The 1,102,208-nt window shown below is 41.2% G+C and overlaps 4 protein-coding genes, 3 long non-coding RNA genes and 1 pseudogene across 17 annotated transcripts; 4 read left to right on the top strand and 4 right to left on the bottom strand.

Annotated features, from left to right (window-relative positions):
• Positions 1–13,373: 13,373 nt before the first annotated feature.
• On the bottom strand, positions 13,374–165,363 carry GAB1 (GRB2 associated binding protein 1). 11 transcript variants are annotated; one of them, XM_043512950.1, is made up of 13 exons: positions 165,115–165,252; positions 161,407–161,533; positions 71,699–71,993; positions 58,107–58,320; positions 54,388–54,468; positions 49,355–49,947; positions 44,572–44,645; positions 44,078–44,381; positions 25,089–25,178; positions 21,924–22,017; positions 21,425–21,548; positions 18,566–18,688; positions 13,374–17,572 (listed from the first exon to the last, which is right to left on the bottom strand). In XM_043512950.1, exons 3-13 carry the CDS (start codon positions 71,754–71,756, stop codon positions 17,414–17,416), a joined length of 1,914 nt encoding a protein of 637 aa, XP_043368885.1. In that variant the 5' UTR covers positions 71,757–71,993; positions 161,407–161,533; positions 165,115–165,252; the 3' UTR covers positions 13,374–17,413. The 11 variants fall into 11 exon arrangements, with proteins under 11 accessions (XP_043368885.1, XP_038254407.1, XP_043368888.1 ...); XM_038398479.2 differs by lacking the exon at positions 161,407–161,533 and having other exon boundaries at positions 165,115–165,363; XM_043512953.1 differs by lacking the exons at positions 161,407–161,533; positions 165,115–165,252 and adding an exon at positions 110,450–110,573.
• A 748-nt stretch (positions 165,364–166,111) lies between these two features.
• On the top strand, positions 166,112–175,924 carry LOC119854339. Its single transcript, XR_006280690.1, has 3 exons — positions 166,112–166,376; positions 174,308–174,342; positions 174,431–175,924. It is a non-coding gene; the product is annotated as an uncharacterized LOC119854339 (long non-coding RNA).
• Positions 175,925–262,098: 86,174 nt separating this feature from the next.
• On the bottom strand, positions 262,099–293,391 carry USP38 (ubiquitin specific peptidase 38). The gene is made up of 10 exons (XM_038399033.2): positions 292,524–293,391; positions 290,654–290,789; positions 284,147–284,276; positions 283,786–283,887; positions 282,727–282,885; positions 276,280–276,473; positions 275,422–275,515; positions 271,876–271,982; positions 268,983–270,345; positions 262,099–263,183 (listed from the first exon to the last, which is right to left on the bottom strand). The coding sequence occupies exons 1-10, from the start codon at positions 293,206–293,208 to the stop codon at positions 263,022–263,024; spliced, it is 3,132 nt and encodes a 1,043-aa protein (XP_038254961.1). The 5' UTR covers positions 293,209–293,391; the 3' UTR covers positions 262,099–263,021.
• Positions 293,392–412,063: 118,672 nt separating this feature from the next.
• Positions 412,064–933,331, top strand: INPP4B (inositol polyphosphate-4-phosphatase type II B). Its single transcript, XM_043513204.1, is given in 28 exon segments — positions 412,064–412,529; positions 460,977–461,099; positions 496,339–496,403; positions 623,824–623,905; positions 638,399–638,623; positions 639,746–639,790; positions 670,363–670,481; positions 672,800–672,916; positions 733,119–733,169; positions 739,548–739,627; positions 760,984–761,095; positions 763,406–763,478; positions 770,409–770,556; positions 785,721–785,851; positions 793,635–793,739; positions 804,946–805,054; positions 815,747–815,923; position 816,158; positions 830,498–830,710; positions 836,635–836,782; positions 858,425–858,597; positions 859,216–859,339; positions 862,332–862,449; positions 867,564–867,704; positions 882,459–882,556; positions 892,257–892,369; positions 901,451–901,605; positions 931,735–933,331. Coding segments are annotated over 27 exon segments (3,168 nt in total). The 5' UTR covers positions 412,064–412,529; positions 460,977–460,987; the 3' UTR covers positions 931,868–933,331.
• Positions 589,098–589,568, bottom strand: LOC122459827. Its single transcript, XR_006280773.1, has 2 exons — positions 589,530–589,568; positions 589,098–589,247 (listed from the first exon to the last, which is right to left on the bottom strand). It is a non-coding gene; the product is annotated as an uncharacterized LOC122459827 (long non-coding RNA).
• On the top strand, positions 669,204–669,313 carry LOC119855330 (annotated as a pseudogene).
• Positions 933,332–934,371: 1,040 nt separating the features above from the next.
• Positions 934,372–937,438, top strand: LOC122459950. The gene is made up of 2 exons (XR_006280942.1): positions 934,372–935,373; positions 935,601–937,438. It is a non-coding gene; the product is annotated as an uncharacterized LOC122459950 (long non-coding RNA).
• Positions 937,439–1,021,275: 83,837 nt separating this feature from the next.
• Positions 1,021,276–1,101,404, bottom strand: IL15 (interleukin 15). The gene is made up of 7 exons (XM_038399585.2): positions 1,101,020–1,101,404; positions 1,068,882–1,069,011; positions 1,030,423–1,030,532; positions 1,027,282–1,027,375; positions 1,026,640–1,026,681; positions 1,025,357–1,025,512; positions 1,021,276–1,025,021 (listed from the first exon to the last, which is right to left on the bottom strand). Exons 2-7 carry the CDS (start codon positions 1,068,942–1,068,944, stop codon positions 1,024,896–1,024,898), a joined length of 591 nt encoding a protein of 196 aa, XP_038255513.1. The 5' UTR covers positions 1,068,945–1,069,011; positions 1,101,020–1,101,404; the 3' UTR covers positions 1,021,276–1,024,895.
• Positions 1,101,405–1,102,208: the final 804 nt, after the last annotated feature.

The following is a 1,102,208-nucleotide window of genomic DNA, read 5'->3' as shown; positions in this document are numbered from 1 at the left end:
GCGGTATCAGGAACTCAAGCTGTAATAAGAACTGTATTTGTTACAAGAGTCAGCGTATGTTATTAACAGACAGTTTTTTGAAAAAATGAAGATTCTATGCCAGTATGATTGTGGGGACACACGTAGAAAGATGTCCAGCTATTAGGACTTTTAACGATGCTGCTGTTACCTAAAATGTACCACGGCTGCTGCTGAATCCTTTGAAGATATTCCATTGGGATATCTCTGCACGGATAGAACATACTAAAAAAATAAAACCTAGGGGAAGATGCAGTGAAGCAGCAGAATACCAGCAGCAAAGCAGTTAAAAATATCTAGCCTTAGACTTGTGCACTAAGTGTCTTGCGTAACCAGGTGAGTTATACAAAAAATAAATGTCAAGAATGTAATTGTTCACCTTGTAAATAAAAAGTAAAATAAATATTGGAAAAATGACATCAGTCAGCTGTTTGTTTTTCTTACTTTTTTCTTTCATGTGAATTTTTAAAAATGAGATGATTTGAAAATCCTTGCTCTTTCCACTTCCAGCTTCTGCCAATAGGTTCAAAAACGGATAGCAAACACACAGTGAGAAGACTACCACAACTTGTGCTAAAAAAGGGAAAGAAAGCCTCTAGCACCTAGCATATTAAAACAGTCTTCTATCGAAGTACTAACAGGGCCAAAATCCACATAGCTTCCAAGATCAGGTATTTTCTGGGTCATATAGTCACAGATAGCTATTCCTTTTAGACATGATTCTTTTATCTTTTTCACACCTACAGTTAACAGGATTGGTAGTTTTCAGTAGAAGAGATGGGAGGAGTGTCAATTAAAAAAAAGTTTCTGTGTGTGTTTAAAAAATTTTAAAATTAAGACTGAGTAAATAAAATTGAAAGCAACAACCAGGGTATTGTAATTTTCATTAAAGCATTAGGCAGGTAGCAAGAGCTGGAAGGCAGTGGTTATTGCATTCAGTAATATTTGTCATTTATGATGGCTACAATCTTCTGTGCTATGCCATAGCATCACATTTTTATATCACAACATAGTATTTTGTCTTACCATTAGAAGTTTTGAGACATAGGCCATGTCTACACTTACAAGCTTACAGAGCTTGTAAGAGCACTTGTGTAGCTGTGTTATGCCAACCTGAGAGAGCTCTCCTGTCGACATAATAACCAGCTCATATGCCGGAAAAATTTATGTCTATCGGGGGATGGTTTTTTCACACCCTTAAGCGACAAAAGTTTTGCCAATATAAGTGCTAGTGTAGACATGGCCTCAGTGTCCTAAACCCTTGAATCTCAGTGCTTTCCTGTAAAGATAAGGGTGACAGTCTTTTATTTTCATAGGACCTACCCCATTTTATATGTTCATCACGTTGTAGAGTATTATTTTAAAATGTCCATAATTTTGAAGGTTGAAAAATATAGGAGACAAAATATCTAGTTGCAGTTCATCTGTATGTATCACTATCTAGGGCCTTCTCCAGTAATAAGTTGTATACATTCATACTTCTGTGCCCCTGGGGAGCAGTTTGCAGTAGCAGGACCCTAGATTTTAAACTCTTTGGGCCAAGAATGTAATGTTATTACATGGCACTGAATGATGTTGTGAGGTGCAATTTTATCCCACAGCAGGGGGCATTTGAAGATGGTGACCATTAACTGTCTCCAATGTTTCTTTCCCCCCTTACTGAATAGAGTTCTCTCTCCCTTTTTTCTCTGTCTTTGACCTTGAAAAGGCAGACCCATTTTTGTTCAAAACTTTAAAAAAATAAAAAAGTTCACTTAGGTAGAGATTAAAGTTTGGTGAACGTTTGACAAAAATGATTAGCAACTGAAAACATCAGTGTAGAATGGACACAGGGAACTATATACATAACTATAGTTGTCTCTACACAGTCCGGCTATATAATTAGTTATCAAATATTGATTACTCACTTGAAGTCATTAGGACTGTGCATGGGCACAGGGGTCCAGCCACATGCAGGATCAGGACCTTGACTGGACACTACTGTTTTCTTTCATATGTACCTAAGCAGCCAGGTGAGCAGGGAGATGCTGACACTAGAAACAGATACATCAGAAACACAGTTAAAAAGAAAAGGGAAAGAGAATTTCAACTAGAGGAGAATATGAAGAACTATGAGGTCTGGGAGCAGCATGGAGGACACAGATCATTTTATAAAAACTGAAATAGATATGCAGATCAGAAAAGAAAGTGGGAAGAGAAAAGATTAACAAAGTGGAAAAGAAGACAAAAATCTCCATGACAAGGAAATGCATGAAAGACTTAAAATTCAATACAAAAAAGTAGCAATGATAGATCATAAGACAATATGAATAGAGGTCTCATACTGAGAGCAGAAGAGGCATTAAGAGACTTGTCACAGGTCAGCATACAAGCCAACTAAAAACCAGGGCAGTATATGAACCTGCACAGAGTGACTGAAAAAAAACAGTTGAGAAATAACACTTACAGCATTTGTAAATATGCAACAGGAAAAGAGTACTTAAATTACAGTTTTTCTTTGTGTAAAATTTCCCAGGCAATGTCTTTCAATTTCGTTGAACACTTGTTCTTAAATATTTTTGTTGTTGTTGTTAAATAAGTAAACCACATAGGAGCTACTTTAAAAGTTCCTATTAGCTGTACAAGAATGGACCACTAGAAAAAGGCAAATATAGTGCTCATATTTTAAAAAGGGAAGAAAGAGAACCTGGGGAACTACAGACTGGTCAGCCTCACTTCAGTCCCTGGAAAAATCATGGAGCAGGTCCTCAAGAAATCCATTTTGAAGCACTTGGAGAAGAGGAAGGTGATCAGGAACAGTCAATGTGGATTCACCAAAGTCAAGGTCAAGTCATGCCTGATCAACCTGATTGCCCTCTATGATGAGATAACTGGCTCTGTGGATATGGGGAAAGTGGTGGATGTGATATATCTTGACTTTAGCAAAGCTAAAGTCTCCCACAGTATTCTTGCCAGCAAGTTAAAGTAGTATGGATTGGATGACTATAAGGTGAATAGAAAGCTGGTTAGATTGTTGGGCTCAATGGGTAGCGATCAACGGCTCGATGTCTAGTTGGCAGCCGGTATCAAACGGAGTGCCCCAAGGATCAGTCCTGGGGCCGGTTTTGTTCACCATCTTTTTTAATGATCTGAATGATGGATTAATTGCACCCTCAGCAAGTTCGCAGATGACACTAAGCTGGGGGGAGAGGTAGATACGCTGGAGTGTAGGGATAGGGTCCAGAGGGACCTAGACAAATTGGAGGATTGGGCCAAAAGAAATCTGATGAGGTTCAACAAGGACAAATGCAGAAGTTTCATGTAAAAGGAAGAATCTTAGGAAGGAAGAATTTCATGCACTGCTACAGGCTGGGGACCAACTGGTTAAGTGGCAGTTCTGCAGAAAAGGTCCTGGGGATTACAGTGGATGAGAAGTTGGATATGAATCAGCAGTGTGCCCTTGTTGCCAAGAAGGCCAATGGCATATTGGGCTGTATTAGTAGGAGTATTGCCAGCAGATCGAGGAAAGTGATTATTACCCTCTATTTTCCACTGGTGAGGCCACACCTGGAGTATTGCATACAGTTTTGGTCCTCCCACTCCAAAAGGGATGTGGACAAATTGGAGAGAGTCCAATGGAGGGCAATGAAAATGATTAGGGGGTTGGGGCAAATGACTTATGAGGAGAGGCTGAAGGAACTGGCCTTGTTTAGTCTACAGAGGAGAAAAGTCGGGGGGATTTGATAGCAGCCTTCAACTACCTGAAGTGGGGTTCCAAAGAGGATGGAGCTAGGCTGTTCTAAGTGGTGGCAAATGACAGAACAAGAAGCAATGTTCTCAAGTTGCAGTGGGGGAGGTCTAGGTTGGATATTAGGAAACACTACTTCACTAGGAGGGTGGTGAAGCACTGGAATGAGTTACCTAGGGAGGTGGTAGAATCTCCGTCCTTAGAGGTTTTTAAGGACCGGCTTGACAAAGCCCTGGCTGGGATGATTTAGTTGGTGTTGGTCCTGCTTTGATCAGGGGATTGGACTAGATGACCTCCTGAGGTCTCTTCCAACCTGAATATTCTATGATTCTATGAATGGTGTTAATGTGCATTGCTATGCAGTTTTCAGTGTCTGTAAATCTGTTTAGAAGCTATGAAAATAAAAGGAACAACAGTGAAAGCATAACTGTTGATGGCCATATGAATATGCCTGATCTTATCTGATTTCAAGAAGTTAAGCAAGGGTGAGCCTGGTAGTTATTTGGGTCAGAGACTGCCTGCATAGGTTTTCTTTCACACGAGGTGGTAGTGCTCTCAAAGTATTTTCTCCATTCTCGTCCAACTCCTTTTAAACTAACAAGTAAGTGGCAAGGCAAAGGAAAAGGTAGGGACTTTCAAATTATCCTCATTTTTTAAATTCACATGAAAGAAATATAGGAAAAGCTAGCAAAGGATGTTTATAAGAGCTCTAGTTTTTTTCAGAAGGGGTCACAGTTGCTTTCTTAGTGCTTTGTTTTCTCCTTGTTTCCAAATAATATAAATCACAAATATTGAAGTATTGTTTTTCTACATCTCGTCAGTTAGAGTGTTCCATTCATCCTTTTTCCTTTAACAGCTTTTTATATCCACTTCTTGGGAGGAAAAATTGAAATGGTCTGTATAATAGACTGTCAATAATGGGGAAAAATGCTACACTCATGAAAAAAAACAGGGGCTTCATGTGTCAACATCAGCCTCCCCTCCTGAGAATATTAAATTCCCTTGTTAAGTCCCTTTCCAGGTTCTACTTTAGCATGCTTTAGTAGGAAAGCTGCCACACTTTCTTCATAGGGTTGGTAGGAGCCCTTCTTTGTTGTTCTTGGGTGAAACCCTGGCCCCATTGAAGTAGTCACTGGTCCCAGTGATCAACCGAGTGGATGCACTGAGCATAGAATCACACTGGAAATTGAGTGCATGAGTGGGCCTGTTTTAATGATATACAAATCACTATCTCCATGATCCAACAATACTTATTCCATCCTCAGGAGATCAGGAATTCTGCAGATCACAGTGGTGATAAGGCACATATATTTATTTGTAAGTATTACTGTGTCTCAATTTGACCCAGCCAGCTGAGATGCAGTTCATACTCCGACCTATTCATGACGACGACAGCACCTCCTTTGTCAGCCTTTTTGATTATGATGTCAGAGTTGTTTCTGAGGCTGTGGATGGCACTGTGTTCTGCATGGCTGAGGTTATGGGGCAAGCGATGCTGCTTTTCCACAATTTCAGCTCGTGCACATCGATGGAAGCACTCTATGTAGAAGTCCAGGCTGCTGTTTCGACCTTCAGGAGGAGTCCACCCAGAATCCTTCTTTTTGTAGTGTTGATAGGAAGGTCTCTGTGGGTTAATATGTTGGTCAGAGGTGTGTTGGAAATATTCCTTGAGTCGGAGACATCGAAAATAGAATTCTAGGTCACCACAGAACTGTATCATGTTCGTGGGGGTGGAGGGGCAAAAGGAGAGGCCCCGAGATAGGACAGATTCTTCTGCTGGGCTAAGAGTATAGTTGGATAGATTAACAATATTGCTGGGTGGGTTACGGGAACCACTGTTGTGGCCCCTTGTGGCATGTAGTAGTTTAGATAGCTTAGTGTCCTTTTTCTTTTGTAGAGAAGCAAAGTGTGTGTTGTAAATGGCTTGTCTAGTTTTTGTAAAGTCCAGCCACGAGGAAGTATGTGTGGAAGGTTGGTTCTTTATGAGAGTATCCAGTTTTGAGAGCTCATTCTTAATCTTTCCCTGTTTGCTGTAGAGGATGTTGATCAGGTGGTTCCGCAGTTTCTTTGAGAGAGTGTGGCACAAGCTGTCAGCATAGTCTGTGTGGTATGTAGATTGTAATGGATTTTTTACCTTCCGTCCTTTCGGTATGATGTCCATCTGTTTGCATTTGGAGAGGAAGATGATGTCTGTCTGTATCTGTATGAGTTTTTTCATGAAGTTGACAGATTTCCACTCTATATGGCTAAATTCAGTGCCTTGCATAATGACAGGTTTCAGAGTAGCAGCCGTGTTAGTCTGTATTCGCAAAAAGAAAAGGAGTACTTGTGGCACCTTAGAGACTAACAAATTTATTAGAGCATAAGCTTTCGTGAGCCACAGCTCACTTCATCGGATGCATTTGGTGGAAAAAACAGAGGGGAGATTGATATACACACACAGAGAACATGAAACAATGGGTTTATCATACACACTGTAAGGAGAGTGATCACTTAAGATAAGCAGCGGGGGGGAAAGGAGGAAAACCTTTCATGGTGACAAGCAAGGTAGGCTATTTCCAGCAGTTAACAAGAATATCTGAGGAACAGTGGGGGGTGGGGTGGGGGGAGAAATAACATGGGGAAATAGTTTCACTATGAGAGGCTTGTTCACCTGCGCATCTACCAATGTGATATATGCCATCATGTGCCAGCAATGCCCCTCTGCCACGTACATTGGTCAAACTGGACAGTCTCTACGTAAAAGAATGAATGGACACAAATCAGACGTCAAGAATTATAACATTCAAAAACCAGTTGGAGAACACTTCAGTCTCTCTGGTCACTCGATTACAGACCTGAGAGTGGCTATCCTTCAACAAAAAAGCTTCAAAAACAGACTCCAACGAGAGACTGCTGAATTGGAATTAATTTGCAAACTGGATACAATTAATTTAGGATTGAATAGAGACTGGGAATGGATGAGTCATTACACAAAGTAAAACTATTTCCCCATGTTATTTCTCCCCCCCACCCCACCCCCCACTGTTCTTCAGATATTCTTGTCACTATAAGCCTATCATATTTTAGGGCTGTGTTTGCAATGCAGACTGTAAAAACACTGCCACATGTAGAAAAATTCCAACTTAGTAGTCTTGAAACTAAAAATAAACCATATAACATCTGATAATATATCTGTGTCAAACTTTGCTTCTATGTGACTCCCACTTAAGTAAAAGAAAACCACATATGCCTATCTAAACACAAAATCTTGACATCAATTGCTTATATTTCTTACAGAGTTCCTTGGAGAATGAGTTTCTGTAACTGATTCTCTCTCTGGCTGAACAAAAATCAGAATAAAGAGTATGCTTCTTTTGTTTTTATTTACCAAACTTCTGTGACTGAAAAGCCTCATATACATGCATATTACACTGTTTCATTGCACATACATACCTTCTCCTCAAAGTCGCAACTGTAGAAAGAAGCCTGCTCCTCTCTCTCTCTGTGATCAGATCTTGAGAGATATTGCTTCCTGGCAAAGGACTGGAAGCCAACAGGCTCACTCAAAGGAGTCATTTGTTAACTATGCGACATTGGGCAAGTCACTTGACCTCCTCATGATTTAGTCAATTATGAGTTGAAAATAGGGTAAAAATTTTGGGTAATAAATTGGACTTTACTAAAAGCAGGTGTTGCATCTGTAAAGAACTGCTAGGACCCTGCTCATGCATGCTCATATATGCAGATGGACTGCTGCATCCATGCGGAGCCTCAGTGACTTCAGTGGAGCTCCACATGGATACGGGGATCTGTCTGTGCCTATGAACTCATAGGATCAAGACCTACATCTTAGCATTTTAGTCTAGTTTCCTTAGTTTTCATCCTTTCACCAAGCTCAACAGTTTCCTTTTGGATCATGACCTTGGACCAGATTTTTAAAGGTATTTAGGTGCCAAAAGAGATAGATGCCTAGTAGGATTTTCAAATTGCAAAGGCACCTAATTTCCATTGATTATGAGAATTAGCTAATTATGTATAGATTATGTTTGGATTACCTATGCATTTTCTATAGGTGCTGTATATTTATGCATAATACAGTAATTCGTTTCTGTAAAAATGCAAGTTATTGGTTCATGTGCAAAGTCCTGACTCCTTTTTTGCATTACCGATTGTTTTGAATAATAATGTAATACAGCTTTGGGGATTTTTTTAACATGTTCATAAGAGTTCTGCTCTCTCTTCAGGAAAATGAAGTGGCAAAGTACCCGTTTTCAAAGTATTTGCTTTTCAAACATGATAGATTTTAATTTTCAAATATAATTAATAATTTTTAATTAAGTCCAAAAACTCATGGGAAATAAAAATGTGACCTTAACAGAGAATGCCGTGTCTAGGGAAAAATGTAATAAGCAACCTGATGTTCTAAAATCATTAGTATGTGAAAACAGGTGACTTGAAAGTGAGTAGACAAAGCTGACAAGTAAAGATGGGTCAGCACTCATATACAGTTTCAGAGAAAGATCACAGTATCTGACACAAAAAGTAGGCAGGCACCTGCCTTGAGGAGACTGCACTGCAAGAAGAACAGATGGTAGTCAGCTAAGGGTTCTGAAAGATTTTTTAAAAAGACCCCACTTCTGTTCCCTTTAAACGGGGGGAAATTGATCCCAAATGTGAGAAGTGGAGATACTAATGAGGATATGCAATATAGGTGAAATAGTCCCCCACACTAGATGGGGCATAGACCTTGTGTGGATCCTCTACACAGGGGTGAATTTGATTTTACATAATGAACAGCACTTTTTTTTTTTTTTTGGAAGATTGCAGAGTCTCTACACATTGCCTATTTTGATGAGCCAGGAGAGATCCCTGGAGATATAAACCAGGAATGCAATTCTACAATACATACTCCTTTAAGTAGAGCTGGGTGAATATAGCACAAAGAATTCCAATTTTGAGCAACCACTGACACATCACAAAGAGTTGAAGTGAGTTCACCAACCCTTAGCTGAAATGTTTGCATAAAATCTTTCAATATTTTCCTACAGTGAACACATTAATAAAAATCAGAGCCCACTCATCCATTAAAAATATTCATCACAAAGAGTTTCCCCATTCAAGTAAGGATAACTTGCTTGAGTAAGAGTTGGAGGGTTGGATGCCAGGTTTCCTGAATCTCAGGCCTGTGCCTTAATGGAAAAAAAAATCCCTCTCTCTGATGCAATAAAATTTAGGGCTGCTTTATATTATACAGTATATAGTCCATTAGTGAAACTACTGGAAAAAGAGCTAGGAAAGACTAACCAAAAGAATTTAATGCATGGTGAGAGGTAGTATAGCCAGCATGGTCTAGTCCTACTTAGACTGTAAGCTTTTGGGAGCAGTGATTGTCTTTTTGTTATGTGTATGTACAGGGCCTAGTCCCATGGGATCCTGGTCCCTGGTTGAGACTCCTACACTGTATAATCCAAATAATAATAGATGAATAGGTCCTTACCCCCAAAGCACATTTTGTCCCATCCTTGTTTAAAAGAATGAGTACTGTATAATTTTGCTTCTACCTTTACTATTAAGGTAAAAACCTTTTTAAACTTTACTGTTTCCCTTGTTCGGCTGGACACAGCTCTCGAAAGAGCTCATCATTGCCCCTTCTGGCATTGGTCATAAGGTTTCTCTCAAGCAGTTCTTTTTGTTTGATGGGCTGAGCCCCTGCTGCCTTCAGACTGCTGTGGGATGGCCTGATGAGTTTGATTACTGGAATTTCTGAGAGTGGCTGCCTTCCACATACACAACAGGGAGCTCATCACCAACCAAAAGGCCCTAGTCTTATCTTGTGCTGCTCTTGCAGTGTTGCCAACTCATGATTTTGTCATGAGTCTCATTATAATTATTGCTTTCCTTGAAGTCCCAGCTCCTGGAGTCAAGGGGATATGTGATGATTTCAGCCTTCATTCTTTAAAAAAAAAGTTAAGTTTTTAGCCCTCATGGCTGTAGAGAAAGCTTCAAAATGTGAACTCAGTGCATACAAAAGGCTAAATATAATTTTAGAACCTAACTGTAAGTACCAATGTTTGAACTTTTTGCCCTCAATATATTAATTATTGATAACCAAGTTTAAAACTGACTTTGAATATATACCATAGCTTTGTAAGTGTGTATTATATCATACTTGTATTTTTGAAAACGGGCCATTTTGGCCATAACATGCAACCTTGTGGAAAGCCTCAATGGAAAGACCAAAATTGAATGACTATCTCACCAGGTCCAGATCAGGGTTGAGGCACTTGAGCAGGGCAGCGTGGGGAAGCTTGCAGTTCCCGTACTTATATTACATTGTTTTGTTAACAGAAGATGTCCTTCTCAAGGTTGTCAGTTCAGCACCTTTTATTAGCACAAGGAGGAGAGAAAAAGTCCTAAAAGAAGCATTTGATTGGCTGACAAAGTTTCCAGTCGTGTGGCTATCCAACGTAACTACGGGTTAGGGCAGTGGTTTTCAAACTTTTTTTCTGACGACCCAGTTAAGAAAATTGTTGATGCCCGTGACCCAACAGAGCTGGAGATAAGGGGTGGGGGGGGAGGCTCAGGGCTGGGGTGCAGGGTTGGGGCGTAGGGTTACCTTGGGCTGTTCCCAGTCAGCGGCGCAGCGGGGGTGCTAAGGCAGGCTTCCTGCCTGGCCTGGCACCACAGACCATGCTCCGCCTCAGAAGCAGCCAGCAGTAGGTCCGGCTCCTAGGTGGAGGTACACAAGCAGCTTTGTGCTGCTCTCGCCCACAGGTACCACTCCAGCTCCCATTGGCTGAGAATCGACCAATGGGAGTGTGGAGCCCCAATGATTGGGGTGGGGGCAATGCGCAGAATCACATGGCCGTCCCCCACCTAGGAGCCGGACCTGCTGCTGGCCACTTCTGGGGTGCAGCGTGGTGTCAGAACTGGTAGGAACTAGCCTGCCTTAGTCGGGCAGCACCGCCGACGAGACTTTTAATGGCCCGGTCGGCAGTGCTGATCAGAGCAGCCGCGACCCAGTGCCTTACATTCTGTGACCCAGCATTGGGTCACAACCTGCAGTTTGAAAACCACTGGGTTAGGGAAGAAAGAGCCAATTTTCTCTCTGAATAATACCACCCATGAAAGTACTTAAAAAGTAAAGAGTACATCATTTAGGAACCTATTGATTTTCAAAGTCTGTTAGTGCTGGAAATTTGGTACCAAATCAGCAAAACCAGGACATTATTTATATTAATGTCCTCCCCCCATTTTGCCAATTTAAGTAAAAGTGGAAACAGAACAACTTTTAGCCACATTAGTTAAAATTCTAACTTTCAGTAGCAATGCTCAGAATTTTAAACATCAGTACCCCTTGTCTGTAGATAAGCTTCTAAAATAGAAGGTTGAGCATTGAAACATGCTTTTTAGTAAACTATTTTAGATAGAATATTAAGTCTATACAGGCCTCTTGTTCCAAAAATCAAAACTATCTATATTTCTCTTATTTTATAATGTAAGATCATTTGTAAAAGCAGTAGTTACACTTTGAGAAATATGATTCTATTTCATATTACACTTATGTGGCTGAAGGAGTCCGGCTTTCAGCATAATATCTCAAAGGGCAATCAAGGCATCTGGGTATGTGATATAACACTGCCCTTTCCCTCTCTGCTCCTCCCACATACACCACTCAAGGGCAGTTGGAAAAGAGCCTCAGACAGCATATTTTAAAACCTTTTATATAACAATGTTCAAACTTTCATGGGCCCTTTTCAAATTGGATATACCACATGGGGAGTTCTCATTTTCTTTTTTTGCAGACATAATTGACATGGGAAGGGCTTAAACACACTGATGGGTGTTATTAAATACCCTAAAATATACAAAAAATGTGCTGATTATTTGTGGGTAATAATTTTATACTTGAAAGGTGGCTAGAAAATTACATGTGACAGTCTTCATTCTAGCATCTTTGATGCCCGTACTTTATACTCTTTAGGAGAAATTTTTCTCATTAGGCTAAAATCAATTACCTTTTTATTAATTCTGTTTTTGTAAGATTTTCTTCTTGATTTTTAATAGAGAGGGAAAGGCACTGGTTAATGCTCAGTGGTTTAGAAACAGGAAAATAATTCTCTTGGCTGTCAAACATTGCATAAGAAACACTAGCTTAATCTGAATTTATCAAAGTGCTTTTAGTTTATTATCTCTTGGGAGTACACATTACATTGCAAAATTCATTTTAAATAGCTAGAGAACAAAGTCAACCAAATGCATTTAATCTGAAAAAGGATAGACAAACTCTTTCAAGGTAATTTAAATTTTAAATTAATCTGCTACTTCTGTGAGCAAATTCCCAAATGTAATCTTGACAGTTATGTTCACAGAGATTTTTTTTAAAGGAGAAACTAAAAGTAAAATCCAGTGCTAACAGAAGTAGGTTATCCCTTCATCTGATGGCACACATCTCCACTTGTCCCATGTCCCACCCATCTACTGTCATCTCACTTCTGATATTGTAAATCATCATCAGAAATGCTGAATCACAAAAATAGATTGTGGGAAACTAGTCATGTAAAAGAAATTAATCAACACATCTCAGCCTTTCTTCCTTTATTTTTATTGTGTCTCCCCTTTGGCCCTTGACAGGTTGAGACCTATACCTTGAGATACCTAGCTGCTTATTCAATTTTAAAAAACAGCTTGGCTCTACATTTCATCTGCACCAATTAAAATGATTTTCTGCCAAGGGTGTAACTGGTCGATGGGCAAAAAATGCGCACTTTTCAGAACTCACTATCTGGTTAATATTTTCACACAATAATGAAGACAGGCAAGAAAGAAACCCTTCTAAAAGCATTCAGTGCCACAACCTGGAACATTGAGCAAATGAGGAAAGCACCGAGGGTACAGTTCCAAAGCTCACTTTGCCTTTGGATATTAATCAGTTGCTCTGATTTTAAGGGGAAAAACCCAAACAAATTCAGTTAGAATACAACAGCCTTGCAAAACTGTATTCGCTTGAACATGCATGCTAATTTTTTTCTTTTTTTTTTGGAATGGGCAAGTAAATATTATTCCGTTTTTCATAAAAAAATTTAATAAAAAAGGGGACAGAAGACTTGTCCCTGGGCTGGTAAGTTTTCAGGACAATTTTGTAAGATTGCAATGTAACACTAACAGGTGTTGGCTCTACTTAGAGCCAGAAATACTTTCAACACAATTGACTGATGCAATCAGCAACAGCAAACCTTAAATTTGTGATAAAAATTTCACTTAGCTCAGAATGCAGTGAGACATCTTTAGACTTCCTGTGGCCCATTTTAGGTAATGGAGCAATGAAATCTAAATTACATGATGAAAATGGTCAGACTATGATTTGTCTCATAAGCCATGTGTGTGGCAGTGTCAAAACTGCCATAAGTGGACAGAATATTTTAAAAAGCTAAATTTAAAGTATTTGTGCAAAATACATTTCTGAAGTGAGTTAGAATATAATGAACACACTCCACCCTTTTCCATCAGTATCCCCTTATAGGCCTTTCACACAGATTTTGTGGTTTGCACATTTCAACAGCTTGTGAGGTCATACTCTTAATAAGCAACAGTTTGTGAAAGTGTGGCCATTAGTACTTAACAGAAAAGAAGCTGTTGACATGATGACATTCAGTGACACTGAATATAGGAATTTTTGAAGTCAGGTTCTTAATACTCTAGGCACTACAGAGTTTTTAGTTTGCATGAATTTCTTTTTGGATTTATCTCTCTTTTTCTGTTCTGTAATAGACCAATATATACTTTTTTAAAACTTCCGAAATAAGGCAGAATTCTATTTAGTGTTTAAAGCATCTCAAGGAAGGGGAAAATTGTGAGAAGATTTGCTAGAGACAAATTTCAATGGTTAAGAAGAAACCAACTCTTACCTTGAAACTGAAAAACAGTTTTGAGTTGCTCAGATTAGATTCAAATGGCATTTACTTTATTTTATAGATTTTGCCTTATGCCTTAAATTACCATTGTTCATTGTAAATAATGTGATAAATGATGCATCCATCCAGTAATTCACAATATACTATACCAACAAAGAAATCTATAGCTTACCTGGTCCTTGAAAAGAACATAATACATCGCCAAGACAAACTCTTTTTGCATTCACATCTATTGAGGTCCTTATAATAGCACCCATTACTGTAGTACCTGAGTGCCTCCATAAAGTTAGTAACTGAAAATCACAATAGGCCAGTAGTCTAGCTTTGCTTCTGCTTCCTCCAAATTTAGAATTCAGCACATTTTAAAATGTCAGAATCATAGCAACAGAACAGAGAAGCATGACAACAAATAGGCAGCATACAGTTCTACTTTAACTATGTTATTAGAAACAAGGGACACTATACAGTATTAATACCACCCTTTCTTTGAATGTCCGTGTGGCAATACAAGCTGACAATAATGTAATGCCAATAATGAATATGCAAAATACATTAAAATCCAACACAGTCAAGAAAACCACTCCAATATTATTTTTAAAAGCATTATGTCCACACTACCTGTAGCATCTGGAAACTGGTGTTTGATAGTTTCTCTTTTAGGAAAACAAATAAAAAAAACAAAAAAAATGCTCAATTTTTGCTCATTGAAACTAACATTATGGATGTTATTGAATTCAAAAGTCTAATAAAATGGAAGTTATAACTCAAGTGAGGACATAAGTGCACACCAGATACATCATTCACCACAAACTATGCCTGTTGTCTAGTCAAAGAGGGCTAAAGTTTTCAAACTTGGGTACCTAAAGTTAAGCACTGAGATCAAAAGGAGTCACAAGTGCTCAGAAAAAACCTCTGAAAACCTCTGAAAAACCATTCATTTTAGGCACCTATATATTGATACTGGTGCGCAACTTCAGGAAACCCAGCTTTAAAAAAAAATTGGCCCTGAAGCACTGAAATGGTTGAAAGAGTCAAGGAAAGCTCCAGATTGCTACTAGTTTACTAAGCAACAGAGTACTGGAGATAAAAATGTCATACTGAAAAACTGATAGTGCACAATCCTGACTGAGCCGCACTGTCATGGAGTGAAGGAGGGACAGAGCAGCATCCCCTTCCAGGGGATTGAGAAATTCTCTTTCACAAACACCTCTGTGACCCCTCTCACCACCCCCAAACTTTCCCATCTGAAGAGAATTAAAAGAAAACTCAATTTCAACCCAGTGTTTTGAGGCCTCCTCAATGTGTATTTCCGTACAATTTTGGCCTTGAGCCCCCTTATGGTAGCCCTTTGATAAGTACCATGTTTATTGTTCAGAATAAATGAAAGGTCTGATTCTCCACTAAGATCAGTTTAAAATGGGAGTAACTCCTCTAAAGTCCGGTATACTTGTGAAGGATTGGTGCGAGAGGTAAATCAGTCCCTACCATTTCTGCTTTAATAGTATAAAAAAAATTAGAAATTAGTATCCCAAATAAGACTACCCCATATTACGTGGAGTACCAAACACATGCTTTGCTTATAGATGTTTCAGTCGCAGCATTGGTGAAGAAAGTAAGGAAAGTTTGCTCACCAGCAAGAATAATTATGTACAGTAACATTTCAGTCCTTGAAAGTGATGTGCATGAGTGGAAGCCTGATACAGTTGCTCCTTTGTCTTTTTTTTTTTTTTTTTAAAAGACAGTCTAGTTATAATTAGCTCATACTTAGTTTCACTCAAGACCATGGCAATAATTCCATTGGCTTCAACGGGACAGGAATTTGATCCAATTTTGCAGTTTGGGGTTTTTTCTCAGCAACTTGCTTTTGAAAATATTTTTAGGTTTAGTTTTTTAGAAGTACTGTTTATTGTATCTACAATCTAGCAACTTCACAGAAAAAACTGTGTTTGGTAATTAGGCACTTTTCCCATATATCTTAATTTGTATTGTTTTGTGGTTCCATTGGACAGAGTTTACACATCAAAACTGAACAATTTGATTTATTTAAAATTCACCTCAAAATGCACTGTATTTGGTTTTCTTTTTGTTAAAAAAGGAACATTCAAAGCATCAAAATATTACTAATTTAAAAAGAACCCTTGTTAAGAATAAAACAGTTTACATACTGTAAATTGGAAAAAAAAACCTATGGTAGATTAGGCAAAGTACTAAGGCCAGCATGACAGAAAACGACTAACACACGTATACACTCATTCAACATTTAAAAGGTCTGGACAAAAAGAGATAGTTTATTTAAAGGTATCTGTGTAAAAAAAAAGTGTTAGTAAATTTTCAATCCAGATATAATTAATAAATTTAAGTCATTTATGTATTTGAAGAAAATCTATTTTCTTCCTGACAGCTAAATTATGGTTCTAAACCAAGGCAGAATATTATTTGGAACTGGGATAGTGAACAAAAAGGATCACAGTACAGAAAGCTTTAAATCCAGTACCAGGAAAAAGCAACAAGGGGATCAGTTAGGTATAGTATCTATTTTATAAAAAATAGATATAAAATATCAGTTGCATAGGGATCTAAATATAAGGCAAAGCAGGAGATTAAGTAAAATAAAGATTGTAGAAAGGGCACTATAGTGTCAAAACATAGTATTTCCATTTGAATTACTATCTAATTCAAAATCACAGTATGGTGCTAGTACTACAAACAGAGAATGTCAAACTGTCCCATTAATTTCAAATTGAAAACCAACATTAGGACTTCTAAGAAATATAAAACTAAGTTCATTGTCTAAACCTGATCAGTGTATTAGCACAACAGTGCTTGGCACGTACCTGATTATTTATAAATTCTACCTTCTGTAAATAATATCAAGGTTACTACTTGTTAATAAGTGTGAGATCACAACATTACTGCATGCCATCAGTGGTTTGCAGGTTTACTTGACAATTAATTATTCAGTCTTAAAAGTGTAAGATCCCACCCTGCAGAATCTTCACCCAATGAACACAGAACACTGTCATTAATAAAATAGAATAGACGTTCCACCACTAATAACTAATGTTTAAGCCATGTTGCTAGATCCTAAAACAATGTAGTTCATTATTATTAACTCACAGCAATTTTCGTTAGGAAGGTAACCTGTAGACTTCCAAATATTCTTTGCATGTATTAAATATAAAAACAGTATGTAACTAACGTTTATTCTTGACATTTCAAGTAGATTATTAAATTGTGACACTACTGCTAAATCATTTCTAAGTTGTTAAAATGAAGTTCAAACATTAATTTCCATATCTACAAGTAGCTTAATTAACCTAGAATTGTAATGTATAGTAGTGTAAGAAAAAATTCTCAAAATGAATTTGTCATTAAAATTCATTAACTGGGAATACCTGAACCAACATTTTAACTAAAAAAGTGCATAAACATAGTAATACTACAAATATGTTAAATGAAGAACAAAAGGTTTTCTGGGAGCCAAGCAATACTATTTTTACACATTATTTACATTTGATGAATTATCCAGAGACACAGGGCACAATTTAAGGTTTTAAGATTTCTTTGATGCATTTAAAACGTCCTCTGACGTAGATTTCTTTGATATATTTTAAGCGTTCTTTGACTTCCATCTATTCATTCAGGAAAATACACACCAGTGAATTGCCAAGTACTGTTCAGTCAAGCAACATGGCAGTTATGGTTCTGTATTTCATCAAAATTCATTGTGATAAATGTTAGTTCTTTTGTTCTTTGAGGAATAGTAGAATATTCATTTTACACTTTTAGTTGGGGTTTCAGATTCTGTAGACTGCCTCCCATCAGTCCATGCTTCTCGAGTGCTCTTCAGTGCTAGTGTTTTCTGTTGGTCGACCACAACATAATCCACTCGTTCATCTGCCACACTGCTCCCTGAACCACTGCTTTTTTTCTGGAAAGGGTAGAGTGAGAAAAAGGCATTAACATATATTTACAATAAAATGAAGCCAGGTTCACTTGCAATAGAGCTATGAGTGTAATAAGTATTTTTTTAAAAATAATACTACATACACAGAGTACTACCTAGTCTATTCAACATATTGCACATGTTTTTGTTGAACATAATACTAGAGGACAATAAAACTCTGAAAGACATCTCTGATAAAAACTTGCACTTTGTAACAAGACGGCAGGCAACACTGATAATCACGTATAATAGCTCACAATTTTGCTGATATTGGAAAAAATACAAACGAGGGTTGAGAGCTGTAGGGGAATCTGAGGGGGATGGACTGGGGAAGGTATAATCATAGGATTGAAAGGGAACTCGAGAGGTCATCTAGTCCAGTTCCCTGCACTCATGGCTGGACTAAGTATTATCCAGGCCATTCATACAAACACAGCCTGCTTAAGATTTTATTTTAATAGCTCCCAGTTATACAAGATAAGGCTTGTATAAAATACTAAGATTCAGGATTCCAGGGAAGAAATCGCAAGAGAGAAAATACTTGATCTACTGTGCACTCATTGAAAGTTCACCAAAACGTCGCTATGTGTACTGAAGTTGTAGACACAGGCACTTCCCATACTGATAAACTACATGACAGTTATGTGATGCAAGACCTGAGTAACTCTCAGAAAGAGGTGGTGAGTAAAGCTGATCAAGGATTTGACTTCTTTTATCATGCCTTGACAGACCAAGGTAAAAGCCCCATGCAAATCTGTCATTTGGATATATTATAGCTTTCCCATAGGGGTGCAATATGGCTTCCATAGCTGGCCACAATAGATACCTGCTAGCTAATCAGGGTGAAGCTGCTGAGCTGCTTTTCTTTTTCACTGAGTCGGAGAATCCAATGTAAATTTTCAACAACTCATACATTCTTCACGCAGCTCAGGTTTGTACATCAGATCAACCTTTTTTTAAAACAGTCATTTTGTTTACCTTACGAGGTGGAGTAGATTTCCCAGAATCTAGATCCAGATCTAAGTATTCTACTTGTTTATCTCCTTTCGGTTTTACCATAGGGCTACTTCCTCCATCAAGACTGTTGCTGCCGAACAAAATCTGAAATTATAATGAAAAATAATCAAGTCAACAACAATGAACATTCAAACATTTTGTTCAATCTATTAAACACTATCTACATAGTCAAGATTTGGGAACTCATCAAAGAAATCTCCTGGTCTGATAAATAATTCATATTTTATAGCCTACTGTTAATGAACTAACAATATTCTAAACAAAAATTAAGTTTAACTAATGTTGATCTTGGGACACAGAGTCAAAAGATAGGAAAAAAATCAAGTTTCAGGTAGACACTCCAAAAAGATTGTGTCTAATTTCTACATACGAGTGAGCTAAGGACAGTCTATGGATTTTCTGATTGGCACTCTGTGTCTCGAGTTTAACATTACTTAAGTAAATAATTTTGTATTTCACTGTATTGCTATTAATAGTCATTTGATAAAAACTAAGCCTTACAACACCGGTAAAGTTTTGAAAAAAACCTTTTGCATTTCATTCAAAAACTTTCATAACAACTAATCTGAAAATCCAAAAGAATTATTCAGTTGATAAAACTGCAGGATTAATCTAACTAGAAAATTTGGACAGGGCTGCCTAAAATAAACTAAATTGTATTGCATGAACCTAGTTTTCAATTAGCCTAGATTTTTACCACCTCACCTCCTCTGTCCTCTCCCAGCCTGATCCCTCCCTCTTAACAGGTGTTATAGGAACAGTACAATAGAAGGACTCTTCTCTAAAAGATAAAGAAAAAAAAAAGGAAGACAGAGGGCAGCAGTCAGCAAAAAATGAAGAGCAAGGCAGAAGGAAAGACAGGGTAAGGCTGACAGCAACTTGAAAGAAAATGCTGAATATTGCTCATTTAACTAAATTAAACAGAAGTATGACATGTAGGAACAAGATACATTAAAGTCAATGACAGGAAAGGATGAGAAAATTATGGACCCTTTTTTAAATTGTAGTTAAAACAATGTAGTTTCCAAAAACCTTATATAATCAGTGCATTTTATAAACCTAAAACTTTGTAGCCATCTCAAGATCACTGGGAAACGCCCCCTCCCCAATGCTTAAAGAGTTAATTTAGTGGGGGTTGTTCTGTTTGTTTTTTTAAATTCCATTACACAATTTATTCCACTATCACCAATGTCTTTAACAGTAGGAGGTAACATGGACAAGCAAAAATGGCTAGGATTTAAAAAAACTGAGTCAATTAAGCATCTGAGTTGTTTGTTAGGAACTTCTTTGAAAGGGTTTACTGTAAATATATACTGTATTTCATTTATAAAATACAAGTTTTATTGTCTGTATCATTGTTTCTGCCATGTGTAAAAGCATATTACTCTTTATGTAGAAAAGGGTCTATATTTCACACAATTACACAAGCAGGATTAAAACAAAAAACAATGTCTTAAAATATAATTAAAAGAAAACAAAAGGGTTTTGGTACCATAATTTAGAAGAATGAGAGATGTAAGATAGTAGAAAATTTTCTAAGCAATGGGCCAGTCCCCTAGATATGAAATTAAACATATTAAGTTTTAAAATTAAATTTCTTAAGTGGCATCTTGGTCTAGTAGCTTGAACATCGAATCAGGAAATAGAAATGCCTGATTTCTAAATTCTGATTCTGCTACTGATTTGCTGCGTGGCTGAAGGTAATTCACAACCACTGTGTCTCAATTTCTCCAGCTGTAAAATGGGATATACCACTGCTTACTTACCAGTAACTCCTTCACAAGACTGTTGTGAGGATCAGTTAATGCCTTTACAGTGCTTTGAAGTATTACTATTTGTATTTTAATTCCTACTAAATAAGAATCTAAGCAACATTTAGATACTAAGTGATGAACACTATGTAAAAATTTAAAATAACTAAGATGGGCCCGAGTTGAAAAGTTTGGCTATAGATATTATGAACTTTCCCAAAGTTCAAAGGTGCTCTGAACTACATTTTGGTTTAGGAATATACTAACCTTTTATTTTAAAATGCTACTGCAAATTCTTGCTTCTATTTGGATAAAACATGCATCACTCATGATACATTTCAGTGAACACCTAAACGAAAATGTACACACAACTAATAACTTCTACACTGTATCTGATGTGAGCAAGTGAAATGAAATTTAATTCACTTTTGCTAACAGTTTTTTGGATGACTATACTGAAAGCCAAAAGCTATCTGAAAAAAAAAGTAGACAATATAATTATTAACATTTTATCTTGTATATAAAATGTCTCCTTTTTTTAAAAAAAAAAGTATAATAAACATATACATATTTTTAGAAAAACTTGAACAAGTAATATCAATGGAGATTTCTTATGACTTTTTTGTTCCTTCCAGGTTTCTTTCAATGTTTACTTGCAACATTTCTTTTTCAAAAGGCCTCTGGAGTGGCTTGAGAATACTAGCATTATTTATTTCCACTGAAACTGATTACTTACTGACACGTAGCCCAGGAACAAAGATTACAGAAAGGAAGAGACAGAGACCTTGGGAAAGAACATATTTTAAAACACTTTGTTCAAAAGGTGTCTTACTCTCAACCTATATTATAGACATACTAACCTTCCTCTTTATTGAGCAACTCTACTCTTAACTTTCTCACTGCCACAGTGTTAAAACAAAGCTAAAATTCTATAGAGATAAATGGTTTTTGGTTTTGATGCAGAAAATGTAAAGAAAGGTTTGCTGACTGGAAGAAGGATTTGTGTTTGCATAATTTAAAAGTAAGGACTGCACAGGAAGAGAGTAGTTAAGATGTAGATTTTACATACTGGGTCTTCAGTGGACTGATTTGGATTCATGGGTACATAATTCTCTTCACTGTCATGCGAGTCACTGCTGGAAGTTGTGCTATGAACTGAATCCGGTCTGGGAGACATAGGAAACCTGGAGGAGCTAATTACCAGGAATTATTTTACAAACAATCAAACTAGAATATTTTAAAACTCCTGGTAAACAAAAAAAAAAAGTATATTAGAGCTTAAACTCTTATTTATCAGCTTTACCAGGGTTGAGTTTTCTGGTTATACATTGTCTTTTTTATTTAAAAAGTGATACTGAACAACAAACATACATACATTTGACACATGCTTGTGCGTACACATACACACATACACACACACACACACACACACACACTCTCTTTCTCTCTAAAAGGAAATCGCAGTCTCTGCTGGAGAGGCTGAAAAAGGAAAGATCAGAGATATATTCATTAATGCTCCAGTAAAAAGAAAATAAATCCTCTTAAGTAAGAAAAGCTAAGAGACTTACTCTCGTGCAAAACTTCGGGTGATAGGAGATCTAACTGGGGCTTGCAATTCTTCCCATTCTGGCAGAGGTTTTATTTCTAGTGGAGCTGGTTTTGCTATATAAAAAACAAACAAACAATCTTAAAGCACAGAACATTTGAAAACAAATCCAAATTCAGCAGCTATTCTAAGGCTAACAATGCACAGAAATCAATATAATTACTTTTATTTTAAGTTGCCACTGAGTAAAAGATTTCCATATAAACCCCAAAATACACTTATCAGAAAATGTTCACTTCTGAAAGAGGTTTCTGAACCACTGTGTGTATTATAAATGTTCCAAAATAATTATGATATTGCTAGTAATGAGTGCTACCACTATTAGAGAATTTTGAAAGCTGAGTATTAACATGCGATTCTATTCTGAAAAGGGAATCTGAAATGGCACTCTAGGGTTCTAAGTTTATTGTGCCACAATGACTTATCAAATTGGCTCAGTTCACAGGTAAAAGGTAGGGTTGGTTGGTTGGTTGCTAGCCTTTTATTTAAAAATTGCCAGTCCTACAAACTCTTGATCTGAAATATTTTCTTGGCTCATACACCTTTGTCAATAATAAAGACTCTGCAGACCCAATTCTGCATTCACTTACACATTTGCAATCCCATTGTTAAGGCTGCAGAGGTGAAAGTGAGGGCCCTTTAACTCGGGGTGAGGAAACTTTTTGGCCCGAGGGCCACATCTGGGTTCGGAAATAGTGTGGCAGGAGATGAATGCTCACGAAATTGGGGGTTGGGGTTTGGGAGGGGGTGCGGGCTCTAGGATGGGGCCAGAAATTAGGAGTTCAGGGTGCAGGAGGGGGCTCTGGCAGGGAATTGGGGAGGGCTTGTCTGGGGGTGCGGGCTCTGGGGTGGGGCTGGAAATGAAGTGTTGGGGGTGCAGGAGGGTGCTCTGGGCTGGGACTGAGGGGTTCAGGGATCAGGGCTGAAGTTGGGGGTTGGGGCATGGGAGGAGGGTCAGGGGTGTAGGCTCTGGGTGGCACTTACCTCAAGCAGGTCCTGGAAGCAGCGGCATGTCCCCCCTCTGACTCCTATGCAGAGGCATGGCCAGACGGCTCTGTGCGCTGACCCATCCGCAAGTACCGTCCCTGAAGCTCGCATTGGCCATGGTTCCCAGCCAATGGGAGCTGCTGAGGCAGCGCTTGGGGCGGGGCAGCGTGCGAAGCCTCCTTGCTGCCCCTACCTGTAGGAGCCAGAGGGGGGACATGCTGCTGCTTCTGGGAGCTCCGCAGAGTCACGTCATGTGATGAGCAGAGCAAGCCCTGGATTCTGCTCCCCAGCTGGAGCTCGAGGGCTGGATTTAAACGTCTGAAGGGCCAGATGTGGCCCTCGGACCGTAGTTTGCCCACCCCTGCTTTAACTGGAATTTAGTTAATAAAATTGATAAGGCATGTGTCAGAATAGAATCCAGCTCAGTCTTCCACGGGTGATTTAGTTCTCTGTACTGCTTAACTTGAGAGAAAAGCAGAAGAAACATACCAGCACCATTAACATCAGATAATAGGATTCTGAGTAAGGTACCATTTTTATATAAATTTTCAGAGTAGAACCACACCTTAAACTAAAACTGAAATTAAATATAAGTGATTTTGAGCCCTAAAAAAAACAATGGATTTCTGTACTGCAAGACTCATAGGGAAGTCTATTTACCATCCATCTTAATTTCTCTGATACTTGCCATTTAAAAATACAAATATTATTTTGAGAAGGTAGTTATGAAATTATTATGAATGCTATTTGAGGTTTTTTTTTTTACAAAACAAACAAAAATAAATATCAGCTACACAGGATTGTTGACAGCACATCTGACTGCTCCAAGACCAACCTACTTACCAATATCAAACATCAGCCAGTTTAAAACTAGTTCATACACAGTGAAACCTGTCAAAGTGATCACTTGTAGGACTGACAAAAATCAATTGCTTAACAGAGGTGGTCTTATAAAGGGGAGCAGAACTGTACTCTTTACAGCTAAGGGAACTATTTTGAGGCACTATTAGGATAGAAGGTTATCTAAAAAGGTAAGCCCTTGGTACAGATTTCTATGTAAATGCTTTTTTTTTAAATTGAAATGTTATCGATAAGTAATTATTGGATTTAATCACACCAAACTGTTCTCTACTGCAGTTAAAATGTAATAGCTCAAGAGGTATCAGCATACATCAGTAACTTATGATAAACAAGGTTCTGCCATCTTAATTCATGCTTAGCAGCAGCTTATTTATCAGGTAGTTCCATTGATTTAAAAAAAATCCCAATAATTTATTTCCGTGAACTACTTAAGGAATAAGGTACTACTCAACGTGAGTTTGGGTGGCAGAACTGAACCTTACCTAAGCAACAAACACGCTACAGGATGAGTGGCTATGATGGATATCAGCATAGATCAAATGCTTTATAAGGCATGAGGCTGAATGGAAGCTGCACTCAACAGCCCAAGTACAAATACTGTATCGTTAGAAATATGGTAAGGTCTTGATCCAAAGCCCAATGAAATCAGCAATAGTCAGTCTATCAATTTAAATGGACTTTTGATCAGGCCTTAAATGCACCCGATGAAGCATGATTTTTAAAAAAGAAAAAAAAAGTCTGACATTTGTGATTTGTCCTAGCCCATGTGACTGTACTGGATATCAACACAGTTAGTGCCTACAATAAACCAGTCCACCTTCATAATGCTCATTTTAAAAATATAAATGAAATCACTGTACTAATAGATAGTCACAGGATCAATCTCTTTGACTGTATCTTGACATTTAGCTAACAGCAGATTATTAACTTGTGACAATTAGAAATTATTTCAAACAACATGCTGGTAGATCACATACCCTTGTTTCTAAATAAACAGATACAAAATTAAATCTGAAATATGAGCAGCTATAAATTGAACAGAGGAAAACTTTTATGTGTAAGTGTTAACTTCTGGTAAATCTTTACGTATACTATTCAGGATGTAAGAATGTTTTCCCCTGCATGGGAAACACTTTTGATTAGCAAGTAAAATGTGTCCAATATCTTAGATTACAACATTAGCAGTGACAGTGCTTTATTAGAGTTTAACCTTTAAAAGAAACATACTTTTTTTTAAAAAAACAAAGTCCCATACAACATGCAGTGCTATAGTACATACCCTTTCTTCTTGTAGCAAAGTCACCTATGGTTTGTGAATCAGTTCGCTCTAAACCATGTGGTTTAGGTCTTAAAATTTTAGGACTTTGACCTAATTGGTAAAAAGAAGACTCTCTTAATATAATGTTCATTTTATGATTGGAAAAATGGAATTTTGTAAATAAGCAGCAGAACCCATTGCAGAAAGGTTAACTGCATAAGCATAAGCAAGCTGCTGAGGGAAAGTTTTACAGCCCAGCTAGGTCTCATTCCAGGGCTTAAGCACCACGCTTTAAAGGAACAAAACATTGCATGCAAGAAGCTTGTCTGAAGCAAGTAAGATGTATCTAAAAGGTAGAAAGCTATTTACAAAAAAAAAAAAAAAAAGACATTTCTGTTGAATTACAATTTTTAAAAGTAGTTTTGTATAAAAAAGTTGCCATGTTAGAGGAACATTTAACAAGATACGGAAAATGGTTATCCTTTAAAATGTAGGTTAAAATGAAATGGTAAACGATAGTTTAAATTAATTTCCACTATATTAATCCTTAAAAACCCACAAAGTCCCTTTATTTTTCTTCCAGATAAGTCTTTTGGGAGTGTTTTTCATACTATATTTGCTGACCTGTCTCCCAAAGGCCTGTATCAAACTTCTTTCTGACTCTGAGGAAGTAGACATGACTTTCTCTTGGTGTCAAAGTCATTCTGTAGAGGACTAATTCCAGGTTTAATTATGGGCCAAGGTATAAACTTAAATCTGCATACGTCCGATCCAGAAGAACTCCCATTGATGTTAACAGGAGGTCTGCATAAAGAGCTAGAGTAGATAGACTGTGGCCTTGATGTTATAAATAACGGCAAATGTTTCAGATCTGGGTTCCTAGGCTCCTGAATCCATATTTAGGAACGCAAATAAAAAAGTGTCCTAATTTTCAGAGGTGCTTACTACCTGCTGCTCCCACTTACTTACAAACCTCACTTTAGGCACCCAGGTTTGAACAATTTGTCACAAACTTTTCCTATAGCTATTTATTATTCAGCGTCTTACTGTTGTATTCATAGATATTGTTATATTTGGACGATATGCTTCCCTTTATGACCACTGTACTTTTGACCTTTATTTCTCTTTCTTACCCATCTTCCTTCCCCTATTTCTCCTCTCCCAGCCTAGTCTTTGTTTTTCTCCTGCTTTTGTCCCTCTTCATTGTTCTCCCTGGAGTAAATCCCAAATCTCCCCCCCTCTCCATAGGCTTCATTACCATTCCCTTCACTGTCCTAGCTGCTTAAATGATCACCAATGAAATAGTTAATGTTAAGCTGTAAAGTGTCACCATCAAATTAAAAAGGAATGAGATTGGTGGAGGGCAATGACTGGAAAGCGGGGAGTTCACAGCTTTTGTTTCAGGCTAGCTGCAGACTCAAAAAGACAGCTCTATATCGGTTTATAATTGCTTAACATTTAAAATTATTAGTAAGAAAAACATCCAAACATAGGCCAGAATCTTGACATATTTTAGGCCTAATCCTTTAAAACAGGTAAAACAGCAGATACTATTTCAGTGTGTTTCACACAGGTTGAGTAACTACAACAGCAAACTAGCTAGGCTTAACTATAAACTCTTGCTAAGTTGTGAAGTAAATTTTTCTTTTACTTTTTTCTTCTATTGTATATACTTTATACCTATAAATATGCAATAGAGATACAGGAGCTCAAGCTATAATATCTGATACAGTACAGTATAATGTTATTACTAGATTACACAAATCTTAATTGACACCTTTGAGATGCAAGAAACTATATTAGAAAATTACAGCTATCTAAATGCATTCTGTAATAGACCCCTTCAAGAAAGTTTAATTGCCTAAGCAATCTGACCACAAAATACTTCATATAGTTAATACCAGATTGTCCATTTTAAATACATATGTGGTCAGTGTAATTGTAAAGAGTGAATCATCATAGAGCAGGTCTGTTTTTAGTGGGAGCTTGCCAGTATCTGTTCTTAGCCCTATACTATTTAACATTTTAAATCAATGACCTGAAAGAAAATATATAATCACTACTAATAAAGTTTGCAGATGATACAAAAATTGGGGGAGAGGAAAATAATGAAGAGGACAGGTCACTGATACAGAGCGATATGGACCACTTGGTAAACTGGGTGCAAGCAAACAATCTGCATTTTAATATGGCCAAATGTAAATACACATCTAGGATCAAAGAATGTAGGTCATACTTCAAGGATGGGGGATGATATCCTGGGAAGTTAGCTGTGAGATATGCTAAGTGTTTAAAGCGTTCAGCCTACATATCACAGATTTTACAGTCAAGAGAATTGACAACTTCTTAGACAAAAAAGAAAAGAGTTTTGAATTGTCTTGTAAGCTAAAGATTTTAACCGCTATTTGAAACTTTGGTTCAAGTGGCATAAGATTTGGTGGTACTGGTGAAATTCCAGAAGAGTTAGAATAGAATTATTATCCGCATGTTACATTCTGGGTTTCCTGTGTGACAGTCTTATGCATGTATCAGTGGCAAAACTTGGCTATGAGTATGATCTGGACAAGGTAATTCAGAACTGAATTTACACTCTTTGATAATTAAATAACTTGTCAAAACTTCTAAATCCCACTGTAGAATTGCTTGGTTGAACTCATGTGAGCAGTCTCATAATTTCATTGGCATACAAACTTGATTGGAAATAAGTAAGTATACCTAGTCACATTGATAACCAAATCACCCACCCACTCATTACTAGTAAAGAACTAGGATAAAAGTTTGCCTTTATAAGAAGATTTTGATAAAACTGTGAATTAATTTAACTGATTTATTATCTCTTGAAAACTAACATTCCACGTTGTGGTCAATTTTTCTGTCTGTGAACACTAGAATCAAACCATCTTTATTTTGCTTTTTGTAATTTTTTAAATCTGCTTTAAAAGCTATTTTGGCTAACAAAATGCATCAATTTATAATAATTGTTCACTCTGTACTTATGCTAAGGAGCACAGATCCAAAGAACACTGAGAAACCTAGCAGAGGTAAGTGATTAATTAAATTATTTAACCAACGTATATTGTATAACCTATCTTTAATGTGACTGGTAGGTGTCCAACCCACTACCATGACTTGTTATTCTAGCTCTGTTAATGATTCTATGTGGTCTTGAGCAACTTACTCAACCTTTGTATGTTGCAGTTTATGTAACATAGGATATATACACTTACCTACTTCAATTTTAATTTATTGTTTGCAAAGGGCTTTGAAATCCTCTATGCAGCAGCAGGAAGAGCAACACAAAGAGCTTTCCCATGTTTCAAGAGCTGAACATACCGAATCCACAGTACTTTCAACTCCTGGCATCAAAGGAGATTGGAGCCAAAACAATGACTTGGTGGCAACATATTGTTCTGCTACCAAACTGCAGGATGACCCAGTCCCACTATTTCAATATATCAGATTTAAAGCTTTTGTAGGAGACATTTTTGTACAAATTAAAAACAAAGACGATCTTTGCTCCGTCATTAAAAAGCCCTCTATATTATTCCTCTCTCTAAATATATATTTCTATGCACCTATCATCATTAGTCTCAAGACTTCCCATTAACTACCCAGAAAACATCAGTTCTATCACTATCTCAGATTTTTCTATCATGCCTCTGACTGATGCATCGAGTACTGTAATTAAATTTCATTAAGTGTTGATGAAAAGTGGATTCCATAGTGGGGTCAGCTCTTTGCTTCTTCCAAATTGTAGGAAGCTGCTTTTAAGAAGGATGAAGTACAAAAGCAATTATCTCATACTCCAGTAGATTACTTTTCGAGCAGAGTGAGACTTGGTGACTGTCTTCTAAGAGATGAGGGACTGTCCTTCAGCTTTATTTATTGTGGATGGGAGGGTAACGAGATGCGTTTTGCATTGTGCTCCAAAATTGCCTAGATTTGGGCTCATTTAATCTCTGGTACTAAGAACAAAGGAAAGGATCTGACATATTGTCTAAGGGGCATTTGTCTGGTAATTTAAGTCCAAAATTTAAGTTTTATAAATTATTTTTAAACAAAAACTTAATATAAATTTTTCATGAAAATAATAAAAAAACAATGAAAACAATTTTGTTTACATTTAAAACATTGTCAGAGCATTTGCAACTAGATACTACAATGTTGTACTAATATGCAAGAAACAAAAATTTAAAAGACTATAAATGAAATGGATTATAAAACAGAAGTGAGACTAACTAGTGGAGTACAAAAGGTAAAAAAAATGGAGAACACGGTTTTTGTTTTTAATACACAATGATGTTTGTAACTGTTAAAATAGATTTGTTTAATAAAATACAATTTAAGTTGGCAATGTAATGCTCTATACATATTCCCCTTCATCCATACATAAATTATTTTGGGATACAAATATTGTGCAATGGGACTTCAGGCTGAAGGGTAACTAATAAAGTGTAGTTTTCTGAAAAACTGTGGTAAATAAAACTGTCAAACAGAAAGAGCACTTATGGATCTAGTGTCAGAGTGTACCCAATCACACATGATTTCTCCTTCAAGAATTTCAGACTACCAATGCTCCTTTTGTCTGAGAAATTGTCAGGAGTAGCCTATCTGGCACATACTATTTTTGTACCCAACAAAGGTTTAAACTGAAAACAGAAGCCTTATATCGGAGGGGTAGCCATGTTAGTCTGTAACCACAAAAACAACTAGGAGTCCGGTAGCACTTTAAAGACTAACCGATTTATTTGGGCATAAGCTTTTGTGGGTAAAAAACCCACTTCTTCAGATGCAAGAAGATGATGCAGCTAAAGAAGTGGGGTTTTTACCCATGAAAGCTTATGCCCAAATAAATCTGTTAGTCTTTAAGGTGCCACCAGACTCCTCATTGTTTTTGTAGAAGCCTTAATGACATTCCTCTTTTTTAGTCTTGTGTAGTAAGCATGAAGAGAAAGCTAGCATCAAAAATGAACAACTGTTCAGACAGTGGCACAATCTTTCATTACAACAGCAATGACCTAACATTTTTGGTTTTCATGACACTTAAGCTTTTCAGGGCAGGGAATGTCATTAGTTTTGTGTATAGCTCAGCACACTGTCACTGAAAAACAAATACAGAGTAAATCGAAGACTTCTGTTAAAGACTGATATTTTTGGACCACATAGTGTTGGCTGCTTGGTTTGTTGCATCAGAAAAACTCCATTTAAATCCCAATGCCATTTATATCATAGTAATTCAGGGTTTAAAATTAAAAAGGTAAATCTACCAACATGATAGAAATACATTCCCTGTTAATGCAGTTTCCTGGCCACGACCAACAGGACACTAATCCTCACAACCAGACAAAGAGATCAGAAGTAGGAATTCTAGGCCACTGCCTCATTTGGAGTGGGAGATGGAGGGGAGAAAGCCAGTATTCAGCAAATTAGGTGTCCCAAATGGAAGTTGCTTTGCCCTTATCAAAAAGTACTGACCACGTGGGTTAAAAGGAATAGGAATTCTGGGTCTCTATTTTCAAAAACCTAATTAAAGGAAACGGAAATTTACATTTGTATTTACTTTGGGCCAGCTGTTTTCTGGCATTCAGGACAATATTCTGGAATTTCTACTCCTTTGTCCTGAACACACAACTCAGTCTTATTTTATAAACTTCATGGTTTGGCATCTCGTGATGTGTAAAACTGAGGTTAGTTAAACAGTTAAACACTTTTTCCTAAGGAGTGTCATATCCTGGGCACGCGGTTCTAAATACACAGAACTCTGACAACTTCTAGACCTGTTTTTCCATCATGGTTTCCTCGACAACAATATGCTGCCAAGGGTGGATGTGATTAGTAAAAGGTGCTGGCCCTTGTACCACAAAATTTGTATTCATTTTTCTAATAGCATCGGAGACAGAATGGAGATAGACAGGGCCAAATTTAGGGGCAAGCAACCCAGGTGACCGCTTGAAGTGCTGGACTTGGGGGTCATCAGGCTCAGAGTGCTATTTTTGTTATTAGGGACAAAAGGGGAAATAGAATGTTTGAAGTAAAATGTTTCAGATATTCTGTGTATGGATTCATTTTTCACTAACCTCCTAGAACGTTCTGGACCTCTGTAGAATCTTGTGGAACATTTCAGACTTTCTGAGAACTACATTTTCCTTGAACCTCCTAGAATGTTGTCTGACATGCCCTTGCAGATATATAAGGGGTGAGGCGTCATCTGTCAGTCAGTGAGATACAAGAACGATGTGAAGTGAAGTGAGAGCCCAGGTGCAATATTGTGCTTTAAGACTTGAAGAATGTAAGTAGAAGCTAATAAAGGACGTATTTAATGGGATGTCAGAGATATCTATTGAACCCCTATCTACACAACAATATAAAAAATACTATCCCTTCTTTTGCCATGCTTAAAACGTAATGTTTGATGACTTTCTAAGACTGTGGAACATCGACTTTTGCTCTCCCTACTACTGTCTGTTTTCCCCCCTAGAAAATACAAGATGCTCCCAAAGAAAACTTCAAGAGTACAGGAAGCAAAAAGCTCAACTGCAATCTAGTTTGCAGCAACGGGCAAATTTGATGGGAAAATAGCTGAAACAGAACAACATAGACAGTAGCGATGATCTCAGTGCAGAAGAAATTGAGAAGTGAAGCAAAAAGGATGGAATTACTATTACTAAGGAATTAGCAGATTTACCTGAAGATAAAGAATGGAAATGCGAGGAAAGTGTAGGAGAATTGTCCAGTTTTCCTGGAGGTGTAAAGGAGAGTGATGATAAAGAAGAATGTGGCTCACATGAAAAGGAGTGAAATGATAAAGAAAAATCAGCTTTGCATGATGACAGAAACAGCAGGGAGAAAGATTGCACACCACAAATCGATACATCAGATCCTGCTTTATGGCTAACGATCCTAAACTCTACTGATATTGATCGTACAGCTTTGAATGGGCCGGGAAAAATCCAGGATATGATGTTTCCAGTAAATGAGCAGAAACAACACTTCTCAAAGTCACACTGTGAAAGAGTACTCAAAAATGGTGAGCAACTGAATTGGCATTGGCTAGTTTACTCAAGATTGACTGACAAAGTGTTGTGTTTTTATTGCAAAATATTTGACATGAATGCACTTTCCATGTACAATTACTGGCATAACTTAGCAGATGCTCTGAAGCAACTGAAAAGTCACCTGGCCATTTTACAGCCTACTCCAAATGGGTGGAGGTCAAGTCCAGGCTCAAGCTGAAAAATGCATGGATGCAGAAAACTGCGTATTATTAATGTAGAAACCCAGGTTTGGAGGAATGTGCTCAAGTGTCTGATCTCAATTACCCTCTTCCTTGTAAAGAATAATTTGGCTTTCTGGGACTTGTCAGATAAGCTGTTCACTGAACATAATGGTAATTTCCTTGGTTTGGAAGAGCTCCTTGGGAAATACAACGACGTCATGCGTGAGCACGTACATTGATTAGATCGTAAAGAAGCTATGGACTATTACTGCAGCAAAACAATTCAAAATGAATGGACTGACCTTATGGTAGTGAAAGTGCTTGATAACAAAGCTTGGCAAAGCGAAATACTACACCATAATAATGGACTGCACTATAACATTAGTTATAGTGAAAAGATGTCATTTACAGTAAGATTTGTTGACAACGAGGATGGCTGTATCCAAGTAAAGGAACACTTCATCTGTTTCTGATCTGTGGATGACTCTAATAGAAAAGGCCTAACAGAACTGTTTACGAACATTTTGAATGAGAATAAAAGTTCAGGATTGCCACAGCCAAGGCTACGACAACGGCATGAATGTGACGGGAAGAAACAGTGGTGTCCAGGCAAGGATCCTTGCTTCAGTCAAGAGCTTTCTTCATGCCTTGTGGCTGCCATCCCCTCAACCTGGTTATGTCAGATGAAGTGTCATTTTCTTTAGATCCAGTATCTCTCTTCAGAGTACTGCAAAGGGTATACATCCTGTTTTCAGCATCAACTATGAGGTGTAAAATCCTCACAGACATTACAAATCTGACCATGAAGTCACTAAGTGACGCTTGCTGGGAGAGCCTCATTGACAGCATAAGGCAACTGAGGTAGCAAGTAACTGAGGTTAACAGTGCCCTGATGGAACTGGTGCAGTTGAATAAAGCCGAGGCTGGAATCCAACAAGGAGCAAAGCCTGGCAAACCAGATCATTGACTTCAAATTTCTGATCTTAGTTGTGATTTGACACAATATCCTGTTCCAAGTAAACGTTGTAAACAAGGCACTACAGATTTAGTTGATGGACATCGCAACCGCTACTACTTTGATGAGAAGCTGCTTTGATTTCATTGTGGCCTACAGAGACAACGAATTCGAAGATGGCATCACTGCTGCCAAAGAAATGGCGGAAAACGTAGGAGTTGAGCCTGTCTTAAAGGAAACTTGCATTCTTTGGAAGAAGAGAGTGGTTATGAGGGCAGAGATGAGATGATAGGAAGCTCAGAAGAAAAATTCAAGAGGGAGTTTTTTTTGCTTGCTTGTTGACACTGCTCAAGTGTCCACTGAAGAAAGGTTTGGATAAATGAAGCACCATGAAAAGACCTGTTTTTTTTTATATGACCTTAATAAGCTGCCAGTGGACAGGAAAACACTCTTGAAAAATTGTACAGACCTTCACCAGATGCTGACACATGGGGAACGTTCGGACATCAATGATAAAGAGCTCTATGCCAAATTGGACAACATCCATCACATTTTGCCACATGGGAAGCACTCTCCACTCCAAGTTCTTCAATTAATTCATGATGCAGAGCTGAAGGACACTTTTCCTAATATGTGGATAGCTTTGAGGATTCTGCTCATGCTGCTGGTCACAGTTGCAAGTGATGAGCGCAGCTTTTCAAAGCTCAGGCTCATTAAAACGCATCTTCAATGGATCGATGGCCAATGAGAGACTGATATCACTTGCTATTTTATCACTTGAAAATGCCATTGGCCAGTCTTTGGATTTCTCTGATGCTGTGCTTCAGTTTGCGATGGCAAAGGGGAGAAAAAAGCAACCTTTTGAACTAACAGACTAGGGTTAACATTCTAAGGCTGTCACCTACTGTAACCCAAGTTAACAATGGGCCACCCAATGCTGGTGTACAGTTCAATTTCTTGATGTTAGTACATTTCAGTTATTCTTAAAATTATAAAGTTTCTATAAGCTTAGAGGAAAAAAATGTATTTCCAATATCTGACATGAATAAATACAGATTTACAGATCCTAGTGTACAAATTTATTGTCGTATATGTCAGGGATAAATCATGCATGCAAATCACGCATCAAAGTTGTGAAATGGGCAATAAATGCAATTAAAAAAATGGTATTCAGGAAAGTTTAACAAGTGGCAGGAAGGGGATGCTGAAGATGCTCCTGGCCTGGGACGCCATTTGGTCTAGGGCCAGCCCTGGAGATAGAATCAATTTTTTCTCAAGTCTGGTGAGTGGAATGAGATGGATTGTATTGACCCTTTGTCCTGAGGACATCCAGCAATGCTAGAAATCAGTTAGTTATGTATGTTTGCATCATTCTGAATAAAATAGTTGTTTTTGAGATAGAGTCACTTCCAGACTCTCCAATTCTTTTATCTGTCTTTACTTTCTCCAAATAAAATTTCTCACAGCATCAAAGGTACTTTTAGATACTCCAGAAACGAAGAATGAGTCAGAAAGGGAAAAAATCTGAATCCAAACTAGTCTTTTAACTGTAACTCTGATCTAGGGTTCACCGATACATAAAATATTTGCCAAATACCACAACTATTCAGTGAATACCAATGAAATTAATCAAAGAATAGTATTTCAAACACTATTCGAACTGCTCTACTCTGCTACTCACACTACATATGTCCATATTTAATCAACCCTAAAAAATGTGATGAACTGAAAGCATTCAATCACACAACAATTATTTTATATTGTCCCAAGTACACAGTGCTTCAAGGGGGCGATTGGTCAATGATTTTGGAGTTTCACTGAGAATAAAGCATGTAGGATGTCAACTTAAGGTAGCTCTTTGGGTTTTATATCAATGTGTGAGATGGCAAACCTTCTTGCAAAGAAAACTTTTTCCTGAGAAATCAAGCATCATATTATGGCTACATACGGAGGAACATTCCAATGGGGATGTGGAAAGGGCTAACCTGCTACATTTTATTTAAAAACCACAAACATCAAAATACCTATTTATATAAATACATTGGGAGGAGAGAGAAACAATACCAAGGGGGGAAAATGCTACCAACATTCTTTCATTCCTCTTCCTGTCAGTGTCAAGACTTTTCAGGTACACATTACAGTTTTTAACAACATTTAGTAAAATATAGCCTGAAAAGTTATGTTTATTATTTTTTTTTTTAACACTAGGCCTTCTTTATTTGATGCTTTTTTCTTCTCTATACATCTAACACTTAGCAGAACTTCACTCACTGCTGGACTACATTTAGCTGGAATTTTAAAAAAAAAATCACTTAACTTCGAACTGTTTAATCTTCCACCTTCAGCTTTTTGTAACAGAAATTAAAAGCTGATACCACCAAGCTGAAAATTAAGAATTGCTGGATCTTGGCAATGAGCTAGGTAAACTGCAAATAAATTACATTTAAAACTACTTTATAGAAGCTAACCTAGTAGTACAGTAGTGACTTTGCACTGCCATAGGGGAAACCCGGGTTCAATTCTAAGTGCTTGCTTTTGGGGCCAACAGATGCTAGTGAAACAGTGATCATCTCCTTTGGGTGTCAGGGAGAAGGCAATAAATAAATTTTAAAAAAGGGTATTTTTTATATCTTTAACAAAAACAATCCTCACCTTGACTGAACAAGTAGAACTGACAGATGCAATTAGAAGAATTAAATACTTCTCTACAAAATAATCAAAAAGTAAAATGATTGTACCCTTAAAACTGTATTCCTACTCTGAAAAATGACTGTAACAGTTATAAAAATTATATAAACTATAAGAATTGGCAGATTCTTACTCAGCTTATCTGCTCTCTGTGTGAATCTAGAACTAAATCAAAGCTGACTAACAATAGTTTTTACAACTTTTTAATGCTACAGTGCCAATGAAACTCTTGGAGAGTGAATAGTTTTTACAACTTTTTAATGCTACAGTGCCAATGAAACTCTTGGAGAGCGAGCTGGATTCTACTCTAGCTCACGCACCATAATCAAAATTGTTAGTTTTGAATGAGGAATTCTCACTGTTGCAGTGCTGCCACTCTGGTGATTTTACTAGAAGTCTTATGATATTTGTCATTCTCTTAAAGCTCCAACCTCTGATGTCATGTTATGTGAGCTTTCATTTTGAAAAAGTAAGTACATTTCTAGCTATCATGGTTTCAAAAAAGCTTGACAATGCGAAAGGCAAAAAACCCAGTAGTCAAACAGAGCCCTAAATTAATTATTTTTTAAGTTCTTGTGAATTTTGAATGTATGGATTTTGAATTTGTGATGGATAGGTAACAAAGAATTTAGGCTCGACTTTCAGATTGACTTTGCAAAGTAAAAAAAACAAACAAAAATCATTTTTTTTATATGTAAAGTGAGGAGATCTGATCTTAAATGGTATTTGAACAAAGTCATTTTCAGACTAAAACCACACTTCAAGATGTTCCACATTATATTTTAGTGGTTCAATAATACAATGGCTTAGATGATGAAAGACATAAATGCCACATGACCACTTTACATTTTATTTTATGATGCTGCTCCTGCTATATCAAAATGTACATATTGTTCAAACTGCATACAAATATGTCACAAGGAAATTGTACACTGGGACATTTGTAACAAAGTTTCATAATTAATCTGGGTTCCAGAATTTCCTAACAGAATAGGGAGTGTGTGTGTTTTAAAAAACACATGTATTGTACAAAGCAACACACAACCATGGGTGAGGAAGACTGTGGCAAGGTCAGAATCAATTGCAGTATTTACAACTATCATTTATGAGAGAGGTTTCATATAAAATTCCCTTCTTCAAAGGATGACTATACACCTAAAACCACATTTAAAAAAAAATACCGGAAGCTTCTATTGAGTAAAAGTTCAGTGAGGAGATGTCAATAAGCAGACACCCCCACTCAAAAAAAGAAAAGAAAAAAAAAAGTCATATTGCTTTTAAGTAGGATCCTACTTCAAGTTATTGTACAGTGCAGTCTAATGCTTAATTTCAGTAAGCGTCAGAGATATAGTTTGCCTTTCAAATATACTCAGAAGAACTATGTAGTAGCCCACATATTTTCTGCTTCAGCAAAATCCAGATTTAGATGCCAATCTCAATATAATTTTTAGCATCTTAAAAACAAATAATAATTATAATATAGGATCCATTTGCGCCAATCTTTATTTAATGTTTCTGTCACCAATTTCTACTTGTCACATGAAATTGCAAGAGGTAAATTATCTTTCACACTTTCCTCACATGTAATAAAATAAAGAGAAGACATTAAATTACTCTACTTTGGCGTCTAGTTTTGGTCTTATAACTCTAGGTTCTCATCAAGCCTTGTTAGAGGAAAGAACATGATTTCTCCCCTCAGGAGTTCTTTCCCTGATACAGAGGCATTCACTTCTCAGAAAAGGAAGTCAAGAAATAGTTAACTACTGAATCCTCCTGGGAAGCAACAAATTCCAGAGAACAGGACACATCAACCTAGGAGTCAGGAGACCTGGATTCTATGTGTGGTTCTGCTACTGCTTCAAGTGTATGACTTTGAAAAAAAGTCTTTTAGTATTTCCATGCCTGATTTTGCCCATCTGGAAAATAGGAATAAAACAAGTGCATACCCATTTGTCGAAAGCTTTGAAGTCTGCTGATGGAGAGCTATGTATACAACTCTATAACTGAGTCAGTCTTCAGAGTAGCAGCCGTGTTAGTCTGTATTTGCAAAAAGAAAAGGAGTACTTGTGGCACCTTAGAGACTAACAAATTTATTAGAGCATAAGCTTTCGTGAGCTACAGCTCACTTCATCGGATGCCGATGAAGTGAGCTGTAGCTCACGAAAGCTTATGCTCTAATAAATTTGTTAGTTAGTCTCTAAGGTGCCACAAGTACTCCTTTTCTTTGAGTCAGTCTTGAGATTTCTTAAACATACAACATTTTTTTGTTTGTTAATCATGTTGTAAAATCACATCAGTTTTTTACATATCACTTAGGTGACTGTTTTCGTTATCATGACTGTAAGCTCCTCCAGATACTGGACCTGGGGTGAAATCCTGGCATCATTCAGTCAATGGGAGTTTTGCCAGGTTTCCACCCCCCAGTCTTTTAATTGGCTTAAAAAGCCATATACCTCTATGGCACTATGTAAATAGTTTGTTTTTTTTAAACCATCAATTAATCTTCTCTATTTTGTGGACTATATTACTTAAAACTCTAGTACACTGTCACAATACTTTTTGGTCTATTCAACTGCACTAAAGAGGACAAGAAAAAACAAATTAGAGTTGTCAACAAGGAGTCATTCCTGTTTCTATTCCTAAACTTCTTTCTTCACTCTCTCTTACATTTGGGTACATTTCCTTCTGCTTCTCCTTTGCTTTAATAAATCATACTTCAAGGAAGGAGTGCTTGCTAGTCTCAAAGAATTGAGATGTCATAGTACAGCTTGAGGCCAAGCTGGTCAAATACCTTTAGATTCTGAGGAAAACCACCCAGTTGTGCTGATGGAAACAAGATTCCTTAAAAGGCAAATCCCATTTTGCTAGCAATATTGCTTCCAATTTAGCATCACCACTACATGCAACTATGGCAGATTAGAGCAGCAAAAAGCACAATGACTACAAAAGAAATACAATGCGAAAGACTGGTCTTTTAAAGTAACATTTAAAAAACATACTTTTCAAATTCAGTTCAGATAAGTACAGAAAAAACACAGGTGGCTAAATACTCTGGATTTTGTCCCAAAGAGAATATCACTTACCTGTTATTACACTTCTCTGAAGGCTGTATCTTGAACTGATCCAGACTGTTGGGTCATGAGACCTCCAGCCATCCTTCAAAAAGGCTTTCAAAGGTTCCAGAATTTATTGAAAGCTCCCCCGTTTGAGAGAGCAGCTTTGAGCCAGGAGAGGGAGTGGTGTTATATACAATGCATTATAACCCCAAACTATTTAATCCTTTTTGACCAAATAAATTTAACCTAGGAAACAGTATGATAGGCATAGCCTAACTCAGTTCACAGCTACTATTTTTTTTTGCCTCAGGGACACTTCTGCAAATAAGAAGTCTGCAGACTGCTAGGTCCCCAGCTATTTGAAGGGGTGTATGGGTGTTCATGTGTATATTAGTATGCATATATGCTGGTGAATTTTAGGTTATTAATTTAATATGAATTAATTATCAAGGATTGAAAATGGATACCACCACCCACAACTAACCCCTTCTTCACCATATTAAACCCTCTTTTACAACATTGTACTATTTTCTAAGAACTAGCGTTGAGAAAAATGTCTAAAAGGTGTCCAAATGTTCCCATGTTTATGCCTGAGAGGCCCACTCTCTTTTAGCCACTAACAGGGCCAGGTCTCTGTTGGTTAACATGTAGGTCCATAGAAATGGTGGAACCAGAGGAAGAAATATAACATTGCAAACCTAATTTCCACAAAACAGATTCGGGGGTGGGGAGGAAGGGGCAAGGAACAGGGGTAAATATCTCAAATTACTGCACCAAACCTTGGTTTCATTGAATTCTATGGCAGAACTCTGACTCCAGGGAGTCCAGAATTTAACCCATTACTATCCTGTAAAGCCTTCTGGTTCTCAAAAAAAAGGTCAAAGGGATCTGTAGACAGAGGAACTCAACAACACTAGAAAGCATGTGGCATTTTGTTATCTGTGAATTTCCATTACCTTATTAGTGTGCGTCATGACTTTAATGTTATTTTAAGCCTAGAATGTGAGGGGAAATGTTTCTGAACTACCCACAAATTATTTTTAGCATTGTAAAAATTAGTTGAGTGGAGTAAACACTAGTTGCTGTTTAAAATATTGTTGTTTCATTTGCACATCTATGTAAAAATTTGGGTCAAACTAAAACAATTGCCATGTGGACCAAAGAACAGGAGGGGTGCATATGTACTGAGACTCAAGCTTTACTTACCCCTCCCAATACCAAGCAATCAGAATGTACAATTTAAAATAGGAAATGCCTTTAAAAAATTAATCTTCCCCAAATTTAACACTCCTGATCCAGCACCACAATTCTTGGCCAGAACCAAGGTATGTCAAGTCTCAGCAGAATACATTCTTAACAGTTATTAAAAACCCATTGGAAACAGGGGTTTAAAATGGAAAGATTAAACAACCTTAGGCCTGATCCTGCCATGGTATCTACTAGCATGGTTCCCTATGCTCATGTGGGGTCCTGCTAAAGTCAATTGACTCTACATGGATGTAGAGCTCCATGCTAAATATATCACTATAGGAGCAAGATCACATATATTATTGTAAAAGTTACGTAAGGCAACAATGTTTCTCATTAAATAAGAAACTTTACCATCAGTACCAGAGGAAAAGGAGTTGATGATCGGATGCTATGAAAGTTTCTCCCTATAGAAATAACTGTAGCTATCCATACACAGTTACGGCTCACAGCTGCTTTCTTATATAGGAGAAGGTGTCCTGAAATTTCTGGAGGCCTTATAACCCAACACTGTGGATCTCTGCAGTGATACATTCTTTTAGAGAAATAGTAGTACACTCCAACAGAAATTCTTTAAACAAGCACAGGTTACACACTGAAATTCCTCCATACTTAAAATGAAAACTCAAACATTTTATGTACCACATTCCTCACATTTTTTTTTCCTAATTCTGGCTGGGCTTTCTTGAAATGCCTGGCCTGTCCATTAACCTCTAGGTACTTGGAGTAACTTAAAATGGAATACTGTCAAAATACTTTTAAACTACAAGTGTAGAAACAGTGTGCTAGGAGAAGTTACAACAATAACTTGAAGGTTGAAAAAGCAGCATGGCAAATCTTTGTAATGTATGCTCGTTTCAGTTATACAAAGGACCATGGAAATTTACAGTAGTTTTGTGCTATGTTAATGGCACTTGAAATGACTCAAAAATATTCTATAGGGTGGGAACTTCATCTGTTGACATTTAAACATGACGAAATAAATACCCCCATTATCACTATTTGTTATAACCATTCACAATAAAAGGATATGACGATTTAGTACATGGACTTTTGTCCTAATTGGAATGTTTAAATAAGTTCATATTCAAGAAGGGAGAGAACTAGTTTATAAGATTGAATTTATTTTATGGGTTAATAAATAAGGTAAAATTTCACAGTGATAAAATCAGACATATCATCCTTGGTTAACAAAATCAGGGTTTTTGTTTGTTTGCTTGTTTTTAAAGCATATTCCCCTTTTCTCCCATTTCCCTCACCTCCTAAAAATTTACTGTTGTAAATTTTACTCTTCTGCTGGAGTAAAGAGTATTTACTTTACAAATAGTTGGCAGTATTTGACTTATATAATTTTTAAATGAAAATTCAAGTTCTTTAGAAAAATAAAACTTATTTGTTTTCAAGCGGTTTTATAAAGGCCATCCCTGCCAGTAGAAAATGGGCAGAGCCAATCAATATGAGCAGTGTTGAGACAGTACATTTATTAGTATATCAGTAAACCTGATGATCTCCTTTCTCCATCCATTGAAGTTAACCAGACTTCTCAGATTCTTAACGTGTTTAAGTGCTTTCCCAGATTCGGCTGATGATATTTTTTAGAATGCTGTCATTTCAAGAAGAGATACAAAAAAGCAATGTCTCTTTCTCAGAGATCTATGTGGCTGCACTGTATTGCCAACAATAAAGTGGCAAACTTTTTAGTATAGAGATTGACCTTTTGTGAAGGTCAATACAAGCTATGTTGGTAAAAGTATGCAAACTAACAAGTCAAGGAAAAATGTTTTTAAACAGTTTTGCATTTATTTAAAAAATATTTTCCAATATCAGTTTTTTTCAGTGTGTTACTATCAAATATTTCCTAACAGTTAAAGGTAACTATTGTCAGGCAGCATGAAAACAGTTAGATGTGAGCAGGAAGTCAAGATTCTGAGGAAGGCTATGTTTTGTATTCTGAACACTGCTAGTCAGCTATAGGACTTGGCACTTCCCATTTTATGCAGGGATTTTCTACTTCATCATCCTGATAGCATCAGTGTTAGTCAGATCACCAGCTGCTTCCACAAAATATACCAGTTGAAAATTTAAATTACTAAAATTTTGGGGGCATGGGAGTTTTTAAGCACAGATTACATTTCTCCCCTAAAGTAATACATGTACATCAGTTCAGCCATTTTTCAAGTTGGTAAATATTATTGGGTTTCAGATATTTTAAAAATTCATTTTCAAATTATATATATTTAGAAACCAACCTTGCTGATATTTGATCTTATGAGCTAATGTCTTTTTGTATTTTCTTCCAAAGAAAAGAAAATTACAAATTTCAAAGTTTGAAAAAAAAATCTATTCAGCATGAAAAAATGACAACCATTTATCTACAAGGCTCATATATTGATGAAACATTACAGTGAAATTGAAAATCATAAGCTGCTTTGATCTCTCTCTGCAAATGTCTCACATCTACAAACTACAAGAGAAAGACTTTTTATTTGTTTTTGAAGAGGGACTATCTTAGTCCCAAGAGTACAACTTCCTTTAAAGGAAAGTCAATCCAGTGCACCATAATGCTGCATGGAAATTAACATCTTATAGGAATGCTACAGGGGATTTACCTTTAAGTAAGATAAGTGTTTGGACCCGTTTCTCACACTTCTCTTAAGTTCTGTTTTTTGGTTGATTGGTTGATTAATTGTTTTTGCTCATGCACGTTTGTCACTGAAGTTGCTGTAGCTTCCTCAAACACACTAAAGTGTCTCACACATATTAAGTAGCTCTTAAAACCAAAATGGAAATGTTTTTAAATGTTAAGATATTTAAGAACTAGCAATCTCCATAAAAGCAGGGAAATTCAGAATCAATCCTAACTCAGTGCACTTCACAGGCATTACCTGACATTTAGGGCCACATCTTGGCATCCAGCTCTTAGTGTGAGGCAAATGCAGCTTGAGAGCCCCGGGCTGGTGTGATTTAGTGGCCTCTGAGCTCTATTTGGATCCCGAGGGTTGTATTGCAACTTCCTGGCCAACAACCTAATCTGCTTCCTATGTGATTCTGTCCTACGCAAGCACTGAAGTTAAGATGATGGGCAGTCCCAATTGTGAACTGAGAATGAGCAGGGAAGGTCTAATTTCCTTGCTTTTACTGACTGCAGTAAGGCCTAAAGTTATCTATTTAACATTTCTAGATTTAATGTAGATATTCACATTTTTCATTGTTAAAAGAAAATTTAAATAAGAAATGTTCTATAACCACTGGGTACTTTTAACAGGATTTGTTAGAAGCAGCATGACACAAACATGCAATTCATTCTCCCATGGTACAATTAATTATTGAGACACTGTAACAATAATATTTTCAGCAACAGCATATGCCTAAAACAACACTAAAAGGGAAATGTAAGAACCATTTTATCATTAAATCATGCAATGATTTATTGCCCTTTTACCTTGTAACATGTTACTATGCTTATGGAGATATATTTCATCAAAATGTTAATGTGGTCTCCCTTCATAACGAGCAGGCCATCTATATCCTATTATGTATAAGAACTAACTCACAGCTCTTAGTCTGTTTACAGGTACTTTGTAGTTTATAACAGGAAATGGTGTGCCACCTCTTGATTAATAAAAACATGTACAACTATTATCTTTAAACTTACAGAAATATTCAGTTTTATTACTCAGGTAATTTTAAATGACCAAATGCTTTCTTAAGATTCTTAGTTCTGCTTTTTTTTCTGAATTCTTGGAAAACAATCATTTCATACTATCTTGATTTTGGTATAAAAATTGGAAGCGCTAAATCAGTATATTATAGGGTAAGAGCAACTTCCACAGCATGTTTTTCTCACCTTTTCTGTCAGGTTTGAGGTTCCGATCCACTGGTGGTGGTTCACATTCTGCAACAGGTACTGGCCTTCTGGGAGGGGTCTTTGGACTGGACCTGAAACCCATGTGAGCGGGTGGAGGGACTTGCATTCCAAATAATGAAAAATCAAATGTGCCTGGTGTCATAGGTACATAGTTTGTGTCTTGGATGGGTTCAGTAAAGCTGCTGGAATGCTGCCGTGGTGGAGAGTTAGGATTCATTGGGACATAGTTTTCATCCAGTTCTTCACTTGAAACACTTCCCACTGTGAACGTGCTTCTGTTTTTCTAGAATTAACATACATTTCCTTTAACAACAAAATAATCAGTTATGCTATCAGCTGTGAAATCAGATTCATGTTTTAATCTCATCTACTAAAAATACCGTGTAAGTCTACACCCTGGTTTTGTACTACAGAAGACAGAACATGCAAATGTTTTGTCAGTATAGTCTCAAGTCAGATCAAATCATACTTACAAAGCCTTCCAGTGAGCTAGCTCTGTCATTTGGAAATGATCGTGGAATATCATAGCAGTCTTGAGAACTAATATCTAGAGAATGAAAGGGGTGAAAGTAGGTATTTATTTTCTCATCTCAGTACCTGTCATGTACGTACATTAGACCAGTTTTCCACAGTTTCTGTAGTTGTTTACTATCTGCTATATGATGGTGCAGAGTGGTATAAAGGTTTTGCCAAGCTAAGTTTGGGATGACTGCACTACTTATCAGCAAAGCTTCTATCTACTGTATAAGTCACACTTTAAAGATCTGATACTGACATTTTCCAGGGCCAGAAACAACTGATGCATCCTGCTGAAAAGCTGGGAGGTCCCATTCTAAATGGTACAAAATATCTATATCTATCATAACAGATTTTGAGATCTCGGTGTTTCATATGCAGTTCTACTTGGAAAAGTGACTTTAAAAATAGAAGTTTTTCACAGAATGCTTTTCTATTGGAAATTGCTGATTCAACAGAATTAAAACATTCCACAGAAACATGTAAATTCCATCAAAACTTTCAAACGTAACTTACCTGATTTCCTGCCAGCTCACCTGCCTGTCTCCTTGGCAGCCCAGCCTCCCAGGGCCTCCAGCAACTTGGTAGGCCAGCTCTCCAACTGACTTGCTGGTGCACTGGCAAACCAGTCGACCAGCTAATCTGGAAATTTTCAAAAATATCCATTTTGGTTTTTCCATAATGGAATTTTTTGAAAATTTCCATTTCATGTGAAATTTCACATTTCCAACCAGAATGAAATACATTTCCAATGAGGCAGAAATTCTAGTTCTTGCTTCTACTACGGGTTACAGCCCAGGGACCCTACAACACACAGCCAAAGTCTGTTTTTAAATGTTGTAATTTTGAAATACTAATTCATTCTTTCCAACAAACAAAACATTAAAATTATATCCGTATAACTACATCATCAATTCCTTTTTTGTATTGTGCCTTAAAATGTTCCCTCCCCTACCCAATTCCTCTCTCCAAAGGACTTCTCTTTTAAGATCCCTCACATATAATTAATATTACACTAACTGGTTTAATAATTTATATTAACATTACATTGTTATGCTCAGTTGTCTCAGAAAACTAAGACATCCATTAGAGCAACATCAGAGACATTTACAAGATTAATGGAATGGATTTCTCTATTTTTGATTGGAGATGTAACACCTCCATCTCCCAACCTTTCCATTGTTATTAAAAACAGAAATGTATACTGCTTTTGATATTTAATTAATCTTAGCTTGAAAGAGAAAAAAAGACAGAAAAACTGTAAGTAGCAAATTTTTCCTTAGGCAGAAGCAGCTGGATGTTAAGAAATATCCAGAAATGTGTTAAATCTCATATGGAAAATAGTAAGTATGCTTTAAAGTCCAGAAATACAAACATGTTTTAATTATTATATTTCCATTTTTTTCTAGACAAACTGTCATTACATATATTTAATCATAGGGAAATAAATAAATTTTTGTTATCAGCAGAAATAAAGGTATGGGTTTATCTAGACTCATAGGGCCTACAACAGTCCCCACAGAAGTCAATGGGACTCTTTTTAATGACCTCAATAAGGGCAAGATGGGGCCATTAGAAACTAACCTTATACTGAATGATTGATATCAAAAAGTCAAGTGTTAAACTCCTTTAATGAACTTGATAATAACAAAACAGAATTAATTCTCCACTATTTGACCCTCTTTTTTAAAAGATATCTAGGATTTTAATGATACTTTGCAATAGAGATATCCTTAATCAAGACCCCATATGCTTTGCTACTTTGTTTCCAAGTCTAAGTTCTTTTATTTCTAAAGCTACACGTTTTTTCCTTTTGAAGACTATCTTCAATTGGAAAAATTTTAGTAGTAACAAGCTTGGCATCTAAAGACCACCCTTCAATACCTTTGTGATGGGGTGTACTCCCCACTTTGGTTCTGAGAGGAATGAATTAGACCAGGTGAGCCCAAGCAGCCAATTAAGCAGCAAAAGAGGGAGATATAAGCTGAGTGGAAAGCCCTGATTAGAGAGAAGCTCACCTGAGCAAAGGTGGGCTGAGCTAGCATAAACACAGGTAGCTGGTATCAGAAAAGGCTTCTGGAAAGAAGTTTGCAGTGACCTCCTCTTTAGTAGAAAGGGAAGGAAGAAATCCAGGGAAAGAGTACAACCCTGGGGAGGTCTGGCCCTCAGAGAAGGGCCTACACTGAAGAGAGCATGGTGGACAAGAGAGTCTGTGGGACGCAGGGTAGGAAGCAGCTCACAGAGTAAGATGCAAGGGTGGGGACTTAACAGACCTTGGCTTTGTGTTGTAGGGTCCCTTGGCTGGAACCCATAGTACATGGTGGGCCCAGGTTCCCCTACCACCACTGAGGGAGTGGCACCAGGGGGCAGTGAACAGGAAGATTGTCTGAGACATTATTGGAGTGACATTGCTAGTGCAGCAGACGTGAGGATTGCCTCATGCTCTTTTTTGGCAAGAGACTTTGAAAAATCACCCAGGAAGGGGAAACCGTTGTGATTGGCTGGAGGGCTGAGGCTGCAGTAGCTCCTGGAGCGACAGGGGCTGCAGACAGAGAGCAAGACAGAGTGCAGCTGGCAGAAGGAGAGTCTGCCTCACAGAACTAATCCCCAGAACAGCCAGGAGCAGGAACTATCCTGTAGTGAATAGAGTGCCCTGTCACAATCTTGAAGAGCAAGTAGTATTGGTCTAAAGAAGAAACAGATATACAGCGCTCAGGTGTCAGTCATGTCAAGTATAAACTCAGCACCAGTTGAGGAGGGAGGTGGAAGAGTGGCTCTAAACCACTTTTCTGATCCCCCAATCTGGGATGGCTAAAACCAAATCAGCCCCGGTGTAACGTAGAACAGCTTCTGCATTGCTCTGTTTTTCCAATGGCAGCCAGCTGGATATCATGTGCTCCACCCCACTCCCAACGCACCCCATTTGCAGAGAGGTGGTTGTGGGGGGTGGAGGGGCAGCACAGTGTTGACTATGCCAGTTTTGTGACATCCATTGATTTCCTGGTGTCAGGAGAAATCCTCAACTGCCCCTTTTTGACAGCTTTCTGGGCTGAATCCATGGCTGGTTTGGATCTACAAAGCCAGAGACTTGTTATCCACTCATCTAAGAGTCTATAATGCTCTAATAGAAAGAGGAGATGATGAGATTTTTTTCTACCTATCAGCCATACAAACTGAACATCAACTCTAGCTCAAGCTGAGGGTTTGGAGTTTTTCCCCGCTTTTGCCTTCTCTGGTATCACCACCAGAGAAAGACCCTGCAGCACATTATACTTTTGCAAACACACAGTATCCAAATTCTGCCCTGAGTTACATCTGTACAACTCCAGTTAAAACTTGCCTACAGGATCTTTATTACTAGTGATGACACATACAAAGAAAATAAGATCGCTTGACTTCTGCAAACCAAATTGAGTTTGACAAGTAGAAAAGATATATGTAAATTAAGTAAATATTTTATCGGATCACTGACACTCAAGAAACATGGAACTCAAGCAAGTCATTTTTCCAGAACAATTTTTGAACAGCCATTGACTTTACATCTGTTACTCATGAGGATTACCACTGCTGGGCCTTCAGCCACTGCACCTTTGAACAGGAGGAGGGAACTCCACATGTGAAGGAAAGAAGCAGTTTGGTTTAGAAGCTACTCGTAGGTCTGGAACATGAACCACTGCACTGGCAAAAATGGTTTAGAGTGCCAACTTCCCTCTAAACTGCATGGTCACGCAGCAGGCTATCAAGTTCTGTGCAGGTGGGGAGAGGCACCTCTCCCCTGGCCCCATCCTCGGGAGTCCTCTTTCCCCACTGCAGCCCTGGGGCAGCCTGCACCCCAAACCCCTCATCCCCAGCCCCACCCAGAACCTGCACCCCCAGACAGAGCCCGCACCCCAACCCTCTGCCGCAACCCTGATCTCCCTCCCACACCCTGAACCCCTCATCTCCAGCCCCACCCCAAAGCCCTCACCCCTAGCCGGAGCCCTCATCCTCTGCATCCCAACCCTCTGCCCCAGCCCTGAGCCCCCTCCTGCTCCTCAACCCACTCATCCCCGACCCCACTCCAGAACCCTCACCCCCCACACACCTCAACCCTCTGCCTCAGCCCTGAGCCCCCTCCCACACTCGGAACCCCTTGGTCCCACCTCCGCCACACATCACCTCCATATTGGTGCACATAACAAAATTCATTCTGCACATGGATGTAAAACATTTGAGGGAACATTGTTAGAGTGCACCATGCAGGTGAAGCAGCGAAGGTCCATGATAAATACAATTTATCACAGGGCTACCACTACCACATAGGATTATAATATAAAATATACGGAAGTATGAAGTATGTTGTCTGCAAATAATTTGGTCAATATTATATTTGAAGGCTGCGCTAGACAATCTTAATAAATTCTTGAGACTCGGACCATCAAAATTTAATAAAATGCCTATATTTTGGATGAGGTCACTAGAAGTAAGATTCTATGTAATATATTTAAAGAAGACTTAAAAATTAATTTAAAATTACTGATGTTTAAAAGGGGCACTCTAAAAATCTTGATAAAGCCTTGTTATGGTCTTTATTTTGGCTGAGATTTTCAAAGCATTCCAAGAGACTTAGGCACCCTATTTTCAATAGAAATTGAGTGCATAATTCCCTTGGTCCATTCCTTTAAAGAGCTCAGCCTATTGCACAAAATGATTGAAACAAAAGAATCGTGAAAAAGAAAGGTCGAGACACCAACTACTGACCTTTACGAAATATATTCAAATCTACAGTGGAAATGGTATTACTGCGTGATGGTGGCAATCCTGCTGTAGGGACACAATAACTACTATCAGTGTCTGAGGCAGTACGAGTAATGCTACAGGTTTCCACGGGAGATCGATCTGAAGTGTGATGTGGTTTTGGTGGCCGAGGTGGAGGAATATCTGGAATAGTCTCTAGCTTCGAAGTTCCTTCTGGAAAAGTTCGTGGAATCTGATAAGTACCTCCAGGAGTTGGGGGAATGTCATAACTAATGGAGAAATGCCTCATTTGTGTATCTAATGATGATGTAGCAGAAGGGGTACTGAAAACATGCTGCTCTCCTTCTGCATCAGTTCCAGATGGAGATGTTGCCTTTGGTAAAACATCCTGTGAATAACTTCTAGGCAGGTTATAAAGGCTGCAGTCTACGGACACTGATGCCGCTCGAGGTGGCGGAGAGTCATAAGCACTTTGCTGCTGAAAAAAGCCGTTCACTGCATGCTTGCTCAATGATGGAGCAGAATTTTTATGGGAGGATACATTATCATTGCAGTCAGTTTCAGAACAGATGGATTTTGCTGAGTCAGCATGCAATCTAAACAAAATAAGATTGAAATTTTGACGTATAAAGAAACATTTCAACTGTAAAGAACAGAACATTTAAAATGTAAGCAACTAAAAGTCATTAAATTTCTTAATTCTAAAAAAAAAATTAAGCTAAAATATTTAGAACAAACATCTAAAGTAATTATACATGTACACATGCGCGGACACACACACACAGACTGGGGTTTTCACAAGTACGTGACTTTGAATAAAGTCTCAGACAGGTTTGGAGGGCTTCTTGTTTGGCTGGGTTTTTTTTGAAAAAAACATGTTGCACACTATATGAAGAGCACATTATGCATTCATGGCATTAATGGCAATGTTAACTGTCCAGACATAGCACAAAAATTCTGGGCTTAGGGTAACTTGCTTCCTCTAATAAATATGAAGGAAATACAATTAAAAAAAAAAGCCTTGTAACTTGCGACAGCTTTAAGTTGATACCTAAAGACATACACTTTTTTTTTTTAAGCATACAGAAGACAATGTATAGAGTAAAACAGAAAATGGAGGCAGAAAAGCTGAAGCAGTTAGTCTGAAGGAAAAAAAATTACAGGACAAGGGGAACAAGCCTGTATTCTGGTTTTGAAAAGGGACAAGACAGCATTGTTTGATTTTTTTATTTTTCTTTTAAAACTCTAACAGGGGTTTTATAGGGCTTCTTTGGAAATTATGTCTCTTACGAAGACAACACCTATCAATGAACTGTTACCTACAATGCCAAAAAAAAGCAGTGGCTGCACTCACTCTCTCTCTCCCCTCTTGTGTAGAATTCCATCATCACATTGTTTGTGGCACAAAAATTCAGTTGATAAGCCTGACAGTTTAACACAAAAGTCAAAATAAATGAAAACACTAATAGATAAACAGACCCTTAAACTTAGCATTTACCCACAATGCCACATATTGGTATAGAATACACCACATTCTTTTTTAATTTAAGTACCACTGGAATCTACTGTTGCCTGTATGACACAATTTGAGCATGTCACTGTGATAAGTACAGCTATTACCCCTACTACTCCAGTCATGTAACTGATTACAGGGCAGTTTATAAAATTATTGGAGTAAATATTTGACTAAATATAAAACAACAAACATGTAACATCTTGGATACTAAGAGCTGTGAAAAGAAAAGTTACACACTTACAAATATACAACCTGATTCTCTAGTGCGTATTCAAACAGAATGCCCAGCAAAAGCACTGCGAATTTTGCCTGAATAAAGATGACAGGGATCTGCCCCATAATTTTATATACCATACCAGTGACAAACAAAAGGTCTCAAAGTCATATTTTTCTATCCTGTAGAAACAGTAGTCAAAGATGTGCACACGCACACACATTCAAAAACTTCAAGTAATTAAAAAAAGTTACAAAAAAAAAAAACTAATTAAAGCAAGAAACACACAGCATAGCATATGACATGACCATAGAATAGAAATTCATGTAGCAAGCAATACAGCACACTTTAATTTTCACTCTTCCATTCATGGATTATGCAGTTATTACACTCATTGTTGTCCATTACATATTGTCTGTTTATCTATGCTCCCAAATCCAAGTGGGGCTTTGAAATATTGTGCACAAAAAGTATTACAAATATCTTTAAAATCTTACTTACCAATTCTGAGCACTAAGGAGCCTTTAACACGGACCTTTGAGAGACCACCTAATGAGGCTGTGTTGCATTTTATGTAATTCTATAAATGCATAACATGCAGGAAACAGTCAGCTAAAACCATCATTTAAAATTAGTAGTGCAATAACAGTGCATGGATGCCACTCTAGTAGAGTACAGATCATGCTAACCTAGATACCTCTTAATATGCTACCTAGTAATGCTATCATAATAAACTTTAATTACATCTAAACGTAACAATGCTTTTCATCACTGTTTTTTGTCCCTGCGCATTCATGAAAACTGAACAGAAGGAAACAGGGAGAGGGATCAGTTTTGGACTACTTGAGGCAGCCTAGCCATCTTTCGCTTTTCCCTAGTGGCTGCAACTTGTGCTTTGGAATCTAAGCATTTTCAAAAACTATCCTTTTAAAACTGAGTCTCTAGTCCTTATGGATGTGAATATAACCTTCAAAATGTGAACTGGTGTAACTGATCTGTGTGTGTCTAAGTTTGAAGACACGCTGCAACAATAGTGCCAAGACATTAGTAAATTGCCCCTTTTCATTTTAATCTGACAATCTCTGAAGCATAAATGATTAAAATGTCAATACCAACTTTCACTGCTGATCAAAACAGGCATGGAAGAACTGGTATAATTATGAAAATCTGCACAATGTACTGCGAATGGCATCTCAGACTGGGAGAGCCAGGGTTGTGAGCAGAGCTTGAGAAGAGAATTAACACTATTATTTTCCCAGACTGACGCTAGAAGCAGGATGTTTAGTGAAGGGTGCATTTCTTCAAGCAGAATAGCAAAATTTTATAACTTTTCCATACACTTTCATAGCAGGTCATGAATAACTTTTCTGGCTCTGATAGTGCATCAGCAGATAGTACGGATTACTATCACTGCTCTGCATCATTGCACTCCTATTTGTTTAAAATAAAGACGGACTTAGCAAGAGGAAAAAAATTAGTCACATCTGTTACCAAAGTAGGACTGACACACCAACTCCTAGCATTATGGTTCTACTACACATTGTCCTTACATGGGTGCATTACCAGTCCCAAGCACTGGCAACATCGTGTCGACCCCATTCCTTTTCCCACGGTAAGACAGCCTGGTACCATGAAAAGAGTCCTGTACATCCTTCAAGTCCTGACCTAGCTCCACAGAGGGTGGTGATGGAATATAGGACCATACTCAAACTGGCTTCCACTCTCCATGTAGCTGTGGGAGTATGCATGCCCCTGACAAGGCTTTGAACAACAGTAATTCTTCACTTAAAGTTGTCCCGGTTAACGAAGTTACGTTGCTGATCAATTAGGGAACATGCTCATTTAAAGTTGTGCAATGCTCCCTTATAACATCGTTTGGCAGCCGCCTGTTTGTTCCCTCCTTGCAGGAAGAGCAGCCCATTGGAGCTAGTTGGTAGGGGCTTGGAACCAGGGTGGACCAGCAGCCTCCCTAAGTTCCCTGCGTGGCAGCCGCCCAGCAGGCTATCAATTGCCCAGCAGGCTATCAATTGCCGGCAGTTCAGCTGTCCCTCCCCCCACTGCCATGTACTGCTCCTGCCCTCTGCCTTGAAACTGCTCCCCGAGCCTCCTGCTTGCTGTGCAGGGGCGGGGGTCAGACGGGGGCTAATGTCAGGGTGTCCCCCTGCCTCCTGCACCCCGCTTACTCCATCTTCCATAAAGCAGGAGAGACAAACAACAGGGCTCAGGACAGATGGAGATTCCTGGCAGCAGCTGTGGTCTCAGCTTGCTGATTAACTTAACAAGGCAGTGTACTTAAGAGTGGGGTCAGTGTACTTAAAGGGGAAATGCTCATCTCTCTCATATACACGGTTTGTATGCCTGTCTGCCATGCTGTCTCCCCTCCCTCCATTCGTGCTGCCTTGTAGAGTGTGAGGCTACATTAATAACAAGTTAACCCTTGAGGGCTCAGCCAATTGCTAGTTCATCATTTAGCAGTAAGGCATCCCTGGGAAATATCCCACCCTTTGACTTCACCACATCAACCAAGCTTCACAATCATCATTGCTGTGTACAGTATTAAATTGTTTGTTTAAAACTTATACTGTGTACACACACACATATATATAATATATGTTATATATATATACATTATATATGTATATAATATAGACTTTTGTCTGGCAAAAAAAAAATTTCCCTGGAACCTAACCCCCCCATTTACATTAATTCTTATGGGGAAACTGGATTCGCTTAACATGGTTTCGCCTAAAGTCGCATTTTTCAGGAACATAACTACAACGTTAAGTGAGGAGCTACTGTAGATAGAGGCACATTTTTGTCCCTTTAACTAGCTCTTGGTTCCTCTTCCCAAAACTAGCTGCTGACAGAGGATTAGGAACAAAAATAATTTTACAAAAATATTCAGTTTTGAAGCAGACTGAGGATTGAACTCCCCCACTTTCTAATACGCTGTAAGTAGTTTGGTCACTTATCCTGCACCAATAGCTTTCCCTCTGTGAGAATCAATACAACAGGGCCGAGAGACTACTCTGGACAAGGTATAGGAGCAAAGCAGCTATTGTGTATCAGCACTCAGGAATGGTAAAAGAGCAGTGTGAGAAGCATGCATGGTAGAAATGTGAGTTCAGCCTTGATAGGTGCTGTCATAGCCCTGTCTTGATTAACTGAAGTTGGGTTATAGTGTTTCTTTTATTAAAACTCACAGCAGACCATGCAGGACATGTTTCAAATGTGAAATTTTCAAGCAGGTTATGGCTCTGTGCTTGATTTCTCACACAGACTAAAAAACAACAATTATACACTCACTGCAGTGGAATCTTTTTACTTTCAAAATCCTCCAGTAGTAGATATTCTTTCCCTTCTTCAGAGATAAAGGATGACCCTGGGCTGGTTTATAAACAGGAAAAAATGGAGTAAGATCAGCAAGATAACAGCTGTTATTTTGTATGTATCTCTGTCAACCAGCCAGAAATTTAAAGATTTCAAACAGACTCTTTGGATGCAATTTTTCTTGTAAGATCAAAGATGAACTCTCAATCTTATTCAACACTGCAGTGAAATGTAATGACATTTTTTACTAATTAACTATTAGAACTTTAAGGATGGTCCAAAGTGATCAAGGCATAAAACTGTACTGTAAAATAAATATTATGATTATTAATACAACTACTATTATTTCTAACATATCCCCAATTCCAGTAATTGTACAACATTTTTAAAGTATCTATAAATAAAATAAAATGCACTGAAGATGCAAATACCAAGAATCTTGAAAATCCCAAAAAAGAAATAACCTAGAAATGTTCTCTATTTGCCTTTAGTCCCTCTCCCCCAAATGTACCGGGATGCACCGATTCCTAGATGCTCTAAAAAGCAATATGTTAAAGAAAGATATTTTCTCCTCATTTTTCGATGAACACTGATCACGGTTGAAGGATGAAATAAAAGATAAACAAACTCCCAAACTAAACAATTATGAAAATTACTTTAAATTGTAATTTTTTTCTAATGTTATAACATCTGCCTACTGTATTATAACTACTATTATGTTTTATTTTTAAAAAATATGGTTAAAAAACTTTGCTAAGAAATACTGAAGGCCAAAAGGATGCATCAATGGAGTCCATCAACACCTAGAACCTGTATTATAAAATCCAAAGATTAATTATTCTACTTCTTAAAAAAACCGCAAAAAAGTATGAAAGTCTAGAAACTAACAGTAAAGGAAAGTAGCCACTTCAGTCATGCCATGTATTCCTTCTTCACTCATCATTGCTCCTGTGCGCTCATACAAGTTTCCCCTCCTCACCCAATCGTAAATATGACCCCTTATAATCTGCATAAATACATAACATAAATTGCAAAGATATTGTGAAATTCTACTTCAGTGGTGGGCAACCTGCAGCCCGCTATTCTAGTTCCTTATCAAGGGGTTTCCAATTTGCTATGGCCCCATTTCAGCAAAATATACATGCCCAACATTAGGCAAGTGCTTCACTTGCTGAGTTGGGGCTAAAACTACTGCAATTATTTTGCAGTAACACTTACATAAAATAAGGACAAACAGTTAAATGTTAAACAGCAAGCTCATCTCAACCCAAACTATTAGTGGTTCTACTGCCTCACTATAACATACCAAATAACAAGGTCTTCAAATATTCATAACTTAAAACACCATATATTCAACGCATTCCATAACCCGCAAAATAATGAACCACAGCTCCCTGAGTATCTTTTTCTTTCATCTTCCCCTCTCCATGTCCAACTTGCATCCTGCCCCCCATCTCTCTCTCTCTCTCCTCCTGTCTCATCCAGACCTTCAGGGAATCATGGTGACATGCAGTCCATTCATACACTCTCCACCCTCACATTCCAAAATAATTATCCTTTCTAACTACTGATCAATCTTGTACTTCTATAATCCTACCACTTAACTCTATTTAGCATACAATGATTATATATGACATAACATCACACAATAAACGAATAAACTAAATTCATTGGCTACATCCCTCAATCCCCTCCCATTCTGCATGGTCCCTCCCAGACTCCTATTCCTCCACATTTCTTCCCAGTCTCCCTCCTCAACCCATACTCTCAATTCTGGCTCCGTTCAGCAGCTGGCATCAGAAGATGCTCAACTTATATTTCTAAAAAAAAAAAAAAAAAAAAAAAGTGTTCTTCATAGTACTTACACAACTCTTTACCTGCCCCTACCACAAGTAGACCCCTTGAAATGCTGAGGAAGACTTCTTGTCACCAGAGCCAATTAAAAAAAAAAACAATCTGGAGTTTCTAGGTCAAGCCATTCTGGTGACACATTGAGCCAAAAAGGAATTAGAATCATATTTAGAAAGTAAACTACAGCTAAATATTCAAAACACTACCTTTAAAACTATTTTTTAAAATCAAACTGTTCAGAAAATCTTTACCCTCAGAAGAGATGCGACGTATATCAGAAAGATTGGGGTTTTTGGGGGGAGGAGAAAGTTAGTAGTGGAATGTCTAAAACTGGGCTTATAATACAGAACTAGCTTGAACCTTTATTATAGAGTTACTACTACTGCTCCATATTACACAGATTCCTTCCCATCAGGTTGCAAGACACAGGTGGACATTCTGCCCTTTAATATTTTAGGAGTTAGCCAGTGGGCACGCTCCACTCCAAGCACTGTTTTGAGTGTGGGAGGGCTGCCCACCATCTTCATCTTCCATGGACTGGAGGAGAGCAGACTTATTTGCCTGCCCTAAATGAGGTATTTTGGGAGTTGATTGCAGTCAGCAACAAGAAGACTAAGAAATATTCCTCTTGTCCTACCTAGGACCATTGTACCTTACTCTGTGGTGCTCCAGAATGCATGGCACAGTAACACTGAAACCTGGCAGACAGTCACACCATTGACAAGGTATTGCTCTACGCGAATGTGTGGAAGACTCAGGAAAAACACTTTCACAGACCTCTGCTTAGCCTTTAAATGTGCCCCTTTGCAATCAAGAGAATAACGAGCAAGCTTCTCTAGAAATACACAAGGGACCATTATTTTAAATTGTTACAGCAAAGCATCTCTGCTTGAGAGGTTTCTAATGTTTTCCAAGGACCATTCTGAGAAACAAAGCAATAATTCCTGGATATTTACCACTACATATTACATTCTCCTATACAGGCGGCATTACGTTTCCATCTAAAATGAGAAGCAGCAGTTACTTGGGTACATCAGTTACCAGAACTGCTCAGGGTTTTTTTTTTTATATATATTATAAAATACTTGCCAGTTTTCCTACTCTTTAGGAGAGATAACAGAGTGGGTAAATCTATTTAATATTAAATTGGACATAATTAGATCATACTAATTTTTCTATATTATTCAAAACACACTAACAGCTCACAAAACTCAGGATGCAGAGACTGGATGGTTCAAGATAAATTGTCTCTCACCACAAGATCTCTTGTTTGAATTTGATCCAGGTCAGTAATAACCAAAAACTGATCATTTGAGGGTTGCTTGGCAGCCTATGTTAAATGAGTTGGCGATCTCAGTACAGGTTTGGTTGCTTTTTATCCCTATCACCGAACCACCACTGTAACTGGTGGTAATTTGGCTTCCCTGATAGTAGTCATGGTAGAAGTACAAGGTACTAAACGGCCACCTCTCCGTCCTACAGCTGGTTTGAGGCACAATGGAGAGTGGTGAGAAGAAAGGATCCATCTTTGCTATCCAAGTTGCACCTAATTCCAGAGACATTTTATCAGCAAATAATTAAAAAAATGTAGAAAAACAACAAAAATAACGAAGATGCTAGCTCTGATGCTACCATTTCATATTATTAAAACAAGAAATTCAAGCCCAGAACATAGGGAGAAGAGCAAAAGTGATCAGGTAAAGAATCAAGACTTGTGCATTTGACTGCTGAATGACTTCAACAAAAAGCAATCATGTAATATACAGAAATGCTTTGCAGAAATAACCATCTTTGGTCTACACAAATGAAACGACTACTGCAAAAAAATGAAAACATCCATTTACCTCGTAGGTTCAGGCTTCTTGCTTTGACAATTTATTAGCAATAGGTAATCCTGAGGATCTTCTTGGCTAGATGAAGACTCCAGAGGTGGGATGTTAATTAGTTGATATGGAGGAGGTAGGGATGATTCTGCTTGTACAGATGGTGGTGAAGTATTGACTGCTAATGGTAATTCAGCAGATGCTTGTAAAGAACTGCCAAGTGGCTTCACAGCATCTATGACATAAAAGTACAGAGATGTTAATCATTCTTTTCATAGTTTATTGTGCTCTTTAAACTATATGATGTCATTGGAAGGTAAACAACACTAATTTTAAGATTATAGTGTGCAGATTAAGCCAATTTCAGCATAACAATAATTTCAGACTCACTCAAAAACAGGTCTGTAGGATATTAGAAAAATATTTCTAAACAAAACTGTATATGGAAGATCATTTTGTCTGATTTGATGTACAAAGGGGGTGGAAGAGGATCTCCTTCATTCTAGGCCATTCAAAAATGCCTTGGGACCCTGTTATTCTTCAAATTTTTCCAGATGTCATCAGTCACCTGACTATCGCTTCAAAACTAGAGGTTTTATCTTGTTAACATGATTTTTCACCCACTTTTCTGGTCACAAGCAAAATAAAGATGCTGACTGGTACAATGCAACAATTAAGCAGACAAATCTGTTGTTTTAAAACAGACAAGCGCTCATAGGTTAAAATTATGTTATGGCTGCATGATTCCGCAATTTACACTGTGTTCAATGTATTTTTCCTTGATTCCAGTCACTTTGGTATTTGATACTAGAAAACTACGCAAAATGGAATTAAGAAACAGGAAAAAATGCACAAAAAAAACAAACAAAAAGGCTTTGCTCACATGGAACATTCACTGTTGCCTACAAGAACTTGTGAGATGTGCCAAATTCCCAAACAAGTCTTTCTATTGCTACCCAATCCTGACCTGCTACACCTCTTATTATTGTGCTAGATCCAGGTGGGTCTTTTGTTGTCCCACCTCTCCTCTTTATAATTCTTTTCCACCTTCCATTTGTGAATGGTCTTTTCTTGCTAAATTTAATTCTTTGGTTTCTCCAGAAACACACACACACGGACATCATTTTGTCTGGTATTCTGGAAAATGCTAGCAGCATCAGTTAGCAATAAACTTTCAACCCTTTTAGTCTGTTTTTAAATTAACCTGTTTCATTTCCTTAAATTATTGGACCATCCTTAATTTATGTATTGTTAAACGTCAAGACTCTGCATGTGCAATTTGCACAACTTGCCAACGGTATCTGAATATTAGCATTATTCTAATTAATTCACTACCCTACAATGCAACCGATCCATTAACCTTGCAACAACCTACAAGGCTAACCCACAAAACTAAGCAGCTTAATAAAGGAATGCTCCCAAAATGATGATGATGTGTTCAATGACAATTCTGAATAGGGTTCAACTTCTAAGGCATTTTAAAAAAAAAAGTGACTATGACATGATCATTTCCTGTTTAATGACAGGTTTCAGAGTAGCAGCCGTGTTGGTCTGTATTCGCAAAAGGAAAAGGAGTACTTGTGGCACCTTAGAGACTAAAATTTATTAGAGCACAAGCTTTTGTGAGCTACAGCTCACTTCATCCGATGAAGTGAGCTGTAGCTCACGAAAGCTTATGCTCTAATAAATTTGTTAGTCTGTAAGGTGCCACAAGTACTCCTTTTCCTATTTCCTGTTTAGGAACTGCAAACACTTTATATGAACAGATTTTAGTTTTCCACATTTCACAATACAACGAACAACTAAATTCCCTGATGTTTGTATTAAAATGACAACTGCAAAATTCTCTTCATTCCCATAACACGTAGAAGTGGAACAGCTGGGGCTAGACAGTCTCTGGGGTCCTGACAAGAGGAGGATTGAGGGGAAGGTAAGGTGCAGGCTCAGCTGCTCCAGAGCCTTCCCTTCTCCTTCCTTCATGACAGCTCAGAATGCACACAGACATCATGCCTGGGCAGAGTGCAGAGAAGAAGGAGGAGAGGTTGCTCTTTCCTTAGCCAGGCTTGTGGGGTGGTAGCTGAGAAGAGACCCCCTTTTTACCCTTGCTGTATATAAAACTCTCATAGACATGAGCTAGGATCTTTTTGTACACAGGTAGTGCACTAATCACACACAACAAAATCCAGTATGATGTCCCTGAACTTTACAGGAAAGATGGGCATGTCTAGTAGACACAGGGACAGATGTGTGATCAACAGAACCTAGTGGATTGATAGAAGGCAGATACCAGCAGCGTGTGTGTGGGTGTAGCCAAGCTATTCTCAGTGGCACTCAATGCCAGTGCAGATAATAGGCTCAAAATGACCAGCTCCAAGAAGTAAACATGAGTAAGAAGTCTCGGAGATGACTGGTAGACCCTATTTGACTGGAGGAAGAAGAGGAGTCTGTAAGTCTTTGTGAACTGAGGGACCCTTCACATGTACTTTTGTTCCCCCTTCCAGAGGAAGGGCAAGAGAATTCAGAAATGGGCTAAATCCTTGGGATCAGAATGAAAGGGGCAAACCATAAATTGTTATTTGGCCATTTAAACACCACATTGGACCCAAATATATGCTTAGTATTTGGGGTGGGTGGAGTGCTAAACCATTAATATCATCTAACTTATGAACCTATACTGTGAAATCTATCCTGATGTGTATGTGTGGCATGCTCTAGTGCATCCCCAACCGTTATTTTAAACCAATGTATGATTTGAACAGTGACTGAGTTACTCTGAAACAAAAGTCTTAGTTCAGCTGAAAATTATTTCTTCTTCACCTTAAGGGTGCTTCTAATTTGCCTTGCATGAGTCCAGATTGTTAATAATTGTTTTCAGTACTGATAAAGTAAAGATTAATGTTTTAATTTAGTGTTTTTCAAACACTCAAAACTCTCTTTAGCCATTTAATACACTTTGGAGCCTGATGTGATGTTGAAGGTTTAGCCTAGCAGCTTACTATGATTTTAATGAGCTTTAATAATGATCTTGGTTCATTATTACTAGTAAAAAAAAGCATTCAAAATCTTTTGGTTTGTTCCCAAAGCTCAGACACCAGGGCTCCTTTGAAATAACTGTGAACTGGAAAAGCATTCAGTGTATTTATCATACACATGAGCACAATAAGCATCCCACTTCACTTTGAATTCCTGTATTCAGTAGAGCTAGAACAAGCAGCTTTTTAAACTGGACAAGTGGGGGGATTATTTTTATTTTTTCGCTGGTTGATAACAGTGGACAGATGTGTCACCCAGTTGAGTGTTTGTCAGTCTGGTCAATATAAAGCTGGGTATAAGAGCAAAGTTGCACACAAAATAGTTATGAAAATTAAACAATAGTTAAAAGGACATTTTGCAACCAAGAATAATGAAAGGTTTTCCTTCACTCTTTAGGTTATTTACAACATTGCCGATGTCTGCACGCAGAGAATAATCTAGAAGGTTTGAATGCCTTTTTTACGTATGAACTAAATTATTTGTTATAGTGTACTTTGCAAATGAGTACAGTAGAACTTTCCACCACCTTTTAAAGTATGTAATACTTACGTAAAGCGTTTGCATAACGTGAGCCGAATATAAAAGTTATGAGAGCCTTTATAAAAATATTGATTTAATAAAATGTCAATTGTGCTGATTTAGAGTACGAGAAAGCATTCTTCATAGGATGTAGGTAGAAGTACTGGAAAGTAAAACTGGGATTTTCCCATTATAAGCATGAATCAGCCACAGATAAGCCATTACCTAGCTCTAAAATTCTTAGAGATGAGTCATTCAATCCAGTTACTACTATGTAGATGTTTTAATTAAAATGATTTAAAGACAACTTATCTATTAAAGTAATATCCTTAAACTAATCCTACACATACTACGGAGATGGAGCCATTTGAGAGCCAACATAGACAGAGTACACACTTCTACAGAAAACTCAAGAATTTGTCGTGGTGTACATACTTGTATACGCACACACACACACACACACACACCCACCCCTCTCCACCCACCCTAAAATGTGGTATGCAAAAGGAAAAATGAATGTCAAATAATCTCAAAATACACAGACATGTCACTAAATCACTTATCTTTCAAAGAACTAATATTTTATAATAAGGGACATCATTTCTGCAGTATTATTCTAATACAATATAAATCACATCATGACACACAGGATGCTTTAACTCCTCTATCCCACCCCAACACCAATTTCTCCCTCTCCTTTTGCATTAGTTTTTCAGTCTGTTTTGAAATCAAGGACATCATCTTTAATAAATGTCTCAGTCAAAAAACCTGTATAAATATAAACTGAGTCACCCACTCACCCTTGGAGGTTTTCAGCTCCCTTACATAAACTATCAATATATGAGTCAAGACAATAAAATATAGCATCCATGAAATACAGCCTACATTTACGCACTCTTCTGTGAAGAGCGGTAATATAGAGCTGGTCAGGAATTTTCCAGTGAAGCAGTTTCAGCGAACTTCCAACAAAATACAAGCAGGGTTCCACTAGAAATCTACCAGCTTTCTTGCCAGCTCCCCTGGCAGGCTACTAAGGAGCCTGCGATTCCAGGGGACACACCTCTAGCTCAGTCTCACCATGTGCACTTTCCCAGACTTTCAGGCTCCCTGCCATGGAGCTGGGAGCTTGAAAACTTGAAGAACCCAGGTTCAAGCTGGAGCTGTCAGGGCTTCTAGGCTCCTTGCTGTGGAACAGGCAGCCTAGAAAACTTGGGAGCCACAGCTGAGCTGGGAGTTGCAGAGCTTGGGTGCCCAGGATATTTGAAATGAAACATTTGGATTATTTGCAAACAATATTTTTCCAGTTTTTCCCACTATGGGAAATTTCTAAATTTATATTTGGTTCTGAAACAGAACAACTTTTTCAGCTTTTCACAATTTTCCACATAGTAGAAACTCCGCCTTTCAACCAGCTCTAGTGTAGGATCGTGAAAGAAAATCCAATCTTTACATTCTTGAATATTTCAAAAGCTTATTTTGTTTTTTCGGTCTCAAGTTACATTTAGTCCTCTTTTTCAAAAGAATTTAGCAATTGTCTGTTTATTTTATGTTTAGGACAGTCTAGCCTACTGTGAAACTCCTGTAACTGACTGATAGCTCTTAAGTTTATATCATGTTATAGTTAACATTTGACTTTCAGGGTTTACTTTTTCTCAACTTTAAAGTGTTTGTTTTATGCAAACTGTGAATAATTTCATGCTGCACTTTTGGCTATCCACTTAAGAGAAAAAGAAAAATAGCAAAGCATTTTAGTTTAAAATTTCTCCTCTTCCTCCATGTGCAATTTTCAACTCAGAGAAGGCACTCTCACAAAACACAATATAAAGGTATAACCATTAGCCTCCTTCCTCCCTATATTTAAGTTAAAAACTAATTTGAAAAACACAATACAACTGAAAAGTTGCAGGGGGAAATATAGGTAAATTTGGGGTTAAGGAGAAGTCTAATGAGGTTTGGCACTAAGTGTGTTTTGTTTTAAAGGAAGTCACAAAATGAGTGAAATGTTGAAAATCGATGGTGTTATTCAGTTAAAACCTAGTTTTCTGTTTATTTTAAAATTACAATTAAGAATGAGGAAAAGTGACTTACAGATCAGTCTTGGTCTCTAATAAGTATTTTAATTGGTTACTTTTATTGCTATTGTCTTTAAAATGGTGTTATAGTGTAAAAAACTTAAGAACAGGACATGGAGGATGGGAGGATGACTGGCTTTGCTTTACTGAATATTATTAAACTATAATAATAATGCAATGTAACTTTAATGTCAAGAACTGGAGCATACAATGAAAGAGTCTCTGTATGGCACAAGTTCATGTCATATGAATTGTATTATTTCCTTGTCTCTACCTGCTGGATGAGATAATTTGGATTTTTATTTATTTATTTTGCTTGTTTTTACTACATCTTTTCTGAGAAGAGACAACCAAAGCAGGACGCAGTTTGTAAGATAAGGACACAACAGACTCCTATAATGCCAATTAAACTTTTCCTACATTATTCTCTATGCACCCCTTAATACCTCCCAACATATATAGTGAAAGAAAGACAGACAGACAGACATGGCAGCTTACTTTTCCTTTCCTTTACTAAAATGGGCTTCAGCTTTCCTTTCCAAAAACAGGTTGCTTCAGTCATAGGGCAGGTTTGCCACGTACTGCAGCATCTCCCACTGGAATCCAGATTTTATCTGTGTTTTGGGTATCTGAGACAGATACTCTTACTGCTGTATCTAATGTCTCAAAGGATCCCATGACTTGATGCCCAACAGTTTCTAGATCAAACTTTTCTCCCATTTAAAAAAGTCCTTTTATTTAAGGTAAGTTTCGTGCAGATGAAAGGAAATCTAATTGATAACATTGGAAAATGAAGTCAATCAGTAAAGATGTTAAATAATTTCTCCTGGGGAAAAGAAATCAGCTAAGTTATAGACATTCTTCCATATGTCATATTTATGTGTGCTCACTAGGATGGGTATTTGGCAATAAAGGTTAGCCAGTCAACGATATCCTGCATCTTGGCAAGAGGTTAGACGAGATGACCCTTGAGGTCCCTTTAATCCTCTGGTTCTATGATAGAATCTAGTCTGAAAAGTTTTAAGTAGTGCTTTTCAGGGACTCATTTTTAGCCACTGCAGCCTCCTCCAAAATACCTGTAATTAGGTTATGAGAAACGTTGCACTCTCCTCTCTCCATCTGGCCATCGCCTTGTCTCTTTCAGCATCACCCATCTGCTCTCTTCCTCTTGCCCTATACCTAGCCTTTCTGTGATTCCCACTCCATCAATGTCAATGACTTCTCATTTGCTTTCATCCCCCTCTTCTCTTCCATGATATGGTTGTCAATTGTCTCCATGCTTCACTTTCATCTATCCTGGACTCCTTAGCCCCTCTCTCTGCTATTGCCATGTCTGCCTTGCCAGCCCTGGATCAGACTAATATCTATTTCCTCTGATCCTGCTCCTACGCTGCTGAATGTCTATGACAGAACTACTGTGACCAAGCTGACTTCCCCCACTACACATTTGTTCTCTCCTCCTTCAATTCTGCCATGTTCCTAACTAAGCAACTTTACTTTTTCACTTTAATTGAATCCCATGTCTGCAATCCTAGCCATCTTCTTTTACTATCTTTGACTCCCTCTTCAAACCCTTTCCCACTCTTTTATATTTCTCCTCAACTCTCACTCTCCTCCAGTTATTTCCCTTCACAATACAAACATGCTTCAGTTTCTCATCTTAACACGCCCCGCCACCCCCGCACATGTCTCTCTAAATACTATCCTATTGCCCTACACCCTTCATCTCTAAGTTCATTAAACACACTGTCCACAGTCAGTGTCTGGAGTTCCTCTCCTCCAGTTCTACCTTAGATCCTCTCCAACCTGGCTTCTGCCGCTTGCACTCCATTGGAGATGCTTTCACCAAAAAGTTTGTAACAGTCTATTCCTAGCCAAAGCTCAGAACTATCCTCATCCTCTTTGATCCGTCAGTTGCCTTCATAACCATCAACTATATTCTTTTTGATATCTTGTCCTCCCCCATGATCTCCATGACTCTGTCCTCTCCTGGTTCTCCTTCTACCTCTCTAATTACTCCTTCAGTGTGTCAGAGGATCCTCCTTATCCACCCTCCAGCTTTTTTATTTTTTTTGGGGGGGGGGGGGTCCACCGAACTCCATCCCACAGTGTCTTTCTTTTCTCCCTCTACACCTTGTATCTGGGTAATCTTGTCTGCCAACACAAATTCTACTGCCATCTCTATGCTGATGACTCACAGATTTACCTCTCTACTACAGACCTGTCTTCTTCTGTCCAAATTATAATCACAGCTGGTTTCTCTAACATCTCCTTGTGGACATCTAGCAATCAACTTACAATCACGATGAACAAAACAGAGCTCTTACTCCTTTCCATCCAAGTCCTCCCTCCTTTTTCTATCACTGGACAACACCAGCATTGGTCTGGTCACTTACCTATAACCTGGGTTTCATCATCAACTCTGCCTTCTTTCTAGATCCTCACATCAAGGCTATGTTTAAATCTTGCCAATTCTTTCTGCATAACATCACTAAGACATGGCCATTCTTTTCCATCCACGCAGCCAAAACTCTCCACCTTGCTCACAATATTTCACATCTCAATTACTGCTACATTCTCCTCTCTGGCCTTGACATATCCCACCTTGCCCAGCTCACATCCATTCTTTGCCAAGATTATTCTCCTAGCTTATCACTTTTACCATGAAACTCCTCTCTTTACATCCCTCCACTGGCTCCCCCATTCTCTATTGCATCAAATATAAGCTGCTTGTCTTCACTTTCAAGGTCCTTCATGGCCTATCCCCACCTATCATCATTCATATGCTATTAAGATGTCGACCCCTGCCTCCAATCAGCCAAAGATGCCAGCCTCCAGTGTCCACTGGTTAAATTTTCAAACAAACACTTTTGTTGTTTCGCCCATGCTACCGCTTGTGTGGGAGGAGCTCCCCATAAACATCTGCAAAGCTACCTCATTCTCCTCTTCAGATCCTTCCCTTTGCTGTGATGCCTACAAAAATCTTGGTAACAGTTCGGCTGCAGGAGTGCTGAGACCATGCCCACCATGCTGACTAGTACTGTTTCCTTGTTGTATTTTGTCTTATTGTAAGCTCTGTGAGAAAGGGACTGGTTTTACTCTGTTTGTATAGCACCTAGCAGAATGGGGTTCTGATCCATGACTGAGACTCTCAGGTATTACCCAACTACAAAAATAGATAACAACAACAACAACAACAACAACAACTGAGGCTGCCTGCCACTGTGAAAGTAGATACAACTGGAAGGAAATTCAGGGCATTCTCCTGCGGCTGGTGACTGATTGTCCCCACTTAGCTTCAAGAAACCTGAAGTACCTAATCATAATGCATCTGTGAACCTTAACATGATGAAGTAAATCCTATAAACTGCAGAAAATTTAAATCAAAAACAAATTGTACAAAACTGAAAGGCAACAGAAGAAAGTAAAATTGTTATTTCGTACAGAATGATTTAGTGAATCTTGAAAAAAGTTCCTTTTTTGTGTGAAGTAGAACTTTGATTCCTTTGAAGAAACATGATGAGCATTTCTGGAAAATATAACTGAAATGATATGAAGAAAATAACCAAGATCTATGGGAGGGCAGGTGGGGGGAGGATATACACTATACCCTTCTTCTGTTCTTTTTCTCTTGTTTTCTTTCTCCTCCACTTCTTTTCCTTTATTCTTGCTACATTTATTTATTTGAATAGGCTGATGAACATACTGTTTGTACATAGTATGACAATTCTTTTTCTCTAAAGCTCTGATTCATATACAAGTTTAACTTTAATGCCTATAAATTAAAGGCAACCTGCATTTTCATTTTTATTATTTTTTTACTTCAAAATAGTTAAAATACACGTAGTACTTTTTCTGCTGAACACGTGTGTGTTGAGAGATATAGTATGAAGTTTTATAGAAAAGTAACTAAAATAAACCCTTATGCATTACCATTCCCCATTTTCATTTTAGACAGATATTATAGAAAGACAAGATCCTGGAAATTAGCACTTTACTGCTTTCATCTGAAGATGGGGTAGAAATTAACGTTAAATACCCACCAATTTGTTTCTGTTAATTACAAAGAATAATGATTTAAGGTTGTTAGGTAATTTGAATATCTATTTTTTGGTAACTCCAGACTCACCAGGAATCCAAAATAATTTAAGATCTTCTAACTGAAAATATATGTAAACTCTGTCTTGAAAACTAAATCCCTGTAAAAGAAACTGTCCTACAATATACTGTGCTGTAGTGTACTGCTTCCTTAACTCTGCTCTCAGAAATCTGCACAGATTCAACAGCTTGTGACACTGATGATTCAGGAACATGAATCAATCTGTTCATTGTCCAAACAACAAAATGAAGTTATTGTAATTTTCCAAAATGAACGGTGACGACGTGCATAAATAATTTCTGCTTGGAAGGCCTACGCTGGAACACCACATAGCAACACTCCTGTGCAAGTCAAAGGGAAAAAAAAGAAAGAAAAAAACAGCCTGCCAGCACCATAAATATTCCAGTAAAGCTATCAGATAGCATAGAAGGAGCAACATAGTGATCCACTGGGATAATCCTTCCCCTCCCACCACCAAAGCAGTATTTCCCCCACCTCCAAATTAATCTTCAAAATACAAAAAACAAAACAAACCAACAACAATCACATTCTCATGATGAAGCAGCCTATTAGCAGCACAACATACCACTGGCCTGACCCAGCTCCCCTTTATGTCAAGGGAGTTGATTTGAAGAGGAGCAGACAAAAGCAAAGCTTTCCCTCAATCCTTAATCTAGCAAGGGCTGTTAATGGAGCAAATCCCATAGTATCAAGTCCTCCAGCCAATCTGAAGAGTGGCACTGTCAAAATCTGAAGGGAAAGGTCTTCAGTTTTCCTTAGGCCAGAGGGAAGGTCCCTCTGGAGAAGGATATAAATCATACTTATATCTTTTCCTACAGGAAAGTAATAAAATTGGTATACTTTTTATTTTCTGAAGGAAGAGGAAGGTTTGCCAGTCCCTCCTCAGGCCCTTCGTTACCAGCACTCCCAGCTATCTTCGAGACACCACTGACTTCCTGAGGAAACTACAGTCCATTGGTGATCTTCCTAAAAACACCATCCTAGCCACTATGGATGTAGAAGCCCTCTACACCAACATTCTACACAAAGATGGGCTACAAGCCGTCAGGAACAGTATCCCCGATACTGTCACGGCTAACCTGGTGGCTGAACTTTGTGACTTTGTCCTCACCCATAACTATTTCACATTTGGGGACAATGTATACCTTCAAATCAGCGGCACTGCGATGGGTACCCGCATGGCCCCACAGTATGCCAACATTTTTATGGCTGACTTAGAACAACGCTTCCTCAGCTCTCGTCCCCTAATGCCCCTACTCTATTTGCGCTACATTGATGACATCTTCATCATCTGGACCCATGGAAAAGAAGCTCTTGAGGAATTCCACCAGGATTTCAACAATTTCCATCCCACCATCAACCTCAGCCTGGACCAGTCCACACAAGAGATCCACTTCCTGGACACTACGGTGCTAATAAGCGATGGTCACATAAACACCACCCTATATCGGAAACCTACTGACCGCTATTCCTACCTACATGCCTCTAGCTTTCATCCAGATCATACCACTCGATCCATTGTCTACAGCCAAGCGCTACGATATAACCGCATTTGCTCCAACCCCTCAGACAGAGACAAACACCTACAAGATCTCTATCATGCATTACTACAACTACAATACCCACCTGCTGAAGTGAAGAAACAGATTGACAGAGCCAGAAGAGTACCCAGAAGTCACCTACTACAGGACAGGCCCAACAAAGAAAACAACAGAACGCCACTAGCCATCACCTTCAGCCCCCAACTAAAACCTCTCCAACGCATCATCAAGGATCTACAACCTATCCTGAAGGACGACCCATCACTCTCACAGATCTTGGGAGATAGACCAGTCCTTGCTTACAGACAGCCCCCCAATCTGAAGCAAATACTCACCAGCAACCACACACCACACAAAAGAACCACTAACCCAGGAACCTATCCTTGCAACAAAGCCCGTTGCCAACTCTGTCCACATATCTATTCAGGGGATACCATCATAGGGCCTAATCACATCAGCCACACTATCAGTGGCTCGTTCACCTGCGCATCTACCAATGTGATATATGCCATCATGTGCCAGCAATGCCCCTCTGCCATGTACATTGGCCAAACTGGACAGTCTCTACGTAAAAGAATGAATGGACACAAATCAGACGTCAAGAATTATAACATTCAAAAACCAGTTGGAGAACACTTCAATCTCTCTGGTCACTCGATCACAGACCTAAGAGTGGCTATACTTCAACAAAAAAGCTTCAAAAACAGACTCCAACGAGAGACTGCTGAATTGGAATTAATTTGCAAACTGGATACAATTAACTTAGGCTTGAATAGAGACTGGGAATGGATGAGTCATTACACAAAGTAAAACTATTTCCCCATGGTATTTCTCCCCCCCCCCACTGTTCCTCTGATATTCTTGTTAACTGCTGGAATTAGCCTACCTTGCTTGTCACCATGAAAGGTTTTCCTCCTTTCCCCCCCCTGCTGCTGGTGATGGCTTATCTTAAGTGATCACTCTCCTTACAGTGTGTTTGATAAACCCATTGTTTCATGTTCTCTGTGTGTGTGTATATAAATCTCTCCTCTGCTTTTTCCACCAAATGCATCCGATGAAGTGAGCTGTAGCTCACGAAAGCTTATGCTCTAATAAATTTGTTAGTCTCTATGGTGCCACGGGTACTCCTTTTCTTTTTGCGAATACAGACTAACACGGCTGCTACTCTGAAACCAGTACATAGATGTGATTCATCCTCTATTTACATCCCAAAATAATCTATACATTAGCTGGGATAAAAATGTAACTAGTGCATATGATTTGAAGCTACTCTTTCATATATGGGTGCCGAGACACGTATCTTGTAAAAATCAAATACTGAAAATGCATGCAGATACACAGTTCCTGATTTTCCAAGCTATTTACATTTTTCACTTAGGCAATGCAGGCCAAGGTTACATCCATAAAACATGCAACAGTACTTTATTCCAACTAGGAAAGCCATGGTATGAAATTTGAAGTATGAAGGACTTATGTTTGTAGAAAACTGATCCAGGACTATCAAGCCTTAAAATCCAAATGAGGATCTAGTCTACTTCTCCCTTCCCCAGCAAACACAACATGCACACACACACAAAAAACCCACCTACCAAAAAGCTGAAGATGTAGTGCTCTACCTAATTCCATATTAGTGTCTGGAGTAAAATGATTCCATATAGTTCCTATAAACCTCTCTATATACACATCCACATAGGCTAGCACGTGCAGAGCTGGGAGAAATTTCTTTCTTTTTTTTTTTTTCTGAAAAATGCTGATTTGGCTTGACTGAAACAATATGGGTGGATTTCGGCTAATTGTTTTGGTATAAAGAAAAAAAAATTGGAAATGCTGGAGCAGTCCATTTAAGCATTTCTGAAATAAAACACTTCAACATTTCATTTCAGAATTTCCCTCCATGTTATTTTTTAAACCACTGGAAAAAACCCCTCAAACTCAAAATGAAGTGTTTTCAGTTTTTCTAGAGGCAACAAGGGCAGAGTTGGGCTGCAGACGGAGCAGAGCTGTGATCAGAGTGGGGCTGGGCGGGCGCTCCTCCCTGCCTCCCCTGGGGGCTGGCCCGGGCCCTGCCGCATGCTCCTCCGAACATTCCTCCGTTCCCTCTGGGGACCACTGCACTAGGTCATAAAAATAAACAAACAAACCCTAAAGATCTCATTGTCCCATTTATTTCATTTAAATAGTAAAAGAGCTACATATCTGAGGCATATATCTGCATATAATGCATTTTCTCTTTTTGCTATAAAGATAGCTATTGATCTTTAAATACTCCTTTGTAAGGTGACATAACAGTGTTTCTCCAGGAAAAACAAAAAAAAATGCTAAATGTACCTTCTTCTGTAGGGTTGAACCCACAGATGTCGCAAATACAGCGAACCCACTTATTCATCTCCTCCTCGCTATCTGCCACCAAGTAGAAAACTCTGTCGATAGTGTTGATATCAAAAATATAACTGTTTTCAAACTCTTTTTTGTTAAATGTCAATCCCGCATCCACTTGTTGACACAAGTTTAAGTCAATAATACGAATAGGTTTTTTGGCATGGTCATTTTTGTAGTACTCCAACACATCCGGATCTCCTGTTAGACGGCCACTGCGAAGCACAAACCACCTCCTCTTCCATGCCTAAGAAGTAGGGGGGAAAAGGGAAACATTAATATAAGAGTGATATTATTTTAAAGACAATTATGCCTATTTATCAGTGACTTCCACTACTGGAACTGCATTGTAAAAAAAGGTTGAATACAATGCAATAAATATTTCAAATTGTTTCCAAAAGATTGCATACAAAAAAAACTAAACTGAGGAGAATCAGGTTACAAAAAAAAGATTTCCTTTTATATTTAAGATTTTGCTCAAGAGAATAAGTTTCAAAAGTAAGATGATACTTGCCAAATGGGAAAGGATGAATCCAATTAAGGAAAAGAAAAAAAAACTTCCAAAGAAAGTGAATACAGCCACAGGAAGGAAAAGAAACAACATATTTATAGGTACTTAAAAGCGTCCCCTTCATTTCATGCTGTTTTATCTTCAATAGTCACTTGTTTTCATAGCACATATAATACTCATTTATACATGCATGTTTCTCTGAATCTTGTGAATAAAGTAGGTTAATCAAGTGGTAGTATTTTAAGATAGCTACTCTTGTAGAAAGAGAGCTACTTGATTAGCTGGCAACATTTTACATGAAATAGTTTCACTTAGTTACAAAACTACAAGGCAGCACTGTAAGTTACTTGTTTTCTCCTTTAAACTTAAAAAAAATCCATTTAATTATGTTCATGAATATATATATTTTCTGAGTCCAGGCATTGCAACTCCGACACCAACCCCACTGCTGCAAACTTAGGAGATGTGGCCAGGGAAGGGGGCATGGCCTAGAAACTCTATGCCCCACTGATCCTCAACTACTTGATCAGTGCCTTGTGGCCACTGACATCCAGCGTATTTTAGAACAGCGTTTCCCAAATGGTTGGTCCTGATCTACCAGTGGGTTGCAGGAAGAGTCTAGGTGGATTGATTATCACTGCTCCCCCATGTCACTCTCCATGAGCCCCAGAAGCACTCCTCCTATCACAGGGGGAGTGGGGGAAAGGGATTGTTTGCCCCAGGCCACCTATTTGAGAGTGCCGCCAACCAAGTGACATTGCAATCTTGCACATGGGGTGACAGCACCGCCCAGGTTTGCCTGGCCACTCCTCCATCATGATAGGGAGTAGGCTGGGCCAAACCTAAGTAATCCTGCAACCCATCCACCAGGTCACAATGCCCAGAGCAGGGAGCCACGCCCAGCCTTGCAGGACAGAAGCTGCCGCAGCAGGGTGAGTGCGGGGCAGACCCAGCCTTGAACACCCCCACAACTGTGGTCTCCCCAGCCAGCTGGGGTGCAGAAGCAAGCAGGACTGGGAGAGTGAGAGCATGAGGACTAGGCGGAGTTGAGCAACAGGCTTGGGAGCTGGGCCAGGGATGCTCTCCTCATCTTGATGCAGGTGAAGACTCGGACTGTGAAGCCTCCTTGCTGGGAGGGGGATCTGTACTTTTTGGTGTCTGTTTCAATTAGGCTCCCCAGACATAAGGATTTTTGAGAGGCCAGTTTTTTCACAGGACAGACTGGAGGACTGTTTTGTGTTTTCCTTTGCTGTAGCCTGTCTTCCACTCCCACTTAAAGGAGTGACCTCCTCAAATTTACAGGGGGTTTAGCAGAAGCCCTGTCAGAGCTCTCTATCCACAAGAGGGGACAGGGTTGGGAGAGGAGAGGTGCTAGCAGTGCAGAAAGCATGCAAGTTTATGTTTTTCTTTTTTCTTTGGTGTTTGAATTTTTAAAAAGTAAAAAAATAGTGAATGGTAGTTTTTATTTTACACACACAAAATTATTATGCAATGGAGTCTCTCCAAAAAGACAAAAGGCAGTTGGTGGGTCACCTTAGTAAAAAGTTTGGGAACCACAGATTTAGAGCAACCCTCAGAACATGCTAATTCATGCCCCGGAACCACACTTTGCACACAGTTGGCTCAGGATTGCAGAATGCCTAAGTTACCTTTGCACTCTCCTCCTAACCCCCATTCAGCTCCTTAGCTGTAACTAGGGATTTGGGTCACTATATCTAAGGGAGAGGAAGTTGCCACAAATGTGATCTAGTTCTGCTTTACTTAAGGTGCAAAAGACATGGCATAAGAACCTAAACAGATATTTCTTACTCCCAAAAGAAGACCCATTGCCTTTACGCTGAGTTAAGGTTGCAGGATCAGGCCCACAGCCATGAAAGGAATAAATTCTTTATCTCCACCACTGTTTTTCCTTCTTATTAGTCAAAGTGTGAGCTCAAAGAAAGTGAATGGGATAGCTCTAGCAAACTCTCTTCCATACCAAAAACTCTCTTACCCTTGCCAAAATGATTTGTTTTAAAGTTTGTATTTAGGTTGTTTTAACAAGTATATAAATCCATCACATAAAAAAAATCCAGTCATATTTTCTACAGAGTACACAGTGACAGGAAGACAGACTACCATACAAACAAGAGGTCGAATGGAAGCGTTGAGACTTGTAGTGTCCTTTACATATCCACATGCATCTGTCAACCTCTGGGATCAAAACCTTCTCAGACTGGACTTATGGAACCAGCTGTGGAGCAGAAAACAACTAACGCTAGGTCCTGAGAAGTGTAAATGTAGCCTATTACCTCATACAAAGTGGGGGGGAAACATACTGGGGTCTGGGAATCAAAACTGTGATACCATCTTAACCGGCTCTGGCTCTGAACCAGCATAGTCAGCTTTTCAGTGGGTGCTCACAAACAACTCATTGTCAAGTGTGAATGCCTTTTTTGGTATCAAGCTGAAGCTACTATGGAAAGATAATACAGAAAATAGGGGAGGGGGGAAATGCCAGACATTTAAACTGGAACTTGTGGCATATTCAGTAGCCACCATGTACTAAAAATCATCTGAGTTTGAAAAAAAGACTTTTATGCTTGTTATTCTATACAAATAATCATACTTTTTGTACTCATTATCATATATACATATCCAGCCTTAAAATGCAGAATTGTACAATTCAAGTCAGTTCTCAAGTCACCTTTCTCCCTATGTTAGCAAGTTAGTGAGCGGGATAAACAACAAAGTACAAGAATTAAAACTGACAGAAAAAAACAAAACGAAACACCATAAGCAGAGGCCACATATTAAAGTGTGTAAAATTCCAGAATTGATCTGCATTGTGCTATATACTGTTCTGAAAATCTGACAAATTTTGTGCTGTTTTATGCATCTCTATCAAGCCAAAAAAATCAACAGCTAAGAAACCTGCGTAGCAGAAGCCTTAAGTATTTTCCACATAGAAAGTCCCCAAGGTTGATAATTAATTGAGAATTAGTTCTGAAAAACATACTGCAGCTATTTCAGAAACTGGAATTATCCTCCATGTCTTCATTTCTTCAGATGAGATTTTTAAAAAGCGATCTCTAAAAACCCCAACATACTTGCCTACAGATTTATGCAACACAAATTAGCTTGGTACAAATGAACTTTGCCTAGCTTGGGAGTTTCTGTCTAATTCTGTGTTAAGGGGTGAAACTTGTTCTTATTATCACTAATAAAAGCCCTATTCAACATTAAAGAGTTAAATATGGCTTTTACTCCAATTTCATAAATTAATCATCTAAAAAGAACTTGTTTTCAGCTCTTAATGCTACAAAATACCAACTATTAAGTACTTAAAATACTGAGTTTAGCCTACCACCTGCTACTATTTTTTGAAGAATTTTTGCATAGTGAATATCTGAATGTTTATTTCAGTCACATAATGAGTCACTCATTGAAACTGGCACAGATTAAACTCAAAAACAAAAGCAATTCCATAAACTACACATTAATAAGGCAGATACAAAGGTTCTCTGGGTTACAGTACAAAGCACAATTTAGCAGTAGAATAAAGCCTGAAGCTTGACAAGAGAACTGACATCAGAACCCTTGCTAATCATAGTACAGAAGCTTCTCTATGTTTTGTCAAAGTGCAGAATGAACCCACATAAATCACTCTTTGTTATCTGAAAATATCTAGGATTCTTAAAGCTTGTTCTATTTTTAACATTTCAGTCTTTGTCGCCTTAGTGAAAGCTGTATACTGCCTCACTGAGCGAACAGGAATACTGACTATAACTAATGAAGAGAGCTTCTTCAATAACTGCTTTCCCAAACTAAGTCTCTGAAAGGGGCTGTGGGGAAGTGAGAGAGAGAGTGAGAGAGAGAATAACTATTTATGTAAATGTATCTTTCTTTATTATTTTTTTCCCTTTGGGTATTTTTGTTGGAGGAATATTTATCGTATTTTACAGCTGCACAATCTGTAACATGCATTGTAGCCTACAAAACCACTACAAACATAAAATTGGGTTATGCCACAATGATGTTACAGAAACAAACAAGCTTTGTCTCTTCAATTATTTAATCAACAACACACTCTAAACAATGCGACTTTTCTTGCATTGATAAAGGTGCTTCAGATGCAGCTGAACTTCTATTGGAAAACAGATGAGAAAAATAAGCAACTCTACAGTGTGATTTGTTTTAAAACTCACTTTCCCAAATCCTAACCAATACTAATATGAGACAGATATTAGATATTTTAGGGGTGAAATGAATATTCCTTCCTCGGATTATCTAATTTATTTTTAATGCAAAATACGTTTATTTACATTGCATGCCTGATTCCAACACACTGCCTGCAGATTAAGTATTTATCAAATATAGATTTTTTTAAAAAATGTATTAAAATCATAGGAAGTACATCAAATAACAGGGTGATGTAATTCAGCAGTCTTTCTAAACTTTTAAATATAGCTATTACAAAACAAAATTATGGAGATAAAGTAGGCTTTTAAAAGTAGTCTAAGATGTGACATGTTGCCATGTAGCTGCTAAAGACCTTGGCACACTCAAAGAGTTGTAACCAAAAAATACTGAAGTTGAGTTTTGTTTTAACCCAATGGAGGAAGAGAAGAAAGCACTATTTTTATTTTCTGTATTGCACATTTTATGTAAATTGAGTACTGCTGGTTTAAAAACAATCAATTCAGCCAGGCCACAGTATCAGGAAAATTGGAAGAAAGCATCCCTTAGGTCGTCTACACTTACAAGGCTGTAGTGGCACAGCTGGATTGCTGTAGCGCTTCAGTGAAGACGCTGCCTACACTGATGGGTGGGCTTCTTCCATCAATGTAGGTACTACACTTTCCTGAGAGGCAATAGCTATGTTGACAGGAGGGCTTCTCCCATCAACACAGTGCTGTCTACACCAGGAGTTAGGTCAGTATAACTGTGTCCCACGGGGGGGGGGCGGATTTTCCACACCCCAAGCGATGTATTTATAGCAACACAAGTTAGAAGTTTGGATATGCAGCTTCATTTTCCTGATGCATCTCCACGGTCCCTATTTTTTTTAAATGTAATTTTTAAATAAACCATGGCAACGGAGGATAAAACCTCCACAACTATACAGGTATAAACATCTTTACAGTAATTGTGAAAGGTGGAGTGTCAAGACCTTAAATTATCTCAAAATTGTAATTTTTAGTAATACTGCTGAGAGAGAGTAAACAAATTTATGAAAAACAAATAAAATAAATGTGAAGTGAGGAAAATACTGGATGCATTACTACTTTCTTTAAAGTACTTAAGACTTGTTTTCCAGGAAGCACCATCTTTTCTAACTGAGCAAAATAAGGAAAAAACAGTCTCAGTGGAAGTTTCCACTCTACTGGCTATCATCCTGATCATCTGTTCCGAATACACACAAGGCTAAATTTCCTGTTTTCAAACTATTGTCACCATTTTCTAGTCTTGTGCTGCTAGTTCTAACTTTAGCTTTGTTAAATAAACAAAAGAAAACATTGAAAAAGCAGAACAATACTTCCATGCATATGTACTTCAAGCAAAATGTCAGAATGTATATTTAATCATTTGAACTAAAATAAATCAATCAATACTGAACAATTCATTAAAACATCAAAGAAAAGGCAAAAATTAAAAGAAACTTATCATTGTGTAAGGATCTCTCTCCTTTTAACAAGCCTAAAATTACAAGTTCATCATTTTTACATTCACTTTAATTTTGCACTGCATTCCTTAAGTCCCATCTATGTTAGGAGTCTAACTGTGCTAATAAGCGAGCTTGCCAAAAAACCTCAAGATTTCCAGTTCCTGGGAAATTCTGATATTTTGAAGTTTAGTTTAGTTCTGATTTGGAAAGAAACCAAATTTTTCCCAAAAACCAGAAATTTCACACACACACAAAAAATCATTTTGGAAACACTGGCATATACTGTTTCTGAAACAAAATATGATCCTCAGAATCCCACAGCTGCTGACTGAAACTAAGAAGAATCATGTCAATTTCACTTAAGAGCTTCCAGGACTCCCAACATCTGTGGCTCTAGGCAACTGGCCTGGGACCCCAGGGCTTCCCGACTCTCAGACCAGTTGGTTTCCAAGGCTGGAAGCCTGAAAGCCCTGAGAAGACCCTGTGCTTCCAGGCTGCTGGATCCACAGCAGGCATCCCCAGACCCAACCAACTCTAGCAAACAGGTCTATAACTGTGTCATCTGACACATATTACACCATCAGTCACACTCTCCTTCTCAAAAATCATGGGGTTGCAGAGGATTCTGGCCCTCCTCTATCTATTTACTTACCTGTATACTCAGGCCCCAAATCTCAGCACATCCTAAACACTAATGCATTTCTCCTCACACACTACTGTGTGATAGGGAAATATCATCCTCATACAAATGGGGCATTGTCTCAGAGAGACAAATATTTACCCAAAGTCATGCCGAAAGTTTGTAGCAGAACAAGGAATCTAACCCAAATCTCCTGAATCCCAGGCCAATGCTCTAACCACAAGGCCACCCTTTCTCTTCTTGGTCTATATATTATTTCTGGGCAATCTTGTGCACTTAGAACCTTCAAACTACCATGATTTTGCTAATCACTGGCAAGTTTACCTTACCTCTCCTGACTTGTCCCCATCTGTTTCAATTCCACATCTTGACCTGCCTATCCAACATTATCTCTTCCTGGAGGTCTTGTCAGTAACAAATGTAATGTGGTCATAAATGAGCTTTTGGTCTGCCCTCCCTTGACCTCTCCATTATTGCTGAAGACAGCACCCTTGTCCCTATCACTCATGTTCATAATCCGGGAGATGGATGCCTTTTCCTTGCCCTGCCCATCCAAGTGGTTTTCAAATTTTGCTGCTCCTTCCTCCACAACGTTTTCAAAATACAGTCGCTCCTTTCTGCCCACACCACCCTAGTTCCAAGTGCTCATCTCCTCCTGTCTTGTCTCCCCCCCACCTCCTATCACACCTATTCAAAATGTAGCTGCTAATATAGTCTTGTGCTTACCACCACTCTGACCACATCACACCCTTCCTTGAATTCCTCAACTGACTTCCCTTTTCAACACAAGTTTAAGCTCTTGTCGCTAATTTTAGGGCCTTCTCACCTCTGCCCTCCCAACTAATTTACTTGACTCTCGTCTCTTATGCCACCTCCTATGACTCTTGCTCCACCAGTGATGCCAGCTTTGTCTGCCCATTTGTCATCTTCTCCCACAACTGGCTCTGCATTTACTTCTATGCTTGGAAAGTCCTCCTTGAATCAACATTTAAGGCTATGAAATTTCCTTCCTTCCAATTCCTCTTTGAGATCCAACTCTGCTGTAATGCCTCCATGCAAACAGTCAACCAATTACAGTCTGGTTGTGCAAAAACTGGAAATGGCTTATTTATTTAAAAAAATATTTCATACCTTCATAAATCTTGCAGTTGTGGAAGAGCTGCCTAACTGTGTCATCTTATTTTAGTTACCTTCATCCTTCTATTTCCTCCTTTTAATATACTCGTTGTGCTGGGCCCCAAAATAACACAGGAAGCTGTTGTGGCTAAGACTTGTCCCTTGGTATGTGACTATACTCTCAATAGGACAGGGGTGTTTTGATGCTGACTGTGACCTTTAAGCACTACTGCAGCACAAAGAACCAGCAACATCATGACTTACTAAGAATACCAAGGTCAAATTCTTGAACATGCAGCAATTGGGGGAGAGAACAATGCCTGATCACATAAAAATGGTTTAATTAAAAAAATTCAAAATTTGGGTGTTATAGGGGCACAGTTAACTTAAAACTCATGGAGGAAATCCTGGCCCCATTTAAGTTTTGCCACTGACTTCAGTGGAGCCAGGATTTCATCACACATCTTACTTCTTACTTACTAGCATTACAGTCATCTTAGGCATGGTTTGTAACTGGAAGATTTGAGGGAAAAATCTTGCTATGTTTCCAGTTCATTTACTTGTACATTTACAGCATCTTCTGTATGTTCAGTTTCACTACTGGCCTGGATAGTCCAGCAATTTCCCCTGTCTGTGTGAGGCTTTCACACAACAACAAGGAGAAGCAAGACCTTTAAAATTATATAAAAATGTGCTTGTAAGACCAAAAACATCAGTAGAGGGACTTCAAAACAGGTGCAGTATCTAAAACAGTTTTTACAAATGTTTTTGAAACTGCTTAATATCAACTTGATGGTGCCTTTAAAAAAATCCTTTTCCAAGGCATAACAGACTATTTCTTTTAGATTCGAACACCTACTGAAACAAAAGCTACAAAATGAATGAGAGCAGTTTAAAGAATCAAGAGTACACAATATTTAATAATTAATGTACACATGGGTATACTTTAAAGTTTTTTAAAAAGCTTCCATGTAATCACAGCTTATTTGACAATAGCTGGTTGATAAAACAGTACCCATACTAACTTATCAATTCAACCAACAAAACATTTCTATGGTCTACTAGACTCTCTAAGAATAGTCAAACAAGCCACCAGATCAAGTGTTTTGCAGAATCAAACAACTGCATATGACCATTTTATTGTCACCCTTTTCTTCCCTTCACCCAGCAACCACTCTAATAACTGATATTTAGTCTAAAAGCAAAACCTTGTAAAAACCATGTAACAGTAACCTATATAGGAGCTCATGATCATATCACTGAAGAGCTTGAGAGCAGACAACTCAATCCTTCAAGTATAAAATGTCTGTTTAGGATTATTCAGTGCAAGTTTATTTTTACTATAAGGAGAACGCAAGTGCCACACTATTGTTTGAACAACCAAACAGCAACATAGATAAGTTTCTCAGACAATGACCAGCCATATCAAGACAAATAATGCATTTTAGAACAGCACTATACTAAAATATACATTCTTTTGACTTAATATATCAGAAAAAGACTGTATTTGCAGTATTAACTCTTAGAAAAGTATAAAAGGTGTTCTAAACCATCTTATAGTATAAAATTACCAAATTTGCTGAATATTTACTTTCATGTCTAAGAAATAGCTCTTACAAAAATCTTTAACTTGTATACCAAACAAAAATGACATCCTTGCTAGACAAGAAAAATTAATCTAAGAAAAATATAAATCTTTCCTTGGAGAATGTATTTTTTAAAACCTCATTAATTTTCCATATGAATAAATAAAAGAACATCTTATATCAGTTTTGGGAGCAGTTTACCTCTTTGTGTTTTCAGTAAATCCAAGCAATGTCCTGGCCATTTCTGTAGTTGTGTCTACCCCAAAATAAGCAGAGCTTTCTTTTTGCTGTCAGCTTTCCATCTCACTATACATACACCACCCTATCCTAATAACCTTTGACCAACAGGAAGTAGACACAATGGACTGAAAATAACAGCAATTGTAAGATTTAGAATGATTTAATATATAAGGGGTGGGTTTAAAATATTTAAAAAAAACCTGACTTTGTCTCGCTTGGTTTCTAAACAATTTGCAAAAAACATGATATCTATATAAAGATTCTTAACTCCAGGCTATTCTGAATACCATAACGCATGCTAACTATAGAGTACATATTTTTTCATAGAAGTCTTGATGCCACAGCTCTTCTGTGGATAGGGATTTCTACACAGGAATAATTTGGGTATATCATCTCTAACTCCACAGATCTGGGGCTAGTCTAACAGTAAAGGGAGTTTCAGAGTAGCAGCCATGTTAGTCTGTATTCGCAAAAAGAAAAGGAGTACTTGTGGCATCTTAGTTCTTGTTAACTGCTGGAAATGGCCCACCTTGCTTGTCACCATGATAGGTTTTCCTTCTTCCCGCCCCCCCCCACTGGTGATGACTCATCTTAAGTGATCACTCTCCTTACAATAAAAAGAAAAGGAGTACTTGTGGCAGCTTAGAGACTAACAAATTTATTAGAGCCTGGACTTCTACATAGAGTGCTTCCGCCGACGTGCACGAGCTGAAATTGTGGAAAAGCAGCATCGCTTGCCCCATAACCTCAGCCATGCAAAACACAATGCCATCCACAGCCTCAGAAACAACTCTGACATCATAATCAAAAAGGCTGACAAAGGAGGTGCTGTCGTCATCATGAATAGGTCTGAGTATGAACAAGAGGCTACTAGGCAGCTCTCTAACACCACTTTCTACAAGCCATTACCCTCTGATCCCAGAGAGTTACCAAAAGAAACTACAGCATTTGCTCAAGAAACTCCCTGAAAAAGCACAAGAACAAATCCGCACAGACACACCCCTAGAACCCCGACCTGGGGTATTCCATCTGCTACCCAAGATCCATAAACCTGGAAATCCTGGACGCCCCATCATCTCAGGCATTGGCACCCTGACAGCAGGATTGTCTGGCTATGTAGACTCCCTCCTCAGGCCCTACGTTACCAGCACTCCCAGCTATCTTCGAGACACCACTGACTTCCTGAGGAAACTACAGTCCATTGGTGATCTTCCTAAAAACACCATCCTAGCCACTATGGATGTAGAAGCCCTCTACACCAACATTCCACACAAAGATGGACTACAAGCCGTCAGGAACAGTATCCCCGATAATGTCACGGCTAACCTGGTGGCTGAACTTTGTGACTTTGTCCTCACCCATAACTATTTTACATTTGGGGACAATGTATACCTTCAAATCAGCGGCACTGCGATGGGTACCCGCATGGCCCCACAGTATGCCAACATTTTTATGGCTGACTTAGAACAACGCTTCCTCAGCTCTCGTCCCCTAATGCCCCTACTCTATTTGCGCTACATTGATGACATCTTCATCATCTGGACCTATGGAAAAGAAGCCCTTGAGGAATTCCACCAGGATTTCAACAATTTCCATCCCACCATCAACCTCAGCCTGGACCAGTCCACACAAGAGATCCACTTCCTGGACACTACGGTGCTAATAAGTGATGGTCACATAAACACATCCTATATCGGAAACCTACTGACCGCTATTCCTACCTACATGCCTCTAGCTTTCATCCAGATCATACCACACAATCCATTGTCTACAGCCAAGCTCTATGATATAACCGCATTTGCTCCAACCCCTCAGACAGAGACAAACACCTACAAGATCTCTATCATGCATTCCTACAACTACAATACCCACCTGCTGAAGTGAAGAAACAGATTGACAGAGCCAGAAGAGTACCCAGAAGTCACCTACTACAGGACAGGCTCAACAAAGAAAATAACAGAACGCCACTAGCCATCACCTTCAGCCCCCAACTAAAACCTCTCCAACGCATCATCAAGGATCTACAACCTATCCTGAAGGACGACCCATCACTCTCACAGATCTTGGGAGACAGACCAGTCCTTGCTTACAGACAGCCCCCCAATCTGAAGCAAATACTCACCAGCAACCACACACCACACAACAGAACCACCAACCCAGGAACCTATCCTTGCAACAAAGCCCGTTGCCAACTCTGTCCACATATCTATTCAGGGGACACCATCATAGGGCCTAATCACATCACCCACACTATCAAAGGCTCGTTCACCTGCGCATCTACCAATGTGATATATGCCATCATGTGCCAGCAATGCCCCTCTGCCATGTACATTGGTCAAACTGGACAGTCTCTATGTAAAAGAATGAATGGACACAAATCAGACGTCAAGAATTGTAACATTCAAAAACCAGTTGGAGAACACTTCAATCTCTCTGGTCACTCGATTACAGACCTAAGAGTGGCTATCCTTCAACAAAAAAGCTTCAAAAACAGACTCCAACGAGAGACTGCTGAATTGGAATTAATTTGCAAACTGGATACAATTAATTTAGGCTTGAATAGAGACTGAGAATGAATGAGTCATTACACAAAGTAAAACTATTTCCCCATGTTATTTCTCCCCCCCACCCCCCACTGTTCCTCAGATATTCTTGTTAACTGCTGGAAATAGCCTACCTTGCTTGTCACCATGAAAGGTTTTCCTCCTTTCCCCCCCCTGCTGCTGGTGATGGCTTATCTTAATTGATCACTCTCCTTACAGTGTGTATGATAAACCCATTGTTTCATGTTCTCTGTGTGTGGATATCAATCTCCCCTCTGTTTTTTCCACCAAATGCATCCGATGAAGTGAGCTGTAGCTCACGAAAGCTTATGCTCAAATAAATGTGTTAGTCTCTATGGTGCCACAAGTACTCCTTTTCTTTTTAGTAAAGAGAGTGGAAGTTTCCTACTACACATGCACAAAGTTACTTTTCAATTTGTATCATTGCTGATAATAGGGTAATTTCTCTGTCTTTGCAAATGAACCTGAAGACTAGTATTCTATGGAAGCTAGAAACCAGGAAAATCCACTCATTTATGAGTTAGATATATGGAACATATGATCATACCAGATTAGATCAGTGATCCACCCGGTTTGATATGCTGTATCTGATAGTGACCCATGCAAGATGCTTCAGAGATAGGTATAAGAAACCTTGTAGTGGACAATTATGGAACAATCTGCCCATATGAGAGGTTTCTTCCTAATCCCAGAAAGTTAGGGATTGCTTTGTGCCCTGATGCCTGGGGGTTTGTATCCCCTTATACATTTCAAAATCTATTTAATTTATCTGTAAATATCCAGTATACTAAATTCTTGACTTCAGTATTTAGCGACTATGAGTTCAAAAGCTCAACTAAGTTTTTGAAAAGTATTTCCTTTGATTAGTTTGAAATTTGTGGCCTTTCATTTTCATTGAATGTTTCCGTTTTTAGGTTCATTGATTCAAGGCCAGAAAGGAATGGTTGTGATCATCTAGTCTGACCTCCTGTGTAACACAGGCCATCGAATTTCACCAAAATAATTCCTAAAGCATATCTTGTAGAAAAGCATCCAACTTTGATTTAAAACTTGGCAGTGATGGAGAATCCACCATGACCTTGGGAAGTTGTTCCAATGGGGAATTATTCTCCCTGTTAAAAATTTAAGCCTTATTTCCAGTCTGAATTTGCCTAGCTTCAAGTTCCAGCCATTCAAGCTCTTTCCTTGTGAGACAGGGTACATATGAACACCCAGTTTACCTTTTCTATACCAATTATTATTTCATGCACCTTTATTAAGTCCTCTCTTAGTCATTTCCTCTATAAAATAAACAATCCTAATCTTTTCACAAATCTCTCTTAAAGCCTTTCCAAACCTATAATTGTCTTCATCACCCATACGAACTGCCATAATGGATCAGGCTGGAGGTCCATCTAGCCCAGTACCCTGTCTTGCACAATATCCAGCCCCAGATGATTCAGAGGAAGATGTATGGACTGATGTATGATACTCTCCCCCTCCCCAATTAGGTCTCTTCCTAATTTCTTGAAGTTAGAGATTGGCTTAAACCCTGAGGCATAAAGATAGGGTGAACATAGCAGAACATGCTATCCCAGGTGAGGGCATAACAATTTATATTATATAATAGCTTGTAATACTTTCAGAATCAGAGGAACAGAGAGAAGGGGAAAAAAACATTTACAAATCCCCAACACCCTTGTCCTGTACTTAGCATAACTTGGCCAAACCAAAAGGATTCTGCCCATAATTTTTATTTAACCGTACTCCTTCATTAAAAACAAGTCACTTTGGGATAAGAACAAGCAGAAATCTCAGCCCAAAATGTGCATTTGAGAAGGTTATAAGCATGTCAAAACAAAGTAATACTCATACATAACTTTTGAAAGTGTTAACTACTATATAAACACACACACATTTTATCATATATAATGACACCCATGTTATTTACATTAGACTTCCCATGTTTTTAGTAGTACTTTATTAAATACTTAACCACACCAGAATCAGAAAATTCAAAAAAGCTTTGGCATCAGGTTTTACAAGCTGAGACTGGATCTAACTTGCTAACATAGTAGTTCAGAAAAGCCTGCAAATGCTAAAAATAACTGCACAAAGGAGATACTAATATGATGTACTTCAATACAGAATCTATAGTAACTTCTAAATAGAGAACTCTTCCATTCTGCCTGGGAACACCAGTAGAAACCTGGTCCTTCGTCTACCACTAATGTGCCTTTTTATGTCAAATTTTAGCTGTTTTTTGAAGTATAACTATTAATTGATCATGGAGTAGGAGAATGATTTTGAGATCTTCTTCAACCGCATAACCTAAAACCACACTGTCTGCTACTTCCAATCTCCCTTTCCCCTGCCCCCACTTTCAAACAGAACCTGATGCCATAACACCAAGGAATAACAGAAAAAGGATATCCTGCCTAGATATTCCATTATACAGATCAAATCATCAATCCAGAGGGTTCTTTGGTTACACATGGGATAAAAGAAGATGCTTCCAACTGATAAACCCTGAAAAGGAAACACGGTTGGTTCCACAACTATTTTTAAGCACTTAGCATTCACACAATAGTCCAATATTAACGGCCAATTTACTGGGTCTGCAAAGTCATTATGCTGAAATAATGAGAGTCAGAGTTTTTTCAAGAACTCTGAAAAATGAGAAAGCAAGGAGTAAATGTGCATCTTCCCAGAATCACTTTACCTAACCTGTATGTTTTAAAATGAAAAGGAGTACTTCTGGCACCTTAGAGACTAACAAATTTATTTGAGCATAAGCTTTCGTGAGCTACAGCTCGCTTCCAATGAATGCATCCGATGAAATGAGCTGTAGCTCACAAAAGCTTATGCTCAAATAAATTTGTTAGTCTCTAAGGTGTCACAAGTACTCCTTTTCTTTTTGCGAATACAGACTAACATGGCTGCTACTCTGAAACCTGTATGGTTTAAAAGAGATCCAGAACAGACGATGCTCTTGCGTTGCATACTTAACCCAAACAAACAAAAGTCATGGTGCTTCATGCATATTCTCTACAGTAAATTACTTCCCCAGAAAAACTAAAAGTTACTTTAAAACTGTTTTATTAACAGATATAATGGCTTTATTGTATGTGTCAAGGAGCACAAAATGAGTTGCATATCTTCACACATGTATGTCACAAAACATAAGAGTTTGCTTTTTTAGTCCTTCCTTGTTGAAGACTCCCAACCATATTATAGGAGTACCATGTCATTTACATAACTAAAATTCTTAACAAAATCATTCTTCAGAGGGTCCTATTAGTTAAAAGCATCCTGCCCCCACCTCTCCAAGCCTAGCGCTTTGCCAAAATTTCCTTTGACACCACCAAAGGAATACTTTATGCATCTTGATACTTCACTAACGCCAACATCTGGGATATCATGGATTATGGCAAACAAAACTAGTAATTTAAATTATTATAGATTTCAATATTAAATTCATTACAGAAACATCACTTTCAGTGCCAGACATTTCTTCAGATAAATGACTGGTTCAGGTAAATGCTCTTCCAATCTATCACTGTACCCCAAGAAATGCCTAGAGTCTTAGGCAAAGTATTGACCTGAATCCTGGGGGTAGGCTGAGAAGAGCCTACCCCAAATTACGGATTATATGGTAGGAGCCCTGTAACCCCTGCACTGAAATCAATTAAATGCCTAGCACAGGAAAATGTGGGTCATGGATGGGAAAGTTTAATAAAATTTGAGACCTGCCACTTTCAAATCCATCTACGTACTTGTCCTCATTTCACTGCTATGTATACATCAGCAGTGGTGCACAAACTGAGAAGAATTTTAAACACACTGGTCTTGAGAAAAAACTGTTTACATTCTGTCCCACACAGCCTAACACATACCACTTTTGACAATGTTACCAACCACCGCTGTTTTAGGAACACTGCAGAGATGGAGCAGTTTACCCATTACGAGGATCATTACTGAAGAAATGGTAAGACAGAAAACAATCCTGTCACCCTCTCTAACACTAGAAATCACTGTTGTGTAAAAGATAGCATCTCTGCCATCACCCACATAGCAAACATAGAATAAGAACAATAAAAAAGACCCAATATTGCATTGTTGTGTGGTTGCAGTCTAATCTTTGCTCTTCTTGATAGTCTTGGCAGGGAAGCAAAGGATTGAATGGGCACAGAGACAAAGGGCTTGTCTTCGCTACCGGGGTAAGTCCACCTAAGTTACGCTACTCTAGCTACGTAGCTTAGGTCGACTTGCAGGGCAGTGAAGACAGCAAGGTATCGACTGGAGACACTCTCCGGTCAATTTCCCTTATTTTTCTTGGGGAGTGGAGTACAGGAGTCAACTGGATAGCATTCTGCCGTCAATTTAGCAGGCCTTCACTAGACCCACTAAACTGACACCTGCTGCATCAATTGCAGCAGTGTGGATCTCCCCAATAGTGAAGAGAAGCCCAAAGAACCTCTCGCTCCTAGAGGTATATCAGCATGAAAGTGGTACTTTCACTGCTACTTACACTGCTACTGCCTGGTCATACACCTCTGCTGGGCAGTATTAGAGGACTTGAGCCTCAAAATTCCAATTTGACTAAAATGGAATTCTACCAGCATAAAGCTAGACCAAAGTAGCAAAGATTTAAGTCAAAAAGGTTTTGAGGAATAAAAGTAAAAGTCAATTCAAGAAAACCAACATTTATCATCACCTCATCTAGTTGCAAAAAGTGCGCAAGTTACCAATATTTTTCCTAAGTTATAAATGTTAAATACAAAAACCCATAGCATATTAACAAAACATTAATACCTTGATCCTGTAAGCATTGAAGACAGTGGGACTACTCACCCTCGTTTCAGATGCTGTCTAAAACGGGTCATCTTGAAGGAAAATGGTGTTGATTTCAGACAGACCAAATAAAATGTCTTACAACCCTCACAGCTCTGTTTGTTTGGGTCATTTAAAAAATTAAAATAAGTGCAACAGTACTAGCAAAAAGTGCTCACCCCCCAGCTCTTGGCTCTTCTGCTTGATACGTTTTGTAAATGTGCTAATATATCATAAATCAACAGCCTACATTGTGATCAAATGCTGCCATAACAAGCAGTGTATTAGTTTACTATATTATACATTTGTTCTAGTGCAGGAACTAAAGGCAATAACGTGATTATATTTCACATACTACAAAAATCATAGTTAAGCACTTTCTGCAACATAAATCTGACGATAGCCTGTGACACTGCATGTAAAGGATGCAATAGCTGAAAAATATTTTAAAAGCTGGTATGTGTCACATAATATGATATTTCTAAATTAATACAAGTCCCTTGAATTGCAAAGTCATTTCCACTATTTAATCAAATACATTCTAATGAATTGGTAAAAGGGATGAGGAAACACAAATGGCTGCTTTTTCTTTAACTCAGAATATTTATATTGCAATTTCCAACCCAAACAAAAACACACTGGTGTTATGATACCATTGTTAGAACATGTTTATACATCTAACCTAACATTTTTGGAACCAGTCCAGAGAGTTCAATAAACATATTACAAACAAAATTAAAAAAAGAAAAACGAACAGTTAAAGACAAACATTTAGCTTTTTTCTCTCCTATTTGAACACAAAGTAGTTGCAAGAAAAATATTCTTGCAGAAAAACAATTATCCAGTAAAAGCATTTTATGAACAGTAAAAGTAAGTAAATTCGCCTCTTTGTTGTATCACAAAAATGCAGTTTGCAAAGTTTTTTTAAAAAAAATCAAATAATTCACTCATATATAGCAAAGTAAATTCTCAACACTTCACAAATTAAAAGTAGATAAGCAAAATAATGTAATTAATGCACTTTTAAATCATTGCAAAGAGAAAACCAAAAAGTGCAGGATTACCTTTTCTTTAAATGCAGACAAAATCTGTGTTCAAAGTACAAACAACCTTTCAGCAAGACATATCTTTATATATAGAATTATCTTTCGTCTTCATAGATTTAAGAGTAGAGACCGAAAGTTGCATCAATCATCCAAAATGACCTATTTTTTCTGTCCCATTAATATCTCATATCCAATCTGGCCTTCTCCAGTGGTGGTGACAATTCACCCACTTCTACCATTCTCTTATTTTGCTCTCTAGGTGCTCATAATGTTAAGAACTCTCCACTCCACCCAAATATTTTTCTATACACGAAAGATGATGCAATTTACAAAACCTTCTCTCTCACTTTAGGCAACAAGTGGTTAAGAGTTCAGAGTTTGGCCAGTTAATTGTACTAGTTTAGCATAGCACCAGGAACCTGAGTTTACATGCCCTGGAAAAGAGATAAAAAAACATTTGTGCCTATAGCAATTACAGACTAGAGATTTTTCAGATAGCATATGATGTGTGATGTCACAAAAAAAAAGTCTGCTCCTCAGACAAAAGACAAAATCTTTAATGAATTAATGAGTTGTAACCTAGAGAGATTTCAGAGTAGCAGCCATGTTAGTCTGTATGCGCAAAAATAACACGAGTACTCTTTAGTCCATTTGGTATGATGTCCATCTGTTTGCATTTGGAAAGGAAGATGATGTCTGTCTGTATCTGTACGAGTTTTTTTCATGAAGTTGATGGATTTCCATTCCATACGGCTAAATTCAGTGCCTTGCACAATGACAGGTTTCAGAGTAGCAGCCGTGTTAGTTTGTATCCACAAAAACTGTATTAACATGGCTGCTACTCTGAAACTTGTCATTGTGCAAGGCACTGAATTTAGCCGTATTGAATGGAAATCCATCAACTTCATGAAAAAAAAAACTCGTACAGATACAGACAGACATCATCTTCCTTTCCAAATGCAAACAGATGGACATCATGCCAAAAGGACTAAACCTAGAGAGAGTTTACTCTCAATATTTTTATTTCTTCAATTTTATAAAAATATTTGTAGGTATGTCTCCAATAAATCAGAGTTTACAGTAAACTAAAATTGGGGTTATGGATTGTGTGAGATTTAAACTACTGAGTGTAAAGAGAAATGGAAAGGTAATTTTTAATAGAATTCAAATCTAAATAGTCAAGTAATGGTTTAAATTTCTGATTTTGATCTATGACTGACAGTCTCATGACTTTCAATTTGAAAAATAAAAACTTGATTGAAAAATTAATGGGAACCTGTGGTATGAATCCATAATTTCATATTGGTACCAAAATCACATCTACAGAGTAGTACAGAATTATGTTTATTACTTTGTAATATATTTAAATTGAATTACAATAAACGAATTACTTGATAAACCGTAACATCCTACATTACTTTAATATGATTAGTTGGACACTATAAACACTAAAACAGCAATCTGTTTTATTTTCTGTAATTTCTTACAATTTAAAATTATATATTTTGATTAATAAAAATTATATGTTTAAGAATTCCCAAGTCTGTATCTTAGCTTAAGCAAACAAAAATACAATATATTTGTCAGAAACATGGTATGGGACAGTGGCTAATTAAATTTGCCTAACTATTGGGTGTACAATAGGTATCCTCCTAATGCTTTCTTAGCCATCTTAACTAGATATTCACATTTTTTCTCAAAAGCTCCCAGTTGCTAGCATGGACAATGGTCTCAATGGCTTAATAAGCAAATCAAGATGACAGAAGGTCTCTATTTTGTTCCAGTACTTTTCCTGATATTGCAATCAACTGAGATCATAACAACGCTGTTCTGTTGTGTCAGAAAACTATGCTGACTCTGGGTGCACGGTATTTTGCACCAGTCAGTAGGCTGATGGGACCCATACTAAAGCTGAAGTTCCTCCCCTCACCTGAACTTGCTTGCAAGCTTTATCATTAGACACAAGTTCTCCTGCGGAGAACACTGGAAATTGTGGTTAAAAAACAATTCTGCTGATGTTCCCAAGGTCACACCAAATTTCTTGCCAGAAAAGGGAAGTCCTGGCTCACAAAAGAGCCATGATGGTAATTCTGATGAGGGAAACAGACCAGTACAAAGTGCTATGTAACCACCTTATGCCCCCATTCCACTTGTGCAACAAAAGTTTGGATGTTCGGCACGTTCCTGTGGGAGAATGGGAAAAATGTACAAACTTAAAGATATCTGTCCCAAGTTTTACACTCCCTCCAAAATGCAAAATTCTTCTTCTGAGTGCAGCAGCAGGAATCCTTGGATGATGAAAGAAGAACCACTCAATCACTGTAACTGTCAATAAGAGTTATTGACAGAGGCCAACAAGGAGGAAGGACAAAACAGCGGGGGAGGGGGGAAATCAGCATAAAGCATGCCTCACCTGTAGTGCCCTCTGCTGAATTAGTATGGAGCTCCCTGTACTCCCTACCTCAGTTTCACTTCTCAGGAAGACATTAATGCCACTTCAGGCACTCCTGACATTTGATTCAAGAATATCATTCTTAGGGCTTCTTTATTACAAAACCTCTTACCAAAAAAGAGCAGAACAAAAAATCTCAAACAAACAAAAAGGTACTTCTAGCTTTCAGGTTTCAGAGTAGCTGCCGTGTTAGTCTGTATTCGCAAAAAGAAAAGGAGTATTTGTGCCACCTTAGAGACTAACACATTTATTTGAGCATAAGCTTTCGTGAGCTACAGCTCACTTCATCGGATCCGATGCCTGCCCTCTAAGCTCTGTTCCCAGTCCCCTGAAAGTTCTCTCTGTCTTACGTTTCTCCTCATGTCAGGAACTCCAGACCTTGGAGATGGGTAATTCACACAATTATTATCCCCAAGCCCTCCTCCTGGAGAGCAGCTTTCTCCTGCTGGTGTCTGCTCCTTGCTAACTCAGGACCCTGCAGGAGCCTTCTTACTCTTCTCCGTGTTTGTAGGCATCTGCCCTGCTATGAAGCCGAAAGCAGCAGTTATGCTGGCCCTTTCTCCCAGCTCTTTCCTTATTGGATAGCCCCCACCCTCTCTGCACAGCTACAGGTCCCAGGTCCTTAAAGATACTGTAGTATCAGGATTCATTCTAAATGCTCCTTCTTCATGAGAACCCCCTTTTTCTCTCCCCATATATCCTCAGGCTTTGTGTATCAGACCACCCTAAACTCTTGAAGGGCCATGATATGTTATGCGGAGGACTGACCAGTAGGAAGTACTGCCCTTCAGGGACAGAATACCTATCACAGACGAAAGTAAAGAGAAACTCATTTCCAATGAAAAGGAATCTCTTGCAAGAAGCTCTCCCACAGACAGCAGAAAAGAATACATCTGCTTTGCTTTGTGAAGACACACTGGGAATAGGAATGTTGGGTCAGCAAACACACCCTCAAAGTGAGCTTCCTGTGTCAATAAACAGATTTAAAAAAAAAAAAAACTGGCTCTGTCCCAATGGATTGGCTAGAAATACCCATGAGTTATGACTTCGGCCTAGACCAATGGATCCATAGCAGGGAAATTAAGATGGTCACTCAAGAAACTGCATTCTCTACATTGCAACAGATATTCCATCTGGCTTGGGAGCCTCATGATTTTCAGCAATGTCATGACATAGCAAACTTCCTTGTGAGTCAAAAGTATCTCGAGATAGGTACTCTGCATCAGCTATTTCACATGTTCAATAACTAGAATGGTAGATTGAACATTTAACATGACCAGCAAAATGTTCACATACCTACACATAATGGATACTTTACTGGGAAGTAATTAATTTCTGTCTACTGTATGCAACTATGCAGTTAAACACTGATTGACCAAAAGGACAGTATTTAGAGCCTTATACGATTTGCGTAATTTGTTTATGTATAGAATTCTGTAGAACTCTGGGAGCAGCAGGGGCCGTGCCTGTGGATGGTCAACATAAACAAAATGTCTTGCGGCCCGCCAGTGGATAACCTTGATGGGCCGCATGCCAAAGGTTGCTGACCCCTGATCTAGCCACTCTTGTTTTGATGTTTCCTGAAGGCAAGTGCTCCTGATTATACTCATATTTGAAATGTAGTCTATGTGTCTTTAACATCCACTTGCATATGATTCATTATTTGGATTTTTGGTAGAATACATGCAAGAATAATAAAAAATATTCACGTTAGGATCTCTGTTCTTTTATCATCTTGACAAATTGGCTCACTGATTGTTTTTTAGTGTTTGACTTTGTTCTAAATTATCTTTATACAAACAAACACTGCTTATGTGATCAGCACTTATACAAAACAAAGATAGATGCCTTAGAAATACCTTAGACAGTATGTCAATCTCAGAGATTTCATTGCCACACTAATAGGAAATCTGTTTTGTAGTCTCACTGCTGTTATTCATTACAAGTGCATATGTGCTTACTAACGTTGCATAGCACTTATTGTTAAGCAGCATCTTAACAGACATCAACCAGCTGCTCAAAACATGCAGCATATAGTCCAAATATTATTTCTATTGAATTTTGAATAGCAAAACCACCACTTACCTCACATCTCTTTCGCTGCATGTCTTCTCTGAACAAAAGGATAATTGTTGACAGCTTAAGCAGAGAAAGGCCAACTTGCTGAACATAATTTTGATAAGGTGTACAATATCAATATTGTAGCATGCAAGTTCTTGCACTACAACAAATTTTTCAGTTTGGCTTATTGCCCTAGCGGGGCTCAAATATTCCAAGTAATAATGTATAAGCCATATTTATTTTTATTTAAACACTGCATTTTAATGAAAAGAAAAGGAGTACTTGTGGCACCTTAGAGACTAACAAATTAACAAATTTAATTAAATTTGTTAGTCTCTAAGGTGCCACAAGTACTCCTTTTCTTTTTGCGAATACAGACTAACACGGCTGCTACTCTGAAACCTGCATTTTAATGAGCTCCCTTTAGCAACAGTAAACAATGGGTTAAATGGGCTCTCTGTAAGCCATCTTTTCTAGGCACATCTGCATGTGCAGCCAGCTGCACTATCCCAAAACAAGACAGCTGGGTATTGCAGAGTGCTGTCTATTATGAGTTATGTCCCTTAGTCAACACAAAACAGAGCATCAGAGGATCAACTATATCTTAGACCAAGGCTACTGCTGCCAGTGATGATACACCTGTTGCTTCACCCTTTGTTTCAGGAATACAGAGTACGCAAAACAAGAATGTGCTCTTTATGGCACTCTTGCTACAGAATCATGAAATGGCAGTGGCTAAGCATGTTAAATAGATCTAACACAAACAACTCTGACATCGACTTCAAAGCTAAATTCATTCCATAATTCAGAACCTTACTTTAAAATAAGATTAAATGGAACATTCTGTACTGGCATCCAGCAGCTGTGACTTTTATCGAAAACAAAAAACAACAAAAAAATCACCATTTCAGCGTTATCCCAAAGGAAACTGAAAGCATTCTTAGCAGCAATTGCCAACTGCAGTACATCTGAAAGCTGTGCAATCTTGTAGACTCAATGAAGGTTTCAATCATCTAATGAGATGAGGTAATCTGTGTGTGGTTTCACAGTGCAGTCCCAATGGCAGCCCATTATACCAGTCCCTTGACATGCTGAAGTATCAATCACAGCACTAATCAGTTTTCTCTACTATCCATCACAGAACAAAACTACTGCAAAACAGAGAACCAAAACAGGGTGAAGATATCATCTTATCTAAAATAAGCTCCCAAGGTAGCTCATAAAAAGTTATAAATTCAGCCACACTAGTATAGAGATACATTTATGAAAGACTGTGGAAACACTCTCACAGGAGCAGTGTTGTGAGTAAGGAAATTTGGAGGCTTGCCCTAGAGGCGAGATTTGGGAACACCGCATGTCTGTGTGCAGCAGCTCACTACAGAAGCTCTCCAGTTTGTTTTATGAAAGTTATATTCCTTTCTCATTCACTGGTTTGTTATTTAAATGAACTCCAAGATTGTTACAACTAGCACAAGCACAATTTCTAATGAAGTCATGCCAACGACATGTATTGAATTCATTATGCTACCTGGTACTTTATCAGTGTAATTTGCTAATTAGCGTAGAATATTACATTCATAAATTTCAATTAACATTTACAGTTTATAATTATCAGACTTCAAAGTTATTAAACAGTTTTAAAATCTCCATTTACCTCATTTACACATCAAATATAAAATATGTTAGTAAAACAGTGTTAAGATGTTAAGGCATCCGATGAAGTGAGCTGTAGCTCATGAAAGCTTATGCTCAAATAAATTTGTTAGTCTCTAAGGTGCCACAAGTACTCCTTTTCTTTTTGCGAATACAGACTAATACGGCTGCTACTCTGAAAAGTGTTAAAATGGCAAGCAAAATCCTTTCTTTTCAAGTCCACAGTTCTGTTTTCTATCTTTTCAGATACTTATCACCACAATATGTGACTGTTTTTAAAGACACAAAACTCTTATAAAGGTAGGGAAGTACTATCATCATTTTACAGGTGATGAATTGATGCAGAGAGAGATTATGTGACTTGCCCAAGATAACTGGAAGTCTGCAGCCAAGGAATCTAAATCAGGTCTCCTGTATCCCATTCAATTGCCATAGCTGCCATATCAACTTCCTATCTTCTCCTGAAGCACTTGAAAATATCACAAGCAACCAGAAATTTTGGATGTTTTATTCACTACATTACTTAGTGATTCACAGTCTTCTCAACTGCTTCAAGAAAAAAAAACAGAAGCCTGAATTCAGGTGTTGAAGTAATTTTTTAAAATGTATTCATCTTTTCTTACTGTACATACAACTATTCATGATTTGGGTCTGTGAATGGTTTATTTGATTTGGCTTTTTTTTTTTTTTTACAAAGCTTTTCAATACACCTTTGTCTCAGAGTTTTAAGCTGCTTTTCCCTGTAGCATTTGAACTAGTTGAGTTTTCAAGAGGCACAGAGGATGAGGTGGAGAGGGATGGGGTGGTACAACTAAAGTCTGTAACTTTTACAGAGCACTTGAGACCAAAATAGGTCATTTTATCTAAAATTTGGAAGCCCAAATATGGTAAAAAGTAAAAATAAAAACATACTAAACAGACTTAGGCCTTGTGACCCTGCTGCTCAATATCAGCCAAATTTCTCCTGAAAGAATCTCAATCTGTTGCCAAGAAGTTAATTCAAAAAGTGAATGGATAAAGGGGGAAAATAGCATGTCAACCTCATGATGACAAGATCCAAAGATTTTTTTTCCCCTCAGCTAACTGCTTTGAAGACCACTACCTCAGTGGGCACAATGGAAGCCAAGATTATGACTCTGGACTCTTTCCTTGCTCAGCAATCCTCCCCTTAGAGGACACACACTGAGCAAAAGGTAATTTTGTGGCATTTGATATTCCAGATAAATTACATCATCTTTAAAGTACTTACAAAAGTAATTTTGACTTGATATGAAGTTAGTCTGTTGGTCCTTAAAATAAATTAAGAGAACTTATTGGCCTGATTCACCACTCCACTTTTAAGCCAGTGAATTTATAGAATTCAATACAACTAAAGTAGCGGGCAAACACTGATTTGGATCTTTCATAGCACTTTTCATCCATAGCTCTCAATGCACTTTACAAAAGACAGACAAGTATAACTATCTCCATTTTCAGAGGGGAAAACTCAGGCACAGAAAGACGACTTACCCACTGTGACTAAAACTTCTTAATGCCAACCTGCAAACAGGCGCAGAGGGGTTACAGGGATCTCTTAGGTCCACTACGCACATTCTAGCTCACCAAAGAGTGCCACGTGAGGTCTCAACTAAAAGCCACGCTGGCCAGCATGTATAGATGTTGTGTAAGGAGTTATATATCTAAACTGAAAATTATGTTCTTAAGGTCTATGTCTAAGGACTGGTCACAGGAGCAAAGGTGAAGGTGAAAGAGATTTTCTAAAGTGTTTATCTATCTAGTTGTTTACTTGTAAATTAAGTATTGTATGGTTCACAATGGGGCTTCTCTCACAGTTTGAGCCAAATGCTAATGAGGAATTGTGGAAACTTCAGAGAGACAGAGAAAAGTAAGAGGAAGAAGCAAACAGCAGTGGGGGTGGAGGGTAACAAGGGGATAGGGATGAGCCTATTTGGAGGTGCATATCAAAGGTTTGCTCTAGTAGTCTGGAGGACAAAGGATCTACCCTGTCATCCTTCACCTAGGAAGTACACAGACAGAGAATTTGCTTCATGAAAGCCTCAACCAGGGTTGGTTGAAAACGCTGGAGAGAACTTTGAATGAGACAATCTTCTTTAGACAGGAGGTTAACTTGTTAGCTAATTTGGAAAGCTGGAAAGTGTGCTATGATTTTGTTCTGTACGTAACTGTTTGTGTCCAATATTCTTACTCAGTCTCAATTAGAAAAGGAGTACTTGTGGCACCTTAGAGACTAACAAATTTATTAGAGCATAAGCTTTCGTGAGCTACAGCTCACTTCATCGTATGCATTTGAAGTGAGCTGTAGCTCACGAAAGCTTATGCTCTAATAAATTTGTTAGTCTCCAAGGTGCCACAAGTACTCCTTTTCTTTTTGCGAATACAGACTAACACGGCTGCTACTCTGAAACCTGTCACTCTCAATTGAATCTCTGTACTTTCACACTTATTCTTTTCACTATAAATACATCTCCGTGCTGGAGTGTTAAGCAAAGTGGTGGTCCTGAGCTGAATCTTACCACCTGGTGTATACTCTTCCTTTGGGAACAGCAGGCCTGGTAACTCTGTACAGAGTTCAGTGGATAAGGGGCTGTATACTACAGGTAATGCTCTGAAGATTCAGGGATGGTTGTGTTCCATTCACTACCCTTCACAGAGGAGGCAAAGCCTGTGGAGGCGTGGGAAGGCAGAGCTTTTGTTGCCAGAGGAGCTGATCCACAGCAGACACAGGCAAGACTAGGTGAAGATGAGGTGGTACCCAGGGTTGTGAGGGAGTATCACTCCCATGCGGCAGATCAGTGGCAGAGCTAGCAGGAAAATCCAAAATGGGATAATGCTGCTTACACACAGCACAGGGACACGGCAAGGCTTAATTCATTAACATTTGAGAAGAACTTCAAGACCCGATGACTTTTACTGTCAGTTATCAGCTTTGATAAAAACAAAAATTAGGCAAGAACTTTAACTACAAATTTTCTTGTGGTTAGTTTATATTTAGCCATATTAACCATCATTATATCTTTACAGGACGAAGACAATTTCCAGTTTGCACAGAGGAGGAAACATTGGGCAGAAGGAGAGGGGTTTCAAGCATTCATATGTCCCTCTCAGTCTTGCCCGTTATCAGTTCATTTCAGAAAATAAAGGAGAACCAACAAGTACATTTCTTGTTCAAATAGTCTATGGCTCTTGTAAGGAAAAGTCTAACAGTAGGTTTGCTGCAAGTCAGGATGAAAGTGCATTGGCAGAACTGTATGGAGAAGTCTAGAAAATGCCATCCTACATAACAGGCCCAACCCCACCACCCTAACCACCCGGGGCATAGTTCCAGTGATGGCAATATAGCAGGCAGTAAAACAAAATGCTTCAAGTGAAGTATTTCCCTCCCCCTTATTTTTTGTATAAATGAAGGGAACAAAGCTATTTGCTAGAGTCATTCAAAGGGACTAATCCTGCAACCTTTACTCACACAATCAGGCCCACTGCCTTCATGAAGATATTAAAATAACTAAAATATATTGGCAATAAAAAGTAGATTATTGCCTTTTAGTAGCCTCTGTAAAGAGTATAGTAAAAAAAAATTCTGCTTTCTAACAAGTCATTTGGTTTTACTGTACATACCAACTTTTGCATAATTAGCCTTCATTAGTATTAAATTGTTTTAAAAAAATCAGATTTTTTTATTTAAAGTTGCTTTGATTGTGTGTTTTGTCTGCTGACCCTGTTAAGTTTGTGGCAGACCAGGCACTGGAATTAAATGTAATACATTATGGGGTCCTCTCTGTGCATGTTTTGAATGCTTGAAATTTTTCATTTGGTTACAGAAATCTTAAGCCTATACAGCAGTCACAGAAGTCTTGTGTGGCTGTATTGTGGCTCTAGACTTCAGTTCTAACTGTAAATAGAGTGCAAACTTGTAGTTAGCTTCTGTGCAAGATGCCTACAGTGCCAACTGCTTCCCTAAAGCACATTTTTTGTTATTTATATGTGTTACAAGCAAAAGCTTTCAGAATGTAAATTTCATTATGTTCAAACCACATTCTGTCAGCATCATCATACTGACTTGCAACACACAAAAAGAAAAGGAGTACTTGTGGCACCTTAGAGACTAACAAATTTATTTGAGCATAAGCTTTCGTGAGCTACAGCTCACTTCATCGGATGCATTCAGTGGAAAATACAGTGGGGAGATTTATATACACAGAGAACATGAAACAATGGGTGTTATCATACACACTGTAAGGAGAGGTTTCAGAGTAGCAGCCGAGTTAGTCTGTATTCGCAAAAAGAAAAGGAGTACTTGTGGCACCTTAGAGACTAATAAATTTGTTAGTCTCTAAGGTTCCACAAGTACTCCTTTTCTTTTTACTGTAAGGAGAGTGATCACTTAAGATGAGCTATTACCACCTTGATTTCACTACAAAAGATTTTCTCCCCCTGCCCCCCCCATAATAGCTCATCTTAAATGATCACTCTCCTTACAGTGTGTATGATAGTTTCAGAGTAGCAGCCGTGTTAGTCTGTATTCGCAAAAAGAAAAGGAGTACTTGTGGCACCTTAGAGACTAACAAATTTATTTGAGCATAAGCTTTCGCATTGTTTCATGTTCTCTGTGTATATAAATCTCCCCACTGTATTTTCCACTGAATGCATCCGATGAAGTAAGCTGTAGCTTACGAAAACTTATGCTCAAATAAATTTGTAAGTCTCTAAGGTGCCACAAGTATTCCTTTTCTTTTTGCGAATACAGACTAACACAGCTGCTACTCTGAAACCTTGCAACACACAGTATTTGTACTAACCAGCAGATTTCCATTAAAACAATTAAGACTGCTTCATGGTTAAACAACATTAAGAACTGGAGCAGAAAATGTTCTGAATTTTAAAAAGCAGATTATTGAAATATTAAGCTAAGAGTTCTTTATAGCTAATAATTTCTGAAACATTCTTTTTTTATTTTTGAAAACACCGTATTTTTAAGCATGGAAATTTAAGCTGTACCTTTTAATATCTCTTACAAAGAATTTAATATTTTCCATTGATTAATTTCTTTTAGATATTAAATTTTAAAAAATGGGGAAAAGGAATGACTTTTTGCCTCTAACTAAGATATATGCATTTCACTGTATGCCTTATTTGACACTTATAAAAGAGTGCTGCTCACACATGGAAAGTAGCTTATCTGTCCGTAACTTAAAAAAAAAATTTTTGCTTATGGATAGAAACTAAGTGATAGTTTTGTACAGCTCTTGAATTTATTTACTTTTATTGTTTTGTACCAGCAAAGTGCTAAGTGTTTTACAGATACATAAAAATACAAGGTCTTTGCCTAAAGAGCTTACAATCTGGGTATATAACACACAAACCGAATGAAGCAAAAGAGGCAAATCCTCCCCAACCACCCACCCACCCCCAAACAAACCAACCCAGCATATATAAGCAATGAAGAACTGCATGTCTACTTAGTTCCTTTTTTTTTTTTTTTTTTTAAATATATGAGAACTTCATTTAGGAGAAAACCAAAGTTTGTATATTTGGTAGAAGTAAAATTTTAGGAAGAACCTGAAATTGTTATTTCTTCATATATGCAAACATTTAGCAAGTAGGAACCTGGTACAGTATATAACATTTCATTTTGATTACAAACTTCAAAAAATAGTTTCTATCTTTTAGTCAGGACATTCATAACATGCTCCCTGTCAGTTACAATATATTGACAGGCCACTACTATCAACCACTATTTCAGACTACAATATTGAAAGGTTTTAAGAAACATTTTTCCAAGTAGGGTGACTATATTTCCCTGTGCTGAATACAGGACACCTGGTAAAATTACTCGTATTCAAGTGAGTTCAACAGCTATCAATCGTGCAAACGTTCATATTAACATCAAGTTGACTGAGCCCCTGTTAAAAAGAAATACTGCGTAATTGGATTCTTTATATTTAGCTTATCTTTAAGACTTTAGGGTTCACTCGGGGGAGGGGTGACAAAAACATCCCTACCCCACACTCACACACAGGGAGGGGTGACACACACACACTCCCATACACCTCTATCACACAAAAGATGACCAACCGACCCAACCCTCTCTGCTCAGCGCTCTCCGCCCTCCATGCCTGGCTGGGCCCCCAGGACAGACCCGCCTCTCCTGGTACCCGTCTTCCCAAGGCAACACGTTGGGGGAGTGGGGAACGCAGGGTTACATGCCTCCTTCCTTAGAGGTTTTTAAGGTCAGGCTTGACAAACCCCTGGTTGGGATGATTTAGTTGGGGACTAGGTCCTTCTTTGAGCAGGGGATTGGACTAGATGACCTCCTGAGGTCCCTTTCAACCCTGATATTCTATGCCCCCCTCCCCAGATTTCTGCCAGGGTTCACAAATATGGCCAGCAGCAGCCTTTCAGTATTGGGTGGGAGGGAAGGGATGGAAGCTGCTTCAGAGGAGGATACTTAGGAGATGGAGCAATCCCCGGCTCCCTGAGGGCAGGACCCAGAGGGAGGGGGCAGGCGAAGAGGGTGCTAAGACCTCACCCTGGGTGCTGCTGTGGAGCCTGCAGGTTCAGGGTGTGAACAGGCTGGAAATAAGAAAAGGAGTACTTGTGGCACCTTAGAGACTAACAAATTTATTAGAGCATAAGCTTTCGTGAGCTACAGCTCACTTCATCGGATGCATTCGATGAAGTGAGCTGTAGCTCACGAAAGCTTATGCTCTAATAAATTTGTTAGTCTCTAAGGTGCCACAAGTACTCCTTTTCTTTTTGTGAATACAGACTAATACGGCTGCTACTCTGAAAGGCTGGAAATAGTTTCCCACCCCCGCCACTGAGCTTAGCTGAGGGGAAAAGAGCTTCCCCATGCCAGCACTGTGCAGGGCTTTGGCACATGCAGGGCTCGGCTCCTCCTGGCCAGCACCCCAGGCCAGAGGGTCTTGGGCTTTCCCGGGGCACTGGCCCAGCCAGAGACAGTGGGGGAAGGAAGGAGATTGCCAGCCAGGTTATTGGTGAGCTGAGCGCTCTGACCAGGGCTGGTTCTCCACACAGCGCTGGGAGCGGGATGCACCCTGCTGGGAGCGATACGGAGGAGCAGTGGGGCTGGGGTGGTGAAGGGGCAAAGCAGAGAGAGAACAGCGAGAGGAGAAGCACGTAAAGGACCAATGGGTGGACAGCAGAAGTGACATGTAACTGGCTGCCGCCTGGCACCTGCCCACACTCACCAGCCACTGCAGCCAGAAACAGGACAGGGAGTGGGGCCCTGCTGGCCGAGAGCCGGCATGCAGCGGGGGCGGGCGTGCTGACGGATCTGCAGGGGGAGCGGCTGGCGCTGCACACTGCATATTCGCCCTGCCACCAGCCTTGCACACCCACCCCCATTGTTGGCCACTGGACTTCCCCCACTCATCACTGGAGATTGGGATGCAAGGGAGACAGAAAATATGGGACAATTTGCCCATTTTTAAGAAAAATCAGGACATCTGCAGGAGGGCTTAAATACAGGACTGTCCCTTTAAGCCACCCTATTTCCAAGCGACAGTTATTTACTTCTGACTTCATCACAATGAGGAAGATAAGGCAAGACTGCGGTGGCATTTGCACCCCCATTAACAATTTCAGAGCAGGGAGAAATCTTTTGGAGATGGGAACTTGCTCTACAACTGATCACATGTTGCAAATGGCATTTTGTTTGTTCATAACTATTTTGGTAGCTTCACATATTTGAGATTCTGTTTTCAGAAAATACACATGCTCCTCAGACCAACATATTGTCAAACTTCATTTATGTGATTTACAATTAATGTAGGTCAAAACAGCAAACCTCAACATATGTCACAGTGCACCACCAAGACCTTGTCTACATTAAGGCACAAACAGCCTGCCCTTTCAACTCAGGTCCAGAATATAAAAGGATCTATACAAACAGCAACGGACAAAGCACAAGTATGGGTCAATAACAGCAGTATATTCTAGGAACAAGAGTCAGTGCAAGGAACTCAGATCTCTAACTAAAATTACCTCCGCAGACTCCCATTCTTTCAGACTGCTGCGCAGTGAACAGTCATTACCAGGTGGAGGACCAAGTAAAGACTTCTATGAGCTCCAAAGCGTTGCCTTACAAATAACAAATAAAAAACAATGGCCTAGACAAGCCTTCAAAGCTACCATCCCTCCAGCAAAATGAACCTTACAGCTGGACTACTGGCCTTTCTGTTGTACATTTCAAAGCACTGTGCTATGCACTCAGACGACAAAACAAAGGATAATACCCCCTTTGGGCTCCCCCCCCCCATTTTATATTACATGTGTGGTGGCATGAGAGCCTCTGCATGTGCAAACCTGGTAATGTAATATAGGGACTCTATTCCACATACATTCTTGCCCTAAAAATCTTTCACAGTCCAAACAACACAAGACAGCACAACACAGTATGATTCAATACAGGACACACCGTGAGATTAGAATGAGATAACTGAACACAGAACAGATGCAGTTTTAGAAGAGCTTGAAGGAAAAGAGGAAAGGAACTTGCTATTCCAGGCATAGAAGGCAGCATGAAAAAAGGAACAGTAGGAGGTTGGCAAAGGAGACACATTAAAAGGCCTGGAGAGAAGCTTTATGAGGACATTGCATTATCAAGTAGAATGTATATGAAACTCAAGTAGGGATGAATGATGACTGCCCTGTAGAGTTACGGAGCTAGACCTCCAGGTGTGCCAAAGCAACACTCAGTATACCTAAAAAGAAAAGGAGTACCCGTGGCATCTTAGAGACTAACAAATTTATTAGAGCATAAGCTTTCGTGAGCTAAGTGAGCTGTAGCTCACGAAAGCTTATGCTCTAATAAATTTGTTAGTCTCTAAGGTGCCACGGGTACTCCTTTTCTTTTTGCGAATACAGACTAACACGGCTGCTACTCTGAAACCTGTCACTCAGTATACCTGCTACACTCTGCCAGCCACCAGCACCAAAGCACAAAGGCTGCCCTGGAATCCCCTTCCTCCTCCCCCACCTCCTATACTGGGGCGGGGAGTGGGATGGAGGAAGGAGAGCAGGAAGATTGTAGGGCACCATGAGGGGCTATCATAGGCCTGCCTTTGTCAGCTGACAGTTCTCCTGCGGTTCAGGGAGTTTCCAGCTGTTTAAGCAGTTTTATGATCAATTTGTGCTTCTCTGTGCCTCTATTTTGAGATCTGCACTATAAAAGAGTTTGAGAATTTCTGGCATAAATCCAGCTGCTCACATGATGTAGAGATTTGTGACACAAAAGCATTTTTCAGTCAAAAAACAAAACAAATTTTCCCAACTTCTTTTTGGTGTGGTCTCAGTTATCTTATATCACAAACACTTTTATCAGATCAGGTTTGAGAAAGGAAAGGAATCTTTGCTCATCCTCTAAGTAATCAGGGATGGAAGTGTGTGCACACGCTTTCCCTCCAGCAACAAAGGGGGAGGGAGAACAACAACAACTGGCTTTTTTTCCCCTATGGTCTTCAGAATTATATCAGAATCCTAGATATTGGCTAGCCTAAAAGATCACAGGAGGTAAGGATCATTTTCAATATAAATTATTCCAAAACATCTTAAACCAAAGCTTCAGTAATTCTTCTATATAGGTTCTGAGAGCAGAGTCCTTTCTGGCAAATGGAAGTCCTAGTACTTGGACATCACAAGCATTTATTGATTTCCTAGACACTCCAGATACTTTGTAGAAGTGTATCACCTCACAGAGTGTATTTTTAGACTTCCTGCAATCAACTGTCCTCCCTATATTGCTCAATATGACCCACAACTGTCCAAATCAGTCAGCTTTGCTGTAATTTCCTAATTGTTCTTTAATTTTCATTGCTGGGGCTTTTAGAACATCTAAAGTAAAATTTAACAATTGAAGGAAGACTACTGAAAGTCTCTTGTCAGGTTCTGGGACTGGACTAGCTTCATTCATCAAACAAAAGGGTATCAATAATTCTCCCGTGAAGGAGACCTAGGGCCTCAATATGGGATGGCTTTATTTTTTTAATGGTTATCAATGTATTTTATTGTTTTAGTTTCTAAACACTATCAATACATTTTGCTACTGTGCCCCTGGAGCCACAGAAAATTGTGATTGCTGTTTCTAGGTCTGCTTCTACTCATGATCCCCTCACTAACCCAATCTTAATAGGATTCATCAGCCACAGATGACTGACTGTACCAAGCACACAGAAATACAAGGAGGGGCAAGTTGTCATGGCCACCAAGAATCTGATCCAAAGAGCATTGACGTCTATGTGACTCTTTCCACTGACTTCAATGAGCTTTAAATCAAGTTTCAACTGGGATTTCAGTGCAAGAGGAAGTATTTAAGGTTCTCACAGCAGAGCCCTCTCTGTGAGAGAGAGTATGGACTCTCTCTTTCTTGTGAAGAATGGGATAGAAGTCTCCTCAGTTTAAAAGTTACCAATAATAAGAGCGATGGTCTCCCTCGGCAGAAGAGGTGGTGTAAACACCAAAGTAATGAGATAAAGGAGACAGACTCTCAGGTGTGTTAAAACTGGCTGATCCAACACCACTGAGGCCTCCTTGAAGTAGTACGAAATGGTGCAAATGCCTTTAGCTGCTCCTCTATTAGCTCATTCCCCATATACTCCTTTTCTCCTCTTGAGATGCTGAGGAGATTATGCTCAAGGCTGAAAACCCTGAGTTGGATGGTACAAAGGAGTTTTGCTTGGCAGCCAGAGTCATGTGGACAGCACAGAGATGGTGAGCACCAGAGAAAGTAACACATCCACACTGCAGGCCCTCATGTGGCCTCTTTCTGTCTGAATGGACTCAGGGATGGGGGCAAACAAAGACTACATCCCTTCAACAGTGGTCCTGTAGAAACAATAGGAAGCTGAGGTTGATCTATGAGAGACATATTTATGGGATTTCAGACACACAGAATTTCTAAAGCCCTAGAAGTATTTGAGAAGCTTCTATATTTCAAAATGAAAGCTTAATACTCTAATGTACCAACCAACCATAATTCCATTACTAATTTCTAGACTGCCAAAAAATAATAAAAATAGAACTAATTAATTCCAGTGAGACACCAGGGATTCTAGGGCCAACAACAAGCTGAAAAATAAAATCAGGAACTGAGGGTTATGAGTGTAAGGCCAAAGAGCTTCTTTCTATAGATGTGTTACTGGAGGTATAGGATATATCTGTTGAGGTATTTGATCCAGAGTTAGACCAACTGCACTTAGTGGGAATTGAATGCCTAACTGCCATTTATACCTTTTAACCTCTCTTTCTGTCTGTGCAGCAGAGCAAACTCCAAAAGTGGAATCTCCAAAGGCAGATTTCATATTGGAGAACAAATTTTGTTCCACGCACAAGATGCTTAGACCATTCTTAGCAGAACAATCTATACGCAGAAGTCCAAAGGAACTGGAAAGTGTCTTAATACACTAGGAAAGGGGAGAGAACTTTTTTCATATAGAACAAAAAGGAAACTCTCTTTTCTCAACAGTCTTCTGAAGGCAAGACCTTCAAAACTGAAATACTGACAAGGAAAATGGTTGCCTGGAAAACTCCACAGCAAAAATTCAAATCCAGCCAAAATTAGTAGTAATCAATAGTTACTACAATCTGTGGACTGCTCTTCAGCTAACGTCAAGTTAGTTGGCGGTCTCAGTTACATTTTGAATGAAGGGGAGTCCACATCACTCTACACTGGCATCTTCTTTGGTCCCCCATAGCAAACTGGTGAAAGGAACTGAATCCTGCTATTGAAGATGCAGAGGTAGAATAGAATCCAGCTTGCTCTTCCATGGTCATATTGATGCTGCAGAATTAACAGCAATAAAAAACATTTTTTGTCATCCAAACTAGTACGATTCAAGGCAGCCAATATGTAGAGTAAGAAGATGTCAACTCCAGCCACAAATTATTTTTATTTCTGCTTTAGATGACGGGGGAGGAAGAGAATTACTTAATCAGAATACGCAAAATAGAAACAAAATTATAAAGCAAAATATTTTTCACAATCTCTTAATATAAATTGGGCAACTACTAGTAATCCCTAAGCCTAACAGAAAGACAAACACATAAAATGGCCAGTGCTGAAACCAGAAGGACACAGAATAATTCTGATGCCCTTGAAGCTATGGTTCCAATAAAAATAAATATGTAGACACATATGCTACCCCCAAGAGAAATTTAAACCTCTCTAAAGAAAGTTCGGGCACTCATACTATCGCTATGGGGGCTACTTATGTAGACAGTTAGAATGAGCTGTGGAAGTCACCTGCCATTCCCTGAGTTCTGGATGCTTCATTGTTTCATATTTCATTTATATTTTTAAGCATTTGGAGTATTTTAAATAAAATATTATTAGGGGTTTAGCCATGTACTACATTGGAACAAGCGACTGGAAACTTTTTTTTATTTCATTGCAGTTTTCATTTTAAATTACAGTTAGACATTTTGTGTCCAGCTGTGTAAGAATGAATTATATTTGATATGCATTACATATGTATCTTTATAAAGAAACATTATTTACTATTAAAAACATACTGTTTAGACTGGCCAAAAGCTATGATTTCACAGCTTCTGATGGATTGATATGTTTACTTAAAGTTTTTCTAGATAGTTTCAAAAAAGTTTTTAAGAACACAGTGTGGCATAACATTCATATGCACACACAAGTCCAGGAAAGGAGTAAATCTAAAACTTGGCATACGTCCACATAGGACCCCCAGCCAATTATATTATCCTTACACATGTTGATTAATAACTGATCCTGATCCTGCAAACACTTCAGTGCATGCTTAACTTTACTAGTACAGTACTTAAGAATGCAGATAACTGCCTGCAGGTTTGTTCTTACTATTATTCAATTAGTTCAATGAATTTCAATTGGTCTATTCTGAGAAGTAAGGCACTCCCTTTGTGAAAGTTAGGGTTCAGACTAAGGCCCATTCTTGGTTCACTAGTTTAGTATATTTTACAGTTTTGCCAAATTTTCTGTGTGTCTGGTGGTATCAAGAGAATTCAACTTGCCATACCTTCCCTAGTATACAATGTTAGGTCTTAATATTAATTATTTGAAGAATTACCTAAAAATTGAATATTTTTTGGAGAATACATGCTAACTATTGTGTCACACTACTTCTGCAACAGAGGTGAACAGGCAGGGGAAAAGGCAACTTGCAGTTCAAACTGTACAGATATATGCAAAAATATTTTTTCAAGTTACCTACTCCAATGCCTTAAATTAGGAGACATCTTACTTGCAAAGATTTCAAAGACCTTGTCTCATGTCTTAGGTATATCTCTAATAATGTGAAGACTCTTCTGTAACAGCTTTACTAAACCTGTACCTATCCAAGTAAAGAAAAACCAAGATGAAAGTTACACACAAATCCCTATACTAACCCAGGAACCAAGAAACCAAAACCAATGGACCTAAGCGAAGTCAAACAGTCTTTGCTCTTAATTAACTGAAAACGGCCACAAAACTATGAAAAACTGACTAACAAGAAATCAAATACTAAACAATCAAGAAAAAGAAAAAAATTTTTGGGTTAGACAGATAATGCCTCTAATCCTTTTACCATAAAAACTTCTTAGCAAACTATCTGAACTATGTTTCAGAACAATATGCTTGGCCTGTTTTTATTATTTCTTGTTCTTCCTTAGGATGCATGAGGATATGTGATATTTTTCTGCAAAAGACAACAAACTAAATATTATAGAAAAAATATAAAATAGGGGAAAAAATAGGAGAGCTTAAATAATCTAGTTAATTGTTTCTCTCTTGCCACACACTGCAGGTCTCATGAACTGAGGAGTGCAAATCTGCTGATGATAAAAGCCAAAGGAAAAACACTATTATAGGTTGGTAAAATTAAATTATAATGGATTTAGACATAACATTTAAGTAAAAAATTATCTAAGCAAAAAGTTTGGTGGGTGAAGTTTAAAAGAAAACATACACAAAATCACAAAGTTAATAAAATTTAGCATGTTTCTATATTACACCAGTAATTAGTATATGCAAATAGCTACTTTACTATGACTAAAAATCTTGGCATACAAATTGTACAAAATATGCTCAGAACAACATGCTAGCCTTTGTATTATACAGAGATATTCTACTGACCTTAAAATGCCAAGTCTGTTGAACAAGACTTTCATCAATGAAATGGTGTTACTTAATGACTTAATGGAAACAGACCATTAACTTACAAAATAGCGTCGGTCTGTCTAACCAGAAAGAAAGCAAAATTATCCCAGTGGGATAAAAGAGAGACTAGCTGGGGAAAGAAGAGAGGAAACATCAAGTACATAAGCAGGGATCTGACATGCTGAAGAAAGTAAGACAAAAGCAGAAAACATACCTTTCATCCAAGCTGGCTCTCTCCATATCTCTGAATCACATCATCACACTGTTCATTAGAGTGGTCTTCACAGAAGCTACACACACACAGCATAAACTGGCCTATGTCCAAGTTAGTGACTTCAACTGCTCCATATTAATAAAAGTAACAGAAGCAATACACAGGGGACAGAGATAGAAAATGGAGTGGATTAGATAGTTGGTCAAGCCTCTCACTGCTAACAGATAGTGAAGATACTTCACAGGAACCCAAAAAAATACATGCAGCGGACTTGCACTGTTATCTCATACTGTGTCTTTAACATTGGCTTGTGCTCTATTAAGGAAAAGATTGCATTCTCTTTCAGTTATAAACACTGACAAGTACACCACAGGATTTTATCATATCTCAAACAGAATGGCTCCAAAAGACCCAACCCAGTCACAACAAATATTTCAAATTGTATTGAACAGATTTCATCAACACTTTGCCAATAATACAGTTGATTTAAACATTATAATTAAGAAAAATAAAGGGATAATTAAAGAAAAACAATGAAAAACCTATTTGAAAAGTTTCTGCAACTGATAAAATGTGTAAAATTCCTGCAAGAAATTATCTTGCATATTCTGAACTATTTTGTGATACATGAGCTGTTCAGGCAAGAAATTGAGAAAAGGTCAAATTTGCATTGATAGCCTGGCCAAGAACTTCTTGAAAAAAGAAATAAGGGAGGGAGAAGGGAAAGAGAAGCCAAGAAACCAGTAAACCGACATCTACAGTTAAATAAAAGTTAAAAGCAATATGCAATGCAGACACAGCATAAAACTTTTAGATACAAAACAATAACATTTTTTGCAACTAATTTTCAATATATGATCAAGAGAATAAAAAATATTTTCTCTTTCCAATGTAGTTTGGTAAATGTTATTTTATTCAGAAAGTCAATACAGTTATTCAAAACAAATTTTCCAAGCTTTAATCCCTCATCAGATTCAAAGACAAAGAATTTTTTTTTCATAAGACAATACACACACACTCATTTCTTCTGAATAAAAGTTATATAGAACAATACACAAGTACTGCTGCCTATATAAAGTAGAGGGTAAATTCCACTGTTTAACAAATTCAAGTTGTGTCAAGACATCCGACTCATACTGAAGTCTGGCAATGCTGTTGTCAGAAGAGTGACAACTGAGCTACAATTATGCTAAACCATTTGACAAATGAAGACACCAAATGTAATTTCTCATTGACTCTTGCTTCTCAAGAGTTCTAACAAGTTCATATGGATTCGTTATTCTTCCTCTTTTCCAGCAGGAGGAAGCACCTCCACCTGTTGGGATTGGTACATGTCAAAAGGATAAATGAAAAGTTTAAGTACTATACCTTTATACTTTGCAACTAATCAACATGGTATTACATAAAAAGGTCTCTCCTTCAGTTAACTGGTATTTGAGTACAACCATGTTTGAACCAAACTTGCTACTCTACAGGCAACTCTGAAGTGAAAAGAACAAGTTTATTGTCAGATTCTGCAGGGTCAATGAAGTATTTTAAAAGCAATGCACTTGATAAAGATGAGATCTGTTTGAAAATAAAGGATAGGATTGCAGTATACTAAATGGTAACAACAGCCATTAAACCTGTGAAAGGTTCAGTTGTGGCTTTGCCACAAGCTCAGAATAAGGGGCTGCATATGAATGCAATACCCGGGAGGGAGACTGTGGCTCGGAGTCATGACCTACATTCTGGTTCTCCCATTTCTCTGGTAAGAAGTAAACTATGTTGGGTCCACACCTAGTCCGGCCCACAACATTTTGGCACCTAAGGCAGGGAGTTCAAATGATGCCTCCATGCCTCCTCACTTGGGCCAAAACTTTGAAAGGCTCTTTGAAGGCTCACCATGAACATTTGTGTCGATGTATCTCAGGAAAGCTCCTTCCTGCTTAGATAGAAAAGCTTCCTTTGCTTGCTTTCTTTTTCTGAATGCTGCCCCACCGGGGCATTTTCTTCTTCCACTCATGACTGCTGTTCTGTGCCAGCTATAGTGGCTCTCAACACTCAATTGAAGGGGACAAATAAGCAGGCTGGTAGCAGGGCCTGAGTGAGGGAAGAGATCAGCGTCTTAAGGGCCTAACTGGCTCCTACTACTTCAGTTGACTGCCTGTTCTCCTCAAGTGGGTTCAGGGAAGCAGCAGGAAACAGGAAGCTCCCTGAGAAGCGGGTGTTAATCAGTCCAGGCTCTTGGGGGTGCCAGAGAGGTACATAAGAGGCTCCTCCTCCTCTCTCCCCCTGAAGTTCCTGCTGCTTTTTGTTATATCCTTTCACCTTTTCTCCTGCCTGCCTGTTGTTTCTTGTGCCCCCCTTTCTCCAGCACAACACTCCACCATCTCTGTGCACCTAGAGCAGAGAGAATACATATGCACCAGCAACAGACAATTTTCTACACTCTGGGTCCTAGAGTTCACCTCATGGTAAGGCTAGCCCTGGTCCACACGCAGATCTTACATTTGCCAACACACCAGCACAGCTAGTGGCCCATCACATGGGGAGGGGGAAGAGCATTGATTCTGGGCAAAGGCAGTTGGTGGGGATAGGACATATTAGCTCAGTGGAATCTGCTTTCCTTTCCACACTGCTACCATGATGCTGGTTGCTGGTGCAGGAGACTCAGGGGGTGCCTTACTAGCTGGACCTCAAATTTGGCCCTGAAAGAATACTAATATTAAGTACTTGTCTGCACCAAAGACGGTCTCGGAAATTCCTGTGAGGAACAAATCGAGAATAGCTAACAAAATTCAGAAAGCTATAACTTTAAGGAGGGTCAAATTGAATAAATTATACTGGAATATTGAAACAAATATCTTAAATCAACAAATTCCTGTACAGCTTTTTAAGATCAAATACTTTCTTAAAAGATCAAGTAATATTAAAGTGGTTAAGTTGTGAGTAATAAATACAAACACACACTTAAATACATTTCTCTCTTCTGATAGTTTCAAGATTATATGACATTCCCATACTAGTCCAGAACACTGTGGAGGGGAGGGAAAAGGTACAATTGGACAGGAAATGAGGGTCAGGGGCACCTTTCCCTTTGGTAGAAGGATAAGGCTATAAAATTGTCAAGTAGTTTTTTCCCCCCTCCTTAAGTTTAACTGATCCCATCGCCCCCTCTCCAATAGGTGCAGGTTCATTTCTGAAGCCCTTGTACAAACATCTCTGTCCTCAGGCATGGTCACCTTACTGTCACAAGCCAAACATTTTTTACCACTTCTAAGTTATGGGAATTTTGCCCTACAAAGAAGTAGAGAAAACAAACTTCTGTGATAGAATCTGAGACACATCCATCAAGCTAGGAGGAACCAGCCAGAAGTGACAATGGTAGAAGTAAAACAGTCAAGACGAGACAGTTGTTGCTGTACAAAAAGATTTTTAAAGTGACACTCTACGTAAGTGGCAAAGAGCTACAAGTAGGAGTGGGCTGTGTTCCTGCAGTAGGGAAAAAAGTAATCTACATATCAAAACCATAAGCCACAACCAGCTGTGAGGAGAGATTTTAGGGGGACCACAGACTAGAATCTAGAAGTGAGACGAAGGACTTGAGGTGAGCAGCTTTAGCAGTTTGGTCTCTTTTTCCAATCCCAAACTATTGTTTTATTACTTTGATAGACCAAACCCTACAAAGAAACAGCTGCTGAAGAAAATGACATTGACCAAGATGTAATAATTTTTTCTAATTTTCTTAGATGTCCTTCAGCACATAGGGTGACTCACTCCACCACACAGTATAGAAGATTATAAATCTTCATTCTCAAATAGTCACTTTCTGGGTGTTTTCAGACCCATCTCAAAATGATTATTCTCTGCTTTGTTAACTGGGACTTCTCCAATTCAATTGTACTTTGGATCCATGCCCCAATGAGTTTGTATTATTTTACATAGTGAAATAGCTGTGAGAGGTTTCAGAGTAGCAGCCGTATTAGTCTGTATTCGCAAAAAGAAAAGGAGTACTTGTGGCACCTTAGAGATTAACAAATTTATTTGAGCATAAGCTTTCGTGAGCTACAGCTCACTTCATTGGATGCCTTATGCTTATGCTCAAATAAATTTGTTAGTCTCTAAGGTGCCACAAGTACTCCTTTTCTTCTAGCTGTGAGAGGGATATGTTGCCATAGTTTTAAAGAAAGCCCCCTGCAGAAGCTTCTTTTGATAAAAGTCTGACTCACACTTGAGTTTGGTAATGGTAAGGGGTCGGTATCTAATGCTCCTTTTTTGCCAAGGTCCTAAGGAAAGTTGACAGTAAAGCTTGTACAAGATAAATTTATGTCTGGAATCAGTGCAGGACAATGATTAACTCCAATGGATAAGAAAGGACTGTTTGTGTTGGTTTTATTAGATACATCAGACTTTCCTGCTCCTGTCAAACACTAGATTAGGATCACTTATGTCCAGTATGCAACCTCTGTATTGGGATCCCACAGGGCTCTAGTGGGCAGTAAACAATGGAGGGAACCGCCACTACTAAGCAAATCTCTCCAAAGTAGTGCAATCTATATCAAAATGCAAAATTCCTTCAGCAGTCCAGTAGAGGAAGAGTAAAGAAGGGAACAATGATAGTAATTTCCTCCCTGTAACACTGGGGGTAAACCTACAGTGTCAATCTGGGATCAGTCTCCAGCCAGATCTATGGAATAACCAACAAACAAACAATTTCCCTAGGGGAGAAAAGACTGCTGCAAAAGGCTCTACTGCAGAGAGACAAAGAGGATGCAGACATCTGCTCTTCACCACATAGGAGAGAGACTGGGGAAAGAATGACTAGTTCAGCAAGCATAGCAACAGGAAAGGCTTCATATTTTAACATAAATACAAAAAAAAAAAAAAAAAAAGAACCCTGCCTTCATTCAGCAGGACAGAGAAGGAATCTTCTGTCCCAAGCAGTAGCGCTAACAGAAGAGAAGAGAAGCTTTCCCAACTTAGCTTTTGAGTTTTTCCTCAGAAAGTGTTTGCTCTTTACACCTAAACCACTTTAAAGAAATTCCTTCAAAGGCTCCATCCCTCCCTCCCTTCCAAAAGTTCATAAATCTGAAGCTCTAGCCGTCTTGGATTAACTATTCACTACTCCATCACCACGTTATATTTTGCAGTTGACCTGAATGCAGCTACATCAAGAATGCCTATAAAAGCCTAAGGTGCCAGGACCTGTTCTGATGCTACAGCTACATTCATATAACACTGTAATTCAAGACTCCAAGGCAGCCTGAAGGCACAGATACAGGAAAGTGTAACTCAAAGTCATATACGTGCCAAGAAGCTGGATTTTCCTTCTCTCCCTGTTACTGAATTACCTATTTCTACCATGCTGAATTTGGCACTACTGACATCATGCCATGTCAGTCAGTCTGAAAAAGAGCTGCCTCTAATATAGTCATCTCAGCAAAACAGGAATGGAGCCAATGGATGGTTTATAAGGGTTTTGAATTAGTAAAATATTTGTCTAATTTCCCCACAATTCAAGGAAGACCAAATAAGGAAGAGTTACCTGCAACTTACACCAGAGGATAGACTATAATGTGGCTTTTGAAAAACCTTAAGGCTAATATGACTGCAGTGATACTTATGGCAAGGGATTTATGGAAAGAAACAAACTTCAAAACAGTACTCTGGTTTAGTGCAAGAATGCAAGTTCTTTGGCGCAGGGACTGTCTTTGTCCTGTGTTTGTCCATGACTAGGATTACTAGGTGCTACAGGAATACAAATAAATAAAACAACAAGAGTGCTCTATCTGCGGCACAGTCTTGCTAACTTGTATGCAAGTATTTTTTTCCAAAATGTTTTGGGTCAGATTTTGTTCGCACAGATAATGCAATTTCATTCACCTTTTGGTCTTGTATGTTAGGGGTTTTTTTGTTTGTTTTTGTTTTTAAGTAAAGAAAAATATTGGCAATACAAGTTATTTCCTTACATAAAAAGTGGAAGTGTTGGACAGTCCACATACTCAAAAAACTTCATTTTAGAACATTAATTTTTACAGGATTCCTAATTACTTTTTCGGTTTGAAGAGGTAAAAATATGAACTTCCAAGACGAAAAGCTTTAGATAGTTACAGGAAGCAAAGCTCTTATGAAACAACATGACAAAGGAAGTATATTTATAGGTCAGCAAAGGGTGGGGGGAATTGGCGGTGAAATCAGTAGTAACAGCTGCATGATTCTTATGTAGGAAACGAAAACAACCTAAAAAGAAAAGGAAAAAAACCTTACACAATAGACCAAACTTGAGGAAAATATTTTTGCTTTCTGATATTACTGAAAAAGTATTTTCTACTTTAACACTAGCTTCTCTTTTTGCCTTATCTAGTTTTCATAAGATGCCTTTGCCAGTTTTCATAATTAAACCCATTAAATAAATAATTATATGACTACAACATATGTTGCTATGGAGAGGATTGAGATAGCAAAGATTCAAGCTTTTACTCCATCACTGCAAGGTCACATAAATGATAGAATGAGAGAGAAAAGAAACTGTGACTAAAAACAGATTAATTATGTTAATGTACATTGTAGAGACACTGTTAGTAAAAAGTAGAATTTTCTATATTTGAAAGTTTTCTGAAGTGCAAGAATTCTGATTTGCCCCCATACCTTTGTAGCAAGCAGTATAAAGAACCACAAGTATGGCTTCTTTCTCACTCATCATTTTGGTATAGTGTTGTAATACACCTTCATGAGACGATGATTCAGAGAAATTTCGACAGGTGGGTATGAGGGTCACTTGTTTTTTATCCACCTCCTAAACTGGGCGAACACCTCCTCACCTTCCCAAGTACCCATACAAGAAACAGCAGACAGAGACTCCATTAAAGACTATATGCTCACTCGCCTTTAAGAGATGCGGACCATAATTTTCACTCTCCCACAGGTAAATGGATGTCCTCTACATGACCCTACCAAAAAGCAATGACTTAGTATGGGAAAGACATGTATTTATAGATCTTCTGTCCAACATAGCATGCTGTACTACCAGCTACGACAACATGCCATCAGCAACTTATTCACAGACACATCATGTTATCACTGAACTGACAACAGTTAGAATGACAAAAATGTCATGTCTCATGGTTAAAAAAAAAGCCTAAAATTAAAGGCATGACCTAATGAGAAAAGGCTACACACCCAAACTCTTGTACAGTAAATTTTTAAATTAAAAATTTTGCTACATTTTATTAGTAAATATTCTTTTCAGAAAAATGGCTTTCTAAAAAGGTTTCAATAAGAAACGGCAGTCAAGCATGAGTTTTTAATAAAATATATAATTTGCTACAAGATAGCCGTGGAACAGCTTTAAAGTCATTTAAAATTAAGCCTTTAAAGTAATTTAGTTAAGGTTGCAATTTACTGCTAGAAATGGCTATATAAACGTTCAAATTAAGGGATAGGCTAGAAAGATTTAAAATCGGAAAAACAAAACAAAAAAAGGAACACACCTGACCGGAACTTTCAAACCAGTTATTCCAGTTTAACGTTTTGCTTTCTGAACTGATGTTGTGTAAATAAGACCTACTGAACTAATGAAATAAAAAGTTTATCCTGAAGCATAAAGGTAAAAAGATTATTATTATGTTGGGCTGTACTAATTGTAGCCTTTACAAAGTGAGGAAGAATGATCATACTACTCGAACACAATACACACACAAAAAGCTACATATTAGATCATGTTCAGTGATCTCCAACTACCAAAAAAGCACTCAACCACACTATCAGATCCATCTCCGCTCTTTGAAATTCAGGCAATAACAGCAGCAAGAAAAGCCTCCTACCACATCCAGTTTGCCACTTATCTGCACCCATTCTGCTCAGGTGAAGCCTTACAAGCCATGATTCACACATTCTGGGGTACTGAAACTTTCTTTATCTAGGATGGACAAACAAGGCTTTACAGAAATTTCAGATGGTGCAAGTGCAAGAAATGTTAGTAGGAGTCTTCATGGTTGCTTCTTCTCCTCCATCACTGACAGATCCAACTAAAGGAACTGGTCCTGATCTTCAAGGCCATCAGTGGGATGAGGTCAACCTAAATAAAAGACTGACCTGAACAAGAGGCTTTGTAAAAAACTGGGCAAACTTAAATAACTGAGGGACAGGAGCCAATCAGTTACCTCTTTCCCCCACCTCCAGCCAAAAAGATATGAGGGTCGTGGTGGACGATTAGCTGAACGTTAACTCCCCATGCAACACTGGACAAACGGACTAATCCGAAAGATAGTGGACCCAAGCAGGGGACTTGTCAGAATTAGGCATGCTGTCTTGGTCGCGTTTCACAGATTTATAAATCCCATGGTCAGAAGGAACCACTGTGACCATCTAGTGTGACCTCCTGTATAACATAGATCATAGCGCTTCCCCAAAATAATTCCTAGAGCAGATCTTTTAAAAAAAAAAATCCAATCTTGATTTTAAAAATGGTCAATAACAGCAGTGTTCCCTCTAATTTTTTATGTCTATGTGGGGAATGAATTTTGTTACGTGCACCAATATGGAAGTGATGTAATGTGTGGCGGGGCCAAGGGGTTTGGAGTGTGGGAGGGGGCTCAGGGCTGGGATGGAGGGTTGGTATGTGTGGGGTGAGGGCTCTGGTTGGGGCTGCAGGCTCTGGGGTGGGGCCGGGGATGAGGAGATTGGGGTGTAGGAGGGGGCTCAGGGGTAGGGTGGGGTTGGGGGGAGTGTGGGGATTGAGGGCTCTGGCTGGGGGTACAGCTTCTGGGGTTGGTACAGCTTCTGGGGGGGTTCCAGAGATGAGGGGTTGAGGTGTGGGGGGGTTCAGGGCTAGGGCAGGATTGGCGCATGGGAGGATGAGGGCTCTGGCTGGGGGTGCGGTCTCTGGGGTGGGGCTGAGGATGCTAGGTTTGGGGTGCGGAAGGGGGCTCAGGGCTGGGGCACAGGGTTGGTGTTAGGGTTCCTTCCCCACTCTGAACTGTAGGGTACAGATGTGGGGACCCTCATGAAAGACCCTCTAAGCTTATTTTTACCAGCTTAGGTTAAAACTTCCCCAAGGCATAAAGTCTTTGCCCTTGGATTAGGTAAATGCTGCCACCACCAAGTGATTTAACAAACAATTAGGGAAAGGACCACTTGGAGTTCCTATTTCCCCAAAATATCCCCCCAAACCCTTACACCCTCTTTCCTGGGAAGACTTGAGAATAAACAAGATGAGCACAAACCAGCCTTGGATTTTTAAGACCCAAAAAACCCAATCAGATTCTTAAAAAACAGAACTTTATTAGAGAACAAAAAAAGATAAGAGAACAACTCTGTAAGATCAAAATGGAAGATAATCTTACAGGCAGTTGGATTTAAAACACAGAGAATCCCTTTAGGCAAAACTTTAAGTTACAAAAAGACACATTTCCTTTAGCACAGCTAATTTCACAAGCCAAAACAAAGAAAACCTAATGCATTTTTTAGCTAGATTACTTAGTAACTTTACAGGAGTTGGAGGGCTTGCATCCTTGATCTATTCCTGGAAAAGGTATCACACAGACAGACAAAAGCCTTTCCCCCCCCCCCCTCCAGATCTGAAAGTATCTTGTTCCCTCATTGGTCATTTCAGGTCAGGTGCCAGCCAGATTACCTGAGCTTCTTAACCCTTTACAGGTAAAAGGACTTTGCCTCTCGCCAGGAGGGATTTTGTAGCACTATATACAGAAAGATGGTTACCCTTCCCTTTATATATTTATGGCCTCCCCCCACCCCCAAATCACAGTTAGTGTTGGACAGCCGGTTTCACACTGGCTGTGATTTCTTCCTGGAGTTCTAGGAGAAAACAGAGTTAAGACGACACATACACCTTTAGATATACTACTGACTATATAAAAACTAATATTATTTTCCACATTTCAAGGAAGATTTTAACTAGTTGATTCTGGGAAACTTTTATGGGAGAATGCATTAGCCACTTTGTTAGAAGTTCCTAAAATGTGTTGTATTTCAAAATCAAAATTTTGGAGAGCGAAACTTCATTGAAGAAGTTTTTTGTTATTGTTCTTGACGGTGTGAAGCCACTTTAGCGCAGCATGGTCAGTTTGTAGTTGGAAACGCCGTCCCCAAACGTATGGGCGTAGCTTTTTTAGCACGTACACAATGGCGTAGCATTTCTTTTTGCTGATTGACCAGTGCCTTTTCCTTTCAGACAGTTTTTTGCTGAGAAACACAACAGGATGGAATTTTTGATCTGGTCCTTTCTGCACTAAAACTGCTCCCACACCACTCTCGGACGCATTTGTGGTTACTAGGAACAGATTGTTAAAGTCTGGGGCTCTTAGCACAGGGTCAGACATGAGTGTCGCTTTAAGCTGGTTAAAAACCTTTTGACACTTTTTAGTCCACTGAACGGCATTTGGCTGTTTTTTTGGTTAGGTCTTTTGGGGGGGCAGCGATTTGGCTGTATTGCGGTACAAATCGCCTGTAATATTCGGCCAAGCCTAAGAAAGATTGGACCTGCTTTTTTTTTTTTTTTAAACTTTGGGACAGGCCACTTTGGATAGCATCCACTTTGGCCTGTACGGGGTTGATAGTTTTTTGATCCAGCTGGTGTCCAAGGTAAGTCACTCTGTTGAGGTCTATTTGACACTTTTTAGCCTTAACAGTTAGTCTTGCCTTTTTTATGCACTCAAAGACTTTTTGGAGATGTTTTAGGTGTTTTGCCCAGGAATCCAAAAATATGGCCACATCGTCGAGGTAGGCAACTGCATATTTTTTCAATTCCGCTAGGAGACTATTTACACGTTTTTGTAGGGTGGCAGGTGCATTTTGCAGCCCTAAAGGGAGCACATTAAATTCATACAGCCCGACATGTGTGATAAAAGCTGACCTTTCCTTGGTGGATTCATCTAGTGGTATCTTCCAGTACCCCTTGGTTAAGTCCAAGGTAGAGATGAACTGGACCTGTCCCAGTTTCTCCAATAGTTTATCTGTGCATGGCATTGGATACTTGTCTGGACGAGTTCCAGCATTTAGCTTATGGTAGTCCAAGCAAAAACATATCTCCCTATTTGGTTTGGGAACTAGAACCACTAGAGATGTCCATGCACTGCCAGAGGGGCGGATTATACCCATCTGTAGCATATCCTGGATCTCCCGTTCTATAGCAGTTTTAGCTTGAGGAGACACCTGGTAAGGTTGGACTTTAATTGGGTGAGCATTACCTGTGTCAATGGAGTGGTATGCCCATTCAGTCAGTCCTGGGGTGGCTGAGAACATTGGCGCGTAGCTAGTGCACAGCTTCTTGATCTGCTGTCGCTGCATATGCCCAAGGGTCATGGAGAGGTTCACCTCTTCCATGCCATCATAACTTTATCCTTTGTAGTAGACACCTTTCGGTCATTTAGCATCATTTTTTTCCTGGGCTGTAAATTGACAAACCTTTAATTCTCTGGAATAAAAGGGCTTTAGAGAATTAATATGGTACGCCTTAGGGCTTTTGGTTTGAGGTGGGGAATGCTATGAGATAATTAACAGCTCCCATGTGCTCTTGGACAGTGAATGGCCCTTCCCATGAAGCTTCCATTTTATGGTCCTGGAGCACCTTCAAGACCATGACCTCGTCTCCTACTTTGAAGCAACGCTCTTTGGCATGTTCATTATACCAGGCTTCTTGCTCTTTTTGAGCATCTTGAAGGTTTTCTTTAGCAAGGGCTAAAGAGGTTCAGAGGGTGTTTTGTAGGTTGGTTACAAAATCCAGAATGTTAGTTCCTGGAGAAGGTGTAAACCCCTCCCATTGCTGCTTCACCAACTGTAATGGCCCCTTAACCTTGCGGCCATATACAGGTTTAAATGGTGAAAACCCTAAACTGGAATGTGGTACAGTTTTGTAGGCAAAAAGCAACTGCTGCAACACTAGGTCCCAATCATTGGAGTGCTGATTTAAGAATTTACGTATCATGGCCCCCAAAGTTTCGTTAAACTTTTCCACCAGGACATTTGTTTGTTGGTGGTAAGGGGTGGCAACCAAGTTATTCACCCCATAAGCTTCCCAAAAGCTTTTCATGGTTCCTGCCAGGAAGTTAGTTCCTGCATCTGTAAGGATGTGGGAGAACCAACCTAACCTGGCAAAAATGTCTGTTAGTGCCTGACACACACTTTTAGCCCTGTTGCTTAGAACTACTGCTTCTGGCCATCAGGTGGCAAAATCCATGAATGTCAGTATGTACTGCTTTCCTCTGGGTGTCTTTTTCGGAAAAGGACCCAGAATATCCACTGCTACTTGCTGAAATGGAACCTCAATGATGGGGCGTGGCTAGAGAGGGGCTTGGACCTGGTCTTGGTGTTTTCCCACTCTTTGGCACACCCCACAAGTCCGGATATAGATAAAAACATCCTTGCCCATTCCCTCCCAGTGGAACGACTTTTCCAAATGGTCTTTGGTTCTGTTCACCCCAGCATGGCCACTAGGATGATTGTGGGCTAAGATTAAGAGCTTTATCCAGTACTTAGTTGGAACTACCAACCATCTCTGAGGATTCTGTCCACCAGAAAGAGTTTCCTTGCATAAAAGTCCTCTTTTTACAACAAATCTGGATTGACTAGAAGAGCTGAGAGGCGGTGGGTTGCTCCGTGCCGCCATCCAAGCTCTCTGTAGGCTTTTATGTGCTTTATGTTTGGTCTGGAACTGTTTCCCTGATGCTGGAGACATCAGTTCCTTACTGGATTGCGGACCTGGACTTTGTCCATCTGGAAGCGATGCAGGTGATGGGGCTGTTTCCGTTGATGGTGAACCGCTCTTCGCTGGTGCACTATGAGGTATTTCAGGCTCTGGCTGAGCTTCTTGTATACGGTTATCTGTTGCTGCTGCCAGTGCAGGCTTGGTGGTGTCCTCTGGTGTTGGAGCTGTAGTCGGGCGCTGGACTCAGTGCTGGCAATGGTTTTGGTGCTACTTGCCTTGCCAGTTCTGCTTCTGGGACTGGATCCACTACAGCTGTTGCAGTCATTGGCAGGGGATCCGGTTCTACCACCTCCATTTGGGCCTTTGGTAACACAGACGGGCCCCAGTGGAAGGCTCAGGAACAGGGATAGGTGTGGAAGCTTGCTTTGTCTGGCTGCAGGTGACCATTCCCACCTTCTTGGCCAGCTTTACATGGTTGGCCAAGTCTTCCCCCAGCAGCATGGGAATGGAATAATCATCATAGACTGAAAAAGTCCACATTCCTGACCAACCCTTGTACTGGACAGGCAACTTGGCTGTAGGCAAATCGAAAGAGTTGGACTTGAAGGGTTGAATCGTCACTTGGGCCTCTGGGTTGATTAAGTTGGGGTCCATTAAGGATTGGTGGATAGCTGACACCTGCGCTCCAGTGTCCCTCTACGCTGTAACCTTCTTCCCGCCCACACTCAGTTTCCCTTCACTCTGAGGGTATCTGGGAGGCATCTGGGCCTGAGGACCTTTGGAGTGACCCCAATGCAATGAACTGTAATCTGTTGGGGTTCTTGGGGCAGTTGGCCTTTACATGCCCTGGCTCGTTACATTTAAAACATTGCCCAGCTGACTGGTCACTGGGGTGAGGTGGGTTGCTGGAAAACGGTGTGGTGAGACGATAAGGCGTCTGAAGTTTTCCTTGGGCTGTAGTTGGGGCCCTGGGCTGCCCCCGGTAGTAAGGTGTGGTCTGAGGGTGTCCCTTCTGGTATCCACTCCAACTGCAACCAGGGTTCTTCCTCTCTCCTTCCCTCCACTGTCTTGTTCCGGTTTGCCCAGCCTCTTTGGCGGTGTGGGACTGCTCGTATTAATTAGCATAAGAAGCAAGGTTTTCTGCTGAGTCCATTTTCTTATCCCAGAAACACTCTTTTATATTATCAGCAGACATATTCAGGAATTGTTCTTGAGCTATCAAATCACACACTTCTTTAAAGCCAGTAACACCCCTTCCTTTGACCCATTTAGCCAACAGATCCTTTATCTGGTTTACATAAGCCACATTACTTAGTCCAGGCCCTCTCTTAAGGGTTCGAAATTTTACTCTAAGTTTTAAAACCAAATCCTTGAATTTATCATAGTCAGAAGCCTCATCAATAGGCATCTTGTTGAATATGTTCAGAGCTCTTCCAGTCAATTTTGTGACCAATGTGGTCATCTTGTGAGCATCAGGAATTTTATGGAGTGTGCACAGACTCTCAAAGGTGAGAAAATATTCAGCAATATCACTGGATTCATCATACTGTGGACATAGTCGCTCCCATTTGTGGATTGTTGGGGAAGGATTGTTAGGGTTATTCAGTATATTCTGCTGAGCCCTTGCCTTCTCTATCTCCAGTGCATGCTTCCTCTCTTTTTCCCCTCTCCTCCACTTTTTTCTTTTGCCTCCATAGCTCTCTTGGGAGCAGCTTCTTCTGCCTCCACCCTGGCTTTTTCTGCCTCCACCTCCAAGCACCTTAAGGCCATCTGTCTATCATGTTCTTTTTGTCTCTGTTCAACTTCCAATTTGGCCAGCTCTAGTTTAGTAGCTGTTTCACTGGTACTCATATTCCTGCTTTCTTGTGCTTAACTCTAGCTATACCTGAGAGTTAGGGGGAAAAAAACAAAACTTGTGAATTTCCAGTTCACTGTGCTGTAACCTGATACCTTTGCCTCTGATAGCTGTTCCCAGCCTACAGAAAAATCCTTTTGTTAAAAAAAAAAACGAACACCTCTGCCTCCAGGCAAAAAGACAGAGAAAGCTCTAGCTGCTTTCGGGAGGGGCGGTGGGGGGTTGGGGAACCCTCTTCGGGTCTGTGCTTTTAGTTCAAAATGATCTCTGGTTTAAAATAATCCCACCTCTATCACCATGTTAGGGTTTCTTCCCCACTCTGAACTCTAGGGTACAGATGTGGGGACCCACATGAAAGACCCCATAAACTTATTTTTACCAGTTTAGATTAAAACTTACCCAAGGCACAAAGTCTTTGCCCTTGGATTAGGTAAACACTTGCTCACCGTAGCAGCTTGGGGCTGGGGGAAAGGCACCTCTCTGGGGCCGTGGCAGTTCTAGTGGGTCTGGGCTGGGCCGGGCCAGGGGAAGAGCCCCTCTCCCCACCTGTACAGCTTAAAAGGAACTTAGAATGATGGAGAATTCATCACATCCCTTGATAAATTGTTCCAAAGGTTAATTACTTTCAGTGTTAAAAATGTATGCCTTATTTCCAGTCTGAATTTGTCAAGCTTCAGCTTCCAGACATTGAATCATGTTATGCCTTTCTATGCTAAACAGAAGAGCCCATTAACAAATATTTATTCCCCATATAGGTATTCATATAAACTAATCAACTCGCCCACTAACCTTTTCTTTGTTAAGGTAAATAGATTGACCTCCTTGAGTCTATCATCAGAAGGCAAATTTTTTAATGCTTTAATCATTCCCATGGCTCTTCTCTGAACCCCTTTCAATTTATCAACATCCTTCTTGAACTGTGGGCACCAAAACTGGGCACAGAATTCCAGCAGTGGTTGCACCAGTAAAAAATACAGAGGTAAAATAACCTATCTGCTCCTACTCAAGAATCCCATGTTTATGCATCCAAAGATCAGATTAGCCCTTTTTCCCAGTGCCACACGGGAGTTCATGCTCAGCTGATCATCCATCACAATCCCCAAATCTTTTTCAGAGTCACTGCTCCCCAGGATAGAGTCTCCAATACTGGTCTACATTCTTTGTTCCTAGATGTACACATTTACATTTAGCCATATTAAAATGCATACTCTTTGCTTGTGCCCAGTTTATCAAGTGATCCAGATTGCTCTATATCAGTGTCATATCTTCTTCATTATTTACTACTTCCCCAAATTTGTGTGTTAACTGCAAACTTTATCAGTGATGATTTTGTGTTTTCTTCCAGGTCATTAATAAAGGTTTTAAATAGCATAGGGCTAGTGACTGACCTAAGTGGGACCCCCTTAGAAAAGACACACGTTCAATAATTCTCCATTTACAGTTACATCGTGTGACCTGTCAGTTAGCCAGCTTTTAATCCATTTGTGTGCCATGTTAATTTTATCTTTCTAGTTTTTTCATCAAAATGTTATGCAGTCAAATGCCTTACAGAAGTCTATTACATCAACATTATTACCTTTATCAACCAAACCTGTCATCTCATCTTAAAAAAAACCCTCAAAGTTAGTTTGACAGGATCTGTTTTCCATTTATTATAATAAATGTATATACTTATTAATTATAATATCTTCTTTATTAATCAAGTCCCATATCAGCCGCTCTACTATCTATCCTGGGACGTTGGGCTGACAGGCCTATACTTACCTGGGGTCATCTTGATTACCCTTTAAAAATACTGGCACAACATTAGCCTTCTTTCAGTTTTCTGGAACTTCCCTGGTGTTCTAAGACTTATTGGAAATCACATTAATGATAGACAGAGCTCCTAAGCCAGCACTTTTAAAACTCTTGGATGCAAGTTATCTGGACCCGTTGGTTTAAAAATGTCTAAACTTAATAGCTGCTGTTTAACAAACTCCAGAGACACTCGTGGAATGGAAAGAGCATTATCATACGATATTACTAACATCATCTGTTTTCCCAAATATAGAACAGATACTGTATTGAATACTTCTCTCTTTTCTGCATTTTTTATTGATAATTCTACCATTTCCATCTAGGAATGAACTAATACCAAAGATAGGATTCTTTTTGTTTCTAATATGTTTAAAAATCTCCTTTTTATTGTTCTTACGTCTGCTGGCCATAGATCTCTCCTTGTGTTCCTTTGCTTCTCTTGTTAATTTTCTACAATTCCTAGATTCTGATTTATATTCATTACTATCAATTTCCCCTTCTTTCCATTTTTTAAATAGTGATGGCCCCGACACCTGATACTGTCCTTGTCCTTCCTCTGTAGTAGTTCAAAGTTTCTTCCCCATTCATTGCATGAGAGAGCATTAAAACTTCATATTCACTTCCAGATCCAGTTAAGGCCCTTGTCCTGATCTTGAAGGCACTCAATGGGATGAAGTCAGTCTATATCAAACACTGTCTCTTCACTGATGACACTCAAATGTGGGGACTGAGCCTGGGGGATACGGCCCCATACCAGGGCTTGGACTACTTACTGAAAGAATGCAGACACACCCAACCAAAGAGGGTGCTTGTCAGAGGGGGGTGCCAACCCTGTTACAGTTGCCCTATAATATTTTAGGCATATTAAAATCTAAACAATTTATGAAGTGTCGTGTAATAAAAAGCTAGTCAAAAATGGAATTCATCTTTCAAGAAACTGAGATTCTGAAATTTAGTTTTGTTCCAAATCAGGATGAAAAGTCAAAATCTCAGGGGGGGGAGAGAGGGGTTATGAAATGAAAAATTCCCAAAAAAATTTCTTCTGATAAGGTTAAAAGATTTCATTAAGTATGGTTTTAACTATTATACAAAAATCAAAATATTTCAAGTAACCTATTATAATTTAACATAAGTTGAAACAAAACATTTCAACATCATCAAAATGTTCTCATAAGCATTTCAATGAAATTGATACATTCCAATTAAATGTTTTGACTTTGTCAAGTCAGTATTTTCTGATGTGAAACTGTTCTGTCTAGAATTTTTTGACCAGTTCTAGCTTATTAAAGCAGTGCATGTGTGCGCATATAGTCTATAGAGACAAGGCACCAGGGCAAGAACATTTAAGCATAAAACAGACATTCTACTCACAATATAGCCAAATCCTGCAATCCTACCTCAAGCAAAATTGCCATTAGCTTTTGGAAATCTTCCCCAAGAAAGGACAGCAGGATTTGGTTCAGCAGCAATTCTAGTCTTCTTACTGTACAGAGTAAACTTACTGAGTTCAACAATGTGTGCCATTTTTTGGTAGTTCTGAGTTACCAGTTTAGGGAAAAGTGTCACCTAAATTCCTCTTCATTAGGCTTATCCTAGCCAAGAATATAAATAAAGGTGACAATTTACCCTAACAATGAAAATTTTATGCTGAGTGACTATTAGATTTCTCTTCAAGAGGTCTTCGAGTAAAATACATGTGAACTACAGGAAGCTGCTACATATGAAATGCAAGAAGTATCCCAATGGTGGACTCCAAAAAGTGTTATCTTATTAATATGTCTGAGTAGGAAGGAATGGAATTGGAAAATCAGTTGAAGTTGGGGATGGGAGGAGCAGTAGATTTTAAAGAATTCACTTGAAATGAATTTTCAAGAACCACTGGCATTTTCAAATTCTTTTAAACAATGCAGTAATAAGGATTCAGTAACATCCATTTACTTTGCTTAGAAGCACCAATTTTTGTGGTACAGGAAATGGTATTCATAGCACACTAAAACTATCCTGTCTTCCTGCCACAAAGAGAAAATAATGAAATCACCATTATGAGATGTCTCAGGAAGACACAGATACAGCATGACGACACATTACTGGCACATAACATTAGCAAAATAGGTTCTTACCATTTAATATATTATAGTACACTTACTTAGCTTTGCAGTCTTTTAACCACACTCACCTAACAAGACAGGCAAGTTTGGATTATACAATACGTAAACAAGCCTTAAAGCAAATGTAGTAGGACAAGTTAAAACATTGGTCAAATTAGTTAAATCTCACTACACCTGAAGGTAGCCTCTTCATTTTTATTTATTCCCAGAAGAACTATCTAACCAGTTATCCCATCTCTAGCTTTTTTTTCTTTTCTGGGTATGCTGCTGAAAGGGTAGCCACAGAATAGTTGTGGCACTATACAGCATCTGAAGATTTTCTGGATCCCTTTCAGCTGGGCTTTAGGCCCAGTTATGATATGCAAACAGAACTTTTGTGGGCTAAGATCTGTTGCCGGTCCTGGCAGAAATCAAGTATCCATGCTGAATATTTTAGCCCTATCATCAGGCTTCAATACATATGTAAACCCTGGCAGGTATAGCTGAGCTGCTCAAATAGATACATTCCTTTCTCTCATGAATCCGCAGGGTTGTGTGGGTGACTTCGGTTGGGCTCCCACGGCTCTCTTCTCACCCTAAATTCTGTTCTGCCATTCCTCCTCTTCAATATATATTTAAAACCTTTGGGGGAGACAAAGGCAGTATGGGCTGTACCACCACTATTCTGAGGCAACACTAAACTCTAGGTTTCAGAGTAGCAGCCGTGTTAGTCTGTATTTGCAAAAAGAAAAGGAGTACTTGTGGCACCTTAGAGACTAACAAATTTATTAGAACATAAGCTTTCGTGAGCTACAGCTCACTTCATCGGATGCATTTGGTGGAAAAAACAGAGGGGAGATTGATATACACACACAGAGAACATGAAACAATGGGTTTATCATACACCATAATGTTTCATGTTCTCTGTGTGTGTATATCAATCTCCCCTCTGTTTTTTCCACCAAATGCATCCAATGAAGTGAGCTGTAGCTCACGAAAGCTTATGCTAATAAATTTGTTAGTCTCTAAGGTGCCACAAGTACTCCTTTTCTTTTTACTAAACTCTAGGTTTGTCTTTCCATCAGACCTGGCTGATGCAGTCTGTCACCTCTCCAAGTATCCAGCTGACACCGAGGCTGGAGGGAGGGCTAGGTGACTGAGGCTCAGTCTAGAGAAGATGGAGGTGATGCTAAGAGAAGCATTCAGAGGAGACAGCAGAGTTAACATATGTCCACCCAATGTAGGGGGTTCTGACCCAAGAACCTCTGGATGTCAACTGGCAGAGGGCAGTAGGGTGTTTATGGGTACAGAGGTCCCCGAGTTCACCAAAAGAATGTTATATAAGGCCTCAAATGAAAGCTTGTCACGCTGGTCATCAATCATTGCAAAGATGTATGAATGGTAAATATGGAAGATGGGGGGAGGGGGGTTGTCTCACAAAATTATTTCAGAGTGGTAGCCGTGTTAGTCTGTATCAGCAAAAACAACAAGGAGTCCTTGTGGCACCTTAGAGACTAACACATTTATGTGGGCATAAGCTTTCGTGGGCTAGAACCCATCATCAGATGCACGGAATGGAAAATACAGGAGCAGGTATAAATACATGAAAAGATGCGAGTTGCCTTACCTATAGAAATTATGTTCTCTAGGTCTGTAGTTAAAGCAGGTCACTCAAAAATCCCATGTCTTGAGACAAAGTCCTCCAGACAGGGTGTGGGAGACACTTACCTCCAGAGTGGACCATTGTATATTGTAGGTCATACAATGGAATTCTATTAGCATTCTAAGTCAAATGCCAATGAAGAGGTGATAGAGACTTCAGAAGGAAACTAACAGGAAGAGGTAAACAGTGGAGGAGGAAACGCTATCTTGAGAAGAACATAAAAGGTCAGTTCTGGTATATTTAGGGATGCAAAGACACTCTGACACCCTTCACTTAAGTAGTAAAAACTGACAGCAAGTTTGCTTCATGAAAAAGGGATCTCAACCAGACTTGGTTGAAAATGCTGGAAAAAACTTTGGGTGAGATCCCCCTGTCTGAAGAAGTTTAACTTGTTAGCTAAGTTTAGGATTTAGAATGCATGTTATTATGTTTTATATGTAACCAATGTTTCCATTTCCTGAACTGATTTTTATTTAAATCTCTATTCATTCTTAAATTTCTTTTTGTTTTACTATAGTTGAACTCCTGTATTCCACATTTAAGTTAAAACTGGTAAACTGGGATTCCTTTGCGTATTGGTGATCAGGGGCTGAATACCAGAGGGGGACAATTTGAAGGAACTTAGGGACAGGGGTGCATCTGTTGTCAACCTACAAGACAAAGGCAAGACTGGTGTAGCTTGAATGGCTGACAGGTGGTTATGTTAGGGAGCTAAGACCCAACTAGTACACACAAGACTCTCTTCACACTGGAGGCAGAGGGGAACAAGCTAACTCTCAGCCATGGATGCCCTAAGAAGGATTTCACACGTGGCTTGCTCTTTTTGTTTTCAAAATGTGTAATCAGGAGATCTTCTTGGATCCAGAACTTAGGCACCTAACTCTCTGCTTAAGCACTAATGAAAATCCCACTAGGAACTTATCTGCATCTTAGGAGCCTCAATTCCTTTGTACACACTTCAGGGCAGGGACTGTGGGCCAGATTTTCAAAAGTCTAAAAAGACAAAGACAGAGGCAAGGTAGGGAAAGGCATTAAACACACAAGCAGTGTAATGAGAGCAATGACAGGCATGCATCTTACTCTTTACAAGTTTGCTTGTGGATTTTTTCCTAAATAACGTTAAACGTACTAAGGTCCCTACCACAGAAATAACCACCTTCAATACCACCGCCCTAGCATCCCTTTTGCCCTTCACATGTATGAGCAGTTCACGCTCACAATAAATGTATTAAATTGATAAGACCAAGCAAGCTTCTTGCTAATGCCACAGAAGAAAGGAGTCTTGAGGAAAGATTTAAGTGAGACAGTAGGAGCTTTGCAACAAACTCAGGAAGGTCACTCCATGGTCAGGAGGGAGCAGAGAAGAAGCAAGAAACAGACAAATCTTCTGGAGCAGAGAAGATGGGAGGCAGAGCAATAAGTTACAAAGTTGAATAAACCATGAGAGCAGAGTTATGAAAGGACTTGAACATGATTGCAAGAAGCTTGAACAAGACTGCAATTCAATACTGTGTAGAAGGAGCCCCAGTCAGGGTAGATAAATATTTATTTTTTTGATTAAATATTTTATTTAAAATCAGATTTTATTTTTAAAGTTATGACAACTTATGTTAAGACCTATTAAAATAATTTAAATTAAATAAAAAATATTACAACAGTCTCTTTGCTGCCAAAGGTTTAAAGAAAGTCAAACCACTAAAATGGTGGTAGTCACTGGCTAAGCACCTGGAACCAGAGTTTGTTGAAGAGCAAAATCAGCTTTTGATTGCACTAGTCTCTTCTGCAGGTGCAGAGAATATTTTCTTCATTTCAAATTTATATAACTAGCTCACTCAGTTGAGAAACCAATCAGGAACAAACATCCATCCATCTCCAACAGCCAGTGATGGGACGCTAGATGGGCAGGGCTCTGAGTTATTGCAGAGTATTCTCTCTCAGGTGTCTGGCTAGTGGGTCTTGCCCACATGCTTAGGGTCCAACTGATAACCATTCTGGGGGTTGGGAAGGAATTTTCCCCTGGGTCAGATTGGCAGTCTGCAGCCTTGGTCACTTTCAGGCTTAAACTAGTGTTAATGGTAGATTCTCTGTAACTTGAAGTCTTTAAATCATGATTTGAGGACTTCAGTAACTTAGCATGAGGTTCTGGGTCTATTACAGGAGTAGGTGGTCGAGATCCTGTGGCCGGCAACGTGCAGGGGGTCACATTAGACGATCATATAATGGTCTCTTCTGAACTTAAAGTTTGAGTCTAAACAAACAAAACAAGAAACCTTGTTTTCCTCTTCCAATCTATGAATAAAATTCAAGCATGAGAGGATGAGACCTATCAGTTCTAAAATCTTGAAGGACATGGTAACTAGAAAAAAAATCAGTTCAATTCACTAAGTATCGATAATATTTCCTTTGATTAATAAATCAGTTACTTGTAAATGCATAACATGTTCTGATAAATTTCTTGTGTATCCTGCACATTTAAAGTAGTTATTTAAATAATGAAACAATTTTAGAATACAATTTTGTGCATTTTTAATTGAATTCTAATTTCCATCCAAAGATAGCTTGACACAAATCGCAAGTAAAAAATTAATCTAGGAAATAAAAATCATTCACCATTTTCTAAACATAATAAAACATAAATATTAAGAAATTTAAGTTATCCAATGCTTAAATGTGTATAGATACAGTGTATCCTCTTGGTGAGCAAAAGCACCAAATTTAGTGTAATTGCTATACTGAGTTGTAAATCAACATGTTTTAATGATTACCAACCAAAGGTAATCTTTCTTTAGGAAAATAACTTAAAAGCACAAATGCAAAACATATTACATTGATAATTTAAATCAAGGTTTCCTTCTTGCTGATTTAAATTGTGATTAAAAGCAGTGATTTTAAATTAAACCACCCTGCTGCCAGTGGTGGGATTTAGGGTGAAGACTTATGACATGGATATCAAAATTGGTAAGAAAGAGGAGCTGTATTTTGTGTGGACTAAAGGGGCAATGTGGGTGACAGGAAGGCCATCAATGAGGTTACAGAAATGAAGGAGAGAGAGGAGGGCCAAAATGAAAAATGTTGCAGCATGGACATAGGAAAAGGTTAGGTCTTAGGAAAAACTGTGAATAATCAATTGACAAAAGTTAGATCTGCCTTGATAAGGGTGAACTAGATGATGACCTTATCATCTAGTACTAGTAATGGACCTTCTAGTAATGGTCTCAAGTGGCAGTGTGGGAAGTTTAGGTTGGATATTAGGAAAAACTTTTTCACTAGGAGGGTGGTGAAGCACTGGAATGGGTTACCTAGGGAGATGGTAGAATCTTCTTCCCCAGAGGTTTTTAAGATCAGACTTGACAAAGCCCTGACTGGGATGATTTAGCTGGGGATTGGTCCTGCTTTGAGCAGGAGGTTGGACTAGATGACCTCCTGAGGTCCCTTCCAACCCTGATATTCTATGATTCTATGACCCTGGGTTAATGGGCCTCAGTGACATGGAAGATAGTGGGATGTTCAAAAGACAGAGAATTGGGACAACAGAGAGGACTTTAGAGGAAAGACCAAGATAAATTTAATTTGATGGTAAAATATTCACAAGGACACATCAGAGGTCAGCTCAGATGTGGGATTAGTGGCAGGTCAGGAGTGGTGAGGTAGATATGTGTGCCACCAGCACAGAGACTGTATCTGAAACCATGTGAGCAGCTAAGATAACCCAGACATGGTGGGAGGTGGGGAGGGATGGATGAGAGAGATTCTCCCCCTCCCACCTACCATGGACAGTGAGAGGAGGAGGAGGAGGTTCATCTGCTGGAACAGACTAAAGGAGGGACCAGAGAAGTAGGGGGAGAGGACAGATGCCACAGTTGCCTACGGAGGACAAAATGGAACTAAGAAACGTGATAAACCAATTCCAAAGAAGCAAGTATGTCAAGGAAAGAAAAGATGAAGTACTGACCCAGGGATTTGGCCAGGAAGAGGTCACTGAAGACCTTGGTGAGAGCAATTACAATAGAGAAAAGAAGGCAGAAAGCTGAGATACTGAATCTAAGAACCATCAAATGTAAATAAAGGGGTGGCTAGTGGAAGGGAGCTTTTAGGAAAGAACTCTCAACACTGGAACCCCCATTCCCTCATCCCTCTTGTTCTGAGCAACTCACACATTTTGTTGACTTTTTGGGCACACTGCAATGTCTATTTATTTACTCAGTTTCACCTGAAAGATATGGAGGAGAGGTTTGAGGTTTTTCCTTGATGGAGGGCAGAGCCAGATTCTTTTGTTGGCATGCTCCTAATGTCTAAATTGTTGTCTAATTGTTTTAATTATTGTACACACATGCCAAGAGATTATTTTGATGAGCACAAGTTGTAAAATATACATGCTGCCCCTTTTCCATTTTAGAACTGAAGGTTTTAGAATCCTTACATATTTGGAATTTGAGGGAGTTATCTAATTTGAGTTTTAACAAAGCATTAAAGGTGTTATTTGTAAAATGGGTGTAGGGAGTTCAGTGTCTAGCTGCCATTTGTGCCTTTGAAAATCTGTGGTCTTAACACAGAGAAACTAGATAAAATGTCCGACTGAAAGCAAATTGGTTATTAAATAGTCAAAAAGATAAAACAAACGTCCAATCCTTAAAGTTATCACAGAACCAATTTTATCAAATACAATGTCATACTCAATGGCTCCCAGCTGACTGACAATGATATAACAGATGTAGCAAGCTCAAAGACCTCACTTGCCTTTCTTTTTATACGACTATTACAGTTGTAGGAGAGCATGCTTTTTACTTTCTACAAAATTTGCTTATTGTGTTTACTATTAAATAAAATAACCCATGATGAAAATCTGAAGTATGCCATATAAATGTTAAAAATTGATTGATTAGTCCATAATCAGTAAAATGTGTCCCTGAGCAAGAGTAGGAACTGCAATTTACCCATCTTGAGCACTCATAGGCCATAATCTTGCAATCAGATCTGTATGTGCCCCCCTTTATCTGGACACAACTGCAGGATTAGAGCCTTAGTCAGATGTGAGGCTCAGTAACTGATTACTAAAAATATTAAGTATCCCAGGAGAGGTGGCTATCTGTAGGTAAAAATTATAAGTGGTACACTGTGTAGGCCTTCTTAATAAAGTATGCAGTCCACAGACTATAAGCAAAGCAAAAACTAATCTCAGTTGTCACAGAATTATAGTTGTTCCCTATTAACATAGTTGAAGCTAAACACACATATACCCTATATGAATAATTCTGTTTTATTTTATTAACTATTTTTATTTACATTACAGGATTACTTTAACACCAAGAGTTTTGCATTTCTTTACAGAACTTCGGTGTCGCTGGATACAAGATAGAGGTCTCTAATAGTATGATCTCAAAATAGGTTGGGGGTTTTTGGTAGACTGAATACGGTTCTCTGCTTTGTAAAACGGGAGAAAAAATTCTGGAAAAGTTAGATTATTTTCTCCTTGTTTTGGTAAGGCAGACCCTCCTTTTTCTGCAGAGCTGGTCAATAAAATATTGTCAGTGATCTTCCAATAAAAAATGCCTTTTCCACAAAAGCCAAACTTTCCATGGGGCAAATCAAAATGATGGCTCTCTGGCTGCGTGCACAGAAGGCTCACTTTCTGCCAGTGAAACTGACAAAAGCTTTCCGAGAGGACTGCTGGGTGCCCTGCCTTTCAGCCTCCTGGCCAGCTCCAAGGTCAGAGAGACAGAAAGCCATAACACTCTGCCCTAGGAGCGCTCCACAAAATGTTTCTCAACTTTACTTTCTGCCAGTGAAATTGACAAGAGCCTTTCAGGAGGACAGCCAGGAAGCCAAAAAAATTCTATTTTAGTTCTCCTAAAATGGAGTTCTTATTTAAATCCCTTCCTCCGTGTAGGGTAATGGAGGGGTGGGATTTCCATTTCCCAGCCTGCTCTATTTTAAATGACAGCCTGTAAAGCACACTGTTTATCTTTAAAGTTTTATAGATGGATAATTAGAGGTGAAGGACATGTCTTCTACTGATTCCTGCCTCTCTCTCTATGTTCAACTTACTATCTTTTACCTCTACATCCAGTAGTTTTAAGATCCATTTAGAAAATAAATTAATCAGTGTAGGGTGTTTCATTTCTTCAAGGATATCCAGGAGTCACATAAGTCAGCAACTTCTATTTTAAATAGCTTTATTCTCTAGTTAACTGCTTCCCCCAAAAGATGTGAACTGGTGCCTTTTATTGTTTGAGCCAATTCAGAGGCTGATACCGTTCTTCCTTCCCACAGCGTTGGTTGATTCTGAAATCTGCCTACCTTTTCGGTTAGTTGCAAAGACACTGTAGTCACATTTAATGTAATATACTGCATTAAATAATGTAATATATTGCAAAATTATGGTGGCTGGATCTTGTATTTTGCACACTACATGACTCCACCGTCTCAACAGTCTTCCTGAGCTGTACCCACTAGCTACAAGTTTTGTATAAAGTTTAGCAAGACTGTTTTTCTTAATGCTCAAAGTATTTTCAACAGATTTATAAAGCCATGCCTGTGGTTTTATTGGCCAGGAAACCAAATTTAGTGCATGAAACAGGAGTCTTAAAAGGATGTGCTAGGGAGCTCACAGAGACACTGTTTAGCTGAAGTGCTATATCATAGACGCTCCATTTTAATACTGTTTATACTTTAAAAACCAACCCTTCCAAAAAGGGCAAGACTGTCATTCATCTTAGTAGATCACATATGATGTAATTACTGAAATTCAATGCAAGTTTGCTATAATTTAATAACTTCAATTTAAAATGGAAAATTACATTTACATGCTAATGTGATATTGATTGACTAGAACTAATTAACTATTACCATGAAACACTGTGGCATTATCTTAAGATAGCATGAAAAAAATTGACTAAACAAAACCTAACGAAATCTGACTTCCAATGCTATCTTTATTGTAGTTAGGAGGCCTCAGAACTAGAAACTGAACTTGATAAAGCCCTAAAAGGCACATTATGGTAATACTATAATAATTACAGGACTCAACCTACACATTTTTGCTTGAGATTCAGCAAAAATCTCAACATGCAATTTTAAAAAGACACTTAAGAAACGTATAGATTCTTTAAGTGGGTACTTATCTTAATCTACACTCCTCTTATAACTAAAAGGATAAAATCTGTACGCATAAAGCCACATGCTTCAGGACTTAGTTCCCACTTACTGCTCTGTTATCAAAAACCAAATCACTATCATTTAAAATTAGTTAGTATTCACAAAGACAGCAATGCCTTGTGTCGCACCTCACACTTACAACATGATTAACCATTTTGGGAGTTGGGTGGGTTTAGATTTTTGAGCGTTCTCCCAATGTTATTCATTATCCAACTGGGTAACCTGAGTGAATGTTACATTCTCCTTGTGAAAACAAGAAATCCAGGTACTCCCAAGCATATAAAATAGGACTCTCTCTTCCAGAAAGGGAGTGGAGCACTTAGACACAAGAGAGGGAACAAGAGACAGAAAAGGAAGAAAAGGAGCTCTGGCCACTTAATGTGAAATTTCCAAAAAGGTTATGTGGGCTCAAATCTTCCGCCAGACTTCCCTCTTCTGAGGACTTCCCTCAATATCGCATGACATTTATCAGATGGAAAAGAAGGACATAGCAAAAGCTTTTTTACACCTGTGGAAGCATATTCATTAATGAGGAAATCAGCATGGGAGATGTGTTCATTCCTTGGCTCGTTACCCAATTGTCAAACCTAGCATAAGCCTTTTCTCTGCCTCTTCCACCATTCTTCCCACAACTGATTTCAAACCAATGATATACAGTAATTCCATTCTAATGTTTCAGTTTGAGTGGCATAGCCATAAAGGAGCTAAAATCTCCCCTCAAGGTCTAAACTAAACAGCTTTCCCAAGTGATGAATGTGAGAGCAAACAATGCATCAAGAGACACTAACTTTTGAGAAGTTCAGAACAGAGATCATTCTCTTTAATAGCAAGCAGCTGCATGAGAGCTTAGTATTAGGTTCTCTCCCCACCCCCCTCATCTGACACACTCTGATGGGTCCTGAATGCATCTGCAAAGCTCCCCCCTCCCCCAACTTCATCTCAATGGGGGGGGGGGGGCTGTTGATCAAACAGACAGGGATAGACACACAATGCCCGGAAGAAAAGCAGGAGGTGAGAACACATGCTTGATAGATAGAAGCCAGACTCTCCTTCTCCTGTGGTCCTACACCTCCCATTTGTTCAGCTGGAAGAACGGGCTCTCATGACCTCCCCCATTCTATTTCAGCCCTGCTCAGGTTTTTCAAGGGTCTCTTGCCCAGGGCTTAATTTGTGGCAGGGCTTGCCAGTTCATAAGCCCAGCACTGCTGGGCTTGCTACATCAGTTATGAATGTAAAATAATTGCCTAAGCCCCAGCACCTCTTTCATTACAAATTAAGCACTGCTCTTGCTCCTTTAGCGCCACATCCTATCTCCACTTAGCTGTAGTATGGGAGCTGTATTTTTCAGAATTCTGCAAGTCTGATTGATGGTCTGTTTTGGGATCAGGAAGGAATTTTCCCCATTGGGCCCAATTGGCTAAGGCTTTTGTGCCTTCTTCAGCATTTAATAAAGGCCCAGGTAGGTTGAAAATGATGACTTGAAAGTTTAATATAAGAAAAGGTAAGACCATTCAGCTTGTTTTAACTTGTGGCTGATGTCCAGTGCAGATAAAAAACAAAACAGCCAGCTCGCAAAGGTAAATGAGCCCTGAGATTTCACTGGTGGACCTTGTACCTATAGGATTCATAGATTCCAAGGCTGGAAGGGAGCACTCTGATCATCTAATCCAGGGGTTAGCAACCTACTGCACGCGTGCCAAACACGGCACATGAGCCAATTTTTAATGGCACGCTGCTGTTTGCCGGACCCGGGCAGACAACAGTGTGCCACTAAAAATCCTGCCCGGACCGGCCCGCTCTTTTCCACCCCCAGCTCACTGCTCTCTCTTTGCAAGGCAGGCAAGCTTCCCCCTCCCCCTGCCTCTTCCCCCAGCATGCTGGGTTCCTGCCCCTCCTTCTCTCAATCCCTAGAGCGATCAGCTGACGGCCCTTGCTAGGCCCTTGCTACAGAGGGGGAGTGGAGGGGGAGTGGTAAAAGCGGGGGAGAGGTAAAAGTGGAGCCACGCTCTCTGCTCTGGAGACCTTGGGGAAGGGCGTGGAATCAGGGCATATCCCCTCCAGCCCCCTGCCGTGAGCCACTCAGGGCAGAGGCCTGGGAGCACCCCCACAATCCCAGCCCCTCACCCCCAGCCCTCTGCCCTGACCCCTCCTCACACACACCCAGCCCTCTGCCCTGACCCCTGAACCCCCCCATACACCCCAGCCCCATGCTCTGACCCCTGCACCCCCCCACAACCCCAGCCCTGATTCCAGCACCCCCCACATACCCAGCCCCCCCAGACCTCTGCCCTGACTCCTGCACCCTCCTCACACACACCCAGCCCCCTGCCCAGACTCCTGCACCCCCCACACCTCATGCCCTGACTACAAAGAAAGAAGAAGTGGGACTGCTAAACACTCAGGATGGAGTGGAGGTTAAGGATAATCTAGGCATGGCCCAATATCTAAACAAATACTTTGCCTCAGTCTTTAATAAGGCTAAAGAGGATCTTAGGGATAATGGTAGCATGACAAATGGGAATGAGGATATGGAGGTAGATACTACCATATCTGAGGTAGAAGCGGAACTCAAACATCTTAATGGGACTAAATAGGGGGCCCAGATAATCTTAATCCAAGAATATTAAAGGAATTGGCATCCGAAATTGCAAACCCATTAGCAAGAATTTTTAATGAATCTGTAAACTCAGGAGTTGTACCGTATGATTGGAGAATTGCTAACATAGTTCCTATTTTTAAGAAAGGGGAAAAAAGTGATCCGGGTAACTACAGGCCTGTTAGTTTGACATCTGTAGTATGCAAGGTCTTGGAAAAAATTTTGAAGTAGTTAAGGACATTGAAGTCAATGGTAAATGGGACAAAATACAACATGGTTTTATGAAAGGTAGATCGTGCCAACCAACCTGATCTCTTTCTTTGAGAAAATAACAGATTTTTTAGATAAAGGAAACGCAGTGGATCTAATTTACCTAGATTTCAGTAAGGCATTTGATACCGTGCCACATGGGGAATTATTAGTTAAATTGGAAAAGATGGGGATCAATATGAACATTGAAAGGTGGATAAGGAATTGGTTAAAGGGGAGACTAAAACGGGTCCTACTGAAAGGTGAACTGTCAGGCTGGAGGGAGGTTACCAGTGGAGTTCCTCAAGGATCAGTTTTGGGACCAATCTTATTTAATCTTTTTATTACTGACCTCGGCACAAAAAGTGGGAGTGTGCTAATAAAGCTTGTGGATGATACAAAGCTGGGAGGTATTACCAATTTAGAGAAGGACCGGGATATCATCCAGGAGGATCTGGATGACCTTGTAAACTGGAGTAATAGTAATAGGATGAAATGTAATAGTGAGAAGTGTAAGGTTATGCATTTAGGGATTAGTAACAAGAAGTTTAGTTATAAGCTGGGGACACATCAATTAGAAGTAACGGAAGAGGAGAAGGATCTTGGAGTATTGGTTGATCATAGGATGACTATGAGCTGCCAATGTGATATGGCTGTGAAAAAAGCTAATGCGGTTTTGGGATGCATCAGGAGAGGTATTTCCAGTAGGGATAAGGAGGTTTTAGTACTGTTATACAAGGCACTGGTGAGACCTCTCCTGGAATACTGTGTGCAGTTCTGGTCTCCCATGTTTAAGAAGGATGAATTCAAACTGGAGCAGGTACAGAGAAGGGCTACTAGGATGATCCGAGGAATGGAATACTTGTCTTATGAAAGGAGACTCAAGGAGCTTGGCTTGTTTAGCCTAACTAAAAGAAGGTTGAGGGGAGATATGACTGCTCTCTATAAATATATCAGAGGAATAAATACAGGAAAGGGAGAGGAATTATTTAAGCTCAGCACCAATGTGGACACAAGAACAAATGGGTATAAACTAGCCACCAGGAAGTTTAGACTTGAAATTAGATGAAGGTTTCTAACCATCAGAGGAATGAAGTTTTGGAATAGTCTTCCAAGGGAAGCAGTGGGGGCAAAAGATCTATCTGGCTTTAAGATTCTACTCGATAAGTTTATGGAGGAGATGGTATGATGGGATAATGGGATTTTGGTAATTAATTGATCTTTAAATATTCAGGGTGAATAGGCCTAATCCCCTGAGATGGGATATTAGATGGATGGGATCTGAGTTACCCAGGAAAGAATTTTTTTTGGTATCTGGCTGGTGAATCTTCCCCATATGCTCAGGGTTTAGCTGATCGCCATATTTGGGGTCAGGAAGGAATTTTCCTCCAGGGCAGAGGCCCTGGAGGTTTTTCTCCTTCCTCTGTAGCATGGGGCACGGGTCACTTGCTGGAGGATTCTCTGCTCCTTGAAGTCTTTAAACCACTATTTGAGGACTTCAATAGCTCAGACATAGGTAAGGTTTTTCACAGGAGTGGTTGGGTGAGATTCTGTCGCCTGCGTTGTGCAGGAGGTCAGACTAGATGATCATAATGGTCTCTTCTGACCTTAGTATCTATGAAATCCCCACCCCCACCCTGAGCAGCAAACAGGAGCTCACACACACACACACACACACACACACACACACACACACACACCCATTCCGACCTGCACCCCTCGCACCAAATGGGAGCTGCCCAAGTAAGCACTCCACACCCAAACCTCCTGCCCAAACCCTGAGCCCCCTCCCTCATTCTAGCTCCTGGCCAGACCCTGCACCCCAACCTGCTCCTTCACCCCCAGCCCTGTTCTCAGCACACTTCCACCCTCATCTCAGTGCAGAGAGAGGAAGAGGACCAGGGAGAAGGTAGGTACCTACTCTATGTGGACAGGGCCGGGACTCCAGACCGGTAGTGGGCTGAGCGGGGCTGGCAGCCGGGACCCTGGCTGGCAGGAGCTGGCGGACTGAACCCCAGACCGACAGGGGGCTGAGTGGCAGCAGGCTGAGCCGCTCAGCCCACTGCCAGTCTGGGGTCCCGGCCGCCGGCTCCACTCAGCCTACTGTCGGTCTGGGGTTCTGGCTGCCTGCCCGCGGTTCTGGCTGCCTGCCCCTTGCCAGCCGGGGTCCTGGCTGCCCTGCTCATAGATGAACAGAACCCCAGGCCGGCAGCGGGCTGAGCGGGCCGGCGGTGTAAGATCAGCATTTTAATTTAATTTTAAATGAAGCTTCTTAAACATTTTGAAAACCTTTTTTACATACGACAATAGTTTAGTTATATAATGTATAGACTTATAGAAAGAGGCCTTCTAAAAAATGTTAAAATGTATTATTGGCACGCAAAACCTTAAATTAAAGTGAATAAATGAAGACTCGGCACACCACTTCTAAAAGGTTGCTGGCCCCGATCTAATCTGACCTTCTGTATAACACAGGCCATAGAACTTCCCCAAAATAACTCCTAGAGCAGATCTGTTAGAAAAACAAAGTCTTGATTTAAAAAATCAAATCTAAAAATTTGAATTGAATTTAAAATGAAAAAATCCACTTCAACATTGGCAAATTTTTCCAATGGTTATTTACTCTTACCATTAAAAATGTACCATTACAAATGTACAGCTTTAACTTCTAGCCAGTGGATCATGTTATGCCTTTCTCTGCTAGATTGAAGAACCCATTATCAAATATTTGTTCCTCATGGCGGTACTTGGCTCTTCTCTGACCCATTCCAATTTAACAACATCTTTCTTTAATTGTGGGCACAAGAACTGGATGCAGAATTCCAGCAACAGTCACACCAGTGCCAAATACAGAGGTAAAATAGGCTCTACTCCTACTTGACACTCCCCTGTTTATGCATCCAAGAATCACATTAGCACTCTTGGCCACAGTATTGAACTGGGAGCTCATGTTCAGCTGATTATCCACCACGGTCCCCAAATCTTTTTCAGAGTCACTGAAATGACTGGGCAACGTGAACTTTGTACAGGCTGAGGTTCCCCTTGGTATCCTCTATTTCTCTCCCACCACCCCAGGGGCAGGGAGGAAGAGACTATTCAGAAGTGAGCCGAATCCTAGTGAGAGTTATTATTGATTATATGGTAGGAGATTTGTACTGGACCCAATTCAATGCCTGGTACGCAAAAGTAGTGGGGGGTGGATAGCAATGCTCCCCTACATTAATTTAAAGTTGTGCCTACCACTTAAAATCCATCCCTTGTGTCCATCGGTCATTCACCTGCATATCCTGATCGATAAACAGTTATGTCAATTTGAAGGCCAAAAAAAGGCAAAGAACTGAACTGGCCACAGATGTATGTGCTGAATGTCCCCACTTACAAGTGAGGAGGCATTTTACATGTGTATAAAATAACTCCTTAAAAATACATTTTCATCTGTCTCCTGTAGTTATTACAGCCTCAAATTATGAGGAAGAGGAAAAGTTAAGCCTGGAGAAAAGCAGCAGCACTGGTTTATCATAGACAGGAAGATCTCTCTCTGATTCAGCTGCTAGGAAGTGGCAGGAAGACCTAAATCACCCAACCCAAGGTAAGAAAATGAACACAAAATGTTTACAATTTAGAAGAGAAGACATAAGTGGGATTAGGTAGTTCACCATGGTTATTTTCTCTCACACATGCACAAGGCTGAACTGATCATCAAAAGAACTGTCTCTAAAGAATTTCTTCTCCCTATTCCCCCTTCCCCACAGTATGTGGCAAGGCACTTTCTACTGCAGCACTGAGGAGCAAATAATATCTGGCAGTATCAGTCCCAATGATGGAGAAACAGCCCATTGTCTTTCCTATCTTCTAGTTTTGTTGACATGTTGCACCTAATTTTCCAGGAGTGGAGCCCTCTGCCCTACCCACCCTCCCCCTCCAACAGCTAAATAAAATTTTGAATTCAAAATATCCAAAAGATGATCTTCTCTTCCCCCTACCCATGCTTCTTCCCTCTCCCAAATCGTCTGGAACCTGAGGTGGCTTGTGAAGGTCTACTTAGAGCACCAACCCCTGAAATTACAATACTTACAACAATGGTTTTGGAGAACTGATCATTTTCATCATCATGGAGCTGTTTTCAAATAGGAAATCTATGTTTTGGTGGTTAGGAAAGGATAAGAGAGAAAGAAGTCACAAAAAGCAAAGTAAGTCAGTGACAGTTTCCACTATACTCAACTTGTCACATTATGACAAGGTTTTCTACAACAGCTAGCAAATACCATCACAGCCTGAAAGAACATGTGAAGGACAGAGGGAAGCAATCTAAAGGGAAAGGAGCAAGAACTGTATTTGTTATTATACCTTTTGATTTATATCATTATTAAAAAAGTGCCCATCAGATATTCTATTTATATTACCGATATCACTATTTTTATTTTTTAAGAGAAGTGCTGAAACATTACTAATAAAGTACGCTGCCAAGCAGTTAAAAAATTGATCAGGTTCACAACTTTAACTCAAAAAGAAAAGGAGTACTTGTGGCATCTTAGAGACTAACAAATTTATTAGAGCATAAGCTTTCGTGAGCTACAGCTCACTTCATCGGATGCATGAAAGCTTATGCTCTAATAAATTTGTTAGTCTCTAAGGTGCCACAAGTACTCCTTTTCTTTTTGCGAATACAGACTAACAGGACTGCTACTCTGAAACTTTAACTCAGTAATGAAATGGACAAAAATCTTGTCAATTTCATAGTGCTGGTCTTTCCGAAAGTTCAGCAGCAGTCAGTGAAGCAAACTTAGGAGAGATTCACAGGTATGGTCCCCCCCCCCCCCCCCCACACACACAAAGAGGCTAGTTGAGAAGTATAACAGACACTCTCACACACCCCATGTGTAATGTAACAGACTAATCTGCTCAAGAGTTAGAAAGCTCTGGAATGGAAAATGGTTGGATGGAAAGAGAAAGTTTATCTTCCTTTCCACCCCTCTCCCCTAGCTGCTGGAATATGCTTCAACTTTGTGAGACACCTGCTAGATAGAGATGGATACAAAAGATACAGCCCATGAGCATAGTCCAGGAACAGCATCCTAGTAGGAATCATATCACTATCCATCTTTCAAGCAGATGCTGAAAGCAGCAAGGCTTTTCATCTTCCCCCTCCCCCCACCACAAAGTCTTTTCTCTGTCTCTGTCCAGCAGGCATCTGGTAAATTTTTGAAGGCCTGATTAAACACAGTATTACTGATTTTTTTCTATTATTTATTTTACGCAAATGTAAGAACTTAAAATTCTGAAATTCAACAACAGGCAAAACAGACGCTTTGTCTGTCAAGGCCAGATATGACTGTACTTTAACATTATTATTAGCACATAAGACTATTCAACATTATATAATCTCTTATTTATACAAACATTAAGGATTCCTTAGGCTCATCTCACTTGTAGGAGAGAGAGAGAGAGAGAGAGAGAGACACAGACAGAGACACACAAGGCAAGTGAGGTAATATCTTTTACTAGACCAACTTCTGTTGGTGAGAGAAACACTTACACAAGAGTGCTCTTCAAGTGACCTGAAGAGCTCCGTGTAAACTCAAAAACTTGTCTCGTCAACAAAAGTTGGTCCAATAAAAGATATTACCTCACCCACCTTGTCTCTCTAAATTCATGGGTCCAATAGGGCTACAACAACACTACACACAATAATTGTTACAGAGAGGCATTTGCTGATTCAAGCACAATTCTTGTAACTCTGAGGGCTTGGCTACACTTGCGAGTTAGAGCGCATTAAAGGAGCCCCGGACGCACTAGCTCACTACCCGTCCACACTGGCAAGACACGTAGCGCGCTCTGACTCCGTGGCTAGAGTGCTCCCGGTACTCCACCTCACCGAGTGGAATAACGTTTTGTGCGGACATCCTGGTCTGTTAGTGCACTCTGACTGGCCTCCAGAAGTGTCCCACAATGCCTGTTCTAGCCACTCTGGTCATCACTTTGAACTCTACTGCCCTGCCCTTAGGTGACCAACCATCAGACCCGCCCTTTAAATTCTCTGGGAATTTTGAAAATCCCCTTCCTGTTTGCTCAGCCAGGCATGGAGTGCTCTCAGCGAATCTTTCCAGGTGACCATGCCTTCACACACCAGACAATCCCTGGTATGGAGCAATGGCGAGGTGCTGGACCTCCTCAGTGTCTGGGGGGGAGGAAGCTGTACAGTCCCAGCTGCGCTCCAGCCATAGGAATTACAATACCTTCAGGCAGATATCAAAGGACATGATGGAAAGGGGCCATGACCAGGACGCACTGCAGTGCAGGGTTAAAGTGAAGGAGCTGCGGAATGCCTACCACAAAGCCCATGAGGCAAACAGCCACTCTGGTGCTGCCCCTGCGACCTGCCGTTTCTACAAAGAGTGGGACACGATACTTGGGGGTGACCCCACCTCAACTCCGAGGACCACCATGGACACTTCAGAGCCTCGTTCAACAAGGCAGGAGGAGGAGCAGCAGCAAAGCGGGAGCGAGGGTGCTGAGGCGGAGGAAGACACCCCGGAATCCCTAGATGCATGCAGCCAGGAGCTGTTCTCAAGCCAGGAGGAAGGTAGCCAGTCGCAGCGGCCGGTGTTTGGGGAAGGACAAACACCAGAAGAGATTCCTGTTAAGTGGCTTTTATTTTGGGAAGGAAGTTATTCGGTGCGGGCTCTTGGGGTGAGGAGGGTTAGGGCTCCATGCATGCCTAGATGCAGAATAGGGCGTTGATGTGCTCTCTCTCATCGTGGTAATCGGTCTCAGTGATCTCTTCAAAGGTCTCAGCCAGAACTTGGGCAATGCGCTCGCGCGGATTTCTCGTGAGAGCCACTGTGGTCCTTGTCCCATCAAGGCTAACTTGTCCACGCCACTGTGCCATGAGGGGTGAGGGGACCATTGCTGCACACAGGCAAGCTGCATATGGGCCAAGGAGAAAGCCGCACTGTAGTAGAAGACCCTCCCTTGCTTCCCAGGTCACCCTCAGCAGCGAGATATCTTCCAGGATGAACTCCTGTGGAAAATGTAGGGACAGTGTTCAGTATAGGGGCCCGCTGCACCTGTTAGCTCTCCCCAAGGCACAGAAACCCAGAGAACAGTACAGCCATGAAACAATCAATCACGCTTGACCCTGTGCTTACTCACCATTTTGGGACTCCCAAGGGTTATGTGCGCTCGCTTTGGGACGGGCAAATTATGTTATTGTGTAGACTGTGCTTGCCCTTAAGTATAGGGGAATCATTGCTCTGTCTGGTGTGAACAATGCTGCCTCTGTTAAGTGTTGCATTTTGCCTTTACAGATGCAACCTTGAGATCTAAGCCATCCATGTTATCACCGGCCAAAAGACTCCAAAGAATCAGAAAGAGGCCACGTAGAAGCAAGGAAGACATGTTGCATGAAGTAATGCAGCATTCAAGTAATGAAAATCAAAAAGTGCAGGAGTGGCAGGACAGTGAAAGGAGTATCCGTCAGCAGAATAAGGAGCGCCGGCACAAAAGCGTGGTGCTCCGGCAGCAAAGCATGGACTGGATGATAAGCATAATGGAGCGCCAAGTAGACTCTATCCAGGCACTCGTAGCCATGCAGGCAGAGCACTACCACGCCTGCCCCCAGCCCTGCAGCTCTTGTCTCAAAACTCTTTCCCTTGTACCCCCATATCACCTCCAACCCACTTTCCCCAACAGCTGGGTTCTTGCCGCTACCTGCTGCCTCCATCACCTATAGCTTCACCACCCAGCCCTGAAAACTACGACCCTTACCCACTGCACTCAACCCCGATCACCATGCAGTATAGCCATCCTGAAGTGCAGCACGCATTGCACAGCACTCCAGACAGGAAGGCTGAGTATGATAACAGGACATACACAAATCTGTGATTGTACCGTTCCCCACCTCATCCTCTTGCCCTTTCTGTTTCCCAAGCAGTTGTGTTTCTTTTCAATAAATGAATTTTCTTTTCAATAAATGGATTTTTTGGCTTTGAAAACATTCTTTATTATTGCATAAAGTAAAAGATACCTTCGCCCAGGAAAGAAACAGACACTGCAAGTGAGTGTAGCAAACACAGATTCCTACTAACATTGGAACCACTGCACTTCACTCCCGTGCAGGGCACCACACATTACTGGTGGCTTTTAGCCTCAAATTGCTCCCTCAAGGCATCCCTAATCCTTCCAGCCCCAAGCTGGGCCCCTCTAATCACCCTGCTCTCTGTCTGTTCAAATTCAGCCTCCAGGTGTTGAACCTCCAAGTTCCATGCCTGAGTGAATCTTTCACTCTTCCCTTCACAAATGTTATGGAGAGTATAGCACGTGGATATAACCGCAAGGATGCTCTTATCAGCCAGGTCCAGCTTCCCATACAGAGAGCACCAGAGGCCCTTTAAACGGCCAAAAGCACACTCCACAGTCATTCTGCACCAATTCAGCCTGTTGTTGAACTGCTCCTTTCTGCCATCAAGGCTCCCTTTGTAGGGTTTCACAAGCCACAGCATAAAAGGATAAGTGGGGTCCCCAAGGATCACAATGGACATTTCAACTTCCCCTACGGTGATCTTCTGGTCTGGAAAAAAAGTCCCGGCTTGCAGCTTTCTGAACAGGCCAGTGTTCCGAAAGATGCATGCGTCATGCACCTTTCCGGGCCAGCCTGCATTAATGTCAACGAAACGTCCATGGTGATCCACAAGCGCTGGGAGAACCATAGAGAAATACCCCTTCTGATTAACATACTCGGAGGCTAGGTGGGTTGGTGCCAGAATTGGAATATGCGTGCCATCTATCACCGCTCCGCAGTTAGGGAAACCTATTTGTGTAAAGCCATTCACAATGTCATGCACATTACTCAGAGTCACGGTTCTTCAGAGCAGGATGCGATTAATGGCCCTGCAAACTTGCATCAACACGAGTCCAACGGTCGACTTTCCCACTCCAAACTGGTTAGCGACCGATTGGTAGCTGTCTGGAGTTGCCAGCTTCCAGATTGCCATAGCCACCTGCTTCTCCACCGTCAGGGCAGCTCTCAATCTTGTGTCCTTGTGCCGCAGGGTGGGGGTGAGCTCCTCACATAGTCCCATGAAAGTGGCTTTTCTCATCCAAAAGTTCTGCAGCCACTGCTCGTCACCCCAGACTTGCATGACAATGTGATCCCACCACTCAGTGCTTGTTTCCCAAGTCCCAAAACGGCGTTCCATGGTGGTGAGCATGTCCGTGAATGCCACAAGCAAACTTGTGTCATGTGTTACTTGAGTTGATATCATCGTAAATAACTTGACTGTAAAACGTGACGTGCTGGTGAGACTTGTCAGCATACTCCTTAGCAGTTTGGGCTCCATTCCCGCAGACTGAAAGGGAAGACAGAGCGTGCAGTACAAAAAACACTGAAAGATGGCGCCAAATGTGGACGGAAGTACAGGGATTGCTGGGATGCGAACCGATGCATCACAGGGCGTTGGGACAGGATCCAGAATGCCCCGCACCCCCCATCCTCTTCCCACAAGCCAGAGCGCCAGAATGGGAAGAGGTGCTCTGTGGGATAGCTGCCCATAATTCACCACTCCCAATGCCCTGCAAGTGCCGCAAATGTGGCCATGCCAGCGCGCTTGCAGCTGTCAGTGTGGAAAGACTGCAGCATTTTCCCTACTGCGCTCTACGAAGGCTGGTTTAACTCAAAGTGCTCTACATCTGCCCTTAGGCATCACAGATCAGCCATTAGTGACTGCTGATAGTCACCTGATAAAGAAGAAGTGCCAAAATTATTTTTCCTAGCACTACCAAGTTTGCTATTTAGTTTCATTTCTGTCTAAAGAGAAATGCATATTCACCGTATCATGACTGAGAACATGACATTACTATGACTTTGTACTTTAGGGACATTATTTCACTTTGCCAAATTTATCATAGTATGGTGAAAACAATCTGAACTAGAAATAACAGTCTACAATAATTTTTTAGTATATGTAAGAGTCCTTAAACACAAATAAATGAATTTATTGCTCTAAAAAAATTGTTTTTCAAATTAATAGCTTCATGATACATTTTCTAAATGCTCCACTAAATTCTGAAACCTAGAAACATTTCTCAGCTTAAAACGTTAATTCTCATTTTAGGAATGGATTGCTTTTTTGTGGAGAGAGATGCACACATCACATAGATACACACACGCGCGACATTCAGAGGTATCTTTAAATTTCCAGTTTGTCTTAATGCTTAAGTGTGGAACTTCACCTAAATACAGCGTACAACTAAAAGGAGAAAGTATTCCTTCAGTGGAAAACACAAATTAATGGAATTACATAATTAACATACTTAGAAATAACCAACAGATACATTTCATCTAGTACACAACATTTGACAATATAGACTGTTACCATGTAGCTGTTTGGAGTTTAAAGTCAGGCTCACACAAACATCACTGAATCAGACCCATAGTCTATCTAGTACAATATCCTGCCTCTAATAGCAGCCAGCACTAGCTGCTTCGGAAGAAATGGGATAGGCAGATGTGGGACAATCCACATCCCAAGTGAATCCTAAAAAGAGAATGGCTTAAGCATGAGATTTTAAATCCCTAATATTTCTAAGTATTTATTATATCTCTGGATTTTTTTATCTACATATGTGAATCCCCTCTTTAAATCCTGCTAGATTATTATCTTAATGACATCTTGTGGGAATGAGTTCCACAATCTAATTATGTGGTGTCTGAAAAGGCAATTATTGTATCAGTTTTCAATACGTCTTTCAATTTCATTGACTTCTCCCTGTTTTATAGTAAAAGAAAAGGGGACATAGAAGTTCCCAATCCACCTTCTCATTATCATTAATTATTTTACACATTTTTTCATGTCTTCTCTTATTTGTCTCCTTTCTAAAGTAAGCAATCCCAATCTTTTCAATCACTGTTACTATGAGCGTTTTTCCATTACCTTGATCATTATCAACATTCTTCTCTGTACCCCCTCTAATTCTACAATATCCTTTTTGAGATGGGGTGGACAGAACTGAATACAATATTTTGGAGGAAGGCGAACTACTGGTCTGTGTGTGTGTGTATATAATATTTTCCATATTATTCTCCATCTCATTCCTTATGCCTCCTAGCCATTTGTTTGCTTTTTTGACCACAGCTGTAAATCACCTCCTGAATGCTACTTAGGACTAAGTTGAGAATAGCCTTCTCTTGTATGCTCTAGAACTAGCTCTTTCAAGATCATTTAAGCTATTTAGAAAATGCTGCTGTCCTACTTAAGAAAAATCTGTGTGAAGACACAAATGTTGTAAAACCATAAAAGAATTATACATTAAATTTTAATGGCAACTTTTGTCCTGTGCAGTTAGTGGCTCAGTGAATTCTTTCAGCAGATACATAAAGGGCAAATGGTAATGTGAAGCTTACTGTTTTCAATTTAACACTTTTTATAGTTAATGCACACATTACAAATCTGAAAGTTAAAAATCTACATTAAGGTGTATCTGCTCATTGCTCATTTAATAACTAACCTAAATATAATATTAACACAGAGTCACAAGCTACAAAAAGTTTGTTTGTGGATGGAAGTTGGCTATTGTATTTGAATAACTTCCTGCATTCTTATCTCATTCCCCAAAATCATACACATCAATTCTTATAGTCAGCAATAAGAACCTACTGACAGCTACATGAGACTAATTTTTAAACAAAAATCTTGTAGACACTACACAAGTACAGATGTCAGACCTTTAGAACAATGGAAAACTTAACATTGTTTTGCTATAGAAAAAAATTCAAATTTCAAAAAATTCAAAGTTAGTTCTACCTCAGCTGGCCAGGCCAGTTTTAGGGTCCCACTATTTGGGGCTAAGTTGGTATTTGGGAACCTCTGAATGTCGCTATTTAAAAATAAACAAACTTCCGGGAGCTATTTAGAAGTCTCGAAAATCAAAGATTTTAAGAGTAAAAAAGGTAAATTTTGCCTACAATGTCAGTATTTTCCTGCTATTTATAATTTATATAAAAGATAAAACTCTCCAATCTGCTGCTGTTCCATTGGTCTGCTCTTGCCATGGCTTAGAAATCTTTTACCAGCACATGACCTGGTCCTGCAAACACTTACCTGTGCGCTTAACTTTATTACCATGAGTAGTCTCTGAAATCAATGGGCCCACTCATGGCAGTAAAGTCAAGAAGGCTCATAAGTGTAAACACTGGATAACTTTGTATATATTTTGGCCTGACAATAATTTGGGGCACCCTGAAGATGGTTGAGGGGGAATGTCACCTCCCCCGGTAGCAACAAGTCTGTCTACTGGCGCAGAACACACCTTCTTACATCACTGAGATTCACTGCATTGATGAGGAGACAATTCCACCATCATCCTGCCCCAGGAGTTATGTCTGGAGGTGCACGGGAAAGCAGCTTTACTTTGTGGCAGTCTTCACTACTGTAAAGGTGGGTTGCTTGTTTGGGGTGGGGGGTATTTTACATCAAGATAAACAATACATGATTCTTATCACACTATAAAATCCTAATGGAGAGAAGGCACCTGCAGCTTTTACCATGAGGTAGCTAGGCAAGGTCAGAACTAAACCTTCCCAGAGCTGATCTCACAGTAGGACTACAGTGCCTTCTCTCTATTATGTTTTTGTAACACAATATCCAATGTGTTAGTTAACTCACAGTTTAAAAATAAAGAACAAAACCAAACCACCACCATCTTTCTTTTTAAAGCAGTGAAGACGAAGCTTTAGTACACTGCAATTAAAGGTCTGCGGCTGGCCTGTGCCAGCTGACATGGACTTAGGTTAAGGAGCTGTTTAATTGTAGTGTAGATGTTCAGGCTTAGGCTGCAGCCTGGGCTCTAGAACCTCTCAGGTGACAGGGTCCCAGAGCCTGGGCTCCAGACCGAGCATCTACAGCGCAATTCAACAGCCCATTAGCCCGAGCCCCATGACCCTGAGGCAGCTGGCTCAGGACAGTCACGACACACCCATAGGCTCCACAAAAGGGCTATCAGAGGAGAGTACAGAGCAGATATGGGCAATTAACACATCCTCTGCACATTCTGTCAACAAGTCAGTCTTTTCAAGATAAGACTTCCAAAACCATTTTCACTTATGACCAAAGATGGGCACTGAACCCAGATTTCCAGAAGCAGAAGAACAGTACGCTATCACATCATGTCATTTACCAGGACCACCACCACTTTCCTTGTTTTGTCAACCAACCATTCTTCTACTGTCTTTTACAGACTTTCACATTACGATGTATAAGCATTTTTTTTAAATGCACAAGTCACACTGGCCATAAGTGGTAGATTTTAGAAGTGCATATGATTATTCCATTAGTTCATGTGTACTGACCACCAGGTTTTAATTGCTCCAAATTAACTAACTACCCTGGCAAAATCTGAGGTGGTAAAATGAAAGAAAAATCTGACAACTGTTGAGTTGTTGGTTTAGTAACTGTAGCTAAGGTATAAAGATGCAATTGGATCTATCCCTTTGTATACTAACATCCACAATAATTTAAAAGAACTCACTTAATAGGTTTTCAAAACTGGAGAATTAGAGGATTTAACTGTTAATTCAATCCCATGGATTCTGTTGAAAATGTACCCATTCATGTCTCACTGCTGGATCATGCTGAGAAAATGTTTTTAGTCATGGTACATAAAGTGAGATTATGCTAAAATTGAAAGTATTCAGGGGTGCTCAAAAAACCCTCAAAAGCCAACCAAAAAGAGCACAGAACTACAGTCATCAACCAGATGTGAGGGCAAAAATAGGTGTTAAAATCAGAGTATATTCAAAATTAATCTGCTATTTCTCTGAAAGCTAGTACAAAAGATTGTAACACTGGTATAGCATGCTGAGAAACACTGACCATGCATTAACTGCAGAGCTTGTATCAAGAAGTAAATAATCCAGAGAATTTGGGGGAAAACGAATTGCAATAATCCATCCAAGAATCAATAAAAAAATAAATAAGAAAGTATCAGGTTTAGCAATTAAGAATGAATCAGCATCCTCCTGAGACAACACTGTTTGTACCCTTGCTGGATTCCAAGATGATGATTTTTTTCTAAAGTAACATAGTAATCCAAAGAGTATGCTGGTTTAAACACACTAGTTTATAAGCTTTAGGAGCTGGATTCCCTTTGTAAGGTCACAATCAAACTAGCAAATTCAACTGTACACACACACACACACACACACACACACACACACACACAGTAATTCACTCCTCACAAAGCATTGCGCACACAGCTGGAATTCAGAGCAATGAAAGGTGCATTTTGAAGAAATGCCTTGCTGCAGATTGGTACATGTTAAAGTGTTTCTCTTGATAATTAGGATGACTATTAATTGCAGCAGACTGACTTTAAAGGGACACTGTTAGTTTAAAATAAGAAAATCATGAGTCTTTATTTTTAAACTTACCATTTGTCAAAACATGCAATACTACTCTGAACAAATGAGGAAAGAAAAATATTTTCCTGTTTTTTAGTTTGTTTGCTCTCTACATTTTCCACACTTTGTGTCTGCTGTTTCCCCTGCTAAATGTCTGACTTCTAAAACAGAAACCTGCTCTCAAGAAAAAAGAAAAGGAGTACTTGTGGCACCTTAGAGACTAATGGCTGCTACTCTGAAACATGCTCTCAAGAGACACTCAGGGACAGCTGTAGTACTGAAATTACTTGACTTTTTTTTTTTAAATGACTAGATTTCAAGTTGACAGTGTCCCTTTAATCTCTACCACAGGCTTTTTTTCCAAAGCAAAAACAATGAGAGAGAGATGTGTTATGGATCTATGCTGAGAAACAGACCACATTTGACTCTGATCATCTGACCCAATAGTCTTTGCAAAGACACACTTTAAAATTCAGCAGTGAAGCTAGAAAACTAAAAAGCAGAAAGCGATCCAGCAATCACTTCAAGATATAAATTTTTAATTGTTAAAAGTGCATTGTAAACAAGTTACTGGCCTTTTTTTAAGCAGTAGGCTGATGAATGCAAAAGAAGAAAGCCAAAAAGGGGTAGATCATACCCCTAGGAATTTCCTTCCCTGAAAGGTTTCAGAGTAGCAGCCGTGTTAGTCTGTATTCGCAAAAAGAAAAGGAGTACTTGTGGCACCTTAGAGACTAACAAATTTATTTGAGTATAAGCTTTCGTGAGCTACAGCTCACTTCATCGGATGCATTCCCTGAAAGACTCCTTGTCAACTAAAGATGGGAAATGGCATTACTGGCTGTTTATGCTATTTGGGTGTCTTTTCAAAGGAACCCAAGATTGCAGCTCACTGACAATCAAGGACTATATAATACAGGGAAGTGTTATGGTTTTCCCAACCATTTTCCTCTTCCCACCAACATCACTTCCATCTTACTTCCATTTAATTTCAGCCAGCTGCTTCCCTCACTCCTGTCCTGGAAAATACAGGTGATGGGGTTCTTTTTTCTATCTTTCTGACATGAAGGGGATGCAGAACTAGACATCATAGGCATACAACTGGAATTTAAATCTATTACATTTTGTGATCTTCTCTAATGGTATAACATACATGTTAACTAGGATAGCTGATAAGATTGTGCCTTGTGAGACCAGGGCCAGGTCTAAATTATGCTGGCATAGCTATGTCAATCAAAAGAATGAAAAAACCTCACCCCCTACCGGACACAACTTTGCCAGCAAACCGCCCCCCTCCACACATACACACGCGCGCGCACACACTCCACCCCCCGTAGATGCAGCTATGCCAACAGAAGAGCGCTTCTGTAAGCAAAACTAAAGTTGTTAGTGGAAGTAGCGTTACTATGCTGACCAAAAACCTCTTTCTGTCAGAATATGTTGTGTCTATACCAGAGGGCTCTGCTGCTTTAACCATACCAGAAAAGCATTTGTAACATAGAAAGACCTTTGTAAGTGAACACTCAAGGTGTAGGAGCAACTGCTGTTCAGCATCTCAGAAGAAAGACTGGTACCAGTAGTATGCTATTCCATCCATCACTGCTAATTCTTGGGTGACTTAGTAATCTCATATGGTCCAAGTGTGTCATACCTTGTTAACAGACCTGGCAGTAAGAGGATCAATAATTCTCCACTAAAAGGCGATAATCCACCAGGCCAATTAGTGCCATATCCTGTTTAAAACCCAATTGTGAGTGAGTCTAGGACATTAAAAGAAGTCAGAGATGTCTCTTCATCTCCTCAGAAACCTTGCCAAAATAGGTAAGTTATACATGACAGCAATTGCCAAGATAAAACTGTTCCTTGATGTGAATTATCATCCATCATATTGACGCTGCTTGCTTCCTGGTGCCTAGATGATTGTTCTCACTGAAAGAGGCAATGACCATGTTGGTAAGCAAAGGACATTAGTTTTCATCCATCACTAGGAGCAGGAGGCAAAATGGAAAGACAGTATAGTGACTTGAATGCTAGCCTGGAACTCTGGAGAGCCAGGTTAAAATTTCTGCTTTTCACAGATTTTCTACTTGAACTTGGGCAAGTCAGTTAGTCTCTCTGTGCCTCAGTTGTCTTTCTGTAAAATGGCAATTATACTTTCCTACCTCACAGGGATGATGTGAAGATAAACACATTAATGCAAGGTGCTCAGATACCATGGTAACTCAGGCTATACAAGTACCTTAGATACATAGTGGTTAGAGCCACAAGAGGTGACTCAAGTTTCCTTCAGTGTTCAAGGACTTCTGTTTGTGTGAATAGGCTGAAATCTCTGTAGGGAGATGCAGATGTTGTTTTGCAGCCTCCAAGTCCTGGGATCCAGAGAGTTTCTTAGATTTAGGTGATTTATTCATTAAGTAAGGTAAGGCCTTACCTACACACTGGGGTGAAGTCCTAGGTCCACTGAAGTCAATGGCAAAACTCCCATTGATTTGACTGCAGCAGAATTTCACCATGAAGTTGCAGCAATTTAATCAAATCTTTAAAACAGCAATTTAATTTAACCAGTGCAAGCCTCTAAAGTAGAAATTAAAATCTGTTTAAACTTGGCCTGAATTAATTTAGTTTGTCAGTTACATTCCTAGTTGATTAGATCTTTGTCTAACTTGTCCTTATACTAGTAAGGTATAAAACATTAAGACTAACGGTATATGTCAGTGTATTATATTACATAAAAACTGAAAGTTTTCAAGCTTCTTTAGCTTGCTTTGGACATCAATTCCACTCTCCTGACTCAGGAAGACACTTGACATATCCACAGTACACAGCACTGTATCTTTATTTTGTGCACAAAACAATACAATGCTGTTTTATCCCCAAAGGAAATATTTGAAATTGTTACATTTAGTTTGCTTTCAATTGCATAGTTTGGAACTTTGCTAGTTAATAGGATGAAATTTAATAGTGAGAAGTGTAAGGTTATGCATTTAGGGATTAATAACAAGAAGTTTAGTTATAAGCTGGGGACACATCAATTAGAAGTAACGGAAGAGGAGAAGGACCTTGGAGTATTGGTTGATCATAGGATGACTATGAGCTGCCAATGTGATATGGCTGTGAAAAAAGCTAATGCGGTTTTGGGATGCATCAGGAGAGGTATTTCCAGCAGGGATAAGGAGGTTTTAGTACTGTTATACAAAGCACTAGTGATACCTCACCTGGAATACTGTGTGCAGTTCTGGTCTCCCATGTTTAAATAGGATGAATTCAAACTGGAGCAGGGACAGAGAAGGGCTACTAGGATGATCCGAGGAATGGAATACTTGTCTTATGAAAGGAGACTCAAGGAGCTTGGCTTGTTTAGCCTAACTAAAAGAAGGTTGAGGGGAGATATGATTGCTCTCTATAAATATATCAGAGGGATAAATACAGGAAAGGGAGAGGAATTATTTCAGCTCAGCACCAATGTGGACACAAGAACAAATGGGTATAAACTAGCCACCAGGAAGTTTAGACTTGAAATTAGATGAAGGTTTCTAACCATCGGAAGAGTGAAGTTTTGGAATAGCCTTCCAAGGGAAGCAGTGAGGGCAAAAGATCTATCTGGCTTTAAGATTCTACTCGATAAGTTCATGGAGGAGATGATATGATGGGATAATGGGATTTTGGTAATTACTTGGTCTTTAAATATTCAGGGTAAATAGGCCTAATCCCCTGAGATGGGATATTAGATGGATGGGATCTGAGTTACCCAGGAAAGAATTTTCTTTGGTATCTGGCTGGTGAATCTTCCCCATATGCTCAGGCTTTAGCTGATCGCCATATTTGGGGTCGGGAAGGAATTTTCCTCCAGGGCAGATTGGAAGAGGCCCTGGAGGTTTTTCTCCTTCCTCTGTAGGATGGGGCACGGGTCACTTGCTCGAGGCTTCTCTGCTCCTTGAAGTCTTTAAGCCACAATTTGAGGACTTCAATAGCTCAGACATAGGTGAGGTTTTTCGTAGGAGTGGGTGGGCGAGATTCTGTGGCCTACGTTGTGCAGGAGGTAGGACTAGATGATCAGAATGGTCCCTTCTGACTTTAGTATCTATGAATCTAATATTTTCTTTTACAGATATCAAAATGCAACACACTGACTTTTCTACAGAGCATATGATAAGGGGAAGAAGGAGGAACAGGCCTTGGGGCTAGAATAGGAGTTTTTACATAGAAAGTATTTGACTATAGCTAGAATGTGGAAATGAGATTATTTGCTAAACAATATACAAAAAGAACAACGTGTGTGACACTCACTGAAAAAAAGACAAGAATTTGAAGACAAAACAATGCATGACCCATATTAAATCACAAATGGCAACTGAGAAAAGGTTGACATGAATATGGCAGAGGTTAACAACTTAAGGTACTGGGAACTGTATTTTATAACAGAATAGACATACATTTTGTAGACAAAAGCTTATATTGGAAGTGCTTATTATGAGGCTGTATTACCGGCCTTATATTATAAAACACTACATAATATTACATGCTTTATATTATAAAACACTACACATTGCAATCGTGGGGCTCAATCCTGCAAGGTGTTCAGCAGCTCCTAGAGGAAGATGGGTAGGATCAAACCCAAAGTATCAAAACATCTCAAAGAGTTACTAGATTACCTCAGGATTAATAAATGTAATGTGAACACTGATTTCTGACATCACTTGCAATTGAAGGGCTGCAAACTTACTCTGATCTCACTTACTCTAGTTCTACACTGGTTTAACTCCACTGACTTCAGTGGATTTGCTCACAAATTACACTGCAGCAACCATCAGAATAGGTTTTAAATTAATAGATGCATTCCAAAAATAAGATGTTCAGCCACTTTGTTTTATATCTTATCACAACTGCTATATGTATTTCCAAAACTTTTTTTTCTGATGAAGAAGTGCTTCTTAACGCTCAAATCTTTGACCATCAAAGTACTACTTAAGATGGAAGACTACCATTGATCACACATACACCTAGAGAAGAACTTCTGAATAAACCAATAATAAGATATTCCATTTCTACTGTCATCAGTACTTACACTATCTTAGAGTGGCATTACTAATTACACTTGGGGGAATTCTGTGCCACTGCGCATGTGCAGAATTAATGTCTGGCATAGAATTTCTTCGCTGCAGAAAATACATCCTGCCTGAGAAATGATGCATTTCTGCCTTTCATCCACCAGAGGCTGCTGTGGCACCAGAACAGCCAGCAACTGGCTGCATTCATCACAGTGTCCTGCCTGCGGAGCCAGGTTAGGACAGACAGAATGGGGCACACAGGGGTGCTGGGGGGTCAATGAGTGTGGTTCAGAAGGGCTAGTGGGGGGGAAAATGACAGGCTGTGGTGCTGGTTCAGGAGCTAATGGGGTGACAGTATTGAGCCGCGGCTGAACGGAAGGGGTGCTGCATGGCCACATGGGGACAGGGGAAGATGTGCCTCACTGAATGGGAAAGGCTCGGGGTTAGCCAGGGTCAGGCTCTCCAACTCCCTAACAATCCCTTCCCTCTCCCCCACCAAAAACCTGTTCCATACTTCTTCCACCCACACCAACAACCCTCCAGGTTTTCTGCTAGGCTCCTTCCCTCTCCCTCAGCTCCATTAATATGTCTAGTAAGGAATCTGTCAAAAACAAATTACCTGAATATTTTTGTTGTTTGTATTGTTACAAACTTACTTGCTGACAGGAATTTTGAAATAAATTACAAAAATAATTGAAACTGGTGTGATTACATTGTATTATGTTGACAAATAAAATAAGCAGAATTTTGCAGAATTATAAATATTGAGTGCAAAATTTTTAATTTTTGGTGCAGAATTTTTTGGCACAGAATCCCCCAGAGTAAGTAATTCATGAATATAAGGTAATGCTTAATCATCCATCCAAGCTGCCTAAAATACAAGATGTTAAAATCAGAAATGGATCTGAGATACAAAATTTGGTCTGGATCAAAACTTCCTCAGTTATTTGTTTTATCGGCAAAATTTTAACTACTACAGAACAATAAGCATTTTACTCAAACTGGGATGCATTAAAAAAAGGAAAACTGAATTACTATTTAATTCTCACTTTAAAACAGCAGTAACTTTTATACAAAATGTAGAATAACTCACAACAAAAAATCTACGCTAACAACTCCACACTGGATTTGAAATAATTTAAAACACCAAACATGGTAATTTACAACTGTATGTAAAAGTAAGTATCAGGAAATGCAACACAAAGATTTCTGATTTTCAGCAGATTTAATTAAGGACTTGCCACAGAGAATCCTACATTTAGGAACAATGGAGAGAAGTGAAACTGTCCTTGTAGCCATTAAACTAATGAAAAATTTAGTAACCCTTGCACAGTACTCATAAAAGGTTCTCCCCTCACCCCACTCCACCTTGCAAACTGACAGTTCTCCTCCCCTACATCTAACTCAGCTGACTTGTCAACATATGGATATTTAAAATCCTCTATACTGCTACCACTACATAGGCTCACCTGATGTGCGAACTGGCACACAAACAGAGAATCCACCGCGAAACTGCAGTACGGCAGTAAAATGATGAACGCTGATTTTTTTAATCTTTAAAAAAAAAATGGAGTTGAGTAAAATGTTCTTTGTGTGCTTTTAAAATTGAAGAAATGGAAAAGATAAAAATGAAGTGAACAAAAGTAGTTTCAAAAAACTTTTTATAAAATGAGAAAGATAAGTCAAGAGTGGACAGAAAGCAGCACAAAGGAGAACAAAAAGAACAGAGCTCAGCCTCCCTCCATCCCAATCAGAAACCAAATCCTACTTTATCTTATTCATACAAGTAGCAACTATCATAAGTTAAACAGGATTTAGACCCATTTTCTCCGATTCTTGCTTCCTCCTATATGTTTAGCCCCTCTCCCCATTTTGTAGAACTTAAGCAGATGACTAAAAAGGACTTAATGCATGTTAAAGAAGTAAACAGAGGGGGTGAGAAATGCATCACTTTAAAGCCCTATCTACATCAGGTAGCTGGCCCACTGTTGACAACTGCTGTCAGCAGTGGGTCTGCCTGAATGAGCAATTACGCTCTTTGCAATACTGCTGAAAATGATTATCTCATCTACGCCAGCAACTAGACTATTTCCAATGCCAGTTCAAGTGAACCCACTACTAATGACAATAGCTATAAGTAAGGAGTTTAGTTTCCAGCAAAGACCTGAACTAACAATAAAAACATTTCTGCTTTTTTATGGGGAAAGACACCTGCATCCAAGAAACTGATTTTCCATTCCTAAAACAGTTACTTCTTGTTAGGACTTCAAATGCTTGGAAACTGTCTTTAGTACTATGTCAGACTCAATTTAAAAAAAAAAAAAAAAAACCTCCATGGACCATATGTCTGTACACTAGCTTCAAAGTGTTCTTTCTCACTCTCCCTAAAGCTTAGCACTAAAACCAGATTTAACATCTGCAATTTCAGACTTCCTATCTCCCTTCCCAGATGGACTCTTGGATTTGCCCCAACACTTGTGTGCATTAACTAACAAGGCTTGAAGTTACAGTGTGACTCGATATATATGTGAAAAGTATGTGTTGCAAAAACATACTTTTCCAGTGAAAATGTATTCCTTTCTCTTCCTTCTGAGGGAGCCTTCTGAAATGTCACCAATACAAAAGGCAGCTTTATATAACTTTTTTTCATACTGCTTCACAAAGATTTAGTTATAGTGAGGATAGGCAAATCTGCGTCAGTCATAGAGCACGTAGGTCCAACTGGGAAGTTCTACTAACAGCCTTTTTATTTGGACAAAGAACCTTGATCATGATATCAAGGTTACAAACATGGACTTGAAAATCTTTAATCTACAATTCACCAGGCACCAGAGACAAGCAGAAGGAAACCTATTTTAACCTATCCCCTAGACATACCTCCTCTTCTGTCGCTGTCATGTCAGTGAATATGGTTGTAGGATTTAAACTTGTGGCTTTCTGTCCTACAGTCCAGACAAGAGTGGTACCAACTGAGCTACAGTAAAGTTACTGGAAGCTTGCCTTTACTCCCTACATGCCATCTTCACTCTGTACAGCCTCAAAAAGCTCATCTTAAATTTTTAAGTGATATTAACTGAAAACACAGGGATGACTACTTTTCAGGAACGACCAATTAAAGGAACACTACAGTGTAACAAATTATCCTATTGCTATATTTAATTATAAAGACGAGTATAATCATTAAAAATTTCAAGTGATCTTTTCATTAAATTAATTTTCTAAATAGTTAAATTAATCAGCATTTTTTACAATGATATACAACTTACATCAACTCTTAAAGTGAGATTTACGTTTTTTTTAATGCCAATGGAAACTGTTTCAAGCCTACTTTAGATCAAACAGAGTTTCTGTTGGACAGTAGGATTAAGATGCAGATCCCCAAGAAGGACAACAGACCCACTGACTGGAGAGTCTGAAATGTACGTATATACAGTTATAACACCTTAGACAACTAAGTATTTATTATTCACTGGAGTTTTCTTCTAATGCAATGTGCATTATTTTAATTTAACAGTGCAGCCACTAGTGCATTCAAAAAAACCTCAATAATATGGAAAAGTACAACCTCTTGAGTAGGATTAACTATGATTTATTGTATCAAGCTCTTAACTGTTAATAACCTCTTCCATCAGGAGACAGCATAAGTGTGTGCGATTTTACTGTTCCTGCAGAAAACTAGTCAAACTTAAAAGATTTATTAGATCACTTGATGCCTCAATCACTGCCACTGTACTAAATATGATACTATACGTTTACCAGTGCTGTAACAGTACATACAAATATTCCCACATTCAAAAAAATGAATAGACCCAGTATAGACCCAGTGCCCAAATCTGTAGGAAAGATATAAAGGTTTTATATACCACAACAATATTCTCATTGAAAGTCTGATCTGCAATACTATAGTCAAAGGGATTTTTGCCATTCACTCCACTAGGACAGGACTGGGGCCTCAAATAGCTTTTATTTTAAAACATAGGAAAGTCTTGTTTAATCAACTCCTTGTCATTTAAAAACCTCAATGACAGCAACTAAACTTTGCTTCTCTCTTTCCTCTTTGGAAAGTAGTCATGAAGACATCAATAAATAAAATAAATATTCTGACATAACAACCTGTGTTTGCTGATTCTCAAGTAGTTTGTCTGCTTCCATAAAAGTGGCACATTCAAAGTCCATTTTCTATTTAAATGAAACCTAAAAATGGCTAAGTGAAGAAACAGCATCTTGTACCAATTATGCAGATACCATGCAAGCCACCTTGGTGCCATGGTAAGGACCTCAAGAAAGATTACTTCTGGCACCATCCATCCCTCCTACGTGACTTGACAGCGTCTCCGAAAGCCTGTGGAGCTAGGACAGCACTGCTGTTCCTGTGTCGAGAAATTCGCCCTCTCAGCAAACAAGCACCATTTTCATGCAACTTAAATGTCATCTCTGCTATAGTCTGTTAGAATATTTACTTATGAGCAAAAGCAGAATTCTATAAAAAAAAGAAACATTGTTTTTCTTTTCTTTTCACTTTGTAAGCCAGGGGTTTCTGAAGGGGAAAGGTTCCCCCAGGTGAGCTCTACTCGGGAGGAGAGGAAAAGGGCTTCTCAGATACCTGTAGGAAAGATCACTGTTGCCCAAACTTGGGCAATTGCCCTGCAAGGAACAACTTTCTATTTGCCATATCAACCGATGAACTAGGGTTTTGTCTTCCTTCAGCCCCACTGAGCGAGCTGTACAGTGGCTCTAGGGAAAGGCTGGCCAGTGTTTACATTTAAAAGACGTAAGTTAGAGGCTCGAAAGGGAACAACTCCGCCCCGCGCTCCCTTAGCAAGGCAATAAAATCAAGATAAAAGATCGGGCCGCTCAGGGTCCTTTCCTAACTGACATCAAACTGAACTGCGTACTTGGCAGTAAAAAAAAAAAAAAAAAAAAAAAAAAAGTGCTGTGAAAGCCAAAGAGGCTGTGCGGTGCCCGTCGACAGAAAGTCTCTGTTGTCAACACAGCAACTCCACCGTGCTACAGCTCGGGAGAGCGCAAGGGCAGCGGGGAGAAAGGAGAACCAGGCAGAGAGGGGCGAAGGCAGCCGGGACTGCAGAGAGGCGCGGGGCGTAGGAGAGCGAGGCAGGGCGAGGAGGGGGAGGGACGCCAGCCCGCCAGGGGATAAGCCGTACGGTGAATGCACTCACGTATCGCTTCAACTTCTTCTCCGGCGGGGACTTTCGGAGCCAGCCCGAGCAAACCACCTCCCCGCCGCTCATGGCTGCGCCGCCTCGCCGCCGGGGGGATTCCTCTGTCCGTAGCAGCGGCGCGGCCGTGCCGGGCCGGGCCGAGAGAGCCCTAGAGACACAGCAGCAGCCGCAGCCGCACCTCGCTTGCTCCGGCCTCCTCCGGCTCTGGGGAAAGGGGAGGAGGCGGCCGGGGGAGGGAACGAAGGAGGGGTGGGTGAGGGGGTGGGTGTCTCCCACACAAACAGCCCGAGCCGGGGGAGCGGAGTGGGAAGCGGGACGGAGGTGGGCGGCTCTCCCCCTCCGGCCACCGAGGCACACAAACAGCAGGCACAAGAGCAGCGGCCACCGCCCGGCCTGGGCCACCGCAACTTCAACGCCCGCGTCCCGGGGAACAAGCCCGCCGCAGCGCTGCCAGGCTCGCTCCTGCGGGCTGCCGCAAGAGCCGGCTCGCGAGGACGGACCACGGGGGCTTCCCTTGCGGCTCTTCCTCTGCTGCCTGACAAATCTCAGCGCCGCTGCCTAGCGCGGCTCCCTCTGCCGCCGCCGCCGCCGCCGCCGCGCTGGGAGGGGGGCGGGAATCGGCCGGGCAGCGCTTGTGTCGCTTGCTCCCCCCTCGCGGCCGGGCCGGAACGTGGAGCCCGGCAAAGTTCCACCCCGGCAGCGCTGGGACGTGAGAGGGGCGGGAGGGTTGGAATCTTGCTCCCGGCAGAGTTCGACCGAGCGAACGCAGAGACTTGGAGGGGAGGGGGAAGCCCAGCCGCAGCGACGACTGGGCAGGGGTGAGAGGAGGGGTCCCTCCCTCTTAGCCCGGGTGGGAGGGATCTGCCCTGGTATTCAAGTGTCCTGCCTCTCCGGCACCCTCTGCTACCCCCACCGTCGGCCTTTGCTGCTGTCAGTTGAGCACAGTTTCCCCACCCCTTACCCTTTTCCCTGCCTCCCCACCGGTGGCCTCTGCGGCCCGCCTCGCCCTCCCCGTCCACAGTGGAGGAGCTGAGACTTTCTCTGAAACTCAGCCAGAGCCTTTTCCTCCAACAACAAGGGCAGGGAGGAGGGAGGAAGGTTGTTGGGCTTTGGAGAGGGATCCTGGGATCTGTAGTTCGGAGGATGGTTCAGCTTATGTCTGCTTTACGGGCAGCCTGGCTAAGGGGAACTACAGGGGTGGATGCATAGCTGCAAAAGGAGGTGAAGTTGGAGGAGGCCCTAGAGAGGAACCAGAGAGGGTGAGAAAGTTTCTGCTTGGAAAAGTCTTCTGCGTGAACGTTGTCCATTTAAAGCAAAACCCAACAAGAAGTTTTGTGGAAAGTGTGTGTTGTTGTGGGGGTTTCTGGTCGGTTGGTTGGTTTTTTGCAAACCTGGATTTTAGAAGTTTGATTTTGCAGGCGCAGCAGCTGGAAGTTGAAGGAAATAGAGTTGTCTCTGATGGTTTGGAGGGGACAGCTTAACCTTTCAATACTATGTGCAGGCTTGTCAAGTTATGGCTTTTTGAATAAAAGCTATAAAAAATGAAATTTTGCCTGTCTCTTTTAAACACACAGAAAAATCCTTCACTGCTATAACAAGAAATTATAAAAACTGCATTGAATTTAACCCAACCGGAGGATCCTCCTAGCAAGTCTGAAACTGTCCTGACAAAATAAATAAAAAATAATTAAAAGTTTTAGTGACTAGCTTGGAAAAGTTAAAGATAAAGTTCACCTCTTTCAAGAGTAAGCCTTTGTGGATGAGGAGTGATGTATTTTTGGGTTGAGAACGACGTAAATATGAGTTAGCATGTGACAGCGGTATGAATTAAAATTAGGTGGAAGAGTATCAGAAGGATTTTAAGCGTCTCTCTGAGATAAATATATACAAACAAACAAACTCCTTCATCCCAAGAGGGAGAGAGACTTTCTAAAAACAAAACACCTTCTACATGAGAAAGTATTCCTCCAAAAGAGTAAGTTTTCAAGATTTGCTGTTTTACCTATGCATAATATTTCTCATGATGACTTTAAATTTGTTTTTTTAATTGAAATATCCCATAATATGTATTTTAGGGACAACTCTAAATAAGTTTTTTAAATAAGTGAAAAAACAGGTATACTTGGTCATCTCTGTTGGTAGTACCAAGGTTTGTGCACACACAAAAATATTTACTGCTTTTTAGATGGCTTGCTTAAATCTCTTTGTAGGACCAATTAGTTGCAATGTAGGAAAGGGTCAGTTCAATTTGTTGCTATTTTTTAACATTAGTGTGCTTCCACAACAGAGAAATAGTCCCCCTAGTGTGCCATTGCTGTAGAAAGCAATTGTGATATTCGTTGTGATTCACTGAGGCATATTATATTTAGGTTACAAAATAGCATATGAAGGATTTCCACAGAGCTGCTTACACTAGTAGCAGAAAGACAAAGGGTGAAATTCTTTCCTCATTTAAGTCAATGGGAGTTTTATCTTTGACCTCAACAGGGCCAGGATTTCACCCTAAATTTTTACATCTAGCCCTTTTCTAAAATGCTTGCAGTTTTGCCTTTAAGATAGATGAAACATTAACAAATATTATGCAATGAAAAAGCATCAAGATCCAGAGGATTTTAACATAATTTTTAAAAAGAAAATCAGTGAATACTTGTTTTTACCAATCTCCTGTAGAGCTCAAATCCTCCTCACCTGGTATGCACAAATAGCCCTTTCATCCACCTCAGTGGGACTACATGAGAGAATAAAGTGAGCAAGTAGCTTTTTATGTATCATTTATAGAGATTATCTCAAATCCTAATATTGGGTTTGGGTTTAAGATTGCTGTTTTGGTTCAGCCCATTATAAAGGTGTTGTCCAAGAATCCCAAAATTCTAAAATAATTTCCTAGTGAAAATTGAAAAGATCATAAGATATTCACGCTTCTTTAAATATCTTGAAAGTGAACTCAGTATTGTGAGATAGCCAGTGTGTAAAGACCAGATGTGTTTAACTGAGTTAATCAAAAAATACCCTTAGGTATAACAGTATATACTCCCAAAGGGTGAAATTTATTGACTTCTGTATAGAGGATTAGACCAACACCTTTGTATAGGGCACTACCAAATTCACAGTCATGAAAAATGCATAACAGAGCATGAAATCTGGTCTTTTGTCTGCTTGTTCCCTATACTGTACAGATTTCATGGAGGAGACCAGTGTTTCCCAAATTGGGGGTTCTGAACCAAAATTGAGTTCCGGGGGGGGTCGCAGGGTTATTTTAGGGGGGCTGCTGTATGGTCACTCTTACTTCTGCGCTGCCTTCAGAGCTGGATGGCTGGAGAGCATTGGCTGGTGGCCAGGTGCCCAGCTCTGAAGGCAGCACCCCGCTAGAAGCAGCACAGAAATAAGGTTGGCAATATCACACCATGCCACCCTTACTTCTGTGCTGCTCCCTTCAGAGTTGGGCGGCCAGAGAGTAGCAGTTGCTGACTGAGGGTCCAGCTCTGCAGGCAGCAGCACAGAAGGAAGGGTGGCAATACCATACCATACCATCCTTACTTCTGTGCTGCTGCTGGCAGCAACTCTGCCTTCAGGGCTGGGCTTCGCCGCCGCTCAGCAGCTGCCCAGCTCTGAAGGGAGCACCGCCATCAGCAGCACAGAAATAAAGGTAGTAATACTTTAAACCTCACCCCCTACAATAACCTTTGCAATCCCCCCACAACTCCCTTTTGGGCCAGAAGCCCTACAATTACAACACCAGGAAATTTCAGATTTAAATAGCTGAAATCATGAAATTTACAATTTTAAAAATCCTATGACCACGAAATTGACCAAAATGGACCCTGAATTTGGTAGGGCCCTACCTATGTATCATTTAAGTCCCACTTATCGCCTATTTGGGGTCTTAACATTTTGAAGAACTCCAAAATCCAGTTGGGTCAAGCAGTTGGTGGATGATACAACTAAGCAAGTTATCTGCCCCAAAGGAGCAAAAGTGGCCGTGGTTTCAAATTGCAACTGATCCTATAAATGTAACATTTGCATTAGAAACATGCAGGGTCCTGCACTAGTTTGCTCTAATACTTCAGAAACAATACATTTTCTTAAAAGGAACCACAATCCAGAGAAGTACGTTTTGTTCATATAGTGATCAAACATAGCAGTAGAGAGATCTGGGAAAATAAATTAAAAGTTAATACTGGGGATGGAGCATGGCAAGAAAATAATGAGAATATAATAAAACTTATTGCACAAATTATTCTTATATCTTACTACTGTACAGAGAGGCATAAAAACTGGACACAACAATGGCTTGCTGGATTGTTGTATTTAAGAAAATGTAAAATACTAAGGCAGGGATTGTCAAATGTTTTCCATTGGGTAGACCATATCTTATTAGAGATACTGTCTTATCTCCCTTTCTGTTTATGATCATATGGCCCACCTCTCTTCCCACTCTCATGGATTACCCACGTATAATTACGTGAAATTTCTGGGGCAAGTATATCAATCATCTACAGTAATCTTAAAATAGATACAAATACATGCAATATAATCTTTTAATACAATTTAGCAGCTGGAAACAACTAGAGCCAATACCATGTAAACAGCTGAGTGACGTTGGGAACCTCTGTATGAGGGCAAACCAAAGAGTTTAAGAGCATTGATGAGGTGCATTAGCAGCTCCATAGTTAAAATTTAGCTTTAGGATTTGTCCACATGGGGAAATTGATAAGCATAGTTATAGTGGAATAATTATTCCCCTACCCCCATGTGGACACACTATTTTGGAATAAGGTCACATTTATTCCAAAATAGAATCCACATGGAGAAGTTATACCAGCATACCTATAGTGAAATAATATTCCACTACAGCTATGCTACTCAGTTTCTCCAAGTAGATATGCCCTCAAACTTAAATAAAGAAGGGTTTAATTTCCTTAAATTATCATTAAACTACACAAAGGACTTGACCAAAGCTGTCTCATTTAAAGAAAGGTAGAAAACTTTAGTTTTTTAGCTAGTTTTTCATATTACACTAAGTTGTGCTTTGAAAATTCTAGGTAATTTAAATTCTGTCTTTTCTGAAATGTCCTTAAAATATGGCCTACCCATGAAGATACAGGACCAATGATATTCTGGCAAGGTTGCTACTCAGCCATTGGGCCACACTGTCATTGATCTGATGGACTTGTAGAACCATTAACATATGTATGTGAGCAGTGGCACTTGGACACCTTCTTCACCAACTTTCTCCTTGCAGGTCATTACTGAACAAATGTGCTGTGACAGATGCTGCTACGGGGAGAAAGACCTGCTTTGAATTTGATTGATGTGCACCATGGAGGATTTGTGACCTATTCTAGGTCAGTGGTTAAGGCAAAGAGAGTTTTTCTCTCTCTTGACCCCTGCATCTGTGATATCCCAAAAAAGATGAACAGTGTGCATAGTGGGCAATTTAATTAACCTATCAACTCACCAATAGTCAATATTTCTCACTATGATGATTTGTTGACTTATTTAGCATGTAAAATTACTGAGTTCTGGATTGACCTGACTACTTCTCTGGTAATAGTAGGAGATCAACTCATTGTCTTTGGTTGGTTTTCATTTCCTGAGGTTTTGAATGTGTTTAGATGGCTGTGATGAACCTGATGGCTGTTAGCTATATGGAGAATGGATATGGAGTAATGGATGTCATTAGAGGCAAAAAGGCATCCTTTAAAATTTGGAAGTCAAATCTTAATGAGGAGAATAGGTGGAGAAACTTGGGCCAGTAAAATGTAAAAGTATAATTAGGCAGGCCGAGAGAGAAGTTGAGAAGCAACTTGCTAAAGACTCAAAAACTAACAATAAGAATTTTTTAAAATACATCAGAAGCAGGAAATTGAGGTACTAGATGACAAACATGTTAAAGGAGCACTCAAGGTAGACAAGGCCATGCAGAGAAACTAAATTAATTCTTGGGTCAGTCTTCATTGCACGGGATGTGGGGGAGAAACCCACATCAGAGCTATTTTTGGGTGACAAATCTAAAGTATTGCCCCAAATTGATGTGTCCATAGGAGAGCTTTTAGAACAAATTAAAAAACTAAACAGTAATAAGTCACCAGAACCAGATGGTATTTACCCAAGAGTTCTGAAGTCCCTCACCAAAAGCTCTTCAGGAAACTAAGAAGCCATAGGATAAGAGGGAAGGTCCTCTCCTGGATCATTAATTAGCTGAAAGACAAGGGAAAAGGGAAGAAAGAAATGGTCAGTTTTGACAATGGAAAGAGGTGAACAGCAATGTCCCCAAAGATTATGTACTGTGACCTGTGCTGTTCAGCATATTACTTAATGATCTGAAAAGGAGGTGAACAGTGAAGAGGCAAAGTTTGTAGACAATACAAACTTACTCAAGATAGTTAAGTCCAAAGCAGACGGTGAGGAGTTACAGAGGGATCTCACAAAACTGGGTGACTGGGCAACAAAGGGCAGATGAAATTCAGTGTTGATAATGGCAAAGTAATCCAAAATGGAAAAAATAATCTCAACTGTACATATACAATGATGGGTTCTGAATGAGGTCTTACTATCCAAAAAAGAGATCTTGAAGACATCATGGATCGTTCTCTGAAAACTTCCACTCAGTGCGGTACAGCAGTCAAAAAGGCTAACAGCATGTTATTAGGAAAGAGAGAGAAAATACCATAATGCCACTACTTAAATCTGTGGTGCACTCACACCTTGAATATTCTGTCTAGTTCTGGTTGCCCCATTACAAAAAGGATATAGTGAAACTGGAAAAGATTCAGAGAAGGGCAACAAAAATGATCAAGGTTATGGAAAGATTTCCATGCAAGGAGTGGCTAAAAACGTTAGGGCTGTTCAGCTTAGAAAAGAGATGACTAAGAGGGGATATCAGAGAGGCCTATAAAATCATGAATGGCATGAAAAAAGTGAAGTGTTATTTACTCTTTCACATAATACAAAACCCAAGGGTCACCCGATGAAATAATATGCAGCAGGTTTCATTAAAAACAAGAGGAAGTATTTTTCTTCACTTCGCACAACTAACCTGTGGAACTCAGTGCATTGGGATGTTGTGATATCCAAAAGTATAACTAGGTTCCAAATAGAACTGGATAAGTTCACAGAGGATAGGTCCATCAATGGCTATTAGCCAAGATGGCCACGGATGCAACCCCATGCTCACGGCAACCCTAAACATCGGAGTACCAGAAGCCAGGAGTGGCAGACAGGGGTGGATCACTCCATAAATGGCCTGTTCTTTACAGTCCCCCTGAAGTTCTGGTATAGGCCACTGTCAGAGACAGGATACTGGGCAAGATGGACTAGGGGCTGAGCCAGTATGGCGGTTCTTATGTTCTTATATAACCAGTTGTTTCATGGAAGGTTAATGCTAATGGAGAGATTCTCGACCTATGTCTAGCTGATATAGGGATGTGGATAATGAAGCAATTAAGATGGAATCTCCACTAACTGAAGATTTTGCTAAAATGATTTATAATGTTGGCTGTCAGCTGCATCCATCACTGCTTCTAGATTCTCAGTTAGCTGTCGTGGCTCACAGTATTTTTTATTTGGCCCTCAGATATCATGGAGATGGATGCAGTATAGAAACATGAATAGAATTTAACATCTGTGACTGACCAGCCAGCACTACTCTCTGCTGTAGATGTGATGACCATATGGACATAGTGCTTTTGTCATCTTCCAGCTAGTTGACTGTATTGTGCTCAAACCTAGGGCTACCCTGATGATCACTTCCTAGACCCCCAGTTGGTGCAGAGTGCATTTGCTCTCGTCTTGAATGGAGCAAACTACTATGAGCACATAACATGATGCTCCGATCTCTTCACTGACTTTTCTGTTCATTTGTGGGTGCAATCTAAGTTGTGTTAAAAATGTTTTCCAAAATTTGGGACAGAATACTTACACATGTCACCATATGAAGTATATAAAGCCAAAATCCAACTCTAGCTAATTTAGTTTTCCAAGTGGGAACTATTGGGCAGAAGAGGAGATTAAGTTCAAGCATGGGTGGCAGGCATCATAGGCCAGGGGAGGCTGAGCCTCCCCAAACAGCCTTGTGTGGCTCCGTCCACACTCCACCCCCGGAAGTGCCTGAGTTCCTGCTCTTTGTGGTCTAGGCTGGGGCTGGTGCTAGGGCCGGAGAGCCTGTCGCATGGGACTCAGGGAGGCTGGGCCTGGCTGGTGTCCACCCCACATTTTGGAGCTGGGTTGGGAGCACTGGGGCAGCCCAGGGCTGAGGGGGGGCGGGGCAGGGCCGGCAGCTGTGATGACTGTGCTCTGGGCTCCAGCAGGGGAAGGGCCTGGGGCAGAAGAGAAGGGAAGGGAAGGGAAGGGGCCAGGAGCTAGCCTCCCCCAACGGCCAGTTCACCCACTGCCCATGAGTTCAAGATCGGTTTGATTTTTTTTATTTTTCTCCATTAATTTTCCATTCAAATGGTTTAGCAATTCTCCTGTTGCATAACCTTACCACAGAGCTTGAGGTCATCGTCGTATCCCTTATCACGTGAAAAGCTTGACTATATCTTTACAATTTCACATTGCGAGCTGTAATGTTGCTGAAATTCTTGATGCGAATCTTTAAAACATTTGTATGTCTTACATTATATTTTAGAAAATAACTTGTACATAAATATGGAGAAAGAGGCTTGCAAAATTAATGAAAGTCAGATACATTGTGTCAGATTATATACCAAACCCCATGTTTAGGTATTTATATTTCTCCAATGAAACAGTGCAAAAAAACAGATTATTTTAGACATGAAAAAATGCTACATGTAGGTATGTTCTCACCTTAGATATTTTTCATCTAAATTCAGAAACCTTCCCAGGTGAATTTCATGTACAACTGAAAAAGTTCCTTGGTTAGTTTTGGTGACTTAAACAACCGCGTGTTTTTCAGATTCCAAATAATTTAGATTGTCTGACAAAAAGATTGAGTAAGGAGTAATACAAAACAGACATTTAAATGAGACATGACTTCATGTTCATGGACTTCAGGATTGTTTACTGGTTGTTCATTTAAATTCTGTCCTTTTATATCATTCTATTTATTTTGTGTTGGTGTTATGGGCAAATAAAGAGAAGGGCATAAGGGTAGCACTTATATAAACAGGCACAATTTTCATTCCAGTATTGGTGAAATGTTTAATACATTGTTTTGTGATTTTTGTAGGAGGCTCTCCTCAGGTATGAAGCGGAAATTTACAGGTAAATACTTGCTCAGCCCTCTGATTTATGCCAGCAGGATTTGGTTTACACCCTGATTTCATGCAAGGGAATTCCCCTTCTCTTTCAGATAAAGCAATGAAGAAGAAGCAGCAAGTTTGCTAGCCAGTCTTGTAGAAACTCCCTCCAGACTGTACAGTCATTAACATATGCAGAAATAAATCAGCAAGATGTCCCCCCACCCCCCTCCAAAGACAATAGCTTTGCACCTGTTGAAGACGAATGAAATTGGGCAGATTTTTCTTTTTCTCTCACTGTAAGCATTTTATAAGTCAGGCACAGTGGAAATGATCCAAACCAAACTGAAATGTGTGTTGTATTCCTTGACTTGGTCATGTAACTGGTTGAAATTAAAAGTATTATAGGGACAACCTTATGTTCTGCTGGCAGTGCAATGCACAGTCATGTAAGATCAGTATTTAGGGCCAGATCCACCAAAGGATTTAGGTGCCTACAGCTCAGATTTAGGCACCTAAGTCCCTGTTGTGGGCCTCACTGTGATCCACAAAACCCCTGCTCGGTTGCTGCCTAACCCTGTAGGTGCCTAAATTCACTTGGTGCCTACATTTTTGCTGTAAAAGTTCCCTAGGTACCTAAGTTTCCGCTACTGAGCATGCACAATGCTGCCTTTCTCTTGGCATCCATATGCCTGTCTCACACCGAAGCTCCAGTGCAATCCTCAAACCAGGAAAAGATAGGCATTCCTCTGCCAGGTGTGCTCTGAGCGTGCCTCACTCCACACAAAATGGCCAGGAGACAGGAGTCCTCCCATTAGCCCACTGTTTAAGGTATTCACTCAGGAGGCGGGAGACCTTGGTTGAGTTTCCTTCTCTGTCTTATAAGAAGGCATTTGAACAGGGGTTCCTCACCGCTCAAGGGAGTGTCCTAACCACTGGGCTATGGGACATTCTGATGTGGGACTTTCTCCATCTTGAAGCCGCTCCACGTTAGTTAAATCATTCAGTATTAATTGGGCCAGAGAAAGAATGAGACTCACTCTATAGTCCAACAGTTAGGGTGAACCCCTGTTCAAATCCTTTCTTCTGATCAACCAAGGGGAGGGAGGCAAATTGAATCAGGATCTCCCACATTCCAGATGAGGGCCCTAACTAGTGGCACAAAAGCTGTAAGGGAATCCTTCTCACACTCCACCCTCAGCCATTTTGTTTGGTGCAAGGATGCACTGCTCCCTAGAGACACCAGCTGGCAGGTAAATAGAGCTCCAGAGAAAGCCATGTCCAGCTCTCCTTCATCAAACAGAAGGTTACTGCAACATGGGGCACTGGATGAGAAGTAAAAAGGCCAAGAGTTAGCAAATATGAAAACAAACAGCTTGAGGTTTTTCTATTTCAGTATGAAAATCATGTGCATGTCAGAGAAGATTGGTCACAGAACCTTTTAATATAATAGAGCAATTTGGATAATTGAGTTTATAATGTAATTATACTCATATGCTTTGCCAACTAGAATTTTTGTTGCTATTTTCCCCCCCACCTTATACACCTCCATGCTTAAGCAATGCTTTGTAACTGATATTTTGAAAATAAAATAAGGAATTGAAAAATTAACTTAAAATGTTTGAAGGAAGGGGAGAAGGTGTTAGAACACCAGGATGGGATAAGATGCATTTATCTGAAGGTCTTGATGTCCCTCACTAACAGATTAACCCAAAAAACTAAGCTACAAAAGCTATGAAACTCACATAAAATCATGTAAATAGGGAACAACGATGACTTAAATGAATTTGTTCAAAAAATCTGCAATGACTTATTGGCAATGCAATATGAATAAGCAGTCAAATTCCACAAAGAAAGAAACCAGTAGAAAGATGTTGGTTGGCAAATATCTATCTAATGACCCCAAACAGGACTGAAAATTCATCAGAGATTCTACCAGCAAGAGACAGTGAGAACATGTGAGCAAATGCCTTTTCCAACATGGTCTTAAACTAAAACTTCACACACTAGAATCCATGCTCAGCAATTTGTGGAGCTTGGCTTTGTTAACATATAAATTAACATTACTACAACATGAAGTGCAGTTTAAAACGTCTCTCCATGCTTGGATGCTCAAGGGTCCTTCCCTCAGAACTAGATATCCTACCCAGTTTTTCTACAGAGAGCCACACTCACTTCCCTCATATCTAGGTGGTACAATGAACTACTTGATCCTGTCATGAAAGGGTTAACACTTGCTAACAGGCTGGGGGTATTTCAGGCAAAAACTTTATTTAATTAAAAAAAGATTTCTTCAGTGTGCTTGTGCAGTCAAAACTCTTGTCCCTATCCCACACCATGGATATAAAATCTAATACATTTGTTCATAAAGATTAGGTCAGCCAATCAGATAAAAGACATTATGCTGGTCAGTCACACAGCTCAGATACTGAATATTGACAATGTGAATGAATACTCAGAGTGAACAGTTTACTAGCAATTCATAGAATGACATTTGTTTGCACAAAACATTTATCAAACTGTTGCAAATAGCGAACAAATCAGTAAAAATCTCAATCTGCCCATGGACAATTTGTGATCAGACATGAGGGCGAAATTTGGCAAATAAATGGTTTCTGCAATTTGATTCACCCGCCTCTACTGGAGACCATTACACTCCACCATGAGGGATTTCATTTCACCATATGTTCTATAATACAAAATCATGTGCTCATTTGAATTTTATTCTGATTTCCTAATCTTTTGCCTCATAAATAAGTTCCAATCATTTGTGCAATAAATTGCAACAGTCTTTTGGTTTTCTTCTTGGATCAAACTGTGCAAATACTTTAAAGTGATGGAAACTTAAGTCAGCTTTGTTAAAGATAATCTGTTTGTGAAATTTACAGAAGAACATGAATTGCAATTCCAATAGTCTTACAAGAGGTCAAGATGCTTTCAAAGGGTGAATATTACAATATAGTCTTGTGGCAACAGATGCTAATGTTCTTGAGATACAGGACCTCCTCACTTAACGTTGTAGTTATGTTCCTGAAAAATGCGACTTTAAGCGAAACCATGTTAAGTGAATCCAATTTCCCCATAAGACTTAAAGTAAATGAGGGGGTTAGGTTCTTTTTTCACCAGACAAAATACTGTATTATATATATATAAGCAGCAAAGAGTCCTGTGGCACCTTATAGACTAACAGATGTATTGGAGCATAAGCTTTCGTGGGTGAATACCCACTTCATATAAGTTTTAAACGAACAATTTAATACTGGTACACAGTGATGATGATTGTGAAACTTGGTTGAGGTGGAGGAGTCAGGAGGCTGGGATATTTCCCAGGGATGCCTTACTGCTAAATGATGAACTAGCAATTGGCTTAGCCCTCAAGGGTTAACTTTCACACTCTACAAGGCTGCGGGAAAGGAGGGAGGGCAGACAGAGACACACACCCTGTGTGTGTTTGAGAGACAGAGATGTGCATTTCCCCTTTAAGTATGAAGAGTGGGGTCAGAAGTACTCTGCCTTGTTAATTAGATCAGCAAGCTGAGACCAGAGCACAGCTGCTGCTTAAGGCAGCAGCTCCCTCGGTCTGTGTGTCCCCCCTGCTCTATGGAAAATGGGGTAAGTGGGGTGCAGGAGCAAGGGGAGGGGGACATTAGCCCCCCCTTCTTCTCTTCCCCTCCCCCCCACACAGCAAGCAGGAGTCTGGGGGAGCAGCTCCAAGGCAGAGGATCCGCACATGGTAGTGGGGGGAGGGACAGCTGAACTGCGGGCAATTGATAGCCTGCTGAGCAGCTGCTGCACAGGGGAATTTAAGGGAGTGGGGAGCTGATGGGGGGGCTGTCTGTCCACCCTGGTTCCAAGCCCCCACCAGCTAGCTCCAACGGGCTGCTCTCCCTGTAAGCAGTGGACAAACCAGGCAGCTGCCAAATAACGTTTTAAGGGAGCATTGCACAACTTTAAATGAGCATGTTCCCTAATTGATCAGCAACAAAATAATGTTAAGCGGGACGACTTTAAGTGAGGAGTTCCTGTATAAGAACCCAGGATGAAACTCACACTGCACCCAAACATGCTATTATGGGAATTATGTAGGATAGGCAACCTTTGGTTAGGCAGTGAACCTTTTTCTGGGGTTTCTTCATGCTGCGAAGCAGCTGCACAAAAAGAGGGATAATAGCCAGACCATCTCTCCAGCGTAGTAGTCCTAGGTGAATAGCTTGGGTTACCCAGGTAGAAAGGCCAGAGACTAAGGTAGGAATAAGGAACAGTCTGTTTAAGCAGAATGAGAGTCTAAGGGAGTCAGAGGCCTAAGAAAACAGCTTCTTGATGAAAGGACAGTACTGTCGTGTTAGTTGAAGTTTCTGTAAGAGGAAATCGACAGTGTGTGGTTTGTTACTACCTCTGTTCAAAGAACCAGGATTTGTGTCCACTGTAAATAAACAGGCTACCCTAGAAAATATCCTGAGTCTGCACCACCAATTTCTGTTCTGAGGAGAAACTGTTCTGCTATCAGGCTCCAAAATTTGCTGCTATTCAACATCCAGGCAACAATGCTTTTATTTTAAAAAAATGTAGAGGTGGCTTGTGTCTTCATACTGAAAGTATTTTTAGGCTGAACTTAGATTTCAAAAACAAACTTCCTCAAAAGAATTTTCTAGAGCTTTGCAAAATATTCTATGCAAAATGAAAAGACACTCAAACCTTGCTTATTTTTGAGTTTGCAAAGCTTCCACAAAGTGATTGATAGATAATTTTCCACAACAGCACAAATTTGGGCATGGCATTTTCTGCATTCTCTAGATGTCTACAAAATATTGGAGGCATCTTTTTACAACACATTGTGAATTTCAGATTTCAAGGTGGAATTGATTACAAGGTGAGAGTTGAATGGCTAAAATCACAGGGTACTTCATAACGGTTAGTATAAAAATTCTAACCTTTGACTATATTTATCAAAAATGAACTAAGTTGAGCCATTATTAGATTTATTTGTAGTTTTGCTCTGTTGAGACTGACTTACTGTGTACTTTTACACAAGCTGGTAAGGCTGGATTATTGATAGGGCTGGTTTATTTCATGTTCTTACATGTGTCTTGAATATGTTAATGACACATTATTTATATTTAATTCTCCTTATGGTATTAGATGCAGAATAATTACTATATGAAAGGGAAAAAGAGAGTTAGTAGTACTTCAATATGGGATCCGTAATTGAGCAGAAAATTTAATCCAGTATGTATTGTAGCCACAGATGGCTGTGTGGTGCTGGTAGCGTGCGTTCAGTGTAGTGTACAGTGGTTGCCAACAGACATTTAGCGTGGAATCCGGAGGGACAGCTCAGAAGACGAGCACAGCTGGGTTGAGAGGTTCAGGGAAGGCATGCCCCTGAAGAAGAGCAGTGAGAGTTCCCTGGTCAAGCAGTGGAGTCAGACCAGGCTCATGAAAGCGAAACGCAGAACGGCAGGTGGTGGGAAGAAAGGGGGTCACTTGTAATCTTTCCCAGGCCAGGAAGGGTTAGAGAGGACTGAAGGCTGGGGAATGATGAAGAAATGAGTCTGCTGATGTCTCTGGGCAAGAGCTGGAATGATATTTGGAAAGGAAACAGCAGGGCAGAGAAGCACCCCATATTGGAGGGGGGCAGGGGTGAGGTGTGGGAGAGCTGGAGCGTGGTGAGAGGCAGAGCAATACCAGAAAGCTGGAGTGCAGTGAGAGGTGTTGGAGCTGGAGCTGCCATGTTGATGGACTGTTGGCACTCGATAGATGGAATGTACACTTTGAATTGTGCTGGGAAATTCCACATTGTGGAAATTTTTTAATACATTAACCTCATCAAGGACTATTTATATTCTATATTGGAGTTACTGGGAACCGTTGAAGGGGAAACTGAGGTGGGCATGTTGCAGCGTTTCAGGAGGCACCCCAGGAAGGGACCATCTTCTAACATATGGTGGAGAATGCAGGCAGGTGATCAGCCCCTGAGAAGACGGTAACTGTTCGTGTCCAGAACAGGCAAATCGAGGCATGGGGTCACTTACAAGGCCACCAGGGGGTGCTTGGGAGGCAGTCACCCTCTGACGGGGGCATTGGCAGAATGAGAATATTTCTACTATTGATTATAATGCTGAAGCTGAAAGCTGAGAGCAAATTAAATGTAACCCACCCAAAACACGGGAAGATATTGGGGAAGCAGTCAAAGAAGCGGGTAAAAAGAGAAAACCCCAGAGTAAGATGGATTTCCTTATGAGTTCTACTTTCAGTTTAGAATATACTTTTCTCATATTTTACAGAAACATTTTAACTATCCATAGCAGCCTGCCTGAGACTGTACATAATGCAAAGGCAATTTTCTATAGGAAAGGCAGGATGGCGGAGGAGAAAGGGGGCTACATCCATAGGAGCTATAGGCAAGTGTCACTTATTAACCCTGACTGCCAATTATTAGCCAACATTTTAACTGTCCCAATCCAAAAAAGCTAGGAAATCCAATCCAAGGAGGTGTCATTGAGTGGATTGTCTGCTGCCTAAAAATAGGAAAAAAAAGTCTAAACAATTCAAAAAGCAAAATCATCTATATCCCTATGTCAATTTTTTCCATGGATACAGAGAAAGCTTTGGACCAGACAGAATAGGTCTATGATTACAAACTTCTTGTGTGCAGAGGACTCACTACCTTGCAGAGCTCAGACTTGGATGTACACTGTGCTGATGCTAAACAGTTCAATACTTTGTGTGTAAAAGCTAATCCTGTGAGTTGTTGAGTGCCCTTAACTCCTACTGAATATATATATATAATCACATGGCGAGTAAAGACAGTTTCTGGGAGTGATGCTCTAATTAGTGAGGTGACAAAAAAAGGGGAGAGCTGCTCTCAATGGACCTTTGAAGATCTCGGCTTTCCCATTTTAGCCATTTTATTTTTTGTTTCTACAGGTTTACTATAATTATTACAACATAATTTTGAACTGAAAATGATTGCTTTGTTAACTATGACAATGCTGAAATTTCTTTCAGACAATACAACAGGCAGTTGTCTCATGCCATTCGTATCTGTTATACATCTTTTATAGCAACAAGCCAGGCCAGGGGGCGCATCGTAGGCTATTGGTGTATGCCTGTATGTGTTGCAAGGCACAAGGCCTTTTGCCTCATGCTTTCAACCACTCATAAAGTGCTCTAATACATTATACCCTGGAGAAACCTACTTCTCTGAATCCTTAAAAAAAATGAATCTAAAAACATAGTTTTGTGAGGATTTACGCAATGATCCTTCCACTCTGAAAGACAGTTCCTAGTAAAAGGTTAAGAGAAAATACTAGGAAAAACATCAATAACTTTTTTCTACTATTTTGAATATATTTGCTTTTTCCTTTTTTTTTTTTCCTCTAACTCCTCCTCCCCACAGTGTTCTCTGGACTATTTGGACCCCTTCTCCCCCACACACTCCCATGTCCCTAGAAGAATGGATGTCTTGTTAGCAACAGATGGTGCCCTAATGGCCAATTTAACTTATTTGCTTTTACAGAAATTAAATTTGAAATATTGAATAGCTCCGAGTTTAGATTCTGCACTAGAACTTGAGTTAAGAGTGGCTAAAAGAGTCATAAACTGCTGCTTAAGTGGCATTTGGAGTGGTGGAAGGGAAAAGGCAATTTAAAAATATCTGGAGAAAGTTTCTAAAGCACCTAAAAGATTTAGGGGCACAAGTCCAACTGAAAGCCAACAGGTGCTTTTGAAAAATCTCCCCACACAATTTTCCCCCAGCTCCTGATTATGACCACCTCACTTGCCATTCTTAACCTCATAGACATAGTGTTTCTTATTATCTTCATTGTTCCCATAGTAAAGTTTCCTCTCCACCTATGCAGGAATTTTGAGTGTATTTCAGTGATGAAGTCCCAACTACACAATGTTGGGAGATGGTGCATGGCTGTGATACCATCAAAAAGGCACAAACCATCTACTTAGAATGTGCCTTTGGACCAGGGGTGGGCAAACTTTTTGGCCTGAGGGATGCATCAGGTTTCCAAAATTGTATGGAGGGCCGGTTAGGGGAGGCTGTGCCTCCCCAAACATCCAGGTATGGCACGGCCCCCACCCCCCTTCCTACCCCCTGAAAACCCCCCGGGACTCCTGCCCCATCCAACCCCACTTGTTCCCTGATGGCCCCCCGGGACCTCTGTCCCATCCATTCCCCCCCCCACTCTCTGTCCCCTCACCGCCCCTGGACTCCCCACCCCTAACTCCCCCTACTGCCCTTTCCAAACTCCCCTCTCCTTCCTGTCTGCTCCCCTGGGACCCCTGCCCCATCCAACCACCCCTTCTCCCTGACCGCCCCCAGACCCCCATCCCTGACTGCCCTCTGATGCCCCATCCAACCCCTCCTCTCATTCCTGACTGCTCCCCCGGGACCCCTGTCCCCATTCAACCCTCCTATTCCCCGCGCTCTGACCGCCCCAACCCCTATCCACATCCTCGGCCCCTGACTACCCCCAAACTCCCCTTCCCTCTATCCAACCCACCCTGCTCCCTGCCCCCTTACCACGTTGCCTGGAGCACTGGTGGCTGGTGGTGCTATAGCCGCACCGCCCAGCTAGAGCCAGCCACGCACTGCGCAGCACAGAGCACCTGGTCAGGCCACAGTTCTGCAGCTGCACTGCCCCAGGAGCTTGCAGCCCCACTGCCCAGAGCATTGCGCCAGCTGCAGGGGAGGGGGGACAGCAGGGGAGGGGCTGGTGGCGAGCCTCCCAAGCCAGGAGTTCAGGGGCCAGGCAGGAGGGTCCTGCGGGCTGAATGTGGCCCGCAGGCCGTAGTTTGCCCACCTCTGCTTTGGACTCTGTTTTCAGCCAGACTCTGACAGCAAGCAGAACACTTCCAGTGCCAACTCTTAACACAACTGTTATGTGTGATTGGCAAATAACAGCAAATAATGTTAACAGAATTACTGAAACATACTTTTGGTTTGAACACAAAACATTTCCTTCCAGTTCTCTCTGCTACCAAACAGTTTGTGAACATGTCCTCATAGAGCAAGGTGAATTCTTACTGACCCCTTCATTCTTCAAACTTCATATCTTTAGTATTAAAGGAGACTGGTTCAAGTACAATGTTGTATGTGAAATGTAGCACTTGATCCTGCTTCCACTTAGGAACCCTGAAAACTTCCCATGAACTTAAGATCAGGTACTGCAGTCTACATGGAGGCAACCCTCCCACTGAAATCAATGAGAAATATCCCTATTTATACAATTTACTTTCAGAGGGTGCATTGTAGATAACAAAACTTACTATTTTATTATATTTGTTGTTCCTAAAGATTTGTACCATTAATTTTCAAATGTGAATCTTTTAAAGTTGTTGTTTGCCACTCATATTTCATTGAATGTGATTATCTCTCTCGTAGACATCACAGCTCTTCATACACAAATGAGTAGAGAACAGTAAACACTGTGAGATCACAGTGAAATTCAACACAATTAACAGAATTTAGATTGCACTAATTACTGTGGGTCAGTTCATGGCCTCTCACATACAATGCTGTAGGAGGAACAAAGTGTTGACTCCACAAGTCTATGAGGTCAGACCCTGCCCTCTAAGGCAAGGGTTTTGGCAGCCATGGAGGAGTATTGCCCTCCGACCCTGTGGAATAACCAAAGATCCACAGGAAAATCCCATGAGCCTTCAGGCTGAGGGTGAGATCATTCATTATATGCCTTAGTATGACTCTTTGACTCCTCCAGGAGTCATGCTGTCTTTGTATCCCTGGTCATGCCTTGCCCAAAATCCCTTCTCTGAGGACGTGCATAGTGGCCCATTGGCCAAGGGCAAGAGCCCACTGACATCATCATTGATTCCCCACAGGTCTTTGCCTACAGGCTTGCCTGGCTGCTCATCCACGTCCCCATAAAATCTGTAGAGCACGAATTGCATAACGTCTGACCTCAGTGCTGCAAATATATGTACTTGTGCAAACGTTTACATTGGTGTGGATACTGTTTAATCAGTGGGATTCCTTGCAGGTATAAAGCTCCACACCACTGCATCTACTTGCATTGTTAGGACCACAGAGAGGAAGGGGTAATGGGCATGATGTGACATGCACTCAAAAGCCTAAACATCTACCTGAGAGTGGAGAGGTGAGTCTATTTTCTGCTCCTTTTATTCCCTTGCACAGCCACTTGTTTGTAAGACTGAACTCCTGGAAGCTAATACCATGCCTTCTATTCTATTTGGAAAGTTCTGATGAGATCATAAGGGGTTAGAATATCTATTAAAAACAACAGCCACTCTCAAAACATGAAAGAAGTCAACCTGAGAAAGTATAATGGTCTGTCTTTAATAATGGAGATTATCTAGTCTGCTTACAACTTGATTGTCCAGCACTCTAGACAGACAAGTTAATTGAAAGTAGTATTGTTTTCAAATGAGGAAGATCTGTCTGCACATTCTAGGAAGATGTACCCTGTCATTACTAGCAAGAGAATGAAAAAAGCACTACCAAACAAACAACAACAACCCTACACACAAAAAACAAAGGTGACGTAGATGGGGCAAATCATATCTTCTGGGAGGAGTTAAGAGTTTTATTTATTATGCCAAATAACCCCCTCCACCAACATCTTTCAATTTATCCAAATAAATGTTAATGAAATCTATGTTTTCTATCACTATATCAATAACAGGAAAAAATCATATTAATATTTCTTAAATTGGTCTATTTTCTATGGATACATTAATAAAAGTTCCAGTGCAATTGATTCATTTAAAATATATATACTGTACCCTGTTTGTTCTTGAGATACATTGTACCCACATATATTTTTAGTGTTTTTGCATGCATATTGCCCAATGTGTTACAAGCATACTGTACAAGTAATAACTGGTGTTATCAGATGGACTTTGTTGGATTTTAATAATAATAGTTGAAGAAATGTTACAGAACCTTTCAAATACTACTTAAAAGTTAAAGTAACAATATTGTACATACACACACACACACACACACACACACACACACACATCTCATCCTGCAAGCTTTTCTGCACAGGCAGATCGCCTGTTTCCACATGGAGCCCCATTGGATTCTAAGGTGTTCTGTGGGGGCACAACAAGCAGCAATGACCTGCAATGAGAAACTTGCAGGATTGGGTCCATGAATATGTGTATAACAAACAAAGCATACACAATACTGTGTATAATAACTGGGGGAGCACCTAATCGATGCTAACACCAGTGGACACAGATGTTTGATCACACACGCAAGGGAGCACACATTTTACACGCATGTATGTGTGTATTACACACCCACCATGAAAAACACATTAAGATAATATTAAGGTTGCATAGTTAAAAGCACTAAAAATTTAGGAAATGCATGTGCAAACACTGAGTGTATGCATTATGATACAGTCATATGATATGACCATACACTATTATTTCCAGAGGACCTCTGCCTCATTCAGTGTGCAGGATGGGGAGTAGCTAGTGAGTGCTTGATCCTACAAATTGCTAGAATCAGTGGGCATTGAGGCCACTTAGCACCAACCAGGCTTGAGCACTGAATGAGGAAGGTGTGCAACATATTTTTAAGCAACTTAAAAAAAAATAGAAGTGCAGGTTTAAATAAAAGATCATATCATAATGCAGAGGGGCAGAGTTAGTGTATGTGTGCTTCACTTGTAGCACAGCTTTTTAATAATGTTATTTCCCAAGGTTCTTTGAAGGAAAACAAACAAACAAAAAACCCCACCCTAACTTTGCAACTTCCTAGTCAATTTGTCTAGACAGCTTCCAGAAGGGGAACCTAATTTACATGGCAAAAATATTATATAAACATACGCATAACTCACTCACATGCAGACACCAGTTAGACGCCTGCGTACAACTTAGTCACCTGCAGCCCTATTTTGAGGGTTGAGGTGCAACTTATTTCTACAGTTTTTGCTCAGGCTTTGTACTAGCACTCTGAATTTCACCCCTTTTGAATAACTGTCAAGAGCTTTCCATAACAGATTTCCAGTGTGGCAAATGATAAACAGTCCTTTCTCATTCACTGCACTGTAACTATAATGGATAATAGGTAAAGTAACAACCAGTGAGCAGCAAACAGCCACATACTTTCCATAAGTAGGAGGGAAATTGCCAATGAGCATAAGGTAGAATATCTAGGATTGACAAGAATTCAGTGCAAACATAAGGATCCCAACCTGTAAGAACCCACAAACACATAAGTATATCCACACCAAGTTGTACTCTAACTGCATGGAACTTGTGACCTTCATCTCCAGAAACATCGACCCAGTAAGATAAAAAAAAAAAGCAGCTCTGTAGATTGGGAACTGATCAACACTTGAGTAGTTTTGACATTCCATTTAACAGAGTGCAGGAGTACACATGAACACTATAAATATATTACAGTGTAACTCCCACTAATTTTGATGGGTTATGGGCACATATTGATGTGAGAATACATCATCTTATATACCATACAAAGTTATTTCCATACATCACCATGACCCACAGCACAACTTCCAGACTGAAAATATCCATCTGTAATGGGAAATGGCAAAACATCATAATGTCAGTAACTTTTTAAATGACCATTTTAGATGAAGGCAGTTTTGATTTGTAAGCCATCAAAACTGTAGTGAACACCATTTGGGAGTATGCATGGGGAAATCAATAATGGATAATGTAATCTAATGCATTACAGAAATAACTCATCCTATATAATCTTATATGCTTAAAAGCATTTTCAGCAGCCATAGGCATAAGGAGCTTAGAGGACTAGAATTTACAGTACTGTTTATTGAATACTTTTCATATACATTCAAAAAATTACTATGGGTTTGCAACACCGCTTTGGTCATGCTGTTACGCACAGAGACTATGATCCACAACTGCAATCAAGGCATCACAACTTCCATAAAAAGGGAACTACAAACCCACTTCTGTGTCCTGGCAGCTCAGCACTGACACAGGAATTAATCAGGCCCTTTAGCACAGATCTCTTTTCTTGGTGTGGAGAAAAACTCAGCTCCTTCTTCTGAAAGTGGCCATCTAACAAATCTCTACCATCTTTATAGCTACCTCTTAGGGTATGTCTACACTACAAAATTAGGTCAAATTTATAGAAGTCGGTTTTGTAGAAAGCATTTTTATACAATCGAGTGTGTGTGTCTCCACACAAATGCTCTAAGTGCATGTAGTCGGCAGACTGTGTCCACAGTACCGAGGCAACAGTCAACTTCCGGAGCTTTGCACTGTGGGTAGCTATCCCACAGTTCCCGCAGTCTCTACTGCCCATTTGAATTCTGGGTAGAAATCCCAGTGCCTGATGGGGCTAAAACATTGTCGCGGGTGGTTCTGGGTACATATCGTCAGGCCCCCATTCCCTCCCTCCCTCCATAAAAAGCAAGGGCAGACAATCGTTTTGCGCCTTTTTTTCTTGAGTTACCTGTGCGGATGCCATACCACGGCAAGCATGGAGCCCGCTCACTAACCATCACCGTATGTCTCCTGGGTGCTGGCAGAGGTGGTACTGCATTGCTACACAGTAGCAGTTTATTGCCTTTTGGCAGCAGACAGTGCAGTATGACTGGTAGCCATTGTTGACATAGTCCTGGGTGCTCTTTTAACCAGGCTCCTGGGCAAACATGGGAGTGACTCAGCCAGGTCATTTCCCTTATTTCGTCTCATGGCGATTGAGTCCTACCAGCAATGCACTGTCTTTTAATCTGCAGCCAGCAGAAGATGATGGCCAGCAGTCATACTGCACCGTCTTCTGCCGAGCACCCAGGAGGTGATGATGGCTAGCGGTCATACTGCACAGTCTGCTGCCAGCATGATGTTAAAGATAGATGAAGTGGCTCAAAACAAGAAATAGACCAGATTTGTTTTGTATTCATTTTCTCCTCCCTCCCTCTGTGAAATCAACGACCTGCTAAACCCAGTTTTGAGTTCTATCCTTGAGGTTTTGAGTTCTATCCTTGAGGCGGCCATTCAGTTTCTCGCAAAGCCACCCCCTTTGTTGATTTTAATTCCCTGTAAGCCAACCCTGTAAGCCATGTCATCAGTGGCCCCTCCCTCTGTCAGGGCAACAGCAAACAATCGTTCCGTGCCTTTTTTCTGTGCAGACATCATACCACGGCAAGCATGGAGCCCGCTCAGATCACTTTGGCAGTTAGGAGCACATTAAACATCACACACATTATCCAGCAGTATATGCAGCACCAGAACCTGGCAAAGTGAAAACGGGCAAGTAGGCGACATCAGTGCGGTTATGAGAGTGATGAGGACGTGGACACAGACTTCTCTCAAAGCACGTGCCCTGGCAATGAGGGCATCATGGTGCTAATGGGGCAGGCTCATGTGGTGGAATGCCGATTCTGGGCCCAGGAAACAAGCACAGACTGGTGGGACCGCATAGTGTTGCAGGTCTGGGACGATTCCCAGAGGCTGCAAAACTTTCGCATGCATAAGGGCACTTTCATGGAACTTTGTGACTTGCTTTCCCCTGCCCTCAGACACGAGAATACCAAGGTGAGAGCATCCCTCATAGTTGAGAAGCGAGTGGCAATAGCCCTGTGGAAGCTTGCAACGCCAGACAGCTACCGGTCAGTCGGGAATCAATTTGGAATGGGCAAATCTACTGTGGGGGCTGCTGTGATGCAAGTAGCCAATGCAATCAGAGATCTGCTGATATCAAGGGTAGTGACCCTGGGAAATGTGCAAGTCATAGTGGATGGCTTTGCTGCAATGGGATTCCCTAATTGTGATGGGGCCGTAGACAGAACCCATATCCCTATCTTGGCACTGGAGCACCAAGTCAGCGAGTACATAAACCACAAGGGATACTTTTCAATAGTGCTGCAAGCACTGGTGGATCACCAGGGACATTTCACCAACATCAATGTGGGATGGCTGGAAAGGTACATGACGCTCGCATCTTCAGGAACTCTGGTCTGTTTCAAAAGCTGCAGGAAGGGACTTTCTTCCCAGACCAGAAAATAACCGTTGGGGATGTTGAAATGCCTATAGTTATCCTTGGGGACCCAGCCTACCCCTTAATGCCATGGCTCATGAAGCCATACATGGGCAGCCTGGAGAGTAGTCAGGAGCGGTTCAACTACAGGCTGAGCAAGTGCAGAATGGTGGTAGAATGTGCATTTGGACATTTAAAAGTGCGCTGGCGCAGTTTACTGACTCGGTTAGATCTCAGCGAAACCAATATTCCTACTGTTATTATTGCTTGCTGTGCACTCCACAATATCTGTGAGAGTAAGGGGGAGAAGTTTATGGTGGGGTGGGAGGTTGAGGCAAATCGCCTGGCTGCTGGTTACGCACAGCCAGACACCAGGGCGGTTAGAAGAGCACAGGAGAGTGTGGTGCGCATCAGAGAAGCTTTGAAGACCAGTTTCATGACTGGCCAGGCTATGGTGTGAAAGTTCTGTTTGTTTCTCCTTGATGAAACCCCCCGCCCCTTGGTTCATTCTACTTCCCTGTAAGCTAACCACCCTCCCCACCTCCCTTCGATCACCGCTTGCAGAGGCAATAAAGTCATTGTTGCTTCACACTCATGCATTCTTTATTAATTCATCACACAAATAGGGGGATAATTACCAAGGTAGCCCAGGAGGGGTGGTGGAGGAGGGAAGGACAAGGCCACACAGCACTTTAAAAGTTTAAAACTTTAAAACTTATTGAATGCCAGCCTTCTGTTGCTTGGGCAATCCTCTGGGGTGGAGTGGCTGGGTGGCCAGAGGCCCCCCCGCTGCATTCTTGGGCGTCTGGGTGAGGAGGCTATGGAACTTGGGGAGGAGGGTGGTTGATTTCACAGGGTCTGTAGCGGTGGTCTGTGCTCCTGCTGTCTTTTCTGCAGCTCAACCATATGCTGGAGCATATTAGTTTGATCCTCCAGCAGCCTCAGCATTGAATCCTGCCTCCTCTCATCACGCTGCCGCCACCTTTCAGCTTCAGCCCTCTCTTCAGTCCGCCACTTACTCTCTTCAGCCTGCCACCTCTCCTCCTGGTCATTTTGTGCTTTCCTGCACTCTGACAGGGAGGAGTGGCCATCTCCATTGAAGGAGCCAAACAACACGGTTGGGGTAGTGGTGGCTGAACCCCCTAAAATGGCATGCAGCTCATCATAGAAGCGGCATGTTTGGGGCTCTGACCCGGAGCGGCCATTCGCCTCTCTGGTTTTCTGGTAGGCTTGCCTCAGCTCCTTAAGTTTCATGCGGCACTGCTTCGGGTCCCTGTTAAGGCCTCTGTCCTTCATGCCCTGGGAGATTTTCACAAATGTTTTGGCATTTCGAAAACTGGAATGTAGTTCTGATAGCACGGATTCGTCTGCCCATACAGCGATCAGATTCCGTACCTTCCGTTCGATCCATGCTGGAGCTCTTTTGTGATTCTGGGACTCCATCATGGTCACCTCTGCTGATGAACTCTGCATGGTCACCTGCAGTTTGCCACACTGGCCAAACAGGAAATTGAAATTCAAAAGTTTGCGGGCCTTTTCCTGTCTACCTGGTCAGTGCATCTGAGTTGAGAGTGCTGTCCAGAGCGGTCACAATGAAGCACTCTGGGATAGCTCCCGGAGGCCAATACCGTCTAATTGCGTCCACAGTACCCCAAATTCGACCCAGCAAAACCGATTTCAGCGCTAATCCCCTTGTCGGGAGTGGAGTAAGGAAATCGATTTTAAGAGCCCTTTAAGTTGAAAAAAAGGGCTTCATCATGTGGACGGGTGCAGGGTTAAATCAATTTAACACTGTTAAATTCGACCTCAACGCCTAGTGTAGACCAGGGCTAAATGAGCCACAGCTGAAGCCCCTTCCTTCCAAACCTGAGAGCTAATGCAGTCTTAACGGCCATGGCAGAATTTCATCTTTCACCCGAGTGAAATATCTTTGAGGATCTGGCTCTTAACATGTTTACTCTCCAGCTAGGTAAAGGGTACATAAGCTCCATCACAGACTAGAACATAAGCCATACCATCGGTCCAATTCAGAGCAACTGTTATGGTTTTATGTACCCTTATTCTTCTCTGTTAGTTTTCTGTAGCTCTTAAATTTTGCTGAATGAACACTTCTCATACAATGCAAAGTTCACCTATCAGCTGAAAAAGCATGACAGTTTCTTAAAATAAATTTTATTGAACTTAAAACATTTATATCCCAGCTAGGAAAGAACAAAAAACAAACAAACATAAAACAACAACCCAGCAATAATGGTTAGTACGGTGTTGTTAAGTGCTGGCTTTTATATCAATCATATTCAGTTTGCTAATGCATACACAGATTGCAGTGGTTACCAAATTATTAAATTTCCAACAATCACTCCTTTATGATGGATCTAGTTTCAGCCTAATTCTTTTCTCATTAAAGTCAGTGACGTAACTCCCTTTGAAGTGAAACAGGGCAGAATCTAGATCTTTGTGTTTTACTTTAAATGGTAAATGTCCAACCTAATGTGAATCTTCCAAAGCTTCTGACATCAGGTCTTCTAATGAATGAATACAGCTACCCCAGTTTGGAGAGCTGCCACAATTAGGAAGTCTAATATTTTTCAGGAGAAGAAATAGTGTGCTATAAGGAAAGGAAAGGTCATTGGCAATTATTTTGTCTAAACCATCATGATTATTTCTTTTCAGAAGGAGCATAACAATTTCTGGTCTGAGTCCTCTAACTGAATGAAAACCTAACTTGAGTAGTCTGTTTAGTGTACATTTCAACTGTACATTTTTATTTTAGAGCATAAATTCTGTACTTTCAATGAGAAATTAATGGTCTTGCTTGCTTTTGAAATATGCTAAGCAATATCTGGACCTGCAGAATTCACTTATATTTAGTTTCACAAAAGTCATAGTGTTTTCATAGCCTTATATTTGAAAGAGATGGTGTATTTCGTTTTTCTAGCTGTCAAAATAGTGGTAAAGATAATAAATGATAATAATTATTAATACTTATCTCAGAACGCACATTTTCTATTTTTTTTGGAGGAGGTATATATATTATTAATAAATAATATACAGTATTTTATTTATCATGCAACATTATATATTCACTGAGTCATAGATTTTAAGGCCAGGAGGGGCCATTATGATCACTTAGTTTGCCCTGTATCACACTGGCCAAAGAACTTTGCCCAATAATTTCTGCATCAAACCCATATCTTCGGTTTGAGCTGTAGCATATTTTCTAGGAAGATATCCAATCTTGACTTAGAGACAGATAGAAAATTCATCATATGCCTAGGTAAATTTGTTCCAGTAGTGAATTACCCTCACTGTTCAAATTTTGCACCTTACTTCTAGTATGAATTTGTATAGTTTCAGCTTCTAACCGCGGGATCTCATTATGCTTTCTTCTGTTAATTTAAAGAGCCATTGCTATCAAAAATCTTTTCCGCATGTAGGTACTTGTAGACTGTGATCAAATCACCTCTTGAACTTCTCTTGGTTAAACTAAACAGATTAAATTTCTGTAGTCTCTCACTATATGGCATGTTTTCCAGACCTCAGATCATTCATGTAGTTCATTTCTGAACTCTTTCTAAACTGTTTGTTGTGGAAGTTGGAAATGTCTTACATTTTAGAAAGAAGTTGCTGTACATTTGAATATCATTCTGTCTTGAAGTTAAATTGAGTTCAGATGTGGATACCTAACTTGCTATTGAATAAAGTGCATATGCAGCCATTACAGGTGCAAAATTTAAGTTTGCATTTATGTGCACAAATCAGGTAAGACCATCTGCCCATGCATTAGGTGCATTGGTGGGTTTTTCTGAGCACTGCAATTAAAAAGGCTGCATTTGAAAATCTGGCCTGTGATGCCTAGCGGATGGAGATGGACAAAGAAGCCGCTATTGCAGAATGTGCCTCCATTGTTGCTCAATAGAAAAATAAGCTTATGACTCTTGTGTCTCTTACTTTTGCATGCGAACTCCGGTGAGCTAATCTGTCAATTCTGATGGGTAGAATGACAACACTGATGCCTTTTTTCAGAGTAGCAGCCGTGTTAGTCTGTATTCGCAAAAAGAAAAGGAGTACTTGTGGCACCTTAGAGACTAACAAATTTATTAGAGCATAAACTTTGAAGTGAGCTGTAACTCACGAAAGCTTATGCTCTAATAAATTTGTTAGTCTCTAAGGTGCCACAAGTACTCCTTTTCTTTTTACTGATGCCTTTCTGTCCCTTTGGGATTTTTTGGTTTTGTTTGTTTGTTTTTTCTATTGCAACTAGTAGTCAATACATTGTAATAGCTATGTTTCTTGTCAACAAGGGCGAGGGGAAAGGGATCCTAAGCACCTCCAATAAGAAACCTGCTGCGGAATGTTATAATGCAGCTTTACCAGTGGATATCCCTGCAGGAAGAGCTTGACGGAATAACCCATTCTTCTCTTTTAATGGGACCTTACCCATAACAGTAAATGAAGGAATTGAATTAATTAGATATGCGAAAAACACACAATAAGCAAAGTGGTGAATGGATATGCATCCCCTCCAGGACCTGACCTGGACCCAACACTTCCCTACTGAAGCTCTTATTCATGCTCTTCTCTCTCTTGTTTTACCTGTTGCAGAGTAATTCCTTCCTGTGTGGGCTTCCTAACCCCTAATTCTCCATATGTTAATTTGCTCAAAATGCGGTGGCTCATCTCTTCATCCATCCCTAGAAATAGGAACACATCAGCCTCATCCTCAAGCACTTTCATTGTCTTCCTATTTCCTGTTCCAGTACAAAATCTGCCTCCTAGCCTTAAACATGCCCCAGGGATTTGTACCACTTCTACCATTTTAGAAAGATGGAGGCTAGATGCTAAAGGCTTAGGCATTGTACCACTCAGTGTTGCAACACCCAACTTTTAGGTGCCGTGCCATGCCACCCAGTGGAATCCACAGCTCTGAGTTAGACCCCTACAATGAATGGGGAGAGAGAGGTACCTAAGAATGAAATCCACAAAAGACAGCATGCTGAGCAGTGAGCTAGCCAATGGGAGATAAGTGGGTCCTAAGCTCTACCCCTCAAAGGGACATAGGGGCCTAGCTTTGGCCCGGAGGAAGGTGCCTATCTCCACTTGGGATTCACAGACATGAATCCTCTCCTTGAGTTAGGCACCTGAGCTGTTGCTGTCTTCATATCCTTTAGCCCAATGGTTAGGGCATCAATGTAGAATATGGGAGACCCAGGTTCAATTTCCGCCCTCTGGAAAAAGGATTTGAACTTGGGTCTCCTCTCTCTCAGGTAAGCACCCCTAAACTACTGGACTTCAGAATCTGTCTCTCTCTCTTTAAGGCTTGTGGGAGTGTTTGGGAGTGAGGCGGAGAGTGGGTGTGCCTTGCTATTTTCTTTGTTTCTTTCTCTTGGGGAAACAAGGGGGTTTTTGTGTGTGTGTTTAGTTTTGTGGTTGTTGTGAGTTTAATTTCCAGATTTCCTTTGTTTGAGCAGGCTTCTGTTTGCCCTCATGGCCAGCCCAGAGAACAGGGACCTCAGTTTGTTGTTGATTCTGAGGGTTTAACCCATGGCCATGTGCCTACTCAGTTTTCTTCAGCCTGGAAAAGAAACATGCAAAGCAAAAGGTGATTTGCCATTTCAAGATATTGTGGGGCCAAGTGCTTTCACATCCTGGGGGGATAAGGAACTTTTCTTTGAATTGTTTCTTAGACCTGTATGCCACAAGTCTGTGTATCCATCTGAGACCCGGTTCTCCTGGAGGATCTACCTAGGAACTCAATGTTGGATGTGGACAGACTTGAGCGAGACCTGACACTCAGAATTGACTACTGCTCTAAATGATGTTACTCCAGCGAAGGCACCTGGTATTGATGGTTTGACTGTTGAGTTTTATGAGGCCTTTTGGATCCTCCTTTGGCCTGACTTGCTCCAGGTTTTTCAGGAGAGATGATATTGCCACTCAGTTGTCATCAAGTGGTTCTTACCTGTTGCCTAAGAAGGGGGATCTTGGAGTGGTGAAGAATTGGAGACCTGTGTCCCTGCTTTGCTCCGACTATAAACTTTTTTCAAAGGTCTTGGCAAATAAACTGAAAACTGTGATGGGTTTGTCATGCACCCTGATCAGACCTATTGTGTCCCCAACAGGTTCATTTTTGATAACCTTTCCCTATTGTGGGATGTAATTTCCGCCTTGAAAATGTTTGATTTGCATGCTGGGTTGATTTCCCTGGATCAAGAGAAGGCTTCTGAACATGTAGATCATGGATATTTGTTTTGCACCCTTTTTTGGTTTTGTGCCCAGGTTTATCTCCTAAATTCAGTTACTGTATAATTATATATATACAGTAGTTTACTTAAGGTGAATGTTGTTTTCAATGTCCCCTTTCAAGTTTTCAGTAAATCAGACAGGGTTGTTCCCAGTCTGGGTTATTGATGCTCTTTCTATCTTGCTACTATTGTGCATGTTGCAAAAGTGCCTTTCTGACCTTTTGCTTCCTGTTCCAGCTTGTACTCCAGTAAAAGTCTCCACATATGCTGACTATATGACTGTGTTTATTACTCATGACTGTGATGTCCAGGTTTTGACTGAATGTCAGCACTCTTTTGAGCAGGCTTCCTCAAGTTACATAAATTGTGGGAAGAGTGATACAGTCCTGCTGTGGGCTTGAATGATCTCCCACTCCCTGACTTTGCTGGGGGTGGTGGGGCTATTGTGGAGCGAAACTTGCTTTAAGGCACTGGGAATTATTCTGGGATTGGATGATATTTTGGGATGGAATTGGGAGGGAGTCATGAAGGGGATGTTGCAAAGGTGGAAGTGGTGTTTGCCTCTACTCTCCTTCCAAGGATGGGTGTTAGTCATTAATGATTTAATAGCCTCTATGTTGTGGCATAAAAGTATATTGTGTTGGATTCTCCTCCACTCTTTTTTGAAAAGGTTCAGAAGTTTATTTTGGACTTTTTCTGGGCTAGCCATCATGGGCTAAGGCAGAGTATTTTGTATTTGCCCATGTGGAAGGTGGTCACGGTCTCATTGACCTTTTGAGTAGAGTAACTACTTTTCAGTTATAGTCTCTGCAGCAGCTATTTGTGGATGAGCCTGTTCCTTGGAAGCATTGGTGCTGGAACTAGAGGTGCTGGGGATGCTGCTTGCACCCCCTGGCTTGAAGTGGTTTCCATCATATACAGGGTTTACAGTTTGGTTCAATGGGTCTCAGCATCCCCACTATACAAATTGTTCCAGCTCCCGTTGCTTGGAAGCAACTCACCTTTGCTTTTTTTACAGCTGGTAAGGGGTTTGGGTTTTGATAGGAACCCTTTTTTGTTGGACCCTGGGTGACTCAGTTTTGAGGTGTTACCCTGTTTTTATCAAAGCCTTTTTAACATTTGAAGATTTTTTAACCTGAGGTCACAGGAAGGGTGGCTGGAGTTCCCAGGGCTGCGTGCTGAACCCTTTGTTTATCCCTGCTGTAAGGGTTCCTAATCTTGTTTCTAGGTGTCTTCTCTCTTCCCTTACTGCAGCAGGTGTAGCAAAACTAGTTCATTGATTTTACTAATTTTCCCTGGGTATCTTAGCTGTCAAGCTTGGTTTTCATGCTATTTGCTGGGTTTCTCAGTTTTTATCAGAGATTGAATCATCCCTTCCTAGGGACAGTATCAGCCCTTGCCAGGACAGACAGTTGCCTCCTTGAGTGAGTCATTCCTGATTACACCCATGTTTCTATTTTCTTGCCTGTTTTTCCTGCTATTGAGTGGAATGTTAACAAGCTTGGCAGCTTGCTTGCCTTCAATGGGCCTTCTGAATTTACTTTTAATAGCTTAAGCCATAAGTGATTATATAAGCTTGTGGTAAAAATTTGTCATTTTCAAAGACTTGTTGATTATCCCGATATGATATGAAGAAGATGGTGATGGACTCCAGCCAGCCAGCCTGGTGAACTGTATGCAAGCTTCTAATTACAAAGAGGATGCGTGATCTTCAATAGAGAATTTTTCACTGGGCTATTGCCATGAATGTGTTTGTGCATCATTTGACTCCAGAAGTGTCTGTCATGTCCTTTTTGTGACACAGAGGAGACTGTGTTTCATATGTTTCTTACTTGTTCCAGGTTAAAGTCATTATTTGTTTTATTTCAGGGTATTTTTTGGTTACTGCCCCTTGATTATTCTCCTACTGTATTTATTTTTACTGCTAAGTATAGGTTCACAAATAGACCTGTGGTATGCCTTGCAAACTTTATTTTGGGTCAAGCAAAGCAGGCTATTTTAAAAAGTAGACGATGTAAATTATTTGGTATTGGGGTTGCCGATATTCTTTGGGTTTTTTAGATTTTTAGTGGTTTTATGCCTTCTTTTGTGTAGATATACTCATAAGCAATTTGGATCAATTTATTCAGCAGTGGGCTATTGAAAATGTACTTTGTACTGTTTGGGACAATTAGTCCCAATTAGTTTTGAATTTGTAATTCCTTATTTTTACTGTGTTTCTGTACTGATTGGATTAAAAGTGTATTTAAAAAGTCTCTCTCTGGCCCAAAATACAGTAAATTATTTTTATACAGTGGAACATTTTCAGCAGGAAAGATTGAGAGAGACCCACTTCAGAATGCCCCTAATAACTAGTGGTTAGGGCACTCATCTGAGAGATGGGAGACCCAAGTTCAGATCACCTCTCCACGTTAGGCAAAGGGGGAAAACTGAATGAGCATGTTCCACACCACGGATGATTGAGTGTTGTAACCACTGGGCTAAAGATTATAATGCGGGCTGCTGCTGCCACCCCCTTTCTTCCCCGCCTTCCTCCCACAGCTGTTTTGTGCCAAGTTAGGTGAGCTCTGAGCACACCCATTGGATTGGGCACCACAGGCAAGCTAGGCAAGGGAACACCTAGTCTGAGGATCCCACTGGGGTTTAAGCATGAGACAGGCAATCAAGCACCTAGACTAAGGCAGCTATGTGCATGCTCAGCAGGAGAAACTTAAGTTTCTCTAGGGTGAGACAGCAGCTGAGCAGGGGTTTTGAGCCTTTCACTGGCACCTGAATGTTGGACTTAGGGAACTGAAGTGGCAGTTAGGTGCCAAAGTCTTTTTGTGGATCTAGCCCTAAGTCTCTCTGACTACGTTTTTCTTTGCTCTCCTCACCCATTCCCATAAGTGCACAATACTACACTACAGTGTGTGGTACCGCTGATTCCCCCCACATGAATGCTGCCCTCGTCATCTGGGCTACACTACATAAATACATAACTCTTATTTAAAACACTTTTCATTCATAGATCTCAAAACACTTCACAAAAGTGGGTAAGTATTAATACCCTCATTTTACAAGTGGGGAAACTGATGCACAGAGACAAAGTTTGTTTGTCCTGTGGTGTTTCTGGGCTTTGCAAATGAAATTACTTAAAGTACAAATGACATATGTACATAGAAGACACCATCAATGTAGTATTTAGGTGGCTGCATTCCCCACCCACACATGAAAACGCTGACGTGCCAACTTGCATTTGTGCTAGGTCCAAAATGTCCTCCCTCTCCACTAGACTGTTGTGTGTTCGAGTGGACAATAGATTCTTAGGGAAATCACATGAGAATAGAATTTGTTGCACCCAGGCTCTTTTGTGTGCCAGAGCTTGGGATAACAGATGCAATCACTTACACTTCAAAGAATATCTCCTCAGTGCAAACGCTTAAAAAAATGTTTTACATTCTGAAGTCTCAGACACTGTAGAAAGATCATAAAACTGTGGCATCTGCAATTTTCTTGTCCCCAAGTTTTCCCACTGGCTTAGTCAGCAATTTATATAAATAATGCTTTGCATAGGAAGTCACAGAGGGAAAATAGTACTATTCAGTGAATTGTGTGGTAGACAAAACCTAGATCAGTAGTTTGCATCAATGTGTAACATGTGACAACTCCTCGGGGTATAATAAACTTTCTGAATCATAAACTTCTTGACAAGAATTGGGAAGAGACGGTACAGATTCTGCTCTAGAAGTAGTTGCAAAGAGAAAATATATTGTCCTGTGCTTCCCCTCTTTCACTGTTTGGTTTTCTTGTGAGAAGAGCTAGAGATGGAATATAACAGAATAGGAACGAAACATGAGTGTTGAACTGAAGAAAATATAGGCATTTTTCTAGTTAGATCTCTGGATGAACTATAGATTTAAAAGACATTTGGTCATGCTTCAGTAGCTTCCTTATAAGTGGCACAATGTAGTCAGATATTTTAAAACAAACTCTCTCACACTCACTCTCACACACACAATCTCTCTCTCTCTCTCTCAGGTAGAATTAGAGGAGCAAAATTATATCAACCAAGCAAAATGAAGCAAGTCAAAAATAATTTGATCAGCAACATAATAAAATGCAGAGGGGAAGCTATGTCATGGACTAAAATCATGGAGCTAGAATATGGGAAGGCAGCCTTGATAAAATCTATCCAGAATATATCTTTATTTCTGATATTAAGATCATTTTCATGCACAAATCAAAGTTACAGTTCCAACCGTAAGGCAACACTTTTATACCAAAATACATTTTGCCTGGGTGTTTCTCAAAAGCCAAATACAATGACTATTAAAATCCTTCACAATTCCATACTCTTGTTTTCTGCAAGAGTTTTAAGTAATGAATTACTTGATAATTTTAATCTGCACAGAGCAGCAGCTGCATACCAGAAGAATGGCTGAGCAGCCTGTGGCCTGAATCCTGTGAAGAAGTAGGGAGAACCTTCTTTACTTTGTTTTCCCTTTGTTTTAAAACCCTGGTTGCTCAGCCAGGGTTATTTGGACATAAGGGTGTTAGAGGGCCAAATCCCCTTCACAAAGAATATTAATCTCTGAACTTGCAGGGAACTGCTGGGTGAATCAGGGCTGTTTTGTGGGCTGCAGAGTTATTTGGTTTGCCCTTACCATTTTTTGACTGCTTTACACCTTGAAGGGGTGTTGCCACCTCCCCAAGACTAAGAGATGTAGGATCACACTCTGAAGTGGCTTTATACAACACCTACAGCTAACAACGTAACACCTTGATGAGAGAGGTGCCCACCCTCACCCCACCGGGGTGCCATAGAGGTACAACCTATGACAGGCTGTAACTTTGTCTAGCCCTTATATGCATTGTGCAAGGGGTAGGGATTGCTGCTTATGCCATCTCTCTGCTTACTGCACTCACCAGTATAGGGGTCAAGTATAATCTGACCCATAAGGAGGAACCAATCACAGTAGCATTTATTTATAAGTTATTAAGAGAGGTTCTGAAATAAAGATCTTTACAGTGAACAGCCTCTTGAATCCCAGAACTCATCATTAGGACCCTACCAAATTCATGGTCCATTTTGGTCAATTTCATAGTCATAGATAGGACCCTACCAAATTCACGGCCATGCAAAACATGTCACGGACGGTGAAATCTGGTTTACCCCCATGAAATCTGGTGCTTTTACCCTATACTATACAGATTTCATGGGGGAGACCAGCGTTTCTCAAATCGTGAGTCCTGACCCAAAAGGGAGTTGCAGGGGAGTCATAAGGTTATTTTAGGGGACTCGTAGTATTGCCCATCCTTACTTCTGTGCTGCCTTCAGAGCTGGGCAACTGGACAGCAGCGACTGTTGGCTGAGCGCCCAGCTTTGAAAGCAGTGCCCCGTCAGCAGCAGCACAGAAATAAGGGTGGCAATACCATACCCTGCCACCCTTACTTCTGTGCTGCTGCCTTCAGAGCTGGGTGGCCGGAGAGTGGCGGCTGCTGACTCAGGGCCCAGCTCTGCAGGCAGCAGTGCAGAAGTAAGGGTGGCAATACCATACCATGCCCTCCTTACTTCTGCGCTGCTGCTGGCAGTGGCTCTGCCTTCAGAACTGGGCTCCTGGCCAGCAGCCACCACTCTCCAGCTGCCCAGCTCTGAAGGCAGCCCACCTCCTGCAGCAGTGAAGAAGTAAGGGTAGCAATACTGCAAGCCCCCCCTACAATAACCTTGTGATCCCCCACACATAGCTCCTTTTTCTGTCAGGACCCCTACCATTACAACACTGTGCAAATTCAGATTTAAATAGTGAAATCATGACATTTATTATGTTTAAAATCCTATGACTGAAATTCTCCAAAATGGACCATGAATTTGGTAGGGCCCTAGTCATAGGATTTTTAAAATAAAAATTTTCATAATTTCAGATATTTACATGTGAAATTTCAGTGTTGTAACCATGGGGGTACCGACTCCTGACCCAAAAGGGGGCTGTAAGAGGGGTCATAAGATTATTATAGGTTGGTTGTGGTATTGCTACCCTTACTTCTGTGCTGCTGCTGCTGGTGGTGGCACTGCCTTCAGAGAGGGGCTTCCAGCCAGCAGCCATGGAGCTACCTGTGCCCAGGGGACTTTCCTGGAAATGGATCTGACCTGGCCTCGGAAGTGGCCTCTGCAGGGAAAGAGGAAGTTACGTCCTTCCCTAGCTTGTCTGGGACTAGCATCTGGAGACTGGTGCACAGTAAGAACTTCCAGCCCTGCTCCTCCCCTACACTAGCCAGATTTCATGGTTGACACCAGATTTAATGGGGGAGATCAGATTTCATAGTATGTGACATGTTTTTCATGGTCATGATTTTGGTAGGGCCCTACTCACCACTATATTTTAATGCAGGCAGCTCCACCATATGAACTCATAGGGTTTCCCTTCCTCAGACACACAGAACCAATCACAGTAGCACAGTAGCACAGGAATAACTCTGACATCATAATCAAAAAGGCTGACAAAGGAGGTGCTGTCGTCATCATTAATAGGTCAGAATATGAATGAGAGGCTGCTAGGCAGCTCTCCAACACCACATTCTACAAGCCATTACCCTCTGATCCCACTGAGGGTTACCAAAAGAAACTACACCATTTGCTCAAGAAACTCCCTGAAAAAGCACAGGAAAAAATCTGCACAGACACACCCCTAGAACCACGACCAAAGGTATTCTATCTGCTACCCAAGATCCATAAACCTGGAAATCCTGGACACCCCATCATCTCAGGCATTGGCATCCTGATATCTCTCCCCAGGCCCTATGCTATCATGACTCCTAGCTGTTTTCGAGACACGACTGGCTTCCTGGGGAAACTACAATCCATCAATGATCTTCCAGAAAACACCATCCTGGCCACTATGGATGTAGAAGCCCTCTACACCAACAATCCACACAAAGATGGACTACAAGCCATCACGAACAGTATCCCCGATAAGGTCACGGCTAACCTGGTGGCTGAACTTTGTGATTTTGTCCTCACCCACAATTATTTCACATTTGGGGACAATGTATACCTTCAAGTCAGTGGCACTGCTATAGGTACCCGCATGGCCCCACAGTATGCCAACATTTTTATGGCTGACTTAGAACAATGCTTCCTCAGTTCTCGTCCTCAATGCCCCTACTCTATTTATGCTACATTGATGATATCTTCGTCATCTGGACCCATGGAAAAGAAGCCCTTGAGGAATTCCACCAGGATTTCAACAATTTCCATCCCACCATCAACCTCAGCCTGAACCAGTCCACACAAGAGATCCACTTCCTGGACACTACGGTGCTAATAAGTGATGATCACATAAACACCGGAAACCTACTGACCGCTATGCTTACCTACATGTCTCCAGCTTTCATTCAGACCACATCACATGATCCATTGTCTACAACCAAGCTCTAAGATACAACCGCATTTGCTCCAATCCCTCAGACATAGACAAACACCAACAAGATCTCTATCAAGTGTTCTTAAAACTACAATACCCACCTCCTGAAGTGAAGAAACAGATTGGCAGAGCCAGAAGAGTACCCAGAAGTCACCTACTACAGGACAGGCCCAACAAAGAAAATAACAGAACGCCACTAGCCATCACCTTCAGCCCCCAACTAAAACCTCTCCAGCGCACCATCAAGGATCTACAACCTATCCTGAAGGATGATCCCTCACTCTCACAGATCTTGGGAGACAGGCCAGTCCTTGCTTACAGACAGCCCCCCAACCTGAAGCAAATACTCACCAGCAACCACACACCACACAACAAAAACACTAACCCAGGAACCTATCCTTGCAACAAAGCCCGTTGCCTACTCTGTCCACATATCTATTCAAGGGACACCATCATAGGACCTAATCACATCAGCCACAATATCAGAGGCTCATTCACCTGCACATCTACCAATATGATATATGCCATCATGTGCCAACAATGCCCCTCTGCACTGTACATTGGGCAAACCGGACAATCTCTGCACAAAAGAATAAATGGACACAAATCAGACATCAAGAATTATAACATTCAAAAACCAGAGAACACTTCAACCTTCTTGGTCACTCAATTTCAGACCTAAAAGTGGCAATTCTTCAACAAAAAAACTTCAAAAACAGACTCCAATGAGAAACTGCAGAACTGGAATTAATTTGCAAACTGGACACCATTAAATTAGTCTTGAATAAAGACTGGAAGTGGATGGGTCATTACACAAAGTAAAAACTATTTCCCCTACTGTTACTCACAACTTCTTGTCAACTGTTTGAAATGAGCCATCCTGATTATCACTACAAATCTGTTTTTTTTCTCCTGCTGATAATAGCCCATCTTAATTGATTGGTCTCATTACAGTTGGTATGGCAACACCCATTTTTTCATGTTCTCTCTATATATATATCTTCCTACTGTATTTTTCACTGCATGCATCTGATGAAGTGGGTTTTAGCCCACAAAGCTTGTGCCCAAATAAATTTGTTAGTCTCTAAGGCTATGTCTACACTACGAAATTAGGTAGAATTTATAGAAGTCGGTTTTGTAGAAAGCATTTTTATACAGTCGATTGTGTGTGTCCCCACACAAATGTTCTAAGTGCATTTAGTCAGCGGAGTGCATCCACAGTACCGAGGCAACCGTCGACTTCTGGAGCGTTGCACTGTGGGTAGCTATCCCACAGTTCCTGCAGTTTCTACTGCCCATTTGAATTCTAGGTAGAAATCCCAATGCCTGATGGGGCAAAAACATTGTCACAGGTGGTTCTGGGTATATATCGTCAGGCACCCCTTTCCCTCCCTCCCTCCTTCCCTCCCTGAAAGCAACAGCAGACAATCGTTTTGTGCCTTTTTTCCTGGGTTACCCCCATCACTGTATGTCTCCTGGGTGCTGGCAGACACAGTACTGCATTGCTACACAGCAGCAGCTCATTGTCTTTTGGCAGCAGATAGTGCAGTATGACTGGTAGCCATCGTCATCGTATTCCAGGGTGCTCTTTTAGCCGACCTCGGTGAGGTCAGTTAGGGGCACCTCGGCAAACATGGGAGTGACTCAGCCAGGTCATTTCCCTTTTAAGTTTTGTCTCATGGCGATTCAGTCCTGCCGGCAGTCCTACTGCACCATCTTCTAATGAGCAGCCAGAAGATGATGATGGCCAGCAGTCATACTGCACCGTCTTCTGCCAAGCACCCAGGAGATGACAATGGCCAGCAGTCGTACTGCACCGTCTGCTGCCAGCAAGATGTATAAAGATAGATGACGTGGATCAAAACAAAAAATAGACCAGATTTGTTTTGTATTCATTTCCTCCTCCCTTCATGAAATCAACGGCCTGCTAAATCCAGGGTTTTGAGTTCTATCCTTGAGGGGGCCATTCTGTTTCTCCTTGATGCAAAGCTACCCCCTTTGATTTTAATTCCCTGTAAGCCATGTTGTCAATCGTCCCTCCCTCCATCAGAGCAACAACAGACAATCATTTTGTGCCTTTTTTCAGTGCAGACACCATAGCACTGGGAACATGGAGCCCACTCAGATCACCGCAGTGACTATGAGCACTATAAACACCGTGCACGTTATCCAACAGGATATGCAGAATCATAAGCTGCAAGAAAAGCGAAACCAGGCAAGGAGGAGGCGACTGCAGTGTGGTGACAAGACTGATGAGGACATGGACATAGACTTCTCACAAAGTACGAGCCCCTGCAATGTGCACGTCCTGGTGTCAATTGGGCAGGTTCATGGCATGGAACGCCAATTCTGGGCCCAGGAAATAAGCACAGAGTGGTGGGACCACATAGTGTTTCAAGTCTACGATGATTCCCAGTGGCTGTGAAACTTTCGCATGCGTAAGGGTACTTCCATGGAACTTTGTGACTTGCTTTCCCCTGCACTGAAGCTCAAGAATACCAAGATTAGAGCAGCCCTCACAGTTGAGAAGTGAGTGACAATAGCTTGCAACGCCAGACAGCTTCTGTAGGTCGGGAGTCAATTTGGAGTGAGCAAATCTACTGTGGGAGCTGCTGTGATTCAAGTAGCCAATGGTATCACTGAGCTGCTGATATCAAGGTAGTGACCCTGGGAAATGTACAGGTACATAGTGGATGGCTTTGCTGCAATGGGATTCCTTAACTGTGGTGGGGCCATAGATGGAACCCATATCCCTATCTTGGCACTGGAGAACCAAGGCATTGAGTACATAAGCCGAAAGGGGTACTTTTCAATGGTGCTGCAAGCACTGGTGGATCACAAGGGATGTTTCACCAACATCGGATGGCTGGGAAAGGTAGATGACGCTCGGGATGGCCGGGAAAAGTAGATGACGCTCGCATCTTCAGGAACTCTGGTCTGTTTCAACAGCTGCAGCAAGGGACTTACTTTCCAGACCAGAAAATAACCGTTGGGGATGTTGAAATGCCTATAGTTATCCTTGGGGACCCAGCCTACCCCTTAATGCCTTGGCTCATGAAGCCGTACACAGGCACCCTGGACAGTAGTCAGGAGCTGTTCAACTGTAGGCTGAGCAAGTGCAGAATGGTGGTAGAATGTGCATTTGGATGTTTAAAAGTGTGCTGGCGCAGTTTACTGACTCAGTTAGACCTCAGCAAAACCAATATTCCCATTGTTATTACTGCTTGCTGTGCGCTCCACAATATCTGTGAGAGTAAGGGGGAGCCGTTTATGGCAGGGTGGAAGGTTAAGGCAAATCGCCAGTCAGCTGATTACGCATAGCCAGACACCAGTTAGCCAGAGCAGTTAAAAGAGTATAGGAGGGTGCGGTGTGCATGAGAGAAGCTTTGAAAACCAGTTTCAGGAATGGCCAGGCTATGGTGTGTAAGTTTTGTTGGTTTCTCCTTGATGGAACGTCCCTCCACCTCTGATTTCGCTCTACTTTCCTGTAAGCTAAGCACCCAGCCCTCCCCCCTTTGATCACTGCTTCCAGAGGCAATAAAGTCATTTATTGCTTCACATTCATGCATTCTTTATTTATTCATCACACAAATAGGGGGATAACTGCCAAGGTAGCCCAGGAGGGGTGGTGCAGGAGGGAAAAACAAGGCCACACAGCACTTTAAAACTTATTGAATGCCAGCCTTCTGTTGCTTAGGCAATCCTCTGGGGTGGAGTGGCTGGAGGCCCCCCCGCTGCATTCTTGGGCGTCTGGGTGAGGAGGCTATGGAACTTGGGGCGGTTGAGGGGGGCGGTTGGTTACACAGGGGCTGTAGCGGCAGTCTGTGCTCCTGTTTCCTTTCCTGCAGCTCAACCATATGCTGGAGCATATGAGTTTGATCCTCCAGTAGCCTGAGCATTGACTCCTGCCTTCTTTCAGCAAGCTGACGCCACCTACCATCTTCAGCCCACCACCTCTCCTTGCGGTCATATTGTGTTTTCCTGCACTCTGAGATTGTCTGCCTCCATGTATTTTGCTGTGCTCTGGCAGTGTGGGAGGACAGCATGAGGTCAGAGAACACTTCATCACGAGTGCGTTTTTTTCACCTTCTAATCTTTGCTAGCCTCTGGGAAGGAGAAACATATGCAGCTGGTGGAGGGGAAAAAAAGGGAGAGTGGAAGTTAAAAAGACACATTTTATAGAACAATGGGTACACTCCTTCATGGTAAACCTTGCTGTTAACATTACATAGCACATGTGCTTTCATTACAAGGTTGTGTTTTGCCTCTTATTGAGGGTATGCCGGTTTGGTGTGAGAGATCACTCACGCAGGGCTGGGCAGCAGAATTTGGCTTGCAGGCAGCCATGGTAAGCCACAGTCTTTTGGCTTCTTTAACCCTCATAACAGGTGGGAATGGTTTCAAACAGCAGCACCCTCATTTCCCATACGAAGTAGCCGTTGGGTTGGCCATTAAAAATGGGTTGGCAATTTAAAAGGAGGGGCTGTGGTTTCTGGGTTCACATGCAGCAGAAACCCAAGTAACCCCCCCACATCCCCCCACAATTCTCTGGGATGATGGCTTCTCCCCTACCCCCACTGCATCTGTTCAGCTGCAGGCAAACAGCCCAGCAGGATTGGGCACCTCTGAATATCCACTTACTAAAACCACCCTATTTCAACCAGGTAACCAGGAATGATATCACTCTCCTGAGGGTAGCACAGAGAGATAAAGAACGGATGTTGTTTGAATGCCAGCAACACCGGGACCATATTCTGCAATGCTTTGTTCTGCAGTGATTCCCAACTATGTGCTACTGGCGTGGCATGGTAAAGTGTCCTACTGTGGAGGACAAAATAAGGCTGCCCTCCCCAGAAACCTTTTGCAAAGTCTTTGGGAGTACATCCAGGAGAGCTTTATGGAGATGTCCCTGGAGGATTTCCGCTCCATCCCCAGACACGTTAACAGACTTTTCCAGGAGCTGTACTGGCCGCAAATGCCAGGGCAAATTAATCATTAAACATGCTTGCTTTTAAACCATGTATAATATTTACAAAGGTACACTCACCAGAGGTCCCTTCTCCACCTTCAGGGTCCAGGAGCCTGCCTTCAGTGGGTTTGGGGGATACTGGCTCCAGGTCCAGGGTGATAAACAGAACCTGGCTGTTGGGGAAACCGGTTTCTCCACTTCCTTGCTATGAGCTATCATCTTCCTCGCCCCCAAAACCTGCTTCCATGTTGCCTTCCACTCCTTGGACGGAGTCAAAGCACAGGGTTGGGGTAGAGGTGGCTGCATCCCCTAAAATGGCCTGCAGCTCATCATAGAAGTGGCATATCTGGGGCTCTGAACTGGAGCAGTCATTTGCCTCTCTGGTTTTTTGGTAGACTTGTCTGAGCTCCTTAATTTTCACATGGCACTGCTGTGGGTCCCTATTAAAGCCTCTGACCTTCGTGCCATTGGAGATTTTTTCAAATATTTTGCCAGCACAGATTCGTCTCCCCATACTGCAATCAGATCCTGTACCTCCAGTTCAATCTATGCTGGAGCTCTTCGTTGATTCTGGGACTGCATGGTCTCTTGTGATGATTAGCTCTGCATGGTGACCTGTGCAGATGAGCTCGCCACGCTGGCCAAACAGGAAATGAGATTCAAAAGTTCGCAGGCCTTTTCCAGTATAGCTGGCCAGTGCATCTGAGTTGAGAGCGCTGTCCAGAGCGGTCACAATGGAGCACTCTGGGATAGCTCCTGGAAGCCAATACCATCAAATTGCGTCAACAGTAATCCAAATTCGACCCGGCAAAGCCGATTTCAGCACTAATCCCCTCGTTGTGGGTGGAGTAAAGAAATCGATTTTAAGAGCCCTTTAAGTCAAAAAAAAAAGGGCTTCATTGTGTGGAAGGGTGCAGGGTTAAATCGAGATAACACTGATAAATTCGATCTAACCTCGTAGTGTAGACCAGGCCTAAGGTGCCACAAGTACTCCTTGTTTTCTTACTGTACTATGAGTTATTCTAACGGCTCAGTTGGAATTTTTAAAAACTGACAGAGAAATGAACAAAAACCCAAGAAGAAAGTGAGCAAACAAATGGAGATGTAAAATTGTTTTCCAAATGTAGGCCCAGATGTGAAGTCAGAGAGGTATCTTTGGGTTTACACTGGCAGAGCTGACAGTAGGATTTGGCCTGTGAACACCCTCTACTACAGATATGGATTGTAGATTTGTAACAGAACTGGAAACTTCTGAGGTTCAATTTCCATTTGGCTCTGACAAAATATGAGTTCTGGACATGGTCCCAACAGGGCTAGAACTATTTTCAAACAATAATCTCTTTTGTTTGCACAGCATAGTCTTCCACTTAGTTATACATAAATCTTTTAACTTAAATTTCCCTTTAAAAACCCCAGTGTTTAAAGGCATAAAGTGGTTTGCTAAATTCAAAGAGGTTTTATGAAACCTAAAATTTGGGGGGAAAGGGGTTGTAAAGCCCAAACCAGCATTAAATTCTGCCATGCCTACAAAATAGGTGAATCTGTCACAAACAGAGGAGTAGTTGTTGTTCTAGTTTCCTTTGCTTTTCCTGTAACAAAGAACACACTGCTGTTTTACAGTCAGCAATGGCATCAGTTCTCTCTCCCTCTTCAGTCAAACAAGGCAGGCAAACCATGCTTTTCAAAACAACTGCTGTGGACCACACACAGAGCCCGAGGTTAACATTATTACTGCTCCTGTGTCAGGCCTTTCTTGGTCTGCAGTGCCAAACCCACCGCTTATTTCTTTATTAAATAAGATTTTTTTTTCAGTAGCTCTGTCTCCCTCAGCCTTAGTACAAACTCTTTCCTTAGAGGGAAAAGGTCAGCATTGTGCTATCTCCTTGGTAAAATTGCAGAGTCAGCATTGCATCAAGGAAGTTGCAGACAGTTTCCATCTTCTCTGTCCCAGTTACACAAAAGGCAAAAAAAACCCAAAAGAAGTAAACATGTTTCTCCTTCCTTCTTTCATTTTGTGCTTGAAGAGGAAGTGTGTGATTCCATTTAGGAGCTTCAACTCTGATTACATTAATTCTTTCGCTAGTCTCATGGGCATCAGATTCTTCCAAAATATACCTCAACTTAAAATTAAGATTTGTCCTGTGATGTTACTGACAAACTGTGACCATATAGATCACCTTTGCAACCAGGGTCCGATGGTGGCACCAGTTCTTATACAGAGGAGGCCAAGTGGGGTGTGTATTGGAAGGTTGTAGTTTGCTGGTTATGATTATGCTGTCTGTATGTGTGTATCATTTTTGTTCTTGAAGTTATGAATATTGGCTATGTATTTGTTTAATTCTAAGTAGTCTCAGTGAAGCATTTGGTCAGCTTCTTGAGAAAGGATTATTCTCAGTAAGTGCCCCATCAAGAAACACTTAACTGACAATGGATTTTGGGAGACGCCAATCCACATCTGAGCTTTCCTGGAAACATTCAAATTATGTTTGAACGACGCATGTACAGCGTCGGCCTGCAAAAAGCTGAATCATTCATAGACATGTGACTTGTCCAGGTGACTGTAAACTCCATCTTGTTGAGGGGATTTTACACAGAAGAACAAAGGGGTTTCCACCCACAAGAGAAAGACTATATAAGACCCTGGAAACCCCTCCATGTTGTCTTCAGCTCGCTCAAGGGATGGCCTCTCCACCCCAAAGAGAAGCCTGAAAGAAACTGGAGCAAAGGACAGTAACTACGGGGGTGTGACTCATTGCTGGACCCAGTTTAGGAAGCAGTATAGTCTGTGAAAGAAGCTTATTGGAACATCTGAGGGTGAGATTTACCTCCATTTAGTTTCCTACTGTATTAGGCATAGCCTTGCATGTTTTTGTTTTATTTTGCTTGGTAATTTATTTTGTTCTGTCTGTTATTACTTGGAACCACTTAAATCCTACTTTTTATATTTAATAAAATCACTTTACTTATTAATTAATCCAGAGCAAGTAATTAATTCCTGGGGGAGCAAACAGCTGTGTATATCTCTATCAGTGGTATAGAGGGCGAACAATTTATGAGTTTACTCTGTATAAGCTTTATACAGACTAAAATGGATTTATTTGGGGTTTGGACCCCATTGGGAACTGGGTATCTGGGTGCTGGAGACAGGAGCACTTCTCAAGCCATTTTCAGTTAAGCCTGCAGCTTTTGGGGGATGTGGTTCAGACCTGGGCCTGTGTTTGTAGCAGGCTCGCATGTCTGGCTCAACAAGACAGGGTACTGAAGTCCCAAGCTGCTAGGGAAAACGGGTAGTCTCAGCACATCAGGTGGCAGTCCCAAGGGGGTTTCTGTGACTGAACCCATTACATGTCCTTCTATAAAACATGAAGTTCTCCTACAATCCAAAATGTGTATCTGTGACATGGGACAATGTTGATAGTAAAATCTTCCCACTACAATAAATCTTACACATCCCTCAAAGGATAAGCAGCCATTTGGGGCTTATTTCCTAAAATGCAGCAGTCCCAGAGGGAAAAAAATGGATCTTCTGCCCATGTGCTCAGAATGGCTCACATTTAATGTGCCCTTTGTCATCACAGCATTATCAACATGTATTCAAGCCATTTCAAATACATCCAGGTATAAAAGATACTCTCAACTATCTAACAGGTCATCATTTTTACTTTTACCTTACATTTACTTATGACGGTCAGTTTCAACTCACTGCTCTCACGTTTACATTGCTTCATCTAGCTTTTTTATAGGCAGAGCTATGAAGAGATTTCTGAACCAGGGGATACATCTCTCTTTTACACTCTGTGTGCTACTTTTCCTCCTAGTGAAGTCTTCCCTAGCCCTTTCTCGGTCTTTCCTGTTCTCTCTGTCCAGCACAGTCTTCCTCTCTCCACTCTGTCCCTCATTCACATTCCCTAATACTCTTTGTAGCTCATCCTCTTCTATATGTCTTCTCTGAAAACATCCACTCAATGTACAACAGCAGTCAAAAAAGCAAACAGAATTCTGGGAATAATTAAGAAAGGGACAGATAATAGGACAGAAAATATGAATACTTGAATACTATGTGCAGATGTGGTCGCCCCATCTCAAAAAGATATTTTGGAACTGGAAAAGGTTCAGAAAAGGGCAACAAAAATGATTAAGTGTATGAATGGCTTCTGTATGAGGAGAGATTAATAAGTCTGGGACTTTTCAGCTTGGAAAGGAGACGGCTAAGGGGAGATATGATGAGATCTATAAAATCATGACTGGTGTAGAGAAAGTAGATAAGGAAGTGTTGTTTACTACTTCTCTTAACACAAGAACTAGGGATCACTCAATGAAATTAATAGGCAGCAGGTTTAAAACAAATAAAAGGAAGTTCTTCTTCACACAGCGCACAGTCAACCTGTGGAACTCCTTGCCAGAGGATGTTGTGAAGGCCAAGACCATAACAGTGTTCAAAAAAGAACTAGATAAATTCACGGAGGATAGGTCCATCAGTGGCTATTAGCTAGGATGGACTGCCTTTGTTCTGTATTTGTACAGCACCTACCACAATGGGGTCCTGGTCTATGACTAGGGCCTGGTCTACACATAAGATTTACCGGTAGATTGACCTTGTTATGTCGTTCAGGACTTGTCGTTTTGTCGTGCAAAAAATATCAACCTAGCTACCCCCTCTCAGGGAGATGGATAACCTGTATCAATGGAAAAAGCCGTTCCAACAATGTAGGAAGTGTCTACATTACAATAGCACAGCTGCAGTTCTATGCCACTTGTAGCAGCTGTAGTGTAGACATACCCTAGGGCTTCTAGGCAGTGGGGAATACAAACAAACATAATAATCCCTGATTGATACATAAGCAAGTGTTGTGCTGTAAAGAGATGTCTCTTCCCCCTATCAACCTAGGGATAGAGGACCCCATGCAGCATGACCTTGTATGACTCAGAATGCCCAGTGCAGAGTTTCCTCTCTATTCCCTTCCCTATAACTAGGCCTTCAAGCCTGGGGTTCCTCACTATTATTTTCTTGGGTGCTGACCTAAGACTGCGGGTCCTAGTCAGAGGACCTCCCCATATCATTAAGCTCCACTTTGACTGCCTAGTGGTGAGGAGAGTGAAGAGGTCACCCAAAGAAATGCAGATATCCCAGAATGTTTCTGTTAAAATTTGGGGCTAGGTTTGGGAGGCCCAAATCACCAGGGAACTGTACAGATTCTAGAGAGCTCCTGTTTGCTACGTTGCACTAAAAAGGTAAGCTCCACATACCGTCTTTTGGGCCAGAGGTTGTGAAGTCTTGAGAACCCAATAGGCCCTGGCTCACCCATCGGTTTTCCAGGCTCCATATTCATATTTGATTTCTAATTGGATTCAAATTGGAACTCAGGTCTGATATTTGTTTATTTGTTGGGTGGTAGCACCAAAATTTTAGATATATTCCTATTTAGGAAAGGCCCTCCAAAATATATAATCTTTTACCTGTCAGATTTTTTACCTATAATGGCAGCAGCAGACCTGCTCTTATTCCTATTTGAAAACTATTTGAGTGCTGCAGAATATACCTGATACATGGAGTGTAGGGGGAGGGGCAAATACTAGGAGGAGTACTCTTTTAAAAGCTAATTATCCAATTCCCTGGTGGATGGAGTTCAAGATCAGAGTACTCACTAATAACGTGGGTGGTCTGGGCTGCTCTGCGGTGAAGCTGAAAGCTGAACTCAGTGTAAGGGCGTGGACTGCACAATGGGAGAAAGAAGAAAGGGTGAATTTATTATATTTTACTTTGTGTAGGTTAGAAATTGTTCATGGAAATACCAGTGGTGATAGAGTGTTGGGAGAGCTAGAGAGCTTCATTTTCATTTAATAAAGTAAGATACTTGACAATAATTTCATTTTGCTTCAATTTAATTTCCAAATTCAAAGTGGCCCTGAACCACAACCCCAGCTGCAAAACAGCCCTGAATTCAGGAAATATCAGATCTGGAACTGAACTTTGTGGTGCATGCTGGCCCAACTCAATTTCAAAAATATGAGCCTATTATCCTGACAATTTGCTTTTAGTTTATATCCCCTTCTCCCACCATAAGCTTCTTTTTCCATAGACTAAACTTTTTTGGGACAGAGACTTTGTCTTCCTTTGAATATGTACAAAGTTGAGCACAATGGCTCCCTCAATCTGGGTTGGGATTTTCAGTCACTACCAGAGTGCAAACTTGTGGCCACAAGTTAAAATTCACCTTTGAGTAATAGATTTGAAAGGCTCCACATCCTGTTCCTGTCTTCTGAACAAAAGATTTTCAGCCACTCTTGTAGTCAGGCTTGCTGTTTCTTTGTCAGAGAGAAGATATTTCCCCTCCCCAAAAATTACATTTCTGCACTCCATGAACAAAATTATGCCTGAGTTATTGATGCACCACAGATAGGGTCAGGTGCACTGCTTGAGCAGCTGTGTCTAAGGACTTTGGGCCAAACTGTATGTGTAAATGGATAAAACTCCATTAACATCAACAGAACTATGCCTATTTACACCAACAAATAGTTTGGCTCATTATGCCTGTGAATGGTGTAACTCCTCCAGGGTCATAAGGAGGAACAAATTTGGAGAAAACAGATTGGGAATCTGCTCTTGCTACACTCTTGAGACAGTACCACCAGCATCCCTTCTAGGGCAGCTCTGTTGAAGCAGAGAAGTCAGAGCCATGGCCCTAAACTCAGTCCCTTAACTAAGTCTCTTTGGGGCTGTCTGTGCTGGATGACATCTTTTCCTGTATTCCCTCACTCTGCAGCCAAAGGATTGCTGTGCTTTGGTTGGGTGCACTAGAGAAGAAAGATCCTTCTATACTTTCTCCATCTAATATACTCATGCAGGGCCAGGCATAATTTGGCCCCAAGACTTACCCTACTTGGGACAAATTTAAGGTGAGGATTTTGTTAAGAAAAATAAGTGGGCCTTTCATTAAATTCTTGGCAAAGCATCCTCAGCTGTTTCCTATTTTCTTTACATGATGTGAGTGAATTATTTGAGTGATTATTGTGAGCAAGGAGACTTCCTTCCTCCATGCTTTAAACATTATCTGGAGAGTACCAATTTCAAGGACTCTGGAGTGTCTTATGATTGCACTATTCAAGAGTTTCATTTCTTATTACTTTAGTTTTCACTTTATTATGACTTATTTGCTTGGGCTAACTCACATGGGTTCTCTGCACTCACTGCATTTTTTTCTAATTTTCTTCAAAATAGCAATGCCAACTATATTGTTCAGTAACTTTTTTATTACATTTTTCTAATGCATCAGATCTGCTTAGTAACTTTGTAGTGGTGTTATGCATTGCCAATAAAAGCTGCAGCTCACTGGCATTCCACATCTTAATAGCTCCATTAAGCGGTTATATACAATGGACCAAATGACAGAGAGGCGGCAGTGCCAACTGGCAAAAGGTTCACAAATAACTCCTGTCTCAGATCTGAAACACACTCACTACACCTAATTTACAGCTCTCATGAAGGGTAGCATGTGAGATCTGAACTGAAAGCTTGTAATTTATTTATACTCATCATCACTGTGAGATGTGTATCTGGATAATATTTAAGGAATGTGTGACAAAGCTCTGTCCTCGCCTCCGTGGGTCCCATTTTTCTTGGCGGATTTTGCTAGCCTCAGAGGCTCACTGTGACCCTCCACGTAACCCTTCTTTCTCTAAAGACAAGTCTACTGAGTCATTTTCATCATAAGCCAGCAAGGGAGGTGAGGAGAAGTTATCCTTCCTTGCATAGTCTCTGTTGTCTCCCAGTCTCAGAGATTAAACAGGAAGCAAAGGTGAGGGCGGGGGGAAGGACCCAGGCCCACCTCTACTCCAGGCTCCAGCCCAGGGACCCTAATAGTATCAGCTATGGTAGCTGACCTTTTAGAAACATGACATGTACAATTCCCTGGGCTACTTCCCCCACAGCAGCCCTCACTTCCTCAAGCTCCACTTCACCGTTACCTCAGGGCCTCCTTCCTTGCGTCTGATATGGTGTGTACTACTCAGCGTCTCCAACAGCGCAACTTCTTCCCACAGCTCCTGACACGCACACTCACTTGACTGACTGGGAGGCTTTTAACTAGTTTCAGCCAGCCCTTGATTGGCTTCAGGTGTCCCAATCAACCTAGCCTTCTCCCTGCCTTCTGGAAAGTTCTTAATTGGCCCCAGGTGTCTTAATTGCCCTGGAGCAGCTGCCATTTCACTTAACCTGGTACCAGGGATTTGTTTAGCCTGGAGCGAATCTCTCTCTCTCTCTTTCTCCCACTGCTCTCCCATAGCCTTCTAGCTTGGAGGGAGGTGGGAAGCTGCTACTCCTGCTGCTAGGCCATAAGCTCTCCCTGCTGCTCCAGCTGCTCCCCTGGCTGGGCCAGACACCCCCCACCCCGTTCTCTGCTACCTGATTGCTGGACCCCCACTCTCGGGTGCTGCTACTGCTCCAACTGCAGCCCCGGGGGGAGGGGGGCTGCTAGCCCACTCCCCAGAGAGGAGGAGTGAGGGACCCCAGCCACTGCTTTTGTGGATACCACCACCACCACCATCCGAGAGGGGTCCTTTCTGCCTGCTTGGACCACCACCTGGAGTTCCTGGAGCTGCTGCTGCTGCTGTGGAGTCTGCTGCCTGGAGCTGCTGAAGCCCAAGGAGGAGAAGAAGAGGACCATCTACCAGTGGGGGAGCACCTAGAGACTTTGCAGACCACCGTGGAGGGGGCCTAAGACTGAGTAATTTTCAAACTGTGCTCTTGTGGTGGGGGTCTTGACTGTGTTTCCAGGGACACAGGGGGTGTGGCGTGGAGCTGCCCCCCGATCCATCTGTGTGTCCTCCCCAACCCCCACCACTGCTACCACCACCGCTGCCCCCTCCACCACCCCCACTGGCTCTATACCATCTGCCTCAGCTCCTGCCTCTGGACTCAGCTGCTTGTTTGGCTTGCCACGCCCTATTTCCACCCTTTGGGCCAGAAGCAGCAGCCAGCTTAAAAAAACAGACTTGTGCAAGTGCACGTGGGCACATGTGCCCCCCCCCGACTGCCTACCCCCCAGCTTTGCCCTTTACTACCTGCCCCATTTGCCACTTGTAGCTTTGCCCTCCCTTTTGTCCCAGTCCCGCTAACTAGCTTCAGTTTGTTTGCCTGCCCCGCCCATTTCCTTCTGCAGCCTTTGTTTGTTTGCTCCGCCCCAGCCTCTGAAGCTAGCCCCTTGGTTTCCCTGTTCTACCTCCAGACCGCTTAGCCCCTCGCTCCGTGTGCCCATGCCCCCTCCCATGCGCTTGTGCAATTCCCCATTTTAGTTGCAACCCTCTTCACTGCACCCGCAATGTTGTTGTATCCCCCCTCCCCTAGTGCACCAAGAGGAGCCAGAATTCCACCTTGTGTCGGTGACTGACCCCTAACCCCTGATTGCCCCCTGTCCAGCCCACCCCTTTTGGCGCCCTCCTCCCCTGCCTGCAGCCTAGCGGGGAGGAGTGGTCGACCTGCTTCCCCACTCCCCTCCTCCCTCTGGTGTCCCCCCTTCCCTCCTTGCTCATGATGGCGGGGGATGAGACGGGTGGGACCCCTCCAGCAGCCCGAGCTCCCCCTCCCCCGCCTACCCCTCCGTCACCCCCCCCAAGCTTCTACCTCCGCTGCCGAACCATCTGCCATCGCCTCCGCTGGGGCACCAGCAGCAACGGACATTGGGGTGACCTCCACTGCTGCCACGTCTCTCCCCCCCTCAGATTCAGGGGGAGTCCCCCCAGCCGGCGGGAAGGGCCAGGGGAAGAAGAAGGGGAAGGGCCCCGCTAAGAAGACCAGGCCCTCCATGGCAGGGGCTGCCCCCAATGCCCCGGCCCCATCTCCAGCTGGGGCGCCCCTCCCCGCTGTTCCCTCCACCAGCTCTGCAGGTGTCCCTCCCCCAGCCCCCAGAGCTTACGCCCTGGTGGCGGCAGTCCCCCCGCCTGCCGCTACGTCATTTCTCCAGCCCACCGCCTCCGCTACCATCTATAGCGGCCGGGGCCCCTTTCCCACTATGACCAGGAAGCATGGCGTCCATTGCCTCCTGGTGCCCACCTCGCCCCACGTGGAGACCTATGTGCGGGCGTTGGCGAGGGTGGTGGGGCCCACGGCCATTGTGGCGGCCTCCAAAATGTATGGCAAGGTCGTCTTCTTCTTAACATCGGAGGCCACCGCCCAGGAGGTGGTGGAGAAGGGCCTGGCAGTAGGGGGCATGTTCGTCCCCTTAGAGTCGCTAGAGGACCTGGGCATCCGCCTGGTCCTGACCTCCGTCCCTCCCTCTCTGCCCAATGCCGCCCTGTTACCCACCCTTTCTACCTTGGGGAAGCCCATCTCTGTCATCAGCCCTCTCCCGTTGGGCTGCAAAGACCCCGCCCTCCGTCACGTCCTCTCATTCCGCCGGCAAGTGCAGCTTCAACTTCCGCCGGCGGCGCGTGACGGAGAGACACTGGAGGGGTCCTTCCTAGTCCCCTACCAGGGGGCCCGTTACCGGGTGCATTACTCCACGAGGGAGGCCCGGTGCTACCTCTGCCGGGCGATGGGGCACGTCCGGAGGGACTGCCCCCGGCCCGGGAAGGAGGGGCATCCGGGACCCCCGAACCCCGGCAGGGCACCGGCCCCATCATCGCCAACACCCCTGGCTACCCGGCGCCCGAAACCACCCTTCCTCCTTCCCAGTCCACCATTGCTCCCGCTCGGGCCCAAGGGGCACCTCCCCAACTATGCCCAGACGAGCGGGAGAGCCCCGCCCCCGCTGTTTGCAATCTGGCGAGGCCTGTGGAGGAGGGTGCGGCAGAGACACCGCCAAGCATGGGAGAGGGCCCGCCCCAAGGGGAATCTTCCCTCCCTTGTGCTGCCCCACCGTTACCCCCTCGAGTCCCTGAGCCATTGCCTCTGCCCCCTGACACAACCCCTGCTAGCCAGCCCCCGGATGATGCCATGGAGGGCTGGGTCCTAGTCCAGGGGAAGCGGGGCAAGCGGAAGGCTCGAGCTCCGCTCCTCCCATCTGACGCGGAGGCCCCCCGGAAGACCAGGAAGGGGGGCACCGATGCCGAGCCTTCCGCTCTACCCACGGGTGTGTTCCATCCACCAGAGCCGGCTGGGGAAGACGTGGCAGCACTGGAAGGCAGTATCTCCCCTCCACGGGAGTCCCACCCCTCCAAGACCCCCGAGGCACCATCTGAAACCCCAGTGTGCCCCGAAGCAACCGTCGCGTCAGGTGCCGACGGGGAGAATCCCGGGGTAGCGGAAAACAATTTCCCATCTATATATGAGGAGATCGAGGCCTTGGGTCTGACCCCGGTCACCCAGGGGGAGGACGATCCTATGCCAGCGGGCCTCGATCTGGGCGACTTCACTCCAGCCCCCCTTTCCCCATGTTCCCTCCCCCTAACCGTTGCTTCTGCTCCCACCTCCGAGGAGCCCCTGGACTCCTCCATCAACCCGGCTGCAGAGGGCACCCCGCTGAGAGCCGCCGAGCCAGCTGAGGCGATGGCCAGTGCCACGCGGCTGGAACCTGAGCCACCAGGGGCATCCCTCTCTGGTGAGGAGCATTCGACCTCCTTCCCGGGAGAGGACCCTACAGAAGAGAGTCCACCTCCTGATACCGTGGCTGCCAAATCCACCAGAGAGCTTGCGCCCGGCATCAGTGAGAGCCCTCTCCCGACCCAGACTCTCACCTCTACCCCTGCCCCTGCCCTTATCCCGCCCACCTCCCGAGATATTATTGCCACCCCTGGGATTGTCTCCTTCCCCTTTCCAACAGATGACTCCCAGGGAGTGGCCTTTGTGTTTACCCATCCCGACCCACCAGGGTCTGCTATCCTCCCTCCGCCGCCCCCTATCGCCCCAGCATTCAGGTCAACCCATCAGGAGCCCCGTCGGGGGTCCGCACCCTGTCTGCCCATCTCGCTGGGCCACGGTGCTGTACCAAGGGCCCCGTTGGGGAGTAACCAGACCATAACCCCAGCCCCCCATACACTGCGAGAGGAGTTGCGGGAGTTTCTAGAAGACGTCCGTGGCTCCCGCAACAAAGTCCAGCTTGCCCTCCAGCGATGGGGGGACTTTAATCAAATCCTCCGGGCCGTAAGGGCCCTCATGGGGGAGGGTAAAAGGACCAGGAGGCAGGGCGCCGCAGCCTACCAGCGGGTCCGCCACTTCCGTGACTCCTTACTCACCTACGGGATGGGTCACGGACTGCTGCACGGCCCGCTGGGAGCCACGAGCATCCCTGCTGGCGAGGATCCCCCCCAGCCCTCCTCATGGCACCCTTTACCATCGCAACATTGAACACCCATGGCTGTAGGATGGGTCTCCGCAGGTCCCAGGTGCTCTCCTTCCTTCGAGAGGGGAGGTACTCTGTGGTTTTCCTGCAGGAGACCCATACGGATCCGACCGCCGAAGACAGCTGGTGGCTGGATTGGGGGGACAGGGTCTACTTTAGCCACCTCACAGTTCGTACGGCTGGAGTGGCGACCCTGTTCTCCCCCGACCTACGGCCCGAGGTGCTGGGGGTCACCGAGGTTGTGCCGGGTCGCCTGCTGCACCTCCAGGTCCGCATGGAGGGGCTCATAGTCAACCTCGTCAACATCTATGCCCCAGCAGCGAGCCCGGAGAGGCTGCAATTCTATCAGCAGGTGTCCGCCTTCCTCGGCACCTTGGATCCTCAGGAGTGCCTGGTCCTGGGAGGGGACTTTAACATCACCCTTGAGGAGCGGGACCGCTCGGGGACCGAGCAGAGCCCGGCCACTGTTGCTGTCCTCCAGGAGATAGTCGAACACCACTCCCTGGTGGACGTCTGGCGCAACCACCACCCGGATGACACTTCCACGTTCACCTTTGTCCGGGTGGAGGCCCATCGGTCGTGCCACTCCCGGTTGGACCGCATTTATTTATCACGCTTTCATATTTCACGAGCCCACTCCTCCAGCATCCGGCCGGCCTCATTTTCTGACCATCATATAGCCACCGTGACAGCCTCCCTCTGCGCGGAGAGGCCGGGGCCGGCCTATTGGCATTTTAACAACAGCTTGCTGGAGGATGCGGGCTTTGTGGCGTCCTTCCGGGAGTTCTGGCTGACCTGGTGAGGCCAGCGGCGTGCCTTTCCCTCGGCGCGGCGGTGGTGGGCCCTAGGGAAGGTGCGCGCCCGGCTCTTCTCGAATTGCCCAAAGCCACGATCAGATTTGGTGACTGCATCTTTTTAATGTCAAGCAGACCACAACTCCCAGAGGTGCACTGGTGGGAATTTATCACTATATAGTACACAAAATCCCCTGTTCTTTTTAATGGAGGGGGAAAGGATAATAATAAGACACTGTGTGTGGATATGACAAAAAGAAACAAATTGGGACAATGAGAGCAAGGGGCTGAAGGAGAAAAACCTGACATTTCATAAAGAATCATAATAAAAGTAAGACACACCTAAAGTGTGTAGCGTTGGTAGGCTCTTGGGTGGTTGAAGGCAATCAAAAATCATATTCAAGGTGTGAATCTATAGACTGCTAGTGAACACCCATGTTGTGGCTTATTGCTGTAATGTCTCTGAAGGAACATGTAAAGATGTTCCTCCTCATATTCACTACTATGAATTAACACAATTTATCTTAATGGCTCTGAACAGAAGGTGTCGAGTTCATGTATATGTTTCGGGTGCTCCATTTAAGCCTGTGTCACAAGGCTTCAAGAAGATCTCATATTTGCTGATACAAAACTCATTCTCTGTAGTAAAGCAAAAGGTATAGTAATTAAATTATTTTTTAGTTTGTGGGGTGGTAGAAGAAAATTATACAGTTAAAAACAAGGACACTAAATGCAAACACTATATTAAAAAAATTATAGGATGCTCTTAATAAAAAAAATAGAAATTAGCAATTGATGAGGATATACATTTAATTAATCTCTGCTGTGACATTTCTGTAATACTTAGCCACAATGGGATGGGTTAACAATACAAGGCAAACTCTTAACTCCACGCTGCCTTGTTTTGTCAGTTTAATTTAGACTGTTAATTGTTTTTTTTTGTTTTGTTTTGTTTTTACAACTCTCTAAAAAGTTTTAATGTGGATAGATTTCAAGAGAGACTCCTGCAAGCTAAACTTTATGAAATGGCTGAGAAGCACACTAGCAAATAGATCCCCTTCAGTAGAATCTTCAACCAAGTTACTAAAACACCCTACACAAATATTATTAGAACTAATGTGCACCTCTAGAGAATTCATGCACATTTTACATGTGTGTTGCATGCAAATACGTGCCTTGCTTAAAAATCCATATTTAAGAAGCCCTGAATTAATTTCAGAATAATTTTAACAAAAACAGCTTGATGAAGGTATAAGTGAAAATCGTAGTGTTCTAAAATAAGTGCTGTTGACAATGCTTATATTTTCCCCCCTCGCAGTTAAAGTTTTGCCTTGAGAGAACTCAAATTTCCAGAACAAAAGAACACAGAACACAAAGGATATAGAATTGAATAGGTATTTGCTTCCATAATAATGATTGTTTATAAGCAACTGTGGTACAAGAACATTATTTAGATAGCAAAAATTAAGCAGTCTGCAGCAAGGAAATGTTATAATGTAGGTTGCCTGCGGAACCTTAATTCTGCCTCCTTGTGTGTTATGCATATACAATTTTAATTGCATGATCCCATGTTATTTTTTCTCCAGAACCTCTACCTCTACCCCCAGGATAGACTGTGCTCAGGGAATGAGAGATATTTTTTATTTTCAGCATTCAGTTAGTGCCCCTTGCATTATTTACTGCACACTATCCAAAGCCTGCAGTGAATAAAAAAAAAATATTAATTTCCTGGCAGTCTTTTCTAGGGTGCTCATCATTGCAGTATCTGAGTGCATCCCAAAAATTTTAAAAAGTTATCTCCACTGTAGCATGAGAGCATTATCCTCCATTTACAGATGAGGAAACTGAGGCCTGGTCTACACTAGGTGGGGGGATTGATCTAAGATATGTCAACTTCAGCTACACTATTCGCGTAGCTGAAGTTGCGTATCTTAGATTGACTTAGAATCATTTACTTCGCGTCCTCGTGGCACGGGATCAATGGCCGCCGCTCCCGCGTCGACTCCGCTTCCACCTCTCGCTCTGGTGGAGTTCCGGAGTTGATGGCAGAGCGATCAGGGATCGATTTATCATGTCTACACTAGATGTGATAAATCGATCCCCAATAGATTGATCACTACCCGCTGATCCGGCGGGTAGTGGAGACATGGCCTTAGATAAAGAGACTTCTCTGAGGCCACACAGAATCAGAATTTGAACTCAGGACCGCCTGACTCCCATCCATATTTGTGGATGATCAAAGGACTGTAGTGAACAATGTGGCATACAAAAATGAATTGTTGTGTGAAGTAGATTTCCTGAGAAAAATCTAGGGGGAAGTGAATACAAATTCCCATCCCCATCTCTGGCCTCTGATTATGCAAAAACTCAGCTTTTGAAATTATACCCTGAGGAGAGGATGATGGTCTGCTGATTACCCATTCCCAAGGTCCCAAGATCAAAGGCCCAAACTGTATAAAGGAGTGACTCACAGATTCATTGGTGTTCTTATTTGGAGCTGAAGCTGTTGTGAACCTGTGACCCCAGAAAAAAACCTTCCTGGGGGTTGAAAGACTGACCGCTTCCGCAGCCCTTGCTGGAGGGGGTGGTGGTGGAGTGATTTCTGTTAAGCTTATTAGTGTGTGCGTGTAGCTTCTTTTATTGTTTTAATATGTCTTCTCTGTAAAGCTTTCACTTTAAGAATCAATGTGTTTGCTTAGAAAAAGCTATGTGGTAACTTATACCTATGGGCAATTTTGTTTCTAGCCTCTGAGGAGAAAACAAAGCAAGCCTGCTTAAGCAGTCACTTATTGGGGAAATTCAGTGTAGGCAAGGAACTGTGCAGCCTGCAAAAACTCCAGTCAGGAGGGAGAGAGTTGTGGGTCTCCCTGCATGAGAGCTGCATGAGAGGAGGTACCAGGATCCTAGGTGGGTACCCTTGTAGACCACGAGGAAGGGAATGTAGGTGCAATTGCACTGAACTGTGACATGAGCATCAACAGGTCTCATTGGCATCATTTGCAGCTGTAAATGCAAATCAAACCATAAAGTTTTGAAGTAGGCACCCAGAAAATGAGGAACACGTACAGGAACATGTGAGAAGTTTAGCTTAAATGATTCACTGAGCATCATACAGGAAGATGATTGTTGAGGCAGTTATAGAACTGAGTTCTCTTAGATGGCATTTACTTGCATTTATTACAAGACCATCCCCATCCTCTAATTCTTCCTCAGTTCCCTACTTATTCTCCATACGCCTTCCAATTTCTAGAGCAAATGTAGCAGGGATTGTACAAACAGCCTCACTATTTAGGAAATCTTAAAGCATTCCCTGAGCACCGTCTATCATCTGCACTGAATGAAGCAGAGGGCCTGTGGAAAAAATAGACTAGTATGCGATCATGTAACTGAAGACTGTACCACAATGAATTCACACCAGGGGGCCAAATTAAGGGTGCACTGTGCAACATTGATTCTATTATTTCCTAACGTCCCAGTGCTTGACTTTGCAAAACATTCTTTCAAAGTAGTTTTTTTTTAAAAAATGCTGCTTTTCCTAGTTTTGTTATAAAAAAAAAATGTAAAACCAAATTCCCATCACAGCTGCCTGCAACCCCATCACATGAACCCTGATTTTTCAGCACTGCAACGTATCTTGAACTACCAAACTAAATTAGTTAGCAACAGGAGAAGACTTATCTCATGGGAAAAAAGGTCACTGGAGACATATGTGGGGTCTGGAAGGGTAGGAGAGTGTCAGGAAGAGCCCTGCCTGGCTCTCCCCCTCCCTCACACTGGAGAGGCTACTTGTTTCTGGAGTTCCTAATGTGGTATATGCTGCTGCTGCTGGGGCCTGGTCTTAGATACTGCCAAAACTTTGTTCACAACGCAAGCAGCAGAAGGGAAGTGATGTTTAAATCTCAGCCAAACCTGAACAGAGTTTTGTGACATGGACAAACTTAATTTTGGCATCTTTGAAGTTTTGAGTGCTTCCCTTTGCAGTGCTAGTAGTTTTCTTTGAAACAGTTTTTTTTTCTGTGTAATATTCATATAGAATTGTCAGCCTAAAGATAATTTTATATGGTGTAAATTAACTTTTTTCAGGGTTTTAAACAAGTATTTGGGCAGTGTAGGTAAACATTTTGTAGTAAAATAGTTTGGCTAGCAATATAATCTTTTCTGTGGTCTTTCCTTTCTGAATTTTAAATGAACAAAACCAAGGAAAAAGTGACTGCTGTATTTAAGTTTGAAAAATAATCACTGATTGCACAATAGTAACTTTATATCGTTTTTTAAACAAAGACATGATAGAGCTGTGAAGATACTGATGTTTTGAAGATGTGAAGAAACATTCCATTGTGAAGCATTATGCAGTAGTCGCCTATTACTATTTGGCATGAGATGAGAGCCAGTTATTTACAAACCTATTAAATTTTGAGTTGGAACAACGAAAACTGCTGATGACAAACTAAATGGGAAAGTATTAATGCAAGTTAACAAAAAGATAAAACAAAGTACAAAACATTTGTTTTAAAACTTTTGCTGTTCTAAACTTACAAAGCAAATTATAATTAAGGTAGACATACTGTCTGTAACAGAGCACTGCTGTGCTTACAGTACTTTTTAAATAACACATATAGTTTGTACTGTAATTGACTGTTTTTAGACTCCCTAATAAAAGATCATATGGGCTGCAGTTGGTAAGCACAACAAGACTAAGTTAAATATACTCTGGCAGTCTTAACTCAGAATTTCCTTGCTGTTATGGATTTATGTTAACCCCCAATGTCCTTTTTAATGATTTTTAGTGTTATTTTATCATTAATCTTATTATCCAGAAAACTAGCTGCAAATTAGTGCTATAAGGACCAGCAAGCACATTTTTACAGCTTGAAATGTTTAATTGCAAACATATTGCTTACTTATAGGAACAGACTGTCCTTATATTCTATGCTTGCAAGAAATACTCATTTTTTTGTGTTTTCTTTGGCTTTACAGATTCTACAGAGAAAAGAAAATAAGATTCAATAGTTTTACACTTGACACCTTCTATTACCACCGAATCAAAAATTTACTAAATAATCAATTACACTCACTAAGAGAGAACAAAGGGCACCAAGCACTTTGCAGGATTGGACCTCTAGTCAGGAGAGGAATTAGTGCAGAACTATTCTGATTTCTCATGTCTGGAATTATCCCCAGGTAGGTTCTGCAACAGCTGCTTTAGAAGTTTCTAAAGTAAACTCACATCACTAGCTCTGCAAACCACACTATGGAGATCCAGGATGTTTTAGTTGATAGCATTGTGACCTCATTTTACCCTCAAAGAGAGGAATCTTTTTTACCTCTCAGCCAACTCTTTGCATTCCTTTACTCTGTATTGTGAGATACAAAGTATTATAAGCCAATGTAATATGATGTTTTAAAACATTTTCTTCTTCTTCTGTACAGAGGACATGTTGAAGTAACCAGCTATCCTGGCCTACCTTCTATAAACTAAAAGATCCTAGTTTGGCAACAAGGAGAATTATAACTTAGAAACTTCAGAACATAGTTTTGATCATTAAAATAAAATAATAATCCTTCGCAGTAAAGTAGCTCTTTGTGTTTTCTATATATTTATATGGTCTCTATTGCCATAGTATCAGAGTGCCTCCGACATTAATGAATTAATCCTTACACAACCCTCTGGGGAAGGGAAGTAGGGAAGTATTATCCCCATTTTACAAATGGAGAAACTGAGGTAGCGAAAGATAAAGCAACTCTCCAAGATCACACAGGGAGTCCAGCAGAGCTAGGAACTGAATACCAATCACCTAAGTGAGTCCCAATCCAGTGATATAAAAACCACAAGATCAATCTTCCTCTTTTGTTTCACTTATGCAGTGTAGGTGCTATAGTTCTGACCTATTGCTTACATTACTCAATTGTTGTGTGCATGTTTATTTCCCTAATCCTCCCACATGAATCAAATTTTAGCCCCCTACTCCCATCATCAAAGGCCTTAACAGCTTTTTTCCTTCGAGGTGCACGTTACATCCATCTTCACTAGGAAAATATGTGAAGAGAGCCTAGGGTCCACCACAACCTGCTAACATGTGTGAAAACAACAATCTGTTTTAGCCATACTAGGATTCTACCTTGTGTGAGCCAAAACACCTGGGAAAGAAATATCTATTTTGTCAGTGCAGACACACCTTTACCTTCCAGCACAGATCTCATTAGTGGTTGCATCTAACTCAACACTCTCCTGTCATGGAAAAGCCACTCTGTCCAATGTCTCTTCTTAACAGAGTGAGCACTTTGAGGCTGCTGCACCATTCCCAAGCACATGTCCACCTAAGTTATATTAATGCCTATCATTTCTGTTCTACCACAAATAAGCTCACTTTTGTAACTATTCTCAGGGCTGTTCTAGTTTTCACTCCCAGTGTATAGTGCTGATAATTCATAACAGCAGCATATGCCAGCATTCCTCCAGCCTACCTCACAGCAGAAAAACCTTACCGTTTCTGGCCATTACTGCAGCCTCATGACTCAGTTCAGTGTTCCTTTCTTCTTTCATTCTCTCCTAGGCCTTCTTATAAAGGGGCTAATCCTGCCACCTTTACTCAGGCCCATAGGCACCAATTTCCCCTCTTTCCTGTGGGTGCTCGACCTCCATCTTCCCCCAGCCCTGTCCCCCACTCCACCTCTTCCATGAGGCCCTTGCCCTGCCCCACCTCCATTCCAACCCCTTCCCCAAAGTCCCCGTCCCAACTCCTTCCCCAAATCTCTGCCCCGGCCCCGCCTCCTCCGCTGAACGCACCACATTCCAGCTGTTCCCCCTCCCTTCCGGAGTGTGCTAACACTGCCAAACAGCTGTTTGGCGGCAGCCGGGTAGGAAGCGCTGGGAGGTAGGTGGAGGAGCGGGGACACAGCGCACTCAGGAGAGGAGGAGGAGGTGGGGCTGGGGGTGAGGTGAGCTTGGCTGCTGGTGGATGCAGAGCACCCACTAATTTTCCCTGGGGGTGCTCCAGCCCCAGAGCACCCAATGAAGTCAGCACCTATGCTCAGGCCTTTAATTCCTACCTCCCCAAACTAAGAAATGTGACATTTTATGGCTTAGTTTGAAAGCCTGGCAGAGTGAGGCCTGGCCCACATTACAAAGTTAGGTTGACGTAAGCCACCTTGTGTCGATCTAGTTGTGCATGTGTCTACACTAAAATCTGTCTCCCACCTATGTAAATACCCCATTACACCAACATAGTAACAACACCTCCCTAAGTGGTGTGGAGCCATGGTCAATGTACTGAGGTTGTTGCAGAGCAACTATAGACACTGCATGACCTATCTCGACTCTAACAGTCCTCCAGCAGCTGCCCAATACTGACTGCTCTCTCGCAATTGTGAACGCCACTGCCCAGGGGTCCTGTAGTCCAGAAGGTTCCCCCGGTCCCCCTTAAAGACCCTTGAATTTTTGAAATTCTTTTTCCTGATTGTCCAGTACGGTGAGCACTCCTAGCAGCTCTCCATTGTTGTGTATAACTGCCTAGTTAACCATACTGGCTACACGCTCCAGAGACGCTTCAGCTTGAAGTAGACAGGAGATATTGGATCTCCTGGGCCTGTGGGGAGAAGAGGCTGTGCAAATACACCTACGGACCATCTGAAGAGATGTTGACATCTACAAAGAGATTGCACGCAGGATGCAGAAGGGGCGTGATAGGGACCAGCAGCAATGCCACGTGAAAGTCAAAGAACTGCGGCTAGGTGTAACAGAAGGCCAGGGAGGCCAACAGTCGATCCAGTGCTGAGCCACAGACCTGTGCTTTTACAAAGAGCTGCCATACTTGGTGGAGACCCCACCACCCTCCAGACCACTGTCAATGCTTCTGAGGAGCCTAAGCCAAAGGCCCCTGGTGCAAACAGCGAGGAGGATGTTGAGGAAGAAGATGCACAGGCGATGGAGGGGTCCAGTTGTTCAGGAAGCCAGGACCTGTTTCAGACTCGACTGCAGTCCACTCAGTCCTGGCAGTTGAGTACTGATGAGCTTGATGTCGGGGAAGTATCTGTGGGTAAGCGTGAAAATTTATTGTCCATTATATTGATGGCACCCCCAGCTACACAGTACACAGCAATCAACTTTTCATTAAATTACTTGTACTAGCAAAGGTAGCAGTACAACCAACAGAGGTATCTTGTTATCTGCTTTTCATTGCCCTGCAGAGTTAGGCAAGGGGGACCAGGCAGACCAGTTAGTTTATGTACACAAGGATGTCCCTTGAATCCTCCTGAGTGATCTCGATGATACTTTCATGGAGGTACTCTGCAATCCTCTCCCAGAGGTTTCTAGGGATGGCAGCCTTATTTATTCCTTGAGGGTAGGACACTTTCCCCCACCAGTCAGTGATAGCTTGTCTATTATAATGGTGCCTGCCAAAGTTAGTAGCATATGGGCCCAACAGCTGCTGTGATCTCTCTGCCTTTGTTACTTTCAGGAGTGAGATCAGCTAAAATCACCACGACCTGTGGAAAAGTGTCAGTATCCAGTGCCACTGCTCTCTATTCATAGTTCATGCGACTGAGCAATTCCTTCCTCATTTCCCTCACCTCTGGTAGGCCATACTCACCATGGCTGGTGTAGGGAGTGCTGCCGCTTACAGGCACTCTCAAGCAGAAGTGTCAATGTACAGGTCTTATTTAAAATTTTAGGAGCGCAAGGAAGGGGAGTTCGGAATCTAAATTCGCTTTCCATTATGACTATACCGACAGTGGTACCTCTGTGTGTTTTATCTGCTGCGGGTGCTTTTTATGGCCTCCCACTCTATCCCCATGGAATGCCTGAGCCAGATAAGGAGGAGAAAGACAAGAACTTGGGATGATATGTTCAATGAAATCCAGCAAGTCAGTGCTTCATCAGACTGTGAGCACAGGGCCTGAAAGGTAAACGTTACAGACAGCCTGGAGAAGGAAAGGAGTCCTGATGCACTTAGCAACCATGCTCTAAATTGGACAGAAGCAGCCCCGAGTTTCTGCTACCCTACTTGAAACCAGGTGAGAAGGGTCCTCATATATGGTGACAGAGGTTGAGGGTTTTAGGAGGGATGTGCACTACTTAAATAGGAGCTTTAGAGATTTCACAACAGTACAAAGAAAAGAGGCCCAGTGCACTTTCTCTATTTCCCAACTGGAGGCAAAGATGATAATAATATCAATGATATGCATAGAGCAAGTCAGAGAGCTCTACCTACATGCTATTTAAAAACGTACATGTGAACCAGCTTAAATTAGCTCTTCTAGATTTGAGATGAGGAAAGTGAGTAGCAACTTTTTTATGGACAACTGACTAACCCAGAAACCCAAACTCAGAACATAAGTGCCCCAGCCTATTCTAGCATGGTTGCCCTTGTGATCACTTGTTTTGAATGTCCATAGGCTCATCTGGAAAATAACAGTCCAACCTGACTCTTCCATTGAATCTGACTTTAATATCCAGTATTCAGTTACAGCAGTGACACATTTCCTTAGCAGTCAGAAAAAGTTGCCTTTTAAAATGCCTTTTATTATGGAATATGTCCTGCTGAGAATGGAATTCTTGGAATGTTTTACATAGAAAGATTCTATAGATCACAAAACGTGCCTAACACCTTTAAAGATATACTTGCAAGCGGAGTCAGACTTCAAAGACGTATCATTCACACTTTGCATATGTTGCAGCTGTTTTCTATGTCCAAACTGCCTAATCAGGTTTTAGTTGAGGAGCAATTACTAAATACCTTCCCCTATCATTTCTAAGAGGAGCTATGATATAAGCATAAGACTGGGAGCCAGGAACTCCTGAGCTCAAAACCTAACTTTGTCACTGACCTGCTATCTCCTTTTTCCCCCAATCAGAAGACAGCTAAATATTTACCTCTCTCCTGCTTCAAGGTGTTGTGAAGATTAAAATCAATCAATCATAGGACTGGAAGGGACCTCAAGAGGTCATCTAGTCCAGTCCCCTGCACTCACTTGTAATGTTCATATAATACTTCAAAGATGAAATGATGTAAGTGCTTAGTATTATTAATTGAGCAACTCTGCCAAATAAATGGTTTTCATACTCAAACCAAGCATGGAAAGTGTTAGTCTGAAATTATTATTTTTACTAAAGCAATAACATCTTGAAAACAGGAATTTTGTATAGAATCTGTATCATTAGTGAAATAATACTAACTCTAACCTATTTTAATGGTTTTGTGTCACTACTTATCCCCAGTAAGGACTTTGGATGCAAGTGCATTTATATTTGTACATGTACCTTAGACTGAAAGTCTGCTCTTTGTTGTTTTATTAGTACTCTGTTGGAGTCTCCTTTCTTCTTGTTTTTAGCAGCAGGGCTAGTTCCAGTGCAGCTGCCAGCCTAGGATTCCTCAGGTTTCTAACCTTCACTTGATCTGTTTTTCATTTCACTGTAAATTGGTTTTAAATTAGACTTTTTTGGTGCTGTACTTTAGGGTATGCATTGCTCCAGTCAGACAACAAATTTGTCAGATAGCGCTGTTTGAGGTATTTCTATTTTTTTTTTAAATTCTAATTCTCATTTTAAACAAAACGATTACAAAGATTAAGCAAAATTTAGAGAGGCCACTTTGTATGAATAACTTCATTGTAAAGACAAGTACTATGAGAAAATAACCATATTATCATTATCCTTACCAAAAAATGAGTAGTTCTACTGTTCACTCAGTATCCAGTTGTGATGGGCAGGGCAGATGAGACAATTTCCTCTTGTACTGAGTAGTAAGTGATCAATTACAAGTCTCTCAGGAGCCCATTGTGGCAGAGTCAAAGGGTTACATTGTCCAAACTATTCATTTATTGATGGGTTTTGATTTGTAAAATATTTTTATTCAGCACTTTACAATCCACCCTAACAGTAACAACAGAGCCAAAGGCCTCACACACAGACAATTAAGAATCAAAGTTAAGTATTTAAACCAGGGCTTATGCTTTATGAACAATAGATGACAGTCAACATTTTACTCAGTGGCATACAACATATGGGCTCTAAAAAAATAATTCTACTAGTTTCCCTTTTCAGGCTAAGCCTAGAAGTTCATCTTAACCATTTCAGTTTGGTGAGCTTCAGATTTTTCTCAAAAGGCGAGGGACAATCTCTAATGTTATTAATGATCTTTTCTAGAGTCAGACAAGTGTTGATTCCATTAGCCCTATGGAAGAAGTCTTTGCTAAAATTTGTTAAGTCTCCAAGGTGCCACAAAGACTCCACGTTTTTTTTTGCTGATACAGACTAACACGGCTACCACTGAAACCTTTGCACCAGTAGTACATGATGAAAATTCTAGCTATTGCGAGAACAATGGTAAAGAACATTTTCTTGTATTTACTCAGGTCATGTGAAAACAGGCTGCTTAGAAACAAAGCTGTAGTTGTAACATACTCTGTACAGTGGCGGATTAGCCACAGGGTCAACAGGACCCGCACCGTGCCAATTGGGGAGGCCCCGGAAACATGGGCACCACCACACCCTGACCTGCTCCGTCCACCTGGCACTCCTGCTGGGGAGCTGGGAAAGCCTCCACACCCAACCCCACTTCCTAGCAGGAGTCCCAGGTGAGGGGGGGGGCAAATCCCACACCCTGACCCCATTTCCCTGTCAGGAGCGCTGGGGGTGGGGGCCAGGGGACTGCAGGCAGAAGGGAAGGGGAGGGGAAGGGCCCCCCACTTGCTCTGGTCCAGGGCCCCACAAAAAGGTAATCCGCCTCTGACTCTGTACTGCCAGTAAATCTTCCAAGAACCTTGAAACTTTCTCTCAGAAAAACAGTTCCCAAGTTTTGTCTTACCATATATCATAATTAACATTCCTTTATGTAGCTAACTGTTGCTATAGAGACTGAATAAAATTAAATAGAACAAATCAGTGTCTTTTATTAATTGAAGGTTCTTTTTCTTGGTATCACCAACCCCAAAAGGTTCAAAAATCTTGAGACAATACCCTGCCAAAATCATGAGATTTTAAAATATATATATTTTTCTGCCTTCTGATTTTTGAACTGGCCCCACCCATTCCTGTGTTTATGTGACTATTGGTGTTGCCCATTCTCACAAACTTGAGTATGGTGATTTTAACAAGAGTGCTCAGTCCCACATCTGCAGGGGTGGATTTAGGGGCAAGCAACCCAGACAATTGCCTGGTGTGCCAGGCTTGGAGGGCACCGTTGGGCTCAGGGTGCTATTTTTGTTGTTAGTGACAAAAAGGGAAAATAGAATCCTAGCGTGCAAATTTATCATCTTATAGGACAGGGATAAATCATGCATGGAAATCGTGCAAAGTTGTGAAATGGGCTACAAATGCAATAAAAAATAAGGTATTCAAAAGTTTAATAAATGGAGGGAGGACTCTGAAGACACTCCTCACAAGTGGTGCCATTTGGTGTAGGGCTTGTCCTGTCTGCCCATCCCCCTCTCCAGCAATTAATTTTGCACCCCCATCAATGCTATCCCCCCATTTCCCACATCAGTTCTGCCTCCAAATCTGCTTGCCACATCATTTCTGCCTGTTTCTCAGATTCCACATCTTCCCTCGACTGATCCTCACCTCTGTCCGGGGGCGGCAGGTGACTTTTTTGACAGGTGAAGCACAAATCACAGAATAGTTATTTCCACCCCCAGCCAATGTATAATTTAATAACTATTAAAAGCTTACCTTAGTTTATAGTGAAGCAGCTGGAGCTTGAGCTCAAGACGCCACCATTGGCTCCTCACACACAGGGCCCATCCCACAACAGCCCCAGCCTCTGCAAGCCCCCTGCAGCCTAGGCTTAATTGCTACAATCCTGCTGTGGCCTCACCAAGCCATAATTCCTGCAGCAACACCCCTATGAAGTGACTCCTGGGTATGATAAATTGCTATGCTAACAAGGCAGCTTCATGAGGCACTGTTAACTATACCAAGATTTGAGCCTCAGGCAGCACTACATTCTTCAAACTTTCTGGTGTTGCCCTTTGTTACTGGAGAGAGAGAGAGAGAGAGAGAGAGAGTTCGCAAAAAGAAAAGGAGGACTTGTGGAACCTTAGAGACTAACAAATTTATTTGAGCATAAGCTTTCGTGAGCTACAGCTCACTTCATCGGATGCATACAGTGGGGAGATTTTATATACACAGAGAACATGAAACAATGGGTGTTACCATACAGACTGTAACAAGAGTGATCAGGTAAGGTGAGCTATTACCAGCGGGGGGGGGGGGGGGGAAGGGAGGGACCTTTTGTAGTGATAATCAAGGTGGGCCATTTCCAGCAGTTGACAAGAACAGTAGGGGGGAAATAAACAAGGGGAAATAGTTTTACTTTGTATAATGACCCATCCACTCCCAGTCTCTATTCAAGCCTAAATTAATTGTGTCCAGTTTGCAAATTAATTGCAATTCAGCAGTCTCTCGGTGGAGTCTGTTTTTGAAGTTTTTTTGTTGAAGAATTGCCACTTTTAGGTCTGTAATCGAGTGACCAAAGAGACTGAAGTGCTCTCCAACTGGTTTTTGAATGTTATAATTCTTGACGTCTGATTTGTGTCCATTCATTCTTTTACGTAGAGACTGTCCAGTTTGGCCAATGTACATGGCAGAGGGGCATTGCTGGCACATGATGGCATATATCACATTGGTAGATGCGCAGGTGAAAGAGCCTCTGATAGTGTGGCTGATGTGATTAGGCCCTATGATGGAGAGAGAGAGCTGTGACACTTAAATCAAATCACAATTTGTCCTTAAATCTATATATATTTATCAATTAAAATAAAAATAATATGCCACATGCATTTGGTAGCTTTTGGGAATTCTTGGTTAGGTTGTGCCTCACTTGCCAGGGCTGAGGGAGCCACCCCTCTCTCTACTCCTTCTGCAGCTCCAAAGGCTCTTCAGGTCCCCTGCTAGACCTGAGGGGGCAGCTGCAATGGGATTTCCCTTCCCAGGTTGGGAACTGGAGGGAGGAGAAACAGAGGAGTAGTCCCACTCTTCACTGGCTAAGTCCTAAACTACTGGGCTCTTTCTGCTCCATCTGCCCTCTTCGCCTTCTGTGGGGATGGGGTTAGCTCCTGAAAGGACAGGAAGACAGCTCTGCCTGCTTCCTGCAGCAGCCCTGTCGGGGTCACTTTCAATCTTCAGCATCATCTTGTGGCGAAGCCTGGTGATATGCAAGTTTGCCTCAGATTCCCCTCCTTTGATGGACCAATCACTATCTCGCTTGCGTGTTGATTTTTTGACCCTCTGGCTGAGTCGTTGGTAGTCCTTCCCCATCTCAAGGTGGTATAGAGTCCAGTATATCAGGAGGTTAATGGCTCTAGATAAAGGCGTACAGTCTCTGGCCTCTTCAAGTTTAGCTCGCTTGTTCAAGGCTCCATAAACCCGCTTTGCTGGGTGTGGGAATCTAGCCCCGCCACTCCGCCAGGCTCCAGGTCAGGGACCCTGTATGAAGCAGTTAGCGCCAGTTTTTCCCAATCCCTTACTGTTTCCATGGTCTGCTTCCTACTGTGCCTTCCGGAGGTTTTTCCTCAGAGTCACACCCGGTAGTCCTCTCTTTGTGGCAGTCTGACTTCTTCTCAATGTGCAGCTAAAGAGTCCTGCTCTCAGCCTCTCTGGCAGTCGCCTCACTCTTTTGCCCTGCAGCCTTTTGTCTCCCCAGCAGTTGTGAGCCCACAATCAGCTCCAGCTGAGAAGGCAGTTGGTTTCCGTATTAACAGCTGAGACAGCATGGGGTTTGTACCCGAGGTGGCAGCTCTTCCTCTTTGGGGTAGTAGAGAAGTCAGCCAACCTGAGGGGTTTTCTCCTAGGCAGAGCTAAAATTCCCAAAAGGATTGGAGCTTCTCACATCATTGCTACACTGGCTCCAGCCCTGGCCAAACTAGCCATTTCTTCACGTGTCACCCAATACTGTAATTTCTTAGGTAAACTCCCATTGAATTCAATGGGATTTTTGGATGAGTGAATGAGTGAAAATTAAAGGTCTATTCAGAGGACCTTCATATGCAGATCTCTCCTTCCTATCAGAAAGGGGCTTAGCTACCTTTGTGGCAGCTCAGTTTAGGGTTGGGATCTACATGGGAGGAAGGGCTAAGCTGACATGCTGTGATAGAAATGGAGCTGCCCTGTGATAATTTATAGACACTTTGGTGACTAGTTAGCACGGTTGTGTGTACTGTATGACTGTTTGACAGCAAAAACCACATTAACACAGAGGTAAGGTTGCTCGGTGGTATGTCATCCTATGCAGAATGCTGAGTTGAGCAAAACTCAAGTTTCTAAAAACCAGGAAAAGCATAGCTAAGGTTGCCCATGCAACCTTAACTCTGTCCTCTTTCAGCAATGCCCCAACATGCCCTATTAACACACATACCTTTACTCCGCCAACCCCATATTTTCTGAAACGTACAAGCTCTTCACCTCCTTTTACAACCCTCTCATTCTCACCCACAGGACTCCTTCTAACACTACCAAAGGACAAAAATGGGAGTGGGGGGGAAGTGGCCTATGCCACTTTACCTCCATTTTCTTAGATCAATGCTTCAATATGTCCCTGCTCCTATCTCCTCCCAGTCCCCCCGCCACTCATCCCCCATCCTCCTTCCCACTGTCCCATCTCTCCACATCCCATAACTCTCCCTCACCTGAGCCCCCACCCTCTCATCCTTCCCCTATCCTCCCGCCCCCTCCTGAATACTGTAGCCCCAAACCCTTCTCCCCACACCAACTCCTCCACCCCTTCATGTCCTTCCCAGGAAGCATTAATAGGTCCAATTCCCCCCTCAAAAATATTTTGATTACCTGCCTCCCCCCAAATAAAATTGCCACTCATGACTCACCAATTGTAGCAACTTCAAGGGACTCAGTCCAAAACTCCATTTGTTTTAGGTGGGGGCGTCTGATCAATTTATCCATAGTTATGTTAATTAAAGAGTGACTTCACACCCATCAGTCTCAATGAGGTCTGTGATTCATCCGGTCATTAAAAGAAAAGGAGGACTTGTGGCACCTTAGAGACTAACAAATTTATTTGAGCATAAGCTTTCGTGGGCTATAGCTCACTTCATCAGATGCATGCAGTACTCCTTTTCTTTTTGCGGATACAGACTAACATGGCTGCTACTCTGAATCCAGTCATTAGTACCTCTCAGTTTAGGGTTGCCAAGCCTCCAGGATTTGCCTGGAGTCTCCTGGAATTGGCATTGATCTCCCAGTGACTATTGAAAGCAATCCAGGAGATTTTAATAGAATATTTTAAGAAAATGACATTAAGTCATATTGGGGGAAAATATCTCCTGGAATAGCTTCAGTCAGAGTTGGCAACTCTATCTCTGTTTAACAGTAGAAGGCAGCAGAAAAACTATTTTGGGAACCCCTCAGTCAAATGACTCCAAATTTAGATTACTAATGCAAGCCCCTTTTCCCCCAGGAGGCACACCAAATTTCAAAGCAACCCAAGTCACCATTTGGATTTTAAACCACAAGAGTTGAGCTTTTAAAGCGTATAAAATGGCAGGAATGGATATCCTCTGGCCTCTAGCCATTTTTCTATTCTGGCACATGTGCACAGCAAAAATGTACAGTTTCTTAAATACCAGTCTCAGTTTGGGTCCCCCAATGATTTAGTAGGTGCCATGCATTACCCTGAGATTGAGATCTTTTTTACCTGCATCACATTCATAGTTTGATCTCTAGATCTGAGGAAAAAAAAAAAAAAAAAAACACCACAAACACCCACCAAAAACAAACACCATAACCCTGCACCTAGAATCATTTTGAAAAACTGATATTTTTTCAGGGCTTTTATATTATACCCCTAGCCCAAACAATCCCAAACTTGGTCACTAACCCTACTCTGCACTCTTCAGAGGCATGCTAAATTTCGAAGAAATCAGACTATCAACTTTAGGGGACTCAGCTTTAGGGGACTCAGCAAGGTCACCTTTAAACAGAAGTCCTGACACTATAATATTGGCTGAACTCAACTGGGGTTTGTTTTGATACAGCAAGGCAGTAAGGAGAAGAATGGCTCAAGATAGTCATCTACCAGCAACACTTAACAACTCTGTCAAGGGCAATGCCAGAATTATTAGCTTTGATGACTGTCTCCTATTGACAGGTTTCAGAGTAGCAGCCGTGTTAGTCTCTAAGGTGCCACAAGTACTCCTTTTCTTTTTGCGAATACAGACTAACAAATTTATTAGAGCATAAGCTTTCGTGAGCTACAGCTCACTTCATCGGATGGCATCCGATGAAGTGAGCTGTAGCTCACGAAAGCTTATGCCCTAATAAATTTGTTAGTCTGTAAGGTGCCACAAGTACTCCTTTTCTTTGTCTCCTATTGGCCAGCCTAGGAAACTGGTTTAACCAGGAATGACCAAGGCAAACAGAAGAGAACAAAGAATGAGGTCAGGTTTTAAGAGATACAATCTCCCAGTGGGAGGGAGAGCAAAGTGAAAGCGGACTGAGACATGGCAACCCACTGGAAGTGTCTGGAGAAGCTAAGCTTATCTAGGTCACCATCAGGGGGTAGTATGACTTTAGGTAAGATAGCCACACTTGTAGATTGCTTGTTGTTTTAAGATCATTTTTCTCTAAACATTTGTTCCTATTGCTAAATAAAAATACTTTTGTTTTAAGATGGCTGTTTGGTCACTATATGTTAATGGTAAGAGACTCTCAAAGGGAAGAATTGCAGGTGCCTGAATCCAGTCAGATCTGCAGAATAAAGTGACTGGCACAAACAGGGTGCTGATCTCAGGTCCCAGTGGAAGAGTGGCAGGAAGTACAAAATTCCATCATGAGTCAGGTGAGAGGATGCGGCCTAACATGAGAGGATGCCCTCAGAGATACCAGAAGGAAGACAGAGGTATGAACAGCCTCATAAGCATGCAACATGCCTTTGCTCCCTCCCTACGCAAAGGAGCTCATAGAAGAAATGTAACAGGCTGAGGCTGTAGCTGAGCCTGAGCTGCAGAAATAACATGGCAGCATGGCTCCTTTGGTATATTGCTCAGTGCAGGTGACCAGGGCCACCTGCCAATATCTTGTGGATCCCAGAGGCTCTCTGTGGGTTGCAGTAAATCCCATGTCCTGCTCCACTGTGGGAATGAACACACACACCACCTGCCTCAGTGGAACAACTGAGGGGAAAAAACAAGTCCATGAAGAAATCTTGTGGATATTTCCTCCCCTCTAGCACCTCTTGTAAGCTTTCCCACAGAAGTGGATGATCATGCCCGGAGTAAGGACCTCAAGAGTTTGCTCTTTGTTTGCTTGCAAATATCCCTTCATTTATCTTCTAGGTATTCAGAATTAGCTCTTTCCCTAACTTGACTTTCACCCCCCCTCCAGACCAGTATATTTGTCCAATATAAGAAGGTGGTATAAATAAGAGATCTTTTTCAGATGCTCCGTATTAATTTGATAAACAGATTAAACTCCGATTCTATTAAAGAATTAGTAAGTCATTTTTCTAATTACAATATTGATATTATTTAGTCTCTGTACCCACAAAGTGTTAAAAGTAGGAATGGAAAACATGATCCTGGAAAGACACACTCACCTTGTTCAGTTTGTTTCTAAAAAGTGACAGAATATGTGGCCTGTGGAAGATAATAAAATCCTACACCAGTAGATAATGCTGAAGGATCTCTGGAATAAGAGGATAAGAACATAAGCCAGTAAAATCTACCAATTTGTCTTGATTCAAATGTTGTAAGACACATCGATACTACGATGCCAAGCATACTATACATATCTAGATAGGCTGACAGACTAGAGTCCAGGGTGCTAGAACAATTTGTATAGGGGTGCTGAGAGCCATTGAACCAAACTGTAAACCCTGGATATAATGGAAACCGCTTCAAGCCAAGGGGGGGGGGTGTGCAGCAGCACACCTCCCAGCACCCAAAGTTCCTAATGCTAAAGTCTAAAGAATGGAAACACCTTAGAGCAGACTGCCAATGTTTAAGGATTTTTTTTGCCATGTAACAAACGCTGCACAGTGAGACCTGTCCTTCGTCAGCAGCATTAGCTAATTTCTAGTTATCACGGAAAGAATCCTCTTGAGCTCCTATAGGTTGTGCAATTTACATGGCATATTAAAAATGCAGAGACTTTTTCCCTGAAGCCACGTCACCAGCAACTGGAGGTGAGCAGCCCAAAAATAATATTTGAGAGCAAGTGCTGCCAATCCACCACTCTCATGTGGAAGAAGTTACAACACCAAACGGCTCTGGGCAGTCTTTGTGTCCTGGTGCTGCCTGCTTGTATTTTTCATGGTTCATTTTAGTGTGATGTGATGTCCTCTGCTATTTGCCAGGCTGTTGCTGAGCTTTGCTTTGATTAGCGTATTTATGCATGTTGTTGCTGGGCTGTAAATATTCATATTCCTCCCACCCCTCTTTCAGAAAAGGTTATTCTGCTTCTTTTACTGTTTCTGTCAACATTTTTTTTGCTTGTTTTAACTCCATCAAAATGTTTTGCATATTCTTTCCATTCTCTTCCCTTCCCCATGTGTCAGTCATTCCTGATATGGAGTTTCCTTTTGTTTTCACAATTTCCATATCGTACCATCAAGTGAAGACAAAATTCTTCCTATATTCAGAAAAGCATTGTCTTCATTGTCTTGATGTGTTCCATAAGCTAGATCTATTTTTACTCCCTTTAACACTACCCTCCACTTCTTCTGTGGTAAGGTCATTTGGTAAAGGGAGCACTCTTGGCCTCTAGGATAAACTATCACTGCCTGTGTCAAGTGTCCTGTAAGGCCTGGATTTCTTAATTGACACCGTCCCACAATACTACAGGAGAGCTAGAATGACTGACCGCTTGAATGAAACATTACATTGAGGTCCCCTCCGCTGGTCTCTGGTAACTGGCCAAAAGGACATTAATGATGCTGTGGTCCCTTTTGAAAAGAGGAAGGAATAAACCCATTGACCTCTCCAACACCCACACTTCCAGTAGAGCAGGTCCTGATAAATGAGGACAGCTAAGTGAAGAGGTGACTGTGCTGCTGGAATTCATATCCTCTGAGTCAGAGTCAATCATCAGAGTTGTAGCTTTCTGCTAGGGTGACCCAATATCCTGATATTAGGGGCTTTGTCTTCTATACGCAAGTATATCTCCCCCACCTCCTCCCTAAAAAATAGTGTCCCAATTTTTCACACTTGCTATCTGCTCACCCTGCTTTCTGCAGACTAAATTATTTATATAGATATTAGGAGGAAGTAGCTGCATTAATCAAGGCCTGTGGGTAGATACACTGAAGAGACCCTCTGCTGTGGCTGCCCCCCTAGCAAAAGAGTGTTATAGCCTACTATTAAAATGAGGTGAGCATTGACAATTGGTAGGCTGCAATAAGGAAGGCAGTCAAAGCATATGAATCAGAAGAAGGAAGCAAAAAGAAAAGGAGTACTTGTGGCACTTTAGAGACTAACAAATTTATTTGAGCATAAGAAAGTCAGTACATCCAGAACAACCCCATCTCATCTATTAAGCCCTAGTGCTCTATACCTGAAGCCCAACCTCACTATCATTAGATAATTCAAAAATTCTTGCAATCAAGTAATTGGAGCTGCAAACTTTCCTAAAGCGATTCAAGTTCAGTCTCTTAATTGTGGTATGACCAGTGCTAGCCCAGTTCTAACAAACCCCATCAAACCTACAGTTCTGGTAAATCCAACACCTTTTAAAAGGAACAATTCTACAAAAATACAGCACGAGAAAAGAAACCAGTTTTATTGCATAAGAAACACCAAGCAAAGCAATTTTCATCTCCCATACTGCAGCTCTGAAGAAAAAAAAAAAAAACAACGTACGTTCATGACCTTCAATATATAACTGATGAATGGATTTGTGGGATTTTTGTGTATCAGCACCATGCATCACCTTGTCTTGATAAATCACTGAGAGTTTCATTATTGACATCAGCTGGAGTGAGAGGAGACTCATTTTGTTATTAAAGATTTTTTTATTATGGTGCCTTATCAACTAATGCAAGTTTTCACATCTTGTTGCCCCCTCATCACTTCACTATGTGAAGGGGCTATGTCCACCTCCTTACACAGTTGCCAACTTTCATGCGATAAATAAGCACCCTGACTTTCACAGTAAGCCAAAATCAAGCTAATCCTATTTCAAAACAAGGCCAAAACCAGCCAATCCCTAAGAACCCCACTCTATGTGACTAGATTCCCCCCCCCCCCCAGCATGCAGTCTGGGACTGTGATGGGCCCGCTGTGCACCCCTGACTCTCTCCCCCTTGCCCCTGATTGCCAGAAGTGATTTAAAAAAAAAAAAAAAAAAAGCAGCAACAGCAGCAAGGACAAGCCAAAAAACTAGCCAAGTAACTCTCAAGCCAAAAACAAGCCTAATTTCTGTTTTCCCCCGCAGGTTTGGCATATCTGCCACTCACTATGTAGTAGGATTTTGCACCCCTCTTTTATGGGTGTAATTTACCCTCTCAGACAACACTACTCTGATCCAAGAAGATTAATAGTTTCCTATGAATAAGACTTTAGAGCTAATTGTTCTTTAGTTCACAAAGAAGATTTACAGTACCATCTTATTTTTAGTCAATAAGAACAAATCCCACAAGTCACTTATTTCCAAGATGCTTTCACTGTCCTGTTCAACACTTAACTAGAAAAATGACCCAACTTTGTATCAATTTTAATACCAATAAACAATGTATAGAAATTTCAAAACATCAAAATACTAAAATATCCTAGCAATTTTGTTAAGATGACAATTAAGAATTAAGTATTTTTCTTGATGTATTAGGCTTCAAACCATAGGGTGTTGCTGGACCATAAGCAGCTCCCATTGACTTCACCTCATAAATTTGTCCAAAAGTTATTGAGAAAGGATGACTCAACTAAATGAATCCAACAGACTCCTAAGGCTAATTTGGAAAATGGAGGAGACAGAGTACTGCAGTGAATGATGCATGATGGGACTTAGGTTAATTATAAGGACTGCATATTATGGGGAGTGGCTTTTTCTGTTCCTAAAAATGTTCTTATAGAAATTAAACAAATGATTTAGATTTAAAAAGTAGTAGCCTGTTAAGGCTTCAACATCTGCTGCTGGGTTACAAATTATTCTTTTATAGCTAAAATACTGAATTTGTGATTGTTTTGCCAGCACAACAGATTCTATGCACAGAGAATGGAAGTCTACTAAAAACTATTATATGATGATCACCATTGTACATGAAGTAGGAGTTGGTCCCTGACCCATGGAATTTACAAACTAAAGGAAGAAAGAACCAAGATTATAATATTCATATGAAATCATTTAAGCCACGCATTAGTCAAACATAACATGCACAAACTTCTAATCTCTGTGTTAATCATGCTACAAACACTGAATGAATTAAAAATGCATATAAAATGTGATGCAGTATAAAGTTTCATTCACACATTTTTAATGTTACTGGAGTTCTCACGGGTAGTTGAGACATGAGTAAGCTCTGCAGGTGGTTTATCTAGTTAGGCTCTTATCTGGCACCCATCATCATAGCGTCTGAATGCCTGGCAAGAATTTAAACAAAAAAACAATAATGATCTCTCTCTCCCCCTCTCCCTTCTAGCAGGTAGGAGTAAATTACTTTGGTTAGATAATTGGGGGAAGGCAGGGAGAGAAGTAGAGGGACTGAGGAATTTACTGCAGAAAAGCCAGGTAGAAGAAATGAGTTTTGCGTTTAGATCTGAATGCTGTGAGCCCTGTGGTCATTATCTCTTCTGACAGTGAGTTCCACAGTCTAGATCCAGCTCCCACAAAAATTCTGTCTCCTATACTCACTAGACTTCTATTAATTGGGAGTTTGATAATTGCAGTGGAACACAGCTGCTATGGGAGTAGAGGCAATCCCTTAGGTAGTTCGGGCTAATCCTGGAGGGGGCTTTGCATATCAGGAGCCAGTGCAGAGGATGGAGCATCAGGATGATGTGCTCACAGTGACCGGTATTGCTAAGCAGACTGGCTATGGGATTTTTATAGCAGTTGGAGCTTTTTAAGGATGTGTTGCTTCATTCTGATTAATTTAAAATACTCAAGACTGGAGTCCCAAGTGCATGGATCTGTGACCAGATCAGTATGGGACAGGATGAGACTCAGTCTTCCTGCTGCCTGGCTATTTGGCATCCATAGCACTGAGAAATCCAAAAGGACCTCAGTGCTGTAGACTGACTTAATCCAAGGGCAAACACCCTGGAGAGTGGGGAATGTTACACAAGACATATTTCCTCCCCTCCTCTTACTAGTATCACCTCAGTCTCGTCTGTGTTCAACTTTTGCCAGCTGCTCTTAATTTAGATGTTCTCAAATAAGAAGCACTAATATTTTAAACACACCATGCTTTGTTAGGAGAGAATAAGCCCATAAAAACCTATTATGAAAACTTTGCTTTATTTTACAAAACATGAAGTGAACTGAAGACCACAGAATTGTATCTGCCCTTTTGCACGTCACTAAGTTCCATACATTCCAATGTAACCAGGAAACAATGTGTGTGTTAAAACTTGATTACAGATATAGGGTAAAGTGTCCACCTTTACAGTTATTTCAATCAATCCTTCGTACTTACACAGTGCAAATTCAAACAATTGTTTTAAAAATAAGATTTTATTCTGTCCCGCTATCCCAGGATCAGAAGTCATATGCCTGATCATCAGCTACCAGTTAAAAATATGATTAGAAGATTGGTAATTTTACCTTTGGCAGATATCCACAAAGGTTCCTATATCACGCTGCACAGGTTCTTTGCCAGCTGTAAAAATTACCTATTGCCTCTTCAATCCATTACAAAAACAATGTTAATGTGAATCTCTTTTGCTATTGCCAAGATAATTCCAGTTATCACTGAAAGTCATGCAGTGGGAAAGTAGGAGCAGACTAGCACCAGCGATAACTATAGGAATTATCTTCCACCATGGGTTCTATTTGGGATATATCAGTTTGTGTTCTCATCTTACCTTTACTGGAAATTGGGATTCTCCTTTGTTTCTCCCCATAAAAGGTTATTGAATTGAAGACATTTAGAAGATATTTGTTAACTACATTTTTTTTGAATGTGGCACTGGTAAAGGAGTAGAGATTTTTTAATAACAAAGAATTAATATGTTGTCCTTCTAGAGCACCCTTTACCCAGGGAGCTCAAATGCTTTACAACTAACACCGTCATTTCACAGATGGGGAAGATGAGGCACAGAGGAGTAAAGTGATTTGTCCAAGGCCACCTAGCAAGTCAGCATGAGAGCAGGAAACAGAACACAGCAGTGCTGGCTCTAGCCCCTTACTCTAATTCATACATTGGTCTGTCAGAAGAGCTGCACCACTTTCTTTCTAGACATTTACATAGCTATAATACCGGCTTTCTCAGATGTCAACTAGAATTGAGAATAATAAACTCTAGTTTATAGCTGTATGTTACTAATTTTTTAATGGACCGACTCCTCAGAAACCTAATTGGTCAAAACACATCCCTGGAGCAATTCCACTGATGTCAGTGGAGTTACACCTGGGATTTATTTGGCCCCATTTTTTTTTCTTAACATGAATACATGCTAATATTCATTCATATTCAGTACATAAGTTTATACAAACACACTATCTCTTTGCCACACCTCAATAACAATGGTCTTCCCTATGAGAAGCAACCCAGGGGTGAAATACTGCCTCCACAGAAGTTAATAGCAAGACTCCCACTGACTTCACCAAGGCCAGGATTTCACCTCAGATTGTTACCACAGGGTAGATTTTTAGGACTCTATGGGCAGGTCTGACATACAACTGAATTTGTATTATTAAAATGTATCAAGCACTAATCAACACACAACTATCTCCTCAACACCTATAACTGGTCCCCTAGAAATACAAAGACCGTTTGTACTGGCAAAAATAAATTTGTGATTCCTCTCTCCAAGAAAAATGTTCTTGCTGCATGAGAAGCGGATTTTTTTTAATATACAAGTTTTAATGTAAATATTAAAGATTTGGCTTTAAAGAACTCAGTCACTAGGTTGGAGATATTGTTGAACTGTTTAACTTGGCAGTTAATGTGCAAGCTTAAGTCTGAATGAAACATTCTGGTTGATGACTTCCCTAAAGCAATACACCAAATTTAACTTGGAATGTTTTCTTTATTATCGCTTTTATTTTTGAATGAACTTTTAGATTTTTTTAAACTGACGGTTTTGTCTACCTTAGCAATGAAAGATACACATTAGCTATTGATCTAGACTTGCATGAAATACTCTCTTTTACCATATTGTGACAAAGTTCCTGCGCTACCTTGGTGGGTCTTGAGCTTATTGGCGGATTTACTCCCCTTGGAGCTTCACGGCAACCCTCAGCTTGGCTGTTTTTCTGAATTCACAGTCCAGGTCGACTCCTCCTGTGTCTGAACAGGAGTTGGGAGGATTTGGGGGGAACCCGGGCCCGCCCTCTACTCCAGGTTCCTCCTGGAACAGCTGTGTGACAGCTACAACTCCCTGGGCTACTTCCCCATGGCCTCCTCCCAACACCTTCTTTATCCTCACCATAGGACCTTCCTCCTGGTGTCTGATAATGCTTGTACACCTCAGTCCTCCAACAGTTCTCACTCTCAGCTCCTAGTGCCTCTTGCTCCCAGCTCCTCACACACACCACAAACTGAAGTGAGCTCCTTTTTAAAACCCAGGTGCCCTGATTAGCCTGCCTTAATTGATTCTAGCAGCTTCTTGATTGGCTGCAGGTGTTCTAATCAGCCTGTCTTAATCATCTCCAGAAGGTTCCTGATTGTTCTGGAACCTTCCCTGTTACCTGACCCAGGGGAAAGGGACCTACTTAGCCTGGGGCTAATATATCTGCCTTCTATAACTCTCCTGTAGCCATCTGGCCTGACCCTGTCACAATATCTAGATATTGACACTAGGAATATTTTTAATTAATAGGAAAGAATAAATATGGGAAGTTGTGAAGGAAGATAATACTCTCAAGCACCACCCTCAATCAAACCCCACCCACTTGACACCTCAAAACAAAATGCCACTTGCAGCAGATTGTGCAGATCTTCATAATAGGATTCAGAATAGCAGCCATGTTAGTCTGTATTCACAAAAAGAAAAGGAGTACTTGTGGCACCTTAGAGCCTAACAAATTTATTTGAGCATAAGCTTTCGTGAGCTACAGCTCACTTCATCTGATGCATGAAGTAGTAAATACAGTGGGGAGATTTTACATACACAGAGAACATGAAACAATGGGTGCTAATGATCAGGTATGGTGAGCTATTACCAGCAGGAGAGAAAAAAAACCCTTTTGTAATGATAATCAGGGTAGGCCATTTCCAGCAGTTGACAAGAACGTCTGATGAACAGTGAGGGGTGGGAGGGGGCATAAATATGGGGAAATAATTTTACTCTGTGTAATGACACATCCACTCCTAGTCTTTATTCAAGCCTAAATTAATGGTATCCAGTTTCCAAATTAATTCCAATTCAGCAGTCTATTTTTGAAGTTTTTGTTGTTGAAGAATTGCCACTTTTAGGTCTGTAATCGAGTGACCAGAGAGATTGAAGTGTTCTCCGACTGGTTTTTTAATGTTATAATTCTTGATGTCTGATTTGTGTCCATTTATTCTTTTACGTAGAGACTATCCAGTTTGGCCAATGTACATGGCAGAGGGGAATTGCTGGCACATGATGTTATATATCACATTGGTAGATGTGCAGGTGAATGAGCCTCTGATAGTGTGGCTGATGTGATTAGGCCCTATGATGCTGTCCCATGAATAGATATGTGGACAGAGTTGGCAGCGGGCTTTGTTGCAAGGATAGGTTCCCGGGTTAGTGTTTTTGTTGTGTGGTCACTGGTGAGTATTTGCTTCAGGTTGGGGGGCTGTCTGTAAGCAAGGACTGGCCTGTCTCCCAAGATCTGTGAGAGTGATGGGTCGTCCTTCAGGATAGGTTGTAGATCCTTGATGATGCGTTGGAAAGGTTTTAGTTGGGGGCTGAAGGTGATGGCTAGTGGCGTTCTGTTATTTTCTTTGTTGGGCCTGTCCTGTAGTAGGTGACTTCTGGGTACTCTTCTGGCTCTGCCAATCTGTTTCTTCACTTCAGGAGGTGGGTATTGTAGTTGTAAGAATGCTTGATAGAGGTCTTTTAGGCGTTTGTCTCTGTCTGAGGGGTTGGAGCAAATGCAGTTGTATCTTAGAGCTTGGTTGTAGACAATAAGTGGTGTGGTCTAGATGAAAGCTGGAGGCATGTAGGTAAGTATCTAGCCATTCAGACTGCAGGCTGTCAGTCAGCTTCTAAATAAAAAACCTTCAACTGACCATTGAGTATCCACTACAGTCAAGCCACTTGATCTCCTGCTGCTGCTCCATATTGTACGCAAATATTAATATAACAATTAGCATAGACCCTGCTGTTTTGTATTCAATTATTTTTGTTTCAAACTCTACTTAATAAAGTCTCAGAAATGCATTGGATTTGGATAGGCTAGACAACTTCAATCCAAGACCCAGCCCAGTGTTCCACATCCTAGTATTATAAACTTTAGAAATACAAGCTGTAAGAAAGGCAACACAAAATAGTTAAGGAATATGGCTTCCCATGTTAATTAAATAGGTAAGCTTTAAGAGAAGGCAATGCCAGTAGTGCTCTCTACTGGAGACGCATGTTATTACTACAGAATCAATATTTACTTTCAAAAGTTTTAGAAGGGCCTCAATCAATATAAAAAATAAAGAAATAAAAAATCTAAATTAGTAAAGATATCTCGCTGGGTATTGAGCCTAGATTTAATAAAGCTCATACAACTACATGTGGAGTGAGTGGCTGAAGTAGAACACAGGGTAGATTCACATGTTTGGAAACAGAACCCACTTAACAGAGCAACTTTGAGATCTACAAATTGGGAAGCTTAGTAAGCCAATCAAGACATGGAAAATAATTAGAAAGCTGCACAAGACAACCATTTAACTGAGTGAGATTTTAATCTGATGCATTCCCTTCTCCTTCTCTACACTCCTTGCTGTTATGCTGTCTCTGCATATTTACAGCCAAGATCTAAGAAATCTCTCATTCAGTTTTTCCCTCTCCATTTGGGCCAAATGCTGCCCTGAACTATGCTAGTGTGCTACCTAGATTAGAGGGCACAAGAATTCTTTTACTTCTCTTCACCCCCCCCCCCCGCCTTTCCTTCAGGCAGCAGCAGAGCAAGATTTCTACTTGGCATTCAGCTCACCATGCAAATGGCCAGCCCCTGCCTCACCTGGCGAGAAGATGTGGACTTGCCCTCCAGCTAGCCAGCACTCCTGGTGTAGTTGGCAAATTCTTATTACCGGAGCCCATGGTTCCTTTTTAAAAAGGAACAGTAAATTGAACCCATTAAAACATTTCACTCCAGCCAACTTTGAACCATCCAACCCTGCACCAGCAGAATTACACAACTGTCGCTTCTCCACTTCCTTCTGACCCCACATACAGCTACATCTATATATGTCTACATCTAATAGCAGGATGTGAGGATGTGGTGGAAACAAAGCATAGTAGATTACACCAAGAATGTAACATTTCAGGCAAATCATACTCGTCGATCACAGTCTGATTTAAGAGCAGGCCATATTTGAACTGTATAAAGTTTACACCTCTTTTAATGTGTCTTAATTGTAATTTTCAATATATTTCTGTTGGAAACCATAGAAGTCCTCCTGTAAAATACCTAATGATGCTAGCCAATGACTACCTGCATCAAGTGTGTGCTGCTTTATAATTCAAAGTTGAAATTCTGTCATGATTTGTTTTTTAATTAAAATGTCTATTACTCTTTAATTGCTTTGATTGTGAATACAGTGTTTTCCCCCAAAAACATTTCACCATCTAAAAAAAGGAAAGCCACACACACAAAAGAAAAGTGAACCTCATTAGAAGATAGCTAGCTGTTTAAACAATCAAGTTATACTAATCAGAGCTAAGGATTACTTTGGTCCACACACAACACTTGCCTAAATTCAGTGCTCCCACACACAGGTTTATGAAATTTAGGGAGGGAAGGAGTTAGGCTAGCGCCAATGATAATAGGAGCACAAACAGGTTGTGCCTTGTTTAGCTTGACCAATTATTGAGGGGGTTTTTAAGCATACAAAACCTCTTAGTTTGGTGATATTTCAGTTTAAATATCCTATTCTTTAGTCACAAAAATTAAACTTTGCAAACTCCGCCACACACATACTTAAGAAGAGCATAGCAGACATCCCCAGAGTCAAAGTGTCCCACTCCATAAATCCATGGAGTCATTCTGGGAAGGCCAGAGATATTCCACTGCAACCACAAAAATGTTTTCAAAATACCAAGATCCCCAGCACTCACTCACTCAGATTGTCTCCTGCCTTTCTCCCTATGCTACTGTCCAAGTAGCTCTCTTCCTGTGCTACAGCTGCTGTCCTCTTGCTGTTAACCCCCACATCTTTCCTCTTTCCCCTTCAGGCTTCTCTCCACATGAAAGTCTTACCAGACTTACTTTCTCCTCCCTCCCAAACTCCTGCAGTACCATCTCCTACACACACCCTTTCCAATCCCATTTCCTCTTAGTCCGAGCCCCCAATCTTGCTTCTATCTCTGTAAAGTCCTGCCAGTTTCTCTTCCCCTTCCCCAATTCCCCTTCATACTGACCTCATGCCCATGTCCCCCCTCCCACATTGCTGACCCCTAAGTGTGTGAAGGAGGGGGAGGGAGGGAAAGATGCCACTGCCCCAGCCACCATTGTTTCCTCATGTCCCAGCCAGGTCCTTCCAGCTCAGCAAACCCTTAAAGCTGGTGTGGGAGGAACTATGCAAGGTGAATGTGAGCTAACCCCACAGATCTCCTGCCTCCCCACCAGAAAGTCACAGATGCCCCTGCTGACAGGAGACTGCATTAGTCTCTGACTCCTGCACTTCAAGTTTATTATCTAAACAGTTCATCAGGGGCAGGAAGAGAAAGCGTGTGCTGATCAGTTCAGCTCCAAGAAAACCCAGGCTCTCTTCTCAACACTATTGTCTGCCTCCCTTCCAAGCTGGGGGAGGGAACAGCATCCCCAGGTTGAAAGTTGGCTGGGGGAAGACATTCCCTGTCTTCCCACTAACTGTGTAAGCAGGGGAATGGTCCTGCTATTGTGGGGAACTTTCCTGTCTTATACACTACCCTGGTGAAGTGGGCTAACGAAAGGATCCAAGTCCTCACTCCCATTTCCTTTACCCAGAGGCCTCCCTGTCCTCAAGGGCTCCCCTTCCACTCTTCTGTGTGGCAGAGTCCTCGTAACCCCAGGATTCCTGGGTGGCTCAACCCCCAACCCTGCTGTGGTCACTTAGGGCAGGGGCTAGGGTGTCCCCACTCCAGAGTGCTCTCCCTGCCCTGGATGCTTCCCTGACCCACTGATCATTACATACAGTTCAAAGCAAATACAATTTATTAAACAGCAACCAATTTTAAAAAAATAAGAAAAAAATGGGAAAGGTTAAAGGGAAACACATAACCCCGCTCTGTGGTACAGGGACATCACAGCCAGCATCTCTGGAATGTCAGGGAAGTTTAGTCTGTTCCTCACACATCCCAGACCCCTTCTCAGGCCCTGGCTATCCTGCAGGGATGCTGCGCATCGGATACTTGCTCTAGTGGTGGCCACATGCCCTCAGGCTCTAGGTAGCAGGACCCTTCTTCCCAGTGTCACCCCCGCCCCGTCGGGGTTAAGATTCCGCTCCAAGTCTGGCCTGCAGGGCCTCTTGGCTAGGGGCACCTCCCTGCGCTGGGCCCACTGCCCAGGGTCCCCCTCACTCTCCCCAGCTGCTCACCACACCCAGCTTCAGACTGCTTCAGCTCCACTCTGCCTCAGCACGGCTGCTACTCTGCCTCCAGCTCCCTGGGCTTCTTCTCTGGCCGCTCTGGCTCTGGTTGCTGCAACTCTCCTCCCAGGACAGGTCTGCTTCTGTGACTCTGCTCCCAGCTCTGACCTGCTTCCTGGGCAGCTTTTCTGGCCCCTCTGGATCTGGTACACCTCTGCTCCCCAGCTCAGCTTGGGACCCTGCTCTCTCCTTAGCTTGGCCCCACTCTGTCCGACCTAAGCAATTCCAGCTCACATGGAGGACAGCCCCCCCAGCCTCCTGACTCTCTAATTAGCCTGCCCCCCTTCAATCAGGCTGACTTGGAGCATTGGCCTCTCCCCATTGTTCCTGGGGGCTGACAGCCTTAGGGTCCTGATTTCCCATCAACCCTTCCCCTTTCTTTTGGTACAGGGAGCTTGCCAACCAAAACACCCCCACTGAGTTTGGGTAAAGGGACACCAGTCCCCTTACATTGCATCTATGTTTATGGAGCACTAGTAGAGAAGGCATTTCAGTCGTAACCTACCAACCCATCCAGCCGTTGCTGTTGCAGACTTTCCATCTTCATTTTACATTGACACTGTGGACAGTGTGTTGTCTGTGGATCACGCCCCCTCATGGCACAGCACAGTACTTAATGCACCACTCCCTGTTCCCTCTTGCTTTTCCAGAATAACTTATTAATATAATTTAAAATAATTAAAATGTATTAAATAAAAATATAAAATAATTTAACATAACATTCCTTTTTACCAGGGGGCCAATTTATTAAGTATTGATAAATACACAGCTTCCCTTGATTCCCTCAGCCCCAAATCCTTTGACTGGTTAAGAAACTCCACATTCCTCCCTTCTGAGGCCATGCAGTGGTTAAGGCCAGCTTCCACAGGCTACAAGTAGCCAGGTTCCAGGCCTGATTCACATAGCCTCTCCTCTCACCTGCCCTTTGATTCAGGGCCCCCCCAGCCTCCTTCTCACACAAACATTCTCCTTTCCAAGCTAGCTACCCTCTCTCCCCAAACTCATCTCACATCTGGGTTTTTACTCTGCTCAGGAGGGAGCTCCCTGATTACCATTCACCAGCTTGTCTCCCTTGTCTACCATTCACCAGATGCTCCCTTAAACATCTGTTTCTTTAAGAAGCCAAATCATTGAACAGGGTGGGCTGACCCCAATCCCCCTTCCTTCCTAAAGGAGCCAGACCACCCCATTGCATGCTGCCTCGAATGTGCTGCCTGCTCTTCCCAGAGTTTCATAGGCTCAAGTTGAAGTGCTCACACAAGGTTACCTTGAGGGTTCTTGTAGCCCCTCGCCCCAAAGCGTGGCTCTCATTTCCCTGGCAGGTCTCCTGCTCACCATTCCATTACCATTGCTCTCTTTACAGCTGCACCTGCTGCAACTTTCCTGCTCATTTGTGCCCTGTGCATCCAGCTCCAATTCCCCAGATCCATGCTGACGATTTTCCCAGCAGATCTTTCTGTTCTCCTCCTCAGTCCCAACTGCAACTATGGTAGAGGCACCCAACTGTGCCTGGTGAAGCCATTCAGATGGTTTTCATTCTTGACTACTGCAGAGCCCTTTTCCCTGCTGAATTTTGGGTGGCTGCTGTGCTTATGATCCCACTGATACAGCAACCCTGTCAGCTTTGAGACTGTGCAATGAGATGACTATCCAGCAGCTTCTACTGAATCCAATGGGAGCTGCTGGCTTGTCAACACTTAGAGTGAGGTGGAGGTCTCAAGCTATATTATAGTCAGTGGTGCAAGTAAAATCCATGTCTTACCAGTATGGAGGGGAGGGGGAGCACCAGCTAAGGAGGGGCATGTGAACTTCCCACGTGACCCTCCATGTGACTCCTCACCGCCCCAGCCTGGGGCCCCCATGCTCTCCCCATCCCATCCCCGCATCCATCCCATGTTATCTGAGGGGGGGGCACTCTGTCCTGCTCCTTCTGGGATGGAAACAGGGCTTGGAGGGGGTGAGGCAATACTGCTCCTTTCCCAGCTGCTGCCTCTCCCAGCAGGGAAAGGAGCAGAACTCCCAGTCCCCCCTCTCCCCCGCCCTCTTCTCCGGTGGAGCTGATGCTGTGGTACACAGACAGAGACATAGCTATTTGTAGACGGGAGTATACAAAAAGTGGCTCCTCAATCTTCCATTCATATCAACATGAGTCTTTCCATTTATGTGACTAGATTTTGGAATGGGTCTGTAGAGCCTCCATAGATTATTCAAATACACAGTACCAAACTGTTAATACAGGGCCACCTAAAGGCAGCTCTCTCTTCAGAGATCCAAAGGCCAGAAAAGTCCATTGTGATAATCTAGTGTGACCTCCTATATACCACATACCATCGAACCTCCCCAAAATAACTCCTAGAGCATCCAGTCTTGATTTAAAAATTGTTAGTGATGGAGAATCCACCATGACCCTTGGTAAATTGTTCCATTGATTGTTACCAATGCCAGGAGGAGACATTAGTAGACTGCAGTAGGAGATTAGGCTTCATAATCCCTATTTGTAATTGGAGGTTCGCCACTTCCTTTTGCTATCATGTACGCCTTCACTCAAAAGCAATTTATAACATATTAACTGTTGACAGTTCAAGATTTGTTAATTGTTTGAATTTCCTACATGCATGAATTTCTCTAATAGGTTTCCTGCATTCAACTTGAAATTAAAGGAGACTTGGACAGAAATAAAAACATCCAATCTTGAGTTAAAAAATTGTCGGTGATGAAGAATTCACCACAACTCTTGGCAAGTTGCTCCAAGTTAGTTACTTGCATTGTTAAAAAAAGTATGCCTTCTTTTCAGTCTGAATTTGTCTAGCTTCAACTTCCAGCCATTGGATCATATTATGCCTTTATCTGCTAGATTGAAGAGCCCATTTTTTTCCCCATGTAGGTTCTTATAGACTAATCAAGTCACCCCTTAACCTTCTCTTTGTTAAGCTAAATCGATCGAGCTCCTTGAGTCTATCACTAAGGCCTTGTCAATACTGGCACTTTATAGCACTTCAACTTTCTTGCTCAGGGATGTGAAAAAAGACCCCCGAGCACTGCAAGTTTCAGCACTGAAACGCACCAGTGTAGACAGTGCACCAGTGCTGGGAGCCGCACTCCCAGCACTGGTAGCTATTCCCCTTGTGAAAGTGCGTTTTTTTATAACGCTGGGAGAGAGCACTTTAACATTTAGTGGCAGCGCTTTAACATTGCTAGTGAAGACATACCCTAAGGCATGTTTTCTAATCCTTTAACTATCTCGTGGCTCTTTAAACCCTCTCCAGTTTATCAACAACCCGCTTGAATGAACAAGACACCCGAACCGGACACAGTATCTCAGCCAGTGCCAAATGCAGATGGAAAATATCCTCTCTACTCCTACTTGAGATTCCCATGTATGCATCCAAGGATTGCATTAGCCATTTTGGCAGCAGCATTGCACTGGGAGCCCACATTCATCTGGTTATCGACTGTGACCCCCAAATCTTTTTCAGAGTCACTGCTTCCTTGGATAGTATTCCCCCATCCTGCAACTATACATTTACATTTAGCCATATTAAATGCATATTTGTTTGCTTGTGCCCAGTTTACTAAACAATCCAGACTGGTCTGTAAAAAGGAAGACTTTGAGGACCTCATTATTTATAGGAGGCCAGAATGTTCCTGTGCATAATATTTACACTGGTTTAGTTCCATTTTCATTTGGACTGCTGCATTTTCACTGGTGATTTTTTTCTGTAGCAATTTCATGACCTCTCTTAAGAGAAGGTTATTTTTTGTGTGTACAGCTGTAGATGCAAGGAATTGTTTCTCACGCCAAGGATGTTATTTATATTTTCACAAAATTTAGTTTTAAGATTTATACTGGGTTTTTTTTTCCATGGTAAGAAATATACAGTAAAGTTGCCAACATAAACAGAGAAAGCATTTAAATTAAGAAACACCAAAACTGCTTTTAAATACGTTATTCTATTATTCACTGTGCCATAGGTAAGATGCAGCAAGATAATACAGCTAATGCAACATGATTTTGATTCAATAGACCTGTAGGTTAGTTAGAAATTGCTATTTATTTTCTGTAAATTTAGATGTGCTAATGCACAACGAGAGCTTTGAGAACATCACCACATATATACTTTTAAAACTGGATGAAAAAAACAGCTGAGGAAAAACTGTTAGTACTTTCCTTTATCTGAAAGTCTATCCTTGAACATGGTACCAAATGCACCACTCAGTTCCCTCTTGCTTTTTTAGAATAACTTGTTCACAGCTCAAATTATTTAACATAATATTCCTTTAAAAACAGTATTGGAAATAACTATTGAACCAGGAACAAAAGAAAAATTCTGACCTCTACCTACTTGTGCCTTTCAACATTTCTGTAATTCATTAATTGACTGCTTCCTGCCCTGTTCTTTATTTTTCTATCAGGAATATGATAAAAATATTTTGTGTATATAATGCTTAGTGCTTACTTATAAGAATGTATATTGAATCCACCAGTACATTACAAAACAGGACTTAGACAGGAGATTCTGCAAGCCACTTTACCAAATAATAGAAGCTATTAATAAAAAATTGAAAAGAATGCATCACTTTTGGAAAATCCAACCTTGAATATTAATTTCTAGCCATCATACTGGTTTCTTTAGCGAGAACAGTTGGGTTTTTTTGTGTGTGCAGGGAATAAGTGAAATGAGGACACAGTGTGGCTTTTAAAGAAGTGGGATATCAAGTCAGCTCTTGCCACAGAACTGTGGGGTAGTGCAATTTGCCATAATACAAATCAGACTGATATTTTTCTTTACATTAACAAAACAGCTAATATAAAATGCATTAGGGGAAAACAAGTTGTAAAAAAGTTAACAGTGCTATACCAAGAGGTCTAATCAAAGTGATACTGCCCAACAGGATAATCTTTCATATAGTAAGGTGGTGCATAAGCCGCATGGTGCCTCAACATGCACTACTCTGTGGTCAGAGCTGTTTTGCCTATTGGCAGGCTAGTGCATGCTCTTGACACTAAGAAAGCCTGCTCTGATCAAGATGGAGACATGCATGTCAGGACACATCCTCTTCATGAGCTGCAGCAAGGCTAAAGAGGCAGCTGCAGGTTGTACTTTGGACATGCCTACTTCAGTGCTTTTCCAGCTAGTTCTTAAGAATTGACTAGATCCCATTACTTTTGTTCAGGACTGGGATGTAAATAGGAAATTGTGATGTCCTGTAATCTAAGGTGGGGGAGCAATTCCCATCTTGTGTTGACAGAGGCAAGCAGCAGCACAGACTAGCTGTGCTAAGTTCATACCCCTTGATTTCAGGTGGATTTTGTACTGAGGGCAGCTAGCCCACACTACCACTTGCCTCAGCTATGCTACCATGGCTATCCTACTACAATGACAGCTAGACCAAGTAGGTCTATGTGAGCTGGGAATCATATGCCCTAGTTCACAGTGTAGACGTAGCCCAAGTTCGTCTAGAAACCCAAGCATAACCTGCTTTAGTTAGGAGAGAAGCTGGTATTTTCTCTTTTAAAACATTTTCCTTGCTCCCAGCTGTAGGTTTCCTTTATCATCATCTCCTTCACTCTCCCCTTCCTTCCTGCTGTTCTTCATTTTTCATTTCTTGTTGCCCCACAGACCACCACATCTTCCACTCAAGCCCCAAGGAGGCTGCTGTTGAAAAAAATATTTAAAACCACACAAGTTGACACTATGCTGCACCGATTCCAGATGGCACTCAGGAGACCACAGCCTGAACCCATGCATGTGCTCAAGGGCCAAGTCAAACTGACATTACTATAACAATTTTGCTGGATGGAACAGGACTGTTTTTCAAGTTTGTGGAGGTTTTTGTCCCTTACATAATCTGGTTGGTGTACTTTGTGTTCACTTTTTAGCTCTCAAGGTTTCCTTACAAATAACATCAGAAGTGTCTCATTCGTTCATTAGGTCATCTAATCTGATCTCCTGTATATCACAGACCATTAAATGTACTGATCCCAATAACTTGTTTGGTTAAGGTTTATATTCCCGAAAAGGTAACCACTTGTGGTTTGAAGACATCAAGAGCTGGAGAATACACTGCTACCCTTGGTTTATCACCCTCATGCTTAAAAATATGTGCCTCATTTGAACTTGTTTACCTTCTGCTTCCAACCCTTGATTTTTGCTTCACCCTGCTCTACTAAAGAGCTCTTTAGTACTTATTATTTTTGGTGTATCATCGTTGTATGCTCTTAAAATCTATATATTTTAGTATGCTCTGCTCTGAGGAAGCAAGGAGACATGAGTAGAATCCAAATCATAATGAATCTTTAAAACAAGAGACTCCTGTGCCAAAGGGGGAGAGTAGCAAAGAATGCTAACTGTGGTCTTATTACTGCAGAAACTGGGATTCTGCCACTGTAGAGGAGCTGTTTAATGGGGGCAGATGAAATAAAATGGCTCATCGTTGATACTAAAAAAGAGAAGCAACTGTTCAGATGAGATTTCTGTTTAATTTCATGGAGTAGCCTGTGCAAGAGGACAGGGAAAGAGAGGAGGGGGAAAGAAGAGCAAGCCAGAAGAGATAAGTGGCTTGGCTTTGTTCAGTTACCAATTCCAAGCACCCAGTACTTCATCTTATAGTAAGAATCAACTCAGTATCCAGTGCCACTATTTGTTACTAAGGTGATATACGTAACAGTAATATTACACTCCCTTGGTGAGAAATGCACAGGACCAGTTGCATAGAAAAAATAAGTCACGGTGATCGCAACACAATCCATTAACAAAATGGCTGATTGCCCCCTGCATTAAAAAATGGATTTTTTTTTTTTTTTTTTTTTTAAGTGGGAAGGATAACCTTGAAGACTTAGTACAACAGTGCATACTGCACTGAATCAAATAGGCTGCAGGCCTCAGGAGAAATGTCCAAAGTTTTGTATCTTTTTCATATGGAAAAAAAGCACAGAACAGAGCTGTGCAGACTTATGAAAGTACTATATGTATACTGCTCTACATGGCAGGTCTAGGATAGTGTAGCAGACAATATTACCACCATCACTTCACTCATTTTGACAAAGTTAGATACTTCACTCTTAAAGGGCAGTTCTACTCTGTAGTCTTTAGTTTTAAAGATAAGGAGTTTTAGGCCCACATATTCAGATGTTAACTTGAAATGTTGGTCTTAAGTAGTTTTTTAAAAATGAATCTCCACCTGGGTTAACAAAAGGCAATCGGGGTAAGTAACAGTCTTATTCAACGTGAGGTGTAACTTCATTTTATACTTAACCAGATCCATTCCCATTTCTGTTACGTTGTTTAAAACTCCAAGGTGTTGGCATCCAATTCAGAGTAAGTAAACAACAATGTGTAAGCCTTTCAAAAACAGACGAAACAGATATTGTAGAGCAGCCATATACAGACATCACAAATTATTTTTAGAAAGTCAACAAGATTTATATTTTTACAGGACAAACAGAAAAACACAACTGACTCTTCCAAAAATATTTTTAAACAGCCACTTTAAAAATAACATCTTCAATTTTTTTTTTAACCTAAAGTGTTTTGAGTTATCCAAGATCACTATAAACTCATCCAGAGAAACAAAACATTGCTCTTTTTGTTTACTTTGTGCATTAGACCACATTACATGTAATCAGCCAATCCCACAGGCAGGCAGGCAATTTCCTGTTTGTGTAGGTTTTTCCACACACCAATGGGAGAGAAGAAAGCCATCTAAAAATATTCACCAGATAAATGCAACTGTAAAACAAATAAAAATTGCCAGGGAGACCTAAAGGTGGGTGTAGTTTCTTTTAACCCATTTTCTGAAAGTAACTGGATTTTAAGTTTTTGAGAGACGTCAGTGGCAAAGTGAATTAGTCATTTAATCTTTAGAAACCCTATTGCCAAACCTCAACCAGATCACAAGTGAAATTACTTTGTTTGATCATTCTAATTTGTTTACATCCTTCGGAGAGTGTGGACTTTCTGTATTTCTATTAATATTCTCTGTTTACCTGCTTGATATTATTCTGTATAACTGCATGGAGTTAAGTGAAAGGAGTTTACGGGTTTACAAAAAGGACACTAAACAATGACAGATGTAAGACACCTCCAGAGAGAATACCAAGGATCCTCAACAGAACTACAGAGATATTGAATGGGAAAGACCTGGCTCCAAAAAGAGAAATCCCCCAAAAGAGAAGGATCTTGCAAGGGAGCCAAACCAAACTAGCCCTGCTAAATAAGCCACAGTGAGAAAACAGAGGTGTTGAAGCCTAGGGACGCAGCCTACGAGTGGTAGGAGGACTCCTTGTGCCACATAGAAGTCCAGGGCCTATCACTAATAAAGTGCATTCTTGAGACTGCAGAAGGTATAGCATGCTCTGTGCTCCATGAAGCATCTCAAGTCTCCATGACTGAGAACCTGATGCAGAGGCCTAGGATAGGAATAGCAGAGGTACTGCAGACAAGCCAAGATATTATAAGTTGTCAAACAACCGTTTGGAAGCTTGAATGGCATCTAGTTCCACTTTTCAAGGATCAAGATAGGTTGGTCTGACTTTCATGAGCAATAGTCATTTAAAAAAATTTTTTTTTAAAGTTATACTGTTAATTATATATAATTTGATTGTCTGCTCAATTAGTCAAAATAAAATAAGTCCTTCAAAATATACATTTTCTTTAAATTTAAAAACCAAAAAGGTATAAAAAAGTTTGATTTGTCATGGGAGCAAAGAAGTTTTCCTGATCCACATTTGCTGCTTTTAGTATTTATTTCAAGTCTTTGCTGTTGTTCACAAAAACCTGAAAGGTGCACATTTCAAGGTCCTGGCACTTTCAAAGGAGCATTTTGTTAAAACCAAGCAAAATATAAAGAAACATTAACTAAACAAATAAGTAAGTAAGTAAATAAATCCTAGTTCTTACATAGTGCTTTGTAGCAGGAGCTGTCCAAGAACTTTACAAAGGTTAGAATGAATATCCTCATTTTACAGATGTTGTAAATAAACTGGAACTTACACTTCTAGGTAAAGTGCACATTTTAGAAGACAAAACGGACCCTTGATTCAATTGTGCAACTGCTTTACTGCTATGCTCCTCTTCACTGTACACCCAAATTTATATTTCTCTGGCAGAAGTTTGGTACTTGTTTATACTCACATTATATCAAACTAATTATGCAGATATTACTTAAATTGATCCTACAGCGCTTTCTACACTGTGCACATGAATTTGGATTATTCTGTGTATGCTCTCTAGCAATCCTAGAGGTATGTGCGCCACTAATCTATGCATAAGTTTAAAGGATGTCATGTAGAAGTATAATCAGGGGGTAGAGATTAAGGCCCAGATCCACAAAGGTATTTTAGACTCCTAACTTCCACTGATTTCAATGCAAAATGGGAGACTAAACACCTTTAGGATCTGGGCCTAAGACACCAAGACAGAGCTGTCTTCATTTAAAAAAAGATTCCTGAACTGCAACAGATTTCAGTATTAAAACTAAAACCCTCCTATCGAGTTCTCTTTAAACAGAGCAGTGAAACCAGAGGCACGTTGCTAGCATGACCCACAAGAGGACTGATCATTCTGCCCCATTGTCTCAAGGCACAGATTGAGGTACTTCCAAGCCAAATCTTCCTTTGGATACCAACACAAGGGAAGGGGGAATAAAAAAAAAGGTACTTTTTTATTGGTGTGAGACAATGGGGCAGAAACCTGCAAGCAGTTTCCAAGAACATTTTAGGTCACCAAGTTCAGGATAAGATACCTCGGATTGTCAATAGAATGTTGGTGCTGGTCTCTCTTGAACATCTTAATCGGCATCTGTTTTATCAGAGAGCTAGGAGACTTAATACAGAGATGCTCCAAAAGGTCAGATTAGATAATCACAATGGTACCTTCTGGAAGGTGGCCCGTAAAACAGATTACCACATGGATCAGCACAGCCAAGGAGTCAGTATGTCACTGGGATAAAGAAAGTCTTCAGATGTTCCTTGGAGAGGCTGGAAGTGCCGAAGAGGGACAAACCATAAGTAACATTATTAGTGATTCTCTTCCAAGGCATAAAGTTCCTATTGTTAGATAATCATAAAAGAAAAGAATCTAGATACAGGAAAGTCAAGGTAGTCTGAGACACCTTAACCCACTTGGTAAGAATCAACTCAGCAGCTTTTTGGACAAACAATTTACAACTATGAATCAGTGTTTACGATCAACTTCTTAATAATGTAGGCCAGAGAAGTTGCAATTCAAAAACTGCCCCTATGAACTGTAAATAATGGACAACATGAGAGTTTTAGAACCATCAGATTTTACTTCTGGAAAATCTAATAACTTTCCAAAAATGTATTAATTTCTAATATTAACACAAAACAATTTCTAACATTGTTCTTTAACTCTTCCATAGCCTCAGAAAGTTTTGTATTTAAGTTACAGTACTGCAAGGCACATACAGAACCTCCTCCTTTCAAATACAGAGCAGATATACTTCCTGAAATAATTTAAAAATCCCCAAAACAATTAGAAATACTACAAATTTAGTTCAGTTAAAAACTTTGTTCTTATAAGACCATGCACATTTCTTGAAAATGATTTAGCAAACGTGTATAAATGACGTTTTACATTTGTACTCAAAATGCAAATATACTGAATCTGAATAACTCCTACCTTGGAAAGTACTGTAGCAGGTCATGTTTTAAAATTTAAGTTATTGCCTTCATTATAAGGGTGCATCCTCTCTGCCACCATTAAGATTTCCAGACTTATGAAGGAAAAAATGTGTATGCAATTATGCCCACCTGAAAGCATTCCACTATTGAATAACCATGTCTCTTTTAAAAGAATATGAATGAACTCTCTCCTCTTCCTTTATTCAGTGGATGGGGATGGTACAAACTGATTTAACTGCATTTATTAAATGTTATGCAGCATCATTAGGGGTTACATACAAATCTTCCCCCCCCCCCCCACTCTCCTCTCTTTTTTGGCCAAGCACATCTTGCTATTAAAACAGTAGGATTTTTAAGAGGTAGTTTTCTCCATGATGCACTTATTTATTTCAAATAAAACCAAAACAAACAAAATTAACATTTGTTTTCTGAACAAGGATTATGTCTCAAAAACAAAAGCTTGGTATGATATTTGAAGCAGTTCAGTGGTTTAACAGTCTTAAGCAGCAGGGGGAACTGTTTTGGAACTAGTGTATTCTAGGTCTTCCTCAAAACACTAGTCTACCAATAGTACTGAATCCTCCTCCACCCCCGCCACCTGTCGGTCCACAGCTTCCTGGGGGATCATTGTCATCAAATCCATTGGGTCGAAAAGAGCACGAGGCCGAGGCTGCTTGTAGTGCTTGTGTTCGAGCACTAAGTTCTTGCTCCTGAAATTAAAAAACACAGGTAGTTAAAAACTCCAAAATTGAAACTTATTTCATTTCAATCTAAACTTGTTTTAAGAGCTACTTCAGTAAGAACCAGGTACATGACAAACTAGGAAAAATAAGAAAACTACAAACCATACAATGGATTCTCTATTAAATTGTTTTACTTTTTTGTTTTCAACTTGCAGTGGGACAGTATCCAGGGTCTATTTCAGAAAGCGAAGCATTACTGAAGGCAAGCAAGGATATCAGGATCTGGCCCTAACTAACTAACAAACATGAAGATAAATCCTGGTGAGACTGTCCCCAAGTTTAGAAGTACGGTACAGAGCCTATCTTTTCACAGAACCTCTCATGTTCAAAAGCTAAATGAAACCCATTTGTTTTAGCTGCAACTGACACCTCTGACACTAAACTATTGCAGGATATTGGAATTGCACTGGCACAAAAGGCAAAAAACATGGATGATGTATTAGTGTCTATTCATTCAATATGGTTTATCCAACTTTTTCTTAAAGAGCTGTTGCATGGTAGCTCTGTCAGTTATATGATATTACAAGTCTCATGCAGGCTGAGATACTGAATCAGAGTAAGGATGGACATTGCTAAGAAGAAAGAAATAAAATATCTAGGTTCCAGGGAACTCCCTTCTACCCAACTATTGGGGCTACTAAGCATATCTTGCTAAAGCTGAGGGAATTCAGACAATTTCTTTTGCGCATCACCTAGACCCTTATAGCACAAAAGCATGGGACAGAGCCAATGATTAAAAAACCCTTGTGTTACACTATCATATGAGTGTTAGACAGATGCTGTATATGTAATTTCTGTGATGCTAAAAATAGCTTGTGCATATTTAAGTTACTCATACTGCCAAAAAATGCAGCCTTAAATTTGAAGCTATTTAACTTACTCCCTCATCATTAAACATGGACAGAATGGCCTACTTAATTCAGATTTACTTTGCTTTTGGAATTTGAAAGCAGACACTTAATATGAATAGGCAGAGCTTATGCTGGCTATGTCTGAGTGACAACAGTAAATTGGCTCCATTCACAGAAGGGCAAGAACGGAAACCAAAGTTAATAGGAAATATTAAATTCCACTAACTTCTAGCTCAAGTGTTACTGAGAGATACTAAAGGAATGGTTCCAATATGCTGTTGCTAGAGCCTTTGTTTTAATACAATTCAATTGTAATTGGAGTTTCTCATTATGAGCTGTAAATTTACTATAGATTAGCTATCCAAACATGCAAAAGTAAATGTGCAACTCTAATTCAGATTGCAAAACGTCTAGACTAGTCATGTGCTCTGAATTGAATAAATTTATTGTGTTTTAAAGCTTTAAACTAGAAGTTCATTATATAGATTTATAATGAAGGATTTTTATTACAGCATTATGGCAGTCAACTAGAAGCATGAATACATGTTAAGTTGTCCTACTGCAGAAGTCCCTATAGAATTTGAGTTTGACATGTATATAATACAGCTAGTAATTAAACTGCTCCATATGGGACAAATTTTTTTCCCCTCCCACAAAAAACCCCAAAGCATCTGCTTAATTTAAACTGCTTGTGCAAGCAGTTGCATCAACTTTAAAGCCTTTAGTACATGTACAATGCAAGTTACAGTCATGAGAACCATAAATGACTGACTTAAAAATATAATCCATAACACTGTATTGCTGGTATTTTCCTCCCTTCCCTCTGTGGCTGTAGAGGGAGAGGAGATAAAAGGAAGAGAAATTAGTGGTTTGCCATTCCTATGCCATCAGTAACAGTAAAATTGTGCCTTTACCACTAATGCTCCATACCATCTATCTAGTGTGTCTTTCACTGTGGTGTTTCTTGGGAAAACACTATTGGCAGCAGCAGAGGTACAATGATCTCCTTCGGAACCATGAAGTGAATTGTGTACAGGGGACTCTCATACCAAACTGGAACCCCAGAACAGTGCACCGATTTGCAATAACGAGTATAGAAGAGTTAAAAGAGACTCCCATCAGTGATCTTGGAAGATATTGTTTAGAAGCAACTACAACAGGACAAACTAGTTCCATTCATGATCATAGCTTAGTTACTACAGCATGTGCTAAAAAACCTTTGGTACAATATAGGTAAGTTACATGTACATACTACAAAATTACCCTTCTAGAGAGGCACAAAACAAGTATTTGAACACTTCTAGATAGAGTACATCTATTTAAAAAAAAAATCCTTTCTAGTGTCTTCAATGCTAAAAAAACCCCAAAAGAAAGTTTATGTTCCAATAAAACACTTCACTATGTCTCAGCAATTTTAAGTGTCTGCCTGAAAGAAGAAAATCTACTGGCACAAAGTTCTAAATGTAACAAATGTTACAACTTGAGAATAGAGCTTATGTTGAGCAAGTCATCAGTACACATTCCTCTGCTTCCAATACGAGACAGACAATACAGAGAAACAAGTCTCATTAATGCAGTTGTTCCCAGATTTTAATAATCCATCAGATTTTAGTGAAACATACTCAACTTAATTTTAAATAGGAAAGTAAGTAACATATTAACATCCTATATAGAGTTAAGTACGAATAACTGCTTTCATTCCTCTTTCAGATAATCAGAAGCTAAATTCCTAAGCAAACTTGAATTTTGAAGCAAGACCTCTCTTGCTCACATATACTCAAAACATGAACTGTATTTAAATGGACGAGTTTGAACATTCAGAGTTTAGAGGATAGCAAAGTGTTATCCTTCAATCCTTCTGTACACTGTCCTCTTACATTGAATTTAGAAGCCTAGGCATTAGTTTGAGATGGATGGAAACTCAACACTGAAGAACATGTGTTTTTGTCAATGAAAGGACATGATCTTGTCCTTAACAGGATACAATTTTATGAAAAAGCACAACTGAATATTGAGAGGTTGGAGTTTGAGGGAAGGATATAAGAGAGTAAAATAACCTCTAAAAGTTGTAAAGATATGAAAAGAATAATTTGCTCTTTTTATTCCGAAGGACAAGTTTTTAAAAGAACCATTAACGTGGCTTCCATCTGTACACTATCAACCGTGTGCAAAACTGATAGTTTACATGCACCAAACTCCATTTGCACACAAAAACACTGCTCAAAGTCATCATTTGGGTGATTGTGAATGTATATGGAAATCCTATTTTGACAGTCTAGCTATCAGTTTATAGCAGGTGGTTTACAAAGAGCTTTCAGGGCCTGAAATTCTGTAGCATGGTTCAAAATCCCTACAGAAAGGATATAACTATTAAATTCTATTCATTTTTAAAGTAACCTGTAGGGTTCTATAAAATTTCAACCCTATTAAATTCTATAGAATTTAATAGCAAGGATCTCATGTTAATTCTGAAACAAAAATAAATTGTAAATGTAATGATTATTTAACTGCTAATCATTTTAGCAAGAACATCCAGCTATTGGCTTTATCCCACAATCCTATATTGCCTCTCAGATCTCTGCAGGTAAGAAAACTGCCCTCATCCAGCTGCCCAAATCACCCGATTCCCCTTCCCCCAAGATTTTATGATGCAGTTGTGTAGATAATACAAAAAACAAAAATCTATGACTTAGCAAAAATGAAAGTGTGGACAACGTCAAAAACCCATGAATTTAATACCAAATGAACAGCAGGCTACGGTACTCAATGTATTCATTTTCATAATAAAAGATTCTCTAAAGAAACTACAACAGAGTTTCCAGTATGTCTCATTGGAGTGCCAGAGTTTGGGACCACTGTGCCACAGAATACATAGGACACAGATTAGATAGCTTCCATCTCAGTGACAGAATAGTTTCAGACTTGTTTAATGCAAGATTCAGTTGCTTGAGACTGCTAGAAAGCTTCCAGCTAAGACTGCCATAGCAGTCTGACTCCACCATGAGCAGTTTCAGTTTTACTTTCACATGGAAATCTCCAGTTGCATAAAAATGTTATGGCTACAGTATCTTAAAAGTCTGGAATTTGCAAGTGCTAAGGCCCGTGTTTTACTATATTACATCCTTGCACTTATTGCTGCAGCACTGCTTTGTTCCAATAAAGGAGAAGTCTGGAGACCTGGGACTTAATTCAGTTGAAGTTTGTCCAGGAATTCTATGTCAACATCCATAAATAATCTTGTAGAGGTTGCCAAATTATAATCTTACTTGTAAAATATTTTACTTCATATTGTGAACTCTATAGAGCAAGGACAGATTTGGGTCTCTGAAGCATCTAGCACACTTCTGCACACAAGAAACAATACTTGTTATCAAACTATATCTGTACTAAAATGGTAAGATTCATAGTTACATGTCAACAAAAAATCTTGGAACAAAATGTGCTACGGTAGACTATACTCACATCGTTGGTCTGTTTTGTCGGAGTTAAAACTATTGCCTATCCTTAATGTTATAAGCCTTAAGAAAGCAAACTGCTTAATTTTGTCATCCTGCTTCTGGGGCTGGCGATTGAACTGGATCTAATACGAAAATACATGAATGGGAGTGGGCAAAGTCCTTGTCCATCTACTGTGGCTAGTATTTAGTTTTGGGACCCACCTTTGCTCCCATTATTTTATGAGGCTCTACTGGTAACCTGCTATAGTTAAGGGCTTTTTTCCCTTTTTTCTGTTGGGCTAGAGAAGGAAGGACATGGAATTATAATTCAAAAAGGATAAATACTTGCAGTTAGCCTCCTACTAATTTTCTTTCTTCCAAATGTAATTGTTTGTCTGGTACAACTAGGAACTCAGACTAGAACAGTGGGCCTAAATTGCCAGAAGCTTTTAAAATACGTCTATGCAAGTCATAGAAGAGAAGATCAAGATCTCCATTTTACCTACATTGTTACTATGCAGATATAACTTAATATTCAATAAGTACCCATTATAGATTTACTGTCAGTGAGATTTTATTTTTTCCTCACTGCCGTGAATCAAATTAAAGGAGAGAGAGAAAGGTAAAACTATTGATGGAAGAAGAAAGGACAATCTTGATTCAAAAGTGTCACAGCTGCTGAGATATAGTTGGTAAGACATTTAGAAGCTATATTCTACTCCTCTGTGCTTACTGAGCAGACAACAATCAGCATGTAAACACAGACTGTCAATTTGTGGTAATGCTTTACCACACAAAGTTTTAAAAATAGCAAGCCAAGAATAGGTTACAACATAAACCCACAATTCTCTTCAGCACCTGGAAGTACCATAACAGTTCTTCACAGTGAGGGCTAGTGGGACTTTTCTAATTTCAGTTAGGTTTAGTAAACAGGATTATACTAAAATAATTTAACCCACTGTAAAAAGGGTATAAATAATAAAACCTTACTGTACTATACAAATAATCAGTGAACCTCAAAACTCAGGGGTTCTGAAATGCTCATAGCATGGACCATATTTACTGGTATCACAAATATTTCCTTAACTTTCCTACGCAACATATTTTTAGCTTCTTTTAATGCAATTTAGCAGGTAGCAATAAAAAAAAAACCCCAGCACTGTTTGATCATCCAATCCTGGATTGATTACCAGTGGTCAAAGGACAGTTTGAGAATCTCTGCCCTAGAAATACAGAAGGAGGTTAAAACATGTGAGTTCTTCTTATAAACATATTTCATATAATGCTGTGAACTGGTAAATTTGATTAAAATTTTTACTATGTAATCCAACAGTTACTAGCGTAAGGACAGCAGGATTTATGAGCTACAAGATTTTGAGATTAGAAGTAACCATTTTAGAAACAGCAAGCAAGTTGATCCACATTTTCCAGTCCTCAGGGGACTGTCACTCTTCACATTAGTTATGTTTTCATCTTACCTGTAAATATAGTTTATTATCTTTTGTAATAGCATCCATAAGCTCTTTCTGCAGAGGAGGGTCTCCGTTCACCCAGAGTCCATTTGCTGAATTGGCATTGAAACCACTACTACAATTCTGTTTTTTGTACAACAGCACATAAGCAGTGTCCTTTGGAAACCTACTGGTAATTTTCTGGACAGACTGAAATGAGGTAAACGTCACTCTGCTGTCATTAAATAGAAACCACTCTTTTGACATCTCATTAGCGTCCAGGTCATTTTCTATAACTGCATGGGAAATCTCCCCTGCCAACAAGCTGCTGTGGGAAGCTAAAGCCATAGTTTTTGATTGATGGCACAGCTCTAAGGAAGGCCCTGAACCAGTGATATTTCTGGCATAAGAATAATAATGCCCACTTTCAGAGGATATACCAGAGTGCACCACAACAGAACTTAATACATAGGGTACCAATTCTGGGCAGCACACTTCTTCAGCACCTGAGGGCTTCAGTTTTTTAGCAAGATTTTCTCCAATGTCAGAGAATTCAACATCCACAGACCAGCCCCTTGATACAACACCTAAAGAGGATGCAGTTCTTTTGACCGGTAATTCCAAAATAAGTGGTAGAGACACATTGTCCAGGATTTTGCGCCTTATATGACATTTTGGATCATATGAAAATCTGAGGAGAGTGAGAATGAGGTATTCAGGTTCCTCCATGATTTGCATAATTTTCTCTGCGTTCTGTAGAGAGGCACATTTTTCACAATAATACTTGTTGTCTCCATTTAGAATCTCAGGTGCCAGAAAATAATTCAGTAAGTCAGTAACTGAGGGAGTATTTTCATTTACTGGCTTCTGAGACACATTCTTACTATCCTGAACTTTGTACAGATCAGAATCTGTAATATTCTCGGAGCTCAACTCAGCAGGAAGAAGGTCTTTCAGAATTCCCTCATTCAGAACTGTTTCACAGCCATCACTTACGGCCAGAGATGTATCAAGTGCTGATTCTTCAACAGGACTGGATGCTACAATACTAGTTTGCACCATGCAGTCATCTTTCACTTCAGAAGAATGTGTTATGCTTTGCATGTCAACATTTTCCAATGAAGCAGGAGGACAAAATGCCAGCGATAGATCCGTGAAAGGTTCTTCTTTTTGAGAAGTACTTTTGCAGTTCAAACAGCATATACTGGTCTGTAGTTTCCCTCCAAACATTCTCTCTATCAATGTTCTTTCTTCACCTCCTGTGCAAGGAGCCTCAGTAAACACTTGTGCCTTGTTGGCAATTTCCTGTGCCAAGGACTCATCACTCATCATAGTCTCAGATGGCTTTGCTGAAGACAAAGCTTTCAAGGTTCTCTCTTCTTCATGCAGTCTGGAAAAAAAAAAATTCAACAGATGCATGGTTTCCAAATATATTTCTGAAAGTCATTTTATACAGCTCTTAAGTTTTTTTTTCCATCTGTACTAAACAATGTACAGCAGAATAAAAAGCTTGGATAGATGTTGTTTAAATTTGTGTCAATATTTTACATATTAACTTAAAACTCAAATGTCAATACCACCAGAAAAGCAACAGATTATGCCTATTACAGCACAACTCTGTACAGAGATAGCTTTGTATGAGCATTGGAATATAAAAGAATGTACTCATGTCACCAAATTCTAATCAAAAGACATGCTAATCAAAAGACAGGGGATGTTGTGAAGGCCAAGACCATAACATGGTTCAAAAAAGACCTAGATAAATTCATGAAGGATAGGTCCATCAATGGCTATTAGCCAGCATGGGCAAGAATGGTGTCCCTAGCCACTGTTTGACAGAAGCTGGGAATGAGCGACAGGGGATGGATCACTACCTGTTCTGTTCATTCCCTCTGGGGCATCTGGCACTGGCCACTGTCGGAAGACAGGATACTGGTCTGACCCAGTAGAGCCATTCTTTGATATATATTAAAATAAATAACAAATAGCATTTCTGATTGAATGACCCTGTACTTCTGATTCAGTAAGAAAGCTAAAAAAAAATGTTTTATAGTGCATAGCATTTTCATGGCTATAAAATTTATCCCATTCCCAAGGAACTTAAAGTTAGAATGAAAATGCAAACAAGAAAAAAAAATGGAGGGCCACAGATGGTCCTTTGGGGACATTACTGCACATCTGGAACAGTTTCCCACAAAGTGAGAGGCAAGAGCTGGTTTCATCATAGCTTAAGTATCTCTGCTTGATTCAGAGGAGAGATCTGAATCCACAACACCTACCTCTCAGATGAGTACTTAATCACCAGTGCATAGATCTGTTCTCACTCTCTCTTTTTGGCCCAATGAGCATTCAAGTGTTTATAGAAAGTGTAAGCTTCCACAGGGAAACAGAGGCCCACCCAAGAATAGTCTTATCCTTGAGCTCACCTGGCAGTGAGGAGATCAGAGCTCAAATCTCTTTTCCAAAGTGGGGACTCAAACCTGGATCTCCCACATACCAAACGAGTGTCCCAACTACTGTCTAAAAGAGGGGATGGATGGAAACATACATGTTTGCTGGCCCTGAAAAACTTTCCCTGGGCCAAAACTATTAGGTCAATTCACAAATAGTTGCGAGTCAACCATAAATATTTTTTTTGGGGGGGGGGGGGAGGTGGGGGAAAAGGAATCTGTCTGAAAAATTTCACCCACCTCTAGTCACAACATTTATGAGGTAGGTAGGTATCCAGATTTACAATGGATACACTGAGGCATAAAAGTTAAGCGGCACACACATCATGCATCACTTAAGTAGCGGAATCAGGAATAGGACCCAGAAATCTTGACTCCCAATTTTGCACTGCAACAATCAGATGACCACTCAATTAAAATTAAGCATTCTACAAGCCTAAAGATTACCATTAACTTAATCATTACTGTACCTGTCTAGCAGAAACCTGAGATATTCTGAGCAGTCTTGCTGGGATCTAGGAGTAAACCATGGTGGCCTGGAAGCCTCAAAGAAAATCCGAGGCGCATATGCCTCCCTCTGTCGGCAGTAATAATAAAACAAAGCGATATATACAAGTCTTACTGAATAACTTGGCTAAATTGTCTCATCACCTTTTTGACATCTGAACTTTGACTCATTTTAAAGGAATCGAAGAGTATTTAACATATGGAACACAACATTTCTTTGAAAAAGAACTAGAACTGTCAAGTGACCAAAAAAATTAATCGCACGATTAATCACGGTCAATAATAGAATGCCATTTATTTAAAATGGTTTGGGATATTTTCTACATTTTCAAATATATTTATTTGAATTGCAACACAGAATACAGAGTGTACAGTGCTCATTTTATATTTCTGATTACAAATATTTGCACTGTGAAAAATTCTTCAATTCACCTCATACAAAGGACTGTACTGCAATCATGAAAGTTGAACTTACAAATATAGAATTATGTACAAAAAACTGCATTCAAAAATAAAACAATGTAAAACTTCAGAGCCTCCAAGTCCATTCAGTCCTACTTTTTGTTCAGCCAGTTCCTAAGACAAACAAGTTTGTTTACATGTGCAGGAGATAATGCTGCCCGCTTCTTGTTTACAGTATCATCTGAATGTGAGAACAAGCATTCACACGGTACTGTTGTAGCCAGCATCCCAAGATATTTATGTGCAAAATGCACTGAAGATTCATATGTTCCTTCATGCTTTAACCACCATTCCCAAGGACATGCATCCATGTGGATGATAATGGGTTCTGCTCAATAACCATCCAAAGCAATGCAAGCCGCTGCATGTTCATTTTCATCACCTAAATCAGACACCACCAGTAGAAGGTTGATTTTCTTGTGGTGACTCGGGTTCTGTAGTTTCCACATCAACGTTGCTCTTTTAAGACTTCTGAAAACATACTCTACACTTCCAATTCTTAAATTTTGGCGGTCGAGTGCTGTAGCTATCTTTAGAAATCTCACATTGGTACCTTCTTTGCGTTTTGTGAAATCTGCAGTGAAAGTGTTCTTAAAAATGAACATGTGCTGGGTCAACATCCAAGACAGGTATAACATGAAATACATGGCAGAATGAGGATAAAACAGAGTAGGAGACATATAATTCTCCCCCATCGAGTTCAGTCACAAATTTAATGAACGCATCTTTTTTTAACGAGCGTCATCAGCATGGAAGCGTGTTCTGTGGAATCGTGGCGAAAGCAAAAAGGGGCATATGAATGTTTAGCATAATTGGCATGTAAATACCTTGCAATGCTGGCTACAAAAGTGCTATGCGAATGCCTCTTTTCACTTTCAGGTGACATTGTAAATAAGTTGTGAGCAGCTCTGTAAATGTAAACAAGCTTGTTTGTCTTAGCAATTGGCTGAACAATAGGCAGGACTGAGTGGACTTGTAGGCTCTAAAGTTTTACATTGTTTTGTTTGAGTGCAGTTATGGAAAACATTTGTAAGTTGCACTTACACAATAAAGTAGTTGCACTACAGCAGTGTTTTTCAAAGTTTGGGTTGCGACCTAGTACTGGGTCACGGCATGCAAGATATTGGTCGCCTTGCTAAGTGACCCAGCAGCTCTGGTCAGCACTGCCAACCGGGACGTTAAAAGTCCTGTTGGCAGTGCTGCCCGGCTAAGGCAGGCTAGTGTCTACCTGCTCCAACACTGCGCTGCACCCCGGAAGCAGCCAGCAGCGGGTCCAACTTCTAGGCAGGGGACCCACGGGGCTCCACGTGCTGCCCCCGCCATGAGCACTGGCTCCACACACCCATTGGCCGGTCCCAGGACAATGAGAGCTGGGGGAGGGGTAATGGGTGCTTGCGGGCGAGAGCCACTTGTGTGGCTCAGCCTAGGAGCCAGACTTTCTGCTGGCCGCTTCTGGGGTACAGCACAGTCTGCGGTGCCAGGACAGGCAGGAAGCCTGTCTCTGCAGCCTGGCTTCGCCGCTCACTGGAAGCCACTGAAGGTAAGTCTGCGCCCCAATCCCCTGCCCTGGGCCCTCCCAACTCAGAACCTCTTCCTGCACCCCAAACCCCTCATCTCAAGCCACACCCTAAAGCCATGATGCCCTGCTGCACCCCGACCCCCTGCCCCAACCCTGAGCCCCTCCTGCAACCCAACCCGCTCATCCCCGGCCCCACCCCAGGGCCCACACCCCCAGCCCTGACCCCCTCCCACAGACCAGAGCCCCCTCCCACACTCTGAATCCCTCATTCCTGCCCTCCCCGCCCCACAGCCCAGCCCTGAGCCCCTCCCATACCCCAAACCCCTCATCCCTAGCTCTATTGGGTCATTGGCATCAACAATTATCTTCAATTGGGTCCCCAGAAAAAAGTTTTGAAAACCACTGCACTATAGTACTTTTATAAGGTGAACTGAAAAATACTATTTCTTTTGTTTGCCCTTTTTACAGTGCAAATACTTGTAATAAAAAATATAAAATGAGCACTGTCAACTTTGTATACTATTGTAATTGAAATCAATACATTTGAAAATGTAGAAAAACATCCAAAATATTTAACGAGTTTCAATTGGTATTCTACTGTTTAACAGTGCGAATAAAACTGCAATTAATCGCAATTATTGTTTTATCACGATTTTTTAAAATTTTATTTAAAAAAGATAATTACGAGTTAACTGACATTATTCAACAACCCTAAAAAGAACTAATTTTGTATAGTAGGGAAAGAGGTAAAAAGTTCATGAATACTGCAGAACTGCCTTTAGTACACTTTTCATAAAAAAAAAAAAAAACAAACTATTGAATAAGACCAAAGAGATTATACATATGAACCCTATATTTTAAGTTTTTCCCCATTAATAAATTTGCAGTACATTTCATCCATGCTTCAGGACAAAGACATGTTCCTCCTTTCTTTTGCTATTCATCTTAATATTGCTTAAAGTAATGCGCTTTTTAAATTAAGTTTAACTAGATAAGTGGCAGAAAAAAAATAGCTTTTTTCTTCTCTCATATGTCGCTACGCTATTAGAAAAGTCATTTGCTGTAAAAATAAAAAAATAGTTTCTTTAAAAATTCACCTGAAAGAGAATTTAAAGAAGATCACAAATTTGCATTGCACCAAATTTTACCTATGCAAGCTACATTACCCAGTTTGAATGTTTAACATTATTCAGAGTCTATTTTTAAGGTTACAGTTTCTTAAGATATACCTTCTTAAGCCTCATCTCACCTCAAGAAGATTGCCACAATGAAATTTCCCTGATTGAGGAAAAGAACATATGGGCTTCTTTGAGCATAATCAATAATATTTGTTCATTTGGTGGCACTGGGTATTAAGAGATCGAGGTAATTTACACTCATTCTCCTCCCAGGTCTCAGCATCACATCTATATTTCAAGACAACCCTGATCTCTCCCAGTCTAATTACCGCCTCTGCACCATCAAGCCTTGTCAGTCTTGAGTATTACAGCTAGTCTTAAAAAAGCAGATGAAGTTGACCAACACATACCTGAGTATGAGCCAAAAATGCAAAGAGATGCTGTAATTTTCTCATTAGTGAATTGCACCCATTTAGATTCAAAGATAATACATGTCTCCTGAAACTGCATGGATAAAAACAAGAATTGGTTTCCATATTAGACTTTTTAAAAATGACAGCAACAAAGTACCATTCATGCAAGGACGATGGAGTTAATTTGACAAAAAAGGGCAAAATGTATAACATCTGGTTAAATGCTCAGTGGTTGTTTTCTAAAAATTTTGTTTTATAAACAGAAAAAAAGACAACTCTAGAACAAGAGCTGACCTCTTGCAAAACTCTTTAAATAAAAAAAGAGTAAGAATGGAGGAGCACATCAAAAACATTAAAGCAGACAAAGTATTATATAGTTAGTCTCAACATTTAATAGAGTACCACAATTAATTTCAATCTCAGGTGGGGGAGGGGGGGAACAAACAAACAAACAAAAAAACCGACTTCTCTTGGGCCTGGAGCTTGAATGTAATATTGCAGCCCTAACCCAATTTTAGATACTGAGGAAACCGACAAGTACCAAATAAATTGCTACTAAACAGGGTATGTCACTACAATTTGATACTAACTTCTCTCAAATGAACATAAAATATGTAACTTAGTTTTATGACCACCAAAATTTTAGACTGGCAGAACTGTATTTTAACACTCTTTCCTAGATGTTCTCACTCAGTACATGATTAGCATTTAAAATGCAGAGAACTCCTATAAGGCTTTATTAGGACAGTTTTAATCATTTTGCCTTTCACAAAGTGTAATGTTGATTAATTTGTAATAGATACACTTTATTAAAAGGCCAATGGAATACCAAGGACTAAAAGGTTTTACACTTACTCTGTGGCCATAAAAAGTGCCTGAATAACACTGTTCATATAACACGTATTTCCTAGGTTAACTAGACCCGTTTTCCCAGTTTCAGATTTTCCAGAAAGTCTAGACAAACAAGATGGCAGCGAACTGGATTGAGAAGTCCAGGCACTTTGATTGAGAATCAACTTAATCTTCTCTTCACTGGGTTTGGGCAATTCCTACAGGGGAGAAACATATTTAAACACCATTGGCAGTACGTTGGTTTTTACAACACATACTTCATCCAGCAACAGTCCTCTTATATATTCCCATTCCCTGCCATTTTGCATTCCCCCCTCTGGCTCTGGTCCCCTGGTAGCCTAGAACACGTCGTGCAGTTTCCTTTGTAACTACTGACAATACAATTGTTTGGCCAGTCAAAGGCTCATACTGAGTGGCATGGCCAACATAAACTCCTCCTGTAGGAGAATTCTGTCAACTCTAATGATACTGCAGACCCATAGCTTTGGAGGTCACCTTTGATCTGCATGTTTCTGCTCTCTCTTTGCCACCAAAGACTGCCTCTTAAGTGTCATGTTAATAGCATAAGAGAACATCCTCTGTTCTGTTAAGTTAGAATCCCAGACTCAAATGAATGAAACTTAAAACAAAACAGCAGTCCTACACTTCAATGTTTATCTCAAAACAGGAAGGAATACGTCCATACATACTTAACTGCAGAGCTGTCAATATAAATTATATCTCAAAGTGGTTTCTACCAACATACTTAAAATACATCATTTATATTATACACTTTACATCAAAAACATGAAAACATACAGAATTTTAAGTAAAGACTGCCTAACACCACGATCTACCCACAGAAGCATCCAAACTGAAGTCTTAGACAAGTGTCCCCTGTATTCCCCTCCCCCCCCTTTTTTTTTTTGCTAGCCAGAGATTAGTTAGCATACATTCCTCCTTTGTCCTACAATTAACCTCAAAAGGTGAGACAGACACTTCCCTCATATCAGCAAAGAAACCCATATGCCAGTGAGGAACTTCCTCTCCTTTCACACTCATTCTTCCTCCATATTAAGTAATTCCCTTTTTCTTCCACCAACAGTCACTGCTTTCCTGATCTCTTTAGGGCCTACTTAGTATTTCAACTCAATTCCCCATATTCAAGAGACAATGCCCTGTGATTTAATCACATTGTGTATCTTCCTGAGGACACTAGCAGATTGCAATGCTTCTTTTCATAGATTCATAGATACTAAGGTCAGAAGGGACCACTCTGATCATCTAGTCCGACCTCCTGCACAGCGCAGGCCACAGAATCTCACCCACCCACTCCTATGAAAAACCTCACCCATGTCTGAGCTATTGAAGTCCTCAAATCATGGTTCAAAACTTCAAGGAGCAGAGAAGCCTCCCTCCAGTCAACCATGCCCCATGCTACAGAGGAAGGCGAAAAACCTCCAGGGCCTCTCCAATCTGCCCTGGAGGAAAACTCCCTCCCGACCCCAAACATGGCAATCAGCCAAACCCTGAGCACATGGGCAAGATTCACCAGCCAGATACCCAGGAAAGAATTTTCTATAGTAACTCAGATCCCATCCATCTAATATCCCATCTCAGGGGATTAGACCTATTTACCCTGAATATTTAAAGATCAATTACTTACCAAAATCCCATTATCCCATCATACCATCTCCTCCATAAACTTATCAAGTAGAATCTTAAAACCAGATAGATCTTTTGCCCCCACTGCTTCCCTTGGAAGGCTATTCCAAAACTTCACTCCTCTGATGGTTAAAAACCTTCGTCTGATTTCAAGTCTAAACTTCCTGGTGGCCAGTTTATACCCATTTGTTCTTGTGTCCACATTGGTGCTGAGCTGAAATAATTCCTCTCCCTCTCCTGTATTTATCCCTCTGATATATTTATAGAGAGCAATCATATCTCCCCTCAACCTTCTTTTAGTTAGGCTAAACAAGCCAAGCTCCTTAAGTCTCCTTTCATAAGACAAGTTTTCCATTCCTCGGATCATCCTAGTAGCCCTTCTCTGTACCTGCTCCAGTTTGAATTCATCCTTTTTAAACATGGGAGACCAGAACTGCACACAGTATTCTAGGTGAGGTCTCACCAGTGCCTTGTATAACGGTACTAAAACCTCCTTATCCCTACTGGAAATGCCTCTCCTGATGCATCCCAAAAGCGCATTAGCTTTTTTCACAGCCATATCACATTGGCAGCTCATAGTCATCCTATGATCAACCAATACTCCAAGGTCCTTCTCCTCTTCCGTTACTTCTAATTGATGCGTCCCCAACTTATAACTAAAATTCTTGTTATTAATCCCTAAATGCATAACCTTACACTTCTCACTATTAAATTTCATCCTATTACTATTACTCCAGTTTACAAGGTCATCCAGATCCTCCTGTATAATATCCCGATCCTTCTCCGAATTGGCAATACCTCCCAGCTTTGTATCATCTGCAAACTTTATTAGCACACTCCCACTTTTTGTGCCAAGGTCAGTAACAAAAAGATTAAATAAGATTGGTCCCAAAACCGATCCCTGAGGAACTCCACTGGTAACCTCCCTCCAACCTGACAGTTCGCCTTTCAGTAGGACCCGTTGCAGTCTCCCCTTTAACCAATTCCTTATCCACCTTCCGATGTTCATATTGATCCCCATCTTCTCCAATTTAACTAATAATTCCCCATGTGGCACGGTATCAAATGCCTTACTGAAATCTAGGTAAATTAGATCCACTGCATTTCCTTTATCTAAAAAATCTGTTACTTTTTCAAAAAAGGAGATTAGGTTGCTTTGGCACGATCTACCTTTTGTAAAACCATGTTGTATTTTGTCCCATTTACCATTGACTTCAATGTCCTTAACTAATTTCTCCTTCAAAATTTTTTCCAGGACCTTGCATACTACAGATGTCAAACTAACTGGCCTGTAGTTACCCGGATCACTTTTTTTTCCTTTCTTAAAAATAGGAACTATATTAGCAATTCTCCAATCATTCGGTACTATTCCTGAGTTGACAGATTCATTAAAAATTCTTGCTAATGGGCTTGCAATTTCAGGTGCCAATTCCTTTAATATTCTTGGATGAAGATTATCTGGGCCCCCCGATTTAGTCCCATTAAGCTGTTTCAGTTTCGCTTCTACCTCTGATATGGTAATATCTACCTCTATATCCTTCTTCCCATTTGTCATGCTACCATTATCCCCAAGATCCTCTTTAGCCTTATTAAAGACTGAGGCAAAGTATTTGTTTAGATATTGGGCCATGCCTAGATTATCTTTAACCTCCGCTCCATCCTCAGTGTTAAGCGGCCCCACTTCTTCCTTCTTAGTTTTCTTCTTATTTATATGGCTATAGAACCTTTTACTATTGGTTTTAATTCCCTTTGCAAGGTCCAACTCTACTCGACTTTTAGCCTCTCTGACTTTATCCCTACATCTTCTGACCTCAATTAGGTAGCTTTCCTTGCTGATCCCTCCCATCTTCCACTCCCTGTATGCTTTCTGCTTCTTCATAATCACCTCTCTAAGATGCTTGGTCTACAACTCCTTCCTATGAATTTTTTCCCCTTTCTTGGGATACAGGCTTCCGATAGCTTCTGCAGTTTTGATTTAAAGTAATCCCAGGCCTCAACTACCTTTAGATCCATAAGTTCTTCAGTCCAATCCACTTCCCTAACTAATTTCCTTAATTTGTGAAAGTCAGCCCTTTTGAAATCAAAAACCCTAGTTGCAGATTTATTTTTGTTAATCCTTCCGTTCAGTTTGAACTGAATTAGCTCATGATCACTTGAGCCAAGATTGTCCCCTACAACCATTTCTTCTATGAGGTCCTCGCTACTCACCAAAATTAAATCTAAAATGGCATCCCCTCTAGTCGGTTCAGCAACTACTTGATGAAGGAATCCATCAGCTATCGCATCTAGGAAAATCTGAGCCCTATTATTATTACTAGCACTGGTCCTCCAGTCTATATCTGGGAAGTTAAAGTCTCCCATGATCACGCAGTTTCCATTAGTATTTACTTTATTAAAGACATTAAAAAGGGCTCTATCCATATCCAAATTAGATCCCGGAGGTCTATAGCACACCCCAAGCACTATCGTAGGAGAGGCTTTACTAGTTTTCTTCCCCAATGTAATTTTTGCCCAGACAGACTGTCTTATCCATTGCATCGCTTCTTATTTCTTTACATTCTAACTCATCGTTGATATACAATGCTACTCCACCCCCTTTACCTTTGTTTCTGTCTTTCCTAAACAGCACATACCCTTCAATACCTGTAGTCCAGTCATGACTACTATTCCACCATGTTTCTGTTATCCCTATAATATCTGGTTTCACTTCCTGCACCAGTAGCTCTAGTTCCTCCATTTTGTTACCTAGACTCCTCGCATTGGTGTACAAACATCTTAATTTTTGCTGTTTGGCCTCGCTCACATTTTGTACCCTATTAGGCACAGTCATTCTACAGCCAGTATAACCTATTAGACTAGTATCCACACCGCCCTCGCTCCTTATATACATTCTCCTACCCATGGCTGTATCCTTTCTTACTTCATCTTCTTCCCTCTCAATGCTAAAATCTGGCATGGAGATTTTCTGGACATCTCCCATCCATCTCCCCCCAGTTCCTAGTTTAAAGCTCTCTTTATCAGTTGTGCCAGCCTCGATCCTAGAAGTCTATTTCCTTCCCTACTCAGATGAAGTCCATCCCGAGAGAACTGACCTCTGTCCGTGAATGCCTCCCAGTGGCCATACATCCCAAAGCCCTCCTTATAGCATCACTGCCTAAGCCATCTGTTGACAGTCATAATCTTGTCACACCTTTGTTGCCCTTCTCTAGGAACAGGAAGGATCCCGCTAAAGATCACCTGAGCCTCAATTTCCTTAAGCGTCTTCCCCAGCCTAGCATAGTCTCCCTTGATACTTTCCAGCGAGAATCTGGCTGTATCATTTGTTCCCACATGAAGGATAATTAGGGGATTCTTTCCCGCTCCCTTGAGGATCCTTTTCAACCTCAGGTCTACATCCCGTACCATGAGCAATCCAAGTTGAGTAACTGGATTAAACCGGAATACAAAAAACCCTACTTGGGCATTTCTGTCCCTCAGGGAAAAAAAAAAAATAATCAGCCAGCAGTATGTTTCCATCTAACATACCAGAAGTGAACACAAACTGAGGCATGACTATGAAAGAGTGAAGTCTAAAGTAAAATAGCACACAATTCATATAAAAGAAAATTAATTATAGTCAAAAGGGAAGCTAACCCCCACGTCCAGAGATTGGACAATAAAAATGAGAATTTAAAAAAAAAAGTTATAATTTCTTGCATATTTTCATTACTCTAGTCTCTTCAGCCTCCAGATGAACATGCTTCACTCTTCCCCAACACCTTATCCCACTAAGTACTTTCAGCCAATCTTAATAGCAAAAATTGCTCAAATTAGACTCTGGAGATTCCATCTGATAATTTAAAGTTGTGCAATCTGTTGATTTAGAGCCAGTTTGCTGACTTTTGTTTAAATTTAAAGTCACTGTTTCTGTAAAGAAAAGTTTGAGAATGGCAGGGAGATGGCACACGCAGCTCTTTGAGCAGTGTTGCTGAACTTAAACACCTTAACGGTAACTGTGAATGGTGCTAAGTGAGCTCTGGAGGCAGAGCAGTACCTCTCTCCCACCTGCAGAATAATCCATTTAAACATGCAGCATCAACACAGTGGGAAAAAAGTGTTTGCAGTATGAAAGGGAAAGGATTCAATGGAATCATAGGCTCAACCTAGATTTCCTTCTAATAAAATAAATTAGAAATAGGCATATCTAATTGGTGTCTCCTATCCCCTGCGAGTGCAGGATGCAGTCCCCATAAGAGACGACATATCAGATACCCGATTTAAAAAAAAATTTTTTTTATATATTATATATATATATATATAAAATTTAAAAAAACCCACCAAAACCCCTATCCATTCTGTTTTGAAGGGCAACTGTCTGTGTGTGCTGGAGATGGGGTTGTATTAGAGAAGTATGATAAAGAGCAGCATTGTAGACTTAAGACTCCCAGTTTTGGATCCCTTCCATCTGAGCTTGCAGTGAGATGCTCAACAATGACATTGGAACAAGAGTGTATAGAGATGGTTAAGTGAAACAGAAGGAATTAAATAAGCAAATAAAGATTTTCAAAAATAGGAGTTAAAAAATAACCTGAAGTTTAACACCTTTGTCTTAATTACTTCACATCTTACTAACCACTGCAGCCATTTTTATTTTAAAAAAATTATTAGCACACAATGCTCATGATAGAATTTTCCTTGTATAAGCACATCTGCAGGTCATGTACTAATGATTAATTACTTTCATATTTACTAGCGCTCTACAATCAATACTTAACTCTATTAGATCAAAGGTTTCATATCTCAGAGAAAGCATTCCCATTACGATACCTTTATAGCTTCCAGAATAGGTTCATAGAGTTCTGGAAATCCTGAATAATGATACATCATACAGTGTATCAACTCAGTCAGCTGCACTAAGAAAGCTGTACTGGAAGGCAAGCCATTGCTTTTAAAGGAGTGAACCAAGTTGACCACATGTGGAACAAGCTACACACACACAAAAGAAAAGAAAGTGAGTTACAACAATTGCAGCTCCTATTTTGGATCTTCAAAAAAAGAACTTTTACTATTTAATGCATTAGATAGCTGGAAAAATGTTGATCAGCTGGAAAATATTGATCAGAAAAAATACACAGTATTCTATCCCAGCCCACCCAACATTTTAAAACAGCACTGTTTATTCTTCAGTCTCCTCTTAAGTACATTTGTTTCAAGTTTTGAAGCTTTAAAAGCAGGCATTCTGGAGCATCTGCACATTTTAGGTAATCATTTTAGCAATAAAAAAAGATACATCTTTAGGCTATATTTTAAAATGTTATTTCTTGAATGATGAATACTTTATCTAATGATCTTAAGGGTATTATTTTTACATGGTCATTCTTATTCAGTTTTCCACCTATATGTATCCTACATCTCAATCACTTTAACTACTTTTTTAGTCTGGTGCTGCTATCCACGGTCAGTCAAGGATGATATAACTGGAAGTAAAGTCTGGACTTTTCTTCTTCCCCCTTCTTCCTTCAACATAACTGTTTGTCAATCACTTGAGTCCAAATTCTGCCCCAAGTTTAATTGGTCATACTACTTAAAAAAAAAAAAAAAAAAAAAAGGTGACAAAGGAGTAGCTAAAAACAGAGTTTGGCATGCAGATTCTTTATGCACATGCCAGTAAAAACCTTACATGAATCACAGATTGAGTTTTCAGGGCCAAAAGTTATAAAACCTGTTTACTTGTGAAGAGAATAAATTTGGTCCAGAAGCACTGAAATAAACATGAAACCCTAATCACAAATTTTACAGTCATTTCCACATAGATCCACACCATAAATATTGCAGGTGGCCCACTTTAACAAAACAGTTGAAGACTCACACAATTTAATAACTTACCAAGTGAAAAGCCTCTGGAGAATGCTGAAAACTAAGCAACATGTGAGAAAGGACAGCCAGAGCACCAGGCCTCACAAGAGGAAACCAAAGTCGATTAAAAACCTTAAATAAAACAAGTCAGACATTTACTTGAGCAAGTCTAAAAAAAATGAAGGCTCTTAAAATAAGCAGAAATAACTTCCAGGTTTACAAAGAATATTTTGAATAAAACAGATTTGCTATGCTACAACCAACGTCTATAAGAGACATTTATACTCTACTACACTGGGTATAAAGACATAATATATTGTGGCACAAAGAATGCTCTGCAGCTGCACAGAAATTAAACAAAACCCCATCACAACATTATCATCCCACATACCAGTTGTATCTTAAGTAGAGTAACATCGATGAGAATAGTGAATTTCTGGACTGCAGCTAGTCCTTTCAACAATGCAATCACCCATGTCTCCACATGCTGAGCCAGGGGCCAGGACAGCCAGTCTATCATTCTGAAGGGTGAAGCAAAAGGACAAAAACACATTAAGGATATTTCAACTGTTTTTCTGATCTCAGATATTCTACATACATTTATATCACACCAGTTACACAGGGGTCTAACTGAAGCAAGTTGGGGCAGGGGTTGGGGGGTTAAAAAAAGCCCAGATCAATTGAAACAGAACTCCCTATTTAGCTACATAAGGAACTACGCATTATTAAAATAGGCACATTAAATTGTAATTTGACTTCTAATTATGAATATAGTTCTTGCAAAAAACATTCCTGTTAGCATAATGATCTCAGTCTTGTGGTTGAAGTTTACTTTAAGAGCTAAAAGAAAGCAAACTGATTATATGGGGGGAACCGTTCTCTTCCAACTTATTACTGAGGATATGTCTACACTTATGGTGGCACACAGAGTTCAGGCACTATACACGTAGCTACATGCTACAATGGAAAACAGGCTGTGCCATACTTACCCCTGTACTGGGTAGTTACATACTGCAGGGAAAGGCTCCGGCGGGGAAGACAGGGGGAGCAGCAGGATATTACACTGCTAAAAATGGTAGTGTAGACATGGGAGGCATAGTTTGGGTGCACAGAGAGCCCAAGTAGAGTATATATCCTGGGGATTTAGATGTGTGGGACACTCCACTTGCCAAAGCTCACTGTCTACACTGCTATTTATACCCACACAAGCTGGGCATACAGCATCTGTACTCTACACGCTGCCACAAGTGTGGATGTACCCTAAAACCACACCAGAATTGCACACATGTTGAATTAAGTTTCTAAATTAATAGGCAGCCATTGTGACCTCATGTGTTTCTGAATTACAGGAAACCAGATTCCCTCTAAGTAGGGAAAGAATGGGAAAACTGATGATGGCTGCACACTCCTACTACAGAAAGTAAAATAAATGTCATAAAAACAGTGTTCTTTGCAGCCTTACATCAGCTATATGCTGCCTGTGTGCTAATATGTCTTACCAGGTTCAGTCACACAAATGGTGGAGAATCATAGAATATCAAGGTTGGAAGGGACCTCAGGAGGTCATCTAGTCCAACCCCCTGCTCAAAGCAGGACCAATCCCCAACTAAATCATCCCAGCCAGGGCTTTCTCAAGCCTGACCTTAAAAACTTCTAAGGAAGGAGATTCCACCATCTCCCTAGCTAACGCATTCCAGTGCTTCACCACCCTCCTAGTGAAAAAGTTTTTCCTAATATCCAACCTAAACCTCCCCCACTGCAACTTGAGACCATTACTCCTTGTTCTGTCATCTACCACCACTGAGAACAGTCTAGATCCATCATCTTTGGAACCCCCTTTCAGGTAGTTGAAAGCAGCTATCAAATCCCCCCCTCATTCTTCTCTTCTGCAGACTAAACAATCCCAGTTCCCTCAGCCTCTCCTCATAAGTCATGTGTTCCAGTCCCCTAATCATTTTTGTTGCCCTCTCCTGTATGTTTTCCAATTTTTCCACATCCTTCTTGTAGTGTGGGGCCCAAAACTGGACACAGTACTCCAGATGAGGCCTCACCAATGTCGAATGATCACGTCCCTTGATCTGCTGGCAATGCCCCTACTTATACATCCCAAAATGCCATTGGCCTTCTTGGCAACAATGGCACACTGACTCATTCAGCTTCTCGTCCACTGTAACCCCTAGGTCCTTTTCTGCAGAACTGCTTCCTAGCCATTCGGTCCCTAGTCTGTAGCGGTGCATGGGATTCTTCTGTCCTAAGTGCAGGGCTCTGCACTTGTCCTTGTTGAACCTCATCAGATTTCTTTTGGCCCAATCCTCTAATTTGTCTAGGGCCCTCTGTATCCTATCCCTACCTTCCAGCGTATCTACTTCTCCTCTCAGTTTAGTGTCATCTGCAAACTTGCTGAGGGTGCAATCCACACCATCCTCCAGATCATTAATGAAGATATTGAACAAAACAGAGAAGATATGCAAAGGAGTTTTGCAGCATCTGGGTAGTGTGATAAAGATTAATGGAGTAATGAAAAAGTACATAGGTAACATTTTTCTAAATCAAGATCTTTTCTATAAAGGAATTGCAAATTAGGTCATTTTCACTGGAAATTAAGGATACAAAACATGGTGAGGACAGCTACACTGATTAAAATAACTATGTTCTAGGATGATTACAATGCACTGCCTCCTGAAAGATTAAAATTCAAGTCTTACACTCTGAGGAACCTTACTCTATGGTCACTAGAAGGAAAATACATTTTTCTACTGCTCTTAAGCACCCCTCCCTCTGGCCAGATGGAAGATTGCTGCAACATGGGGGTGGTTTTTGCGGTGCGAAGAGCAGAGGAGAATGTTAAAGACACACTTTCTCATTTCTCTCCTAATTTTTTTCTCAGATGGGTGACTACTCCCTGTAATATGGATTTGGTCCCCTAATGAAAAGCAATTTTGCTGTTGTAATCATTCACTGTCAACGAGCAGGTTAACTTTACAGGCTTCCTCTGTATTAGATCTACATTTGACAGCACATTCCAAACCAATCAGAACGTATTTTACATAGGGTGTTGTACAGTGGTTAAGGTTTTACGCTAGCCCTGCTCTAGATACTATGAGCTTTCAAATACTAAGAAACAAATCAAGTATGGTTCAAAATGTAATTTTAATATTTACAGATATTCTCCCAGTTTGCAAACCAAACACTGCAGAGTTGTCAGTGCACAAGAACATGGAGTCATACAGTAAAGCAATAATTTTAGAATAGGTATCCCATACTTTCAATAGTACAGCCAGTGACGTAGTACTTTTTACAACAGAGGAGCAAACACACACCTGTCAAGAACGGTCTAGCCCAGGGACCTCAAACTCGAATCACCATGAGGACTAGCACATTGGCCCAAGGGCCGCATCACTGACACCTGCCCACACTGCCCCCACTCCACTCCTTCCATGAGGCCCCGCCCCCAATCCAACCCCTTCCCCGAAGTCCCCACTCCAACTCTAGCCACTCCCTGCCCCAATTCCAACCCCTTCCCCAAATCCCTGCCCCTGCCCTGCCTCGCCTCCTCCCCTGAGCACATGGCTCCCCGCTCCTCCCCCTCGGAAAGTGCTAAGTGCTGCCAAACAGCTGTTTGGCAGTGGGAAGCGCCTGGAAGTAGGCAGAGGAGCAGGGATGCAGTGTGCTGGGGAGGGGAGGGGAGCTGAGCTTTGGCAGCCTGCAGAAAATAACTCCAGGGAGGGGCAAGAGGGGAGGTGAGGGGAGCAGGGCCAGCTGCATGTTTGAGACCCCTGGTCTAGCCACTATTTAGCCCTGCTATGCATGCAGGGGACTGGACTAGATGATCCCTTGAGGTCCCTTCCAATCCTACTATTTTATGATTCTATATTAGATCAGCTATAATAAACTAAAACTAGATCCTGCACTATAATTGTAGAAAGAAAAATGAAAGTCAAATTATAACAGACCTTAATTAACAACACCTACCATTTAATTTATACGCCATTTCTAAGGGTTTACACAGTAATTATAAAAAGTCAAATCTGGCTGAAGTTTAGTGTCCATGGCATCAGAAGTTAGTTCAGATACCTTAACACCTGAAAACTGGCTGCAGCACACAGAGTATGCTGTTCATAAAGTTTATAAACATGCACTGAAAGGGCAAAGTGTATGCTCTTAGGCACTACAGATAAAAAGGATGATTTAAGCATATATTGCCCAGCTCTTGACTTCCCTCTTTCCTGGAGTGCTTGCTATCTGCGGGGAACAGAAATGACAGAGCCTGAAACCTGAGCTTCAGCTCTCCCAGCCTGCAGTTGAGGAGAAAGACAACATTGAGGTTATGAATTTGTATTGTGTCCTACTTACTACCTACACATCCTACTCTACACCACTCTAAGAGCTTCTCTATGCTAGAAATGCTGCAGCAGCAAAGAAATCTTCCATTGACCTAGTGCGATCTATGCTAGGGGTTAGGTTGAATTAATTACAACACTTGGGGTGAATTTTTAACAACCCTGAGTGATGTAGTTAAACTGACCTAATTTTCTAGTGTAGACCAGACTTAAGTTTCCTTTAAAATAAAGGTTTCAGGGTAGCAGGCGTGTTAGTCTGTATTCGCAAAGAGAAAAGGAGTACTTGTGGCACCTTAGAGACTAACAAATTATACTCTTTCCCCGAGATAGGACAGATTCTTCTGCTGGGCTCTCTCCTTCCGCCCCTCCACCCCCACGAACATGATACAGTTCTGGGGTGACCTAGAATCCTATTTTCGACGTCTCCGACTCAAGAAATATTTCCAACATATTATATTATCCTCTGACCAACATATTAACCTATTATTATAAAACTATTAGTGCTCCTAAAGAAGCTTCTTATTTTAACTTGAATTTCTTAGCTTTCAGTTTTCGACTGGACACGTTCTTTTTATCTGAAAGTTGCTTGCTATTTACAAGCACAGCAGAAGTGCAGTCAGATTCTTTTAAAAACCTGAAATCAGCACACTGGCTCCCAAGAAGTAGAGTAAAAGTTTATTATACTGTATATACTCATTCATAAGCAGAATTTTTTTAGTTAAAAAAAGGAAGCACCACAGAAGGGGGTTAGCTTATGAATGGATACAGAGAGGGAGAGGTGGGACACAGCCCCTCCCCCCCCAACAGCAGGAGCAAGGAGAGGCAGCACAGCCAGAAGGGAAGAGACAGGGCCAGAGTCTCTCCTCTTCTGGCCACGCTGCTCTCCCCCCAGCCTCCAAAGCCGCCGCGCCCAGCGCTCTGGAGCAGGCTGCAGCCAGGCCAGAGACATCCTCCCCTGGCCCTCCCCAGCTAAGGTGGGGTCATGTGGGGGGGTGGGTCACAGGGTTACTCCCGACCCCCAGCTTCTCCCCCCCCCAAAAAATTTCCCCACCATTTGCTGTCCCAGCTCAACAGGGTAAGCAGCTGACGTGCCAGGACACTTTGTTTACTTAGGTTTATCTCCATGCCTGTGGACACTTTAGGTAAACAAACCATCTCGGCCCAGCATCTTATCATGATGGCCCAGGAGCCAAAGTTCACTGACCCCTGAATTATAGGTTGGCTTATGAATGGGTCATAAAAATTTTCCATTTTTACTTATCCATCTTGGGGGGGTGGGGGTTGGCTTATAAATGAATCAGCTTATGATCGAGTATATACGATTTATTTATATATATATATATATATATACATACATACATACATACATACATACATACACACACACACACATATATAAAAAAATAAAATCACATGAAATCTAAGTTCCCAAACAAAAGTAAATCAATCCCTGAAACCTAATTTCCTCATAATGAAGCCAATTAAGTCAATATTAATATGATTCCTCTAAATGCACCCAATTAAATTTATGGTTAAAGATATAGCCAACCACACCAGAAGGACTGAAAATAACTAAAATGAAGATAAGTATCAAATTCAAGTGTTTTCAGAAAACCAGCCCTTCACATTAGCTCTCTCATAGCTAAAATAAGGAAGATTTTAGACATGCCCATAATTCAGTGTCTTTCTATTCTATTCACCCTCAACAACAAGCGCTGCCGGGTTAGACCTTGTGAAAGAACATGGAGGACTATTTTCTTACAAGAGCTGAAGAAGCCCTTCTCTAGTTCTGGCAATTTTCAAGATCACAGATTACATTTCTGTAACTACTAACCAAGTCTGCAGTTCAGTAACATGGCAGGTTGACATTTATAGTTCTGAGGATCCCCATTGCTTAAACTGGTGACAAGAAGCCTGGTGGGCAAATGATTCATGACATCCTTCCTCTCTCCATTGCTACAATACCCAGTTAACCCCAGCTGCACAGTATTTGGAGACTTTAAGAAGATGAGGCCAGGAGCAGCCCACTTCAAATCTTCAAGAATTTTCAAACAGGTTATCACAGTGGAAGTCAATTAACTCATCCTCCAAACTATCTGTCCTTCTCAAAAGAGGACAGGACACAGATGTGAGTGGGAAAGAGAAAACAGCAATGCATCTAAAAAAGCCAATCTGCTACTACACAAGAGGCTGAATCCAAGAAAATGAGGCCTATGCCCCGTGAGGTTTCCAGGTTTAGCTTCTTTCCCCCAAATCTAAAAGGAGCGCAGCAAGCTTCCTCTCATAATTTTCAGCTGACATTTCACCCTCCTCTTGATTTTGCCATGGCGAAGTATGATGAGGCCACATTAGTGAATAAGGCAACAACATTTCACTGAAAATTTGATAGTGACATATCTGTGGCATTAGAAATACAAATTCATTTAAAATTCCAGGTAGTGCAACATAAGATTCATAGATTCTCAGTTTCGATTTTTATGGAATTTAAGTGGCAAATAATTTTACAAAAGGCATGAATTAGAAAAAGGCATATCCCCCTTTTCAATGAGAAACAGTACCTGCAGAGAGCTTGAGTCATACTTGCATCTTTTACATTTGGATCTGTGGTAAGGCTCCTGATGAGTACTGTAATCATCTGTAATGGGATATGCTGCACAAGGCTTGCCAGTGCAACAGACGGCTCAAATGAAGTATCTATAATAGTTGAACATGACATCTTGTAAGAAACAAAAACATGGACACAGCTATATTTTACTCTTATCCTAGTTAAGTGTTTCTGTAAACTGTTAATATTGCTGCCATGCCCTGCACAAGTTACTTCAAAATGTATCAAGATAAAAATCAAATTGAAACTAATGTTTGAGTGGAGGAAACACTGACCCTGTGAGAATATTTATTCATTTGCCTGATAGATATGTGCAGAAAATTGACATGTTGCTCAATACGTCATTACAGACCTACTTTATTTTGACAGGCTAAGACAATTGAATCATGCTCTTCAGTCCAAGAATAAGCCACAGGACTAGTTTAAATGAGGATTTGTTGCACCAGGTGTTAATAGTTAAGAGTGAGGTGTAGCTGGTACTCTGCAATATGTTGCATCAGCACTTCTCTGGTGATCACACCAGTTTCTGATATTTTAAGTGTTTATTTTTTGCAATGTTCTAGAACTTTCAATTGCAAACACAACCTCTGCATGGAACCAATATGCAGGCTCATTAAAAAGATAGCATTAAGTTTATAGATTTTAAGGCCAGAGACCATTATGATCATCTAGTCTGATCTCCTGCATGACACAAGTCATTGAACTTCACCCACTAATACATGGCTCTATGTATGTGTAACACTTTGTGCGTGTCAAGCTTTCTGATGAGCATTTGCAAAATGCTTTTAACAGCTTTATGACCTTAGCTAACAAAAACCTTCAGATAAACTAGGATTGAAGACATATCTTGATATGAGTATTAACACTTTCCATCCTAAACTGACCTGTGAGAGGTAGCAAATTGTTAAAAGTTAAGTCACTTTGCTGAAAAACAGTTTACAAAACAACTATTACCCACAGTATTAAAAAAAACCAAAAACCCACAATGCACCAAGCCATACTGACCATAGTAACGTTACACTTCTAAGAGGGTGTATGTGTGCTAGGGAAAAGGAGTTTCTTTTTAAATTAATGGGCAGAGGATGAGCACAAACTTTTTACATTAGAGGTTGTCACTTGGACAAGAGAGTAAGCGTGAGCTCAGCCTCAGTAAGTGACCAAATCCCAAACAAAGGCAGATGTGGGCACGATTGTTTCTCCACATTCATTCTGCTGGTCACTTCATAAGAGATCCTCTTATTTCTCCCCCACCTTTGCTATGACCACCCACCCTGTAGACTCCATTATTCTAAGGCAGGTCACTTTCTATGGGCAATCTCTTCACTTTGATAAGTGGGTCCATTACTGTGGTACCCAGAGTTGAAAACACATGATTTTGTCACGAGTCATGATAATTATTATTTTCCTTAAAGCCCCCCGCTCCTGGAGTCAAAGGGATGTGTGATGACTTCCTCCTTTGTTCCTAAAGGAAAAGAAAGTTTCTAGTCCTCGTTGCTGTGAAGAAAGCTTAAAAATGTGACCCCAGAACACCCTAAAGGCTCAAAAAGCAGAAGGCAATAAAAAGAACACCAAATCTATTATTTTTACATAATCTCATGATTTTAAAGCCACTCATGATTTTTGGTGAGCCTAACTCATGATTTCTGAACATTTAGGGCTGGCAATACCAGGTATCTGAGGACTGCCATGGCAGCACCAGGGAAAACCCAGCCTCCCTGCGGTGCCAGCGCTGCGCAAACAGATTGTGTGTGAGGACTTGCAATAACCATTCCAGTTTCGTAATGTGCCCGTGCCCCAATCCTCTCCCACAGCTCAGCTCTCACCTGTGGAGGAGATGACAGCAAAGAGCTCCTGCAAGGAGGACAACAGGGTGTCGGGCTCGGCCTTCCAGATACTGCGCAGGAGGCTGCTGACCTGGGTGACTTGGGAAACGTAGAGGCGCAGCTCGGGCTCCCGGCTGCCCTGGCTCTGGAAGTGGGCCATGCTGCGCACCAGCTGCTGGCAAAAGGCGAGCGAGAGCTTCCTGCCGCGGGGCAGGCACTGCGGGAAGTCGCCCAGCAGCTGGCAGAGGCGGGCGCAGAGCGGGGGCGCGGGCCGCTCACACACCATCCGCAGCGCCTCTACCTGCAGCAACGCGAAGAGCTCCAGCACCGAGGGGCAGCTGATGATGAGGCGCAGCCCGGCCTGGACGTAGTCCAGGATGGCGGGGTCGCGGCTGCCCAGCCCCCCGTAGCCGCGCTGAAGCAGCTCCAGCACCAGGCCGCGGTTGAAGAAGGCCTCGAACTCATCCCGGTGGAAGCGGGCGTAGGCCTCCAGCACCTGCCGCCCCACCTGCCGCTGGAAGGGGTCGGGCCCCTGCAGGATGAGCCGGGTGCTGAGCGCGAACATGGCCCGGCACTGGGCCTGGCTCAACGGCGTCTCCGCCGACTCCACCACCCGCCGCACGATCACCCGCTTCACCGGCAGCGGGTGCGACGAGCTCACCAGCCCCTCCAGGATCTTGTCCATGGCGGGCGCCGGGGCCGCATCGGCCGGGCCCAGACCGCACCCGGGGCCGCCCGCCTCCCGGATCCCTCCCTAAGCCCCGGGGCAGCCGCGCCCTCCTGCCCCCCGCGCCCGGCGGCTGCTCAGCATCGGGCTCCCCGGCTCGGAGGCCCTGACGAGAGACATAGACTCTCCGCGCTGACCCGGAAGCAGAGCGGCGCAGGCAGGAAGTAAGAGTGAGAAGGCCACAGGGGCCTAGCAACGCGCACGCGCCATCTTGCCTATGCGCGCGGCGTCATTGCCGCTGCGCTGCCCAATCCCAGGGGACAGCGGTTGGGCGGGGAGGCGTGAGGTGGGAAGAGCGTGTGGGCGGGGCTGGGGGGTGTTAGGGGCAGTCGCACGTGCCCTCGCCCATTGCTTGGGGCGGAGCCAGCACTCAGGTGCTGCTGGAGCAGTTTTGCAATGAAGTCACGGCACAGGTGCCCAGCCTGGGCTCTCTGCCCAGGTTCACAAATCGCTCGAGCCAACTGGGGCGCGGTTTTGAGGCAACTGAGGCCAATTTATTATTTTGTAAAACTGCAACATTCACGCCTCCCTTTAATTTTCCGGCAAAAAGTGGCGAAACCTATTGGTGTGGACGAAGCTCCACTGTCAAACACAGCCAGGAGTGAACCCAGGCAGAACAAAATCTAAGAAAATGTTTGTTCAGCTGTGGGAAGTAATCCTGCCAACTGTTGCACAACTCTGGGTGCTACGTCACTAAAAGAACTTACACTTTTTAAGGAAGCAAAGAGTCCTGTGGCACCTTATAAACTAACAGACGTATTGGAGCATAAACTTTCGTGGGTGAATACCCACTTCGTCGGATTCACCCACGAAAGCTTATACTCCAATATGTCTGTTAGTCTATAAGGTGCCACAGGATTCTTTGCTGCTTTTACAGATCCAGATTAACACAGCTACCCCTCTGATACTTGAATTTTTAAGGACTATCTGATTTAGTTCTTCTTGTTGGTCTGTAAAGCATTAAGCCCATAACGTTAATAGGAATGTAAAAATAAATGATGGTGACAATGACATTACTTGTTTCAGAGTAGCAGCCTTGTTAGTCTGTATCCGCAAAAAGAACAGGAATATTTGTGGCTGCTTAGAGACTAACAAATTTATTTGAGCATAAGCTTTCGTGGGCTACAGCCCACTTCATTGGATGCATAGAATGGAACATATACTAAGTATATACATATACAGAGAACGTGAAAAGGTGGAAATAGCCATACCAACTGTAAGAGGCTAATTAATTAAGATGATCTATTATCAGCAGGAGAAAAAAAACTTTTGTAGTTTTAATCAAGATGGCCCATTACTATTATTTTAGAGCACCAACCCACCTCCTAAATGACATAGCGAGAATTTGATTCTACAAGAACTCTGTACAAAGTAGTGTAGAATTTATGGGCCCAATAAGCATAAAAAACACAAATGATTTTTTACAATGTTTAAACCAATATTTTATGCCAGTTGGCTGAATCATCATTTATGCTAAGCCCACCACTAAATGATAAGCTGTTCTATAACTGCTTAATTCAAGTTGCCAAGTGTTAAAATAATCTAAACAGTGTTACTCTAGAAAGCGCAAAACTCCATTAAATGCCATTCTTACCCCAAAAAACAAACAAGGAGGACAAATTATTTTTTATGTGAATTGAATGTAAATGAACAATTTTTCTTGTTAAAATCTTGATATTTTTCAACAATATATAGCACAGCACTGAGGTCTGGTTTGTTAGAGCACAGGATGGAGCCACAAATAGCTGCATTTTTTAATCCTGTCTCGTCCACTAAAACTCTGTGGCTTCCAGCAACTCACAAAACATCTCTGTGTTTGTTTTTCCTGGTCTGTAGAATGGTAATAATAGGGAAATGTGAGGATTAATTAACTGACTGCAGAGCACTTTGAACATATATGATATTATTAATATAATACAGGAAACCAATGTGACTAATGTTCTACATGACTCCAAGTTCCAATGATGTTACTAACCTTTTCAGCTTCATTCTTTGATTATTGTAGTGTCTTCAGAAACCTGTGATGTGGGTGAAGTGCTGTATATCAATATGTAATGTGTGGGTGTGTATATATGTGTTAAAAGTCAAGAGTTGCAAAGTCAAGCACTCACAAATTAGGAAATGCCAGATTTAAATGTACCCATTTAAATTGTCATGGGATAAGAAGGAAGATCCTTTTGTGGACTGAGAACTGGTTAAAAGACAGGGAACAAAGGGTAGGAATAAATGGTAAATTTTCAGAATGGAGAGGGGTAACTAGTGGTGTTCCTCAAGGGTCAGTCCTAGGACCAATCCTATTCAATTTTATTCATAAATGATCTGGAAAAAGGGATAAACCGTGAGTTTGCAGATGATACAAAGTTTGCAGACGATACTAAACTGCTCAAGATAGTTAAAACTACAGTAGACTGTGAAGAACTTCAAAAAGATCTCACAAAACTAAGTGATTGGGCAACAAAATGGCAAATGAAATTTAATGTGGATAAATGTAAAGTAATGCACACTGGAAAAAATAACCCCAACTATACATACAATATGATGGGGGCTAGTTTAGCTACAACTAATCAGGAAAGAGACCTTGGAGTCATCGTGGATAGTTCTCTGAAGACATCCACACAGTGTGCAGCAGTCAAAAAATCAAACAGGATGTTAGGAATCATTAAAAAAGTGACAGAGAATAAGATAGAGATATCTTATTGCCCTTATATAAATCCATGGTACGCCCACATCTTGAATACTGCATACAGATGTGGTCTCCTCATCTCAAAAAAGAGATACTGGCATTAGAAAAGGTTCAGAGAAGGGCAACTAAAATAATTAGGGGTTTGGAATGGGTCCCATATGAGGAGAGATTAAAGAGGCGAGGACTTTTCAGCTTGGAAAAGAGGAGACTAAGGGGGGATATGATAGAGGTATATAAAATCATGAGCGGTATGGAGAAAGTGAATAAGTAAACTTATTTACTTGTTCCCATAATATAAGAACTAGGGGCCACCAAATGAAATTAACAGGCAGCAGGTTTAAAACAAACAAAAGGAAGTTCTTCTTCACACAGCGCACAGTCAACCTGTGGAACTCCTTGTCTGAGGAGGTTGTGAAGGCTAGGACCAATAGGGTTTAAAAGAGAACTAGATAAATTCATGGAGATTAAGTCTGAAGAAGTGGTTTTTTACTCACAAAAGCTTATGCCCAAATAAATCTGTTAGTCTTTAAGGTGCCACCAGATTCCTTGTTGTTTTTGTGTATATAGACTAACACGGCTACCCCTGATACTTGACACCATAGTGGTTATAGCCCTTTCTCACTTCATGCCCCTACCCTGTCTCTGTACTTGTATACGCCTATCCATCACAGCTCAGCTCCTATCAAAACAACCCCATCCTGATTCCCACATCCCTTCTCTTTCTTCTCCTATCCAACCTAGCTCACCTTGGCTTCAACCTCACCTCCTATTGTGTTCCTATCGAAACCCTCTCACCTCTGCTCTTTCCCACCCTCCCCTTCTACTTTCCCACCCTTGAGGCACCTCTCTGCTGTCTGGCTCCTGTCCCTCTCTTATTCCTCTCTTTTTCCCCAAACTCCCTGGCTCCTGCAATCCCCACTTTCTCCTCTGCATTCCAGTGTGGCTGCTTTCTCCTCCTCCAGGGTGCCTAAGAACCAACAGGGGAGAAATATTGAGAGTACAGGAGAAATGGGTTTCCTGATCTCAGTTCCTGTGTCTGGCACTACAGCAGCTGCGAGGAGTAATTGCAGAGAAAGTCCTGCCCACCTCCAAAATGAGGCATGATCAGTGCAGACAAAATCTGCAGAGAATTTAGTTGCAAAACTATAGCAAGTCTCTACTGAGCATGTGTGAACTGAGATTTTTTTTCCAGAGGCCTATAACTTGGCCAAATGGGAGTGAATTGTTCATGAGGACAGCAAAAGACACAACCCTGACACCAAAGCGACTTCTAAGTTTTATTTCAAGATCTTGCTCCAAAGCAAGAAGCACAAGAACTTCTCAATAAAACAGTTGAAAGAATATTTTAAATTGATAAAACAACATATTTCTCCCTAATCTTGTTCTTAGAAACAGCTGGACTATTTTATCTGAAACTTCCCAATAAAATTTAGCCTGAGGCAGACACCCAGCATGGAAAATTTCAGCCCAAACAACTAAAATTTGCTAAAGTTATAAACTGAAAAAAGAGTCTTATAATGACAAGTGTTAGGCAACCATGAGGTGCACTACCCGCTCTGCCTATACTAAAATTATCAACTTTTCATCACCTGTGACACCCTTCCTAGTCAATGTTATATCATCAGTTTCCAGATGTAGGATGTCCATCCACTAAACCTTCAAACACATGGATGAACCTTGTCCAATTATTAGAAAAATATTCTCAGTCAAGGTTTCCTTCACTAGTATTTTTCTCTCATTGGTCTTTTATCTCATCTGCTCTTGAAAACTTTGCTTTTTAAAAGAATATCACTGTCCTTTTAAAAGACCATCACCATGATAGTATAGTGACCACCTTAATATCTTCAAAATCTACTCTTCCAAAACAATCTCGTCATCTTAGATCTGAAACTGTTCTCTGAATAACCTTCTTTCATCTGAATCTAGCTCGCAATCTCTACATGTCCATCTTGACCTCACACTGCATTTAAGACCATTGACTATGACATCCATGTTGTTTGCCTAGCAGCTGTCTCTTGGGTCTCAGGCATTCCCCCCTCCCCTCCAGTTTTGCTTCTTCATCTTGTCCTGTCACTGCCTTCATGATGGGTAATTTATACCTTTTATCACTAGTTCTTTTCACTAGGCATACAATCTCCTTCTATTGTTTTTGCCTCTTCCCTGGCCAACTCTTTCCTTCATTCACAGCTTATGATATATGTGGAAATGATACCTGAACCTACCGTGAAAGTGTTCCAATTCCCATTGCAGCCTGTTCTTCACTCTCTCGTCTGGCTTATATCAAATTTTCAGCTTCAACTTTTTGTTATACAGCTTGTATTTTCAAACCAGAATATATCCTTGGCAGCAGTGGAAAAGAAAAGGCTGTACAGCCTGAAAGTACTGAGAATGTCATCTCCAGAGAACCACTTAACGAAGTTCATAAACCCACTGATTAAAGATATCTCCAGTGTTAAACATCCTAAAAATTATACCCCACCTCCTAATTAGAAGAAACTAACTCAGGCTGACTTATTAGTCACTCGGTCTGCATACACGGGCAGGAGGACTTCTATTTGGCTGTGTACTATTCAGTATGAACACATACATTCCACAGTGTAGCTGAATCATGCCTACATTTACTTAATCAATCTCTTGGCAATATCTGCAGTGCAACCGGTGAAGAATCTAAACTGGAGTTAAGTCTGAGAGTAGATATCAGTAACTTAAGGGTAAAGGAAACTTACAATAATGCTGTAGCTATCAAAAAACAAGCATTATGGACCCATGAAATTCAGAGTTAAGGTTAACCTTTAAAGGAGGTCTAACATTTATAGAAGTATGGATATGCACAGTTAAGAAGCTGAAACAACCTATACTCTGCCCTTCCAGCCTCCAAACTTCCCTTTTTGGTTCCTTTCATACCTGGAGCCAAATTCTATAAACCATTCTACACACAAATAAGAGTTTGCAGCATCATTCCATTCCATTACAAAATGTGTGGGTTTTAGATCAAGGCCTTTTTTTGGAGGACTTTATGAAGTTCAGAGACGATGGCAGTGAATACCTAAAATATCTTACATTTGTACTGGAACAGTGACCATACCACCCACTGCTATCCCTTTGTCATCCTCTTTTCAAAGGGACATTGAGAAGTTTGTAGTCTATGCCTGTAGAAATCTTAAATTTGAAGAAGACACTGTATTGAACAGATTTATAGACAGTACAAACCATGCTAGTTGCAAGTGTGATACTTTGGCTCTATGCTAAAGCTGCTTATGTAAGTGCCATAATTTCATGATGTGGACCTAGAAATTTTGTTTTCTATAATACACTTGTTCTGTATTTACATTTAGAACTATTCATGGCACGCTAGGAGGAGATGGAGACATCAGGGCCTACCGTAAGAGGGGGAGCTAGGGTTTTGGTGTCAAGGAATCAGGATGTCAAAGATATATGGGGGGCAGAGGCACATGGGGGAAGAGGCATGTGATGATGGGGGAGTCAGAGGTACATGGGGTTAAGGGGAGAGGGACATGAGGGATGGGAGAGGTCAGAGGCACATAAGAGAATGGGGGTCATGGAGGAAAATGTGGTTTATAGACACATAAGGACACTGCGGGGGAGGTCAGAGGCAAATGGGGGGTTATAAGCACATGGGAGGATGAGGTGCAGGTCAAGAGCACAGGAAAAACATGGGTGGGCAGAAGGTACATGAACAGCTGCAAAGCAGCAAGGTGTGTAAGATCACCTTGATCGATAGCTCAGGGGTTTGAGCATTGGCCTGCTAAACCCAGGGTTGTGAGCTCAATCCTTGAGGGAGCCATTTAGGGATCTGGGGCAAAAATTGGGGATTGGTCCTGCTTTGAGCAGGGGGTTGGACTAGATGACCTCCTGAGGTCCCTTCCCTTGATATTCTATGATCAGTCCTCCCAGAGATTATGCTGATCACAACCCATCATTTGTGTTGTTCTAGGCAGTCCTTCAGCCACCCTCTGGCCAGGCTGTCAGTGACACCAGAAACCTGATTGGCATAGTACACCACAGCCCAGAACCCCTGAGCGATCCACCAGTATCAGCCTCCCAAGTAGCTTGGATTACAGATGCACGTCACTGCTCCCAGTGCGGGTAAGATAATATCTTTTATTGGACCAACTTCTATTGGTGAGAGAGACAAACGTTCAAGGTTACAGCGCTCTTCTTCAGGTCTGGGGAATTGTGTCACAGCAAAATACAAGATAGAACAGATTGTTTCCCATAAGTAGTTAACACATATTTCAAGGGACCATTGAAAGTGAAAAGGAGTACTTGTGGCACCTTAGAGACTAACGAATTTATTTGAGCATAAGCTTTCGTGAGCTACAGCTCACTTCATCCGATGCAACATTATTCCTTTTCTTTTTTGCGAATACAGACTCACACGGGTGCTACTCTGAAATCTATTGAAGGTGAAGTGGCCCATTAACACCTATCCAATCATAGGGAGGAAAGGAAGAGAGGGGGAAGCAGCTGGGGGTTGGGGGGGTGTTAGTGGGTTATACATTGTTGAGGCAGGGGACATCTGCTTCCTAGTGGGCACTGAGATCAAGGGGCTGAGCAACTCATTAGCACTCAGCCCTCTATTTACATACATGGGCATGGAAGGAGACGCAGAACTCTTCCTGCCAAATAGGCTGAGGAACCAGACTGTTCATCAGCCTATGTAGGAGCTCTGCCTGGCTTCTCTTCCTCAGGAGGTGAAGAATTGGGGAAAAGGCATCCAGCCAGTCACATCGATTTCCCTGTGGATGAGGGGTTTTCTCCACAGAGCTGTAGATGTATCTGAAAACATATAATCTTCCGGAAACCCATGGAGTTGGCAAATCTGTAGGAGAGTGACACCTGGTGGCTCAGTCATAGGAACATGGAGAGAATGTTTTTCTGTTTGTATCCAAGGGAACCTACTCTTTATTCCTTTGACTCATTTCATCCAATAGAACTGAAACATTCAAATAAACTGGAAAGGAAGGGTGATGATTGGTTGAGTCAATTAGTGTCTTTATGACATCAGATGTAAGAATCATCTAAGCTTTTGGGATGGGCCTGATTATACTCATACAATTAGACATCAGGACATGGTGGATAATCAGCTGACCATGACCACCCAGTGCAGGGCCATCCCTAGCCATTTTGATGCCCAACGCAGTCCCGCTCCCCCCGCAGGGGTAGGGGGAGGTGGTGGTGCCAGGCCACCAGAGGGGGGTTGGCCCTAGGTCTCCGTGGTGGGTCAGAAGCAGGCTTGGAGGCCAGGGGGGAAACCACCCCCAAGCACGAGCCAGTGGCACACAGTGGGTTGGGGCCGGTTTGCTCCACTTCCTGCTGCCCCGTGAGTGCAGGGCAGGCCCGACCCCGCACTCACGGGGCAGCAGGAAGTGGAGTAACCTGGCCCCAGCCCGCTCTGCTCTGCTCTGCTCCCCTGGCTCCCAGCCTGGGGGGGCAGGGGGAAACCACGCCCCAGCTCTCACCGGCGGCACAGCTGGGAGCTGGCGGAGTGGAGTGGGCTAGGGCTGGGTCACTCTGGCTTCTTCACCCCTAATCTAGGCTGACCTGCTGTATTACAGGCCATAGAACTTCCCCAAAATAATTCCCAGAGCCTGTCTTTTAGAAAAATATCCAATCTTGAGTTAAAAATATCTCCATCTGTAAAATGAAGATAATAATACTTAGTTACTTCACAAGAGCATTGAGAAGAATAATTAATGCTTGCAAAGTGTAACATTATTATTATTATTAACTTCATAAGTGATCAAAAATGCTTAAACATTGAGTCATCATGTTTTGGCATTTACAGCATGTTATCACGTGTCCCTCAAGCTTAATCACCCAAAACACATTGCTGCACCTCTTCGTATAGTGATGAAACCTGTCATCATAATGTACATATTGATTTTTGAGAGGGGAGCTTTATTCCACCATGAAAACTATTTTTCCCTTATGTAGATGTGATGCATCATGATTCAGTTATTTACAAGTGGTATGGCTCTTTAAGACTTGCATATACCTGGGGAAAAATGTCCATTGAGTCAGGCACCAACATCAGGTTGAACATGCCATAGCTTCTGTATTAATTTCCTTCAGTCATAATAGCAAGAAATTAAAGTGGTCCATATAATAAAAGACATCTCCACAGTATGTTGATTCAAAATGGTACAAATACCATGTTCTGATCTCATCTGACACTGCTTACCTAGCCAAAACTTGACTTCAATGTGTGTTTTGCCTAAGAGGTGTAGCACCAGACTAAAGTAGTGAGTTTTTACCTCTCAGTGAAAATTATGACTAATAAAACTATGTTATAATTTATTTCTGTAGAGTGTGGAATATATGAGTGAGTAAAATTGCCTGTTAACATATGTCATATGGATATTTGTCTCATCACACACTGTAAAGAAGATTAATATGCCAGCTATAGCTAGACAATAGTGGCAAGTGTTAAATTTGTATTTGGTCTACTGGATAATCTGCAAAGATTACCTACTCCTCAGTGAACGTTATGGACTGCATTCTCCTCTCATTTACACCACCTGAAATTCATAGTTACTCCAGAAAATCACTGGAGTTACTCTGGTGTAAAACTGGTGTGAGAGGCGTATCAGGCCCTAATCAGTATTGATAAAAGCTGTATGGCTGGCATAATATCAGGAGTTGTATTTCTTCCACATATGTTTTCAAAATTGTTACCTGAGTAAACAAACTTGCCTGTAAGTTTTTTTAAAAAATAAAGCATTAATGAATATGATTTTTCTTGTGATTTTGTGGCAGCATATACAATACATTTGTATCTGACATACAGTATACCATCCCATTGGGAAAAAACATCTTTTTCCATATCACATTACTTTAACAAAATCCAGATGAGATATTGCTGTGCTAACATTTCTGCATATATTATGTCTTCTATGCAGGAACAGAAGAGGAAGGTGGAATTGGACAAGTGGGAGCATACTATACTACTATAGCAGCATGTCAAATTCAGGACAGCACTTGTGCTTAAGTCCCACTGCAACTAAAGGTTTTCGTGTACCAAAAGAATCACAGCAACAACACTGGGAGTCATTTACATGGTCATGTACATTTACAACAAATTCATTTCTAGAAAATGTTTAAAAAGCCCTGGCACGTCAATCTGGCAAACACAATTGAACTTGTGGCACCATGTCTCTTTCTTGTCCCACACCACACGGAAGTTTCACTCCACATGTCTTTTGGACATTTTAAATATCTGTTTGGAAAGTGAGCATAAATTGTATTATATTCAGGATATGTGGGGCCAGATATTTAAATATGGAGAACCAAAGTAAGTTATGCCAGAAAACTTGCATTTGGGCACTCAATTACACACTTTTCATGTGCAAATATCTGTTTTGCACACATATGTTTTCAATTTATGTACAATTTCAGTGCCGGCATGTAAAAATGTGGTTTATATCATATCTTATATTCAGTGGTACATATATACTTTTCCAGAAAAAATTGTAATGCTGATACAAACTCTTTCAAAAGCACATTGCTTTAAATGCAAAGAAAAGCAATACTTATATGAAGTACTTCTCTTGATGAATGATACATTTGACTGAGCTCAGATACCGGCTGTGGAAATAGCCTCTTTATATAAATGGAGTTATACCTCAGCATAGCTATCTGTCAGAAAATAGTAAAAATAGATTGGCTGCAAAGTCATCTGTGACTCAGAAATTAAACAGAATGCAGACTGTGGAAGAGCCAGCTGAGAGGCTATTGCTGAGAATACATTATTTGCATGTTCCATTGAATTTGTGCTGAAAGATGGGTCTGGTGTCCCACCTATCTCTAAAGGAAATGATTCATCAAATGAAGAAAAGATGAAGCTAGTCTATTGCTGAGTTTTATGCACAATGGACTTAAAAGGTTGATTATTTATTAGATATCTTTATAAAAGTTTGGTTGAAATTTGTGCTAACCATGGATGGATGGATTTATTATATACATGTGAGATCATGCAAATATGACAGAGCATACTGCATTAACTAGGTTTAATTAAGTAGAAGAGCACTCTTCCCTTTATCAGTTTCTAATGAGACACGAGACAGATTTGATATTGAAAGTGTGTCTGACAGTTACTGAAACTTATAGTGCCAGGCTATTTAACTAAGGAGTAAATAGTATCTTGGATCTGCACTGCCTATCTTCCAGTTCTTAGTGTAATTTCCCCAAATAAGGAGTAGAAATCACCTTCCTTGTCTATTTTCCAATCTTCTCTAACTCTGTCATCTCCAGCTCCATACACTGTCCATGTTTCTGGTAACTGATATCCACAAAGGCATGTCTTTGGACCACGAATCGGCAGAGTTAGCAAAATGCCAAAGGTCTTTGTGTTATCATGTCTCACAAGCAGAGTTGTGGACATGTTACTGCTGACTTTTGATGTAATAAACAAGGGTCAAATGCACCCTCTCGCTGAAAAGGAGATTTTAGGGGGCCCCGGCCTCCCAGGGATCAAATCTTCCCTGTGAGAGAGTATGCCATGGAAGAGTCGGGGGGCAGGGGGGAAGGCTAATGCTTTAACTCCATGGATCCTGAGGATTTGCAAATAAGAAAGGAACCAAGTCCTCTGGGGAATCAGCACCTTGGTGTACCTTCTCCGGCCACCCTCTCCCAATTATAGCGTGTCTTCTTGTAGAAGCTCTGCTTCCATTAGCCAAGCACTCCATGACTGCACAAAATCCATCTCTTAGAGGTCTCAACTCAGCAAATTACTTTATGTATTTAGCACGAGTAGTCCTAGTGATTTCAGTGGGATTATTCTCCTGCTTAAAGTTAACCATATGATATAAGTACCTTCCTGAATGAAAGCCTTAAGGAAGTGCAGGTACAAAGCCAATGTTAAGCAGCATTAACTTAGGTGAATATCTGCTTACAGATCAGCCTGCTTCCTTAGAGTAAGGCAGGGGTGGGGAGAATGGCATGGAAAGCAGCTCCTCCCTACAGTCCTATTCTCACTAGTTTTGATGTAGCCCAATCTCTATGAAGCACTGATGGATTTTAATTGTGTAACGGTATGGAAATTTGTCAATGTCTATTGATACCTTTCTGAATAATAGGTGTACAGCTTGTGGAATATTACCTTACATCTCTAAATGGATTACACTGCTTCATTAATTTCGTAGTTTCATCTGTGAAAGATCTGACCTCAGCTCTCTAATCTCCATTTTCCATAACTTTTCACAACCCAATCCAGGAAGGAATCACATCACAGTGGAAGTTACTTCTAGATAATGCACCCATGAAAGTACAGTATATCAGGTTCCTGGCATGGTTGGAGCATTTTTCATTTACCTTCCAAGCAGAGCTGAATAGGATATGAGAAATCAGGACACATTCTGTATTTTGCATTTCCTCCATCTCTTTTCATGTAATCTCTTCTCCCTTGTTTATCACTCTCTCCCTCTGTCAGAATCTGAGGGTTCAATTCCACTGACATAAACTAGGGCACAAGGACCTCCATGATAGAAAAGAAGGCCCAGGAGGGGATTATAGCAGTAAAAGACACCTTTGACCCCTGCTCTCCTGAGAGGCCCACAGCTGGTCAACATATACCCAGAAACATTATCCATGGAGGTAAATGGCTGTGACAGATGCGGTACTTGCTGATTCAGCACATCTCCCAGGCAATCTTCACCAACAAAGCCTCCACAACCCTCCAAAGTTGCCTTTGCCTGACAGGGCACCAGTGTCTTTGCTGGTGCAGTTGGGGGGCCAACTGACCGCACCACTCAGATTGTGTCAGGCATGAATTAAATCCTGTAACTATTTTCTGAAAATTATTCTCTGGAACAGGCTTTAATGAAAGACACAGTCACAGTTTCAGGGTAACTCCACTTCTATACCCACTCTGTGGTCCCTTGAGGGCAAGCACCCATTTACATTTTCAGGCTCCCAGCCATCACCTCTGTTCGGTAGAGACCTGTGTCTCTCTCTTTCCTGACATGGGGTTTTAAGGCTGCACAGCTTCCTGCCATCCACTGTGATATCCCCAGAAAGCCAGTTTGCTTAAAGACCAGCTCCTGTGTATTGCTTTCTCTGAGAAGACAAAGACAGTGTTTTTACCAGTGACCAAACAGCTCTTCCAAGCAAGCACATTTATTCCTATGACAGAACCATTACAGAGAGAACATATAAAAATAAACAGATTTAAACCCACACTAAACATACCAGAAATCATCCAACTGCCACATGGGGCATCTGGTAGACTAACATCCGTTCCAACCCTTCAGCGAGGGTCGGGGTGTCCCCTTGAACAAAATCATGTTTGTTTGCTGAATCAAAATGAAGGCCAGGAGTCAGTTCAAGCTCATCTCTTTACACCAAAGCTCTTTCTCTGTTTTCTAGTCTCTGGAAATCTGAGCCTGAACCAGTATATGCAAATCACCCCATGGTGGGTCTTCCCTGGAGTTGTTTACAATCTCAGGGGTAATCACCCCTATTGTTTTAGCTCCTATAGGAGCCGTGATAACCCTCCCCCATGGAGTAGAACACAATCATATATAAATCCATAGGTGCTGGAACTAGGGATGCTGGGCATGCAGCAGCGCCTCCTCGTTTGAACTGGTTTCCCTTATATACCAGGTTTACAGTTTGATTCAATGGCTCTCAGCTCCCCCACTATACAAATTGTTCCAGCACCACAGCATAAGCCATTCATAAATTTAATATAATGGTCCCAAAGATACTTCATGGGATTACAATATGTGTTACAGACTGTCTAAAGTACAGCTGCATTGTATTTTGTTGTTGAGACAACGTCAATCCTATTAATCTTTATAAAGAAAAGGAGTACTTGTGGCACCTTAGAGACTAACAAATTTATTAGAGCATAAGCTTTCGTGAGCTACAGCTCACTTCATCGGATGCATTTGGTGGAAAAAACAGAGGGGAGATTGATATACACACACAGAGAACATGAAACAATGGGTTTATCATACACACTGTAAGGAGAGGTTTCAGATTAGCAGCCGTGTTAGTCTGTATTCGCAAAAAGAAAAGGAGTACTTGTGGCACCTTAGAGACTAATAAATTTATTAGAGCATAAGCTTTCGTGAGCTACCGCTCCGACAGTTCTGAGGAACAGTGGGGGGTGGGGTGGGGTGGGGTGGAGAAATAACATGGGGAAATAGTTTTATTTTGTGTAATGACTCATCCATTCCCAGTCTCTATTCAAGCCTAAGTTAATTGTATCCAGTTTGCAAATTAATTCCAATTCAGCAGTCTCTCGTTGGAGTCTGTTTCTGAAGCTTTTTTGTTGAAGGATAGCCACTCTTAGGTCTGTAATCGAGTGACCAGAGAGATTGAAGTGTTCTCCAACTGGTTTTTGAATGTTATAATTCTTGACATCTGATTTGTGTCCATTCATTCTTTTACGTAGAGACTGTCCAGTTTGACCAATGTACATGGCAGGGGGGCATTGCCACTCCCCACTGTTCCTCAGATATTCTTGTTAACTGCTGGAAATAGCCTACCTTGCTTGTCACCATGAAAGGTTTTCCTCCTTTCCCCCCCTGCTGCTGGTGATGACTTATCTTAAGTGATCACTCTCCTTACAGTTTTCAGAGTAGCAGCCGTATTAGTCTGTATTCGCAAAAAGAAAAGGAGTACTTGTGGCACCTTAGAGACTAATAAATTTGTTAGTCTCTAAGGTGCCACAAGTACTCCTTTTCTCCTTACAGTGTATATGATAAACCCATTGTTTCATGTTCTCTGTGTGTGTATATCAATCTACCCTCTGTTTTTTCCACCAAATGCATCCGATGAAGTGAGCTGTAGCTCACGAAAGCTTATGCTCTAATAAATTTGTTAGTCTCTAAGGAGCCACAAGTACTCCTTTTCTTTTTGCGAATACAGACTAACACGGCTGCTACTCTGAAACCTGTCATTAATCTTTATGTTTTCTTGTTGCTTGCCAAATTTGTCTGTCTACAAAACATTTATGTGTTGCCAATCCAGTATTTTTAGATACTTTTTTTCAAAGCGGATATATTTTCAGAGCAGACAGATATTTATGTGCACCTTGAATCACAATCTACTAAAAATATCAATGTTTGGCCGAAAATCCAGGATTTGCAAGATACTTATCCAAGTTACAATTCTGTACCTTTAACTGTTTTCCAGTCTTTTGCATTATGTAAACTAAAGGGATAGCTTGATGTTTCAGACAATTGTTAAATACTGTCAAATGATACTAAATTCACAGTGGGTGAAATTTACCCAAGAGCAGAGGGTCCATAGAAAACCTATGCACCACTTATGTCCCATAGTAAGGCTGGGAGTGGGACAAGGCAGCATGGTCAAGATGGCTTCTGCACTCTTTTTCCTGCTGCATAGAAGATCTCTGCACTGGATTTGAACAGAATGGCAGAGAAGGGGCAGGCTAGAGGAGAGGCCACTGAACCCACACTTCTGCAGATCCAATGGACCAGTGATAGGAGTGGGGAATGACACAGCAGCCCGGTCCTACCCACATGATGAGGATATATGCTAGACCCCAACTCCCTTTACCTGCACAAAACCCTTTTATCAGAGTTGTGCAGGTGAACATCACCTCATAAGAATATTACTCAGAATAAGAAAATCCAAATAATTGTGGTACAGGCAGGGAAGGGACTAAAAAGCCTGTTGTGGACAACTAATAAAAAGTCTTTCATATATATTTATACCTTTCAGCTCAAGAGATCTATAACACTTCACAAACTATGCATTCTGTATAAAGGAATCATTTTCCCCAACAACAAAATACTATGAGATGAAGGATGACAGCCCCGTGCAATAGTGTACGACAAGAAGAAAGGAGTACTTTATGGAAATAGAAATCAGAGCCAGATCCACTAGCATAAATCTTCCAAAACGCAAGGAAAGCACACCAAGTGCATCATACTGCCCTTGTACTGTGCAGACATCCTCAAAGATTTTCACACTTAAGTGCACGGATCACAAAAAGGGTAGAATTTGGCCCTAAGACATACTGTAGTAACCCTGATAATCAGAGGATGTAATTAGTTTCTTTCTTCTGCCAGGAATGTCAATGCCTTTTAATGATATTGTGGAGAGTTCTCAACTCTATTGCATTTTCCTATTAGAGCTCTCTTTTCTGCCTTTTGAAGTCTGCTCGAATTTTAGAATTATACAAAGAGTTTTTATCAACAAAATAGTACATCCAACTCAAGTTTTTTGACCTGGAATCTGGGAATTCCAAAGTACGCCAGCCTACTTTTAATTTAACAGTTTGGGCAGAATAGTATGCACTTGTTACAGTGAAAAGCTGATAACTCAAAGAGCTATAATCATTTTGTAGTGTGATGGCATAGCTGAACTCTGTACTGAAAATCTGACTCGTTAAGAAACTTTTCTGTAACTCAAAGTTGCCTAATATATCCTTGAAGACAACATTTGAAAAGAGTTCATTGAATGTCTGCCATTGACATGTACGGTGCGTACAAAAAGGTGCTGCAGTTATAGCTTTGTCCACGTTGCAATTGGAAACTGTGTTCGCACCTTTTTTATTTGAATGCCATTTCAAATCTCAGCACAGATGGAAACTGATAATTCAGTAGAGATAAAATTTTGTCTTCATCTTAAACCATGTTCTGCATTCACAGCCTTTTCTAGGAGAAGCTTAGGTTAATGTGGATGATAATTGGTTCTTTGAACAAGTTGGGCACACTCTCAAGCAGCTTGAGATGAGTACAATCTTTTCCTTTTCTTGCTTTTTCTTTTTTTATGATCCATATGTACTGTAATTTCTGTACTGTAATCAATTCAATGATCCCATGGAAACAAATGCTCAGCATTGTAAATAACTTGTGATCAGACAAATATAGAGCTTAGTAGAGCTGAATTGAGTGTCAAGATGAACTATGCACTTTTATGCCCTTATTTTGATGACTGCATTTTTCAGGGAAAGGACCTATTAAGAGTAAATCAGCATAGCATAGATTCACAGCAAACAAGTAATGACTTATTTCATTGAAAAAACAAAACCAACCCACTCAGTGCATATTAGCTGCAATATGTATCCAGTTTTGAGAAGACTAAAACTGTTCAGGTAATCCACAAAATATGTTAAAAATATTAATACAGATTTTTCCATTTTTTTGCTTCTGTATAACTTAAGGAGGCATGAAAGGAAGCATAGGTGCTGACTCTTACTTTTCCCTGAGGGTGCGCCACCCCCACTCTGCCCGAAAGCCCCGCCCTCATTCTGCTCCTTCCTCCAAGACTCCACCTTCACTCTGGCTCTTTCTACCCCCGCTCCGCCTCCTTCCCCGAGGCCCCGCCCTCACTCCACTCCCTTCCCACAGGCTCCAGCCTCACTCCGCCTCTTCCTGCCTGCTCTCTGCCCCCTCACCAAGGCCCCACCTGCCTGCTGCTGGCTGCCTTCTTGCAAGCCCCATTCCGAGCTGCCAAACAGCTGCTTGGTGATGCTGCCTATCGGCTATTTGGCTGCGTCCCCAAACAGCTGTGGCTGGTGGGAGCTGAGCACCCACTATTTTTTTCCCCTGGGTACTCCAGCCCCAGAGCACTAAGAGAGTCGATGCCCGTGAAAGGAAGTTTTTTTTAAAAAGAAAATACATTAGTGATAGTACTGCAACTACGTGGGTTCTGGCACTTTTTTAAGGACTCAAGCACTGTTTATAATATCACAGCTACCAAAGAATCAAAACCCAATTCAATGAAAAGTTATTTTTATTCAGAATGTTTGCAAATTATATTTGTTTTTTTTAACCCCATCTAACTCAGACATTTAAAAAAACAGTTGAGAGAAAAGCCTCTTTGTTAAAAATTCAAAACCTCAGACTTTCAACTAACATTTGGCTGATGTCCCTGGTTCACTTCTTTGGGTTGGGTTCTTCAGCAAATGTCTAAGGATCTTGTTCAACTCAAAACACAAGCCAGCAAAATCTCTGGCCATATTCCATTCATGCAGTTTACCTGTCTGAACTTCAAACAACAAACAGGGAAGGTCTGATGTCTTTAGGGCTCCTTATCTCATCTTCTTGTTAGCAAATCTCCATTTCTTCCTCTCATCTTCATTGCTATTGTAAGAGTAGCTGACCCATTTTTAAGAGTCTGAATCCAAATAGATTTAGCTGCATCTGAATGCATCATTGTAGGATTCGATGTAGTGAGCTCACGAAAGCTTATGCTCAAATAAATTTCTTAGTCTCTAAGGTGCCACAAATACTCCTTTTCTTTTTGCAAATATAGACTAACATGGCTGCTACTCTGAAACCTGTAGGAAAGGAGTCATTCCCAGCTGGGACTCTGAATTCCTTGATGATATTTTAAATAATTTAATCCATTAATTCCCACACTACTATTCACCTTGGCACTTAGGGGCAGACTGTAGTGTCCCCTTCAATGGGAGATGCATTATTCCCAGTATGCTTTCATGTGGATAGTAGTGCAGAAGCATATGTGAGTGGAAGGGGTAGGGCAGGCTCCCAATGTCTGTGGCATGAGTCATCATGTAGGTGTAGAATCTGAGGTCAGCTGGATGGTGTCAGGACATAGCCAGGTGCTGCCTCTTATCATCTGTTCTGGAACTGCATCTGGTGAAGGGATTTCCACACATCCCCATTCACAGTTTGTTTCTGCTGCCTCTGAAATAGACCGCACTGACTTTTTGGGTATGCTGATGATCTGACTATTGTAGGAGAGACAGAAGACATGGTACAAAGGTGGACAGAAGTCTTGAAGGAAGAGGCAAGAAAAAGATTTACAATCAGTGACAATAAAACCAAATATATTCTTGTGAGCTAAGGAGCAGATCTTGGATAAACTTACCTAACCATTGATAACCATAGTTTTCAACAAGTTAGACAATTGATATACCTCTCCTCTTCTATCATTACATCCTGTGTCTGGGCAGTCTTATTCACGTACAGCTTCAATTATGCTGATGACCCACAGACCTATGTCCCCATTCCTACCTGTTTCTTTCTGACCAAACTAAAATCCAGGCCTGTCTCTCTGAGATCTCCTCATGGATATCCAGCTGTCAGTTTAAATTCAGCATGGCCCAAATTGATCATTTTCCCAGCCCATCTCTTCAGCCATGTCACCTCTCTTTTTCCCTCTCTCCACTGAGTCCCCTTTCTTCAACACAGCAAACACAAACTACTTGTCTTCACTTCTAAAGCCCTCAAGGCCTATCCTTGCCCACCCTTCTAGTATGCTCGTATATGCTACTGGGACATCAGCTCCTGCCTCCACACTGTCAGTGATGCCAGCCTCAGTCATTGTCTCTTGTCTTATATTTAAGTTGTCATCTCTTTGATTATGTGTTTATACAGTACCCTAGTACGACGGTACCTAACCCATGACTGAGGCCCCTTGGTACAACCACATTACAAATAACAAACAGTTGTAGTTGCATTGACTTTCCTGAAACATTCTGCAGCTGGCAAAGGGTAAGTAATATTCCGTGAACATGTGTGTTTGGATCAAGATGTCAATAAGGAAACCCATGTGACTATGGCATTGTTTGCCATGCAATACACTGAGAGAACTTCAGGAAAGTTGGGTGCAAATCAACAGCAGTACTTAAACAAGACTCCCATTGCATCTCAAGTAGGAGTTTTGACTGAGTAAGCAATACAGGATTGAGTACTTATGATGACAGTGCAGAGGAAAATGAATCAAAACATGGTTCTACCAAACCAAACATTGGAAATAAGCATGAGTATAAGAGCTTAAACAACAAATAATTTTTTACTTAGCACTGCAACATGGCAAAATGACTCATACACACTTCCTGAACTTCTATAAGGGCTCCAGCTCAACTCTCTGCAAATGCAGTCAGGACACTTGGGATTCATCTGCAAAGGTTGAAACAGAACTGTTTTTTCTTGAATTTGAACAAGTAAACCAGGAGGCAGTTAGCAATTATAATGCCAATGACACAGCTGTTGCCACAATGAAAATGAATCAGAATTAAGATTTAATGAGATTTTACAGAAAATGAGATTAGTTTCCACTCCCATTGGTGAAAGAGAGAGAGAAGTGTTACCAGATGTAAAAAAAAAATGGTAATTGACAAGATTGATACAGGTTTAAGAAATTATGAAAGTCATATATTAAAAAGCAATGCAGGAATATTGATGAGTTTAGCTGATTCTAAAGAGATCAAGCAGTGATTCAAAAAAAGAGAAGATATATTACTTTCTAGGTGCAGCACCTGTGAGTGGAATTAATCAAAACTGAGATAAGACAAAATTTAGGACATACAGTATATCAGCACAGTACCTTCCCCCACTCTCATCCAGCATACAAAACATCCCCTGTATGCTCTTCACCAACATATATGTGAGCTGTGGTGATCGAACCTATAATGGAACCTATCTGGAGAGGGGTTTTTTAAATTGCAAAGTCCTTTTTGTTGTAAATAGAGGACTGCATATACAAAATGCTCATAGCCAATTGTGGATTTGATATCATCCTCTCAGGAAGAAAGGTTTTGTGGGCAAGGCACTGGACTGGGATTCAGTAGATCTGAGTTCCAGTTTTTTTGGTTTTGCCCAGATTTCTTATGTGACCTTCAGCAAATTACTTAATCTATCTGTGGCTCAGTTCCTCATCACTAAAATACGGATAATTCTTCTTTTTTCTCTCTGCTTTGTGTGTCGTGTTTATTTAAGTAGAAAGAGATAGTCCTTGTCCCAAGAGTTTACAGTGATTATCACAATGGGTCTTGATCTCATTAGGATTCCCTAGGCATTTCTGTAATAATTCAGTGATCAGGATGTGGGCGGTCCTCCCTCCTGGTTGGAGCAGGAGTTGGTAGTCAGGAGCTGGAGCCCAGGCTCAGAGTTGGAGTCAGAGGCCAGGTGCCAGAGCCAAGGGTCAGAACCAGAGTCAGAGGCCAGATGCTAGAGCCAAAGTCAGAAATCAGAGCCAAGGATAAGGATTGGGTTACCTGGAGTGAAGCAAGACAAGGGTAAGACTGGGTCCAAAGCAGGATCAAGGCTGGAAGAGGGCTGGGAACAAGCAGACGCTATTGCAGCTGTAAGCAAATACTTTGAGCAGACATTGAATTTTTCTTTTTCTTTTTCTTAAATGGTGAAACAGACTTAACTGATTAGTTTATAGATACGACCAACTATAATTCCTAAATACTCAGTAGCTTATATTCTCTCACTCTGCCCTGTGTACTTCAGGTAATGTAACAATGCCTTTCTAAGGTAGGGGTAAAAGTAAAATTGAGCTCTTACCAGTATGGGGGCCAACTCCGGCCCCTCCCCCGGGAAGGAGCAGGGGGCCTTGGGCGGAAGGGGCAGGGCTGGAGTCAGCGTCATCCAGCCAGCCCATCCATGCTGCCTGGCCCGCGCCGTTCGGGGCTCCAGCAGCGATTTAAACGGCCTGGGGCTCCAGCCCCTGCAACGGTAGCAGCAGCAGTGGCTGGAGTCCCGGGCCCTTTTAAATGGTCAGCCCCCGGGCAGCTGTTCCTTCTGCCCCCCACGTCGGTAGCCTGGGGGGGCAAAAGGGGCAACAAAGTTAAAGCCATGGCAGCGCTTTAAGAGCCCTGCTTCAAGTGCTGCTGTGGCAGTGCTTTAATGTCACTGCCCCTTTTGCACCCTCCCCCCCCCATCGGTAGTCCTGCCAGTAGGGACCTGGCAGGGGCGCCGACGGGGGGTGCAAAAGGGGCAGCGATGTAAAAGCGCTGCCCCAACAGCACTTTAAAGTCAGCTGTACAGGCCGGTACCGGCAGCCACTTTTTACCAGTACGCCATACCGGCCCGTACCGCCCGACTTTTGTAACTAGGGAAAAATCAAATCTAAATAAACCCCAATGGGCCTTTCTGTTTCCCTTTTAAAGGTACAGGTTCTTGGACTTGCTATCAGGGTCTATCACCTGAGGAAGCAGATCCTGTGTCCCACCCTCCCTCACAAGTGTGGTGTAAGAAAGAAGAGGAGAGACAAAGGTTATGTTTGAAACAGATAAGTATTGTATTAAGGATTGGTTACATAAAAGGGAGCAAGGGGAAAATAATAAGCAAACACATAAACACTCAACAAACAGTGGACTGCAACAAAGGAGCTTGAAGCTCAGGTCCAATATACCCCTCCCTTGGCAATAAGAACAAAACAAATCAAACCCCCTGTATGGCCTACTGGTAATCTGATGTCATCTATGGACAGGTCAGATGGTAGTGAGTGGTGGGTCCAAGACCTTCTACCCTTGGGCCAAATGCTGGCCTTTGGAGTGGAATGCTGGATCTCGGCTGCTGGATGGTGACAAGCTGCTGGACTGAAGCTGCTGATTGACCAAAGGATCCTGGATGGCAGGTGAGTTGTTGGTGTCACAGGATCCTTCACAGCTCTTGATCCAGAGACCTGCGCAAAGCCCCAACCACACACAGCTGCCTCCTGAACGGACAGTGCTGTAATGACGTAGCACATATAATTTATATTTCCTTATAAAGAGTGAGTGGCGAGAAAGTTCTGAGAGGATGGTAGTTACAAGCCAGTTTCTACTGGTTTGAACCAGCTGTTCGCGCCACAGCTTTGGCACCTTAATTTTCCCACCTCTAGGGACAAAATGGAGATTTGACTCCATTTTGAAAAGTACCAAAGTCCATATTGATGAGGGGGGAAAACCCTATATAAACCTTATTCTAAACATTTAAAATCACTTATTATATAAAATCACCAACATTTTCACCCCTGTTCTAATGGTATGTCTACACTACAGACTTACGTCAACATATTCAAATGTCTTACTGTAACAAAAGTTACATTATTTTAATTAGTAAACTATTGGGGAAATGGGGTAATATTAAGCCTGGTCTACACTACACAGTTAGGTTGATGTAAGACAGGTTATCTCAACCTAATTACGTCAGTGTAACACCACAGCCTTGTCCTGCCAATGTAAGTGCCCTACTACACTAACGTAATAACTCCACCTCCATGAGAGGTATGGGGCTTATGTCAGTGTAGTTAGGGTGACAGCGTCTGTGTAGTTTATAAAAATAAATCTAAATCCATGTTTGGACATGTGATTTTCACCATTACAGTTCCCATTAACTTTGGCCCACAGAGTTAGCCTCTAGTGAAATGCCAGTTATACTGTAACAAAACTACTGGAGCTATCTGTAATGCGCATGTAGGTGGTGTAATAAATGCACCACACATAATTCGTAGTGTATATGAGCTCTCCAAAGTAATTTGCTATCAAATATTACCCCTTGGAATCTAAACCTTTTAACTATTATACATTTGTTCTCCCTACAGATACTGTTTACATTCCTTTGTAACTTTCCTTTGTGTAAAGATTAGTCCTTTGGTTCTGGCAATGGAAAACTTGAAACCCCATACATTTCTCCAATCAGAGGTCTCTTGTAATGCTTTATTATTTCTCTTTTCTGCCACCTCAGTATTTCTGCTGCTAACTCACAGAACACAATCATCTGTGAACAGAGTGACACCTGCCCTGATAATTATTAATTTTGTGAGCTCATTTATCATAATATTAAATAAGATCAGGCTGTTAACACTTCCCTGTGGGTTATCATTTTAAACATATATAGTTGACATAATTTTCCCAACTCTGACCTTCTTTGTTACTCAAAAAGTCTATATTGAACCCCATAGCTTCTTCCCCTTATCCCTGTTGTAGGAGCAGCAGTGATCTGTATGCTCTGTACAACCTGTATGTTAAAAAGGTCTGTTTCACCTTCCCCCACCCTGTTTTGTCTCCTTTCCCTCTTTGAATACCTGTGAAAAGAAAAGGAGTACTTGTGGCACCTTAGAGACTAACAAATTTATTAGAGCATAAGCTTTCGTGAGCTACAGCTCACTTCATCGGATGCATGTTAGTCTCTAAGGTGCCACAAGTACTCCTTTTCCTTTTGCGAATACAGACTAACAGGGCTGCTACTCTAAATACCTGTGAAGTGGCTCTTCCCCTCCCTCCTGGAATGCTTGTGGGATGAATGGAAGATCAGAAGAGCTCCAAGGTAGACAAGGTGTCTGGGACTCTAATGAGGCAGCAATCACACACCCAATGTATGGACGCTGCCTGAGGCGGAGTGTGACCAACCAGAGGCAGCCAAGTCATCTCTAGTCACAGGCCATGAGGGACAGGTCCTTAAAAGGGGTAAGGGCCACGTGCTCAGGAGTGCACTCACAAGCTTGTACCTCCTGTGAAGGCCCTTCACACAGACTGCCTGGCCAGTTCTGCCTGGTTTGTTCTGTTGCATTCCATTGTGCCTTGAGAAGACTTACCTTCACCACACCATCCATTGCTGTGTTGTGGAACACTTACCTTGAAGGATCCTGACATCGCCAGTGCTGTGCCTGTCCTGGGAGTAAAAAGAAAAGGAGTACCCGTGGCACCTTAGAAAAGAAAAGGAGTACCCATGGCACCTTAGAGACTAACAAATTTATTAGAGCATACGCTTTCCGATGATGCATCCGATGATGCATTCCGATGATGCATCCGATGAAGTGAGCTGTAGCTCACGAAAGCTTATGCTCAAATAAATGTATTAGTCTCTAAGGTGCCACAAGTACTCCTTTTCTTTTTTCAATATCTAGACAGACTGCTATCATGAAACTTTTATGCCTCATACTTTTTGGTATTTCAGTTTCTCATTTTCCCCATTGATCTCATTGTTATCTTCTTCTCCTAAAACCACTCTATACCTTATCTGTAATGTCAACTGTTTTCCAAACAGGCAATGCATCTTTCATTCACCATTCTCTGCAAATTTACCCAGACAGGATGTAAGGGCAATAAGTCCATAAGCATCCTCTTGTGTGGATAGTTTGCATGGTTTTGGTATTGGTATTACTACTGCATGTTTCCACCCTACTGTTATCACTGTTTTTTCCCATATAATATATAATTCCAAGAGAGCCCTCAAACTGTTTTCAAATAAATATTTAAATTATGTTGCATATCTTATCTTTACCTGAGGATATATTCTTGCTGATAAGAATAGCTTTCTCATGTTCTCGCATACAAAACCACTCATTCAGCATAATATTTTCTTGTTTACTCCACCTATATAAAAGTTCATGATTCTCTTCAAAGAACTGTCTTTTAATCTGGCAGAAGATTGCATTTTGATTTTATCATTACTCACCCCGCAGAAAATTCTACTATTTTGTCAGTCCCAGTAAGACCTGGGATGTGACTACTCAGTCTGAATTCCATTCATTCTTCTAATTTGCCTGTATATTTCTGATGTCTTCGTATCTTTATCTGTAGTACATCCTCCAACTCTTTCTTGTATTTTTAAATAATTTTTGTACTACTGCATTACGACTTTTATATTTCATTAGAATGTTATTATTCATTGTATTTTTGGCTTTTTATAGGCTTTGTTCCTTTCTTTAATTGCCCTTTTGCATTCCTCATTCCACCCTGGAAGTGAGTTTTTTAGTTTTGGGATACTTTAATATATTAGGTATGGCTACTGTAGCTGCTGTTACTAATCCCTTTATTGCATCATCATTGAAATTCTCTGTCATTACTCACGCAATAAACATTCACAAATTCAGTACATTTACTTATAAAGAAAAGGAGTACTTGTGGCACCTTAGAGACTAACAAATTTCGTGAGCTCACGAAAGCTTATGCTCAAATAAATTTGTTAGTCTCTATGGTGCCACAAGTCCTCCTTTTCTTTTTGCGAATACAGACTAACACGGCTGCTACTCTGAAACCTTACATATAAAGAACTCCAGTTAACTTCCTTAAAAATTCTAGGGGGGTAATTTTCCATTACCTTCATCCTTACCTTGCTCTTGAAAAAGTAATAGTTAAAGGGAAATGATCACTCCCCATTCCTTTTTCCTTATATACAAATGTGAAAGTAAGCCAGTACGCCCCGGTACGCATACCAGGACCGGCTTTCAGAGAGGGCAATTTAAAGCCTTGGGGTAGCGGCGGCGGGGCTCAGGCCGGGATTTAAAGGGCCCCAGAGCTCCAGCTGCCACTACTGCCCCGGGGCCCTTTAAATCCCCGCCTGAGCCCTGCTGCCCAAGCCCTGGGATAGCAGCAGTGGCGCGGCTCCGGAGGGGATTTAAAGGGCCCCGAGGCAGTAGCAGTGGCTGGAGCCCCAAGCCCTTTAAATCCCCGCCTGAGCCCTGCTGTCCGAGCCCTGGGGTAGGGCTGGGGGTCTCTGGCGGGGATTTAAAGAGCCCCGGAGCTCCAGCCACCCCTACTGCCCTGGCCCTTTAAATCCCCACCGGAGCCCTGCTGCCAAAGCCCTGGGGTAGCGGTGGTGGGGCTCCGGCGGGCATTTAAAGGGTCGGGGTGGTAGCGGTGGCTGGAGCCCCAGGGCCCTTTAAATCTCCGATGGAGCCCGGTCAAAGCTACCCCAGGGCTCGGGTAGCAGGGCTCTGGTGGGGATTTAAAGGGCCCCAGGAGGTAGCGAGGACTGGAGCTCTGGGGCCCTTTAAGTCCCCTCCAAAGCCCCGCCACTGCTGCTACCCCAGGGCTCGGGCAGCAGGGCTCAGGCGGGGATTTAAAGGGCTCGGGTCTCCAGCAGCTGCTCTCCTAGAGCCCTGGGGTAGAGGTGGCAGCCGGGAGCCCCAGGGCTCCTCAGTGATTTAAAGGGCCCGGGGCTCCGCTGCGACAGCTGGAACCCAGGACCCTTTAAATTGCCCCCAAGCCTCCCAGCCGTCTCTGCAGCTGGTAGCTTGGGGGTGATTTAAAGGGCCCCGGGCTCCCAGCAGCCACTACTGCAGCTGGAGCCCTGGCCCTTTAAATCAAGATTTAAAGGGCCCGGGGATTTAAGGCCCTGCCTCTTCTGGTTGAGGCCATGCAACTTCCAGTTGAGGCCACGCACCCTGCTCAGGATTCCAGCATACTGGTAAGTCCTCTAACTTACTTTCACCCCTGCTTATATATATAACCCTTCTGCCCGTCAGAGTTGGTGGCAACAAGGGCCGGGTTCAGTATCTAGGGGTTCCATTCCAGTAACACAATGCAAAACCAGCTCGAGCCCCCAACCAGTGATCTGGGACAAATATCTACCCCCCACATCCCATCCAGGCACCTCTAAGAAGCAATACTTACCCCCTCACAAGCACAGAGTCTTGAGTGTAGCAAAAGCCTTTTAATAACAGAGAGAAATAGTGTGGCATTATGTTGGGGAAACTCCACCAACAGGATTCATAACACAACCCATGAGCAAAAACCCACCCCAAGCAAATTGGACCATGTCCTTTCCCTTTGGTTCTTGAGTACAGCAACCCAAAAGTCACCCAAAGTCCCAAAAGTCCAACAATCCAGAAGTCTCTGTCCCTGGTCAGTGCAGCCCCAGAGTTCAAAAGTTTATCTACGGAGTTTTACCTCCCAGCCTGGGTGGAAATGCAGGGCGGGGGGGAAGGGTTAAGGGGCACCTTATGTGGTCCAAAGCTGATTGCCCCGCCTTTCCATGGGACTCCGCTCCACCAGCCATCCCACAAATTGCTCTGCTCCACCAGCCGCCCCACTCCACCAGCCATCCTGCTAACTGCTCTGCTCTGCCAGCTGTCCTGTGAGCAGCCCCAGCCGTCCCACAAACTGCTCCACAATATATCTTCAGCCCCCCCCCCCCGACACACACACTTAACACAGCACTCAGTGATTTCAGCTTGTAGTAGAGGAGCCTCAGTGCTGGTGCACCATTGGCCCAAAGTGAATTCAGCTCAGCAGCTTGTAACTAGACTTCTAATAGAATCAAAACTAGCTCTGACATTCCACAGTGGAGAGAGACGGTGCAATTAGCATGTAGGGACCACGCCACCAGGCATTAATACCTATCCCTAGTCTCTCTCAGTTCACTGGATTTTGGAACCCATGACCCTTGCCTAGTGAGTGCTGGTTAGTTGATGGCAAGTCCCTCCATCATAACAAAAGGCCAAGTACAGTTCCACTGTCCTAGATTCAGATAATCAGGATAATAACAGTTTATTCTTCCTGCCCCAATAACAGAGAAACTGGGGCTCCTACAGCAGCCAAAGTGACCATCTAGGTGGGGTGGGTGTGCCTATGCAAATGAGATCAGCCTCTGATCAGTTTTCCACAACTCGCTGCCAGATGTCAGGGTAGAGTTTATCCTGACTCTGCTTACACATATTTCCCAGTTGCATATACTTCCAATATCTGCTGTTATAATTCCCTGATCTAAGCAAGAAAAACTATCAGCTGCTGCATTAAATCTAGTTGGGATCCCCTCATTTAAAGCCACTAAATTGTTTTCATCAATGAACTTTTCTAAGCATGCACCATTGTTATCTGTCTTATTGCCCCCACAATTTTTTATGACTATTTAGGTCACTGCATATAATATATGGTCTTTTAGTATTCTTCACTATATCTTGTAACTCTGAGCATTCAAATTTGCTATAGATATTGTAAATCCTTAAATAAACATTTCTCTTTTGTATTGGGATCTCAACAGGTTGTATCCCACACCTCCTTCTTTGTTCTCTGTAGCTATGTAGTTTAATCTTTCCCTTAAGAAAGTACAAATGCCTCCTCCTCTTCCTAGTTTTCTGTCTTGCCTAAAGCAAATGTGCCCTGGAATTTTAAAAGAAAGCTTTTTAACCAACACAGTGCTGGATACGTATGCCATCCAATTTTGTTTTAATTTCCAGGATATTATCATTTTGTTCTTGACCATGTATTATCAAACTGTGGACATTACAACAAAAAATTGTGATCCCCACACTAATCATATTTCACCATTAATCTCATTCAAAATTGCATGAATATTGTCCACTGACAGATTACTAACATACAAGTATTTTTCTGCTGCCCTTGATGCCCTCGTTGAGTTTAGGAAGGGGTTGGAGCAGATGATGGAGCAAAGACATGAGGTATCTGAAGGGAAAAGCTCAGACTCACAGATGGAAGCAGGGCTGGGGAATTTTGAGGGGAGACTGGGTGAGGAAAGTGGTCAGTGGAAGCATGTGACTAAAAGAACCAGGCAGAGGAAAAGACGGGCTAGTGAAGGAGAAATAGAGCTTAGGAACAGGTTTGCAAAGTTGGAAAATGAAGAAGGGGCTCGGCAAGTACTTGTTGAAGGTGGAAGGGTAAGGAAGAAGAGAAGAGAGGCTAGTCCTATAGGAAAAGCGGAAGAGTAAAGGGAGACTACACCAAATATGAGCCCCAGGAGGATACACGATGGGTTGAAGAGGATTATAAGGGAAAATAGGAATGGAAAGAACTTGCATCCAGAGGGAACAGGGGAGAGACTGGAGAATAGCACTGTCACCAGGAAAAGTCAGGGCTATGTGATCGGAGACTCTTTATTGAGAAGAATAGACAGGCTTGTAACTAGAGCTAATCCAGAGAATAGAAGGGTGTGCTGTCTTCCGGGTGCTAAGATACGGGATGTAGACCTGAGATTCAAAAGGATCCTAAAGGGAGCAGGAAAGAATCCCCTAATTATCCTTCATGTGGGAACAAATGATACGGCTAGATTCTCACTGGAAAGTATTAAGGGAGACTATGCTAGGCTGGGGAAGACGCTTAAGGAAATTGAGGCTCAGGTGATCTTTAGTGGGATCCTTCCTGTTCCTAGAGAAGGGCAACAAAGGTGTGACAAGATTATGACTGTCAACAGATGGCTTAGGCAGTGGTGCTATAAGGAGGGCTTTGGGATGTATGGCCACTGGGAGGCATTCACAGACAGAGGACAGTTCTCTCAGGATGGACTTCATCTGAGTAGGGAAGGAAATAGACTTCTAGGATCAAGGCTGGCACAACTGATAAAGAGAGCTTTAAACTAGGAATTAGGGGGAGATGGTTGGGAGATGTCCAGGTAATCTCCACGCCAGATTTTAGCATTGAGAGGGAAGAAGACGAAGTAAGAAAGGATACAGCCATGGGTAGGAGAATGTATATAAGGAGCGAGGGCAGTATGGATACTAGTCTAATAGGTTATACTGGCTGTAGAATGACTGTGCCTAATAGGGTACAAAATGTGAGCGAGGCCAAACAGCAAAAATTAAGATGTTTGTACACCAATGCGAGGAGCCTAGGTAACAAAATGGAGGAACTAGAGCTACTGGTGCAGGAATTGAAACCAGATATTATAGGGATAACAGAAACATGGTGGAATAGTAGTCATGACTGGACTACAGGTATTGAAGGGTATGTGCTGTTTAGGAAAGACAGAAACAAAGGTAAAGGGGGTGGAGTAGCATTGTATATCAACGATGAGTTAGAATGTAAAGAAATAAGAAGCGATGCAATGGATAAGACAGAGTCCGTGTGGGCAAAAATTACATTGGGGAAGAAAACTAGTAAAGCCTCTCCTACGATAGTGCTTGGGGTGTGCTATAGACCTCTGGGATCTAATTTGGATATGGATAGAGCCCTTTTTAATGTTTTTAATCAAGTAAATACTAATGGAAACTGCGTGATCATGGGAGACTTTAACTTCCCAGATATAGACTGGAGGACCAGTGCCAGTAATAATAATAGGGCTCAGATTTTCCTAGATGCAATAGCTGATGGATTCCTTCATCAAGTAGTTGCTGAACCGACTAGAGGGGATGCCATTTTAGATTTAATTTTGGTGAGTAGCGAGGACCTCATAGAAGAAATGGTTGTAGGGGACAATCTTGGCTCAAGTGATCATGAGCTAATTCAGTTCAAACTAAATGGAAGGATTAACAAAAATAAATCTGCAACTAGGGTTTTTGCTTTCAAAAGGGCTGACTTTCAAAAATTAAGGAAATTAGTTAGGGAAGTGGATTGGACTGAAGAACTTATGGATCTAAAGATAGTGGAGGCCTGGGATCACTTTAAATCAAAGCTGCAGAAGCTATCGGAAGCCTGTATCCCAACAAAGGGGAAAAAATTCATAGGAAGGAGTTGTAGACCAAGCTGGATGAGCAAGCATCTTAGAGAGGTGATTAAGAAGAAGCAGAAAGCATACAGGGAGTGGAAGATGGGTGGGATCAGCAAGGAAAGCTACCTAATTGAGGTCAGAACATGTAGGGATAAAGTGAGACAGGCTAAAAGTCGAGTAGAGCTGGACCTTGCAAAGGGAATTAAAACCAATAGTAAAAGGTTCTATAGCCATATAAATAAGAAGAAAACTAAGAAAGAAGAAGTGGGGCTGCTAAATACTGAGGATGGAGTGGAGGTTAAAGATAATCTAGGCAGGGCCCAATATCTAAACAAATACTTTGCCTCAGTCTTTAATAAGGCTAAAGAGGATCTTAGGAATAAAGGTAGCATGACAAATGGGAATGAGGATATGGAGGTAGATATTACCATATCTGAGGTAGAAGCGAAACTGAAACAGCTTAATGGGACTAAATCGGGGGGCCCAGATAATCTTCATCCAAGAATATTAAAGGAATTGGCACCTGAAATTGCAAGCCCATTAGCAAGAATTTTTAATGAATCTGTAAACTCAGGAGTAGTACCAAATGATTGGAGAATTGCTAATATAGTTCCTATTTTTAAGAAAGGAAAAAAAAAGTGATCCGGATAACTACAGGCCAGTTAGTTTGACATCTGTAGTATGCAAGGTCCTGGAAAAAATTTTGAAGGAGAAATTAGTTAAGGACATTGAAGTCAATGGTAAATGGGACAAAATACAACATGGTTTTACAAAAGGTAGATCATGCCAAACCAACCTAATCTCCTTTTTTGAAAAAGTAACAGGTTTTTTAGATAAAGGAAATGCAGAGGATCTAATTTACCTAGATTTCAGTAAGGCATTTGATACCGTGCCACATGGGGAATTATTAGTTAAATTGGAGAAGATGGGGATCAATATGAACATCAAAAGGTGGATAAGGAATTGGTTAAAGGGGAGACTGCAACGGGTCCTACTGAAAGGCGAACTGTCAGGTTGGAGGGAGGTTACCAGTGGAGTTCCTCAGGGATCGGTTTTGGGACCAATCTTATTTAATCTTTTTATTACTGACCTTGGCACAAAAAGTAGGAGTGTGCTTATAAAGTTTGCAGATGATACAAAGCTGGGAGGTATTGCCAATTCAGAGAAGGATCGGGATATTATACAGGAGGATCTGGATGACCTTGTAAACTGGAGTAATAGTAATAGGATGAAATTTAATACTGAGAAGTGTAAGGTTATGCATTTAGGGATTAATAACAAGAATTTTAGTTATAAGTTGGGGACGCATCAATTAGAAGTAACGGAAGAGGAGAAGGACCTTGGAGTATTGGTTGATCATAGGATGACTATGAGCTGCCAATGTGATATGACTGTGAAAAAAGCTAATGCGGTTTTGGGATGCATCAGGAGAGGCATTTCCAGTAGGGATAAGGAGGTTTTAGTACCATTATACAAGGCACTGGTGAGTACTCACCTAGAATACTGTGTGCAGTTCTGGTCTCCCGTGTTTAAAAAGTATGAATTCAAACTGGAGCAGGTACAGAGAAGGGCTACTAGGATGATCCGAGGAATGGAAAACTTGTCTGATGAAAGGAGACTTAAGGAGCCTGGCTTGTTTAGCCTAACTAAAAGAAGGTTGAGGGGAGATATGATTGCTCTCTATAAATATATCAGAGGGATAAATACAGGAGAGGGAGAGGAATTATTTCAGCTCAGCACCAATGTGGACATAAGAACAAATGGGTATAAACTGTCCACCAGGAAGTTTAGACTTGAAATCAGACGAAGGTTTTTAACCATCAGAGGAGTGAAGTTTTGGAATAGCCTTCCAAGGGAAGCAGTGGGGGCAAAAGATCTATCTGGTTTTAAGATTCTACTTGATAAGTTTATGGAGGAGATGGTATGATGGGATAATGGGATTTTGGTAAGTAATTGATCTTTAAATATTCAGGGTAAATAGGCCTAATCCCCTGAGATGGGATATTAGATGGATGGGATCTGAGTTACCCAGGAAAGAATTTTCTGTAGTATCTGGCTGGTGAATCTTGCCAAATTGCTCAAGGTTTAGCTGATTGCCATATTTGGGGTCGGGAAGGAATTTTCCTCCAGGGCAGATTGGAGAGGCCCTGGAGGTTTTTCGCCTTCCTCTGTAGCATGGGGCATGGGTGACTTGAGGGAGGCTTCTCTGCTCCTTGAAGTCTTTAAACCATGATTTAAGGATTTCAATAGCTCAGACATAGGTGAGGTTTTTCGTAGGAGTGGGTGGGTGAGATTCTGTGGCCTGCGCTGTGCAGGAGGTCAGACTAGATGATCAGAATGGTCCCTTCTGACCTTAGTATCTATGAATCTATATGATAATTTTTATGTTTTCTGATATTTTCTCTGTTTGTAACGTGAGATCTTTTCCCTCAGTTGACTGCAGATTCCTCCTTTTCAAAAGCCTCCTCCATATTATACAGGGCTGGAGGGGAGGGGCTACCCCCATACACAGAATCTCTTTGGTGCCTTCCTCATCAGTGAGGGGTGTCTAGACCCCATCACACCAATAGTTTTTGTCAGTCCATCAATAATAATATATTGGCCATCACACATCACCTGCATATTAATGGAGCTGAAAACTTTTTCTATTTCTAAGGCTTCTTTCATTCTGATGTGGAACTCAGGTGTAATTGATTGCACCCAGGACAGATGGAAAGTGAGTCAGGTTATAAAACTCTTCCATAATTTTCTACTGCTGCTGTGCTTCAGTAGGAAAAATAATATATAGGCCAGAATACCAACAGTAAGTTGATCTATATATTTTGAAATTGCTAACTGACAAGTACCTGTGGTGTGACCATTTGTAATCGGAATGGGTCCTGTGGCCAAAAGTCTTCATGCTGATACTTCCAAACTGTAAGAAAAATGTTACTTCTTCAAGTATGGATCTTCAGTTCCCATTTCAATTTCCCAGAGTTCTAGCATAATGATAGGTGTCAAATCCATGCCTTTATTGACTGATATTTGTGCTCACTTGGAATACTGATGACACTACATCTATTTGGTAGGACCATTCCCCCATCCCCATTCTGCATGCTGAGAGAACATGCTATACTTTGTTTTCCACTATGTAGAAAGGGAGGTCATTCTTGGCACTCTTTTCACCTCCCGGGACCCTCACGGAGAGAAGGGGATTGAGACCCCCTGCACATAGACCATCACAAATATGTCACTGAACTGAAACATGGGACATTATTGGCTGTCATGACTAGGGTCTGAGGGAATTGCTGGAATTCACTCATTCACATTGCATATGCCATTCCGACTTTGTTGGAGCATAGTTCTAGCTGAGGGATGATTCAGAAAGATGGATTGTTTCATGAAAAAGACAGTGGCAGGTTATTCCAATGATGACTAAGAAAGGAAAAATAAAATGATGAAATATAATGGCAAATATATGATGGATGGCTTTGCATTGATTGATTTCAAACCACAATGTGTAACACGTTCAAAAATGCGAAGAGTATGAAGCCTTAGTAATTGCTGTGACATTTAGAAATCAAATATCCAGCACTGAAAGATGAACCTAAAGATTTTTTTTCCCAGAAAAAACTTGGAGCCTTGAAAAATCAACTACTTGATTACTCAAACTGGGAGCATCAACATGAATGTACTTCAGGGAAGTGACTTGGTACATCTACTGTGACGGGGCAAGGCCAGGAGGCTATGGAAGAGTAGTCCTTTTGGGATCCAGGAGATGCTAAAGGATCCCCTCCAGCCTAGAAGGGGGATCCACAGGACCTAGATTCCAATTAATTCCAGGGAACAACTAATGAAATAACAGGGATAGGAGTGTGGTCAAAGGGTCAAAAGAAAGGAACCGGACGGGGACACCGAGCAGAGAACCCCGGACAGCGCCCACTGCTCCTCAAAGACGTCATGGGAGTCAGAGGACGCCGCCCAGAGGAACTCTGCCCGGATACGTGAACAGACCGAGGATCGGAAATAGGCCCCACAGTCACAGGAGACTCCATCGGCCAACCTCCTCACTCTGGTTTTATAGATGGCCATTTTAGCTAGGGCCAGGAGGAGGTTGACCAGGATATCCTGTGACTTTGTGGGGCCACGGATAAGGAGCGCATAGATAAGAAGGTGAGGGGAAAAGTGCAAGCAATAGTGTAATAAAATATTGGTGAGGAGCTGGAATAGGGGCTGCAGCCTGACACAGTCCAGGTATATATGTGCCATGGTTTCCCTCACACTGCAAAAGGGGCAGCTGTCTGGGATTGAGGTGAATCGCGCCAAGTACACGCCTATGCTCACAGCTCCGTGAAGGAGCTGCCAACTGACATCCCCGGTGGGCCTCGGGACTAAGGTGGAATATAGGCTGGCCCACGGGGGCTCCTCACCTTCCAAAGGTGGCAGGAGGTCCCGCCATTTTGTATTGGGGCGGGACAGGAAAGTGAGGGCGTGAAGGGTGTGGAGCACGAGCATGTATAGATGTTTTCTTGATGCGGTTTGAAAGCAGACTGGCTGGATGTCGTGCAGCCGGCTTACAGTGAAGCGGTGAGGGGGTCGGTTGGGCCCACGGGGCAGGGGTCCAATTAAAAGGTCCGGCGGTCCTGGGGTAGGGGATGGGCAGGGCGTGCCCTTATGCAGGACCCGGTCGAGATAAACACGAGCAGCGGGCGGCAAAGCGGCCTTCACCTCCTGAAGTATGCGCCGGGGAGTACAAGGTCTGGAGAGCCCCATGCGCTGAGCGAGCGTCAGGGGATCCAGCCAGTCTCCTTGGTCATAATCCAGGAGGTCTCTGACTCTTGTGACCTCTGCCAGGACCAATCTCTGGAGCACCAAGCGGGACTCCGCCACCTGCACACAGAGCTGGGGGTTGTGTAGCAGCGGCTCTGCGAGGAGATCTGCCCCCTCGGTGGCCGCCACGGACCTGGTCGTTGTAAAGAGTTTACAGGTCCGGAGGAGGTCCTGGTAGAGGACCGGCAGCCCGGAGAGGTCTCGCGGAAGACCTCTCGGATGGAGATAAAGGAGCTGCTGGTCGTATTGGAGCCCCTGGAAGCGGCGCAGAAAGGCGTGCGCCAGTATGCTCCACGCCGGACTACCTGCACCATAAAGGAGCCTCTGCAGGGACTGGAGGCGGAAGACATGGACCTGAGTGAGCAGACATTTCAGGCCCTGCCCTCCCTCCTCCAGGGGTAGATGGAGAAACCCTGCAGGGACCCAGTGCAGTCCTGACCAAGTGAACTCCAGAATCGATGTCCGGAGGTTGGCCAGGAAACCTGGGGCCGGGACCAGGGTGTTGAGCCGGTACCAGAGCATGGACAGGACTAGTTGATTAAGCACTAGCGCTCTCCCTCGAAGGGAGAGGCACCGGAGTAGTCCTGTCCATTTCCGGAGCCGCTCTATCACCCCGCCCTCTAATTCTGCCAGTTCTCCGGCGGAGAGGGATGCGTGGCAGAAAGGTAAACGCCCAGATAGAGCAGCGGACCCGTGCTCCACCGGATGGCCTGAAGCGCGGGTGGGAGGGAGCTCGCCTGCTGCCAGTCCCCTACCACCAAGCCAGAGCTCTTGACCCAGTTGATCCGCGTGGAGGAGGCTGCCGAATAGATGGCCTGGCAAGCCTCCACCCGCGCCAAGTCGCCCTGGTCCTGGACCACGAGGAGCATGTCATCAGCGTACGCCGCCAGGACCAGCCGCAGCTCCGGCTCCCGCAGCACCAACCCTGTCAACCTCCTTTGGAGGAGACAGAGGAAGGGCTCGATCGCCAGAGCGTACAGCTGGCCTGAGAGGGGGCACCGCTGTACTCCTCGCCCGAAGCTGACCGGTTCGGTCTGGGTCCAGTTGAGCCTGACCAAACACTCTGCGGAGGCATACAGCACCCAGAGAAAACTCACAAACTAGGGTCCGAAGCCAAACACTTGCAGAGTGCTCAGGAGAGACCCGTGATCCACCCTGTCGAACGCCTTCTCCTGATCTAAGGACAGGAGGGCAAACGACAGACCATCCCTAGACCCAAGTTCCAATAGGTCCTGGACCAGATATAGGTTGTCGAAGATGCTGCAGCCTGGGACGGTGTAGGTCTGGTCTGGGTGGACTACATCCGCCAGCACGGACCCTAGCCGCAGGGAGATGGCTTTTGCCACGACTTTGTAGTCCATGCTGAGGAGCGAGACAGGACGCCAATTTTGTAAATCGCGGAGGTGCCCCTTCTTCGGCAATAAGGCCAGCACGGCTCGCCTGCACGAAAGAGGGAGGACCCCGCTCTGCAAAGACTCGGCCCAGACGGTGACTAGGTCTGGGCCCAGGACGTCCCAGAACACGTTGTAGAACTCCACGGTCAGCCCGTCCATGCCCAGAGATTTATTGGTGGGCATGCGACGGAAGGCTTCCGAGAACTCGGCCAGAGTGAGAGGCAGCTCTACCCGGTCTCGGTCCCCCGCGCTGACCATCGGGAGCTCCTCCCAGAGCTCTCTGCAAGCGTTAGGATCGGTTGGATCCAGGGAGAAAAGGCTTGCGTAGAAGGCTCTCGCCCTCCCGCACATCTCCACCGGATCCGTGAGGGGGGTGCCATCTTCTGTCAGTAGACAGATTACATGTTTTTTAGCCCCCCTCTTTTTCTCCAGGGCTTAGAAGAAGCAGGAGCCGCAATCCATCTCCCGAAGGAGACGGATGCGGGATCGAACAAAGGCACCCCGGGCCCAATGGTCCTCGAGGGTCCGGAGCTCCTCCCGCTTCTCCCGGCACGCTCCGCAGAGGGGTGCATCCTCGGGGCTGGCGGCCAGATGCCTCTCCAGCTCTAAGACCTCCCGTTCCAACTGCTCTATCGCCGAATCCCTCCATCGGCTGGCGCTCCGGGTGTAGTCACGGCAGAAGAGCCGGGCGCGCACCTTCCCTAGGTCCCACCACCGTCGCGCTGAGGGAAAGGCACGCCGCTGCCCTCGCCAGGCCAGCCAGAACTCCCGGAAGGACGCCACGAAGCCCACATCCTCCAGCAAGCTGTTGTTAAAATGCCAATAGGCCGGCCCCGGCCTCTCCGCGCAGAGGGAGGCTCTCACGGTGGCTATATGATGGTCAGAAAATGGGGCCGGCCGGATGCTGGAGGAGTGGGCTCGTGAAAGATGAAAGCGTGATAAATAAATGCGGTCCAACCAGGAGTGGCGCGACCGATGGGCCTCCACCTGGACAAAGGTGAACGTGGAAGTGTCATCCAGGTGGTGGTCGCGCCAGACGTCCACCGGGGAGTGGTGTTTGACTATCTCCTGGAGAACGGCGACGGTGGCCGGGCTCTGCTCAGTCCCTGAGCGGTCCCGCTCCTCAAGGGTGATGTTAAAGTCCCCTCCCAGGACCAGGAACTCCTGAGGATCCAAGGTGCCGAGGAAGGCGGACGCCTGCTGATAGAATTGCAGCCGCTCCGGGCTCGCTGCTGGGGCATAGATGTTGACGAGGTTGACTACGAGCCCCTCCATGCGGACCCGGAGGTGCAGCAGGCGACCCGGCATAGCCTCAGCGACCCCCAGCACCTCGGGCCGTAGGTCAGGGGAGAACAGGGTCGCCACTCCAGCCGTATGAACTGTGAGGTGGCTAAAGTAGACCCTGTCCCCCCAGTCCAGCCACCAGCTGTCTTCGGCGGTCGGATCCGTATGGGTATCCTGCAGGAAAGTACCACAGAGTACCTCCCCTCCCGAAGGAAGGAGAGCACCTGGGACCTGCGGAGACCCATCCTACAGCTGCGGGTGTTCAATGTTGCTATGGTAAAGGGTGCCATGAGGAGGGCTGGGGGGGATCCTCGCCGGCAGGGATGCTTGTGGCTCCCGGCGGGCCGCGCAGCAGTCCATGACCCATCCTGTAGGTGAGTAAGGAATCACGGAAGAGGCGGACCTGCTGGTAGGCCTCGGTGCCCTGCCTCCCGGTCCTTTTACCCTCTCCCATGAGGACACTTGCGGCCCGGAGGATTTGTTTAAAGTCTCCCCATCGCTGGAGGGCAAGCTGTACTTTGTTGCGGGAGCCACGGACGTCTTCTAGAAACTCCCGCAACTCCTCTCGCAGCGCATGGGGGGCTGGGGTTACGGTCTGGTTACTCCCCGACGGGGCCATTGGTACAGCCCCGTGGCCCACCGAGATGGGCAGACAGGGTGCGGACCCCCGACAGGGCTCCTGATGGGTTGACCTGAATGCTGGGGCGATAGGGGGCGGTGGAGGGAGGATAGCAGCCCCTGGTGGGTCGGGACGGGTAAACACAAAGGCCGCTCCCTGGGAGTCATCTGTTGGAAAGGGGAAGGAGACAGCCCCAGGGGCGGCAATAACATCTCGGGAGGTGGATGGGATAAGGGCAGGGGCAGGGGTAGAGGTGAGAGTCTGGGCGGGGAGAGGGCTCTCAGTGATGCCGGGCGCAAGCTCTCTGGTGGATTTGGCAGCCACGGCATCAGGAGGTGGACTCTCTTCTGTAGGGCCCTCTCCCGGGAAGGAGGTCGAATGCTCCTCACCAGCGAGGGGTGCCCCTGGTGGCTCAGGTTCCAGTCGTGTGGCACTGGCCGTCGCCTCAACAGGCTCGGCGGCTCTCAGCGGGGTGCCCTCTGCAGCCGGGTTGATGGAGGAGTCCAGGGGCTCCTCAGAGGTGGGAGCAGAAGCAACGGTTAGGGGGAGGGAACATGGGGAAAGGGGGGCTGGAGTGAGGTCGCCCAGATCGAGGCCCGCTGGCATAGGATCGTCCTCCCCCTGGGTGACCGGGGTCAGATCCAGGGCCTCAATCTCCTCATATATAGACGGGAAATTGTTTTCCTCTACCCCGGGATTCTCCCCGCCAGCACCTGACACGACGATTGCTTCGGGGCACACTGGGGTTTCAGATGGTGCCTCGGGGGTCTTGGAGGGGAGGGACTCCCGTGGAGGGGAGATACCACCTTCCAGTGCTGCCACGTCTTCCCCAGCCGGCTCTGGTGGATGGAACACACCCGTGGGTAGAGCGGAAGGCTCGGCATCGGTGCCCCCCTTCCTGGTCTTCCGGGGGGCCTTCGCGTCAGATGGGAGGAGCGGAGCTCAAGCCTTCCGCTTGCCCCGCTTCCCCTGGACTAGGGCCCAGCCCTCCATGGCATCATCCGGGGGCTGGCTAGCAGGGGTTGTGTCAGGGGGCAGAGGCAATGGCTCAGGGAGTCGAGGGGGTAACGGTGGGGCAGCACAAGGGAGGGAAGTTTTCCCTTGGGGCGGGCCCTCTCCCATGCTTAGCGATGTCTCTGCCGCACCCTCCTCCACAGGCCCCGCCAGATTGCGAACAGCGGGGGCGGGGTTCTCCCGCTCGTCTGGGCATAGTTGGGGAGGTTCCCCTTGGGCCCGAGCGGGAGCGATGGTGGACTGGGGAGGAGGAGGGGTGGTTTCAGGCGCCGGGCAGCCAGGGGTGTCGGCGATGATGGGGCCGGTGCCCTGCCGGGGCTCGGGGTCCCGGATGCCCCTCCTTCCCGGGCCAGGGGGCAGTCCCTCCGGACGTGCCCCATCGCCCGGCAGAGGTAGCACCGGGCCTCCCCCGTGGAATAATGCACCCGGTAATGGGCCCCCTGGTAGGGGACTAGGAAGGACCTCTCCAGCGCCTATCCGTCACGCGCCACCGGCGGCAGTTGAAGCTGCACTTGCCAGCGGAACGAGAGGACGTGACGGAGGGCGGGGTCTTTGCAGCCCAACGGGAGAGGGCTGATGACAGAAATGGGCTTCCCCAAGGTAGAAAGGGCGGGTAACAGGGCGGCATTGGGGAGAAAGGGAGGGACGGAGGTCAGGACCAGGCGGACCCCAGGTCCTCTAGCGGCTCTAAGGGGACAAAGACGCCCCCTACTGCCAGGCCCTTCTCCACCGCCTCCTGGGCGGTGGCCTCCGATGTTAAGAAGAAGACAACCTTGCCATACATTTTGGAGGCTGCCACAATGGCCGTGGGCCCCACCACCCTCGCCAACACCCACACATAGGTCTCCACATGGGGCGAGGCGGGCACCAGGAGGCAACGGATGCCGTGCTTCCTGGTCATGGTGGGAAAGGGGCCCCGGCCACTATAGATGGTAGTGGAGGCGGTGGGCAGGAGAGATGATGTAGCAGCAGGCGGGGGAGCAGCCGCCACCTGGGCGTACGCCCTGGGGGCCGGGGGAGGGACACCCGCAGAGCTGGTGGAGGGAACAGCGAGGAGGGACGCCCCAGCCGGCGGTGGGGTCGGGGCATTGGGGGCAGCCCCTGCCATGGAGGGCCTGGTCTTCTTAGCAGGGCCTTTCCCTTTCTTCTTCCCCTGGCCCTTCCCGCCGCCTGGGGGAGCTCCCCCCGAATCTGAGGGGGTGAGAGATGTGGCAGCATTGGAGGTCACCCCGGTGCCCGTCGCTGCTGGTGCCCCAGCGGGGGCGGTGGCAGATGGTTCGGCAGCGGAGGTAGAAGCTTGGGGGGGTGATGGAGGGGTAGGCGGAGGAGGGGGAGCTCAGGCTGCTGGAGGGGTCCCACCCGTCTCATCCCCCGCCATCATGAGCAAGGAGGGAAGGGGGGACACCAGAAGGAGGAGGGGAGAGGGGAAGCAGGTCGACCACTCCTCCCTGCTAGGCTGCAGGCAGGGGAGGAGGGCGTCAAAAGGGATGGGCTGGACGGGGGGCAATCAGGGGTTAGGGGTCAGTCACCAACACAAGGTGGAATTCCGGCTCCTCTTGCTGCACTAGGGGAGGGGGGGATACAACAACATTGGGGGTGCAGTGAAGAGGGTTGCAACTAAAATGGGGAATTGCACAAGCGCATGGGAGGGGGCATGGGCACACGGAGCGAGGGGCTAAGCGGTCTGGCGGTAGAACAGGGAAACCAAGGGGCTAGCTTCAGAGGCTGGGGCAGGGCAAACAAACAAAGGCTGCAGAGGGAAATGGGCGGGGCAGGCAAACAAACTGAAGCTAGTACGGGGGGCTGGGACAAAAGGGGGGCAAAGCTACAAGTGGCAAATGGGGCAGGTAGTAAAGGGCAAGCTGGGGGGTAGACAGTCCGGGGGGGGCACGTGCACCCATGTGCGCTTGCACAAGTCTTTTTAAGCTGGCTGCTGCTTCTGGCCCAAAGGGTGGAAATAGGGCGTGGCAAGCCAAGCAAGCAGCTGAGTCCAGAGGCAGGAGCTGAGGCAGATGGTATACAGCCAGTGGGGGTGTTGGAGGGGGCAGCGGTGGTGGTAGTAGTGGTAGGGGTTGCGGGGGACACACAGATGGATCGGGGGGCAGCTCCACGCCACACCCCCTGTGTCCCTGGAAACACAGTCAAGACCCCCACCACAAGAGCACAGTTTGAAAATTATTCAGTCTTAAGCCCCCTCCACGATGGTCTGCAAAGTCTCTAGGTGCTCCCCCACTGGTAGATGGTCCTCTTCTTCTCCTCCTCGGGCTTCAGCAGCTCCAGGCAGCAGACTCCACAGCAGCAGCAGCAGCTCCAGGAACTCCAGGTGGTGGGCCAGGCAGGCAGAAAGGACCCCTCTCAGGTGGTGGTGGTGGTGTCCACAACAGCAGTGGTTGGGGTCCCTCACTCCCCCTCTCTGGGGAGTGGGCTAGCAGCCCCCTCCTCCCCCCCCCGGGGCTGCAGTTGGAGCAGTAGCAGCACCCGAGAGTGTGGGGTCCAGCAACCACGTAGCAGAGAATGGGTGGGGTGGTGTCTGGCCCAGCCAGGGGAGCAGCTGGAGCAGCAGGGAGAGCTTAGGGCCTAGCAGCAGGAGTAGCAGCTTCCCACCTCCCTTCAAGCTAGAAGGCTATGGGAGAGTCGTGGGAGAGAGAGAGATTCGCTCCAGGCTAAACAAATCCCTGGTAGCAGGTTAAGTGAAATGGGAACACCTGGGGCCAATTAAGAACTTTCCAGAAGGCAGGGAGAAGGCTAGGTTGATTGGGACACCTGAAGCCAATCAAGGCCTGGCTGAAACTCGTTAAAAGCCTCCCAGTCAGTCAGGTGGGTGTACATGTCAGGAGCTGTGGGAAGAAGTTGTGCGGTTAGAGAGGCTGAGTAGTACACACCATATCAGGCACAAGAAGGAGGCCTTGAGGTAAGGGTGAAGTGGAGCTTGAGGAAGTGAGGGTTGCTGTGGGGGAAGTAGCCTAGGGAATTATACATGTCATGTTTCTAAAAGGCCAGCTACCAGAGCTGATACTATTAGGGTCCCTGAGCTGGTGCCTGGAGTAAAGGGTGGGCCTGGGCTCCCCCCCGACCTTTGCCCCCTGATTAATCATTAAGACTGGGAGACAACAGAGACTGTGTAAGGAAGGATAACTTCTCCTCACCTCCCTCGCTGGCTTATGATGAAAATGGCTCAGTAGACTGTGACCCTTGTCTCTAGAGAAAGAAGGGTAACATGGAGTGTCACAGTGAGCCTCTGAGGCTAGTGAAATCCACCAGGAAATGCAGGACCTATGGAGGCAAGGACAGAGCTTTTTCACACTACCAATCACACAACAATTGCAAGGTACATATTAGTGCAGAAAACCATAGTTCTCCCTGTATAATAGACATGATTTGAAAAGTTATGGGGTCTGAAGCAGAGACCGAAGTGGAAACAGTGCCTTCCTCAAGGATCATAGTTTTTCACCTTTTCAGTGATATGGCTGAGGATGAAAATAACATTAGGAAAGAAGTTCATCTATTTTAGTGTCTTTTAAGTAGTTTAGCAAATGAAAACATAAGGATCCAGCACCATGTGACTTGCTAGCTGTCCATAAATCACTAGCAAGTTCTCCAAACCCACAAGTTTGAAGAATCTGTCCCAGACAAGGCTTCCACTGCGTACCTTGGAAGACTGCTCTACCATCTAATAGATCTCACCTGCAAGGAAAAAAAGTGTATTTCCTGATATTCAGCCTAAATTTCCTTTTTGTAATTTCATCCCCTTATTCATCTTTATGCTGACAGCTTAAAAATCTTCTTCTTCTCTCCAGGCTCATGTCCTTCCATCCAAACTAAAATCTTGGTCTGTCTCTAATATCCCCTCATGGATATCCCCTCATCAATTAAGCCCAACATAGCCCAAACTGAGATTGTAATCTTTCCCTTCCAAGCCTCTCCCTTCCTCTTCTCAATCACTATTGATACCACCACCATCCTCTGTTGCCCAGGCACATAATCTGGGTGTCATCTTTGACTCAGCTCTGTCTCCAGACCCGCACATCCAAACCATGTCTAAATTTTACCACTTCTTCCTACACAGCATTTCAAAGATCCAGCCTTTCCTCTCTTCCCACAAAGCTAAAACACTCATCTTCTCATAGCTTGTCCATTGAAAACTCCATTCTGGCCTTGGCAAATGCTATTGCGCCCCCCACTTAAGTCCAGTCAACATGCTGCTGCAAAGGTCACCATCAAGTGTCACCACTCTAACCACATCACCATCCTCTTTGCATCCCTCCACTTGTTCCCCTTTCTTTCAAAAACTACTTGTCTCCACTTTTATGCCCCTTCAAAGCTTATTGCTACTCTACCTATAATTTTCATATGGTATCAAACCATCAAACCCTGCTTTCACTCTGCCAAGGATGTCATCTTTCATCATCCTGCAGTTCAATATTCTCTTAAACACTGTCATGTTTTCTCCTATGCTACCTCTTGTGCATAGGGGGATTCCTCATAAGAATCCACACAGCCACTACATTATCCTTCTTCAGATCCCTTCTTAAAATGCACCTATGTTATAATGCCTACAGAACAAAGGCTAGGCAGCTGATGTACTGTGACTGTTGAATTTATGCTAATTGTAACTTGTTGCACTGTTGCCTTGTGCTCCCTCCCTCTATTTGTTGTATCTACCTCTTGTCATATATCTCAACTGTAAGTTTTTTGGGGCAGGGACCAGCTTTCTGTTATACTTATGTATAGTGCCTAGCACAATGGGAGTCTGTTCCCTTGTTGGGGCCTCTAAAAACTACTGCAGTACAAACCATACACAGTGACTCCTCATTTCTCCTTCAAGATAATATCTACTAAGGAGTGTATTTCTGAAAGTTAAAAAATTGTCTGGTTCACTGAGCATGGATCAGTTCATTTTACATCTGAACTGACAGTTGCAGCAATTCATTACTAGGGGATTTGATCTAAAGACACGTGTTTCTTTAGGACTAGCTGTGGATGGCAGTCAATTAGTTTTCCTATTTTTCAATGACAGCAAGAACTTTACTTTAGGCAAAAGATGACAACTGTCCTAGGAATCCTATTTAGTTTTGCTTAACCATGTATGTTCTGTTGCTAGACTTGTTGATTCGCATTACTTGGCAATTCATTTAGGTCATAGACAATTTTATTGAACCTATTTAGAACATTTCACCCTTCAATAGTTTAAGATAGATTCTCTATCACTGACCATTTTAAAATCAAGGTTGGGTGTTTTTCTAAAAGGTATGCTCTAGTTCAAATAGGAAATAACTCAGGGAAGTCCTATGGCCTGTGTTACACAGGAGATCTGACTACATGCCCACAGTCGTCCCTTCTGGCCTTATAATATATGAATCTATGAAAGGCATTCTGCATGTGGCAGCTTGGAACCAGGGGAGGATGAAAACTACCCAAGGTCAGGATTCCTTGACATTTTGCTCCCTCCCACTTCTACCATTACCGCAACAAACAAACAAAAAACAAATCTGCCCTCAGCCAGCTGACCCCATACACCACCCAGTCTTCATTCTTACCTGGATCCCTCCAACTCTCCAGAACCTGGATAATAGGAGCCATTTAAAACAAAACAAAAAACACCTCTACTCTTATCAGCATGGCTTCCTCCTAGGCTGCAGACTGGTGAGTGGGAGCCTGCCTGAGAGAGTTTTTTAGGGGTTCTTCCTGGCTGACTTCTTTCTTTATTTTTTTTATCCCTAGTCTTATCCCTTTCTTCCTTCCCTGTCCCCTTATCCCTCACCCTTTTTCTCACTTCCTCTGGCTCTTTTCTCTCTCCTTTCCCCTGTTACCCCTAGTAGTTCCCTATTTCTGACTTGCTTATACTGGAAAAGGGGCAAATGTAGTGTCAAACTATAAAATGGGATATAAGGTTAACCTGGGGAATTACAGACCAATGATCTTAACTCCAGTACCTGGAAAAATAATGGAGCAAAAAATTAAGCAATCAATTTGCAAACATCTAGAAGATAATAAGGTGATAAGTAACAGTCAGCATGGATTTGTCAAGAACAAATCATGTCAAACCAACCTGATAGCTTTCTTTTACAGGGTAACAAGCCTTGTGGATTGGGGGAAGCAGTAGATGTGATATATCTTGACTTTAGTGAAGCTTTTGATACTGTCTCGCATGACCATCTCATAAACAAAGTAGGAAATACAAACTAGAAGGAGCTACTATAAGGTGGCTGCATAACTGTTTGGAAAACCATTGCCAGAGAATAGTTATCGGTGGTTCACAGCCAAGCTGGAAGGGCATATTAAGTGGGGTCTTGCAGGGATCAGTTCTGCGTCCGGTTCTGTTTGATATATTCATCAATGATTTAGATAATGACACAGAGAGTACACTTATGAAGTTTATGGACAATACCAAGCTGGGAGGGGTTGCAAGTGCTTTAGAGGATAGGATTAAGATTCAAAATGATCTGGACAAACTGGAGAAATGGTATGAAGTAAACAGGATGAAATTCAACAAGGACAAATGCAAAATACTCCATTTAGGAAGGGACAGTCAGTTGTACACATACAAAATGGGAAATGACTGCCTAGGAAAGAGTACTGCAGAAAGGGATCTGGGGTCATAGTGGATCACAAGCTAAATATGAGTCAACAGTGTAACACTGTTGCAAAAAAACCAAACATCATTCTGGGATGAATTAGCAGGTGTGTGGTATACAAGACACGAGAAGTAATTCTTCTGCTCTACTCCACACTGATTAGGCTTCAACTGGGGTATTGTGTCCTGCTCTGGGCGTCACATTTCAGGAATGATGTGGACAAATTGGAGAAAGTCCAGAGAAGAGTAACAAAAATGATTAACGGTTTAGAAAACATGACCTATGAAGGAAGACTGAAAAAATTGGGTTTGTTTAGTCTGGAGAAAAGAAGACTGAGAAGCGCCATGATAAACAGTTTTCGGGTACATTAGGTTGTCACAAGGAGAAGGGAGAAAAATTGTTCTTGTTAACCTCTGAGAATAGGACAAGAAGCAATGGGCTTAAACTGCAGCAAGGGTGGTTTAGGTCGATCATCAGGAAAAAATTCCTAACTGCCAGGGTTGTTAAGCACTGGAATAAATTGCCTAGGGAGGTTGTGGAATCTCCATCATTGGAGATTTTTAAGAGCAGGTTAGACAAACACCTGCCAGGAATAGTCTAGATAACACTTAGTTCTGCCTTGAGTGCAGAAAACTGGACTAGATGACCTCTCAAGGTCCCTTCCAGTCCTACGAGTCTATGATTCTATTCACATGTTCTTTTTCGCCATACACCTGTTTGTCCTCCTAACCTCATCTCTTCATTCCCCTGCCATCCCCTACCCCCTTTGCTAGTCACTCTCCATTCCAGCCATACATGGTGCTCCCCCCATGTCGTCATACAGAGAGTGCCCACACACGTTAGATATATATGCACACAGAAGATACCTTTTCTCCCATGGTACATGTACACACTGTGAAGCTATCTTCTCCCACATAATTACAACCTTCTCTACTGGAGGATATGGGATAGGTGGGTGGGAGAGATGAACACTGGTGCATATGAAAACAGTGGGCCCAGCTGCCTTTGTGTTTGGCCAGCTGTACACGTCATGTTTGTCTTTGCAGTCTCCTTGTTAGAATTGGGGCTTCTCCAGTCTCACTTCATAATGCATAGCATGGCATACTCAATTAGAACAAGAGAAGACAGAAGAGGCAGGCAGGGCCAACAATCAGGTGTACTATATGACCTTGCCTCATCCTGTCTTCATTCTTCTACTTTCATGGCCTCACATTTCCTTCATGGTCAGACCCCTCCATGGATGCCAATCATATGAGTCCATGACCCCCGATTCACCTGCGGGGCTGGACTCGCAGATCAGATCCATGACTCTACCCTTAATTTGTATTTGTCTCTGCTTTGAGCACTTTGATTGTTGTGTGGTTCTCGGAAAATGTAACCCTCCCAAGTGCCACACCCTTTACAGTCAAAATATGCCTCTAAAAACAGATCACCTTTCATTTAAAGAACAGATATTTCTTTTCTCACCTGTATATTTAAGAGCCATCAGGTGAGAGTCAAAAGATACCTTGAAGAAAAGTTTGAATTCACTTCTCCCTAATAAGAGAATTTCCCACTAGCTATAGATTACTTCTTCAACTAGCACCTAACAGATTGGTGTTGTGTAAAAGTCCCTCCAAATGTGGTAACTGCAACAGCAGCAGAGTCTAAGGCCCTGTCCACCTCAGTGTGGTGATAACTATTTTCACTGCTCACCCAACGTCTGTCCGTTTGACTGTATAATAGGAAAGTAATAGAAACCAACATCAGACCACTTCAGGGGAACCCTCTTTAATGTGGGATCTCTCAACTTCCTTTCCTAGGAGGTTATCCTTATGTTATATATAATTAACATGGAACATATTATATAAATTTAAAAACTGGCTCACTGATAGGTCTCAGAATGTAATTGTAAATGGGAAATCATCATCAAGTGGGTGTGTTTCCAGTGGGGTCCCACAGGGATCAGTTCTTAGGCCTATTCTATTTTACATTCTTATCAATGACTTGGAAGAAAACAAAATCACCTGATAAAGTTTGCAGATGACACAAAAATTGGAGAAGAGGTAAACAATGAAGAGGACAGGTCACTGATATAGAGTGATCTGGATCATTTGGTAAATGGGGCCCAAGCAAACCATATGCATTTTAATATGGCTAAATGTAAATGTATACATCTAGGAACAAAGAATACAGGCCTTACTTATGGGATGGGGGACTCTATCCTGGGAACAGTGATTCTAAAAAAGGTTTGGGGGGTTGTGGTGGATAATCAGCTGAACTTGAACTCCCAATGCAATGCTATGGCCAAAAGAGCTAATGTGAACCTGTGAGGCATAAACAGGGGAAAGTCAAGTAGTAGTAGAGAGGTTATTTCACCTCTGTATTAGGCACCGGTATATCCGCTTCTGGAATACTGTGTCCAGTTCTTGTGTCCACAATTCAAGAAGGATGTTGATCAACCGGAGAGGGTTCAGAGGAGAGCCGCAAGAATGATTAAAGAATTAGAAAACCTTATAGTGATAGATTCAAAGCACTCAAGCTATTTAGTTTAACAAAGAGAAGGTTAAGAGATGACTTGATAATAGCCTATAAGTACCTACATGGGGAACAAATACTTAGTCTAGCAGAGAAAGGTACAATATAGTCTAGTGGAAGCTAGACAACTTCAGACTGGAAATAAAATGTACATTTTTAACGATGAGACTAATTAACCATTGGAACAATTTACAAAGGGTTGTAGTGGAGTCTCCTCAACTGTCAATTTTTAAATCAAGATTTGATGTTTTTCTTATATATGTGCTCTAGGAATTATTTTCGGAAAGTTCGATGGCCTTGTGTCACACAGGAGGTTGGGCTAGATCATGGTCTCTTCCGAAATTCATCCCTCCTATGACTTCAGTGGAAATATAATGAATGAATTTGGCACTATGATTAGGAAGTTCAGAAATCAAGGGCATAATTGTCAGAGGTGCAGAGCACCCACACTGGCTGTTCATGTAAGTCTGAGCTGTAGATGCTTAGCACTTCTGAAAAAAGGCTATAATTTAATAAGACCCTATGGTCCTGAACCTATATTTCTTAGGCTACCAAAACTTCCACTGAACTCAAGAGTTATGCTTATACTCAGAATGCAAAACTGGTCCTTTAGTTCTGGCTGTTCATGTCAGTATCATAGACAAAAGGAAAACCAAAACAGCAGCCTGCACCCATTGAAAATGGGTGAACATAAGAAATGTCAGGAACTGAAACCCCCCCAACGCCCCATTCTTACCCCAATATCTTTTCTTACCTGTATGCATTTTCACCAAACTTTTTAGTTCCCCATCTCCCCAGAAATAGATCTAATGTATTAGTATTTGAATGGAATAGCTCAGCCTAATTAAGGAATTCAGGCAATGTCTACACTTAACCGTAGATTGGCACTGCTGCAATTGATGCAGCAGTGTTGATTTAGTGGGTCTGGTGAAGTCCCGCTAAGTTGATGGCAGTGCTCTCCAGTACTTCAGCTCCATGAGAAATGTACGGTAAGTCAGCTGAAGAGCATCTCCCGTCGACCCAGCGCAGTGTAGACACCAGGGTAATTTGACCTAAGTTACATCAACTTCAGTTACATTATTCACATAGCTGAAGTAGTGTTATTTAGGCCGACTTATCATGGTAGTGTAGACCAGCCTTAGTTGCTGCTAACTTACTTGTAACACAACCACTAGTTTATAAATGCCTTGCCAGTGTTAACCTCTATCAGTTTTACCAATCCCTTTCACAATTTTCAGTTTCTGTTAGGTCAGAGTGAAGTCTTTTCTTGTCCTATAAGTATATTCCCAGCTCCGATAAAATTGCCTCATAATTTACACGGTTGAGACCTGATATCTTTGTTGGTTTAACACCCTTCATGTGATATGGTGACTAGTACTGCACAGAATGGGCCTATTGCTTATGCAGTAAATCATATTACCTTTCTTGTTTTGTACGGCCTAGTACATAGAAATATAGTATCTCATTTGCCTCCCCCTCTTACTGCTGCTGTGCACTAGACTGGTGGTTTCAATGATTTTTTCCCAAAATAACTGCCAAAACTTTTTCCTGTTCACTGTGCTGGATGATTTTTCTACTTATCATATATTCTCTAGCTTGATTCTTTGCTTTCAGACTAATTATTTTACAAAGTGCATTGGCAAATAAAAACTGTTATATCCCATTGTCACTATTCATAGCCCGTTTTTCCTCTACAGAGACAGCAAACCAAACATTCAATAAGAATAAAGAATGTTAACATAGAGTTAATCTGGAGCACAAGCCATATTAAATCAGGTAACAAAAAACAAAGATTAATGAAGTGCCATAGTCAGTGTCTCACACCTCCATGCCATGAGCTTCTCTATCTTCTTTTTCCTTCACATTATTTAGGTGCTTCTTTGCCACAGTTACATTCCAGAAGATCTATAGTTCTTTAGTCTCTGCTGTAAACTGAGTTATATAAAATTCCATTTCAGTCAATTCCCCTTAAGGAACAGCTCTGTTGCTACCATCAATTCCCTTCCTTTACCCTAGATTATAAGGTTCAGAACCAAGGACACAAATTTAATATCCTCTCAACCAGTAGCTTCCCTCCTGCCCCCTCTAATTTTGGACACTGGCAGTAGCCTCTCTTATTTCACAAGTCTCTTTTAGGAGGACTTCCAACTGATAAAAATGTCTCATTGAGTCTCCTCTCCACAACAGTTTACCAAGTGAATAAAAAAGGTTAAGCATGTGGATTTATGTAGTGACCTTAAAAGGTGAAAAGTAGTTTTCCCCATGATCAGATATGTAACCAGTGGTAGAATGTGAAAGGAGATGGATACACAATCATGAAATTTGTATGTTAAGAGAGTCTCAAGTGAATTAAGCCCCTAGCACATCTACTTTATTTAAAATATTTTGGACAAAGAACATTCATGAGACACTGCAGGGCAACAGTAGCTGATGCTTTGGCAATTTATGGCATTTGGGTGAAGCAACCTTTTATAACTTTTTTTTTTAAAACCATATGTAAGCAGGGGAATAGTCCCGCTCTTGTGGGGAACTTTCCTGGCTTCTGCACTACCCCGGTGAAGTGAGCTAGCAAAAGGATCTGAATCCTTGCTCCCACTTCCTTTACCCAGTGGCCTCCCTGCCCTTGAGGGCTCCCCTTCCACTCTCCTGTCTGGCAGAGTCCTCGTAACCCCAACAAGGCTGGGTCCAGGATTCCTGGGGGGCTCAACCCCCAGCCCTGCTGTAGTCTCCTAGGACAGGGGCTAGGGTGTCCCCACTCCGGGGTACTCTCTCTGCACTGGGCACTTCTCTGACCCACTGACCATTACATACAAGTTAAAGCAAATGCAAGTTATTTAATCAACAATTAATTTTAAAAAGAATAAGGAAAAATGGGAAAGGTTAAAGGAAACACATCAACCCACTCTGTGGCAGGGAACATCACAAACAGCGTCTCTGGAATGGTCAGGGCAGTTCACAGTCTGTTCCTTGTAAGTCTCAGGCCTTCTTCTCAGGCCCTCACTGTGCTGCAGAGATGCTGTGCATTGGACACTTGCTCTGGTGGTGGCCACATGCTCCAAGTGGTAGGACCCTTCTTCCCAGTGTCGCCTCTGCCCTGTCGGGGTTACGATCCAAGCCTGGCCTGCAGAGCCTCTTGGCTGAGGCATCTCCCTGTGCTGGGCCCGCTGCCAAGGGCCCCACTCTGTCTCCCCAGCTGCTCAGCGCACCCAGCTCCAGACTGCTCCAGTCCCAGCTGCCCCACTCTGTCGCTGCACTGCTGCTACTGCTGCTACTGCTCTGCCTCCAGCTCCCTTGGCTGCTTCTTTGGCCCCTCTGGCTCTGGTTGCTGCAGCTCTGTTCCCAGGACAGGTCTGCTCTGCAGGCTGCTTCTGTGACTCGGCTCCTAGCACTGACCTGCTTCGTAGGCTGCTTTTCTGGCCCCTCTGGCTCTGGTTGCTGCAGTTCTGCTCCCAGGCCAGGGTCTGCTCTCACTGGATCTGGCACAGCTCTGCTCCCCAGCTTAGCTTGGGGCCCTGCCTTCTCCTTAGCTCGGCCCCACTCTGTCTGACCCAGGCAAATCCAGTTTACATGGAGGATGGGACCTCCCTGGCCTCCTGACTCCCTGATTAGCCTGCCCGCCCTGTCATTCAGGCTGACCTGGAGCATTGGTCTCTCCCCATTGTTCCTGGGGGCTGTCAGTCTCAGGGTCCTGATTCCCCATCGTCCCTTCCCCCTTTTTAGTACTGGGAGCTAGCAACTAAAACACCCCCACTGACTGTTAGTAAGGAGGCAACAGCCCCCTTACACATAGACTGATCTTGTGCTGACATCAGGTTTTGCTGCAGCAGCTGCAAGGCTGAATCAGAAGACATGGATGGCATGGATTGAGGAGTAGGAGACTGGAAGGAAAATGTCCAAAGGGGATGTAGTGAGATGGATTTAGTTACGGCTTTAGGAGACTCATTGGTTTGATTGTTGGTCATTGCTAGGCAGGTTTATCTTTATCATGAATTGGGTTGGTAACAGGAGGGGACTGTTTATTCTTCTACTGTGGGCACTTTTTTCATTTAGAATTCATTCTTCTGGCATCTATAGGAGTTTAAGCAGGTGGTGCAAAGGTGCTATGCTCAGAGTAATGCTGGTTCACTCCACTGTATGCTTTTGTTAGCACTGGTGGAATATATGACAAAGAAAGAATTTTTAGTTTTTGCTATTTTCTGCTAGATAGGTCTTTCCTGAATCTTGCTGAGTTTAGTATCCCAGGGTAACCAAGAACTAATGCTGTAACAAGGGGGTATGTTCAAGTTCTATAGGTGCATGCAAAGGCTCTGTTTTTGAAACTATATTAATCTTTCAAAGAGAGGAGAATTTAATCAGACATATTGAAATGCCTAATGTCTGTGACATTGGAAGCCCAGGCTACTTGTTGTTACTCTGTAAAGTTGCAGTAGATTCTGCGACAGACAGTTAATCTCTTTATTCTGTACAACTGTATCTTGCATTCATTCATTTATTGATCTCTATTCCTGGAACAGTGACTGACAATCGTTTTTCACTTAATACTCCACAACAATCCCTACAGCTTCTGGGATGAGATAAAAGAGTAGGAGAAATTGGAAAGGTGCAGTTCTGACACAAATTAAAGCAGAAGTCAAGCAGAACAGAAGACCAACAAATTTTATGTTGATTGCTACAGTGTATCAGATTTTGAGAACAGCAGCATGCAGAGTCCTTGGGCTACCTTGGCATTACACTGCTAGTAACCAAGAAATACAAATGACAACATGCAAACACAGCTTGAAGACTGACATTGGTAATATATCAATTGTCTGGTTCTCCCACTCAGAAAGCATTTCTCTCCATCTCACTCTCTGTGGGATGTCTTGATAGATCTGTTCTCCAGGAGCTGCTGCATTAAAGAAATCAGTAGAGCATAAAGATTTTTCCATTTTAGACGCTATAGGAATGAGTTTTTTCTGGATTATGTGCTGATGTTTTTGGATAGCCAGTGAACTATTTTCCCATTTTACATTGTACCTTTACAATATAGTGTTTTCCTCTCTGAAATACTGTTGTGCTAAACGAAAAGGGTAGCCAGGAGTGCACAAGTTAAAAAGCCTTTCAATTAACAATAAAAACTAATAATTGTTTTCACTGCAGTCAACATTTTTCAGAAACTGGGCAAGCCTAGCAGCACCACAGAGCCCTCGACATATACAAACACAAAAATTAGATTGGCATTTGGCTGGTAGGGCAAGGTGAAGTCATTCTGGTGACATTTCAGTGTAAATGCATGATTTATCTGAATATATTTGAAGTGTTCTGCTAAACGCTTTTTTCTCCTTTTCATTTTTTTATGCTTTTATCTTCATTCAGGTGTAATTCCTCTTTTTCCTTTGTGTAAATGCTCCCAATTTTACTAGCTTTGAAATACCATCAATACTACCACCACCACCAAATTCAGATACATTACTTCTTATTTGATCCTTGTAACCAAGTGCACTCTGATCATAGCAACAGGGAAATGACACCTGAAAAGTAATTTTTATCTACTTAGTTGAATAATAACTCCAAACAGTGATTATGAAAACCAAATTCCAATGTAATTTCTTTAGCAAATGTTTATGGGACTGATCCTGCAAGGTGCTGAGTGCCCTTATCTCTTGCTGAGATCAGTGGAAGCAGAGGGTGTTTGTCATTTAAATTGTCAAAAGAAATGTTTGTTAATATGCAGATTGATATTATCAGATATACTATATGATTGTATCACTGATAATATCACTCTGTCACTGATCAAAGTATTTTCCTTCAACATCTAAATGATTCTTCCTGTAGGTTTCACATCTTGTCCTTTCTTTGGGCCAGATTCTGATTACCTTCACTTGCTCAGGATTAGTACCTTATTCCTCAAGCAGTCCTACTGATTTCAGAAGGTCAGCTCAAGGGACTACGTACTACTCCATGAGAGTAAAGGTAATCAGAATCTGGCCCATTGTGAATAAACAAATAGTTATTTATGTGATATATAATAAACCAAATAACCAAATAAATGTTTTTATTTGATCAGCTTTTGATCGTGCAAATAATATGGTACGTGAGGTGTGGGTTTTTGCTTTTTGGGGTTTTTTGGAGTGCGGAGGGGGGGCGGCTAAGTTTTACTTTATACTTGCAAATCTTTTTCCCAGTGCCCAGTCTGAGTAACCAGTGGTAGTGCCAAGTCAAAATATGAGGTGGGGCACTGTAACTTGCCTTAGTGTTTCATGAACTCATGAATAAGTGGCATTTAAAAAAACACCATCTTGTGTTTCTTAGGCTGTTAAATGAGTAGAGCTGTGGTGGCTGCTGCTACTTTGGAGCCCCCTACTGGAATCTGCACATATGCTCGGTGCTTAAGGTCACTTTTAAAAGGGCCCTTCAGTTCAGTTCAGTGCTCTCATTTTGTTGGCTTGTTCACTGAAGTGGTGATGCAGCTTTTTCAGAGACCACTACTAACATCTGCACATATGCTCTGTACACCCTGGGGCACTAACTCCATTTCTGCGCATTGCAAAAGTTGCTCTGTTAAATTAACAGCTCTGACTGTCACATAGAACTGGGATGAAAGCAATTTTATTTAACTGTGATTTCACTTATTCATTTTTCTATGTGGAGCAGTAATCCATACACTTCATTGCAAAACCTCCACTGCATGCAGATGAGCTTGACACTATGGTAATGATTGGAGTTCAGGGCCTGAGTTTACAAAGTGCTGAGTAACTCTTGTGAGCTACAGAACATCCTCAGCTTCCATTGATTTAAATGGCAGTTCAGAACATGCAGCATCGTGCAGGATCAGGCTTTTCGTAAACATTTCTTCAACGCCCTCAAAGAAAAAAATTATATTCCTTCTGTTAGACTCCAGCTCACACTCTCAAGGCTGGAATGGCTCTACAGGCTAACAGGAGTAAAACTTATTTTTGTCACTAAATTCAGCATGTATGGCTCTGGTTACACCTAGAGAATAGATCTGTTGATTAAGATTCTTATATAGTTATTTTTCAAGAGAAGGTCCATTCTTGACATTACTTATCATTGTCAAAATATAGTGTATTTCTATAGTGGAAAAATACTGCTGGTCCTATGTCTCTAGGACCAAACAAGCCCAAGCAATACTTGTTGTATAAGTATTTGATATTAAAGTTTGAAGTCCCTTTATTATATTCCTGAAAGTAAGTGCAGATATAGTCACAGAGAATGCATATATTTTGATGTATGGGTCAGCTGGTTCTGTATATTTTATTAGAAGGAAATAAATCAGGTGCAGCTCATGGCTTCATCTGTGTCCATTAGGATAGCTAGCCAATTTGGAGACTATCTCTGATCACCAGCAACCTGACTGGGTATGTCTACACTTCAAGCTGGGGATATGATTCCCAGCTAGAGAAGACGTACTCGGGCTAGCTCTGTTGGAACTAGTGTGCTAAAAGTAGAATGTAACCATGGCAACACAAGCAATGGAGGGGCTAGTTGCCCTGAGTGCAAGCCTCTCAGAGATGATAGGCACATACTTGGGTGGTTAGCCCTGCCTGCTGCTTGTGCTGCAGTGGCTACATTCTCAATTTAGCACACTCATTTAATCAGAGCTAGTGCAAAAATGTTTCCTTGAGCTAAGAGTCATACCCTCGACTCCAAGTATAGACATACCATCTGAGATGTACTAAGCACCTGCAACTCACACTGAAGTCAATTTCCAATGAAGGAATTAGGCCTGTAGGACATTTATTATTGCTGGTGATGGTGCATAAGAAGGAAATAAGCCAGCTTGACTCTCGGAACCCAGTTTGAGCCTGAGGGGCTGCTAGTTAGAAAAAAATATCTTTTTACTTGTAAACTAGCATATTTGATATGAAATAACCGAGAGACTACAAACATGAAACCTCACTGAACACTGAAGACAGAAGTTGAAGTTGCTTGACACTCTCTGGATCAGGTTGGTTGAACCTGTCTGAGGGGTCCTTTGTGCTGCAGAGCAACTGGACAAACAAGGAGTTAAAGCCCAAGACTCATCCAAACTAACCTATGCTTTGTATCGAAAACAGTGGGCCCATGAGGTTGTGGCATGACTTTGAGCTAAGGGGTTTCCCAATGAAAGTGCAGAGCAAGACAGAAAGACAATGTATCAGAAAGGGAGCTGCATTTCTGACTACAGAGCTGGAAGCTATAGTAGCTCGGCTAGGGTTTCTGCAAGTGGAATCCTTTTTTTTTTTTAAGCCCTTCTGTTGTGCTTACCATATCTGTTGAAGGTAAACAAGTTTGCATATAATAAACAAATAAGACTAGAAAATATTCCAAATCTTTGTCTCGCTAATTTCTTTTCCAATGAGAAACTGATCCACACTGAAGACCTCAAATCTGCTTCTGCTTAGCCAAAGGACAAAATGGTAAGTTCTTCAGGCAGGGAGCATCTTTTTGTTCTGTGTTTGTACAGCACCTAGCACAATGGGGGTCCTGCTCCATAACGGGGGGTCGTCAGCAATATTGCAGTAATAAGAAATAAATAATCTTAGCTATCAACAGAGACCGTGTGGCAAACTGAATCGTCCAGTATGTGTTCTTATATTACTTTAACATAGATTCACCTCTTTACTTCTGAATCGTGGGATATAGTTAACTCTTGGTATATGCATGTAGATATTTGCTGAAAGGACTCTTGGATTTTGAACTTCAAATGGTACTAATTTCATTTTTCTTAATATATGAGCACTGTGTATTATATTAGGACTAAAACACTTTTTTAAATTGTATGCTCAATTTGGATTCTTTGTTATAAAGCTGAATATGCACTTTTCTTTGTCTCCCCCATATATTAGTCCTCTAAAAACCAACACTAAGAAAGTGATTTTGACTATATGAGGACTATACATCATTTATTAATTAAGTACTTTCCCACAAAGCTATTTTATTGGTAAGATGTAAAACAAAGATATAGTTCATAATTAAGTAAATATACTTCAATCCTCTTTAAATCACATTGAAAGTAGCTGCAATAATAATAATAGTCCAGTAGATGGAGAAAATAAGCTTAGTTTACCAGCCTGCAGGCACAAGTCAATTAATCAAAAAAGCACATGTTCCCCATATTTCCATGTATGCTTCTGCTAACCAGAAGTGAAAACTCAGCAGGAAAATACATACATAAGAAATTGCTTCTCTCTCTCTTTTTTTTTTAAACTTTATTTTATTTCTCCTTTCCCAAATCTCTGTAATCCTTGTTTATTTAAAGTAGTGTTTGTTTGTTTGTTTGTTTGTTTAGAAGTATTCCAAAGGAAAGGCCTATTGCAAGAACTACTGGCTGTAGAGAATTTGCTATAGTATATACACTGCAAAGGCATCAGGGATGCAACTTTAATCACAGTAGCTCCTGCTTTCAGAGAGCCTGAAAAATTGACATGTTTTCCTAACCAGTGGGTAGAAAATATTCAAACATCATGTCAGGATATCATTTGTATTATACACTAAAAGTATTATGACAATAGAGCTTGGAATGACAGTACAGCACCATCCCTTGTATGGGCCAAGGAAGAAACATGTAAATGCTCTCATGCAGAGAACATGCATCTCATTATAGTTATGGTAGTGAAGGTAACCATTTTAGGAAATCAAAGTGTGTCTTGATTTTCAAGACAGCTGGCACAGCTCCAAATATTGGGTCTAGTCTGTTATTTTTAGATTGCATCAGTGGTTCTCAAACCAAGGACCACTGGTGGCCCAAAGAACAAGGCTCACTGGTCATATCCTGTTCCTTGTTTCCAGCTTCTACATTGTATTAAAGACAGCTAAAATATATTAAATGTTTTCCTAATGTTACTTTTCCACATAAGCAATTGCTGTTGCTGCCACAAAGTGCATGAATGGGAGGAGAGGCACTCAGTGTGATTGTGAATGAAAGGAGAAGGAAGTCAATGTGATTGTGAATGAGAATCAGACACTCTATTAAGGTATGGGCCACACTATGAAAACAGTTTGAGGACCTTTACAGAGTTCCCCAGTGGATCATGTAAAGGCTATTCTGGGTATAACATGGCAAATGCATGTGATTTACCTAACACAATGATAAAGAGAAAGGGCTATATTCACTCAGGGTTTGTGTCAGCATCCACTTGCCTAGACAGCAGAAAGTCCACTGGTGGAAGAGTCTGCAGAGGCAGACAGTAGCTGCCAAATCCCCCTTACCGAGGCAGATAGCCAACACAGTCTATCAAAGGGGCAGAACTGGCTGGGAATGGGCATAGTTAGGGCTGCGGGGAAGAAGCTGATTCTGCACATCATTTCAGATTTCACCAGCGTGACTCCTACAGAATTCCTGGTGGATTTTAAAGCTCTTTTCCATAGTAGAACTTCCAAAGGATTGTGGTGTCGGAAATACTGTCTGCCTTTTCGAGGGATAAATCCCCATTGGGGTGCAGCAGGTCTTGCTGGGATAAGAAGATGCAATTTGCATCTTTGTACACCAGTGGAGCGTATCTGCCCCAATATATACTGAAAGCTGCTTTAAAGAGCAGGTGTCACTTTGTTTGTATTCGTCAACAAAAGGATTCAGGGCTAGAGCAAGGCACAAGCACTATAGGCCTGTGCCTTGGGCCTCATCTTCTGGAATCACACAATGAGATCAGACTCGCAGCTTTCATTTAAAAAAAAAACATTTATAGCCCTCTCATGGATACAAAGAAAAGCTTGAAAACATGACCCAAATGCAACTGATATGTCTTTCTGCTGGCAGGCTGTAATGATAGCTATACAAGGTATGAACTGCTCCATTCATCTTAACTGAATCCTGCCAAACCAGGGAGGACAGACCATGATGTTAGGATGGGGCCCTGGCATAAAGGGTGTGTGTGCTGGGAGGAACACCATGTGGATTGTGCATAGGGTCCAGTATCCCTTAATTCAGCACTGAAAGCACTTGTTGTGTCTACAGATGCTCTGTAGAGACATGCTTTGCTTTGTTGTTTATAGGCTGCTCAAGCTGTAACCAGTTGGCTGAGGACTGGTAACCAGATAAATAGCTGAAATAATATAAAATTCCAAAGTACAGTAACTGTGGATGTATTTTCTAGTGTAAAAATTTTGAGGGCTGTTTTTAGAGGCAGGATAAATTCCCAACTGTATTGCCATTGGCAGTTTGTTACAGTAGCTCATATTGAATTTCTCATAAACCAAGACAGTGTTACATTAGTGGAGGGCAAACAATCTCCAAAGGAAAGAAATGCTACTAGCATACCATAGTCCTAAATCAGAAAGAGTTGCTAGTTGTCCTGCTTTCACTGAGCAGTAACATTAGAATAAAAATCCAATCTTCTCTCCTTCCAGCTTTCTTCCCACTGAACCTTCAAGAAGCACATACTGTCTCATTCTAGTCAGGAAATGTCATTGTAAGACAATGTGGGCCTACATGACAGTTAGTGAAATCCTGACTCAGGTACCATTTTATTTTATTTTGTTAATTCTGCACAAGTCAATGCTGATCATTTTTAGTTTGGTTCACAATTTGGGGCAGAAGGGCATATCTAATAATAATGCTAGTTTATTATTTTACTTTTACGATATTGAAGGCCCCAAAAGTTCAAATATTGTGAGACTGGGGCAAAAATCATGATCATTTAAAAAATCATTGGATTAAAAAATCTAATGGGATTTTTTTTTAAATTAAACCATGTTCTTTCATCTGTCTACTGATCTGTGAACTCCCACTCCTCATAAATTTATAGGGGCGAAGGTGATTTTGGCCCCTGTAGCAGAATCTCTCCCTAGAGGACCCAACCAAAATCAGGGCCCCATTGTGCTAGGCACAGTACAAACACCGAGGCCATGTCTACACTAGTGAGTTTACAGCAGAACAGCTATACCACTGCAGCTGCACCGCTGTAAGATCGCTTGTGTAGCTGCTCTGTCCTGACAGGAAAGAGAGCTCTCCCTTCGACATAGTAAACCCACTTCCACGAGCAGCAGTAGCTATGTGGGTGGGAGAAGCTCTCCTGCCAACACAGCACTGTGCACACTACCACTTATGCTGGGAAAACTTATGTCACTCAGGAGTGTGTTTTTTCATATCTGTGAGTGACATAAATTTTGCCAATATAAGTGATAGTGTAGACCTGGCCTTAGTGAGAGAGCGAGCCTGCCCTGATGAGTTTATAATCTAGTGCAAAGCATAGTAGTGAGTGTGTGAAGTATGAGCTGGAATTGAGACTGACCAAACTAATCTCATATAGGAACTACCAAACATCAATTAGATGGGAACATTTTTTAATCCCTGCTGAGTCAGGCAGGATTTAAATTATCTACAGTTAAAAGACTTTATAGCTCATTAGCAATGCCCTGAGATATCCAGTCCTCCATAAGTACTAAGTTTCACCTTTTGAGAATGAGGTATGCATTCTGGGAAAATAAGTATATTAAATCAATTACTAACTTTTCTGAGCTTACATAGAGAGAGTCTTCCCCTTTCTGGACCCATAGATAAATTCTTCCACACATTTTTCTCAATCCCAAACATATACTGTCACATCCTATGCTCAAAGGGACAGTTGTCAATCAAAATAACAAACAATAAAAACACAGCAATAAAACAAATATTAGCACAACTTCCAAATTCATTGGTAAATGTAAGTTTTGCCATATAAAATTCCAACAATGAATGCAGGGTCCTTCCACTAACTTTTATACATATGTGTATATATTTCTCTACCCTATGTGGGTCATCAGCAGGGTTTGAACAATCTTCAGATCCATAGTATGCATGCAAACAGTAGCAGAGTCATAACCCTGTATAGGTGAGGTAGCTGGTAGAGAGTGATACAGAGCCACAGTCTTAGTGAAGGTTCCACAAGTACCTCATTAGACACATTCCTTCTGTCGGGCTGGGGCCAAGTGCAAGAGACTTGACTCTGTGCTATTCGAGAACTGAGTAGTACTCAGCTTTGGCTGCAGTGGCCTTATGCAAGTACCCAGTTACTCTGCCTGTAAAATTGGCAATCACCCAACATAAGAAACTTTTTGGGTTGTGAAGGGCCCAGAAATATTAACAGCAGTTAGTGAGCATGGGATTTGAATACCTAATCTCGAGGCCTGCAGTTTAGTCCCTTGCCACTAAGCTACAGGGCATTATGTAGGGGAGTCAGCTGCTCAGTCTCATTTTGCTTCCCCAAAATTGTGTGGACGGTGCAGCTTTCCATGTCATTGTGAGACAGCCTATAGCAGGGCCAAAATTGCATTCCTTCCAATACATTGAGAGCTGACAACACTGCCTTCATATTGCCTCTTTCACCCTGAGGGATCTAAGACACTTTGTCAATGTAGCTCTGATCCAGCTCTCATTGAAATCAATGGCAAAGCTCTCATCACTTCAGCTGAAATAGGATCAGGCCCCTTACAAAACCAATATACAAACTATACACGGGGCTCAGTTAATCTTCCACTGAAATGCAGCCTCCACCTGTATGAAACATGGTAAAACTAAATAGTGCATGGCAGCAGTGTTTAAGGACAGGGGAAAGGAATACCTCAACCAATTAAAGCTACTGAGGAAGTTTACCCAGACAGAACATACTTTTGCCAGCATATTAGAGCTAAAACACTTATACTTGTGAAAATTGCCATAGACTTGTTAATGGTCACTGCGGGTCAAGACCTTGGGATTGATATTGTCTCCCAGGATAGAGCTGGGGTCAGAAGGGGGTGGATTGGGGCAGAAGCAATAGGTCCCTTGTGCGTAGCACTAGAGGGATTCTGAATTGCAGTACAGTCCATAGGCAGCCCAGGATGGGCTGCTGTAAACTGGAGTTGTTGGGGGTTCACTCTAACTTATGCCCTGGGTGGTTTTGGCCCCCAAAGCAGCCCAGACTCTGGAGAGCACAAAGGTTGCATAAAGCCATAGAAATCCCTACGTCCCTATCCCACTGGGCTGTACTTCCTGGAAACACAACACAGAATCAGACCTCCTCTAGGTCTCATTTGAAAGAAGGAGCTTCCAGTGACCCCATGTTCCTCCTAATACTATGCAGGGAAAGTGATTCATTACTGACTGAAAGAAGGAGGAGTGTGAGTAACTGGCATTGGTTATGACTTGATTTCTATGCGCTGTTCTTTCAAATAAAGAGAAATTTCCCTTCCTTCTTACAGAGGCAATGTCCATTTTGTGTTCAGATGCAGCCTGCTACAGAAGAAACATGCAAACTCTGGGCTCTTTACAGGAGGCCTTAAATTATTTTATCTCTTGTGCTCATTTGCTCCTAATATAACATAAAGATCATTCTGGAAAAACATGACAAGAATTCTGGTGACGATAAAATCGAAAACAATAAGCCCTGGTCTACACTACGAGTTTAGGTCGAATTTAGCAGCGTTAGATCGATTTAACCCTGCACCCATCCACACAACGAAGCCATTTTTGTCGATTTTTAAGAGCCCTTTAAGTCGATTTTTGTACTCCTCCCCAACGAGGGGATTAGTGCTGAAATTGACATCGCTGGGTCAAATCTGGGGTAGTGTGGATGCAATTCAACAGTATTGGCCTCCGGGAGCTATCCCAGAGTGCCCCATTGTGACCTGCTCTGGACAGCACTTTCAACTCGGATGCACTAGCCAGGTATACAGGAAAAGCCCCAAGAACTTTTGAATTTCATTTCCTGTTTGGCCAGCATGGCGAGCTCATCAGCACAGGTGACCATGCAGTCCCAGAATCGCAAAAGAGCTCCAGCATGGACTGAACGGGAGGTACTGGATCTGATCGCTGTATGTGGAGATGAATCCGTGCTATCAGAACTCTGTTCCAAAAGAGGAAATGCCAAAATATTTGCAAAAATCTCCAAGGGCATGATGGACAGAGGTTATAGCAGGGACCCGCAGCAGTGCTGTGTGAAACTTCAGGAGGTCAGGCAAGCCTACCAAAAAACCAAAGAGGCAAACGGCTGCTCCGAGTCAGAGCCCCAGACATGCCTCTTCTATGATGAGCTGCATGCAATTCTATGGGGGTCCCCTACCACTACCCCACCTCTGTCCGTGGACACCTGCAAGGGGAGAGTATCGTGCAACAGGGATGAGGATTTTGGGGACGAGGAGGAGGAGAAGGAGGATGAGGATAGTGCACAGCAGGCAAGCAGAGAAACTGTTCTCCCCGACAGCCAGGAACTGATCACCCTGGAGACAATACCCTCCCAAGGCAGGCTCTCAGATCATGAAACTGGAGAAGTCACCTCTGGTGAGTGTATCTTTGTAAATATAATACAGGGTTTAAAAGCAAGCGTGTTTAATGATTAATTTGCCCTGAAGATTTGGGATGCATTCGCTGCCAGTATAGCTACTGGAAAAGTCTGTTAACATGTCTGGGGATGGAGCAGAAATCCTCCAGGGACATCTCCATGAAGCTCTCCTGGAGATACTCCCAAAACCTTTGCAAAGGTTTCTGGGGAGTGCAGCCTTATTCCGTCCTCCATGGTAGGACACTTTACCACACCAGACCAGTAGCATGTAGTCTGGAATCATTGCATAACAAAGCATGGCAGCGTTTGGTCCCGATGTTTGCTGGCATTCAAGCAACATCTGTTCTTTATCTTTGTGTTATCCTCAAGAGAGTGATCATTCCAGAGAATTGGGTGGAGCATGGTTTGGTTGGGTTTGTGCTACACGTTAACCCCAAAACTGCAGACCCTCCTTTTAAATGGCCAACCCAATGGGTGCTTGGTACGGGAAAGGAGGGCGCTGCTGTTGAAACCATTCCCACATGTTATGAAGGTTGAAGAAGCCAAAAGACTGTGGCTTACCATGGCTGCCTGCAAGCTGAATTCTGTTGCCTGGCCCTGCATGTGTGATCTCTCGCACCAAACTGGCAGGCCCTCAATATAAGAGGCAAAATGCAACCTTGTACCGAAAGCACATGTGCTATGTAACATTAATAGCTTCGTTCACCGTGAAAGAGTCTACCCATTGTTCTCTAAAATGTCTTTTTAAATACTACTCTCCCTTTTTTCCTCCCGCAGCTGCAAATGTTTCATCGCTCCCTCTATCATCTCCATCCCAGAGGCTAGCGCAGATAAGAAGGTGAAAAAAATGCACTTGTGATGAAATGTGCTCTGAGTTCATGCAGTCCTCCAGCACTGAAAGACCTCAGCAGAATGCTTGGAGGCAAACAATGTCAGAGTCCAGGAAAGCAGAAAATGAATATGAGGACAGGAGGGACGAGCAAGATGAGAGGTGGCAGCAGCACAATGAGAGGAGGCAGAATGCAATGCTGAGGCTACTGGAGATCAAACTGATATGCTCTGGCGTCTAGTGGAGCTGCAGGAAAGACAGCAGGAGCACAGACCGCTGTTGCGGCCACTGTGTAACTGCCTGCCCTCCTTCCCAAATTCTATAGCCTCCTCACACAGACACCCAAGAACACGGGGGGAGGGGGTCCCCCTCCGGGCACCCAACTACTCCACCCAGAGGACTGCCCAAGCAACAGAAGGCTGGCATTCAGTAAGTTTTGAAGTACAGTGTGGCCTTGTCCTTCCCTCTTCCCTTCATCCACCACCCCACCCGGTGCTTCCCTCCTCCCCCACCTCTTCCGGGCTACCTTGGCAGTTATCCCCCTATGTGTGTGATGAATTAATAAAGAATGCATGATTTTGAAATAATGACTTTATTGCCTCTGCAAGCGGGGAGGGCTGTTGGCTTACAGGAAAGTAGAGTGAACCAAGGGGGTAGTTTTTATCAAGGAGAAACAAATAGAACTGTCACACCGTAGCCTAGCCAGTCATGAAACTGGTTTTCGAAGCTTCTCTGTTACGCAACACACCCTCCTGTGCTCTTTTAACTGCCCTGGTGCCTGGCTGCACGTAATCAGTGGCCAGATGATTTGCGTCAACCTCCCACCCCACCATAAATGTCTCCCCCTTACTCTCACAGATATTGTGGCGCATACAGCAAGCAGCAATAATAATGGGAATATTGATTTTGCTGAGGTCTAACCGAGTCAGTAAACTGCACCAGCACACTTTTAAACGTCCAAATGTGCATTCTACTGCATTCTTCACTTGCTCAGCCTATAGTTGAACAGCTCCTGACTACTGTCCAGGGTGCCTGTGTATGGCTTCATGAGCCATGGCATTAAGGGTAGGTTGGGTCCCCAAGGATAGCTATAGGCATTTCAACATCCCTAACAGTTACTTTCTGGTCTGGGAAGTAAGTCCCTTCCTGCAGCTGTTCAAACAGACCAGAGTTCCTGAAGATGCGAGCGTCATGTACCTTTCCCAGCAATTCCACGTTGATGTTGGTGAAACGTCCCTTGTGATCCACCAGTTCTTGCAGCACCATTGAAAAGTGCCCCTTGTGGTTTACGTACTGGCTGCCAAGGTGGTCCGGTCCTAAGATAGGGATATGGGTTCCATCTATCGCCCCACCACAGTTAAGGAATCCCATTGCAGCAAAGCCATCCACTATGACCTGCACATTTCCCAGAGTCACTACCCTTGATAGCAGCAGCTCAGTGATTGCGTTGGCTACTTGGATCACAGCATTCCCCACAGTAGATTTGCCCACTCCAAATTGATTCCCGACTGACCGGTAGTTGTCTGGTGTTGCAAGCTTCCACAGGGCTATCACCACTTGCTTCTCAACTGTGAGGGCTGCTCTCATCTTGGTATTCTTGCGCTTCAGGGCAGGGGAAAGCAAGTCACAAAGTTCCATGAAAGTGCCCTTACGCATGTGAAAGTTTCGCAGCAACTGGGCATCGTCCCAGACCTGCAACACTATGAGGTCCCACCAGTCTGTGCTTGTTTCCCGGGCCCAGAAGCGGCGTTCCACGGCATGAGCCTGTCCCATTGCCACCATGATGTCCAAATTGCCGGGGCCCATGCTTTGAGAGAAGTCTGTGTCCATGTCATCATCTCTCTCATCACTGTGCTGCCATCGTCTCCTTGCCTGCTTTTGCAGGTTCTGGTTCGGCACATATTGCAGGATAATGCGTGAGGTGTTTACAATGCTCATAACTGCTGCGGTGATCTGAGCAGGCTCCATGCTTGCCATTGTATGGCGTCTGCAGGAGAGCAGAGTTGCAGCAGAAGCGGTGGCTGACGACAGATGCCATGAGAATAGATATTTATAGAGATTGACAAGAGGACCTGTGAGGTGGATTCATGAGAGCAGAGTTGCAGTGGAAACAGTGGAAGACGACGGTTAGCACCATGCACATTTCCTGAGAAAGAACACACGTACCCAGGAGTCCATGACAGACAACATGAAGAAATTCGCTATTGAGACAATAGCAGTAGAGCAGAGTTGCAGTGGAAGCGGTGTATGACGATGGTTAGCAGTCCTACTGCACCATCTGCTGCCAGCAGCATCCAGGACACAACAGCAGCAGTGTCTGTGAGCTGAGCTGAGCTGAGTGAGCTGCATGCTTGCCGTGGTATGGTGTCCACGTGGAAAAAAGGTGCGAAACGATTGTCTGCCATGCTTCACTGAGGAGGGGGCGACTGACGACACATATTCAAAACCACTTGCGACAATGTTTTTGCCCCATCAGGCATTGGGAGCTTAACCCAGAATTCCAATGGGCAGCGGAGACTGCGGGAACTGTGGGATAGCTACCCACAGTGCACCGCTCCGTAAGTCGATGTTAGCCACGGTAGTGAGGATGCACTCTGCTGACTTAATGCGCTTAGTGTGGACGTACGCAATCGACTGTATAAAATTAATTTCTAAAAATCGACTTCTATAAAATTGACCTAATTTCATAGTGTAGACATACCCTAAGAGTCACAAGAATATGTAGGAGTTGAAAATGGTTCAAATTTTAAAATGGAAAAATGGCTAGTTATAGAAATATAAAAGGTTTCTAGTTTAATGAAAGAGAAAACACTTATATCTTCAGAGAACTGGGCTATGTTCTTATGCATGCTTAAAGAAAACATAGCCCAATTCTCTGAAGATATGGTCTACATAGTTCATCTTTCATTAACCTAGACACCTTCCACAGTTCTATAACTAGCCATTTTTCCATTTTAAACTTCTTTCTAACCAGTTTTTCTGCAATTGGTAGGGAATGTGACATTTGCAGTGCTCATAAAAATGTATGTTTTCCACCAAAACTGGGGGCAAAATATTATGGTACTTAACAGAGGTACTTATACTTTATGTACCAACCCCCCTGCCACGTTATAGCTGAAAGTTATGACTTGTTTCTTTTTATAAGAAATCTATAACAGATACAAATTCTACATACCACATTCTGAATTACTATTACCGCTTCCTACAGCACCTACATATTACTTCAAGATTTCCCCTGCAGTTCTTGCTGGTGAAATCAGATAGAATCAGAACACCAGGTAATAGTACTATGGGCACTGTAGTTATTTAGTGCAAATTAAAAAAAACGTTGAAAAATTTTTAGGCACCCTTAGTATTGTACTTTTCAACTGCTTTAACACTGGAAGCTAACCTGACTCAGGAAGAGACAAACAATTTTCTCCACCTGCTATAGTCAAAATTTTGGAGCTCTTATACAACTGGATAGAGTATGAGGCAGGCTAATTGAAGCTGCACCAGTAGCTGGATAACCAGATAATTAGTAGCTGGATAACATATATTGGATTCAAAATCCTCTCTGGGTTTGGAGGACTGGTTGTTTTAGGATTTGAGCTACAAAGCCATTTCAATCTGACTAAGTCACTGGAGTCTGGCAAAAGATTAATATCTGGCAGCTGACAACTGGCCTAAATTAAATGAATTGGTGGGCTCAACCAGTTCTTAACAGTCAGTCAGTTACATCACAAAAATCACCAACATATTTGGAAATAGTTGCTAATCTTCCCGGTAATCTCAATAAGGCCTAGGATTGAATGGGCATCAAAACTAAAGTATTCATATTCCCCTAGAGAAAAGAGACATTGGCAAGACAGTTGGGAGGAGGGAATTTTGCATTGCAGCTGTCTTTTACTTTAAAAAAAAAGAAGAAAATACAAACTATTTCCACGGACCATAAATGCTTTTTGTGAATGAAAAAAATAAAAAAGAAGCAGCAAAACCAAGGTTATATTGGCACTTCCCAGTGGAAGCCTATAACATTTGAAAATGGGTAGTACGCTTTTGAAAGTGTGCTTAATGGGTGATTATCTTGTATCTTATTCATAACATCATAGATCAAACTTGCTTTACCCACGTTGTACTGGCATGTTCATTTATAGCCTGACATCTCTAAACAGGAAAGAACTGGATTGCAGTGGTCTCTGAATAGACATTTAAAGTCAAATTCATCCCTGGTGCAACTCCACTGATTGCCATGGAGCTACATCTGGATGAGTTTGACTCATAAAGTCAAACTCTGGGTCATTACAGGACTTGTTTGGAAAACCTATGAATTGTAACAGAAACCCAGTCAATGGCACACACAACTTCTGTACTAACACGGTTGCTACTCTGAAACTTCTGTACTGTCTTCCTCTTCTCGTCCCCCCAATTAATCCTTGAACCTTATTTCTTTCTTTGAACAAGAAGTTAAAATATTCCTTACATTAGTAGTTACTTATAGAAGTGAGTCATTATTACTAGTCAAGGCTGAAAGAGCTAAACTTCAGAGGTTTCTACCTGCCCTTGCATTGTGGATCTTCTTTCTTTCATTACCACATCTGCTTACCCTTCTCTTTATATGAATCAGGAATGCACATCAGTTGCCTCCTCTGAAGCACACAATACAGTTCTGTCAATCAACCAGCAGAGTGTGCTCTATGAATATACAGTGCAGTCTTTATGTGAAGAAACCAACCATGTTGCTTTCACTATTTTTAAGGAATGGGACATGAGGTTGCAGGGTACTTCCAAATAAATATTGCCAATTTTTTTGCTCTCCAGTCCTGTGATTTCTATGCCTTTTGTCTGTTGAATATGGATAAACTTGTGGGTGTTGATATGTTGGGTTCTTTTACCTTAAATTAACATATGGGAGAGCTGGGCAAAGTGAAAGCAAACCTGCACAGCAATAATTCACGTTATTGAAATTAAATCAGTAGTCAACATTAGATATATTTGCCTGGGATCTGGGCTGTGCTACTGCTGATATGTGCCACATCATCAGTGCCACTGGTCACAGAAGGGTCACCCCTATATTGGGGGATCCTCTAGTGGTTTTGTGCTAGTTCAGTGGCTCCAATGACATCCCTCTCTCTGGGGCTAAGGTAAGGTTGTGGCTGGGGGGCAAGAGGGAGCATGGCCAGAGCATCCTTACTCTCCACTGATACCTTGCTTCTCCTGGAGTTGTTGGCAGAAAGTGCAAATTAAAGGTTCCTGAAGGCTGCTCTAAGTTATGCTTGGGTAACGGAATAGTGCATAGCTGGCCCGAGAAGAAATGTGGTTAAAGCTACTTTTGCATACACATTCTGAGGACCTGGATCATGGTACATAAATGTATTATGTAACAAATGTATCACTTTGTAACATTGCTGACAGGGAAGAAACAAAATGAAAATATGGGCTGAAAAACATAATTAAGACTATAAGGTGGGAGAGATTGTATCTTTTACTGGACCAGCTTCTATTGGTAAAAGAGTGAAGCTCTGAGCTTACACAAAGCTCTTTAGGTCTGGGAAAGGCCAAATATTCTCCTTTTAAAACAAAATTGTTAATTGTTAATAGTTATTTAATTGCTGTATTACACAAAAACACTGTAGTAGGCCAGCATGACCAAATTATCTTCACTAGCATACCTAGTTTGTTTTTTAAGGCTAGATTCTGAGCTGACCTTGGTGACTAGTACTCCTTGCACAGGGACAAAGGATGCTGTGCTTCTACTTGTTTACCACCCCAAGCTCCACTCTACAACATGCCAGCCCATACAGCTCAGCCAGGCTATAGGGTGGGTGTATGAGCTTCCCTGAATCACAGTTTCTTCCCTTTGCTGCTCCTGGGGTGGCTCAGCAACATGTCACCTCTTAAAATGGACTGTGTCCTTTTGACTAATTCTAACCATTAGCAATTCATATTCAGAAGGAAAATAAATATGAAGCTGTCAAAATTATCTGTATATTTAATATGTCAATATTTCCATTGGCTCTCCAGTATGCGTCACTATTTGGGAGCAATAACCAAATGCTCTCTTTTTCTTTTTTCTTTTTTAACTCCCACTAATAAGATCTGTATCTGAACAATGATTATTCTTACTGAGAAAGAGATTGTACAAAAAAACGGTCAGAACTGCAGACTAATTTATCCATAGGAACATCTTAACTGACCAAACTTAACTTTCAGTGGATGGCCCCCTGTGATAGGCTTAAACATCTTGCTCACAGAGTCAGAGACTTTGGGGCTAGGCAGCCATAGAGCTAAATATTTCTTTTCATCCATTCATCTGTGAAGAAGATGATGGAAGTCTGTTCCAGTCATCATGGTTGGTGTGAAAGGAGGCATGACAGATGCAATTTACCATTGCTCTGCTCCTTGTGTGGTCATTTACACCAGTGCAGAGTGAGTGTAAGATGTTACCATTCTGGTTTGGCAGCACTTCACATCCACTGTGCATTAACTTTGCACTGGAGTAAATGACTACACACAGAGTTGTGCAATGGGGAATTGGGCCTGAAGTTGAAAGTGTGCAAAGAAAACAACATGGTTTCTAGCTGTAGCAGATTACTACCTTTCCAGCCTTATTGCCTCAGTTCTCCTTTTGGTGCTTCCCTAGATGGTTTCTATCTGGTGGAAGGATAATTTGTCTCAATGTTCCTTCTGGTACAGTAGTTTCCCACAGGTTAGAGTAGTTTTAGTGTTCGGTCTGTGGCCAAAATAAAAGTCCTCTCCTTCAGGGATAACCAGAGCCCAAATGAAACAGTCCTGAGTCCCTCTGATCAGCGGTCCTTGAGCACTCTCAGGCTAAAGGGTCTCTTACCCAGATGATGCAGGGCTAAGCTGTTCCTTCACCCTCCCTTAGGGTCACATGTCTATTTTCCTTTATCAGGTGTTCAAGCCTTCCTTCCGATCAAGGCCAATATCCCTCAAAGTTCCCCCATCTTGTATTAAGGGTTTTGCACTGTCACTGGGGCACCAAAGAGAGTTGGACCCTCCCCTCTACTCCAGACTCTGTGCAAGGGACCATAAACCCAAGTCTTCCCTACTTCACTTTTCCAGAGTCACTTCCTATATCTGCCTATCTCCTCGCAAGTCTTACATAGAATTCTTAACTCAAATCCTCACAGGTTTTATCTATGGTTTCCTTCCTGCAGGGAGCCATATCCCTCCCTTGTCCTTCCCCAGATACGAGATTACATATCCCAGAATCCCCTTGTTCTGGGCTGGACTGGGACTGGGCCATGCTTCACCTATAGCCTTCCTTAAAGGATCCATGCACAGCGTGTTACACTAGCTAACTTTTTCGTCCTTTTTGCGTGTATTATATTATCACTCATATAAGAAAAATAGTATTTAGTCTTCCCTGAAACTTTTCTTCGTTTTTTGGCTGCTTGAGCTCTACCCATATACTCTCACAGTCATAGTTCTGAGTGTGGAGTTTTAGTTTGTATTTCTTTTGTGATACCTTATCAGCAAATAGTAAGTCTGGGTTTTTTATCCAGATAAGAATGAAGAATCTTTTCACCCTCCACCCTTTCAAGCACAGTCATGCTTTTTATCACTATCTCTTATTGAAGAGTTGCATGTGTAACTTCAGCAGTTTGTTTTTGTTCACTGATGTAATTGCCAACTGTAATAGAGATTCCAATTTTATGTCCATTTTTTGAACAATACTTATTGTCACTGTGTCTGGTGTGGTCACAGCTGAGAGAACCAATTTCAGTCAGACTGTCAAAAACTAAGCAGACACTCCCATACTGGTGGTTATTATACAATCAGATTTAACCAAACCAGCAATAAATGTGAGCTCCCGGATCTCTATACTAGCTTAACATGGAGCCACAGGCAATCTCCTTAGATCCTCCAGTCCATGTCATCACCCAGACAAACTGGACTTTATGATGAAAGGTTATTAAAACCAAAATTCACCATCTATTAGGTTCTTCCAGTCTCAAAAAAGCAGTCACTTACCCCAGGTCACAAAATACTTCAGATCTCACCAAAGACTATGCTGTAGCCAATCCGTTAGAAACTAACTAAAGGTTGATTTACTAAGAAAAGAAATGAGGGTTATTAAATGGTTAAGGCAGGCAAAACACATTACATTTGAATCAGAGTATATAGTCCAAATATTAGCAGAGATGTTAAATCTGCCAGTTTTCTATGAGTCTCTCTGGTTTACCCAAATAATTTGGGGCACTCAGTCCTTTTGTTCAAAATTTCACGAGGAAAAAGGTGGCCAGGAACCTTTGTTCTTCCCTTTTATATCTTCCCTTTTGCTGGAAAAATATTGGCTGTCTCATGGGGGCAAGCATCTCCATGGCCTATGTGTTTTTCCATCAACTCTTCATATGAATTGCAAATCTTTGGTTGCACCCATCTGTAACATGTCATCAGAAGTGTGTTCACCCTTGTTTACCATTTCTTTGTTAACCCCTGTGGGAGTTTTCAAGCTCACAATATGTTTTAGATGCAAACACATAGCAAAGTTTCATAACTTCATATACAATGATGATACACACATTTAAACAGGATAATAATACTTTGCTGATTACAACTTTTCCAGTGATACCTCACAAGGCATACTTTGTACAAGATTTATCACAATTTGCAATATTAGTGACCATATTGATGTAGATAATCACCTTCTTCCATACAGCATTGCACTTACTACAGTTTCAGCTTGCTTTTCTTAGGCATCAAATTGTCATTCCCAATTGTCATTCTTAGTTCCCAGTGTTTTTAAGTTGGTATCCATATGAACACATCACACTAGAAGCTTCATTGTCTGTCTGTTCCTTTATGGATTACATTTAAGGTACTAGTCCTGATCTGCGAGGCACTTAATGGGCTTAGTTTTAACTACCATCAAAACCAGCAATCCATTCACAATTGTCCAAACAGTTGATGCAGTATATCTTGATAGCAAAAGCGGAATATAGTCAGTAAGTTAGGTTTAGGTTTAGCATTAGGCTTTGATTCCTACTTCTTGTGATATCACTTAAATAACATGTCCTGGGATATTCCAAACGAAGGATTGAATCTTGATTGCTTTACTCTCCAATCTCAGTAACACCTGTGTAAATCTGGACTAATTCCTTTGAATGCAGTGAAGTTAGATTGGATTTATGCTAGTGTAGTTAGCCTGCTGATTTCACTGGGAATTTGGCTCAAAATGTGTTAAGAAATCTGGCACAAAATTACTTTCATGTTGTCTGAAATGCAGAATCAGAAGTAAGGAGAAACTGACACTAGGATGATGGGCCCTGATCATGCTGTCAAAACACCCAAGACTTCAATGGAAATTTGCTTACGAAGTTAAAAAAAAAAGTAACTGAAGGAATGGGCTCCATATTTTAAACAGGTTGTCATCGGCATTTCTACTGCCTTCTTCAGGACATGAAGGGAATATTTTTTACCGGGAATTAGGATACATTATAAACCATATATAGATTAGGGCAAAAATACCAAGGAAGTGTGTTGACCTTTAAGGTTTTATTTTTTTAACTTACATCTAAATACAGCCTAGTGCTTGCTCAGAACATGTAGCAGAGAAAACTACTGGCTAGGAAAAGAGCCAAAAGCCAAGAAAATTAGTGAAGGGAGAAAATATGTACTGTAAAGTTGAGCTTCAAATTGACTATTTAAACTTCACTTGAGATTTAATATTATATCCTTAAAGCACTGTCTTCTGTGTGAGTAATTGTGCTTTAAGTGAAAGATTTTGTAGTTCCCTGTCTCTCCCCTGGATCTTTACAGCAATTGTTTACAGCAGAAGTTAGGATCACTGAATTACTATTAAAAGTTGCAATGTTTCTTCTATTTTGTCACTGGGAGCAATTTTTACAAAGACATGGTACATAGTAGCCCACAATTCTGTTTATATAACCTAGTTGCAAAGTGTTATATAAAATTCTAAATTTCTAGAGTTTGTAGTCCACATCTCATTAGCCTGTCAAAATGGATATTACGTAAACTTTTGATATAACAACACACATAATTACAAGGTATAAAACTGGATGGAAACATATAAAGGAAATAAGCTAGACTTTACTGCAGAAAAAATGAGTCAAAAGGGTATAGTGTCCTCACAACAAGGAACTTCATATTTCAAGGATCTGATACTGATGGTCATAGGAAAATTCCACCTCAGAAAATAAATGTGTTCTGAAGAACAGAACTGTTGGACAAAGTAACATTGCTAAAATATAATGCTTGCATTGTTCAGTTTTTTACAATAAAATACAGGAAATACACAGGGAATAACATCTTTGCTGATAAAATATATGTTATAAAAGCTTTTAAAATATCTACTTTGAATTTTATTGCACAGACAAAGGCCATTTCTCTGTTGTGTGAGCAACTAATGTAAATCAAAATACTATGAATAACGGGACTATAAGCAGAGGGTAAAGAAGGCAAGAATACGAGTTTCTATATTATTATTTATTTATTATGTGTATTGTGGTTGTGCCCAAAAGCCCTAATCAGGCTCAGAGCCCTTTTGCCCGAGGTGTTCTACAAATACGTATGCCCCAAGGAACTCCCAATCTGAAACAAGACACAAAAATTGAGTGTAACTAAGAAATATAAGGAAACGGGGGAGAACTGGTACAATAGTAGTAAGAGCACATGGTTACACAGGTTAGCTATGGCACAGCTTGATGGTTTCAAATCATTTGAAAGATGTTGTTGTCTTCTTTTGTAAATAATTACAGTTATTAAACTTTTAGTATTTATATCCAAAATCAGCTAGCCCTAGCTGCCACTCAAGTGTAACTGTCATTGGTTGGCTGATTTCTTATAGGCACCAGGGCAGTAACCAAGATGGGGCAAGCAGGGCAGTTGCCACAACACTGCAGGGGCAGAAAAATGGAGCACAGCAGAGGTCAGTGGGGCCAACTTCAGGTGGAGATTGGGGGGGCATGCAGGGGCATTGTCCCCACAAACTGTATACCAGTCCTGGCTCTCCAGAGCTTGCCAGAGTCACTCCCCGCTCAGCAGTGATGCGCTCGGGATCTGCCCACCTCAGCCTGGAGCCGAGCTTTCCCCTCGTGCCTATCCCTGGGCTGCAGCAGCTGCTTCCTGTGAACCCCTGAGGTTCTGCCTGGCGTTCTCAGGGAGGCTCTGGATGCCTGGCTCTTGTGAGGAAGTTTCGTCCATCTTTGGATGCCCCCTTTCCCTGCCGCACCCTGGCCCTCTAGGAGTTTGCCCAGATACAATCCAAGCAGTGCTTGGGGATGCAGAGGAGCAGGAGGGAGCCCTTGGAGACCCAGATGCCTTCTCCTCCTGCTGAGCACTGAAAGGTTTCGGCTGCTGCGCATCCCCCCCCCCGTCATGAAATTGGACTAGATAAAGTACACAAGAATGCATTGGAACAAGGTTGTGTTCCTGGATTTGTAGGAGATAAACACAATAACTCGATATGTCTACTCCACTTCTAATTCTGATTTTAAATAGAGTTGTGTGAATAAATCATCCAGCAAGCACAGCCACATTTTTCTCTTCGTGGATATAGACAGGCAGATCATAATTTCCTCAAATTCATTCAACAGGTCCCTTATCTTAATGTTTACATCCTGGATTGCCCAAATTCAAAACTCAAGATGTGTTATTTAATAATGAATGGTCAGATAAATCACACCACATTATCTCTGTTCTGTGATTGAGTGAACATGCAACCACTTCACATACACACACTTCTATCCACAAACTTCCATATTCTTTATCCACAAATGTTTTTATTAAGACCTATGCCCCCCAAATACAGAAGTCAAACTCTGCCTATGGAGCCAGCCCCATGTGGCAGGGCTTGGGGAGGGACCACCACCTCCACCCTCTGATCTCACCTCAGCGGGCCATCCAACCTGTCTGGCTTGACGGTGATGCAACCAAAAATCTCGGGGGGCACGCGACCCCACATGCTCCCCTCCATGCATCGCCTCTGGTAGGGGTGCAAATATGCTTGCTCGCTCTGGGTGCCAAAATCCTAGTTTCAGCTCTGATAGGCATCAGAGCAGAAGTGGATCTTGAGGCTTTTGAACGAGGACAGAGTAGTAGCTTTAAAGATTAGTTCAGAGAGGGCCTTCCATACATAAAGAACAACATGAAAAAAATGCTTGGAGATGTTTGTGGGGGAAGGAGGCAAACAGAAATTCAAAGCTGGCATCATTGGCTGGAGTAGAGTGTGTTTCAAAAGGTTTGGAAGGATTGATACAGGTGTTGGGGGGTCCACAGGTGGAGGTTACAGTAATTAAGACAATAAATTATGACAAATAATTGACAAGAGATTATGAAAGAGAATTTTAGCTGTTTGTGGGAACCAAATTTTGCCCTCTGTCACACCCATATAGGTACATGATATTACAATATGCAGTGTGATTAACATCAGTGAGACTAACACCAACCACATTTTAATGTTTTGTACAGAGCATGTCACTTCAAAATTGAGTTTAAAAGATATTTAAAATTTTACCTCAATTTAATTAACTCAAAGTGTCTTTAAAGCAAGTTTAGCATTCATTTTTAGGTTTTGTTACTTTTCTGAATTCTAGATTGTTTATACTGAATATGAACAGATCTGAAAGGTTTAGCCAACCAAGTAGGCCTAGAATACGAGGAAATTGAGATATTTTATAGCTAAGCTAAGTGTGTATGCAAAATGTCCAACTCTTAAAATGGGGAAAAAAAAACTTTTGCAGAGTTATCTGAATTGGCAAATGGCTCTTCCTTTGGCACTGAAGGATTGTGTTAGCATGACCAGTGATGAGTAAAGCTTTTTGAAATTGAAAATAATAAAACCTATTCCCATTCCTGCATGGGTCACAAGAAGTTGAACAGATTAGCTGCTTAAACACAGCAGAAAGTTGTCTTTTCTTAAATGACAAATTGCTTTGCAGCAGAGAAACCTTGCACAAAGTGATTTTATACTCCTATTTTCTATAAAATATGTGATTGGCTTTATGATCATTTTCCTTTATTTTATTGCTTCATACAGATTCTTGTAATACATTTTCAGCATGATTTTACATGCAGAACAGAAAATAAATGATAATATAGTTATATTGTTGATGAAATAATCTGTTTGCATATGTGTGGATAATATGCAATTTTTCCCATCCAAAACCTTCGCTAACTTATTAACTTAGAGTGAAGGTTGCAGAAGTAATTAATATAACCCATACTCAAACAACATTACTTCGTAATTACCATTAAAAACCCTTTAAGTATCAAGAAGACTGGAAATTACCAGTTAGGGTAATTTTCATAAATATTCTGTTACACTTACATATCAAATATCTTCAGTTAACAACAATAATGACATAAGAAAATTCACTTTAAACATCCTATAGTAACTTTATCTCTGACCCTAATTCTCTGCTTTCCACAGGAGCGCCAGATCCTGAGATTAGTTTTACACTAGCGCCTGCACCACCTCCAGAATACAGCAAACCCAGGTAGCATTAATATATGACAGCAGGCTATGGACTCAAGATGCCATCTTACCAGCCGCGTACTGATAGTGTAACACCGACAGACCCTGGTTGTCAGGATTGAACCTGGGATTTCCGGAGCTTAGTGCATGAGCCTTTACTGCAGAGGTGGGTAAACTACGGCCCGAGGGCCACATCCGGCCCGCAGGACCCTCCTGCCCGGCCCCTGAGCTCCTGGCCTGGGAGGCTCGCCCCCGGCCCCTCCCCCGCAGCCTCAACTCACTGCGTCGCCAACGCAATGCTCTGGGCAGCGGGGCTGCAAGCTTCTGGGGCAGCGCAGCTGCAAAGCCCAGCCTGACCCTGTGCTCTGTGCTGCGTGGTGGTGTGGCTGGCTCCAGCTGGGCAGTGCAACTGGAGCACCACCAGCCACCGGTGCTCCAGGCAGCGCGGTAAGGGGGCAGGGGCCAGAGGGGGTTGGATAGAGGGCAGGGAAGTTTGAGGGGGTGGGCGGGGGAGGGGGTGTGGATAGGGGCTGGGGCAGTCAGAGGTTGGAGAACAGGGGGTTTGATTTGGGGCAGGGGTCCCAGGGGGCAGTCAGGAAGGAGGGGGGGTTGGACGGGGCAGCAGGGGCCAGTCAGGGGCAGGGGTTCTGAGGGTGGTCAGGGGACAGGGAGAAGGGGTGGTTGGATGGGGCAGGGCTTCCGGGGGGGGCAGTCAGGAATGAGAAGAGAGGTTGGATGGGGTGGTGGGGAGCAGTTGGGCAGTCAGGGGACAGGGAGCAGGGGATGGTGGATGAGGCAGGCATCCCGGGGGGGGCCATCAGGGGACTGGGAACAGGGGGGGGTGGATAGGGGTTGGGGACCAGGCCACACTTGGCTGTTTGGGGAGGCACAGCCTCCCCTAACCGGACCTCCATACAATTTTGGAAAGCTGATGTGGCCCTCAGGCCAAAAAGTTTGCCCGCCCTGCTCTACTGCATGAGCTAAAAGCCAACTGGCTCTTAGGTAAGGCTGTAGAGCAGACTCTCTCTAAGTGGTCTCAGTGCCACTAGATGGGACAGAACACCACATCCAGAAGGTGTGTGGGTTACAATAGCATATAGCACACTCCAGCCACATCCTCCCCTACTTCTGGCATATCCCATGTGCTGGAGGCTGTGGCGACATAGCAGCAGATACACAGGTTCTACACTCACTGAGGAATCATAGAATCATAGAATATCAGGGTTGGAAGGGACCTCAGGAGTTCATCTACTCCAACCCCTGCTCAAAGCAGGACCAATCCCCAACTAAATCATCCCAGCCAGGGCTTTCTCAAGCCTGACCTTAAAAACTTCTAAGGAAGGAGATTCCACCACCTCCCTAGGTAACGTATTCCAGTGCTTCATCACCCTCCTAGTGAAAAAGTTTTTCCTAATATCCACCTAAATCTCCCCCTCTGCAACTTGAGACCATTACTCCTCATTCTGTCATCTGCTACCACTGAAAACAGTCTAGATCCATCGTCTTTGGAACCCCCTTTCAGGTAGTTGAAAGCAGCTATCAAATCCCCCTCATTCTTCTCTTCCGCAGACTAAACAATCCCAGTTCCCTCAGCCTCTCCTCATAAGTCATGTGTTCCAGTCCCCTAATCATTTTTGTTGCCCTCTCCTGTATGTTTTCCAATTTTTCCACATCCTTCTTGTAGTGTGGGGCCCAAAACTGGACATAGTACTCCAGATGAGGCCTCACCAATGTCGAATGGAGGGGAACGATCAGGTCCCTTGATCTGCTGGCAAAGCCCCTACTTATACATCCCAAAATGCCATTGGCCTTCTTGGCAACAATGGCACACTGTTGACTCATATCCAGCTTCTCATCCACTGAAACTCCTAGGTCCTTTTCTACAGAACTGCTGCCTAGCCATTTGGTCCCTAGTCTGTAGCGGTGCATGGGATTCTTCCGTCCTAAGTGCGGGACTCTGCACTTGTCCTTGTTGAACCTCATCAGATTTCTTTTGGCCCAATCCTCTAATTTGTCTAGGGCCCTCTGTATCCTATCCCTACCCTCCAGCGTATCTACTTCTCCTCCCAGTTTCGTGTCATCTGCAAACTTGCTGAGGGTGCAATCCACATCATCCTCCAGATCATTAATGAAATATTGAACAAAACCGGCCCGAGGACCGACCCTTGGGGCACTCCACTTGATACCGGCTGCCAACTAGACATGGAGCATTGATCACTACCCGTTGAGCCTGACAATCTAGCCAGCTTTCTATCCACCTTATAGTCCATTCTTCCAGCCCATACTTCTTTAACTTGCTGGCAAGAATACTGTGGGAGACCATGTCAAAGCTTTGCTAAAGTCAAGGAACAACACGTCTACTGCTTTCCCTTCATCCACAGAACCAGTTATCTCATCATAGAAGGCAATTAGATTAGTCAGGCATGACTTGCCCTTGGGGAATCCATGCTGACTATTCCTGATCACTTGCCCTTGGGGAATCCATGCTGACTGTTCCTGATCACTTTCCTCTCCTCTAAGTGCTTCAGAATTGATTCCTGAGGACTTGCTCCATGATTTTTCCAAGGACTGAGGTGAGGCTGACTGGCCTGTAGTTTCCAGGATCTGCTGGGAGAATTCTCCCTAGGGACATGTGGCCAGTTTTCAGCTCCTGTGTGCTAGTCAAAGGGGATGGAACAGGTCAGAGACTCTCACCCATAATTTTGAACTCTTCCATAAGAAGCTGATGTATTACGTTCCTACACTGATATACAGCAGGGACCCTAGATTTCATTGGCCAGATGTTTTGTGAGCTGGGAGCTGGAGGGAGCCATGACAATTAAAATGTGATTGTTTTATACATGCACAACTCTAAGAAACATGGAAAAGTTTTAGTGCTTTAAGCTTTCCATGTGTAAAACTTTGGCACTCCACCATGTAGGCCCATTCTGATGCAAGTCTCTCCCTCTCTTGGCCTCTACAATGCTTGCCAACCAATATAGCCCCTCCCTCAACACCTCTAGAAAATCTGGTAAGAATCTGCTCTGGGGATCCTGTGTCCCCTTCTGTGGATCTTAGCATGTTCAGCAGCTGGAGAAGGTGCCCCTGTAGTGGAGCTTGAATTTCTGCTGGCCAGGATGCTCCTAGTGAAGGTATCTCATCCCTCCATGGCAACCTGTATAATTCCCACCTATGATCTACTGCCCCTCCCTACCATCATCACTCATGCTACAACCCTTCTTCACTTCCTAACAATTAAGACCTGCAAGAGGGAAACCCTACCACCAGAGAAGCCACATTCCTCTATGTTACATAACCTATCACTTTTCTTTTCTTTAATCACATCATATATTGAAGTCTTTCTGCTTTGACAAATTTACTGTGAGCTTACATCACAGAACTATAGACTAAACAATGTGGTATTCTGAATTGTGGCTCCCTGTGACAGTACCAGAGAGGAAAGAGTGATAGCTTTTGCTGGACTGAGTAACCTGTCAGAAATGTCTGACAGGGAGATTTTTTACAAACATACTATATGCATATTTGACACATTTGAAGAATGTGCTATCTTCTCAGGATAACTCTGTTTCCTTACCATAAATAAAGTTATTTTTGGTATCTAAGAACTTTTCAGCCTTCATACAACATATATAACTACCCAGTACCTTGGTCTGAGGCATAAGAAAGACTACAGTGGTAGTCCATAACAGATATTCAAATCTGGACCCTTTACCTTGGACCACCTTTTATATTAAAAGGGAAACTGAATTTCCAGTGTGTTGGCATGTAATTTAATTTCAGTTTATATACTGTACAATTTCCAGTCTCTCTAATGTACACTGTACCTTGCAGAGACCAGACAATAGCTGATTCATGTTCAAATAATCACTTTGTCATAATGAAGGGTAAATGAATGGCAGGATATGAAACACACACATAGACTTGGTCTACACTACCAATATATGTTGCTATAACTACATCATTCAAGGGTGTAGAAAAATCCACATTCCTAAGCAATGCAGTTATACTGACCTAAACACCAGGGTAGACAGCTCTGCATCAATGGGAGGGCTTCTCCTGTCAACATAGCTACGAACCCTGGGGGAGGTGGAGTAATTGCACTGACAGGAGAAGCTCTCCCATCAGCGTATGTCACGTCTTCACTAAGCGCTCCAGTGGCACAGCTGCACCGGTGCAGCTACGCCACTGCAGCACTGTAAGTGTAGGCAAGCCACACACACATACTTTCCTGAATATTGGGTGAGTCTGGTTGCATTTGAACTTAGAAACTGACTGCTATTGTTATAATGCGAAGAACCAAAACTCTCAATCCAAACTCTTCTTCTAAATCTACAAAAAACAACAGTATGAGCTTCAACTATCTGCCTACCTATCATGAGATCTTAAAGAAAGGAACATTTTCTTTCTGTCTAAATAGTTACATTTAAAAATCTATGTTCAAAGAATGTTATTTAGGTTGCAGAGTCAAGATCTCAAAATTTAGGAAATGCCAGATTTATACTTGCCGATACAAACTTAATGCTACTTGTGCATCCATCCTGTGCTCTGAATGAGGCAGAGAAAAAATAGCATGTGATTGTCTAATTAAAGACTGCATCAAAATGTATACACAAAAGGGGAACAAATTAAGGTTCCATGGGCAAGTGTAAATCTGCCATTTCCTGATTTTTGAGTGCTTGATTTGCAAGCTAAATAATATCCTTTAAATGTAGTTTTTAAAAAATGTAATCTCTTCATTTTTTTAAAGACAAAAGCCTGGTAAAAACAAATTCTAATATGTGCAGCTGTACCAATCTCTCCATCATGCAGCAGCAGCGTTTGAATCCCAAACCTTCAGCACTGCAGCACAGACTGCTAATATTTGAGCTGTAAGAGAAACTACATTAGATGGCAGCAGGAAAAGGCTTTTACCTCATAGGGGGAACTGACCATTGGGTCCAGGTGCTGTGTCCAGGAGATGATTGTGGGGAGCACGGTCATCTCTCTCTTTCCCCTGACAGAAGGATTCCTGTGCTATGTGGTACCCCGGAGGGAGGCATAGGCCACTAGGTCCCTGTGTTGGGTTTAGGAAAGAGGGAGTCCAGCCCAATTTTCTTCAACCCCATCCTCACTTTTGCTACAGCTGCTCCGGCAGCTCTCCAGTATTCCCAGTACAGTATGCTGCTGCTTAGGGCTTAGCTACACTTGCAAGTTAGAGAACATTAAAGCAGCCCCAGGTGCCCTAACTCCTGACCCGTCCACACTGGCAAGGCACTTAGAGCACCTTGACTCTGCAGCTGGAGCGCTCCTGGTAATTCACCTCCACGAGAAGATAACGCTTGTTGCACCTTAGCTGAAATGCCCCAGCTTCAGTGTGAACGAGGTGTTGCATTACTGTGCTTTGATTGGCCTCTGGAAACATCCCATAATCCCCTTAAGTCAAGTGTACATTCTTGTCATTGTTTTGGAATCGGCTGTAGGATTGCGGATATGCCCTTTCAAAGCTCCGTTTCTGACTGCCGGCATGCTTATCTGCTCCGGGACAAAGCAACCATTAGTGTGGAATATTGCTTGCTGTGAGTATGTGAGAGAGAGGCAGGGAAGAGGGGGTCTGAACTTATAAGACAGTGTGCTGACACACTCTCAGCATCCCAAAAACCCACTCTCTCTCCCCCACATACACACAACACACTCCCTGTCACACTCCACCCCATCCCCTTCATGGGAAAAGCACATTGCAGCCACTTGAATGCTGGGATAGCTAGCACAATGCACTGCTCTTTATGGCGTGGCAAGAGCTGCTAATGTGGCCATGCCAGTGCGCTTCCAGCTGAGAGTGTAAACACTTGGCAGCGTTTTCCCTGCTGTGGTTGCCGAAGGCTGATTTAACTCCCAGCACTCTACAACTAGCAAGTGTAGCCATGCCCTTAGATAGGACATTTGAAATGTCTGCTTTAGAATGTTCATGTTTCGCTATTATTTTGGCAGGCTGCCAAAATTCTCCTGGCGAACCCAAGCCAGTGAAGGGAAATGATGAGTCTTAATAGTTTGTATCTCAAAAAAAAGCTGAATGGGATTTCATGGGCCAAAAAACTTTTCTACCTGAGGGCATTTCGCCTGTTCAATATCAAAGGCCTCCTGCAAAGAATGGAGATGTGAGAGATTCTCAAAGAAAAGGCTGCACGGATCTTTTATTCTGGAAAGTATCAGGCAACCTAAACATAGGGATTGATACCAGCTCCCTTTGTAAAAGTAACAGCTAAAGTCAACCTGCCATTTTATAGGCAGCTCATGACAAGAAGAATGGACATAATAAGCCTGATTCTTATTTTACACCCATTTTATACCATATAACTCTGTTGATGTCAATCCTTATCTATATTGTTGTGAGATCAGAATCAGAACCAAACTGACTGTGGTTGCTGAGTGAATGTGCTGCTGCAGGCTGAACAAGTCACAAGCAATGAAGAGACCCTGCTGTGCTTCCATCTGAGTTGGACATACCACAATCAGGCCTCAAGGTCATGAAGCTTGTGTTGTCATTTCAGAGCCATCAGACGATAAGTGCCTAGTACGGTTGCACTAGTTGGAGGTACTCATACTCAGTTACAGTAATTGAACCCTGAGAGTTCAGGTGGCATACCCACCTGCAAGGTGCTGAACACCTCCTGGGAACATATCATCAGAAGCTGAGGACCCTTAGCACCTCCAAGAAGAAGACCCCATCATATCATTTTTATAAAATGAGCACTGTGAAAGGAAGGCATTTGATTGTTTGGTAAGGGATCCAGTTGTGCAGGAATCTGGCACAAACATACATGTCAAGACTTGTTAGACAATTTGCCCTCCAAACGCGAAAGGGCAATATCTTAGTTTTTCCCTTTTTATTTGAAATACCATTGAGCTAAATCTTGTGGTCCTGTTCATTCTTTACACAGAGCAATCTTGTGTTCCCCGCTGAGATTAATGGGGGTTTTGCCTAAGTAAAGAATTTCAGTAAACATTGCAGGCTTTGGGCCCCTGACTGTAGGAACCAAAGATTCCTAAAATCTGTAGCTTGTTTGGGAAACCAATACTCGCCGATCTCAGCAGATGAAAATAACAAGTAAGAGTTTTTATTTTAGCTGCTGGCTACTAGTCAACTTTCAAACCCTGTTTCTGTGGAAATAGGGGTCATTGAGTCTAAAATAAGGTTTAGTGCAAGGAGTCAATGTTATTCTTCATATTCCCAATAGAACGATCACATTAGCAAATTTTCCAATTAACCTATGATCTGCAACTTGATGATGCTATGGTCACTCAAAGATTTTACAGTTCTCCCAGAGGAATCTAAAGTGCTAGATGCATTATCACAGAGTCCACTTTCCAACATACTAGATATTGCTGAAGTTCATTCTCCATGTGCAGTAATGGCTGTTTTAGCTAAAATGTGTTCTCAATCTAAGTGGACTCCAGAAAATATGATGGCAGGTGAAGATAACAACCACTATGATGTAGGATGCAAATGGACATATTAGAGAGGTTTTAGCTCAAAGCCATGCCAAGCAGAAATCTGTATATGCCTGAAGAAGAAGACTGGCGCCACACAAGATAAATGAATTTGTTAGAGTCTGTATGCACCTCAACTCAGAATCAACAGTGCACTTCACTGCCAATCTTGCACCTGTTTTTAAAAGCCCTTGATTCGTCATTTAGCACTTCTCACATGTGAACTATCAACTTATGTCAGTATTCAGTGGAAGGAATATGGGGTGCAGGTCTTCATGTAGCCAAGCTCTTGCCTTTCTATACTTTGGAAATTGCAAAGAACCCGAAAATGGCATGTATGGATAAACAACCATTATTTGTGCCTCATATCACAGGATTTACTACCATTCGCTTATGAGATACATAATACATTTCTGTCATGTAGTTTAAATGAAAATGGTACTCTGCCCTTCTAGAAATAGGATGGGGGAGAGAGGAGGCAAAGGTGGCTCTAAGCAACTAGTTAGGGTGACCAGATGTTCCGATTCTATAGGGACAATACCGATTTTGGAGTCTTTTTCTTATATAGGCTCCTATTACCCCCCACCCATCCCGATTTTTTCACACTTGCTGTCTGGTCACCCTACAATCAGAATGCCTTCCCTGATCCTTAGCTACATAAAACCTGGATTGGTGCCTATGGGAAGTTAGAGCAACCATAGCACTGGTTAGAACAGCCCCTCCTGGACCATTCCATCAGTTAGAGATCAGTGAAGCACACTGCTGTTGAATACTGCCCTCTCCAATCACCAGTTGGCTCCTACCTGTTTTCTGGGGTATGGGCCAGGATGGGCTCACATAAACAGGGGACACTCAAGTAGGAGTAGAGAGGTTATTTGACTTCTCCATTTTGGCAGTGGTGCAATCACTGCTGGAATATCATGTCCATTTCTGGTGCCCACAATTTAAGAAGAATGTTGATTAATTGGAGGGGGTTCAGAGAAGAGCCACGAGAATCATAAAAGGATTAGAAAGTGTGCTTTATAGTGATAGAATCAAGTAGCTCAATTTGTTTAGTTTAACAAAGAGAAGATTAATGGGTGATTTGATTACAGTCTGTTAGTATCTACATAAGGAACAAACATTTCTCCAGTAGAGAGAGATATAACATAATCCAATGGCTGGAAGTTGAAGTTAGACAAATTCAGAGTGGAAATAAGGAGTAAATTTTTAACAGATTAAAAAATCATTGAAATAATTTACAAAGGGGTGTGCTGGCTTCTCCATACTGACAATTTTAAAATCAAGATTGGATTTTTTTCTAAAAGATCTGATCTAGGAATTATTTTGGGGAAGTTTTCTGGCCCAAAGGCGGTCAGATTAGATTATCACAATGGTCCCTTCTGGCACTGGATTCTATGAATCTATGACATAAAAATGCATTCAAAATTAAACAAAATATAGTCCTTTGCCCTAGATTTCACTGAATGCTATTGAATGAAACAAATGAGAAATTTCTAGGTCAAGTTGACTTTGAGAAGTGGTGTGACATAAGGCCTTTAGAACACTTTCCAAATAGTGAATTACATTCCCCCCTTCCCCCCCCCAAGACCCATGCCGGTGTCCCAGAAATGGCCTGTTCAATTCACCTCAAATTTTGTCTAAAACTTCTCTTCAGGCCAAACCATGCAGCTAAAATCAAATGAAATTTGAAATGCACAGGATAAACTTTGAAGATTTTTTTTGAAGGGAAGCAGATAAAATAAGCTTTAACCTTGTTATAACCAGCTGTCTCCACACAGTATTTCATTAACAATGCCTGAACCATCCAATCCCCTGTAGGAGAATTCTTTTACTATTTAAAATCTAATACTGCAAAGATATCAGGTTATGAAGTCAGCATACCTCTTACTTAGGAACCACCTTTTTATGTGTTTTTAAAAAAATTTTTTTTAAAGCTACTGGTCTCTGTCAGACACCCATGAACATTTCTAGAGAGTATAATGGAAGGTACATATCCTGAGACCCGAGTTGTATATTATTGAATAACATTTAGAAATAATCTGTATCTTGTTCTTTTTTTAAAAACCTAACTTCCGCGTTGCGGAAGTACCAGGTACATAATTTATTTATAATTCTTTCCAGTGTTTTCAGAGTTAATGTGTTAGAAGTTGTAAGATACAATGAGCCATTTCTCCCTTGGTGTAATTCTACTTAAGCCATCAGATTAGATGAGAGATGAATTTGGCCCCAAATCTGATATAAATTATTTGTGAGTGCTAAGGCCTCCTACTGGGATGTTTGTAAATTATTCAGGTAATTAAAGAACATCTGTTAAATAGAATTTGATGTATAATTAATCATTATTATTTCATTTTAATAATATATTTCTAACCAGACTCACCCAGATTGAGAGAAGCCACATTTGATTTGAAAATAAATATGTTGAGTGCATGAAATGCAGAAAAGCTATATTAAGGGTAAATCTGTCTTGGCTGGACTATAAAAATGGAGCCCTGGAAAATCTTACAGTAATTTAGTTGAGGGACTTCTGTGAAATTAAGGACATGGCCTTTGAAGAGATAAGATTGAACATAACCTCATGATCATGCAGTCTCAGCTCTGGCCAGAAAGACCAGAGGTTTTATGATGCTTTGCCTTTTTGAAATTCACTGTCTTGTTGTCAAAGCAACTCCTCGGGCAAACTGAGCAAGCTGCTCGGAATAAGTTGACTAGAATAAAATCCTTTAGGTTTTTCTTAAGACAAAGCTATTTCCATGCTTCAGCCAGGAGGTTACAAGCAGCTAAGAGATAAACTATCATCAGACAAATGTCAAAGCTCATGAATTTAAGCTTAGTGACTAGCAAGCATCTGGAGACTTCTGCTACATAGTGGAAGAAATAGTTTGCTACTACTGTTCTGTATATATCTGTACTCTAGTGATGGATACCAGCTGCAAAGTTTGGAACAGGATTCAGACATTAACTTCGCAACAGTTATGGGCAGTCAGACCAATGGTTCTGGTTCAGACCCATATCTATTATATTCACCGTATGATAATCAGGCTCTTTAATTGGTTTTCTTTATTTTTAAAGCAATAGATATTCTGGCTAAAAGCCTACATCTAACATATAAGGAAATGTTTATAAATACATTAGATGATGATTTTAGTGTTGAGGTTTTGTTTGTGGTCTTACTGCTCATTTTATACATTCTGTTCCGCGCTTTAAGTCTTGTCTTGCATGTGCACACTGCTTTCACCCACAAAGGATTCCGAGTGAGATTTGAAGAAGGAAGTGTCATCTGCTAAAAGGAGGAAGAGACCAGAGAGGTTTGGGGCTGGGGGACAGTTAGAAAGTTTTCCAAATGGGGAAAGAGAGGAAGAATTAGCTGGAGTTTTGTGATCATTAAGGGCTAGATTGTGACTTTAAGTAATGACATAGACTGCAGCACCTCAGAAGTAAACCTGTTTCTTCCTTGCTCCAGGTTGGTAGTAAGTTACTGCTATTCAATACCAGCAGGAAATTACTACCGCACTCCTTCCCACACTGCCTCAACTGCTCTGGCCAGTGAGTAAAAGGAGGTGGAGCCAAGTCTCCATCCATTCAACCTCCTTCCCACCCTTCTCTGGGGAACAGTAAGTGGGCATGTAGTTTGTTTACTCGTGTGCACCATACAGAAGGTGCAACTAGCTCCCATAGGGGTCTCACTCACTTGCATAACTATATAGTCCAAATCACAATCTAGCCTTAAATATCTATGAAAGTGTGCATGATGGAATGAATGATTGGAGAAAACTTCCTTGAAAAAGAAATATGTTGTCTTATATATATGGGAAATGTTATGATTCTATTTTCTGTGTACTGCATCGTCACTCTGTGTGTCTGCTAGGGGCCAGTGCTCTGAGTTAATCCAACAAGCTTTCCTCTCTCTCTCATGAATGCTTATATTGTTCTTCCTTTGTTTTTTTCTTAATCAGAAAAAAAATTACCCAGACTGAAACACTCTTCATGTACAGAAAACATAACAGAAGGAGTCTTTATGAAATAACAAATGTAACTATTTAGTAAATGCCTAATTACCTTTACCTTGTAAAGTATAATATCACTGTATTACTCCAGTAAAACATCTTATTACTATTCAGGATTGTAAGGCACTGGCTGGTACACCTAATCTACCTGAACAACTGTTGCTATCTGGAATTCTTATCTTCCCTGTAATTTTATTAGAGAGAGTGTTGGGGGAGAAGAAGAAAAAAGAGGATCCATGGTGATACTCTACTCAAAAACATAAATAAAAGCTAAGGTTCAACTTCTTGAGAGTCTCACAATAAACAAACCAGTGATGTGCAATGAGCTACAATAGATAGGGCAGATTTTGGCTCCTCATAAATGGGCACGCAAAGGTATGAGAAGACACAAGGAGCTATCCCTCCACAATTGTGTAGTTGAACAGGAGACGGATGAAATCCTGGCACAAACTGTAATTGATGCACAAATTGCTGACTCTATTGATACACCTTTGACATATGGCCCTTAGTGATGGAACATACACAGGGAAATACAACATGCAACCATGGATGTGAAACTTATTTCAACTGTGTCTAAGGTACAATGAAAGTTGCTTGCCTACAAACTGGATCAATTTCACATTGAACTGTAACACTTGTTGGCTAATTGAGAATTCTGTTTACTCTAACTTTGCAAAAAATAATTTCTCTAAATTAACATTTTCTCTTTAATTTTTTTAACTGCTTTAAAATGTAAAAAAGCTAGTTGCTTTGCTGTCTGAGTTTAGGAAGATTAATTCAATTTGCATATCTGGAGCAGGTAGTACTGAGATTGTTACCAGCTCTACCATATAAAGGAAAATGCAATGTTTGTAATAAAGCAGTAATAAGACAAAGTAACATCTAGCTATTATGGACCCTGATGTTGAAATCAGGTACAAAAGAAAGACCCAGATTAAGGGAAAAAACATTTGCTCACAGAGTTGATACCCTGTGCATTATTGTCTTAGTTATTATTTGACTGTGATTGATGATCTCTTTCAAGATAGCAAGGCTCTCAGTATTTTGCAGGACAGGTTCTTTGACCATAAAATTGTGTATTTATTTAGTGTTTCAGCTTCACAGGTTCAGTTTAGTTTATTTCATTTTGCATCTCACCCTTTTGAGAGATTTCTATGAACATTTAGGCTATGTTTTTCCTGAAAGATCAATAATTGTTTTATTATTTTTAGGAAAACAAAAAAGACTTAAATTTATCTATTGCCAAATGATGAAAATGTTGATTAAGATGGTGAATCATCTTGGTATGAAATTTTATATACAAATTGTATAAAATGTATTTAAAAATGCAATCTGTTAACTACAAATAAAACAGACTGGAAAATGTGCAATTTTTTTTCAAGATAGGACATCTGCATTGATGTGATATGCACATTACTGCTATTTCTGATGGAGGTGGAGTGGCATTCTTCCTATCAAGCACAGATAGATAGAAAAGTTTGATCTAGGCTGTTATTTAAGTTCTCAATGAACAATTAATGAAAAATAAAAATAATGTAAATATTCTGGATAGTTAGAGCTAAGACCTCCTATCAGATTCTTAAAGTGGACTTCAGCTAACAGCTGACCACCAAGGAACTATAAAATGGGAATGTTTATCTGGTATGTGCTTCAAAGCTCCAAATAAGGATTTACAGACACTCTTCTGACTTATGGGCTGTGATAAAAGGATTGTCAAAAGGGGGATTTGTGGGGGGGGGGAGACACATGTGGGGCCCAATCCTGCATTCCTTGCACCCTCAAAACCGTCATTAACTGGGTTAAACAGGGGTTCAGTGACAGCTGAGAGGCCCATCCAGGAATTCAGTCTTCCTTGATGGAAAATCCTGGCTACTGGATTAATTGTCTCAATTTTTCAGATGCAAAGTTCACGTGGACGAGGTCATGTCTTTCATCTTAATTAGACAATGTGCCAGACTCACCTCCTGCTGGTATAGGGAGGTGAAGTCACTGCCACGCTCCCTCAGAGCTTCTATTTAGGGCAGCAGCTTTTTATTTTGCCAGAGGCTCCACAGGAGTCCTGTTGATGAAGGCTGCACCAGGGATGTGCTGACTGGCTGCGGATCCCTGCCTGACACAAACCTCCTCACTGGACTTTCTACTCCAGGTGCCTTGTGTCAGAGTCTATGCCAGCTCCTATCAGCCCAGATGCTGGGATGAATCTGTTCCAATTTGTCTGTTGTCTCTTTATCAACATTTGATGAATATTAAAGGCCAGGTCCTCAGCTGAGAAGCTTGGCAATTGTTTTTTTCCTTTAGCTAAAAGAGAAAAGGGCAAAACTGTGTGCTCAGTTACACAAAAGTAAGGGATTGCTTTTACACACATCATCCCAATGAAGTCAGGAGGACTACCTACAGGAATAAAGTCTACCCTAGTCCAGTAAGGGTCTGTAGGATCAGCACTTCGTCCAGAATAACTCTGTTGAAATCAATGGAGTTACTCTGGACTTATAGTGGTGTAAGTGAGAGCAGAAGTTCGCTCTAAAAGAGAGGCAGGCTGGTCTTGGTTAGGACACTAATCTAGGACATGAGAGAACTGAGTTCAATTCTTTGCTCTACCGTATATCTGTGTGAGCTTGGGCAAGTCACTTAGATTGAGATCTGCAAAGGTATTTAGCTGCTTAACTTCCATTCAACTCAAGGTATTTAAAGTGTGTACATGCGTGGGCCTCAGTTTCCCATGTGTACAATAGGGACAATACTTCCATTCCTCGGATTGGTGTTGTGAGGATAAATACATTAAAGACTGTGAGGGGTCCAGTGATGATTGGGTCGTATCAGTACCATAAAGATATAGCCCTATATGGTGACACTATTAGTTGTGAAATAAGCAGTGTTCTAGTTAGCTCCTTTATCACAGGCCACTGCTGCAATGGTGCATACAACACAGTGATGTTCTCTAAAGCACCACAGGTTCCAATGAAGAGAACCTATTCCAGCATCTGTCAAGCATAAACTGTAACATCTCTTACACTTGAAAGTCAGAGTGACTCCCATAATTCATTCATCCCCAGACTGTCCATTATTTATTTCGGTTTGTTTTACTATAAACAGCAGCACAGAGGGAAGAAATCTGAAGACATAAAGTTAAGGAGGGTATTGTTGCTGGACAAGGGTGTGGTGCTGTGCTCTTCCTAAATACAATTTCCAAGCTTTTAGAAAAGAAATACATGCTACAATACAAGAGCTCAAGGGCTCTTCCCTTTCCTTTTCCTTTGTCAGATAGTGAAAAATATATATTTTCCATTCAAAGTCCCATCTGTAGTCATTTGTTTCCATTTAATATGGTGAGGAAACCGAAGAACTCTAAAATCATAGAACAAGAGGCTGTTCTTTGTTGCCACGAGCAAAGGGGAGTGCAAGGTCGTGGATCTAGGCAGAGATGGGCAAGGGAAGGGAATGCCGACTCTGCAGTATGCTTTCTCCTTCCCTCTGTCTCTTCAGCAGCTCTTGCCTGGTTGGTCCATGGAGATAGGACTCTGTGAATAGGAGGAGAGAGTTGCGATAGGGCCTCCATGCATTAACCATGGAGGGGGTTGCAGTTGCTATTTCAGCCCATAGACTGTAGCAGCCACAGGGGAAAGGGAGGGCTGTGTTGGAAGGGGTTGGATGGGGTGCAGGCAGATGCAGTGTTGGATTTCATCTCCCTAGTACTTCTTGTACTCTCTCTGCACAGAGCCCACCTATTCAGGCTTACAGTGGATAAAGTGAATTTTACTTAATGTGCTTTAAGGTACAAGGTCAAAGTGACCCTATGCCTTCAACTGCTCAGAAATTGGAGCTATCTCAAATCACTACTCTTCCTGAAGGGTGTTATTGCTTTTATAAAAAACAAAAAAGTTCTGAGTATTGCCCTACAGAGCTACCTCTCAGAAACAATATACTACCGTATTGTAGGCAATGTCCCCAAACACTGCAGTATCAGCACTGTGACCTGATGTTCTTTGGACCAAGGCATAGCGTCGTTTTTTATAAGTATACAGAATAATTAATCAATTTAATCCTTCTTTCATGAGCCAGATTCTTCTAGAGAACTAGAGCTCCTTTAGTTTCATTTTACTTTACTTTACTGCTACTTTACTCCTAGAAAGAAGGAAAATAAATTTCAGTGGAATTAGCTGTCTATTATGTAAATCAGAAGCAGAGCTTAAGCAGTTATAAAAAGAAGCCTTTAACCCTGGAAATCATGACAAACTGGGCTGTTCTGGATTATTTGTGCTACTGGATTAAAAAAGAACTTCTATCTATGGCTCTTTTTTTAAAAAAAATTTAGGTTTTGGAAATACATGAAGCCAGTAGAATAAAACCAGCATCTTAAGGATGAAAATTTAAACAGGAAGGAAAGCTAAAGAAATGCAGTGGGATGTTGTGGGACATCAGAATATCAGTCTGGAGCACATTAATGGATATACAGGAACACATTCTTACAAAATCAGTAGGCCAGAAAACCAGAGGTCAGAAGAAAGCCAGGGAGCGGAAGTTAGCAGTCCCTATTCTATCAAATCATTGTAGAAAGGCAAGTCTCCCTCAATAGGAGCCAAGGAAAAACACATGTTGCATGGCCAATGAGTTCAGGGGCATGGCCTGTATGAATATATAAGCTCCTTGAGCAGGGACAGTCATCTAGGTACAATTTTCTTACATAGTATCCTCACGCTTGGTCACAGTACATTTTAAGGAGCTGTAAGTGGGGCTGCACAGAAAGGACTGAATTCTATAGTGCCAACTTAAGAAAAGCTCTTATTGAAGTTAGTGGAAATTTTATCTGAGACAGGACCACAGGATTTGTCCTAGATAGAATGCAGGCACACTGCATTGTGTTTGCAGGAATGCACACAAACAGGTGTTTGTGTGTGTGATGAGGTGATAGGGATCTCATGATTATACCACATTAACCATAAAAATAATGGATCTGAAAGAAAAACAACAGATCTACAGTAGCTTCATTATTTCCTCCTGCTTTTTCTTGATTAGCCCTTTAAATTAGAAAAAGCTACCTCCCTATCATAGTCAAATCATTGTCACAAGTACGGAGAACACATAACTCCAGGTGAAGTGAATGGTGCTAAACACCTCTGAAAAAATCAGGCTCTTAACCACTTCCACCACAATGAACTCAGACTTATTAAATACATATATCTGATTCTGCTTTTCATACCAGAACAAATGATCAGTGATAATCTACAGCATATTGGCTATTCATAACCTAGGCTCATTTTCCATTCTTTTCAATTAAAGGTTCTTGTTAGGCTGAGACAAGAATTATGAACTGTATGTCCTACACTGAAATAGAGGGTCTGCAATTGGATGTCAAGGCTAATTACTAGGAGGTAACAGAGCTTGTTTACTGCTGCATTTAGAATATTATGAAGAAAGTTCTGAATTTGCCATGTTATTGAAGTTTTATTAACATTACAGTTTTCAGTGTGTATGTGTACTGAAGTGGAATGGTAGTTGTTAAAGGACTATATCAACTGTTGTGATGTACATTGTAACACTTTATAACCCCCATATTCATCTTTTATATATACTTGTGATATTTCATGTAAAGCATACCATGTAAGGTTTCATGGGAAAGGTTATGATCTGCTGAAAGCCATTGTTCTATCTAAATATGTATATCATTACTGCATATGAAATTATTATATGGTTGTCACTAAAATGTACTGTGAGTTGAGGAATTGTCCAGATATTAGATCCTCAGAGATCCCATCAAGGGAGCTAACCAACACCTGGGTGGGTGTCAAACACCCAGCAGCAGCCATTGTCCAGCAAGGGAGTTACAATTCAATGACTTATTTGCACATGGCCACATCAGGGAAATTGCTCAACCTTGCCTGGTGACTCAGCAATGTCCTCCAGGCATGCCTGGATTTGTGTTCTCCAAGCACATGGAATGAGGATATAAAATACAAGACAGTGGCCACATGCATGGTCCTGTCTCTTCCCCCACCTATCCTGAAGGTAAAAAGAATGCTGGAGCTGAGGAGATAGGTCCCCAGGCTAACAGGGAGAGCCTGCATATGAAAGACTGTACCCAACCTCTAGTATCCACTGGGGTGAGAAAAACTGCTCAGTCTAGATATTGCCTAGTCTAATAAGGTTGAGAATTTAGATGCATGCTTATCTTTTATTTTCTTTTGGTCACTACTCTGACTTTTTGCCTATCACTTAAAATCTATCTTTTATAATCAATAAACTTGTTTTACTGTTTGTCTGAAGTGTTTGGTAAATCTGCTCAGGTGAACCAATTAATAAACTTGCATTGCCTAAGAAAGGGTCTTCAGCAGAGTGAGACGGTATATTCCTAAAGTAGAAAGCTGGGGGGAACTGGCTGGTGCCTTTCTCCGTGTGACTCATGAGTGGATCTGGGAGCATTCATGCAATCTAGCAGAGTGTGGGGCTCCACATGCAGTTGTACTAAATGCTAACAGCACCTGGAGGGGTTTGCAGCTTTTCATCAGTAAGGCATTGTGAGAGACAACCCAGAATAGTGAGTAAAAGGGGCACAGCGGTCCCAGGTTGCACCCCAGGGATCTTGTCATATACACATTACCAATCCTTTAAACATAAATGAGCACTCACTAGAAATGGATGCTGATTAGCTGCAGAAATTGCATGATTTTGGAATAGAAGTTAGTGTAAATCTGGAGCTGTAACAGGGTGTGCGGAGTCAGGAGCTAATTCAGCAACCTGTCACTCAAAGTCCCACCAATATAGATTAATTGGGACCTAACTGGAAGATCAATAATTGAGTGGAACTACAGCTGAGGGGAAAGCAAGGCTAGCAGCTGGGAGCATATAAATTGAGAGGAAAGTAGTAGCGTGGGGACTCAGAGTTGAGAACCTGCAGGAAGGCAAAGATAAGCAGGAATGGTAACGGTAGTGTCCGCCACCTTCCTCAGAAGCAAGGGGTAAGCTGGCTGTAGGGTTGCCAACTTTCTTGCCCTGCCTCTCCCCTTCCCCTTCCTCTTCCCCTTCCCTGAGGCCCTGCCCCCCCCCCACTCACTCCATCCCCTCTCCCTCAATTGCTTGCTCTCCCCACACTCGCTTATTTTCACCAGGCTGGCTCAGGGGGCTAGGGTGCAGGAAGGGGTGAGAGCTCTGGCTGGGTGGGGGGCAGGCTCTGGAGTGGTACCAGAAATGAGGAGTTCAGAAGCTGTGAGGGGGCTCCAGGCTAAGGCAGTGGGTGGGGATGTGAGAGGGGGTGTGGGCTCTAGGCTGGGGGGGCAGGCTCTGGGGTGGGGCTGGGAATGAGGGGTTTGGGGTATAGGAGGGTGTTCTGAGCTGGGATGGAAGGGTTTGGAAGGCAGGAGGGGGATCAGGGCTGGGGCAGGGAGTTGGGACCCGGGCGAGACAGTGGTGCAGGCTCCGGTTGACGCTTACCTCAAGCAGCTCCTGGAAGCAGCGGCATGTCCCCCCTCTGGCTTCTATGCAGAGGCACAGCCAGATGGCTCTGGGCACTGCCCCATCCACAGGTGCCACCCCTGCAGCTCGCATTGGCCAGCGCTTGGGGCAGGAGCAGTGTGTGGAGTCCCCTGGCTGCCCCTACATGTCGGAACCAGAGCAGGACATACCGGCTGCTTCCTGGGAGCTGAGTGGCATGGAAGCTAGCAAGGAGCCTGCCAGCCCCGCTATGTGGCACTGCAAGCTAGACAGTCAACAACCCAGTCAGCAGTGCTGACTGGAACCACCAGGATCCCTTTACGACCTGGTGTTATGGCCAAAAACTGGACACCTGGTCACCCTAGCTGGCTGAGGGACTGAAAATATATGTAAATAGTGTTATAGGTGGTGGCCTGCTTGAACACTGCACAAAAATGTGGTGTAGGAGACCTGAAATAGCCTGGTCTGTGATTAAGATCTGAGGGACTCTGAGGGAACCACCACAGGCTAAGGACCTACTCTGCCCTTACATATCTCATGCTGTAGAATTTTGTGTCATTTAAACAAAATATTTATAGTCTTGTATGTATCTTAATGCAACCCTTGCATTTTAATTCCAATTTGTTGTTATGCTGCTTCTGGGGAAATCTCTCTCGCCCAAGAATGCACATTCCCTGCAACAAACAGGATCATAAAATCACCTCCAAAATGGAACAACCATAGCAACATTTATGAAACAAAGAAATATTTGTAAAGTCACCATTAAAAATGCTGACCCAAAAGTCCACCTTCCCACATTGTCCAATCAGATGATGAAACCTTTGTTGCTGCATAAAATAGCTAAGAGCTTTCAAAGAAGTGTGGATTCATTATAAAGACAACAGTCCAGTATTTCAATCCTGTATTAAACACATTAACCTCCCCTGGTTTGGCGCTTCAATACAAACTGAAGACCCAGCTCAGATTTGTAGAAAGATTCAGAAACCTTTCTAATGAACCTGGATCTGGTTTCAAATGAATCTGGACTTATTTATGGTTGTTCACTGAACTCACAAGAATGAGGCAGTTTCTCATGGTCTGGATATCAAGGAACCCTAGAAAAACTCAGTAGCTTTGATCAAGTTTCATTTAGAAATTTTGGGATTTTTGTTCAAACTTGAAATTCAGGCACTTGAAGGTGTGAACCTACAGGGTTTGAAAGTAAATAGGAGGCAGGATGGTCTTCTGGTTTAGGCACATAACTAAGACCAAGGACATCTGGGTTAAATTTTTGCTCAACAACACGCTTCCTGTGTGACCTTGGACAAGAGATCTGATATCTGTGACTACATTCCCCATTTATACAATGGACTGAGAATAATCAGGCTGTAAACCCCTTTGGGGAGGACCTGTCTTTTTTGTTATGTGTGTGTACAGTGCTTAGCATCAGGAGGGCCTAGTGCCTGACTGGACAAATCTAGACGTTGTCATAATAATTAATAGCTGAGTACAAAACCTTTCCAGGGAAAGCACTGAATTTAACATGCTTTTAGTATGAAGATAAAGTCATAGCTCCTTCCTAATATCACTGTATACTAGAGCCGGTTGAAAATTTTCCAGCGGAACAGATCTCCATCAGAAAATGCTGATTCAAAGAAACAGAAACATACCGATTTCATCATTTTCAATGAAAAATGATTGAAATGAAACATTTCAAGGAATCTGAAACATTTTGTTTCAGCTTTATCAGTTACACTTTTTAGTATATATGACACAAAACAGTCAAAATGACAAAATGTTTCAACCTTATCAAAATGAAATATTTTTGGAATATTTTGTTTCATGAAAAATGTTATGATTTTAACTTTTTGTTCTGATTCAAAATTAAACCAACTTGTGAAATCTTGGAATTTTCCATGGGACAGAAATTCCATTTTTTGACCAGCTACACTGTATAGTGTCTACTGTATATCACTATTTCACTAAAAGCATCCTACAAACACCAATTGCGCTGTTATTAATTTAAAATCCTCTCAGAAGTTCAATATTAAAAAGAGGAAAATCTTCTTGGGCTTACCAATATAGATAGACATATATGAAATCCTTCTAATAAAGCAGTACTGAGCCATGAGCTTCAGATCTAATTACTGGGCAGTGCTGGCTCAGTAGTCATAAAAATCTTGGCTCTGAATGAACAGCCCAGGTTTCTATTATTAAAGAATAACAATTACTTCTGGTACAAACTTCTGTATCTATTTACAATAAAGAAATGCATCTTTAGGAAAAGATTAAATCAGCTGATTATGTAACAGCATATTAGTGCCTTGAAAAAGTCCAATCAGAACTAGTTCTATTACCAGCCAAGCGTTACTCTGAATTCTAATCAGGGTATGATAATTAGATAAAGGCAAGTGAGCTGTCCATCAGGATATATTAAGACCCTCTGTGGTGTACTGTATTCAACATGGGGATGGGAGTTCTATTCTCAACTCAGCTATCGACTCACTGTCTGGCCTTGGGCAAACCATTTAGGGTACTCATCAGTAGCCTAACTCTGCTCCCATTGACTTCAGTAGGAGCAGAGGTAGGCCAATGATGCATGTTTTTGAAAATCCTAGCCTAAGTCTCTATGCCTCACCCACAAATCCTACAGATACACAGAAGAACAAAACCATTGTCAGATAGGTCCTGTGCCCCTGCACCAGCTCAGGCTCCAGGGATGCCAATTTCTGGAAGCACAGCTGACCTTAGGACCCTCCTTAAAGGAAGTTCTGCACCTTCGGAGGGGCCCCCGGGAATAGATGAACAGGATTAGACTGTTCTAACTATATTATGGCATTTCTGCTCTGGTCCACTCCTTTGCAGGTAGATTCTTTGACTTTTAGACAGTGGTGCTTGGGGGGTGGGGAACAATCTCCCTGCAAAGTTTTTGCACTTGCTCAAAGTTCAATAGGCCACAGAGCTGGTGGGGCCATGGCCTGATCTTTTTAAAGCAGTGGCCCTGTACTAAATCCGTACTGCTGCTGCTGGTGCAGTCCGGAATATTGCTCTTGTTGCATGGTCACAACGCCACTGAATTTTGACCCAGCTGCCCCTCCATGCAAGAAGGAGAAGCAGCTGGGCCAGATGGTGTTGCACCCTCACACCAGGGGAGTCTCTTCCTGTATGGCACAGCACAGGGGAGTCTGCTGAGAACTCAACTGCTGGTGGCTCCAGCTCATGTACTGTGCGGGTAAGAGACAGCGGAGACTTCCTGGCTGAAGGAGATCCAGGATCCCTGTGGACAGAGTGGGGCTACAAACAGGGACTGGAACAGGGTCCCGGCTGAGGGGATATATGTCCCTCCCACGACATATCTGAATTGGTGCCACTGCTTTGAGAGACCCCATTGTAGAGCTCACAAGGAGGGAACAACATTGCTGCATAAGTAGCTTACCCCAGCTTCCACACTGCAATCTCTGCATGAAGAGTGTTCTTCATATTCAGCTGAGGGACACAATCAGATCATATGTAAATACCTATATTTCCTTACCTATTAATTAAAATGCATAAGTACCCAACTATCTTTCTGAAGGAATATCAATTTGCTGAAGTGGGTACATGTCACTTTAAGAAAATAAAAGAGAAAGAAAGGTACACATTAAAAATGAGAGAAATAGCATCATTAGGCTCTGTCCATGTCAGGTTCTACATGCCCCTGAAATTCACAAATCCTGGCTTGGCAGGCAACTAACCTAATCGGAAAATGTTCCTGTGACAACATATCAACAAACACTTCCACATCTACAAGCTCCCTAGCCCACCAGAAGGAGGCGGTGGAGTGTTCATGCAAATCTCTTAAAACCTAGGTTATCCATGGCAATGATGAGATTCAGGCAACAATGAGGATTCTAAACTGGGTGAGGGGGTTGAGTCATAGGCTGCATCTCCAGTGGTATCTAGTGATATCAAAGCTAGCCCATGAAACACTTGCTTTGTTTTTCTATGGCCAATATATTTAAACTCCTGAACGAGAGGAATTTCAGAAGTCTCCAGAGACTTACAAGACATAACAAACAGTCTGAACCTGCAGCACTTGCTAATTTGAGTAGTGCAGCTGAAGTAAATGGGCTGATGTAAGTAAGGGCGGTGGCAGCATCTGGCTTCAAGTGAGCAAGGCTAATGGAGAAAACAATAAGATTACACTCACTTGCAGGATGGCTCCATTATAGATAAATATCATGCAAACTGGTAATATAAGAAGGGGAGGCGAGTGTCAGATGACAAGATTTAATTATTTTAAATCTCAAATACAGTGACTCCACTAGCAGTAACACAGAAGCTATACAAATCATCTGTACAAAAATTTTCCTGAGAAATATAGTAGTAAATAGCATTCAATCCTGGTGATAAAGCAGTGCAAAAATGGGCTTGGTCTTGCTCCCACTCAAGACATTAACTTCAATGGTGCAGGATCAAGACCAATGAGAATTCTTAGGGTGGCATTTTCAAAGCATCCAAATCCCCTAGGTAGCCTTGAAAATCCTCTCCTTTATGGTAAAAATAGACTTACCAGGAGAAAAATATATTAAAATACAAATAATTTATAATATATTTGTTCCCTTGTACTCACAATAGGAATAAAAACTTAATAATAAATATAGACTATTGTGATAAAACAATCACCTGAACCACCGACAATAACATTTCACCTTCATGTAGGCAGAAGCACCCAGTTCTAATTTAGGTCTCCATTGTCGTGTAATTGAAGTCAAAGCAAGGTCCTTGTATTCAACAAAAGCAAGTTCAGGCTCTGAATCCTTGTGAAGATCCCCTGGCCAAATTGTGTATCCAAACTGTTCACACAGAAATCTTATTCTAACAGACAAAACAAACACATGATATGTTAACCAGTACCCTGAGGGATGGTACTGAATAAAAATGCTTAGCTACTTGCCAGATACCATTAGTATACATATACTGTAAACCTGCATAGCCCATATATATGGGACTGTATAATCCCCCCTCTTATTCGCAAAAGATCCTTTCCTAGCCCTTCTTTTATTGTTTGGTCACAAGGTTAAATGTCTCAAGCTAAAAGTTTGTAGCAAAGTGGCACATTTAGTACAATATTAATAGTAAACACTTAGGGCTAGATCCTCCTTTACTCCAATGCTGGTTCCACCATCCCGACTGGATAATGGGGTCTTAAAGGAGATGTGAATTACACTTTTACATTCACTTAAATCCCTTTTGTTCTGCCAGAGTGATGTAAAGCAGCCTTAGAGAAAATGAGAATCAGGCTATTACAGTTTTAAATATGGCTGTTTCAGAGAGATTTCAGGTTTCTGTCTCTCATCTCAGAGAAAAAAGAAAGCAAGCAAAATATAAAAATACATAAAGCAAAATGGTGGGAGAATAAGTTTTTCCTTTATAAATATAGACTATAAATGCATGCTGCAGAACTATTTTAGGTGACAAATAAGAACAAATGACACAGAAAAATGCTTTCTGGATTTGAGCTGTTTCAACAATAATTTATTGTCCATCAGACTCATGAGGCTTAGCTAATGCTTCGTGAACTATATCAACTAAGATATCCTTTTCCTTCAAATATCTTTTCCAGTTGATTAGCCTGTAACTAAAATGTCTCTGGAGTAAGTTACAAACTCTGGAAGCCCTAATAAACTGACTCACTAGTAATCCCTTTTCCAGAGCTATGCAGTGATGACTTTTATAATTCAGGAGGTTATTCCTGTCAGTATTGTTTTTTTTATAAGGAGAGCTGACTATTGCTCAGTACCTTCATTTCTCACCTTGCCCTTCTAAATGTATATGGAAAAAGGAAGGCAGTACCGCAAGAATCATCATGGATTTTGAATTTAATGGCCAGACTGGACAATGCTGATTCCTCTGCTGTACCATATCATATATACATATTGTGACAGGTTCAGGCCAGATGGCTACAGGAGAGTAATCCTATTGGGATCCGGAAAGTGGCGAGTGAAGCTCCTCAAAGGCGTCAAGGGAGTCAGAGGACTCCACCCAGAGGAACTCTGCCCGCAGACGTGAACGGACCGAGGATCGGAAATAGGCCACACAGTCACAGGAGACTCCATCGGCCAACCTCCTCACGCTGGTTTTATAGATGGCCATTTTAGCTAGGGCCAGGAGGAGGCTGACCAGGAGATCCTGTGACTTGGTGGGGCCACGGACCCACCAGCATCATGGAGGGCCCCCTTCTCACCCCCCAGTCCCTGGAGCTCAACCAAGGGCAGCCAATTTCCAGCTGCGTGGCTCCTGGAGCCCAGGATCCTGCCTTTGCCCCTCTCCCCGACTCTGCTTCCAACTCCTGTCCTGCTCCTACTCTGGATCCCTGCCCTGCTCTTGTTGTCAACCCCGTCCCTGTCCCCTACACCTCCCATGATATCATTGCCGCCCCTGGGGCTACCATCTCCTCGGGTGATTGTTTTATCACAATGGTCTATATTTATTATTAACTTTTTATTCCTATTATGAGTACAAGGGAACAAATATATTAGAAATTATTTGTATTTTAATATATTTTTCTCCTGGTGAGTGCATAGATAAGAAGATGAGGGGAAAAGTGCAGCCAAAATCTTAACAAAATATTTGTGAGAAGTCGGAATAGGGGCTGCAGCCTGGCACACTCTAGGTAGACGTGCGCCAGGGTTTCCCTCACGCCGCAAAAGGGGCAGGTGTCCGGGATTGGGGTGAACTGCGCCAAGTACATGCCCGTGCTCACGGCCCCGTGAAGGAGCCGCCAACTGATATCCCTGGCAGGTCTCGGGACCAAGGTGGAATAGAGACCGGCCCATCGGGGCTCCTCACCCTCGAGGGGTGGCAGGAGGTCCCGCCACTTTGTGTCGGTGTGGGACGCGAGGGTGAGGATGTGAAGGGTATGGAGCACGAGTGTGTATAGATGTTTCCTTGGCACAGTCTGAAAACGGACCGGCTGCAGCTCGTGTAGCTGGCTCACGGTGAAGGGGTGGGGTGGCCGGTCGGGAAAACGGAGCAGGGGCCTGATGAAAAGGTCCGGAGGGCCTGGCGTGGAGGGTGGGCGGGGCACGTCCTCCCTTAGGACCCGGTCGAGGAAAACCCGAGCAGCGGGCGGCAAAGCAGCCCTCACCTCCTGAAGTACATGCAGGGAAGTACAAGGTCTGTAGAGCCCCATGCGCTTAGCGAGCGTCAGGGGATCCAGCCAGTATCCCCGGTCATAGTCCAGGAGGTTTCCGACTCTGGTGACTTCTGCCAGGACCAACCTCCGGCGCACTGTGGGGGACTCCGCCATCTGCACATGAAGCTGGGGGTTGTGTAGTGGGGCTCTGCGAGGAGATTTTCCCCCACGGAGGCCGCCACGGACCAGGTCACTGTGAACAGTTTCCAGGTCCGGAGAAGATCCTGGTAGAAGACCGGCAGCTTGGAGAGGTCTCGCGGAAGACCTCTCGGATGGAGATAAAGGAGCTGCCGGGCATATCAGAGCCCCCGGAGGCGGCGCAGGAAGGCATGCGCCAATACGCTCCACGCCGGACTACCTGCACCATAAAGGAGCCTCTGCGGAGACCCATCCTACAGCCACGGGTGTCCAACGTTGCGATGGTAAGAGGTGTCATGAGGAGGGCTGGGGGGAATCCTCGCCAGCAGGGACGTTCGCGGCTCCCGACGGACCGCACAACAGTCTGTGACCTACCCCGTAGGTGAGTAAGGAGTCACAGAAGAGGCGGACCTGCTGGTACGCTGCAGTGCCCTGCTTCCCAGTCCTTTTGCCCTCCCCCATGAGGGCCCTCACGGCCTGGAGGATGTGATGGAAGTCCCCCCATCACTGGAGAGCGAGCTGCACCTTGTTACGGAAGCCACAGACGTCCTCAAGGAACTCCCGCAGCTCCTCTCACAGTGTATGGGGGGCCGGGGTCACTAGCCCCCAGCTTTGCTCCGGAGGGACCACCGACACAGCCCCATGGCCCACCAAGATGGGCAGGCAAGGGGCGGACCCCTGACATGGTGCCCGATGGGCTGGCACCACATGGCCCCTCTCAAACCCCGGCTCAATTTGAGGGGGCGGAGGGAAGATAGCAGCTCCTGGTGAGTCAGGACTGGGAAATGCAGAGGTCGCCCCCTGGGGGCTATCCTCTGGGAGCGAGGAGATGGTGGCCCCAAGGGCGGCAATGATATCATGGGAGGTGGAGGGGACAGGGACGGGGTTGACAACAAGAGCAGGGCAGGGATCCAGGGTAGGAGCAGGACAGGGGTTGAAAGCAGAGTCGGGGAGAGGGGCAAAGGCAGGATCCTGGGCTCCAGGAGCCATGCAGCTGGAAATTGGCTGTCCTTGGTTGAGCTCCAGGGACTGGGGGTGGGAAGGGGGCCCTCCATGATGCTGGGCTCTGGCACCACAGCCGGTGGAGTAGCCACAGCATCTTCAGTGGGGTCCCTGCCCAGGAAGGAGGTCTGTTGCCCCACGCCCAAAAGGGACAGCCCGTGGGGCCCGGGTCCCAGCCGCACGGCACCGGCTGTCGCCTCAATGGGCTCGGTGGCCAAGAGCAGGGTGCCACCTGCAGCTGGGCAGATGGAGGAGCCCAGGCAAGCCTCGGGGGCGGGAGCAGAAGCAGTAATTAGGGAGGGGGAGCATGGACAAGGGGGGGCTGGGGCGAGGTCGCTCAGATCAAGGTCTTCTGGGAGACTGCTAAAGGATCCCCCCCAGCCTAAGAGGGGGTCCACAGGACCTGGAAAGCCAAATAATTACAGGGGACAACTAATGAACAATGGGGACAGGGGTGTGGTTAAAGGGTCAAACAAAGGGAACCGGACGGGGACATCGAGCAGAGAACCCCAGACAGCACCCACTGCTCCTCGAAGGTGTCAAGGGAGTCAGCGGACGCCGCCCAGAGGAACTCTGCCCGGAGGCGTGAATGGACGGAGGATTGGAAATAGGCCCCACAGTCACAGGGGACTCCATTGGCCAACCTCCTCACCCTGGTTTTATAGATGGCCACTTTAGCCAGGGCCAGGAGAAGGTTGACCAGGAGGTCCCGTGACTTGGTGGGGCCACGGACAGGGAGAGGTATCTGAGGCCACTGGAGGAGCCCCACCCGTCGTGTCCCCTGCCATAATAAGCAGGGAGGGAGGGGAAAACACCAGAGAAGAGGGGAAAGGGGAGGCAGGTCGACCACTCCTCCCCGCTAGGCTGCAGGCAGGGGAGGAGGGCACCTTTTTCATACTGTTGCAATTTCCAGGACTTAAGTTCAAATAGTATGTGCTTTAGATTAAAACATACTGGATTCTCCCTGTCTGGTCAACATCTATACGTCACATAAAGATCCAGTTTTAGAGAAACATTTTCTTTGGAAATGCTCCCTGACATTTTATCCTTTGAAGTATAATATATTGGCATTTTGCTTTATCTGAGAAACATTCCTGGCTGGCAGATTTGTTTACTATTGTGATGTGGAGCAACTACTTTTTTTTTTTTAAGGGTAACAGATGCATCTGTGCTGAGAGGAGTTAATAACAATCATGCCAAAACCAATGTGTTATGATACCTGTATTCATACTATCATGTAATATGAAATTCCCAAATTTCAGGCATTTTTTGTCCCGTTTTCCCTCATATCTTTACATAAATTGTACACAATCAATTATTTAAAAAAATCATACACACATTACATTGCACACACAGTATGATGTAATGGAAGCCATTAGTTCACAATAAAATGGGAAATTTCTTCACTGCATTTTGTTCATTAGTGTGATCTGACATCTCTTTTGTGTGCATTTCTGCTGTTAGGTTATTTTTCATGAGGAATGATAACAGACCATTGGAGGTTAAAGTATCTGGCAAGAAGGTGAAGCTACTATTGCCAGTGGCTATTGAGGTAATAAATGTCAATGATAAGTGAAGGACTGCAACAGTTCAAAGAGTAGCTGATCTTATTGGGCTTCTCAGTACTTATTCAGAGTTTGGTTTGATCATCTCTGTTACCACATCAGTCTCTCAAATGCTGAATTTGTTCATTTTAATTTTAGCAGTGCCGGCTCCATTAAGAAAGTTTCAGTGTACAAGGAGAGAGGGCAGCTAATGGATAATTGACACGAAAGCATTAACAATTTTGATCTTCAGTTCATGAAATCGGCCCTTAGCTCTCCTAATCTATTACAAAGTACTGTATCTCTCATTTCAGATCCCTTCACACATGTTGCATTCCAAGACTAATACAAGAATAACTAAGTACGCTTCTGTGTATTCACTCCACAAGGATAGAAATAAGGGGTTTTCTTCAAAATTAAAGTACTCATAAAAAGTGCTGGATTGACAGCCATGGAGATTCAAGTCTTCCATTTGCAGGCAGTGGCATGCAAGCTTTCTCTCCCTACATACCATAATCCTGTTCTAAAAGGCTCACCTCTAGTATTGAAATGGTAGTTCATTCTCCATGCCACTTCAACCCTTGGCCTTTCTACTGAGTTTGAAATAAAGGGTTCCAATTAGTATCAGTTTTGTGGTGCATACATTTATCCACTAGGAACGAGATGAACACCACCAGCCCATTTCACATACATGTCCCAATAATGTAGAAACTTTCTGTTACTGCCAGCTTGAGTCAGTTTTGAAAAGAACACATAGAGCCATCCATTGGCCCATCCAGTTCCCCATTCAGATTCATTTTTCTCCTTAAGCTTGTGACACTCTTCATGATTCCAATCTTAGTGCCTTGTTCCTTGCTGTAGCCTGGCCTGCCCATTTCAGTGCAACTTCACTGGTAGCCTGGTACATTCCAACTTCCATTTCCTGCTTCAAAAATAAGGGCCTCATGATCCTACCCAGGTCTTGCAGAGGGGAGCCTGTGCCTTTGAAAGGGGAACTTTTTCCTTTATATATGCTCTCCCCTTCCCCCCTGCAACCCCCAGAGGCCCCTCCATGTGGACTCTGCAGATATTGGCTCTGGAGGGTTAGAGGGCTTGGGAGAGGGAAGCTGGCTGAGTTCCACCTGATACTTCAACCCCTTAATTTGAATGGGAACACAGACCAAAGCTGTATTAACTTGTGCTGTTTCCCCTTCATGCTGTGGAATCTTCAGAAGGATCTTGGGGCAGCTGTGATAGAGGGAGCTCCTGAAAATACTCAGTGGGTAGGAGGAGATGGAATTCTAGGTAGGCAGCAAAGGACAAACATGTGCAGGTCCTACAAAGGATCCACAGTTTAAGTGGTGGGATTGCTGTGACCCAGAAGAATCTGAAGGCAACTTCTTCTACAGAAGTTATTCCCACACAGGGGAGAAGGAGCCACTGTAATTTTCACACGCGAATGCCCAACTCTGTAGATCCACATTTTGAATTTTCTCTCCCTTTTGTGTGTTGTTCCATTTTTTTTTAAATAAATTAACTGCAACCTCCTATGATAGACCTACAAGGGCTAAATATTTAAACACAAAAGGCAGGAAATGCAAACTCAGTACCTAATTTTTGGGCAAGATCATTCTCAACTATAAAGGAAGACTATGTTCCACGGGCCTCTTTGCAACAATTCCTCAATCTTGTCCCACCTGGGAGACAGTGGTTGCCCGCCCTGTACTCTCTACGTTAGTGGTTCTCAACCTTTCCAGAACACTGTATCCCCTTCAGGAGTCTGATTTGTCTTGCATACCCCAAGTTTCACCTTACTGAAAAAATACTTGCATACAAAATCAGACATAAAAATACAAAAGTGTCACAGCACACTAATACTGAAAAATTTCTTACTTTCTCCTGTTTACCATATAATATGGTAAATATAAATATAGCTATAAATATAAAATAAATAGATCGTAATATAAATCTTGTCCTTACATTTCAGTGTATCGTATATAGAGCAGTATAACGGAGTCATTATCTGTATGAAATTTTAGTTTGTACTGACTTTGCTAATGCTTCTTATGTAGCCTGTTGTAAAACTGGGAAAGTATCTAGATGAGTTATGTACCCTCCGGAAGACCTCTGCGTACCCCCGGGGGTACGCGTACCCCTGATCTACATAATATGCCATTAGACTGGCCTACAATCATGGAAGAGTTCCAGGGATCTGTGCAGCCAGGCATGTCCACACAGAGGCTCTTGTGCCTTTGTACCAGCTCAGGTTCCCAACTCCCTTTCACATCCTACAGCTTCCTGACAACATACTTCCTGATTGTCAGTGCCAATAGGAGCCCTGGGAGGGAGCGCTGCCTACGATTCATGGGGATGGAAGGGCAATGATGTGCCACTCCCTGCCCTTAGCCGTAGCCTCTCCCTCTCATACCCTGTCAGCTCACTGCAGAGTCTAGAAGTGGGGATCAGTAGCATATGGGAGGCTGAGTGTCCACTTTTGCTCAGAGGGAGGAGATCTGTGCAAGGATTGTTCCTCTGTGATTATTTGGTAGGTTGTTAAATACACCTCTTGATAACAGTTGGTGCAAGTCTGTTCTCAGTTAGACCCACGGTTAGTTCAGAATAATTCAACTGAAGTCAGTGGGATTCCTCTGAATTTATCCCAATATAAAGGGAAACAGAATCTGGCCCTATTTGCACACTGTGGGTTGGTTAACATTGCTATGAGTAACTTGCATTTTATATACCCTGATTTTTTTTTCTTGTTTGAATTCAGAACTTTAATACTGTAGCAATGTAAAGGTTTACATGTTATAAGTGGTTGGCATCACTTTGTCCTTATCTGTAACAAACTATCAGGGGGGAGAGGAAGTGGTTACAAAAGCTGCTCAACACTAATTGTAGACACTTACTAAAATAGTTTTCAAAGAATTTTTATATTGGTATAAGTTAGCAACTTAGTTTACACTTGTATAACTTAACAACTACTTAGCAACTTCTATGTTAGCTAAAAATAAAAAAGCAATAAAAATATATAAACAAGTGCAAAAACCATGGCATAAGGGGTATAAATTTTGGACTTGGACATACATTGTCTGCTATTAAACAGTCTTTACAAAAATAATAATTTGATTAGGCTAATCAGTATTGCAGCAGTTGATTTCAAGTGCTTATTCTGAAGAAATTAACTTTATTGGGAATTAATTTGTAGGGAAATTCCTCCTGTGCAAAATCCATACATTCTAGCTTTAACAATATTACACATCTGTAAGGTCTGTCTCAGAATTGGCAAGAAAACATGCTTTATCTCTCACTACATGTCCTATATATAGCCAGCAGGAGCCTGCCATATGTGATTTTACTTCAGGATACAAAGACTATATGGTAGAACATAGAATTGTCCTTTATTTGTCATTTGTCAGCAGTAAAACATAAAAATGTTTGCAGACAAATCAACACAAATATAGTGCTGCTCCAAAACTCTAAACTGCTGAGCTATAGCAGGAGCTGGGGACAGATCCTGCAACTTTCATGTGTTCAGTGGGATTAAGTGTATGAGTAAGGACTCATTGCAGAGTGAAGGTTTCAGGATCAAATCTTGGGCTCCTGCTGATAGGTTTCTGCATGATCCCAAGAATAAAAAAAGGGAAGGAGAGAACCCAGGCAGATGGAGGGGGAAATGGGCCCATCTTGTCCTAGAGGAGAGAAGCTGAGAGATGGTCATCACTGATAAAATTGAGTGTGATTTCAGGCATCTAATCTGAGAAGTATATTTGAAATTATTTGTGAAATATACAGTAATAATAATGAATAATACTTTGCTCTGATACAAAGCCTTTCAACTGGGATTTCAAATTGCATTAGAACCATTAATTAAGGGCTAGATTGTTGCAGAAAGGCATGTATCTGAATAGGGTGTGTGCCCCAGAGGAAGTGCAATCCCTTCCTGAGCTCTTCAACATCTTTTAGGATTATTCAGCCTGCTCCTGGGGTCCCACCTCCTCCCAACCCCCTTGGGACAATGCATATCCCTGGTGCACGTGAAGGAAGCATCTCACTCCCACGCTCCCCTGAGTGCAGGGCCTGCTATTGTCTCTGTCCCTTGCAAAGGGAACTTTTACGTATCAGTGCTTGGCAAAGCACCTCCTCCCCTTGTATGAACTACATGGGGAATGGATGATTTTTAGATTAGTGCAGCATGATGCACAGAAGAAAGACTGCTATTTTTGAATGGCATCATATTGTGAAATGAAACACACAGGATAAGAACATTCCATATGGATTTCAAAAATGATTGCACATCTGTGTAGTAAAGCAGGTTCTTTTTTAAAGCCCTGCTGTGACCAGTATAAAAAGGTCAGGGAGTGGGAGTATGGATGTGATCTGCATGATAGGTTGGAGATAAAGGGAAAATCTTTGTATAACCCAGTAATGTGTATTTGGTGCCTACATGAATTAACCTGCACTAAACTATGATGGAAAGTTAGTCAAAGGGTAAAGCCTCTGTAGAATCCGAGGGTTTGAGCAAAAGCATTAGGGCAAATTTTGTCAACTCTGGAGGGACTGTTTAGCATTGCTAATCAAGTATTGTTGTGGGTAAGAATGTGCTCCTGGTAAAAGGTGGTGAGTGAAAATAGTGTACTGGACCCCTTGTGTTGGTGTAGTCAGTTCCCTACTGTTTGCAGCTTGGTCGCTATGGAGAGGCTCAACAAGGACTGGAGTGCAATAATAAAGAGTAATGTGTAATCATCAACTGATCAATACCCTCATGTAAGGCTGACAGACCCCGGTCGAACTGCAGAGATCTGGAGCTTAGTGCATGAGCCTCTACCGCATGAGCTAAAACCAACTGGCTCTTAGCTAAGGCTTTAGAGCAGACTCATTTTCTCTCTCTCTCTAAGTGGTCTTGGGGCCACTAGATGGGACAGAAAACCACACCCAGAAAGTGTGTGGGTTACACTTGCATTGAATTAATCATGTTAAGATGGTCCCTTGATGCACAAGGGTCCCGTTCATCTAAAGTTTTATTAACAGCCCGATTCTGCCCCCCTTATTTATGCATGAATAGTTCCATTGCTTTTAAAAGGACTGCTTTTGAAATAAAGTACTACTGTGAAATTCACCCCTACAAAGAAGGCCAGGACAAGGCATCCATCCTGCTTAAAGCCTAATTAAGACCTATTATGAGGACTCAAGCGATACGTTTGCTTTTTACAGGCCTTGCTGTGCAGGGTGAATTTCACCCAATGTGAATAAAGATGGCAAAATATAGTCTTTAGAATTTGAAAGCATATCTTGTGGATAATACTAACCTATTCCTGTGTCTCTTGATGCAAAAAGTTTGCCAATTTTATTATGATATAATTTTAATTATAGAATTTGCATCAGTCATTTTAAATTAACATTGATGTCATAAATCCACACTGACTAAGCACCTGCTGAATTTGCCAGTGTGGACCTTGCTTTGTATAAAAGGAAAAAGTATGAACTTGGTACCTTTGAGGCTAAATAAAAATTGGTTCAGAATATTTTGAGTGATCCTGAACTTTCTGCAATAATGGAACTTTAAGCCTTCTCTACCAGATCTATTTGTTTTATCATAGCATTGCAGGGGGAAATGGCAAACAGATCAAAGAACATGTAAATTTTTTATACTGTATGTGATGCTTTAAAAGTGTTCTGGTATTTGTATTAGTAAGAGAATTATTTTCAAATCCCAATTTTTTAATATCATGTGGGAGGAAAATATGTTATAAAATTTTTTTGGAAGTCTTTTTTGTTTTCTTGGAACAGCACAGTGCGGGTATCTTTTGGATTGCTGCTTTGTGTGTTTAGCAAGCATGGTTGTATATGGCACGTGTTAGTATGTTGTATTCTATATCTGTTTTGGATGAGAATTGCTTTATTTCACTATATCACCAACTACCAATGAAATGGAGTCCCATAATCTTGCAACTGCAATCTGTCAAACATGTGTGTTTTTTATTTCTTAAGCCCACTGCCACAAAATAGAGCAAAAGACTGTTTGAAACTGAGAACCAAATTCTCCCCTGTGTGTACTATTCCCATTCCCATATAGGGGAGTGGAAAACTCACAGCCATTGAGTCTCCAGTGCACTGCACCTTGTGTAGTAATTTACATCAGTTCAATATGAGTGTCAGATGCTACCATTATGATTTGAGAGCATTTTGCATTAAGTTTACAGTGATGTAAATAATTAAAGTGCAGGAGATGTACAAATGGCTCCACAGTAAGGTTGCCACCCTCCCAGATTGCCCGGGAGTCTACTGGAATCGGCATCGATCTCCTGGTGGCTACTGAAAGCAAAAGGAGATTATAATAGGTACAGTATAATTAAAGACATTACATCATGTTGGGGGGAAAAAAATCTCCCAGAATAGCTTCAGTCAGAGTTGGTAACCTTAGTCCACAAGTGTCCTGGCAATTTTTCTATTAAGAGAATAAGCGAGAAGAAGGGGGATTGCACAAAAAACAAAACCAAACCAAACAAACCAACTCTGCCAGCTCAGATCCCTGAGATGTGTGGTTCTCAGGGAGTCTGCTTAAGGCAAGTAGCATCTGCAGGGAGACTCCTGGACTTGGAACTCCTACCTGGAAACAAGTGCAGATTCCTCTCCATGGACTAAACCAGAGGGGAATATGGAGGTTTGCACAAGGAACAATTAAATTCAAGATAACTTCTAGATTCTCCTGAGCCCTTTAAAGGCCAAGAGTCTGGAAAGAAATTGTTATTAATTCTCTTCCCAGAACTGAGGTAATGTTAGAGTCCTAACTTAGAGTGCTAATGGATGATTGGATTGAGATTTGAATGCAAAACCAGGGGCCCAAACATAGAACAAAGTGAAAAGTGCCAAAATGTTACTCAGATTGCATCTCAGACAATCTGAATTTTTAAAATGAATTTTCTTTTGGAGTCAAGAAAGATAGACGAGAGACTGCTGATGGTGAAGTCTATTTGTTCCTAATATTTTGGTATTTCTAGTGGGCCTCAGATCATCACATTGAAATAATCTATTCTGGCATCACACAAACCTTGCATAAAAATCATACTTGCAAATGAAAAAAGGAATGGCAAATTCTTATTAGTAAGTAGGGAACCATGTACAGTTTGCATTGCAGCTTTTCTGATGACACTATTGTTTTAGATAGTATGCTAACTGTTGGCCTGACTATTCACCCTGTGCCCCATGAAAGTGTTACTGAAAGGTATTAGAAATACTCTGCCTTTTGTGATAAAACAGAGTTGTGTGACTCTTTTTTTTTTTTTTTGGCTGAAACTAAATGTTTAAGGCCTGTTAGTTGAGATTTTGGCCAGAAAGCTTGTGTATTTCTAATGTATGTATTGACCTAATAATAAGAATGGCCTTTGCACCTTCTCCTCTTGAATTCAACAGTGTATGCACTAATGTCATTGAGAAAATAATCTGATCCACTGGATCAGATTCTCCAGTAGCTACACTCTGTGGAGTCATTTTCACCTATGCAAAGTGGGGGTAAAACTCCACCTTTCTTATTTGGTTCTACATCCATTTTGTATAGGTATAAATAACAACACTGGGGTAACTGTTATTGGAAGAGAAAACATAGTGAAGTTCTAGTTACTCTGTGGGATTTTTTAAGCACTGACTTCTTTTCTCATGGAGAGTCAAGATGTGAAACTACTCTGGAGATAGACCTTGCATTTGCTGGATGAGTGGGGATATACATGTTTCATGTCTCCAACTAGTGTGAAGACAGCCAGTTCAGTCCACTTCACTTTGATAATACCTTATTGGCATGACAAGTTATATAAACGTTACCAAAATGTAAAGGAAACAGAATCTTCAACTAGTATCTGACAGCAATAAGAACAATTTACCCAAGATAGGGCTTCATGTTGTGTTTGCACATTTCTGATTTGGTAGCAGATTGCTTCAGAGTGTGATACTATCTCTGCTGTCTCTTTCCTTTCTCCAGGGTTCACGCATTGTTTGTCCTCATTGTCTTGTGATGGAAAGTCATTGATCATTTCTGATAATCTGAGGAAATGTTTTTCCCCCCATCATCTGTTGTATTTTATACATTGTAATAGGAAAAGTCTGTCAGTTGCAGTTTCACCTATGTCATATTTGTTGTACAATTGTTCCTCTCTTGAGTATTGCTCCTGCAAGTTCTGTGTGGGAAGACTTCAGCCCAGATCCTCACTGAAATCAGTGGGTACACAGTGCTGCCCATACGGAACAGCTCACAGGACTAGGACCTTGCTTGAACAGTGCTTTATGTTTTTTTCAGTTTCTACCCACAGTCCCTCATTCTCCATCACCTTATACTGTTGTTTACCTTCATACAGAATGAGCATAAGATGCAATCAAATCAGAATGGTAGCATTTTATACCAATTTTGCACAGGTGTAAATGACAACATAAGGTGCAATATGATGTGGATTTCCTGGTCACTCTTTTTTTGCATTTGATAAGAATCTGTCTTATTTTAGCAGATTTCCCTTTAGTGAGCTGTTCTGCAGTGACAGTTCTGTGCAGAGAGCAGTACCAGTCTATCTTATTGTTGTTTAGCATTTATTCTTCCCCAGAGATTTGTTTTGCTGTGATACGGTATGTTTCCCCACGCTCGTCCTGAAAGGATAGTGTAGGCCAGGGGGGCCAATTAACTTATTAAACTGCAAGCTGGGAGAATTAAGGCTGTTAGGAAAGCCCTAATTAAGGGAAGCTCACCTGTGCAGGAACAGGCAGGGCTTCTATAAAGCCAGGGAGCTGATAAAGGCCAAGGGGAAGAAAACAGAAATCTCTTCCTGGGAAAAGGGTGATATCATAGGGGCCAGAGAGACAAGTAGCCTATAGTTACTTTCTGAGAGGAGGGAGTGCTGGGACTCCTAAACCTAAAGAAAGAGAGGAGCTAGAAGGTTAGGAAAGCCTCAGGGAAAAGGTAGTAAGGTTCACAATGAAATACACGGTAGCTGCTGATGAGAGGATTCCTGAGCTAAACCCCCAAGTAGAGGATGGGCATAGGCTCCCCTATCAGCTACTGGGGAATTGGCACCATAGGAGCAGTGAATGGGAAAGCTGTGGCTAAGGAAATACTTTAGTAACACTAGAAGGGGGAAATGTGACCTGGCTGGAGGACAAGCTCAGGAAGAGGGAGCACGCTGATTCATAAAGTGAGACAATGGCAACAGTGTGTGCAGCAAGCAGTTGAAAAGGGCCTCAGACCTGGAAAGAGCTAATCCCCAGAGTGGCCAGGAGGAGGCGCCACTTGTGGTGAGTGGATCTCATGACATTGTGGTTTAAGTGTTTGGTCCAGCCACCTAAATCCGTATTAAGGCACTTAAATAAATGGCCTTATTTTCAATGGTGCTCAGCATTCCCTCCCCCTCCCCCCCATTGAACTCAATGCGAACATCACATCCCTGAAAATCAGGCCACTTATTTTGATGCCTAAATATGGTTCCCAACTCTGAAAGTTTTGGTGCTAGAATATAATGTAAGTCTTTGTATTGTCTCTATAATAAAATTTTTATTTTGGTTGGTTTGGGATTTTTCTGAAATGTATTTTTGCTTTGTTTTGTTTCCATGTTGACATGAATTCTAGGAAATTATGAATGGGGTGCTGTTGAACTTGAAACAAGAATTAATAGAAGGAAGTCCTGTGGCATGCAGGAGGTCATACTAGATCACAATGGTCCCTTCTGTACTTAAAAATCTATGCACTAATATTTATAGCTGGTGTATGTTCCTCTAGCATAGCTGTCCCCCCCCCCCTTCCTCCAGAAGGGGGCATGGCTTGGGGGAGGCTGACAGGGGTAAAGGGCTGAGGTTGTGGCTGGGAACTGAGGCTGGGGGCAGGTGTGAAGTTGCAACTGGGATGTAATGTTGGGGCTGGCAGCTGGCTGTTGCTCAGCTCCTCCCCCAGCCTCAGCCCTATGTGGTAGCAGAACTGCAGCAGGGCCTCCAGTTGGGTGCTGAGCCATGCTGGGGATGGGGCTAGGTGTGAGGCTCAGAGCTGTGGCTGGGGTGGGGCCAGAGCAGAACGGGGTGAGGGGCTGGCCTAGACCTGCTGTGCCTCCCTAGGGAGGAATGCCCCATACTTTAGGGACTTCTGCTTTAGCATTTTGCATGGATAATGATGATCAGATCATCAACATACAAGAGTCTAAAAAGCAGACTCCCCTCCTTCTGATCCTGTTGCTCCTGCTGACTTACTTTTTGACAAAACACTCTCTAAATAGTATGTACTTCTTCAAAACCATTCATTTAAAAAATACACAGGGTTTTTCTGCTCTCCAATGGATAGTTATAAAGGTAGGTTTTGCTATACTGAAAAATAAGGCCTGATCCTGCAATAAGCTCTGCTTGAGTGGACCCCAAACATCCAGAAAAGCTCTATCTCCCATGGGGCTTTGTGATGGCACAGGTGTCTGCTTGTGCACATCTGATTACACACACCTAAGTAAGGCCCCAATCCTGCAGTGATTTATGCACCTGTAGTTCCATTGATCCCAATAGCACTTTGAAACATCTGGGTCCTACTAATGTGAATATGAGTATAGACAAATTGCTGTCAAATGTGTTTTAAAAAAAATGTAAACAGATTAGCCTCCTTCCCCTAGCTTCTTTCAGTTGTCTTACCTCTTACAGTAAGAGACAACTATATAGTTAAAATAGACTGAACACTGTTGCCCTCTGGCCTGAATGGTTAGCCAATATTTGGTGTCTTGCAAAGTTATTTCTGGCAGGAGAAATTAATTATTTGTATTATTGTAGTGCTCAGGAGACCTAGCCATGGACTAGGACCTGTACAAACAGAAAAGATGGTCCCTGTCTCTCTCCTCTTCCTCCCCCCCCCCCCCCCCCCATGAAGTATAAGATGAGACAATGGATGATATTGACACTCCAGTGGATAAGTACAAGGAGACAATACTGGTCTGCATAGCAAACCGTGTTCTCGGCACACCAGCAGCCTACAAAACAGGTATTGTCTTTCTTTGGTTTAATAGTGTTTGTTTACCAAGAATACACACAAGGGCCTGTTTCCCCAAACACCGTGGAAACAAACACGAGGCAGTTTCCTTACTCACAAATTCCAAGCCTGCCTTTCCAGAGGGTTCTGTGCCACTAGCATCTGTATCTTCCTCTCATGGCCATGGCTCGACTGCTTCTTTATCTGGCTGAGGACAATTAATCTCCTCACCCCAGCATTTGCAACGAGTCACAGGCTGAGAGGTTTTCCTATGTAGCTCCTCATCGGCCTTGCCATGCAACCCATTGCTTTGGGGGGTGGCTTCCTCTTGCCATCAGCTACCCGTACATGAATGGTGTTGGATTCGTCTTCCCATTTAGCTTAACTCATGCGGTGACGGTGTGCATGATGACAGCCCTTATCACTTTCCAGCATAACAGCATATTAATCTTTGCCGAGCATTGGATAATGTTATGACAGGCTTGCCAGATGCTGATGGGCAAAGTAATCATGCTAGATATGGGGCAGCAGCTATGTCATCAGGCCTGTTTCTTTGTAAAAATCCATTCTCCATTAGCAAGGGGTTGCCACCCCCATCCCCTCCCCAAATACTTTTCTAGTCCAGTGTAGTGAAGGGAGTTGTTTTTCCTAAAATGCCCCATGTTTAGCTCTGGGGGGGCGTGACTAATACTTCCCCCTGGGCCAGGAGCGTGCATCCACGTGGCTGGCTGTGCCCCGGCCTCTCCACAGGAGGGGGAGCTGGGGGCTAGGTCGGGGCTTGACCCTTTCCTAGAGGTGTGGGGGGAGGAGCCCTGGCGTCCAGCGCCTCGGGGGAGCTCGGCCCAAGCTGCCGGGCTGCGGCCCCAGGAGAGGCTGCGGCGGACGCCGGGCCGCTGTGGACTGCGGGAGGGGAGTGGCAAGCGGCAGTTTCTCCCTCCCACACGCCCGGCCCGCTCTCCCCTCCTCCAGCCGCGGCAGGTCACCTCGCTGCGAGCGCGGCTTGGCGGGGCTGCTTTGCGCAGTGACAGGCAGGGGCGGCGGCGGCGGCAGCTCGCGGCTCCTCTTCTCCCCGCGGGCGGGCGGGCGCCAGGGGCGCGGACTCCGGGGCCGCTGGCGACTGGCTGCGCGGACATTGGGAGGAGACGCGCCCGGAGGAAGGCGGGCGCTGCAACTTCTCGCCGCGGCTGCGGGCAGAGGGTGGGTGGCCGGGTCTCGCTGCCCAGCAGCGCCACAGCTCCCGGCTTCCTGTCGCCGGCTGGGCCAGAGGCTCCGGACTATAAATAGCAGGTTCCCCAGCTGCTGAGTGACGGGCGGCTCGAGTCTCTCTGCGCGGCAGGCTCCCTGCTCCGAGCCAGGTAATGACCGTGCGGGCGGGCCGGGGCTCGGGGTCTCTGGCTGCTTAGGGAGGGGAGCAGGGGCTGTAGGGGGGCGCTTCAGGTGAAGCCTCCGTCTCCCGCCCCAATCAAGTTTCTCAGTGTTCCGCTCCTAACCGAAAAGCAGAGCCTGGAAGGTGCCCCAGCCAGGAGCTTTGCAAAGCCTTCCTTCCGGGCTGGGCATTTCACCTTCCCCAGCCCGCCAGAGCCGCAGCTGGCGGCTCGGCTCTGGAGAGTTTCTTAGTTAGGGGCTTGCAACTACTTGGGTCAGAGAGAGCAAGCACGGGGCTCTGGGCAGCTGCTCGGCTCCCCTTCCCTCCTCCCCCGCGTAGGTGGAGGTTGCTGCTCCCTTCTGCCCACTGATGCCTGCTCTTGCCCACTCCCGAGGTGCGGTGACAGGCAGGGGGATCGGCCTCCTCTTCTTTATTGTCACCCTTTCTTTCCCTCCCCGTTGGGGCCAGAGCCAGGGGGTGGATGGGTGGCGCTCGGTGGGTGCTTCCTCTTTCTGCCCCCCTGAGGCTGCTAAGCAGACTTGCGGCTGGGTACCAAACAAGGAGGTTGCCGGGGAAAGGGAGACCGATTTAGTGCCGAGGATGAGCCTAGTTTGCAGGGTGCTGCTGCTGCTACGTATAACTTATTAGCAAAAGCTGCTGGGGGTTCCTCTCACTTTTAATGCGTGGTCTGAGCTTTCTAATCTCTGTTGTGGTACCGGATGCATTACATCAGCTAATTTCAGGTTACACGTTTTTCTTGCCACCTCTTCAGCGGTTGCAAAACGTGCTCCTTTAAATTGTGGCAGTTATTTTAAAAAAATGCCATGATTAGTGGATTTAAATGAGTGATTTAAAATATTTTGTCCCTGACACTTGAAAGTTTGATACCTAACTGGTTATATTGGGAATAGAGTCCTTCTCCTAGTGGTTTAATTTTTTTTAGACTGGTAACAGTTAGAGGATCCCAGCTCCATGTTACAAACAGTTAGGTGTTAATCAGCATACGCTCTGGTGCAGTAGACATCAAAAGCTAAAACACTATATATAAATAAGTTAATGACAGTTGTGACCTACAATGGTATCAGCCAGGAAGGGAAGATAATGGTGAGACTTAGTCCCTATACTGCTGCTCCTCCCACAAATTGAGGCACAAATTATAAAACAATGTGAATGTAAGATACCTTTGTTATGTATGAACTTCTCAGCTTGCTGAGTTATGTTAATTTAAGTATAGTGACTTTAAAGTTAAAGAAATTGAAAACATTTTCGTGAAAGTTTATTAAATCCATGTTTTCATCTAACATGTATTTATCCTTCCTTCTTTCTTGTCTGGAAAATATTTATGCTTGTTTAATTACATATACTGAAATCTGGCAAATCAGGTTGGTACAAACTATATTAAAATCTAGGCTAATATTTATAGTGCACACCACATCTATGTTTCAAAGGTCTTTGTTTCAAAAATTAATGTTATACGTACTTAAGTCTAAATGACAAATATTGGCAATATCACTTTAATATCAAAACACTAATCCATTTTACAGATTAATTACTAGCTAAATAATTTTTTTTTAAAAATGGAAGTGTTGGCTGAAATACAGAAGCATAAAAAAATCTTAAATTGTTGGTAGTGTTTGTTTGGAAGGGCAATTCATGTCTCCTACTGATTTGTCTTAAATTTGACAGGTTCTACTTGAGACTTTGAGTTCTATCCTCTAATTCAGGAAATTGTATGGGATTTTATGAACACAATTCCTTATAGTATTGCTTGGAGTTACCTATGCAGGACCAAATCCTGCTTGCCTTATTCACGCAAACATCCCACTGAAATTAAAGTACTAGTCACAAGAGTAAGGTGAGCAGGAATTGGGCCTGGTCAGCCATGCAGTCCTATCAGTGTTAGAGGAGTTTGTACAGTGTTTGTCTGGTCAGAATTTAGCTCAGAAATATCTTCACATTGATAAGAGATTTTAATTTATTTTGTCCTGACACAAAATCCAAGATGGCAATATTGAGAGAGCAGAGAACTGCAAACTCCACTCAGTGCACTTGGGAACCTATATGAATTTCACTTCTCAGCTGACTGTTGAGCAGAGGTTATGAGAAACTATTTTGTCATATAAATTAGAGATGGAGAACTTGTATTAGTCTTCTCTTGTCCCTCTCCTGCTAGTATATTCTCAAATGGTTTGTCCAGTCCAGTTTTAAATTATTCCAGTGATGGGGGCTTCCGTTACTTCCCTTGAACTTTTATAACTACGGTAGCTAGAAATTGGTATGAATTCACAAACCACAAGTTAAACACCCATATACAATGCAACTAGTTGCACAGTTTTTTTTTTTTTAAAGTAGAATTACTTCTATTTGTCTTGGTTTTCATAAAAACTGTTTCTACTAAAATTGCTTTATAAGCCAAATTTAGTTAGACACTGTGCCTTCTCATGTAAAGAGATGAGTCCAGAAGGTCCTCTCACTTACGCTGGTGTAACTCCATTGTTAAATTGAGTTAATCCTGATTTACACAGGTGAAAGTGAAAAGACAGTCAAGCCTAAAATTTTAAATAGGCCTCAGTCTGCAGTACTAAACCTTTTTCCCCTTTACTCTCTAGTGACTATTGCCCATAGACATTTCTAAGTTTCACATATATTTACCACTGGAAAGGATTTTTTTAATGAGAACTCAGACAGCATTAACTATAGTTGTGTAACTGGCATACTATAATATTAAATGCATGATATAATTTATGAGGTTCATTTCTGGGACCAGCTCAATCAGTATTGCATGATCATATGCTGTTGTGCAGTAACACTTCTTAAAAAACATCATTTTGTATCCTTGGTAGATAATTTTTACCCTTTAAACATCATACTTTTAAGGCATTTCTCATATTATTAGACCTATATAATGCATGCACAGAGGTGGATTTGCTCACCGAGAATTCTGCAGAATCTAGAAAGCATCCTGCAGATATTTAAAGGTGAAGAAATCAAAATAGTAAAATGAGCTTGTGTCTTGTCTGACTGGGGAGCAGAACTATTTTTAACAGGTTTTTCTCTTGAAAAAGAAAGTGTTCCTATATGTTTGTACATACTGTCATAATTTCACCAGTCTTCTTATCCCATTGCTCCTGTGTGTATCTGCCATTGCAGTAAATTTGTCATTTACAGTGAAGATGCTAATTTGACAAGTATAGTGGAATTTAATAACAGTTGCTTAACTTCAGTTTTCCGGGTCATTGTAAGAGGTGGTCATATGATACAGTATGATTAATAGGGAGAAACTCTTGTAGGAAATGAGATTTTACTGTATACCGATTTATGCTACATATAAATAAGCTTTCACTATATACAGCTTATGCTAGGGTTTCATGTAACTTTTTTGTGGTTATAAACCACATTTCTAGCAGTATAGTGGTACCTAAAGCATGTTCTAAGCTTATAGGTAAGGTGTGTGTTTTCTTTATAAAAATGACTTTGAAAAGCTCAATCCACGTTAAGTCAGGGGAGGAGGATAAATATGTTGGGCCTGATTTTTGGCTTGCACCATGTATAGTTATTTACACTCAATTTGCACAGAAGTAAAACACTAACAAATCCAAATTTTAGTGTTGTGCAATGTGGGCATAAAGGCACTTTCACTCTGGTTTGGAAGGTTTTTTTTATTCTCACTTAGCACATGTGTAAATGGCTTCACAAAGTATCTGGAATTGGGGAATCAGGCCCATAGAGTGAAATTTTCGCCACTATAATGATGTAAATATGGAATAATTTCTCCACTAATTTTAATGGAGTCAGACCAGTATACACTATTGGAAAAGGGAACAGCATCTGGCCTCAAAAATTGAATTGTGACACTTGATGTGTAGGATAATTGCAATCCAATACAGTTAGTGATCCTTTTTAGGTATCAGTTCAAGGGAACGTCTTAGATTGTCAAATAGAAATTATAAACAGTGGGGATTGTGTGGAAAGAATATCTTTTTGTCTATAATCAAAGTAACTTGATTGCCTTGTAAAGATTAAACTGATTTTTTTTAAATTGTTTCAGATATACTATTTTATGGAACTTCTTTGTCACTAACCGTCATGACAAACAACTAATGAGGCTGCTGTAGGATTGTCACATGACACAGCCTAGTTATGCAAATTGGCAGCGATAATAAGAACATTCTCTGTGTGGGAAAAGTTGTCATTTACACTGATCATTGAGCAAGCTTTCTTTAAGGCATGTACAACAGCTTGTATTTCAGCTTCAGAGGGGTTAGGCTTCTCATTCAAAGATGATAGGCTCCAGTGATTGAGCACTAAAACAAAGGAATATGGTACAAATGTAGAGGTAGCAAATTGGGATGAAACAATGAAATCTTTAAATTTGAAATCTCTAAAAAGAGAAACTAGGGAGATCAAAGCTATGCTGCTTAACCACTAACAATAGTTTTTGGTGGTTATTTTATAGCGTTTTAACATGGAGAGCTGCTAAACTTGTAACATTCCAATTATCTATTAAAAATAGTCATAATAAATAACATATACTGAATATTTAATAAATAGAATAAAAAAATCCAGGTTGGATTTTTACTTGTGCACATGCAATTCAGTTCTTCTGCAACTTTCATGTTTGTAAGTACCCTCTGGTCCTAAATTTCTGAGACTGGAATGATTTTGTTCAGGTGAATATAGTCTTGTTTTCCCCTCTTTTTCAAACAATATAGAAACATCTTGACTGCTATTTGTATGAAAACATTTTGCTTTAAGAAAGCTAGAATTTTCATGTTCTGAATCTGTCAGATAATTGGAACATAAATACATTCTACACTAGATGGCAGTATACAATACTAAGAAGCTGTAGGTCATTTTAACTCTAACAAATCCATTAGAAACTATAGGTAGCATTTTTCCCAAAGCAACTGACTTAAGAGCCTAAGATTTTCAGAAGTGACTTAGTCTAAGTGCCTAAATCCTGTTCACTTTCAGTGACACTTTCACTTTCACCTCATTTTCAATGGGGCTCAAAAGTCTGAAAGTCTCTTAGATTTCTAATTGTTTGCAGTGTAGCTGAAGCTATATTGGTGCCTGAATATTAGAGAAACAAGAAGAAAAGCTCTGGGTAAGCTCAAAAGCATGTATCTTTCAACAAGTTGGTCCAATAAAAGATTTTGCCAACCCACCTTATCTCTTGGGTTTCTAAGTCACTTAGGTGCTTTTGAAAATGTAATTTTATTTATTTTAAAACTGTAGACTTGAATTTTTATCAGTCAATAAAATTAAAAACAAAAATAAGATGTATTGGGCCTGATTCTAATTTACACTGTAAGGCCTGGTTTATACACAAACTTTTTGTACTGATTTAACTATTTCTATTAGGGATGTGATTGTTCTACTGAAGTATTGGTAATGCAGTTATACTGGTAGAAAGGTGGCAGATACCGGTGTAGCTTATTCCCATAATGGAAGGAAAATAAGCTGTACTGCTAAGGCACCTTTGTACATGTACTTCTAATGTCAGTACCGGGCAAATTAGTTGAAACAATAGTAAAGAATAAAATTGTCAGACACATAAAAGAACGTAAATTCTTGTGCAAAAGTCAATATGATTTCTGTAAAGGGAAATCATGTCTTATTAATCTATTAGTTCTTTGAAGGGGTCAACAAACGTGTGGACAAGGGGAATCCAGTGGACACAGTGTATTTAGATTTCCAGAAAGCCTTTGACAAGGTCCTTCACCAAAGGCTCATATGTAAATTAAGTTGTCATGGGATAAGAGGGAAGATCCTTTCATGGATTGATAACTGGTTAAAAGACGGGGAACAAAGGGTAGGAGTAAATGGTAAATTTTCAGAATGGAGAGGGGTAACTAGTGGTGGTCCCCAAGGATCAGTCCTAGGACCAATCCTATTCAATTTATTCATAAATGATCTGGAGAAAGGGGTAAACAGTGAGGTGGCCAAATCTGCAGACGATACTAAACTGCTCAAGATAGTTAAGACCAAAGCAGACTGTGAAGAACTTCAAAAAGATCTCACAAAACTAAGAGATTTGGCAACAAAATGGCAAATGAAATTTCATGTGGATAAATGTAAAGTAATGCACACTGGAAAAAATAACCCCAACTATACATACAATATGTGGGGGCTAGTTTTAGCTACAGCTAATCAGGAAAGAGATCTTGGAGTCATCGTGGATAGTTCTCTGAAGACATCCACGCAGTGTGCAGCGGCAGTCAAAAAAGTGAACAGGATGTTAGGAATCATTAAAAAAGGGAGAGAGAATAAGACGGAGAATATCTTATTACCTTTATATAAATCCATGGTATGCTCACATCTTGAATACTGTGTACAGATGTGGTCTCATCTCAAAAAAGAGATACTGGCATTAGAAAAGGTTCAGAGAATGGCAACTAAAATAATTAGGGGTTTGGAACGGGTCCCATATGAGGAGAGATTAAAGAGGCGAGGACTTTTCAGCTTGGAAAAGAGGAGACTAAGGGGGGATATGATAGAGGTATATAAAATCATGCGTGTGGAGAAAGTGAATAAGGAAAAATTTACTTGTTTTCATAATATAAGAACTAGGGGCCACCAAATGAAATTAATGGGCAGCAGGTTTAAAACAAACAAAAGGAAGTTCTTCTTCACACAGCGCACGGTCAACCTGTGGAACTCCTTGCCTCAGGAGGTTGTGAAGGCTAGGACTATAATAGGGTTTAAAAGAGAACTAGGTAAATTCATGGAGATTAAGTCCATTAATGGCTATTAGCCAGGATGGGTAAGGAATGGTCCCTAGCCTCTATTTGTCAGAAGGTGGAAATGGATGGCAGGAGAGAGATCACTTGATCATTACCTGTTAGGTTCACTCCCTCTGGGGCACCTGGCATTGGTCACTGTCGGCCAATAAGATACTGGGCTGGATGGACCTTTGGTCTGACCCAGTATGGCTGTTCTTATACTTAAAGTGGTATAACTTTTTTGTGTGTTGACAAGCCCCCTTTACACTGATCTGGAAATGTAAAGGGTCTTAAAGTGGATATAAAGGGGGCTTAGTGTAAATGAAAATCAAGCTCATTGTTTGTGAGATGGTAATACATTCTTATTAATATAGCTTAAAGTGCTTGTAATGTCTGATTACATGAATAATCTGAAAGGAAGATGAAATAAGCACAATGCTGTGTACAGGTTTGGTCACCATAGGTAGGGAAGAGAAGGACAACTAGGATGAAGAAACATTTGGAGAGAATTGTGCATGAGAAAAATTTGGGCAAATTCTGTATGTACAGCCTTGAAGACTGAGGCTACTGGAGGGAGGGAGTTATGATTGTGTACTTTAGAAGCACACAAATGGGTGCTACGAAGGTGATTTTTTTTCATTAGTAATACATCTGGATTTAAATTTAAACAACCATTTAAAAAACAAATAAGTAGCAAGATGACTACAGAACGTGAGGGAATCAAATTGACTAGAAATCTACAAGTCAATGCGTGTGTCATCAAGTGGGCAATGGCCTAGAAATCTTAGTCCTGTCTAACTACATAAAAGCAAGGAAGACTGAGTAGATCTTAACTGTAGGAGTTCTATGCCCAATCTTTGAGCAGCATTATATTATGTATATTTGCAAGTAAACTTGTATGTAATAGCAGCTTGATCGAACCCTGTGATTCAGTGGATTTTAGTTTTCTGGCTTACATTTTCTTTTAGAATCTATAAGACGCAAAACTGTTCACACATTGGGATTAAGTCTTCACTGGCTGTCCAAATATATACATATTTGGTGCTTTTCAATTAACATTAGACAGTTGGGGGGGGAGGGTGGACGTGGGAAATGGACATGTTTTTGGAGCACATGAAATGCTAAATCTGTTAACTGAAAAAATTCTCTTTAAAGTAGAAAGCAACTGGATTTTTCAACCACAGTATTAAAAAAAAAAAAATGCACCACCATCAGAAGAAAACAGATACATGTAGAAATGTTTAGTGATCAAAATGCCATGGTTCCCTGACTTTACTGCTAGTACTCTTATAAATTCTACAGCTTCAAACTTTGGTAATCCTTGATATCTTTTATATCCAGATTCTCAAGATAATGCAAAGGAAGCACTTGCAGAAAATAAATTTGTATAGGGACAAATACTTCTCTTGCAAATAAATACTTGCGCATATGTAATGGTTTTTTGAAGGTACAACAGGTGAGTAGACACTCTCTTGCAGGTGAACCATTGATGCAGCTATCCGTGAATATTTATTAAGTTTTATATAAACAAAAGAATACAGAACTGGCCTGTTTTGAAAACAGCAAAATTATGCTTACTCATTTTAAACTTGATTAAATTACCTCCAACTTAATCAGTTTTGGCACATTATAATAGATTGACAGAATTGGGCATCTCGCCTGAAGCTACGATCTATTTTGTTTCTCCTCTGTCTCATTCAGTTAATCAAAACAAGATAGTGCAGGTAAAAATAAAATGTAATTCACCACAGGTTTGTGGTTCATTTTTTTATAAATGTATAGACAGTTAATAACTTGCTGCTCCTGAACTACTCTAATTCATGTATGTGTAGGCTTTTTTTGACTGTTTTGAAATAATAATGAACATCCACCACAGGCCTGGGGGAAATCCCTTACTCTTTTTGTCAGAAGCTGTTTTGGTTCCGTAAGATCAGTTGATAGGCTTCAGGATTTTATTTATGTGATCTAAAAGAGCAGCATCTCCCACTATTGTTCAAAGCTCAAAGTAGAAGTGTTTTTCTAATGTGGAATTCAAACTGATTTAAAACAAATGCATTATCTGCTATGGTTAAAGGCCACAAGGGACAACACTAGTAGTCATGACCCTAGTTTCCAATTTACATTTTTAGAACACTTTTTAATCCAGATGAATTGCCAGTTCTTTTATACTAAATAATTCAACAGAGCCTTTGTTGTGCCATCAGCAATGCTGCTTGTATATCTCCTCTCCTAAGTAATATGCCTGGGGCCAGATTCTGACCCTGTTTATAGTGGAGTAAGTTTGTTGAAACCAGTGGAGACACTCTGGATTTACACTGGTTTAAATTAAGGTCTGAATCTGGTCATTTATCTACTGCTAAAAGTAACTTAATTTTTATTAAAACTATTTTTAATTAAATGGAGGTCATATTCTGTCGCTCCTAAAAAGTGCATAGAGGAGGCAGCATGGTCCAGTGGATAGACAGGATAGCACTTGGATGTAGGTTCTGTTCTCAGTGCTGTTGCTGGCTCACTGCAAGACCCTGAGTGCATCGCTCAACTTCTCTGTTTCCCCATCTATAAAAAGGAGAGGAGATAATGATACTTAGCCATCTTTGACGTCTATGGGCCAGATTCAGATCTCAATGAAACTACTGTTTTAATGGTACGTAAGAGAGGACCCAAATGGCAGAGTACCTGGAGCCACGGCTTATTCACTAGACAGGAATGGGAAGCAAGGCCTAGCTGTGGAGGAGGGGCTGGGAAGCAGAGAGCCTCCTGTTCACCTAGAATTGAACTGAGAGAAGGTGCCAAGGTGAATACATGCCAATGTAAATTTAAAAGAATGAATGAGAGAGCAAGCATGTGCACACACAGGTGCAGTTTTCTGCTCTCAGAAAGTAGCTCAAACCCTATTTAGAACTTAAATTTGCACCTTTCACAGGTTTTGATTTTTAATAGTGCGGAAATTGACAAGATTGCATAAGATGAGCTCAAATCTTCTCATGCTTGGCTGCTTCTACTGGTCTTGGCTCAATACTATTCTGCCTACGCTTCCTATATCTGCCTGATCCCAAGAGAAACTTCCATCTCTTATATTTGGGTAGGGTAATGAGCTGGTTGCCTTAGTGAGTTAGCAAATGCCACTACTGTGGGACAGCCCCCATTATCAGGATGGGGACATGTAAGGCAAATGCTGCTAGCTTGTTATAGCGTGGCTCTGAGTCAGGGGACAAATGTGGTGTCAGGTATCTTTCATCTGGACTAGTAGGAGTCTGGTAAATTTTTTTCAAAGCTTGATGCACTATATGTACTGGCCTTGATGCTGGCCGCCGCTTTTTACTGTTGTACGCTGATCTGGCAGCACAAAAGCGGGACAAACACTATCTTTACTGTCTACTTGGAAGTTATCTCAATGTAGGAATGCATATCTGGGGGAAGAGGTCATGGCAGGAGTGTCCTTATGCCTAGGTTAGTCTTGGCTGCCTGAACAGGCCTTGGGATCATGCTCTAACTTATGCTCAGTTGCCTATCTTAAGGGGTACTGTAGTTTACACTGGGGTCTGGCCTGGCCATAGAATCTCAGGGTTGGAAGAGACTAGTTCATCTAGTTCAACCCCCTGCTCAAAGCAGGACCAATCCCCAACTAAATCATCCCAGCCAGGGCCATCCTTACCCTTATGCAAAGTATGCAGCTGCATCAGGCACTAAGAAATTTGGGGCACCATGTTTCCTGGTGCCCTGCGCAGCTGCATGCTGCTCCAGCCCCGCCTCGTCTCACCCCTGCTCTGCCCCAGCTCCGCCTAGGATGACCAGACAGCAAGTGTGAAAAATTGGGACGGGGTGGGGGGTAATAGGTAATACCTATATAAGACAAAGCCCCAAATATCGAGATTGTCCCTATAAAATCGGGACATCTGGTCACCCTAGCTCCATCCCTTCCCCAAAGCCCCCGCACTTGCCCCACTCCCACCCCCAGTCCCCTGAGGACTCTGGCAGGGCTGGGCCAGCGCTCACCAGTGAAGTGAGTGCTGGAGGGTGGTTCCCCCGGCCTCCCACCCCCGCAGAGGCCGGGGACCAACCTCCTCTCCCCCATGGAGGACTGGCACCCTCCCTTCCCCCTGTGAGGGAGTTGAGTAGGGCCCCAGAATAGCTAGGGACGGCCCTGGGCCTGGCACCTGGCTGGACTCAGAATCTGGAGGATGCAAAATGGTGAACATCTCCCTCCCTTCCTAAGCATCAATGAGATCAGGGTCACTCAGTGATCATCCTCCTGGCTCCACCCCTATCCACTTCAGTATCCTGATCACTATAGAGCTCAGAGAGAGAGACTGTCATTGGTGTTGGGTGGGGTAATACTGCAGAGCCAGACTTCAATGTCCATCTGTGCTCCTAACATTCAGAATAAGTAAAAGAGATTAAGGCAGTTATTACAGGATAAAAGGGATGGGGTGGGGGCAGAGAATTAATTAGGAAATTTAAGTCTATCATTTATTCAGCTGAATGGAAGGGATGGGAAAGGAAAAGCACCTAGAATTCCAAAGCACATTTTAAATATAGCTTGAGCAGATGAGTCCTAAACCTGGAATTCTGAAATTTTCAACATAACCGAAGAAATTCAACCATAAGTCTTTTAAAATCCCTGTCTTTTGGAACTGCTGCTACATCATCTTCATCTGAGTTCAAGCAAAAAGTAGTAGAGAGCAAGTTTGATTCGGTCCAAGCTATGCCACTTTCTAGTGGCATAGACCAGGGCATAGCAGCCCATTCTGCAGAAAGTCTGCCCAGACACCTGTGACAAGTGCAAGACAGACGCGCACACCCACACACACATCTCCCACTTGCCCAACTGATGCAACCTCAACTGTGTTTGGCACTGGCCAAAGAGCACAGCCAGAATGAGTGCTTCTGCAGGCCAGTCAATTTGACTGCTCACTCACGTACTGGTTTCTGTCTAAAGATGCTGAACCTTAAAAGTTTAAAACCTATTTTATGTTATTACTATGACCTAAATTCAAAAACACTCCACATTTTACGTTAAAGACCTGCGGGGGAAATTGATGACTCCTTCCCATTCTGCGGCACAATCTATGCACTAAATGGAACATACGCAAGAGCTGTAACGCAAGAGGCTTACAAGCCTGTATCCTGTAAGACTTGGCTTAAGCTAAAAGCATTTGCCAAGATTAAGCTAGGCTGTGGCACTTGACCCAGATAATGGACTAGACCAATCTCTAACTAGAAAAGAACCAAAGGGCCCCTGGAAAAGTCCCTAGCTGTCCATTATATGCACCCTCCATTCTGCAAAAGTCCCCAGTCAAAATGCTGCCACAGCAAACTGCAGATCTTGATAAAGGTGTGTCAGCACTGTGCTAATTATGAAACTGTCTCGCCATTATTCCTTATAAGGCTTTATTAATAATGCTTGAGCGGTGTGGGAAAAAAAACTAATAAGGAAATGCATCATATGACTTGGATTTGGACCTATACAAGACTGGAGACCAGTGACAAGTGCAAGACAGACACCTGCGTGTGACCATCTCTGTCTCCCTCTCCCTGCATGCTTGTATTCAATAAAAAGCCTTAGACTGTTTGAACCAAACAGATGGTGTGACTCATTTTCCACAACAATCTGGGGGCTCGTCCTGGATCCACCGTATGCCATCCATGACTATAAAAGCGGCAAAGAGTCCTGTGGCACCTTATAGATTAACAGACAAATTGGAGCATAACCTTTCGTGGGTGAATACCCTCTTTGTCGGATGTATTCACCCATGAAAGCTTATGCTCCAATACTTCTGTTAGTCTGTAAGGTGCCACAGGACTCTTTGCCGCTTTTACAGATCCAGACTAACACGGCTACCCCTCTGATGCTTGACATCTATGACTAGAGGCAGTTTCCCTCTGAACCCAAGGCACCATGTAAAAGGTAAAAGACCTTTTTTTTTTAAATCTCTATAGTGGGTTTTTGGTGGAGAACTGACTGTAGGCTCTGGAATTGGGTAGGTTGCGTGCTGGATCTGAACTTTATTGGCAAACAGCTCTGACGCCTTCAGGTAGGCCGGAAAAGTCACAAATGTGGCTGCCTAGGACTTAGTCTGTTTGGGTGTGGGTATGGGTATGTCGCTGTAAAAGCAAGGGTCACAGAAAGACACCCAGAGTCCTCTGCAAAGCTGCGGCTCATGACCAGAGGTGTCTCTAAAGCAAGCTCTGTGGCCCCAACGGAGAAGGGTGGTAAAAGCCCTGGCCAAGATGGGGCCGTTTCTGCATGGCTTGACTGGCGAAATGGGCCCCGTGTGAGGCAAGGAATGCTTATCCCTATTTTTCCATCCTTGGACGACCCTAGTTCTTTTGGCCATTGATTCTACATCTCACCTGACGCAATAGAGTACATGGCAGTAGCCGACGCTCTTTGCTGACAGGGGTTGTGAGAGGGTCGTGGACATCCTCTGTGAATCTTCCTTGTATGAGTGTTTCCCTCAACTTCTTTCCTCTGGTTTCCCCTTTACCACCTAAGGATGGTCTAATGGACCATTGACTGGTCTGACCTCCTGAAAGAGAGTCGTGGACATCCTGACAATAAACATTTCCTGTAAATCCACCCTGTGTGTAAGACCTGAAAGGGGAAGGAATGGGAGGCGGTGGGTCAAAAACGATCCCCGTCCGCCAAAAGGCACACCTGCATTTTATATGTACAAGAATTACAGTCCTAGCACTTGCAAGTATCTGGAGAAATGAAATTGTTATACCAGTGATAATCCGGACTTACTATTTCCCTTAGAGGGGAATTTTGACTTTGATAAAGTAGTACATGTTAGGGGCACGCTGTTGACTTATAATGTGGGCCAAGATCAATTTAATGCCTATTTTAGTAGGTATGGGGAAATGGAAAAATGGCACCGAGAATCTCAGGTAAGGAGTCTTAAGGATTCCAATGAGAAACTTAAAAATTCCCAAGAACACCGTAAGACCCAATTGCAAAAGGCAAATGAAAAATTAACGGTATCCCAAACCCCTGCTGGCTAGCAAATCCCTCTCTATATCTCCCTCCCGAGAACCTCCCCGTCCGCCCCATCCTGTCGGGTCCATCCAATGATCTTTATCGATCTGTTTCTGGAAACAAGATAACCTCCTGGCACATATGTTGGTGGGGCAACAGGAAATCCTGGTCAAGGATCACAAAGTCAAGTATCAGTGTCATCCCCCTTTAACCCCAACTCCACTGGGGATAGCTCCCAGCACACGCCAGAGGCGGCCTCTGACAGCCCATCCCCAGAGGCTTCCCCTTCATTACTTATTGATTTCCCCGAACAACCAACTCCCCAGAGACTTTGATGGCCTCCCTCCTAAACACAGTTCATCGACTATCTACTGAGTGTCTCACATAGATGTTCTTGATGACCTTATTGAACCAGGTGGTCGAATGATTCTACGTAGCCAAACCCACCCATCTACATTGAATCTTAACATGCTCTTATGCCAATGCCCTGGTATAGGTGAAGAAGGTGGGGCCTTGGTCACTGTACATGCACTTTGGTCTCCCCTAATTTTTGGAAAATTACTGGTGATATACAAATCCGAGGAAGACCCTATAAAATTTCAGGAAGAGCTAAAACTATTATAAATTGTTATAACCCCACTTGGGCAGATCTAAATCAACTCTTTCGGGGTGTCCTGCCCAAGGAGATATTAACTCGCCTTCATGCAGCGGCTAGCTAGCCTAGCACTGACCCAGGCCATCCAAACCCGGAAGAAACAGCCTCTTTGAGAGAACACTGGCAAAAACTGGTGGATGCAGTTCTCTCAGTCTGCCCCAAAAGGGTGGACTGGACAAAAATTAACACTTGTAAACAAACTGAAGGAGAAGACCCTGCTGAGTATTTGCAGCGCCTTCAGCAGGTCTTTGAAAGGCATTCCGGCATAGATAATGTGGACCAAGGTGTTACCCAAGCCATAGTGGCAGCCTTTGTTCAGGAACTCCTTCCCAAATTAGGAGACCAGTTAAAATGAGGCATTATAGGATGGGAAACAAAAGCTCTTGATGACATCTTGGCGGCTGCCCACCATTTTTATCACCAGTCAGAAAAGAAAAAGGATGAAACAGAGTATAAATTGTTGACCCTCCAAATTCAGAACTTTCAGGGGCCTCTGAAGAATTGTCCATTCTGCAAAAAACGGGAAAAGTCTAACCAAGGGCACCACCATTTGCCTTTCCAGAGCCCACCCAATGGCACTTGCTATTACTGCAAGCGTATGGGGCACTGGAAAAGCGATTGTCCCTTCTGCCTTGGTCAACCGGTTTACCCTCATGTCCCAGTCCAGACTGTCCATCCCCTACCTCCCGTACCTCCCCGGGAATAATCGGATTACCAGGAGATCAGTAGCATCATCGCTTCACTCATCCCCTTGGACCAGTCAGGCCCATATGTGACTTGTATTATCAATGGTATGCCTACTTCTTGCTTGATAGACACTAGTGCATTGCGATCCACCCTTCGCGCCAGTGATTTTCCCTCCGCCCCTATTATTTCTCAAATAGTGAGCGCTGTAGGTATGAGTAATACTCCTATTCCTCATCCTATATCTGCACCCCTCATTCTCTCCGTTGGTCATTTGTCTGATCAACACGCTTTCCTCCTCTGCCTGTGTTCACCTGTTAATCTTCTGGGAATGGATTTGCTGTGTAAACTAGGCTGTAAAATCTATTGTACCCCTGATGGAGTATACTCGGATGTTCCCAATTCCAACCACAGTGAGGTTCTGGCGGTCTTACAAACCAACATTCCACAGGAGGTACTTGACCCCGGCCCTTCCTTACTGCAGTGGGAACTGCTGGCTAATGTCCCTCCCTCCTTGTGGTCGGATCATGCTAACGAGGTTGGGTGCATTGCTACTGCCCAACCTGTTAAAACTTGTTTAAACCCAGCAAAGCCACTTCCCAGGGTACAGCAATATCCCCTTTCTAGCTGAAGAAAGGATCCAACCAGTAATTGCATCCTTGATCCGACTGGGCATTGTGTTGTCCCTATGTTCAGCTGGTGTAATACCCCCATCCTGCCCATCAAGAAACGTGGCAAACAAACCTGGCGCTTTGTCCAGGATCTCTGCACTGTTAATGAAGCTGTCCTCCCTACTTTCCCTGTTGTGCCAAATCCTGCTACTATCCTATCTCATATTCCCTCGTCTGCCATCTATTTCACTGTGGTCGACTTGTGTTCGGCTTTTTTCTCTATCCCCATCCACACCGATAGCCAATTTTTGTTTGCTTTTACCTATCAAGGCCTTCAATACACCTGGACTAGACTGCCTCAAGGTTACACCGAGTCTCCCACTCTGTTCTCCCAGACCCTTAAACAGGACCTAGACGATATAGAATTCCCTCTGGGCTCCACCCTGATCCAGTATGTGGATGACCTGCTTCTGGCATCACCTTCTTTTAGATGTCTCCCTGACCGAATCTCTTGTTCTGTTAAACGCTTTATGGCCCTTTTAGGCTAAAGCCTGTAGGTCCAAACTTCAGCTCTGTCTACCAAGGGTCCCCTATCTAGGACATGATATTTCAGCTGGAGAATGGCATCTATCCTCTCCGAGGATACAGGCCATTCTGCAGGTCCCCAAACCGACTACCAGGAAGCAAATGTGTGACTTCCTGGGCATGGTCAGCTATTGTCGCCAGTGGATCCTTGGGTATGCAGCTATTGTCAAGCCCCTACAGCAGTTAGCCCTTGATAAAGTTCCCGAACAGCTCCCATGGTCCCCTGAGGCAACAGAGGCTTTCACACAGATTAAACAGGCCCTTACCAGGGCCCCTGCATTGGGTTTGCCAGACAACCAGAAACCCTTTACGCTTTTCTGTCATGAGCAGGACGGCATTGCTTTGGGAGTCCTTACCCAGACGCATGATGATAAGCAGCAGCCCATTGCATACTATAATTCACCTCTCGACCCTGTGGCAGCTGCGGCTTCCCTTGTAGAAACTTCTGCCATACTTGTCCTGGAATCCCCCTTGTGTGTTGCTGTCACCCATGCTCTAACTGCATTACTCACAAAAAGCAAAACCCAACACCTTTCCAACTCGAGACTAACAAAATATGAATAGCTGCTGTTAAATGCCTCAAATGTAACTCTTACCCGTTGTCGCGTCCTCAACCCGGCTTCTCTGCTCCCTACTTCAGTGGATGGTGAACCCCATGATTCTCTCACTGTGACCGCCCAACTTACTTGTCCTAGGGTTGACCTAAAGGACACCCCGCTCCAGAATCCAAATCTGCTGTTCTTTGTAGACGGGTCCTGTCTCAGAAATCCTTGTGGCTGGCTATGCTGTCTGTTCTCAATATAAAACAGTTGAAACTCACTCCATCCCCGGTGTACGCTCGGCTTAGGTTACAGAACTTGTTGCCCTTACTCGGGCCTGCACCCTGGCCAAGGGAAAATCTGTTACCATCTATACAGCTTCTTGATATGCTTTTGGAGTGGTCCATGACTATGGACAGATCTGGAAATATCAGGGGTTCCTCACATTGGAGAAAACAAAATCAGTAATGGGCCTTTTGTCGACGCTCTTCTCTCTGCCCTCCAACTTCCTTCTGCTGTGGCAATCATAAAATGTGTTGTGTACCAGAGGCCCTATGATGATGTTACAAAAGGAAATGCCTTGGCGGATGCTGCTGCCAAGCAGGCGGCCATTTCCGGGTCTCTGGCTCCCTTTGACTTTATTTTTCTCAGTGCCCTGTCCCCCCCCCCTTGTACCTGACTCCCTTGGGATTTAGCTCTCATGCAACCAGGAGAGAAATGGTGGGGGCCGTCCAGATGCTCATTGCGTCCGGATGCCTTGTGGCACTCCCCAGATGGCAGATTGGTGGCGCCCAAGGCTCTGCTCCCCTATCTTGCCCACGTGTCCCATGGCCAGGCACACGTGCCCAAAGGGGGGGATGACTGCATCAGTACTGCAACATTGGTTTGCCCCCAATTTTTCTAGTATAGTATGGCAATACTGTAATACTGCCCCATCTGCCTAGCCCACAACGGTGGCAGGCCGATAAAGGCAAAACCAACTGCACACACTACACCGTGGGGTCCCTTTGTCAATATTCAGATTGATTTCATCCATATGCCAAAATGTTGTTCTTATGAATATGTCCTTGTTTGCGTTTGCATGTATTCCGGATGGATCGAGGCCTATCTGTGTGCCAAGGCTGATGCCATCACTGTGGCCAAAAGACTGTTAAAAGACTTTATCCCTTGGTTTGGTTTACCTGTCTTTACTAATAGTGATCGAGGCACTCACTTTACAGGCCAAGTTATGCAACACGTTTTGTAAGGCCCTGAACATTACCCAATGCAGGGGTCCCCAATGTGGTGTCTGTGGGCGCAATGGCGCCCGCTGGGGCAGTTGTGTGCACCTGCAGGACACCACGCTGCCGAAATGCTGCCACCGAGCGAGGCTGCTGGAGAACCGCCTGCCCAAATGCCGCCGAGAAGCATTGCCATATTTTGGCGGCGGGATGTCTGGTGTCCGCCACAGTCTTCTGGGAATAGGAATGTGCTATTCCCACAGAAAGGTTGGGGACCACTGACCCAACATTTTCATTGTGCCCATCACCCCCAAAGTGCAGGGGCAGTCAAATGCAAAAATGGTGACCTGAAAAACAAAATTTCCAAGATCTGTGCTGAAACCAACCTGAAATGGCCCAATGCCTTACCCCTTGCCCTCATGCACATGAGGAGCACACCCATGCATAAACATGGCCTGTCCCACATGAAATCTTCAGGGCGCGACCCATGAGAATGCCAATAATCCCTCCCCCATTCTCTCATCAGCTAGACCTGCAACTAAACGATGATATTGTACTGGCATACTGTAGGAAGCTAATATGTTGTGTCAGGTCTATTCACTCACAGGTACACAGTGCCCTACCAGAACCAGCTGACATTCCATGCCACCCATTACAGCCTGGAGACGGGTCCACATTAAGGTGCATCAAAGAAAAATTTCCCTGGAAAGGTCCCTACCAGGTCTTGCTGACCACCCATACTGTGGTCAAGTGCCAGGGACTCACCAGTTGCATCCACACCTCCCACTGCAAGAAAACTTCCCCTCCTTTGGGCCCAGATGAACCCTCAGCCAGCAATCGAGAGCCTAACCTCAGAACGCTTCCCAGAGGAGCCTCGGTATTGCCTGATGAGGAGGAAATAGCACCTCCCTTCCAACAGCGAGATCATAGGTTCTTGGACAATTAACCTCTAACCTCCCGTGAACTCCTTTCACAGCCAGTTGAAAAATTGGCCCACTGGTAAAGTAGCACAAGAAACATAAGGCTATAATAACACCTTCCGAGCCCAGTGGTGAACCTAGCACCCACTGGCTCCTTGCGACCGTGACTGAGTCAGCTGCCAGAATGAAAGAATAGGCCATGGTGTGCAAGTGGCTTATGCCTTCTGTCTGGTTCATGTGTGTAACCATGTTATTGCTAAATTTGCATGACACCATTATGTTCTTTTGGGCACATGACATTGCTAACGCCCCTGCCACCCCTCCCCTAAGACCCTTGGGTAAGAATAAAAGTTGCCCTATCTATCCGGGGAGGAACAAAAGGTCCCATTCCCATGGGGAACTTGGGAACACTGTCTCGGGTTTACAGGGAGGCTGAGATAAAAACCTCTACCTCAGTCTCACTCAACAAGTGACTCGGGCCGCCAGTCTAACAAATTGCTGGATCTGTTCACATATGCCAGAACACCAGGCACAGGGAATCCCAGTGGTGGGGCTGCCGGCAGATTTATCTGAATGGGGAATGACTGAACAAACTGGTTACATGTCTATATAAGAAAAGAATCAGGGCAAAAGGGCCCCCGGGTCCCTACTATTCATTAAACGCATAAGTTATTCCCCCTGTCTTTTTGCCCCACTCTGCTATAATTTTACATATGCAGATATCTCAAAGGGACATTATGTAGGATCATACCCCCACTGTCAACATAAGCTTGCCTATTTCCCTAACAGCAATTATGGCCAAATCCAAGGGAAGAATGTTACCGCCTCCAACTGCTCTACACATAACAGTACATGGAGGCTGGATTATGTTTTCCCAGGAAAGTGGACTATGCAAGATTTGGGAGTATTCTTTTCTCAACATACCCCAGCTTGCACCCCAAACTCCATCCTGGCTTTGACCTCTGCCCCCTCCTTTCTTTTATTTTTATCCAAATGGTGTAGGCAAAATAAAACAGGTCAGAACATGACCAATTCCTTCCGTTCTAAGTGTAATGAAGGGACCAGGCTCATGTACCCAACCCTCGCCATTCGTGGTCTGTTTTGGCTCTGCGGGAACTGGGCAAACAAAACTCTGCCCTGGGACTGGAAAGGGGTTTGTACCCTCGGGTACCTTTTTCCCGGGTTTGAAAAAAAGGGACCACCTTTATCACATTCAAACCCGCAACCTGGGCCTACACCAGGTAAGGCGCAGTTCCCCATACCCCTTGATCCTACACCCTACTAAATTCCACCAAGATATCAGGGTGCTAATCCCTTGGCTGGGAGTCAGTGAATTGGAAAAGGCATTGTCAACTTTTCTGCCACTATGGAACTAATGGGGAATGCTACAGTGGATGCTATTACCAACTTGCAGACTGAAATCTGTGGTATTTTCCAAATTTCCCTGCAGAATTGCATGGCCTTAGATCTACTCCTGGCCAGTCAGGGAGGTGTCTGTATCTTGGTGAACATCACCTGCTGTGCCTATGTGGATAAAAACCAACAGGTAGTAAGTGATATACATACGATTCAATAACAGGTAAAACTGTTCCCTGGCATAGCAGAGGAGAAGACAACTCCAGATTGGGATTTGTGGTCCTGGCTTACGAGCCCATTGGGCTCGCTCGGATGTCAAATCTTAAAAGGCCTCCTAATGATCATGGCCCTCCTCACTGCTGTCTATGTTATCTTTGCTTGCAGCAAGTGCTGTTGCTCCCTTATACTCAAAAATGCTTCCAATTCGCTACACTCCACACCCAAAGGACACAACTACCAAAATGAGGAAATCATAATGCACATGTTAGTCTATCATAATGACAGGTTTCAGAGTAGCAGCCGTGTTAGTCTGTATTCGCAAAAAGAAAAGGAGTACTTGTGGCACCTTAGAGACTAACAAATTTATTAGAGCATAAGCTTTCGTGAGCTACAGCTCACTTCATCGGATGCATTCCTCTGTTTTTTCCACCAAATGCATCCGATGAAGTGAGCTGTAGCTCACGAAAGCTTATGCTCTAATAAATTTGTTAGTCTCTAAGGTGCCACAAGTACTCCTTTTCTTTATGTTAGTCTATGACGCCCTCCTGGGGCCACCGGAGGGTGAGTGTGTGACCCTCCGAGCACCAGAGCAGGGAACCTATGCAGCCCATCAGGTACCAGAAGAAGGCAACCCTTCATGCCCCAGAGGAGGACGAGGGTGCATATGTTGCAGGAATTTTGGGTTTGGAGTGGTGCTAAAAGCGCCAAAGTGGGGAATTGTGGGGGAAATTGCTGTTGACCTGACCCCTTCCCATTCTTCGGCACAATCTATGCACAAAATGCAACATATGAAAGAGCTGTAACGCAAGACGCCTACAGGCCTGTATCCTGTAAGACTTGGCTTAAGCTAAAAGCATTTACATATGCTAGGCTGTGGCACTTGACCCACATAATGGACTAGGCCAATCTCTAACTAGAAAAGAACCAAAGGGCCCCCGGAAAAGTCCCTAACTGTCCATAATATGCACCCTCCACCCTGCAAAAGTCCCTAGTCAAAATGCTGCCACAGCAAACCGCAGATTTCGATGATAACAAGGTGTGTCAGCACTGTCCTAATTATGAAACTGTCTCACCATTATTCCTTATAAGGCTTTATTAATAATGCTTGAGCGGTGTGGGGAAAAAAAAAACTAATAAGGAAATGTATCATATGGCTTGGATTTGGACCTTTATAAGACTGGAAACCAGGGTGGCACCTGTGTGTGACCATCTTTGTCTCCCCCTCCTTGGATGCTTGTATTCAATAAAAAGCCTCAGACTGTTTGAACCAAACAGATGGTGTGACTTGTTTTCCACAACAGACCTCTCTTTGAAACATTCTTGGGTGTGCTTGCTTTCCTAATATCACTAATAAATAAAAATTCTGTTTTAATATAACATTTTCAAATATTAATATCACTTTTACAAATTAACAATAATTCAAAGGATGTAAATCTATTAGACACTTATAGCTCTTCACAAGCTACATTAAAATGTAAAAGTTTGAAAGATAAATTTAAGGAGTTCACTGGTAAGCATTAAACATTGAAGCACCTTTATGCTTTTCCCATGCTGTCCCCTATTCATTGAATGAGTTCCTTTTAGATATCTTTAAAGCCACCTTTTTGTCCTCCTACAACTCCTTCATTAAAACACTCCTCTGCCATTATGCCTTTAAAAAAAAAAGTTGACAATAATTAGACAACTGGCATGCTGTGACCCCTGCTTTTTGTGTTTGTGCATAGTTGTTTCATTGTTCCTTTGTGCTTTTTAGATCTGATTTGATGCATCTGGCCATTGTCTACGGTCATATACTTAGACTGTAAGCTCTTCGGGGGCAGGACTGTGTTTGTTTTATTTTGGGGGGCTGGGGTGGGGCAGGGTATATAGTGCCTAGCACAGTGGGGCTTCGATCTCTGAAGCACACAGGCAAACTGCCATATAAATAATCTGCCATCACTGTAGTAGTCATTTAAAATTCTCCAACTCTACTGAAAATTGTATATATATTATACTTAACAGGTTTTTTGTTTGATTAACCTTTAGAAACAGCACTATGTACAGTAATTCATTGACGTAAGCAAATATACCATGCCATTTATGGTAACTTCTGCAGGCTACATGTATGGCCTCTAATTATCAGGAGCCATTCAGAATTTCAGAGATCAGTGAGCACTCAGTCTCAGCTCCTCAAAGGTATTTAGGTGCCTAAATACATCTGAGGATTTGGGCCTCACTCTCTGAGGGGATGGAGTTCTCCAGTCCTCTGTATTGTGTCTGCCAAAGATGAGCGCACGCTGAAACTCTGTATCCAAACACTCCCAAAGTTTGGAAATGTTTGGATCCACATCTAAACTTTATAGGTGGTCCCATCACTTATGCTATTGTATTATTCTGATTCAGAGGATTTATTTATTAGGATTCCCTAAAGTACAAGGGCTCAATTTTCCTCTGTGTGAGCTCCACTGAGCACATGGTGAGAGGCATCAGGGCGTGCATTACATTTACCTAATTCTGTGCCAGTCTGTTCCTGGCACCAGCAGAAGATCAATGTAGTGGAGCACTGCCTCCATCCTGTCCCTAGCATATCCATATGATAACGTAGGGGCACATGGGATCCCTGGTGTGTAACCTGTCTCCCCTAGATTTGTCACTGTGGGTTCCCCTATGCAAGGGGGATTCTTTGCCGGATATCAGTGGCCAACACCCAGCTGCTTTGCATTGTCTAAGTAGAAGTATAAAAGTACCAGATTGCACCTGTGAACTGGGCCCTGAGAGCCTGTACTTGAAAGGATTTGGATTTCATCACACTTAAATATGTGTTCTTGTTAATATCCTGTTTTCTGTTTCATAAACAAAACCGAGCCCTACTTCTAAATCATTGTTTAAAGAAATTTATAAAGATTTCTTCCCCAAGTGGATTCCCTTTGTCTGGGGTTGCCAACTCTGATTGAACCAGGAGGCTACAGGATGGGTTGAAGAGAGTTGTAAGGGAAAATAGGAATGGAAAGAACTTGCAGCCAGAGGGAACAGGGGAGAGACTGGAGAATAGCACTGTCACCAGGAAAAGGCAGGTCTATGTGATCGGGGACTCTTTATTGAGAAGAATAGACAGGCCTGTAACTAGAGCTGATCCTGAGAATAGAAGGGTGTGCTGTCTTCCGGGTGCTAAGATACGGGATGTAGACCTGAGGTTGAAAAGGATCCTCAAGGGAGCGGGAAAGAATCCCCTAATTATCCTTCATGTGGGAACAAATGATACAGCCAGATTCTCGCTGGAAAGTATCAAGGGAGACTATGCTAGGCTGGGGAAGACGCTTAAGGAAATTGAGGCTCAGGTGATCTTTAGCGGGATCCTTCCTGTTCCTAGAGAAGGGCAACAAAGGTGTGACAAGATTATGACTGTCAACAGATGGCTTAGGCAGTGGTGCTATAAGGAGGGCTTTGGGATGTATGGCCACTGGGAGGCATTCATGGACAGAGGTCAGTTCTCTCGGGATGGACTTCATCTGAGTAGGGAAGGAAATAGACTTCTAGGATCGAGGCTGGCACAACTGATAAAGAGAGCTTTAAACTAGGAACTGGGGGGAGATGGATGGGAGATGTCCAGAAAATCTCCACGCCAGATTTTAGCATTGAGAGGGAAGAAGATGAAGTAAGAAAGGATACAGCCATGGGTAGGAGAATGTATATAAGGAGCGAGGGCGGTGTGGATACTAGTCTAATAGGTTATACTGGATGTAGAATGACTGTGCCTAATAGGGTACAAAATGTGATCGAGGCCAAACAGCAAAAATTAAGATGTTTGTACACCAATGCGAGGAGTCTAGGTAACAAAATGGAGGAACTAGAGCTACTGGTGCAGGAAGTGAAACCAGATATTATAGGGATAACAGAAACATGGTGGAATAGTAGTCATGACTGGACTACAGGTATTGAAGGGTATGTGCTGTTTAGGAAAGACAGAAACAAAGGTAAAGGGGGTGGAGTAGCATTGTATATCAACGATGAGTTAGAATGTAAAGAAATAAGAAGCGATGCAATGGATAAGACAGAGTCTGTCTGGGCAAAAATTACATTGGGGAAGAAAACTAGTAAAGCCTCTCCTACGATAGTGCTTGGGGTGTGCTATAGACCTCTGGGATCTAATTTGGATATGGATAGAGCCCTTTTTAATGTTTTTAATCAAGTAAATACTAATGGAAACTGCGTGATCATGGGAGACTTTAAATTCCTAGATATAGACTGGAGGACCAGTGCTAGTAATAATAATAGGGCTCAGATTTTCCTAGATGCGATAGCTGATGGATTCCTTCATCAAGTAGTTGCTGAACCGACTAGAGGGGATGCCATTTTAGATTTAATTTTGGTGAGTAGCGAGGACCTCATAGAAGAAATGGTTGTAGGGGACAATCTTGGCTCAAGTGATCATGAGCTAATTCAGTTCAAACTAAATGGAAGGATTAACAAAAATAAATCTGCAACTAGGGTTTTTGCTTTCAAAAGGGCTGACTTTCAAAAATTAAGGAAATTAGTTAGGGAAGTGGATTGGACTGAAGAACTTATGGATCTAAAGGTAGTTGAGGCCTGGGATTACTTTAAATCAAAACTGCAGAAGCTATCGGAAGCCTGTATCCCAAGAAAGGGGAAAAAATTCATAGGAAGGAGTTGTAGACCAAGCTGGATGAGCAAGCATCTTAGAGAGGTGATTATGAAGAAGCAGAAAGCATACAGGGAGTGGAAGATGGGAGGGATCAGCAAGGAAAGCTACCTAATTGAGGTCAGAAGATGTAGGGATAAAGTGAGAGAGGCTAAAAGTCGAGTAGAGTTGGACCTTGCAAAGGGAATTAAAACCAATAGTAAAAGGTTCTATAGCCATATAAATAAGAAGAAAACTAAGAAGGAAGAAGTGGGGCCGCTTAACACTGAGGATGGAGCGGAGGTTAAAGATAATCTTGGCATGGCCCAATATCTAAACAAATACTTTGCCTCAGTCTTTAATAAGGCTAAAGAGGATCTTGGGGATAATGGTAGCATGACAAATGGGAAGGAGGATATGGAGGTAGATATTACCATATCAGAGGTAGAAGCGAAACTGAAACAGCTTAATGGGACTAAATCGGGGGGCCCAGATAATCTTCATCCAAGAATATTAAAGGAATTGGCACCTGAAATTGCAAGCCCATTAGCAAGAATTTTTAATGAATCTGTAAACTCAGGAATAGTACCGAATGATTGGAGAATTGCTAATATAGTTCCTATTTTTAAGAAAGGAAAAAAAAGTGATCCGGGTAACTACAGGCCAGTTAGTTTGACATCTGTAGTATGCAAGGTCCTGGAAAAAATTTTGAAGGAGAAATTAGTTAAGGACATTGAAGTCAATGGTAAATGGGACAAAATACAACATGGTTTTACAAAAGGTAGATCGTGCCAAACCAACCTAATCTCCTTTTTTGAAAAGGTAACAGATTTTTTAGATAAAGGAAATGCAGTGGATCTAATTTACCTAGATTTCAGTAAGGCATTTGATACCGTGCCACATGGGGAATTATTAGTTAAATTGGAGAAGATGGGGATCAATATGAACATCGGAAGGTGGATAAGGAATTGGTTAAAGGGGAGACTGCAACGGGTCCTACTGAAAGGCGAACTGTCAGGTTGGAGGGAGGTTACCAGTGGAGTTCCTCAGGGATCGGTTTTGGGACCAATCTTATTTAATCTTTTTGTTACTGACCTTGGCACAAAAAGTGGGAGTGTGCTAATAAAGTTTGCAGATGATACAAAGCTGGGAGGTATTGCCAATTCGGAGAAGGATCGGGATATTATATAGGAGGATCTGGATGACCTTGTAAACTGGAGTAATAGTAATAGGATGAAATTTAATAGTGAGAAGTGTAAGGTTATGCATTTAGGGATTAATAACAAGAATTTTAGTTATAAGTTGGGGATGCATCAATTAGAAGTAACGGAAGAGGAGAAGGACCTTGGAGTATTGGTTGATCATAGGATGACTATGAGCTGCCAATGTGATATGGCTGTGAAAAAAGCTAATGCGGTTTTGGGATGCATCAGGAGAGGCATTTCCAGTAGGGATAAGGAGGTTTTAGTACCATTATACAAGGCACTGGTGAGACCTCACCTAGAATACTGTGTGCAGTTCTGGTCTCCCATGTTTAAAAAGGATGAATTCAAACTGGAGCAGGTACAGAGAAGGGCTACTAGGATGATCCGAGGAATGGAAAACTTGTCTTATGAAAGGAGACTTAAGGAGCTTGGCTTGTTTAGCCTAACTAAAAGAAGGTTGAGGGGAGATATGATTGCTCTCTATAAATATATCAGAGGGATAAATATAGGAGAGGGAGAGGAATTATTTAAGCTCAGCACCAATGTGGACACAAGAACAAATGGGTATAAACTGTCCACCAGGAAGTTTAGACTTGAAATCAGACGAAGGTTTTTAACCATCAGAGGAGTGAAGTTTTGGAATAACCTTCCAAGGGAAGCAGTGGGGGCAAAAGATCTATCTGGTTTTAAGATTCTACTCGATAAGTTTATGGAGGAGATGGTATGATGGGATAATGGGATTTTGGTAAGTAATTGATCTTTAAATATTCAGGGTAAATAGGCCAAATCCCCTGAGATGGGATATTAGATGGATGGGATCTGATTTACTATAGAAAACTCTTTCCTGGGTATCTGGCTGGTGAATCTTGCCCATGTGCTCAGGGTTTGGCTGATTGCCATGTTTGGGGTCGGGAGGGAGTTTTCCTCCAGGGCAGATTGGAGAGGCCCTGGAGGTTTTTTTGCCTTCCTCTGTAGCATGGGGCATGGTTGACTGGAGGGAGGCTTCTCTGCTCCTTGAAGTTTTGAACCATGATTTGAGGACTTCAATAGCTCAGACATGGGTGAGGTTTTTCATAGGAGTGGTGGGTGACATTCTGTGGCCTGCGCTGTGCAGGAGGTCGGACTAGATGATCAGAGTGGTCCCTTCTGACCTTAGTATCTATGAATCTATGAATCTATTCTGGGATGTAATGTCATGATGTAATGTCGTTAATTTGTACTGGTTTCAGAGTAGCAGCCGTGTTAGTCTGTATTCGCAAAAAAAAAAAGAGTACTTGTGGCACCTTAGAGACTGACAAATTTAAATTTGTTAGTCTCTAAGGTGCCACAAGTACTCTTTTTCTTTTTGTTAATTGTATTGTACCTATTAAAATCTCCCGGATTGCTTTCAGTAGTCACCTGGAGATTGATGCTGATTCTGGTAGACTACCGGCCAATCTGGGAGGGTTGGCAACCCTACCTTTGTCTCTTTTCTTCTGATTGGCTTAAGACATAAATATCAAATTTGCTGGTGTCTCTTGCTTTGTTGGTCGCAGACTTTCAGCTGTTTGTTACCACCCCTTGCTGTTTGTTGGCTTGGCTGTGCAATAGCATGATGGAGACTGCTTTTTATGCTCTGTGGAGAGCTATAAACTGTGACATCCCCAAATCAAGGATTGCTTTGAATTCTGTTCTTCCAGTCTTTATTTTTTTAAAGACACTAAATAAAGTAGAGAAAAGAGTACTTTTTATGTCTTTTATTCAGAAATAGAATTTTTATTTCACGCTAAATACAATACATTTGAGTTTAATTAGTTCAGTTAAAAATAAAGTTTCCAGGTGAAAAATACTCTACTTCAAAAGAACAGAACAATTGAAAGCTGGTCCAGGAATATTTAGATACAGAATTTGGGAGAAATTCTGGTGGCTTTATGTAAAGAGTATAACCTCATTGATAGTTGGGTGGGGGAAAGACAAAAGTTAGGAGCTGCTCTAAAGGGTTGAGTGACTTTACCGCAGTAGGTTCATCTTGGAGAAAGAGCATCCTCCGTGGGAGTGAAGAAATATTGGAGAGTTTTGTTTGGGAGCGGGGGAATGGATAATTGAATGGAGGGTAAGGAGTGATTTGAAGAAGGATTGGTGAGTCTTAAGGTGAGGTGGCCTTAGTGAAAATAGGAAGGAGATACTTTGAGAGCCTAGAAAGCTGTACCCTGCCCTGACCCGATAAAGTGCTGAGGGCATTTGCTATTCATTTAAATCCAATGAGATTGAATTAGTCAGGAAAAATGGCCAGATGGAGCAGGGAGGTGTGCAGGATTAAGCTTAGTCTATATTGCATAGAATACTTACTTTCAAAGTCTGTAAAAGCATATACAAGTAAACTTACATAGGTTACAATACTTGCTGTAGATTACAGCTGTATGTGTAGTGGAACAGAGATGAAAAAGAGTACATGTATGCCAAGTTTCTGAAGGCATTGTGGAACACCGGAAAAGTAGGAGGTTCAGATAGTGGAAGCTATGATGAATGGATAGGTTTTGAGTTCGGGGGCTGACAGTAACCTTATTCAGTGCAGGAAATCTGTTGTTCTTGTGCCATCGTCTTAAAACAGTCTCCCAACCATTTTGAGGCTGGAAAAATAAGGTCAGAGCTTATGGAGGAAATTCTGTGTAGAATCTTGAAGAAGAAGATGGGGGGGATTTTGAACTGGATTCTGAAATGGTCAGGAAGCTAATGAAGATTCCTGAGGATTGTGAATATCAGTTTCTCCCAACTGAAGAGATGAACCATATTATTTTGGACATAACAAAATTATTAAAGTTGGGATTTAGGGAGATTATAAAATGGTATTAAAATAGTTGAGAGAACCCAAACGCGTGAATGTCAAAGGATTGGTTGAAGAAGTGGTTGACAAGAGCACTGTTTCAGACCTCACTGCTGACAGACATTGGTGAAATATACAGAAGGGAAAAAAAGATAGCAGCTACATTGAATAAACAATCATGACAGGAATGATTGGAGTGGATGGGGGGAGAGATAAAGGTGCTCACCAATTAGTATAGTGGGTCCCTGGTATACGTTGGGGTTGCGTATTTGAAAAGGTCAATGGATAACGAAATGCCCACCCCCACCCCGCCTCTTCTCGCTCCCCCTCCACCCCACCCCACCTCTTCCTGACAAGTTCTGCCCTGTCCTCCATGTGCTCCTGTCCTCTACTCCTCCCCTTCCCCCCAGCCTCCTGCATGCCTCAGAACAGCTGATTTTGGCAGGCAGGAGGAACTGGGGAGGGGAGGGAGGGTGCTGGCTGCTGACAACAGATAGGCAGATCGGGACTGACGTGAATCGGAACACATTCCCCTATTGATGAGCGACAGATAAGGGGGAGATGTACACTGGGGACCGGCTGTAGTAGGAAATTGCCACAATTTCCTGTAAATACTGAGGAAAAAACTATAGAGTCAGGAACTGAAGAGGAGGAAAATGAGTTGAAATGAGGCAGGGATTATATCTTTTGACATCTGTGGCATAGAAATAATTCCCAAGACTGACTTCTGAAAATACATGGCCAAGGGAAAGAATGGTGGAAAAGAATTGTAGAAAAGGAGGAGAAGGGAAAAGCTTTAGGTAGTAATGTGACAGAAGAGGATTTAGTGACACAGAAGTGACTGTTGTTCGTTACAAAACTGTAGTGGTTAGATGAGATGCAAGAGAGCCCAGATGATCTAAAAGCATGTTAGGGTTGATAGTATCAATATAGTGATATGAAGCAGCAGGATGAGGAGAGCAGGACAGATGGGAAGATCATTGACCAAATGTTCTAGTACCAGGAAAGTAGCAAATAGGCTTGAAATGACCAATGAGATAGTTTAGACAATGAGAGAGGAGAACGTTTTCCAAAATGTTCTTCAGGAAAGAGAAAATTGGACATAGAATGGTAAAAGAAAGGGAGAGAATGTTCACGAGATAATGACCAAATATTTAAAATTATCATCATTTCACCTTCCTGGAAAATAAAAATTGTCGGACATCTGCTGCAGCGAAGTCTGGGCCTCAGACACACTCATGAACAGTTTGTATTGATTTAAATGTGAGTTGGGTGTACTGGAGGCAGAATTTGGCACTGTATAAAGTTCTACGGAACCTCTTACTTATTAGTTTGATTTTAAAAAAAATCAAACCTGCTTTCCAAAGAGAAACGTCTAAAACATTTGCAAAAGAAAGAGGAATGTTTTCAAATGAGTTTCTACCTCTTGCCTAGTTTCCTTTTGCTTGATCCGGCAGCGAATTCCTAATCCTGTATATGACCTGAGTCTGTTGCCATGTGGAATTGATGTGATGTCACTAAATCAGCATTAGGACTATGACTTCACTGCAGACTACACCAGGTGGACAAGATGTGCTATGAAGGATAATATGGAACCAGAATACTATCTGCAAAGAGCATTGCACCAAACTAATTACGGAGTATTTGCAAAGACAACTATGAAGAACCTTTGAAAGCAAAAGCTATTTTAAGTATGAGATATTTAAAATCTCTTCCCCAATGCCAGTCTCCCTAAAAGTAGTATTTTAAGTACATTTAAAAAGTATTAATTTATTTTTTGAAATACATTTCTGTACTTGTGTGTAAATTAGGTAAGACGTTTAGATAAATCCAGTTTAAAGTACTGATACTACCAAATCTAATTTATCTGTATATACCCAAACTAATTCTTGGTGATTAAACAAAACCTCCTACAAATCATAATTTGAGCATGCTGCCAAATTTGTTATCTAATGACACTTTTTCCCCTGAGGAGACTGGATGGATGGTAGGATTGAGTCTCTGTTCTGCTACAGCCTTATTCTGCAGGTCACTTAAATTAATCTGTGCCTCAGTTACCCATCTGTAAAATGAGGGTAGTGCTTCATAAAACCTCTGTGAGGTCAGGAGGTTAAAATCAATTAATGATTGCAAGGTGCTCAAGATACAACAATGATGAAGGCTGAGTAAGTATCTAGACAGATGAAGATCAGCACAACACATTTATGACATTAGTCTCTGGATCAGGCAGGCTGCTTTTCCAGTAATTATCATCTTTAATATTTACCAATTTTGTAGGATATCAGAAAACTTAAATTAGGATATATACAATATATGTAGTTGCTACTCATGAAATAATAAAGAGAAGAAACAAGAAGACCGATAATAAGCAGTGGAATGCTTCAGTTTCTTTATTCCTATGTAGTGTTACAAAACAACCAATATAATATAAATCTCAAACTCAGCACTCCTTTCTTTTATTACAGTTTTCCTCGACCAAGGTTGTTTTTGCTAGTCTGGATTTGGTAATTCAGTTTCAGGAGAAAGCCATACCAAGAGTCTTTATTTGTGATTATTTTATTTTTTATTACCAGTGTCAAGGAGAAGAGCAAAAGTACAGCATACAGCTTGTCCAGATAGCTCCATTATGTCATAACAACCTCACCTATATTTTAGGTTATCTAAATCAGTTGAGATAAGAGGGGGAGCTGAGTGTTCCTTACTTTAACTGTGCTGAAATGCTTTTCTGCAGGGCTGTAACCAAGGTAGGATGAGCAGGGTAGCTGCCCAGGATGCAAAGCTGCAGGGGTGGAAGAATGGGATGGGGAAAAAATGGTAAGGGGCGCTAATATGCTTTTTTGCCCTGGGTGCTAAAGTGCCTAATTACGGCACTGGTTTTCTGCCAAAAATCTGTCCCACATGCCTTAAACAAAATCTGTAAGCTACAAAAACAAACAAACAAAAAAGCCTTTTTAGCCCGAATAGAAACTTACTCTGATGCTTTTGCATAATGATCCAATACTAGATTTTTTAATTACTTTCTAATAAGTTGAGGAAAATTTTATAAATGTGGAGCACTATTTTAAGTGTGTTTAACACCTCCTAAAACTTAAGAACAGAAAGTAGCCTAGGACATATGAATGTTAGCTTTACAATTAGGGCACAAGTTAAGGCGACTGTTGTTGTTGTTGCTTTTTGGTGTGTGTTTAATAGGGTCGGGCAGGAAATGGTTTTCCTGTCCCATGAAAATTTTCCAGTTCAGCACCAAGAAGGAGAAAGAGACCCAACCACCCCAGAATAGCCAGTGGCCTAGTGATTAGAACACTCTCCTGGGATGTGGAAAATCCAGCATCTGCTCTGCCTGATTTGGATCAGGGACTTGAACCTGTGTCTCCTATCTCGCATGTGAGCTCCTTGACTACTGGGCTATAGAGTCTCCTGTTGAATCTGTTCTAATAAGTATAAATAATTAAATATTCATTGGGCCAGAGAGAGAGACTGACTGACTAGAGCTAGAGCCCCATGTTTTTTGAAAGTGCGAAATAGCATGTAACCCAACAAAAAAACCTCACCTTGCTGTGGTGGCTCCTGTCCTCTGTTGCTTGGCCCAGCTCCCCAGTCTGGGTGTTGCAATCTTGTGCACTGGGTTGTAGCACCCCTAAGATTTAGCCTGTCCACCCCTCTGGTGGAGGGAAAAGCTGGGCTAAACCTGAGTGGTTCATGGGGTTGTAGCGTCAGGTCGCAATGCTGGGAGCTGGGCCCAGCCCCACAGGACAGGAACTGCCACTGTAGGATAAGTGCAGGGTAGGCTTACTCTACAACCCTGCCCACCTGAAGGGCCATCGGGGGCAGGACCTGATCGCCTCCCTCACCACCTGCAGGGCGTCCTTCCCATCCCGGGGCCTTCTGACCCACCTCAGGGGCAGGCCTTCTGACCACCTTTCTCCAATCTGCTCTAGTCCTTGCTCTTCCAGAGTCAGACCAGGGCCTTGAAGTTGTGTCTCCAACGTCCCAGATGACTACCAGGCTATTTGCTATTCTGGTGTGGATTGGTCTCTCCATCGTGAACCTGAGAAACTTTTCCTGATGAAAGTTTCTTTGAAACTGGTATGTTCCCATAAAAAGTTTTGGTTTTGATGAATTGGCATAGTCTTCTGCTCCCCCCCAACCATACACCCCCACCTACAAAAATAAAATTTTTGTCGAAGTTTCCCAACCAGCTCTAGTGTTAAAAATGCATTTGTTGGATAACAGAAGGCACCAGTGAAAATTCCCCATGAATGAATTGTTATAGCAGCTGCAGGATGTTTTTAATGATCAAATTGCTACCTTTCTACATCCAAAATCTATCAGATAAACGTAGATAAAGATGAATGAAAATATTTTATAGATATTGAAAATCCAGGTTAGTGTAACATTTCATTGGTATCGAGACGTTTGTTAATCTGGATCCAAGCTGTTGTCTTTACAAAGAGTCAGTGACTGGAGATTTTGTGAATTACATTTTTGTGTTCATTGTTTAAGAAGAAAATAACTTGTTCTCTGAAAACTGCAACTGTGCAATTTCCTGAGCCAGAAAAGTGCACCACTAACCAATGTTGTCAAATGGATCCACGTCCTTATGTTGAATGGTTGGGGGTGGCGTTTGGGGGAATCACAGTCTGGAACAAAAAAAAAATCAGACAAACATATCAAGCAAAAACATTGTCAACCAGAGCACTGCAAAATAGAAACTTTGTGTAAATTCAAGCATCTGTTGAATAGTTAAATTATGAATGACATACTGTTATCAGTACTTTTTCTTATCTACTTAGCATCACCAGTACATTTGAAGTATGGTATCTTATTTTATCTTCCCAAGGAGCTATGAGTATCCAACCATTTGAAGATTCATTGAGACTCAAGAAAGAGTAAAGTCAGAATGGGGTTATATTGTACAATTAATATCGGGGCAAGCACCCCTAAAAACGAGAACAACTGGGAGAGTCTGTGGAAAGAATTCAAAACCTTACTCAGCTTCAAATAATTTGAATTTGAATTTAAATTTGTGTTTGTTACCTACCTCATGGAGGTGTTGTGAGGATTAATTATTGTTTAAAAACTGCTTTGAGAACTTTGGAAGAGAAGTGTTATATACTAAATAAATGATATATATATTTTATTAACTAAGTATTTAATTTTGCATTACTTTTAATATCCAGTTTATTATGAGGGACTAGATTCAGCCCATAATTACTCCACCTTTTAGAAGCATAATTCAGGACTCTGTCTGTCAAGAGGGTTGTTGCAGAAATGCAATGCTTGCTTCATGTGGGGCCTTGCAGTGAGCCAGCCCACTCCTCAGTTTGAAACAATAATGAGGGAGGGAATATAGTTGTGGTGTTTGGTGGATATTTTGAGTCGGGGATCAATCCTATGGCCCAGATACAGCAAAGTACTTCTTAAGCATGTATTTAATTTGACTTCCGTGGAACTCACATTAAGCTTCTGCTTAAGTACAGTGCTGAGTTGGAACTCATGTGCATGTGCCAGGCAGCTGCTGGTGGAGCTCTGATTGATTGCCTCCTGTAATTGTAACTTAGAAGAACTATCAAGAGAAGGCAGTGGAACTAGTACCATGGAAATGAATTCTGAAGTTGGCTCAGGAAAGTGTAAATTGTACCTCACCAGGCCAGTGGGGAATGAACCAAGACTTAGTGCTGTATTTGCCAACCTCTTTGTGTTGTGATTTTTTTTTTCAGAAGTTGTAATAGATGAATGTTAATCTGTGTGGTTCACTTAAGAATGCTAGTGTATCACTTTTAAAAAAATGTCCTCCAACTACTGTGTGTTTTTTTTTTTTTTTGGTGATACCTAAAACAACATAGAGGAAACCCCTCCTTTATGGGCCAGACCCTTAGGAAGTGCACATCAATTATTGACTTCAGTGGAGCACCCAAACTTACACCGGCAGAGGATTTGGCTTGCCATCTGTGACTATGCTAGTCTATGGATTTTTGGGCAGTAGTAATTCAATCTCATTTAAGAAGCTTGTTCCCAGGTTGATCGTTTATCTTTTTTTTTAAATCAGTGTGCAGAACTACCAGTCAAAACTAGTAATCACTTCTTCATCCATGGAAATGAAATTAAATGGGAGAGAATGCAGCTGTCTGAGGGGGCTTTGCTCAATTAAGGGCTGCAGAATGTGGCCCAAAGCAAGCATTCCTTTAATTTTTTTATATGCGTAAGACACATGGTGACAGGCACTTCGGTGTGGTAACATTTCAGTATTATGACATACATTTAAATGTGTGCGGACTATTTGCTTAAATCTATGTTTAGTCTTTCATTTAGCCTGTTGTCATACAGAATAAACTTATAAAGAAAGCAGTTAACACATTCTTCCTGAATGAAGCCCAAAGCAGTTGTCTTATTTTGTGCTAATAATGATTTGTTTTACAGTGGATAAATACCAATAATTCTGTTTTACCCCAAATTAACAGAATGAAGTGTCCTAGAATTATTTTTTTCCATCTTTGTTTGATCTATGGAGGCTGATGACAAGCTGTTTGTGGAAAAAATGGTTCAGTTCTGCTATAGACAGCAAGGTTATACAGAGTCGTAAGGTGTATTGTCTTGTTACGGCTCTTTTTCTGTTAACTGAATAATTGTCCCAATCTTGGGTTGCAATTCTGAACCACAATTCTGAAATTTGAGGAGAGAAGGAGGCAAAAGTGTCTTTTTCTGGGCATGGCTGGGGTTGCTCTAATTTACGTTAGGTTTGACAAGCTGCCTAGAGGCTCCTCTGCTTACCCCAGAATATCCAGAGTGTAATGAGATCTGGCCATATATCCTTTCTTGTCCTCAAACCAGATCCCAGCCATATCCTTGTGAGGCAGGAATGGTAAAGGGCCATTATGCTATTGGGGGCATTGCCCAGGGGCTGTCATCTTTACAGCCCCTTACTGGTATACGAGCTTCCTTTTGAGGGGCTGCAGCAGAACTCTGATTAAGGACCAATACCTCTAATCTGTTTTGAACCTTTTAACTCAGTGCCTCCAAGCACTGTACAAATTGATATTAAAACTATATACATAGGCATAAATTCATCTATCATTGATTTTTTTCGCCCTTTTCACAGAACACAGGAAGACGAACGTATCATAGGACAGGAAGTGAAGAATAACATATCCATCTGAAACTGCATGGGAAACTTTAGGCAGGCATCATGTAATTAGCCAGATTGGATTTTGACCAGGACACTAGAATTAACGCCGTATTCTGTTGAAGAGTGCCAAGCAATCTTTAAACACTGTCTCTTAACAGTTCTGGTGTATTTGTTCAGAGGGCATCATGCCACTTACTGAATCACCAAACACTCTATTTTCTACTTTTAGATGGTCACAAAAAACTCTGTCCATCTTGGCATAATGCATGATCTAATTGAGGCTTTTTGGCTGTCCTCATTGTGTCAGGGAGAGCCCTTTTGATGACTTTGCTGTTAACACAAAAAATTGATTTTTTTATATGCTCCCAAAATTTTGCTGCTGACGCAGAAGATTATTGAAGTCCCAGGTTCTGAAGTAAAATACTTTTTGAAAAATAAATAAAATAAATGAAATTGTATCTTTCCCTGGCACCTCATTTCAGCAAGAGTTGAGTATATGCATTTCATTATTAGGAGAAATTTTCTGATAATCAACCTTAGTATTCTTTGCTTTGATTAGAATCTCTTTAAAAACCCATCCTTCTGACCAGTCCTCCATTGTCATTGTGTTCCTTGTTACCACTAGCTCCATAGTTGCAGCAGCTTCTTTGAAGTGTAAACTCGAGTAAGTTGATATGTTACTCTTGGGAGTTCCATTATCCATTCAACCTAGCTTGACTGAGTTGGTAATAGTAGTGGAACGTGAGGATGAGCAAAATAAATAATTGGGGCACTTTTTTTCTCTTACCAAGACTTACCATTCCTTTCTTAGATACTTTCAGACACAGTACTGTATGAAGACATGGTTCTTCATCAACAGGAGAGAAAATATCACTGATAAAGTAATTTTCCATTTCCTGAAGGATGAAAATGGCACTATCTGGAAGGAAGTAACATATGGAAACATCTGATGCTTCTACACCTCTTTCAAAACGCAATAAAATAAAGCTGTCAGTTCATCCAGTATTTTTTTTTGTCCTAAAGCTCTTAGTCTTTAAAGCCCCAAACTGTGCCGTCTAAACTCCGACCCTTAAAATGGAAGATGTGGGAGTAAGCAGATGTGACCAATTCACATTTGTAAGGAATCACATAGGTGTTCATAATGTATCATAGGTGTTTGCTTCATAAGTTTACTGTGCACCGAATGGCTAAATTGAAGGCTATGGGCGGGCTAGATTGTCTGATTTACCCAAAATATGATGAGTGTAGGACCTGGGGTGACGTTGCTTTAAGGCCACAGAACTGTACCTGGTGTAAAGAACATCATCTGCAGGACTGCTATACTTCACACCCAGCTGCCTAAGGCCCCAGGTGGTTGTTTTGTCAGCCAAGGATTACTGGAGTATAGAATTGTTTTGCCCATGTCCTCTGTGAAGGACATGGAAGATGCCTGGATTATTTTATGAAATGTTATGTGATTCTGTTTCACCATTATTGTGTTGTTTATGTGATTATCCAGCATTAATTTCATCAAGAGCTGCCTTGCATGTACATAGGAAAGGAGACTATATACTTCAGATAGTAGCATTCCCCAGTACTTAAAAGGACAAAACAGGTATTGATCCGTTTTGAAGTTTTCCTCAGGCAATGCTGAGTTCAACACCATGGGTTTGGTACAGAGGAGGGGAAATCCGATGGGAGACCGAGGCCTGGATAATGTGTAAAAGTTAGGCTAACAAGCTATGGCTCTCGGGGGGGGGGGTGAGAAATTCGCACCCCGAGCATTGTAGTTTATGCAGTGTAGATGCAGCTAGGTTCATGGAAGAATGCTACTCTTGACCTAGCTGCAGTTGCTTGTGGAGGTGGAGTTCCATACATATCTGCAGCAGAAAGGACTACAGCTCAATCAATCAGAAGTCTGGGAGTGATTGATATTTATGGTGGAGCCATAGCGGAGCCAGCCACTTCAGTTAAGGGTTCTGACATTGTAGGGGTAAATCAAATTTTTTTACTATGTGCTATTTGGTAATCCACAGTAACAAAGAAAAATAAATATATCTTGGACTCTCATTTATTTACTTAACCTTTGTGTTGTAACCAGCTGAGGGAGTCATGTTTGCAGAGTTGTTTTTGCTACTTTGTTTTACTATAGCAACTGATGGTTTCCTGCACTGTTTGCTGCCTTTTTTTGCTGCTGCTAGGACCAGTAAAGAAGGTTGAAAGCAGTGAAATTCTTTCTACTTGCCATAAAATTATGTGGGTGTTGTGTCAATTTTGAAGCCCCTATTAACTGTTTTCAGACTCAGGAGCTGAAGAGAAAACGTTTGTTTCCGAATGTCAAAGGGTCACTACTTTTAGATCTCTAGCACTTTTATGAGCAGATTATTGTTCTGCCGTATAAGATTTAGTATTGTAAATGGCCCATGACACATTTTTCTACGGGATATGAAAAAGTACTATCAAGTATGATTTAATTTTTTTTATCTCCGTATACAAAAGCCTGATGATACAATCTTTCCCATTTTTTAACCATTATTTCCCCTCATAGAATCTCTCAGATCTTGTAATTACCAAGTTATGTGCATATGTTTGTGCACACTTGTCATTGGAGAGATCAGTACACTCTGAAAATAGTTCTTAATTGCAGCAGTGGAGAAAACAGAATATCTTGTTTTTATTTAGGTCTCATTAAACAATGGCCTTTTATGTGTAAGTTCTGCCTGACCAAACTGTAGATTTGAGTTAGAAAACTAGATTTAAGAATCCAAAGGAAGTTCTCCACCAGATAATTATTTTGAGATAAATTACTTGACTTTTAGTTCTGCTCCCTAATTCTGCTTCTGTCTAATCTTCAGGTTTCAATTTTTCTCTTTTGTTTCTTTCAGTCTGTCTATCTGAATTGTTTATACTTTCTTCCATATACATAAAATATGTAACAAATTTTATTTCCGTATAGCTAGTGAAAACATGAATACTTTTTCTTGTCAGATTTTTAAAATAGCATCATATGTTAATTTTGGTGCAGTCGTGATACTATACTCATTGCGTGATCTGATGCATATTAGAGAAATTTCTTGTCATAGACCTGGTATTTTTCTCAGTTTTGTTAGAAACAGTAATAATTGTGTTTGTGTTGGTTATTTTTAGGGAGGAACCAATAAAACTGTCTCTGACTTTAGAAGCTCACTAATTCCCTATCAGTTTGGTTATTTCACAGCAAATCTTCCTGTTTGATATGGTTTTATAATTTATATATAAGAAATAAATAATAAAAGCAGTAACTTAGAGAACTTTTAATAGATTCCAAGGTCAGCAGGAACCATTGTGATCATCTAGTCTGACCTCCTTGTGTAACACGGGACATAGAGCTTTACCAATATAATTCCTAGAACATACCTTTTAGGAAAAAAACAAAACAATCAATCTTGATAGGGTGACCAGACAGCAAGTGTGAAAATTAAGGGAGACTATGCTAGGCTGGGGAAGACACTTAAGGAAATTGATGCTCAGGTGATCTTTAGTGGGATCCTTCCTGTTCCTAGAGAAGGGCAACAAAGGTGTGACAAGATTATGACTGTCAACAGATGGCTTAGGCAGTGGTGCTATAAGGAGGGCTTTGGGATGTATGGCCACTGGGAGGCATTCACAGACAGAGGACAGTTCTCTCAGGATGGACTTCATCTGAGTAGGGAAGGAAATAGACTTCTAGGATCAAGGCTGGCACAACTGATAAAGAGAGCTTTAAACTAGGAATTAGGGGGAGATGGTTGGGAGATGTCCAGGAAATCTCCACGCCAGATTTTAGCATTGAGAGGGAAGAAGACGAAGTAAGAAAGGATACAGCCGTGGGTAGGAGAATGTATATAAGGAGCGAGGGCGGTATGGATACTAGTCTAATAGGTTATACTGGCTGTAGAATGACTGTGCCTAATAGGGTACAAAATGTGAGCGAGGCCAAACAGCAAAAATTAAGATGTTTGTACACCAATGCGAGGAGCCTAGGTAACAAAATGGAGGAACTAGAGCTACTGGTGCAGGAAGTGAAACCAGATATTATAGGGATAACAGAAACATGGTGGAATAGTAGTCATGACTGGACTACAGGTATTGAAGGGTATGTGCTGTTTAGGAAAGACAGAAACAAAGGTAAAGGTGGTGGAGTAGCATTGTATATCAATGATGAGGTAGAATGTAAAGAAATAAGAAGCGATGCAATGGATAAGACAGAGTCCGTCTGGGCAAAAATTACATTGGGGAAGATAACTAGTAAAGCCTCTCCTACGATGGTGCTTGGGGTGTGCTATAGACCTCCGGGATCTAATTTGGATATGGATAGAGCCCTTTTAATGTTTTTAATAAAGTAAATACTAATGGAAACTGCGTGATCATGGGAGACTTTAACTTCCCAGATATAGACTGGAGGACCAGTGCTAGTAATAATAATGGGGCTCAGATTTTCCTAGATGCAATAGCTGATGGATTCCTTCATCAAGTAGTTGCTGAACCGACTAGAGGGGATGCCATTTTAGATTTAATTTTAGTGAGTAGCGAGGACCTCATAGAAGAAATGGTTGTAGGGGACAATCTTGGCTCAAGTGATCATGAGCTAATTCAGTTCAAACTAAATGGAAGGATTAACAAAAATAAATCTGCAACTAGAGTTTTTGCTTTCAAAAGGGCTGACTTTCAAAAATTAAGGAAATTAGTTAGGGAAGTGGATTGGACTGAAGAATTTATGGATCTAAAGGTAGAGGAGGCCTGGGATTACTTTAAATCAAAGCTGCAGAAGCTATCGGAAGCCTGTATCTCAAGAAAGGGGAAAAAATTCATAGGCAGGAGTTGTAGACCAAGCTGGATGAGCAAGCATCTTAGAGAGGTGATTAAGAAGAAGCAGAAAGCATACAGGGAGTGGAAGATGGGAGAGATCAGCAAGGAAAGCTACCTAATTGAGGTCAGAACATGTAGGGATAAAGTGAGACAGGCTAAAAGTCAAGTAGAGTTGTACCTTGCAAAGGGAATTAAAACCAATAGTAAAAGGTTCTATAGCCATATAAATAAGAAGAAAACTAAGAAAGAAGAAGTGTGGCCGCTAAACACTGAGGATGGAGTGGAGGTTAAAGATAATCTAGGCATGGCCCAATATCTAAACAAATACTTTGCCTCAGTCTTTAATAAGGCTAAAGAGGATCTTAGGGATAATGGTAGCATGACAAATGGGAATGAGGATATGGAGGTAGATATTACCATATCTGAGGTAGAAGCGAAACTCAAACAGCTTAATGGGACTAAATCGGGGGGCCCAGATAATCTTCATCCAGGAATATTACAGGAATTGGCACCTGAAATTGCAAGCCCATTAGCAAGAATTTTTAATGAATCTGTAAACTCAGGAGTAGTACCGAATGATTGGAGAATTGCTAATATAGTTCCTATTTTAAGAAAGGAAAAAAAAGTGATCCGGGTAACTACAGGCCAGTTAGTTTGACATCTGTAGTATGCAAGGTCCTGGAAAAAATTTTGAAGGAGAAATTAGTTAAGGACATTGAAGTCAATGGTAAATGGGACAAAATACAACATGGTTTTACAAAAGGTAGATCGTGCCAAACCAACCTAATCTCCTTTTTTGAAAAGGTAACAGATTTTTTAGATAAAGGAAATGCAGTGGATCTAATTTACCTAGATTTCATTAAGGCATTTGATACCATGCCACATGGGGAATTATTAGTTAAATTGGAGAAGATGGGGATCAATATGAACATCAAAAGGTGGATAAGGAATTGGTTAAAGGGGAGACTGCAGCGGGTCCTACTGAAAGGCGAACTGTCAGGTTGGAGGGAGGTTACCAGTGGAGTTCCTTAGGGATCGGTTTTGGGACCAATCTTATTTAATCTTTTTATTACTGACCTTGGCACAAAAAGTGGGAGTGCGCTAATAAAGTTTGCAGATGATACAAAGCTGGGAGGTATTGCCAATTCAGAGAAGGATCGGGATATTATACAGGAGGATCTGGATGACCTTGTAAACTGGAGTAATAGTAATAGGATGAAATTTAATAGTGAGAAGTGTAAGGTTATGCATTTAGGGATTAATAACAAGAATTTTACTTATAAGTTGGTGATGCATCAATTAGAAGTAACGGAAGAGGAGAAGGACCTTGGAGTATTGGTTGATCAGAGGAAGACTATGAGCTGCCAATGTGATATGGCTGTGAAAAAAGCTAATGCGGTTTTGGGATGCATCAGGAGAGGCATTTCCAGTAGGGATAAGGAGGTTTTAGTACCATTATACAAGGCACTGGTGAGACCTCACCTAGAATACTGTGTGCAGTTCTGGTCTCCCATGTTTAAAAAGTATGAATTCAAACTGGAGCAGGTACAGAGAAGTGCTACTAGGATGATCCGAGGAATGGAAAACTTGTCTTATGAAAGGAGACTTAAGGAGCTTGGCTTGTTTAGCCTAACTAAAAGAAGGTTGAGGGGAGATATGACTGCTCTCTATAATATATCAGAGGGATAAATACAGGAGAGGAAGAGGAATTATTTCAGCTCAGCACCAATGTGGACACAAGAACAAATGGATATAAACTGTCCACCAGGAAGTTTAGACTTGAAATTAGATGAAGGTTTCTAACCATCAGAGGAGTGAAGTTTTGGAATAGCCTTCCAAAGGAAGCAGTGGGGGCAAAAGATCTATCTGGTTTTAAGATTCTACTCGATAAGTTTATGGAGGAGATGGTATGATGGGATAATGGGATTTTGGTAAGTAATTGATCTTTAAATATTCAGGGTAAATAGGCCTAATCCCCTGAGATGGGATATTAGATGGATGGGATGTGAGTTACCCAGGAAAGAATTTTCTGTAGTATCTGGCTGGTGAATCTTGCCCATATGCTCAGGGTTTAGCTGATTGCCATATTTGGGGTCGGGAAGGCATTTTCCTCCAGGGTAGATTGGAGAGGCCCTGGAGGTTTTTCGCTTTCCTCTGTAGCATGAGGCATGGTTGACTTGAGGGAGGCTTCTCTGCTCCTTGAAGTCTTTAAACCATGATTTAAGGACTTCAATAGCTGAGACATAGGTGAGGTTTTTTGTAGGAGTGGGTGGGTGAGATTCTGTGGCCTGCGCTGTGCAGGAGGTCAGACTAGATGATCAGAATGGTCCCTTCTGACCTTAGTATCTATGAATCTATGAAAAATCGGGACAGGGATTGTGGGGGGTAATAGGAGCCTATATTAAAAAAAAAAACAAACCCAAAATTGGGACTGTCCCTATAAATCGGGACATCTGGTCACCCTAAATCTTGATTTAAAATTTGTCAGTGACGGAGAATCTACCACAGCCCTTGATAGATTGTTCTGATGGTAATTGCTATCACTGTTAAAGTTGCACCTTATTTTCAGTCTGAATTTTTCTAGCTTCAGCTTCTAGCCATTGAATTATGTTATATCTTCCTTGCTTGACTGAAGAGCTTATTATTAAATATTTTTCCCCATGTAGGCTAAGTTCTCTGTAAGCTGCGCGGCCATGCAGCAGCCTATTTAGTGCTGTGCAGGTGTTTAGGGAACCTACCTGGGAATCTGACACAGCTGAGGGAGGGGCACTTGGCCCCCATCCTGCTGTGGGAGAGGCTCCCCTCCCCCATCCCCAACTCACCCTGTGTCCTGGAGCGGCCTGAACCCAGCCACAGCCGGATCTGGCCCAGGCGTGGCTGAGGTGGCATGGAGTGGCCTGGACCCAGGTACGGCCTGGTTGGCCCTCCCCTGGCCTGGGTGGCTGGGGGAGGGCGCCTATCCTGCAGCTCCAGCCCCAGAGCTCCCGTGGCAGGGACAGGTACCTCTCCCCCACAGCCTGGGTGCTGCTGAGGAGAGAGAGCACTGAGGGGAGTCCTCTCTCCCCGCCATAGTCCCAGAGCACCCTTCTGCACCCCAAAGCCCTCATCCCTGGTCCCACCCATGAGCCTGTATCCAACCTTCTGCCTCAGCCCTGAGCCCCTCATTCCTGGCCCCACCCTAAGGCCCATACCCCCATCTGGAGCGTTCAAACCCCTGCACCCCAACCCTCTGTCCCAGCCTTGAGCACCTCATCTCTGGCCCCACCCCAGAGTCTGCATCGCTAGCCGGAGCCCTCACACCCTAGCCCTGAGCCCCTTCCCACAGGAATTCCTCAGGCCCCACCCCCACCACATCAAGTTTGTTATGGGCACCAGTATGAAGATGTGTCACACACCACCTCCACGTTGGTGCACATAACAAAATTCATTCTGCACATGGGTGGGAAAAATTAGAGGGAACACTGCATGTAGGTTTATATAGACTGTAGTCATGTCACCCCTTAACATCCACTTTGGTAAGCTAAATAGACTACTACAGGAGCTCAGTCTATCACCAGAAGGCATTTTCTAATCCTTCATTTATTCTTGTGGCTTTTCTCTGAACCCTCTCTGGTTTATCAACATCCTTCTTGTGTTGTGCATGCCAGGACTGGACACAGTATTTCAGCAAATGGTTGTACCAGTGTCAAATACAGAGGTGAAATAGATTTCAGAGTAGCAGCCGTGTTAGTCTGTATTCGCAAAAAGAAAAGGAGTACTTGTGGCACCTTAGAGACTAACAAATTTATTAGAGCATAAGCTTTCGTGAGCTACAGCTCACTTCATCGGATGCATTATCTCTCTACTCCTGCTAGAGATCTCCCTGTTTATGCCTCCAAGGATAGCATTAGCGCTTTTAGCCAACTGTGTCACAGTTCGTGTTGAGCTGACTATCCACCAGGACCTCCACATCATTCTCAGTCACTGCTTCCCAGGACAGAGTCCCACATCCTGTATGTATGGCCTGTGTTCTCAGTTCCTAGATATATGTTTACTTTTAGCCATATCTAAACACACATTGTTTGCTTGTGGCTAGTTTACCAAATGATCCAGATTGCTCTATGTCAGTTTTCTTCATTATTTACCATTCATCCAGTTTTTGTGTCATCTGCAATCTTTATCAGTGGTATTTTGTTTTCTTCTGGGTCACTAATAAAAAATGTTAAATAACTTGGGGCCAAGAACTATCCCTGCAGGTCCACTAGAAACGCATCCATTTGACGATTATTCCCATTCACCATGGTACTTTAAGACCTTTCAATTAGCTAGTTTTTAATTAATTGAATGTCTGCATGTGAATTGTGTATCTTTCTAGTTTTTAATCAAAATGTCATGCAGTACCATGTGAAATGCCTTGCAGAAGTATATTACATCAGCACTATTATCTTTAACAACAACTTGTAATATCATCAAAAGAAAATCAAGTTAGTTTGACAGGCTCTGTTTTCATAAACCCATGTTGATTGGCAGTAATTGTATTACCCTCCCTTCATTCTTCGTTGCTGAGTCCCATCAACTGCTCTATTATCTTGCCTAGGATTAATGTCAGACTGATAAGCCTATAATTACCTGGGTCATCGCATTTACATTTTTCAAATATTGGCAAAATAATAGTTTTCTTCCAGTCTTCTGGACCTCCACAGTGTTCCAGGCCTTATTGAAAAATCAACATTAATTGTCCATGGAGCTCCTTAGTCATCTCTTTTAAAACTCTTGGTGTAAGTTATCCAGAGCTTCTGATTTTAAAATGTCTTCTTTAGTAGCTGCTGTTTAACATCCTGCTGAGAGGACTAGTGAAATAGAAAGAGTATTATTATATGGTATGACTACATCATCTGTTTCTTCCCAAATAAAGAGCAGAAATATTTATTGATCACGTCTGCCTTTTCTGCATTATTATTGATAATTCTATCATTTCCGTCTAGGAAAGGAAGCAACACTATTTTTAGTATTCTTTTGTTTGTAATATACTTAAACTCCTTATTTTCCTTACCTTTGCAGCTGTATATTTCTCCTTGTGTTCCTTTGCTTCTCTCAAGGTTCCTTCCCCACTCTGAACTCTAGGGTACAGATGTGGGGACCTGCATGAAAGACCCCCTAAGCTTTTTCTTAGCAGCTTAGGTTAAAAACTTCCCCAAGGTACAAACTTTGCCTTGTTCTTGAACCCTATGCTGCCACCACCAAGCATGTTAAACAGAGAACAGGGAAAGAGCCCACTTGGAGACTTCTTCCCCCAAAATATCCCCCAAGCTCTACACCCCCTTTCGTGGAGAAGGCTTGATAAAAATCCTCACCATTTGTACAGGTGAACACAGATCCAAACCCTTGGATCTTAAGAACAATGAAAAAGCAATCAGGTTCTTAAAAGAAGAATTTTAATTAAAGAAAAAGTAAAAGAATCACCTCTGTAAAATCAGGATGGTAAATACCTTACAGGGTAATCAGATTCAAAACATAGAGAATCCCTCTAGGCAAAACCTTGAGTTACAAAAAGACACAAAAACAGGAATATACATTCCATTCAGCACAGTTTATTTTTACCAGCTATTTAACAAAAGGAAATCTAACGTATTTCTAGCTAGATTACTTACTAACTTAATAGAGTTTCTGAGACTGCATTCCTGATCTGTTCCCGGCAAAAGCATCAGACAGACCCTTTGCCCCCCGCTCCCCACCAGCTTTGAAAGTATCTTGTCTCTTCATTGGTCATTTTGGACAGGTGCCAGCGAGGTTCTTAGCTTCTTAACCTTTACAGGTGAAAGGGTTTTGCCTCTGGCCAGGAGGGATTTTATAGCACTTATACAGAAAGGCGGTTACCTTCCCTTATTTTTATGACAGCTTCCCTGATAAATTTTCTACTATTCCTAGCCTTTGATTTATATAATTACTGTCACCTTCCCCTTTCTTATCTATCAAAATAAAAATATATTAAAACTTTTTTTTAGCCGCCTTCAGTTCCCATCTAAACCAGATCAATGTTTTTAACCAGTATGACCACCTTCCTCAGTCATGGTTATTGTGACTTCTTGTGCATGTAGTAGAAAACTGTTGAAAGATTCCCTATTATCATTCACATTTCTCTGATTAACTCTTCCACCCAGCTGATTTGATTTGTAATTGTTTCAGCTTTGTGAAATTGGCTCTTTGAAAGCAGAGACTATATGACTGGTCTGGACTTTATTCTGTTTGCACATTACAAAATTGAACAAGTCATGATCACTTGTACCTAAGATACCATTAATTTTTAGTTCTTTGATCAGTTCTTCTTTATCTGTCAAGATGAGGTCTAATATAGAATTACCCCATGTTTTAGGCAATGCTTTTTGAGTTAGGAAATTGTCATCTATAATATTTAGACATTCCAAGGATGTCCTATTACTGGCAGCATAAGCCTCCAGCATATGTCATTCAAATTGAAGTCCCCCATGACCATGCAGCTTCCTCCCCCCACCCACCCAGGATTATATATTTGGTATGTAAGGAGTGGGTCACTCTGGTCCTTAGTGTGATTTGGTGGCCTGTAGTAGACACAAGATAGGATATAAGTTGGTGCTTTCTGTTAGGTATTGATCCATAAGCATTACGCATAATTTTTGTCCGAGTTATCAGTGACTTGGAAACAGGTAATGCCATTTTGACAGAGTTCCACCCTCCCCCTCTTTTGCCCACTCAGTCCTTCCTAAATAGGTTATAACATTGATTTTTAACATTCCCTTCATGGTAATCATATCACCAGGGGTTTCAGTAATAACAAAGATCAAATTTATGCTCATAAATGAGCAATTCCAATTCATATTGTTTGTTACACAGGCTCTTAGCATTGGCATATAGGAAATTAAAGAATTTCTTCTCTTGTGACCTTCTGTTCCTTGATTAATTTTGTTCTCAACATCTCAATTTTGTGCTCAGTGCTCGTATCTTTCCTCTTTTTACTCTCCCCTTTTGTCGTTACTTTAAGATCCTCCTGACTACTGTAGCTAGCCTCTCTCCAAGAAAGTTGGTCCCCCTTCTACTGAGGTGGAGGCCATCCAAACTCCACAGCCTCCTGTCCCCATAGATGGTGGACCAATGTTTTTCTAAAACACCTCCAACACATAGCTAGCCAGTGGTTCACTTCCAGAATCTTCCGTCTTCATTTGCTTCTGGAACAGGAAGAATCTTGGAGAAGATCAATTGGATGTTCTTCTTCAACAAGCTTCCAATATCCCTGAAGTCATCTGCTATCTGAGAGAGATCCCATGATGCAGTGTTGTTCATGCCAATATGAACCATTGCCAATGGATCCTTTCCTGTTCAAAAGCCTATACAATCTTATAGCGATGCCTTGTCTTGTGTCTTGGTTTTAGGAAGGCAGCGGATGGTTGTGTTGCCCTCCTATCCCTTGCAGATTCTTCTTTCGATTCTTCTGAGTATTGAATCCCCAACAACATTAGTCTATCTTCCTTGGATGGTTGAAGAATTCTTTATGGGTAAGCTTGATTTTTCTTATTTGTTGGGCCAAGCTGCCATCCACAGGTGTGGATGTAGTTGAGGCCTGGCTTGACATGAGTGGCTGAGTGGAAAGAGGTCTTGGAGGGAATTCCAACATAGACCAGCTGGCTCTTGAGAGAGGTCATCCACAGCTCCCATGTTGAGGACCTGGGATTGATTGAAAAATGTTAGCTGTGTGGAATACCTCCTGGTCCTCTTCTCTCTGGTGGCCACAACCTGCCCACCCATGTCTCTTTGCAGCTATGAAGAATGCTGTCAGTTACTTAAGGTATTGCAAATGATACATGATTTATAATATAGTTAATAAGCAACTTCCCTTTTGCATATAATAATGGAACAATTGTTAAGAGAAATCTGTTAACATCTAGGGCGTGACAAAATGAGTAATAAGCAGAATTTTAGAATAAACCATGCCAGATAAACTTGATTTGCTTTTTTGGACAGAATTATAAAGGTGAAGGGAACAGAATATGGTAGATGTATTATCTTGATTTCAGTAAAACAAGTCCTACAAAATCTTATACAAGAAATTAATTGGCTTGGACATAAGTGTTACACAAAGGGGAGCTCATTTAAGCTGTATGGGTACCAGTCTGTTGTGTTGTACTGAAATCTTTGATCCCATGTGCTTTTAAGCTTACTGAGTCAGGATGTTGCTCAGACATTCTCTGTCTTTCAGGCATACTTGTGGAATACAGACACCAATGCTGCTACCCCTTTTGGGATGTGGGAGTCTGCAGTCCAACTGTTTTAGGCCTCCAGATCTTATGCTACCCTTCTCCTTCCTTCTTTCCTCCCCAGTTTCCCCAGTAGCTCATGCACTCCCTCTCCATTGCTCCACCTATGTGGGCATTCCAATTGATAGTTTAATCCTTGAGGGACTTTGTGACAATTAAAGCAATTTACACATGGCACTTATAAACCTCACACACTTTACTCATAGCAAAACCTCAAGGGGTACATAGATCTATGGAAAAATAACAAACGCCTGCACTTAAAATCCCTCTCTCAGCATCTTCTTTTAACAGCAGATGCTAACACTTTGTCACTTCTGTCCTTCCCTTGGGGTAATTCCGTTCTCCAGTCATCTGTGGGCTTCTCCAGTCTTCTGTGGTTACCAACATACTCTGTTTCTAACAGCAGCTAAAAGTCATTAACAAATCAGTAGTCTTTGGCCTGTAGTCTGCAATGCTTAATGATTCTTCCATTCAGGGACAGACACCTAGGCACTGGACTGCCTCAGTTTAACATGAGACAGGTTATGCAATTTAATCTGACAGTCTATAGTGAAAGACATCCATAAGGGGATAAGCATACAGAGTCCATAAAATCAAATGAATTCATAAATTCACAAAACTGCCACTAAGCATTTACATCTAGACTGAAAACTTGTTTAAACCTCCTCTCAACCACCAAAAGTAATGCTAAATTACAATGTGTTGAGCTGGGGGTGAGGAGGGGCAAATATCTGATAGGGTGCTGCAAGGATCCTATCCTGTGGTAGATCTGATTTTTCTTAACATTTTCATTAAGAACCTAAAATTATGATGCACAACTTGTTAATGAAATTTTCAGGCCATATTAAACGCCAGATCCTGCTTTGGTCAATGGCAAGAAGCAAACAGTGTCCTGTGCATCTTCTGCTATTTCGACCAGAGATAAGGACACATTCCTGAGCATCTCTGAGAAGGAATATGGTGTACTCCTACCTGCTGATATCTAGCCCTTCCTATTCAATATATTCTGTGTTGGCTAGCTTGGCTAGACATGCTCACTAACTAGCAGACTACATCCAGCGGATATGGTGCATGGGCTGGTGTGTTAGCCATTTGCCACTCTTAGTGCCAGGGAATTCCCAGTGAGCTGTATGGCCCTTTTGCTCTGGGAAACTCTGAATCAAGGCTTGGGTTTTTGTTCTGCTCTCAAAGATTTCAGTACATCTCTCTAATTTAATCTTCTTCACTGAGAGAGCCTAGGTTTCTGCAATTTTTTTGATGAGGAACCACTGGAATCTTTCTTATCTTGAGAGATACCCGCTCAGTTCCAGGCAGGATCAGTTATTAGATCACACAATATCATGCAGAAATCCAGTTGAGGAATGGGATTCTGAGAATAGTACACGGAAGTCCATGCTGCTGGTCTGCTGCGTCAACCACTTGATCACATATTTTAGATAGCCTTCTAATCTTATACAATCCTGATTTTAGAGTTAATCCTTAACTTGACTATCATTCCATTCATATATATTTTACATTGATGTAGGTATATGGCAGTCAAAAGTGCCACCCATATCTGAGTACATTAAGATGCAATGTCTGTCTGCTTTTAAAACTTTGTGATGGCAGGGGTTGACTTAGTATAATGTGCAGGATGGAACATTACTGCACTACTTTTTTAATGCATATTTGTCATTTTAACATTTTGCTGAATATATGTAGGATTTTAAATTTTTCTTAATCAGAATCCTGATGTAGCAAACACAGTGTTCTAAACAAAACAAAAATCCACTGGGGACTAGTAAAATGAAACTAAAAACTGAAAAAGTCAGGTCAATAAAAATTGTGTATGCATGGTATTTCACTTTTTCTCATAACAGAAATATAACTTATGCGTGAGATGGCCAAGTGTATTTAAATAAAAGATGCCATCAAGAGAGAAGCTGGGAATAAGAGCAATGGTGCATTTGAGCATATAATTCATAAATCAAGGAACAAATTGGGTGCTGTACATCACTTGTTGGCAGGTAATTATTAAATAAAATTCTAATTACTGAAATTGAGATGTAATGTAGTATAATTCTTGCTTCATTAACCACTTCATTTTAGTAAGGGTTAAATTACATTTTGTTTTTTTGGACATGTATCTGATTTTTACATTACACACAAGTGATGCATGTTTTTGTATCAAAATCAAAATGAACCCTGTAGGATATACTGTGCCTAAACTTTCATAGTTGTGTAAGGAAGAAGGGGGGAAGGGTTGAGGGTGCAATAAACTTTCCTTCGTTTTCTCCCCTTGTGTTCTTGCTTAGGAGCACATGAACTGGGTTAGGCTAGTGCCTACAATATCACCAGTGTCCTTAATGGAGGTAAGGCCATGGTCGTGCTCCCCTCCGGTAGAGAGTTCATGTTGTGCTCTTTCAAAAGATGTATCATGGAGCTGAGTTCCCTCTTATGCCTTCAGGAGCACCTGCTGGCATGGTGCATCTCCTCATTGGTAACTTCTGAGGGCTGAGACTTATAGCTGCAGTTTAAGCTGATATAGACGCTGATATCCTCTGAAATGGTATAAGCCATTATCATACTACAGTGGAAGAATGACTGAGGTGTTGCAGGCTTGGGGCTAACCCCATTTGGGAGTCTTGGTATAATTGGAACCCAACTGAAGGAGTAGATCAGACCTCTAGTATAGTTTTGGATTTGATTATAAAGATGTGTGCCTTTCCCATCCATTGCTTTGCTTTCCTTCAGGAATATGGGGGTTGATCCTGAGAGATGCTGAGAACTTGCATTGAATTCAACGGTAGTGGGCCTTAGCACCTCTCAGAATTAGGCAAGTTGTTACTGAAGCCAAATCTGTGCTGTGAAAATTTCTGCCTTCATTTTTTCTTTCATGTTTCGCATAATGGTATAATATCAGCAATTATACTCTGAAGACTGCTGTAGTCTGTTTTATCTGTGGTAATATCTCAATAAATAGTGTAAGAATAAAATTCCAAGGAGTGATTTTACTTCTTCTTTTAACAGCACAGGATTTTCACTAAATTGAGATTATGGGAAGTGCATTTAAAATGGGGTCAAAATATGCATATTTACTTGTTAAGTGTGTGTGAGTAACATTTGTTCTTTCTCACATCAAACATGAATAGCAAATATTTAGAAAATGTATGCTAATAAGATTTGCTGTTCCTTTTATAGAATACAATTTTATGATCTCATAAATTATAGTAATAAATTAGCATTTTGTTTTAAATTTATGAAACTGAAGCAAAACATCTTGAAACAAGATGATCTCAGAGAATTTAAAATGGCACACAGGTCTGTTAGAAAGCTGTCATATGTATCTTTAAGTATGCAGTTTTTGCTTGCTTGCTCCTTTCTCCCCCCCATGCTATAAGAAACTGAAATGTATTTATTTCTGCCTTTTTGGTACCCAGGTTGCTTCTCTGTGAGAGTGCTCATTTCATATGCTCTTTTAGTAAACAGAGCGAGACAGCAATAGCTATTGTCTCTTATCCTAAATTGCTTTTGACTTCACTTTGTGTGTGGGGAATTGCTGACTCATTGATTCGCGGTTGCTGGTTTCACCCTTTGTCATGATTTTCTTGATCATTACTTAAGAAAGTGACAAGCCACATTTCAGTAATTCAGAACTTTGTTACTACCTGTTGGGATTCCCTCTGAGATTTCTTTCCGCTTGGCTTCCCAAGAACTCAGTTTGACCTCAGACTTCATTGCTCAAGTATCTTTTTGGTGCCTAGCAACGCTATTCTGAGTTGATCAGACTAAAATGTAGGGAATGGATACAGAGTTCATCAAATGTCCAAAGTTACACAGAAGCCCTCTTCCCTTTGTGTATGTTAACATTTATTATACATTGCATTGCACAATTTGGGATTGCCTTGGTTACTTTGTAGCAACCAGTCCCTGTACAGCATGCTCCATCCACGCACTGTCCATGTTCGACCTACTCTTTATTTCATCTTTACATTCCTGACCTATCTTGTCCATTGTTGTCTTGTTCTTTGTGGGTGTTCCCTCCTCTCATCTTAGGTAGTTTAGACATTCTGTCTTTAGCTCAGTGACCAATTTACCCATTTTAGCAAAAATGTTCTGTTTTCAGCCTGCTGATCTATTTACCTCCCTAATCTTGTCTTCCAAAAAATGTGGCCTCCCACATGTTTAATTACTCTTGTCAAGCCAGGCTTACATTATGGAAGTGCTCTTGTGGTTCCTTAAGTAAGTTTGTGTTTTGCACAAGTGTAACAGGGCATAGCAGGGCCCCTTTTGCTCCTGCCTCTGCTCTGCTCCAAAACCCATTCAGAGACCTTCTGGCTCAGCAGTCACCAATGCAGTTTTTTACAGTGTGCAATCCTACCACCTTCTCACTATCTACAGTTCAGGGTTTTCAGCCTTAAGGACTTGTCAGTCTCTGAAACCAGGACAGATGAGCGACCCCTCTCCTTCCACTCTCTGGCTTCCCCCATTCTTTGTGCCCCCCGGCTTCCTTCCTCTGAGGCTTTTATGTAGTCCCATGCTAATTAGGCTGGCAGCTGTTTCTCCTTCACCAATCAGGCACAGGTTTCTCTAGCCAGTTCCAATTTATCACCCTTAATTGGAGCTGGCATGACAGAGGGCTGGCTCAGGAGTCCCAGGCCAGCATCCTGTCACAACAAGATAGGACTAAAATTTCTCTTATTCTTTAATGGTAGAAAGGGGTCTCAACTGAACACACTAACTTTTAATAGGTCAGTTGAATTTACTATACTTATAGCTTGAATATTTACTAATTTTAGAAGAGAACAGCCCCCCACCCCCGAGATTATAGTTTTTTCCAAGTAACAGTGGTTAAATAATCAGTCACTAGAAGCTCCAAACTTCGCACAACGATACACTCCTCCCATAACAGACAAAGGTAATTCTTTATCTTTAAATACAAAAAAGTTATTTTCCTTATTTGTGCTAACATATTTTATCTCTGTAAGGAAAAGCTATCAGAACTGTCAAGTTCTGCCAGCTACTTCTGCTTTCCAAAGCTGCTAGCCTGCTTTGTTGAGTCCTCAGCTTTGTTCAGCAAGCAGAGAGAGTAGCACTGTGGGGAGCCAAGTGGAGGTGAGGAGCCATAGCAGGGCACAAGCGGGTGAGCAGAGGTGTGAGGGTGTTGAGTGAGGCTCTGGCATGCCTTGATGGTTGAAGTGAGGCTTTAGGGGGAAGTGTGGGTTATACTAGGAAGAACATGGGGAGAAATGGAGATGCCCCCTACTCCTCTACCACATTCAGTTTTTAAAGTTGGTACGCAAATGTACCTATAAAGCCAAACACAAAGCACACACCAAATTCTTCAACACCACACTCATATTACAACCTCAATGCTACTATCATGTGCAAATAACTCTGTTTAGACCTCTCCAGTGTGCACACATCTGTAAAGAGTGCCAAATTAATGTGGCTTGAGTTAAGCTTGTACATTTGAGTGAATTACCTTGTATTTTTCAATGTTTACTCATCAGTTCAGTCCACTGTTGCTATCTGTCTAGTGCAACTCTTGGAGTTAGTTTGACCCTTGTATTGTCTTTGTATGCTTTATAAGCAACAACTTGTCTAAGATTTGTGGCTTTCCATTGAGGTTTAAATCCAATTAAATTGAAATAACATTAAAAATACTACTTAGAAGAATTGCCTTAAACCTATCATTTCATTTCAAGAGAAAAATGTTTTATAGGATTTAGAGCCTTTAAAATGGGCTCTGTCAAAATTGACAGGGTCAAAAATTAACATACTTTTAAAACCACTGAATGTTTAATTGAGACCTTCTAATCCCTTCCCTGATGTTTTCCCCTCTCTAAAAGATTATCATTTCATAAAAAAACAAAAAAACCCCACAAACTGCTCGCTGCAAACAATAGAGACCTAATGTGAGCAGGCCACCTGACTATGCACCCAGAGTGAGTGAGTTTTTATTTATACAGTCATGCCTGCCAAAGGTGAAGAGCAAATCAGGGCACTGATTCTCCTCTCAGTTACACCCATTTTAGACCAATGAAACCTGTTTGCTTAAAGGGATTTAACTCCTATGAGAGGAAAGACGTGTATCACTGAGTGTGCCATTTGAAATTGTGTGGTTCTGTGTGCATAAAGGACTCTTTTGGACTGTCGTTGAAATCGAGTGAGAGTATTTTTGACAGAGCGCTAGTGCTTGGAGGTTTGGTGAAGTATTGATGTTGGGAAGCTGGATTTGCAATCTTAGAGACTCACAAGAAGGATTGGCGCAGAGATGCAGTTCTTGGGAGTTGCAGGGGAGGAGAGAAGGCAGGAAGAGAGCTCATAGCATTGTGCTCATGTACTGCGTTCTGCACCATCTCCATGCTGGAGCATATAAGCCAGGTAGCAGACGGCATTACTTAATTGTTCAGAAATGTATATATTGATGCCTATCAGAGAGGTACTGGAATGCCTTATGTCAATTTAAAAAAAATCTATTACAGATCAAAGACAACAGAATGTTACTTCTTGTTAACAGAGCATCTTTTACAAAACCCAAATCAAATAAAGTATTTTTTTATTACATCGTTTTCTGAAGCTGGCCAAGTTACCTGGACATACACAGTAGGTATGTCTTGCTACCTTCATTGCATGTTTTGGTAGATATTGTTATCTGTTGAATTTCCCAACTGGTTACTGGATTGGAAGGCACCATTAGTCATGTTGATAATCTAGAGTATGAATCCAATAGCAAAGAACTAGGTATTAAGTTACATGCTGTGGTGAAGGGATTTCAGGAATCGGGGTTGGTACTGACAATTAACAGTTTGTAGTGTAACAAGTTAGATTTTGACATTAGTTTCCAGGAACAGAAGCTGATCCAGGTAAAATAAAGCCATATTGGAGGTGCTGAAGCTTATGGGAATGGCGTACTATGTAGGATACTTCTCCTCAATTTTGCTGATATTACAAAATTTCTTGGAAATCAAAGATGCCTGGACACATGGGATGTTCACTGACAAAAGGCATTTCAAATGGCAGAGCAAGAACTAAGTTCTCGTACTGAGCTAGCACGAAACCGTACACAGAGAGACAAGAGTAGCTGATATATCTTGAGGTAATTTAGTCCTAACGTGTGTGTAAGTGTGTTTTGTTTACAAAATTTAATGGAAATATTTTTATTAAATTAAGACAAATGGGAACCATCTTTTGTTTGGATTTAACAAACTCAACTTGTCTGTATTTTGCTAGTGCATGAGAACAAGAAAATTACTAGTCTGTGGACACTGGTGAAGTGCAAAAAGCAAATAAACAGTAAATGGTAAAAAGTAATTGAAAAAATCTTTCAGTTTTGCTAGTAGCAAAGGAAAGTCATTTTTTTTTAAATACTACTTTTACTCGGCTAGTGCCATAGCAACCTTAAACATACTCCCCTAAATCTCTACCTAGCTGGTGGGCTCACTAGGCTTCTAGTTGTAACCCCTTCAGGGACAATGTGACAGGAAAGCAGGAACACAGGCCTGGCAGAAGAATTTTTGAACCACAGAAACTTTACTCTTAAAACACTCAAGAGTTTTAGGTATTCAAAATCAACAAAAGTCCTGAGATGCACTGTCCCCTGATCTGATCTCACCCCTGCTGTATGTCCAAGGTTAGTTAGCGTCCCAAGCTAGGTGCAGTTCCTCCTGCCCTCTTTCCTTTCTTGGCAAGGTCAACCCACTTTCCTACACAGAGTAGGATGCTGCTCTTAAGTAGACTTTTGTTGCTGTGCCATGTGTGCCACTTGGGAAGTTCCAGTCTCCACAGTGAGGCTTGTCCTGCCCCCATTTGGGCCCCTGAATAGAAGGTCAGTTTTCATGAGAATGGGCCAGTAGTTAGGAATCCTCCAAAGTTAATAGCCCCAGATAGAGCTCAGTGATAGGCCTTCTATGAGATGTCAAACATCTCTTTCAGCTGTGTGGAATGCACCATAACAGGCTGTCCCTAAGCAAGATCAGACTCCTCTTCAACACGTACTCCAAAATAGTAATAATTTGATAGATATGTCCCACATGACATAACTACAGGGGAGTGTTAAAGATTTTTGAGTTCCCTAACTCTGCGTTTCCATACTTCAACATGTTTGGATTTCTTTTTGGTTTAACTTTTATCTTTGAATTTTCTGGGTTAATAATACTTAGTTTGGAGATAATTACAATGTCCCTGTAATGTGTTTTGCCCCAAATTGCTGATATGTAAGGCTATGTTTACGCCACAAGGTCATGGAAGTCACGGAATCCATGACTTCCAGAGACCTCTGTGACATTCTCTGCTTCAGCCTCAGAGGCTGTGGGACTCTGGAGCTGGCAGCCTGCGGGCCATGGCAGGGTTCCAGCAAAAGGTGACACAAGTGATGGGAGCCCCTGCAAGATTCCAGTGACCAGTGATAGATTCCTGATGGGCCCTCTTCAGGGTTTCAGAGATAAGCGACAGCCTCATGTCGAGGGGAGTGGGGGGAGGGGGAAGGAGGATGCCTTGGGCGAGTGGCTGGGGGTGTCCTATTTTTCTCTTTGGGAAATATGGTGATCCTGCAGCTCCCAGCGACTGTGGGTGGATGGGGACCCCCTGCAGCTTCTAGCTGCCACAGGCAGAGGGGGACCTCACAGCTCCTAGTCACCATGGTGGTGTGAGAAACCATGGAACCGCAGCAGCAAAAGTCACAGACTGGTCACGGATTCCGTGAATTTTTGTTTATTGCTTGTGACCTGTCTGTGACTTTTTTACTAAAAATAACCATGATAAAATCTTAGCCTTACTGATATGTATTCTCACTAGACTCCATCTGAATCTACCTTTTGTTTGGGAATAATTAATATGTTTGTGTGTGTTTTATTGAGCTCATCTAGCAGTAGTTCATGGGAGGGACCAGTAAAAGGCACAAAAAGCCTGTAAAATAATTGGCTCCTGCTTATTATAGTGACTAAGCAGAACAGGAACCCATTCATTACAAACTGAAGTATTGTAAGCAGAAATCTAGCTAGCATTTACGTTCCATATTTATTACCAACGTAGTTATTGTAATGGATTTCCCAGCATTTCCGGTATTTCTCCATTATTTGCAGTTAATGAAAGTTTATACGGTATAGAGTAATGTCTGTGATGAGTAATTGTTCAAGAGCAAGCTTGAGTTCACTTTGCAGGTAAAGTAAGTTTGCCATTGTACTCCAATCCTTGCATGTCCCCTGTGCATGGCAAAGTGGCAGTATAGAGCAGCCACACAGGAAAGCTCTCAATACTCCCTTCACACCACAGTAGAGGGTTCTATGCAGGTTCAAATAGCCTGGTACACAAGGCAGCGCTGGGTAGGCCAAATATGCTGACCCAGCAGGCCTAACACATTTGGCAAGTTGCACATGGGAGGGAGAAATGCTGGTCTTTATTCCCTAATGTTGTCTGGAGTAACAGCCTCATGTCCTGGCCTGGGTAAATGTTGAGATCTCACTTTTCATACCCACTTAAATCCTGCCCCTGTCACTCTATATATGCTTGCCAGTCTGAGAATCTGGATGAGATCTGCTAGCCCTTTCTTATTTTTGAAATAAAATATATAGGCTGTATATTTTTAAAGCAATTAATTTCTTTTTAAAAAGCACCTTGATTATATCTCGTGCTTTGCTCTCTATAGTGCCAGTTAATGTTTTAGTGGTCTTGAAGTAAAACGGAAATACAGGGTTGGCTATTGCAGTGACTGCTGGTTTAAAATATAAAATTTCTTTATGCTTGCTTTTTGTTGTATTTTTAATATCAGCTTGCTCTGGTTCACCATTTCCCCAAGTAGGTCCCTCTCAAAGATGGCATAACTTCATTTTTGAAATTGAGACTTTCATTGCTTGTTAACATTGTATCATTTATTGCAAGGTACAGTTAGAATAATTTATTACTCTTCCTTAATATAATGGTACCATTTTCAGATTTATTGGCTCAACAGTTGTGTTCTCAACTGTGATATTATCTTTTTAATTAGAAATGTAGGTATCCAGATATTTGTGAACTTTCAACAGTTGTATATTTAATAAGTGTACTGACTAAGGATCTTTTTTCATGTACTTTGGCTGAGTTTTAATTATCTAAGTAAAATATCATGCAGGAATCTGATGTAAAGATTTTTCTTTTTTCCCTCTTCTGAAATCAGAAGCTGTTGAGGAAGGTTTAGTAGTCTATTTGTAGTGCTCAGTGAGGGAATCATGTTGGATTCCTAGTCCTTGTTCCTTGAGCTCAGTGGATTGTGGAGCCTTGGAATGTTATTAGTTTGCTCCCTTGTGAGTGCCTCTTATTGCTCATTATGACAGGTTTCAGAGTAGTAGCCGTGTTAGTCTGTATTTGCAAAAAGAAAAGGAGGACTTGTGGCACCTTAGAGACTAACAAATTTATTTGAGCATAAGATTTTGTGAGCTACAGCTACATGCATCCGATGAAGTGAGCTGTAGCTCACGAAAGCTTATGCTCAAATAAATTTGTTAGTCTCTAAGGTGCCACAAGTCCTCCTTTTCTTATTACTCATTAGTGACTCTTATGTGTTTATGGAGCAGCATGGAGATGCTCTGATGAAGGCCAGTTCTGTCCTCTTACATTACAAGGATGGTGACCTAAGTATAGGGGTTTTAAAGTGGAGGATCATGTTTGGGATCCCCATTAGGCTTATCCAGGTCTGAGAGGACACCTGGAAGAAATAGTTTGGGTGCCTTTTGGAGGGAACCCCTTCCCAGATTTAACTGAAGTTTGCACAAACAATATTGTGAGGCTTCCCATCAATCCCAGTGCAAACACAGCAGCTGAGCTTAGAGCTGTGTTTAAACCTTTGAGTATGGGTTTGAGTAAATCCAAAATCTCAGCTCAATACTCCAATAAAACTGCCAAATTTTGCTTAGTTTCTATTTGAAATCGGATACCTTCCCCCTGTACCCAAGACTTCTGTGATGGAACTAACAATTAATGCAACTCTACCATTGGGAGAGACCTGAATTTGGGACTAATACCCAATTCTTCAAACCCAGGGTAGTAGAGGCTATAATATGTGCGACAAACTGTGGAATAATAGGGGTAGAGCAACTCGCATATCCATATGGTGACCTTTAGGGTAATGCAAAAGGTGTGTGTATGTGTAAAATACATATTCCTCTGTTATGCTTGTAGGCCCTTTTGAGAGGGGATAGTAGTCTCTATGTACTTGCAAGGTAGTGAAACAAGCCATCAAAAGCTAAACAATTCAAACTTTGTTCAGGGAATGCAGGCATCTTCAGATAATGAAAAATCTCGCATGTTGTGAAGTATATGCTGCAGTCCCTAAACACAATCATGTGTTGTGTTGTGTAAAGTAAAATGGCCAGTGAATTAGTGTTGCCGTGATTTTGAACATTAAATGTACCTGTTTTGTGTTTAGATAAGTATTGGAGGAGACAGGCGATAGTGACCTAAATATAGACCTAAAGACCAGTAGCGCCAGACCAGAATATTTTGTGAAAAAGGAAGCATCTTGCAGAGTGAAATAAACTCATTTTTAGTAGTATTACAGTAACTTCTTGATTTGGTACAGCCTTGCTGTGAAAAGCAATATTGTGGTGGGTGAGCACTAGGGTGACATTTAAGGGATGGGGGAAATTGATCACCACAAAAATATTTCTTGTTTTCTCATTACTTTTTTCCACACACACACTTTTTCCTTCAGAGCTGTTGGAGTGTTGTGAACCCCAATGCTTAAAAAACATGAGATAGTCTCATAATTTTTAAAGTCAATTAAAAATAATGGATTTGGTGTTTATTTGCCTTTAGTGCTTTTTTGAGCCTTTAGGGTGCACTGGGGTGTGTCTGTGTCACATTTGAACTTTTATCACAGCCATGAAGGCCGAGAAACTTACTTTTCTTTAAGAATGAAGGCTGAAATCGTCACACATTACTTTGACTCCAGGAGCTGGAGCTTTAAGGAAAACAAAAATTATCATAAGACTGATGTCAAATTCATGAGAGTTGGCAGCATTGCCCTGGGTTTTCTTTGACTTCTTGGGGGGTCACTGTTTCTTCATCCCAAACAGGAGCTCATTAGTAAAACTATCCTACCTAGAGAACAGCATGATGTATTTACTTATCCAACAAAAGGGGGAAGATTTAAAACAAAGTACATGCTACCCCAATGGCCTCACTGCATCTTTAAAGTGGGGGGATGAGGGGGAAAGAGGGCTGTTGTCTGGCTTGCTGGGGGGAGAGGGAATAGAACTTTATGGTGGGAGGAAGAAAGAGGACAGAGACTGCTTGGCAAAAGGGGGAGTGGGTCACCTGGTGATGCCAATTCATCCCCAGGAAGTGGAAGGGCTGGTCAGTTGAAAAGTGTAAGCCCAGTTGGAGAAACCTATTTTCCCCAGAACAGATGGAGCAGCAGTTCCAACTCGCCACTTGGAGGTGGCAAAATGCAGGTGTGGGCAGGACTTGCTGTGGGCATGGTGCTAGGCTCTCCTTGTTAGCGGGGCGTGGGAAAGAATTTTTCCCTTGTCACCAGATTGGCCTAGATGGAGTGGGGTTTTTTTGCCTTCCCCACAGCGGGTTCAGGGAGGGCTTGTTATGGTGAGTAGGGAAGGGACTTAGGCTATGATGTTGCAACTCCTTGTGTACATGTGGGGTGGATGTTCAAGGCAGGTAGTCCATCGAGAAAGGATACAGTGACCAGACATATGGCATGGTAAAGGACACAGAGGAGGTGTTTGTTAAAGGAGTGGAATGGGGGGAGAATGTTGTTTAAGTTAAGCATGGTCCTTTCTGACCTTAGTCTTTGAGTCTATAAATGTCCTACTGAACTTCTTTTGGTATAGCGGGTAAACAGTAGTATCATCCCTTTTTGTAGAAGGGGAAAATAAAGGGGAACTACATGGAAGCAGGCAAGAGCTTTCCTTAAATAAATAAATAAATAAATAAAATCACTTCCCCTCCCACATATATTAATTAAAAATGCTAAGTTACCATTTGAGCTACCTATTATTATTACTACTTGTTTGTGCTAGCATTGTAAAGAGAAATTTTTGTTCCACAGAAAAAAGTATATTGTTATCTTTTTTATTTAGTAAGTAACTGGTTGGAAATCCTGAGTGCAAACAGCAGTCCATTACATACAGTCCAGTTTTTCTGATTTGTCTTGGGCCTGTTTTTAATTGGGAAGAACAAGAATAAAACACATGAGTGTTTGGGGGGCCCCTGCAGTATCCTCACATATGTAGGGCTATGATTATTTTTCTCCATGCTAGTCACTCCATCTTCAGGACAAGAAGGGAGAGAGACCACTTACAGCATGGAATTTTTTTCACTTTTTGGGGACCTAAGCAAAACATAGGGCCATTTCCCCCAGACTGTTAGTAATTGCCCATCTCTCATGATCTGGACTTGTAGAAGTAATGGAAGCTTCCAAATAAGCTTCTTGCTAAAGGAATATGTTTTAATTGTTTTTACAGTTTAATAAAGAATCAGAAATGTAAAATTCAATTCTGTGGTATCCCATGGAGGAAAGAGAAGCAGTTTTTAATTATCTACCTGATTTTGAGCCATATTCTGATCTTACTTACACTAGTGTAAATTGGAAGTTACTCATGGAATACTTCTGATTTATACCCCGTGTGATGATCAGATATGACCCTTTATGTTAGAGATTCTAGGTTTGTAATCAATGTCATAATAAGGCCCTCACTATCCATTTCCTATATTTTGACTACAGAGCTGAATCATTTTAGGAAAAAGGTATCTCCTATATTTTTTTTTTTGAGAAACACATTTCAATAAACTAATATTTTGCTTTAATAGAACAGTTCTTGAAAATACAATTTTGAAATACCTGAGGCTTTTCTTCCTTTTGAAGGATATTTTTTCTTCTCCTTGTGCCCAAAAGACTTACGATTTAGAAGAACTTAAACTACTGCATGAAGGTGACTGAAAGTATTGCATCCTTTCAAAGAACAGGAAAAGAAATGAAGGTAAATGAAAGTACAACTATATTTTGATAAGGTTTCCAAGGGTTTCATGAAAAAGCTAATATTTTTACCAGAACAGTAGGTGTGCATTAGGATGACACAATGAATTTTATTATCTTGTTAGAGCTTAGGAGTCTGCATAGTTTAGGAGACTTAAATTCTCAAAACAGATTTGCAGTGATGGGATATTATTAATATTGGGAAATTTAAATGCATACAGGTAAAAGCTGCAAGATATTAAGAATCTAATTTCCTCAATGGCAGTACGTGTTTACAACTCCACTTTGAGAATGTTTGCAGAAAGTGACTTGAATGCTATGCATATAGCTATGCAAATCGCCATGAAGGGCAGTAGCAGTGTTTGATAAAAGAAAAGGAAGTACTTGTGGCACCTTAGAGACTAACAATTTATTTGAGCTATAAGCTTTCGTGAGCTACCGCTCACTTCATTGGATGCATTCAGTGGAAAATACAGTGGAGAGATTTTATATACACAGAGAACATGAAACAATGGGTGTTACCATACACACTGTAATGAGAGTGATCACTTAAGATGAGCTATTACCAGCAGGAGTGTGGGGGGGAGGAGGGGAAGAGAAAACTTTTTGTGGTGATAATCAAGGTGGTCCATTTCCAACAGTTGAAAAGAAAGTCTGAGGAACAGTGTGGGGAGGGAAATAACATGGGGAAATAGTTTTACTTTGTGTAATGACTCATCCATTCCCAGTCTCTATTCAAGCCTAAGTTAATTGTATCCAGTTTGCAAATTAATTCCAATTCAGCAGTCTCTCATTGGAGTCTGTTTTTGAAGTTTTTTTGTTGAAGAATAGCCACTCACTTGTGCCCCACACTCTCAAAGAAACTGCGGAACCACCTGATCAACATCCTCTATAGCAAACAGGGAAAGATTAAGGATGAGCTCTCAAAACTGGATACTCTCATAAAAAACCAACCTTCCACACAAACTTCCTTAAAGTGGCTCGACTTTACAAAAACTAGACAAGCCATTTACAACACACACTTTGCTTCTCTACAAAGAAAAAGGACACTAAACTACTACATGCCACAAGGGGCCACAACAGTGGTTCCCTTAACCCACCCAGCAATATTGTTAATCTATCCAACTATACTCTTAGCCCAGCAGAAGAATCTGTCCTATCTCGGGGGACTCTCCTTCCGCCCCTCCACCCCACGAACATGATACAGTTCTGTGGTGACCTAGAATCCTATTTTCAACGTCTCTGACTCAAGGAATATTTCCAAACGCCTCTGAACAACATATTAACCCACAGAGACCTTCCTACCAACACTACAAAAGAAGGATTCTGGGTGGACTCCTCCTGAAGGTCGAAACAAGAGACTGGACTTCTACATAGAGTGCTTCCGTTGACATGCACGGGCTGAAATTGTGGAAAAGCAGCATCACTTGCCCCATAACCTCAGCCGTGCAGAACACAATGCCATCCACAGCCTCAGAAACAACTCTGACATCATAATCAAAAAGGCTGACAAAGGAGGTGCTGTTGTCATCATGAATAGGTCGGGATATGAACAAGAGGCTGCTAGACAGCTCTCCAACACCACTTTCTACAAGCCATTACCCTCTGATCCACTGAGGGTACCAAAAGAAACTACAGCATTTGCTCAAGAAACTCCCTGAAAAAGCACAAGAACAAATCCGCACAGACACACCCCTAGAACTCCGACCTGGGGTATTCTCTTTGCTACCCAAGATCCATAAACCTGGAAATCCTGGACGCCCCATCTTCTCAGGCATTGGCACCCTGACAGCAGGATTGTCTGGCTATGTGGACCTCTCCTCAGGTCCTACGTTACCAGCACTCCCAGCTATCTTTGAGACACCACTGACTTCCTGAGGAAACTACAATCCATTAGTGATCTTCCTGAAAACACCATCCTAGCCACTATGGATGTAGAAGCCCTCTACACCAACATTCCACATAAAGATGAACTACAAGCCGTCAGGAACAGTATCCCCGATAATGTCACAGCTAACCTGGTGGCTGAACTTTGTGACTTTGTCCTCATCCATAACTATTTCACATTTGGGGACAATGTATACCTTCAAATCAGCAGCACTGCGATGGGTACCCGCTTTGGCCCCACAGTATGCCAACATTTTTATGGCTGACTTTAGAACAACGCTTCCTCAGCTCTCGTCCCCTAATGCCCCTACTCTACTTGCGCTACATTGATGACATCTTCATCATCTGGACCTATGGAAAAGAAGCCCTTGAGGAATTCCACCATGATTTCAACAATTTCCATCCCACCATCAACCTCAGCCTGGACCAGTCCACACAAGAGATCCACTTCCTGGACACTACAGTGCTAATAAGTGATGGTCACAGAAACACCACCCTATACCGGAAACCTACTGACCACTATTCCTACCTACATGCCTTCAGCTTTCACCCAGATCACACCACATGATCCATTGTCTACAGCCAAACTCTAAGATACAACCACATTTACTCCAACCCCTCAGACAGAGACAAACACCTACAAGATCTCTATCAAGCATTCTTACAACTACAGTACCCACCTGCTGAAGTGAAGAACAGATTGACAGAGCCAGAAGAGTACCCAGAAGTCACCTACTACAGGTCAGGCCCAACAAAGAAAATAACAGAATGCCACTAGCCATCACCTTCAGCCCCCAACTAAAACCTCTCCAACGCATCATCAAGGATCTACAACCTATCCTGAAGGACGACCCATCACTCTCATAGATCTTGGGAGACAGGCCAGTCCTTGCTTACAGACAGCCCCCCAACCTGAAGCAAATACTCGCCAGCAACCACACACCACACAACAGAACCACTAACCCCAGGAACCTATCCTTGCAACAAAGCCCATTGCCAACTCTGTCCGCATATCTATTCAGGGGATACCATCATAGGGCCTAATCACATCAGCCACACTATCAGAGGCTCGTTCATCTGCGCATCTACCAATGTGATATATGCCATCATGTGCAGCAATGCCCCTCTGCCATGTACATTGGTCAAACTGGACAGTCTCTATGTAAAAGAATAAATGGACACAAATCAGACATCAACAATTATAACGTTCAAAAACCAGTTGGAGAACACTTCAGTCTCTCTGGTCACTCTATTACAGACCTAAGAGTGGCTATTCAACAAAAAAACTTGAAAACAGACTCCAATGGGAGACTGCTGAATTGGAATTAATTTTCAAACTGGATAGGCTTGAATAGAGACTGGGAGTGGATGGGTCATTACACAAAGTAAAAACTATTTCCCATTGTTATTACCCCCCCCACCCCCCACTGTTCCTCAGATGTTCTTGTCAACTGCTGGAAATGGCTCACCTTGATTACCACTACAAAAGGTTTTCTCTCCCCTTCCCCCGCTCTCTTGCTGGTAATAGCTCATCTTAAGTGATCACTCTCCTTACAGTGTGTATGGTAACACCCATTTTTTCATGTTCTCTGTGTATATAAATCTCCCCACTGTATTTTCTACTAAATGCATCCGATGAAGAGAACTGTAGCTCACGAAAACTTATGCTCAAATACATTTGTTAGTCTCTAAGGTGCCACACGTACTCCTTTTCTTTTTGCAAATACAGACTAACACGGCTGCAACTCTGAAACCAGTGTTTGATAGTGGCACTGCTTTACCTCCTGCAGCCACTGCTTTGAATGCTGACTTTTAAACTATTACTCCTTTGCAGTCATCCTCATCTAACAAATTCTTGTTCATAGTTATTCTGATTCTTTTATGGCAGTATAAATCACTGATCAGATGCAAATTATTTTGATGGGTAGTTGGTTTATGTGGGAGTCTTGTAGAGTCCTGTTTGGATAGGGCTAAATGGTGATGACCTTAAACTATTTTGGTAAGTTAAAATTGGTTCCCTTTACTGTGTGTTTTGATTGCTGATTGTAAATTTATGAACAGGATCGAGGCATGGTTTCTGATCCTTTGAATTTAGTTAATCCAAGACATTTTTTGGTTTGGTAGTTACATTCATATTTTATTAGCTGCTAAAATGCCTGTTTCTCTGTCCCCTTTCAGTTCTATTTAACATTGTGGTGCATGCATCTACATTGTTAGCAGTTAAGTTTTGATAATTTACAATTCTTATTCAACTGTATTTGAATCAGTGTATGTATTTAACAATTGCATGTCCACAGAAAACAATTGTAAGACATAAAACAGTGAATGAACTGGAAAGGAAAACTTCTACAAGCTTTCCAAGGGCTAGCAGCTTAGGAAACTGTTCCCTTTTTGAAGGAATTACTTCTCTGGTGGAGGTATTTGGCATCCAGTACTGAAAGACAGCTCACCTTTTTTCTGCCCGCTTCTGGAGTAACTGACCAATCTGATTTCCATATCCATGATAATTGCAGTGATAGTGAAAAATGTTAAGGGATTAATTGGAAAAAAAATGAGGAGAACTTGTGGCACCTTAAAACTAACAAATTTATCTGGGCATAAGCTTTTGTGGGCTAAAACCCACTTCATTGGATGCATGCAGTGGAAAATACAGTAGGAAGATATATATACACACAGAGCATGAAAAAATGGGTGTTGCCATACCAACTGTAACGAGACCAATCAATTAAGTTGGGCTATTATCAGCAGGAGAGAAAAAAAACCTTTTGTAGTGATAATCAGGATGGCTCATTTCAAACTATTGACAAGAAATTGTGAGCAGCAGTACGGGAAAAAATTAGCATGGGGAAATAGTTTTTACCTTGTCTAATGACCCGTCCACTCCCAGTCTTTATTCAAGCCTAATTTAATGGTGTGCAGTTTGCAAATTAATTCCAATTCTACAGTTTCTCGTTGGAGTCTGTTTTTGAAGGTTTTTTTTTTTGTTGGAGAATTGCGACTTTGAAGTCTGAAATTGAGTGACTAGGGAGGTTGAAGTTCTCCAATTGGTTTTTGAATGTTATAATTCTTGATGTCTGATTTGTGTCCATTTATTCTTTTGTGCAGAGATTGTCCGGTTTGGCCAGTGTACATGACAGTGGGGCATTGTTGGCACATGATGGCATATATCACATTGGTAGAGGTGCAGGTGAACAAGCCTTTTATGGTGTGGCTGGTGTGATTAGGTCCTATGATGGTATCCCTTGAATAGATATGTGGACAGAGTTGGCAATGGGCTTTGTTGCAAGGATAGGTTCCTGGGTTAGTGTTTTGGTGTGTGGAGCTGGTGAGTATTTGCTTCAAGTTGGGGGACTGTCTGTAAGTGAGGACTGGCCTGTCTCCAAGATCTGTGAGAGTGAGGGATTGTCCTTCAGGACTGGTTGTAGATCCTTGATGATGCACTGGAGAGGTTTTAGTTGAGGGCTGAAGGTGATGGCTAGTGGCATTCTGTTACTTTCTTTGTTGCGCAGTCTTGGAGTAGGTGACTTCTGGGTGTTCTTCTGGCTCTGTCAGTCTGTTTCTTCACTTTAGCAGGTGGGTATGTAGTTGTAGGAATGCATGATAGAGATCTTGTAGGTGTTTGCCTCTCTCTGAAGGATTGGCGCAAATGCGTTTATATCTTAGAGTTTGGCTGTAGACAATGGATCGTGTGATGTGGTCTGGATGAATGCTGGAGGCATGTAGGTAAGTATAGAGATCGGTAGGTTTCTGGTACAGGGTGGTGTTTATGTGGCCATCGCTTATTAGCACTGTAGTGTCCAGGAAGTGGATCTCTTGTGTGGACTGGTCCAGGCTGAGGTTGATGGTGGGTTGGAAATTGTTGAAATCATGGTGGAATTCCTCAAGGGCTTCTTTTCCATGGGTCCAGATGATGATGTCATCAATGTAGCATAAGTAAAGTAGGGGCGTTAGGGGATGAGAGCTGAGGAAGCGTTGTTCTAAGTCAGCCATAAAAATGCTGGCATACTATGGGGCCACGGGGGTTACCCATAGTGTCTGTCTCCCAGGGTGGATTTGATTTAAATCACTAGTTAGGAAGACTCATTTGGGTAGAAGAAAGATTAACCTAAATAATCCATACAGAAGCCCCTGGAACTCTATAAGATTGGGTCCCTAATCCATGAACTAATGGAACTCATTTAAAACTTTTCTTAAACATACATGAATATATTATCTCATACTATAGAATTAAAATTATAATTTCTATTCCATGGTGAGATATCATTGAGCTATAATATATGTTCATTAAAACTATCTTTAGATAGGTTTTTTCCTCAAAAAGCATTTTATCAAAAAAATGAGATTTAAAAAAAAAGTCATTTTTATTGTCCCTGCTGTCTCCCCTCACCACTGACCCTGTACTATGGAAGATGCGTTCTTCCCTAGCTGACTTAATTTAGTCAACCAGGGCAGAATTTTAAAGGAGTTACTGGGCTATAAGATGTCCCCCTGATTGGTGTCTCCATTCTGAAGTGTGGAGAAGAGGGGAGGGGAAATCATGAAACTAAAAATTATCCCTGCCTGTCACAGTAGAAGAAACAATACAGTAATAGGAAGCGTAATCTTCTATAAGGATTTTTTTTAATTTTTATTTTTTTTAGTGTTACAGCCCTGTCTGAGCTCCCCCCCTGTGGACTGTCACCAGGCTTCTATATTATACCCAAACATTGGATCTCATGTGCTTTTAATCCTACTGGGTCTGAGATGATTCCAGACAGTGTCTTAGTCTGGCCTCTCTGGAATACTCCTGGGGAAGAGACCCTCTGTCTAATACTCCTGTTTTGGGATGTGGGACTCTCTGGGGCAGCTGCCCCAGACCATTGCTGACTTGTATACTTTAAGGTCAGAAGGGGCCATTGTGATAATTTAGTTTGACCTCCTGCACATTGCAGGCGACAGAACCTCAACCACCCACTCCTGTAATAGACTCGTAACCTCTGTCCGAGTTACTGAAGTCCTCAAATCATGATTTAAAGATTTTAAGTTACAGAGAATTCGCTATTTACCTTTGCTGCAGAGGAAGGCAAAAACCCCAGGGTCTCTGTCAGTCTGACCTGAGGGAAAATTCCTTCCTGATACCAAATATGGTGATCAGTTTGACCCTGAGCATTTGGGCAAGACCTGCTGGGCAGATACCTGAGAAAGATTATCTGTAGTATCTCAGGCTCCTCCCCATCTAGTGTCTTATGTCCAGTATTTGGGAATTTTTGCTGCTGGCAGTTGCCAATGGGCCACGTGCAATTGTAGGCAATCTCTTCATACCAGTCCCTCCATAAACTTATCAAGCTCAGTCTTGAAGCCATTTAGTTTTTTTCCCCCACTGCTGCCATTGAAAGGCTGTTCCAGACCTTCATTTCTCGAATGATTAGAAACCTTTGCCTAATTTTGAGCCTAAACTTGTTGATGGCCAGTTTATAGCCATTTGTTCTTGTGTCCACATTGGCGCTTAACTTAAGTAACATCTTCCTTTTCCCGCATGTCTCATCCATAGCTTAAGCACACTTGCTCTCTAGATCTCCACCTGAATGGGCACTCCAGTTTACTCTTTAAATCTTCATGGGCCTTTTGACCATTGAAACAAGGCATGTACAGACTTTGCAAAGGCACTTATCAACCAATCCCACTCTACTGATAGAATAAGCACAAGAGATGCACAGATGTATGGAAAAATAACACATACCTGCGTGCAACGTCACTGTGTTTTGTCACCACTCCTAAGAGCACTTTGGATCCCAGTCAGTGCCTGTTTAAAGGTCCAAGATCCTTCTGTGCCCCTTCTCCTTCTGCTCAGTCTTCTCTTGCCGAAGAGCCTCTTGTTAGTAACAGTTTCTACCACCTTGTCTCTTCCTGTCCTTCCTCTGGGGTTTTTCCGTTCTCCAGTCCTCTATATGTTGGGGCCAACAATATCCTCTGTGATCCTTAGAATGGATAAGAGTTATTAACAAGTCAATAGTCTTTGGCTGCTAGTGCCCGTTGTCCTACTAGGGGAAGGTTATTCAACTGTTGATGGTCTATAATGACTCTCCCGTTCAGGGGCAGACACCCAGGTGCCAGACACTTCTTGTGGTAAAGGAAAGGGATGATACAATCTCAAGTGACAATATACAGTGAAAGACATCAGGCCATGTCTATACTAGTACTGATGTTGGCAAAAACTTATGTTGCTCAGGGGTGTGGAAAAAAATTACCCCTCCCCCCTTATCCCCGAGCAACGTAAATTTTTCCTGCATAAGCTCTTGTGTGCACAGTGCTATGTTGGCGGGAGATGCTGTCCCACCAACATAAGTACTGCTGTTCATTTATGTGGTTTTATTATGTTGATGGGAGAGCTCTCTCCTATTGCTATAAAGCAACCACACAAGTGATCTTACAGCGGCAGAGCTGTGCCACTGTAGGCTTGCTAGTGTAGACATGGCCTCAGTAAAGATATAATCATAAAATCCATGAATTCATAAGTTCATGTAGAGAGGCAAGGTGCGTAAGGTAATATTTTTTTACTGAACCAACTTCTGTTGGTAAGGGAGACAAGTTTTTGAGCCACACAGCGCTCTTCTTCAGGTCTGTGTAAGCTCAAAAGCTTGTCTCTCTAATCAACAGAAGTTGGTCGAATAAAAATATACCCTCACCCATTGTCTCTTTCTAATCTGGGACTGACATGGCTACACAACACTGCATATTAATTCTCACAGAGAAATTCCCAAAACAGTCACAAATGCATCTTTAAAAATGTGCCTGAGAAAGATGAGAGCTGGCTCAAGCTATGTAGAGGTGATTTAAACTGCCACTTCCTCACCTGCTGTGTGATCCCAGTGAGGGTGTTTGGGAAGGACCTGGCCTTGATTTCAGGAGCTGCAAAGCAAACAAGCAGGGAGCTCAGTTATGTGATCTTTTTATGGTTGCAACACAAGATCCTGCTGCAGAGTTTTTATTTTTATTTTTCTCTGGTGTTTAAAAAAAAAAAAAAGTCTGCCCCCAAAATACAGGCCATAACGATTAAAACAAAACCAGCAGCAAATCCTGCTTAGCATACTAAGCCAGTTGGAAAACATTTTAGCATACCAAAACTCCCCTTGTAGGCATATGCTATGTGCCAAGGAAGTTGTGCAGCCCAGAAAGTATCTGAATATTTTCTTCTGGATTGGGCCTATAGATTTCTTCAGCACTTAACTCTGTACTATTGGACTATTTTAGGGGTTATGCCTCCTTCTGTCTATGCTGTGTGACAGTCACCACTGCACAAATCTCTCTGCAGTACCAGTCCTTCAATGTACAACATGTGGACAAACTGCTGCATTTGCACGTTGAAGTCAGTGGGGTTCCATGTGGGCACGGGGAAGAGTTTGTGTGTGTGTGTGTGGGGGGGGAAGTTGTTTTGAGGATTGAAATGTTGAAAACTTTATTTCTGTGACTTTTCCCACCCCTCTTTCTGTTGTGACTCAGTCCCATAACAATTACAATTAAAGTTACATTTTATGCAGATTATACCCAGCATGAATGGCAGGTGTAGCCTCCATCATAGCACGCTTTCCCACTATTTTTTAAAAAGATATGGAATTAAAATAGTTCAAAATATATAATTCAGACTAAATATTTGTTTCTATTTATTAGGACTAAGGCTGTCGATTAATCACAGTTCACTCATGTGATTAGCTCAAAAAAAATAATTGCGATTAAAAAAATTAATCGCGATTAATCATACTGTTAAACAGTAGAATGCCAATTGAAATTTATTAAATATTTTTGGATGTTTTTCTACATTTTCAAATATATTGATTTCTATTACAACAGAGAATACAAAGTGTATAGTGCTCACATTATATTATTATTTTTGATGACAAATATTTGCACTGTAAAAATGATAGATAAAAATAGTGTTTTTCAATTCATGTCATACAAGCACTGTAGTGCAATCTCTTTATTGTGAAAGTGCAATTTACAAATGTAGTTTTTTTTTTTTTTTTGGTTACATGACTGCACTCAAAAACGACACATGTAATACTTTAGAGCCTACAAGTCCACTCAGTCCTACTTCTTATTCAGCTAATCTCTAAGACAAACAAGTTTGTTTACATTTACAGGAGATAATGTTGCTGGCTTCTTATTTACAGTGTCACCTGAAATTGAGAACAGGCATTCACATGGCACTTTTGTAGCCGGCATAACAAGGTATTTACATGCCAGATATGCTAAACATTCATATGCCTCTATGCTTCGGCCACTATTTCAAAGGACATGCTTCCATACTGATGACACTCATTTAAAAAAACAACAATGTGTTAATTAAATTTTGACTGAACTTCTTGGGGCAGAATAGTATGTCTACTGCTCTGTTTTACCTGCATTCTTCCATGTATTTCATGTTATAGCAGTCTTGGATGATGACCCAGCACGTTGTTCATTTTAAAAACACTTTCACTGTAGATTTGACAAAACGCAAAGAAGGTACCAATGTGAGATTTCTAAAGATGGCTACAGCACTCAACCCAAGGTTTAAGAATCTGAAGTGCCTTCCAAAGACTGAGAGGGACGAGATGGGGAACATGCTTTCAGAAGTCTTAAAAGAGCAACACTCTCTGATGCGGAAACTACAGACCTCGAACCACTTACAAAAAAAAAAACAACCTTCTGCTGGTGGCATCCGACTCAGATGATGAAAGTGAACATATTTTGGTCTGCACTGCTTTGGATTATTATCTAGCTAGCAGAACCTGTCGTCAGCATGGACGCATGTCCTCTGGAATGGTGGTTGAAGCATGAAGGGATATGTGAATTTTTAGTGCATCTGACACACAAATGTCTTGTGATGCTGGCTGCTACAGTGCCATGTGAACGAATGCCTGTTCTCACTTTTAGGTGACATTGTAAGCAAGAAGCAGGCGACATTATCTCCTACAAATGTAAACAAACTTGTTTGTCTGAGCAACTGGCTGAACAAGAAGTAGGGCCTAAAGTTTTACATTGTTTTATTTCTTGAATGCTGATTTTTTTGTACGTAATTCTACATTTGTAAGTTCAACTTTCATGATAGAGATTGCACTACAGTACTTCTATGAGGTGAATTGAATAATACTATTTGTTTTGTTTTACAGCACAAATATTTGTAATATTTGTAATAAAAAATAAATATCAAGTGAGCACTATACGCTTTGTATTCTGTGTTGTAATTGAAATAGTATATTTGAAAATGTCGAAAACATCCAAAAATACTTAAATAAATGGTATTCTATTACTGTTTAACAGTGCGATTAATTACGATTAATTTTTTTAATCACCTGATAGCTCTAATTAGGACTTAACATTTTTCTGAAAACACTGCAAGAAGTGCTCAAGAACAATAGCTCAGAAACTTTGACAATTTTCAAAGGGAGTTTCAAAGAGACACTTTTGCACATTAAAAAATGATTTAAATTGCTTACCCTTAGGCTTTGCAGAATTTGATTTTTTTAAAACATAATTTGTTATTCTTAAGCATTTTTTATTTTTATTGATTTAAATTTTCACAGAAGATTGTGGTTTTGAATAAATTTTAAAAATGCTTTTTTTTTTAATTTTGATTTTCACATTTGCAGGAAGTTATGCGAGTCGGACAATTAACAATGGTAGATGTTGAGATTCAAAAAGTTAAAGCTTTATAATTGTTGTTGGGTTTAGTATGTGGATGCAGTGTGGTGTTGATGGGCTGATATATACAGGAAATCAGACTAGATGATCTAGTGGTTCCTTCTGGCATTTAACTCTATGACTCTAAAGGTTAAAATACAAATTTGTCAATGTTACATGTCAAAATATCAAAGCAAATATCCTTAAATCAAACAAATTAATTCTCAAGCAGCATTTTTCTTTCTTTGCCTATCTGTACATTTCAGTTATTAATAATGAAAAATATTTTTTCATCAGTTTGTGTGTATTTGGTTAAATCTGTTTTTACCAATATTTACAAATAAAAACTGAATCCTTCCAAACCTACTGATACTTAGTGTCATGGGGTACCTCCCTCCAACACTCACCATTGTATGCTGCATTGCACCCAGCACCCCTGACTGGTCTATCAGTAAATTATCCAGTAAGGTTGATTCAAAACATGCACCCCCTTCATGGGATCTGATTAAGACTTTCTACAAACTGTAACTCTCTTTTTTTACTTGCCACAGGTCAGCCCTCTCTGGGTCTATATAAAAGTAAGTCTACACTGCACACTTCTTTCAGGAGGTGTAGAGTATGTACACTGCATGCCCCTATAGCATGGCTATAAATAGCAGCATAGATGGTGATATACTACTTAGGTGAATAGATTAAAGACTTGCCTGAATCCTGTGGCTGTGTACCCTACAGGGTCCTCTACTCACTCAAGCTGTGCCTCTCTGTCTACACTAGTATTTTTTGCAGTGTGATGTTTCACAGCTCTCTCCCTGCTGCTAGAGCCTTTCCCTGCCATCACCTTTCCCTGCTGCTAGCATCTTTCATTGTGCTGGAGAAGGCGTCTTTGAGCTGCCAGAGCCTAACAATGGGGAAAAGCTCTGACAATGAGGAAACAGCGGAGAACGACTTGGCAGCTCCCCAGTGCTTTGACTTTCCCCACTGCCTCCCCTCTGCCAAAGCCTTCCACTGACATGTGTAGCCACACAGTATAGTGTGGAGGCAGCCTGCATTTCACTGCAGTGTGTAACTATGCGGACCCTACACACTGACGCAAGTGGTGTGCTGTGTAGATACAGCTTTTGAGTCCTGGTTCAGAAAATGCCACCCTCCTCCCCCCCCGCCCTGAGGTCCTTTCCTGGAGCTGGACTTACGAGTAATGGTCACTTCCTCAAAGCAGGAATCCCAAGCTCTCCTCCTGGGAGCTGGGTTGTAAGTTAGCCACTGTAGGACCTTAGCCAGGCTTCTCCCTCGGCTGGTCCTTTCCCCCACAGTTAATCTTCAGGCTCAGAGGATCCAGCAGGCAGCCACTTTCTGCTGGTGTCTGCCCTGCTCTGTGGGCGGCAGCATTTATGCTGATTGCCCTCTCCCAGCTTATCACCATTTGGTTGGTTAAGAGGGGAGCCTTTCCCTGCCCACTCTGCAAGGCTCCTGTCCCTTACAAGACAAAGTGACAGGATTTCCTCCCAAGCACCACCTAGTCCTGGGACCACTTCCTCTCTCTCATTACCTCCTAGGTCATTGTGTATGTATACTGGACCTTTCAAAATCTTAAAGGGCCGCTCACTTGATGGGGTGGAATGACCACTACGCACCATTACGCTTCAGTGGGTGGACTCCCTGTCACACTTAGTATATTTTGTTGAGTTATAATTCCAATTTGAGAGATGAAAAGATTGTGTATTTTTTTCTACATGAATGTGTACTTGTGTACTCTAGCTCTTCTGTTGCCTTCATTCTATAAGTGAGCATGTCATATGCATGTTACTAGTTACGTTGTTAAAACTGTGTGTGCACAAAGTACTGTATAAAATACATTTTACTTGATCCTGCATTAACTAGTAAAAACAGGGAAAAGCTAAAATTCTTTTTTTCTTTTAATCAGAGTTGACAGTGGTACCTTTTTTCACCTTGGTTTGTCCATCAATCATATCTTTCTTATTTTGAATGACTGTACAATGCATGGAATGCACAAGAAATTCTGTATGAAATCACGATGTATTGCAGCATTTTTTTTAATATTTCAGTTGACCTTGTCTGCTATTTAGATCTTACTTACCTTCAAAAAACTCAATAGCATCATTATTATCTTCCTCCATATCTTGCTCTTCCTTCTCCTCTTCACTGACTATCTAATGAGGTTCAATACCAAAGATCTGGCTTCACTGGCCAAAAGGCCATCAGCTTGTTTTGACAAGGAAGAAAAACTGAAGATCGGCAGACTGGTCAAGGATGGAAAATTAATAGGGATCAATTTGTAGTGAAAATTATTTGTTGCTGAGGCACGTTTTGCTGCTACTGTCCGCTTACAGTGTCAGTAATTACATATTTGTTAATGTTTTCTGTTTTCTTCATTGTTTGTGCTTGAGTGGTGCTAAACACTTTTCTAAATAATTGCTTTTATGCTTTAGCTATGGATTATAGGATCTCACTGGCATATGCAAACAGAGATGAAATTAATAGTCCTCTGGCTGCTAGATTAATGTACATTCAGGAAAGAGTAGTTTATTATCCTCGTTTTATGATTTTTTTAAATAAGTTGGATAGTGAGGTGTCCTCAATATATATTTTACATGGAACACAGTAGAAGGTATTATGCAACCCTTCCTTTCCAACTGTCCAAACAGAAAAATAAAAAAGAAACAAGCTGAAATAACTGTTGGGGACCTTTAAAAATAATCTGACTTGTTTTCAAGTGGATGTTACTCATGATGTGCTTGTATTTCAAGATGTCTGTAAAATGGTGCTGAGAAAAAATAAAGCAAGCTGTTAGATTTATTCAGATTTAGGGGATATGTACTGAGGTACATGCACACTGATGCTATAAATAAAAATACATGCCTTCTTTCACCTAAAATTGTTGTGGCTATGCTCAAATAAATTTGTTAGTCTCTAAGGTGCCACAAGTACTCCTTTTCTTTTTGTGAATAGCGTAGTCATTCCTGTAAAATCCAACATTACTGTATACATGGCTTCCATTCTGTACTATTTGCCCAAGAAATGGAATTTAGGATTGCAATAATCTGTGCAACATGTTGATTTGCATTGTACTGACTGCTAGTCATCAGTCAGTAGTAGGTGTAATTTTTCGATTTCTAGTTTCTCACAAAAAACCCAATCATTTCCTGCTTTATCCAACTTTTATAGCATGGTTCCCACCTCCTGCACAGATTTTTCCTGGCTTTTATGGTAATATATTTAATATGTCGTTCAATTTCCAGTGAGCTTGAATAAATATCTGTTCCCTGGACTGTGTTAGGAAATCACTCCTGGTTAGCTGTAAAATCATCCCTAATATAATAATTCAGCAACAGAGAATAGGCTTTATTTCTACTTGGCCTATAGGATCTCAACTTGTGATTGTTTGAGAGAGCCTATGGGTTAGATTATAGACTTTAAGGCCAGAAGGCAACATCATTGTCATCTAGTCCAACCTCCTGCACATTGAAGAATACAAATACCTCACCCACTGCTCCTGTAATAGACCCATAGCCTCTGATGAGTTACTGAAGTCCTCTAATCATGATTTAAAGACTTCAAGTTACAAAGAATCTGTCATTTGCATTACTTTAAACCTTCAAGTGACCCGTGGCCCATGCTGCAAAGGAAGTAAAAAAACACTCAGGGTCTCTGCCAATGTGACCTGGGGCAAAATTCCTTCCCAATCCCAAATATGGTGATTGGTTGTACCCTGAGCATGTGGGGCAAGACCCACCAGTCAGACATCTGGGAAAGAATTCTCTGTAGTAACTAGAGCAGGGGTGGCAAACTTTTTTTGGCATGAGGGCCATATCGGGTTTCTGAAATTGTATGGAGGGCTGGTTAGGGGAGGCTGTGCCTCCCCAAACAACCAGACATGGCCCAGCCCCTGCCCCCTATCCGATGCCCCCTGATTCTTGCACCCTGACAGCCCCCCTGGACTCCTACCCCATCCACCCCACCCGCTGCCCATCCAACTCTTTCTCTCATTCCTGACTGCCCCACCAGACCCCTGCCCCGTCCAACCACCCCTTCTCCCTGCCCCTAATTGCCTCCCGCCACCCCATCCAACTCTCCTCTCTTTCCTGACTGCTCCCCCGGAACCACTGCTCCCATTCAACAGCCCTCTGGCCCCAACCCCTATCCACACCCCTGCCCCCTTACCACCACATCAAACTGCACTAGCCTCTATCCAACTTCCCCCCACTCCCTAACCCCTTACCGTGCTGCCTGGAGCACCATTGGCTGGTGGTGCTACAGCCACGCTGCCCAGAGCACCAGGACAGGCAGCCGTGCCATCTGGCTGGAGCCAGCTATGCCACTGTGCAGCACAGAGCACGGGGTCAAGTCACGGCTCTGCAGCTGTGCTGCCCGTCAGGAGCTCACTGCCCCGCCGCCAGAGCATTGCGCTGGCAGCGCAGTGAGCTGAGGCTGTGGGGAGGGGGAACAATAGGGGAGGGCCAGGGGCCAGCCACCCGGGCCAGAAGCTCAGGGGCCAGGCAGGAGGCCCGGGATGTGGCCCGCAGGCCATAGTTTGCGCACCTCTGAACTAGAGCTCTCCCCATCTAGTATCCCATAGATTCATAGATACTAAGGTCAGAAGGGACCATTCTGATCATCTAGTCCGACCTCCTGCACAGCGCAGGCCACAGAATCTCACCCACCCCACTCCTATGAAAAACCTCACCCATGTCTGAGCTATTGAAGTCCTTAAATCATGGTTTAAAGACTTCAAGGAGCAGAGAAGCCTCCCTCCAGTCACCCATGCCCCATGCTACAGAGGAAGGCGAAAAACCTCCAGGGCCTCTCCAATCTGCCCTGGAGGAAAATTCCTTCCCGACCCCAAATATGGCAATCAGCTAAACCCTGAGCAATTTGGCAAGATTCACCAGCCAGATACTACAGAAAATTCTTTCCTGGGTAACTCAGATCCCATCCATCTAATATCCCATCTCAGGGGATTAGGCCTATTTACCCTGAATATTTAAAGATCACTTACTTACCAAAATCCCATTATTCCATCATACCATCTCCTCCATAAACTTATCAAGTAGAATCTTAAAACCAGATAGATCATTTGCCCCCACTGCTTCCCTTGGAAGGTTATTCCAAAACTTCACTCCTCTGATGGTTAAAAACCTTCGTCTGATTTCAAGTCTAAACTTCCTGGTGGCCAGTTTATACCCATTTGTTCTTGTATCCCCCTCACTAGCCATTGAGGATATTTGCTGCGAGCAGTCGCAGATTGGCTATGTGCTATTGCAGCCAATCTCATCATACCATCCCCTCCGTAAATGGATCAGGCTCACTCCTTAAGCCAGTTAGGTTTTTTGCCCTCACTGCTCCCTTGGAAGGCTATTCCAGAACTTGACTCCTCTGATGGTTAGAAACCATCTAAATTTCAAACCTAAACTTATTGATGACCAGTTTATAGCCATTTGTTCTTATGTCCACATTGGCACTTAACATATGTAACTCCTCTCCCTCCCTGGTATTTATACTTCTGATGTATTTATAGAGAGCAATCATATCTCCCCTCAGACTTTTTTTGGTTAGGCTAAACAAGCCAAGCTCCTTGAGTCTCCTCTCATACGATGGATTTTGATTCCTTTGATCAGCATAATAGCCCTACTCTGCACCTGTTCCAGACTAAAGATAACTTTCTTAAATGTGGGGGGACCAGAATTGCACACAGTATTCCAGAGGAGGTCTCACTAGTGCCTTGTATGATGGTACTTGTGATGTTGCACTCCATATGATTTTATGAAAATATGCTAATGAGTGTGAATATAATGTAACTGGAATATGCTTCATGAAAAAGGTCTCTTGTAAGATATCATTACAAAGCTTAATATCTACTGAGGGTCGTCATCCATTTGTATAAATGTATCTTTCTTGTATTTGAAACTAGAAATATAACTCTGAGGTCCTATTGTAATTATGCAAAGTGTGGGCCATTTATGGTGGTTTGGAATCTTGATGGCTCCCATTAACCAGGACAATGACTGTAGACAGCGTTGTTTACTTTCAAGCCTTCCTGTGAGTCAAGCCCAGAAGAATGAAGGGTTGGGTCTCACGGGACATGTGACCATGTCACCTGGGACTGGAATCCATCTTAAATCTGGTGCTTTTCCATTTAGAAGGAGGGGTTGGGATTCAGAGAGACAAAAGATTCCCGCCATGTACCAAAACTATATAAAGCGGTGGAACAGAACAAGGAGGCTGCAGTCATGAGAAATCCCCTAGCTATCACCTGAACTGAAACAAGAACTATACTGTGGAAAGGATTGGGCCCAGACTAGAAAGGAGTCTAGTCTGTGAAAGAAGCTTATTGGAACATCTCTGAGGGTGAGATTTACTTGCATTTAGTTTCCCACTGTATTAGGATTAGACTTGCATGTTTTTGTTTCATTTTGCTTGGTAATTTATTTTGTTCTGTCTGTTATTACTTGGAATCACTTAAATCCTACTTTTTATATTTAATAAAATCATTTTTGCTTATTATTGAATCCAGAGTAAGTAAGTAAGTCCTGGGGGAGAAATAGATGTGCATATCTCTCTATCAGTGTTATAGAGGGTGGACAATTTGAGTTTACCCTGTATAAGCTTTATACAGAGTAAAATGGATTTATTTGGGGGTTGGACCTCTTGGGAACTGGGTGCTGGAGACAGGTGCACTTTCTAAGCTGTTTTCAGTTAAGTCTGCAGTTTGTGGGGAACGTGGTTCAGAGCCCTGGGTTGTGTGGGAGCAGACTGGCATGTCTGGCTCAACAAGGCAGGATTCTGAAGTCCCAAGCTGCCCAGGAAAATGGGTTCAGAAGTAGTCTCAGCACATCCAGTAGCAGTCCCAAGGGGGTCTCTGTGACCCAAGCCGTCACAGTACTAACACTTCCCCATCTGTACTGGAAATAGCTAGCCTGATGCATTTTAGGATTGCATAGCCTTTTTGACAGCTGCATCACACTGCTAGTTCGCAGTCATCCTGTGATGAAACAGTACTCCCCAGGTCTTTCTATTCCTTTGTCATTTCCAACTGATATGTCCCCATCTTATAGCAAAAATTCTTTTTGTGGGTACCTAAGTGAATGACCTGGCACTTAGCACTATTAAATTTCACCCCATTTCTACTACTCCAATTTACAAGGTCATCCAGATCTTCTTGTATGATATTCTGGTCCTCTTCCGTATTGGCAATACCTCCCAAGTTTGTGTCACCCACAGATTTTATTAGTGCACACCTATTTTTTGTGCCAAGGTCCTGAATAAAAATCTTAAATCAGATTGGTCCCAAGACTGATCCCTGAGGAACTCTATTAGTAACTTCCCTCCAGTTCACCTTTCAGTGTAACCCATTGTAGTCTCCCCTTTAATCAGTTCTTCGTGCACCTTTCAATTCTCATACTAATCCCCATCTTTGATTGTCTGGTCTTGCTCCCTGAATAGTTGGGTAAGCTCACTGGGTCAAATTAATCTTTAAAAGTGTTCCAGACACTTACTAGCCAGGGAGCTGAATCTAATTGCCATAGTTTGAGGAATGGGGCTCCCCAACAAGCTTTCTGGGTATTGTGTGCTGGTGAGAAATAATATAGCGTCTATCTCCAGCTCTTGGAGGGTGCTAGGATTTTTACCAGAGTGCTGTCCCTGAATTCTGCTCATAGGTATTATCTGTTGTATCAGACCCTGGCTAGTGGATAGTTGATACATTTGCAGGAACCCTATTCCATCCCATACTGGCTACTGGTAGGAAGAAGATGGTCTCCTCTTCTCTTTTGCCCTCAGTTCCAGAACCTCCTGCTGCAAGTTGGAGAAAGGGTGTCTAACATTTTTCTACCCATCCCCTTCCTGAAGTGGGATTTTTTTTGTATTTTTGGGGGTTTTTTTTAAGGTTCTTTCTCCCCATGAATAACTCCAGTGACTTGGCAGTTGCTGCTGAAAACTTTTTCCTAGCAGCAGAAGCAATAAAAATGGATATGGTTCTTGTCTGCTTCACTGATGCCCACTGGGTTCTGAAGAGTTGTACTTAAACTGACCAGAAATCCTGTTCGTTCTCTCAAAAGCTGTCTGAGGATAGTGGAACCACTGCGATTGGGTCACATTCTTTTCTTTATAGGTTCTTATACTTCCGTAGAGTATCCTCACATCCATACATACTAGAAATTTAATGCTTTAAGGGAAAACGGTGTGCTGAAATCAAACCTCTAGGTCCCATTGCTTGCAAGGGCAAGCTTCTCGTTTTCTAGTGGTGCATTACCAAGTGGATTTTTCAAGACTTGCCTGTGTAGCTTCATTGACATCAATGATGTTAACACCAAGAGCAAAGAAATGGATATATTAAATTGGATGAGTGATCTATCTTGTCAATATCCTGACAGTGGTCAATACCAGATGCTTCAGGAAAGGTGGAAGAATTCCATAGTGGGCAGCTAGGGAAGAATCTGCCCATAGGAAGTGTTTCTTCATACCGTGCAGCAATTAGAGCATGGCTTATGCCCTTCCAAACTTTTTTTTTTTAAATATTCTGTAGTGTTGCTGTGGATATTCCCATTTCTCATAAAAATGTGGATGCAGTTGATCTAAATAGCCCACTTTTCTATTTTATAATCATTATTCCATTGAAGGAAGGTGATCTAATATATCAGTATCTAATGTCATCTGTAATTTTAGCTTCTGAGTAGTTTAGTTGCAAGCTGTTCAATGCTAAAGTCTCAGTCTCTGCTCTTGTGTGAGAAAAGGGAGAGAAGCAAAGAAAACACTGTTGAGTATATGCTGCAGTCACCAATTCGCTCAGCAGCAGGGTAGAAGAAACCTTCTGGGAAGTTATCTGGCATTTAACAGCATGTTGTACATAGGAGCTGCTGAGTAAAGCTAATTTTTGTTTGTTTGTTAATGATTTTCTTCTGACCTTTATTACCAATGCATATTCTTTAAGAAGCATTTAATGTGTGGAGACAAAAGGTTGTTTTTATTAATCTTTTACTTCTTTGCATATAGAACCAAGAGAGAGATGGTGTCGGCTGAAAGGAAATCTACTATTTCTAATGAAAAATAAGACCAAGGTAATTCATTTTCATACTGATTTTCCTCACATTTTATTCTAATCTTCCTGAATTTGACTAATCCTTTTTACATGATAGTTATTGGCATTGTGTTTTTAGGGATAGGAAGATTTGACTATTATTAGAGCAATTTTAAAAACAACAACTCAGTGACAGTGTAAGGTATTCTCCAGTGAGATCAACAGTATTTTAGTTGCATCACAAATGATTTAAGGCCTCATTCTGCATTTGCTGTATACTGGTGTAAATCCAGAGTAACTCCATTGACTTCACTGGTGTAAATGGAAGTAGAATTTCACCCTTAAATGCAATACACAGGTAATGCACAAAATATGATTTCAGCCCTTTATAACAATCATTAGTGCTTGTTTGTAGCTGAACTTGCTATGAAGTTAAGGGTTATTTTCTCACTTCTGTGTGCACAAACAGTTACTTTTAATGTAAAGGACAGTTATATTCCCAGAATGAAGGACTCCCTAAATTAGGGTCTTGACCCTGCCAGGTAATAAGCATCTCAGAAGCACTGAATGCCCTCACTTCTGAATGACTTTGAGAGTTGAGAGTGCTTGGTATCTGGAATGAACAGGCAATAAGTGTGGAGTGGCTCCTTTCCTTGCCTATTATATACATGGTTTTGTAGCTGGCTGAAAACTTTCATGCAATCCTAAAGAACTGAGGCAATGAAAATGAAACTTGACATCACCTGTCATTAATTATAGGTATTTTATATTCTGTTCCTGGAATATCTTGGTACTGTATGGGCCACCGCCTGCATAGAAATGATAGTGATGTTTGATAGATTGTGTATTCTGTTTGAAAGATTTTCAGCATGATGTAGCAGCTTACATTAGTGTAGTAATGTGCCAATATAGTATACTTGTGAAGCAGTACACAAGAGCATGAATATGATAGATTTCTGTGTTTGTGCATACAGACAAGGTGATGTAGCATGGCATAAAGGTTTTATTGGTGTGAGTTTTTCGTGTGACCACTCTACTTCTGATCAGTAAAATCAGCATAGATTTTGCCTAGCGTGGCAGGTTTTGAATTTAATGGATAGATGTCAATTGCAGCTGACACACTGAAACTCGAGTGTGGGGCATGGGAATACTGATTGGTAACCATGGGCGGGAGTGCAGCCTCTTCCTTTTGCATCTGCAGGAATCAGGTGTCACTGGTCCTGCTGTAGGTTAGTGAACCCTCTGCAGCACTTCTATCATGGGTCCCTCCCTCACTCCTGTGACAGCTGGGCTGCAGAGGGCTCCCTACACTGCTGCAGGGCCGGTGACACCTAACCCCTGCAGGCGAAAGAGAAGTTTATGGTCCTGGTGAGGCAGAGCAGAGATTCTCAGCCAAGACTGCAAGGAGGACGGAAACCACCTTTCTGCTGAATGGCTCCTCCCTGGGCAGGGATCGGTGCTAGACCTGACATTATTCAACCCTTTTTCACCAGTGATCTGGAAGTAAATATAAAATCATTGGTGATTTAAAATTAGCTTTTTGTGGATAACTCAAAGGTTGGAAGAATGGCAAAGAATGATGATGGGGCCCATTCAAACAAAATGCATTTAATACAGCTAAATGCAAAGTCCCACATCAGGGAATGCAGGCCCTACAGAATGGGGACTGTATTCTGGAAAGAATACCGAATGAGGTGACTTGATTACGTTGTATAAGTACCTTAAAGGGGAGAAAATACCAAGGTAGTTACAGGGCTCTTTAGTCTAGCAGCTAAAGGCAGAGCAAGAACCAATGGTTGGAAGCTGAAGCCAGACAAATTCAAATTTGAAATATAGCACACAGATTTTAAATTAGCAAACTAGCAAGGGAAGTGGTGGATTCTCCATCTCTCCAGATCAAGACAGGATGCCTGTGTGGAAGATATGCTTTTAAGCAAACACAATTATTGGGCTCCATACAGGAGCAACTGGGTAAAATTGAATGCCCTGTGTCATTTAATGGCCTGAGATCAGACTAGATGGGCTAATGGCCCTTTCTAGCCTTAAACTCTTTGAATCTATGAAACAAGGATTTTTAGAGGCCTGTAAATTGGCCAGATTTGGGTGGACTTTCACAGGGACAGGCAACTCTAACCCCAGGGTGGCATCTTGCAAAATTTCAAGCCCCTGATCCAAAGCTTGGAATTGCTAGAGCTTCTTAGTGAAATGATTGTTGCCAACATTAAAAAGATTCTTACAATGTATTTTTCCCTAACCTTGTTTTTAGAAAAGGCGGAACTTTTTTTCTTAAATGTGAGGGGAAAAAAAAATCATCAACTTGAGGCAGATACTTGGCATGTTTCAGAGTAGCAGCCGTGTCAGTCTGTATTCACAAAAAAGAAAAGGAGTACTTGTGGCACCTTAGAGACTAACAAATTTATTTGAGCATAAGCTTTCGTGAGCTACAGCTCACTTCATCGGATGCATGTGGTGGAAAAAACAGAGGGGAGATTGATATCCACACACAGAGAACATGAAACAATGGGTTTTATCATACACACTGTAAGGAGAGTGATCACTTAAGATGAGCTATTACCAGCAGGAAGGAGGGGGGGAAGGAGGAAAACCTTGTGTGGTGATAATCAAGGTGGGCCATTTCCAGCAGTTAACAAGAACGTCTGAGGAACAGTGGGGGGGTGGGAGGGGGGGAGAAATAACATGGGGAAATAGTTTTACTTTATGTAATGACTCGTCCACTCCCAGTCTCTATTCAAGCCTAAGTTAATTGTATCCAGTTTGCAAATTAATTCCAATTCAGTGGTCTCTCGTTGGAGTCTGTTTTTGAAGTTTTTTTGTTGAAGGATAGCCACTCTCAGGTCTGTAATCGTGTGACCAGAGAAATTGAAGTGTTCTCTGTCTGGTTTTTGAATGTTATAATTCTTGACGTCTGATTTGTGTCCATTCATTCTTTTACGTAGAGACTGTCCAGTTTGGCCAATGTACATGGCAGAGGGGCATTGCTGGCACATGATGGCATATATCACATTGGTAGATGCGCAGGTGAACGAGCCTCTGATAGTGTGGCTGATGTGATTAGGCCCTATGATGGTGTCCCCTGAATAGATATGTGGACAGAGTTGGCAACGGGCTTGTTGCAAGGATAGGTTCCTGGGTTAGTGGTTCTGTTGTGTGGTGTGTGGTTGCTGGTGAGTAGTTGCTTCAGGTTGAGGGGGCTGTCTGTAAGCAAGGACTGGCCTGTCTCCCAAGATAATGGCAAAGTTGGGGAATGTTATGAGCAACTGAAAACTGGGTCTTCTAATGGTAGGTGTTAAGTAAGTTTAACTATGGGCATTGCTGTCAGTTTCCTCTCTAATTCCTATCTTTAAAAAAAAATTAGTATGGAGTGTGTGAGAGAGTTGTACCTAATCTATGCTGATGAACCCACATTCCACTTCTGTGATGTCTCTTGATCTGACTTACCTTCTGTGGCTCACTATGCAGGGGAGTAGCTTCAATGAGCCTCAGGAGGTTTGTCAGCTTGAGCCTCCTGCTGGTGAACCTATCACTGCCAGTCGTCTTTCTGAGGAGGAGAAAACAGATGGGATTTTCAATAGTGCCTAAATGAGTTAGAAGCACAAATGCTGTTGAAAGTCAATGGCACATGTGCTCCTAATTCTCATAGGCATTTTTGAAAATCCCACCGATAATGTGAATCTTTTACACCCTAGGAAATCCTGTCTTCATAATTCTGGTGTGAGCCAGGGAAACATTTACCACTGGGTAATACCCTTTAATGCTATTGGGAATAGGTAAGTATCCTTTTTATTGATGTAAGAATAGAGCTTTGAGTTATAGCTTGCAGTCTATTTGGGAACATAGCATTGTCTTTGTTTTGTCTGATCGCAGACCTTAATGGGGCCAATCTCCCTTGTTTTTTGTTACCCTTTCTTTTCCTTAATCATTCCATTTCTTTTCTTCCAGAAATCACAGTGCACCATTTCCTCATTTAAACTGATTTCTCTGCTTTAAAACCTCTCTCTCGTCTTTTCCTCAAAGTCATTTTTGTCACACCCTGCTGATTTTTCTTCACTTTCTTTCTCACACCTGCATCCAAAAATTACTGTTGGTTATCCATGTATGATTCTGGAATAATTCCATTGAAGTAAAGTCACCTAAGCCTGTGCCACATGTTTGAAATGGTAATACCAATACTTGGCCAGATTTGTAAATTTCTAAGCACTCCTTTGATGAAAGACTATGTATAAGTTCTAAGTACAATTATGTTTTTGCTGTACAGTAATGGCTCCAAGGACCCTATTGTGCTGTACTGAGTAAATGTGTATTTTGACATGCGTATTTATTTTAAAATGTGTGTTTAGGCATTTATTTAAAAGTGGATTTGTGATTGATGGTCTGTAATGACTTTTTAGAAGTCATTAGTGTCTATTGTGTAAATCCTTCTTATTTTGGAATTTAACGATTCAACAGAAAGAACCATTACGGTATATTAGGTAAATTTGTCCACGTTCATGCACAGTAAATTTATGTTGCTTAGATGTTTCAGGTGTGTGTGCGTGCATGCGCATGTGCATGCTCTTAGGAGCAGTGTTAGCCAATGTTTACACCTTCTTATATTATATTCTTATGTTTTAAAAAGTTACAGTATGCCAAAAGAAATTAAGTTACATGGACTGCTGTTCTCAGTTTTTAAATCCAAGCTATTTTCAGTGCTAAAAGTATTGACAAGTTCAGGTTGCAATGAATTTATGTGGTGGTTTCCTAATGCTCTGAAAACAAGGGATTTATACTGAAACAATGACAGACTAAACTGTACTAGGGTGAATGAGAATGCTATGATGCACCTAATGCCTGGGAGTGTTAAGTAAAAGGGGTGAATGTATTGTTTTGAGACTGGGTCTGTGATGAATTACCTTTCTTAAACTGAATGTGTAGCTGAGTATAGGAGGGTTTGTAGACAGGATAAATGAGCAAGTCTAAATGCTCATGCTGTCAATAATCCCAAGACTTCTTGCAATCTTTGTAAAAGCTTAACATAAATTACATTGTTATAGTATTTATCACAAGTCTAATGTGTTACTGACAGTTGACAGAAAAGCATCAAAGTAAAATTGCAGATTGACTCATAAATCAATGACCACAGCCTTGGTGAAAGGTTGAAATAATAGAATGATGACATATTTCTTATGATTCTGATGTGACTTGCATATCTAATACAACTGTGAAAATGTTATTCAGGTTTTCATGGCGTGGTGGGTGCGTGTTCTGAAATGGGAGACTGTCAATGAATCCTGTATGCATTCAAGCCAAAAATAAACATGCCTTTCAGCATTTCAACACATTTTATTTTCATATGCAATTTATTATTTAGTTTCAAAATTTTTAATATGGTTATTTAGTGACATTTTATTATTCATATTAAGGTGATGAAGCTTTTCTTTTCTGAATTGTGAAAGGTCTTTATATTGTAAGCCAATGAACTCTATTGGGGATCATTTAGAAGTAAAAGCTTCTCTTTTGGCTAAGGATGTAGTTTTTTTTGTAAATTATTTTTCAGCCGTGATTTCAGTTTCTGGGGGCATGCTCAGTGTCTGCCTAAGTGCTTGGGCCTGAGCAGTTCTGACCACACTAAGTGACCACACTAAGGCCCCAATCTGGCTATCATTTATGCAAATACTTAACTTTACACGTTTGAATTGCCCCTTTGAAGTTGGAATTAGTAACATGCATAAAGTTAAGCACATAGATAAGAACTTGCAGGATAAAATGATGGCATGTGTCAGACCATGTCTAGTAAAGAATTGGTTATGCATTGGCATAAAATAGAAGAACAAATAATTTCTGCTAAAAGAAGGGATGTTAATGCCTACTGAGGCTTTCTGGCCCTGGTTTATCAAGGTATTTAAGCACACGCTTAACTTTAAGCATGTGAGTTGTCCCATTCAGCACAATGAGACTACTTGCATATTGAATGTTAAGCATGTGCTTAAGTACTTTACCGAATCAGGCCTCCATTTTTAAACCAGGTATTGTGTGTTATGTTGTTCCTCAATCAGCTCCAGAATGTTTCTCTTCTCCTTTTGTATATCTTCTTTCAGATAGTTGTTTGGTTTATTTAAAAAACCAAAAACAACAAAGACCATCAACACAACAACAAAAAAACCCTTCCTCTGACTGTTGTATATGACTGTTTGTTTCCAACAATTATTTCTGTAATTTAAATGTTTTTCTTCAGGGGAAAATACAATTTGAAATAACTTGAAATCTTGAAAATGAAAAAGTGATTTTTGGGAAATACTTGTAGTCTTAGAACATTACACATTATTAATAAAATATTAACATGTGTGACTCACATGTGAGTCAGAAGTGCTGAAATATGAGAGATAAAATAAGATGTCAGTTAAAAAAAACCCCAGTCGTATTTGATTTGAAATACAACCACAGAAATCTTCATTATTCTAGAAAATTTGAAAAATTATGCTGTAAACTTCAGAAGCACAGGAGTGGGCATTCCACAATATAAAATGCTCTTGCACAGAGGAGCCTGCACTGGATATACAACATTTACAAAGTTTGTTAGGCTGCCATGTGTTCTTGAATCAAATTGGAGAAATTCATTACAAAAGTTTTTCACATCAACAGTTATTCTTGTCATCAGTGAGAGAGTGTTAATACAAATTCCGTAGTTCTGCACTGTGAGGTTGTTCACCGAAGAGAGACAGATACAGCAGTTGGTAAAGCTTTTCAGAAAGTTCTGGGAAAGTAGAAGTTAGAATAAAAGGGAGAGAGGCAATACTGTTGCAACATTATAAAAAAACCTCTAATCCCACCAATGTTTATAGCCTCAGCTGTTTTGCCCACTTCTTGTAACTTTGCATTCATGATTACCATGCTTTATTTAGCTAGCTTTTGGCATTAGACATTATTACTACTAGCCAGCATGTAGGTAGCCTGCTCAGTTGCCAGTTAATACAAGATGTTAGTAGATGTAGCTCAGGTTTTTACATATTGAAATATCTAATTGACTATAGCCGATGAGTGTATACGTGTGTCAGGAAATGTACTGTCACATCACTGACTTTTTCCAGTAGAATATTGAGACTGTAACTGTTCTGCTAAAGCTATTTGAAGAATTAAGAGAAATTGATGCACACCAAGCCTGTTTCTCCATTGCTCTATCAGCTATATGGATGAAAATAACAACACTAAACTCCTGTTGGTTCTTGGTGATACTCAATCAGATGAAGATTAGGCAAATGCTTGTATGATGGTCTCATGCTAAGTGCTCTATCCTTTTTAGCTCGTATGCTAGTTGTTGTGATGCCAAAGTTGCCACTCAAAGCACTACTGAACAATTCCTAAATAAAACCAATACAGTGTCTGTAGAACAAAATAAAAACAGAAAATAAAGAATAAGCTGTCAAACTGCCCACCAAGAAATAATTCAGGAAGCATGAAATACTTTTTAACCGTTGGGACATGACATGAAAAAATTGCAGTACTCAGTTTCCTCAATGTTGAAAATGAGCTGTCATTCAATCAGAACCGTATACTTCTGTAGCCCTATAGAACATTGCCTGTTCAGTGCTATCAGGATTCTAAATCTTGCTGGTATGGCAAGGCCACTCCAAACATTCACTCCTGAGAAGCTGTGCAGCACTGCTAAAGTGTCTATGCTGATTGTTATTGCAGACTCCCTTGTAATTTTTTATAACCAATAAGTTTTGAGAATAATTTGTGCCTATATTTGCTGCAGAGTGAAAGGTTTCAACTCTACCTCTCCAACTTAATTGAATCCCGTGCTCTCAATCTCAGCTGTGTTTTGCCATCTGTGACTCCTGCCTCTCCTTTTCCTCCACTTCTTTCTCTGTACAGGATCTTACTTGGTTTCTTTCAACAGAAAATTGACTAAATATGACATGACATTCCCTCTCCCTTTGGCTCACTTTCCCTTCCTGAAACGCTCTCCTCCATCTCCCCTGTCATGGGTGCAGAAGTTTCTTGGCTGCTCTTCTCCTTTAATTGCTTCACTTGCTTCAGTGACTCTGTTCCATCCCATCCTATCTTCCTTGTACCCACTCTCATCCCCTCCCTGTCATCTGGCTCTTTCCCTCAGAGTACAAACATACTTAATCTCTCCCATCTTAAAATTCACACTTGGGCCCCCACCGCTTTGTCTCTCCCAGTACTGCCCCATTGCCCTTTCCCTTTTATCTCTAAGCTCATCGAATGCACGGTTAACGGTCATGGTCTGGAGTTCCTCTTCTCCAGTTCCATTCTAGACCCTCTTCAATCCAGCTTTCATCCCTTGTACTCCATTAAAATTGCTCTAATCAAAGTCTCTGTTAAGCTCTTCTCTTCTTACCCAAAGCACTGAACCAGTACTCCATCCTCATCTTCCTTGACCTGTCAGTTGCCTTTGATGCAGTCAACTATAAAAAATTTCTTAAAAAATATTGTCCTCCTTTTGGGTTCTGTGAGTCTGTCCCCTCCTGGTTCTCTTTCTGCATCTGTAATTACTCTGTCAACTTGTCCTTCAGAGGATCCTCCTCATCCCCACTCCAACTTTCTGTGGGGGTTCCTCTGGGCTCTGTCCTTGGCTTCCAGTTAAAACTCTTGTCCAGACTCTCATTACCTTGTATCTTTGCCCTGCCTTGCTCATATCCATTGCTGCAAAGATTATTCTGCTACCCTGTCACTTTGACTGTGTCACCGTCTCTTTGCCTCTCTCATCTGGCTCCGCCTTTTCTATCACATCAAATGTAAGGTTTCAGAGTAGTAGCTGTGTTAGTCTGTATTCCCAAAAAGAAAAGGGTTACCAAAAGAACGCCACTAAGCATCACCTTCAGCCCCCAACTAAAACCTCTCCAACGCATCAAGGATCTACAACCTATCCTGAAGGACGACCCATCACTCTCACAGATCTTGGGAGACAGGCCAGTCCTTGCTTACAGACAGCCCCCCCCAATGCCCCTCTGCCATGTACATTGGTCAAACTGGACAGTCTCTACGTAAAAGAATAAATGGACACAAATCAGATGTCAAGAATTATAGCATTCAAAAACCAGTCGGAGAACACTTCAGTCTCTCTGGTCACTCGATTACAGACCTAAGAATGGCTATTCTTCAACAAAAAAAACTTGAAAAACAGACTCCAATGAGAGACTGCCGAATTGGAATTAATTTTCAAACTGGGTAGGCTTGAATAGAGACTGGGAGTGGATGGGTCATTACACAAAGTAAAACTATTTCCCCATGTTATTTCTCCCCCGCCCCCACCCCCCACTGTTCCTCAGACTGCTGGAAATGGCCCACCTTGATTATCACCACTAAAGGTTTTCTTCCTTCCTTCCCCCCCTCGCTCCCCCGCTGGTAATAGCTCATCTTAAGTGATCACTCTCCTTACAGTGTGTATGATAAAACCCATTGTTTCATGTTCTCTGTGTGTGTATATAAATCTCCCCACTGTATTTTCCACTGAATGCATCCAATGAAGTGAGCTGTAGCTCACGAAAGCTTATGCTCAAATAAATTTGTTAGTCTCTAAGGTGCCACAAGTACTCCTTTTCTTTTTATCAAATGTAAGCTACTTGTCCTCATTTCCAAGGCCCTTCATGACTTATCCCCATCCTATTTACCTCATTCAATGTTGAAATGTTGAGTCCCACCTCTGATCAGCCAGTGATGCCAGAATCCATCACCCACTTGTTAAATTTTCAAACAAGCACTTTTGTGCTTTTTCCCATGCTACTACACACACTTGAGAGGAACTCCATATAAACATGATCACACTGCCAGCACTGACCACAGTTGCAAGAGTGTGCTCTAGAAATTGCTTTAGTTCAGTTTTCAAATCAGAAAACCCTGTGAAGAAACAAAGTCCAGTAAGCAAATGCAAACCCTAATCCTAAACTGGCACTTTAACCATGCTGGTTCCTAACTGGAATATTTCTTCCAAGAGAAAATACTTTGAGAACATTTAGATGAAAGGGACAGATTTTGAAATGGGATGGCCCTTTCTTTTGAGTGTTTTGAGTCCTCGTAATGTTATCACATTCTATCTTGTGATAAAGTAATGAGTTGTGTTAAAGTAGTTAGTCTCTGCTGGGTAGCTCTGGCAGCTGAGTACATAAGAATAGTTTGCCAGGTGGCTATTGCTAAGTTTATTCATGGAGAGGTCTCTGTAACTGCTTTAAAGATTATTTTTGGTGCAGTCGCTTGGATGGATTAGGCCACCAAAATCCCTCCTGGAATGATTGCTGTCAGGTGGACAGTGCCCCATTTTTTCACTGGGCTGTCTGCCTTATTTTAGAATGTGAGCTCTGTTCATTGCTGTACGGTTATTTGGCTTTAATAACCGGTTTATAATGGAGGTTGCCACTAGATGGAAGCAGTAATCTCCTCAATTGAGAGTTTGTAGTTCATTACAGATTACAGGAAAAATATTAAGACACATTATACTGATGTGAACTAAAATTAAACTAGTATGAGATTTTATTAGAAAGTAAGTCACTAAGGATGAATTCTGCTTTTATGTTAGGCCTGATCCAGAGTTCATTGAAGTCAAAGACGCATGTTGAGTATAGTTAGCTTTGGATCAGACCTTTAGTGAGCAGGATGATGTGGAAAGGGGAAGCAAGAGAGTATTGGCTGTTCTTCTGGTGCTATGGCAATTCTGCAGTGCAGAACTGGACTAGTATTAGGTAACTTGCTATCAGGGACTTCATTCCTGTGTTCTCTTGGTTAGTATGCATTAGCTCTCTTCCCCCCCCCCCCCCACCCCCGGCCACTACTTTCAATAGCTAGCTAAGGGGGCTGGACATCCACCAGGTGGCCATCCTGTTTCCCTCTGAGTCATATCCTACCTGCTTCGGTAGCTGCTTCTCCTTTCTAGTTCTCTGATATCTCTGGGGAGAAATTTTGTCCTGCTACTTGGATGCACAGTTTGAGAGAGCGTGTTTACATTTTCTCTCTTCTCCCTGTGCAGTACAGGCCACGATTTTGCCCTAACTATATTTAGGTGGTAATACACATTTATTTAAAAACTAAACCATCATCCAGAACAATTCCAATAATTAGCAATTCATAGTGCACTGAGTTTCTACCAGAGTTATCTTCCCCTACCCTAGTGGAGGCATAAGAGAGTGGGTGAAAACATATCTTCAGTTGAGACAACATATACCATATTTCTTTTTTAAAAGAAATGAAACTTAATGTCAGATGTATGGTACACTCCTTAGTTTTTGGGCTTCAACGCATTATAAGACTTCCATCCAGAATTTTTTTTTTATCATGCACATCTGGTCTTCTGTTTCCTATGGTTTTCTTGGTTTGGTCTTTACTGTTGGAAAGTTTATTCTCTATTAACCTAAATATGTCTGCAACTGTTGTCATTGACCACTCTATTATGTGAAGAGAAATGCTTATGAAGAATGGACTAGATGAGAAACACAAAGGAGAGTGAACCAGACACTGATAGCTGTGTATTGCTCTTTTTGTTTTTAAAAGATTCCTGCCAGTATAAGAACAGTTCAGAAATTATTCCTGTGAGACAGCATAAGATATAATAAAAAAAATGTAGTTAGCAGTGCTGTGGTTTAATTTGCTGTTGTTAATGTATCAACTCTATAGAGAATAGATGGAATTTAATTCTAGTTCTGCTAAGTGTGTTGTGTGTATCACTGCAGCACAGCAGCTGAGTGAAGAGTCCTCCTTTCATAGCATCATCAGATAATTTGATTTCATTGGTGCTGGGATTATGGGATGCAGCAGTACTGTTTGTCAAGCAGATTTACACATATTTATGAAGAATCTGCAGCTGTTCCATTCTTTATCTTGTTTAGCAGGGGTTGCTTTGATAAGAGATTCATGTTGATGTCATCATAAAGGTTTGGTTTCTCTTCCCCTACAACTTGTTTACAAAAACTTCCCACCACCCCCAAAGCAGCAGGGAACACAATACCATTTACAAATTAGCAGAGAGAACCTTTCTGCCAACATAATCTTTGATTTTATGGCTATCCTCCAGATATGCAGGAGAGTGAAAAATAGACTTCTATTTAAGTTCTGTCTTGGGACCTGACCTTGTGAGAGTCTGATGGCCGCCTCATCTTGCAGGGCTTTTCAGGGTTAAACTAAAATGTGATCAGTTGCCTACAGAAAGATTTTCATATATAAGAAACAGGACTTCCTTACTTTTATAAAAATTCAGCTTTCCAGTGATTAAGAAACTTTTGTCATGTCAACCTTGTGATAGATTCAGCTGTGTTTGTACAGGGGAGGGGTGTCTCAGTATTTTCATCCTGCTCACCATATATTAACAATTTGAATGTGTTCTTTATGAGACAAGAATTGGACTCTAATTTGAAGTTAGCTGGATACTGGTAGATTATAAATGAACAAAATAATATAAATTATGAGACATGCATGCTAGAACATTTGGTTTTGCTGTGCTCAGAGAAAACACTTGATCTCTTTGGCCAAGGTTTGTTTTTTCATAATTCATATTCACAATGATTTTTTCCCTTGTGATGAGTAAATAGCTTGTTTTTAGCTGGGGGTGGTGGTGATGGAAATAAAATGCACTTCAAATGTGTTGAATAGTGTAGAATAGTTTTATGCTTTGTGTAGTATTTTATAACAGCTTTTGCCTCACTCAGTTCCCTTTGCTATTATTTTCTTTTTCCTGAAGGCTTATGTCCCCTTGAAGGGTGATATTCACCTATACAGGGGCGGGGGGCGGGAGGGCAGGGCAATGTGAGGCCTATGCACCATGTTGGTTCTTCTTACACCATGTATTGAAGTTTTATGTTGGCCCTTTGCACAGGGGTGGATTTCACCCTGATTGCCCAAACTCATTCTTAAAATCATTCTTGGTATGTTTAACTTTCTATTCCTGTGTAGTGTCCTGTGGCCGCTGCACAGGAAGACACTAGAAAGTCCTGTGATCTTTCTCCTGTAAACAAGCAAAGGCAAAATGTTCTTCAAAGAAAAAAACTATTTAGTTTGGGGGGGAGAAATCTGAATGAGTCCTTCCTCATCACAGTTAAGCCCCTGTGGTTTGTTGTGTTTTTTTCATCTTAATTGTTACCCATAGGTATTGTGGGAGGAAATGCAAAAAAGGATGATCTGAGAAATTTATGCTAAGCTGTTTGGAGTCTAATGGGAATCCTACTCATTTAAAACAAAAACAACCACCTTGGGTTTACTGCTTTGTACTGGAGAATCCTACTCCTGCAGCTAGAAGATGAAGAAGGAAAATGCCTGATACTCTGTGGTAAAGTTTGTCAGGCACAGGCAGTTTTTTACCCCAGTCATCCTCTCCAAATTTGGAGCTGACAGTAAGTGTTTGGATATGCACAAAGTGTTTTTTCTTCCTTAAAGCATTTTTGCACTGTTGCTTTTAACTTTGGAAGGTTTAATTTTCAGTTTTGTGTGTGTGTGTGTGCGCGTGTGTGCACAAGAGAACCCCACCTTGGAAGTAAAATATGAAAAAACCCTGAGCAGTAGGGTTGGATGAAACAAGAACCTAATGTGGGAATTGGCAATAATGTTTCCCACTAGCAATGGGATTTATTGATTTTTAAAGCTAAAGTGTTCCCCTCGCCTTTGCAAGCTGAGCAGGACATCCCTGTAGTCTTGAGGTTGAGACTCCTTATAGCTGCTTGGATAATTAAATCCACTGATCTGGGTGGAGATGCCCCCCTGGGGATCCCAGTGGATACAAGTATAGCAACATTTTTCATGTGGCCAGAGGGTACACCCTTTGGATGTGGATCTTGGATGTGTATTGTGAAATGTTATGTATCTGGTTATATAGTGTATACCTGTACAAATACATTGCATTCTCCTAAGTGCTGACCCCTGGGAAAGGTAACTGAGGAATGGCTGCTTGTCTGGAGGAGAAATAACTGTTAGACTCCAAAATGTTGGGGTAACACTGTGATGTTCTGGAGTGCGATCTAGACCAGAGAGGGGCCGTGACCACTTGTCCTGCTACTCTGGCTGGCTCACAATGTTTTGCAGCTGAGCTGTCAATGTGGGATGTTCACAACCAGCTTACAGGCATGCAGGCTGCACTCTGAGTGTCTGTGTCCTAGTTCAGCAGCTCTGACCTCAGTAGCCTGTCTACAGCCCTGCTCTGGCTTCCACCAGCTTTGAGTACAACTAGCAAAGTGGCCCAAAACATTCAGTCTTGAGTTTTCCCCAAACTGTGTGTTCTGTAATGTCCAGGCAGTCCAGCCCTCTTCTGGACTGTTCAGAGAAATAGTTTTTTTTTCTCTAAAGACACAAAAGTACATCACAGCTTATTAACTTAACTGTAGTAAATACACCCTTCCACTTAAACACGGCACTGAACTGGCTTACAGTAAAATAAAACAAATTTATTAACAATAGGACATAATGTAAATGATGACAAGTAAAAGGAATGAAGTTAGAAAGGTTTACAAGCAAATAAAAATGAAACATGCACCTTTAAGTCTAAAACTTAATCTAGCAAGATGATGTTTTCTCACCTATATTCACTTTCCAGATACTTCAACCCATCCTGCCTCTTGGTTGAAGGACCCATCTTTCTCAGCTTACAAGAGTTTTGTCCCCTTGTATCTGTCTAGTAATCGATGGCTTTTGCCTTTGCTTATATCTTCCAAAGTTCCATGACTTTGTTTCAAGACGCAGGATGATCTCGTGATCTTTTTACTCTCCAGTGAGCTTCCCATCTCCCTGTTTGTTTTCATATAAATAAGGCTTCCATTGTTTCTGTTCACACCTGTGCCCGCAAGAGCAGGGGGGAGATACCAGCGAAAGGAGGACACTCAGGCCTAAGAATAGTAAACTATGCTTTATGGAAAGAAGGAAGGAAGAACTTACGCTGCAATCTGCGCAGGGAGAGCCCCTAGGACATGCGGAGGGGCTGCAGGGGACTCTGGCCATTTGGGACAGCTGACCAGGCAGGACTCCGCCGGGGAGTATATTCTCTGCACTTATCTTGGGATTACATGGGGTCAACAGCTGGTTACATTCTTATATGAATGATTTATGCTTATTACATAAACAAACTTATTTACAGGCAAAAATATGCTGAGCTCTGCTACAATATCTTTTGGCAGGGTCTGTTGGACAAAGTTCATTGAAACTGCCTGCATCCTCCGCTTACGTCCAGTCGTATACTCAGTCCACCACTTAGCTCCTCGCCAATCTTCCGCAACCTTGCCCCTACAACACCTTACTTACTTTACAGAGGAGACAGGTAGATAGCTGCTGTCTTTCCTGTATGGGAGGGAGGGAACCTGTTTGGCCACAGACTTTAAAACTTACTATCATTAAGTATCCATATTTCCTCATAAAGTGTACATATAATTTAGGGGGATAAATAGAACATTTCACAATGATATTAACCACCAGTGTTGTTGTTAGCTTTCAGAAAAGACCTCACTGTATACACTTTTATAATACATAGATATTGTATACAATCAATTGATTCATTTGCTTATCACTTGAGGTTCAGCCCCTGGTCTTTACAGACCAGTAAATCTTTGAAATGGATTACGTCTCAAAGTTATTCAAGTGTGAGAGAGGTAACCTGGTGTCTGGTGGTGAAGGAAGCTTCATATTCTTTCTTCCCCCACTTGAGTTTGCTGAAATGCAAATTGTTCTGTTTCTAACCATCATCTCCCCTGCTGTCTTGATGGCCCCATTTTACTGCTTATATGTAAATTGAAATAAACACACATTCCTTTGTTTAGGATAGTCCTGACAATACCTGGTTTACATACACTTCAGTCATGATTCCAGATTATATTCATAACTCTTAACACACATCACATACATACATACAAGAATATTAATGATCAGTGGGTTATTTTCAAATGATACCTCACAAGGCATATTTTGTACAAAAGGTTAATACAGGGGCTTAGTTTCACAGTCTCTCTGCTAGGCATCTAGCATAGAGATCTGTATATAGGCCATTATAAGGTGGATAAGGATTTGGCTAAAGAGGAGAAGACAACAAGTTCTATTGAAAGTTGAATTCTTAGACTGGAGAGAGGTTACCAGTGGAGTTCCTCAAGGATTGGTCTTGTGACCAATCTTACACAATATTTTAATTAATCACCTTGGCACTAAAAGTAGGAGTGTGCTAATGAAATGTGCTGACTATACAAAGTTGTCAGTTGTCAATACAGAAAGGACTGTAGTATTATACAGGAAGATCTGGATGACCTTGAAGACTGAAGTGACAGAAATGGGATAAAATTCAATACAGGCTGATTTTTGAAGGATGATTAGGGGAAGGAGAGTCTATCTTATGAGAGGAGACTGGAAGAACTTGTCTTGTTTAGTGTCTCAAAAAGATGGCTGAGAGGAATGATTGCTCTCTAAAAATACATTAGGGGGATAAATACTGGGGAGGGTGAAAGAGCTATTTAAGCTTAACGCTAGTGTTGACACAAGAACAAATGTATATAAACTGACCGTGAACAAATTTAGGCAAAATAGAAGAGGATTTCTAACCATCAGAAGAATGAGGTTCTGGAACAGCCTCCCAATAGGAGTTAAGGGAGCAAACAACTTAATTAGTTTTAAGAGAGAGCTGGACAAATTTAGAGTGCAGCGCTGTGATGGGGTTGCTTGTGATGGTGGGGGATAGGGCTCAACAGCTATGGGGCTCAGTTCAGTTTATGTCTTGCGTTCCTAAAGCTCATGCTTCAGGGTTTAAGCCAGCCACTGGCCGGGGGCAGGCAAGGATTTCTCCCCCAATGTATTCTGGGAGGTTTTTTTAATATACTACTTCTGCAGCATCAGCAAGGGCCATGGCTGGAGATGGAACACTTGGCAAGGTGGGCTGAGGCTTTGAGATGGCACTGAGCGTTCTCTCTCTCAGGTGGTTGGTTGGCTGGTTCTTGGTCACATGCTCATGATCATCATATGTGGGGTTGGGAAGGAATTTTTTCCTGGGTCAGATTGGCAGTGACCTTGCGGTTTTTAAACTTTCCTCTGAAGTGTGTGGGTGCAGGCCACTTGCCAGAGTTACCTGTGTATATCTCATTTAATGGGAGGCCTCAAGCACTGGTACACTTCGGTCCCTCCTATTCTCTGCCTGTGGCACATAAGTCTAGCCTCCTGTGGGTCTCATTTACTTTGGTCTAATTTCAGTTGTTGGGTTTACTGTGCGGGTGCTGGGTGATGTTGGTGATCTGGGATATAAAGGTCAGACTAGATGGTCTAATGGTCCCTACTGGCCTCCGCTATCTCTGGTTTGACCCACCGACCTTCCCAACTCCAACACATCAACTTTTACTATTCTATAGGCAGTAAAGAACAGGTATGTAAAAGAGGGGTTTCACAGACCCTCTGTAACACAGTGCATCAACCTAATGCATGCCTACTTGTATATCAGAAGCTGCAAGCAAGTAGGATGCTCCAAGAGAGAGACAGGTTCTGGCATTTGTGGTGTGAACATCTTAATTGAAAGGAGTTGAAACCCCACTCATTTCTCATTTCCAACAGTTATGCTGCATATGAAAAAATAATTGTCCATATTCTGTAAATTATACTTGTTATAGGAATTCATATGTATCTGGACATACAAAAACACCTATGGTGAAAGCAAATTTTGAAAGACATTTACTTAAGGACATAGAGGTAAATGATAATTGGAATAAAATACAATGTGGTTTTACAAAAGGTAGATCATGCCAGACCAACCTGATCTCCTTCTTTGAGAAGATACCTGATTTTTTTAGACAAAAGAAATGCAGTAGATCTAATCTACCTGGATTTCAGTAAGGCGTTTGATACAGGTCCACATGGGGAAATTATTAGTTAAATTAGAGATAATGGGGATTAGTATGAGAATTGAAAGGTGGATAAGTAATGGGTTAAAGGGGAGAATATAACGGGTCATTCTGAAAAGTGAACTGTCAGGCTGGAGGGAAGTTTATAATAGAGTTCTTCAGGAATTGGTCTTGGGCCTAATCTTATTTAAAATTTTCATTCAGGACCTTAGCACAAAAAGTAGGAGTGTGCTAATAAAATTTGTGGGTGACACAAAGTTGGGAGGTATTGCCAATAAAGAGGACACCAGAATATCATACAAGAAGATCTGGGTGACTTTGAAAACTGGCATAATAGAAATGGGATGAAATTTAATAGTGCTAATTGCAAGGTCATGCATGTAGGAACTCACAAGAAGAATTTTTGCTGTAAGCTGGGGATGTATCAGTTAGAACTGGGACTTTTGTTTCATTACAGGATAACTGTGAACCACCAATGTGATGCAGCTGTGAAAAAGGCTAATGCAATCCAAGGATGCATCAGGCCAGGTATTTCCAGTAGAGACAGGGAAGTGTTAGTACTATCATACAAAGCACTGGTGAGACCTCCTCTGGAATACTGTGTGCAATTCTGGTCTCCCATGTTTAAGAAAGATAACTTCAGACTGGAGCAGGTGCAGAGAAGGGCTATTAGGCTGATCAAAGGAATCGAAACCCTACCTTATGAGAGAAGACGCAAGGAGCTTGACTTGTTTAGCCTAACCAAAAGAAGGCTGAGTGGAGGTATGATTGCTCTCTATAAATTCATCAGAGGGATAAATACCAGGGAGGCAGAGGAGTTATTTAAGTTAGGTGCCAATGTGGACACAAGAACAAATGGCTATAAACTGGCCATCAACAAGTTTAGGCTCGAAATTAGATGGTTTCAGAGTGAAGTTCTGGAACAGCCTTCTAAGGGAGCAGTGAGGGCAACAAAGCTAACTGGCTTCAAGACTGAGCTTGATAAGTTTATGAAGGGGATGGTATGATGAGATTGCCTACAATGGTATGTGGCCCATCTGCGACTGGTAGTATCAAATATCCCGAGATGGCACTAGATGGGTAAGGGCTCTGAATTATTACAGAGAATTCTTTCCCAATGTTCTGGCTGGTGGATTTTGCTGACATGCTCAGGGTCTGACTAATTACTATATTTGGGGTCATGAAGTAATTTTCTCCCAGGTCAGATTGGCAGAGATCTTGGCGGTGTTTCGCCTTCCTCTGCAGCATGGGGCAAGGGTCACTTATGGGTTTAAACTAGTGTAAATGGTGCATTTTCTGTAGCTTGAAGTCTCAAATTGTGATTTGAGGACTTTAGTAACTCAGCCAGAGGTTGTGGGTCTATTACAGGAGTGGGTGGGCAAGATTCTTTGGTCTGCAATGTGCAGAGTTCAGACTAGATTATCACAATGATTCTTTCTGGCCTTTTGATTCCGAAATAATGAAAACGTTAAAAGACATAAGACCAAAGATTATTGCCCAAACCATCCTGGATGGTATGTGTTGAGGGGGAAGAGAATACATTTTGGAATTATAAATTTGGTAATACTAAACAAACTCAATTCTTTTTTGAAATGTCCTATGCTATTTGTAAGGCAATGCAAAGATTGTATCTGCAAAAAGGAGAATGCTGAATCTAAGAGAGGCATTGAAAGCCACAAAAGAACTCAGAATAATGTTTTGCCTTGATGCCATGGCAGATGGTTATCTACAAAAAAGAAATAAACAGACTATGGGCACCATGGACGAAGAAAGCCAAAGGTTGCTGCAAGCAGTCAAATGTTTTTAATGCCACTAAGTTTTACCCTTTGAGATTAAATCTGATAGCCTGTTCTAGTGGGGACTTTTTGCAGGCTGTGGCTAGAGGAAGAGTTTAAATGTTAGTTTTTATTATTATGTGTTTGCAGTGGGTTTCATTCAGAGGCCAGCAGGCCTAGTGGGCAGGCTTTATAGTCCTTCCACCTGCCATGGGCTTGCCTGGTAGTCAGTGGGTTTAGCGATCAAGCTGTGGTCTGTCTTTCCCTGGTGCTCCAGAGTTCCCCTGGCCAGATGGGGGAGAGGGGGAAGGACCGGGGGACCCAGGCCCACTCTCTCCACTGGCTTAAGCGTGAGAGGCATGAAGTGTCTCGGTTATTTCTTCCTGGTACACTTGGGCGGCGGCTTCTCTTCTCACTCTCTGGTTGCAGGCTCTCCCCCATCCCAGCGAGGAGTTCTCAATCAGCCTCTGCAGCACAGCTGGCCAAATAAGTGTTCTCCTCAGTGTTCAGTTATTCTCCCTCAGGAAGGAACAAGAAAGGGAAAAGGGTCAGGCCCCTACTAGGCTGGGGTCTTACCCACAGTCAGGATTTAAATCACTAGTCAGGAAGACTCAATTTAATCATGGATTTCTACATAAAAGTGCATTCTTGTTGGTTGTTACAACCTTAATACATATTCTTCACAACTCAGAGATAGATGTAGGTTTCATTTTTAGAAGGTACACACTATACATTTTTAAAGTGATTTATTTTGAAAACTTTTCAGATTAGTTTTACAGCTATATCAGAAAATTAATTATTGTTTGGTTATTTCATTTACCAAAGACAATTGAAGCAGATAGTTCACCTCCCAGTGACTTCATAAATATCTCCAATTCAACAGGTTAATCATTTAATATTTGGAGGATTTTCTTGCTATGCTGTACTAGGAGGAGAACATCACCAGACAGACATTTAAAATGTTTTGTTTAACTAAAACAACAACTTTATGTATTCGAGATTTTTTTCTTCACCAGCAAACATGTAACATTTTAACAAAACAAGCATATGAATTTTTGAATTTAGTTAAACATTCAAGTTTTTTAAAATCAGGTTTGTTTTTGTTAGAATTGTGTTTAACTAAAATAGTTAAATGAAATATTTAAAAAAACTCACAAAAATTAAATCAACTATGTCCGCCAGATCAACCTGAGACACTTAAAATATTGACTTCTGCAGCTAACTCAGTCATCTTCACCTTCATTTTCCTGTTCGTTCATAATCTGGAAAGGGGAAAACAAGCCAGCTCCTCTTCTTCAGCAGTTAAGGTTTGACCCTGGTACCGAGTATTGAGAATATTTGCAAGAACATGAACTGGAGATAGTGCTTGTAATTTTTTTTTTAAATACTTGTAATTTAACTCTGTCATTGCATATTTCTCTTTTTAAGATCTCACTCAGTTCCTTCCAAATTTCAACAGCATCAACAATAAAACAGCTATTTCCCTGCATTTTGTTTAAGGCTACAGAAATAGGCTTCAGGATACTCCGCATGTGTTCAACATGTCTCTTAAGCCCAATGTTGAGAACTTTGGCTGTGACAGTGCAATCTATTTTTTCACGATTTTGTTCACAAACTGTCATCAGAATAGGCCAATTCTTGATACAGTGTTCAAAACAGTCCACTACTTAGTTTCATCACTCGTCTTGTGGGAGAGTTAGCTTGGTTCCTCCCACTCTTTTCAGAGCTACTGCTGCAAAGTGGTGGTTATGGAAGTATTTTGCAATTTCAGCAACATTAGCCTTTATTTCTGGAACACTGAAGTCTTTGGCTAGGAGGTGCATCAAATGAGCACTGCAACTGTATGTTGTTAGCTTGGGACTCTCTTCTAAATAATTTCTTCTCATCTTGGATACATTTGCAGCATTGTCTGTGACCAAGCTGCGTACTAGACATTTGAATTTTTTTCCACAGTTTTTTTATAGCTTTTACTGCTACTTCTTGTAAGTGCTCTGCTGTGTGTGCCTTTTCTGGTGTATCAGTTGTTTCTGTAAGGAAGACATTCCCTTCTTCTGTTTTCACACAAGCATATACAACAGGATCATTGTGGACATTGCTCCACCCATCAAGACTCAGGTTAACAATTTTACCCTCTAGACCTTTTTGTACATTGCTTAGTTTCTCTTTCATACACTTTATACAGCAGTTTGCCTGTGAGATCTGCTTTGTTGTGTGGACTCTATCCTGGTCTTAGTGACTGAGCCATGTTAATGAAGTGTGGATTCTCAATCATACAGAAAGGAGAGTTTGTTGCATAAACGAACAGTGCAATTTTTTCATCAATTACCTCTTTTTGTAATCTGCTAGTTCTTATCACAAATGTATCTATGGTTGTTTCTGGATGATGGAGATTTTTTTTCTTTTTGCTACAGGTGATATGCTGTGGCTATGTGACTGAAACTCTATTGTTGGCAGATAACTCTGAAATTATAGAAAATGATGGTGATCTTGAAGGTGGATAGTCTGCGGAATCCTGTATGTTGAGGATGGATTCTCCTAAACAAAATAAATGAATGCAGTTATTTAATTACTCTTACCATACTGCTCATTTAGTATTACTCATTGCATTCATTAACACTCTGTACTACTTTAAAGGTGAAAGTGTAAAAGGAAGATCTGCCTATTTCAGCTATTTACTTTTGATCACAACTGCATCTAAAATGATAGTACCATAGAGTTATAACTTTATTTTTTGCTCAAATATGAGAAATCAAGAATAGTCCAGAAGGAAGACAGGCAGTCCTTAAGAAATAAGTATGAAATAAAAAAGTTTACCAACCTGAAGATCCTGCATGTTTGGACATGTTCCTTTCATCATCTTCAGTGCAGCTTCCTCCTGAGAAGGGACACTTCTCATGATGTTTTTTCATTCAGGAAACCAGGCCTTGCATTTCTTTGTTGCACTGTTTGCATTTTGCACGCATGTCTGTCTTACCTACAAGTAGAGGAACTTCATTAAAATATTCCCAAACTAGGTCTCTCTTACGGCCTGCTGAAATTTTCGGTTTTCCCTTCTAATGAGAGAGTGGTATGGTCGATCTCAAATCAATGAAGGCCACACTCGGAAAGATCTCAAGACTTCTGGAATATGCTGCTCAAACAGTTTCACTTTTGTTTCTACTGCCTGTCCCTCCCTTCTCACATTTATCTCCAGACTTCTTCTCCTTGTCCAGACCTAATCCGCCCCCAACAATCTTCTAAGTTCTATTCATTGAACTTTTTGAAACTTTGCATCTTTAGAGCGAGGTAAGGGATTGACCCTGTTTACACAAATTTGCAGAGGACAGTAGGGTTGAGGTCTGTTATTTTATCTATCTATCATCTTAAAATATTTTTGCTGTTAACAAGCATGTTATCTCTGGAGACACAAATTCACAGTTTGAGAACTGCAAAACTAAACATCTCTGATGGTATCTTCTAGACTGAGCACTGAGTCCCATTGGGTAGATAGAAAGATTAACCTAAATAATCTATACAGAAGCCCCTGGAACCCTCTAAGAATGGCTCCCTAATCCATGAACTATTGGAACTAATTTACAAAACTCTTCTTAAACATTACATGAATATATTCTCAGACTATAGAATTAGAATTTATAATCCCTATTCCATGATGAGATATCTTTGAGCTATAATGTACTTTAATTAAAACTATCTTTAGCTAGGTTTTTTCCTCAAAAAGCATTTTATCAAAAAAATCCTGTTTGAAAAAAAATCAGATTTTTTTGATTTTTTTTTTAAATTATTGATTTTTATCCACCCTGCCCACAGTCTATATTCCCTTCTACCATGGATTGCACTGTACCCAGAGGCTGCAAACTGACTTTCTTCCTTCAGACAGCCTCTTGTTCACATTCTGTCTCCCATTTGACTGTCAGAGTCCTCTTTTGAGCTGCCCTGTGGAATATCTGGAGCATGCTCTGCCGCTGCTGACGGGCGGGGCCTTCTTGGCTCAGTGCTGCTCCTTCACATTCTAAGTGTCTGTGTGGGGTCTGGGAACCTCTCATCATAGCCTCCCCTTTAAGTCTGGTGTCATGGGTTGGTCTATGCTGAGAAGTCTTCTCTTTTCCATGAGAACAAGTCTGCATTCTTGTGATCTTTTCTTTCTCTGTGCACCACCTTGAACCAATACGGTTGCAGTGAGAGGTATGATTGCACAGTTTAGGTGCTGTGGTCTTTCCTGGCATGTAGTCACTGGAGGGATGCATGGTCTGTCACCATATGGAATGACTGGCCCCATAAATAATATCAGAGGGCCTTGGTAGCCCACTTCAATGCCAGGGTCGCCTTCTCAATTACTGAGGACGAAACTTCTCGGGGGAACTATTTTTGGCTGAGGTAAAGGATTAAGCATTCCTTTCCTTCCATCTCCTGTGATGATACTGCTCCCATTCTGATGTCAAAGGTGTTAGTCTACAAGACATAAGGCTTTGAAAAGTTAGGGCAGAACAAGACTGGCTCTCAAGCCAGTTGATCCTTTAACATACTGAAAACCTTAGTGCAATCTTGAGACCACCAGACCTGGCTGGGTGGCTGCATCTTTCAACAGGTCTGTCAGTGGGGCAGCAATTATGGTGAAGTTCAGGATGAACCATGTATAATGCTCTGCAAACCGTAGAAATTGACTTTGTGTTGTCTTGGGGGCATTCTGTCGAGTCTTGCACCTTTCCCACCAATCGACATAGACACCTTCTCCCCACTTTGTACACCAGGTATGTTACCTTTTGGTTTGCTAGGCAGCACTTGAACATGTTGGCTGTAAGTCTCACTCTTTTGAGAGCCTGAAGAACCACAGTGACATGTTTTAGGTGATTAATTAATACAATTAATTGTATTCTGCAGATAACAATATCATCCAAGTATGTGGCTCCATATTGGTCATGAGGTCGTAGCACTTTATCCATGAGCCTCTGAAAGGTGGCAAAAATCAGGTTGACCTATCCTGCTTAGGCACAAGCATGGTGGGGCTCCACCATTTGCTATGCGACTTCTCAACTACCCTGAGGTCCATAGTGGTCTGCTGTGCACTGTTTTCCACACGTATTTCAGCAATAGTCAAAAATTATCACACCTTTTTCCCCCGACTCAGCCTCTGTGTGGTGAAACACCAGGTGAGTCTGACCTGGCACTACGTTAGAGAAGGACTGGGCAGGCTTTAGGATCTGTTGTTCTGTCTGTAGGTCCTCCCACAGTGGCACTGGATCAGAGCTGGGAAATATGGGGGCATGTGGCCCAAGTTCTGGGGAGAAACAGTGTTACCGGGAGCCCTTTCTGATCCTCCAATGCCTTTAGCAATTTCACATGAAACACTTTTTAGTGTCCTTTCATAGAATCATAGAATCATAGAATATCAGGGTTGGAAGGGACCCCAGAAGGTCATCTAGTCCAACCCCCTGCTCAAAGCAGGACCAAGTCCCAGTTAAATCATCCCAGCCAGGGCTTTGTCAAGCCTGACCTTAAAAACCTCTAAGGAAGGAGATTCTACCACCTCCCTAGGTAACGCATTCCAGTGTTTCACCACCCTCTTAGTGAAAAAGTTTTTCCTAATATCCAATCTAAACCTCCCCCATTGCAACTTGAGACCATTACTCCTCGTTCTGTCATCTGCTACCATTGAGAACAGTCTAGAGCCATCCTCTTTGAAACCCCCTTTCAGGTAGTTGAAAGCAGCTATCAAATCCCCCCTCATTCTTCTCTTCTGCAGACTAAACAATCCCAGCTCCCTCAGCCTCTCCTCATAAGTCATGTGCTCTAGACCCCTAATCATTTTCGTTGCCCTTCGTTGTACTCTTTCCAAATTATCCACATCCTTCCTGTAGTGTGGGGCCCAAAACTGGACACAGTACTCCAGATGAGGCCTCACCAGTGTCGAATAGAGGGGAACGATCACGTCCCTCGATCTGCTCGCTATGCCCCTACTTATACATCCCAAAATGCCATTGGCCTTCTTGGCAACAAGGGCACACTGCTGACTCATATCCAGCTTCTCGTCCACTGTCACCCCTAGGTCCTTTTCCGCAGAACTGCTGCCGAGCCATTCGGTCCCTAGTCTGTAGCGGTGCATTGGATTCTTCCATCCTAAGTGCAGGACCCTGCACTTATCCTTATTGAACCTCATTAGATTTCTTTTGGCCCAATCCTCCAATTTGTCTAGGTCCTTCTGTATCCTATCCCTCCCCTCCAGCGTATCTACCACTCCTCCCAGTTTAGTATCATCCGCAAATTTGCTGAGAGTGCAATCCACACCATCCTCCAGATCATTTATGAAGATATTGAACAAAACGGGCCCCAGGACCGACCCCTGGGGCACTCCACTTGACACCGGCTGCCAACTAGACATGGAGCCATTGATCACTACCCGTTGAGCCCGACAATCTAGCCAGCTTTCTACCCACCTTATAGTGCATTCATCCAGCCCATACTTCCTTAACTTGCTGACAAGAATGCTGTGGGAGACCGTGTCAAAAGCTTTGCTAAAGTCAAGAAACAATACATCCACTGCTTTCCCTTCATCCACAGAACCAGTAATCTCATCATAAAAGGCGATTAGATTAGTCAGGCATGACCTTCCCTTGGTGAATCCATGCTGACTGTTCCTGATCACTTTCCTCTCCTCTAAGTGCTTCAGGATTGATTCTTTGAGGACCTGCTCCATGATTTTTCCAGGGACTGAGGTGAGGCTGACCGGCCTGTAGTTCCCAGGATCCTCCTTCTTCCCTTTTTTAAAGATGGGCACTACATTAGCCTTTTTCCAGTCATCCGGGACTTCCCCCGTTCGCCACGAGTTTTCAAAGATAATGGCCAAGGGCTCTGCAATCACAGCCGCCAATTCCTTCAGCACTCTCGGATGCAATTCGTCCGGCCCCATGGACTTGTGCACGTCCAGCTTTTCTAAATAGTCCCTAACCACCTCTATCTCTACAGAGGGCTGGCCATCTCTTCCCCATTTTGTGTTGCCCAGCACAGCAGTCTGGGAGCTGACCTTGTTAGTGAAAACAGAGGCAAAAAAAGCATTGAGTACATTAGCTTTTTCCACATCCTCTGTCACTAGCTTGCCTCCCTCATTCAGTAAGGGGCCCACACTTTCCTTGGCTTTCTTCTTGTTGCCAACATACCTGAAGAAACCCTTCTTGTTACTCTTGACATCTCTTGCTAGCTGCAGCTCCAGGTGCGATTTGGCCCTCCTGATATCTTTCCTACATGCCCGAGCAATATTTTTATACTCTTCCCTGGTCATATGTCCAACCTTCCACTTCTTGTAAGCTTCTTTTTTATGTTTAAGATCCGCTAGGATTTCACCATTAAGCCAAGCTGGTCGCCTGCCATATTTACTATTCTTTCGACTCATCGGGATGGTTTGTCCCTGTAACCTCAACAGGGATTCCTTGAAATACAGCCAGCTCTCCTGGACTCCCTTCCCTTTCATGTTAGTCCCCCAGGGGATCCTGGCCATCTGTTCCCTGAGGGAGTCAAAGTCTGCTTTCCTGAAGTCCAGGGTCCGTATCCTGCTGCTTACCTTTCTTCCCTGCGTCAGGATCCTGAACTCAACCAACTCATGGTCACTGCCTCCCAGATTCCCATCCACTTTTGCTTCCCCCACTAATTCTACCCGGTTTGTGAGCAGCAGGTCAAGAAAAGCGCTCCCCCTAGTTGGATCCCCTAGCACTTGCACCAGGAAATTGTCCCCTACGCTTTCCAAAAACTTCCTGGATTGTCTATGCACCGCTGTATTGCTCTCCCAGCAGATATCAGGAAAGTTAAAGTCACCCATGAGAATCAGGGCATGCGATCTAGTAGCTTCCGTGAGTTGCCGGAAGAAAGCCTCATCCACCTCATCCCCCTGGTCCGGTGGTCTATAGCAGACTCCCACCATGACATCACTTTTGTTGCACACACTTCTAAACTTAATCCAGAGACACTCAGGTTTTTCCACAGTTTCATACCGGAGCTCTGAGCAGTCATACTGCTCCCTTACATACAGTGCTACTCCCCCACCTTTTCTGCCCTGCCTGTCCTTCCTGAACAGTTTATAACCATCCATGACTGTACTCCAGTCATGTGAGTTATCCCACCAAGTCTCTGTTATTCCAATCACGTCATAATTCCTTGACATCACCAGGACCTCCAGTTCTCCCTGCTTGTTTCCAAGGCTTTGTGCATTTGTATATAAGCACTTGAGATAACCTGTTGATCGCCCCTCATTCCCAGTATGAGGCAGGAGCCCTCCCCTCACAGACATTCCTGCCTGTGCTTCCTCCCGGTATCCCGCTTTCCCACTTACCTCAGGGCTTTGGTCTCCTTCCCCCGGTGAACCTAGTTTAAAGCCCTCCTCACTAGGTTAGCCAGCCTGCTGGCAAAGATGTTCTTCCCTCTCTTCGTAAGATGGAGCCCGTCTCTGCCCAGCACTCCTCCTTCATGGAACACCATCCCATGGTCAAAGAATCCAAAGCCTTCTCTCCGACACCACCTGCGTAGCCATTCGTTGACCTCCACGATTCGACGGTCCCTACCCAGGCCTTTTCCTTCCACGGGGAGGATGGACGAGAACACCACTTGCGCCTCCAACTCCTTTATCCTTCTTCCCAGAGCCACGTAGTCCGCAGTGATCCGCTCAAGGTCATTCTTGGCAGTGTCATTGGTGCCCACGTGGAGAAGCAGGAAGGGGTAGCGATCCGAGGGCTTGATGAGTCTCGGCAGTCTCTCCGTCACATCACGAATCTTAGCCCCTGGCAAGCAGCAGACTTCTCGGTTTTCCCGGTCAGGGCGGCAGATAGATGACTCAGTCCCCCGGAGGAGAGAGTCCCCGACCACCACCACCCGCCTTCTCCTCTTGGGAGTGGTGGTCGTGGAACCCCCAACCTCAGGACATCGCATCTCATGCCTCCCAACCAGCGGGGTCTCCTTCTGCTTTCTCCCCCCAGACATATCATCTGGTCCACTCTCCGCATTGGTACCTGTGGAGAGAACATGAAAGCGGTTAGTTACCTGTGTCTGTGTTACTGGAACCCGGACATTCCGCTTACCTCTTCTGGAGGTCACATGTTGCCAAGCTTCTTCACTGGCCTCTTGGCTCCTCTGTGCAACCTGCTCTATATCTTTAGAGCTTTGTGCCCCTAGAAGGCTATCCTGAGTTTGGTCCAGAAAATCCTCAGTCTCTCGTATACAACGCAGGGTCGTTACCTGTTGCTCCAGACCTTCAATCTTCTCTTCCAATATGGAGACCAGCTTGCACTTTGTACAGACAAAGTCGCTTCTGTCCTGTGGAAGAAAGACAAACATGGCACATCCAGTGCAGGTCACAATAGCTGAACCCCCCCCTTCCATATCACCTACCTACTATGAGCTTCCTCAGAGACGTTGGCAAGATGTAAGCCTCACTGGGCTCACTCCAGGCGAACTCCCAGGCAAACTCCTGCTGTGAGCTGCTCTGCTGTCCCCGCTGCTCCGCTGCCGTTCAGCTGGTTCGCGAGGCTCTGGCTATTTTTAAACAGCCAGGCTTCCCTGACGCAAACACACAGACACCCTAATGCCCGCCCCCTGCAGGCTAGCAGCCAATCAGACACTCACTCAGGCTCTCTCCCTGCCCTCCCAGCAAACACACGCTCGGATACTTCCTCAGCAAGCAAACACACACACTCGGATACTTACCAGTCCCAGGCAAACTCCTGCTGTGAGCTGCTCTGCTGTCCCCGCTGCTCCGCTGGTTCGCTGCCGCTCAGCTGGTTCGTGAGGCTCTGGCTATTTTCAAACAGCCAGGCTTCCCTGACGAAAACACACAGACACCCTAATGCCCGCCCCCTGCAGGCTAGCAGCCAATCAGACACTCACTCAGGCTCTCTCCCTGCCCTCCCAGCAAACACACGCTCGGATACTTCCTCAGCAAGCAAACACACACACTCGGATACTTACCAGTCCCAGGCAAACTCCTGCTGTGAGCTGCTCTGCTGTCCCCGCTGCTCCGCTGGTTCGCTGCCGCTCAGCTGGTTCGCGAGGCTCTGGCTATTTTCAAACAGCCAGGCTTCCCTGACGCAAACACACTGACACCCTAATGCCCGCCCCCTGCAGGCTTTCTCTTGCCAGGCTGAAGAATCTTACAATTTACTGCACTGATCTCTGATTACTTCATAGAGGCCTTGCCATCTGGCAAACAGCTTGGATTCTGAAGCAGATTATAGAAGTAATACCCAGTCCCCTGGTTGGAGCTTTTGGACGTGGGCTCCCTTGTTGTTGTAGGCTTGTGCTTGCCTCTGCTGCTCCTTCACTAGGTTCTCCCTTGAAAACTAATCCAAGTTCTTTAATTTCTCTTTCAGTTGTAGCATGTACTATATCATGTTAGTTGCAATGAAAATTCACTCCTCCTATGTTTCTAGAAGGAGGTTTAGTATTCCCCTTGGCAGTCTTCTGTACAGTAATTCAAATCAGGGAAGCCTTGTCCATGTGTATGGGACCTTGTGGACTACAAACAGGAGGGGCGGGAGCAACTGATCAGTTGCAAGGTTCCAGGGCTGCGAACTTCCAAAGTTTTGTTAAATTTTTTCACCAATCCTTTGGATAGGGGATGGTGCAGCAGTATTCTTAAGGTCTTTATTTTTAACAGGACTTTCATAAGCAGAGACATAAAATTAGTATCTTGATCATTATTTCTTGAGTGGTCGCCACCCAGGAGAACACTTTGAAGTCCAGGGCAAGGGCTGTCAAGTTTGTGGCTTGCAATGGATCTCCTCAGGGTACCATGTGACATAGTCCAGTGTAACTAATATGTGCTAGAAATCTGCCATGCTCTTTTATAAGGGGCTCAACAGTCCATGCCAGTCCTTTCAAACAGGCTCCCTGCTATGGGGAGGGGTATCAACGGAGGAACCTTCATTTGACTCATACACTGACATTCTGGGCAGGAGGTGCGCTACTCCTGCACTTCCTTGTGGACACTTCACCAGTCAAATCAGGGTGTCAGTCTTTTGAGTATTTCCTCTTGACCAAGAGTGATAGGGTATTGCGTATACCAACTGTAATATTTGCTTCTGGTATTTCTTCTCAACGAGAAGCTGCATCTTAACTTCTCTGGTTCAATGGTCTTTCTCCTCCTTATACACTTTATCCCTTTCTAGTGCAAAATTTGGCTGCTGCTTCAGGAACTGCAGTTCCACCACCTCCTCATTAACCCAGGCGAGCTGTTCATAGGCTTGGCTTAAAATCGGATCACTTCTCCACAGAGTCAACTCTGTCAGAAAATAGGTCCAACTCCACTGGCTTGCTTAGTCCTTCCTGACATTTAACCTTCCTAGGGAAAGTTTGGCTAGCTGTGTTGGGGGTGCTGCTGCAAAGGCTGATGTTCCTTCCCCTGGGTCCTCATCCTTGTCTACACCCTCCAAGGTCTGAGAGCTTACCATCCCCAAGTCTCCCGAGTTACCATCTTCTGTGGGCCTCTTACTCTTAAGTGTACTGCTCCTTCACTCTCGTAGTCGCTGGGGTCTGTAAACCCCGTCATAGTGTTACTTCTGTTTCTTAAATAAACAGGATTTTAACCTCACCCTGCAGAGAGCCATCCAAAAGGTTACAAGGATTATTCTGAAAAAGTGCAACACAAATAACTACAGTAAATTGCATCTAACCGATTTTAAACTTAGAGAGAGAGGTTTCAGGCTGTCCTCTCCCCTGAACTAATCTTTTAAACAAAGCAACAAAATCCTTCACACAAATTTTTAAAGCCACAAACAGCAGATCAAGCAGTTCCAGAAAGAAAACCTATTTGTTCTGCAGCTCAGTTAATGACTTCGCTCAATCCTCAGGGGAAAAAAAAAAGCTGAAGTAATATCAAAGTAATCCAGTAACTATAATAATTTAAAAACTCCATAGATATGATCATACGATGTGGAAGTAACAGAGTTGATGAAAATATTCAAATCCTCATGATAAAGAGGAATTAAATGTAGCAGTCAAGGAAATAAAATCCGCAGATGAACTGAAAATTTAAAATACACAGCTCCCCAAGATTTAACACACAAATTTTGTTTTAGGTTTTAGCCTGAATATGGCAATGGCTGCCAAACTGAGAAGCCAACTGATTGTTGATGTAGATGAATATAATATTATGCCTTTGAAAGTGTTGTACAGAATAATTATAAGATTTAAACAGGAAGCTGTATTCAATACTCAGTTCTATGCAATACTATTGAGTTTGGCCCATGCAGTTTAGTAATGCTTTCTCAAAGCATGTGGTGATAAGTACCTATATATATATATATATATATATATATATATATATATAAATTAATATTGCATAGATGTACTTCAGTTAACACAATTTTGATTTTTCTGTTATCCTGGCTAGTAGTGTCTCAGGGTTTCTTTATTTATAGGGTTTACCTTGATTGTTTCCCATGGAATGCTGAGGTTGAATGCTTATCTCTCAACCAAACTTAAATCTTCCAAATTTCTGTTGGAATGTAGCCCTTCCATAGCTTGTTAAATTATTTTTGCCTGACAAAATGATAGCACAGGAGCAGGTCTTATTCATCCCTTTGCTGCTACTTCTTTCCCTTAGAGCAGGATAATTTATTTCCAGTTTCAATCAGTTTACATGATAGTAAAGGTCTGTGGCTCTTCATGCAGTGTACATGAGGGTAAGGTCAGGAGCACCGTGGACAATAATCAGCACTATTTCCTCTGGATTCTGAAAACTGACAAGAAAGTGTGTAGGAGCCAGAAAGAGGCCCTTGTCCAGTTATATCAACCTGCAGATTTCAGATCTCTTGTTTTTATAAACCCACAACGAGGGATCGTTTGGATTCAGGTCCCATTTATCTGAACCTTCATGTACTATGGGTGGTGCTGAGGTCAGTGGCTTTCTTTTTAGCAAATCTCTGCTCATCACTATAAGTACATTTGAAAACCATTAGGAGTTCAGACTATAGTTTGGAGAGACTAGTTTATAGTTCCTCACTGCTTGACACTGAAGAGTCTGTATTTCACCACCACCACTTCCTTGACATTTTCTCTTCTCTTCTTCAATATTCCTGGATTCCTTCGAGTTTTTACTTTTTTAAGAAAAGCGCTTCTAACTTGTAGTATCATGCGCTCTCCTGGCAGTCTGTGAACCTTTGTAGTAAGGAAATGTGATCCTCAGGTTGGATGACATTATGGAGTATGAGCAAACTCCTAAATATCTACCCATATTTTACCACAAAGTTATTAAAGGGAAAGGGGGGAAAATGTTGTAATGGTGAAAGCTGAATGGAAAGTTTTGGGTGCTTGCCCTAAAATATTTTATCCAGCAAGGCTTTTTGTGGAATTGGGAAGCAAGTCTTACACTTCTAAAAGCCCTCAAAAGATTAAATCTTTTGTACAAGACAGGAAAATTGAATAGGAGATGAAGCCAGAGCTAGTAGCAGAGATGGGACAGGACTAGGGTTGTTTGTTTGTTTGTTTGTTTATGTTTATATTTTGGTTTATATTCAACCCCCTGCCCTCCCTCCCCCAAATCTTTTAGTAGAAGTTTATTTTGAGCAAAAGGTGCAGAGATACAGAGAAAAATATCGTAATAAAATGTCTTTTAATTTGTGTTTGAACGACAATGGGGCTAAATATTCTCTTCTGTGCAGAAGGAAAAAATTTAATCCTAAAACGGTGTGGTGCCACTTGTGAGTAAACCAGTATAGCCCCTGGGTGGGAAGAACTGGTACCAGTGGGGAGCAGAGTCGTCTTTGGTGGTGTGGTCAGCAATCCCTGAGAAGTCAGGACATGTGCTCTCCTGGTCTCTCCTTAGCCAGTTCCAAGCTGACTTGGTGAGGTATCAACTATAATTGATCCCTGGTTCAAAGCTTTGTGGTTCCCCTATTTTGAGGGGAATAGCGTGGGATGGAATGGGAGAGCTAGTGGCAAACTGAAAGTCAGTATGGTCAGCAGTAGTATCAGCTTTAGAAAGACATTTTACACCAGAAATACCACGTTTCAAAGGCGTGTGTGTTGTGTAGAGTGGCTGTTACCTAGCTTTGCCTCACTTCTTTTCAGACATTACTATTTATTTATATTTTGGCAGTTCCTAGAGGCTTCAGTTACATACGGGGGCACGATGGTGGTAGGCACTGTACGTATGTGTATGTACATAGGTACGTTCATACACATACACACATTCAGGCACTGTAGGTACATGATTGTCCCTATCCCAAAGTCCTAACAATCTAAACTGGCCTTGGAATTAATTCCAAAGCATCAAAATACCATTCTAATAGAATGGGAGCCATTGTTGCATACAACTTCAGTTCTTTAACTCTATTTCCCCATATCTTCCTCATACTTGTGGGAAAATTAAACTCTTTCTCACCACTTTAAAGCATATTAAAACTTTTATAACTGTTAGAAATATAGATTTCTGGTAAAATTTGGAGTGGTTCAGAAGTGTAACATTTTAAAAACACAAACCAACAAATCTTTTAGATGTGGGTGGCAGTGCGTGGGTTGGACTGTGAGTCACCAAATATTTATTCTTTAAAAAAATGTTTTTCTACCCTAGAACAGTCAGTGAAATATTATACACTAAAAAGTCTCCCCAGTGAAGGATTGTTTTAAAACATTGTTGGGTTCCCCCCCTTCTCTGCAGTCATACAGGAGCTCTAAAATTTTAAATATTTGAATGTTCTACTTGTAAAGTAATATATATTTTCCTCTCTAGTGCAAGTAGGAGACAGTGTTGGCAGAAGCCAGCTCTTGCTTATTAAATAATATTGCTATGGCTTGTAAAATAGGGAAATTGAATATCTGAAGCTGGAGCATTAATTTTGAGATATCACTGACTTTTATACCTTTCAGAATTATAAAAGACATACTTAAGTGTATATCAGGGAATAATGTCAGTGGGAAAAATGCCCACATTTTGGTAGCAGTTTAAAATATATTAAATTCCGCAAATGTTCAAAGGCAAATGTTCCCTTTTTGATTTATTCCCTTATGTTAATTTATGCCCATCTTTCAGTGTTATGACTACTTTTTTTGAGATTCCTAAAATGGTTAATTTTTGGTGGGTTTACTCCCATTTAGTACACTTTTATGAAATAATTAGTAATACAACCAAACATCCTGTTCTCACACCAACAGGAATAATTTCTAGTCCAATAGGTTTATGAACACTTCAGATTAAAAGGGGACCATAGAATAAAGTTGTGCAGAGAAAGGTAATTCCAATCTGTGGGGGATTTTGATATTTTGAAATTTGGTTTTTGTTTTGATTGGCAATGAAAAGCAAAAATTTCAAAAGGAGTTGGAGCCCTGGCTGCCAGGCCTGTCAAGGGGCCAGGTGGGGAAGCTGGCAGGAAACGGACAAGTTTCCAGTGGAACTTACTTGAGTTTCATCGGAACGTGTTAAAATTTGTCTCCATGAAATGTTCAGATTTTGCCAAACTGGGAAATTCTCATGAAACAATGTTGCATCTGAATTTTTCCAGCTGTCTCTACTTGGGAATTACTAATGCCTCCCCCACGAATAAGGTTTAAACAAACTGTTTTCTAACTATATTCCAGCCTTCCAAAATACCAGTGTAATACATTTACAAGGCTATGGGGTGGCATTTAGCCATAGTCATGTGTGTGAATGGAAGCTGGAGCTGCGTTAATGAGCTGCATTCTTCCAAGAGGGTGGAGGTGCTTTCCTCCAAGAGGAATTTTCGGGGGGACTGTCTCAAGAAACTTCCATCTCCATAGGCTACTTTGGAGGATGGGGAGAATCATGGAACTGCCTTCTCTTTCCAAGTTGTAGGCACGTTGTATCACCAGCAGCTTAATGTTCTATTTAAATTCTTACAGCACACACATCATAGTGGTATCTAAGCACCTCTGCATCTGGATTCTCTGGTGAAAGATGCCATCTAAATTAGAGATGAGCTACATCAGAGGTGTTTCAGACCCAGCTCTTATTTTTATGTGAACACTTGAATTTTGGGGAGGGATGTCTGCTCCAGATAAATGGCTCCACTTTTGGCACATCTCTAATAGAAGCACAGAGTATTATTTATTCTTTGTTAATTTTGCAATATGCTATATAATCTCTTAAGCAACAACCAGAAATGAGCAGAAAAAAAACAGTTTATCATCGCATCTGAAGGGGAACACCTCTAAGAGTGCACTGTCCTTTTAGAACTGAAATTCAGTATTGGCATTGGATATGATTTTGAATGAGCTCACAGTCATAGTCAGAGAGGCCAGCTGTGCAGGTATGATGTGTAAGGGATGGTGTTTATCAAAATTGATACTGCAAGTTAATCAACCATGTGTGTGTTCATCCATAATAAAAAAAAAAACCCAATAAAATAAAGAGAAAGCAGATACTGACTTTAGTTGACGTGAGGATCGAGTATATTAATCTAAGAGGTAAATGTTGACTTTCTTCTCCAAAGGACAATAAACTTTATGGTGTATTGGAACATGTATTATCATGAACATTTTGTGCTTATCAGACATATCTACTGATATTTTAATGATGGCTATTCATTTTTTAAGTGTAACGGATTATTTTTCTATTATGTTTAACTCTTAATGGGAGATGATAAAGGGATAAACACATTAATTCCACTCCTGAAGAGCCAGTTATGAAGCAGAAATTTGTATATGTTATGAGTCTTAATGTTGTTCCAGGCTACTGAAGAGGTAAACAGTAGCTATTTCTTGATGTGTATGGGTGTTTTCAGCCAATTATGAGGCAGGGTTCTCTTCTTTAAATAAAAGAATATATGGTACACAGAGATGTTTAAGACTAAGATCATGATAATCCATTACAACTAAGTAAGAAAGTTTGATATGTCTATCAAACTTATTTCAGTGCAGTGATATTGGAGTGTGATAGATTTGCATTCTGGTCAGATGTAACACCTCAGACAAGATTTACAGTTGGAAATTTAGAAGAAATACTCAAAGTGGGATTAGACACATGTATCTTTAATCAAATAAAATACTTTTTTTTAGAGGTAAAATCCATTAACTTTCTAATCATGACCATGGTTGGATTAATAGCGCTCACTGTGACAGTGTTCACGGATATTTTATTTAGTGTGATGCTACTCAGTGTAGATGAGCTGAAGAGCCATTGTCATTGAATAATGTCACAGATCGACACAAAATAATTGCAGTGATGCCCTGGCAATGCAGTGCTCTGCTGCCACACATAAAGATGTAGCATTTTGACACCAACATTGCGGTATTATGCCCATACGAAGCACATGAGATCTTTTTATAGGGGAGAAGGCAACACGCCGCATTTAGTGAGAATACAGCAGTTAGCATATGTTTTTCAGTCACACACCCACACCCACTTCCCTCAACCCCACACACACCATATACACAGTCCCGCCAGTCAATGTTAGTTACTAGTCCAGAGTCTGGATCAATCTAGTGGCCAGCCAGATTGGTCGCAGAGAGGAGCCGGGCAGAGGTGAAAGTAAGCCGGTACTCCCCGGTACAGCGTAATGGCAAGAGCCGGTGCACCGTACTGGGGCAGCCCGGCTTCCACAGGGGGCAATTTAAAGGGTCTGGGGCTCCCAGCAATTAAGTCTCTTCACTCCTCCTTCCTTGACCCTCTGGCTATAACAATGGCCTTCACACCTTAACTTTTCCTGATGCATACATTCCTTATTTACACAAACAGCCTTTTACAGAGGCCTTCAAAGATATACAAACAGCAGTGTTTTATGTTGAGCAAAAGACGTAAATTAAACTTTACTAAATCTTGTGACCAAAACAGTCCACATTGGGGCCCGGGCTTTCCACATGCCTCCTATCTCATTAACATAGACACAATACAAGATCCTGTCTCTTACTTACTAAACCTTAAAACAAAGAAATGTACATTTAACTAAAGGGCCTAATTTGTAATGCATATAGGAAACAAGATCCCATAGTAAACATTATAACTTATATCCTACATTAATACATACTACATTATTGTAACTGTCAATCATTGTAACCTCCAATACAAATATAAAATCCTACTTCTACTGCGGTATGCTGTCAGAACATCGCCCTATGATGATTTTTGTTATTCTTTGTCAGTACATTCAGCATCCTGCCAGCTCTCTCTCCTTCCTTCTCCCTACAGGTTGTTGGGAGTGAATGGTGGTTTTTACCTCACCTTTCTGGTTTTCTTCATATTCCTCTACCAGCTGCTCCTACTGCCGACTGTTTCACAGGATGGAAAGTGATCCTGGTTGTACCATTCTGTTTATTCAGTCTCTGCATGTTGCCTCAGCTCTTTATTCACTGTACCTGAAACCATGTAGAGTGAGGGCATGTTTATATTGGGGAAAATGCATCTTATTAGAAAACATGTTAACCAACAGAGCATTAAACATGACTTAGCCATTAGTATTGACAAGGACAGTGATTTTTAAAAATATTAGTTGGTGGTGATTAATCCTGGAGTCCTGATCCCCCACCATAACCAGCTAATATGTTTTGTGTCATCACTATTCTTGTTCACACTAAGGTTAAGATGTGTCTACCATCATTTAAGGTTAATCAGTTAATGTTTTCTAACACATTTTCCTAGAGTAGACATATGGTAATAGCCCTGTCTGAATCTACATATTACATTAGAACTTTCTGAAATTTCCATAAGAGCCCCAAAAGGAGTATTACTGATGTGGTGTAATCTGGTTCCTTAAAATGGGTATTTTACATTTCCAGATTCAAAACTCAATTAAACTTGAGTACTCCAGGCAGAGGACAATTTGTATCTACCCCAATACATGCTCCAAAAATTAACAAGCAAAAAACCCAATAAATCTTCATAAAATCCATCAAGTTCTGAGCATGAGACACAATAATGTTGATGCTGGTGGCTGCTAAACCTTTGTTGGGACCAGCACTGAGATTCTCCTAAAACCTGATTAAAGGGTTGAGAATGGCTAAGGAGAGACTGGAAAGGCTCTGGGTTTAAAGATGAGAGAGCAGGAACAAAAATGCTATTGTGACTGAAGATTTTTTCAACCAAGGTCACAAGAGATTCTGTACCAAAGGCTGATTTTTAAGAAAAAAACATTCACAGTGTAAATAAGCAATGTAAGAAAAAAATATTTTTTTTTTAAGATTTCCAAAATACCCATGATTTCCTTAGGCTATATTATGCAAACTCCTGTCTTATGCCCTAATTAAAAGTTAAAATGGTTTAAGCCAGTGGTTCTCAAGCTTTTTTTTTCTGTGGACCACTTGAAAATTGCTCAGGATCTCGGCGGACCACTTAATGATCTTTCCAAATGTTGTTTGTACTGTTAGCTAATTATTGTAAAGCGCTTTGGATAAAAGCGCAATATAAAAAAACCTTAATAATAATTAAACTTTTTTGTTCTACAAATAAAAGCACACAACTCGTATTTTAATATCAGCAGTCTTACCTTTCTAATGCGATGGATGTGCCCTCTCTCTCTCCCACTGTCTCAGCTCTGAAGCTGGGGCTGGGAAGGAGGGCTGTCTCTCCCGGGCAGCCACAGCTCTGGAGCTGGGGAAAGTTGCATCTTTCTCTGGCCGTTGCAGCCCTGCATGTCCCAAATTCCCCCCACCCTCTCTTCTCACCCCAATGCCCACCTCCCCCCTATTCCCCTCAAGGCCACCACCTCGCCTTACATGTGCGTCTTCTCCAGGGTCAAGGTACCCAATTGGTGGAGCCAAGCCTGCATGGCGCCACTAATTAGGTGGGTGGCCCTTCATTTTTTGTGTGCAGCCGCCCAGATGCTCATCTTAGAGGGAACTATACATGAACTACCTGAATGGAGCTCATGGACCACTGGTAGTCCACAGACCACAGTTTGAAAACCTCTGTTTTAAACAAATTTTGCATTTTCAAAATGTGGTTCTGTTAAGTATTTGCTTAGTGAAAATTAAAGCAGAGCTCTCTAAGGACATATGTTAGGCATCTCTGTCCAGCAGTCAGTTTTAAAATATTTTTATTCTTTGAATTTTTAAAAATTGGTAAAACGTGTGTTCCTAATATTTTACCAAAACGTAGTGCTCTGAATGAGGTGCAAGTTCAGTAAATACAGCTTCTGAGTTTTATCTGCTATGGCACCTGATGTTGAGTGTGGCATTCCCAGGATGTGTAACAGACAAAAGCTTGTGATGTCATTGTCCATCTGTGCTTAAATCAGAAGAAATGAGACCTGGTGGTTCAGATGTGGATAGTCCTCTCCTGTGTCTTGCTTATACACAATGTGTATGCTTGCCTCTAATTTTAAGAGTAGGTGAACATGACAGTTTAGTATATCCTATTTTATTGTATTAGTTTTATTTAAGTTTATAAGTGTTGTATAAATGAAAATTCATTGGCTGCACTTAGAAACAAATACTCTAAATAGTTATTAACAGCATTTCTAGTGTTGCTATCTGTATAAGTTTTCATTTGTTGTTCAGTAGTGCAGGTCACAATAACTATGATGAGGATGCAGGTTAGGCCCTAGTCTCCAGCTGAAATTTGCAAGTCTTCTGTGCTTAGGGCATTCAGGATTGTACACTTAATGTGGGAATTGTTTGAGACGGGGCAATTCTTCCTTAAGTTCAAGGGTCAGAAGCATATGTGTTATATTTGTGCCCCAAAATGGATGAAATGTGCTTATACTATACTCCAACTACTGTAATTGCATTAAATCTCTTGTGGAAAAATGTCTAAAGAGTACAAAATTGATAGGAGGGTGGAGGACAGTTTTTCACATCATTAAAACATTTGTTTTCAAATGTCATAAAGCAGATGAAATAAAGTAAATGGGATTATTGTTTCAAGGATAAAACTAAATTATAGAGCAGTAGAAAATGGAGAATTCAATATGTGCCAAGCATATTAAGACTGAATTACACATTGAACAAGAAGATAAAATGCAATGTACTTTAATACCTGAATTTAGAAGATACGTCAAGGGTAAATGAGAGAGAGTGCTAATCAAAATAAACCCAATTAACATGAATACTGATAACTTAAAAAGACACATTTTGTATCTAGTTAGGCATGTGATTCCCTTGTCTGGGATAATTTGGAAACATCTGAGGGATATTTACAGCTCCAGTGGAAGGGTGTTTAAGCAGTGTGACTGCATCCCTTGTGGACAATGTATTTTGTTGGAGGGAGGCATTCGTAGGCAGCTTGGAAAATCCCACTCTGAGATTTGGAAACCCACTGCTCATTAATTTTAATGGGGCATCCAAATCACTTAGGCAGCATTGACAATTTCAGCTATATTCTCTGGACTAGACTGTGAAGCTCTGTTATATTTCCATGGCCTGCTGATAGAAAAGATCTTGTATAGATTCTGCCATGGGAGGACCAGTAAGGTATTGTGTCAGGCAGAACCAGTCACTGCTGGGATGGTGGGGGCTGGACACAGTATGAAAAGAGAAAGCAGCCATCAACAAAATGCATATTTTGAAACCTGGAATTTCTGGTGCTGATGTTATTCTGAATTGGATACTGAACAGACCAGGAAGATTATGGTTACAATTCCATAAAAGGAAGCCTAACAGTAGTTGTGTGTGGTTATATACTTCTGATTTGTGGTGGGTGAACCTCAAAACGTACAAACTTGACTGAACATCTTTGGTTTTGAAATCTTTTCGCTATGTTTTATTATGTTTTTGCCTGGAAAATTGAACTCTCTCTGGTATTATAGTGCCTGGAATTTGGCTTCCAACGATTTGCAGCAGAACATTGTCAGTTGAAGGCTCCTGCATTTTGGAACGTGCTCCCTTCTACAGTGTGTCAAACCTTGAATTTCACATGTTTCTGATCATAGTGTGAGGTTTCTCCATTCATCTAGACTTTTGTCTGAATGTCATTTTTCAGTGCTTTTTGAGTAGGCAAATTTTCTGTGAGAGGCAGGCATCCAAGTGAGTTTTAATGATTGATCATTTTGATGTGTACGTATAATAGTGTTGTATGGCACCAAGGTTGTATGTGCTGTATAAACAAACAGGCAAAACTCTATTTGGCATATCAAGGGCGGAAGAAAATGCTGCAGTGAGAGACTTAGAGATCAGTTGGTTTAGCTTATCGAAAAGAAGATTGAGTGGTGACTTGATTAGGGTGTAAGTACCTTCATGGACAGAAGATACCAGATGCTAAAGGGCTCTTTAATCTAGCAGAGAAAGGCATAACAAGAACCAATTGGCTGGAAGCTAATGCGAGACAAATTCAGACTAGAAATAAAGCATGCGTTTTTAACCATCAGGACGATTAACTATTGGAATGAACTAGCAAGAGAGGTGCTGGATTCTCCGTTTCTTGATGTCTTCAAGTCAAGATTTGATGTCTTACTGGAAGACGCATGTTCAGCCAAACACAGTTATTGGGCTCAATACAGGGGTAACTGAGTGAAATTTAATAGCCTGTGATATATATGAGGTCAGACTAGATCAGTGGTTCTCAAAGCCAGTCCTCTGCTTGTTCAGGGAAAGCCCCTGGTGGGCCAGACTGGTTTTTTTAACAGCCGCGTCCGCAGGTTTGGCCGATCGCGGCTCCCACTCCGGCTCCAAGGGTCTGTTTTGGCCATAAATGCTAAGAATCTATGAATATTGGATTCTTCAGTTTAGTCAAGAAGAATAACCCAGGAAGGTTTGCGGTTTAATGCAATGACTCTTAACCTGTGGCCTGCAGACTGCTTGCAGCCCAATCAGCACACAGCTGCAGCCCTTTGTAGACAAGGTCTAAAATTAAAAAAAACTGTGCATTTTTATTCGTTCGATTGGCAAGTACTGCCTGATGTAAATACTGTGTGAAGGGCCATATACATGTTATTTTCTGCCTTTGTGGTTGCTAATTTGGGTCAGCCTCTGTCAGGGTTCCCTCCCCACTCTGAACTCTAGGGTACAGATGTGGAGATCTGCACGAAAGACCCCCTAAACTTATTTCTACCAGCTTATGTGAAAAACTTCCCCAAGGCACAAATCCTTCCTTGTCCTTGGATGAGTACTGCTGCCACCACCAAGTGAGTTAGACAAAGATTCAGAAAAAGGGCCATTTGGAGTTCCTGTTTCCCCAAAATATTCCTCCAAGCCCCTTCACCCCCTTTTCTGGGGAGGCTTGAGAATAATCTACCAACCAGGTAGTAAACAAGGTGAGCACAGACCAGACCCTTGGGTTTCTAGGACACCAAAAACCAATCAGATTCTTAAAAAACAGAACTTTATTATAAAGAAAAAAAGGTAAAAGAAGCACCTCTGTAAAATCAGGATGGAAGGTAATTTTACAGGGTAATAAGACTTAAAACACAGAGGATTCCCCCTAGGCAAAACTTCAAAGTTACAAAAAACATGGATAAACCTCCCTCTTAGCACAGGAAAAATTCACAAGCTAAAACAAATGATAATCTAACGCATTCCTTGCTATTACTTACTATTTCCGTAATAGTAGATGTATCATTTCAGTAGGAGCTGGATTACTTGCTTGGTCTCTCTCTTTGTCTCCAAGAGAACGCACACACAGCCAAAAACAAAGCCTTCCCCCCCACTGACCCCAGATTTGAAAGTATCTTCTTTCCTCGTTGGTCCTTCTGGTCAGGTGCCAACTAGATTAATCCCTTACAGGTAAGGGGATTCTATACCTCTGGCCAAGAGGGATTTTATTTTACGGCATACGTAAAGGTAGTTACCCTTCCCTTTATATTTATGACAACCTCTTTGCCTGCAATATGAGTGGCACACAAGGAGAAGGGAGGACTTGTTCTCTGGATTAGGTTACAGTATCCTTGCATTCAGCAGAATAGTTATTTAGCTCTATAAAATTAAAACAAAGCTAAAACTTACACATCTGAAAGACCAAGGAAACAGGCAATGAGCAGAATAAGCTGCTAATTGGGCTAGAACCATGCAGCCAAGCAGGTTGCAGTATGCAGTCCCAAGAACTTTTTCTGAACTCTCCCTTTAAAGAGGATAATTTTGAGGATTTTTTCAGGGGAGGGGGAAAGAGAAAAAGAGATTACTTGAATTCAGTAGTTTGTGTGTGGTGTGTGTATGCGGACATGCATGAAAGATGGACAGAAGATAAACCCCACAGAAGCAACCAGAAAAGGCAGCAAGGAAGCCTCAGAGGCAGCCATGAAGGCATGACCTTAAATTAGATTAGCATAGCTGATGTAGCAATGCAGACCTAACTCCAAGTGTAGATGTGGCTGTGTCAACAGAAGAGTGCTTCCATGGATGTAGCTAACTTTTTTTGTTAAATTTTTTTAAATATGCTGTTCAGGTAGTGGTGTTCCTACACCAACAGAAAAACCCCCTCTGTTGGCATACACTGTCTACACTATGTCAGCATAGCTACACCAACATAGCTATTCTGGTATGGTCTCTGTAATTTGAGAAAAGTTGACAGGGCGCTTTTGGTTAAAAGCTGGCCGGAAAAAGGCTTGGAACTTTGAGCAAAGAAACAATTTCCTAACGTTTGATTCCGACTGAGTTCAAAGAAACGGGTCTCTGTGTACATATTTTTTTTGTAAACTAATAAGACTGCATCAAAGAAACACCTCACTTCATCATCACTGTCTTCTAACAGAAATAGTCTGCAAGATTGAGTTTTGGCTAACTGCTTGGGCAAAGGGTGCAATAGCTCTATTAAGTTATTTTAACTAGCCCCAGGATAAGGCTACTTCTCTAAAGTGTGCTCTCCAGTGCTCCTGGAAGTGGTAGAGTTCCACTTCTTCCCTCAGGAACCATTCTATAGTCAAACTGTTTCCAATGTTAGGGATTTTGCCTCCTTGATACTCACGCTAAATTTTGTTTTGCTCGGTTAGATTTTCTTATTCTTTGGACCAATTTAACTGTTCCTGCCTTAGTATTTATACTCTTCCAGCACTTACAGGTAGATGGTTAACATATTTCTACACCACAAATAAATCTTTTAACGGTATTGTGTTTAGTAGTTTTAGTCTTCCATCATAAATTAGTTTCTACAGCTAGTGAATTTTGCTTTTTTGAGTTCCCTCTAGTTTATCAATAGTTTTCTAGTACAGAGGTGCCCAGGACTGAACACAGTATTCTAGTCTTATCCACTGCTGGTTTTGCTTATTTTCAGAGGAAATCTGAGAATTGCTTAGATGGTGTCAATTTCAATTATCCTCCCCCTTCTTCCCTTCTACAAATTTGCAGGCTCCTGTTGTACTCACTACTGCTGTCTTCATACAGAATTTTTAAAAAGGGAAGAAAACCCATCAGTAGTGCTATACCCAAGCTTCTCCATTTTGGATGGTGTGTATCTCCCTAGGACTGGCTTTAGTTTAATACAATGCATACAGAGAGGGTTGCCCCTTGTATCAGTGATATGATTATTATTCCCTGTCGGTCAGTACGCTAATCATATCTATCAAAGGTACTTGTGGCCTCCATTATCATAGGGTCTGAGCACATCAGTCTTTAAGTGAAAAGAAAAGGAGTACTTGTGGCACCTTAGAGACTAACAAATTTATTAGAGCATAAGCTTTCGTGAGCTACAGCTGACTTCATCGGATGCATTTGGTGGAAAAAAAAAACGCTTTTTTTTTTTCCACCAAATGCATCCGATGAAGTCAGCTGTAGCTCACGAAAGCTTATGCTCTAATAAATTTGTTAGTCTCTAAGGTGCCACAAGTACTCCTTTTCTTTTTGCGAATACAGACTAACACGGCTGCTACTCTGAAACCAGTCTTTAAGTGTTTATCCTTACAGCACCCTTGTGAGGCATTTTACAGCTGGGGAACTGAAGCACACAGACAAACTGTGGCAGGTTAAGCATAAAGGTATTAAAAGCAGTCCAAGAAAAATTTGAGAAGCAACTTGCTAAAAATGCGAAAGCTAATGTAATTTTTTAAATACATCAGAAGCAGGAAGCCTACCCAAGAGGCAATGCAGCCACCAGATGATCCAGGTGTTAAAGGAGCACGCAAGGAAGCTACAGCCATTGCAGAGAAGATAAATGAATTCTTTGCAGCAGTCTTCACTGCAGAGAATATGGGGGAGATACCCACATAAGCACTGTTCCTTTTGGGCAACAAATCTGAAGTACTGTCCCAAATTGATGCGTCAATAGAAGAGGTTTTAGAAGAAACTGATAAACAGTAATAAGTAACCAGGGCCAAATGCTATTCACTCAAGAGTTCTGAAGGAATTCAGATATGAATTTGGAGAGCCACTAACTGTAGTCATCTATCACTGAAATCAACCTCAGTGTATGCAGCCCAAAATTGAATTAGTATTTTAGCATACATATCATATTGCAAATGCATTTCTAATTTGCTGTGTAGTATCACCATTTGATCTCTTTTCACATTACTTCTTTTTAATATCTCTGTGCCATGAAATCTGCTTCTCCTTATTTATCCCCAAATATATTAGCTTGTATTTTTAATGGTGAAACTTTATCTTCCCATATTTCTAATCTTTTATTTCTCTGTGTACACTTGGCTATTCAGTAATAACTGCTTGTGGTTCAACAAGTTCACTAAGTAAAACCCGTAAGACTCTGAGATGCATATCATTTGGATTGGCTGCTGGTTTTTGTACATTTGATTTATCAGATAGTCCCTTACCTGCTTTTCTCAATAGAAATTTTCATTAATACTATTCTCCATTCGTATTACCTTTATTTTTCTTGCTATAGATTGATTTTAAAATCAATCCAAGAATTTAGCCATTTTTAGAATTATTGATTTACTGTCCCACCATGTTTTATTGCTGAGCATACTTTCTCTCCACTTCTTTCTTTCTTGATCTATTTGTATATATTATTTTTCCAGTATTATATTGTACAGGGCTTTGAAGTCATATAGTGTTGCATATGTGCTAAATATTATGAATTTTATGATTTCCTTTACTTTTGAATTGTAGCTTCTCTTCTGTAAAAACATTTGCACCTGCCGTTTTCTGTTTGTCTTCAGCTTTTACTCATCAACCTTATGACAATTACCTCATTATGTTTCAATTTTGCTCATTTGATGTACTCTCCATAATTTGGTTATCATTGTTAACTCACATTTGCTTATTTCCTATAGTTTCTTAATGTCTAGATAAAAGTACATGCATATGCCTTTTTTATTCTTTTTAATCATCATCTGAAATACAACTCTGCTGTGGGTCCTTTTTATTATTTGATTGGAAGTAGAAGACAAACATTTTTAATTTTTTTTAAAGAAGTCCGATTATCTCCTTTGCTATCAGCTTTGAAACTTCACTAATTAAACTTGCTTTAAATTTTTTAAAATATACTAACTGATCAGAACAAACTATACTTACCTTACGGTCAGTTCTTTAAGCCCTCTTTCATTTCTCCCTGAACTCCCATTGCCTCCGAAAGTTACTTAACTCCACTGATGTCAACAGGAGTTTTTACCCAAATAAAGAGTGCTGGATTTGGTTCTCAGAATTCTTAATTATTAACTTACAGAAGATTATTTCTGTTACAAAGTTTAACAAGTAATTATATTACTTATGTCACATAGGTGATTGTTTTTAGGCTATATAATCCCTGTGTGTGTTATAAAAATAGGAGCCTTTATCCCCAATTTTAGAGCGAACCAAATTGTCCAGCTTTTCATGTTTTCGTTCTGTTTTGGTAGGAAGCTATTTGAGACCAAGGCACTGGAGCAAGGTCAGTTTCTCATTTATTCTACTTCCTGTTTTCCCACTTTGAACATCTTACGTTTTCTAGCATTTGTTATAACATTTTTTCCTGATTTTAAGGATGGAACACTGAGCAAATTCTGAAGCTGCCTGAGATGCTCAGTAATATGTCAGGGAGGAGGAGCTTTAATAATAGTAGTAAAAGTTACTTATTATATAACTTTATTACATTCTACTTTAACTGTCTTTTTGCAGTTGTAGGCACAATCAAGCACATTATGCTGCCTCTTCATTCTGTCTGCCTGCCTTGCTTCTGTGAGCAGTTAGAATACTGAAAGGTCTATAATATGTTTGTATATGGTTATATTTCAGAACTGTGTGTGCTCAAAAGAACAGAAGAGGTAGAAAGATCATAAGGAAAATGTTCACACAAACACCCACAAAATGAACATTAAATGGTGTATCTAATTTTAGGTCTATCCACCTGGGCAGATTCTTTTTAGTAGACTCTTTCTTGCCCTATAATTATAAGTTTACTCAGTTTTGGAGCTGTCAGCTGAGAACGGTCTTCAGCCCACACTGGGCCAGTCTGCCTCTTCACTTGCTATTCAGTGCAGGAGGAATTTGCTCTCCATATTCTGCTTTTTGATGTGTGGGAGAAAAGGACTTGTCTCCCTTGAGGTCATCCCTCATTACTCCAACTCCCAGATATTACATTTGAGTGATTGGGGTATTCTGAGGTTGGGCAGGGTTGAGCACTGGTGCAGACACAAAATGCCTACATAGTGGTGTAGTCCTAAGGATCGGCTTAGGCATCTCTGGTAGTCCTGGATTTCATGTGGCAATATACTAGATGTATACTATACTGGTTTTCAACCTTGAGACGGGAGTTGGTTCATGAAGTTGAAATCTTACAGTATAGAAAAGGGGTGGGCAAACTACTGCCCTTCAGATGTTTTAATCTGGCTCTCAAACTCCTGCTGGGGAGTGGGGTCTGGGGCTTGCCCTGCTCCGTATATGCTGTGGCTCCCGGAAGCAGGAGCATGTTGCCCCTCTGGCTCCTATGCGTAGGACGGGGATCTGCACACTGCCCCTGCCCCAAGTGCCGTCCCTGCAGCTCTGATTGGCTGCCCTCCAAACCCCTCCCACGCTCTGAACCCCTCGGTCCCACCCTCCTGCACCCCAGAGCCCATACCCCCAGCCAGAGCCCTCACCCCTCCACCTGCACCCCAACCCCTTGCCCCAGCCTGGAGCCCCCTCCTGCACCCTGAACTCCTCATTTCTGCCCCCCCCCACAAGCCTGCACCCCAGCTGGAGCCCTAACTGCCTCCCGCATCCCAACCCCCAATTTCCTGAGCATTCATGGCCTGCCATACAATTTCCATACCCAGATGTGGCCCTTGGGCCAAAAAGTTTGCCCACCCTGGTATAGAGTATATTGTAGTATAGTATCTGCTTATTTAAAACATCCACTTAGCCCTGTTTTTCAGTGCTCACACTGTTTTATGCTCCTCGTCACAGCCCATACATGTGATACAGCATACAAGTTCACTTGCTTTTGCTGTTTCTATTTGAGCACTTTTAAAACAAATAAACCTGTCACACAGAGTAAATACATTTTCTTTGCAGCAGAACAAAACATTAGAAATGCCATGTTACAGTGGAGTTCTATCACATAAATACCTGTCACAAGAATAAATCAGTTAAAAAATATAAACAACCTATGCACCAAGATGAATTATGGGTAGTAGAATAATCTGTTATAGGAATTGACGTATTCAAAGAATGCTCCTCAGTGCAGCGAACATCAGCTTAAATAGAAAATCAATTGAAATTCAGAGAGAAAACCTGTGGGGCTCCAGCACTGCAGAGTGTCACCGTGGATGGCTCAGCAGGTAGCGATCTGAAACTGCTGCCACTGAGCTGCTTATTTGTCTCCATTAACAAAAATAAACAAACATCAAATACCTAAAATTTATGCAAAAAGTGTGTAGGAGAAAATATGCTCCTGTTTCTGTTACCCAACTTGCCTTTTCCTTGCCCCTATTTGTTTACTTCAGACACTTGCTATCTGTTGTCTGAAACTAAGATTGTAAGCTTTTTTGGTCTTTTACTATATGTCTAAACAGTACCAATCACAGTGGGGCCCTTACCTCCTTGAGACCTTAACAGGCTTCTGCAAGGCAAATACATAAATAATAATAGTTGTTAATATTCCTGAGTTGACACAAAGAACACAGTGAACTAGGGGAAGTCCTCCATTAGGAAAATCCCAAATGCAAGGAAAAATACAAAGACATATGATAAATAAGAATCTTGTAGTTTAACTTTACCCTCAGAAAATTCCCATTTGCCTTGGTAGAGTGGTTATTAAATCACAGTGTGCAGACAACTTGCTGGTGATTCTTGAGCAGTGGTTCTAACTACTCCTTGTTTTTACTGATGAAATTGTGTTTATAATATAGCTAAACATCTTTAAATAAATTCCTGAGATTAATTTTCCACATGAGCAATTCCCACGCAGTTGCATCAGTAATGTGTGTTACATGATTGTGAGTGAGAGGAGAGGTTGCCCACAGAATGGAGAAATTTGAGAGACTCTGCCTTGAAGAATATCTTACACAATTAAAAAGATGGTTTGGTAGTTTTAGGCCTGTTTAAACTGCTTATGCTGCTTTAAGGCCATTGATTGATTTAAAGTGCAAAAAGTATTACATGATAAAAATGGCAGGAGGTGAGGCAGAAAGGCTTGCCATGGGTGGAAGGTGCTTATGCTGCCTAGAGGCTTTTTAAAATTGACACTATTAGAAAGGTATGGAAATATATGCTTGGTATTGAAAGTAAAGCAAAATGAACCAGCCTTTGGCTCTTTAGTGTGCAGCTTATGAATTATGTAAGGTATCTATCTATCCATCCATCTTTGTACACCAAGAAAGGAAAGGGGTGGTGGTGGTAGTGGTGAGAAAATAGAACAGGTTGTGTTAGAGGGAAGCAAATGATATGTAAAATGGAGAGAGAATGCGTGCGTGCGCGCGCACACACACAAAAAGGATATGCTCTGGTCTGTGAAAGAAGGAAAAAAGTTGAATTTCAATTAAATAAAGTACTTAGAGGAAGAATGGAGGGAGGGAAGAAGTAAGAAATAACAGCTGTTACTGAAGTTTATTTAATTTATACACACTACTTCTTACATTTTGTTTCATTTTTCTATAAGAGGGTGGAAACAGTGGAGGGAGACAAATGGCAGAAAATTATTGTTGACTCTCCTAGTGTGAAGATGCTGTGTCAGTGATTGTGCATCAAACTATAGTTTAAGCAAATAGATAAATTTATATGTCATATGGCAGATGGAATTTGCCCCCCCCTCAATTTCAGATTTTGTGTCAGATGGTGGATAGTGATTACTTAAGAATTAATATTTTTTTTACTAAAATGCACTTTTAGTTTTTATTTGAACTGCTATCTGAATCCAAATATTTCTAGCATTTGATACTTTATTGATTGATTTTTAATATTATTGTCTTGTCTTGTGTTTTGGTATTACCAATAATAATATAATCCAGGATCTACCAGTGTCTGATCTGGGATCACAATCTCCAGCTCAACAGTGCAAAAGTTTCACCAGGGCAAATAAGCCTTGGTGTACCTCTGTTTACTGCTGAGGGCGCCAAAAAATTAAAAGTTCTGTACCAAAAGAATAGAAATTCTGCACACAATATTTTAAAATTCTGCAAATTTTATTTGTCAATGAATAATTGTGGAGGCTCCAGCATAGCAGTGGGAAGCAGAGGCCACTGGCTGCATGGAGATCTGAGATCACCTGCTGCTCCCACCCTTCCCAGGACAGGGACTCTGTGATAAGGCTGCTCCTGACTTTGACACAGTGCAAGGGTAGTATTGCCACCTGTCCGGTTTTTAACTTTTGTGTCCAGGTGCCATTTAGAGTTGACAGGTGCCCAGTTTTTGACTGGAAAGCCCAGTCAAAAAGGGGACTTGGCAGTGTCCAGTTAGATGTACTGGACAGCCCCCAAAAGTCCAGTTACCTCGAAGCAGGGGGAGGCAACAGATCATTAACCTGCAGCAGGCCCTGCTTAGCTCAGGCTGCCTCCTAACTGCAGACAGGCTCCTTGTCAGGCTGCAGCAGCTTCTATCAGGGAGCCCAGCTGGGTCAGAGGGGGAAGGAGGTGGAGATGATCCAGTGAGTGATGAGGAAGGGGCCTTCGGTAAAGAGCTGGAGAAAGCGGTGGGGCCTTGAGGGAAGCGGGCGGGGCATTGAGGGAAGAGGTGGAGCAGGAGCATGGCCTTGGGGGGAAGAGGCGGGATGGGGCATGGCAGCTCAGTATGGGGTTTGGATGCACAGGGGCTCGTTGAGGCGTTCTGGGTGCGGTGCAATGGGACTCTGCAGGGGAATCCAGGGGAAGGTGGTTGGGGTTTGGTGGGGAGTGGGTAGGGATGTGGAGGAGGCTCAGTGTGTGTGGGGGGTCTGGGTGCTGGGGGAGCGGGGCTTGGTAGGGTAGGGGTCCATGTGAAGCTGGTTGGGGCTCAGTGGGGTGCGGTTCCAGGTGCAGGGAGGGGGGCTTGTTGGGATGGGGGTTTGATGGGCCTGCTTAATGGGGCTCCTGCATTCCCATCACCTTCTCTTTCTCAAACTACGTCCATGGGCGACCCTAGCCCCTCCCTCGCAAGGTGATTTACCTCTCCACCCTCTGCTCTGGGTGCCGGAAATGAGGCACCTGCACTGTTGGGGAGGAGCGCAGGATGGCTCTTGCGCCTTCTCTTTGCTTACCCATAATTTTCTGCAAGGAAACAAAGAAATCTGCAGGGGGACATCAATTCTGTGTGCACATAGTGGCGCAGAATTCCCTTAGGAGTATCTGTTGCAGTCAGTAGAGACAAACTAGATCAATTTGACTCATCTTGTATTCTCAGTTAGTGGAGCTACATCACTTTACACTAGCTGAAGATCTGACATAATTGGCCAAATTCACTGCTGCTGTAACTGCAGTGCATAAAATTCTCGTGGATTTAGGAGAATACACAATGCACTGTATATTTTGTCCTTTTTCATTCTAATTCTGGTGGTAGTATAACCTAATTTTATTCTGATCATTTGTCTAAAACCTCTCCTTTGTCTATTTCTCTGCTATGGAAATTTGTACCAGAGAACAGAAAAAATGGAATTGAACTTTTTGATTAGTGGGCTAGATACTCCAGGCTGAGTGAGCAGCATTTGGCAGAGGACCAATGGAGTAAAGGCAAAGATGACCTTATGCCCTCATTGTGGCTTCCTGATTCAGAGCTAGTGAAGCCCCTAGCTCAGTTTAGTGCTGCTCTAAGTTGTGTCTAGCTGCTCACAGGCCCAAGGGACTGTACCAGTTATTTGTGCCTTTTGGACTGCCAAAGCACTCTAGCCATGCCTCTTGTTCCTTACAATGCCAGGAGTCTTAAAGAAACAATGGTCTGCGGTGGGAAATCTCCAGTTAGCTAGTTAAGCCAACATTGTGGCACCTTTGTACTGTCAGAATGGTGTAGACACACAGCTGAGCTGAGGATCTGGCCCTATGTTTCATCTTTTTGTTTTAGTATAGTTCAGATTACTGTAGGTATACTGTGGTGACAGGATTATGTAAATTGAAAAGTTAGCATTACTTGTCCCAAGTATCTGAGCAACCTTGGTAACCATTTAGAAGTTTTAGTTTCAGTTTAATCAACTTCTTTACTTGATCCCAAGTCTTTTAATTTTTAAATTACATTGAAGAGAATATTTGAATACATGCTCCTTTATAGCAGGTTTGTCGTATAAATTTATGCTATAAGAAGGATGCTGATTACATTAGAGACAGTATCCTTTTCTTTGCTTGTAAGTGATTTAAAATTATTTTCCATATATCAGCCAGTCCACGGAGCTCTGTAAGCACTCAGCAACAAATTGTTTTATTTTAAGTGATAAATAGTTGGTCTGAGAAAATAAATGACACTTCAGAATGTTGCCTTTTTAAGTGGAAATTGGTTGTTTAATTGGGGTGTGTGGTGGCATGGCGGGTTTGAGAGGGACAATAAATTAAACAGTAAATCTGCTGCACCCTGTTGTGGAAGCATTGAGGGACATCTGAGAAGGTGGTATAAACCTGCCAATAATAAGTGTCAGCATTTCCAGAATTATTTTATGATGTATTATTTGTTTATGGTCATCCTCATGTTTAAAATAATCACATTGTATATACAATGCAGAAGCATGACATTGTTTTTAGTTTTCTTTATGTATACTGATGTGAAAAATTGCAGATAGCTTCCCGAGTTATTGTTTCAAACCTGAATGACAGAACTGGGATCCGGCCTGTAATCTCCTGGGGAAAGTCAAATGCATACTAGCCCAGCAGGCATTATGTCCTATGCTAGCTAATATTTTAGCATTTTATTTTAAAGCATAAACTGTTGAAATTTGGAGCAAAGAAAAAGAGGAGTCAATTTATAAATGGGTTAAGCTTATTGGCATTTCAGTATGAATGTTTTAGAGTTTTTCTTTACACATTTCTTACATATTCTGTACAATGTAGTATGTAGTTGAATTATTTTAAAGGCTTTTTAAAATATGGGAATCTGTCCTACGTGGGGTCCTAGAGAGGACGCTAAGGGCTTCTTGAAGACACTTTTATCTATTATTTATAATCCATTGAGATCAGAAGTAGTGATTTTTAACATTTCTCAGTTTTCCATCGCAATATACTGCAAAATTAATTGCTTTAGCCCTGGCCTGTTTCTCCTTCTCTGTACTTCAGACCATCTGAAACTCCAAAATGATGTGGTCAAATGAGAGTTGAAGTCTCTAAGGCTAACTACTTTGTGCTTCAGAATATTGGGTGTGTGCATTTTAATAGGAATTCTTTAAGTGGATCTTTTAAACATCCAGTTTAGATAAATAATTTACAAATTATTTAAAGTTTTTGGGACAGATTGGATAATACAGTTGTAAATTAGTGCGGAATTTGGTCCAATTTTAAATCACTTATTGGAGTACTATGACAGATTCTTTGGTCTGCTCCATCTATTTGGGACAAAGGTGGACAGATCCTGGCTGTGTGTACAGCAGAGAATGTGCCTTGCAAAGACTAACTCTCTTCTGGTGTATAGAGCTTGTTCCTGCACCAGCCTGCCCCCCGCCTTTCCCTACACTTCCAGCATAGGGCAAGGGAGGTGACGTTCTGGGAGGGGAAAAGGGAAGGAAATGAGACAAAGCAGAGCTCTGCTCTGCCTATCTGCCATTGGCATAAAGTCCCTTAGGGACCAAGCTGTTCTAACTTCCTCCGGAGCTGGGCAGCACAGGATCGGGGGGTCACTACCATCTCCCTGCAGTACCCCCTCAGCTGTGGTGAAGAACTGAGCCCTGAAAGTGAAGTTGCACCCTCCACCAATTGATGCCTTTATGTCAAATTCAGCTATCATACTGGTGTGAATCCAGAATAACTCCTGTAACTTCTTTTGAAGCTATTGGATTTTTACTTTGGAATTATACTGGGTAGAGTAGAATATGGCTGTTTATTTTCCAGAATAGGACTGTCCTGTGGAAATCAGAATAGTTACCACCTTCAGATGCATGATGTCTAATGTCTTCTATGGTTTATCAGGAGAATGCAGAGCAGCTTCCTGGGTAAATCATATATATGCTTTCATCAGTTTATTTTTTTTAAGGATTCTGAAATTACTGTGTACAGACACCTTCCATAACATTCAGTGGACTGTTAATGGAAAAATGCCACAGCTAAAAGGATTTACAACTATATTGTTTGGAAACCTGCTAAATTTCACCTTCCAAGATTTATCTGATGTCACAGGGCATTGTCTGTTTTAGGATAAAGGGAAGTTCTAAGAGCTACCAGGTGGTGCTAGAAAGGAAAAATTGCCAAAACAGTCATCAGATGTTTCATTATCCTCTCTCTGATTGTTTTTTCTCCAACCTTCAAAATATCCATATCCTCCAAAATATCCAACTGAAGGCTGAAATTAACCTATGTCAACCTTAACCCATCAGGGGTCAAATTTTCAGCAGGGCTCCTTATATGCTTCTGAATATGTTGGATAATTATGTGTGCAGATGTGGGATTTTCAAGTACAAAATGAATGTATCCATAAAAAGAAAGGTTTCAGAGTAGCAGCGTGTTAGTCTGTATTCGCAAAAAGAAAAGGAGTACTTGTGGCACCTTAGAGACTAACAAATTTATTAGAGCATAAGCTTTCGTGAGCTACAGCTCACTTCATCGGATGCATTTGGTGGAAAAAACAGAGGAGAGATTTATATACACACACACAGAGAACATGAAACAATGGGTTTATCATACACACTGTAAGGAGAGTGATCGCTTAAGATAAGCCATCACTTTTTGCATAAAAAGAAAGCAGCACTAGCAATTACAGATTAACTGGGGATGCAATAAAATATTATTGCTTCTTAAAGAAAAAATATTTTAAGTAATACATCCAGTACTAGGAATTAACTTTCCACATGATTTGGCTCTCTTCATTCACAGGAGCATTTCCATGCCCTAAAGGACCTGGGCTATAGTGAAGAAATTTAGACAGCTTCTGATGGCTTTCCTGGTAGCTAGGGAACCACTGTCAAATCCCAAAAAACTGAAAATGTCTTTATAGTAATCAAATAATAGATTGTACTACCTATGAATGAATTGGTTATCCCAGGGCTGGTTCCTTTCTATTTAATAAGCTAGAATTTGGTACAATGGAAGAACTTCTGCAGTGAGCTAAGCCCTTGGTTATGTTAATATTCCTTTCCCGATCTCCCACCGCTGAAGACAGTTGAATTGTACAACAAGGCTCATCTCTGACCATTATGTTCATTTTGTGGATGTGTATGATTAAATAATTCCATATGTAATCAAATCACACAGTAGCCTTAAATTCTGTGATAAGTTCCATCGAAGTGACTGATATATGCAGTAATCTATTAATATTTTCCACTTTGTATATGTATTATGTATGTTTTTCCTATTCTCAAGGTATGAAAGAGAAAATAAATTAACTAGAGTGCACTACTTGAATGAACAACTTTCAAAAATAACTTGGATCTCAAATTTGGTTATCTGATTAGAATATACGGTTGTCCTGATTTTGTTGGAGACAGTGAGTTATTGTTTTAATTTGTGTTGTATATCTTACTTTCAAGGACAAACTATTGACCTCATCTGACTTGCACTAAACAATCTAAGGTGCACTGATTGACCATTGCATCAGACCAGAGGCAGTAAATGAAAAATGGCCTTCTGCCTCAGTTTGCTGATAAACATTTCCAAACAGCATATTTTCCAGTAAAGGACTTCGGAGAGGACACTTACAAATTTACTCCCATGCATTTTTGCAACTTGAGTACAACTGGCTGAGCAGATCCAGAGCTGGAATTCAACCGCATGCCAAACGAGTGAGAAGATCACTTATTTTTTCTTGACTTTCAGGAATAGTGATAAGGAAGCTGAGTCTGGAAGGCAGTCTTCATTACATTTTCACCTTGAGGTAAGACAGCTGGTCAGACTTGCATACAAGACTATTAAATACAAGTATCATGATCTTAAGCACCTTGATCTGGACGAGTTAAATTTATGCTGACCTGGTAAGAAGCCAGGTATCCCAGCCCCTAAGAGAGAGGAAGGATGGTTCAGTTGGTTGAGGCACTAGCCTACGCCTTGAAAGATGATGATTCAATTCCTTGCTTCGCCACAGACTTATGTGATCTTTAGCAAGTCAATTGACATTTCTGTGCTTCAGTTCCCATCTGTAACCTGGGGATAATAGCACACCCTACCAGTCAGTGGTGTTGTGAGGATAACTACATTGAGGATTTCAGAGTAGCAGCCGTGTTAGTCTGTATCCCCAAAAGAACAGGAGTACTTATGGCACCTTAGAGACTAACAAATTTATTAGAGCATAAGCTTTCATGGACTACAGCCCACTTCATATGTTCCATTCTATGCATGTAGCCCACGAAAGCTTATGCTCTAATAAATTTGTTAGTTTCTAAGGTGCCACAAGTACTCCTGTTCTTTTTACATTTAAGATTATGAGGCACTCAGATTCTACAGTGATGGGGCCATATAAGTAACTTGCATAGGTAGAAGTAAACACATCAGAAGTATCCTGATAGATCTTTGAATTCTAAGAGAGTTTACAGCACACAATACCTGGATCAGTGTTCATGAAAATGGTTTGAGGATGTCGCAAGCAAGTTTGTGAAAAACTTAGATTTTTTCCCCTTGGGAGTGTGGAGAGACACAACCCAACTGAGTTCAGTCCATTATTTTATATTGTGGTTGTGCATTTTTTGTTCCTGGATTTTTTTCTTCATTCTCTGAAATTATCACTCAAGTATTTGCATGAACAGAACATATATTTGAAAAGGAGGGTCCTCAGTGAGCTTCTTCCTAGAATAGACAGTGTATCAAGAATGGAGAGGGAGTATGGCTAGAACATGCTATGCTTTAGAGAAGACTCCATCCACTAGATGGAGAAATAGCTGATCTGTGAAGGGGCGGAGGCGATTTAGAACTGGCAAGCAGTACCCTTGTGCCCTGCAGAGCCAAGCATGGCTGAGAATCTGGGCCAAATAAATGTTTGTGGTTCATTTAATATAACTTTTGTGTCTGTGTGTTCACGTTTTGTCACTGTTTTTATTCAGCAAAAAACGGGGGAGGGGAGGTTTCCGGGATGGGGAAAATCACAACAATCCTTGTTCCAAGTAATTGTTCCTGACCTGGGGGGAAAGAGCTGTTTTTCCTCTAGACTGCTTTATTACAATAGAGAATTGTGAATTGCACAGGTTTTGTTCCAGAAGTAATCAATTTCTTACAGAGAGTCTGCATGGATATTTCAATTTGAAAGAAAAGTACCCTTTTGTACAGAATGCTTTGTTTTTCCCTCTTCCTTTTATCTGGAGGGTTAAAAGAACAAGCCCAGAAAAAAAGGAGTTTTGATCACTCCATTTTTTGCCTTTGAGATGTTGCTGTATTTATTTATTGTAGCTTTAAGTGATGAAACTATTCTGACTGGTAACATATCCTTGTCTTTTGGTCATAAGTTGTATCATTTCCCTAAATATCTGATGGACTTGAGAAGGGACCCAGTCCTGCTCTTGTTGAGGTAATTGGCAAAGGATCCAGGATCAGGCCAAAAGAGTTTTTAAACCAGTCTTTGGTTGCATCCCAAGAAATGATGGTGGGGGAGCTTGTTACAGGAGTTCAGGGGAATTAAATAACTGTACTTAAATGGGGTTTTAATACTTGTTCTGAAGCCTGTCTACTGGGCCTTGAGTTTAGGATTAAATTGTTCAAGCCTCTCAGAACATACAACAGCTTTAAAATTACAAAGTAGCATGTGGCGATGCCTTTCTAAAAGAAAATCTATTCACTGTAGAGAGTCCAAAGTCACTCCTTCCTGGTATTTGGCTTTATTAGCAAGGAAATAATAAGATAACAAAGTTCTTCTCAAATCTTCTCCCGACTCTTGGCTTCTCCTATGGTTCATACCTCAGGATTACTCAGCCTCCACTCTATTTCCTTCCCTTGTTGTGTGGAATAAGAAGTTACTTGCCTTTGAGAGTTGGTAGTCTTCCTTAACTCTTTTCCATCAGGATCCATATCTGCTATTAGGATGGGCCGTGTCGAGGTAAACATAGTCAGCTTGTTACAGATTTGTGAGAGCTAGTTGTACACTTTTTTTCCCCCAAAAGACATAGTGCTTGTTCTTCTGAAGCAGTAATGAGGGATCAGTGTAGCCTAAATATGATGTTACTTGGGAGGAGAGTTTCTTTAATGCTTACTTTTTTGTGTTAGATTTTTATTGATAATTGTGGTCTCAATTTTCAAACTTAGGTGACTAAATACATATTCAGCTGCCTGATGATAGGTACACAAGTGCTAAATTAGGCTTCTAAATATAATTGCTTGTGGCTAAATCAGCTCCTAAGATCCTAAACACAGAGTTAGGCACTGAACTGTAGGCACCCTCCTTTGAAATTGTCTGTATTTTATAATGTGGTTTTGTGCAACACATAAAATTGTGATGAATGCTATAAATCAAAATAAATGGAATAGCAACAAACTTAATTTTTTTTTTTACAAAGAATCTTTCTTCAAAAACTTGAGCCAAAAAGTTAACCACAGCACTTCATAATAATCTGTATATTACAGGGTGCAACATATTACTCCCAACATCTAAAGCAGAGAATTGCAGTTTGGTAAACCATTTCATTTGCTATACAAGAGATCTCAAATACAGACTGATAGCTAGTCATTGGTTTGGAGACCTTTCAATTATTAAAAACCATCCAAACACAAGTCTAGACTGTTCTAAACAAGGTATCAAATTTACACTAGATAACCAGAGGATAATACCATCTTGATGTCAGGATTTGTTGTATGTAGGATGGTTGTTAGGACAACCTTGGTTAAATACATTTCCTGTTTCATTTTGGGAGCTACAAAACTAGTTTGAACCCCTGAGCATGGGCTTCTTACGTATTTTGCTGATAGTGCTATGTTGAAGTGTCTGCTGTAGCTCATATTATTAGTCTTATTTTTGTAACCAGCGAGAAAGTGTTGTTTTTTTTTAAATCTAGCACACAGTTTAGACTCTATGTACCTGAAGTATAAGTGTATATTTGGGTCAGTTATTTTCTAGAAATCCATGTTTTAGAATTTGCCATGTAACAGTATGTTCAATAGGAGTAGATTGTGGCCCAGCTGCCATGGTGGTTCTTCCTGGATAGCAGTGCAGAAAGAGAAGCAGGCTTCATAGAATTGCCACCCAGCAGGTGGCTGGGAGGGGATATGGAATAGAGATAGCCATGGCTCAGCTCCTCAATGTGCCCAGAAGCAGAGTTGCATTTCCTTTTTCAGGGAACATGCACTGCATTATACTTGGTGCAGTTTATTCCCCCTCAAAGAAGGGGGGAAACCATGAGGGAAACTGACTTGTTCACTCACAATTTCTCGTCCCAAGGTGCTTCATAGGCAGCACAACAATGCACTGCCCATTTCATTGGGCCGATGACGGCCCAGCTTAGTCCTAGATTAGTGGAAGTATTTATGGCTGTTGGGACATTTACTGTAGTGGGAAATTAAAACGAAAGGATGTAGTGAGAGAGAATCAGGACTAACCAAGACAACCCACACTGAAAATAGAGTGAGTGTGTGGTTTATATGTAGGTGGGCACCCTGTGCTTCGTTCTGTTGTTGATCTAGTTTCATTACATTTACTTAAGTTATAATTATTATTAATCTTTAAATTTATTAGAATAAAACATTTCACTGTAATCCTGTCTGTGATAAATGATTGGGAAAGTGAGTACCAGTTTAGTTTTCATATAACAAGTTGTAATGGTCCCTCGCTCTCTCGTGGGGAGGGAGACCACTCAGTCCGGTCCTGTCTGGCTGGGACCAGAGTATGCAGGACCCTCAGGAACCCATAATAGGGCTGGACGACCAATAGTCACCATCGGGCTTTAGCCTGGGTCTGGGTGGCTCAAGCTGCCAGCCCTTAAACAGAGTCTATAACGGAGTTGGGGGCCTGGGCTTGAGGAGGCTCAGGCAGCCAGCAAACAAACAGTCTATAAGGGAGCTGGTAAGGGAGGCTCCTTCTTCAGGACTAGAGCTTCCCTGCGCAGGGTAGGGAGTCAGCCATCCCAGGGTGGGGTGGCAGGGGGATGTGGGCCCACCCTATTCCACTGTGTCCCAGCCCAGGGCCCTGGCAGGGGCAGGATTGGCTGCCCCTGCATCAGTGGGGATCCAGCCGCAACATGTCGACTGAGCCACACCTGGATCTGCAGCTGGCTGCTCCGTGGCTGCCCTGGGCCACTTCCTGCCTCTCTGGGGTTCGGTACCTCCAGGCCTCTTCCAGTTCCTTGGGGTACACGGCGGCAGGCACTCTGGGCCAGTCCTTGTTGGTGTCTGGGGATCGGTAACAGCCAGGCGTAGGTTCCCCTCTAGGATGCAGCAGAACCAGCGGAGCGTCCTTCTTCTCCGCAGGCTCTCTCCTGGCTCTGCTGCAGGGCCTGTCTTTTATACTTCTGGCCATGCCTCGGTACTTCCAGTGAGGGAGGTGGAGCGATCTAGGCTCCACTCTCCAAGGGGAGTGTAATGGTCCCTCACTCTCCCAGTTGGAGGGAGGCCACTCGGCCTCACTATGCAAGTGATTTATCCAAAAAATCCTGATTTGCTTTATTTTTTTGGTATCTCCTATATGGATAAAAACAATTTGAATGAGGGGAAAAGTTCTAAAAGCAACTGTGAAATTGCAGGTTTTAAATAAACATGACTTCATTTGTAAAGGATTTTACAATTTCTAAATAATGCACAATTGTAAAACAATGACTTTTTCCCACGTTAATTCTAACTGTTGTTTCCATCTTTAAAGAAGCATCTGCTGCACACAGCCAGCTCTATCAGAATTGATGATTACCCGAAGCGTGTGAGTGAGTGGTCTGATTGGATTCTACTTGTAATAACCAACAGGGGTGTTGGAAAATTCCAGGACAATTGTCTCAAATTGTACCTGTTTTCACTATTCTCTGTTCTAAGACAGCTATTAGGGTCTGATTTCTCATCAGGTAATCAAGTACAAGATTAAATCATTAGAAACAATGGAAGAGTTACAAAAGGAATTACTCTCTCTCCTATTTCTCTGTAACCTCTAGTTCACAGTGAAATGTTATATGTCAACCTTGTTGATTCAAAAAACACCATCAGTCAATAACCTATTAATTTGACAGTAACTCTGGCAGTCTGCTTGCCTGTCCCCAATTTCCATCAGGCCTAAAGAGAAATAAGACTTAAGTTTCAGAATAGCAGCCGTGTTAGTCTGTATCTGCTAAAAGAAAAGGAGTACTTGTGGCACCTTAGACTAACAAATTTATTTGAGCATAAGCTTTCGTGAGCTACAGCTCACTTCATAGGATGCATGCATCCAATGAAGACTTAAGTGCTATTGTTGAATATGCATGAACACCTGAATGCCCTTTGAAAAACAATTTATACTGTAGTGATAAGTATTTCTGAAACTTTTTTAAAATAGTCCTGTTGTATTTCAAATTCTTTTTCAGCATGGAATATATTATCCACAGATATTCAAAAATATATTTTATTCCCTTTAACTGTACCATTTTTATCTTTAAATGAAGAAAAAAGTCAGTATTATTTGTTATGTTTATTTAGGTTTTAAAATTGAAATGCTTGTGACACTGCAAATTTTTCAGTATTTCTTATAGCCATTTATTGAGGCTTTATGTTGGATACTCTTGACCATTACATGGATGATTAAAATCAAATGACCAGGGAATGAGTTATGTGAAGTAAGCATTTCTATAATGAGGTAATTTAATTATTTGTTGGTTAAATGTGATGGGATAGGCCAGCTGGTTGGTAGCTAATTTAAACCATCATTAATGAAAGGTCCTAAACATATTATATTGTGTTTATTTGCCAGACATAATTATATAATTTTTTCATGTATGCATAGAAGTGTTCCTCTGGAATAAAAGGTAATTTTTTTTAGAAAAGCAAATTATGAAGGGGAACTATACTAAGTGTATTGGTTCAATTGTTTGTTTGTTTGTTTGTTTTTTATAATGGGCTGCATGGCATATTCTTGTACAGATACATCAGGGATGGATGCTTAATGACTTCAAAATAAAAATAGAACATATTAAAAATTAATGCTTTTGTGCACTGTTTTAAAAGACAGGAGATTTGATGCTGTGAGGGAGTTCACTCGTGTGGAAAAAGTATTGTATGATCTCACAATTTTATATATATCGAAATGGTTATAACTTGGATTGATTGCCCAGATTCTTCCCTACTGTGTTATGATGGCAAATTTGTCAAAGTCCAATGTGCATACAGCCCTGATGAAGCACCACTGATTAACCACTTGTCTTGTGGTCCGTTGATAAAATGGAAAGCTCACACACAATGCAACCAGTACTCTTAAAAATACCTTTTTATAATTGAGTCATTTGGAACAGATTGAAACCATATGGTTTAGTGGGATTTGCAATTCATAAAATAAGCTTGGATTGGCATTGAGCATCATAAGTGGTGAGGCTGTGGTACAATTATGTACATCGGAAGTGTCCATGTCTTTAAGTGACACATAGTCAATGAGAGTATAAACATTTTGATACCAGTGTATAACTTACTGTTCACCAATCCTTGAAAATCATCCGGCAGGTCACTTGCAGGAAGATGTGTTCTATTTGCCACCAGTGCTAAAAAGTATGTACAAGGTTTGTGGATGAAACACAGAACATTAGAGAATGTTGTGGGGGGAGGCGGGAACGGAGAGATGAAGAGAGGATCTGTGCTCCATCCCCTGTAGGGACAGGAATGCAACTCCTGCTGGCACACCCTAGCCCCACCCAGCAGCCTGGGTAAACCTGGTTACTGATTCTGGTTCAGCTCTTGCTATCTCTGCATTTTAACTTGCGAACTAAGAGATGGTAGGTGAATATGTCCAGAGTTACAGTATAAGATATTGTCTCTATTCTTTAAATTGCCTTAATCCTTTAAATGCCAAAACAGGATATTTTGTGCTGATGATATTTAACCTTTGCACATACTGCTGACTTGTGCTGTATTGCTTGAGTGGGAATATGGGGGTGCACGAAACCGCACTATTCATAATGCTTTCTGGAAGGTTCAAACCAAGCTACTCTGCAGGCCGATACATCCCAGAGCTGAACTGATAAAAGAATCACAATTACTGGTAAATTTACTGTTCTTTCTTAAAACTCTAGCTGATATACAAAACTATAACAATTTGTACCAATGAATCAGGTCACAGCATTCCTAATTGATTATGGAAATGGTGCAGCCCAAAGAGAAATTTTTGGAAGATTTTGGACAGCACAGATGGTAATTATGGTGTAGGCAACTCACAGGGCTGGCCCTAGACCAAACGGCACCGCAGGCAAGGAGTATCTTTGGTGCTCCCCACCGTCCATTTGTTAAATTTTTCCCCACACACAATCTGGTTTCTCTCTGACCTTATTTTGTATTGCATTTGTAGCCCATTTCATGACTTTGATGCATGATTTGCATGCATGATTTATTCCTGTCATATAAGAAGATAAAATTTGCACACTAGCATCTGTAAATCTTTATTTATTCATGCCATACATAACAAAAAATTTTCCTCTAAGCTTATAGTAACTTTTTTTTTAATTTTAAGAATAACTGAAATGGACTAACATTAAGAAATTCAACTGTGCACCAGCATTGGGTGGACCAGACTTAAATAGTGTTACAGTAGGTGACAACCTTAGAATGTTAACCCCAGTCCTTTAGTTCAAAAGATCACTTTTCTCGCCTTTGCCCTCATGCACAGCATCAGATAGATCCAAAGACTGGCCAGTATTAGTGAGAGCAAAAGTCTATGTTCAGCAGTCTTAGAAAGTCATCGAACTTTACGAGTTAAGCATGGCAAAAGAAGTAACAGTATTTCTTTTATATTGTTGCATAGATGGGGTTCAATAGATATCTTTGATATCTCATTAAATATGTCTTTTAGTAGTAACTCTTACACTCCAAGTTTAAAATACAAGTACATTTTCACAATTACACAATAAAAAAAGGTTCTTCACAATATTGCAACTGGGCTCCCACTTCATTTCTTACTTACATCTCACTGACTGGCTAGTGAGTGACGCCTTCCCATTATATACCCGCAAGGGCATGGCTGACAGCATTCTAGGAGGTTCAAGGAAAACGTATTTCTCAAAGTCCATGAGATTCTAAAAAAGATGCAGAACATTCTAGGAGGTTAGTGAAAAATGAATCCACATATAGAATACTTCAAACATTCTATTTTCCCTTTTGTTGCTAACAACAAAAACAGCACCCCAAGCCCAATGCCCTTCCCAAGCCCATCCCCCCAGGCGGTCACCTGGGTCTCCTGCCCCTAAATCTGGCCCTGGCACTTATATCAGTGGAAACCAAACCTGAGATTTAATTGTCTCAGTAGGCAGCAGTTGGCATTGAGAGAGTGGGAGCTAACATTGGAGCATCCTGACCTTTTAATTCTGAAATTGAATGTATCAGGACTGGATATTTTTTTAGCCTGCAGCAAAACCAAGAAAGTCAAAAGGTCCTAACATTTTTCTTCAGACTTTGGCTACTATATTCCCTGATAAGAGATGTTTTCACTCATCTAGGCCTAGAAGTATATGCCTTCCTTTCATTACTGTTATTTGCCTGAGTGGCACAAAAAAAATCACAAGGAAATAAGCCCTGGTGATTTTAGAACTAGTGCTAGCTTGTTGGCCAGAACTATCTTATCTGTTGGAAATATCAGCCAGTTCTTCGTTAATTTTTAAGAAAAACCTCTTGCAGTAGACCACCTTATGCAAGTGGTCATACTAACCTTGGAGATTGAAAGCTGGAGGCTACTTTATGGCTGCTCAAAATTTTGTATTGATGCTCAGCTTAAATTGAAAATAATCTATTTCTAAAGCATATCAATGAAGGCAGCCTTTTTTATTTTGGCTATACACATAGGGCATGATTCTCATTTACACTAAGGCCCTGTACCTTAAATTATTCCCGCTTAAGGCCCATTTACACTGGCAAAGCACAGGCAAATCAGCCCTTAGAACCTTAAGACGGTGATTGGTTTCAATATTCTTAAAACTTTATTGCAAAAATTTTGAGTTTGGTGGCTGCATTAGATAATTTACATTGGTTGGAAAGGTATTGCCAGATTTCTTAATGAAGTTTTCTACTTAAAACTGAAGCAAGTAGCCAAAGGGAATCTGAATTATGTAAGTCTTATCAGAACCACTCTTTGAACCTCTGGAGGAGGTATTACTTAGTTCTCATCCATTAAAGTAGTATTTAAAATGCAGCAGCATTGACATGAAGAATCAAGAGGTCTTTTAGCTTAAGAACTGATATTGTAGTTTACCCCCGACAATCTGATCATATATACAGGCTACAGGCAAAGATATTACGGAAAAGATTAATTTGATTTTTCATTGACACCGCTTTATTTCCTTCTTTTTGCCTCAATCTATGACACCTGAAGGAAATTCATGTTTTATTTTGGTGTTAGAACAGAGTTAGATTTCAGTGGCTCAGGTAAACAGGCATAATTAGGCATTGATGTTCATTATTTCCAAGTGGGTAAAATTAGACATTAAGGTGCCTTATGAGAAGGAAAGGAAAGCTCTATCAGATAGTATTTATGCATATTCTGCAAGGTCTGGTCATCATTGTGGTCAGAGAGAAATCAGATTGTGTGTGGGGAACTGTAAAGCTACCACATAGATTCCATTTAATTCCTCCTGCGGGCTATAGTGTCTTCCTCAGAGTTCTGTTTGTTTGTTTTTTCCCCCACCATGCTTCTCTTATCTCTTGCTTGAGTGAATTTCACCCTGTGGAGTCCATCTCTAGGCCTATGTACCACTTAAGTCCTATTTAGAGGCTTAGAGTAGCTTATTTCAGCAGGTTTTTCTAATTTATCCTAGGTATAAAGTAGCCATTATGTAGGAGGGGCAGTTTATAAGGAATGGGTAATTTTAAAATCTCTCTTTAACATCCACAAGTCTAGAGGACCCTAATAGCATTGTAATTTTCTTTCTTTCCTTGTCCCTCTAATACATGGTTCAAGTAGGTGCTGACTGGCTCCCCATGCAGTACCATCAGTCTGATAAGACTTCAAAGAGTTTAAGTTATTGCAGAATTTAGTCAATTTTGTCAAATTCATTCTTGGCATAGTTTCAGTGGAGTTACACAAGAGATGAATTTGGTCCATAATTCTGTTTTATAAATATATATTTAGGGGCTAATAGTCTGTGTTGGTGGGTCCAGTCCATCACTTAAAAAGTGTGGTAGACTTCTGGAACATGCTGTAGTATTTTGCAGGATTTTACCAGGACCACTTTATTGCAGGCATTGATTTTATATTCCTCTTTCTGAAGCATAAATTCACAACATAACTTTTTTTTAAGCTCTGAAACATTTATTTTATTTGAAAAATAGATCCAATAGGCAATGTGTATTGCCAGTATTTCCATAGGCATAAAATAGAAAGCCTCAAATAAGATGTGTATTCCCGTCTCAAGATAAATTAGTCTAAACTGAGGATTTAGAGTAAATCCTTGCAGCAGCTTTGGAAACCTTCAAAGCTTTGTTTCTTGAGTGCCTGTTTGAGCTCAGACACTTTTTGAAACAAACAAAGGGGCAGATTATCTATTCTGTTCAGCTCAGTGGAGTCATGCTATAGTCCAACTCATGGAATGGAGAATCAGGCCCCAAGCTTTGAAAGTTTCTTGAGTGTCTGGGACTTCTCCAGGCAGCCATTTTGCACTCACGCATTTTAGGCTTGTTTCTCTCTATCAGCTTTTAAATACTTAACAGAGTTGTTTGAATCTAGGAAAAAGTTCTTAATTTTAAGAAAAATGTGGAAGGGCCCTAGATGGTGGCAGCAATCTATGTATACACTGTATGTATTAAAAGTTTTCTGCTCTTATAAGTGACTTTTTAAAATGTACAGTTAGTGTAATGCTGGCTCTGCGGAAGTGCTAATATGTGGAAGGGGTGCTAAGTTGTCAGAAATTCTAAGATTGGATATACAAATAATAATAAAGACATACTGACTGGAATAATCCTCTATTTCTAGAAATACTAATGGTAATATTCTTGCATAAATCCTCTGCAACAAGAGATTATAATCCAGAATTTGAATCTTTTATTTTTTTTCTTTTCCAGTTATTAGTTCCTCGTCGTATCTGGGTGCTTCTGTCTGTCTTTTTCTTCTGTGTCTATGTGTTGTGTGCCATGAATGCTTCAGAACAAATATTTTATTCTGTATTTGATTATAAATGCCAAGTGGTAAATCTGAATGTCTGATAGTATGCAGTATAGGAAAAAAAGCTTTCATTTTAATGATCTGTATTTTTCCAATTATGATTTCACTGGAAAAAACAGATCTGCAGACATAGAAATAAATATTAAATGATACTGTGATTAAATTTGTTAGTCTCTAAGGTTCCACAAGTACTCCTTTTCTTTTTGCGAATACAGACTAACACGGCTGCTACTCTGAAACCTGTGATCAAAGAAAAAACAAACACTCTTCCAACTTAAAGGGCTAGGATTGAACAAATAGTAAACTGAGTTACCTTTTACCTCTAGACAGTTATGTTAGGTCAAATTGAAATAAATTAAAGAACACTGTGGGTTTCCCCAACCTCCATCTGGAATTCACCCAGATAAGCTGTGTAATTTTTGTAACATGATTTAAGTGATTTTTTTTTAAATCAGCAAATTCAATAGCTAATTTCTTCCCTTTTTTGTATAAAGTTTAGGCATCATCTGATATATTAGCCAAAGCAAATACCTCAAATATACAATAGAACATAATCTGTATTTTTCACATATCACTGAAACCCAGATTCTGCAGATAGATAAAATATTACATATGTCATATGGCCCATTTCATATGGTATTTCAAAAATGAAGATCTAATAATTTAACATATTAAAGGTTTGAGAAAAGTTAGGATTTCTTCTGATAATTATCATACTAATTTATGCCTTCTGTCCATTAAATGTGTAATGTTATTCACTGGATTATCATCTACAATTTAATTAACGGATTTCCTATTCATATCAATCCTGTTTGATTCCCAAGCAGTACAAAATTTGTGTTTTGAAATAATTGCAATCAAATAATAGCACCTTCAGCAGTTTATAAATATAATCTGAAGTATCTAAGCAGTGTCTTTATTTTCTCCTACCCATTTTAATATTTTGTAATAATAGCATCACTTTACATCTGTACTTCTGTGATTTTGACATTACAGCAAATGTCTAATATTCCATATTCTCTTGATTGATTACTCTATTTTGGAGAGAGAGAGAAAAATATAGTATATACTGTCCAAAAATTACTTGGCCCTCTTTCTGCCTGTGATAAGGTGCATGTACTCCATCCCCAGCAATTGGAGGGCAGGATAAATAAGCTTACTTAAGGGTATGTCTACACTAGCAGAGCTTTTTCGTCGAGAGCTTCGTTGCTGATTAAAAAAAAAGCTCTTAAAGAAAACCGCTGTTGTGTGTTCATATTATCTTCCATAGCGTGTTCACACTTGCGGCACTTGCATTGCCAATGAGAGCAGTACACTGTGGGTACCTATCACTCAGTGCAGCTCTCACCCTTCTGCCGCTAGGTCTTGTGGGAAGGGCATGGGATCATGGTGCATCATGGGTCTGGGCTCAATGCCCTGTGATGCACTGCTTTCGGTCCCAGCATTCCATGTGCTTCCATCTTCAGTTGGTGGCATTTTCAACATCCTTTCTTTTCTGCTTTCCCTGCCACATCTATCTGCAGGAATGGATCCTGCATTGCCCTCCACTGCTCTGCTTGCTCTCAGTAGCATATAGCAAGTTGCAGTGGAGTTATTCTTGCAGTTACAAAGGCAACGGCAGTCACAGTTGCTTGACGTGGTGTCTGACATGGAAAGCAGTAACATTAGATTGCTTTTGGCATTCACAGAGGAGCTGAACACAGTGGAATGTCACTTTTGGGCTTGGGAAACTAGCACAGAGTTTCGGATCACATCGTTATGCAAGTCTGAGATGATGAGCAGTAGCTGCAGAACTTTCAGGTGCGGAAAGCCACCTTCTTGGAACTGTGTGCTGAGCTTGCCCCAGCCCTGCAGTGCAAGGACACCTGAATGAGAGCTACCTTCTTGGTGGAGAAGTGTGTGACAATTGTAGTGTGGAAGCTGGTGACTCCAGATTTCTACCAGTCAGTCACAATCCAGTTTGGAGTGGGGAATTAGACCGTTGGGGCTGCGTTAATGCAAGTGTGCAAGGCCATTAATCGTATCCTGCTGCAAAAGGACTCTTGTGACTCCTGGCAACGTGTGTGATGATGTGGATGGCTTTGCAGAAATGGGTTTCCCAAACTCTGGAAGGGCAATAGATGGCATGCATATTCCAGTTCTTGTATATTCCAATATCCAACCTTGCAACCAAGTACATCAATCAGAAGGAGTACTTCTCTGTGGTTTTGCAGGTGCTTGTGGATCACCGGGGGCATTTCACTGACATTTACACGGGGTGGCCTGAAAAAGTGCATGACACACACATCTTTAGGAACACTGGCCTGTACAGAAAGCTGCAAGCAGGGACTTTCTTTCCAGACCAGAAGATCACCATGGGGGAGTCGAAATGTCCAGAGTGATCCTGGGAAACCCAGTGTACCCCTTAATGCTATGGCTTATGAAGCTGTACACAGGAAACCTAGATAGCAGTAAGGAGCGGTTCAACAACCTGTTGAGTAGGTGCAGAATGTGCATTTGGCCAATTAAAGGCGTGTTGGGGATGCCTATATAGCAGATTAAACCTGAATGAGGAAAATATACCCATGGTTATAGCCGCGTGTTATATATTGTATAATATTTGTGAAGGGAAGGGCGAATGGTTTACTTAGGGGTGGACTGCTGAGACACAATGCCTGACTGCTGATTTTGAGCAGCCAGATAGCAGGGCTATTAGAGGGGTGCAACATGGGACAATAAGAATCAGGGATACTTTGAGGCAACCCTTCGAAGATGAAAATTGGTAATGTTTGTTGCTATGATTGGGACTGCTATGGTTAATTACATTTGGTAGGCTAGGAAGCAGTTGTGATTGTTAAGGCCTAGGATTCAATATAGGGCACTAATTACAGGGTCTGTTGATTTGCAGGTGCCATGAGGTATCAGACCTTGCATGTAAACAAATAAAGAGTGCTTATAATTCAAAAAACATTGCTTTTATTAACAAATAAACCACAACACCACACAGAGACAGACAGACCATGCTATTGGTGGGGGCAGGGGGGAAGATATGAGGGGCTGTTGTTCATAGCTGAGTATAGGTCCTGCTTTCATTTGAAAAGCTGTCTGTGGGATTGGAGTGTAGAGGAAAGTGCGAAGTGCCAGAAGGCGGAAAGGAATGCACAGGGGGAGTTTGGTGAGTGCATGGGAAAGAGTTTCACAATGCTGTGAAGAGGAGGGTGGGCACGCATCTGCTCAGTCTGGAGTGTTACAAGAGTCTGGAGCATCTGAAGAAGTGGGTTTTTTACCCACGAAAACTTATGCTCAAATAAATCTGTTAGTCTTTAAGGTGCCACCGGACTCCTTGTTGTTTTTGTGGATACAGACTAATACGGATACCCCCTGATACATGAGAGTCCTGGAGCATGTTGGTTTGACCCTTCAGAACTTTAATCATCCTCTCTGTGGCATCCCTATTGTAAGAATCCTTCTCTTCTCTTTCCTGCTTTTCTCTTTCCTTCCACTTCTTGCTTTCAGTGTTTTCTACCTCTGACTGCTGCAGCACCACATAGAACATATCTTCCTTGGTTCATCTTGGACGTTTTCTTACCTTGCACAGATGCTGAGCTGCTGTTGGAGGGTTGATTCTCAAGGTGAAGTCTGGAGAGGTATTATTCATAATAAACAGAAATGCTATTGTCAACTACACACAGAGCATTGAAACGTAACTTGAACACACTGCTGGTCGCATACCTATCACTTCCTTGGTGGAAAGAAGTGTTATGCTGCTCAGGAGACTGGGGTATCCAACCGTATCTGGCTCCTGCATAAGGTTCCCCATCTCAAGAGGTTGTCACAATGGGAACGTCAATAATTTAAAAAAAAAGGTTTATATAAAACTTGCCTTTAAAGTACAAGGGCAAAATTTTGGTTCCAGTGGGCCAGATCTATCTCTTGGTGTATTGTTTTTTTTTTCCTGGCAGCAAACCCTAACCAGGGCCCCTCAGGCAGAAAATGTATATGAAAGGGTAGGGTACACAGCTGCTTTAATCTCCCCTCTACAGTAAAGGGGATGGTGGTCAGGAAAGGAGAAGACTGTGGGGAAGCCATCGGAGTAAACAAAATTAAAATGAGCAGGAGTTGCTCAGGGGGTGTGGCTTGGTGGCTGAACTAGTTCAGTTATGTCTACTCAGCCTCTGCTGGTATGTTTTCCTGTGGACCCCCAGCTATAACTTGAAGCTTCAGCTTAAAGCCACACTTCCTCAGTAGCATGAACTCACTGGCAAAGAAAATATGGTGGTGGTAGTTACACTGTCTGTAGTCCCTTGTACTTAAAATCCTCTTGGATGCAGAGGGTCTTGCTGTCCCAGAGAATGGTAATTTACCTGCATCATGATCATGTCACTGAATAGGGCTTAATGTTTACAATGGATTTGCACAGATGCAATTGAGAGAAGAATCCAAGATGAGATTCTGACCCCTGTGTGTGTGCGCGCGTGCATTTTCTGTTTTAAAATGAGAGAGATGTTACTCCCTGGAAGAATAATAAAGTTTTAAATCATACCTCTGTCTGCGTCTAAGTTTTTCACATTCAATATGAACTTGGGTTTTTTTCACCTTCCTCTACAGTGTGGGGCATAGGTCACTTGCTGGTTTGAACTAGAGTAAATTTTTACTCCTGGGGGAATTCTGTACCACTGTGCATGTGCAGAATTTATGTCCCCTGCAGATTTCTTTGTTTCCCAACAGAAAAATGACTTTCTGACAGGGAAGCCAAAAGAGTGGTCATGTGACCCTCCCCAGCAGTATGTTTCAGCTTCCAAGGGCAGCTGGCAGAGAGGTGAATCACTGTGGGGCAGGAGGCAGGACTGGGGAAGACCCAGCTGGTGGCTCCTACCCTGTACCGGGCTCAGCTGCTAGACACAGTTGGGCTAGGGAGGACAGGACTTCCTCTTCCCCTGCATGGCATCTGGGGCCAAATCAGACTCATCCCCAGATTTCTCCTCCAGTTGCAGGAAGCTCTGCAAACTCCCCCCCCCACCCCACTTCCTGCACCCATTGTTCCTCAGCTTCAGGAAGAGGGATCCTTGTACAGAGAAGTGCTCCCCCATCTGCCCAACCCCCGTCCATCCAGACCCCCTCAAACCCAGACCCTCCCACTGAGCCTCACCCGCTGCACTCACAACCCCCATGGTGAGCCCCACTCCCCTTGCAGCTGAGCCACCCAGATTTCCACCCCGCCACGTCCCAACCAGTTGCACCTGGATCTCCACATCCCTGAGCCCCACTCCCATAACATCTGGACCCCCACACTGAGGCCTCCATACCCAGACCCCCCCCCATTGAGCTCTGTCCTCTACACACCCAGACCTCCACACACTGAGGCCCAACAACCTTCACCTGGACCCCCCTGCAGAGTCCCATTATTGTTTCACCCAGAACCCCTAACAAGCCACTGTGCATCCAGATCCCCCCTGCACCTGGATCGCCCCCTGAGCTGCCCACACCCAGATTGCCCCACACAGAACCCTCTCAGCCCACATCTGGATCCCCCACGTTAAGCGTCTCCACACTTGGATCCTGCCTTGTTGAGCCTGCCTGCCCACACAGAGCGGCAGTGCCCTGGGGTGTTTCTGGGGCAGGCTGGGTACTTGCACTGTGTCAGGGTTGGGTGCAGCCTCACTGCTGAGTCCGTGTCCTGGGGTGGGGAGCTGCACAGTGATCTCCCACCTCTGTGCAGCCAGTGGCCTGTGCTCCTCAATACCATGCTGGAACCTCCACATTTATTTAACATATAAAATTTGCAGAATTTTAAAATATTGTGCGCAGAATTTATTTATTTTGGGGGCAGAATGCTCTCAGGAGTAGTACATGGTGGAATCTCTGTAACTGAAAGTCTTTACATCAAGATTTGAGGACTTCAGTAACTCAGCCAGAGGTTAGGGGTCTATTACAGGAGTCTCTGGGTAAGTTTTGTGGCCTGTGATGTGCAGGAGATGAGACTAGATGATCATGATGGTCTTTTCTGATTTTAAGGTCTGAGTCTATAATTTATTATAGCCCATATAAAAATATGCAAGTGCAGGAGAAATAAATTATGAAACTCTGATTGAGGAAACACATTTGTTTGCGTATATTTTAAGTCTAACCTACTTCTTCTATGTTATAGAAGAAGTAAAATCAGAAAAGACCATCATGATCATCTAGTCTCATCTTCTACACATCTCATCTCCTGCACATATATCTGTAGATCTCAAAGCCTTTTACCAAGGAGGTAAGTATATTATCCATATTTACAGTTGCGGTAATAGAGGCATGGGTAGGTGAAGTGACATGCAAAGGTGTCACAGCAGGCAAGTGGCAGAGCTAGGAGTAGAGCTTGGGTCTCCTGTGTCCTATACTTTGGCGATGTCAGCCTTACACTTGTTCTCCTAAATGCTCATTAGGTTGGCATTTATAAGATTGGCAGTTTTTAGAGTAAAAAGTCTGAGATATTTCACACTGATCAGTAAAATGATTGGTTATTCAATTCACCTTCTCTGTATGTGTAGCTAAGTGGCTTAAATAATTAAATAATTAAGCTCATTTTATAAATACAGAAGTTATGTATTGGAGTATGTTTTTTCTGTCCAAGTCAAGATGGAGAAAAAGGTACAGCATATGTATTGTCACTTGTATAAGATGTTGTATTATTTGAATATGACTTAGAATGGATTTTCTAAGTTAGTGGTTGGGTAAAAGATAAGTGTTACTATACAAATTGTAATTATATTGTTGTTGGATTTAGCCTTACATCAGAGCAGCTGGCCCAGACTGAAAAGTCTGTCTACATACTATCCATTATGGGACCAGATATTTTAACTCCCAGAACGTTGTTTGCCTTACCACTTCTCCAAGATGAGGATAGATACTGTGTCACTCTGTGAATCAATTCATTTGTTGATCCTGAGTGTAAACAGCTTCCGGAATCTTCCCCAACACCCATAATAACAATAATATGTAGCTCTTGCATTGCACTCATTTGAAAGAGGTTTACAAAGATGGATAAGTATCCTTATCCTAATTTTTACAGATGGAGTTTATTGAGGTTGTGACTTGCTCAGGGGGTTATACATGACATCAGTCACAGATCTGAGTATTGAATCTTATATCTAGTACTGGGTTCTGTCTACTGTACCAGGCTGCTACACAAACAGAAGAGCTAGGTTCAGAGCTGTGTTTGGTGGCATGGAAAGTTGTATTGTTGGCTAATAAACAATTTGGTTGACCTGTTGATTTCTTAGTAATTTTTATTATGTTTCTTTTTCTTATTTTGTTAGTTAATTATATATCTCTTGATCATTTTAACCAGTTATGTCTCTTTACACAGGAAACCAGATTACATCTTTTTGTCTAGAGGAGGGAGTTCTTAAATTAATACAATACATGGAACTGGCTAAACTTCCATGAAAGACTGAATTTGTTAAGTAGAGTGTGACCTATTATTGCATGTCTGTCTGAAAGGTGTGTTTTGGCAGCTGATTTGGTTCCATGATTAAATTGTGAAACTTTGAATTATAGCATTTGACAATAATCTCCTTTACCTAATTTCCGTGACCAATTGAGAAACATTCAGCTGCCTGGGGGACAGAAATCAGATTAGTTAACTCCATATTTTTTGCAAAGGAATATAGGAAATATTTTAAGAAGCCTCTGGATTATACCAGATAGAAAATCTTTCTGATTAGTTAAGCAGAATATTGATCTCTTTTTATAAATGTGTTATGTTTTCCTATTGCTCCGCCTCCTTCACACCTCTCACTTCCTTTGTCTGTCAACATTTTTTTCAGCCAGGATATGCTTAATATTGGCTGAGGTCATGTAGAAACAAGGAAATGTTTATTGGCTTCATAGGTTGTTATGAATACAGTTCATAATTCCAATTTGTAAACCTAGGATACCTACATTCAGAGAGAGAAGCAGTGTTTTAGTTTGTCTCATGGAACTTGTACTATTGAATACATGTTTGTAGACTTTGAATTTTAGGGGCTAATCTTGTGCCCTGGAGAGATCCACAGAGCTAAGTGGAAGATATCTTCTCCTCAGAACTCTCTGGCCACAGATCTTGCCTGAGGACTGTGGTAGCTCTTGCATTTTCCATAGGCTTCATCTGAATTAGGAGACAGGGGACTAGCCAGTAGATTCACTTAGTGGCCTTACTCTTTCTCTTTGCCGGATTGACATTTGAGGAGTTTGCATTCTTTGCCTAAATTCCTGAGATCATACTCCCCAAACCTGCGCAGTGACATAGTGTGGTTATGCTACAACCATAGCCTTCTGTACCCTCATGGAGAAGAAGCATTCACAGGTTCTGGAAATGCATTCTAGTTTGTGGAGAGAGTGGATTTAGTTGTTTTGTAAAGAAGATTTGATGTGGCTGGAAACTGAATAAAAGCTTAATCTTATTAAGCCTTAAGGTATGTTTAACAGAAGACATTGTTTCTCAAATTACTGCTCTCAACTAATAAACTTACTAGAGTTGTACATGAAAAATGTCACTTTTTGTGAATCTGTACTACTAATAATAAGGATCAAATGTGCATTGCCTGATGGCCCCTTTACACTGCTCTTCTGGTCAAAAAGGCACCATAAGGCCTGAGCTTAAGCCCTTTGTACCATTAGATTCATGGTAGTTTACAAGCGGAGGGTTAAAAAAAATGTCCTTCAAACCATCCTAAAACAGTGTTTAATATTTTTCTGTAACACACTACACAGAATATCTCTATACCACACAACACCATCACCCATTTCAAATATATTCAGTAATATCAGGCAATTGAGTAGACATGTTAAGAAACTATAGTGAATTGATAGATTAGAATCATTGCAGTGTGCAGTACCTTCAAAAAACTGTATTTATTTTGTTGTTCTCCTTTACCCATTCAAATTTTCCGGTATAGTCCCTTTCTGCCAGATGGTAGAGAGATGTAGCCTAATCTGCCAGTGGGATTTTGGTTTGCGTATATTTTTTACCATGTTAGGGTTCTGCCTCCAGATTAGCTACAATAGTGAAGTTATCATTAGACTAAGGACCCTGAGGGGCACATTAGATAGTCTGTGTGTTCTCTGATTAGTAATGTTATAACTTTTATTAGCAAAACAAACAGAATTACAAACATTGTAATATAGCAGAGGAGATAGAGCCAATGTAGAATGTCCAGCACTTGTATTACTCATGTCATCCCTTGCAGGGAGCCCGAAGTAGGTAAGATGATTCCTAACTGTCTAAGGGTATTGCTCTGTGAAGGCCCAATGGAAATCTTTCTGTTGACTTCAGTGGGGCCCTGAGTCCTCAGTTCATTCTGACTCCAGCAGGTGGAACACTTACCAACATGCTTCTCAAATTCCAGATTTTCCGAGTGCCCTGGGTTTTTAGCTATTTTTAAAGGCAGCTTCCAAATTTCTCCATAGATTCTGTATTTAATGGTTTTTCTGCAGTGTCTATATCCAGCCTGTTGGAAGATCTATCACTTAGTATTCAGCTCCTCAGATTGGCCAAACTCACTGACCAGTGTTGCTCCCTTTCCCCTAACTAGTGCTGCAGGCATTTCTTCTAGGCAGCAGCAGCAGCATTGATGAAAGTTACAGAGCAGGGAGAAATGCTGGTTTAGGCAGAGGGAAGAGACGAGCCCAATATAAGGGAGTGGAGCATAGGCAATCAGTCCTAGTGGTTACTGCTGGGGTGGTACCAGGGAGTCAAGGGCCACGAGGTGGTGGTCAATGAGCAGGGTTCAAAGGAGGTGTGAGAGCTGACATCCATGGGCAAGAGTCAGGGTCAGAGTCAGACCGAGCTTGGAGATTGAAGATCAGAAAGCAAGACCAGGTCGGGAGCCATAGCAAAACGAAAGTCTGTGTGGTTGCCTGAACAACTTCCTGGGCACCCTCCAAGATTAAATAGTAACTCTGGGCTAATCAGCGGCTGCAAGGTACTGTCACTCTGGCCGTTTTGGGCTGTACTTTTTGCGATGCCTAATCTCCACAGTGCTCCATGGATGTGGCACTGGACGGCCTCCCGGTGGCAACATGGGAATGTCAGCTGGCATGCATCCGATGAAGTGAGCTGTAGCTCACGAAAGCTTATGTTCAAATAAATTTGTTAGTCTCTAAGGTTCCACAAGTCCTCCTTTTCTTTTTGCGAATACAGACCAACATGGCTGCTACTCTGAAACCTATCAGCTGTGCTGGGTTCTAGTCCCAAGGATCCTTACACCAGCAACAGTGGAAGCAGAAAGCCTTGCACAGAGTTCCTTCAAGGCTGAGATGTGAGTCTGGCTGGAAGAAGTGAGGAGGCCTTAAGAAGCCTAAAAGAGCCTGTCTATTTGGGGAATGCCTTGAGGGGCATGGTCGGCTGGGAAAAAGTTAGGAGGTGAGGCATGACTGGCTGAGTGAAACCTGTGTGTCTGTGTTGAACCCTGTTAGGCAGGGACATCTCTGACTTCCTAGAGGTACTTACTTGGCCATGAAATCTGACAGGCTGATGTAATATTTCTCATTCTGGATGTTTTGTCCCTATCTTATTGCACGTTGGCTGGTTAGGATGCTGAGGCATAGCTACTAAGACAGTATACAGTAGGGACAGCAAATAAAGAAGACTTCCTCTACACAATCACCGCTTAGTTGGCAAAGGTAAAGCATCTTTGGTGCAGCTGCTTCCACAGTTACGCCTGCAGTAGTAGATACCAGCAGCCTGTGAGCTTCCAATCCAGTGTGATAAGACCTACTGTGAGGTACCCATCATGGCTGAGGCCTTTAAGCACTCTAGGTCTGCCTCATGGGTAAGCAAGGAAACATGGCAACTAATGAGGACCTCTAGTCAGTTAATTACTCTGGTGAGGTAGAGACTGGAGTTCCATGCTCAGAGAAGACATTTACTTGTCTCATTTAGAATCTGGGAACCCAGCTTTACAACCTGATAAGAGTCCTTGTAGGGAGCAAAAAGAAAAGGAGTACTTGTGGCACCTTAGAGACTAACAAATTTATTTGAGCATAAGCTTTCGTGACAATTCGTGACGAGAGATGGTAGAGAGATGTAGCCTAATCTGCCAGTGGGATTTTGGTTTGCGTATATTCGTACAATTACAAAGTTCAGCCACCAGGTTAGCCGTGACATTATCGGGGATACTGTTCCTGACGGCTTGTAGTCCATCTTTGTGTGGTATGTTGGTGTAGAGGGCTTCTACATCCATAGTGGCTAGGATGGTGTTTTTAGGAAGATCACCAATGGACTGTAGTTTCCTCAGGAAGTCAGTGGTGTCTCGAAGATAGCTGGGAATGCTGGTAACGTAGGGCCTGAGGAGGGAGTCTACATAGCCAGACAATCCTGCTGTCAGGGTGCCAATGCCTGAGATGATGGGGCGTCCAGGATTTCCAGGTTTATGGATCTTGGGTAGCAGATAGAATACCCCAGGTCTGAGTTCTAGGGGTGTGTCTGTGCGGATTTGTTCTTGTGCTTTTTCAGGGAGTTTCTTGAGCAAATGCTGTAGTTTCTTTTGGTAACTCTCAGTGGGATCAGAGGGTAATGGCTTGTAGAAAGTGGTGTTGGAGAGCTGCCTAGTAGCCTCTTGTTCATACTCCGACCTATTCATGATGACGACAGCACCTCCTTTGTCAGCGTTTTTGATTATGATGTCAGAGTTGTTTCTGAGGCTGTGGATGGAATTGTGTTCTGCATGGCTGAGGTTATGGGGCAAGCGATGCTGCTTTTCCACAATTTCAGCTCATGCACGTCGGCGGAAGCACTCTATGTAGAAGTCCAGGCTGCTGTTTTGACCTTCAGGAGGAGTCCACCCAGAATTCTTCTTTTTGTAGTGTTGGTAGGAAGGTCTCTGTGGGTTAATATGTTGGTCAGAGGTGTGTTGGAAATATTCGTTGAGTCGGAGACGTCGAAAATAGGATTCTAGGTCACCACAGATCTTGGGAGACAGGCCAGTCCTTGCTTACAGACAGCCCCCCAATCTGAAGCAAATCCTCACCAGCAACCACACACCACACAACAGAACCACTAACCCAGGAACCTATCCTTGCAACAAAGCCCGTTGCCAACTCTGTCCACATATCTATTCAGGGGATACCATCATAGGGCCTAATCACATCAGCCACACTATCAGAGGCTCGTTCACCTGCGCATCTACCAATGTGATATATGCCATCATGTGCCAGCAATGCCCCTCTGCCATGTACATTGGCCAAACTGGACAGTCTCTACGTAAAAGAATGAATGGACACAAATCAGACGTCAAGAATTATAACATTCAAAAACCAGTTGGAGAACACTTCAATCTCTCTGGTCACTCGATTACAGACCTAAGAGTGGCTATCCTTCAACAAAAAAGCTTCAAAAACAGACTCCAACGAGAGACTGCTGAATTGGAATTAATTTGCAAACTGGATACAATTAACTTAGGCTTGAATAGAGACTGGGAATGGATGAGTCATTACACAAAGTAAAACTATTTCCCCATGTTATTTCTCCCCCCCCCACCCCCCACTGTCCCTCTGATATTCTTGTTAACTGCTGGAATTAGCCTACCTTGCTTGTCACCGTGAAAGGTTCCCCCCCCCCCCCCCGCTGCTGGTGATGGCTTATCTTAAGTGATCACTCTCCTTACAGTGTGTATGATAAACCTATTATTTCATGTTCTCTGTGTGTGTATATCAATCTCCCCTCTGTTTTTTCCACCACATGCATCCGATGAAGTGAGCTGTAGCTCACGAAAGCTTATGATGCTCTAATAAATTTGTTAGTCTCTAAGGTGCCACAAGTACTCCTTTTCTTTTTGCGAATACAGACTAACACGGCTGCTACTCTGAAATAATTCATCCCTTGTATCTGAATCTGGATTTGAATGCTCTTCCATCATTCAAAACCCCTTATAAAAGTTTTCAATAAGGCTCCTGACTTTTATAATAATTTTAAAGATTTTTATTCCTAGGGGCAATCTGTTTGCCCAAAATGATCAAGTAATTGCAGGCTTTATCTTGTAGGGGAGCTTTTTATATAAGATTTCATCTGGACAAAGAAATTTTAAGAATGATCTGTGGATCCAGGATCTCTGATATTCTGGGGCTTCCAATGAAAGCTATAGATATGTCTACTGATTCAAATCTATAATTCTCAAAAGCAATGTTATACTGCTTTGCCATCTATGATTTAATTGTTTAATCCAATATATTTGGTTTAGAAGAGTCATAGAACTGAGGGGACCTTTGCAACTATATCTTTAATTGTGTTATGTGTCTGAATTTTTTGGACATTTTGATCAGTCTTATCCACTGCAACATAGTGAATCCATAGAATTACTGAGATTAGCTCTAGCATGTCTGTTTTGTTAAAGTTAATTGTTGTTTTATGCAAATGTTTTTGCAATTTATAATGCTAATACCTTAATTATTTCCTGAAGAAAAACAGGTGAAGTTGAAAGCAGATTGCAAGCTCACACCACTTTACACCAAAATGAAAGCTTATATCTGATCAAGTAGCTGTGAGGTAGATGTTTTTTGGATATACAATGACATCTCACATCAATCAGGATTAAGAAGTGTTTTTTGCAGAGCCTCAAATGCCACTGAAGCCGCTGACTGCATTGCATGTATAGGACTTTGTAACTGCTGGCAGCTGTGATTGGAACACTGAGGTTGTCGCTATTCCAGTCATGTGCACACAAGACATTTGTTGCGAGCGTACAGCTTTATTTTTTTAAACTCTACTAGCCCTCAAGAGTTTGATAAAACTGCTGACAGAGTGGCAGAGACTTGATTGAGATCCTGTTTTAATAGGACACTTTATTAATATTCTTAATTATAGTATTTAAAATGTAAATCCTTAAAACCCTATAATATCTAAATACAAAAAAACCTATGCTCTTAGAATGATAAATTGAAATTGTAATAGCAAGAAAATAAGGAAATTGAGAATTAAAGTTCTCACTTCAGCTTTGTGTCTGCCTTACGTTCAGGTTCTATATGCTCTGTAGCTGTGCAATTGAAGGAATGTACCCTTCACTCATCACTGGCTGCAAAATTCAGTTCCTGAATCTAAGCTTTAATTTGCAGAAAAATACATTTCTAGCTCTAATGGATGAGAGAGAATGATGAAAATGTGAGCTGAATGTAAATCAGTGTGTTGTCTTTCTGAGCCTACAGATAGCTTGAAACTATAGCTCTGAGGGATCGTCTGGCCCAGTCATCTCAGTGAGTTAACCCTGTATCCTAAATGCCCTAGCGCTCTGTGGCAACCTGGACCTAAATTCTGCAGCTGGGTCTCTTGATTTATGGCACTGTAATGCAACAGACTGGGAGTTGTGCCATGGCTTTACGCTTTAATATTGAAGGTTTTTAAAATATTTAAATATGAAATGGATAATACAGTCAATAGAGCAGCCCGTTTTATTTATCTTGTTGTTAAATACAATTTAGCTACTTTTTCAGTATTTAGTATGCTGCCTTTTCTTTGTACGAATGACGTATAACTGCATCATAGATGTCAGGGGAAGTTGGAGTTTTGGCAGTGAGAAGGGGAAAGAGAGGGCTTTTGGTACTTGAAGAGGCATGTGATGTTTGTGGCTATGCAACAGGCACACTAACTGGATGCATCTGCTAAGGAAATAATCACTTGGGATGTTACAGTAATGTAAACAATAGAAAGGAAGAATAACATTTTTATATAGAATTATTTCTCCATAGTTGCTGAAGGGAAACTAGCGGGTGTGCCAGTTACTTAAAATAAATTATTCTGTTGATAACAGTATGCATGAAATTGTAGTTGAAACATAGTATCTCCATTGGGAAGAAAATCCATCTTTACCCTTCCTGATATTTTGAACAATGAGAATTTAACCTATTCTGCTGAGAAGATATACCTAAGAATAATGAATAATGCACCTTTCTTGGGGCATCTTCACTATGGTCAATTAGAACAGGCATTCTGCTTTTATATTGGCGGTAAGGAGGCTTGTTGTAACTTTAAAAGTTCAAGAAATGTACAAGAGTTTTAACTTCATGTAAGTTCTGTTGCCAGATTCTTAGGTTTAAATGCAGATGTATTGATTTACACCAACTGGTGATGTGCACACCACATATATATTGTTGTTCTGCTCAGATACTATGGTGATGGGTGCCAAAAACACCCAGTAAATTTAAATATATTAAAATGTTTTCTTATGCAAAAAACTTTGACAAGTTTTATAGTGTAACAGGATTGTGAAAATATTTTTTGCTTTGTATATAATTTTTGCCTGAAGCAGACATTTAATATATCATACTCAATCTCTGTCACAGTCATAGCTGCAATTTTGAAGCTTTTTTTATTGCAAACTTTATCATTTTTAAGGGCTACAACAAGATAGAGTAACCCTGAAAAATGATTAAAATGTCTTTATTTTAGGCAGTACTCTGTTATTAAACAACAGAAGGGATACAGACTCTGCAATTTATTTTTTTTTTTATTCTTTCTTTATGAAAGTTTTACATACAAAAAGAAAAAATTATAAAGGATAAGAGTGATGTGTGGTGGAAGAAAGAGATTTTTCTTTTTAAACAGTGATCACAGATTAGTTATGCAAAACATTCGGAAGGATTTTGTGTGTGTGAAAGACTGGATTTTATATATGTAGCAATTGTTATGCACTCTGATGCGACTTGGCAAGCATAGCAAAACCTGCTGTCATATTAACATCACTCTATTTTGGAGTCACTGGGTAGTGATTACATAATTAAGGTTGCAAGACTCTTCCATTTTGAATGTTAATTGTGACCCACTTCTGCCTCCCTCAAACATACCTCCCCTCCAGTGTCCTTTTTGTGCTTATGTATAAATGTTAGGAAAGAATCTAATTTTGCCTTTCCAATTTGTAGCAGATCAGCTGTGCTGTTTTTGAATATTAGTGTAGTGAAAATTTTACATGTTTCTGGGGTGAGAGCCTCATCTCTACTATGATCCCATTATGCACAGTAAAAGGGCTGGAGCAGCTTAATGGGGCCCTAAAATCCCTGTATCCAGGTGGGGGAGAGTATCCCCAGTGCAGGAAGTTGAGACACCCCATCAGGGTGCTGAGGTTGGGTGTGTGCTGAGTCAGGGCTGTGTCTGGGATAGGGCAGCATCACAGTGTGTTGAGATTGTGTTGAGGGCAGCATCACAATGCTGAGGAGACTGTGGGCAGTGCTGTGGCCCATAGGGCAGCCCTAGGAAGGCTGCCATAATTTTAGGCAGGCCCCGAGGGCTCCCTAAAGTACACTGTGTACCTCTCCAGAAGAGCCCCACCTAAGGAGGCATAAAATCACCCCTTGCCCCGTGAGCTGCAAGTTCTCTGTTGTGCCTTAAAGATAATCTCACCCTTTATTTTCTACTTCTCGGTGAGAACCAGTGCTTATTGAAAGATTAACAAAATTTAGCTTGTTATTGAAGTTGGCATTGCTCACTGTTTTGCTGTGCATTGGTGACTAATGCAGATGTCTCAATCCCCATAGGATGTTAGACTGCAATATCCTACAGAGATTGTAGTGGACTGAGGTAAGGTGCTCTATATTTGGAAAAGAGTCCCTTGTTAGGATTGGGATCCCTTTGTACTGGGTACTTCACAAATTCACAAGAAAACATGGTCCATTCCCTGAAGAGTTCACAAACTAAATTCTCTCTTCCAAACCAGTGGGTTCCTGGACCTACATAAATGAGGCTGACTGATGAAGGTTTATCAGAACTTTATCCATCTTCTTGGAACATATACCTTTTCCCTTCATTGACCATTTTAATTATTAATCATCTCTAAGGTTTAAATATAGTTCAGCGCTACTTCTGAGAGATTTTATCAATACCACTACACATGCACAGAAAAAGAGAAAAACTGAAAACCCCCCACAATATAACTTTTTGAGACCAATTATGATCTGTAGTATAATTTCTGTGTTCATTGTGTGTGTGGGATAAAGTCTTATGTTCTGCATCTGGTAACTTGAACAGGCACCTAACTCATGGTTGTGAATTCCACTAGACAGCTGGACACCTAAAAGTTGGGCATTACTACACCTAAGTCCCCCTTGTGAATTTATCCCCAACTGGCAGTGGTTCCAAGTGGCCACAAGGGGATGAGTGGAAGCAGGGCTTGGATGGGGCAAGGGACAGGTGTGAATACTCCTTCAGAGGAAAAATGCACTAAGGACCACATAAATCTACTCCAGACTTTAGGCTAAATTCATGTCTGTGGGGTAGCTCTGTAGTCTCACCCTGCCCTGGTAGGAAGCGGTTTTCTTTGACCTTGCCCTGACCCCAGGTATTTCCCAATGATTAGCCCATCAGCTCTCACTGGACATTGGAGGTGATGTATTTAGTCCTTCATGAGAGTCACCATGAGTGTCACTATGTAACTGCTCTTAAGAGGGGCACCAATTGCTGATCGATGCTCATTTGGAACATTGTAATAGATCACCTGAATTTTGGGCTTTTTCAATGACAGCTACATGATTTGTTTCAAGTGTGGGCTTGAAAGAGATACAGAAAGAGAAAACAAATATACTTTATAGCCTTACAGCAACATTATGGCTTAACAGATCAAAATAACTTAATTATGTGAGGTTCATATATGCAGTATTTAAGTGCCACAGGCATGTCATCTATGTAACTAAAAACCATAAGTCAACATGTTTTTTCTTAATTTTATTTATACATTTTCAAAATGGTTAAAATACAAAAAATTACTTAAACTGTAAGTTCTTGGGTTACCCAAGACCGGGAGTCACCTTGTTATATCTCTGCCTCTAGCAAGAAGGAGACTTGCTTGTGCTTAACTGTGGGTCACCTTCCTGACATCACCAACCTGGTAGCCTCCTAACCACTCTCCTCTGGGCTATGCCAGCCCATACTTGGCCTTGCTGGTTAACAATAAGTTGGCCCTGGTCCCTGAGCCCCCTTGAAGTGTTCCCAGCTCCTTATCTACTGAACACTCACAGAAATACCAGGTCTGCTGTCCCCAAGGGAACAGAGTTCACATAGGTTTCAGAGTAGCAGCCATGTTAGTCTGTATTTGCAAAAAGAAAAGGACTTGTGGCACCTTAGAGACTGACTAACAACAAACAATGTTTGTTTCAACTGAGGATCAGCTCTTTGTATAATACCACAGCACCAAGATATATTTAGAATAAAAAACAATAAGTTTATTATCAAAGATTCAAGAGATAATGAAAGGAGGCAATGGGAACAAAAGTGTTACTGAGAAAATAAAATCATAACATGATTTATAGAGACTAAACTTAACAGGTTAACCTTCTGCCTAAAGATATTTATCTCACCCCAAATGTCTTTTGCAGCATTTCAGCCAAACCTGGTTGAGATCCAGTTTTCATGAATTTCATCGCATTGTCTGATTACTTCCTAGATGCAGAGTAATGGGGTATCTTTCTTTCCTGTTCTTTATATCCCCCAAAGTTCATTGTTTGTAACCAGAGTCAGGATAATTTTCCATACCTTATTCTCTGGTGTGCTGCCTCCCTATTGACTTCACACGACACCCCCTTCCCTCATTGACTTGATATGTAAATAAGACTTCCTTTGTGTTGGCTTACAATACCTAATTTGCTGGCTGATGGAGAGACAGGTGAATTAAACATCTTTTGTCTGGCAGAACACCTGTTTGTCAACTCTGCCTTGATACAAACTTTAGGAATACATTTTCATTCAATATGCATATGTAACTCCTTACATAGTATCTGTACATGCATGTCACAACTATATTAATAACCAGTGGGACTTTACATTTCATTTAAGCCCTCAGATATTATTTGGTGAACTGGCACGTACAAAGAAGGATCAGGATATTCTTGCAACTCCTTTGCAGTTGGCATTGAGGGTCACACACTCCCTGATTCATAATGCAGCAGAATACTAGCACCAAATAGTGGTAAACAGTAAATAGAATAGAATCTTAGTGAGAGGAAATACAGCTAGAAGGCACAGTGATTAAGTGCTTTCCTGAATTTTGGCTTAAGTTTGTACATGTGGGTGAGTGCCCTAACCATTATGCTATAGAGTTATTATCATTCTCTGTCTGGCCCAAGGAATATTTAAGTATTTAATGCAAAGTGGAACAGTATCAGTGTGAGAGCTAGAGAGAGACTTGATCCAGAATATGCATAGTCTTGTGATTAGGGCACTTATAGATTCATAGATACTAAGGTCAGAAGGGACCATTCTGATCATCTAGTCTGACCTCCTGCACAGCGCAGGCCACAGAATCTCACCCACCCACTCCTATGAAAAACCTCACCCATGTCTGAGCTATTGAAGTCCTTAAATCATAGTTTAAAGACTTCAAGGAGCAGAGAAGCCTCCCTCAAGTCAACCATGCCCCATGCTACAGAGGAAGGCGAAAAACCTCCAGGGCCTTTCCAATCTGCCCTGGAGGAAAATTCCTTCCCGACCCCAAATATGGCAATCAGCTAAACCCTGAGCATATGGGCAAGATTCACCAGCCAGATACTACAGAAAATTCTTTCCTGGGTAACTCAGATCCCATCCATCTAATATCCCGTCTCAGGGGATTTGGCCTATTTACCTTGAATATTTAAAGATCAATTACTTACCAAAATCCCATTATCCCATCATACCATCTCCTCCATAAACTTATCAAGTAGAATCTTAAAACCAGATAGATCTTTTGCCCCCACTGCTTCCCTTGGAAGGCTATTCCAAAACTTCACTCCTCTGATGGTTAAAAACCTTCGTCTGATTTCAAGTCTAAACTTCCTGGTGGCCAGTTTATACCCATTTGTTCTTGTGTCCACATTGGTGCTGAGCTGAAATAATTGCTCTCCCTCTCCTGTATTTATCCCTCTGATATATTTATAGAGAGCAATCATATCTCCCCTCAACCTTCTTTTAGTTAGGCTAAACAAGCCAAGCCCCTTAAGTCTCCTTTCATAAGACAAGTTTTCCATTCCTCGGATCATCCTAGTAGCCCTTCTCTGTACCTGCTCCAGCTTGAATTCATCCTTTTTAAACATGGGAGACCAGAACTGCACACAGTATTCTAGGTGAGGTCTCACCAGTGCCTTGTATAACGATACTAAAACCTCCTTATCCCTACTGGAAATGCCTCTCCTGATGCATCCCAAAACCGCATTAGCTTTTTTCACAGCCATATCACATTGGCAGCTCATAGTCATCCTATGATCAACCAATACTCCAAGGTCCTTCTCCTCTTCCGTTACTTCTAATTGATGCGTCCCCAATTTATAACTAAAATTCTTGTTATTAATCCCTAAATGCATAACCTTACACTTCTCACTATTAAATTTCATCCTATTACTATTACTCCAGTTTACAAGGTCATCCAGATCGTCCTGTATAATATCCCGATTCTTCTCCGAATTGGCAATACCTCCCAGCTTTGTATCATCTGCAAACTTTATTAGCACACTCCCACTTTTTGTGCCAAGGTCAGTAATAAAAAGATTAAATAAGATTGGTCCCAAAACCGATCCCTGAGGAACTCCACTAGTAACCTCCCTCCAGTCTGACAGTTCGCCTTTCAGTAGGACCCGCTGCAGTCTCCCCTTTAACCAATTCCTTATCCACCTTTTGATGTTCATATTGATCCCCATCTTCTCCAATTTAACTAATAATTCCCCATGTGGCACGGTATCAAATGCCTTACTGAAATCTAGGTAAATTAGATCCACTGCATTTCCTTTATCTAAAAAATCTGTTACCTTTTCAAAAAAGGAGATTAGGTTGGTTTGGCACGATCTACCTTTTGTAAAACCATGTTGTATTTTGTCCCATTTACCATTGACTTCAATGTCCTTAACTAATTTCTCCTTCAAAATTTTTTCCAGGACCTTGCATACTACAGATGTCAAACTAACTGGCCTGTAGTTACCCGGATCACTTTTTTTTCCTTTCTTAAAAATAGGAACTATATTAGCAATTCTCCAATCATTCGGTACTACTCCTGAGTTTACAGATTCATTAAAAATTCTTGCTAATGGGCTTGCAATTTCAGGTGCCAATTCCTTTAATATTCTTGGATGAAGATTATCTGGGCCCCCCGATTTAGTCCCATTAAGCTGTTTCAGTTTCACTTCTACCTCAGATATGGTAATATCTACCTCCATATCCTCATTCCCATTTGTCATGCTACCATTATCCCCAAGATCTTCTTTAGCCTTATTAAAGACTGAGGCAAAGTATTTGTTTAGATATTGGGCCATGCCTAGATTATCTTTAACCTCCACTCCATCCTCAGTGTTAAGCGGCCCCACTTCTTCTTTCTTAGTTTTCTTCTTATTTATATGGCTATAGAACCTTTCACTATTGGTTTTAATTCCCTTTGCAAGGTCCAACTCTATTCGACTTTTAGCCTGTCTCACTTTATCCCTACATGTTCTGACCTCAATTAGGTAGCTTTCCTTGCTGATCCCTCCCATCTTCCACTCCCTGTATGCTTTCTGCTTCTTCTTAATCACCTCTCTAAGATGCTTGCTCATCCAGCTTGGTCTACAACTCCTGCCTATGAATTTTTTCCCCTTTCTTGCAATACAGGCTTCCGATAACTTCTGCAGCTTTGATTTAAAGTAATCCCAGGCCTCCTCTACCTTTAGATCCATAAATTCTTCAGTCCAATCCACTTCCCTAACTAATTTCCTTAATTTTTGAAAGTCAGCCCTTTTGAAATCAAAAACCTTAGTTGCAGATTTATTTTTGTTAATCCTTCCATTTAGTTTGAACTGAATTAGCTCATGATCACTTGAGCCAAGATTGTCCCCTACAACCATTTCTTCTATGAGGTCCTCGCTACTCACCAAAATTAAATCTAAAATGGCATCCCCTCTAGTTGGTTCAGCAACTACTTGATGAAGGAATCCATCAGCTATCGCATCTAGGAAAATCTGAGCCCTATTATTATTACTAGCACTGGTCCTCCAGTCTATATCTGGGAAGTTAGTCTCCCATGATCACGCAGTTTCCATTAGTATTTACTTTATTAAAGGCATTAAAAAGGGCTCTATCCATATCCAAATTAGATCCCGGAGGTCTATAGCACACCCCAAGCACTTACCTGGAAGGTAAGAGACCTGGAATGGGGCACCACTATTACCATCTTCTGTGCAGGTTAGGCATACTCGGAGCATGTCTCCTGGATTGGGGTCTGCAGGTGAGATAGCGGGGGAGTGCCTAGTTAAGGGTTTAGGCATGAGTTAGGTACCAAACAGCTTGGTGGAGTCAGGAATTAGGTGGCTTTGTGCATTCCCAGCCACTGACATTTTGGTGCTGTGGGAACTTCATTGGTTGAAATTTAGGAGCCTACAGGGTTAGACAGCAGCTGAGTAGGGGGGTTGTGAATGCCAGTGCTACTTAAATGTTGGACTTTGCCTCCTGAAAAGGCAGTTAGACACCTACATCCCAGTTGTGAATCAAATCCTGAGAATGGCACTGTTGTCTGGTAGTAATGTTATAGTGTTGTACATCACTGTTACAGTTGTTTCATTGCAAACGGTGTCATGAAGTAATGCAGCCTATTTCCAAACTATGTGTAACCAGAATTAGTCAGCAATGATAAGAAGGTTTCCTAAAACAGTTTGGATGTAAAACACTAGCTTCCAGCTGTCATATTTTTAAACTGATGACTTAATCTTGCATGTTGAGTGTGTATTATTTTGATTAACTTTGTGGAACTGGCATTTTACAAAATCTACTGTGTATTAGATTAGTGAGCTAATTTTTCTAGTAACTTTTTCTTACCTTCAGAAAGGGCAAAGTAAGAAGATTTACAACTTGCTTTAAACATTTATTATAACTATCCCATATGATTGGAATAGTTAATGAATACTAGCTAATAAAGGAAACAATGAACTAATTATCTTGTGTGAATAAGTAATTTTTTTAATGTGATGCTTTGAAATGTACATAAAGACTAGGGAGCAGATTGTGTCATTAAGGCTCAGGCTTACGTGAGGGCAGTGTTGAGCTGCTTCTGTCCAGGGACAGCTCCAGGAGGCTTTCTGCATGCATCACGGAGTGACTATGCTGCCTGCTTCTGTTCCTCAGCACTGAGAGGAAGCACGCATACTGCACCACCTTTTAGGAAAAGTAGTGAGTACTATCTGCATAGCTAGTCAGCTCTATGGCTGGTGTATGGGGAGGGCTGTCCCTTGACTGGTCCCCTGTTCCTTTTGGGGTGATTTTCATTTGCACAAAGGGCTTATCTACACTACAAAATTAGATTGACTTAAGTTAGGTCAACCTACAGCCACTGCAGTAATTAAATCATCTGTTCACACTACCCTCATTCTGCCAGTAGCATGCGTCCTCATCAAGAGTGCTTGCACTGACTGAAGTGGGGCATTGGGAGCCTACCAGCAGTGAAATTGACATTCTGTCAGTTTCATGGCTGCTGTTATTTCACATTTCCTCTCCCACTCCAGCTGTCAGCCTGCATGGGGCTCAGAGCTGGAGCCCACTCCTGCCCTAGGGCAGACAGCCACAACTCTCAATCCTATGCAGGGGCTCACAGCTGGAGCTTCCCATCTCTGGGGCTGACAGCCAAAGCTGGAGACTAAATGTGAAATAATAGCAGCTATGAAATGGACAAAAATGTCAGTCTCACTCCGGTAGGCTCCCTGCTGTGAAATTGAGCCTTAGGCCAGGATCACAGCTTTGGGCTGTTAGCCCCGGGGGAAGGAGGGGTTCCTGCTATGAGGCCCACACTAGGGCTGACAGCCAGGAGCCCCACTGCCATCTTCTGATGAGGGTTCAGAGGGTGGGGGGAGAGAGAACCCCGGACGGCAGCCGGGCTCTGGCTGTCTTCCCTCCACCACAATCCCTTACTGGAAGGTGGCGGCTGGGCTCCAGGCTGGTAGTGGGGTAGACAACCACCAGGTGATGTCAGTAACACAGTGTCTACACCGACACTATGTCGTCCTAATTACCTCTGCAAGAGGCATAGCGCTTAGATAGATGTAAAGTTATTAGGTCAATGTAGTGGGCAACTTACATTGGTGAAAGCACCATTCTAGTGTAGACACTTGTATAGTTAGGTCGACATAAGCTGCCTATAGTGTAGACCAGGCCAAAGCCAGGCTGGTATGTGGAAATTGCAAACATGGGGGAGAATTCTTGGACCTTCCACCATGTACCACCATGCAAGGGCCAGACATAATGTTATTAGCTTGATACTCTCTTCTGAATAGTTTCTTCTCATCCTGGATACATTTGCAGCATTGTCCGAGACCAAGCAGCGTACTAGACATTTGAATTTTTTTTCACAGTTTGTTATAGCTTTTACTGCTGCTACTGGTAAGTATTCTGCTGTGTGTGCATTTCCCGATGTATCAGTTGTTTCTGTGCATTTCCCGATGTATCAGTTGTTTCTGTAAAGAAGACATTCCCTTCTTCTGTTGTCACACAAGCACATACAACAATCATTGTGGACATTCCTCCATCAAGACTCAGGTTAACAATTTTATCCTCTAGACCTTTTGCACACTGCTCAATTTCTCTTTCATACACTTTATCCAGCAATTTCCTACAACATCTGATCTGTTGGGTGGACTGTATTCTGGTCTTAATGACCGAACTATGTTAATGAAGTGTGGGTTCTCAATCATACGGAAAGGAGAGTTTGTTGCATAAGCAAACCATGCAATTTTTTCATCATTTACCTCTTTTTGTAATCTGCTGGTTCTTATCACAGATTTATCTGTGGTTGTTTCTGGATGATGGAGATTTTTTTCTTTTTGCTACAGGTGATATACTGTGGCTATGTGACATACATGATGTGACTGAAACACTATCGTTGGCAGATAACTCTGAAACTATTGAAAATGATGGTGATCGTGAAGGTGGATAGTTTTCAGAATCCTGTATGTTGAGGATGGCTTCTCCTAAACAAAATAAGTCAATGCAGTTATTTAATTATTACTACCATGTTGCTCATTTAGTATTACTCATTGCATTCACTGGCACTCAGTACTACTTTAAAAGTGAAATTGTAAAAGGAAGATCTGCCTATTTCAGCTACTTATTTTGTTATCACAACTGCATCTAAAATGATAGTACCAGAGTAACAACTGTATTTTTTGCTCAAGCATGAGAATTCCAGAATAGTCCAGAAGGAAGATAGGCAGTCCTTAAGAAATAAGTATGAAATAAAGAAATTTACCAACCTGAAGATCCTGCATGTTCAGATATGTTCCTTTCATCATCAATGCAGCTTCCTCCTGAGAAGAAACACTTCTCATGATGTTGTTTCGTTCAGGAAATCAGGCCTTGCATTTCTTTGTTGCACTGTTTGCATTTTTCACGCATGCTTGTCTTATCCACAGGTAGAGGAACTTCATTAAAATATTCCCAAACTGGATCTCTTTTGCAGCCTGCAGCCATTATAGGTTTTCCCTTCTAGTGAGAAAATGGTGTGATATGGTCGATCTCAAATCAATGAAGGCTACACACAGAAAGACCTCAAGACTTCTGGAATATACTGCTCATAGAGTTTCACTTTTGTTTCTACTGCCTGTCCCTCCCTTCTCACATTTATTTCTATTGATTGAACTTTTTGAAACTTTGCACTTTTAAGAGAGGTAAGGGATTGATTCTGTGTACACAAATTTGCAGAGGGACAATCGGGTTGAGAGCTGTTATTTCTCACCTCTCTATATTATTTATTTAAAAACATTTTTGCTGTTAACAAGCATGTTATCTCTGGAGAGACAAATCCAGTTTGAGAACTGCAAAACTAAGCATCTCTGATGGTATCGTCTAGACTGAGCACTGAGTCCTATTGGGTCGATTGAAAGATTAACATAAATAATCTATACAAAAGCCCCTGGAACCCCATAAGATTTGGTTTCTAATCCATGAACTATTGGAACTCATTTACAAAACTTTTCTTAAACATTACATGAATATATTGTCTCATACTATAGAATTAGAATTTATAATCCCTATTCCATGATGAGATAGCTTTGAGCTATAATGTGTCTTAATTAGCTAGGATTTTATCAAAAATATCTGGATTTAAATAAAGATTTTTTTTATTTTTTTTATTTTTATCCACCCTGAACATGTGTATTTTTTCTATATAGAAAAGAATAAAAATGCATATTTCATTATGTGTACTGGAGGTGCAGTTATTGTCTTCACACATCTCCAGTCACTTTAGTCTTGAAGGCTTAGATGCATAAGAACTATCAAAGGTGTAAACGTAGGTTTGTATTTTCAGCCTAGGTATGACCTGAGGATCCAGTCCTTCAAGCCATCTATTAACACCATCTATGCACCAGGTGTGCTCATTGGACTCTGTGGCAGAGAGAACTTGGAGAATCAGATCTGCCTGAACATTTAATGGATTGTAATGCCTGAAAGGAATAACTGTGTGACAATATTTTGGTGTTTTATATAACTTCATTACATTAAAACTGTTGTCAGACGCCACCGGTGTGGTGCTTTGCTCTATCCAATGTTGATAACAGCTGGATGCGTGCGTGTGTTCCCTCTGTGTGCTGCTCTGGCTCTGAACAGATAGCAGACACAGCAGACCCCGAGAGAACCCCCAATGACCACATATTCCAATAAGGTACGAAGGCCAGGTTTATTGTCAAACGAAACAGAGTCTTTAGCTCCCCAGATCAGATGTCTACAGTTCTGCTAGTACATATGTGCTCCCTGATGATGGACACAGCTCAGTCAGTGGCGGGACACTCCACTGCCCCCTAGGCCGGACAAAGACATTGCCCCAGGGATATATTCTTATACACAGGTACAAACAAGTTACACATCACTCCTGACATATTGAGGTGCAACCCCTCTACATAGCGAGGTGCAACCCCTCTACATAGCAAGGCACCGCCTCTCACCTTGTATATGTTGGTTCGAACAAAACAACTATCCATCATATTTTTCTTTTCTTGATGCTTGGGGGTTTCTTCACTGTATACTGATATTTTCTGGTGTCTTCAGTCTTTCGGATGCAACTTAAACAACTTTTGTTTTATAGATTCATAGATACTAAGGTCAGAAGGGACCATTATGATCATCTAGTCTGATCTCAGGCCACAGAATCTCACCCACCCACCCCTGCGAAAAACCTCTCACCTATGTCTGAGCTATTGAAGTCCTCAAATCGCGATTTAAAGACTTCAAGGAGCAGAGAATCCTCCAGCAAGTGACCCTTCCCCCATGCTACAGAGGAAGGCGAAAAACCTCCAGGGCCTCTTCCCATCTGCCCTGGAGGAAAATTCCTTCCCGACCCCAAATAAGGCGATCAGTTTTTTGTTTGTTTTTTTTCCTTTTTTGTTTTTGTTTTCAGTAACCCAAACTTAATACACAGTTTAATTTAGTTTGTTTACAATGTAATGGGGACAATACAATAGGGACAGAGTCTTTTATAACTCAAGCTATACTTTGCAACTGTTGTATAGGCATTAATTTTCATTTGAGATGCTTGTGAAATATCTTAGTAGAAAAATAATTTGTAAAATTTAATTCCACAAATAAAAGTGCCACTGCTGCATTTTGCAATCAGTGTTGCTCATTTTGTACTATGGGAATTTACACTGTACAGAATAATTTAAGAAAACTGACCTTTTGATGAGCACACATTTTATTTTATCTGAAAGTAACTTCTCTTTCAGAAGTGTGGGGAAAATTCTAGTTTTATTGATGCTCTGTGAGAGACTTCAGTGTTTTTTTTCCCTATTCTTTAATTGTTTCACAGGGAAATTAGCTCCACACTCCATTAAAAACAGTGCACAAGACTTATAGCCATGAAAATCAAAATAATTTTTCATACAGAAAATAAAAATTGCTTAATATAATATTGCTGTTTAATATTCCATACCATTCACTTGGGTTAGACTTCAGATTTGTCTTAAGAAATTGCTCCTTGTACGTCATTTTAGAACAGGTACAAGAGATTTTGAAGATTAGCTGCACCTCTCTTTAATATTACAGTGGGTATGATCATGACAATTCTCTCAATAGTTATTCTCTGAAGAAGAGTGAACTAAGAGTGATCATATGAATCAATGACAGTGGTTGTGAGAGATAATAGGTGAAATTAGTCCAGTTGAACTTTTTCTCTTAGAAAAGACAAGCAAGTGGAATCCTTAGACTAGATTGATTATAGCTACAAACTTCAAAAAAGATAACCTAAATTTAGAATTTTAAGTTTCTCCTTTAGTTTGTTGACCTTAAATATAGCCTCGATAATACTGGAGAGATTGTAGACTAGGGAATACTTAGCAGTACCAATTTAGGTAATGACAGGTTAATACAGAACTTTTCATCATTTTGTTTTTGCTCTGTATAATTAACTATTGTACAAAGGATTCCTTTATTAATATCTTAAGGTTTAAATATTGTATCTATTTAAAATTTATTTTATTTTCTCTTGTTCTACACATTCTTTGATGATCTCAGTTCACATGTTGCTTCACATGCTCATGCTTGATGTTCTTTTTCATTTCTATTTAAACTATGTAAATGGTATAAATTAGTTAATATTGAGCAAAACATCCTTCTCTCTTTCTCCAAGCTCCTGGTATGCTAAAAGTTCTTAGCTTTGGAGTCTTCTGATTACACCTCCTCTTTCCCCTCTATTCTTTCCCTGATGTAGGTCACGGCATGAAGGTGACTGTAGCTCTAGGACTATGGTGTCATCTGCAGCCAGCCCCTGTTGGGATGAGGGGAGTGAGAATCCATGGAAGACCAGTCCACAAAGCAGGACTCAAGAGCTCATTTGCACATCCTGCTTACCTCTCTGGAAGCAGATCAGCTGAGCAGCCACTTCTCACTGTGTTGACTAGACTCTCCTCAGCATTGATCAATCTGGTGCTAAACTCCCTCTGTACAAATACAAGGGACTCCTGTGCCCCTCAGGATTTGGGCCCTCTTGTCTATTACAAGATGAATTGATATATGATAGTAACAAGAACCAGGCATAAGAACTCTTAGAAATAGATAATTTATGCACACAGTTACAATTATCTCAATTTCCTCCAAAAGTTGGCCCAACCGTGCAAACTCTATGCTTGTTGGTTAATGTTTTGATGAACTAAAGAACATAAAATATTTGTTTGGGTTATGTAAGGGTTTAAACAAATCTAGTGCTCCCTGTCAAATCATTAGATTGGGGGCCACATTGGAAAGACCCCAAATTGAGTGTGACTTTCACCTTTCTTTTCCCCTGAACTATGGTGCCATGGAGACTACAGGTGACTGAGTCCCACAGGCCCCGAAGATGGGAAAGAATGTGTCCAGAACTGCCATGTTTGTGGAGAGTTAGGGAGCTGATAGATGGAGGTTCTCATCAATAGGAGGATGGGAGAACACTGGCTCTCATAAAGGGGGAGATGCCCTGATTTCACAGGGTGGTTGTTGTTTTCCCCACAGAGTTCTCAACCAGCATGAGGTACCTAGTAATCAACATGTGGAGCTCGTGGAGGATGAGCACTAGCATCAGTGGGACCCCTGTAAGCAAGAATCTACTCTAGTTGCAGGTGGACGGCATTGTCTGAACTGGCCATGGATACAGGCAACAGCCTTACTCTGCCAAAAGAAGAAAAAATGCTCACATAGGAATGTTGCCCTAGATCCCAGATTGTTTTACCAGATTCTTTCAAGTATACTAGTTGAGTAGTGTCCCTAATTTATTTAGGCTAGGATGTTGCAACCAGTTATATTAGTTACTTGTTTTCTCTTTTGTGAGGAGCAAATGCTCAACTAGTGCATCCTTAAGCACAGCTTTATTTATGTAATGCGGCAGCTAAGACTCCACTATATTCTCTCAATTCCCTGCCCCCCACACCTCTGTGTGTGTCATTACTGTTGTTCATTACAGAGGAATAAACAAAAGATTACATACATGCACAGTTGGAGGCAGTGTATACAGTATTTTCATTCAGCAATATTTCTCTACTATAACACTTCAGAAGTTTGGCCCAGTCACACTTTATTCATTTGATATTTATTGTAATAATAATAATCATGGTAAGCTCATTAGGTACTAAATTGAATGTCATAAGTACTTTTACAGGGTTTTCATTATAACTGAGGATTAACAATGTACTATTTCTTTAATGTGCTACCATTTTTATTACAATCTAGATTGTTGGGTGCCCTTTATGTCATGTGGTTTTGATCAATTCTTTGCTGAGTGTCTAATATGTTAAAAGTTTAAGGGATGATATTCATAGCGGAATAGTATGCGAGGCAGTAAATGGCTTTTGCAGGTAATTAAATGTCAAAGAGAAGGTGGTGTCCGATAGCTGAAAAGGCTTTTTTTCTGAGAGAGAGAGAGAGAGAGAATATATTCCAACACTTTTCTTACTAGTAGACAAAACAAAAGGAGATTCAACAAGTCTGTATTTTAAAAAAGGATTTCAGGGTTTGCTGTTTCTGCTCCCTGTCCTTCCAATTTGCAGGTGGACTGTTGATCAAAATCTGTTTGAAGGTGTAAAGGAGCAGACTCACCCCTGTGGCACCTCCTGCTGGTCATTGGGAACTAGCTCTTTGCCAGCCTGGAGCGCCCTCTGCACAGCTCTGGCCCCCATGTCCCTCACAGACCCCAGTGCCTCTTTCTCTGGGGTTCTGCCCCCTGGCAGTACCCCCACACTCTGCCTCTGGGTCTCCCCTTCCTGGGGAACCCCCATCCGCTATCCTTACCTTGCATCAGTCTGGACTACTGCCAGTCATCACCAAGCCCCCGCTCCCTGGGGCAGACTGTAGTGTAAAGGCCACTCATCATAGGAAAGGGGGTTTGGACATGTTGCCTTCCTCTGCCTCCCAGTACCTCTGTGGGCCTTGGACCAGGCCCTACAGCCTGCAGAGTTGCCAGCCTGGAGCGCCCCTTCTCAGCCTGCGTCTTCCCCAGCACTGCACCACCCTCAGTACCCTGTCAGGCAGGCAGCCAGGCCCTGCTCTCTCCCAGCCTGGAGAGAGAGACTCCTTGGGCCTCTGGCTCACAGCCTTTTTATACAGGCCAGCTGGGGGCCTGATTGGGGTGTGGCCGAGCTGCAGGTGCTTCCCCAATCAGCCCGCCACAGCCCTCTCCAGGGCCACATTTAACCCCGCTGCAGAAGGATTTGCCAATGTGTTTAAAAAAAAAAGTGATGTGATTTAATAAACAAAGGTCAAATGTTTAACATTAGGTTCTAATGTTGCGCACACGCACATTTGCAAACAAGTAATTGCATGTGCAGCTCCATATTTATTGTGCACGGACCCCTTCACCTATTTCTGAAAATATTGCCCAGAGGATTACTAATAATTTCATTGTCATTTCTGAGAAAATATTAGATTTTTCAGGGCTGTGACTGGCTGAAATTCTCTTTTTTGATGTATAAGGTATGCTTAAATGTACAGAATTGCTGATTGAGGTCTGTATCAGGACTTTTAACTTTTTAATGTTAAAAGTATAAGACATTTGAGGAATATTTTCACATTTTTGAGACTTAGACATGTAATTGCTAGACAGTAAATTTGAAATTAAGCCTGAACTTAGTTCTGAATAATGTTTCCTGGCTGTTGTGACAAAATAAGCATTGACATTTCCAGAAGATCGTAAACTTTTATCACATTTCAGCCAATGTTTTATGATAGTCCTTCCTTTTAATAACAGCCACAGGATATATTATAATGTTTTTCTGGAAATAATTTTGTGAAAGTAAATTACTATTATCTGTGATCAGATGTTTGAAATAATCAAGTGTCACAAAAAGAGAGTTTTGAGTTTCTGTAACTAAAGAAAAATGAAACACAAAAGGGCAAGATAAAGGTTATAGTAGCATATGCCTGCTCAATGAGCATGAAGTGAAGTAATTGTGGGATGTCAGTGAACTCTTAAAATACTTCAAATAAACACATGAAAATACAATATAAAAAGCAAAATGGAAACTGAACTTCCTGTCCTTCCTAAGTCTACCACAATGGAAACTACTATATTTAATTTCAGATGGAATGAATTTGCTAGTGTATGTTTTATTAGAGAGAATCCAAATTAAAACAGTCACATCAAAGCAGTTTATTTTTTGAGATTTTTTTTATTAATTCTGGGTTCTCACTCCACTGGGTGGACTAATGGATATCTCTTCCCATATGTAATTCAGACAGGAAGACAGTCAACAGGAAGTTTAGCTTTGGACTGTGACTCCACCCATTTTTCTCCATTCCACTTCAATCTTCTTCCTTTGGCTTGCTATGTGGAGGAAACTTTAGCCAGCTAGTTTAATTCATTCTCTGGCATATATGTTTGTTAGCTCAATCTTTGTCTCAGCAAGTTTTACATTTTAGGCCTGATTCTTCAACACACTAAGGCTGCTTTATATGTCTGTGGGAGAATGGCTGAGAAATTTGATTGTGGACTTGCATCTCCATGGAGAAGAGATTTTCAAGGGAAACAAAGATAGAACACTAAAAGGATACTTTGCCTGAAAAATTGGTTTCAGAGTAGCAGCCAGGTTAGTCTGTATCCACAAAAAGAACAGGAGAACTTGTGGCACCTTAGAGACTAACAAATTTATTTGAGCATAAGCTTTCGTGGCCTACACCCCACTTCATCCAATGCATAGAATGGAACATATAGTAAGAAGATATGAGAACATGAAAAGATGGAAGTAGCCATACCAAGTGTAAGAGGCTAATTAATTAAGATGAGCTATTATCAGCAGGAGAAAAAACTTTTGTAGTGATAATCAAGATAGCCCATTTAGACAGTTGACAAGAAGATGTGAGGATACTTAACATGTGGAAATAGATTCAATATGTGTAATGACCCAGCCGCTCCCAGTCTCTATTCAAACCCAAGTTAATGGTATCTAGTTTACATATTAATTCAAGCTCAGCAGTTTCTCGCTGGAGTCTGTTTTTGAAGCTTTTCTATTGCAAAATTGCCACCTTTAAGTCTGTTACTGAGTGACCAGAGAAGTTGAAGTGTTCTCCTACCAGTTTTTGAATGTTATGATTCCTGATGTCAGATTTGTGTCTGTTTATTCTTTTGCGTTGAGATAGTCCGGTTTGGCCAACGTACATGGCAGAGGGGCATTGCTGGCACATGATGGCATATATCACATTGGTAGATGTGCAGGTGAACGAGCCCCTGATGTAGTGGCTAATGTGATTAGGACCTGTGATGGTGTCACTTGAAAAAATATGTGGACAGAGTTGGCTTTGTTGCAAGGATAGGTTCCTGGATTAGTGTTTTTGTTGCATGGTGTGTGGTTGCTGGAGAATATTTGCCTCAGGTTGGGGGGGGGGGGGCTGTCTGTAAGCGAGGACTGGTTTGTCTCCCAAGATCTGTGAGAGTGAGGGATCATTTTTCAGGAAAGATTGTAGATCTTTGATGATGCACTGGAGAGATTTTAGTTGGGGGCTGAGGGTGACAACTAGTGGTGTTCTGTTATTTTCTTTATTGGGCTTGTCCTGTAGTAGGTGACTTCTGAGTACTCTTCTGGCTCTGTCAATCTTGTTTTTTTTTTCACTTCAGCAGGTGGGTATTGTCGTTTTAAGAATGCTTGATAGAGATCTTGTAGGTGTTTGTCTCTGTCTGAGGGATTGGAGCAAATGCAGTTGTATCTTAGAGCTTGGTTGTAGATAATGGATCGCGTGGTGTGTCCTGGATGGAAGCTGGAGGCATGTAGATAAGTATAGGAGTCTGTAGGTTTCTGGTTTTGGGTGGTATTTATGTGACCATCACTTATTAGCACAGTAGTGTCCAGAAAATGGACCGCTTGTGTGGATTGGTCTAAGCTGAGGTTGATAGTGGGATGGAAATTGTTGAAATCATGGTGGAATTTCTCAAGGGCTTCTTTTCCATGAGACAAGATAATGAAGATATCATCAATGTAGCGCAAGTAGAGTAGGGGCGTTAGGGGACGAGAGCTAAGGAAGCGTTGTTCTAAGTCAGCCATAAATATGTTGGCATACTGTGGGGCATGCGGGTACCCATAGCAGTGCCGCTGACTTGAAGGTATATATTGTCCCCAAATGTGCCTGAAAAAGAACTGAAACTTGAATGGTCAGGAAACTGAGAGACAGCCTAGTCTTAGCAAACCCACACTGGAAGACATGTAGAATGATGGGAAAATATGACTTGCTAGCCAGTACTTTGACAGAGATGCACCAATAGGAGAAGACTGTCTGCATTCAGTCTTTCTTCTTGCTTGGATATACCATTTCCTTTAACATTCTTCTCTCAGAAGCCAAACCTATGAAGAAAGATGACTTGCATTGAAGTGCAGAATAGGGCATTGAGACGTCCTTTTTTACATGGAAGCTGAATTTACTGTCTCTAGAAAAATCTCAGTATTGTAGATCCAAATACCAAACTGTTGTAGTAATTTTCAGAGTAAAACCATCAACGTGGCAGTTATAAAAGAGAAATTATCCAGCCTCAGCTTCACAAATGTGCAGGCAGCAACGTGTGACATGGTTTGAGGTTTTGTGTGTGTGTGTGTGTGTGTGTGTGTGTGTGTGTGGTTTTGTTTTGATATATAATCCTATGGGGAACCTGTCCAATACCTTTTGAAGTTTTTACTTCAGAAAACCAGACTGCAAATAAGATTAATTATTCTTCTGGCTGAAGACCAAGGACAACTCTGAGTTGTAGAAATGGTTGTTCTAATGAATTTTTTAGAAGATCCCCCCCTTCAATATTTTATGTTTGATTAAGAAAATCGTGAAATCTAGGATTTTAGTTTTATGGGAGTACTAATTTATTTTCTCAATAATACTTTATACAGTATCTCAGTTTTAGTTTAGAAAGTACGCGATAGCACATACTGTGCAATCTGACACTTAATTTTGTCTATGGCATATAAAAAGTACTGCTTGGTAACCTTCCATAGGAACTATTTTACTGCTTGGAAATAGTCATTTGTGACACCACAAACTATAAGTACGTCTGTTGGAAATAAATGTACTAATCATCTAGCTGTCTATTCAGTGTGGCCTTTTTGTGGCTTTTTACATACAAGCACAGTATGCAAAATGAATGAATGTACTTTCTCTTGCAAACAATTTTGTGCAATATAATATGAAGTTGCATGCCTCTGTTGGCAGAGCATGTAGTTTAGGAAAGGTAATACAAAAGTGTAATAAAAAGGGGTTGGGAGAATCATGAACACACTTGTTCAGTGATTAGTTGAAAACACCATATTACAATTATTTTGCTAAAACAGAAAACTGAAAAATTATGTCCCAATAATGAAAACTCTGTTATTAACTGGACTTGATTTGGTTGTACATTTTAAATTAAAATCAGACCTTAAATATAATATATCCATCTTAATTCTTTGTCAGTAGACTTTTTTCCAGCCAGCAAGTATTGATCATAATTTGATTCCAAAAATAAAAAGCTTAGTTTGTAAATGCTTTGTTTGATATTAAAATATTAAATCATGAGAACAGGCAACACTAAGTGTGCAATATCCAGTGTCTATTATATCTCCTTTTAATAGGTGACATATACGCTACCCTTTTCATGTAAGCAAAGATGGGAATACAGGGCTCAGATAACTATTCTAACCTGCCTGGTTATGCCTCTTTACAAAAAGGTAACATTCACAAGATAAGATTTGATATGTCATTACTATGCATTTCCTTCTTAGTTCTTGGGTTTTGAAAATTGGGTAAGTACTTTGTTGCAGACAGCAACCTTACCTTTTTTAAAAAAAATAAAGGGGCTAGGTTTTCTGACCGACTGTACTTGCTCTACCCTTTCTGAAAGGTACAACAGAAATGGAAACTGACCACAACTCTCTAGCTGATGAAGGTTAAATCCCAGCAGGTATAGAACCAATTTTGCCAGTTTCTATGCTACCTCCCCATAACTCTTGATATAGGGGGCATGAGAGGGGTGGAGAGGAGGCCTGGCTGGAGCATTTTGCACTCCAGCAGTCTCCTGTTAACGGCTTGTGTTTTGGAGACTACCACCAGCTGATGTAGTTTACCACAACCCCCCTTCCCCTGGCTGTTGTGAACTCCACTGGGACCATAGCAGGTACTAATGTTGGCCAGAGAATCAAGGCACTGCAACCAAGTCTCTGAGGGCCCCGTCTCTGATGCGCTAAGTGGAAATTCAGCTCAGCAGAGAATTTGGATTGCCATATCTTTTTAAAAATTTCTCAGGATTTTTAATGTTTTTCAGTTTTTATTTTATGCAAGTAAATAGAGAAATACATTTTAAAAGGTTAAATAAATGAAATATTGGGTCACTAAATTATTAAATAAATGAGCTGAGGTAGCTGGTCTAATAGTAGCTGAAAACTAACATCCATATTACTTAATAGCTTTTAAACTGTTGTGGAAAGAATCAGTCGGAGTAAATACACTTTCTATATGCTATGCTTCATTTCAATGAGCTTGTAATGATCAAGGAAAGCACTTGTTGGTAAGAATGCACTGTGTAACAATAATACATCACTCCAATATCTATGCTTTGGTTGTTTAAAAAAACAAACAAAAGAACCCACTTCCATGACAAGATCAACAGAGAATATATTCTCTCTCTGCCTGCTTTTTGTCCGCTCCAGCAGCTTTAGTAATGGAGGGATGTAACAAGTTAAAAAATTGCTAATAATTTGTTACAGTGATAACCCATAGTAAGAGGCAGCAGCATGGTCCCTGGAGCACATGAGGGAATGACCTGTGGCTTAGAGTCATATCCAGCCCTCCTCAGACAGAGAAAGGGTTACTGTAACGAGGGGCATTTAAGATAGGGAACCTGGAGGATTTCAGAGGATCTTCCCTCAAAAGTGTGACTTGAAAACATTTACAGATTTATAGCATATGTATTCTGGGTTAGTTTCTAATTGCATTTCAGTACTTCATTCCAAAATAGTACCGTTCTTTAAAAAAAGGAAACAGAGGACCCTGGTGAATTATTGGCCAGTCAGCCTAACTTTGATACCTGGAAAATACCATAACAAATTATCAAACCACCAGTTGTAAGCCCCTTGAGAGTAATAGGGTGATAAATAATAGCCAACATGGATTTGTTGAGAACAAATCATGCCAAACCAACCTAATTTCTTTCTGTGATGGGGTTATTGGCCTAGTGGATGATGGGGGAAGCAGTAGATGTGATATATCTTGAATTTAGTAAGGCTTTTGACATAGTCCCACCTGACCGTCTCATAAGCAAACTAGGAAAATGTGGTCTAGATCAAATTATTGTTAGATGGGTGTACAACTGGTTGAAAAACCGTGCTCAAAGAGTAGTTACCAGTGGATTGCTGTCAAACTGAGAAGATGTTTGTAGTTGGAGGCCTTGGCTCGGTTCTGGGTCTGGTACTAGTCAATATTCTCAGTAATGATTTGGATAATGGAGTGGACAATATGCTTATAAAATTTGGAGGCAACACCAGGGTTGGAGGGGTTGCAAGCACTGTGATGGACAGGATTAGAATTCAAAATGACCTTGATAAATTGGACAATTGGTCTAAAATCAAGAAGATGAAATACAGTGAAGACAAGTGCAAAGTGCTACATTTAAAAAGAAAAAATCAAATGCATGACTACAACATGCAGAATAATTGGCTAGGCAGTAGTACTGCTAAAAAAAGATGTGGGGGTTCTAATGGATCACAAATTGATGCAACAATGTGATGCAGTTGCAAAAAACGCTAATATCATTCTGCAGTGTATTAACAGGCTTCTGATATGTAAGATATTGGAGGTAATTGTTCTGCTATACTTGGCACTGCTGAGACCTCAGCTAGAATATTGTGTCCTGTGCAAGTGTCCAGTGCTACACATTAGGAAAGATGTAAACAAATTGGAGAGTTCAGAGGAGAGCAACAAAAATGATAAAAGATTTCAAAAAACTGATCAATGAGGAAAGGTGTTTTAAAAAACAAAACAAAACATAAAACCCTGGGTATGTGTAACTTTAAGAAAAGAAGACTGAGGGGAGACCTGATGAGTCTTCAAGTATGTTAAAGGCTATTATAAGGAAGATGGTGATCAATTGTTCCCCATGTCCACCGAAGTTAGGACAAGAAGTAACAGTTACTCTGCAGCAAGGAAGTTTTAGGTTAGATATTAGGAAGGTCTTTCTAACTCTAAGGAGAGTTAAGGGAGATGGTGGAATCTGTGCCATAGGAGGTTTTTAAGAACAGTTTAGACAAACAACTGTCAGGGATGGTCTAGATTTACCTGGTCCCGCCTCAGCATGGGGGGGCTGGACTAGATGACCTTCCAGCTCTAGATTTCTATGATACTATAAATGCTTTATTAATGAATAAGAATTTATATGGGACTAAATCCCATTCTCTAGTTTAATTAGACTTCTGTCTCGAGCGCTTTCTTTTATAGTTGCTGTGTATTGGTAAACAGTTCCTGCATTCCATCCTATAGTTGAATTCGTTATGTTGATGGTCAAAACATCTCTTCTGTGGTGGAGGGTGTTTGTGTGTGTGCATTGCTAATTTTGTATCTTGAAGCACAATAACCATATTGGTGATGAGGGAAAGTAAGTAAATGAAATAGTGAAACTCAGGTATTCTACTTGCGCAGGATGGACACAGGGAGGGAGCAGTGAGGGGAGGAGTTAGGGATTGAATATTGCCAATCCCAAATTAGAAAAATCATGCATCAGCCCCCAAAAATCCAGGGATCTGCTTAAAATTATACATATTACTCTTTCTTTGCCTTCTGGTTTTTGAGCCTTTATAGGTAACTTGGGTTATGTTTTCAAGCTTCTCTCAACAACCATGAAACTTAGAAACATAGGATATTTTAAAAATGAAAACTGAGATTCTCACATAACTGCTTGACTTCAAGAGATGGGGCTTTAAGAAAACATTAAATATTGCACTGTTGGCTATCTGGCAACATTGGGGTGCAATATACAATGTTCATTATATCTCCTTTCAAAAGGTGCAGTACGCACTCCCCATTACAAGTACTCCCAGCCTGCATTGGTGTGTCCACACCAAAGGCACTGGAACCTTTTTGGGTGGGGAGAGCAAAGCCAAAGTTCCCCTGCCCTTTCTGTGGCTGGCTGCTCTGGCGATGAGTCAAGCCACAGCAGCCCCTGGTGGGCGAAAGGTATAATTGCAGTGCCTCTTCAGCAGAACCTATTTTTCTGCGGGGAACATGAATTCTGTGCTTATGTTTCTTGTGTTAAAAACTGGGCAGACTATGGGCCCTGATCCCCCTTGTTCTGGCTCTGGTGGTCCCCATTGAGTTCATTGTTTGCCAGGTTGGGAAACCTTGTTTTAGGTTGGGAGACAAGGAAGGAACTAAAACAAGGAAGGTTTTAAGTTGAAGATCCTCTTACCACAACTTGTCTCATTTTGCCTCCTGATAAAAAGTTGTTGGAGTTTACTGGGCTAATTAGAGGCACTATTTGAAATGTCTTGATAAGTAAAGTAAAATCTTCACAACTCTCAAGGGGAAAAAAACTACTGCATATGATTAGTAGCTGTCTTTTTAAAGATGTGCATCTTGAGAATTTTAAACTATTCCCCCATTTCCTCCCAAAATATTACCCAAATGGATTCAATGATATTTATGTATGAATTGCCCACTGATTTTTATTGCAAGGGAAAAATCCTGGTGCCCTTTCTCATGGTAATTGTTATACTGTCTGGTGTATCTCACTACTGTGAGTACATACCTTAGGGCAGAATATCAGAAAAGAAGGGCAGAAACTCCAAACTGGTGGTATGTTCTATAATTAGATTTCACCAAGCCAGTAACAAATGTGAACTTCTGGATCACTGTACCAGTCTTACCATGGAGTCACAGACATTTCCCTTAGATGCTCCAGTCTATCTTGCCACCCAAGTAAATTGAACTTTGTGATAAAAGGTCAGTTAAATAAAAAATCACTGCACATCAGGTTTCTCCCAGTCCCAAGACACCAGTCACTTTCCCCAGATCAGCTGGTACTCCAGATCTTACACCAAAGGCAAAACTGGCTGTCAAATCTATAGTAAACTAAAGGTTTATTAGCTAAGAAAAGGAAATTAAAGTTATTGAAAGGCTAAAGCAAGTAAAATATATGTACAGGTGAATTGCAGTTTGTAACTCCAAATGGTGGCAATGATGCTATAGACTGCCAGTTTCCCAAAAGTCTTTCAGGGTATGCAGATTGTCTCTTCAGGGATCTCTGCTTTGCATCTGGTACACTGCCCTGTAAGAGTCCAAACAGTTCAGAGATGAAGGATCTTTCTTTTAATCCATTCTTGTATCATCTTCTGACAGAATCAAGCTGACAGTGTGTCTCTACCCATGTGGGTTTTTCCTTTGAGGACAGTGAGTGAGAAATGACCTCACACACAATCAACACTTGCTTTGAAATTAGCATTTTCTGTTAAAGTCCCTCATTGGCACTTCAAAAGATTTCTTTGATGAGTTATTTGTTATAGGGGTATATACAACATAAATGTTTGCTATTACGTTATAACAGGAACAGATAAGTTAAAACAATTCCAGGAACATTTCACTTGTTTTCATGAAGTTGAAACACCTGAACACACTCTCACATTTACACTCATTTTGATCTATACTAATACACAAGTGAATTGATTTGAATACACTCTAGCACAGAGGTGGGCAAACAACGGCCCGCGGGCCCATCCGGCCCACAGGACCCTCCTGCCCAGCCCCTGAGTTCTTGGCCTGGGAGGCTTTCCCCCGGCCCCTCCCCTGCTGTTCCCCCTTCCCCAAAGCTTCAGCTCACAGCGCCGCTGGCGCAATGCTCTGGACAGCAGGGCTGTGACCTCTTGCCGGGCAGCGCAGCTGTAGAGCCGCAGCCTGACCCGAATGCTCTGTGCTGTGTGGTGGTGTGGCTGGCTCCAGCCAGGTAGCGCAGCTGCCTGTCCTAGTAAGAGGACAGGGAGCAGGGTGGGTTGGATAGAGGGCAGGGGAATTGGGGGGGTGGTCAGGGGGCGAGGGTGTGGATAGGGGTCGGGGCAGTCAGAGGGCGGGGAACAGGGGGTTGAATGGGGCAGGGGTCCCCTGGGGGGCAGTCAGAAAGGAGGGGGGGTTGGATGGGGTGGCGGGGGGCAGTCAGGGAGAAGGGGGGGTTGGATGGGGCAGGGGTCCTGGGGAGACAGTCAGGAATGAGAGGAGGGGTTGGATGGGGGGCAGTCAGGGGACAGGGAGGGGTGGATGGGGCAGGGGTCCCGGGGGGCCATCATGGGACAGGGAACAGGGGTGGTTCGATGGGGCAGGAGTCCTGGGGGGGCTATCAGGGGGCAAGAAGCGGGGGGGAGGGTCAGGCAAAAAAGGTTGTCCGCCCCTGCTCTAGCATGATGTGGTCTGCCAGCATCACAGTAATAACCCAGCTGAAGTTTACAGGGCCACTCCCATGACTGTAGTGACCGGGATTGGGTCCATTTACAGTTATATTGCATATGTATTCTGTTTTAGTTTCTAATTTAAAATTGCCAAATCATTTTCTTTTTGCACTTGTTTTTGTTTAAATTGCTTCTTGTCTGAGGCTTTCTGTTTCTGTCTTTGTCAAATTTCTGTCTTCAGTGAATTTTTATGATTGATTTATAAACCTCTGAAAAAACAGGTGTAGCATTGAAACTGACATATCTTTGGCTATAGTTATGTAAACACAGTAGTGTTACAGTACTAAGAGGGCAAAGGCTCCTGCTGATCCTTGCTGTGTGTTGCACGAAAGGGTGTATGGTCCATAAAATCATAATTAGAAAAGAGGCCATACTTCCATGAAGGTACTTTGTGCATCTTCCCATTTCTTGTGTGAACAATAGGAGGAATTCATTTGGTTCTACCCTTTACTTGAAATATTCCATTTTTAATACTGTAATATATTTTATTTTTAATATTTTGTTTTTGCTGCATTGTTGGTATTTGGACAATCAAAATGTTCATATTCAACATGCACTTGAATGACAATTTGTACGTTGTCAGTAGCAGCTATGTACACCATTTAAGCAAATGAATAATCCACATCATCCCTGAAAATAGAATTCTTTCAGTTTCAAGCCTACATTGTGGATGATTATATAACTGATTCTGTTTACTGTATATACCTTAGAGCCTTTCATACTTAAAGGGACATTGTCAATTTGAATATTTTTACATAGATTACTATAACTGAAAGAGGTGAGTGGCAAAACAATACTTTTATGTATTTTTCAATTTGTTTACTGTGAGCATGTGACAGCACTTCATGCACAGTTATTTCATTGTTTCCCCTGTGTAATCAGTTTCCCGTGTTTCTGTGGATTTTACATAGCAGTACAGGAGAAAAATAAAGAATAGGAAAATGTGATTATAAAAACACAGATATTGTCAAAGCATGTGTAGTATCTCAAGCTACTTTTAACTCATTTTTAAAAATTGTCTTATTTCAAGCTGATGGTGTCCCTTTTAAGGCACCTTAAAACAGTTTACAAAGCAAATCTTTGACACTATAGTGAATTTGTATAGCTGTATCTTCTGCTCTGTTTAATTATGTAAAATGTGGTATTTTATCCTTCCACAGTCCTTTATCGGTGTACCTTTTATGTAAACTAGAGCTTCAGTAAGGATGATGATCTTTAAAGAAAGAAATCTTGCATGTTGTTGTTTGTACTGTTAGAGTCTCAAACACAGGAATGTATAATGTTATCATGATCCATTTTGAGGAAACTCAATATAATAATCAAGAAATAGACAGTACTACTGTAGCATTGTAGCAAGCAGAGGCCAGGGGAGTTTGACAGCTAGTTAACTTACATTCAGTAGCCAACTGTTGTAATATGATACAGTTGGGATATTAACTCACTATTAATGACTACTTAGCTAATAAAATGATTTCATGATATTACCTATAATAGTTTTTTGAAAAAAATATTATAAACGCTACAAAGTGCTGTAGTAAAAAATAAAAATTCTGTGTACATACAGAACAGCTGCTAGCTCTGTTGCTTACAATAGTCAGTTACTGGTGGGTGTATGAGATCATAATACTCATGCAGGTTATAACATCATCTAAACCACCAGATTATATTACAAGATTTTAATAACATGGAGCCTGCAGTAATGCCTTATATCTGTCTACATTTAGGATATGGTTAGTTTGAGTATTATAATTTAGTCTTGTGATTGGGATAAGTATTTGACCAAGAAGCATTGTAAAGGAAAATAACTGACTTTAAAAAAATTATGATAAATATGGAGCTAGGAGACTTTTTTAACATCTGTCTGTTAATATAAAGAAATGAAGGTGGTACCACCTGGTTTATTCAAAAAGAAGATGTATGTTTATTGTGCATTGGTGATATATATGGAATCACTAAGTCACTCATCTGAAAAACTATTGACAGCTGGAGCCACTTATGATGTTATATCCTCATAAAATTCTAGATGGTTTATTTTTGGTTTGTTGTATTAGATTGCTGTCAATGGCTGGCAGAAAGAGAAGAATCTTGGACCAAATCCTGAAGCCTTACTTAATCCAAAACTCTGACTTCTATAACGTGTATTTCTCATAAAAGGAAGCATTTCTGGGGACATTGAAGTTACACATTTTGGATGCATTTGAACATAAAGAAGTTGTGGTGATGTTTAAAAAAAGCTCATTACATGTAATCCCACTATGTGACTACCATTCAAAATGTTGAACATGTAATGAAGCAATAAGAGACAACTTTTGCTGAATGAGTGGAAATGGGTGAGATGAATAGGTTAATCTTTAGTTAAATCATAGTGCTTTGCACTGAAGAATATTTACCTGAAAAAAAATCATCATGCGGCCATTGGACTTTTACTTTCCCTCCATTCCCTTGCTCTCTATGTCCAGACCATTGTTCTTTGTTTTGCTGTCTACTTGAAAGATCACTTATTTTTTTCTATGGAACCACTTTCCTGCCTAAAAGTAACTTGTGGTGGAATTCAAAATCTTGGGGAAATTATGCACAGGTTTTCAAGCCTAAAGTGGGAAGAGAAGAGGTAGAACCTCCTTGCTTCCCCGTGTGGAAAATGGCCACAAATGGCATGGGGTTCCCACCCCAAAAGGAGTGAGTCAGTGTCATAATCAAGGCTCTGGCCCTTCTCCCCTCCACACCAGGCAGCAATGGCCAGCTGTGGAGGAGAGTGCATTTTGCACCCTTAAGGAGTGTAGTGGCATGTACCCTTCCCTTGTGCACCAAGCTGTTCTGGAAGCAATGACTCAGTACTACTCTAACTCAGGCTGTGCCTACTAGAGAATCATACATTTTGTTCCTTCTAGAGCCCGAGTGCATGGCACATATTAGGGGCTCCAGCATTCTCCCACCACAAGCTTCTTGTGTGCCACTCTCCCATCCTCCTCTATTCCAGGGACTCCCTGCAATCCCCTCACTCCCTAACTCATGCCAGGGGCTCGGTCCCCCTCCCCCCGGTCTCCCTCTTTCATTTTTGTCTGAATTTTGCCAAAATCAATATGGTTCTGGCCGCTAATGCCTAGAACATTGCCTTAAATGTTGTGATTGATTGGATGTGGGGTTCAAACATTATCACATTAGAGAAATTCCAGGGAGCTGAATGATAGATCCCACTTTGTTCAGCCATCCAGACCCAATTAAGCTCCTAATGCTAAATATTCAGTTTACAGACTGGCTATAGTTGATATTTAGCCATTCACCTGTGGTAAGAGTGTGAGCTGTGTAGAGTCGGGCTTAGTTTAGTTGGGGGAATCACAATAAATGCCTCATGTTTTGTTTATTCAAAGCTGGAGTGAATAATATTTAAAGGAACATGTGTCTAATCAGAAGACATTTGCTGGTAGTAAATGTTAACCTTCTACATGTGTAAAATGTCAAGATAGTGTTCCATTAGTGTTCATAGTGTGCAATTGAATGTAGGCATGTGAAAACACACCACCATGTTCTGCTGCAGCCAGTTGTACCAATGAAACAGTTAAACCTTAATCTGTCCCAAATGTCTTGTTAAAACCATAATATGTTTCCCTAAAGGAAAATAAAATACCCCCCTCCCCACCCCATGATAGACTAGATTAAACCCTGTTGAAAAACATGCACCTCCCTGCATCAGTGAGGCATACTGCACTTTGGGGAGAGTTTGTCCCCAGGGATTGACCAGTGGTGTTTCTACCACTTTAGTTCTTGGGGTTTCTCCCCTCAAAAAATGGGTAGGTTTAATCATCACTGGAAGATTCAGGCTATGTTGGATTAGCTGTGCTGTGAGAGTTTTGGCTGCATCGTTAAACAAAGAGACAGGGTGGATGTGTTTATTGGATCAACTTCTGTTGGCTTACATGGAGCTCAAAAGCTTGTCTCTCTCACCCACAGAAGTTGGTCCAATAGAAGACATTACCTCACCCACCTTGTCTCTTCTGGGACCAACATGGCTATATCATCATCTGTTTAACAGATGCAGTTATGAAAACCTCAAGCATTCAAAAGTCCTGTGTCCCTTCCCTCCCCGCCCAAATAAAGAGAGTGGCTTAAAACCATGAGGTTTAAAAAAAACACAATATTTGTGGGGCTTTTCCGATTCTGAGTCTTTTCTCTACCCCCAGGAAAGCTGGAAACATGGGTAAAAAGAAAAAAAAGGGGAGAAAAAGAAAAGAAAAGCTGAGAGTCTCATGAAATAATGTGCCTCCAGGATCTGGGACTTCAAGGAAAAAGCCAGATATCATACAACTTGCAATAAAATATCAAGAGTTGGCAATGTTGCAGATGTAGTGAAAAGCATTCCTCGAAGCCTGATCCCCAGGCCTCCAAAGATGATGTGTTGGTTCAAAAGTAGGGCTGTCAATTAATCACAGTTAACTCGCACGATTAACTCAAAAAAATTAATCATGATTAATCGCACTTTTAATTGCACTGTTAAACAATAGAATACCAAATGAAATGTATTAAATATTTTGGATGTTTTTCTACATTTCAAATATATTGATTTCAGTTACAATACAGAATACAAAGTGTATAGTACTCACTTTATATTATTTTTATTACAAATATTTGCACTGTAAAAATGATAATAGTATTTTACAATTCACCTCATACAAGTACTGTAGTGCAATCTCTTCATTGTGAAAGTGCAACTTACAAATGTAGGGAGTTTTTTTATATAACTGCACTCAAAAAAACAAAACAATGTAACACTTTAGAAGTTAAAAGTCCACTCAGTCTTACTTCTTGTTCAGCCAATTGCTAAGACAGACAAGTTTGTTTACGTTTATGGGATATAATGCCCACTTTTTATTTACAATGTCAGCTGAAAGTGAGAACAGGTGTTTTCGTGGCACTTTTGTAGCCAGCATTGCAAAGTATTCACGTGCTAAATATGCTAAACATTCGTATGCCCCTTCGTGCTTCACCCATCATTCCAGAGGACATGCTTCCATGCTGACGACATGTAAAAAAAACAAAAAAAGTGTTAATTAAATTTGTGACTGAACTCCTTGGGGGAGAATTGTATGCCTCCTGTTCTGTTTTACCCTCATTCTGCCATATATTTCATGTTATAGCAATCTTGGATGATGACCCAACACATGTTGTTCATTTTAAGGACACTTTCACCGCAGATTTTACAAATGCTAAGAAGGTACCAATGTGAGATTTATAAAGATAGCTATAGCACTCGACCCAAGGTTTAAGAATCTGAAGTGCCTTCCAAAATCTGAGAGGGATGAGTTGTGGTGCGTGCTTTCAGACGTCTTAAAAGAGCAATACTGCGATGTGGAAACTACAGAACCAAACCACCAAAAAAGAAAATCAACCTTCTGCTGGTGGCATCTGACTCAGACGATGAAAATGAACAGGCGTCGGTCCACATTGCTTTGGATCATTATTGAGCAGAACCCCTCATCAGCATGGATGCATGTCCTCTGAAATGCGGGTTGAAGCATGAAGGGACATATGAATTTTTAGTGCATCTGACACATAAATATCTTGTGACATCAGCTACTAGAACGGTGCCATGCAAATGCCAGTTCTCACTCTCGGGTGACGTAAACAAGAAGTGGGCAGCATTATCTCCTGCAAATGTAAACAAACTTGTTTGAGCGATTGGCTGAACAAGACGTAGGGCTGAGTGGACCTGTAAGCTCTAAAGTTTTACATTGTTTTATTTTTGAGTGCAGTTAGTTTTTGTACATAATTCTACATTTGTAAGTTCAACTTTCATGATAAAAAGATTGCACTACATTATTTGCATTAGATGAATTGAAAAATACTACTACTTTTGTTTTTTACTATGCAAATATTTGTAATAAAAATAATAATATAAAGTGAGCAAGTACGCTTTGTATTCTGTATTGTAATTGAAATCAATATATTTGAAAATGTAGAAAACATCCAAAAATATTTCAATAAATGGTATTCTATTGTTCTTTAACAGTGCGATTAATTGCAATTAATTTTTTAATTGCTTGACTGTCCTATTCTAAAGGCTCAATGCCTCATAGCAACGTTTTTCAGGTAATGAACGTCCTACGCTTATCCCGTGTGGCTTAATCTCATAATAGCTGTAATTAAGGTCTTAACACTTTATTTAAAAATATAACTTTAATATTTAATTCTGAGTTTTTAAATCAGTCTCTGAAGGAAACTGTGATATGTCAGGCACTATGTTAGGAATAAATAAGACCCATTTTTTTTAAATGACATCCAAGAAGTGGAGGAAGAGACTTAAGATAAGCCATGGCTTAATAGTATGTTATTCAAGGTATATTTTATGATAGGATACTAGAGACTTGCACCAAAATAGAACTAATTAAAAGTGAACTAATTTGCATTTGAACTGTATATAATTATCTGTAGGTAGGTATGGTAATTTGAGATGGCTTTTCAAACTATGTGTAAAATATAGAACAGTTTAGTTTTCCCTTTAATTATGCTAATGTATAATAAAATGAGAAAATATGAGGTATGAATTAACAGCCTTGATGTTTGTAGATTATTTTTATTACTTCTGCTTTTTGTAAATGAAAAGAGAATTACTAATGCAAAATATTCACATTTGTTAAAGGTAATAGTCTATAAAAGGGTACTTGTCTGTTTTGCAAGATTTCTTCAGTGACAGTGCAATTCAACAATGTCTTCTAAAATGGATGTAGATGACCAATATTATGTTGTCAGCATGATATTGGTATCTGGTGGCATTGTGTGATGGATTAATCACAGTGGTTATGGCATTGTCTGGATAAAATGACTGAGTATCCTTCAGTGAGCTAACAGTCTGTAAAAGAGATTGTAGCAAACTAGCAGTTCACTCCCTCTCTAGATTAATTAAACCACTTCATCAGATCCTCTGATAGGATACTCTCCTTTGCCTTATAGTTTTGCTCAAAAGGTGTAAAATACTCAGGATACCAACTCAAAGTGTGGATAGGTTAGCACAAGGATATAGGGTACTAAAGACCACCAGTTTGTTAAAGAGTGAAATGTGTCTTTGATACATTGAATGCTGTTCACAGAACATTAGGTAGAGATTTTTAATTTGTTTGGCAACTTCCACCTTCTCTGTATGTGTATGTGTATATATATCTATATATCTATATATATATATATCTTCTTATTATATGATCCATTCTATGCATCCGATGAAGTGGGCTGTAGCCCACGAAAGCTTATGCTCTAATAAATTTGTTAGTCTCTAAGGTACCACAAGTACCCCTGTTCTTTTTGCGGATACAAACTAACATGGCTGCTACTCTGAAACAATTTACATGCTTTCTTATAGTACAAACAAATGATTGCATGCCATTTTAAAAAACAGAACAATCTGTTTTGCTCTTCGTTATTATTTTAGTGTGGTGTTTAGATGTTGCTTGTAATTATTAGAATTGGGAGCACTGGCTGTTGGGAGTCTGAAAGGACAGGAAACAAGAAGGAGAGGGGAGGAGTTGAGAGGCTGGGAGAAAGCTACAGAGGGTGCAGCAGCAGCTTGGTAAAGAGGTTTCCACTTGGAAAATAAAGTCCTGTTGAAGCTTGTTAGTACCTTGCCTGGTTGATACAATATTTAGGCATATTAGTTTTTGAAAGGATGGATTCAGTCCAGTTTTTACAGGATTTTTTTAAAGCAAATTTTGTGCTTGTGAAGGGGCCAGCCTGACAGCTCCATAGACTGTACTTTTCTATTTATAGACACAGTATGATGAGCAGCAACAATGTCATCACTACAAGGTGTCCTATCCCTCTTTTTGGAAGTTCACTTCTGGGGGAATGGTTTGGAAAGGAGTGTGATCTCTGGGTCAGATTTGTAAAGGTGCCTAAAGATGCAGATAGACGCCTGTTAGGATTTTCAGGAGCAGCTAAGTGATTTAGATGCCTAATTCTCATTGACTTTCATGGTAGTTAGGCACCTAACCTGCATACACAGTTTTGTTAATCCCATCAGGTGCCAGAATAGTATCATCATTCAGACATGCAAATCATTTAATTCCATCTCCAAAACAGCATTTTAAAACAATTTCCTGACTCTGCAAGCCTGACTTTTCAGCTACCATCAGGATTTACCCTTCTTAGAAAGGATTGCTTCCTTCCAACATGATAAAGTAGAACAAGACCAACTGGTTGTATGGGATCTGTGTTGATACAATGAACTGCTGATCAGTTTCCAGAGTAGTTACATTAGGATACAAATAGCATCACTTTGGATGCCAGCACCACCTGTAGGCCTGATTCTGATCTTATTTAAACTGGCATAAATCATATTCAATTCAAGTGAAGTCTATGGAGTTACCCTGGTGTGAAATCACAATCAAGCACAAAGAAATAAAAACATAAATAAAAGAACTCTCATCAAACAAGCTGGTTATGTATTTAAACCAAGATAATACTTGTTGGCCCCTTCCAACACTCATAAAGGAACTTGGTCTCTATCAGACATGCATAATGTATCTCTTAATTACAATTTTGTCATTTCATTTGTAAATAATTTGCTCATTCTTTTTATGTACCAGATAGAGAATATCTCATCTGAATTACAAAAGTCATGCAGTAATGGTGGTCCTGAAGCTCCATCTTTGCCTTCAGTTTTCCAACAGGTTATGTGAGGGCCGGGCATAAGTCATCTTCTTATCATGGTAACTAAGGGAAGGGATAGCTCAGTTGGGGGAGAGAACGCTCAGTGGTTTGAGCATTGGCCCGGTAAATCCAGGGTTGTGAGTTCAATCCTTGAGGGGACCATTTCGGGATCTGGGGCAAAAATTGGGGATTGGTCCTGCGTTGAGCAGGGGGGTTGGACAAGATGACCTCCTGAGGTCCCTTCCAACCCTGATATTCTATGATTCTAAGGTGGCATAGGGTAATGCCAGAAAAAGTATGTGTCTACCCATACAGCCTTCCCTTCTCTCTACACTCTTCACCTCCTTCCCTTTCTCCTCCTCCTTCTCTCCATATACTTGTATACAAACAGTAACTGCGTATTCTCTGATCATCCAAACTTAATCTTGAAGCTTTGAAGGCCAAGCATACTCCTTTGAGGTGGCAATGTTTCATGCTGGTTTCTAGGGTGTTAGAGTGATGCAAATTGCATTAATATCTCAAGGAGACTGAGAACAGCACTTTTACAATGCTACAGTCCTCACTTTCCTAACAAATGCTTGAATTATCCTGAACCTTGGTTTCCTGGGTTTATAGTTCATCACATACACCAACTGAACCGTCAGCCTGTGCTGCTTTTTAAAACAAACCTCACTGATGGGAAGTTTTTGTTGTATAATTATTTGATACCTCTTCAGTACTGATTGATGTATACTTCTTTTCCTATACAAATCCAAATATCAAGACCATGAATCTTAGTAAGTAGGGCCCAGCAGTACAACTGACCTTTTTAAACGCATAAAGTTGAGTTAGAAACAAAAAAAGGTAAGTTGCTCATATTGATTATACTGGTATGAACTATTACTGATTTCCAGTTAGGCTAATAAATTATACCTTTTCTATATAATAGACCAAATTCTTGGCTATCTTCCACCATCTTTACACTCTTCCAAGGGAATTCTCAGCTGGGGAGATCTGCTGACTTTCTAGACCCTTTCTTGCTTCTAGAGCAGCACAAATGGACCACAGCAAAGAAGAGAATTTGGTCAGGGTATGTGTTTTATTAAGGGCTAGATTGTTGCTGGTCCATATATGTGGACAAACAGGGCAGGAAGAAGTGAATGATATGGCAATGGGAGGAGAGGAGGTATATTTGTCCTCCATAATATGGGAACAATCAGTAGTTTTTTTCCCCCATAGTATGTGATCATCCCAGATCCACTGGAAGCTAGGATTCTGTGGTTCTGACCAGACTTAACTCTGAGGGGGCATGTGTATATGGCATCTCCCACTGGCTTCTGCTTCCAAAGATGGTTTATCTATCCCTTATCATCCCCATAAGCTGATACTGAAAAGGTATACAGCTTGATGTTTCCATAGCACAGAGTTGCTCTGGAAATTATACAGCCTCCAGCTGCTGTATTGCCTTTTCATTGGATTCTCTGGGAGATGTTGGGGTAGGAGTAGGGAGGAATGATGTGCATAGTGCACCATTCCTCAGTCCGGGATCTTCCAAATTCATGGATCCCCAGAAGGTAGGGGACACGAGATACTTCTGTTCCCTGCTTCCATATGGAGGGGTCCCACTTTGTGCAGATCTAGGGTTTGGGGAGTAGGATCAAGTCCAGTGAATTGTCAGATCTACAAGTTTTCCATGTTTCCCATGGGTATTTGAAGGGGGGAAGATAAGCAAAAAATGATCACAGTTAACTTAATGCTAGCCAACATTCTGGACCCAAGTTGGATAAAAAGCAACCAGTCTTAGATGGAATAGCTTACATGCTTGAACCTCCGCAGATTTTTCAGCTGGTAGGATGTTGTTGGGAAATGTGTGTTTTTAAATGCATTTAAGCTTAGTCCTATTGAAATGAAAAACTGAACACTCAGAAGCATCATATGTATTTTTTTTTAGGTACCTGGAGGAATTGGGGCTTGAAAAGCAACCATATAAATAGGTTAAGGATGTGTAAATCTTACATTATCATCAGTGACAGATGTAATCTGGAGCCTATATTATTCATGTGATGTAATTTTTAAAGAACATATTTTTTGAGAGAACATGTTAGAACGGGAATTGCTTCTACAGAATTTTGTCATGTTCAGGTATATTGCAATGTTGAGTTATGTTTATTTTGTATTTGTAACAGTCACAATTAAGAACATTGGATCAGAAAGTTGTTCCTTACTTAGTCTAATCATGGTTACTATTATATAATGTCTGTTAATAATAGACTGAAAAGCCCATTTTGGATTAGAAACCTATAATGAGGGACACACTAAGCACATATGGGACTGATTCCTCACTGCCTTAATGCTGGATTAATCAGGCACCTACGGGGGCAGTTCATGGGTTAAGTAGTAACCATGTTAAGCTTGTGGAGCCTAACATATAAGTAAGGAGAAAGAAACCTCTGCAAAACAGTCACAAAAAATGGGTAGTATCAACAAATTATCATGGTATTTATGAAAGTTAGTTATGTTTCTCACAAATATGAGTCCTGATTCATTGCTTTTCTCCATTGTTTAATCATATGTCATCACCATAGCAGCAAACTAGCATAAACGGTGGATTCTCTGTAACTTTAAGTCTTTAAATCACGATTTGAGGACTTAAGTAACTCAGCCAAAGGTTATGGGTCTATTATAAGAGTGGGTGGATGAGGTTCTGTGACCTGCAATGTGCAGAAGGTCATGATGATCTCTTCTGGCCTTAAAATCTATGAATCTAAAGCTGCTTTTTGGGGATTGTTATTTATTTACTGTAAATGTGTACAGTGCTCCGCACAATGGTGACCCATTGTGATTGAGGCCTAGAAGTGCTGCTGCAATAGAAATGTTCAATAATAATAACTGCTTTAGAAATGACAGGTTTCAGAGTAGCAGCCGCGTTAGTCTGTATTTGCAAAAAGAAAAGGAGTACTTGTGGCACCTTCACGAAAGCTTATGCTCTAATAAATTTGTTAGTCTCTAAGGTGCCACAAGTACTCCTTTTCTTTTTGCTTTAGAAATGGAATTGAAACAAAGATTTCAGGGTTCAATTACACTTCTGAAAGCAGAAAGCATAACTAAAGCTGCTTGGTTTATGTGATTTATAAACTTGAAACTTTGTGTTGTAGAACTGTTTTTTCTTACCTGCTGCAAAATCCTTTTTGGTGGACAGAAAGCTCTTTCTCCCTTTAACATTGGTGTTGGTTTCAGTCGCCATCTTGTGCTTAAATTTCACCTCAAGCTGCCTGTCTACCTCCACCACTAATCAAATCATTAGTGCTAAAAGGATTAGTACAGCCTGTAAACAAAGGTCCTGTTTTTTTTTCCAATACCTTGCAATTTGTGCATTTACACATGTGTTCTGTGGGTATAAAGCAGCCAAATCAGAATTCTTCATTTATTCACACCAGGGATAGCATTTTACACCCACTTTGCACAAGGGTAAATGGTTGCACAAGGTGCAACGTAGTTGAGACCCAAAGCTGAGGTTCTAGGTCCTCATCCTTTATAGTTTTGGTTGCGACTACTGATGGGTATGAAATGCCTTAAGGGCATCTCCCTCCACTACCACCACCACCACCACCAAGTGCTGCCTCTATTTTTTATTTCTTTTTTCTTACTTAGTTTTCCTTTAAGTTTCTGTCCAGAAACTTATTACTATGTTATATATATATATTTTTACTTTAAAGATTTGAACTTGTACAGTTTTACTTTTTCAAGAGCTTCTATAGTTTCTGAGAATGTTTACTTTTCCATGCAGTAGTCCTGTGGAATTGTGTATATATGTCTTTGGGTTGAATTTCTTTCTTTCTCTCTCTCTCTCTCTAGCATTTGCTCATACCATAGGTTAGTGCTGCAAAATGCTAAATTTGTCTCTTCATATTTTAAGAATGAATATAGAGTCTTAGAGCATTTTGCAGTGTGTATACAAATCTTCAGAGGCCAAATTATATGCTGCTTGACAAAGAAATCTGGTCACAATTTTTGACAGCTAGTGATTTCCCTTATTCACAAATATGTCTTCCTCTAAGTTGTCTCACGCTTCCACTATTTTGTGAAACAAAACTCCTCTTGCAGTTTTGTGTCTTCCCAAGTGATAGCATCTCTTGAGAATGCATCTGCCTCCACATTCCTGGAATTAGCATTGCCTGGAAAAGTTAACTATTGTCCACAGCCCACATCAGAATTCAAATAGTTGGATCAGACATCAATATTACAGCTTTCAATTGATATATCTACACTTCAAAAAAAAACAAAAACAAAAAAAACCTAAACAAACTCATGGTAGAGTCTTCGAATAGGGGTCCACCGACTCAGGCTTGCTGGGCTCATGCTACTGGACTTAAAACAGCAATAGAGATGTTCTGCTCAGGCTCTAAAACTTAGCAAAAAGAGTGGAGCTCAGAGCCCAGACCCCAGCCCAAGAAGGAATGTCTATTGGTATTTTTAGCACCAGAATGGGAGCCAGAGTCAGCTGACCTGGGCTCTGAGACTTGCTGCCACTGTGTGGTGTGTTTTGTGGTTTTTTGTTGGTTTTTTTTTTGCAATGTAGCCATACCCTTAGAGTTTCTTTAATTAAATCTCTTTGTTTATTCTATTGCTTTCCTCAAAAATGTGTAGGTGTGCATTTTTCCAGGCTGGCTCTCATTGTTTCCCATTGCTCTCAGTGAGAGTTGGATTGAGTCATAGATCCTTTTACATTTTTCTTTGATTTACAGGAGGCTTCCAAGAACTCTGAATTTGATTAATATTTGGTTTATCCCTGGTTTCCACCTCATTAATTAAAAAAAAAGTTAAATAAAACATGCCTAACACAATTTCTGAAGCACCTGCTGTAGCACTCCCCTCACTCAATATATTGCTGTTAATCGTATTTTTTTACAGTCCATTAGCTGGTTTTCAATCCAAGTGACAGTGCTTCTGTCTAGGCCAAACTGAATAATTTTCCAAACAATGCACTATACTGAATGCTTTCTGTATATAGATGTATCACACCAACTGCATTTTCTTGATCCATTAATTTTGAATTTTGACCCAAAAAAGAAAGATCTAATTTGTCTGTCACTTTTTTTAATAAAGATCTGTATCAAGTTCACTTTATTCTAATGTTCTATCACCTACAGTAAATCTAGTGGGTTTCATTCTTTTTCTAGTGTCATAAAAGGTGTCAAATTGACCACCACATTTGCTATATTTAAAAAAAAAAAAGTCCAGGATGTCAAAATAGTTGTCTTCCACTAAAAGTACTTCTTAAGACTTAATGAAAGTTTCTATCTTGTTCATCTTCAGAGTAAGAATTTACTGGACTTTGGCAGGAACTGTTTAAAGCCTTACATTCAAAAGCAGGTTGTATAGACTCGGCCTTATTCTACTAACCTTTCTCCCACAAAGAATCCTCACTCAGACATGTGGTTCCATGAAAGTCAGTGGCACTGTTATGTGAAAAAAGGCTCATCTTGTGTAGGAATGCAGGATCAGGCCAAACATTTAAGGATAAATATGAATCTGTCTGCAAAAGAAGTGACAATTTGAGTATCAGCCTGACAAGCCAAATCTCATAATATAAAGCCAGAAAACGAAGCAGCAAAGAAAGCTCATGTGTTTTGAAGCAGCTATTACCAATATAAAAGCATTTTACAAAGTTCTCTCTTAAAATAGTGAATATGTGGAATTAAAAGTTGTAGTTTTGGGGAAAACTAGCAGAAAATGAGGCATGTTCCAGTCCTTGGGATCTCCTTGGATAAAGAAGTAACTGGAATATATGGAAAATTTAACTTATGCACTTCTGAAGCTCAGTGAAAGAGAGGATTGGCTCTGTGAAACACCAGGATCCTAGTAACAAGGAAATGTATAAGATAGCAGTACTCTAATGATTATATAGGTTTCAGAGTAGCAGCCGTGTTAGTCTGTATTCGCAAAAAGAAAAGCAGTACTTGTGGCACCTTAGAGACTAATAACTTTATTAGAGCATAAGCTTTCGTGAGCTACAGCTCACTTCATCGGATGCATTTGGTGGAAAAAACAGAGGAGAGATTTATATACACACACAGAGAACATGAAACAATGGGTTTATCACACACACTGTAAGGAGAGTGATCACTTAAGATAAGCCATCACCAGCGGGGGGGGGGGGGGGGAGGAGGAAAACCTTTCATGGTGACAAGCAAGGTAGGCTAATTCCAGCAGTTAACAAGAATATCAGAGGAACAGTGGGGGGTGGGGTGGGGGGGGGGAGAAATAACATGGGGAAATAGTTTACTTTGTGTAATGACTCATCCATTCCAGTCTCTATTCAAGCCTAAGTTAATTGTATCCAGTTTGCAAATTAATTCCAATTCAGCAGTCTCTCGTTGGAGTCTGTTTTTGAAGCTTTTTTGTTGAAGGATAGCCACTCTTAGGTCTGTAATCGAGTGACCAGAGAGATTGAAGTGTTCTCCAACTGGTTTTTGAATGTTATAATTCTTGACGTCTGATTTGTGTCCATTCATTCTTTTACGTAGAGACTGTCCAGTTTGGCCAATGTACATGGTAGAGGGGCATTGCTGGCACATGATGGCATATATCACATTGGTAGATGCGCAGGTGAATGAGCCTCTGATAGTGTGGCTGATGTGATTAGGCCCTATGATGGTATCCCCTGAATAGATATGTGGACAGAGTTGGCAACGGGCTTTGTTGCAAGGATAGGTTCCTGGGTTAGTGGTTCTGTTGTGTGGTGTGTGGTTGCTGGTGAGGATTTGCTTCAGATTGGGGGGCTGTCTGTAAGCAAGGACTGGCCTGTCTCCCAAGATCTGTGAGAGTGATGGGTCGTCCTTCAGGATTGGTTGTAGATCCTTGATGATGCGTTGGAGAGGTTTTAGTTGGGGGCTGAAGGTGATGACTAATGGCGTTCTGTTATTTTCTTTTTTGGGCCTGTCCTGTAGTAGGTGACTTCTGGGTACTCTTCTGGCTCTGTCAATCTGTCTCTTCACTTCAGCAGGTGGGTATTGTAGTTGTAGGAATGTATGATAGAGATCTTGTAGGTGTCTGTCTCTGTCTGAGGGGTTGGAGCAAATGCGGTTATATCGTAGCGCTTGGCTGTAGACAATGGATCGAGTGGTATGCTCTGGATGAAAGCTAGAGGCATGTAGGTAGGAATAGCGGTCAGTAGGTTTCCGATATAGGGTGGTGTTTATGTGACCGTAGTGTCCAGGAAGTGGATCTCTTGTGTGGACTGGTCCAGGCTGAGGTTGATGGTGGGATGGAAATTGTTGAAATCATGGTGGAATTCCTCAAGGGCTTCTTTTCCATGGGTCCAGATGATGAAGATGTCATCAATGTAGCGCAAGTAGAGTAGGGGCATTAGGGGACGAGAGCTGAGGAAGCGTTGTTCTAAGTCAGCCATAAAAATGTTGGCATACTGTGGGGCCATGCGGGTACCCATCGCAGTGCCGCTGATTTGAAGGTATACATTGTCGCCAAATGTGAAATAGTTATGGGTGAGGACAAAGTCACAAAGTTCAGCCACCAGGTTAGCCGTGACAGTATCGGGGATACTGTTCCTGACGGCTTGTAGTCCATCTTTGTGTAGAATGTTGGTGTAGAGGGCTTCTACATCCATAGTGGCTAGGATGGTGTTTTTAGGAAGATCACCAATGGACTGTAGTTTCCTCAGGAAGTCAGTGGTGTCTCGAAGATAGCTGGGAGTCCTGGTAACGAAGGGCCTGAGGAGGGAGTCTACATAGCCAGACAATCCTGCTGTCAGGGTGCCAATGCCTGAGATGATGGGGCGTCCAGGATTTCCAGGTTTATGGATCTTGGGTAGCAGATAGAATACCCCAGATCGGGGTTCTAGGGGTGTGTCTGTGCGGATTTGTTCTTGTGCTTTTTCAAGGAGTTTCTTGAGCAAATGCTGTAGTTTCTTTTGGTAACTCTCAGTGGGATCAGAGGGTAATGGCTTGTAGAAAGTGGTGTTGGAGAGCTGCCTAGTAGCCTCTTGTTCATACTCTGACCTATTCATGATGACGACAGCACCTCCTTTGTCAGCCTTTTTGATTATGATGTCAGAGTTGTTTCTGAGGCTATGGATGGCACTGTGTTCTGCATGGCTGAGGTTATGTCCACTTCCTGTCCACTTCCTGGACACTACGGTGCTAATAAGCGATGGTCACAATGAATGGACACAAATCAGACGTCAAGAATTATAACATTCAAAAACCAGTTGGAGAACACTTCAATCTCTCTGGTCACTCGATTACAGACCTAAGAGTGGCTATCCTTCAACAAAAAAGCTTCAAAAACAGACTCCAACGAGAGGCTGCTGAATTGGAATTAATTTGCAAACTGGATACAATTAACTTAGGCTTGAATAGAGACTGGGAATGGATGAGTCATTACACAAAGTAAAACTATTTCCCCATGTTATTTCTCCCCCCCCACCCCACCCCCCACTGTTCCTCTGATATTCTTGTTAACTGCTGGAATTAGCCTACCTTGCTTGTCACCATGAAAGGTTTTCCTCCTCCCCCCCCCCCCCCCCGCTGGTGATGGCTTATCTTAAGTGATCACTCTCCTTACAGTGTGTGTGATAAACCCATTGTTTCATGTTCTCTGTGTGTGTATATAAATCTCTCCTCTGTTTTTTCCACCAAATGCATCCGATGAAGTGAGCTGTAGCTCACGAAAGCTTATGCTCTAATAAATTTGTTAGTCTCTAAGGTGCCACAAGTACTGCTTTTCTTTTAATGATTATATATTATCAGATGTTGAGGATTAAGAATGGATGATAAGAACTTGAAGAAAAGAGGAGATAAAATGTGAGGGAGATGATAGATGTACTTTTCTCATTATTAAGCTGAAAAAGGATGTCTGTATCCTTACAAGGAGGCAGCTAGTAAAAAAGAACATGACCCCAGTAACTTCAGTTTTGTGCCCTACAATGGTCTAAATCACTTACTATTATGTGAGTTATATGTTATGGAATATAGTGTCAGAATCTAAGGTTTCAAGTGATCTCAAAGAAATCCTTTACAAAAGGAGGTTAAATGGAGATTTCTATTGCAAGATCATGTATTGTGTTGCTGCTAAATTCTGCTCACTTGAACAGTTTAATGATTTTAATAGAGTTCCAAGTTTCAGTCTATTCAGCTGATTAACAAGTTGTGATTAAATAGCATTAGTTAGGGGTAGAAGTTGGAAGGAAACGGATCAGCTGATAGTTTACAAATTAGTTGGCACATAAATATTGGCTATATTCACATGGAAGAGAAATCTGACTACTACATTTTCTTTTTTTTTTTTCCTAGTCTGATCTTTTTTAGTGATTTTTGCCCATTCTAGTTCATTGAACTGAAGCAGAATGACTAAGAACAGTAACTAAAGGATGGACCTGTATGTTTGCCTAGAGACTGTTAGACTTTGTTTCTTTTGTAGCTGTAGGCTGCATCAATGTGCCAGATATGTTGGCTGTGAACATATTAACAGAATGACTTCCCAAATGTTGCAAATCCTAACATTTTGTCATCTTTGTCCATTACAGAGTTCTGAAGTCTGTGATGATATTCTGGAGTGAGGCTGTGTTGTAGAATTCAGAAATAAAAAGGATGTTTCAGTAGTTCTCAGTAAGTAAAACACAACACAACATATTTAACATTCATTTTGTGTGACTATATCAATACTTAAAAAATCCTTGAAACATTGCTAAACATTTAGACTGAATGTATACTGTTGTCTGATAAAGAAACATATAGCTAAACCTCCCCTGCCTTTATTCTGTTGACTGAAAAGAGTATCTCAAAAGGCTGCAGTTGCTTTTTCTAAAATTAGATGAAAAGTCATATGTAGTATAGCTCCTCTGACAGTAAATATGGGTTTGATGTTTTGGTTCATTAAATATAATGTACAGTATGGGTCTAGAGTTGGTGCACGGCCATTTCAATTTCCCCTCTCCCCCAATCATCTGTGCTTAATCACGACCATTTTTCATGTAATATGTTTTTTCCTTTACACTTTTGTTTTCTGCCATGTACTTCTAATTTATTTAGTGAATCGATGTTAAGGACAATAACTAAATATATATGAGAGTTACTTCATGCAAATCTAAATAAGAATTTGAATGTAAAGATTTTTCATTTGGATCTGATATGGACAGCATTTTTTATTGTAAATGCTAAAATATAAACCTTCCCTCTGTAGAAATGGCTTACAGGATTGTTGTCAATCAGCTATGATTGTGTTTGAAATTATTTGTTTTGGAGTTTGCCTGATATCACAACCAAGTTTGTGGACCCTGAGTTCTGCAAGAAAGTTGACTGTACCTAACTGGATCGATGCATTATGATTATTTCTTATTTTTTGTGAGTAGCAAACAATTTTTTCCATAGCACTAACCATTTTAAGATGTGTACTGAAACTTAGGTGGTGGAATGGAATTAGTTCACAGATCTTTTATTTGGGGGTATCTTGATTTAAAATTTTAAATCTATCTTGTGTCACAAGTGTAGTGAGTATTGTGATCTTTGGCGGACGTCTGTCTATATTTGCCACTGAATGCATCCGATGAAGTGAGCTGTAGCCCATGAAAGCTTATGCTCAAATAAATTTGTTAGCCTCTAAGGTGCCACAAGCTCTCCTTTTCTTTTTGCAGATACAGACTAACACGGCTGCTACTCTGACACCTGTCTATAACATGCATCCCACAAAGCATCTGGCACAATTCGGCCTGACTGATAGTCACTTCTCAGGAAAAGCACAGAACTGGTTTGGTGGGAGTGTAGAAAGTTGGGATGGTGGTATATTAGTAAATCTATGGGAGGAAACTTGAATAGCATTTGACTGCTCAGTTCCTGGCAGTATCTATGATTTAATATTAGCAGTCTTGTTACTATTGTTCCCTGGTTTTTACAAGCACCAAATTCCCTTCCACCCACTCCAAGAAAAACACTAAACAGATTATTCTTTGCTATAGCTCTCTCAGATGACTCTCAATGTTCAGTTGCAGTTGAGAAGTCAATAATTTAAAACTGATTAATTAAGGTTTCTGTCCTTTTATGGTTATTTTTCTGAAGATCTATTTAATTCTGGTTCTTCAGGATTGAAATTAAACTGTGTATCATGCACCATGTGTGAAGGAATTAGTCAAAAAGGACTCTTAAGCTACTTATTTCACTTATTTTAACGTAGGAGCTAGAGGATTAATGTAACTCTCTGAATTACTTGACTTTTCCAATTGTATATTTATTGGCTATAACTATAGTCATGGTAGTTCTGTGTTAGTAGCTCTTCATACTTCTAGCACAAAACTCCTTTGATGCCAGGAATTTGATAATGATGCCAGGCCCCCTTCTCTCCTGGTCATAATTTCCTATTCCACTCATCAGAGAAACTTGATTTTCCCCATCTCCTTATGTCCTGCATCATGGAGGTGTGCCCAGTCCTTCCCCGTGCATTGGCATTGGGTGCGTCCAGCTCCTGCCTACTCCTGTATCTTTGCGGAAAGGCGAAAGAAACGTCCACTGGCCCTGAATAATTACTTTAAAAAAAAAGTTAAGAACGCTAGTTTACATGGGAATTGAACCTGCCAACACAGTGCTCTGTACATTCTCATCCCTCCTGTTGCACTCCAGCTTCTATCTCCCTAGGGAATGCTAATAATCTTGTCCCGGCAGAGGTGCTGTGACAGTACCAGTAGTTCCCTGCTAGCAGCAAGGAGTGCTATTCACACAGAACTACAGGGACTGCATTCACTTGAGATACACATACCTCGTGATGAGAAGGGAATTTTCCCCTTCAGGCTGTTGCCTTCACAGAGTTGCTTTGTGCAAGCTGCTAGCCTGACCTTGTGGCCACAAAACCTTCTTTGAACTGTACTGCCAGGTGACATGAGTCCAATCCTTCTATCTAGTGAGGGTATTTGTCCCTCATGTGACAGTTTGGGGATGCGCCCATCAAAATGTGAATCACATTTCATTTTGTGAACCCCATTTGTGATTGTAACCTTTGTTGTGGAGTAGAGCATCCATTTTGTAGTGAAGACTTGACACCTAGTAGACAGACTATGTCTAAGAAACTGTCAGAGCAATCTAGGGCTACCAACATTGAATGTCTCTTTTTTACTGAAACAACGGGCCATAAAATGACACTCTATGCAGAAACTGCCTTGGGGGCTGGAGCTAAGTCCTTACCCCCAGCTTGCAGCATATGGGGGGAAGGGTAAAGGGAGTCAGTTTTAAAAGGTTCACTAAGCAATTGGAGGCTAACCAATACCAGAAGCAAGAAGATCAGCCAAGCAGTCAGGATGAGCTTGTGGGTCAAAGAACTAGGAGCAAGCTCAGAACTCTCAGGAATAATGATAATACCCGACAGGAGGGCTTGTGTTCAGGAGCTTGTTGCTGTCCATAGACCGGTAACTCTCTCTTTTTTGTTTTGTTTTGTTTTAAAAGTAGAGTTTGCAGATAAGAAATTCCTTTGTTAAGCTGTATCCTTGCTTTTCTGCCAGTGGTCCTTGCATGGTGTAACTGGGAAAACAAGTGCTCCCATAGCTAGGTGGACTCTTGTGTGGCGAACGTGTCAAAGCAACTGAGGACTTAGGAGGGCTGAGTCACTGGTTCCAGGATCAAAGTGGCTGGATTGTGAGGTCACATTGCCTGAGGAGGGTGTCCAGCCTGGGATCTGCACCTAGAAATTCATTTGAGGAACCCAGAGAGTAACTAGTCACTTTCCCAACCTGCAGGCTTAGAAGCAGTTGGGAATCAGCAGTTAGATCCAATCACAGCAGACTGTTGTCCATCCACAGAGTGGTACTGGACCAGATTGTGACATCTCACTGCTAACTTACCCAGGGTTCCTTCCTGTCTGCCAATCTTACTGTCTCCCTGTTGCATGGAATAATTTGGTCTTTTCTGCAAGTAAAATAGCTGCCAAAACTATTTATAATAGTAGGATATTACAAGGATACATATTTTAAAAACATTTTTGTTGTTTTTTCTTTGTCTGATTTTTGTGGCACATTTTATGGCCTGGCCCATTATGGCAGACCCAGATAAAGAGACATGATTCCAGAGACATGATTCAATATAGTGCTCAACTTTAAAAAGGGGCCTGGTGCACATGACTTATGAGGAGAGGCTCAGGGAACTGTGCTTGTTTAGTCTGCAGAAGAGAAGAGTGAGGGGGGATATATGATAGAAGCCTTCAACTACTTGAAGAGGGGTTCCAAAGAGGATGGAGCTCAGCTGTTCTCAGTGGTGGCGGATGACAGAATAAGGAGCAGTGGTCTCAAGATACAGTGGGGGAGGTCTAGGTTGGATATTAGGAAACACTATTTCACTACGATGGTGGGGAAGCACTGGAATGGGTTCCCTAGGGAGGTGGTGGAACCTCCATCCTCAGGGGTTTTTAAGGCCTGGCTTGACAAAGCCCTGGCTGGGATGATTTAGTTGGGTTTGGCCCTGCTTTTAGCAGGGGGTTGGACTAGATGACCTCCTGAGGTCTCTTCCAACCCTAATCTTCTATGATTCTGAGTGCTCCACTCTCCCTGTAAAAATGTTGATTACCAATGGCCATAACAAATGTCATGCATACTTACAAGAAAGGTACTTGGTGAAAATATTTACTACTTGTAAGGGCAATCTGCTAGGAAGAAGTTGCATCTGCTTGTTAGATAGAACCTGCTCTCCACTCCTTGAAGGAAAATTTCCATAGATTGATAGATTTTAAGGCCAGAAGGTATCATTATGATCATTTAGTCTAGCCTCCTATTTAACACAGGGCAAAACTTCTCACCCAGTAAGCTCTGCATTAGTTCCTTTGCTTCTAGTTAAACCAGAGCTTTTTAGAGAGAGAGCCAGCTTTGATTTAGAGACTTCAGCTGATGGAGATTGCCCTACATCCCTAGGTAAGTTGTTCCAGTGGTTAATTACACTCTGTTAAACATTTGCACCGCATTTGTGGTCTCAATTTATCTAGCTTATTTATTATTTATCTGCCAATGAGATTGAAGGATTCATTCTTTTTCTGCTAGGTTAGTACTACTTTCCAACAGAGAACTGTTTCCCAAATCGATACTTGTAGCCTGTGACCACCTTCGATAAACTAACGCATCCGATGAAGTGAGCTGTAGCTCACGAAAGCTTATGCTCTAATAAATTTGTTAGTCTCTAAGGTGCCACAAGTACTCCTTTTCTTTTTGCGAATACAGACTAACACGGCTACTGTAAACAGATTGAGTTTGTGAAGTTTCATACTATGGAGCATGTTTTCCAGACCTTGAATCTTGCTTGTAGCTCTAGCAAATTCTTCCCAATTTTTCAACATCCCTTTTGAAGTATAGAATAAAATTTAGCAAAGGAATACTAAACGTTTTCCTGTTTTTTCAAGGGGAAGAAGGAAATAAGAACGGAAGTTTTATTGGTAGACGTGCAGCAAAAATAGCTCTGCTAGGCACAATTAGCAAGAATAATTTCCAACTGGACATATTTGCATGCTCATCTGAAAGGAGTATACATACAAACAAATGTGATTAGAGGTAGAAAATACCTTGAAATATCCTGCATGCTTGGATATGAAAAAATGAATTTCTTGTGTTACAAATAAATTATTATAAATAAGAAGTATTTCCTTTAGGTATAATTCAGAGTTCAACAACGATAAGCAATTCGTCTGACATTTGGCTAGGTATCCAGTAAAACATTGGGACAAAATGACTACACACTGAAGAGGGGACACTCTGCAAACTACCATCACATGTAAACTCTAATAAGGCGTATACAGTGGGAAATGTAATATATGTCACACTTATTATTAAATATTGTGGCTGATATCCCTGCCCATAGACTTCAATAGGGTCAGGATTTCATCATGCATGATATCCATTCAGATTACCACCAGCAGATGGTATTAATTCAAGAGTAGCAGGAATTTGTGAGAAAATGTTTGAGTATTAGTGCAAACTTTTAATGCTCTAGAGCTGAAAGTGAAAGAGGCAATAGTTGTTAAGTTACGTTTATGACAGTCATAGTTTGTTTGGAGTAATGCAAGTGTGGGGAACAAGACCTACTAATGATTGCTGGCCTATCATAGTTGGGAATTCACCAAGGACAAAAATAATGACGATTCACAATAGTACTGACAAGTGTGGGCATAATCCTGAGGTGTTGAACACTGGCAGTTTCCTTTTGACTTTTGTTGAGTGCCCAGAACTATCAATAGTCTCAAGTCACATTATAAATTTGGGAGAGGTGGGAATCGGTTTGGGTATACCAGTGACTGCTAGAATGTGTCAGAAAAGGAAGGTGCTTTGGGGAGTGTCACCTCTTGTATTACATACATTTGTATATGTTCCTGTCATTTTAGACTAATGATATCACCTAGCACCTATGTAGTGCTTTTCAGTCAATAGACCTCAAAGTGCTTTACAAGGAAAGCCAGTATCATTAACCCCATTTTACAGAAAGGGATACTGAGGCCCAAAGCAGTGAAGTGACTGCTCAAAGTCATCAAGCAGACCAAAGACAGAGCTGGGAATTGAATCTAGATCTCCTGATGTCATACTCTCTAGTCTCTGTTCTCTAAACCACACTGCCTCCTGAGTAGGCTGATGTTTCTGGTGGGAGTGGGTATTATTCCCAGCTAGAAGAGCAGTCTACTCTTGAGAAAAGGCTATATTTAGTACATTTAGTGAATCTTGCAATATTTATGTTCAGTATTTTGGTTATTGGTATATCACGGTGTTGTATAAGTAATTCTCTGGTCTCCCTTGTTTCCAGAATAGGTGGTAGGTATTGATTTAATGATGTGTGTGAAAAGGCTATGGTGCAGTGTGAGAGAGAACCTGCTGGTGTAAAAAGAAGCAAATTGTTATGCTTCAGCAATGTGAGAAAACTAAGTTATGTACCGTGTCATATTCATTTCAAATATCTTCAGGCGCTCTTCATGAGGGATCTAAATGGAGATTATAATGACAATTTATATATGTTTATTCTCAGCATTGCCTTCTCTGCCAAAAAAAGAAGATAAAATTTTTAATTAAATTCTTTATCTTTGATTGAAAATTTAACTTTCAAAGGAAGATTAACACAGCATCATCAGTAACCATGGGATGATTTCATCACTTCTAATTTGAACCTGAAATGCATCAGCATATAGAATTCAGTCAGCTTTGTGAATTACGAGCCTCTGATATCTGTATTAGAAATATCCTGCAGATATAATTTACGTATCAAAGCTTCTATTCTACTTTTGTTACAGCATATGGTGGTTAGCTGTGATGATGCTTTATATTTTAGAGTGACAGTGGCTCATTGATATTCCCAACCATTTTCCACTGCTGAGATAGAAATTCAGAATTACTCTTTGCCAGTGAGTGTGAAAAGAGAGAAAAACCTTTAGATATTTTGAATTCATGTTTTTTATGCCAAATACTTAAAAAAATTGTTTTAAAATGTGCTCTAGAAAAGAGTAGCTGTCACTCGACAGTATAGACACTGAGCATGTGTTCTGTACATAGCTGTCCAATAAATACTCCAAGGAATTTTTTATATTGATGCACAAGGATTTATATTTATAACTCTCATTAATGGAAATAAAAGAGGCTAATGCTTGGCACAGTTTGCCATTCTTCCTGTCACTTCTGTATGGTTAGTGTATAAAGCTTTGTTTAAAAATTGGATTGACAATTAATACGAAGCGAGGAATTTAAAAAAAAAACAACTTTTCTTGGAAGCTTCAAATTTGCATTGTTGAACTTCAGCCTTTTCAATGACAATATCTATTCTAGGGACATCCTGGAGCTTTCAATACTTTATTCTGATTACCTATTTCACGTCATGAATATAATTTACTGATAAAGTGAAACATCATCCAGATAACACACACAACGTAGGAATTTGCAGAAATATCTACCTAAAAGGACAGTGTCAAGATTAATCGCAGATACTTATTTAAAAATGAAAATGCAATTCTGGGCTTTAAACTACTTTGCAGTATCACTTTTTAATCTTTAGGAACCAAGAAGAAAATGCTAACTACTGTTATTAAACTGGGGTTGAGGAGATAGGGGCTTATGATTTTTCAATAAACTTGTTTTTATTTGAAGGGGGACATAGCCAGCACCAAAAGAGTCCAGTATATTGTAGACAGAAGGGATGCAGGAAGGCTGTCCCTGTGCCTATGGGGGTATCTTCACTTTTCTCTGTGACACTTTTTTATTTGACTGCAGTTCTATTGTCAGGTTGTTTGGATTAAAGGAGTCCTAAGGGACCATAACCCTTTATATTTGTATATAGACCCTGATAAGAAAATAATGGCATGACTTTAAAACAGTTATAACACATAAAGGGTGAGCCCTGGCTCCATTGAAATCAATGGCAAAAGTCTCATTGATTTCAGAAGAGTCCAGGAGTTCATCAGAAGTGTGTGCCGTGTTGTAAGATGCTAGGGTAAACAGCATTGTACCTAATATAGTGTGGCTTTGCCACTCTTGTTTTCTACGGTTATTCCTGAGTTGTAGAATATAAAGTATTTTGTTGTCCACACATGGAATACTTTCTGTGTGGAATATATTTCAACATGAATATAATAACCCTGCCACTTGCACCACGCTATGGATTTAATGAAATTTGATGATTTTCCACAATAAATCCTTATTTTCAGGAGGTTTCAATTCAACTAAATATTATCTCTGGACTGAAACTTGACATTAAAGATATAAGGCTGAGAGGTATTTTACTACTTACGTTTGGGGGGAAAATTGCTTGGCAATTTGAGATACAAGAGCAAAGAAAAAGTAGAAATGACTATTATATAAATACAATTCTACTCAATTATTTTTTTGCCTCTAGTGTGAATTTTTGGTATTGAAAATGAGAACCCATGACTTTTTCTGTTTTGAAAATAGTTTGCAGTAGATGTATAATTAGGTTTTTTTTGGTATATGAATTTTTTCCATGTATACATTGCATACATTGACACAGTGGATAGAATACATAGTCTATCAAGTGTTTGATCTGCAAACTAAAATGTCTTCATATTTGCATTGACATGGAACCTTTGTAGGCTGTCATGATAATTGCACCCAGGCTTATCTGACAGATGCAGTTGTTATGGTCAATGATTTTAGAATTGCAAAATCCTTGGTACAAGTTAATCGTAATCTTTCTGAAATGTAGTTTGGAATGAAGTTCGAGGCCTCAAAATTGGTTCATATCTGGCCAGACTACATTGAATAACATCCCCCTTCCCCATCCTTCAAACACGTGCATCCATTTCATGGTGTCCATTTTAGGTTCGTGTGTATTTAATGATACAGTATGCCGTAAGTGCTTAGCATACAGCAATTCTAACTGCCAGAGTTAAGGGGTAAATACAAGTAGGGTGGTTCCAATCCCAAAAGATGCATTTCCTCTGAAAGCAGATGTTTTCTTTCTGGCTGGTGGCAGAACGCTTGTATGCTAAAATCACTGTTCCTGTTTATGTTCAAAATAAGTATATTTTGAAATTTAATAGTGAGAAGTGTAAGGTTATGCATTTAGGGATTAATAACAAGAATTTTAGTTATAAGCTGGGGACGCATCAATTAGAAGTAACGGAAGAGGAGAAGGACCTTGGAGTATTGGTTGATCATAGGATGACTATGAGCTGCCAATGTGATATGGCTGTGAAAAAAGCTAATGCGGTTTTGGGATGCATCAGGAGAGGCATTTCCAGTAGGGATAAGGAGGTTTTAGTACCGTTATACAAGGCACTGGTGAGACCTCACCTAGAATACTGTGTGCAGTTCTGGTCTCCCATGTTTAAAAAGGATGAATTCAAACTGGAGCAGGTACAGAGAAGGGCTACTAGGATGATCCGAGGAATGGAAAACTTGTCTTATGAAAGGAGACTTAAGGAGCTTGGCTTGTTTAGCCTAACTAAAAGAAGGTTGAGGGGAGATATGATTGCTCTCTATAAATATATCAGAGGGATAAATATAGGAGAGGGAGAGGAATTATTTAAGCTCAGCACCAATGTGGACACAAGAACAAATGGGTATAAACTGTCCACCAGGAAGTTTAGACTTGAAATCAGACGAAGGTTTTTAACCATCAGAGGAGTGAAGTTTTGGAATAGCCTTCCAAGGGAAGCAGTGGGGGCAAAAGATCTATCTGGTTTTAAGATTCTACTCGATAAGTTTATGGAGGAGATGGTATGATGGGATAATGGGATTTTGGTAAGTAACTGATCTTTAAATATTCAGGGTAAATAGGCCAAATCCCCTGAGATGGGATATTAGATTGATGGGATCTGAGTTACTATAGAAAATTCTTTCCTGGGTATCTGGCTGGTGAATCTTGCCCATATGCTCAGGGTTTAGCTGATTGCCATATTTGGGGTCGGGAAGGAATTTTCCTCCAGGGCAGATTGGAGAGGCCCTGGAGGTTTTTCGCCTTCCTCTGTAGCATGGGGCATGGTTGACTGGAGGGAGGCTTCTCTGCTCCTTGAAGTTTTGAACCATGATTTGAGGACTTCAATAGCTCAGACATGGGTGAGGTTTTTCATAGGAGTGGTGGGTGACATTCTGTGGCCTGCGCTGTGCAGGAGGTCGGACTAGATGATCAGAGTGGTCCCTTCTGACCTTAGTATCTATGAATCTATGAATCTATATTTTAATAGGTTTGCATTTTTGTTATAAAACTTGTTGCATTTGTTTTTTTGGTAACCTTTTCTCAAGAAGGCTAGCTCGGCTATCCAACCTGCCTTAATGATCATTTCTGTACCTCTATAGACTTGTTGTTATAACATTAATTGTGTTTTCCCTAACTGTATTGTCCACTTGTAACAATTTGTCCATTGTTGTATCAGTGTTACCAATATTTGCCTAAATTAAATGACTTAACCCCTTTCTACATGTGACTCTAAAATAGTCATTTTTTTAAACACCTTGATCATAGAATCATAGAATATCAGGGTTGGAAGGGACCTCAGAAGGTCATCTAGTCCTCAAAGCAGGACTAATCCCCAACTAAATCATCCCAGCCAGGGCTTTCTCAAGCCTGATCTTTAAAACCTCAAAGGAAGGAGATTCCACCACCTCCGTAGGTAACGTATTCCAGTGCTTCACCACCCTCCTAATGAAAAAGTTTTTCCTAATATCCAACCGAAACCTCCCCGACTGCAACTTGAGACCATTACTTCTTGTTCTGTCATCTGCTACCACTGAGAACAGTCTAGATCCATCCTCTTTGGAACCCCCTTTCAGGAAGTTGAAAGTAGCTATCAAATCCCCCCTCATACTTCTCTTCTGCAGACTAAACAATCCCAGTTACCTCAGCCTCTCCTCATAAGTCCTCTAATCATTTTTGTTGACCTTCGCTGGGTGCTTTCCAATTTTTCCACATCCTTCTTGTAGTGCGGGGCCCAAAACTGGACACGGTATTCCAGATGTGGCCTCACCAATGTTGAATAGAGGGGAGCGATCACATCCCTCGATCTGTTGGCAATGCTTCTACTTATGCAGCCCAAAATGCCGTTAGCCTTCTTGGCAACAAGGGCACACTGTTGACTCATATCCAGCTTCTTGTCCACCGTAACCCCTAGGTCCTTTTGTGCAGAACTGCTATCTAGCCATTCGGTACCTAGTCTGTAGTGGTGCATGGGATTCTTCCGTCCTAAGTGCAGGACTCTGAACGTATCCTTGTTTAACCTCATCAGATTTCCTTTGGCCCAATCCTCCAATTTGTCTAGGTCCCTCTGTATCCTATCCCTATTCTCCAGCATATCTACAACTCCTCCCTATTTAGCGTCATCTGCAAACTTGCTGAGGGTGCAGTTCACGACATCCTCCAGATCATTAATGAAGATATTGAACAAAACCGGCCCCAGGACCAATCCTTGGGGTACTCCGCTTGATACCGGCTGCCAACTAGACATGGAGCCATTGATCACTACCTGTTGAGCCCAACGATTTAGCCAGCTTTCTATCTACCTTATAGTCCATTCATCCAGCCCATACTTCTTTAACTTGCTGGCAAGAATACTGTGGGAGACGGTATCAAAAGCTTTGCTAAAGTCAAGGAATAACATGTCCACTGCTTTCCCCTCATCCACAGAGCCAGTTATCTCATTATAGAAGGCAATTAGATTAGTCAGGCATGACTTGCCCTTGGTGAATCCATGCTTACTGTTCCTGATCACTTTCCTCTCCTCTAAGTGCTTCAGAATTGATTCCTTGAGGACCTGCTCCATGATTTTTCCAGGGACTGAGGTGAGGCTGACTGGCCTATAGTTCCCTGGATCCTCCTCCTTTCCTTTTTTAAAGATGTGCACTACATTAGCCTTTTTCCAGTCATCCGGGACCTCCCCCATCGCCCTGAGTTTTCAAAGACAATGGCCAATGGCTCTGCAATCACATCTGCCAACTCCTTTAGCACTCTCGGATGCAGCTCATCCGGCCCCATGGACTTGTGCTTGTCCAGCTTTTCTCAATAGTCCCAAACCACTTCTTTCTCCACAGAGGGCTGGTCACCTCCTCCCCATGCTGTGCTGCCCGGTGCAGTAGTCTGGGAGCTGACCTTGTTCGTGAAGACAGAGGCAAAAAAAGCATTGAGTACATTAGCTTTTTCCACATCCTCTGTCACTAGGTTGCCTCCCTCGTTCAGTAAGGGGCCCACAGTTTCCTTGACTTTCTTCTTGTTGCTAACAAACCTGAAGAAATCCTTCTTGTTACTCTTAACGTCTCTTGCTATCTGCAACTCCAAGTGTGATTTGGCCTTCCTGATTTCACTCCTGCATGCCTGAGCAATATTTTTATACTCCTCCCTGGTCATTTGTCCAATCTTCCACTTCTTGTAAGCTGCTTTTTTATGTTTAAGATCAGCAAGGATTTCACTGTTAAGCCAAGCTGGTTGCGTGCCATATTTACTATTCTTTCTACACATTGGGATGGTTTGTTCCTGTAACCCAATAAGGATTCTTTAAAATACAGCCAGCTCTCCTGGACTCCTTTCCTCCTCATGTTGTTCTCCCAGGGGATCCTGCCCATCGGTTCCCTGAGGGAGTCAGTCTGCTTTTCTGAAGTCCAGGGTCCGTATTCTGCTGCTCTTCTTTCTTCCTTGTGTCAGAATCCTGAACTCGACCATCTCATGGTCACTGCCTCCCAGGTTCCCATCCACTTTTGCTTCCCTTACTAATTCTTCCTGGTTTGCGAGCAGCAGGTCAAGAAGAGTTCTGTCCCAGTTGGTTCCTCCAGTACTTGCACCAGGAAATTGTCCCCTACACTTCGCAGAAACTTCTTGGATTGTCTGTGCACTGCTGTATTGCTCTCCCAGCAGATATCAGGGTGATTGAAGTCTCCCATGAGAACAAGGGCCTGCGATCTAGTAACTTCCGTTAGTTGCCGGAAGAAAGCCTCGTCCACCTCATCCCCCTGGTCTGGTGGTATATAGCAGACTCCCATCACTACATCACCCTTGTTGCTCACACTTCTAAACTTAATCCAGAGACTCTCAGGTTTTTTTGCAGTTTCATATGGAGCTCTGAGCAGTCATACTGCTCTCTTACATACAGTGCAGCTCCCCCACCTTTTCTGCACTACCTGTTCTTCCTGAACAGTTTATATCCATCCATGACAGTACTCCAGTCATGTGAGTTATCCCACCAAGTCTCTGTTATTCCAATCACATCATAATTCCTTGACTGTGCCAGGACTTCCAGTTCTCCCTGCTTGTTTCCCAGGCTTCTTGCATTTGTGTATAGGCACTTAAGATAACTCGCTGATTGTCCTGCTTTCTCAGTATGAGGCAGGAGCCCTCCCCGCTTGCGCTCTCCTGCTTGTGCTTCCTCCCAGTATCCCACTTTCCCACTTACCTTTGGTCTTCTTCCCCCGGTGAACCTAGTTTAAAGCCCTCCTCACTTACGAAGATGCTCTTCCCTCTTTTCGTTAGGTGGAACCCGTCTCTGCATAGCAATCCTTCTTCTTGGAACACTATCCCAAGGTGAAAGAATCCAAAGTCTTCTCTCCGACACCACCTGTGTAGCCATTCGTTGACTTCCACGATTCAATGGTCTCTACCCGGGCCTTTTCCTTCCACAGGGAGGATGGACGAGAACACCACTTGCGCCTCAAACTCATTTATCCTTCTTCCCAGAGCCACGTAGTCTTCAGTGATCTGCTCAAGGTCATTCTTGGCAGTATCATTGGTGCCTGAGTGGAGAAGTAGGAAGGGGTAGCAATCCGAGGGCTTGTTGAGTCTTGGCAGTGTCTTCATCACATCCTGAATCCTAGCTCCTGGCAAGCAGCAGACTTTTCAGTTTTCCTGGTTGGGGTGGCAGATAAATGATCAGTCCCCCTGAGGAGGGAGTCCCCGACCACCACCACCCGCCTCCTCTGTTCTTTGCTAATTCTAATTAAATGAGTGGCACGTGCTATTACCTGTATTGCCTTGGGAGCCTAAATGGTTTTTCTTCCCTCTTCTTAAAGTGTGATCATTAAATAATTTACAATTTTTTCAGGCAGGACAGCAATAGACTTGTGCATAGTCATGAGGTTGAAAGTTCCCACATACAACCTGTTGTCTCCTCATGGAGGACCTGTGTCATCCTAAATTATCTCCACATATTCTGGCAAGAATGGGTGAGATGCTGAGTGTAAAGTACAGTTCTAATAGAAGAAATGGACACTTTCACCCTAGTGAATCCCACCAGTCCCTTTGTCAGAAAGCTGTTTGCTGCCTTGGCTAAATAGAATTCTTGTTTAAGTTGGCTGCCCTGAAAGCTACCTGCTGAGCAGTAGAATCCACATTGAAAAAGGATTTCCCATTTCAATTTGATGATTCTGTCACCTAGTTTTCCAATACATTAACTGCTTTGGGAACTGCTATGTAGCATGGACTTAGTGGTTCCTGAATGGGAAGCAAGAGGGGTTTGATTCAAGAGATGTATGAGGTGTATTTCAGAGTAACAGCTGTGTTAGTCTGAATTCGCAAAAAGAAAAGGAGTGCTTGTGGCACCTTAGAGACTCTGTGACAGAAATAATAATTTATAATAGAGTGTATTCTACATAGTATCAATCCTGCCATGATCTCCAGCCCATCCTTTAATATTGCATTCCTAAAAAGTGTCTTCATATTTTCTGAATGCAGAGTTTCAGAGCAGAGAACCAGATCTTTACTGTGAAGCTACATCTAAACTAGACTGTGAATTGTGGCCTGTGGCACTTGGGGAAGCAAATTCAGAAAGTTTGCAGAATAAAATTCAGCAGCTCCGGAAGTTGATCATGGAAATCAAAGAGGAGAGAACATCAGATGAAGCACAGCACTTTCTTCCTGCAACACAGGCAGACAATCTTAGGGAGCCTCAGTTTACAAGTAAGTGTGTATACTCTTTATTTCATGTTACGCAGTAAATACTACTTTAAAAATGACCCAAATTCTGTAATTGCACAAATCAATGGACATGTTGGAATTATAATACAATTTAAATTTTTGACTAACAGTTGGCTGTACCAGAGGAAATAAACTGATGAATATTTTATTTAAAGATTATTACTGTTTTAGATTTATGCAAATAACCTTCTTGGGGGGAACAAAGGGTGTGATAACTACACTCTGATTTTTATTAATTTTTTTATAAGATTTTTATTCTTTTATATACCCTTTTTCATTTCATAGCCAAAAACTCCTTCCCTGTTGACTTCCATGCAAGTTCCTCTTTATGTGATCATAGCCCCTTCTGTTTGAGCCTTTCTTTAGTAATGCTAAGTGGCAACAGAAGGCATCAATATTGCAGCCATTTTCCAGTTACCTTCTGTGGAGGTTGAGCAACGCATGGTTACTTGAGCTGTTTGCCTCATTATCCCCATTGGTCAGCTTTGCAACTTAATGGTCCCTCTCACACCCTGATGAATTAGGAACATGTTGCCATTTAAAATAAAACAAATGACATGCAATATTAAAGCACACTTCTAAAATACAAGGGATTATAGTATATTCATACTTAGTATAAGAGAAAGGGAATTAATTTCCCTTCTTTTATATATAAACTTACGGGCATTTTTTGCTGTACTGTAGTTTCTTGATGAAGTAATATATGGTAAAGTGTTCTACTTTTATTAACCTGATTTATATGCTTTGTGTAAATGTGGATATTTTTGTTGCAGTTTACAGTGATGTGATGGCTTATGCATTTAAAATGAAAAACTACATACCGTATTTTTCAGAGATATTTAGGCAACTGGGCAATGTTGTATTTGCAAACTTACATTCACATTTGCATTTGTAAATAAGACAAAATATGGATTTTTGTTTCTACATTGGCACTTTGTGAAAGGGTCTCTTCTACAATATAATTTCCTTTAAAAATATAAAAATATGGTAGATGCCTCCAACAATGGTAAGAAGATGTTGATCTATAAGTAAAGCAAGTTAAGATTACAGTATATGAAACTAGAATTTACATATTTTCTAACTTGTTTTTTTTAATATTAAAAGGTATCCAGAGGATTGCGAATGAGTCAAAGCTGGAGTTTGTCCTTGGTAAGACATAGTTTTGATTTCTATACAGAATGGTCTGTATGGGCGTACTCTGTGTCTATAATATTACATACTAGTTTTAAAAAATTGACACCCTTGTATAGTAGATATTGTGTGTCTATATTGGAAAATGTGGGGCTAGATTCTCCGCTGGTGTAAATTGCTGTAGTACCATTGACTTAAGTAGAGCTACTTATTTTATATCGGCTGTATGATCTGGCCCATAATGTTTTATAAAACATTACATATTCTGGGCTAAGGAATTGAAAATCCCTATGTTTAAACTATGGACAGCTCTATATTTTATGCGACTATAATACCGTACCTTTGAATAATGCATACATTTATTTAAAAGCACAACTATTCTTTTGTGGGGAAAAGTTAATATCAGTCTGTCTTTTTACTATATTTCTCCTTACTCTAGTGATTTACAGGGGAGCAGTCTGTTTCAGAAGGTGTTCTGTTAGTACATACCACCCACTCTATTCAGATATATATAATATGGTTAGGAGAGTTCAGTCGGTCAAGCAGACTAATTGGCTGAACATGTCTTCTCATTGTTAACTTGATGTTTGCTAGCAGAAAGCATTTAAAATACATTATTTCCCACAATGAAGTCTGATAGATTTTTCAATCTCTTCAATTTCTCTTTTTTCATATTTTTCGTTATCTTTCTCAATTTTCCCATATAGAAGATCATTACAAACAGAAAAAACTATCTTGTCATTGTTTCATAAAATTGTACAATATTTGTAGCATTAACAAAAGTGTCATTTAGAAAGCGGAAGACACTTTTATATCTGTGCAAGACACTTTTTATTGCTGTATTTCAAAAGATAAAGAGAAATATTTATGCAGTGTACTGAGTGTAACTGGAACATACGACATCTCTGGAATCTAAATAATTCCTAATTTTAGGCCTTCATTTTTCTCCATACTGATGTGTACAGGAAAGATGCATGGATGTAACAATAAAACTTTGAAATTGTGCAATCCAAAGACAATATATATATTGTATTTTCTGAAATAATTAAAACTAATGAACTACCTTATTGTTATAGTTTTTTATTGATATAATCAGATAAAATGCATTTGACATAGTGCAGATATATAGTGAGGAAACCTGAATAGTGATAAATACTAGTCAATGTGATACAGCACAGTAAATATACATGTATGAAATAATATTATCATGTATTTTAATTATACGTTTTCCTTTCTGGTATATATAGTATCTTATGCAGAAATTGGAAAACAGTTTTTTCTACTGCCAGATTCTGCTAAATCCTCAGTTCACTTTAGATGATTAATAATTTCCCCTTGCATAAAAAAACCCTCTGGTGGTATAGAGCCTCACTCCACCTGTCTTCCATGATCGTCACCTTCCTTCCCTCCCCCTCTTCTCCACTGCCCTATCCCTCTTGCCCAGCTCTCTGCCTTTGTCTTTGTGTTTAGTTCATCACTGCCTCGGTAAACCCCACCCAAAGGGTTTAAATAACAAAAAATAACAATGAAAAAATTGTGGTGCTACCATGATGCATACTGACCATTGTTCTGCTCACTCTGCTTGTACATGATGTCCCTTTGCCCTATCCTTTGGGCTTGTTTACATACAGTTTTTGTACTGCTATATCCATATCAATTTTGAAACTGGCATAGTTAAAGTGATAGGATTCCCTAGTGTGGATGCAGTTATGCTGGTGGATTGCATTGCTTCAAGTATGCTGGTTTCTAAACTGATATAGCTGAAGTGGTACAAAAACTGTATGTAGACCAATCCTTGGCCAATTATGCCTATTTAGATTTTAATCTCTTGAGTGCAGGGACTGTTTTTTTTTTCTTGATGTTTATACGGTGCCTAGCAAAATGAAACCCTTTTCTTGTTTGGCCCTTTGGCGCAACCATAACTGATAACATGATTATGATGATAATAAAGAACAGTTGGAGATTTCCCTATGCTATTCAGCCTCGCAGCGCATATTATGGGGACATGACAATGGAAAATGAGGCATGGCCAGAGTATTGCTGTGCTCCAGTGATACCCACGTCCCAGAACAACTCTTTGGTAGCTATTGGAGAGGGTGCAGATTAGAGCAGGCATTGCTACAGAAGGTGAATCTTCCCCCATCTGGCTTGAGGATCAGTGGGTGGAAGTATAAAAGTAGTGTAAAGCCTGTTTTTATCTATCTCTTGTCACCACCAAGACGTGGGTGATCTGAGCTAGTGGTCAAAGCAGGAGTTGCAAGTCAGGCTGTGTCAGATACCAAGAGGTCAGAATCAGAGACTGGCAAGAGGGCAAACTGAGAGTCAAGTGTGAGGAGGCAGGCTGGGTCAGGTTACCAGGAGATCAGAAGCAGGAGACAACTTGAGAGCAGAATCACAGGTCAAGAACCTGACTCAGGCCTGGTTCGGATACCAGGAAGTCAAGCCAGGGGAGTGGAAGCAGGAAGCACAATGCACACAGTCCAGAGCAAGGTGGATCCCATTGCGTGGACAGCTTCCTGTTCCTGTGCTGGATTTAAATAAGAGCTGTGGACCAATCAGGACCCCCAGTGTTCTGCCAGTCAGCTCTCGGGACTGGGGTCCTCTGTCTCAGTTCAGCTCCTTCTGACAACAGTTAGCAGGTCCCTGGGTGGCAGGTTGGAACATGCTGGCCTCTAAAGAGCCCTGGGAACCAGCGTTTAGGACCCATGGTTGCTGACACCCCTCCTTTAGGTTCCATGTTGAGCAGAGCTCCGCTATGTGGTTTCTAATGGTGACTGAAATTTCCTGGTTCATTCAGCAGCATTATGAATTATATCACTGCAACTCTAGGAATAAATTTTATTAGTTAACTGCTGCTGCTCAACCAACAATGGCACACAAAAGTGCAAAGCCCTGTATTGTTTAGAATGATCTTACCTAGCCAATGATAGTTGACAGCACAAAGACTCTTGCAGGATTGGGTCTTTATTGACAACTGATTTTTTTGTTTTAGTTATTTAAGTTAACCCCCCACACTCCAAATTAGATTCCCTCATGCTCAGTTAGACTGATTCTCTTTGAGCTAATTACACCAACTATCAACGTCTAAGGAAGTCTAAGTTAGTATGTAATGAGTCTATTAGGATAAGGGGTCTAATGTATACATTACTTTCCAGTTTGGCCGTGTGACTCTAAAGAAGTGTGACTCATTAACTCTAAGGGAGCGTAAGTTGATGTAATCAACATAATGAGGAAACTGGAAGAAATTATGTTACATCCACTTAAGTTCCTGTAAACTTTCATAGACTTGCTTAGACTTGACTCTGAATTTGGCACTTGAATCTAGAAGAGAAACTCCAACAGATCATAACTGTAAAATTTGTTTGGGCCAAAACTAATCTAATCTATTTCATACGTAAGATATCAGTCACCTAGGATCTAGACTCTAAAGAAAATGTATAAATATTATAGATGTGTGTATGAGTAGGTTAGTTTGTTTGTTAATAAATACACTTTTTTGAAATTCTAAAATGTAAATAAATGATATTGTTACTATAATTTAGGGGCAAATGTAAATAAATGATACAGTTACTATCATTTAGGGGCAACTTTGCAGGTCCTCTGTCATTAGTGGTGAGTCGTACAGTAAATAACTTTCACAAATGATTGTCACTAGCAATTAAAATATAAAAATATAAAATATCTGTTTTATGCTATTTGAGTATTGCCTAATACACATCCAGTGCTTTTCCAGGTACTTGGCTTGTGCCCTTAGGAGTTCCAGTGGCTCACTGCCATTTAAAATAATGACACTGAACGTCAGTGCTGCACAAGCATTGCACTCCTGTACAGCAGCAAAGGGTTGCATACTGTAAATTAAACATAATGTAAACGTAGTTACATTGATCAGGGTTAAACAATGACTTGTAAATTTTCAAACATTTCCACTAAGTTTCGTAGCCCTGCTAAAACTGTTATTAATTGGAGTCATGAGGCTAAAACCCTTCACAATTCAGAACATTTGGGAGTGATTGACTTTGACTGTGATTTATAATAGCCTAACACAAATAAATTCAATATTGCATTAAGATTGCATGATTCTCTCATGTTCATTATTTTGGGATCTGCAGTTTATCAGAGCTTCCATTAAACAAGTGTCTCTGGTCTTTAGGTTCTTGAACACCGTTTCCGATATGTCCATTTTTTTTTGAAGTGTAGGTCTTTTGAGTCTTTACTTTTCAAACTCACTTTGTGGTTTTGTTTTCCTAGTCATGCTGCTCTGTTCTATTTGATGGCATTGGAATGAAATGTATTAAAATCCTGTTTTCTGAAGTCCTATAAGCAATGCAAGAAGAAGCACATGAAATTCAGTGCAGAGAACTGAGTGTGGGGGACAAGAACAGAGCAAAGGAAGAGCAGGAAGGGAGGAAATATGTATGTGACTGATCCAATACCCCTTGAATTTAGTGATAATCTTTCCATGGACATCAATAAACACTGGATCAGGCCTAATAGGGATTGGCCTCTTCTAGAGTTTCCTTTTCAATTGCTTTTTTAAAAATGTGGGCTCTTACTAATTCTTTCCAGTGTTAAAATTTCATTGAATTACTAAGATATGTGATCGAAGGAATTGGTGATTTTGGGGATGCCCACTGCAGTCTTTAGAAGTTTGAATATCAGTGCTGTTGGCATTTACTTTTAGAGCAAAAGAGAAAACACAACAAGGAAGGAAGGAACAAAGCAGAGGAGGAAGTGGGTAAGAAAAGCAGACAAGACAGTTGGTTAATAAAGTGCTCAAATACTACTACAATGAGCATGGTATAAAAACTTAGAAGGAATTAACAAACTCTAATTTGGGCATATTATTTATCCATCCTGTAATGGCCAGTGGAAATGCATTTTATATGTTCCTGCCATAGCAGACCATTAGGTACCATGGTGATGGTGCTTAGATATCATAATGTGGTATAAGAATCCAGATAGATAGTTGGTAAGGATTGTGTCAGCTTTGTATAGATTTTTTGCTGTCACATAAGAGAGTAACTTTGGGGCAGTATTCAATTTATAGGACATCCCTGAAATTTTGCAGCATGTCCTAAAATGTTTCTGAGGAGTGAGGTTTGAAGGACTGTTTAATATTTGTTTCTTATGTAGCTTTAGCTTATTTCCAGCATAATAATAATGATATAGGTGTAGTCACTGATGTAAAAATCTAATTGAGTAGAATCTTTCACAGGATTCAGAGGGAATGTGGTACTCAGTGGGTTAAAGATGAAATTGAAATCTATAGGGCACTTGTATTTTTTCCCCCCAGAGGGGTTTGAAAGTGGAGCTGTCTGCCTGTACAAGTAAAAGGTTTCGTTCTTTCTGTCATAACATTTCTCCCTGAATAATATTGTGATAGTGCTTAATTGTAGAAGGTCATGAAGCTGATTTAACACTGCATTCCAAACCCAAATGTTACTCTGCTCAAGTACTCTGATTAAGTGTTTTCTTTAACTCCGATGCACTATCTGTAGTTCTTTAGGCAGCAGCTCTTGTCACATAAGTGTTAGTTAGTCCAAAGCAGATCAATGAAAACAAAAGGTGAAGTGGGCCCTAGCAAAAAAAAATTTATTTATCAGAGAGCTATGCTAACCCACTGCTGCTGGATGCATTTGGCTCTATTGGTTTCAGGACTCTGAACTAGGGTTGTTTCCAGTCTTGGTTTTGGCTTCTGTGTCTGGGTGCCATTTAGGGTTGCCGGGTGCCCGGTTTTTGACTGCACGGTCTGGTCCAAAAAGGGACCTGGCAATCCTAAATGTCACCTGAACCAAAAGTCCTGTTACCAGGCGATTGGGGGAGATGCTGAGTCATTAACCCATGCCAGCCTCTGCTCAGCTGGGGCCGTCTCCTACCTACAGGCATCAGAGTAGCAGCCGTGTTAGTCTGTATTTGCAAAAAGAAAAGGAGTACTTGTGGCACCTTAGAGACTAACAAATTTATTTGAGCATAAGCTTTCGTGAGCTACAGCTCATGCATCCGATGAAGTGAGCTGTAGCTCATGAAAGCTTATGCTCAAATAAATTTGTTAGTCTCTAAGATGCCACAGGTACTCCTTTTCTTTTTACCTACAGGCAGGCTCCTTGAGACAATCCAGCGAACGACAGGGGGAGGGCCTTGGAGGAAGGGGGGGGCGGGGCAGGGAGGCCTTGGGAGAAGAGACAGGGTGGGGGCAAGGCCTTGGTTGTCTGGTTACCAGCAATTAGAAGGCTGGCAACCCTTCTCTGAACCTTAGAGTGGGAGATCTTGGAACTACGTGTTCTTTTGAGACACTTAGTAGCCAACTGCTCTGGTAAACCTGTCTGAGCACAGAAAAGCCTCCTGAATGTATAGGAAACCCTAAACCCAACCTATATCTTTTGTAAAGAGGTTGATTTTTATTTAAAAAGTCCTAAATGTTTTTAGATGTAGCACTTGGGAAATCACCTCTTCCACCCATGTGGTGTTACATTTGTGATGAGCAGAGGTGCCTGAGCTAACACTCCCCTGGATTAAAAGTAAGAGACTAATGAAAGGACATTTTCCATTAAAAAAAAAAAGTCATTAGCTTCGGAGCATACCCCATTCTTGCTGACCTTCAGGGCATGCTGTAGGCTTCTCTCTTCTCCAGCAGCCTTTTTTTGTAATAGAATGAGTTGAGGCATATGGGGTGGATGGATAAAAGAGATTTTTCTTGAGTAATGTTAGCCTCTCCATAGCTAAGGTTAAAGCTTGTTTCTCGTTATAAACACAGTTAAGCTCTACGCCTCCTTCCTCCCAAATTTTCTGCAAAAGGAAACCAGTTTTCCTGAATTTCATATGCCACATACTGTCCCAGAGTAGAGGATTATTATGCCTGCTCTCCATCTATGGCATGATTAAAATCAGCTGGACCACACCAGATATTTTGCCTGCTTTTCACCACTCCAATGCTACAAATCAGTCATCATCCATCACTGGAGTTATGTGAGCAGTTGGAGTTGTATCAATGAATTGGCTTTTACATATTTTGTTTCATCTTTAAGGCTCTGCATAACACTTCTCTGGCCTACACATCTCACTTCTTTACAAATTGCCCCATCCCACCTCTTGTGCGTCTCCTCCACTCTCCTAATTACATCAGCCTAGATGCCCTGTTTGTTCTTTTTCATTTTGTCTGATTAAGGCTTCTGCCTGTCACTTGTGATAAGAAAAACTGACCCAAGAGTCCTAGTCTGGAGTACTGCAGGTGCTGAAACATCACCTCCAGGAACAGATTTGAAATGTAAGTAAGAAAGAATTGTTCCTTTGTCAACATCCCATCTTCTATCCAATGTAGCACTACTCCTGCTTGTTTCTTTTTAGCTAATTAATTTTCATCTCAGTAAGCATATCTAATTGTTGATAGAGCTGCTCACAGAAAATGTTTTCACCTTGTATGGTGTCTGTTGTTACTTAAAGATATTTGGAAAATGGGAACTACCTTGGGGCTCTGTTCATTGCATGGTTATAATTTGTGTAAACTCAAATTCCATGTAAGTTATAGGGATAAAAATCCCACACCGCACCTTTCTGTGTAATTGGTGTTTGTCAACATAGGCATCCTATTGAGCACCAGAATGCAACGTCAAGAATTATAACATTCAAAAACCAGTCGGAGAACACTTCAGTCTCTTCAGTCACACGATTACAGACCTGAGAGTAGCTATCCTTCAACAAAAAAAACTTCAAAACCAGACTCCAACGAGAGACTGCTGAATTGGAATTACTTTGCAAACTGGATACAATTAATTTAGGCTTGAATAGAGACTGGGAGTGGATGAATCATTACATAAAGTAAAACTATTTCCCCATGTAATTTCTCCCCCCACTGTTCCTCAGACGTTCTTGTTAACTGCTGGAAATGGCCCACCTTGATTATCACCACAAAAGGTTTTCCTCCTTCCCCCCCTCCTTCCTGCTGGTAATAGCTCATCTTAAGTGATCACTCTCTTTACAGTTTTCAGAGTAGTAGCCGTGTTAGTCTGTATTTGCAAAAAGAAAAGGAGTACTTGTGGCACCTTAGAGACTAACAAATTTATTTGAGCATAAGCTTTCGTGAGCTACAGCTCACTTCATTGGAAGTGAGCTGTAGCTCACGAAAGCTTATGCTCAGATAAATTTGTTAGTCTCTAAGGTGCCACAAGTACTCCTTTTCTCTTTACAGTGTGTATGATAAAACCCATTGTTTCACGTTCTCTGTGTGTGTGTGTGTGTGTATATAAATCTCCCCACTGTATTTTCCACCAAATGCATCTGATGAAGTGGGCTGTAGATCACGAAAGCTTATTCTCAAATAAATTTGTTAGTCTCTAAGGTGCCACAAGTACTCCTTTTCTTTTTTTTAAGAATGCTCATGTGCTCTACAGTGGGTCATTGGAAGTGATGAACCTGTGTGCGGGAAAGAGAGAAATGGCAGATAGACTGGTACCAACAGCAGAGGGTCTGAGAGGGCAGCTGCCTTTTTGGGCACCAGCAGAAGCAAGAGCAGACTGTTTTGAAGCACTTATCTTCCATTTGTGCTATAAACTCAACCTGTTTTCCACTGGTTTGCCAAAAGCTGTTGCTTCTTTTATGAATAATTTCCCCCTGAACTAATTTGTGCAGTCCAGGCACACAGTATGTGACAGCTTTGTAAATACAAATGTGTAAAAAACAGAGCTGTGAATGAGGAAAACTTCTATCCTAAACCCAGTAGCATAAAGTCTTTACTACATAGATTTGCTTACATGTTTTGGAATAAATTCATACCTAAAGATAAATTTTGAATAGCTAAAGCTAATGTGTTCGGAGACGAATTTGTGGATATATGAACTTGAAAAACTATAACAGTTGAAAGAGCTCTATTGGGATTTAACCATTTTAAGAGACAAGGGTTTATCACCATTGTTCCGGAGTGATGTGGCAGATAATAGGAATGAATTCTGACAGAACTGTGCAAATGTTGGATTTCTGGTTGCAGATGATGGATTGCTTCCACTTCAAGTAAAGGGGAAAGTGCGGAGGAGGGTGGGAAAGAGCTTTTCTTTTTTGTCTTGTGCAAAAAAAATAGTTACACTTTCCAGTAAAACCAGCTTCTCTTTGACATTCTTTTATGTATTTTTTTGCTGCTTTACCTGTTCTCCATAATCCTTAAATATAAATGTTAAGTAAAATTTTCAGAAGCACTCAAGTGCCATTTTCAAAAGTGGTTTAGGCATCCGGGAGCCTAAATATTTTTAAAAGTCAATGGGTTTTAAGAACCTAATTTACTTAGGGATAGCTTTACAAACGTATTTAGGTACCTAAAGATGCAGATAGGTGTCTAGTAGAACTTTCAAAAGTGCCTAATAGCAGGTTACAGAGTAGCAGCCGTGTTACTCTGTATTCGCAAAAAGAAAAGGAGTACTTGTGGCACCTTAGAGACTAACAAAGTTATTTGAGCATAAGCTTTCGTGAGCTACAGCTCACTTCATCGGATGTATTCAGTGGAAAATACAGTGGGGAGATTTATATACACACAGAGAGAACATGAAACAATGGGTTTTATCATACACACTGTAAGGAGAGTGATCACTTAAGATGAGCTATTACCAGCGGGGGCGGGGGGGAGGAAAACCTTTTATGGTGATAATCAAGGTGGGCCATAATCGAGTGACCGGAGAGATTGAAGTGTTCTCCGACTGGTTTTTGAATGTTATAATTCTTGACATCTGCTTTTTGTCCATTTATTCTTTTACGTAGAGACTGGGTCCAATTTGACCAATGTACACGGCAGAGGGGCATTGCTGGCACATGATGGCATATATCACATTGGTAGATGCACAGGTGAACGAGCCTCTGATAGTGTGGCTGATGTGATTAGGCCCTATGATGGTGTCCCCTGAATAGATATGTGGACACAGTTGGCCACGGGCTTTGTTGCAAGGATATGTTCCTGGGTTAGTGGTTCTGTTGTGTGGTGTGTGGTTGCTGGTGAGTATTTGCTTCAGGTTGGGGGGCTGTCTGTAAGCAAGGATTGGTCTATCTCCCAAGATCTGTGAGAGTGATGGGTCGTCCTTCAGGATAGGTTGTAGATCCTTGATGATGCGTTGGAGAGGTTTTAGTTGGGGGCTGAAGGTGATGGCTAGTGGCATTCTGTTATTTTCTTTGTTGGGCCTGATCTGTAGTAGGTGACTTCTGGGTACTCTTCGGGCTCTGTCAGTCTGTTTCTTCACTTCAGCAGGTGGGTATTGTAGTTGTAAGAATGCATGATAGAGATCTTGTAGGTGTTTGTCTCTGTCTGAGGGGTTGGAGCAAATGCGGTTATATCGTAGAGCTTGGCTGTAGACAATGGATCGTGTGGTATGATCTGGATGAAAGCTAGGTAGGTAGGAATAGCGGTCAGAAGGTTTCCGATATAGGGTGGTGTTTTTGTGACCATCGCTTATTAGCACCATAGTGTCCAGGAAGTGGATCTCTTGTGTGGACAGGTCCAGGCTGAGGTTGATGATGGGATGGAAATTGTTGAAATCCTGGTGGAATTCCTCAAGGGCTTCTTTTTCATGGGTCCAGGTGATGAAAATGTCATCAATGTAGCGAAAGTAGAGTAGGGGCATTAGGGGATGAGAGCTGAGGAAGTGTTGTTCTAAGTCAGCCATAAAAATGTTGGCATAATGTGGGGCCATGTGGGTACCCATGGCAGTGCCACTGATTTGAAGGTATACATTGTCACCAAATGTGAAATAGTTATGGGTCAGGACAAAGTCACAAAGTTCTGCCACCAGGTTAGCCGTGACAGTATCGGGGATACTGTTCCTGACGGCTTGTAGTCCATCTTTGTGTGGAATGTTGGTGTAGAGGGCTTCTACATCCATAGTGGCTAGGATGGTGTTTTTAGGAAGATCACCAATGGACTGTAGTTTCCTCAGGAAATCGGTGGTGTCTCGAAGATAGCTGGGAGTGCTGGTAACGAAGGGCCTGAGGAGGGAGTCTACATAGCCAGACAATCCTGCTGTCAGGGTGCCAATGCCTGAGATGATGGGGCGTCCAGGATTTCCAGGTTTATGGATCTTGGGTAGCAGATAGAATACCCCAGGTCGGGGCTCCAGGGGTGTGTCTGTGCAAATTTGTTCTTGTGCTTTTTCAGGGAGTTTCTTGAGCAAATGCTGTAGTTTCTTTTGGTAACTCTCAGTGGGATCAGAGGGTAATGGTTTCAACAATTTCCATCCCACCATCAACCTCAGCCTGGACCAGTCCACACAAGAGATCCACTTCCTGGACACTACGGTGCTAATAAGCGATGGTCACATAAACACCACCCTATATCGGAAACCTACTGACCGCTATTCCTACCTACATGCCTCTAGCTTTCATCCAGATCATACCACTCGATCCATTGTCTACAGCCAAGCGCTACGATATAACCGCATTTGCTCCAACCCCTCAGACAGAGACAAACACCTACAAGATCTCTATCATGCATTCCTACAACTACAATACCCACCTGCTGAAGTGAAGAAACAGATTGACAGAGCCAGAAGAGTACCCAGAAGTCACCTACTACAGGACAGGCCCAAAAAAGAAAACAACAGAACGCCACTAGCCATCACCTTCAGCCCCCAACTAAAACCTCTCCAACGCATCATCAAGGATCTACAACCTATCCTGAAGGACGAGCCATCGCTCTCTCAGATCTTGGGAGACAGACCAGTCCTTGCTTACAGACAGCCCCCCAATCTGAAGCAAATCCTCACCAGCAACCACACACCACACAACAGAACCACTAACCCAGGAACCTATCCTTGCAACAAAGCCCGTTGCCAACTGTGTCCACATATCTATTCAGGGGATACCATCATAGGGCCTAATCACATCAGCCACACTATCAGAGGCTTGTTCACCTGCGCATCTACCAATGTGATATATGCCATCATGTGCCAGCAATGCCCCTCTGCCATGTACATTGGCCAAACTGGACAGTCTCTACGTAAAAGAATGAATGGACACAAATCTGACGTCAAGAATTATAACATTCAAAAACCAGTTGGAGAACACTTCAATCTCTCTGGTCACTCGATCACAGACCTAAGAGTGGCTATACTTCAACAAAAAAGCTTCAAAAACAGACTCCAACGAGAGACTGCTGAATTGGAATTAATTTGCAAACTGGATACAATTAATTTAGGCTTGAATAGAGACTGGGAATGGATGAGTCATTACACAAAGTAAAACTATTTCCCATGGTATTTCTCCCTCCCACCCCACCCCCCACTGTTCCTCTGATATTCTTGTTAACTGCTGGAATTAGCCTACCTGCTTGTCACCATGAAAGGTTTTCCTCCTTTCCCCCCCCCGCTGTTGGTGATGGCTTATCTTAAGTGATCACTCTCCTTACAGTGTGTATGATAAACCCATTGTTTCATGTTCTCTGTGCGTGTGTATATAAATCTCTCCTCTGTTTTTTCCACCAAATGCATCCGATGAAGTGAGCTGTAGCTCACGAAAGCTTATGCTCTAATAAATTTGTTAGTCTCTAAGGTGCCACAAGTACTCCTTTTCTTTTTGCGAATACAGACTAACACGGCTGCTACTCTGAAACTCTTCAGGAAGTGACTGGTTGACCCACCTTTTCGGAATCAGGGGCAAGTCAAGCCTACTCCTACCTTCATCATTCTCCTGATAAATATCTGCAGGGAGAGCAGTTTTTCTGCCTACTCTCGTCCTACAGCTATAAGAACTGGAAACCCATTGCTAAGTCCCACTGCTGCTGGCCTTTAAAACCCTGAAAGCTCCACTTTCTGAATCACAATACAATAGAGTTAGTAGTACTACAATATCAAGCTGGTTTTGTTTGAATATTTAAAAAGCAGTTATCGTTAAACTAAGGCTGCTTTAGAGTTGAAGTATTCTGGTTTCTGTGGTACAGTTGACTGAAATCTCTTACAGTTTTCTCCTCTGCTGCTGGCTCATGCCCCTGCAGTCCTGGCTGTTCTCACTAGACAGAAGAAATCTATAGTATTTTGAAGCTGCAGAGCAGCCACGCCTAAGCCATGCAGGAAGCCAAAAGAAGATCTTTCTCTCCCTGCCACAGGGATATTTACAATGCCTTCTCTTCAGGTGGGCAGTTGAGGGAAACGGGTAGAAGAAGATGCTCAAACTTCTTTCAGCACTTCCCTCAGTTCCTGCTGCCTTTGACTTTCTACTCTTTCCAGCACCCTTTCCCTGTTACATCTTTCCCCTCATTAGTTAATGATGGTCTTTCAGGCCAGTGAGGGCCTCTCCTCACCGTGTGCTATTTGGCATCTCAGAGTCTCCTGGACTCTGCTATTTGCAGGATGTGTTACCTAATAGGCTTTCAGATGCTTTGTCTGATACATTATTAATAGGGCAGCTGCTGCCATTTTCCAGTAATACTGGGGTCTCTCAAGCCGCCTAATTATGTTACAAACGTAACTATTTTAAAAATGTGTTACCATATAGTTGAATGCAATGTTAAAATGATGGTTCAATTGGCTGGAATGGACAGGGTATGGCTGGCTGGACAGGGGATTCAGTACTACTAAGCTATTACAGTTTTTAAAGTGCTTTGAGAAATCAGAGGGTCTGAGAGCAATAGTTTTCACAGCTTTCTGAATCTAAGACATCTATGAGTGTAGGAGTATTAGGAAATTCCATTCTCACTCTGAGTGAATGCATTCAGATATTTTTAGTGTGTCTATATAAAGGATGTCAGAATGTGTTGATTTAATTTGCCAGTTGAAGTAGTATGAACAAGTTAGGCTTCCATAGGCTGGAGTCGAGCTAAACAAATAGGAAATAAATTCTGAGAATTCCTTTTGAGAATTTCTGACTGACATGGTTTTGTGTGTGCTGTGATGGGGTTCCCCCCATGTGCGATTCAGAACTGGCGTACCAGGTACCACTGAGCCCACCTGACCCACCAACCTGGGCTCCCTTTACACTGTATTGATAAAGCAAGCCAGCCAAGCCCTCCCTCGGGCTTCAGACTGCACTTAACCAGCACACATACAGGAAGGGACACGCCTACTTGCAGCTATACACACAGATGCCAAGATCAGCTCTGCATGGGAAGGCTCAGCTAAGGAGCTGCCCGATACTCAACTGCACACTGCCCTCTAGAGTGTAAACCCAAAATTATACCGTGTTGCACTGCATAGAGAAGTGTACAGCATAAGCCCATTAAAATTTGCCCCCTCCCTCAATGTGGAGAGAGAGATATGCAACAGCTTTCTGCCCCACGTTATTTCCACACACTCTGGTTTTAGACAAAAACAAAACAAGTTTATTACTACAAAAGATAGTTTAAGTGATAGCAAACAGATCAAAGCAGATTACCTTTGTAAATAACAAAACCACAAAGTGAGTTCAACACTCTAGATAGGTAAGATATGAATTAGCAAATTCTCACCCTGAGTGATAAACAGGCTGCCAGATTCTTAAGGCACAAGCTATCTTGACTTTCCCAGGTTTTCATACACAGGCTAAAAATCCCTCTAGCCTGGGACCATCACTTCCCACAGTTCAGTCCTTCCTTCCTCAGGTGTTTCCAGGTGTCTTCTTGTCGGGAGAGTGCGGTCCCCTCATGATGTCATTGTCCCCTTTTTATATCTTCTTCCCACTTGCTGGAAAGCTCTTTTCTGTGACCTGGGTTAAACAGTTCCCATTGCGTAGTGCTATCTCAGAGAGGTTTCTATTGTACACAGTTCCTGGGGTAATCCTTGTACTTGTGTGCATTTCCTCAGTAAGCCATTAACATTGTTTGGCCTTTTTACTGTTGTACCTGAAAGGCTGTTTGTGGATGTTTTCAACCTCACATGTTTCAGTAACACACATATAGCCAAACTTCATAACTTCACATATGACAATAGTATGTACAATTCAACGAGATATTAATGCCTAGCAGATCAAGACTTTTAGAATGATACCTCACAAGGCATACTTTGTACAAAACATATCCTAATTACATGATAATGGTGAATATTGGAGTGCCATGGTGCCACATGTGCTTGTTCCTTTTTTGTATTTATTTTCTACATATATTCTAGCAAATAAGATTGATTATTGTGAATCCTTACAAAAAGAATTTTAATTTCAACATTTACAGGAAGCAAATTTCAAACTGCATAACTACTCACCAGTATGAAATTCAAATTGCCACTTTCACATTCCCAGACAAATAGACATATGAAACTTCAGTTAACATGGTAACTGCCATTAGTTTCAACTTAAGTGGGTGCAGCTTGTTTGGGGAGAAAATTTTAAAGTAACTGAGTTATTTTCAGATCATAGTAATATTTTGGGTCATGGTTCTTGCTGTGAGTGCACAGTATGGTATTCACCCACGGAATCATTAGGTTTTGATGGGTCAGTAATATATTAATGAAACCATTTTAAAGTAAGCTATGGCATGATAGATTGTGATTATTTATTTGGAGTTAACAGCACTGTATCTTGTTAACTGAAGATTTTCCTGTCAAATATAACTGTTAAAATACATCTCTAAATATGCCTACTGAACGGATTGCAATAGTGCATTAAGATACTTCTCAAAAGACTCACTTGAAATCTTTGTATATGGGCATAAAAGTCCAATCAAAAAGGGGAAGATGACTTTAGCCTTCATTATTTAGATGTTTTTCTTTTCACCACTTGGTTAAATATGTACTTATGTTGGATTTGAAATGTGAGTCTGCATTGTGAGCTCTGATCTGAAAAGTGAGGTTCCTCTTCAGGGTGTGGAAGATTTGGAATTTTCAGATGACTACAAAATCCCAGCTAACATTGTTTCTAAGATGGCAGGCTGTGCTTTTGTAGTCAGGCTTATCTATCAACTGGTTAGAAACCATTTGCTCTTCCTGATCATTCCAGGTGTGACCTAATGGTCGGGGAGAAATATGCAGTGGTCTCATCTGAGATGCTTAGACAGAGCTTGCTTTAAAAAATAAACCCACTTGGCGTTATCAGAAGGCACTATTTTGAAATTTCTAGTATAATGATGGGTCTTGGAGCTTCACATACATGTAACTAACTATTTTAGTTGTCAGACGTTGCAGCAGAATTGTTTTCAAAGCCTTCAAGCACTAGAATATGAGATCTCTATAGTAACATATTTGCAATGTTGGCTACGTGGAGGTCTGAATTCACACCCATTCAGATCAATACATCCTTTGCTATTAAATTCATTAGGAGGAGATGCATCATAGGTAAACTATCTCAAAACTTGGAAGTAACTCCCTGTATGAGAAAATAAATGAAAGACTTTTTATCCTTAGTTAAATAATTTAATTGTTCTAGTGAGTTCAGGTCGATTAAATATTATTTCAGTGATTCTTTTGAAAAGAAAAAGGGCCATTATTTAGTTACATATGATAACAAACACTATAGTAATGAAGCAATTTTAAGCATGATCAGTATTCCAGCATGAACAGTGTTTTCTTTGACCTTTTAAGGGACTTCAGATGGAAATGACATTCCACGAAGGTTACCAGCATCAAACTATGTTGTTTATGTGTCACATTAAAGCTCAGTGTCTTTTGGTCTGTGAAAGGTGATTAGTGTCTCTCTCTTTTTTTGATCAGTTTTAAAATGTCAACTACAACAATACATGAGATGACAATTTAGAACAATACCCTTTCTGACAGCTTCATTAGTTTTGAGGAAATGAACAGATTGTTGACCTAGAAGGTCCTGAAAGTTCAAGAATATAAACTATTTTAAACAGGGTTATTTCAAAATTACCTTTACACAGTTTTGCTAGAGCTATCAACAGGGCACCACCAGTATGCCATTTGTCATGCAATAGGTGTTGGTTCTTGCTTAATCCTCTGGCTGGTCTTTGTAGCCAGAGAGTTCTGCCAGTTGAGAGGTACTCCCTCAGTTAAAGAGGATAGGGGATATAGCTCACTTCTTAAGGATGTTTGGAATATGGGTCCTGCAGAGTGAATTACTGGTGTTGCACAAAACGGTTCCAGTAAAGCGAGTGAATCCGCTAGAGCTCTCACCCCACCACTCTTTGATTGCACCTTTTCCTAAAACTCTTTATTTTACCTTTCTGGGATCTCTGTAGTTTGTTAGTGTTAATGATGCATAGTCTTTCCCTTCCCCCTCATAGTCTGATCCCTTCTTTCTCCTAATGAAGAGACTAAACTTTGTTACCTCTTGTAGCTCCTGTGGTATTACATTTCTATTTTTTTTAAATATCCAAAATGGCTTAATCTCTAACAGCGGCTCTTACTTCAATCGCTCATTTAGCTGTTGATCCAGAACACCCATCTCTCTGATAAGTGTTCCAGGTGGGCTCTCTTCTCCTTTAACTATCATCTGCATGCAGATTACTCAGCAGCTTCCTAGCAAGTGTGTGCTGGTTAGGAAATGTAATTATCAAATGGCCAAAAGTGATTTACCTGGATTGCAGAATTCCATTTTCTCTCTTGATTAAAAGTATATCTTTCTCTAATTTTCTCTGACCTGGAGGTGTTCTCCCTTCTACCCTGCTTTAGACATGTCAAAGAGCTCTTTTAGCAAAGGAGTGAGCTCTGACACAGTGGCAGCACTGATATTTTACTTTCCTCACACCTTGGTTTCGGCACCTACACTTGGTCCTGTTTTTAGATCTACAGCTCATTTATCTTTGATGTTTTCATGGCTCCTAACACAGCTGGTCCCTAATCCTGATTGGGGGCCTGAGGGTGTCACTTCAGTACAAATAATAAATAGATATTAAATAAATAATAATAATACCTTGTTTGAAAGTAATCTGACCTTTTCTGATTACTTCACATACAAAGAAGAGGAGTGGAGAGGAGGCTAACTGTAATGTTAAAGTTTTCCCCCATTAATTTCTCTTGGAAAATCTTTCAAGTATTGTTTGTGGAACTGATCAAAACTGACTCAGTTGGTTTACCCTCTGTCAAGGTCTGATTTCTGTTAATTAAAGTTTATAAGAAAAGAAACATGAATCTCTTCAGTCAGATTGATCTTAAAGGGTTTTTGGGTATATACTCAAATATCAGCATTTGTTGTAATAATTTAGTTGCTCCAATGTTGGTCTGCCTTTTCGTTTTTAGATGCTATTTTAATATATTACCAGCATCTCACCAGGGTTTAGCTGATTGCCATATTTGGGATCAGGAAGGAATTTTCCTCCAGGGCAGATTGGAAGAGGCCCTGGAGGTTTTTCGCCTTCCTCTGTAGCATGGGGCACGGGTCACTTGCTGGAGGACTCTCTGCTCCTTGAAGTCTTTAAACCATGATTTGATTACTTCAATAGCTCAGAGATAGGTGAGAGGTTTTTCGGAGGAGTGGGTGGGTGAGATTCTGTGGCCTGTGTTGTGCAGGAGGTCAGGCTAGATGATCATAATGGTCCCTTCTGACCTTAATATCTAATATCTATGAATCATCACATCTTTGTCCCCTCTCTGACACTTGCTACAATTGTTACATACGGGGTACACAGAGGTCTGTAAGAGTGTACAGCAATCTGCAGTGTCATTGCCAAAATATTTATTAGGAAGCTGCTAAAATGCAATCTTAATTGTGATTAGTTCTTAAGTGCATGACTTCCTCATTGTAGTCACCTTTGTAATACTATTGTTGTAATTTTTAACAACATCTATATTGTTGTAGCACCTAGAAGCCAACCAGGTCTGAGCCCACTGGCGAGGTGCTGTACAAATGTACAGTCCCTATGCTGAAGAGCTCACAATCTAAAAGATATCAAGTAGAACATCTTATCTTCCTGAAGAATGGTACCTGTGCCTTCCAAAGGAAAATAATGTAATATACTACTTAGGTTATGTATTGTTTATTTCTGGTTGCTTTATTTTGGGAAAGAATTTACTTTCTTTGGCAAACTAAAATATATGATGATGATGGTGTGTGTGTGATGACACAGACATGGGGACGAGGGAAGAGAAGAACTTCGTATAAACTATATCTTTCCTTATTAGAGAATTGCTCTCAAGAAATAATTTTCTTTCCATCCAAGAAATTCAGACTAGTGGCTTCCTCAGAACTTCTTTCAACAGTGCTTATGTTGTTATAATGTATTGTGCATTCATAGTGAGATGAAATACCACCTCTTTAGTTGATTGCTACCGGTATATAAGTGTTCATGCAGAAGAATGATGCCACTGTACCAAAGTTGGATATTGTGGACAGTGCACACAGCTAAAAAGTTTCCAGCCTGGAAATCAGTTGGAGCTCTTATTTTAATAAACAGTTTATTTCCTCTTTTGGCAGTGGTGGTCAACCTCCTTTCATTTCTTGCTTTCAGACTAAATGATTGTGCCTTTAAGAACCAGTAGAATACTTTATATTTGGAGAACCTAAAATAAATGACTACAGAAGCCTGTGGTATAAAAAGCAATGAAGTAAAAGGTGAAAGTTTACTATGAGTGTCCTATCTGCTTTTTCTCTCCTTCTCATTTAGCACTAGATCCTGCAATCACTCTGTTTTCAATGTAATGGCAAATCTGTGAACAGCATTCTTGTGAGCTTGGGCCTTCACTACAGTAATCCTGTGATGATTGATAGAGATAAATTAAAAAAAAAAAAAGTGAAGGGGCAATGATACCTTAACGTCTGCTTTCTAAGAGTTTAAGCTCTAGTAGAGTGGTTTTCAACATTTTTTCATTTGTGGACCCCTAAAAAATTTCAAATGGGGGTTGTGGACTCCTTTGGAAATCTTAGACATAGTTTGTAGACCCCTAGGGATCTGCAGACCGCATGTTGAAAACAACTGCTATATTATGAGATCACTAAAGCTGGGGCAGTCAATAGGTGGACTGCAGGCCAAATCCAGACTGCCAGATGCTTTTTAATGGATCTTGAAATCTTTTTTTAACTTATCATTATCATTATTGCTATTTTTTTAAATTATTTTCTCTGAAATCTGGACCTTGAGTTTACCTTAACCAAGAAATTTGGCCCTTGAGGAAAAAAAATTACTTCTGCACTGAAGTATCAATATGTGCGAAATCAATTGCAACTTTGGAATATCTGGATGTAAATCCATTTTTTTGTTAATGTATACAGTGATTTCATAAGCCTGTAATCACTTTACATAATCTTTCTCCTCTCCCAGTTGTTCTTCCCAGTGAAATGAATCCCCTCCAGGGCAGAACAGGAGTGTCATTATTAGTGATGCCAGCCACTTTACAGTGTAGGGACAGGAAGTGAAGATAATTTAAAAAAATCTAAAGCTACCACTTAAGTTCTGCTTTACTATCACTATTTAAGTCATGATCTAGCATTATAGATTTCCTCATGCTGATACACACATTCTCTTCAGGTGCCCAACAGGAGTGTGGAGGTATTTTCTTTATAAGAATGATATTATTGTTTTGTTTTTGTTTTGTTTTGTTTACAGAACATATGGCTCTACTAAAGTGATTAGCATAAACACACACCAGTAGTTTTCTAAGTGGACTGAATTTAGAGCATTTATCTAGTACGCCATATTCTCCATTTTACAGTTTGAAGTGACAGCCTTATTTTGAGCAAAATTATGGCCTAACTGACATCAGCATGTTAGAGAGCATAAGAAGATTAAGCGGCACACCTGCAGGTAGGAAGTAGACTGGTGTACACACTGTGCACGGAAGGAACTGTGCACTGTGCTCAGTACTGCAGAGGCTGAACAGCAGGCCAATGACAAAGCCAGATGCAATATGCAAATAGAGGCAGAGATTCATGCCAGAAGGGTCTGGTCGTATAAATGACATCTCCTCTCCCAGAAAACAAAACAAAACAAAAAGCAGCAGAACATGCAGCACCAGCATGTACTAGATGGTGCAGCACTCCAGTTGTAAACTGCACTGGCTGAACAGCTGGAGCAAGTCACTGTGCATGCGGCATTGTAGCTGGAACACAATGGCCAGAGAAAGGTGCCTCAGTCACTGGACCCCAGATGTTCCCTTGCTACTAACACAGCTTAGCATCATAAATAAGCATGGCTTCCAAGATTGAACTGTGTGGCACACTGCTCAACCCAAGATCCCAATGTAGCAGCAATAGCAGGCAACAGTAAGAGGTAGTGTAGCACTTGGCAAGTTACAATATTAAATATGTCTGTGTTAATTCCCCTGAGCTAGGGAAGCCCTGCCTCCTACTTACACACATGATGCATACTGCTGAGCTACAAAGTAGGTAGGGGCCTCCATGGCTGTTGGTGGCAGTTGCAATGTTAGATTATGGTCTTGCCCTTTTATTCATGGTATTTTTTCAGATAGCAGAAATCTAGCATTTGGAAATGGAATAGTTTGTGATCTGATCAAGTTTTAGGCACCCACTATTGCCCATAACAGATGAAAAGATGTTACAAAATATAATTTTCTGAAGTATTGCAAATGCCAACCAAAGTGAGCAGTAAGTGTTCTGGGATAAAAATTTTGTGGTATTAAGAATGGTAATTTGAACTGACTTTGTTCTTTTCCCATGTAAAAGTGTATGGATACAGCAGGCATCACATCTCTCTCATGCTTCTTCCCTTCACCACAAATTTATAGCATTTCTCCAAAGCAGCCTTTGTTTTCCGGCATATGCTTGCCTGGCTTTAATGTTAGACTCTATAGTGATACTTAACTGTTTCTTAAGATTGTAAGGTTTATATTAGTTCTAAAGTTCTATGAATGATGGTGACTTTCTTTCAGACTAACATACCAGCTTACTACTTAAGGTGATCATAGTTTGAAACATTGTTTCTCCATTGCAGAAATCACAAGGATTGCTCTTAATGTCCCCGAGCCAAACTGATACAACCCCACTTTCTGCTACTTTTACATGAACTATAGATGGGGGCCGTGCTCCCACTGCTAACTACAGGCATCGCCCGGTAAAATGGTAGCTGTTTTATATACTATGCATTTCTGCTGAACTACGTAACTAGGTTACTGTAGTATCCAGTTGTGACTGGCAGGAGAAGCCATGTATGTCTGTATTTTCTCTCTCTCTCTCTCTCTCTCTCTCTCACACTCACACACACTCACTCACTCACTCACTCACTCACTTCCTCCCAGAGGGATGGGGCAGCTGTATGGAGCCCGTTACTCAAAGAGAAAAATGTGTATCTGATTGGGTGGATGGTCCAGCTGCACAGGGTATGTCTTCACTGCAGAGTTTACCCAGGTCAGGCGAAGCGCAGCTGTGAACATCTACACTGTCAAGTCATACTCATGTAGCTGCGTCCACACTGGCACTGTATTAACCCAGGCTAGGAGTCCCGGTGGCATATCCCAGGGTTCTTAGTGCTGCACTAAGCTGTGTTGTTCTGTGAATTGTTCTGCCAGAAAACACTGTGGAACACGTCTCTCTTTCCCAGGCCCCTGTTCCGAGGGGTACTTAGCCCACCAACACCATAAGTAAAGTTGTTCTTCCTACTCCGCACTTCTGTCCATGACCTCAATTTCAGCTGGTATCAAAGCATTGATCCAGCTCAGGAAAGTGACCTGTTCCAGCTGTTAGCACTGTTAGTGCAATGCCTGTTTCCACAATTGGCTGCAGAGAGAGGCCATAAGACATGGTAGAAGGCATTTTGGCAGTGGTTTGTCACCCTCCTTGGTGAGGAGATCATACCAGCCACATGCAGACTTGGCAGAATGGAGACTGCTGACTAGTAGATCTAGAAGAAGGCCAAGTGAAGAGTAGTGGGACTACATCATCATGCAGAACTTGGATGACCAGCAGTGGCTCCAGAACTGCCTCATGAGGAAGGCCACCTTAATGAAGCGGTATGAGGAGCTCTCCCTGACCTTTCAGTGCCAGGACATGCAGATGAGGGAGGACATACCAGTCCAGAAACTGGTTGCCATCTGGAAGCTTGCTACGCCGACTGCTACCGGATCTTGTCTAACTAGTTCGGTATTGGCAAGCGAACACTTGGTGCTGTGGTGATGGAGGCTTGTGAGGCAATTATTGCTGTGGTTTACCCACAAGTGGTAGATTTGTCTGCTCCTCCCCCAGGGAGATACCAGAAGGATACTACTTGCTCATTATTCAAACCTTTGTCCCAGCCATGGCAGGAGGTTCATGGACACCAACGTGGGATGCACTAGCAAATGCGTGATGCCAGGTGCTCAGGAGGCTTGGCGTTAATCTGTGTGGACAAAAGGGAATTTATTTCCTCCAGACAACACAGATATCAATGGGGTGTCTGTGCCCACTGATATTTTAGGAGACCCAGCCTATCTTCTGCTGTCCTGACTCAGAAAGCCCTCCTTTGGTGTGAGAGCATTTAGCCTGCTGAACAGTTGCTGGATGAGGGAGGAATCATAGAATCATAGAATCATAGAATATCAGGGTTGGAAGGGACCCCAGAAGGTCATCTAGTCCAACCCCCTGCTCAAAGCAGGACCAAGTCCCAGTTAAATCATCCTAGCCAGGGCTTTGTCAAGCCTGACCTTAAAAACCTCTAAGGAAGGAGATTCTACCACCTCCCTAGGTAACGCATTCCAGTGTTTCACCACCCTCTTAGTGAAAAAGTTTTTCCTAATATCCAATCTAAACCTCCCCCATTGCAACTTGAGACCATTACTCCTCGTTCTGTCATCTGCTACCATTGAGAACAGTCTAGAGCCATCCTCTTTGAAACCCCCTTTCAGGTAGTTGAAAGCAGCTATCAAATCCCCCCTCATTCTTCTCTTCTGCAGACTAAACAATCCCAGCTCCCTCAGCCTCTCCTCATAAGTCATGTGCTCTAGACCCCTAATCATTTTTGTTGCCCTTCGCTGTACTCTTTCCAATTTATCCACATCCTTCTTGTAGTGTGGGGCCCAAAACTGGACACAGTACTCCAGATGAGGCCTCACCAGTGTCGAATAGAGGGGAACGATCACGTCCCTCGATCTGCTCGCTATGCCCCTACTTATACATCCCAAAATGCCATTGGCCTTCTTGGCAACAAGGGCACACTGCTGACTCATATCCAGCTTCTCGTCCACTGTCACCCCTAGGTCCTTTTCCGCAGAACTGCTGCCGAGCCATTCGGTCCCTAGTCTGTAGCGGTGCATTGGATTCTTCCATCCTAAGTGCAGGACCCTGCACTTATCCTTATTGAACCTCATTAGATTTCTTTTGGCCCAATCTTCCAATTTGTCTAGGTCCTTCTGTATCCTATCCCTCCCCTCCAGCGTATCTACCACTCCTCCCAGTTTAGTATCATCCGCAAATTTGCTGAGAGTGCAATCCACACCATCCTCCAGATCATTTATGAAGATATTGAACGAAACGGGCCCCAGGACCGACCCCTGGGGCACTCCACTTGACACCGGCTGCCAACTAGACATGGAGCCATTGATCACTACCCGTTCAGCCCGACAATCTAGCCAGCTTTCTACCCACCTTATAGTGCATTCATCCAGCCCATACTTCCTTAACTTGCTGACAAGAATGCTGTGGGAGACCGTGTCAAAAGCTTTGCTAAAGTCAAGAAACAATACATCCACTGCTTTCCCTTCATCCACAGAACCAGTAATCTCATCATAAAAGGCGATTAGATTAGTCAGGCATGACCTTCCCTTGGTGAATCCATGCTGACTGTTCCTGATCACTTTCCTCTCCTCTAAGTGCTTCAGGATTGATTCTTTGAGGACCTGCTCCATGATTTTTCCAGGGACTGAGGTGAGGCTGACCGGCCTGTAGTTCCCAGGATCCTCCTTCTTCCCTTTTTTAAAGATGGGCACTACATTAGCCTTTTTCCAGTCATCCGGGACTTCCCCCGTTCGCCACGAGTTTTCAAAGATAATGGCCAAGGGCTCTGCAATCACAGCCGCCAATTCCCTCAGCACTCTCGGATGCAATTCGTCCGGCCCCATGGACTTGTGCACGTCCAGCTTTTCTAAATAGTCCCTAACCACCTCTATCTCTACAGAGGGCTGGCCATCTCTTCCCCATTTTGTGATGCCCAGCACAGCAGTCTGGGAGCTGACCTTGTTAGTGAAAACAGAGGCAAAAAAAGCATTGAGTACATTAGCTTTTTCCACATCCTCTGTCACTAGCTTGCCTCCCTCATTCAGTAAGGGGCCCACACTTTCCTTGGCTTTCTTCTTGTTGCCAACATACCTGAAGAAACCCTTCTTGTTACTCTTGACATCTCTTGCTAGCTGCAGCTCCAGGTGCGATTTGGCCCTCCTGATATCTTTCCTACATGCCCGAGCAATATTTTTATACTCTTCCCTGGTCATATGTCCAACCTTCCACTTCTTGTAAGCTTCTTTTTTATGTTTAAGATCCGCTAAGATTTCACCATTAAGCCAAGCTGGTCGCCTGCCATATTTACTATTCTTTCGACTCATCGGGATGGTTTGTCCCTGTAACCATGGTAAATGGTTTGTAAGGAATGTACGTTTGGCCAACTGAAGGCAAGATTGTGTTGTATAGTAGCCCATTTTGATGCCAGTATGGATAGGCTATGTATTGCACAACATGTGGGAGAAAAAAGGGGAGATCTTTCACTAGGAGTGGGTTGAAGAAAATGTTGGTTTTACAGTCCTGGTACAGGCAACCCAAAAATGCCCCTCTTATCACTGGGGCCAGGACAGCAAGGGAAGTAAGGAATGCCTTATGTGCCCACAACCTTGCGTTGTATGAGGGAAATGAAAGGGTTTATCCGTTTATCTATTATTATGATGAGACTTTATTAACAGCTTTGGTTTAAATATCCTGCCTCTTTGTTTTCTAAGCACTCACATGCAGAACAATATGTTAGTGCAGTATAGTGAACAGTATACTATTGAGTGATGACAGAGCTCAAGAGTCTAACGCATGGTAATCTAGAAGTATACATGCATCTTGAAAGAGACAATGCGGAATAGGAATAGTACTACTACTTGGAGCACTCCAGCAGAATACCAGAGAATTGATTGACAAAGAAAAGCATTTCTTCTGTTTGTTTAGTTTATACTGCATATTGTGGAAGGATAATTTTACAGTGTTGTTAGTGGAATAGAAATTGTTAGTCATGGAAACAGAACAACATTTTATGTACTCCCTCTGTATTTTTATTTCTTCGAAAATAAAGTTTAAATGTTGAAGAATAAAATCAGTGAAATGTGTGTTTGACGACATTTTGTACTGTAAACCAGTTTCATATATATTTGTAAAATGTATAGACATAATAATATTTTAGAGCAATGCCTCTTTTCAGTCATTCATCACCCCCTTATCCCCTTCACATCAGTCACTTTGAACATCCCCGGGTAACTTTTACACAGAGCGTATATGCATTTTTTCTTGGCTTAATATGTATCAGACCATTTTCTCTGTATATGTCTTAGGTGTTTTTTTTAATTCCTAATCCACCTTCTTCATTAAGCTTTCATTGTGCATGGGTGGACTTAGTAGAAATGGGGCCATTGTGGGGATGAATGACTCAGGCTTTTGAATGATGAGTCAATGGTCACAATGAATAGATTCATATACTTTTGGCATGCAATTCCAGGCTGCTGCTTCTCAGTCCACTAAGTTTTCCGTCATTTCCAGAATTAAGTCAAGTATAGGGTAGCGTTGAAAAGTAATCTAAACCTCTGCCTGTGTGTGTGCGTGTGTGGCTGCCTTGGGCATCAAGAATAAGGGGGAACTATGTTCATCTCATCTACCCCCTCCCACATTGAATGTTACACATCTGGTTAAGAATACACTCCTACAGGACATGCCAGGGTTGTTTTATACAAACTTTTTTCTATAGAATATTTCAATTCTATTAAATGGCTGCATTTATACATTCATTTGCATTCTATGCAGTAAAATGTTAGTTTCCTGAACCATATTGTATTTTTGTATATCAAAAGAATGTTAAAGAATCTTGGAGAGAGCAGTCAACAAGATATTGGATTTCCCAGGGATAGAGCCAATACAATTCTAAGGGCAAGAAAGCAGTGGACATCTGTGGAATTTTCCATATTGTAAACAGGATGAAGTGAGCTGTTCCCAGTCTCTTGTTTTGACTCCACAAAGTTTCACAACATGCCTTCTGAGAGGTGTGGTTTTTTTGTTTGTTTAACCTTTTAACCAGACCATTTGTGTGGGTGATATGCTAAGGTTCAAAGTGATACATTTGAATGAGATCCCAAGCTTCTAGTATTAGACAAGGCATAGGTTAGTGCCTTCAGTGAGATCTTCATGGGATAGCAGATCTCAAGAGAAGTCCTCTATAGAGTTCTTTGGCAATGATCTGGGCAGGCGCTCACCTCAGTGGTATGGCCTTAGGATAGTGAATGGTGTAACTGACCACTACTGGGGTGAATTGGTGTCCCCTAAGAGTCCAATAATGTTTATCTCTGTGTGCTCAATGTTTATCTCTTGTGAACCCCAAGACAATAAAATTTGGCTTGTGCATGTTACTACATGTTGTCTCTCCTTCTAGGTAGTCTGAACAAGACAGAGCATGAGCTATGGCAGGATCTCTGGTTGGATATCTGTTGGTGCTGAGAGCTGGTGGTATACTAGCTTGTCTGCAGTCTGACTCTACCTAACAGAGCAAATGCCTTTGTTTCAAAGTGGGGAAATTGCAAAATTTGGGACTTCCAGGTGTTGGACCCATTATAGTTAGCTGTGGATAGACCTCTTTTTCATGTTGTTACTACATCAGATCATAAGATCCTGACAAGAGTTCTGAGGTGAGGTTTGGTAAAGATATAACACCATGGCTAGTTTCAGCATTCTTGGGGATTTCACAAACTGACCTGAAAATAAAGCTGCCTACTTTCATCTTTGACTTTTCTGGGATCCAGAATGGGTGTTGTAAATTTTGAGAGAATCTTGTCAAGGGTAAAATTTTCAACTGTGCCTAAGTGTCTTAGGGGTCTACATTCCATTTTCACAAGTGACTTAGGTACTTAAGAGCCCCAAATCCACTGACTTACAATGAGACTTAGGCACTTTTGAAAATGTTACCTCAAATCTTCAATGACTATTTCCCAGCCTTGCTATCATCTGGTTCAGCCTCATCAGTGGTTCAGACTCATCAGTGTTTCCTAATGATGATCCAAGGTACCTTGCTAGCAATCTCAATCCCGACCTTCACTGCTTTGATCAGGATGCTCGTACAGATAACACTACATGGACACAGGTGATCTGCACAGGATCTATACCAGGTTGGTGTTTGGGCACAGCCAGAGTCTAACTCAGACATGAGTTACTTCTGAGACTACCAAATCTTCACTGGGTATACATAGACTGGATGTCATCCTTTTTTTTTCCCCTGCCAAACTGGTCAGCTCACAAAAGCCTCGGTCCACTATTCCATACAATCCCACAACTAAAACAGTCAAATGGATCTCTTTGGTCTCTGTAATCTGACAGTTACTTTTGTAATTAGCCAGTGGAAGGTTCCCTGGTAGGACTCTGAAATTGCTCAGAGTATCTATCTGTTTTCACCTGTCTCCTCTGATAGCCTAGTGGTTTTTTTTCCCATCATCTCTGATGGCTCATCATATTTCCAGGGGACTGGACCCTCCTTTCAGGATTGGTATCTGGGTTGAAGTGACTTGTAAATTCAAGTCAAAACATGTTGTTCATTGTCTGGAATGCTTCTGACACAGTGCCATTTTATGCTGATGACCCAGTCTTGCACATTCCCTGGAAGGATGTACAGGTATTTTCCTAGAACAGTAGATTCCCTGAGCTATTCACAGTCCGCTGTCACAGGATAGACTTGCCATTTAGGGGTTGGGTGATGGCTTGAGATCAGGACCTTATGAGGAATGATTGTGACTGGAATTTGCATTGCCAACTTCAGCTACTCATGCTCCTTGGCAGATTTGTTGTTCAGGCCTTGTAAACTGCTTTACGTCATCCTTCAAGAAGGGTGCAATTCAGGTGGGCTGTGTCTATCTGGCCCTCTGGGATGTGATAATCACTCCTTCAAACATAATGAAGTAGGCCTACAAATCAGATAGTGTGGTGCTGATAGTATAGACATGTCAGTGAGTTGGAGATCTTTTAAAGCAGTGGCTCCAGAAATTGCTGCTGAGTAGCTCTTTGGCTCTGTTGCGATTACATCATCCATTTCATGAGGTGGTCTTCATGTAGAGAGGTTGTCCATATTCTTACTTTCAGTACTAAGATGTGGTAGGACCAGTGTGAGAATGTCTAGCAATAGATTTCACTGGCAATCCAGATTTAAACAGAAACCTCAAAATACTCTCTGGGGCTTATGTTTTATTATTTCCAGGTTCTGATTTAACCATAATACAAAAATGATGAAAGTTTCTGCTGCTTTCCTTTTATGTTGTCTATAAGGGATTCAAAACACAATAAACTCCAAACACACAGCAGAAACATACAAACCAAATTAGGTATGTTTTTGTTTCTTCAGAACTCCCCATCTTGCCTCCTTATCACAGCCAGGTAGCTAGCGTGTTTGCCTGCTCTTTGAGTAACCCAGCTCATCTTTAATGTGCCGAGCCTGAAGGTCAGAGGCATTTAAATGAGTTCCGAGCTCTGGTTTCTCTTCAGATCGTATAAATCTTTCACCTTTTACTAAAGATTTCCGTGGAGAGGAACATTTATGAGTTTCTATCTAATTTTTTTTTGAGGCTGGCAGTAACTCCCTGAGATCAGCCCGAACCTTTGGTTGGAATTAACTTCTGCCTGGCTTGGCAGGGTTTCTAGGGTACCACTGTGGGGACTGAAAAATCTATAAATCCCATTACACCCCACATTGTAGGAACTTTTCGTAACTGAAGAGAACTGGATAGGTTCCATCCAGCTCTGGAGCCAATTCATGTCCCCAGTGGCAATGCTGGTTGCTGCAGAGCAGCTCAGCTGTGCTCCTGCTCCTCACCGCTGAAGGAAGTGAGAGGCACTGCTTTTGCAGCCCTTTCTGCTCTTTCTATTAGAAGACATGAGAGACTGTGTCTGGAAAGTAAACTCACTCACTTGCATGGCTATGTGAAGCACTAACTGCATATTTTTCAGCCCAGACTGAAAGCTCATTATTAATTAAAAACTGAATTCCTCCATATTTATCCAGTAAAATGAGTTTTAATAATGATGTGTTATAGCCAGAGTGCAATTATTCTTCCCATTTATATCTGTCAGTCACTGACAGAACAGTTGATTTTTGTTGTTGCTTTTAAAAATGTAGATTTTTACCCTGTGATTAATACTAATCAAGAAACTGATAATGTGGTGTAGAACATCTAAACTAGTGTAATCAGTGACAAATTTTAATTGGTTTAGAATTTTCCGGAAACAGTGAAATACCATAAAGTTTGTCAGATAAAAGATGACCAAGTAAGGCTGCCTGAGAGAGATTTCATAGCAAATAAGCTGATGTTTTAACTTTGAAGTTATCCAGTGTCAGAGTGTGCCTGTGCATGCACATGTGTTTGTATAAAAGAGCTGATGAGCCTCGGGCAGGGAAGTCCTGCAGGAGCTGCAAATGTGGTTAGTGGAAATGAAATCTCAGTTCAGCTCTGCAGCATGTGACTTCCTATTTCTGTAAACTACTTCCAAGGGACCTCCTCTGCTAAATCAGCTCAAGTCTTTCAGACATTTAATCCAGAGCTGTAGTTTAGTCTGCTTTGTCCCATGTCAGAGTTTTCTCTCAGATTTGTTTTTAGAGATTTTTTTTTCTCTTGTGCCATTTCCAGCCTGCAAGGATCTAGTGGCTACTGCCCGTGATCGGAAGCTGAATACATTTGTACAGATCTCAGTTGTACATCCAGCAGAACAGACTTTGACGAGATATTCAAGCACTGAAATTGTGGAGGTGAGCTTCCTTTTATTACATTACCATTCATTACTAGATTTCATATTATTTCCTTAGAAAGTAAATGAACAGCTGAAACAAGTTAGTGCGTGGTCTTTAGTAGGCAAGCTTCACTGTAGCTATTAGCAAAGCATACCTGAGAACGTTCTGCAGTTCTTGGCATGTAACCAGGATAAACAGTCGGAAATGAACTTGCCTGTTCATGAAAGGTCTATTTTTCCAACAGGAGACATAAAGAATAGTCTGGCTCTTCAGACATAGCTTTAGAATGAGCTGGAGAATATTTACTCTCATTATGAAACAAAGCTATGTAAAAATAAGCTAAAATATGAGTGCAAACATTTTAATCACAGAAGAATGTACTACACATTATGTAGGTGTTATCTTTTCATTTTTGTTTTATTCTCCCCTCAATTGGAAACTTGACATTTTTGCAGGTTTTAAAAGTGTTTGTTTGTTTTTTGATCGGAAAAGGAGAGGTATGTATAGATTTAATAATAACCTGCTTTACATTTTGTAGCAAAAGTTGCATGGTTGCTTTGCTAGCGCTTGTATTTTCCCCTTGAAATTTCATTTTCATAAACAGTAAAGTTTTTATTTACTATGATAATTACATAAGTGAAACTATGTAGCATAAAACAGGTTTCATAAACTTAACTTTTCATGTACAAAATATTGGAGAAGGTTATTAAAAGCAGGAAAGTGTTCCACCAAATAGGTTTCAGAGTAGCAGCCGTGTTAGTCTGTATTCGCAAAAAGAAAAGGAGTACTTGTGGCACCTTAGAGACTAACAAATTTATTTGACCAAATGCATCCGATGAAGTGAGCTGTAGCTCACGAAAGCTTATGCTCAAATAAATTTGTTAGTCTCGAAGGTGCCACAAGTACTCCTTTTCTTTTTCCACCAAATACAAATTCAAAATTACTTTAACAGATAAAGTGAGCTGTTTGATAAATCTAAGCCATAGGAACATTTCATAAGCACTCTGTGTGATCTTCTGATACCAGCTGACTGCTAATTCAGTTGTCATGATTTGAACCATCAGCCATCCTGAAACTGCATCACTCAAATAGCCTTTCTTTAATCAGAATGGTTCAGTGCAGACTGTCTAGCTTGATGTACTGTTGTAGGTGGAATAGATGATTCAGACAGAAGTAGACTCATTTTCTATTATGAGTATGACCCAGATTCTGAACAGAGCTCTGAATTTATCATGTTCACGCTCTGGGTGTCTGTGGTTAGGACACTTCCTTTTTAGTAGTTGGTGGATTTCATTAAAAATGGAACACTATCACTGTACACCAGACAAACGTTATGTGAGTTATGCTAAAAACTTCCTCTCAATTATTAGGAAATTTAAAGATATCTTTACAATAATTTTTAAAATACATTTAAAGTTTGTTTTAATAAAAACTTTCTATATATGTTTATGCCAAAGAAATGACAACAATGGCTTCATATGGTATGTTTCAAAGTTTTCGTATCTTAGAACTTACTATAATTGCTAGTGTAGCGCTATTTGAAATTGTTAGAGCTAATCAGAAAATTACCAGTTTTCTGGATTCCATCACACACCACTGTTGTATTATTTTTTAAAAGAAGATAATGTAATATCCAAAGTCTGTAGCCTAAAAATAATGTTTAGGGGATTACATATTTTGTACTAGATATTTTGAACCAGATATTTAGCAACAGAAGGTCTACTTATATAGGTATAGAGTTATTTTATAAGTCAATCTGAGGTAAGTTTGGAGTTGAGCGTGCAAAAATCAATGCTTACATTTTTAACATTAGAAGGAAATCATTGGTTAAGAAATTGAGTTGATTGTCAGCATGATACTTAAGCTGATCAATTTTTAAAAAATTGTGTTGATATTATTGTGAGACCTTTCTTTTGGGTGATTTAATCAACTGACATCTTCAGTTGTTTGCACAAATTATGTCTATGTTCACAGTAGTAACTGTTAGCCTTAAGGAAACGCTTTTATAAAACGTCTTACTTTAAAATGAATTGTTTATCACTGAACACTATTAAGAGTATTGATGTATGGTGACAGGGCCACTTGAGGGCATTTGTCATCATTTGCTAGACTTTTGCGTATCTCAGAAGAACCTCTTTTCAGTATGATTAAGTTTTTATGCCATTAAGTTTTATGTTGCTGACTTTAGTAGCATTTGGCAGTTCAGGTTTCTCTTTACTGTAGCAGATATATTTCTTTAGAACTCCATAGTTTCTACACACTCGTCTGTAATTGCATACTTCACAGTACACAGCTGCTACCTTACTGAATCTGAGCTGTTTACTTGTGTAATACAGGGAACAAGAGACCCATTGTTTTTGACTGGTGTGACATTCCCACTGGAATATCCTATCTATGAGGAGACTAAAATAAAACTAACGGTCTATGATGTCAAAGATAAATCTCAGGACACGGTAAGTATTTAGCTCCTTTTCTTTCATAAATATTATTCAGACTTTCTCTCATAATGTTTGCTTCCTCTCCCCCTTCCCCCCCCTTTAGTAACTTTGGAAACTGAAGACAATATATATTGATTACTCAGAGTTGCTTTTGCTTTATTTCTAAAAATATACTTAAATATTTTTCACGATGGTTAGAAAAGTAGAGAGAAATTATTGACAGGAATGTTTCTCTTCCCCCCACTCCCCCTTCTGATGGACCATGTACTGTTATTTAACTTGTTCTATGAAACTGTGTAGGTATTTCTGGGGAAGAAAAGGTTACTACTGTGTGCCTTTTTTATTGCTGGCAGAGAACTATGGAATAGATTGAGATAATAAGACGGTAAATAATCTCTCCAGAAATATGTTACTGATCATGTAATACTAGTCATGTAAAACAATATTAAAGCCTGTTATTTGAGGTTTAAGAAAGGTAGTAGATAATCACATTTTGGTTAAATGTTTTGCATATTGATATCTGTATCTCCCTCAGCACTATCATTGTGATCAATAGTGAAGGGTACAAGACATACTGTATGACACAGGAAAATCTAAATTAAACCCTATAGGACCAGATTGAAAAGCTCTTATGCAGTGAGCAGTTACTTGCATGAATAGAATATTGAAATCAGTGGAACTGCTTATGTGAGTAATTAATCACTAATATGAGTAAGGATTGTACAAGCTGATGTATAGTAACAACAGTACCCAAAGTTATTATCTAGAGTCCTCAGATAGAAAATAAAAATACAACTTAACTATATCCTGATGGTGCCACCGGAGTTACTCACATGAATGAAGTACTCATGTGCATAGGTGTTTCCTTGAAAAGAAAGGGAGTGATGTTTGTTGTTTGTACATATGTAAATTCAGTTAGGCCTCAGTGGAGATCCACCAATATATCTGGGAAGAGTTTTGGCCCCTAGAGATCTGTTTTCTTTTGAATGTGGAATGTATTTTAAGAATAGTGTTTGGATTTTTTTGTGTCTGTATAGATTTCCTGGATCAAGGTTCAGGGATAACAGGGTTCAAAAAAGAACTAGATAAGTGTATGAAGGATAGGTCCATCAATAGCTATTAGCCAGGATGGGCAGGGATGTTGTCCCTAGCCTCTGTTTGCCAGAAGCTGGGAATGGACAACAGGGGATGGATCACTTAATGATTACCTGTTCTATTCACTCCCTCTGAAGCACCTGGCGTTGGCCACTGTTGGAAGACAGGATACTGGGCTATATGGACCTTTGGTCTGTCCCAGTATGGCCGTTCTTGTATTCTAAAGTTATTTCTAATATAGTAAAGATATTCAGCCGATCTAATTATTGATAAAATTGAAGTATTAATTTAATATAAAAACAGTTAACAGGTTTTTTTTTTACAGATTGGGCACAAAAATCTGGGCTTGCGATGCAAATTATGTTAAAAAAAAATAGCTTGAGCTCCGGCTCCTCTTTCATTGCAGATTAAACACTGCATAAAGGGGAATAAATGGTGTTCCTGCTATTTCCCAATTAGTATCACCATCATCCTCTCTGAAGACGTGGGTGAGAAGTGGACAGGGAGGGATGGAGATTGGGTGGGAAAGCCTTGACTATGCCTTCTCATCATCAGCGCACTAGACAGAGCAGCTGAGTCAGTATGGTGGGTAGTAGTAATCTGCTGCTGGTATGGGCAGTATGATATGAGCAAGGGGATAGCCCTAAGGCACAGTGCTTTCCCTGCACCGCTCCTTGAGTGACACACCTATATGCTACCCCTCATGCAGGGCAGAGTGCATATAAAGCTTTTAAAATGCAATCTAGCCCGTATAATTAACATCATTTGATAACTTGTCCATGCTTTTTAAAATGAGTCCATAGAATTCAATACTTCTCTGTGCTGTAGAATTCTACAGGATAGTTCAGAGAAATTCTTTCTCTTTCTTAAATTCCATAGACCATATGATATTCCTGTAGAACCACATTTCATTCCTACTAAATTGCTATTTTAAAAGCTTTATATGTTACAAATATATGTAGCAGTTGTAACATACATTATTACAACTGGGGTTCAACATTACAAAAATTAAGTAAGTTGTGAGATGTATCATATCTGAATCCTCACAGTGTGGACCACCCACAATGTATCTTAAGGTCCCAGAATGACTGGAAACATATATACATGCTGGTAAATAAGCTAGAATAAAAATTAGTGATTTGTCTGTACTGGCACAAAGCAGAGGTGATCATGTTTGTATCCATCAATGAAGAAAGTTGATTTGGAGACCAAGTAGTTGGAAGAACAAAAACCAAAGCTGCTATCCTCCACAATCTTGGTTATTTTTTTTTATTCTTTCTCCTCTACTTCAGTTGAGGCTGAAATAGTTAAAATAAGATAAATTTGGCATGTATTAAAGTTTGTTGAGTGTTGGGATTTAACTGTCAGAGCTAAATATATGGAAGAATTTTCATTTATTTTGCCCAACCCCCCATTCTATCAAAATAGATGTTGGCTCTCATTTTCAAACCTACTGGGTTCCTAGCATAATTCAAAAACTGTTGGTCAAATTTTGTTCTCATAAGTAGTCACACTGAAGTCAGAGGGTACGCCCATAGTGAGAATATCAGAATGTTTTGGCCCTCATAGTGTGCTGTTATAGTTGCCCTTTTTGAACAGTTGACTCAAAAAGATCTGAGATTATCACTGCAAAGTCTGTATTCCTAAATCAGAAAGCAGACAGTTAACTTCTCTCTGGCCTGCCATTTAACTTGCATATATATAACAAGTGCAGTTTAATTATATTTAAGTACTGTGCAGCTGGTACCACATTTATTGTACTTGACACACTGGGTGTTCTAGCCATACTTTTTCAATTTTTTTTTGTGCATTTGTCTATTATGTTGGCCACAATTGCATCTTGGCTGTGTGACATTTTCTATAATCATAACTTTTTAATATAATGAAACAGAACATTTATTATTTAAAAGGTGTAGGTCAGGAAGAATGTTTTGTTAATGAAGGTTTTCATACAAATGGAAATCTCAATAAAAATAAGGCTATTTCTGCTTTACTTTGAAGATGTAGCTGGATTAAAGAAGTTAATACAATGTGTTCAGGTTAACTCTGAAATTCAAAAGCTGTAATTTTAAATTTAACAAGTGAAGCCATGCATACAATGCACTGGCTGCTGCCACATTCTGAAAAATGTACAGTGACATATGTTTCCACATCACAAAGATTTTCTTTCCATATTGCCATAAGCCAGTTTATTTATGTTTCACTGACTTAAATAGGACTGTCTTTAAGATTTGATAGTTGAGTTTTGTCTTAAAGTTTGGATTGCAGCTGTTCTATAGATCATTGTACTAGAAAGGCATAATATGCAGTGTTTTAAATATTGGGGTTTCCCTTTTAATATAGGCATACAATTCTTAACTTTAGCAAAGGTTTTTAAATGGATTTCAGGATAACATGCCCATGTTTGCACAAGTTGGTCTAGCAAATTTTAATGCTGAAAGGGATTCATTCTTTTCAGAAATACTGTACAGCAATAGTCAGATAATACTATCCTATGCACAGCAGAGCTGCAGAAAATAGAAGGTGTGAAACGGATTAATGTAAATTACAGCTGGGAAGAGAGCATGTCTAGTTATTAGACTAAGAGTCAGGACTCCTACTCATATCAAAATTAAAAATACTGCATTGATTCTGTAGTTACTGTCCCAAACACTACAGCTTACTACAGTGTGAGTGCACTGTTTTAGGCAATTACTATAAAATACTGTATATAGTTTTTATAAGGAGGTTCTTCTGTTCCTAGCTCTGCTGCTGACTTGCTTCACTGGTGTGATTTTATGAAAGTGACTTAACCTTTCATTTTCTCAAACTTCCCATCTGTGCAATGGGTAAAATCACATCTACTTACCTTGTTTTTAAAATGCTATGAGAGACTTGGAAGGAAAGTGTTATGAAGAATAAGTATGACATGTTATGGGGCCAGGAGATATCCTCCTGACCTGCATGTGGAGGGACCTTCAACACATGGATCTGAACTTCTCCCCATGAGTGGGAGGCTCAGGAGCTTCTTCAGCATGGTGCTCCAGTCTCTGGCCTCTGCAGAGGTCTGTGTGCAGTAGGAGATAGAGAGAAGGAGGTCTGAGGCCCGAAGGGTTGCCTCTCATCCCACCTCTGGTACTGCAGAAGTTACCTGGAAAAAGTTATACAAAGTCAAGGAACTTGGGGACTGCAATTCAACAGGTAGACCCTGACAGCATGTCTGAACTGGAGCCATACTTCTGGGGGCTCATTGGAAGCCAGTGTGCTCATGTATACTAAGCTTGGCCTTCTCTGGATCCACAGGATCTACCTGCAATGGAGGAGATCCAATGGTGTTTACTCTGATCGTTCAACAGGATGCTGTGGGAACCTCTGCAAAGGAATTTTTGTGGAGAGTTCCAGGCCCAGAGAAGGGAAGGAACAGAATATTCTAGCCCACAGTTGTCTGTTAATATTTATGTAGCCTTGTTTCCAAGTCCCATATTCATTTATTTATAAAATGTATATGTGATGAGGTTACACTCATTTCTCATTTTTAAAAAACATTTGGAAGTATAAAATCGATGTAAAACTAAAAAGGAGGAACTTTATGTATTCTGGGATTAAATCTAAGTGAACCTATGATTTTTGTGCAGAAATTAAATGCTGGCATGCTGAAATAACCCTTTTTGGATAGACTCAACAACTGGAATTAATGAGGGGCTTGTAAAATACAAACAGCCATCCTAAGGTTGCATTCCTAGAGCAATAAGAAACAAGAGGCATACAAGGCAAATAGAACGTAGCATATTCCACCTGCCTTTGGTTTCTCATTTCTTTTATCTCAACATCTCTATTTATTATTAACAGCAACAAATAAAAATAAATCAAATTGTTAAACAACTTAAATGGAAACTGGGAAAAATATGTTTCTGATTGTAATGCATGTTTTAAAAGGGCAATATCAGCTTGTTTTTATTTTCTTGCCATTGCAAATATCCCTTTTAATAATGAATGGCATTGGGGTAATTGGAAATGAAGAACTTCTATGGTATAAGAGGCATTTTAAGATAAGTCAGTTTTGGAGCCAAATCCAAACTGATAGTGTTCCATATTCCCTAGTGGGCTTTGATCTATATCACAAAACCACCACACACTTTGGCACAATTTGCTATCTCTGCTAAAGAGGCCCAAGGCTGGAATACCAGAGTTGCTGCAGATCAGGATTTGAAATGCATTAGCAGAGATGTATGTGAAAGCTTGCACATCACCTGCCTGAACTATGCCTGCCTCTAGCAATTCCTATTCATTCCTCACTTTTGTGAACATCACATTCACAGAAAAGTGTTTTTTTTTGGTTTTCTTTTAAACTGCAAGAAGTGTTGAAGCTGATAGGCACAAAAGTTCATGTTCTTTTAAAGAAGAATATTAGGTTTTTTTTTAACAGCTTCATTTTAATTATCTGTAAAAGACTAAGGCAGATAAATCTCACGCTGAGGCTCCCAAAAGAGTGTAACACTCTCTCCTGGATCTTGTTTGGATTTGACCCAGTTCTATGCAGCTCTGTTCAAACAGGTCTAGACATTGCAGACATTTGGGAGATTGATATGCGTACTAATTAAAAATGGCATCATGAATTGCTGATACACTTCTTCCTGAGTAAATTATAGAAATTGGCTAGAAAAGTAACCAGAAGGAGCTGACACGTGAGGAAATCATTATTAATATCTTCATAATTAAGTGTTTCAATCTGTAGTGATTATAGCTAAAACCAGAACCATATTTACATGTTGGCCAATGACTTGATGTCAATGGGTTTGGATCAGAGTATTTCTATTGACTTCAATGAGCTTTGGATCAGGCCCCAAATGGGCCCAGGCCACAGGCAGTGATAATGAGGGACAACATCCATTGGTGAAAGGAGAAAAGGGTTAAAGAAATGGTTTTTCCTAAAGAAAATTCCGTTTTTGTCTTTTGAACTCTTTTGATGGGGGGGCTAATTACCTGGAGTTCAGTCCTTCAAGTTGCTTAGCTCCCTTTTTGATATGCTGAATGCTTCAAATTCCCAGTGGACATTGTGGCCCTCAGCTCCTTTGAAGGGTCAAGGCCTTGAATTGCATCCAGTTCATTCTTGATATTTTGTATATTTGTCAAATCGCAACAGGTCCCTGTGGAGTTAAGACATACAACTTCTCTTTTAAAAATGGCCTCTCATTTACAGAGAAAATGTGTTGCTATTACCTTCTGTATTCACAGCCAAAGCATTGTGTGAAACCAGAAAGAAGCAACGGTAGGTATCCAGTTAAATGCTACTTTTTGTTCTAGTATCATATGTTATCTTTTATTCTTCATAAGGGTATTTCCATTTTCCCTCCAAAAACCAATTCTAGACTAAAGGAAATAATTTTAACAATTTTCCTACTAAATATTTTTTCCATTACTTTGAGATTTATAATCTGACTTCTTTAGCACCATGAAAGGTCAAATGTTGTCATTGTATTTATCTTCTCAAACATCTCCTGCTTTTACAAAAGGGCATCAATCCACAAAATATAGAGGCAAAAATAGAATTTATATGTTCAGAACTCAGCTCTTCAGTTAGAACAGCCAAAAATTTACAATCTAATATAAATTATTTTTAGACACAAACTTTGAAAGGATAAAGACAATCATATTCTGAATGGCTGGAACAGTCTGGAATTCAGCTATTGCTTTATTCTTGTAAAAGTAAGAAGCTGGGAGCATTTTGAACATGCAGGCTAGTTGTCTTCTAAAGTATTGGATTATAAATTTCTGATGGTAGAAAACAGGGTAAATTAAAATAAACTAGTATGCAGTTCTTTTCCCCACTATGTGTCTCTCAGAAATAATTACATTTTTTATAACCACAGGTACATTTGCATCTGAAATTGTATACTAGTACTGAAAAGCTGGGTGAATAGTTGTTAAAAATTCAAGCCAGCAAATGACAATTGTGGTATAATATAATGTTTTCTCTTCCTGAGAAGAAGCATCCAGTAAACCGCTCTTGGCTGAAATCCTCTAAGCTTCCTCTGATTATGGAGCTGATCGTTTTGTTTTGTTTTCTGACTACGAATAGAATGGATCCTGGAAGCCAGAAGTGAAAAAAACTTTCACTTTTTAGTGTGGTGTTTTATGAACTGTTTGTGGAGGGTAAGACACAAGCAGGCTGCGGTGATGACCATAAAGCAGTGCTAGGTCAAAGAAGAACATGTCTATGGCCTGTATACAGAGTCTAATATATATGCATTTATTTCAGTTTTTATAGCATCTATCTGATGTAAATACTTAGGTAATTTTGAAAATATTATCATAAGTGACTTAGGACCCTAACTCTCACTTTCAAAAGTGTCCGAGGACTTGTCTACATGTAAGTCCCGAGGAAGTTAGTGTAAAAAATGTAGGGGTCAGAATTTAAAGTTCAATAACTATTCAACATTAATTTCCCATGTGGACACTCTTAAGGGCTTGACTAGACAAACTTTTAGTGTGTGGCAAGGTGGGGTGTAAATCTACAGTGCACTTAGTGTCCATGTGGACCCTGATGGTGCACACTAAATGTTCCATAGTGCATACTGACTTACTCCTGTTTCAAAGTGGAGCAAATTAAAGAAACAAGGGAACATTTAGTGCATACCAGCACTTACTGTTGGACATTTAATGTGCAGCATGCTGGAATGCTGTAGATTTACACTGCAGCTTGCTGTGCACTAAGTATTCATCTAGACAAGCCCTGAGAGTGCTTTTGTGTGATTTAGATTAATCCACTTCCAAAGTCGTACTCTTAGTGCAGAGTAAGAGTATCCACTTGGGGATCTAATGCAGAATAACTAATCAGCACTATCTATTTCGCACTAGTTATTGCGTGTTTTTCCCCCCATGTAGATAAGTGCTTAGGAGTCTAAGCCTGACCGAAAGTCAATGGGACTTAGGACTCCTAAATTAATCAGGTGCTCTGGATAATTTACCTTTGGTGATTTTTACAACCTTAGAATGATCAAAACAATATTTTTACGTTAAAATAAATAAAGTTAGCTGTACATGACCACCACCCTAGCTATTAACAGCTCAGTGTTGATAATAGTAGCTCTGAGTCCAACCCACTGTATTCTACCAATTTCTGCATTATATCCCCCAAATACCTAGGAAAATTATGGATGAGATGTATGTAATGTTAGCTGTACTTATATTTCATGTACTAGAGTAGGCTCCATTTTCAGGTGGCACATACACAGTGACTAGGAAGTGATACATAGTTCAGTGAATAAAATGTGGGATAGTTGGGATCAAATGGCTTATAATTTAAATATAGAAGAGGTGGCATGTGTTTCTTTATCTGTATAGGGGATACACAGTGAAAAGTCAATATTTAAATATCTATTAATGTTCTCAAATGACAAATATGTATTTATAATCACACTTCTATCTTAAGGAATTTTTTTTTTTTTGCTGGGAATAGGCTAAATGTTGCTGATATCCTTGTCTTTCCTGGTCCATGAGAATCCCTATTAAACTGTATTTAATTATACCCTTTTTGAACCTGGTCAGAGAAAGATGACAGATTTTTTAAAGCAAACTCTAACTCCAAAGTGCAGAAGCGTATAGTTGATCTGAGGGGGACAAATATTTCCCTACAGTGGATTTTTTTGATTCAGATAACCATTGGAACAACCAGATGCTTGTGCTGAATTCATTTCAGGTGATATAAGGAGTCCAAAATACACTAAAGGTGATTAAATGTTAAAGTTACTAGAGGAAAGTTGTCCTGAATAAATGTCTGATTTAGAGAGGAATTCCTCAACCCCCAGCAATCTCCCAAGCCACATGAAACTTGAAATACCAAAAAATGCTAAATAAAATGTACTTTACTCAGGTATTAGCCATATTTTATTCTGTTTGAACAGAGGAAAACAAAACAAAATATCAACATTTCATCCCTTCTGGGAGTTTGAAGGAATCCTCCAAATAGAATGAAATTATACTAGTTCATTATGCATTGCATAAGTGTGTTTATATTTAGTCTTTTTTGGCATTTGTTTTATTATGCCTTGGGACTTATGCTTTTTCTACTGACTTTGGTTCATCACACCCTAGTTTTCCATAGGGATCTCATAGTAGGCATATACAAGGATTTTTATGATGCTATTTATCTGTTGATATGAATTTCTGTAACTTACCGAATTACACTTAAATTTTGGGGTCCGATCTGCAGATTCACTTGTATGTTCCCCTTCATCCTCACCACCAGGAAAAAATGGTTTGAATAACTGGTCATTCAAAAGATTGATGTTTGTAAAATCAAAGTTCTACTGTAGTGTTTATTGTAATATCCCTGTTGGGCCAATAAACTGCATTAGCAAAAACATCAGCCAAAACATCTTAGCTGTGCTTTTGGAGAGCTACAGACTTTTTTTTTAATTGCAGAAGACTAACTGTTTAACCATAAAACATGTATTTGAGACTGTTCCTGTTGAAAAGCAAAACTTCTATTTACCTCAATGGAGCAAGACCATGCAGCATGACCGCAGAGGTGTAGTTAGCCCAAAATCTAGCAAGCAAGGGGAACTGGCTGGTCTAGTGAGCAAGTGCCTTCTGCAGAAGGAAGGTTTAAAAAAAAAAAAAGCAACCTGTAGCATATTGAGTTGGCTGGACCTGTGTCATTATATCCTGTTAGGGCTGGATTTCTCTTGTATTTCATGCACCTCATGGGATCCAGTTACATGCAGCTGCCTATATTGCTCTGTGTTTTGGCTATACAGTAAGTCCTCGCTTAACGTTGTGGTTATGTTCCTGAAAAATGCGACTTTAAGCGAAATGATGTTAAGCGAATCCAATTTCCCCATAAGAATTAATATAAATGGGGGGATTAGGTTCCAGGGAAATTTTTTTCACCAGACAAAAGAGTACATTATATTTTATATAAAATATAATAATTTATTTATATATATATGCGCGCGCACACACACACACACACAGTATAAGTTTTAAACAAACAATTTAATACTGTACACAGCAATAATGATTGTGAAGCTTGGTTGAGGTGGTGAAGTCAGAGGATGGGATATTTCCCAGGGAATGTCTTACTGCTAAATGATGAACTAGCACTCGGCTGGCCCTCAAGGGTTAACTCATTGTTGTTAATGTAGCCTCATACTCTACAAGGCAGCACGAATGGAGGGAGGGGAGACAGCATGACAGACAGACAGAGACACCCTGTGTGACAGAGAGAGATGTGCATTGCCCCTTTAAGCATGCTGGACCCCACTCTAAGTACATTGCCTTTGTAAGTAGATCCGCAAGTTGAGACAGCAGCTGCTGCCAGCAAGCTCCCCCCCCCCCCGTCCTGAGCCCTGTCATGTGCCCCCCCCGCTCTATGGAGATGGGGTAAGTGGGGTGCGGGGGGCACCCTGACATTAGCCCCTCCTCTTTTTCTTCCCCCCCCCCCCCCCGCACAGCGAGCAGGAGGCTCCCAGGAGCAGCTCCAAGGCAGAGGGCAGGAGCAGCACAGGGAAGTGGGGGGAGGGGCTGCTGGCAATTGATAGCCGCTGGATGCTGCCACACAGGAAACTTAGGGGAGCGGGGAGCTGATCGGGAGCTGCTGGTCCACTCTGGTTCCAAGCCTCCCACCAGCTAGCTCCAATGTGCTGCTCTTCCAGCAAGCAGTGGACAAAGCAGGTGGCTGCCAAACGACATTATAAGGGAGCATTGCACAAATTTAAATGAGCATGTTCTCTAATTGATCAGCAATGAAACAACGTTAACTGGGATGACTTCAAGTGAGCAGATACTGTATATCCAAAGTTTGGCCTTCTGTTTACAATTGCTGTTATTAACGGGGAGGAGGGGAAGTCAGTATGATTACGTGCAGTGGACATCAGGACAGAATTCATCCCTATTAGCACAAAATTGTCTGTGTTTTTGTGTGTCGAGTGTTTAAGTGTATCTGTTCCACCAAAATTTGTGAGCGGAGCCAGAGGCAGGAGTAGGGCAGCCATGCTCCCTGGCATTTTTCCCCTCTTCACCCTTCAGAAACCTGAATGGGTACATCAGAAGGAGTGAAGTGGCTCAAAAAGTGGATTTTTTTTTAAAGTCTTGTGCCGTTGTGGTGCAAGGAACAAGAGCGTCTTCATCTTTCCAGGATCATCTGAACATCCTAATCAGCAAAATTATTCTGAGTAGAGAGCAGCCTTCTGAATCTGAGTTGTCTTCACTGTCAATATTTTTTTAATTTATTTTGCCAGTGAGATCACTTCAGACTGGATTGTCTGCGTCTGTGATAGCAGAACAGTGTCGTGGGACAAAAGTGATTTCTTCCCTGTTTGAGCTTCAGCCAGTGTCTCACTGAGATCCTCAGGGATCTTGAGTTACAACTTGGATTTTGATCCATAACCTTTTTAGCTGGTGAAATCCAGCCTGGAATCTTTAGTCTATTATTTTGACAGATTCTCAGTGCCTCTCTTCAGGAGGGTAACCCAATGCCTTCTCAAAAATAAACAATTGCTAGGCCCTTACTCAAGAAACCATCTCTAAATACTGACAGTCCGGTCAATTATTGCCCTATACGGAATGTCTCTTTTTTGGAAAACCTAATTAAGACAGTTTTCAGAGTAGCAGCCATGTTAGTCTGTATTTGCAAAAAGAAAAGGAGTACTTGTGGCACCTTAGAGACTAACAGTTATTTGAGCATAAGCTTTCGTGAGCTACAGCTCACTTCATCGGATGCATTCAATGGAAAATACAGTGGGGAGATTTATATACACAGAGAACATGAAACAATGAGTGTTATCATACACACTGTAAGGAGAGTGATCACTTAAAGATGAGCTATTACCAGCAGGAAGGCAGGGGGGAGGAAGAAAACCTTAAGTAGTTATAATCAAAGTGGGCCATTTCCAGCAGTTGACAAGAACGTCTGAGGAACAGTAGGGAGTGGGGGGCGGGGGAAATAACATGGGGAAATAGTTTTACTTTGTGTAATGACCCATCCACTCTCAGTCTCTATTCAAGCCTAAGTTAATTGTATCCAGTTTGCAAATTAATTCCAATTCAGCAGTCTTTCATTGGAGTCTGTTTTTGAAGCTTTTTGTTGAAGAATAGCCACTCTTAGGTCTGTAATCGAGTGACCAGAGAGATTGAAGTATTCTCTGACTGGTTTTTGAATGTTATAATTCTTGACGTCTGATTTATGTCCATTTATTCATTTATGTAGAGACTGTCCAGTTTGACCAATGTATATGGCAGAGGGGCATTGCTGGCACATGATGGCATATATCACATTGGTAGATGTGCAGGTGAACGAGCCTCTGATAGTGTGGCTGATGTGATTAGGCCCTATGATGGTGTCCCCCTGAATAGATATGTGGACAGAGTTGGCAACGGGCTTTGTTGCAAAGATAGGTTCCTGGGTTAGTGGTTCTGTTGTGTGGTGTGTGGTTGCTGGTGAGTATTTGCTTCAGGTTAGGGGGCTGTCTGTAAGCAAGGACTGGCCTGTCTCCCAAGATCTGTGAGAGTGATGGGTTGTCCTTCAGGATAGGGTGTAGATCCTTGATGATGTGTTGGAGAGGTTTTAGTTGGGGGCTGAAGGTGATGGCTAGTGTTGTTTTGTTGTTTTCTTTGTTGGGCCTGTCCTGTAGTAGGTGACTTGTGGGTACTCTTCTGGCTCTGTCAATCAATGCCCAACACTGTTCCTCAGACGTTCTTGTCAACTGCTGGAAATGGCCCACCTTGATTATCACTACTAAAGGTTTTCTTCCTCTCCCCCCCTCCCCCACTGGTAATACCTCATCTTAAGTGATCACTGTCCTTACAGTGTGTATGATAACACCCATTGTTTCATGTTCTCTGTGTATATAAATCTCCCCACTGTATTTTCCACTGAATGCATCCGATGAAGTGAGCTGTAGCTCACGAAAGCTTATGCTCAAATAACTTTGTTAGTCTCTAAGGTGCCACAAGTACTCCTTTTCTGTTTGCTAATTAAGACAGTTGTGTTGAGGAAACGCTAGCATTTTCTGGGGTCCTAACGTCTGTCAGACTTCTGTCCATTCTAATGTTAGATTTGGGTATGAAAAGAGAGACTGCATTGGTTTCACTAGTCAGTGACCTTCGCATGCTGGACAAAGAAATTGTACATGCTCATTGTTTTAGATTTATCAGTACTAGCCTTCAATAGTAGTGATCATGAGGCACTGTGGACTTAATCACGAATAGTCATAATTACTCATGAGTGGCTGTGTTCTTTCCTTTCTGAGAGCTCATTTGGGTAGTATCAGATTTGCCCCAAGAGCGTTCTCACGTGGGGCTACCACAGGACTTCATTTTCTTACCCCTGTGCTTTAACATGTATGTGAAGTGTTGTGAACTACTGTGCTTTTCAGTGTGCAGATGACAAAAATCTCCATTTCATTAAACCCTGTTGGTGCAGCTTTTCTAATGTCTAATCAAGACAGAAGTTTAGATGTATGCTTGTTTTCTTAGATTTGGTTTGGATAAAACTGTGATGATGTTGAAGGCATGGGGGAGAAAATTACAGGGAATGGAAGAGAATGTATCAGCTATCTTGACTGAGGGAATTTGCTCTCTTTTCGTCATTCAGATTTGCAACTTGCTTTCCTGTGTATGCTAAGCTTTTTGGATGTCCAAGTACATACAGAAGCCAAGAATATATTTTTCCCTCTGTGCTTGGCTGGAAGGTTGCAACCTTTTGTTTTAGTTGAAGAACTTGCTATACTTATGTATGTCACCTCTAGCTAGAATTAGTGCAGTGCATTCTACCTTCAGCGACTCTTACAAGTGCTATCTTGTGTAGAATCCTTCAGCCCATGTATCGGTATTCAACGGTACTTCTCTTGGGAAGCATGTTAGGGAGCTCTGTATTTGGACTAAATTATTGTTAAGCCTTTTTTACCTGAGCAGGTAGCCAAAGTTTGAGGTCTTGCAGGTTGTTTCCATTAGGAAGAGAAATTGGTGATGAAAGTCAAGTATTTCTTCAATTCAGTCCTGTTTATTTACAAAGAACATGCATAGTCTTTTTCCCTGAATACAATAGGAATCAAACAGCAGGAGAAAGTTTTGCATTGCTCCAAATCTCTTTCCAGTCAGCATTCTATCCCAAAGCTCTCCTTTCAGTGTTTTCTCACAGTCATGGAAAAAATGCCTCTCTAGCTGTGACAGGGGATTCCTTGCTGCCTTTTCTGTTTAACTTTTGTGATGTTTCTGATGATTCTCTCTCAAAAACAGACACCCATCTTCATTCAAATCAACCAGCATGCCCCTGCATTTCTTATTAGACCCCAGGAAACTTTTGGGACCATGTGGCCCAGCCACTGCCTAGGCTTCAATGTGGTCTAGACTCTGGGTAATGGTTTTCCATTGTTTCAGGTATCACTAAACAAAGGAGCTTTTAATTGTTCCATTGATTAGCCTGATGTCATGCCCAAGAGCTTCAGTGAGCTTGTATGATGGTCCCAACCACCAACATGCAAGACAAGGTGTTGGTTTTGACATACAGAGCCTAAAATATTTGGGTGCTGGGTGCCTGGCGCTCTCCTCGTGTAAGGCTGCAGCACTAAAATCAGCTGAAATGCTTGAGCTAACAGCTTTCATTGTTCAAATAGGAAGGTGCTGGTGGCATTGTATTTTCTGGAATGAGTCCTCCGTTTGGAACTAGCTTCTCTGATCACTCACACAGAGACAGAGATTGTTGACATTCAGACAATGTTGTAACATTTAATTATTTTTCAGGTGTTAGCAAAGGGAGTGAGTTAATGAGATGTTTATAGATGTGTTGGAAAGATGGAGGATTTAATTATCAATTTCAGTTCAATCTGTATGCTTTGTATGTGCTTTCTTAACTAAAACTATACTAATGCACAGAGGATAGATTGAATGCCTTTTATAAAGCAAAATAAATACATTTTTGAAAGCAGCTTTTCACCTACCTATGCATTATCCCATAAATTAACAATATTTTGATGCTTTCTGCTAACAATTCATAGTGTACAGAAATATGAGCCTACAAAAATTGAGGTCTGCTTTGAAAATCAGGTCCTAATTCACTTGCCCCCAGGTCATGTAACAAGGCTGTTGGAAATAGGACCCAGGTCTCCTACTTCCCAGTCCTTCAATCCTCTGCTGCCTCTCCAGTTAATGGTAGTGAGAGTAAAAGTATACTTAGCACTTGTATAGGCCCTTGTAGCTTCAGTGTGTGTTATAAATCCCAACACCTCTATGAGTAGATGGCAGACAAAATAAATGACTTATCTAAGGTAACTGAAGAAGTCATTATCAGAACAGGGATTAGAACCCAGGAGTCTTATCAGATCAGATATCTTGCCTTGAATTTACAGTAAAACAGGCAGTTCTAGCTTGAGTGCAGAAGGAGAGGTACAAAGAGAAGCATCAAGAACTGGAGTGATACAGCTCGGGTAAAATGAACAAGACAGGTCTTTTCTCTTAAATTTCTGTATTAATCCAGAGTGGATTAATGATTATACCTTCTGTAGACCCCCACCCACTGCCCAAGGCTGTGTTAGCTGCTGTGGAACTCCATTTGCTCACATAGTTACTACACTACCAATGTTGAATTCAATACTTTGTATAAAGCCTTGTGGGATACTTTAAGTGTGAAAGGTACCAGAAAAAAAACAAATTCAATATCTTTCTATAAAAAACACTGAACCTGGGATTATTATGGTGATTGTTAATGTTCTGCACAATTTGCCATGTGTTTCTGTTTTCCTTGCAGAAAGCAGATAGGGATATATTATCGATATGCACAATGTGCTGAATTGTGCAAATAATTTCTTTTCTTGCCTGTGACACTCTAATCAAATAATACTTAGCTATCCATACAATGGTGAATTACATTTTGCCCACCTAACACCAATGTAGTAATTTCAGGTAATTGTACTGCACTTTATTTGTGGTTGCTCATTCATGTGATTTATATCTTGGCTGGTGCACATTCCTAATTAATGAGTCCTAGGAACTATGAAAGATTGCCTATAACATTTTATTAGAGCCATTTAGCCTTTAATATTTCACCAAAAATGTAAAGTTATCTCTGATTTGGGGAGGGGGGAGAGGAATGACATTTTTATTACTGTTGAATGTAATGTAATAATATTGTATAATTTGTATAATCCAGAAGCAAAGTCAGAGAAATCACACTGAGTAGCTGGAAAAAATTGATTGCTTTTGCTAACATTAATGTGGAGAAGACATCCATTATCAAATGTTTTAAGGATAACTTTTAAAATAAAAAAAAATTCAGTAAATAAATGTATGATATACAGTTAAGTGTGTGGTATTATGTATCAGTGAACCTTGCTGCATTTGCTGTGCACATGCATTGTAATGAGTTGCTGTAGGAAACTATTAATATAGTGAATGCGTATTGCATTTAATTGGTGAATCCCCACATCTGAAATAAATGTTCCATGTAGTTTCAAGTGTCATCCTGTACAAATTGTGTGAAGGTTCATGCTTTTAACTCTGGGTGTAAAGATTGTAATCTAAAACTTACTGGGTTTTCTAAAAGCTAAGACTGCCACTGTTTTTATTTTGCTGAATTTTCTCATGTCATTAGCTATATATAGACATTTTATTATCATTAATCATCTCCTCAGACATACATAAACACAACTATATTTCTGTGTATAATTTCTCCCTGTCTCCATTTAGACGCTCAGTTGATTTCAGTCTGTACTTTAATGTTGACAGATGCATTGATACACTCTAGTAGCAGCAAGATTCCAGTTCTATTGCCAGGTCCTAATAGAAATGCCCTAAATTTTCTGGCAGTTATCTGAGATATTAACAGTGGAACATTGTTGCTCTAATGCCCCCATTTAATTGTGCAAGAAATAGTCTGGTTTAGTCGCTTTCCGTATTATTTTTAAATGGATTTTGAGGTTGATAGTTCCCTCAGATTAGCCTGTGTTAAAGTTGTAAGGCAAATCTTATTCATTCTGCTTAAGCAAATACTATTAAATTCATTGGGACTAGTTGCTTGAGTGGAAGAGCAACATTTGGTGCTTATTATATTTACTCAGGCCCTTTGCATGCCTTCTATAAAATGTTTGGAGAACAAAATCTCCTTTAAAATTTAAGAAATAAAACATCTTTGGATCTTTAATAACAGATACAATGGATGGAATGTCACTGAACTTCTGGAAATATGCCATAAGCATGTTTGCCCATATAGCATGTGTGGCCACTCGTGGAGTCCCCTTTTGTGGGTAAAGCTACATTAGGAGCTCCTCTGCCGCAGCTGCCTCAGAGCAGTAATGTTAATACTTTGCGTTTCTGTAATGCTTTTTCATCTGAGGATATTGAAAGGCTTTATCAGTATGTATTAATAAAATAACCCTCATCATTTTTTCCTATTTTATTGAGGGGCAAACTGAGGCACATAATACACTACTGTCCTGTATGTCTGAAGGGTTAATGATTCATAAAAAGTCTTCAGAAATTTAATATAAGCATGGGAGCAGTGCATAGTTCTTACTGAGGCTGGAGGACATAATTCATCCGGCCTTCAGATCACCAAAACTTAATTATGGCTGTTATTCTCTACTGCCTTGCACCTTTTGTTGTTATTTACACTGTGCAAAGTAGATATAAAGTTCCACAAATCGGGAATCTCCACTCACTCACAACAGTGGTAAGTTCTTTGCACCCATTTTTCACAAGCTTTTGCACAAATGACTACACAAAGTACAAGGCAATAAAGAATCAGGCCCAGAATGCCATTTTGAAGAATGGGACTAGAGGGGCCTTAAAGTAGAAACCCTAGGAACAAGCTAAACTCAGAAGAAAATTGAGATGAAATTTGATGTTTTACTTTTATATAAGTTAACAAAAAAGCAGACCTCAGGAGGATGGTAAGTTTGAATACTAAATCAGTGTGCAGGTGCTCTATGGGAAATAGCCTGTTTGCATACCTGTATCGTCCTCCTGTACATTACACCTGTGTACAGTGCTTTTATCAAAATATATTCCAAAGCACGTTGCAAACTCTGAGACAATCCCCTGTTTGTGTAAATTGGCACAACTTCCTTGAAGGCAATGCAGGTGCACCGGTTTACACTGACAGAGCACTTGGTCCTATATATTGTACATAGGAATTGCTCAGTTGGCACTGAAATGCTGCCACTCCTGGTGGTAAGTGCAGCAATTGTTTGATGAACAAACAGCAAAAATGCACAGCGGTGTGAGGTACGAACTGAAGAAATACCTTGTTGAAGACACAGAGGGAATTTTTGTCTGGCAGAATATAGGTAGTCAGTTAAGAATTTGGCTAAACATTGGGATTAACGCTTTTATTCTTAGGTAAAATGCCATGGGGCCTAATGGGCAAAACCTTAGCATATGTAAATTGGCGTAGGTCTGTTGACTTTCTCCTTTGGTTTATGTATTGGCTTCAGTGGTGCTATCCTGATCTACTAGCTGAGGATCTGTCTCTTGGACCTGCTGGCACTTTACATCAGAGTAAGCGCTCAGGAAAATGTTTTTATGTCTAATTCAAATGCCAAATAAATTCTATGAGTTATTTATGTTCCACGTAAAATGTAAAGCTGAGGTCCTGATCGCTTTGAAGGTGTGACCAAATTCCAAACTGAGCAATTACATTCTGCTGAATGCAATTCTTCTGGCAGTTATAAATATATTTAGCATTCTTCAAAATGGCATTTACAACAGAAAGTGATAAGTTTCCTGTACTCTAGCAGTAGCTGTATTTTCTCCAAGAGTTGGTGGCATTTCTACAAGGGAAGAATTGGGAATCTATGTATAGCTTATCTCTGAAAAGTTCTTTGTGTAGGTTTCCCAAAGAGAAAATGGGACCAGGACTGGTCTGAGCCCTCCCCCACCCATGGCTAGGGTTGCTGGAACCCTGCCCCCCTTGCTAGGCTGGAATCATTGGAACCCTGACCCGCCCCTCCCACCCCCTTCTCAAGGGGCTGGCATCACCATTCACCCCACTGCACATTCCTCCACGGCACACCACACTTTTTTGACAAAAGTTGGCATTTGTCCTGGATGCTGTTGTCAACTGATCAAGTCGGCAAGAGCAAACGGGACAAATGCCTACTTTTGCCAAAAAAGTCTGGACAGCCAGGATAGAGCTTAAAAAAAGGGACTGTCCCAGCCAAAATGGGACATATGGTTACCCTATTTAAGTGAAAGGCTGTGTATGGTGAATATAAGAACATTAAGAGAATGTCAATTTAAAAAATATAATTTGTATCTAGTACTTAGAAAAGTAGCTGGACAATGAGTCAGCAATTTATCTTTAATTGAAAGTGAATAGAAATTTGCTTTTAAAAAAGAGAAGACCAACTTCATGGAAACTGCTGAATACTCAAGTAAATGCAAAAACAGGTACATGTTTTTGTATTTGTTTTTTGGCTCCCTAGAGCTGCTGTATCTACAATTCAGGAAACATTAGAAAATCATTAAAATATTGAATCAGATTGGATTTACCATAACAGCAGCTATTGATCATTGTAGATGCCAATATCACCAGCACTCTAATACCTTCAAGGATCTGGGCTTAAGTGCCTGTGTGCTGGGCTCCCAGTGTGACTGCTCTTGTGCGGTACAGAATGTCTAGATGCTGGTCCCAGCACAGAGGCAGCAAGTCTCAAGGTCTTTTAAGATACTATATGGAGGCGTTTTTGCTGAGAGAGTTCAGTCACCTGGCTGATGGCTTTTGAAACCAGAACAAAAACCTGTTTTTAATATAATTGGGCTCAACAACCCTGCAAAATTATAAGATTCATTGGTCAGCCAGAAAACCTTTCGATGGGGATTGAAGTTTGGATCTCTTGGGTTTATAGTTAGCCTGTCCAATCACATAGGGAGAGCTACTGTTGTCAATAGTGTTGCCATAAGTGTGTCACAATAATATTTCAGCTGACACTAGACCATTGCTATATTCCAGAAGATTACTAATGTAAGTATGGAGTTTCCCTCACATTGCTATTGTCTGCAATATATATCTGAGTGTGATAAAAAGGTATTTATTGTTGGGTGTCTGTGTTTGTACTCTATCCTTTTGAGATTATATTCACATTTCTGTGTTCTTCATGTATATTGTCACTCACTGTCATGTCTTCTCAGTGACAGAGAAGTTCAGTATGGAATTCTTCTGGTCCAACTTGGCAATTGTATTACTAAGTTGTTGTGTAATTAACAATTCACTACAAGAATGGTAAGGTTCCATTGTTGTTATGTAGTGTAGAACTATATTCCCAATTACCCCTTCATACTATTGATATAATTTTTGTGCTGGATATTTATATTTATTTGTTTATTGGCATTTAAATTTAAACTCAGCAGAGCATACAGGGCCACTGATAGGAGGTTCAGTGAATCTGGACAACCTTTCAATGACTTTTCAGCCATTCTCATTTTGAGACAGGTGAAGCAATAATAAATATTTAGCAAAGGAAGTGTATTTACATCCCGAGCATTTTAATCAATAGAAGGATTAAGGCAAAGTTCAAAGCAGGTCTGTTGGCTCATATCAGCACTCTAATTTTTACTTATTGACAAACTTTTTATTAATGTTAAAATGTTATTAAATGATGTATGAAATATGTTTTTCATTTATGTCCATTGCTGAATCCAAGTGACAGTCTCTTTGTAAATTATGTAATCTTTTGCTTCTAAATTTTTGTTGTATAGGAGCACAGGATAAAGAAAATTAAGAATTAATGAAGTGTTTGTTACAGCAATGAGAGCAGACTTTCTAAAGTTAAGCTTCTGTCAACATTTCCTTTATACACTCCCATTCCCAGGATTTTATAACTTGGGCATAAAAACTGGCTCCAGGCTGAATGTTGGAAAATTAAAGCTAAATTCTTCTACTAGTGCACAGGGATTTTGATGGATAAATATCTGATTGTGGAGATGACAATCTCTCTCTCTCTTTGGGAGTAATGTTAGATATTTTTTAAAATTTGAAAAATAAATATCCAGTCATTTTTAGTTACTTCCTTTTATTCTTTTACCTTCCCATTTAAATAATTTTGGTAGGGAGAAAAAATTGTAAAGAAAATGAAGAATACAGTGTAGGGAAGATAATATTGACCTCTGACTCATCCCTCCTTTACCATGATAGTAATATGGTATGTAGTAGTGCTCATTACATATTTACAAGCATGAAAGCATAATTCATACATGTTCTTAGATCATAGGGCCAAACTGTGGTGTTTTGGAAGTGGGTTGAGCAGAAGGTAGCACGGCAGGTCACCAAGCATCTCATTGCACATTGAGTCTGCATGGACTGCACCATCCTAAAGATTGGTGCTATCTGCTCACTGTGGTTCAGACAGCCCGTTCCATGGTCCATGAGGATGGAACAGCGTCATGGCCCTGCTTCTGTCTATCAACCTTCCTTCAGGGGCCCCCTGGCCCCCTGTGGTCCTGAAATTCCCTAGAGTGAAAAGAATACAGTCCACGTACGTGTAGGGGATAGGTCCTTGTACGCTTCCCTTCTTCCCTGTACAAGGTTGGGCGCAATTTGACCTGGAATTGCTGAACATGTGTGGTGTATGTGTTTTAAGACAAAATCTTGTAGGTGATCTGTGTCATTATGTGAACTTGTATGTTGTGTAGTTTTAGTTGTGTCAGTCCCAGGATATTAGAGAGACAAGGTAGATGAGGTAATATCTTTTATTGGACCAACTTCTTTCTTTCTGAAATCTGTTGGATTAATTTCCATGGGAGATAAATTCAGTCCAAAAACTACCTATCTTTCAATGAATTTATCATCCTGTAATGTCCAGATATTGATTTTTACCCCATTTTATTTGAGTATGCCAAGAATTCCTTTTCTACAGAATATAAATTGGTTTGTGCCAGTCTTTTGCTGTAAAAGTCTGTTGATATTGATAGGCTATATAGGTATACAAAGCTTTCTCCTCTGGGAAGGGTGTTCATAATTAAGCTAAAATTCTGAAACTAAGTTGAACAGGGCAAGCATTATTGGTACAAAACTTTACCACTTTGGAATGCAGAGTATGAGAATAACTTCTAGAGAAACCTTCATAAAGAATTAGCAATTACTCCCAAATATTTAGTTAATGTTTCAACATTTGTTGGTAAATCAACAAAATACAGGGTTGAGGTATGCACTCCTTACAATAATAATACTGCTGTAAAAGAGAAACTGCAAGTTAGTTAATAATCATCTAGAGCAGTGCTACTCAAAGTGATGGTCCGCGGACCAGTGCCGGTCTGTAAGCCATTGGCTGCCAGTCTGCGCGCACATTGGGAAAAAAAATTGCTGGTCCCCCACATCAGATAGCTTGAGAAGCACTGCTCTAGAGCTTCCTCAATCAAGTATACTACAGTAGTTTATGCAGCTAGCTTTGAGAGAAAGATGCCTTCCCTTTGTGGTCTCCAATTCCCTGCAAAGAGGAAGTTTCAGGGGAAACCATACTTCACTGGGCTTTTGTTGTAGCCCGGGGAGTGCACACAATTAGTTTCTTGAGATATGTGAAATTAACTTTGCTACTTTGCTTAAAAAAAATATTGGAGATTATTTTAAAAATCAAAGATCTGAAAAAGAGGAAGGATCCTTACCCAAGATTCAATTAGCTAATCAACAAGTCTGTCTTTAGAGAGGAAAACAATTAATTAGCTAGTCAGAGCATTACCTCTGGAAGCAGGCCTAGTGCCAGAAAGAACAGAAAAAAATGCAGCCCATAGAGAAAACAGAGTATTAATTATTCTTTATTAACCACACAGTTGGTGTCATGCAGTGTTTCACTCTATATTGCATTTATGTCCACAGTATACTCAATCATTGGCAATAGAGTTATGCTAGAATAAAATTTGACCTATTGTCTCTAATTTGGTCCCTTACTATTGGATCTGACATAGGCTTGGGAGGTATGGGAGCTATGAGCAGAATTGCAAATAATGTCAGCAGCTGCTGTGATCTCCTCCTGGCTTCCTCCAATGCATTAGACATTTTCTCCCAACTGTTGTGATGCAGAGTGATGAATAGACTGACAGTTAGTGAGAAAAGGATAAATATGATCCACTACTGCTAGGGTGAAATGCATTTTAAGAGCATATGGCGACATTGCACAACAGTTTAGGCATGAAATAAAGAAGAAAATCATATCCAGTTGAAACTGCGAGAAGAATTTAAGTAAGTGTGTGATGGAGTGTACCTGACCTTTGCAGTTCCAGAAAGCCCTGTGATCCTTCTACATACTGCCCCAGGAACAACGAAGTAGCAGGAAAGGAGAAGCAAAGGTGGAGCATCAAAGCCTGCCTAAAGAGGCCTTATGGAAGTAGCCAATAAGAGCCCAGCAGGCTCAGATAAAAGAAGCTGCAGGGCCTTAGCAGGTCAGTTCCTGGCTAGGACCTGAGGGGCAAGAAAGGGTGCTCTGCTCTGGCCAAAGGAGTTTGAGGGATAGCCAGAGTTTGTTTCTGGCTGCATTTGATTAAGCTGGGTTTGCAGGGAGAGAGAGGACTTACAAACCTTAACCCTGAGCTAAGGGTGAAGCAGAAAGGAGGCCAGGTAGGAAGAGGCCAAGGGAAGAAGCAGCAACAAACTGAATTTGAGCAGGGCATGGCTGCTGTTTTTCAAGTCCCTGGCTTGAAACCTGGAATAGTGGGCAGGCCTGGGTTCCTCTATTGGCCACAGGGGCAATAGCCCCAAGATGAGGACAGGGCTTATATGAGACCCTGAACAAAGGACTGAATTTAAAGGGCCCAGAGCCAGGGCTGAAGATTTATTGGACTCTTTATTACCTCAGAAGGGATTAATTTGGGCTTAGTGACTTGGCCAGAGGCCCAAGCCACTGAAGACCCATCAAGGTCAGTCAGCAGTCTGCAGGGAACACTGGGGTGAGATAAGGACTGTGGTATGACACCCAGGCACTTGGAGGTGCTCAAGAGGTGAGTGCCCCCATTGCAAGGTGGAATATAATTACCTGAGTTGGACCAGGACACCACTGTTAACAATTCACTGTTAAGAAAAATAAATGTTTAGTTACCTCAAGTGTTGAAGAACGAAGTTGATAGGTTCGAAGGCTCTGTATAGAAATACTGAGCTCTACTATTCAGAGTTTCAGAGAGTCTAAGACAGGAAGGGACCATTAGGTCATCTAGTCTGATCTCCTGTACATCAGAGGCCATGAAATTCATCCATTTACCTCCCATATAGAGCCCAATAACTTTTTTTGATTAAAGCATAGTTTGTTTGGCTAAAGTATGTGTTGTCACCCTTAACTCAGGCCCTAAGAGAAGTGAAGAAGGTGAATATAGAGGGCTAGTAACAATAAGGAAGGAAATGTTAGACAGGTAAAAGCACTACATGAGGTGCTACAGGCAAAGGATGTAGAAAAGAACAAGAAAAAGCTTTATAAGTACATAACAAGTGAGACTATGGCAAAGGAAAGTGTTACTTAACATGGAAGGGGAACAAATAATAGATGACAAGAAGAAGGCTGAAGTACTTAATAGTGACTATCACATAAATATAGCATAGCATGGAAACCATAAGTTGTGGATTCAGGTAAATCAATGGGCAAAAGAAAAACAGAGACCAGTCTAGGTGACTTATTTTCTTCAGAAATAGTGCTCTCTATTTACAGTGCTACAGAATTTGCAAGGTGGCTTGTTTTACCACATGCAAACCCAACTACTTTCTACCAACAATTAGCATATACCTCTTATTAGTTCCATTCTGGTGCTTCAGGTATTTTTCAGCAGCTGTAAAGAAACATTGGGCCTGATTCTACTCCTAACTCTCAAGTAAATTGGGAGCAATTCCACTCAAATCAAAGGATTTATGCCCAATTTACAATTATATGAGAGGAGAACCAAGTGGTAAATTGATAATTCTTTTCCTTGAAAATGTAAAATAATCATTAGGGATGAAAGTTTTTTATGAACAATCAAGATCATTCTTGAAGATATTATTCACAGTCCATTCTAGGTTTTGCCAGCTGTCACAATATTATTATTATTAGTCTTGCAGTATTTGATATTTTTCCTTAAAACCCTTGGCTTTAATTTGTTTATGAAAAATTGCTCTCCCTCATTATGAAGAAAAATTTGAAAATCAACCAGAAATCAAATTGAAAGAAGCTACAATTTATTTGTTTTTAAAATTATGCAATTTTAAAAAATATCTCATGATTTTGGGGTTTGATTCTCAATAGTTTGGTAGTATTGCTGCAGCCACCCAGAACTGGATCTTTGGAATCTGGGAAATAGATAATCACAGATCATTCAAGTTTTAGGAAGACCCCAGACTAACTTGTGTCAATAAGGTGCTCACTAGACTGACCCCTGCAAGTTTCTTCTTGCTAACTGCTGGCAGCTGAGTACCCCATGAGCAGTCTATCTACTGGGAGCATGAGAGCATTATGGTATAGAGGTCTAGACATGGGGTTGATAAAATGGGAATCTTGAAATTCAGTCCAAATGATTTGTTGATTGAGGGCCTGAATACAGACTTTGTGCCACTGAATGTTTTAGAAGCTTTAACGATCAGCTTTTAGGCACTTTCGTAGTCAGGGATGGGCTTTCTTAGCCCAGAAGCCTGACATGCAGGTTTGGCTTGTTTGTTTAATTTAGCTGTGCCCTAACTTCTCAAGTGACAGCTTTTTTCAAGGTAAATACATTATTCAGGAGTTTTTGAAATGTGCAGTATAGCCTAAGTTTCTCTCTCCTGTATATCGCTCTTATTCACAAAATGGTTTCTGCTATAACTTTATAATAGCTTGGCTATCAACATCTCTGCATGTACCAAATAGCAGCAGATGGCATAGGTGGTGGGCAGCTAATCAGAGACATGAAGAGGTGCTAAATGTCAGTGTCTTTCAAGCTTTATTTTTTATTTTAAGTTTTACACACTTTTGCACATCATTAGCAAAATTGAATTGGAGCTGGCCTTGTGAGAACATAACATTCGCCTTGTCTAAACACACAATGATACCAATTTAAAGTTCAACAAATTTATTAGAGCATAAGCTTTCGTGAGCTACAGCTCACTTCAGAAATGCATCCGATGAAGTGAGCTGTAGCTCACGAAAGCTTATGCTCTAATAAATTTGTTAGTCTCTAAGGTGCCACAAGTACTCCTTTTCTTTTTGCGAATACAGACTAACACGGCTGCTACTCTGAAACCAATTTAAAGTTGTGTTTGAAAAATGATTTATTTAAACCACTGCAAATCCCTATGGTGACCCTCTTAATTTTATTTAAGCTTGTTTTATATTAATTTTGCTTAACTGGGTAAGGAATAGACTTAAGATAAATCAATATAAATCAAGTATACATTGATTTATGGGTTTTGGCCACACAGGAGTTTCAGACAGAGCTGGGCAGGAAACAGTCATCCCTCAAATACTGTCGAGAGGTTAAAAAAAAATTTCCTGTCTGGAATTGGGATAAAAAGTTGAAATCTTGAAAATATTATTGAATCAAAACACTGGAGGAAAAAAAAACAGTTGGAGTCAATTAAATCATAGAACTGGAAGGGACCTTGAGAGGTTATCTAGTCCAGTCCCTTGCACTCAAGGCAGGACTAAGTATTATCTAGACCATCCCTGACAGGTGTTTATCTAACCTGCTCTTAAAAATCTCCAATGATGGAGATTCCACAACCTCCCTAGGCAATTTATTCCAGTGCTTAACCACTCTGACAGTTAGGAACTTTTTCCTAATATCCATCCTAAACCTCCTTTGGTGCAATTTAAGCCCATTGCTTTTTGTCCTATCCTCAGAGGCGAAGAAGAACACTTTTTCTCCCTCCAGCCTTTCATGTACTTGACTGTTTCTCCATAATTTTGAATCATTTCATTTAAACCTTTTTTTTATCCTTTTCAACTACTTAGCTTAAATTTCTGAACAAAAAGTTGTTTTAAATTGGAAAACCAGAATTTTCATTGAAAAATGTTTAAATGTTTTGACGATTTTGAATTGTTTTCCAATGTTGGTTCGAGTCAGGAGATCAACTGAATGTGAATCTGTTTTGTGAACCATTTCAGTTTTGACAAATTGGTATTTTTCAATAAAAAAACTTTTTAACAAAAAATTCCCTACCCGCTATATTTTTAAACTGATTTTAGTTAAACCTATGCAATGTTGTGGGTGAAATTCTGGCCTCATTGAAGTCATTTGAAAAACTCCCATTAACTTCAGGGTCCAGGTCTTTACCCTGTCAGTTCTTCTTCTTAGCTTATTCTTAACATGCCTCAGGAGGCACATGACCAGTATTCATCACTGAATTTGGTCTGCTGGTTGGATCATTAGAATCATAGACTTTAAGGTCAGAAGGGACCAACTCATGGCGATCGGGGGAAATCCCGGATGACTGGAAAAAGGCTAATATAGTGCCCATCTTTAAAAAAGGGAAGAAGGAGGATCCGGGGAACTACAGGCCACTCAGACTCACCTCAGTCCCTGGAAAAATCATAGAGCAGGTCCTCAAGGAATCAATTCTGAAGCACTTAGAGGAGAGGAAAGTGATCCAGAACAGTCAGCGCGGATTCACCAAGGGCAAGTTATGCCTGACTAATCTAATTGCCTTCTATGATGAGATAACTAGCTCTGTGGATGAGGGGAAAGCAGTGGATGTGTTGTTCCTTGACTTTAGCAAAGCTTTGACATGGTCTCCCACGGTATTCTTGCCAGCACGTTAAAGAAGTATGGACTGGATGAATGGACTATAAGGTGGATAGAAAGTTGGCTAGATTGTCAGGCTCAACGGGTAGTGATCATTGGCTCCATGTCTAGTTGGCAGCCAGTATCAAGTGGAGTCCCCAAGGGTTGGTTCTGGGGCCGATTTTGTTCAATATCTTCATAAATGATCTGGAGGATGGTGTGGATTGCACCCTCAGCAAGTTAGCAGATGACGCTAAACTGGGAGGAGAGGTAGATATGCTGGAGGGTAGGGATAGGATACAGAGGGCCCTAGATAAATTAGAGGATTGGGCCAAAAGAAATCTGATGAGGTTCAACAAGGACATGTGCAGAGCCCTGCACTTAGGACGGAAAAATCCCATGCACCACTACACACTAGGGACCAAATGGCTAGGCAGCAGTTCTCCAGAAAAGGACCTAGGGGTTGCAGTGGACAAGAAGCTGGATATGAGTCAATAGTGTGCCCTTGTTGCCAAGAAGGCCAATGGCATTTTGGGATGTATAAGTAGGGGCATTGCCAGCAGATCAAGGGATGTGATCATTCCCCTCTATTCGACATTGGAGTACTGTGTCCAGTTTTGGGCCCCACACTACAAGAAGGATGTGGAAAAATTGGAAAACATCCAGGAGAGGGCAACAAAATGATTAGGGGACTGGAACACATGACTTATGAGGAGAGGCTGAGGGAACTGGGATTGTTTAGTCTGTGGAAGAGAAGAGAAGAGAAGAGAAGAGAAGAGTGAGGGGGGATTTGATAGCTGCTTTCAACTACCTGAAAGGGGGTTCCAAAGACGATGGATCTAGACTGTTCTCAGTGGTAGCAGATGACAGAACAAGGAGTAATGGTCTCAAGTTGCAGTGGGGGAGGTTTAGGTTGGATATTAGGAAAAACTTTTTCACTAGGAGGATGGTGAAACACTGGAATGCGTTGCCTCGGGAGGTGGTGGAATCTCCTTCCTTAGAGGTTTTTAATGTCAGGCTTGAGAAAGCCCTGGCTGGGATGATTTAGTTGGTCCTGCTTTGAGCAGGGGATTGGACTAGATGACCTCCTGAGGTCCCTTCCAGCTCTGATATTCTACGATTCTATGATCGTCTAGTCTGACCTCCTGCACAGCGCAGGCCACAGAATCTCACCCACCAACTCCTGTAACAAACCTCTCACTATGTCTGAGTTATTGAAGTCCTCAAATCGTGGTTTAAAGACTTCAAGGTGCAGAGAGTCTTCCAGCAAGTGACCCGTGCCGCACGCTGCGGAGGAAAGCGAAAAACCCCCAGGGCCTCTGCCAATCCGCCCTGGGGGAAAATTCCTTCCTGACTCCAAATATGGTGATCAGCTAAGCCCTGAGCATGTGGGCAAGACTCACCAGCCCGACACCCAGGAAAGAATTCTCTGTAGTAACTCAGATCCCACTCCATCTAACATCCCATCAAAGGCCATTGGGCATATCTACCACTAGTAGTCAAAAATCAATTAATTGCCAAAACTAGGCTATCCCATCATATCATCTCCTCCATAAACTTATCAAACTTGGTCTTGAAGCCAGATATGTCTTTTGCCCCCACTGCTTCCCTTGGAAGGCTGTTCCACAACTTCACTCCTCTGATGGTTAGCTTCCCCAGGTTGGGCTTGGTTCCGATGCGGAGTGCAATGTGAACCTACATCCATGCCCCCCCCACCCTGTCAGTTTACTGGTTGTAGTGGCCACAGTTTTCCAGGCGATTTTAAGACTTTTTGCACATGAAGAGGTTAATGCTTGACAGCTAGTTCTTGGCCAATAGTGATGTTCTTAGCAGGCTGTGGATATTCTTTCTCATAACTTTAGAACTTCCTCAATTTCTATAGAAATGTGTACATGCCACCAGGAATCTAACCAGCTATATGCCCATTCCTCCCTCTACCCACTAAATAACCTTATTTTTTTTTTTTTTTACAAAGAGCACAAGTGTGTTTGCCTTGGAGCATAGCTATCTTCCTCTTGGATTCCTGTTATGATGCTCTTTTCCTCCATGCATTTTGAGCACTGTAGGACAGGTGACTCTTCAACTTGATCTTTAATTTTTTTGTATTTTTGAATTAATTTAAAAGAAGTAAAGAGTCAGTTACATTTAAAGAAGAAGAAAGCTCTTTGTAAATACAAAACAATGGACTCTTACACTCTCTTCCCACTCTGGGTACACAAAGTGGATCATTCCCTCTCTCCTTCAATATTTATTAAAACAAAGGAAACACTGTCCTCTCACATAATGTTGGTAACAGTGTTATAAGCTGAGTTTACAAAGCTACATAGTTCAAAGTTAAGGGTGAAAATACAGGCCAATGGTCCTTGATATTAATTTTATGTCAATTGAGATGGCATTTTACTATTAATCTACTGTAGAGGAGCTTCACAAATGTGTGCAATATATGTAGGTTTGGAATGCATTGCAGTCAATGAAATGTAAAGCATTTCTTTATTTTTTAGACCAATAGTTTCGTATTTTCTTTACCTGAGCACCATGGCTTTGATCCAGCATTTACTGAAGTAATTAGAAAGAGTCCCATTGACTTAATTGGTGTTGGATCAGGCCTCAATAGGGTGGCCAGTTTTGGTTGGATGTATTCCTGGAGGTTTCATCACACAACATAAACTTTAATTAAAGATTAATCCGTAATTCCTGGAGACTCCAGGACAATCCTGGAGGATTGGCAACCCGAGGCATCAAGATTCCACAGGTTTTGGATTACAAGTGCAAAATAACAACAGAATCACCCCTCCACATGCACACCTGACCCCTCCGCCAAAAAACAATTATTGCTGCAAAGCCTGGTTAAGCAAAAACTTTTGTAAAGATACTCTGTAAATTGTAATAATTACTTTCACAGAGATCTCATGATAACAATTCTTCAAAGTAGCTAAAAATACTGGCTTCTTTTAAAAAATTTGAAACACCAAATTATTTTTAGTAGACTAGAGTCATCTGAGATTGCTGAAAAAATGTGATTAATCAAATATAACTAGTAAAGTAACAAAAATAATTAATCTGTCTTAAATTAAATTTATTTGAAAATCCAGGTTCTTATTTTATAACAAGTGTATGTCCATAGGTCTGTGCAAGTCAGACTTCTTTTAATGACCATATTATCTTAATTCACTCAGAAAGCCAAATGCACAGATACAGTATGTTGGATTTGAGACAATGGGGAAGTTACATTTCAGATTTCTCTGCATCTTTGCCCAGCTCTATGACTTTATTTAGTTATGGCTCTAAGACTTGCTCTTTGGACTGCTTTGATTAGGTCTTGGACTCTGCAGACATTTAATTAAAACAATGGTTAGGAATACAAAAAAATAGTGTGAGTTGGAAGAAAGGTTGGTCTTGTGATTAAGACCCATGGGACTAGGAACCAGGAGATCTGGGTCTCCTATTCATGATTCAGCTACAGGATTCTTGTATTACCATAAGTATTTAGTACAAAATTTTCAGAAGCAGCCACTTTAACCTCAGTCGGACTACTTGCAATGCATAAAATGAAGTATTTGCATGAATCTTCACAAGATCAGGGCCTTAGACCCCAAAGCCTAATTTTCAGAGATCCTGAGCACCCCTTGTTGCCACTGAGCTACATATAAAATGAGAATAAAAAATGCTTAATTATTTCACAAGGCTATTGTGTGGTTTATTATTTGCATCCTTTTTCAAAGCCCCTTGAAATCCGCTAATGGAACACATCCCTTCTCTCTTCCAAAAAAAATACCTATTGCAAGAAAATTGAGGTAGTTTAATATAAAAGTGCTACTGACATTTAATAAAAATGCCAGTTTTAAAACAAAAATTTAGAGCCATTTATTTCAACAATAAACCTTTCAACATGATGTTGATACATCATGCACTACACCTGTTTGTGGCTTGTTAGTTGTGCGTAGAACTGGGTGAATATTTTAAGCTGAAATTCCCTATCCCCACCACCAGAAAAATGTAAATTTGAATCGACTGAAACATTTTTGAATTTCAGAGTGGTAACCATGTTAGTCTGTATCAGCAAAAACAATAAGGAGTCCTTGTAGCACTTTAGAGACTAACAATTCCTGATGTCAGATTTGTGTCCATTTATTCTTTTGTGTAGAGACTGTCCGGTTTGTCCAATACACATGGCAGAGGGGCATTGCTGGCACAAGATGGCATATATCATGTTGGTAGATGTGCAGGTGAACGAGCCCCTGATGGTGTGGCTGATGTGGTTAGATCCTATGATGGTGTCCCTTGAATAAGTATGCGGACATAGTTGGCACCAGTTTGTTGCAGGGTTTGGTTCCTGGGTTAGTGTTTTTGTTGTATGGCATGTAGTTGCTGGTGAGTATTTGCTTCAGGTTGTGGGGCTGTCTGTAAGCGAGGACGGGCCTGTTTACCAAGGTCTGTGAGAGTGAGGAATCTTCCTTCAGGATAGGTTGTAGATCCTTGATGATGCACTGGAGAGGTTTTAGTTGGGGGCTGTAGGTGATGGCTAGTGGCGTTCTGTACTTTCACCTTGTTTACACTGGCCTCATTAACACTACAAAAGTGATTTCCACTCCTTCTTGCCAATTGTGGAGAATTGCCTACTTCCAACTTAAACTGAATTTTCTCATTAGCACTGACCCCCCACTTGTTAAGGCAACTCCTATCTTTTCATATGCTGTGTATTTATGCCTCCCTACTGTATGTTCCATTCAATGCATCTGATGAAGTGGGTTTTAGCCCACGAAAGCTTATGCCCAAATAAATTTATTAGTTTCTAAAGTGCCACAAGGACTCCTTGTTATTTTTGAATTTGTTACATTTTGGTTAATTGATTTGGCTTTGGAAAAAGAAAACATTTCAGACATCAACGCTGATATTATCAAAATGAAATGTTTAGATTTTTTGGCTGGATTTACAAGGGGATGTAGGCACTAGTCACAAAACCACGGATGGAGAGGTGATGGCGGCACCCCCTTAGGTACTTGAGCCCAGGTCTCCCCTCTTGCAGGTGAGTGGTCCTAACCATCAAGCAATAGGTTATTCTGGGGTAGGTTTCTCCCAGTCCGTCCTATTGAAACTGTTCATCAGAGAGAATGAGAATGACCTTACAGCCTACTCGGGTTAGGCCACTCACTTGGAAGGATAGTTCACCCACTTCAGTGAAACATTTTGTTTGATCTGAAACCATTTTTTCTGACTTTTTTGATTTGCTTAATATTAAAAGAAAAATTAGGTTTCAGTTCAACCTGAACTGATTTTTTTCCCCTAATTTTTCAAAACTGCCAGCAAACTGAAAAATCAATTATTTGTGCAGCTCTAGTGCATTTTGCAGGTTGCTGGAACAAGCATAGCTTTACTATCGTTTGTTAGATTAATTTTACATGCTTTTCTTTTGGTATAACAATGATAACTAGTCCCAAACTAACTTTTAAGTTAAAGTGCACTAATTAGATGAAAAAGTTGCAAGGTGTATCTGTCTTCCTACTTTAAGACATATGTTGATAGTTTGAGCATTGGAACTGAATTACTTTGCTGAAGATATAACTTTTTATATTGTTTAGACATTTTTTTCACCTCTCTGTGAAACATCAGGTATATGCCACTGCCAAAGGGAGACTGCCAGGCCACAGTGACCAATGATGAGTGCTGTAATGGCTATTTTAATTTCTCTAGCAAAGCACCCAACCCCTACAGTACTGGGGACTCTTGTCTCTGCCAATGACCAGAGGGAACCAAGAGTGCTATAATTTAAAAAAAGTTTCTCACCAGTTAATCCAAATAACTTGAGAGTCCTAAAGTGTCTGACTCATTCCCGAGTATTCCAGTATAATAGCACATAGTAATAAGAGTAGCAGAAGTAAGATTTTATTATTATTATTAATTATTTATTAACATCAGAGTTCATCCTCTATTGGCAGAGAACTAAAATCTTTACCGAGAGAGTAACTGGTGTAACTGCTGGATTTTTTTAACCCTTCATTCTAGGGAAGTTAGATAGATTAGTACTGGGAATCTGTACTAGTAATTGCTCTTGGTGCGGAGAGGAGAAACAAGACTTGAGCTGCCGTTGGGTTATGCAATAGTGGTGATTAATTTGAATGTCACTGTTGCATACTGTCTATACTATATGCAACCATTTCTGTAGTATTTTTACTTTTTCCCCAATATTTGCTGCAGTCTCTGTTTTCACTTTCTTTTTACATTATTATGGCTCTCTTTAATACACAGACATCTGGGAAATTTTTTTTTAAATCTTGCAGTCTCTAGGCATGGCTGTCAGGACCTCCAGATGTATAGTTCAGGAATTCCTGTAATTTACCAGAGCACAAAGCAATCTGTGAGAAAATGTTTTCTATACACGCAGGAGAATAGAACACATTCCTTGTAATTAGAAAAGCAGGGAAGTCAGTGTTGGCTTAAAGAACAATTAGTAATCAGATATTGGTGCATAGGGTTTCCAAGAATATAGTTTTTTTTCTCTCTATAGCATTCAGAATATTATAGCATTTATGTGTGCATAACAAGGAGTTTAAGTGTACATTGCCATTTGGTCATCAATTTAATATTGCTTATATTCTGTGTGTGTTTCATCATATGCTGTAGCTAATATTAAGAGAGATTGTGTGAAATAAAAGGCCTGTTCTGCAAACTTTTATCAGTTTCAACTTTTACATTGTACACGTACAGTACACAAAACTTTTAGTTAAAAAATGGAAAATGTCATTATGAATGAGTGAAAAATATATGCTCCTTTATGGAGTGAACACGGTATATAGATGCTGGATAGCAAACATGATAAGATATAGATTACCATATATTGGCTAATTTAGTTTCTACTTTTACCTAGAAAAATACATAGAGAGCTGTGTCTATTCTCTGAGAATTTACTACAAGTGTAACAGAGCTTAGCCTTTATGTGTCTGCTTTAGACCCTTTCTTACTGACTGTGTGCTACTGGACTGCCTTTACCTATTTTGTGTACATGAGAGGAATTACTTACTTTGCTGGATGATTCATAGGTTAAAGACAGAGGGCTAGTAAAGAATGTGCTGGTGCCTTTCATTATCAAGAGAGGATGCAGGAAGGTAAGACAGAGAGAAGCAAAAGCAAGTTTTACTTCCTGCGGGGATTTATGCTGTGTAGTTAGAAGCAGGTTTTGGTATTTTATACACAGGCAACTGTTGAAAACACACTGAACAAAGATCAATGAGAATGGGATGCTAGATAGCATGCATTATGTACAGTTGCTTATCTTTAAAGTCATAGGTTTTGAAGGTGAAATGACTGTCAGGCTGTGGATTGTAATTCTTGGAAAGAAGAGATTACTGAGATGACACTGTCTTTATTACTTTCATTAAATAAAACAAGACCGATAGCTATGCTCTTGAGATATCTTAGCATCTGTAACACTGCAGATTGCAGAAAGGTTAAAAACATGAATAATTCAGTGTAATCTTTAAAGAGCAGTTCTTAACAGGGGGGGAAAAATCTGCCAGGCTTATGACTTCAGAATCATTTCCCTCAGAAACTTACTTTATCTAGTACTGTCAGTAGTAATAGTACTGGCAATCAGTCTCTTGAGTCTGGGCACTTGTAAACTGAAATGCATGACTATAAAAAGACCTGAAATCCAGCCAAAAATTTGAGGGGTTTAATAGGTGACCTGTGGTCATGTTAGTGGTGTCGATGTGCTTCAAATAACTACTCTACAGCAGGAAGAGCTGGACTTAATAAAATATAAACTTATTAGTTCTTATGTTTAATTAAAGCTGAAGTAAAAGATAACTTGACAGTCTGTGGATAAAGGTCACTGGGATAGTCTGTGAAAGCAAAGAAGCAATGCAACAAAAAACAATTTGCCATTGTACTTTACATTCAGATGTGCTTGCTTAATATTTCTTCCTTTTTTTAACTGTAGCACCTACCACATTCACAAATAGAATGGCTAAATTTTATCAGCCTCAAAGGTGAATGGCTAAAATCTTTTTTTAAAATGTATTAGTTATTAATAGGTAGGGGTGTGTGTATATATATGTGTGTGTGCAAAGAATATATATATAATCTTATTTAGTTATAATGTAAAAGGAATTAATGCATTTTATATCCTCCATATTAGTTATAATAGTTCTCTGGGAAATTATGCAACCACTTATACCAAAATGTCAGGGATGAAATCATAGAAATGTAGGACTGGAAGGGGCCTCGCTAGGTCATCTAGTCCAGTCCCTTGCACTGAGACAGAAATAAGTATTATCTAGACAATCCTCATGAGACGTTTGTCTATCTGTTCTTAAAATGCTCCAATGATGGAGATTCCACAATCTCTGTAGATAACTTGTTCCAGTGCTTAACTACCCTTACAGTGAAGAAGTTTTTCCTAATGTCTAACCTACATCTCTCTTGCCACAATTTAAGCCCATTACTTTTTGTCCTGCCCTCCATGTTTAAGGAGAACAATTTATCACTCTCCTTTTTATAACAAGCTTTTACATGTGATGACTATTTTGCCCCCCTCTCCAGACTGAACAAACCCAGTTTTTTTCAAACTGCCCTTGTAGGTCCTGTTTTCTAGATCTTTAATCATTTTTGTCACTCTTCTCTGGACTTTCTCCAATTTGTCCACATCTTTATCAAAGTGTGGTGCCCAGATCTGGACATGATACTCCAATTAAGGCCTTATCAGTGCTGAGTAGGGTGGAAGAATTACTTCTTGTGGCTTGCTTACAACACTCCTGATGATGCATCTGAGAGTAATCTTCACATTTTTGGGGACAGTATTACATTGTTAACCTATATTTAATTTGTGATCTGCTATTACACCCTCCCCCCATTCTTTTCTGCAGTACTCCTTCCTGGGTAGTCGTTTTCCATTTTGTATTTCTGCAATTGATTATTCCTTCCGAAGTGTAGTACTTTGCATTTGTCCTTATTAAATTTCATCCTGTTTATTTCAGACCATTTCTCTGGTTTAAGATCATTTGGATCTTAGTCATGGCTTAGCTCTCTAAGCCATTATCCAACTAATTTATGAATATATTGAATATAACCAGACCGGGACAGTTCCTCGCAGGACCATGCTCAATACGCCCTTCCAGTTTGACTGTGAACTATTGATAACTACTCTTTAAGGACAAGTCTACACTACAACACTATATCTGCTGTTTTCCTTCTTACCATTTCTAAGAATCATGAACTCTATCATTTCATAATCCCTTTCACCTAAACTGCCTTCAGATTCTCAACCCGTTCCTACCTATTTGCCAGGACTAAATCTAGAACAACCTCTTAGTTGCTTTCTCCAACTTCTGCAATAAATAGTTGTTTCCTATACATGCTAACATTCTATCAGATCAAAAGTCTAGTAAGGTTGTCTAAAACCTCTGTCACTGACTGTTTATCTAATGTCCTATGAACTGAGGTTCAAGTCATATTGCATATATTAGGAGATGGGAAAGAAATAAGTTTCCTACAGGATACGGTTTTAAACTAACTAGCAAACAGTCTAGTGTGGTAGAAATTTGGCAGACCAGCCAGGAAAGCTCTCTGTTCACAGGAGTGTATAAACACTGAAAAAATAACATCTGTTTGTGAGCCTCATTGGTACTAGCAAGGCTGAGATGTAAATATCAGCTTCTCTCTGCAGAGTCTTGCCATTCTGTACGTTGGTCTGGCAACTGAGAAGAGCAAAATCATTCTTTCCACTAGCAGAAGAAACTCTGGGGAGTTGGTTCATTTGTGGTTGACGTTTTTGAATTCTGAAAAAAACAAGGCCTGGTTTTGGATACTGTCTAAAGTTGCATTGATTCTCTTAAGAAGAAGACAAATGTCATTATCTCTGTGTGTGTGGGTGTGATTTAGTGAGAGAAAGATGTTAGGGCAGGCAAATGATGGAAACTGGCAATTCCTGAACTTATATGGCAAAGCATGACTGACTACTGAAATAAGAGATGGAAGGGTCACTGTAGCGAAGTGACAATTCATTGGTGCGGCACCTCCTGCTGGTAGTCTTGGGAATTAGCTCTTCCAGCCTGGAGCGCCCTCTGCAGGCCAGTGTCTTGCCTGCCACTGGCCCCCATGTCCCTCCTGGATCCTGGTGCCCCTTTACCTTGGGGTGCTGCCCCCTGGCAGTGCCCCCACACTCTGGGTCTCTCCTGCCAGGGGAACCCCCAACCCTCTATCCCCTCCTTGCCTCAGTGGCTACTGCCAGTTATCATCTAGCCCCTGCTCACTGGGGCAGACTTCAGTCTGTAAACCACTCATCATCGGCAAGGGGGGTTGGACCACCTGCCTCCGCCTATTCCCAGGCTACATCTCTGTAGCCCCAGTACCTTTCCTGGCCTTTAGCAAGGCCTGCAGCCTGGGGGTTTTCCAGGCTGGAGCTCTCCACCTCCTCTGGCCTTCCCCCAGCCCTGCTCCACTCCAGGTACCCTTTTCTCCCAGGCAGCCAGTCCTCCTCTCTCAAGAGCTAGAGAGAGAGTGACTCAGCTCCTGTCTCACAGACCTTTTATAGGGCTAGCTGTGGCCTGATTAGGGCGTGACCCCAGCTGTGGCTGCTTCCCCAATCAGCCCAGCCTTGTTTCTCCAAGGGCTGCCTTTTACCCCTTCTGAGCCGGAGTGGGGTGACCCGCCCCGCTACAGTCACATTATAGTGACAAAAATGAAAGAATATTGAGACCACTCGACCAACACCCAAGAATTCTCAAGGCAATGGCAAAGAAAATCCTAGAACCAGTGGCATAGGTATTTAGTTCCTCAAAGGTTAAAAAAAAAATAGTGACAGTGATGTGGAGCCATGAGGGTCTCTCTCTTGGGATTAAAATTGGTTATAGGGAGAAATGCATGGATTATCAAAGCTCAATCAGAGATGTGACTGACCCGACCCAAAAGAAGGTGGAATAGAGAAGACTTTGATATATTAATATGTAAAAGACTATTAGATTTAAAGTATTTGTCACTTCGTCCTATGAGTGGGTCACTCCCATAGATAGGCGGAAAGTTTATCAAATTTGTGCTTGTGTAGCTACCTTCTTATTCTTCTGAAATACTGGCTTTAGTCAAGGGAGCTCTGTCTGTCCTCCTATGGATGTAGCAGGGAGCTTGCCAATAAAAAAACAATGGTGGAACCCCTGAGATCTGTGCAGGGCGGGGGGTAGGGGGTGGTGGGCGGGAGGGAAGCAGGTCTGTAGAAGCACAGGGCTGTCAGTGAGGAGACCTTGTGCCTCCACATGAGCTCCTAGACTGTCCTGGGCCACTGTTTTGCCAGTTTGAGTGGTAGCTGTGGTATCGGCAAAAAGAATGAGGAGTACTTGTGGCACCTTAAATGTGTTAGTCTCTAAGGTGCCAGTGGCTCCCTCAATGCTGCTTCCCTCAGTGTTCTCCTGCAGAAAAATGTGGGTCATTATGAATTTTCCCATTAGACTGGGGGTGGGATGATGAGGCAGTGGACTGCGAGTCAGTCTCTTGAGGTTCCAGCCAGCTCTCAGTGATTTCAGCTGTCAGTGGGGGAACTTCACTGCAAATGCAGGCTGGGCAGTCTCTTCTGCAGAAGCGCTCTCTGCGGCAGGTCTAAGGCTTAGCACTTAGACCTGAATATCAGTGATTTCAGCTCTAGTGATCAGTTAACGAAACAGAAGACTTTCAATTGAACCTAATCAGCTCTGTCTTTAAACAGTGGAGAGGAGCAGGTCAAATGGTACCCATGACTCTTAAGCAGAGCCCACACACAACCAGGCAGAAGCACCTGTCCCCAGCCTCTCTCCTCTCCACTGGGCTTTGGCATCTGAACCCGCTGCTTAACAAGTTCAGTTCAGTTGAGGGTGTACCCCTCAATCAGGACAGGCTAAGCAGAGTTCTGCTGCCCTTTACTCGTACAATCAGGGTAACAACATTTCATTACCCCTGCATTCAATACTAATGTGATTTGTAACCCAACACCAACCAAAGTTGATCACTTTGGCAACATAGTTCTGTCTGCTGGATACCTAGGCAGAGTAGGTGTGTTCATGTAAATACAGTGTGATCCTGAAGCCTTTTCTTCCCAGCTCATCAGTAGCTGTCAGGGGAGACCTCATTCAGACCTTGTTTATACCATAACAAGGAAGGGAAAATAGCATAACCATGGCTGCTACATTGCCTGCTTCTCCTGCCAAGCTGTGGTACAGGCAGGGAGAGCAAGATAGGAGCTTGAATAGCTGTGCCTGAGCCTAGAGGAGTGCATCGCAAAGGATGACTGCTCTCCTGCACACAGTCACCCTGGGGAAAATTAAGAGAAATTCTCCGATTGTCAATCCCAGATCCACCCAAGGCAAAGCATGGCAGAGAAGTTTTCCAAAAAGTCCATATACCAATTGGAGATAGCTGGAGGACAATACTCTAACCAGTCTCCCTCACTCACTCCTTCCCCCACATGTGCACCCTGCACCAGGGCTTGTTTTGAAGTAGCGTAGGAGCTCTCTTTTTGCCAGCTTATACCTGCTGAAGTTTCCCCCATGTTGAGGATATTGCCAGCAGAGGACTTGTGGTTGGTTTCCACTCTCTGCACTGCCTGAGCTGAACAAAACAGAGAATTTGTCCAAAAATATAGACTGTGGCCATTTGACTGTTTTTAAAAATATCGCGTGTTTGCCCTTAGGCTTGTATTAGAGGGTCACTAAGGAATAGTATTTAATTTCCTACAGTCACCTTAGAACAGACTCTCAGCTCACCTCACCTCTTTCTTTGCCAAGCTCCTTCAGATACTCCTGGAACCTCCTGTGAGTTCCCCATTATCATCATCCAACTTACTCCGGGTTCCCTGATGGCAAGGCCTCCTAAACTTTGCAGAGTCCAGTAGTTGAGCCTGGCCCATGTTGATATTGACCAAAAGTTGTTTCAATCAATTGATTGTTTAGTGGCCTATGTGAGAAGGGTTGTTGGTATTGGTCCAGTTCCTAAAGTACAGGTGTCCTTCTCCCAACACTGCAATTAACACTAATTACCAGCTTGACTGGAAAGCTCAGGTACTGAATGTCAAAGAAAGTGAACAACCCTCTCACCTAAGACGTAGTCCATCCATATGATGGTTAAGGAACAATGGAGTGGGGGCACTGCAAGTTGCTTTTGCTGCCACTGTACCTGTTCTATGGATCAAGGACTTCAGTCTACAAAGGTATTAGTCTGGAACCTGTTGTGAACACAGAATTCACTGGAAAGTAATGATATGGCTGAAGAATTCTTGAACACAAATCTATGCAACCTTCAGGATGTTAAACTCCGTTTACAATTGAAGCTATAGCAGTCCCTGGAGACAACTACTGTTGCTTCTTATAAAGTAAAGAAAATGGTGTTTTCTTCTCCTCCTAAATTTTTATACCTGTCACAGCAACTGAAATAATAAGCTTCAGCATTTCTATTGATGGTTTTTGAAAAAGGCAAACCAAGCAGTATGATATGAATAAAAACCTGGAGTGATAACAGCAAACATACAGGGTTGTTTTAGCTATGTTAACCCTTATACTGTCAGATTACTAATACATTTTGACAGTAAAGTTCAGTTAAAATGGGGGAAGGCTGTACATTAGTTATCCAAAAATTGCGGAATAAGATGTTGGACTAGTTTAATATTTTATTTAATCTGTAGCATTATTTTACTTAAAGAATGTTTGGGAGTCCCTCACATACATATTCAAGGAATTAATTATACCTTGGCCATACAAATGCAAATGAACTCTTATCTTTTTTTAAAAAGGTAATTAAGTCAATATTGGTCTGAAACTTTTACAGGGTGAATAGCTTTTTGCAGTGCTGTTCCACAGTAATAACATATTTTATCCAGATCTTTTAATGTAGCATTCAGTTATAAAAATAGTTTATAGAACTGTTGGAATGAAGCCATTATCACAGTTTTTAAAGCAATCCATACAAGGTAGTAACCTATTTGCTGTTGGTACTTGTTTTTTATTGGTAATTAAAGTGATCTGAAATCAGACTGAGAATAATAAATAAAGCTCAGATGTAAATATTCCAAACAATACTAGATTAATTTCCAACAATATTAGAGTAGTATTTCAAACTATCTTGATTGATAATACTAAACTAATCACACATACCGACTGTGATTTAAGCTTGTTTATCCTATAAATGTTTATAATTCTGTGTTTAATTATATATTTGTGTTTAATTATGTTCACATGTGTATTTTTATACACACATACACGCATATGTTGAAGCAAATCTTCATCCTCTTGTATGTAAAGGGCATTAAGGTCCCTTGCTCATGTGTAGGGGAACTTGCGCTATCCTGATGAGTTCTGAGGATGGTCAGGCTAGTGTAGAAGAAGTGATGAAGATGCTTCTCAGCTTCTCTGTGGCTGGGACCAAGAAGCTACCAAAAGAGTTGCGGGGGAAGGGCCCAAGCCAATTAGCCTACCGTGTGTTAGTAGGGATGGGCATTTGCAGGGGACTGTACTGACCTGCTTTTTTTAACACACCCCAACCAGCCTCCTGGCTTTCCACGCACACACTTTTATTATTCATTCATTCTACCCAAGTGGTTCTATCCTCTCTGGTGGGTAATTCCATTTTGGAGCTCTCAGTTAGTTCTGTTAAGCTAGAGTCCACTTGGCCACCTCAGAGTCCCCACAGCTGCCATTCCTTTGGAAAACCCAGCCCTTCCCCCAAGATGTCAAGGGTGTGGAGGTCGTACTTCTTCTGACATCTGTGCATCAACTTGTTGCCATTTTGGGCATTAGGGAGCAGAGTCTCTGAGGGAGCTTCTCGGCTCATGTAAATTATCATAGCTCTCTTGACTTCAGTAAAGCCATGACAATTTACACCAGCTAAAGATCCACCTCACTAATTCTATCTTCAAGGTCTAGGTTGGGTGGGCCCTAAATCATCTCTGCAGTCACTTCTGAGGGATGCATTAGTCTGTCAGGACCTGGTTAATGTGCCCTTGGAGTAGAGCTATTCTGAGCTGCAGTACTTCAGCTGGGCAGTAAGCTGGTAGCACTGAAGGATCAGAATCAGGCTTTTCTCTAATAAGAATTTTGCTTAAGTCACGATTGACTAAGGTCTTCAGGATTTGGCTAAGAGTATTGTCACACTGTCTGGAGTGGATCACGACCATATGTGCCAGCCTCAGGGCAGATTGTCAAAAAGCAGGGCAAAGCCCCACACTGGCTGTATGTTCTATAATTAGATTTCACCAACCCAATTGACAAGTGTGAACTCCTAAAGCACTATAACAGTCTTACCATGGGGTCATAGACAGTCCCCCTTGAGCATTCCAGTCGGTCTTGCCACCCAGGCAAGATGGACTATGTGACAGGTGGTCACTTTTCACCAGAAATCACAAAAGTTTCAGGTTACTCCCAGGCCCAAACAGAGCTTCAGGAACAATTTGTATAGTGGGGATGCTGAGAGCCATTGAACTAAACTGTAAACCCTGTATATAATGGAAACCATTTCAAGTCAGGGGCTGTGGCAGCACCCCTAGTTCCAGCACCTTTTGTCCCAAAGGACCAGTCATCTACCCCAGGTCAATTGTACTCAGATCTCAAACCAAAGACGATGCCTGTAGCAATCCTGTCATAAACTAACTAAAGATTTATTAACTAAGGAAAGAAATTAGATTTTAGAAAAAATGTTTACAAGATTAAATGTTTCCAAGATTAAAACAGGAAACAGACACACACACAAGAGTTAGTCTTAGATTTAAAAAGGCAATATAAGCTTCTATAATAAACAGCTCTGTATGTTTTTTAGAGCTGACCCATGCCAAGCAGCATGGGGATCTCTTGCTTATATTTAAGAATCTTTGCCCCTCAGATTCCAGACAGCATAAAGAGTCCAAGTTTCTCCTTATCAAGGATTTTTTTATTCCCTCACCCCAGATTCCAAGATGATGGGATGAGTTCATGTACAGGTTTCCCATTCTGGAAGGAGTTAGGAATGCAGTCAACAAGGTCTCTGTCCTTTGGTGCTCCGTGATGCCTTATTTGCTTTCAGTGGGCAGTCTTTTGTTCAAGACGAGCACTTTACCTTAAGTAATGCTGCTTTTCCTGTTTGGTGAGTTACACAATTACAGAGGTTTACAATGAAAACACTCAATCTTACTTTATACAGTGGGATACAGATTTTATAAGTAGGATTAATACATACAGCATCCTACAAGCGTTCCATAAAGCCGAAGCATGAAAGACATTCTTATAATTAAAATAAATATTACTGATATACTAGCCCACAGGTAAACCAGACTGGTTTCCAACTATGCATTTGTCAGTGTTCAGTTAGGTCCTGGTCCTTGGCATGCGCTGGTACCTAGTCTGCCAGCGTCACGAATATAAAAAAAGATTGTAACATATGAAACACAAGGGGTGAATCTGGCCCTGCAACTTTACTGCCAGGTGAGTTTATGAGCGAACAACCCCTTTTTAAAACTTAATTAGCTTTGGAACTGGAAAACAGTATAAGACAGCTTAGAGAAAATGAGAAATTTATATTTAAGTCTGGGTGTTTTTTGGAAGTTTGTCCTGGAATGAAACTCCAACTTTAATATTAATTTTAAACTTTTCTGTTTGGTTAATAGCTTTGTGTTTTTATAATAATTGGTTGTGGAATTCCATTTATAGCATTATAAATGCTATTAGTTCATCACAAAATACATCATTCAGTGGTATATTTATATTAGTAATTATAATTCTTGTAAAGTTTTAACTACATCCGCATGATTGATTGTATATACAGTTGGTATTATTATGGCAAATACACTAAATATTTCAATCTTTTGTTATGCTATGTGACGCTGTAAAACTCTTTAATTATTGTAAAGCATTTTATTTTAAATAAATGATGCACGATAATTAATAATTTAGTACCTTGTTTTAAAATAAACTTACATATTGGATCAATTGCCTGTTTGATCTAACATTTACAAAATATGTTTTTGAACTATAAGAATCATAAAAGGGAGTGTGTGACGTTGCACTCCATATGATTTTATGGAAATATGCTAATGAGTGTGAATATAATGTAACTAGAATATGCTTCATGAAAAAGGTCTCTTGTAAGGTATCATTACAAAGCTTATAATCTACTGAGTGTGGTCATCCTATTTGTATGTATGTATCATTCTTGTATCTGAAACTAGAAATATGAAACTCTGAGGTCCTATTGTAATTATGCAAAGTGTGGGCCATTAATGGTGGTTTGGAATCTTGATGGCTCCCATTAACCAGGACAATTGACCGTAGATGGCTCTGTTTACTTGCAAGCCTTCCTGGCAGTCATGCCAGGAAGAATGGAGGCTGGGGTCTCACAGGACATGTGACCATGTCACCTGGTAGTGGAATCCATGTTAAACCTAGTGTTTTTCCATTTAGAAGGTGGGGTGGGGACCCAAAGAGACACAAGATTCCCGCCTTGTGCCAAAGCTATATAAGGGGGTGGAACAGAACAACGGGGCAGGAATCATGAGAAATATACTAGCTACCACCTGAGTTGTAACAAGGACTGTACCAGGGGAAAGGATTGGGCCCAGACTAGAAAGGAATCTAGTCTGTGAAAGAAGCTTATTGGAACATCTCTGAGCATGAGATTTACCTGCATTTAGTTTCCTACTGTATTAGGCTTAGTCTTGCATGTTTTTGTTATATCTTGCTTGGTAGTTTACTTTGTTCTGTCTGTTATTACTTGGAACCACTTACATCCTACTTTTTTTATGCTTAATAAAATCACTTTTTACTTATTAATTAACCCAGAGCAAGTAATTAATACCTGGGGGAGCAAACAGCTGTACATATCTCTCCATCAGTATTATAGAGGATGAACAGTTTATGAGTTTACTCTGTATAAGCTTTATACAGAGTAAAACAGATTTATTTGGGGTTTGGACCCCATTGGGAACTGGGTGTCTGGGTGCTAGAGACAGGAGCACTTTTAAAGCCGTTTTCTGTTAAGTCTGCATCTTTTGCAGGACATGGTTCAGACCTGGGTCTGTGTTTGCAGCAGGCTAGTGTGTCTGCCTCAACAAGGCAGGGTACTGAAGTCCCAAGATGCCAGGGAAAACAGGCTCAGAGGTAGTCTCAGCCCATCAGATGGCAGTCCCAAGGGAATCTCTGTGACCCAATCTGCCAGAGTGAAAACACTTTTTTAGAATTTTTTTAATACATATAACTTTATATTTAGAAATAACTATTGTTTTTTTAATCAAATTTGGATTTGAAACCGGTTATTGGCTTTCCATGTTTCCCACTTCCTTCAATCTTACATGGAACTTTGTTCTTTCTTTTTCATTGTCAACTTCCTCTTTGTTTAATTTTTCCCATTCTCACTTTAGATGAGAAAAGTATCAATATTATGGAGAGCTGATCCAAATCTCTCTGACATTGACAGCACTAGTTATACTGTCATGTTATCTTTGATGTACATATGACTTGTGAAGGATGTCTGGTGGTCACCTTCCAAATCTTCAAGTGCTGACAGAAAGTTTATTTCTTTTGGGACTCAATGTAACAAATGTAAGCTCAGTCAAATTTAAAACCTAAACTACTTGCCAAGAGACGCTTCTTAATTATTTGGGGAATTCAATTATAATGTATTTCACCCAAATCTGCAACTGACATGTTTTGAGCCAAACCAAAAATTGCTGCTGAAGGGTATAGGAATTAAATTAATGAATATAATTGTGAAATTAGAAAAAGCACAGCTAAATATTTTTAAGTATTTGATGCTTAGTCTGAGTCTCAAACATTTGCATGAGAAAAATGTGGATTCTGAAACAAAATGTTAACATAATACTATATTCGGATTTTGTGAACGATGAGAATGAGAATAAAAAGTAATTGCTTACTACTGTCAGCCATGACTGTTGGCCCGCCCCCCCCATCCTACTTGTCAGCCTCAAAGTAGAATGCTCATAATTTATTCATTTTTAACCAGGGGCTCTGCAAGAACTTAATATTACATGTGTAAAAGCACTCTCAAGTTGCATAACACAGCTAAGCTTAAAAAGAAAGTTGACAATATAGAAAAAGTAAAGAGCTTCTCTTCACTATGAAAATATGTGCTACAGTGACTCAAATTCTCAAATGAGGAAATCCCATTATTCTGTGAAATGTTTTTGAGATCGAGATAATTGATACTCAGTATACAAATGCTTATGAATAACAACTTCTCTGATACTAAAAAAACAAAAAACAGTGGTACCATGTGTTGGCTTCCTCGTTATTTCTTTATAATGAGCAATGGGGAAAAGAGAGACTCATCAGGTTTTTTTTAGACTTCCCACATACAGTAGTTCACTCAGCTTGCTGTACCAATAATGTGAGTCCACATAATAGCGGCTGCCCATGTACAGACATATAGTTCTGCCTTAGACCCTGGATGAAATTTTGTAACCTATGTGGTGTTGAGAGATTGACTATTAGGAGAGGAAAATTCAGGTAACTAAGTAGAGGGATAGGTAACAAACAGGGATTAAACGTAGTGAGCTACACTATGTGCCAGTAACACATGGAGGGAAATCAGCTGTTAGCTCCAAGTTCAGACTCTGACCTTCTATCTGAGTTACCAGGGAGCCTCCATTATCCCAGAACCCCCTTTGATGTTAGCAGTGACTTTTTTTTTTTTTTCGGTTTCTTATCTCACTACAGAATGGCAACTTGTACAAAAGGAGGTTGCACTCAATGGAAGCTTGTGGTGTTCAGTACTTCTGAAAATCAGGCCTGTTATTTGGGTACCTGTAGTACATTTAGGTGCCTAATTTCATGTATGAAGGTTTTAAGGTTGGTTGTTTTTTTGGTTTGTTTGTTTTTTAACCTAAGGACATAAAATAGATTCTCAAAGGAGAGAATAGATTCATGTTACCAGTGGTTAGTTTTTACATATTAACACAAAACTCTTCATAGTGTGACTGTAGTGCACATTTCTTGGAAGGGTGTACACACACACACACACACACACACATACACACACACACACATTTTAAACTTTTAGGATGCAGCACGAATAAAAGCTGCCTTGTTTGTGATTTGTCCAAATCTTTATTGCTCCAAAACACTTTCTCCTTCAGAAATGTTCAAGTTTGTAAAAAGCTATTGGTAATATTATGGTGATCACTTTGGTCTTGCCACATCATCTTGTGACCGGGATCTACAGTATGCTGGTGAGCTTTGTGGTGTTTAGGTCTGATGCTGCAGTCTTTACCCTAGCATATAATTCTATGGACTTTAGTGGTTGTGCTTAATGTGAGTAAAGTCTGACTTTATATGATGTGCACAGAGACCGTTTTCGTTAGTATTTAATTTAGCAATTTGTTAGTAAATGTAATTTCTTTCCTCTTTTTGCTCAGTGAACCCCTCTTGTTTTTGTGAACTACAAATAACAGCTGAGCACCTGTCTGTTTTTATTCTATTACGTGCCTCTAGCAATATAAGAGTCCTGCACAACACCGAAGGGAGCCTTTGACCAGCATTGACTTTGAAATCACTTTATTGAACATTGGATGTGGTTTTATTTTACATTATACTGATAGGGCCTACATCAACAGAAATGCCTTCCCTTCCTGGCACACCGAAGCTCTGGAAGCATCCCAGCCTGCATGTTCAGGAAGGTTAATCCTCATTCTGATAAGGAACTTGCCCCCTTCCTATGGTCAAGTAATACTTTCTTCCCCAAAACTGCGCGTCTCTGGCCCAACGAGATTTCTATATACTTCTAACTCGTAGATACAGGATCCAGGAATTCCAGGGAGAAAATTCCCCACTGTTCTAAAAAGCATGTGAAATGGCTGAATGTCAGTGAATTGCAAAAGAAGGTAAAAGGGACCATGATCCTAAGCAGTGCTAGGTTGCTTGGCAGCTCTGTTTCTGTCATATTGGAAGGACCATTATCTGAGGAGGTATGACCGTGGGTTTGGCCTAATTGGCTCTCTGATAGACATGAACATATATATTAAGGAAAAGAAAGCAAGAAATCATGAGAAACTTTAAAATGTACTTCCACATCTGTCTGTATGTCTAACCTTATACCTCCGTCATCACCATGATGATCCAGAGGGAATTGTTTTCTCTGAGTTCCAACTGGAGGAGAATTGGGCCCCTTTAAACAACATTCCCAAAATGAAAGGGTTTTCTTTAAAAAAATAAATAAAACCAACAAAAACATCTTCTCACGACTTTCTGCGACTGTGCCTCTAGCACTGCTACTGCCTCCTATCCGTGAACCTATACAAAAGTTTCTGCCGATTAGAGTTGTCCATTAACTTCCCTTTACCAAGCTGGTGTTTGTGTGGGGGTGCCTGGGATTTTGATGGGAGTAAGGATTGTGGGTGTTGGAGATCTGATATGTATGTTTTCTGCCTCCTAGGAAGTTCTGCTACTTGCAGAGGAGGAGCTGTTATTTTGAGGAGGAGGAGTTACTTTGGAAAGCTTCAATTTGTGTTGAATAGCTTAAGACCTCCAGCAGTGCTGAGACTTGTGACCTTTCTTGGCTTGCAGGTCTTTTTGTGGGATCAAGCTCTTAGGTTTATTATTATATTAATTTTAGAATAACTACCTAGCAGTGCTATACAGTAGCTAACATTCTATCAGTTTAAGTCCCATGAAGTCAATCTAAGTTTTTCCTGAGGCGCGGGCAGTCAGAAATTAGCCCTCTATTAGCAGTATTTAAGATAAAAGAAATAAACCACTTTTATTAGGTTTTCAGATGCTTTCCCTGTCCCCCAACATCATCTTAAATGTAAAGAAATTAGGCACATTCCAGATGATTACCCTTGTGCAGTAAAAGGAACACATTTTCTCCTTTCCCACCTGTCTGAGCTCCTCTGCATCTGATGACTGCTGAGCTTCTGCTTTAAAAAGCAAATGTAAAAGGGTAACTTTTATAAGCTTATCTATGTTTTAAAACAGAACAAAAATTATCATAATCTGGCAACTCACATATTTGAGACTGCTACTAGATTTAGACATAGAAGTAAAATATGTGCATGTGTGTACACGTAGCATGGAGTTTCTTTCCAATTAGACTGAACTCGTGTCTTGATCTTGCAGAGCATTCTGACTTGTACAGGTGAATAAAATCCCCAAATAAATATTTTTTTCTGATTCTAATTTGGGCTCCAAAACACAAGGAGATGTACAGTATAAGTGGCATTTTTTTGTTATTACTTTTCTTGTTTTCTGACCAGCAAACTTGTTCTGGTATTTTTTTTTCCTTGGGGTCATTTGATAGAAAATGTTTAATACTGTACTTTATATTCTAAGATGAAGCAAAAATTTAGCATGTCTCATCTTTAGAGCATGCTTTCCATTGGAAACATTTGTGTTGGACACTGCCTACAAACATTGATCAGATTAACTGATGTGGTAGTAGAGCCATTTTAAGCAGCCAGAGTCCCTTCTATACAAGGCTCTCAGTGGTACAGCTGAACTGATACTAACTAGTGGAATTCTCTTGCTGAAATTCCTTAGTGTAGACACAACTCTTCAGGTGGTTCATCCATAGCAGAGTTCAGGTATATTGGCACAGAATTACTGTAAAAAGCTTGCAGTGAAATTCACTTTAAATAAAGGAAATCTAAAAACATTTAGCTTTTTGACTGGGAAATTGTATTGGCAGTTCTCTTTGCTTCTTCCATCTCAGGGAGTGACAATTGGATAGCCCCGTTGCTTTATTACATAATTAAGCTAGCTCGCTGTGCTTCTGAAGTTAGGAGTCCTTCTATAGTCTGACTCTCTAGGCACCCACAAAGCAAGAATACTAACTTTTAAAGGAAGATAGAATGTGTATAGCAGGGATAGGACTGTTCCAAATGCAAAGCATTTAAAATTTTAAGATTCTAGCTTTCAAGTGCTCCCGCAAGTCAGAAAGCCTATGGAAACCATATATAAAATATTGAAAGGTCTTGGGTTGCTTAGGGAAGCAAGAATGTTTTTGTGTTTAATGTTTGAATTGTATTTGTATAATTTATTTGAATTGTTTAATTGAATATTGGTGTATGCTTTCAAGAACTAGGAATGTTGGAAATACATACAGTTAACACAGGTATAAAGTGCCTATCTTGCTTGTAGCTTGCATTTCATTTAGGGTGTTAGGATGTTTGATTTGTAGTAAGATTTCTGAGGCTAGAATTTGAATGTATTTTAAACAAATAGCTATGGGCTTTGATATGCAAAATGGAACACACACGGAGAAATGGATTTTATTTTTTCAAAAGTGCCATTGAAATGCTTATTGCATTTAGGAATAAGAAACTTGAGCTAACTCATTTCAGCATCTTGTGAGATGCCCTGAGTAATAGTGCACCATTCATCACATTTTAAACAATTCAGGGAGAAGGTTTTGTACTCAGAATTTTGTCTTACAGCATCCTCTTGCTCATTAACTTACTTATCCCTTATTCTAATTTGCATTATGGGTCGTATGTTTGTATGAAGAAAATTAGCAACATAAGACAAAATACTACTTTCTCATGAATACAAAATCTACGAGGCATGGTACTATACTATGTAAAATTTAGAAATTGAGGAGGTATGTAGAATATCTAATTGTTTGTGCAGTATTTTAACCTCCCTGCATTTTGTTCAAAAGTAACTGGAGACAGGTGGAAAACTATTCACATATTTTGCTACTCTTAAAAAATCAGGCAATATAATGACAAAAAAAAATTGAAGTTTTTCCTGAGCCATAAAAACTTGTGACTGGCAACCAACTGCTAAGTGAAACAGAAGCATGTACATTTCAGTTAATGATGTAGCTACCTAAGATCAGTGACTGTATCAATTGGTGCTTATCACTGTGATGAACTCTGGATGATTCACTATGATCAATGTCACTTCATTTTTGTGGGGATATATATATGTGGTCTGAGAGTTCTTGTGTGATTGCCAGTGGCTGCTGCAGGTCAAAATTTTAGTTGGGTCACAGTCACTTGCTTTAAGGTCTTCTGTACTTACTAATTAAAGACCCTCAAAAGAGTACATTCAGCTAGGCTGTTCACTGAACTGTGGGCACCTTGCATGAAGTTATGAAGCTGCTTCCTTGGAGCTTGTGGTATTCATAGCTATGCCTTTAGGAGCTGATCTTCCCAGACAGAGTCTGGACAGGATGCTGTGAAACTCTTGTTAGGTGCAGCCAATTGGAACCGGACTCAGAATACAGCATAGCTCTTGTAAGCACATTAAGCACTATGTGATCACTGAGCACCACAGAGCCCTTCATTATAAAATGCACTAAGCATTTGTGGGGCATTTGAGCATCTGTCTTCTTTTGGATTCTTTTTCCAAGAGATGGAAATACTACCATGCAGTTAAATTAACAGCGGTGAATGGTGCCTTTACTTTACTTCAATTTTTCATTTTTCTGAGTAGGCCGGTGTCTCAGGCCCCCAGTGATTGATCTACCTCTGGTAGCTGTTTTCTTTTATGGGTGTCCGACACATGCATTGAAGCCACATGGCAAGGTCTTCCGTTGCCTGTACCTGCTCCCAGAACCCAGTGAAGGTGATTCCACTGTGCAAAGGAAGTTGTGGGGAAGCTATTACAGCGTGGACCTGTATTTTGTTGTAGTTTTGCTAGGTGCAACAATGTGTGACCTTTCCACCTCCACTGAAGTTAATGAAGCGACAGCAATTTACACCCACAGAGGATCTGTACCCTGAGTCTCTGTAAAGAAGAAATGAATTAATAGCAGTAGGTGAACATCTATTTTTAATGATGCTGATGCTCAATTGCTAATTATCTTTAATTTATAAAGACCATTTTTCTTCAAATTACTTTTATTCCCTCACATATATTAATTATAGTTTGTCAGATCTTGATCGCTGGAAAATTTGTTCTTTCAAATAGTTAAAAAATGAACATATTGCTCATACTGTGTACCTTATTAGCAAGTTAAATAAATAGGCCTTTCCCCTTCTTTCATTTTTTTCATTACATATACTGAATACACATTAAATTATTTGGATTTACACAGACAGATTTGGCAGCCTTTTCATATTTACTTTGATTGTGAGATATAGATTGAACTTGGGCTCTGTCTTCAAGAGTAAGTTATCTGTCATATGAATAGCTGTGTGACAGAGAATCAGACATAGATACAGTGGTGGTGTTATAAATGTGTATAAGGTATGATTATCATAGTCCCTGAAATTTTATTTTTGGTCTCTTCATTTGTTATTTTATACTGTTGTATGGATTTAGGGGAGGTGTTATGGCTGACTTCTTAGTGTAAGACTAATAAAAACAAAATGGGTGGAAACAATTTTCTAAATATGTTTACACTCAAATCTATCGCCAATCTTTTTTTATTTGTGGGAAAAGATAAGCAAATCATTACAGAAAGGATGTTGCTTTATAATTGAGGAAGCATGGAATTAGTTTTGTAAGCATCGGAGCGCAATTTGCTACCCTAACTGTTGAAAATGTATTTGTCTGACCATACAGAAGACCCTTTATCCATGACTGCCAATTTACTTTTGTCCTCTCCTTTATTTATACATCAAGTTCCACATACTATTGGTCCAAATCCTGCTGACCTCAGTCCTCACTCAGGGAAATCTCCCAGTGTTTTTCATAGTCTTTGCACTCTTTAGCCACTGCCCTGGATTTGGGAGTGGTGCAGACACACACTGTCCTCGGAGGAGCATTGGTAGGCATTCTGCCTCGGAGAAGTGGAATGTCTCCAGAGACTCTCCAGTTGCATGAGAGCTGGAGAGAAGAGCACTCTGTGACACCTCTTTAAATTCCCTGTCCTCTTCGTTCACCCCATCCTCTCTTGGTAATTGCTCCTTAGGGGAGGAGCAATTCTGTCCACCATTTAGCAGGCTAATGCAGTGGGTGGGGATGGCGGGCAGAAGTAGGGAGGAAAGTTCCTTATACTACCCCTACTCCATAAGGGGAGCTACAACCTGAGCTTTAAACACCACCTAGTAAAAGTGTTCAGCTGTATGCAGGTATGCTTGCCCTTTCATTTGGGCATTTCAGGTACATAAATTTATCTTTTTTTGAAATTGTAGCCCTTGATGTAACCCAATCCAAACAAGAGTGAGCACATATTCCACCTTGTGCCAGGGCACTGTGGTAGGGTGGAAATCCTTTAAATTCTGTTTTCTTGTTTCCCATTTGTCTGGTATTAAATTTGATATTAGAACTATGTCTCCTGTTCTATAAACAATTGTGTGACAAAGACTGTTTAAATACAAGATATGTCTTTGCTGCCTGAAGTTATGTCATTTAAACTGTCCAGTAAAGGGTTAATCTTCTAACTAAAGAGGAAATACTGTTGGATCTGTAATTGTTTGTTGTTTCATAAATACCTTCTTTTAAAAATAAATCTACAAAACATATGAGAAGGAGGCCCATTCTGTAAAAGTTAAGAAGCTGGCAAATGTTGCATAATTAATGCAAAAATCTGAAAAATTTCAGTAGCACCAGGCACTGCCAGCAGTCCTGCAGTAAGTTACAACCTCCAAAATCTTACCATAATTTTAGGGAAAACCAGTATCTCCAGAATAGTCCTTTTTTGTTTTTCTAAAAAAGTGTAATATCATTATCTATAGTTTCAAGACTTGGATTTCAGTTAGCAACCTTGAACCAGGAATACAAAAGTTTTACAAAACTGACCAACAGGAAACATAGTGTTGCTGAGTTCTACCACCTCTTCCATTTTTGTGTTGTCAGCAAACTTCTTCACCATGTTGCATCTCTTCCTGGTCATAAGAGCTAACATCTCTAATACTGATGTTTATGGCACTTGACCATTCACCTTCATTAATGCCATGTACAAGTGAAGATTTCTTTTTGCGTTTGATACCTGAGCCAACTCTACACCCTCCAGCAATCTTATTCTTTCTACCCCATTTATTATGGCAATTACATTTTTTCTATTCATGACAGCAGTAGTATTACTTATTTATATGCCACAATTGGCTTGCATGGCGTTTTAGAGATGTAGCTAGACTGAGGAAAGCGGTATGTAGAGTTCCTGCAATGCAGCAAGAACTTGAAGTGGGATTCTGGTTGACTCTGCTGAAGCATCAGCTCACACCCTAAGGAGAGTGCAGCCCGCACTCCCCTCCATCACTGGCAAGTTCTGCAATGGTTAGGGTGGCATGATTATGGTCGCATCCCCACCTGCACCTTCTGTAGAGGCTAGTGCTGCTGGCTCTGTGTTCACTGCCTGCACTCCCCAGAAAGGGTGCAGAAAGGGTGCTTTCTCAGAGCAGGTCCAGATAAAATGGGAGTAGAACTGTCAATGAACATGACTGCCTTATCTGCACTAGGACTTTGACCATTGCTATCATCAGTGGAATACTTCTCGGAAAAGGCTAGCATAGCCAGGACCGTAGATCACCTTACCAAGGAATACTTCAGTGATCAATCTTATTTTGTCTTACCTCCTGATGTATTCTTATAATAACTACATGTGGCAAAAATCTGCTTACTATGAGATGGCTGGAGCACTTAATAGAAGGTATGAACTGTGTAATACATGTGCAATTCAGAGTAATAAGTACTATGAGCCACTTCAGAAGCCAGTGGAGTTACTCAAGATTTACACTGATATAACAGAGCTGAATCTAGCCTGTTAATATAACTTTAAATCATCATAATAAGAGAGAAATATACTATATACAAACCAAGCCTTCAGTTATAAACTGACATGAAGAGAGGCTTGAACTTAGGTCAGGCATGAAATATTCAAATAAGAAAAGAAATGCTCTTTCGCTTCCACTTTGAATTAATTGCTTATGATATGTTAAAAGGTGTAAGAATAAAAAGTGTCTTCATTTTTAATCATGCTAATTCTTTTATAGCACTGAGGAGGTGTTGGTAATGATAATGGCTCAGTCAACTGATCACCAACATAGTGTAAATGTGAAGTAGTCTGCTGTGAATGACCAAAATAGATGCCCTGTTTAATAATACAGTACCGTCTTTTACATTTTGGTAAAGGATTACAAGAAGGATAGTTGAAACTCAATGTAACTTTTTATGCATGGAGAAATTTGCACTTAGATAATTCGGTGGTACGTGCACTAAAAATGGATTGTGTTCTAATGTTAATAATGATTTTGTGCTGTGAATGTGTGGTAAAGAGATTAAAATTTGTAATGAATATTTGTACTAGTTTGCAGTGTTGTTTTAGCCATGTTGGTTCCAGGATATTAGAGAGGCAAGGTGGATGAGCCTTGACTAATAAAAGATATTACCTCACCCACCTGGTTTTTCTAATTTGTAATAGTGATAGTTGCAATGCCTTCTGTTCATCTACAGGGCAAGTACAAGTCAGAGAACTGTGCTGCATGTTTACCTTTTCTGCTGTCTTGAAAAAACATATTGTCTCTGAGTTTAAGAAAGTAATTTGTTAGGATTTGCTTCATCTTGTTCCAGACCAGAGCAAACAAACTCCTTCATGGGTCAGATTTTACTCTCAAAAGCATAGAGCAAATTAGGGGGAAAGAAAACACCTTCTGATAGTGTATTGTGTATCTGAGATTCAAGTTTATCTTTAGTTGTGGAAAATGGGTTAGAATTGCCCTAGTTATCCCCTTGTGAAGCGGAGGGTTTTCTATTTATAACGAGATGCCAAAAAGTAGCAGTAGTTTGTTTCGTTACAAAATGTACTGAGAGATTATTTGCTTTTCAAAATTCTTTTTAATTCTGTGTTTCATTTTTCATCATGACTTCAGTCTAGAGCAGGGTGAACTATTCGTAGTGAACAGTTTATCTGATTAATTACCTTTTCTTCCTTTTGCAAATTATCCAGAGACTTTGACGAATGTGTTAATTATTTATAATTATTTTCTGAACACTTTATGTAAATATATTTCAGCCTGTGAGTTGTTTGAAAATCACCATTTTGTTTCGACTGTTTCTTTGCCTGTTTACTATTGTTGTTTGTGAAGTTTAATTGGTCACATGTTGAAATTTCTATTTCATGTTGTCCAAAACTTCATTTAAAAAAAAAAGAGTTTGAGCCATTCCAGCACAAGTCATAAATAAAAGAGCAGGTTGGAAAATGGGTCCTGTTTTTGGTGGAACATTTTGACTTTTTGGTGAAGACAAAAACAAACATCACACAATCCTTGACCAAAACCCAGAATAGTTGAACTGAAAAATGCCTTTACGGTGTCTCATTGAAGTTGTAATTAAGATGCCTCATACTCCCATTTTTCTCAGTAGTCTGTCCTTCCTGGTTGGACTACATCTCTGATGTGTCCTGGTCTGCCCTCTTCGCAAGGGGAGGCAGTGCATCATGGGAGTCTCATGGGAGATGATATCTAGGTGAGGAGCACAGCCCAGACAGGAGCATTGGTACGCTAGGCAACCCAACTATGACTCCCACGTGGCACTGTGGAATATCTGAATCAAAATATTTCAGTTTTTGGGTGTCCAGTTTGACAAAAAAATGAAAATTTCCACACAAATAACTTTTCACAATAAAATTCATTCAGCTGAAAACTGTTTTTCATTGAAGAACAGTTTAAAAATTTTTTTGACTAGCCCAATAAATACCTATATTCATATGTAATCTTATTACTACAGCCACTTACGCAAAAGGCAGCTGTTCTCTGGCATTAATCCTAACAAAAATTTGTTTGCATAAAAATTGACTCTAAAGTGGTCAGAAAAAGGTGTGTGAATATGACTGAATCAAAAAGCAACTCAAAATGACAGTAAATAATTTTTTCTAACTAATCCCTCAGTGTTTATTTAAATTAAAGTTGTTCTTTTGCAATTCAGCTTAACAGACATTGTTTCCCTCATTTGATTAACTCACTGCATATTAAAGTGGATATTTTTACCACACAGAAGTCTGCACTCTAGGTTTGCTGTGATATACATTTCCTCCATCCCTGCCTTATATAGGTCCTGATTCAAGAAAGATTCTCTATGCAGGAGAATGCTTGCTCTCTGAAATTGGGGCAATATACAATAGAGTATGGGACCAGTCTTGCAAGGTTCTGAGTACCTCCTGTGAGGTGTTAGACCTCAACATTCGTATTGACTTCTGTGAGAGTAGAGGACACTCAGTATTCTGCAGAATTTACCATCTAGTTAGTTTTGTCATCGGTGCCCAAGGACTTCAATTCAACAAATCAGTTGGACTTCACTTTTAACAGGATTTACACATATGCTTATCATTAAAAATGACTTGAAAGTTTTGCTGAATAGGAGTCTGGATGCAAACAGCTCCATAGAAATCAGTGAAGTACGGATAGTTTGTACAGTAGTGCTTAAACAAATTGTTTGCTCATATTATTTAAAAAATAGTTTATAATAATTTTAATAAGAAAAGGGGATTACATCTCTGCAACTCTGGGCCAGATGTTATTTTTCAGTTATTAGCTTTCACAGTTTTTTTTTTTTTTTGTTAAAAATGCATACTAACTGTATCCACTCCATTGCCTATTTTCACTTGTAAAACATAGTGTTTATAACTACTCTAAATTTTAAATATTAACTTTATGTGAAAAGTAGGAATAAGTAGTCTGCATAAAAGCAATATTCTCTGACCTGCCAGTTTAACTGGATGAATACAAAGGAATATCTAATAGCTAAATGAGGATTCCCATACATTTTTAATGTGGACCAGATGATTGGTCCTTCAGTGGGTGAAATGTAACATTTCCTTGCTGTCTCCATGCTTTTGTGAAAGAAATATTCTTCTTACTGTAAAAATCATAGCACAGCAACTGCCTGAGAAGAGAAATGTTTCCTCACTCCAAACTCTGGGTACCTTTAAGGAAAGAGCTCCTTACCTGTCATCTCATATTTAAACTAACAGATAAACCAGGGTATGTGTGTGGGGGTGTGTGTGTTAAAGGATGAGTGGGTTCTGTTTTATGACAAAGGCCAACATAAGAAATGTTTAGAAAGACTGTACTGAGTTTCAACTTCATTCTAAGGTTCCACATAAGAAAATTATATACATACTAAAAATATCTACAATTATCAGTGTTTGGAAAACAGATTATTAAAATGAATATTAGGCCAGATTTTCCTTGATCTTTGCTGGGGAAATGAAGGGTAGTCATGTGTAGAAGAAAGCTGCATCCTGTAAAAGGCCAGGGACAACTAGAGGCCTTACTCTTAGAAGGAGTGCATTCCATAAATGCCTAGGTACACAAATGACCTTGAAGGGCTTGTGGAAAGGAGACAGGTGCAGGGTATCACAGAAGTACTAAGGCATCTAAACCCCAGAGTTAGGTACCTAAATTCCAGTTTTAGCTCCACTGTGAACTCCGTAGGCACTTAAACTCACTTGATGCCTAATTTTTCATGGTCAAAATTTCCTCCGAGCCTATGTTTCTGCATCTGCGCTCTGTTGCCTTCCTCTAGGCATCTGGATGCCTACCTCTTGCCTAAGCCCCAGAGCAATTCATGAAAGATAGATAGATACTCATCTACCTGAGGGGGAAGATAGATATTTGTCTGCCTGAGTTGCCTGATCCAGTAGGTGTGCTCGGAGGCCACCTACCAGATCAGGTCTCATTCAGAATCTCGCAACAGGAGGAGGTGGTGTTGGTGCTGCCCAAATTACGCAGTAACTATGAGCCCAGTGGTTAGAGCACTCACCAGGTTCCATTCCCTCCTCTGTACCGGGGGAGAGGGGAGAAAGAGATTTGAACAGTGATCTTCCACTTCTCAGGAGAGTGCTCTAACCATTGAACTATGGGATATTCTGATGTGAGACTCCCTCAGTCTCTCCTGTTAAAGTTGTTCAATTGTGAATAATGAAATAATGATTAGAGGAGGGAACTGGACCCTGGGTCTCCCACCTTCTGCCTGGGTGCCTTAAACACTGGACTACAAAGTCATTTTCTCTCTCAGGCCCAATGTCTATTCAAGTGTTTACCCACTTTGGAACAATCAAATAAGCTACTTTTAAACTGAAGTAAGAGTATCTACACACAGACTTGTACTGGTTTAACTAAACTGGTTTAAAAATACCCTTAGTTAAACCAGTCCAAGTTAGGGTGTAGAAAACTCCCAAGATACATACATACATGGGTGAAGTATTTATAAGTGTACATGCATGAAAGCGTGGACTTTTGTAGGAGAATCTGCAATATAATCCACTCTGTAATATCCATAAATCGTTCTACTGTTTGAAGAATGTTGGTTCCTGAGAATGACTCTAGGTAAAGAGGCTGTGAGGTATTTTATAACCTTAGTCAGTCATTTCGGTATAGATCTGAAGTTATGAAAGGAGCAGTTGAGTATAGTCCTCTCTGCTGCGGAGAATCAGGAAGCTTCCGAATGATAAATGAGTTTCTCAGAAGTTGGACTTTAGCAGGATGCCAAAAAAATTGAAGTGGTAAATTATTAAAAGAAAATTAGTATTTAAAACTGACCAGATTGGCACCAGTCCGTCCCTTCCACCCCCCCCCCCCCGCCCCCCCAAAAAAGGTAGAAAACAATGGAAATAAATCCATAAGCAAGTCTCTCTCTGATTTCCCTTTCAAGTAATACCAAACCCACAACTAATTTGTTTTTCCCAGGTCCGCATCCGTGTCCTGTCTGAACACAAGGAGTCAAGAACAGATGTTGGGGTAAGTGATTTCTGTTAGCTAGGGAGCTGATAAACTTACTTTGCATTAGAAGTTGGATTAAATTAATAGAGGATCATGACAAGAGTAATACACTCATAGATTGATGGACTCTAGTGTGTGTACTTCTTGACTCTAAACTTCAGGATTTTTCCTTAAAGAGGATTTTTATCCGGAGGCCAGTCCAGTTTTCTAGAGTTTCTGCTAGTGCCTTGCAAGCAGTCTGGGTTAGATACAGAGCTTGGGCTCATGCTCCCTTGACCAGCATGGTCTTTGGGTTTCAGGAATAAGGTCAATCAGCACTGCCATAGCATCTGTAGTTGGTGTCTGAATAAGAAGTGACGCTGATAATATTTAAAGAGCCCATTGTGGTACTGACCTAATTTTGGGGGAGGAACAGAATGTTCCTCCTTGGTTAGGGCTAGCTATGTGCATATCCGATAAAATTGAAATTCCACAGGCTTGAGGAGAAATGGCATCCTGTAACGGTGTCAGCACCCAACTCTCAAGCATGCCCCCTTTTCTCTGTCCAATAGTGCCTGCAAACAGTCTTTTCATGGGAGAGAGAGGCAGTACCCCCCTCTCATGGATGGCCTCCTTTCTCTCAGGTGTGAGCCTGCTTTTCTTTTTTGGTCTTGCATCAGGGAGGCACCTACTTCTTCTGAGCACCCCACAGCTGCTGATTCTCTTGGCTGGTCTTTGGCAGGTCAGCCCTCTGGCCAAGCCACACATGCTGTCCCCCCCACCCTTCTGGGGTATAGAGTCCTGAGTTCTTATCACAGCCCTGGTATGGGGCTGTAGTTCTTAGGCTTCTTCCCAGAGGCACTGCCTCTTTCAAACACCTAGCTGGAGCCCATCTTGGTACCCTCAACTGGTGTCCTTTTCAGCAGCCTTCCCTGGGCTCAGTCTGGTACCAGACAAGTAGGGCCCATCTCAGTACTCTCATCTGGTCTGACCAGGTTTTATGCTCAGTCCCCTGGGCTCAGCCTGCCCACACTGACCTTTTGACAGCTCTGTTACTATTCTGTCCAGCCAGGCACCTGGTCTTTGGCAACATCCTCTGAGCTCAGTTCTATCTGGTGAGCTCTCTGCACTGAGCTATCTGCAATCCTGCTGTTCAGCCAGCCAGCCAGCCAGCCAGGCCCCCCGGTCCTCCCTCATCAAGCTCCACACAGAAACTGAACTTCTTTGCTCTGCTGCTTGTCTTATATAGGGCCCTTCTGGCCCTGGATTGGCTGCTCCTCTGCAGCCACTCTAGGCTGTCTGGTGGATTTCTCTCTAATCTGTTCTGGGGCAGGGTGATGCAGGACCATGAGGCCTCCCACAGGGAGCTTCCGGACCTAGTCCACCCTGCCACACATCTCTGTTAATAATAACCCAGTGATTTCCCAGATTGCATTCTAAAGTATTCAGAATCACTCTTGCATGTTGGCAGCATGCACGGGCACATAGACACTCCCTTTTCCCAGCCACAGAGAAGAAATATAGAATTAGGAGTAGGGAATTGGCACTAAACCAAAATCCTTAAATCAAAAAACATTGGAAACAATTTAGATTGGGACATGTACAGTACCAAATTCATCTGTGATAGTGATGTGTGTATATATAATCATAAATTCATGCTAGCAAATTATGCTGGTTCTGGTTTGTTTCCTGCTCTATCCCGCACTGGAATTCAGAAGTTGGGGGGGCTCCCCCTTTCTTTTTGTCTGATCTTCCATCATGTGACCGTACCCACTTCTAGTATAAATTAATCAGGTTTATTACAGTAGTGTCTAATAGGCAACCAAAAATGGGGCCCTGCTGTGCTAGGCTCTGTACAAACCCAGAGTAGTAGATGGTTCCTGCCCCTAAGAGCTTATAATATAATTAGACAAGACAGACACAGTAGGGAGGGGGGATAGGTATAATGCACAAGCAGAGTGAACAATGTGATAGCACCAAATGTCATTTTAGTTGCATGATACATTTGAGGGGTGAGTTTACTTAGCATGTAGATAAGCTAAAGAGAAAGAAAAGTTAAGGGAAAGGGACTGAGGAGGACAAGGCAGTGTAAATGAGAGTAAGAGTGGCCAATGTGAGTGAAGCTGAGATGAAGAGACTGTGAGGGAGGGAGAGGGTTGGAGCAAACAGCCAATCAGTATAAGACAGAGAATCTCTAGTCAAAACTGTTGAACATTCTCCAAAGAACTCAGCTTTGGCAGCTTCTGCTCCTTCCTGCTGGAGTCTCTGGCTGTTTCCTCTCTGCGCCCAAGGCCACATAGCTGGGGGAAAGTGAGTCAATGTTTGAGTCCCAGTGATCCCATAGTGGCAGCTGTCTCCTCTGCACAATTCTGGGTCCAGTGGCATGCTGGAGGTAGGGGTAGCTCTGGCTGAACACCATTTTACCCCCTTCCCCCAAGTGCAGTAGTGCCTGATTTCGCTGCTTTTTGCTCTTACTGCCTGTCAAAACATGTATAAAACATGCCTGTTTCTGACTGATGGCAAAACAAGAGCTGGGGCAGATAGCAGACTATGGATGGGAAAGATTTTAAGTTTATTTTTATCCTGAGGTGCTAATTCTCCTCCTTGAACTGCCAGGGATCATTCCTGGCATAGTTCCAACAGGATGCATTTGAAAAATGTACAATATGGCAGCAGAGTTAAATCTCAGTGAGCAAACTGTATTTCAGCCTTTCATGGGGCCATTGCAGACATGTTTTTCTTTCTTCCTTTTTTCTTTGGCTAGGTAAGTGGATTAAGTTTATTAATCAAACAATTCAACACAAGTCTCTTACAATTTATTATCACAAATGTCTCACCAGCACTAGCAAAATTATGAAGGAGCCCTAGCTATTCTATAATTAAGGTTGTTTAAAGCTCAATTTTCAAACCTCTCTAAACCACACACGCAGAGTTGGATTGGTTTGTAAATTGCCATGGCAATTCAGGGCCCAGGGTAAAGTTGGGTAAAGCACAAAAAAAAAAAAAGGAGTTAAGGCCTGGTCAACATAGCTACATTGGTCATGGATGTGAAAAATCCACATTTCTGAGTGACGTAGGTATGCTGACCTAACCACCAGTCGGTACCATAGCTAGCCACAAGGCACCCTTTTAGATTCTAGACCCATTGCAAGGTCAGGTAACCCATTTCCATCGGATCACTGGGCCATACCACATTTTTTTATTATTATTTTGAAGGTATTTTTAAATGAATTTAAAAAGATGAAACAGAAAAAAATGTTTTGGAATCTGGACAATTATTTTGTATTAAGCAGTGTCCTATGAGATCTGAGAACCCAGGTGTAGTAGAAAGAGAGAGCCTGAAACATGGGCCTGGTGCAAAGCCTGAGGCCTGAACAAAAGTCTGAGAGTTATGCTATGAGCAACAGTCAGGTCCTGTCAAAAGCAGCTGATTGCCTGCAAGTCAGTGACCGGTACATGAACTATTGCTAGCATTGCTACAACACACTGAATATGTAAACACTTTCCAGCAGGCCAGCACAAGAACACCCCATCCTAGCATACAATAAAACGGTTTGACAAAAATGATGAATAGTGATATTTTGTCTGAAACATCAGGAGTAAAAGTACAAAGACAGGTGGTGAATAGAAATGTTTTGTCTGAAATGTCAGAAGGAAAGTACAAGGGGAGGTAACAAACATCATGAAACATGTAAGGTGATACACAAGTTGTTTATCCCAGATTTTGTCTTAGTCTATAAATGTTGGGATACCTTGCTTTAACCCTTTGGCCAACCTAGGGAGTAATGGAAAATCCTGCCATTCACTGAGTTGCGTCCATTGTCATGGGCATACATGTCTTAGTATCCTCGTAAAGTCTGGCAGGTGCTATTACCATGCTTCTTCGACGACAAACCTGGCCAGGCGCCTTTGTACCTTAACAGATCTTGTGGTCATTGGGCAGTTTAATTGAGGTCTGCTGTGCCAACTATCTGCACAGAGCTGGACAGCACACAAAAAACACACACACACAGCCAAACATCTGATGACACAAAGCTAATTCCAGAGGGTATGAGACCTTGCCATGTTGTAAGGCCTTGGCTTGTGAGGGGCCACCACAAATGGGCAAAATGTTTGTTTCTCCTCCCTTCCGTTCATATAAGGAATTACCACTATTAATTTGTATTGCAGTAGCACCTAGAGGCCCCAACTGAGATCAAAGCCCTGTTGTAATTGGCACTCTACAAGAACACAAAGTTTACCATCCAAATTGCATATTAAAAATGCAAAGGAATGTTAAGATTGCAAAGTCAAGGACTCAAAAGTTAGGAAATGCCAGAATTAAGGTTGTATGAGCAACCTTAATTGTTCTCCCTTATGTGTACACATTATGATACAGGCTGTGTCTTCTGTGCCAAAAGGTGTGTTTTTACAGTGAGATAGCGAATATGTTTGCTGTCTTGCTGTAAAATCTTAGCAGAAACAAGGCATTGTGGGAGGTATAGTGTTAACCTCAACTAGTTTCACTGAAGTAAAAACTACCTCTCCCTTGTCTCCGTTAGGATTTTACAGTGAGATAGGTGAGTCGAGTTAGCTATCTCACTTAAAAACGCACCTTTTTGGCAGTGAAGACACAGCACAGTCTTTAATTACATAATCATACTATTTTACCCACTCTGTTTCTGTCTCATGTCTCCAGTCTTCCTCTTCTTTACTTCCTCCTTTTGGTCCACCTCTCCCCACAGCTTGCCTCTTTGGCACCTTTTCTCTTTCTCTCGACTTGTATATTTTACACCATCTTCGTTCCCTTCCTGCCTAACTGTGCAGCCAGGGATGGAAATTGAATCATTAAATGGACATCAACATAAGCCTGCAGGAGGCTTTGAGCTTGGCCATACTGAGGATCCAGCTTTTAAACTTGGAAGCCAATTGTTGGGCTCTACATCTGGGTATTTAAATTGGCACTTAGGTTCCCAGCTATGCATTTTACGTGCCTAAAAGCCTGTCTGAGTACTAAACTTTGGAGCCCACATTTGAAAATTCCAAGGCCCTGATTCAGACTGGCCTTACCAAAAGAAGGCAGGATACAACTCTTGCCAGATGGTGTCATGCTGCTGCTGAGCAGCTCAGCTGAAACACATGTTGCTCTCCATTTTCCAAGGATTGAATGTGCTACCTCCATACGGTCTGGGCTGACCCTGACAGCATGTGAGTGTGCTCAAGACCTATACCTGGATTTTGTCATCTGCAAGCACATTGCATTTGCTGTTAGACCTTTCATTTTTATTAACCTTACAAAAGGAATAAAGAATAAAATTATTATGCAAAAAACCCTGCTTATTTGTTGATGATGTTTGCATACTTGATGTGACTTAATGAAAATATCTGTAATTTCTTCACATCAACTTCCAGTGAGTTGCTGTATATTTTTCAAAAAACCTTCATAGAAGAAATTTTTAGGTTATTTTCTTTCCATGCTCATTGTCCCTAGAGTAAGAAAACTCTTGTACAACTGGTAAAGTGAAGTTTTAGTGCTGAGCAGCAGAGGTATTGAGAGAGGGTAAAAAGTTTTCTTGAGAAAAACAAAAAATGTTTTCATAATTTCCTTGAGGATGCAAAAGGCTGACATTGGTAGAAAGACAACATATAGCATAGTAGGTCAACAGAAATTTAGAAAATATAGCTGGATGAGTATATTTGTCTTTATTTGTACTGGAATAAAATTGGTCCACCCTCGGTTGGAAATACCCAAGGAAACATGCTTACAAACAGGTTTCAGAGTAGCAGCTGTGTTAGTCTGTATTCGCAAAAAGAAAAGGAGTACTTGTGGCACCTTAGAGACTAACAAATTTATTTGAGCATAAGCTTTCGTGAGCTACAGCTCACTTCATCGGATGCAAACATTGCTATATGCTCAGAAAATACAGCATTTTTATTAATAACTTGTATTGAGCCCAACCTAAAAATAACTCCAGCAAGCAAATACATTAATATCTTGAGTTCAAAGAAGATAATGCCTAAGGGTTTGAGGAATTACTGTAGCAAGAACAACATTGGTAAAACACTGAAGATTTAACATTTGCTGTGATACAGAAATCACTTGAATAGGAAAAAAACCTTCAAACTAAATGAAACTTTTCCTGCGAGTGTACATTTTACAGCCCCACTATTTGTCAGATTGTCAGACTGATTGTTTTTAATGAAAAAGATGGGTTCCTGTCTTTAAAATCTGAGCTTTACAAATTATTGATAATGGTGTCACTGATGTATGAAGGTATTCTACGGGATAATACATCAAGCTAGTGGGTTCCAATTTAAAATTTCTCTCTTGCTACAAAAGACAGATTTGCAGGCATGGGGCTGAAAATGAAATGATTAAAACTTCAGAAATTAATGATGATGTCCTCCTTTCTCTCTCTTTTCCCCTGTGTTTTGTAGCAAAACTTTCTGGGCTTGACTACTTTTAAAGTAGGAGACTTGGTGAAGTCAAAGGAACAACAGTTGACCCTTACCCTGAGGTAGGTCTTTTTGTCTGTTGTAAACCATTTCAGACTAATAACCCGTGACATTTAATGATTGCGGCTTGGCAGTGTTTGAAACTCAGAATTACTTCAAGTATATTAGATGTTAACCTCAAGTGCCTCTGTTTCTACTATGCACAAAGCTAAAGAGAAATACCAATTATTTAAGTCAGAGCTTCCCATGTGTCAGGTTAGAAAAGATTACTCGCTCTTTGATATGATCCCCTACCGAAAAATTGCAGAGCAGTTATTTTGGGAAAAGTCCTTTCAAAGATTGCTACAGGGAATATAAATCTTATTCTCACTTAATTAGTAGATTATGTTTTTGTAGAATCTAAATGTTACTATCATGAAGTGACCAGGCTTTGAATATTTGGCATGTTTAAGTACACTGGGCCTGATTCACCACTGTCTTGCACCTTCTGTAATCACTTACATCTGTGTAAAGTAGGTATGAAATGCTACCAAATCAGAATTGCAATGCAGAACTCTGCACAAATGTATATGACTACACAAGGTACAAGGGTGTGGAGAATGAGGCCCAGTGTTTTAGATGTGGCCCTGTGTTAACAGGAAGAAAGGATGGAATGGATGGGTTTGTGTTTAAAACAATGGGCTGGGAATCAGGAGAGTTCAATTTCCAGCTCTGACACAGACTTATGTTTATGTCCTGAGGCAAATTATTCAGGGCATAATCTATATCGGTTTGAAGTCAATAGAAAAACTCCTATTTACTTTAAAGGCTTTGGATCAAGCCCTTAGGACTTGATTTTCAGAGATGTCGAACACCCACAGCTACTATTGACTTCATCTGGAATTTAAGGTGTTCAACATTTGTACATATCAGGCTCTTGTTATATTATATAACCCTTCCTCCTCTTCCTGTTCTCCTTGGAGATGCTGCGTATAGATGCACCAGAAGTCCACATAGAACGAGATTTGGTGGCACATGGGCTGCACACTCTGTCTTGGTGCAGATAGCCCAAACTCAAATGTATTCATCAGAACAGCAGTGGTTTCATTGCGCCAAGGGCCTTCAACACTCTTTTTGGAGAGGGCATAATTCTGGTTTTTATGTACCTGCACTCCCTATTATGTGCGTGCAACTCCTGTTAAAAGTAACAGGAGTTGCATGTAGACATGAGGACAGGGGGGAGGTATATACTATTTGATTTAGAGACCATGATATATTGACAGAGTGTGTTGATTTTCATTCTCATATTGCATAAAATCACAATATAACAAAATATTAGTTTATAGCATTAGCCTTACTGGGTTCCCGGAGGGTACTGGGTCTGAACTGGACCTTTATAGGTTTGCTTTTTGTCAAGTTTTGTTTTTGTCTCGTACTTTTTTTTTGTACATCTAATAGTAAAAGACAGCTGTTTGAAACAATTCCAGTTGAACTCCAGATCATTAAATTGTAGACATCAGTGGGTTGAAATGTAAAAGACATTTTCAAAAAAACTTATGAATGTTGAATTGTTTCTTGAGTATGGCTATGGGCCAGATTCACAGAATTAATCTTCTCTCATTATGTCACCAGGCAGTGCAGAAGGAGACAATACTGCCCATGCCTCCTCAGTGGCAGTAAAATCTGGCTTCTTGGCAATCCCCTTCCTGCAGCAACCCTGTTGCAGGGAAAGTGTCAGGGATGAGGGACAGGCCTGTTGAGGTTATTGCCAGGCAAACTGTGCTCCATCTATTCCTAGCTGATATACAGTTGCTTGGGAGGAGTTTGCAAGCTGGTGTAAGTTAGAGTAGCCCCAGGGCTGCTGTAACGTATGCTAGGTCTGGGACAGAGCAAAGCAGTGAATCAGGGAGCTGAAACTAGCTCTCTATAATACCAGGTAGACATTGGTCTCATCATGTAATCTGGCCCATACTTTCTTTTTACTGACATTTTAGCATTTTCTTGCTCAGGTAAACACAAACTAACCATGTAACAATAGATTTTGAAAGAGTTGCCTTGTTCCTCTGTCATTCTACAGGTGGGAGGTTTTTTTGTGCGGGTGGTCGTGGTAAAGGACAGTAGTGTTGAGGTTGAGGGAGGGTCAGGATATGACTCTGCTGCAAAGAAAAATCTTTATTTATCTGCTGCATCCGATGAAGTGAGCTGTAGCTCACGAAAGCTTATGCTCAAATAAATTTGTTAGTCTCTAAGGTGCCACAAGTACTCCTTTTCTTTTTTGCGAATACAGACTAACATGGCTGCTACTCTGAAAAAAGAAAAATCTGTGATGCTGAGTCTGAGCCCAGGTCAATTGACTTGGGCTTGCGAGTAGGTCAGGTTGTGTAGTGTAGACGTTTGAGCTTGGGCTGGAGCCTGGGTTCTGAAACCCTGCGAATGGGGAGGGTCTCGGGGCTTTTCTGATACCTTCACCCTCCTCAGAGTTTCAGATCCCAGGCACCAGCCCAAGCCCAAACCTCTACACTGCTATTTTTAGCCCCACAGCCTGAGTCCTGTGAGCCCAAGTCAGTTGACTCAGGCCCTGATATTCGATGGTGCATGTCTCTTATTGCAGCGTTGACATACCCTCAGTGACTTGGTTTCTGATAACATTCAATTCTTCACCAAAGGTGTACTCTTTCTCTGCCCTCTCCCCTCCTTTCTTCTTGGCAGTGACTAAGGATACAAGGCAAGGAACTTTCTTTTGAGACATCAATAGGGTTTTTAATCTGTCCTTTCATTTTGGGTTTTCATTTTTGTTTTCTTTGTTACAGCCCTTAATGTTTAAAGACTGATATTTTCTAGACTGTCAACCAAATGAGAGTGTTGGGGAATGTGTGTGTCTATATATAATTATCAAAACCTGCCTGAACAGATCAATTTGAGGTATTGCTTTGGTTTTGGCAACGTGCAAAACCTGACTCTTCTGAAGGAATTTAACCTTTTAGAGATTTTGGAGCACAGTTTCCGTTCTGAAAATTCCAAAGGGCTAAATTACAGCTCATCTAAAAAATTGTCATTGGGTGGTGGTGATTTGCCAAATAACAAGGTTTGATGAATAAAATAATAAATTTTCCAAACATAAAAAAAGTCATCTTCAGCAGGCTAGATATTTCTGAATATCAATTTGGCAATATATGTTCACTGGAGATGCAGATTCACCCACTCCTGTGCTGTTGTCAACAAACCTGAGTTAGGAGCGCTGATGGCTGCTTCAAGTAATTTAGACTGGTTTAGTTCATTAGTTTTAGATTGTAAGCGCTTCAAGACAGGGACTCTCCCCTAGTATGTGTTTGTGTAGCACGTACCATGCATATGCACAATAGGGTTGGGCCCTTAGGCTTTATGGTAATTCTAACCCGAAAAATAAATCCCTTCATCAGCCAGTCTGCAATGATGATGGCATTCCCCATTCTCTGGAAGATCCTTTCATTTCAAGTGTATTACTCTCATTATGAATATTGCCACAGGCTTGTGCTCTGTTACCCCTCCTGTTCAATGTGTATGTGATATCACTAGGTGAGATAGGAAGATGTGCCATCCTTTGTCACATCTGTACTGGGTTATTATAGTGTCATTTCCACTGAGCTACACAGGAGTAAAAGAGGACAAAAAAATAATGGTGCTCTTCTAATCTCTCCCCACAAAATTAAGCTCTATTCATCTGTGATGCTGCTCTCAGTATATTGTATGGATATTCCACGCAGGATCATACATGCTGTCTGAGCTCCACTGAACTCCTCAGGTTTGGCTTCCCCTCTGTGGGGCATGGGTGGCACCCTTGAGCTTGGTTTCTTCTTCACTGGAGAAGAGAATAAGAGGTGGTACTCTTCCAGGTCTAGTTGATTGTGGTGACAAAACACGATGTTAGTCAGAGTAGATTGTGCAGAATTTTATAATGTGATCCTTCCCCTCCTTTCTGACATTGGCAATAAAATATTTAAAAAGTTTCACACTTACAGTAGCATCTGAGTTAGTGTCCCATAGTGACAAGTGGGGCAGCTTATGCCTCTCAGAGCTAACATTTCAGGCGGTCTGGAAATTCAGACAGACATCACCGCATCAGGTAACCTTCAGAACCAGAAGTGAGTTTTTCTTTGCAAATGTAACAGCTAGAAATGTACTTTAAAAAAAAAACATAACAATTGAGATTCTAGAAAACAAGAAGGCAGCCCGGGAGAGGTGCTGGTATATACTGCTCTAATTTGAGTCCTGAAGGTACCTCTGAAGACCATTCCCACATCAAAACTCTATGACAAGTGGAACTAACCTTACAAAAACAAGGGAATTCACAAAGATTCAGGATAGACATACCAGTCTTTATAGATATACCTTTTTCTGAAGAAAATGTATGTGAAAGTGTCTCCCTGTGGTCTATACTGTACTATACTACTTTATGAACATAAGGTTGTACTTAAAATTTCAACATTTCATTTTGGTCCTGTACTTGTTTCTCAGTGTACTGCGCATTTCAATATAGTCTGAACTTCTATCTCAAGGATAGAGCATAGGTATATTTATCATGTAGATTTTAATATACAGTGATCTTTCCTCTTTACTATGTTGCTCCTGTTGACCCAAGTGGATAGTCAAAGTTTGGGGGCCCTGTGGATGTTCAGTAGGGAGTAAAAATTGGTGGTAGTCATGTATTTTTTTGCAGATTTGTTTATTTACAAAGAATGTACATTCAGTCCTGTGTCTCTGAATGTAAAAAGGATCAAATAGCAAGAAATAGCACCAGAGTACTCTTTGCAGCCTGCACCCCTGACTCAGGAACCTGTCCACAGGTTCCTGCCAAGGTCAGACATGCTTTCAGCTGCTCTTTCTTGCACGTGCTCATGTGCAGTCAGTCTCTCTCTCTCGTGTCCGCGTTTAAAATTAGATTGACTTAGCTATATGTTTCAGAGCTGCGAAAAATTTCATGCCCTGAGCACCATAGTGACCAAACTAACCCCCAGTGTGGACTTGTGTATGTTGAGGAAGAATTCTTCTGTAGACCTAGCTATTGTCTCTCAGAGAAGTGGATTAACAACATCGATGGGAAAAACCCTTCTGTCAATGCAGGGAGCATCTATTCTATGGTGCTATAGTGGCACAGCTGCAGTGCCATAGCTATGCTGCTGTAGCATTTGTAGCATAGACATACCTTCACTGTCTGTGTTCTGCCTTCCCCTACCCCTATAGCACCCAAAACAACACTCAGCGAAGCTCCTGGGCAGGTTCACACACTAATTTTGTCAGGGGTAGAGTTTATGCTTACAGTTGTGTTAATCGAAAGGTGATTATCAACTATCAACCTCAATCCCACAACAAGGTTTCATTCAGTTTATAACACCAGCACCATCTCAGCTTTACCCATCATCCCAATGAAGCCTAAAACAGTGACACCCAACAATCCATCCGAAACAGAAAGAAAAGAAAAGAAATTTAAAATGATACAAGGTTAACTATTTACATTTGTACAGTGTCTTCCTGTTTTCGTATCACCAACTCACAAGAATTTTATTCCTACCTAAATCGGTGTCTTTTTTTCTACCTGGATTTTCTTACAATCAGCCTCCCAAAGAATGCCTGTTGTTTCTGTGGAATTTGTTGGCTGAGGTACATCCTAACCATTCTTTCCTAAATGGGAATTAACTTCTGTAACAACTTTTCCATCTTCGACTACCACATTCTCAGATTCAGGATGCAACCAAGCTAAAATTCTGTCCCCCTGATACCCTTTCAGATATTCTTATGGATAACTTTGGGTTTAGTCCTGGGACCCAGCTAAATCCTGTACACAACTTCATTTATTTGAGTCAGTACTCTATAGCAAGGGTGGCCAACCTGAGCCTGAAAAGGAGCCAGAATTTACCAATGTACATTGCCAAAGAGCTACAGTAATACGTCAGCAGCCCCCCATCTGCTCCCCCCCCCGGCTCCCAGCGCCTCCTGCCCACCAGCAGCTATGCCAATCAGCACCTCCCGATCAGCTGTTTCGTGGCATGCAGGAGGCTTGGGGGGAGGAGGAGAATGAGGGCATGGCAGGATCAGGGGAGGGGGCAGAAAGGGGTGGAGTGGGGGCAGGGCTTGTGGAAGACCCAGGGGTTGAGCAGTGAGCACCCCCCAGCCCATTGGAAAGTTGCTGCCTGTAGCTCCTGCCTCGGAGTCGGTGTCTATACAAGGAGTCACATATTAACTTATGAAGAGCTGCATGTGACTCCAGAGCCACATGTTGGCCACCCATGCTCTATAGGGTCCCTCCCAAGGTTTATCTAGTTGAGAGTTCCTCCCTTCTTCCTTCTAGGATTGTGGATCCAGACCAGGTCCCCTATTTTAAAAGTTTCCCCATACAACCTTACATCATACAGCCTTTTCATTTTGTCAGAGACTGTCCTCAGATTTTCCCTAACAAAGATGTAAACTCTTTCAATTTTGTATTGTAAGATTTCTACAGAGTCCAGATAGTCATACACTATCCTGATATCAAGATCCTCTCACTGTGAAGTTTTTAGTTGCTCTGAGGTCCATGCCTCGTCCCCATTCCCATTCTTCCAGTTGATGAACCATGAACATGGGCACCTCTGTAAATTAGAGGAAGAGAGACACACACACCCATCCCTTTTAATAACGAATTCCTTGCTCTCCTGCTTGGGGCATTTTGCAAATAGTTTGCAAATAGCTTCCCAACAAGACCATCTGGAAAAGCATTACCACATTTATGGCCAGACATATTTGTGACTGGGAAATCATAGTACTGCCATTTCTCCATCCACCTGGCAAGCTGGCCCTCAGGATTTCTGAATCTGAAGAGCCATTGTGGGAAAGCATGGTCTGTCTTGATCATAATCTTCCCCCATACAAGTAGTGATGAAACTGTTCTATAGATTTAACCACTGCTAGGAGTTCTTTTCAGATGGTGCAATCATTTCTCTTGGGAGAACTTGCAGTAAAAGTTTAATAAGCTACCACCCTCTCAAGTTCTTTGTGTCCGTGTGTTAATACTATCCCCAAGCATTAGCATCTGTGTCCAATATGAATGGAGTTTTGAAACACGGCTAGGACAATATAAAAGCAGTCAGCAGAGCATTTTTAACTCTGAAAATGCTACATTACTTTCTGCTGACCACTGAAATGGTTTTACCTTCTCACCCAACTTGTGCAGTGATTTTTCAATATAGATAAATCCACAAATGAACCTCTATAATAGGAGCAGAGTCCTGTAAAATTCTGCACATCAGTAAGTAGGCCACTCTCACATTCCCAGAGTACCAGATATTCTGGTACTTCCAGAGGAGTGTGGGCCCTTGGGTGTGGCCTCATATGCACTGTCACGAGGGGGTGCCATTTTGAAGAGCACACTGTCCCACATCCGATTTTGTCTCAGTACGAGTTGAGGAACAAACATTTGAAAAGCAGGACTGTCCAGTTTAAAACTGGATGTATGGCCAGCTTAGTACACCTTCAATTTTCTTTTTGGTAGTGGAAATTTCTTCCTCACTTATTGTGTGCCCAAGGCAGACTATTACTTTTTGGAACAACTCACATTTCTTTGGGTTCTGTTTCAAATTGACCATCTTTAGTTTATCACAGACTATTTATATAAATGTTTTAGTTCCTGCTCAAATGTTTTAGCATGCACCAAGATATCATCTAGGTATAACGGATAAGCTTAAAGTGGTATGCCATGTCTCCATTAGCCTTTCATATATGGCTGGTGCATTGCAGAAGCCAAAATCTATCACTTTAAATTCCCACAAACCTTGTCCTGCTGTGAAAGCATGTTTTTTTCCCCTGTCTTTTGGACACATTTCTACTTGCTGATATTCACTTTTAATCTGGAAAGCCAGATTGAGCTAGTTACAGAGTTCAGAGTATCATCTATTCATATTAATCGATAAGAATCCTTTAAAGTGACTTCATTTAATTTTCGATAGTCCACACAGAATCTGGTATAGCCATCCTTTGTCTTAACCCAAAGTTTGGATGAGGCCCAAGGGCTGATTGAAGGGTACGTTATGCCTTTCTGAACCATTTCAGCAATGGCTTATAGTGCTGCTTCCCTTTTTGCCTATTTAATGGGTCAGTTTACCCCAGTATCAATCTTTTGATGGACCAGTGCAGCACAACCTATATCTTTGTTGGATTGGATGTACAACCTGATTCCTAACCAGAAGGTGTTTGAGTGTTCTGCTATTCCCTATTTAAATGTACAGCATTCCCTATTTCAATGTAAGTCGACCTATGCTATGCAACTCGGCTACGTCAATATCGTAGCTGGAGTTGACGTACCTTAGGTCCAGTTACCGCAAGGTCTACACCGCGGGGGGTTGACGGGAGAAACTCTTCCATCAACTTACCTTACTCTTCTCATCGGGGGTAGATTACAGGGGTTGACTGGAGAGCATCTGCTGTCGATTTGGTGGGTCTTCACTAGACCCACTAAATCAACCACTGGTAAATCAGTCTAAGAGCTTCGATCCCTGCTGTAGTGTAGATGTAACCATAATGTTGCGTTCTCCTCTACTAGTGGGAACAGTACCCAGACTTCAAATTTTCCATGATAGTCTAGTAATAGTATTGACATAGTAGAAGTAGTTGATACCTTGACATGCTTCCCAGGAAGCTCTGCTGATGGTTGCATGGTAGCAATTGGGTTTATGGTTAAATGTTAAGTCATTTATTGATGTTCTTGGATTTCAATGTTGCTTTGTCCTTCAGGATTATATTTTTCCCTTGACATTCAACTGGGACAAAGACAAATTTTTTTTCCCCCAAGAGGAGCTAAAACAGCTATTTTCTGACATATGAAGTGAAATTGAAAGGCTGGGGTTCAGTGGGCCAGAGGATGAAGAAAGCATTGAATCTGAGCAATATTTAGCATAGCCCTGGTCTACACTAGGTGTTGAGGTCAAATTTAGCAGCGTTAAATCGATGTAACCCTGCACCCGCCCACATGACTAAGCCCTTTTTTTCGACTTAAAGGGCTCTTAAAATTGATTTCCTTACTCCACCCCCGACAAGGGGATTAGCGCTGAAATCGGTTTTGCTGGGTCGAATTTGGGGTACTGTGGACGCAATTAGATGGTATTGGCCTTCGGGAGCTATCCCAGAGTGCTCCATTGTGACTGCTCTGGACAGCACTCTCAACTCAGATGCACTGACCAGGTAGACAGGAAAAGGCCCGCGAACTTTTGAATTTCAATTTCCTGTTTGGCCAGTGTGGCAAGCTGCAGGTGACCATGCAGAGCTCATCAGCAGAGGTGACCATGATGAAGTCCCAGAATCGCAAAAGAGCTCCAGCATGGACCGAATGGGAGGTACGGGATATGATCGCTGTATGGGGAGAGGAATCCGTGCTATCAGAACTAAGTTCCAGTTTTCGAAATGCCAAAACGTTTGTGAAAATCTCCCAGGGCATGAAGGACAGAGGCCATAACAGGGACCCGAAGCAGTGTCGCGTGAAACTTAAGGAGCTGAGGCAAGCCTATCAGAAAACCAGAGAGGCGAACGGCCGCTCCGGGTCAGAGCCCCAAACATGCCGCTTCTATGATGAGCTGCATGGCATTTTAGGGGGTTCAGCCACCACTACCCCAACCGTGGTGTTTGACTCCTTCAATGGAGATGGAAGCAACAGGGAAGCAGGTTTTGGGGAGGAGGAGGTTGTAGATAGCTCACAGCAAACAAGCGGAGAAACTGGTTTTCCTGACAGCCAGGAACTGTTTCTCACCCTGGACCTGGAGCCAGTACCCCCCGAACCCACCCAAGGCTGCCTCACGGACCCACCAGGTGGAGAAGGAACCTCTGGTGAGTGTACCTTTTAAATACTATACAAGGTTTAAAAGCCAGCATGTTTAATGATTAATTTGCCCTGGCATTCGTGGCTCTCCTGGATCTACTCCCAAAGCCTTTGCAAAAGGTTTCTGGGGAGGGCAGCCTTATTCCATCCACCATGGTAGGACACTTTACCACTCCAGGTCAGCAGCACGTACTCGGGAATCATTGTAGAACAAAGCATTGGAGTGTATGTTTGCTGGTGTTCAACATCCGTTCTTTATCTCTCTGTATTATCCTCAGGAGAGTGATATCATTCATGGTCACCTGGTTGAAATAGGGCGCTTTTCTTAAGGGGACATTCAGAGGTGCCCGTTCCTGCTGGGCTGTTTGCCTATGGCTGAACAGAAATGTTCCCTGCTATTAGCCACGCGGTGGGGGGAGGCAAAATGCGACCTTGTAACGAAAGCGCATGTGCCATGTATGTAATGTTAACAGCAAGGTTTACTGTGAAAGAGTGTACCCATTGTTCTATAAAATGTGTCTTTTCAAATACCACTGTCCCTTTTTTTTTTCTCCACCAGCTGTATGTGTTTCAAGGATCACAGGATCTTCTCCTTTCCAGAGGCTAGTGAAGATTAGAAGGCAAAAAAAACGCACTCGCAATGAAATGTTCTCTGAGCTCATGCTGTCCTCCCACACTGACAGACCACAGACGAATGCATGGAGGCAGACAATGTCAGAGTGCAGGAAAGCACAAAATGACCGGGAGGAGAGGTGGCGGGCTGAAGAGAGGGCTGAAGCTGAAAGGTGGAGGGAGCGTGATGAGAGGAGGCAGGATTCAATGCTGAGGCTGCTGGAGAATCAAACTAATATGCTCTAGGGTATGGTTGAGTTGCAGGAAAGGCAGCAGGAGCACAGACCACCGCTACGGCCCCTGTGTAATCAACCACCCTCCTCCCCAAGTTCCATAGCCTCCTCACCCAGACGCCCAAGAACGCAGTGGAGGGGCCTCCGGCCACCCAGCCACTCCACCCCAGAGGATTGCCCGAGTAACAGAAGGCTGGCATTCAATAAGTTTTAAACTTTTAAAGTGCTGTGTGGCCTTGTTCTTCCCTCCTCCACCATCCCTCCTGGGCTATCTTGGTAATTATCCCCCTATTTGTGTGATGAATTAATAAAGAATGCATGAATGTGAAGCAACAATGACTTTATTGCCTCTGCAAGTGGTGATCGAAGGGAGGTGGGGAGGATGGTTAGCTTACAGGGAAGTAGAGTGAACCAAGGGGTGGGGGGTTTCATCAAGGAGAAACAAACAGAACTTTCACACCGTAGCCTGGCCAGTCATGAAACTGGTTTTCTAAGCTTCTCTGATGCGCACCGCACCCTCCTGTGCTCTTCTAACTGCCATGGTATCTGGCTGTGCGTAACCAGCAGCCAGGCGATTTGCCTCAACCTCCCACCCCACCATAAACGTCTCCCCCTTACTCTCACAGATATTGTGGAGCACACAGCAAACAGTAGTAACAGTGGGAATATTGGTTTCGCTAAGGTCTAACCGAGTCAGTAAACTCCACCAGTGCACTTTTAAACATCCAAATGCACATTCTACCACCATTCTGCACTTGCTCAGCCTGTAATTAAACCGCTCCTGACTATTCTCCAGGCTGCCCATGTATGGCTTCATGAGCCATGGCATTAAGGGGTAGGCTGGGTCCCCAAGGATAACTATAGGCATTTCAACATCCCCAACGGTTATTTTCTGGTCTGGGAAGAAAGCCCCTTCCTGCAGCTTTTGAACAGACCAGAGTTCCTGAAGATGCGAGCATCATGTACCTTTCCCGGCCATCCCACGCTGATGTTGGTGAAACGTCCCTTGTGATCCACCAGTGCTTGCAGCATTATTGAAAAGTATCCCTTACGGTTTATGTACTCGCCGGCTTGGTGCTCCGGTGCCAAGATAGGGATTTGGGTTCGGTCTATAGCCCCACCACAGTTAGGGAATCCCATTGCAGCAAAGCCATCCACTATGACCTGCACATTTCCCAGGGTCACGACCCTTGATATCAGCAGATCTTTGATTGCGTTGGCTACTAGCATCACAGCAGCCCCCACAGTAGATTTGCCCACTCCAAATTGATTCCCGACTGACCAGTAGCTGTCTGGCGTTGCAAGCTTCCACAGGGCTATTGCCACTTGCTTCTCAACTGTGAGGGCTGCTCTCATCTTGATATTCTTGTGTCTCAGGGCAGGGGAAAGCAAGTCACAAAGTTTGCATGCGTAAGGGCACTTTCATGGAAAGTTTCGCAGCCACTGGGAATCGTCCCAGACCTGCAACACTATGCAGTCCCACCAGTCTGTGCTTGTTTCCTGAGCCCAGAATCAGCGTTCCACCACATGAACCTGCCCCATTAGCACCATGATGCCCACATTGGCTGGGCCCGTGCTTTGAGAGAAGTCTGTGTCCATGTCCTCAGCACTCTCGTCACTGCGCTGACGTCGCCTACTCGCCCAGTTTCGCTTTGCCAGGTTCTGGTGCTGCATATACTGCTGGATAACACGTGTGGTGTTTAATGTGCTTCTAATTGCCAAAGTGATCTGAGCAGGCTCCATTCTTACCGTGGTATGGTGTCTGCACAGAAAAAAGGCGCGGAACGATTGTGTGCTGTTGCTCTGACGGAGGGAGGGGCGACTGACGACATGGCTTACAGGGTTGGCTTACAGGGAATTAAAATCAACAAAGGGGGTGGCTTTGCAAGAAACTGAATGGCCGCCTCAAGGATAGAACTCAAAACTGGGTTTAGCAGGCCGTTGATTTCACAGAGGGAGGGAGGGAGGGAGGGAAGAGAAAATGAATACAAAACAAATCTGGTCTATTTCTTGTTTTGAGCCACTTCATCTATCTTTATACATCATGCTGGCAGCAGACTGTGCAGTACGACCGCTAGCCATAGTCACCTCCTGGGTGCTCAGCAGAAGACGGTGCAGTATGACTACTGGCCATCGTCTTCTGCTAGCTGCAGATTAAAAGACAGTGCACTGCCGGTAGGACTCAATCTGATCTCAATATGAGACCAAACAAGGGAAATGACCTGGCTGAGTCACTCCTATGTTTGCCCAGGCGCCCGGTTAAAAGAGCACCCAGGACTACGTCGACGACGGCTACCAGTCATACTGCACTGTCTGCTGCCAAAAGGCAATAAACTGCTGCTGTGTAGCAATGCAGTACCATGTCTGCCAGCACCCAGGAGACATACGGTGATGGTTAGCTGAGCAGGCTCCATGCTTGCCATGATATGGCATCTGCACAGGTAACTCAAGAAAAAAGGCGCAAAATGATTGTCTGCCCTTGCTTTTACGGAGGGAGGGAACAGGGGCCTGACAATATGTACCCAGAACCACCTGTGACAATGTTAGCTCCATCAGGCACTGGGATTTCTACCCAGAATTCAAATGGGTGGTGGAGACTGTGGGAACTGTGGGATAGCTATCCATAGTGCAAAGCTCCGGAAGTTGCCTGTTGCCTCGGTACTGTGGACACAGTCCGCTGACTACATGCACTTAGAGTATTTGTGTGGGGACACACACACTCGACTGTATAAAAATGCTTTCTACAAAACCGACTTCTATAAATTTGACCTAATTTCGTAGTGTAGACATACCCATATTTAATGACAGAAAAGGAATTCATGTGTGTAACTTCTGGAACTAGTAATTAGTACAGAAAGCAATGTATTTGAACTAATGTTGCCCTTTCATGATCAATTTGAGTCTGTGCTCAACTAGCTAAGTTTTACTTAGTCTGCGTTCTGAAATTATTTCCTGGCTGCTTCGTGTCATGATATGCCACAGGAGGCAAATGGACAGCAGCTTGGCTTTAAACACTAGGCAGGTCTCCAGAAGAGCTAAGAATAACTAGTTTTGATTTAAAAAAAAAAAAAAGCAGTGAAGCAGTGACAGGAGTGAATACATTGAACTCTAAAAAGTGTCATTCGTTTATCCTAAATTTTAACATTTTATTTATCAGTAGAACAGTTTGAAAACAGAAAGCTGACTGTCATGTGAAACACAAAGCCCATGTCAAACAAAGACGACAATGTTCATAATGACAATAATTAATACATTTGTCATAAGAAAATGAGCTCATGTCTTTCAAAATGCATTACTTTGGTGGGAAAAGAATGTGTTGAACTATGTATTAGTCTGCAGTACTTGCTCTGAGATTGGAACAACTGAAAGTCAGACATTTTCCTTCTCAGGCAATCGCTCATTTCTCATTTACAAGGCTATGCAAAGACACAGTCTGCTTCTCTTTGCTTTGTTTTCATAAGCCATTTTATTAGTGAAGTTACGGCCATGGGAACCAATCATCAGTTTTGAGATTTCATATTCAAAATATTTATTAATCAATAAAGCGGTAGAGGAGCAAAATGGATTGAAGTTTTCAATCCTTCAAGAGATAGGAAAATCTTAATATACTTCTCTTGGTTGGCATCTCATATGTATATAACACCATCATACTGTGTTGCATTAAAAGCACAGAAGAGCAATTGTTTTAAAACCTTATTTGACTTGTTTTCAAATAATCCTCAAAGATCTCTTGGAGAGCACCCAATAGTTAAATAGGCAACACCATGTCAGCTAGCAATGATAGATATATTCCTTTAGATTAAAAAGGGACATTATGGTTAACGTGGGTTTATAGTACTTTATGAAGAGTACAAATGAAAGCAGTATGTATGCGGAAATGCAAGTTATTCAGGGAATCTGAACATATTAATTGCATTGGGGGCCTCATTTTCTCTATTCTACTGTGGTTATATGCTGATGTAATTTCAAAAGTCTTTCTATATTTTTTTGGCCTGTCTAGCACTCTGTAATGCCCTAGCTGAGATATAGTTTTCAGGACTAAAATGTAATTTAAAATCCAACTCCAACATTATGGAGGCAAATTCACTGCCCTGACAGCAGAAATGAGGAGAAACTCCCTAGCAGGTGTAGAGTCAGCATAGGTGGTTCCCCTGCTACCCCATCCTGCCGCAATGGCACACACTGTGTTCTGGTTATCACTAGTTGATACTCTGACCTACTATGGAGCCAAGGTTGGCATGAACAGAGAATTAGGGTATGTAGACACTTACCGGGGATCAATACTGGGCCGATAGATGCACCAGGGGTTGAAATTTTTTGCAGTCCTGAGCAATGTAGTTAAGCTGACCTGACTTCGTAGCTTAGCCCAGCGCTGGGTCTATCTGGATATCTGCAGCTGATGAATCACAGAATTCACAAGTTCAGTGACCTTCATCCTAAGTGAATTTTGAAGCTTTCAGAATGCTTTGCTCCAGAATATTTGAGTGAAAAGTCTGACAATATCACAAAATAGAAAGAGCACACATTCTGATATTTTCACATTTTTTTGTGAATATTTCATAGCTAAAGGCCTCTGGCACCACTCAGAGGGAAGTTGAGCTGGTTCTCATTAAGGTCTGGTCTGCACGAGAAAAATTATACCAGTATAGCTATATTGGTTTGGGATGTGGGTTTTTTTTTTTTAAAACAGTATAGCTTATTTGGCTTCCCAGACTGGTTTTGCTGCTTAACCATGCTGGTATCATTAAAATGGCAACCTCTCTTAGACAAGTCCAAAGTGACACTTCTTTGTGAATGAGCAATTGAAGACAAGCCCCAGCCTTGTGGTAAGGAACACTGTTAGGCATTACCTGTTAAAAGAGACAAAGATGTCACCATAACTTACACAAGAATTGGGGTGTTAATGGGGTTTTTCCAAAATTTAAAGTCAGGTAATCACACATAGCCTATCAAAATTGCTGCTTTTTTTTTAAATATATATACTTGGATACAGCTTTTTGTTTTACTTCTGTTTCTGTCTCCTTGTTTAGGACTGCTGTGTGCTGTTATATAGTTAACATTTTTCATCCCAGAGGGAGCTAGATGTGAAGGGATTCTTTACGTCTATTCTTTTTTGGACCCTCATTTTGTAAAGGTTTCAGAGTAGCAGCCGTGTTAGTCTGTATTCGCAAAAAGAAAAGGAGTACTTGTGGCACCTTAGAGACTAACAAATTTATTAGAGCATAAGCTTTCGTGAGCTACAGCTCACTTCATCGGAGTGAGCTGTAGCTCACGAAAGCTTATGCTCTAATAAATTTGTTAGTCTGTAAGGTGCCACAAGTACTCCTTTTCATTTTGTAAAGTTTCATTCTACAACATGACAGGCACAGTACAAGTTATTTAGTTGCTCACAATTTTTAAAGATGACCATTGATTTTGCATACCTTGGGTGCTTGATATAACACAGCTTAAAAGGGCCTGAATATCAGAGGATGGATACTCAGCACTTTCTGAAAATAAGGCCCCCTTAAGGTGTCTCAATCTGGACACCCTAAAACTGAGGCAACCCCAATCACTAGTCATTTCTGAAAATCCTTGTTATTTATCATTCTCTGTTATGGTGGTTGTCTGTCTGTAAAATTATAACTTTTTTTACCAGGGGTGTAACCGGGCGACAACTCACTGGTACGGCGCCTCCTGCTGGTCGACCAGGGAATTAGTTCTTTCAGCCTCCGGAGCACCCTCTGTCGGCTGGTGTCCTGCTTGCTGCTGGGCCGAGTCCCTCTTGGACCCCGGTGTCCCCTTTCACGCCAGGGTGCTGCCACCTGCAGTACCCCCACAGATCTGAGTCTCCCCTCCCTGTGGGACCTCCCCCACCTCTATCCCCACCTCGCCTCAGTCTTTGGCCATTGCCAATTATCAACTAGCCCCCATTCCCTGGGGCAGACTGCAATGTAAGTGCCACTCATCACCGGCAAAGTGGATTTGGACCTGCTGCCTCTGCCTTCCGGTGGGCTGCCCCCTGTAACCCCAGTACCCTTTTTGGCCTTACACTAGGCCTGCAGCCTGGAGGGTTTCCAGGCTGGAGCTCCCCACCTCCTCTGGCCTTTCCCCTGCCCTACTCCACCTTAGGTACCCAGGTACGTTACCCAGCAGCCAAGCCCTTCTCCCTCTAAAGGCAGAGAGAGTGTGTCTCTGCTCCTGGCCCACTGCCCTCTTATAAGGGCCAGCTGGGCCCTGATTGCACTGGCTACAGCTGTGGCTCCTTTCCCAATCAGCCCATCGTTTTCCCTGTCGCAGCTCTTTCCCAGGGCTGTTTTAAGCCCTTCAGGGCCAGAGCGGGGTAACCACCCCGCTACAAGGGGGTTACAGAGATTACATGTAAGTTCTGTGTTTCAATTTGAATAAGTATACAGAAGTGCAGATGCTTATCTATATATACCCTTGTTTCTTACATAGCCCAACTTCCAAATATCTCTCAGATGTCCAGCAATTCTTGTGAGATCTACACCACATCCTGGTTTTGGCTAGGCCACAATACCAAGACTTTGTGTAGACCAGAATTTAATAGTGTGATGTTAGCATGTGTTACATGGTAAGAGTCTGATGTAGACAAGACCTTTAGCACATTCTGAGCTGTTTTCTTTCTCCTTGTCTCCACTAGACTTTTACAAGAGTTAGTTAGCGCATGCTGACATCATGTCTTTAAATCCTAGTCTAACCAGGCCCAAGAGAATAACTCTTCTTGAGTTATGTCACCAAACAGGAAACAGCAAAGACACATCCAAACCTTTCCGCTCTGCCCCCAAAGTGAAAACACTCATCCATGCGCTGATTATTTCCCATCTTGATTTCCTTCCCCCCCCCCGCTTTTTCCCCCTCATCTCTGGAGTCCCTGACACATCTATCATTTCACTTGTCCATCCAAAAGGCAGACACTAAACTTATCTTTTTTGCCCTTTGATCAGACCACTTTGTCCTCTGCCTCCACTCACATCCCATGCTCCCCAACATGGATTTTAAACTTCTTGTTACCTATGTTCAAGGCAAGTGTCCATTTCTGATCTCATCTCATACAACTTGCCTTTATGTCCCCTCCACTTAGCCAGGATTGTCAGTCTCTAAGTCTTGTTCATTTCCTTCTTCCAGTCCCGTTTCTGTGCCTTCCTCCCATAAGCATGGAATGCATTCCCCATTCTGGTTTGCTAGACCTTCACTCTCTTTAGAGAAGTGTTTGCAGGTGTGCATGCATGCATGAAACTCAGATTATTCCTGTAGGTTTCTGGTGCATCTCATCTTCTATGTTTCTGTCATTTGGATTGTAAGCGGTTTATGGCAGGAGTACTTGTGGCACCTTAGAGACTAACAAATTTATTTGAGCATAAGCTTTCATGGGCTAAAACCCACTTCATCGGATGCATGCAATGGAAAATACAGTGGGGATATATACACAGAGAACATGAAAAAACGAGTGATTAGGCTTGAATAAAGACTGGGAGTGGATGGGTCATTACACAAAGTAAAACTATTTCCCCATGCTTATCCCGCCCCCTTCCCCACAGTTATTCAGCCCTTCTTGTCAACTGTTGGAAATGGGCCATCCTAATTATCACTACAAAAGGTTTTTTTCTCCTGCTGATAATAGCTCACCTTAATTGATCACTTTCGTTATAGTGTGTATGGCAAAACCCATTTTTTAATGTTCTCTGTGTGTGTGTATATATATATCTTCCTACTGTATTTTCCACCGCATGCATCTGATGAAGTGGGTTTTAACCCATGAAAGCTTATGCTCAAATAAATGTGTTAGTCTCTAAGGTGTCACAAGTACTCCTCGTTCTTTATAGTCTTTTACCAGTTGCACCTGACATGATACATAAGTTTTAAAGGGTATATTTGACCTGGCTACAGCAGTTTGTATTGCATACTCCATTTCTCCTCATAGATTGATTTATCTATTCAGTACTGGAGCTTGGTCTGCCTGTGCCAATTGTGACACAAGAAAGAGAAAAGAGATGAAGAATTAGGTCAAAGCTGTAGTCTGTCAAAGGACAGAGTGAACTGCCATGAATCCATTAAATTAGTGTTACCTTTTGTTTTTTAAAAGGACACTAGCAAATTATTTTTCATAAATTTTATAATTGTTTATGTATTGTTGTTGATAAATACCCATGGCAACCTGAAATCCTGATTCTTTACTACTAATTTCCACCCCTGTTGCATGCTTATTGGTCAGTTAATGTAGGGTTGTTTGTGTGTGTTGTTTTTATTATTGTTTGGTGCACTTGGTTTGTAGCAAACAAAACCCCACATACATAACACACAAAAGCTTTATATAAAATTTTACGAAGCTTATGTAAGAAAAATTGTATTTCTGTATTGTCAGAGTACATACATTTAAATGTTTTCAATTTTAGATAACAGTGGCTAGTACCACTAAGTAAACATTTATCTTAAACCACAGAGGTTACTACATTTTAAGAATGTATTGTCGGAACAGGAAAATATCCCAAATAACTACAGTGAACATGGCCATGATCATGCAAAGACCTACACATGTGCTTAACTTTCCACACTCTGAGTAGGCCCATTGACTTATTTTGTGACTCTTCATAGTGTGTAAAATTAAGGACACATGTGAGAACAGCGCAAAGTCCCACTGAAGTCAGTGATGCTCTGCACAGGTGCAAGGAAAAGCTCATAGGGTTCTTATTGCAGGATCAGGGCCCATATTACCTTGGGGAAGTCTCTTAATCTCCCTGTCTGTTTCCCCAGTAAAATGTCAAAAATAATACTTATTTCCTACTTCCTATGTGAGGATTGATTGATTAGTTTTTGTAAGGAACCATAAAAAAGTTGATGTTGAGGAGGAGACATAGTGTTTTCTCTGAGAATTCTCCCAAGAATATGGTATACTTTATTAATAAAATAAAATAAAGAAAAAGTGAAACTATGTTTCCTAACATTACTCAGCTTCTGAAAGTTATTCGCTCCTAACATGCCAACCATATAGCCCTTTCTCTAGTGCCTTCCTGTTTCTTATCATACCATAACAGATTCAAGCTCCTCATTTTCATCTATATGGTCATAGAGCTCCATGTCTGTCACAGAGGTTGCGGAAGTCACGGACTTTCTGAGAGTTCTGCAGCAGCCAGTGTGGCTGACCCCAGGGCTTCCCAAGCAGCTGGCTCAGGGGGAAGCTGCTCAGGTGCCCCCCCCCCAGCCGCTGCTGGAGCTGCTTGGGGCCAGCCACACTGGCTGCTGTTCGAGTGGTTCCCGGGCAGCTGGTCCTGGGAACTGCACGGGCAGCAGTCCCTGGGTTGGCCAGAGCAGCTGCTGGTCTGCGGCTCCTGGCAGCTGGTGCCACTAGCACACCACCCCCATTCCCTGCAGCAGCCCCCTGGGGCCACTCTACCACCCCCACACAACCACCACAGCAGCAGCAGCTGCCCCAAGATTTAGTTGGGGTATTTCTAGTAAAAGTCATGGACAGGTCACGGGTCATGAATTTTGTTTATTGTCCATGATCTGTCCTTGACTTTTACTAAAAATACCCCTGACTAAATCATAGCCTTCATATTGCCTTTAAATACATCTCTGCAGTCGTTTCCATCCCTCATTCCCTCTACTCTTCCCAATCTGCTCATCTGACTACGGAACTCCCAGTCTCTCCTTTAACTGCTTGCAATTTTATGCCTTTTACCATGCTGCTTCCTACACCTGGAATAGTCTTCTACTTTTCATCCTCCAAGTTCCTTTCCTCTCCTTAAAATCCAGCTCCGTCCTACATTCTTCTCACCATTCATAATCCCCAAACCTCCCTCTCCTAGTTCTGTTTTGCAGTCAGTGGGAGTTGAAGAGACACCCTGCACCTTACATACTACAGATAACATTTATCCCACAATAAATGTGGAGATCCAAATTTGAGCATTATATCTTTGACTCATTGACAACAAACTCAGTAATACACGAATGTTTCTTCCCTGCTTATTTGTGTGGTAGAGCAGAAATATCTTCCCAGTATCTGAGGAATGGTATTGGTCTTTAGTTAGGTATAGAGAGAAATGCCAAAGAGTGCTCAAACTTGCTTCACTATTTTGGTTTAGCAGCAGGTTTAGTGATACACACTGTATATCCTTTCCTGACAGATAGTGTTATAATCCAAAGTATTGATGTGTGCAGTAAATTGGCAGATTATAAAATGGGGCATTGGCACAGCGTATAATGGAGTTTTCTTAGTAGTACCCTAGACCAGGTCTGTACTACAAACTCAGATTGGCATAACTGCAGAAAAATCCATGCCCCCAAGTGATGTAGTTATACTGACCTAATCCCTGGTGTAGACAGCGTTATGTCAATGGGAGATCTTCTTCCATTGACATAGCTACTGCTTCTTGTGGAGGTGGATTAATTACACTAATGGAAAGTAGCATCTTCACTAAAGTGCTATGGTGGCGTGCAGAACTGCTGTAGCTTTTTAAGTGTAATCAGAAGAATATTTAGAACATACATAGTATTTGTGGAAGAGTTCCATTTTTTTTTAGACAGCACTTACCCATCTAGAGTTTTAACTAATATATTCAAAGTTCTCCTTCTTATAAGCAGTGTTGGACAAATACATTCCTGTCCTATTGTTACCATTTACTTTGTGACTTTAGTAGAAAATGACTTTAATACAAATGAAAGCGGCTACAAAATGAATAGAAGAGCAAATGTGTACTGACATATATATTTGTATTGAAGTGACGAGAGGCTGCTGAAGAATAAACTTTTTAATTTTAATTATTTTTTGTTTCAGAACTTCTGATGGTGGAAAGACAGTTGGTACCATAGACATCAGCCTTGTGAAGATGGGGGAGATAGAGGAGGGGGAAGTAGACCACATCATAACAGATGTGCAGGGACAAAAGGTATGAAATCAGTCAGCTCATTGAACAAATTAAATTAGAATGATCAGTGGTGCCAGATGCCTATATTACTAATACCACACTGGGTTTTAAATTCTCGTTATTCAAAAAAGCTAAATGAGAAATCAGTGCTGGAATGAAGTACAATATGTTTGCTCAGCTCTCTGAACTCAAAATACATTTGCATAGAGCTGCGCCAAGTGATACTCTATTCTCAAACTTTCCCCCTCTGTTTTGTTAGAACAAAAGTATCCATTTAAACCTCAATCAACCATAACTAACCACTACTTGAGAGCTGTCAGAATGTAGTATGAGGCACTAATGTTGTAAAAGGTCAAAACTTGGGTTTGGCTTTATTAATAATCACAAAATGCATAAGATGAATTATAAGCCAATCTGCCTTCCCAGGCTATTCCTTTCTTGATGCAGCTCAGCCCTACAATCTAGATTCCTCTCCTGTGAGAGGACCACTCCCCTCGTCCCCAAGCCCTGTTATTTAGTAGAGGCAGTTAATGAGCTATATCTACCATAGTGAGTCTGCAGGAATTAATTAATTAAATCTTCCTGCTGTGTTCCAGTGCTTGCTGATGGGGTGGGCTGACAGAAGAACACAGCAAACTTGTTACAGCCATAGTTTCAGTGGTCTTTGAATTCATTTGTTAATGTGTGTTAATGGGTATTTTCATGTGTAAATTAAGTGAGACACAGTTACCCAGTTTCATGTTTGTGTGTGCAAACAGGTGAGAGTGCAATTCCAGAGACAACTTTTGAGGAAGTCACACTACTTCCTCATCAGTATATTGAAATACCCCCAACCAATTAGTTTTGAACTGGATGTACTATTCGGTATGCTGAAAGTCTGCACATCCAGGCAGAAGGAAACTGGTAGCCAACCCCAGATCTGGGATGTTGATTGGTACAAACAGACCACCTCCAAAGGGCAACGTCTCCCCCTTGCTTACAAACTCTTTCACAGTACACACACAACCCTAATATGACCAGATGTTTACTCGAGGATCTGGCTGTTAATACCATTCAGAATTCAGAGTAGAGTGAGAAATTACTAGTATTAGTAGAGATTTCTGTCCTGATGCTAGTAAGCCCTGAACATTTTACTAAGTGCAAGGTCAGCCCAAAATAGAGGGGGGAAGACTAAAATAGTCACCTTGAACAAGAATTTATTATACTAATCACTGATTCCTTGGCTGCAGACAGTCTCCTGCCAGTATAACCCATGTGGTTCTGCTGTGCAGAAGGGCAGAATTCCTTGCATGGTACAGAGCTTTGATTCGTAGGGGTTCCCCTTGCACTAGAGAGCGTGGGGGGCAGATAGGGCCAAGGCTGGGAATGCTATGGAAGAGGCAGAGAATATCTGCTGCTATATACATCTGTTTTCCCTCTCTCACACCTCCTGTGGAAAGGGGGCATGGCAGCAGCCACCAGAGGCTATGGCTGCCTTACTGTTGCAGTAGAAGCTAAAAAATACTTTCAGCCTTTCCAAAACATGAAGGAAGGATTCCTTCTATCTTATTCTGCACTAAACAGAATGATGCCAAGCATAGCTATATGATTGGCTGTCTGTCTGTTGTTTAGGATTTAGGCCTAAAAGAAATACAAGAACACAACAGAAGTTGGTGTGCTGCCTTTGAAAGGAAAAAAACCAAACAGTTGACAATATTTAAAAATATAGCTTTCTTAAAACATTAGAGCTCAGAATTATACATGAGTGTAAAGCCAGAAGAGGAACCATTAAAAATGGTTTAGAAGATTATGTAAAAGTAAGTAGTGCTAAGAGATGAAATCATCAAGTGAGAAAAGAGGACAGTAAAAAAAAAAAAGAGGACAGTAAAAAAAAAATTCCCACCCTTTCCCCCCAACCCTGATTTAAAATGGCTTTTGTACTAAATGCTGCCTGCCTGCCTGCTGTGATTTTTGAGAGCAGCCCTTGAAAGAAATTCCTTTGAAATTATATCACTCATCAAAAATTGTTTTATACTCTGCTATTGTCTTGTTGGAAAGTTCTGTCTATTGCATTTTGGGACAATCCTTCATGTTTTGCTGTCTTCTATACAGAGACTCCAGTGTTACGACCTATTATTAAATATTACAACTGAGTTGTACAGGAAAAAAGAAAATTAGTAATTAAAAATAAAATTGCTGTACAAACAGGTAGGGTTGGAAATATAGCTTATCATATATATTTTGCCCAAAGCCATTCATATTTAGCTGTTTTATATTTCTTTGCAGCAACTTCTGAAAAGTTCCATTTGTGGTTATGTTTCCTTTCAAAGTATTGCATCTTTTCTTTTGTAGTGTGCATTGGTGTGTGAATGTACAGCACCTGAAGGCATAAGTGGTAAAGACAGCTTACCTCTATTAAATGCAGGTATGTGTTATAACATCAACAATTCTTTAAATAATTAGGTTATCTTTTTTAGTGGGAGAACTTAGGGAAAACCACCAAAATCTCATGCATACAAGGATTTTGAACAGAGCACTTTTAAAATGTTGTGTCCCATTTAATATTCATTTGAAGTTTAACATTTGCATCTATAAGCACCAGCCACTGAATGTTTAATAAAAGCAAACTAAAAAAGATGTTCAAAGGGCATTTTAGTAGTTCAAACAACAAGATGTTTTTAATTCTTTTATGTATATATTGTAATGCATTTTGACTAGATTTCTATTTGATTCCAAGACAAAGTGCTGCTATACAACAATACCAGTTTTGAAGAGTTTCAGAACTACTAGAGATTTAAGGTGTTTTTCTGAAACCCCTGCTCCTAGAAGCTTTCTTCACTCACTGGAGTAGAGTCCAGTTGATTACTTGTGTGAGAAAGGATTTGCAGAAACTGGCCCTGAAAAGTAAGACTTAGTGGTTCTCTGCTGAATACTCTCACATTTGGAGCCCGATCCAATGCCTATTGATGTCAGTGGAAAGACTCACTTTGAAACCTGAAGTCAATTGAACAGCCGTGTTAGTCTGTATCTGCAAAAAGAAAAGGAGGGCTTGTAGCACCTTAGAGACTAACAAATTTATTTGAGCATAAGCTTTCGTGAGCTACGGCTCACTTCATGAATTGACTTCAGTGAGCATTGGATGAGACCCACCGTTTTTTGCAATGTATGGTGTTGTGTTAATGACTGTAAAGTAGTTATAGTTGCACACACATTATTTGACTCCTGAGTACGCCTCTCCCACTGTTTATACAATGTTATCTGAAATTGTCTTGAAAGTTCAGTGATTTTAAAAGGAAGGGGCTGCTGACAGGGCATTTTGAGTTCAGAATCTGCTCCGGAGCTCACTTCAGACTTTGGTTTGAAGCGTCTATATGCTCAGCCCATTTCACTCTCTTTCTCATTATACCAAGAGATATTACATGATGCAGTGGAATGCTGTAAAAGTGTTATCAGCCTGAATGTAGGAATTTACATCCCTCAGCAGTAACAAAGCCACAAGTAAGCATGCAGGTCACCCAAAACACACCACACCAGCATGTATTCTTTTTGCGCCACATAAATTACAGATAGAAATATGTTTTTTAAAAACCTGTAAAGTCTTATTTACCATGAGTCCAAGTGCTCAGGTCTCAGAGGGCATCATAAAAACCTCTAAAAATGACTTGAAATAACTTTTCCTTATATTTAAAATATCACAATATATTTCTTGTGAACTTTGAAACCATTATGGAAGCCTCTCTGTAACCCTGTAAAGCTGCTATTTTTAGTTCTGCATGACTCTGAGATACAGGATTTTAAAACTGATATTTTTATGTATAAAAACCTGTTATAGGTCCAGTAAGGAGTCTTACCCATCCTTGGCCTCTGGTGGTTTTTTTTTTTGTTTTGTTTTTGGGGGGAGGCAGAAAAACCCACATATTGCGGGAGAATGGAAAATATTTTTCTGGTTGCTTGATTTTTTTTTTTTTTATTGAAGCTACTTGGGGGAGATTAGGGGCTGGGAGAGATTAGTAATGTGACCTGAACTTTACCTATGAATCAGAGATGCATGATAAATTAGTTTATCACATGGTTCTATAATTTATTACATAGATATCACCTTGACATATCTGGGTTTATATGAATCTCTCTCTGTCTCTCTCCCCATATGTATGTTCTCTATATACCTCACGCTTTCCCTCTCTTTCAGTAAGTGTAAATGTGTATAACAATAAGAAAAGGAGTACTTGTGGCACCTTAGAGACTAACAAATTTATTAGAGCATAAGCTTTCGTGAGCTACAGCTCACTTCATCGGTGAGCTGTAGCTCACGAAAGCTTATGCTCTAATAAATTTGTTAGTCTCTAAGGTGCCACAAGTACTCCTTTTCTTTTTGCGAATACAGACTAACACGGCTGCTACTCTGAAACCTGTGTATAACAATGTCTCTCTTTCTGGTGTGTGTATACTACACTGTATATACTTACTCCTTGGGGAATTCTGCACCAAAAAAATTAAATATTCTGTGCACAATATTTTAAAATTCCGCATATTTTATTTGTCAAAATAACACTATATTCACTCCAGTTTCAGTTACTTTGGTAATTTATTTCAAAATGTATATCAACAATACAGACAACAACAAAAAAGATTCCCCCAGGAGTACAGAGTTAAAGAAACCCCTACGACAACCCAGTTCCAGCTGGGAGTTGCTGGAGGGGGCTACATGTGGCCCCCCCGAACCCAAACACCCCCTCTCTTCCCAGAGCCCAGCCGTGGGGCACTCCGAGAGCCCAGACACCCTCACTCCTCTCCCCGCAGAGTCCAGCTGTGGGAAACCTCCCCCCCCCCCAGTCCAGATTCCTGCAGCCTCTCTCCCCGCAGCACGTTTACTCTCCTCAGCTTCTTTACTATCCCACCAGGGGATGCGGTGTGCCTTCCTCACCCTTTGCCAGAGCTGGGTCTTCCAGGTCCTGTCCTGTCCCTGGGCTCATGAGGATCAAGCCAGGGAGCCAGAGCTGCAGAGCCTACATCCCTGCTGGGCTGGGCACTCTGCTCACTTTGAGCTGGAGAGCTGGGCTCTGCAGAGTCTAGGCCCCTAATGGACACCAGCAGCTCTGCAGCTCCAATTCTGCAGGGAAAAATATGAAATTCTGTGCAGAACATTAATTCTGTGCAAATTCTGCATTGCACAGTGGCACGGAATTCCCCCAGGAGTAATATACTGTGTGTGTACCTATATATGTGTATTACAGTATCAGTTTTTGACTCTCTGTCTTGAGTTGTTTATCATGCCAGGGAAACTATGAAACTTAAAAAAAAAATAGGTAGTAGGCATAGTAGGACATTGGCATTCATCTCAAGACTGGATCTTAATACATGAAACTCACAGACCTCAAGTAAGTTGTGAAGCACTTATTGAGTGATGTAAATGAATGTCGTATCTCATAGAGCCTCATCATTATTCCATTTTTACCTCAAGACTTCATTTATACTATTAGAAATTCACTTATCCATTTATAATACTGGAAATTAAAGTAATTTTCTCCCATGTTTTTCAAGGAAAGGTGTGAAAAAGGACAAAAATAACTGAAATCTAATAAAAATGAACAAAACTGAAGTTTTTTTTCTGAAATAATATGTATACTTGCTTTTATTCTAGAGGGAAAAATCCATAAATAGCAACAGTATTAGAATTTACAACATGACAGTAGTTTGCTTTGATCTTCATTAGACAGTGAACAGAAGTTCAAACAAGAAATAATGTTCCCTTTTTGTTTTTTAAGTTTTATTTGAAGTGGGGGATGAAGAATAGCATGTGGCGAAGTGAATGATTTCCAAGGAACAGAAAATACTGAGGTCTTTACATTTACAGTGAGAATGTCGGAAAATGCAGTTTGTTAAATACATAGCAGTGATTTCCTGGCTTCCACATGTAGATGCACTTTCAAAAGAGAACTTTTTCCATTTTGCTCAGTGAAATGTTTTAAAAGTTCGTACATAAGCAAGTCTCTCTCTACATAAATTTCACAGATTTATAAATGTAGGGAGTTTTGGATTGGGCAAGCCTTTACTCCATACGTTAGAAAAGCTAAATGAATTGCTGCCAAGGCCAAACGTTCAAAAGTCATGAGGCACACCCCCTCAAAATCATGAGACTGTCTTAAAAATAATGAGATTTAAACAATAATAAATTTGGGGTGCTTTTTAATTTGTCTTCTGGCTTTCAGCCTTTAAAGTTTTCTAATCTTTTCTCCATAACCATGAGGTCCAGAAACTTAAAAAAACAAAGCAACCAAAAAAAAAAGAGCAAGATTGTTGAATAATCACCTGACTCCAAGAGCTGGGGCTTTAAGAAAAATTCCAAATATCTGAAAATTCTCAAAGAAATCACAAGAGTTGACAAAGCTGCAAATAAGACTACTTGGACTCCTGAATTGAGCAAAGGTTTGCAAGATATGATCCAGAGTTTTCAATTGAAATGCTTCTCTTGAGCTTGCGGACAGGGCCATGCCTAGCTATTTTGGTGCCCTATGCAGCTCCCCCACGGGTGAGTTGTGTGGGGCCCCAGGCCTCCACGGGGAGGAGTGGCAGGGTTGACCTCAGGCCTCCATGGGAGACGGGGGCTGGCCACTTCCTGCGGGAAGTGGAGTGACCCGGCCCCAGCCTGCTCTGCTTCCCTGGCTCCCAGGCTTGGCGGAACCGTCCCCCAGCACTTGCCGGCAGCGTGGCTGGGAGCCAGGGGAGCGGAGCAGGGGGGCCAGGTTTCTCCACTTACCATGCGGTGAGTGCAGGGTCGGGCATGGCTGCAATCTTCGGGAGTGGGGGCGGAAGGACGGGGCTGGGGCGAGCATGGGCGGGGGCCTGGGGAAGAGCCGGAGCAGGGTTGGAGTAGCATGCAGCTGCATTGGGTACCAGGAAATTTGGTGAAATTTTCTTGCATATGGGGAAGAAACGTCCCTGCTTGTGGATAGCAGTTTTGGCCATTTGTCAGCATTGAGACACTGCTAGGATGACAATACAACGCAACAATTGTTCACTAGTTTTTGTGTTGCCTATACTCTGGTTAAATGCAAAAAGAAAAACTCTATAGAGTTTTCAAATTTTCAAGGTGGCCCCTTTTATAAAGTTTTTTGGCATTATTGCACATACAGATTCCTGTGTTCTCAAACACAAACAGTATTTATATGCACAGATCTAGCAGTTAAGTGTGCATTGTGTTTGCACAGGCAAATGTGAGTTATTACATGTTGTGAATGCAAATTTACAGGTTCTTCCTTGAAAATGTTTCAAAAAGTTACACAGGGATGGGATGCCCCATAAGGCTAAATATGGTATAGAGCTTTTCATGTCTAGTTTAGCATCTGAAATGTACTCATGTGAACAGATTCCTACATTACAGTAAGCTAGATTTGACACATAAAGTCACAACAAAAGAAAAAAATAGGAAATGTTTCGTTGTGTTTGAACCAAGTGATATTTTTAATATATCCTTTTGAATCCCAGACATCTATCACAATGGATAAGGCACTAGAAAAAAAATACTTTGTGACCTTGGACAAGTCATTTAACCTCCATGTTTCAGTTTCCTTCATCTGTAAAATGAAAACAATAATGCCTGATCACTTTTGTATAGGTACTTTGAGATCTGTAGACAAAAAATGCTGCTGTTCATCTGTGCTAAACATCATTAAGAATTATTATGTTTGCTTTTAAAAATTATTCTTTGTTAATATTAAATAATTTAGTTTAGAAGTAAATGTATTATTAATAAAAAAGAGGTTGATACCTTGGAGGTCTTAAGTTTTACATGGAAGAGTAGTAGTTTCATGAAATTTCTTCAAAAACAGAGAAAGAGGACAGTTCCTGAAAATAAACAAGAGCTGTTTAAAAATGAGCATGTGCAATATTGGTTCTTTATGAAGTGAGTTGTCACTTTGCCTACCAGTAATCATCTCATTTATGTAGATCCTCTAGTTTTATTGTTTTTATTTCAGTCCTTTTCTGGAGTAGTTTTTTTTTAATTTTCATAACAAGTCTGATTTTTTTTTAAAGTGCATTTGTGAGTCATTGATGGTTTGGCCTTTGTTTATTATAGCTGTGTTATTCATGTTGCATGAATCTGTGTACGTAGGCAATAACGGGAGAGAGCGCTTCTCACAGTAGTGAGTTGTAATGTAGGTTGCAAGTTCCACTTGGTGATGTGCTTTTAAGAGCAACAGTTTCTTCAAAGTGATCACAGGTAATGCATTTCTTTGAATTATACAATAGTGAGTGTCAGTATCAATGAGAGGCTGGTCCAAGGCAGCTTTTACCAGTAATCTGAAAAGATCAGTAACTTGATGGAAAGATATTGTTGGAGGGTTCAGATTGCTGTCTAATGTCATTCTGAATTAAAAAGCAGCTGGTGTGTGTGCGTGTGTGTGTGTGTTTTAATGACAAACATTTATCTCCCAGTAAGCTTATCTAGGAAGTAAAGGAAAAAGTATCTTTTCTAGGTTTTCCCTGTGTGCTTCTTCTGGAGAATCAGTAGAGCACAGAAAAAGGGCTCAAGGGCAGAGATAAGGAGAGCACAGGAATTGCACAGGCTCACCATAGAGCATCATTGTGCAATTTTGATGAAAATATGACTGTGCATCAGATCTCAGAGAAAAAACATGCTGTTCTTAGGCTTAAACGTGCAAGGTGCTGAGACCTTGGCATTCCATGACAAAGAATTTAAGCACAAGAATAATCCCTTTTCTGGATTAGGACAGAGCGCTCAGCGCCTGCAGGATTGAGCCCCAGATTGTTACATACAGTTCTGCAGGGTGCTAGACTGCAGTGACATCAGGGAGGCATATTTTTCTCTTAAAATACATATGCAACATATGCAACACCTGTTTGTGTTAATGACCTTTGTGTATTGTATCTAGGAAGGATATACCGTAATAGCTAAATCATTTGGGATATGCTGCATCTGCCCTATATGGTTTCAATTGTATGGAAGCCTGAGAGTTCCATAACACACCTTGCACATGGTTACAGATAATGTTACCAGCTCTTAACATGAGATTTCACATCAGTTAAGTTGCTTTTTTATTTTGTCTCATGAATATGTGCTAGAGAGCTTGAGCTTGCATTCTTACTGCAGCAGTAATGATAAATGTAACAGAAACCTACTGTACTAGGTAGAATTTAATTATCTACTGCACTGGGTAGTGCAGCCTTCAGTACTATACTTTTAATGAATAATACGTTTATCTTTGGACTTAAGTTTGGAAATACAGGAGGACAGAGAAATAACTTTACCTTTGTGGACTAAACTATTGTAGTCGCTTCTGAAAGAAACATATAGCCACAATTAAGCAATGCCATCATTTTTTCTTTTCTACAGTGTTAAAAAACCCAATCTGTAAGTTATATAGATTTCCCACATCTGACAACAAGTGGCTGCATATCCGAGAACAGATGTCTGAGAGCACTCTTTCTTTCCATGTTCCCAAGGAATTGATCAATCTGCACATAAAGGAGGATATGAGAAGGTAAGAGTAACAAAATTACAAAATAAAAACTGTTAATGTCTTTTCTTATGCATTATTTCTTAGTTGAGATAATATACATGATTATTGGTGAAGGTAAACTAAAATATTTTATGAAATGAATAAGGAAATATGATGATCTCATTAGCTGATAATTCATAGCTATGACAGTAATCAGCACAATTCATTTCTCAGAAATTCTAAGAGGCTAGTGACTATAAATTCTGAGCAGTGAATTGTGCCAAACAGTCATGGCTCTGATCTTCTGAGAATCAACGTTTGATTAATAATACAAATATTTGAATAATTAACATTTTATAATCACAATAACACATGACATGGTGTGAACTGCTCTATAGAGAGCTTGGCTTTATGCCTAGCAGCATCAATGGTGCGGATTACTACAACACAAGCAATAAGATGCAATGCAGTTGGAATTAAGTGTAGGAGTAGCGAATATATACATCATTTTCCTATAATTAATTTATATTTGTTAGTTAAAAGTGTGACAGGTTTCAAAGTGGTGCTTTGTTCAATCTTCTTATATTAATGTACCTATCTAATCAAAAAGGACCTCCCAGAAGCATAACAGAAAACACAGTGCAGGGAAAGGTGGACAGGAGCCAAAGGTGGCATTAATCCACTTTTGTGCCACCCAGATTCTTGGCTGCTTCCAGGGCTGAGACAGCTGTCTGCCCATGGTTGCCCATGGGCTGCACTGCTGCACAGAATTTCCATAGATGCTAAGTAACAACACCATAGCCACAATCCACCCTCTTCGCTCTCTAGCATGACTTCAGTGGGGCCTGCAAGGTGGGGGGATCTAGGGCTACATACATAGGTTCTATGCAGCTCCTGCAGTGGAAGAATTTTCACCATGGTCTTTTGGAACTCCACTGCACCCCCTATATGCTACTGGAGCAGCATGTGAGGGCCAGAATCATCCTACAATGTCTCCTGAAGTCAATGGCAAAACTCCTCTTGTTGTCAGCAGTGGTGGATCCAGCCCTTAGTCATACTAAAGGTATTCACCCTGGCTTAATCAGGAGATCTTCAACAAACCTGAAACTCAAAAAAAGAGTCATAGAAAAAGTGGAAACGAGGTCAAATTGTGAACATAATAAAACAACACAAACTTGTATGGACAAACGAGAAAGGTCAAGGCAAAAAAATAAACTACCTAAGGACATGAAGAACATTTTATAAATACAAGAGAAGCAAGAGGAAGACCAAGGACAGGATCAGCCCATTTCACAATAAGGTGGCAAAGACAATAATGGAAAATACAGCAATGAACGAAGTGTTAAATGTCTTCTTTGTTTCAGTTTTCACCAGAAAGGTTAGCAGTGATTGGATGACTAATATAGTGAAACATGAGTGTAACTGGGATAGGATCTGAGGCTAAAAAGGAAAAGAACAAGCATTACTTAGACAGGTTTTCAAGTGGATAGGACCTTAGAATACTTAAGGAACTGGCTGAAGAGATCTCTGAGCCTTTAGCAATTATCTTTGAGAACTTGTGGAAGACAGGAGAGATCCCAGAGGACTGGAAAAGGTCAATATAGTACCCATCTCTAAAAAAGGAATAAGGACAACCAGGGAATTATAGACCAGTCATCTTAACTTTGGTACCCAGAAAATAATGGAACAAATAATCAGTATGTGAGCATCTAGAAGAAAATTAAGTGATACGGTGGATTTGTCAAGAACAAATCGTGTCAAACCAGCCTAATATCCTCCTTTGACATAGTAACAAGTAACAAGTCTTGTAAATAGGGGGGGAAGCGGTAGATGTGATATATCTTGACTTTAGTAAAGCTTTTGATATTCACATGATCATCTCATAAATAAACTATAGAAATATAGCCTAGAGAACCTACTATAAGGTGGATGCACAACTGGGTTTGAAAAGCCAACTCAGACAGTGGTTATCAATAGTTCAGTCAAGCTGGAAGAGGATATTGAGTTGGGTCCTGCAGGGATCTGTCCTTGGTCCAGTTCTATTCAATATCTTCATAAATGATTTGGATAATGACTTAGTGTATACATTTATAAAAATTTTGGACGATACCAAGCTAAGAGGGGTTGCAAACATTTTGGAGGACAGCATTCCTGTCCTAGAAGTCAAACCAATCTTGACAAACTGGAGAAATGGTCTCAGATAAACAGGATGAAATTTAATAAGGACAAATGCAATGTACTACACTTTGGAAGGAAATAATCAGTGGCACACATACAAAATGGTAAATGATTGCCTAGGAGGGATACTGCAGAAGAGGATCTGGGGGTTATAGTGGATCACAAACTAAATGTGAGTCAACAATGTAACACAGTTGCAAAAAAAAGCAAACATCATTCTGGGGTGTATTAGCAACACTCTACTCAGCAGTCATAAGGCCTCAGCTGGTGTACTGTGTCCAGTTCTGGGCACCACACTTCAGGAAAGATGAGGACAAATTGGGGAAAGTCCAGAGGGAGAGAAACAAAAATAATGAAAGGTCTAGAAAGCATGACCTATGAGGAAAGATTGAAAAAAGTTTGTTTAGTTTGGCAAAGAGAAAACTTAGGGGGGACATAAGTCTTCAAGTTGGTAAAAGGGTGTTATAAAGAGGAGGGTGATGCATTGTTCTCCCTAGCCACTGAGGATAGGACAAGAAGTAAAGGGCTTAAAATGCAGCAAAGGTGATTTAGGTTATACATGAGAACAAACTTCCTTACTGTAAGGGTAGTTAAGCACTGGAACAAGTTACCAAGGGAGGTTGTGGAATCTCATCATTGGAGGTTTTTAAGAAGAGGTTAGACAAATACCTGTCAGGAATGGTCTAGACAATATCTAGGCAGAGAATTGAACTAGATGTCCCTTCCAGTCCAAAATTTCTATGATTTTCTTCAGATACAATGATGATGGGTGTGATATAAAGCTTAGATGAATTATTATAGTATTTGATTCTACTCTTTCATATTGTTTATACATTTATAAAATGGATAGCCTGTCCCTGTTTGGGAATACAAGTGTTCTGGGTTTGGTATGGTTTTTTGTTTTTTACATAAATTGTTGAAATCAAGTTACTCTGGCTGCACAGTTCAATTGCTTTCCTAATTTTCCTAATTGGTCAAAATAGTAAGGGATTATTTCACCTATATTGTTTCTTGTGCATTAACATTACCAAACCATTACAGAAGTAGGAAGTATTGTATTGTAATAATGAGCTTCTTGGGTGAGGCTATAACAACATAAAAAACAGGTGTTTACATTTTAACTATAATTTATTACTCTTATCAAAATAAGAAAGTGACATTGGAAGAGTAAATAATAAAAGTATGTCTGTCTTATCTGGCGCCCATCAGCATGGCATCTGCGTGCCTGCCAAAGCTGAATAAATAAATTTCATCAGCCTTCCACGGAAGAAGAAGAATTCTAGTCCACACCTGCTGGACCCTGGAGTGTAAAGGTAGAAGAAATCTGCTGCCCCAGTCTTCTCTCTGAGTGGCACATCTCACCAGAAGCACATACAGGAAATATCCATGCCTCTGCTTCCCTCTCTTGTTCATCACCTTCCCAGTGACAAATTTACAGAAGTTGCAGTTGCTCTGGGGCTGGGGCAGGTACTGACAGTTTCAGTGTTGCTACTAGGGTAGCTGTTGAAACTTAGTAGAAAGTGTGTGTGTGTGTGTGTGTGTAAGTGTGTGTGTGTGTGTGTGTGTGTGTGTGTGTGTGTGTGTGTGTAAAATTCACTATGCTTTGGCAGAATGGGGGGCAAAGAGATGCTCACCACTAGGAGCGGCAACCTGGGAGGAATACTGGCAGCCAGTGTCTTCCATGATTAGGGCCCTACCAAATTCATGACTGTGAAAAAAGGATTCACAGACCATGAAATCTAATCTCCCCTGTGAAATCTGGTGGCTGAAGGGGTTAAACCAGATTTCACAGAGTTGAGCGGCCAGAGTGTGGCAGCTGCTGGCCAGGAGCCCAGCTTTGAAAGCCAGTGGCACTGCCAGCAGCAGCGCAGGAAGTGAGATGGCATGGTATGGGAGGGGGTGTCCCTTTCGGGCTGGCCTTACAGGTGGGCGATCGTGAGCGACTGCCCAGGACCCTGTGGTCCGTGGGGTGCCCTGGCCACCACTCCCCTCCACACACACACAGCCAGTTCAAGGCCTTTGGCTCCCAAGCACCAGGCTCTAGCTGTTAGTCCTGGACAGGCTGGGGAGGGACAAGAATTTCCCTTCCTCTGCATGGGCCACTGCCAAGGCCCAGTCACATCCACCATCTGCAGGAAGCTCTGCAGCTGCTGGCTGGGAGTCCAGCTCTGAAGTCAGTACTGTTGCCAGCAACAGCGCAGAAGTGAGTGTGGCATGGCATGGTATGGTATGGTATTGCATCCTTACTTCTGCACTGTTGCTGGTGGTGGTGCTGCCTTCGGAGCTGTCCTCTGGCTGCTCAGCTCTGAAGGCAGCAGCACAGAAGTAAGGGTGGCAATACTGTGAGCCCCCTACAATAGTGAACCCCCCACTACCCCATTTGGTTGGGAACCCCATGGTTAACAATACTGTGAAATTTCAGATTTAAATATATGAAACCATGAAATTTACTATTTTTAAAATCCTATGACTGTGAAATTGACCAAAATGGGCCCTGAATTGGTAGGGCCCTATCTATGACGGTGGTAGGATAGCAGCTGGGGGGCGTGGCCACACTGTAAATGGATGAATAACTGATTCTAGGGTAAATCACCCGGACAAACTTTCAGCCATAACAGTGGTTTATGTTTTGAAGGATTTCTCTAAAGGAAAGAGCCTAAGAAAATACTTTTTTAAAAAAAATGAAAACTTTAATTGATACTGACATCAAAAGCACTGGTGGCAAAATCATTGATAGAATGTTTGCTGTCATTGCTGCTCACATAGAACCAGTCAAAAAATGTGGGGACTTCTGAAATTTTAAATAATATTTTCTTCAAAACTGGCTTCACTTAACTGTTATCTCTTAACCTAGATCTTCCCACTTCAACGTAACCTTTCACTTAACTTATCCTCCCCTCCCTCAAGTGTTAATTGCTTTATGGGACTTCAGGAACCTTAAATCTGGAGGGGAAGGGAGTTGCCCTCAGGGGCTTAAGGTTTAGATCTTTGCTATCGCTCTAAAGTCCAGTCCGGTTCTGAGGCTGGAGGATGATTTTACTCAAGTCACTCAGCGAGTAGGGTTCAACAGGCCCTACCAACAGAGGACCTTTTTTTTTTAAATAACTTTAGGGGATTCATCCCTGATCATCTGCTTTACTGTTTGAATCTCTGTGGTGATGGTGATTAAGAATGTGTTTCTGTGTTGTACACCAGCAAATGACTTCATTTTCATATTTTTTTGTATGGTTTTATGGTGGGTTTCCAGTTTGTGGTGTGTGTTTGTCTGCTTTGTGGTGGTGTTTTTGGCAGATTTTGGCTAGGGTATGAAGGAAATCGATGTTTGTTTCTGCTTATGTCCATCTTTCTTGTTTAAAAAAAAAAGCAAATTAGTTTTTTCAAACTTGATTGCAGATAAGGAAGGTATGTTCAGTTAAGTATGGTAAATTCTGCAAAAAATTTCAGCAGCTACACGGTACAATTCTGCAAAAGTGAAACATGGCTTGTGCTGATAGTAAATCAGAATGGCAAGAGAATGAGGATACTACAATGGAAGCTTTTTTCAGTATATTTTTCACAAGTTTACCACTAGGATCTCTTTTAATCCCTGGGAACCAAATTTAACCTTGACTGAAAGGAAGTTGCACCCACTTATGCTAGGGATAAATTTGTCCCTTAGTGTTTTTGGTCACAGTCCTTAAACAAATTACAAGAATGAAGTGCAGAACTTTTCTTGAGCCCTCTTTCCAGTGTACAAAGATAGCACAATCAGGCTGTCCTTCTGCATTAGGCACATCTGTTCTCTTCTACCTTCAGTCCACTTTTTTGTACAAACATGTATAGAAGCCAATAAAATAAATATTTCATAATCCATTGTCTATTGTCTTAATTCTTTCTTTGAATGTCACAGAATACTGGTGAAGTTCAGACCCTGTTCTGAAACCATGTATTTTTCTATGTTCCCTTTTTAATATTCAAGTGTGATAGAGAAAACTCATAATTTGTCTTTTTTTTTCTTCTTTTTGTTTTTGTTTTAAGCATCTCTTCAATCTTTTGGGAATTGGTATTAATGTTCTTGAATTTGGCATGTGATGATTTAGACTGTGGGACTTGAGCCATTGCACTGAGAACAGAAGAGATTGAAGCCACAGTGGAAGGCATAGAATGAAAAGGCTGCATTGAGGACATTTTTCATGACTTTTTAGTACTGTGCATGATTCTTTGTGTGCCCACTTAAGGACTTTTAAAACCTTATTCTAGGTAATTCTATAACATAATGACAGTGATTTTCTCTGTCCATTTTTTAAAGCATCAAAATGTGCAGTCATTGAAAAGATGTTAGTGCACATCTATGCGTGTCTTTTCTGATAACAGTGGGTTGGAGAAAACCCTGTCTTCTACTTATCTATTGAGAAATGGCAGAAGAGAATAAAATAGTCCTTTGTAAATTAAACTGATTGCTTTCAATGAATAGCACCTCTGGTCTTTAGACAACCCCTTTTACTAGAGTCTAAAGGACACAAGATACTAATTTTACCACAATTATGTAGCTTTTTGTCCTCTTGCTCATAATTAGCTTGGAGCAAAGGTTAATGCTGTAAAAAGCAAGGAGGAATTTTCAGAGCTGCCTTAAAAAAAATCACACCAGAAAGCAGCACATATTTGCTGCAAAAAAATTAGTGCCTTAAAATGGTCTCTAGTGCTGTGATTTGTTGTGTGATAGAGTTAGCTGCAGATAAGCTACTTTTAGTATACAGCAATACAGGAGGGCATGAAATGCTAAACACCTTCTTTGCTGCCAATCTAGAGAGAGAAAATAGGGTGGGCAAAAGAAATATGTAGTTTCCCTTCAAAGCATTTTGATTCGTGAGTATTTCTGAGAAGAGGATAGAGAAGCAGAATTCCCTGTTTTAATTGTTGAAGTAGCAGAGCTTGAATGTGAGTTACCATTGGAGAAGTCTGAGAATGGGGGAACTCAAAGATCTCTAATAGAACACTTTTGAATGCAAGATACAGTATGTATTTCACTTTAATACACAGAATTTTACACCAGGAGGGCATATGTTCCTCTCTATGTGCATTTTTTGCAGCTATTAATATAAGAAAATAAGGGTCAAATTCTATCCTGGATATATACATCCAGTTCCCACTGATATCTACAATCCAATTATAGCATATTACACATTTTCTAACACTAAAGAAAAAGGTATATGCACCTATCCATAAATGATGATGTATGTGATCTAGAAACAATGTGGTAGGGGAACTCTGATTTTTCCATATAATTAAGCTTGGTGGAATTCAATTTTTATATTTATAATTTTGATGGATAATGATGTTTGTTTAAACATTTTTTAAATTTTTTTATTGATTTAAATGTTCAGTTTCAGGAAATTCTGCAGGGGCAGGCAATAATTATGTAATGATACTAAGCATTAAGATTAAAAAGTTAAAGCTTTATAACCGTTAAAGCACAAATTATCAGCATCACATGTAAATTCCTTAGGTCAAACTGTAATAGGTTCTCAAACAGCATATTCCTTACTTTGCCTGTCTGTAAATTTTGATTATTATTGGTGGAGATTTTTTTCATTGGTTTGAGTATGGTGAAATTGATATTACCAATATTTACAGATAAAAAATCTAATCCTTCCAACACTACTTGTAACAGCGGGTATGTCTACACTGCAATCAGAGGTGTCACTGCAACACTTGTTGATGTATTCTGCTCGATAATAATCTAAAGCAGTGCAGACCAACGCATGTTCATTTTCATCATCATGAGTCAGATGCCACCAGCAGAAGGTTGATTTTCTTTTTGGTGGTTCGGGTTCTGTAGTTTCTGCGTCGGAGTGCTGCTCTTTTAAGACTTCTGAAAGCATGCTCCACACCTCCTCCCTCTCAGATTTTGGAAGGCACTTCATATTCTTAAACTTGGGTCGAGTGCGGTAGCTATCTTTAGAAATCTCACATTGGTACCTTCTTTGTATTTTGTCAAATCTGCAGTGAAAGTGTTCTTAAAATGAACAACATGTGCTGGGTCATCATTCAAGACTGCTATAACATGAAATATATGGCAAAATGTGGGTAAAACAGAACAGGAAATATTCAATTCTCCCCCAAGGAGTTCAGTCACAAATTTATTTAATGCATTTTTTTAACGAGTATCATCAGCATTGAAGCATGTCCTCTGAAATGGTGGCCGAAGCATGAAGGGCATACGAATATGTAGCATATCTGGCATGTAAATACCTTGCAAAAGTGCCATGCAAATGCCTGTTCTCATTTCTGGTGACATTGTAAATAAGAAGATGACAGAATCATCTCCAGTAAATGTAAACAAACTTATTTGTCTTAGCAATTGGCTGAACAAGAAGTAGGACTGAGTGGACTTTTATGGCTCTAAAGTTTTACATTGTTTTGTTTTGAGTGCAGTTATGTAACAAAAAAAAATCTACATTGTAAGTTACACTTTTACAATAAAGAGATTGCACTATAGTACTTGTATGAGGTGAATTAAAAATACTATTTATTTTGTTTATCATTTTTATCGTGCAAATATTTGTAATAAAAATAATACTATAAAGTGAGCACTGTAGTTTTTGTGTTTTACAGAAATCAATATATTTGAAAATGTAGAAAAACATTCCAAAAATTTAATACTGTACATTTCAATCTGTATTCTATTGTTTAACAGTGCGATTAATCACAATTAATTTTTTGAGTTAATAGCGATTAATCGACTGCCCTAATTTTAAGAAAAAGGCCTAATTTAGAAAACTAATATTTAATGTTTATAAACTACTAATCTGTTCTTTATATAATATTTCAAATAGTATGATTACTAGATAACAAAAGTCATTACCATTTCATAGTATATGTGAAATGAACGAGTTTCAGTCCAGTTGCTAATGGACGCTTAATAAAGAACACTAATACCAGCTGTGTGAATAAGGGTGCTGCTTGCTTTGGTGTTTTTGTTAAGTGTTCATCTGGCATAAATGCATCAGCATGAGAACTGAGCTATTCTCTCTCCCTTAATGCAGGTGAGGAGGAGCTCACTGGCAGCTAGCAGTACTTTGTGAAATATGTTAATTGCCAAAGTAATGGACAAAGATCAGGAAATAGCAAGTACTTTAGTTTCCAGTGGTGTCAGCCCAACTATTATCATAACTACATTTATTCTGAAAAAAATGTATTCATACACACCTAATGCATGTTCAAAAAACAAACAGCTTAACTGACAACCATCCTTCCCCTTTTCCCCCACAGATATCAACTGTTGAATCAGGATGCATTCCTCTACTGCTTAATCTTCAGCCTTGCAGCTACATTCACTAGGTCAAAACAGCAATTTTGCGGAAACCATACATGTCACTAAAAATCCAAAAGGAAATCCTTTGGCAAATTATCAGTTTTCCTGTACGTTCTTTTGAGGGCTGACTTGAATGAAATTGAGATCATTTTACGATCCTACACAAACAAGCATAGCTACAGTGTATTGGGCTTTTGATATTTTTTCCCCACCTGCCACTTGAGTTTATCCCACAGTTATCATTAATGTTTTATTTTTGGGGCCCCTGCTCAACAGAAGAAATGCACGACTTTCAATAGCACAGAAAGTTAAAGATCTTGGCTCTGCACTAGATTGAGTTGTTGAGAAGAAAACTTGCCTGATTTGCTGAACAGTTTTGCTCACTCCCCACCAATGCCTTATGTGAATTGCTACTGTACAGTCCTTAGAAGTGGAGAGACTAATTCATGAGGGCTCCCAGGGAACCACTTTTTTTTTCTGAAGTGGAAATACTTAAAAGAAACAAACAAAGCAAAACAAAACATCAAAATGGTTTTAGCAGCCTCCAGAGAATATTGACTACTTGCCATTGACTCATAACACTTTTTTTAAAATAACTAATTTCTTGCTATAATTATTTTTTTATATTTGATTTAAAGTGTCTAAATTTATACAGGTATAAATCTGAAGTCAACAGCAAAACTCACATTGATGTCAGTGGAAGTAGGATTGGGTTATTTTTAAAAAAAAATAATTTCTTTACCAGTGTTACCTATCACATTTTAGATCTTGAAAATGAAGATAAATGATCTCATTTACCTTTATCTAATTATACTATTTACTTTTTTACTCACTTGAATGGTGAAACTACACTGGTCAGATTCTAGCCAGTTTCACTTCTGGGTCACATATATTAACAGAACACTGCAGTGCTTTGGTTGTCAGCATTTAAAAAAAAGCTGTTTTCAATTGCACTTAAAATAAATATGTCTATTAATGTTGGGCCAAATCCTTGTTTTGTTTTTTTAAAATTTTTTTCTAAATAAAGGCTATAGGATTAGCTTAAGAAGTTATGAAGAACTTCTTCATTTTACAAAACCTACATTTTGTTAAAGGTTATGGGTCCTATCCTTGGGTCTGACTCAACTCCACCACCTTTCTTTTCTCCTCTCGTACCCCTTCCCCAATGCTAGAGTTGCCTGAAAGTTTATTCAGTTGCTGTTGCAAGTAAGATCTGTTTCAAAACTGCTGTAACTCATGTCTGACTGCAGTGACCCTAAAATGACTGTGATGAGTGGATAGCTGAACATGATCTGAGAGCCTCTTAATACCAGCTGGAAGGCGGCTGGTTATAGGAATCTCCTGATTCTTGGTCTGTACATTCTAGTTCACCAAAGAATGTCATGAGAGGTCTTAATGAAAGCCAGAGTCATGCTGGTTAGTAATATCATTGTGAAATGTATGTAGAGGTACTGTGTAAGGAGTTAAATATATATACTAAAAATACATTCTGTATCAAGGTAAGAGTCACCAGCAGAAATAAAAAAACATTTTCTGTCAGACGAGATATGTTTGTTCTCCTCTGTCTTTCTCTCTCTGTCAGATGTAAATTAAAGTTGTAAGCTAATACAAAGGATGAGTATTTGCATACGGAATTATTGGTGAGATGTGAAGTCAGCAGGGAAGCAGCACATAGAAAAAACAAGTTATGGATGGTTATACTGTATCTAAGTACAGACAATGAACTTTGGGGAATATAAGTACAAAGCAAAAAAGTCCCCTAATAGGGGCCTACAGGACTCATGATATCTTATCAAATTAAATCTGAAGTATGATGCACATCTAGAATTTAGCATGGAAGTGTTAATATTAGTGGCTTTTGCCAGTATTCCTTCCCTTAATCATAAACGATAGCAATAAAAAAACCACAAAATAAAGTAAGTAGTATTTGGATGTTTAGGATTTTATTACAACTTTTCTCATCTGTACTCCTACCATCTAGCTCAATGATGGTAAGTCATTACAATTCTCTTTTTGAGTTATGGTTAAAAATACTTTATTATGATGTCTGTTGTATCTAGTCCATTTGGATTGTAAACCTCATCACTAATAGTTCATGAAGGTAAATACCTGTAATATCACCTTTATCATTATTAGCTGCGAAATACCTATGAGGATGCAAAACAATAGACTCAAGTAACAAAAGAGAGAATGTGAGAGAGAGACTGACTATAAGTACTGTGGTTTATAACCAAAGAAGAATAAGATATGTAGCATTCGATCTTTAAAAATGTCTTTCTATTCCTTTCATAATAGAACTTTACCCTTCCATAGCATATTTTATCTGAAGGTCCCAAATCATGTTACAAATATTGTTAAGCCAAATAACACTATGAGAGAAAGGCAAATAGCATCAATAAACCCTTTTTATAGAATGACTAGTGGAGTTTTAGTTCAGATTCTCAAGTGGCATAAACTGCTGTAGCTCCAATAAAGTCAATAGAGCTACACCAATTTACAACAGCTGAAAATCTGCTCTACAGAGTAGTTGGATCAACTCAAGCTCTGCACGGCTAAAACAGAGCTCTTGCTCTTCCCCTCCACCCAAGTCGTCGTCCTCATATCCTTTCTCAATCACTGTGGGCATCACCACCATCCTTCTGTCACTCAGGCCCATAAGTTGGGCATCATCTTTGACTTTGAGCTCTCTCTAGGTCCTCACATCCAGGCTACATCCAAACCTCTTATCCTTTCTGGATAACATCTCTAAGGGCTTCTCTTCACCGCGGAGCTAAATTGACACTGGTGCAATCGATGCAGCGGCATCGATTTAGCGGGTCTAGTGAAGACGCTTATCGATGGGAGAGTGCTCTCCCATTGATTTCTGTACTCCATCTCAATGAGAGGCAGAAGCAATGTTGGCAGGAGAGCATCTCCCGTCGACATAGCATAGTGTGGATCCCATGGTAAGTAGATCTAAGCTATGTTGACTTGAGTTACGCTACTAATGTAACTCAAATTGCGTAGCTTAGATCAACCAGCAGGTGTAGTATAGACCAGGTCTAAGAAAAGACCATTCATATCTATCCACACAGCTAAAATTCCCATTGAGGCTCTGATCATCATGTCTCAGTTACAGCAACATCCTTCTCTCTAGTTCTGACAAATGCAGTCTTGCCCTGCTCACATCCATGCAAAATGCTGCTGCAAAGACTATTCTTCTAGTCCATTTCTTTGACTGTACCCCTTTCTTCACATCCCTCTATGGCCTCCCCCTTCTTAATCACAGCAAATATAAAATACTTGTCTTCACTTTCAAGACCCTTCACTGCCTAGCTGCACCCTATCATCTCCCATTCACTGTCAAGATGTCAACTCCTGCCTCTGATAGGCCCATGATGCCAGTTTCTATTGCCCACTTGTTAAATTTTCAAAACAACCACTTTTGTGCTTTCTCCCATACTGTCCCTTACTCTTGGAGGAGCTCCTTGTAAACATCCACAAAGCTACCTCAGAATCTTCCTTCAAAATCCTCCCTCACTGTGATGCCTTTAAAAAAAAAAAACGAACAAAGGCTAGGCCACTGGTGTGCTGACACCATTGCCGGAGAGAGTTACTGGTGTACAAGACTCCAACTCAACTGCAGGTTTTCCTACCTTTCCACCCTGACAGAAGGTGCAGACTTTTCAAGTGGCCCCTCACCTGTACATGCAAGTCAGTTTGGAATTGTTGTCTTTGTGCCTACATACAAACATCTCCATTTCTCCTTCTGAACTCCTGCATCAAAGGTGGCTAAAGTGTACTTTTCAGAGTTTTATAAGAATCACTTGGCTATGCTCATTTTAATAGTGCAATCCATGAATATGACTGCATTAGAGTGACTGCAATCTGATCCACAGTGTAAAACAGTATGTAGCCCTTGCTCTTGTGACAAGTTTCCAGTTTGGCTCTTGGTTAGGTAAACTCTGAGCATCCCTGTTCCACATGGCTCAAAAGGCATGTCCAGACTAATACTCTGCATTTTGACTTTCAAATATACATGGATGATTACTAGTGTCGGTTCAGAGTTTTAGGGGACCAGTAAAGGTAGCTGAAATAGTTATGGAGAATAGCCTTTATATGAATGTATTTACTATTTGTATAGTGTCTAGAGTGTGCTACCACTGTAATGATCATATAATAGCAAAAGTCACTTTCTTATTCCCATGGCTATGACAATGTGAGAATTGCTTAGAAGCCTAAAGTTCTCTAGAGGAAACATATTCAGTACTGACCATACAAAATAATGACATCTGAAGGCAATATTTTGAACTATTCATACACATTACGGGTTCTCAATTAACTGGATCAGGTCATGAAAAAAGCCTAGGATGAAATTTTAACCTCAATAAAGTCAATGTCAAACATAACCCTGACTTCAGTCAGGACAGGCTTTCACCCCAGCTATCATTGTGAGGAGCTCAATGAAGACCTCCATACAATGCTCAGTGATCGTTAAAAACACCAAACCAAATATTATGAGGCATAAGAATAAAATGGAAAATATTATGCTCTTTTAGAAGTCAGTGGCACACCCTCATCTGGAATACTGTGCTCTGGTTTGATCACTCCATCTTAAAAAAGATCATAGTAGAAATAGAGACAAAGACGGGAGATGAGAAGGATTAGGGCAAGGAAAGACTCTCATATGAAGAGAACTTGAAAAGATTGGTATTATAGAAGAGATAAATGTGAGGCGATACGATAAAAAGTACACACAATAATGAATGGGACAATGATAATCCAAGAACAAGGGGCCATCCTAGGCAACTGAAAGGTGGTAAATCCAAACCCGGTAAAAGGAAATACTCTTTCATACAAAAATAATTAGCCTGTGGTACCCATCGTCACAACATATCACAGGCCAAAGTTTACCAGGATGCAAAAAAAAAAAATTTTTGACATTTACGGGGAGTATATTTACATAAATGATATCAGTACCAAAAGCCAAGCACTTTGGAAGTGATATAAACCCTTCAGCTTCAGGGCATGAGCCAATCTCTCATTACTGAGGGTAAGAGGACACCTCAAAGTGTCCTCCTAACAGCCTACTGCAGGGCTTCTTCCTGAAGCAGCTGATATTGGTCATTGTCGAAGAATGGACGCATGTCCCTTGGAATGGTGGTTGAACCATGAAGGGACATATGAATCTTTAGCGCTTCTGACACACAAATATCTTGCAAAGCCGCTACAACAGTTCCATGCAAACGCTGTTCTCACTTTCAGGTGACACTGTAAGAAAGAAGCGGGCAGCATTATCTCCTGCAAATGTAAACAAAGTTGTTCGTCTGAGCGATTGGCTGAACAAGAAGTAGAACTGAGTGGACTTGCAGGCTCTAAAATTTTACATTGTTTTATTTTTGAATGCAGTTTTTTATACATAATTCTACATTTGTAAGTTCAACTTTCATGATAAAGAGATTGCACTAGGGTACTTGTATTAGGTGAATTGAAAAATACTATTTCTTTTGTTTCTTTACAGTGCAAATACTTGTTATCAAAAATAAATATAAAGTGAGCACTGTACACTTTGTATTCTGTGTTGTAATTAAAATAAATATATTTGAAAATGTAGAAAACATTCAAAAATATTAAAATAAATGGGATTATATTATTATCAGTGCGATTAATCACAATTAATTTTTTTAATCACTTCACAGCCCTACTTAACATACTGTATTTGGGCTAATGCCATCCTTTTTTCCTTTTGATGCAGGAATCAGGACCTAAAAGAGCTTGGGGAACTTGCTCCACATTGGGACAATATGCGTAAAAATGTTATTGCACACTGTGAACAGATGCTAAACATGTACCAGGACACTCTTGCAGATCTTGGGAAAAATTCAGGTATGGAAATAGTTTCTGTCCTCCATCAGAGGTAATGAGTATCTTGTATAATGGACATTTCACTTGAGTGTATTAAAAGAGAATTAAACACAATTCAGAATGGGAGTAGTTGTTGGGGGAAGAGGAGAGATTGTATATTGTGTGTACAAGTTGTATATTGCACAGGAGTTCAGTTAGGAGTTACATGCCCAAATCCTGTCATATGTTACTCAAATTTGTACATACAATTCCCACACAACTTTGAAAAAACATAGTAGCTTGTTTTCCAACATTTCTGAAGTAGTAATAAGCGCCCTACTTCTGAGCACATTTCCTGTCAAGAAGTGAAGTCTGCACTACCTTTCATGTACCTCAGTTCATTTTCAGGATTTGCACAGTTTATAATCATACAAGTGAGCAAACCACATGGGACAGTAGGTGTATCTGACATCCAAATCATTACTCCACATACAGTATCCTACAAGTAGTCCACACAGCTTGTTCATTGAGCCAACCAGTCACTAAAGATATTAAAGAGTAACAACGAAATGCAGCCACCTTTTCAAGAACATCTGTTGATGGAGTTGCATTGAAAGGTGTATCAGTCAGCATCAGATCCAAAATTTTCCCTCCCTGATTTGTTAGAGGCATTGCCCACAGCCAGGAAAGCATTGAACTCCTAGGCTTGGCAGCCTATCATCAGATAGTTGCTATGAGTTACCAGCAGGGGTCCAAAAGTGAAGCTATTTGCAACTCTACTTTTGCTATACAGGAGGTATTATGTGCTGGTGTGAAGTGCAAAGGATAATTGCCTTGGTGCTGGCTCTGTAAATATACTATGCACCACTCTGCCTATAGACTGCAATGCATAAAGAGGGGAGTTTGTCCATGTGCCTGCAACCCAATACAACATCTGTGACACATTTACGGTGCACTATATGCATGGGAAATTGGCTAGTTTCTCCACCAGCAAGATACACACCAAACAAGAGCTGAGCAATTAATGCATAATAATTAACGCCTTCAATTACACATTTTTTGGTGATTCACAATCTGTTCACTTACACATTCTATTTTTCTCTAATTTACCTGACATTCAGTATTATTTGCTGAATATCCTTATTGTTTATTTATTATACTTGTTTAATGCCTCTGATAATCTCCATAAATTAAGTTTGGGAGCATAGGTTGTTTCTGGGTAGTTTGTTACGAGAATTCAATATTTAAAATTTTGATTTGTTCTAAATGGATAGAGTTGTTTCTGCTTTCTCTCTGAATGAGCGGAATGCTTAAAGCAGGTGCCAGTAGACAAACCTATAATTTTGAAATTTGCTTTCCAGGACTATGCTGTATTAGTCACATAAAGCTTGCTATTTCAGCAAACAATCCCAGCAGTAAATGCCCTTGCTAAGGGCTCTTGTGTACGCTGAGAAAAATGGAGTAACCACAGTTCTAAAGTGAATGTTTACCTCAAACAATGCACAGCAGAGTAATCTCCATCTGTATGCTGAACTGGACACAAGTAATTATGCCATAATTGCCACCTTGTGGAAAATATTTCAGAGACAGTCTTTCTTGTCCAAAATGTTAATGGTTGAAAAATTCACTTTTATCATTCTTCCTTCTTCCCGATCAATACTGAACATACTATAACACCTGAGGGTGGATTTCAATTTACCTACACATACACTAGGGCCGTCCCTAGAGATTGTGGTGCCCTATGCAGCCCCCTGTGGGGGGGGGCCGGCCCGAGGCTTCTAAGAGGGGCGTGCATCCCAGGCCTCCACAAGGTGGGGGGCTGCACCGAAGGGCTTTGGGAGGCAGGAGCAGCCAATTCAGGAAGGCAGCAGGGGTCAGGCCTGTCCCCGCTCTCATGGGGCGGCGGGAAGTGGAGCAACCTGGCCCCAGCCTTCTCCACTCTGCTCCCCTGGCTTCCAGGCTTGGGGGAAGGTGGGGAACCACCCCTAGCACTCACTGGTGGCACAGCTGGGAGCCGGCAGAGTGGAACAGGCTGGGTCTGGGTCGCTCTACTTCCAGCCGCCCAGTGAGTGCAGGGCGGGCGCGACCCCAGCCCCTGCTGCAATCCCCTGGGATGCATAGCTCAGGGGACAGGGGACTGCTGGAATTAGCCTACCTTGCTTTCAGAGTAGCAGCCGTGTTAGTCTGTATTCTCAAAAAGAAAAGGAGTACTTGTGGCACCTTAGAGACTAACAAATTTATTAGAGCATAAGCTTTCGTGAGCTACAGCTCACTTCATCGGATGCATTTGGTGGAAAAAACAGAGTAGAGATTTATATACACACACACAGAGAACATGAAACAATGGGTTTATCATACACACTGTAAGGAGAGTGATCACTTAAGATAAGCCATCACCAACAGCAGGGGGGGGAAGGAGGAAAACCTTTCATGGTGACAAGCAGGTAGGCTAATTCCAGCAGTTAACAAGAATATCAGAGGAACAGTGGGGGGTGGGGTGGGAGGGAGAAATACCATGGGAAATAGTTTTACTTTGTGTAATGACTCATCCATTCCCAGTCTCTATTCAAGCCTAAGTTAATTGTATCCAGTTGCAAATTAATTCCAATTCAGCAGTCTCTCGTTGGAGTCTGTTTTTGAAGCTTTTTTGTTGAAGTATAGCCACTCTTAGGTCTGTGATCGAGTGACCAGAGAGATTGAAGTGTTCTCCAACTGGTTTTTGAATGTTATAATTCTTGACGTCTGATTTGTGTCCATTCATTCTTTTACGTAGAGACTGTCCAGTTTGGCCAATGTACATGGCAGAGGGGCATTGCTGGCACATGATGGCATATATCACATTGGTAGATGCGCAGGTGAAGGAGCCTCTGATAGTGTGGCTGATGTGATTAGGCCCTATGATGGTATCCCCTGAATAGATATGTGGACAGAGTTGGCAACGGGCTTTGTTGCAAGGATAGGTTCCTGGGTTAGTGGTTCTGTTGTGTGGTGTGTGGTTGCTGGTGAGTATTTGCTTCAGATTGGGGGGCTGTCTGTAAGCAAGGACTGGTCTGTCTCCCAAGATCTGAGAGAGCGATGGCTCGTCCTTCAGGATAGGTTGTAGATCCTTGATGATGCGTTGGAGGGGTTTTAGTTGGGGGCTGAAGGTGATGGCTAGTGGCGTTCTGTTGTTTTCTTTGTTGGGCCTGTCCTGTAGTAGGTGACTTCTGGGTACTCTTCTGGCTCTGTCATGTGTTTCTTCACTTCAGCAGGTGGGTACTGTAGTTGTAGGAATGCATGATAGAGATCTTGTAGGTGTTTGTCTCTGTCTGAGGGGTTGGAGCAAATGCGGTTATATCGTAGCGCTTGGCTGTAGACAATGGATCGAGTGGTATGATCTGGATGAAAGCTAGAGGCATGTAGGTAGGAATAGCGGTCAGTAGGTTTCCGATATAGGGTGGTGTTTATGTGACCATCGCTTATTAGCACCGTAGTGTCCAGGAAGTGGATCTCTTGTGTGGACTGGTCCAGGCTGAGGTTGATGGTGGGATGGAAATTGTTGAAATCATGGTGGAATTCCTCAAGAGCTTCTTTTCCATGGGTCCAGATGATGAAGATGTCATCAATGTAGCGCAAGTAGAGTAGGGGCATTAGGGAACGAGAGCTGAGGAAGCGTTGTTCTAAGTCAGCCATAAAAATGTTGGCATACTGTGGGGCCATGCGGGTACCCATCGCAGTGCCGCTGATTGAAGGTATACATTGTCACCAAATGTGAAATAGTTATGGGTCAGGACAAAGTCACAAAGTTCTGCCACCAGGTTAGCCGTGACAGTATCGGGGATACTGTTCCTGACGGCTTGTAGTCCATCTTTGTGTGGAATGTTGGTGTAGAGGGCTTCTACATCCATAGTGGCTAGGATGGTGTTTTTAGGAAGATCACCAATGGACTGTAGTTTCCTCAGGAAATCGGTGGTGTCTCGAAGATAGCTGGGAGTGCTGGTAACGAAGGGCCTGAGGAGGGAGTCTACATAGCCAGACATCCTGCTGTCAGGGTGCCAATGCCTGAGATGATGGGGCGTCCAGGATTTCCAGGTTTATGGATCTTGGGTAGCAGATAGAATACCCCAGGTCCTGGCTCCAGGGGTGTGTCCTGTGCGGATTTGTTCTTGTGCTTTTTCAGGGAGTTTCTTGAGCAAATGCTGTAGTTTCTTTTGGTAACTCTCAGTGGGATCAGAGGGTAATGGCTTGTAGAAAGTGGTGTTGGAGAGCTGCCTAGTAGCCTCTTGTTCATACTCTGACCTATTCATGATGACGACAGCACCTCCTTTGTCAGCCTTTTTGATTATGATGTCAGAGTTGTTTCTGAGGCTGTGGATGGCACTGTGTTCTGCATGGCTGAGGTTATGGGGTAAGCGATGCTGCTTTTCCACAATTTCAGCTCGTGCACGTCGGCGGAAGCAGTCTATGTAGAAATCCAGGCTGCTGTTTCGACCTTCAGGAGGAGTCCACCTAGAATCCTTCTTTTTGTAGTGTTGGCAGGAAGGTCTCTGTGGGTTAATATGTTGGTCAGAGGTGTGTTGGAAATATTCCTTGAGTCTGAGACGTCGAAAATAGGATTCTAGGTCACCACAGAACTGTATCATGTTCGTGGGGGTGGAGGGGCAAAAGGAGAGGCCCCGAGATAGGACAGATTCTTCCGCTGGGCTAAGAGTATAGTTGGATAGATTAACAATATTGCTGGGTGGGTTACGGGAACCATTGTTGTGGCCCCTTGTGGCATATAGTAGTTTAGATAGCTTAGTGTCCTTTTTCTTTTGTAGAGAATCAAAGTGTGTTTTGTAAATGGCTTGTCTAGTTTTTGTAAAGTCCAGCCACGAGGAAGTTTGTGTGGAAGGTTGGTTCTTTATGAGAGTATCCAGTTTTGAGAGCTCATTCTTAATCTTTCCCTGTTTGCTGTAGAGGATGTTGATCAGGTGGTTCCGCAGTTTCCTTGAGAGTGTGTGGCACAAGCTGTCAGCATAGTCTGTGTGGTATGTAGATTGTAATGGATTTTTTACCTTCAGATCCTTTCGGTATGATGTCCATCTGTTTGCATTTGGAGAGGAAGATGATGTCTGTCTGTATCTGTGCGAGTTTTTTCATGAAGTTGACAGATTTCCACTCTATACGGCTAAATTCAGTGCCTTGCATAATCACAGGTTTCAGAGTAGCAGCCGTGTTAGTCTGTATTCTCAAAAAGAAAAGGAGTACTTGTGGCACCTTAGAGACTAACAAATTTATTAGAGCATAAGCTTTCGTGAGCTACAGCTCACTTCATCGGATGCATTTGGTGGAAAAAACAGAGGAGAGATTTATATACACACACACAGAGAACATGAAACAATGGGTTTATCATACACACTGTAAGGAGAGTGATCACTTAAGATAAGCCATCACCAACAGCAGGGGGGGAAGGAGGAAAACCTTTCATGGTGACAAGCATGTAGGCTAATTCCAGCAGTTAACAAGAATATCAGAGGAACAGTGGGGGGTGGGGTGGGAGGGAGAAATCCATGGGGAAATAGTTTTACTTTGTGTAATGACTCATCCATTCCCAGTCTCTATTCAAGCCTAAGTTAATTGTATCCAGTTTGCAAATTAATTCCAATTCAGCAGTCTCTCGTTGGAGTCTGTTTTTGAAGCTTTTTTGTTGAAGTATAGCCACTCTTAGGTCTGTGATCGAGTGACCAGAGAGATTGAAGTGTTCTCCACTGGTTTTTGAATGTTATAATTCTTGACGTCTGATTTGTGTCCATTCATTCTTTTACGTAGAGACTGTCCAGGTGGCCAATGTACATGGCAGAGGGGCATTGCTGGCACATGATGGCATATATCACATTGGTAGATGCGCAGGTGAAGGAGCCTCTGATAGTGTGGCTGATGTGATTAGGCCCTATGATGGTATCCCCTGAATAGATATGTGGACAGAGTTGGCAACGGGCTTTGTTGCAAGGATAGGTTCCTGGGTTAGTGGTTCTGTTGTGTGGTGTGTGGTTGCTGGTGAGTATTTGCTTCAGATTGGGGGGCTGTCTGTAAGCAAGGACTGGTCTGTCTCCCAAGATCTGAGAGAGCGATGGCTCGTCCTTCAGGATAGGTTGTAGATCCTTGATGATGCGTTGGAGGGGTTTAGTTGGGGGCTGAAGGTGATGGCTAGTGGCGTTCTGTTGTTTTCTTTGTTGGGCCTGTCCTGTAGTAGGTGACTTCTGGGTACTCTTCTGGCTCTGTCAATCTGTTTCTTCACTTCAGCAGGTGGGTACTGTAGTTGTAGGAATGCATGATAGAGATCTTGTAGGTGTTTGTCTCTGTCTGAGGGGTTGGAGCAAATGCGGTTATATCGTAGCGCTTGGCTGTAGACAATGGATCGAGTGGTATGATCTGGATGAAAGCTAGAGGCATGTAGGTAGGAATAGCGGTCAGTAGGTTTCCGATATAGGGTGGTGTTTATGTGACCATCGCTTGTCACCATGAAAGGTTTTCCTCCTTCCCCCTCCCCCCCCCCCGCTGCTGGTGATGGCTTATCTTAAGTGATCACTCTCCTTACAGTGTGTATGATAAACTCATTGTTTCATGTTCTGTGTGTGTGTGTGTGTGTGTGTATATAATCTCTCCTCTTCTTTTTCCACCAAATGCATCCGATGAAGTGAGCTGTAGCTCACGAAAGCTTATGCTCTAATAAATTTGTTAGTCCTCTAAGGTGCCACGGGTACTCCTTTTCTTTTGCAAAAAAAGGAGAGTGATGCTTGATATTAACATGTAAAAAAATAAAATTCAGAAGTCTCTGTGGTCCTATATATACAAAGCCGGTTTATTCATTACTTCATTTTCATTGTTTAAAGGTAAATGTAGGATTAAAGGAACACTTTCAAGATTGTCAAACCCAAAATATTACTTATAGTACCTTTAAAATTACAAATGTAATTTTGCTACAATTCCTGAATCTTTTTCCCCCCAAATGACTTTGAATGCAAATGGAAAATGCCCACACTTCTGTGTGGTCTTAGAAAAACAAAGCCTGAATAGCATTTGTCTGCAAGCACTACAGATAATGATAATTTTCAATATTGTGCTTAATCAGAAGAACAGACAGGCATAGAAAGGGCAAATTACAAGCTACTACATCATGTATATATACCATCAAAAATCAGCTGGTAAATTAGCTTTTTGGCCTGCCAGCATTGACAGTGTTCCTTTAAACATTCAAAATAACTTTACTTAGTTACTCATAATCTCATACTTTAGATGTGATGATTATAAAGTGTATAGTCAAATCTTTGCAGCACATTGTGAGTAGTTTATTATCACGTTGTCATTTTAGAAAGAATGCGTATTTATAATGACTTCTACTGAAATGTGAACAATTCAAAGTTTTTTGTTTGCACTGTCAGGAAAGAACAATATTCCAGTCAGTGCATTTGTTTTGCTTTAAAAAACCCGAAAGATCTCACTTGCTAGTGGAAATATGTAGTGTCATATCTCTATGTCCCTGTATTTTTAGCACAATATAAACTTAATATATGTTAACTGTGGCATCATTTCCAGCGTGCTGTGGACTGATTCTAGGAAGCAGGAACAATGTCTCTCAGCAAATTAGATTGTTCTATGAATTAAAAAGCTGTTTTGTTGACTGCAATATGGATGCATGCTGAGATGCAGTTAGCAAACCATTCTTTTCTTAATACACGATTACACACTGAAAGTAAATTAAAGAATGCCACTAATGTACAAGTATTGTCCTAACATTTAAAAAAAAAGACAAAACATCTGCTGGGTGCTTGAGATAATAATTCTTTAAACTTTTGTTTTCTAGGATCTTCATTCAAATCAAGCTGTAGTAAAGGAGAAAAGACACTAGAATTTGTTCCAATAAATCTCCATCTGCAGAGAATGCATGTGCACAGTCCTCGGTTGAAGGGTAAAGTATATTCCAGAGAAATGTTCTAGTTGTGTCACAATGTGGTTTATATATAATCAGAAAGTTTGTATTCCTTTTTAACCCTTTATAAACTCCATGCATTTTAACTCATAGTGGTGCTGTTCAAAAATCTCCAATTTCTTCGATAGTAAACCATTGTAACTTGGCAAAGAAGAATGGTGCTTAGACAGGTGTCCCTTCAGATTAGGCATTATATTCTCAATAGTACTAAAACACTTTTTTCATATAATGCCAAATCTTGGTCACTTTGAGGTAATTGAGAGATTTTTCCTTTGACTTCAGTGGAACCAAGATTTGGCACATGCTGTTTAAACTTGATCAACATGGTCCATGAAGTGGTATGATAGGGAAGTAGTTAAATGGCTCAGTTTCCTTTTCATTAACTCCTTTTCATTACAGTAGGCTTTTCAGTAGATTTGTGTGCAACTGGCTGGCATGAGTTCACATTGATTTTAGGGCTAGGAGATTAGAGAGAAAAATTATTCACAAAAATTATAGTGACTTCTAAAGAGAATTTTGCTTAAGCTCTGTTTGCAATTGTTTTTTTTTTTTGCTTTTGATCAACATTCATCCAAGGAAATATTTGTTTCTTAAAATGTTTGTGGAAAATGAATTCTTAAACCTTAGCTGAGATTTATATACTCATAAAACATAAGCAGAAATAGTTTATGAAGTTTAGGTCAGCTGAGCAGGGATCAGAAACATACCATGTACCTGGGGTAACCAATCACACAGTTCAAGCATTCGGCTATGGATATTGAATATTCAAAGGAATACTTGCAGCAAACTATTAACAGATAATCTACAGGCTGTAATTTGTTTGCATAAAATATTCAATAAACAATTTCAGACAGTGTACAAATTTCTAACAAATACGGTATGTTGTTGTTGCGTTAATGAACAAGAAAAAGGATTGAATTCGCTTAATAAATTGTGTGGTGTTCAGCTCTAGTTTAAATTAATTTTTGCAACTGTCTCAGTGTTTGTAATTTAGTGCCCTTTGAATTTTGGTTTATGGTTGTGGTTTGTTAGAACCCGGTATTGTAGGCCTGTAATAATTATAGCAGTAATTATAAGATAAAGGAGTGGAATTGATAGAAAGAATGCAAGAGACCTATAGGCTTAGACCTATAATAATAGCTTAAGCAGTTAGCATAAGTGTAAGGCCTTATAGCCTGAGTAGGAATAATTGCTCAAAGAGTTAGCATATTTAAGTAAACTAACAGTAACCATAAGTCACAAGACTTTCTTCATTCTTTTGTCATAATCACACGTGTTGCAAACTGCTGATTGTACAAACTGCCTTCTCGCAGTTACCTATCTGAGTATTTTGGAGGGGAATATTAGCTAAGTAATATTACCATAGTAATCCAACTGATCTATATGTTAATACGTTTTGCTTAATTAATATACTAACCTATAGGATAAAGGCACCCCAATATTATGAGGGCGAGGAAGTTAAGATATGTTAAAGGAGGGAAGAGCTATGCATACATATTCATGAAGAAGACTATCAAGGCCTATAAAACATCTGGTCTCAGCTCAGGTAGAGCTGTTGGAGTTCTTCATCTGTATGCCAGAGTTAGACTAGGATCTGTCTCAACCTTTAGAGCTCTCCCCAAGGATAGAGTAATAGAGTGAGTGAGTATATACCTGGTAATGGTGCCAGTTGCTCTGACAGTTTTATATTAAATCACTTTACTTGTTTGGATTGTTTTATTTATTGGACTAATTGTAATCATAACACTTTTACAGTTACACAAGGTCTTCCTTGAGTGTGAGTGTTGCTGTCATGGCTGTGCTCCATAGGGTTCCTTGAGTAATTCTGAAAATAGTGAGCCTGATCTTGAGACAGAGCCTACCAAATTTCAGAGTCCTAACTGGGCAAACTAAGCCAATAACCTAATCAATGAACAATCAAAAGATCAGGCAACAATATGGAAAAAGCAACAGTCTAAACAAGGCCAATGAGTTTGTGAAGTCCTATGTGTTCCTTATGAGTTTGAATGCAATAGGATTTGCAGGAAATGGTTTCATCCAGAAGGCTTATCACATGACCAACTGTTATTATAAAACCAAAATGAAGCTTCAAAATTCAGTCTGAAAAAATACTTGCTGCTCCAGAGGCAGTAAAAGGTTTCACTTTCCATCTTGCTCTAATGTTTGTGGGCCCTTTGGGTTAGAGTCCATTCTTTAAGTTTGCAGAATGATATTTAAGCAGCAGTGATCCTTGTACGAGATGTTTGCGGAGAGAACGAGCACTGTTTACCCTCTGTAGAGTATCTTTTGTACGCTGAGTAACTGAAAAAGCTATTACAATAAAAGAAACTAAGTGGCCAGCCAATTTTTTCCTTTATTCTCCATCAAAATTATCTGCCAAATCCTGAAGGCCATACTCAGACAAAATGCCCATTGAAGTTAGTAAATATTTTGCCTGAGTAGAAGTCAGGACTTGGCCCAATGTTAAAACTTTATGAAGGATGTAGAACTAATCCCACTGAAATGTCTTAAGGCTTTACTAACTGCCAGCTATCGACTAGTGTGACCTATGTGAAGCTGTGAGTTTCTGGCATTGAATACAGGCTTTGAGAAATTAAGCAGTTGCTACTAAGTTCCTTTAGAGAAAATGGAAGGATTCTGTTTTAATAAGGGTCTGTTTCTGAGATTAATAATTAGTGAGAGTCAGGGTCTTATTTTTAGAAATGCTGAACACCCATAGCTACAGTTGAAGTCAATGGAAGATGCGGATGCTCAGCCCCTCTAAAAATCAGGTCCTACAGAGTAGATTTGAGTTAAAGGGACCAGCTTCTGAAACAATGGAATCTTTGATAGTGTTTATGGAATTACGGTGAACAAGGATTTCAGATGTAGGATTTTTATTTTTGTTGTGAGTTTTCCTTGAACTACCAATGAGTTGTTTGGTATTATATGGGGTTTCCATACTTATTATTGAACTAGGGGCTTATTTTACAGAAAATGTGTATGACATTTTGCATTGGGAAGTGATTTGCTGAGATAGTATGTTATGAAGGGATTGTTAAAGATTGATGCTTGTAGAGTCAGGATATAGGGCTGAGATGATGGGATTTTAAATAAGAGTTGGTTTCTCTGATTATGATAATTTGTGTTAATTTCCAATGTGATGTGAGATGTTCTCTGGGCTCTTTTCTTTCCCTTGCTTCTTTTAGGTTGTGTCTCATTACTCTAGCTTCATTGACAGAGTGTGTGACAAAGTGGGAATGTTGTTATGTTTTCTCCGAATAATGTGTGTGTGCCTCAATTTCCCCTATGTGTTACTCAAGTATCTAGGTAGTGGGACAAAGGTGTGTGATACTTGCAGAGGCCCCTAGAGGGCAGATGTGACTGCCATATGGTTGCCTGGGCACAGACAATGGCCAACTCTGTATCCTGGCAACTGATGGCCGGGGCCCATCATCTGCAAGAATCAACCGGAGCTGTTCGAGGACCAAGTCAGAGGTGGAGGCCAGGTGACCTGTTTGCCTGGGAAAGAGACATAGGAAGGAGGAGGGCAGCTAGGGGTGACTGAGGCTGGACTGCTGGAAGCTGATCAGTCTCCTGGTTGAGACTTGGGGGTGGGAGGGGAGCCCTGGGCTCTGGATCCCCCCAAGATGGACTTGGATGAATATTCCTAATTTCTCTGCTAACAAGATCTGTTCTATGCTGGGTTCCCAACGACTAATAACCCCTTGTGTTTTACCTCACTGGCTGAGAGTCACTGCTGACTGCGGAGGTGGGGCAGAATTCATATGGCCAGTATTTTTCTGTGCTCCCCCCCCATAGAAAAATGCAAAAAAAAAATCTACCAGGGGATATGCGCCTCTTCCCCGGCAGCCCAGGCAGCACGTCTGTTCCAGCATGCCTGGAGTAGCCTCAGACATGGGGAGGTGGGCAGGGTATGCATGCCTATCTGGTTGATCACCTTAGGGAGAGGGGAGTGCAGGGCAAACATACGTGCCTACGAGAGAGAGAGAGAAAGAGAGTCTGTCCCTCTTGCTTGCTACTGCAGCTTGCTGGCGTGGAAGGGTAAGGCTTTTTATTATGCACGAGGCAGGCTAGAGGCAGAAATGTAGCAGCCTGCCTGTTAGTTAATTGATCTCATTGTCTGAGACACAAATGTAGCAGCCTGCCTACGTAGTAACATTGTTAATATTCTTATTGTTAGTTAACTGTTCCCATTCTCAGTCAATTTCCCCAGGAGCATAAAACCTGTGAAAATTTTAATGCCTCTACACTGCCAGAGTGATGTAAAGGAGCCTTATAAATGACAATAAGGGAATCCCCAGTTAGGAAGATCTATGTGCTTTCTCACTTTTTTCCTGTGCCAAAGTGGCACAATGGAGTTGCATTGCAGCTCAGGATTTATTTTACTTACCGATTTAAAAAAAAAAAAAAAAAAGACTTTGAGGGCAAATAAAACATTTACCAAGCAGTCAATAAAATGTCAGGACAATCAGAACCATGCACTTTGCAAAGTAACCAGCCAGGTCCAGGACAATGATTAGCAAAAGTATATGATTTTCATGTATGAAAGTCTGAGAAATTTAACATGACATTCTAGTTTTTCTTTATGTTTGGTGTTCTGTAATGTAATTTTAATGAACATCCAGGATTATAACTGGAGTGCAGGGTATTAGTTACCAAGCGTTTGTAACTTAAGTTCCATGTGTTTAGGAAATGCTGAACAGTTAATGTGACTTTTTTTCTGTATTGTAGTTTAATAAATTACCAAAACATTGAAACTGATGTGATTATATTGCATTATTTTGACAAATAAATATGCAGCATTTTGCAGAATTTTGAATTTTTTGACTCAGAATCCCCCCAGGAGTATTTAATATTAAGTGGCAAGATAATTTCTGTCTGGCTTGGCTACTGTATTGTTTAATCTTTTAGATGATGATCAGGTGCTTAGGGGCAATCATGCTAGGTGCATTTTTATAGATTTAAATATAATAAATCAAGGCAGCACATTCATCTACCAAAACTTAATTATAAAGCTAATTTCCCAATGTGTAAATGAATAATAAATATACAACTTTGCTGTAATAGAGCAGAACTAATGCTGTCATGTCTCATAATGACAAACTAAATAACCTCCAGTAAACTTCAGGTGCACCTAGACCACTGACTTAATTTTTCATCCTAATTTATTATGCAGATGTGTTGTAATAGCTAGCATAACTTGTTTCTTAGCTTACTTACCAGACCACTTAGAGCACCAAATGTAAATAACCACAGATCATATTGAAAATATAGAAAGTTTTCATATTCCCTCCACATGGTCTTAAAAGGAGTGGAGGATAGATAGGCCCCACAATGGCATGGGAGGTTTAAAAAAGAGCCTGTGGACTTAGTGGCCCCATCCCCACTGCCTCAAATGTCAGTCTTGGAGAGGGGAGTTAAAAGGGGAAGACTTAGCGCTGTGCAGGACTGACCAGGGAGGAGAATGGAGCTCTGCTTCTCTTGATGGGATAGAAGCCAAATTGCAGTCCATAGACTGAGCTGCCTTGCCAGCCAGATGAACCTCTGTTAGAATGGATGACAAACACTTAGAAGAATCAGCAGAAGCACGGACTGTTTGGAGACAAGCCCAAAAAAAAAGACCAAAGGTTTGTCGGACCGCTCTGTTCCGAGTTGAGTTATTTTTGTCCCTGATTTCCTTTGGACCTTAACACTCTGGAATGGGTAGGAGAGAAGCATGCTTGACCAGAGGGTCTGTTATCTCGGATCTCATGGAGACAGCCAGAGGTGATCTAGCCCATTGGGGGGGCCCTAAGCAGGAATATCCCCACCCAAAAACATATAATAAAAAGCGAATAGGGGCCCCCCTTGAGTGCTTGGGGACCTAAGCAATTGTTTAGTCTGCTTATGCCTAGCGCTGGCTTTGGAGACAGTCACCTACCAGCAGAGACCTGCAGCTGAGTGAGTTGTGCTTTGATGGGCCACAAGAGGTGCCACAAAGGCAATCCAATCACAAGGTACAATTTTTGTGTCATATGTCAGTTGTCAGTGTTTAGTACAGAATACCTTACCTGTACGGCTTGCATATCATTTTAGCATCATCTTATACAGGTAAAAGATATGTTTATACACACACACACACACACACACACACACACTGGACAAATTCCATTAAAGAAAGAAAGTCAAGGCTTACTGACCAATTGATATCAGTACATTGATAAATTGATGACATTTTGTTCTAAATTGCAATACAGATGCAGAACTCACATCTTTGAAGGATCTAACATTTTCCTGATACATTGATTCTAAACAGAACCCAAACTACCTGATGACGTCTACTAACTGTACAAACTATAGTATTATAATCACCTGCCACTCTGGATGATCATCCACCTTTGGGCTGGAACATGGGAATTGTTTACTGTTTAACAGCAAACCACACAACAATTTAATACAAGAAATGAAGAATACTCTATCTAACTGAAACCACACAGGGGATTTGATAGGCAGGCTATAAGTACACAATTTGAATGTGGCCAATATCCTGTGAAAGCACGATCAAATTTTAAAACCCACAAGAGCTCAGACCTTAATTTTATGTCTCAGATGAAGGCACCACCCTCAGCAGCACAACACTGTGTATATATATATTTTTAAACAACAACTCAGAAAGAAGAGCACCACTTATTGAATCTCAGTAACCATTTTTTTTGCAGTACCTGTATTTTCTTAGCATTTCCCCTTTCTTCTATTACTTGCCTGACACCACTTAGCTTGTGAGTTATGACAAGCAGACAACTGTTAGACCTTCTTCTAAAATTGATATTTTGTTTTCTTAGGCATAATTTCCAATATACTTATCTTTGTTTGTTTGTTTGTTTATTTGTTTGTAGAAGGGTTTTTTGCAAGATTTTTCTCATATGAATGAGATGGAAGTTAGGTATGTAGTTCACATTAATCTGAATTAAAATTACAGATGTAAAACACTGACCATGCAAAGATATCCTGCATCAAAACTAATTGGACTCTGCCTAGGGGCAGAGGTCTGCTTACACGTATCCCTTTGCAACATTGGGACTTTAGATTGTAAGCTCTTTGGGACAGAGATAATCTTTCTTAGCACATGTGTTTGTATGGAATGGGGCCCCAATCCTGACTGAGGCCAATAGCAACCTCTCCCCTCCCCACCCCGCCGCAGTACAAATAATACTAATAATAAACCTTTGAGAATCAGGATATGCTTATACCCATGTATGCATAATACGTCCTGAACATATACCATATCCAGCTGTTAAAGTGCATGATGTTTATTGAAACAGGTTTTATTTGACAAGCACTAAAGACTTATGGCTTGCGTCAAATGTATGCTCTGAGCAATATGTAGTACCTGCTAATCTTTTTGTGCTAATTGCACTTTGACTTCCAGTATATCTTTCCTCATCTTATGCTTCAATTGTCATGTTTCAGAGGCATCCAGGATGCTCTTAAGAGGTTTGCAGAAAAAAATTAGCATGTAAACATTAATATGGGGCAAATTTCACCCCAAATGCCTATTTATACACAAATATTACAGATTGCAATTTAATCACTCATGTCTGAAAATGTAGCTTTCCATGTGACGTGTGTGTGCATGTGTGCTAGTTTATAATGATTTAGGGCTGGATTTCACTGGACTTTGGTTTAGACCTTTAATGAATACTTGCATTTAATATACTATACATACATGTTAAAATTTCCAATTTAACAAACAAACACTGAAGCCAGAAATATTTCATTCTTTGTCAACTTTATTTATTTGTAAACACTTTATTTTGTTCTTATTATGATGCTGCAGGAATTGTGTCCTATCTGTTGCCACAGCTTTTATTTACTTTCCTATCAGTGCTGTAACCCAGCAACAGCATTGGGAACACAGAAATGGAAAATAGGATACACCAGAGGGCACCAATACCTGTATCGTGCATTCACAGAAAATCAATCATATGAAATAGAGCCACCACATTTTAATAGATTTTCCCTTGAAAGAGATGAAGAGGAAGATGTAGCCTTTATTCCAGGTCAGGAATATGCACATTCCTGAGAATCAAGGCTTGCGCTAATGAATTGCTGTGCATTTTCTTAATAGTGTCTTTGTATATATTCACAAAATCTATTAACTAGCTGCTTAGTGTCTCCCCCAACCCTAAGAAATGTTCTGGTAGCAGTAACGGTCAGGACTGTTTTTTTCCTAAGTTTGGCAATGAGATGGGGACCTTTCTTTTCAGATGTGGAACAGATGTTGTAGATACTGATGTTTTTTGTGATCTCTAGGTTGCACTACTGCAGTAAGCTTTACAAGAAAACCAGCAGAAAGTTTTCAGTATTTCAAAAAGCAGTTGCTCACTTAATTGATTTGTAGAAAAATGGCCCCTGGAATTGAAAAAGTTTGTAAACAGTTGTCTTTTTTCTATTTTTTTTGTTATGCAAAATTTGTTATACTTTAATTGCAATTTGTATGAAAGATATTATCAGCATTGTTTACCAACATCTGTTTTGGGGAAACAAAAAAAGTCAGTGTTTTCAGTAATATTCATGAAAAAATAAACTATGTGGGTCTATTTAGAACCTTGAAAAATGAAAACAACTTGGAAGTTTCAATTTTTTCATGAACTTTATTTTTAAATTCAACCAGCTGAGATTGCAAGTATATTCAAAATAGGCTTCCAGTTTGCTTCTGATTGTATATGAAGTATTGACTGTACTATGTGAAGCAATACGTGAATTACACATCATCCTAACAGTTGAGAACTGCTGATGCAGTTGCTGTAGTTGGACTAGATTTGGGAGAGGAGGCTCTGAGCTCTGAAACTGGTCTTATAAAGCTTGTTTGCTGACCTTTCAAGCGGGTTGTAAGACATCTTTTTATTCCAAGTTTGGGCTTGACAGTAAGTGATTGAGTGGAACATTTTGTATTTCTGCTTGGGAAGGAGTAAGACGATGATATTAAAGGTCTTAATTTTACTTGGTGTTCGTGTTTTCATGTCATAAGTTTTCAGAGGCTTGGGATGGATATTTTGTAAGTGTAAATAGCTTTATGAAAGTATTGGGATTTAAATAAATCATTCTTTATTTCCTACTCCTTTGCATTCCCTTCCCTCACATTCAAACATAATAATTTTAAGATGTATTTTCAAATATCCCCATGCTTCACCAGTTTTGGGGGTATGCACAAGAGACTATTGATGACTTACCACCCTTTATCACAACTTACTCTGAAATAACTGTGGTGAGAATTTACAAAATGGTTTATGGTAAAACAAAGTGTTGTGAGCTCTCATTATGACCACCATGGGTGTGACTTGATTCAATATAAATAAAGAAAAAACCACTGGGATTTGACTTTTGAATGCTTCCCCTTACATATTTCATGAGTTATCTATAAAAAAAAATTCAGATGCCATTATCTAGTTAACCTCACAGTTTCATCTTATTCTGTTTGAGTCTCCATTGTTCTAAGAAATATAAGAACTTGGCTCCAGGTCCTCAGAGAGATATAGGTGACTAACTCCCATAGAAATCAGGGGAGTTATGCACCTAGAGACTTTTGAGGATCTGGATTTTACTGTCATGTGTAATAGTGGAACTCTAATAATCCCAGATTATATATTACAGATAAAACTATGGTGGGCTTGCAATGAATGGACTACTTAGAAATTCTGGAGCTCACCGGAGGCTAAAGAAATTATTTCACTTCTGCTTTAAATGAGTTCTGAAGAGTAACCACGCATCAGTATAAAATCAGTTTGAATGCATCTTCTTTGAAACTCGGCTCCACCAATAAAATACAGTCCATTTATGCAGTTTTCTTGCTTATGGGACATTTGTCATCAGAATGCAAAAAAAAACAAATACCTGCTTTGGAGCCATAAACTGAATATATTTAAAAACAGATAGCTTTTGAGACTGAGAGGATTCCATTTCAATTTAAAGTCAGGCTCCATCAATGGATACAACTAGTCTTAGCTGGAGAAAGATCCTCTTATGATTCCTTTGGGACAAATTTATTAAAAGGCTCAAAAGGCCTCACTTTTCACACCTATAGTCAACTGGGGGCACAAAATTACAGCCATTATTAAATGGATGTGTAAACAAGAGCAGTTAGATTTCTAACATGAAGGTGAAATCAGATTTCCATCTGTTACAATTTGTGCCAGCAGATAATTGTGCCTGCAGTTCACTGCTGGTACGCAAGGAAAGGGGCTGTTTTAAAAGTTTTCACCTTTTCCCATAAGACAGAGAAGAAATCCATGTGGACTCCACAAGAGTTAAAAGAAAGCAAATACATAGAACTTTTCATTTTAAAATATTAAATGGCAGTGAATGACATGCTTACAGTCTATAAGTACCTATATGAGAAGATTTTTGATAGGAGAAGGCTTTCTAATCTAGCAAGCAGAAGGTATACCCCTACCAAAGTCCAATGACTGGAAGATGAAGCTAAATAATTCAAATTAGAAATAAGGTGCAGATTTTAAATGGTGAGAGTGATTAACGATTGGAGCAATTTACCTAGGAATGTGATGTCACTTGAAGTCCTTAAATCAAGATTAGATGTCTTTCTAAAGCATATACATTAGCTTAGCTGGAAGTCATGTGCTTGATGCAGGAATCACTGGGTGAAATTCTGTGCCCTGTCTTCTGAGAGAAGTCAAACTAGTTGATTGTAAATTCTTGGCTATAATATCTATGGATTTCAACTTGACTGCAAATTAAGCTACCGAAGACACTATAAAGTGAAATACACAAAAGGCCAATTTGAATTGTACCTTAGTAAACTACTGAGCTAGGACTACTGAGCTAGGATTTTTTCCACCAAATGCATCCGATGAAGTGAGCTGTAGCTCACGAAAGCTTATGCTCTAATAAATTTGTTAGTCTCTAAGGTGCCACAAGTACTCCTTTTCTTTTTGCGAATACAGACTAACACGGCTGCTACTCTGAAACCTGAGCTAAGACTGTGGCATATCATTAAGGTAGCAATAAGTCAGGTAAAATTCTAAGTTGGTTAGGTTCCACGTGGCTGTGTGGAAAGTTTGATTAGCTCTTTTTGCCTTTCAGAATCAGTTCCTTCATCTCCTGTTGAGTGGATTCAGCAGTGCAGCCATACCCTGCACATGTGTATGCATGTGCAACTCTCAGTACTTGTCTATTCCTGTTCCAGATGCTCTGTATGATGTCATCACAGTGGGAGCCCCTGCAGCACACTTTCAGGGATTTAAGAATGGTGGTCTACGGAAACTGTTGAGTAAATTTGAGGCAGAAAGGCGAAAGTAAGTACTTCTATAAATAATGATTATCTGCTAATCAAATAATAAAACAGTCTTATTTATTAAATGCATAACAGATAGTCTGTTTGGACTAGTTAAGGCATCTTTCATTAAACAGTTCATTAATCTTCCCCTCTCCAATAGATTTCTTTAAATTTTTTTGGGATATTTTATTTATGGCAAGATTTATTTTTTAACTCTGGACTCAACATTAAAGACCTTATAATGTTTTCTTTCTTTATTCCAGGGAGTATAAGGAATATTTAAGATTGGAAACATGTTGCTAAGAAAGTGCTTTGTGCTAAGTGGAGAGTAATTGTAGCTACATTTCAATGTATATATACACACATACAGATAACATGAAAAGTGGAGTAAGAGGCTAATGAATTAAGAGGAGCTATTGTCAGCAGGAGAAAAAAACTTTTGTAGTGATAATCAAGATGGCCCATTTAGACAGTTGACAAGAAGGTGAGGATACTTAACATGGAGAAATAGATTCAATATGTGTGACGACCCAGCCGCTGCCAGTCTCTATTCAAACCCAAGTTAATGGTATCTAGTCTGCATATTAATTCAAGCTCAGCATTTTCTCATTGGAGTCTGTTTTTGAAGCTTTTCTGTCACGAGATTGCCACCTTTAAGTCTGTTACTGAGTGGCCAGAGAGGTTGAAGTTTTCTCCTACTGGTTTTTGAATGTTATGATTCCTGATATCAGATTTGTGTCCATTTATTCTTTTGCGTAGAAACTGTCCGGTTTGGCCAATGTACATGGCAGAGGGACATCGCTGGCACATGATGGCATATCACATTGGTAGATGTGCAAGTGAATGAGCTCCTGATGATGTGGCTAATCTGATTAGGTCCTATGAGGGTGTCACTTGAATAAATATGTGGACAGAGTTGGCATCGGGCTTTGTTGCAAGGATAGGTTCCTGGGTTAGTATTTTTGTTGTGTGGTGTGTGATTGCTGGAGAGTATTTGCTTCAGTTTGGGGGGCTGTCTGTAAGCAAGGACTGGTCTGTCTCCCAAGATCTGTGAGAGTGAGGGATCATTTTTCAGGATAGATTGTAGATCTTTGATGATGCGCTGGATAAGTTTTAGTTGGGGGCTGAAGATGACAGCTAGTGGCATTCTGTTATTTTCTTTGTTGGGCCTGTCCTGTAGTAGGTGACTTCTGAATATTCTTCTGGCTCTGTCAATCTGTTTTTTCACTTTATCAAGCGGGTATTGTCGTTTTAAGAATGCTTGATAGAGATCTTGTAGGTGTTTGTCTCTGTCTGAGGGATTGGAGCAAATGCGGTTGTATCTTAGAGCTTGGCTGTAGACAATGGATCGTGTGGTGTGTCCTGGATGGAAGCTAGAGGCATGTAGCTAAGTATAATGGTCAGTAGGTTTCCGGTATAGGGTGGTGGTTATGTGACCATCGCTTATTAGCACAGTAGTGTCCAGGAAATGGACTGCTTGTGTGGATTGGTCTAGGCTGAGTTGATGCTGGGATGGATATTGTTGAGATCATTGTGGAATTTCTCAAGGGCTTCTTTTCCATGGGTCCAGATAATGAAGATGTCATCAATGTAGCGTAAGTAGAGTAGGGACGTTAGGGGACAAGAGCTAAGGAAGCATTGTTCTAAGTCAGCCATAAATATGTTGGCATACTGTAGGGCCATGCAGGTACCCACAGCAGTGCTGACTTGAAGGTATGTATTGTCCCCAAATGTGAAATAGTTGTGGGTGAGGACAAAGGCACAAAGGTCAGCCACCAGATTTGCCATGACATTATCGGAGATACTGTTCCTGATGGCTTACACGGCTGCTACTCTGAAACCTTTCGTTGAGAAGCATCTCAAAGCAATTCCCCTTTTTGGTCTCTCTTCTCTATCCCATGCTTTCTTCTTCTTTTTCTATCTGTTCTTTCCAAACACCTATCAAGCCTCACAAACACTTCTCATTTCCCCCACTCTTTCCCCTCTTTCATAGTGCTTTTACCCTAGTACAAGCTCCAAAAATAATTGCCTACAGGGATCTTAGGCAGGAAAGTCTGCTTTTTCACCTTGCAGACCTGAGGGAAGGGAGCTGCAGCGGTGATTCGTCTTCTCTCCTCTCTCTAGGGCCCTGGTCAGCAACACTCCTGCTCCTTCCCTTCACTGGCACTCACTATGCAGTTCTGAGCAGGGTGACATGAAGTAGTTATTCTCAGCGGAACAAAGTGGCTGAAGGGCAAAATCACAGGGAAAATATTTTGTATTTTCTCCTCAGTCCATCTGGGATGGAATTGATGAAGCCCAGAAATGGGTTTTTCTCATTTATTTTTCTCTCCCCATAACTCCTATGTACATTAATATGACACCCTTCATCCAAATGGATCCTAAAACCCTTCAAAAAAGTTGGTTGAGCATACAAATTATAAGATCCTTATCACCCATCAATTAGATATACTGTATCTAGCGTTGTGGGGGAATGCGGCAGCTTTTAGCTTTTAAACAATGCACAATAGCACTGCACAAATATATAGGACAGGAAATTAACAATATATCCACCTGAAATTGTGGAGTGAATTTAGGGAGGCAGAAAGTAATTACTCAAGTTGGAAGTGGGTGGGATAGCGGGGCTAAGAGCCTCATTTTTGTGGCAAAGCCCTATAATATCATCAGTGATCATAAGTGGTTAGCACCTAGGGTTTACATTCTGTTTATTCAGGATTCAGGGAAAAGTGCCTTGTAAAGAAGATGCATGATCCCTCTTGGAGCTCCCAGAGTGTGTGTACATACTGCACCATTCCTTAGAAAGGGGCAATGTGCTTCCCACTCCATGCTTGGCTGGTGTAGTAGCGGAGTAGGAGTTAGTGGAGCCATGGACCCACATTCTCCACTCTCCGATCCTCTGTGGGACATCTTGTGCCCCTGGGTTGGGTGATGGGAGGGAGTCCCTGTACTCAAGAGAGCACAAGGACTGTAATTGTGTCTGGCCCTTTCAAGAGAGCCTCCTCCTGGAACTTCCATTCATATCTGGAGTTGGAAATTGATAGTAAGGTGTGTGTCAAAAGACTGAGAATGGCAAGGGGACTGGCAGCCACCTCTTACTTTCATATTCTCTTACTACAAAGGGCCAGATCCCACAGTTCTCTCTGTAGGCTCAGGGATTCTGTGGACTTTAGAGGATGGAGCAGGGAATGTGCTGGTGCCAGTTCCTGGATATGTGCAAAGATATCTCTGTGAGGTAATACAGGTTTGAGCTTTGACTGCCTTTTGCTAGTGAGCTGCTGCAAGGTAACAGAGACTGTCAATATAGCTTCCGGTTGATCCCAGGTGCTAGATGGGATGAAGGTGCAATGAACCAGCAGCCAATCCTGAAAGGACAATTCTTTCCACCACATGAAAGAGGTCCTTTGCCCATGGGTCCCCAACTGGGAAGGGGCAAAGCCTCCAAAATCCACAGTTCCCAGCTGCACCTACTTGAGGAAATAGTACAGGGGAAACTCTGCCAGGGAAATTCACTGATTTTTGTCCTTCTCCTTCTTTGGTCCCCTGCAGGTTTTTCCCTGGGAAGCGATGAAATGGTCCTAAAATGATCTCCCATATCTTAATATTCAAGGCAAAGAAACACTTTAGATAGGCAACATTTGAAAGCAAAGGGAAACATTTAAAAGAACCTTTGATTTTTACTAGGGATAAAATTCTTTTACTGTCGAGAAAACGACTACATTTTATCTGCATGTTTATTTACTACATGAAGATGCTGTGATGACACTTAGCATTTCCATGGGCAGCTTAAAATTTTCTGTTTTACAAAGGGAGCACCTTTTTGAAGCCTTGATTGAGGGGAAAAAGTGACACCTGGTGATATCAGGCAGAATGTAAAGTGAACAGATAAAAATGCAGATATAGCAAGTGTTTCCTCTAGGCTAGTTGTGCTGAAGACTGAAAGAGATTTGAAGAGATTACCTCCCAAACCACCCTGGGAAGAGTCCCTGTAGCCTTCTAGGCAACATTGTCACTGCATACAACAGGAGTGCCTAGTATGTTTTTGACCCCTATTTGATTATTAATACAGCGTCCTGAAATATTCAACAATATCAGCGTACTAACAATTATGCAAAACTTTGACTGGGTGTCTTGACTTTGATTCAAGTCCACCCCTGAAGTAAAATGGCAAGAGGTAGAGTTAACTGATATCAAGGTTATGCTCCATCTACTACAGTCTGTGAGGCATAATTGCATTTTTAATTGTCAAATCAAATGGAATAAAATTCATTGCAAGATAGTTTACCAAGGCAAAAAAAATAGTTCTATATCATTTGGAAGACTGGTTAAAGGAATTTGAAAACACACGGAATTCCTTTTCACCATGAGGAAGGAATGAGAGGTACTGTGGAGTCCTGTTATAAAGAACAATATTTTTGTAGCTCTTATGTGATCATTATAACCAAATGATCAGTACATCCAGATACTTAAAACAATGAATTTTCTAAATAAAGAACTTACACAATAAAAATCAAAAATTCAGCTTGTAAGGAGAAAGCAAGATTTTGTGGGTATTTGATGCCAAGACAGGTTAGTCAGGTTCTAACTGGCTCAAGCTGGCATTTCAACAATCTATAAATTTGTTTATCTGAAACTGAGTGAAAATTGTTATGAAGTAATTTTTAATTCAGATGGACAAATAAGCACTAACTCCAAAATCTACTGTATTAATAATAGAAGTGTTTTGCTGTGATGTCTCCAAGACCTTAAAAAGTAAGACATACAGAAGTTTCATATGATTCTTGACTCGGGGAAGAATCTCTTTATTTTCTATAAGGTGGAGAGCCGTGTTGTATTAATAATCTCTAGATAGCATATTTATTTAGTTTAAATGTTTCATGTGCTGCGTTTGTTTTTTTAAGCAACTGTAGTATCTAGCAGAAGGATAAAGAAAATCAATTGTTCGGCTCAATCTTCTGTTGTTCTGCTAATACATACTGCTTCCTCTTCCAGTAAATGGAAAGACCTGTCTTTCCACCAAGCTATGTGGCAGAGTAAACTATTATTTTTAGAATCAAATTGTTCAGGAGCATGAAGTTAGATGTGCTATACATTATATTGATGTAATGCTTCGGTGCTTTAAATGTTCATAAATCATTTTCAAGATACACCAAGGACTTTTTTTCTTATTTAAAAGCTAATTTGGTGCTGTGTGCTTCAGCCAAAACACATAGGCTTGTAATTATAAGATCTTTAATACTCCGCTACTAACCATCAAGGAAAACAGAGGTGCCCCAGAAGCTACATTAGGTTCTCTGATTTGTTTGGAGAGTTTTTTTTTCCTGACAGCTTTTAAGAAGGACCTTGAAATATTTCTAGTCTTTACTAAAATAAACTTGAAGCTGAAAAAGCATTGAACTGATTTTTAAAAGAGCTATAATTATTTGATATGGGTTTAAATGATCTAAACAGACCCTTTTTTATTAAACAGGGTCCATAGCTTTGATCGAGGTCAGTTTCTTCAATAATGTACTCATTATCAGGGTAATTAAAACAAAAATCTTCAAGGTTCCTATTACCTGTGTCTCATAACCTTCAACCCATTTCCACTCTCTGAGGAGTCTGAAATGGTAATGTTTCACAGAAACCCTCAGTCATGTTGAAATAATAATGACTTGTGTTTGATCTAATTATAGCCTTTATTTTCAAAGGGAAATCACAGCCTGTCACACATAGCACTTTTCAGGGAGACATTACTCTTTGTTCACTTTCCCTCTCTTTGTGTATGTGCTTGAGTCAGAGAGAGGAACATTTTTCAGTGACTATAAAATTAGTGATCAGATTTGCTGGAAATTTTAGCAGAAAACCTCAGCAGCTTGCCAAATCATTAATTTGGTATGTAAAAATCTTATCAAAATATTTTTCTGTTTACTAGATTCTATGGGCCAGATTGTCACATGCACTTCTATAGGTGTGTGTATCAGAGAAGGGATAACACTCCCACACAAGGTCCACGAATGGTTACAGCCTCTAGGCTTGGGAGAGCACAGAGACAGCTGCCTTTGGTGGACCTGTCGGTTCATATTCCCTCAAAGGGATAGGAGAGTGGCATGGAGGAGATGAAGCTATGGCTCTGTCCTCTCTTCTGCGCCAGCACAAAGAGCGGGTAGGTAGAGGAGAGAACACTGATTCATTATAAACACAGATGTAGCATGTGCACTTCCCCTAAAAGTAGTGCAGTTCCACACTTTTCCAATAAAGGACTTTACCAAAATGGCACAATTTAGCTCTCTGCTTTGGGTTGAGGTACAAGCACAATATTTTTCTCCTGAGAACTGTGCTTAGTTACTGTGGACCAGATTCTCCTCTGTGTTAGGGCATTTTGTACCATTCAACCGACACACAGCAATCCTAAAGTTGAATTACGTGAACGAGAGAGGATCTCCCCAAAAGGCAGAACCACGGTCATGTAGAGCAACCAAAGCAGTTCCGGTGCCACTATCCCTGCAGCCCAACTGAGGCGGCTGCATAGGGCTGGGGAAAGGGAGTATACCCAGAATGGTCCTACACTTAGCTGATGATTGGCTGCCACAAGCATCTTAGGGACATTGACAGCTGAGGGCACTTAGAACAGCCAGCAAGCTGTCCTGAGTGATGATGGGGAGTGGGATGGAAGGGTACACAAAGGCAAGCTATGCACACTACCATCTCCAAGCCACAAAATCTGGCCTTGGCTGTATCTGAGGATCATGGCCCATGATGATGACTTCATAAAAACAGATAGATTAGATATAACATAGAATTTTCCTTTTTTTAATTTATAAAGTGGTATAGCTGTGTTGGTCCCAGGATATTAGAGAGAGAAGGTGAGGGAGGTAGTATCTTTTGTTGGACCAACTTAGGTTGGTGAGAGAGACAAGCTTTTGAGATTACAGAGAGCTCTTCTTCAGTTTGATTTAGTATTCTGGACTGTGGTTTTTAAAAAAGGCCTAAGGAACTTAGTTGCACAGCTCCCTGTGAAATTCAGTGGGGAAGCTGGGTGCACAACTCCCAAAAGTCTGATTGAAAATCCCAGGTGAGTGGATTAAGAACATAAGAATGGCCATACTGGGTCTGACCATCTAACCCAGTATCCTGTAGTTCAACAGTGGCCAATGTCAGGTGCCCCTGAGGGAATGAACAGTAATCATCAAGTGATCCATTCCCTGTCACTCATTCCCAGCCTCTGGCAAACATAGGCTAGGGACACTGTCCTTGCCCATCCTGGCTAATAGCCATTGAGGGATCTATCCTCCATGAATTTATCTAGTTCTTTTTTTGAAGATTCAGATTTATTTCCTAGATGCAATAAGTTTGCCATACTTTTATCAATTTAATTTTCCTCATAACTTTTCATTTTAGAAATTGTATCCATGAAACTATAAGTGATGTTTAAACAATAATCCACTGGCTAGGTAGGCAGAGTCATATATGTATTTGTTCACGTTTATTTTGTGAGGGATGTTTTTTGTGCAATATGCACCTTATCAATTCTGCATTTTAACATCAGCAATTATTACTGTGGGAAACACTGGGTCAAATGTTCATTATTAAAAGATTTTAACCCCTTTGCAGATGGTAGCAATTTAACTCAATTACAAAAATTAGTCAGTGAACAGCAGGAGTAGAATTGGAGTTGCATGGAATGCCATTAAGAACTAGACATTTAGCATATTGCAGTACTTCTTGCCAAACAAACTGTGTTAACTTAGAGTTAAGAGTGCTGAAATAATTAATATAACCTTTATTTAAATTGTGCCACAACTGCATTGCCGTTAAAAAAAAATCTAAAAATTGAAATGTTCACGTAAGGTAATCTGCATATAATTGATTATCAGCAATACTATTATGTGAAAGTTATGTTATACATTCCAATAAACAGTTTTACTCTAATCCAGAAGATATAAGAAAAGGAGTACTTGTGGTACCTTAGAGACTAACAAATTTATTTGAGCATAAGCTACAGCTCACGAAAGCTTATGCTCAAATAAATTTGTTAGTCTCTAAGGTGCCACAAGTCCTCCTTTTCTTTTTGCAAATACAGACTAACACGGCTGCTACTCTGAAACCAGAAGATATAATTATACTCTCTTTCAAATATACATCATTATATACTTTACATGTCAAGGGTTATTATTTTTACATTGCATCTGATTTCACATCCACAACATTTCCTTTCACCAGTGCACAAGTTTAGTCTCAGTTGTAACATCCTGCATTCAGCTTTTGTACTGATGTGCCTGTCATTTAAAAGTTTCTTCGTCAGCTTTATTGACAGGGCCTCATGCATCATTTTTCTGTAATACTATTTGTGAAATTTGTATATGAAAATTGAATTCTGAAAAATATCCTGGGCACAAGGTAATTATGGAAATGACTTCTCTGGTGAATCTTGAAATACAGAAGCCTTTTCATCAGATATGGAGACAAAATTAGAAACTTCAAAAATCTCCAAAAGGAATAATTTTAATTGTTTTGAATTTGAAAACTAATTGCTGAATTTCTTTGAAATTTTACCAAAAGCTTTTTATGGTCACTGAGAGTTAACCTTAACATTCTGAAAGCCTAAAGATTTTTGGTTGTTTAGTGTCTTTCAAAGTATGGCAAATCAAACCACATAAGAGCTGATTGACCACCAGTGCCTTCCCAAAATTCACTCTGTTTGCTCAGAAGGACAGATAAGGTTTCCCAAAATTAACTAAGAGAGAATCATAGAATAGCTCAGCCTACTGCAGCACAAAGAATCATGGGATGTGCCTCCAAAAGTCCTAGTGAGTCACACACATGGTTGAGTGTAGCACCAGTGAGGACACAGTAATTTGGGTATGGCTCAGTGGAGTGGCTATTCACAGTTGGGCTAGGCTAACCCAGGTGCTAATCATCCTGGCTAACTCTGCACTGAAGACAGCCTGAGAGGGGAAGCAGCATGGAAGACAGAAAATGAAGAACAGATTACAGCAGTATTTCAAGTTGCAATTCAGCAAAGTACTTACGCATACTTAAATCTGGATGATTTAAATGGGACATAAATACGTGATTAAGTACTTTGCTGTATCAGGGCTACAGTGAGAGAAAACCAAGAAACAGAGGCAGTGGAAGATGCACTAACAGGGAAAGCAATAAAAAGAGAGGACTGAGAGAAAATTGAAATGAGAGAAAGCAATAAGAGTCAGAAAAACAAACAGGAGGATTATGGTTCAAATCCTGTTCAGTGAAATGAAGGAAGAAATAAAGGCTACATAGAGAGAGAGACAGGAGAAGATACAGAAGAAGGATGAACAGTGGCAGCCAGGGAGATAGAGTACACACTGTTTTGTTATCAGTAACATACCATGAGCCTGCACACTTGGGAAACTGGTAGTTCCAGTTACATGAAGAAGGGTTAAATATTGTGTGAATTCAAATATCATCTGTTTGTGGATAATTATTCACATATTTACAGTTCTCATCTTGCTGTACAGTTCAGCTACAGTCTACTAGAACCACCCTGCATCAAAGCTTTCCCCTGTCCTTGTCATTCTGAAACTCTCTAGCTCTTGCCACACCTGTCTAGTGTGCTCTCTGCTGAGTGGATAGCAAAGTGAAATGAACTCTGCTACAGAGCCCAAAGGAGCAGAGCAGAGTGTAGAGAACCCAGATGCTGCATTCTGTCCCTTTTTGCTAAGTTAGGGCTGCAGTGTGAAACTTACCAAAGATTTTGGGTAGCTTTACTTTCAAGCACAATTCTGAGTGGCAAAGGAAGGATCTTGTACAAGACGGTGAGGGGAAAGAGGCAATAGATCAAAGGAGAAGTAGGGGAGAGAACTAATAGACATGTACATTATTAAATGATAAAGACATGAAAATCTGGAAGGACTGAAAGGCAATAAAGAAATGAAAAAGGATGGTGCTTGGTTAGGAAAGGAAAGGAAAGGAAAGGAAAGGAAACAGGGAATACAATTTCAGCAGGAGACTCAAGGCATCAATACACCTAGTTTGTAAACAATGCAAAAGGAAATCAGTGAGTTTGTGGGGGGCATTTGAGTGTTTTAGCAACAATTAATTTCCTCCCTTTTCCTTAGTCTTTTCTCCACTGGTTCTATGCTTTCATTTGTCTAGTGAAATTAGACATGTGACCCTTTTCATTGGAAAGAACTCCTGTCCTTATCATTTTGTGGGCTGCTTAAAACCTATTATGAACCCTTGATCAATTAAGCGTTAATGACCCATTTTGGAGAACTTCACCAGATAGGTAATAACCTACTAGAGGTGTTAAGATGAAAATCTAGGGAGCCTAATGCTTGTTCTTATTACCCAACCAGTGTGGATCTTTGAACATGCCGTTAATGGTAATATAAACCTTTTTTCCCCTCCACAATTAAAAAATAAAAATTCAAGGATTTTCCTTTCCCCTACCCCTCGCTTGGCATGATCATCCTTCAGAGTACCATGGGAATAATTAGTTTGAATAACATTATCTGGAGTGTTCATCGATGAATAGTCTCCTGTCCTTGTTCCAGCAGGGACTGCTTTTTAGCCTTTCAGGACGACAGATTTAAATAGTGTCAATAAAGATGTATAGTAAAGCTTAAAATACCTACCATTCTTGTCATAGAAATAATGAGAACTTGTATCTTGTGCACAGTTAACCGTCTGGCTATTTACAGTGGAAACGATTTATGACATTCTATAACTGTCTCCACATTTGTTATTACAGTACTGGATACCAGTGTATTTACTATTCACCTGAAAACACAGCCAAGGCAAAAGAAGTTCTCAGCAACATCAATCATCTACAGCCCCTCATATCAAGCCATGCAGACCTGCTGCTTAATTCTGCAAGCCAGCATGCTCCAGACAGCTTGAAGAATTCTTTAAAGATGCTTTCAGAAAAGTAAGATACAAATCTTTACTGCAATGGAAAATGGAATAAGCAAATGCCTAGCTGCTGTCTTTTTCTGCATAAATTGTCTTTCAGAGCATCAGGAAATGTTAAATATGCTGTGTAAAAATCAGCTTCAAAATGTTGCCATAGGAAAAGAACACACTAGTCATATTTCTATTTGCATTATTATTGAGCATTTCTTTAGGCTTTCCATGTTGGAAATAATGCAGTTTATAGAGCAAGAGTTGGTTTTATTTGAAAGTATAATTTTTATTTCACGTCTTTCCTTTCCTCTAGTGGTCACACACTGGGAATTTACCAAAGATAAAGTGTCTTGAATTTGAGGGATGATAAGCTATTATTTGTTCCCATTCCATGAAACTTCTGACTACTTACTGAACCTACCACTTATAGTGGAGGCCATTCTAGTGAGTCAGTTCTGGACCAATAGCATGACGATGACCATGGAAGGCAGTGTGGTCTGGAGGAATGAGAACAGGAATGGAAGTCAAGAGATCTTAGAGTCTAATCCTGCTTTTACACTGACTAACTTCGTGGCTTTGGGCATGTCACTTCCTGCCTTAGTTTCCCTAACTCAAAAATAGGGATAATAGTTACTCAGCAACTGCATGGGATCATTGTGGGGTTAGTTAATTCATGTCTGTAGCGTACTTTGAAAATATAATATGCTATGCAAATACTAAGTATTTGTCACAGGGTGACTGGTCCCTGTGTGTAGAAGTAGGCCCAGCTCCTCTATGTCAAAGTAGGTCAGCTAAATCCAACCAATTAAAAGGGACGATGCTTCACCTGGGCGTGCAGAGGAAAGGAAATGGGAGGTGGAAAGGAGTATTGGGACAGGCTGTGCCTGGGGAAGGGATGTCATCGTGGAGTGGAGCTAACTCCTTTGATGGGTCCCTGGAGCAAGAGGCCAGGTGTTGAGGGATGCATTCCTGGCGCTACTGCTCCAAGAAGGGCACAGAGTTGGCTAGAGCTAGGAAACTGCTACAGGATCCTGAGTGGGGTGGCCCTGAAGCCTGAGAGAAAAGGAGTGAATTCAAAGACAGTTTTTCTGTATTTTCAGTTGCCTGTTTTAAGAAAATAAACCTTCTTAAAGGAGACTGGGCATGGTGGCAAGTGTTTAGGAGCTGGGGAGAAGCTCTGCCAGTATTATTACTGTGACCACTACCTTGAAGACTATACCCTCTGTAATGTGATCTCTCTCTGACTTTACAGCACTACCAGTAATCATTTCACGTTGGCTCCAACTATTGGAGCAACATTATGATCTGTTGAGCAGGAATACACTAACAATACATCTTTCAATATGGGAGATTCAAATTTGAATATTGATCTCAGTCTCATTCTGTGAAGAAGGCATTGTAAGCACAATGCATGCCCATTTACCTGTGAAGTCAGGTATTAACAAAAATGTGAAGTCAACAAGGAAGCAGCGCATAGGAAGTACACATTCCGTGAAGAAGGGGAGTCGAATGTTGCTCTCAGTTACAGTTGTGCAAATCCACAGTAACTCCAGTGAGAACAATACAGTTCTGGTGGATTTGAGTGATGTAACGGAAAGCAGAATTTGGCCTGAAAAAAGGGAGGAACCTCATTTTGCTCAGTAGCAATTACTGATGACTATTCAGCAATAATATTGATGGGACTCTGGAGGGAGCCATGTCGAGATCCCCTGGCAAGAGCAGAGCTTCTGTGATATGGGAGTATTCAAAGAAGGAGGAGGAAAGTTGTACTGGGATAAAATATAAAAGATCTATAAAAAGATGCAGATTTCAGCACCTTACTACTTAGGAACTAGAGTTTCAGTCCTAACCAGGTTCTCTCCTCTTCCTCCTACCTCCTGTAATTCTTTGCCTTATTGAGTGGGGAGGAAGTAGAAGCCCTGGGAAATGAGGCAGAGGACAGTTGTATAAATAATGTTGCACTGGGAGGGCACCCTATTTTAGAAGCTGGGAAGAAAATCCCTTCAGAAAAGACAACCCAGTGTGATGGTTCTCTGGGTATCCAGGACTGAGAGTCACCTTGTAACCGCAACCTCCAGTATGAGGGAATCTTGATTGTGTTTGGCTGGGGGGGAAGCTCCTGAACACCACCAGCCTGTCAGTCACTCAAGCCCTTTGCTCTGGGGTGTGCCAGCATGTACTTTGCCTTGCAGTTTAACAGTAGGTGCACCTGAGTCCCTCAGTCTCTTTGAAGCATTTCCCTTGGTTATTCAGCCACTGACACTGGCTCCTCATAGAACTACTAGGACTGCTGTTCTGAAGGAAACAAACACACCAGCTTGTGAGATTCAGTTCAGGATCAGCACTTTGCTTTAATATCACAACACTGAGGTTGTTTGTAATGAAAACAGTAAGTTATTATCAAAGATTCAAGCGATCATGAGTAAGGATATTAGAAACAAATGGTTACATATGAAACAAAATTATAACACACTTTCTAGAGACTAAATTTAGCTAACAGGTTAACCTCCAGTCTAAAGAAGCTTTATCTCACCCAAAGTCTTTTGGAGCATTTTCAGCCAAGGTTGGCTGAGATTCCCTTCTGATGAAAGTAAGCAGGCTGTCCATTCATTTCGTAGGTGCAGGATGAAGGAGTGTCTGTTTCCCTGCCTACATATATCTCCAAAGTTCACAGACTGTCCTCAGGGACAGATAACCACCTGTGGCTTGGTTTTTTTGTGTACTGCTTTCTTGTTGATGTGACATCTTTAACATCTGACTTCATATGTAAATGGGCATCCACTGTGCATACAATGCTTAATTTACATTCCAACAGAGAGCTGTACATTTCTTATCTCCTGTCTGGAAGAAAACCCATTTCTCACCTCCGCTAGTGACTAATATCTTGATACAGACTTTAAAAAATAATGTCAGTATATATACATGACTGCTTACATAATCCCTATACATACCTTTCACAAAGATATTGATGACCATTGTGACCCCTGGTTTTCCATTAAGACCTCATATGACGTTCTTTGATGAACCATAATGTACGTACCACAATCAAGATATTGCTTGACCTCCGTTCCTGTTGGCACTATGGGGTTCTTGGGTCACACCCAAGATATTTTAGAAACTTCATAAAAGATAGATTAGGTGGTGGTTTAGTTGTGTGTACTAATATGGACTTTAAGGACTAGGATTAAACCACTAGTTAACATATGAACTCAGGTTCCCAGAACTGAAAAGCTAATACTCTAACCCAAGTGTCACTATAGCATCCTAAAAGAAAAGGAGTACTTGTGGCACCTTAGAGACTAAGGTGCCACAAGTACTCCTTTTCTTTTTGCGAATACAGACTAACACGGCTGCTACTCTGAAACCTATAGCATCCTAGCAACTTTCCATACAGTTGGCAACACTGCGACTAAGAACTAAGAGAATGTTTCTTGTCATGTTTTGAGGTGCATTGACAGAGTTTCATGGTGAAACATTTATAATGAATCTGTACTTTTCTTTATTCTAGCAAATGCTACTAGTCCCTTAATTTCATGTGTACCAAATACATATTTTAATACATTTTACATAAATTATTTAAATTATTTCTAATTTGAAATTCTTTTGAATAGGTCAGAGTTCAGGGATCTGCCCAATAATGGGATTGCTTATTTATAACAAAAGTTCACTGCTTGGGCCATTAATTAAAATATGTAATATTAGTGCTTCATTTGAGGGTGGCATAAAAATTGGCTTTAATACAAGGCAGCAGAAGCAGAGTGGATATCCAGTACTGATACTGTCTAATTTAACAACTGATCAGCCTGCTTAAAGCTAGCTGGAGATAGACATGGAGTTAGGAGTGGGTGTGGTGCTGATCCTCGAGTGGCAAATAGTGATATTACTATGCCTAAAAATTAAAATTGGAAGACAAACTAAAAGAAATCCATACACTTATTTCTAACCTGAAACCCATTCCCAGTGCATGTACCTCCATACATCCCATATATGACATTATTTCTATTAGCATCATGTCTCGAAAGATCATAAAATGTAAAAATAGCCTGTGATGAGGAAGGTTGACACTATGCTCCCTTTTTAGCAGTCAGAGAACTCTGTTTCAGACTCAGTTGTGTCATAACCCCTTTTACCACCAGCCAAGCCCACCTCAGAGGTCATTCTGGGTGGGCTGGGATTACAACCCTGCAGGACCCTGTCCACTTTCAACCTTGGGTGAGTCTGTGTATATAGAAATGCTGCTTTAAAAGATGTTCGCTAGCAGAAAGCTAAAAATAAGTGTATCTGAGACAGAGAAAAAGGAAAATATTATGGTGGAAATATTGCAATAAATGCAGTAAATCTTTTTATTTGGGTTTTGTTTAGGCATAGAGAGCTTTGCATCTCGCGCAAAAATTACAGCAAAAAGCCCATCACAACAGTGATTGCAGAGTGCTGTTTGTTTTTCTCTCTGTGCATTGGGAAGGGTTTTACCATTCATACATCATTCACAATTTGCTGCAATGATTCTTTGATTTTTTTTATTTGCATTCATTCATTAACATTTGTGTTAATTAAAGAAGCCCTTGTCTGTCCACAAATGTATCAGCATTTGCAGCTTGCTTGGAGCTTGCTGAATGTATTCCAGCTATGCCTTTTTTTCTTTCTCTTTTTGCCTCAAAATTATTCATTAGTCTGGTACTAAAAGCATTTGCAAGTTTGCATTTCTTTGTGCATACTGGTCTTGCAGGGATTAGCACAAATTATAAATAGTGATGTTCTGTGAATTTAGTTGCACATAAGAAAATGTTCTGATTGGACCATTCCTGTAGTTATCCAATGGAGTTTTTGAGTCTGTATGAGGAAAAATGGAACCTCTCATCTCATTTCCATGCCAGTTTGTTTCTTCAGTTTATTTTTTGTAAAAACATTTACACCTTATTAACTATTTAATAATAATGCCTAGATCCTATGTATACTTTTCAACAGTAGACCTCAAAGCACTATACAAGGAGATATAATTTCCCAATTGGGAAACTGAGGCACAGAAAGGTAAAGTGACTTGCACAAGGTCACCCAGCAGGCCAGGGGAAGTGCTAATCCAGTGCTCTGTCTGCTGGACTATAGATTTCTGGATAGGTAGCCAAATATATAGTATAGGCAGAGTGCTGCCTATAATTAAGGTTGTTCAACACTTTCCATTACAAGATCCTGTTTTTCAGTTACTCATAACTTTCCAAGTTTTAACTGGGCTGAAATTTTCCGTGCCAGGGGTCTGCCTCAGGCTGAATTTTTAAGAAAGCCTCAGCGAAAATGATTCAGCCATTCAGAGATGGAGATTTGGGAAAAATACATTGTTGTGACTGTGTTAAAAATTATTATAGCAGTTTAGTAGAGAAGTTTCTAGAACCTCAATGCTACAGGCAGGGTCCTTAAATTTGGCGTGGGTGGGTTGCCCTGTGTCAGGGATGTACTATTCATCATCCCTGTCAAATGCTGCCCAAATTTTCCCAGGTTAGAAGCTCTAAATAATCTCAGTTTACGCATGCTCAGTAAAACTTTGTTATACTTTTGGCAACAGTAATTTTCCTAAGATTCTATCGGACTGAACACCTCCATGCCGTGGCTCCAGGGCTGAGTGGGACTTTCTCTGCATTTGTACCAGATGCAGTCACTAAGAACAGGGACAATTTCGCTCTCCTGTGTTCTCATACCCTCCCCTGCTGGAGGCCAGGCAGCAAGGAAGAGAAGGAGGAATTGGCCTGACTCAAATGCCAGAAGCAGTATTGGCCAACCCCAAATGTTAAAAAAAACCAACTAAGCAAACAAAAACAAAAAATCCCACAACCATGAGTTACACCTGAAAAATCATGATTGGCATACAAATCTTGAGTTTTTAAATAATAATAATAATAGTATTAATAAATAATTAACAATAGATTTGGGGTTCTTTTTATTTATCTTCTGGATTCTGAGCCTTTAGGATGCATTTGCTTTATGTTTTTTCTCTGTAACTATGAGGGTTCAAAAGTTCCTAATGCCAGCAGCAGGGGCTTTAAGAAAAATACCAAATATTTCAAGTTTATGATAAAACCATGAGAGTAGACCACACACCCCTCCAGAACCTGGAATTGAACCCAGGAGTCCTGAATCTCTGCAGTCCTCTGCTGTCAGCAAATAGCTGTAAAACCCTTTTCCTGATTGGAAAGTACACCTGGCAGCTCTCCATTGTTGTGTGCAATGGCCATGCCAGCTACACAATTCAGATGCGCTCCGACTTGGAGTGGAAAAGAGATATTGGCTCTCATGGGCCTGTGGGAAGAGAGGCTGTGCAAGCACGACTATGGACCGGTCACAGCAATGCAGATATCTGCAAGCAGAGTACACAGTGGATACAGAAGAAGGAGTATGATAGGGACCAGCAGCACTGCCATGGTGAAAGCAAAGTAACTGCAGCAGACATACCAGAAGACCAGAGAAATCAACAGTCAATCCAGTGCCAAGCTGCAGACCCACCACTTTTACAAAGAGCTGCATGCCATACTGGGCAGAGACCCCACCACCACCCTGCAGACCACTATCAATATCAGCAAGAAGCCCAAACCACAGGCCCCTGTCATAAACACCAAGGACAAGAAGGATGGGAGACATGCGACTGGTGGATTCCAGCTATGCCATGGGCCAGGACCTATGTGAGACCACCACAGTCCAGTCAGTCCTGGCAGTCGAGCACCGACAAGCCTGATGCTGGGGAACGGGTCCTTGGGTAAGTGTGTAAATGTATTTCCTATAGAGTGGTGGGTCCCCCAACTTAGCAGGACACAGTGATTGCCTTTCATTAATTACTGGTACTAGAAGAGGTAGTATAACAAAGAGAGGTAGAGTTATCTACTTTTTATTCCACTGTAGAGTAAGGCAGCGGGGTGGGAGGGCATGAAGAGCACTTAGTTTGTGTACACAGGGATGTCCCTTGAATCCTTCTCAGAGATATCAATGAAACTTTCATGGAGGTACTCTGCAGTCCTCTCCTGGAGGTTTCTAGGGATGGTGGTAGGACGCTTTCCCACACTAGTTAGCAACAACTTTGGCAGGCACCATTGCAGTACGCAGGCTAGGAGCATAGGGGTCCGGGCGGCTTCAGGACACCAGCAGCAGCTGTGCTCTTTGTGCCTTTGTTACCCTCAGGAGTGATATATCAGCTAAAATCACCACCATCTGTGGAAAATGATGCCAGTATCCAGTGCCATTGCCATATACTCATAGTTACATGCAAATGAGCAATTCCTTCCTCATTTCCCTCACCTTGGTGGGCCATACTTAGCATGGCTGGTGCTGTGAGTGGTACCATGCACAGGCACTTCCAAACAGAAGTGCCAATGAGCTGGTCTTGTTTAAAACTTTAGGGGAGCAAGGGTGGGGAGTTCTGAATCTTAAGTTTCACTTTCCATTGTGACTGTCCTGATGATGACATCTCTGTGTGTTTTATCTGCAGCTGCTGCTATGGCAGCCCTGAGGGATTCCCCCTCCAGACCTGTGGAACGCCTGAGCCAGGTAAGAGAAGAGAAGGAAGAGGACTCAGGATGACATTTTCAATGAGACCCTGCAAGTCAGTGCTGCATCAGACTGTGAGAACAGGGCCTGGACGGTGATCATTGCAGATAGCCTGGAGAAGGAAAGAGTGAAGAGGAGAAAGTCCCATCAGGAAAAGGAGAGGGAGATGCATCTGGATATATTTCACAGATATTATGCAGGACACAGCAGGCAACTGTAATCATTGGGATATTTTTCTCACTGAGATCCAATCTTGTGAGTAAACACCACCAGTGTCCCTTCAATCTACCAAAACCACATTCACCTGCTGAGCCGGTAGCTGAATATCCGTGGAGCTATCAAGGTGGCCAGTGTATGGTTTCATGAGCAAGGGGTAGACTGAGTCTCCCAGGTTCACTATTGGCATTTCAACATTCCCGATGGTAATCTGCTAGTCAGGAAAGAAAGTCCCTGGTTGCAGCTTTCTGAAAAATCCTGCATCCTTAAGATGCGAGTGTCATGTGCGCTTTCCCTGACCAGGCCCACGTTGATGTCAGTGAAACAGTCCCGGTGATCCACCAATGCTTGCATAATGATAGAAAAGTAGCCTTTCAGTTTAGGTACTCTGGGGCAACGTGATCTGGTGGCAAAATAGGGATATGTGTGCCGCCTATTGCTCCACTGCAGTTCAGGAATCCCATTGCGGCAAATCCATCCATTATGTTCTGCACACTGCCAAGAGTTACAGTCCTGCCTAACGGGAGGCGATTAATAGTCCTGCACACTTGCATGACACCAGTTCCCATGGTCCAACTCTAAAGTGATTTCCCACTGACGGGAAGCAATCTGGTATTGCAAGTTTCCGTAGTGCAATCGACAATTGCTTCTTCACTGTCAATACAGCTCTCATTTTGGTATCCCTGTGCTGGAGGGTTGGGTCAAGCTCAGCACACAGAATGGGGCCTTGTACATCTGAAAGTTCTGCTCATCATCCCAAGTCTGCATTACGATATGATCTTACTAGTCAGTACTTGTTTCTCTGGCCCAGAAGTGGCACTTCACACGCTCCAGCTCCATGAACACCACTAACAACTTGAACTGACTGAACTTTGAACTGACAGAACCTTCAACTGGTTCTCACGATGACCCACAGCAAACTGTCCTCCAAAAAATCATCATGTTCCCCACTGATTCAGTTCTTGCTGATCTGCAAATAACAGAGGATCATGCATCCTGTGCTTGCAATGCTTATGGCAATAGTGGAGAGCTGTGCAGGCTCCATGCTTCTGTCAGAGATGGCAAACAGTGAGGAGGGCTGTGCAGGTTTGTGGGATTTTGAAAAAGGTGCGATAATTATGGGATATAGATGACATTATAGGATGGAGACAGTTGTACACTGAAAAGTTGACCCCTTGCTTCCAGTCACCCCTGCATGACTCATTTTGACCCCACCATGCATTGCCAAAACATCTCAAAAAACAGTGTTCTGGACTGTAGCTGGTTGCACACTGGGTTACCTATCCATGGTGTATTGCACTGTGCATCAGTACAAATGCTCCTGGTGAGTACAAGCAATGCTTACAAATGGAGCCCAGTATGAACACTCACGAGTGATATACTAATTGCAACAGCTTTTTGCCAATGTAACTTGCGTCGACCAAAGTTTGTGATGTAGACATGTCAAGTAAGAGTCTTTCCAATGACTTCAATATGCTTTCAATCAGGCCATAAGTAAGAACACAGGAACAGCTTACAGCACCAGAGAAATTTTGCAATTAGCAGTGATCGTGATTTAAACCATCTGCATTGTATTTGGCAAACAGGTCTTGGGTTTTATCTATATATATGAAGTTTAGTCAAACTTCATTTTTCCAAACTTAGATTATCCAAAAACAAAACATCTAATAATTGAGGTCCTGATCCATGTGACGTCTCAGTTGCATTGAAAAATATCCTGCTTATTCGAAGCCCTGAATTACTGAAATTACTTTTCCTCAACTCATTCAGATAAAAAAAGTTTCATATTATGGGCAACATAGTTGAGGATTCTTTTATAACAAAAAATTCATATATCCATTGAAAAGTTTGAGAATCCCATAAGTCAGATTTTACTGGACATATGTCAGTGGATCAGATAACCTTCTCTTCTACCTTACATATAATATGCCCGTGTAACACCTATTACGTAAACATTTTTATATGCTGTGGTCAGCCAATTAGCTGAATTATGTTGTACTGTATTTTAAGAGGCCTGACATTGTTCTAAATTAACATATTTATTTCTCACTTGAATATGGAGACTTGGAATGGACTTCACTGGAATGGAACATACTTTTCTGGAGGGAAGAGAGAGTTGCTGGAGGCTATTTGAGTTACTGCAAAGTTCTAGAACATGGTGAGACAAACCTAGGATGAGACAAGGAGCAATGATAAGGAGCAAATCCTGTGGGTCCCAGGCACAAGAATCTGTTGTATTTTGGTTACACTGAGGATGGGTTAGGAATTGAGATGTACGGGGGTTTCACGTCCTCCTTTCAGCAAAGCCTAGCTCCATGGGATCTCTGCACACTGTCACAAGGGGAACTTGGTGTAAGCTGCCCTCTGTGTGTCTGTATGTTAATGGTTTTTGAATATGAGGGTCACAGCTGCTTCTTAAAAGTACAGTAGAGCAGGTTCAATGCTATTTTATATTAGCTTCCTTGGAGCCCATCTCCTTGTGAGATGTACATATCACACTTGAGAAAAAACACCATACCGGAGATTAATAGTCATGCTGCTTTTATATAGTCATGATCTCCCATAGCAATGAAAGAGAAAGGTATGGACCATTTAATTACCCTCCTCCATGCTATATGTACAGTTCTCATAGCTAACAAGCCTTTAATCATCGGGGCCAGCTACCTGGTTGTGACCCGAGGATGACTTTGAAAGTGACAGTTTACAGCATTCCAATAGACAGTAAAGGTCATATGTATTAAGGAGGAACTTACCATGGATAACGTAACCTGCAGCACACACCACTGTTTTCAGTGGGAAGGTTATTTACTGGGAAACAATGGTAAAACAAGATACTTCTTGTTAACGTTATTTACAGAGTATTTTGAGGAGCCAGATCAACACCTTGGGTGTTATAAATCATGAGGTGGCTTTGGACAGGGATGCTTTTCCCTGCATGACTCTGCTTCTCATGGAAAAGTACGGAGGCCCTCCCTCAAATTGGCCCATCTCTCAGGATCCACGGGAGGCCAAGCCCATCTGTGTGAAAAGGCTTTGTGCCACTGCACTGGCTCTGGCCCTAGTAGATCTTGATATTTCAAGGAAAAAGATGATATAGGCTCCTATATGGAAAAGGTAGATCGGGGTGAGCAAACTACAGCCCGTGGGCCACTTCCAGCCCATCAGACACTTTTATCCGGCCCTCGAGCTCCCACAGTGAGTGGGGTCGGAGGCTTGCTCTGCTCCATCTGCCTGGTGCTCGCCAGCCCCTGACTCACAATTCCCTTGATGAGCACCATCTTCCGGCATGCAGAGCCACACTGCACAGGCATTACTTCACCGTGCTGTTTCCGGGATCAGAACCCTGCCCCTAGGTGGCAGCCCCCCCCCCTCCGGCCCCGTGCCAGTATGCTCAATCCCTTCCCAGTGTCCTATGGCCCCACCCTCAAAAGCCTTGAAACCGCCCAGGGGCTGAACCCATCCTAGATAGGGTGCCTTCGCCCGTGGCTGATATGGCTACCTAAGTGTCACTGCCAGCAGGGCCCCTAGGAGTCCCTGGTACTGCCCCTGTAGAGCCCCCCCCCAGCTACACCCCATAGAAACCCCATTCCCCAGTGAGTATTCATGGCCTACCATACAATTTCCATAACCAAATGCAGCCCTCAGGCCAAGAAGTTTGCCCACCCTTGTGTTAGATGTATCATCTTTTCTACAAAAGGCTGGGGTACCAGAGAGGAAAAGAGTTGTTTTACTACCCCTGGTCTGCTCTATCTCCACCCCCTCTCCCAGCATAGCTCATGAACCATGCAGAGAATGTTTCAGTATGTTCAGGTGGTGGGAAGACAGTGCTGAAAAATAGCTGAGTCACTCCTCTGCATGGAAGGGAAGAGGCCCATGTGCAGAAAACTCCTCCATGAATGGAGTGGGGGAATAGAAGATCTACCCCCTATATTTGCACCATGAAATTCCATGCAGTGGCTATAGAAGCTTTGGGCCAAATGCTGAAGTCCATTATTAATTCATTATTTCTGTTATTCATTTCTGATTCAAACCCTGTTTGACATTACTCCAACCTAAGACAATTGGAGCTTTAGCTGAGCAAGAATTGAACGGAAACTGGATGGTTCTGTATAAATTGTGCGAGTCAGAGATGTATTTCATTGCTACATATTGGCATAGTTTGTAGAAAATTATGGCCTTCCATGATATTCCTAACAGAAAGCTTAACAGGATAATATATTTCAGGGCTAGATTTAAGGCAAACCAGAGCCCAAGCAGTACCATAACGTAAGGCACCCCATAGCTGCACTCCTTGGGCCTTGCTTCCTCACTGAAGCTTCATCCCCCCCACCTCTTCTGACATGGTGGTGGGGAGGCTTACTCACGTCCCATATTCAGTGGCAGCAGGATGGGGCAGCATTACTGTCATGCTCTGGGGTGCAATCCAGAACAAGTAAGGGGTTGTGTCACCACCTGCCCTGTAACCCTGGGTGTCTTAACTGCTCTGCTGCTGTGGCTCACAGCCTGGATACCAACAGCCAGCAGGCAAGCATAAAGTATCCTGAGTGACTGTGTGCTGTGCAGTGCTCTGCTCAGACCCCAGCAGTCTGCTTACAAAACAACAGCCCCCCCCATTCACTATCAACAGTTACTATATGCAGGGGTGACTCCAACACCTCCCAGTCCTGAATTTCCTGAAATCCATCTGCCCTCAAGTGTCCAGCCCTCTTCTGGAACATTTCAGAGAAATAATAAGGTTTGTTTGCTCCTTTACAGCTTATTAACTTAACTGGGGTAAACACACCCTTCCCTTCAAGCTCAGCACTAAGTTGGTTTATTGTAAAAATAAAACAAGCTTATTAACAAAAGTACATAGGTTAAGTGATACCAAGTAAAAGAAATAAAGTTAGAAAGGTTACAAACAAAAGTAAAAATATGCTTTGTAATGGCTAAGACTTAAAAAATTTCTTACCAATCTTTTGTTCCCAGAGAATTCAACCCACTGAGATGACAGACCCATCTTTCTCAGCTTGCAAGAGCTCTGACCTCTTGTGTCTGTCCAGTGTTGGATGCCAAAATGGCTTCTTTTCTCTCCTTATATTAGCTTCCCAAATTCACTGTTTTATCCTCAGACTCAGGATGATCTCATGTTGTTCTTCTTGTGGATTTCCTATCCCCCTGCTGATTCATATGTAAATGGGGTTTCCATTGCTTTTGATCACACCTTGTTTAATTTCATTGGAGACAGGTTGATAGGTCCCTTCCTTTCTGTCTGAGGAAAACCTGTTTCTCCCTGTGTTTGTCACAGACTTTAAAGCATAATATCATCCACTGTCCGTATTTCCTCATATAGTGTTAATACATAGATTTTACAATGATATTAATCACCAATGGGTCATTAGCTTACAGAAAGGACCTTATTCAATACACATTTGCTATACAATAATATTGTATACAATCAGTCGATTCAGTTACTTATCATTTGAGGTTCAGACCTCGGACTTTATAGCCCAAATGGTTTCTCTCTGTTGTTGGGGTATAGACACCATACTGTCTCCCCCACCACCAGCACCAATTTGTTTATCTTGTATGTAAACAGACCTTCATTGTCTCTGCCAGACAAGCAAATGAGCATTCCTTTGTTTAGGGCAGAATGGAGTTTTACACTACTTGCCAAACACATTTTAAGAACATAATTCTAGCACATATTTGTAACTCTTTGTACACACCCTCTACCTACATCATGCAAGAATATTAATAACCAGTGAGTTGTTAGTTTTCCAATGATATTTTACATGACACCTTTTAGATACAGATTATGATGACAGTGTGTTGGATGTAGTGAGTATGTCAGGCCTGACGAGCTGCTGTCACAGAGTAGTCAACAACAAATAGGCCTCTGAGTCACAGTTATCACTCTAGGAATGACATCAAGGGCTCCTTTTCCTCAGGAGCGTCAAAATCCCTCTTTTCCCCAAAAAGGTAGACAGCAGGCCTCTCAGTACTGCCAGCAACTGGAGTATATCTGCTTGGGTGAGTAGCCAGGCCTGTTGCTCTCATATCCTCCTGCATCTCAGAGTCTTCTGCTGGGATAGTATTGGGAAAGACTTTCAGAGCTGTGGATTTGAGTTAATACCCCACTTAGGTGAATGGATGTTATGTAATTCTAAAGCTATTGTTCTGGTTTCTCTGCATGTGTCACGTCATTGGTTATGCTTGAGTCACATTTTCAAACTTGTCTTTGCAACCATAAGGGCTAAACTTTTTTTTTTTTAAAGAAAGCTGAGATTCTGACACCATCGCACAACTAACTCCAAAAGCTGGGTCCCTAGGCATGAGCCTGTAGTGCCTATGCCTATGACTTATTCCAGCACTTATCTAAGCTCATGTTTTGTGCATGTACTTCAATCCCACTTGTAAGCATTGCCTTCCTTGTGCTATACTCTATTTGAATTTATTTATTTATTTTTCTTTTTTTGAAAGAAAATTCTGAAATTAATCATATTTTCTTTTGACATTTGTTGGGTCATACTTAAAAAGAGCAGCAGATTGATACTGTTCAAACAGTTATCCCCACAGAAACCTGTCTCTACAGAGAGGATTTGGAACTACAATAAAACAGGACTGTGTAGACAGATGGTCTTTATAACAGATACTGTACCTTTGCATTAACTTTTAGAAGAGTGGCATTTCAGAGACTGGCAATGTTCCAGAACCTGACATTGTTCCCCAATGTTTGGCATAAGTTCCTTTCTGTGTCTCGGACTGTTTAGCAATTAACTTTCACTCTACCTAAACAAAAATACATATTTTAATAATTACATATACATTATACCATTACTCACTTAGGTCTAACCACCCATTAATTTCTTTCTAGACAGAGTTATTTGTGCATGCCTTCAAGGATCAGCTGGTCAGAAGTGCCCTTTTAGCGCTATACACAGCCCGTCCAGGTTGTGTCCTCAAGAAGCCAACTGTGCCCAGAATCAGTGTGGAAGAGTGTGGTGATCCACAGGGTCAGAACCATCCATCTCAGATCAAACGGCAGAACTCTATACCTCATCATTCAGAATATGATGAAGAAGAGTGGGTAAGTAGCCTCAAAGTTCTTGCTTGAAACTCTATCAAAAAATCCACAGCTAAGTGTAGACAAACACAAGTCTTAATCTCCATGTCTCCTCTTATTAGAAAAAGAGAATTTAAAAACTTTAAATACAACTTTATTTTACAGATGCATAGATTCAATTTTTTTGATTCATTTGAATGCCAAGAATACTTTTCTAATGAAGTCTGACAAAAGTAACTTGAAAGAATTTTCTGATGAATAATTTGCTTGTGTGTGACTGCTTAGTTTGTGCATATAGCAGTGTTGGACGCGAACATCTTCATGACCAGATGGGAAAAAGCCATGCTGTGTGTTTACCTCAATCCTTTTTGTCATTTAAGTAGATATAAAGAGGACTAAAAAGGAATATGAAATCAAAGTGCAATTTTTTCCAAGAGTGAACATAAATAGTTTAAAAATGCATAAACTAACTATCAGTGAAGGGGAACTGTTTTCTCCGAGTCTGTTCTTAGAGGATATCTGAACTGCCATAAAAGACTCAAACATGGTTTTTAAACATCAACATTCTTAGCAGATCTTTCAATGATTTGTACAATTTATACAGCTGAGATTTTATGAATCCGTTATTTCAGTGGATGCTTTTATGATTGATCTTCTCCCTCAACACATTCCTCCCACATCTCCATTCTATTTCTCATCAGTTTCTTTGGTTCATTGCTGTGGTATCATGGATGCAAGTACTCCAACATATTAATCTTTGCTTTCAATAATTAATAATTAATCTTTGCTTGTGTGAGCTACAGTATCTTCACACCTGAACTAAAGTTCTGCTTATACCATGAATATGGAAAGAAGAATATTTTTCAGATAAAGAAAAGACAAAAAATGTGCTTTTTATTTTAAATGAAAGCTGAAATTTTCATGTAATAACGACTCTGGGAGCTGGAGCTTTAAGGAGAACAAATAATATTGCAAGACTTGCGATAAAATCATGAGTGTTGACGACATTGAAAAGATTAATAATTTTGTACAAGTTGAATCTTCGTTCATTTTAATATATTTGAAGTAACATAGATGCTACCTTGGTTTTATTTGCTTGTTGAAGCTGTATTTTATTTCTTTATAACATGAGTTACAGTCTCCTAACAGTTGTCTAAATCTCCAGCCCAGGGAAGCACTGAAGCACATGATTAATTTGAAATATGTAAGTATTCCCATTAAGGTAAACAGGATTTCTTGCATTCTTAAAGTTAAGCACGTGCTTAAGTGTTTTGTGAGATCAGGGCCTAAATTATCCTCTCATTAGCTTTCCATTCTCTGTTTTAATGGAAAGCTGATGGCATATATTATCTTAGTTTTAATTACTGAACTCTTGTCAACATGGTGGAAATAGAAACCTCTGAGCAAGTGCTTGGAAAGTGTAAAAAAAAATGCTTAGTCTAATCTGCAATTTAGTTATGCAATAACATTTCTTTGAATATTTGTTTGGAAATTAGAAAACAATTAAACCTCAAAGGAATATTGTGCTTTCTGTGACTCTGTATGCCATGTGCAGTATTCTTCAGCTTTGTGTTAGTGAAGATACATTCTGCTTTTCTTTCACTATATCAAAGCAACCAGAAGCTTCTTGCAGCTGGGATTCTAAGTTTAGTTTGTCTGAAATCTAAAATAATGATGTCATACAAAATTCTTAAATTGACCCAGGTCTTGCTACTTTAAATAATTGCTTAATTTTTTAATTTTTTTTACAATACTGGTAATTTATTTTTACAAGCATCTGGTATCATGAGTTCTAGGCCCAACTTTAAAAAAAGGCAAAAAAAATTTCTTTTTAAGGAGTAACTTCCAACTTTCTATTTTGATATTCTGTTCTTCACTTTGAGTGGGCAAGGATATCTGAGCAACTGAATTATTATTACTCTTGACTAATTTGTGTATCATACAAAAAAATTATATTTAAAAAGAATGCAAATGCAGATTTCTAGTAACTTATGAAACTGCTATATTCCTTCAGACGCATACGCCCATTAGGCTAAAAGTTAATGTACAAACTAAACCCCTTTGAAAAATAGCTTTTTGTATTTCTGTTCTTTGTTGATTATTTATATCTGGTAAGAGGTTTTTCTTTGCCTTTTTGAGCATACATTTCTAATCAACTTAATGCAGGTCCTATTTCTGCAACTGTATCCAAATTGGTGGATCCATTGGGGTTCTGTAGTGAAGCAGGGATCTTGCTATGCTGATCCTGTTGCAGGATCAGGGCCCTGAGCAGCAGTGCTATAATACACCTTTCTGTCTGGATGTCAAATACAAACATTAATGCCAGACGGTTGAGAGCAGTATTGATTGAGCTATTTATACTGGTGTAATTATAAGCACTATGCTTAGGTAGTACCAAAGCATTACTACTTGAAAAATATTTAACCTGATAGTTAACAGATTGCCTCTGGATAGTTACTTCCTTCTCTGCTTGCCAGCTGCTTCTGCTATCCCAGAACCTCCTTCCAGGGAGGGAAAAAAATGTCATGTCATGCATAATGCAAGAGTGGGTGGGCAGACTGACACTTGGAGGTGTTTCTGCTCTACATTTCTGACTGACTAGTTAACATGGTTGGTGTTACAATGCTATTTGTGTAGTAATAATAAAAAAAATACAATGACTAGAACAAGCTGACTTTTTTCCCAGTTAAAACTGCACTTCTAGAAGATTACATATCAAAATATTTATAAAAGAAATTAGTATACCAAAAATTATGCAATTGAATGTTGACAGTGGAAAGTAAACAGTATTTTGTATATAATCATTTTATTTTTGATAGTATTTTAACTAGTATGCTAATACTGTTGTGCAATATTTGAATATACTGTAATTCCTGTGTGAAATATTCTCCCACCCGCAATAGCCTATTTCCCAGTGGTCTCCAACCCTTTTACACACAAGATCACTTTTTGAATTTAAGTTCAACCCAGGATCTACCCTACCCCTCTCACTCCATCCCCCCCCCCTTTCTCTGTTGCTGGCTCTCCCTCACTCTCACTGACTTTTACCGGGCTGGGGCAGGAGGTTGGGGTTCGGGAGGGGGTGCGGGCTCTGGGATGGGGCTGAGGGATTTGATGTGTGGAAGGGAGCTCCGGGCTGAGCCTGGGGCAGGGGGTTGGGGTGCAGGAGGGGGTGAAGGGTGCAAGCTCTGGGAGGGAGTTTGGATGCAGGAGGGGGCTCCAGGCTGGGCCAGTGTTGGGTGTTCAGGAGGGGGTACAGGGTGCTGGCTCTGGGCTATTATAATAATAAAGTGTAGGTGTGTGTTTTGTAAAAAATATATATATATATAAATATAAATATATACATGCACATTTTCATAATTAATATAAAACCTCATTATATCATAATGACAGCAGATTTATCACATTAGCAGATTTTATGTTACAAGCACTAATAGCTGATTACACTGACTGATTAACCTATATGTAACTCATATTCAAATGTGTCATTGATTTCTCTTTGAAATCACATCTCTCAGTGAAGCGTTTGTGTTCCTTTTTAGCTGCCACCACTTTCATGTACATGTAATGGATGCTATATAATACATGCAGTACTAGTACTAAACACATGTACTATACTTCACTTATCACAAATCTACTTCATGTTCTGCATATCTCTAAATTTAGAAACTTATGCATAAATCAGGATTATTTTACAGTATTAGGTAAACTTTCCCACTATCTGTTATACAATCTATGATTAATTGGACATCGTTTAAGATTTCATAGAATCATATGTTATCAGTGTTGGAAGGGACCTTGGGAGGTCATCTAGTCCAATCCCCTGCTCAAAGCAGGACCAATCCCCAACTAAATCATCCCAACCAGGGCTTTCTCAAGCCTGACTTTAAAAACCTCAAAGAAAGGAGATTCCAGCACCTCCCTAGGTAACTCATTCCAGTGCTTTACCACGCTCCTAGTGAAAAAGCTTTTCCTAATATCCAACCTAAACCTCCCCCACTGCAACTTGAGACCATTATTCTTCGTTCTGTCATCTGGTACCAGTGAGAACAGTCTAGATCCATCCTCTTTGGAATCCCCTTTCGGGTAATTGAAAGCAGCTGTCAAATCCCCTCTCATTCTTCTCTTCTGCAGACTACATAATCCCAGTTCCCTCAGCCTCTCCTCATAAGTCATGTGCTCCAGCCTCCTAGTTATTTTTGTTGCCCTTTGCTGGACTCTTTCCAATTTTTCCACATCCTTCTTATAGTGTGGGGCCCAAGTACTCCAGATGAGGCCTCACCAATGTCGAATAAAGGGGAATGATCACATCCCTCAATCTGCTGGCAATACTCATACAACCCAAAATGCCTTTAGCCTTCTTGGCAACAAGGGCACACGTTGTGGGTTCAAATTGGAAGTGGCTAGCAAATTCTTTGTTATATAGTAAGTGTCTCATTAAAAGACCCTGGAAAACCAGGGAATTGCCAACCATTAAGAACTATACACATAAGTACTGAAATATTGTAGCAACTTCTGAAAATGCAATACATTCTACAGCAGAATTATATGATGTGAAGTATGGTGATACACAATGCAGAATAGATATTAGATTAATAAGACGTTTGCCTCAGTAGAAGTTCTGGCACAAATACAGCCTCTTGTATCTCCATCCAGCTTCCATTTGTTTACATTTGTCTAACCATAGTATTGTTTTTGAGTCTAAATTCTCCTTCTCCCACACATGTCTGAATCTTCCCGTCCCGCACCTCCACAGCATTGCCCATATGTGATGTTGCTTTCATTGTCTCTGCTTAAGTCCTCCTGCTTACCCTCTTCTTTAACTTTGTCTTGTAAAACTCCATTCTCGTGCCTCCCACCACAGAAACACACAGTACACTTCTGGGCACTACATCACACATATATAGAAGAATGATCGCATCACTCACCCTCTTTCTCCTCAAACAATTCCATTTATTTCAGTTCAAATGACTCATTTTAATTTTAAAGTGTGAATGAAGTCATTCCAAGCTCTATTATTAGACTTGTCTCACAATTTCTGTCTCCTTATCTGGCTCTGGCCTCTTTTCTGTCCTTCCATGCAATCCCACTAGTGTGGATCTAAGAGCCTTCTCTTCTGCAGCTTCTGACACCTGCAGGAGCCTTCCTGTAGCTCTCCAGCATAGTGATTCTAGTCTGTCTCATTCCAAATGACTTGACCTTATCTTTTCATCTGTGCTTATATCTCTTGATTTCACTCCCCCTCTATTATTTCTGCAGTTTTGTTATGTCTGGTTAACTCTGTAAAGTATCATGGGTTGCAATTTGTATGGAAGATGATGTACAAAATGAAATTGCATTAGATGCTGAATGTGGCATATAGACAGGCTGCTAATATTGGTGTACCTCTCTCATTTTTATGTTTGCTTATTCAGCATAGGACTCATTTTAGCAAATGGAGGGTTCAGTAAATGGGCACGTCCTTTTGATAAAGCTGCACGTGCAAACCATGGTGTTGCAAACAAAGAGCCGATCCTACAAGGTAATGAACACCCTCACCTCCCATCGCAGTCAGTTAATCCGATGCGAGGATGCTCAGAACCTCACAGGATTGAACCTATAGTGGACAACTTTGCATGCAACTGCACATGCAATGTGGGCATATTTAGGAGATTTTAGACCTTGGTTTTGGAGAATGTGAAGTGAATGACAAATGTAGTGTTTTCAGTGCCTTAAAAAAATCAGTTCCCAATTCAATTATTTACACCAAAGAAACGGGCAATGGAAAAAATGTTCTTGAAATGATGTTATGCTGTGTAAAGATGTTAAGTTACATAATTAGTAGACACTTAATCTTACTTTACACTTCAGTAATTCTACTGTAGACAGTATTAAGAAGCCAGTGGTCTACTAATATCTCTCTCTATGCTTCTTTCAATAATGAGTAGTGATACTGATGCTCTTTTCAGGATAGGGTGTGGACCAATGTGGGGAAGAGTTTAAACTGCATTATTGCAATGGTGGACAGACTGCTTGAAAAAGAAGACAGCAGCAGTGGCATTAAGGAAAGTGAAAATGACCCTTCATCTGCAGTTTGCATATCATCTCATACAAGTGGTAAGAAACCTATTTTTTTATGATTGACTGGGTAAATAAAATGAAAAAGTCACAATAAAAATGAGATAGAAAGAGTGAATAATGTTTTTGATTAAAGTGTTGATAGTATGGTTTTGCACATTCCTGGCCTTGAATGACAGAAAGCTGTTTATCAAATTGCATCTCAGTTGTGCACTCAAAAACTGCTCAAGTTTTTGTGCTACATAAAAGCCTCCTTGAAAGAACAATGTGTTCTTTTGAAGTCTCTGACATAATTTAATCTATTTTAGGTTTTTCTTGAAAATACCATTCAGAAAAAGACTCAAGAGCATACATTAACCTTAAGGAAATTTTAACACACACTTTCAAAATGTCTTTTGCTCATAAATCCTTTGCTGGTTCCAAAATCAAATAATTTTTTAAAGATAAAGTTGCTTCTCTTTTGTGAATGCAGCAGTTTCTGCAGAGCTAGATATTAGGTAGAGGGTGATTTAACAAAATGCTGTGGAGAAAATTCTCTCAGATCCACCTGGTGATTCTTGGCTCCATTATTCTGCTCTTCCTAAATGCCTGGATTTCTAAGTGTTTTCATTTGCAGAGAGAGTGAAATATTGAAGTCAAGATCTGCAGTATAAATCTGAGATGAGAATCTTGTGTTGTGTATGTTGCAATGAATGTAAAAGTGCTTCTTTGAAGGTGTATGGTATTCCAAGACTGAAGGAAAGGGTCTTGGAAGCAGAACCAAATTCTGGGCTGCAAGCTGCTAGAAAATCTACTCTTCCTTTTATTTAGTGGGACAGTGCATGATTTGGGTTCCATGTTTTATTTTATCCTGTAATTACTTCTTTGTGTGTTTCCCACATTTTCATGACTTGGTTTTAGATCAACAATATTTAAATTATTAGAAATTTTATAAGATTTGTTCATTTAATTAGTTAAAGCTATTATTCCATTCCATTTGTGTACTGATGCTAGGATTTTAGCCGTAGCCCTAATTTTAATGCAGCTGGAAGGAAGAGCTGGCCTTACCATGAGGCAAACTGAGGTGGCTGGCTCAGGTGCCAGACTCTGAGGAGTGCCACTAGGACCCAGAGCGTAGAAAATTGTGTCTGTTGCTGGTGTATATGTATTCTCTCTGCTCTAGATACACAGAGATGGTGGAATGCTGTGCTGGAGAAAGGAGGGCACAAGAGACAACAGGCAGGCAGGAGAAAAGGTGAGAGGGAATAACAGAAAGCAGCAGGAGCTGCAGGGAGAGAGGAGGAGCCTCTTTGTACCTCTCTAGCACTCCCAGAAGCCTGATTAACTAATTAACACCAGCTTCTCAGGGAGCTTCCTGTTTCTTCCTGCTTCCCTGAACCCACTTGAGGAGAACAGGCAGTCAACTGAAGTAGTAGGAGCCAGTTAGGCCTTAAGACACTGATATCTTCCCTCACTCAGGCCCTACTACCAGCCAGCTTATTTGTCCCCTTCAATTGAGTGTTGAGAGCCACTATAGCTGGCACAGAACAGCAGTCATGAGTGAAAGAAGAAAACGCCCCTCTGGGGCAGCATTCAGAAAAAGAAAGAAAGCAAAGGAAGCTTTTCTATCTAAGCAGGAAGGAGCTCTCCTGAGATACATAGATAAAAATGTTCACGGTGAGCCTTCTGGCCCCAGTGAGGATGTGAGTGTTGAGGAAATGCCTGATCTTCCAGTTAGAGTGCAGGTAACCTGGCGGCTACAGCAGCATCCATATCTCCATCTCAAATGGATGTAACCATGCACATTCCTGAAGAAAAGTGTAGATCTGAGAAGAGTGTGATCGAGGCGCAAGAAACAGCTGCTGCTGAGGTTAGTTCCTTAAGTCTAGATGATCCAGGATTGTGGACCTACTTGAGCAGTAGTCTGAGGGACTTCCTTGTACTGCATGGGTCACAGCAAGTGAAAAACTTCATGTTCCCCAAAGACAATGAAAATAGAAGTTTCTATCCAACACATTACTGGCGTGAAATCCCCAATGATGACAAAGTGCACAGGCCATGGCTTATGTACTCAAAAACCCAGAATGCTGCATACCGTTTTTGTTGCAAACTCTTCCAGTCTAATGTTCCACCCACATTGGGTTCTACAGGAACAAAGGACTGGAAAAATCTGGCTAGAAATCTGGCATGCCATGAGAAGGCAGCAAATCACCAGAGAGCATTTCAGATGTGGAAAGAGCTTGAGATCAGACTAAGGTTAAAAGCTACCATAGATGATCAGCATCAAGAGAAGATTGCATCTGAGTCTCTTCACTGGCAAAATGTTCTGAAAAGGCTCGTTGCCATTGTGAGAATGCTTGCTACCCAAAACCTAGCACTACGTGACACTTCAGATCAGCTATATGTCCCAAACAATGGAAACTTCCTTAAAATTGTGGAGCTGATGGCTGAGTTTGATGCTGTACTCCAGGAGCATCTAAGAAGAGTCACCACCCAAGAAATGTATACATGCCACTACCTTGAAAAACAATTCAAAATGAGATCGTACAGTTACTGGCAACAAAAGTCGAACGGAAGATTGTGGCAGATCTGAAGTCAGCAAGATCTGAAGTCTGTTGTTCTGGCCTGCACACCTGATATCAGCCATACGGAACAAATGGCTTTAATGGTGCATTTTGTAACAACAACAGAACCTAGTGAAAATGTCCCTGCAGTGGTGACTGTCAGAGACCATTTTCCAGAATTTATTGACATTGATGATACTACAGGAGTTGGTCTGACAAATGTGCTTCTTAAAAAGCTGGAAGATACGGGAATTGCAATAGCTGACATGAGAGGTCAGGGCTACGATAATGGTGCCAACATGAGAGGAAAGAACAGACGAGTGCAGACACGTATCTGAGAGTTAAATCCTAGAGCTTTTTTTGTCTCATTCATTGAACTTGGCAGTCAGTAATACAGCATCAATTTCTAGTGAGGCTGTTGAATTTTTTAATGTAATTCAAAGCATCTATGTATTTTTCTCTGCATCAACTCATCGATGACAAATTTTGAAGCAACATCTGGGAACATCCTCTCTGACACTGAAACCACGGAGTGCCACACGATGGGAAAGTCGAGTGAAGGCGATAAAGCCTATCAAACACCAAATTGGGAAGATAGATGATGCTATGGCAGGAACTATTCATGGGAGAACAGTGGCAGAGGGAAATGGAATCACCACAAACATACATAACTTCAAATTTCTGTGTGACTTAGTGTTGTGGCATGACTGTTTGAAATAAATGTTGTGAGCAAGAGACTCCAAGGTGTTGACCTTGATATATCTGGAGCAATGGAACAACTGGACAAAGCAAAGTCATACCTACAGTCTTACTGGTCAGATAAGGGATTTCAAAGTGTTCTGAAAAGTGCACAGAAGTTGGCAGAGGAACTTCACACTGAACCTATTTTCGCCACCCATTCAAGAATACAAGAGTCACCGAAGAAGACATTTTTATTACGAGGCACGGGATAATCCCATAAGAGACCCCAAACAACAATTCAAAGTCGAATTCTTAAACCAGGTGCTAGATAGTGCAATACTGTCAGTTGAAGAACATTTCATGCAGTTCAAGGAACACAGCAGTATATTTGGGAAGTTGTATGATATTCCAAAACTCCTCACTATACCTGAAGAAGACCTACACCAGCAATGCAGGGCACTAGAGACAGTGTTGACATGAGATGACATGCCCCATATTGATGCGAGTGATTTAGGTGATGAAATAAAAGCCCTTTCAAGATACATTTCAGCAGGATCAACTCCAAAAGCTGTTCTGGAATATATGTGCACAGACAAGATGACCACCCTCTTTCCAAATGCTTTTGTTGCTTTGTGCACACTACAACACTTCCTGTAACAGTTGCCAGTGGAGAACACAGCTTCTCCAAGCTGAAGTTAATAAAAACACATCTACGCTCCACAATGACACAGGAGAGGCTGGTCGGCCTTGAAACCATCTCAATAGAGCATGAGCTGGCCCAGACTGTGTACCGTCAGCAGGAAGCAGTTCAAACCTTTGCAACCAAGAAAGCACAGAAAGCACCACTTTTATTATTCAAACAGATAAAAATGCTACTGTTTACTATGCAGACAAGAAAAGTTACATTTGCTGTTCAGGTGTTTTGAAAGTTGTTACTTAAAATTTTTGAACAAGGCATTTTAAGTTGTTAGTTCTCCTTTATTGGGGTAGGTAGCAGAGCAGTACCATGAGAGGAGTAAAACAGGAAGAAGGTAGAATTGAGACCTTCCAAAGTTTTCGCCCAAGCGAGGGGGCATGGGAGTGTCATTTGAGCTTCCCACCTCAGGTGCCAAAATGTTGTGGGTCAGCTCTGCTGGAAGGCCAATTTATTTACCAATACCAGAGATTTGTGCCAAGTCTGGCATCCAAAGTTTCTGCATCAAATGTGTCACTCTCAAGTAAAGAGATGTCACTTTTTACAGTAAAGAGATGGAACTTTTCTTACCTGTTACATTTGCTTCTGAGAGTTTCTCTCTATAGCAGGTGAGACTCTACCTCAGCTGCAAGGTCAGGAGAATGGGTGGCAATTTTTTGGTCTATTCTTTAGTCTTTAGTCTATTCTTTTTTGGTCTATTCTCCAGTAATAATTTGTGGGAGTGGAGTGGTGGGCACAGTATATGGATTCGGAACAATGTTCCTTGTACGTTGGAGTGAGGTACAAAATCTCACTGATCAGCTAGAAATAGTCTTCAGTTTGAAACTGTCTTCAGGAAGGGAAACTCAATAGTCCTGGGTCTGATAAAGACAGCAAAACTGAATCTTAGATGTTCTTGTGGCAAACTGTTCCTCTTTTTCTCCCCTCTCCCCTGTGATGATAATTAACTCTTATCTGTTTTCTTCAACATCATGAAGTAATAGTAGATTTCTTAATAATGAATATTGGATTGGTTTTGCAAATGAGGCTTCTGTTATTCTACCTGTGTGTTACATATGTACAGTTCTCTATCTGTTTTCCAGATGGCATGGATCATTTTGGCTGTAGAGCAAGATTTTACATTACTTTAATTTTGTTTACCTTAACTGAAAGAAACTTAGAACTTTGTGTATGTGTTTTGGAAGTCCTCTGTCCACAAAAATAAGAAATTAGAGAAGTATAAGTTTTAAAAGTTCATTTTTCCCTTGCTCTTTCAAGCCTCATGAACATTTTCCTTGTGGTACTCTCTGATTGAAAGATATTTGACTAGTCTCTTCTATGATATTGTACCTTTAGCTATAACAAAGGGACAAAAGGTGCTCTTTGCTTACATTCAGGCTCGTAATTTACAAAGCCATGTGAAAAGTTGATTAGAGTCTTTCTCTCAAATTCAAAACTACTTTGAATTACCTTCCCCCAAAAATGTTTAGCTTGAAAGGAATTTAAGAAATGTGATAAATGTTCTCCAAGCAAAATGAAGATATTGTCCTACGCTAAGCAACAGTACTGTTTTTAATCTGAGGAAATTACAGGAGACATAATTGGTTCCGCTCATAAAATCTCTTCCAGAGTTGAAAAACAGGCCACGAATAAACAAACCTTGTAGTAATTATGACAATGAAGCAAATTCTTCTTCTTTTTTTTTAAATTCTGCCCTTATTTCTTCTCATATGTTTACTAAGGGTCTGACCATGCTCCCAGTGAAGTTCATATGAATTGACTTCAATGAGAACAGAATTGTGGCCTTTTAAAGACCTTTTTTTGATTTCTTCAACATGTACTTAGTTGTAAACTGTAGGTTCTTTATTTTGTTATATTTTATTTTTCAGGAGGTGTGGCTTCATTTCTGCATTAAATTTTGATGACTTAAAGTGGAGCTGGGAAGGGTAGACCTAGAAACTGAAATGTTTTGAAAGTTGCCTGCTATTATAGAACTTACTTTAAAAAGTTATCTCCACAGTGTGGAAAGCTTTCAGGTATTGGAGAACAGTAGGAATTGGTGTAGTTCAGGTTGTGTAATAGACTCTAGTATACCTTCCTGTTTTCCATTTCTGATAATGTTCTGAAACTTTCGCCTTTTGAGGCCAAAATTTTCCGTGCCTGATCTCTGCCTAAAGCTGATTTTTCTCTCTCTCTCTGTTTTGAGTGTGAGGTGGAAGATTAAAGATGTATGGTTATGTACACAGAAGTCAGGAAATGCCACAGTCAAGGTGATAAACTGAATTTTGGAATTCTGCTCCCTAGGGTATGTGTAGCCTTTGGTTACATTACATGATGTCATACTATTTCTCAAGAAATCCAGCATAATACCATGATATTTTACAGCCATAAATACACATTTATATCTTGGAGTGCTGTATATTTTGTGTATGCAAGACAAAGTCCATGAAAGTCATTTATATGAACATTTCTCAATGAATGTTACTTACATGTTATACCACAACCTAAGCATAACAAAACTGAGTAGTAATATAAAAATACCAGCATTCATAGGTCCCCAGTTAACTCAGTTAGCTTCCTAGTTGACTAGCTCAGTCCCGAAATTGATCCTATAAGAAAAGCTGTGCTGTTGCTGGAAAGGAAAATATATATACCACATGAAGTGATAACCAGATTATTAAAATATGTACTTTATAGAGAAAAGAACTGATCATATAAAAGGACTCTCAATAAAGATATATTTGATCATTATGACATAAAATTAGTGTAAGTATTAAAAAATGGAAAAAAATCTTACAGGCTTCTACACCTATGTATCTAAGGTTGTAGAAAATGTTATGATAATTTACTGGATTATCTGAGCAATAGGATGTGTTCCAGTAATTAAGGACTGCATCATAATACATACCCAAAGGGTGAAAAGGTAGGGTTTCACTTTCTTTGCATCCTCTGAGTATATATTTCCTGAATTTTAGGGTGCATAACATATCCATTGTATGAAATTTCCTAAATTTTAAAATGTGACTACATTTACCTTTTGGCTTTTTTCCCTCTCATAGATACTTACCTTCAAAGAAGGATTTATGCCCTCCTTAATCTATCTTTTCTTACAGTCTGACTGTTGAGTATATTCTTAAGGCTGAATTTGAGATATCAGTTTCCAAGGTAACAGACTATGGTGTCATCAGCACAGGATTATGATTTCACTGCAGGATAAAACAGAAAGAGAAGATGGATTTTAAGGGAGAACATTGTTTCTTAAGCTTCAGTGTTTTGCTAGGGAAAATTACTTGATAACGTTAAATTCTTATTCTCCCATTTATTTCATAGTACTCAAACTGTGAAAGTCCTTTTTTAAGGATTTCAGTGTTACCAGTGTGTACCATACAGTAGCTTGCTCTCATGCAAGCACAGGATTCTACATTCATCCTTATGTAGATCTTACTTTTTGTAGGTGCACAGACTGATAGGATAGATCACTGAAATTGATCCCACAGCTCTAGATTGGAGCACTTTTGTAATTATGTGCTCTAGGGAACCAGGTGCTTCTGAACCTGAACCAGTGTCTTTCTCTGTGACAGAGTAACTGGTGGGAATTTGAAACCATGCCATGTTCCCTTTTTAGTTTTCTTCCTGAAGGAAATAGTTTTCTGCATAAAAGTTCCCCAGTGAAAACGTATTTTCTGCAATCATCAGACACCATCTACTTTCAGGAGCAGGAGCTTGGAAATTTCCATAAACTTTTCTCACGTGTTTCTCCTTTTTCTGTGCGTCTTCTCTTCCCTGTCTTTCCTTTTCTGTAGTCTTCCTGTGCAACCCCTTTATTCTTCTACTTCCACAGCCCTTATATACTCCTCTCTCATATCCATTATTTTAGTCTTTCTTGTTCCTCCCCCTAGCCTCCCCCCCATTTCTATTTTGTGTTTTAGATTTGACTCGCCTCCTGTCCCTGGTTATCAGCCTTCTTCATTTATTTTCTGTATGGCTTCTGATTTCTGAGGGCACACTCATATTTGTGTTTTGTCAGATGGTTTCAGCATCCATTGTTAATCACTGTGATTATATGGGAAATTTTAGGTTTTTGGCAGTAGAATAGCAATCTCCATAAACTGTAAATTGTTCCACTTTAGCATCAAAGTTGTGCAGTTAAAATAAACATTACAGCAGTTTCCGCTTTCCACACAGCAAAGAGGTGAAGCTGTTATTATTTTATTATATTTTCTGCAGTAATACTCAGAGGTCTTCTCAGGATTTGGGTCCCATTGTGCTAAATGCTGCACAAATATGTGATAAGACATGATCCCTTTCCAAAGGGCTTAGGTACTGTCTTTGAGTTAAACCTAGCTCTAAGTCCTCATTGGAAAGAGGAAGAAATTAACTGTAATTTTATAATACTAATATATAAAATATTTGAACCATGATCAATAAGATTTCTGGACTCTCTTTTTTAAGACGTTTACCTGAGAATAATTATTTCTATCATGTTTATAATAAACTTTGGTCTAAGAGGGTTCATTATTTGGTAGCATGTGAAGCATGTTTTTTCTGCTTCTTCCCTTGAGACATTGATGATATCTAACCTGTTTAATTTTGGATATTAAGACAGCACTTTTTGTTCCTTCATTGTCCTTTGACCTATTTCATATCCTGTCTCCGAGAAGTTTATTTACATAGTTCATGTAAATAAAAGTGAAAGAGATTAGATAGAGCATATAGTGAAATTACTCATGGTGTACAGCCCAGTTACCTTTTCTTTGTCATAGCTCCCACTTCCTTCTGCTTTCTGTTGTCATTCAACTCTCCTGGTTTTTAATTTCATACCATTTTAATTTTGAGGCAGTTGAAAGCCACAGAAGTCTGTAGCATTTTCATTCCCTTTACAGAAAGGAGTATATGGTCTTTGACAGCAAAGATAGCATTAGCCGCATCTGAATCCACTAAGTATGTTGCTGGGAAAAGTAAGAGAGAAGCATGGGGTTTTGCTAGCTCACTGCTAGTATATTTCAGTTCTTATTAAAGGGCCCAGTTAGGCTGTGCACATAGTGGGCCTGTATTTGAAAAGGTCATGAGTCTATGACCATGCCCAAAAGTATATATCCAAATGTAGTGTGCCTAATTTCTATGAGCAATTACCACTGTGCACGTGCAACTTGGGTATTGGGATGCAGAAATTCCCAGCTGAATGCCAGACAATTTGCATGTACAGTCATGGTTATTGCACAGACAAATTTGGCCTGTAATCGTGGACATGTTTTTGTTTTTTTTACATGGCCCTAGGTGCCTGACTTCTATCAAGCCTTTGCTTTTGCTGTGAATATCTTCCTTGTATTAGTCTGAAGGGTCAGTATTTGTGCTTAGTATGCACAGCTGGTCTGGGGAGCGGTAGTTTCCACCACTTCCTTCCCTTAGGAATTCCATTAGGAAAGTACAGCTTTATGTTGTAATCAAGATTCCATAGTAACCACACTGCTCTGCTGCAGACTGACTCTGAGGTGTTCTCAATCAAGACTGCCTTTTGGCTTTCCAGGCCATGCCCCCTCCAGGACAGCAACACGCAGTTTGAAGCTGTGCTGTCTGACTGCAGCCTCTGTGACAGAGGGGAAGCTGTGGGGACCTTCTACCACTGCATTCTTCTCATGGCTTCTCCCAATACCCTAACTTATGACTACATAAGACATCAGAACCTAAGGCTGAATCTGGCTCATGCTCTCAAACAAAAGTGTTTTCTCTTCATAAAGTACTCCTGTAAAGCCCCTCAGGGTGTGTGTACCCTGCAGTAAAACACCTGCTGCTGGCCTGTGTCAGCTGACTCTGGCTCACTGGGCTATAAAATTGAAGTGTAGATGCTCAGGCCTGGACTCTGGGGCCCCATGAGAGTGCTGAGGGAGTCCGAACATCTACACTGCAATGTCATAGCCCCACAGTCTGAACCCCCATGAGCCCAGGTCAGTTGACACAGCCCAGCCACAGGTGTTTTATTGCAGCATAGACATACTCTCAGATATGAGACAGTTTTACTCTAGCCAAGTGTGCTGAACTCTGTAATAAACTCCGAAGTATAGTGTATGTGTGTGGGGGGGGAGAGGATGTTCATATAAATCATATAGACTTTGGTTCCCAAAAGCAGCCTAATAGCAGTAAAGAGCTCATTGTGCAAAAGCAAAAAATTCATAGTTGAATTTATTAAAATATTATTTGAGCATAGCTTTGTCAGTTTTTAAAATGGTTAAATTTCTGGCAAGTTACCCTCAACTTCCTCAGCTTGTTAAGCAGTTAGCTAACCAAAATAACACTTTTTAAGTAGCATAAAAAGTATGAAGTGAAAGCAGAGGTTGAAGCAGCAACAGCACTGACTGCAACTGCCATTATCAGTGCACACAAAGACTGAAAATAAAAATATCTAGTTGTTCCTGAGTGAATGGTCTTAACATACTATTTAGAGCTAAAAAGCTGAATTCACCTTTCACTTTTACCCCTTCTGTGTGTGTTTGGGATGAAAATTGAGAATATAAATGAGATTAATATCTTGTGGTCATGTACAGTTTACACTCAGAGGGGTGTGTGTGTGTGTGTGTGTGTGTGTGTGTGTGTGTGTGTGTGTGTGTGTGTGTGTGTGTGTGTGTGACACAACTTGGTCCACTGGGTATTGACATGGACAACTTGTGCTAAAATTTATATGAACTGTGTATATAAATCCTACTAAAATACGGTTGTGCATGGGACTGGAAGGCTCCTGAGACTGGTAATAGGATAATAGGAGTTATTCACCTCTTGATTCAAATCAGGCCCAATGCAGCGGCTACCAAAATTGTTTCTGATGGCTGTTCAGAGATCTATGTGGAATGAGCTGGTGATCTCAGTTCAGTTTCTAGTGGAAAAGTGTCTGCACCTGAAAATCCACCATCATAACTGGCATCCTTTTGGGTGTTTTTAAGAGATGCCAATGGTTGAATGATCATGGAGACTACTCTTAGAGGCATATTAACAGGACACAGAGGGGACGCTTGTACTGCTGTTGCCTTTGGTGTCTCCAGGCCAGGCAGTCTGGTACTTATTCAAGAACGAATCTTTATTTTTAAAAAAACTTAAAATAAATATGAGACTTTATTGTTCAATGGGTAAATTCCCTAGTTTCTAAACGTAAAGGGCTATTCTAATTTTATAATGGGGAATGATAAGTGATAATGCAATCCTGTTTCAGACTTATTTTCTAGCTCCACCTACTGGAGATTAAACATATTCTGTGTTGAATGAATGAACAAAAGTTCAGTGTAAACAATCAATCAGATGATTGGTACAAGTAATGTAGTTCAGTTTGAATAATTTTATCTTGTACCCTGCAGGAAAAAAGCAATTCTGTTTATATTCTAGAATAACATTCTAGTATTGTCCAAAACTTAATGTGTTCCTCCTAGATCATCAGACTAAATGTAGTGAGTCTAGAGATTTTGGAAAACTGCTTTTTAAAAAATAACTAAACAGATGTATATTGTAAGTGACATTTCATAGTGTTCATAGTACTGGCATTTCATAGTGTTTGTGGAACTTAATAATTCAACAGGAATTGAGATATTTTTAGATATTCAGTGTTAAAATTTTTGATTTAAAAAAAAAAAGAAAATGATCCTTAAGAATCCCTTGTTTATTCAATATACAAGGTCAACTCTCAGAGATCAAGTTAATTAATCAGGCATGTCCTGTTTTCATCACTGTGTGGGCGATGACATGACAAACACAGTTGCAGGGAGATGTCCAGAGACTGCTGCAGCGGCACAGGAGCTAGCAAACAGAGCTCTAAACAGGGGAGTTTGAGTGGGACTTTGCAAGGGGAGATTATATTGTGCTTGTCTGGGGTTTGCTTTTGCTGGGGGGGGTGGTCTTTTTGGTGTGGCTTGTGTTTCCCAGATTAACAGGACTTAGGTGGGAAGGCGATGACAGATACAGAGGCAGCTGTGGGAGTGACTCCTGCAGTGAAAGACACATTGAGGATGACTGGATGTGGAAGCTGTGGTATGTACATGATCCTGGAGGGGGGAACCGGTAAGAGTTTTGTCTGCATGAAATGCCGTCTGATAGAGCTGATGGAGGAAAAGATCCGAGGTTTGGAGATGCAGGTGGAAAGTCTGGTTGAGTTTAGGAAGGGGTTTGAGCAGATGATGGAGCAAAGATATGAGGTATCTGAAGGGAAAAGCTCAGACTCGCAGATGGAAGCAGGGCTGGGGAATTTTGAGGGGAGACTGGATGAGGAAAGTGGTCAGTGGAAACATGTGACTCAAAGAACCAGGCAGAGAAAAAGACGGGCTAGTGAAGGAGAAATAGAGCTTAGGAACAGGTTTGCAGAGTTGGAAAATGAAGAAGGGGCTCAGCAGGTACTTGTTGAAGGTGGAAGGGTAAGGAAGAAGAGAAGAGAGGCTAGTCCTATAGAAAAAGGGGAAGAGTCAAGGGAGACTACACCAAATATGAGCCCCAGGAGGATACAGGATGGGTTGAAGAGGATTGTAAGGGAAAATAGGAATGGAAAGAACTTGCAACCAGAGGGAACAGGGGAGAGACTGGAGAATAGCACTGTCACCAGGAAAAGGCAGGTCTATGTGATCGGGGACTCTTTATTGAGAAGAATAGACAGGCCTGTAACTAGAGCTGATCCTGAGAATAGAAGGGTGTGCTGTCTTCCGGGTGCTAAGATACGGGATGTAGACCTGAGGTTGAAAAGGATCCTCAAGGGAGCGGGAAAGAATCCCCTAATTATCCTTCATGTGGGAACAAATGATACAGCCAGATTCTCGCTGGAAAGTATCAAGGGAGACTATGCTAGGCTGGGGAAGACACTTAAGGAAATTGAGGCTCAGGTGATCTTTAGCGGGATCCTTCCTGTTCCTAGAGAAGGGCAACAGAGGTCTGACAAGATTATGACTGTCAACAGATGGCTTAGGCAGTGGTGCTATAAGGAGGGCTTTGGGATGTATGGCCACTGGGAGGCATTCACGGACAGAGGTCAGTTCTCTCGGGATGGACTTCATCTGAGTAGGGAAGGAAATAGACTTCTAGGATCGAGGCTGGCACAACTGATAAAGAGAGCTTTAAACTAGGAATTGGGGGGAGATGGATGGGAGATGTCCAGAAAATCTCCACGCCAGATTTTAGCATTGAGAGGGAAGAAGATGAAGTAAGAAAGGATACAGCCATGGGTAGGAGAATGTATATAAGGAGCGAGGGCGGTGTGGATACTAGTCTAATAGGTTATACTGGCTGTAGAATGACTGTGCCTAATAGGGTACAAAATGTGAGCGAGGCCAAACAGCAAAAATTAAGATGTTGTACACCAATGCGAGGAGTCTAGGTAACAAAATGGAGGAACTAGAGCTACTGGTGCAGGAATTGAAACCAGATATTATAGGGATAACAGAAACATGGTGGAATAGTAGTCATGACTGGACTACAGGTATTGAAGGGTATGTGCTGTTTAGGAAAGACAGAAACAAAGGTAAAGGGGGTGGAGTAGCATTGTATATCAACGATGAGTTAGAATGTAAAGAAATAAGAAGCGATGCAATGGATAAGACAGAGTCCGTGTGGGCAAAAATTACATTGGGGAAGAAAACTAGTAAAGCCTCTCCTACGATAGTGCTTGGGGTGTGCTATAGACCTCCGGGATCTAATTTGGATATGGATAACACCCTTTTTAATGTCTTTAATCAAGTAAATACTAATGGAAACTGCGTGATCATGGGAGACTTTAACTTCCCAGATATAGACTGGAGGAGCAGTGCTAGTAATAATAATAGGGCTCAGATTTTCCTAGATGCGATAGCTGATAGATTCCTTCATCAAGTAGTTGCTGAACCGACTAGAGGGGATGCCATTTTAGATTTAATTTTGGTGAGTAGCGAGGACCTCATAGAAGAAATGGTTGTAGGGGACAATCTTGGCTCAAGTGATCATGAGCTAATTCAGTTCAAACTAAATGGAAGGATTAACAAAAATAAATCTGCAACTAGGGTTTTTGATTTCAAAAGGGCTGACTTTCAAAAATTAAGGTAATTAGTTAGGGAAGTGGATTGGACTGAAGAACTTATGGATCTAAAGGTAGAGGAGGCCTGGGATTACTTTAAATCAAAACTGCAGAAGCTATCGGAAGCCTGTATCCCAAGAAAGGGGAAAAAATTCATAGGAAGGAGTTGTAGACCAAGCTGGATGAGCAAGCATCTTAGAGAGGTGATTATGAAGAAGCAGAAAGCATACAGGGAGTGGAAGATGGGAGGGATCAGCAAGGAAAGCTACCTAATTGAGGTCAGAAGATGTAGGGATAAAGTGAGAGAGGCTAAAAGTCGAGTAGAGTTGGACCTTGCAAAGGGAATTAAAACCAATAGTAAAAGGTTCTATAGCCATATAAATAAGAAGAAAACTAAGAAGGAAGAAGTGGGGCCGCTTAACACTGAGGATGGAGCGGAGGTTAAAGATAATCTAGGCATGGCCCAATATCTAAACAAATACTTTGCCTCAGTCTTTAATAAGGCTAAAGAGGATCTTGGGGATAATGGTAGCATGACAAATGGGAAGGAGGATATAGAGGTAGATATTACCATATCAGAGATAGAAGCGAAACTGAAACAGCTTAATGGGACTAAATCGGGGGGCCCAGATAATCTTCATCCAAGAATATTAAAGGAATTGGCACCTGAAATTGCAAGCCCATTAGCAAGAATTTTTAATGAATCTGTAAACTCAGGAATAGTACCGAATGATTGGAGAATTGCTGATATAGTTCCTATTTTTAAGAAAGGAAAAAAAAGTGATCCAGGTAACTACAGGCCAGTTAGTTTGACATCTGTAGTATGCAAGGTCCTGGAAAAAATTTTGAAGGAGAAATTAGTTAAGGACATTGAAGTCAATGGTAAATGGGACAAAATACAACATGGTTTTACAAAAGGTAGATCGTGCCAAACCAATCTAATCTCCTTTTTTGAAAAAGTAACAGATTTTTTAGATAAAGGAAATGCAGTGGATCTAATTTACCTAGATTTCAGTAAGGCATTTGATACCGTGCCACATGGGGAATTATTAGTTAAATTGGAGAAGATGGGGATCAATATGAACATCAGAAGGTGGATAAGGAATTGGTTAAAGGGGAGACTGCAACGGGTCCTACTGAAAGGCGAACTGTCAGGTTGGAGGGAGGTTACCAGTGGAGTTCCTCAGGGATCGGTTTTGGGACCAATCTTATTTAATCTTTTTGTTACTGACCTTGGCACAAAAAGTGGGAGTGTGCTAATAAAGTTTGCAGATGATACAAAGCTGGGAGGTATTGCCAATTCGGAGAAGGATCGGGATATTATACAGGAGGATCTGGATGACCTTCTAAACTGGAGTAGTAGTAATAGGATGAAATTTAATAGTGAGAAGTGTAAGGTTATGCATTTAGGGATTAATAACAAGAATTTTAGCTATAAGTTGGGGACGCATCAATTAGAAGTAACGGAAGAGGAGAAGGACCTTGGAGTATTGGTTGATCATAGGATGACTATGAGCTGCCAATGTGATATGGCTGTGAAAAAAGCTAATGCGGTTTTGGGATGCATCAGGAGAGGCATTTCCAGTAGGGATAAGGAGGTTTTAGTACCGTTATACAAGGCACTGGTGAGACCTCACCTAGACTACTGTGTGCAGTTCTGGTCTCCCATGTTTAAAAAGGATGAATTCAAACTGGAGCAGGTACAGAGAAGGGCTACTAGGATGATCCGAGGAATGGAAAACTTGTCTTATGAAAGGAGACTTAAGGAGCTTGGCTTGTTTAGCCTAACTAAAAGAAGGTTGAGGGGAGATATGATTGCTCTCTATAAATATATCAGAGGGATAAATATAGGAGAGGGAGAGGAATTATTTAAGCTCAGCACCAATATGGACACAAGAACAAATGGGTATAAACTGGCCACCAGGAAGTTTAGACTTGAAATCAGACGAAGGTTTTTAACCATCAGAGGAGTGAAGTTTTGGAATAACCTTCCAAGGGAAGCAGTGGGGGCAAAAGATCTATCTGGTTTTAAGATTCTACTCGATAAGTTTATGGAGGAGATGGTATGATGGGATAATGGGATTTTGGTAAGTAATTGATCTTTAAATATTCAGGTAAATAGGCCAAATCCCCTGAGATGGGATATTAGATGGATGGGATCTGATTTACTATAGAAAACTCTTTCCTGGGTATCTGGCTGGTGAATCTTGCCCATGTGCTCAGGGTTTGGCTGATTGCCATGTTTGGGGTCGGGAGGGAGTTTTCCTCCAGGGCAGATTGGAGAGGCCCTGGAGGTTTTTTTGCCTTCCTCTGTAGCATGGGGCATGGTTGACTGGAGGGAGGCTTCTCTGCTCCTTGAAGTTTTGAACCATGATTTGAGGACTTCAATAGCTCAGACATGGGTGAGGTTTTTCATAGGAGTGGTGGGTGAGATTCTGTGGCCTGCGCTGTGCAGGAGGTCGGACTAGATGATCAGAGTGGTCCCTTCTGACCTTAGTATCTATGAATCTATCTATGAATCTATGCTCAGGTGCGTGCTGCAGGAAGTGGTTTTGGTTCATTACTAGATCTAGAGAGAGATTCCAATTACTGAATCTCCAATGATTATCATGTTTCAGAGTAGCAGCCGTGTTGGTCTGTATTCGCAAAAAGAAAAGGAGTACTTGTGGCACCTTAGAAACTAACAAATTTATTAGAGCATAAGCTTTCGTGAGCTACAGCTCACTTCATGAAGTGAGCTGTAGCTCACGAAAGCTTATGCTCTAATAAATTTGTTAGTCTCTAGGGTGCCACAAGTACTCCTTTTCTTTTTAATGATTATCATGACATTCATGAGCATGGTGCTATTGGTGGTGCCACCTTTTGTGTGAAATATAAAACCAAGGTTTTAAGCACTTCTGATAATTGAGGAGAATAATATTTAGAACTTCCATGCTTTTAGATCTTAAAAAGTACTTTATTAATTAGTATAGTGATGTAGGTATTAACGTAAAGTACTCCCAACACTAACAAGAGTAAGGATTTTTATTCTGTTGTCCATCATAAATTTCAGTTTGAATAATTAGAATTCTGTCTATTCACTATGAAGTTTCAGTTGGGTATAGGTTGCTGTGTATTCTTTAACAACTGTTGCTGTCAATCTCAGAAGTGACTTTGTTTTGGTGGTAAGTTAAATGTTGTGTGCATGTCTGAAGTCTCTTCAGCTGAAAAGTCTGTGTTGACTGGAGTGTAGTTATGTTCCATAGGGCTGCACTGAGTTAAGATCCACGTCCCTAAGGCTTGTGGGAGATACAGTTGTGTGGTGCTTGTGAGTTCCCTAGGAGCCAAGTGTCAGTCCTGAAGCATTTATGAGTTTTGCAAGACTGAAGCTCCCTGGAAGACTTCTCCCCTCCTCTTCTTTTCTGCTGAGCCAGCTCTATGGTATAATCAGGGCAAATCTGATTATATAAACTCACGCTTCTGAAGGTATTGAGAGTATTCACAAAATTAGGGTTCTTCTGTGTGTATGTATTTGCAGAGTGTATTTGGGACCTTTCATTAAGTAAAGAGATGAAAAGTATGCTATTAAGTAATATCTTTTATTTACTTACTGTACATTGAACACAAATGATAGAGGCCTACAGTCCTGCATTGGAATTGCCATTCTTTTCTAGCTCATTGGTTCAGATACAATAGTCTGTTTCCTGATAGGTTAGCAGTGGACAAAACTTGATGCTATAGAAGAAAGCACACTCTCCCAACAACTAGTGCACTGAATCTTATGTGGAATACTTTGGGAAAGAGAGGGAAGAAAATTCAGATGATTTCCTATTTAGATTGTAAGCTCTTCAGGGCAGGAACTTTCTAGTACTCTATGTCTAGCACAATGAGGACCCATTCTTGGTTAATCATTAGGCATAATATAACTAGCATAATAATAATTAGAACCTGAAACTGAAATCTGATCGTCATAATTTGCTTGTAACTGCTAAGTGAAGTTAGTAAGTCATATAAAGGTTATTAAGTTATAGTGATGGTTAAAAATTATCTAGCCCTTTTTAAAATCCTGTCACAGTATGGGTCTCAATAATTCCTGGAAGCAGTGAACTCCATATGTAACACGTAGAAGTATTTTCTTTCAATTATAAATATACTATGTTTTTTTGTAATATCGATGGGTTATCTCCTTTGACTGAGTGATCCTAGTTACATATCATTGGTTCCATTTCTCCCTCTCACTGGGGTTCAGAAGTTTGTTTTCCAGACTCAAAGACAAGACTGTAATAAAATTCTAAGATTCAAAAGCATCTTAAATGAAACAAATAAAGCTTGTAAAAGAAAACCATACCTAAGTCTAAGACTCCTTAGCTCTCCCCAGGTAGTCTCAATCCCATGATGTAGAAACAAAATCAGAAAATATGACACTTAAATTTCAAGAGCGCACTCTCTCTTTCTTTCTCTGTGATTGCCAGTCTTTTTGCCTGACCCTCAGCACTGCAGTACCTTAGGGCAGTGGTTTTCAAACTGCGGGTCACAACCCAGTACTGGGTCGCGGAATGTAAGGCACTGGATCGCAACGGCTCTGGTCAGCACTGCCAACCAGGCCATTAAAAGTCCCGTTGGTGGTGCTGCCCGCTAAGGCAGGCTAGTTCCTACCTGTTCTGAGACTGTGCTTGCCCCAGAAACAGCCAGCAGCAGGTCTGGCTCCTGGGGGGGCCATGGGGATCCACACTCTAACCCTGCCCCAAGCACTGGCTCCTCACTCCAATTGGCTGGAAACTGGCCAATGGGAGCTGTGGGGGGTGGTGCCTGCAGGCGAGAGCTGCGCGGAGCTGCTTGCGCACCTCTGCCTAGGAGCCGGACCTGCTGCTGGCTTCTTCTGGGGCAAGCACGATCTCAGGAAACCTGCTTTAGCACCCCCACTGCTTCGCTGACCGGGAGCTGGCCGAGGTAAGCCTGAGCCCCAGTCTCCTGTCCCAGCTCTGAGCTCCCCCAAACCCGGAGCCCCCTCCTGCACCCCAAACTCCTCAGCCCCAGCCCAGAGCCCTGACCCCCGCCTGCACCCAACCCCTGCCCCAGCCCAGAGCCCCCTCCCACATCCTGAACCCCTCATTCCCAGGCCCACCCCCCAGCCCTCATCCCCACATCCCAATTTGCCATTATCTCCAACTTAATTTAAATATTTAAATGGAACATATTTTCATTAAGTCTATGATCCTTAATAACACCAATCCACAGCAAATATGGTGGCTTGCTATACATTATTCAGTCTGTCACACGTTGTATAACCTTGGTGTTTTCTAAACATCTGAATTCTTACGGTAAGGTGGTGAAAATGGGACAGATTCCTGACGAGGGTGAATCTTGGTGTGATATATTAGAGATTAGGCAAACCCTGGGTGGTTTGGATGCAGATCAAATTTTATTAAAACCTGCAAAGTCCAAATGTGGAGTAGTGATGGGGCCAGTTTGGATAAATGATTCCAGTTTTCATCCATCACTAGATATGTTCATTGTATTCCTTTTTATTTTGCTCAAGCATTCCATTTTAAAAAGTATTTAATTATTTGAAAATTCTTTATTTTTAATATGCATTTTAATAACGCATCATAGTATAGTTCAGAATATTTGTGATGCATAGTTTTCATCACCAACATCTGTCCTTCAGATAATTCCAAAAGTCATTTTATTATCCTTAAATATCCAAAACAAAGAAATTGAGAGAAGTTCAAAAAAGATAGAGAAGAATGACTAATGCTAATACTGCACCAAGCTGCTTCTTTTCCTTGCCTTCCAAGGCTGATCTCCTGTCAGATATGGGCAGCTCCCACTCTCACAACTAAACTGTATTTGTTCAGCTCTGTATAACTTGGATTATAAACTCTTCAGTGCAGGAATGAAGAGCAAATTCTCAGCTGGTGTGAATTGTCAAAAGACGATCCCAGTGTTTATTGGACCACCTGGAGAGATCCCTGAGGGTACGAATGAGCAGCTCAGGAATTGTTAGGAATCCTAGAATCGTAGGACTGGAAGGGACCTCAAGAGGTTATCTAGTTCAGTCCCCTGCACTCATGGCAGGACTAAGTGTTATCTAAACCATCCCTGACAGGTATTTGTCTAACCTACTCTTAAAAATCTCCAATGATGGAGATTCTACAACCGCCCTGGGCAATTTATTCCAGTGATTAACCACCCTGACAGTTAAGATTTTTTTCTTAATGTCCTACTTAAACCTCCCTTGCTGCAATTTAAGCCCATTGCTTCTTGTCCTTTCCTCAGAGGTTAAGGGAGAACAATTTTTCTTCCCCCCCTTTGTAACAGCCTTTTATGCTTTTGAAAACTGTTATCATGTCTTCTCTTCTCTGGATTAAACAAACCTAATTTTTTCAATCTTCCCTCATAGGTCATGTTTCCTAGACCTTTAATAATTTTTGTCGCTCTTTTCTGGACTCGCTCCAATTTGTCCACAGCTTTCCTGAAATGTGGCACCCAGAACTGGACAAAATACTCCAGATTAGGCCTAATCAGTGTGGAGTAAAGCAAAAGAATGACTTCCCATGTCTTTCTTACAACATTCCTGCTAATACATCCCAGGATGATATTCACTTTTTTTTGCAACAGTTTTACATTGTTGATTCATATTTAGCTTGTGATCCGCTATGACCCCCAGATCCTTTTCCACAGTATTCCTTCATAGGCAGTCATTTCCCATTTTGTATGTGTGCCACTGATCGTTTCTTCCTAAGTTGAGTACTTTGCATTTGTCCTTACTGAATTTAATCCTATTTACTTCAGACCATTTCCACAGTTTGTCCAGATCATTTTGAATTTTAATCCTATCCTCCAATGCACTTGCAATCCCTCGCGGCTTAGTACTGTCTGCAAACTTTATAAATGTACTCTCTATGCCTTTATCTAAGTTATTGATGAAGATATTGACTTCATCTTGACTACAGCTTGACTGTGAATCATTGATAACTACTCTCTGGGAACAGTTTTCCAACCAGTTATGCACCCACTTTATAGTAGCTCCACATAGGTTGTATTTCCCTAGATTGTTTATGAGAAGGTCATCTGAGACAATATCAAAACCTTTCTCAAGTCCATATATACCGCATCTATCTCTTCCCCTCTATCCACAAGGCTTGTTACCCTGTCAAAGAAAGCTATTAGGTTGGTTTGACATGATTTGTTATTGACAAATCCATGCAGACTGTTACTTATCACTTTATTATCTTCTAGGTGTTTGAAAATTGATTGCTTAATTATTTGCTTCATTATCTTTCCAGGAACTGAAGTTAAGCTGATTGGTCTGTAATTTTCCAGGTTGTCCTTATATCCTTTTTTATAGATTGGTGCTATATTTAAGCTTTTTCAGTCATAGTTCCATGAACTTAAAGTGAGCTATAACAATTTACACATCTGGCCCCATGCCTTCCCACATGTTTTGTACAGAGCTATGAATAACTATAGTGCTATGGAAATAAGAACACAAGTAAATATGGCAGTTAGATTTATACAGGAGTATTTGCTTTGGGTTAAATCTAGTCCCAGCTCCCACCCTGAGTATGTAGGTTAGACACAGGGGAGATATACAAAGGGAAGGAAGAGAGATTAATCTTTTTCCCAGTATAACCATTCCATGGAGCCTGCTCTAACATAATAGTTAAATGGGGTTGGAAGGACTGGAGGATCTAAACAGCCACTGCCAACTTCTCTGTCCCCTGAGAAGAAGCTTTTATCTATAGATTTTTCTCCAGTATAACTAGTCTTCATGTTCTTTATTGTTCCAGGTGACTGGTATGAGCAGCTTTATCCCCTCATAATTACACTCAAGGACTGCATGGGAGAGGTGGTGACAAGGGCAAAGCAATCAATGACTTTTGTTCTACTTCAGGAACTTGCATGTGGCTTGCCACAGCATTTGATGCTGACCCTAAGAAGAGACATCGTCTTTAGTCAAGCAGTAGGTGCTTCTTGAGTCACTGTTTTTCTGTTGTGATTACTGTTTGTTATTTACATTATTGTAATTAATCATGGCATACATGCAGGTATTCGCCGTTTCTTTTAACGGAACACAACTTCTTCATGTGTTTTAATTCATTCACTTTAATGTTCTGTACTATGATGAACAATTAATTGATTTAGGTTGGGTTTGACTCTTAGGTTGGGTTTTCAAAGGACTTAAATAAATAAATGTCATTGAATTTAAACAGGAGTTGGTGTCTAATTACCTAGGCTCCTTTGAAAACCTCAGCCTTAAATATTAATAGACTTAAGGGCATCTTTCTGATCTCAGTTACAACAGTGTAAATTAGAAGTAACCCAACTTGAAGTCAATGAAGTTTCATGGGTGTAAAACCAATTTAAGGTCAGAATGAGATCCATGTATTTTATGTATATATTACCCTACAGAATACCAGAATATACAATTGAGAGGATAAATATTCACCAAACAGACATTTCCATCTTGTTCTTCAGTCACCAAAGTACAACCTGTATCCTGTAGAAAAATAGCAAACATAGTTATAAAACTCTTAGATTACACTAATTCATCTGTTTTTTGTTGTTGTTGGTTTTTTAGCTTGCTGGATTGGTCTGTGGGTTTATAATCAAACTGCACACAAGTTTACATGATCAAGGCTTCCTACAGCAGCTTCATATTGTTGGGTTAATTGTTCAATATGAAGGACTTCTCAGCACGTATAGTAAGTATTGCCCTGCAACAACATTGCTTAATATTTTTTACAAACCAAGAAGTTCACCCAGTAGGTTCTTATTTTAACTTTCATTCAGTAATTTGGCTTATTGAATCAACAAATATTACCCTAATACAAAATAGCAGGCTTCCATACAATAGCTCAGTTAAAGCCATTGATATAGTACTGTTTGTCAATTCAGCATAATAAATTATAGTAATCTATTTTTTTCAGTTTTCAGAGTAGCAGCCGTGTTAGTCTGTATCCGCAAAAAAAAAACCAAGAGTACTTGTGGCACCTTAGAGGCTAACAAATTTGTTTGGGCATATGCTTTCGTGGGCTACAGGCCACTTCATCAGATGCATTGAAATGAACATATAGTAAGAGATAGATAGATAGATAGATACAGAGAAGGTGGAATTTGTCATACAAACTGTAAGAGGCTAATTAATTAAAATAAGCTATTATCAGCAGGAGAAAAAAAACTTTTGTAGTGATAATCAAGATGGCCCATTTAGACAGTTGACAAGAAGGTGTGAGGATACTTAACATGTGGAAATAGATTCAGTATGTGTAATGACCCAACCACTCCCAGTCTCTATTCAAAGCCAAGTTAATGATATCTAGTTTGCATATTAATTCAAGCTCAGCAGTTTCTTGTTGGAGTCTGTTTTTGAAGCTTTTCTGTTGCAGAATTGCCACCCTTAAGTCTTTTACTGAGTGGCCAGAGAGGCTGAAGTGTTCTTCTACTGGTTTTTGAATGTTATGATTCCTGATGTCAGATTTGTGTCCATTTATTCATCAGAGATATACAACCTATCCTGAAAAATGATCCCTCATTCTCACAGATCTTGGGAGACAGACCAGTCCTCCCTTACAGACAGCTCCCCAATCTGAAGCAAATACTCTCCAGCAACCACACACCACACAACAAAAACACTAACCCAGGAACCTATCCTTGCAACAAAGCCTGATGCCAACTCTGTCCACATATTTATTCAAGTGACACCCTCATAGGACCTAATCAGATTAGCCACATCATCAGGAGCTCATTCACTTGCACATCTACCAATGTGATATATGCCATCATGTGCCAGCAATGCCCCTCTGCCTTGTACGTTGGCCAAACTGGACAGTCTCTATGTAAAAGAATAAATGGACACAAATCTGTAAACTATACTAGTACTGTAAACTATAGTAGTACAAGTGTTTAGCCAGACCCAAATAACTGGTTTATACAACTAACCCAGATACCCAGTTTAAATACACCTCTATACACCAATATAACTCTGTCCTCTGGAGCCAAAAAATCTTACCGTGTTATAGGTGAAACCGCGTTATATCGAACTTGCTTTGATCCACTGGAGCGCACAGCCCCGCCCCCCTGGAGCACTGCTTTACCGTGTTATATCCGAATTCGTGTTATATTGGGTCACGTTATATCGGGGTAGAGGTGTAGCTACTAAATCTATAATCTACTGCCAGTCAGTATTTCTGGAAATTACATGTCAGTCTTTGTAATGTGAAGATAACGCTAAACTATTTAAATTCCCAACTGCTTCATAGATACTGTGATAGAGTACACCACAGCTTACTAGTTCACCTTAGAACACAGCTTTGCTTAACACACAATACTTAGATTTGTTTATAGAGAAAGCAAGTACAAGTTTATTTAACAAAGGATAGCAGATTCATTTGATAGCAAACAGAAATGTTAGAAACAAAGGATTACTTATGAAACAAAATCGTAATGTGCTTTCTATGGCCTAAACTTAACTAATAAGTTGTTCTCCTGTATAAAGAAGTTTATCTCACCCGAAGTTCTTCCCAGGGATTTCAGCCAAGCCTGACTGAGATCCCTTTTTCATGAAACAAACCCGCTGTCAGTTTATTTCCTTGGTGAAGGATGCCAGAGAATCTTTTTTTTCACCACTAGATAACCAGACCATACCTTTGATTTTCAACTGAAAATAGGATAACCCCTTCCCCCTTCATACCCCACTGTTTACCTCTTCCTGATGATTTTCTTTTGAAGTCCTTGCAAGCTTTTCATTAGCAAGACCTTACCGCAGACACTCAATACACAATAGTTAGCTCGGGAGATGAGTGACTCCCATCTCCTGTATGGAGAAGTTTTTCTCCAGGCATTCTACCTTTGAGTGACTTCCTTTTAACTACAAGGTCTTGAGAACATAATTTCCCATATTTACACACACACACACACACGTCTTTTATATATTATCTGCATATACATTTTGTAATGATTATGATGACCAGGGTGACACAGGCTTTCAGTAGAGACCTTACATGACCCCTTTTGGGGAACCCTGTAACCCTACATACCCCTGGACCCTCTGCCATTTGGCACCAAGAGGTTTCTGAATCACAGATGCCAACACTGATAGCTATTAAGTGGGACATTTGGAGAGAAAAATTGCAACACACTTTGAAATGTACTGAAGAGGATGGATTTTTTTAAATCAGGCCGAGTTGTTTTTTCTGAAAATAGCGACTATCCCACTTAAGTAGGGACAGTTGGTATCAATGCAGCCCTTTGCCATTCCCAAAATCAAGTTTTACTGTCTGTCCCGCACTATAAAACTACCTCAGTATAAGGGGCTCTCTGGATCAAGTTTGTCAGAGGTGCACCCATTATAATACTCAAAATCTTTGCCCTATAAGAGCAGAAGAGCCTTTAAAGGGCTTGTCAATATGGGCAAAATTTTGAAACCTGTCTGCCCTAAAGTTGTGTCCTTTGAATGTAATTACCTGATTTTCAAAAGTACCCAACACCCACAAATACTAGTAAGGTCAGAGGGGGCAGAAAGTTCTCTACTATTTTTATTTAGATGCCTTAAATGTGAATTTAGTAGAGTAACTTTAGTAACTCCGGTTTGAAATGTATTACACTTATTATCAAACTAGCACCTTTTCAGGAATAGACACTAGCTAGCCAGTCATGTCTGCATCTGTTAACATCTTTTGTAATTTTTCTGTACAGGTGAGGAAATTGGGATGTTAGAAGATATGGCTGTGGGCATTTCAGATTTACAGAAAGTAATGTTTAAAATAATTGAAGCCAAATCCAATGACTTCTTGCCTGTAATAACTGGAAGGCGGTAAGTATTGTCCATTTCTTGAAGCACAAGCCCAGACACGTATAGCTTTCACTTGTGCCAGTAAAATCAAGTGGAAACTCAATGTTTTCTTTTTGCTGTGTTCCTTTATGTGGGAAATGCTATAAATGTAACTTGTCTGAAGAGTGAATAGAGGGCCTGTAAAGGTAATAATGCTTTGTACTTTCTAGTGTCTTCAGCTAAGGATCTCAAAGTTACAAATGTTAATATATATTAATTCTCACAGTGTCCCTGTGAGTTGTGTACTTGGTGTAATCCATTTTTATATACAGGGAAATTGAAGCACAGAGAGGTCAGGGCCAAAATTTTCAAAAGTGGCCTCTAAGTTTGGTTGTCTCAACGCAGGGGCCCAGTTTGAAACACTGGAGGCCTTGTCTTCAGGGGAGCTGAGCATTCCATTTCCATTTACTTCTGTGGAGATGTGGCGCTGCATCTCCGAAGATCTGACCTGAAGTGTCTCTAAACTGGGAACCCAAAATTAAGATGACCCAAAATTCTGAAAAATTGAACCTACATGATTTGCCTAAGATCATACAGGACATTTGGGGCAGAGCTGGATGTAAAAACAGATTTTTTAATCCCTACCTGTGCTTTAAATACTATTGCACTTTGCTTCTCAAAGAAGTAGTACTGAAATTTAGTACATAAATTAAATACAGAAATAGTGTCTGTGACATACGGGGATTGAAAAGGATAGTTTGTATGTCATGAACTTTTTTTTCTTTGTTATTAGTCTAGTCTAAAACTTCAAATGTTTTTACTTGTGCAGGAATTATTTCCTTAATAGTGCTATAATTCTTAAGATGACAGTAAATTAAATTCAGCTAAAAGCAGCAACTTTTTAGAAAAGATGTATTGCCGCTGTTGGGGGAAGGAGTGGGCATTCACCACTATTTTTCTTTATTATTCCTGACAATTCGTTTTCATACTGTGCACTTTCCGAGAAGGGATTGAAATAAATAGCCAGGAAGGTCAGAGCATGATGGGAAAACATCAGGAATAATTAAGAAAAATTATGGTATATAAAATAGACCCTGTACAGAAGAAATATGTCCTTTGTAAACATTCCTATCAAAAGTCTTGAAAAATCCAACAGCCACTGTTACTGGCTTGGTACCATTACTGCAGCTGATTGAACTGTCATGCTAGGAGGTCCAGGTTTTGAAATAGACATTGGCTTTAAGATGCCTGTGGCATTATGGATTGATAGAAGAGACAGCTGTCAGGAAGAGGACTTACTGGCTATCATTACTATACTACACTTACTGGTGAGTGAATCACTGAATGAAATTGGTGGTATCAATTTATTAAAAGGAAGCTTTACCTCTGCTGAGCCCCAATCCTGTTAGAGATGTGATGACACAGTATCGATCAGGGGCATAGGAGGTTAAATATAAAGAGCAAAAGTAGGGTCAAAATCTAACAATTTTCTGATCACTGTAAAAAAAAAATATTTTCTGACTAACTTTTATCCTTTTTTTAGTTAGTCTTATATAATTGAGGTCTCTAAAATGAAACTTACAGGGACAATGCAGAGCTGCTAAACAGAAAATTCATTTACCTCTTTTTGTTATAAAGCTTGCAAAGTCAGAGTATTATCTGTTAATTTGCTTTGCAGGGAAATGCTTAGGTACTCAATTTTATGTGTGAAAACAAGTCAATCCAAACATCACAGCTCTAATGTGTGCTGCAACCCCAAAACATCTTTCAGTAAACAATGTTCAGTTTCACATGCTTAAAGGGTTGTTATAAGCAAAAGTAGTTTAAAAAAAAGTAGTATTTTTAAAAATTCCTTGGTAATTTTTTTTTTATTATATACATGAAATTTGAGGCATGAGTGGGTAGTTTATTATAAAAACTTTCAACTAGTGTTTTTTATCATTGCTGCATGGGTAAGGTGCAAGACTAGTAAAGTTAAATAGATAATCCCCAAATTTAAATCATTAATACCTAAATGTGTGTTTGTGATTTATTGTTGTTCTCTTGAACAACCTAGTTTTTTTGTTGCAAGAGACTGTATTAAATGCTAAAATTTTGTAATGATTTTTAGGAATACAGGACTGGAAGTGACCTCCTGGGTCATTAAATCTAGTCCCCTGCTATCACAGGCAACCCCGCACATAATGCTGTACATTAGTTTATCAAGCTTTATCTTTAAACTAGTTAGGAATAGGAGGGGCAAACATCTATGGAAGGCTGTTCCAGAACCTCATTCCTCTGATGGTTAGAAACCTAATTTCAAAGCTAAATTTATTCATGGCCAGTTTATACACACTCGTTCTCTTGCCAAAATTGTCCTTTAATTTTTATGCTAAGCCTTCCGCTCACTGGGAAATGTAGTTGTATAACCCAAATCAAATCCACTAAGCCTGTCTACATTGAATCCAGCCATAAAGGAAAAAGTAAATTACATGGCAAAGAAAGATTTTGTTTTATTATTATACCTCATTTAAATCAAACCAGTAAAGCAATAGTAAATTAGTCTCAAATGAGTGCTTTGGATTACAATGATTGTTGTCTTCTTGCCTGACTTCAGTGTTGCTCTTGGGCCATGAAGATATCCTATTATCCCAGCTCAGTAGCCTTTCTCAAAATAATTTGAAAGGCAGCTTTTGTCATTGTGCAATTTAATGGAAATTGAAAAAGTCACACAAGATGGTACCACTGTGGAGATTCTGTCCCAAGCATACAAAAACCAAAAACAAAAAACACCACATGTACAACACCACTGTTTCAGTTTGTCATATCCAAAGGCGACATCTTACAATGACTTTTTTATAGCCAAAAGACATAGTGATTCTTGGATGTGAAATGCAGTGATTATGATGGTCCTCTGGACTTGATGTTTAGCAGAACATATTTTTAAAATTAGACCAAATCAACATTTCTTTTCAATCTCATGCAAGCATACCGTATTAGTAATACAATAGCATTTGACAGTCAAGATTCAGCAATTAGGAATTCCAACCCACAGGCCTGGAATGAGTGGCATTATGCAGAGGTCACCTGAAAAGAGTTTTCTGTACAAGCAGAAACTTCATAAACTCTGTACTGCTTTAAATAGGGAATTAAATACAGAAAACATAAATTAGTCTTATCTGGGGCATAGAGACTTTTTTGCTTTGAGACTTGCATAACTAGCCCACAGCTAATAGATTCATAGATATTAAGGTCAGAAGGGACCATTATGATCATCTAGTCTGACCTCCTGCACAATGCAGGCCACAGAATCTCACTCACCCACCCCTGCGATAAACCTCTCACCTATGTCTGAGCTATTGAAGTCCTCAAATCATGGTTTAAAGACTTCAAGGAGCAGAGAATCTTCCAGCAAGTGACCCGTGCCCCATGCTACAGAGGAAGGCGAAAAGGGGCCTCTTCCAATCTGCCCTGGAGGAAAATTCCTTCCTGACCCCAAATATGGCGATCAGCTAAACCCTGAGCATATGGGCAAGATTCACCAGCCAGATACCCAGGAAAGAATTCTCTGTAGTAACTCAGGTAGTAACTAATGATACTGCTCATGAGAGTTCCTACCTTATAGAGCATTTGCTGCTTAACAATACCAGATTTGCACTACTGCTAACTGAGCTACGGCATGTGTCACACCCCTGGCTGAGTCCTTTCCTGTGCGTAGTCACCAATCTGCTTTACTGGACCTGATCTTCGAATCCTGCATGCTTCCAGGCACATCAGGTCTGGGCAGCGTCTCTAGCTTTGGCCTCTCAGACACAGTCCCAGGTTGCAGATTCCCTATCTGACAGCCCGTTGGATGGTGGGGCACCATGGTCCAGCTGCCACAACTTCCAAGACCCCTTCCAAGTTTCTCCCATAGCTTATGCACACTCTCGCCAGAGCTCCACCCATGTGGGCATGCCAGATTATAGTTTAACTCTTCTGGAACCACATGACACGTAAGGAGCACAGAGACTTTACAAAAGAACTTCTTAAACACCACCCACACGTTACTCTTAAACAGTACAAGGATATAAGACCTATGCAAAAACCGTGTATGCTCTCCCCGCTGAGTCTACACTAACCCCTTCTGTGAGTCCTTAGGTCCTGTCCCTGTGTAAGGTGGGTAAATCCCTCCTTGCCTTCTTCCTCTTGACATCCCCTCTGCTTCCTGTCAATGTTTGGTTTCAGTCCTCTCTGGCTGGCTTGACAGCCTTCATTGGGTAATTAAAGCCCCAGCCCTCTGGAGAGAAACTGGGAGAACCAGCTTCCTTTAGCTTAGTCCCTCTGTTTATCAAACCCATTGTTCTCGGAGGCGAGAGGCACATTTGTTATCATTCTCATTCAGGGTCAGAGACCTAGACACAAGCCCCACTTCAACAAGATGATGATGCAATCCGACATGATGGTTACAGTATACAAGGAAAGACACAATCAAGGTTATATTCAAAATAGAGGCTGAAACATGGTTTTCACAAAATCAGACGGGGGACACAGATATAACACCCAAACTATCACATCATATCACTTCTAAAACACCAGAATTCATATTTGTGTAACGATGTTACTTTTAAACTGTATTTTCATGGTGCTACTTTTGCTTCAGAGGATGCTTTCTATCCAAGAAGTGAAGTCCTGGCCCACTGAACTCAATGCAAATTTTGCCATTGACTGCAGTGGGGCCAGGATTTCACCCAGGGTTTTCACTGGGTACAAGAAATTATGCAATTGTATTAGAGTGTACTTCAGGTCAATTCTTGTGCAAACCAAACGGAAATGGTGGTGTAGCTCAGCATATAGAATTTTAATATTTGAAGTGCCTTCATTAATATTTCTATAGCAAGTGATAATGAGACAAAAGTCTGTTCCTTAATTTTTCTACTGTCCTCACTTTTTAATCCTTTTTTTCCACTTCAGTGAAGAAGTCATTATCTAGACCTAGTTTATTATTATATTACTGATACAATTTTCATATGGATTTGCTATGGTTTCAAAACAAAAATAAATAAAAAAGACTTTAAATGAAGGTTTAACACAATTAACAGGAGGGCAAAACGTTGATTTCTAAGTGTAAACATCCTTTGCTGTGGGACCTAGGAGGGTGATATTCTCATCTCTTATACTTCCTTTTATTTTCCTAGTGAACATTATGTAATAGAGGTCAAGCTTCCAGCAAAGATGTTTGAGTTGCTGCCACAAGAGATCAAAGAAGGAAAGCAGCTGCATGTGTACCCAGTCCTCTTTAATGTTGGAATCAATGAACAGCAAACACTTGCAGAGAGGTAAGGCAGCACCTTTAGAAAGATACATGTTTCAGTTTCTGCTTCTGGATGTTGTGCTAGTCCAGATGGTCTCTCACAGGATTACATAGAAATCTTGCTTATTACTTGCTCTTGGGCCAACTCAGATTGTTTTGGCACATATTAAAAAAATAAATCACATTAGGGAGATAATCAGATGGTATGAACTAAAACAAACAGTGCAAAAAGTCAGGAAAAGATATATAATAAGTATATTAATCTATTTCCTACAGTTAACGCCTGATTTGTTCTTTAATACACACACTTAGCTCTAGTTCATACTGACAGAAGAACTGTATTCTCAAAGAACAGATTTTGGCCCTTTGAAACATCTCTTGGAAAATCCTAAAACTACTTAATTTGTTATCATAGCAAGTGAAGCTGAAATGTTGGGCAGGTAATAGGCATTGGGAGGTGCATACTTTCTTCACATTTTTAAAATTGATAGTACGGTTTTCATGAGTAGAGGTAATAGATAATAAAGTAATAATGGGTTATATTATTAATAGCCTTATAATGGCAGGAATGATGGGGTTATATTTTCTTAAACTTTTAATTATAAATGTGCCTGCACACCCAGAATGCCTAGCTATAGCCTCAAGACAATTCTATATATGAAGCTAGTCATCCTATAGTACAGTTCCTGTCAAAGATTCACCAAACTATTCTCCTGCTTCCTAGGTGAAGGACAGCTCTGGGTAATATTAAATAATATACGTGACTACAAGGAAGAGCCTCCAGAGTTGCATGCTGCTAGTATTACTAGGTGCACTGTACAACTAGACAAAACTAGACTATTGTGTGTAGTGCTCTAGTCATGGACCAGGATTCCAATGTGCTGTACAAACACAAAACAAAAGATGGGCCTTGCCCCAAAGAGTTCACAATCTAAGGTTATGTCTGCCCTTGGAGCTGGAGGTCTATTTTCTAGCTCAAGGAGACATACCCACGCTAGCTTTGATTGAGCTGGCATGCTAAAAATAAAGTGTAACCTCAGCAGCAGGAGGGGCTAGCTGCCCCAAGTCCATGCTCAGCCGAGGTGGCAGTCTCTACTCAAGCTGGAATTTAGACCCCCAGCTCTACGTGAAGACATACTTTAAGTACAGTAACTCCTTACTTAACATTGTAGTTATGTTCCTGAAAAATGCGACTTTATGTGAAATGATGTTAAGCGAATCCAATTTCCCCATAAGAATTAATGTAGATGGAGGCGGGGGTTAGGTTCCAGGGAAATTTTTTTCACCAGACAAAAGACATTATATACATATACAGTATAAGTTTTAAACAATTTTAAACAAACAGTTTAATATTTTACACAGCAATGAATGATTGTGATGCTTGGTTGAGGTGGTGGAGTAAGAGGGTGGAATATTTTCCAGGGAATGTCTTGCTGCTAAATGATGAACTAAAACTCAGCTGAGTCCTCAAGGGTTAATACGCTGTTGTTAATGTAGCCTCACACTCTACAAGGCAGCATGGACTGAGGCAGGAGGGAGGAAACACAATAGATGAAGGGCAGTAGCTGCAAACACTTGCCTGCAAAAACTGAACATGATGATGAGCCCACGCTATCCAGCTGGAGCGCACCACTCCCTTCTCCTGACAGCACATGCATGGCTGCATAGTTGCTGACTTTCTAAAGTGCTGGGGGGTGCGTGCATTAGTGAAAGAGAGAGAGATGCATTGCCCCTTTAAGTACGCTGACCGCACTTCAGGTACGTTGCCCTTTTAAGCAGATCAGCCCGTTCAGACAGGAAGCAACAGCTTCCAGCAAGCTCCCTTCTTTCTGAACCTGAGCCCTGTCCCCTTCCTCTGCCTTGTGGCACCCCTCTCCCTCGCCCCAGCAAGCAGGAAGCTCCCGGGAGCAGCTCCAAGGCAGAGGGCAGGTCAGGAGCAGCACAGCAGTGGGAGGAGGGACAGCTGAACTGCTGCTGGGCAGCTGCTGAGCCATATCCCTTACAGGGAATTTAGGGGAGCTGATGCGGGGGTGGGCTGCTGCCTGCCCCCCCCCCCCCGGTTCTAATCCCCACAAGGAGAGGCTGCTCTTCCAAGAATCCTTCAAGCTGTGGACAAAGCAGGCAGCTGCCAAACGATGTTATAAGGGAGCATTGCTCAGGCAGTGGTGCTATAAGGAGGGCTTTGGGGGATGTATGCAGTAATGAGCTGCCAAAATCTTAACAACAGGTTCCCTATAAAAAGTTCTGATTTAAGGGATGTACCTCAGTATGTATTTTTTGTACCAACAGAGTTACCATATGTCCGTATTTTCCCGGGAGGAATTTTTAAAATTTAAAAATTCCTCCCGGATGATGATTTAAGAACCAAAAAGCCTGACCTGTCTGGGAAAATACGGATGTATGTTAACCCTGCCTGAAGTTCTTTTTTAAAAAGATGGGCCTGAACTAGAAATGAGCTCTGTTTCATATGTGTGGGTCCCCGCCACGCCCTGGGGATGTGCTAGGGTGACCAGATGTCCCGATTTTATAGGGACTGTCCCAATTTTGGACTTTTTCTTATATAGGCTCCTATTACCCCCCAACCCCTGTCCTGATTTTTCACACTTGCTGTCTGGTCACCTTAGAGTGTGCACATGTGTGGGTCCCAGCTGCTCCCTGCCCCCCTCATTGAAGCAGGTGTGCAGGGTTACTGCCCTGGGAACTGCAGGGCACCAGTGGACGTGGGGCCAGCTGCAGACAGGGGCATGGGGCAGGGCTAGCTGGAGGCAGGGGGTGCAGGGCTGGCTGCCGGCAGGGCAGGGGGTGCGGAGCTGGCTGGAGACAGGAGGGTGCGGGGTTGTCTGGAGGCAAGGGGGTGTGGGGCTGGCTGGAGACGGGGGCAGGCTGCGGGCAGGGCAGGGGGTGCATGCGGCAGGGGTTGGCTGGATACAGGGCGGGGGGTGCAGCAGGGGCTGGCTGCAGGCAGGGAGTGCGGGGCTGGCTGGAGACGGGGGCAGGCTGCGGGCAGGGCAGGGGGTGCATGCGGCAGGGGTTGGCTGGATACAGGGCGGGGGGTGCAGCAGGGGCTGGCTGCAGGCAGGGAGTGCAGGGCAGGCTAGAGACAGGGCGGGGGTGCGTGCGGCAGGGGGTGCGTGCGGCAGGGGCTGGCTGCGGGCAAGGCAGGGCCGGAGATGGCTGGAGACTGGCTGGCTGCAGCAGGGGGTACGGCAGGGGCTGAATGGAGGTAGGGGCTGACTGCAGGCAGGGCGGGGGGGTGCAGGGCTGGCTGTGGGCAGGGCAGGGGGTGAGTGTGGCAAGGATACAGGGCATGGGGTGCAGGGCTGGCTGCAGGCAGGGCAGTGGGTGGTTGAAGGCAGGGCAGGGGGTGCGGCAGGTGCTGGCTGCAGGTAGGGGGTGCAGGGGTGGCTGGAGGCAGGGCAGGGGGTGGCTGCAGGCAGGGGATGCAGGGGTGGCTGGAGATGGGCTGGTGCAGGCAGGGGTTGCTGGGGGTGTGGTAGGGGCTGGCTGCAGGCAGGGCAGGGGGTGCTGGGGGCAGGGCAGGGGTGGCTGGAGGCAGGGGCTGGCTGCAGGCAGGGGGTGCGGGGCTGGCTGGAGACGGGCTGGCTGCGGGCAGGGCAGGGGGTGTGGGGGTTGCTGGAGGCAGGGCAGGGGGTGGCTGCAGGTAGGGGGTGCAGGGGTGGCTGGAGGAAGGGGCTGGCTGCGGGCAGGGGGTGCAGGGGTGGCTGGCTGCAGGCAGGGGGTGCAGGGGTGGCTGGCTGCGGGCAGGGGGTGCAGGGGGGCTGGAGGCAGGGCAGGGGGTGCGGCGGGGCTGGAGGCAGGGCAGGGGGTGCGGCAAGGCTGGCTGCAGGCAGGGCAGAGGGTGTGGGGGTGGCTGGAGGCAGGGGGTGTGGGAGTGGCTGGAGGCAGGGCAGGGGGTGGCTGGAGACCGGGGCTGGTTGCAGGCAGAGGGTGCGAGGGTGGCTGGAGGAAGGGCATGGGGTGCGGCAGGGGCTGGCTGCAGGCAGGGGATGCGGGGTGGCTGGAGATGGGCTGGTGCAGACAGGGGGTGCTGGGGGTGTGGCAGGGGCTAGCTGCAGGCAGGGCAGGGGGTGCAGAGGGCAGGGCAGGGGGTGGCTGGAGACGGGCTGGCTGCAGGCAGGGGGTGCAGGGCTGGCTGGAGACGGGCTGTCTGCGGGCAGGGCAGGGGGTGGCTGCAGGCAGGGGGTGCAGGGGTGGCTGGAGGCAGGGGCTGGAGGCAGGCAGGGGGTGCGGCAGGGGCTGGCTGCAGGGAGGGCAGAGGGTGCGGGGGTGGCTGGAGGGAGGACAGGGACTGGCTGCAGGCAGGGAGAGGGGGGTGGCTGTGGGCAGGGTGGTGGGTACTCATGGTGAGAGCAGCAGGACGCAGCCCAGGCCCAGCAGAGCAGCTGGGGACCCACCAGGCATCAGCGGGAGCCACAGGGCCAGGGGAGCAGCAGCAGCAACAGGGCTCGTGCCCAGGGCCAGGCGGCAGCCCACATGGCTCCCGCAGCGCAGCACCCCCAGCGGCCGGAGGAGGAATTACATCACTTCCCAGCCGGAGCCCATCAAAGCCTCAGCACCCCCTGCAGGGAAGCAGGTTAACAACCGGTTCTAAAACTGATTCAAAATTTAACAACCAGTTTGCGTGAACCGGTGAGAACCAGCTCCAGCTCACCACTGGATGTATGGCCACTGGGAAGCATTCATGGACAGAGGACTGTTCTCTCGGGATGGACTTCACCTGAGTAAGAAAGGAAATAGACTTCTAGGATGGAGGATGGCACAACTGATCAAGAGAGCTTTAAACTAGGAATTCTGGGGAGATGGTTGGGAGATGTCCAGGTAATCTCCATGCCAGTTATTCTCTTTTAGAGGGAAGAAAACGAAGTAAGAAAGGATACAGCCGTGGGTAGGAGAATTGATGTAAGGCAGAAGGGCAGTGTACATACCAATCTAATAGGTAATATTGATGGTAGAATGTCTGTGCCCAATCGGGTAAAGAATGTGAGCGAAGCCAAACGGCAAAAATTAAGATGTGTGTACACTAATGCAAGGAGCCTAGGTAACAAAATGGAGAAACTAGAGCTACTGGTGCAGGAAGTGAAACCAGATATTATAGGGATAACAGAAACATGGTGGAATAGTAGTCATGACTGGAGTACGGGTATTGACGGGTATGTGCTGTTTAGGAAAGACAATAATAAAGGCAAAGGTGGTGGAGTAGCATTGTATATCAATGATGAGGTAGACTGTAAAGAAATAAGAAGTGATGGAATGGATAAAATAGAGTCTGTCTGGGCAAAAATCACATTGGGGAAGAAAGCTACTAGAGTCTCCCTTGGGATAGCGGTTGAGGTGTGCTATAGACTGCCAGGATCTGATCTGTATATGGATAGAGAACTCTTTAATGTTTTTAAAGAAGTAAATACTAATGGGAATTGTGTGATCATGGTAGACTTTAACATCCCAGATATAGACTGGAGGACAAGTGCTTGTAATAGGGCTCAGATTTTCCTGGATACGATAGCTGATGGATTCCTTCACCAAGTAAAAAGAAAAGGAGTACTTGTGGCACCTTAGAGACTAACAAATTTATTTGAGCATAAGCTTTCGTGAGCTACAGCTCACTTCATCGGATGCATTTTGTGGAAAATACAGAGGGGAGATTGATACACACACACACACACACACACACACACAGAGAACATGAAACAATGGGTTTTATCATACACACTGTAAGGAGAGTGATCGCTTAAGATAAGCCATCACCAGCAGCAGGGGGGGGAAAGGAGTAAAACCTTTCATGGTGACAAGCAAGGTGGGCCATTTGCAGCAGTTAACAAGAATATCTGAGGAACAGTGGGGGGTGGGGTGGGGGGGAGAAATAACATGGGAAATAGTTTTACTTTGTGTAATGACTCATCCATTCCCAGTCTCTATTCAAGCCTAAATTAATTGTATCCAGTTTGCAAATTAATTCCAATTCAGAAGTCTCTCGTTGGAGTCTGTTTTTGAAGCTTTTTTGTTGAAGTATAGCCACTCTTAGGTCTGTGATCGAGTGACCAGAGAGATTGAAGTGTTCTCCAACTGGTTTTTGAATGTTATAATTCTTGACGTCTGATTTGTGTCCATTCATTCTTTTACGTAGAGACTGTCCAGTTTGACCAATGTACATGGCAGAGGGGCATTGCTGGCACATGATGGCATATATCACATTGGTAGATGCGCAGGTGAAGGAGCCTCTGATAGTGTGGCTGATGTGATTAGGCCCTATGATGGTGTTCCCTGAATAGATATGTGGACAGAGTTGGCAACGGGCTTTGTTGCAAGGATAGGTTCCTGGGTTAGTGGTTCTGTTGTGTGGTGTGTGGTTGCTGGTGAGGATTTGCTTCAGGTTGGGGGGCTGTCTGTAAGCAAGGACTGGCCTGTCTCCCAAGATCTGTGAGAGTGATGGGTCGTCCTTCAGGATAGGTTGTAGATCCTCGATGATGCGTTGGAGAGGTTTTAGTTGGGGGCTGAAGGTGATGGCTAGTGGCGTTCTGTTATTTTCTTTGTTGGGCCTGTCCTGTAGTAGGTGACTTCTGGGTAATCTTCTGGCTCTGTCAATCTATTTCTTCACTTCAGCAGGTGGGTATTGTAGTTGTAGGAATGCATGATAGAGATCTTGTAGGTGTTTGTCTCTGTCTGAGGGGTTGGAGCAAATGCGGTTATATCGTAGAGCTTGGCTGTAGACAATGGATCGAGTGGTATGATCTGGATGAAAGCTAGAGGCATGTAGGTAGGAATAGCGGTCAGTAGGTTTCCGATATAGGGTGGTGTTTATGTGACCATCGCTTATTAGCACCGTAGTGTCCAGGAAGTGGATCTCTTGTGTGGACTGGTCCAGGCTGAGGTTGATGGTGGGATGGAAATTGTTGAAATCCTGGTAGAATTCCTCAAGGGCTTCTTTACCATGGGTCCAGATGATGAAGATGTCATCAATGTAGTGCAAGTAGAGTAGGGGCATTAGGAGATGAGAGCTGAGGAAGCGTTGTTCTAAGTCAGCTATAAAAATGTTGGCATACTGTGGGGCCATGCAGGTACCCATCGCAGTGCCGCTGATTTGAAGGTATACATTGTCCCCAAATGTGAAATAGTTACGGGTGAGGACAAAGTCACAAAGTTCAGCCACCAGATTAGCCATGACATTATCGGGGATACTGTTCCTGACGGCTTGTAGTCCATCTTTGTGTGGAATGTTGGTGTAGAGGGCTTCTACATCCATAGTGGCTAGGATGGTGTTTTTAGGAAGATCACCAATGGATTGTAGTTTCCTCAGGAAGTCAGTGGTGTCTCGAAGATAGCTGGCAGTGCTGGTAACGTAGGGCTTGAGGAGGGAGTCCACATAGCCAGACAAACCTGCTGTCAGGGTGTCAATGCCTGAGATGATGGGGCATCCAGGATTTCCAGGTTTATGGATCTTGGGTAGCAGATAGAATACCCCAGGTCGGGGTTCGAGGGGTGTGTCTGTGCTGATTTGTTCTTGTGCTTTTTCAGGGAGTTTCTTGAGCAAATGCTGTAGTTTCTTTTGGTAACTCTCAGTGGGATCAGAGGGTAATGGCTTGTAGAAAGTGGTGTTGGAGAGCTGCCTAGTAGCCTCTTGTTCATACTCTGACCTATTCATGATGACGACAGCACCTCCTTTGTCAGCCTTTTTGATTATGATGTCAGAGTTGTTTCTGAGGCTGTGGATGGAATTGTGTTCTGCATGGCTGAGGTTATGGGGCAAGCGATGCTGCTTTTCCACAATTTCAGCTCGTGCACGTCGTCGGAAGCACTCTATGTAGAAGTCGAGGCTGCTGTTTCGACCTTCAGGAGGAGTCCACCCAGAATCCTTCTTTTTGTAGTGTTGGTAGGAAGGTCTCTTTGGGTTAATATGTTGATCAGAGGTTGCTGACCTGACAAGAGAGGATGCCATTTTAGATTTGGTTTTGGTGAGCAGTGAGGACCTCATAGAAGAAATGACTGTAGGGGACAACCTTGGTTCGAGTGATCATGAGCTAATTCAGTTCAAACTAAATGGAAGGATAAACAAAAATAGATCTGTGACTAGGGTTTTTTATTTCAAAAAGGCTAACTTTAAAAAATTAAGGCAATTAGTTAGGGAAGTGGATTGGACTGAAAAACTTGTGGATCTAAAGGCGGAGGAGGCCTGAAATTACTTCAAGTCAAAGTTGCAGAAACTGTCAGAAGCCTGCATCCCAAGAAAGTGGGAAAAATTCATAGGCAGGAGTTGTAGACGAAGCTGGATGAGCAAGCATCTCAGAGAGGTGATTAAGAAAAAGCAGAAAGCCTACAAGGAGTGGAAGATGGGAGGGATTAGCAAGGAAAGCTATCTTACTGAGGTCAGAACATGTAGGAATAAAGTGAGAAAGACCAAAAGCCATGTAGAGTTGGACCTTGCAAAGAGAATTAAAAGCAATAGTAAAAGGTTCTATAGCCATCTAAATAAGAAGAAAACAAAGAAAGAAGAAGTGGGACCACTTAACACTGAGGATGGAGTGGAGGTTAAGGATAATCTAGGCATGGCCCAATATCTAAACAAATACTTTGCCTCAGTCTTTAATGAGGCTAATGAGGAGCTTAGGGATAATGGTAGGACGACAAATGGGAATGAGGATATGGAGGTTGAAATTTCCACATCTGAGATAGAAGCCAAACTTGAACAACTAAATCGGGGGGCCCAGATAATCTTCATTCAAGAATATTAAAGGAACTGGCGCATGAAATTGCAAGCCCATTAACAAGAATTTTTAATCAATCTGTAAACTCAGGGGTTGTACCGTATGACTGGAGAATTGCTAACATAGTTCCTATTTTTAAGAAGGGTAAAAAAAGCGATCCAGGTAACTACAGGCCTGTTAGTTTGACATCTGTAGTATGCAAGGTAATTGAGACAAAATACAACATGGCTTTACAAAAGGTAGATCGTGTCAAATCAACCTGATCTCTTTCTTTGAGAAGGTAACAGATTTTTTTAGACAAAGGGAACACAGTGGATCTAATTTACCTCGATTTCAGTAAGGCATTTGATACGATTACACATAGAGAAGTGTTAGCTAAATTGGAAAAGATGGGGGTCAATATAAAAATTGAAAGGTGAATAAGGAACTGGTTAAAGGGGAGACTACAGCGGGTCACACTGAAAGGTGAACTGTCAGACTGGAAGGAGGTTACTAGTGGAGTTCCTCAGGGATCGGTTTTGGGACCAATCTTATTTAATCTTTTTATTACTGACCTTGGTACAAAAAGCGGGAATGTGCTAATAAAGTTTGCAGCTGACACAAAGCTGGGAGGAATTGCCAATACAGAGAAGGACCGGGATATCATACAGGAAGATCTGGATGACCTTGTAAACTGGAGTAATAGTAATAGAATGAAATTTAATAGTAAAAAGTGCAAGGTCATGCATTTAGGGATTAATAACAAGAATTTTTGTTATAAACTGGGGGCGCACTACTTGGAAGTAACAGAGGAGGAGAAGGACCTCCGAGTATTGGTTGATCACAGGATGACTATGAGCCACCAATGTGATATGGTCGTGAAAAAAGCTGATGTGGTCTTGGGATGCATCAGGCGAGATATTTCCAGTAGAGATAAGGAGGTGTTAGTACCGTTATACAAGGCACTGGTGAGACCTCATCTGGAATATTGTGTGCAGTTCTGGTCTCCCATATTTAAGAAGGATGAATTCAAACTGGAACAGGTACAGAGAAGGGCTATTAGGATGATCTGAGGAATGGAAAACCTGTCTTATGAAAGGAGACTCAATGAGCTTGGCTTATTTAGCCTAACTAAAAGAAATCTGAGAGGAGATATGATTGCTATCTGTAAATATATCAGAGGGATAAATACCATGGAGGGAGAAGAATTATTTAAGCTCAGTGGACACAAGAACATTGGGAAGTTTAGACCTGAAATTAGACAAAGGTTTCTAACCATCAGAGGACTGAAGTTCTGAAACAGCCTTTCAAAAGAAGCAATGGGGGCAAAAGACATATCTGGCATCAAGACTAATCTTGATAAGTTTATGGAAGGGATGATATGATGGGATAGCCTAATTTTGGAAATTAAATGATCTTTGATTATTAGCAGTAGATATGCCCAATGGCCTGTGATGAGATGTTAGATGGGGTAGAATCTGAGTTACTATAGAGAATTCTTTCCTGGGTGTCTGGCGGGTGAGTCTTGCCCACATGCTCAGGGTTTAGCTGATCACCATATTTGGGTCAGGAAGGAATTTTCCCCCAGGGCAGATCGGCAGAGGGCCTGGGGGTTTTTCGCCTACCTCTGCAGTGTGGGGCACGGGTCACTTGCTGGAGGATTCTCTGTACCTTGAAATCTATAAACCACGATTTGAGGACTTCATTAGTCAGACATAAGTTAGGGGTTTATTACAGGAGTTGGTGGGTGAGATTCCGTGGCTTGCGTTGTGCACATGGTCAGACTAGATGATCATAATGGTCCCTTCTGACCTTAAAGTCTATGATTCTATGAACTTTAAATGAGTTTGTTCCCTAATAGATCAGCAACATAACAACAAAACAATGTTAACCTTTCAGTGAGGACTTACTGTGTAAGACAAAAGACAACAGATACGTGAATAGATAGGGGAGTACAAGGAAACAATGAGATACCAGTGGCCTAATCTTTGTCAAGTTTTGTGTAGGCATCAAGGCAAAGGAGAGTTTTAAGGATTAGAAGGAGAATAATGAGATAGCATTGTGGAGCAGCCTCCCAAATGTGAGGGGCAACGTGGGAGAAGGCATGAAGGGACTTGTTTGAGAAGTTTAACAAGTTGGGGATGGAAGCTGGCATCGGCCAATCAGAGGCAGGAGTTGACATCTCAGTAGTGAGTGAGAGATGATAGGTAGGGTGGGAATAGGCTGAGAATAGCCTTAAAAGTGAAGACAAGTAGCTTATGTTTGATGTAGTAGAGAAAGAGAAGCCAGTGGAAGGAGGCAAAGAAAGAGGTGACATGGTCAAAGCGACAGGCTCAGAAAATTATGTTTGCAGCAGCATTTGGAATCGATATGAGCTGGACAAGATTGTATTTGACAAGGGTATTGCAGTAATTGAGATGTGAGATCATAGAATCATAGAATCATAGAATATCAGGGTTGGAAGGGACCCCAGAAGGTCATCTAGTCCAACCCCCTGCTCAAAGCAGGACCAAGTCCCAGTTAAATCATCCTAGCCAGGGCTTTGTCAAGCCTGACCTTAAAAACCTCTAAGGAAGGAGATTCTACCACCTCCCTAGGTAACGCATTCCAGTGTTTCACCACCCTCTTAGTGAAAAAGTTTTTCCTAATATCCAATCTAAACCTCCCCCATTGCAACTTGAGACCATTACTCCTCGTTCTGAGATGAGATGAGATGAGATGAGATGAGATGAGATGAGATGAGATGAGAGCGTGGAAGAGAGTTTTAGCTATGTGGATGGATATGAAAGACCGGATTTTAGAGATGTTAAACAGAAAGAATCAGCAAGATTTAGATATAGCCTGGATGTGAGGATTTAGAGAAAGGGCTGAGTTGAAGATGATGCCCAGATTATGGGCCTGAGTGACGGGGAGGATGGTGCTGTTCTCCACAGTGATCAATGTACTGCTCTTTTCTGTACACACATACAAAAGAAAATCATACCATAAAAATGAAAAATTAAGAAAACATGTCTGTCAAGCAAATCAAATTGGATTAATCTATGAAGTAATAACTATTCTGCCATTTCAGGTATGACCATAAAACTTTGAGTTCACAATATTATCTGACTTCACTTTACTCCCTTGAATTTTAGAAATTCACGTTTGTACTAGAGATAAGAAATTAAGAATGGAAACACTGAATGTGTTTTTCAATAAAAGGTTATCTATAAGTATTTGAGGGAGGAAGAAATAATCATCATACTAGGAAACAATAACAATAGAAATAATCTTTTGATGATTAATGTTATGTTATTTCAATAGAACTGAACATCTCCAGTTTCGGTGAGCCATAGCTAGGAATATATTTGATTTAAGAGTAAGACTGAGAAACTGGGGAAATGATAGGCAATCTTCAACAGAAGAGCAGATATAGTTAATATCTACTTTGGTTGCATTATAAGAAATTATGCATATAACATACAGAAATCATGACAGAGTGTTAAAATACAGCATTACATTTAGGGGTTATGCACATAGATCATCTTTTGCCCACTCTATCACACAACAGCTAAAGAATTTAGCCCCAAACTCTTCATGTGCGTACACGCACACACACACACCTTCCATAGTACAGTTCAACTGGAACAGATGTGGACAGTGCAAAGGTGCAGAGGAAGGGTGAGGGCATGGTAATTTATCCATGACAATGTAGCTAAGCTAGCCAAACTGCCCATGTAAGATTACGCCCCCCCCCTTTACAGCACCTAGATATTGTGGTGATGGACACTTCAGAAATATTTATATGATAAATAGATTAAATAGGGCACAGTAGCGGCTGAAGGTACTGCAGCCAGTGGATGCAATAGTGGCTGTAGAACAACCATGTGACTTATTTACTTATCTGGATGATTACCTGGGGTTATCTGAACCCAAAGCGATGGTAACTAGTCTCTGTTTTCCAGGCAGTGTCAGGAGATAAATCAGCGGGGGGGACACAGCATCTCCACCTGAGAAATGATAGTTTTACACAAGAGTGCTTTCACCCAAAAATCCATGTTTTTATTGAATACAAAGAATACTTCAAAATTAGCAATAATCTAGTTACCCAAAATATAGTTACCCGAAATCTGAGGTGGTGTCAAGTGACAGCAGTAGGTTTCCAGTGGCCAGCCTTCCTCCTAGCTGCTATGGAGATTGTCAGTGTCATCTTGCTCATAGAAAATCCAAACTTCTCCAAAGTATACTTTCTAACTAATCTTTTTTATAAGTAATTAAAAACAAAGCCTATCTCCAATAAGTTATAATTGGCTGACTGTTTCCCTAGCAACAGCAAAGAACTCATAATTTCTACTTACCAGTAAAGCAACTCTAGCAAGAAACATACAGACACAGGCACCCAGACTAAGATCAGCTATCCTTGTTAGTAACACTGCGGCTGTGCAGATGTTTTTGTCTGCCTAAGCAAGGCCAAATTCTTTCTCACTACATTGTGTCCTCACTTCCAGCTTATGGTGGCTAAGCACAAGATAGCTGTGGGTTATGTCAAGTCCAGGTCTCTCATAACAGGATCTTTGTACCACACTTATCACCATAATACTTGAACACCTTCTGCAGACTATCACAACACAGTAAAGACCTTCTGATTTCCTCTCTCCTTCCTGGTGAATCACTAGAATTTTTTCTTCCTTTTCTTCCACTTCTTCATCTCCCTCTCTCTCTCCCCTCTCCATGTCATTCCTGCTCTCATTGCCCCTCCCTTTGTTCTTCTGTTGTCTTTTCCTTTTTGCTTTGGTGTTTATGGGAAAGCTGGACTTGAAGAAGCAAGGTTACATGTCACTCTGGAGGCAGGGACCTCTGAAGCTAGTCTCAGCTCTCCAAAACAGTGTTCCATAGTTTTGAGCCTGCTGCCAAGAACACTGTCTTCATTCTCATTTGACCCTGAAGGTGTGGACAGTATCTTCTGTGAAATCTAATTGTCATGGAAAATCAGAGTCTTAGAGAGAATTCTCTTAGGGAGCTTGGGCCAATGCCATGGAGAGCCTTAGAGATGAGAACAGACATCCTGAATTTGTCTGGGTGTCCTGTGAGGAGTCAGACTAGTGAGCATTTGGGTGATAAAGTCCCAGCCACCTCTGTTGCTGAAAAATTGAGTTGCAGCATGGTAGAACAACTGAAGCCTTTATAAAGTGTGTGCACTTCAGCTTCACCTAAATGCAGTTGTAGTAATCCGGCCTGGAGGTCACAAAGGTGTGGGTCACGGTGGTTAGGCCACTATCTAACAGCAATGCATCCGATGAAGTGAGCTGTAGCTCACGAAAGCTTATGCTCTAATAAATTTGTTAGTCTCTAAGGTGCCACAAGTACTCCTTTTCTTTTTGCGAATACAGACTAACACGGCTGCTACTCTGAAACCTGAGCTTACTGGCTAGTTGCTGATGCAAGAAGGAATCCCTGAAAGCTGAGTCTGACTGTCCAGGCACAAGGAGAGGAGTCCAGAAGGACCCAAGGATATGAACCTTGATTATTTGCAGCAGATGATCTCAGCACAGGGTGCTGCTGTGGTGGTGGCTAGGTGTTCAAAATGTTTTCCTGCTGACGTCACCTCTATCTTGCCTGAGATCGGTTTCAGCTGCTGACTTCAGCTGAAGCAAAGGCATTATTAGCATGAAAAGTGAATGAGATGCAAAAGTTGGTGGTGTCTGTAGAAAGGCAGACTGGCATTCAGTCTTCTACAGCAAATCCTGGCACATAGCATATTTACTCTGGCTGTCTACAGGGAAGCAGGATTTGGGACTTAATGAAGTCATGAGATGAAAGCAGGGATTTTTGTCTGTTAGCTTGTGATCAGGGGTGGTTTAAACTAGTATTTGTTAACGGTATAATGTGTATTTGAGGTTAGTTATTTTCTGTTGTATAAATCTATTAAAACAAATAGGGGAAAAAACAGTTCTCTATTTACATAAGGAAGCCATAGCTGAGGCTGAGTTAGGTACGTATTTTGTTTCTTCGCTTTAGAGAAGGGAATAGAGTGTGTGGGGGGGTGTTATTTATAGAATTTGTTTTATTTTTATTTCCAGCATTGTCCTTTGCTGTTTTAGGTTTGGAGATACCACTTTGCAAGAAAGTGTTAACCAGGAAAATTTTGAACTTCTTAAAGAATATTACAAGTTGTTTACTGAAAAAATGCCTCCTGATTGTAAGTATAAAATTAATAATGTAGCATTCAAACTGATTTTAACAAGAGTTACAGGTGATAGACCACGGCAGCTTGTAATGCTGAAACTTTAAGTGTTAGTATGAAGCTTCTTTACGTTTAGACCTCAATCCTGCAATTTATTCCAAGTAGGTGGACCCCTGTGACTACATGGGGCGCCACTGAATAGGGGTCCATCTGCATGGCACGAGTTGCCGGATCCAGGCCGTAGTAGAAAGGTGAAACAGTAACAATGGGGTAAATTATCATGTTTTGCATATTTATTAAAATAACATTTATAGTAACGTAAATAGAGGTAACTAGACACCTATGGTATTCATCCTCAACTACCTCTCAGAAGTTTGAGTTAATTAGCTCCAGTCATTCACTTAACTTTTTATTCATTTCTCAATACATAACAAGATGTACAAAACTAAGGAGTGAATTGCAGATATAGAGCCTATCAAAGGGTCCCATTGTAATGTCCAATTAAGTCAACGGAAAGATTTTCATGGACTTCAGTGGGCATTGGATTAGCCCCTATATGTAGATGGAATACTGTTTTATTACTTTAATTGTTGAACTCAAAACACTGAAAAGACCCATTAGGTCATCTAGTCCTGCCAAGGCAGGGTTATGTTCTCAAGTGCTTTGTCTAATGTATCTACTTTTAAATAACTTCAGCAATGGGGCTTCCACCACATCTTTGGGAAATTATTCCACAATCTAAAGATCTCACCATTAGGAGTTTGGTGAGTTTTTTAGTGATATTCACCCTACATTTTTCTTTGCTCAATTTCAAAATATTACTTTCACACACTCAATAATAAAAAAAAAGGAGTACTTGTGGCACCTTAGAGACTAACAAATTTATTAGAGCATAAGCTTTCGTGAGCTACAGCTCACTTCATTTCCACCAAATGCATCCGATGAAGTGAGCTGTAGCTCACGAAAGCTTATGCTCTAATAAATTTGTTAGTCTCTAAGGTGCCACAAGTACTCCTTTTCTTTTTGCGAATACAGACTAACACGGCTGCTACTCTGAAACACTCAATAATGTGTCTCTCTTCTTTCTTGTGTATATATAATCCTAAAGTATGTTTCTATTTTATCTGACTCATCTAGCGTGATTTGGGTTACAACGATCAGGGCTTGGTTTAGGATCTGTCATTTATGTCTGGCTTTTTCTTTGTGATGCAGACCTTATCATGATGATCTGTACTTTTTGTCATCTCGAGCTTGGTCAGGTCACTTACCATCTGTGTCTCACTTTTTCCATCTGTAAAATGTGGGTGGCCATGTTTATCCACCTTTGTAAAGGGCTTTGAGTTCTATAGATGAAAAGTGTAAGTGTGTATTATTGTTATCATGTGTCTATTCCTTATAAATTTCTGCTGCAGACTACAGCAGCCTCTGGGCTAATAAATATTTCTTGAAGGAAGCATATAACATCTTTATTCTGTGATCTGCTTCTATTTTGTGTCCCAGAGTTATTTAAGGTGTTATTTTTAACATATAGGGCATAAAATGAGTTGGGTCCCAGTTACCTCCAAAATTGCCTCTTACTGCATTTGGGATTGTCAGAGGCAGTTGGTTTCACTGCCACGGGCTGAAGGCAAGGGGATTTCAATGAACAGTCATCGAATAGTGGAATTTGCTTTCTGCCTTGGTTAGTCAATTTTATTCTGTTGACCTTCAAGTCAGTCTGCAAGGCTGAAATGTTCTCTGGCTTTATTCTAGGGAGCAGGGTGAGTATCGGGGTGAGATGATAGTAGGTGTCAGTTCTGTAGGAAAGATGGTGGGATTTTGAGAGTTTATTATTCTTTCTTTGACACAGAATTCATTCGTATTGTTGCTTTATAATATTTGTCCACGCACTGAGTGTATGACATAATGTAGAATACTTCTATTTCATTTGATTACCACTGAACAAAAGCAGCTTCTGTGTGTGTGTGTGTGTGTGTGTGTGTGTGTGTGTGTGTGTGTGTGTATACACACACAATTATCAATATGTATATTTATACCAAGGGTGGTGGTGATATTCATGTGATAAATTGCAGACCAATGTGGTAAACAGGTAATCATAAGAGTCAGTCTCCAAGAAACTTATAATCTAAATAATCTTTTTTGTTGTTTTCCTCTCTAAGCCTGTATAGTTGTCAGTACTAAAATGGTCTGCCTTTCCATGAAAGGATATAGTAAATAGTACCAAAACCATGTTTTTACAACTCTCTCTCTTTGAAAACATCTTTTTTTCTGAAAAAGGAGACAGTTGGAACACATTATGATGTGGTATGATGAAAAGGTTTTATCACTTTTTCACCATATTAAAGTTCAAGCTTCTTGTCATCATCTTCAAGGGCCTTCACATATCTGCCTATCTCTACTCATCTTCTCACATCTCTTGTCACGTTGCCCTGTGCTCTGCCAGCCTACACATGTCTGTGATGGTGTGTATAAACCCTATGCTTCAACAGCCACAAAAAGGGCTAATGACAGAGCAACTATTCCCCATCTGTGGCTAATTAATTGACTAGCAACAGCCTGGAAGAAAAGGCCAAAGCTCAGGCATAAGTGGTGGCTACCAAAGAGGCTGGGAACTACCTTACAGAGGCTTCTCAGCACAAGTCTGACAAAGAGACACCTACGGAACAGACCTAGAAACCCCATAGGGAGTGGGTTGAGACTTCCTAAGGCCCATGTTGCCTGGCATTTGAGAAGACTTCAACATAGGGATTAAGGAGTAACCTTTATAGGCTTGGAAGGCCATGCGAATGGGGTCTGAAAGAATGAGCATATCCTTAATAGTCTCTTAGTTAGAGGGCAGGGAACCGAGCTCACTCACAACACCACTTCTTGCCTCTCCTGCAACCCTCTACATGTTTTCTTTCATGCCATCCCTTAGACATGGAACATACTCCCTGATGTAGCCACTACCATATCCTGCTTCAAATCTCTCAAGACTCTCTTCTACCATGATGCCAAAATGAAATTGCTCACCTAACTATGGCTAGTCAGAAAGGTAGTTGGTAGGGTTTTTTTATGTGATAATATATTTAATATCTTGGTCTGTTGCTTATCTTTTAGTCTGTGAGGTCTTCAGGACTGGGATTGTGTCTTTCTGCATATGTGGACCATGCTTAGCACATTGTGAGTGCTACCATAATAGAATAAATATAAATTGTTACGTGTTTGGGTTGATTAGCACAACTCATAAGTGGCTTTGCTATTCATGAGTACTGGAGATGTCCCAAATTCATGCCAATAAACCTTCATACTACAAGACACCACCATTTATTTCTTCTATAGAGGTCATGATACTGAATAGAAAGTACACTAATAATCCTACACAAATTGACTAAATGTTCAATTTGAACTTCCCAGCAGTATACAGTTATTTTTGTATAATACCTGTCTATTTTATAACTAGCTAATATATTCTTCTGACTCACTTATGATGAGACGACAACAGAAATATAAACAGATAGACAAGTTGGTTTGTTTTTTTTAAATGAAAGCTATTCAAAACAGGTGACTCTCTGTGCTTGGCAGCATTTTTCACCATCACCATTACTGCAGCTTGTGGTTATTTTCTCACTTTTTTTGACAGATTTGAGTCAAAGCTTTGTGGGTTCATGTGATGAATGTTATCAAATGCACACTTTGCAATTAACAACATAATTATACTCTGCATAGGCTAGTAGGTTTTTTTCTTGCTGAGATCTTTAACAGCCACTGGAATTAGTGTTCAGGGTTTGTTTGTTTTTTCAGCTTGAGAGCTAATCAGAAAATTATTTTCTTCTTTTGCTGCTGCTATCTGACTTTGGTGTTTGAAATAGACATCTCTTTAATCTGCAAATGAGTGGAAACTTAAGTACTATGCAAGAGAGCCTCTCTTGCCTGAAGCTGCCAGAATTGTTGCATTAGCTGAAGAGTAGTCTCTTGCTAATGAATTTACTCACTACTTGCATGCAGCAATAATCTAAATAGGTTACAGACTGAGAAACTCAGCTTTTCAAATGGCTTCATGAAAGTGACTTTACCTCCGACACCTAATAACTCCTAATTTCTATGAAGTAGTCCTTCAGATTAGTGTATATGTGCGTATGTGCACCTGCATGCACACATGCACATCCCTAAAACAGATCACCTACTACCTCCCTTGGACCTAACTAACTAAAAAAAATTTTTTCATGCAAATGGCAACCCCTAGTTTTCATCACCTGGGTACCCACCTTTGAGGTTATTTATATGCCATGTTGGTAATTTAAAAGGGATGGAAAATCTTCATTCTTTTTCACTGTTTTCTGGTCTTACACTTATTAATCTCCACAACAGAGAGTTATGTTCTGGAAAGTTTTTCCTTCCAGAATTTGTAAAAAAAAAAAAAAAGATTATTTTCCCTCTTACATTACTTATTAAAGATTGGAGCTATTGAAGTATTATTCTGGGGTACCCTGTGATGTGAATAATGTGCAGTGGTTATCTCCAGTGATGAGCTGCCAAAATCTTAACAACCGGTTCCCTCCTCACCTCATGAGGGGGTTGTGGCCTGCCCCTGCCCTCCGGGACACCGCCCCCGCCCTCCGGGACTCCTGCCCCATCCAAACCCCCGCTTTCCTTGAAACCCCCCCCCATCCACCTCCCTCCCCTGTCTCCTGACTGCCCCCAGAACCAGGCAGGAGGTCTCGTAGGCCACCATAGTGGGTTTCTGCCCCATCCTAAGAGCCAGAGGGACCTGCTGGGGGGCGAGGTGGGGAGTCCCAGTGGTGCTTACTTGGGGCAGCTCCCAGGAAGCATCCGGCAGGTCCCTCTGGTTCCTAGGGGCGGGGTAGCATAGCTAGGGAGGGAGCAGGGAGAGCGGCCGCTCCCCTAGCTGATCACATCAAAAGTGGTGCCTTAGGCACCGGCTCTGTGGGTGCTCCGGGGCTGGAGCACTCACAGGGAAAATTTGGTGGAGAGCACCCACTGGCAGCTTTCCGCCCCACCCTGTGCCCAGCCCCATCTCGCCTCCGCCTCCTCCCCTGAACGTGCTGCCCCGCTCTACTTCTCTGCCCCCCCACCCCCACCCCGGCTTCCCGCGGATCAGCTGTTTGTGCGGGAAGCCTGGGAGGGCTGAGAAGCAGGCGGCGGCTTCACGCTCAGGCCCAGGGAGGTGGAGGTGAGCTGGGGCGGGGAGCAGTTCCCCTGTGCACCCCCCGGGTTACCTGCTGTGGCATGGGCAGCCGTCCTCGCGCCCCCCTGCCCCAGATCGCCTCTGGTCCACCTCCCTGGGCCTGAGCGCAAAGCCGCCGCCTGCTTCTCAGCCCTCCCAGGCTTCCCGCGCGAACAGCTGATCCGCGGGAAACGGGGGGCGGGGACAGAGAAGCAGAGCGGGACGGTGCGTTCAGGGAAGGAGACGGAGCGGAGGTGGGGTGAGCTGGGGCCAGGCTGGGAGCTGCCGGTGGGTGCTCTCCATTCACCAAATTCTCCAGCCCAGAGCACCCATGGAGTTGATGCCTAAAGCGCCACTTTTGGCCTGTTAAGTTTAGAAGCCCTTTTAGAACTGATTGTCCCTCTCAGGACAACCAGTTCTAAAAGCGCTTCTAAATTTAACAACCAGTTCCAGCGAACCGGTGCGAACCGACTCCAGCTCACCACTGGTTATCTCATACCAACCATTACTCCCCTGATTCCTATCTTCCATACATATTCTATCACCATCAACAACTTTTTCCTCCTTTACCCATGTCAACAATCCCCCAAATCTACTTCTACTCCATCTGTTTTTTTATAAAATGCTACTGTGATCTGTTTCATTCTGGGATTCATTCTGGTAATAATTTGTAACTGTTCTCCCGTGTGTCTTCTTCCTTTCACCTCATTTTTACTGTTGCTGCTGTCTTTTCAGTCTCAGTGATCTTATTGTAGTCATTCACACTGTGCCACTCCATCTTCCTGGACTACCTCCAAATCTATGCAGGCATGTCTGGTTCCCTTCAAGAACTATGCTTATCTAGCCTCACTGCACATTTCTGCTGATGTACTTGTACTTGTCTTATTGCAGTTTCTCCATTTCTGGCGAGCCAAGAGCCCTTGTTCTATGGAGATTCAACGGGTTTTGTTCTTGTTCTTCTGGTCTTTTTTATTTACCTCCTTCCCTTTCTCTCCACCTTTTAACTATGTTTACCATAATGCTGATACTCAACTGTATATATATCATTCAACATCTTTAATAGTTCATCTCCATTCACCCTCTCTGCTCTCTTGACTTGAGGCTTGTCTATACAGGGAAGTTAGTGCTCAGCAAGAAAAGGTCTGAATTTACAGTGCACTAACTACACTGCAGTTACTCCCTGTATGAGCACTTTTACTGCACACTTCGTGAGCTTTAGCTTAGTACGCTTTAAGAGGTAAGTGCTCAGCTGCACTCCAGGGCTTTCGCTGTACTGTAGCAGTGTTCACATGGTGAGTTACTACATCGCAAGCTAGTGCACTGTAGATTCACATCCTGGCCTGCTGTGATGCAATTCACCATGAAGATAAGCCCAAAGTAAATTTTCAGCTTCATTTCAACTGCCTTCAGTTAAATGTTTTACAGACAGACATCCCTCTCTTGACTAAGTGGAGCTTACCATTAACCATTATCTGTTCTTCTACACATCATTCATGTGTAGATCTGCCCATCTCCACCTCTGCAAAATTGCCCAGGTATGCCATTGATTTGAGTCCCAGTCTGTTATACTACTAATTCTCCTCTTGTCTTCACTATTGGATTTCCCTGTTGCCTCTCCAAATCCCAGCTCTTCAGACTCCACCATTTTAAACATGTTGTACAAAGACCGACATTACACTGTCACAGCCTGGTCCAGTCCTGCTCTCTGAAGAGATAGCACTCTGCTGTGAGAGGATCTGAGCGCTGAATCCCATCTGCTGCTAATCATCATGGGGCTGAGTTGGGACTGATCACTGTTCCTACCACTGGGTCATTCAGGCATGCTCTCCAGGGTCTTTTCCCTGAAACAGATTTTTGTGAAGAGAGAGCCCATTCAAAGGCAGAGGCCCTGCTGGCAGGAACCTATTGTTCAAGCAGGTGAGATCCATTCTGTACTGAAGAAAAGGAGTACTTGTGGCACCTTAGAGACTAACAAATTTATTAGAGCATAAGCTTTCGTGAGCTACAGCTCACTTAGCTGTAGCTCACGAAAGCTTATGCTCTAATAAATTTGTTAGTCTCTAAGGTGCCACAAGTACTCCTTTTCTTTTTGCGAATACAGACTAACACGGCTGCTACTCTGAATTCTGTACTGATTGTCCCTTGATTTGTCAGACCTTTCCAGGCTGAGTTTCTTCCTGTGTGCCAAGTCCCTGCTACAAAGTGGATAGTCTAATTTACAATGACAGTTGCAACATTCTTAAAACCAAATGGAATTTGTAACTGGAGATAGACATTTTTACCAAACTGACGGCCCTTTCATTTCTGGATTCCTTTCAAACTTCTTTTTAAAACTTCTTTTCTATGCAGCTACTGTAGCACACATTATTAGTCTCTCTCTTGTCCCCACTCTCTTTGCTCATCTGGCCTCCTCTGTGTGCCTCTCTACTTTCTCACCACCTTTGGTTAGCAAACTTATTCCTCCGTAGTTTTTGCCATCTGCTGCTGCCATTCTGTACCTCTTTGCTTCATTGACTTTCCATCTTCTTTCAAACCACAGATGAAAACAGTTTTCACTTGCCAATTCATCTTCATTTCTCATTCCCTTTGACTCTCTACTCCTATTAAACCATACATAATAGTGAAGTGTTTTGGGATAGTTTCCTACTGAAAATGCATACAAATAAAGTTCTATATAATCCTCCCGATTCATCCAAAATACAGTACCACTTTTACAATATCCCAGAAGAGCTGAACGTATGAAGGATATGAAAATGTAGCATGCTTATTGAAAAGTAAATTTAATAAAACATACACAAAGGTAACAATATATGGTAAGAATGATTGTTTAGGACTCACCCTAAGAGGCTACTAGCATAAACGTAGATTAATCCATGCCTCTGTTGTTTTAAATTGCCATTTTGATATTTGGGCAACAGCCACACCCATGTCAGGAAGCTGGGGATGATCTTCTCCAGCCTGAGAAGACAGCTGCATGCAAAGCACTCTGGAACCACATGAAAATCAAGAACCTCTGCTTTGGTGCCATATCACATCTGCAGAGCATGCATTCTCCAAAGTACAACCTCTTTGATAGGATACAGTAATCTAGGACATATTTCTTTATAATCCACAAAAATAATTTGACAGTTTAATACTGTTATATGATTTAAGGATTTGAACAGTCTTTCACATCCAGCCAAGGCATGAGTTATTTTAGCAATACTGTTTATTAAAAGACTATTTACCCATGGTAAAATGGTGTCTGCCCCAAATTAAGAATTTGCTAGGATGTATTGGGGAAAGACCATATTATGATGAACTTATATATTTTCTTAATGATGGTATGATAAAGCTTCAAAATATCTAGAAACTCCTTTCTGCATATTCACTGTATGTATGCTGTGTGTTTTTTTTAAAAAGTAGACACAATGTGCAGATAATATATATTTATATAGGCAGGTAAGATAATCTTCAATAACACAATTACAAAAATGAATTACAAAGCCAGTTTTTAAAGTGTTCGTATTATTTCTTTTGTGTTCTTTTTGCAGGGCAATATTGCATGTGGGTCAGGCAATTCAGAGAGCTTTTTAACATATTTCTTTTTGTGTATTTTTAAAATTACTTCTCAACTACATATCATGAGTGAGAGAAATTATCACCTTCATTAGAGATAGAAAATAAAAGTTTGTAAATCAAACAGTTGTCATTCTGCCTGTGATCAGATTAGGGGAATGGCTATTTGATCTGTATTGTAATATTCTTTTTAGTTTTGACTGTCTGATTTGGAAATAAATCTTGGATCTCTCTATTTCAGAAGGATTTGGTTATAGTAGTCGGAGGATCCCCCTGCCTGGTTTTACTGAGGCAAAATTACTCAATTGGCCAACTTGAAAGAAAGAAAGGCACCCGGATAGAATTGTTTTCATACCACTTCCTATGGGTCTAAGATATTGTTATGTTTTTTTAAATGTTAACAGTTGATAAATCACTTTTAGTTCACGTCTGTAAGAGGAAGTAATCCAGAAAAATTGACAGAACTTGTGTCTAATAATTTTCAGTACTAATTTGGAAAGAGGTAACATGAAAAAAGTAATGTGCTATGTCTGTGCCCTTGAAGCCCTAGAATAAATTAAAGTGCCAAGTCCTGGATTGCTTAGTGACTTATATTTCCCATTGACTTGTCTTCAGTGGGAAATTTGGATGCGCAAGGAATACACAACCAGACCTTCTCAGACAGTTCTCAATTCACTTCCAGGGCCTTTCTGTGTTCTATTTTAAACTGACAACTACAATCTAGAACTAGGCCAAATCCTGCAAGGTGCTGAGTAGTTGATAAGATGGAAGTTGAGGACTTTCAGCAGCTCTCAGATCATGACCTGTATAAAGTAAAGCCCTCTGTTTACAGGGAAAATATTTTTTTCTTATTCATTAAATAGTTAGTTGCTACTTTCTATGAAAATCCTCATGAATCCAAAATGAGACTCTAAATGTTGGAGCTTTTCTTTAGTGAGAAAATCTTTAAGTCAGCATAACCGTTGGCACTGACTGTTTATTTCTTTTTAGGGCTACCACATTTTCAAGAACAGAATGACCTAAAGGAATTACTAGAAAATCTCCATCAAAATATCCAGGCCAAAAAAAGAAAGAATGTAGAAATCATGTGGGTGGCTGCAACGGTAAGCTGCTTTGTTCCAATTACTTTCGTATATGGTGTACTAATTTTCCATTACTTGTTGATATGAGGGCTGCAAGGGAATTTTTAAGGATGCACTCAGAAAATACAGTGATTTGGGTCACAGAAGTACCTACATATTTCTAGACCAGTGGTTTTCTATCATTTTCATCTGCTGAGCTACTGTAAAAAAGTGACCCTCTCATGGATCCATCTCCCCTTCCAATACCTGAATCCTCTGCTTCTTGATTCTTAACATTTTCATGCTGTAGATCATCTAGATCATCACAGATTCATGGCACAGAGAACTCATGGAGAAGGGTGAAGTTCCAGAGGACTGGAGGAGGACAATCATAGTACCTATCTTTAAAAAGGGGAACAAATTGGACTCAGGGAATTATAGATACCTGGAAAGATACTGGAACAAATTATTAAATAATCAGTTTGTAAGTACCTAGAGGATAATAGGGTTATAAGGAATAGCCAGCATGTATTTGTCAAAAACAAGCCATTAGAAATCTAATTTCCTTGTTTGACAGGGATTACTGGTCTAGTGGATAGAAGGAAATCAGTAGACTTCATATATCTTGATTTTAGCAAGGTGTTTGACAGTCTCACATGACATTCTCATAAGCAAACTAGGGAAATGTGGTCTAGATAAAATTATTATAAGGTGGGTGCAAAACTTATTAAAAAAGTAGTTATCAAAGGTTTGTTATCAAACTGGCAGGGCATATCCAGTGGGGCCGCACGGGGATCTGTTGTGCGTCCAGTACTATTCAATGTTTTCATTAATGACTTGAATAATGGAGAGTATGCTCATAAAATTTGCAGATGACACCACGCTGGGAGGGGTTGCAAGCACTTTGGAGAACAGGATTAGAATTCAAAATGACCTTGACAAATTAGAGAATTGGTCTGAAATCAACAAGATGAAATTCAATAAAGACGAGTTCAAATGAACAACTACAAAGTAACTGACTAGGTGGTAGTCCTTCTGAAAAGGATCTGGGGTTATAATGAATCACAAATTGAATACGAGTCAACAATATTATGAAAAAGGCTTATCTTTCTGGAGTGTATTAACAGGAGTGTCATAGGTAAAACATGGAAGGCAATTGTCATGCTCTCCTCAGCACTGATGAGGACTCAGATCGACTACTGGGGAAAATAAAACATGATAAAATGTTTAGAAAACCTCACCTTTGAGGAAAGGTTAAAAAAGCTGGATTTGTTTAATCTTGAGAAAAGAAGATAGAGGGGGGGACCTGATAAGTCTTCAGATATATTAAGGGCTGTTATAAAAAGGAAGGTGATCAATTTTTCTCCATGTTCGCTGAAGGTAGAACAAGAAGTATGGGCTTAATCTGCAGCAAAGGATATTTAGGTTAGATAGTAGGAAAAATTTTTGAACAATAAGTGTGATTAAATTCTGGAGTAAGCTTCTAATGGAAGTTGTAGAATCCCCATTACTGGAGGTTTTTAAGAACAGATTGGACAAACACCTGTCAGGAATGGTATAGGTTTACTTGGATCTATCTCAGCACAGGGTCCTGGACTTGATGATCTTTCGCGGTCCCTTCCAGCTCTACATTACTATGATTGTATCATCATTAGTAAGGGCTCCTCCACAGGTCACGGTTCAAAAAAAAAAGTAGTCTAAGTTCAACCTCCTGCACGGCAAGAGAGCTATCAGAGTTTACTGCAGCTTTCCATGTAGAAGTAGTATACATCTGAGACAGCTGCTTATGGTGAAACTTACAAAGAACAGTTCATGGGACTTAATAAGACACCATAGGCTATGCACTTCTGGGCACCAATCCTACACTTGGCTCTGCCTGAGCAGATTACTGAACCTGTGCAGAGCCCTGTTGAAATCACTAGAGCATGTAAACACAGGGGCCCGTCCATGTGCTATATATTACAGTATCAGGGCCCTGGCTACTAATACATGCCCATAGGGATGTTAAATCATGTAAGATATTCCCTTCAGTATCCAGTTACTGTTTTTACAGTGAATCTTTTTTCTAAATTTAAAATAAATCTATTATTGTCGCATACCAAACTTCAATTATTCATAAGTGTCTTACTTTTATTCTTTAGTCTAACAAGCCTCGGGGCCTGTTGCAAAACATAATTACTTGATTTAGCTCTAGTTGAATATTTCTGTACACAAACTCTATTGTTCATAGTTTTATGTAATGAAGGTACTTTAATTTGTAAATGAATATCTAGCTGCTACTGCTATAGGCACTCTACAAATCACCTTTACGTAAATTACACATATGTCATTCCCGTAGCTTCTGTCACCATGGCAGTTAGGCATTCCAACTTCAGTGATTAAAACACCAATCAACTAGATATGTTTCAGAGTAGCAGCCGTGTTAGTCTGTATCCGCGAAAAGAAAAGGAGTACTTGTGGCACCTTAGAGACTAACAAATTTATTTGAGCATAAGCTTTCATGAGCTACAGCTCACTTCATCAGATGCATGCAGTGGAAAATACAGTGGGAATATTTTATATACACAGAGAACATGAAACAATGGTAGAACACGAAACAACTAGATATGGTATTTGAAGAAATACAAACTAAGGAAATACAAAGCATAAAAGTAATTCAAACAAAAACCCCTCTAATGATTAAAAATATTCATAAATAAATAAAACACCCATATTTTTTGAAGAGCTTTTGCAGCAGGGACATGAAATTTGGAAGGGAGATTGTCCTGAGGTCAGACCGGGTCCTGGAGTCCTTTGCTACTGAAAATCTGTTCAGATTTCAAAGAGTTACAAGCTATCTGAAATCACTATTTGCAGTCCGCGTTATGCTCCATAGAGTTTGATAAAGGCTTGGTGCTTAAAAAAAAAAAAAAAAAGCAAACATTCTGTCTGCACTGAGCCTGCTCCTTAACATTACTGAGCCTCCTCAGACTTCCTCGGTACTGAATATGCTCCTGAGAATCTCCCTGCCTCATGTTGAAATAACCAAATACTGGTGTGATGTCTCCAGTTTTCTTCCTTCCAGGTGATATCCCCATCAAACTTTGCCCAGTGTTTGGGGAATTAAATTAGGGAGAAGCCTTTTCTTCCTCTAAAGATACCTTCTTATTGCTTCTCCCCTCTGTTTAATACCCAATGGTCCAAACTATTTCCTCTCTATTCTAGCTGTTACTGGTGTCAGATCTCTTACGTTGCTGTCAGTAGAGCCCGTGGAGGGAAGAGATTCTGCTCCATCTCCCCTGTGGCTGGAATGAAGGGCTTCTACATAGTAAATTCCTGAATAGCAATCTGTATACAAGAGAAAGGGGCCTCATAAAGCAGGAGTCTCAGAAAGATCCTCCTTGAAAAAACAGGCCTAAGGGACTAAAAGTCCACAGTGTTCTCTCTACCTTCAATTGCCTGTTGGGGAGAGGGTGGAGGGTTTTAAAAGGCCCCCTCTTTCCCAAATTATAGCTCACTTTTATAGCTGTCCGCCAGCTATATAGGTTGGGGGTTGCTCAATCCCACTTCTACCTCTCCAACTGTCTCTCATTTAGGGAGAGACCACCATGTATGACTGTCAAGGAGAAGAACAGCCTTACCACCATCATAATTTCCTGATACATAACACATCTCTGAGGGAGGGTGCATGGTTGGGTGGCCATGGAGTATATCTCCAAGGTTGCTCTCAAGAGGGTCCTCTTGCAGCTGTGGAAACACAAGTCAGGATTTGACCTCACACTGTGTAGATTTTTGAAATCAGGGTGCTTAGTATTGGTATCCAAAGGGGTTAATTTATAACTTGGCAATCTAAAGGTTTGAACCAAATTCTCTGCCTGTGTAAACAGGCACAGTGCCATGGATTTCAATGAAGCTATGGAAGTTTACACCAGGAGAAAATTTAACCTTTAGCACACACAGTAGTCTAAACGCAAGCCCTTTCTGTACATTTTCAAATACACAAACTATACAGGGAAAAGACATTTTATCTTTCATTAACAGTGGGAACAACAAGATTCCAATGACACACAAAGACTCTTTTTAGTAATAAAGTTGTTGCCATTTTATATATTGCTAATGCTATTTTGTAGTAGGGTACTAAGTGTAACAACATGTATTACAATGTAATTCCAGAGTGTGTAAAAAGGTAAGCCTTTTTCCAATAGGAATTTTGCAATTATCATACCATGACTCTCAGAAGAAGTAAAAGATAAATCATTATGGGACTCTAAAATAATCTACCAAGAGCAGGACAGGATTTATTTTCACTTCATGTCTCCAGAGGTTTCTTTTGTCATCCATTCAGTGAATCTTTAAAATATTTTCATGGAGGAAAAAAGTGCTTTGCTGCTGTACAACCACTTAAAAGTTTGCCCTTCACTCAAATGTATAGCCCTTATACTACCCTATTTCAAATTACCCCCCTGGAATTGACAAGTCTGAAGCTCTTGATATTGATACCATAGTATAAAGAAAAGGAGTACTTGTGGCACCTTAGAGACTAACAAATTACTAAAATACCATAGTATGTTAGCATCTTTGTACTGGGAAGTCGCAACTTCTTGTAAAGGATTTATTAGATTATTGCAATAAATATATAATTGCTCATTATAATGGGACTACATTTAATGTACATTTAAAGTCTACATTTGCCAACTGTTACCACAGACATTTCTTATTTTAAATATTGGGGGCAGGGAGAAACTGGTTATCTCTGATACCGTTGCATGGCAGATGTTGTGTCTCCCATGAAGCCAGACTATGCTCTGTGAACATAGAAATAATTACAATGGATAAGGCTAGAGGTCTGTCTACTGCGGTATCCTTTCTCCAACATTGGCTAAATCCAGATGCTTCAGAGGAAAGTGCAAGAAGCCCCATAATGCACAATTATGAAATGACCTGCTTATAGTGGAATTTTCCTCTTAACCCCATTTAGCAATTGGCGTAGGCCCTGAAGTGGAGAGATTTTATCTCTTATCCTAATATAACCGTGTATATTCTCATTATACATAGAAATGTCTAATCCCTTTAGTATCCTGTTAAGATCTTGATTCAGTGATATCTTGTGTCATTGTTTTATTTTTGAATGCAGGTTTTTTTGTACATAATTCTACATTTGTAAATTCAACTTTCATGATAAAGAGATTGCACTACAGGTACTTGTATTAGGTGAATTGAAAAATGCTATTTCTTTGCTTTACATTTATATTACAGTGCAAATTTGTAATAAAAAATAAATATGAAGTGAGAGCTGTGTATTCTGTATTGTAATTGAAATCAATATATTTGAAAATGTAGAAAAACATCCAAAATATTTAAATAAATGGTATTTTTTTATTGTTTAACAGTGCGATTAATTGAGATTAATTTTTGTAATCACTTGACAGCCTAATAAAAATAAATCGTACAACCTAACCCACCCTCCTGCAAAAAGCAGAGGTTTTAACCCCAAAAGGGAAGAAAGCCAGAAAGACATTATGAACTTCACTATTGATTTTAGGTGGAACATGCTCAGATATTACAGTAATGGGTGACAATATAAAACGCTACAGTAAGATAAGATAGATTCTCCTTCAACTGCTGTCTAGTAGTAAATAGTTGTGTTACCCAGAGTGTATGGCTCATATCCTCTCATAGTGGCTGGTCCACTTAGTGGTTAATAGTTGCTCACTTAGTTCAGTTGGTAGAGCTCTGTATTTGAAGATCAAAGGTTCAAATTCTACTGATGATCCTTTGGTACTGATAATGTTGGGAGACCAGCATTTTGGGCTGTATAGGTAGGAGCATTGCTAGCAGATCAAGGGACGTGATCATTCCCCTCTATTTGGCATTGGTGAGGCTTCATCTGGAGTACTGTGTCCAGTTTTGGGCCCCACGCTACAAGAAGGATGTGGAAAAATTGGAAAGAGTCCAGCAGAGGGCAACAAAAATGATTAGGGGGCTGGAGCACATGCCTTATGAAGAGAGGCTGCGGGAACTGGGATTATTTAGTCTACAGAAGAGAAGAATGAGGGGGGATTTGATAGCTGCTTTCAGCTACCAAGAGGATGGATCTAGACCAATGTTTCCCAAACTTGGGACTCGGCTTGTTCAGGGAAAGCCCCTGGTGGGCCGGGCTGGTTTGTTTACCTGCCACATCTGCAGGTTCGGCTGATCGCGGCTCCCACTGGCTGCGGTTCGCCGCTCCAGGCCAATGGGGGCTGCGGGAAGTGGCGTGGGCCGAGGGACGTACCGGCCTCCACTTCCCGCAGCCCCCATTGGCCTGGAATGGCGAACCGCAGCCAGTGGAAGCCGCGATCAGCCGAACCTGCAGCTGTGGCAGGTAAACAAACAGGCCCGGCCCACCGAGGGCTTTCCTGAACAAGCGGCATCCCAAGTTTGGGAAACACTGATCTAGACTGTTCTCAGTGGTAGCAGATGACAGAATAAGGAGTAATATCTCAAGCTGCAGTGGGGGAAATTTAGGTTGGATATGAGGAAAAACTTTTTCACTAGGAGGGGTGGTGAAGCACTGGAACGGGTTACATGGGGAGGTGGTGGAATCTCCTTCCTTAGAGGTTTTGAAAGTCAGGCTTGACAAAGACCTGGCTGGGATGATTTGATTGAGGATTGGTCCTGCTTTGAGCCGGGGGTTGGACTAGATGACCTTTGGAGGTCCTTTCCAACCCTGATATTCTATGATTTTCACAGGATGGAATTTTCCCTCTGGTTTTCTGTTTTTAAAAATTAATTTTCTTAATTCACAAAGGGAGAAATAATCCTTAAACAGGTGTTAGAATTAGAAACCAGGATAAATTTTTGTAATGACAAGAAACATGTTCCATATTTCAGTCTTTTTCACATATTTTCATTGTGTACACCTTGGACAGTTTGAAGGTTGAAAACTATGAATGGCTTTGTAAGTATGGTTTCAATACAGGGTCAGAATCTTGAAAACCATTACTCATGAGTAAAGGTTGCCTTACTCTAAGCATTTGCAGGATCAAAATCCTAGGTATCAGGTATCTCCTCACCATATCACTTTATTCAAATATTAAGCATTCATACATCTGAACTATAAATGAAATAGGTGGACATCACAGAGAGTGGGAAAAGACAGTAAGCCTTTTTTCCTTTTAACTTTTACCAATAATGGAAATCCGTTTCACCAGTTACTTCCTCTTCTGAATATAAAGAAATACTATAGTGTCTCAGATTCCACAGGTTGGTAATTCGTAATTATAAACATTTCAATGACTACTATTATTCATACTTAAGAGTAAGGACAATATACATTTTGTAGGGCGTGGTGGTTTTTTAGCTACTGAATCTTCCTTAACCCTTTCCCTATCCCTGTTCTATTTCAAATCCCTCACCCTTCAACATCTGTCAAATCATGGCCTCTTTGTAGTTTCATATTTTAATTTAAAAAGCTTAATCAGGATCTCATTAATAATCCTACAGAAAATTTTTAAACAAAAACTGAGATAGCCCAGGGCACCGATGCAAGTAATTGATAACGGAAGGGTCAGCAATACACAGGCTTAAAAGTGCAGCCTGGTCAGTGTCACTTTTTGTAGCAGCACCCCTGATTGTTGGGCCACCTTTAATTTCTAATTTTACTTCGAAAAATAAACCTGAGAGTATGAAATGGTGCTTCTGTGACCTCCAAGTCAGTCTGTGCTGCCCTTCACAAAATATATTTGTATTCTAATTGTATCCTCTCAGGTCTTTCACCTGTATTTAGCAACTCTGTCTGACACATAACCAGTTGTAAAACATGGCACACAGCTAATGGTACTATATACATTACGGTTAATAGCAATCAAATGGAAAACAAAACTTAAAAATGAAATATACAATAAAAAAGGAATCATAAGACACTCCAAATTGTGTTTTCTGAGGCTATTAATACACACTTCAAATGGCTGAAGGCACAAGGCCAGAGGATTGTTGCGTCAAATGTGCTGGAGTTATGTACTTATTATTGTAGCCTTGAATATTTCAAAAATGCTCAGTGATCTCAAACATTCACCAGCTGCAATCACTTTCCAGCCATAATGTCTGAGAGCACACCTTGCCCTGCTAAAATCTATTAGATAGCTGCCTCATTTTTCTCAAGATGGCAGATATTTATAGACCTGCTGTGCTAATGAAGGGTTTTAAGATTTGGTTTTTAAGATATGTAATTTGGATGAAATTGGCTAAAACAGAGGCTGCAACCTCTCCTGTATTGTTTACACAGACATGTCTAATAAACATGGATTCCATGGTCCCTCCTCAGGGCCCCACTGCCACTATCTATACTAGCCTGTGAAGGTCTGGCACGAGCACCTTCCACAACATACACTGGGTATAAAAAATCCTCTGTGGCCTTGTCTGCATTGGGAAAATACATCTTTAGACATTGTGTTCATTAATCTGTTTTAACTATCATGTTAAACATGATTTTCTTCTTAGTGTAGACAGCAACAGTCATGTTTATAAAAGCATGTTAATGAGTCATGGTTAACCTTGGGAAGGACCCTAGGATTAATCATGACCAGCTAACACATTTTTAAACATGACTTGTCCCAGCCTACACAAAGAAAAAAATCATATTTAACATCATGTTAGTTAAAACATGTTTGTTAATACATTTTGTAACATGATATATCTTTCTGGACATGGCCTGTGGGTCAATTCTAACAGCCTCCTCAGTGCAACCCCACTCTTGAGGTTAAATGGTACAGAGGACCTTGCGTGTGTTCTCCAGGCCAGAGTGAATTTCATTCTTAGAAATGAAGCTTATCTGAAATGCTTCTAATGTTAATTTGGTATTTGACAGTGTAGGTGAACATTAATTACAGTAGTACATGTGACATTAAAAGAAAAAATAGTTTTCTTTATTGGCTCCTTTTCCAGTTTGTTTGATGATCATTGACTAAACTACTTAGGATCACATGGCAGAAGCATAATGATTGAATTCCATTTGAGTTGGGTTAGTTTTAACCAAAAAATAAAAAGAAAGTTAAGCCTCGATGTAAATTCTATATAACTGTAAAATATGTGAGTTCATTTTATGCTATCCTTTACAGTGGATAGGATACACAACAGTAATAATTTGATTTGTCCATTTTATAGATTTGTCGTAAGCTTAATGGAATCCGTTTCACCTGTTGCAAAAGTGCCAAAGATAGGACATCCATGTCAGTGACACTAGAACAGTGCTCAATCTTGAGAGATGAACATCAACTGCACAAGGACTTCTTTATCCGGGCACTGGATTGTATGAGAAGGTATATATCTGGTTTTAGTTTTTGGTTTGTTTGTTTTTCTGCTACTTGTGTTTCAAACACATGCATGTACTATATTGCCTTAGTACTAGCCAGTAGTGAATGTGTTACAGGCCAAAACTTGCCTTATTGAGGAATAAGGACTGCAGGATTTGGATCTAGTTAATTAGCAGTTCATTTTTAATGCTTTTTCATAGGCTTTCATAAGACACACAATTTTAGCAATATGTCTGTACCCTATAAAAGAGAAACATTTATTTACTCTCTCAAAAACTTTCAAGCTGTTAAATTCTTATTAAAACATTTAAATAAAATGGAGCTGGAAAAATATTATTAAATCAGAATTAAACATTTGTTATAGTTGGTAGTTCTCATTAGCTCGTTATCCAATATAAAAAGAATGACCAAGCAAGTTTGGACTGATGGTTATATTTAATTAACTCATCTTTAAAAAAACACACAAAAACCAACTTTACACTGCATTGTTAAGTATAGCTATGCAACCATTAAGACAGAAGTAATTAAGAATGTGTAATTAGGAGATGTGATAGGGTTTTGAATATCTGCATGTTAGTCACAGGAAAGAATTTCAAGTAAATAAGTTTAGATTATAAAATGAAACTGGCCCCTACATTGTGTTATCTATTAGTCCTAAAAGAACTAATATTTCATAGTTAATTATTTTTATGAATACTGAATAGTGTGCAAAGGATTTGTAAAATACTAACATTTTGCATCTAAGCTGTTTAAGGAATATTTAACAAAAATCCCTGCAAGACCATACATTTCAGGACAGCCTCCTAGGAAGTAATAAATTGTATGTCCTCAACTCCAGTGCAACATATGATTAGAATTTCTTTCCTAATTTGTTTAAATTGGGTTTCTACAACTCGTACCAAAGTTAAATGTTGTTTTAAAGTTTTAGTTTAGTAGAGTAATGATCCAAATAGATATATTTCATATCCTGATGCTAGAAGTTGTGTTTATGGATTAATTTCAGAAGCAGTTAAGTCTAAAGTTATCACTCTTAGGAGTGGTTTTGCAATATATCCTTAATAGGGACACCTGTTATTTAAAAAGAAACAAATTAATTGCTAGAAAGGATGATTCAGCAGAGCACTGTGAGGATTCAGAAGTATAGCACACTTGCAAGTTGCTCATTTACTGTGATGATGTACTAAAGTACCATTTCATATATATCATTAGCTCTCCTAAATCCTTTGACCATTGTAGTGTTTCAGCTGGTGGGTGACACTTGCATGCACTATCTTTCATACCTTCATGTTTTACCAGTAACGAGCAATTCCTGAGTTTTTTACATTAAACACTCTCTCTGTTGGCATTTCAACTATTCTGTTTTTCTTTTGTAAGCTATCAATTAATGTGAGTGTTTAAAAGCTACTATAAATGGCTGGACATAAGGATCTCAACTATATAAAATAAATTCTTATGAAGATTAAGACTCAAACACGGAATGGAAAAATTCAGCAATTAGAAACTCTCTAAATAGGATCTTGTATATTGTACAAACTAACTTTTTAATACGGAAGTACTGTAGGTTTTTGCAGACTAAACCCTCCTTATATTGGGACTAGTAGAGTCTAATGTCATTATAATTGAGCTTGAAAATTAAATGAGTAATGCATCAATAAAATGTGCAGATGGTACTAAAATTGGAGTTAGATAATAGCAGAAAATTCAAATAGACCTGGAGAACATTTAGAGTACTGGGCAATTAATAAAAAATATATATATAGTAAGAGTCACAGTTAAAATGTAGGCCCCAATTCAGAAAAGCATCCCTATTCAGGAAGGGCACTAAATACCAGCTGAACTTTAAATGCATGCTTGATCTGGACATTAGGGAAGAACACTACTAAACAATAATAAAAAATGGAAGCATGTTGAGCAAATGGCACATCAATGCAGAAGACTATTTAGAATGATAGTGGCACCTTAGAGACTAACAAATTTATTAGAGCATAAGCTTTCGTGAGCTACAGCTCACTTCATCGGATGCATCCGATGAAGTGAGCTGTAGCTCACGAAAGCTTATGCTCTAATAAATTTGTTAGTCTCTAAGGTGCCACAAGTACTCCTTTAGAATGATAGTGTAATGCATTGGCTTAGTGTGTGTGATCATGTGTCCCTTTAGTGACTGGCACCAGTGACTATAACAGCCTACTGCTTATTGTTAGCTAATGGAGTTATTCCTTTAGCTCAGGTGATAGGTTGTGCAGTTGCATCCTTGTGCATCTAGTGCTGAATGTTCTAGCTTTGATCATCTCAGATGGTCGTGGTGTCATGCACCCACCATAGTTTCTTACAACATTAAATATTAATTTTCAGTTTGAAATATAATAAAAAGGCAAATACCATTCCACACTGGTATATAAAAGATTTGCATGTAAAACCAAGAGCCAATACTCCCTCTCCATTCAGTGGAACCAACTGAGTTTTATTGGGTTTACATTTGTGTAAATGAGAATTGAATATGTCCCACTATTAATAAAACCTCATTCTGAAATGCTGAGGGGAATTTTGCTTTCATTTATAATGATGTAAATATAGAAAGGAGAGCAAACCCACAATTTTCCCCATGGAGGAATCTAATGGCCTTCTAACAAAAGCTCACTTATTCATTTGAGGGGACTTGGCAGCTATGCTTTTGAGGTTTGTCTAAATAAGGTTAATGCGCTTGACACAAGTGTGACACTAATGTATTTATCCTTTCTATGTGATTAGTACTGTAAGATGTAAAAGGTTATGCTGTGCATTTCTGAATGCTTTGTTCTCTAGATGCAGAAGCTTTCAAAATGGTTTCTGCATCTGAAGATAAGGTTTTATTTTATTGGGAGAGAGAAGCACATCATCAGTGCATTTCTTAATTTATACAGTTTGGGCAATTTTACTCTGATGAATCCTCAGTAGATCACTTTGTTAAGCTCCATGTCAGTTTGGCATTTTTTGCGATGATTGCCATGAGACACTTGTAACGTCTTTGAAAAGAAACAGTAGACAAGAAAAAACAGATCTTGACATAAAAACACTAACAGGCTGGATTGAACTTGGAAAGGCTACTTTTAAGAGTTAACAGTAGGAGATATATAATGGGATGAAAGCATTTGATTTGTAAAAGTACATTGAGATTTGGGAACAGCCTTTATCAGAAACTCTGATTTAGAGGTACTAAAATCACAAGAAAATTTGGTGGCTTTAATGCTACCTTCTCGCATGCCTATACTGGCATGGCTGTGATTGCTATTATAGAGAGGAGGGACATGTCCATGGCCCCATCCTTGCTTTGCTCCTTTGGAAAGTTTTATGGTAATACTAGACTCTATTAATGCTTGTGCCCACTCCATCTCCTTGCAGGGCTAATCACAATCTAGCATCCATCAAGGGCTACCTCTCACATTTAAATTATAGTTTAGTTTTTTGTTTATGCTGTGAGATGTTGTTCTGCAAATTCTGCAAATAGTTTTTATACTATGGATTAGTAAGAAAAATAAGAGACTTGAACTGATACACCAGATATTTATCACTTGTAAAACGTAGTGCTTTAAAGATTGGTTTACTGACTGTCCTTTTAATTTATGAAAGATTGACTACAGGAATTCAGACTTTTGCACTATGAATACCCAATGCAGCGTTTTGTTGTCTTGGTGTGTCTCAAGCCATTAAATTGTTGCAATTGAAATGAAAATACAAATTGGAGTGTCAGTGTGTTTAATAAATACTATTGTATATTTGATATTCTAGCCTTGATTTGTGCATGTGATTCCTACTGATCTTAGTGAAAGTTGTGCACATACGGTGGGGCAAATACAACTAGTATATTATTCCCTGTGCATCAAGTGGTCTGATTTCACATATTACTGAAATCACACTTCTGACTTCTCAATTACCTTTTTTCAAAGGATGTGATCTAGTTTTCTTATCTCCCATTCTCCAGTGGATGGAGGTCTCCTGCCATCTTGAATTCTCTCCTTATGGTATAGAGTTAAAGGGACAAACAGATTTAACATAATTAATTGCAGGTACCTCTCATATGATTTTGTTCATTTTCCTTGGATGGAGCTGGACCCTGGAAAGCAGCAGATGTTGGAAGCAGTTTTTAGAACTGAATTTTCTTTCTGGCCTATTAAAAGTTGCTTTTCAGTGCGTTGGTCCATATACATTTTGAAAGTCTTGAATAACCAGAGAATCCTTTATTTTCAGAATGTCTTCAGTAAAGCTTAGAAATAAAATATAAATATGATAAATCCACTCACTTCAGTAAAGCCTCGGGGCTGTCAACTCCATCATCATTCTTAACAGGCAACAGTACCTGTCAGATGTTTGAGCCAGTGAACACATTTGATTCAATGAAGGACTTGTTGTTTTCACTTGACACACCAACTGAGGATATTTCAGATAAATTGTCTATCTTCAAAAAGCTGATTGAAACACACAGTGAATGGTCTGAGTAGCAAGGTATGGGTGTTTTATGGCCCAGTTGTGAAGCAAATGGCCCTTTTCAGAGAGCTCTTGAAGAGCATCATTGCACAGAGATCACTGGCAAAATAAATTCATTAAAAATGTTTGAGTTCTGGGATAGGACTCCTTACTTATGTTTTGTAGAGGAAAAGACAGTTGCGATATCTCTTTCCTATCACCTAGATACAGCGATGGGTTAAAGCAGAATCCATAGGTCCAGACTGAGAGGGACCCTGGACCTACAAAGGTAGCCCATGACTGGACAGCATTGTGATTGCCATGTAGACTCAGAAGCAGAGGCAAATATTGACAGGAGAGAGGTACTGATCACAGAACTAAAAATCAGTGGTAGCTTACATACAAGTAATTATGACTTGATCACATCTATAATGTGAAAACAAATAAGTCCAGATCAGTTTTATATATGTGTATATACATATATATATATGTACTTGGTGCTTTAAAAGAGCCCATTTCACAAAGCAGAAAACAATTGAGCCAGAAGAGCTGGGAGGAAGAATTTAATAGAAAAGCATGAAAGATCATTGTTTAACAAAGTTTAACAAAACTGTACTCAATTTCCAAAAAGTCACAGTCCCATGATTGTGGAAGAAGACTGTATTGGTTAGAAAACTGACCTAGTTTAGAGGTGAAGTGAAGGCAGCTATAAAATTATACATATTTCCCTTTTTCATCCCGTTACTTTCCTTTACTATCAGCTTTCCCTTTCTTCTGTTCTATATATAACATTTAAAAAATCAGAAGCTAGGAATTGTAGAAAATTGTTAAAGAAAGCAAAGAGACACATAGAGAAATCTATGGCCAGCAGAGCTAATAAGGAGTTTAGGTATGTTAGGAAGAAAAAGAATCCTAACGTTGATATTAGTCCATCACTAGATGAATGGTAAAATTATCAATAATAAGAAGCAAAAGAAGAAAGAAGAAGCAAAAAAAGAAGAAGCAAAAGTATTCAATACATATTTCTGTTCTGAATGGGCAGGGGAGAACAGATGTTGTAGTCTGATATGATATGATGAAGGTCATATTTTCCATTTCACTAGTACATCAGAAGGAAGTTAAATAGGAGCTAATTAAGTTACACATTTTTAGTCAGTAAGTCCATATTTTTTGCACCCAAGTTTTAAAAGAGTTGGCTAAAGAGCTCATTGGACAATTACTGTTTGATTTCCTATAAGTCTTGGAACACTGGGGAAGTTCCAGGAGACTGGAAGAAAGCTAATATTGTATGAATATATATAAAGGGTAAACAGGGTGACCTTGATAATTATAGGCCTGTCAGTCTGACATCCCAGGGAAGATAATGGAGCAGCTGATATGGAACTTTATTAATAAAGAATTGAAGGAGGGTAATATAATTAATGTCAATCAACATGGATGTATGAAAAATAGGTCCTGTCAAATTAACTTGATATCTAGTTTAGATGAGATTAGTAGTTTGGTTGTTAAAGGTAATAATGTTGATGTCATACACTTCAACTTCTGTAAGATATTTGATTTCATATAACACAACATTTTGATTAAAAATGAAAAGGATATAAATTAACCTTGCATGCATTAAATGGATTAAAAGCTGCCTAACTGATAGGTCTCGCAATATAATTGTCAGATATGTTCTAGGTATTTTTTTGGCAAAGCTATATGGGCTGTTTTGTCAGGAAGGCCAGCTAGATGGTCACAATGGCCCCTTCTGGGCTTAGAATTTGTCACCTAGGATTGGAACTGTGCAGCTACTTTTTGGCCCTACCACCATCTCACAATTCTGGACCTGCCTGTTCCTACCTTATTGGCAACCATTGCACTGTGCAATTGATGGCTGACTGCACAAAGAGGAGGCAGTTGTACTCTGGTATTCTTCTCTCCACGCAGACCCGTGAAACCTCCCACTCACTTCTATTAAGAGTCCTAGTTCAAGGCTTATAAATGTATACTAAACCTACTGGAAGAGCCTGTAATCTGGACAGGCCATGCGTATTCTCTAGAATCATAACGTTTTTTGTAATCTGAGAGGGGAAATGTTAGGAGGGGAGAGAAGTGAACATTAGTCCCATTCGTGTGCTGAAAGGGACCTCAATACTTAGCAAGAGCAATGACCATTTTTGTGTATTAATTGCAATAGACATCTACTTTATTTTTAAACAAGAAGTTATTATTTCTGTAGCAGCAGCTATGTTCATTGTGCCTTTCAGACAAGAGGAAAACCTATGAGACAGAGGAATGGGATGTAATGAAGAGCTGTGTGATTGACCAGTGTAGCATACATCTTGTTAGCTTTCATTACTTTTATTTGGATTTTTTAAATATCTTTGTTTATACTCAGTATGGAGGACTAGGATTTTATAGATCTTTTGGAAAGAGTTCATCTAAAGGAATGGTTTGAATAAGTAAATGGTTGAGATGTAATGAACCAGTTCAGGATGGGAGTTTCCAGCACAGGCAATAGTGTGCTAAAAGATGTGAAGGACAAAAGTGATTTTTTTAAATCTAGATCTGGGGCAAAAATCTGTTTTCCCCCACATGAGGGGAAAAAAAGAAGTCAGGGGGAAAATGTGGAACAAATAGTATATGATGGTATAATTAAAGACCATATCATAAGAACATAAGAATGGCCATACTGGGTCAGACCAATGGTCCACCTAGCCCAGTATCTTGTCTTCCAGCAGTGACTGGTGCCAGATGCTTTAGAGACAATGAACAGAACAGGCAGTTATTAAGTGATCCATCCCCTGTCATCCAGGCCCAGCTTCTGGCAGTCAGAGGTTTAGGGACACCCAGAGCATAGAATTGCATCCCTGACCACCTGGGCTAATAGCCATTGATGGACCTATCCTCCATTAACGTATCAAATTATTTGTTTTAATCCAGTTATACTTTTGACCTTCACAACGTCCTTTGTCAATGAGTTCTACAGGCTGACTGTGAGTTGTGTGAAGTAATACTTCCTTATCTTTGTTTTAAATTTGCTGCCTCTTAATTCCTTTGGGTGACCCCTGGTTGTTGTGTTATGTGAAGAGGTAAATAACACTTCCCTTATTCGCTGTTTCCACACCAGTCCTGATTTTACAGACCTCGATCGTATCCCCCCTCAGTTGTCTCTTTACTAAGCTGAACTGTCCCAGTCTTTTTAATCTCTCCTCACTTGGGAGCTGTTCCATCCCCTCATCATTTTGTTGCCCTTCTCTGTACTTTTCCCAATTCTACTATATCTTTTTGAGATGGGGCGACCAGCATTGCACGCAGTATTCAAGAGGTGGGTGTTCCTTAGTGCCATTAAGATATTTTCTGTCATATTTTCTATCACTTTCCTAGTGGTTCCTAACATCCTGATGGCTTTTTTTGACTACTGCTCCACACTGAGTAGATCTTTTCAGAGAACTAGTCACAGTGACTGCAAGATCTCTTTCCTGAGTGGTAACAGCTACTTTAAACCCCCCCATCATTTTGTATGTATAATTGGGATTCTGTTTCCAGTGTGCAGTACTTTACATTTATCAGCACTTAATTTCTTCTGCCGTTTTGTTCCCATTCACCCAATTTAGTAAGGTCCCTTTGTAACTCTTCACAGTCACCTTTGGACTTAACTGTCTTGAGTAATTTTGTGTCATCTGCAAGCTTTGCCACCTCATTCTTTACCCCTTTTTTCACATCATTTATGATTATGTTGAACACTCTCAGTACAGATCGTGTGGACATCCTGCTATTTACCTCTCTCTACTTTGAAAACTGATAATTTATTCCTACCCTCAGGCCCACATTAACACAATGAGGTCCTGTGTGGGGTACACACCCCATCACACTGCACTACAAAATTCTATTTGGCCACTGTCATCTGCATTCTTAGCCATGTGGCTACAAGAAAGGACTTAGGTTTCCTCTGGCCATCTAGCTAAAGGGGATTCTTGCCACTTGACTAGGCAGGCTATATGATATGCTACCCTAAAGAAGAGTCATGCTGTTGTCAGTCAAAGTTCCACTGACGCGTGTAATTTTTGTCTGCTGTGATTTTTTTACTCTCCTGCAGAGGTACTGACATGATAAATGATTTTTCATCTAGCACATTAATATCCAGCAACTTGCTGGTAGATATCAGTGTTGCTATATTTTGATCCAAATGAGAGAACAGAGAATTGAACTACAGTTTCCCTCTCAGTGAATTTCTAAAATACTCAGTGCATACTATGGGTAAGGTATATAATTAATTGCTTGCAAGTGAACACTATGATCATTCAGTTTCCAATGTGGATGCCTGCCAAATGAATTTGCCTTCTCATGCTATACATGTGCATGAGTTTAGGATCTGAAAAGATTCATCACTTACGGTACAGTTAATTTAAATATAGAATACTGATTCATTGGAAAGGTGTTGGAAAGTTCTTACTGTATTTGCACTTTTTAAAAGCCCTTCTAATATAAATGTTCTTTATCACATTTAGTTGTACATAAACTACAGGCAGTAATCACTTCAGAGTTCATCAGCATATTACCCCTCTCCTACAATCTTTACTTAACTTCCAGTAGTGTCGACTTTAAGATCCTGTTCATCACCACTGCAACACTTCATCGACTGCCTCATTCATATATTGTAGCTCAGCTCCTTAGAATCATTAGAAAGGAATGGATTCTAGTTCCATCATTTATTCAGCATTTCTTTAATAGAGCACTCTCACTCAAAATTAGGAAGTGGTATATCTTATTCTTAAGTGTACAGTAGCGTTGGTTTTTTCTTCGTTTTATGTTTACTTTTATTAAGCACTGTGAGGTACTGTTTCTGAGGCGCACTGCACGGCAAGCTTATTCTATAGGATAAGGTCCTAATCTAAAGCTAAATGTATATAGTCTGAAGCAAAGCAAACTAACATTCTTAGCAGCAGCAGCACTGTCCATCAGGAAATTCAGATAGAAAGCAAGAAAAAAAACAAGAATGGAATCTGCAGATTTACTGTTACTGGAAACATTTGTAATAGCGATTGCCCAGTTTAAGATATTATGATTTCATTCTCTGCATGAAATTATCTGCCTTCAAATACTATGTTATTTTCAGCTATATTATTTTTTCATTGGCAAGAGTGCCTAGCAAATTTCTTCCTGTAGTTCTGGACACCTGCAAATAGGTCCATCAATGGCTATTAGCCAGGATAGTCAGGAATGCAACTCCATGCTTTGGGTGTTCCTAACCTCTGTTTGCCATGGCCATTGGTCTGACTCAGTATAGCCATTCTAATGTTCTTTTATTTGAGGTTGAGAAGGAATTTTTCCATGGGGGAGATTGGAAGAGACCCTGAGGGTTTTTTGCATTCTTCTGCAGCAGGGGCATGGCTCACTTACAGATTTAAACTAGTGTAAATGGTGGATTCTGTGTAACTAGAAGTCTTGAAACTATGAAGACTTCAGTAACTTAGCCAGAGGTTATGAGTCTATTACAGGAGTAGGTGGGTGAGGTTCTGTGGCCTGCAATGTGCAGAACGTCAGACTAGATAATCATGATGGTCCCTTCTGATCTCGAAGTCTGAGTCTCTATCAGGGTGGAGTGTTTACTGTGTGGTGATGCAATGTCATGATGTAACTTCCATGATGGAACCCCAACTTCCATGATGTGGAAATTGGGGTTGCTCCTGCTTTGGGCAGGCGTTTGGACTAGATGACCTTTTGAGGTATCTTCCAACCCTAATCTTCTATGATTCTATGAACACTCTTTGGCTGCACGTGGGCAGCCTAGAGCTTGGGGAAACTTCGTAAGCTTTCTTTTTTCCTTTCATTTCATGCTTCCTTAATCTTGCCCTATTTTTCTAACTCAACTTATTGTCCATCCAGTGTCCCTGCTCTAGCCTCTTCTTGTCCATGCAGGGCCTCCAATCAAACAATCTTCTTGCTCTACCTGTCTAGGACCTTCCTGCTCCAACCTCCTTCCCCATGCAGGATCCTTACTCCAGTCTTCCCCATTCTGGCTCCCTGGCTCCCACTCCAATCCCTCCATGCAGTGTCCCAGTTCTGACTTCTTCCTCCCCTGAAATACCTCCTTGGCTGGGTTACTCACCGCTATCTCATTCAATGGCTTGATCATGATTGTCTGTGATGGCTCTTGGTGATTCCTTCAGCTGCAACAGCTCCCTTTCTGGCAGCTCCAGAAGTTGTGGATCTCTGGCTAGTGTCTCCTGAGTGCACTCCCACCAGAGTGGCAGTGGTGGCTCTGGCAGCAGCTCTTGCCTTCCATCAGAAGCAGTGGGTTCCTCAGTGGTTCCTGATTGCTCCCTGTGGTAACAGTCTCTTGCTGCTCATGGCACTTGGATGGCAGATGCAATGCCTGTTAGGCTGCAGTATCCACTCGTGGTAGCCATCCTGCTTTCCGACATCTTTTGGCTGTGGCGCCATACAAGGAAACAGAGCCAACAGCAGTACACTGCTGCCCAGCTTTCTGAACCACCTGGAAGGGCTCAGGAAATAAGTTTGGGAGCCTATCCTTTTAATAATGTACATTTTATATTATATCCTGTACCCCAGGAAGTATGAGGTGATAAGGAAATTACAGTGAGAAGTTTGAAATCCTCAAAAAATTGATTGCCAAATCATTTGGCTAAATCTTTCAGTGTATCAATTTAAATGGTTTCTTCTTGTCCAGTACTTACTGTATGATCAGTGTTTATTAAAACCATCCTAATCTGCAGTTTTCCTCTTTTTTCCCGCTATAAAAGGCATCTTCCTCCCCTCCTTAAGTATTACAGAGATCAATAACTTGGATATAATGCAGGAACACCAAGCCAGGCTTGCCTTACTGAGCCCTGGACTATACTACAAACTTATGTCGGTATAACTGTGTCACTCAAGGGTGTGAAAAATCCACACCCTTGAGCAACATAGTTAGACCAATCTAACCCCCAGTGTAGACAGTGCTATGTTAACAGGAGGGCTTCTCCCATCAGCATAGCTACCACCTCTCGGGAAGTGGAGTACCTATGGTGACAGGAGAAACTCTCCCGTTGGCGTAAGTGCTACAGCAGCACAGCTGCACTGATTTATCTGCACTACTGCACCACTGTAAGTGTAGACAAGTACTCATGTGAGCTATCCTAATGAAGTACAATTAGGCCAGATTCTGATCTTTTGTTATTATTTATTGTATTTTTCAAAAATCACATTTGCAACGATCCAAAAACGTTGACTGACTTTTATTAAAATCCTCTGGTAGCTCATTCATAACTGCCGATAATGGCCTACCCACAGAATACAAAATAGTATCATCAATATAAAGATGAACTGAGGAGCTTGCAGCTGCCTGTACTATATTGTTGCTGTTAAGAGAATGAGGGAACCTAAAATAGACTCTTGTGGGACTTCTTTAGTAATAGACTTTATCTGACAAATAAAAATCATCCTCTTTATCACTGTTTATTTCAGCTTTGGTACCCACCCAAAGAGTCAGAGCTAACATTATTTTTTTCAAGTCCATTTATAAAATGGCCCATCACATGAGTGCTTTGGAAAAATCAATATAATGGCTGAACTTCTTGTCGCTTATCAAAAGCTAAATAATATTGTTGGTTTGTTTTTGTAATAACCAATATAGTACCACAATGAATTGAAAACTCCAAGCAATTAACAGAGATAATTTCATCTCTGTCTAAATAATGCATGAATTGATTGTTAATCATTCTAGAATATTAGAACAGGCTGATTAGATACATTTTGGTTTATATAACATGGTTATTTTCATGATCATTTAAAAAAATTAAAAGACTTTATAATTATAATACTGCATTATGTGCTCATTGTATTCCTTTATATTGTGATATGTTGTTGTTGGGGGGAGATTTTTAGAAAAAGCATCAGTGGAGACTTTCTGTGTGAATTGGGCTTGTAATTACCCTTTGTACCTTTGAAGAAATTTGACGTTTCTTTCTGGTACCACCCACGGGGTGCTAGATGCTTTCTGAACATAAAAATAAGGCATTGTAACTGGATTGAAGCTCTTATAGTCTAAAATTCTGTAACCCGCTGTGCACATTTTCCTACCATGGTGTTCATCTCTGGAGGAGACTGGAGGTTTCCTAATCTTTTATCTCAATATTTTGCACTTTATTCTCCAGCTTCCCATCCACCTAGCAATTGCAATGTCTTGTACTTCCCTTAGCTAGGGAGATATGCTAAGTGTCTTTCAATTAATTATATTTATTATTTGTTTTAGTGTAGCACTAGGAGGGCATCAGCCAGGATTTGGACCCCATTCTGGTAAACACTATAAAACACACAGTAAGAACATTCCTTGTCTCCAGAGCTTATGATAGATATAGACAAGACAAAAACTGGAGAATTGAGAGTGTGTGATTTACTCATAATCACACAGAAAGTCTGTGGCTGAGCCAGGAACTGAATCTAGATCTCCTGAATCAAAGTTCTATGCCTTAATTATATGACCATCCTTCCTATCTGCTCTATCTCCAGAGGGTGGGAAGGAATTGCTGCTATCCTTGGATGCTCAACAGATGCCTTGGAAAGGTCCAGCTTCTTACTGACCTGCAATATTTTACGTACACATAATCCTTTGATTATACTATTTGGAATCATCAGATGATGGCTGTTCAGTTTAAGCCCTCTTACCTCCTGTGCATTGAATAGATGGTGGAGTATGGTAGACTGGCGAGGATGGTTAGCCAGTCCTTCAGCGTAATGCCATCTAGAGTGCTAGTTTGGAATCCTGCCTTGTTGCTTCCCTGGGGAGGAAGTGACTCACTGTACTTTCTTTCTCTGTAGGAATTTGCTCTTAGAATGACACCGCAAATTTGTAAGAATTTTTTTCAAGTATAAATGACACATCTGTTTTACAGATTAACACAGTATGCCACAGGCAGAAGTTACATCATAACATCTTGAAAAATCAGTTAGTATGTGTGAGATTCCACTATTTATTTTTAAAATAGCTTATTTTCCCCACAAAAAATGTTATCAATTCATAGCAACTATCCATTGACCAGAGCAATTATTAATGGCCCTTGGAGCTGCTGCCTGAGGTCTCTTGCTAGTGGGAGGGCATTTATCTTAACTTTGTACATTCAGTGAATTAGCTTTTGTCCTACTTCCCTCTGTTGCTGCACTCTGTGAGAAATTCTCTTGTATTGTCATTGCAGCTTGGTTGGTATTATTCTTGTCTCAGAGTGAAAATTATATTGCTTCATCAAGCCCTTCACTAGAATATGACCTGATGTTGACAATACAGTACTGTACTATGATGGAGAGGATACTGCACTAAGATAGAGTACTATTGTTTCTTGGTAGCTGTAGGTGCAGCCATATTAGATTAAAAAATTACCAAAAGGATTTTTCAGGTTGCATCAGGAATGAATCACAGTTATGGTGGCATATGCATGAGGCAAGGTGGATGTACGTTAAGGTTCAATCTCCTAAATATTTTGGTTCCTGCAGTATAGTCACAGATCCACATAGAAATAAACATCTAATCCAAAGAAAATGTCTTCATTTCAGCTACTAAAAAAGATAAATTAATTTATTGGTTTCCCTGTTTTATTATATGATATTATAGACTGAACTTTCAAAAATAGCTGGCTAAGTTTTAACCCATAAAATGTGTACATTTGCACATACAAGCAGCAGTATGTGAAGAACATGTATTTGAATATTACTCCTGAGGGAGTTCTGCACCAAAAAATTAAATGTCTACATTAAAAATATTAAAAATTCTGCACACAATATTTTAAAATTCTGCAAGTTTTATTTGTCAATAAATAAATGCAGTGGCTCCAGCATGGCAGGGGAGCACGGGCCACTGACTTCATGAAGATGGGAGGTCACCCTGCAGCCCCCACGCCCCCGGGACATGGACTCAGTGGTGAGCTGACCTGACCATGACACCGCACAAGGGCTGGGCCTACCCCAGATATACAGAGGCTGGGCCCTGCCCCTCTGTGCCAGGTGTGGGGCAATCTGGCTTAACCAGGCAGGATCCAAATGTGAAGGGGCTCAGTATGGGGGGAATCCGGGTGTGGGGTAAGAGCATTCTGTGTGCAACAATATGGGTGCAGGGAGCTCAGTGCAGGATGTAGATGTTGGGGGATCTGGATGCACAGAGGCTCGTTGGGGGGTTTCTAGTTGCAGGGGCAATGGGATTCTACAGGGGCTTCCAGGTGAAGGTGGTTGGGGTTCAGCAGCGGGGTCTGGGTGTGTGGTCTCAGCTGGGGGGTTTGGGTGCTGTGGGAGTGGGTTTTGGGGGGTAGGCATCTGGGTGCATTAAGTTGGGGGTCTGTGGGGTGAGGGTCTGGATGAGGGACCTCAGGGTGGTGCACGAGGGTGGGGCTCATCATGGTGGTGGCTTGAGTGCAGAGAGCGCAGAGGTGGGGGTCTGGAGGCAGGGAGGCTCCAGATGCAGGAGTTGAGGTTCAGTGGGGTGGGGTTCAGGTATGGAGGGCTGGGGATGTGTGTCTGGGTATACAGGGTGAGGTTTGGCGGGGGTTGGGTCCGTGTATGGGAGGTCCAGATGCACGGGGGTTGGGCAGATGGAGGAGCAGCTCCTTGTACAGTGACCTATCTCCCCCCCCCATGGTTGAGGAGCGAGAGGGGCAGGAAGCAGGGGAGGATGCTGAGCTTCTTGCAGCCGGTGGGAAGTTTCTGGGGGTGCATCTGACCCAGCCCCATCTGCTCCTTGCCGGGGAAGAGGAAGCCCCGTCCTCTCCCACCTCCAGCTCAGCCAGGACTAGCAGCTGATCCCCGTGCAGGATAGGAGCCACCGGCTGGGGTGATTTACGAGCCCTGAAGTGATTTACCTCTCTGCCAACTGCTCCAGGTTCCTGAAACGATGTACCTGCGCAGCTAGGGAGTGGTGCATGACTGCTCTTGCAGGTTCCCTTTGCTTCCCTGTCAGAAAGTCATTTTTCTGCGGGGAAGCAAAGAAATCGGGGGGGGGGATGAATTCTGCACATACGCAGTGGTGCAGAATTCCCCCAGGAGTAAAATTGAATATGCAGCATGTACAAGGATGCCAACATAATGGTGTATCTTTATTATTACAACATTTATTAAGCACCTACAACTGTGATAGCTACTTGTTTTACATGCCTTATCTGGAGAGATTTAAGATCTCACTAAAAGAGGAGTCACCACTCTCTCTTGCTGCTAGTAGCTTTACCAGTCCACAGGTGAAATTACCTGTTTGAACATCCAGGTTTTGTTGGTCAGTTTAGGTACCATTGTTTGAAAATTTGGCCTCTTGTTACATGCTATAATGTGACAAAGGATTATTTCAAATTAGGGACGTCATTGGAACAGGAATGCACTAGCATGTAATGCTCTAACTCACACTGGAACCTGGGCCAACTAGCCAATTGAACCAAGGAACCATATGTGGCTCCTTACAAGATGGCCCTCACTCTCTTAAGTCAAGATTTCAAACTTAGAAGAGAATCTAGCCCTTCATGTGGCTGCAAACAGTCTGTCCCAACCTGCTTTACAAACACTGTCCATATAATTTGTTTAATTAAAACTAATTGCCGTTCTTTTGGTTTGGCATTATTAACCAATGAGCTAAAAAAAATCAATTCAAACCTTCTTCCCAAGCTTGGCTGCTCCTAGGATTCTTCCCTAAGGACTGCTCAAGAGCTACGCCCACACTCTTGATCCTCTCATCAGATAACCACTGCTACCTCACTTACGTCCAGTTATCAGAACTCAGTTGACCTTTTCCAAGCAGGTTGAACACCTTCTAACATGGTGGAGTGTTGTATGCAAACAGCCAGCCTGTTATTGTTGTAGTATAAAATGTATTAAGTGTCCAATTTATTTTCTACATTAATACATGATTGAAGCTCATTGTCACCTCAATACCTACTTTTGAAGCTGTCTACTGCTTAAAACACAGATGCTAAAACTAATGGAAGTAAATGAACCTCCTCTGTATTGTAATCCTTGAATGGAGAAATGTTTTTAGTAATTTTTATTATAAAGTTTATTAAATGAAATGCATACTATGGTGGAGAAGCAGAGTCAAATGATCATTTATGGCAAAAATAAAAACTTTAAGCTTGCTATATACTTTGCTGAGCATGGAAGAGAAGTAGAAAGGCATTTAGTCTTGTTGCAAGGTTTAATGTACTGTATTAAAACAGTCCAAATCACAGGTTTAACTGACTATTGCTTGCTCTTTAATTCTTCTTTTCCCCTTTAGTTTCTATTGCAGAGACGGATCAAATTAGCTCTTTTAAAATATATGCTGGTGATTCATTAGTTAAGCAAGCTTGGAAGGCTGTGCTGTTATCTATCCTGTTTTACAATATTTATTGTGCTAGATAGGATTTTTAATGCTTGCTTGGCTGGGGCAAGTAGAGTATTGCAGCTTAATTCTGATGCGGTAATAAAAACAGATCAAGAAGGTAAGATGAAACATATGCTCCAGTAATTGGCAGAAATGTGTGATTCGAATAATAGTCACACACAAATAATCAAATGCACATTCTGTAGACAAGAGCTTGTAAATTATGCTGCCCTGTGCCAGCAATGCCGTGCTCCTTAGAGGAAAGCCCATCTTCTGAAGAACAGTGGTGCCTGAGAGGAGAGACCCTCCGGCCCAGAGTAGATGGGGATTCTGTCTGTCTCCTTTTTGTCCTTTTGCTGGCCTGTTTTGGCCCTCTGCCCGATTGTGACACTTCATATTGGCAAACTGCTCCCCTGCAGCTGTCGTGCCACTGGGGACCTTTGGCTGAATTTATGCTAGCATAAACCACTAATAAGTACGGTCCAGTAGCTTTGGCTCTTTGTCATGTGCAATCCAAAAGGAGATTTCTCAGCCTTTTGGCAAGTTCATGTAGTATCTGCTAACTTGATTTTTGCTACCTGGGAATTATATCTTGCACTGGTGAGAGGATAATCTAATAGGTCTTAACTGCCTCTAATATTTTAATGATGAAATTAGTGGTGTACACATTACCTCCCACTTACCCTCTATTGTAAAGGGGCAGATATTAGATTGCCTTAATTGAAGCATATAATAAAAAAGCCAACTTATTTTCCTTATTTAGAATTCACTCTCTTTATTTCTTCAAAATCTTATATGAAGATTTATTTTGATGATAGCTCCTCACTGAAATCTCACAATATTTTGGTAAACTTAAGATCACAGAAACTTATTTATTCCCTTGTCAACAAAAACAGTTGTTCCATTTGCTTCCTCTTCTTTCTGTGGAAAAATACCTAGACCACAGTGTGCTACATACGGGTAAAGGTCACATTTAATGTTACCACAGTATAAGTATGCATACTTAAAAGGCCCCCTTGTTGAGATAGCTATTGCAAATTATACAGTCTCTGTATATGTGTGTATTTATAGAATGGGTAATTTTAAAACTTTGACAACCTTCCTGAGATAAACACATGCTACTTCAGTATTTGCAATACTAAAATTTTTATATAACTTTAATGTATTATAGGCGATACCTTGAATGCTGAAAATTCTGAGTTAGTCTTTTAGATACTCAGGCATTATCCATTGGATACTCAAAGCATTATTACATGTGTATATATAGAGTTTTCAGTCCTCCTTTTCAGTTCTTAAGAAGACTTCTCATTCTTTTAGTATTTCTTTAAGTGAAAGATACAATGGTCTCTTAATAAGAGATGCAATTTTCCTGATATTTCCTAGTAGGAAATCCAGTCTCACAGTGGAGACAGAAAGTGCAGCCAATCATATGAATGAAAATAAATTTTATTATTTAGGAAAACAATTTGTGGTAGGTAATTGTTATCTTACTTCCAAGATGGTAGCTTCCTATTTCATAGTTAATACTTCTGTTTTATTAAATTCAAAAACAGGGAGCCAGATTCTCAGCTGGTACAAGTGAGCGTAGTTCCATTGAAGTCAATGGAGCTACCCTAATTAACACCAGCTGAGAATCTGCCTATCCTAGCAGTTATTTTAGGGTTTTTTTAATTATATATTGCATACTTCATTAATGTAACATACCTGGGAAAGTGTCATTTTTTCATTTCAAGCATAAAAAAAGTCCCTTCTACATTAATTTAGGTAGCTATCTGGCAAGCAGAATTATTGGTCTACAAACATACGCCACCAACTTTGTTTTAATTAGCACAGTCACTATATCCATGTATTAGTGCCAAGAATATTGTATTAGTCTAATTTAGGCATTTGCTTTGCCCATGTTGTGGGGAAGTTAAAAGGATCCAATTAATCTAATAATACATAAACAGTGCAAAAGCCCAACTGTGCATAATGTGTACTGATACCAAGAGAAGGCTTTAGTGCCATGATACCCACAAAAAACAGAGCATTAAACAAGGAGACAAGAAAAAGTGATCTGCTCAGACTAGAACAGATGGATATACGTTTTTATAGCTTATTGACCAGCAGCAGGTAACAGAGAGGGTTCTGAATTCTGATGTATCTTGCAGAGCCCCAAAGTGCAATACCATCCACAATAAGGTGAATGTGGGATATAGTACTTGATAATTTAATGTTATATTGTGCTTCTTTCTTTACTCCAAATGTTTCCAAAGTCTTTGGCAAACACAAGAATGTAGAAAAGATGCTGGCCACTGGGTCTTAAATCTGCAGTTGCTACAGCTGTTCCTTTATAACCTTGTGAGAGCTTTAGAAGTTCAAAAGTATAGAGTTCCTCCTTTTTTTCTGTTAGCACACATTATTTGAGCTCATGAAGTGATGGACTGTATGCTTTTGACTAAGCTAATATTAACTTTGTAGTGTAGAGAAGTAGGAAGGTGGAGGGAGGGAGAGGAACCTCTTTGAAACCTGCTCAGCGGAATCCCATTGAAATTCTGTGTACCATTCTGAGAGCTGGCAAAGGGATCACAAATGTGAGCAAGGACGATGGTGACCATAGACAGGAAAAATGAGATAGTCATGCAAACACCTTGATCAAAAGTTCAGAAGCTTTTTAAACACTCTGGTTGCTATTTGGAGAAACTCTTTCTTCCTTCTGAACACTGGCATCAGCTCCCAATGTTTGTACAGGCAACTGTCCTCCTTAGTAACAGATAAGTAGAAAGAGACAGGCACACCAATTCTTCTAATTTCCCATAAAACATGCTATTCCTTAAAATCATTATCTGAATATTAACAGAGGATAGGACAAATAAAAACATTTTTAGCTCATGAGAATCTCAATCCCTAACAAGTCAACCCTATCAGTTGCCTTTGAGGGGGGTAGGTAGGAAGGAAGATAGTGTGCAGAAGTGCTTTGAGGTTTGGTTCTGTTATCAAGTAATTATGTGTTCGTTAATTCTACTTATATAAACATACTTGTGCACTAACTCTGGTGCTAAGGCTGCCAGGAAGACACTACCAGATAAGATCAGTTCTCAACGCTCAAAATACTGAAGTTTATAACATTTAAAAAGAAAGTAATGTCAATGTGCTGGTCAAAAATAACTTGAGCATTATTTACATTCTGAGACTGAAATAGTTGGTAAATTTATGGGATGGTTTCTGCCTTCATGACTCACTCTTCAAAAATGTTTGTCAGCCCTGTAAACTGGTTTCAGAGTAGCAGCCGTGTTAGTCTGTATTCGCAAAAAGAAAAGGAGTACTTGTAGCACCTTAGAGACTAACAAATTTATTAGAGCATAAGCTTTCGTGAGCTACAGCTCACTTCATGTAAACTGTTTATATAAAACAATGTCATTAAGTGTCACATACCTGGTTTTGTATACCTTGAATTGCAGATTCAGACTTAAGAAACCTAAATTACAATTTTCAGATTTCTGATAGCTTTCTAACACCTGGATACCAGGATCCCTGAATTCAAAAGTATCTGAAAGGCATTATTAAGACTGAGTATACTATTGTGCTTTGGCAGCTGAAGAGATAATACTTAATCCCTGCATTTGCTTCAACCAAAACAAGAGCTGATGGTCAACAGTCTCTACTGAAGTTTTTTAGGAGACAAGAGAATATCAGTTTATAATTCTCTGCTTGTATGCCTCAATATTCTCTTAAAACCATGAAAAATCATTACGCAGTTTAATTTAAAAGGAGCTGAATTACAAATGCACTGTGGATTCACTGCTCAAGAAGCCCGGGTTTTGGATCAGAAGTTCTCTCTGTCCTTGATTGTGTGTCATTCTTCAGTTAGGTCTGAGATATAAAAATTCAGAAAGTAACAGCAGTTTTGAAGCACAATTCAATTACCATTTAATTGTTCAGGCATCTTTTCCCCTTCTTAAATGACACTTTGACTTATTTTATTTCTCTGTCTTAATTTTTATGAGGTTTGTTCCCGGTTTTTGTAATAAAATGTTGACAGGGACTGCCTGATGCTATAAAATGCATGATGTTCCACATTTCTTAACCCTCCTAAACAACAACAAACCCCTCTTAAAAAACACCTTTGAGGCTGGAATTATTTTTAAAGAATTTTCATGATCAGCACAAAGCCTGTGAGACCTCATTACAAATGCATTAAAAAGATTGTAACAATAATAATACGTATTTACATATGGCTTTATGGATTTTCAATGCATTGTACAAACAGTGGGCCAAATACATCCCTGCTAAAACTTCATTGCAGTGACAGGAATTGCATGAGGTGTGAATTTGGCCAACTAGCTAACTAATTCTCATCCGATTAAGAAAGGAAAATATTATCCCAATTTTGTAGGTTCTTTTCTCATTTTGGGAGTGCATCCAAGAATTCAACCTGATTTGGGGTCACTGGGAAACCAGAAATTTTCATAGTTTCCACCCAAAAGCATAAATCATAACAAGTTTGCTCCCAAATTGGCCACAGGCTGAGTTGAATTTCATATTTTGTAATAAAACCTCAAACCAGGCACAGCTGAAATCCTAACTCTCCATGAGAATCTTCATACCCCTGCCTGAGTAATTTTTTCAGTGAAAACAAGGAGACTGGCAAGTAATGATAATATTTATCCCCATTCTACAGATGAGAAAACTGAGGAATTAGGTGATTTGCCCAAATTTGCAAAACTAGGATTAGAACCCCTATTTCCTAGCTCCATGGTTTTAGCTACAGGGTCATGCTACCTCCCTGCCTATACAGCATTTTCAGATTGATATTTTTAAATGTAAACAACCACATTGGTAAATAATAGGAAATCACAGTAGAATATGATTTATATATATTGCTAAAATATTTTAACCTTCTTCATCAATCAAGAAGAATCATAGATGTAGATATTTTATCAGGAAATGGGAGAAGAAGGATATCCCAGATTTTGGGGTACTGGCCTAGGATGCAGGAAACCCAGGCTCTAGTTCCTGCTTGCCACAGACTTTCTGTGAGATCTTGTACTTAACCTCTTTGTGGTTCAGGTCACCATCTGTAAAATAGGAGTCCCGGAAAGGAGACGTGTGCCACTGGGATAAAACTGCCCAGTGAAATATCATGAAAACGATGACCCTACAACCAAGTTGTCCATGGGATACACACACACACAAAACACAATGTATAGAAAAGGATTCACTGGTCTTGGTATAGATTCTAGTACAGAGATAGAAACAAGGAGATTATAAAATGGACAGTCATCTGCTCTTGGAACAGCACTATAGGCTGTATAATACCATAGGAAATATAAATTAGCTTTATGGTTTTGGAACAGGTCTTATAGTGTTCCTATAGCCACAGCATTCAGATAGAACATGTGGCTCCACAAAGTCCAGCAGCTGGTGTAATGGTCCTGGTTAAGGCCTTTCCACAGTGCTATTACAGAGGAGCAAGGGTGATATCCTGACTCTGTTGAAGTCAGTGGCAAAACTCTTGTTGACTTCTGTGGGGCCAAGAGAGTAGCAAAGAGTAAATCTTAAAGAGTTGCCATTTTCCTTGGATTATTTAATATTTATAATTAGTATATGTAATTAAAAATCTAGCAGATGTTCTGCTTCAGACACAGGGAATGAAATGCATAACCTGTTGAAGTCAATGAAAAAACTCATACTGACTTCAGCAGGGGTGGGATTTCATCCATAAAGTTTTCTGTTTTGGTAATTTTCTAGATCTGTATTGTGTATGTCTTCCAAGTTAAGTTGTTCTTCTAGCTGCTCTTACAGTAGTTCAGTGTGTGTTAGAATTTCTTATTTTGTTAAAAAATATTAAGAGATCCTTAGCTCAGGAATAATTTATTTTTGTCTTTACCAAGATATAATTTAAATTTTTCAACTATTAGGTAGGGAGAATAAATAGTGGTTTGGTGCTATTTCTTCACTAGAGTTAGTAAGGCAATGTTTTTAATCAGAAAATGCCAATTTGTCAAATTTTTTGTGGGAAAGTGTCAGTTTTAAGGAAAATTAAATCGAGAAAGATTTCTTGATTAAATTTCTTTTGAGAGGAGACCCTTCCAGAATAGCCTAGTAGTCAAAGCACTCACCTGGGGTGGTTTGAATCAGCCAAAGCATGGACTTTAAACCTGGGTTTCCTACATCCCAGGTCAGTGCCCCACCTATTCGGCATGGTCTCTGCTTTTTTTCAAAAGGTTTCAGGCTCATCCCAATGCAGAATGGAGCATTTTTGAAATAGTGAAAATATTTGTTGAGTGGGAAAATAACTTCCCACCAAGCTCTAGTCATCACACAGTAGCACATACATAAACAGTATAGGTCACCTTAGTTTTTGAATATTTGGGTGCAAATTTTCCCCAGGTTTCAAGCAGGAATGAGTTTATAGGTTTTCTCTTAATCCCCAGTGGGGATCTGAAAACACCACAGAATACAGACACTATTTGCAGTCATAGTGCATAATGTAGGAGACTGGCAAGGTGAGAATAGCAGGGGTGTTGAAGAACAGGATTGCAGGAGGAGATTTTCAAAGGCATAAATGGGAGTTAGGCATCCAGTTTCACTGATTGCCAGTGGAAATTGGATACCTAATTCCTTTAGTCTCCTTTGAAATTCCCAGCCAAGGTATGTTGACAAATCTTGGTGGGAAAGCTGGACTGCTGCAGTCAGCTCCATTGTTCTTTAATGAAAACATTTATGTAATTTCAGAGAGCTATACATAAACCGTTGCAATAAATTGCATTTTGTTAGACAGTGGCATTCTTTCCAAGGAGCCCAAGCTTGTCAGTGTAATCACAGAAAACAATATGGTTTTGCTTTATCTGATTGTGTAAATGGAATTCATTTCAGTGGTCCCTCTCCAGTTATTAAATACAGCCAGAATGGTGTGCTTCATCTATCAATGTTCCCATTCTTGGCCTATCCATCACAACAGCAGTACTGTGTTTTAATGACAGTGTGAAGGTTAGGGTTTGTTCATATTTAAATGCATTTTAAGTCTGCAGCCCTGCCACTTCAACAGAATTTCCACTCTTTCACTGTGATCAAACAGCACTTCAAAAACAGGGGTATCTTCTTTGGGCCTGATCCCACATTCCAAACCCTCATTGCACTGTTGGGCATTTATGGTGCATGAATGTTGTTTGATCAGGCCTTTTCTGAAATTTCCAAGATTTGAATATCTTGCTATGAGCATCACATCTTGAAATTTAAGTTCAGTCAATGAGTGGACAAGCAGCACTCTACCTGGAAAGGGAAGCGGGAAAGGGGGGGGGGGGTGGAGAGCAGTAGGCAGTACCAGTTAAAAATAAGATAGGTTTATGACAGAAAAAGAGAAGAATGGAGATTGGAAACAGAGGAGGCTGGAGTACAGAAAGGAACAGGAAAAACAGGAGGGTAGATAAGGCAGGAGAGAGAGCAGGAAAGAGTGCCTGGTGCTGCACTCTGACACATGGATTAGACTGTATACTGGCAATCTGTGGAATGGAAACTGTCTCCGAATCACTGATTAAACTCACTAACCCCTTAAAAGATTCTCCATTCCAGCCCCACCAAATGTTCAGTGCTTGGGTCTAGATCAGGCAAAATACGTCCCACAGGTCTAACATTTGTCGGGTCTTCTATGCCCCCTGGCGATCACTGTATCTAGGCTGCTAGAAGTCCCGCGGAGCACTCGGGCAGGTTGCCTGTCTGCCATGGTCCCACACCGCTCCCGGAAGTGTCTGGTTGCTGTTACTAGTCTCTGTGCGCCCCTGGCAGGGGGGCAAAGGTGGCTCCGTGCACTGCCTCCAGTCCTAGCACCATCCTCACAGCTCCCATTGGCTGGAAACTGCCAAAGGGAACTGCAGGGGTGGTGCTTGCAAGCGTGGGCAGTGCACAGATACCTGCTGCTCCCCTCCCTGCAAGGGACACGCAGAGATGTGCCAGCAGCAGCTGACCGCAGCCACTTCTGGGAGCAGCGTGTGGCCACGGCATGCAGGCAGGCAGACAGCCTGCCTGAGCCCTGCTGCACCGCTGACTGGGAGCCACCTGTGGTAAGCACCTCCCGGCCAGAGCCTGCACCTCACACCCCAACCTTCTGTGCCCAAAGTCCCTCCCAGATCCCTCAACCCTTCTGCACTCCAACACTCTGCACCAGCCCGGAACTCCCTCCTGCACCCAAACTCCCTCCCAGACTCCTCACCCCTTCCATTAATATAGTAGAAATGGGTGGCCCCATGATGACTTATCAAAATTCGTGGAGTGGCCCACCTGCGAAAATTACTACCCACCCCCAATATAGGCCATAATTCCATGATGTGGGGCTCTATCCTGGAAAGCAGTGACTGTTAAAAAGACTTGGGGATCACGGTGGATAATCAGCTGAACATGAGTTCCTAGTGTGCACTATGGCCAAAAGGGCTAATGTGATCCATGGATGCATAAGCAGGGGTGTGACATTTTGAGGATCACCCAGACCAATAAGGAGTGTGTGCCCCATAAGCTCGGGGTGCCTTAATGCTGTGCTTCTCAGTAGCCTGCCCTCAAGCACCCTGGCTTCCATCAGCCTAGTTACCCCTTGCAAGGTGACACCAACAGCCCTTCCTGTTCCGAGTCTCCACAAATCCATCCTCCCTGAGTTCTTAAATGTCAGACACTTGGACTTTTCCCTTCTGGTTCATCACCCCCAAAAATGTGAAACCAGTCCCCCAAATACCAGCTTACTTTGGCCCCCACACACCACACAGTTTGCACAATAGAGAGCTGATTGGGTTTATTTAATAGAAAAAACACAGATTAAGGGAGAGCAAACATATACAAGTTACATAGCAAATAAACATAAAGATGCAAGTTCAGGTTTTACATTTCCATATTGGATAAAATCCCTTTTTCTAATACAAAATAACTATTGCTTTTGAACAGTTTATCCCCTAATTATAGTGGGGATCCATCATTTCACTGACAGCTTCCTGCCTAGAGGCGGCCTCTAAATTTCTGGATGAAAAACTTCAGGCAAAAGCCTGCTTAAAAGGCTTTTTTCTCCTCCCCCACACCTCTGTACATGGAGACTCAGGTTTATTCAGTATGTGGAACCCCCTCTTGATTCCACATTTGGAATATCTCCATGTCTTTCCTTTAACTCTAATGGCCCATCCTGGTCTTTTCCTGGCTGGACAATGGGTCATTACTTGAAGCTGGTTGCATATAAACACTTGGCTTGGGAGGTGCTCCTCCCTATCTGATTGCTCCCTGTCCTGATGTGAGTGGAGACAAAGTTTCTGAGCCCAGTTCACAAATACATAAATACATAACCATAGCCTGCATACATAGCTCATAATGATTATCAAGTTTAGAACACTACAGGCTTTCACAATAGACCATACTCAACATATTGTATAGCACAGTAACGTTGTAAACAGTTGATTGACTGTTTATTCTTTGGGGTTCAATCCTCTGTTCTCCCCTTGTTGTGTCTGGATCCTGATTATTACCAAAGGAATCTCAAGTAGGAGTAGAAAGGTTATTTTACCTTTGTATTTGTCACTGATGTGACCCACTGCAAGAATACTGTGTCCAGTTCTGGTGTACACACTTCAGGAAAGAAGTTAATAAATTGGAGAGGGCTCAGAGAAGAGCCACAAGAATGATTAAAGGATTAGAAAGCATGCGTAATAGTGATTGATTCAAGGAGTTCAATCCATTTATCTTAACAAAGAGAAGATTAAGGGATGACTTGATTACAGTCTGTAAGTACTTACCTTGGGAACAAATATTAAATAATGGGCTCTTCAGGCAAGCCGAGAAAGGTGATTCAATGGCTGGAAGATGAAGCTGGAAATTCCAATTGGGAATAAAGCATAGATTTTAGACTTAGAACTCCATTGGATGGCTTGATGGATCCTCAGTGTGGTAAGTCTCAAGTAAAACAACCTGAAATAAAATCATATAAAAGAGAATTATAGGGTTGAAGAGGTATTCGCATTCTCAGGTGTCTTTGATTAATGAGCATCATCTTCTTCATCTTAAAAAATAACATTGCATCTCGACTCAGCTATGAAATAAATCTTATTTGTGCTTTTTAAAACCTTCTGCTCTGCTCTTTGGCATGTATTCAGAAGTGCTCTGAGACAGAATGGGTGGTTGTGCTGATGACATACTGAGAATCAAGGGTTAGGGGGAAATTTTAGATTTGAAACCTCAAAACAATTCCCTCATGTAAGCTAGGGCCAAAATGGGACCATTTGATCATTTTCATTTCTGGCAGTGAAATTCAAAAGATTAATAGCATTAAGGGCCCTGTCCTGCTCTCGTTAAAGTCATTGGGAGTTTACCTTTTGCTGTTTAGAATAGTTTTGGGAATCCCTTTTACCCATTGCTGTAAAGTATAGAGTTGAAAGGGAAGGGGAAATGGAGCATTTAATTATTTCTTTGGATTTTTCAAGCATAATTATTTTGTGACAAATTTTGGCTAGCCCCTTTGTGATATCCAGCCATCATTTCAATCTTTGCCTCCCTTTAGTGCTGGGCCTAACACCTTTGTGAGTATTAGTCTCACTAATAATGGTTTGAAGCACTATAGTTGTGTGTTGTCCCAAGGTATCAAAGAGACAAGGTGGGTGAAGTAATATCTTGTATTGGACCAACTAAGATATTACCTGACCCACCTTGTCTCTCTCTAATAAGGCAATAAGGAAACAGGGACTTGACTCTGCTATCCCTCTGCACAAGCCAACTGCAAAAGGCAGTGCATGTTGCACTTTTCTAAGGGGTGGTACAGCAGCTGCAGTCTTTTCACCCTACTCAGAGTAGTGCCATAATGGTCCTGTATTTTCTTTTCAGTATCTTCTTTCATGATAAACAACATTCTAGTGGCAGGTGTGTCAGAAAAATGCTCCAGTGCAATCTGACACATCTGGCTTTTCTTGACCATCCATTCATTTCCCTTGAAACTGCAGTAGAATAATTGTACTCTCTGGTAATAGCAAAAGAGCTAATTCCATTTTTAACCGTACCAGTTATCCTTGCCCAAGGGAAAGCCCTTACCAGGAGTCCTGAGCACATGCAAATATAACTTTAATGGGGCTGAAGGGTTTAGCTAAAGTGTCCATATTGCATATTCCACTTACATAGATGATATCTAGAATAGCTACCAAGTTTACAACTGAAAAGTTTAAAAGTCATTTGACGGAATCCTTACTGCTCTAATACAGAGACAACACAACTTTTAAAGACTCAGAAGAACCTCACTGTAGTACAGATTAACCCACAGTTGATTTGACTGAACAAGGTGCAATGCCCTTGACCTTTGAATTAAACATTTATTTAGCTTATAAGAAGAAAAGGAGTACTTTTTGTGAATACAGACTAATACGGCTGCTACTCTGAAACTTAGCTTATAAGGTTGAGTTAATAGTGCTGCTGAGTTTGTTCAAAAAAGGTTAAATTTGTTCCAATTATTTTTTAAAGAGCCAAAAACACACTAAAAAAAATTGAATTGTTTCCAAAAGATCCCATGTACAAGAAGCAGATAGTGAAGCTGGAGTGGACTAAAAAAATGTAAGCACCACAGAGACACCACAGTGTTCTTGTTTTCCTTTCCTAAGCCATGCATTTATTCATTTATTTTACTACATATCAATGCATGTATTTGTCTTAGTCACAGTCCAGCTCATTTCATTTGTGTTAAGAGCCTTTAACCTGTGAATGCACTTAAACACACTTTTAAAGCTTTTAAAAAAATAATAGACAGCTAGTTAGCTAGTTCACTGTGCTTCCCATTTGAGGGCAGAACAGAGTAAAATGTTTGGAATTATTTAGTATAAATCTGCTACATCAACTGGCCATGTTTAGTGTCTCTTTGTTGTCAGAATACCTAAGTATTGGCTTTCTTTGCTATTTAAATGCTATTCTATTTGTTCCTAACTTCCCCTGTTTAACAGCAGACAAACCCAGGGAGCACTGAATGAGTCGGATGATCCTGAGACAGGCTGTCTAACTGATAACAAGCCAACTTCTCGTCACTTCTATCCTGTCGCCTTGCTGCTTGTCAGCTCACACTTGCTGGTTGTGTGGCTTATCTTAAGTCTTGCTTTACTATTAGCCAAATATCAATAAACTTAACTTGTGTTCCTTTCTTTTCTACAAACAGCAACAAACTAACTTAAAAATAAAAGAATTATGCTGTAATATTTCTACATTTTCAGACCCACAGGATTTGTCTATAGGATAAAAGTGTCTAAACTGTATAGTGTTTTGATTTATTTTTTCTGATATCTAAGAAGTATACTATGCATTAAGTGAGTTAATTTCCTCTTTTTGTTCATGGTAAAGTTTTCCCACTTTAACTAGCTCAAAGAAAGATCATATATATGTGTATATATATTAGTGTCTCTATATCGGACAAATTACAGGATCCTGAAAGCTTGAACCCCAGCTCCCACCCCCCGTTTCCAAACTCCTATTCAATCTATCCATTAAAAAGGTCAAAAGTGATTTTGCATAATACAAACTGAGCCAAGAATAATGGATGGGACAGTTTGTCGGATTAATTTTCATTGTGCTGCTTTCATTGTTGTTTATTCGCTGATGGAATCTTCTGTTTTGTTTAACAAATAGGTTATGTTACTACATTGCTTCAACTAACCCTTTTCTGTCAAGTAACTATATGGAAGTAGAATGAGTTCTGTTTTGTAATTAAATTAACCTGTTTGTAACTGTTGCTTTGGTTGCGTTTGCTGCTTTTGCTTTCAAGACAGTTCTATATTCTTTTTAACAAAGTCTTGTTTGTGTCTTGATGCCCCACTTTGGCACTTGTGACTTTTGTACTGTATGTGAACAAGCATCCTTCCTTTGTTAAGAAGAGAGTTGGGTTAGGCTGTTTGGAAAGCCATTTTCTCTTTTTTTTTTTCGTTGCAAAACTAAACGTATCGAAATAAACTATATATGAAAATTTCCTTTACAAATCTATAGGGCCAGACTTAATAAAATGCCTTACTCCTAGAAGCTGCATATTTAGGGCTACATGTGGACTTTAACATGTACAGTAAAGAGTATGAAGGAATATTGTGAAAGGATTTAAAAGGCAGATATATTTCTAAAGTTAGCGTGGAAATGTATCATTAAATAAATTATTTAAAAATTTTTACTAAACGTTGATTAAACCTTAAGGGCAAATATAAAATTCTCATCATCTATTTCTGAGGGCAATAACTGTATTGGGGCTGGCCTTGGATTTAATTTTGTAAGATGTATCATCACTTGTGGAAAAACAAAAATGTAGAGTTGAATCTTTTGTTATTTTTACTTCAACTGTTGCTGAAACTCTGCAATGAAGAAATAAAACATATTTATTTATTCTGTGTTTCATGAAGTTGTACTTTTTCCCCTTTCACCAGAGAAGGATGCCGCATAGAGAATGTACTGAAGAATATCAAATGCAGAAAGTATGCATTCAACATGATACAGCTGATGGCTTTCCCAAAGTACTACAGACCACCAGAGGGGACATATGGAAAAGCTGATACCTAAGTTAATAATGTAATAAGAAACACACATCTATCCTAATTAGATAATATAAAAATTGCTGTTTGTGTGTCATGAATTGGGAGTGTGTAACAAAACCGGGAGTTATCTTGGTCAGCAATCAGTGGATCTATTTTAAATTAAAATAACTGTAGTCCGTTACTATGAAAGAAAACCTTAATTATTGTCTGATTAATGCTTGAGTGTTCTCAGAACCAAGTATATACAGACCTTGATACTAGGCTCTAATTTAATCAGATTTCAGAAAGTAGTAGAATTGGGTGTCATAAATAGCTTGATGGAAGACCAAAAAGGGAAATGCAGATTGCTGCAGGAATTGATGTTAGTGATTCCATAGGGGGGCACCCTGAGTCTGTACTGGTGCTATTCCTGAGTACTGTGTAAAGTGGCACCATCCTGCTGGAGGTGATGTCTTCTGCATCAGGCGTAAAACAGAGATCCGGGTCCCTTGTGGTCAAAGACCCCCTGGCGTTCTTTCCAAGGCGTGTTAATCTCGGTCTGGTGGCCATATTTAAATTTGGTAATTACATTCTGCTTCTCTGTAGAAGTTTGGTAATTGCAGCTTGTAATTTGAAGTTTGGTTATTACATAATGTAACTGCAGTTTGTAATTTGGTAATTGCATTCTGCCTCTCTGCAGTTCCGGTTGGATATATTATTCTTGGCATTCTGTGCTAGAGTCAAATCCTACTCATTTTATTTATGTGTTTGTCTCAGTGGAGTCAGAGGGGTTACTGAAGTGAGTAAAGTGACCCACATTTGCCCCTTAGACATTACTGGGCGTTTCTGTGCTTCATTTTAGTGCTGGGTGATGTGATTCCTATGTATCAGAGGCAATATAGCTCTTTAGGATGGAATTACTTACATGTACAGTTTTGTTAATTTTTATACAGCACAAAGCCCAACATAAGCATAATAATGAGGGTAAATACTCCTTAATCTGCTACATTGTGGCTAGTTAGCTGATTTTCTATAACATGTATAATGCAATATGGAGGCAAAGGCTACTCTTCAGCCATAACTGAATTTTAGTGCTGTTACCAGCTTGTCACTCCTAAATTTATCTTCTAGACATCACAGGGTTTTTAATCACATCAGTTAATTATATTCCCCCCCCCACCAAAAACAAAACAAAACAAAACAAAAAATCACTCAGTGATGACTGACATTTGTATAGCACCTTCACTTTGGAGATAAAATATTTAGGGCAGGAAGATAAGAATTTTATCCAAGTAAAATGACATTGGAAATTTAAGATACCGAAGGTGAAGTGTAATTACCAAATTCAGAATTTGGCCAAGATGGAGAGATTAACATCTGCTGCCCCCGCTAGTATAGGAGTCACAGAAGTACTGGGGCATAATGAACTATAAAATACTCCTTTCAATCCATTGGGGTATGTTGTGTAAATCTGTATTTGTACTAATAAAATATATATTTAAGACTGTAATCCTGCACACATGCACGTGTAATGAGGAAAATGAGCAGTTGTGTGAGTAAAATTTACACGTGTTCCTAAATGTTTGAAAGATGAGGCCTTTGAATAATTATTAAACATATGGGGTGAAATCCTGGCCCCAACTCCCATTGACTTCAATGCGGCCAGGATTTCATCCATGCCAGAAATGTATTTGATGAATTTGGAACAGCTTGTTCAAAGCAGGTAACACTGACGTTTAAATAATATTTTGGTACTTTTATGATTTACTCATAGATATGACTTCTTTGGCACTGTCTTGTTTGATAATTGGATGTGTATTTAGATTTTTCTTTTATTATATATTAAATAACCAATAGACCACAATGAGCCTTTTGCAGTTGTCACAGCATCTTCCATAAATATACTGACAGGTTTCAGAGTAGCAGTCGTGTTAGTCTGTATTCGCAAAAAGAAAAGGAGTACTTGTGGTACCTTAGAGACTAATAAATTTATTAGAGCATAAGCTTTCGTGAGCTACAGCTCACTTCATCGGATGCATTTGGTGGAAAAAACAGAGGAGAGATTTATATACATACACAGAGAACCTGAAATAATGGGTTTATCATACACACTGTAAGGAGAGTGATCACTTAAGATAAGCCATCACCACCAGCGGGGGGGGGGGGGGGGGAAGGAGGAAAACCTTTCATGGTGACAAGCAAGGTAGGCTAATTCCAGCAGTTAACAAGAATATCAGAGGAACAGTGGGGGGTGGGGTGGGGGGGAGAAATACCATGGGGAAATAGTTTTACTTTGTGTAATGACTCATCCATTCCCAGTCTCTATTCAAGCCTAAGTTAATTGTATCCAGTTTGCAAATTAAGTCCAATTCAGCAGTCTCTCGTTGGAGTCTGTTTTTGAAGCTTTTTTGTTGAAGGATAGCCACTCTTAGGTCTGTAATCGAGTGACCAGAGAGATTGAAGTGTTCTCCAACTGGTTTTTGAATGTTATAATTCTTGACGTCTGATTTGTGTCCATTCATTCTTTTACGTAGAGACTGTCCAGTTTGGCCAATGTACATGGCAGAGGGGCATTGCTGGCACATGATACCAATGTGATATATGCCATCATATATCCTATGTCATATGTCCTCCTTTTCTTTTTGCAAAACTGAGTTGTTAGCTAATCATAGATGCAAAACTAAATGTTCTTCAACCTGGATTTTTATGAATGCAAATAATCCTTTGCTACTGTTACCAACTATAACACACCAATACAGAACGGAGGGCCTTTCCAAAGCCTGCATACCATTTGAAGGGTTAATAGAGGGCTTCGAATGCATATTGGAGGAATAATTCTGAGCAAATTGATTTTCATGAGCAAACTGTACCATTTGCTAATGTATTATTGAAGAGAACTGACTTATCTTAATGGCAGAGTCACTGCAATGTTCAGACTTTGCACTGTAAAAACTTTTGTAAGGAATGAAAGCTTCTATTTTGAAAGCCAGTCTTTCGAGGGATAGAAAACAGTCATGTTTAATGTGTATCTGGCATTTAAGGTCAAATTCTGCTTGCCTTACTCATGTGAATAGTCCCGCTGAAGTCACTGGTACTACAGTACTTGCTTGAATAAGATCAGCAGGATTTGTCTCAGTGAAACTTGAGCAAAAGGGCTACCCACGTTGAATGTTTGCATAGAGCACTGTTATTTACTTGTGTAATTTTTGTACTGTAGGTTAGCATGGAAGTAGCAACCCAGTTTAAATTGTAAGAAAAGGGAAAAGCTAAATGCAACCTTAATATAATATTTTCTCAGTGATCTCTGTAAAACTTCTGTTCTTCAATATATGCATAGGACTGACGTATTGTCATACAGGCAGGTCTTTTCTTCTGCAATCTTCTTTCAGGGAGTTTGGTAAGAACATACTTTTAATATTTATTGTTTATAGTTTAGCTTTTGTGAAATGATTAGAGTACAGAGAACATTTCTAATTCCATTATCTCATTATGTCTGTATGATGCTGTGTATGTTGATGAAACATTAGCAATACATGTACTGTAATGAACCAGGTTTCAGAGTAGCAGCCATGTTAGTCTGTGTTCGCAAAAAGAAAGGGAGGACTTGTGGCACCTTAGAGACTAACAAATTTATTAGAGCATAAGCTTTCGTGAGCTACAGCTCACTTCATTGGATGCATCCGATGAAGTGAGCTGTAGCTCACGAAAGCTTATGCTCTAATAAATTTGTTAGTCTCTAAGGTGCCACAAGTACTCCTTTTCTTTTTGTAATGAACCAGCAGTCTAAAGAGCAGGGTGAAGCCAACAAAAGGAGCATCAGTAAAAATTCTTTGCACTATGAATTTTAATGTCAAGATTTTTGGTTTCAATTGTAAGCAGGAAACAATAATATATATATATGGGGCCCTCTTTAAATCCATACAAATCAATCCAAACCAAAATTGTTATTTTAAGCAACTTAAAGCCTGGCTGGCAATATTCTAAATCACCACTGATGTTTTAGGTGCCTGGCTGCAAAGAAGTGCAGAACATCATGTGTTTACATTTGTCAGCATATAGTGTGAATCTTATTATACTTCAGGAAATAAGTTGATTTTTATTTTCAGTTTTAAGAGATGGTTTGAGAAATTCTGTGATCAGTTCTTTCAAAGTGGTAAAGGTATTAAACATCATACGGTGTAATTGTTAAAGATTACACTGAAAAAATTCAATATAAAAAAATTACTTGGTTGAGGCAATTTTAGAATTATTTCGCATCAGGTGACTCTGCTTGAACTTAAACCCATTAGTTTCTATATTTATGCTTTTTTGCCATAAAGAGAGAGCATGTTGTATTGGCATTACCATCAGATATGTATTGCATCTTGCCTTTTGTTACTTTGTAGTTTTTAAAAAGAGCTGTGCATTCAAGCAGATGTTATCAATTGCAGAAAAAAGAAGCTTTAAATAATTTATTATTGTTTAAAAGAGAAAAATCAAATGGATCTGGAGGAGAAAATATTTTAAAAATCATCGCAAAATTGCTTCCTCATATACAAGAGAAATGTTTTTTCAGTAGCCTAGAGTATTGATTAGTATTCTGTTTTTCTTTAATCATATAACAGAGATTCTCAAACGGGGGGTTGTGACCGCTCAGGAAGTCATGAGGTTATTAATGGGGGTCATGAGCTGTCAGCCTCCTCCCCCAAACCTGCTTCACCTCCAGCATTTATAATAGCGTTAAATATAAAGAAGTGTTTTTAATTCAGAAGGGAGGACACATTCAGAGGCTTTCTGTGCGAAAGAGGTCACCAATACGTTTGAGAACCACTGATTAACACATCAACTGTTATTTGCTTTGTGTTGCTAGATGATGCAGCATATGCTCTAAAACGGTCATAAATTCTAAAATACCTTCCTTTATTTTTCCCTTTCGCCAAACACAATCTTCTGAATAAGTAATGTAGCAAATTAAAAGGAGGCTATAGTATATTACCAAATCCAAGACTGAAAAATTGCATTCACCCACACAAGCTTGGGAATCAGGACCTTAAAAAACTTCTGTTTGTGAAATCACATATCCAAATTCCAAAGAGCACAAATAGAAAACACCAGAAGTGTGTGAGGGCAGGGAGGGAAGAATGGGGCCAGGGGCAAGGTAATGCAGTGGGGGGTAGGGAGGTAACAGTGCAGCTCAGCTTGCCGTCCCTTAGCATGAGAGAGTATTAGCATCTGGGTGAGGGTGTTTGTATTTTTTCCAATTTGCATGCATATAGTTTTACCTTATGTGCTTTAAAATTAGATGAAGAGCAGCCTGACGTTCAAATTTTTGTGAAAGTTAATTGTACAATCATAGGTTACTGTGGTACTTGTTTTCCTTTTGTGTAGCTATTCCTGTGTAATTGTAATGGCCAAATCCTGCTCTCTTTAGTCAGTGCGACTACTTGTATGAGCAAGACTAACAGGCTTTAGCCCACAATGTGTATTTATTCAGAGAAACTGAAGCCCAGGTAGCCCCAGTTCCTTCTATCTTTGTACTTCAGGAACAACCATTTTTGTTTGATTGCTGTATGTAAGCCATATCCATTGTACACTGTGTGTATATTTTTATTTAAATAAATGTGACTTTTATTTTTTATGTTTGACTTTTTTGTGTTTGATTTTTATTTTTCATTTTCATGAATGTAATGGATTCTGTAAGGTATTGAATGCCTCCTAAGAGGGTTTTAGCTCCCATATGTGTCAATGGGGGCAGAGAGTGCTGAGTACTTTCCAAGATCAGACTCCGAGAGAGCATGTAGCATCCAGTGTTGTCCAAGATATAGTAGTAATAACACCAATGATGATGGATTAATATTTCTTACCTATCCCCAGTTTTACCACAGTTTTCACCCAAGAATAAGGTAGATTTTTTATTTGCTAATAATACTTAATAAAAAGATCTATATCACTGCTGACCTGTGGGGGAATTATTCTATGAGATAGACATGGAACAAACTTCCTTGCACAATAAGGAACCCCAAAAATTCAAGCAATTGAGTACCTGTGCTGTGATTGGTATTTTAGCTCCATCGGTTCAGTGCCTCCTTTTGAACTCTAGATCCAAGGAAATAAATAAGGTTTGCTTTAGTTAATACTTAATTTGTTTCCTCCATTACTGAAGCTATGTGGTATGTTTTCACTGTGAAAGGTAAGTCCTTCCTAGTTGGCTAAAAGGTAATAGGAAATCTTATTTTATCCTCTTTGATTACAGGATATTAAGTGGTTGCTTTATCTGCTAACAAAAATTGTCTTCCACATTCCTAAATAGTATGATTAGTTTCACAATAAAACCATTTTCTTTATACATTGTGCTAGCAATGCTTTTAGTTTCTATACACTGGAAAATCCAATGAGATATTAATTATCTGCAAGTTTCTTAGCTGCCTTTTGAAAGTGCCAGAAACTTACAGTGGTTGTTAGGGTAATACGTTATAAAACGGCTGTTAAGTCTAGGAATTCTGTGCAGTACTAATAAACATGAGTATCTTTATTTTTCATGTTACTTTGCCACAGCACAGACTTTGTCATCCACTGAGATTATGATGTGTTGTTTCTCATGACAAAGAATGTAACAAATATAGAAAAGGGAGCACAATTCATCTTTCTAAAAGGCTGTAATAAGATAGTACAAAATTAAAGTGTGTTTGTTCTTGCCAATTCTCTTTTGTAAATTCTTTTTGGATGCATATAAGTAGAAGTACAAGTAATCTGAGTTGTTTGAACCAAAAGTTGCACTCAATCTGTAGTGGCATCCCCATTGATATTGTTGGGAATGATATGCATTAACTGAAGACAATATGGGCCTGCTCCCAGTAAAGTCAATGGGAGTTTTGCCACTCTTTTCAATAGGAAACTTATTGAGCCTTATCTGTGGCTCTGTCCTGCTCAGATTGCTCACATGAGTAGTCCTACTCATGTAAGTAGTTCCATTGACTTCAGTGAGACTATTATAGATACTAAGGTCAGAAGGGACCACTCTGATCATCTAGTCCGACCTCCTGCACAGCGCAGGCAACATTAACATGAGTAAGGGGAACAACTCCTGGTGCACAATATCCTTGCTAAATCACCACATTCTGCTCACATTACACAAGTGTGCAGATCCATTGATTTCTATGTGGGCTCTCCAAACACTGCCCAACCCCTTGCACACTCATTCTGCTACAAGAGAGCCCTTTGGCCCTTGCACACACAATTTATCCCTAAGGAAATCAGGATAAGAAATGGTGTTTAAGGGCTAGTCAAGATAGTGCAGTTATATATTTCATAGAATTGTTAGCTCTTGGCACTGTTAAAGCTACCACATGGGGACAGGGGGATTGATGGGGCAAGGCTGGCTACAAAAATTAAGGATTGAAATACAATGTGAATCATGAAACTTGTTTGACAGCCGTTTTATACTGTTGATTTTGGATGGTCAATGCTTATGTAAGAAAGTGTAGGAGTACTTTCTCTTCATGTGAGTATTTTCAGTTATATCCTTCTCCTTCATTAGTGATCCATCCTGCTAATGCTTTCTCTCAGCATAGGCCTTGGGGATTTCTGCTTGCTTTCTTCCTGTCTGACTAATCTGTGGTCATTGTAATTTACATGGTAATGCAATTTACATAGCTGACCTGGATAAAAATTAAAACAAATTTCACACATATGCCCTGACTGGCATAGAAGAATTTGCCCTTTAAATTGTATTGCACATTAGAGATTTTTGTTCAATCTAAAGCTTAAAATGTTTCAAAATGGAAAAAAAAGTTTAAGGGCTGATCCTGATGTCATTACTCACAGGAGAATGATCATTTAATGTGACCCTTAACAGCAGGATCAGGCTTTTATAGAGGAGTCAGAAAGTATCCACATTATCTGACTTTGCTTCGAAAATGTGAAATCAAACATCTTTTTGTTCTGTTTTTGTTTAATGGAGCCCTGATCCATGATTGGGTTCCCTAGGCACCACTGCAATACAAATAATGTACTTTAAGGTGCAATGAATTAGCACACACAAGAAAATATTTGCCTTGAGTGAGTGACTTTTGTCATGAGTTGTAACTTTAAAAGGAAGGTGTAGAGTAAAATTTTCAAAAGCACCTAAATTACTTAGGAGCCATTGACTTTCAGTGGGACTTAGGCACCTTTGAAATTTTTACCAGTATCAACTAAGGGCCGAATTCTGCCATCAGTTGGTACTATTGAAGCCATTATGGTGTTAGGATAGAATGTGGCCCTCAGCAGCTACCAATCACTGAAGCCCCTGCTCTACAGGTTCATCACCTGGACTAGATGAGTCATGTAATCTTAAATTTTCCTAATTTTCAATTTGGATATGAGTTCACTCTGTTTAATACTGTTCTGATGTTCAGAGTTAAGGGAGAGGTCAGAGAGGTCCAAATTTAACAGATTACTATAATAAGTCTCTTAACATTTTACAGAACAAGACCATAACTTTAGGTGATGTTGATAAGTGATGTCTGTCGAAAGGATGCTAACATGTCAGGTAACCTGACGTGGGCTCTATTCCAAAGACTGAACTGTATCAAATTAATCTGTGTTTTGTGTTGTGACAGAGGCCAGATTTACATTGATGTTTATCTGGCAAGAGACCACCCAGCTGGATTCTAGTGACTGCTCTGGAGTGTTTTAATGTTACTGTATTATATCTATCAAGCAAGGCTCAAGAATCCCAAACGGTGTGCTTACCCTTGTTTATGCTGGGACTTTCAAAGGGAGCTAAAGTGCCGAGCTCTCATAACATGCTATAATGACAGTTAAGTACCTAATTCTCTTAGGTTCCCTTGAAAATCTCAGCCTATTTTATTGACCAATCACATGTATGACACTTCAGTGTTTTGGGGAGTGACGGAGATATAAAACACAGATTACAATGTAGCATTGAGGCAACTGAACAGATACACTAATGATATAATCATAAAATAGGCTCTGAGAGTGAAGAGATATCTGAGTGATCTGTGACAGAGAAGGCAGGGGGTTACCTTTACCTGAGCTGCATTGACACCGTAAATTTTGGATTGCATTAATCACCGTGAAACACTCAAGCAACTACATATACAAACACACAGAGAACGAGTGATTTTATAGAAGGATGGTCAGCACAATCTTTTTAAATTGATATCTGTCAGAAAGGGAAGGGACTTGTAAAACAATTAAAAGGATAGGAAGTAGTACAGGTCAAGTTATTAGGCACCATAAGAAAAAATATTGCACACACTGCTCCTTGATGTATTTGGAATCCAAAGAACAAATCATTGTAACATTTAAAGAAGACTAACTAAGGAACAGCTTGTCTGAAATCTGTAGCACAGAGAAAAGCTGTTCTGTATATTTAGATAAATGTATTGTACCACATCTTGGGAACTTTTGATAAAATGTAAGGCAACTGTCAATACCTTGGGAAGAGTCAAGAGTCACCTGACAAAATACCAGTAAATAACAATTCACCAATGCATTTAACAGCTGGGATATTTCAAAAAAGTATATAGGAGAAAGATCTGACAAATATACAGAGATATGGGGTGAGTTATCAGGGTGAGTTCCTAAAAGCCACTTCCAAACTTCGTTGAGACTGGAAGTTATTGCAACAAAATTTTCAAGGCATTTTTTCTTCTCAGTGGAGAAAATAAGGTAAGAGTGAACATTTCAGATGAGTGAAAAATAGCAGTTGCTAGCAATTTTTGTGTGTGTAACTCCAGCTAGCATGCATGACTATAAATTGCAGATAAGTGTTGGTTTAAAAAAGAAAAGTGAAACAATCAATTTATATTTATGAACATAGTGAATGGACACCAGCAGGAAATATGTGCTCCCATATTTTTTAAAAAATCAACTGGGGTGCATCTCACACACAGTACAACTCCCTTTTTCATTAAACTTATTAAGTCCAATCAGTTTTTCTGGCATCTAGGCCAGAACTCTAGCACTTACTTCCTTTTGATCTTCAGCTTGCTAAATTCCACTTCCTACTGTGCTACCATGCAGTTAATTTTTAACTGTTAATTTGTTTGGACATTATTAAAAAGAAAATATTACAAGTTCTAGCAGTAATAAGGCACTGACCTGCTTGTCTGTTTATTTAACTTCAAAAACAAATAAACAAAAGAAAGTTTCAGAGCTAACAAAACTCTGACCTGTGCTGTTAAGAGGGAAATACAAAGAAAACCACACATTTGATACTGACTTTCTCAAAACCAGCATTGCAAAAAGCTCTCACTAATTTCCACACTCAAAAGTGTACCTCTAAACTGTCATGGCCATTAGGCTGGAGAAACAGCATCTTATGAAGTGACAGATTTTGATAAGGGAAGAAGTACTGTTCACTGAGTCAATTTATTTTTTCTTATAATTACAGTGACACAAATGCTTATTGTTTACCCATTAGTATGATTAGTGCCCTGAAGGTTGTACTTTCCTGATTATGGATTCTTTGTTCAGTTTGTTGTTCAGTTACTGTCCTAAGTATGTAATGCACAAATGCTGCACATTTCTGGGAATAGTGCTTATAAACTAGATAAACCTTTCCATGACTGATCATGCAGCAATATACATTTTTGAGTGGATTTTTAAATTGAAAAAAAACACAGTTTTTGGTACTACATTGAGAGGTTGCCGTATGAAGAAAGCAATTTTCCATGTGTGTTCCCCATTTGCAGAACCCAGTTCTACATTTGGGTTTTCAAGTCAACACTTAAGGTACATTAAGGTGTGAAAAGGGACAAAAGGGCAGCATAAAGCCCTCAAACCACTGAAACCATGGAAATTCAGGATGGTGTCCTTAGCAGCTATCATTCCCTCCCTGGAATTAGGTGACTGGTTTGCAATCCTCAACCTGAAAGATGTGAATGCATCCGATGAAGTGAGCTGTAGCTCACGAAAGCTTATGCTCAAATAAATTTGTTAGTCTCTAAGGTGCCACGTGTACTCCTTTTCTTTTTACTTCCACATAGCGATTCATCCTTCTCACAAAGGATTTCTGTGTTTCACTTTCAATCACAATCATTGCCAGTACCAGCTCCTATCCTTTGGCCTGTCATCCACCCCAAGGTTGTTCTCAAAAATCATGCTGATCATAACTGCCTCCGACTGTCATGTAGCAATAACTATCTTTCCCTACTTCAGCAACTGGCTCCTCAAGCCTTGGTCATATCAGGAGGTATGGTTGACAGTTCAAACAACTGTTTCACTATTCTGAAGTCCAGACTTGCCAATGAATCTTGGGAAATCGACCTTGACCTCTACACCATGAATTCTCTTTATAGGAGCTCTTCTGGATTCAATAACAGAACTTGTTTCAGTCACCACAGGTTCCTTGCTCTAAAGAACCCTATACAAAGAGTGCAGCCGCACCCTCAAGTTCCAGCAAGGACGTGTCTGCAATTACTGTGGCACATGACAGCTTGTGTTTCTGTGACACAGAAGGCCGTGTTGCATCTTCAGTGTCTTCATGGATGGCTCAGGACTGTTTATGTACCCAACAAATAATCTCAACAAGTAGGTGTCTGTACCCAGTCAGATCCTACAGTCACTCACGTGGTAGATGAAGCCATCCAAAGTTTATGCAGGAATCCCATGCAGCCTGAATCCCCCTATATCATATTAACATTGGATACTTCCCTCTTGGGATGGGGCACATATTTGGGTCCTCACACAGTACAAGGCAAATTGTGACAACAGGAACAGAACTTGCACATCAGTCTGTTGGAATTAATGGTGGTCAGAAATGCTTACTTGCTCTTTCTTCCCCTATTCAAACACAAGTCCATCAAGATCATGACAGACAATATAGATTCATGTATTGTTTCAATCGTCAGAGTAGAACATGTTCCTCCTCACTGCACTGAAGTGATAAAGCTTTGGAACTGGTGCGTAGCCAATTGGATAGTTGTCTTGGCTTCTTATCTCCTGGGTATATAAAACACCTTTGCAGATAACCTGAGCAGACACTTCTACCTAAATTACTAATGAGAGTTGGACTCTTGCGTCCTCAACAAAATATTCCTAGCTTGGGTATTTGCAGAGATCGACCTTTTTGTCACAGCAGCAAACACAAAGTTTTGGAAATTCTGTTTCAGAGTGGAACTCAATCCCCAATCTCTAGGAGATATTTTCCTTATAACATGGGCAAAGGGTCTTTTCTATGCCTATTCTCCAACTCCCTGCTCTTAAAGCTCCTTCTCAAGAGCAGTGAGGACCAAGCCAAAGTCATTTTGATTTTGCCTACTTGGCCAAGACAAGTTTGGTTTCCTTATCTCATCAAACTCACCTCTCGCCCTCCATGGCAGCTCCCAATCAAACTTCAACTGTTTTCTCAGGAGGTGAATCAGACACTGCACCCCAGTCTGAACATCCTGAGGCTACAAGGTTGGTTCCTCAATGTTCTCAGGACTAGAGACCACATGTTCATTGGAAGTAGAAAAATACTGTTAAATAGCAGAAAGGAATCTACTAAATGTACTTACCTTCAGAAATGGAGAAGATATAACCTTTGGTGTAACTGATGCCATCTCTCTGTCCAGGCATCTCTTTGTTCTATCTTGGATTGCCTATTAGAATTGAAAAATTTAGGCCTATGAGTTCCATCAAGGTTCATTTCACATCAATAACAGTTTTCCTGTGCCAGTAGGAAGTTTCTCACAGCGACATTCCTAAAAAGGCTTATCAATATTTTTCTGCAGATGAGAGCCCCTACACCACTTGGAGATCTTACTCTGGTTCTTAACCAACTCATGAAGCAACTTGTGAGCCATTAGCTACATTGTTCACTGTTACATCTGTCTCGGAAGACACTCTTTTTGACAGCTGTCACTTCTGCTCAAAAGATTGGAGAGACAGGGGCTCTAATGGCAGACCCTCCCTTTACTTGGTTCTCCAAAGAGAAGGTATCTTTACCACGTCATCCAAAGTTCTTACCTAAGGTATCCTCTGAATTTCATATCAACACACCTATTAGCCTTTCTTTTTTTTCCCTAAGCCACATCAATCTGCACAAGTGTTTGCTTTTCATACACTAGATATTAGGAGAATGTTATCCTTTTACTTGGACAGGACTAGACCTTTCATGAAAACTACTAGACTCTCTGTTCCTATTTCAGATTTAAATAAAGGAGTGCCCATCGTCACTCAGAGACTTGCTTCAGAGTTGCCTCTGTGGGCAGTAGAGAAGGAACTGAGAGCAGTTCATCCGTGCAGCCTCTATATAAGCCTCGGTAAAGGGCACGAGGATGTGTAGCGAGCATGCATGGGCAGAACAGGCACTGCTAACAAAAATCTCTGATTGAAGATGCAGGGGAACGTGCACCTATTGGAGCACTCTCAGGGGGACACATCTTGAAGAACTCCAGATTCTGCACAAGGTGAGTAAACTCTCCATCTTATTGTGACATTTCTTCAAAACACCAACACACATGCCTTATACACCCAAGCAATGACAAACACATTGCACTGGTTGCACATACACACTGTTCACTCATACAGTGGTCAGGCACAATCTAAACGCAGTGAAGTTTTTATCAAGTAATGATTAATTATTAGCACAGTGAAGATCACTCCTCTCTTCTCTCCAGATGAATTTTTCATTGTGGATTGTCTTTTTATGGAAACATTATTATTTTCATTTATGCAAAAGGGTCATAGGACAATGCATTCCACAGCAAATCTCTTGTTTGGATGAAGCCCGATTTCTTCTGATTTCATTTCAAAGCAATTAGGGAAAAAAGAACAGTTAAAATTAACAGGAAATCATTAAGTATTCTGAATGTTGGCACTTGGATTAATATACTCGGGTCTTAAAAACTAGTAGAGGCAATATAGTTACATAATAGCGGCCTCAGCCTTCCTGCAAACGGATGCAGCCTTTTTTCCACTTCAGCAATCTGCTCAATCATTTTTTACCATGGTGCACAACTCAGTTCAAGACATTGTATGACAAGAAAATGTGTCATCATATCTTCTACTCATGTAATATATTACTGAAAAGCCAAAATGAAGACCAATAGCAATGAAGTACAGCTGCTAGTTCAGCACACAAGGTGGACAAGTATTGAGACCGACAAAGTCTGTTATGTTTGTTCCATTTTCCAATTTGGCAACAAGGGAATCGTATTTGTGCAACTTATTTGTGCAACTGTTTTCTTATTGTAATCCCTATCACAAGAAAGGAGCCTGAGAATTCTAGATAGTATGTTGGTGGTTTTTTGCTTTGCTTAATATGCTGCATTTTTATTGGCTTACAATGTTCATCCTCCAGACTAGAGAAGATACAAAGCAAAAGAGCAGAAGAACCAGTCAATGAAAATATTGTATAGTAATATATAATTATTATACATATCTGGGTGTCTACAGTGAGTGTTTGTGAGAATACACATTCAAACCTCTATCCCTACCACTACCTCTACTAGTGCTACAGCAAGATACCATAATACTGATGGCATATTCTTGAGGCCAAGATGCAGTCTACAACAACAGAAATAACACCATCTTCCAAGGTGCTTACTGCAAGGAGATTTGGTAAATGATATCAAATCAAATGCATTCTCATTATATCCCTGAGATTGCTATCTAAGCTGAACAGTCATTTTTGGATTCCATTGGACAATTTGTATCAAATTATTTTTTTTTTTATTCTGGTTCTGTATCTCATTGTTTCATTTGAAGACAGTTCACAGCTTGCTCATCCATTTTGCTGTTTTACAAAGATGTTCAGATTTCTGATTATAATAAAATTACCACAGCAATGATGAAGATTGCAATGGGAGTTTCAAATAATGGAAGGGGGAAAAATTAGTGAGTTTCCTCTGTTCCGCCAATTAATATTATTACAGATATGAGCATGTGTGACAAATTTCTTAATAATGAACATGTATCCAGTGACTCGTAAGAAAAAAATACTCTTGATGTTTTGTGACTCACACTGTGTCCATGTACTGGAAGAGGTAATGCCTCATCTTCTGCAGTTACATGTCTGGTTTTAAAGCTGTATATTGTGAGGACCAATGATTAACTGTGTGTATTGCCAGGGACGAAAATGTGCTGCTTAGGTTTTAAGTTGATTTGCTGATATCTACCCAGGTCTTCAAAGGTTCTGGACTCCTGTTTCCTACTGAAATAAAGGTGACTCAGTATCATCTTACAAATTTTATTAAAACTCGTAAACAAAAATACAATCAAGAAAACATATTACCAAAGCTAACCTATTATTACTAATATTAAACTAAAAATAAAGCTGTAGAGCTATCAAATCAGAACCAAATTAACCAACAGTGGATTGGAGTTTAAATCATAAAGTGAGTTAAATCATCAAATTAGTTACACAGTTAGTCCTTATAAGTTCTAAAGCGGATTCTAAGAAGCTGGCTGTCCATTGGGTATAAACCCCAGTCTTCCCTCAGATGGCTTGTTGACCCAAAAGGTAAAGCTTCTCAGCTTTACTCCTGATTGCAAACTTATTCATCCTTGCAGCACCTCCCTCTGAGATTTTTGGATGAATCAGATGCAAGGCCTATCTGGAATCCATGCAACTTGGTCCAATCAGGTTTGAATTAGGTCAACCTTAGCTATCATCAGTTCTATAAAAGTCTCATTTAAACCAGGAATTTAAAAAGTATCAGGGGCTTTACATACAGCAGACTGAAAGTCACCAAAAAAAATAGTCAAAAATCCAGACATAAAACCATTTTTAAGAAAGCAGGCATAGTCTCGTCATCATAAGACCTTTCATCCAGACATTATGTCACCAGGTTACAGAAAGTTCAATACCAAAAATCCTGTACAAATAATTGATCAGGAATAAATAAATAAATTAAATTAAATAACCCTAGCAACAAAACCAGTCACTCATCCAATCGTTCATCCAGCAACAAAATAAATGTAATACAAATAAATTTGATGCCCTCACTTCTCTTGCAAATGACAATTTACAGTAATATTGAAACTGGGCTGTAGGTTAAACAGCTTGTCTTCCTGAAATTTTTCACTATGATAGAAGGAAATTACTTTAAAGTCTCTCAAGAGAAAATTCATTTAAAATATAAGGCTTTCAATTCTATATAAGATCTGTATACTCACAGGGGCCACTTGTTGCACAGTATATTAGACCAGTATCAGAGCATATGCCAAGTTGTAATGCATACTGAAGGCTAAAATGCATTTTTTTAAAGTTCTATGTTTTAAAGCATGTATGGTGGCCAGTCAAACATGTAGAAGCATTATGATTCAGTAAGACAGTGACAGAGTATGCAAAGCCATCACTTGAAGAGAGAAAATGAGCAGTCACACAAAAATAAATATCCAGAATTTGAGATTAGGGCCCAACGAAGAGAGGCTTGAATACGAGAAACTTAATTTCTCACCTCCAACCTTTGGGTCATTCTTCTACAGCTTTGAGGAAGCTGTCTAGAATCATAGAATATTGGAATCACTGAAATTATGGAATATATGAGTATTGGCAAAAGGATTCATTTTGACACCAACAGCAACTATTTGTCTGAATTCTAAATGAAGGAAAAAATGATGGACTCTGAACATCTTAATACAGCTTGGCTGCCTAGAGTGTCCTACATACCTGGATTCCTCCATCAGCTTTCAAAATGGCTTCCATTTGAATTCCAATTGGGGGCGCTGAGCATTTCTGAAATCCCAGCCCTTAATGAACACACACACACACTGTAATTTAGCCTCTTAAAACCAAACCAGTTCTTTAAATGTACATTTTAACAACCAGACAAAACAAAACTGATGCTCTTGAAGGAATGTTAAGCATCTCAGGATTAAAAATTATTTGTTTCCAGTGCCCTTCCAGATTACATTTCAAATTTAGTCACTAATAAAGGCAGCCCTGAGTTCCATCTTTACAAATGCTAAGCAGAGCAGAGCTCATTGGATTCAATGCCTGTTGAGCTGCAAAGTAAAGGAAAATCATTGTTCCAGAAGTATTTTAATTGCCAATCAGGTCAGTGTCTCATGAAAAGTTCCAACATCGAAGCATATCCACGCAAGGAGTAACTTTATTCACACTTAAAATACTAGCATATTCCAGATAGTCAAATTAGTGCTTAACTCAGACAATTAATCAAAGACCCAGAAAGGAAAATAAAAAGTTCTGATTGTTTTATTGGTGTCTAGATCACAGTCTTCCTCTGAAAGGCCATCCACCCACTAAGTGTTTGACTCCCATTAAATAAGCATTCTACTGAATCCGCTTCCAAGAAGGTACACTGTATATATTAGTGGTGAGTTTGTATTGTCTTCCAGGATCCTCCTTTTACTTCATTAGTCTCTTCCTCACCCTTTCCCTGCTCCACATTGTGGTAACCTTCCCTCAAGTGAAGACAACAATGCATGTCTCCTTTTCAGTAGCTCATCAATACTACTTTTATGCATTGGCCAGAGGGGAACATGAACTAGTAGGGCAAAGCACACAGTATGCCCAGCCATAGGGGATACTCTCAGCACTGCCATCCCACAGAGAACTTCAGCTCCAGGCATCACCAGCGTGAGCACTGAACTCATCATCTATTACACTAACACAACATTAAGGCTGCAAACTCAAACACTCAGTAGTCAGAAAAACCCCACAGGCAAGGCACTTTCATAGCATTAACATTGCCTCATTGCACAGCCTGTATGTGTTGGGAGATGTATTAATAACATACAACAAACAAGACAGCATAGCAGCTTCCTTTTAGGGCCAAACTGTTAAAAGGGACTGTAACCAGGCCTCTTATTTTGCACTGAAGTCAACTGCAAGGGGCCAGTGCTATCCAGAAGGACCTGCTGGCAGAGGACATGTCAGTTCGGCAAGCAGGAACTAGCTCTCTGCACCATCTGAGATTAATCTTCCCCAGCCCTGTATGTGCAATGTGGTCAAGTTTGCATTGCAGGAAAAATCTTAACTTTAGGAATTTTCTGACTTTTCATCCTTGATTTAGGAACCTCGGCAATAGATTAAAACTAAATTTGTGCCTTTTAATTTCTCTTTTTTCCACCCTTTAAGGACTAAAAAAAAAAAATCACAAACTATTTAGCCAGTACAGCTTAGAAGCTCTACAGATTTCAGCAGCACAATATGTAAGTTCAATGAACTTTAAAAATTCAGCCCATGCAGCTAACAAGTTTTGCTGGCTTTAGCAGCAGGGCTTGTCAGCTCATTGTTCCAGACCCAATGGATTTTCTTGCTGAATCAGAGTAAAAATGGAAAATATTTCTATCTTACCCAGAGTTCCTAAAGTTATAACCAATATAATTATAATGGGAATGCAAGACCCTACAGCACTATATTTGGAAACTGGAAGAAGAAGCCATTTTTAAACATTAACTGGTGTTTAAAAATATACATTTGTCTATTTCTTCACTAAGTTCCATTTCCTGGAGTTCCCTAAAGCCAGATGGATACTCACAACCATGTTCATATTACAAGTGGTAATTGGATAAACCTGGTTGTAATAGAACTGAGTTCAGGATCCTGCATTCCTTGCTAACTGATACTGCCAGGGAATTTGGGGTTACACAAAGATTTCTGGCTCAGGCTGTTGGGTAGTTTCTTCTGCTACTGATTGTTACAATTTTGATCTGGACTTCAGAAAGGTAGCATCATTTTTCAGCAAACACAGTAGGTTAAAATATTATTTTATTGCTAACCTTTCATATAACCCCTCCAACAAAACCAAAATGCTCTTTATTCTATTCCATGAATTAAACCAGCTACCTCTTGCTCTCATAGCACCAGTGGTCCTCAGATCTCAACTCGCTGTAAGCTAGGCTACAGAGTTAACAATTCCTGACAGGGAATTTGGATTTTAAACACTATTACGCATATTCCTTCACTTTTGCTTGATCTATGCCTCAGGGGAATACATAGCTGACAAATCAAATGTAAAACCTACATAAAATGCTTATTCAGGCATCAATATTAAAAAAATGCTGAACTCTATGTAGCAGTGCCTTTTCTCTCACCTATGCAGTATATTAAATCAGTATATGACATAGCTCTACCAATATGACATATACTTTGAGATTAGTACATAGAACCAAATTCTCATTCCAATACAATTAACTGAAGTTTTACCAGAGCTTGGGATCGAGTTTTGGATTACAGTACATACAATAGTGAATTGAAACTCACTTGTGCTAACTATTGATTTTTGATATTTAGAGGAGGTAAGTCATCACCATGCAGAAGTGAATACTTCACTGAGGTTAGGCAGCAGTTGCCATCAGAGCCTTGGGCCACCTTGTGGAGTTAAGATTTCTGAGTGCTAGACTGTGAGACCTGCTAAAAAGCTAGCCCCTGGTTTGAGGAGAGAATGACCACATGACGGTCTGGATTTAAAACCTTTCAGCAATCCCAATGCTTGGATCTTCTGGAACTTCTTTTTCACCTTTTGATCCCTGGGATGTTTCCCAGAAATAGCTCTACGTATTTTCTTTCTTTCTTGAGATGGCTGTAAATCTGTGGCTGATTCTGCCTGAGTAGAGAAGTCTTGTCTTAATGTAGGCTACAAGATAGAAGACCGTGGCTGAGGAATTTACGAGGAGAGGAGTAAAGGTAGTTCTCAATCACCTTTGTGGTAGCCAGCTGGGGTCTAATTGACCCCAGGCAAACTCAGTGCAGTTCTGAGACTGCTTGAAATTGTGCTGGCTACAGTGGCCCCTTTATGCCAACCAAGGATCATCCAGAATGTAGCAACATTCCAGCCTCACCCAACACGTCTCAGTAGTGTGGGCTTTGTGCAATCCTGGGATTCCTCATGCCAAGAGAATCCTCAGCTGGCTGACTAAATTAACATTAAGGCCCCTTTGTGCTGCCAAACTGGTACAAAGGACCTGTAGTGCCAAGATCTGGCCCAGAGTCTGATATCCTTATCATAGACATAGGTGCACTGGATGACCTAATAGGCCTTGCCTGTTTTTTTTTATTATACTATACACTTAGCATATCAAATATGATAATCAACATTTTTCTGTTCACTGAGCTCCACAGGCTGCCTGATATGGTGTGTACTACTCAGCCTCTCCAACAGCACAACTTCTTCCCACAGCTCCTGACATGTACACCCACCTGACTGACTGGGAGGCTTTTAATGAGTTTCAGCCAGCTCCTGATTGGCTTCAGGTGTCCCAATCAACATAGCATTCTCCCTGCCTTCTGGAAAGTTCTTAATTGGCCCCAGGTGTCTTAATTGACCTGGAGCAGCTGCCATTTCACTTAACCTGGTACCAGGGATTTGTTTAGCCTGGAGCTAATATATCTATCTTCCACTACTTTTCTATAGCAATCTGGCCTTGCCCCGTCACATATCCCCCCCCCCCCACCCCGCTCAACACCATAGAGTTGGGCAACTTGGGACACCAGGCAGTATGCTCATGACAGACCATCAGTGTTGCCATGGTGGCATCCAGCCCTGTGCCGTATGTGGAACTGGAATGGTTGGAGGGATAAGAACCACCTGGTGACCCTTCATTCTTTTCCTTATTCTGCTGCCTCCACTGGAGGGGTGCATGGTCTGTCACAAGAGTAAATCGCCGGCCTAAGAGGTAATAATGCAGTGTCTCCATAGCCCATTTGACAGCAAGGCATTCTCTCTTGACTACTTTCTGTTCTCTTGGAAAAAGCTTTCTGCTTAGGTAGAGGATCGGGTGTTTCTCTTCTTCCACCATTTGCAACAGAACTGCTCCCAACCCCACCTCGGAAGCATCTCTTTGTAAAATAAATTCCCTGTTAAAGTACGGGGTCATTACAGAGGGCCGTCCGAACGTCTGTAAATGCCCCCTCTGCTGCGTCGGTCCACTTTACCATGACTGGACCTCAGGCCTTCACCAGGTTTGTTAGGGGACTTGCCGTAGTTGCGAAGTGAGGAATAAACCATTGGTAGTAGCCTACCACGCGTAGGAATGCACAGACCTGCTTCTTTCGGGTCAGCCGGGGCCAGTTTTGAATTGCCTCTAGCTTATTCGTTTGCAGCTTCACTATGCCCCTTCCCACAATATATCCCAGGTACCTAGCCTCTGCTAGCCCTATGGTGCATTTAGCGGGATTAGCAGTGAGGCCAGCCCACCTTAAGATGCGCAGTACTGCCTCAACTTTCTCCAAGTGGGTTCCCCAGTCTGGCATATGGATGATGACATCATCTAGGTATGCAGCTGCATAACTAGTATGGGGGTGCAGCAGCTTATCCAGCTCCAGGGATCGTGCGGATATGGTGATAGGTCTCAGTCATCCGCCCTGGTTTTGTAGAGAACACATCTCTGTTGCGATTAATCATGTCGGCTGCCTCGATCTTTTGGAGCGGCGTCAAGTCAGTTGATATCCTCACTTGCTCGTGTAAGTTATCCTCCTAGGGAAGGGTCTCCTGCATGACTAAGCATGCCTCTCAATCATGCCAAGGTTTTAGAAGATTGATGTGGTAAATTTGCTCCGATTTCCGGCGGCCTGGCTGCCACACCTTATAGTTCACCTCTCCCATGGCTTCAATTATTTCGTAGGGTCCCTGCCACTGGGCCAACAGTTTACTTTCTGCTGTGGGCACCAGTACCGTCACCCAATCCCCTGGTTGGAACCGTCGACGCTTTGCTTGGTGGTTATAATGGGTTCCTTGGGTCTCTTGTGCTCTCTCCAAATGTTCCCGTACAATGGGTGTAACTCGGGCTATCCAATCTCTCATCTGCAGTATATGCTCAACTATGTTCCTTCTGGGATTTGGCTCCTCTTCCCAGGCTTCTCTGGCTATATCCAATATGCCCCAAGGGTGGCGCCCATATAGTAGTTCAAATGGAGAGAAACCCGTGGAGGCTTGCGGAACCTCCCGGATGGCGAACATGAGGTAAGGCAATAGGGTATCCCAATCTTTCCCATCCCAGCTCACCACTTTCCTGATCATGGTCTTGAGGGTCCTATTGAACCTTTCCACAAGGCCATCTGTTTGCGGGTGGTATACAGAGGTCCGTAGGGCTTGCACATGGAGCAATGAACAGAGATCTTTCATCAACATGGACATGAAAGGTGTCTCTTGATCAGTCAATATCATCTTGGGTAGCCCAACCCGGGCAAAGATCTGTACTAGCTCCTTAGCTATTGTCTTGGAAGCTGTGTTGCACAGGGGAACAGCTTCCAGGTACTGGGTTGCATAGTCCAGTACAACAAGCACATGTTGGTGGCCCCGAGCTGTCTTCTCTAGGGGCCCTACCAGATCCATGGCTATCCGTTCGAAAGAAACCTCTATTATTGGAAGAAGTATCAAAGGAGCCCGCAAGTGTGGGTGAGGGCTATGTAACTGACACTCTGGACAAGAGGTGCAGTATCGCCGGACATCTTCATGTACTCCTGGCCAGAAGAACCTCCGCAGGATCCGTGCCTGGGTTTTCTCTACCCCTAGGTGTCCTCCAAACAGGTGATTGTGGGCGAGACTCAATATGGCTTTTTGATGTTTTCGTGGCACCAGAAGTTGTTGTATCTCTTGCTCCTGCATTTGCACCACGTGGTACAGGAGATCTTTCTTCACTATAAAGTAAGGTCCGGGACCCCGGACCTTCCCATCCACGGGTATCCCATCGATCTCAGCCACCTCTTTCCTGGCACTATCATATCTGGGGTCCTCCGCCTGGTCCCACCCAAAAGTCTCTCTCCCGGGACTAACCTGCCCAAGCTCCCAACGGCCGGCTTCTGCTTCTTCCAATGGCTCGCCGCTGTCATGGCTGGGGGCAGCTTCTGGCTCATCTTCTGTGGTGGAAGTTTCTCTGTTGGCTGCTCGTGACCATCTGCCTACTAGGGAGGTCTTCTGGCCCTGGGTCAGGATCTGGGTTCCCAAGGCCTTCGCAGCCTTCCTCTCTTTTTTTGTCTTCCAGGTCTTTTGGGGGGCTGAGAACAGATCCTGAGAAATCTCAGTGAACATTGGGGGTTGACATTCCCCTGGTGGCAAGTCGCTGTTCTCAGGGTCCCCACCTCCCTCCAGCCTCTCCGGGGGGAGTAAATTATCAAACCCTGGATAGTCCCTCCCAATGACTACAGAATATGGGAGTTTAGGAACAACGCCCACGGTCACCTCAATGGGGTTTCCCTGACCCTCTATCTCCGCTGAGATGGTGGGGTAATGGCTCATGGCCCAATGTACGCACATCACTGCTACACATTTGGCTTGTAGCAGCTGACTATATTTTACCAGCTTACCCGATATGAGGGTGATAGCACTCCCAGAGTCCACAAGCGCTGTAGTCTCTGCTCCATTTATCCTCACTGGCCTGGTGTAATTATGCGGGGCTAATGTGACCCCCGCGAGGTGGATGAGGGAGCATGGGACCTCCCAATCCCCCAAGTTACATTGCATAGGCTCCTCAGTGCTGGGACACTGTGCTGCTATGTGTCCCCACTCCCCACATGCATAACATCTATAATTGCTTTTAATCACTCCCCTATCCCAGGGGTTAGGGGGTTTAGTCCCGGGGTTCCCCCCACTCAGGCCAATCCCTTCCTTATGGGGTCCCCGCTGGTTTTCGGCCCCCCCTTCTTCCACCTAGGACTCCCCGGGGGTTTGGCTGCCCAACCTTCTATGGTTGGGGTCAGGTGCTTGCTTCGAAAGGGGCCTTCTTTGGGTAGTCGGGTCAGATTCCTGGCTATCATCTGTTTTTCTACCAGTGTGATCATCTTGTCGTATGTGGATGGATCATTCTGGCGTACCCATTTGCGGAGATCTGGCAGCAGTCCCCGCATGTAATGGTCTATGACCAGGGTCTCCAAAATCTCCTCCGGCCTGCACACCTCAGGCTGTAACCACTTCTGTGCGAGGTGTATGAGGTCGAATAGCTGGGACCTCGGGGGTTTGTTCTCCTGATATTTCCACTCATAGAACCTCTGGGCCCTTACCGCTGCTGTTACCCCTGACTGTGCTAGCATCTCTGCCTTCAGACGGGTATAGTCAGTGGCATCCCTGGCAGGCAAGTCAAAGTAGGCCTTCTGGGCCTCTCCACACAAAAAAGGGGCGAGAATGCTGGCCCACTGCTTCTGGGGCCACGCCTCACGCTGAGCAGTCCTTTCAAATGATGCCTCTACGTCATCTCCTGACATCATCTTTGGCAGACAACCAGTCACCCTTAGGGTTTGCGTCCTGTCAGACCCCCAGGCCTCGGTGGGGAGGATCTTCAGCTGGTCCACAACCTCTCTCAAGAAGGCACGATCTTGGGTCGCCTGGCTCATCAATAATTGATTGGTTTCCTACTGTAGCCGCATAGACTCCTCTTGTGCCATTGCCTGAACACGGGTAGCCTCCTCCTGGGCTGCCGTGGCTTGTACCACAGCTCTTACCACCTCCTCCATTGTGGCATAAAGCAAACAAACAAAACCCAAAACAAAAAAAAATCCAAACCCCCAGTGCACTTTTTTTTTAAAACTCTTTCTTCTGCCACGCTGTGAATGAAGTCCCACTCCTGACACCAGTTGTGACAAAGCTCTGTCCTTGCCTCCATGGGTCCCATGTTTCCTGGTGGATTTCACTAGCCTCAGAGGCTCACTGTGACCCTCCACATAACCCTTCTCTAGAGACAAGGGTCACAGTCTACTGAGCCATTTTCATCATAAGCCAATGAGAGAGGTGAGGAGAAGTTATCCTTCCTTGCACAGTCTCTGTTGTCTCCCAGTCTCAGTGATTAAACAGGGGGCAAAGATGGGGGGGGGAGCCCAGGCCCACCTCTACTCCGGGCTCCAGCCCAGGGACCCTAATAGTATCAGCTATGGTAGTTGACCTTTTAGAAACATGACATGTACAATTCCCTGGGCTACTTCCCCCACAGCAGCCCTCACTTCCTCAAGCTCCACTTCACCCTTACCTCAGGGCCTCCTTCCTTGTGCCTGATATGGTGTGTACTACTCAGCCTCTCCAACAGCACAACTTCTTCCCACAGCTCCTGACATGCACACTCACCTGACTGACTGGGAGGCTTTTAACGAGTTTCAGCCAGCTCCTGATTGGCTTCAGGTGTCCCAATCAACCTAGCCTTCTCCCTGCCTTCTGGAAAGTTCTTAATTGGCCCCAGGTGTCTTAATTGACCTGGAGCAGCTGCCATTTCACTTAACTTGGTACCAGGGATTTGTTTAGCCTGGAGCTAATATATCTATCTCCCACTACTTTTCTATAGTCATCTGGCCTTGCCCCGTCACAATATATATACACAGGAGACTCAAGCACAAAATTGGCACATAAAGTCAGTTGATAGTGCTAGGAGATTTTATACTTCCCTAGAGTGCATCATTATCATGGTTATATTTTTGGTAGTGATTGTCCTGTTTTCAGTTTCATATACAATAGATGACATGTTATTAGTGCTTATCAGCATTATACATTTTGCTCCCATTCACTGTAGCTTTCCTATCACCTAATGACATATAGTTTATGCCCAGATCAGTGGCTTATGAGAGGCAATTAATTTTCTCTAGAACTTGCATTTTCATTTTCTTCTGTGCCTATAGTCTAGCAGCTAATTGCACACCAAGGACCTAATTACTTTGCCTCTGCTGGCATTCTCCTCTACTTCAAGCCTTCATAAAGACCGTGTAGCTCTATCTGAAGTCCTCATTAGAGATGAGAAAAACTTGCCTGGTGAGCAAACACTTTTGCAAATATTATATACATATCTATTTTTAAAACTGTCCAAGCTATCTAGCCTAGTGAAAGTTACATACTGATATTTCAGAACACAGAGGGACTGGCTGACAGTGCTTTGCTTCATGTTTATCCTGTGTCAAAGCAGGACTGGGCATAATTATAACCGACAGATCAGTATAGTACTATTCACCTGTGGCCCCTCCCTCTCAGCTGATTTTTTTAAAGAGTATTAGAAGGGTTTGTAATTTTTTTCCAGATATTTCTGTCCTCTTTGCACACTTCCATCCAGTCTCCCCACCCCCAAAAGCATATCCCTATATTTTAAAAACCTGGGCCTCACTGAATGAGAGTTTTGCCATTTACTTCAGTGGAGTCAGGATTTTACCCCAGTTCTTTATATGGTCCCCTTGGGTCAGTAGAGACTGACTCCATAATCCACAGGTCTGGGCGAGGTGTGTCTCCGCTGAGCAGCTCACCTACAAAGAAACCCATGACTGCACACAAGTGTACGATAGTAAAAATAGTGTAAATTTTAATTTAATTAAGGGTTAAACTGTGTGCTAAGGCTTGTAAGGGCAGGCATTCAGAGCACTTTTCCATCTCATTTTTGCCTCTCTTACTCATAGTGTGCACTTCGCTATTCTGTTGGCCCAAAATTGATCCAAGTGGTTCCAACTTCCAGTTCCAAATTCTTCTGCTCTGAGGTGTTTCAAACTGCCTGCTTGGAGTAAAGCCTGTAGTGAAAAGCATAAGTCATAATTAGGGCTGTCAATTAATCAGTTAACTCGCGATTAACTCAAAAAAATCACAATTAATTTTTTTAATCACGAGTAATCACACTTCTAAAAATAGAATACCAATTGAAATGTATTCAATATTTTTGGATGTTTTTCTACATTTTCAATATTGATTTCAATTACAACACAGAATACAAAGTGCACAGTGCTCACTTTATATTATTATTTTTCATTACAAATATTTGCACTGCAAAAATAACAAAAGGAATAGTATTTTTCAATTCACCTCATACAAGTACTGTAGTGCAATCTCTTTATTGTGAAAGTGTAACTTACAAATGCAGAATGTTTTTGGTTACATAACTGCACTCAAAAACAAAACAATGTAAAACTTTAGAGCCTACAAGTCCACTCAGTCCTACTTCTTATTCTGCCAATCGCTAAGACAAACAAGTTTGTTTACATTGACAGGAGATACTGCTGCCTGATTCTTATTTACAATGTCACCTGAAAGTGAGACATTCTCATGGCACGTTTGTAGCCAGCATAGCAAGGTATTTTTACATACCAGATATGCTAAACGTTTGTATGCCCCTTCCATTTTTAGGCCACCATTCCGGAGGACATGCTTCCTTGCTGCTGATGCTTGTTAAAAAAATGTGTCAATTAAATTTGTGACTGTACTCCTGGGGGTGGGAGGGAGAATTGTATGTCTCCTGCTCTGTTTTACACATATTCTGCATATATTTCATGTTATAGCAGTCTCGGACGATGACCCAGTACGTGCTTGTTTTAAGAACACTTTCACAGCAGATTTGACAAAACTCAAAGAAGGTACTGATGTGAGATTTCTGAAAATAATTACAGGACTCAACCCAAGGTTTAAGAATCTGAATGCTGTTCAAAATCTGAGAGGATCGAGTTGTGGAGCATGCTTTTAGAAGTCTAAAAAGAGCAACACTCAGATGTGGAAACTACATAACCCAAACCACCAAAAACGAAAATGAACCTTCCTCTGCTGGCATCTGACTGAGATAATGAAAATGAGCATGCATCAGTCCACACTGCTTTGGATCATTATCAAGCAGAACCCATCATCAGCATGGAAGCATGTCCTCTGTAATGGTGGTTGAAACATCAAGGGACATATGAATCTTTAGTGCATTTGGCATGTAAATATCTTGCAACACCAGCTACAACAGTGCCATGCTAATGCCTGTTTTCACTTTCAGGTGACATTGTAAACAAGAAGTGGGCAGCATTATCTCCTGCAAATTGTAACCAGTCTTGTTTGTCTGAGTGATTGGCTGACCAAGAAGTAGTACTGAGTGGACTTGTAGGCTCTACAGTTTTACATTGTTTTATTTTTGAATGCAATTTTTTTTTACATAATTCTACATTTTTATGTTCAACTTTCATGATAAAGAGATTGCACTACAGTACTTGTATGAGGTGAATGAAAAATACAATTATTTTGTTTTTTACATTGCAAATATTTGTAATAAAAAATAAATATAAAGTGAACGCTGTACACTTTGTATTCTGTGTTGTAATTTAAATTAATATATTTGAAAATGTAGTAAACATCCAAAAATATTTAAAATAAATTGTATTCTATTGTTTAACAGCGCAATTAATTACACGATTAATCACGATTAATTTTTTAATCGCTTGACAGCCTCTCGTCATAATATCTTATTCCTTCAAGTACTGAGGGCTATAAATTATCTAGCTCATGGAGAGATCACAACACTTTCTACATTGCACTCTCACACCTCTTTGCAGGCATAGGCAGATGGGGTACTGAAATTCACAAGTCTTAGCTTCCTTCTCACAAGAGTGGGACAGTCAGGCAAAGCAGAAAAACAACATGACAAATGCAATCAATGTGAACTAAAACAAGCCTAATAAGACTAATTTTAGGTGCACGTACTTCTTTCAAAGGAAAGTTGCAGATACTTAACTATGTATGTAGTTGATTCTTTTCTATGTCCTAAGTATAGATTTCATAGATATATAGATTCCAAGGCCAGAAGGGACCATTGTGATCAATAAGCCTGCCCTCCTGAATAACCCAGGCCATAGAAACTCCCCAACATAATTCCTAGAGAATATCTTTGACAAAGACATCCAATCTTGATTTTAAAAATGGATGTTACTTATTGTAACAGGAGGTTCTTGGAGGTGTATGATCCCTATCTATATTCCATGGGGGGTACACATGCACCCAAGTCCAGAAGAGGAGTAAAAATGGAAACTAGAACTCATTCTTAACAGCAGTTGTCACTGCTACAAACCCTAAAATGTATTAAAAATGAATTTCAGAACAGTTTTTAGAAAGCGCTATCCCTGTTATCCTGTTGCATTCTCTATAGGAGCAATATTGAATGGCTTTTGCCATAGTAGTGATGTAGCACTGTATTCCTGCAGTCTGATGATCATAGAATCATAGAATCATAGAATATCAGGGTTGGAAGGGACCCCAGAAGGTCATCTAGTCCAACCCCCTGCTCAAAGCAGGACCAAGTCCCAGTTAAATCATCCCAGCCAGGGCTTTGTCAAGCCTGACCTTAAAAACCTCTAAGGAAGGAGATTCTACCACCTCCCTAGGTAACGCATTCCAGTGTTTCACCACCCTCTTAGTGAAAAAGTTTTTCCTAATATCCAATCTAAACCTCCCCCATTGCAACTTGAGACCATTACTCCTCGTTCTGTCATCTGCTACCATTGAGAACAGTCTAGAGCCATCCTCTTTGAAACCCCCTTTCAGGTAGTTGAAAGCAGCTATCAAATCCCCCCTCATTCTTCTCTTCTGCAGACTAAACAATCCCAGCTCCCTCAGCCTCTCCTCATAAGTCATGTGCTCTAGACCCCTAATCATTTTCGTTGCCCTTCGTTGTACTCTTTCCAATTTATCCACATCCTTCCTGTAGTGTGGGGCCCAAAACTGGACACAGTACTCCAGATGAGGCCTCACCAGTGTCGAATAGAGGGGAACGATCACGTCCCTCGATCTGCTCGCTATGCCCCTACTTATACATCCCAAAATGCCATTGGCCTTCTTGGCAACAAGGGCACACTGCTGACTCATATCCAGCTTCTCGTCCACTGTCACCCCTAGGTCCTTTTCCGCAGAACTGCTGCCGAGCCATTCGGTCCCTAGTCTGTAGCGGTGCATTGGATTCTTCCATCCTAAGTGCAGGACCCTGCACTTATCCTTATTGAACCTCATTAGATTTCTTTTGGCCCAATCCTCCAATTTGTCTAGGTCCTTCTGTATCCTATCCCTCCCCTCCAGCGTATCTACCACTCCTCCCAGTTTAGTATCATCCGCAAATTTGCTGAGAGTGCAATCCACACCATCCTCCAGATCATTTATGAAGATATTGAACAAAACGGGCCCCAGGACCGACCCCTGGGGCACTCCACTTGACACCGGCTGCCAACTAGACATGGAGCCATTGATCACTACCCGTTGAGCCCGACAATCTAGCCAGCTTTCTACCCACCTTATAGTGCATTCATCCAGCCCATACTTCCTTAACTTGCTGACAAGAATGCTGTGGGAGACCGTGTCAAAAGCTTTGCTAAAGTCAAGAAACAATACATCCACTGCTTTCCCTTCATCCACAGAACCAGTAATCTCATCATAAAAGGCGATTAGATTAGTCAGGCATGACCTTCCCTTGGTGAATCCATGCTGACTGTTCCTGATCACTTTCCTCTCCTCTAAGTGCTTCAGGATTGATTCTTTGAGGACCTGCTCCATGATTTTTCCAGGGACTGAGGTGAGGCTGACCGGCCTGTAGTTCCCAGGATCCTCCTTCTTCCCTTTTTTAAAGATGGGCACTACATTAGCCTTTTTCCAGTCATCCGGGACTTCCCCCGTTCGCCACGAGTTTTCAAAGATAATGGCCAAGGGCTCTGCAATCACAGCCGCCAATTCCCTCAGCACTCTCGGATGCAATTCGTCCGGCCCCATGGACTTGTGCACGTCCAGCTTTTCTAAATAGTCCCTAACCACCTCTATCTCTACAGAGGGCTGGCCATCTCTTCCCCGTTTTGTGATGCCCAGCACAGCAGTCTGGGAGCTGACCTTGTTAGTGAAAACAGAGGCAAAAAAAGCATTGAGTACATTAGCTTTTTCCACATCCTCTGTCACTAGCTTGCCTCCCTCATTCAGTAAGGGGCCCACACTTTCCTTGGCTTTCTTCTTGTTGCCAACATACCTGAAGAAACCCTTCTTGTTACTCTTGACATCTCTTGCTAGCTGCAGCTCCAGGTGCGATTTGGCCCTCCTGATATCTTTCCTACATGCCCGAGCAATATTTTTATACTCTTCCCTGGTCATATGTCCAACCTTCCACTTCTTGTAAGCTTCTTTTTTATGTTTAAGATCCGCTAAGATTTCACCATTAAGCCAAGCTGGTCGCCTGCCATATTTACTATTCTTTCGACTCATCGGGATGGTTTGTCCCTGTAACCTCAACAGGGATTCCTTGAAATACAGCCAGCTCTCCTGGACTCCCTTCCCTTTCATGTTAGTCCCCCAGGGGATCCTGGCCATCTGTTCCCTGAGGGAGTCAAAGTCTGCTTTCCTGAAGTCCAGGGTCCGTATCCTGCTGCTTACCTTTCTTCCCTGCGTCAGGATCCTGAACTCAACCAACTCATGGTCACTGCCTCCCAGATTCCCATCCACTTTTGCTTCCCCCACTAATTCTACCCGGTTTGTGAGCAGCAGGTCAAGAAAAGCGCTCCCCCTAGTTGGCTCCCCTAGCACTTGCACCAGGAAATTGTCCCCTACGCTTTCCAAAAACTTCCTGGATTGTCTATGCACCGCTGTATTGCTCTCCCAGCAGATATCAGGAAAATTAAAGTCACCCATGAGAATCAGGGCATGCGATCTAGTAGCTTCCGTGAGTTGCCGGAAGAAAGCCTCATCCACCTCATCCCCCTGGTCCGGTGGTCTATAGCAAACTCCCACCATGACATCACTCTTGTTGCACACACTTCTAAACTTAATCCAGAGACACTCAGGTTTTTCCACAGTTTCGTACCGGAGCTCTGAGCAGTCATACTGCTCCCTTACATACAGTGCTACTCCCCCACCTTTTCTGCCCTGCCTGTCCTTCCTGAACAGTTTATAACCATCCATGACTGTACTCCAGTCATGTGAGTTATCCCACCAAGTCTCTGTTATTCCAATCACGTCATAATTCCTTGACATCACCAGGACCTCCAGTTCTCCCTGCTTGTTTCCAAGGCTTTGTGCATTTGTATATAAGCACTTGAGATAACCTGTTGATCGCCCCTCATTCCCAGTATGAGGCAGGAGCCCTCCCCTCACAGACATTCCTGCCTGTGCTTCCTCCCGGTATCCCGCTTTCCCACTTACCTCAGGGCTTTGGTCTCCTTCCCCCGGTGAACCTAGTTTAAAGCCCTCCTCACTAGGTTAGCCAGCCTGCTGGCAAAGATGTTCTTCCCTCTCTTCGTAAGATGGAGCCCGTCTCTGCCCAGCACTCCTCCTTCATGGAACACCATCCCATGGTCAAAGAATCCAAAGCCTTCTCTCCGACACCACCTGCGTAGCCATTCGTTGACCTCCACGATTCGACGGTCCCTACCCAGGCCTTTTCCTTCCACGGGGAGGATGGACGAGAACACCACTTGCGCCTCCAACTCCTTTATCCTTCTTCCCAGAGCCACGTAGTCCGCAGTGATCCGCTCAAGGTCATTCTTGGCAGTATCATTGGTGCCCACGTGGAGAAGCAGGAAGGGGTAGCGATCCGAGGGCTTGATGAGTCTCGGCAGTCTCTCCGTCACATCACGAATCTTAGCCCCTGGCAAGCAGCAGACTTCTCGGTTTTCCCGGTCAGGGCGGCAGATAGATGACTCAGTCCCCCGGAGGAGAGAGTCCCCGACCACCACCACCCGCCTTCTCCTCTTGGGAGTGGTGGTCGTGGAACCCCCAATCTCAGGACATCGCATCTCATGCCTCCCAACCAGCGGGGTCTCCTTCTGCTTTCTCCCCCCAGACATATCATCTGGTCCACTCTCCGCAATGGTACCTGTGGAGAGAACATGAAAGCGGTTAGTTACCTGTGTCTGTGTTACTGGAACCCGGACATTCCGCTTACCTCTTCTGGAGGTCACATGTTGCCAAGCTTCTTCACTGGCCTCTTGGCTCCTCTGTGCAACCTGCTCTATATCTTTATATGATATGAAGTAGAGCTGAGAGAATGCAGGACCCATTTGACTAGAAAAGTCAGGACTTTCCACCATAGATGGGAGCTGAACATGAAACCTAAATCCAACTCTTTCCCCCAGTTTTGAGAAAGTTCAGATCCAAACACTTTGTCTACCTTCAAAAAGCAGTTGTAAGAGAGAGTAACTAAAAAAAAAAAAAGAACAGAAAACACAACCTTACAGTGATTACATTTATAATTAATTTTAAATGCTCTTAAAAATTACTTGGTGTCAGATAAGCTTCATGTTTCTATGTAGTTTGCATATTTTGCAGGATGACTTTGAATTTACAATTTTGTTGAAAATCCCCTTTTTCCTATGCAGTCAAACAGACTCTAATTCTCTCAACTACTACTCAGCATCTTAAGTTTCAGAAGCTGCCATCATGACAGTGGGTTGTTAATTACTTTTTATCATATTTACAACATTTAACTAAGTTGTATTTATTCTTCTTTTGTACTTAGTGGTAGTAATTAAAACAAATTTTATAGTACACAATAACCTTCCTTTAAATGAAGGGATATGGCTTCAAAGGAGCAATTCTGTTCTGAACTATAGAATGTTTTAAATTACAACCAAATTGACAAGCAAAGCAGTGATTGAAATATAAAAGGAATTATTGCTTAATAAGCTCAACTTTGTGACTAAAACAATACACATTTTGTACAATTTCCAGAACAGAGATTTCTATCACCCTCCACTGATGTTCACATCTGGTAGAGTAGCTCATTTGATGAAATTTTAAGTTCACAGGTGCCATTTTTTCCCCTCACATTGAGAGCTTGTGAACATATCATATATGTTTCCACTTTCCATTTGTCTTCTTCATTCCTTCATTGCTGCATTTGTCCCCTGGAATGTTGACACCCTAGTGATATATTAAATATGTGGAGTAGTACTGGAAATGTATTTTGGCCCATTTATCTGATACATTGGGCAGTATTTATTTGATGCAATTAATAATTTCCCAGGACATTCATGCAATAGCACAGTTTATCTGTCTTTCAACTTCAAAATCTGCTTTCCTTTCCCACACTGTTCAGGTACATTGTGTTTGCACTGTTTAAGTGTCAACAGTGGTTATGGCTGTTATAGAGGAAAGGTTGGTGCAAAAGACCAGGCTGCATAAATTGAGTTTCCATGTCCAGGGGATCTGGATTATTATTTCATGCAGGTAGAAGGAGAAGGCGAGAGCAAGAAGTAGGGCAGCAGAGGTATTCTAGTAAAATCTCTGTTTCTGTTGGGTCAATATGTACTGAACTGTCGCTGTAAAGCAGACTAAGAAATAGTTATATCTGAATTTTTGCTGAACAGAGAGCTGTATGAGCTTCCAAACATAAGATGTCTGCCTGACATTTTTGCTGACATACAGACCTGTTAGTAAGAGATCACGTACCACATTAAGGGATGTGTCAGTTTGTAGTGAAAAAAATGTATTGCTAGGAAGATAAGACATAATGAGATAATATATTTAAATCATGCCAACATGATTAACTTGATAATTGGACGCAAATCTGGTCAGCTGTTTTGCATCCAATACTGATGACTTCTTAGACAAGAGACTGACAACAGACAGATGCAAGGCTGGCGTCATTCCAGCAAAGGCCCCTGTGTAGTGGTAGGAGAAAAGGCCGGCAATTTTGCATTAGTTCTGCATCAAAGTCTCAGCAAAGGCATCTGAAAAGTCCCATAAGAAAGACTGGTAGAAATATTCTGTACTTTCTATTAAAAAGCTTGATTGTTTGGCCAAAGTTCCTTAGGCAAAGAGTATGAGCTTGTTTCACATAAATTTTAATGCACATTGGATGTTTAACATTCCCAATCAACAGAACCTTTGAACTTAATAGAGTTCAGACATTCTCTTTCAATTTACAGTGTCGTCTTTTTTTTAAAAATTCTGTATGCCCAACAACCTTTGTAGGAATCAAGTTTCTTGTTAGTAATGCACTGAATGCCTGACTTTTAATTAACCCAATGAATAGACAGAGATCAAATTTGTCATCTCCATTTATTTATATTTGAATTAGAAAATGGGATGTGTCTAAGTTTCTTTTTAATTAACCTGATTTGCACTTGTAAGTTAGGGCTTAATTAGCACAGTTCATTCATCATTTCTATCTTAAGGCACTGATTGAAGTCAAAAAGAAAAGGAGTACTTGTGGCACCTTAGAGACTAACAAATTTATTAGAGCATAAGCTTTCGTGAGCTACAGCTCACTTCATCGGATGCATTTGGTGGAAAAAACAGAGGAGAGATTTATATACACACACACAGAGAACATGAAACAATGGGTTTATCATACACACTGTAAGGAGAGTGATCACTTAAGATAAGCCATCACCAACAGCAGGGGGGGGAAGGAGGAAAACCTTTCATGGTGACAAGCAGGTAGGCTAATTCCAGCAGTTAACAAGAATATCAGAGGAACAGTGGGGGGTGGGGTGGGAGGGAGAAATACCATGGGGAAATAGTTTTACTTTGTGTAATGACTCATCCATTCCCAGTCTCTATTCAAGCCTAAGTTAATTGTATCCAGTTTGCAAATTAATTCCAATTCAGCAGTCTCTCGTTGGAGTCTGTTTTTGAAGCTTTTTTGTTGAAGTATAGCCACTCTTAGGTCTGTGATCGAGTGACCAGAGAGATTGAAGTGTTCTCCAACTGGTTTTTGAATGTTATAATTCTTGACGTCTGATTTGTGTCCATTCATTCTTTTACGTAGAGACTGTCCAGTTTGGCCAATGTACATGGCAGAGGGGCATTGCTGGCACATGATGGCATATATCACATTGGTAGATGCACAGGTGAACGAGCCTCTGATGGTGTGGCTGATGTGATTAGGCCCTATGATGGTATCCCCTGAATAGATATGTGGACAGAGTTGGCAACGGGCTTTGTTGCAAGGATAGGTTCCTGGGTTAGTGGTTCTGTTGTGTGGTGTGTGGTTGCTGGTGAGTATTTGCTTCAGATTGGGGGGCTGTCTGTAAGCAAGGACTGGTCTGTCTCCCAAGATCTGAGAGAGCGATGGCTCGTCCTTCAGGATAGGTTGTAGATCCTTGATGATGCGTTGGAGGGGTTTTAGTTGGGGGCTGAAGGTGATGGCTAGTGGCGTTCTGTTGTTTTCTTTGTTGGGCCTGTCCTGTAGTAGGTGACTTCTGGGTACTCTTCTGGCTCTGTCAATCTGTTTCTTCACTTCAGCAGGTGGGTACTGTAGTTGTAGGAATGCATGATAGAGATCTTGTAGGTGTTTGTCTCTGTCTGAGGGGTTGGAGCAAATGCGGTTATATCGTAGCGCTTGGCTGTAGACAATGGATCGAGTGGTATGATCTGGATGAAAGCTAGAGGCATGTAGGTAGGAATAGCGGTCAGTAGGTTTCCGATATAGGGTGGTGTTTATGTGACCATCGCTTATTAGCACCGTAGTGTCCAGGAAGTGGATCTCTTGTGTGGACTGGTCCAGGCTAAGGTTGATGACAGATTGACAGAGCCAGAAGAGTACCCAGAAGTCACCTACTACAGGACAGGCCCAACAAAGAAAACAACAGAACGCCACTAGCCATCACCTTCAGCCCCCAACTAAAACCCCTCCAACGCATCATCAAGGATCTACAACCTATCCTGAAGGACGAGCCATCGCTCTCTCAGATCTTGGGAGACAGACCAGTCCTTGCTTACAGACAGCCCCCCAATCTGAAGCAAATACTCACCAGCAACCACACACCACACAACAGAACCACTAACCCAGGAACCTATCCTTGCAACAAAGCCCGTTGCCAACTCTGTCCACATATCTATTCAGGGGATACCATCATAGGGCCTAATCACATCAGCCACACCATCAGAGGCTCGTTCACCTGTGCATCTACCAATGTGATATATGCCATCATGTGCCAGCAATGCCCCTCTGCCATGTACATTGGCCAAACTGGACAGTCTCTACGTAAAAGAATGAATGGACACAAATCAGACGTCAAGAATTATAACATTCAAAAACCAGTTGGAGAACACTTCAATCTCTCTGGTCACTCGATCACAGACCTAAGAGTGGCTATACTTCAACAAAAAAGCTTCAAAAACAGACTCCAACGAGAGACTGCTGAATTGGAATTAATTTGCAAACTGGATACAATTAACTTAGGCTTGAATAGAGACTGGGAATGGATGAGTCATTACACAAAGTAAAACTATTTCCCCATGGTATTTCTCCCTCCCACCCCACCCCCCACTGTTCCTCTGATATTCTTGTTAACTGCTGGAATTAGCCTACCTGCTTGTCACCATGAAAGGTTTTCCTCCTTCCCCCCCCTGCTGTTGGTGATGGCTTATCTTAAGTGATCACTCTCCTTACAGTGTGTATGATAAACCCATTGTTTCATGTTCTCTGTGTGTGTGTATATAAATCTCTCCTCTGTTTTTTCCACCAAATGCATCCGATGAAGTGAGCTGTAGCTTACGAAAGCTTATGCTCAAATAAATTTGTTAGTCTCTAAGGTGCCACAAGTACTCCTTTTCTTTTTGCGAATACAGACTAACACGGCTGCTACTCTGAAACCTGTGATTGAAGTCAGTGAGTGTTAGGGCTTGTCTAAATGCAGGCTTGCATTGTTTAACGAAATGTATGATTTTAAACCACAAAAACATGTGGGAACACTCATTTCACTTTAAATCAGCCTTATTTCAGTTTAGCTTAAGTTGATAAACAACAGGTTTAAGCTAAATTGCACTGTCAGTCTAAATAAGAGTTTCCATGCAAGGATTTGCCCTTGTTTAACTTTACCAATTTAACAGTGCAAATTTGTGTGAGGACAGGTCCTTTGTGTAAGGGCCAAGTACAAACTCAGTAAGGACTTCAGGATTTGACCCAGCAGAAATAATGTGTAAGCGATTAAATACTGATTTTCATTGAGTAACCACACCAGGGGATGAGTGCAGCACTTGAGAAGTGAAAAAATGCAAGTGCCAGAAGTACAACAAGATGCTGTTCCAGCTCCCCCCAAAAGTGCCAGAACTGTGTTCCAGAACATTCTGGCACAATTGAAGTGCTGAACCAGATGAATTCTTGATGGTGCTCTATGTGGCTGGCCTGGGCAACCAAAGATTTTTCATGTTCAACATAAGAGCAAGTGGAGACAGGAAAAAGTAGGTGAAGAATTCTAAGCAGACAGAACCTTCGAATGAGAAGTCACTGTTCTGTTTTGATAGAGGGAGAGCCACTGTGTACTTTTACTGCTGTGTATTCATTACCTTCAAACAAAAGGCAAACTTCCCTCCCAACATATAATTAATTTTAAATATAAAAAATTTCTCCAAGAACAAAGGAAAAGGTGAGAACTCTGAGGTATGCTTCCTGGTATACTCTTGAACTGTCTAGTTTTTTTCCTACCTCCCCACTCTGGCTGATGATTGAGCTGTGTAATAATTCCCTAGCTAGAATGGGAGGGGGCAAAGAAGACAAGAAAAGGAAGGAGACTGGAAGTCAGAGCTGTTATTCTGAGATGCTAATGTGTTCTTTGGGAAGTCACCCGATAAAAGCGACAGTTATTCACTTTAGCAACTGCTGTCTTTAGGCAGAGAAGCTGCTGAGGTTTGGGGTTTTGGACTGTCAATGTTATCTCTGGGTCCTTTTATTCCACTTTGTTTCCCTGCTTCCCAAGTAGTCTGTATCAGCTACTGTTTTGCTTTAGGGTAGGATTTTTCCATTACTCTATTCTTATCTGTAGTGCTTAATTTTCATTTCAAGTTTATAATTTGCTGTTTCATTATGTTTTTAACTTGTCTTTCATTAGTATTTTTATTTTCTATTAGGTTTAATAGTTCACTAATATTCACATATATAAAGTCAAACCAAAATTCCCAGAGCTGGACCTAGAGGCTTTGAAAATGCATAATGCTCTAGCCTTATGAAACCCCTAGAGCAGTATGAATGTCATTCTGGCTCCATGACAGTCAGCTACTGATCTAAATATCTGTTGGATCCAGATAAGCATACTATGCTAGAAAATTACCACAAAAAAGTATGATAAAATGACTTTAAAAAGCACCACTTCTATTTTGTAACCATGCCAAAGCAGTTACTGGCTCCAAAGTGAGTAATTTTAAAAGAAGAAGTTGATGAAGGGAAAACTGGAATCTTTGCCTATGACAACTACAAGATGAGTCATGTGCTGAACATTTTGCTCTGGGTGTTATGCTCACCCTTTACTCTTAAACACCAGTATATAGACATGATAAAAGCATTGTGTGAACCCAAAGGGAAAATATCACTTCTATTTCTGGGTGGTGGTTGTTTATTTTTATTGCAGTAACATCTAGAGACCCCAATCAAGCACTGCGAGCCCCATGGTAGTTGGCACTTTAAAAGATGCATATTGAAGAAGGAGTTCCTGCCGCAAAGAAACTAAGATCCTGATTCTACAATTCACTATATATGAGCAATGTGAGTTACAAGATCAGGTTCTAAGTAGATCCCTGCCCTCCCATAAGTCAAGAACATCCAAAACTGGGAGTGACTTTTCTTTCTACTACTTATACCAGTGTTCTCAACCAGCGGTACATCAACTCATCTAGATATTTGCCTAGTTTGATAACAGGCTACATAAAAATCACTAGCAAAGTGAGTACAAACTAACATTTAATACAGACAATGACTTGGTTATAGTGCTCTATATGCTATACACTGAAATGTAAGTACAATATTTACATTCCGAGTGATTTATTTTATAATTATATGGTACAATGAGAAAGTAGCAATTTTTCAGTAATAGTGTACTGAGACACTTTTGTATTTTTATCTCTGATTTTGTAAGGAAGTATTTTAAGTGAGGTGAAACTTGGGGGTACGCAAGACAAATCAGACTCCTGAAAGGGATATAATAGTCTGGAAAGGTTGAGAGACACTGGCTTATACCTTGGTGTTTAACCACAGAAGAAAACAATGTGGAACTGAATTGACAAGTTTTAAAAGTACAGTCAATTGTGATTCTTCAGGTAGATTGAGAACACAATACGCATTCTGGGAAACATATACTCTCTTGGCTCTGAAAGTTGGAGCCCTGTGGAAAGCTGTTGTCCATCATAACAAAACATTTAGTTTCCAAAGTTTATATATAGAGTTTTGGCCCTGACCTCAGCCTAGTTTCTTTCCATTTACTTGGAAACTAAGTCAAAATCTCCAAAGGATGGGGACAATTGACAGGAATCTATGGCTTGATGTCTAGTTGGAAGCCGGTATCAAGCAGAGTGCCCCAGGAATTGGTCCTGGGGCTGGTTTTGTTCAACATCTTCATTAATGATCTGGATGAGGGGATGGATTGCACCCTCAGCAAGTTCATGGATGTCACTAGGCTGGGGGGAGAGGTAGATACACTGGAGGGTAGGAATAGGTCCAAAGTGATCTAGACAAATTGGAGGATTGGGCCAAAAGAAATTTGATGAGGTTCAACAAGGACAAGTGCAGAGTCCAGCACTTAGGATGGAAGAATCCCATGCACTGCTACAGGCTGAGGACTGACTGGCTAAGTGGCAGTTCTGCAAAAAAGGACCTGAGGATTACAGTGGATGAGAAGCTGGATATGAGTCAACAGTGTGCCCTTGTTGCCAAGAAGGCCAGTGGCATATTGGGCTGTATTAGCAGGAGCTTTGGCAGCGGATAAAGGGAAGCTATTATTCCCCTCTATTAGGCACTAGTGAGGTCATATCTGGAGTATTGCGTCCAGCTTTGGGCCCCCCACTACAGAAAGGATGAGGACAAATTGGAGAGAGTCCAGTGGAGGGCAACAAAAATGATTAGGGGGCTTAGGCACATTGCTTATGACCACAGGCTGAGGGAACGGGGCTTATTTAGTCTGCAGAAGAGAAGTATGAGAGGAGATTTGATAGCAGCCTTCAACTACCTGAAGGGGGGTTCCAAAGAGGATGGAGCTAGGCTGTTCTTAGTGATGGCAGATGACAGAACAAGGAGCAATGGTCTCACGTTTCAGTGGGGGAGGTCTAGATTGGATATTAGGAAAAACTATTTCACTAGGAGGGTGGTGAAGCACTGAAATGGGTTACCTAGGGAGGTGGTGGAATCTCCATCCTTGGAGGTTTTTAAGGCCAGGCTTGACAAAGCCCTGGCTGGGATGATTGAGTTGGGGATTGGTCCTGCTTTGAGCAGGGGGTTGGACTAGATGGTCTCCTGAGGTCTCTTCCAACCCTAATCTTCTATGATTCTATGATTTTTAAAAAGCATCCGTGAGAGAAATGCACATGACACATGAAATGTGTCTAACGTAAATAATTGCAAGAGTTTGCATCATGAGTCACATTCCTAGAATTAAATAAAGTAGAGAGCAGCAGCTGCTGCTGGAACTGAGGCTGCCTCTCCCTAGCCCTCCCAGACTGTGACTAAAGCACTGGGAGTTGAAGTACAAGCCCATTCTTCAAGAGTGTGCCTGCCTGCTGCAGCTGGAATTTTTTTTTAGTTTTTATCCTTTGAAAATTTGCAAGTTATTTTATCCGTTGTTGCAGCTGTTTATCCTGATGGTAAAGCAATCATTTATATTCATCATAATTTTCCTTGTTTATATTAAAGGGTGGAATTTCCAGCACAGCTCCCTGTAGAGTTTTCCTATGCTACTCAAAGTATTGTTTTCTTCTTTAAATCGTTTACGTTGTGAGAGTGACAGATCTTGGGAGACAGACCAGTCCTTGGTTACAGACAGCCCCCCAACCTGAAGCAAATACTCACCAGCAACCACACACCACACAACAGAACCACCAATCCAGGAACTTATCCTTGCAACAAAGCCCGTTGCCAACTCTGTCCACATAAAGAGAGCTTTAAACTAGGAATTAGGGGGAGATGGATGGGAGATGTCCAGGAAATCTCCACGCCAGATTTTAGCATTGAGAGGGAAGAAGACAAAGTAAGAAAGGATATAGCCGTGGGTAGGAGAATGTATATAAGGAGCAAGGGAGGTGTGGATACTAGTCTAATAGGTTATACTGGCTGTAGAATGACTGTGCCTAATAGGGTACAAAATGTGAGCGAGGCCAAACAGCAAAAATTAAGATGTTTATACACCAATGCGAGGAGCCTAGGTAACAAAATGGAGGAACTAGAGCTACTGGTGCAGGAAGTGAAACCAGATATAGGGATAACAGAAACATGGTGGAATAGTAGTCATTACTGGACTACAGGTATTGAAGGGTATATGCTGTTTAGGAAAGACAGAAACAAAGGTAAAGGAGTAGCATTGTATATCAATGATGATATAGATGTAGAATGTAAAGAAATAAGAAGTGATGCAATGGATAAGACAGAGTCCGTGTGGGCAAAAATTACATTGGGGAAGAAAACTAGTAAAGCCTCTCCTACGATAGTGCTTGGGGTGTGCTATAGACCTCCGGGATCTAATTTGTATATGGATAGAGCCCTTTTTAATGTCTTTAATCAAGTAAATACTAATGGAAACTGCGTGATCATGGGAGACTTTAACTTCCCAGATATAGACTGGAGGACCAGTGCTAGTAATAATAATAGGGCTCAGATTTTCCTAGATGCGATAGCTGATGGATTCCTTCATCAAGTAGTTGCTGAACCGACTAGAGGGGATGCCATTTTAGATTTAATTTTGGTGAGTAGCAAGGACCTCATAGAAGAAATGGTTGTAGGGGACAATCTTGGCTCAAGTGATCATGAGCTAATTCAGTTCAAACTAAATGGAAGGATTAACAAAAATAAATCTGCAACTAGGGTTTTTGATTTCAAAAGGGCTGACTTTCAAAAATTAAGGAAATTAGTTAGGGAAGTGGATTGAACTGAAGAATTTATGGATCTAAAGGTAGAGGAGGCCTGGGATTACTTTAAATCAAAACTGCAGAAACTATCGGAAGCCTGTATCGCAAGGGGAAAAAATTCATAGGCAGGAGTTGTAGACCAAGCTGGATGAGCAAGCATCTTAGAGAGGTGATTAAGAAGAAGCAGAAAGCATACAGGGAGTGGAAGATGGGAGGGATCAGCAAGGAAAGCTACCTAATTGAGGTCAGAACATGTAGGGATAAAGTGAGACAGGCTAAAAGTCGAGTAGAGTTGGACCTTGCAAAGGGAATTAAAACCAATAGTAAAAGGTTCTATAGCCATATAAATAAGAAGAAAACTAAGAAAGAAGAAGTGGGGCCGCTTAACACTGAGGATGGAGTGGAGGTTAAAGATAATCTAGGCATGGCCCAATATCTAAACAAATACTTTGCCTCAGTCTTTAATAAGGCTAAAGAGGATCTTGGGGATAATGGTAGCATGACAAATGGGAATGAGGATATAGAGATAGATATTACCATATCTGAGGTAGAAGCAAAACTGAAACAGCTTAATGGGACTAAATCGGGGGGCCCAGATAATCTTCATCCAAGAATATTAAAGGAATTGGCACCTGAAATTGCAAGCCCATTAGCAAGAATTTTTAATGAATCTGTAAACTCAGGAGTAGTACCGAATGATTGGAGAATTGCTAATATAGTTCCTATTTTTAAGAAAGGAAAAAAAAAGTGATCCAGGTAACTACAGGCCAGTTAGTTTGACATCTGTAGTATGCAAGGTCCTGGAAAAAATTTTGAAGGAGAAATTAGTTAAGGACATTGAAGTCAATGGTAAATGGGACAAAATATAACATGGTTTTACAAAAGGTAGATTGTGCCAAACCAACCTAATCTCCTTTTTTGAAAAGGTAACAGATTTTTTAGATAAAGGAAATGCAGTGGATCTAATTTACCTAGATTTCAGTAAGGCATTTGATACCGTGCCACATGGGGAATTATTAGTTAAATTGGAGAAGATGGGGATCAATATGAACATCAAAAGGTGGATAAGGAATTGGTTAAAGGGGAGACTGCAATGGGTCCTACTGAAAGGCGAACTGTCAGGTTGGAGGGAGGTTACCAGTGGAGTTCCTCAGGGATCGGTTTTGGGACCAATCTTATTTAATCTTTTTATTACTGACCTTGGCACAAAAAGTGGGAGTGTGCTAATAAAGTTTGCAGATGATACAAAGCTGGGAGGTATTGCCAATTCGGAGAAGGATCAGGATATTATACAGGAGGATCTGGATGACCTTGTAAACTGGAGTAATAATAATAGGATGAAATTTAATAGTGAGAAGTGTAAGGTTATGCATTTAGGGATTAATAACAAGAATTTTAGTTATAAGTTGGGAACGCATCAATTAGAAGTAACAGAAGAGGAGAAGGACCTTGGAGTATTGGTTGATCATAGGATGACTATGAGCTGCCAATGTGATATGGCTGTGAAAAAAGCTAATGCGGTTTTGGGATGCATCAGGAGAGGCATTTCCAGTAGGGATAAGGAGGTTTTAGTACCGTTATACAAGGCACTGGTGAGACTTCACCTAGAATACTGTGTGCAGTTCTGATCTCCCATGTTTAAAAAGGATGAATTCAAACTGGAGCAGGTACAGAGAAGGGCTACTAGGATGATCCGAGGAATGGAAAACTTGTCTTATGAAAGGAGACTCAAGGAGCTTGGCTTGTTTAGCCTAACTAAAAGAAGGTTGAGGGGAGATATGAATGCTCTCTATAAATATATCAGAGGGATAAATAGAGGAGAGGGAGAGGAATTATTTAAGCTCAGCACCAATGTGGACACAAGAACAAATGGGTATAAACTGTCCACCAGGAAGTTTAGACTTGAAATCAGACGAAGGTTTTTAACCATCAGAGGAGTGAAGTTTTGGAATAACCTTCCAAGGGAAGCAGTGGGGGCAAATGATCTATCTGGTTTTAAGATTCTACTTGATAAGTTTATGTAGGAGATGGTATGATGGGATAATGGGATTTTGGTAAGTAATTGATCTTTAAATATTCAGGGTAAATAGGCCAAATCCCCTGAGATGGGATATTAGATGGATGGGATCTGAGTTACCCAGGAAAGAATTTTCTATAGTATCTGGCTGGTGAATCTTGCCCATATCCTGAGGATTTAGCTGATTGCCATATTTGGGGTCGGGAAGGAATTTTCCTCCAGGGCAGATTGGAGAGGCCCTGGAGGTTTTTCGCCTTCCTCTGTAGCATGGGGCATGGTTGACTTGAGGGAGGCTTCTCTGCTCCTTGAAGTCTTTGAACCATGATTTAAGGACTTCAATAGCTCAGACATGGGTGAGGTTTTTCATAGGAGTGGGTGGGTGAGATTCTGTGGCCTGCGCTGTGCAGGAGGTCGGACTAGATGATCAGAATGGTCCCTTCTGACCTATCTATGAATCTATATCTATTCAGGGGACACCATCATAGGGCCTAATCACATCAGCCACACTATCAGAGACTCGTTCACCTGCGCATCTACCAATGTGATATATGCCATCATGTGCCAGCAATGCCCCTTTGCCATGTACATTGGTCAAATTGGACAGTCTCTACGTAAAAGAATGAATGGACACAAATCAGACATCAAGAATTATAACATTCAAAAACCAGTCGGAGAACACTTCAATCTCTCTGGTCACTCGATTACAGACCTAAGAGTGGCTATTCTTCAACAAAAAAGCTTCAAAAACAGACTCCAACGAGAGACTGCTGAATTGGAATTAATTTGCAAACTGGATACAATTAATTTAGGCTTGAATAGAGACTGGGAATGGATGAGTCATTACACAAAGTAAAACTATTTCCCCATGGTATTTCTCCCCCCCCCCCACCCCGCACTGTTCCTCAGATATTCTTGTTAACTGCTGGAAATAGCCTACCTTGCTTGTCACCATGAAAGGTTTTCCTCCTTTCCCCCCCCGGCTGCTGGTGATGGCTTATCTTAAGTGATCACTCTCCTTACAGTGTGTATGATAAACCCATAGTTTCATGTTCTCTGTGTGTGTATATCAATCTCCCCTCTGTTTTTTCCAGGGGACAAAAGGGATTTGTTGTCGCTTTTGTTCTCTGAGAGTTCACTCTGTGTAATATAAATATCTGTGTGTATGTGTATATCTGGGAAAGGCTAAACTTTTGTGTGTACCCCAGCAGAGAGGTAAACTGAGGTACAGGACAGAAGAAAGTTAACAAAGCCTTGTGTGTGAATATTTAAATATAAATTGGTGTACACAAAAGTAAAATTACATCTTGCAATTCTGGAGAAAGAACAGCTTTTAAAAGTCTCACTATTAGCCACAGTGGAAACAGAGGCCAGGAACCACTGGGACACAGCCTTTTAGGGCAGAAATGTCTGTGAAATGTTTCCAAGAGAGCAATGCTACATCAGGTTTGGTTCTGCCACAAATCATTCAAGGAGATTAATAAATAAGGAGAAAGAGGTTTTAAACACTGACACACTGCTATGTGCTAGAGAAACAAAGCTGCTTCTTTCTATGATTAAATCCAAAGCCATTAACAATAGCTAACAAAAGGAGGTATCAGTTAATATCCCTGCTGTATAACAACACATTATCTGGAAGCAAGAGGTGCAGAATACTGTGGTGGGCCTACAAGGCACTGCTTTTGATCACAACATAAAAATTAAGCATTTGAGTAGCAACAGCCTTAGGGGTTGAAGCAAACAAAAAGGAGAAAGATTTTGATAAAATCCCTTTCTCCTATTCATTGATTATGAGCATTTCAACATTGTTTCAATCCAGTTTACAAATTCACTCCCCAGGCTCATTTTAAGTAAAACCACACATATGAACTTTATCCATTCTTCTTTTCCTACAGCAAGCTCTGTGATGGACATTGGGATTATCTGATTGATTTCAAAAATCAATTTTATTAATTGTTCTGAGAATGTTATCATGTATTGGCTTGGAAGAGATTAATCCAGTTTGGTTATAATGGATTAATAGACTGATTGCTTTTCAAATCTCTTAGCACCTATTTTCACTAATGTTTTTAAGAAGTCTGTATTCACAATATGTTGAGCTGAGAGACAGACAAAACCTCCAGTCTTTGTTGTTTGGAAGAGAAGGGAAACTGTGGTTCTGTGGAGATGTGAGCTAAAGATGTAAATGTGCTATACCTCTATAATAAGATTCCAGGATTGTCACTGTGTCTGTCAGTCTGAAACCTAGAATGTCTGAGCCAGTGTGAAGTGATGGAAACAGCTACAAGCATGGTTGAGAGTTCTTTCATTTAGAATATCACCAGGTTCAATCATCACTGGGACACAAGGTCTGTTACCATTCAATTTTTAAGTTCTTAGCTCTTTTCATTTTATGAATTATACCCATGCAAGAGCACAACATATATCTATGTCATGCCAAGAGTCCTACACCATTGTGAGAACTCCAACCAATCACCACCCTTACTCTACAACTAATTTGTATGCAACAATTTTATTGGGTGTATGAGTGAGATTGATCAAATCAATGAAATTGATTACTTGGCCCAACCGCCACAGTTACCACCAACACAACAACACAACCAGCATATACTTAACCCAAATACACACAGTCACCACCGTGAAGGAACTGCTGAGGCTGGTGATGTCACTAGCAGTGTCATCGCTAGAGGGGGTGGAGCCTCTAGGGATGATCAAACTGACAGTTGGAGAATGGATCTCAAGAAAGGGAGATCTGGGAATGGGGCGGGGCCATCATAGGGCATCAGACGGAAGGCCTGGCTAGACTGGCCTGGAGAGCAGGGCTAACTGAACAAGGGCTAGTAGAGCTCCGAGGAGGGAACCAGAAGAGTCTGAAGGGAGCTCAGCTTGGTATCCCAACCCCCAGAAGCTCCCCACACAGGTAGACTTGGTAGGCTTTGGTGGGGAGAGATTCCTCAATGGAAGTGAGGGACTCCAAAAGCCATCCCAGTAACCCAGCAGCAAGGGTTGTGCTGAGAAGTGACATTGGATACAGACAATTATCCCCAGAGTTATGCTAGGTAGCCCTGAAAAGACACTTGGGAAACTGGCAGATTACTACATCTCTGCTATTATTTTGGATTTACAAGCTTTTGACTCACCTGCTAATGTATTTTACCTCCTTTAACTCCTCAGTAACTCTCATTTCTGTTTCTTAGCTAATAAATCTCTAGTTAGTTTACTAGAGAACTGTCTGCCAGCATTGTCTTTGATGCGGAATCCTGAATACCAATTGATTTGGGTAAGTGACTGATCCTTTGGGATTGGGAGTAACCTAATTTGATGTGATTTTTGGTTTATGTGACCATTATCACTAAATTCATCTTATCTGGGTGGCAAGATGGGCTGGAGTGCCCAAGGGGACTGTCTGTGACTCCATGGTAAGACTGGTATAGTGATCCAGGAGTGAACATTTATTACTGACTTGGTGAAATCTAACTATAGAGTACACTCCCTGTTTGGGGTCTCTGCCCTGTTTTCTGACAGTGCCTGAGATTGGCACTCACAGTTGTGAGCCACTCGAGACAGCGTGACACATCCTACACACAAATCAACACAACCATCCTCACAAAAACTCAACCAGCATACACAATAACTCAACATCACTCTGAAGCCTACAAAGTCTGTGTGAAGTGATGGAAACAGCTACAAGCACAGCTGAGAGCCCTTTTTGTTTAGAATATCACCAGGTTCAATCATTGCTGGGATTTGCTGTCTGTTACAGTCCAATTTTTAAGTGCTCAGACTTCTTTGACTTTTCACACATGACTTGACAAATTACACTTGTGCAGAAGAGATGTCTAGTAATGTGGGTGGCAAAATATCAATGAACCTGTTCTAGAAGGGAGCTGCCTGACCCTGGATTTCTGCTCCTCAGATGCTTCACAGAATTCCAGTCAGATTAATACTTTTTTCATCTTTTTCTCCCTCGGTGACTTATTAGGAAACATTTAATCATGATTAGGACTAATATTTGGTAAGTAGATATCAAAGACTCTTTGCTTTATTCTCCTCTCCAAAACATGGAGGTGTCTCATGCAATATACAAAAATAGTACACACTGTTATATAAGGATTACAGGGTGAAATCTTGACTCCACTGAAGTCAATGGCAAAACTCCTGTTGACTTCAGTGAGGCTGAGCTTTCACCCCATGGAATTAATTATAGTAGAGCCTCCGAGTTACGAATGCCTTGAGACTAGAGGTTGTTCGTAACTCTGAACAAAATGTTACGGTTGTTCTTTCAAAAGTTTACAACTGAACATTTACTTTATACAGCTTGGTAACTTGACTATGCAGAAGAAAAATGCTGTTTTCCCTTTATTTTTTTAGTAGTTTACTCACCTGCTAATGTATTTTACCTCTTTTAACCCCTCAGTAACTCTTATTTCTGTTTCTTAGCTAATAAATCTCTAGTTAGTTTACTAGAGAACTGTCTGCCAGCATTGTCTTTGTTGTGGAATCCTGAATCCCAATTGATTTGGGTAAGTGACTGATCCTTTGGGATTGGGGTTTAACACAGTAGTGTACTGTATTTGCTTTTATTTTTATTTTTATTTTTTGGTCTCTGCTGTTGCCTGATTGTGTACTTCCAGTTCCAAATGAGGTGGCTGCATAGTTAGTTCGTAACTCTGGTGTTCATAACTCTGTGGTTCTACTATACTCATGAATAATGACAGACAAAAGGAAATGAAGGTGTGGGAAATGAAAGAAATATGTTTTCAGAGATACAAAAAATGGCCACTGAGCTGAACTGATCTAGGAAGGCCATTCAGATGGCAGAAGCTGCAGAGGGGAAGGTTCTTGTTCCAACTGTGTAAAATTGTAATAAGTGACACAGGAGCAGCCGGTGGTATCCAACAGAAGGAGTGGGAAACAGAGTTGAAAGGAACAAGATTTGGAAGGTAGTCTGAATCAAATCCATTCAGGGTTTCAAAAACCAATGAGGATGGTTTTCAAGCTATATGAATGTTATTTAATTTCATATTTAGTATACAAGTGTTCAATTTCTGCTTCTTAATCTGCTCTCCTGGGAATGGGATAGAATGGCAGAAGGATCTTTCAACTTGTGCTTCAGACATTTGATCATATCCAGGGGCCAATCTTCTAAAGTTTATGTAGGCTGGGTTATTTTTTTCTAATTACAATGAAAACTAAATATATTACTGAAGACATAGTGTGTGTGTTTACTACTTAAATGTTGGTGTAGGCTCCAAAATGACTAATTACATAAAGAAAACTGGAACAGTCTATTGCAATTATCTCTAGCATGTACCAGTTGCTTTCATTTTTGGACTATGGTGTCCTGTGTTTCCCAGACAAAATAGATTATCGCTCATTTAATAACATTATTTTCACCCTCAGTTCAGTGAAATAGTCATACCAAACTCCAGTGTATATTCTAAAGAAGAATTCAGTTAAATCCATGGATTTTTCATTTTAAAAAAGGTTTAGCTCTTAATTTAAAAGAAAAAAAATTCAAAAGATAGAATCCTATTTCTACTAATATAAATAATAGTTCATTTCAACTTTTATTATTCACTAGGGTTAAATACAATATTTTCCAGATTTTTTTCATTCAAAGATGCAAACCAAGTAGCGTTTTAATCTCAGGAATATGTTTTTGGGGTTGATTTTTTTCATTCTATCACAGGGAATCCCTTCTGCTATCAAATCTACATGAACAAGCCCTTGCATCTGCATGAAGTCCCATTGATTTTAAATGGATTCTGTGTTGGTGTTAAGGTCTATCTGCATAAATCAGATTGCAAGACTGGGACTTGGTTTGTGAATAAAATATTCCCATTTTATAACCAGCCTCTTTTCCTTGCACAATTTCATTAGTGATGTCACAAGCACTGATATGCAGCCTCACAGAATCAGGAATAATGTGTAAGCTATAACAAAAAAGGGTCCTACTTAGATTCAATAAAAGGAAAGGAAAGAAGTGTCCAGCTTAAAATGTTAAGGTTTTTTTTTCTTTAAATATTTTTTTTCCCTGTAAAAAGTTGGGAGTTCAGAAGATACATACCAAAGGGTATGTTTTAACATAAACACCTTGTCAATGGGACTGCTAAATATTTTTGAAATTTTCACCAAATTTGGTGAAGGCTCTTTAAAAGGGACATTAAAGCTAGCAAGGCTTTCCCTATCAATGGTAACAATGTACAGTCTGTGTTTTCTCTATGCTACAGCGCTATGTGCAGTACTACATCTGACACACGGGAAGCTGACAACCGGAAAAGGAATGTCACACAAATAATTTCTCTGGAAGAGAATAGCCTACACTAGCATTCCCTTCAGGTTGTGTCCCTGTCAAAAAGTGAAAAGAGAAAGTTCACTGAAGATTTATTTTCATTTTGTGTTATTGTCATGGATGCTTTGCTGTTCCCTTAGGATTTTAATCATCTCTGAATCTCAAAAGGTATGTTTAGATTAGGTCCCACCCTGTGTTGTTTCTCTCTGTTGGTGGCAACAGGTCACTATACAGTAAGCACGGGATTCTAGCAATAGCTGACAATGGTGTATAAAAAATCATTTTGGAGGCATAGGTGTTGGAGGTGCTGCCACGCCCCCTGGCTTGAAGTGATTTCCATCGTATACGGGATTTACAGTTTGGTTCAATGGCTCTCAGCATCCCCACTATACAAATTGTTCCAGCACTCCTGACTGGAGGTTGTCCATGAGTCTGTATCCTGGTCTCTACAAAATGCTAACTCCATGTGAAGTGTCTAATAGTAAGATTCCTTTATAGGAGCTGACACTGACAACACAAAGCATGCAGTAGTGAGTGTAGGACTATATAGGCTTTCCTTATAGATCACCAAGTTATGCTGTATTAGCTACATTGATTGCTACATGCCACAAATGTGTATGTGGCTATTCCAGTTGGAATTTTAAATTGAAAATTGTTTGACAGATTAAATCAGGAGCTGAATCCATCCAAAAAGAAGAGAATTTCACATATAACAAAACCTGATAATAGATTTACATTCACCTATTGTGTATTAAATCTTTCTGAGGATTGATTGATGAAATTTGAATAATGGGGCATATGGTGTTATATTTATGAGTACACTCAATTACTTCATCCTTGTATTTGTAAATAAAAGGACTGAAAAATAAAAAATAAACCACTTTGTTTTCCTGAACATTATCAGTGCCAACTCTAATACCAATTTATTTGCATGAAATTCCTACTGAGATTTTTCTAATCAGTGTCATGGTGCCAATAATCTTTTCACAAAATTGAGGCTGGTGCCAAGACCATTGATATCTATTGAAACTATTATTACCTTGTCCAATGGTTTAATACATTTTTATTCTCGGTGAGGGATCCAGAAGTGTATGCTGGGGCATGGGAATGGCATTTTTAACAGAAGGCAAAAGTAACATGGCTAAAGTTAAGTTTGACAAATCTTTGGGAACTGACAAGAAGGAAATTGTTGAAATGACTGAGCATTAAACGTTCATGTTTGAATTGTCATGAATAACCCTCTTGCAAAATGTTTGAGTGGTCACCTCACTAGGTTGTTTCCTTTTTTTTTTAGCTAATCATAGTATTGAATGTATATTTCCGCATTCCTTTGGGGATCAGGCTTTCATGCCAGTTTCACAATATCCTTCACTTGTTGCAATGTCTCTCTCCAGATTGTTAATTTTCAGATATATCTGGGCTATCATATTCAGTTTGACATAGTCCATTTCACCTAAACACAATATTAACACCCAGAGGAAATTTAATTTAACCCAAGAGAAAGAATGAAATAGGAGTTTGGGGGGAAATCCTAGCCTAATTGAAAGCAATGAGAGTTTGGGCATTGATTTTGATGGAGTCAGGATTTCATCCATGGTGTTTAGATTTCTGTTTAAAAATACATAATCAGTAAAAATTCAAACAAATGGGATATGTCTGGATGGTTAAGCACTGGAATAAATTGCCTAGGAAAGCTGTGGAATCTCCATCATTGGAGATTTTTGAGAGCAGGTCAGACAAACACTTGTCAGGAATGGTCTAGATAATACTTAGTCCTGCCATGAATGCAGGTGGGAACTGGACTAGATGACCTCTCAAGGTCCCTTCCAGTTCTATGATTCTATATCTCAGGTTATTTTCACATGTAGGAAAACAGCACTGCATTAGTTCATACTCAGATCAAGGTAGTCTTTACCACCATGAGGGCTATAAATCATTTTTCTATGTAAGTGAAAGCTGGGATGCTCTAAAATCTATTTGATTAGACATATCAATTGTTTAAATGTTTTTGATCATGATGTGGATAGAAACATTCATCACTACAAGGGAAAATTAAATAATACCTGAAAAAGCAGCATTTTCAGATCTCAAAAATCAGGAAGCTATTTTCCAAGGGAATCTGAAGTATGGATAACATCATCAAAAACTAAACCAAACATGTTTCAGAGTAGCAGCCGTGTTAGTCTGTATTCGCAAAAAGAAAAGGAGTACTTGTGGCACCTTAGAGACTAACAAATTTATTAGAGCATAAGCTTTCGTGAGCTACAGCTCACTTCATCGGCTGCATTTGGTGGAAAAAACAGAGGGGAGATTGATATACACACACAGTTCTCTGTGTGTGTATATCAATCTCCCCTCTGTTTTTTCCACCAAATGCAGCCGATGAAGTGAGCTGTAGCTCACGAAAGCTTATGCTCTAATAAATTTGTTAGTCTCTAAGGTGCCACAAGTACTCCTTTTCTTTAAACCAAACATGTTTGTGGTTATTTCAAAATGGGTACTCCAGATTCAGTTGAAGTTTTTCAGAAAATTCATTCTGTACTCAAAATATATTCTGCAAATTTGGGGAGGACACAAATTTGATTCATATGCAACAGATATATATATAAACCCTGCTTTATGTGCAAATTTCAGTGCAAGCTTAACTATGGAGCCTCTGTTGCAAACCTGAGGGGCTCAGTTAGCTGAAATGGGCATTGATAACAGTAAGGCAATGTGTCTTGAATTGCAGTGGTGTTTAACAGGGACAGGATTTCATTTATGTTTTGTTTTAGGCCCTTGACTACTATTTTTGTGCAAGACAGAACAGGTTGGGGAACAGATGGAAAAGCATGAAAGTAATCCTGAGCAAGAAAAATGAAACCAGCAGGGGGGTAAGCAATCTTGAAGTACTTTTCCTGTTCATTATCATTGTCAGATGAGCTTCTCAGATCTATGGTAGCTAATGTCAGCTGTCTATGTCAGTTGCAATACTCAGACATAGCTTCCAGCAGCTAAGCAGGACAAGGGAAAAACAATATTAATTTCTAGTCTCTCATTGTTTCCTGGCCAGAACAGCAACTGCTGGCAAGATAGATGAATCCAGTGTCACTTATTATAGTGGGTTTTTTTTAAAATGTTTAATGAGATCCTTGCTAATAGATTAAGCAGCTGCTCCCTCCAGTGAGTTAATAGAACTTTCTGAACCAACAGTCACATACTTGAAACAAATATAATCAAAACAGTCTTTTTTTGTTGCAGCTTTCACAAGTGTCATGGCTTCTGAGATTTTCACATTACATTTTTAAAATGTATCTTTTTCTCAGTTTTGAAAGATTTTTGAATGCATGTGTGTGGTTAAAAAACCAGTTTCTCTTAAGGTGTTCAACCAGACCCAGGTCTACGTTAGAGGGTAATTTGAAGCGATTGCTGAGGCACACCATTAGGGGACAAGAACAGTGAGCCCCCCGTGAAAACTGTAATTCCTCTTGGGGTATTAAGGTTCACCCTGCTCTAAAAGTTAAAGAAATAAAGTCCTTTAGAAAGAGTTAAATCAGGTTTACCAAGGCCACATCTACCATGTTCAGATCTATTCACTTGTTATCACAATTCTATTATTATTAAGCTCTGAAAATACAATTCGCTATTTGGAAGGCACACATTTCTGTAAGACTTTACAATTAGAAGAAAGACACAAGGAAGATGAGATGCACTGGGAACCCATACAAAGAAAAAGTTTGGTAGATTTTTGGAAGTAAAGGTTACTACTTGCAGCATTTAAGTTACACTATTTGCACTGAGTTGGTAAATGAAGATTATTTGGGATATACAATCCCTGAAACATAGGACTTTAAAAAAACCCCACCACAACTCTATATTTTCATTGCTATTACCCCTTTTCACCATGACAACGCAAAAAACTGCCGTGATTAAACAGGCTTCATCATAACATACTGTAGAAGTACAAATCGTAGTAGATAACTGTCATGTATAGTAGACCATATAACGAACGTAACTTCTGTTTTTGAGTGAATCAGCTTTTGTGTGAATCAGCAAAGAAAAAGTATTTGTTATTCAAATGTTTATTTTCCCTCCTAATGCATTAATTTTCTACAAGACAGTAGAAGTGTTCTCTTAAAAATAAAATCAATGCACTTACTCATGAACTTCTGACCCTAACTTTCTGATTTCCTTTGAGGGAATAGCTGTTTTCCTATTAGCAAGGATTCTGTTAAACAAGAAGCAAAAACCCTCAACAAACATGTATCAGTTACTATGGAAATATCTAATACCAACAAATAACACAGAGAGGTATATCTAATTTGGATTGACAAATAACTTATTGTAGGGTGACCAGACATCCCATTTTTAAAGGGATATCCCATATTTAAGGTCTCCTGCATGTGTCCTGACTTTTTCTTAAAAACGGGCAAATTGTCCGGTTTTTTCTATCCCTACTCCCCCGCACCCCCCCCCCGAACATCAGTACTGGCGGGTCCTGCTGCTGGCTGGATCCCTGTCACCAGCCGTCTGCCCACCAGCAGTGAGTGGGGAGGTCCAGTGGCCGACAATGGGGGTGGGTGTGCAAGGCTGGTGGCAGGGCAAAGCTCCAGCATGCAGGGCCGGCTGCTCCCCCTGCTTGTCCGCCAGCACAGCCACCGCTGCATGCTGGCTCTTGGCCAGCAGGATCCCGCTCCCCATCCCGTTTCCAGCCAGGATTGGCTGCGAGTTGCAGTGGTTGGTGAATGCGAGCAAGTGCCAGGCAGCAGCCAGTTACTTGTTGCCTCTGCTGCCCACCCATCAGCTCTTTATGTGCTCCCTCTCTTGCTGTCCTCTCCCTGCTTTGCCCTGTGCCCCCCCACCCAGCCCCGCTACTCCTCCACCTCCCCCCACCCCCCGGTAGAGCACGTCCTGCTCCCAGTGCTGTGTGGAAAACCAGACCCTGGTCAGAGCGCTCAGCTCACCAACAATCTGGCCTGCAGGCTCCTTCCTTCCCCCACTGTCTCTGTCACGGCTGGGCCGGCACCCTGGGAAAGCCCAAGACCCTCCGGCCCAGGGCTCTGGCCTGGAGGAGCCGAGTCCTGCACATACCAAAGCCCTGTACAGCGCTGGCATGGGGAAGCCTCTTTGCCCCTCAGCTAAGCTCGAGAGGGGAGAGTGATTTCCAGCCTGTTCGTGCCCCAACCCTGCAGGCTCCATAGCAGCCTCCAGGCAGGGGATTAGCATCCTCTTCACCCACCCACCCCCCACCCTGGGTCCTGTCCCTAGGGAGCATGGGGCTGCTCCGTCCCCTAGGCACCCTGCCCTGCTGAGCCACCTCTCTGGCCCAGTTTGCTGAAGTCCCTGCAGTCAGGTTCCCTGGGCCCTGATGCACAATGCATCCTTAGGGTTTAACCCATTCCTGCCCGTGCTGTGGCCAGAAGACAGGAGGTGGCTGGTTTATGTCGGTGGCCAGCTGCAACCTGGAGGTGTTAGCTGCCTTTTGACATTGTGCAGGCAGGAAAGGACAAGCTGCTTCCAGCCACAGAGGAGGCGGGTGGCGGGGAGAGCTGAGATCTGCAAAGGTACGGGCCAGGTCATCCATGTCCCCATCTGCCCCTTCCCTCCCCCACATCTGGAAGCAGCTCCTGTCCCTTCCCTCCTGTACAGTGCCAATGGCTGCTGCTGGCCACATTCTGGTGTGAACCCTGGCCTAAATCTGAGGGAGGCATGTGACCTTGTGTGCCCCCCCACGTATAGCCTTGGGAAGGTGTGGCACCAGTTACCAGAAGAGGCTGGTCCATCTTGGGGGCCCAGCCAAGAATGGAGGGCAGAGAGCACTGGGCAAGGAGGGTTGGGTTGGTCTATCACCCCCCCCCATGTGAGAGAGATGTATGGGAGTGCGTGTGTCACCTCTTCACACCCATGTGAACCCTAAAGCCTTAAAGATAAGAAGGTAAATAACAAGAATCCAACTACGCAGTATTTCTTTTTAACAGGGGCTCAATTAACTTAGAGTTGAACGTTTGTACTGCATAGTTCTCATTGATTGCCATTGAAAACTTGTCTTATGAAAAGAGACTTAAGGAGCTTGGCTTGTTTAGCCTAACTAAAAGAAGGTTGAGGGGAGATATGACTGCTCTCTATAAATATATCAGAGGGATAAATACAGGAGAGGGAGAGGAATTATTTAAGCTCAGCACCAATGTGGACACAAGAACAAATGGGTATAAACTGGCCACCAGGAAGTTTAGACTTGAAATCAGATGAAGGTTTCTAACCATCAGAGGAGTGAAATTTTGGAATAGCCTTCCAAGGGAAGCAGTGGGGGCAAAGGATCTATCTGGCTTTAAGATTCTACTCGATAAGTTTATGGAGGAGATGGTATGATGGGATAATGGGATTTTGGTAATTAATTGATCTTTAAATATTCAGGGTAAATAGGCCTAATCCCCTGAGATGGGATATTAGATGGATGGGATCTGAGTTACCCAGGAAAGAATTTTCTGTAGTATCTGGCTGGTGAATCTTGCCCATATGCTCAGGGTTTAGCTGATCACCATATTTGGGGTCGGAAAGGAATTTTCCTCCAGGGCAGATTGGAAGAGGCTCTGGAGGTTTTTCGCCTTCCTCTGTAGCATGGGGCACGGGTCACTTGAGGGAGGATTCTCTGCTCCTTGAAGTCTTTAAACCGTGATTTGAGGACTTCAATAGCTCAGACATAGGTGAGGTTTTTCGTAGGAGTGGGTGGGTGAGATTCTGTGGCCTGTGTTGTGCAGGAGGTCGGACTACATGATCAGAATGGTCCCTTCTGACCTTAGTATCTATGAATCTATGAAACTCGCTTGAATACGAGTAATTTTACCAGGTGTCCCGTATTCAGCAACAGGAAATATGGTCACCCTACTTATTTGTAAATGGAAAGGATGGGCAGAATTTGTTTTACAAAATATTGGGACTGATCCTTAACTGGTGAAAATCAGTGTGGCTCTATTGACTTCTCTATGAGATCTGGCCCATAGTTTAAAAAGCCTACTAATAGAGATTATGTACCAGATAATCAGTGCCAGGAGAGGTCTGCTCAGAGCATGCAAGAAAGCAGGTTAGGAGGGGAGGGAAGTTGTCTGTAAGGCTTGTTTGTTCTATCCTCATTTCCATGGCTGCCCTGGCATAACTTAGAGCAACCTCAAGTCTGGTCATTTATTCTGGCTTCTCTGGGGACTGTTATACAAGCCAGTAATCAGAATGCACTACCCTCCTACTTCCAGACCATTCTCACCCCACCATTCTCCCTACACGAGAGGTAGCATGGACTAGCATAGCCACAGCTAAGATCTGTCTGTATATGTTTGAGTTATTTTATAAGATATGTAAACTGGAGTTTGAAAGGTTCAAAATTAAGATCATCCCCATTTCAACTATTAATCTGAGCCCAAAATTTGACTGAATGCCTCATTGTGAGTCTTCCTTTCTTACAATATGTTTATGAGCAAAAATTAATACTAGAAAAGATAGTTAAAAGAATACAGTTGCGGGCAGTGGGACTAAAAAGTAGTAAGTACCATTTTACACCAGTCAGTGTTTACCATGGCATCATGGTCCTTTGAGCCTACAGAGGGCTGATATCCACTCTGTTTCTAAGGATGGCTGGCAAAGAAGTGCCGCATACCTAATAGATGAGTTCTAGAAATGGTCCAAATACATTGTGATAAATATACTCATGCAAATTTATGGTTAGTTCCTGTTAGTAAATATTAACCCTTTTAATTCTCTTTTCCTCTTTGTATATTAAATTCATTCAATATTAACTATTCTTCCAAAATCTTTATGACATTAGCAAAGAGCATATTTGAATAGTAAGGCTAGACTCTTGGTTTATAACCTGTGAGTGACATATATTTAGGAATTTCATATGGTTGAGTACGGGACTGTATTTCATTATGGCTGCCACTTCCATGACTGTGGGAAAACAGATGTCCATGAAAGAGACCTCCCCAAACTACAGAAATATAAGCAGGCATGGGTGATTGATGAATAATTGATATTCCAGATGTTTTCTGAAATGATAAAATGGGAAATCCATTAAATGATGTTTTTAACTCAGTGGGAACTGCCGGTTGTCCCGGCTATCAGTAATAATGACCAGATTAGAATTCCTTCTGATTTATGAGTCATGTAACTGAAAGATGTGATAAAGGAAATTCTATAAGTAATGAGGTAATACAAAAATGTTAAAACATAACTTATGGTGAAATTAATCAGGGAAAAGTATTTTTTCCTTCCAAAAAGTAGGTTCTTTGTCTCATACCCCATAAAAGGAAAGAGGTTTTGGAAAGCAGGTAGGGATTGCACACTGCTGGCATCCCACCTGTTGCAAGAGAAGAGCAACACAGAGGCCAGTGCTTTACTTCACACAAAAGGTATCGTATCTATTTTTTTCTGTATAGTGCTGTACTAAACTCTGATTGATAATCTTTGATTAAATAATTCCATTTGATCCTGTTATTTGACAATCTCAAAGTGTTATTGAATTCAAACATGCAAGAATACCAATTTGTAGATTTGAAAAGAGATCATAATACCAAAACTATCACTTAGTACAGAATGCTTCCTTTCCCATTCAGCATAGAGGATCTCTTCTTACTTCTGATTTCATTTCAGTAAAATGAAGAGCAAATACTAAATGAGCTTTAGTTTCAGCTTGGATTTACAATCCTAGCAGCAAGTGGACCTGTGGCGGTCTTATTTCATTTTATGATTTTTTTCACAATTCTTTCTGTGAAATATTTTAGTCAAAATTGTTTGTTTTTCGTTTTCAAAAAAAGAATTTTGAAAAAAAAGGAATTTGGGGGGAAGCTTATTTATGTGATTTTATTTTTAAAATTCATCCTTGTAACAATTGATTTCCAAAACCACATATGATAAAGGAAAGACATTTTGATAATAAATGCCAATGTAGCAGCATATTGGGCTGCATTAGTAGGAGCATTGCCAGCAAATCGAGGGAAGTGATTATTCCCCTCTATTCGGCACTGGTGAGGCCACATCTGGAGTATTGTGTCCAGTTTTGGGCCCCCCACTACAGAAAGGTTGTGGATAAATTGTATAGAGTCTAGTGGAGGGCAATGAAAATGATTAGGGGTCTACGGCACATGACTTATGAGGAGAGGCTGAGGGAACTGGACTTATCTAGTTTGAAGAAGAGAAGAGTGTGTGCGGGAGGGGGTGGGGGCAGGGGCGGGATTTGATAGCAGCCATCAACTACCTGAAGGGGGGCTCCAAAGAGGATGGAGCTCGGCTGTTCTCATTGGTGGCGGATGACAGAACAAGGAGTAATGGTCTCAAGTTGCAGTGCGGGAGGTCTAGGTTGGATATTAGGAAAAACTATTTCACTAGGAGGGTGGTGAAGCACTGGAATGGGTTATCTAGGGAGGTGGTGGAATCTCCATCCTTGGAGGTTTTTAAGGCCAGGCTTGACAAAGCCCTGGCTGGGATGATTGAGTTGGGGATTGGTCCTGCTTTGAGCAGGGGGTTGGACTAGATGGTCTCCTGAGGTCTCTTCCAACCCTAATCTTCTATGATTCTATGATTTTTAAAAAGCATCCGTGAGAGAAATGCACATGACACATGAAATGTGTCTAACGTAAATAATTGCAAGAGTTTGCATCATGAGTCACATTCCTAGAATTAAATAAAGTAGAGAGCAGCAGCTGCTGCTGGAACTGAGGCTGCCTCTCCCTAGCCCTCCCAGACTGTGACTAAAGCACTGGGAGTTGAAGTACAAGCCCATTCTTCACGAGTGTGCCTGCCTGCTGCAGCTGGAATTTTTTTCTAGGTTTTAAATCCTTTGAAAATTTGCAAGTTATTTTATCCATTGTTGCAGCTATTTATCCTGATGGTAAAGCAATCATTTATATTCATCATAATTTTCCTTGTTTATATTAAAGGGTGGAATTTCCAGCACAGATCCCTGTAGAGTTTTCCTATGCTACTCAAAGTATTGTTTTCTTCTTTAAATCGTTTACGTTTTAGCTTCTAATTTGTGATTTTAAGCAGCCTTCCTCATTCTCCTTGTCCTAAAAGAAAGCAGAAAAACAAGGAAGGTGGACTTCTAGCAAAATTTGTATCAGCTGATCTCACTGTGGGTCTTAGTGATATTAGAAGCAGCGTTGTTTGTTTGTCTATTTGTTTTCTCCCCTCCCTCCAAACCTCTCCACTAGCCATTACTGCTTATGAGACATAACTGAACTGAAGTAGGGATCATTTCCAAAGTTTAATTCTAGCAAGTATTCAAACTTTATGGTCTGAGGTCCAGATCCTGCAATTTAATCCTTGCAAGCAGGCCCTTGCACCCTTGCAGAACACCAGTGACTTCAGAGGGACTCTGTATGGGTAGATCAGGTTGCTGGACTGGAGACAAAACATAATTTGTTTGACTCAAAGTTGGATTTGGCTTAATCAAAGGAGGTTAGAGCTGGAGGAAAGGAAATTAACTATAGAAAAAAATGTGAAAGACAAAGAAAAAAGGGTAAGTAAGGTGCAAAATGAGTGTACTAAATCTCTGACAGGGGTTTTAAATGAGAGCACTTTTCACCTCAGAAAAATTAATTTTATGGAAACACATGCAAACACACACACATTCATTCTTGGCCTCGCTAATTTCCCACCTCGCTAAAACTCCAAGGGAACTTGCTCTTTACCACTAAGAAAAATGTTCATCCACCTCCAAAATAATTTTTCTTTTCTCCATTCTCAGGTCTATCCAATCTGAAGTTACCCATCATTCTGTGCCTTCCTACCCTCCTTGATGGCTCTGCCCATCTCTACCTCTTTAAGTACTGCTCAAGAGAAGCAAGGTAAGACATTTACATGCCCAGCCAGAGGAAGAGGACCACAGCCATAGATGTGTGTAGAAGAAAATCTTGTGAGGGAAGGTCAGGGGGATGAAAGATTAGGGGAGGATTCAGGACCAGTCTTTGGTTTAGACCAGCTGACAAAGAAATTTAAGAGAGAATTGTATCCCTGCCATAGATTTCTATTTAAAGTCTGTCCAAAGAATATCACCCTCTGTTAAATTAGGTGTTTAAAGTAAATTTACAATTGGTTCAAACCCAATTCACTTCTAAGGAAATCTACCATAACAGGAAGTATGAGGAGGAATAATAGAGATGGGGCGAGGGTATCACCACCCATAGAAAATTCTTTAGAGGATAAGATTGAAATGAAGTAATTATGGGCTGCATGAGAGGATGTGGTGGAGGGGGTGGGAGGGGGGATTCAGTGTTTTAGGTGGAAGACTGAATAATATATTTAAAGAGTCAGGGTGAAATCCTGGCCCCATTGAAGTCAAAGGCAAAACTTCTGTTGGTTTCAGTGGGGCCAGAATTTCACTCTCTTTGTCCATCTGAAATCTTTTTTCAGTAAAAGATCTTATTGTAATTGGAAATTAGCATTATTCTGTTTTGGTGTTGATATATAGGCCATGTATAGGCCAAGGTTAACCGCACCTTTGATCCTCTTCCATGGTCTCTTGAGGGAACCCACTTAAGGTTTTAGGCTTTCCAGACGTCACTTTCCTTGGGATGGAGACTCTCCTCTCTCACTCCCTTCAGACCTGGGGCTTAGGCTTGCAGTCCCTCTGCACTACCCTGATATCCCCAGCAAGCTTGTGCTTTGCTTTCTCTCTGCGGGCTATGGATTGCCAGCAGTTACCCTTTATCATATAGATCTTTCTAAGCCAGCACATTTTTTTCTTAAGGTAAAAGCATAACAGAGAAAACATATAACAACAATAAAAATTCCTATGCACGTGCTAAAAGCTTACCAGAGGCCTCCCATCAGTTTTTGGGGTCCCTGTAGGCCAGCATCTTTCCAACCCTTCCACAAGGGTTGGGGACTTTGAACAGAAGGTCTCATCCATTTCCTGGATCAGAAAGAAGGCACTGAGTCTGTTTAAACTCAGCTTTTTCACATATTTGTTGGTCTCTGGAAAATCTAGTTTGAACCAATATCTGTACGTGTCCCCAGGGGATGGTACCTCTGGAGGTGTTTACAACCTAAAGTGATTCATCTAATGTTTTTAGTTTATGTCAGAGCTATGGCAACCCCCTTCCCCCCAGAGCTACAAACAATCCCGCCTGCTGTAATACATAAACCATTTATACACTTAATACCAGAGGGTCCCAAAGATACTGCATGTGGTTGAAATATCTCAGAGAGTCATAGACTTTAAGATCAGAAGGGACCATCATGATCTTCTACTTTGACCTCCTGCACATTAACCTCACCTACCCACTCCTGTAAGAGACCCCTAATCCCTGGCTGAGTTACTCAAATCATATCTCATTACAGAGAACCCACTATTTACAGTGGTATAACCTGCAAGTGACCCGTGCCCTATGCTGCAGAGAAAGGTGAAAATGCCCCAGACTCTCTGCCAATTTTCCCTGGGGGAAAATTCCTTCCTGACCCCAAATATGGTGATCAGTTAGACAGTGCACATGTGGAGAAGCCCCTCTGTAGTAACTTAGAGCCCTTCCCATCTAGTGTCCCATCACCAGCTATTGGAGATATCGGTCACAGGCTACATGGCTGATTAACACTAAGGGAAATAGAGAAATTAACCATCATACATTGCACACTGAGTATTTGCCCCTATTTTGTAAACTTAAAAAAAAATCAGAAATTGTTTTCATTAGAACATAGGGATATTTTGCTGTTTGCATCATTTATCACTAAACATAGTCCCAGTATAGTCCATGTGATTGCTGTATTACTAAAGTAAATGCCTCATTCAACATTTCTGAGACTTATACCACTAAGTGCTAGTGTAATCAGTTCTGGCTCAAGTGAATACAAGCGAAGCTGTGCGTTGACAAAGAGTTTACATAATTCACACGCACCCAGATACGCACACACAAGCATTCATGCACAAGAAACCCTGGGGTATCGTTTACCTGAGTTTAAAAGGCTCTATTTTCACCATATGTGGAGTCACATACTGCTCAAAGTTCCCCATTGTGAAACTTTCCAGGAATACTCCTGTGCACTGAAATATAATTAATTCTTTTAAAATAGAGAGTAACAGATGGTATCATAAAACCTGAAAAATATCCTATATACTGTATTCTAGTTTAGCCATCTCATAGTATTTGCATCTCTGACTCAGGATGGTCTGGGGCTGAATTATTCAAAGGTTAGAAAGGAGGGGCACTGGCAGAACCATGTGCACATTGGTCATAATCCTGCTGTACTCACTGAAGACACAGGCTCCTACTGACCTCAATGGCATGTGATCAGGCCCTGTGACTGACTTACATACGTACTTTTAGTTCCTCACTTTCATGAGGACTGTTTTTCTCACAAATTAAAACAAACAGATAAATCAGTGTTAGTTGAGGTCCTCAAACACAACCTAATTAGAGAGAATCGGTGGGAGAGACAGTTTCAGTGTTGGTTCACTTCCCCTATCTGACATGGATTACATTCGCCTGGTAGGGAATACCTTACCTTTCCACATTATACACTCCAAAGAACAAATGTTTTTTCTGGTGCTAATGCCTGTGAAGGTAAAGACTTGCCTTTGCCGTTCCCAAAAAGCCAGAGTGATTGAAAATAATGTCTTTCTACAAGCATAAATCAGTTGATGGGCCCAGCAATATTTATCTGGCCTGATTCTGTCTCTTTTTGGACAGGGAAGTATAAAATGAGCTAGTGAATTTGTGCATAATGGATCTCTTCTAGTCTAGTGAACATGGAAAACATGAAATGTAAATGATGGGTAGTAGACAAGTCACTTTAAGCACAGCTTCCAGGTATTTACCACTAAGTGGAAACTGAAAGGTACAGTAATTGTTCTCTGAGGAGAACAGAATTTCTTGTGCATACTGAAACTTGGCAATTATTCTTTGTTGGGTTACCAAATGTCCCTTCTTTCATATGGTCTTTCTAAAATATTTGTTCACCAATTAAAATGTGATGAATACAGCTGCCCTATATTAATACATTACTTAATACTAATTACTCATGACTCATCATTAATTGTGAGTTCTGTGGGACAGAGACTGTCTGCTACTCTGTGTGTACATTACCCAGGGCCATCCCTAGGAGGGTGTGGGCCCAGGACAAATCAGCCTGTATGGGCCACCCAGGCACCCCTAACTCCACCCCCCCCGGCTGGCCTGGCCCCCAAAGCACCCCTAACCCCACCCCCCCCCCGGGTCTGCCTATAAACGCCAACTCCATGGGTGTTCCACTGCTGGAGCACCCATGGAGAAAAAAGCCAGAAGCCCCCCATCAGCTCCCCCCCAGCGCTTCCTGACTGCCAGCGGCCCCGCGGATCAGCACCTCCCCTTCTCTCCTCGCACCTCCCACCCACCGTGAACAGCTGTTTCACAGCATTCAGGGAGGCTGGGAGGAGCAGGGAGGAGCAGGGACACCATGTGCTCATGGGAGGGGGTGGATCTTGGCGGGGCATGGGTGGAGCAGGGGCAGGAAGAAGTGGGGCAGGATGGGAAGTTGGGGGAAGGGGTGGAGTGGGGGCAGGGCCTGGGACAAAGCTGGGGGTCGAACATCTCCCGGCAGTTTGAAAAGTCGACACTTGGCCCTGACCACAGACGCACACTGAAGTGCGGAGCTCCCAAAAGCGCGGGGCCCGGAGCGGTCACCCCGATTCGCCATACCCAAAGGATGGCTCTGACACTACCTAGCACAATAGATTCCTATTTTTAATTGACTCCTAGGCACTACCATAATACAAATAATAAATAACATGGGACATACATAACACTTTGATTATGATTCCAACATATTTCCTTCTTATAATCAGTTTTACCAGGGTTCACAATATTAGAAACTAAACTTTATAACTATCAGTGGCCCAGCCAAAATCTAAACCAGGGAACAGCAACTACTGGAAGCCCCCTCCTTTCTTGTGCTAAGTAGGTCCACAGATAAAGGTCAAATTTCAGATCTCTGCGAAGTCTAAACTATTGATGTACAATATGGCAGGGTAACATTTTAGCACTGTCCTACAGAAAATTTAAAATAGAGGAAAGTAATGGTTTAACAATGGAACTACCTAGGTAAGTAAAATTACTCCTGTGTGTGTTTACGGATCAGGTGCCAACTCAGTAACACTATTACTACTAAAGATTGGAAAGTAATTACAGAAGATTGGAGGCAGAAACATTTGAAGAAAGATTGACTGAATAGTTATGAAGCAAAATCAATGATCAAAAATAATAAATTAGAATGCCAATATAAATTATTATGACCTTTAAAACATTCCTGTGTTTAATTAGTCTTCTTCATATACCTGTGAGGCAGCTAAATACTTCTTATATCTAGATTATATAATGAGAAGCTGAGATAAAAACAAAGTAAATTGACCAGGACATCCAGCCATTAGTAGAAAAACTGGGATTAGTATTCGGGCTGTCATGACTCCCCGGTTCGTTACATGAACCATAGTGCTGTAACACTGCGCATATCATATGTTTTTCTCAGTTAAACTTATAAATCCATAGCACACATCATTGTAGATATTCAAAGTGCTATATAGGCATTACTGTTAATTATGTTTTCATTTTGACAAAAAAGAATGGTATCGGTCTTTTTCCCCTGCAGTGACGTGCTGTATTCAGAGATGGATATCAAGAATTTGCTAGGCCTCCCAACTAGAGTCCTATTTAACTCATGATTTTCATTTGTTAAGAGCCTTCTTTATCAAAACAACATTTTATCCTTTCCAAAAAACACCTATTTGGTCAGAGTTGAGAACATTACTTTGTGATTTCATGCTCAAAGTGTTTGCAAAGGTAGGAAGGTGTTTGTGTGTGAGGGGGGCTCATGCATGAATCAGGAGGTCTTTTGGGAAACTTAAGTATCAAAATGGCAAAGTATCCTGAATTAACCCCCTCATAAGAGGAGCTTCTCTGTTAATGGACTTACCCAGCAAATGAACTGGCAAAGGAAATATTTTGAGCTATGTTCCTCTGGACATAAGGAGATAGGAAGGTGACAACTCACTCTCATTCCTTAGTGACCATCGCAATAGCTGAGCGGTTGCTTCAGCAGCTACTCAGACAATTTTTTAAACAGTGGAAACAAGGAGCTAGATGCATTCAACAAGAGGTTTGACACGGCAAAGAGCATTTTGAAGGGGTAAAGGGGGAACAAAGTGACTTGCACACTGAGGGGATATTTAGAAGGCTCAGTTTGGGGGTACAATGTCATTTCTGATTAAATTTGGAAGCAAAATCAAGCTCGGCTGAACAGTGTGGAATCACTGCAAAATACAAAATCAAAATACAAAATGTATTAATTATTTTAGCTCATGAGCAAGTGGAAACCAAAGAAAATAGAAACTTATTTTTCAGCTTGCTTTACAGAGATTCTTACCCCTGAAGAGTTTATACAATGTAACTGTGGTAAGAATGACCTACAAAAAAGGTGTTATATTTCCAGACCCCAGAACTATGCTTGTAATGCGTGGCACAGTGATAATGAGGAATAAAATCTGAAAAGCAGCAAGATCTAAAGATAGCTAGAATTTAATGGATACTGCACTGGAATCTTTCCACACTGTACTACTGTAGACTGATTTAGAGGACAAGTTTCAATGCTGTTAAGAAAACCCCAACAACTCTGTAAGCTTGGTATGTTTGTGACCATCATTTCATTCTGCAAAACTTAGAAAACTGAAAAAGATGTGGGAGTTATGGTGGCTAATCAGATGACCATGGCACCCAAGGATTATATACACTTTTATTCTTGAACTATTATAATTATCTGTTTTTCTGATATTTAACACTGTTTGGTGTGTTGCTAATTGAACCCCCTCACACACTAACATATGTGCGTTCTTCAACTTATTTCTGCCCAAACATGAATAAAGTTCCTTTATATTTTATGAAATCTCTGAGTGTCATTCTTAGGTGAACTCTGAGGGTTTTTTAAATACCCAACATGGCTCTAATCGTTGCAGTGCTTATGTTTGGCAGCTGGCAGGAGGCACTTGGGGAGGGCGGAGAGCAGCAAGCAGCGGGAGGGCAGGAGAAATTAGGGGAGGGGTGGAATGAGGGCAGGCCTCAGGGGAGAGGGTGGAGCAAAGACAGGGCCTTGGAGGAAGGTGCGGAGTGGGGGCAGGGCCTTGGGGTGGAGTACCCACTGGGAAAAATAAAAGTCAGCACCTGTGGTGATGGCAGCCCTGTTGCATCGGTGATATAAAAACAGTAATGGGCAAGCATTGGAGAATATTCTCTGGGGAACAATCCTGCATTGACAAGAAACAGATAGGATGCTCTGTATTACTCCTCATTCTTTAAAATGTGCTATCTGTAGTTGGCTAGGTTTGTATTACATTGTAAACTCTGGTACAAGACTCTGGTGTTAGAAAGTCTGCATCAATGGAAAGCTACCATAAACTGCCTTCAGCCTGGAGGTCAGAGAGAGCCCTTAAGAGACAAGGGCTGTTCAGAAAAAGGGTGGCACTGGTAAGGAAGCAGCCAAGGCTATGACAGAAAAGAAAGTGCTTACTCATCTTATCCCTTTGGTAATCTCTACCAATGGGATTTAAAGATGTCCTCCCCCGTGGAAACCATGCCGCCGCTTGCCCTCCTTCATTGTGAATCTACCTTTGGATGCCAGGGCCTCACTGGCTCAAGGAGAATTAATGTAAACCTCCCCATTTCAGCATCAGGGGATCTGGTTCGACGAATGTATCTCCTGAAAGCTAGCTGTATATACAAATCACATCCCACCACTGTCAAAGCGTAAAATGCACATGGGAACACAGATGCATGTTTTCCAGGAGTGCCCTCAAACCAACTGTGTCTAGGACAAATTTTAAAACATTTCTGAAATAATTTAAATAATAATTACGCCGTGCCCCAAAATATCCTGCCTACATATTAGGGAATATGTCACACTAGATTTGTATTAAGACAGATTTTCTGTAAGCTGGCAATACTAATAGCAAAGCAAAGAATCTCCATATGCTGAGAGCCTGAAGCACTTCAGCAATAAATGTCTAGGGATCATAAAACCCAATTACAATCCTTGAAAAATTATTTTCTAGATCTGAAGACACTCTTGCAGAATTGGAACTCATAAGGAATCCTATATATAAGAGTTGCAATCTCAGCCAGACAACAACAGCTGCCTCATCCACTCTGAAAACATTGACAGACTTATCTGGAATGCTGTAAAATGGAACAGGATCTCTTCAGACACAGAGCTGTTTTATTCTTTCACTCTCGAACAAAGAGGCCACATTCTGTTCTGTTGCACCAGAGTTTGGATTTATACCAATATAAATAGGAATAGACTTTGACCCAGTGACTTGTCAATTCAGTATAACTCCTTGAAGAATAATATATTAACAAAACATTACACATGAATGTAAAGTTACAAAGAAATGTTTGATTTCAGATGTACTGTAGCTGAGAAGAGAGAGTTACTGAAAGTTGCATTCATTATCATTTTATAGCTTTTAATAACTATTCACAAAGAATATATTCTCCCTCTGCTAATCCCTTCCAAACAGATATTTTAGTAACAGATAAGAATGTTTAACCATGATCAATACCAATCACCAAAAGCAAAGCCAAGAGTTAACATTACCCTGTTGATACAGAAAAGGAATTTGGGTGATGCAGAATTTTATGTTTGGGACACTAGGTGAATTCTGTTTTGGTTAAGGTTCCATGTGGTTAGATTATTTTTTCTAAAATACCATACATGTTTTGGTGTCTACTAATGACTTTCCATCACAAGCATTCTCAGTAAATAAAAGGACTCATCAAAGTCTGTCTGTTATGTCTCATATTACTTACCTCGGCAATATGGTCTGTGCCGGTACCACGATGGGGGGGGGGGGGAGAGGAGGGATATTGCAATGTCAAAAGAATGACAATTAGATAAAGAATATAAGAAAATGCTATATAATGATGGTGTAGTTCACTTTGTATTGTAACAAAGTATGATATAATCCCTGAAATATTACAATTAATAGGAAAATTCAGTAAGAGCTCAAATAATAAAATAAACTGACTAAATTTGAAGTATTGAACACTTCAAAAGGGTATTTCAAAGAGTACTCAGAGACTAGAGATTTCAATCGGCAGCTGTTGAGGAAATGGAGTAGGATTCAAATCAAAGAGCAGTCTGAGGAAAGCAATGAGAATTAAGCCAAATCCATCAATAAATATAGTAAAGTCACATAGAGAACGGTGGGTCTTTTTAAACTTTTGGGGTTCCCCCTATATTGTGCTCCATAAAAGTATCAGAAGAAGTAGAAATAGCACACAGAAAAATCCATATTAGAGAGGATCTCCAGTGGTTTGCTGCAACTAGGTTTCTTTCTGCCTATTTCAGGTCTGGCCAAACCACAGCTCGTGATTTTACAGTTAAAATGCGGCTCATGGAGAAATTACAGTCCAACACACTACTTGCCCAGAATTAATACGAGCACACGGGGCTTAAATTCTCTTTAAGTATTCCCCGGAGTCCCCAAGATCCCCCCTCCAATTCTCCAATTTAGGAAGATAAAAACAGCCGTACCAATGGTCTATCTAGCCCAGCATCCTGTCTTCCAATAGTGGCCAATGACAGGTGCTTCAGAGGGAATGAACAAAACAGGTAATCATTAAGTGATCCATCCCCTGTCAACCATTCGCTGCCCATCCTGGCTAACAGCCTTTGATGGACCTATCCTCCAAGATGATGAAGAAGATTGCAAAGGACTGGATAGGGTGAAGGATGAAATAAGAGCAGAACAAGCCCCACCCCTGCTCAGTCTCACCAGTGCACACCAAACTCTCCTGGGACCACACCCTGCTTCCCCTTTAACTTCTTCAACAGAGCACGAGATCCTTAAAAATACATGGCATGGCCTTAAAGGGACAGAGCACTAATAAATATAATACTAGCATTCCATTATGAGTCCTACACAAAGAGATTGGGAATAAGTGAGGAGACTCAAGGGGTGGGGGTGGGGGTAAGGGTGGGGGTGGGGCATGGCTACAATGTCAAGAGAAGCAGATTATCAAAGTATTTTAGCTGGAATGTTTTGGATAATGTGGAGAGGATACTTTGATTTTTCTCTCTCTCCCTTTCTTTGAAGAAGCGACTGAATATTAAATAGTTTTGTAATGGCAATATCATACTTTAGCTGCAATAACGATATGATTTTGCCAGAAATATATAGAATTTTTTTTGCTTCGTCTTTCCTATTTATCATCTCAACGTGTTTGCTGAAGAATCCATAATTCATGTACCAGTCACTGTGCTCAGCAATTTCCAGAGCCACTGATACATCTTTGTTTTCAAGAATGTATTTAAAATGCAAATGAACAGTCATTTTCTGTTCTCTTTTCAATTCTCTACCTAGTCGTCTGTTCTTATCAAGCTTAAGTGATTCTTGATTCTAGACCTATGGCTTCTTTCCAAATCTGCTGTTTAAGAAATACCGAACCTATTGTTGCCATCTTTGTTGGGTTCAGTCACAGACTCATTTCAACAGTTACAGAGCAGCCTGTGAGTGTTAGGCACTTAGACAATGCAAATATCTTAAACAGAATGCATTTTCACAGCAGAGCTTGAATTCAGAATGCTGGAGATGTATTGAGTGGTGTTTGATTTGTGTGTTTCTCAAGCAATTCCTTACAAACAAAAGTGAAACCTCATTACAACACACTGAACCAAATTCATCCCTGGTGGATCTCCATTAACCTCAGAGGTGAATTTAGCATACAAGCTGTACAGATTTAAAACCACATTTTATAAGCATACTGCAATAACCCCATCATCTTACAAATGAAGAGACAATCTGAACCTTTTCAGAGCGAAACAGCAATGATCTAACCTATCCTTTCGTAGGAGTGATCCCCAAAACATCTATAGTATCCCTCAAAGGTTAACGGGGAATTTCTTCAAGCAGCAGCAAGAACCAGAATCTGTCTGCTAGCATGCAGCAGTCATTCCTTTGAATTATGACAATGGCTCAGTCTTGTCTCTGAATCAGAGGGTTGTTAAGTTCCTGAGGAACCTCATCTCATCACCCTGATATTTGGGAGTTCAATGAGGCATTCAAATAGGTAATTTATGTGTTCACAGCTGTTTCTTCATGATTTTAGGTAAGCCTTGTGACCCAACTAATGCTGCGTCATTGGTGGACTCTTGCAAAGTGTCATGGATTGGCCACAGGCAATCATTCTATTTTCAATGTAAATTGTAGGTACTTTGAGACAATTGATTGATTCTCACTGGAATAGACAGAACTGGATTTACTAAGGAAAGTGCTTCTAAGAGATGTCATTATTGAATTGGACGGCTCAAGAGAATCACAATTCTGAGTGTTCATTTTGGATACCAGAATCCATATATTTATATTTACACATTTTCAGAGTGGGACATTAATCATACATAATTTTCTTGTAAAGTAAGCTCCATAAAAATGCAACTTGATAGTTTAGGTTGTTGTAAACCTTTAACAACATAAAGAAAACCTCTAAAAGATGCAGCTAGTCTACTATGCAATGGATAAGAGGGGACTTGACCCTGTTTTTTTTTTCCTTGATAGGAAAACATATGGAAATCTCCTTTACCTAATAAAAAAAGCAATAAGGAGGAGGCAGCGATCATGAGACTTGAACTGCAGAGCTTTGAGTGTGAATAAACAGCTTGAAAAGTGGGGTAAAGCATATATCTATTAACTTTCAAGCACTATGTCATTTTCTTTTTTCTGAATTCCATTTCCATAAAATCTCCAGATTAGCAAACTCTTTATAATATTAGATGTCCCCAAGGAGTGATTTTGTGTATTTCCTTACTGTCAATCTCCTCACGTAACAGATGTTTATTATTTATGTTATATATGATTGATAGGGCAGAGAGGTTCAACGCCAGCAGAGAAGGGACTAAGGAGCGTTTATGGGCCCAGATAGCCCCATCCCCACTTTACCACAGCTAATGCAAAGCCTGGAAGGGGAACAAAAGAATAGAGCCTATCTCAATTCAGGACTGACTGGCCAGGAAGGAGGGTGCAGCTCTGCTTCTCTGCCTGAAGGGAGCTTGGCCTGCAGAGTTGGGAAGAGCAGCCAGAGGTTAGGAGCAGTTGGTTTCCAAACCATCTATTACTTTTGTGTCACCCACTCCTTGGGGATCTAAGTCTGAAAGAAAGGGCAGTCACTCTTCATGGGAAGACTGATGGGTGACCCAATATTGAGTTTGCTTTTTGTTTTAAAAGATTTTGGGACTATGACCTCTAACTGTCCCCTTCTCCCCCAAAGGAGATAAGACCTGAAGAGACACTGGAGACAGAGACTTCTTCCACACACCCCCTCCCCAGAGAGATCTGTGATCATGTGAGGGTGCCTGGAAGATCCACGAGGGGGGCACTTCTCCAGCCATGCTATTACAATTCATATTCACTTTCCTTAATACTAACATATTAGGGAAGAAAAATTTTGATTGGTTAGCTCACAAGACAGGGAAAAAGGAGTTCTGCTTCTGCCATGTACTTGCTTTGTGACCTTGCGTGAGTGTCTCTCTCCCTTATTTTCCCTCCTCTGTAAATATGGGGAAGTAATGCCAACTTTCATAGAATGCTTTGAAATCCCCCAAAATGAAAGGTGCTATACAAATGGAAAGTATTATTATAGAATCTTAATGAAATCCACATTCAGCGTATGCAAAGTTTGAAAGTCTTTTTTCATTTCAAATAGTTTGTACTTGTATTTGCCAGTTATCATCAGACTCAGGTTTTACCACCTGCATTCATCATACAGGCAGATGACCTCTTCATAACAAACAGCCAATCAATGTCATTGGAATTGCATCCTGTAATTCAACTCCAGTAATTTACTGTTGTATGAATCATGTAATTGGGAGTGTATATGGCTTTGATAAAGTAACTAATCTGCAACTATTCACCTCCTGGAAACAGATCTTTTCATCACTGGTAATTGTCACAATGATAACAGCTGTAGATTCATTTTAATGGGTCTCCAGCTGTGTATACAATGTTAGTGTCACTGTCAGCTATAAAGCTCATGAAGTTAGATCCAGACCCTGTAAGATGTTCTTCCCTTTAAGCATGTGAGCACTGAAGTCACTGGGACTGCTTGTGTGCTCAAATTTAAGCATACACATAAATCTTTGCAGGATTGGGGCCTTAAGATTCAAGAACATGCATATCTCATGCAGTCTTCAGAAATGAAAAAATATTTTTATTATTAAACTGTACGGTGAATCTATCTTCATACACAGCCACTGATCAGTATTACTGCAGCAAAGAGATCTTACATCGTTTAACCCTGCGCTCTGTTATCAGAACCTCGTTTTCCTCAGCATGTACATTAATTAGAAGTATTTATTCTTATAACTAAACATAGCAACTTAATTTCACTCCTCTTCATTTAAAAGCAGGTAATAGTGGTAGTATAAACAACTGTTTCATTTAATTGTTGCTTTGCAATATTGGAAACTGACAGTGGATGGCGCCATAGTTTGCTTCTGTAGGGATTAAGTTTAAGGAACAACTCTCTAGGAGCAAGACAGGAAATTGCTGAGTTAGCTACAGCTTTTATGTAAAGTCTACGTCTATTTCTAGAATATCCAGGAAGCAAAACTCTATCTCATTGTTCTAGGCATTCAGCCTGATTAAAGCATTATGCTAAGATTATATGCTATCAATCTCAAGGAATGGTGTTAAAGGACTCTAATGGATATTATATTGTCTCCTGTGCATTCTAAGCAACCAGGACATCTGCTTCATGGTCACTAATACCTGATATGAAGAGTTTTATATTTTAATAGTCACACCTGGATTAATATTTTGATAAAATATAACACTTTAAATGTAAGAATAAGTGAGAAATTCTCTACTTAACAGCATAGTAGATTATTTTCAGGTTTCAGAGTAGCAGCCGTGTTAGTCTGTATTCGCAAAAAAGAAAAGGAGTACTTGTGGCACCTTAGAGACTAACAAATTTATTTGAGCATAAGCTTTCGTAAGCTACAGCTCACTTCATCGGATGCAATCAAAGGCCTTCTTGAATGTTGAGTGGTTTCTCATTAGTATTTAGCTACCAACATGGGCAATTAAGCAAACCTGGATACTATAAAGAGAATAATTAGTGTTACATTAAAACCAAACCCCTTAACATTTGAGGTGGGACACAAAGTTAATCCTTAACATATCTGACTCCTCAGAAATCTACCACAGGTTATGTAACTACCTAACAATCAATACTTTGTCTGATAACTTAATCAATTGCTGGCATTAGCATATTTTCAAACGAATGAACTCTTCTTTAGTCCTTTCTGTAGTTTATTAGGTACCAGTGAAGTGTTCCTTCAACGTTACACTCAACATATGCATCTTCTTCTCCCTAGTATTTTCTCTTGAGCAGTTTGTATAGCACTTTTTATCTTCAAAGAGTTTTACAAAATCTTACTGGTCAATGAATATTTGCTAATAAAAGCACTGTGGAAAAAAATAATTCCATTTCTGTTGCAAACACAACATATATTGGAAGAAGTTTTTGTTAGTAAGCTTGAATTCACTTGATAGTACACTTACAATAGAAGATAATCTTAGTTCACTGGGCTAGACTTTGATCTGATTTACATTAGTCTAACTAGCTTATCTCCATTGACTTAACTGAAGTTTCCCTGGAATTTTTGCAGCGTACACAAGATTACAATCTGGAACATTGTCTTTCAACAAATGTTTTAACAATGATGACTTTCTTTTCTTTTCTTTTCTTTTCTTTTCTTTTCTTTTCTTTTCTTTTCTTTTCTTTTTACTATTACACTTGCTTTGAGCTGCTGGCTGCGCCCAGACTGGTGACCAGGAAGTTTTCTTTTGTTGTAAAATATTAAATAGATATGGGCAAAAACTCAAACCCAAATCTGGAAGAAATCTTCTATCCAGATCTAGTATGAAAGTGCCAAAATCTTGCCTAGGGTGGCAGAAATCTCAAAAAAGACAGCTGACCTTGTATGATTCCTACCATTTTCCATTAACTATTGTTGAATCTGAACCAAAACCTCAAACTAGATTTGGCTTCAAAACTTGAAGCAGAATTCTAGCATTAGATATTAAGGAAACCCTGGCCTAAATCGAACCTGGTTCCAGCTCTGAATACCGCCACTTCTGGCCATCTATAGTATTAAATAAATTCAGTCCATTGGTCTTCAGATGGGATACTCAGGGGCATAGCCTAGTTGTCTCCTTTCATCATTATATAATGGCTTTCTCAGTCAGAATCGTCTGCACATGTTTGTTCATTAGCACGGAGTGAAAGTTCTATTCTCTAGCTATATTAACATAAACTTCACTGGGCTGCATAATCCTAGGCACCTGAGACCCAGAAGGGCAACTTCTCTGTTTGTTAGACTAGTTGTAGTGTCTACAAATTAATTCTGGCAGTGTAATTTGATTCAGATGAATGGGGATATCACTGAGTCTAGCATCTTAAAGAGGCTCATCTGAGATACATTTGTAAATAGGTTGTAGAGTTCAGGACCAGTGTCATTTTCAGAGGATAAAGTATTAAAAGATTGCTTATTAAGGATAAAGTAACTTTGTCCAATGATCTGGTTGTATTATTGTAAACCATTTTTATAAAAAACTATCTTAATTTAGTTCAAATATTTTTTCAAAGTTGCTATTTATGTGAATACTTACATCTTTGATGGAACTGGGATGTTGCTTAATTGGTATTTTACTCTTGGTTACTTAATTTGAAAAGTTTAGTTTTTTCTCAGCCAATTTTTAATCCTGAGCAACTCCCAAATGTATTTAGTGTACAGAGTATATTGAGTAGTGCATGTTAGGGCTGGGATAATAAATAAAAAGTTCATTTATGTGCCATGAAATATGATCAGGGATCTCAGGCATGCTTTTGAGTTCAGATGTGTGCTGCTAACGATTCTATATCTGCAGCTTACAATATTGGCCAAATTGTGCTCTCCCCTGGCAAATCTGTGTCTAATTACTTATGCCATGCTTTACACAACAGTATCAGAATGCTTCCCTGCAGAAGGTCAAGGAATCCCACAACTTTCAGTGTGCAGACTTTCCTCCAAACCAACACTTTGGGGAAGAGTTGTAGCATTTGCCATTGTGTAGGGTAAGTGGTGAACATGACTCTCCTAACACACAGGTATTCCAAGATCCAGAGGGCAGCCACACAGACCTCAAGGCAGCTGCAGAGGGTCTAGCATTCATGTGGATGTCAGAAATCTATGATATTTTTCCATATAGAAAAGATAGTTGAGATCAGTTGTGAAGGGTTTTTAATTAATTTTTTTCTCTCCCTCTGAGCCCTGTAAAACTGGCCTAGTTTCTCAATAAAAATGTGAAAAAACTCTCTAAAACATTCACAAAATAGTTTTTCTGTAATATAAGTGAGCTATAGAGAACACATGAGATGTGGTATAAAGGTTGTCTTCGAGTGATTGCACAAGTGCATTCCTCTCTTGGTGTGTATGCTCCCCGCAAACAGTTGCCAGAAATTTTTCACTCAGTGCTACCCATTAGGATGGCTCAAGCACCCTCTGCTGCCATTGTAAGGGACTGCGGAAGACTTTGTTACGGCCGAGCTAGAGAACTTTCACTTTCTCGAGCCGAGAGGTTACTGTGGGACATAGATAGCTGCTTTGTTATTGTAGGAGATAGCTCTTGAAGGACACAGCTGCTGTGTTATTGAGGATATAGATAGTTCCTGAAGGACACAGCTGCTTTTCATGGCCCTTCGCCTGGTAGTGGAAAGCCCCCCTTTGGGAAGTACCTAATTCTATATTCATGAGCTCTTTTTGTGTAGTGCTTATTAACGCTGACTGTCTGCCCCTCCATTGGACTCCGTCCCAGGCAGAGCTCCAGTGTGCTGGGTTCCCCACCTCTGTGACTGCAACGCTTGGAGTCCCCATTGCAGGTGGGACACTAACCTTCAATAAAGCCAATAACTCACAGCTGTGTGTAAGCCTCGTTTTTCTCAGAGTATTCCTGCCAGGCCTGTGGTGCTTCAAGCACCTTGGCCCAGAACAGCCATGCTCTGCTAGCACCAGTATAAAGTGGTGCCCAGCTTACCCTGCTCCCCCCTCAGTCTCTTCTTACTGCCCATGATAGTCACTGGAGCTGCTTTTCTTGCATTCCCAAGTTCTCTGTGCACTTTTCTCTATATATTGTAGATAGTTATTTAGTTTTAGTGTAGTTATTAGTTAAGTAGTTAGTTTTTGGTATTTATCGGTTTTTCGTCTGATCTCCAGTGCCAGGGGATGCCTCGGTCATCAGGCTTCAAGCCCTACATCTCCTGCTATGCCCCTGAGTGACCCACACTCAAGTTGCTTGAAGTGTCTGGGGAAGCTCATTTGGGGGCTTCTGCAAGGACTTTAAGCCTTGCATGAAGACGGATCAGGAGGCCAGGCTAAAATTTCTGCTCATGGAAGTGGCACTGAGACCTCCACCTGGGCTAGGCCCGTCAGACATGGCTCCAAGTGCCATGGTGTCGGTAAGGAATGCTCCTCCTATCGTATCAGACTCCCAGCCTGATCACCATCCCCAGTGCCTAGAAAAAAGCATAAGAAACAGGCTGTTGAAAGGGGGTGATTCCCGGCAACCAAGATCTGCCAGGCATGGGGATCAGAGTAGAGTGCAATCTAAACCCAGGCAGTCCTCTGCCTCAGTACCACAGAAACCGGCACCATTTACTCTGGCACCTATGTAGGTACTGACGAGTCTGGAGCCAGAAGAGGCTTCCACATTGGTGGCACTGCACCATACTTATACTATGTTAACTACATCAGAGGCATTTGCGGCTGTCAGGGATCTCCTCTCATTGTCGGTTACCAGTATCACTAGCACCACAAGAGTCACCAGCAGGTATGGAGGAACTGGCTGGATTGTTATAATGCTTGTTACCATGCCAGCGTCACATACCCAGGACAGTTCATCCTTTTGCACTGTCAAAGGGAAAATCTGTGGTGCTTGCCTTGCCACCTTGGCATTGATTGCTGGCACTGTCAGGAACGGCACCCCTGTGGTCAGCGGAAGAAAACTTGTCCTCTTGCAAGTTGGAGGTTGGGTCCTACTCTTTCTACCCTCGGAGCCGCTCTTGCTACTCCTCCAGACATTTCCACTCTTCCATGGATCCGGTCACAGGAATACCATTGAGTGGTTGGCCAGGAGGTAACTGGGGACCTGTGTGAGTACAGTGGCCCTTTTGGAATCCATGGGGATTTCCCCTAGTTTCCAGGGCATATTCTAGGTGCTCCTATTTGGTGGCCTCAGAAAGGCATGTGGCACCTTCTCACTATGCAGTACCCATTCTGCACTCTGAAACCAAGCCCAGTACTGGGCCCCAACAGCCAGCTCAACAGAATCCTGCAGATGAAGAAAGGGAAGAAGAGCACCCACAGCCAGTAGTGACATCATCTTCCTCTTCCCTGTACAAGGCAGTAGCAGGAGGGTGCATGTCGCCTCCCCCAGATGACTATAAGGCTCATCAAGAGTTGTTAAATGGGGTAGCCTTAAATCTGGGCATTCAGATGGAGGTAGCAAAAGAGTCCTCCCACAGCCTGGTAGATATTCTAGCTACTGCAGATCCTTCCTGAGTGGCCCTGCCTCTCAATGAGGCCATTATGGACCCAGTTAAGTCTGTGGAAGACCGCTGTATCCCTTCACCCCACTTCAAAAAGGGCTGAATGAAAATACTATGTACCCACCCAAGGTTATTAGTTCCTGTACATCCATCCCACCCAGGGTGCCTTATAGTGTCTGCTGCCAATGAGAGAGAAAGGCAGGGACAAGAGGGCTCAGCTCCGAAACCAAAGGATTCAAAAAAACAAACAAAAAAAAAGTATACCAGTTTCATTGGAAAGTTTATTTTTCTGGGGGGTTACAACTCAGGATTGCAAACCAGCAGGCACTACTGGGAAAGTATGATTTCAACTTGTGGGACTCCATGCAAAAATTCAAAGACTTGCTGCCACAAGATGCTGGGCAGGAGTTGTTCTCGCTACTGCACAAGGGCAAAGGGTGGTGAGGGCCTCTTTACAGGGTGCTCTGGATGCGGCTGATTCAGCTGCCAGGTCCATGGCTTTTGCAGTGACAGGCATAGGAATTTCTGGTTACAGTCCTCTGGGCTCCCTCAGGAGGTCCAACAGATTATTCAGGATCTGCCCTTTGAGGGATCCTTGTTCTTTTCAGAGGAGACGGATGTGAACTTCATGGGCTAAAGGACTCAAGGGCAACACTAAAGTTCCTTGGGTTGAACACCATAGTCCTTTCCAGGAATCACTACAGGCCTCAACAACCCATCTGGTACTCTGCCCCATCTACCCATCAGGACCTGCAGGGAAAAAGAAATAAGGGTTATAGGTGTAGATACTCTGCCTTTTACCTCTGCATTAATGCCTGCCCTACCCAGACATGCAGCGGTTTCTAAGCAGGCATTTTGATGGAATGCTTGAGGACGCCGTACCAGTCCCCATGATGCCAGACCCCATTTTTCCTTTAGTTGCAAGCCATCTTTCCCACTTCCTCAGGGATTGGTCCCATATTATGAGGGACTGTTGAGTATTGAGTGCTGCAGAAGTGGGATACATCCTCAACTCATTTCTACCCCTCCATTCCACCCTCCCTCCCCTTCCTCTTCAGGGACTCCTCTCATGAAAAATTCTGCATCAGGAGGTTCAATTCCTATTTCAGGTGACAGCCATAGAAGAGGTACTGCAGAAGTTAAGGAGGAAGGGTTTCTACTCCCATTATTTCCTAATTCGAAAGGCAAAGGGAGGTTTAAGGCTGTTCTACACCTGTGCCAACTCAACAAATATCTCAAAAAAATAAAGTTTTCCATCGTCACCTGGCATCCTTTATTCCCTCTCTCAATCCTGGAGATTGATACACCATCATCTCTTTAAGAGACACCTATTTCTATGTATTAATATAATGATGGCACAGAAGGTCCCTCATGTTCGTAGTGAACCATTCACGCTACCAGTTCACGGTGCTCCTGTTCAGCCTGTCTGCAACTCTTCGGGTGTTCACAAAATGTGGTAGCATTCCTGAGGAGAATAGGGGTACAGTTCTACCATTATCTGGACTACTGGCTAGTCAAGGGATGGTCCAGTGTTCAGGTGGTGTCCAGTGTTTGGCTCATCCATTTGATGTTCAAGGGCCTAGGCCTTCTAATAAATGCAGACAAGTTTGCCCTTTGTCTGGTACAGAGGATAGAGTTTATTGGAGCAGTGTTGGACTCTACCCAGGCCAGGGCATTCATCACAGAATTACAATTCCTATCAATCCATTCCCTGGTGACACACCTCAAAGGTCATCCAATCACAACAGCCTGAAACATGTCCTCATGGGCTTATTTGGAACAACACACTGGACTACACCTCAGACCCCTCCAGACGTGGCTGGCCTCAGTATACTCATCAGGCCATCTCCATCTGGACACTGAACTCATGATAGCTTCAGAGGTTTTTATCTCTCTGTATTGGTGATTGGATCCTCTCAACATTTGTGTGGGAATTCCCTTCATCCGTCTTCAACCATCAGTGACTCTGGTCTCAGACATGTCAGCTCTAGGGTGGGGAACGCACTCTGGGGCCCCTCAGAATAAAGGGCCTTTGGTCTCGGGCGGGGCTCTCTCATCATATCAATGTCAAAGAACTCAGAGTGGTTCATCTTGCCTGTCAGACATTGCTGCTTCATATTGGGGACAGAAGTTTTTGTTCTTACAGACAACACGGTAACCATGTTTTATCTGAATAGGCAAGGAGGAGCTCTATCTTCCCTCCTTTGTCAGGAAGCAATTCACCTATGGGAATTTTGTATAGCCCATTCAATCAACCTTGAAGCCTTTTACCTTCCGAGAGCACAGAATGAGCTGGCAGATCACCTGAGCAGGTCTTTTCCCAGTCACCATGAGTGGTTTCTTCACCTGGCTGTAGCCAGAGGCATTTTCCAACACTGGGGGATTCTCCAAATAGACCTGTCTGTGAACAAGTACAACAGAAAGTGTCGTCAATTCTGCTCCCTTCAAAGGTGCAGTCCGGGTTCTATCACAGACACCTTCCTGCTACCCTGGATGGGACAACTTTAATATGCTTTCCCCCCAATCCCACTCCTACAGAGGGCTAGTAAAGATCAAGCGAGACCATGCCTGGATTTTATTAATAGCCTCAGCATGGACCCGCCAATACTGGTTCTCCACTCTGTTAGACCTCAGGCAATCTGAATCAGACATTACAATCTAAATAGAAAAAAAGAAGACAGTGTATAAGCAAATGTCAAAGGTACTTTCCCCCACTATACTTCCTGCTTACCCTATCACTCTGTTCTAGGTGCTTAAGCCAGTATGTTACACCTTTATTGACCTACCTGCCTTTCTTCACCCTACCTACTTCACTGAAACTGAAACCGTGTATGTGGTGGTGTGGTGTGGAGGGAAGCGGTAATGTAGAGAGGAACAAGAGAGGAAGAAAAGAATTAGACAGTCAGATGGTGTTTGCCAACTCCACAAAAATAGACAGGGAGTGTGTGTGTGTGTGTAGTGGCGGAGAAGGGATGGACAGACCATGGCTGAATGAGAAAAAATAGCCAGTCAGAGGGTGCCTGTGTTACTGAAAAAATCTAAGGCCTCTTTGGTTCCTTTGCAGTCCTTGCTGCTCTCTCCCCACCACCTGCCTTCAGAGAAACTTGGCGTGGGGAGATTCCACCTTTCCTCTGTGGTTTCCTAGACTGGGAACATCCTGGTGGTCTGTCTTGCACTGAGATATAACTCTCTGCACAGCAGTGTTTATCTTGTGCTTCTTGTAGTTTCAATAAACAATTATTTGTATGCTTTTGCTTTCACAAAGCTCAATAAGTATCTACATAGAAAGAAAAAGCAGCACATCAAGTCTGCGAAATGCTGCCTTAATTTCTGCTGTACCCACCAGGTGCAGTTGGGTGATCAGAGCAAAAAACAGAGAAGTGCAGAGTTCTGTAAGTTCTGCTTTTCAACCCAGAACAATTGTCACATCATTGGTCTGTATCTCCCCTGCTATGTAAACTAAAATATAATTCTGTCAAACAACATACTCATACAGTGCCTACAAAGGGCAATGTCCTAGAGACACAGTCTAGCCCTCACCATGTAACTTTACAGAATCATTTTAGTATGGAAACATCTCTTTAAAGGCTTAAAAACTGGAATGATGGAAAGAATTATAGAAAATGCCGAAAGAAAGAATATTATAAGCGATGGGGATTAAAAGTGATATCAAAAATGCAAGGGTGTCATGATATAAGATTAAATTATAGCCATCTGATCCACATTGGGTGCATGAAAGAAGTGTGATTAATATACTGTGAATCACAGACTCCAATGAGAAACTGCAGAATTGGAATTAATTTGCAAACTGGACTCCATTAAATTAGGCTTGAATAAAGACTGGGAGTAGATGGGTCATTACACAAAGTAAAACTATTTCCCCATGCTAATTTTTTTCCCCTACTATTACTCACACCTTCTTGTCAACTGTTTATAATGGACCATTCTGATTATCACTACAAAAGGTTTTTTTTTTCTCCTGCTGATAATAGCTCACCTTAATTAATTGGTCTCGTTACAGTTGGTATGGCAACACCCATTTTTTCATGTTCTCTGTGTATATATGTATCTTCCTACTGTATTTTCCACTGCATGCATCCAATGAAGTGGGTTTTAGCCCACGCAAGCTTATGTCCAAATAAATTTGTTAGTCTCTCAGGTACCACAAGTACTCTTCATTTTTTTTTTGCTGATACAGACTAACATGGCTACCACTCTGAAATTTGACAGAATAGATAGTTTTTTCTCATCATTTTCTTAACATGAATCTCGTGCTGGGGTTTTGGGGCTTTTCCTAGGATGTTCACTTGTTTTTGGTGGTAGAGGGGTTTATAATAAAGGGCTAATAGGTAGGAAGGAAAGAGAATAAAGCAAAAAACACTTCAGTATAAAATTTTCTGTAGTTGACACCAGCAAAGAGTATTATCTAAGAAAGTTTCAACTAGTGTTAGACAATACTAGTAACAAAGGAAGTTGGATTCTTGAGTCATTAGGAATAGTTTGGAAAACATACCAGTTTTAAATAAGAGAAACCATCAACTTTTCTATTTTCATCTCATTTGAATAAAAATATAAGGCATCTTAAATAAAGAAAAGTTTGTTTCCATCATAAATATCTTTAAACTAAGATTATAAACCTCTTTAAAATCCTATTTCAGCACTGTTTTTTCTAAGACATGAACTAGATTGCATAACTGTATGGATAAATATTGAAGCACATACCAGATATTGTTTGAACAATTCTTGAAACCCAATTCAGGAATTGTGTGGTGTATTAAACATTCTTTATGGTTTTTCTAGTGCATAATGAATATTTTTAAGCAAAGTGCTTGCTCTTTTTTGATGTACCTAATGTTTTTGCCATAGACACAACTTTCTTCAGCTAATTACCAGTGTGGCATTTCAAATTGGTTTTATCCTGATTCTTTTTTAGACCATAAAAGTGGAAGATTCCAATTATTCTTCTTGGTAAGCCGGACGAAATAGATAAATATTTTGGGGGGTATAGATCAAATACTCATACACATACCCTAGTAATTAAATTGAATTTACAATGATGTCTGCACAGTACCCACAATTGCTGTCATCCTAAAGCATAGAAAAGACACAAACTATTTCAGTGCAAAGTCTCTTCATATTTTCTTCAATAGCTGTTCCCTTTGGAAGGGGAAATCAATAAATACATAATTGTTGCAAGGTTAAAAAAATCATCATTTGTAGAATTACACTTAAAGGTATCTCAAGTATTTCCATTATAAACTCAGGTTTCAAGAGTAAATAACTTGACCTGAAACTCTGCATACTACATTAAATCAGGTTTCAGAGTAGCAGCCATGTTAGTCTGTATTCGCAAAATGAAAAGGAGTACTTGTGGCACCTTAGAGACTAACAAATTTATTTGAGCATAAGCTTTCGTGACCTACAGCTCACTTCATCAAGAACATTGCAGAAAGAAAATAAGAAGTACAAATATTTTTCCTAAATAGATTTTTGCACCTCTTAAAGTATAATAAATTGCAAGGTTATGTCTCGAGTATCTCCTAGAGTATGCTGGTTTCACAGTTACAGTGTTGACAGAACATTTGTTTGAAGCAATGTCAGACATTTTCCTTGCAGATGTGTTATTCATTGTGGCTAGGTATACAAAGTATGTCCCTGGGTCCCAAGAGAGACTTTCTTTAAAATGGTCCAGGACACAAAAATGGCTTGGTAATAATGGAAGAGTTAGCTTTTCTACTGGCTAAAATCCTTTGAGACATTATAATACAGTGGTGTTACCATATGTGATGGGGTGTTAATCCAACATCAGCCGTGAAGGGGTTAAGGTGACTCAAAAGAGGTTAGATCACCTTATAGGCAGTTCCTGGGGGACAGCCAGGACCTGATAAAGGTTAATTGCTGATGAAGCCTAGCTGTGGGGAGAAGTAAGGAGATGTAGTATAAAGCCAGGAAGTTTTCACCAGAAATGGGGCTACAGTGAAAGAGTCTACATTTGCTCTCTGGGCACAGAGAGGTGGGTAGGAGGAAACCCATTATGGAGCAAAAACCCTGGGATCCTATACCTGACAGAAGGGGTTTACCCAGAGAGTTGTGAGGAAGAAAGCTTGTGGAAAGCAGAGTAGGAAAAAACCCAGGGCAAGAGCAGCCAGGGTTTAGACTGTGTAGCCCCTAGCTGCTGATGATAGAGTCCGTTGTCTGGACCCTGGAGTAGCAGGTAGGCCTGGGTTCCCTTACCAGACATTGGGAAGTGGCACAGACTGGAAATTGGCACAGAAGGCTGCCTGGGATGGTGTATAGACAGTTGCTTCAGAGGGACTTTGATACCCCAGGTGGGGAAGACTACATAGTGACCTAGCCAGAGGGCTGAGTCATGAAGAGGGGGGTGCTGTGAAATATGGGAGGAGAGACCACCACTGTGATGGAGTGACTGACAGAAGGGGATGCCAAATTGGGCAAGAGCTAATCCCCAGACCCAGCTACAAGACGGCACCATAGTAGCGAGTGAACCTTGTTACACCATAAATGTATTTACATCATATGAGGTAGAAACTTCCTCCTTAATCCTACACATCTAGTTGGTCCTGGAGGGACCAACTCTATATGTGGAAAGGTTATTTAGGTTCCATCACTCATTCACTCTTTGGTTTCTTAATATACCACCAGAAAGAGAGTTGATTAGAAACAATTGTTGTGGAAGTTTTATTATAAATTCTTTTTTGTTGCAGTAACACTGTGACCCTAAGAACACTCCAAGGCCAGAGGGCACTCTGTAGTATCTAGCAGTGAATCTTAGCTGGTCTGATTAGCTTGGTACTTAGTACTTCAACTCACTGTTGTCATAAGGTGTCAATGTAAGGTATCAGGTGAACTGGTAATGTGCTGGTCATCAGATTTACTGTGTGCTGTGTGTATGGTATTATAAGACTTATAAATATGTGCTGGAAATAGGTTCTTAAAAGCTCTTTGGCAGCCAGGGCTTAAGTCATCCCATTTTAGACGAAGGAATATGATTCTGCCTGTTTGAATGTGTCTCCAGTGTAAGTAGCGCAAGGAGAGACAATGAGATTACATTTCTGTGCAAAGTAGACAAAACCTTCAGGCAAATGAGACTGGGGATGGATGGCCATTTACCACTCCTGGTAGCTCCAGGAAATTTGAACTTTGGAAAATTCAGTATAGGTGAGAAACCTGCTTTAAGAAAAGACTCTAGTTTAAGTTAGACATTAGTATTAAAATGTATTTTTATGTTTTTGTTTTGTTTGTAACCATTTCTATCCAAATGATTTCTACTTGTTACCACTTAAATATTTGTTCACTGTTAATAACCTTAATCTTGCTTTATTACAAACCATCTCCGTGCAATGTTTCAAACTGAAGAGTAAAATCCTCAGCCAAACTAAGAGGCTGATGCTGCATACTGTCTTTTTAAGGGAGCAACGAACTTTATAAGGTTTTGTGGGTGCTATAGTCAGAGGGGCTGACCATTGCAGAGGGAGACTTTTGGGGAGAACTCAGGACTGGGGGGGTGTTGATGTCACTATGCAAGGAGTAAACAGGCTGCTGGAAGCCAGGGTGAAGCCATTGTGAGCATGCTGCTGGTATCAGGGCTCTGAGCCACAGATGCATGGGTGGCCGGTATAATAGGTGAAAGGAGGCTCTGCCTCCCTGGGCGCTGCCACTATCACTGGATGCCCAGTTGCGGGTGTGGCGGGGAAGTTTTTGCTTTATTATGCCCCATGCAGGTTCTGGGATGGCTGAGGAGGCAGTATGTGCTATTCAGCATCCTGGGTTCATCAGTAATCTCCCTGGACTCCAGAGATTATTGATGAACCCAGGAAGCTGAGTAGCAGACTCCGCTGCCTCAGAACCTGCATGGGGCATATCAAAAGCTCAGGTTCTTCTTCGGGAAGAGACTCTGTCATGCTGCAGCTTTTCCTGGGCAGCTTGGGGTCTAGGGAGGGGAGGGGAGCAGGACTGGCTCTAGGCACCAGCAAAGCAAGCACATGCTTGGGGTGGCACAATTCCCGGGGCAGCAGTCCGGCCATTCTTTTTTTTTTTTTTTTTTGCTTGGGCAGTTGCGCTCTCGGAGCTTGGGGGCGGCAAAAAACCTAGAACCTAGAGGCCCTGGAGGGGAGGCACGGCATGGCTGCAGCTGGCCCAGAGCTCCTCCGGGCAAGCGTGGGGAGCTTTGGGCTCCTCCCAGCAGGTGGGGTGGTGGCTTGGCCAGGGATCCTCTGGGTAGGTGTGGGGAGGAGGGGGACTGCTCTGTGCCAGGGCTTCGGCTAGCCTGGGGCTCCTCTGGCGAGGGGGGGGTGCTCAGGACTCCGGCCAGTCCAGGGATCCGAGGGGAGGGGAGCTGTTGGGGTGCCTCCAGGTGGGGGAGGAGCCCTCATTGCTCCAGCCACAGGGGTCAGGGTGTCTCAGGGCTCTGGCTGCAGGGAGAACCACAGGGGGGCTTGGGGCTCCGGCCGGGGGGGAGTGCAGGCAGAAGGGACAGAGCCAGGGGCTAGCCTCCCCAAAGGGGGGCTCCACCCACCACCCATGCACAGAAGCACTGCAGGGCAAGTGGTGACACAATCCCTTACAGGTTTGGGTTGAACCCCAAAGTGGCATAGACACCTAGAGGTCCAAATCAAGGATCAGGGCCCCATGATGTTATGTATGTGTACATATATGTAACATAACAAAAATAGTGTCCCTGCCCTGAAGATCTTACAATCTAAGTATATCAGAAAGTGAATGCAACAAGCAGACCAGGAAGCATACAAGGTAAAAACATCTCTATTTGGTACTGTAGAACTCTACTGACAGACTTGCATATAAGATGGGGAAATATTTTACCCCTGTCACTCTTTTTTTTTTTTTTTTTTGGTGCCATGAATCTAACAGTTCTGTTAAATCTAGAGCAATAGGTGGGAAAATTAAAAAAAGATGGAAAGGTGACGAGAACAATGGCCTGTCTAAGATCATAGGCTCAGAAAAAGCAGCATGAAATCTTTCAAAACAAAGATTAGTCAAGTATTGCTTAGATTCTTTTAAAATACTTAGATAGGCACATGGGTCCCACCAGCAACCACAATACAGTTTGGGAACCAAGTATTTGCAAACCCATTAATAACCTCCTGTGAGTTTCCCAGCCTTATGACCCTGGAGGAAAGCAATTTCTTAATAGCAGCACACAGCTCCATCACAATTTCCCCAAGAGTTGATCTACAGCCACCAAACTGGTTAGTTACAATAGCAAATGGAGGAGGCGAGCTTCCAGATGGCACTGGCCATCTATATGGAGGGCAGCTCTCACATAGGTTCCACCACTGAAGCACCAGTGTGAACTCTGCACAGATTTCTTGGAAAAGGAGTTTGTGACATCCTGAAGTTCTGCCACCACTGTTGTTCATTCCAGGTCTACAGCACTATTCTGTCCCACCAGTCAGTGCTAATTGGGTAAACCCAAAAGGAGCATTTCAGGAACAGTTCAAGGAGAAGTGTCTCCTCCTCCTCAGGGGCTATTAGTGCTCTTGTGCTGAATTAATTTAGATATGCTTGCAGCAACTTATTGACATTCACTACCATGAGAATTGCATTGCTCACCAATGCTTCCTCCATGCAGCTTGACAGCACTTTGAAAATGGCACTGGATTGCAAGGAGCCAGATGGATGATGGGATAAAATGAGAGGAATCAGAGAATTATTTAGTTTGACCTCAAGTCCCAGAACTTCATTGCTGTCCAGGAGGTCCATAATGCATAGCACGAAAAATCCCCAAATACAGCACACCAGTGGAGCAATGCACCATGGGATGTCTGAACACTTCTCTCAACAGCACTGTGCTGTATGGCAGCAATGATTTGAGGCAAAACTACCATCATTGTAGGATAACAATGTGGTGTGTACATACTGGTTGCAGGTCACGTAACATGGATACAGAAAACCCACACCATGTTTCAAGTGAAATCTTGCCTTTAGAGAATAAGTTAAAATTGCTTATTTGGGTGATTCCTGGACCTTTTTCAGGCCATTTTCAAGCTTCTCTCTCTCTCTCTTGTCCCCCACCCCCCCCATCTGTGATAGTAATATGACCCAAGATGTGTACGTAAAATGTTTTGGCACCAGATCCCATACTCTTTTTTTCCTTCACCACTTGTTCACTCACAAGTCCCTGTTCAGGCGTATTATTCAGAACAAATAATACACAACACTTTGTAAATCAAACCAAACCTTTTATTTGTCATGAGCTGGATACACAGCAATCAGTCCATGGTCTCTAACACAGTGGCTGATGTTTTTTGCTACAACAAATGGTTTATAAATGCTGATGTAAATTAAAGTGTCCCCATAGCACCAGTGGAAAATGGAAACTTATGACATTGCTGACAGGATGAGAACATTTGGACTTTACTCAGGAATACTGTTCAAGCAAATTATGTGCCAGCATGGATTATGTACTGTATAATCTATATCAAAAGACATTAAGTATTTGCTTCATGACTGGAATTAGTTATCTTAATTTATAAATACTGCACAAGAATCCAGGAGTATCAATTATGGTAAATTCCATTTTTCTTTAGCAACATATTATGCATTTTCCAGAACTGCCCACGACCATGGAAAAAATTTGATTGTATTATGTTCCATGCTAGAAGATGTACATTGATTTCTTTCCCTGTTTTAATCTAATTTTTCCTACCATGACTGTGGTTATCACCATTTAATAAATTTTGGGACATGGAGACCACATATTAGATTGAAAACATTTCATTTTGTCCCATGTGAGTTGTTCATACAGTGTAATGTTAATATATCCATTGTCTATAACAGCTGTCTATATTTATCCATAAATACGGTGTACATCTTCCTTGTCAAAAGAGGATTTTTATTTCTATAAAAATAGAATGAATTCAGGCCAGATAAACTTACTGGCACATTTGCCATCTGGGCAAAGCAAACAAAACAACAGAATACACTTCTGTGAAGATAGAACAAGCACATTATGAAATAAAAATACATTTGTGCTGTAGGCTGATCTATTGCACAACAAATAATTTCCACCCCAAACATTATGTAAATGTTTATTTGACAGAAGATTCACAATCCCATACAGAAAAATACAGCGTCTAAATGTTGGCACTGGAGAAAATAGTGGGCTTAATTTTCCATTCAGTCTCACCAGTTTTAAACAAACATAGTAACATTTGTATCGATCTGGCATAAAGAGGAAACTCAGAGCCACCTAATCTCTTGTTCTGCTGAAAGATGTTAATGGCTGCCATCGGGAGTAGAGGATGGTCTTGGATCCAAAGCCAATCACAAACCTTGTTAAGCCAATGGCCGTGCCAAGTACTCTTTTTCAAGCTCAAAAGAAGGCACAATCAAGCCTCTTTATGTAATAAAAACAGCTGCGGGAGCTGGGGGTGCTACTGGCAAAGGAACTAGACCATCTGGTAGGTCAGAGCTAAGCCATGTGGACTGGGGGGTTTCCCTGCAAATGCAGAGGGTGCCTGTATCTTTGGGGGAAGGGGGAGCCTGGAGAAGGAGTGGTCAGTGTGACCCCCAGAGGAGAAACAGAGGCTAGAGACAGGGCTTCTTGGGTATCGAGCTCACTGGAGTGGCAGACTCGTGGATTTCTGAGTAAGGAAACTGCTTGCTGTAGTTTGTTTCTTGTTCAGGGAAACAGGACTTAGTGAATTAACAATATTACTCTCAAAATATATTTGATTCATATATAATCCATTTCTCATGTGACTTTCTTATACTTTAAGGCCAGAAGAGACCATTGTGATCATGTAGTCTGACCTCCTGAAGAGCACAAGCCTTAGGATAACCATGAATTCAAGCTGTGCTTGAACTAGAGTGTATCTTAATTTCAAAATTTCTACTCACGGAGACGCCGTCACAACCTTTGGTAAGTTGTTCAATGGTTAACTACCCTCACTGTTAAAAAGTTTTATCTTATTTCTAGTCTGAATTTGTCTAGCTGATTTTTAAACTCTAAGGGCCTGATCAAACTCCTATTAAAATCAATGGGGAGACTTGCACTGGCTGCATCAGAAATTGGATGGGTTTCTTAGAGAATTGGCAGTATCACAGAATTTGACGAATACTGAGCCACTCCTATGTCCTTTCTGCTACCACTCAGGCTTTCCACTCCCTTGAGGTAACTTCCAGAATGGCTTCCTAACCTGCTGTAGTCATCCCTCCTGTTAGAAATGCACAGATTCGGTGATCAATCCTTCTGTTGAGACTGACAAAACAGTGCCAATTTTTATAGGGATTTTTATGATAGACATCTGTTCAGTAGGAACTAGACTGAGAAAAATCACCAATTCATTTCATATAGACCACTACACAGTCATCAGATGGTAATAGCTTTCACATATTTCCAACTTCTTGACCAGATTCTAATTGCTAACCCAGGGACTGATGAATTGGAATTTTTGGTGGGCATGCAAAAGAGAAATCAGGCTCCTACAGGTGGAAAACTCTATATGCCATGACTAATTTCTTGAGCTATACAGTTAATTTCTAGTTACATCTTCCCACACTACATATAAATGGCACAATGGAAAAAATGTACTTTTTGGCCTGCGCACATATAGAACTGAATCCTGCTGGCTTTACTCATACGTTCATCTCATTTAAATCAATGGGATTAGTTGGGTAAGGCAAACAGAATTTGGTCCAGAATGTCATTGCACTTCAAACTCAATAAAACCAGAAAAGAGAGAGCAGGAAATCACAACTAGCTTGGCAAACAGTCTATTGCCAGTCTCTTACTAGTGCCTGAAAATTTGACTGGGGTAGATGCTTGTGATATTAAGTATCAGCTTTTGGTAACTTCAATCCCCTTCATCTTTTCATTCTATTCCTTGATGGGGGTGACTGTTTCCTGTTAGAACAATTACTCAAATGTTTTACCATCACTGCATTTTCACTGTACTGCATCATTGTGAGTATCCATTTTATTCACTTCATCAGTGAAAGTTATAAAAAGCAGACAGATTCAGACAGTTTCAATTTACAGCTGCCTCTTTTAGTCCAGCATTTTTCTGATAATCCAGACTCTGGTTTCCACACATGTAAGCCCTGATTTTGTAAGCTGTTCTATGAAAGCAGAGTGCTGTAACTATGTAGAGCCCCACTGAAATCAGTAGGGTATTACTTGGCCACAGGGGTCTGTCCACAGGGGGCAACTTGCAGGATCAGAACCCTGTTTATTACGGTCAGAGCTATGTGTGCCACTGTTTCCCATGACTTTACACATGTGGTGATTGCTATCTGGGCTCTCAGCAGGGAACTGAAATAGGGCTCTCCAGAGATTAAAGCATGAGACTGTACAGCCTAAGCTAAAAAGCCAGGTTCTGTAGTTGGGGACTGTGACAGACTCTGATCCTGTGGGGATTGGGCACAGAGGAGGACTCCAAACACATACTGGTTAGTGATTTATATATATATTCTCATTTACATCAGTTTAGCTTTCCTGGAAAATAAAATATTTGCAGTACAAGTTACTATGTTTTCTAAGTAGTAGTCAATTATTGAGACATGCAAAGAGCAAATACTTACCTGAAATGTTTATGAAATACACATAAGTTTACATTTTAATAGCTTCTCAGAGGAAGTAGTAAATTAAAAATAAAAAGATAAAATAGTCTGTGGCGCATTTTATAGTTCAGATTATTCTTGGCTGTGTTTGGTTTTTTCTGCCTTTCTGTCTTACAAAGTTCTAGCCAACCAATCTGTCTGTCCGCTCATCCAGTGATTATATTGCTTGAAGTGCCAGAAAAGTTTATGGAGTTTCCATAAAGCACTTTCAAAAAGGAAGCCTATTTAGAAACGTGCAGTAAAAATTTCAGCTTGTGTTTTGCAAACTCTTCGAAATTCTCTATAAAGTAGGTAAAATTCCCTTCTTCGTACTCTTCACATTGTTTGCATGTTATTTTATTCCTGTTCTGCAAAATAAATAAATAAATAAATAAATAAATAAGGAAACAAAAGAACAGAAAAATGACAATTCTTTGAGTAAAAATTGGTTTGATATTAAAACTGGGGATAGTTGAATTGGTTTTGATAGAGAGCCAAATCTTGCTCACTTTCCTCTTACAAGGAATCCCACTGCAGACAATTGCCACAGGAGCCCTGCTGGAGGCTGCCAAGGAACCTACGTACTGAAATGTAAGTGGTCTGATTTTTAAACATGAGCTTGCAAAGCTGCCAGTGACTTCAGTGGGAGATGCAGGTGTTTTTTTGGATTGTCCTCTTTCCAATGATTGTAGATGGCACTTACCGGACTGTTTGTGTTCTTTGGTAAATTTGCTTTTACATTTGCCAGCACATTGCGTATGTACTGTTTGATTTTACATCCTTTTCTGATTTCACATTCCTGGGAAATCACTTTCAACTCTAACAAAAAGCATTCCATCACTTGTATTTCGCACTCATCCTAAAAATGAAAAATGTCAGTGGCTTTACAATCAAAAAATTAAAGAAATAGGTCCACATGTGGTATATAATTTTGCAAACTAGTAGCTGATTTTGATCTACTGTGTATTTGTTTTGCTATGCAAATATTTGTAAATATCTACACTGATCATGAGAATTAATGTGTAGCTTGGTTAAATTACATTTAAAGGTGTGTCAGGACATAACAGGCTTGGTGAAAAATGTAAATACCAAGATAGAATGGGAATTAATTAGGATATACTTTGGGGTATAATTAAGAATAATAGGATCAAGTTATTATTAATACTTAGCTCTGATAGCAATTTCCATCCATAACTCTCAAACAATTTTTTTTAAAAGGAAGTATCACTATTTCTATTTTACAGATGGAGAAACAGAGATGGATTGATTTTGCCTCAGGTACCACAGCAGGTCAGTGATAGAGCCAGGAACAGAACCCAGGTGTTCTGATTCCCAAAGCCATGCCTTGTCCATGGGACTATATTGCCTCTCTCTTAAAAAAAAACTAAAAGTTTTGGCTATCAAGAAAACCTTGCTGACATAATATATATTAGGCTATGGAACAGTCTTCCTAGGAGAGTGTAGAAGCTCCATTGAGGAGATCATTTTAAAATTAGATTGGCTCCATGACCTCTCTGATGATTGTGGTATAAATTATATCCCCTAAACTGAAATAAATGTATAAGGTAGTTATCCCTAGCTTTGCCATTCCTCCAATTAGAAACTATCTGATGGTGAATGCCTATGCAGTTTAGATCTTAACACTATTTTAGAATGCTCTAGCAGAGTGCACAACGTTGGAGAATCATGTTTTCTTTTGACAAAAAGGAAAGTTCTTCCTTTTGATAAAAATCATTTTGTCAATTGACAAACTTCTATAGCCTTTTTAATTGACAAATTTCTGTAGCCAATGATTCAGTAGCCATATCTGCTTACAGTCATCCTGATTAATACACATAAAGAATGGGAACTTATTTTTAATGCAAATGATTTGGTTTCAGAAGCTTTGATCAAATTAAACATCAATTGCCTTTAGCTGGTCACTTCAGAAGAAATAAGGATATCACCCTTAGACCAATCTAGGTCAAATTTACAAAATGTACTTACTGGCTTGTCTGTATATGTAGTGTATAAACAGGCATCAGTGCTCTAAAAGAAAACAGATTTGGATATATAAATAATAATTCTTGAGTTTAGGGATAATAAAGTCAATCCTACCAGAGGAATGGCCTAGCTCAGTGCTCAAAGGGTCAATCCTGCAAGATGCTGGAGATCACTGAAGTCACTGGACATTGATATTCCCCAGCACCTCACAGCATGAGGCCCTTGTAAGCATGAGATTCCCCAGCACCTCACAGCATGAAGCTCAAAGTAAGAAGCACATTTCCGGAGCTGAGTTCTAGTAGTACTTTCTCAGAAGAAGCCTACTCCCAATTCTTCTCTTCAGAAAAACCATCTTCTTGTTTTATCTGACTAAGAACAAATACTGCAGAGATTAAAATAGAGCACTGAAGGAATACAAATTGAAGAGAAAACACTTAAAGGGGCTGTAATGCAGAGTCCACTCTAAGTGTCACATATTGTTATCTACTCCCCTGCTTATTCCTGTGCTACAACATTACATGAGTTCTCTCTTCCCCTCCCTTCTCTCCCCACTTACTTACTATTTAAGCACTCGGCTAGACAACCAGCTCCAGGTCTCTTCCTAACCATATGATTCTATGAAACGTTATCGCTTTGTGAACTTACATCAGTTATGCCTTTAATCACATGCAAATCCTCTATAACCGCCTCCCACCTTCTTCTTTCAGCTTCTATTCTTGGTAGATATGCACTGATGCAGCTAAAACAAAACAACCACAAAAACAATTTGAATATTTAGTAACATACACACATCTTTTCTGAAGATAATAATGTAACTAAGAGTGGTTCGCAGAAAAGCAGTATCATATTACATATATGCCACATATGCAGGAGTATGTAACAGACAGTGAAGCCCTCTGATAAAGTGTGGAATCATGAAATATATATAGGGAATACTGATGATATGTACTGGTATGAGGGTTTTAATCAGCAGGAGTCTGGGATGATTCCCTTACTCAGAAATGGAAAGCCACAAGTAAATTATATTAAACATCATTTTATCTCCTGGTGATAAAATGTTTATCTCACATCATCTTGCATATGTCCATATATATTACTGATAAATTAATGTTACCAACTTTAAAGAGGGTCCAGTTCCACAGGGCCCAGAGTGAGAGGTTAAAACTATTTAAAGTAAAATACCTAAAATTGTTCTTCCTAGATATAAAAATGTCACAAATTTGAAGTCTTACAGCTCAGCCTCGTCCAAGGCTAGATTCAAGCTCTGAGTCCCACTGAGGAAGGAATTTCTTCTTCCAAATAGTAGAGTGCCTGTTTTTAGCCCTGTGAAGGTGTGGGCTACTGGATTTTTAAGCTATAACTTTTGATATATAAAAAGCTGTCACTGGCTTAGGACTGAATCTTTCCATCTTGAACCGCAGGGAAGAATTCCTTCCACATTAGACTGTAAGAATTTAGGAACAGGAACTGTTTATGTGTGCCTCACTCTTATTCTTTAATTGGCGGCCTCTAGGTATTACAGCAATACAGGTAATATTGGGAGAGAAGGAGGAAATATTTATTTGACTGGTTGATTTTAAAATAAATGGCAGTTGTTTTAAGCCGCTCAATGGTTTGAAATAGTCAAATATAATCACAGAGATTGATCAGTGGGCAGGTAATGTAGTCACAGGCATGTGATAAGTACACATATATAACTTGCTTGTTCAATTTTATCTTCATGTGTAGATTATCTTATACCCCTCTAATTTATCACATGGTTCCCAGTCATACACATAAACACATTTTGGTGATAATATTGTGAGTGACTGCAAAGCCGTATGATAGTTTGCCTTTGTCGTGCACCTTTGATTGTCTTACCTGGATTCCACCAGAACAACAACTAATATTCCAAATGTCCAATAGGTCAAACAGCTGACAGATTTTTTTTTTAAAAAAGACCCTTCACAAAAATGTTTCGGATGAGTGCACGTACACCATCCACACACACTTTCAATGGTCTGAGGAGCAAGATGGGAAAGATGGGAACATGCCAACAGAATCAAGTAGATGTTGGTTGAAGGTTGGTTTGGTCACAATGTCAAGTATCTTCAGTTTGGGTGCCAATCTTGAAACACCTTAAGCCTGATTTTCAGAAGCATCCATATGTCCCACTGATGTTTAACTAAAACTGTGGGTGCCTCTGAAAATCAGGCCCTTAGGGCTAGATCCATAATCCAAAATTTAGATTATCAAAACTCTTGCTCAGCTGCCATCTTACCCTGAGATTCCTAAGTTTCTGTGGTAAAGTCCCTTAGAAAGTACTTAAATAGTTGTTGGGTTAAAGTGATAGAGAGTGAGACAATGACTCTATAGTCTAGTGGTTTGGGCACTCACCTGGTAGACCCAGGTCCTACTCCCTGCCCCAAAAATAGTAAGCATTTTATACAAAGTGGAACAGGATCAACGGCAGAGATTGAGAGCTTTCACTTGGAATATCCTATAGCCCTGTGGTTATGACATTCACCTGGGAGGTGGGACACCTGGGTTCAGGTACCTGGTTTAAATCAGGCAGAGTAGGGACTTGACCCCAAGTCTCCCTCATCTTAGATGACTGCTCTACACAGTGGGGCTATAAGATATAAGGGGGCTGACAGCAGCACCACCATCTTCACCTGCTGCCCGCTTCTGTGAATCCTATTCTTAGGCACCTAACTTGCTTCATGCATTGTACAGAGCATCTGGACACCTAGCTTGGAGCTGTGGATGCTTCTATGTGACAGGGTCCCTAAATGTTAAGCACTGCAATGCTGAATCTAAGGGCTTGTCTACACAGCAATTTACTGTGCAGCAAGCCACGTTGTGAATCTACAGTGCACCAGTTTGCTGTGCAGTAACATCCCATGTGGACACATACAGCGCAGTGAAAGTCCCGGAGTGCACTTGGATTACTACTACTTGAAAGTCTAGTACATTAAGCTGCACTCCAACACTTTCACTGCCCTGGACATGACTGTGTGGCAAATAGGTGCACTATAGATTCTTGCTGCCTTGCTAACTTGTCATGTAGACAAACCCTTAGTTCCTTCTGTGGATCTAGAGTCTCAAGTTTGGCACCCCAAACTTGGTGGACGTTTTTGAAAATGAAGGCCTCAATCATAGATGCAACCATTGGAGGATTCTTTTGGGGGAGAAGAGTGGGACATTTCCCTCAAACTCCCAAGCAGGAGGGAGCAATAATGTCTTTGAGCCTGTGGCACAGGGGAGGTAAGGGAAGGCCAGTTCCAGCCCTTCTGCTGATTTTGTGTGCAGCAGTGGCAGATTTAGCGTTCTTCTCTCACTCTCCTTAGGGGCTAACCAGCTGAAAGGCAGAGGTGGCACCCAGTTCAAACAGCAGGTGGATCCAGAGGAAAGAATCCAGCTTCCTTCCTGTTGTCCACACTTACAGGAAAGGAGAGGAAGAATTCCCTCCCAATGAACCTAGAGCAATGAGAGGACAGAGGACACTCACCAGCCCTCTTCCCAATGAGATGGAGGAAGGTACTGTTGGGACAGGACAAGACAGTCCCTATTAGGGAGACTTGACCCAAAAAAGGGGTGGGGAGTGAGCATGCAGGGCACATAGTGGGGCAACGGGAACATGGGATGTGGAGCACAAAGCACTGGGGCGGCGGGGGGTGGAGATTGGGGAACGGACCCCTGGGGAATCCAGCTTTGTAAAGTGACTGGAGATCATTGGGAGAAAGATACTGCACAATTACAAATAATTATTTATTTACTAGTTTTGTTTTTTAAAATTATAATTACCAAAGAATGAAGATGGTTATTCCAGTTGCATTATTTAAAAAGCTGAGAAAATGTCTCTTCAGAATAAGATACTGCTGGCAGTAGAGACAAATACTTCTCAGGTATGTTTTCTGAAAGATAAGATCCAGGAAATAATGAGTTACCTAAATGAGTTGTATGGCACAATTTGACTTCATAGGATATTTTAGTACAGGTTTAATTAATCCATTAGGTAAGTCATCTAGTAAAGACAGTATTGCATGCAGTGGATATTTTGTAAAGACCAAACCACTCTGTAGCTTTTTAGGAATAGGTAGTAACATGCTGGTAGAAAAGCCGATGCCAGGGGCACAGCACAAGAAACTGGAATGTGTTCTGGATCATGGGTTCCTAATAGTACAGATCACATTTTAATACAGGTATTGTATTAGAGACCATTTGCTTTCCCACTCTTAATTTTGCAGACCACCTCTTGCCCACCCTTTGCATTCCATAATATCTCTGTAGCATCCACAGCAATTAAATATGTGAAAAAGTAATATTGGCAAAACGTTTCTTAAAAATGTTGTACCTTCTTTTAATGCAATTTAGCAGTTGGAAATACGAAGTGGGGGGGCAGCTCTCCATGGATCACCAGCAAGTGTTCCAATATTCAGAATTTGGAAACTTTCATTCTAGACTGAGCCAAAACCCCTCTTATGTAAACTGGCACAGTTCAATTATGGAGATACATCTGTTGGGGATTGGGCCCTATGTTTTATTGCTAATAATAGTAATTTATTTCACAGGATTATTGTGAGGATTACTTATATTTGTAAAATTCTTTAAACACACAACAATGTTATATAAGGATTAGTAAGTAGTATTTATTGTTTCCAATATCTAAAGGCTTAGTTTAAATAATGTGGCAGTCTGTTGATCATATAACCTTACATGGTTTTAGTGGAAGACAGTTCCAGGTATCTGGAAGCTAGTTATGTAAAATATCCATAACAAACTACAAATAGATAATCTGTACTAAAGTAAGAACATGACAAGTAATACTCGTACATGTTTTGATTTTCTTAACTGGTTCAGTATGGAAAATCACTCACAGTAGTGACTCAACTCATCTTAAAAAAAGAGCTTAACCACAGTGAATGGAAATCTGAAAAATCTGAGTATATAATAGCTTGTAAGCCTCCAATGAAGGTTGTATGCTAAAACATTAAGTAACAAATTATCTGTCCACCACACTTGTAAGCCTATAATGAGAGAGAGATACAAGCTTATGGTTCTTTCAACTAGGACAGACCTACTGTGGTCACATCAACTTAAGTCCAGGTGGTAAAAATATTATGGAGATGCAGCAGCCTCTCTGTAGTTAAGGTTGCAATCAGTTTCTGCTATAATTTTGGCTTGGAAAATCGATTTGACCTGACTGTGGTCACATTTACTCTTAAGGCAAAGGAAAACATTTCTGTACAGATTTGGAGAAAATTCTTCAAACTAGTTTTCATTTACAGGTCATAAAAATATTAGCCATTTAAAAACTTTAATTTTAGATTAAAGTTTCTGTCAATTTCTATCTCAAAAATGGCCTGTTGCTCCTCCTTCAAACTATCTATAAAAAAAGTTAAAAACCAATATGTTCAATATAACTGAAAACAAGAGGGTGTCGTTAAGCAAAAAATTTTACTGTTTGTTGTGGACAGTTTGGGGCCCAATCCTGCACTCACTGATGTCAATGGCAACGGGAGTTTTTTATATTGATTTTAGTGGGTGCAGTATTGGGCATTATAAGAGGTAAGTAAGAGATCTTCCTTAAGCCAAACTCTAGAAGCCTGCAGCTCTGATAGTGTCTGTTGTTTTACTGGTGATAGCTAGTAAAAGTTGCAGTCATAATCCCATTATAAGGCTGATTTTAATCTCCCATATAACTTAAAAATAAAAAGCAACATACCCCAAAATGAAGAAAACTTAAAATCCCCATGTTTTCAAATTTAGGATATGATTTAAAGTTTCACTGACAACAAAGTTTGTTTTATTTTGTTTGCAAAGTGTCCACTGTGTCCTTTGCTCTTTCCAACAAAATCACACTATGTCACAATTTTAAGCAGTGGTAGGTTTTGATATTGGCTGGTACAAGAGGCAGTATTATTCAAGGTCCAGAATTTAAAAAAAAAAAACAACCTTCAGAAATTGCCATTATTTGAAAATGGCAATAGTGAAACTGCCAGAGCGGGAAAACCACCCATAGAGATGGAGAATATTTTCATTGTTGACTTCTCACCCATCCTGGACTACTTTTCAAAAGAAAATTCCATGATGTGGTAAAATTACTGTTTCGCCTGCATTCCACACCAAAAAGCCCTTTCTTTATTTTTGATACAAATGTGGTTGCTCATTATGTGGTCATAATATCTGGACGAATTCATTTCTTGTTTTCAAGTGCTTGGGTTTTGTAAATATAGTAGGTAACTACATTATTGTCACTTAACAACCTTAACTGATTTTTGAAATAAAGAATTTGGGTTTTGAATAGGTAGTGATTTTCGAATGCCTCTAAAAATGGGGGGACAGGGGCATGGGACAGAAGCTCCATGCACACGTCCACAGGTGTTTAGTGGTCTCATCAGGTTTTCATAAATTTACAGAGTGTTCAGTTAGAAAGAGCTCCTAGATCATCTAGTCCAATGCAGGATCATTTTGTATACCAATTTATTAAATATTTTATCTTAACTCTTCTTGAGCAACATTAGTAATGGTAGCTCAACTACAGACTTTGATAACATATTCCTTTGGCTTGAACTCATCATTGCAATTAAAAATTTTCCCTTTGCCACTTTCAGGTTTTCACTTCTGGTTCTCCTAAATTAGTAGCCAATTCATCGCTCTCTTGCCCTATATTATTATCTTTCTACTACATTTGTCTTATTTTTGGGTGAAATAAAAATAGGAATCCCTGAACTTGGAACTCTACAAGTAAAAGTGAAGGAATAAATGATATTTAAATATTTTGTTTTTCACTATGCTGCACTTACTGGTAACCACATATAATGGCATTGTCAAAACGTTTAAAACAAAATGAACTCTATAGTAAATATAGGTGGATGCTCATAGACTTTAAGGTCAGAAGGGACCATTATGATCGTATAGTCTGACCTCCTGCACAACGCAGGTCACAGAATCTCACCCACCCACTCCTGTAACAAACCCCTGACCTATATCTGAGCTACTGAAGTCCTCAACTTGAGGTTTAAAGACTTCAAGGTGCAGAGAATCCTCCAGCAAGTGACCCCACGCTGCAGAGGAAGGCAAAAACCCCCCAGGGCCTCTGCCAGTCTGCTCTGAAGGAAAATTCCTTCCCGACCCCAAATATGGCGATCAGCTAAACCCTGAGCATTTGGGCAAGACTCACCAGCCAGACACCCAGGAAAGAACTCTCTGTAGTAACTCAGATCCCACCCTATCTAGTGTCCCATCACAGGCTATTGGGCATATTTACCACTAATAGTCAAAGATCCCATCAAACAATCCCCTGCTGCCAAAAATACTTCTAAATATGACACAAGCAAACTATTCATTTGAAAAATGTCCTTATTAAACTGCTTTCTCATAATGAAGTTAAAATGAAACACTTAAAATTACTACCAGAGAAAATCTAAGCTACAGTAGTAGCCTTTCTTCACTGCGGACCTGATCATAATCCCATATAAGTAAGTCAATGACAAAATTCCCCTTGACTTTAATGCTGCAAGCCATAATTTTGCTAACTTTGTTGTCATAAAGAATTGAAGTAAAGTTAGACACAAGAAAGATTATAGCTACATACATTATTTATGTTTTACACTAGGGAAACTACTGAAACGTAGGGTTACAAGTTTGTGTCGATCAAACCATATATTCAAACTACTTCACTGAGATTTACTCACAAATCTCTCTATGCATTTCTAAGACGCTGTGGCCCAAATTTTTAAAGGTATTTGGGCACTGTGGTGCTCAATGACAGATAACTGATGTAGGAGCCTAAATCTTATTTTCTAAAGGGATTTAGGATCAAAGATCCCATGGACAGTCAATGGCAGTTTTTTATACCCGTGTGCTATTGTTTATATCCAAGAGAGATTTCACGATACTACCCTGTGATAACTTTTATTGAGGGAAGGTCTACAAGAAGAGAAATCTTACATTTTGCACTAAAAGTAGCAAGATTAGGTTCATCCTTGTCTCCTGTCGCAGACAGCCTTCCACTGAGTAAATTCTGGGCTCCCAAGTTTCAATGTGGACTGTGTCAAGTGGAAACATCCCCACTGATGGCAGTGTTATCATGGCCTGAAGAATGAAGTGGTTTCTGAGATAGGTAGACCCTTGCCTAAAGAATGCTGCAAAGAGTAAGACCTTGAAAAGCTACTGGAACTAGATATGGACTGTAGCATCTGAAGCAGTCATGTGATATGTTGTCTTTCTCTCTTACCCACAAGGCAAGCCTCTCTGTGTTGAATGAAATAGTTTCAGGGAACCCTGGAGGTGATGAATGTGTGGCTAGGCCATACCAAAAGAAATGTTGAAGATAGAAAAAAGCAATTTCATGTATTGCTATTCCAGTGCCTAGCTAGGAGCAAGGAAAAACACCTCATCTAAAATCAGTTTGTGGATGATCTAGCTGGATGATCTGCCTGACCTATCTTTCATTGATCAGCATGATGCCAAATTCCAGGTTGCTGAACCCTGTTACCTAGGCTACTGGTCATCACCTACATCAAAGACGTGGTCTGTGGATGGGTAAGCAGACACTGGACACTAGCCTCTATTTACAGTCCACTATGCCTGTCACTGCTTGGGACAAGGAGGTTAGGGTTTTTGGTGTGCCAGTCCACAGACTTTTTTGACTCCTTTTTCTCACTTGCATGGAATCAGAGGTGCCCGTGATTCTTTGCCACTCCTTCTGGTCCATGGCACAGGTTTGTAGGTCTTTCTGTGCCAACCCTTTCCTCTTCAAACATCTCTTGACAAAGTCTTTCATATCATTTCTTGCTGTCCTCTTCCACCCATGCTTTCTTTGCTGATTGTTTTTCTTCTGTTCTTACCACATGTCCAGCCCATCCATTACTGAGAATCCCAAGTTCATTTTCCCCCTCATTTCTACCATGAATGCTCTGTTTACCCTCTGCTTGCCTGCCATTCACCTCATAGTATTTTCTACTACCTGCATCTATTCTTCCATTTTCATAAGACCCACCATTTCCAAATGATAGAGCAGGCAGGGGGTACACACACATGCCCGATCCACTATCCCTATTAGTTTGTTACTTAATTGCTGGTCCCGCGGTACTCCTGCTACTTCTTTCACTGTCACCCATGTACATTGGGTTCTTCTCTTCAATTCTCCAGATCTCTCAACAATGGCACTAAGTGTACTTCCGAAGTACACAAATTGTCTTCTGATTCAGCGTCTCTCCTGCAACTTCAATTAACAGCTCTTCTTCCACCTTCGCTACTTGCATAACTTCAGTTTTCTTTGTGTTTAACTCCAAATCATGGTCTTCAAACACAGATGCCCACTTTGATACCAATTCCTCTTTGATCATTTGGCCCTTTTGGCTGACAGCAGCATACATTAGTTTTCTCTGTCTCCACAGGCTTGGTTTCCTGCTAGTTAAGCCCATAACTAGGATAAAATGAAAAAGCCTCAGCACACTGCTTTGTCTCAATCCTACCATCACCTCAGAACTCCCTGAAATTCTATGGATTGTTGTCACCTTAGCTGTTGAGCCTCGATAGAGCTCTGCTATCATCTCCATCATCACAATACTCCAAACACCAGCTCCCACAGAACCAAGTCATATGCCTTCTCCAGATCAGTAAATGCTACATAGCAGTTATTGCGAAAGGCTTACTATGATGCTTTCAAACAAAAAGCATATTGGTTGTCTACATTTTTGTTGTATACCAGCAGAATCTCCTGAGGAAAACTGTAAATTCCATCTAGTTTATCCTGCTTGTTTGTGAGTAATGAATACACCTCTAAAAGAGAGTGAAGTAATTCCAGTAATTGGTGTAGCAAATCTCCTTTTGAGATTTATAGTCTAGCCAGTTGTTGTGGGGTGGTTGTTTTTTGGTGGCTATTCAGCAACTGAATTGTCAGCATTTCCCAAACTAATTTGCTCTTGCAAAATGACATTTGTCCACAAAAGTATGCAGCTGCAATTTTTGAAGCCTATTTGAAAATTTTGCCCAAAAGGTTACTGAAGGCAACTGGATCATACCAAATAACTAAACATGAGAATTTGCAATGTAAAGTTTAATACTTCCCTTGACATTTTTTCACAAAATAGTCATGGGGTTTGTGCCACCGTTTTTTCTGACCTCTCTTAGCCCTGGTCTACACTATGAGTTCAGGTCAAATTTAGCAGTGTTAGGACAATTTAATCCTGCACCTGTCCACATGACCAAGCCTGTTTTGTTGACTTAAAGGGCTCTTAAAATCGATTTCTGTACTCCTCCCCGGCGAGGGGAGTAGTGCTAAAATCAACCTTGCTGAGTTAAATTAGGGGTAGTGTGGATGCAATTCAATGGTATTGGCCTCCAGGAGCTATCCAGAGTGCTCCATTGTGACCGTTCTGGACAGCACTCTCAACTCAGATGCAGTGGCCAGGTAGACAGGAAAAGCTCTGGGAACTTTTTAATTTCATTTCCTGTTTGGCCAGCATGGCGAGCTGATCAGCACAGGTGACCATGCAGAGCTCATCAGGACAGGTCATCATGGAGTCCCAGAATCGCAAAAGAGCTCCAGCATGGATCGAACGGGAGATACGGGATCTGATCACTGTATGGGGAGAAGAATCCGTGCAGGCAGAACTCCGTTCCAAAAGATGAAATGCCACTATATTTGCCAAAATCTCCAAGGGCATGATGGACAGAGGCTACAACAGGGACACACAGCAGTGCCGCGTGGAAGTTGAGGAGCTGAGGCAAGCCTACCAAAAAACAAAGGATGCAAATGGTTGCTCCGGGTCAGAGCCCCATACATGCTGCTTCTGTGATGAGCTGCATGCAATTCTAGGGGGCGCCCCTACCACTTCCCCACCACTGTCCGTGGACACCTGCAAGGGGGGAATCTCTCACAACAGAGATGAGGATTTTGTGGATGAGGAAGATGAGGAGGTTGAGGATAGCGCACAGCAGGCAAGCGGAGAACACCTTCTCCCCAGCAGCCAGGAACTGTTCATCACCCTGGAGCCAATACCGTCCCAACCCTCCCAAGGCGGGCTCCCGGACCATGAAGCCAGAGAAGGCACCTCTGGTGAGTGTACCTTTGTAAATATAATACAGGGTTTAAAAGCAAGCGCGTTTAATGATTAATTTGTCCTGAAGACTTGGGATGCATTTGCGGCCAGCATAGCTACTGGAAAAGTCTGTTAACGTGTCTAGGGATGGAGCGGAAATCCTCCAGGGACATCTCCATGAAGCTCTCCTGGAGGTACTCTCTGTGTTAGCCTCAGGAGAGTGATATCATTCATGGTGACCTGGTTGAAATACAGGAAATTTGTTTAAGGGGACATTCAGAGGCACCCGTTCCTGCTGGGCTGTTTGCCTTTGGCAGAAAAGAAATCATCCCTGCTGTTAGCCACGTGATGGGGGGAGGCCCGTTCATGCTGAGCTGTTTGCGTTTGGCTGACCAGGATCTTCCCTGATACTAGCCACGTGGTGGTAGTGGGGGGGGAAGGGGATGAAGCGATCATCCCAGAGAATTGTGAGGGGGGCGATTGGGTTGTGCTGCACATTCACCCTAAAACCACAGTCCCTCCTTTTAAATGGCCAACCCAATGGGCTTTGCTTGGGAAAGGAGAAATGGGAAAGGAGGGCGCTGCTGTTTGAAACCGTTCCCACATGTTATGAAGGTTGAAGAAGCCAAAACCCGTGCCTTACCATGGATGCCTGCAAGCCGAATTCTGTTGCCCAGCCGAGCGTGTGTGATGTCTCATGCCAAACCGGCGGGCACTCAATATAAGAGGCAAAATGCGACCTTGTAGCAAAAGCACATGTGCTATGTAATGTGAAGTGCTTGATTCACTGTGAAATAGTCTTTCCTTTGTTTTCTAAAATGTATCTTTTTAAATACTACTCTCCCTTTTTTCCTCCCACAGCTGAAAATGTTTCTACACTGCCCCTATTATCTCCATCCCAGGGGCTAGCGCAGATTAGAAGGCGAAAAAAACACACTTGCGATGAAATATTCTCAGAGCTCATGCAGTCCTTCCGCACTGAAAGAGCTCAGTAGAATGCGTGGAGGAAAACAATGGAGCCCAAGTCTCCTATGCACCACTCCCTCCCCCTCTCTCCACAACTAGCACCTTTATGCCGTCTTCCATTCTGCCTTCTTCAATTGGAATTGATTCCCTCCTGGTGCACCAAGTCATGTCTCTCTCTGTTCAATCCCTGCTCGAGGGATTAATACTACTTCTGTGAAACCATGTAATGATAGCCCTCCAAAGATAATTTTAAAATTCATGAGCCTCAAACTGCTTTGAGATTGAACTTTCCACTCTCTGATTATCTTGTGAATCATGTGTCTGAACTGTATTGTCTGTCGAAATAGAGTGAAGGCTCCTGAAGTCATAGGAAATGTCTTCTTCTATAATATGTATTGTTCAATACCCAGCACAATGACTGGGCTCACCAAAGAATAAAGAAAAGGAAGGAAGTGGAACAAAGTGATGAGCATGCAAGAAACTGGTACTTTAGGAAGAAGGAATGCAATAAGTGAACTAAATCAAAGAGTAATAAAGAGATGACAAAGAAGGAATGAAAGAAGTTAAATAAGTTTTGTAGTATTGAATGGAAAGCTGGTGGTGTATGATTACTACTTGCTAGTCAAAAGAAATCCAAAATAAGATTTCAGAAGTATCTTATTTCTAATATTTTATTTTCCTATTACTGATTAGCAGCAAAACTGAGTGAGTTAGAAATGTTATCCCAAAGAAGGGCTGACAAAATATTTTTACTACATCGTATGTACCACCGTATGTCTCTCCATATTTTCAAGAAAAGTCTTAAAGACATTTTTTTAAATAGTAATTTTCATACCTGTCTGCCTGTGAAGCAAGGCTGCCTGAACCCCAAGCCATGAAGTATTTAAGCACATCTTAACTTTAAGCAGGTGTGTAATGCTAAAGTTGAACATGTACTTAAGTTCTATGCTGGATCAGGGCCTTAGTTGTTGTTATTGCCAATTACAAGGGGCTTGAAATGACAGGCATAGTCTGACCCATGAATTTTGAACATTTCTATATAAACAGAAACCTCTACTTAGATATAATAGCATCAAGGACTTAGAATTCAGTATCTCAGAACCTTACAGGGTTAGAAGGGAATCTTCCTCTTTCATTGGTGTAAAGCCCCCATTTCTAGTTCTGATGCCATCAAATCACTTTATGCATTCACATCTATACACATACAGGACTGAATAGTGCCCATCCTACTCCCATACCAATGTAATTTTGCATCTGCATGTTGGTGATTGGGATTATACATGGGGAAGGAACAAGTAAAAGTTCCTTTCTCAGGTTGTTTTAAAAAATGGTGGGGATTTGAAGCTATTTAGAGGATTGGAATGTGAGAGGTAGTCATGATGCAGATGGATTAGTTGACAGAATACAAGTGTAGTGAACAAAATTTCATAGATTATACCCTCCTTGGGGACAAGAACTGGCTATTTGTTATATGTTTGTACTGTATCTAGCATGATGGAACCCTGACCTCTAGGCACTACCATAATACAAATAAGTAATAATGATGCTAATTGCAGTTTTCATAGGGTATTAATATAACGTGGTTATAAATACATAAATGTATGTCTATTATTCTTCCATCTCATTCATTAGCTCATGACCAGCAGGATCAGATCATTCTTTTGTTCCCTGGGACAGCTGGTCAACCTGGAAAGGGGTGTTTTCCTCTCTCTCTCACCCACCTCAAAAGTCATCCCAACTGAAGAGGTGATATGCTCTTGATGTGGGACAATGTTTGCTTCTGTTGAAAAGGTAGAAAAAGTGGAATCTTTAATAAAAGAGATAATGGGATGATATATATGGGCCTATTTGGCCTGATAGTCTCATGCCATGCTTTGGATCCTGTTCTTCACTTGGCCCTTTCAGCAATTCATTTTCACCACCACAGCCGCGAGAAGATGTTGCTCCTCTCCCTCCCACAGCAAATAAGTAACACTTGGTGTGGCTCCAGCAGCAATTTTGTCCAGCGAACCCGCAAACAGAATCCTGTGAGGATTCAACTCCCCACAAACATGAGCCTGTCAGACTGGTAAGTCCACAGGAAGAAGTGTCAGAAGGGAAATAAAATATATGTAAAGATATACACACACATACAGAGCATACATACAGATCAGAATATGGGAGAAAGTAATATAAAACCACAGTTGTGTTATTTTATGTTCAGTGTAAGCACAAGAGTAACTCTAACAGATCAATCAAGTCTATTAGTCTAACACATCACTTTGAAAGTGAACTGAGTCTCTAAATGCTGTACCAGTGGCCTCAGACCAAGTCTGGTTACACTAGTCCGTGGATAGTATTCTTGACTGGTGTAAATCGGTACAACTCCATTGACATAAGTGGAGTTTTGCCCATTTACACCAGCAAGAGAATCTGGCCCTATGTTATTTCCTTGTACTCTACAAATCAACAAGGTCAAATAAAGCTCTCACTGGTCCCAGATGGACATATTATGTTGAAAGCAGATCCGCTTTGCTGCTGTTATGATAATAATTTACCAAGTTTGGTTTTGATGGAAATTTCTCAAATTCATGTCGATCATGGATAATACACGTGGGTGGTATCCCATTTAGGAGTTCATAAGGCCATTACTGCTTGATTATTTTCCCCAAAGAGCTTTGCTGTACTCAGCTTAACCGCATGCAGCCAGGCATCTTCAGCTCTGAAGCCCAGTCCAATGGGGTGCGTATAAGACTTGAAGACACTTGGCTGAATGTAGCTAAAATGGAAACAGCGGTGAAGATTCAGTGGAAAAACTAGCACAGATAGGGACAATATCCTGTTGAGGGTACCCAATCTTTCTCAGCCATAGACGAATTTCCTTATGCAAATATTTGCGGGGCTTTTTACTGAATGCATATCAATGCATCGTATCGGAAACATACTACTAATAAATCCTGGTTGCATCCCAGCCCATTTGTGCCACTGTGGCAGCTCAAAGGGGCCTAAAAGCAGCCAGATCTGAGCAGCTAAAAATTCTCCTGGCCTTTTGAAACTTTCAGCTGGTGTGCCCAGGTGCAATTGGCTGCTGCATGGCGGGAGTTGCTGTGTTCAGACTATCCCATGCCGATGTGTGGTCCCTGGGTACTGTTGCCAGTTGGCCTGGGTTACAGCAGCCTCCGGGATTCCCTAACCTAAACTGGGCTGATATTGGCACAGACTGGCACTGAGGATCAGGGAGCCATAACAGGCTCCCTAAAGCTCCCCAACCTTAGCTGTCCAACCAGAAGCTCTGTGCAGCACAGAATATAGGGACAATTTGAGCATACAAAAGAATTACACCTTTCTCAACTAACACACAAAGACTCTACCACTACTTGTTAAACTGAGTCCAGTTTCAGCTCAAATTGTCAGTTTTTCTCTACCGCTCCTGCAAGCTCGAAGGCTACTGTGTAATTTTTGAAAGGTGACTACACAGCTTTCATATTCTTTTGTTTTGAAATAAACCTAGTTGTCCATTTCTATTGCATGTCATGCAACCTTCTATTCATCACTATAGCAAGGCAGACTTACTGGCCCAGATTCTGCACTGAGGATTCTTCTGCCACACTGCCAGTCAGTCGGCCCAAAGTCAGCATATCACCTACTGCAAGATCATGTAAACATAAGGGAGCCTCTGATGATGTAGAGTCAACATAGTGGCTCCTACATCACTGTCTGCACGCTGCTCCATCAGAGGCCACAGATGGTGCATTGGGAGGCAACGGGGGTTCCCTTGCAGCCAGCAGATCCTGTTCTAACTAACACTTAAAGGGCTAGCATGTCACACAGCCAAGCTGTGATCAGGAGAGTATAAAGGAGGTCTTTGTGACCTATTTGCACCACCTCCTGAGCTATCATAGCCAGGGATCTGGCTCAGTGACTTTCATGTCTTCACTATAATAGGTTTCCCTGCCAGGAAAAGCATTTTAAAGTGCTTTCTTGATTGAGCATTTAGTATTTCTGTATTTTTGTTTTCAACCCCACTTTCAGTATCAGTTACTCTTTTTGTCACTATGTCTATATTTTGGTCTACAACCAAATAATGTGTTGTAAATTCCCTTCTGTATTGCAGTTTCTCCAGCATGTCTCATGAGTCTATAGAATCTTTCTATGAGTTAATGCAGAGTTCTCATCAAATAACAGGATTCTAGAATATGATCTCATTACATTGTTCCTATAGCTATCAAACTTTCATACTTTTTTCTACTTTCTAAATTCCTCCTGAAGTTTTTGTAAGATGGGAAGAAAAGTCTTACAGAGCAAGTCTACTGAATCAGTTACATGTACACTTAAAGATTTTAGTTTTGTAGATACTTAAAAGAGCTTGACATAAGGTTCTCTAGCTTCTGCTCATCAATATAGTTTGTAATTCTGTCTTTTGAATATTCATTCTGTAGATTGGTATCTGGCTAAAACTAATTCCTGTAAAACTGCAGCTATTGAAGATAAAGGATGGTGTAAACAATTAAATAGAGCCTCTGAAAAAGGGATTGTTTTATGTTCTGTGGTCTAAATTATTGGCCAAGTAATACACCCATTAGCTCCAACTTTTTGTCAAGCACTTCTATTACTAGTACAAACAGAAGTGGTAAGAAGTTGTACTTATCCTGTTCCCTCTTTCAGGAATATTTCTTTAGGAAGGGAGCAATTCAATAAAATAGCTCTTGAGATTAAATATAAGGTATCTGTTTCCTAAATTCGAAACAAAATCTATTTTGCTCAAGACAGTCTATTGGGAAGATCACTTGATCTAGTTAAATACTTTATCTAAATCATGAGGTAATAAGGCAGGTTCCTTTCTCTTTGACAGGGCTGAATAGATGTCACAGATTGCCTGAAGACTGCTTTCCATAAATAAAATCTGTTTGGACTTTATGTATCAATGACAATTTCAGTCTCTAATTTTGTTGCTAGTATTTTGGCATAAATGTCAATGTCTGTATTTAGAAGAGCAATTGATCAAAAGAGGGATTCATGCCCAACTATGTGTTTCTCCTATATGTGTAGTGGTAGCAGGATGCATGAGGCCTGGGAAACTCCCTTTTCTCATGTAGTTTTCAATAGCTCTTACTCAATAAAGGGGCTTTTACTGCTGGAAAGTTTTTTTAAAAGTAGCAATATAGCCATCTGGTCCCCAGACTTTTTCTAGAATTAGGCTGCTTACAACACTTTCAATTTCAGTTTTAGCTCAGGATATCCATTCCCTTTACCTAATTGAAACTTCTGATCAGTGATGAGCTGCCAAAAATTAACAACTGGTTCCCTATAAAGAGTTCTGACTTACGAGATGTGCCCCAGTATGTATTTTTTGTACCAACAGGGTTACCATATGTCCATATTTTCCCAGGGGGAATTTTTAAAATTTAAAAATTCCTCCCCAACGGCGATTTAAGAACCAAAAAGCCTGACCTTTCCAGGAAAATATGGATGTATGTTAACCCTGCCTGAAGTTCTTTTTTAAAAAGATGGGCCTGAACAAGAAATGAGCTCTGTTTTACATGTGTGGGTCCCCGCCGCTAGGGTGACCAGATGTGCCGATTTTATAGGGAGAGTCCCGATTTTGGGATCTTTTTCTTATATAGGCTCCTATTACCCCCCATCCTGATTTTTCACACTTGCTGTCTGGTCACCCTAGGGTGTGCACATGTGTGGGTCCCAGCTGCTCCCTGTCCCCCTCCCCCCATTAAAGCAGGTGTGCAGGGTTACTGTCCTGGGAACTGGAGGGCACCAGTGGACGTGGGGCCAGCTGCAGACAGGGGCGTGGGGCAGGGCTAGCTGGAGGCAGGGGGTGCAGGGCTGGCTGCGGGCAAGGCAGGAGGTGCAGAGCTGGCTGGAGACAGGAGGGTGCGGTGTTGGCTGGAGGCAAGGGGGTGTGGGGCTGGCTGGAGACAGGGCAGGGGCTGACTGGAGGTAGGGGCTGGCTACGGGCCGCAGCAGGGGCTGGTGCGGGCAGGGCAGGGGGTGCGGCAGGGGCTGGCTGTGGGCAGGGCAGGGGGTGCGGGGGTGGCTGGAGACGGGCTGGCTGCGGGGAGGGCAGGGGGTGCGTGTGGCAGGGGTTGGCTGGCTAAAGGGCAGGTGGTGCGGCAGGGGCTGGCTACAGGCAGGGGGTGCGTGTGGCAGGGGCTGGCTGCGGGCAGGGCAGGGGGTGTGTGCGGCAGGGGCTGGCTGCGAGCGGGGTAGGGGGTGCGAGGGTGGCTGGAGACGGGCTGGCTGTGGCAGGGCAGGGGCTGTTGCAGGCAGGGCAGGAGGTGGCTGGAGACAGGGGCTGGCTGCGGGCAGGGCAGGGGTGCATGCGGCAGGGGCTGGGTGCAGGCAGGGGGTGCAGGGGTGGCTGGAGACGGGCTGGTGTGGGCAGCGAGTGCCAGGGATGCGGCAGCGGCTGGCTGCAGGCAGGACAGGGGGTGGCTGGAGATAGGGGCTGGCTGCGGACAGGGCAGGGGGTGCGTGTGGCAGGGGTTGGCTGGATACAGGGCAGGGGGTGTGGCAGGGGCTGGCTGTGGGCAAGGCAGGGGGTGCGGGGATTGCTGCAGGCAGGGGGTGCCGGAGTAGCTGGAAGCAGGGCAGGGGGTGGCTGGAGACGGGTTGGCTGCGGGCAGGGCAGGAGGTGCAGCAGGGGCTGGATGCGGGCAGAGGGTGTGTGGGTGGCTGGAGACGGACTGGCTGCAGGCAGGGGGTGCGGGGGTGGCTGGAGACAGAGGCTGGCTGGCAGGGCAGAGGGTGCGGCAGGGGTTGGCTGCGGGCAGGAGGTGCAGGGGTAGTTGGAAATGGGCTGGCTGCAAGCAGGGGGTGTGGGGGTGGCTGGAGACGGGCTGGCTGCGGGAAGGGCAGCGGTGGCTGGAGGTGGGGGCTGGCTGCAGGCAGGAGGTGCAGGGGTAGCTAGAGGCAGGGCAGGGGGTGCATGTGGGGTTGGCTGCAGGCAGGGGGTGTGGCAGGGGCTGGCTGCAGGCAGGGCAGGGGGTGGCTGGAGATAGGGGCTGGCTGCGGGCAGGGCAGGGGGTGCTTGCAGCAGGGGCAGGGGTGCCAGGGGTGTGGTAGGGGCTGGCTGCAGGAAGGGCAGGGGGTGGCTGGATACGGGCTGGCTGCGGAGGGGGTGCAGGGGTGGCTGGAGACAGGGGCTGGCTGCAGGCAGGGGAAGCGGGGGTGGCTGGAGACGGGCTGGCTGCGGGCAGGGCAGGGGTGCGGCAGGGGCTGGCTGCGGGTAGGAGGTGTGGGGGTGCTGGAGGCAGGGCAGGGGGTGGCTGGAGACGGGTTGGCTGTGCGCGGCTGGTGCGGGGGTGGCTGGACGCAGGTGCTGGGCTGCAGGCAGGGGGTGCATGCGGTAGGGGCTGGCTGCAGGCAGGGGGTGCAGGGGTGGCTGGAGGTAGGGCAGGAGGTGCGGGGCTGGTGCGGGCACGGGGTGCAGGGGTGGCTGGAGGCAGGACAGAGGGTGCAGGGGTGGCTGGAGGCAGGGCAGGGGTGCATGCGGCAGGGGCTGGGTGCAGGCAGGGGGTGCAGGGGTGGCTGGAGGTAGGTCAGGGGCTGCATGCGGCAGGGGCAGGCTGCAGGCAGGGGGTGCAGGGGTGGCTGGAGGTAGGGCAGGAGGTGCGGGGCTGGTGCGGGCACGGGGTGCAGGAGTGGCTGGAGGCAGGACAGAGGGTGCAGGGGTGGCTGGAGGCAGGGCAGGGGTGCATGCGGCAGGGGCTGGGTGCAGGCAGGGAGTGCAGGGGTGGCTGGAGGTAGGGCAGGGGGTGCATGTGGCAGGGGCTGGCTGCAGGCAGGGGGTGTGGGGTGGCTGGAGGTAGGGCAGGAGGTGCGGGCACAGGGTGCGGGGGTGGCTGAAGACAGAGGCTGGCTGCAGGCAGGGGGTGTGGGGCTGGCTGGAGACAGGGCATTGGGTGCATGTGGCAGGGGCTGGTGCGGGCAGGGGGTGTGGGGGTGGCTGGAGACAGGGGCTGGCTGTGGGCATGGTGGTGGGTACTCACGGGGAGAGCGGCTCGGAGTAGCCTGAGCAGCAGGACGTAGCCCAGGCCCAGCAGAGCAGCTGGGGACCCACCAGGCAGCATCGGGAGCCCCAGGGCCAGGGGAGCAGCAGCAGCAACAGGGCTTGTGCTCAGGGCCAGGCGGCAGCGCACATGGCTCCCACAGTGCAGCGCCCCCGGCAGCCGGAGGAGGAATTACATCAGTTCCCGGCCGGAGCCCATCAAAACCTCAGCGCTCCCTGCAGGGAAGCAGGTTAACAACCGGTTCTAAAACTGCTTCAAAATTTAACAACCGGTTTGCGCGAACTGGCGCGAACCAGCTTCAGCTCACCACTGCTTCTGATGACAAGACAGGTAGTTTTGTTTTTTCTAAATAATGTTGTATCTGTTCTAAGATATTTACATATTGTGAGGTATGTAAATTCGCCTGGAAATCCTGAAAAGCTCATTTAATAATTCTATTAGAATAAAAAATAAAATAATTAGATTTTGCTTCATACCCTCTTTGGTTTTAATTTGACAAACACCTTTCTTATGAGCTCTCCTTTAAGCAGATAAGCCAAAATCTTGTCAGCTTTATTGCCCTTTTCAAATATAGCTCTTTTGAGTAGCTTTTATTTGCCACTCAGCTTTCAAACAGCAATGTACTGAGTTCTTCCCTTACATGTATTAGCATTCTATATTGCTTTTGTTTTTCTGCAGTTCAGGCAATCTTCCAGTCTTTTAGTTTCCCTTTCAAGGGAGGCAATTCTTTCCAACAGTATTTCTTTTAAATAGCTCACCATTTCCAATAACTTATCTTGGAATTGATACAGTAGCATTACAAGTATATCCCATAAAGTTCAATTTTACATATTCCAGTATCTTTTTTTTAAATTTGCAGCTCAACCTTCGTTCTGCACTAGGGTATCATTTAATCTCCAATATTTTTATTGTGTTTTTCCTTTATTGTTTGTACAGCTAACATGTCTAGAGTCATTATTCAAATTGTCAGGTTTCAGAGTTGCAGCCGTGTTAGTCTGTATTCGCAAAAAGAAAAGGAGTACTTGTGGCACCTTAGAGACTAACACATTTATTTGAGCATGAGCTTTCGTGAGCCGCAGCTCATTTCATCAGAAAGCTTATGCTCAAATAAATTTGTTAGTCTCTAAGGTGCCACAAGTACTCCTTTTATTCAAATTGTGATTCCTGAAAATATAACAAAATTGTTTTCCCAAATTAATGGTTTACTCAAGATGTGCTTCTGAGTGATACTGATGTAACCCTTCTGCCAGGTGAAGTTGCCAGCAACAAGGACCGGGTTGACTATCTAGGGGTTCCTCTTAACAATACAAGACTGAACTGGCTCAGGCCCCCATCCACTAATCTGGGAAAATGTAACATCACCCCGGGGCACCTCTAAGAAGCAAGACTTCTATCTGACTTGGAACTTGTAGGGGTTCCACTGCCACTGGCTGCTCACAGAGTAGTATAAAGGTACCATCGTCCCTCATAAAAATACGCCCATGCATTTTGTACTTGCTCAGGCATTCTCTGCCTGCCTGTAAAGTGGATTTAACTGAGCCCTCACCAAATGCCTCAGGTATCCCTTTTAGTAGGAAGCAATGGCAGGCAGCATGTGGAAGCTGGTAGGCTCAGGAAGCCAGTCCCCACCATCCCCTGTCTCAGATGCAGAGTTGTTAAAGAAAATGTCAGGTTTCTTAGGGAGAGGAGACAGTGTTCCTACCTGATGGTGTGGGCTCTGCCTCAGGGTCCTAGACACCATTTGACCTTCCCCCTCTCAGCTATTTAAAGACAGAGCTGATTAGTCTCAATTGTCAGTCATCGTTTTGTTCAGAACAGAAATTATTGATAACCAGGTCTAGCTGCTGAGCGTTAGGCCTGCTGTGAGACAGTGTTGCAGTGAAAGAGACTGCCCAGTCTGCACTAACAGTGATGTTCCCCACTACCCACTGAAATTACAGAGAACTGAAACCACTGAGAGCTAGGTTAAGTGGTGGAACCTCAGAATGTGGCACTGTAGAGAGTGGCACGTGGCAGCAGCCAGCAGTGCCAGAGTGAACGGCGGTTGCAGGTGGCAGCAGCAGGCAGCAACGGCAGAGTGAATAATGGCAACTGTGCGTCAGTTGCAGAAACGTCAGCAGCAGCTAAGGCATTGGTCAGTGCTTCCCCTCCCTCCAGGGGTAAGAAGTGAACCCACATGAATGCACCCCTGAACTCTGGGTCTTTGCCAACCCAGGACAGCCAACAGTGAGTGGGGTGCAGTGGAGGGAAAAGGGAGTGTTGTGCTAAAGGGACATTTATTTGTTTGGACTTTCAGACCAAAAGGTGGGAAACTGAGGCAAAGGACACTGCTGAACGCATTGTGGGGTAGGGTTGGCTTATAATCACGTTTTCAAATATGGTCATAGTGTTTTCCCAAACTAATGCTGGGTTCCCTTTCCCTTTTAATAAAAGTTCTCGTTTGTTATACACTGACTCAGTGCTTGCAAGTGGGGAAGTCTTGCCATCTAGAGGTGCTCAAGGGTGGTGGTAAATTTTTCCAGATTACTGGATGGGGGGCTAGGGCCAGTTCTGTTGTGTAGCATTAAGAGGAACCCCTAGATATTGAACCCTGCTCGTGTTGCTGCTGACTTCACCTGGCAGAAGGGTTACATACATAGCCTATAAAAGCACATATACGGGGTCGGGGGACGTATTGTTATAGAGATTCTATAGTGGCTTTATACCAGCCAGGGATTTCCTTGACACCAGAAGATTCCCCAGGGAACTCGAACTGCTGGATTTCTGGTTGCTTTGAGTTGCTGGAATATCATGAAGCGGCATGAACAGGGCCGAGGATTTGACCTAATATCTATTCTGTAATATGCAAGTTCTATGCTACACACATTCAATATGAAGTGTAGTCCTTTCTCCAGATAGTAATTCTTCCCATATATTGGCTCACTGCATTTCAGACATTGTTTGGGGATATTGCTTAGCAAGTTTTCCCTCTTTCCTCAAATCGTATAGTTTGTCAAACTTTCTGTCTAGAAAAGTTGAACCCAGTTGAAATTCCCAGTCACAAATAAGAAATCCAGCAGTTCCAGTTCACTGGGGAATCTTCTGGTGTCAAGGAAATCCCTGGCTGGAATAAAGCCACTACAGAACCTCTACAACAATACCTCCCCCGACCCCGTATATTTGCTTTTATCGGCTATGTATGTAACCCTTCCCCGCTTCCAACAGCTCCCATTGGCCTGGAGCAGTGAACCGTGGCCAGTGGGAGCCGCGATTGCCCGAACCTGCAGACACCGCAGGTAAACCAACCAGCTGGCCCGCCAGGGGCTTTCCCTGCACAAGCGGCAGAACAAGTTTGGGAACCACTGCCATAGAGTGAAGCACAATCTTTTGTCCGAGTCATTTTAGTGGAATAAACTTCATCTTTCTTCTGAGTGCAAGTCTATTCTAGGAATTAGTCACTTTTCCTACCACTGGTCCAGCACCAGTGCAGTTCCAGGAAAAGATGAACAGCAAGGTTAGACAACACAATGTTATAAACATACGCACCTGTTTGCACTACAGCTTCCACTATTCTAGACATCAGATACGAATATTATTTTTCCTTAAGGGGTACAAAGTACTCTTCACTGATAAATGTTGAATCTTAAGAATTTTATTAGCACTGCTTTTGGAATAATTAGTAAAGTGCTAAACCATGGATTATAATACAAATACAGACCCAGTATCCTCCTATTGCAAAAATTTCCTTAAGGAAGCTATTTATAGATAACAGCATATCTCCTCCTTCTCCTCTAGGAAGACATACCAGTCTCAGCCATTCTTCTTCTGTATTCAAAATTTTCCTGGATCTTTATAAATCCTGTTTGATTTTTGGAATTTTAAGAACAAGGTGTCACTACTCTATCCTCAATGCTCCCCATCCAGAGTTCTATCACAGAAGGTCTTTCTTGGAAGTTCTTTATACCATACTTAATATTGTCAGTTGTCTCATACACAAAAGTCGTCTGCACTGAAAGCTCATATCTCTTTGTCTTTCCCATTGAATGCTCTGCATTGCAACTTTCAGGCTTCTTAAACTGGCCTCATTACTCTTTGCCTGGGAGCTGTGCAGGTTACCACTGTGCAGCCTGGCAAGTCTTAGTTGAAATCAGTGGCCCTGAGTCTATTTTCTGGTGTGGCCTCTCAAACAGCTAATCAAAAATCAGAATTTCCATTTAGCAGGAAATTTCAAAGAAGTCTTTGTTCTGATTTGGAATAAATTTTTTCCTACCGACAGAAAATATCAACAATTTATCATTTAGGAAAAATCAAACTGTATCAGTTCAATTTCCTTTCTTTATGAAATGCAGCAGCGGGCTGCTCTGATTCCTGGAGACTCACAGGGGGCAGCCCAGGTGGTCCCTGGGAATTATTGGAATCCCCTGGGCCCAAGCAGGGAACCTAGAAGTTCTGAGAGCCCTTGCCTGAGCTGGGGTTTCCAGGGCTTCCAATTGCCAGCTCTGGCGGAGAGTGCATGGAGGGGCTGCTCCTGAGCTATGGATCCTGGAAACCCTTGAGTTCCCAGCAGGCCACCAAGTGAGCTGGCAGGAAACAAGGCAGGTTTGTCACAATCCTGCCTCTGTTTTGGCAAAGGTTTGTTGAAAACAAAACATTTCAAGTTAGACAAATCTGCATTTTCGGGGGGGGGGGGGAATAAAGTCAGAAAATTCCTGACCAGCTTTACCTTTTACATCACACCTGTGGCATAAAGGGACACAATCAACCCCTGTCAAATCCACCTGTGTTAGGAGGGATGCTCCAGCCAGCAAAAGAGTTCTCCAACAAGCACACAAAATTGATAAAGGAAGATATGCAGCTATAGCTTACACACTGGGTATACTCCAGTCATCCCATTGTATAAACATAAATCCATGTTCCATTCAGGTACAATTACATAACACCCTAACTGCTAACAAATAGCAAAAGTATTATTTTTATAAGACAAGTACACAGTGTCACTACTTATGATAAGTCAATCAGCAAAGTCTTACACAGGATAGTAAAATGGATGGAAGAGAAAAGTTAGTGAAACTGCCCAGAGTATACATCCACAAGATAGCTAACCACAAAAGATCAAGTCATCTTTCTCAAAGCTTACCATAGATTTGATAATCACTTACCACTTATAGTTCATGCTAGGATCAGTCAAAGATCAAACTTAAACAACAGTGCAATTTGTAACAGCAAGCTCATAGAACAGGAGTTTAAAACTGGTTTCATGTTCATAAGAAATGTAAAGCTTTTCAGTCTGAGATTTAACTGAGTCTTCTCCCTGATTCTTTTCCAGATTCTTATCTCCAATTGATAAATAATGAAAGATAGAGACTTATTTAAACAATACTGATGGACCTCTGCTTTTATCGTATCAGAAGAAATGAAGGTATCAGCCCATATTCATTTATAAAATCAGAGTAAAAATGCAGGCAGAGGTGTTCCTATGTTTCATACTATGGGTGCTACATGTTTTATACTACTCAGGTATGCCTCCTCTGAGCCACATGAAAAACACTGTACATTACCTAATACACTTTCACAAAGCTACTGGAATTGGGAGTATAAGGGTTTAGTTAATTTTCAGCTCCTCCTGTTCTTTAAAAAGATTTCCTGACCTGTGCTAAAGTCATTACACCAAATGAAACCTCTAAAAGTATTCGCTCAGTCCAAAGCTATATGTATTGGACAAGTATGGAATATGGAATTATACAATAATAACCTGTACAGAGTACACACAAATGTCAAGTTTCACTTAGTTTAGAGTCAAAATCACACAGACTCATCAAATTGTGCATAGTTTCTACTCAAAATCATAAACCCCTCCCTTTCCCAAGGATTCTTATCCCACAAATAACTCCAAAATACTCTCTTACTTTTTCATCTTTGGGGAGCAATGGCTTGTGGCCCTCTCTGCTCCCTACAGCAGCAACCTAGCCCACTCCCCTATGCTTGGGAGTGTGACTGTGGCCAGAAAAGTAACTCTCTCTCTACACACAATCGAAGATTTTGAAGAGACTCGGCTGCCTGTCCACACTGTCATTCAGCAGCACTGGGATCCAAAAGATTCCATTGGGACTTGCTACAACGACTGCTTATCATGCATGGCCTGAAATACCTTAAATGGCAATATTCAGAGCCTGTTGCAGGATGGAGGAAGGCTATGGTAAACTAGACAGGGAAAGGGTGGCTCTAAACTGTGCTAATTTTGATAACATTCAATGCATTTGCCAGGTTCTGTTCAAAAAGGTTCTAACAAAGTTCTACTTTTTTACATGCTTTTATGTTTCAATATGTTACTTTCTGCAGAGAATGAATACAGGTTACAGAAATTAACTGACAAACTAAAATCTATTATTTATAACCTGTTTTCTTTATTCTCTGTTTTGCTATTTATCTACCCTGGCTGGCAGGAGTCGGCGAACGGAACCCCAGACCGACAGCGGGCTGAGCAGCTCAGCCCACTGCCAGTCTGGGGTCCCGGCCACCGGCTCCACTCAGCCCACTGCTGGGCTGCGGTTCTGGCTGCCTGCCTGCCCCTTGCCAGCCAGGGTCCCGGCCATAGGCCCCGCTCAGCCTGCTGCCGGCCTAGGTGAATGGAAACCCAGGCTGGCAACGGGCTGAGCGGGCTGGCGGCGTAAGATCAGCATTTTAATTTAATTTTAAATGAAGCTTCTTAAACATTTTGAAGACCTTGTTTTCATACGACAATAGTTTAGTTATATAATGTATACAATTATAGAGAGAGACCTTTTAAAAAGCATTAAAATGTATTATTGGCACGCGAAACCTTAAATTAAACTGAACAAATGATGTGACGGGGCAAGGCCAGATGGCTATGGAAGAGTAGTGGGAGATAGATATATTAGCTCCAGACTAAACAAATCCCTGGTACCAGGATAAGTGAAATGGCAGCTGCTCCAGGGCAATTAAGACACCTGGGGCCAATTAAGAACTTTCCAGAAGGCAGGGAGAAGGCTAGGTTGATTGGACACCTGAAGCCAATCAGGGGCTGGCTGAAACTAGTTAAAAGCCTCCCAGTCAGTCAGGTGGGTGTGCATGTCAGGAGCTGTGGGAAGAAGTTGCGAGGTTGGAGAGGCTGAGTAGTACAAACCATATCAGGCACAAGGAAGGAGGGCCTGAGGTAAAGGTGAAGTGGAGCTTGAGGAAGTGAGGGCTGCTGTGGGGGAAGTAGCCCATGGAATTGTACATGTCATGTTTCTAAAAGGTCAGCTACCATAGCTGATACTATTAGGGTCCCTGGGCTGGAGCCCGGAGTAGAGGGTGGGCCTGGGCTCCCCCACCCCATCTTTGCCCCCTGTTTAATCACTGAGACTGGGAGACAACAGAGACTGTGCAAGGAAGGTTTCAGAGTAGCAGCCGTGTTAGTCTGTATTCGCAAAAAGAAAAGGAGTACTTGTGGCACCTTAGAGACTAACAAATTTATTAGAGCATAAGCTTTCGTGAGCTACAGCTCACTTCATCGGATGCATTTGGTGGAAAAAACAGAGGGGAGATTTATATACACACACACAGAGAACATGAAACAATGGGTTTATCATACACACTGTAAGGAGAGTGATCACTTAAGATAAGCCATCACCAACAGCAGGGGGGGGAAGGAGGAAAACCTTCCATGGTGACAAGCAGGTAGGCTAATTCCAGCAGTTAACAAGAATATCAGAGGAACAGTGGGGGGTGGGGTGGGAGGGAGAAATACCATGGGGAAATAGTTTTACTTTGTGTAATGACTCATCCATTCCCAGTCTCTATTCAAGCCTAAGTTAATTGTATCCAGTTTGCAAATTAATTCCAATTCAGCAGTCTCTCGTTGGAGTCTGTTTTTGAAGCTTTTTTGTTGAAGTATAGCCACTCTTAGGTCTGTGATCGAGTGACCAGAGAGATTGAAGTGTTCTCCAACTGGTTTTTGAATGTTATAATTCTTGACGTCTGATTTGTGTCCATTCATTCTTTTACGTAGAGACTGTCCAGTTTGGCCAATGTACATGGCAGAGGGGCATTGCTGGCACATGATGGCATATATCACATATACACAAAGTAAAACTATTTCCCCATGGTATTTCTCCCTCCCACCCCACCCCCCACTGTTCCTCTGATATTCTTGTTAACTGCTGGAATTAGCCTACCTGCTTGTCACCATGAAAGGTTTTCCTCCTTCCCCCCCCTGCTGTTGGTGATGGCTTATCTTAAGTGATCACTCTCCTTACAGTGTGTATGATAAACCCATTGTTTCATGTTCTCTGTGTGTGTGTATATAAATCTCCCCTCTGTTTTTTTCCACCAAATGCATCCGATGAAGTGAGCTGTAGCTCACGAAAGCTTATGCTCTAATAAATTTGTTAGTCTCTAAGGTGCCACAAGTACTCCTTTTCTTTGTGCAAGGAAGGATAACTTCTCCTCACCTCTCTCGCTGGCTTATGATGAAAATGGCTCAGTAGACTGTGACCCTTCTCTCTAGAGAAAGAAGGGTTACATGGAGAGTCACAGTGAGCCTCTGAGGCTAGCGAAATCCACCAGGAAACGCGGGACCCACGGAGGCAAGGACAGAGCTTTGTCACAATGAAGACTCAGCACACCACTTCTAAAAGGTTGCTGACCCCTGTTCTAAGTTCATAGCAGCATACTGCATGTCAAAACACAGTCATAGATTAATAGGTATGCAGATTTGAAAAGACAAAACAAACTAATGTGCTGCAGCAGAAGGTATATTTTTCTAATTCTCCTACCTGCATTTCTATATCATCCTTGGGTCTGCAAGAGTTAAGCAGAAGTCAGAAAAGGCAGATACAAGGCATAGTGTCAAAAGGATTGCAGATGTTAATCAATCTGTCAAGCTTCAGCAATTTTTCCAAAGCTATGCTTGTTCGCTATAACCTCCAAGTTTGTATTTCAAAGGTCATGTCATATTCAAATGATCTTTTCCTTAATCACAGATTCTTGGCTATGACAGGGAGGAGTCATTTCTGTGTTACTGTTAAAGTTTTACAAATACACCACCACATTATATAGATTAGCTTTTCTTAAGGTGGACTGATTTCTGGGCATCCACTTCACTTGATTACTTTGTTTATATCCCTGGTTAACTACAGCTAAGTCAAATGTAGCCAATAAACTTAACTGAAATTAAATATTTGAGGTTTTTTAAACTCATTTTTTAAAATACAGATATAGAGTGGATTTTTTTCTTTTGAAAATCAATTGTACTTGGCATTCTGGGAGCAGATCCAATGATCTTTTGTTTTGCTGCTGAAATATGTGCACACTGGGATTTTTCTCACAGCATATTGTGGGATGCCTAGCAGAAGGCAGGTGGAAGCCAGTGGAATTCTGGGACTCGGGGTCAAATTCAAAATTTCCTATGATTCCACTCTTTCTGTCCCATGATTCCTCTCTTTCAGGGCAGGCTAGCATCATTTTCAAATTGCTGTCAGCCAGCTGTACCCAATAATTACTCCTTGGGAAATTCTGCGCCACTGTGCATGTGCATAATTCATGAGCCATGAATATTTTAAAATTTTTTCACAGAAAAAAGCTTCTGCTGAAAAGTTGCTGCAGAACCAGAGGGCGTTGTAGTGATAGAACACAGCAGCTGCTCCCAGCCAGCTAGGGAAGAGAAAAGGAGTACTTGTGGCACCTTAGAGACTAACAAATTTATTAGAGCATAAGATGAAGCATCGGATGAAGTGAGCTGTAGCTCACGAAAGCTTATGCTCTAATAAATTTGTTAGTCTCTAAGGTGCCACAAGTACTCCTTTTCTTTTTGAGAATACAGACTAACACGGCTGCTACTCTGAAACTAGGGAAGAGAGAGAGACAAAAAGCTTTCTTTGCATTGCCTGTCAGGCCAGGTCAGAAGAGAGGGATTATGGGGAGACAGACAGTGTAGGGCTGCTGGGGGATCAGACAGGGGCTCATAAGGGTTAGTGGGGGAGGACAGATTGGGGCAGGGCTGAATGGGAGGGCAGGGCCACGGTGGGGGTGAGGGAGGCACAGAGGGACAGGGGAGTGGTTGGGTGGGGGCACAAGACACATGGGGATAGGGAGGGGTGCAGGGCCACACAGAGACAGAGGGGGGCTGAGTGGGGGCACAGAGACACATGGGCACAGGGGGTGTGGGTGCAGGGCCACATGGGGCTGGGGAGAGTGGGTGTCTGAGGGTAGGTGGAGGGACACATGTGCCTGACTAAATAGGAGAGGGTAGGGGTCAGCCAGCATCTGCATGGAGGAAGCTTTCTAACACCCCCACCAAAGAACCTGTTCCATACTTTTCCCATCCATACCCAACAACCCTCCAAGTTCACACCAAGGCTCTTGTGGGAACATGGTGTGTTTGTGAGATAGTTAAGAATGTTTATGAGCTAGTGAAGGTCGCGGTGAACCTTTGATGACCCTTTAATGAACCTTGAGAAAGAGTTACAGGCTGGAACGTGACCCAGACAGACTGGCAACACCAGATCCTGTTGACAACAGATAGCAGACAGCTGTGCTCCAATCAAGAGGAAGAATGCACGTGTACAGCCCGGGCTAAGGCTGCTCGACCAACAAAATGTCTCCGTGACCGGATGATGGACTTGGGAGGGGGTTGAAAATGTTATGTAAGAGGAGTGTATAAAAGCAATGAGGAAATAATAGATAAACGGCTTTGCTACCAACCATATTGGCTGATGTGCTTTGTCCGGCTCGCATGAGAACCCCAACAAATGGTGACCCCAACGTGATCCCTTCTGAAAAGGCAAGGGTTCTAGCCGCAGCAGGAGGTACCGGCTTTTCGGCTCCTGGGCGTCCGAGAGTGACGCAAGTGCGCACAGGTGAGCGGCTTTAAGTAGCAATGGGTACCGCTGTATCAGCTGAAGAGAAAACCGTGCATGAATTTTTACTTCGTATCATAGAGAGACAGGGCGAGAAAGTAACTGCAGAATCCTTGTCTCATTTGCTGAAATGGGGACAGAGGAGAGGGTTTCTGAAGAGGCCAAACCATGCTTTTGATGGACAAGTGTGGGAGCGATTGGGACAGGATCTTTGAGACTCCGTTGCCCATGGGAATAAGGAGGCTGTGTCCCTTAGCCAGACCTGGCGCAAGGTTAAGAAAGCTATAGCGGCCCTTGCAGCTGAGGCGGAGGTGCAAGAGACGATTACTGAGATGTTCCGCCCCAAACCTAAGGATGATCCCCCACAGGTTCTTCCTGTGGGAGCCCGAGATTTCTTTGGCGCCTCCGAGACTGTAATTCCCGTGGCTCCTTCCGCGCCCAATCCGGCGCTGGACCCAAGTACTGTTCCGCTCCCACCAGATGATGTGCCTATGGATGCCACCGAGCATGTCGACCATTCTTGGGTTAGAGACATGCCTACATATGACCCCCACCCTGTCGTTTCGGATACGCTTCAGTGGGATCCGGGGCAGTCAGTGCCCTTTGCAAAATACGTGTTCCGCCGATGTTACCTTATATAGTCACTCGGAATATTTGGCTTTGATGAATGCCGTTGCAGGCATTCCTGGCTTTGCAACTTATTACACGGTGCAAACTTTGAATGCATTAGCTTGTTTTGCTGTTAAAGCGCTTAATGCTACATCACAGGCAATTGCTCTTTTAAGTATGGAACAACAGGAATGAAGAGATGCCATTTTAGATAATCGAGCTGCGATTGATTTTCTACTGCTTAAGCATCATATGGGATGTGAATCTTTTAAACATATGTGTTGTTTTAATCTTACGGATAATAGCTGATCCATTGAGGAGCGCCTGGATGAATTGACTTCTCTCACTGAGCACATCCGTCAAGATACCGGGTTTGCGGGATTTTGGGACTGGCTTACAGGGTGGTTGCCTTCTTTGGGGTGGCTTCGGCAATTATAGTTTTTGTATGTATTGGTCTTATTTGCCTTTATTGTTGCCTGCAATGTCTCCCCTCCTTGTTTGATACATTCCGTAAGATGCATTGCTCTGCCCTTGTTAGGTCACCCCTGCTGATGAATGAAAATTGGATGGAACTACTCAAGTAGCCGATGGTTCGTGTGTCATGTGATAAAAAGTGGGGAGATATGGGAACATGGTGTGTTTGTGAGATAGTTAAGAATGTTTATGAGCTAGTGAAGGTTGCGGTGAACCTTTGATGACCCTTTAATGAACCTTGAGAAAGAGTTACAGGCTGGAACGTGACCCAGACAGACTGGCAACACCAGATCCTGTTGACAACAGATAGCAGACAGCTGTGCTCCAATCAAGAGGAAGAATGCACGTGTACAGCCCGGGCTAAGGCTGCTCGACCAACAAAATGTCTCCGTGACCGGATGATGGACTTGGGAGGGGGTTGAAAATGTTATGTAAGAGGAGTGTATAAAAGCAATGAGGAAATAATAGATAAACGGCTTTGCTACCAACCATATTGGCTGATGTGCTTTGTCCGGCTTGCATGAGAACCCCAACAGGCTCTGTCCAGCAATTATTTCCCTCTCCCTCAGCTTCTCCATTACTGTGACACCCCCAAGCCTCCGCACTGCTTCTGGGAAGTGTGTGAAATATGGTTTGGTATTGTAGTTTAAATGAATTATTACTCAGAGCTCTGTATTAATATGCCTAGTAAGGAATCTATTTGTCAAAAAAAAAATTCTGAATCTTTTTTTGTTGTCTGTATTGCTACAGACATGCTTGCTGACAGATATTTTGAAATAAATGATGCAAATAATTGAAACTGGTATGATTATATTGTGTTATTTTGACAAATAAAATATGCAGAATTTTGCAGAATTGGAAAATATTGTGCACAGAATTTTTTATTTTTTGTTGCAGAATTTTTTATTTTTTGGCACAGAATTCCCACAGGAGTAAATAATGCTCTGCACCACATTGCTGGCAATTGTGAAGACACGGAGGCTGTTTGTGCTTTATGTGAGCTCTCAGAGACAAGTGACTGGTTTTGGACTTTGTCTGCTGCACCATCGAGTGGATGAAATGGCTGCAGCAGCGGTTTCTTCAGCAGCAGACAGAGGAAGATGAGGATGACACGAGGCAACGATTACTACATAAACTCTTCCTAAAGTAGCTTCACATAGTGTAGCACCTTTGCTGGGCTCAGAAGCCAGGGTCAGTCAACTGGTGGGAAAGAATCAGCCAACTGGGATGTCCAAATTTCAGGATGGGGAAGGCAATCTTTTTTGAGATATGTGCTGTGCAAGTCTCAGAGCTGCAGCGACAAAGTATCAACAGGCAATGGCCTGTACCCATTGAGAAACAGGTCACCATTGCCCTCTGGAAGCTGGCCAATCCCGAATATTACTAGTCTGTAGCCAATGGGGCATAGAGAGACTGACAGTTGGGGCCACTGTCTTGCATGTATGTTGCACTGGGTTGTAAAGCTGGGTAATGCTCAGGAGGTTATTGGTGGCTTTGTATTCATGGGGTTCCCAAACTGTATTGAATCAATTGATGAGATCCAGGTGCCTATTGTTTGCCCCCACACCAGGGCTTGGAGCTTATAAACAAGAAGGGGTATTCCTCCCTGGTGCTCCAAGGCCTGGTTGGCCACCATGGCAGGTTCACAAACAAATTCAGGGAGGTCCACAATGCTAGGATCTTTCTGAACTCAGATGTATTTACCTTAATGAATAAAGGAGACTTTGTCCCCAGAATCACTATAGACATTAATGGTGTGGAGATTGTGCCAGTGATCCTACGAGACCCAGTTTATCCTCTGCTTCCATGATTAATGAAGCCATTCACAGGGCATTTGGACAGAGGGAAGGAACAGTTTAAAGATCGACTGAGTAGTTGCACAATGGCAGTGAAATGTGCATTTGGTCACCTGAAAGGCAGGTAGGGCTGTTTATGGACTAGGTTGGAAGCTGCAGAAAAAGAGCTCACCTAAGATTATAGCTGTATGTTGTATTTTGTACAACATTTGTGAGAGTAACGGAGAAAGCTTTAATGAAGTGTGGGAGGCTGAGATGCAGAGACTTGCTCAGTTTGAGCAGTCAGCAAAGTGTCTACTAGAAAATGGAACCAGCCAGGCCAATATTGTCAGGAATGCCTGTTGCTCTTATTTTGAGTCTGAGGCCTGAAAATGCGAAGTAGAACATCCAGCTGCTATCCCAGGTGGTGGAGGTGGGGGATAGGTTGTGAGCACTGCGGTCTCTTTGTAAAAACCCGTGGCATGTAAAGTTCACAGGTTTTCTGTGTGCCACACATTGCAGATTTTTTTATGAATTAATTGTAATGGTTATTATTAAGCAACAATTTTGTATATAACAGCTAGTAATAAACCTTTAATTAAAACAAAAATGAAACACAGCTTTAAAGTGAAAGAGTGCAGTGGAGGGCAGCACACAACAATGGGGGGCTCCAGGACACAGGTGATTATACATCTTGCCGTCTGTCTCTTCTTGCTCATCTGTCTTTTGGTGTTGAATGTCAGGGGCATTGGATGACTCAAATGAGCCAGGCTCCCAAATGCAATTATTCTTGCTGCCCTGAGCTGGGGCCCTGGCCTCTGGGAGCATGGCTGTGGGAGCACAGTGGGAAACATATGCTGGTGTTCCCAGTAACCTGTATTGCCCAGGAGCTGCAGAACATGGCTAGGTCCTGGTTGAGGGCACTAGATTGTCAGTGTTCCCACAAATATGTGCTTCAGCAGAGCATTCTGCTTCTGTATTGCCTCCAGGGTGGCCTCTGCATCATCTCCCTGTCTTTCTCTAGTGTCTTTTGCCATGGTGACGGTGTCTCTGGCCACTTCAATGTTTTCTCTGGGTAGCATCCTGTCTTCTTCCATCTCCAACTTCAAAAACAACCTCCAGCTCTCTGTAGTTTTCCATTGTTTCTGAGGAGTCTGCAATGAGGTCTGAGAGCATTTCATCCTGAGTTCTCTATTTCTTTCCCCTCAAGTTAGTCCACCACACAGCTGTTGACAAAGGCTCTGTCCTTGACGGTCTGGCCACTACGGGTGCCATGACCGGAGGAGTAGGGGAAAAAACCAAGCAGTTATTGCTTCTATTCCAAAGAGGCTCTGATAGCATTTTTAACATGTATTTCTGATTTCGCCTCCCTGAGATTCTTCCCAGTCTTGGGGGAGACCTCAGAGATGGTAAATTGTGTGTGCATGTGGAGGTCTAGATTAGGATTGCCAACCCTCCAGGATTGTTCTGGAGTCTCCAGAAATTAAAGATTAATCTTTAATTAAAGATTATGTCATGTGATGAAATCTCCAGGAATTCATCTAACCAAAGTTGGCAACCCTAGTCTAGACAGGGATTTTGGGGCGTGCAGTATATACTGTTTGGATGTGTAGTTGTGTTTTGGAGGCAGTGGAGGATTGGGAATTATGTTCCCATCTTGGATTTTCAGCTTAGGCTGTGCCTTGGAGGAGCTTGTGTGGTGTCAGAGAGCTTAGCATGGGGTGGGAGGTCTCTGCGGGCAAGCTAGATACTAAACCTCTATCCATTCCCTTTAGACTGTCCTGACTCTCCAGGATGTTAAGGCACATGACCAGGTGGCAGAGAATGGCCTTTCTCAAAAAGGCAAAGGGCAGTGAGATATGCTATGAAGTTATTGACCAGGATGGTGCCACCAGAAGTGCTGAAGGATTGAAAGGGAAGTGTGAGCTGTGTTGGGGGCGGTGACCAAGCAGCTATACTACAGAATGTCTAGACCCTAAGCAATTTCTCACTCTTAGATTCTGCTTTATCTCCCCTGCAGATGTGCTGAGAAAAATCAATTCTGCACTAGTTATTTGAAGCCTTAACTGCTCCCAGTCTTTTTCTGTATAAGCCTGTGAAAAGTGAGTAAGAGCTGTATCGCTATGCTATCCCTCTGGTAAACTATTTTTCTTGTACAAATCTTTGTTACAGGGCATAGATACCTATGACATTCAGGGGTACAATCCAGACCAGTGAGGGGCTGTGTCACCCCTGCCCTGCACATTTGCGTACCTCAGAATGTTCTGCTGCTGTAACTCCCACATGGGTCGCTCACAAACAGCATGCTGTTATTGCCTTGAGTGTTTGTGTATAGCGGTAGCCTGTCAGCCATACATCAGTCACACTCTGGCTTCCACCGGCCTTGGTTTCCACTTGCAGGATGACCCCAACACACTCCCAGTCCTGGATTTTTCCCAAAATGTGTGCTCTGACTGTCCAGTCCTCTCCTGGACAGTCCAGATATATTAGGTCTGTTGCCCCTCTAGAGGGGTCAATATACAACAGTTTGTCGCCCTACATGGAGTTACGCACACAGTTCACAACAGTGGATTAGTTTTGATTAAAGAATAAAACAAGTTTATTTAACTACAAGGAGATCAGTTTTAAGGGAGTACAAGTATAAGGCATTAAGTCAGAAATGGTTACAAGAGAAATAAAGATAAAATACATTTTAGTATTAAAACTTAAACTAGCCTTGGTTCAATTTGAAGTCCCTTACCATATGTTCTCAGAAACATTGCTGACCAAATTCTCAGGCCAGGATCTGCTCCCAACATCCAAAGCGTTATTGTAGGTGTGCAATTGATTATTCCTTCTTAAGTGTAGGACTCACATTTGTCCTTAGTGAATTTCATCCCATTTCTCCAGTTTGTCAAGATAATTTTGAATTCTAAACTGAGGCTTTGAGAATGTAACCTGGATGTATATATGATTAATGGTGACAAAAATTATAACCTATTACTGGAAGAGAAGTGTTCTCTAAATAAGGTGGAATGGTTGGATAGCCTTAATCAGATTGCATCCCTGGTGAGAGTAATTTAGTCCCATACAAAAAAAACTACATTAAAATAGAGTTAAGACTCAGAGTATGTATTAGTAATTTAAGAGTAAAAACATTACAGAGATTGTAGTTAACCTAAAACCAAGAGATACACAATTTAACTCTGCCCTATATTGATACCATGCAATAGCCATATGATTATGATTGCGGCATTGTCCCAGATTAGGTTGAACTGACTTTTAAAAGCACATTAGTTGTTTCCATTTGTTTCCCATCATGGTATCACTGTAGGGCAGAGTTAAGATTTGTGTGAGTACTTTAACATGCATTTCCTGACATATTTGGATTTCTGTTATGTGTAATCTTAACTCTGCATTTATAATGCTTGCTCTAGAGTTAATTACAACATTCTTGTAATGAGTTTTACCTTTAAAATTATTGATACTTGCTTTCAACCTTAACTCCATCTTAACTCAGTTTTTGGTCTGGGGAGTTCCTTGGTTTGCTGCAGCTTATTAAAATTTTACACTGTAATACTAAACGAGAAACCACCATGCTATATTTCTAATGGTCTGAAATATGTAGTATCAACCTTAAATATATTATTTAATATTTTAACTTTTAAGGGCAAAATGCACCAGAGTAAAACAGTCAGAGCTGACTGGCCAGTTAAGCTGGATATACAGCTGCTTTGCATCTTCAAAGCAGTTCAAGGCAACTGTAGTGTAGTGGTTAATCTGGCCTTTAATTTGCAATTAATATTTGGTTTAGAGGGTGATATTACAGAGACCGAAACTGTGTGAAAGGAAGGGCAATGATGAGCCAAATCTCAAGCTCCCACTTTAAGGGCTCCCCCAACCCCCAATGCTTCTGGTCAGTTTCCCCAGCAGTGCTATCTTGGTGCGTAGCAGAGCTGAGGCAGAAGAGTCATGAGGAGTCCTCTTTCAAGCACAGATGCTCAAGTTAGTATGCAGCTACAGAACTGTTAAAGAGCAGTGACAGCTGGGCCAAGTAAACTGTACAGTCTCCCTCATATCTTTGAGCCATTACAACCAATAGAATTGTTGCATGAAAATTAGCTGTAGAGAAAGGATGGCTAATTGGTTTAGTTACTTCTGATATCACAGTAGCCCCTCTTATATGTTATCTGAGCTGTTGAACTGACCCTGCCTGTAGCTTCTAATAAGTAGATACAAAAATTGTTAATAATGTAAACTTTAATTATACCTTAATCTCTTTAAATATAACTACACATGAAACTTTAATCAATTTTAACTATCAGGAATGTTTGAACAGTCTGTTTTATTCTATTATTGCTATCATTTGAGACCAAGAAAACCCTGATGCAGATGATAAATTTCTTTAAGAACCCAGTGTTTAATTAAGTTTAATTCTAACTAACTGTCAGATTTATATAACAACATTCCAGGACTCTCACTCCGTGTGTCACTCTGTTGAGTCAGGGTGAAGCAATGGAAACAGCTACAAGCATGTTCAGAGCTATGTTTATTTATCACTAAGATTTGCGGTCTGCTACTGTCCAACTTTTAAGTACTCAGACATTTTTGGTTTTTTTTACACTGTATGAATTACACCTGTACAACAGCATGGGCTTTCACCTTATTTACTTACAAAAGCTTGAAAATTCATTCATTCTTTAGCTCAAAGAGAAAGTACTGTAAATTTGGGGAGGTTACAGAATATTTTCCATATGTAACAAAGATGTGAATCGCAACTTTAAGTGTGAAATGGAACTCAACCTGAAGTGTAGTGTCACAACCAGGGCCGCTATAATTAAATATAGCATATTTTCAAAACATTTCTTAAAAAAAGAGTTAATACCATTTATAAATTATATTCCGGGAGTGGAATTAAAATGTGAAAGTAATAAGTTTTGGGGGGCAGGGAGCATGTTTCTGTTGTTTGTTAGTACAATTGAGCCCTCATCTCTGCAGCACATAAACCCTATCACAATACAAATAATATAAGACTAATATAAAATATGACAATACTATTTGTTAGCCTGTTTTGGGTGATTTTAATGGGATTTGCACTCCTAAATCACTTAAGTGCTTTTGAAAATTCCATCCTTCATCATAAAAGGGACAATTTACTTCAAATATTTTTGTCTGATTTGTGGGATTAGCTAGGGATTAATGCCAATTGCAGCTATGTTAAACTGTATATCTATTTTTAAATGGACTTAATATTTTAAATAAGAGAGAAAAGAGAATCAGTAACTCACAACCAGACAGGCTGAAATCTGTCAACAGCCTGACACAGCCCTTTATCTCATTCTCCATTTAATGCCAGGTCTAATATGTAGCAACTATGTTCTTAATTACATAGATAAGCACCATCTAAGCAGTGAGAGTGTCCAGACTGTTTAAAGAAACCACACCAAACAAGCACACACAGAGAAAACATCTGAAATAGTGAGAACCACTGTGGGGATATGCAATTATAGCATGAATGTGTGCAAAAATTGTATGTCCAGATTTCTCAGATGGGTGCAAATCTCTAAGGGCATCTCTAAGATATCATTTCATTTAAACAAATTCCAGGCTGCAACAAAGGTGGGTATATATTTTGTGAATAATCAATAATTTCTAGCAAGTGATGAAGTGTATTGTATGTAAATACTAGAAGAAGAATAGATTGCTCAAATGGCACACAGAACAGAATTATATAAAGGATTAACGTGTCCTCCTTGTGACAAGATTTCTGCAAATCCAATGCTGCAATTCACTTTTTAAATGAACTATTTGAAACAAGGAACTTTCTTATAATTAATTCTCTCTCTTACATCATTTTAAGAATACGCTAACTTACAAAGCCCAGGGCAGAACATTATCACTCGTTTACTGGATCAGCCACACCCATTTATTTTTAAAAGTAGGACATTTGCCATTTGAATCTTGTTTGCTAATTTCTAGCACTATATTCTCCCTCCTGGATAAATGTATAACAAGTTTTTTCAAGCTTTTAGGGCTCCTACAGTTGGGTGTCATCGAAGGCAGGCAACATGTGAAACAATTCACTAACCTTTCTCTCCCATAAAGAAGTGTTAAGAAAACACCCAAGGTCATAAACTTCCCTGAGAACCCAGAGATCATTTAACAGCAATCCCAGTTCCACGGCAGCAACAATTCCAATCTCCTCTCCATAGAGCTGAGCCCACCGCAACCCAGCAGCTCTCCCCTTTTTGCTAGATAAAGAAGACCAATGTATCAGACTCTATATTAAACACATTTCAGCAATATACCATTTAGCAGTCTTCTGCAATCCTCACTTGTCAAACTATCAAACCCTTTTAATGGTCACAGGGCCAAAATAGGCTCTGAATTTACACCAACCATTTCCTCCTTAACCATCATTATGATCATGTAGTCTTTGTACCAGAAGGGACAAAGGAGTGATGGTTAGGGAACAAGGGTGGGGTACAGCTGACTTTTAATTAAAGGTGTAATAAAATCCAAAAATATTACTCATTTATTTTCCTGGTATAGTCAATCTGAACTACTTACTGTAAATCAAGAAATGAGTAAGGAATTATACAAAATGCTAGTCCATACCAATCAAATTAAGTTGACAATCTTATTAGCAAGACAACTGTAAATGAGGTGGAAAGTACCGTTGAGGATTAAAATGACTCAGTCATATTAATTTCCATATATATATTTGGGTCATCTCCCCCTTGATTGCATTAATGTAATGATGCAAATTGGAGTTCACAATATATTTCAGACAGCTTTAGAATTGTAACTATTCAGTAACACCAGAAAGTTCTCTCCTGGAAGGTTTAAAATCATCTACAGTATGTCAGAAAATTCTAGAACAAGCATAATTATGATAGTATACTAAATTGGAGTTGAAGCAAGGGTAGGAGACAGAAGGGGGAAATTATCTTTAATTATGTGAGAAAGGATAATGGAAGAAAGTCTCTTTTTGTGAGAAACAAAATGATCAGACTTGCAGGTTCAAAGATAAAGTCTATTAAATATATTATTTGACATTTATTTAGTACCTTTAGTCAAAAAGTCTGTGCAAGTATATTACAACCATTAATTGTATTCCACAATACCTCATAGAGGGAGGTAGGAGATATTGAAATCATCTCACCATCGAAAGTTAGCTGTCTCTGGGAAAAAATTCAACTGGTAGTGACACACAACATTGTCACACAGAAATTTAGGGATATGAATTGAAGGAAACAGCCAAATCTTTGGTCCCTTCTCTGGCTGCTGCAAAACTGGCTTAACTGGCTCGTGTGGGAGGCAGAATGTAATTACTGTAGCTAAATAGGAATTTGGCCAGGACATTAAGACTAATAATTCTACTTCTGCAAAAAGTATCATTAGATGTTGAAAGCCCAAAAGCGAGTCAAACAGATTGGTTTATGTTGCAATAGAAAAAGTACTTTTCATAGCACTGTGCAGTTTAATAATATACTTGGTCTCTTATCAGAACAGTCAGAGAGAAAAAAAATCAACTGCTAAATCACTCACATCCCACTATTTACATCATTCTGATTTTCCTTGAAAGTCTCTGCTCCAAATATTGACAATGTCCAATTTTCCATAGTTTGCTTGGAAACTGTATGGCTTCAGACCATTTCTGAGAGATGTTGCACACAGAGTAATCATGATGTCAGTTATTAAGGTTGCCTAACCATTTCCATGATCCCCCTGTTTTCAATTGTTTATAACTTTGACAAATGTTAATCCTTCAGGATGAAGTCTTCCATGGTTGCAGACTGCCTCAAGTTGATTTTTTTGGGAGAAGAGGGAGGATTAATCAAAAACACTGTAGCCACTTTCAAGAAAGAGGTAAATGAAAAATAGCAAGTTTTGGCTACATTAAAAAATAAAATTCCCACCACCTTTTGAACAGCTCTAGCATCTCAGTGGTTTGAAACAGGAACTTGAAGTTTGAGAAAGGAATAGTTCTGAGGTCAGCCATTCACTGTACCCATGAAAATCCATCCAGATTTTACTAAGTTATAAACCATGTAAAAGCGCCACTTTTGCACATGCACAATAGAAATTGTGTCACTTTTGAAAGTTCAAACTCATACTGCATCATTCTGAAATAACTATACAGCACTATATGTCCATACAGGACACAAACAAAATGGCAGCAGTAACTTCAGCTGCTGTTTTCTCTCCATCAAATCCCTTTGGCCTAGATGTAATGACCTTGAGGTTTATTAAATAACAAACCAGTGAACGAGAAAGAAATACTCTGATACTAGACGTTGCTGTGCTAAATAAAGAACATTAATAACAATCAAATAAACTAAGAACCTTCAGCATTCTTTGAATCATTCTGGTAAGAATGGGTAATAGGGAGTGAAAAAACACAAGAGAACCAATGCTGTCATCTAAAAAATCAGGGTTAATTTAAAGTTTTAAATATCATAACAGTTTTGAGTATCATAAAAGTATAGGGTTGGAATTGTTGAATTATTTTATACCATTTGGAACATAAAATATACTTAAACCTTGGTAACAAATGTGACTTACCTGAGTCCCTAGCCTGTGCCATGCTCCAAAAGAGTTCCATAGTGGCCATGCCATCACCAGCATGGTGCCTGCTGGGACATCACTCAAATCAGAAGCAGATTAGCTATATCAGAAAAGTTCTTTTGAGGATCTAGAGGTGAAAAAAAAAACCAGGAGGTTTAATGCTGGGCTGAAAGGACATTCAGAACATTACAACTATTGGGGGCATTCAGTTGCTGAAATTTTGTAATTTATCTTTGCAAGTCATCTTTAAATCTTCTAAATGTTAGAAAAAACAAGACATGGACTTTTAAAAGGTTGCATTTATCTGTTCAGTGCCGGAGACCCATTTTGTTTCTGTCATCTTTGAATGCTGAAGTATGTTTTGGGGTTATTTTGGAAAGGGGTGTTTTGGCAGAATCACTTTTTGTGATTGATAATGACAAGTCACAAGAGAGACTTAACCTAAGTTAGAAAAGGAGCAGTACTAGTACCATTAATGTCAATAGAGTTCCATGCTTGATGCAATGGCAGGAGGGTTGCCCTAACAATACTGAATTGTTGCTTTTTGTGCATGCACACATACACACACACACACTTGCCCCCTGCACAGACAAATGTACAATGCAGATGTAGGAAAACTCTTGCTGTAATCACAACCTGAAGGGGGGTTCCAAAGAGGATGGAGCTAGGCTGTTCTCTGTGGTGGCAGAACAAGAAGCAATGGTCACAAGTTGCAGTGGGGGAGGTCTAGGTTGGATATTAGGAAAAACTATTTCACTAGGAGGGTGGTGAAGCACTAGAATGGGTTACCTAGGGATGTGGTGGAACCTCCATCCTTAGAGGTTTTTAAGGCCCAGCTTGACAAAGCCCTGGTTGGGATGATTTAGATGGTGTTGGTCCTGCTTGGAGCAGGGGATTGGACTAGATGACCTCCTGAGGTCTCTTCCAATCCTATGATTCTATGAAAGAAGCTAAAAACAAAGTAAATTAAGTAATTATCATAACATGGCAGGTAGGCCAGTTCTTAAGAAGCTACCCATCGTTTTTTTCCACCAGCTTTATTAAGCAGTGCTTCTTAGTGGGGGCAACACGACAGCTGCCCAGCCAGTATCTCCTACTATCCTGTTAACAGCCCATTCCCTTTTGTATATATTTGTCTCAGCTAAAACAATGAAAGTAAACTAGTAAATTTTGTTTCTGTTTTAGAGTCAGCTTTTGTTTTTTGCACTCTTGGGTTCTGGTGCACTTGCACAAGTGTTTGGGAGAATGTTTATTTGTTTAAAAAAATCTGTTGCCATTTTAATTTAAACAACATTTATGGAATATTTCTATTGATCTTAAATTCTGTAAAAGCCCATTTTACAAAAAGGAAAATATGGGAAACATTTCACCTGAGACCAGAACTGTAACCATGGTGGGGCAAGCAAGGCAGCCACCCAGTGTGCAAAGCCACAGGGGTGGAAAAACAGGACCAAAGGCAATGTGTGTGTGGGGGGGAAGGGGGGCACATGGACTGAGGTGAGTCAGGGGATGGAAGTGGCACTCCCTCCCAAAGTCCCACCACGCAGGGCCGCTCACCCCCTAAAGGAGCATGCCCAACAGTTTGAAAGCCTCTATGGGGCGGTCACATTCCCCCCGCCCCCATCAACAGTTATGTGTCATCTCTGAATGGGGCAGAAAAATTATGAAAAAACTGGTAGGGGACACAAATAGGCTTGCTTGCCCCAGCGCTAAAATGCTTAGTTACAGCTCTGCCTGAGAGAGTCCCTTTAACTTGTACCAGTTGTTTTTTACGGGTAGGCTTAATCATAAAGTCAAAACTGTTGCTAACAGGGTGTGATGGGAAAGGCCCCAATCCTAATGACAGCCAGCCTAACAAGCATCCCTGCACTCAGGCAGTGCCAATTAGGCACACCTGCAGAGCATGCTGCACCTGGAGAAGGGGAGCTTAATAAATTGAAACTGGCCATAGAGGAGTAGGGGAAGTTTACCATAGGGGGCAGAAAAACCCAGTCCAGTAATTCACCACTTTCTTTCTATGGCCTGAGGCCCAGATAGCAGAGTTTTCCCATGTACTTTTTCAGAAGAACTTTTTCTGTTGGCTAGATGTGTTACAACCAAAAGCAAACAACAATCCAATGTCTTAATAAATCTTTCTTAACCATAATATCTATGAAAACAAAGGTTTCAGAGTAGCAGCCGTGTTAGTCTGTATTCTCAAAAAGAAAGGAGTACTTGTGGCACCTTAGAGGACTAACAAATTTATTTAAGCATAATAACCTCAAATAAATTTGTTAATCTCTAAGGTGCCACAAGTACTCCTTTCTTTTTATGAAAACAAAGTACACAATACTCTGAGACCTAAAGCTTCTGTAAAACAAATATTTATATAACTAATACTTGTATTTTATTTTCAATATTAATAGCTACAACAAATCTAGCAAACAAATTACTATAGAATACCATTACATCACACACCGAAATACTGATTAAAGCACTTTACAAGTTGTAACAATGCTGTCTTTGGTGGGACACTTCTGAGAGTATCAATTCAGGATAAATTGCTTAGAGCAGGGCAGTCACAACCCAAAGCTAGGTATCACCTAGTAGGGGTTCTCCACTACTAAGACACACCAAACCAGCCAGACAGAGAGGACTTTGGTTTTACCCCCACTGGCTAACCATAAGGTTACACAAGCAATTCCCTTAGACACTCCAGTTTCCCAGTATCATCACCAATGCCACTTGTTATGGGGACGAATGGTTATGAAAACCAATACCCCAGTAAAAGAAAAAAAAAGGTTCTCCCGATCACAGAAGACCATGCCCCAGACCCAGGTCAATATACCAGTCAGATCTGACCCTCAAATCACACTGTTGCCAATCCTTCAGAGTCTAAAATCTAAAGGTTTATTCATAAAAAGAAAGAAATATAGATGAGAGTTAAAATTGGCTAACTGGAATAAATTATATGCAGTAATGGCAAAGTTCTTGGTTCAGACTTGTAACAGTAATGGAATAAACTGCAGGCTCAAATTAGGTCTCTGGAGTACATCCACAGCTGGGATGGAACATTCAGTCCTTTGTTCAGAGCTTCAGTTTGTAGCAAAGTTCCTCCCGAAGTTAGAAGCAGGACTGAAGACAAGATGGATGGGTTTTCATGGCCTTTTATATTCTCTGCCTGTGGAGGGACACCCCTTTGTTCTTATTGTGGAAAATCACAACAGCAAGATGGAGTCTGGAGTCACATGGGCAAATCACATGTCTATACATGACTCAGTTTGCAGGCTGACGCCATTGTTTCATGTTAGTTTGAACGTTCCCAGGAAAGTTCAGATGTGGATTGGCGTGTCCCAAAGTTCATTGTCAGTTAAGTGTTTCTTGATTTGGCAGGTTTCAGAGCAGCAGCCATGTTAGTCTGTATTCGCAAAAAGAAAAGGAGTACTTGTGGCACCTTAGAGACTAACAAATTTATTTGAGCATAAGCTTTCGTGAGCTACAGCTCACTTCATCGGATGCATCCGATGAAGTGAGCTGTAGATCACGAAAGCTTATGCTCAAATAAATTTGTTAGTCTCTAAGGTGCCACACGTACTCCTTTTCTTTTTTCTTGATTTGGCACTTACTGAGAATAGTCCTTTCTCACTAAGCTGACCAAATGCTTCACTGAGGCTACTTAGCATCAAAACACATTGAGATACAAGTCCATAGCCAATATTCATAACTTCAACTACAAAAATGATACACATATATAGATAGCATAATCATAACCAGCAAATCATAACCTTTCCATAGACACGACAACCTTTGTACAATATTTGCTGCAAATATATAACAGGGGTTGTAACAATGATCTATACGGTCACAGTTTATGTCAAAAATGTCACACCAATGCTACTGTTTGGTTAGAATGGGAATACGATAGTGCCCCAATGGGGCTTTTGCCATTGAATTCAATGGGAGCAGGCCGAAAGAAAGTGATGCTTAGAGTTAAAGTTGCCTAACCCTTTCTATTGTAAGATCCTGTTGTCCATTGCTTATAACTTGGCCAAACTTTAACCATTTGGACTGAAAATACTGAGTGACTGCCTCAGGCTGACTGATTTTTTTAAGTTCCATCAAAAATGGTTCAAGCATGTCCAAGAACAAAATTAGGGGAAAATGTATAGTTTGGCTAATTTTAAATTCTTACAGTGATTTCACTGAAAAGCTGTAGAAGCCCATGTTTCTGAGCAAGGATTTGAAATTTGATTGCATGGAAAATTTGGCAAAGTTGTAAGCCTTTAAAAATCTTAATTTGCATATGCTCAGTAGAGGTTTGCTGGAGCTTGCTACCTAAATTCTCCAAAGATTCCATCCAGAGTTCCAAGGCAGAATGAGACTTTCCCTGCAATTGTTCCTTCTGGAAGTTAGGGGTGCTGTGGTGACAGGCACTGGAACTCAGAGAAAGGAGATTGTCTCTCCTGTGCTCTCACTGAACCCCTTGCTGGCACACAACCAGCATGGAGGAAAAGGACCTGAATACTGAGAGATGAATGTAGGAACTGGGCAGGAGACTGAGACAGGAATTTGGGATGGGGAGGGAGAATGAGGCAGGAACTGGCAGGGGGAGGAGGGCTTGGAACAGAGGCAGGATGGATGGGATAGGAAGAGAAGGGGAGATCGGGCTTTGTGTGACTGAAACAGAAGACTTTATAACCAAAAGAGCACTTCTCCTTTCCTGCAGTTTCCCTATTCAGTGTTGGGAAAAGGCTATAAAGCTCTCCAAAACTCATGACTGTACACCTAGCTATCATGAAAATTGGTCTTTCTACAGTCCACTGATATCCAGTTCATGTATCTTTTCTTGTGGCTGGCCAAGTCTCTGTTCCATATATCAGGACGGATTGAAATACAGATTATACTTGTGGGGCAAGGTTGCGGAAGATTGGTGAGGAGCTAAGTGGTGGACTGTGTAAGTGACTGGATGTAAGCGGAGGATGCAGGCAGTTTCAATTAACTTTGTCCGACAGACCCTGCCAAAAGATATTGTAGCATAGCTCAGCATATTTTTGCCTATAAATAAGTTAGTTTATGTAATAAGCATAAATCATACATATAAGAATGTAACCAGCTGTTGACCCCATGTAACCCCGAGATAAGCGCGGAGAATATAGCGCTGCAGAGGGCTCCCCCCAGCGGAGTCCTGCCTGGTCAGCTGTCCCGAAAGGACAGAGTCCCCTGCAGCCCCTCTGTGTGTCCTAGGGGCTCCCCGCACAGATTGGAGCATAAGTTCTTCCTTCCTTCCTTCAATAAAAAGAGTATTTTACTATTCTTAGGCCTGAGTGTCCTCCTTTCGCTGGTATCTCCCTCCCCCCACCCCGGCCCTTGCGGGCACAATAGTCTATATTTAACTTTATTGGCATATTTTTAATCACAGACAACTGGGGGTCAACTCCTGCCATTTGCACCAAGCAGCTTTGGTATGATGCTGGGCATCACTCAGTAAGGCACCATTGTCAGCAACCATTGATCCTAGGTATTTAAATTCTTTCACTCTTCTAAGTTCTCTGCCTGTAATATCCTTTATTGTGGGTCTGCTCCCTCAGTTATGAAAGCCTCAATCCTATCAACATTCACTCTAAGTCTGACCTGCTCAAAACTGTGTTGCCACTGTTCACATTTCGTTGGCAGGGTCTCACAATTTTACACACATATCACTAAATCACCAGTGAACAGCCTATTCCAAGGCTGCTATCGTAGGATATTCTCACTTGTTACATCCATAACAACCACAAACAAAAAAGGCTGTAGTTCCATTCAGTTTTGACTATGGTAGTCACTCCATCATACACATCCTGGACAAGATGGACATAGGCTTCTGGCACACCTCTCCGTCACAAAACTCCACCAAACGACTTCTCTTGGTGTCCACAAGCCCACAAGACCATACTCAGTTGCTGCCTCTTTTCTCTGAGCCTCTCCATGAGGATTCATAGACCAAATATGGCATCAAATGTACTTCTTCCCAGCCTAAATCCAGATTGACCCTTCCAAATTTCAATTGTTCCATGCAGATGCTTTTCAATAATCTTCTCCAATGCTTTCACAGTGTTTGATGTCAGTTGAATTGAGTGATAATTAGCACACAGTGTAATATCTCCTTTGTGTTTAAAAGTAGTCACGACAAAGCTTTTATGCCATTCATCTGGCATTTTCTTTCTTAAGAATGTCACTGAAGAGACTTGTAAAATACTTGACACCTTCCTTTCCCAATGACTTCAACAAATATTTCCACTGATACTTCATCATGCACAAGTGCTTTCTCCTTTTCCATTTTCCTAAGTGCCTCTACAGCCTCTTCTTCCTGTATGCAATCTATCCTGGCCCAGTTCATTTTACATTCCTCCATTGGACTCTCCTCACTCATTCAAATAATCACTCCAGACTTGGTTGAGTCACCATTCACTTGCACGAGTCTATGTTCATTTCTAATATGAGAAAACTCATTTACACCTTTCATCATTTTTGCTCTTGCCTTGGCAAGTTTGTAGCTGGTCTTTTCTCCCCTCCCAGTCTCCCAGCCGTTATATAGCTCATCATAGGCCAAATTTTTAGCTTAGCAGCTCTTCTTTTGGCCTCCTTTTTTGCTTTCATGGATGCCATCTTATCACTGCTCAAACCACTGGGCTGACATTTTAATGGTTACCTTTTTCTTCTCAACAGATTCTTTAACTTTCATTTATTTCTTTTTTAAAACACCCATCCAAGCAGGCTGAGGTCTGGTGGATGGCAACAATCAGGTGCATCCTTCAGATTCCTAGGGAGCAAGAATTCCCAGCTCTTGCAACATCTTTCCGAGCTGCGGGAGGGGAAGAGAAGGTCCTTAACTCCTATTGCTCCTTCCAGGAAGAGATTAATAATTATTGTGGCTTATAAGGGAGAGACATGCAGCCAACACTGGTGCATTGGCCAAGGCTATAAAACGAGCTCTGCAGCTTGAAGAAGTTACCAGCTCACTGAGCTCATGCTCAATTTCTCATCATGTTAAATAAAGAATAGGCTAATTAGTATGACATTTGAGATACAAAACAGATGTACAAACAGATTTACAAAACAAAACAAAAAAAGGGCTGGAGACACTGTCATTACTCCCTCACCCAAAACTACTCTTCCACTGGTGTGTTGCTTTCAGAAACACCCACAAACTCTTCACCTATATCATCATATTTTGCAAATGTATAGTTTGTTGAAAACATTGGCTTAACAGCACCACAGACTGAAGTTCTTTCTCTAGCAGTCAGAGAATGGGCAGCAGCTATACAATCTTCCCCACACTGCCCCCACGAATGTGCCTCAACTCTAGCGCAAGCAAAACCCGTATGGGAGAGAATTACCATGATTACTCAGTTCTTTGGCCTCTCTGCTGAGACTGCACCAAGGGGGAAGTTAGTGTCATTTGTTGTTGTTTATGATGCTCAAAAATGGATGGCAACCACCAAACTCACTTCAACTATATTATAATGCCTAAAAATGAATCTAGAAAATGATTTTAAATTGTAAACACCAATCCAAGTTTTTTTTATTTAAGCATCTTTCTGTAGAAAATAAATAATTAAAATTGTTAAATGTATAAGCCAAGTTTGTCATTTACAGGTATTTTTACAATGCAGCCTTTTTAAATCATTCTTCATCGGAAAAAATCAGCCATTCATTGCTAAACAATTTTCCAGCATTGCCAGTACAGATAGCTGTTAAACTATTACACTGTTGATTGTGATATATAAGGCCCATAATGATAACAATCTCCAAGTGATCACCCTATGCTGCCACTGAAAACATACCTCATCTGTTGTAAAAAGAAAAGGAGTACTTGTGGCACCTTAGAGACTAACAAATTTATTAGAGCATAAGCTTTCGTGAGCTACAGCTCACTTCATCGGATGCATTTGGTGGAAAATACAGAGGGGAGATTGATATACACACACAGAGAACATGAAACAATGGGTTTTATCATACACACTGTAAGGAGAGTGATCACTTAAGATGAGCTATTGCCAGCAGAAAGGGGAGGGGGGAAGGAGGAAAATCTTTTATGGTGATAATCAAGGAGGGCCATTTCCAACAGTTAACAAGAACGTCTGCGGAACAGTGGAGGGTGGGGTTGGGGCGGGAGAAATAACATGGGGAAATAGTTTTACTTTGTGTAATGACCCATCCACTCCCAGTCTCTATTCAAGCCTAACTTAATTGAATCCAGTTTGCAAATTAATTCTAATTCAGCAGTCTCTCATTGGAGTCTGTTTTTGAAGCTTTTTTGTTGAAGGATAGCCACTCTCAGGTCTGTAATCGAGTGACCGGAGAGATTGAAGTGTTCTCCGACTGGTTTTTGAATGTTATAATTCTTGACGTCTCATTTGTGTCCATTTATTCTTTTACGTAGAGACAGTCCAATTTCACCAATATACATGGCAGAGGGGCATTGCTGGCACATGATGGCATATACCACATGGGTAGATGTGCAGGTGAACGAGCCTCTGATAGTGTGGCTGATGTGATTAGGCCCTATGATGGTGTCCCCTGAATAAATATGTGGACAGAGTTGGCAACGGGCTTTGTTTCAAGGATTGGTTCCTGGGTTAGTGGTTCTGTTGTGTGGTGTGTGGTTGCTGGTGAGTATTTGCTTCAGGTTGGGTGGCTGTCTGTAAGCAAGGACTGGCCTGTCTCCCAAGATCTGTGAGAGTGATGGGTCGTCCTTCAGGATAGGTTGTAGATCCTTGATGATGCATTGGAGAGGTTTTAGTTGGGGGCTGAAGGTGATGGCTAGTGGCGTTCTGTTATTTTCTTTGTTGGGCCTGACTGTAGTAGGTGACTTCTGGGTACTCCTCTGGCTCTGTCAATCTGTTTCTTCACTTCAGCAGGTGGGTATTGTAGTTGTAAGAATGCATGATAGAGATCTTGTAGGCGTTTGTCTCTGTCTGAGAGGTTGGAGCAAATGCGGTTATATCATAGAGCTTGGATGTAGACAATGGATCGTGTGGTGTGATCTGGATGAAAGCTAGAGGCATGTAGGTAGGAATAGCAGTCAGTAGGTTTCCGATATAGGGTGGTGTTTATGTGACCATCGCTTATTAGCACCGTAGTGTCCAGGAAGTGGATCTCTTGTGTGGACTGGTCCAGGCTGAGGTTGATGGTGGGAGGAAATTGTTGAAATCACAGTGGAATTCCTCAAGGGCTTCTTTTCCATGGGTCCAGATGATGAAGATGTCATCAATGTAGCGCAATTAGAGTAGGGGCATTAGGGGACGAGAGCTGAGGAAGTGTTGTTCTAAGTCAGCCATAAAACTGTTGGCATACTGTGGGGCCATGCGGGTACCCAGTGCCGCTGATTTGAAGGTATACATTGTCCCCAAATGTGAAATAGTTATGGGTGAGGATAAAGTCACAAAGTTCAGCCACTAGGTTAGCTGTGACATTATCGGGGATACTGCTCCTGATGGCTTGTAGTCCATCTTTGTGTGGAATGTTGGTATAGAGAGTTTCTACATCCATAGTGGCTAGGATGGTGTTTTTAGGAAAATCACCGATGTATTGTACACCGATGGATTGTAGTCTCCTCAGGAAGTCAGTGGTGTCTCGAAGATAGTTGGGAGTGCTGGTAGTGTAGGGCCTGAGGAGGGAGTCTACATAGCCAGACAATCCTGCTCTCAGGGTGCCAATGCCTGAGATGATGGGGCGTCCAGGATTTCCAGGTTTATGGATCTCGGGTAGCAGAGAGAATCCCCAGGTCGGGGTTCCAGGGATGTGTCTGTGCGGATTTGTTCTTGTGCTTTTTCAGGGAGTTTCTTGAGCAAATGGTGTAGTTTCTTTTGGTAACCCTCAGTGGGATTGGAGGGTGACTTTGTCCTCACCCATAACTATTTCACATTTGGGGACAATGTATACTTTCAAATCAGTGGCACTGCGATGGGTACCCGCATGGCCCCACAGTATGCCAACATTTTTATGGCTGACTTAGAACAACGCTTCCTCAGCTCTCGTCCCCCCCCTTCCTGCTGGTAACAGCTTGTCTTAAGTGATCACTCTCCTTACAGTGTGTATGATAAAACCCATTGTTTCATGTTCTCTGTGTGTGTATATAAATCTCCCCACTGTATTTTCCACCGAATGCATGCGATGAAATGAGCTGTAGCTCACGAAAGCTTATGCTCAAATAAATTTGTTAATCTCTAAGGTGCCACAAGTTCTCCTTTTCTTTTTGCGAATACAGACTAACACGGCTGCTACTCTGAAACCTCTCATCTGTTGTAGCATGACATACCATATAATGATTCGCAATGACGCACATATCTTATTACCACCTGCTGGTAATAAGCTATCAGACAGGGTGACAGTTTAATTATACAGTACCTCTCCTGCTGCCAAATGACTGACTTCCAAATATTATTGCTGTTTTTCACTAACTTCTTAATAAAAAAAAATACTTAAGCTTTATCCTCTCATCCCCCTGATTTTACACTAGCACTTGACTTAATGACCGGAAGACTGAGACTTCAGCAAATGGTTTAAATGCAGTGTAAGCTACAGTCTGAATGGCCTCTGCCGTCTATTGATGAACTGGGGGAAAAGACCTCCAGAACAGACCATATTTGCACAGACACATCTACTTTGCCTAGATGATCAGCAGGCAGTCCTACTTTGCTGAAGTGATCAATTTTGGCGGATTTGGGGTTAAAATTCACCTTCGTGTTGGATGAAGGGATAATAAAATATTATCCTTACTGTATGACTAAAGGGCAGCTGAACTGAATTTAATATGCCAAATCCAAGTGCAAGAAATGAGTGGGGGATAGGTGTTCCTACCTGGTGCTGTAGACTCTGCTAAAGGAGTTCTAGATGCTGTTTGATTCTCCTCTTCCAGTGTTTAAAGACAGAGCTGATTTGACTCAATTGAGAGGCCTTATTTCTTCTCAGTGACCAGCAGAACTGAAATCACTGATGAGCTAGCCTAGGAGGCTGAGCCTTACAGCTGGTTTGGGGATGGTGTCATGATGAAAAACAATGTGGAGGAAGAAACACTGAGGTTCCCCACTAGCAGGCAAATCACTAAGAATGGGGCTAAGTGGTGGAGCTTCAGCACATGACATCGCAGTTAAAGGCAACAGCAAGCGAAGACAGCAGCGAGACTAGCGGACAGCAACTGTGGTAGAGGCAGTTGCAGCAACAGAAGTGGCAGCATCACGAGCAGGCAGTGGCAGAGGGGCCAGTGACGCCGGGGGCAGCGAGCAGCAGCAGGGGCAACAGCAGCAAGCAGTGGCAGTGACGGAGGCATTCTGGGACTTCACTGACCTCGGACAACCAACCCTAAGCGAGTTGCAGTGGAGGGGAAATAGAGAAGCGGTATGTTAAAGGGACTTTCATCCATCAGACTTTCACCTAGCAAGCTCAGAAATTTAGGCAAAGGATGACTGCCCAAGATACCGTGGGGCTGGTGTTTACTTATTGTTTGCTTACTTATGAAATGCTGTGCTGGTGTTTTCCCAAGTTAACGCGCCGCACCCTCGCCTTTTAATAAGTTTACTTTTGTTATACATAGATGTAGTGGTTGTGAGCAGGGAAGTATTGCCTCTTAGAGGCACCCGGGGTGGTGGCTGGCTTTCCCAGATTTCAGGGTGGGGTCTCAAGCTGGTTCTAGATGGTTCTGAACCCCTAGATATTAAACTCGACCCTTTTTGCTGCCACCACCGCCTGGCAGAAGGGTTAGAGCAGAAACATTTGTGGAGCCCTCACTTTCTAGATGCACATGGCTACAATGTGAAAGGGCCAAGCCTACCCCTACAATCCTTGACTGATTGGTGGCCAGACAGAAAAGAGAGATGATCCAGAGCCCTAGTTGATTTGAGGATGGGGAGGAAATCCCACCTTTGACTTCCTGTTGCCAGACTACCTCTCTCTGGGGAAGACAGTAATGCCATGGCATAGAGGGAGCACTGCCCTCCCCAAGTGGGGAGAGGCCACCTTGTTGGCTCTGGGCCAATTGGCTGGCACAGGGATGGGGAGTGAAGAGAGCTTAGGTGAAAGCACATGCTGTTGCTGCTGCTTCTAGGAGACCTAAATACAGCCTGAATCTAGGGTTAGAGGATTGGCTTCAGAAGCAGGCTAGGAGAATGGCCCAGTCACTGCAGTCCTGACCAGCACAGTGATCATGGGGATGGACAACAGGCAACACAGCATACATGAGGTTCTGGAAACTTTCAGAACAAAACTGGGCTTTTTTCTCCATTTTTTCCAGAGGCTTGGTATGGAAAAATTGGGGGGAAATTGAAAAAAACTTTGTGAAATATTCTGTTTGCCAGAAGCTGAGCATGGGAGACAGGGGATGGATCACTTGATGATTACCTGTTCTTCATTCCCTCTGAAGCACCTGGCATTGGCCACTGTTGGAAGACAGGATACTGGGCTAGATGGACCTTTGGTCTGATCCAGTATGGCTGTTCTTATATTTCCTCTCAGAATGACCAGTGACAGAATATTAGAGTAATGTTTAAAATGATATTGTTACTACTACACTTGAGTCCTTCAAAAATTTTGTAATAACTAATATTTCAAATGAAGTTTATTTCAAAACTTACAGTATTAGGCAATTGTAATTCCTGTATACTAGTAGGCCTATATACGATATATATCTATGTAACCCTCAGTCAGTAGAGAGAGAGGCCATTTTTACTAGAGAACAGGACTGAGGTCAGGGGCTCTTCCTTGTGGCTTGCCACCTGCCCGCCTCCCATGATTTCTGTCTTGGAAGTGATGTTTGGTGTGGAGACAATGTGAGAAGATTGGGACAAGCAGCTGCTACCCTCAAACTGCCGTCCTCCTGACTAGTCCTGGGGAGCAGCCCATTCATCCAAGAGACCTTATCTCTCCACAGTGGCCTGGCAGGTTGACACCCTCGGCCTGGCAGGGGAACCATTTTCTGCCTGCTTGCTTGTGCAGAGCCACTGGGGCAGACCACAAGAGTCAGGGAGAAACCTGAGGGGCTGGAATGGATCCTGCTCTGAATCCTGACCCAGAGGTCCACAGGAGGAATCAACTTCCCTGGCAGGGAGGAGCTCTTGGTTTTTTTGATTTTGGTTTGTCTTCCTCAAAAAAGATGGTGCGACCATCTTCTAACATATGGAAGTACTTCCACACTGAAAGTCATTCAGACTAAAAAGGATTTGTATTTTGCAAATACTGCCAAATGAAATATGCATTTCCAAATGCTACCAGGATGACCAAACACATTTTTGAATGTATGAAACGTCCTGCAGACATTAAACTATCTTTCACGAGTGGAAATGAAGGTCAAAGAAGAAGAGCATAAAGTAGATGACACTGAGAGTGGTTGCACTTGCAACAAATGTTTGTGATCCTGCTTCTGTGACATCATCATCTGGAAGTATTGTACACTCAAGTTCAGACATCAGGAAAACAATAGGCATTTTAACCAGTCATATAAAAAAACTCCACAAAATGACTTCATTTATAGAAAAAGATGACACCTGAATATCAACAAAAAATTGACCAATTTCTCACAAGAGCGATATATGCTTCTGGTACTCCATTATCGGTCACTGAAAACAATTACTGGCAGGCAGCGTTTAAACCATTAAGACCAATTATCCATTAGACAGTCTTTGAGCAAGCCTTTTCTACAGTCATAATCTGAACGTGTAATACAAACTGTGCAAGAAAAAAGTAATGGAGTTCTTTGTCTAGCAATACTTACAAATGGGTGAACAAATGTCTGGGAGGGAGGAATTATAACCTTTGTGAGAACACCTCAACCAGTTTTTTTTACAAGAACGCTGAAACAGGAGAGAACAGTAGTATATTCTGTGATACTCTGTACCTCGGGGAACACCCTGCACCCCCATGTTTATCCTTATGTTTGTGTGGTATCCAATGCAAAGTTTGTCACGTCCAGTGTCTTTGGAAGGCTCGTGGTGCACTGAGCATTGTTGTTATAGTAATGTTATAGATTGTAATTTCACATACATAGTTATGAGGCTGAAAATGTGTCCTTGTGGTTTAAAACAAACCCAGGCAAAACTCTCCAGGAGCAGAGGGGCAGTTCACACCTCATGAGGGCATGTATGGGACAAACCGAGCCCAGCCTCACAGGAACAAAGGACACTGGCCTAGGCAGCAACAGAGGATCTGTTGGACTCTGGAATGAGTCACCCTTCTTCCCTTGGTCAGTTTGGGACTATGATGCGGTAATGCTCACCTGACTCTGGAGGGGGGGGGGGAGAGAAAGCCAAGAGGGAAGAAAGAACATGATAAAAGGCAGAGACATTTGCCATGTTCTTCCACTTCCATCTCCAGACACCACACCAAGTGCCTGAAGCACTGATCAAAGGGGAGAGCCTGGCTGAAGGGCAACCAGCCAGCCTGTGGTGAGAAGCGTCTAAGTTTGTAAGGGCACTGAAAGTGTTAAGATCAGCTTAGAATGCATTTTGCTTTTCTCATTTGACCAAATCTGACTTGTGCTTTGACTTAAATCTATCTTTTTGTCGTTAATAAATTTGTTTATTCTACCTGAAGCAGTGTGTTTGGTTTGGATCATATCAGAGACTCCCCTTGGGATAACAAGCCTGGTACGTACCAATTTTTTTTCGTTAAACTGACGAACTCATATAAACTTGCAGTGTCCAGCGGGCATAACAGGACAATGCAAGATGGAGGTTCCTAGTGTTGTGTCTGGTACCGGAGATATTGGCTAATGTCATTCAGTTGCACAATCCAAGCAGCAGCTGGCCAAAAGCGCTCACTTACATAGCTGGGAGCAGTTTACATGATAGAGGCTGTGCGTGAACCGCCCAGGAGTGGGGGTTCTCACAGCAGAGCAGAGTAAGGCTGGCTCCCAGAGTCAAGGATTGGAGTGACCTAGCAGATCACCGGTCCAGATAACACCAGGGCATGTCACATATACCTTGATAGTATTCATCACCATTTATTTTTTGACAGGTTTTCACACCTCATTTTGGGCTTATGTCCTGCCCTCCATTCCCGTTTCCATTGGTGTCGAGGTTTGGTCATTTTGAAATTATTTTTCAAAATTTTTTATGTTTGAATAGGGGGAATATTGCATGCTTGTGCTTTGATACGTTTGGTAGACTGTTTAGAGAAAAAGGTTGAAAGAATAGAAAGAGAGGCGTTAAAAATAAAAAAATAAAATAAAATAAAAAAAAGATTTGGTTAGGCTTACTGTAGACTGTGCTTGCCCTTGAATATGGGGGAATCATTCCTCTGTCTGGTGTGAACAATGCTGCCTCTGTTACATGTTGCATATTGCCTTTACAGATGCAAGCTTGAGATCTCAACCGTCTGTGTTATCAATGGCCGAGAGGCTGCAAAGAATCAGGAAGAGGCCACGTAGGAGCAAAGAGGACATGGTGCATGAAGTCATGAAATGACTAATGAAAATAAAAAAGTGCAGGAGTGGCAGAAGAGTGAAAGGAGGGTCTGTCAGCACCAAAGCACAGAGCGGCTGATAAGCATAATGGAGCGCCAAGCAGACTTGATCCAGGCACTTGTAGCAATGCAGACGGAACGCTACCTCGCCCCCTCCCCCCCCCACAGCCCTTGTCCCAAAACTCTTTCCTTTGTGCCACCACGTCACCTCCAAATGACTTTCCCCAACGTCTGGGTTCTTACCGCCACCTGCTGCCTCCAACACCTGTAGCTTCACTGCTCAGCCCTGAAAACTATGACCCTTACCCACTGCACTCAACCCCCATCATCATACAGTATAGCCATCCTGAAGTGCAACACACATTGCACAGCACTCCAGACAGGGCATATGCAAATCTGTGCTTGAACCATTCCCCAACCCACATAATTGCCCTCTGTGTTTCCCAAGCAGTTGTGTTGTGTTTCTTTTCAATAAATGGATTTTTTGGCTTTGAAAACATTCTTTTTTATTGCATAACTTAAAAGAAACTTTAGACCAGAAAATCAATAGGCACTGCAAGTCAGTGTATCATACATAACAAACACAGATTCCTACCACACTTCACTCCCATGCAGGGCACCACACCAGACATTACTGTTGGCTTTCAGCCTCAAATTGCTCCCTCAAGGCATCCCTAATCCTTGCAGCCCCGCGTTGGGCCCCTCTAATAGCCCTGCTCTCTGGCTGTTCAAATTCAGCCTCCAAGTGTTGAACCTCCAAATTCCATGTCCGAGTGAATCTTTCACCCTTCCCTTCACAAATGTTATGGAGGGTACAGCACATGGATATAACCATGGGGATGCTGTTATCGGCCAGGTCTAGCTTCCCATACAGAAAGCGCCAGTGATCCTTTAAATGGCCAAAAGCACACTCCACAGTCATTCTGCACCAACTCAGTCTGTTGTTGAACTGCTCCTTGCTGCTGTCAAGGCTCCCTGTGTAGGGTTTCATGAGTCACGGCATCAAAGGGTAAGAGGGGTCTCAAAGGATCACAATGGGCATTTTGACTTCCCCTACGGTGATCTTCTGCTCTGGGAAAAAAGTTCTGGTTTGCAGCTTCCTGAACAGGCCAGTGTTACAAAAGATGCATGTGTCATGCACCTTTCCGGGCCAGCCTGCACTAATGTCAGCGAAACGCCCACAATGATCCACAATCACCTGGAGAACCATAGAGAAATACCCCTTCCGATTAATGTACTCAAAGGCTAGGTGGCTGGTGCCAGAATTGGAATATGCATCCCATCTATCGCCCCTCTGCAGTTAGGGAAACCCATTTGTACAAAACCAGCCACAATGTCATGCATATTACCCGGAGTCACGGTTCTTCTGCGCAGGATGCGATTAATGGCCCTGCAAACTTCATCAACATGATTCCAACGGTTGATTTCCCCACTCCAAACTGGTTAGCGACCGATCGGTAGCTGTCTGGAGTTGCCAGCTTCTAGATTGCAATAGCCACCCGCTTCTCCACCATCAGGGAAGCTCTCAATCTCGTGTCCTTGTGCCGCAGGGTGGGGGTGAGCTCCTCACACAGTCCCATGAAAGTGGCTTTTCCCATCCGAAAGTTCTGCAGCCACTGCTCGTCATCCCAGACTTGCATGACGATGTGATCCCACCACTCAGTGCTTGTTTCCCAAGCCCAAAAGTGGCATTCCATGGTGGTGAGCATGTCCGTGAATGCCACAAGCAGACTTGTGTCGTTTGCGTTACTCGAGTTGATAGCATTGGAGTCCTCACTGTCACTTTGGATCTTAAGGAATAACTCAACTGCCAAACGTGATGTGCTGGCGAGACTCGTCAGTATACTCCTCAGCAGTTCAGGCTCCATTCCCGCAGACCAAAAGGGAACACAGAGTGCACAGTACAAAAAACATTGAAAGATGGCACCAAATGTGGACGGAAGCAAAGGGAATGCTGGGATGCGAATCAATGCATCACAGGGCATTGGGACAGGACCCAGAATGCCCCGCACTCCCCGCCCCCTTCCCACAAGCCACAGCGCCAGAATGGGAAGGGGTGTTCTGTGGGATAGCTGCCCACAATGCACTGCTCCCAATGCCACTGCAAGTGCGCCTGCAGCTGTCAGTGTGGACAGACTGCAGCACTTTCCCTACTGTGCTCTACGAAGGCGGGTTTAACTCACAGCACTCTACATCTGCAAGTGTAGCAAGTGTAGTGAGAAGAGCAGAAGTTTATCTGTTGGGAGTGGCAATGTGCCTGGTAAGGAAAGTTTGGATAAGCCTAGGCAGCCTTGTGAGCTGAGGGCTTTATCTAGTCAGCAGTTTGGGAAAGCAAGGATAGTGGAAGATGAGTGTCCCTATACCTTACCTGTTATCTATGTGGAGAATTGTGACAGTGAAGAAAATGTGCCTGTGTCTGTTAGGGGTAATGACTTGCCTATGGAGGGAGCTACCCCAGCCTCCAAGCAGTTGTCTGTGAACAGCCCTGTGTGCTGGTACAAGGGAAAGGAAATCCCAAGCTGTGTGTCTGTTAAAGGGGAAGGTTTCTCCAGCTCTTCTTTGTCTGTGGAGCAGACAGAAGGTACCTTTCAGCCTGTGATGGTTGAGAATAGTGCAGTTGTCTCAGAGTTAGTTCTGGATTCAATTAAAGCCCAGAAAGGGAATGGTCCTGAATTTGTGTCTGCTTGGAGAATGGCACTGTAACTAGGTTGCATCCAATTAGTGTCCTAGCAAAATCCCAGAGACCAGACAATTCTGGTGCTCGTATTTTGCCCGTTGCTAATGTGTGGCTGGGAAAGGGTGTAGCACTAAACCAAACTTCGCACCCCTTGATAATCTGTATGTTATTCCCGGATAACCAGAAACTTCTATGCTTAAGCTCTGTACCATTTTCTTTTTTATTTTAACATCATCTTAATAAAATTCTTAATTCTGTCTGATCAGGGTGATATCCTAGTCAGGGCACAAGAAAAGCATAAGGGTGATTTAATTGTGTTACCTACTGACAGTTTGGAAACTTCTAGCAAGAAGGAAAAGATTCCTGAACTTGTGTGTGGCAAAGGGAAGGAGAATGCTTCTAACCTTTTATCTAGTGAGTCTATAAATTTGCCTGAAAGGGGATGGTGTAGGAGTCCACCTGATGGGCCAAAGGTAATCCTGGGTGTAAGTAAACCCCAGAAAGAGTCTGCTGTTGCTCAGGAAAGCGTTCCTTTAGAGCAAGACCTAGGTTAAGAGGGTAAGGGAAGAATTTCTGCGGGGTGAATTGTTGGGGTGAATTGTTCCTTAGAGAAGCTCCTAGGGAAAGAAATCCTCATGGTAATCTGTGCAAGCAGTTTGCTGTAGCGGAAGGGTGTGGAAGTGATTTAATCAAGAAAAGAAAAGGAGTACTTGTGGCACCTTAGAGACTAACAAATTTATTTGAGCATAAGCTTTCGTGAGCTTCAGCTCACTTCATCGGATGCATTCCTTTTTCTTTGTTGGGCCTGTCCTCTGGTAGGTGACTTCTAGGTACTCTTCTGGCTCTGTCAATCTGTTTCTTCACTTCAGCAGGTGGGTATTGTAGTTGTAAGAACGCTTGATAGAGATCTTGTAGGTGTTAGTCTCTGTCTGAGAGGTTGGAGCAAATGCGCTTGTATCGTAGAGCTTGGCTGTATACAATGGATTGTGTGATGTGGATGAAAGCTGGAGGCATGTAGGTAGGAATAGCGGTCAGTAGGTTTCCCACATAGGGTGGTGTTTATGTGACCATTGCTTATTAGCACTGTAGTGTCCAGGAAGTGGATCTCTTGTGTGGATTGGTCCAGGCTGGGGTTGATGGTGGGATGGAAATTGTTGAAATCATGGTGGAATTCCTCAAGGGCTTCTTTTCTATGGGTCCAGATGATGAAGATGTCATCAATGTAGCACAAGTAGAGTAGGGGCATTAGGGGACGAGAGCTGAGGAAGCATTGTTCTAAGTCAGCCATAAAAATGTTGGCATACTGTGGGGTCATGCGGGTACCCATGGCAGTGCCGCTGATTTGAAGGTATACATTGTCCCCAAATGTGAAATAGTTATGGGTGAGGACAAAGTCACAAAGTTCAGCCACCAGATTTGCCGTGACATTATCGGGGATACTGTTCTGATGGCTTGTAGTCCATCTTTGTGTGGAATGTTGGTGTAGATGGCTTCTAAATCCATAGTGGCCAGGATGGTGTTTTCAGGAAGATCACCGATGGATTGTCGTTTCCTCAGGAAGTCAGTGGTGTCTCGAAGATAGCTGGGAGTGCTGGTAGCGTAGGAGGGAGTCTACATAGCCAGACAATCCTGCTATCAGGGTGCCAATGCCTGAGATGATGGGGCATCCAGGATTTCCAGGTTTATGGATCTTGGGTAGCAGATAGAATACCCCAGGTCGGGGTTCCAAGGGTGTGTCTGTGAAGATTTGTTCTTGTGCTTTTTCAGGGAGTTGCTGTAGCTCACGAAAGCTGATGCTCAAATAAATTTGTTAGTCTCTAAGGTGCCACAAGTACTCCTTTTCTTTTTGCGAATACAGACTAACACGGCTGCTACTCTGAAACCTGTCATTAATCAAGAAAGTTTCAGTTCCTAACAGCCAGAAATTTTCTGTTATGAATGGATCCACTGACTTTCCTTTTGAAAGACCCGGTGTGGATAGCTTTAAGAAGGTCTCAGATGGAGTAAAAGCTGTTAAGAAAGTTGAACAGCCCTATAACCAAGGGGCTGTGTTTGACCAGTTTGTTAGGAAGACAACGTTGTTAAGAGAGGAATGTCTCTATGATAATTCTTTAAGTGAACAGTCTGTGTCTCAGGTTCAGAGGGAAGACTGGGTAGCTGAGTCTGCAGAGCAGAACAGCTGTGCAGTTAATGTCTTGAGGAATGCAGGGGATGGGAGGTATTCTCTCAGCTCTAGACACTTTGGATCTGACTTGTGGCACCTTAGAGACTAACAATTTTATTTGAGCATAAGCTTTCGTGAGCTACAGCTCACTTCATCGTGAGCTGTAGCTCATGAAAGCTTATGCTCAAATAAATTTGTTAGTCTCTAAGGTGCCACAAGTACTCCTTTTCTTTTTGCCAATACAGACTAACACGGCTGTACTCTGGATCTGACTTGTAGTCTTTCAGTGGATTTAACATCTGATTTCATGTGGAAGCAGATGTTGGTAATGGAAGGACCACAGAACCTTGAGGAGTCTAACTTGCTAGTGAAAATGGATGGTATCTCTTTAAGACAGAGTCCAGCCTTGGAATTGGTAGCAGTTAAAGATCTAAAGACTGGTGAACAAGCTCCTGTCTGTGTTGATGCAAATTACTTGGCTGACAGAGAGAAGAAAGACTTGCTAATAGCAGTTAGCAAAGAGATCACACCCCAATCAGCCAGTGGATTCTGTTAAGCAACAGAAATCAGGGTTTGATCCTACAGAACAAGGAAGAAAAAGAGAACTTAATTTTGCCAAGGGAAGCCACAGGGTAACCCTAAAGGCCCAAACCCCAATGGTGTTGAGCCAAAGATGTGGCATAATAAAAATGATTGTAAATGGAGACCTGCAATGAATTTGTTGTTATTGCTAATGGTGATTTTTGTAACTAATGTGTTGCTATTGCTAAGAACTGTAAAAATGTACAATGTGCCTAATCTTTTGAAAAAACCCTTGAACATGTTAAAAGGAATACATAAGAACACACTTTATGTTAAAAGGACTTGTTATACGGATGTTTCACTGTTAATGGCTGTAAACAGTCTTAGAAATTTTCATAGGAGAAAAGACATTTCAGACCTGATATACTGTATGAAAAGGGAACCTGAGGCACACTACCATATTGCTTTCACAGCTAAATGCCAAAATTTCTATACTATGGACAACATTAATACTTACATTGTCTTGATATTAATTGGGTTCCAAACATTTGCTAGAGCTTGTATGGATAAAGTAGCTATGTTCTTTAGCTCTTGGCAAGATCACATAAGACATGCAGGAACCATGCTGCAAGAGCAGATCCAATCCACTATTGTTGTAACCAAGTTTTACCTTGAGTTTGTAAAGAGATTCAATCATGTTATTGAACATGACTTTGATAACCCATTTCTGTTATATACCAATGCTAGCTGTAGTAAGACAGAACCAAGGATAGGGAGTTCTTGGGATGCAGTCAGCGATGTTTGTGTCACCCCTTCCTGCATCAATTTTGTATCGGGGGTGTGACATTATTAACATGAACTGGGACCTTATAGATCACTGTTGCAACCAAGGTCCTATAGTGGTACCAAATCTTGTTTAAAGAGAGTCAAATAAGGTGTCTAGGACAAGGTTATGGTTTGCTGGTTATGATTATGCTATCTGTATGCATGTATCATTTTTGTATTTGAAGTTACAAGTATTGGCTCTATACTGTCTGTATTTGTGCTATGCTTCTGGGTGACACCCCAGACAATTTGGTGTCAGCACTGCCTAGCCTGCTTGATGGCCCATTAAGGACCATCAGCTATACAATCAACCCATTAAGAGAAGGCAGATATACCTTGTGATTCAGCAAGGCATGCAGGGACAGAACTCTAAGGTTTTTTTGTGTCATGTGCTGCATAGCTCGTCTTTGAAAAAAAGAAAGCAGAGGCCAAATGGCAAGAGACTATAAAATGCTGCTGCATCTCCTCCATCTTGTCTTCAATCCTGCTTCTGATCTCTGGAGGAACCTTGCTACAAACTGAAGCTCTGAACAAAGGACTGAATGATCCATCCCAGCTGTGGATGTACTACAGAGACTTGATTTGAGCCTGCAGTTTATCCCATTACTGCTACAAGTCTGAACCAAGAACTTTGCCATTACTGCATGTAATTGATTCCATTTAACCAATTCTAGCTCTCATCTATATTTCTTTCTTTTTATGAATAAACCTTTAGGTTTTAGATTCTAAAGGATTGGTAACAGCGTGATTTGTGGGTAAGATCTTACTGGTATATTGACCTGGTCTGGGGCGTGGTCCTTTGGGATTGAGAGAACCTTCTTTCTTTTACTGGGGTATTGGTTTTCATAACCATTCATTCCCATAACAAATGGCACTGGTGGTGATACTGAGAAACTGGAGTGTCTCAGGGAATTGATTGTATGACTTATGGTTAACCAGTGGGGTAAAACCAAAGTCCTCTCTGTCTAACTGATTTGGTGTGCCTTATAAGTGGAAAAACTCCAGCCTTGGGCTGTAACTGCCCTGCTCTAAGCAATTTGTCCTGTATTGATACTTTCAGCAGTGTCCCACCAGAGGTAGCATTGTTACACAGATGTGTTTCAATAATAAATTAGCATACATAAACATCCCAGGGTTAAAAACACAGAGAACCTGTTTACAGAAGTAATTTATAGTGATAAAAAAGTTTCCCCCTATGTTTTAGACTAACACTGGTTATTTTTTACTAAGGACAATTTGAAATAGCATGCTTTTGCAGCAAAGCCACTGTTAGCAAAAACAGCTTTTGTAAGCCAGTGAAATTGTTGCTTTGCAGGCACTGCTAAAACGCATCTTTAAGTTTGTTTTTGTTAATATTTCTGATAGGCCGTAGAATGGGGGAGATATTTTCCCACTTTATGAGGTATTATTTCCAAATGACAAGCGCTTCCCCATGCTAAACCATAACAACTAACACAGAATGGCTGCCTACAAACTTTCATTAAAATAGTGATCAACATTCCCCCTAAAACTCAGAACAGCTTTCTTACCCCATGGCCTGATCACTGTGGCTTTTTAAAAAAAAATTTGTCCTCGGTTTATATTTTAAAAAAACATTAGAAAAGAAAAAAGTGGGTCAGTGAGGGGGCTGACTCCTTATCTCGGGACGGGGGATAACTTTTTTACATAAGCTAATTTTCTTGTATAAATCCAAACTTTAAAAAACAAACAATCTTGTGTATTTTTTTGTTAATTTTGTTTTTGTTTTTTATTAACACACATATATAAACTCCCCTCAATTACTAGTTTTCATATTCTTAGCCAGTTGCCATTTTGGTACTTTAAAAATACTGTTTTTAAAAGGATGGGCTAGTATCTTAAACATTTTTAGTTCACAAATCTTCTACAAAATATCCCTAAGAGTGGCCTTGTTTTGTTACAGTTCAGTCAATACTGTTTTTTCATGTTAAACTTTAAAACAAACAAACAAACAAAACCAAAATGCTTCGACTAGGCCTCACTACATACAGAATATCCTTTAAAAAGGTCCTGTTATGTTGCATCTCAGTCAATGCTGTATTCTCATGTTAAATGTTAAAAAAAACCCTTTATTTAATATAATGAAACACTACATGTTTAGCAAGTGTTAAAAGTATAGGGGGGAAAGTTGAGAGGGAGGTGTTTTTCAGATAGGCTATATCTGAGCTTCATGCAGTCACAAAGCAATGGTTTTTGTCTTTCACAATCAGTAAATGAAATAATACTTTTGAACACTTTCACAAAGTGTCTTTCAATGTAATCTCACCATTTTGTTAAAACTTTAACAGTGTTTAAAAAGTTAGGAAAGAAGTCTGTGTAAAACAACAAGCAAACTGAAGGGTTGGCCCCCTAGAGCAGTGGTTCTCAAACTTTTGAACAGGTGACCCCTTTCACATAGCAAGCCTCTAAGTGCAACTGCCCTTATAAATTAAAAAACACTTTTTAAATATATTTAACACCATTATAAATGCTGGAGGCAAAGTGGGGTTTGGGGTAGAGGCTGACAGCTTGCGACACTCCCATGTAATAACCTCGTGACCCCCTCGGGGTCCCAACCCCCAGTTTGAGAACCCCTGCCCTAGAGCATTGCTAAGGCAGGCTATGGTGCATGGATCACTGGCTAGCCTAATTAGTCTTATCAGTTTTTAAAATGCAGAGAAAGCTCCAGCCTGTGATATATTATTTTAGTAAAACCTATGGACCCAAAACACACACAGGAGCTTGTACCTGTGTCTCAGCACATGGGATGCAAACCTTCAAAAACAAAGACATTCTGAGAATGCAACAGAAAATTTCATACTTAAATCTAAAAGTCCTAAGACAATGAAAGCTAAATATAACTTTCACCTGGATTTGTTAAAAAGTGGGGAGGAAAATAAACTTTTCTCTGATCCAGTGGATTACAGAATAAAGGGAATATAAACTAGCTGTTACTAAGGTTCCGTGGTTTTAATTCTGGGGTGTTTCTGCATGCTCCTTTTTTTTTAATTGAAATACACCTGTAAAAATGTTAAATAAAGGGCTGTATCTTCACATAGGCTTACCTTTTAGAGTGTTTATTCCTTTACAAAACTTAATATAACTTTCATTTGTATTTGTTAAAAAGTGGGGGAAGAAGCAACCTTCTTATCTCTGATCCACTGCCTCACAGTTGCTGTTTTTGCTAAAGTGACTTTGCTGCAAAAGCATGCTGCTTCAAACTGTCCTCACTAAAAATGAAGTTAGTCTAAAACACAGGGGGAAAACAATATCACTATAAATACTTTTATAGTGAGACTTTTTATCACTAAAAATACTTTTATAAACAGTTTGTCCATGGTTTTACACCAGTATGGTTTCTGCATACTAACTTATTATTGAAATGCATGTGTAAAAGTGCTAAATGAAGGGTTGTTACTTCAAATAGGCTTGTCTTTTAAAGTGTTTATTCCTTTACAAAGGTTTCACCTCTATTGGTTAAAAAGTAGGGAAAGAAGCAATCTTCTTATCTCTGATCCACTGGCTCAAAGATGCTGTTTTTGCTGCAGCTTCAAATTGTCCTCATTAAAAGCATAGGGAAAAGCTTTTAAACCCTATTTGTTAGTAAGTAACCCTGGGATGCTTCTGCATGCTCATTTTTTTTATTGAAACACACCTGTAAAAGTGTTAAATGGAGGGATATTTCTTCAGATAGGCTTGTCTTGCAAAGTGGTCTTCTTTTCTAATCCACTAACTTTGAAAGGCTGCTTCAAACTGTCCTCACTAAAAAATAACCAATGTTAGCAAAAGCATAGGGGAAATATACACACACAATCAAGGCTAATGTGAAAAAGTCGAGAAGCCTATTTCAATTTGGACAAATCTTCAGTTTAATGAAGAGTCCAGAATCAGAAGTTGTGGATCTTTCAGACAAACAGATTTTGATTAGAGAAGTCACAAGGAAAATCTTGAGTTTGCTACGATTTTCAAGATTATATTAGTAACCAAGCTGCACAGCACATGCTTTTCTTTCTGCCAAACAAATCAATTTTTCCTGTTCTTGACAGCCAGTGTTTTCACCCTCATCACTAATTGTGATAGGTCTCTTGCCTTTGCATTAGTCAGCTGTTGGACAACTTAGTCAAAGTCCAAATATGTCACTTGACAAATAGCATTATCTATGCTAGTGGAACATTAATCTAATCAAGGATAGTAGGTGCAAAATTTGACCAACCTTAGATGTCAATCTATTCTAAGTAAAATCTGTTCTAAGAGACCTGATGGAATACTGTTACTACAAAGGAGGCTGCATAGCTAATTTTATTGATAAAATGCATTGTTTGAGACTCTACAGTAAGTTAGTGCATATTTTCTCTGTAGTGAAAGGCTCACATGTGAGTAACTTTCCCTCACACATAACCATCTATTCTTGTGAAATGTCAGTATACTGAAATATATAAAAATTATATTCCATAACATTTCCTAGATTTTTGAACTCTCCAGTGCCGAGTTACAACTGTTTGGCAGCCAAATAACTAATATTTTCCAGAAGTCTGGGTCTATGCTTAATGTCAACCAGTGACTTAGCTGAAGTAAAATGTGATAAATAGCCCCTTTTATTTAAGGCCACATCTGGCTGACCTTTTAGAATTGTAGGTCATATAAAAGCTTAGATAATTTTCATTCAGCAATCAGTTTTGCACCTAATTTGAGCATCCATTCCTTCCTTAATGCTGCTGAAAATATGGTGACCTCTTAATTTCCATGTTTTGTAATGTAGCAAGTGCCCTGTTTCTGATGACCACCTCTCTATTGGTCCATCCATCCATCTAGGAAATCCATGTGTTGCGCAGAGAACAGAAATAGCAGTCATTCCAGTCCAGAGAGCCTAGGAGGCAGAAAGGGAGAGAAAGGAACTGCAGGTCCAGCACGGGAGCCCAGCCCCAGGCAGGAAAGAAAGCAGCAGCCAGTTCATCTGGGGCACCGTTTCCAAATTAAAAAGTGCTGGTCCAAAAACTCATACTTAACTTTTACAGTGACATACGTGCTTAAGTGTCTGCAGGATCAGGGCCTACTACATATGAGACATGCCTTAAATTTTTGGTAGAAATGTCTTTCATCTCACACTAATTTTTTTCATCCCTACAACCTTGTCCTCCATGCTGTCCAAAGCAGTGCTTTCCTTGTAATATATAATTATTTCTTCACTTGCATATGAACACTGCTTGTAGAATTTTTTGAACTCGGGTTGTTGTTTGTTGAGCCCTCAAGGATATGGAGAAACCTGAAGGAAGGTGCGTACAGGTCAAGACTCTTGTTGCTTCTGACTCTTTAAGCCACAAGAACTCATGGCTTTATTGTTTGTTTTTACTATTCTGCTATGAGCAGGGCTGAAACAGTAGTGAGGCAATGGCCTTGGAGTTAGAGGTCTTAACAAGAGGGACTTTCTGCTTGTTTGTAAACACAAGGTGGAGGATATTGGCCTAAGAGATGTTGTTAGTTATATAAACTATTTCATTATAACACATTAATATTTCTTAATTGTATTTTTCAAATCAGTAATTCTCAAATCTGCTGCTGAAATTTTTGAAATAATCATTTCAGTATTCTTATTAGTCCTAGCTAAGGCTTACTGCCTCAGTTTTTGATATCAGTGAATGGTTTCATTTGTTATGGCGGAGCATATGCTTCCATCCTCTGAAATCTCCTAAAGTCAGCTGGCTTGTGCTAAAAATTAGGGCTGGGTCCAACTCTGATGAGTTTTAAATAAGACTCATTATGCCTGGCAGGAAAAGTGGTGATTCTTATAGATGGAGTCATCATACCAAGTAGAGAATCCATGGCTCAGATAACAGACTAACCAAATATACGACTGGATAGAAAAACAAGAAGCAGAACTGCCCAACCATATATAAATATATATACATTGCTCTGCACACTAAAATATCCTTGTTAGTATGAGTTAGTGTAACATTATTTTCCTTCTTTTGTATTATTATAATTTGCAATGACATTGTACTTGGTCTCAGACATTGTGCATCAGAATTTTATTTGTTATTAAATTAAGCCTCTTTTGCCCTCAGCTGTTGCATGTCTGGTCTATTCTTGTGAGCATGCAGTCTGCTGAAATTCACAAGAGCAGAATCTTTTTTTAAAATAAACAAATAATATGTTCATTATTTTACAGAGTAAACAAACAGGCACAATCCAAGTATTGCCAGTCTCAAACGTTAAACAATCATGAGCAAGATCCCACCCACCCACCCAAATGAGATTATTTTTAATGTGTTTTGATCTGTCTTGATTTTTTACCTCTTCCTGCCCATCCCCATTGTGTGTATGTGACAATTAGCATTGCCAGTGCTCCCAAAAGTATTCAGCATTTGGTTGAGAACTGCTGCAGGAGTTCTCACCCCCACTTCTGCCTTGCTGTCTCATCCCTGCTCCTCCTGCAACTCCTAGGAAGCTTCTTCCTACTCTCCCAGGCCTCGGGTGAGCTGCAGTGGGGTCCCTCTTCTCCCCCTTCTGTCCCTTCCCAGGTCTGGTGTTGCAAGGGAGGGAGAGTTGAGAAGGAGAGGAACTGCCCCACAGTTCACAAAAGAAGATTGGGCCGGGGGAGCAGTGCCATTCTGAGCAGTTGGGCTTTTTATGCTCCCTCTTTTTCTCCCCTCCCCTTCTGTGAAAATGGTGGTAAGGGGGGAGTGGCTCTGCAGGCCATAGGAAGGCCCCTGAGGCAGGGCAGTGGGAAAAGCAGCCCATCAGAGGGGGGTTTCCCCAAGGCAGAGTTGAAATTCATGGGATGGCTGGAGCTTCTCACATCACTACTAGATTGGCTCTGGCCCCAGCCAAAATCACAAGAGTTGGCAACCCTGGTTCTGCCTTGCCAGATATCCCCCCCCCCCCCCCCCCCCGTCATAAAGATACAGCTAAGGGTAGCATAAAATCCCTCCTTTACCTGTAAAGGGTTAAGAAGCTCAGATAATCTGGTTGGCACCTGATCAAAATGACCAATAAGGGAAGAAGATACTTTCAAATCTGTGGGGGAAGGCTTTTCTTTGTGTTCTCTCGGGACAAAGAGAGGGACCAGGCAGAAAAAAAAAAAAAAACACCTCTCCTAAAACCATATCTGGAATAAGCCTCTAAGATTACAAACTGTAAGTATAGCAAGAGAATACGTTAGTTTATCTTTTGTTTTAGCTTGTGAATTTTCCCTATGCTTAGAGGGAGAGTTATCCCTGTTTTTTTGTAACTTTAAAGTTTTGCCTAGTGGGGAATCCTCTGTGTTTTGAATCTTATTACCCTGTAAAGTTACCTTCCATCCTGATTTTACAGAGGTGCTTCTTTTACATTTTTTTTCCTTTATAATAAAGTCTGTTTTTTTAAGAATCTGATTGGTTTTTAGTGTCCTAAAAACCCAAGGATCTGGTCTATGCTCACCTTGTTTACCTATCTGGTTGGTAGATTATTCTCAAGCCTCCCCAAGAAAGGGGGTGAAGGGCTTGGGGGGATATTTTGGGGAAACAGGAACTCCAAGTGGTCCTTTTCCTGAATCTTTGTCTAACTTGCTTGGTGGTGGCAGCAGTACTTATCCAAGGACAAGGAAGGATTTGTGCCTTGGGGAAGTTTTAACCTAAGCTGGTAGAAATAAGTTTAGGGGGTCTTTCATGCGGGTCCCCACATCTGTACCCCAGAGTTTAGAGGGAGGAAACCCTGACACCCCCTGAAATCTAAACACCCATATTCCCTACATAGTGTCTCTGAGAAGCACTAATTTAGATGCATTTTGCAACGCAAGTTCAACTAGCATTGCCAACACTTCCGATTTCTCACCCTATCTCCCGGAGGCTATTAAAGCCAAACCGGGAGATTTTACGCACTGACACTCCGGCAGCGCAGTGGGGCTAAGGCAGGCTCCCTGCCTACCCTGGCCTCATGCCACTCCTGAAAGCAGGTGGCTCCGCACTCTGCCTCCCCCCCAGCGCCGACTCCATGGCTGCCGCTGGCCAGGAACTGTGGCCAATGGGAGCTGCAGGGGCAGTGCATGTGAATGTGGGCAGAGCACAGAGCTCCCTGCCACCCTCCCAGGGGCCACAGGGATGTGCCAGGCACTTCTGGGAGCAGTGTGAGGCCAGGGCATGCAGGGAATCTGCATAAGCCCCGCTGTGTCACCAACCGGGAGCCACCCAAGGTAAGCACCTCCCAGCTGGAGCCTGCACCCACACCTCTCCTGCACCCCAACCCCCTACCCCAGACTGGAGCTCTCTCCTGCATCCAAACTCCCTCCCAGAGCCCTCACCCCATCTGCCCCCCAACCCCAGCCCTGAGTCCCCTTCAGCACCCAAACTCCCTACCAGAGCTTGCACCCTGCACCCCTTCCTGCACCCCAAACCCTTGACCCATGCTCAGCCCGGAGCCCCTTTCCACACGCCAAACCCCTCAGCCCCACTTCCCAGCCCAGAGCCCACACCCCCTCCTGCACCCCACCCTCCTGTCCTAGCCCAGTGAAAGTGAGGGAGGATGGGGGAGAGAAAGCGATTGAGCGGGGGATGGAGTGAGCGGGGTGGGACCTCAGAAGGGGAGGGGCAAGGGTGTTTGGGTTTGTGTGATTAGACAGTTGGCAACCCTAAATTCAACAGGACAATATGCCATGTCGGGGGCAGCTTTTCCTTGGCTCCTCTTCTCCCCTGCCACAATACCCAGGCTCCATGAAGCTGAGTTCCATAATTATAAGCATAGAAGTACTAGAGATAGATGAAATTGAGAAAAAGAAAACGCTGCAGCATAGCCAGGCTTCTGTTCAGCACAGCTCCTACTTCCTTTTCCATGTTTTCGTTTTCCATACCATGTAGTAGAGGGGAGCAGTCAACGGTTACAGAACAAACTGAAGGCTTATAAGTGTTTTAGATGTTGTAGTGGCAGGGTTCTAAAATTTGGCATAAAATTAATTGCTGAACAGCTTCAAGATTTGCTTGCATATCTTCTCACAAAGCCAGCTGACCGCCAAGTGAAGAGGGAGCAGACGTCTCAGAGTCTAAGTTTTTTATAGTACAGTGCTACACCAAAGTCTGACCATTTTATGTCCAATACTCCAGAGCAATGCTAGTGAACTTCAGAATGCACAGTGTAGATCATAGGAAATCCCATCTGAATCCCAACGAGCTATCAGTTTATACCTCAAAGCATGAGAGTTGCTTCCATTTGTTCTTTTAGTTTGCATGGTTAAAATGTCATCAATAGTCCTATAAATTATTATTTATTATAAATTAAATTATTTCCAACTATTTTAAAATCTAGCCAGAACATTTGTCTCAACAACTTCTCAAGGGAGTGTATTCCATGGGTCAACGTTACTGCTGTGTAAAGAATATTTCCTTATATTAAATTCTAATTGCACTATAATATCAAGTGTCTCCTTATTTTAGGGCAAAATGAAAAGGGATCACTTTTGTATTTATTTCACCTGTCCTGCATGAGGCAAGTAAATGGACACATGTAAATATAGGGAAACGTCAATAATGGCCAAAGGGACTGCCACATTGCTGATCATTTGGCAGGTATTCACATAACGCAAGCTGATTATTATAACAAGGAACTACTAGCATGTTCCACTGTATCTGACATTTGCAAAAAGAAAAGGAGTACTTGTGGTCACCAAATGCATCCGATGAAGTGAGCTGTAGCTCACGAAAGCTTATGCTCTAATAAATTTGTTAGTCTCTAAGGTGCCACAAGTACTCCTTTTCTTTTTGCAAACACAGACTAACACGGCTGCTACTCTGAAACCTGTATCTGACATTGTAATCCATATTAAAATACATCTTAAAAGAACCAGGCATAGGTATGCAGGCTAGAGACAGAGGAAGAGATCCCCTCAAAGACACTTCCTGGGTCCAATATGGTGAATTTTCTTGCTTTTGTGAATTTTATCCAAGCAATTTTGCAGGCACAAACAAGGTGACCGTTGCCATTTGACTTTCTTTACGTGGCAAAGACAACAGTCATTTTTTAACAGAGCAGAACTACTAATGCGTTCGCCCCACCTAGCGTAGTAGCAGAGTCCGAACACTGGAATCAGCTCGCATGCCCCAGCGCCCTTTACGTCCATGGGACTTCATCTAGGTTGCAGGGTCCTATGTTAATGCATCGTGATGTTTAATTACACCTTCCCATTAAGCTATTTCAAGAGCCTGATTTAAAGAGATGCCATCAATTAAAAAAGCCCGCACTTCTGTCTCTATTTAACCCATCATTGCTCGGAGGCGCTCCCAAGACTACCGGAACGTCCTTATCTTCCTCTCGCAACGTTCACTTCTGTGTTTCGCACTATTTTCGGTATAGTTACGTTCACTGACTACCACTGATTTTCCTTTTGGCGTAAGGCTTTCGCGCAGCCGCAAGGTGGCCGCAAAGACCCGGCGGGGCAAGCAGACGCGACGCTCCCGAGCAGAGGGCCCCTAACAGCGACGCCGACCGCAGTCCTCCCTCCGTCCAGCAAGACACATACACGCGTAGGAAAGCCAAGCAGCAGCATGTTGCCGCCGCTTGTAAAGTACTCACAAGCCTGGGCGCGCGGAGACGGCGTCGGTGGCGAGAGCCGCGACCCACGACAGCAAGTCCCGTTCTCCCCGCAGCCCGCCTTTTTACTTTCGGTTGTCACGAAACGGATCCCGGCGAGCGAAGCCTCAGCGGGACTCAGTCGCCCCGAGCCGTGACGGACCGAGGCTGAGGCTAAGGCGGGCAGGCTAGGTTTGCAAAGAAAAGGAAACTACGGCGGGGGGGGGCCGGGGACCTGAAGGCTGGGAGGTTAACAAGCCCTTCGGCGCCCCTGGGCTGCGGCGCCTGTGCAGCCAGCCGTTTCTCAGTCCCTAAAGGGGAAGGAAAAGCTGCCACCCGCCTATACAGCGTCCCCTCCCCGACGCAGCCCAGTTGTGTCCCTGCCCGGTTGGAGCGCTGCAGAGCCGGCTCCGGGGGATGCCTCACCAGAGCGCGCTGCTTCGGCCTCGTCCCCGTCCCTGCGCCCCCAGCCAGGCGGATTTCTGGCAAAGCCGCCCGCCGCTGGGGCAAGACTTGACCTTTGGGGTGGCAGAGCAAAGAGGGAGCAACCCCCTTGAGAAGTCAGAGCGGGGCCGAGAGGCGGTGCCCCCTGCTGCCCTCCTCGCTGAGGCGGTGCCAGGGCGGACTGGGCACAGCTGGCGACTTTGGTGCAGCTGTTTGACCTATGCACATTTAATAAACTCATTTGCAAACAATGGGGGGGGGGGGGAAGGTGTAACCATGCATTTCAGCTTTAAAAGGAGTGGAAAGCTAGTGCAAGTGAAAGGGCATGAGCCTGCCCAGCTCCAGTGCGGGGAGTCCTCTGTTTATCTCCAGGGTAGCAGTAAGCCCTACTGAGCTTTCAATTGGAGCCCTCTGGAGGTTTAGGCTCTGTAATTCATTACCTGCGCTGAGTCTTGCAGGTATCACGCAATACGTGCAATTTTAAGGGAAGGGGGAGTTGGCTTGCTTGCTTTATTTATTTATTTACTAAATCTACACTAAAAACATTGCAAAGTCAAACACTGGGAAGTCACATATAATTATGGCGTGTCCTGTCTGTAGAATCTTAATTCTGTCAATTTGTGTACATGCACTAGAACTGTCATTTCAGAGTAGCAGCCGTGTTAGTCTGTATTCGCAAAAAGAAAAGGAGGACTTGTGGCACCTTAGAGACTAACACATTTATTTGAGCATAAGCTTTCGTGAGCTA

This window comes from Dermochelys coriacea, chromosome 4, assembly GCF_009764565.3.
Source record: "Dermochelys coriacea isolate rDerCor1 chromosome 4, rDerCor1.pri.v4, whole genome shotgun sequence".
Taxonomy (NCBI): domain Eukaryota; kingdom Metazoa; phylum Chordata; order Testudines; family Dermochelyidae; genus Dermochelys; species Dermochelys coriacea.
This window is presented reverse-complemented; position numbering and strand designations above follow the sequence as displayed.

Excerpts from the sequence above, each read along its gene's own strand:
- GAB1 (XM_038398479.2), bottom strand. The coding sequence starts at position 165,186 with ATGAGCGGCGGGGAGGTGGTTTGCTCGGGCTGGCTCCGAAAGTCCCCG. Across the intron at positions 71,994-165,114 it reads AGAAGAAGTTGAAGCGATAC|GCATGGAAGAGGAGGTGGTT; the intron begins GTGAGTGCATTC and ends CCTACTTCTTAG. Across the intron at positions 21,549-21,923 it reads ACCCGAAGTTTTGCACGAGA|CTCCTCCAGGTTTCCTATGT; the intron begins GTAAGTCTCTTA and ends CCTGGTAATTAG.
- USP38 (XM_038399033.2), bottom strand. The coding sequence starts at position 293,208 with ATGGACAAGATCCTGGAGGGGCTGGTGAGCTCGTCGCACCCGCTGCCG. Across the intron at positions 283,888-284,146 it reads CTCTACTTAAGATACAACTG|GTTTTTAATCGACTTTGGTT; the intron begins GTATGTGGGATG and ends GTTTTATTTAAG. Across the intron at positions 276,474-282,726 it reads CTATTCTGGAAGCTATAAAG|GAATTGCCCAAACCCAGTGA; the intron begins GTATCGTAATGG and ends TCTCCCCTGTAG.
- IL15 (XM_038399585.2), bottom strand. The coding sequence starts at position 1,068,944 with ATGCTGGTGATGGCATGGCCACTATGGAACTCTTTTGGAGCATGGCAC. Across the intron at positions 1,030,533-1,068,881 it reads GGCACAGGCTAGGGACTCAG|AAAACATACCTGAGAAGTAT; the intron begins GTAAGTCACATT and ends CTTATCTTTCAG. Across the intron at positions 1,025,022-1,025,356 it reads CAAAGAACACAAACAGTCCG|AACAGGAATAAAATAACATG; the intron begins GTAAGTGCCATC and ends TTTATTTTGCAG.